We start from the raw sequence: 1,153,433 nt of genomic DNA on the forward strand, positions 1-1,153,433 counted from the left end.
TTAAGACTTAGAGGCACATGCATCAAGCTTGCGTTTTAAGATTCCTAAATAGCTAATTTTACTGATTCGCTATTTGGGAATCGCAAAATGTTATGCATGTAGGAATTGCAAAACAAATTGTGATTCCTTGACATTACCTAACAGCGATTAGGAAATTGCAGATAGCTATTACGTAATGTGACTTCATACATTCCTCTTAGAAATGAATAATATTGCATTTGCTAATTGTGATTACCAAATTGGAAATCGCAAATAGCGAATGCAAATCCAAGGGTACCCGGGAGCCTAAGGCCCCCCTAAAGCACCCCACAAAAAAATCTAAATGTGCATATGTAAAGCACACACATGCCTTAAGTGCTATGCATTTTTGAGCATTTTTCAAAGCATGCACATATTACCATCAACTTGAAGTTGATGGTAATTAGCGTTTCCTAAATGCACAGTTCATATTTAGGAAAGGCTACATGCATCAGCATTAGGCAGCAGCGCAAATTGCGATTCGCTAAATGCATTCAAAATTTAACGTAATCGCAAATATTGCAATTATCTAAATTGCGAATGCCAAAACTTGCATGCATAGGAAAAGGCCTTTTTCCATTCACAAACGGGCCGATTCTGTGGCTTGATGCATGTGCCCCAAAGAATTGTTCTTTTATACAGAAGTCACATGAGAACACAAAGGAGACTGCAGCTTGATGTATGAGGAAGAAGCTATGGCACCACCCAGTATTGTATCCCCCATGGCAAGGCCAATTGTCGAATCCACTTCATCACCATTAAAAGGATGGATTTATAAACCACGAACACTGCAAACATTTAACTCACCACCTGCAACTCACTAGGCAATAGTAAGGTCATATCTCACCCGCAAGAGACACATAAGATTAAGCCAAGCTGGTATCAGGGCAAGGCCTACAAGTAGTATAGAAGAAGGAAGCGCCCCATTCACTAGGGTATGCTATGCCCTGGGGTGTTCTAAACGTGCTGTGTGAACCAAGCAGTTGCAGTTAAAGGTCATACAGGTTATGGGCATGAAAACAATACATGGAAGAGGATTTCAGGACAGTAATTGGAAAAAAAGTTGCCCGTTGGCACATGAACAGGTCTTTAATGCAGGCATCAACAATATTATGTGGTGCACTGAACTATGAAAAAGTAAGCCATTGATGAAGGCGGAGAGAACTCAGGGCAAGTTAGAGGAGTTTGGAAGGTCAGTGACTAACTGGCTATACCAATGTGAGTTTTGTTCCATCGAACTATGAACTATGAGCATAGAAATGGGGCAGTTTAGTGGAGATATTGTAGGGAGTTTTGGAGCTGCTGCAAACAAGTTAGGCTATAATCAGGGAACAGACCGAGTCTTCAGAAAGAAATGGGGGCTTAAGCTTCAGCAGTAAACTTTTGGCTAACACATAAGAAAGACTGATGCCAGTACATCAGAAGAAAGACAGTGCGTGGCAGAAGGAGGAGGAGGCGGAGAAACAGAACATAAACTATTTATATTATAAAGCATTGGGATTATATTGTTTATTATGTGTACTCTCGTTTCCTGACATCATTAAGTACAAGCCAAGCCTGACTAATCTTGTATTTAAAGATTTTTGTTCACTGTGAAAATAAACAGATACTTTGTTAGCTGTACGAAAGGAGTACATGCCCTAGTATGACTTGATGTGTATGGTGTTTTAGCTTAAAAGTAGCTAGTATGGTGCCTGCCAAAATAATCATCTTCAGAGTCGTCATTGCTAGGTTCAATAAGAATGTCTCTCCTTGTATCAGTGGTGTGTTAGGAAAGGTGTCATACGCATACTTCAGAACTCCGACACCTATGTGAAGACATTGGAAACTTCCCGTAAGTAGGCCACACATAAGTTTAAACACAGGCTGAGGTCTTTTTTATGAGCAATGTTGTACCTCCTCTCCCTTGGTAACTGGAGATGCAGATATGGTTAAATGGCATACACACTATCTCCTATAAAACAATTAATTTCATATCAGATATAACCTGAATCTTGGGGGGGTATATTGTGGTGTGGACACTCCTCTCCAAGATTTCCTCTTGCCAAATGATCAATTGGCACACAATGCTGGGACTTGAAAGAATCGTGGATACCGCCATGTATTGAGCTACTAGTCTCTGGTCAGGAAATCTAAATTACATACCAACTGTAGTTTGAGATAAAGCTGACTTTTACGGTTTCTGAATAGGTGTTCAGTGACTGATGATGGACATATAATACACTACTGATAATTTCAGAGAATTGGTCTACGCAATAAGATCCCACCAAAGCATCCTGTAAGGTATGTTGTGCATTTGGGAAGTCAATGGGAACATGCTACTGCAGTTATGCTCTGAGAACAGAGATGTAAGAAGCGCAATACCTGCATGTGAGTAGGTACTGAATATGCTGCCTAATGTAGCCAAAACTGGGTGTAGATCATCAATCAACTCCAAGATGGTCTACTTGCTCAACCTATATCTCCCACAAATGTTCTATTGTTTTGCTGAAACAGTGTAACACACTGTGTATGGATCTCATTGTTCTCCTCTTTCTCGTTTTTGGGCTTCCAAAAGTACCATTCTACTCACCTTAGAGTAGAGCACCACCATTCTAAAATAGTGTGCTGCTTTCTGGGCTTCCCTTTTTAGGTTTCGCCTGGGGCACGGAGCTTTAGCTCCGCCCCCAGGAGAAATCTTTAGTTTTCAGTATGGGGGACTTGAATCCGCCCTCTGTTCCATTGGAACAGAGATCTGTCCGTCATGGCCGGACCAGATTCGGGGGCGTTCCTGCATTTTTTTCCCTCTCCACCCTTTTTGCATCGTCATTGGGCGGTGGGCGGAGTTTAGGTTTTTTTTTGGGTGTTTGTTTTCCTCATTTCATGCCGACCATGGCCGCCGGAAGAAGTCCAGGTGAGTGCGTTCCTTTCCCCCCTCCCACTGTCCGTGTCTTTCCCGCCCCCCCCCGCTGTCCGCGTCTTTCCCGCCCCCCTCCCGCTTCCGTGTCTTTCCCGCCCCCCCTCCCGCTGTCCGTGCCTTTCCACCGGGCTCCCTGAATTCCTGTCCCCCGCCCGGGACCCCCCCCTCCAGGACTGATGGATATCCTGTACCTGCTGAGATCAGCTGAGAACTTGGCCCGGACTGTCCGGGGGCGGAGCCGCGAGTATCCGAGGCCGGGGATTGAGGCCTAACCCCGTGGGATGGAGCTATCCTGACGTGGGAGGACCCACTGCAATTGGGGCCTCCCGCTGTGACTGAGACACCAGAGCTGCACCGGGGACCCCTAGCCACCGGGGCCCTGGGTTGGACGAACCTGCTGGTAATTGCCTAGCCCGGAGCGGAGGGGACGGCCTGTCTCCCCGGGAGCAGGACCGCTCCTACTTGAGGTTGGAGTCTGGGCCTGTGGTCACGAGTTGCGGGCAAACAAGAACCGGGAGGCCCACTGACATCGGGCCCCCCTGGGTGTGGCGCGAGTAGGCGGCGGATCGGGCCCTGGGTGAGCTGTGCCCAGCGGAGGAGGGTGCACTCTGCACGACTTGAAGACGGGGCCTCCGGGAGCTGTGGCCCGGGACTGAGGTTGTACCTGCGACGGGCGACGGATGAGTGACAGGGGACCCGCTGGCATCAGGGCTTCTGCCACCGCGTGTGAGCTTGAGCGGATCGGAGCCTGCGCTGCCTGGGGCCCTGCAGAGGTGAGGAAAGCCAGTGGGGGGCCGTGCCTGCGGCTGGGGTTCGCGGCCGCCCCGCGTGAGAAGGAGGCCTGACATGGGAGCCCACTGCAATCAAGGCCCCCAGAGACTGGTGCATGGTACCACGAGGCCCTCTGTTGGTCGGGGCCCCGGCGGGGAGGACACCTCCTGAGACTGCCTAGAGCCTGGGAAGGGAGCTGAAGCGGCCCTCAGAGCCGGTCCGCCCCTGACGTAGAGAGGCTGAGTCGGTGACCGGGGCCTTGTGGGCCGGCCCATACGAGGCGATTATCCTGGGAGACGCTGAGTGCCGTGGGAGACGCCGCGGTTTCGGTCTTGGGCATATCCATTTCTTTAATAACTCCAAGCCCTCCCTTTTCAGTAGTACAATGTGTTTGCGTCACTATGTGTACTGGCGCTGAGGGGTGAGAGGGGGCGGCTCCCAGGTTAAAGCTGCCGGACACCCTGCTGCTCTAAGCGCAATGCGATTTCAACTTTCACTTTTAGAAATCTAACCTCTCAACTCTCAACACAGGTTGGTAAATGGCAGTACAGAACTCTAGATTCATGGCAGCCTCAGTACTTCTGCCATTGGACGGGTGTGCCTGCACCTGTAGTGTCAGATGTTGGCAATGTAAATAACAATGCCATTTATTTATAAGTAAAAAAATAAATGTCATGAGCAATGCCAATAGCTCGAACTTTTCCAAAAGCGAAACCATTGCATTGTAAATGCTTGTTTTACTTTGCACTGGGGTACTGCCTGCTTCCGCTTGGTGTTAATTTGCATCTGCCAAATGCCTGTTCTGCATCTATTTGCTATTTCAAATGCGTTTTACATATCACTGGGAACTCACTATTGGGAACTCACGATTTGCAAAAGACTGGGTTTGATGTGCTAAATTACAAAAAGCATGCCATTCATGCTTTCGTAGACTGCAACTTACACTTTGTGTGATTGCTAATCATTTCGCAACTGTTTATCAAATCACAAAACATTTGCATGTGCATGCATGTAAGCATTTACGTTTGGGAATCCGTATAGTTGCAATCTAGGTCAAGAGCAACAGAGCATTGAACTGGAGGGGAAGATAAATGTATTGGCACAAGGTCAAGGGGAGACTGTCATCATGGGTAGTGCTCCTTGAAGTGATGTTTCTTCAGCTTTTTTCTGAACAGAGAAGTTTTATTTTTCTTTCTTGCAATTCTCTTTCTTCAATCTGCTGATAGCTAGGCTCTTGGCCTGGCATTGTCTCCAGACAGGGCTACATTTGCTTTCTTGGTAAGCTGGGGTCTTGTTATTTAGAATTTTAAAAGTGATGCTGTTCATTGATGATCATGGGTTAAAGAGGAGCCAGTGCAGTTTTTTCAATAAGGGTGGTGTAGTTAGCAGTGCTTAATATGAGCCTGTGGTTTCCGGTGCTTGGTAGCAGCACTTAATTGTCAGCACTGGCACTTATGACAGCAGCCACACAGTAGCGCTGTTTGTGTGACGTAGAGATAAGCAGCACAACTGTTGCTTTATTAATTCATTAGATATTAAAAACCCTTAATACCTACCATCCAAGCCATTCATATAGCGATGGGGGCTTGAACAGTCTCAACTGTTGCACTTCTAGTAGTGTGATGATTGGTAGTTGCGTAGGTACTGTGATGGCAGCTCTGACAGTGGCAATGGGTGGTGCAACCTGCAGTGGCCTCCTGATGAGGGCCCTGGTACTTATCTTTATACAAATTAAGCACTGTATGGTTGAATGTATTCCATACTGTTGGAAATGGCCCTTTTTGCAGGGTTATCCCCAAACTTGTTGCTTCTTCCTCCCTTTTTTTCCTGACCTGTGGTTGTTGGCAATAGGACTCTGGGCACTTTACCACTGCTGATCAGTGATAAAGTGCATATGCTCTCTGTATAAATTCTTATTGTGATTGGTTATCCATGATTGGCATATTTGTTTGACCAGTAAGCCCCTAGTGAAGTGCACTAAGTGTGCCAGGGCTGTTGATTCAAATGCTACTAGTGGGCCGGCAGCACTGATTGTGCCACCCACATGAGTAGCCCTAAAATGGTGTCTCAGGCCTGCCACCGCAGTGCCTGGGTGCAGTTGCTAACTACCATGCTGCCCTGACCAGTGTCCACACTGGCCAGGCCTAACCCTTCCCTTTCTGTACACATTGGACAACCCTATGGAAGGCCCAAGGTACCCCCTTAGGCAGGGTGCAGTGTATGTGAAAGGTAGAGCATGTACTAGTGTGGGTGACATGCTCTGATAGTGAAATACTGCCAATTTCGTTTATCGCTATTGAAAGGCTATCTTGCCCACAGGCTATAATCGGGAATGTTGTGTATAATGTTTTCCAGCATATCTTCCCATAGGAGCAAGATATAAAATTAAAGTCTGGTATCCCTGAACTCAGAATTTAATAACCCATATTTTAGGAAGGATGGTTTTTAAATCCTGTGTTTGAAAACAGCACTTTTAGAAATGGGTTGTTTTCTTGTCTGACCTTTCGGTGTGCCTTGGCCTGCTTGTGAATGGACTGTCTGGTTTGTGAGTGACAGGGGCTGGGTGGCTCCCAGAAGCTGAGTGAGCCATCCCTAGGCTGAATAGCTCCATCTACATCTGGAGTGGTAGGAGGGGATAGCACTTGGGCCTGAATAGGGCTGTGCCTACCTTCCACCATGCTGGCTCCACCTCCTGCTGGGCGGCTGAAGACCCCGCCCCTCTCTCTGAAAGGAAAGAAGAAGTCAGGAAAACAAAGTTCACAAGGACTGACCAGAACTAGGCCTCTCTGCCTCCAGAGAACAAAGGAAAAACTGGTATAAAAAGGGATACCCAGACCCCAGAAAATTAGATCATCCTGGAATAAAGAAGGAACCTCTGCCAGGAGAAAGCTGGGAAACTGAAGAGGAAGGACTGTCCTGCTGTGTGTTTGTGGGCTGACCTGCAGTTGCTTTACTGCCAAGGAGAGGGGAAGGACTTTGCTTTGTGCTGTGTCCCCTTGCTTGAAGAGATCTCCAAGGGCCTGAGGAGGGCTGGCCTCCTGTTAAGAAGTCCCAGGAACAAAAGGACGTCACCCCCAGCTTCCCCCCAGAACTCTGCTGAGTGAGTTAAGCCCTTCCTAGAGTGCTTGATCCAATTGTGGGGCCTCTGGAATGTGTGCCTGCTGTTTGGAGAGCTGGACAAGAAGAAAAGAAGAAGATCTTCAATTTTTATGCATTGCTCGCTTGTGGAGCGCAACGTCGACAATGCGAGAAAATTCCCGTTGCTGCGAAGATCGTCGCAGCACCTGTTGCCGCTGCATGAACCGACGCATTGTTCGCTTGCGGAGCGCATCACCCCGGTGTGGAAAGATTCCTGTTGCTGCGAGTATCGTCACATAGCCTGTCATCGCTGGGTGAGATCGTTGCACCGCTTGCTTGCGGACCGCATCACGTCACAGAGCCATCACATCGAGGGGCCGTGAGAGGAGATCGGCGCTACGCCGCGCATCGCCGTCACACCTGAGATCATCCCCGTCCCGAAGATCATTGCATCGTGCCTGTGTGAGCCGCTTCCTACCGAACCTGCGCACCGGAATCCATACAAGGTATCGCATCTCTCCCCATACAGACCAGATTCATCGCAACACGCCCGCTGCGTGCAGTCGGGCTGTCGCATTGCCTCCCCAGGGTCTCAGGAGTGACGCATCACTTGTTTTTCAACGCTGTAGCTTTCACTTGGAATTTTTGTTGCATCTACAGGTACTGTGGGCTAAATGTGACGGAACTGTGGATTATTTTGACGCAAACCCTAGAACTCTTTTAAAGACTTAGGCTCAGGTGTAGGTAAATCTAATTTACCGACTCATAAATACCGAATTTTACCGATTAGGTATTTATGAATCGGTAAATTAGAAGGAGGCAGATGTAGGTACTTTTTAAAACACAATTTGGTAAATACGGAATCAGTATTTCCAATTGATTCCTATGGGCTTTGAAGCCCATAGGAAGAATGTATCCCCCTTACCCTGACCAGAAGCAAGGGTCCCTATTTGGACTTGGTACCTACCTCTGCCAACTAGAGACCCCCAGATCTAACTCAGACCTTACTGAGCTGTTCCGCTGCATGTAGGATACCTTTCAGTGTTTCTATAGTGCTATCAGAGAGATCAGTGAACAGGGCGCTGCCTCTGTCCAGAAAGAAGAGGACTAAGGCTTGTACTGTTGCTCTGAAGTCATATTCTGGGTGAAACAGCTTCATTTCAGTCATGTGGGAGTGTGAAATCAAGTTGTGTTACTCTTGAAATGCTTTGCTTTAATGAGAGGTTTGTGTTGAGGATGAATTCAGGAGATTTTGCAGAGTTTAGCTTCAGGACTTAATGAACATCTAAGATTGGATGAGTCTGAGACAGGATTTGAATATTTGTATGTCTTTGGGTATTGGTGAATCTTATTGCTTCTGTCTGTCAGATCTGAGATGTCCCATTTAGAGGTGAAAGGTGAAGGAAGAAAGAACAGATCCCCGGAGAAACTCTGCGGAAAGCAATGAGTGCCTATGATCTTTAGTTACCTTTTTACACTAGTTGGTGCCTAATGATGAGGTAGGTTGAGCACCATTTCAAGGTAGACCTTGAAAATCCCATGTGTGTTTTAAAGTTGTTGATTAGAGTTGGATGGTCGACAATGTAAAAGGCTGCAGAGAGGTCAAGCAGGATCAGGAGGCAGGGGTTGTTTCCGTCATTGAGTATGAGGGCATCGTCCACTAGATGAAGTGTAGCAGTCTCAGTGTTGTGGCGTGGACTGAAGCCTTATTGGCTGGGCCGTGGAAAACTATTCCTGCAAATGTGCTCCTGTAATCAAAGGTGGGTAATTGGGCAGATGTTGGTATTGTCAGTTGAATCTAGAAATAGTTTTTTTTTTTAGGGAATAGACATGACCTGTTAGGGTGGTTGGGAATCGCCCTTACCTTACAGAGATGGTGATAATGTTTAAAAAGGGCGTGAGAACCTCTCCTTGGAGCAATTTGATAATGGAAGAGGGAAGGGAGCCCTCTTCATAGAAAGTTGCTTTGAGAGAGTTCAGGATAATGAAAACGTTCATGCGCAGGACTGGATTAAGAGAGCTCCATTTGGTAGGGAGTTGATGGAGGATGGCTAGAAGTGAGGGTGCCTTGGAAGTGGTAATGATGTTGGATCTGGTTTTGGCAATATTGGTGTTGCAAATAGGTCAATGGTATTGCATTTGTTGACTGAAACAGGAACTGTGGGATCTGGGAGAGAATTTGAGAGTGTTTTACAATCTTCAAGAAGGTTTTGCCTCTGTTGATTACCAAACTAAGGGAGGTGCTGGAATAAAAGTCTTCAGATGTGATTATGATGAATTGCCAATAACAGTGGAGTGTTTTGAGCAGGACAAGGTCAACAAATCTAGTTTCATATTTTCCCTTTCTTTTCCTGTTTAATATTGTATATTTCTTTGAATTTAGCTCTTCATTATGACAGGCTGTTGATGGCTTTGGCTTGGTGGGTCAAGGTTTCAGTGGTGCTTAGAGTTTGACAAGAGTTTTCATAGTGGTGTCAAGGAGAGTATTGACATCTGGTGTGATCTGGAAGTATTCTGGTGATCTTGCAGGTTAAGATATTATTGTTTTTTTCCATGTAGATGTCTTTGATGGAATTATTTTTACGTTTTTAGGATGAATTGATGCTAATGTATAGTATATGCAATGGTCAGGGGATGGGGAAGAAGTTGGCCTAGTTCAGGGATACAGGTGTCTGGCAGTGGATATTAGGTGAGAATGGTAAGATGAGGTCCAGTGTGTTGTCAAACAAATAATTATAAGGAAAGTATCAGAAGAGCAGTCGCCACCCATGACATCATTGCAATACAGAGTGACGAGCAGCAAGTGTAGACTTCTGTGCTCTCAATTACATGAAGCAAATGTGCTCCTCATCCTTCAATTCTTGCGTATCATCACATATAGCACACTAGTGGCACATGAGAAATGTAACTTCCATGTGACACCGGAAGAAATGCACCCCTAAACATGTCTTTGCAAACCCAGCCTCCTGTATCAGTTGACCCCCACAAGAGCCCCTATTGGATAATGGTCTATTTCATTTCATTTCATGAAGCTTTATTCGGTTCATAACAGTTGATGACCATAAAAGCACATGGCAAAATGCAAAAAGTTAAAATACAGGTAAATTAACAATAATGTTTAAAAGATCACACTTTTCCTAAAAGCCATAGATTTACAGATAAAACTCGCAGCATAAAAACATTTATAGGGGCAGTCCATATTATATAATAAACACATTGCATCCTCCACAGTAAGAATACCATACTTGCGAAATATTGGTTTTAGATATGTGACCCTTACATTCTGGAACAACGTACAAATAAGCATAAAGTGCAAGGTGCTTTGTTTAGAGTGCCCATCGCAGGGACAAGGGCCAACCGGGTGCTTTTTTTGATGTGGGAAGGCCACCAAAGCATGCGCAATTCCAGCTCTTAATCTAGTCAATACAAATCTGTGCGCAGGCCTAGTTACCACACTCATGTAATTCTGGAATCCCTCAATAGCAATGTATTTATTGTAAAGATTAACAGTAATGAGAGAATTGGTCTATTTATTTCTACACAGGTGTGCAGAGCTCGGTTAAGGTAAATGTGAACTATGGATAAAGCAAAGGGATGTTCTCTAAACAGTATGGTGGAAGGTGGCATCTATCAAATTAGCTATTGAAATGTAAAGCTGGCCCCTAACCTACGGAGTAAACACATTCCAACAGAGATTATGTCATGGCAGGTGTGCCATAGATTCATGGCAACCACACTGCAGGTACACTGACACATGTTTTTGTGGCAATAGGTCCACACAAGCACTTGCAGACCAGTGGTTAATGATGGGCTCTTGTCTCTACAACATGAGAGGACAACTGCTGTGGGGGTTAAGCAGGTAGCTCATCTGATATAAGTTGTGCAACTTTAACCATTCTCATTGTCATAATCATTGCTTTAAGTGTTGCTCTTCGAATACCAGGGGTTGACCTAGTGAAAATATTTTGGTCCAGGTTAAGTAAGCACCAAGCACCCTTCCTGCTCCATTCACTAGACAGAAATTCAAATCCATACTCATGCACTTGACTTTATGATTTCTTTAGAAGGGGGCAAAGGAGTGAAGATGGGAGAGAAGCAGGAAAATATAGGATGGTAGAGGGGACACAGGAGCAACAACTACCACCATAGAGAAAACATAGAAAAAGAGGAGGACCCTACCTCTCATGCACACCATATCTAATCAAGGCAACCCAGGGGGCTTGGTAATGAAATATATGTATTTAAACAGTGAGAGACAGTGTGCAGTCTTCCTACAAGGGTGCATGCACACACGTTGTTTTCCAACTATTATTAGTAGACTCCAACCAATACTTAATAGTGCTTTGAGCTCATCAAAGAGCCCATAGTCATCCACGTTCAAAGGACTAACACTTTGGATAGTACCCTGCCAGCCAGCAGATTCTAGGACTTTGTTGGTGAGCAATATACAAAATCAGCATAGAGCACTTCTCCTGCACCAGTAAATATGCCTGATCGCCAGAATAAGACCATAAGGAGCAGGTTTTCACATAGACACAGCATCTGAAACTGTTAGCCCTACATATGGCATATGAGAATCCATTGTCTGAGCATATCTTCATCATGAAAATAGTTAAGAGACAGTTTGCTTCATTGGCCTCAGTGCAAAAATAAAAAGAAGCAGTGACAACACTTCTCTTTTATTTCCAAGGCTAATGATGAATCTTGAGAAAGACAAAGGTACACTTGCCACCAGTGTCAGTGGTGCTGTTTCTAGTGAGAGAGATTAGTCACAGGAATTTTCTATTTCCTTTGCCAACTACTACTTCTTGTGTAGCCTGGTGGTTGTTAGGAATGATGTAAGATGACCATAAGAAATATCCCAATCAGGGTTTAAACCCACAATGTTGGCATTTTTATAACTACCTGCCAAATAGTGTGGCCATTACATCCATAAACAGAATATTCTGATTGTAATTGCATATATATAACACTTAATACCCCTGAAGGGCTTTACAGTGTCTGTGGGTTACATTTTGGAAGTCCCCAGCATATTCCTGTGCACAAGATGGGGGGAGGCTGTTTTACCAGACAGTGGAAGTCTACCACGAGAGAAGTATGAGGGAAGAAACTTAAACATTGAAGTGGGGGTACAAGAGAGAGGCCTCCTATAGAATACTATTTTGATTCTTTTGTTGGAAGGGGCTGGGAATCTATAGGAAGACTATACTCATCGAAAAAAGTCCCCTACGGAAATGGATACAGGCTAAGGGACTCGTAAAAAATTTGCCCCTGCAGTTGTCGGGTATTAGTCTCTCTGATTCCGACTCATCGAATACCCCTTGTGCTCTTCTATCTGGTCCCCCTCATGGGAAGCCTGACAAAAATAACATTCCTCTCTCGCCAGCGGCATCCTCTACATATAACACGGTCCTAGCATCATGGGAGATCTCACCCGATCCTACTAGTAATAACACAGCGTCTTCAAGCCCTTTAACACTTTCAGGAGATCCAATACCTGAGTTAATCCATTCTTCAATGCCCTCGCTAACCAAGCCTACTCTGCCCCCGCAATTTCAGACTCCACAATTTCCGTCTTAGTTTCAGGCTCTAACACTTTTGGAGAGCAGGAGTCAGTCATCTCTCCGCTAGATATTATTCTACAAACCTTAATGAGTCATCCATTCGGAGGCACAGGAGCACTTCTTGCAGTTGTGGGAAGATAATAATAAGGTGCAGAACTCTTTGCAAGAGGTGACATCCAAACTAGGCAGGATTACAAAAGACATTGCAGAACTTCAACAAAGGGTCGTAACCATTGAGGAGGGATCAGCTCGCATGGAATCATCCTTGGAACAACACAAGGAACAGATAATATCCCTACAGTTGAAGATAGAAGATTTGGAAAATCGACAATGGAGATCTAATCTGAAACTCTTTGGTATCCCAGAAGGTGCAGAGGGGTCGGACCCAAGGGCTTATCTAGTCAAACTAATGCATAACGCTTTCCCAGAGCTCTCTGACTGAGATTGGGACTCTCAGCTTCAGAGAGCCCACCGCCTCCCCTTAATGCAGAGAAATCATGAGAGTAAATTTCCCAGGCCCTTCCTCATTTATTCCAGCAATTTCTCTTCTAAGACAATCAGTCTCGCTGAAAGCACGCCCCAATTCTCCTGTTATATTTGAGAGCATGTCTCTTTTTGTCCGTTCTGATCTAAGTAAAGCAACTATGGACCGGAGATGGAAACTACGAAAATTCATCGATCCGTTTAAAGCTAAGACGGGGCAAGTGTTCTTGCAGGAGCCAGCCCGTCTCAAGGTCATCAAGGGTGGCCACACTTACTTCTTTCTTGATGAGAAGGAAGCTGAAAATATGCTTTTAAAATTTGGTTAATCAGAAGAGAAAGAGAAGTGCGGATCCTTTGTTTAAAGAATTAGTCTTATTTCTTTAATTCCTATCTTCTCTTCTTTCTGATTTTTCTTTCTGTTTTTGAGAATGACATAATTATTGCTGGGAATGTGGCCATGGGTTTTCTTTTTTCCGTTAATTTCTTTCTGCTTTCTTCTTCTTTTCTGTTTTTCTAAAAGGGGGGGTAACAACAACAAAACAAAATATAATAACAATAAAAATAAATAACTAACAGGGTAGTCGGTTGGTGGGGTAGGCCTTAGGCTGCTTCTCTTAAGAGTTGCCTTTCCAGCGGCAGCAACTTGAAGAAGGGTGCTCCCTCCCGGGTGGGGGAAGGGAGAAGGGAGTGGGGGGGCCTCCGGGTCTCCGGTGGAGGCCTTACTGAGGGTGGGAAAAGTATTATTAAAAAAACAATACGAGAGGATGAGTTATTGACTACAATGGGATGGATTTTTTATTTTTTGAGCAAAATGATACATTTTAACAAATTTTTGTTTTTGAATGCCTAAGCTAAGATGCATAATAAACAAACCAAATGCCAGTACTGTGCAACAATTCAAGAATTAACAAGGGCAATGAGCTGAAAGTCACTCATTCCCACAGACCACTCTTTCAGTCAAGGTTTTATAAAAATCGGATACATTTATTTTGGATTTTTACTTTTGTTTTTAGAGAAGATTTTTGTAGTATTGTAAAACACGACAAGATAAATATTTCACTTTAAATTTAGTCCAACATATTTATTATGAATAGGAGAGGGAAAACCAGGCATTTAAATTGGAAATCTATAGCAAAAAGCAAGAATGAGGAAGAGTGGGGGAGGAACGATTTCACATTCAAGACATTCGACTCGTGAACATAAATTGACGACAGACAACAACAAAGGATGGTGATGCTGGTTTTTTTTTTGGGGGGGGGGGATTTTTTCATTTGTTATAGGCCCTGCGTATGTCCTATTTATATTAGCAGGTAAAACCTAATCAACTCAATGAAGGAATACAACAATTCAGTTCTAATCATAGAATAGACCATCACCAGTTTTACATTTAGAACACAAATTTGCAATAGATTGGTCTACACAATCAAAATAACAAGGTCGACGTGTTTCAAATCCCTAAAAATAATGGGATTCTCCACCAAACAAAAGTAATCTGAAAGACATAAATTAAATATCATACTGTCAGTCGTATACATGAACAACTCTCGACTTGACATTTAGTTCAGCATACACTCAGGTCCTACCTGTACTTCTTTGTGAAGTCTTCTCTGACGAGAAACTAAAGGAAGAGACGACAAACAGGCCTTGTAAATTCTCAAAGTCAGATGGAATATCCTTCTTGCGATATCCATTTGTGTGTGTTTTACTCACTTGATTGCTCGTAGAGCGTTGTCTTCTAAGTCCACTGTGATCCAACAATCCAAATCTGTCACATCGTTTTTTGTAAAGAACTCCTTGTTTATTGATTGTTTCTGAAAAAAGTACCGGTGCTATGTGTAAAAATCTTCAAGCAGAGTGGGTTATGATGCAGGAAAAACACTGCCATTTAAAAGTTACTACGGGGTTTCAGCGTGGGACAATCGTGTAAGACAACAATCATTTGTGTGAAATTCTTAAAGTCGAGTGAGTTTAAATGAAAGAGAAAGCACACTGTCCTTTAAAAAGTGCTACAGAATATCAACATTGTAGAACTGTAAGCGTGTTCGTAGCTAATGGAAGTAGTCCATTTGAGCTAGAGAGAGCACTTCACTCAGAATGTCCCGTTAGAGACAAAGTTTAAAGACGTACATTTCAGGGCTCGGAAGCGCGTTCGTAAACAGATGTGTTTTTTTAAAAAAAAATTCAATGTGTGTTACCTTCGGTTTGAAAGCAGGTTTCCTCCAAGTGCGTCTCTTCCGTGATTGAGAGCGCTGTACGCTGAATCCCTGTCGGCCAGTTTAAATTTGATCATAGTTCTGGGTCAGCGTCAGCGTGTTGCTGGGAATTGTAGTTTTTTGCAGCGTGTTGCTGGGAAATGTAGTTTATTGCTAATGAGTAGACTAACATGGGAGAATATCCCGGGATTTGTTCGTTAATTTCCTAGTGGAATTGTAAAATCGGACAAGAGCAAGTGTGTATGCTTGAATATGCTGGAAGCAACAAGGAGTGACTGTTATGAATAGTGGAACTTGTTCATAGCATTTATCTATTTGGCAATTGGTACTGTGGACATGTGAGAGACAACAGCTCATGGTGTTGTTGCAGCATACTTAGAAGCAAATTTATGAAAGAGATTTATAAATTGTATAATTCAGACATCTCGTTCAAGCCTCGGATAGTAGTATTAAATTTCAGTATAAGCATAGCTTCTCGCTGTCTCAGTTTTGCCTCTAATTCTCCGCCTCTCGGTTCAGGATCAGGTGTTTCTGATTGTCTTCTTCTTGAATTTCGTTACCTATTCTAATTCTTTTAGTTTTTTTGTTAGTGACTATGTATTTAAGGTGTTGAAAAGTGTGAATGGGATACGTTGAGTGACACCCCTCAAACCTTGCACTATTTATCTATCATGTGAGAAGATCAAACGTTCGCCTATAGCGAAGAACACATAAAAAAACTCTTGAGCAACCCTCCTTTGTTTGGTTCAGCCACCCTCAGTAGCAGCGCTCAGACTAATAATGAATCAGACAAACTTATTCGCTTAAAGAAAAAGCAAATTCGGACTGACTTACATGGCCACTATCTACTCCAACATCTTAGGTCAGGCACTATACCATCAGGATTGATAGTAAAAAATATACCGGTAATCTTTACTGAAGATAACATCTACAAAAAAGGCTTCAGTTTCATTGAGACCAAATGTAGTCAAGACCTTATGGTCTTGACTATTGAAACTGCACAACGGCTGTCAAAAACGCAACAGAGGAGATTGAAGCATTAGAGGCTGAAATCAAATCAAACCCCTTGATTCAAGACTCAAAAAACTTACTTGAAAAAGTGGAAAAAGACATATTGGAATTCAAAGATTATACAGTACAACAAAAAGAAAGCAACTTTGAAAGAGACAAACGCAACTTCGCTTTTGACAAAGCATATCCATACCTTCAACAGGATTTCTACTCACGTCCAGAGGCGCGACGTTTCTCCCAGATAATCAAGGTCGATCACGGACTAAATATTTGACCTTCTCAGACACCTCGTCATCAGGAGGCAGTGACTCAGACCAAGGCACTTTCCGTCCCCCATTCATACGAAGGGGAGGATATCAAAATAACTACCAACAACAATTCCAACAAAACTATCAACAAAACAACCCACAACAACAGCAGCAGCCTTTTTTAGCGCAGGGCCAGCCAAAAACCCGAGGCAAAATGCGATTTCAACAACCATGGGAGATGTCTACGAGGAGACAGAACTACAAAAACTAGAGAAATCTTCGATCTATAATCTCTCCAATAAACTCCTCACCCCAATAGAAATAAGCATCTTGGAAAAAGGACTTACCTTTGTGCTGTCGAAATCAACGGACTTCGTCCGATTGAAACTAGAATTCATGGACTTCTGCAGAAAGATCCGATTAATCACATTCTTCTCGGACAAAGAGATGTTGCCACAAACGGAAACCACTGGACTAAGGAGAAAATCAAGTTTCTGTCCACCTACTCATAAAGTGCCAAAAGAGGTCATCTATTTTGAAAAAACAGTATTATCTGCCATCGCAGCCCAAGAAAAAAAGAATAATGGATATGTCAAATCGAATTTATCTAGAGCTCAAAAACAAGCGCTTTTGTCTATTAAAAATGATGAAAACATCATCGTGAAACAAGCCGATAAAGGCGGTTCTATCGTCATCTGGGGAACAACTGAATACGTAGCAGAAGCTACTAGACAACTAACGGACAAAGAATGCTACAGCAAAACCAATACTGATCCAACCACGGAACTTCAAAATGAACTGTCTAAGATCTTGACTAGGGGCTTGGAACAAGGCTTCCTTGGAAAATATGAGTATAACTACCTGGTAAACAAACATTCACGGACACCGCTTTTCTATGTTCTCCCCAAAGCACATAAAAATGAGAGAGCACCCCCAGGCAGACCTATCATCTCTGGTTGCGATTCATTATTCGAGCCTGTCTCTAAATTCATTGATTTTTTTTCTGAAGCCTTTCACAATTACTGTCAAATCCTTTCTTCAGGATACCACTGATTTTCTAAATAAATTGAACAATTTACCATTCAATGAGAATCATGACTTTCTGGTCAGTATGGATATAGTCTCACTATATACCCAAATCCGCCAGGACCAAGCACTAGAGGTTCTAGAGATCTTTTTGAACAAGCGGGAACGCCCATGCAAAATACCTACTGAATTTATCCTGGAATTAGCCAAAATGGCTTTGACAAAAAACTACTTTAAGTTCAGAGACAACTTTTATTTTCAAATAAAGGGAGTCGTTATGGGCTGTCCTTTTGCCCCTGAACTGTCAATATTGTTCATGAGCCAATACGAGGATACATACATCCATAATAACAACCCGTTTCATAAATGGATCGGTGGATGGGTCCGTTTCATTGATGATGTCTTCTTCACATGGTCCGGCACTTCAGAACAGCTCTCGAGATTTCATGAATGGCTTAACAATAGGATAAGAGACATTAAGTTCAGTCTTCAATTATCCAAGACTAGACTTTCTTTTCTAGACGTTGAAGTGTATTGCTCCAATGGCTAATTAGTGACGACTCTCTTTAAGAAAAAATCTGACCGAAACAAAGCATTAGATTACTCGAGCAACCACCCAAGGAGCTTGAAACAGAACTTACCTGTGGGACAGATCCTCCGCATCCGGAGGAACTCTACCTTCAAGGATGAGTACATGAACCACGCTAACGCTTTAAAAGAGAGATTGCTGGACCATGGCTATCCAGCGAAATTACTTAAGCAAGCCATTAAGAGAGCGTGGTGGACTCCATGTGAAGAACTGCTCAAAAAGAAACAAAAGAAAAAACTGGAACGTACAGTGTGCGTTTCTACTTTTTGTCCATCATCCAATTTTTTTAAAAAAACCATCCATCAAAACTGGCATTTATTAAAAGATCTCAATGTCCAGTTCACTGAAGCACCACTCTTCGCCTTCAAAAAGGACAAAAGTATTGCCAATCAAATCGTGCGAGCAGCTGTACCCAAAATAAGAACCCCGACAATACGTGACTATGTCAACCTTCCTCCAATTACTGGACATCGGAAATGTGGGACATGCCTTTGCTGCACCTCCACTATTGAGGGAAACTTGTTCCAACACGAGGGCATATTATGGAAACATGACCATTTTACAAATCGTAAAACGTGGTACCTTGTCTATAGAATACTCTGCCCATGCAACAAGCTTTATATAGGGAAGACTAATAAGAAAGATAGGCAAAGGATGTCACAACACAAATCCAGGATAAAGAAGAAAGTACTAACAGCTCCCCTGGTCCAACACTGGATCAATGAATCCCATGGGGATAAAGATTTTAGATGGACAATGATATCCAAGATTGATCCTGACCCGAGAGGTGGAGATTTAGAGGCAAAACTGAGACAGCGAGAAGCTATGCTTATACTGAAATTTAATACTACTATCCGAGGCTTGAACGAGATGTCTGAATTATACAATTTATAAATCTCTTTCAAAAATGTGCTTCTAAGTATGCTGCAACAACACCATGAGCTGTTGTCTCTCACATGTCCACAGAACCAATTGCCATATAGATAAATGCTATGAACAAGTTCCACTATTCATAACAGTCACTCCTTGTTGCTTCCAGCATATTCAAACATACACACCTGCTCTTGTCCGATTTTACAATTCCACTAGGAAATTAACGAACAAATCCCGGGATATTCTCCCACGTTAGTCTACTCATTAGCAATAAACTACATTTCCCAGCAACACGCTGCAAAAAACTACAATTCCCAGCAACACGCTGACCCGGAACTATGATCAAATTTTAACTGGCCGACCAGGATTCAGCGTACAGCTCTCTCAATCACGGAAGAGACGCACTTGGAGGAAACCTGCTTTCAAACCGAAGGTAACACGCATTGAAATTTTTTTTTAAAAACACCTCTATTTACGAACACTCTTCCGAGCCCTGAAATGCACGTCTTTAAACGTTGTCTCTAAAGGGACATTCTGAGTGAAGTGCTCTCTCTAGCTCAAATGGAATACTTCCATTAGCTACGAACATGCTTACAGTTCTACAATGTTGATATTCCGTAGCACTTTTTAAAGGACAGTGTGCTTTCTCTTTCATTTAAACTCACTCGACTTTAAGAATTTCACACAAATGATAGTTGTCTTACACGATTGTTCCACGCTGAAACCCCGTAGTAACTTTTAAATGGCAGTGTTTTTCCTGCATCGTAACCCATTCGGCTTGAAGATTTTTACACATAGCACCGGTTCTTTTTTCAGAAACAATCAATAAACAAGGAGTTCTTTACAAAAAACGATGTGACAGATTTGGATTGTTGGATCACAGTGGACTTAGAAGACAACGCTCTACGAGCAATCAAGTGAGTAAAACACACACAAATGGATATCGCAAGGATATTCCATCTGACCGTGAGAATTTACAAGGCCTGTTTGTCATCTCTTCCTTTAGTTTCTCATCAGAGAAGACTTCACAAAGAAGTACAGGTAGGACCTGAGTGTATGCTGGACTAAATGTCAAGTCAAGAGTTGTTCATGTATACGACTGACAGTATGATATTTAATTTATGTCTTTCAGATTACTTTTGTTTGGTCCTGAAGAGAATCCCATTATTTTTAGGGATTCGAAACGCGTCGACCTTGTTATTTTGATTGTATAGACCAATCTATTGCAAATTTGTTTTCTGAATGTAAAACTGGTGATGGTCTATTCTATGATTAGAACTGAATTGTTGTATTCCTTCATTGAGTTGATTAGGTTTTACCTGCCAATATAAATAGGTCATACGCAGGGCCTATAACAAAATAAAAAAATTCCCCCACCCCAAACCCCCGCCCTCCGCATCACCATCCTTTGTTGTTGTCTGTCGTCAATTTATGTTCACAAGTCGAATGTCTTAAATGTGAAATCTTTCTTCCCCCACTCTTCCTCATTCTTGCTTTTTGCTATAAATTTCCAATTTAAAGGCCTGGTTTTCCCTCTCCTATTCATAATAAATATGTTGGACTAAAGTCAAAGTGAAATATTTATTTTGTCGTGTTTTACAATACTACAAAAATCTTCTCTAAAAACAAAAGTAAAAATCCAAGATAAATTTATCCGATTTTGATAAAACCTTGACTGAAAGAGTGGCCTGTGGGAATGAGTGACTTTCAGCTCATTGCCCTTGTTAATTCTTGAATTGTTGCACAGTACTGGCATTTGGTTTGTTTATTATAATCTTGGCGTAGCCTTACTGTGCTTAAGCCAAAACCCTTGTTGTTGTTTGGCTAAGCTAAGATCAATAGCCTGGAATGTTGCGGGTCTCAATAATAAGAAAAAAATACGACTTGTCTCTGAAGAACTTAGAATATATGATCCTCATCTTGTTTTTTTATCGGAGACGCATATTGCATACAAGGATAGGAAACTACTCAACAAACTTAGATATGATGTTATAATAAGCTCTGCATTATCGGTTTCAATTAGAGGTGTTGCTATCCTTAAAGACAGACGATTTAGAGCAGAAACTCTTAAAACTGCTACAGATAAGGATGGTCGCTGGGCAGTTCCTCAATTATCTATAGGAAATTGTAAATTTTTACTGTGTGTGATTTATGGCCCAAATATTGAAGATCATACCATTTTTGACTGATTGAACACAGAACTTTAGGGGTGGGAAGGCGAACTTATCATCATGGGGGATTTTAATTGTATCATGGATTACCAGCAAGATACTACCAGACAAGGCGCTTTTCAGCGCATGCGTAAATCACGTGCTGCAATTTTAGAAATTGCCCGCATACATAATATCAAGGATATCTGGCGCTCTCATCATCCTGATACATCAGGATACACTTATTATTCTGCACCCCACAGACTGTGTTCTCGCATTGATATGGCCTGGGCCACAGATAACATATTACAGTCTAGCTCTGTAGAGATCTGCCCCCGGGTCACCTCAGATCACAATCTGATCTTGCTTGTGTTTAATAACCCTCAAACACAAATGGTTCAAAGGATGTTTACTTTTCCTCGTTATCTATTATCAGATGCAGGGTTTATTCTACAACTTAAAGTACATCTCAGCTGCTTCATTGAACTTAATATTAATTCTACTTCCTGTCTATTTGCCTGGGATGCATGCAAAGCCAGCATTAGGGGATTTACCCAACAATACATCCTTAGGCAGAACTTAGAGCGCCGTATCCAAAATAAGAAATTGACTTCTGACATTTTAGCATTAGAACTACTTCTCACTGAAGCTCTTGGTAATGATTCGTCTAATGTGGCTGAATATGAGCTAAACCTTGGTGTGCAAAGTCAAATCTAAAATCAATTATTTTCAAAAAAAGTAGTGCTTCTTAACAAAAGTTAAAAATTTCCCATTATGAAAGCAGTGATAAAATTGGTAAAATTCTGGCTTATAAAGTAGCGGACGATAGAGCTGTCACTACGCTTAAAAACATCAGAGGTTCTGATAATACTATACATGATCAACCAATGCAGATACTCGACCAATTTGTCAAGTTTTACAAAATTTTATATACTCCCCACATGGTGTCCCCAGGGTTCTATCCTTAGCCCCCTTCTTTTTAATCTTTACGTTATTCTTCTGGCCCATATTGCACATCGTTCTGGTTTAAATTTATTCACTTACGCTGATGATTCTCAAATAGTTTTTTCCTTATCCCAAGCTGCTTCTACTTCTTCCTCCTCCCTGCAAACGGGTGTCAGCGAAATATCCTGTTGGATGAATCGCAACTTTCTTCAATTAAACAGCGGAAAGACTGAGGTATTAGTCTTCGGAAACAAACCTGGTCTTGGGAGCCCGAGACACTGGCCATCGGCCATGGGTTCCTTGCCCATTCCATCAGAACGAGTACGTAACCTCGGGGTCATTATCGACAAGGGTCTATCAATGAAAGATCAGGCCAATAAAGTTGCAGCCACCTGTTTCACCATCTTACGGTGGCTGAGGAAAATCTTTTGGATATTACCTCCTAACACCCAGAGATCCGTGATGACGGCCTTGGTGACTTCCAGATTGGACTGCGGCAACGTGCTCTATCTGGGGTCTACCAAGGCGGTCATACGTCGTCTCCAATTGGTGCAAAATGCTGCTGCACGTCTTCTCTGTGGTTGCAGTAAACGGGATCACATTACCGAGTGACTGAGGGAGCTTCACTAGCTCAGTCTGGACAATCGGGTAAAATTCAAGGCACTGTGCTTTATGCACAAGATCAAGATTGGAGTTGCCTCCTCTTATCTTCAGTCCCTCGTTACACCTTATATCCCTGCCCGTTTACTTCGCTCTTCTTCCCAACACTTATTCTGTATTCCTAAGTTCAGACTCTCAAGAATGGGCGGCAGCGCATTCGCAACCTTGGGACCCAAACTTTGTAACTCTCTTCCCTTGGTTCTGCGGATGGAGAAATGCCACATTCGCTTCCGTAGAGCTGTGAAGACCTGGCTTTTTGTCCAATAACTCTCCTGGGATTGTAATTTTGCTGCAATTGTCTTTCAGCGCCGGGAAACCCTTACGGGTAGCTGTTGCGCTATATAAACTTAACAAATACATAAATAAATAAATAAACTCCAGAAGATCAGCCTAGCTCAGCCAAAATACTTGGGGGCAGATTCACAATTACTGGCGCATCCCTGCATATCGGCAGGGATGTGCCAGTAATTGTGCGCCACAGCTCCGCCATCCTTGATGCGCCGCATTTACAATGCGGCGCACCATGAGGCAAAAACTGCATCTGTGCCGTAAAAGCGGCGCACTGCTGGAGTTGCGTCGCAAGCGCCACGCAGCTCCAGCAATGATCAGGGTGGCCCTATATTCACAATGCTCCGTCAATCCTTACGCCTGCTTCAAGCAGGTGCAGGGTTTTGACGCAGATGGGCCCCAAAGTGACGGAGTGAAATCTTGTAGATTTCACTCAGCCACTTTTGGAAGGCGTTCCTGCGCCGGAACGCCTCCCCCTGAGATGGTACGCTTCTTCTGGCACAGGGCTTTACAACGTGACGCATCTGGGAGATGCATCACATTGTAAATACCCCGCACCATGGTGCATCTTTTGCGCCACCGCTGCGTCACAAAAGTGCCTCAACTGCGGCATAAAAGTGGCGCAAGGGGCTTGTAAATCTGCCCCTTGATTATCTAAACAACAACATTCAAGAAAATTATAATATAGCCGGGTTAGATAAATCATCTGAAGAGATAACTTTATTAGAGATGAAGCAGGCTATCTCATCCCTTCCTTCGGGGAAAGCAGCAGGGGAAGATACTCTCCCAGTCGGGCTCTATAAAATATGCATGGAGGAATTACTGCCTCTATTTTCTCAGGTGATTCGATCTATCGGGGAGAGAGGGAATGCACCTAATTCTTGGAATGTTGCTAAAATGGTCTTTTTCTTAAAAAAAGATGAACCGGCTGACGAGTGTGGGTCTTATAGACCCATTTCACTCATCAATACCGAAGCTAACATTTTTGCCAAAATTTTGGCTGTCCAGCTATCTCAGTTTATACCTAAACTTGTTCACTCACAACAGCACGGCTTCGTAATGGGAAGAGATACTACAGCCCACATCAACACAGATATTACGGCATTTGCTGTAGCTGAGAAAGCACCCACCCCACTCGGTATGATTCTATTAGATGCTGAGAAAGCTTTTGATCGAGTGAGGTGGGAATAACTTTGGTCTGTTCTGATGTTTATGGGTTTTAAGGGCCAATTTGTTAAATGGATACGAGCGCTATATGACAATCCCACAGCGAGTATTGGTTACGCTGGGCTGACATCTTCCATCTTTTCCATCTCCCGAGGCACTCGACAGGGGTGTCCTTTATCTCCCCTGCTCTTCACCCTGTCAATGGAACCATTCCTCTCTGGTCTCCAGACTCAGCCTCAAATAACACCGTTTAGATATGGTCCGCATTAATTGAAAATCACTGCATATGTGGACGATATTGCTATTTATTCTACGAGCGTCGTAGAAGCATTAGAAGGGATAAAAACTGAGGCTAGCAGATTTGGAGACGTTTCAGGGTATAAATTAAATATAAATAAGATGCAAATAGTCGTCAATTATCAACCATCGGCGGCAGTCTCCGGAATCTGTAAGATCGCCACCTACCTAGGAGTTAAAATCTCATCGAAAATCAAAGAGGTCATCACAATAAACTACGACGTTTTCTTGAAGTCCACAACTTTCTTTAAAAAAATGGCATAAACTTCATTTAAACATCATCAGCAGAATTAATCTGATTAAAATGAAAGTGCTTCAAAAATTTCTCTATTTATTTCGCTCTATACCGTAGGCACTTAGCAATTCCTTCTTTAAAAAACTTGATGGGATATTCAGTGCTTTTATTTGGGGATATAGGAAGGTTTGTAGATCTCTGATGTTACTAAAGGGCTCTTTAGATACCGGCGGACTCGATTTTCCCAATTTCAAATGATATTATTGGGCTAGTTTCCTGGGTCGGCTTCGTTCTCTGCTCAACTCTGACACTCAACTTTATTTTCATATCATTATGCTAAATTCAGATTCTAAAATGTTTCGGCTAAAACTTAATGACCCCAACTATCATAAAAGGGTTCAATTTAAGACCGCTAAAGATATTACGAAAATCTGGTTTAATATTATGGCATTCTGCAAAGTCTCCTTCTTTCACTCTAAATTGCGGTTATGGGGAAATCCAGGCCTTCCCAAGATTTTTAATGATGGATTGACAAATACATGGTTTAACCATGGCATTAAAACAATGGGGGATCTTTATGGCTCTCATGGCTTTTTGGGTTTTGAGGCATTGAAAAAATTATACAAATTGACGGATTCAATGAAATTCAAGTATATTCAGAATCATGATTTTTTTGTTCGAAAGATGAATATAGGTGAAAGTTTAGACTCCGATATTTGAAACTGTCTTTACTCACTTAAAACTACATCTTTAATCATCGAAGGATATTGGTGCTTCAATACTTATAAGAGCAGCGATTGCTCTAAACTAGCTGAGAGATGGAGCTCTAAGCTGGGATTTAGTATAACTTTGAATCAAATTGCCTCTTCTTTTTCTAATCTTAATAATTTGGTCAACTCCTCAAACTTAAGAATACAACAATTTAAAACATTGTGCATGCTGTATCATACTCCAGAAAGGATTTCCAAATGGTCTAATAATATTCATTTCAGCGACCGTACTAAATGTCCAAAATGTAATTTAAAAGCAGCTGATCTAGAACATATGTTATTTTCCTGTCCAGTTTTATCCGAATTCTGGTCTGCCTTGGACAAAGTATTAAAATTGAAACTGAAAAGATCACCTTTCCTTTCGGTGGCAATGGTACTACTAGATGTCCATTCTGTTACTTTCCCCCAACAGGCTTTAGTTACAATAATGTTATCCTGTGCCAAATTAACCATAGCTTGTGCTTGGATTTCTTCTAAACCTCCCCATATCATGGAGTGGTGGTCTTCAGTCAACGAGATTCACTCTATGGAATCTGCTTTGGCTAAATTTAGGGGTATTCGGTCTTTAGGAAAATGTGAAAAAATTTGGGGTAACGTCATTTAAAATCAGAATAAATTATACATGTTTTCTGTCTCAGAATACTATGGGGAATTCTCCCCGTCATGTCTGTAATTAATTTATTTTTCATGTCCGGTTTCACGAAATTGTCTGTATATTCATTTTGCTACATTCTACACTGTTCCCACTGTCATGCTAATATTGCTATTGTTTTTTTTCATATTTTTGCCTCTTGTGTTGTCAATAAAAAAGCAAAAAAAAAAAAAAAAGGAAGGGGCTGTGAATCAGTCTTCCTATAGCACTGCCACTTGGTAGACACTTGGTTGATGGAGGTATGAAGAGTGAGGCTGCAGTCTCTGTGTTCAGAATGATGGATATTTTAGCTGAGGCCAACCTTTTGTCTCTTTTTCACATCACTGTCTTTGTGGCTGTTCAAATCCCGGTGCAGATAGTTTACACCACTTTGTGCCTCTGTTGTGAGTACTCCAGTTGGAGACAACCCTGCTGTGAGAAGAGTCACTCAGCACAAAGTCTGGTCTGCAAACCAGCTTAGAAAGGCACTTGAAAAAGTAAACCACCCCAAACCAGAACTGTGTGTATAAAACATAATGATGATTATGTGTGCACATACTGTTTGAAATACTAATTTGCGCTTGCAAAATATAAATGAATGTTTATAGATGCAAATTCTATCTGAAGTATGAATTCATCTTTACATGTGAAGGCAACTGTGAACTAATGTTTATAGCTGCATTTGCTATCTGAAGCTTTCTGCTGTTCCGCGTTGGTGGTCAACCAGTTAAGTAACTTGTTTAGCACAATAAAAACATATTATAATATTATAAGTGATTATAAATTACTTTATACACAGCTAGTTACTAGCAATGTTCCCTGTAAGTTTTTTCCACTGTTTTCGGCAGAATAAGGTTTCGATGCACTGCAGCCAAGAGTCATGGTCCATGAAAATGACCTTTCATGTGAGTGTAGCGTGCAACTACCTAAATCAGTGGCATTTGCAGTGGTTCTGCCTGAATTATTAGAGTGCATAAAGACAGAAAAGTCAGGCTACAAATGATTACAGGCTTTATTTTTATATAAAGCCATGTTTCAGTATTACATCGAGGCCTTTGAATACTCCTAAAACATGATCAAATGGTTGGTATTTCATCTCTTGAAAGGTAGCAAGCGACCCTTTCAATAGGAATAGGGAAAATAACAACACACCAGTTACAAGGGAAGGAGACAGTTAACACTTAGGGTTGTCATCTTTCCAGAGAAAAATGTGTACTTTTTTTTTAAATACCCATACAACACTTAAATAAGAATATATATAAATCGTGTCAATTCATTCGGAATTCTAGCTTTTTGTCTGTATTTACTTTAATTATTAGTCAGGGAATATTAACATAGCCCTAGAACAATAAGAAGGAATATATGGGAAAAGAGCATTTAAATGTATTCTTGAGAAGCGTTAACGATCTTTGAGTGATAAAGTAAACCAAGGCAGAAAATTCATGTTAAAACATCTAAGTGTGCCACCTATCCAAGAGACAAATACCAGTCATGGTATACAAAGAACATAATAAACATTCTGCCTCAGTTTACTTGAACTATTAGGCAAGGATCATTAACACAGCCTTAGAGCAATACATGATAAGAAATATTAATAGAAAGCACATTTAAATATGTTCTAGTGCTGCATTAATGAACTCTAACTAAAAATTAAAGTAAAAAAAGACACAAAAGTAATGGTAAAAACTATGGCACATTTGTTACAAAATTAAATGGCCCCAAGTACCTGCTGGCAAGATAAGAGGTGATTAGCTCTGATTGATTGTCTGTAAAACCCACTCTACCCACCAACCTAGATAATAACAGGGCAAGCGGCCTACATAGTAGCTGTCTGCTTGGAACTCCGTGACTCTTCTGAAACTCAGAGGCCTGGAAGAATGCTTACCTGCTGCAATGTCCTGGTGCCCATGTTGCTGATATGCTCCTCTGCACGGTCTCCTAATACGTGTGCTACTCTGCTGAGAAGAATGACGGTTTTTCGCACTGCTTGTTTCTCAAATGCAGCGCTGAGGAACAGTTTGACACTCTCGCCTGATGCAGGCAGTGGCTTGGAAGCAACTGGCGTATTTAGAAGTAGTTTCTGAGTGCAAGGGAAAGGCTACGTGTGCACTTGTGCACCCTACAGAGAACACTGGTTACAAGTATTGCTAAGTCGGTCAGTGTAGCAAGGACTGACAGACTTATAAGGCTTATAGTTGGGTTACCTAAGAACAAAAGCACCTACATACCATTTATTTGGGCAACTCAAAACATGTTTTTATGTTTACTTTCACACAAATACGTGCATACATGCTCTCAAACAAGAAACGCTGTTGTCAGTAATTTCTCAGATATCTAACTTTTAGATATCTGGGGACGCGTGTCCTTGCGGTGGACTTGCGGATCCTACTAAAATTTGATTGGCTGCAAATACTTCAACCAGGAAGTGTTAGCAGCCATCTTGGGATTCTGCTTGAAGCCAAGTCTCAGAAAAAAAGTAAAATAATAAAGAAATGGGGGCAGGGAAGGAATACCTTGACCCCCCAGATATGGTAGGTCGGGGGAGTCCCTTAAGGTAAAATGCTTTATTTAAAATTTTTCTGCAGCCCGGTGGATGGATCCGCGGTAAATTCCTTTAAAAAATGAAACAGGAGCTCCAGTGCTATAAGCCCCTGGTGGGCCAGGTCCCGGGGGCATTATACAAAATATTGAAAGGGAGCCCATGGGGCTCCCTTTCTAGCCCCGGGGACAGCCACCTCCCTGGGAGAGTTATTTAATTATATGTGGGGGAGCCTTGCAGCTCCACCACAGTGCCGGGTACCGCCACCTCCCTGGGACACAAATGGAAAAAAACCACATGGAGGTCTTATGGCCTTCCCCGCGGCCTCAGGGACCACCATTAGGCTAATTAAATTAATTATATCTGGGGCAGTCTCGCAGCTGCCCCGCTGCACCGGGAACCGCCACCTCCTCAAGGCAAGTCTTCTCAAATAAATAAGGGGGCCACGCATCCCCGGGGACCACTATCACCTCAGTGCTGAAGTTAACGCAGGAGGGGGGTCACTGCTCCGCTCATGGAGTCCTGTATGGCCCTGGGCACTCCCATCCCTCAGGGCCGGCTCCAGCAATGTCCCGCCAGACCACTCCTGCCAAGCCATAGCCAACCAGCTCTGCTTACAACAAGCAAGAGCAAAAATGCTCTTGCTTGTTGAAAGTAGAGCATGTCTGTTTCTATGCTTGCTGCTTGCATACTGGAGGTAATAGGAGGGGAAGTTGGCCCCAAGGACGTCCTTGGGGGACAACTACCCCACATGGTACCTCCAGTAAGTTCTACAAAGAAGGATTGGTGAGAAGCTGTCAGAGGTCACGCCCCCTTTCTCCACCACTTCGCAAACATCCCTCCCGTCACACTGCTGGTTGGGGGATAAAGTCCCCATAGCTCCAGAGGGACCTTGGGGGCCAAGAAGCCCTCCTGGTACCTCCTGTAAGTCCAACACTGAGGATATATTATATTATATTATATTAACACTCTATTTACCTACATGGATATACAAGTGTCCAGGATTGCAAAGAAACACAAGGACAGTTGCCCCAAATGCAACTGCTGAGCAATTCTTCTTTCCCTGTGAGTTACTAGCAGTGCTTTGAACAGCATTTACCAGAAGGTGATGGGGACATTTAGCTGAGATTCCTGCTGTGTGCTTTCAGCCCTTGTAATATAGATTTACTAAACTTAATGCTAAATATATGTACGTTGACAATATATATGGATTCAATGTATATAACTATGCCATTAAGAATAGTAAATCTATGCTTGCATGCAATCTCTAATCGTTGTGGCATTGTGGTAGTAGATATTATGGACTCAATATTTGGCAGGTCAATAGTTTTATCCTCAATATTCTGGCATACAACCATCCAACAGTGGAGTTAATATCATGTTTACCTTCATTGTGGGCATGTGTGAAGAACATGGGCTTACACATAGGTTTTCATCCTCTTTTGACTATGAAACACTTCTACTATTGAAATTGTGCATGTATCATTGAAACAAATGTTAACAAAAATGAGCGATCCCACATTGAAGCCTTGCTGTGTCTTAGACTGGTTACATGAAAGTTCTGAGAAGGGATTCAATCTTAACACCTATGAATTTAATTTTTAGTGCTCATCTCCAGGGCTTGCATACCTTGTGAAGTTGAGATAGTGAGGAAACTGAAAGGCCACAGCTTTGAACATACGGCATTGTGCACTGGGCCTGAGGGAGCAGTTACCTGTACATGAAAAAGCCAAAACCGACCTTCCAGCATGTCAAAGTGTGGTGAAAAAATTGTAAGATTTTTTTTAAAAGGCATATTTCGATTGACACCCAACATCCTTTTTAAGAGATGAAGGTGATCTATCATGCAAGGGCAACTGAAAAATGAATCTATTGACTAACCTAATTACCATGAGCACACTAAAGCTATAAGCATTTTCATTTAAAGTAGATCCACAACAGCTGACTTCATTGGCGATAATGGCATACTCTTGCCAATAATAGGGAGTGGGTGTAGTTTGAGCCGTTCACTGATTTACTGACTTAAAAATTATCATTTTCAGTTAATTGCCTTTGCCAATGTGTGACTGTGTGTGTATTGTGGGCCTCAGTATGATCAAAAGTGAAAAAGTATAATTGCATGTGTAAAGTTGGAGGGAATAGGAAATCACAAACAGCCGTCATCCGCAAGGTTGCACGGCTGAGTTAAGATGATGCAGGCAGGAAAAGTCAACAGTGAGTAATTAATAAGATAGTTGGGGTGGATGTCTCAAGGAGGTAAAGTACAGATGAATATGAATAAGAGGCAAGTGCATGTCTAAGAGGATGGCATTGTCTGCTGGCAAAAAGGGTGAAGGCAGCAAAAAAGTGATGGGTAAAATTTTGAAAAAATCTCAGCCTCTGGTAATGTTTCATAAACTCACCTCTACAAGGTTTGTTTTCACACTAATGAGTAACACCAGTGAACTTAGTTCAATGCACCTGCGCTAAATGTGAAAGACAGGTATTGTAGTCCTGCAGAACCCCAGCCAGTACATAACTGAGGTGGTGTCAATGCTTTTGGGTTACTAACAGGAAGCAGTGGTAATCCAAAAGTGATTGTTCACTAATGATTTACACACTCAAGTTCACAAGAAACAGAATATTAATTTCAACATATTTATTTCAAAATAGCTATTTTAAAATGCTGGAACTAGTGCAAATAATATTGGCAACGTACCAGAAGATAAAAAGCAGCTAAACTTTTAAAAAAACAGTGAAAACAGGGAAAAAGATAAAATCACACCTTATAGTCCTTAGCACATTCTCTGTGTTATCTCTAAGCATTATGGCAGCTCTAGCAGATCAATAAATAATAAGCCTGAGTTTTGGAGGTGGTGCACATACCTGGACAACGTTTAATTTCTATGTTTGGAATAGCTTGTCAGGCATTTCGAGCACAAGGTCTAGAGCTAGGAGATTGTGTCTGTGTGAGAACTAAGGGGCATATTACCAAGCAATAGCGATAATTATCGCTATTGCTTGGTTAGAGACAAAAATTTACCGCTGAGCTGCGGCGATTTTTACCGCAAATAAACCTTGGTATTACCAAGGTTTATCACAAATGCGATAAAAATCGCCGCAATGCATGAATATCGCTGAAAAGTCAGCGATATTCATGCATTACCGAGCTAATGCTCTTAGCCATGTTATCCACCTCCCATTGGATAACATGGCTAAGAACTGCTCAGGGTAGGGGTTAGCTTTTGGAGATATTCGTGCTTAGAGCGAATATCTCCAAAAGTTGGTAATAGGAGATAGTGATGTTAGCGACTGTTTCCAGTCGCTAACATCTTGTCATGCCCACTTTGCATATAATTAGTGATAAATATCACTGACATGCAAAGTGGGGCCCAGGATGGACGCTATCTCCTACTAGCTGTCGCTAACTGGTGTTAGCGACAGCTAGGTAATAGGGAGATAATTTTATTTCCGCTTTCTTGGCTTTTAAAGCCAAAAAAGCGGAGATAAACCCCCTTGGTAATATGCCCCAAGATCTTGACACCAGTTTGTGAAGGCAGAATAGAATGCGTCATCGAGCCTCGGAGAGTCTTGCTGGAGGCTTCTTCTGTTGAGATGATATCTGGTGCTGTGTTCATTTGGATCTGCAATCTGCACCTGTGACTTGGAAGAAGTTTCTCTCCTAACTAAGTGGCCAAGAGGTAGCCCTTATATATTTTGTGCTGTCTAACATGGAAATTCCAACGTTACCTTAGAAATGTCTTGACATAATCATATAAATCAGTGGGGGAACTAATAAGGTATACATATGTAAATATAAACTACATTGTTTAGGTTATGGTTGTTATTCGACCCTGAAAAAGTCACCTGTCCCAGACTGATGTCGCACTGGGGTGGTTTAGTCTATCTTATCTTAAGTGTGAGTAACACTTAACCTTAGCGCACTGTTGCTCTAGCGCGAAACCCGCTACAAATTATATAGACACTCTTGAATGCGTTTTCAAATTTGATTTTAGTGTATTTTTACAAATGAGAATTTTCAAAGCTTTATAATTAAACACAACACATTTTTGTTATTTGTCAAACACAACAAATAATTCTAACAAAACATTTCAAAACTTCAATATCAGTTTCTTGAAATTATAACGTTTCCTCTGTATATGCCCAATGCATTTCGAGCTATATGCAGCTCTTCGTCGGGGGCCTGAAAAGATAAAATGTGGAATACAATGCAATCACTCAAATGTCTTCAGGTACATGAAAAGGTACTCAAATATTAATAAGAAGCAAGAGCGATACCGCATTAATAAATAAAACCTTCACCAACACCTCAGTGCTTGTGTAAAAGTAACACCAAAACAAAACTTACTACAGTCGCGCTCCTCAAGCGCTATATCCTTTCTGTAAAAACAAAGCGTACACACAAACTCATGTATCCAACCTGGTAACTAAGTGAGTATCTACAACCCAAACATCAACATAAACTCAAAGAACCGAAGGTTACCTTGCCTCGAACACCACCAGTATTCAAGAAACAGTTCTGTGTACCCAGCGCTTCTATTTTTTGCCTGAAAATAACGAAGAAACCAATGCCTGTCAGTCGGGAAGATTAACCCTGATGGATGTTATCAACACCACTGCTGCAGCGCAACACGCTCACCTTATATTTCCTACTCGGCGTTAACAGCGAACAGCTCTCTACCTCTCTCACGATCGCACACTCTGGGAACAGTTAATGCGAGGAAACATGCCTCATCGGTCCTATACGCGGAACTAAGTCCAACAACATAAAAAGCGGACTCAAGACTCTGACCTAACAATACTAACCAGCGCCATCTTGTAATGGCTAAAGTGAAGACCTAACAAATAAAAGAAAAATTGTGTGAATGAGTGTAGTGAAAAGCAAAAATTATACAGTAATGTACCTGAGAAAGAATGGAATTCTTAACAAATGCAATATATCAATTCAAATTACAGTCATCATACTCGGATGCAGCAACAAAGGCAAGGGTAATCATAGAAAACATGAAAAATCTACTTTTTCATTAAGACCCTTAGGTTCTTGTGACGCTAAAAATTTGATCCAGTGAATTTCTCTCTGGAGGAGGGATCTGGTGAGATCAACCCCCTCTTGAATTTTAACTACCTCTAGGATGGAAAACCTTATCTGAGCTATGCTGTGATTATTGTCATTCCAATGTTTGGCTAAGTTGCTTTTGGTGTTTTTATTTCTGATCGTACTCTTGTGCTCTGAAATCCTTGTTTTGAGTTTTCTTTCCGTTTTGCCCGTGTAGATTTTACCACAAGGGCATTTGATGTAATAAATCAAGTTTTTTGAGTTGCAGTCACCGTTGTAATGTAACTTTATTTCTCTGCCAGTTTGCGGATGATTTAACGATTTGCCTACAATTACATTAGAGCAATGTACACAGTTTTGGCATTTCTTCATACCTCTGTTTGTTTCTTCAATTGCCCTGGTTGGGGTCATTAGTAGTTCTTTTAAGTTTTTTGAACGTTTGTAGGCAAAGATGGGTTTGTTGTTGAATATCCCATTGAAATCAACTTCATTTTTTAAGAGGTCCCAGTGTTTATATATTATTGTTTTTAGTTTTTTTGATGTGGTTGAAAATTTAGATACAAACACCTGTCTGTCTTGAAGTTTTTTGGGTTTTTGAATAAGCAAATTCTCTCTGCTATAGGTTTCAATGCGATCTTCAGCTTTCTTCAACACCTCCTCAGGGTATCCTCTGTCTTTGTAGCGTTGGTGTTGCAAGTCTAGGTTCTTTCTGCATTCATCCTCTTGAGAACAGATCCTCTTAATTCTCATGTATTGAGATACCGGAAGATTGTCTTTAAGATGTTGGGTATGGAAACTTTGGTACAGTAATGAGTTATTGACATCCGTCTGTTTTCTGTATATGGTAGTTAAGATTTGTAGATCATCAATTTTAACTAAGACATCCAAGAAAGGGAGTTCTTTTTCACTTATAGCATACGTAAATTCAATGTGCTCTGAACATTGGTTTAACCTTTCTATCTCCAATTCCAAACTTTGTCTGGTTCCTGACCACATCAGAAAAATGTCGTCGATAAACCTCCTGTACAAGGTTGTGTGATCATTCCAAAATTTGTTGTTATAAATATGATCTGCCTCAAATTTCGCCATAAAAGTATTGGCATATGCCGGGGCCCCGGCAAATCCCATGGATGTACCATGCTGTTGGAGAAAGAACTCAGAAGACCATTTAAAATAACTGTGGTGTAAACAGAAGTGTAAAAGTTCTAGAATGAACACTTTGTCGGCTCTTACCGGATTTTGTTGTAGCAAAGCCCATTCTACGGCTTCCAATCCAGCTAGGTGGGGAATAGAAGTGTACAATGACTTGACATCAATGGTACACAATAATGTAGGACTAGTCACGGTGACATTTTTTAACGTCAAAAGAAAGTCATTGGTATCTTTGGTGTAAGATGGCCATTGTTGGACGAATGGTTGTAAAAATGTGTCAATGTACTGACCGAGTGGTTCAAAAATAGTGCCACACCCGGTCACAATTGGACGCATGGGGGGATCTAAGAGGTTCTTATGCACCTTGGGGAGCATATAGAGAGATGGTCTCCTGGGATTTGACACTGTGAGAAACTGTTTAGTCATGGTGGTTATATGGCCTAGGTCAAACGCTTTGGTCAGGATTTCATTGAGAGTTAGCTGTAATTCATCTGTAGGGTCTCTTCCCAATTTTAGATATGTCATGGTGTCTTCTACATGTTCATTCACTTTCCTGTGGTACATAGATTTGTCCATAATAACTATGGCGCCTCCTTTGTCAGCTTTTTGTATGTGAATGTTTTGATTTTCCTGAAGGCCTTTTATGATGGATCTGTCATAAATTGAGATGTTTTTCCTTTTAGACTTCTTCAAGTTCAAACTCTCCATTTCGTTGAGGACTGAGTTTTCAAAAGCGTCCAAGATCTTGTGAGATACTGGGGCTTGAAATTTAGATTTCGGCTTGAACTCTAGGAATTCTGGTTCTTCTTTGGCAGCTTGTTCTGGTACCACATTGGTAAAAAAATGTCTGAGTTTAAGGACCCTCATGAACTTATAGAACGCAATCTCATTTTCCAATTTGTTGGTGTCATATGTTGGGACGAATCCTAATCCTTTGTTCATCATTCTCATTTCGTCATTGGTCAATTCCGTTTTTGAAATGTTTAGAACCAAGTTTACCTCGTGCTTCTTGTTCGGACTCCTTCTACCTCCTCTCCTTGTTTTGATTGTTTTTTCTGTTGTTTCCCTGGTGGTTGGCTTGCATCCCCTCCCTGGGATAAAAAAGGCTGGCTTGTGGTGGTAGATTTGATCATTTCAGTTGATGTATGACCAGAGCTTGTTTCTGCCATTTGAGTTTGAGCTGCCGGCCTGTTTGTGCTCAATTCACTTTCGGATACTAAGCTCTCTTCTGAGGTTACCACGGTCTTTTTCTTCTGGAATGTTCTTCGCTGGGCATAAACTTCAGCCCACGTGTACACTTCATTCAATTTATAGTCCAAAGTGTCACGTTTAAATTTCCTCAGTTTACCCTCTTGAAGCTCCTTTTGGTATCTTTCTAACTTCGAGTTTAGATCCTCCAGTGATTTATCCCAATCTGTCTTATCCATCCGGGACTCCAAATTGTTTTTTATTTCGTCAATTTCATTTGATAGTTCATGAATAACTTTTGCCAACTCTTCAATCAATAAAAGGATCAGGTCCAACGAGCATTTGTTTAAAATTGAGAACCATTTCTCCATAAACTCCTTGTTCAGGTGAAATCTGTGCAGCATTGGTTTTATAGACATCCTTAGGCCACGTGGAATCCTCTTGACCCTGTGGTACTGCACCAGGGTTGATGCGTGTAACTTTTGATTTACCTCTCGTTTAGCGAGAAATTCAAGTTGCTTGAGTTGTTGAATGATAGTATTGCCTTGCACATTTGAAGATTTAACGTCCTGAATCAAAGTATAAATGCTATCTGCTTGTTCAGATGTGTAGGCTAATGTTTTAGCCCTGTTTTCTGTCATGCTTGAAATTTGGTCATAAGCCATGGTGCTCACTCCGTGTAGACAGATTCTCAAAATGTTTTTTAGTGTGATAAGAGGAGCACTCACAATTTTATTCTTATTTATCTTTCGATAGTTACTATTTATAAAATTTTAAACTTAAAGCGTGCAGCTGAGGTAGCACGTCTGCCCTAACACGTGCCTGATTTTAGACAACCTTATCTTAAGTGTGAGTAACACTTAACCTTAGCGCACTGTTGCTCTAGCGCGAAACCCGCTACAAATTATATAGACACTCTTGAATGCGTTTTCAAATTTGATTTTAGTGTATTTTTACAAATGAGAATTTTCAAAGCTTTATAATTAAACACAACACATTTTTGTTATTTGTCAAACACAACAAATAATTCTAACAAAACATTTCAAAACTTCAATATCAGTTTCTTGAAATTATAACGTTTCCTCTGTATATGCCCAATGCATTTCGAGCTATATGCAGCTCTTCGTCGGGGGCCTGAAAAGATAAAATGTGGAATACAATGCAATCACTCAAATGTCTTCAGGTACATGAAAAGGTACTCAAATAATAATAAGAAGCAAGAGCGATACCGCATTAATAAATAAAACCTTCACCAACACCTCAGTGCTTGTGTAAAAGTAACACCAAAACAAAACTTACTACAGTCGCGCTCCTCAAGCGCTATATCCTTTCTGTAAAAACAAAGCGTACACACAAACTCATGTATCCAACCTGGTAACTAAGTGAGTATCTACAACCCAAACATCAACATAAACTCAAAGAACCGAAGGTTACCTTGCCTCGAACACCACCAGTATTCAAGAAACAGTTCTGTGTACCCAGCGCTTCTATTTTTTGCCTGAAAATAACGAAGAAACCAATGCCTGTCAGTCGGGAAGATTAACCCTGACGGATGTTATCAACACCACTGCTGCAGCGCAGCACGCTCACCTTATATTTCCTACTCGGCGTTAACAGCGAACAGCTCTCTACCTCTCTCACGATCGCACACTCTGGGAACAGTTAATGCAAGGAAACATGCCTCACCGGTCCTATACGCGGAACTAAGTCCAACAACATAAAAAGCGGACTCAAGACTCTGACCTAACAATACTAACCAGCGCCATCTTGTAATGGCTAAAGTGAAGACCTAACAAATAAAAGAAAAATTGTGTGAATGAGTGTAGTGAAAAGCAAAAATTATACAGTAATGTACCTGAGAAAGAATGGAATTCTTAACAAATGCAATATATCAATTCAAATTACAGTCATCATACTCGGATGCAGCAACAAAGGCAAGGGTAATCATAGAAAACATGAAAAATCTACTTTTTCATTAAGACCCTTAGGTTCTTATGACGCTAAAAATTTGATCCAGTGAATTTCTCTCTGGAGGAGGGATCTGGTGAGATCAACCCCCTCTTGAATTTTAACTACCTCTAGGATGGAAAACCTTATCTGAGCTATGCTGTGATTATTGTCATTCCAATGTTTGGCTAAGTTGCTTTTGGTGTTTTTATTTCTGATCGTACTCTTGTGCTCTGAAATCCTTGTTTTGAGTTTTCTTTCCGTTTTGCCCGTGTAGATTTTACCACAAGGGCATTTGATGTAATAAATCAAGTTTTTTGAGTTGCAGTCACCGTTGTAATGTAACTTTATTTGTAAAAATACACTAAAATCAAATTTGAAAACGCATTCAAGAGTGTCTATATAATTTGTAGCGGGTTTCGCGCTAGAGCAACAGTGCGCTAAGGTTAAGGGGCCCATTAGGATGACGGGCGGACTTTGCCCGCCCGTCATCCCATCGTAAATCGGGACCGCCCGCCATAAGGGCGGGGGTCCCGGGGGTGCCATTAGGATGTGCCCGCCACAGTGTCGGGCACATCCTGTATTTTCAGCATTGTGGCGGGCGGTGCTCTCTGCACCGCCCGCCACAATGCTGAAAATTGAATTGTACATTGTCATTTGCAAAGCGGCAGGCACCGCGCGATGCCTGCCGCTTTGCAAATGACAATGAAGGGGGGTACCACAGGTACCCCCCACGTGCACCCCCCACCTGTACTTCACTCTGGGGGCCCACAGGGGGCCCCCAGAGGGAAGACCGCATGCCTTTCCGTGGCGGCATCGCCGCCGCGGAAAGGCACTGAACACCACGCATCATAATATGTCTGGCGGTGTCTATTAGACACCGCCAGCATATTATTCCTTTTCCGCCCCGGCCGCAAGGCGACCGGGGCGGAAAAGTGGCGGGCGGGTTTTCCCTCCGCAGCGGTGCCCCCCGCCATTGTAATGTGGCGGGGGGGAAAAGGGTGGCGGGCGGGCATTTCTGTCGGGCGGATCGCCACCGCCACCATGGCGGTGGCGATCCGCCCGACATCCTAATGGGGCCCAAAGTGTTACTCACACTTAAGATAAGGTTGTCTAAAATCAGGCACGTGTTAGGGCAGACGTGCTACCTCAGCTGCACGCTTTAAGTTTAAAATTTTATAAATAGTAACTATCGAAAGATAAATAAGAATAAAATTGTGAGTGCTCCTCTTATCACACTAAAAAACATTTTGAGAATCTGTCTACACGGAGTGAGCACCATGGCTTATTACCAAATTTCAAGCATGACAGAAAACAGGGCTAAAACATTAGCCTACACATCTGAACAAGCAGATAGCATTTATACTTTGATTCAGGACGTTAAATCTTCAAATGTGCAAGACAATACTATCATTCAACAACTCAAGCAACTTGAATTTCTCGCTAAACGAGAGATAAATCAAAAGTTACACGCATCAACCCTGGTGCAGTACCACAGGGTCAAGAGGATTCCACGTGGCCTAAGGATGTCTATAAAACCAATGCTGCACAGATTTCACCTGAACAAGGAGTTTATGGAGAAATGGTTCTCAATTTTAAACAAATGCTCGTTGGACCTGATCCTTTTATTGATTGAAGAGTTGGCAAAAGTTATTCATGAACTATCAAATGAAATTGACGAAATAAAAAACAATTTGGAGTCCCGGATGGATAAGACAGATTGGGATAAATCACTGGAGGATCTAAACTCGAAGTTAGAAAGATACCAAAAGGAGCTTCAAGAGGGTAAACTGAGGAAATTTAAACGTGACACTTTGGACTATAAATTGAATGAAGTGTACACGTGGGCTGAAGTTTATGCCCAGCGAAGAACATTCCAGAAGAAAAAGACCGTGGTAACCTCAGAAGAGAGCTTAGTATCCGAAAGTGAATTGAGCACAAATAGGCTGGCAGCTCAAACTCAAATGGCAGAAACAAGCTCTGGTCATACATCAACTGAAATTATCAAATCTACCACCACAAGCCAGCCTTTTTTATCCCAGGGAGGGGATGCAAGCCAACCACCAGGGAAACAACAGAAAAAACAATCAAAACAAGGAGAGGAGGTAGAAGGAGTCCGAACAAGAAGCACGAGGTAAACTTGGTTCTAAACATTTCAAAAACGGAATTGACCAATGACGAAATGAGAATGATGAACAAAGGATTAGGATTCGTCCCAACATATGACACCAACAAATTGGAAAATGAGATTGCGTTCTATAAGTTCATGAGGGTCCTTAAACTCAGACATTTTTTTACCAATGTGGTACCAGAACAAGCTGCCAAAGAAGAACCAGAATTCCTAGAGTTCAAGCCGAAATCTAAATTTCAAGCCCCAGTATCTCACAAGATCTTGGACGCTTTTGAAAACTCAGTCCTCAACGAAATGGAGAGTTTGAACTTGAAGAAGTCTAAAAGGAAAAACATCTCAATTTATGACAGATCCATCATAAAAGGCCTTCAGGAAAATCAAAACATTCACATACAAAAAGCTGACAAAGGAGGCGCCATAGTTATTATGGACAAATCTATGTACCACAGGAAAGTGAATGAACATGTAGAAGACACCATGACATATCTAAAATTGGGAAGAGACCCTACAGATGAATTACAGCTAACTCTCAATGAAATCCTGACCAAAGCGTTTGACCTAGGCCATATAACCACCATGACTAAACAGTTTCTCACAGTGTCAAATCCCAGGAGACCATCTCTCTATATGCTCCCCAAGGTGCATAAGAACCTCTTAGATCCCCCCATGCGTCCAATTGTGACCGGGTGTGGCACTATTTTTGAACCACTCGGTCAGTACATTGACACATTTTTACAACCATTCGTCCAACAATGGCCATCTTACACCAAAGATACCAATGACTTTCTTCTGACGTTAAAAAATGTCACCATGACTAGTCCTACATTATTGTGTACCATTGACGTCAAGTCATTGTACACTTCTATTCCCCACCTAGCTGGATTGGAAGCCGTAGAATAGGCTTTGCTACAACAAAATCCGGTAAGAGCCGACAAAGTGTTCATTCTAGAACTTTTACACTTCTGTTTACACCACAGTTATTTTAAATAGTCTTCTGAGTTCTTTCTCCAACAGCATGGTACATCCATGGGATTTGCCGGGGCCCCGGCATATGCCAATACTTTTATGGCGAAATTTGAGGCAGATCATATTTATAACAACAAATTTTGGAATGATCACACAACCTTGTACAGGAGGTTTATCGACGACATTTTTCTGATGTGGTCAGGAACCAGACAAAGTTTGGAATTGGAGATAGAAAGGTTAAACCAATGTTCAGAGCACATTGAATTTACGTATGCTATAAGTGAAAAAGAACTCCCTTTCTTGGATGTCTTAGTTAAAATTGATGATCTACAAATCTTAACTACCATATACAGAAAACAGACGGATGTCAATAACTCATTACTGTACCAAAGTTTCCATACCAAACATCTTAAAGACAATCTTCCGGTATCTCAATACATGAGAATTAAGAGGATCTGTTCTCAAGAGGATGAATGCAGAAAGAACCTAGACTTGCAACACCAACGCTACAAAGACAGAGGATACCCTGAGGAGGTGTTGAAGAAAGCTGAAGATCGCATTGAAACCTATAGCAGAGAGAATTTGCTTATTCAAAAACCCCAAAAACTTCAAGACAGACAGGTGTTTGTATCTAAATTTTCAACCACATCAAAAAAACTAAAAACAATAATATATAAACACTGGGACCTCTTAAAAAATGAAGTTGATTTCAATGGGATATTCAACAACAAACCCATCTTTGCCTACAAACGTTCAAAAAACTTAAAAGAACTACTAATGACCCCAACCAGGGCAATTGAAGAAACAAACAGAGGTATGAAGAAATGCCAAAACTGTGTACATTGCTCTAATGTAATTGTAGGCAAATCGTTACATCATCCGCAAACTGGCAGAGAAATAAAGTTACATTACAACGGTGACTGCAACTCAAAAAACTTGATTTATTACATCAAATGCCCTTGTGGTAAAATCTACACGGGCAAAACGGAAAGAAAACTCAAAACAAGGATTTCAGAGCACAAGAGTACGATCAGAAATAAAATCACCAAAAGCAACTTAGCCAAACATTGGAATGACAATAATCACAGCATAGCTCAGATAAGGTTTTCCATCCTAGAGGTAGTTAAAATTCAAGAGGGGGTTGATCTCACCAGATCCCTCCTCCAGAGAGAAATTCACTGGATCAAATTTTTAGCGTCACAAGAACCTAAGGGTCTTAATGAAAAAGTAGATTTTTCATGTTTTCTATGATTACCCTTGCCTTTGTTGCTGCATCCGAGTATGATGACTGTAATTTGAATTGATATATTGCATTTGTTAAGAATTCCATTCTTTCTCAGGTACATTACTGTATAATTTTTGCTTTTCACTACACTCATTCACACAATTTTTCTTTTATTTGTTAGGTCTTCACTTTAGCCATTACAAGATGGCGCTGGTTAGTATTGTTAGGTCAGAGTCTTGAGTCCGCTTTTTATGTTGTTGGACTTAGTTCCGCGTATAGGACCGGTGAGGCATGTTTCCTCGCATTAACTGTTCCCAGAGTGTGCGATCGTGAGAGAGGTAGAGAGCTGTTCGCTGTTAACGCCGAGTAGGAAATATAAGGTGAGCGTGCTGCGCTGCAGCAGTGGTGTTGATAACATCCGTCAGGGTTAATCTTCCCGACTGACAGGCATTGGTTTCTTCGTTATTTTCAGGCAAAAAATAGAAGCGCTGGGTACACAGAACTGTTTCTTGAATACTGGTGGTGTTCGAGGCAAGGTAACCTTCGGTTCTTTGAGTTTATGTTGATGTTTGGGTTGTAGATACTCACTTAGTTACCAGGTTGGATACATGAGTTTGTGTGTACGCTTTGTTTTTACAGAAAGGATATAGCGCTTGAGGAGCGCGACTGTAGTAAGTTTTGTTTTGGTGTTACTTTTACACAAGCACTGAGGTGTTGGTGAAGGTTTTATTTATTAATGCGGTATCGCTCTTGCTTCTTATTATTATTTGAGTACCTTTTCATGTACCTGAAGACATTTGAGTGATTGCATTGTATTCCACATTTTATCTTTTCAGGCCCCCGACGAAGAGCTGCATATAGCTCGAAATGCATTGGGCATATACAGAGGAAACGTTATAATTTCAAGAAACTGATATTGAAGTTTTGAAATGTTTTGTTAGAATTATTTGTTGTGTTTGACAAATAACAAAAATGTGTTGTGTTTAATTATAAAGCTTTGAAAATTCTCATTTGTAAAAATACACTAAAATCAAATTTGAAAACGCATTCAAGAGTGTCTATATAATTTGTAGCGGGTTTCGCGCTAGAGCAACAGTGCGCTAAGGTTAAGTGTTACTCACACTTAAGATAAGGTTGTCTAAAATCAGGCACGTGTTAGGGCAGACGTGCTACCTCAGTTGCACGCTTTAAGTTTAAAATTTTATAAATAGTAACTATCGAAAGATAAATAAGAATAAAATTGTGAGTGCTCCTCTTATCACACTAAAAAAGTGGTTTAGTCTATGTCATTGACGGGATGATATGACGCATTTAGAGGTCAAAAGCATGAGCAGTATTTACAGTTACTCAGTAGGATAAAGGCCATCATGTTTTAAACCTAGGAAGTTAAAGACCGCCATTTGCTAGACAGGCCTATGACAAAATGGAGTCTCGCCCTGCACAAAATGGAGCCTGCAGTAATGTGTTCGAGAACCCAAAACTGGAATAAAGAAGCCTAAAAGCAAGTGATTAAAATACATTAAATATTATGATTATGGTGGCAAGTATTCATAAGATTAATTACATTCCTATAAACATTTCTAAACTAAATAGTCTCTAAATTTTCAATGAATGTGTTTTTGATTCAGCTTGCTTATCACACATTCATTATACATTTACGGAATAAAAACACATGCCAGAAATGTGCATTTAATGAAATAGCAATTCATCACTTGTTACATGTTCAATAAATAACACATCTTCAAACTGACATTAAAAATAGGGTGTCTGCACTGGATGAAACGATTCTTATAACTGTAGGTACTTGTGGCTGCATCATAGTCCATAGTCTTTTCCCCCCACTTTTTCATCACAGGCCGAAAACAGTTGTATGTAAATCAGCTTTGTTCCTGCTCCAGCGGGAACAGTCTAGCCCGAACTACCATGACCTGTCATCTCTGAACCAGAACACAAGGAACCCCAGCCCGTCTTTGGCTTACTTGAGCCTCTCAGTAGGGTGCATCTTGGCATACCAATTGCACTTAGGGTGATGTACTAAGGACAACAAAAAAGTGATGAGTGGGATGCTTGAATTAATCTCAGCCACTGGTAATTGTCTGCATCCCAGTCCAGTTGACTGGCAGTTCTGGAAGGGCTATTCCACTGATAGGCAGGAGTAGCACTGATTTGCATAACCAGCCTCTATCTGCATTGGGATGGTGGGTGAAAAATGATGGAATGCAATGTGGCTCCAAGTGATTGCCAGTGCCTGAGATTAATTCAAGCATTTGATTGATCCCCTTGTTGCTTGTTGTTGTCAGAAGAGAGACTGGATGCAGGGAAGAGACAATGAAAGCATGGTAAAGGGGAGGGTTTATTTCTGGAACCACTATTCTGCACTCTAGAGGAGGGACAGGGACAGTGCAGCTTCTTGGTGAAGCTGTCAAGCAATATTGAAAGGCCAAAAGCACTGGTTTCTCCTGTGAATGTAGTTCTGTATGACCTGTGTAGCTCATCCTGATGCACTGGGCCTGTGATACAAAGGTGCCTCACATGAAGGTTCTGCAAGACTGTGGACTGTGGAAATGATTACAACTTGTTGGTAGGGCTGCAGTGATTGTGTTGTCCCCATCTTTCGACTCAATGGCATTCTGAAAATGTTGAACCTCAAAACGCGGTTAAAGCAGACATTTGAAACATTTCACCAAGAAGTCCACAAGCTCTTTCCAACCCTTGTTCAACCTCAAGTCTACATATGTTCATCACAAAACACACTATAAGCCCAGTGCTAATGTTTTGTGTATTATGACAGGACAGTACCCATAGAAAAGACAAGCTAGTCCACAAAATATGCATATGCTGCAATTCAATGTGCACTTACCAGGTGACAATTGTTGGTCTTGGCCCTCTCTGCAGGGTCACCCCCAAACTTTTTGTCTTCAACTCTTGTTTTGCTCAATTTGTTTTTGTTGACTTAAGGACTGCACACTTTACCACAGCTACAGGGTTTGTGCTCTCTCCATTAAACATGGTACAATTGGCTAACATCCAATTGGTACATTTAATTTACTTGTATGTCACTAGTAAAGTGGTACTACATATGCCCGGAGACTGTAAAGTAAATGCTACTAGATAGCCTGCAGCACCTTTTGTGGTTTTTATATGGCTAAATAAACATTTTGCCAGGCCTAAACCGTTTTAATACATATAAGGCATCCCTAGGGCAAGCCCCACACAGCCCACAAGACAGGGTGCATTCTGTTGAAAACGTTTGACATGTACAGCAGGCAACAGGGCAGCACAGCAGCAGTTCTTCCAGAGCAGCAGTCCAGCAGAGTGGCAGTCTGTCAAAGACACAGCAGTCCTTTTTTCCTGGCAGAGTACGCACAGGTCCAGAAATGTAATGAAGTGATGGTGTCTGAAAACCAGCACTCATACCCAGTAGTGACTTTCAAGTTGGGAAGACTATAAAGAAAGGTCTTTGAAGTGCACAAAGGTCCTCCCTTCCTGCCCTAGCTCCAGACTCACCACCTGAGGGTAGGCACCCCCTTGTGTGGGGACAGGACACAAACTATTTAGGTGTTAGTGTGAGGCTGTGCCCAGCTCTTCCCTCCCATCCTTCCCAGTATGGCCCATCAGGATGTAGATGGCCCATCAAGTTACACCTGAGCTCCATTTGTGTGTGGCGGTCTAGAGGGAATGCACAAAGCCCAGCTGTCACCCACCCCAGATGTGTATTTAGAGACAGACAGCAGGCACAAAATGGCTAAAGTAAGAAAATGCCAGCTTTCTAAAAGGGGCATTTTCAGAACTGCAATTTAAAATCCGACCATAAATTGTGGTTTTCATTTGTGAGTCCAGAGACACCAAACTTAAAAAGTCTATCTCTTCACTATTGGGAATCTTAATAAAGTAATCCCAATGTTATCCTATGGGAGATAGACCTTGCTGTAGTGAAAAATGAATTTGAGAGTTTCTCACTAACAGGGCATGTAAAACTTAAAAGTAGATATCCCGCCTTTTAGATACATTGCACCCTGCCCTATGGGCTATCCAGAGTAAGCATGGGCGGAAAATCCGTTACGCTCGCGGACTTTGCGGATTTTCGGGAAATTTGCAATCCGCGAGATTTGCGAATTTCCCGCAAAATCCGCAAATTCGCACGCAGCGGATTTTTTTTGCGGCGCGCGGCGTTGGTGATACAATTTTTGTGGCGCGCGGCGTTTATCATCGTTTGCCGAGTTGTTTTTCTCGATATTTTGCGAGTGCTGCGCCATTTTGGATCTTGCTGTGTGATCCCGCGGGAATTTGGCGAGCGCGATTACGTCATCGCGGCTTGCCAACTTGCACAGCGAGAGTTTGTCAACGCGAGTACGGCGAGATCACGTCTCGCGGTACTTCGCAATTGCGAGATTTGAGATGCGGCGAGCAGCAACAATCTCGCACAAGCGAAAATATAAAATTTGCAATTCTGCACAAGAAATCCACCAGCAAGCAGCATAAACCTTCTTGAAATGATGATTTTTATCTGAATAACTCCTTAGGTTGACATTTGCCTGCACTTTTTTAGTGAGGAGTCCATTTTGGGGAGGGGGGGAGGGGGGTGGGAGGAAGGAAGTGCCCCACAGTCTTCAACTTCCTGTTCCTGTCCAGCAGGCTCCTCCCAGTGCTTTGTCCATCTCCTGGTCACTTTTCATTTGGATCTGGAGCTGGAAGGATTACTTTTTGTGGATGCTGCTGGATATTTGGATTTGAGGCCTTTTTGACTTTCTTTGGATCACTGTTGGATTAGAAATTTTACAAGTAAGTTTGTTTGGGGCATTACAGTTGCTGCAACTAAAATTTTGGAATTTTCGATTTTTGGGCTGTTTTGGGGCCTTTTGCCCAGGGGTACTCAGTGGTGGGTGGACTGAGTCTTTCTGTGGGTTGTCTTGAACTTAAACATCATGGAGGGCATGGATGGATTGGGATTGTGCTGATTTTTCAGTGATTTTCGTTTTTTGGGGCTGTACTTGTGGCCTTTTCACCAGGGGTATTTGAGTCTAGCATGAGCCTAGTCTTTCTGTGGGCTGTCTTGAACTTAAACATCATGGAGGGCATGGATGGAATGGGATTGTGCTGATTTTTCAGTGATTTTCGTTTTTTGGGGCTGTACTTGTGGCCTTTTCACCAGGGGTATTTGAGTCTAGCATGGGCCTAGTCTTTCTGTGGGCTGTCTTGAACTTAAACATCATGGAGGGCATGGATGGAATGGGATTGTGCTGATTTTTCAGTGATTTTCGTTTTTTGGGGCTGTACTTGTGGCATTTTCACCAGGGGTATTTGAGTCTAGCATGGGCCTAATCTTTCTGTGGGCTGTCTTGAACTTAAACATCATGGAGGGCATGGATGGAATGGGATTGTGCTGATTTTTCAGTGATTTTCGTTTTTTGGGGCTGTACTTGTGGCCTTTTCACCAGGGGTATTTGAGTCTAGCATGGGCCTAGTCTTTCTGTGGGCTGTTTTGAACTTAAACATCATGGAGGGCATGGATGGAATGGGATTGTGCTGATTTTGCAGTGTTTTTCGATTTTTGGGGGTGTTCATGGGGAGGGACAGGCCATGTGGCTGGGGGCCATTTTGAGTGCTGCTACAGGCCCTCCCCTGGCCATGTGCTGGGAGGCAAGTGGCCATTTTGAATGCAGGCATTGTTGTTAGGCCTGCAACCATTTTGCCTATTTTTCAACCTTTATGCCCAGGGGTAGTGAGTCTTGCATGGGCCTAGTCTTTCTGTGGGTTGTCTTGAATTTAAACATCATGGAGGGCATGGATGGAATGGGATTGTGCTGATTTTTCAGTGATTTTCGTTTTTTGGGGCTGTACTTGTGGCCTTTTCACCAGGGGTATTTGAGTCTAGCATGGGCCTAGTCTTTCTGTGGGCTGTCTTGAACTTAAACATCATGGAGGGCATGGATGGAATGGGATTGTGCTGATTTTGCAGTGTTTTTCGATTTTTGGGGGTGTTCATGGGGAGGGACAGGCCATGTGGCTGGGGGCCATTTTGAGTGCTGCTACAGGCCCTCCCCTGGCCATATGCTGGGAGGCAAGTGGCCATTTTGAATGCAGGCATTGTTGTTGGGCCTGCAACCATTTTGCCTACTTTCCAACCTTTATGCCCAGGGGTAGTGAGTCTTGCATGGGCCTAGTCTTTCTGTGGCCTGTCTTGAATTTAAACATCATGGAGGGCATGGATGGAATGGGATTGTGCTGATTTTTCAGTGATTTTCGTTTTTTGGGGCTGTACTTGTGGCCTTGTCACCAGGGGTATTTGAGTCTAGCATGGGCCTAGTCTTTCTGTGGGGTGTCTTGAACTTAAACATCATGGAGGGCATGGATGGAATGGGATTGTGCTGATTTTTCAGTGATTTTCGTTTTTTGGGGCTGTACTTGTGGCCTTTTCACCAGGGGTATTTGAGTCTAGCATGGGCCTAGTCTTTCTGTGGGCTGTCTTGAACTTAAACATCATGGAGGGCATGGATGGAATGGGATTGTGGTGATTTTTCTGGGTTTTTTTTCGATTTTTTGGGGGTGTATAACTGAACTGATGTTCCTCTGTCTTCCATTGTTTTTAGGTGCACAAGACTCAAGAGAACCACCAGTGCCAGGAAGAAGTCCTGCAGCGGTGTGTGTGTGCAGCATAACGTCACGCGACGTCACGTCTGGCCTCAGACAACTCTACAATTCGTGCAACTGCGGCCTGCTGTCTGACCTGCTCTGAAGATGGCCCCAAAAAAAGGTCTCCGTAGCTCCTCTAGCAAGAAAGCTGCTAGTAAGGAGCAGAAGAAGCAAGTTACCAAGGAGGCTGGTGTGCCAACCGCCACGTTTTTTGGGAGCAAAAATAAAAGTACGCCTGCAGCAGCAGGATCTGCTGGGGACCAAGCTGGGAGCAGCACCCCCGCTCCATTGGGTTCAGTGCCTCCACTACCACGCCAACTTAAGTCAAAGCCCTTGAGTGCTTCAGAGGCAGTCAGTGTACTTCTCCAATCACCATCGGCCAGTGATGTTGGCTCATCGCAAGAAAGTAGCAGCAATGTCCCTGAATCAACACAGGTTGTTGTAACTCATCTGACAAGTGTTGAACAACCACAGCCGCAACAACAACATGTGCAAGTACTACAAGCCCAAGTACATGTGGAAGGAGAGGCAGCGCAAGGAGATGCGCAAGTAGAGGTGCATGGAGGGTCACAACAAGTTCCCACAATAGTTGTCCCTCCCGAAGTAGGGGCACATCAGGAAATCGACAATCAAGCCGAGGTATCATTGGAAGCCACTCCTCCTGATGATTATTCATTGTCTTCCACATCCCTAGCAAGGAAAAGATCAAGGGGGGTGTCTACATCTTCTTCAAGCCCACCTCCTTCTGATGATCTGGATGAAACTTGGAAACCACCACGGCCGTCTGAGAGTGAGGCACACCATGATCTGACAAAGATACCTAAGCGTAAAAGGAAGGTCGTCGAAAAACTCATACCTATGGAGTGTGATGAGGCTCAACAAGAAGTGACGCATACTGCTGCTGATGAAGCCCTTCACGACGACGATCCAGTCATCATAAATGTCACTGCAGCCCCAGCGGGCATGCAGCAAAGAGACATTTTGACCCTATCCCGAGAAGCTGCTGAGCGTGATGATGATGTCGACGAGGAGGCAATGGAAATGGAAACACAACAATCATTAGATTTGGAGTTAACTAGTACACCAACACCTACCGCTTCCATATTTCTTCCTCGCAAGAAGGGACCTACATCCACCTCGACCTCAATTCGTGGTGGTGAAACTGCAAAACGTACTGAAGTTCGGCAATCCACATCCTCCACTTCATCTGGCATTAGCAGCAGGACCACCACCACCAGTATCGCCGCCTCCTCCGGCCCCCAAAGACATTTCAAGTCTGCAGTTTGGGACTTCTTTAGTGTTTGCCCAAAAAAATGAAACCATAGCCATTTGTAGCATGTGTAAGCTTCGAGTTAGTCGTGGTAAGTTGGGTTCCAACTATGGTACCGGAGGCCAGAGAGGTCATCTTGAAAGAAAGCACGCTGTCAAATGGTTTGGGCACCTACAGACGATCAAGGAAGCCCGAATTGCACGTAATGCTGTTTCATCTGATGTTGACGAGGAGGAAGAAGACGTGTCAAACCCTTCACTTACACCCAGTACCCCTGTCAGCAGCACACCCCATGTGAGCCACACTAAGAGTGTGGGAGAGAGTGATACACCATTGCGAAAAAGTTCATCAGAGAGCGTAACTGGGTCGAAGATATCATCATCATCCCGTAAATCTTTGGTCCAGGGCAACATTAAAAAGATGTTGTTTACAGAAGCGCAATATGAACGCAACCACCCACTGACGCGTCTGTATAACACTAAGCTGGCTAAAATGCTAGCTCTGGACCTTCTCCCTTTTTCTTTTGTAGAAGGGGTTGGTTTTCTAGAATTAGTGGCAGCGCTCTGCCCTTAATGGAAGGTTCCTAGCCGGTTCTATTTTGCCCGAGTTGCGGTTCCAGCACTGCATGAAGATGTTCTGAAGGTGATTGGGGCAGCTTTGCAGAAGAGTGCTGTTCACACTATACATCTGACAACAGACATGTGGACCAGTGGCGCAGGCGCTGATTACATGTGCATCACTGCACACTGGGTCTCTTTTTCAGGGGCTAAAGCAAAGCTAAACACAGGTGTTGACTCGGACATTGTTTTTAAAGCTGCTCGGAAACATGCAACACTAGCCATGTTTGGTTTGGAGAAACGTCACACAGCAGAAAACATTTTGGATGTCTTTAACACAAAGGTCCTTAACTGGCTGTCCCCACTAAAACGCCAGGTTGGTTATGTTTCCACGGACAATGGCGCCAATATAGTTAAGGCCATGAGGCAGGGTGACTATTTCAGAGTGCCGTGTTTGGCGCACTGTATAAACCTGGTTGTCCAAAAATTCTTGGGTAATAAAGACAGTGCAGCGTACAGAGTATTGGACACCTGCCGAAAAATGTGCAACCATTTCAGCCATTCTTTTAAGGCCCGGAAGCAGCTGAGGAGCCTGCTATATCAACGTCAAATGCCAGTGAAAAAGCTCATCCAGGAGGTGGTAACACGTTGGAACTCAACCTTCTACATGCTTGAGCGTCTGTATGAGCAGTATACGGTACTCGATCAATATTTCCTTACAGAGGGTACAGAGGACCTGAGGATGGGTGCGGCGCAATGGAACATAGTTCAAAGCCTGACACGCATGCTTCGTCCTTTTGAGTTCTTCACGCGTGCAGTCAGCAAGGAGGACTGTAATTTGGGAAAAGCTATCCCATTGTTGTACATGCTGGAGGACCAACTGAAGGAGGTGTGTTCTGTGTTTGAAAAAGATGTAAAAAACCAAGACTCTTTTCTTCTGGCTGAGAAATTATTAGAGCTCCTACAAGGTGATGAACGTCTTAAAAAGATCCACTCAGAAGAGCATTACATTTGTGCTACTATTCTGGATCCACGCTACAAAAAGGCGCTGGCAGGCCAAGCATTCTTTCCTTTTGATGATGAACATGTTCCAAAGTACAAACATTGGCTAGCCTTGTCAGCCAAGAGGTTTGAAAGAGAACGGCTGAAAATTGAAGGGAATGGCAGTACATCAGCAGGCCATCCCCAGTCAAAACAATCCACTTCTGCACCTGTGGCTGTGGCACAAGTGACCTCTCAGCCGTTAAAGACACCGGCAACCGGATCATCTGCACCAGACACAACAGAAACATTGGAGGCTGAAGAGGATTGGCTAGCTCTGCGTGGGTTTGGTTCTCAAAAGGTCAGAGGCACAGCAAGAGCTAAGCAAAGTGGAGGAACCTTGGATGAGGACCTTGAGTCGATGGTGAAGGACTATCTGAATGACTCAACAGAGGTCTATGTTAATTCTGACCCATTGGCGTATTGGCATGGGAAAAAAGAATTGTGGCCACAGCTCACCAACCTGGCTTTAAACTACTTGTCTTGCCCACTCGCAAGCGTGTCTTCTGAACGGGTTTTCAGTGCTGCTGGTGGCATTGTAACTCCCAAACGGAGCCGCCTCTCGCCCAAAAATGTGGAGAGGTTAACAATGATCAAGATGAATCAGCACCTCATACCACCAGATTTCAGAGTACGAGAAAGCGCGCCGGATTAAGACGAGGTGGCCAGCAACATAGATGAGGGAATTTCTACTCTGTCAGGTGACACTGAGCTCACCCTGCCTGAATTCGCAGAGTATGATGACGAACCCTTATTCTCATTCCTGGACCGTGATACCGAGCCCTGAAAATGAGACAACGAATCAATAACTTTCTTTTTCGTCCTTATTCACTTTTATTCCTGTGTGTCTGTCTTTCTTTGTTGTGCACAGTTAATATATTTCAAACTTTAATCAGATAATCACAAAAACAAGCCCATCAGCAGAACTGTCTTCACTGGTTTGCTAATTGATTTGAAGTTGCCGCAGTCTGCATTCCTCAGGTTCACAAGTTCAGAAGAACATGCTCCTCTATCCTCCTCCTTCAGACTCCTATTTCCATCAAACCAGAGGGCTGGTTTACGCCCAATGAAGAAAGACTCAGCACTTGTGGGGGTGTTGTTCTACCTCTTTGCAGGTGAGTTGACGGCTCTGGGACCATTGTTGGGAAGCTCTAATAGCGGATAAAAGTAGTTTGGACCAAATCCGAGGCGCAAATTTTTTAGTGTTTTTGCTGACTTGCTTGCCTTTGAGGTGCTCTTAGGGGGGGTTCCGTCTGTTTGTGGGTGAGTTTCGGGGTCTGGGAGCACTGCTGGGACACTCTAATCTTGATTGCATTTGCTTTTCAGGAAATCCGTGGTGGCAACCCCGACTTATGGCCTAGCTACGCAGCGCGTTTGGACCGAAGGCCGAGAAATATTACAAGTATGAGATTTTGCTTTTGGCCTGTTTGGGGGTGTTATGCTTCTTGGCGGGTGGGTTGGCGGGTCTTGGGGCATTCCTGGGAAGGTCTAATACCGGGTAGAAGTGGTTGGGACAAAATCCAGGCCGATTTTTTTTTGGCTATTTCTGACATTTTGCTCAATGTAGCGTTTTCGGGGGCCTGTTTGGGGGCTTCCTGGTGTTTGTGGGTGGGTTTCGGGGTCTGGGCGCACTGCTGGCTATATATACTTTACTTTGCAAGAGGTTTGAAGCAAATCCATGGTGGCAGAGGGGAGTTAGGGCCTAGCTGCAGAGCGCGCGCGGAGTGATTTGGGAAATTTGGGAAAAACTGACAAAGTCACCATTTTTGTACTTTTGCTCTTTGGCTGTTTGGGGGTCTTCTATTCGTTTTCTCCTGGGTTGACGGCTCTGGGGCCATTGCTGGGAAGCTCTAATACCGGATAAAAGTGGTTTGGACCAAATCCCAGGCGGAAATTTGTTTGTGTTTTTGATGACTTGCTTGCCTTTGAGGTGCTTTTAGGGGGGGTTCCGTCTGTTTGTGGGTGAGTTTCGTGGTCTGGGAGCACTGCTGGGACACTCTAATCTTGATTGCATTTGCTTTTCAGGAAATCCGTGGTGGCAACCCCGACTTATGGCCTAGCTACGCAGCGCGTTTGGACCGAAGGCCGAGAAATATTGCAAGTATGAGATTTTGCTTTTGGCCTGTTTGGGGGTGTTATGCTTCTTGGTGGGTGGGTTGGCGGGTCTTGGGGCATTCCTGGGAAGGTCTAATACCAGGTAGAAGTGGTTGGGACAAAATCCTCGCGGAAAAGCCTTTTAGCACTTTTTGTAACTTAGGGTTCATTAGGGTTAGCCCTAGCAGCAGGATTGCATGTGTTTCGGGGTGTTCTAGATTTTTGCAACTGAGTTCTGGGGTCTTAGAGCACTCGTGAGAATGTGTAATTTTGGTTGCAAGTCATTTGAAGAAAATCCATGGTGGGAAAGGGGGGATTTGGCATAGTTAAAGAAAGCCTTTGCCACTATTCTTAACTTAGGGTTCGTTAGGGTTAGCAGTATTTCTATTGCATGTGTTTGGGTGGGGGGGTTTTCGAGTCTTGGAGCGATGCTGGCTATGGATACTTTTGCTTGGTTGCTTGCAAGTGGTTTGAATGCAATCCACGGTGGGTAAGGGGGTACTTGGGCCTACTTTTACTTTCAAAGTACGTTTTGTCACCAGTTTTCTGCTAGGCCTCGTTTTTTGAGATTTGATTGGGGGTCTTCTACATTTTTGCGACTGGCTTTAGTAAGGGTCTGGGACCGTGGGAGCACTGCTGGGAAGATCTAATTTTGTTCTAAAACACAGTTTACAGTACGCCTAGCTTGAGGGGAAAGATCCGCTACATTAATTTGCCCCTACTTATTTATCCTTCAAAAGGTGACTCAGACAGAGTACGCACTTTCAAAAATATTGTACTGTCTACTAGGAAAATCAAAGTGTGACTTTTTGCACTCCACAGCCTACATACCTTATATTTATTTATCAGTGGTGTTGTAATATTATATCACTTCCTGTTTTTCGTTGAATAATTACAGGCCGGGTTTCAGTCTCTGCAATGGGGAAAAAAGGATGGAGTCAGGCTTCACATTAGCAAGCCACAATTCAGCATCAGGCAGGCAGTGGACAGGGTGTCTTCTGGTCACCGACATTGATGGACGAAGCGTCAGCTGCAATGGAGGAGTGCCGCTAATGAGAGGACTTTTTTTCTGAATGCAACTTACTTACCAAATTCAACAGGACAACTACAACAACATACAGATACAGTATCCTTAGTGTTTTTCTCTGACTGTGACTGCATTTCTTGGATCTCTCTCTGCTTCTAAATTGATCCCTTAACACATCACTTAGTCCACTCCACTATCACATCTGCACCACACATAGTCATTTGTAAGTGCTCCTACGTAATTCGCAAGTCCCAGCACGCCCCAGCCCGTAGAGGACTGGGATGGCCCCCAATGATGAAGCATGTCACCAAGGGGCAACCCTGGTGAGTGAGGGGACACCTAGAAAAAAAGCAATTTCTCCTTTTCTATCTACTATACCTTCCAGACCAACCCCATTGAGTGTTGTGAATGGATTTATAGTGACCAGCAAGGCTCTCAGGTATCTGGCTACAGAGACCTTATGTTGAATATAGTTATCAATATTTCCACACACGCCCTGTACTGTCGCATTCTTTCTTCCACAGTTGTCGAAAGTACTACTTACTTTTCACTGACATGCATGCAGTAGTGCATGCACTTTCAAAGATTGATGGATAGGTTTGTACCCAAAGATTTGTTTATGTTCAATTGTTTGTCCATGCTGTGCTTTTTTTACAGGGTGTCTTCTGGTGACCAACATCGATGGATGAAGCGTCGGCTGCACTGGAGGAGTGACGCTAATAAGAGGATTTTTTTTCTGCAGGCAGCTTACTTACCACTTTCAACAGGACAACTACAACAACATACAGATACAGTATCCCTTGCCTTTTTCTCTGACTGTGACTGCATTTCTTGGATCTCTCTCTGCTTCTAAATTGATCCCTTAACACATCACTTAGTCCACTCCACTATCACATCTGCACCACACATAGTCATTTGTAAGGGCTCCTACGTAATTCGCAAGTCGCAGCACGCCCCAGCCCGTAGAGGACTGGGATGGCCCCAATGATGAAGCATGTCACCAAGGGGCAACCCTGGTGAGTGAGGGGACACCTAGAAAAAAAGCAATTTCTCCTTTTCTATCTACTATACCTTCCAGACCAACCCCATTGAGTGTTGTGAATGGATTTATAGTGACAAGCAAGGCTCTCAGGTATCTGGCTACAGAGACCTTATGTTGAATATAGTTATCAATATTTCCACACACGCCCTGTACTGTCGCATTCTTTCTTCCACAGTTGTCGAAAGTACTACTTACTTTTCACTGACATGCATGCAGTAGTGCATGCACTTTCAAAGATTGATGGATAGGTTTGTACCCAGAGATTTGTTTATGTTCAATTGTTTGTCCATGCTGTGCTTTTTTTACAGGGTGTCTTCTGGTGACCAACATCGATGGACGAAGCGTCGGCTGCAATGGAGGAGTGACGCTAATAAGAGGATTTTTTTTCTGCAGGCAGCTTACTTACCACTTTCAACAGGACAACTACAACACCATACAGATACAGTATCCCTTGCCTTTTTCTCTGACTGTGACTGCATTTCTTGGATCTCTCTCTGCTTCTAAATTGATCCCTTAACACATCACTTAGTCCACTCCACTATCACATCTGCACCACACATAGTCATTTGTAAGTGCTCCTACGTAATTCACAAGTCGCAGCACGCCCCAGCCCGTAGAGGACTGGGATGGCCCCAATGATGAAGCATGTCACCAAGGGGCAACCCTGGTGAGTGAGGGGACACCTAGAAAAAGAGCAATTTCTCCTTTTCTATCTACTATACCTTCCAGACCAACCCCATTGAGTGTTGTGAATGGATTTATAGTGACCAGCAAGGCTCTCAGGTATCTGGCAACAGAGACCTTATGTTGAATATAGTTATCAATAATTCCACACACGCACTGTACTGTCGCATTCTTTCTTCCACAGTTGTCGAAAGTACTACTTACTTTTCACTGACATGCATGCAGTAGTGCATGCACTTTCAAAGATTGATGGATAGGTTTGTACCCAAAGATTTGTTTATGTTCACAATTGTTTGTCCATGCTGTGCTATTTTTTCTTGTCTCCCAAAACCTTTCCCAAAAACCCCGGTACCCATCCATTTTTCAAACCCTAACCCTCTTCCCCCGGGCTGTGTGGTTTTGATTGATGTGTGACTAAATTACAGCAATAAATCCACACACTTGCTGGGGAGGATAAGGTGATGGCAACAGGCTGGTGAAGAAATCCGAGGATATATTCTTACTCTGCTTGACAAAGACCCATGGCTAATGTCAAAGAACTTCAACCGAATTAGTAGTTATACTTTACCATTTGTTAGGCTACAATGTGGCACTGTTCTAGTGTACTTCTGTCACCTGCTATATTCTCTATTGTACCGTTGAATTGCTCAGGAGGACAAACCAGATTTAATTTTCTTTTTTTTCATAGGCATGCAACTGCCACTGTGTCACACCACTAGTACCACCGCTATGAGGAAATTTTATCCGACCAAGATTGCCAACCTTATTCGCTGTTTCCCGTGGAGCCAGCCCTGGGTCTAGCCCTACTTTCAAACACAAATTACAGGTAAGATAAGCGTTTGGTGGTTTGGGGGTATAATGGAGTATTAGGAGGAGAGACGAGAGACTGACGGTAGTACTACTAAAGTCCTAGGACTCTTGGATTCACTTCACTTACTCTGTGAGAGGCACTTAGTGTTGAAAACATTTGGGCATTTACACTTAAAGGAAGAAAATGGAACTAAACTTTCAGGAAAACAAAGTCACTGTTAAACCCCCACCCACCAGGCAAGCAGTAAAAAACAGGTATGCTCAGATAAAGTTTGAAAAAGTATATTTATATCCCTAACAAAATAATCTCCCGCAAGACCCTCCCTAACCCCAACGATTGTCCTTCAAAAGTCCCCAAAAACCCAACTCCCAATTCCCACCCCCCAAAAGTCTCTAAAAAAGGGGCAAGGGACACTATGGGTGGATGCTGTCTACTTTTTGGGCCAGGGCATCATGCTCCTGGCGGAGCAAGGCGTGCTCTACGCGGAGCCCCTCCAACACGTTTGAAAAGTGGTGGAGCTCCTGCTGAAGGCGGAACACCATCAGGGTACTGCGGCGCAGGCGTGCCTTCACTGCCTTGCAGGTGCAACAGCTGTGAGAGGAAGCTGTTGTCCTTGCTACTCGGCGGTGGCGTTTGGCTTTGGCAGCCCGGCTCAGTCTGGGTGGACCACTGTGCTGGGTGGCAGCCCGTGGGGGCACGGAGGCCGATGCAGACGACGTTGTTGTTGTTGTGGTCGACTGCACACTTTCTTCGTCCTCCAGGGCCACCAGCCGCCGATATTCGGCCACAGTGGCATCGATCCTCCGTTGCCGGGCCGCTCTAGCCAGCTCCTTCCTCCTTGTTCGTTTGGAAGGAGCATCTATATGAAGAAAGAAAGACATAGTCTGTAACCAATGCTCTCTAAGATTAACTCAATCATTCAGCAGAAATTTGTGTTGCAGTACAACTAGCAACTTGCAAGCGCATTACATAACTATTGAGGCCAGTATCTATCTAACCTCACACTTCTTCATCCTTGCTCTAACATTAGTGGGAGTTTAAGGAACAAATTCTACGAGCACTATGGACTTCCATTGGAGTCGACTATGAAAGTACACCAGTCTTATTCTTCTTCTTGTCTCTTGTTTAGGAAAATTGGTACGTTATCTTCTGCAAGCCGGCATAATGCCAGCGCAGTAAACTTGCACCCGAGAAAAAGAGACGCACGCCATGATGAGTGACCTAGACTTGCGTTGCGTTACTGTACCCGTCCAGTACATGCAGGTGGTGAAGCTCTTACTTTTCTATTACGGGTGGCACTGAGAATACTCTGTTACAACTCAAGGGCTACTGCTTAATTAATTTAACTTTCACCCTACAGTGCAAATGAGTACTAGAAATGGAAAATTGAAGAAGATAAATAATCTGATTATCTATCACTTCACATGGGATGTTTTTGCTTATATATGGGATGACTTTAGGTGCTTTGCTTTTTATTGAGTGACCAGTGATACATCCACACATGAATGACTGAGTACTACTAAACATATTAAGAGAGGTAGGGAGTGGCCACCGTAATAACCGGATCTATGCTGTGCTTGCAATACAAACTACTGCTACTATTGATGGTAGTATTTGGACAAAATTAAAACTTCTTTTCCTTGCCTTTCCTACACTGGAACGGACGTGCGGGTGCAGTGTTACATGCTCTTCAAAGTTACACTTAGTTCATCCACTGACCGTCTACTCTCTCTAGATCATGGGTACTCACAAACTTTCTCTCAGGGGCTAAATTTACAGTGTAGTTTGTGGCCGAGGGCCGCACCGGTGGGGGCGGAGTCAGAGGGGGCGGGGCTAAAGCAAAACGAAAACTTGTGACCATGAGGTTGCACACAGGTCCCTGCAGCAGATGCCTTCATCCACTGAGCCACCAGACCCAGCATTTACATACATCTCTCTCACTCATGCTCTCCCTCCTGCCCTCCCTCTCCATCTCTCTCTCCCTCCTGCCCTCCCTCTCCCTCCCCCTCTGTCATCTCACTGTGTGTGTGTCTGTCTATGTCAGCCTTCAGCCCGGGCTGAGACAGCTTCCTCAACGCGCACACACAGACAGCCACACCAAAGTACTTTTGTAGAGATAGAAGGATGACCGATTTTGGTGGTATTGGCGCTTTACAATGTATAGGCTCTTATTATTAGTTACACCACTAATTATATATGTAGTTGGGTGCCTAGGCATGGGTTGTCATCCTTACCCCAAGTAATCCACAGATTAGGTATATAAATGTACAAAGCCTGTCACACCAACAAGAATTATCAATTCGAAATTTTCGACAATCGGGTCGTTCTTTACCTGGTCTATTGCACAAAAGCTGATAATTTTCTGTTTGCCTTGTTTGGGACATAGGTTTACATGTGTAGCAGTGTTGTATCTTGTGTCCTGATATTTTATGGCTCTTATATGCTCAAAGATTCTCTCTTTAAGAGGTCTTATTGTGCGGGCCCCAGATCCACTCCTCCTCGAACCTACCCATAAACAGGTTTGCATACGAAGGAGAGAATCTGGAGCCCATGGCTACCCCCTGTTTTTGACGGTACCAGGTATTGTCAAATAAAAAGACATTGTTTTGTAGTATCAGGTTCATCATGTTTAATAGCATCTCGGTGTGGGCCCACTGAGACGCTGGTCTTTTATCTAGAAATTTTCTGGCTGCCAGGAGACCCAGATCCGTCCTGATATTGGTGTACAGGGAGGTGACATCTAGACTTGCCATAATCATGCCATCCTCCCAGATTACATCTGACAAAATGCTAAGGATGTGCTTGGTGTCCTTGATATATGCTGGTAAATTGCGTACCAGTGGCTGTAGGAAGTTATCGACATACTGCGACAGTCTCTCTGTTGGGCCCCTTATGCTTGAGATAATCGGTCTCCCTGGTGGATATTGTGAGTTCTTATGTATCTTGGGTAAGGTGTAGATACAGGGGAACCTTGGTTTATCTACTTTTAAGTATGTTAGTTCCTCCCTACTGATGAGGGCCCTCATGCCACCATTTTTCTAAGTTGGTGTTGATGTTAACCTTTAAGTGTCCCATTGGGTTCGCTGTCAGTCTCTCATAGTAAGTGTCATTCCTTAATTGTGTGAGTATTTCAGTATTGTAATCTTTCGTGTTCATGACCACGATGTTCCCACCTTTGTCCGCCTCCTTGATGGTGACATCGGGAATTTTACAAAGTTCTATTAGTGCTTTACGTTCCTGTGTGTTTAGATTGTCAGCACATCTCTTGTGTTTCTTATCATGTTTCAGGTGGGTGTATAAATCCTCAGTGACCAGTTTATGAAACATATCTATACTATTACCACTTGGTAGTGTGGGGGTCCATCGTGACTTATTGTGTAGACCACTTGAAATGGTATTATCTGGTTCTATGTCGTGATCCAGTAACAGTTCATCTATGGACATATGGTCCCTATCATCATCCACTATTGATAATAAAATCTCACAGTCTCTGATATCTTGTATTGTAGGTATTACACGAGTCATATTCACAGATGTTGTTTCTATGCCTTTATTCATAGTTTGAATACCATCAAAATGTTTTTTCAATTTTAATTTTCTGGTAAATTTGAATAGGTCTACCATGGTTTTGTGGACATCTCCCTGTTCCTTCGGACAAAAACCCATGCCACGTTCAAGTACAGAGATCATATCAGGAGATAGTGTTTTGTCACTAAGATTTACCACTTGCACCCCAGTACATTCATTCATATTATCTGTTACTTCCTCCAAGACCTCAATCTCATTCCCTGTCTTCCTAAGTTTGGATCCTCCTCTTTTTCCCCTCCTTGTCCTTTTGGTGTATTTACCTTTTGTCTTGATTGGTCCCTGTCTCCCCGTTTTTTCCTTTTCACCTCCCTTAAAAAAGCACTGCACTGTGCCGTATCGTCAGATGAGATTCCTTCATTCTCACTGGGTAAGGTCTCCAGTGATGTTGACACAGAACTAGCCGGGGTTAAGTTTTGAGCCAGTTCTGTTGCTCCCTTAGTGCCTTTGTCCATCAGATGATCATATTTTTTAGCGTATGTAAAGACCCTCCCCTGTTTATAATCTATCTCATCTCTCTTTATCTTACGGGCTTTACGCTGTTTGATATCTGTCTGGTGTTTCTCTAAGATCCCTTTTAGGATTTCATAGTTTTTCTCAGTTGCCTCAGGGAGGTTGAGTTCTTTAATTTCCAATTCCAGTGTTGCAATTTCCCCCTGTAGTTTTTTAACCTTACGTGAAGCATTCTCAATTAGAATGTTCATCAAGTTATTAGAATTGGAGATTAGTTCTTTTTCCCAGGCTAACAGGAGATCCTCATCAAGATCATCATAAGTTGGTAGTACCTGTGAGCGGAGCCCCCTAGGAATTCTCTTGAGACGTACATATTGCTCTAGGGTTGCTCCATCCCACCATTTGGAGTTTTCTGCTATCTTCAATCTTTCCAATTTAACAAATTTCTCTCGCAATCCCTCATTCTTCTTATTTGTACTCCCACTTGCTAGAGAGGTAGTAACTGTCTCACCCCTAGCTAAGCTATCAAAGAGTTCTGCGGCCTCTTTACCTCTATCCATAGTGTCAGATATATGTACTTATTGACGCCTTTGTAGCCGCCCCACCAATGTAAGCAAGTTTGTAGAGATAGAAGGATGACCGATTTTGGTGGTATTGGCGCTTTACAATGTATAGGCTCTTATTATTAGTTACACCACTAATTATATATGTAGTTGGGTGCCTAGGCATGGGTTGTCATCCTTACCCCAAGTAATCCACAGATTAGGTATATAAATGTACAAAGCCTGTCACACCAACAAGAATTATCAATTCGAAATTTTCGACAATGTTTCAGATTCACAAATATAATACAAGTTCGATAGAGATTAAACTTCATTTAATTTATAGAGGTTTTCCTCCAGTCCAGCCAACACGTGTTTCGTCGCTTGGGATGGAACCCACGACTTCATCAGGGCTGGGAAAAAATACAATACAAAAATTGTTCGGGTTATGAGATAAATTATCCCATCCACATTAATTATACATGAGTCATTGTATCCGTACAGTAGCAAGTGGGCAATCATCATTATCATATAAGTCCCTTAACAATGCGGGATCATGCATTAGGAGAGGAAATTGCGGCGGCAGTGTCACTAATCTCCCATGTAGAGAAGGAGAGGCTCTCTCATTGTCGAGAGATGGTGCGGGTCCCCACAGTTCGTGACATTCCATTCTATTATTGTGCTATACTATATGGTAGAATAATTTCATGTGCTCATCCCAGTTTTATTGTGACCACGTAATGTGCTACCTCCCGTGAAGAATTGTGTCGGTTCTGATTGATCTATCAGCGACCGTGTATCATTTGTGCTCTGTCAAACCTATTTTGGTTGCTGAGTACATAATACTCAGGCTTACCTGCTATTGGACGTTCATACAGTTTGCGCCTGAAATTGTCAAGTAGTTGGGAGATATTCAAATTTTCAGCTTATTAAGACATCACATTGTCCAAGCTTGATACAATTACCATAATTAGAGTACCAGTATAAGGAGCATACCTTCTGACTGGTGATAATTCCGACCCAGCCTTATGTGGCATGGGTAGTGGTATTCATCTGAATCTTGAATCTTGTATTAGTGCAATCTATAATTTACAAAAAGATCTTATTTAATATTATGTATAAGTTGGGAGGATATGTGTTCCTCTTTTATCTCATCGTTATTTAGGTCATGGGCTTACCTTATGAAAATATAGTGTTCCGTTATGATATAAGCTCTTCACTGGAACCAAGATTATATTTAATCTGTCCTTCCTCCCAGGCTTATTATTTGAAGCGAAGTTGCTCCCTGCTGTTGAGAGTTAGAGAAAAAAAACGGAACTATTATGGCGGCGAAAACTATGTGAGGGACGAGCGATTATTCTCTCTATGCTTTTCTCCAGATCAGGTCCTTGATTTAAACTTACCTTCTATATTTCGAAGTCCAGGGGCTGCGAGAATCAACTGTCCGTGGCGTGGTCTTCCGTGTTTTGGAAGTCCGCGTCTGTAACCCGGAAGTTGTTAATATACTTCCGGTTTCCCTTCGAACTCGCGCCCTAGTTATTTCGGTCGTGTCTGTCCGCCATTGTTAAGCGGTATCTATCTATTATAATGTCCTCGCCAGATTAATAGCGTGTTGGGTAGTGCGCTTAATAATAGCAATATTCCGTGCAGGCGAAGATGTGCTTTTGACTTAAAACCAGTCCAAAATATAGATTGGTCAAAGTGAATCTAATAGAGAGTAAAAGTGAAATTATCTCAAAATTCGTGCATTTGAACTGTGGGGTCTCGAGTACATGGTGTTCAATATGTGTCATTATACATATATATAAAGAATATTAATATCCATCGGCATATGCATTCGTTCAACTATGAGTATACATAGCATTGCATGTCACAAATTAACAGGTTATGTAATCTTTACAGTCATTGGGCATTTCGAATGTTATTTCTGAATTCCCAAGATCCCATTTATAGTATGCAAAAGAAACAAAGAACATAATTAGAGGGTACATTTGCATATAAGACATTCGTCTAATATGTGCAATACAGTGTTTTTTGGCATTCCTGAATATAGAGGTGGTGTTAGTGTTATATCCACTAATATATCTCAGTTACCCCAAAAAATAGTGTAGTTCCTGATCAGCATTCATGCCGTACTCAACTGCACGCATAGTCAGTATCCATGACGCTTCCCTGCGTCTCAAGGCTAATTCTCTGTTACCTCCTCTCGGGTCGTTCTTTACCTGGTCTATTGCACAAAAGCTGATAATTTTCTGTTTGCCTTGTTTGGGACATAGGTTTACATGTGTAGCAGTGTTGTATCTTGTGTCCTGATATTTTATGGCTCTTATATGCTCAAAGATTCTCTCTTTAAGAGGTCTTATTGTGCTGCCTATATAGAAGCTACCACATTTGCAATTAATCATATAGATTACAAAGCAACTATTGCAGTTCAGTAGTTGTTTGATCACAAATTCCTTGCCCCCGTAATTACGGAATGTTTTGGTTCTGTTCATTGCCATGGGACATAGCTTGCATGTACCACATTTGTGAAAGCCAATACTTTTCTGTGTCAGCCAGTCAGGAACTGTTTTTTTGTTCATGGGGTAGGTCGGACTAATCCAGGATTTTATGCTTCTTCCCTTTCTGTATGTTATCAAGGGATTTCTTGTGATATATTGGTTGAGAGATTTATCATTATTGAGAATCCACCAATGTTTCCTCATGCTGTTTCTCAATGTCGTTGCAGCATCATCATAATTCGTAATTAGTCTGATTTTGTTACTAGTACTGTCCCCTCTCTGTTTTTCACAGAGAGTCATTTCCCTAGGGATTTTGTCTATTCTCTGTTCAGCCTTGGTGATCATATCCATATTGTACCCCCTAGATCTGAACCTGCTCTTCATATTATTCTTGCACTTTGCAAAGTCCTCATCTTTACTGCAATTTCTCCTTGCTCGAGTGAATTCCCCAAATGGAATGGACTGAATTTGATGTCTTGGGTGTGAACTTCCAGCATGTAAAAGGGAATTGCATGAAGTCGGTTTCCTGTACAGTCTACTTTGTATTCTGTTATCTTCAATAAACAGTAACAGATCTAAAAATTCTATTTGGGTAGTGCTTATCGAGTGAGTTAGATGTATTCCCATCAGATTAGAGTTAAGATATTCACAGAATTCTAGGAGACCATTCATGTCTCCAGCCCAAATTAACAGACAGTCGTCTATGTAGCGACCCCAATAAATGATGTGTTCACTCCACTTTGTGCCATGCGGGCCCCAGATCCACTCCTCCTCGAACCTACCCATAAACAGGTTTGCATACGAAGGAGAGAATCTGGAGCCCATGGCTACCCCCTGTTTTTGACGGTACCAGGTATTGTCAAATAAAAAGACATTGTTTTGTAGTATCAGGTTCATCATGTTTAATAGCATCTCGGTGTGGGCCCACTGAGACGCTGGTCTTTTATCTAGAAATTTTCTGGCTGCCAGGAGACCCAGATCCGTCCTGATATTGGTGTACAGGGAGGTGACATCTAGACTTGCCATAATCATGCCATCCTCCCAGATTACATCTGACAAAATGCTAAGGATGTGCTTGGTGTCCTTGATATATGCTGGTAAATTGCGTACCAGTGGCTGTAGGAAGTTATCGACATACTGCGACAGTCTCTCTGTTGGGCCCCCTATGCTTGAGATAATCGGTCTCCCTGGTGGATATTGTGAGTTCTTATGTATCTTGGGTAAGGTGTAGATACAGGGGAACCTTGGTTTATCTACTTTTAAGTATGTTAGTTCCTCCCTACTGATGAGGGCCCTCATGCCACCATTTTTCTAAGTTGGTGTTGATGTTAACCTTTAAGTGTCCCATTGGGTTCGCTGTCAGTCTCTCATAGTAAGTGTCATTCCTTAATTGTGTGAGTATTTCAGTATTGTAATCTTTCGTGTTCATGACCACGATGTTCCCACCTTTGTCCGCCTCCTTGATGGTGACATCGGGAATTTTACAAAGTTCTATTAGTGCTTTACGTTCCTGTGTGTTTAGATTGTCAGCACATCTCTTGTGTTTCTTATCATGTTTCAGGTGGGTGTATAAATCCTCAGTGACCAGTTTATGAAACATATCTATACTATTACCACTTGGTAGTGTGGGGGTCCATCGTGACTTATTGTGTAGACCACTTGAAATGGTATTATCTGGTTCTATGTCGTGATCCAGTAACAGTTCATCTATGGACATATGGTCCCTATCATCATCCACTATTGATAATAAAATCTCACAGTCTCTGATATCTTGTATTGTAGGTATTACACGAGTCATATTCACAGATGTTGTTTCTATGCCTTTATTCATAGTTTGAATACCATCAAAATGTTTTTTCAATTTTAATTTTCTGGTAAATTTGAATAGGTCTACCATGGTTTTGTGGACATCTCCCTGTTCCTTTGGACAAAAACCCATGCCACGTTCAAGTACAGAGATCATATCAGGAGATAGTGTTTTGTCACTAAGATTTATCACTTGCACCCCAGTACATTCATTCATATTATCTGTTACTTCCTCCAAGACCTCAATCTCATTCCCTGTCTTCCTAAGTTTGGATCCTCCTCTTTTTCCCCTCCTTGTCCTTTTGGTGTATTTACCTTTTGTCTTGATTGGTCCCTGTCTCCCCGTTTTTTCCTTTTCATGGTAGACCTATTCAAATTTACCAGAAAATTAAAATTGAAAAAACATTTTGATGGTATTCAAACTATGAATAAAGGCATAGAAACAACATCTGTGAATATGACTCGTGTAATACCTACAATACAAGATATCAGAGACTGTGAGATTTTATTATCAATAGTGGATGATGATAGGGACCACGACAAAGAACCAGATAATACCATTTCAAGTGGTCTACACAATAAGTCACGATGGACCCCCACACTACCAAGTGGTAATAGTATAGATATGTTTCATAAACTGGTCACTGAGGATTTATACACCCACCTGAAACATGATAAGAAACACAAGAGATGTGCTGACAATCTAAACACACAGGAACGTAAAGCACTAATAGAACTTTGTAAAATTCCCGATGTCACCATCAAGGAGGCGGACAAAGGTGGGAACATCGTGGTCATGAACACGAAAGATTACAATACTGAAATACTCACACAATTAAGGAATGACACTTACTATGAGAGACTGACAGCGAACCAAATGGGACACTTAAAGGTTAACATCAACACCAACTTAGAAAAATGGTGGCATGAGGGCCTCATCAGTAGGGAGGAACTAACATACTTAAAAGTAGATAAACCAAGGTTCCCCTGTATCTACACCTTACCCAAGATACATAAGAACTCACAATATCCACCAGGGAGACCGATTATCTCAAGCATAGGGGGCCCAACAGAGAGACTGTCGCAGTATGTCGATAACTTCCTACAGCCACTGGTACGCAATTTACCAGCATATATCAAGGACACCAAGCACATCCTTAGCATTTTGTCAGATGTAATCTGGGAGGATGGCATGATTATGGCAAGTCTAGATGTCACCTCCCTGTACACCAATATCAGGACGGATCTGGGTCTCCTGGCAGCCAGAAAATTTCTAGATAAAAGACCAGCGTCTCAGTGGGCCCACACCGAGATGCTATTAAACATGATGAACCTGATACTACAAAACAATGTCTTTTTATTTGACAATACCTGGTACCGTCAAAAACAGGGGGTAGCCATGGGCTCCAGATTCTCTCCTTCGTATGCAAACCTGTTTATGGGTAGGTTCGAGGAGGAGTGGATCTGGGGCCCGCATGGCACAAAGTGGAGTGAACACATCATTTATTGGGGTCGCTACATAGACGACTGTCTGTTAATTTGGGCTGGAGACATGAATGGTCTCCTAGAATTCTGTGAATATCTTAACTCTAATCTGATGGGAATACATCTAACTCACTCGATAAGCACTACCCAAATAGAATTTTTAGATCTGTTACTGTTTATTGAAGATAACAGAATACAAAGTAGACTGTACAGGAAACCGACTTCATGCAATTCCCTTTTACATGCTGGAAGTTCACACCCAAGACATCAAATTCAGTCCATTCCATTTGGGGAATTCACTCGAGCAAGGAGAAATTGCAGTAAAGATGAGGACTTTGCAAAGTGCAAGAATAATATGAAGAGCAGGTTCAGATCTAGGGGGTACAATATGGATATGATCACCAAGGCTGAACAGAGAATAGACAAAATCCCTAGGGAAATGACTCTCTGTGAAAAACAGAGAGGGGACAGTACTAGTAACAAAATCAGACTAATTACGAATTATGATGATGCTGCAACGACATTGAGAAACAGCATGAGGAAACATTGGTGGATTCTCAATAATGATAAATCTCTCAACCAATATATCACAAGAAATCCCTTGATAACATACAGAAAGGGAAGAAGCATAAAATCCTGGATTAGTCCGACCTACCCCATGAACAAAAAAACAGTTCCTGACTGGCTGACACAGAAAGTATTGGCTTTCACAAATGTGGTACATGCAAGCTATGTCCCATGGCAATGAACAGAACCAAAACATTCCGTAATTACGGGGGCAAGGAATTTGTGATCAAACAACTACTGAACTGCAATAGTTGCTTTGTAATCTATATGATTAATTGCAAATGTGGTAGCTTCTATATAGGCAGCACAATAAGACCTCTTAAAGAGAGAATCTTTGAGCATATAAGAGCCATAAAATATCAGGACACAAGATACAACACTGCTACACATGTAAACCTATGTCCCAAACAAGGCAAACAGAAAATTATCAGCTTTTGTGCAATAGACCAGGTAAAGAACGACCCGAGAGGAGGTAACAGAGAATTAGCCTTGAGACGCAGGGAAGCGTCATGGATACTGACTATGCGTGCAGTTGAGTACGGCATGAATGCTGATCAGGAACTACACTACTTTTTGGGGTAACTGAGATATATTAGTGGATATAACACTAACACCACCTCTATATTCAGGAATGCCAAAAAACACTGTATTGCACATATTAGACGAATGTCTTATATGCAAATGTACCCTCTAATTATGTTCTTTGTTTCTTTTGCATACTATAAATGGGATCTTGGGAATTCAGAAATAACATTCGAAATGCCCAATGACTGTAAAGATTACATAACCTGTTAATTTGTGACATGCAATGCTATGTATACTCATAGTTGAACGAATGCATATGCCGATGGATATTAATATTCTTTATATATATGTATAATGACACATATTGAACACCATGTACTCGAGACCCCACAGTTCAAATGCACGAATTTTGAGATAATTTCACTTTTACTCTCTATTAGATTCACTTTGACCAATCTATATTTTGGACTGGTTTTAAGTCAAAAGCACATCTTTGCCTGCACGGAATATTGCTATTATTAAGCGCACTACCCAACACGCTATTAATCTGGCGAGGACATTATAATAGATAGATACCGCTTAACAATGGCGGACAGACACGACCGAAATAACTAGGGCGCGAGTTCGAAGGGAAACCGGAAGTATATTAACAACTTCCGGGTTACAGGCGCGGACTTCCAAAACACGGAAGACCACGCCACGGACAGTTGATTCTCGCAGCCCCTGGACTTCGAAATATAGAAGGTAAGTTTAAATCAAGGACCTGATCTGGAGAAAAGCATAGAGAGAATAATCGCTCGTCCCTCACATAGTTTTCGCCGCCATAATAGTTCTGTTTTTTTTCTCTAACTCTCAACAGCAGGGAGCAACTTCGCTTCAAATAATAAGCCTGGGAGGAAGGACAGATTAAATATAATCTTGGTTCCAGTGAAGAGCTTATATCATAACGGAACACTATATTTTCATAAGGTAAGCCCATGACCTAAATAACGATGAGATAAAAGAGGAACACATATCCTCCCAACTTATACATAATATTAAATAAGATCTTTTTGTAAATTATAGATTGCACTAATACAAGATTCAAGATTCAGATGAATACCACTACCCATGCCACATAAGGCTGGGTCGGAATTATCACCAGTCAGAAGGTATGCTCCTTATACTGGTACTCTAATTATGGTAATTGTATCAAGCTTGGACAATGTGATGTCTTAATAAGCTGAAAATTTGAATATCTCCCAACCACTTGACAATTTCAGGCGCAAACTGTATGAACGTCCAATAGCAGGTAAGCCTGAGTATTATGTACTCAGCAACCAAAATAGGTTTGACAGAGCACAAATGATACACGGTCGCTGATAGATCAATCAGAACCGACACAATTCTTCACGGGAGGTAGCACATTACGTGGTCACAATAAAACTGGGATGAGCACATGAAATTATTCTACCATATAGTATAGCACAATAATAGAATGGAATGTCACGAACTGTGGGGACCCGCACCATCTCTCGACAATGAGAGAGCCTCTCCTTCTCTACATGGGAGATTAGTGACACTGCCGCCGCAATTTCCTCTCCTAATGCATGATCCCGCATTGTTAAGGGACTTATATGATAATGATGATTGCCCACTTGCTACTATACGGATACAATGACTCATGTATAATTAATGTGGATGGGATAATTTATCTCATAACCCGAACAATTTTTGTATTGTATTTTTTCCCAGCCCTGATGAAGTCGTGGGTTCCATCCCAAGCGACGAAACACGTGTTGGCTGGACTGGAGGAAAACCTCTATAAATTAAATGAAGTTTAATCTCTATCGAACTTGTATTATATTTGTGAATCTGAAACATTGTCGAAAATTTCGAATTGATAATTCTTGTTGGTGTGACAGGCTTTGTACATTTATACACCAAAGTACTTAACAGGTCTTTAAAAGACCATTAACATATTATTGAGGCTTTGTTTGTTGTAGCGCCCCTGCATCTCCACCCTGACAATCACTGCTTGCCCGGCCCCACAGAGCAGAGGCTTTGTTCTATTTCACCTCTTTGTGGCCCTGCATCTCCACTCTGCTCTGTGGGGGCCGGGGGAGCAGTGATTGTCTGCAAGGTCTGCACACCGCCAAGGAAGGCTTGCCGGGCCGCCACCGGCCCGCGGGCCGTACTATGAGTACCCCTGCTCTAGATACACATATGCTATCTAAGAGTCAGATAGTAGCATGATCCAGGTATATGGAAACATACAGTTTCTGTGTCACCCACCCAGGCTGTTGTCCTTCCACCAATCATTGCTTCATCATTCACCCAGCCATGCATCTCATATTCTTTCCTTCCCAGCCACGTCTTCAATCTCAATAAGTAAGGAATATATAAGAGCTTACCTCTGCCCGCCACCACCACCGTCTGAACTCTCACAGCCGGCACTGGAAGCGCCGCATCCTCCCCTGAGGAATTGCCCTCCGCCTCCGTGTCGAGCACCACCACCTCCGCGTTGGCCCCGCCACCAGATGTTCCACCTACAAAGTACATTTAAGAATGTTAGAATAAACCACTCACTAGTATTTGGTCTAGGAATGAAGACATGTGAAAACCATGTAATGCAGCACTTTTTGGCACAACTGATGAAGGCTGGCTTTTTAACACGCACCATTTTTTTCCACACAGACAGAAGATGGACTTCTAACAACAAGATCAAGTTGAAACAAGGTGAGAGCTCGGCTCGACCACAAGAAATGTCTTCAATTAATCGTCAGCACTAACCACTTTTACATTCTCAGTTAAACGTTTCGTTTTTTTATTATGACTTCATTTTGATAAATGTGTTTACTTTTAATAAAGCTTTTTAACTTAGAGAGACTCTGTGTTTTTTGGTCCAGAGTGACTAGAGTGACTGAGCGAAAGGTTTTGCAATTTTTGCAAGCATGAGTCCGTGCCTCTGACACTTCTTGACTCTGACTCCGTACTCTTCAGCTACGTTGGATAATAATCATCATTGGGGATCAATGATCGATGAATTCGGGAGGTAAATGACTGTGCCACACTATGTAGTCAGTCAGTAAGGACATTGGGGGTTCAAAGTCTGTTATCACAGAGGTATGTGGAAACTCTAACAGCGCCTATTATAATTGATAAGCAATGCACTATTTATTGTCCATAGTTCTGTTTCTGCAGAAGAATTGTCCGCGCCACTGTAGTGTTATGGATTGTCCTCCTATCCAAACCAAAAGGTAGTATCTTATTCTTTCTTGGTGGTCATTCACATTTTATAGTTGGGAATTTTCAAAGCAGATAGAACACTTCAAAAGACATTATGGACAATCCCAGAGGACTGCACTAAGTTGATAGAGCTATTGCTGACTAGAATGGGAGTTTCGCCAACCGTGCAATCTTAGTTAGCTACACAGACAGACTAATAAGAATAATCTAGTAATACCATAGGGAGTCATAGTAGAGGCAGGATAAGAATTTAGATACAGTCTACAAGAAGATCAAAGACGATTTTGAAAAAATCAAATGAGGAACGCTAGGAAAAATAGGTACTAGTCTAAAATGAAAACTTACTGGGGCCAGCAAAGGAGCCCTCGCCTGCCCGATCCTGGCCCTGTTCAACAGCATCCGCCGCCTGCTGCTCCTGTGTCCTCCCCTCGCCCCTGGGGGGAGCTGACGTACAACATGAAAGAAAGAACAGAAAACATGGATGATTGTTGCTTGTCAATGTCAACCAAATCAAACATTTCAAAAGAACAATAACAAAATATTTCCGCGAAATTATATTGAGTAGGGTTAGTTTTCATTTATTTGCGGACCTGTGACTTCGAAAGTCACGTAACTCACTAAACAAAGTACTGAAAGGTTCACCTAGGACTGGCAGGCAGCAGTCCGCAGGTAAGACGCAAAGTGACAGACAAACTCCATTGTGATTTCAGTCAGATCAGTGACAACACTAACAGTTGCCTGCTACATTACCAGTCATTTAAATAGTCAAACTATCAATCCACCGCCACTATTTTTCTTATTGTCAGGGGTACAAAGGAAGGGGCAGATTTAAGCCCCTTGCGGCTCTTTTGCTCCGTTCTTGCATGACATTTGTGACGCAGCAGCTAAACAAAAAAGGGCGCCATGGTGCGGCCTATAATATTATAACAACGTGACGCATTTGGGAGATGCATCCCGTTATAAAGCCCTGCACCATCAAGGGGGCGTTCCGGCGCAAGGGAGGGCATTCCTGCGCTGGAACACATCCTAAAAGTGGCTGAGGGAAATCTACAAAATTTCAATCAGTCACCTTTAGGACAATGATGCGTCACACAAACCCTGCACCAGCTTGAAGCAGACGTACGGCTTGACCCAGCATTGGGGAGATAGGGTACCCCAGAGCATTGCTGGAGCTGCGCCATCGTTGCGACGCAACTCCAGCAGTAAAGCTTCGGTGACGTTTTAGGCCCATGGTGCGCCGCATTGCAAATACGGCGCACCATGTTTGGTGGTGGTAGCGGGCCGCACAATTAATGGCGCATCCCTGCTACTTTGCAGGGATGCGACGGTAATTGCAATTCTGCCCCTTAGGGGCATACTTACTTACGCGTTCTGGCGCATCTCCAGAGATGCGCCAGATCAAATGCGTCACGCAAAACTACCCTTGCGACACGGCAGATGCGCCTCATTTACAATGCGGCGCGCCCTGGCGCAAGGGTAGGCACTTGCGTGACGCATCTCGTCACGTAAGAGCGGCGCATCGCTGGAGTCACGTCGCCAACGCAATGCAACTCCAGTAATGCTCAGGGCCACCCAATACTTAACATGCTGTGTCAGTCCTTACGCCTGCTTCAAGCAGGCATAAGGAATTGAATTGACGTAGCAGCGTTGCAGAAGTGCCTGCGTTAAATCTTGTAGATTTCACGCAGGCAATTTTGCGAGGCGCACAGCCGCCGGACCGCCCACCCTGCGTACTAGGAACGCACCCATTGTGGTGCAGGCCCATGGCTTTATAACGTGACGCATCTCCCTAGATGCGTTATGCTGTAAATGACTCGCAGGGATGCGCCACGTTTACGCCGCTGTTGCGTCACGCAAGGCAACGTAAACGTGGCGCAAGGGGCTTGTAAATGTAATCTGCCCCCTAGTGTCTAGCATTACGCAGTTCTGTAAAGTACACTCATACATAATAGTTACTCCGGCCAATGAGACCACAAAATAGAAAACAAATAAGCATAGTAGCAACGCCACTGAGAAGGAGAGCAGTGCACCTGAAATGCACAGAAGATTTTGAAATATAATTTAACTACAATGTAATCGTCATCAGCGGCATTATTGGCTTGCTCCATGTAAAAAACAAATATTTGCAATACAACAACACAGAGCAGGAGAAAACATCATAGTAGTGAGTGATGAAATGGCTACTACTACTCACCAAGCCCGGGGATCTCCAAGCCGAGCTGGTCCAGCAGGTCGCGCTCCCGGTCCAGGAGGTCCGTCCAGCGATGGGTGACCTGGCTGTAGGTGCGCTGGACCCCGTAGAGGTGGGATATGGCCCAGCACATCTTCTCCCACCGCTTCCGGCGCTCCCGGATGTTGTAGCCGCCGGCCGCGATCCTGCCGCCTCCCGCGATGGTCCTGGGCAGGCGGCGCTGGACGAAGGAGACCAGCGCGCCCACTTCCTCCGGGCTGAAGATCTCCCGTCGCATCACCTGCTCCCCCCTCAATCGACCGCATTGTGTCCTGGCACGGGGTCCAGGACTCCTCCTCCCCGCCGCCGCTGCCGCCCTCAAGTGCCTGGGCAGCTTCACGGCGCCTGGCTTCACCATGGTCTGGGCAGGTAAGGTAGGAAGTAGAAAATTAAGAAGGAATAGGATAGGGAAGAAGAAAAGAAAAGAGTTTAAAAAAGTAGTTTAAAAGTAAAGAAAAATAGCAGAAAAGACAAAAATATACAGCTAGGAAAAGAGAGGGATAGATAAGAAGCAAAATCGTTAAAAAAAAACTGAAAACAAGCAAAGGATGGCAAAGATAGCAAGAGGATTAAACACCATGCCCAGACACAGGAAATGAATGAGAAACAAGATGGCCGGCGCCCGTTCACGAGCGCGAAATTAAGTTCGCACGAGATTTTCCTCGCGATCTCGTGCGAACTTGTACTCGCAATGCGCTTACTGCGCGAGATTATACATAGCGGGCGGAAACGAAAATACGTCACGCAAACAAAATGGCCGCGCCCGTACTCGACCTTGGGGTAAATTTGCGTGTTGCGCTGCAAGCGGCTCGCGAATACTGCAAAAAACTCGCGAAACAACAAGCCGCAAAAAAATATAAAGCTCATTCGCACGAATTGGCGGCTTCCGCGGTCGGTTTCGCACGACGCCGCGCCCCGCGAATAGCGCGAAAAAACCGAAAAACGATTTTTGCAAAAGCAAAAGCAATGAGCAGGTGCAAAAGGTCAACCTCATGATTTGTAACGATTCCCTGTAGTGCTTCCTGAGGGGGCCCTCCAGAATGCGGTTGCCTGCTTGCAACTATTGTGTGACCCTGCTCTGACCTTAACTGTATGCCACAAAGGTCCTGATTTACAGCTAAGGGAGCAGACAAGCAGGTGCCAGGCTGGAACTTCAAATTCAGTGACACATTAATTAGCCCCTAATTCATTATTGTCAGTTGGGGCAGGGCAGGTGTTGTTAATAAACTAACCCCAAATTAATTCATGTCAGTTCAAGCAGGGCAGGTGGGCTTGCTTTTCCCCCCCATCTTCTACAGTGATGATGAACCAGAGGGTGGCATTGATGTAACAGAGGGTGGCATATGTCAAAGAGAGGGTGGCAGTGGTGAAACAGAGGGTGCTGGGAGGCTGTGATGATGAACCAGACGTAGAAACAACATAGTCGCGACCGTTGCGAGCCGACAAGTAAGTTCGCAATTGCGAACTAGTACCAAATCCTCGCGAACTGGCAGAAACACTTGCGAACACAAAAAAAAAAGTCCGCAAATTCGCGAGAATTCGCGGATTTTGCGGATTGCGAGTTCGCAAATCCGCTAAATTCGCGAACGCGGGATTCGCAAAATTTGCCCATGCTTAATCCAGAGTCTACCTTAGGGGTGACTTATATGGATAAAAAGGGAAGGTTTAGGCCTGTCAAAGGGTTTATCTTACCAGGTCAAAATGGCAGAGTAAACTGCACAGGCAATGGCAGGCCTGAGCCATGGTTAGAGGGTAACTTAAGTGGGTGGCACAATGAGTGCTACACGCCCACTAGTTGCATTTAATTTACTGGCCCTGGGCACATGTAGTGCGCAGTACTAGGGGCTTATAAGTAAATTAAATATACCGATTGGGATGAGCCAATGTTACCATGTTTAGGGGAGAATGCACAAGCACTTTAGCACTGGTTAGCAGTGGTAAAGTGCTCAGAGTGCTAGAACCAGCAAAAACAAGGTAAGAAGAATGGAGGATTTAGGCAAAAAGTTGGGGGGAAAGCCAACTTAAAGCTGTCAGGTCTAACAGAGATTGTGGCTGTTGCTTGAGCAGGAATCCAAAACAGCAACCCTATTTCTCACAACCATGAACTACAAGAGGCCCCATAGCCTGATGTACTGGTAGCGCTGCATTTCCTGAATTCGTAGAGTGCCCAACTGACTGCAGAGGGCAAACAGTCCAACCCAAACTGCCAGGCCAGGTCCTCCCTGGACTGGAAACAAACATCCTGGGGCCCACGTCTGGGAAGACCCATATCACTCTGGGTGACAAATGCAAAAAGAATAGTCGATGGACAGAACGCTGAACAATGTCAAACATTCAACCCAGTACAGAGTTCTGGGCCTAAATATATTGTTTATTTTGCTCCCTATGCCATTCCAGATTAAACCCACCCATATGCAAATTAGTCTTGACACTGCTCCCCATGGAAACCGTCCAGTCTGAACTGCCAAACCAGGTCCTCCCCGGACCGTAAAAAAACATCCTGGGACCAGTTTCAGGGTTTCAGCCCTCATAGGCCAGGCTAGTTTGACTTCAGTGGCATGGAGAGCACAGCTGGGGCCAAACTGGGGTGGCATAGTGAGCAAATAAACAATGAATTAAACCCAGATCTCTTGACTGGAGGTGAGTGTTTGAAACGTTTCAGCACTCCATCAATCATCTTGTTGTGTTTGATATGTTCGCCCTAAGTGATCAAGATTATGCCAAGATATGGGTCCATTGCTCCCTGTGCCAATGGATTCAAGCTAGCCTGGCTGGTGAGGGGTGATACTCCAAAACTTATTTCTTGTCCAGGGAAGACCTAGCATGGCAGTTTGGGATGGACTGTTCCCATGAAGCACATGGTCTAGACCAGCGTTTCCCAAACTGTGGTCCGCGGACCCCCAGGGGTCCGTGAAACATTCCCAGGGGGTCCGCAGGACTTGAGTGCCCACCTTCTTAGTAAACGCCCAATCGCCCTCACAGCAGATAAGAGGTGTGAATGTTGGCGCCGGGCGGCAGGCAAGACTACAATACAATCTGGCCCAGACAGTTGTGTTTCGAGATTGCAGAGCATCGGAGCACCTTGACCGGGCAGCAGGGTTCTCCTCCATCTGGAACTGCATGTTTAATTGTTGTGCACGCATTTACAGTAAAAGCGCGCACATGCTTTACAAACGTGTTTCTCTTCATCAGCGCCTCGTGTAACATAGCTGCCATAGCTGCCAAGGTTCCAGACTGCTGTGTGACATTTTCATAATTCAAAGTCGGGGATCATAACTGCCCTGGTGCCATAATTGCTCTTCATTGCAGTGCAAATTTCATAACATGCCGCCCATTTGCGCTGCAGCCGATTTTTTTCTCAAAAACACAGTGGCTGGGAATGAAAGTAGCCATTTGGCAGCCCCGGCACTGACTCTTTACGTCAGTCAGTGAATGTAATGAGCCTCGGGCCATACCTTCTGCAGTGCACACACTCAAGTGGACTGCCGGTGAGAGCTCAAATGCCTCTGTGCCTTTACAACGTGTCCCTGTGTGCCTTTTGAGCACCAGGCTGCAGCTCAACCCCTTCTCTCCCAGCAGCACAACACAGAACACTTTGAGTCTGGCGTAAGAGCACCTGAGAAAGAGGCATGTTTTGTCTTTGTGTTTAGAGTCTGCAGAACCACAGCAAAACTTCAAAGTAAATGTGACACTTCCTTTCTTTACATTTCAGTTGAGCAGGACACTTTTTAAAAAAATGCACTGTAAAAACAGAGGCCTTTCCTTCTTTTCATGTATGCGTGCAAACCTGCTTGTCATTTCTGCTCAATTGAAAGGATTCAAAGACGTTGCTGCTGCTGCTTGCTGTGGATTTGCTACAAGCAAGCGTGAAACTCTTGTTCCTTCCTTCCCCTCTTGGTTACTTTTCAACAAGAGTGGCAGCTGGGCATTGAGTCTGATTCCCGAGGTGGGTGCATGTGACGTCATCTGATTAGCACGGCCTCGGGTTAGAATAGAGCCAGTAGCTGTCATTTACAGGCTGCTTTTTATTTGTTGCCAGGCCATTAGATTAAGCCCACAGAGTCACTGCGCTGCTATTTTCTCTGGCTTTCACTCAATATCATCCATCGAGACTCCCGGCAGGCTCCATCAGGCAGCAAGCAGGTCATGTGGAAGGGGTGCTAATGTACGTCTATGCATTTTAGTGTGGTGATTACTGTTAAAAAATTTTGAAATTTAAATTGTACAAATTGCTTGGGGGTCCCCGGCTTCCAGTAGTGATTCAGTGGGGGTCCTCAGGAGTCAAAAGTTTGGGAACCACTGGTCTAGACTGATTTGCATATGGCTGGGTCCAAACTGGGATGGCATAGTGAGCAAAATAATGATGGATTAAACCCAGATCTCCTGACTGGGGGTGATTGTTTGCAAAGTTTCAGTACTCAGTCTATCATCTTGTTGTGTTTGCGATGTTTGCCCTAAGTCACCATGGTTATGCCCAGATGTGGGTCCCTTGCTCGCTATGTCATTCAGGCTAGCCTGGCTGATGAGGGTGATACTCGGAAACCCAAATCTCTTGACTGGGTGTGATTGTTTAAAAGGTTTCAGCACTCCAGCCATCATCTTGTTGTGTTTGCTATCTATTGGAAATATACCTTATGGTAACAAGACCAAATAGTACTACTGAATGACTGGATCTTTAGTCTTAAAACCACTAAGCCCAACATTTCTTTGACCAGAGATCACCATTAGTATGAATCACGCATCACAATCCAAGAACCTAGAAACTTCTGCGAATCACAAGGCAAACCAAAAGGAACGTTGATCACTGGTCAAAACTCCTAGTCCTACCTCAACTTGTGCACTCAGTTGTCAGTCTGTCTGTTATTTCTGTCTCCCTAAAATGACCCTACAAACTCTTAGGCATTTCGTTTTTTTTCCAGCTTTATGTAGGCTTACATTGTTTCTTCTATGTGTTAGTATCATAGGCATATCTTGAGATAGATTTGTACCACTCTTCAGTGCAAAAATAATATCCTTATAACAAATACAATCCTATTTCTATAATTTTGAGGCAAGCACTTCATTTGCATGGTGTACATTTTTGCTCTATTAAAGTTATTTCTATTTTTACAACTTTCAGACTGTGTCGAAACGAGAGCATAGGTTTTTGCCGGAAGTATCACATGCTTACTCACACACCAGAAAAACAATTTCTTTATTAGTGCTTACTTGCTTCATCGTGAAACAATTTAACAATTATCATGTCCATTCTGCTACACACTGTTTTTCAGCAAAGTCTGAAACTAAGAAACTGAATGACAACGCTTTTCAGGGAGTATCTCACACAGTATATATTACTATGCAGGAAATCCAACACTTGATACCGCAGATCATTAATCTTATTATTAAGTGATCTTTGCAAATTAAACCTGATTTATATAAAATGCAAACTATATGCCAACACTGGCCACAGACCCACCAGCTATGCTAATCAGTCTTTCATGAAGGCCCAGACAAAGGGAACACGATACGGTTGGTCATGAATGGAAGCTGCTTCCGCCAGAATAGGATATTTACAAGCGCTGTCCAGTGATCTGTCATGGTGACAACACGAAGACGCCATCTGCATTACAAGCCAGGCCCATGTCCTTGATTATGCAGATACGGAGTATATAAAGCTTCACATTTCCTGCACTGGTAGAGTCAGGAGAGAGAGCAGGCGCGAGCCACCACTGAAGGCGTCACTGGGTGCCCCATGCGCGAGCGCTGAAGTAGGGCGCTTTGTTCCGGAGTAAGGCGATCCTGCTTCCGAATTCCGGCCATGGCAGCTGTGGAGTGCGCCGTCTACAACCTCTTGGGCGTGTTCCACAAGTACTCGTCCAAGGAGGGCGACGCCCTGAAACTAAATAAACCCGAACTGTCCACGCTTCTGCTGCAGGAGTTACCTTTCTGTTATAGGGTAAGAAAGCAGAAAAATAGCGGCTATTGATTGACGCCTTATAAGTTTATGGAAGCGCATTGCGAGGCGGAGTTGTCATTTCATCAGATCTAATTGACATATTCTTGCTCTCAGAGCTGTGCTCTGGATTGGAAGTAATTGAATGATAGCAGGAAAAGGCATTTTACAAGTTATTGGAATTCGTATTATGTTTAAAAAAATCATACTGGGTTATTCCGTTACAATCAGACGAATGTTCCATGCATTAAAGCAGAAACAGGGGCATGCAGTTAAATGTGCTACATTTCATCTTATTTGAAATGCAGTTTTTATAAAGTATAGTTTTTTTGTGTTTTCTGTATTCTCGTGCGGGTCACTACTGTCGTCATATTTAACCCGTCATTTCCGCATGCACTAACTGCCATAGGCATGGAGCCTTATATTAAAATCTATGGAAGGTATTTGGGGTATATGTATTCCGAGACTGGTTGTATGTACGTAGTAGACACGTCCTTTGCTTTCTTGAACGCCTCATCAACAGACCGGAGGCCGCCAAATCCCTGCCAGGGGTCGCCACGCAAATATGTATCCATCATCAGAGGATTATTATATTAAGGATATATATTGGCGTGGTGGCCCCTGGGGTTTGGTGGCCCTGTGCAGGTGCACAGCTTGCACATGCCTAAGGCCGCCCCTGTCGAGGGGGACAGGCTTTCATTTATATCTGTGCGTTCAACCTGCGGCCCCCAGCCCTTCTCAGGGGTCCCCATCACATTCATCAGGGGCGAGCATCATTTTGCATTACGCCACTGCATTCTACCCATGTAAATACATGTTTTTGCTGCTCCCTGTACTAGGAACATATCACATTCTGACGGTATGTGTTGTTCAGTAGTATAGCCTGGCCTGAAACACCATGAATAAGGTTAACTTATAGTAACTACTTCGAGTACAAGTGCACCAATCAAGAGTTTATGATGAGGGAGCCCTTTGCCTTCTCAACCTAGCAACTCCAATTTGGATTGAGGAAAGAGAGGCATTAAAAATAAATGTTTCAGTTTCCCTTAACATGAATGTGAAGAAGTTAGAAAATACAAAATAGGTCACACAGGGGTCTCACCAGGGCTGTAAGTGGGATGAAAAAACTGGGGGGCGGGGGAGGGGGGGGGTCACAAAGGGGCATGGCCAATGAAATTTAGGGCGTGGCTTAAAACAAGTAAGCTAAAAATCTGTACTTCTCATAGTGTGGCGCCCTACTAGTATTTTTCTGCTTCTGTCTTTGCATCCAGATAAATAATACAACAAGTAACATTACAACTACAACAAACCAGGGCTATTGGCTTTGTAAGTGGTTGTTAGTTGCTTAAGATGAATACAAGCAACGACTATGGCTTTGTTGTATTTAATTGAAAATGCTTCAGTTCTGAAATGGTGAGACTGTGAAAAAACTAAAATGAGTCTCTTTGAAGTTAGATCAAAGTCTTCGAGCAGTGGCAACTCTGCCGAGTTAAGATTTTATTTTCCAACTTGAGGGTGAGGGAAGAAATGGAGAGCCCTGTAGTGTAGTTCCTATTTCCCTAATAGGCTCTGTGCTTTGGAATAATATACACTATAGTTTTGGCATAGGACTGAAGTCAGTATGCCCCTATTGAGTATATTAAACTTAATTACTTTGTGTGCCAGCTAACTCAGAAGCCACTAGAAACTCCTTGTAAAACAAGAAGGGAGTATTTTCTGGCAACCACATAAACTTAATAAACACTAAGAGAAATAGGGTCATAGGGATATTTTAACGACCTGCCGCAGTTATCTTCCCCAAAACATACATATCAAATACACAATTAACTGGGGGTCTTGCTAAATGCCAACAAATGTCAAAGAGAAAAATGCAAAAAATGCATGAAAAAAGTGAAAGACTGGGAGTATTATGAAGAAACAAAATAGAAGAGAGACCCTTAGACAGAGATTGGATTTCCATCAATTACCTTAGTGATCAGTATCCTCATCTGGTAATCCTCCCAGACAGCCGATATACCTTTTGATCAACGAGGTTATCTCCATGGGAAAAACTCTCTCAGATGGGTCAGAAGAGAGAGCCAGAAACAAGAGAAGAGCAGTTGGTGTGTTCTACACAAGGGATCACAGATTGATTCATAAATAGTGAGTGCAAGGTTAAAATAGAATTGTTAGGAGAAAAACAAACTTTATTCTAGATATCCCCTAACATTCTAAGTAAAAACGATGCAAAAAGCAGTGTTCACAAATAACTGCTTTCTATTAAGGTCGACATGTTTCAGCCAATAGGGTAAAAATGCCCAAGACCTTCTTCAGAACCTGTCTCTATTAATAGTTTACTACTGCAACAAAACCATAAAAAGTGACCTAAAAAATGTCAAAATGAGAAAAAAAATGTAATCAATTAACTTGGTTGGAATAAATACAACCTTACTTTCCAGATCCTCCACTTCAAGGGATGCAGCTGGCACCTAGAAAAAGAATAAAACAACAAATACTCTCAAATATTTCACTTGAAGAAAGGGCCAAAAAGCCTCTACTGTGTTATGTGATCTATATGATGCTTTAACACCCTGCCCATTTGTTTAGCAGTCTATTTTGCAAATGTATCAATTATTGCTCACCGGTCTTGATCGGGAAATGGACCTCTCTTTACCTGGTACCTTACTCAGGAATACGAGGCCCCACTCTAAAATGGAAGCAAACAGGAAGGAAGAGGGGTGATGTCCCTAGACCTCACCTTGTGGCCTGCCTCATGCCGCAAATGGCCTTTGAACAATGTGGGGTTGGCAGCCTGCAGGGGTTTCGATGCTGGGCTTTTTGCTGTGTGCAGCAGGGGTTGGCTTCACGTCTGGTAATAAAATATGACCTAACATTAAAAAAACTGAAATTCACTGAAAAAAGTAAAGGTTAAAGTCACTTTATTGTCAGGTGAATATTTCAGTAACATTTGAAACAAAAAAAACACTGTAATTCACCAGTTATAGTCATCTTTAGTAAGCATAACTCGTGCCCTAAAATATCTATAATCCTCATACACAGATAATTACTCCACATGTTACATCAGTTATGATGTGTTCTAGTACCTCATTGATAACATCACTGCAACATTTGAAATAACATCATTTATGACAAGACTGTGCATGGTGAGGGAGCAAGTTATAGTTACCTTAGGGCATGAGTTATAGTTACCAGAAATAAGTATAACTGGTGAATTTCAGTGGGTTTTTAAGTTTAAGATGTTATGTTGTCACTGGAGTGGTTGTTACAGTAGATGTGGTGATATGATTAGCTGATGCCTCACATCAACAAAGATGTTTGATAGCCAGTCCAGTCCAGCTCTCCCTGACTGCCGCCAGTGACTGACCTGTTAGTCGCCAGCAGCAGCAAATACAGGTGTTCACCTGCCCCCCAGGACCAGCACCAAGATCTCCTGTCCCCTAGGAGCCTTGTCTGCCTTTTGACCCCTTGCGGTTTCCCACTCTCCCGCACCCCGCTCCGCTCTTTCACTTTCTACCTCTTTTCCCCACTCTCCTGTGGCTTTCCCCCTCCAATGACCTACTTAATGGAGGCGGCAGCATGGCTCAATTGAGCAGGTCCATTCCAGCTCTGCCTGACTGCCGTCAGCGACCACAAGCCTGCCTGAACTGTCAGTCACTCATGAGCAGCAAGTGCAGGAGTTCCCCTACCACCAAAGACCAGCACCAAGACCTCTTGTCCCCTTGGAGCCTTGCCTACCCTTTCTCTCCCTAATCTATTTCTGTTCCTGCCTTCTGCTCTCCTATTTTCCAGCTCTTTTTCCTACTCTCTTATGCCCCTCCCCCCACCCAGGACCTACCTAATGGATGTTGCAGTGCGGGCACACCGCTGGTGCACCAAAGGCGTGCCAAAGGCAACCGTCAGTGCCCGTCCACGATTTGAACGCACCCAGCACCAGGAACCCTGGCCCTCCAGGCACCACAGGTACTCCGCCGATAACCTTCATACCCTGGACCCTGGTTGCAACAACAACTGCTGCCTTGCCACCCCCAGCTTCACAACAGGACCATTCAGATTAATCCACTGTCGCTTCACCTCCACTCGAGGACCAATCTCCATTGCACAATGCCGTCCACACTGACCAAGACCCCACAGGACCAAATCAGATACCTCCTGCTCAACAGCAGATCATTTATCAAACACACCACCGAAATCTGGGACACCAGTTCCACCATCACCCTGACGTAACCTTCATCACAGAGACATGGCTCACCCCAGCATAGACCCTGGAAATTGCCATGGTAACACTCACCGGCTACAAGGTCAAACACAGCGACCGCACCAACAGACACGGAGGTGGCATAGCCACCATACACAAGGAGTCAAAACCCTGCACTATCACCACTGATCAAACCACGCCAATCATGGAACACATGAACTTCCAGCTCTGCACGACGGCAATACCATCATCAATGGCACCATCGTGTATAGACTGCCAGGACCACAGACCGGACTGGGCAATAACATCAGTAAATTAATCACCCTGCTCTCCATCAAATCCAACCCCTACGTTTTCCTGGGAGACCTCAACTTCCACCTGAATGACTCTACTGACACCAACTCTACCAACCTCCTACAGTGCCAACCAAACCAAGGAAGTCTTCATCATCATCAGAGAGTTCACCTGCCCTTAAGCCACCGAAAACACAATCCCCCCTCACAAGAACTCTGCGACGCCTTGCCGACCATTTCTACAAGATAGCAACCATCTATAATAACTTCAATACACAACTCTCCAAATTGCACAGCCTTTGAATGACCACAAATGCCAATCAATGCATGAAAACTGCTCAGAGTACAGAACACAATCACCCTTATGAATTCCATCCACTTGGGAGCACTAACAAACTTCCTGTTCCCACCAACTTTTCAACCTAGGAAGAGACGAGATCAGCCGTCAACTCACCACCATCAACGCCTTGCTAAATACGGCTACTTTTCCCGATACCTGGAAACATGACAAGGTCAGACCTCTCCTCAAGAAACCCTCAGCAGATCACAATAAACTCCAGAAATACCGTCCCATGTCGCTACTCCTGTTCCCCGCCGAAGTACTGGTGAAGGCCATCAACCTACAACTCACCAAACACCTAGAAAGAAATAACTTGCTAGACCACTCCCAATTTAGATTCAGAACCAATCACAGCACAGAGTCAGGTCTCATCACGGCAACAGATGGCATCTGCAGCCTAGTCAACAGAGAACAATCAGCGGCCCTTATCCGCTTGACCACTCCACCGCCTTTGACACAGTCCCACACCACGCCAGATTGGTATAACAGATGATACCTTCAAATGGATGGCATCCTTTCTCACAGGATGCATCCGAAAAGTCTGCCTCGCTCCATTCACATTGCAACAACTGCGGTGTACCCCAAGGCTCATCCCTCAGCCTAACACCCTTAGGCGTCCACATGACTCCACTCACAGACATCATCAGATCCTAAGACAGCAACATCATCTCCTATGCTGACAACACGCAGCTCGTCCTATCACTCTCCGCCAACCCTTCTGCAACAAAGACCAACTTCCTCAACTGCATGATGGACATCTCGGCATGGATGAAAGACAACTGCATAGAACTTAACAAGGAAAAGACGGAAGTTCTCATCTTCTGCAAACACACCTCCCTCTGAAATGACTTCTGTTGGCCTTTGAAACTCGGACCTACCTCCATGCCAAAGGCCAGCCCACAAACTTGGATTCATCTTAGACAGTGAAGTCTCCATAAAACGACAGGTCACCGCCATCTCCTCAGCTCTGCAATATTTTCAAGTGGCTCCCCATCAGCACCAAGAAGACAGTAACGCATGCCCCCATCACAAGCTGAGTGGACTACAACAATGCACTCTATGCAGGCACCACCACCAAATTCGAATACTCCAGATAATCCAGAACGCAGCCTCCAGACTGATCCTCAACCATCCCAAAATAGCCTGTAAGACCTCCACTGGCTCACGGTCCAAGAGAGATGCCATTTCAAGCTCCTGGCCCACACCTGCAAAGCCCTTCACTACCAAGGGTCCGCCTACTTGAACCACCGGCTACACTTCACCATTCCCTGGGTACCTCAGCTCCACACACCTCACCCTCACGCAGATCCCTTGCGTACACTACTGCCACACAGGAAGACAGAACTTCTAAAGAAGGTCCCACATATATGACTGGTTAATCATCACTTACAGCAATGAGGTGGACAGATGAAGGGCTTATTTGGGAAAAACATTGATCTCGAGAGTTGATCTGGCAATTGGATGCAAGGTTGGGGGCCACCCCCAAATTACAACTTGAAGGGCAAGTTCCCTAAAGATATAGATGTTCACAAACACTTAGAACAAGAAAATAATGAGGATTTGTTTTAGACTTGTAATAGTTGTAAGGCATGTAAGCATTGACATCAAATGTGTCCCATACAAAACTCTGTTTTCCAGCATCCCGAAAATCATCTGCAAACATTTGACTCTCAAAATAGATTTTGCAGTTTATGTTTTAATGTGCCTTTGAAGGTTATTGCTGGAACTACTATCTTCCAGGTTAGAAAATTAATTTTACAACATTCAAGGGCTGTTAGGCAAGATAATGAAATTATCCAGAAGCAAGATATTTTAGGATGTTGCAAGCAGGAAAGGTAGAAACGCTGAAGTAGTCTTCTGTTGACTAAATCGCAAACCAGAAGCAGTGGTGAGAATGAGAACAGTATGCATATTAGAATAATTGTATATTATGGAATGTTATTTGAGTGAGCCAGTTGGGTTTGATGCAGAGGAGAAATTAGCAGTCATCACTAAATATTATTATTACTGTGAAATTCCCCTGCAGGTTTTCAGATTCATAAATCTATTATTTTATTGAGAATTGTGTGTAGCACACAGAGATCAATGCACTACTAAAGAAACCCAAGGCGGAACTCCAAGGACCTCAAGAACTTCCGAACAATACCCCTGCTCCCGTTCCCGGCGAAGGTCTTCAAAAAAGCCATCAACAAACAACTAACCAGCCTTCTCGAAGAGAACAACATCCTGGACACATCCCAGTCCGGGTTCCGCAGCAACCAGCGCACCGAAACTGCCCTCATCGGTGCCACCGACGACATCAGGATCATGCTCGACAACGGAGAAACCGCGGCCCTCATCCTCCTGGGCCTGTCAGCCGCTTTTGACACAGTCTGCCACCGCACACTAAGAGCACGCCTCCACGACGCCGGAATTCAAGAGAAGGCCCTGGACTGGACCACCTCCTTCCTCTCCGGGAGAACCCAGAGCTTCCGCCTTCCCCTCTTCTGCTCCATAGCCACAGAGATCACCAGCGGTGTACCCCAAGGCTCATCTCTCAGCCCAACGCTGTTCAACGTCTACATGACACCACTCTCCTAGGTCGCACGACAGCATGACCTAAACATCATCTCGTACGCTGACGACACCCAGCTGATCCTCTCACTCACCAAGGACCCCCAAACCGCCAAAACCAACCTCGACGAAGGAATGAAGGCTGTCACCGACTGGATGAGGGACAGCCGACTGAAGCTGAACTCGGAAAAGACAGAGGTCCTCATCTTCGGCTCCACCCCTTGGCCTGGGACGACTCCTGGTGGCCAATGGCACTAGGAGCACCCCCTACACTCAACAACCACGCAAGAAACCTAGGGGTCATCCTCGACCCCACACTCTCCATGACAAAGCAGGTCAACGCTGTCTCCTCCTCCTGCTTCAACATCCTCCACATGATTCGCAGGATCTTCAATGGATCCCCACCGAAACTAGAAGGACGGTCACCCAGGCCGTCGTCAGCAGTAGACTGGACTACGGCAATGCACTCTACACAGGAGCTCCGGCCAAACCACTGACACGATTCCAACGCATCCAGAACGCGTCCGCATGCCTGATCCTCGACATCCCCCGCCACAGCCACATCATACCCCACCTGAAAGACCTGCACTGGCTCCGCATCAACAAGAGGAAAACCTTCAAACTCCTCACCCATTCACTCAAGGCACTCCACGATACCGGACCAGCGTACCTCAACAGACGACTCCGCCTCTACTCCCCCACGTGCCAGCTCCGCTCCGCAAACCACTCCCTCGCCATCGTCCCCCGCATCTGAAGAGTGACCACCGGCGGCAGATCATTTTCCCACCTCACCGCCAAGATGTGGAACACCCTTCCCATTCTCCTACGACAACCCGAAGACCTTCCAACCTCCAGGAGACTCCTCAAGACCTGGCTCTTAGAACAGTAGAAGCTTCCCCCCAGTACCTTGAGACCCTCATGGGTATGTAGTGGGCTTTACAAATGCTTTGATTGATTGATTGATTGATTGTTTTAATTCATGCACTTTGCTCAACAGGACTACTGGAGCAAATAATTAATTGAAGTTTTTAGTAATGGATTGAACCCTACTTAGGTAGGATTTTCTGTTTTTGGATTATGGCCATAGCTTCTAAATTGTAATAAATACCACTTCTGAAGATATAACAAAATATTACTATCTTTTTGTGTATATATGGAACAAATTGGTTGACTTATGACTGTTTGGGAAGGAATTTATTTTAAATATAGGTGGAATCAAAATGTGAATCTTATGATATTTAATATTGATATATCAGGCATATTGAAAGTAACTCATTATATTGCATACAGATGAAATAATTTGTGGTATTTTTTCTGTATCTAATATATGCTGTACTCATATGATCACTGGATTGGGAGGTGTGTGGGCACTTGAAAATGTGAAAAGGAAATGGCAGTCAATATTGTGAGCAAAGGTAGAGGAGCTGAAATACATTGATCCACCTGAGATGTGTTGGCAATAAAATAGCATAAAAAACACTATGAACAATTGTGGGCACGTTCAATTATATGTGAATGAAGTTGTGAGTTTAAGGCTGGAGAGCTCCCTTTTAGCTCACGCTGTGCACTGAATGAGAAGCTGGTAACAAACTGTGAAATGAACCTCAAAATAATGAATCTAAATATAAAACACTAGCCACCCAGTCCACCAATAGAACCTACAACTCATAACAAATGTTAGACAATGTCTTAATGAAACAATGTAATACACCTTCATTTTTACAATTGTATTTAAAATGACAGGGTATGCCCAGATATGTGTTCCGTCGTCACTATGCCATTGGAACTGAGCTACAGCTGACTGAGCACTGACAATTCGACTGGACTATTCTTATTCAAGCAGGGTCAGTACAAATTTACAAGTGGATGATTCCAGACTGAGGTGATATGGTTGGCAAAAGATTGATGGGTTGGATTACTACCCAGAGTGATTGCCAGTGATAAGACGTATTGCAAGCATTCCTCACATCACATTTGTTTGTTCAATGTACTGCCCTAAGTGGAGTCTGCCCAGACGTGAGAACCAAGACACTGGCTGATGATTCCCAATCAGGACAAAACCTGTTTTATTTTGCTTGCATTGAGGCTCAGGTAGGACCTGGTCTGGCAGTTCAGGCTGGATTGTTTGTATTGCAGCAGGGCCAAGACTCATTTGCATATGGCTGGGTCCAAACTGAGGTTAAAGGGTGAGCAAAGGAACAATGATTTTGAATGCTACACCAAGCCATTGCCAGTGGTTAGACTAATTACAAGTATTCCTCCCATCGCCTTTAGTGTGTTTGCTGTATCACCCTAAATGTCAAGGGTATGCCAAGACATAGTTCCATTGTACACTGTTCACTGGAACCAAGCTACAGCCGACTGATGAGCCCTAATCAAGGCAAAACCGGGCTTGGGTTTCTTGTGTTCCAGTTCAGGGACAACCTCACCTTGCAGATCAGCCTGGACTGTTGGACCCGAGTCAAATATGTTTGCATATGGCTGGATCTAAACTAAGGTGGCATAGTGGGAAAAAAAGATGGATTCAACCCAGATATCTCGACAGGAGGTGAGTATTTATAAAGTTTCAGCACTCCATGCATCATCTTGTTGTGTTTGCTATATATTTTAAATATACCTTACGGTAATCAGACTGAATAGTCCTACTGAATGACTGGATTTGAGAGCTACCACGAGCAATTGCTAGGTGGTTAGACTATTTGCAAGCTTTCCTCCCATAACCTTTATGTTTGAATAAACTAAACATGGATTAATATTTTAAACATTACATATATTTTACAATTAATAATGTTCAATTAATTAAATTGAAAATTGAAAAAATATAAACATGACTCAAAACAAAATGTACACATATAACATATTGAAACTATTTAGTATGAAACTAAGAAATTAAAAATAAATAAAAATGATTCTTTTGAAAAATTTGTTTGGAAAATATTAAGCACTCTGTACCATCAATGTCAAAAACAGTCCTTAAAATATCACAAATAACTAATCAAAAAACACATTTATATACAAAAAACGAAAATACACACATTATGCTTTTAAATGATATATATTACAATATTTTAGTATACTTAAAATATCAATATTGCTTTCAACAATTAAACAGTTATATACTCACCGTCATTATTTTTTCTCCTAGATTTTGGAGGCAATGTTCCGGTATCACATTGTTAGACCTGGCATCTTTGGCGTTGTTTCCGCTGTCTTTTTGCTTCTGCCTCCTGTATTTTTGCTGTGTGCTAGATTTAGTTTTTGTTGGTCTAGATGCTTTGGGCACTTTGTCACTGCTGCTTAGCCCCAAAATGCAATTGCCCCCTGTATAATTTATAATGATTGACTGGCTATCCATAATTTGCATATTTGGTTTACTGGTAAGTCCCTAGTACAGTGCACTGTGTGTGCCCAGGGCCTGCAAATCACATGCTTCTAGTGGGCCTGCAGCACTGGTTGTGCCACCCAATTAAGTAGTCCTGCAAGTATATCTCAGACCTGCCACTGCAGTGTCTGCGCACAGTTTTAAGCTGCTATGTCGACCTGGCAAGTGCACCCACGTGCCACACCCTAACCTTCCCTTTTCCCACATGTAGGCACTCCCCAGGTAGGCTCAAGGTACCCTCGTGGGCAGGGTGCAGTGAATGTGAAAGGTAGGACATGTACTCGTGAGTGTGACATGTCCTGATAGTGAAATACTGTGTATTTCGTTTTTCACTATTGAAAGGCTATCTGTCCCATAGGCTAGCATGGGAGTTTAGTTGTAACTTTCCATTGGGACAAGATGTAGGTATCGCTGAACTCAGAATTTAATAACACATATTTTGGTAAAGATGGTTTTTAAATTGTGTGTTTGAGAATGCCACACTTTTAGAAAGTGGGCATTTTTTTTCTTAGTCATCCTATGTGCCTCTGCTGGTTTGTTTATTGACTGTCTGGTTTTGGAGGGACAGTGGCTGGGGATGTGCATTTTCTGTAGACAGTCACTAGTGGGGTTGATGTGTGTCCTGCTTTCTGCAGAGCTGAGCTGACAAGACCTGAACTGCATTTAGAATAGTGAGAAGAGTTTCACTTGCACCTGAATAGCCCTCGTCTCCTTTGCACAATGCAGTCTGAACTTCCTGCCAAGAAGCTGGACCGGAGAGGACAGAAGTGGCTTGAACTGAGCTGAGAGACTTTCTGCCACAAGAGAACAAAGATAAATGATGTATAAATATTGGTGCCCAAACTTTAGAATACTTCGGGACTCGAGAGAAACCTCTGTCAAAGAGAAGAGCTGGAGAAGCTGGAAGAAGGAGGAGTGCCCCGTTGCTATGTGGATGCTTTGCTGGGTTGGCCTCCAGGGGCTACTTCTGCCAAGGAGAGGACAAATTCTGAACTTTGCTATGTATCCTGCTTGAAGAAGATCTCCAAGAGCTTGGTGTAGAGCTTGTCTCCTGTTCTGAAGACTCAGGGACACAAAGACTTTGTTTACTCTTTCCTCCTGCACCTGGTGGAACTGTGGGTTCAGCTGCCACAGAGGGAAAAAGCAACAACGACAATGGTGAGCTAAGCTGTGACCAGCAACTAAGCCATGGGCACCATTTGTGAAGTGCACTGCGCACCAGCTCAAGTTACACCGCACTACCAAAGCTTGCTGCCGCTGCACTCTATCCGCTCTGCCACTGTCACTGAGGCCGCTGCCTGCACCAAAGCCGAGGGCACCTCTTGTGACGCTCATGACGCATCGCCCAACTTGCACTGCGTCCCCGACCTCACCAATGCCTCATCAGTGCGGAGCCTATACCTGCCGAATCCATCGACCCCGCACCATTGTAAGAAATCTCTGCCTAGCCGCCAACATGATGTCACCTCCCCGGCAACACTAAGGGACCGACGCCTCATCTCCCCGGCAACAGTAAGGAACTGACACCTCACCTTCCTGCTTCACAGTAAGTAACTAACACCTCACCTCCTCTGTGGTTGTAAGGAACCAATGCTTCACCTACCCTGTGGTCGTAAGGAACCAACGACTCCTGGCACCAGCAATGCATCACCTACCCGATGCTGTGCACTGTCTTTGTTTTCATCATTTGCTAAGGCACTGATCTTTGGGGTCTGTGCAGTTCCATGCCCGGCTTGCGCACCGCGCGGTTGGCGCCATAATTGGGATTTTTACCTGTCACAACGTCATATTTGCCCCAGGTAGAGATTTTTGATGCTACAAGGTTTATTTTTGTTAATAACCTATTTTTATTATCTGGACATATGTATGGTGTTTTTTTCGTTTGGTCTTGTTTTGGTTTATATAAAAATTTCCTATCTGTCTAAACTGGTGAGGTGTCCATTTGTAGTGTTTTCACTGTGTTACTGTATGTGTACACATATGCTTTACACACTGCCTCTGAGATAAGACTGACTGCTCGTGCCAAGCACCAAGGGGGTGAGCAGAGGTTGTTCTAGGGCGTAACCCCCTTACCCTGATTACAAGCAAGGGTCCCTACTTGGGCAAAGGGGCAAACCATTGCCAACTAGAGACCCCCATTTCTAATACACACCATTGGGAAAACTAAGCCATTAAGGTTCATTTTCCCTTCTGGCCTAAGTTAGCTTGGGCTGTGGCAAAATTAATAACGACCTGTATAATCTATTTGCTCGGAACCCAAAGCTAGCAGTCTGAGAATAGGCCACAGATCCTCTTATTAAATTGCAGATGCTAAGGGTATATAGCTTAACATACAAATATGGCAGCAGTCAAATATCCAGGAGCCAAAATTTCAATTCAGTTTGCAGATGGTCAATGATGAGCCAGTCAAAGCATTTTTCTCCTTATTTTCAGTTATGTCCAGTGTCAGTAATATTGCATAAGCTTTGTTTGGTATAGATGCAGGAGTATGGAAAGTAGTCTATTCTAAGCCAGGTCACAAAGGAGGAGGGAGGTAATGGTGGGGAAAGACAAGTACACTCATTGAAGTTTGCAGAGGAACTTGGACACAGATTAAGTTTTTGCATCTCTGGTGTGCAGAATCCTTGCCCTCACTACAGAATTTGATTGTGCCACCTTTCAATGCCACATTCTTGAAAATATCTCCTGTCAACTCATAAGGCCCTACTGTTTCACACTGATTAGGGTGAAACAATTTTTTTTCTAGATCCACTGAATTTGAAATAACAAGCAATTTGCATCCCAGATTGGTAATTCATGTTGGATATAAACTGCCTCCAGCAGATCTGGAAAAAGTAAATGTGATGTAAACACAAAGGGCTGATTTAGGGTTCGGCAGATGGTATGGCATCCTCATGGTGGCCGAGGACATTACCTCTGCCACTCTGATGGACTACTATCATACTGATTTCAAGACGATCATTGGCCCAGTGGTCATCTCTGAATCTTGAAAAGAACTGCCATCATCATGGCTCCCTTGAAGGAATTTTGTGGACAGTTGAAGTTGATTTTGGTACCATTCATCAAACTTTTAAACCAAAGCAGGAGTTTGTTTCTGAAAAACAAGAAAATATTGACTACCGCACCCTGGACATTTTCCCCCTGGGTGTGTAGCAGTTGTTTTTTTCTGTCCCTCACCGCATGGTTCTACCTACCAGTGACAGGCCAATAAAGAAGGACATTAAACTGTCAATCCTAAAAAGGGCGGCCAGTGTAATTCCCTTCTTCCAATGGCCCCAATTCCATTACGCCATTGGAGGAAGCTTTAAGCCGAAGGTACCAATTGGGTTTCTCTCTATAAAAAGCAAAGGGTCTGCCCATCTTTTGTGGAGTAAGCCCAAGAGTTTTGCCGACATGATACGCACATCACTGTTAACTCAGTTTTGTAACACATTTTGTGAACTTCTTTAACATAGTTTTAAAATTAAGAAGTTGCATGAACTGAGTGCAAAGTTGGATTTGCTATGTCACTCTATTCATAAGGGGTATTCCTTCTTAACAAGTGGTCATTCTTACTACATGTCCCATTAGAAGTCATCCTTAAGTAGATTGCCCTCTTGCCCTGTGATTGCACTTTGTAAACGACCTCCTAGCCTCCCACTACAGGGAGGATGGGGTTCCACAGTAACTCATGTAAGCAATGGATATGTGTTCTCTAGCATATCCATCCCTCCCAGGCTAATAGCAACTTCTGTGCCAGATTCCTCAGACCCGCCAACAGATTGTATATGTTGCACACTGCACACTGCTTGGACAACAGTTTCGGAACTATTGACCGAGAAAACACATACAACTATTAAATACTGTATGGTTGCCTGTTGAGAGCTGGCACGTATATGTAATATTGGTACTTTGCTTAGTAATCAAGTTGGTGCATCCGTAATTCTATGACCATGTTGCGTTTTATCAAAAAGGTACGTTATGTATGATAGGAGTAGGTATATATTTTGTCACTGATTATTTAATTATGTCCTTCCATATGTGTAGAGATATCGAAAAAGAAGCAGAGATGCGGCTTTCTAAATTCAAATGGGTTTAAAATATTTAGGAACATAAAATGTGCATTGCTTCTGCTAATCATTTGTGAGAGCACTTTTCTGCACAGCACGAGTTTATTAAAGACCTGTTCTGCACCCTAACATTTCATAAAAGTCATATTATAAGATAAAGAAGCACAAATGGATATTTCCCAAATAGCAAATGGCATAGTTTGTGAAAATAAGGCTGATGGCTGGGGCGTGGCCAAGATGGCGGTGTGAGCGGACGTGCTTCCCGGAGCTCCCGCCGCCGGCCACTAACACAGCGCTGTTCATAGCACCTGATCCCCTGTGTCTGGGCCCTCCCGGAGAGCGTCTACCGTCCTGACGGTTCGGGTGCCAGTGGGGACAATTGTGGAACGTTTGAGGCTCCTGGAGCCGCGGCGAGAGGTTCGGCCCGGGAGTGGCCCGGCTCGGCCTAGCGGAGTGAGGAGGCGGGGAGGCGTGGCCGAAGCTGCCGGCGGAGAACGCCCGGCCTGTGAGTGCCTCGGCTGGGGCTCTGCCACGCGAGAGCCTGTGCGTAGGTGGCGGGTCCGGCCCGCGCGGTCTTTGCGTGAGGCCCCCGTAGCGGGATCGCTCGGAGGCTACTGCAGACCTACCGCCGCCACTTGGGATCGGCCACGGCAGAAGTGGCCGTTGGTGGAGTGGGCTGGTGGCTGAGGTGGTGCGGCCTGAGGAGCGGTGCGGAGTGAGGACGTGGGGACCACCCAGCGAGACCCACATGGCCGCGTGGCCTGGAGAGCCGGCAAGCACTGTGGCGTGACGCTGGCCCTCTCCCCTGGACATTGGAGGTCTCGGCCGGACGTGAGGCCCATTTAAAGTAGAAGGGGGTCTGCCACGGGTGCCGGGGCCTAGATAGTGGGTCGGAGGCGCCATAGTGACTGTTTGTTGGCGGCCGCCATTTTGGACAGCAAGTCGGGTGCGTGGCTGAGCGTGGGGCATCCTGAGGGAAAGTGTTTGGACCCCGGGGTGGTGAGCGGAGACCAGCGGGGGCACGTTCCAAGGTGGGGTGTGACTGGCGGTTGGAGCACTGATCAGGTGGTTGCGGTGCGCGTCCGGACAGCGTGGTGAGGGCCCGGTGGAGTGAGTGGAGGTGGGGTGGACACCTTCCTGCTGTACGTGTGGTGCCCGCAGTACCGGGCCCTCGCACGTGTTTGAGGCCCGGATCCGTCCCGTCGCACAGCACCAGTTGCGGCCCAGTCGTGGGCCACGTGGGACATGTCCACCGTAAGAGGCCGAAAAGACAGGACCATTGAGGACCTCTTCACCCCTACCATGACGAGAAGCGGGCCGACCCCGCTACGTCGAGTCAGCGGGCCAGCACAGACAAGGTGGCGTCCGGCATCCTCACCTCTGGAACAGCGAGTACCGAGGAGCCCATCACCAGGGCTTTTCTGGAATTCATCTTCAGTGGTCTACGGGAGGACATTCATGCTCTGAAGAGGGAACTGCAGGAGGAGATCAGAGAGGTTCGCCGCGACACAGACGCCATAGGAGAAAGAGTGGCGGATCTGGAGACCATGGGTGATGGGCGCGACATTGAAATAGAGGCTCTGCATCAGGAAATCATCCGTATACATGACCAACAGGTGGACCTTCAATCCCACGTGAAGGACTTTGAGAATCGCTCCCGACGGCATAACATCAGGATTCGGGGGGTGAAACAGACTCCAGATACGGAGGATCTCTTCCACTTTACGCAAGCCCTCTTTAATCACATTCTGGAAAGGCTGGCGGACTCGACTCTCCGCCTCGATAGGGCGCACTCAAACATCTGAGAAACCATTCCGGAAGCTGCTCAAAACCTGGATCTTCACGCTCCCTGACGACTGGTCCAAAGCCGCCATTTAGCCTCCCCCACTCCCCTCTATGACTGGAATCAGGACCTATAGCGCCATGATGCTCCTTCCGGAGCGACCGCTTGCGCTTTACAAATACCACTCCAAATTCCAAATTCCAAAACGTTGGATAGCGTAGGGGTTAAAATTACTATTCCCACTTCAGAGAGTGCAAAGTAGGGAAAGCGTTGGATAGCGTACGGGTAACAATTACTATTCCCACTCCAGAGAGTGCAACAGTAGATAAGGCGTTGGATAGCGTAGAGGTAAAAATTACTATTCCCACTCCAGAGAGTGCAACAGGAGGGAAAGGGTTGGATAGCGTAGGGGTAAAAAATACTATTCCCACTCCAGAGAGTGCAACAGTAGGGAAAGCGTTGGATAGCGTGGGGTTCAAAATTACTATTCCCACTCCAGTGAGTGCAACAGTAGGGAAAGTAGATTCTTCATATATTATTTAAAAAAATATATATATTAATATCTATAAAAAAAGTATTAAAAGTAATTACCAATTTAATATAATATAATAATTAATTAATTACAAATACTAATTTAATTTAATCATTACAATTAGTTATTTATTAATACTAATTAATTACAAATTAACAATTAATTAATTAGTAATTAAACAGTTACTTAACAATTAAAATCTAATAAATACACAAAAGAATTTAACATATGTAATTAGTTATAATTAAATTACTTCCCACCCTATTCCCCTATAAACCCACAACCCGCTACAGAAATTAAATTACTTAAATTAACATAATTATCAATTAATCAATTAAAAAAAAATTGGCAATTAACATTTAATTAATTAGCAAATAAAAATTATTTAACCATTAATTATAAACAAATACCAATAAATACATTTACATATTTAATTAATTATAATTAAATTTCATGACATAAATTAACATATTTAATTAATTATAATTAAATTACTTCCCACCCTACTCCCCTATAAACCCACAACCCGCTACAGAAATTAACTTAGTTACATTAACATAATTATCAATTAATCAATTATATAAAATTTATTGGCAATTAAAATGTAATTCATTACAAAATACAAATTAATTACCAATTATTTATAAACAAATACCAATAAATACATTTACATATTTAATTAATTATAATTAAATTACTTCCCACCCTATTTCCCTATAAACCCACAACCTGCTACAGAATTAAATTATGCAAAATTTAAATAACATTAAATTCATTAATTAAATTACATTATAACATAAATAAACACTTTTAACACATATAATACAATATAAAAAATTTGATATTATTAAAAGTTCGATATTTTTCTTAACCTATATTATGTACTTCGATATTTTGACTATCTATATTTTCAAATTCGATATTACATTACTTACTTTCAAAACGATATTTTTGATGTCTATATTCTGTCCATTCGATATTCTGTCCAGCCTATATTTTGGACTCGATATTATGTCCATTTTTCCTCCATTGTTGCAAGCTCGGCCTTATGGTACTTCCGGACATGGGAGAGTATCGAGGAGCATTGAGATTGTATTATGATAGCGGTCATGGCATTCTAATGCCTTTATCGTTTTATTGCATATCCTTGACCTGCTATGAATCTTTGTTTTTGTATGAGCTGCTTTTTTCAATAAAAAGATTTAATACTAAAATAAGGCTGATGTCAGATACTATTAGTTTAAGAAAAAGGACACTGAGAAGTGTCAGTCCCAAAGCTAATTGAAAGATCCATTTAAACTAAATGACTTCGGAGAATTTTTCTGTGGTCTACTTTTAAGGGATTATGGAAATGTGTTGGTTGGATCTGTTTTCCTCGGTTTGGCTCTAAATCGTTACAAATCTTTTTTTTATCCAATAAGAAAGATGGTTAAGCGAATGGTCTATGGAATATTAATAGACAGTTGACGTAATTATTGGCCTGTCTTGTACTGTAATGCCGGTGAAAGACTGGTTTGGGCTTTTCCTGGTCCAAGGCCTATTTTTTCACATAGTAGCCTGTTTACAGCGTCATAATTTCTCACTGGAGAATTAACAGTAGAAATGTGTTTACACAGACACAAATGTTAGTACATGATCTTGGAAAGACTTAAATCGGAATTTTATAACTTTGGTTGCAACACTACTGTAGCATCTATTCATCAAGGTATTAATATCCAAATTTGAATACATTTGTCTAAATGCAGTTCTTTGTGTGACACAAGTAAGTAAAATAGAAAAGAACGTATATAAATTAAATATGGGGAAAGAGTAGGTGTCTGCGTTCTATGTGTCTCCAGACTTGTACAAAGGTGCAGTGTAACAAAGTCTCAGCCGTGTCATTTGAGCTGTTCAGTGTCATCCTATCCGCCTGATGTTAGGCTGTGTGTGTTCAACAAAACAGCAGCGTCTAATCCTGTTTCTCAAAGACTAGTTATATAACCTCCTTCCTAAAAACAGGCGAATTTGTTAATGTGTGCTAGTGAAATGATGATGCCATTCGTATGAAAAAATAAGCTAAGGGCCATATGTGTCATACTTCCGTTTTGCGAATTTAAAATAGCGAATCCTAAGGAATCGCTATTTAGAATTCACAAAACGGTATGTATGTAGGTAATCTAGGAGTTTTAGCGATTCCTTAATATTCTTTATTTGCGAATTCGCAAATTGGGAATTCGCAAATAATGAATACTTCCCATTCATTTCTATGGGCCAGGAGGCCCATAGAAATGAAGGGGAAATTTGCTAATCGCAATTTGCTAATCGCAAATTGTGCGAATTTTCAAGGGTGCAGGGGGTGTCTCAAGAACACCCTGCTGCACCCCTGAAAATGACATGTGTGCGCATATGGCGCACATACATGCCCTAAGGGCATGTATGTGCGTCATATGCCACCCTCACAAATGCACAATTGTGCATATTTACAAGAAATCGCAAATTACCACCAACTACAGGTTGGTGGTAATTTGCGATTCCTAAACCTGAATTTGCATTTTTAAAATGCTTCTTACATAGCAGTTAAGGAATCGCAAAATTGCGATTCCTTAAATGCTATAGCAAAATAAGGAATCGCACATTTTTGCGATTCCTTATGATGCTATTTTTTGATACATTGCAAAAATGCTAAAAAGGCCTTTTGCAATTCGCTAAGGCCGAAATTCTGCGAATTTCGGCCTTTGCGAATCACAAAAGCCTTGATACATATGGCCCCAAGACTTCAAAATGTAATTGCGATAGAAGTTCTTTTTGCATACACAAAATAATCCCTTGTTTGCCATGACATTTAAAAACTTATTTGTGAATAATCACATACAGGTTTAAACAAAGTATGTGCCGTCACAGCTGTATATATCAATGAAAAAAGGATATATTTCCCAGTTTGATATATAAGCAAATTGTGCATTTGACGAACGTAGCTTTTGGATACAGACAATTTGACGAGGTGCAGTCATTTACTAATTGGTTACACTGCATACAGTTAATAATTGCACCAAGTTGTGAATTCTAATTCTTTAAAAAAAGGCGTGCACCAAGGACCAGGAATACCTGAGGTCTGTTGTACAGGATTCCAACACTTGTCTGCTCCAGCCAGCAGAACCTTAAATTTAGAATCTCAAACGTATTTGTAATGTAAACATTTGATGATCTCATTATATAAAATTATAAAATGCATGTGTTTTCGTGGCGAGCTAATCTGTTGATACTATGAGGAAGATAATATATGCTTTAAACTGTTTGGCCGCAGCAAAACGTTAGAGATTTCCTAACAGAGCTCTGAGCCCCAAAGGGCAGCATTACAGAATGGGTTTAAGCCTCCCCTCCCGTTTTTGGTGGGGGCATACAGCATGCACTGGCTGCATGTAAACACACTCTTTCTATCTTAAGAAGAGAATTGTCAATTAACATGGGATCAGTATCCCATGACAGCTCATGATCTTCTGGAAGAGTATGAACATGACTACTTTTTGGTGGTGCTTTAAAGTTTGATTTCAAGTTGATGTCAGTCCAACTTTTGCATTAAGGAAATCGAGGCTAGAGATAAATCTTGAGAAAGGCAAGGGAGGTTAGGCAACCCTTGCTGGACTCCAGCTAAACTGGTGGCACATGTTTACTCCCTGTTCTCTTCTACAATGAAACGCTTTGTACTAGTCGCTGCCATCTGCATGGGCTTTACACTGAAGTATACATAAAGTAATAGATGGAATGCTTGAATTAAACTCAGCCACTGGTCATTACTTGGGCCGCACCCCAGTCCGGTATTAATTTGCACACCCTGCAACCTCAGTTTGGTACCAGCTATGTCTGTATAAGTCTTGGCACTGCTCCAGTGGGAACAATCCAGCCTGAACTGCCAAGTCAGGTCCTCCGTGAACTGGAACACAAGCAACCTAGTACCAGTTTTTGCCTTCATGAAGACTCATCAGCCAGGTATAGCTCGGTTCCAGTGTGACAGAGTGTGCAAGGGACGCACGGGGAGGGAGCATGCAAGACTTCTAGCTCACACTGATGCCAGCAGGGAAACAATGTCCCAGGAGTGTTTTTTGTTAGACCTGGCATCATTGGCGTGAGTCTCCCTTCCATTTTTGACGGATTGCCTCCTCTGTTTTGATATGTTTTTGATGGTGATATGTTTTGGGCGCTGTGCCACTGCTAATCAGTGCCACAGTGCAAGTGCTCCCTATGATAAATGTATGTACTAATTGGTTATACCATGATTGGGTTATTTGATTTATCTGTCAGTCCCTAGTACAGTGCACCATGTATGCCCAGGGCTTGTAAATCAAATGCTGCTGGTGGGCTTGCAGCACAGGTTGTGCCGGCAACAGAAGCAGCTTGTAAAGTGTCTCTCAGGCCTGCCATTGCAAGGCCTCTGTGCAGTCTAGCACTGCCATGTCGACTTGGCCAAGTGCACCCACTTGCCTGTCCCTAAACCTTCCCTTTGCTTCATATTAGACACCCCTATGGTAGGCCCAAGGGCAGGGTGCATTGTAAGTATAAGGTAGGACATGCTTTGATGTGTGTAGCATGTTCTAATAGTGAATTACAGCCATTTTCGTTTTTCACTGTTGAAGGCTACCTGTTCTTCATAGGCCAGCATGGGCAGTTAGATTATTACATTCTTATAATCCTAACTGACTCAGGGAACATGGTAGAAATTCGAATTTAGTATGACTGAACTCAGAATAATAAAATACATGTTTTAGTAAAGTTGGTTTTATTATTCTGTGTTTGAAAATACCACTTTTAGAAAATAGGTATTTTCTTGCCTAACTATCCAGGCCTGCCTCTGCTGGGTTGTGTATTCTTTGTCTGGGTTTGTGAGTGACAGGGCTGGGGGATTCCAGGAGACAGGCTGGGGCAGCTCAGTGGTGAATAGAGAGATCTGCATCTAGATGGGAAGGAGGAGTTGCACCTGGGGCCTGAATAGGGCTGGGCCTTCTCTCTGCAATGATGGTTCCACCCCCTGTGGCTTGTCTGATGTCTCTGCCCTGCACTGTGAAAGGAGAGGTGGAATCATGTCAACAGAGTGCTCCAGAGCTGTATCTTCCCTCCCCTGTACTGGCTCCACCTCCTGTGGGAGGGCTGATGTCTCTGCCCTGCACAGTGAAAGGAAGAAGAGAATCATGTAAACAAAGTGCTCAGGAACTGGTTTGGACTAGGCAGAGGCCTCTCTGCCTTCAGAGATCAAAGGATTTTGGGGTGTAAATATTGGGACCCTAATCCCAAGAAATTAGATCACTTCTGGTTCTGGACAAGAAAACTTTCTGCCAAGGAGAAGAACCAAGGAAGCTGCAGGAGTTGTACTGCCCCTCTGCCAGTGTGCTGTTTGCTGGGTTGGTCTGTAGTGGTTGCTTCATTGCCAAGATAAAGGAGAAGGAACTTTGTAAGGACTTTCATCTACAGAATATTCTCCAAGGGCTTGAACTGTGCTTGCCTCCTGCTGAAGTCTCAGGGACAAAAGACTTCACCTCCAGGTCCCCTCTGAATTTCCTTGCTAGGAATTCTGACTCCAGACACTTGCGTGCCGCTGGGAGCTGGAAGCGCGACGTATCGAGAAGAAGCGCGTCGCCATCGTAGCTGAAATCGTCGCATTGCCGGAGAAGCGAACCTTCACTGCATCTCACTGGAAGCGTGTGTTCATCGGAGCTGCCTGCTGTCGCATCACAGGAGAAGCGTGACGCCATAGAGAGAGTCGCTATCGCATCACCGGAGAAGCGTGTCACAGGGCCTGTCGCCGCTCCAAAGTAAAGAGTCGTCGCATGGCTGCCAGGGGGTCATCGCATTGTCATCGCATTGCCACATTAAGGGCGCCATCTTCTCGCATCGCAACCGGATCATCGCATTGCGTCAAGGCGCAATCTTGCGCACTGCAACGGGCCCGCCGGCCGAGAATCTACAAATCACCTCCGCACCAGTAAGGCTCACGACGAGTCCCCTACACTGCGCTAGCACTGAGACAGGACGCAACCGTTCCGCCCGATCACGGAACCGACGCATCGCCCCTTTTGCGAGCCTTTTGTTTACTTTGCGTTATGCATTCAGGTACTTTGTTGAGAACTTTGTTGCATTTATCATCAACTTGAACTATGCAATGTTAATCATCTTTAAAGTAATCTTAAGTATAGTATTGTGGATTTTTGTCGTTTGTGGTCTTGTGTTAAGTCTATTAAAAGAATACTTATTTTTTATAAAAACCTGTGTTGTGTCCATCTGTAGGGGTTTCACTGTATTACTGTGTATATTCACAAATGCTTAGCATACTGCCTCTGAGGTAAGCCTGTCTGCTCGTGCACAGCTACCAAGGGAGTGAGCAGGGGTTATTAAGGAGTGTAATCCCCTTATCCTAACTTAGAAGTAAGGGTTCCTATTTGGACAAAGGTGAATACCATTGCCTACTCGAGACCCCCAGATCTAACAGTTTTCCTGGGACACAACCATTAAGCTGGTGTCCAGGCCTGCCTCTGCTGGGTTGTGTATTCCTTGTCTGGGTTTCTGAGTGACAGGGCTGGGGGATTCCAAAGAGACAGGCTGGGGCAGCTCAGTGGTGAATAGAGAGATCTGCATCTAGATGGGAGGGAGGAGTTGCACCTGGGGCCTGAATAGGGCTGGGCCTTCTCTCCCCAATGATGGTTCCACCCCCTGTGGCGTGTCTGATGTCTCTGCCCTGCACTGTGAAAGGAGAGGTGGAATCATGTCAACAGAGTGCTCCAGAGCTGTATCTTCCCTCCCCTGTGCTGGCTCCACCTCCTGTGGGACGGCTGATGTCTCTGCCCTGCACAGTGAAAGGAAGAAGAGAATCATGTAAACAAAGTGCTCAGGAACTGGTTTGGACTAGGCAGAGGCCTCTCTGCCTTCAGAGATCAAAGGATTTTGGGGTGTAAATATTGGGACTCTGATCCCAAGAAATTAGATCACTTCTGGTTCTGGACAAGAAACCTTTCTGCCAAGGAAGAGAACCAAGGAAGCTGCAGGAGTTCTACTGCCCCTCTGCCAGTGTGATGTTTGCTGGGTTGGTCTGTAGTGGTTGCTTCATTGCCAAGATAAAGGAGAAGGAACTTTGTAAGGACTTTCATCTACAGAATATTCTCCAAGGGCTTGAACTGTGCTTGCCTCCTGCTGAAGTCTCAGGGACAAAAGACTTCACCTCCAGGTCCCTTTTGAATTTCCTTGCTAGGAATTCTGACTCCAGACACTTGCGTGCCACGACAAGTCCCCTACTCTGCGCTAGCACTGAGACAGGACGCAACCGTTCCGCCGGATCACGGAACCGACGCATCTCCTCTTTTGCGAGCCTTTTGTTACGCATCCAGGTACTTTGTTGAGAACTTTGTTGCATTTATCATCAACTTGAACTAAGCAATGTTAATCATCTTTAAAGTAATCTTAAGTGTAGTATTGTGGATTTTTGTCGTTTGTGGTCTTGTGTTAAGTCTATTAAAAGAATACTTATTTTTATAAAAACCTGTGTTTGTGTTAACATACTGCCTCTGAGGTAAGCCTGTCTGCTCGTGCACAGCTACCAAGGGAGTGAGCAGGGGTTATTAAGGAGTGTAATCCCCTTACCCTAACTTAGAAGTAAGGGTTCCTATTTGGACAAAGGTGAATACCATTGTCTACTAGAGACCCCCAGATCTAACAGTTTTCCTGGGACACAACCATTAAGCTGGTGTCCAGGGCCTTCGAGGATTTCGGAGGGGGGTTGTATGCCCTCTCCCCTTTTAATTACAGATGGCCCCAAGGCACTGGGTCCTGGAACCATTTCAGGCTCAGGGAGGGTGAATGCATGCATACCTGCCCTTTTATTATACAAGGGGAAGGAGTTTCCGGGGGCGTTCCAGGCTTGGGGAGGGAGCCACATAACCATGTCCCCTTTGAATATGTCTCCCCCCCCCCCGGGGAATGGGTGTCCAGGCCTTCCTAGGCTCAGGGAGGTGGGCTGCATGCCCACCGCTCTTTTTATTATTCATCATTTTGAGATTTTAAAAAGGCTGCTAAATATTTTTGTTTACCACAATCCAATGGGAATCATTTTTTAAATGTAACCCTAATGGCTAGGGGGCCAGAATATCCCTGCCCTGCCCCCTTCTATTGTTTTTTTAAAATGGTGTTAGGACAGGGGGCTAAGTCCTTGACTCCTGTAATAGCTGCTGTTGTGGTCAGCCAATAATGGGGCCTGCTCCTGTGAGGCCCTCACTCCAGCAGAAGCAACGTGCCAAACGGAAAACAAAGCCCCCCTTGGCTAAACAGAAATCTCTATTTTTTAAAGTTGTGTGCTTGGGGGACTCCTGCAGGAGTCCAATGATATACAACGTTTTTTAGCCTTCATTTCTGAAAAACTACTGAACAGATTTACACCAAATCACAAAAGCACACTTCCTGGACCAAGATCTAGATTTCTATCAAACTTGATTTATTTTCTTTCAGCTGTTTTGGCTGTACCACTGTTGCAAAGTCATCCTGTGCCCTGGGCACCCCCCCCAAATTCATCCTGACTGATGCTGGTGGTAACTGATTTTGACTGACCTTGAGCTCTGCCTAACCAAGCCCAGGGCCAGTGCTAAGCTGAAAGGCTCACATTAGAATACAGTTAAACATCTAACATACACTAGGGTACACTATGGTGGGGTACCCCTGTAATTGGCATGACCTACTCCATAAGCCCCTAGTACATAATAGGGCAGAGGATTGAAACTACCTACAAGTCCCCAGTACACCGGGGCATGGCAGTTGAGAGGCCAGCAGCTTTTTCTGCACTTGCATGTGTGCCCTTCTGAAACCTGAGGTCAGTTTAAAAACTAACCTTGGTTCCAGAACTGATTTTAAAAAGTAAAATGTGCCCAAAATCGACTTTAGTGGCAGGGGCACTTAAAAATGGATAACCTACAATGTTGTGGCATATTAGGGACCCCAAGGGTCTCCCCTATGTTTCCCAGGGGTAGGGGGGGGGTCAGTTATCTATAAGGTACACCCTTATAAAATGAGTTTTTATATGCCTGGGTAAAGTGAAATTTCACATTTCACTCCCCACATTGTGGTAAAGTGCTGCTCAAATTTGACTTTGATGCTAGGAGCACAGTAAAAGAAGAATCTGCAATGTTTCTACAGTTGCAGAACCCCTAAAGTCTCCCCTAGTTGCACATGGGGTGGGGTTCCTGTAAATATAAGGCAAGTACTTATAAAATATGTTTTTGTAAGTCCTGGTGCTGGAAAAATGGGCCAAGTCATTTTTCCCATTGCAAATCCCTTGTTACATAGGTTAACATGGTAGGAAGATATTGATTAATACCTATTGATAGGAGAGGACTAGACTGGCCATTCAAAGACTTCCCAGAATGGTAGTAGTAAATCCAACAATATCCTATCGTTGAATTTCTCCTAAAGTGTACATACAAGAAGTTATAAGAATTTCCTCTTTGTAAGTCCAAATTCAGCCTTCCAGTGGTCTGTCCAAATTTGTCATAGTTAAGTGGATTAGCCAGGCTGGTTTGAAGAGGTGTTAAAGAGCTCTGCTGGGAGGGCAGTGTGCTGGTCCATATGAATGCCAGGCCAGGGGGTGGAGTCGTAAACCATGCTCTTCAAAGGCAGAGGGGAGGCCTGGGTGTCAGTTACACTTTTACACTTTTGGCCAGAGTCAGGGCTAGGCTTAATTAAGGTATGTGCAGATGGGAGTGGGAGAGTCTAGGAAAATAAGCCATCCCTGGGGGTATGTTTAGCCAGGTCTTGACTCTCTGCTGGAAAATCAACCATTATAGATTTGGAGGATTTGATGCACTCTGGGAAAAAATAATGTCACACTCTACAGGATGTGGTCATCGCCTTGAGGAGTTACCCTGCTCTCATTGGTCAGGAGTGACCTGCTGCTTGACCCAGAGAATTTTGAAAAAGTATCTGAGAGGGGCAGAGACCTTCAGATCTGCTGCTTGAAACTTACTGAAGCAAGAAGTGCCCTGCTGAGAAGTTTTGCAGCGTAAAGATTTCTAAGGCCCGACCTCCGAAGACTGCATCAACTGAAACTACAGCCCTGTGGATTACCTTGCTGCAAAAGGACTAAAGAGTGGACTCCCTGCAAGCTACAGGTTAACAGAGCTCAACCAGACATCCACACAAAGAATTCCCAGCCTAGAGTACCAGTGGATTTGTAAGGGTTGTGTTCAAGTCGATTGCGGAATTGAAGTTTCACACTTACAAGGTCCCTTTTGGAGATTCCAGAACCTTGGATTGTGTGTTGGATACTTTGGGACCCGCAAACAGAATTTCAGGAAGGAGTTCTAACTGGACCCCGCCTGCTGGAGAAGGCCGCACAACACATTTGGTGAGATTCTCCAGAGCAATTTTTAAAGGTGTCCCTGTCAGACGAAACAAAATGACTAAAAGGGGCACTGTTGGTTTCTAAGCACTAGAAAATGACTAATCTTTAAAAAATCATATCTCTGGTTCCCTACCGTTTTTTTGGTGTCTTTTAAAAGATGAAAATATTACCTAGTTTTATAAATTGGTGTAGGGTTTTTAGGTCAAGCGACCTATCTCAATGCGCACATGCGCATTGAGAGCGGGAGCTCGATATAAAGGGGCTTAAACAGAGCTTACCAAGATCGGGCGATTCCATGAAGTGCCCGTGAAAGCTCGCTCAATGCGCATGTGCATTGCCATTAAAAGCGCGTGCACAGACACCAGCCTCCCTCCCACAGTCATCCCCCAGCGTGCGCTGTGTCAACAAGCCTTTGAAGTCACTTCAAAGGTATCGGCTACCCCCGCCCCCTGCTTCACACGTTTCTCGCATTTCTCCTCCCTCCCTCGCCTTCCTCGCCCTTCAGCGTGCCTTCAGCCTCCATCCTTTCTTTCTCTCTTCCTTGTCTTTAATTTGTTTTCTTTGTTAGTGTTAGTCTTCCTTTTGCCTTTATGGTGTCATGCATATTTTCAATCTCCCCCTTCTCGTCTACATCCCTTAACCATACGCCGGCGGCCCTGCACCCATTCGAGCCACAAATTGCTTCCCTTTGGCGCAGCGTTTTACTTGTCAGGGCGGGTGCATTTATATGCATTCTACCCCCTGCTCGCGCACACACTTTGCCTCCCGCTCTGGTCTTTTAAAAGAAGGATGCGCACCTTTTAACCGTTGTCTCTTCATCCTTAGTACAGGTACGTCTCGGTGGGCGTTCCTTGAACGATGCTGATAAAGTTATTTGAGCACACGCAGCTCTGTCCCAAAACTGATCTGACATGCACACCCCCCACCTATTGTAGTACTAGGACCTGTCCAAACTGTTGACATACACTTTCGTGCCTGTACTGGGACCTCCGTCTTAACCTGCATCATAACTTCTCGGCCGCATCTCAGGCCCCTGCTGCTTCACACCCTCATGCCGCTCTCCCCGCTCCGCCCCTCCCCTGCCCGCCGTGTCGCATTTCTCCTCGTACTTTCACTTTGACGGCCACAGGCCGTCTCTCGTGTTTCTCCTTTTTCTTACTTTTCTTGTTTATAGAGCGTTGACCTCAACACTGCAATATTTATACCCAAGAGCTGTGCTCTAGCGTTGCAGTTTCTGTGCTGTGTACTACAAATGCAGATGTTATTACCATATAAAAGAGTTGTGCCAGTGTGGGCTGTTGGCAGCTCTAGATGAAGTGTACTATTTTACAAACATTTGTGCACTTAGTCCCAGCATCTTTATCAAAGTCTAACCATTATCGCAGCTACAAGTTAGTAATAATTGTTAGTGTGGTAGCGGTTGGCTACTTGCATTAAATTAGGCATACACGTTTCATTGTCGGTCTTTTAAATTCAGTGTTTTACTGTATGCACAGCCACTGAAAATGAATTTGCATTATTTCTGCAAGTGTTTTCTTTTATGCCGTTAGGAAATATTTATTTATATTTACGTTTCCAGGCCGTAGTTGGGTATAAGTTCCAGGAACCGAGCAGATACTAACTTTTAGTATTAACTTTCGATAAAGTACATCTGCTGCTTTGAAGTTTATTTTAATTTTTTTTTACCTGAGTCCAGTATTTTTTTTAAGCTTTCTGGTCGTGTCTCATATCCTGAAGAATACCACATTTTTCCAGTTGCTAATTTTTATTTAATGCAGTGTGATGGGAAGAATCATTTTTCTCTTTAATGAGAAAAGAGTGCCAGACCCATTTAAAGCAGTTATTGCCGAGTAGATATATTCATCAATTGGCTGTGAGCCTACAAAAACATGACATCCACCACCACCACCACACCCACCACCACTACATCCACCACCACATCCACTACCACATCCACTACAACCACCACCACATCCACCACTACCACCGCATCCACCACCGCATCCACCACATCCACCGCATCCACCACCACATCCACCACATCCACCATCACATCCACCACCACATCCACCATCACCTTCACATCCACCATGACATCCACCGCCACATCCACCACCACATCCACCACCGCCATATCCACCACCAAAGCCACCACCACTTCCACCACCACCGCATCCACCACCACCACATCCAGCACAACCACCACCCCATCCACCACCACCACCGCATCCACCACCACCACCGCATCCACCATCACCACATCCAATGCATCCACCACCACCGCATCCACCACCACATCCACCATCACCACCACATCCACCACCACATCCACCATCACCTCCACATCCACCATGACATCCACCGCCACATCCACCACCACCACATCCAACACCACCGCATCCACCACCACCACCGCATCCACCACCACCACCACACCCACCACAACTACATCCACCACCACATCCACCACAACCACCACCCCATCCACCACCACATCCACCACCATATCCACCATCACCTCCACATCCACCACCATCACATCCACCACCACCATATCCACCACCACCACTTCCACCACCACCACTGCATCCACCACCACCACCGCATCCACCACCACCACCCCCACCACCATATCCACCACCACCCCATCCACCACCACCGCCTCCACCACCACCACTGCATCCACCACCACATCCACCGCATCCACCATCACATCCACCATCCCCACCACATCCACCATCACCTCAACATCCACCATCACCTCCACATCCACCGTGACATCCACCACCACCACATCCACCACCACCGCCTCCACCACCACCGCATCCACCACCACCACCACATCCACCACCACCGCATCCACCACCACCACCACTACATCCACCACCACCACATCCACCACCGCATCCACCATCACCACATCCACCGCATCCACCACCACCGCATCCACCATCACCACATCCACCGCATCCACCACCACCGCATCCACCATCACATCCACCACCACATCCACCATCACCTCCACATCCACCATGACATCCACCACCACCACATCCACCACATACCAACACATCCACTACAACCACCACCCCATCCACCACTACCACCACCACCGCATCCACCACATCCACCGCATCCACCACATCCACCGCATCCACCACCACATCCACCATCACCACCACATCCACCATCACATCCACCACCACCACCATATCCACCACCACATCCACCACCACATCCACATCCACCATGACATCCACCGCCACATCCACCACCACATCCACCACCATCACATCCACCACCGCCACATCCACCACCACTTCCACCACCACTTCCACCACCACATCCACCACCACATCCACCACCACATCCACCACCACCACCACTACATCCACCACCACATCCACCACCCCATCCACCACCGCATCCACCACCACCACCGCATCCACCATCACCACCACATCCACCACCACCACCATATCCACCATCACCTCCACATCCACCATGACATCCACCGCCACATCCACCACCACCACCACATCCAACACCACCACCACCGCATCCACCACCACCACTGCATCTACCACCACCACCGCATCCACCACCACCACCACCACTACATCCACCACCACATCCACCACAACCACCACAACCACCAGCCCATCCACCACCACCACCACATCCACCATCACATCCACCATCACATCCACCACCACATCCACCATCACCTCCACATCCACCATGACATCCACTGCCACATCCACCACCACCACATCCAACACCACCGCATCCACCACCACCACCGCATCCACCACCACATCCACCACAACCACCACCCCATACACCACAACCACCATCCCATCCACCACCACCACCACCACATCCACCATCACCTCCACATCCACCGCCACATCCACCACCACATCCACCACATCCACCACCACCACCGCATCCACCACCACCACCGCATCCACCACCACCACCACATCCACCACCACATCCACCACCCCATCCGCCACCACCACCGCATCCACCACCAACACCGCATCCACCACCACATCCACCGCATACACCACCACCGCATCCACCACCACATCCACCACCACATCCACCATCACCTCCACCACCACTACCACCATCACCTCCACATCCACCATGACATCCACCACCACCGCACCCACCACCACTATATCCACCACCACATCCACTACAACCACCACCCCATCCACCACTACCACCACCACCGCATCCACCACCACCACATCCACCGCAACCACATCCACTGCATCCACCACCGCATCCACCACCGCATCCACCATCACCACCAGATCCACCACCGCATCCACCACCACCACATCCACCATACCCACTACCATCACTTCCACCACCACCTCCACCACCACTTTCACCATATCCACCACCACCACATCCTCCACCACCACCACATCCACCACATCCACCACCTCCACCACATCCACCACCACATCCACCCCCACATCCACCACCATCACCACCACATCCACCATCACCACCACATCCACCACCACCATATCCCCCAGATCCACCACCACCACATCTATATGTGTGTGGCTCTGTGTGTGTGTAGGTGCAAATGCAATGTTCTTGGATTTTCGTCACAATAAAATACACTGAACATAATCTTCACAAAAGTTATTTACAAACGTTTAAGCTATTGCCATTATAAATTACAATAACTTTTATTTAAGTATTAATTATTTACAAAATTAAAAGCCATTGTTATTTGTAATATCAATACATCTAAGTCACGTAAATACAACACACATTGCATTACAAATGCTATAGGTGTCACATTTGCAAAAGTTAAAACTATTGACATTGTAACTGACAAAGCTATTAATTTTGCTACTTTCAAAACCAACACATAAATAAAAAAAGTGTCATTTACAATACCAATAGCTCAAACTTTCCTAATGCGAGACCTATTGCATTTCCAATGCTTATTATTTTGTGTTGTGTCTAAATTACTTACTGAAATGGTGTTTTTAAATGGTTTACATACTGTCTTTGAAGTTAAGCATGTCTGCTCGCAGTCAGGTTACCAAAGGTTGAGCATAGAAATACTTTTCTAAGACCTATACTCATATGTGTTAGTGGCCTTATTGCCAGTGGCAGACCTACATTTGCCCCTACCAATAACCCACTTTCCAACAATCACTTTTCAGAAATCCCTTGACGGATCATCCTTAAACTTTCCAGAAAGGAGCTGCAGTAGGTTGGCACGACCAATCAGGTTTATCTCAGAGGCAATGTGTAAAGCCTTTTCTTCATACACACACAGTAACACAGTTAAAATACTACAAAATAACTCCAAAACTTAGCCAATATTTATATGAAAATAAATGAAACAAAATGACAAAAATCCAAAATACACAAGTAGAGATACCACTTTTCTAAGGTTAACTAAGTTTAATCCATAGAAATCAATGGATGCGTTTTTTTTAGCACAAAGTACCTAAGATGACACAGAACAGGAGCCAAGGAGGTGAGGTGCTGGAAATGCAAATCGGTGCATCAGTTTCTTACTGCCAAGGGAGGTGATGTGTCGCTTCCATACTTCAAGGGGAGGTGATGTGTTGATCTGTGGATTCGCAGTCTCAGTTCCTTGCTGCTGCGGGCCGTCAATGAAGAAATCAGCTCCCAGGGAAAATGCATCAAAAAGTCCAGACGTGCTGCGCCAGTTCCACAGCAGTGAAGCAGGCAGGTCACCTGAGATTGAGCGGTGTGTCATGGACTTCGGTAATGGGGTGCCCAACATTACCAACAGCAGGGCCACAATGAAAATGACATGCAATGGTCAATATTACTAGTGCTACACAACATTACTGGGGCCAACTTGCAAACAAAGTTAAATAGACTTGAAGCACGCATGATTGAAAAATACAGGACTGCTACACAGGGTTTGAACAAGCATGATGAAATGTGGGCTTTAGTGTTACTATCCCACAACGTTGTCCGGTTTGAATCCATCTGGGTCTGAAAACAGTATGAAAATAGAGATATACAGAGTTCTACAAGGAGGGTGGCTGGAGTACTAATCCTGGATGTGTAACAACAAATGTATTTTGGTGTTTATATGGCTTTAATTAGTAAGAGAAATCATTCTAATTGTGGTATTCATCATTTAGGTCTGTCTATTTTAATGATGATGAACGTCGGATCAATAAGACCTATTCTTTTGTCACCTCCGTGAGTGTTTTACTAGAGATTGACCATGAGTTTCCTTATAACACGCCATTGCTGTTGACAGTCCGAGCAGGCTGAATCAGGTAGCTTGACAGGTAGTAGCAATCCTGTAGACTATCTCTTCTGTTGGGCACATTCATTGTCCTGCATTAACACAAGTGAGCGCAATAAAGTTTATTTCACTTCTAGAGGTGCTCCTTGGGAGATCGTCACTGGAGACAATATGGCAGATTAGTACTATTGACATAACCCCTTGAGACGCATGCCGCTACGGAGATTAGATTACGTTTTCTACACGTCTGTAACGTGTAACGTCTGGCGAGTATGAGAGTGGGTCCTGTCCTGAGTTTGTTTGCTTCAGCGAGGACGTGGTTGCCCATATTGAGGCTTTGAATGCCCGTAATGTATCCTGCAAGAGAAGTGTCCACCACAAATTGATTTCCAGGTAAGGCAGGGTTAATGCAGGAGAGATATGCGGTTGGTAATACTAGTACCAGGCCTATGTTTTTAATATGCCCCTCTCCCACCGTTGTCATGAATATGCCTCTTATTTACAGAGCAGAGAGGATGGTAAAAGTGGAAACGCCGGCCAGCTGGTTTCCAAAAGTGGCTGTGACGATATAGCAGAGGCGTTACCGGAGTGCTATCAATCTGCTATATAGTTCAAGCGGCCTATAAAGGTACTTGTAGACTCCCGTTGGGTAGTCCCATATTGATCTGCCATACGAGGTACTAAATAGGTTAATGACTGGGCATGTAATTTTATTTTACCTTTTCAGGTTCTCAGGAGCTGGTCAATTGAATGCTTCTGAGCTCGTCGCCGTGATTAGTTCCTCACAACCTGAAGGTGCTCCAGTTTGCACAGGGGACACACCTAGTATGTGTAGAGCAATTTGGGCTAAGAGAACAGTAGTCATAAAGAAAGTTTAAGATCACACGACTGGCATGGTTACACATAGAGGAGGAATGCATCCTGGATGTGTTGTGTTTTCTTTGTCTCTGTAGCAGGCTTGAGCATGTAGAACACTGAGGTGATACTGACAATTTTTCTTAAGATTTTACTGGTGTTTAATGTGAGATGTAAAACACGGATTTTAAGGACGTTGATGGGTTCATGCATGAGAGAAATATGGTTTTTCATTTAAGGAGGGCAGAGTACACACGATATTGATTTGTGGAAAATTATTTTGTAGGTGTTTTTTCTTTCCTTTGTTGCCAATGTCCTGATGAGGCCCGAATCAGTGGGCCGAAACACGTTGACCAGAAGAAGAGGACGTGTCCAACGGATTAAAAGTAAAAGTAGTGTTAAAATACACACAACAGATGGACTGAGTTGAGGGGGGAAGTTTCTCTCTTGTTTTTGTCTGTAAAGTACTACCACCCCTAGGATAGCCTATATATGTGTATTGTGTTGCAACCGGGTTAGAATGGATGGGTAGAAAGGGACTAGGAATACTTATATGAAATATTGAGCTGTTTATGTTTTATGTGTCATGTTTTTGATTGTGTCATAAAAAAATATATATGTATATACAAAAAAAAGATTGTGAAAAAATTGAGGAAAGTTCAGTGAGTGGTTGAATTGTTCTAAGCAATTACCTGGGGACTATGCTCCCACTTGGGGGGATAATATATTTTCCCCACCTTGTAAAATATAGTTTTTGATCGATCCACACACATCCTTTTGTTGTTGCTTCTGCAAAACACGCGCTGCAGCAGTTCTTCTGGAGAACTGCAATGGAAAACTGGGGCTTGCGGTGAAAGCTGTGGTTGATGCACCGATCGAGTACCATGCTCTGGTGCTGACAGCAGTGATGAATCTAAGTTTGTAGCAATGCGTTGATAAAAACAGATGCTGGGAGTTGATGTGTGGATTTTCTCCTTCAGTTAATCAGATTCTATTTCCAAGGGCCCAGGAACTAGATTTTGCACTACGTGGGGAGGCAGGACTCTCAACAGGCACCGTTAGGTGAAGTATTTGATGGCCCTCAGACTACTTAACAGGAGGCAAGCATGCACAAGCCCTTAGAGAACCTTGGAAACAGGATACAGAAAGCAAAGTCCAGCCCTTTCACTACCAGGACTGAAGCAGCAAGTAGCAGGCCAGCATACCAAAGCAACAGGCAGAGTGGCAGTCCCTCCTACAGCATCCAACTCTTCTTCCTTCTACAGCATCCAGCTGGCAAAATGTCCTCTAGTCCAGAAATGTTCTGATTTTAGAGTGTCAGAGGCCCAATACTTATACCCCTTTTTGCTTTTGAAATAGGCAAACTTCAAAGGAAAATCTGTGTAGTGCGCACGTCCCAGCCTTTCCCTGACCTGGCTCCAGACAAACACAGGAGGGCATACAGACAGCTTTGTGTGAGGACAGGTATAGCCCTAGTCTAGGGTCAGTGAAAACTCCTCCCACCTCTCTAGCTCAGGAAGACCCACCAGCCTGGTGATGGCCCAACAGGATATGCAAGGCACACCTCAGTCTCCTTTGTGGGACTGTCTAGTGTGAATACACAAGAGTCCAGCTGCCATCCTAACCGAGACGTGGATTCTACCGACAAGCAGGCACACAGAATGGTTAAGCAAGAAAATGGCCACCTTCTAATAGTTGCACTTTCAAAACACGCAATTTAAAAACGAAACTTCACCAAAATATGTACTTTTAAAATGTGAATTCAGAGACCCCAAACTCCAAATCTCTATCAGCTCCCAATGAAAATGTACACTTAAAAAATATTTGAAGGCAATCCCCATGTTACCCTATGGGAGAGATGGCCATTGCGATAGTGAAAACTAAATTAGCAGGATTTTTACTAATAGGAATTGTAAAACACAACAGCACATGTCCTACCTGTAAAATACACTGCACCCTGCTCATGGGGCTACTTTGGGCTCACCTTAGGGGTGCCTTACATGTAATTAAAGGGAAGGTTTGGGCCTGGCAAGTGGGTGTAGCACCAGGTCGAACGGCAGCTTACAACTGCACACACAGACACTGCAGTGGCAGGTTTGAGACAGGATTTCAGGGCTACTCATATGGGTGACACAATCAGTGCAGCTGGCCCACTATTAGAATTTGATTTACAGGCCCTAGATACACCTGGTGCACTTTACTAGGAACTTACAAGTAAATCAAATATGCCTCTCACAGATAAACCAATCACCAATACAATTTAGACAGACAGCATATGAACTTTAGCACTGGCTAACAGTGGTAAAGTGCCCAGACCCCTAAAACCAAGAAAAACAGGTCAGAAAAAATAGGAGGAAGAAAGGCAAAATGTTTCTGGATAAACCTGCAAAAAAGGCCAGGACCAACACAGCTCCTGAGCAGCCCCTTTGAGTGGGGCCGATTGCAGGGAACCAGAGAGGCCACTGGGGCACTGGAGGTCCCCTGTGGCCCGTCATAAAAAAAAAAATGACGGGTATCCCTGGTGGGCATCGGGGCACCCCTGTGTATTAAAAAAAGTATTAAAAAAGTATGTTGCCTGCTCCTGTGTAGCACATGGGGGCACTTGCAGGGAGCAGTAAGCCTGCTGAAGTCCTGGGGCTCTCTTTATGGCAACAAGCAAACATATAAACATGTGGCTGAACAAGGTGGTCACTAGAATATCCAAAAAGAAAAAACATATTGAAAGATTCATAAATGTGAATTAGAAGATGCTCATTCATTATTCATTGCTCCAGAATCAAACACCACATAATGCACTGCGAGTACTTTAAAAAATATATATATTTTGGGATCCTGGTGTTGTCCTTAGAAGGGGCAGGGGCATCACCAAGCTTTTTTGTAATTGTGTGTGTGGCAGTAGAGAGTGCAGCAGTCCACTAGCAACATAAAAAAACCAGAAAGTCTCCTAGATCATTAAATCCTTGACCTCAGGAGTGCTTACCATATTCTTTAAAAACATTTCAAGCTGGAGCTCTATGCTCTGCATCTGGAGTGCTGGTCCTTCTTGTGTTTTTTATAGCTACATTTTGTGGCCTGAAAATATTAATACCTTATTTTTATTTTTTTTATGGCTATCACTTTCATTAAACATTGCAATGTGGATAATATACCGCTTGAGTAGATGAGTGTGCCTTCCAGTTGCATCTTCTTCCTTGGAAACGAGTCAGTGTCAGTGCCCTTCACCTCTCCATTAGCAGCAGCAGGATCGATATTTTCCCCAGTCAGGAGTTAGATTGTTTCTTCTTCCTTGGACCAAGAGGGCTCAGATTCAATGACACGAAGATTTCCTCTTACTAAAAGCTCATTGAGTACCTCCATTGCCTCTTTATGCGTATACTATCCTTGTCTTTCCCATTCTTTGCAAAAATGATAGAACTCGTTATAATAAAGTTGTAGTTCACCTTAATGTAAAGTATTTAGAATATAAGCTTCATAATAGTTTTAAGCCTATGGGTAATATTGGCGCAGTACAAGGATCAAGTGTCAGAATAATAAGGCAGCATTTGCACGCAAACATTGAGCAAGGCATTTCATTAAGTTGTGCAAGCACCAGTGGCGGCTGGTGAGATATGAAAGTGATGAGGCGTAAAAAATGTAATGTGCTGCACTGCAGCGAGCATAGCGAGCAAGCCAGAACAACCTACTGTGGGTTCAGGGGGGTTCAGGTTGTGAAGGAGTCTCTAATTTATCACTTTTATATTTGACTTGAAGTGCAAATTTTTGATTGAAAACTGTACAGCTAAACAAATCTTGATTTCGGATTTGCCAATATTATGAAAACTAGGGTGCATGCTGTTGCATCAACTCTGTGTCTAAGAACTAAAGAAATGAGACATGTAAACGTAGTGATATTAAATGCTTTGCGTTAACAAATTTAAGAAGCAAAGGGTTACTTCGGTTTTGACCTAGCACTGTGTAATAAGAGTGGGTAATTCAAAATCTATTCAAGGATTTTGAAGTTTCGACATATGACAACTCATCCTAGCAAGGATAGCACAGCAGAATAGCAAAACACAGCAAAGCACATCATAACACAATTCAACGAAGCCCAACAAAATAACATACCACAACCCAGAATAGCACACTGTGACATAAAATAACATAGGTTAATGTAACACGTCACAACACATTAACATAACAAAAGACTCGGCATAGCATAACAAAGCATGGTATAATTTAAGTAACTTAACATAGCACAGCATAGCATAGCTTAAAGCAGCATAACAAAATGTCACATAATATACCACCTCAACATACCGCACAACTCAATAGATTACAACCCAACATAAGAGAAGCCGCCACCGGATTCAGCTTACATTTCCTGCTGTTTTAACCACAAGTAACTGTGAGGCCCAAATGCAGGACACATCTTGCGTTTGCTGGGTCCTAAATGAATCTTCTGAAGTAAGACAGTGTCTACTATGGGACATCAGTGTTGACACAGTACACATCACTGTGGATGTTGGTAATAGACGATAACATGCTTACAGCGAGCGGGCAGCAGCAGCGGCTTTTAAAGGAGTTTGGGGAGAGTTAGAGTATTACCATGTGGCATGTGTGTGGTAACAAATATTAAAATAACAGCATCAACATTAACGGTTTAACTGCTTCGAACGTTCAGCGCCAGTGCTGAACGTTTGAAGAATCCGGTGGGGCCGCATCGGCCGTTAGACGTGCGCAGCACCAGGGAGGTAGCTCGCGCGACATCCAACGGCTGACAGAAGCATTAAACGGGTTAAGCAGACACTCATAACAAGACCAACAACAAGATCTGAATGTAAATAACCATAGAAATGTATGAATCCAATATATTTAATGCCACCATTTTGTCCCTAAACATTAGCTTTCGGGGCGTGGCCAAGATGGCGGGGTGAGCGGACGCTTCCTCCCGTAGCTCCTCCGGCCCAACTCAGCCCGAGCCCCGATCCCCGCGCTTCTCTCCCCCCGCGGCTGCACTGCGGGTGAGAGAACTGTGCCGGAGTTCGTGGGGCACATTTTGATACCACTTTGACTTCTGTGGCCCCGGGGGAAGTCCCCGAAAAGTTTATTCGGAGATCGCTCCGAGGAGTGGAGCCCGGGTCGCCCCGGGGAGAAGAGCCTGGAGGCGGAGCATACGGCGGCGCTGTCCGCGCGCCTCGGCTGGGCCGAGTGCTGAAAAGCTGAAAGCCGGAGATCCCGAGGGAGCGGAATAGACGGACTCCGCGGAGTGAGGAGGCTTCCTGACCGGTGCCCTGGTGGCAAACACCATTGCTGGGCGACGAACCCCAGCCTGCGCCGGCGACCTTCCCCCTACCCTGGGCTTCGAGGGGTGACGCCTTGCGAACTCCGCGCCTGGAGGCACTGGATGGCGGAGTTCGAGCAGTGCCCGAGCCGGGCAAATCAACTGGTGGTGAAGGGAGACATCGGTTTCGCACTTTCCGGACCCGTTGCTGTTTGAGAGTCGCCCACGGACTTGCTGGCCCGGGCTGCCCCCTTGGGTTCCACCCTCCCGCCATCTTGTCTTTGTGTAGCTGAGCCCAGTGACACTCGCCCGCACCCTTCTCACGCGGGGGCCTCGGTTCGTCTTGGTACCGACTCATCTGCTGCCCTCCCTGGGAGTACGAGGCTGGAGGCCCCCACTTAGGAGGTTGCTGCCTGCCCTGCTGGCCCGGGGGTCGACTTGCCCAGGCCCGGGCCGCCATTTTGTCGCCTGTGACGCGCTACCCTTGTCCCCGACGAGGGCCTCACATCTGGTGCCCGCGAGCGGCGGCGCTCGCCTACAGCAACTGACCCTAGGCTTCACCGGGGGCCAGGATGACTGGGAGACGTGGCGCGACACGAGGAGATCGAACTTTGCCGGAAATGCTCGGCAGGTCCCAGCAACTACGCGACAGGGCACAGCCGTCCCCGGGGGCCTCCCGGGCATCAACGGACGCAACCGTGGGCGAGCCACCAGTCACGAGGTCCTTCATGGAGGACTTATTCAGCTCCCTCAAGGAGGAATTTCAGACTCTTAAGACCGAGGTGGCTGGAGAGGTCCGGGAAGTGCGCAGGGAAGTCGAAGGCCTGGGCGAACGGGTCGATACTGTGGAGACGGCGGCCCAACGTCGCGATGAGGAGATAACTCATCTCCAGCAGGACGTCCTCCGCCTCCGGGAGCAGTGTGTTGAGCTCCAGGCCCACTCGGAGGACCTCGAGAACAGGTCCAGGCGGAATAACATCCGGGTGCGAGGTGTTCCATCCGCGGATGAAGGTGCGGACCTAGTGGCCTATTTGCAGGACCTGTTCCGCGACATCTTGGAGGAAGAAGCGGATTTCCCGATCTGCATTGACAGAGCACACAGGGTGGGCCGCCAGCGCCAGTCATCGGCACCCCCGCCTGATATCCTGGCATTCCTGCCGGATTTCCCCCTAAAAGAGCGCATCATGACGGAGGCCCGCAGGAAGCAGCCGCTGACCTTCCGAGAAAGACCTGTGGCGCTCTATCAGGACCTGTCCGCCATCACACTGCAGAAGCGCAGGTCTTTCCGCATCGCTACGGACTTTCTTCGAGAGCATGAGACACCCTATTCCTGGGGTCACCCCTTCCGTCTTATCTTTCGATGGAACGGGGTGCTGCATCAGCTGCGCTCTTTACAAGATGTTTGTGGAGTACTGGGCCTTACTGCTACGGAGGAGGAAGGGGCTACACCCGCATGGCGGCGCCCCGAGCGGCGGGGCCGACGGAGATCGAGGAGGCGCCAATCGTCAGCGACGGCGAGTCGTCCAGACTCGCCCACCATCAGAGCAGACATGGCGGAGGCCCTGAGGACTGCGGCCAGGAACTTGCCTGAAGCTACTGGTGTGGCCCTAACGGCCTAACTTTTCTCCGGGGGGAGAGACTCTTAGCTTTAACGATGCTGGGCTGGGGCTGGGGGCCGAAGGGGGGGGTGTGTGGCTGGACGTCCACTTGACTGTTTTCTGCAGACTCGCCCACTTGGGCTAGACTGAGACTATGGGGTGTTGTTTCCTGTTTTTCTTTGTTTTGGTTGGTTGCCATGGGTTGGCTCTGGGGGGGTTTAACTGTTGGTTTGGTGTGGGGGGGGTCCCGTCCGAAGTTGTCCGAACATGTGCGATGCTGCCTCTGTCCTTCCCTGCGCCCCTACCCCGCGCGCCCCCTCCACTGATCCCTCGCTCGCTGCATAGCGCGTTGTTTCCCTGGAGGCGATGCCGCCCCTGAAAGTGGTGACCCTTAATGTTAAGGGTCTGAATAACCCCGTGAAGCGTAGGGCGATCCTTTCCTTGTTGGAGGGGTCGCAGGCGGATATCTGCCTCCTGCAGGAAACCCATTTACTCTCCAAAGATTGCCATAGGTTGCGCTCTGCCAAGTTCCCCACGCAACTCTTTTCCTCTGCTGCGACTAAGACTGCTGGGGTGGCCATTCTTCTAGCCAGCTCCTTCAGGGGGGAGGTGTTACATAAACATGCTGAGCAGAAGGGGAGGCTTCTAGTGTATCGCATGCGTCTGGGAGGTGTTGCCTTTACGGTTGGTTCGGTATACAGCCCAAATGACCACCAGGATCGTTTCCTGGAATCTGTGTTGGTGGACGTTACTGCCTCGCCCGATCGCCATATCATCTTGGGGGGAGACCTGAATATGGTCTTCGACTCCACTCTGGATAGGTCTGCCCAGCGCTTTCCGCAGACAGGGGAGCTTTCTAGGGCGGTACAGGACCAGCTTGCGGAAATGGACCTGCATGACCTCTGGCGCGCCATGCACCCCACCGATAGGGACTACTCCTATTTCTCCCACGCGCACCACACGTATTCACGGTTGGACTATCTCTTGGTGAGCGGACCGCTTCGCTCGGCCGCCACAGCGGTAGACATCGGGGTCTTGTCCCTGTCCGACCACGCACCGGTTTCCGGGATCTTTGCTTGGCCGGCGGCCCCCCCCTCTAGGGGGATGTGGCGGCTTCGGGACACGCTTCTCCATAAGAAATCGGTTGTGAAGCGAGTGGAGGAGGTCATCCAGGATTACCTAACCCACAACAACAACTCTGCCACGTCCCTGGCAACGCAGTGGGCGGCTTTGAAAGCGGTCGTCAGGGGGGAGTTTATCTCCATTTCCTCGGCGGAAAACAGGGAACGCCAACGCAAGAGGGAGGAACTGACAGCGCAGGTTAGGGAGCTTGAGCAGGTTCACCGCCGAACAGGGGCTCCTCGTGTCTGGAAGCAGCTGAAGGCGGCACGGAAACTCCTCTCTGCGTTGGATCTGGATCGGGCGGAGTATGCCGCGCTGCGCCTGAAGCATGCCTTTTACACCGGCGGAGACAGGTGCGGTAAGCTCCTGGCCCATAGGCTCAGGGCTGCGCAGCAACGCAATGTGGTGAAGGAGCTGGTGGGAGTGGATGGGATCCCGGTTTCCGGTGACGCGGAGGTGGCAGATACCTTTCGTTCCTTTTACGAGGCGCTGTACGCTGCAGAGCCTTCCCCACCGGGGGAGGCTGAGGCCTATTTGGAATCCGTGACCCTCCCGGCCCTGGACCCCTCCCAGGCGGGCCACCTAGAGAGGGACATTCACGTGGAGGAGGTCATCTCCGCGATTGCACGGCTAAAGCATGGTAAAGCCCCGGGCCCGGATGGCTATACGGCCTTGTTTTACAAGACCTTCTGTCCCACTGTCGCGCCTCTACTGGCTCGCTTGTTCAACTCCTTCTCCGAGCCGGGAGCCATCCCACCGGACCTTCTCTCAGCGACGGTGTCGGTTATCCCCAAGCCGGGGAAGGACCGGACCCTGTGCGGCTCGTACCGGCCCATCTCGCTCCTAAATGTGGACCTCAAGCTTTACACCGGAATCTTAGCGGCCAGATTGGGTCTACACCTACCAGGTTTGGTGGAGGCGGACCAAACCGGTAATGTACCCGGTAGGCAGACGGTCGACAACACAAAGAGAGTGACGCACGTGTTGGAAAAGGCCTCACGCGTCCCGGGGGAGCGGATGCTGCTATCGGTTGACGCGGAGAAGGCCTTTGATAGGGTTCATTGGCCATATCTCGAGCTGGTCCTTGGGAAACTGGGGATCGGCGAGAAGTTCCGCACTATGGTCTTTAACTGCTATAGGAGACCATCAGCGTCAGTGCGTGTCAATGGACACAGCTCCAACAGCTTTTCCATTGAGCGCGGTACGAGACAGGGTTGCCCCCTCTCGCCGCTCCTCTTTGCCCTTTATATGGAGCCGTTTGCACAGAGGATTCGCGATAACCCGGACGCTATTGGGGTGAAGATGGGGCAATACACGCACACTGTCAGCTTATACGCGGACGATGTCTTGCTGACCCTGGATGAACCCAAGCGGTCGCTCCCTGCCTGCGTCCAGGAACTGGACGCTTTTGCCCGTGTGGCGGGCTTTAAAATGAATATGACTAAGTCGGCTGCACTGGATGTGTCGCTCTCTGCCGACACCAGGCGGGACCTTCAGAGTCTCTTTCCTCTGCAGTGGTCCTCCTCCACGGTGCCTTACCTGGGAATTTTGCTTGCTCCCTCCCTGCCTGCCATGGTCGCAGATAACTATTCCTCTCTGGGCAAAAAGATCAAAGAGGAACTCGGCCGATGGAACAAGGGCCTACTCTCGTGGTTGGGCCGTATCGCGGCGGTGAAGATGACGATACTGCCTCAGATCCTGTATCTTTTCCGCGCTCTGCCTCTCCAGCCCCCCGTAGGTTGGATACGGCAGACGCAGGCAGACATCTCCCGCTTTGTGTGGCAGGGCCGTAAACCTCGGATGAAGCGGGTCCTCTCCATGCTTGCCCCGGAGGCGGGGGGTCTCGGAGTCCCGGACCTCCGGAAGTACTTTCAGGCGGCGCAGCTCCGGTATTTGGTGGAGTGGAGCCGGTGGGAATCGGACAAACACTGGCTCTTTCAAGACCAGGCAGTTGCAGGCCGTACCCTCCAGGAGGTCCCGTTCCTGCGGCGCACTCACCGCCCGCCTAATCTCTACGCCTCCTTTATCACCCGGGTCCCGCTAAGAGTGTGGGACGCGGTGTGTGAGCTGCGTGAGCTCACCACTTTTCCATCGCCGTTCACTCCCATTGCTGGCAATCCGGACTTTACCCCGGGTCTGGAGCCGGGAGCCTTTTCCCACTGGGTGAGCGCGGGTTGCAGGGCGCTTTTCCAGATCTACGGGCCGGAGGGCGTGCTCCCCTTCCAGCAGCTCCGACAGGAGTTTGGCCTGACGGAAGGGGACAGACTGCGTTACATGCAGGTCCGCCACTGGGCTCTTCAGCCCCCAGTGCGTGACGTCGCTGCCCGTTCGATTACGCCCTACGAGCGATGGTTGGTTACCCGGACCTCGGACGCCAAGCTCATCACTGATTTGTATAAGTTTCTCCAACCCCCGCCGTTTCATTACCATAACCCAGGGAGGGAACGCTGGCACAGGGAACTGGGCAGGACCCTAAGTCACAAGGAATGGGACAGGATTGCGTATCGGGCGAGGCACTCTGCGTACCACACTGGGCTGACGGAAACCTTCACTAAAGTGTCCACCTATTGGTACTACACCCCGGAGCGGCTCTATGAGATGCGCAAAATCGGCGATAAAGGTTGCTGGCGCGGCTGCGGACAGGAGGGCACCCTCACGCACATTCTCTGGGAGTGCCCGGTGCTGTCGGCCTATTGGAAGGAAGTCTTAGATGAGGTAGATAGGCATTTTGAGATCGAGCTTCCGCGCTTCCCCGCGTATGTCTTGCTAGGCCTCCATATGACTTGATGTACCCGCTGAAATCCCGCAGGGGCAGGCAGATTGCGATTGCGCTAGGCTCCGCCGTCCAGAATATACTGGTACTCTGGCGCACCCCTACTGCCCCCTCTATCACTGGTTGGCTGCATAGGCTCTGGCAGGTACTGGGCATGGAGAAGATGTCGCTAACGGTGGCTGGGAATGTTGACCAGTTTGAGGAGCTCTGGCACCCCTTTTTGGCACTGCTGTCCACGGAATTTCACGAGCTCACGTGTCCACGGTATTTGCGCCTCCTTAGGCTGACGCCGCCGGCAGCTGCGGCGGAGTGAATGTGCGGATCGGGGGCAGGGGGTTGGGGGCGGGAAGAGAGGTTATATGCTTCTAATGCTGACTTTCGGACGGGGATGTTGGGGTATTGTTTTCTTTCTTCTTTCCTTTGCTTTTCCTTCTTCTTCTTTTCTGGGGTCGGGGGGTTGGTGGGACGGTATGCTTCTCCTTTACTGTGTTGCGGGGTGCTATTCGGGCTCGGCCTTGCCTAGGGAGTGGGGGTCTACAGGGGGGTCGTTCACAATGCCTTATTGCCTTCTGTCTTTGCCTTGTTACCCTCTGGGGCTTCCTGCCTCCCTGCTTTTCTTCTGACTCGCTGCAACGTCCCGCTTCTTGTACTGTATGTTTGCTTGACCTCCTGCTCCCCTCCCCGTGTTTTTGTGCCTTAATAAAAAATACTTTAAACATAAACATTAGCTTTCCAGTTTATACAAATACACATACTTTGCTATCAGAAACAGCGGAAAATTACCTGAGACAGCAGGGACCACCTTGAGGCTTCAGGGGAAGAGAGCTAAGACAGCATGAAGCACCGTGAGGATCTAAGGAAAGGACCTGAGACTGTAGGAGCTACCTTGAGAATCTATGGGAAGAGATCTGAGGCAGCAGGAACCACCTTGAGAGTAGGCAATAAGGGAAAAGATCTTAGACAGCAGAGATAAACTTGGAGATGGACACTAAGAAGTCCAAGACAACACTTGGGCTGTAAATTAGAGAACTGACACAGCGGAACCGATGTTTGGGCTGTCAAAGAGGAGCTGTGAAGAGCCGAAACCACCCTGAGGGGTGCAAGATGAGATGTAAGACAGCAGAGCCATCCCTCTTGTTTTGTGTGTAGGGGGGCGATATGGACACAGAGACAGTCCTGAGAGAACAAAATAAGAGGCATGAGACATCAGCATGAACCCTTGGGTTTTATAGGTGGAGGCCTTGGACCCAGAGACATCCCTGAGACAGCACAGGAGGGGGCCAGAAACATCAGAGACAACCCTTGGGCATTACAGGGGAGACCTGAGGCATCAGAGCCAGCCCTCTGTTATTACAGGGAGAGATTTGGACTCAAGGACATTTGTGAGATGGTACAAGAAGAGGCCTGAGACATCACAGTCAACCTTTGGGCTTTAGAGGTGGAGGAATTGGTCCCAGAGACATACCTGAGACAGCACAGGAGGAGGCTTGAGACGTCACAGCCACCCTTGGGTTTCACACTGGATGATTAGACCAAGACACATCCCCGAGACAGCACAGGGGGAGGGTTGAAACATCAGAGGCATTTCTTGGGTTCTACAGGGGGAGGCCTTGGACCCAGAGACATTCTGAGACTGCACAGGAGTAGGCCTGAGACATCAAAGACAACTCTCCGGTTTTACAGAGGGATGCCTTAGACCAAGAGGCATCCCTGAGACAGCACAGGAAGAGGCTTAAGACATCAGAGTCATTTCTCGGGTTTTACAGGGGGAGGCCCTGGAAATGGACAAATCCCTGAGACTGCACTGGAGGAGGTCTTACAGGGGGGACAATTGGAATCTTTCTATACTTTCAAGACAACGGTTATCGTGTATAAAGCACTACACATCTCTTTTCAAAAATATGCAGCAAAACATATCAACGTATCTGAGAGCACCAGAAATCTCTGAATCAGTGCCCTTCTGTCTCGCAATCCCAGATTTCATGAAGGTGTCCACTCACACAACCCTTCTCTGGAATGCACACTCTAGCAAGCCAAAAATAATTTATTCAATTCCCTCAGAATGCTGTTGAGAAATTTCTCAAAAGTTGCATGCTAAAAAAACGTTAATGCTCCTGAACTGAACTCCTTGGGTTCTTTACCTGTGTCTGCGCAAAATTTACATTATTTGTCATGATTCATTCTTTCATCATTTTTTATGAAGTGTGCTAATTCTTCAGAGGACGTGTACGTTACAGGGATACTGTACATGATTTCTTTTTCTTTGCCCCTCAGAGCACATAAAATGCAGTTACAACATTTCAAAGAGGGATGCGTCTGCCCCTCATTTACACATTTATAGTGGGAAAGGACGCAACTTCAGGAGTAGTGCACTTTCCCACCCAGGGAAAACAATGTTGTTCAAAGAGAGATGAGACAAGAAAACAAAAGTAGCGCTTCACTGGCAAACACTGTAAACACTGTAAAGCGGCGCTAATGTGTTTAAGTGTGAAAAAATCAATTTGGCCAACTTGCAACTGCTCTGTCTTGCTTTAGTTAGTTGTTTTCCATATTTTGAATGTTTTAAATGTTTTATTTCTTTCCACTTGGAAATTGAAAAAAGTCAGAAAAAGAGGACGTTTCCAGCAGAAGTGTTTTTATTTTTTGGATCCATTTCACAGGGGAGCAAATAAAGGAAAGGAGGAAAGAGAAGGTAATACCTGTTTCTTGCCTTTTCCAAAAGAGAGGAATTCGCAGGACACAGCAAGAAATCCTGCACACTCCATCCAAGGCCTGAAAGATAGTAGCCTCTGCTGTGCAAAAATAAACTGAGCACACTGTAGAGACATGGGCGTAGGAGACACTAAATTTCTGGGGGGGACAGGGACAACCTTGTGGACTTTCCAGTGACCCTATACAAATCGCCCATTGTGCAAGACCGTACGCGCGTTAAACGTATACAATCGCATAGTTATGAAGAGAAATATTGAAAAAGGCACGCAAGTAGTCACAGTCTGCAAGTATGCTTTATTTTTATTTACGTTCACAATAAAGACCAAATGGGAAAAAATATGTATATGAATCATGCATCTTCATGCACCAAGAAAACAAAGGCGGGACAAAAAAAGAAATAATAAACTAAACGCTCTTAGCGACATTCCTTCATCTCAAAATGCAATCGGACAAATTAGAAATTGTTTTTCTTGCTGCAAGAATCTGTTTTAAAATTATGAACTTCATTTTGAAAAGCCAAATAATTTCCTTCGCCGTTCATTGCAGAGGACAAATTATTTCGCTATTCTATGCAGGTCAACTGAGTCCATCATCTCTTTATGTATGTTGCATTGTTTTTAAAAAAACGCTTTTCTTCTGGGGAAACATTTTTTGAGTGCAACTTGCTTCAAACAAATAATAGAAAGCTGCCTATTGGATAACTTGTGTTATTCTCCAATGAAGCACCTTGGAGTTCCGGTGATATTTACACCCCTCCACCGGCCTCGACGCAACTGTAATGTTGTAACCAGTTGGGATTGGAGGGAGGGGGGGAGAGGTTATGCTTGTGCATGTCAGTGTGTGGATAGAGTCTATTAGTCTCTTAAATCAATAGACCAAATTATATGTAAATGGCCCCAGAAACTATGAATCGAATTTTATTGCACAACATCCAGTGCCTGGTGTTTAGTATAGCGATTTCAGAAGGATGAAATGCTGAGTCAGCAGTGATATGTACATCAGCACATATATAACTTAGATGGCAGCAGTAAGTCTTTTATTTTAAGCTCATAATACATGAGTGCGCACCCAGTTAAACAGCACTGAGATTGTGACATGATGAGAAGATCTAAGCCGACACAGCTCCAACTTTCAGCAGCGCACTGGTTGCATTGCATCATTGTGTTATGTTGTGTAATGTCATTGCTGGACAGCTCACTGGAGTCCCCATACACCTGCGAAGACCCCATTTCCACCTCTCCCCCCCTAATACCGGCTGTGACTGCATATTTTTCTAAACTGCATCCCAAGGTCTGATTTAACAAGGCTAAAGATATCCTGAACTCTGAAGGTATTGTCTGCACTGAATATTTTGGAAGCAGGAATACTTAAACGGGCTCGGAATGATTATTGTGAAAATAATGGTGCTGCTGAACCGGAGGAGAGAGTTGAAGCGGCCGCTGCGCGCCTACAGTATTTCACCAACCCAGGCACGTGACCACAAAACCTGCACGAGCCTCAGTGCCCCAATGAGAGGTGGCACGTGGAAGGTACTGCAATATCTGGAATTACCTTCCTTTTTTATGGCTGTCATTATTACTAGTGTTAACTAGTAATTCCCCAATCCCCACCCTTCCCTTCAACCCCTCGTCCCACCCACCCCCATCCCTTGCTAAACGTGCGTTGGAGAGGTGCTTGTGATGTGTGGAATAAATTATTGGCCAGGGATGATTACGGGACATTTTACGATTATCACAACTTTGTGTTAACTAATAATTTACACTTGTCGGACCACTGATTAATAAAATGCAATCAGGCCTAGAATGAATAATACATATGCAAACAAATGCTATTGACGTTCGTTTCTGCGTGTATATGCATGTATCTATGTGTGCATTTATATTTTTCGAAAGGGCTGTCATAGCTGCCCTGAAATTTGGCAGATGGCAAAGGTTTTCGTGAGGCCTATTTGGAATGGGGGGATCTGATGCAAACAGAGCACTTGCCCCTTTTCTGCTGTTAGCAAAATGATTGTAAGGATAAATACAATCATTGACCCTCTGAATTCAGGGGTGCTGCGCCACACAAAGGGTTGAAAAGGGCAGAGGCAGGGGGGCGAGTGGCCTCTGACATCACCTTATGCTGTGACTATCGGATCATTGGCGGCTCACAGACAGGTAACTGGAGAGGCGCCAGGTCAAGTGCAGGGCTATTAGGTCACACAATGGCCTGCCAATCTCCCTCTCAGGAGGTAGATGGGAAATTTGTTTTACCCCTTGTCCCCCCCACCCTTGTCCCCCCACTCCAAAATCTGGGGGGATAGGTCCCCCGCGTCCCCTAAAGTTCACCGCTCGAATTTTACAAGACGGTGATGACAAAAAATGAAATATTCCAGTGCCTGGCCTTAGATTGCATGCAGTGCTAAGCTCACCTGCTTCGCTTAATTTTGCAGTGCGCACTGTAAAAGGGTGGCATGGCTTAAATGTCATTGCCTGATTGATGCAAAGCCCCTGGCTCTGCAGGGCTTCTAGTTGAAGCGTCCAGGGCTAACTTTATTGGAAATGCCTCAGGGGGTGGAGTTCAGCCCACCAGACAATTGCTTTGCCGGGCTGATGACATCACAGGCCTAAGGGCGGTGTGAATACTCAGCCCAGCAAATGCATTTCAGCTGGGTTAATACACGTGGATTTCTGTACATAACTGAGTCGAATGAATGTTCACATGAACGTAAGTTTGACTAGGGGCAAGAGCAGCCCCTAGTCAGCGCATGTGAACTTGTGTGTTTATTTTCTTTTTTTTTTTCTCAAATATTATTTTCATTTGTGTCAAAAAATGAGAGGGGCGGTGCCCCGACGCCCATATAGGGGCCGCCCCGAAGCACCAACATAAACCTTAAGTACACTTGGGTCTAGAATTTTCATTCGAGCCATCGATCCACCTGAACCTGGTATCTCAATTAATTACTGTTGAAGTAATCACCTGACAACGTACTGGGGTGGATTTACTGGGGCACAATGAAGTTTGGTTTTCACTTCATCAATTCACTAAACAAAGAGATCCTTAACGTTATGTATGCTTATATTCAGACCTTTCAGGATTTCGCAATTTCGTGGTTTGCCACGAAATCGGCTCTTTTGTAAAAATGCTGTGATTTTTACAAAAGTGCCTGCGAAATCTGCACTTTTGTAAATATGCCACAATTTTTACAAAAGTGCCTGTGAAAGCAACCCCCATTAAACTCTTCTCCCCTCTTCTTCTTTTCTAAATCATAATTATTATGATTTAGAAAAGAAGAATCACGGTTTGAAAATGCCAGGGTGTTTTTGGCTGCCAGCCAGGCTTTATCAGTGAAATATGTCTGCTGTGCCTGGCGGATGACATAAAATGCGTAATCGGAGAACAACTCGGCTTCCTGTGTGAGATGTGACTTCTAAAGCACTGAAGAAGACGTGAATCACTTTAAAGAACAACGGATGACAAACATACACCACGTGGGTAACCACAGTGATCTGAAGTTTCAAAGAGCCGTGCTATGTTTACATTCTTCGATAAAACACGACATAGAGTGGAACTTGACTCCGATAACGTCCTGGCTGTGCCAGTGAATTATGCTTGTGAAAGAAATGCAGACCCTGATGGGCATGGCCTTGCCCGCTCCATTTCAAGTCTACATCCTCAAGTAGCGTTAGGTGTGAATCAGGCTTGCTTCAGGTGCTCCTTCAAACATTCAGGTTCTATCATTGCCATTCTAAACATTAATTGCCTCGTTGATTAATCCTACCTGCTTCCTGCTTCCTTTAATATGAGTGGCTCATAATGTTATGGACACTTGAGTATATTCAAGCAATTAATTTCCTGTAACTGTTTTAGTTTGAATGTGGATTTACCTTGAAAAAACAAGCAGTATCCTTCACTTTGGTGTCCCCCCTGAAATTCCTATCTTGCTCCATTTGAGGCAGGGTGCATTGTAAGTATAAGGTAGGACATGCCCTGGTGTGTGTAGCATGTCCTAATCGGACCCTCCAGCATTTGGCGATTTCGCAATTTCGCGATTTCGCGATTTCGCAATTTAGCGATTCACGAAAAAATCGTGAAATCAGCTAGCAAGCAAGACAGGTGCGATATTTACTTTACTGTCAGCACTACTCATAAAAGGGAGTCAGTGCACGCAACACAAGAGGAGGCTGTACCTCTGCACCCGGGGAGCGATAGGGGTCTTTGTGACTGCACCCAGGTAGTAAATGTGGGCTGTGTTGACTGCACCCATGGAGCAAAAGGGAGCTGTGCGACTGCACCCAGGGAGCAGTGAAAGTGGTGCCCCGGCAGGTGTGCACTCATGGACACAAGAAAATCCCATTGAGAAATACTCCCCCTCCCACAAGGTTAGTAGGTTAGTAGATTGGAGCTGTGCTTCCGTAGAGCTGCAGAAACTTTAAACATGCCTATTTCAAAGAGGAATACTATGCTGAAACAGGTTCCATTGATTTAGAGTTAAAAAGGAATGATTACGAGTAAAATAAAGTGCTGCAATAATGCAGCTAAATTTACATTTTTGTGCCGCTAAATTTACATTTTTGTGCCGCTAAATTTGCACTTTTATGCCGCTATATCCTGGGGGGTCTATTGGCACACACACAGAAATGCACACAAAAACATTACATTGCAAGTGCATGAGCTCAACAAACTATCTGCACTGAAGCCTTGACATGCATGTAACCTGCAGGTGGCACAAATTCAATGGCATGTGCCCAAGTCAACATCTATTTATTGACAGTGATCCTGAAGCTGTCTTATGTCACAAACAAAGGCCTCAACAATTGGATAGATTTGAAGGGCAATAACAATAGTGTTGCTTTTTCAGAATACCATCCTCGGTCCCACCGTCCCTGTAATGACTCCAAATCTCTATCGTCCAATAGCAAACAACACTCCCAAATTCATTGCACCATGGGGCATATTACCAAGGGCCTTATTGCCGCTTTAGCTGGAATTTTTCCCGCTAAAGCGGAGATAATTTTATCGCCCTATTACCTAGCTGTCGCTAACACCAGTTAGCGACAGCTAGTAGGAGATAGCGATCATCTTGGGGCCCACTTTGCATGTCTGCGATATTTATCGTTAATGACATGCAAAGTGGGCGTGCCAAGATGTTAGCGACTGGAAACAATCGCTAACATCGCTATCTCCTATGACCTACTTTTGGAAATATTTGCGCTAAGCGCGAATATCTCCAAAAGCTAACGCCTTCCCAGAGCAGTTCTTAGCCATGTTATCCAATGGTAGGTGGATAACATGGCTAAGAGCATTAGCTCGGTAATGCATGAATATCGCTGACTTTTCAGCGATATTGATGCATTTCGGCCGATTTTTATCGCTTTTGAAATAAACCTTGATAATAGCAAGGTTTATCTGCGATAAAAGTCGGCGGAGCTCGGCGATAATAATATTGCCGCTAAGCCAACATAGCGATAATTATAGCTAGTTGTTGGTAATATGCCGCCATATTCTTAGAGAGGTACTCAACAAGAATTATTGGGAAATCTCAGTACAACATCACCCCATACAAACACACCTCCATAAATGTGCCTCTTGTGTTACTTCCAATTTCAATAAATCTGCATAAAATCAACGAAGAAAAGCAATAAATCATAGGTAGTGCTTAAGGTTAATTTTCATATGAAGGTATTGAAATTGTATGGTTAGAGGTCTTACAATGTCTCCGCCATATTTCATATGCATCTATTTATTTCACTAAAAGTTCATCTTATAATCAAGGCCACAAACATGCACATTTTTCTTTTTTCCGGGGTAAAGAGCATCGATTGCACTTCCCTTGTGACAGAGCCCTGCAGGACTTTAAGATTCAGAATGTTGAAACGAGTGAGTAAGCCTAACCTAGACACTGTAAGTGAAGATACGTTTCTAGTGGTGTAAGTTCAAAGCTTAATGAAACAACGGTAAACTTTCGCAAAACTAAAGTGCACCCGCTTTTGTTAAAAATGATGTCCCCACACTCTGTGATGGTTGTTTCGGATTTCTGGAACCATATATGACAAAGCAAACACTTTTACAGAGTCCGAGCAGAAGGAGTTGCTCATGGGCCATGTGCTGGTTAATAATCCACAGATGGCTACCTTGGTCCAATCGAAATACAGGATCCCACATGTTGGTTTGATTGCTTTTTTCTATATAACACACATGCTATCCACAAATAATTCAGAGTTACTTTACAAAACCTGCATTAAATAAAAAGAAATCACAACATTTGAATGCCTGGGTGAACAGACTATATGTATGGACTGCATGCAAATATATACCATGCAACAAACGATCACAGGGAGACCTAAACATTCATGTAATGTAATGTATAGGCATTTATATAGCGCACTACTTACCCGGAGGGTCCCAAGGCGCTTCGACCGCTGCGAAACCCTTCCTGGCTTCCCTGAGAGATGGTCCCTTAATGGGTATCTCCAGGGTGAGACCAGGCATCCCCGGCGGTCTGGTGGGGCCGTTAGTGAAGATGAGGCAAGCTAATGCCCAGAGTTGCCGAGTGTGATCGCTGATCAGAGTGGGCACCGAGGCGAGAGAATTATCGAGTCTGCTGACTCTGGTCCAGAAACCTGCCGTGCCGGGAATCGAACCCTGGTCCCGGGCCGTCCTCTGCTCTTGGGTCTGCCACCTCTAACCAGTGAGCCACACTACTTCACAGGGGGCGTTTTAGAGAATATCTTAACAGTAGAGCTGCAGATGCATCAGAGAAGAATGTGGGTGTAGCGCAGGTGGAATCACAGGAGCATGCGCGTGGTAATATTGATAATATGCAATGTGATGGGACAAGAGGTGGGCATTAGAGCAAAAATCAGAGCCCTGTGTGAACTTCCTTTTTGAGATGATAGCTTTACATGGTTTATATCGCCAAGCAACCACGACCCTGGATGTTCGATGATACAATTAAATAAGCAATATAAGATTAATTTAACTGAATATTGCCATTTTTAGCAAGATATAAAAGTGATGATTTCTAATTGTATATTTAGTTTAACGTATGTATAATCTTTTTCTAAAATGTACATAAAAATGGTAGGGAGAATTGCTTACGTGGGAAAAATAAATTAATATAAATAAATAGAAAAGATAGAAACAATCACAGTTCAGGATCCAATACAAATAGAAAAGGAACATTGGTTTTCCTACACCAGAGGTGACAGGTTGGCCTAACGGCTAGTGCTGTCCACCTGGAATCTGGGGAACTGGGTTCGAGTTTCGGCAATGACACTGAACATCCTGTGATTCTGGGCAAATCTCGTGCTTAACAATAATGAATGTGTGTCCTCTTTTTTTAATTGTAAATTTCTTTATTGCGTGATTAATAAAAATCTTTGAGGTTGAGCTAAAAATACATCATTAAGAACCTTTGCGCAACGCATAAAAAAAGTAGCATATCATTTCCTTACAATAACATCATTGTGTAGATCTTTCAAAAATTGCATTGTTGATGTTTATATAACTGTTTAAGTATATGCAAAGTGTTATCGAACATTTTAAAACCCTAGTTGCTATGTAAAGCGCTCTGATACCCGATTCGGGTCAAGTTCGCACTGTATAGAACTCAGTAAAAAAAAAGAGGTGAGGTGATACATTCTCCAGCCTTGACAAGTCAGGATGTTTGACAGTTGTAAACTCCATGCAGTAAGACAGAATATTCACACAAATATTGACTTAGATGACCCCTACCTGCAAACATACAGACACCGATAAAAAATGTGGTTTGCGGTCGAGAAAAGTATTACTTAATAGTTAAACTGAATCTTTTATTGGCAATTCAGACATATTTAACCTGCAGCAATAAAATGCCATGCTTTCAGAATTACAAAAATACAAACACATAGTTCACCACAAATAATTAGGTAGTTTCTTTGTTAGGTCCTTTGGAATCTTATAATACAGTATGTCATTGACAGATCCAAATAGGTAATTATAAATGGTAAATTATAATATCAAAATGAAATGTAGGAAAGAAATTTAGGAGTGACAAAATGTTTTTATATATACTATTTATAGCTGACACTTGAAAAATAATATTGTAAGCATCCGATGTTAGCACCTTTAAGTCAGTTATAGTAAGTCTGTATATTCAAAATGGCGGATTCCTATTAAAAATATGTACAGTGTCAAATGCTCAAATCCTGAGCTTATAATGTGTAGGAATGTCATACAAACTAAAGTACCATAATTCTTTCAGACAATATGACATACATTGGTGAAACATTTCATTTACAGGTAGACTTTAAGAGAAACTCTTAGTTTAAATATTGACAATCAGAATTTGTAATAGCCGTAATAAATAGGGAGTGACTTTTTTACCTTTGTTTCTTGGAGACCTAGCTGTCACAGTCATGACATTTCTTGCTATTTAAAAAAAATATTCTGAACATAAGGATCAGTTTGATAAATCAAATGAAATGTTTCTGAATATTGTATACTTATAGTTATTATTGACACATGGCGGCTTTATAGAGAGATTACATCCATAAAGGTAAGTATTTTTCAATGCTGAATAACACATCCAAAAGCTGGATCACATTTGGTGAAACAGACTATTGAAATTGCCCTTTTGTTATGATAAGGATGAGGGACTTAGGAGCCTGATTAAGAGTTTGGCAAACGATTTACTCCATCACATGATGGATATCCCGCCCACCTTATTACAAATGCATTATATCCTCTGGTACTTTTAATAAGGCTGACTGGATATTCTGCGCATTAGTCAAACTCTATAGAAGTCCCTAAGTTCAGTACATTCTATATCTACAACTACAGCGATTGAATCAAACAGTTCAACCTTTGTGCATTAGTTTAACTTTAGTGTTTTGATGATTACTACATAACGCAGAGGCATGATGACTTCACTGTTCAAGTGGTTTCAGGATTGGCATGTCACACACAAGCACAGATGAAGAAGCATAGTTTATGAAGATTGCTTCTGTCGAGCTTCTTCCTCCTGTACGTGTTAAATGTGTTAAGGAGCGAATAAGAGATAGGCAATAGGGAATGAGCCTTAGGAATTGAATGATCTTCCCCCATATCAATGCTTTCGTTTGTATTCGACGAAGGGCATCTAGTAGGTATGCAAGCAAAACAGGCTGCAGGAGAGGCAATGGGGGATCAGGAGAGGGTAGGAGTCTAAATCATGGTGAAGGTGTGAGGGACTTTGGGCTTGACAAATAGTTATGAACGATACACCGTTACTGAGATGCTGAGAAAAGACAGCCAGCCATGTCCACAAACCAGTAAAAGAGCAGCTGACAGAAACACACATACATTCATGCATGCAGCCCCAGAAAACCAGGGATACAGGGAAATGCAAATTAATGGAGATAGATAGTGGAACTGAATGGAAAGAAAGAGAGATGGCCAGGTGAGTGAACACGTTTCTTGTCTAGTTAATCTTTAGATCATTTTGTTGATAAAGAGCCAAAGAAAAGATGATGTCAATAACTAATCAATCCTTTGTCCGTCCTTAAAGAAATCACTTCCAATGGGCAATGGAATTCATCAATCTCCATGCCATTTTGTCATTGGGCTATAAGAAAACATCCACTGTTCGTAACAATGCAGTGCCATCCAAATGACAATTCAATGCTTGGCTTTTTTGCTATAATCAGAAAGAATACCTTCATTTCAATGATGCCAAAAAGGCATATTTCAGTTTGCCTATTCACCCTATGTACAACAAGTACAGTGCCACAGTCGTGAGCTGTCTCTTCACAGTTCATTGCTCTCCAATAGCATTAGTTAAATAAAGAAACTGAAAACTGCATGTAAGAAATTGGGTTACAGGTTGATGGTGTTGAACCCCTTCTCAAGAAGCAACCACAATTATTCTCAGGGTAAAGTCACAAGCAAACCCTCAATTGACCTGTGCTCAACCCTCAGGAAGCTTGGCACAAAGCAGTCAGGCTTAACACACAGGCAATATGTGAAGTATTTGTGTAACGCTTCAGACAGTAATACAGTGAAAACACACCACAAAATGATCCCACACCAGTTCAGATATATAGAGTACTTTTTATTGAATAAAACAAGACCAAAACAAAAGAAATCCAATTAGTATATTAACTTTTAACCCTTTCCGTGCTCATGACGAGTCCAGCTTGTCATGCTGCACAGTGGTCGTATGCTCATGCTGCTGTGGTGCCTCCCACGCGCAGCGAATTCCCATCCTGTGCGGGCGTTCTAAAGGAGTGGGCAGAGTCATGATGAGTCCAGCTCCTTCATGAGCACAGCTCCACTGTGCAGCATGACAAGCTGGACTCATCATGAGAACCGCCCCTCCCCCCGCATGCAGGGGAATTAGCCTCGCGTGAAAGGGGTTAAAGATTTTTGTAAACATAGCCCTAAAGGCGTTAAAAGACAACTGTGGAGATCTGGTCACGCCGGACTGAGGCAATGTCACAAGTGCAGGTTGCCCGCAATGAAGTGTGGGCCGCATACAGGGACCCAGGTAGGCCTGCTGAACAAAGGACGTTAAATCATGGTTTTCAAAGCATTGCAAGGATCTGCAGCAAAAATACATCACGCAGCTGAAGCAATGTTTCGCTTATGAGGTACGGTGAGGCTCTGCTGCGAGGTCCTGTGTCATCATTGAGAATCCTGTCAATCAGAGCTTGCGATGTGAAGTCCGGAATCAAGGGTTTGCTGAGCAGTCAGAGTGGTGCAATGGTTGCAAGGAGCTGCAAGGCTGCAATATGGAATCCAGCGTCATTGTCGAGGCTGCCATCAATGAGAGATGCAAGGGCCTGCACCGAGGATGCCTTGTGCAGTGGTGGTTCGAAGCAGTGTTGGGGTGCGGTGCAGGTCTCTGCAGCGGTGCCAATCCATGTAGTAGCTTCAATGCATCAGTTCTGCTTGGGGTTGCACCGTGCAGCAGGGGGGTTGAGTCGTGCAGCAGAGGAGATGCAGCTTTTTCGCTGGATCTACTTCCAAGGGTCCAGGACTTGGATGTTATGTTATGTTATGTTATGTTAACTGGATTTATTACGCGCGCAGCTGCCCCAGCAAAGGGGCGTCCTGGCGCGAGGACAAAAGCCAAGGGACCGAACCGAAGAAAACACAACAACAACAGAACTAAGGCACCGAGGGGAAAAGGAAGGTTTTTACCGCCTTCCTAAAAGCGAGGAGCCCCTCGATGGCCCGGATATGGACAGGCAAGGAATTCCATAGCTTAGCAGCAAGGACTTGAAAGGAACGTCCGCCAGCCCTGGATCTCTTAAAACGGGGAATTGTGGCAAGATGTAGAGCAGAGGACCTCAGAGTGCGAGTAGGCACATAGGGAGAGATAAGTTGCTGGAGAATAGGAGGGGAAGAGAATTTAAGGATTTTAAATGTCAAAATCAAAGTTTTAAATTTAATTCTCTGTGCCACTGGGAGCCAATGGAGGTTGTAGATAGTTCTCCTGGCTGAGCAAAATTTGGGCAAGCCAACCAGAGCCCTGGCGGCAGCGTTCTGAACGCGTTGGAGGCGGGAGAGCTCAGCCTGGTTGACTCCAAGAAAAAGGGAGCTGGCGTAGTCCAATTTGGACAAGATCATGGCTTGCACGATAAGTTGGCGGGTGGGAGCGTCAAAAAATTTAAAAGTGGACCGAAGCTGACGCAAAATCCCAAAGCAAGATGCAGCAGTCTTTTTTGTATGGGTGGAAAAACTCAACTGGGAGTCAAACCACACCCCGAGGTTTTTTGCTTCGGTAACGGGGGTAGGAGTGGAGCCGAGCTCTTGAGGCCACCAGCTATCGCCCTACAGATGAATTTGTTTTCCCACAATGAGCACCTCGGTTTTCTTAGCGTTCAATTGCAGGAAATTGTCATTCATCCACTGGGCCACGGATATAAGTCCCTCGCGGAACTTGGCTGCCTCGAGATCGGAAGCCCCACTAAGTGCAACCGCCAGCTGAGTGTCGTCTGCGTAGGACACGATGGAAAGGTTCCCACGCATGGCGACATCAGCTAGCGGCTGGACATAAAGGTTAAATAAGGTGGGGCTTAAAGCCGATCCCTGTGGAACTCCCTGGGCAATCACATGTGGTTTGGATTCGAAGGGGGGAGTAGTGACCCTGAAGGAGCGATCAGATAGAAAAGATCTGAACCAATCAAGAGCCAACTTGTCCACCCCAGCCTCAACCAGACGTTCGAGTAGGATGTCATGGGAGACAGTGTCAAAGGCGGCACTTAGATCGAGAAGCACAAGTGCCGCCGTGTGACCAGAATCCACCAACATGCGGAGGTGTTCAGCCATGTACAGGAGCGCAGTCTCAGTACTGTGACCGGGCCTAAAGCCATTCTGCGTAGGATCTAAAATGTTCGCAGAATGGAGATGGTTTGCTAGAATGGTATTGACATGAGCCTCAGTCAATTTGGCAGCCCACGGGAGGAGCGAAATAGGGCGGTAGTTTTCTGCTTTTTTGGGGTCCAGAGCAGGTTTCTTCAGAATAGGGACCACCTGCGCCTGTTTCCAGGCAAGGGGTACCGAACCCGAAGTCAAGGACAGATTGATAAGTTCACGAAGAGGAGGGAGGCAAAAGGAAGAGGAATCTCTGAATTGTGCAGGCCGCAGGGGGTCTTTAGGAGAGCCTGATTTCACTCTGATAACAAGTTTATCAAACTCCTCCATGGAAAGCTCTGAGAGATGGGATAATGACATAGAGGTTTTAGAAGTAGCTGTGGTACTCTGTCGAGGGTCAGTAGGATTGGGAAAGGCGCGATAAATACCTTCCACTTTGTCAACAAAAAAAGTGGCCAAATCCTCACAATGGGAGGAAGAGCAGATCACAGTGGTAGAGGTTCTGCAGGTGGCAAGGTCTTTCAATGCTTTAAAGATAAGTTTGCTGGGGTTGTTACTAGCATTGAACTCACGAGAGAAGTGGGAGGCTCGGGCCCTGCAAATAGCTCTGTGATATTTCTTGGTGGAGGCGCGGTACAAGGCTTTCTTGACCGGGTCATATGACTTGCGCCACAATCTTTCGGCTTGTTTACACAATTTTTTTTGTAGCCGAAGAGTGTCATCATACCAGGGGCTGGAATGAGTGCGCTGTTGTTTGGACAGGGTGAGAGGAATAAGCTTGTCTAGCGCATTAGTAAGCCAGCTACAATAAAAGTTGTAACCGGATTCCACATCTGTAAAAGGGGCCAAAGGGACTTCGTCTAGCAGCTGATGAAAATCATTGAGTTTTAACTTTTTCCAAGGGCGCCTGAGAATGGCGGGAGTAGAGGCGACAGCAGGAAGATCCTCAAGTAACAGATGGCATTCAATTAGGTGGTGGTCTGTCCAGGCCATAGGTCTAGGGGGCAATACTTTGGCCGATGTTATGGAAGTAAAAAAAGGATCTAGGATATGACCACCAATGTGCGTATTATGTTGAACTAATTGAAAGAGTTGGAGAGCCTCCAAGTCAGCACATGTACTGCTGGCCGCCGAGGGACAGGGAGAGTCAAAATGCAGATTGAGGTCCCCAATAACATTAAAATTTGCAGTTTTCAGGGCCAAAGAACTAACCACATCAGGAAGGGCAGCTCTGAATGTCACCACTTGGCATGGTAGACTCCCAGATAGCAGAGTCATGGTGCAAGATCAAGGTTGATGGAGCCTTCTGTCGCTGAGGGTGAATTCAGGAAGCCACCCAACTAACCCTTGCAGTCACTCTGGGGGTCTGGGTTTAAGAGATGCAGGTCCAGTATTTCTCACCCAGGAAAAGGTGCAGCATGCAGTAGGTCAACACAGCAAGGTAGAAGCACAGCAAGGCAGTAGTGCAGCAGGGCAGCAGTTTGGCAGAGTGGCATTCCTAAAGCAGTTCAGCAGTCCTTCTTCCTGGCAGAGTATCTACAGGTCCAGGAGAGTATTAAAAAGTTGGTGTCTTAGATCCAGTATTTATACTTGGTTGTGCCTTTGAAGTGAGGGAGAAGTTTCAAGAGGTTTCCCTATGAAGTCCCTAGTTATCCTGCCGCCCCTGTCTTTGCTCCAGGTGAACTACAGGTGTGTGTAGCCCTTTGTTTGGAGGCAGAATATAGTTTATTCAAGTGTAAGTAGGCTGGGCCAAGCTCCTCCCTTCCCTACTGCCAGTGATGTCTCATCCAATCACCTCTAATCTCCCTATTGTGCGTGGCTGTCTACGAGGAACACACAAATGTCAACTGTCAGCTACACCTAGTCATGTGACTCAGAAACAGGCTACAGGCACTAAATGGCTATGGTAGTAAAATGACATCTTTCTAAAAGTGGCCTTTTCAAAATTGCAATTAAAAATTCGACTTTACCATCAGTTAGGATTTTCCATTACAATTCTAAAGATACAAAACATGATCTGGTTACCCGCTCCCATTTGGAAAATACAGCCTATTAAATGTAATGAGGTAACTCAAATGTTAACTATGGGAGAGGTAGGCCATTCAGTAGTGAAAAATGAATTTGAGTTTTTCACTCCAGGACATGTAAAACCTAAAATTACATGTCCTAATTTTTAAATACTTTGCACCCTGCCCTGAGGGCTATGTAGGGCCTACCCTAGGGGTGACATGTATAGAAAAGGAGGGTTATGGCCTAGCGAAAGGTTTATTTTGGCAGGCCAAAATAGCTGTTTAGAAACTGCACACACATGCTGCAATGGCTGGCCTGAGACATGTTTAATCGTTAATTAAGAGGGTAGCACAATCAGTGCTGCAGTAGCACTATTAGCATTTAATTTACAGACCATGTGCACATGTAGTGCACTTTACTAGGAACTTACACATAAATTAAATATGCTAATTGGAGATGAGTCAATACTAACATGTTTAGAGGAGAGAGCACAATCCCTTTAGCACTGGTGAGCGGTGGTAAAGGGTGCAGAGTGCTAAAGCCAGCAAAAAAGAGATCAGCAGAAGTAGAGGAAGAAGGCAAAAAGATTGTGGAAGAACGCCCTAAAGCTGACTGGTCAAACACGGCAACTGACAAAACGCATTTGTTAAATGAAAGCCCAGTACTACACATATGATGCGGAGTGTGCCAGGTAAATAGTTTTTTCATACTTCTACACTCAAACAAATTAGATGCCTTTTGACACTTAACAGGATGGAAGCATACAAGTAAATGCCAAACACATCAAATTGATTTGTTTCACTGTGCAAACATATTTGGTCTTTATATTGTGTTCTTGCTCTCACATAAATTAAATGAGTTTGTCATTTGGCAACAAAAAAACAAACACTACAGAAGGTCTTATTATTTCTTTGCTGTGCTCAATGACCTTATATTTAACTTGCTGACAATTGATTTCATGCAATAAACCACTGTAATGAGAGAAGGTGGAGTAATACACAGAACCCTGTTGTAAAATCAAATTTGTTAATATTACATTGATATGAATCACACAGTAATGACTGCAAACAGACACCTAAATGTACTCTCCGTACAAAGCCACTTTCAGGGTCCTTTTTTCCCTGGAGGATGGTCTAGCAACCCACCAGGACAAGAGAAGCATTGGCACTGCGTGCTTTGCCTGGATCTCACAGTTTTCAGAAGACAACCCTCTTTTGAATAGATGCTCTGATCACAGATCACTTTCCCAAGCAGCCGCTATGTTGTTTTGCTCCTCATGGAAACGTTGTTTGTTTTAAATAAACTTTTTTTTTAATGCCCAAAGTAAGAGCTTTGTTTGCCTCTGTTTTGGGGGTCATTGTTTGATATGGTGAGGGAGGCTCCACCCTAAAAATGGTAGTGCAGTGGTCATAGTGATCCGGCCGGTGGAGCCAGCTCCAATGCCTGTGCATACACATGAGAATTCGTAGCAGGACCACCAGACACAGGAGCATGAGATCTCGAAGTTGAGGAGCGACGCGCTCTACATCACATCCTCGAAGTTGCATTTTATCGTGTGATTTCTGTCACGTTCCCGGTTTTCTACGATCATACTAAGTGGCACATTATTTTCCATTATTTCGCATCTTCTTTCACGTGTACTTCTGTATTATTACCACGCTGCAACTACTGATTTCATCTTTGGGAATCGACTTGACAAAGTCCAAGTTCCATTTGATTTACCGGCTGAACTCAGGGTCCTGACAGCAAAGTTACCTCACATACACGACGTCTGTAGAAGAATTCCTATTTCCTCTAAGTGACTACCAGAGGCCGAGTTTCCAGGGTTACACCACATGGGCTATTTTTGAAGTTGCTAGTCCAAGTTCAACATTAGGATTCCATCTTAAGGCGTATTGCATGTAATTAAAAGGATTTCTTCCCTGAAGAAGGGTACCTTTTGGTCCCGAAATGCATTGGACATCGTGTCTTCAGAAAATCACCTCAGACTGAATTATGTACTATAATGAACCATGGTTTCTCAAATGTCTAGGAACATGTATTTTTGTTTTGAAAATCTGTTTATTAGCATAGTAGGTAAAGCAGTCACAGAAATTTCCAGTCCCGGAGGGAAACAGAGTAGTACATACATAAGGTTGCTTAGAACATATAATTGCATAGTTGTCCCGATTTTTCATTTTGTTGGTGACAGTAACCGTCACAGTTCATACAAACCCCGGTCAAAACTATCCCTCCCCCCACCCTCAACAAACCCACCCGACACTCCCACAAAAACATATGATTGAGCAAACATTAGACTGGGGCACATACAGAGTCACAACATATGGCTCCATTCGACTGTACACATAGGTGGAACGAGACCAGTACAGAGAATGTAAATTGGGGACCGCTCGCACCTCCCCGTAGCGCACCACGGTTATTGGCAGTGCATGTCAGTCCAGCCAAGGACACATTTATCGTGCATTCGAAGAGGCACCTGTACCCTCGTCTTCCCCGTCTCCCCCAGTTTCAAACATACCTAATATGGTATACCAGTCCAGTGAAATTGGCGTTTTCCTCAGGCCTCTGTATTCCTCCCTCTGTAGTGCAACTCCCTCTGCCTTACCCCATCGCACCACCTCTGCCCTCCACAATTCCGGGTTGGGAGGTCTGGGTGACTTCCACCTCATTGTGATGGCACGCTTCGCCAGCAACAGGGCCAGGTCCGCGAAACGTGCCGCCACGGTTCTAGTGCGCTGTGAGGGCCCCAACCCCAGTAACGTGCCTTCCAGTGTAGGAGATCGGGTCAAAGCACCCGCTTTCTGGAGCGATTCATGGACCGTGGTCCAGTAGTATCCTAGTTTGGGGCATTGCCAAAGCATGTGCATTAGTGTTGCGTCCTCGGTGTCACATCGGGGGCAATTACTTTTCGCATCAGGAAACATCATGTGTATGCGGCGTGGGGTCAGGTAGGCTCTGTGTAGGAGCATCGATTGAATGAACTTAAACTTGGGGTTCCTAGCTACTTTTTTGGGAAACTGAAGGATACGTTCCCACTCCTTATCTCTCAGGGGCCTACCAATGTCCACCTCCCATGCTGCCCGGAGTGGTGACAGATCGAAAGCCCTCCCCTTCTTAATACTAGCAGTGAGCCACCTTGTAAGGTGGGCGCCCGTGCCCATCAGGTAGTGCATGGTGATGAGAGGATTTGTAGCTGGCTCTATGCCCCTAGGGGACCACTTATGTGTGATATAGTGGCGAAGGCCAGAGTGTAGCAGGAAGGTGCCTCCAGGGACTCCGTGGGTAGTTCTAAAGTCTGCAAAGGACAGTAGGTGCTCTTCCGCGAACAGGTCACCTACGTGCGACACTCCCGCGTCATGCCATTGTTCCAGCGAGTCCGCCGACAGAGTCCCCGTGGCCAGCGGGATACCCAAGAGCGGGATCGTGGGGGCATAGGACGACCCAGGGGACGTGTACTTTAACGCCTTCCGCCAGTAAGTTATCGCCAGTTTGAGGAGAGGCGGGACATCCCTCGGTATAACCGAGTTGGGCAAAAGTAACATGTGTATTCTCCCCAATGCATGATCCCTATCCGTCATGTTGATCTCCTGAAGATTGCAACCCGCTACCCAGAAGGCCAGCCATTGCAGTTGACACGCATAGTTGTAGGCCCTAAAATCAGGCAAACCCATGCCACCGGCTTCAGAGGGGAGCTGCAGCTTGGACAGACCTATACGCCTGCGGCCGTGCCCCCACACAAGTTCGGTGAGTAGAGTGTCTAGGGTCTTAAAGGTTGCTGCCGGGATCAGGTGTGGCAAGTTAGTGAAGTGGTAGAGAAGGCGGGGGAGCATCACCATCTTGGATATCGCCACTCTGCCAGGTATAGAGAGTGGTAGTGTGAGCCAAAATTGTATCTGCGACTTCAGTGCTCTGATGGCCCTCCCAAGGTTACCGTCGATCATCTGGTCTGCTTCCCTGTAAATCTGCATCCCCAGATATCTGAAGGTGGTTTCAGCTATCCGGAACTCGTGGGGGGCGAAGGGTAGCGGAGTAGTCAGACCAGTTGCTGCAAATGTGAATCCATATGATTTGGATTCGCTTATGGTCAGGCCTGAGATCGACCTAAAGTCCTCAAATACCTGGGCAACAGGGCTCAAGTCGCCCCTCAAGTCCCGGAAATATAAGATAATATCATCCGCATAAGCGGACACTATATGTGCCGTCCCATGACGCAGAATGCCAAACCGGGGGGCCATGTGGCGGAGCCTACAGAGCATCGGCTCAAGGGCAAGGACAAATAGGAGGGGGGAAAGTGGGCAGCCCTGTCTGGTGCCCCGTGCGACAGCTATAGGAACTGATATATGACCTGAGGTGCGCACTCTAGCTGTGGGAGCTGTATACAGCAGTCTGACCCAAGCGAGGAATTCGGGGGGTATCCCAAATTTCGACAGTGTGTCGAACATGTAATCCCGTCTAAGGGAATCAAATGCTTGTTTCAAGTCCAGGGAGATGCAGCCTTCGGAGCTCGTGTCCTCACGGTCACCGAGCATGAGCTGAGCTAGTCGCCTGAGGTTCATGGCTGTATTGCGGCCCGGGACAAAACCACATTGGTCCGAGTGGACCAGCTGAGGTACATATTGCACGAGCCTCGATGCCAGCACCTTGCTCAATATCTTGGAGTCAGTATTGAGAAGGGACAGGGGTCTATAGTCAGCCATCTGAAGCCCTTCTTTATTAGGCTTCAAAAGGGACGTGATTAACGCCTGCATAGACGATTGCGGTAGGGTGGCTGTCCGCAGAGCTTCCAAGTAAATAGCGTGTAACCGTGGGGCTAGTAGGTCTATGTATGTTGCATAAAAGTCGGCTGGTAGGCCATCTGTCCCAGGGGTCTTGCCCTTAGGAAGGGCGCGTATTGCCTGTCTGATTTCAGCTATAGTAATGGTGCGCTTAAGGTCTTTGACCTGCCCGTCTGTAAGTCTAGGCAGGGCTAAGTCCCTCGTAAAGGCCTCGAATGCAACCTCGGGAAGAGGCTGTGGGGGACTGTACAGCGTTGTGTAGTATTCCCTGAACGCAGTGTTGATCCCGACCTGGGTGGTGACTGGATTTCCTGCTTGGTCCAAGATACTCAGAATGGGGTGGCTCACTGGGGAGTCCCGTAATAGGCGGGCTAGGAGGGGGCCAGCTCTATCCGCTTGTGCATGCTGCCTGTTCGTATATTCTCTATAGTCTAGGAGCCTCAGGTCTTCCAGTAGCTCTGCGTGTCGAATGTGAGCCTCCTGTAGTGGCGTGAAGGGTGCATGTGTGCCGGCAGCCTCATTCTCTAGGGAAGCTAGGGAGCCCTCCACCTCCTTCAGTTGATTAATTATCTCCCTTTTCCTGCTCATTCCAGCGGCCATGGCTGCCCCCCTAAGACAGACCTTAAATGCGTCCCACTCCACTTGACGTGTGCTGGCCGTGTTCATGTTTGTGGAGAAATATGTTACTATAGCATCGGACAGGGAGGCCCGGAATACTGAGTCTTCAAGGAGATCTGGGGACAGTCTCCAAGTGGGGATGGGGGCTAGTCGCCTGCCCCACTGCCATGTGAGTTCTACAGAGCTGTGATCGGACAGAGTTTTCCCCATGTGTTGGGCCTGAACAATTGTATCTGCTACGGAGCGGGAACAGAATATGTGGTCAATTCTGGTATGAAGCTGGTGTGGTGGGGAGAAAAAGGTATATTCCCTCTCTTGTGAGTGTGTACTGCGCCATGCATCAGTCAGGTCCCAGCCCTCAGCCCATCGATTAAGAGCATCCGCTTGTTTCCTACTCTCAGTCGCCTGTAAAGGGGGATGTGACCTATCCAGCGTAACATCAAGCACAGCATTAAAATCACCCCCAATAAACCAGCGATGATCAGCCCATTCCGTCAGCACCCCGTTCACCGTTAACAACAACTCCGATTGATTAGAGTTCGGCGAGTAAACACACCCAAATACAACAGCATCCCCGTCTAACAGCCCCCGCACAAATACATATCGGCCCTCTTTATCGATTCTATGCTCTAACATCTGAAAGGGGACAGAGCCACGGAACCAAATCGCTGCCCCCCTTGAAAACGCAGAATAGGAGGTAGCAAACAGTTGTCCCCTCCATTTCTTGCGCAGCTTCACAGCTTCAGAGGCGTTCAAATGTGTCTCTTGCAGGCATGCAATATGGGTTCCCCTGCGGTTAAGCTGGGCCAAAATTCTATGGCGTTTCTGGACGGCTCCCATGCCACGCACGTTCCAGGTGCACAGTTGGTAATTATTAAGTGGCCCCATAACCATCTATGTGGTGCGACCCAGTGAAACGCCCTGGGCCCCATGTCAGTTCTGCGTTGAGATAAGGTGAGTGTGTCGTGAAAACAAATAACCCCTGAACAAAAAGGTCCCCAAGCCAACGTGCCCGGGATCCAAACTGTGGTGCCCAACGTGGGTACAAGTCATTGGAGTCCGTGTGCATACCGGGGGGTGACAGGCCTCTGTCGACTGTCATTGAACGGTCTGCATGGGCTCGTTAGTCCTCAACAAAGTGGGTTCCCCATGCAACCCACCACATGCGAAAGGAGGGGGAGGGGGGGGGGGAGTTCAAGTATACATTACCACCTGGAGGGGATCATATTCTCAGCAAATCAGAACTCCTCTGCCATTTGGGCTGTAATTTTCGGGAACAGCGGCAAGCTGTCCATTGAGCCAGACACCTCTGTATGAGTGTCAGTGGTGGCGGAGTGCCTGTCATCAAGTGCTTGGGCGTCGTGTGCTGCCAGTGCCTCCTCCGTGAGCTGCTGCCGATGAGATGACGATGGGTGGCTCGCCACCCGAGCATCAGGAGGGTGCGTCTTCGCAGAGGGTCCATGGGAAGAGTGGTGTCCTGGGCTGGGAGTGTTGTGCCGTCTGTCCGGTGTATCTCCGCGTTCGTTGCAGCCGCCTTCCTGGTGCTCCCCGAATGGGTCCTATGAGGTCGGCGGCGTCAGAGTGACCTCCATCCATTCCTCAGCCTCTTCTGGTGAGTCGAAGAAGTGGGATTTGTTGTCGTGCAGGATTTTGAGCCGAGCAGGGAACAGCAGCGCATATTTCATATTTCTGTCTCTTAATTTGCGTTTGACACCCATGAATGTGGATCTGGCGCGCTGTACAGTGGGCGTGAAATCAGGATAGACTGAAATGTTTTTATCTTCAAATCGTATCGGTGCTTTCTCCCTGGCCGCACGCAACACAGTGTCCCGGTCTCTGAAATGAAGGAGGCGCGCGATCAGGGGACGAGGGGGCGCCCCTGGTTTGGGGGGCCGAGGAGGCATCCGATGTGCCCTCTCCACGCTGTACAGGGCAGTGAGATCTTCTTGGCCCACCAGTTTTCGTAACCAGTCCTCCACGAATTGGGTGGGGTTCCTCCCCTCACTTCTCTCTGGAATGCCTAAGATGCGGACGTTGTTGCGGCGCGCACGTCCTTCTGCCTCATCCACCCTATCCCAGAGATGTTTAAGCTGTTTCTCCACTCCCTCCAGCCTCGTGGAATGCTCAGTCTGCTGTGGCACTAGGTCATTCAGTGCTATCTTCTGCTCCGCCACTCGTTCCGCCAATTTGTTATGGTCCGCCCTTAGTAGTGATAGGCCAGTCGCCATATTGTCTATACGCGATTCCAGGGCTTCACGAGTCGCTCGTATCTCATTAAGGATAAGGTCCAACTTTGCGTCCTGGGACCTTTTCCCAGTCGGCGGAATGATGTCCATGTTGGAGGAGGCCAGAGGGTCCTCGGAGCCCTTGGACTGCAGGTCCGTCGCAGCGCCCTGTCCATGAGTCTTGCCCCTTTGCTTGCCTATGGCTCTTGTTAGCAGGGTGACGCCGGAAAGGGCACAGCAGATCGCCGCCGCCCACTCCCGTGTCTACTCCGGTTGCCGGACTGCGTCCGCCGCAGGATCAGGGTGTGGCGGTCAAGGGTGGGAGTAGCACAGGCCCAGGGCTGGCAGGGAGCGCGTAGAATCCCTGTCCTTGGCGTCAGTGTCAGTATAGGTGGCTTCCTCAGGGAGGCCCCGTGTGCAGAATCGACTTTAGCTCCCTATAGGACAGATGAAGGGAGTAAGACGGCCTGCTGCAAGTGTCCAGTGAATCGGCCTTACGCAGGAGCACTCGAGAAGTCTGGGCCAGTGCGTGGTGGTAGGCCCGCAGCGCACGTGTCTCACCCCTTTGCCGCTGTCTGGGGCCGGCTGCCCTGATATCCAGGGTCTGCTGTCCACCGCCCTCTGCTCACCGCCGGGCACAACGCCCTCCGCAGGTCGTCGCTCCGCGTGGAATCCCAGTCGCGGTTCCGCCAATTGGCCAGTGTGTGGGCCAGAGAAACGTTCCAGCGCAGGGCCGGGGACTCTCCCCGTCCGGGTCCCAGTGACAAGATGGCGCCAAAATACTGCTTATGAGGCCTGCAGTGCCCGGGGGGGTCCGGAGCAAGCGGTGCTGGTGTCAGATGTCTGGCGCTGTCCGCCCCACAGTCCCGGTCGGCGCAGCAGGTAACGGGCGGCTTGCCCACAGTGTAGATTGGGATCAAGCCGGTCAGCCAGTTGAAGAAAGCCTCCGCTCGATCCGCAGGTCACCCAGCAGGGCGGCCGGGCAGGGCTCCGCAGCGGAGACGGGGGCCGCAGGGTCGCCGTAGGATCAGATCACCTCTTTACAGGCGAGATCAGCCGCTGGTGTCCGCCTCTGTGGTCCGGCGCGGAGTCCCGATCGGACCGCGCCAGAGGCTATGGGGAGGCCGGGGAGAATGCCCACTCGAGCCCGGGGCTTCACCCTGTGCAACAGGCCGCGGCCGAAGCAGCCGTGTCAGAGCGTCAGCAGAGCGGGCGGAGTGGAGAAGCACCGCTCCGCTTCCAGAAGGACACCTCCGGGGACCTCCGGTGCAATTATCAGGTGGGTCGCAGGTGGGGGAATCAGGATATTCGGCTCGTGTAGAGGATTACGGACGGAGCTCTCGGGCTACACGTCCACCATCTTCGGCTTCAGGCCACGCCCCCCTGTCTAGGAACATGTAAATAGAATATTTGTTATGTATCGATTTACATCTCCACGCAAAACATGTTGATTGTTCTATAGTTAGAACGGATGTATAAAAAGGATACATGAACAGAATGTATTAATGTATCTATGCTACATAAAAATTCTATGTATGAGAATTAAATAATAGAATGTGAAATGTTATATTGTTTATGGTCTGATTAAGTTACAAGTAGGTTTTTCTATATTTTTGGAAAAGGTCCTTTTTCCCAGTAGGAACAGTGCTCACTACAAGTAGGTTTTGTCTAATTAGCCATTCCTTTACACTGTGGTTTCCCCAGATTCCAAATGGGATGAGGGCACTGTGGGTTTGGTGGGGTGGATGAACTGCTATTTTTTAGCAGTTCACCCACTCTGCCAACCTTCTGATGAAAAACGTTGATTATGTCAGAACCAATGGGCGACTGATTGATATAGGAATATAGGAATGTAAGAAAGCTGTAGGCAACTGCAAAGTAATTCAGCATAGCAACATATCAGATTTTTTTTGGGTTCCACATATAATTCTTTGCCATGTTATAACTCAGATGTCATTAAGTCAAACCTATAAACATGATTTGAATATGTGACCATCTTTACCTTTTTGTAATATCCATTCAGAACTTTAAGTTCTTCTTGGCACAGTGAATACTGTTTTCATTTAAAGTGTTGATTGATTAGTAATTTTGTCATATTTTAGATATTATGTTGCCTCTAGTTTAGGCCAGTTGTCTTGTTCGAAATTGAAAAGGCTTCTCTGTAAAATATTGGAATGTAATACTTTGCCATTTGAAATCCAGGTTTTTAATGACTATGCAAATGAACGCCCAAAACATCCAACTCTATCAGAAAATATTCTATCATCCCATAGCCAATAATAATGCGTTGACATAATTGTGTTTTTTGTTATTTGTAGGATGATGCAATAATTCATCTGGATTTGGACGGCGATGGAGAAGTGGACTTTCTTGAGTTCATTGAATTTATCACTGAAATTACAACAGAACTACAGAAAATGTACATCCGTAGCGTACTGAGAGATAACAAGTATGTGGATTATTAAAAACATATTTTAAGTATGGTTATTTCTCTGAAAGCCAACTCCCTGTCAAACATAGATGCCTAGAGTGAAATGGAACTTGGACATGTATCATGATGTTATTCAAAATGGTTTGGTGTTGTAATGTAAAAATAATATGCATATGTTATTTCTCATGGATTCTATGACAAACATTGTTTACTACGGCCAGAATCAACAAAAGATTGTCAGATGCCTGAAAGGCTCAAGGTACAGAGCCACGGTTAACCCCTGGAATTTTTAGGTCAGAAAAAGATCCAGGAAGCAAGCCAAATAACTTCTAAGACTAGTTTATTGTAAGAAAAGCATTCAAGATTAAGGGACCTAAATATAGACCATTGGTGGGTGGTTCACCTCGGGTGCTGGCATGAAGGAAGTTCTGCTTCTGCCATCTTGCAGCAGACTACCCACCCAATGTAAAGATTTCAGCAGCTCTGGTGTGGCATGTCTGATGAAAATGCTTCTGCATGCATGGTGGTAGCACTTTTATCAGTAGTGTAATGCTGCATTTTCTCAGGGTGCACCATAGTTTGACATCAGTGAAAACTACTCCATCACTCTGACAAATTATACATCAGTCCCAGAGTGCTTTATCATAGCATTACAGCGATTAAGTGAGTAGAGTGGCTTGTCCAGGACCCCTTTCAGTGACCAGATTTTTTATAACTGTTTTAGTATATCTGGTTGTGTTATCATGGAACCCAGAAACACTAGGGGGCCTATTACCAAGGGCCCTTATCGCCGCTTTAGCGGGACTTTTTCACGCTAAAACAGCGATAATTTGATCGCCCTATTACCAAGTGGTGTTAGTGACAGCAAATAGGCGATAGCGAGCATCTTGGGGCCCACTTTGCATGTTGGCGATATTTATCCCTAATGACATGCAAAGTGGGCGTGCCAAGATGTTAGCGACTGAAAACATCGCTATCTCCTATTACCTACAAAGGCATAGTTTTGGAAATATTCGCGCTAAGCGCGAATATCTCCAAAAGCTAACACCTGCCCAGAGCAGTTCTTAGCCATGTTATCCAGTGGGAGGTGGATAACATGGCTAAGAGCATTGTCACGATTATGTGTGAATATCGCTGTATTTCCAGCGATATTCACGCATTTCGAATGATTTTTATTGTTTCTGAGATAAACCTTGATGATAGCAAGGTATCTCAGCGATAAAAATCGTCGTAGCGCGGCGATAAAATTATTCCTGCTAACCCTGCTTAGCGATACATATCGCTATTTCTAGGTAATATGCCCCTAGATCTCCTAATTGGGGCTCTACTAAAGCCCTCAGCATGTGTAATGGTGTTCCCACAACTGAAGGTTTAAATTGAGATATATGAAAAAGGTGATTACTTCATGTGTCAGAGAATGAAACTGTTGCGATCAGATGGAAAGGGGATTATAATATAGGACGGAGTACCATGTGTATTTGAACTGTTACAAATATGATAAACACCAAATATTACATCTTGATTACTTCTTAACATAGCATCTCTTTGGCCTTTTGTGGATGATAACAGGATCTTAAGACGTCATGAAAACTAGACCTCACAGTCCTGTACGCTAATCGCTGAATATATCATTAAAACATTAGGAAGAATTAAAGGGGCTTAGTTACAAGCCCCTGCCGCCACATTTGCGTCACTTTTCCCATGTTAAAAGTGACGCAAACTTGGCGCAAGGGGCTTGTAAATCTGCCCTAAAGTGACCTATGAAAAAACTACCTTTGGAGACCAAGAAGGGGCTAGGTGGTGCATTTTTCTTCCGTGAGGACTGAAATTATGCAAGGAAAAGTGTGATGGAGGAAGTCGTTCTCTCCTGTCATGCAAAACTCAGTAGCATGTGTGCGTGTCTCATCGTAGGTTTATTCTTACAATGCATTCTCTGTTACCAGGTCAGGTACAGAATGGTATTAATCAGTGAAGAGAAGACCTTTTCGTTTGCATCACTCAGGCACTAGATCTTATCAGTCAGTGAAGACATAACCCTATTTACAGGACAGGCACATAATAGTAGAGGAAAGAAGTCACGTAATTGTTCTGAATACATAGGTGGGGCCGAATATTTCAGGGTGGTTGAGTGTGTGTTCTCTTATCAAAAAAGTAAGGAATACAACACAGAGGAGCTATGCTACAATAAACCAAAGGTTAAAGGCCATATATGAAAAGATGCTATGGGAGTCGTAAGGTAGTTGGTTCCTAAAACTTTATGCCCTTAAGATGTGTTTGGTAGATGAAAGCAGAGCAACTTATTTGGCTGTGACAATGCAGAATTGGTCTTTTCTTTGGAGGTGTAAAAACACTGGCAGGGCAAGTCATTAATTAAAAAATGTTTAATTAAGCAGGAGTTAGGTATATTTTTCCATATGCCACTCACTTGCCTAACCGAACGCTGTTGCCTGTTGTGGTCAGGACGCTCTGAAGGTCCGCGCAACTAAGTCCTTTGCATTGCTGATTGTAGCCTCCCCTGACGAGGACTCGCTGGTGGGAGCGAGCTCTGCAATCGGCAGAGCTAGTCTAGCGCTCCCGGCTAGAGACCCGAGGGTAGAGGCTTGAGGCTTGGGCGAACCACCAGCAGCTAGCCGGGGGACTGCGAGGACCAGCAATCTCCACCTTGCTCAGCTGGTTCCTCTTCCCCCGGCGGCCACGCCCACGGACACGACCACCGCTGACTGCCTTCAAAACCTTTTGTGACACCCGCTTCGCGGGTGCAACTCACTTGCCTAACCGAACGCTGTTGCCTGTTGTGGTCAGGACGCTCTGAAGGTCCGCGCAACGAAGTCCTTTGCATTGCTGATTGTAGCCTCCCCTGACAAGGACTCGCTGGTGGGAGCGAGCTCTGCAATCGGCAGAGCTAGTCTAGCGCTCCCGGCTAGAGACCCGAGGGTAGAGGCTTGAGGCTTGGGCGAACCACCAGCAGCTAACCGGGGGACTGCGAGGACCAGCAATCTCCACCTTGCTCAGCTGGTTCCTCTTCCCCCGGCGGCCACGCCAATGGACACGCCCACCGCCGACTGCCTTCAAAACCTTTCGTGCCACCCGCTTCGCGGGTGCCACTCACTTGCCTAACCGAACGCTGTTGCCTGTTGTGGTCAGGACGCTCTGAAGGTCCGCGCAACGAAGTCCTTTGCATTGCTGATTGTAGCCTCCCCTGACGAGGACTCGCTGGTGGGAGCGAGCTCTGCAATCGGCAGAGCTAGTCTAGCGCTCCCGGCTAGAGACCCAAGGGTAGAGGCTTGAGGCTTGGGCGAACCACCAGCAACTAGCCGGGGGACTGCGAGGACCAGCAATCTCCACCTTGCTCAGCTGGTTCCTCTTCCCCCGGCGGCCACGCCCACGGATAAGCCCACCGCCGACAAGTACTTAAACAACACCGTTTCCACCACAGAATCCCCAAGATACCTCCATCTTAGACTCCTCAGTCCCACAATTAACGGGCAAGGAAAGAGATTCATCAAGATTGATCAAGGAGATAACTTCCCTCCTAGATTCCTACATTCGTCCATTAGAGACCAGACTCAGCAATATTGAGGCCCAACTAACAAAAATCTCTGTTTCCCCTAAGCCAACACCCTCACAGGGACTGCCAAGAGTAGGCCCAAACACCTCGACCACTCTGCCCATACACAAGAAATCTGTAACTTTACCTGCCCCGCCGCCCAAACAGCAACCCACAGTAAAAGTCCCTACAGTATCAAAGGCTTCTACTGCACAGAAACCCACCCATAAGGTCCTGACCATTCCCCCACAAATTAATTCCTTACCTAATACACCTGTAGTAAATACGCCAACCGCAAACACGCCGGCCCCCAAAACTCCTGCCACTAAAAAGACTAATCCATCAAATAACAAAGGAGCCCCGAGAGGGACTACTGATCATAGGCTCCCCTTAAACATGCCACCTGAGGCATGCCCATATGTGGTAGTAATGACGGGGGTCCCCGAACTAACAGGAGAGGGGACGGAACCCAACTGGTCATTGAAGAACAAAGTCCAGTACTGGCTGAACACAAACCGACCCGTTCCGCCAACCTGGAAAAGCAGAATAACATCAGTCTGCAGGACCTCGTGGGTGGGGCATAGGAAAAAAACTATCCGGGGAGACTGTATAGTGATCACTTTCGAGGACCCCAGTATAGTTGAGTATATCTGCTCCTGGGAATATAATAACACCGCTGGGGGGATTGCTACAAGATCCCTGTCCTATTTTTACCCAAAAAGATATAATAACAACTATACACATGAGATTGATAACATCTGGCGAAAACCAATTCCTCAGCCATGGGAGCTAGATGTCGCCGGTCCAAAACTATTTCAGCGACATAGTGACCCTGATAACTCCTGGTGGTCAGTAAATCAGAACTACCAACAAAAAGAAGCCCCGTGGCAGACTATGGGCTCACAAAACAGACCTAGAAACTGGGACCAGTGGGAGAGATCGCTCTGTCAACCATATAGACCCACCTATAGAGACACCATGTATGGGCAAAACTGGCCAGGCATACCGACCATGAATCGGTTTAGTTGCCTGGAAATGGTTGATTGACCAAGAGTCAAATCCCCGGAGCCCCTACACACAACCTCGGCCACATCCAATCTTATCCCAGCCCCATTACAAACCAAAAAGGCAGACTCAGAAAAAGAAACCCTAGAGCTCCTGGTGATCTTTTGGAATGTGGCGGACCTCCGAAATAAAATAGAGGATGGTTCGGCCGCCGGTTTCTTGGAAGACGCTAAAATCATATGCTTACAAGAAACCTGGGCCACGACGCCACTACATCTTGTAGGATACAAGACATATACATCTCCCGCCCTTCCAAGTAGCTCAGGTAGACCTAAAGGGGGGCTGGTAACCTACATAGCAAACACAATTTCCGATATGAAGGTTTCAAAGGTAGACCTATTACCAAACTTCCAGTTGCTCACCCTCACAACTGGGAAAAAACTCTTTATCACAATAATTAACTTTTACAATAACTTAGATGACGATAACTTCTTTAACATCCTCTCCCTAATTCAAGAAAAAATAACTGAACATCGGCACCCCAATGAGAGAACGGAAAATGCCCATATACTCTGGGGAGGAGACTTCAACCTACACCCCTGCCCGAACAATCATACCTGTGGATTGGTGGACGAACACGAGAACCCACTCGTCCACTTTACCCATTCAAGAGCGGGGCTAGCTATGAACAAGACACTTTCAGACTTGGACCTTCAAATAATAAACCCCATTCTATACCCAGACAATAAATTAGAACCTACCTATCGAGGAAGGGGCCATGAGACCACTGTTTACTACGTAATTGTTACAAAAGGCCTTAAAGAGCAAACCAAAAACTTCAAAATTCTGGAAAACACCCTCAGCGACCATTCTGCTTTAAGCCTGAATCTACAAATGAATCAACCAAGAACATTGATGGCAACAATAGCAAACACCCTATCACAAAACAGGCTCGAACTGGGCAGAAACAACGGATGTACTATAAAATGGGAAAAAGTGGACCCCAATAAACTCACTAACACGTTAGTAAAGTTCGTTTATAGTAACATTTTGATTTGCCTTGACCCACACGCAGAACCAAAGCAAATCCTGGAAAATTTCACGACGATACTAGAACAAGTCAAAAAACTGTTAACCAAATCACCCAATCAAAATAAATCAAACACTACGGGTTGGTTCAACCACGACTGTACCAAGGCACAGACCAACCTGAGAAAAGCACTTGGAAATCCAAATAGAGATAAAACAAACATCCAAGATCTTCGGCGGGAGTACAATAGTGTTAGAAAAGCAAGGAAAAAGGAGTTGAAACAGTCCTTGTGGAACGCCCTGCACAAAAGTGCTCTCTTGAAAGATAGCCAGGCTTTCTGGAGAATTGTTAAGTCGCCTCTGTTAACGGACTCCAACATCCCAAAGATAGACGTAGCCATTGATGAGGAATCTTGGGTGAACCACTTTTCAAAAATTTTTGAACTAACATCAATAACAGAGGAACGCCAGTCTAACCTCCAACCAGTAGCATATCCAATACCAATAGATTTTGAACTACAGGATGTTGAAATGGCGTTATCATTGAGCAAGAGTGGTAAAGCACCCGGCCCCGATGGGGTCCCAGTTGATCTATTTAAACACCTTCCTGATCTCTGGGTACCAATACTCACAAGAGTATGCACAGCAGCAGCGAAACTCGGCCTACTGGAGTCGTGGTCATGCTCCATCATGGTCCCTATCTTCAAGAAGGGGGACCGTCAAGACACGAAGTGCTATCGACCAATATCGCTGCTTGACTCCGTGGGCAAAGTAGTGGGCAGAGTGGTTCTAGAAAAACTACAGAAATGGGCAGAAGACAATAATATCCTCTCGGATTTACAGTTTGGATTTAGGGAGGGCTTTGGAACAGTTGAACAGGCTCTAAACTTAAGCTTGCTAGCATCAAAATACATCCACGCTAAACCAGGGTCCATCTACATGGTATACGTGGATTTGTCCTCAGCGTTCGACTGTGTATCACACGTAAAGCTCTGGTCACTGCTGAGCTCAATAGGGGTAGACCCTCCCCTCCTGGATTTTCTGAGGGAGTTATATGGTGAAGCCTCGGCAAGAGTGAAATATGGGACAAAAGGAGAACTGACTGCACCGTTTAGGGTAGAGCGGGGAGTAAGGCAAGGCTGCGTCCTGGCCCCCTTCCTCTTCTCTCTGTACACCAACGGCCTAGAAGAGACCATGTTGAGGGGGGGGAGGGACTTGCCTAGAGTGAAACATCGCCCGATCCCCGCTCTGCTTTATGCGGATGACGCAGTTATTTTAGCACGTACCCCTATCGAACTCCAGAAATCCCTATCAAAATACGCGGACTTTATGGGTGCTTTGGACTTGCACATCAACGTTAAAAAAACTTTTGTCATGGTAGCGGGTGGACAACGAAAAGCCACTAAGTCCATCTTCTTGAAGAATCAAAAAATTGAAAAGACCTCGCAATACCTATATTTAGGCATCATGATCGATGACAGCCTAAACTGGAAAGCAGCGGTCGAGGCTAGGAGACATCTCTTTAAACGAGCTATTCTGGCGCTGATGAAGTTCTCCAATAAACTTCGAAAAAGACCACCAGTAGAACTGCTACAGATTTACGCCGCAAAATGCCAAGCCATTGCACTATACGGTGCAGGGATTTGGGGACACACAGCTATTGGTTCACTCCAAAAAGAGGAAAATATCTTCATGAGATTCCTTTTGTCAACCCCAAGAGGCACTTCCATCTACGCCTCACACATGGAACTGGGAATCCCATACATCGAAGATTTGATAAAGATCCAACCTCTTTTACTTTGGAGGCGCGTCTGGTTGTCGGAAAGAAACAGCCTGACTAAAAATATTTTACGGGATACCATGGAACTGGACCATGCACAGAAAATAGTCTGGCTTTCCTATGTAAGACATTTCTTTTCCGATTTAGGATTACAAAAGTACTACCATACTCCAGAAAAACTGAAAGAAATATCCAAGAAAGAACTGAAACAAATCGCGCTGAGCCACCTAGAGTCCTTGAGATTAACTTTGCTGACATCAAAAAAATCTGTCATCCATGCAAATATGACACAGCAGTCCCCGAAAATCCAGTTATATTTGACCTTGGAGCTAACAGCATATGACAAGATGCTCCTAACAAGGTTCAGATTGAATCTTTTTTATAGACTAGTGACATTTCCCGAAAAAAACAATTGGAACATACACATGGACCCGTGCCCATGTGATGATCTGTCTCAACAGTCTACCATTCACACAATTTTGTTCTGCAAGTTCTTCCACACCCACCGAAAAATCTGGCTAATTCCTTTATTAAAAAGATGGGGCCACAGACAATGTCGTCCAGCCATGCTAGCACTTCAGACTTTGGACTCCGAATGCACTTGCTATCACGTACTCAATTTTTTAAAGTGTATCATGAGGCATAGAAATAATCTGTGAAACAGAGAAAAAAAACAGAATGTTGCCACTGCCCTTCACTAACGTTGCACAGTATTAGCTCGTACTCTTTTAAAACAAAAAAAAAACGTTTTATAAGAACTGCATTTAAAAAAAAAAAAATGTTGTTTGTATTTTGTATGTTATGATAACTTTTATGGTTTTGCACTGCTAAAAAACCGAATAAAGATTATTATTATTATTATTATTATATGTTTCTAAACCTTTTTAATTAGGTGTATATTACATTTTTTTAATGTGTGTATACCTTTTTAATGAGGGATTGAATAGGTACATATTTCTATTCCTCTTTATGTTTTATATATTTGTAATTAAAGCCAGTTTAATTAAGCAAGTTAGGTATATAGTTTTTTTAGAAAATGGTGGTGAAGGAGAGTGTGTAAATCTGCAATACAGAAACAAAAAGACAATTACACTACAATGGATTATAACAGAAAGTCAACACTGAAGAAATGATTATTTGACATCAATTAATTCAAAGGGCTAGCATCGAACATTATTTTACTCCCATCTTTGTGTAAAGAAATAACGTTAAATTTACATCAATATGAATCACAACAGGCTGCATTTCTGCCAAAGAGATGAACTGCAATGGGCCATCATCAGGACATACATTAGTCAATATGACACCATTATCGCCAATAACAACACAATTGATCAAGATACAGCATTAAACTAAGAGCATGGAGAAGCACCCTGACATCTACTATGGTCCTAAATGTTCGCTGTTTAACATCTTACATAAAAAAAACCTTTGGCCGTAAGAAGCAGTGCATTATTTCATTTAAATGCAAATGAATACGAACAGAAAGTGAGCTTTTCAACAGCTCTGAGTTATAAAGGTCTGCACGTTTCGGGTATGTCTACAGTTATTCCTAGAAGAATGCTACTCACCAGAACTGTCAAGAATAATTATCCCTGCTCAGCACTCGATGAAAGGTAGAGATAAACTCTGTGTTGCATTCTGAGAATCTCAAACAAATACCATTATTTTCTGCCCATTAAGGGGTTATGGTCAAGTTGTGAAAACGATTATGTGCTATTAAATTTGTGAATAGCTGACCTATTGCTATTTTTGTAAGTTCAAGGCGGCCTGGGGCTGAACCAACAGAGCATCAATTTGGAAATCACGATATATATTTTGGTAAGAGCCCTACAGCATTATTCATTATTATAAATCCCTAATATTGCTTATGGAATAGAAACAGGATGCAGACTCAACTGCTCAGTTTCAGTGATGAACAATGACGAGCTCAGGAGACTTTTGTACTGTCTTTGCACCAGTTACGCTGACTGTGAATGTGCATTGAGAGCAAAACATGTAATCTCAAATGCTATTAGTTTAGAACTGCAGCTGTCTCCAGTATGTCTGTCAAATGTTTATTTTAAGACAATAAATACTCAATTTCAATAATCTAGGAAGAAACTATTTATAATATTTCTCATAGAGCACTTGCTATAACATACATCTATAGGAATGCCACCAAAAGTTTCCTTCCATAAATATAAAAGAAATACTGCTAAAAATCATACCCCACAGAATAAATGCATCAGAGAAGCAATATATGTATTTGAATACCACTTGAAAGTATTTTCAAGTTAAATCTAGCCAGAAAAATGCTCCATTTAGACCAAGGAGTACTAGTCATTTTATTCATTCAAGTAATGACAACAATATTTAAGTGGTAGGCCTATCTCTTTTCTTTGAGAAAGGGATTTTGTCCACATTGTTGCTTTTAATATTACAATGAACTCTCTCTAAAATTAACCAGTGCCTTTTTCTCTGGCAATGTTCCAAATGTTGAGCCTTTTTCACCATATATATTATTCTCAAATGCACTGTATACTGTCATAGGAGTCTCCTGCCTTATTTTCCTTTTGGAGCAACAACAAAGGGATGTGGTCTTTTCTTGGTGTCTGCTAAATATGAAGACGAAGTTCATTGTCATTGATAACAAATCAGTCGGAATCTAGAAATGATGACTGTGCTCATATAACCTTCAACAACGCATAGGGGTATTGGAGGATACACAAAAGGTGCAGAGTGGATTCTGTTAATAGCATGGATGCAGCTTCGACATGACCAGGCACTCTCTTAGGTATTATTGCTATTTTGCACATATTGTATCAATCATGTTTGTCATTAACAAATACCTGCTATGATTCTGGATCTGGTATAGTGAAGGGTGGTAGAGTCTGTGGTCACATCTATCTAGTCTGCATTATGCTACTGATGTACACATTCGATTAGCTCCAAGCTGTTGATCTTCAAATACTGCACTTGTTCATCTCTGTATTTATGAAGAATGCTGGGCATAGAAAGCACCTAACAGCTTTGTTGTGATTGTCACCAGAGTCATATCTTCCACTATCTTCACAACCTTGTGCTTTAGCTTTACTTAGAGCTACCATGTGCCCAGCACACAAGGCTCTGGCATAGCGTCGATTTTTATATTGATTGCAGCACGTGTAAGTTGATCTATTGACATCCCTAGGAAAGTGTGCAACTGTGATTGTGGCCATGTGACTGCAGGCACCACTACACCTTTTACTCCTGTAAACAATCTGTGCATCAACATTAAGGGGCTCATTAGGATCGCGGTTTTCCCGCAACCTCCGGGCCGGCGGAAGCCACCTCCGGCCCGGTGGATGCGGGAAAAACGCTGCTGTGCCTCAAAAGACCCACCGCCATCCTAATATGGCGGTGGGTCTTTTGAGGCACAGCAGCCGCAATGTTAAAGATACAGGATGTGACCACCAGGGTGGCGGTCACATCCTAATTTGGATGGAGGAAATGCCGCTGCCCCTGCGGACGGTGCCTCCTACTCTATGGTGGCGGATGGACTCAGGACCGTCCGCCATCATAATCGGCCCCTTAGTCTGGAAAGCATTTGGCAATTTCCTCTGGTTCCTACAGGTGGGTGCTATTGCAATTGCAGATCTGCTGCTTCGCCGAGAAATTGTGGTGAGGCTGGCAGGGGATTTCTATTGGCAGCCAGTATTAGTTATTGCATGTTGATGGCAATGTTATAATACCTGAGGCAGACCAACTGCAAGTTGCTTCCCTTCTCTGGGTTCACTTGACTCTTGCAAATTCATTAATTTAGGCGCATAAAGCAATTTTTGAGTGCCTACATGGCCCTTTCAGTACTGCATTGATGGATATTCGGTTGTATTTCCTCTTTTTTCTATAGGCTAGACTGTTTTACAGGCTCCTCAACTATGAAGTAACTGGTTAGTTGCTGCCATCTGTTGGAAGGTAGAAGTATGGATTCATAGTGTAGTGTGTATATTGGAATATGCTCATACAGAAAGATGCAATTCTTGTATCTGTTTTTAGTCACCTTACATTTGGCATGAGATACCTTTTATCAGTCACACGTTTTAATGTGATAATGGAGTGGGCATGTTAGTGCAGGATGTGTATTTCCTGTGTGTCATTTTGACATTTTCCTAAATAATGTTTGCAAAGGCTGTCAGCTTCATTCGCAGTGCCACATTAAATGTAGAAAGCCCAGGCAAAGCCAATAGGTCTCGTCTTTTAAAGGCAATTACCAAGCTTTTCGTTTTGTTAATGTTTTATTGCATAGGCATTAGCAAAAGGTAAAATTCCATGGCCACAGACATGTGCATGCTGTGAGGTTCATCTTGAAATGTTCATTTGTTTTATTGGAGACAAAACATTCCAAGATGGCCACCGATACATTGTGAAACATGCACTCACATGACCCCGCACAGACATCCATCTTGAAATGTTCTTTTCTGTTAAAGAAAAAGCGTTGTAAGATGGTTGCCCATGCATTCTGACACTAATAGCCCTCTTTGCATTTTTTTAAACTTTACTTTACTATTTCAAGATAGCCCACAGAAATATTAGAGCACTAAACAAAAAATAAATTAAAAAAACAAGCATGCTGGCAATGCCATGCTAAGCAAATGAAGTGAGTAGAGAAAATAGTTTAATAAAACATAAAAAAGAATAAAGCAAAAACTATGGAGGGGATGGTAGCAATGGATGTGGAGGTAAGCTTGCATCCTAATAACAGTGTGAAGCTGCCTGGCCCTTGCACTATACATTATGCAACACATTAAAAAGGAATTGTATTAAAAAGTTGAAGTGGGGCAGCCAGAGGTAGAGAGGCATGAAAGCGCAACAAATGAGCAGGAGAGAAAGAGGAAATTCTGACACTCCCAAGGAGAGCTAAAATACAAATGAAAATATAGGGGCAGATTATGAATTTGGACAGGCGCATTGGTTCTCCGCCAGCACAGCTCCACCAACCCGATGCAAGGAACGCCCGTCTTATTAAGAGTTGAACTTGTGTACGACAGACGGTCCTTCGCCTTTCCCATGGCAGTGCCTGAATACCAGGCACTGTAATGGGAATGGAAAAAAGTTCCAGCACGGCATGGACACTGATGTCCATGATGTGCTGGAACTTTGGGGGTATGCAGATATGGGGGCACATGTTGTGCCCCACTGAATGTATCCCCATGGCGGGGGGCCTAGGGGGCCCTCCAGGGCCCCCTTTGTTCCTCTACTGCCAGCCTTTTCATCGCGGGGCTCCTGCCATGAAATGACTGGCGGTGGCGGAACTTGTAATATGCTCAGCGGGGGTGCGCCAGTCCCCCTCAGCATCTTACATTGTGGCACAGCTGTGCCACCGCTAGGGAATTACTGTGTCCTGGTGCAGACAGTGGTCCACCACGTTGACGACTTTCAAAGTCATGATGCAGAGGACGGTGGACCGCCACCGCGAGTCTGGGGGTCCGAAGACTGCCAAACTCGAAATCAGGCCCATAGTTCTCTGATGTCAGCAATGGAAGGATACAGCTCATCCAGTCAAAGCAATGGTATAGAGCTTCTATGCTTTAAGGGTGGGACAGAACAAAATTAGGGAGGAGAGGCAAGGATTCAGGATCTAACAGGGGTAGATAGTAAATGTATCAAATTACAATCAAAGGGCTGACCCAGAGACCAATCCACGTATTATTGTATTGTAGATCATAAGGTGTATATTTATGAACTTGTTACACAGTGCAGCGCAGCAAGTCACCTTGCTGCGCTGGGCTGCATGACAGGGAAAGGTCAGGAAAGCACTGTATTTAAGGCAATACGGCGCATTCCTGACTTTTCCCCTGTGCTGGCGCCCTTTTGCCACCTAGTACCAATGCAGGCACCCTTGCACCATGGTACAAGGTTGCCTGCATTTGCAAGCAGGATTATTTTTGTGCAGCAAGGGGTGTCTTCCTGCACAAAAACAATCCTTAGAGGCGCATTCCTCTTTCTATGTGTGCTGAAGAGTGCAGCATACATACAAAGAGGAAGTAACAAGGAGAAGTAAAGATATTTCTCTCTATTACACCTCTCCTGGGAAGGCATATCTTTTTCGTGCCTCCCTTGCGTAGAGTGAGGCAACGCAGCAATTTGCGATTGTTGCTTTACTGCAGATTTATAGAGCTACTCTGGGCCATGCAAAGTGGCCTTGTGTGGCTTCATAAATCTCACTTAAGGTTTGTGTTGCACATGTACCACAATGTGTGGTGCAAACACAATGCAAATTCGCTCATAAATAAGCCCCTATGTCTCTGTCAATAGGCTTCTGAAGTGGAAATGGTGGTTATAACCTGTTTTCTCATTTTGCACTAACAAATACTTTCAGGTATTACCTGGGAAAAGACAAAACAGTTCAATAAAGGGGAATTCCATGCACAGTAATGGATGGAGCAACCGTTTGCATATTTTATTCTCAATTGCACGGATAAAGACTTGGAATTGAGACACCAAAACAAACCTGACACCATGTACATAATATTGTCCCTTTGTGTTTTTTCACCTGATTTTCAAGTAGCTAAAATCAGGTTGGAGGTCATTACCATCAACAACAATCTTTGCCTATTCTGGTATTACCAGTCTCCCTAAAGCTGTGTATCATTATCACTTACCTCTTGTGCCTGATGATGCCAAGTTGGCCAATTTCTTCTTATTAAATTAGCCTACCTGATTACCCAGCCAGGAGTGGACATAATTAGAAGGAGCAAAGCATGTAGGCACTTAATTTGAACTTTTTTTTAACCCTCTTAATAACTGTCATCTAGCCTTTATGCTGCGTTTACTTATTCCATCGCTGCATGGAGGTTTGAGAGAATACTTCTCTTCTGCTCTCCTGCATCTGTTCGATTTAAATGATCACAATGGGCCCGATTCCCATCTGGGTCGGAAAGCTCTCCGGCCAAGCCAGATCCGGAGTGTTTTACAACCGAGCCGGACTCCTGCAGTCCACCCGAGCGAGTACGATGCGTCCGCATGCTGCCAGACTCGGTTCGGTCAGACTCCCATAGAAGTCAAAGGGAGCCGGTAGTACGACGCGTACATCGGTTCCCATTGACTGAATGGGTATGTCTCGCACAAGGGCACCCCCTACAGTGGGTACATGTCGGTGCCATCCCCGCCGTAAAAGCCTGTGTTGGGGAGACCCTTGGGTCTTCCCCTGTGTCTGAGTCATAAGGCTGCGGGTGACGGGGGGTCCGAAGCGGACCCCCTAAGGCAGCTTCCCGGATGTTTTGCGAGCCAGAAACTTTGGCTCCATCTGGCTGTCCGACGCATGCATCGTACTCGCTCGGTCGGAAATCGCCTCCTTTGAACGGCACGGTTTGCTTACGGGCAAGACGTACGGAGCGGTTCAGACCCGGAAACGATTTTGTCGGCGAATTTTGCATCGCTCGCATCGTACTTGCTAACTCGTACTCGGCTCGTACTTTTTCCAGCCAGATCATGTTCAGAGCCCTTCCGAACAAGATCGGAATCGGCCCCTAAGTTGCCAACTTATGAGAATTTTACAGGTGTACACAAATCCTTAAAGCCTCTATGTACAGAAGTGAAGGAGCATTAAGGCAAATAAATATATTAAGGGGGGAGGATGTGGCCTAACGGCTAGATAGGTTGACTTCAAAGTTGGGGAACCTGGTTTGGGTCTCAACAGGGAAGCTTAACATGCTGTGATTCTGGGCAAATCACCTAATCTCCCCGTGCCTAACAAAAGGATTGTGTCCCTCTGTAATGCAACTGGTGCTCATGTAAAGTGCTTTGATACCTTCCGGCCGAGTTCGCTCTATACAACCCCCCCCAAAAAAAGCATTGAAGTCATTTTACATCCATCATATTATTTCAACATGACCCTAGTGATGGAAACAGACTGGATACTTACTACAGTTCTGTCCAAATTGGATATGGAGAAGGTGTCCTTTGAGCCAGAACTGTCAAATCTGTGAAAGATATACACTGATACATCAATTAGTAGTAATTGTTTGTAATGTAAAAAAACAATAGTAAAAATCCAAAAAGACTGGTTTTATTTTTTTCCTTTCAAGTAACTTACCTGAGAAGGTATCAAACAGTTTCTTATTCCGCTTTTCACTGGGGTAGTAGAAGGCCAAGGTCTCTTACCACATATTTTTTGCCCCACTAATGGAGGGTGGAGGGATTGTCTTCTATTTGGTACTGTTGTAAGAGATCGGTCCTCCTTCTACCTCTGCTACCCCTGTACGTTCTACCTTGGTTGATATCTAATAGCAGAGTTGCTAGTATTAATCACTACAAGTTAGGAGTGATTGTTTAAAAAATGAGAATTCAAGGGTGTCCTTAGTATATCCTTCCAAAATCAACCTGACCAAATTACCGACCTGATGGGAATAATTTGTTTATCACGAAAAACTCTCAGTGGATTTCGCGGTTGTACCCTATACACACAGTTAGTTTGTAGATAGTTATTTGAACCATTGATATCCTGGTTGTTGAAATTCACAATTGCAGAATCTCCTTGGAGCTCTTAAAGGGGAGTGGGTAAAAAGATGTATGGTACCATATTGGTGAAGTGAAAGGGACATAAAAAAGCATGATGGGTGGTGTGTGTTGCCAATCCTTTATTAATTGACTCCCTGACAGTTGAGTAAACATAATGTGCAAAGGGGCTTGTACAAGGCAAACCCCTAGAATAGAGTCAGCATGTTTTGTCTCCTCGCTTTTAGCCCTATCCAGTTCTGGGAAATTCTTCAGGAATGGCCCCACTGTCTTTCTATCCAAACCCAACCAAGTGTGATTTGTTAGTTTAATTGTGTGTACGGTAAGCATGGGCGGAAAATCAGTTTCGCTCGCGGATTTTGCGGATTTTCGGTAAATTCGCAATCCGCGAGATTCGCGAATCTCCCGCAAAATCCGCAAATCCGCGAGCAGCGGATTTTGCTCGCACTGCTCGTACTGTTCGCGTGAGTTCGCGGCTTCCCAGTACAACTTCGCGCCCCGCGAATAAGTGCAAAATTGCAGAAATACGATCTTAGCAAAACTGAAACTACTTACCAGGTTCAAAAGTTCAGGCTCATCATTAGTAGCCATTTCCTGTAGTGCTTCCAGAGGGGCCCCTCCAGAGTTCAGTTGCCAGTTGCAACTATTATGTGACCCTGCTCTGAACCTCCGAATAGTTACACATATGCCACAAAGGTCCTGAATTACAGCTAAGGGAGACAAGCAGGAGCCAGGTTGGAAGTTCAAATCCATTAATCAGCCCCTAATTCATTATTGTCAGTTGGGGCAGGGCAGGTGTTGTAACTAATTTTGCAACAATGAAAGCACTTAGCAAGTGCAAAAGATCACTAATCAGGAAGCACTAAGGAAGCAGGTGCCAGCTAAAAAAATATTCTGTGACACATTAATCAGCCCCAAATTAATTCAGGTCACTTGAGGCAGGGAAGGTGTGCTTGCGTTACCACAATAATAACACTGACTGGACAACCAGAGGGTGCTGTGATGAAACAGAGGGTGGCATGGGTGGGCCAGAGGGTGGCATGAGTAGTCAGAGAGTGGCAGTGGTGACAAAGAGTGGCAGTGATGAAGAAGAGTGTCCCAAACAGGCTGGACACGTAGAAACAACAAGTTCGCGAAACTTGCGACCCGACAGGTAAGTTCGCAATTTGCGAAAGTGTACAAAACCCTCGCGAACTGGCAGAAACCCGCGCAAACACAAAAAAAAAAAAATCCGCAAATTCGCGAGAATTCGCGGATTTTGCAGATTGCGAGTTCGCAAATCCGCAAAATTCGCGAACGCGAGATTCGCAAAATTCGCCCATGCTTAGTGTACGGGAAGAAAAAGGGAAAGAGAACATATATAGAAATAACTACACCTCAATTGAGATGGTGCAACATCTGGCTCTGTGGTTTATTAAGACAGTAAAATTCACAACATTTGTTATGTCCTGATTCATAAAGTGAAGAGATCAAAGGTAATTTCAATATTTCTGTTAGCTGTTAAAGACTTTAATATGTAACCTGCCGCTGTACACTGCGCTCACAGGTATGGTATAATTACATCATTCTATAGTTCAACCACACCACTCCAGAGCATATGCTGGACCCTTATGTGTAGTGGAGACATCTCTTAGTCTCAAAGAAAGGGCACAATGTATCATTAGGCAATACACTTAGCCTATTGTGAATTGGTGAACAGGATTACTAAAAAAATGTTAAATAAACTCTCACAGAAATTTCTGTTACTGCATTATTGAATGTATGCCCAGTGGTCAAAAGGTAGAAGTTACATTTAAAACAGAAAAAGGTACCCTGGAATAGACAATATGAATTGCACATTTAACTTCATCCAATAAATGTATGCATTGTGTTACACTTGGCATCCTTGGTGTGGTTCTCTCACAACTTTTGCCTTCAGTCCTCCAGTTTTGCTGACTTTGTTTTTGCTGGCTTTACAACTGTACCACTGATAACCATTGCTAAAGTGCTTGTGCTTGCTCTTAAAACATGGTAGAATGGCTTGCATCCAACTGGTTTATTTAATTTACTTCAGTCAGTCAAATTATCTTTATTCGATTTAGTTAAAAATCATACAAAGAGCATAAAAAACATATTATATACAAGTAAAATACAATTAAACAATTTCATTTCAATCGAATACATGTGTCAGGGTATTACAGTAAAAACAGGATTTAAAAATGGAATATAAAAACAATTTATACAGGGAAGTTTACTGATTTCTGGCGTTTTCTTGATCTAGCCGCCGCCAATAGAAAATTTGCCATGCAAAATGTAATGCGGATGTTATTCAATGATTGGAGGTAAAGCAAGGCTGGTCTCACCTGGGAGAAGCCAGCTTCTCTTAAAACTGGTAACAAATGTTTTTTCCTCCATTTAGAAAAGAAATCGCAAAATATAATAAAGTGCATGGTGTCTTGTGCAGAAAAATTATCACAAGTGCAGGGTGGTGCTAACTCTGGTTTTGCCCAAGTGTTGAAACTTACCAAATAAAAATGAATAAGATTAAACCTGAATTTCGTTAAAAGAAACCTGTGAAATGGGTTGGTAACAAAACATAAATAGGGTTCAAGTGCAGGTGTATTAACTAACAAATAATGACGTCTAACTGTGGGCTTTAACAGTTCCGTTTCTTCTTGACTCATTCTTGCCCTTAGCATAAATCGTTTTTTAATGATGGCTACGTCTTGGTTTGTTATGCCAGCGGGGTCAGTAAATAGATCTGGCCGTCCCAAGTCCATAAAGTTTTTTTTCAAATAGGCCAACCATGGAATTACATTGCTATTCTCCAAAGACATAACATCCTTCCTAATCAGATGATTAAGGGTTAATTCTGTGTTTAGCCATGTCTTGAGCCAGTATGTTAGGGGCACCAGTTTTAACCTATCATGGACGTAGTCCAATCCCACCTCCGCATGTATGGAAAAGGTTGGTGTTGATTGGGGAAGGCACAAAAGAGAGCGTAAGAATCTATTTTCCGCCTTCTGAATATTTTCCAAACATGCATAACCCCATAAAGGCGCACCATATAGTGCCACAGAGAAGCATTTGCTATTATATACCTTTAAGCTAGCTTCCATCAGTCTGTGGCCCAACCTTTTGGTGAAACCGAAGACGGCCGTTGATGTCCTAGTCACCGCCAGGCTTTTGGCCCTTACCTGGGGGCCCCAGGTACCCTTTTTATCGAAAAGCACACCGAGGTAGGGGAAAGCAGGTACTCTAGACACAACTTCTCCCTTGCATCTAAATGTTTTTACCATGGCTCCTTTCTTCTGCGGACCAACAACCATAGTGTGTGACTTGTTTGAGTTGACCTTCAAGTCTAGATGGTCCATGAAGGTGCCAAATGCATCCAAAAGCTGTTGGAGACAGACACCGGTGCGAGCTATAAGCACTGCATCATCCGCGTATAGGAGAGCAGGGATATTAACTTCTAGGCAAAATAAGTCTTGTGGTAGGCCCAAAGCGTCCTTTTTTTAATACATATAAGTCACCCTTAGGGTAGGCCCTGAATAGCCACAGGGTAGAGTTCAGTGTTTTAAAAAGTTGGAAATGTACTTTTAAGTTTTAAACGTCCTGGTAATGAAAAACTCGTAACGTTTCTTTTCCCTACTGCAAGGCCTACCACTCCCATAGGATAACATTGGAGTTACCTTTTTCTCTTCAATGGTAAATTCGAATTTATAATAACAATTCTGAAAATAGCACTTTCAGAAAGTTGCCATTTTCTTGTCCTAACCATTTGGGGCCTGCAGCCAGATCCAGGGTCACTTGACTTGGCGCAGCTGGTTTTCGCCCTTTGTGTATTGTTCCTGGGCAGTGAGACAAAGGGAAGATAGATGCTGGCATGATAGACCACTATGCCACGCTGCAGCACTATCAAAGCACAGGGGTGCATCATATCTACGAGGATATGACGGATCCCTTTGCTCTCCCCTGTGCTGGATCTCAATTAGCTGCCATGCGCCAACACAGGCACTGTTGTACCATGACGCAAGGATGCCTACGTCATGGGGAGGATTGTATATGTGCAGGAAGGTAGCCGTTCCTGCACATAACAATCTGAAATGTAGTTTTTCAACTTCTATGTATGCTGCATTAGCGCACAAAGAACTTGTAAAGCATCATTTTTTTATTGATTGTTTATCTGCAGGAAGGGACAACTTCCTGCACATAAACAATCATAAGAGGTGATTTCCTCATTCTATATGTGCTGCAGAATGCAGCACGCATAGAAAGAGGCAAAGAATGAGGATAAATTAATACATTTCTCCTCTTTGCACCTCCCTATGCCTACCCTGGGGAAGTGTAACATTCAGACACATTTCCAGGTTTACGATTTCTCATAAATCTGGAAATGTGTCAGGTTCCATAGATATTGCGTCGGAACACCCACAGCAACACCCATGGAACGCACCTTTCACGGAAAGTGCTGCGTGTGAAGGGGCCCTATTTACAAGGACAGGAAAAGCCATGAAGGGTAGCTTTTCCTGTCCTTGTAAATATGGGGCAGCAGACGGCACCACCAGTGTGACACAAAAAGTTATGCACCGGTGGAGCAAGGGGCTTGTAAATAAGCCCCAAAGTAAATGAACTCTTTGTCAATTAACCTATAATGACAGACAGATTAGTCGTTTTTCATTAGCAACATGGGAAAATATGTTGCCATAGATGTTTTGTACCTGGTGAACGGACGAATAGTCGCAAAATGTTCAGAACATCATATGGTGACAACTGATGTCACAAATGGATGATCTGGAGTATAAAAAGTGGCTTTACTGAGAAGAAGTGGTACTCTTTCCTCTAGTGCGCATCTTTGCCCTTCCGTTTTTCTCCATCCTCCCTGTTGACTGACTGCCTGCCTGCCGGACTCTCTTTTCATGCCCCTTGTTTATTTTTTACTCCCTTGATGATGAACCTGCCTGCTGGACAATTTTTAGCTGTCTAGTGAGAGATCAGACCTGAACATTTCCTGATTATTCCTCCACCTCTCTTGCCCATGCCCATGGATTTTTCCTTAGTGGATTTTTGCTTGATTCCTTTCCCCATGCTAGGAGAACTGTTGTGAACCATTCTCCTTGCCTTTCTTGGTGGTATGAATCTCTAACTCTAAACCATCCTTTTATGGATTCTTTAATTTAGAAATGAATTTACTTTGGCTGCGTGTTTTGAGCTGTTAGACTAATGGTCCAGGGAAGACATAGCTTGTAAGTTCGGGCTGGACTGTTCCCATGAGGCACAGGGTCAGACTGATTTGCATATAGCCATGTCTGAACTGGGGTGGCAGAGTGGGCTAAAGAACGGTGATGGATTAAACCCAGATCTTTTGACTGGGTGTGAGTGTTTGATTGGTTCAGATGCTCCGCCAATTATCACCCCCTTTTGTACCGCTTTTGGTCGCCATAAGTGTGGCAGGGTATGCTCAGACGTGAGTCCCTTGCTCACTTTGCCACTGGATTCAAGCAAGCCGGGCTGAAGACGGCTGGAATGCCAGAAACCGGTCCTCGGAAGCTTGTTTCCGGTCCAGGGAAGGCATGGCTTGGCAGTTCGGGCTGGACTGTTCCCATGAGGCACAGGGTCAGACTGATTTGCATATAGCCATGTCTGAAATGGGGTGGCAGAGTGGGCTAAAGAACGGTGATGGATTAAACCCAGATCTTTTGACTGGGTGTGAGTGTTTGATTGGTTCAGATGCTCCGTCCATTATCACCCCCTTTTGTACCGCTTTTGGTCGCCATAAGTGTGGCAGGGTATGCTCAGACGTGAGTCCCTTGCTCACTTTGCCACTGGATTCAAGCAAGCCGGGCTGAAGACGGCTGGAATGCCAGAAACCGGTCCTTGGAAGCTTGTTTCCGGTCCAGGGAAGGCATGGCTTGGCAGTTCGGGCTGGACTGTTCCCATGAGGCACAGGGTCAGACTGATTTGCATATAGCCATGTCTGAACTGGGGTGCTAGAGTGGGCTAAAAAACAGTGATGGATTAAACCCAGATCTTTTGACTGGGTGTGAGTGTTTGATTGGTTCAGATGCTCCGTCCATTACCACCCCCTTTTGTACAGCTGTTAGACTAATGACAGAGATTTTTAAAATATTAAATATAAGCATTGATTTTGGATCTTCCACACAATAATCAAATGTTTAAATTTGTCTGTCTTACCATTCTTTCCACAGAAACAGTGCTTACAACTATCTGATTGCTAAATGCATGATATAGAGAGTCATAGATTGTTTTGGGAACATCAGGTTCTTGTGTTCTTGTTCTGTGTAGCCACAGCAGAGCTCTTGGTTTGCATAAGTCTTGTCAGACTGAACTTCTTTAAGAGGTTGGATCTTCCAATTGCAATACTCGGTTTCTATAGCATGGTTCTGAGAGTAGTGTATTTGAACCTGCACTCTAATTTTAAGTTGGCTACCAATTATTGGTCCTCATTGGGTGGCCAACAGTGGGAAATTCCGATTTTTCACCCCTCACTACAAAGGTTCATCTGAGGATCAATGCCTCTGAGGGTGAATTATAGAATCTGGGGCCACTGTGAGAAAACACCAAAAAGTGAATCCTCTGCAACAAAACTTGAGGCCAATATTAACAGCAAATGTTAACTCACTGAAGCCTCTTGCTTCCTTAAGGACAAACGCAGACATCATTGTGGAATTTTAAACAATTCTCTTGTGCATCCACACTTCACAAATATCCAGCAACATGACTGAATAGGTTTAAACATGTAAATATAATGAACAGTCTTTTTAATCACATACTTAACACACGCTGAACGGTATCATTGTTAAACAAACAAAAAAAAGGACAGGCAATTTCCTTCACAGAATACAACAGTAATAGATCTCTCCCTGTAATCATTCATAGATCACCCACTTATTCTGTAGCTCACAGCAGTAGTGTGAGTGACAGGTTACACCCAAAGAGGCTGAAACTGGTGAGTAGTAAATTGTAGACACACACTTAAAATGAACAGTAGAAAACTGGGATCTAAAATGTAGCCAGAGTTCATTTAATGCACCAAAGTGTAACTCTGGGCAATCAATACTGAGGAAGATGAATATAAATCATAGTTTAAACTCATGAAATTTAACATTTTAGTCTACACCTGGAACAGCTGGAAAAATGGGGATTTCAAGGGAAGATCACTTGTGTGAGGGCCCTAGTGCACCGTCGGGCTAAACCTTGTCCCTACAACCTCAACAAATAGAGCATGGAGTGTGCTGTACGGACTCCATGTCTTGGTCCTACCTACGGTTTATAGGAAACAATGTCACCCAGGTCAGAAACTGATGCTACAGACCAATACTCTATAAGAAGCTTTGCAAAAACTCTGAAAGACAAAGTGGTGTTACTTTACAAGACAGAAAATATAGTAATTAATAGTGACACTAGACTAGTGGCCATGCCCCTATAATATTTATAGTGAAGATGGGCTGGCACAGTATCCCTAGGAATCTGTGTATCAATATAAAGAATTGAACAGTGAACAGAGTATTGGGTAGGCTGGGGGGTAAACACATTTCTTCTTCATGATCTAGAAAACATCATTTTATTTTAATGCAATGCAATAGGTAACCAGGTTACTTGTGGGATATAATACACATACTAGACACATAAAAAAAGTTCAATATTACGAATGTGAAAGTAGTTTATGTTACATTCAATTTTGTAAAAAGAAAATACATAAAAAAGGTTGCTACAAGTGTGGTAGGTGAGATGGCCAAAAGCTATTGTGAATAAAATGTGGAATAAATGAAGGGACATAAGTGAAGGATGTTTGAACAGCAATGGCTTTCAGGGGGGTGTTAGGCGAAGTTTGTGAAACTTTGAACAGCAGGACCACTTCTGCTTCACTAATATGATGATTCATGGATAGTGCACAGTTATAAAGATATCAATGTATTGACCCAAAATATTGAATTGCACAGGTCCTCATTTGGATGGTGTCAACGGCATTGTTGAAGTAGCAACCATACCGGACAAAAAAGGGGGGCCAGAAATAGAGGTGCTTTTGGAGGGAAAAACACACTGAGAATTGGGGTCCTTGTGCAACAGAAGCTTACTTTCCTACAATACCAAGAGTTTGGTGGCCAGGGTTACTCCGTCACAAACATGACCGATATCCCCTACGCTGTATTACTAGTCCATTATATCCAGGGCTCACCGTGTTATGGTGTTTTTTTTTACACTTCCAGCTGTATTTATCCATATTTATTTTTTGCACATTTTATCTGTATTTATCCATATTTTTGGGGGGTTTTGTGGAGGAATGAAGCTAAAATTAGTATATTTCCACATTTTTTAAACTGATAAATATGCACTTATGCTTGAATGTCTGCCAGATTTCAATGCTGTGAACATCCTCAGAAGCTAAATCAATGCACTTATATGAAAATATGCAAATTCCAGTATCAGCCTTGTGCATATCTACTGCTGTTAAATCCTTTTTGCTAAAATTATTTTTTTTAACAGCTTTACCTATCAATCCACACAGCTATAGGCCTGGCAGGCATGGAAGACAGTATTTAGAATTATTCAAAAAGCTACCAATTTCCATTTTTATCCTCATTTAACAATAAATACAAACAAGAAACAAATGTTTTCTGTCTGAGTTTATCTCTAAAAACCTGTAAAAATAGACAACAGAGAGCCTTAATTGTATCTTAGGGCATGTGTAATACAGCAGATGGGATATCTCTCATATTTGGGATGGAGTAGCTCATCCGCCAAACTTTAAATCAAGCCCTTAGTGATGAAAAGGAGAACATGATTGTTAAAGAATTCAGAAAAGGGGGTGGTGATGAACAGAGTGTCTGAATTAAGCAGACCACTCTTACCCAGTCCAAAGATCAGGGCTTGATCCATCACCGTTTTTTAGCTCACTGCACCATCCCAGCTCAGAACTTGGCTATATGCAAATTAGTCTAACCCTGGCCCAGTGCATCATGGGAACAGGGCAGACCAAACTACCAAGCCAATTCTTATACTGGGAAGGAAACAAGCTTCCGGGGACCGGTTTCTGGCATTTCAGCCGTCTTCGGCCCGGCTTGCTTGAATCCTGATGGTGCAATGAGCAAGGGACTCACATCTGAGTATACCCTTCCACGCTTGTGGTGGACAAAAACAATTCAGAAAAGGGGGTGGTGATGAACAGAGTGTCTGAATTAAGCCGACCACTCTTACCCAGTCCAAAGATCAGGGCTTGATCCATCACCGTTTTTTAGCTCACTGCACCATCCCAGCTCAGAACTTGGCTATATGCAAATTAGTCTAACCCTGGCCCAGTGCATCATGGGAACAGGGCAGACCAAACTACCAAGCCAATTCTTATACTGGGAAGGAAACAAGCTTCCGGGGACCGGTTTCTGGTATTTCAGCCGTCTTCGGCCCAGCTTGCTTGAATCCTGATGGTGCAATGAGCAAGGGACTCACATCTGAGTATACCCTTCCACGCTTATGGTGTATACTCAGACATGAGTCCCTTTCTCACTGCACCATCAGGATTCAAGCAAGCCGGGCCGAATATGGCTGAAATGCCAGAAACCAGTCCCCGGTAGCTTGTCTCCTTTCTGGTGAAGAATTGGCTTGGTAGTTTAGTCTGCCCTGTTCCCATGATGCACTGGGCCAGGGACAGACTGATTTGCATATAGCCAGGATATGAGCTGGGATGGTGCAGTGAGATAAATAACGGTGATGGATCAAGCCCTGATCTTTGGACTGGGTAAGAGTGGTATGCTTAATTCAGACACTCTGTTGTTCATCACCACCCCCCTTTTCTGAATGATTGTTAAAGAAGCCATCAATATTCAATTGCTTGGTCACAGTGAAAAGTGATCGTGGCACAGCGTGCTCAAAACCATTGAGCACTAGGGACTTTAGGCCCCTCAGAACATATCCAGCTTGGGGCATTCACAAACAAGGTATTAGGTACAATCCAGTGGCACATATATACATATGTAACCGTTGAGAGATTATCCAGGTCAGACTTTACAATGCTGTGTTCACAAGACCTTTTTGACTGCCAAAAGCTTCAAGGTTGACCTTCCTCTCTTCAATCTTTTGATTGGGGATAACTTGTGTGTGTGTCCACTGATAAAGAGTGCTAGGCCTGAGTTGTTTTGGTGTCAAGCTAATGATCAAGGCTATAGGCCCGATTGGGAGAAGTTATGTCAAAAGCATGTCTGTTCTGTTTGTTATGAAAGCAAAGCAGTACACCTGACTTATTTGGTAAAGAATATGTTAAAAACAATTATCCTTTACAGATACCCTTTAATTATACAGTGTTAAAGCCTGTAGATAAGTATGATATCACATTGACTGTCACAGATTACCATAGCATACAGGGGTTTTGTTATTGGTTACCCCACTGGCAACCCAGGAGGGTAAAAGATTTGCACTGTTGCAATCTTGGTTAGAACCTCTTGGGAGGAGTTGATATTTTGATTTGGTAACTGCAATGTTGTACATATTTGTAATTTAGTGTTTGCATGTCTGATGACTGCCTAAGGGGAAAGCTTGTGGTCAATACGTGTGCTTGATCTTATTATGGTGACAAGTCATTGATGAAGACTGTAGTCCTTATTAGGGGATCGGGAAAAGGTATGTTAGATGTCGTAGGTCTAATCTGTTTAGTACGAAAAGTTATAAAAAAGGCATTACGGATAAATTATTTATTGTGAAATGCATATGTTGAAACCAATTGACCTTTAAATGAGTATTGTTATTATATTGTTTTATAGCCTGTTGACAGGTATTTTTGTTACAATTAATCTAACTGATTATTATAGTATGCAAGGGTTTTGATTGCCTCATCTCACACCGCATTGGTTAGTTTAACATTGTTTCAATCCATAATAGGGCCTTTTGGGACAGGTTGTTTATTACTTTGGCAACTGTAATTGTACATATTTTTGTATATGTTAGAAGTGTATGCCTGATGGTGGTCTTTTGGGACAGTAGGTGCTCAACATATAGACTTGAGGTGGGCATGGTCGCAAACAAATGGTAAGGGCTGAAGGTGTTTGAAAAATGTATAGAGTTTATGATGATCTGATAATACTTTAATGAGTAGAGGGAAGATGTTTAACACAGTCCAGCACACAGTTTCCCCAAATAAAAAAAAATAAAAAAATCAGAATGTGCTGTTCCGCTGGGTAAACAAAAGTTACTGTGAACTTCGGTTGTAATGAAATGGTCCTGGAGATCCTTTCCAAAGGATGAAAAGCCCTCACCCACCGAGGTGAAATCCTTCATCATCAGGCTTGCTCCTCACGGAGTGGGCCCTGCAATACTCATTGGGCTCCCTGAAAATGGGGCTCTTTGGCGGAATTCTTTTTTCTCTAGCCTGACCCTGTATTTGCCAGAGCTCAGGCAGATGCCCCGGTGATGTGAAGGTTGTGTGTCAGTAGACTGGGCATGGAGAAGTGAATTAAGATTGACGACGGGTACCCCCATTATGTCTTTCATTCCTGGCTGGTCACCTTGACAAGGTTAAAAATGAGACTGAACCAAAACAAGCACTGATGAGCTCTTGGTTGTGTCCAGTAGATTCAACATATTTTATGCCTCAAGGTGCAAATACAGTTTTTGGCATTTCATCAGGACCATAGAAAGACCATAATCTACAAAATATATGTGAATCAAATATAAAGTAAAACAACCTTTCTCTGGTATATAGTTACCCCTTCTTGGTCCAATGGTAGCGGTCCCTTAGGAGAACTCAGGACAAAGGTGTCGCACCCAATTGAATTAAGAGGTAGCCCAGTGAGTATTCTACCCTAACTCCAGAAATCCTGAATGACGTTGCTGTCTCTAAGTAGAGGATCCCCAGGACCTTTTAAGATTACAGCTGAAGTTCACAACAACGTTTGCTTACTCAACACATTCTACTTTGTTTAATAACTTCTACCAATTCCTACATCAGTTTTAAACCCGATCCCAACAATATTATCTCAATTAGAGCATAATCATTTTAAGTGCTTGTTATATGTCATTGTAAAAAACACAGTTGATGGACAGAATGCAGAACAATGTCTTACATTCACCCCAGTACAAAGATCTGGGCCTAAATCCATCGTTTTTTTGCACTCCACACCACCCTAGGTCAGACAATGGCTATATGCAAATCAGCCTTGACCCTGTCCCTCATGGGAACAGTCCAGCCCGAACTACCAAGCCATGTCTTCCTAGACCGGAATCAACCATCCAAGGACCGGTTTCTGGCTATCAGCCTTCTTCAGCCTGGATAGCTTGACTCCAGTGATGTGGAGAGCCTGGAACTCATGTTTGAGCATACCCAGCCTACTCGGGGTGAAAATTGCAAAAAACACAGTTGATGGACAGAATGAAGAACAATGTCTTAAATTCACCACAGTACAAAGATCTGGGCCTAAATCCATCGTTTATTTGCACTCCACACCACCCTAGGTCACACAATGGCTATATGCAAATCAGCCTTGACCCTGTGCCTAATGGGAACAGTCCAGCCCGAACTACCACGCCATGTCTTTCCTAGACCGGAATCAAGCATCCAAGGACCGGTTTCTGGCTATCAGCCTTCTTCAGCCTGGATAGCTTGACTCCAGTGATGTGGAGAGCCTGGGACTCACGTCTGAGCATACCCAGCCCACTCGGGGTGAAAATTGCAAAAAACACAGTTGATGGGCAGAATGCAGAACAATGTCTTACATTCACCCCAGTACAAAGAACTGGGCCTAAATCCATCGTTTTTTGCACTCCACACCACCCTTGGTCAGACAATGGCTATATGCAAATCAGCCTTGACCCTGTGCCTCATGGGAACAGTCCAGCCCAAACTACCAAGCCATGTCTTTCCTAGACCAGAATCAAGCATCCAAGGACCGGTTTCTGGCTATCAGCCTTCTTCAGCCTGGATAGCTTGACTCCAGTGATGTGGAGAGCCTGGGACTCACGTCTGAGCATACCCAGCCCACTCGGTGTGAAAATTGCAAAAAACACAGTTGATGGACAGAATGCAGAACAATGTCTTACATTCACCCCAGTACAAAGATCTGGGCCTAAATCGATCGTTTTTCTGCACTCCACACCACCCTTGGTCAGACAATGGCTATATGCAAATCAGCCTTGACCCTGTGGCTCATGGGAACAGTCCAGCCCAAACTACCAAGCCATGTCTTTCCTAGACCGGAATCAAGCATCCAAGGACCGGTTTCTGGCTATCAGCCTTCTTCAGCCTGGATAGCTTGACTCCAGTGATGTGGAGAGCCGGGGACTCACGTCTGAGCATACCCAGCCCACTCGGGGTGAAAATTGCAAAAAACACAGTTGATGGACAGAATGCAGAACAATGTCTTACATTCACCCCAGTACAAAGATCTGGGCCTAAATCCATCATTTTTTTGCACTCCACACCACCCTAGGCTTTTGGCCGCCGCCATAAGTGTGGCAGGGTATGCTCAGACGTGAGTCCCTTGCTCTCTTTGCCACCGGATTCAAGCAAGCCGGGCTGAAGACGGCTGGAATGCCAGAAACAGGTCCTCGGAAGCTTGTTTCCGGTCCAGGGAAGACATGGCTTGGCAGTTCGGGCTGGACTGTTCCCATGAGGCACAGGGTCAGACTGATTTGCATATAGCCATGTCTGAACTGGGGTGGCAGAGTGGGCTAAAGAATGGTGCATAGCGCCGCTGTTTTGACTGATCGCATCTGCTGTTGTGCATTTACTTTGGCCTCGCATTGCGTCGTGTTGTTGTTTGGAAGCCCTCCATTTTGTTGTTCCTGCAGCGCGTCCCTCCCCCTTCGCTAACGCCTCCCAGCTCACCCTACCACCCACGAAGCACTTGGAAGCACTCGGCTGAGGTGCCCCTGTGACCAGCTGAACTCCCTGTGAAGCGGTTGCTCCTTGCTCACCTCCCGACCTACAAGCGCCATTGGGGTATCGTAGCGCTGACTTTTCATTCACTGGCAATATCTCCTAATTGGCATTTCTCTCACTCGTGTTTAAGCGCCCAGTCCCCAGCGTAGCGCTCCGCATTTGCGTAGTTCATAGCAGTTTTGCAGATTTTGTCTTAGGCGTATTGTGCTGTCACTGCAGTTATTCATCTCAGGATTTTTAATATTGTTTACTACCTGTGTGCATAGCGCCGCTGTTTTGACTGATCGCATCTGCTGTTGTGCATTTACTTTGGCCTCGCATTGCGTCATGTTGTTGTTTGGAAGCCCTCCATTTTGTTGTTCCTGCAGCCCGTCCCTCCCCCTTCGCTAACGCCTCCCAGCTCACCCTCCCACCCACGAAGCACTTGGAAGCACTCGGCTGAGGTGCCCCTGTGACCAGCTGAACTCCCTGTGAAGCGGTTGCTCCTTGCTCACCTCCCAACCTACAAGCGCCATTGGGGTATCGTAGCGCTGACTTTTCATTCACTGGCAATATCTCCTAATTGGCATTTCTCTCACTCGTGTTTAAGCGCCCAGTCCCCAGCGTAGCGCTCCGCATTTGCGTAGTTCATAGCAGTTTTGCAGATTTTGTCTTAGGCGTATTGTGCTGTCACTGCAGTTATTCATCTCAGGATTTTTAATATTGTTTACTACCTGTGTGCATAGCGCCGCTGTTTTGACTGATCGCATCTGCTGTTGTGCATTTACTTTGGCCTCGCATTGCGTCGTATTGTTGTTTGGAAGCCCTCCATTTGGTTGTTCCTGCAGCCCGTCCCTCTCCCTTCACTAACGCCTCCCAGCTCACCCTCCCACGCTCCGCCCCTCCACCATCCATTTATGGCCAATGCCCCCACGCGCAGCGTCCACGCGCTACGGCCGCGCCGAAGGTGCGCCAAAGGTAAGCCCGTCTACGCCCGTCCACGCCTGGACCGCGCCTAGCGCCAGACCCCCTGGTCCTCGTAATGCCCACCCCTCCCGCATTACTTACGATGCCACCACCCTCCTAGCCCTTAACTCCGGCCGTTCCCCCAACTGCGTCCAAGCCGCTCCTGGACACACCCACGGACCTTTCTCATGCAACTCCTGCAAATTCAACGGCACCGACAACAACTCCACTACGATCACACAACAGATATCCGACCCCAACCACCTACAATGCATCTTGCTCAACACCCGATCGGTCCACAGGCACGCCATTGACCTCTGGAATCTACTAGACACCATCTCTCCGGACGTCGCCTTCCTAACAGAAACATGGATGAACGCCTCTTCTGCCCCAGACATCACCATTGCCATCCCAGAAGACTATAAGATCATACGCAAGGACCGTACCGGCCACACAGGAGGAGGTATCGCTATCGTCCATAAGAAATCCATCCGCATCTCTACCAGCTCAGATGTCAACCTCGCCAACTCTGAACACCTTCACTTCCAGATCCACATCGACCCCAAAACCACACTCAGAGGCACCCTCCTTTACAGGCCACCAGGACCCGCGCAAAGTTTAGTGAAGACATCACAGACTTCATCACTCCACACGGGCTCCCCTCCGAGGATTACATCCTTTTGGGCGACCTCAACTTTCACCTTGAAAAGAACAACGACCGCAACACCACCACCCTTTTGGACAACCCCGCCAACCTCAGACTTAAACAACTTGTCACCACCTCCACCCACATCGCAGGTCACACACTCGACCCTATCTTCACCTCCAGCAAACATGTCTCCTTCAGCCACACCACAGCTCTCCTTTGGACTGACCACAGCTGCGTTCACTTCACCTACAACAAACCCACTTCCAACAACCACCCCCAACCCACTCTGCAAAGAAACTGGAACAAAATCACCATCGACCAGATCTCCTCATCGCTTCTTCTAAACCCCCCCGCCCACTCTTCAAACCCAGACCAAGCAGCCACCAACCTCACACAATGGTTATCCAACAGCGCCGACATCTTAGCACCACTGAAAAGACGACAAATCAAGCTAGGCAGCAAGAAGGCCTCCTGGTTCAACGATGACCTTAAGAAATCCAAGAAACTCTGCCGCTCCCTTGAGAAGGCCTGGAAAAAAGACCCAACCACCAGCACCAAGGACACCTTTAAAAACGCCACCCGCATACACCACCAACTGATCCGGACCGCCAAAAAAGCCGCTTTCAAGGACAGACTAGACAACAACGCCCACAACAGTAAGGAATTATTCAACATCGTCAAGGAATTTACCAACCCCTCGGCCAACTCCAACGACATCACCCCCTCTCAAGCCCTCTGCGACTCCCTAGCCTCATTCTTCCAGAACAAAATTGCAGACATCCACAACAGCTTCGACAACCGACCCGAAGACAAACCCTCCCAACCCCCTTCAGGACCCCCACCCCCCTGAACATCCTCAACGACTGGAAGCCTATCTCCACGGAGGACACCATCCGTTTGATGAACTCTATCCACTCAGGATCCCCCACAGACCCATGCCCTCACCACATCTTTAACAAAGCAGACTCCATTATAGCACCGCACCTCCGAGACGTCATCAACTGCTCCCTCAACTTCGCAACCTTCCCGGAAAGCTGGAAACATGCCGAACTCAGCGCCCTTCTGAAGAAACCCACAGCTGACCCCACCGAACTCAAAAACTACCGCACTATCTCACTCCTTCCATTCCCGGCCAAAGTCATCGAGAAAGCTGTCAACAATCAACTCACTGCCTTCCTCGAAACCAACAAATCCCTCGACTCCTCACAGTCCGGCTTCCGAGCCAAACACAGCACTGAGACCGCTCTCATCGCTGCAACTGACGACATTCGATCTCTACTGGACAACGGAGACACAGTCGCCCTCATCCTCCTCGACCTCTCCGCAGCCTTCGACACAGTCTGTCATAGCACCCTTCTACAGCGCCTCAGAAACGTCGGAATCCAAGGAAAAGCACTGGAATGGATCACTTCGTTCCTCACCGGAAGAACCCAGAGAGTCCGCCTCCCACCATTCAAGTCAGAGTCCACTGAAGTCATTTGTGGCGTGCCACAAGGATCTTCTCTCAGCCCCACCCTCTTCAACGTATACATGAGCCCCCTTGCGACCATTGTTCGCCAACACAACCTCAACATCATCTCCTACGCTGACAACACTCAACTGATCCTCTCACTCACCAAAGACCCTAACACCGCCAAAACCAACTTACACGAAGGAATGAAAGAAGTAGCCGAGTGGATGAAGCACAGCCGTCTGAAACTGAACTCCGACAAAACAGAAGTCCTCATCTTAGGCACCTCCCCCTCCGCCTGGGATGACTCTTGGTGGCCAGAGGCCCTTGGAAAGGCACCCATCCCGACAGACCACGCACGGAACCTGGGCATCATCCTGGACTCCTCACTCTCGATGACCAGACAAGTCAACGCCGTTTCATCATCTTGTTTCAACATTCTCCGCATGCTCAAAAAAACATTTCGCTGGATCCCCACCGAAACTCGTAAAACGGTCACCCACGCACTGGTCACTAGTCGCCTGGACTACGGAAACACCCTCTACGCCGGTACCACCGCAAAACTCCAGAAAGAACTCCAACGCATCCAGAACGCCTCTGCCAGGCTCATACTAGACATCCCGCGTAATGAACACATCTCTGGTCATCTGAAAACCCTCCACTGGCTCCCCGTAAATAAAAGGATTACTTTCCGCCTCCTAACCCACGCACACAAAGCACTCTACGAACTTGGACCTGAATGCCTCAACACACGACTGTCCTTCTACACCCCCTCCCGTCAGCTACGCTCCTCCCACCAAGCCCTTGCTGCTGTACCTCGCATCAACAAAACTACCATGGGAGGCAGATCCTTCTCCTACATGGCAGCTAAAACTTGGAACTCCCTTCCCACTCACCTTCGCCTTACTCAGAGCCACCTAGCATTCAGAAAGCAACTTAAAAATTACATATTCGACAAGTAATTCCCCACCCCTCCGTAAGCGCCTTGAGACCCTCTGGGTATGTAGCGCGCTATACAAATCTTTTCAACTCGACTCGACTCGAGATCTTTTGACTGGGTGTGAGTGTTTGATTGATTCAGATGCTCCATCCATCACCACCCCCTTTTGTACCACTGTTATATGTCATGACAACTGACATACAAGGACACAGTCTATAAATCCTAGTCTGAATATAAACTACCAATTCCATAGCTAGCTGTGAGGATCAAAATGTAGCTCAACCAAAGCACATCATATTCCTTAAAGCTGAGTACAGCTATGTTTGGTATCAGTAATAAATTGATTAAGCAACAGAAACAAAGTGGGATAAGGTAGAGCGGTGTCAAGGATAGTCTCCAGGCTACTTGACTATACAACCTATCATGTTCTAACTCATATACTATGATAGCAACACCATAGTGGATTAATGCATGTAGAAAAATACCAGTTCACAAATATGGTATTTAGAGGATTATGCATCAGATGCTAAAATGCTCACAAATATTATAACAATAACACTACGATGAATCACTGTGTATGAGAATCCGTGAGGGGTATATCAATTTGTATTCAGAGATTTACATTATGAGCATTATTGTGTCTTCCCCCAATATACAGTTAATTCTGACTAATTTGAAATGTGTCACACAAGTGTAGAAATGGAACTCATACGTGCTAAACTATTAATATTTTGTCCTTGAGTCTATAAATGTTCTCTCGTAGGTGGGCAGCCTAGAGGTTTCCTGCCACAAGGTGTGAGGGAGAAATTTCTGGTAGTTAGGAAGTAATATCTGTTCTCCAATGCCAGAGATTACATATATTCGCAACCAATAAGTCAGTTAAGATCTACTATTGCCAGTATAAAGTGACATCTTCAGATGAGATGTCATGGAGAATGGCGAACTTCGCTGTTTATTGGAACTGAAATACACCAGTGTCTTGTAATATTAGATAGATGTCTCCCCAATCCTCAGTCAGGTGTGGGCATGATCACAGTATGTGAATGAAGCCGCATCCTGTTTCCCTGCACCACCGCAACTGTAATCTCTTGTAATTCTGGCTCTCTTCAGTTTGGATGAGGACCAATTTCAATTATTTAACACTTTAAACTATCTGTTCTTAAGTCTAATTATGTATTCTTCATGAAGTAATGCCTTTTCACTCTAAGTTAAGATATGCTTTATTCCAATAAGATAACCTCTTCTCTGCAAAAGGGACAAACTGAACAACCACCTTGTCTGGAATCTTGACATGTCTTCTTTTTCTTTCTATGATCTGGAATCCATCAAGATTCCATATGTAATCACAAGGATATCACATATTCCCTTCAGTAAAACAAAACAGAAAATGGGCTTGAATAACATATGTACAGTGATTTTCAAACAATATATACCTACACATAAAATGTTAACATCATCAAAACCAATATACAATGGTTTACCAATGACCATATCTTAAGAAATCACGTAATCCTTATTCCAGATGGGAGAGCATTTCAAACGTGTCATTAATCTGCCATTTCTTTGATCCACACTCATCTTTATTTTTAATCCTGCCTTAGTGGATGTATCATTATCTGTACCCCCTCCTTAGGTCATAAACATTTCTTCAGTACAGACACTTTGCTCATGCTCCACACATCCCTATCAGTCAATTCCACCAGATCATTGCCTACTTTGGCAACTTTCATAGGTTCTGTGAACTTGGATTTCCCTGCTCATACATACCCCCTTTGTTCCCACAAACCCAGTCGCCCAATTTAAGAGTCACCTCAGGGCTCTGACATTTAGGATTAGAATTAGCCTCAGCTCACATCTGACAATCAGGATTGAAGTTAGTTTCACCACTTCATCTATTACTGACATGCCACTTGTAGTCTTGTTTAATTTTCATAAATACATCCAACTTCCATGATTGTTTCATATTGCACCCAGCAGACCTTGCACACATCTTTCCGAAGGGAGATTTTCCTCCCACATCCCTAGGAGTATTGCGATAACCACAACAATTCTCTGAGTTTCATGACAGTTTTTTCCAGAAGCCAAAGCCAATTGCAAACCTTCCTTCAATATCTTTATCCACCTTTTCCGAATGGTTCGAATCCCATCCTCTTCGCCAGTGCTGTATTCTTCAATTAAGTAATGCCTTCACACCATGAGTTAAGATATGCTGAATTCCGATAAAATAACGTCTTATCTACAGAAGGGACAACTTGAACAACCGCCTCATCTGGAATCTTACCATGTCTTCCTTTTCCTTCTATGATCTGGAATCAATGTCAAGATTCCATATGTAATCACAAGGATTTCACACCTAGCTTCCCTCAGGTCATGATTATGGATTTCCATCAGGGCTTTCCAATCATCATCAGTATAATCTATGCCTAAGCAAGTTTGCCAGTAATTCATAAGTGTTGTCCTAATGAATGTGTAATAGAAGTCATTAATTAGGACTTGATAGATGAATTATGTGATGCCTTTGTAATACCTACTGGTCATCAAATATATATGGATTGATGAATTACACAATACAATGGGGTCTGGACAAATATTACCTCCAAGCAATGCTATAGCTGTCAATACATCCAATTCCGCAAGAGTGGTAGTCCATACTCTGTCCGAAGGGTTTTAGTGTGTCACCCTCAATGAAATCGTCTAACACTGTGGTTCCCAAACTGTGCACAGCGGCACCCTTAGGAGCAGGCAGGGGTGCCACGCACGATGTTGGAAAGATAGCGTGTGCTGAGGAAGCTTCTAATCATGTAATTGAGAGAATGTGAACAATTTAATGCATCACAGCCTGAAGGCAGCAAGTGAAGCCTATTTAAATTACACCCAGCTGCAGCGTAACACACGGGATCGAGACAAATGCTACCTTTGGAATCATGGTTTGACCCCTATATGCGCGTAGGACGTATTTTCACATAGCCTCTGCATATGCAGCAGCCAGCAGACTATCGGACATTATTGTAGTTACCACGTTACACCCTCACTAAGGTCATATTTTAAAATCCAGGGTACACAGCCTCTTCACAATGCACTAATGAAGCCACTAGGCCTAGAAAATAGATTCGAACTTCTAGCCCAATTGGCCGACGAAGGTGCTAGTACTTCTTTAATCCCTCCTCCTAAAAAAGACAATGTGGCGATTTAGCCTAATGGTATAGAGATTCAGGCCAGTGGCAGTGGTATTGAGACACTAAACCCCCCTAGAAGTGTAAACCAGTAGCAGAGGAGTTGGAACCAAAAAGGAGTCTAAAAACAATATGCACTGCAGGAGCTCACTCTTCCACAGAGGGGCTACTAACGACTCTCCTCTCAGAATTAAGAGACAAATTTGCTGTCTCAGAGAGTAATCAACTGAAAATACAAATGGTTTGTGGGACTCTAGAGGCTAAATTGAACGATATATCCAAAAGAGTTGGGGTCATGGGGCTAGCCATGGAGGATCTTGCAAAGCAAGTAGACAAAAATGCACGGGAAATCCAAACGACAAAAGAGGGAGCAAAAATCTTGTTGGAAAAGCTTGAAAGTCTGAAAATTAATGCAAGGAGGAATAATATCAGGCTCCTGAATATACCAGAAGATGCAGAGGGTGGAGATATTAGAACCGTCATAATTAATCTCCTTGCAGAATTACATCCCAATATTGAGAAACAACTTCTTGAATATGATGTACAAAGAGTACATCGGGACCCATTCTCAAAAAGACCTGGGGAAAAAAATCCAAGAAGTATTCTAGTGAATTGTAAAACATATGAACTGAAGGAAAAAACCCTGGCAGCAGGGTTAAAAGTAGGGATGTTCAAGAAAGCTTCGTTCCGCATTAGGTCAGATATTTCGCACATTACTCAGGACAAACAATGGGAGCTGGGGAAATCGATGCAGGAATTAAGAAATGTGGGTGCTACAGCAAGTTTACTCTTCCCTGCCTCACTCAAAGTGATGTGGAATCATAAAATGTTTAATTTCGAGGATCTGGAAGATGCAAATGACTTAATAAAGCAGATAAAGAGCTCATCCAAATGAAAATATTGGCTCTAAGCCTGGCCAGGGAGAGAGCCTAAAAATCTGAGGTATCCAATCTTACCTCTCGTTGTAGCAAGGGAGGGTTCCCCAAGGAGGGGTTGAGGGGTCACATATAAAATGAAAAACTTACAAATTTCACACAAAGGGTGGGGGAGCAAGAGGGAAAAAAAAGTCCACATTTATTCACTTAAGGCAAAGGGTAGCACTTAGGTTCTGGTGTTCTCTCTTAAAAGATAAATGATGGTAGGGAATTCAATGTGTCCTGGGTCAGATTCTAATACTAAAAATGGGAAAGTAAAAAAAATGAGAATCATGTCATGGAACGTTAATGGGTTAAGGGTCCCCTCGAGAAGAAAAAGAATTTTAGATTATTTAAGATTGTCCAAGTGTAATGTACTCTTTGTTCAAGAATCACACTTACTTACAGAGAGTGGGGAGTGGTTCTAAAGCATCAAAAGTGGATCGAAACTGTATCTGTACAATACAATCCTGTACAGTAAAAGGTGTCACTATTTTAATAAAAAAATCTGCCCATGCTATGCTTGGGGAGTGCATGGTTGACGCTCAGGGAAGGTGGTCAATCGCTAAAGTTAAGATAAATGGCATTTGGATAATTTTCACAACTTATTATGGCCCTAACCTAGATGATCCTGCCACTTTGTACACTCTACTCTTCCACCTATCTAAAACAAACAATCACATTATATTAGGGGGTGATTTCAATTTGGTTCTCTACCCAAGCCAAGATTCCACCTCAATTAGACTAGGAGCAAATACCCAGAAAATTAGAGGTGCCCTGAGACAATAAATGTCCGACATTGGGCTTGTGGATATTTGGAGAGAAAGGGCCCACAAATTTAAGACATCTGGCGGAAAGTTCACTTTTCATAATACAAAGTGTGGACATTGCTCCAGAATTGACTTCTTTCTAGTCGACATCGCCACAAGTAGAAATGTCATTTCAGTTAGTCATGTCCCGGAACATATGTCTGACCACTCTGCAATTACCTTAGAACTAGTTATGGAAGTGAGCTCTCCCCCCCGGAGATGGACCATTAATCGAGTACTATTACTAGAAAAGGAAGTAATAGATAAATTGAAGGTGGAAACAAAGGAATTCTTTGATTTCAATCTTAATTCGGCCTCACCTCAAGTAATTTGGGATACACACAAGGCCTATTTAGGAGGTTCTTTAACAGCAATATCACTCTCCCAATCTAAAAAGGTGCAAGAGGAGACCAAAAAATTGGAAGCAGACATACATAAGCTTCAGGAAAGGAACATCTAGAACAAGATCAGGAGAACCCTATTATTCTTAGAGATTTAAATATTGCAAAAACATAAGCTCGCTGATTTTCTAGAAATTTTAATTTAAAAAAGTGGGACGCCAGCAGACCAGCTCACGACGATTATGGAAAGGGGTGCAGCAAGCTCAGCTCTTGGTGTGGAAAACTAAAGTAGAGCAAACAATAAATTGGATTAGGGACCTCCGCTGCTTCAGCGCGGGTAACATTATCTCGGATGATTCCGAAATTGAGGAGGCCTTCATCCAATTTTTCCAGAATCTATATATTGATGAGACCCTACTTGACAAAGATAGTATGGAGGAATTCATTTTAGATATAGCTCTCCCCACACTTCACCGAGGTGAAAAAGAACAACTAAATCACCCTATATCTAGGGAGGAGATTATTCAATTGATCAGCTCCTTAAAAAGGGGGAAAGCCGTTGGCCCTGATTCTACCCGAATGAAATATATATTATTCTAAAAGAAGAACTCGCTCCTTTTCTCCTCCAATTATTTAACTCATGTTTTATTGAAGACCATAGCCCCCCGGTGTCTTGGGAAGAGGCCACGATACCAGTCCTACTAAAACCAGATTAAAATCCTAGACACTTAGAGTCTTATAGACCCATCTCACTCTTAAATTGTGATCACAAGATTTACACCAAAATTATCACAAAACGTCTAGACAAACTAATAGGCCGTTTAATACACCCAGATCAGAAAGGGTTTATTAAAAGGGAGGCAACTTAGCAAATTGACACACAACCTAATTGCTGGGTTAGATATAGCACAGACCTATAAGATTCTTTTGGCACAACTATTATTGGAAAGCAAATTCTTTTCCCTACTCTATAAGGCCCTTACAACAGAGTTCACTCAACAAGCGGGGTGCTTTCTTTTAAAATGTGGACAACCAAAATATTTTAATAAGGTTAAATTAAAGATGCTATTCTTAGCTATGAAGCTTTGGTCTCAGGTTAGACGCCTTCTAAAGATACCATACTACAACTAGGTAGCACCAGTCTGGGATTCTCCAGAAACACCCTTGTGTCTGGAAGATGCTCTTGCAGCTCCCCTCCGCGCTTGCGGCATCACTACTTGGGGGCAACTGATTGTCAAAGCTGAATTGATTTCCTGGCCACATTTTTCAGTGGTTTGTGAGAATTCAGTCTCAAAGTTTAAATATTATCAGCTGAGCAGTTGAGCAAGATCTGTAGGGAAAGAGCTAAAAGGGAACCCGGGGCTGGCTTCGAAAATTTGCTCTCACGAAACAAAATCAAAAGAAGTGTCAGAGTGGTACTGGTTATTAGTCCAGAATGGAGAAGATATGCAGGCCCCATTTAATGAGATATGGAAGGACCTGCCGTCTCTAAATAATTGGGCAATTATCTTTGTCTTTTTTATGGTCTTTTGTAAACGCTGCACCTTTAAAAAAGAACCACCTCTGCACAGTACACAAAGCCTACTGGACACCCCAGAAACTGGGAAGTCAAGAGATTAAGAAGTGTCCAAATGTGGAGAAGACAAGGGAAACGAGGTGCATATGTTCTGGAGGTGTCTTTAATATTTGGAACACTTCCTGGGAATTTAAATGGCGTTTTTTTAACAAAAAAACGTAGAGCACTGTTCTTTACTCTGATTCTTCTGGCTCGAAGAGAGTTGTGTATTAAATGAATTATAGCCTGTCCTCCCACAGAAGATGAGTGGATACATTCCATTCAGAGGGTATCAAATTTGGACCAATCTGGTACAAAGAGTAAAAAAACTAAATTCCGGGAAATTTGGGATAAGTGGGTGGAGAGGCATTCCTCTGGTCAGAATTAAATACTTTGGTTTGGAAATAATTAAAGAATTACATCAGTTCTTGACTTTGTTGATATATAGATTAATTGTTTTCCCTTTATCCTCATAGCTGCTATTAAACATTCCTCCCCAGTGCTGCGCTGTCCATTGGAACTAGTGCTGAATGGACGTCCAATGGTCGTGCGCAGCACTGGGGAGGTAGTGCTGCCGTCGGCCAATGCACCGAGGCAGCACTTAAGGGGTTATATATATATTTTGCTTAGGTTGAAGGGCATGTCTATTTGTTTACTTTTTTTGTTTTCGGTCCAATGATTAAGAAATATGCTATGAATAGACCCCAATGGTGGGGCCGTCACTGGTGCACTTCCACTAAAAAAATCAAGATTGGGGTTGGACCCATTACAGCGAAGCCGAAGTGGTGGCTTTCCCAAGATTTATGGTATCCATCTCCCCACTGTGGAGTAACCGGAAATCCCCTCAAAACATCTGGCTACCTGTGTTGGGCGGAAGACTTCCTTCCTTGAATTTAAAGCATATTGAAGATAAATGAGGACAAAAGAATAAAAACATTTTTTTTTTAAATGATTGTTGCTTGAGTTCAGCTGCGCCTCTGAGGACCCTCTTCACAACTTAGAAGTAGGTTGTTAGCACACCAGAATACTCCTTGCTTTAAGGTTAACTGCACAGAAGGGGAACATGAAAACACTCGTGACCCCCAAGCTGGTGCACTAGGTGGCTGCTTGGCTCTGACAGCTCTGAGTTTCCGAGCTTTAAAATTGGGCTGCAAAATTTGGCTTTGGCAATTGCCGGCCTCGCTGCACATGCCCAAGGTTTGCTTCTTCATTGACAGCAACACTTTGCATGACAGTGCTTACTTCAGTTATTACTGAGGTGGCATGGTGGTCAAAAAAACGATAGATTGGGATGTGCACTGAGTGATTGTCAGTGGTTGAGATTAATTCATGCATTCCAACCATCACCTTGTTCTTTGTACTTCACTTATTTGGAATACACATCACCTTCATGACAATTAATTTCAGGGAGAAAACTAGGAGTACTTCTGAGGTCGGGCTAACATCCCTCCATGGGTGAAAAAAGTGACATGATGTGGAGCCATGGCCAACTGCCACAGTTCGAAAAAGTTTGGTAACCACTGGTCTAACATGTCAGTTCTGCAGTGGTTCCATATCGTCCATTGAACAGACTCACTGTCAATTTTTATAGCTGCCCTGTGATAAATTGGTGTGTGTAAGTGTATGTAGGCATGGTGGAGTGGTGTGGCTCACTGGTTAGAGGCGGCAGACCCGTAAGCAGAGGACGGCCAGGGACCAGGGTTCGTTTCCCGACGCGGCAGGGTCGTGGACCATAGTCAGCGGGCTCGATAATTCTCGCCTCTGTGCCTACTCCAGTCAGGGACCACACTCGGCAACTCTGGGCATTAGCTTGCCTCATCTTCACAACGGCCCCCCCAGACCGCCGGGGATGGCTGGTCGCACCTTAGAGATACCCATTAGGGACCATCTCACAGGGTGAGCCAGGACGGGTTCCCCAGCGGTCGAAGCGTGGAGATACTCCTCCGGGAGTCGATTCCTAGCGCTATATAAACCCGCAATTAAATTAAATTAAATTAAATTCATCCCCAGTTTCTTATGTGAGGCCAGACAGGTCTGGAGTATAGAACTTTCGGCAGGAGTTTAGGACAATCGGTCTCTTTTTGTGGCGTAAGACTTTCATGTTGTTTAAGTTGCCAAAGGATCCTAAAACATTATACTTGAGCACTAATTTTTTTAAATAACACTGTTGGGGACAAATATCCGGAAAACTCAGTCCATAAGTTAAAGGACATATGATATACTTTCATTGCCTTAATTGTGTTTTGATGCTTCAAACCAAGTACATGATCATCAACTGACAACTGTTTCGTCCCCAAGGGTACTTTTTAATGCCTATATGTAGAAAAGAAAAATGAAAAGTATGTAAGTAAGACCAACCTGACATGTGAAATCCGTTCATTTCATTCAAGTTATATGCATTGCATGCTGTTTATGGTACAAGCAGAACACATTCAATTGTTTCTACTCTTCACTGGTTTGTTCAGTATGTGTTAGAAGATGCTCTATTCTGTTTATTTTCTCTCTGGTGCATGTTTCAAGGTCTCAGTTCACTTTTTGACCCAGAAAATAGGTGCTCTATTACAGATACAAAAGGGGTTGGTGATGGACGGAGCATCTGAACCAATCAAACACTCACACCCAGTCAACAGATCTGGGTTTAATCCATCACCGTTCTTTAGCCCACTCTGCCACCCCAGTTCAGACATGGCCATATGCAAATCAGTCTGACCCTGTGCCTAATGGGAACATTCCAACCCGACCCGCCAAGCCATTCCTTCCATGGACCGGAAACAAGCTTCCTAGGATTGGTTTCTGGCATTCCAGCCGTCTTCAGCCAGGCTTGCTTGAATCCAGTGGAAAAGTGAGCAAGGGAGTCACGTCTGAGCATACCCTTACAACTTATGGCGAACAAAGCGGTACAAAAGGGGTTGGTAATGGACGGAGCATCTGAACCAATCAAACACTCACACCCAGTCAACAGATCTGGGTTTAATCCATCACCGTTCTTTAGCCCACTCTGCCACCCCAGTTCAGACATGGCCATATGCAAATCAGTCTGACCCTGTGCCTCATGGGAAAAGTCCGGCCCGAACCGCCAAGCCATGCCTTCCCTGGACCAGAAACAAGCTTCCTAGGACCGGTTTCTGGCATTCCCGCTGTCTTCAGTCCGGCTTGCTTGAATCCAGTGGCAAAGTGAGCAAGGGACTCACGTCTGAGCATACCCTGCCACACTTAGGGCGAACAAAGCAGTACAAAAGGGCCTATACACACAGCATGCTATTTTTTATTTTACTATTTAAATTGTGTCTGTCCTGTCAGGTATTGTTCAAATAGTGCGGTACTATTTTTGGTATGAGGAAAGAGCATTTTAAGTCTGCCATGGCGGTGTCCCTCTGATTTACTTTTAAGTCCAGTGCTTGTAACATCAACTGCACACAATGCACATACCTCATGTATGAAATCGGAACAATGTGACACAACTCTAGATCTAACAGTATTGGAGCATGTCCTGCTATTCCCCATACCACAATTTTGCAGTCTCCTAGGGACTTTAGCATTGGCATGTAATGAGGATACAGTATATAATGGTGTAGTTCCATGTACTCAGAAAACAGAGGTGTACTCTGTGTCCAAGGGTGAAGTAGGTGTCATGGGTCTATCGTTTGTCAGGCCATGGTAGTATAATATGACACATATGATGGCCCTGCCTCAAGCACTGCCAAGCTTTTCTGTAGCTGTTTGCCCTCGCTGGTGGTGTTGCCTTCCATGAGGCCAAGCTCTGGCTCCCCAAATCAGTTTTCTGTCTCTTTTTTGAGCTGTCTGTTAGTTACGTGCCAAAAATAGGCTACTTAAAATGTAATTGAATATACTCCTTGGCACTTGCAATGCAAGATCCTAACGCAATTTAACTTATGTTAGGAGGGTATGTAGATTGCGATATGAGAAGAATTCTACGATTTCAAAGTTGTCACATGATATGGACTGCGACAAACCACAACATTGACAAGAATGTGGGAGTGCGGTTTCACCACAGAGGAAAGTATTTTCCTTGTTGAAAAATGGACAAACGTCAGCATGTGCTGAGCATTTAAATGCATACAACTGCACACCATGTACAACTATTTGTTTATTTTATGCATGTTTAACTGCTTGTGCATGCAGGTGCAACTGGGAAGCTGCCACTATGAAAGCTCCCTCAAGTAATTCTGGAATATTCTGAGAATTTAAAAAAAAAATGTAATCCTCCAAACAGACACAACCTACACTCTGCCTCAGGCTTTGGGTATAACAATTGCATCGCTTTTGTCTGTATTTTATGACTACAATGATTCTGACTCTCATGCAGACTACATTTTAAGTATTTAGGGGCATATTTACTAGAAACTGGCGGAGCAAGGTGTTATGCCAAAATTGGCAACGCCGCGTTCTGTCAGTTTCAAAACGCAGGGATGCACCATATTTACAAAAATACGGTGCACCCCTGCGTTTCACCTAGCGCTGTTGCTAAAGAAGCTGCCTAGCTTCAGCACAGGCACCCTTGCACCATGTGGCAAGGGTGCCTGCCCTGCAGTAGTGGTTGGTTACGTGCAGAAAGGGACACTGTCCTGCACCTAAACAATCTTTACAGCCGATTTGCTGTTTATATATGTGCTAAAGAATGCAACACACATAGAAAATCAAATTCCGAGGAGAAATGTTTCATCTCTCCACATATCGCCTGCCTAAGACCAGGTATTCCCTGGCGATATTTTTGGCGCTGCCCCACACCTTGTAAATATGGGGTAGCGTCAAAAAGCAATGAATGTTGCGGAGGAACACCCACTGCAACACCCATTGCATGCCCCTTTTACGCTAAGTGCTTCATGTATAGGGGCATTATTTACAAGGCGGCGTTAGCCACATTAAGTGGCTTAACACTGCCTTGGAAATATGGCGAAGGGCATAACACCATCAGAACGTCTAAATATTGACTATCTGGTGGTGTTACCTCCTCGTAAATATGCCCCTTAGTCTCTTATCAGAAGCAAGCATCTTCCGAAAATAATATGCTTTGTAACATGGAGGGAGTACAAATATTTGAGTATTTGCTCTTCCCTGTCAGTCCTACAATTACATCCTATTTTCACAAACACTAGAAAATTGCTTCCATCCCAAACCTACCACGTTTAGGGAACAAAAGTACAGTCTTGCCACCACTGTTCCCAATAAGGTGCGCACGTGCACCTCTCTTCCTGTGAGCGCGCACTCCCGTGTGTGGAGCACGCACACACAGGACATCCCGAGAAAGAATTTGTGCTTTAAAAAGCGAGTGACGCGGAAGGCACTCCTTTTTGCCAGTAGTAGTGCAGGTAAGGCTGGCTTGAGGCATTTGCTGAATGTTTTGGTGCGACGCTGTTTGGGGAAGACTGTGGGCTTTTGTTTAAGTATTTGTGTTAATCACAGCCCCTTCACAAGCTGTGATTAACATGAATACTTCAACAAAAGCCCACAGTCTTCCCTGCACTGCGCTTTACTAACAAAAGAGTAGAGCAAGTTTAAAACAAAGCGTCTAACACGCTGTGTTTTTAAACTTGCTCTACTCTTGGCAGTACTGTGAATACTTAAACAAAAACCCACTATCTTCCCTGCACTGCGCTTTACTAACTAAAGAGCACAACAAGTTTAAAAACACAGGGGCATATTATCAAGCACGGTGATAGAATTATCGCCACTTTAGCGGCAGAAAACTGCCACTAAAGCGGCAATAATGGGCTTATCGCCGCTTTAGCGGTCGTTTTCTGCCTCTAAAGCAGCGATAATTTTAACGCCCATCCTTGATAATATGCCCCACAGCGTGTACTTTCAGAAAGTACACACTGTGTTTTTACACCTTAGCCTCAGGGGTAGGAAAATGGCTTTAGTAACGGCACATTTTTGCCACAAGCATTGTAAGGCGCTGGTTGCTAGGGCTACACTGAACACCTTAATCAGGCTATCGCCTTACTGTAGGTTCTACTTGATACAGGTCTGCTTGGGCTAAATCAGACTCTGAATTTGTATTCAGCTTTTGACTCGCAATACCTAGTTCTACCTCCAGCAGTAGGATGTTCAAATTGATGCTCCTGCCATCTTCTTATTTTGCTTAGCAGGTTTTGGTGGGGGGGGGGGGGTTGTTCCCCTTTTCTCACTGCGCGTAGCTGTTTCAAATTGTTGGCTAATTAGTGTGCACCTATATATGACCCCTGGAGATTTCCATATCCTCTCAAGCAATGGGATATGAGCTCCTAAAATCTCTTTGGATTTTTACCTCTATCTGCCTGCAGGAGTTCATCCCACATTCTCCAATGAGTTTGATGTTTTTGCCACTGTTAGCTTTTCATATTTTGTTCTGAGTTTGACAAAGTTATTTTTATCCTTGGTTGAGTATTGATGCAATGCAAGAAAGCTCTTACTTTCTTTTCCAGCAGTCCTAATCAAATCACTCGTTTTTACAATGATCATGATTTGCCTCAAGGGGTTTGAGGGTAGTCCAGTGGGAGAAGGCTTTGTATTCACTCAGTTATAGCAGGTCAGTCCCATTCCATTGCTTCTTTCCATAGAAAATAGAATGTTCTTGAGATCTTAAGCTGATTCTTCCATTAAAATGTTTACCACTGTATGTAGCTCACCATTCTCCAATTAATTGACCTATTGTTTGACTGGAGAATTGCTGGATGGTATACAAGACCTTATTCTCTTGAGGGGCAGGGTGTCATTGGGGTCAGCATAATTGTGGCCACTGATGGATCATGGTCAATTGTGGGCATAACACAACCCCCATGTCCAAGACCCCAGACTAGACTTGATGTTGACCAGAAAATAGTTGATCAGACTTGACCTGTTTCCTGATTTATAGATTTTGCTGGCTAAAACATCTAAACAAGTCCAGTCATTAAAGAGATACAGGCAACAGCCCATTAGCGGTGATGTTTAGCCTTTCACCTGCCTAGTTTTCATGCCGAATCTCATTGACGGCCTCCGAGATGCCAAGGATTGTTCTTCCACAGTGGTTACATTTTCTAACATCTCTTTGATTGGGCAAGGGATGTACTTAAGTTGCTACATACCACTACAGTATGCTGGGTGGCTTTAATTCTGCAGTTCTGATTGCCAGAACTGTATCTTCGAGGGCTGCGAATACAAACTTGTCATATGCAAGGGCATAGATTTTCAGTACATCTAGGGGCATATTACCAAGCAATAGCGATATTTATCGCTATTGCTTGGTTAGAGACAAAAAATTATCGCTGACCTGCGGCGATTTTTATCGCAAATAAACCTTGGTATTACCAAGGTTTATCGCAAATGCGATAACAAACGGCCACAATGCATGAATATTGCTGAAAAGTCCGCGATATTCATGCATTAGCGAGCTAATGCTCTTAGCCATGTTATCCACCTCTCATTGGATAACATGGCTAAGAACTGCTCAGGGCAGGTGTTAGCTTTTGGAGATATTTGCGCTTAGCGCAAATATCTCCAAAAGTTGGTAATAGGAGATAGCGATGTTAGCGACTGTTTCCAGTCGCTAACATCTTGGCACGCCCACTTTGCATGTCATTAGCGATAAATATCACTGACATGCAAAGCGGGGCCCAAGATGGTCGCTATCTCCTACTAGCTGTCGCTAACTGGTGTTAGCGACAGCTAGGTAATAGGGAGATAATTTTATCTCCACTTTCTTGGCTTTTAAAGCCAAAAAAGCGGATATAAACCCCCTTGATAATATGTCCCCTAGTTCTTCTGCTAGTATTGAGACCCTATATACAGCAAAATGGGTCAAGTGAGCACTGTCCTATGTCTGATATCAAAATTATGACCTATTAATCACAATAGTTTCATACCCAAAGATAATAGTTGCATAACACATATTTTCAACCAGTTTTCTTTTATGAGACAGGATAGTCGAGCCAAAGTTCTTTTTGTATCCGTTATTCCATTTATTCAAAACATCAAAGGAAAACACCCAAAACGTGTTTCGTCGGTAAGCAGTACGTACCACGACTTTTTCAAGGCTAAGTGGATGAGTTTAATTATATGACAAGAAGAGTGTTGATAGTAGCAGGCTAAATTTCGTCCAGAGTCAGTAAAAAAACTGTGTGTCGGTGAACAAAACACAACCGTAGTTGGAGGAAATGCTTCCAGTAAGGCGTGGGATGAAAGAAAATATGCCAGCTGGTGTCCACCACAGAAAAGAAGCGTGAAATCCGCTAATAGGTGTGATTAGTATCACACCAGTATGCAAAAATGAAGTACAAAAAACAATTGGGGTATGTCTGGCAAAGAAAATATTTAAAATGCATGTAGGTTGCCAGGCAAATGTAATGCAGACCCAGAAGTAAAGGCCAGTGCCAGGGGGAATCACTCAGCACACGCACATGGAGCAAACGTAGTCCAAGAACCTGAAATCTAGAATTTGTGTCCGCTTGAAAAACACGACCAGTATCGAGACCCTAGTCAGCCTGACATACTGGATATTTAAAGGAGTGTTTGCCACAATGTCTTGTTGGGCTGTGTAATAAAGCTTTGTGGTGACCCAAATTACTAACCTGCCCATGCTGGGATGTACTGTTCCACAAACCTATCCACTGAGATCTCTGACAAGGCACAAGTTCCTTGGAAGCAGCAGATATCATTCTGCTTGATGAAAGGTTGCTAGACTAGATCTTCTGTTTTAAGGATTATTCCTGAGATGTTCCAGCTGAGTATTTGTCTGGCCTCAAAAGCAAAGAAGACTCTTAGCTTTTTGCACTAATATGGTTGGTGAGATTTCAGGATGAGGTCTAGTGCATGCAAGCATTCAATTATTATAGGAGACCCAATTGGTAGCCCAAAACTTACATTATTTTCCCTTTCTGAGAATATTTTAATACCCACGTGTAAAGCACACTGGCTTTGTTAGGCGGTAAAACATCAATGCTAGAGTAAGGGCGTGTTTTTTTGGTACACTGTTATGCTGGGCTTATCTTTTTCCCACAAAACAGGCAGTCTAGTCCCAGAACTCTGTTGTTGGCCATGGAAATGTAAATGTAAATGTGTGTAAATGTGTTTGAGCTTATATAGCGCACAGCTACCCGCAGTGGGTTTCCCGGCGCTTGCTTAGGGAACCCGTCCTGGTATTCCCCTGTGAGATAACCCCGGCAGGATATCCACAAGGTGAAAGCCAGGCATCCCGCCGCGAGGGGCCGTTGTGGAGATTAAGCAAGCTATTGCCCAGAGTCGCAGAGTGTGAACCCGTGAGTCGAGAAGGTACCGGAGCGAGAATTATCAAGTCCGTGGAATTTTTAGCCCAAGACCCGCCGAGGCGGGGAATTGAACCTTGGTCCAGGGCCAATCTCAGCTTCCGGGTCTGCCGCCTCTAACCCCTGAGCCACACTTCTCCACAACAATCTCTAGCACAAAGTAGCGAGGCAGGTGAGAAGAGAAGCTAACAGGTGGACTAGTGTGACTTCCGATTAAAAAGCTCCTACAGAATTTGTTTGTTTATGAAACCCCCCATAATTGTCCCTTTGAACAAGAAGGGCAGCCGAGGCAACCCTGTCAATTACTAACAAAAGAGTAGAGCAAGTTTAAAGACATAGGGGCTTATTACTAAGCAATAGCGATAATTATCGCTATTGCTTGATTAGCGATAAAAATTTATCGCCGAGCTGCGACGATTTTTATCGCAGATAAACCTTGCTATTAGCAAGGTTTATCTCTGAAACGATAAAAATCGGCCGAAATGCATGAATATAGCTGTAAAGTCAGCGATATTCATGCATTACCGAGCGAATGCTCTTAGCCATGTTATCCACCTCCCATTGGATAACATGGCTAAGAACTGCTCAGGGCAGGTGTTAGCTTTTGGAGATATTCGCACTTAACGCGAATATCTCCAAAAGTTGGTAATAGGAGATAGCGATGTTAGCGACTGTTTCCAGTCGCTAACATCTTGGCACACCCACTTTGCATGTCATTAGTGATAAATATCTCTGACATGCAAAGCGGGGCCCAAGATGATCGCTATCTCCTACTAGCTGTCGCTAACTGTTGTTAGCGACAGCTAGGTAATAGGGAGATAATTTTATCTCCGCTTTCTTGGCCTTTAAAGCCAAAAAAGCGGATATAAATCCCTTGATAATATGCCCCACAGTGTGTACTTCCTGAAAGCCCACGCTGTGTTTTTAAACTTACTGTGCTCTTTAGTTAGTAAAGCGCGGCCGCGGAGGATTGTGGGCTTTTGTTTAAGTATTCATGTTAATCACAACTGCAATTAACATGAATACTTAAAGAAAAGCACACCATTTGCCCTGCACCGCGATTTACTAACAAAAGAGTACAGCAAGTTTAAAAACACAGCTTGTACTTGCAATTTATTCTGAAAGCACAAGCCCTGTTTTTAAACTTGCTGTACTCTTTTATTAGGAAAGCGCGCATAGCTGCTGAGGTTTCAGATTGCTTATGTGTGACATTTTCATAATTTCAATGTACTTATGATGACTAGCATTCAAAGGCTAAGCGTAACACTTTCTTGTGAAAAAAACCAAAGCAATGAAGATGCAGTAAATATATAAAACTCAGAAATATCACTGGCTAAACAGCATTGGGCAGTTATTGCTTCACACTATCTGATGCACTGAAGGGAGTAATTGACTTCTCCCCATTCGAGATTCACCTCTGCAATCTTTCTGTGCGAGCAATCGAATGTTCTTGCAGTATGGAAGTCTCTGCCTTTTTTACTACGGTATAAGTTTGAATTCATCTATTGTTTTTCAGTATTTTGGCCTTGTTTCTATAAACAGCACTTCAGTTCCATCTGGAGAAGATAGGCAGCATGAATTTGTATCTGAATTACATGAAAAAGATGAAATAGTAAAGGTCTGCAGTCTGCCAATACTGTGCTATTTGGGCAAAGGCATGTGTTTCTTGAACTATTTTGTATGGCAAAATAAGATGAAAGCATCTATTTTAGTATATGAGGAGCTCCCTTGAATAGGTCGCCCTTCTGTGCCCTGTTCTGTGTTTTGTTTAAACGTATCTGCAAGTAATGTACCACCTTTTTACTTTTTTCAGTAAAAGTTTGGAGTGACATTTGGCATTGCACACAGCGCCATCTGGCGCCTGCCGCACATAACCATGGTTGCAGCACACAGAGACCCTCCACTGCCACACACAGAGGAAAAAAATTAGAGGGAACATTGCTTGCCACCGTTTATAACAAATGCAAATATAGCATGATGGTGTTTGTATAGACACATCAACAGTCCTAAAAAGGGACGTGGTCAAAGAAAAGTAACTAAGAATTGTTACCCAGAGGTGTGGCCTTTGTAATTAAGAGTGTGGCTGAAAACATCTCTGACTTTTCTGATTGCATTCAGACACATCACATACGTGTAAAACAAGGCAGACCTCTTGGCTTTGCCAGTGCTTGTTAGTAGCATCAGATAATTGAGTACCAACAATGGTTTTGTTGTGAATAATTAAAATGTAAAATGTTTCAATTCTTAAAATAGGAAACAGTGATACTAAACATTACCGAAGTCTGTGGAAGGGACTGTGGTCTTCAGTCCTTCGCCAACTACTTTCTTGTGTCATCTGACTTTTTCCATCCCTTCTGTTTCTCACAAAAACAGACCCTCATTGTCTCATTATGTGTAAACAAGGAATTTTGTTTCCTTTGGCACTGTCAATTTATAATCATCTATATAAACTCCATACCACAGTGCCAAATATAACTGGTACATTTGTGACTATCACTGGATTGGATTGGAGGAGCATGTACTTTGAACACATTTATGTTCCCCTGGCAATCACTTTCAGAAAATCACACTTTCAGCATGGGCGTCGATTCACCAAAATGCCAGGGGTAGCGAAACGACCTTCACATGCCCTTTGACCATAGTGACCTCGCAGGAAATGACATCACTTGACCCTGGTGATTTCCCAGAAAGTGATGTTACTCAATCATTGATCCCGGTGTCATTAACAAAAGTGACATCTCAGAAATTGATAAAATAAAACTTACAATATGTGATATTGAAAAACAACAAAAGTATATTAAAAAGATAAAATGGTGCTTTAGTTGTCAGCAGAATTCACTAGGCCGTTGTGATGATGTTCCGGGGGCTGTCCCACAAAAAAAGCCAGCAGCGTAGACTAGGAGAACAGCTATCGTAGACCAGGAGAACAATCATCATAGACAAAGAGAACAGCCATAATAGAGCATGTAAAACCATCATTTTCTGAAACCTGCAGCTTCAAATTCTCATCCACAGGCTCATACTTTGGTCTCTGCCTTCATATGTCAAAAGCCCAGGTAGAATCTCCGTATGTCATGGCAAAATCAGCAGGTGCCAGGAAAAATCTAATATACTCATAAAAGCAAAAGACACACAATTGATGGACGGAATGTAGAACAAATCAAAACATTCACCCCCAGTCAAGAGATCTGGGTTAAATCCATCATTCTTTAGCTCACCATGCCACCTCAGTTCAGACCTGGCCATATGCAAATCAGTCTTGACCCTGTGCCTTACGGGAACAGTCCAGCCCGAACTGCCAAGCCAGGTCCTCCGTAGACCGGAATCAAGCATCCTAAGGCCGGTGTTGGGGTTTCACCCCTCTTCAGTCAGGATAGCTTGATTCCAGTGGCACAGTGAGCCCAGGACCCACGTCTGGGCATACATGGCGCACTTAGGGCGAGAAAGCAAAAGACACACAATTGATGGACGGAATGCAGAACAAATCAAAACATTCACCCCCACTTAAGAGATCTGGGATAAATCCGACAGAAGCCATTTTTTAAGTTTTAAGCCTGTGACACCACTATGTGTGTTTGTACACATGTCTTGCTCGAGGGCAGTTAGTGCTTTAGCTCGTTTCATCATTAAGTTACATCCCACCTGCTTGCCGGTTCTAGCTACATTTTTTTTTGTCTGTGACCATAGTACCCACTCACCTGTGTGCACCTAGCCACATCATGCCTGTGGGTACCTAGACACATCTCCCCTTTGTACACCTTTCCCATTTTACCTGTATGCAAACAATCATATCACCTGCTTCCACATAGTATCCATCATCTGTGTACAGTCAGGAGCCTCTTATTTAAGTGTGCCTATATTGCTGTCAGCTGTGTAAAAAATGCCTTTCAACAGAACCACCCCAGCTACTCAGACTTAAAATGAACAGCTTGAGATTTCCATAGTAATCGTGACTGCCTGTAAATCACTTTCATCTTTGATCATAGCACTCTCTCATATGTGGGCTTTTAATGATTCTTACCGATATGCATATACCCTTCGAACTTGTATGGACCAATCTTACTCTGACCAATGTGCACCTTCCACCCTTGACCCTGCTTGCAGATTCGGCCGCTCCCCATACCGCACAGCTCCCCCTGTGTTACCCTGCCTCAGGGCCAGCTGCTGCCACTTCGTCAGTTAGCCCCCCCCCTGCTCTCACCTGTAACACCCTCCCCACCAACTTACGGCAGACCCAAGACCTACTGCCCTTCAGCTTCAGAAGACTTCTCAAGAACTAGCTCTTCGATCAGTAGCAGCAGCACCCCCTCCCCCCCCCCCCAGCGCTTTGAGACCCTCACGGGTATGTAGCGCGCTTAACAAATGTCCTGAATGATTGATTGATTGACTCCAGCATATACCCTCTCATCTATTTACATACAAGGCCGCAGGGTAGGTGCATCTAGCCCTCTCTCACATGCAGGCACACATGCCATAATTATGCACCTAGTACTCATAAATAGATAGGTACAAAGCGTCCTCTAATCTGTGCCCTGCAATCCTTCCTCTTGGGCACTCACCTCCACTTACATGTTACACCTATTCTGTATAGCCCTTAGACTGCTGCTTGCGGCCGCTGGCAGGCTGCTTCGGACTCCTCTGGAGAGAGTGACCATGTTTGTGTGTCTCACTTCGAATGGCATATCTGTCAGACTGTGAGTGTGTAAATGAGTGTGCTGATTGATGTGCTTTTTGCTGCGTGTTTAACCCCTTCACTGCGGCGGCTATTCCGCCGCAGTGCTAAGGAAGCGGGGGCCGCGCGGCGGGTGCATGCTGGTGACGGAACCGCTCCGTAACCAGCCGCGGTTGCGCTGTGCTCATGACGGAGCGGTTCCGTCACAGCCCCGCCCACTCAATGGAACGCTCAGCGCAGGCGCGGCATCCACGCCGAGCAGACGTTCCGAGCGGGCCGCGACAGAACAGCTCCGTCATCGGCACAGCGCGACCGCGGCTGATGACGGAGTGGTTCCGTCATCAGCAGGGATGGAGTTAAGAAATGTGTGTTGGGTCTATCCTATGCCAGAATATATTTCTGTGTGTATGTGTTTTAGGAATGTGTGGCAGGTTGTGTGTATTAAGAATGTGTGTATGACCGTGCCCATGTTAGACATAAGTGCCTAACACAGTCACAGTGATTCACATATTTTTAATGCATACAACCTAGCACACATTCGTAAAACACATTTTCACACAAATACATTCTAACATAGGCTCAACCAACACATCCAGCTGTGACACCGGCTGAGGCCTGCTGGTTTGCTTCAGTCATGCTTAGAAGAGCTCCTTCGCAACCCTCATTGAGGGGTGTCCATCGTATATGTACGCCACACCTGCTGGGTAATGTATGGCATTGTGTACACAAAGCCATGCAACCGTCATAGCAGCAAATGTATTCTGCCCTACCTGAGCATGAGGACCAAGCTTCAGGTATGAGCCTGGATCACTTCCCTTGCTGCTGTTATACCTCTGTGCTGCATATCGCCACTAATATTTACTGGTTTCTGATAATTCCTTGATTTGGATACTTTAGCACCACCTAACCAAACCATACCATACTAATTTGTTTCTTGCCATATCATTTGTTTATGTGATGAGTGGTATATGGTATCACGTTGTGTTCTGTATATAGTGTGTTAAATAATTTGAATTGATAATTGAGGTACATGCATGATGGGCAGTGGAGTTGGATGCATATTATTGTTGTGTGAAGAGCAACGTATTTATTTTTAGGTCTCGTGGCGTAACAGCGCGTTAGCGCTGTATCCGCCAGGAGATCTTTTGTCACTGGGTCTGCTTCCCAGGAGACAGCACCTGGCCGCGCGCATTTCCTCTTGAAGGAGTCGATTTCAGCGGGCCATGCGCACGCGCACGCGAACGCGCTCGCTGTGGCCAGCTGCTGTCTCCTGGGAAGCTTCAACACCACACATGCATGCGCACACACAGAGACACACACACACAAGCGCCCACGCACGGACGCACATATACAGAGACACACCTCCCCCCGTCACACACATACACACACACGCGAGCACACCACACACACCAGTGCTCCGAGCCCACCCGCCATCGCACACATACACATACGCGCGCGCACACACACACACACACACACACAAGTACACCAAGACCCCCTCCTACAACTAAGGGCCACTTACCGCCACTCCGGACTTCAGCCGCCACCGCGTCTCCACTGCTCCTCTCCTGGCCAGGCACTCCATGGGCGCGGGCTTCCCATGACGGAAGTCCCGCCCCACGACAGGTTTTGTTTTTGGGCGGCACTCAAAGACCGCTTCCTATCTTTAGCGGAACGTACACCTATAATAAAATCTGTCTTCGAAATGCTAAAAGTAGCATTATTATCTGTTTTTGGCGTCTACTCTATTAAAATTAAACTAAAGGTGAATTTCCATTCTAAAAACAGTTTAATAATGTATTGTTGTAGCGAATTAAATTGGAGTAATCATTCCACCATTATAACTAGAGGTATAACTGTTTTAACAAGAAGGTAATTCGCAATATTATCTTTAAGGCTGAGACTGCGTTATTCAGTATTAGATTCGTATACCTTCATTGCAGTGTACCTACTCTCCGTTTACTGAATACAAATAAATACAATTTAAAGATGGCCGCCAGCCTGCACTCTAGTGGTTTTCCATACTAATTGGCAAGGCTGTACAGCGAGACAGAGCCACGCAGGAGTGACGTCCCTTGTGGGCGCTTCTCCGAGCTGGAGCAGCTGCTGGGGGCTGCGGCAGAATGGTGAGAGACTTGCTGCTTGTGCGTGTGGAGGGTGTGCGGTGCATGAACCGGGAGTGTTCTCACTGGGCAGGAGGAGCTAGCAAAAGCCTAGCCTGCGAAAAAGCGGGCACAGAGTGCTTGAACAGAGGGAACCAGCGTACAGGTACTGTGCCGGGACCCTAGCTCACTGGGGGAAGCTGCTTGTGTAGTAAGAGAGCATCCTTTCAGGGACATTGGAGGTGACAATGGAGGGGTGGCAGTGTTGATTAGCAGGACATGCCAACTGCACTCGAGGGCACATTGCGCGATGACACCTTGGGTGCACGAGTCATGCCATTTGAACGTTCGAGCTGTTGCAAAAGCACCAGGCATATAAGTGCACTGTGCACTTTGTTCGTCAGATTATTTCGGAGTTAGGAGAATTCAAAATGGAACGTCATCTAGGATAAATGTGAAACCAGGGATATACGACTGCTCTGGTGGGAATTTTCAGGGGCATGAAAGGGGGGGGTGTATCGGGCCTTAGTGTGTGCGCTGCAGAAGAGTAAGAACTGAGAAGGGATCGGCCGGGATACCGGAGAAGGCTTTTGGACAATATGAATCCCCATAATTTTATGTTCTATTGGGATGTGAGAACATTGCTTGAAGTGATTCATAAGCAGAAACAGGACTCTTTTATTTTTTTGGGAGGGAGTTGTTGTTTTGTAGATTTATATAGCAGGAACTTGCATCAGCACCAGTTGCATTACACAAAATCACATTCATTTTTATTTATTTTGTCACAAGAAGATTAAGCTGTGTTTGCCCAGAATCACAGGATGTTGAGCTGACACCAAGACTTGAACCTGGTTCCCCAGTTCCAAAGTCAACATTTCTGGGCATAATGCCACATACTCTCCATTAGCTAAAATACAGCATAATGTATTTTGAGAATCAGGTGGCTCTCCTAACTGGATTTATGGTGCTGATAATACAAACTTCTTGTGTCAAAGTCCTCTGAAGTGGATGAAAATACTTTTTGGATACTAAACAAAACATGTACTAAATATGGCTCAAATCAGAGAGGCAACAGAGGTAGATAGAGATCCCTCATAAAATGTGTCTGAGCTTTACCTGGAGCTGGGTGCCTTGAAACAGATATCGTATTTTCTATGGTCCTTTTTCTTCTCGGAGACTGGGGTATTCGGAGAAGGCAGCACCTCCATGTTGCTCACAAATAGAGTGGTAAAGTCATGCCTGTGAATCATGAAGTGGAGCAGTCAGGAAAGGAGGAGCCGTATTACATGCCAATATGGTGTATGTTGAGAAAGAGTGCGATTGTATGGGCCCATCTGCTCTTTCCTTTCAAAGGTTGCTGGAGAACAGCGGGGTTAGCCCTGGGCATGTGTTAATAGAAAATGTATGTGCCTTGCTGGGGCTACTGAATTGCAAGGGGAGGTCCAGGGAAGGTGTAGGATAGAAAGTGACAGTTTTTCTCTGGTTCTGCCAAAATAGTTTGGCATTGATTCTACTGCATGCCTCTTTCTTCCACCACCTTCAGCAACAACTAACAGCTACCAAAAAATCTTCCTAAAACAATACAGACTTTCATAACAAATTTATAAAACACATTGTTATATTCAATGCCAATAGCTCAAACTTTAATGCTACGAGACCTATTGCATTGCAAATGCTTGTTTTGTATAGTGTGTGATTAGTGTGCTCGTGGTGTGTTAAGGAGATGTGTGGTATCTGAGTGAACGTTGCGTATCAGAGCTTTGCTAAAGCCTGTAGACTGTTTGATGGAGCGATCGGTGGGTGATTGGGTCACACTAATCCTACAGTCTGCTGCTGAGCACAGAAACTCACAGCAGCTTGACTAGCGTGCAGAATAGCTCAGTCGGTAGGACAGTGGCTAGGGAGTAAGAAAGATACCAGGGTCTCCAAAGTAGAACATGTATTTTTCAGAGCCCAAGAAGATCACAGAAGGGTACTGTAAATGAGATTGAATTACTACAAGATCAGTTATCAGCTTTTAAGCCACCAGTTCAATGCACACTCTATTGTTAGAAAACACCTGCACAGTTATCTTAATTATTTTATCTTTACCAGAAGCACTGTAATATGCAGCGGTCACTTAAGGAATGGTAAGTCCTTCTTCTTAAATGACCCGGCGCATACTTGTATACCCTTTCTGTGTAGGTATGTATCTATATATGTATTACTTTACTTCTACTGTAGAAGAAGAAGAAACAAAACACCTTTGACTCTCTCCAATGTACTACTGTGTCTCAACCTATACCTCTCTCAATTTATCCTCTACCTCCACTTTCTGAATCATCCCAAACTTCAATCAACTAATAAGATATCCAAATTAAACCTTTATAGACTCTTCACTTCTGTATCCCTCCTAGGCTCTCCCGGAACCTTACTTTACTACTAAGATCTCCCAAGCACCTCTTTCTAAATTCTTCCCTAATATATCCCAAACCTCATTTTACCACTTTGATTTCCCTAATCCCTTACTAGAGACTCTTCCCTCCTCCACCTTTCCTTTTACTCATCCCAAGCCTCATCTTACTACTCCGATCTCCCATATAATACTTTCTAAACTCTTCTCTCTTGTGTCCCTCCATAATCTGATTCAATCAAACTAACAGGCTCATGTCCCCGCCGCTAAAATTAACACATATTTCCCTATGCTAATCCCCCACTAATCCTTTCTGGGTAACGGAGAAGCGAGCTACTTGCCGAAAAGCACCTCAATACCTCATCAGGGCTACCAAACACTATATAAATATAATTACAATTACCATATATTAAACATGCAGCACACAATAAAAAACACTCAGTTACACGCTCACAGTTTGACAGCCTACCATCCTGAATGAGACACTCAAACAATATCCCTCTCTCGCTAGCTGCCGCAATCAGCTTGCCAGGGATCGCAAGCTGCAGTCTAGGGGTTTCAGCTGCGACCCAGGGCCACCTCTGCATGACGTCAATGTTGAAGAGTATTGGATTATCCAAGCATAAGGGAATACAGTTGAGCCTTTAACAATATTCTGAGCCTGATACTCTCTCATTCATCCACTCATCAATTGACTGAGGTAGCTCTTCATCCCTTTACTGAAGTATGCATTCACTCTTCCATCTGTTCTCCCACTCCAACCATCCATCCACTCAGTTATTCAAAGACATGCACTCGCCAATCTTTGATTGATTCACTTACACTGTCATCCATCCACTCATGTATACTTACTTTTCCAGCTACTCATTCACTCGCCCTTCCAAGCACTCACCCATTCGCTCACCCACATGCTCACTCATCCTGTCATGCACCCAGTCACTCGCCCTCATACTCACCCACATATTCAACTCAGCTATCCATCCACCTCAGTCACTCAACCATATGCTTACTGAATCATCTACTGATTCACTGACTCATTCACTCATCTGTCCACTTAGTCACTCTTCCATTCGCATGCTCAGTCATTCACTCACAGCTATTTTTTCATCAGCCCACCTACTTGCTTTCAAGCCTGAGGACACCGAGAGATACGAAACACTCTAATTGGTTGTGTGGATTTGATGTCATTGCCGTGCTTGAGTACACATCTTTGTCATTACTTAGTAAGACCAACAAAGTAACTGTGTGCTGGGAAGAGTTGCAAGCAAGAGCAATATGCAGACTGTGGGGAGCTAGGGGTGAGCAGGACATTCAATAACCAGGAGGATGAAACAGCAATGGGATATCAATGTGTGTGGCACAATGAAACACATTGTAGAATGTGTAAAAGATCGCTTGGCAAGGACTGCCTGCAATATAGTCAAGCACGGTCAGAATAGCCATGGCATCATGGAATGTAAGGCACATTCGAGAGTAAATGTCAGCACACAGCCGAGTCACACCCTGCTCTTTCTAAACCATTGTCAATCATTCTATTAAGGAAGATATTTACAAAAAAAATGACAGACGCCCCACATTACTTCCATAAGCACTCACCTGAGCAGCTCACAAGACATGTGTCAGTGATTGAGTCCTCAAGCAGCGACAACCGTTTGCAGATATATTGTTTATTTTCCTGGTAAATAATCCTAATAAGCCACTGCAAGTATTTTCCATACATGAAACACAAGTGTATGATCTTGATCTTAGTATTAGCCAGTCTCCTGTAATGCCAAACGCCTCCTACGCTTTGCCCTATGTAGTACACAGGATACACCTTTTCGTAATACCTGTTTTGCCAGAATTGTGACAGTACTGTGCTTTGTTCATATGACACTGTGTCCTAGCATAGCCACATACTTTTATATAATCTGAATCCATAGATCCTGGCACACATCCTGAAAACACATACGCACACAAATACATTCTAGCATAGGTACAACCAACACATGCATTAACCACACTCAGCTACACGATCACAGTTTGACAGCTATACCATCTTGCGTGGGACACCCAAATAAGATCCCTCACTCCCTAGGGGTCACCAGCAGCCTGCCAGGGGTCAAAAGCTGCAGTCTATAGGTCACAGCTACGACCACTAAATGACGCCCTTGACTTTCAGCCTCAACTCCAGAGATCTCAATTGTCCCCCAACATCAAAGCGCACCCACACCCAACCTGAACTCACCCTAGCACCTAGGGATGACTGGGTTGACAGCACACACTATACGGTCCTTGTTAAGGATTTGACAATAAAGTTAAGGGCATAAATATAGGGCGCCAGAATGTCCTGTTTAAAAGCCCGTCTGCGCCCGTCCATGCCTGGACTGCACCCAGCTCCAGAACCCGCGAACGCCACGACACCAGAATCCACTATGACGCCAGCACCCTCCACGCACTCAACACCGGCCGAAACCACACCTGCTTCCAAGCCGACCCGAAACGGACCCACTGACCCTTCTCTTGCCACACCTGCAGCTTAACCTGTGACAGGACCACCAGACCTTCAAAGACTGGACCTAACCACCTCCGCTGCATACTCCTCAACACCCACTCTGCATGCAAACACGCCATCAAGCTCTGGGATCTGCTCGACACCTCCTCCCCAGACGTGGCCTTCCTGACCGAGACCTGGTGGAACATCTCCTCGGTGCCCGACATCGCCATAGCCATCCCAGACGGCTACAAGATCACCCGCAGGGACCGCGCCAATGGAATCGGAGGAGGAATAACCATCGTCCACAAATCCACCCTCAAGGTTGCCACCCACGCAGACGACACACTGACCCCAACACCACCCTCAGAGGAACACTCATCTACAGACCCCCGGACCCCGGGCTCAGTTCAGCGACTCCATCGCCGACCTCGCTAGCACCCACGCACTTGCCTCCACGGACTACATACTCCTCGGGGACCTGAACTTCCACCTCTAGAACAACAACGATGCCAACTCCGCCGCCCTGATCGACAACCTTGCCAACATCGGCCTCAGACAACTCGTCACCGCACCCACCCACGCCGCCGGCCACACGCTTGACCCCGTCTTCTCCACAGGCTCTCACGTCACCTTCGACCACACCACCAAACTCCACTGGACCGACCACCGCTGCATCCATTTCACCATCAAGAAACCAACCATGCACCATCGCACCCAACAGCTGCCTCACCGCTGCTGGAGCAAAGTCACTGAAGACCAGCTGATCACCTCCCTCACCAAGGACCCACCCACCGACCCCACCAAGCCAGACGCTGCAGCCTGCAACCTCAGACAGTGATTCAACAACTGCACCAACACCCTCGGCCCGCTCAAGAAACCCTCCAACAGCCTCGCAACAAGAGAGCCACCTGGTTAACCAACGAGCTCCAGGCCTCCAAACACGCATGCAGGAAATTGGAGAAGACATGGCTCCATGAACGCACACCGGAAAACCACGCAGCCCACAAGTACGCCACCCGCAGACACCACCACCTCATCAGATTAGCCAAAAGATCCTCCTTCAGAGACTGCTTGGATAACAATGCACAAGACAGCAACAAGCTCTTCAACATCGTAAAGGAACTCTCCAACCCCGGCCCCAACGCCAACAACATCCCGCCCACACAAGAACTGTGCGACTCTCTAGCCATCTTCTTCCACCGCAAGATTGCTGACATCCCTGACAGCTTCAACACCATGACCGCCCCGACTACGCCAGACTCCACCCCCCCTGTGAACACCACCTGCGCCAACCGCATGACTTCCTGGTCTAACATCAATGACGACGAGACACGCAAGGTCATGATCTCCATCCACTCAGGATCATCATCTGACCCATGCCCACACCACATATTCAACAAAGCAGACGCTGCCATTGCACCCCAACTATGGAAGGTCATCAACATCTCCTTTGGATCAGTGACATTCCCGGAAAGCTGGAAGCCCGCCGTAATCAATGCCATCCTCAAAAAGCCCAAAGCGGACCCCAAGGCACTGCAGAACTTCCGACCCATCTCCCTGCTCACGTTCCCGACAAAGGTAATCGAAAAAATCATCAACATGCAACTGGCCCGGCACCTGGAAGACAACAACATCCTGGACCCGTCCCAGTCCGGATTCAGACGAAACCACAGCACCGAGACAGCCCTCATCACCGCCGCAGACGACATCAGGCACCAACTAGACAACGGCGAAACATCAGCCCTCATCCTCCTGGACCTGTCAGCCGCCTTCGACACGGTCTGCCATTGCACTCTAAAGACACGCCTCCTAGAAGCCGGAATCCAAGAGAAGGCCCTTGACTGGACCACGTCCTTCCTCTCCGGAAGAACCCAGAGTGTCCGCCTTCCACCCTTACGATCCGAAGCCACCGACATCATCTGCAGCTTCCCCTCAGGACTCATCCCTCAGCCCAACGTTGTTCAACGTCTACATGGACCCCCTCACAAAAGTGGCCCGCATCACGACTTCAACATCATCTCCTACGCCGACTACACTCAGCTCATCCTATCCCTCACCAAGGACCCACGCACCGCCAAAACCAAACCTCCACGAGGGAATGAAGGTCATCGCCGACTGGATGAGGAACAGCCGTCTGAAGCTGAACTCGGACAAGATGGAGGTCCTTATCCTTGGTCCCACCCCCTCAGCCTGGGACAACTCCTGGTGGCCGACCACACTGGGAACAGCACCAACACCCACCGACCATGCACGCAACTCAGGATTCATCCTCGACTCCTCCCTCTCCATGTCGAAGCAAGTCAATGCCGTTTCCTCCTCCTGCTAAAACACCCTCTGCATGTTTCGCAGGATCTACAAGTGGATCCCCATCGATACAAGAAGAACGGTGACACAGACCCTCGTCAGCAGCAGACTGGACTATGGCAACGCACTCTACGCAGGAATACCAACCAAACACCTATGACTACAACGCATTCAAAACGCCTCCGCCCAACTGATCGTCAACGTCCCCCGCCACAGCCACATCACCCCCCCACCTGAGAGACCTACACTGGCTCCGCGTCGACAAGGGGGACATCTTCAAGCTCCTCACCTACGCACACAAAGCCCTCCACAACGCCAGAACCACCCTACCTGAACAGCAGAGTCAGCTTCCACACCCCCACCCACCAGCTCCGCTCCGCCAGCCTCGCCCTTGAAGCTGTCCCCCGCAATTAACGAACGACCTCCGGCGGCAGATCCTTCTACCTCGCCGCCAAGACCTGGAACACCCTCCCTACCCACATACGGCAGACCCAAGACCTTCTCACCTTCAGAAGACTCCTCAAGACCTGGCTCTTCCAGCAGTAGCAGCATCCCCCCCTCCCCTCAGCGCCTTGGTACCCTTACAGGTAAGTAGCACGCTTTACAAATACGCGGATTGATTGATTGATTGAAAGTATCCTTTACAACACCTGCCAATGATCATCCTCAACTATCTCTAGTGACCACCCAATTTATCCTTAAGTTTCCCATACATGTGTTAGAGCTTGGGTCCAAGCGAACATTTATCTCCAGAGGGGTGACCTTCTAGCAGCATGAGAGGTAAAAGGAGAAAACTATCACTTATTAACATCTCATTCCAGTGCAACCAATGTGGCCACACAATAATTCACTCGACAACGGAATCTGAGTTTCGTAGGGTTTAAGTATACATTTAGAAACAACTCAATGTAGACCAATCTCAACACAATCATATAACAGTACAGAAAGACCAAGATATAACTAAATCTCTTGAAGAGATTTACCCTATATAATACAAAGCAAAGGACTAGCACTATGATGATGATGCAGATGATCTGGAAAAAGAATTGAATATTAAATTTAATTTGATGACTCCCCTTAATAAGCATGAGCCAGCTATCTTTTCCTAAATTGGCTTAAAGGTGCCACTCTAAACCAAGAAGCAATCGGTAAGGGTGAAATCAGAAAGGTGTCAGCTGTCGGAATGTTCAGTAGAAGGCACTCCAACGATGGGTTGAATAGCATAAAGCCACACAGGCAGAAGCATAGGTCTGCTCCCTGTGAAATCCTAACATTACTCTCCCTTTCCTCGCTTCATCCAGAATAAAATGTCAATTGCAGTCAGAGTAGACAATCCCATGTGATCTTTGCCAGTGAATTTCCATGGCTCAGGTACAACTTGATACTTTCACCACTTTCCGCAAATCGATATGTTGCAACTTCGCTTGTCCTTGGTCATTCCTCTCCTCCCCCATGAGAACAAGCCTCCTTGCTTATTACCATGCTTCTCCTTGCCAACTTCATCTTCTCATACCTTGCTATCTAAAGAAAACAAAACCTTCCTATACTAACTAATGAGGCTTTCTCTCTCCATACCTGCTTTGGAAACAAAATACAAGTACACACATTCTACATTGAAGATTGCATATGAATTACATGTTAAACTCTAAACGTGAGCATGGATCAAACTGTTTTCTAGAGGCCAAATCTAGACAATTTTAGTAGTGCTCAGGGTTATGGAATATGTTCATATTTCTACACACTCTATAAATGCAGCTCCTCAATACATGTATAAATTGAAAGAATTCCTTCTAAATGCATCTGCATGAAATAAATTCTTGTTACACGTATAAATGATTAATCATTAGTTTACACATATTCAAATGTAATAACCTTGCAATGGAATACATTTATGTTAACATAAACTCTTATTAATCACGTTCTATACACAAGTATTTTGTGTGGAATACCTTAAATATGCAATAATCCACTCCCTTTAGTAATGTAATTACACAGAATATATTTGAGTGCTGACTGCGCATGAATATGATGCACTCCTACGATATCTCAGATGAGATCAAGATTACACATCTCCACATGCCACTACAAGAAGCCTATATACATCAACAACAAAAACAGGGAAACAACACTTACAACGCAACTTTTACAACGCACTACCTTTACAACGAAACTTTTACAACGCAACATCCATTACAACGCATGCCATTACAACGCAACCATTACAACGCATGTCACTACAATGCATACCACTACAACATATGTCATTACAACGTAGTCATTACAACGCATAGCATTACAACGCATACCTACACTATCCAACACTTGCACTACTGTTGCACCCCATGGAGTTAGAATAGTAATTTTTACCCCTACACTATCCAATACTTACCCTACTGTTGCACCCCCTGGAGTTAGAATAGTAATTTTTACCCCTACACTATCCAACACTTACCCTACTGTTGCACCCCCCTGGAGTTAGAATAGTAATTTATACCCCTACACTATCCAATACTTACCACACATGCAGTGTAATGGTATGCGTTGTAATGGTATGCGTTGTAAATGTAGTATGCGTTGTAGTGAAATGCGTTGTAAAGGTACTTTAAAAGAATTTGTTGTACTGGCATGCGTTGTAATGGAATGCGTTGTAATGGATGTTGAGGTGTAAAATATGCATTGTAAAGGTATGCGTTGTAAAAGTATGCGTTGTAACGACATACATCCACAAAAACAAGGTGATGGATAGGATGCTGGTACTAATCTCAGCCACTGGCAAACACTTGTGCTGCATGCCAATCCATTGTTTCTTGCCTAGTATGCCACCTCACTTTGGATCGAGCCATACCAAACCAGTCATGACCATGCCCCTCATGGGAACTGTCGAGCCCGAACTACCAAGCCAAGTCTTCCCTGAACTGGAATACAAGCACCAAGGAACAGTTTTGCCAAAATAAGGGCTCCTCAGCCAGGTATAGCTTTATTCCAGTGCCACAGTGAGCATGGGTTGCACATCTGGGCATACCTGTGTTTGTATACTTACTCTTATAGGCCACTTAAGCATCCACAAACCCATGCAAACACCAGAGCACCCTTCACAGAACACCAAATACCCTCCACAATCGCTCCATTCAAAACCCCACACAATTTTTCTGCAGCCTGTAATAATCACCCACTACATACCCTCATAACTTCACGCAACTCTCAAACATCCCACACAAATTACTAGACACCGCCAAAATGTTCCCTTCCTAAAATACAGAACATCCCTCCAATCCCACCCTACATTCTCCAGTTACAACCATAAACTCTTCCCAAAGATCCCATACAAACATCCACCCTTAAGAATATCCTCCCCAGTTCATGGAGGGGCTATGGGACAGACACTCATATTGTATTGGTATTGGATTGGCCAGACCTCACATATCCAGTACGTCACAAACCTCTAAACACATACCTGTTACACAGACCACCTCATAAGGACCACATTCATATCGAACAAATATGCAAAAACAGCCTTTAATTCTTTGCTTTCTCATAGTTTTCAATCACATACAGACCACTTGTGAATAACCCCTTAAACACCAATTCACCAGCCTCTTAATTAACTCCACACAAACCCAGGCCTGAACAAACAACCTTTTCCAGATCCCTTCAACCACCCATAACCCAATACAAATAAAAACAGACCATACCCCCATCATCCACTGGAAACACCACACCCCACGCTGTGGGGTGGGCCTTACCGAGCCCGCCGGTGCAGGGGTTTGCCCTTCTTTTTGCACTGGTACTTTAGACTGACAGAATAGAAATTGGCATGGAAGCTGTAATATTAAACAAATAGTTCATTAAACCTCATGAGTGTAACTACGTTGATACACAGCCCTCACGCAACGTATGAGGCAGCACATGGAGTAAAGAGACCATGGTGCTTATATACTGTGATAGTCGCAGAGTAAGCATGGAAGCTCAAAAAGAGGCAGTACAAGTGTACACACAAATAGTCATCTACACGTATAAGGGTACATGAGAATCGCTTAGTTAACAAAGTGGGAGGACCTACACAACTGCTGACATCAGTTAAAATAGCTTGACAGTTAACTTTGTAACATGTGAATTCCAACAGCTACAAGTCTTTCTGAGCATGCGCAAGGCTCTGGCTCAGTGCTGAAAGAGTTAATTATAGTTGATGACTCAAGGGAAATACGAGGACAGGCAACAGTGCGGACAGGAAAAACACATGGCGGCACAACTAAAATGGCTGCCACAAACAAAATGGCTTCAGCTCATGCTAACAGCGATCTCTGCTAGTTTCCACAAACAACACTTTTAGCATTAGCTGAAGACATTTACGCTATAGAAGGAACAAAGAAAACATCTTGTATATCAATTTGCATCATTTGATTAACTTCTTGATCCAATACATATTGGGCATTTAGATTCTTGACGTTGTGTTTGGTAGGCATACAAGCAGCGATACAAAGGGAGCAAAGCATTGGACCACATTGTAGACATAAGCAACATAATAGTCGAATCACAAAGAATTAACATAGTACTGTCAACCGTTTCCAGCCTCACGTAACAAATAGTGTCCACAGCCAACTTGCTAAAGTCCATGTTCCAGTATCAGGGTGAATCTCAGCAGCGATTTCATGCAGTTTAGAGATTGCATCAAAAACAGAAGGGGCTTGATCACGGAGGTAAACACAACAACTGCTCCTGATGATGCGACATGCACCACCTCGATCAGCCAACACAACATCAAGGACCATTCGATTTTGGAGTGCCACAAACCTCGCAACTTGCAGTTCTTCTGTGATGTTTCCAAGTGCCATAGCTATCTGGTTGGTCACATCCTCTACAACACGTGTCAAGTGTCTGATTTTCCTGCTGTTCAAAGCGGCACCAATAAAGACGAATAATCCCTAATTAAAGTCAGCATATTGCTGCAGTGCAGTGTCAGTCTGATCCACCTCATCATGATTTATTGTCCTTTCATATCGGTTTTTAGAAATTTCATTATACAGTTTATAGTCTTTATGGTAGGATGCAGGAGCCAAAAACACAGGTGGTAACAAAAAGGACATATAGCAAGTTCCTGACCAGCCAATGGGCAGATGGTAGTATCCTTTATTCCCGCAGATAAAGTAGGTATTGTGTGATGACATAAAACTGCTGTTGTTTGCGCCAGTAATATTCAATACCAAAGTACAGTCGCTTTTCCCCGCAGGAATTTTTCCAAAACTGTTCATGCACAAGTCGGCTCAGGCTCTAGTAACAGCAATACCAGGAGGTCCATTACCCTTAGATGTTCGAGTGTTTGGGAAAACATAGTGCATAGAGGAGTTTCCTCAACAATACTCCTCCATTTCCCATACAGTTCCTTTAGCCTGTGTATCCCCTTCCTCATCAGGATAGCACACTTTATTGAGATAAAAATTCAGTCTCCCTACACCAGCAGCAGTAATATTGGCAACCTCAGAAGCCCACAGAAGTATGAACCAGGCTTGACCAGAACCATTGTGTGAGAATGGCAGAGGAATGAAAGGTGTTCCTCCCTATTTCTGATGAGCTGGCATCATCCCACACACCCAACAGTTGGTGATGTTCGTAGCATTGTGGGTGTGGTGCAACATCTGAATGAACGTATTATTGAGGTAGGACATTCTATGCTGCTGCTCGTGATAGGGAAGGGAGAAATAATGATGCTCAATGGGGGCTGGAGTAGTGGCATTCAGCGTTTGTCGAACAGGAGCCACTTCCTCTACAACCCAAGCGATTACTGCCATAATGATCAAAATGAAAGTAAACCCAGCAATGAACATAGTCTTCTTGTCGCAGATTCTCGCAGCAGTCGATGTCTTTTCCATAGGCATGTTCATCTCAATGTTCAAACAACAAAGTAGATGGAGCTCTAAAGTTCTGGGCAGCCGTTGGTTTCTTCACTGAGAGTTAAGATGGGTGTCAATAAGAAAACGATCTCCCCCCTCACCGGCTCAGTCTCTTACTAACCTAGGGCGGCTGCTCAACCAGTCTTTTTCAGCAATGCAGTTTCTCTCTGGGGTTGCAGCTGATATCTAGATGAACCAGGGATCGTATGGTCTGGGTAGACGTCCTCAGGTTCTTCAGGTGATATTGCTTGGCCTCTCTCTGTGTCCAAGATGCATCGATGGTCGGCAAGTGCAAATGGCTCCACCTGGGCAGATGGCACTTTTTTACAGTGCGTGGAGTGAACCCAGGCCTTCCTATTGCTCACTCTGACTGCAGTTCTGGTCGCCAGAAGCACCTGCTCCGGGCCGTGCCACCTCGGTTCCAGGCTATTTGACCTCTGGAATACTTTGACCATTACCTGGTCACCGGGCTGGATATCATGGCCATTACCTTGCGACATGTCAGGAAGAGCTTATAGAACCTCTTGATGAATAGAAATCAAACTATCAGTCAACTGTGACAGGTAGTCATTCATCAGGACACAAGGTACATCATGTATAAGACGTGGCTTAGGAATCCCCCAAATATTCATGGGCCTTCCAAATACCACCTCAAATGCTGTGAGGCCAGATCGTGTATGCGGCACCGATCTAATGGGTAGCCACACCAATGGTAATGCATCAGGCTATTTCAGACGCTTTCTCTCTCCATACCTGCAGTGAAAACAAAATACAAGTACACACATTCTATATTGAAGATTGGATATGAATTACATGTTAAACTCTAAACGTGAGCATGGATCAAACTTTTTTCTATAGGCTCACTCTAGACAATTTTAGTAGTGCTCAGGGTTACTGAATATGTTCATATTTCTACACACTCTATAAATGCCGCTCCTCAATACATGTAGAAATTGTAAATAATTCATTCTAAATGCATCTGCATGAAATAAATTCTTGTGACACATATAAATGTTTAAACATTAGTTTACACACATTCAAATGTAATAGCCTTGCAATAGAATGCATTTGTTAACATAAACTTTTATTAATCACGTTCTATATACAAGTATTTTATGTGCAATACCTTAAATATGCAATACTCCACTCCCTTTAGTAATGTTAATTACACAGAATATATTCGAGTGCTGAATGCGCATGAATATGAGGCACTCCTACGATATCTCAGATGAGATCAAGATTACACTTCTCCACATGCTCCTCCAAGAAGCCTATATACATCCCCAACAACAACAAGGTGATGGATGGGTTGCTTGAATTAATCTCAGCCACTGGCAAACACTTGTGCTGCATGCCAATAAATTGTTTCTTGCCTAGTATGCCACCTCAGTTTGGATCCAGCCATATCAAACCAGTCATGACCCTGCCCCTCATGGGAACTGTCGAGCCCGAACTACCAAGCCAAGTCTTCCCTGAACTGGAATACAAGCACCAAGGAACAGTTTGGCCATAATAAGGGCTCATCAGCCAGGTATAGCTTTATTCCAGTGCCACAATGAGCATGGGTCACACATCTGGGCATACCTGTTTTTGTTTACTTAATTCTATGGGCCACCCAAGCATCCACAAGCCCATGCAAACACTAGAGCACCCTTCACAGAACACCGGATACCCTCCACAATCGTTCCATTCAAAACCCCACAGAATTTCCCTGCAGCCTATTATTATCACCCACTACATACCCTGATGGCTACATGCAAATCTTAAACATCCCCAAAAAATTACTAGACACTGCCAAAATGTTCCCTTCATACAATACACAAAAAATCCCTCCAAACCCACCCTACATTCTCCAGTTACAACCATAAACTCTTCTCAAAGATCCCATACAAACATCCACCCTTAAGAATATCTTCCCCAGTTCATGTAGGGGCTATGGGACAGACACACATATTGGATTGGCCAGACCTCACATATCCAGTACGTCACAAACCTCTAACCACATAAATGTTACACAAACCACCTCATAAACACCACATTCATATCGATCACATATGCCAAAACAGTCTATAATTCTTTGCTTGCTCATAGTTTTCAATCACATACAAACCACTAGTGAATAACCACTTAAACACCAATTCACCAGCCACATCAACCCCCTCCCATGCTGATGACGAGCTCAGCTCGTCATCAGGCACGGTGCTCGTGTGCTGATGACGAGCTGAGCTCGTCATGGCCCTTAGAATGCTCGCACGCTGGGTTAATTCCCCTGCTGTGCTGAGCGTTCTGAGGAAATGGGTGTGGCCATGACGAGCTTAGCTCGTCATGAGCACAGGAGCACTGTGGCTCATGAGGAGCTGAGCTTGTCATGAGCACCAGGGCGCTGTGCGTGCCCCTTGCCCCCCAGCACAGCAGGAAAATTACCCCAGCAGCCAAGGGGTTCATTAACTCCACACAAACCCAGGCCTGAACAAACAACCTTTTCCAGATCCCTTCAACCACCCATAACCCACCACAAATAAAAACAGACCACGCCCCCATCATCCACTGGAAACACCACACTCCACCCTGTGAGGTGGGCCTTACCGAGCCAACCGGTCCAGGGGTTCGACCTTCTTTTCGCACTGGTCCTTTAGACTGACAGAATACAAATTGGCACAGAAGCAGTAATATTAAACAGATAGTTTATTAAATCTCGTGAGTGGAACTACGTCGATACACAATCCTCAGGCAATATATGAGGCAGCACATGGAGTAATGAGACCATGGTGCTTATATACTGTGATAGTTGCAGAGTAAGCATGGAAGTTCAAAAAGAGGCAGTAGAAGTGTACACACAAATAGTCATCTACACATATAAGGGTACATGAGAATCGCTCAGTCAACAAACTGGGAGGAGCTGCACAACTGCTGAAATCAGTTAAAATAGTCTGACAGTTAACTTTGTAACAGGTGCATTCCAACAGCTGCAAGTCTTTCTGAGCATGCGCAAGGCTCTGGTTTAGTGCTGAAAGAGCTAATTATAGTTGATGACTCAAGCGAAATACAAGGGCAGGCAACAGTGAGGATGGGAAAAGCACATGGCGAGCACATGGCTAACTAAGATGGCTGCCACAAACAAAATGGCTTCAGTTCATGCTAAAGCAATCTCTGCCAGTTTCCACAACCCCCTCAAATTCTACAAACTTGCCCACAGACCACCCTCCTACTTTAGTCAGCCACAGGGCCCCAGCCACAGAGTTTATAAATATGATCCTAAATCCTCGTCATACACAAACCTTTAATTCAATCAGGTTTTTCAACTCGTTGCAGTGCGAGGCTGAACTTTGAACGGTTGGATGGCACCAGACTCCAGTAAGAGGAATACATTGTACACATTTAAGAATTAAGCATGTCCCATCTCCAAAAATGTGTTTTGTTTGGTTTTCTTTTATTTGTCATGTGTGCATAACAAGGTATATATTTAATTGATAATTTAACGAATGTGGTAATTAGTCATGAAATGTCTGGTATGTCATTAACAAATCATTACTCTTTGAATTTCAATATGTAAAGAGCCATCCACACCCAAAATCATGCGTTGATCCATCCACCTATGTAATCACATGAACGCATCCCACCCACATCAATGCCGCTAGTCATCCACCCACCTACAGTCATCTGTTCAACTACCCTTGTTCTCAGACTTATCCACGCACTCACTCATCCACATGCATCTGCCAACAGTTTTGCATCCATTTACCCATACCCATATATTCGTAAAGCATCCTCATGTATGGACATATCCATTCACCCTTTGCCGCGCATGGACCCATCCACTTGCATTCATGTGATCATCCATATATCTGCATCAAGCAAGTTATGCGGCCACACACATTTATCACTGTATGGGCATACTGCCGTCCATTCATCTCTTCATCCATGTATTCACCCTCAAAACCATCAGTCCATCCATTTGACAGTTACCTTTTACTGTATGTTGCCATTTGTGGTTGTATGTTGCCATTTGTGCTTGGTCCCTCTGCATGCATCTTTAAAAGATGCCTGTACATGTATATGTGTGTGTACATGGGCACATTTCAAATCTACCCATGTACATAGGTACATTTCCAGTGTTTATTGAAAGAATATAAATCCAATAAACCAAGCACATATATCTAAAATAGGCCGGACCTATTATCTTTGCAAATCATGTAACGACTACCATGCCTGAAACCTTGCCGGACCCTCCCCACTTAAAGCTCTACCTTTTAGAATATTATTTTTGGTGCCCCTATAGAATTTGGAGTTGGAAAGGCGTGAGATGCAGTTCTTTCTTATAGAGAGGTGTTGGGTGAGTGTATGTGGTTCACAGGCCTGTTGTATTACACTGACATCAATATGTTTTTTAGAACAACACAAAAGTGTGCATACAGGTACCTACCAGCTACCTACCAAATTTCCGTCTGTGACATGATTATTCTGATAGAAAGAGCTCGATTTTCGCGTTCTGTGAAAATCAGGAAGATTGTTTACTTGTAGTATTATTTGACTAGAGATCAAGTTCTAATTTATCTCCGCTCTGTCAATAGAGGAGGAGACACTGCACCGGTTTAATCTCCTATCAATTTTCTTGTTGACGTTCGTCCGTAAGGCGAGTGCTTCTTTTCCATTACAATTGAATCCAGCTATTAATTAGGAAAGAATAACTCGAGTGCCCATGCACATGTGTTGTTTTTAATCCGCCTCATAGAAAGAGCCGGGTGTGGTTGGCATCCCCATGTCATTCATAATGAATAGGGTATCTGAATTATATCAGTTCCCTAAATTAATAGCATTGAAGAGTCACGTGGGTAAGTAGCTCTTTCCGTGGCACACATTCGCACCCCGGCCTGTCTTCACCTGTCCATTTAAAAGGACCTTCTGTGTTAGCATTTTAAAGCGGAAGTTTAATGGCACGCGGCTGTCTCACTGAAAGATTACTGTCTGAGCATCACTTATTCATTAGTCGTTTCCCTCTAAATGTTGGCAAAGATAAACAAGATGCTCACATTTCGTATTAATGGTAATGCTATTGGTTTATTTATATAAAAGTATGTTGAGTTGTGCCAAGGTAGCCACGTGAACTGTGGAGCGCAGCAGAACCAGTTGTAGGTAGATTCAATGGAACTAGGTTGAATAGAAAGGTTAAACAAGAGGTGAGTTACAAGGAAAAAAAGAAGACGGGCCTGGGATGGCCTAATTTAAAAGAGGATGGGAATGGAAAAAAACAGGCAACTGGCTGACTTAGTGACTGCATGTCCCACTGTACATCCGCGAACTTCAGAGTTCCTTTGCTGGTAGATATACTGCCAGTGGAGACATATCTGGCTCCCTCAGTAGGTGCGCCAAGGTGTGTCAGTTCTCTTGACTGAGGGTGAGTGGCTGAAAAGTGTCAGCAGTCCGTCCATCATCTTGTTGTGCATGCTATGTCTGCCCTAGGTGGCCAAGGCTATGCCCAGGTGTGGGTCCCTTTTTCGCTGTACCACTGGATTCAAGCAAACCAGGCTGATGAAAGGTGATACCCTGAAACTGGTACCAGGATGCTTGTTTACGGTCAAGGGAGGACCTGGCCTGGCAGTTCGGGATGGACTGTTACCATTGGGCACAGGGTCAAGACTGATTTGTATATGGCTGGGTCCAAGCTGGGGTGGCATAGTGAGCAAAAGAACGATGGATTCAACCCAGATCTGTGACTGTGGGTGAGTGGTGGAAAATATTCAGCACTCCGTCCATCATCTTGTTGCGTTTCTAAGGTGTGTCGGTAGACCAATAAATCTGACACCATGTCTTACGATGTTGCTTCCATGAAAATCCAACCTGCAAGTTTTGATGGTCTTTCACAAAAACCTGAGTGTGGTGATCTCAACATGCTGAGAAATACTCCCCAGAAGATTAAGGAGAGGAGTTAGTGGGTACTGACAAATTACACTCTGTAAGGCAGTTCATTTCGGGTGCCCATATTTAATGGTAGAAATTCTGCCATCTGTAATGGGCATTGCCAGAAATTGTAACAGCCATTCCCACTCGGCTATGTTTCTCCTCTCATGGCGGTTACAGTCACTTTAGCGCAAAACCGCCAATGCCTTGGCAGTCAACCTGAAAAGTTACGTTTTCCAATGTCGCCTTGGCAAAGATCGAAAATTCTTCACAGTGGTGAACAGACTGCTTGACGACTAACCGTTAAATTAGGCCCTAACTAAAATTATTGAAGAAAGGCTAACTTATATGTTGAGACACATCATATAAATGTATACTTTTAAACGTGTGTTAAAATTGAACCGTTTAGGTGGCATTCTGTGCAAAGAAAGATGGCTGACTCTGAGGATTTTCACTCCACAGCATTGGTCAGGTCTCGAGTGAGGACAGCCTTGCTCACAGTGGTGTGGCAGCTCAGGGCATGACTCTCTTCTGTTTTTTAGGAAACTGAATTTATTCAGATGAACGCATTTGAAGACAAAACTGTGGAAACGAGTGAGCAGCCAGGGGAAATAACAAGAAGATGAATGGAGAGGACATGTGGCCATCTCCCTTTACTGAGGTGACCACTCACGTTGCGGAATAGAGCACACCTTTCAGCAGGGAGATAAGAAGTGTGAGGAGAATGTTGCTACAGCCGATATGAGAAATTACCTGCGTCACATCCGTTACTGACAGCAATGTGCACAGCACATCCATCACCCCCATAACCAAGCTACATTGCTGCCGGCACAAATCTGCGTCCCTCAATGTGTCTACTAGCTGCACTACCGTGAACTGGAGGTAGCACTGCCTTTCATTGCCTAAGTGTACTCCTGCCATGTATGCAGGTTTTTCATCACATTTTATTCAAATTTCTTTTCTCCTGCAGACTCGGACCCATGATATCCTGAAGAGTAGCATATAGTAAGCAATTAAGTAATAGTTATTTAAAAGAGCAACATATAGAAAGCTGCCATAATAGCAGCAGACTTGGGGAAAAAACAGGGCCTTCACCATCAGCAGTTGAATGAGTGTAGTATGTTTCCAGGGTTGATTTAGCAGCCGGTTATGGCACACATGCAGAAGAACTGCCTGGTATTACAGCTATCATCACCTCAAACAGTACTCTAATTACAGGGCTCTGCACAGGATCAAAGGACACAATGGGTGCATCAGGGACAGAGATGATGCTCTCCCCGGCGTGGGCTAATGTCACTTTACCCAGAAAACATTCAATACCAGTATCTGCATTCATCGCATGCTGATGAGCAGCTGCGGCAAAAGAAAATCCCTGACAGTCATGAGAAACAGTAACAGAAATATTATAGATTTGTGGGTTTTAGCCAATGCTCACACTTTTAAAGGGAACCTACCAATCCCACGATGGAATGTGCTATTGTTAAAAAGCCAGGCTGTCGTTTCACACATGAAAGTGGCAGAGATATATTCTTTAGTGACCATTCCACTATATTTTCAGTTGTGGCATTGTGCACATCCATGATGTAATGTTCAAGTTTACGAATAGAATGAGTCAGTTGATAACACATGTCTGGTTCTTGGGCTCTGCTACATCTGTTTATAGTAGGTATAATTAATGAACTACTACTGCAACAACTACCGTTAAAAATGTAAAGATATTCACTTGAGTCTTAAGTATTTCATGGCTCAGGTGCTTCTCTTCCTCTTCTTGTTTTACCCAGAGGTGCTTAGTGGTGCCATGATATGTGCTGCCATTGCAGACTTGTTAGCCAACAACCCTTTGTTTTCCTAGTATTTTGCGTTCAGCATTAGAATTAGCCGGCGTGCAAAGCGCAACACTGGCTTAGCGTGTTGCAAATGGCATGGGGCCATTTGTTAGGCATATGTGTCGCTGCTGCTATGTTTGTACTCTGATCAGTGGTATGGTTGTGAACCTCAGTGCTGAGCTGCCTGGAGGTCTAAAGGAAAAACTTCCCATATGTGGGCAATATAATGTACAAATATTACTTAACTCGAGCTGGAGGGCTTTAGGGGTGCAGCGGTTTGAAAAATGGTGCTTTGTGGCTTACTGGGAAAACTTAGAACTACACTCCCTAACATTATTAACTTGGATTGACCATTGTCATGTAGTTGGGGCAACCTTACCTCATTGGAAAGGTGGGAGATCATTTTTTGCAATTGAGAAGGAGAACTGGTGCGTCATCTGTAAGGAGAGAGGATGCAGATAATGTTGACACTGTCTGTAGGTAGGTGGCCAAAGATGGATTGTCGCCATTATCCATCAAAGTATCCGAAAGGGCCATAGGGGCCTCTATTTAAAATGGAAAAAATTTAAGGAGAGCATGATGCCTGGGAACATGCCTAATTAAAGTTAGGAGTTGAAAAAAGAGAGGGAAGAAAGGAAAACCAAAAAATAATAATAATAATAATAATAAATATAAAAATGAATATGCACGAACAAAAAAAAGGCTACTAGAGGTTATGAAGTCACTAGAATATTATAAGGCAATAGCGAAATAACAGTGAAATACTGACACACAGTGAAATATGAACATTATACATCTTAAACTCATATCCTTGATTTTCTTCCTTATGTGGTCTTTTTTTTTTTCTTTTGCATGGATAAGTTCAAGTTTAGTTAGCACGGGAACTCAGTAGGGGCGCTATCTTCTGGATTATCCAGATAGATAGAGCAATGGTTTCCCATGGGGGAAGGGGAGTTCAGGAGGTCACGGGGGTGGCAAGGGAGAAAACTTTAAAAAGTCCTCATTTTCTGCTCTGTCCTAGTTTTTTGTCTTTGGAGAGTTATAAGTCCCATGGTAAACATCAGTAGGCACTGTAGGGGTTTCTTAGCCTTAGTCATTAGTCACTGGGCGGGGGGAAGTTGTTCTTATGGATAAGTTAAAAATTCTTTCTTGGAATATTAACGGCCTGCGTACCAGCCCAAGAAAGTGGAAGATAATGCAATATCTTCGGGACTCAGACGCTCAGGTCCTTGTATTACAAGAGACCCATCTCTACTACACAATCTTCAAATACTAGAGGAGTTGCGATTATCTTTAAAAAATCTCTAAAAGCAAGGTTAATTGACAAATTGGTGGATACGGGGGGTAGGTGGGTTATTGTCTCGGTAGTTGTTGTGGGGGCTTCTGTTACTATAGTGGGCTACTATGGGCCCAACCAAGACGATCCTTCAGTTTTGGGTTCTGTGTTTTCCCAACTACTCTCCTTCCCAGAGCCGACTCTCCTGGCAGGAGACTTTAATATAGTCTTAGACCCCAAATTAGATAAATCCTCAACTAATGGACCGATAACCCCCTGTAAAACTAGGGCCTTCTTGCTTGACAAAATGAAGGAGTTTGGCTATGTTGATATATGGAGATTAAGATCTGGGCTCAAGCAAGGCATTTCATTTCGCAACTATAAATATCACCATCAGTCACGAATAGATTACATCCTGATCAGCCAGCAATTAGTTAACTCGGTGCAAAACATCTCTCACCTTCCTTTCCATCTATCAGATCATGCGGCCATCTGTTTGGAACTGAGCGGGCTGTTAAAAAACCCGCCGAGAACTTGGTCGTTTGATCGTTCATTACTCGGGGCTCCTGACGACATTACCTTTTTAAAAACTGAAGCACAAAATTTCTTTGATAACAACATCGGGTCCGCTTCCCTAGGTTGCGTCTGGGATGCATTTAAAGCCTATTGCGAGGCCTAATAACCAACAGTGGAGAAGTGTGGCTCAACGGTTAGAGGCGGCAGACCCGGAGGCAGAGGTCGGCTCGGGACCAGGGTTCAATTCCCGACACGGCCGGGTGCAGGACCAATGTCAGCGGGCCCGATAAATCTCGCCTCGGTGCCACTCTAACCATAAAGTCCCACGCTGCAACTCTGGGTAATAGCTTGCTTAATCTCCACTCCGGCCCCATCACCACCAGGGATGCCTGGCTGCACCTTGGGGGTGCCCTGTAAAGGGACCATCTCACAGGGAAAGCCAGGACGGGTTCCCCAGTGGTACAGCGCTGGGACGCTTCCGGGTAACCATGCGCTCTATAAATCCAACATTCATTCATTCATTCATATAAAAAGAAGATATACAGAGAAGCGGTCTCCTCTCTGGAATCCGACATGGCTAAGGTGCAAGAGAATATCTTGCTACATCCTGTTGCTTCCCCTGAAATCTTGAAATAATGGTAAAATAAGCTACTCACTTTAAAAGGGGAACTGGGATCAATCTTGAATGCCCGGGTTCTCCAGAGATGGGAGGCTAGTAAGCTGGCCCATTTTCAATATGGAGAAGGGGCTGGGAAGCTCTTAGCCTGGAAGGCTAAAACAGATCGAGTCAGATACAACATAGATCAAATCAAGGTAGATGATGTGACATATTCGGCTGATGACGATATTAGGAGAGCCTTCCGTGATTTTTTTAAGAACATCTAACATGAGGATAAGCATATCGAGGCGAGGCAAGTTGATAACTGGTTGAGGAGAGTGTCCCTCCCCTCCCTTTCGTCTGAACAGAGGGCCACCTTAGACAGATCTATTTCACAGGAAGAGGTTAGTCGTGCCATCTCCAACAGTAAGAAGGGCAAGGCATCGGGACCTGATGGCCTCCCCTCTGACATCTATTTGGCCCTGCTGCCAACAATAGTCCCTTTTTTAACCCTGTTGTTTAACCAGATTTTCCAGGTAGGGCTGTCTCCCCCTAACTCTTGGAATGATGCTTCTATTACTTTGATTCTGAAGCCAGGTAAATCAGCCGCTAGTTGTGGGTCATACAGACCGGTTTCCATCTTAAATGCGGATTACAAGCTTTTTACGTCTCTTCTAGTCAGTAGATTGGGGGTGGTGGCACCGTCTATCCTGCATCAGGACCAGCGGGTTTTGTGAAGGGTCGCCTTCCCCTTGCTATTATCACGTTGGATGCTACAAAGGCCTTCGACAGGGTGAATAGGACATTCCTGTCGGGGTCTTGGGCAAATTCAACATCGGGGAGGGTTTTTGTAGAGCAGTGAGTCTGCTCCATCAGAATCCCACAGCCTCTTTACTGGTCAATGGAGAATTATCAGACCCATTTAACATCACTCGGGGTACCCGGCAGGGCTGCCCCGTCTCTCCTCTCCTATTTGATTTATATATAGAACCCTTCGCCCAACGGCTGAGGGATGACTGTAACATCAAGTCTTTTATCTATAGGGGATGGGAGAGGAAAGTAGCCCTGTACGCGGATGATATTCTCAGTTTCTCTTCAGATCTGCGCACTGCCCTCCCTTCCGTGATTGCTTTGTCTCATGATTATGGTGAGATATCTGGTTATCAAATCAATGCGTCTAAGACGGAGATGATGCTGTGGAATGATCCTGAGCCAGTGGCTGGGGCCCGGTTGAGCCGCTCTATGCGTTATCTCGGTCTCACCATTGTCCAAGACATAGATAAAATCGCAATGTTGAATTTTACTACAGTAGCGAGAGATTGTAGAAGACTTATGAGATCTTGGTCTTCACTCCACTTTTCTATTCTGGGTAGAGTCAATCTTGTTAAAATGTCTATCTTACCCAAAATCTCCTTTTTGTTTAATACTGTTCTGCTGAACTTTGAGCCCTCCACTATAGCTAAACTTCAAGGAGACATTAGTTCTTTTATTTGTAATGATCGCATACCCCGGATAGCATGGAAGAAAATCAGGCGCCAGAGGGAAAAGTGTGGTCTTGCTGCTCCTGACTTGAAACTATATGCGTGGGCTTTTCAATTCTCCCACGCCAGGATGCTGCTTAAAATGCCTAGGAACTTGGGAATTGGTAGCATGTTTGCTGCATTACTTAGAGGAGAGGGGGTAGGCCAGCAGGGTTTTTGTTTAAATTTGGGGACCCTAAATTTTTTTAAAAGGTGAAGCTGAAGATCTTGTTGGGAATGATAAAAACGTGGGTAAAACTAAGAGGTGCTATAAAAGTGGGTTATTTTGCAGGCAGGTCGCCAATGTGGGATTACCCGGGATGTCCGGCATGGCTTCTGGATAGCCTCGCGACACCGTTGAGAGGGCTGGTCTGGAGGTCTGGGGGGACCTTTTAATAGAAGGCTCTGTGCTCCCTTGGGACTCTTTATTAGCTAGAATAGGGCCGGGTCTTTCTAGATTCAAATATCTACAGATTGCGAGCTGGGCCACCTCGCAGAGTTTTGTCAGGGGTAGATACCAACTGGGAGGAGATAGTAGCTTAGTGGCCTTGATGCTGGACAAACCACCTGTAAGTAAGGAGATCTCAGTCTGGTATAATTTACTATTAGAAGAGGTCGACAGTGAATTTATCCTACCAGCGACGCTGTGGAGCTCCTCTTTTATTGGTCAGGACCTCGAGAATATGTGGTATTCCTCCTTTAAGATCATGTAGGACATTGTGAAATCAGCTTGGCTCCGCAGGAACCATCTTTTTACCCTACATAGGGCGTACTACTCACCACAGTGGTTATCGAAATTTTCAACTGATTCTCATGTGGCGTGTCCCAAGTGCGGGCTGTTGGTAGCCTCCGACATACGAATGTCCATTGGTGCTCCCCTATTGGAACTCGATTAGTGCACAGTTGACAATATCCCTGGGCTTTCAAATCTCGATCAATGCAATGCTTGCAATTTTTGGAACATCAGCAGAGGTTCGAGGCCCCGCTAAAAATCTTCTTTTTTATTGTATATTGTTGGCCAGAAGAGAAATCTGTAGGAAATGGAAGGACCCAGTACCTCCTACATTGTTAGACTGGCGCATCTCAGTCCTGCAAACTTCCGAAGTTGACCTAGCAAGATCTGGCAACCCTGATACACGTAATTTTTGGTCCCTTTTGAATTGGGGTTAGTTGGCATTCAATGGTGTTTTTTTTTGTTGTTTTCTTTTCTTTTCCCCACTGTCCTATGATTAAGCTGCTTGGGCTGTTCCTTTCCTCAATATACCCAACACCCCCACTTGTAATGGGTATTGAACTGCAGCAACAGCTCCCTTCTATGGTCATCAAATTGTGGCGCTTCTTGGTGGGGTGTGAATATACTGTGTGCCCACACTGACTTTGTTGGTTGTCGGCACTACCAGTTTATCTGTGACAGTATATTCCTCTCTCCTAGTGCTTCGATGCAATATACCAAGGGCGAAAATGAGGACAAAAAAAATAAAAAGGCCCTGATATGTTTCAAAATCAGCCCCCAGGCTGCCACTCATTGTTAATGCCCTTGTTAATTACCTTAGAAAAATATGTATTTTTCTGATTATTGGCTCAAGAACTGCACTGTTTTGTGCTACCATGTTGAGGAAATTGTTATGCACTACCCTACCTGATTTGTGCATTGTGATCTGTGCCTGCGCAAGACAGCACAGGAGCCTCCTAGCAGAGGCTTGAGTGGGTTGCAGGTTCCCGGGGCAAGGCAAGTATTGTGCCCCTAACCCGGTCCGGGGCGCAAAACTTTAAAAGAAAAACATTTCAGCAACAAGAAACCTGCTGCCAAATTCTTTTTCTTTTAAAATCTTGCTCCCCTAAGAATTTTGCACGAGGGGGAAACTGCCCCTTTGGACTCTCCCACGCTATGCCACTGCCTCCAAGGTCCATACAATAATGTGATATTTCATGTAAGTGGCCCTAATAATGCAGTTGGGATGTTGAGAACGGGTAATATTAAAGCTTTACGCTCCCCAACACCACCCACTACTTTTAGCGCCAATGGATTTGTCCTGGGTCTGCCGAAGGGGCAGTAAAAATAAAGAGAGAGTAAATCAAGTCAGGGTCAGTAAACAGAAAACAGGACGGTGGACCTTGCCATCACATTATCTTTTCTGAAACGTAACCTTCATGTTTCTCATTTTCTCTTGCCCAGTTGAGTAGTGTACTTGTCAGGGAAGCAACAAAAGCTGTTTCTATGGTTTGTTTATCTCAATTATATGCTCAGGTATGCCTTCCTATTAAAGTCACTATTTGTGACTCCTACGTAGGAGGATTTGCAAGCTCTACCTAGTTTTACAAACTGACACTGTGTTGAGTGAGGCACTGTGGCATTGCGCCACAGACTATCCAGACAGAAAGGTGTGTATTTGTGGTTCCCGGGAAGAAGTCCCTGGCAGAAGGTTTTGTTGGCAGGTTGACGGTAAATGCATGTGTTCAGACTTGCCAGCCACAGATGGCTTACCCTGCTTGCCAAGTAGTGTACACGGAATATTCATAATGGGCATCAGGGTAGGACCCTCTGTCAGGCTTCATGATAAAAGTAATTACCCAGATAATGCATTATGGAAAATGTTTAACAATTTAACTTGTTTTTACTGCCTCACAGATTGCATGTAACAATTGCAATACAAAGAGAGAAAAAACTCTCCTAATGGGATATTTCTTCAATGTGATACTGCCTTACTGATTCGAACTCTCTTTCTCTCGAGCTCTCGAGCTCTCGCTATATATATATATATATAATACTAGCAGCCCGTCCGGACGTTGGGTATGAATTGCTGCCGACCAGTAGTGTATATTTTGTAGGATTTCGTTTTGATAGCATTTCTTATCTGTGACAGGCCTGTGAAACGCTCCGATTCACAGTGCACTGCTGATGCACTTAAGAGTGCGCGTTCAGTAGTGTGTGAACTCGAGTTTCCCTACTTTATTTTTCCTTGCAATATTATATAGCACGAACTCGACAACATGGCATGAGCACAATTTACATTACAGAAGAACACATTCATTTGTGGTAGGCACGGGGAGACAAAGCGATTTGCCTGGAATCACAGGATGTTGAGCTGATGCCGAGATTCGAACGTAGCTCCCCAGCTCTAAAGTTCGCAATTCTAGAACTTTTGGCGGGAGGTGTGTCTAAAAGTGTATGTTGGTGCTGGCCATCAATGAGAGAGACCTGTGCATTTTTCAAATGGGTGGTGAAAAAATATGAGTATGTTGCTGGAGATGTTGGCCGCCGGGCCACCAATGTACTTACCGGGGGAGGGTAAACACCCATTATTCCGCAACTTTCTTTCCGCATACCATCACTCAGCATACTTTCATTACGAAAGAACCATGACTCCGCAATGCCATTATAACGCATGGCATTACATTTTATATGCTTTTACCACACATACATTAAATGCATGAATGGTAAAAGCATCTTTTTTTAATGTTTGGATACGGTAAGTATGGGTATAGGGATATATGTTTTGGGGTACTGGGGTATATGTTTTGGGGTGTTTGATTATTTTAAGGGTTCAGATATAGTTTTGGGTTATGGGGTACAGGGGTAGTTTTAGGGTTTAGGGATAGATATGGGTTTTGGGGTACAGGGGTATTTTTAGGGTTCAGGGCTAGGTTTGGGTTTTGGGGTATAGGTTTTTTTTAGGGTTCAGGGGAAGGTTTGGGTTTTGGGTTTCAGGGGTATTTTGGGGTGTAGGGGTGTTTTCAGGGTTAAGGGCTAGGTTTGGGTTTTGGGGTACAGGGTTATTTTTAGGGTTCAAGGCTAGGTTTGGGTTTTGGGGTACAGGGGTATTTTTAGAGTTCAGGGGTGGGTTTGGGTTTTGGGGTACAGGGGTATTTAAAGGGTTCAGGGCTAGGTTTGGGTTTTGGGGTACAGGGGTATTTTAGAGTTCAGGGGTAGGTTTCGGTTTTGGGGTACAGTGGTATTTTTAGGGTTCAGGGGTAGGTTTGGGTTTTGAGGTACAGGGGTATTTATAGGGTTCAGAGCTAGGTTTGGGTTTTGGGGTACAGGGGTACTTTTAGGGTTTAGGGATAGGTTTGGGTTTTGGGGTACAGGGTATATTTATAGGGTTAAGATGGGTTAGTGTTTAAGGGTGTTGGGGTATTTTAAGGAGTAAGGGTGGGTTATGATTATGGGGTGCAGGGGTATTTAAAGGGAGCAGGGTGGGATTAGCACACGATATGAGACATGGCATGAAAGGCGGAACGTACCACACGCCCACATCGTTTGTCACGCCTCCAGCACACACCCAAAGCACAACGCAGACACACCCACAAGGGACTACTTTGCTGGCACAGTTCTTTTACCTTTTAAATGTATATGGTGGGCGTCGGCATAGCCTATGTCCTTCTGCTGCAACTGCCCTTTCCAACGCTGTATTGGGTGTTGTGATTGGTGCTGTGGTTCCCGGAGATTACCCGCCTCAAAGGTTTGGGCTCTCTCTTTATTATATTAGTATGGATATATATTCACTGAAAAAACACAATTAAAGTGCATTATAATTAAAAAAACAAAAACTTCAGAAAGCTTCTAAGCCATTTGTTGACAACATCACTGATGCCATCACAAATTACTTTACTGATGACCTCCTCTGTGGCAGTGCTGTTGATGTAGGCTGTAAACTGTGAAAAATAAAGAGGAAAAAAGGGGTTTACAGCGGTCTGATACAGAGTTTGACAATCTCCAGGGGACTCACGCCTCGTCTCGTTTATTATGTTCTCGAGTTTTACATACTTCTGGGTACCTCTTAGCAGTTCCCTTGGGTGAGACCTTCTGAATGTTGCTACCATGGCAAAATGTGGTTGACAGGTGTCATTATGTATGATTCACATATATATACAAAGGTTTTAACCGTTTCAATCCCTCCTTGCACCTTTTCTAAACACTTATACTGCAAAAACTACTGAATGGATTTACAAGAAACCTACAAAAGCACACTTTATGATTCTACTTTCATGCCAAGTCATGTAAGAGTGTTTGACTGTAGGCACAAGCAACATTTGCTATTTGAGCTGAAACTGGATAACATTTCTTTTTTCTCCCATAATTCTTTTTCCCCTGCACAGATCTGCACAAATATGAGCATGCCAGACCGTAGCTGAGTGAGTCAAATGATTGTCAAATTTGTTACACATCCTCCAAGTGGTTTAAACCCTATAGGTTATTAAAAAATGCATTTTCAATTGAAAGTGTGCCTGAATGATGGCCACCCTGTGGAAATGCCATGGTGTGTTCAATACACAACCTAAGTCTAAGAACTGTGTTTTGAAGTCAGTGAACTGATGGGACTGGGTTCCACATTCTAGATTTATTCGGGAACCCCTGGTGGATTGATCGTTGGTTCCTGCTAAAAAGTATAGAGTGGAGAAATATCTTATCGACTTTGATTTCACTCTGGCAGCAAACCATGACTCCAAAGAATCACTGACTCCAGGTTCTAAGTTTAATTAGTCGATTCCAAAGCCAAGAACAATTGAACACACAAACACCTCAAGATGAGGGTGTAGAAACTCATCAGAGCTTATTCAAAATCAAACCTACGGACGAAATTTGGTCTATGAGGTATAAAAAGAACAACCAATCAGAATCAGGACTCAGAAATGAAGAGTATTCTTCATTGGAGGTTTGTAAGTAAAACACATTAGTCTGTCCCTACCCTGCAACTAACATGACATCCCTATTTAGCATTTTCCCAGGCAAGTTCAGGAAAAGGTGTCAGCGCGTGAAGACTTCCTAAGAAGTTGTGAGAAGTTGGCCTGGTATATAATGCTCACTAGTTCTAGTGATCACTTTGTACCATGCCAAGCAACCCTTATGATGATGGTTGTAATTCAACCTTGTAGACCAGTTATCCTAGTGGTAACGTGGACAAAGCAGTCTTAGGCTAAACTCTGAAAGGCATGTGAAGCCAGCTGTTATACCATACACAACCCCCTTGAATACCAAATGAAAGGGACACCACACAGATATATATTGAAAATATATGTCGATTTATTAACTATTAAAATCCCCTGGACTCTTTATGAGCACAGAAGCACAAGCGTAAAATCACAAGACAGTTTAAAATACACAAAAGTTGCACAATATGGATGAGCCCTAGGGGCCACCTAAACCATATACTAAATAAGTGGTATAAGAGATACCAGGAGGAAAGTGAAGAGGCCTAGGGCCTTGGGAATCGCTGGAGCTATTCGAGACTGGAGTTAACTAAGTCGGGAAAGGCCCACGGGACTCGGGTGCAGTGTTCAAAGTGCACGCACTTCTCAATACAAAGTCTATGGTGCGTAAAAAGCACAAAGTTAGAAAGTTAGGAACCTTCCGAGTGACCTACGGAGCTGAAACTTAAAACACAGGCCCTTGGGATGTGTACCAGTGCAGGAGCACCGGCGGAGCTGAGTTACCTCACCCACAGGAAGCGGGTGCACAGGGTCGAAGATGTGTCGGGTTTCGTCACGCTGGTCGATGGTGCTTGGAGCTGGAGATGCTGCAGGCGGCTCGATGAGAAGAGTTCCGGTGGATCCAAGGGTGGATCTGTAGATGTGAAGACCTGAAAGCAGAGGGGACAGTGTTCAAAGTCACTAGCCAGTGACTGCCGTGGAACCAGAGTGGAACCAGGTGATGTCGGGTGCAAACAGGCGTTGTCGGGTAGCTTCTTTCTGCAGCCACGTGGATACCCGGGGTCGAGGACGTCCAGGAGTCGGTCACGAGCTGTCCCACGTAGGCCTCTCGCTGTTGGCGGTGTCGGCGACCTGATCGGAGCAAACAGGCCTTGGCAAATGCAAGCCACGCAGGAGTTGAAAGATGCTGTTCACTCGGACCAGCAAGGTCAGAGCGGGTGCTCCTTTTCACAGGAGCTTGGGTAGGTCTGGAGCAACCAGACCTGCTGTTTAAATCTTCGGGTTCGTCGCCAAGATGGCCGCTGGCCGCGTGGCTAGTGGCCGGGATGGCGCGTCGAGTGGCACAGTGCAAAAGGGCCCCACGCAGATCGTGGAGATGCTGGGGGGCTGATCTTCGGTGCAAGGGCTGCTCGGTGGTGGGGGTTCTCAGTCCCCAAAGCACAACGTCGAGGATGCCTCAGAAGCTGCGCAGTCAGCTTTACGAGTGTCTTCCAAGAGGTCCGGTCCCACGTCACTCGGTGCCTCCACGGGTCCCTTCTTTGCAGGGACTGTGGATCGGGCTCTGAGAGGTCTGGGAATCTGGTTCTTGTCGGGCTCTGGGCTCGGGCTCCGGCGGGAGGCGGCGGCAAAGCAGACGTCGAGTTGCTGGTTGGTACCTGTGTTCACAGGGTGGTCACTCCTTGGCCACAAGGGAGATTCTTCTTCAGTCTTCTGTGCAGCAGAATGTCGAAGTCCAGTCTTCTTCTTAGTTTAAGTTGATTTCGGGATGATCTGCTGTGCAATGGCACTGCTCCCTCTCTTATTCCAATCTGAGGGGTGGATCTCCTGCTAGGTCCCTCCCCTATGGGTGGGACCAGGAAGGGGGGTGGTTACACCCCCTCTCCTTTGTCCAGCTCCTCGCCAGGACTGGGGCTGGAAAGCCCCAGAACCGGTTTGGGCTGGCTTATGCACAGGGACACCTTGTGTGCCCCAGGCATGTCTCAATCTATTCAGCCCTGTCCTACCCAATACACAAAACCCTGTCTGGGGTGGTGCTCGCACCTCCCCAGGCAGGAAACCCTTTGTCCAGGCCCTCCTCACTGGAAGGACTCCCAGCAGCAGGAGGTCAGACATGTGTCTGTGGTGGCAGCATCCATTTTGTGATGCTGAGGCTCTGTTTAACTTTAACCGGGGTTAAGGCTACACCCATGTCGTGTCCCTCTAGAAGGGTGGAATGCTATCCCCGTCGCCAGAACTGGCGAGGGGATAGTATTCCAATTCGTATGACACCTTACTCGACATGTTTTGATAAAGCCAAACCAAAGATAGCATTTAACCGCGAGGATTATAATGCACTTAAGAGTATATGGTATGGCAATATCCCGGAACAGCTTAGGGAGTGGTTCCCGACAGCTGCAGACAGGCTCAGCTCATGCTAGAGCACCATCTCACATATTTCCAAGCACTCTGCCTCTAGGATTGATGAGGCCTTCCATAGGAGTGGCTGATAGGAACATATGTGTCCAGTTTAGGGTTAGGCACAGGCATACTGTACCTAAGTAAGAGGTGATTACACCAACTTACCCCAGCTGAGTGATCAGCCAGTTGTGTCAAATATGGAGGCCAGGCCAGGGGTGGCACAATACATGCTGCAGCCCCTGGCAGGCCTTGGCTACACCTATGCCCTGGGTACCTATGGTACACTGTTACAGGGGCCTATAAGGTGAACCAATTCCAATTGTGTTATGCACCTAAGGTACATGGAGTCCATTTTAAGGAGAGAGCAATCAGCCTGGGGCCCTGAATAGCAGGATCCCAGGCCAACTAAGTCAAAAACCAGCTAAACACCAGGCAAAAAGTTTGGGGGTAACCATAGTCAGATATCCACCTTCCTACATAACCCCCCCCCAAACGAAAGGAGATAAGGCTATCCTTGACCAGGTAAGCCTATATTGCCTAAGTGGCCATATAAGGAAGTACCAGCTCTGGCTTGGTAACCCCCTGTCTCATGGTCCACTAAGCAATCCCTCACCCTAAGGGTATCTGAGGGTCTCCACCATAGGGAATCTCTACCTGTGGTGTGTCTTTGCAAAGTCAAAGGCTGGTGTTGGGATGGAGTACTGAAGTGAGTTTCCTCTGTAGGGCTCAGCTTCCTCCAATCACTCTCCACCATGTGTGCCTTTCTTTCTCTGACTGAGTTGCACTGTGCTCTCAGGGTCAACCTCTGGCTACCTAAAGCTGGAGGCTGGGTCCCTCTGTTTGGCTTACTGGAGGGACAGGTCAGGTTTGGGGCCTTTTGGTCCCAGGTTTGGCTGTGCCCAACAATATCCATCTGGGGGAGGTCCCTAACTACTTTTAAGGGGGATCCCTCAGGAGTTTTTAAAGTTTTCACCTCACTAGGGCTACTAGTTTCGGTGCCCCTAATCTGTTGATGGGGGTGCTTTATTTGACAGGGGGCCCTTTGGGTCTCACTGTCCTTCTTGTCCTCTGCAGCCCTGGGCTGAGTAAGGCAAGGTAGAGAGGGGCAGGTTACCTGCTCCAGACTGGGTCCCTCCTGAGAAGGGTCCACTGCCATCAGAGGCTCTGTCAGGCCAGGCCTAACAACCTCTGGGACAGTTCCTTCATCAGGGGTAAGATCAGTTCCCTGAGGAGGCTGATCCTTTCCTAAAGTCTGGTGGGAGGGAGATTTCTCTTCCTCCTCAATGCTCTCTGTTTGGGTGGAGTGATCCATCATTTCAGGCTTCACTACCCATGTATCAGTTTGAGTTTGGGCTGTGGCCATCACAGCCCCACCAACCTTTTCAGGAGGAGACTCAGTTTGGGTATGGGCTGTTACTAGTACAGCCCTGCTACTCTTTTCAGGAGGGAAGTTATCTAAAGATGGGGCTGAGGTTTGCTCAGCCCTCCCAACCTTTTCAGGAAGGACATCTTGAATTGGGGCTGTAGCCATTACAGCCCCACTAACCTTTCCATGGAGATTTACCATTCTAGAATGGGTTTGCTGTTCAACCTCAGCCCAGGCTGAGATTTCCAAATCATTACCCAGTAGGCAATCTACAGGCAAGTTTGCTGACACTGCCACTCTCTTTGGGCCAGTGACACCTCCCCAGCTAAGATTGACTACTGCCATGGGATGATTGGATTCTATGCCATCAATGTTTGTCACCTGATATTTGGCATCAGGTAAAAGTTGCCTTGAGGGGACTAGACATTCAGCCACCATGGTGATGCTAGCCCCTGTGTCTCTGAAGGCCTCAACTTTCAAGCCATTGATGAGGGGCTCCTGTCTATACTTGCTCAAAGTGTTTGGGCAAGCTGTGAAATTGGCAAACCCCATGCCAGTCTCATAGACAAGAGTATCTGAGTTAGGGGACCTGGATAGGCCAGAGTCCACCTGTCCTCCAAAAGTAAACCCACCCAAATTCTTGGGGGTGCTCCCACCACCTGGGGGACCACTGCTAACAGTGACAGGAGGTGTTGGAGCCTTACCTGGAGGTATATTCTCCTTATTGCCATTCTTGGGACAACAGCTATCTGTTTTGTAATGCCCCACCTGTTTACAGGTATGACAATAAGGCTTTTTCTGGGATGTAGAAGTGTCTTGGGACCCACCCCCATTCTTGGAGTTTTGGGGCCCTGGGGAAGTCTTTTCCTTACTTTTATCCCCACCCTTCTCTTGAGGCTTGGTAGTCTCTTTCTTTTGGTCACCACCCTGGTTCTTAGGCCTGATCCTGGTTCTGACCCATTTGTCTGCCCTCCTACCCAATTCTTGTGGGGAGGTCAGATCAGAGTCAACCAGGTGCTGATGTAGAAGCTGATTTTGACAATTACTTAAGATTTGCTCTCTCATAATTAAATTATACAATCCTGTATAGTCAGTAACCTTACTTCCCAGCAACCAGCCCTCCAGAGCCTTAGTGGCACATTCAACAAATTCAGACCAGTCCTGAGTCTGTGTCTTCTGGGTATCTCTGAACATTAACCTGTACTGTTCAGTGGTTAAGCCTAACCCATCAATCAGAGCACTCTTCAGGACCAGGTAGTTTCTAGAATCCCCATCACTAACTGTGAGGAGTCTGTCTCGGCCTCTACCTTCAAAGGAGAGCCACAAGATTGCTGCCCACTGCTCCTGAGGGATCTGCTGTACTCTGCAGGCTCTCTCCATTGCAGTAATCCATTTATGGATGTCATCCCCAGCTTTGTAGGGGGGCACAATCTTACTCAGGTTTCTATTATCAAAAGACCTGTCTTTATCCTTGTGGATATTGCTGCCACCAGTGGGTTCTATTACCCCACTCTCTCTAGGCTGTCTTGCTCTAGCAAGTTTCTCCTTAGCCAGGGCAACCTCTAACTCTTGCCTCTGGATCCTAAGCTCAGCCTCTCTCATCTTGGCCTCATGTTCCCTTCTCTGAGGGCTAGTCATCTCCTTTCTGGAGTGACCATGAGAGCCTCTAGAGACATGGGAGGTGTTGGATTCACCTGAGTGATGCCTTCTCCTCCTATGGCCCTGGTTAAGTCCACCTGGGGGTCTGAATGGGTTGTTACCTGATTCATTCCCAAGTTGACTTAAGTTAGCCTGGTTCAGTCTACTGACCAGCACCTGACTATCTCTGTCATCATCTGACTCACTGCTTTCCACCTCCTCCTCCTCTTCTTCTTCTTCCTCTTCATCTACCTGAGGAGCTCCAGTGGTGGAGGCTTCCTCATCTACTAGGATGATAGGGGTAGGGGTGTCTACAGTGTCATCCTCTGAAGGATGGCCTCCTTCAGCATTCCCTGTGGGGTTTGCTTTAGAGGTCTTTAGAGCCTCAGACTGATCCAAGAGCTCTCTTAGGTGGTCTGTAGTAGGGGTAGGCCCTGTCTTCAGACCCCTTAAGACACAAAGCTGTCTTAATTCCTTAAAAGGAAAAATAGCAAACTGGGATGGTGCCCTTGGAGGGTCACTCTCAACAGGAGTAAGTCCACTGGACCCCTCTGTTCCAGACATTGCTCTAGTGTGGGTGGATGTGTTGCAATCTACCTACACTGGTGTTTACCTACTAAACCTATCTAGTAGTTGTAGCTAGGGTGTGCTACTCCCTTTGCTCTACAACAACTAAGTTCAGTAGAACTTAAGTATACTAGTCTTGTTTTATATGTACCTAGCAGGTACCTGTGTGATCTTTCAGATGATAATCTCAAAGATTGCAATGGTAAAACAACAGCAAGCTCAGATCCCAATCCGCTGCTCACCAATGTGAGAAGTTGGCCTGGTATATAATGCTCACTAGTTCTAGTGATCACTTTGTACCATGCCAAGCAACCCTTATGATGATGGTTGTAATTCAACCTTGTAGACCAGTTATCCTAGTGGTAACGTGGACAAAGCAGTCTTAGGCTAAACTCTGAAAGGCATGTGAAGCCAGCTGTTATACCATACACAACCCCCTTGAATACCAAATGAAAGGGACACCACACAGATATATATTGAAAATATATGTCGATTTATTAACTATTAAAATCCCCTGGACTCTTTATGAGCACAGAAGCACAAGCGTAAAATCACAAGACAGTTTAAAATACACAAAAGTTGCACAATATGGATGAGCCCTAGGGGCCACCTAAACCATATACTAAATAAGTGGTATAAGAGATACCAGGAGGAAAGTGAAGAGGCCTAGGGCCTTGGGAATCGCTGGAGCTATTCGAGACTGGAGTTAACTAAGTCGGGAAAGGCCCACGGGACTCGGGTGCAGTGTTCAAAGTGCACGCACTTCTCAATACAAAGTCTATGGTGCGTAAAAAGCACAAAGTTAGAAAGTTAGGAACCTTCCGAGTGACCTACGGAGCTGAAACTTAAAACACAGGCCCTTGGGATGTGTACCAGTGCAGGAGCACCGGCGGAGCTGAGTTACCTCACCCACAGGAAGCGGGTGCACAGGGTCGAAGATGTGTCGGGTTTCGTCACGCTGGTCGATGGTGCTTGGAGCTGGAGATGCTGCAGGCGGCTCGATGAGAAGAGTTCCGGTGGATCCAAGGGTGGATCTGTAGATGTGAAGACCTGAAAGCAGAGGGGACAGTGTTCAAAGTCACTAGCCAGTGACTGCCGTGGAACCAGAGTGGAACCAGGTGATGTCGGGTGCAAACAGGCGTTGTCGGGTAGCTTCTTTCTGCAGCCACGTGGATACCCGGGGTCGAGGACGTCCAGGAGTCGGTCACGAGCTGTCCCACGTAGGCCTCTCGCTGTTGGCGGTGTCGGCGACCTGATCGGAGCAAACAGGCCTTGGCAAATGCAAGCCACGCAGGAGTTGAAAGATGCTGTTCACTCGGACCAGCAAGGTCAGAGCGGGTGCTCCTTTTCACAGGAGCTTGGGTAGGTCTGGAGCAACCAGACCTGCTGTTTAAATCTTCGGGTTCGTCGCCAAGATGGCCGCTGGCCGCGTGGCTAGTGGCCGGGATGGCGCGTCGAGTGGCACAGTGCAAAAGGGCCCCACGCAGATCGTGGAGATGCTGGGGGGCTGATCTTCGGTGCAAGGGCTGCTCGGTGGTGGGGGTTCTCAGTCCCCAAAGCACAACGTCGAGGATGCCTCAGAAGCTGCGCAGTCAGCTTTACGAGTGTCTTCCAAGAGGTCCGGTCCCACGTCACTCGGTGCCTCCACGGGTCCCTTCTTTGCAGGGACTGTGGATCGGGCTCTGAGAGGTCTGGGAATCTGGTTCTTGTCGGGCTCTGGGCTCGGGCTCCGGCGGGAGGCGGCGGCAAAGCAGACGTCGAGTTGCTGGTTGGTACCTGTGTTCACAGGGTGGTCACTCCTTGGCCACAAGGGAGATTCTTCTTCAGTCTTCTGTGCAGCAGAATGTCGAAGTCCAGTCTTCTTCTTAGTTTAAGTTGATTTCGGGATGATCTGCTGTGCAATGGCACTGCTCCCTCTCTTATTCCAATCTGAGGGGTGGATCTCCTGCTAGGTCCCTCCCCTATGGGTGGGACCAGGAAGGGGGGTGGTTACACCCCCTCTCCTTTGTCCAGCTCCTCGCCAGGACTGGGGCTGGAAAGCCCCAGAACCGGTTTGGGCTGGCTTATGCACAGGGACACCTTGTGTGCCCCAGGCATGTCTCAATCTATTCAGCCCTGTCCTACCCAATACACAAAACCCTGTCTGGGGTGGTGCTCGCACCTCCCCAGGCAGGAAACCCTTTGTCCAGGCCCTCCTCACTGGAAGGACTCCCAGCAGCAGGAGGTCAGACATGTGTCTGTGGTGGCAGCATCCATTTTGTGATGCTGAGGCTCTGTTTAACTTTAACCGGGGTTAAGGCTACACCCATGTCGTGTCCCTCTAGAAGGGTGGAATGCTATCCCCGTCGCCAGAACTGGCGAGGGGATAGTATTCCAATTCGTATGACACCTTACTCGACATGTTTTGATAAAGCCAAACCAAAGATAGCATTTAACCGCGAGGATTATAATGCACTTAAGAGTATATGGTATGGCAATATCCCGGAACAGCTTAGGGAGTGGTTCCCGACAGCTGCAGACAGGCTCAGCTCATGCTAGAGCACCATCTCACATATTTCCAAGCACTCTGCCTCTAGGATTGATGAGGCCTTCCATAGGAGTGGCTGATAGGAACATATGTGTCCAGTTTAGGGTTAGGCACAGGCATACTGTACCTAAGTAAGAGGTGATTACACCAACTTACCCCAGCTGAGTGATCAGCCAGTTGTGTCAAATATGGAGGCCAGGCCAGGGGTGGCACAATACATGCTGCAGCCCCTGGCAGGCCTTGGCTACACCTATGCCCTGGGTACCTATGGTACACTGTTACAGGGGCCTATAAGGTGAACCAATTCCAATTGTGTTATGCACCTAAGGTACATGGAGTCCATTTTAAGGAGAGAGCAATCAGCCTGGGGCCCTGAATAGCAGGATCCCAGGCCAACTAAGTCAAAAACCAGCTAAACACCAGGCAAAAAGTTTGGGGGTAACCATAGTCAGATATCCACCTTCCTACAGAAGTGCACTCACGTTGAATAGGTCTAGTAGCAAAAAAGCTACGGAGCTCGTTCTTCTCTCTCCATCAGGTCTCTTCTCCTAACTTTATCCCCGGGGGCACTGTCCCTAACTCTAACATCAAAATCTCAGGACACACCCATCATCATATCACGCAATTGTCCCATCCAGTTAGACACCTCCTCGTAGGTAACCTTCCATGAAGTTTCGATACTTCCAGCCTCTGGCTCGATGGCCTTGATTCCCAGGACTTCTCCAGTGAGAAAGAACACCGTCCCACATTATCAGCGCCACCTGTTCAAATGTATCCTCTCCCCCCTAAGCCTAACTCCAAAAACAAAAGTGTCATTCTAACTAGCAAAGATGGATTTCTCCACCTGCAACAAAAACGTGACAAAGAAAAGATTCTGCATACTCATGAATATGACGAGCAACAGTTTTTAGAGAGCCAGGGAAAAATACACACGAGGCCTACAAAATCGGCTAACTCAAGGATCAATATGAATCTTCATTAATCACATGTATATATGAGCATAATGACTGTGCAGTCTAAATCAGAACGTTACACATCAGTGAATTGATTTCTCATTAGTCTTATGTAAAATCGAACATTAAACCTCATCATATAGAACACAATAACAATGTTAATTTCTCCACTTTGCACAAACCATCTCTATCTCATCACTTTACATGTTATTACATTACATATTCTTAGAACCAAATGTTAACACAACAAGAGAATACATGCAGGTGCAAACTATATGTGATTATAATGCACCCCGACAAATTAAAGAGCATATTCACACTCTATCAGAACTGTGTTGTCATATAGATATACATTGCCTATATGCTGTGTTACGTTAGCATGAGCTTATTAGGAGTTTAAACGCCATTTTACCTTTCTGCTTCTTCTGCACACGACACATAGCTGTTGCTTTAGCTTTGAGCCTAGTAGAATGTTTTGATTCATGCGAGAATAATATGTTGTTACTCTGATATCAGCCTTGCTTGGTGAGCTGTGTCTGTACAGTGAGTGCAGAAACCTTCAAGGATATCTCAAAACAGTGGTTGTTGTGAGGTCTGATCTTCGCACGTTCCTAGACATAACATACAAGCAGCTGCGGCCAAGTTCTGGCTTTAGGCGAGTTTTATATTGCTTTGCACAAGAGCATAGAAACACACTTGATGGTGCTTCGCATGCAGAGAGCTGGTGGAAGATGATGTGATCCCTTACCACTAGGATCTTGAGGTATGGGGCCGCCCTGCTAAAAACCCAAAGAGACCTTCTTAGATATAATATAATATACTAGCTAGGGAGGGTGAGAATTAGGTGTTACTAAACCCTATTTATTTTAGCATATTACCATGCTTTCACCTTTTGTGTTCTACGGACTAGTGACTATGCTGATTACTTTGTTTCTTATAATACGTTTGCTTGTATTAGCTGAGATACTGCATTTGAGAACACTGCATTAGTGAATAAACATTTCAAATATGCACGTGTCGGCTTTTACTCCTTGTTCTGGATTGAAATTATTGTATAATGAAAGAGTGTTCATGTGTTCCACGTTACCTGAGGTGTACTAAGTCCATGTTCTGGTTTGTCTAAGCATTGGGAGTTTGTGATAACCAATGAGACACTGTAGCTAGTCTGGTAGGGGATTTTGGGTACTAAGGTGAGTTTTGGCACACCCTAATTCACTGAGGTTCCAAATCCAAGCACAGTTCTGTATGAGAACGGAATCCCTGCGACAGTGTCTAAATTCCATGAACAGCACTGAGGTGTGAACACTTTGAATTTTTTTGAACATAGACTAAATATGTGAATAGCACACAGGTCATACTTGAGACAGATAGGAGCCTAGTCACAAAGGTTCATGTTGCCATAAATGTATGCTCATGACTACATTTGCTTTACTTATGTTTGAAAAGAATTCAAAAGGGGAAATTCCTGAAAGTCCATTTACATGTGCAGAGAGCTCCATCAAAAGTGCGGAATTCTCAGTCGCCATAAAGTGGTATAAAGTGGACTTTCTAAGGAATGGTTAGCCTTGTAAGTTTGTCAACATCAAAATCATAGAAGTTTGATGCCATTTACAAAGTATTTTCCTTCCTCTTTTCACACTGGAATGGGTTGGATGTTTACTCCCTCTGTTACGGGTTATCCTGGTGTACATACTCAACTTCAGAAAGCACCTAACACACACACAGTCCTCTTGAAGTAGATGCCTGAGTTCTGACTTCAAACACTCCCACAATACACAATCCCAAAACACACGTAGTCTATACACTCACTCCTGAATCCAAACCCTTGTGAAAGGCACCCGCTTGTAACTCGTGACACACACACTACAGACACCTGAAATATTTATTTTCCTCAAACACTTCACAACATTCATAACACCCCACACAGACACACTATTCACAATACACATGAACAACATATATGACAGATACACACACTCCATAAACTTTCCAACACTCATAAATACACTGAAAGTGATATACACACAGTTAGCTGTAGCTAAGTGGGGGCCAAATTACTTGGTTTACCACGTTTCAGTGAGAAATAAAACAGCACATGGAAAATGTCGAACAGGTCACTAGCATGTCACAGTAGGGAGCAAGTATTAAGCTGAGTGCAATTGAGGCCTACATTGGAAGATGTAGAAGGCAAATTATTGGGGAATAAGGAGCATGGGAGGACTGATACATATATTTCACATGCTCCTGACCTAGGATAGGCTTGGAGGGAGTGCTGCTATAAGAGTGGGGAATGTGAAGCTACTGTTGGTGGTCTCTCACTGTCTCCCTGGTCCCATATAGTGGCAGAAAAAAAGAGGAGCTTGCCCTTGCCACAAAACAGATAGAAAGGCAAGCAAGGATAGCCAATATGACTCTCTCTCTCTCTCTCTCTCTATGCATGTTTGTGTATATATATATATATATATATATATATATATATATATATATATATATATATATATATATATATATATATATATATATATATATATATATATATATATATATATATATATACAACTCGGTGGTTCCTGTTTCCCCCGTAAGGGCGCTGCTTAGCGGTGCGTAGCTCCTGCGGCCGAACCAAGCCGCTAGTAATTCCAACCACGTGAATTCTAAAGAATCAGCGAAATGAGCCGCCACTCACAGCCACTATTCTCAGAAAACGATTTTATTTTCTATTGGCACAGGAAAACCAACGCGTTTCGGTAGTTACATCTACCTTGCTCACGGTCAATTTCTTCGGGAGACACACATTGTTTAAAATACCCATACTACCCAGAAAGCATGTGATTCTTGCACTTCCTGTTTGTGAACCTACAGGGAATTCTGGACAATGTAGCAACCCTGGTCGTGTAAGATTCTTTAGCCACGCCCACTTAGGGCATCAGTGTCCAAACTAAATAAAATTGGATTCTCCTTAGGTGCAAACACAGCCTGTTTTCTTCGTCAGCCCCAAGAAGAAGAGGCGTTGGCCTCGAAACGCGTAGGGCGCATGATGGATGTGAAAATGAACAGGAGAAGCGGGGATTCCAGGGCACGAGGTGACTGAGAGCTGGAAGGCACGGCGCGCTATGTGTGACTGCTGAAAGCGCAGGTGCGCTCTTTGCTCGTTTTGTATACACACGGCTGCCCCTGGCCGTGCAGCAGAGCACCATCCCTGGCTGGAATGAACGGGATACACAGCACAGGGAGGCCTGAGCGTTGCACGCAGCTTCGCTATACAAGGTATAGCGCTCCGACTTGAATGACTGTCCTGAATCCCTATACTCTCCCCCTACTTAAGGGATTAAAAAACATTGTAATCAGCTTGAAATCAGGAATACCCACTGAAGGGTTTGTTGACATTTGCGCCTTGGACTACAACAACCAGCAACCCTGGTCGAGTAAGATTCTTTAGCCACGCCCACTTAGGGCGTCAGTGTCCAAACTAAATAAAATTGGATTCTCCTTAGGTGCAAACACAGCCTGTTTTCTTCGTCAGCCCCAAGAAGAAGAGGCGTTGGCCTCGAAACGCGTAGGGCGCATGATGGATGTGAAAATGAACAGGAGAAGCGGGGATTCCAGGGCACGAGGTGACTGAGAGCTGGAAGGCACGGCGCACTATGTGTGACTGCTGAAAGCGCAGGTGCGCTCTTTGCTCGTTTTGTATACACACGGCTGCCCCTGGCCGTGCAGCAGAGCACCATCCCTGGCTGGAACGAAGGGATACACAGCAAAGGGAGGCCTGAGCGTTGCACGCAGATTCGCTATACAAGGTATAGCGCTCCGACTTGAATGACTGTCCTGAATCCCTATACTCTCCCCCTACTCAAGGGATTAAAAAACATTGTAATCTGCTTGAAATCAGGAATACCCACTGAAGGGTTTGTTGACATTTGCGCCTTGGACTACAACAACCAGCAACCCTGGTCGTGTAAGATTCTTTAGCCACGCCCACTTAGGGCATCAGTGTCCAAACTAAATAAAATTGGATTCTCCTTAGGTGCAAACACAGCCTGTTTTCTTCGTCAGCCCCAAGAAGAAGAGGCGTTGGCCTCGAAACACGTAGGGCGCATGATGGATGTGAAAATGAACAGGTGAAGCGGGGATTCCAGGGCACGAGGTGACTGAGAGCTGGAAGGCACGGCGCGCTATGTTTGACTGCTGAAAGCGCAGGTGCGCTCTTTGCTCGTTATATATATATATACAACTCGGTGGTTCCTGTTTCCCCCATAATGGCGCTGCTTAGCGGTGCGTAGCTCCTGCGGCCGAACCAAGCCGCTAGTAATTTCAACCACGTGAATTCCAAAGAATCAACGAAATGAGCCGCCACTCACAGACACACATTGTTTAATATACCCATACTACCCAGAAAGCATGTGATTCTTGCACTTCCTGTTTGTGAACCTACAGGGAATTCTGGACAATGTAGTTTTCATCTTTTATTCACATGATTCCCATCGCAATTTTGGTATTTGTAGACCCCCTGTCTTTTAAACCATACCATTAATACTGCGCATGCAATGTGTACATTCAAGTGATGCCCTCCAGTGGGCAATTGTGACACAGTTTAATTAGTGGGCTGAGAACCCACAAGTGTGGGAAAAAAAAGGGGGGGAAGAGTGGGATGTGGGTTAAGGTAAATGAATTAGAGAAGTATAGTTCTTAATTTACAAATGAATGTACAGTTCCTCAGACTGATTTAATCCTAGGGGTATCATTGTTCAAAAATTTAGGATGTGGCGTGACTCTTTTTGCCTTAAAAGTTTTTCCCGGTGGCCACCTCGATCGGACAGGGACATTGCAAGTCTATTTTACTAGGGTTGTAGCCAAGGATTATCCACATATTGCAGTTAAAACATAATTTGGTGTGGAATAAGCTGTAACCTCTCTGCAGTACTGGGCTGGAGAATTGACATTAGCCCTCAGACGGCCCTATTAGGTCTCTTGAAGGAAGTTGGAGGACCAAGACTGGCAAGGACATTCATCGCAGTACCCACCCTGGAGACCAAAATGGATATCGCCTGCACCTGAAAACTGCAGGCGCCCCCCTTGTTGGAAGTGTAGGGGAGTCGGGTGTACTGCTGTGCGTGCCAGGAAAAGCTGATCTATGAGTCACAGAGATGCCCCCAAAAACATGATATGGACTGGGTGGTGGGCACACCATAGACTACTGGTGTAATGATGTTGATGTGTACAGATACATGCTTTATGTTCCAATATCCAATGCATACTCTGGTGCTGTTTTTTGAATGTTGGTAGATTATGATGCTGCTAATTGCTCAAGTCAATAAAATGTGGCTATTACAAAAAACATATTCCAGTGGGGTGTTTGGCTGGTCTTCACCATTGGCTTAAGCTTGGTCATGTTCTGAACTTTTATCCAGTGCAATTGTTTGAGGGCAACAAGGTGTGGTCGTCCTTCCTGCTCTTTTGGAGTAGGTAAGTATCCACTTTGTGGTACATAGGAGGCAGTGAAGCAGATTTATGAGTCTCCAGGTCAGACTTCATTATATGTCATGTTTAGGGAATAGAAAATTCCAACCAAGGTTAGCCTGGTTTAACTTGCATTTGACAGCTCTGAAAACTTAAGAAAGTGGGTAGTGAATGTTAACCACAACTTTCCTATTAGAGTTAATAGAGAATGTTCCACTCTGGGTTTTGCTGGGTAAAGGCTGGTGTGGGCATATTTACAATGGCCACATTATGAGAACCTGAGGGCCAAGTAGATTATTCCATTGTGTAGGCTTATTGGTCCTGGCCACTGCCACTGCCAACTGGACGTTGCTTCAGTGCTGATACGAGCAGAACTGTGGTATTTAGCTTATCCAAATTCCTGCTGGCTGTATGGATTAGACAAAGTGCCATGTGTAATATTCTAAATCACAGTATTTATTGTGGATTACATTTGATCAAAATGATAGGATGTGTTTACGAAAGTGCCACATGTAAAATACCTAATTTTTAGCATGCACTCATTTTTTATTTTGATAATAATTTTATGATCTGCTTTTATGGCTTTTATCTAGACATGGATTATTAATCTGAATTCCAATAGAATGTAGTACTTGTTATTGTTGATTGATTCTTTATCTCTTTTTTGCCAAGATCAATTTCTATCAAAATCCATGTATGCGGTTGTAATGTATGTAACATTTGTGATGTACTTTTTATGACTTTGATAATCAACAATAAAGTTATGATGATGATTTACAAGGGCATTACCCCACCAGAGTGTCACTTTTTCTGATGCTCCAATGGGACAATGTCTTGCTCCATATCTAAAAGGCTTTGTGTGGCTAAACACTGCCTTGTAAATATGGCCTTCCTCACCGCAGGTTTTTGACATGCAGTGGGTGTTGCCCAGGAGCAGCTCCTCCGCTATGGTGAAGGAGTTGTGTAAAGAGCAGTGAAAAAATGAAAACTTAAAATGATAACTTCCTTTTTATATTTTTTTTTTACAGCTACGGGGCTAGGATAGGGAGGGGCTGGGGTCACAGGGGGAGGAGCGGTGGGCACACTCTAAGTGTGCATGACTGTTTGTCCGGCTGTCCTGAGCCAGCAAAACAGTCATACGCACTTTGCATGTTCCCTACCAGGCTGTAATACACAGTATGGTGGGGAACATGCACAGGCTCGCAGTCCCCATCTGAACGCTGAACCACGGTGCTCAGACCAATCGCAATGCTGCAGCGTTGTGATTGGCTTAGAGCTTGTGTGCTTCCTGCTTCCAGGACTCATCAGGAAGAGGAGCAATGGGGGAGGAGAGACGGCGGCAGTGAAAAGGTAAGTGTTTTTTTCTAGTTCGTTTTTTGACCCCCCACCCCATCCCTCCCTCCCGTCCCCCGTTTCCTGCCAGCTGCCACTTTTGTTGAAGTGGGCGTCCCACGCAACACCCACTGCTTTTTGACACTACCCAGATCTACAAGGATTTGTAAATCTGATGCAGCGCCACAAACTAACACCTTTCGAAAGGAGGCATTAGGGTGGCGTAATAAGGAGAAATACTTTTATTCCTCCTTATTTTTTGCTCTTTTTATATTTTCTGCATTCTGCAGCACACATAGAAGGTGAAATTAATGATTGTTTTTGTGCAGGAAGTTGTTGCTTCCTGCACAACCGCAACCATCCCTGCAATGCAGGCACACTTGCACCATGGTGCAAGGGTGCCCGCCCTGGCACTAGGTAGCTTTTTTAGCACCAGCACAGGGGAAAACACAGAGGGGGCCGTATTCTTCTAACTACAGCGCATCCCTGTGGTTTTAAAATGACGCAGCATGGCGCTGCTAAATTGCTTGCAGCGCTGCGCTGCACGATTATGTTGAAAATATGCCCCCTAGTATTTAAATATCATGTTTTCTTTATTTCGAAATTTTAAACAATGCTTTATTTTGCCTAATGGTCGCTACAAAGCTCGATTTATAATTAAGCGGTTCGAGATTCTGCAGTTAGTGTCAAAGAAGAAAATCAATTGATGCAAGTCTTTCATAATTGAATTAATAATCATCATTCTGGATTTCCAGCTCTTTTTATTACTTATTGACTAACCTGCGAGCTTTCCTTCCTGCAGAATTGATTTTAGTTTACTAAACGTTCCCCAGATGCTACTATTTCAGACATTAAAGGGTCAGCTTTTCTTTCACTGTTGAAAAAAAACCATAAGGTGAACTTTAAAAAAAAGTAAGTAATGGACATTGAAACAACAACAGTGCTTAAAATTCACTGATCTAAAGCCGTTCACATACAGAATGTTAAAAATAAGATTGGGTTGGTATTGTTTTCTGTGGTGCAATTCGTGCTTTCAAAGGAATGCCAAAAAACAATTTGATGGACAGAATGTAGATCAATGTCTTACATTCACCCCAGTACAAGGATCTGGACCTAAATCCATCGTTTGGGTCCCAGGCACTCCACACCACTGGAGTCAAGCTAGCCGGGCTGATGAGAGGTGTTACCTCGAAACCGGTCCGGTCTTCGGATGCTTGATTCCGTTCTGGGAAGGACATGGCTTTTGTAGTTCGGACTGGACTGTTCATATGGGGCACAGGGTCAAAGCTGATTTGCATATCGCCATTGTCTAACCCAGGGTGGTGTGGAGTGCAAAAAAACGATGGATTTGGGCCCAGATCTTTGGACTGGGGTGAATGTGTGACATTGATCCACATTAGGTCCATCACCTGTTTTGTTTGCAAATTCGCCATAAGTGCGCTGGGGATGCTCAGACGTGGGTCCCAGGCACTCCACACCACTGGAGTCAAGCTAGCCGGGCTGATGAGAGGTGTTACCTCGAAACCGGTCCGGTCCTCGGATGCTTGATTCCGTTCTGGGAAGGACATGGCTTTTGTAGTTCGGACTGGACTGTTCCCATGGGGCACAGGGTCAGAGCTGATTTGCATATCGCCATTGTCTAACCCAGGGTGGTGTGGAGTGCAAAAAAACGATGGATTTGGGCCCAGATCTTTGGACTGGGGTGAATGTGTGACATTGATCCACATTCGGTCCATCACCTGTTTTGTTTGCAAATTCGCCATAAGTGCGCTGGGGATGCTCAGACGTGGGTCCCAGGCACTCCACACCACTGGAGTCAAGCTAGCCGGCTGATGAGAGGTGTTACCTCGAAACCGGTCCGGTCCTCGGATGCTTGATTCCGTTCTGGGAAGGACATGGCTTTTGTAGTTCGGACTGGACTGTTCCCATGGGGCACAGGGTCAGAGCTGATTTGCATATCGCCATTGTCTAACCCAGGGTGGTGTGGAGTGCAAAAAAACGATGGATTTGGGCCCAGATCTTTGGACTGGGGTGAATGTGTGACATTGATCCACATTCGGTCCATCACCTGTTTTGTTTTCAAAGGAATGCCAGCACAGTGGAGCAGGCAACAAAGCTGCTATTTGGGTGACTTATTCTGTAGCCTTCATGGGCAAATCCAAGGAGCTTAGTTGACCATTGTGATCTTTGATCCCTGGTCATCTCCAGTAGCTATGCCCATGCCACACTGCCACTTCACTCTGCCCAAACCCACACCTCTTTTTCCACTCAGCTCGGTATTTTAAAGTTGTACCTGGGAATTCTTGCCTCTCCCTACAGCAGGCCTAACACATGCTTAAGCCAGCAAAGTTAAACCAACAAGCTATCTTTCGAGGGTATCACAGCTTGTCACACATATAACTTTTTACTGTCTTAAAGCAAAGCAGTGAGCTCAATATAATGCTGAAAATTACCATGTGCCTTGTCCAGAGGCTTCCTCCAGAGCCAAGGCTGCTAAATCTTTAGTCCAGTATGTACCTTGTTTGCAATAATTGCTCATTTACTTCAAAGAAACTGTAGTTTTTATTTTCGGAAAGTAGAATTCTGTCGGGTTTACGTCTTGTTTACAAGTTGATAAGCTATCATAGGCGGACTCTTCCTGCGTGTTATTCCAAAGCATTCGGAGACAATTCAACCCCAGCGTTATCTGAGCAACTGCCAACAAGAGTCACGGCCAGAAACGGATGTATGACGTTACAACACATGCTTTTACCACGCATGCTGTTACAACGCAAGTATTACAATGAAAACCTTTAAAACGCATTACACTTGGGGGTGCTGGATAGTGAATAGTTTAATTTACTATTCCAACTCCAGTCCCTCTGTACACTAGGGAAGGTGTTGGATAGTAAATTAAAACTATTCCTTATCCTACAGCGCCCCCAGTGTAATGCGTTGTAATGGTTTTCTTTGTAATACATGCGTTGTAACAGCACTGCGTAGTAAAAGTTGCGTTGTAAAGGTTGCATATCGCCAGAAACTATTCATTAAACGTTTAATAGAAATTGCGAGCTTTCCTATAAATACACCTCTGCACTGTTGTACAGAAAGGCACTTTTAAACAACCCTCGCACCACTATGCCCACTGCTTGCACATTTACCGATTTACCATTATGCTTTTATAGGAATACTTTAAAATATGCCATTCATCTTTTTAAAGTCTGATATTGAGACAGTTTTAGTTGTCTCTTGGCCGACTGATTGTTTCCAGTACATATACTTATAGTGGACTTTAGGTGGGCCACTTGCTCATGATTGGATAGCTTTCTTGTCCATCGCAGTTCCTTTCCCCTGATTCAATGGCTTTTCTCCATATTCTTCGGACTGCCCTCTACAAAAGCATTTCAGTCTCACGGTGTATTTTTCCACTGCTGACTTCAAGGGACTGTTTTTAGGTTTGAAGTATAATTTAAATTTTGGGAAAACACAGGGGTATATTTACAAGCCTCTCTTTCAATCACAACGTCGCTAGCCTTATTTTCAAGGCATCGTTAAGCCACTCAGACAGAATCATATCCATGCCAGGGGTTGACCCTGATCTGCATTTTTCTGGGTCTGCTGAGCATATGGGTATTAGATATATGTGTTTCTATGGGCTTTGGTTTCCACAGGCAATAGACTGTGTTGCTTTTTGGAAATTTGGCTTTCACCCAAGCTGTGTTCTTCTATGTCTCCTTATTGTGGAAGTACCAGACATATATGTGTTTTCCTTGTAATCAGCCTTCCTGAGCTTCATATGGTAACATAAGGGTTTTGCCACACACCTCCCTAACTTCTAAGGGATTCCTGTCATCCCATGGATAAAAGCCGCTCACACCTAAGCCTGTCTGCCCTTTGTTACCCTAGACAGTTTGGAGCTAAATCCAGGAAAGGAGTGCGATTAGGCCAAGGGAGAATCTCTAACCTACTGACTGGCACTGGGGATAAAAGTGGCACCTTCAGATACTCTCATCAGAAGACTGCTGAAACTATGGAAGATTCAGGAAAAGGACTGCCCTTCTGGCTGTAGTTAGAAGATTGAACCTACTTGCTTTGAAATTGGGCTCACCAGAAGTGAACCCAAGGGTCAGTTGGCTTACCTCTTGTTTGAGTTTATGGGACACAACAAGCTTCCAAAGGCATCTCCTGCAACTCTCCGGATGACCAGCCCCAAATGTATTCCTAAGAGGTGCCTTCCAGGACCTAGATTCTTGGAAGGCTTCTCATTGTATTCCTTCCACCTCAAAACCACAGGACCTGAGTTCCAGGTGAAGATCAGGAGTTTTTGTGCACCTCGCGTGCAATTGTTTGTTTGGTGCTGCTGCTGCGTGGACAATTTCCGTTTAGTGTTGCCTGTAGAAATTTACTACTTGTTCTTAAAATACCACTGTTTTTAAAATACTCGCCCGAATCGTGTTGCATTTGTGAAAGGGTTCTCTGTCCTTAGCTGTTCCCCTCCCAGCGGCCTCAGGCAATCGGCCTACACGGTGTGAAGCTTGGAGGTGGGCCGTGGTACATATGTACACCAGCAGACGGAAGCGCAGCGGACGCGTGCAGCGGGCGTGCCGGCGGCGCGCCAGTGGCGCGCCAAAGACAAGACTGTCTGCGCCCGTCTGCCACCCGACCGGGCCCAGGGGTCACGAACCCTGGCCAAATTATCACCTATTCTCCGGCAGGACTTAGAGCTCTAGAGCAATTTCAAGCTCCATTAACCCAGGACGTTTTCAATCGTATTAAAGTTCACGGGATTCTCCACAATCAAGTGAGCCATCTCACCCCTTGTCCATGACGCCTGTTGCTTCCCCCTCTAATAATTTGCCTATAGGCAACTCTTCCTCTCTTCGAGTCTTGTATCTTAACACTCGCTCCTTGGAGACGCACCAACTGGACATCTTCCTGTTGCTTTTATCGGACAAGCCGGATGTCCTTTTGCTTTCAGAGACCTGGCTCACGCTGGACTCTATGCCAGATGTCTTAGCAGCACTCCACTATGTCTACTACATCAGCTAATCGGCCTGCAGGGAAGATGAGAGGGGGAGTGGCTGCTATTATACATAAAAATCATAAGTTTACTACACTGACCTCTTTGACTCTGCCAGAAGTGGAGAATATCGTTATTAATCTCGATACCAAATCAAGATCTTTGGCTCTGGTGCTCATTTACCGGCCTCCCCAGTCCATGCCTTCCTTTCCTCTCTCCCTCAGTGAACAGATGGCAAATCTTACTATGAACCATGCCAGAGTCCTACTTACTGGGGACCTAAACTATTGGTTCAACGATGTAGGTGGGGGACCGCAGTCGGTTGAGCTTTCTGAACTACTTTCTAACATGAATCTGGTTCAACAACTCACCCCCCCCCACCCACATCAAGGGCCACATCCTTGACCAAATTTGGTCTTATAACATGGAACTCTTGCCATCTATCATCTCTCCCTGTATATGGTCCGATCACCATCTGATTGAATTCAAAGCCACCTTTACTGGCAGGGCTAAGACCCCTAAGGTAGAGGGAGGCCTGGCCAAAAAGTGGAGAGCACTTGATACCCAGGAGTTCATTAACACTCTAGCTAGTTCCCTCCCCACCGTTAATTCCAACTTCAATGTTGACTCCATGGAGAAAGAGATCACGGATTGGCTATCGGCGGCTAACGATATCCATGCTCCGCTCATCAAATTCTCTCGGGCCAGACACTCTGAAGCCCATAAATGGTTCACTAGTGAACTGAAAACTCAAAAATTATTGCTTCGTCAGGTAGAAAGGAAATGGAGGCATGATTATGCCAGCAAGGACAGACAGCTCTATCTGTCAGTAGGGACTATAAGAAAGTTATATTGGCTGCCAAGGTCTCGTATTTCTCCAGCTGGATTCTCGCTGCCCCTAATAAATCCAGAGACATTTGTAGGATCGTAAACAAACTCAGCAGCGATTTCTGAATTTCTCCCTGTCAGGTCCCCACTCAAAAGCAGTGTAACTAACTGAACACCTTCTTTGTGGAAAAAATTGAAACCATCAGGGCCAGTATTCCCATTACTTATCAGGTGAAGCCTCCGGGCAACAATCCCAACAACCCCTCGACTATGAATCACTTTACAGTTCTATGTCCTGACACCTTACTGGAATTAATGTCCCGAATCAAGTGGGGCTCTCCTAAGGACTGCTGTCCTCCTTCTATCTTAAAGGACACCTTTGTGGCTCTACCTCACAGTATTCTTCCTTTCCTCAATGAATCTCTAAGGAAGGGAGAAGTACCTAGAGCCTTCAAAAATGCCACATTAGTCCCTCTCCTTAAGAAACCCAGAGCAGACCCCTCAAACTTATCAAACTATCACCCTATTTCCCTGCTTCCATTTTTTGCTCAAATTTGGGATGCCCATGTGACTAGGTGCCTCTCTAACCTTATTAAAGAAACGGATTACCTGGAGCTTAACCAAGCCGGTTTTCAGCCGGCTCATTCTACGGAGTCAGTTATCCTTGCGGTGATGGATACCTTGAGGGCCAACGCTGACTTAGGGATCCCGCAAGCACTTGTGCTTCTGGATTTGTCGGCAGCTTTTGACACGTTCAACCATATCACCTTTTTGAACCATGTCGAACAAGCTGGTAGCCGTGGTGCTGCTTTTAAGTGGATAAAGTCCTTTCTCATGGACAGAACTCAAGCAGTGCGTCTTGGGAACTATACTGCCCCTAATCTGTCCACGTCCTGTGGGGTCCCACAGGGCTCCTCCCTTTCCCCACTATTGTTCAACCTCTACATCAGGCCTCTGATTCACTCACTTAAAGCCAGGGGAACCACTGTCTTCAACTATGCTGACGACCTTCAGCTTGTCTTCTCGCTGGAGTCTCCCAATGCTGTTGCTGAATTCCAATCCACAATGCGTCACATCCAGCACTGGATGGATCTGAATCAACTGAAGCTCAACCCTGGCAAGACAGAACTGGTGCTGCCTGGGAAGAGCTCCACGTGTTGGGGATCTCATTTTTGGCCAGGCGAATTAGGCCCACCCCCAGTCCCTTCCCTATCAGTAAAGAGTCTTGGGCTGACAATAGACTCCGACCTCACTCTGAGAGGACAGGTGGGCATTGTGGTTTCTTCTAGCCTTTTCCAGCTGCGTAAAATAAGGAAAATCTCACACTTGCTATCTCATCCAGCCCTGGTTCAAGTGATTATTGCTCTGGTACTTTCACGCTTGGACTTCTCTAACTCCCTGTATACTGGCCTCCCTCAGGGCCTGCTTAACTGCCTCCAAATGGGCCAGAATCAGGCGGCGAGACTGATCTATAAACAGCCGAAATGGCAACCAGTCAGGCCTGTACTGGCTAAACTACACTGTCTGCCCATAGTACATTGTGCCACCTTTAAGACAGGCTGCATAGTCTTCAAAACACTGCACTGTACGAGTCCAAAATTTCTTAATAGTCGGATCACCAAATATTCCCCCATACGTAACCTCCAATCTGCCCACCTCCATCTTCTTACCAACCCTACCATCAAATTAAAAAGGCAGGGCGGATGCAGGTTCTCTTACTTGGCACCCAGGCGCTGGAACTCCCTTCCACTCTCAGTCAGGAACTGCAACAACTTACTGGGCTTCAGAAGGCCTTGAAGACGTGGCTTTTCATGCAATCTTATTAACTTGGTCTCCCGCATCTACATTCAACCGATTAGCGCCATGAAACCTTCGGTGACCGTGCGTTTATAAATTCTTCCTAACATAACATAACATAACCTTCTGCACTATCTAGACATAGGAGAGAAGTTGCTCGCTCTCCAAACAGTCCACATGGCCTGGCAAGTTATATGCAGCAAGTATCAAAGGACATTTCCTCCTGCTAGTCCTCCTCTTTAACAGCTCTTAGAAATTATAGTCTGTGCTACACTTGTCTGAGGCAGGTTCTCCAGCTCAAAGGAAAAGCTTTCTGCAGTACCTATTCTACTGTACAAACTGTTAGTTGTATCTCTCGTAGGCGAGATTGGGTGTTGTGATGCAGGCATTTGAACTGTGCAATGGTTGAGTTATATTTTAGATACAAGCAGGAGAACATTTTCCTTCTCTTCTTGCACCCCATCCTTGAATTTTGTAAGACTTTTAAGCACAATTACAGATGCCTTACCAAAGTACCCGTAATGAAACTTTAGCATAACACGTTTTTCTTTTAAAAACGCAGTACATGTGGTTGGAGCGTAGTAGTAAGGGGACAAACTTACTGCAGAAGTGAAAACTTGAAATGTCCTGAGCAGATATAGGCAAAACAATGCAAAAAGATGTATTATCCTTCGCGCAAAAAATATTTTCTGCAAACATTTGGGAAGGCATTCAATGACCAGTGCTGGAGCGGGAATCTGTTCTTATTGTCAAGAATCTCAGTTAACCATCATTGGGACTAATTCCCACTCTTGACTGAGGCAAATGGATCTTTGCCGTTGGTTTAGAGGAAGTTCAGGAGCTGCACGCCACATAAAGTACAATCACAATCAATAATCTTTTTTCAGTCAATAATGAGAGTTTGATATGCGTTAACAAGGTTTATCAATCAAATCTCCAAGTGATTCATAATTTTTTAGATGACAAGTTAATTTAGTCATTAGAATCTCATTAGAAGTCAAGAATCAATCAATAATGAATCAATAAAATTGTAATAAAAAATGCATTAAGCCTGTTGCATAAAGGTAAAAAAAAACTATTCTAAGAATCGGGGATAAGGTGCCAGTCAGAAACCATATAAGAGTTGTAGTTTGAGAGAGTGAGAACAAGTATAAAGCTTTAGAATCAAAGTCAGCTCAATAAATAATAAATCGATCAAAGCAGAACTTCCTATCAAGAGAGATTCAAGAAAACCTCAGTAGAGTCTCTGAGCAATGTGGAATAAGGTGAAAATTGGGAAGCAATCAATCTCCTGACTCTGTTCTAGGAACACGCACAATTACAGAAATCACAGTCTGAAGCTTTTGCAACATGTTGCTCCTACCTTTGCCAGTCAGCCAATCAGCGTTCAATGCTATTCATGGGATTAGGATAATTCTTCATCCTCTCACAGGATTACAATAGTCCACAGATAACAATGTTACATTTCTAACTAACTTGTATCAGGTTTAGGTTTGTATGATTCCTTCTCCAATTCAGGTCTAAAGCCCCTCTCGCCCCTCTTGCCACAGGAAATTCACTTTTTGTGACATTTCCGTGGCGATGGGGCATTGCCTTATTTCCAAGGCAGCTTTAAGCCACTTAACATGGCTTAACGCTGCCTTGTAAATAAGGCAACCTTTCATGCTATGCTTAGCGTGAAAGGGTTGGGCAGCGGGTGTTGCGGTGGGCGTTATACCAAAACACCCTTTGAGTTTTGTGCTGCCCCCTATTTACAAGGGCAGCGGAAATAGGAGGCAGCACCAGAATTAAGCCCAAGAAAAATCTGGTTTTAACCTGGTGCAATGAAGAGAAATGCTCTATTTCTCCTCGTTTTTGATTTTTCTATGTGTGCTGCCTTATGCAAAAAGCAAAATGCCCTGGATTGTTTATGTGTAGGAACATGACCCTTCCTGCTCAAAAACAATCCTTAAAAATTACATATTGTAATTTCCATGTGTGCTGCATTAAGCAGCACACATAGAAATGACAAATGGCATTTAAAGATTGTTTATACTACACATAAACCATCTTCCTATGCACAGAGATACAATTGCATTATGGTGCAAGGGTGCCTGCATTGGCACTACACTGTTAAGTGTAGCGCCAGTGCAGGGGGAAATGCAAGGCTGCAACGTATTTTTGTAAATATGGTGCACCCTTGCGTTTCTGAAGTGGTGGAGTGAGGTGTTAAACCATGACAGCAACTGCCTCACTCCACCTCTTCCTTGTACATATGCCCCTATATTTCTATCCTTCTACTATATTGAGGTTCTTAATAATGGTCTATGTAGAAATTGAAAAATCAATGTAACAAAAAGAAAACATTTTGCACAGCAACCATTCATTAGTCTCCTAAAAATTCTGCATGTTCGTATATGAACTCTTCATCACCATATTAAAAGACTAATGCTATATTCATTTGTTTAACAGTGATCTTTCTGTAAGTAAAATCATTCTGCAGAGTTATATAAAAACATGTATGCAACTATTATTCACAATGAAAAACATGTTCATGGAAAGAAAAAACAAACATTTTCAGTTGTGTCTGCATTCTTTAGTCATGTCAGCTTTATATCAAGCATTGCCATTTTAGCTATTCAAACCTAGTGCAGTAAATATGGCTTCGTACTAAAATTATTGTATTTAAACACATGTATTTTCATTAAACCTACACATAAATACTGCACATTTATTTAAACTACATTATTTTTAAATATTATCAAAAATGCTTCTACAACAGATAAAATGCTGAGACTTGATATGCTAAAATGCTACTCAAAGATGCTAAACATATCAATGTTGAGGGAATAATCCTCATGTACGTTATGTTGTTTTTCATATAAATGTGGTAGCCTAGTTATTTGATGATTATTCGTGATCCTGTGGTCTACTTCCGCTGTACAAGTTTCAGGTCTGGCCAAATGAAAACTCTTTGGGTTATGAGGCAGTTGAAGGGGTAATGTGGCAAATAACATCAGTGTAGATAGTATGCAGAAAAGCTCAAAAGAACTTGAAATATATTATTGACTGCCAGGATAGGTCTAGGATTAGATGTTACCAATAACATTTCTGGTAAAAATAACATTATTTGTGAAATTATTTTTGTGAGGAAAATATCAGAATTATTCAATTTGTCCTTTTTTTATATAAGTTTTATATTACACAAAATGCACTGTAAATGTCTGTCTTCTGAAAGTTTGTACTGTTCATGAATTTTTATATGACTTCCATTGAATACCACCCATATGTACCCAGAGGGCACGTCTTTGATGTTCCCTCATAGATAATTATCATCTTAGAAGGAAAGATGGGAGCAGGCCAACCTATCAGAATGCTCCCATTGTGAGCTATAGTTATTCTTATCGGATTGCAAAGGACTGCTGTCAGCTCCCTGTCCTCTGGTGTGCTCTGGGTCTGAAAATGTAGAGTGCAGCGGGAGCAGAAGTGTCCTTTCACTTAAAATATGAGGTGAATGGAGAGTGATTCAACACCTAACAATGACAAATTGTTAATTCCTTAAGAGCTTTTATCTGTTATTGTTTGTTATGATGTTGAATAACATTACTTGTAATTGATGAAAAAATGTCAATAAAAAAAAAAAGAAATATATATATATATGATGCGAAAACAAAGGCTTAATTCTACCCCAATGCTTCGTCATCCCACTGCTCAGAAGTAGTCATTTTAGACACGCCTGATTACTCCCTTGCTTTGCTGAGTTGGGAGGCTAATCAATCAATAAAAATGTCCTTTTTTGTGTTCTCAAGCCAATTTTTTTGTGCGTTTTATTACTGGCTTTTAGGCTCTGCCACACCGTGGCACTGCTGAGCAGTGCATGCGCTTTTAATCCCTAAACATGTAGGGCCCAATTCACAGAACTAACTTGCAAAGTCTTGGACCTCTGGGCCGCAAGCTCCGCCTCCAAGTCGTGAGCTTTGCCTCCGAGCCAGAATTTCGGGCCTTAGTGTGGACGTAAAGTTAGTAGTCGTAAATCCATTTTGTGAATACCAAAAGTAGTAAGTGCATTCTATGAATACCAAAAGTAGTAAATGCATTCTGGGAATACCAAAAGTAGTAAGTTTAGGATTTTGTCTTAAGTTAATTCTGTGAATCGGGCCCGTAGAAATTCACGAATCCATTATTGGCTTACTTACAATTCACCTAAAGCCGTGGTGTAGAGTTCCCATATGATAATGAGTTAAAATGTCACCTGTGGACAGCATCACTTTTTTTGGCCATCCACTAGGACAAAGGAAACACCACTTCATGCCGACCACTGTAGCCTGACTGTTGCAGTGGAAACTCTGCAATGGAACCTGTTAAATAACAGGCAAAAAAAAGAAAAGTGACTTTTTGTTTACTTTGTTTTCTTTTTGTTTATTTGATTGATTGGGCTTACACTTCCTTCTGCAAAGCAAGGAGAGAAGCCCAGCTAGCTGTGTCTGACATGTCCCTCTGCGGGAGGTTAATGGAGCACTGTGGGAGAATGGAGCTTTTTCCACCCAATATTTCAGACATGGCCTTCAGCTGGGGCCCATAACAGAGTGGACTGTAAATACCAAGGGCAAAAATGCTCACATTACTAATCCGACTAAACCTACACATTGCAAGTAACTTTGCAAAAACATTAATTGTTGTTTTCTCAATTGTTATTTCAGGATTCCAAGGTTTGACGCACAGAGCCCTGCTGAAAAGGCAATTGTAGTGCTCATAAAGGTATTTTATAAATATGCTGGAAAAGGAGGCAACCCACTGTGTCTTGAGAGGCACGAACTCAGACAGCTACTGAGAAAAGAAATGCCAACACTGAACTCGGTAAGTTGACTTTGTAAATCCGTTTTTTTTCTCCCGGTGTCATATCGCCAGTCAGCTAAAACCTTTCCAAAAGTTAGTTTTAATGGCATACATGAGAACATGCTGATTCCTATAAAATGCCGCTAACTAATAAAAGACAACAGTTAAACGACCTGCATGGTGGCCTTTTTCATTATTATGCTTGGCAGTAAAAGGGAGCACGTTCTTTATAAATATGGAGAGCTTGAGTACTGTGATGTACATGGAGGTTTTCTTGCTAGCCCCTGGGTGTGGTCTCTAGGTCCTGGTGGTATCATTGTTTTTGTTGCTCTCTGTGTGCTTTTCTTGCTCCAACGTGACTCTGATGAGTTGTGATCCAGTTGCACATTTGGGGCTGTATTACACAAAGTGCCCTGGGGGCGCAACAGGTGTTTGCGCCCATTTTACGGGCCCTGGGGGACTTTGGTATAACAAATGGGGCCGCAGACGCTTCTGGGCCCCTTCTGTAATACCAATAGCGCTGTCAGGAGCGGCCGGGCAGGTAAGAGTAGTGGGGCAGGGGCAGGGGAGGGAGTCAACAGACAAGGGGAAAAAAAGAAAAACACTTAACTAGTGCAAGGTAAGTGGTTTTCTTTTTTTATTTTTGTTTTCCCTCGTCATCGTCTGTTGACTTCCCCTACCCTGCCCTACCGCTTTTACCTGCACGGGCCGCTCCTAAGCGCTGATGCACATAAAGCGTCAGCGCTACCTTCAGAGGGCATTCCCTCATTTTCATGGGGGCTTGCGCCATGCAAATGAGGGAATCCCTTTGCCTCTGTGCCTGTGTTGTATTACAGTTGCGGGCCCAGAGCCAAAGAAGCTCTCAGGGAGCACACTGACAGTGCATTACCGAAAATGTTAGCACACTCTCAGTGCGTACCGCTGAGAGCAGCCCTCTGGAGGGAGGAAAGGGGGTCGGTCCAATGGAACCTTTAGCCATCCCCTTGCAGAGAGGTGCAGTCACTGACTGTACCCACCTGCAAGGGCTCTCTAATCCTCCTTCAAAGTGCAGGCGGGTTGCCGCCTGCACTGTGAAAACACAGAGTGGCATTAAAGCAGCCGCTCCTGCTTTTTCACATTATTGTGCCTCCCCAGAGCAGTGCGAGTTCGCGACTGCCCTGAATGCAGCGCATTCATTATTATGAGGCTCATTTTCCTATATTTTGCTTGGCGCACCTTTCAAAAGGTGTGCCCACCGCAGTGAAGGAAAATCTGCTGCATGTATAACGAGGCACAACTCTTCATATTGGGAGGTAGAATGTGTTCCTTTTATAAGGAGTGAGACAGGCATCTGTATGCATTGACTGATCATGGTTGCAGGTTGGCGATGAGGTACCTTTGGGTAGCAGGTATCCCTACAATTTAGCCTGCCTATAAAAGAGCAATATAATGTTGTGAACTGCAGGTCACTTTTATCTGCGTGGTACATTTGAAAATAAATCTCCAACTTGTAGGGATGTGAATGTTTATAGGTATACTATATCCTAATTGTGGATGGTGAGTGATATTCAGACTGAAATCGGAAGTGGGTTCAATCAATCAATCAGTGGTTGTAAAGTGCGCTACTCGTGAGCGTCTCAGGGCGCTGGGGAGTGGGGGCGGGGGAGCAGCTCAGGCTCAGTTGAAGAGGCAGGTATTGAGGTCCCTCTTCTCGGCGGGGAGCCAGTGCAGGTCATGTTGGGTCATGTGTTTGTGATGCGTGCCCAGAGGATGAGTCTGGCTGCTGCGTTCTGAATGGTTTGGAGTCTGTGTAGAAGGTTTCTGTTCATTGCTGGTTATGAGTGCGTGAGTGACGGTCCTTCTGCAGTCGGAAGGGATCCACTTGAGGGTCTTGCGGAGGATGCACAGGCATTTGAAACTGGTGGAGGCAACGGCGTTGATTTGGCGGTTCATGGAGAGGGAGGAGTCGAGAATGATGTAGAGGTTGCGTGCGTGATCTATAGGGGTGGGTGGATTCTTGAATATATTGTAAGCAAAATATATGGTTCAACTTTTGGAATGTAGCTATGTTTTACCATTGTAGGATGTTAGTTGTTTATAGCTAGTGTCATTATGTTGGTGCACAGATATCGATATTCAGGAGCAGATTTACTAATATTTCATGCAACAAAGCATTTCTGCTGCCTCCTAGTGCTAGTTCATTGTATGCTACCTAGCGCCAATACAAATATATTTGCGCCACGCTGCAAGGGCACCTCCCTTACATGCAGGATTATTTTTTGACCTTATAAGCATTTTCCTCTTTCTGTGTGTGCTGTAGAATGCAGAACACTTAGAAAGAGAAAGTAACATGGAGTAATAAAGATATTTCTCCTCTTTACACCCCGGTCAGGGAGGCGCAGCATCGTGGCACAATCCCAGGTTTACTGACCTTAGTAAATCTGGGATTGTGTCAAAATCATGCATGGATGACTGAGAACACCCACAATCCACCCATGAAATGAGCAGTTGAGTCTTTGATGTACTAGTGGTGTGTTTGTTTGTACTTTTCATGCATTATATCATCAATACCTTATCGCAATCGATGCAACTACATTTTTTCTTTGTGATATCCAGAGCCAATGATCATTTTGCAAATTATGGCCTGATTTAGAGTTGGGCACTAATAAAAAGTTCACTCATTTCTGGAGAAGGGCCACATCTGGGGAGGGGATCCACTGATGGAACTTCCCCAACAATAGAATCGGCCTGATTTAGAACTGGGTAGTGAATTGAAAATCATCCACTGTCTTAGAAAAAGGCAAACGTTAAGGGTCTTTGAGCTGTAAGAAAATTCGTAGAAGAAATCAATCAAAGTGATTTGAGTCGCAATCACCCATTACTCGGATTGGTGAAATTGTTTTCACTCAGTGTATGTATTCATGGATGTAGTTCTTTCACTACATCATGTGTAAATTCTGTAGCTAGTTATATCATGCTTTTGTTAAGTATTTTATTTATGTGAGTTATATGTTAACTATAAATACAAAAGATACATAAAAAATTACATAGCACACGCACCTGTTATGAGAATAAATATGTCATCAATAGGGACATGAATTGAATGAATGAATTGAAGGATTTCTAAAGCGCAACATAGCCCCTAGGTATCTAGGCGCCAAAAACACTAAAAGGCAGTTATTCCCAGAGTAATGTTACTAGTAAAGCCAGGTTTTTAAGCGCTTCCTTAACTGTAGCAGGTTGTGTTTGTTTTTCAGGGAGGTGGGCAAGGAGTTCCAGAGTTTAGTGGTGGTATAGGAGAATCTTTTGCCTCCCCATTTTGCTTTTAGGATCTTGGGATGGCGAGATTGCCACTATTAGGAGATCTTAGTGATCTGCCTGGAATGTAGGGTCTAAGGAGTTGTGGGCCTTTGCCATGTATTGCCTTGAATGTGATCCACAAGGCCTTAAACTGGATGCGCTTGCTTATAGGCAGCCAGTGTAGTTCTCCGAGAGCCTTGGACACTGAGGCAAAAGGAGAGAGCCCAAACTGAACTTTAGCAGCAGCATTTTGGGTAGTCTGCAATTTTTGTAGGCTACGTTTGTTTGCACTGGTCAGATGGGCGTTGCAGTAGTCCAGTTTAGAACCAATCAAGGCTGTGACCACTGTTTTCTTGAGCTCTAGCACGATGAGCGGTAGTACCTTCCTCAAAATTTTGAACATGAAAAAACAGGTTGCTGTTGTGTGGTTGATCTGGGGCTTAAAGGATAGTTTGGCATCGAACAGAACTCCCAAGTTCAGGGGGAGGTCCATATAACTTGGCCACCAGTTATCTGAACAGACAATAGGTTTGTTGCCAAAAAGCATGACCTCTGTTTTTGAGGGGCTGCGTTTCAGACAGTTTGTCTGCATCCAATTCCCAATATGACTTATACAGTTTTTAAACCGAGATGTGTGTCTACAGACAAACTATTAATAGACACTATGATTTGAGTCTCGGCCGCATATGGCACCAGCCTAAATCCAAAAGATTTTATCAGTAAATATTTCACCCTACTCTCTAAATTAGCGGTTCTTAATCTGTGGTCCAGAGACCTGTAGGGGTCTTCGACACCTACTCAGGCATCTGAAACTGCTTAGAAAATTGAATATTATTGAAAAATAATAACGTGTATATAAATAAGTAAAAATTTACATTCTGAAATGAATAGGAAGTTAAGAATTAAGTTGGTATCTTCAAGCTGAATCATGGGAACAGTGCAAGTGCATTAAACAGAATGTAGTATGGATGATAAGCTCCTACCTAACCATTATAAATAACATTTAGATTTTTTTATATTTGTTTGTGAAATAAATATAACATTTGATTATGTCTGTATTTGTTTGATAAATGCTTACATTTGTGTATTGGTTTGCGGTTCAACTCATTGAAACTGCTTAGGCCCAAATCCCTGGATTCCAAACACGACTCAGTAGGGTACCCTGATTCCTATTATGATTTAGTGGGCTCCCTGGATTCAGATAACCATTAATTGAAGATCCACAGAAGTCAAAATGTTAACAACCACTACTCTAAAGCATATCAGGAACATATCTCAACTGATGATTCATAATGTCCTACTTACTACTTTTCTTGGGTATAAGTACTGTGGCCAAAGCAACACAATTCATGTTCAAGCATAATGCTCATCAACATTCCAAATTAGTGTGAATGAGTCTTTAAACGGGTTAGCTATTTTTCTCTAGAAACATAGCACTTTCAAACGAGGGATGTTTTCAAACCACTGTGAAAAATGGAACTGATTCAACAAAGTATTCATCACTAAATGTTGTCTGTTCTGAGGACTATCACAATATTTATGTCTTAATCAGTACAGTCTGTCTATGTTGTCTAACTGCCTGAAGCATGTAAGAGTCACCAGATTCAAAACCAAAAGCTAACTTGCACCTATAGAGGTTAATGACCTGCTTCAGTTAACAATCATAGAAGCATAGGGTCTATTACAGACATGATGCCAGTGGCCCATTAATGTTGGGCAATCTGGAACCAGAACTCCCATCTACACAGCAGCTTCACTCGTTTGCCAGCTCCTCATTGGACAAACGAACCTGGCTGGAACATTTTCAGTATTCATACTTCCTCAGGAATCAGCTATTATATGTACTGATAGAAAGTACACTCAACCCAAGTGTATCAGCACACTCTACCTATAACTAAATGAAGCTGGACTTAAAACTTGCAGAGAACTATGAAAAACCAGCAAATCCTAATACCATGTATCCTTCATGGGGGTTAAGACAGGATAAACCACTTGGAGCAGAGACTGGTTACAACTGATGATGTGAGCTTATGAAGGAGAAGAAGTTGTGACACAATGGGACAGCTGGAGTAATGCGATAAAGATGAATTGGTAGAGCAAAAGGGTAGGGGGAATGGCATGTGAGAATGTGAGAAAATGTCCCTTTTTGCATGGTCAACCTCATTTATTTATTGATATTTATTGCTGGCTTTTAGACTTTGCACACTGGGGCACTGCTGTCCGGTACCAAGTGTATGTGCTCTGCCCCTAAAACATGTAGAAATTGGGTAATCACTGAGTGGCTTATTTAACTTTCATATAGGGCCATAGTATATCATGCAGAAAATACACCTATCGCATAGAAAATTGAAATGCCACCTGTAGGCTGCAGCACTTATAGTGCCATCCAGTAGTGTGACAACGAAAATCATGACTTCAAGCCTGCCATAGTATCCTGCCTGGTCCTGTGTAAAACCTGAATTGTGACCTGTTAAAATCACCCTTTTTATCAAGTAAAACCCTCATTTAGTAGTAAGCTCCCCATCTAAGGCTTGTAGCCCTTCAGAAAGAGTACAGGGTATTAAACAGCGGGGCATGCAGAAAATTATTATTACCATGTCCCTACAGTGGCAAAGTCCCAACAGCTATTTTCAATGTGTCAGGCATACTTATCATTTGTAATAAACCAGGTACAGATTTAAATGCTAACACTGTATCTTAGGAATGGGAGCGGCTTAAAAAATAATGAGACCACTATTTTTAATAGTTATTAAAAAACGAATTCAATGGTGATGTCGGATTACAGATAAATATTAGGGAACGTAACTTTTAGAAAGTTACCCTTACTCTATTCAGATGCTTACCACATCAGACTAGCGAGGATGGGTATCCAAACTATATTAACTATATACAGACAACCTCAAATAATCCAACAGCACTGCACTAGGTGAATGCGCATGAGACATTACTGAAGATATCTCTGATGCTGTATGAATATACAGCTGCACACAAACGGAACTAATTTCCTAAATCACAAACACAAACTATTTTGATTCAAATTTATAATAATACTACACTGCATGCCTAGACTTCTCCACAGCATCGATCGCAGTGCATATGCCCACTGCTTCCACTGTTCCACAGAGATGACTGGCTTCTTCCATCAGACCTGGGAATGTCCGCAGGGTGAAATCATACTAGAGGGAGATTGGCAGGATCAGCAATGCAAAGGGAGATTGCACTCCTTATCCAATCAGAAGACTAGCAGCCCTGTTAATATTACTGGCAAAGCGATGACTTTTACTCACATGGATGAAAAGACCTATTCCCGTAATACAAAACTGGCTTAAACATATGGCATACAGTTGCAAAACAGCAGAGACATATGCCAATATACAGGCTCCTCAAGTACATCCTAAGGGTATCTGAGAACCCCTGAGAGAGTATTTAATGAGTGCCATGCCATAGACACACTAAGCACTCACAATGTATTGTTTTTAGGTATATTATGTATAGATTTTATTATATTTCATTTTGATGTATACTATGAGAACACAGCTATGCCTTCTGCTTATGGCATACACATACTCAGTGTTTAAATGTTTCTATGCTGCATCTTATGCAACATAGATGTATTGTGTTGCATTCTGTGTGTTTCAATGTTAATTTTTATAATAAAAATGAAAAAATGAAATTTACTGTTTACCTACCTGAGCTATCAGAAGGCTAATTAGCATTAGTGTCTGCCCCCTCCCAACCTGTCCTCAGCCCTTGAAGCGATGTGAAAGGAGTGTGAATTTCATCCCAGAAGCACACAATTGGCTGACTTGAATGACAAAGATAACTCCTCTGAGCTCAACAGAATATACAAGTTGGGGGATGTGCCCCTCTGGATGACAGCACAGACGCAAATGCAGCTGGTCTGTCTGAAGCATGTGCAAATGTTTTGCACCATTCAAAGGGAGCAAACATGTTGCAAGGTCAATTCTTGACTACATATGCAACCTTGAAAGGGAGAATACAGGTAACAACTAAATATTTGTATATCCCCTGTATGGTTGCTGAAGAGCCATGCTTTTGTCCTATCAGACGTCAGTCTCTGGGTTTGTGTGCGGTGACTGCTTCAAACTGGATTTCAGTATTTGATGTGGGCATTTCCACACTACACTCCCCACTCACATGTCCAGCCCCAGAGACAACATTTAGGGGCACTGTGTTGCATGACAGGGAGAGAGTAGGAATGTGCCATATCTTTTAAAATATGGTGCATTCCTGCCCTCTCTCTACGCTGGCACATTGAGTACAAGCCTAGCATCAATGCAGGCACCCTTGCACCATGGTACAGAGGTGCCTGTGTTACAACCAGGATTGTTTATGTGCATGAAAAGATACCTTCTTTCACAAAACCAATCCTCTAAGGCTTTTTCCTCTTTCTATGTGTGCTGCAGAATCATAGAAAGAGCAAAAAGCATTGAGAAATAAACCTATTGTTACACCTCACCTGAAGGTATAGCATGTTGACAAATTTGCAGGGTTACTGGTGTTAGTGAATCTGTGAATGCACCAAGAGTCATGGGTGGATGATTGGGAACAGCCTCACTACATCCATGAAATGCATTCACAGCAAGAGTAACTCAAGGTAGCTACTTGTGCTGCCTTGCATAACTCCAGTTTTACTGTGCCACACAGAGCCACACAAGGTGGCTCTGTGTGGCATCGCAAATCTTGCTGATGCCCTTGTGTTGCCTTGTCCCACCTTTCATGGCCCAATGGCAATGCAAGAGCTTTGTAAATCTGGATCTTGGTGTGACTGAAGCCCTTCACCATCTTGTATTTGCCCTTACACACTGGATTTTGGGCTGTTTTGCAGTAAAGCAAGATGAAACTGCTGCAAAAGTAGCTATGTCAAGTCATGGGATCCTTTACTCCACTGATCATAAAGGCTCTAGTAGTGTCATAGGGTGTCCCCCTCCCACAGGGTAAGGAACCTGTAGTAGTTTCTCATTCGTATGCTGTTCATCCATTTTCTTAGTCTTATGATGTCACTGTCATGACAATGGAATGCTAAGGTTTGAATCCCTGGAGGTTGCAAGTTCCTGGAAGCTGTGGAGATGAACAGTTAATAAAGTATGTGCTGTTACACTTACCTGTCTGGTGTAATCACTACAAATTTGGCGACGAGTTTGACTGTTCCTCTCTCCACCCACGTGTACAGTGACGGTCTCCTGTGTTTCAAGTCTTTCTGAGACATCCTTCTTCCTCAGTGCGGAAATACTTCTTTCAGGAGATCTCCAGTCTAAGAAGACCCATCACTCCTGCCTTACCACCACCTGTGTCTCTGCCACATTGGGTGCACCTTGCCTGTCTTCCCCTTGTATGCTGTTTGTGAACCTTTTCTACCCTTTTCACCTTATATATCAATTTGAGTTGGAGGAGAACTCATGTTGGTTTGTTCAGATATATAAGTTGAATTTTGGGGTATCTTCAGCTGCTGTGATATTTCAGGATGTTATTCAGTGAGTAATCCAACCTGTTACACATGCTTTCAGTTACAGTGATGACATACTGGTTTTTTGGGAGATCGCAAAAGCCCATACCCAAATGTGTCAGTTGCATGCTGATGCAGGTCTCACTCTGAACGCTGCAAAGTGTAAGTTTCACAAACCCAAACTCACGCTTTTTGGGCACATACTCTCTGATGGGGGAATGAATCCAGACTCAGACAAGGTGCAAGCACTGTCATCCACTTGCCCCTCCCCCCTCCAGGATGTTACAGTGCTGCAGCCATTTCTTGGCATGGCCAGGTATTGCTCAAGATAAATGTTCAACTTTGCTACAATGTGTGTCACATTGAGCAAATGAGACCAGAGTGTAAAAGACATTACACATGCGACTGAGAATGCAACTGAAATGGCCAACTTCAAACCCAAGTTACATACCCAAATAACAGTTGATGCAAGCCTGGTAGGGCTTTGGGAAATACTTGATCAGCACAATGGCCATCTGAATGCTTAGAGACATAGTGTGACCTTTGCCAGTCAAAACCTGTTTGAAACAGAACGTGCCTACTGTCAGCCAGAAAAGGAGAGCCTGGCTGTGATGTGGGCCTGCAAACATTTTCATGTATTTCTATACGGAAAACAATTCACTGTCATCATGGATCACCAGGCATTGCTTTCAATTTTCGGAAGCCCAAAGGCTAACTTGCCTCCTTGCATTGAAAGGTAGAGTTAAGACTGTAAGAGTACCATTATGAGATTGTGCGCAAACTGGGGAAGGATCAAAATCCATCAGATTACTATTCACAAGTGCTGCTACATCATCACAATTCGACATCCAAGACAACTGAAGCATATCTCAACTTTATTGTGAGATTCAGCACGCCAGTGGCTCTGTCTGGTGAACAAATGATTGCTGCCACAAATGCAGATAAAGACATGACCATAATCAAAGAACTTATTACAGCGCAATCAATGAGGAGAAGTACCCGGCCCCTTACTGATGATGTTGAATTCCAAAAGTTCAAAAATGTACATGATGAGTTAGCAGTCACCCAAGAAGGTGTAATACTGTGCGCTCGAGAATCATCATACCTGGAAGCCTAAGGCAATAGGTCATTGAGCTGGCCCATGAAGAACGCCGTGGTATCATAGCCAGCAAAAGAGCCTTAAGAGATCAAGTGTGTTTCCCTCAGCTAGATGAGCGGGTCGAGAAGGAGCTGAAGGTGTGCCACATTTGCAACTGTTTGTCCCCCAAGGTGATGCAGCACCCAGTGACAATGTCTGATTTTCCTGCCTCTGCCTGGGAGAGGGTTGCAGTTGACTTTAGGGCCTTTAGGAAATGGAAACCATCAGATGGTAATCATAAGTGACTATTTTCATTTTCCTTTGGTGGAAGACCTATCTTTAACAACCAATGACCGAGTCATAGAACAGTGTGATAATATCTTTGCAACATGGGGTAACACTGGAATCCTCAAATCTAATAATAGCCTGCCCTATAGCACCAAAGAGTTCAAAGAATTTCTTGTCTGACTCAATATCAAATACAAAAAGAGTACACCCCTCTGGTCCCAAGCCAGTGTTGTAGATGAACAATTCATGGGCACCTTCGAGAGGGTCATTCAACAAGCGTCCATGGAGGGATTCAATCTGAACCAAGCCATGAGCCAGGTCCTCTGAGCCTATCCATCAATTCATCACTCCACAACTGGTGAGAGCCCAGCCACCATGCTATTTGGGAGAGCCATTAGAACAAAAATACCTAAATGGACCCCGGATCAATCGGTTAATACTGACAACGTTCGAGATAACGACACGACTCAGAAAAGGAAAGCGTATGGTGATCAGCGTAGACATGCGCAGGAGACAAACTTTGACAAAGGAGACTGGGTAGTGGTGAAGCAGAGACGAAGACGGATAATGGACTCTCCTTTTGCCACTGATCCTTTACAGGTCATGGCGTGCACGTAACATATGGTGACAGAACAATGTCCTGGACAATCCATCACTCGGGACACATCACATTTTTAACACCTACCATGATACTTGTCGAGTCCTGAAACCACATGTGGGGCGTCCCTGTCTGCAGATCAGGCTCAATTGCCTGAGCCTTTGACACCATTGCCCAATCAGGGTGGACCTGGATCCCCTTGGATTACCCGAGCTGGCGGCAAATGCGAGCACCTCTGTGACTAATAGAGGAAATGTGATTTTAACGATGTTTGCTACTTTTTATTTAACAAAGGGGGTGATGTAGCTTATTAAAATTATTTACACCAAGACCCTTGTGGTTCTAGGAAGATTCCGAATAGGAAGCATGCACTATGTGGGAGGTATTAGGATGTGGTTAACGGAAAGTATGATGTAATTCGCAGTGAGTGAGTGTATGCTGAAGAATGAAGTAATGCTTGACCTCATCTCCGGTGTTGCATAATTCATCTGCATGCTCCTGGTCTGGGGAAAACGCTACATATGTGACATGATAATAATGGAGAGAAAAAAACAGCTTGTTATATTATAAATATATACTCTGAAGAAAGGCTTGCTATAACTACAAAGCACACGAACCATCTTGATTTCAGCACACAGTGCGCTGCTTTAATGAGCATTAATTTGTTTTGAAGATACTGCAGAGTAGAACTGTGTCAGATCAATACATTTCGCCCTGAGTGGGCGATGCCTTTTAATGAGTAGACAGAAGCCCGCGAGCTCTTAGGATGGCGCGGGCGCAAGCATCCACGGGCCTGCGCTCCCCAGCTGTGTTAACGATGCGTGAGAGATGGGCAAAGGCTGAGTAACCCTGGCCATTTATCGCGCTAATTGGGATCTATTGAAAACCGTCCAGTGCTGACCTTCAAGCTCGAAGGTACAGGTGAGTTGACAGAGGTAGATGGGTCACTGTGAACTGGAACTCACCCTTGCCTCATCTTCAGATCCTGGTAACAACTCTCAAGCCTTGCAAAGAACACAACATTTAACACCTGCGACCGGGTGCTCTGAAGGTTTGAGCAAAGCAGTCCCAGGGCAAAGCTAGGGGGCATATTACCAAGCAATAGCGATAATTATCGCTATTGCTTGGTTAGAGACAAAAATTTACCGCAGCGCTGCGGCGATTTTTACTGCAAATAAACCTTGGTATTACCAAGGTTTAACGCAAATGCGGTAAAAATCGCCGCAAATCATGAATATCGCTGAAAAGTCAGCGATATTCATGCATTAGCGAGCTAATGCTCTTAGCCATGTTATCCACCTCCCATTGGATAACATGGCTAAGAACTGCTCAGGGCAGGTGTTAGCTTTTGGAGATATTCCCGCTTAGCGCGAATATCTCCAAAAGTTGGTAATAGGAGATAGCGATGTTAGCGACTGTTTTCAGTCTCTAACATCTTGGCACGCCCACTTTGCATCTCATTAGTGATAAATATCACTGACATGCAAAGTGGGGCCCCAGATGGTCGCTATCTCCTACTAGCTGTCGCTAACTGGTGTTAGCGGCAGCTAGGTAATAGGGAGATAATTTTATCTCCGCTTTCTTGGCTTTTAAAGCCAAAAAAGCGGAGATAAACCCCCTTGATAATATGCCCCTAGATGATTTGAACGAACTCAAATCGGATTAGCAATCAATTTACTCAGTCTGAATTTTAGACACGTTCGCACAATTCCACCTGGAATACCGGGAAAGACATGTAGACATGGTAATTCCTATTTCCAAAGGCTACTCCCCAAACATTCATCATTTCTGACTCCCCGAATTACTAGGGCCGTCGATAATGGTGAATCTTGCAGACGAATTACCGGGAATGATTAGGGCTCTTGAAATGAAGGTCTTTGTGTGGGGGGCAGATGTGCTGAATTTTTTGCTTGTGGGGGACGGTGTATGCGACCAGCACCTATATTCCTTTTCAGACGTTTCCCGCGCGCAACAGGGGGACAAAAGAACATTGGGAAAATAAGGAGGATGAGAAAGACGGAAATCCATTACAAAGGGAGAAGGCAGGAACCTGTAAGAGTGGGATAACGGGGCAGGGAGTGTCTGATAGTGGATTAAAGAGGACTGGGGTGCATTCCAGATGACCCAGCCTTGGTTTTGGTCGGCTGACTTTTTATCACGCGAGCTGGGGGGCTTCTAAACACAGCTATGGGCGCCGACACTCATTCTTTTACAAATTAAGCACTGACCAGGCTAGTGAAACTTACTTGGAGCAGCCACTGTCTCCTCTGGTTCCCGTTATCATTGGGTCCAATTCCTTTTGCTGTTATCTAGGACCCTTTAATAGCGATCGGCTGAAAAGTGGAAGTAATTTTTGATGCTGGGCTGTAGGTTAACTGCTCAATGTCCCGGAATTCCAGCTCTGAATATAAAGTCAAACTGCCTTAATTGATCTAGTAATTATTAATTAGGGAAGCCAGTTAGCGCAATGATTTTTTAGCCTGGCACACAAGGGGAGGTAGGATGAAGTGCAAAGTTGTGTTGTAGCCACACTTATTAACACAACTGTTCCTAGATGTATTTCATTAAAAATCAGAAAATGCTAGCAATAGTTGGTCATGATTCTTACAAAAAAATACAAGGGACACAACATTAAATATGGCAATGGTGTTTTGTGAAAATGCACCTTTACATTTTTTCAGTAAAATATTTGGCAAATAGGGTAGGTCAGGCCACTCGGTCGGTGCATTTCCATATTTCCCCTTGAGAGGCCGAGTTTGTTGCCTCACTTTCTCAGTACTACTGTCCCTCTATTTGTACACTAGTCGTGCCGAACTCAGTAATTGTTCTTGTTTCTATCCAAGGTGCTGATTCTGAGAGGCCGTTCCAAACATATGTCCCAATTCATCAACACTTTGCATTACTTTTGTATCATAAAAATAAAGCAATCCGGTGCAAAGTTTCGATTTAGAAATGTACTTTCCAGACCAAAACATGCTGGGAAGTAGCTACAACGTAATCCACTATATTGCCTCAAAATGGCATATCAAGGGTGGTATATGGGCGTTCCCAGACAACCACAATGGGTTTTGACACGAATCTTTGTCTACTAAAAATGGTAGGCAGGGATTTGATTTGTCCCAAAAATGTGCACCTCCTCGTGGCAGATGTAATGTTAGAGAAAAGTTTCCTTTTCTCAAAACGTATATAACTTTCCAAATGTGTGCATTTGTTCAGTACTATACAGCACACCTACTGGTACATCAGCTATACTTGAGATCACAGACACACACCCTTGCTTTATAGTGCAAGGATGTATGCCTGGTGCAATGCAACTAAAGTGCATTAGCACAGTAAATAAGCAAAAGAGTGCCATATTTAGTAGATATGGCACTGTTCTGCTCTCTCCCTTTCAACTTTGGCTGCTGAGCTGCACTACATTGCGTGAATTATTTCTACATTTCCCCCACAGGCTGCAATTTGGGGAACAATGTGAATATGTGTCTTAGTTTGATATCTCTTCCCCGTGACTTCCTGCTCCAAGGGTAACTCCAGCACAGTGAATATTTCCTTTTGCAATTGAAGGTCTCTAATATGTCCGCACTCCCTCTCCTGGTTGGAGAAGAGGTGGCCTGACTAAATTTGAGGATCTCCTAATCAAATTTAAACAGAACATAATTTTGGCAATAGGTGAACTGACTTCCCACGTAGTCTTGTGGGCATGTCTCCTCCAGAACTGGAAAACTCTGCATGAGGGCTCCGCATTGATCTGTCATTGCTTATTCTATGAAATTTAGCCAAATAGTTATCAGGGATTTGTAATCCTCACACTTCAGCGTTCAATCCATGACCTAGCAAGATTTTTAGTGACTTTGAAACATTGAGAAATGGAAAGCCCATGTGACTTTCTAGCCGATGGCCTTTGTAGTGTCACCCTTCTTCATGTGCTGACCTACACGCCACAAATGTATTAAACGAGTGAATGCATTTGTTTTTTCCCCATTGAACTTAGTTATAACTTGAGAGATCACTCTTCCAAGATGACTCAATAGTATTATTATCCCTTTGAAATGTCACACTTAGTGCATGATTTTGAGCCCCCACTCCCCCGGGAGAAAGACATGACTGACCTTGCAGTGGATCCGCTTTGTAACTGGTGAGTGAATTGATACAAGATGAACCTTGCACCCATAGTTTTGGAAACAAGCTAACTGCTTTCATGCATCAGAAGGGATTAAATGAGGAGATGTGCCACAGCTGCATCCATTAATTAGTTGTGTCATCTTGCAACACCGGGGGTCCCCATATCTTCAATGTAGTCTTAGGCTCTAACTCACACACTGTCCCATGTTCGCATTGTTTTTCTTTTTGTACAGTCGATGACATACCAGCCCCGCCCAACCCTTCAATTTCTTTTTTCAGACATACCCCTGCCTTTCTCAATTCCAGTACTTACAAGCATGTATTTTCATACTTTAATATTGTATTCTAAAAACTTTTAATGGGTCCTGCAGCATCCCCGGCCTGAACCATAAAACGCATATCATGTGAACAAATAAAGTACTATAGTGACTTATTAAGCAGACATCTGCGATCGATGTATGACATCGTAAGAGCACTCTTAGAAACATGAAAAGGTAGAGAATAGAGGATTCCAGATGGGCGAAGCACTGAAGTGTCATATGAGAAGTAACATTTGAAATGTATGGAACAAAAATTGATAGTCACGTTTCATTTAATTGAAATTGTAATTGTAAACCTGATCCTTCAAAGTGGTATTGCTAGTTATTGGAGTTACAGACTCTTTCACGAGTTTACACATGAGGCAGAGTGGTCCACATGGCGTGGCTACCTTCACATAAAAACAGAGGGGAAGTCATCATGTCAAAAGCAAGTGTGTGATATACCTTAGAAGAGACAGGGGTCTGGGGAGGGTAATGCACTGTATGTGGTTACTTTATGAGTAAAAAGAAAGAAAGTTCACCCAGCGCAAGGGTACAAGGGGGCATATTATCTAGATGTGCGTTAAAAAACGCACATCGCACATTTTCCTATCGCCGGATGTTTTCGCCGTGATAGCGCGTAATTATCAACGCGCATCACGTAGGCGAAATCAAATCCGGCGATAGTCGGCGATATGGAACATTAGCGCATGAAAACAAGCGTTATTTTCACACGCTAATGTGTGCTTTGATAATATGGGGGGGGTGGATTCAGCTTTATGATCCACACCCCCATGTTATCTATGCCTAACACCTGATCAAAGCAGGCGTTGGGAGACCTGCGATAAACGAGTTTATCGCAGTTCTCCTTCTCCCGACGCCTGCCTTGATGATAGGGTGTTAACACCTCCAACCACATTTTACATGTGGTTGGACTTGGGAACGCCCACCCTGCATCCCATTAGCGTTATCTATCGCCTCCAGCGCGGGGCGATAGATAACGTCAAGAATAGGTCTCTAACTCGGGTTAGAGACGTATTGGGAATAGTGCGAAATGAAAATAAATGCGTTAGTGACTTTAAAAAGTCGCTAGTGCATTTATCGAGGGCTTGGTAATATGCCCCAAGATTGGCTAAGCTTAAGACATCGAGCAGCGACGTCATCTTTGGGGTTAATGATATGCAGCACACAAGGAAACACTAAGCTCAGGTTAACACCAGAGGACACTCTAGTAGGAAGGAAAGACTGTTAAACTGGTATAATGCATATGCAGCACACAAGGAAACACTAAGCTCAGGTTAACACCAGAGGACACTCTAGTAGGAAGGAAAGACTGTTAAACTGGTATATTAGACTGCTGATGTATGAAAAGTTTGGTGTCATAAGCTTAACTCAAAAGCATTCTTTCTCTCAAATGTTTTTTTCTGTAGTGCTTGGAAGGAAACAGCAGCTTGACTCAAATCCTCACCAATCTAGAAGAAAATGGAAAAGCTGAAATTGATTTCAGAGAATTCATGGAATTTGTTGGAAACTTTGCAGTTGCAGTTGATTTTACATTTATCAAACTATCTTGTGATGACGAGAATTAATTCTGAACTATTATGAAATACTGAATACCAGCGAGTTGTTTCGTCTTTCTTAGTTCAATAAATGGTTATGTTAAACGCACATTATCCTAAAATTCAACGCTGCCTCTTTCCAAGTGTCCACTTGCATCCTGTAAGACTGACTGGACCAATTGTTATGGCTCTCATTCATCATTAGTCTTCAGTGTATTTTGCTTAGATCATGTAGGTGACTATATAGAATAACATATTGATGTTTGTATATCGATAATCATTCGTTTTGCAGTTCACGTGCACTGATGGATTGAAATTGAGCTAAAGTGTTTCAGTTGCTGAGTTCTTCAGACAGCATGTGCCCTGTACTGAAATGTACTAAAATGTCACTACAATCCTATACAACGCAGGTGGCTCCATTTGCAGTGGTTATTATTTCAGCCGATGTGGAGTGCCTTCCCTGTTTATTGTGACAAGATGTGTTGGTTTCTGGTTGAGTTTTCATTATTAAAACTTTGATACTTTACAAAATAAAATTATTTCTACTATGTCGTTCATTGTATTTATTCTGTTAACACATCTCTGTCAGTTAATGTGAAAAAGATCGTATCCCACCGGCAACTAAGCCCCCAAAAATGTGAGGAGAAAGAACACGGTAATCCATTAAAATTTGGAAAGTGTCACAGTCAAATTATAAAAATACCTGTCATTCAACGACCAGCTTCCAATTTATGAGACAAGGAGGTGACTTATCAACACCTTCCTTGGGTGCAAAGTCACAAAAATGATGAACTGATATATCAATCGAACGAAATCTTCAAAAGTAATCATGTAAATATGCTGCCCCCCTCCTCCTTGCCGTCTCTCTGCTGCATCTTGCGAGAACTGCGCAAGCGCGCCGACATGCACTTGTGCATTTCTAAGACAAAATGCGCATGCGCACACTGGCAAGATGCAGGAGAGAGACAATGAGGAGGAGGGCAGCCCGGGACGCCACAGTACAGGCAAGTAGTGTGTTTATTTCTTTTTAAATAAATCATAAAATATTTTTTGTTAAGGGAGGGAGGCGGGTGGCGGATAGGGTGACCAACTGGCATTGGTGCAAATTCAGGACGGTGAGTGTAAAAATTCAGGACAAAGGATCAAAATTCAGGACACAAATTCAGGACAGGAGGTCAAAATTCAGGACAAAACTTCAGGACAATAGGTACGTTTTACAGACACAACAGAGGTCGCGCAATAGTATATAAGTAAGCCCAGCCATTTCCAAACATATTCAACCGTTTGCAAACCTATCCATCATGTATCCTTCCATCTATCATTTCACTCATCCATCCCCTCATCCATCCTTTCACTCATCTCCATTATCCATCCATCCATCTATCCACCATTTCACCCTATCCATCTGTACACTTATCCATCCACTCTTTATCCCATCCATCCATTCACTCATCCATTCAGCCATTTACCCTTTCACCAATCCAGCCATCCTTTCACTTACTAATCCTTCCACCCATCCACTATTTTAGTCATCCATCCATCCTCCCTTTCTCTCTCCAGCGACCCTTTCACTTAGCCATCCTTCCATCCATCCACCCACCCATCCATCCATCCATCTACTCATCCATTCATGAATCCATCGATTGATCCTATCACTCATCCATCTATCATTTCACTCCTTCACACATTTATTCATCCTTTTGTCCATCTACCCTCCCTTTCACTCACTCATCCATCCTTACTTCCACACTTTCACTCATACGTCCATTCATTCACCCTTGCACTTATCAATCCATCAATCCATCCATCATTTCATTCATCCACCTACCCACCCATCATCCACCCAACCATACACCCACCCACCATCCATCCACCCACTCATCCATCCTTTCACCCACCCACCATCCAATCCACTGATCCATCCTTTCACCCACCCACTATCCACCCACCCACTCATCCATCCATCCTTTCACCCACCCACTCATCCATCCATCCTTTCACCCACCCACTCATCATCCATCCATCCTTTCACCCACCGACTCTCCATCCATCCTTTCACCCACCCATCATCCATCCATCCATCCGTCCTTCCCCTCATCATCCGTCCTTCCCCTCATCCATCCATCCTTCCCCTCATCCATCCTTCCTTTCATCCATCATCCATCCTTCCCCTTACCCATCCCATCCATTTATCCTTCCCCTCATCCATCCATCCATCCATCCAACTCCTGATCCATCCATCCATCCCCTCCATCCATCCATCCATCCATCCATCCATCCTTCCCCTCATCATCCATCCTTCCCCTCCATCCATCCATCCTTCCCCTCCATCCATCCATCCTTCCCCTCATCCATCCATCCTTCTCCTCAATCCATCCTTCTCCTCATCCATCCATCCTTCCCCTCATCCATCCATCCTTCCCCTCATCCATCCATCCTTCCCCTCATCCATCATCCATCCTTCCCCTCACCTATCCCATCCATTTATCCTTCCCCTCATCCATCCATCCAACTCCTGATCCATCCATCCTTCCCCTCCATCCATTCCATCCATCCATCCTTTCCCTCATCCATCCATCCTTCCCCTCCATCCATCCATCCCCTCATCCATCCATCCTTCCCCTCATCCATCCATCGTTCCCCTCATCCATCCATCCTTCCCTTCCATCCATCCATCCATCCTTCTCCTCATCCATCATCCTTCCCCTAATCCATCTTTCCCCTCATCCATCATCCAGCTACCCTTCCGCCCATACATCCAGCTATTTACATTTTCTCTCCATCCTTCCCCTCACTCATCAATCCATCCATCCTCTCTCATTAGCCATTTATTCAATCTTTCATTCATCCATTCACCCTTTCACTAATTCATCCAGCCATTCACCCATCCCTTCACTTACTTACTCGCCGACCTTTCCATATTAATTTTGAGCTGAGCCCTTTTGAGAAGAGGCCCATCAAGAACTTCACCCTCGCTGCAGGGGCCGTTCCAGGACTGGGACGGAAGCCACCCAGGGAGGAGACAGGATCCACCACAGGGGGGGACAAGAGCCATCACAGGTGGGGGTGGACTGGAGCCACAACATGGGGGGACAGGAGCCATCACTGAGGGGAGGGCAGGAGCCATCACAGGAGAGGGAACACAGAGTATTGTAGTATAATCTTGGGCTCCTCTCCTGCACAAGACAACGAGAAGACAGGCTCTCTGTCCAAAATGCCATCCCCCACTGTGATGTACAGTACTTACAGGAGTTACTCTAAGAGAACTGATTGAACTGATTGTTCTCCATACTTTGTCAATCAGTGTGGGTGCGATTGTGCCATTTCTTTATTTTCTTATATTACAGACTGCATGTTTGAAGAACCGCGGTTTGCTTACAATCTAGTGACAGTAATTACACTATGTGAAGAGAACCACGTGCTGCCTCGGTGTAATCAGGGGTTTAATCTGGCCGAGTCTCGGATGTTTGGGGCCCTGGGTAGAAATGGAATGTGTAAGCCCCCCTCTAAATAGCAGAGACATGACACATTCAGGGCTGTTTGCATGTGAATAGATGTCGCTGCTCCTGAACCGGCAGCCCCTCCCTCAGTCACCTTCGAAGCACCTCTTAACAGGTCATCAAGGGCTGGAGGTGTGAGGGTAGCCATCCCGCTGTGCCTCTCCAATGCTGCGGGGCATCTGAGGAGCTTTGGTGCAGCATCGGAGTGAAGAAGGGAGGTGGGTGCAAGCTGTGCCGGCTTTAGGGTGGAGCAACCGGTGCCCTGTTAAAATGACGGACAAATGGCGTCCGTTAAAGATTCCTTCACGGACAACGGACAGACGGCCGAAATTACGGACTGTCCGTGAAATTTACGGACGGTTGGTCACCCTAGTGGCGGAGCGGAGCGGAGTAGAGAGGAGTTTTTCCCCAACTTCGTGGACCTCCGCGTAGTGGCACTATCCAGCTCCGCCCGGGGTTATTTAAGACCTGCAGTGTGGATAATGTTTTTCCCCATTCTGTGTCCTGCATAAACAAGCATTTAGCTCTATTTGTGCTCCCAAATTTTTGCCAGATCATAACTTGTAAACATTGGTATGGCAAGCACTGTTGTTGGATGCAGTTTGTACCCAACATTAAGTTCCATTTTTGGGTGCAAATCGGAGTAGGTGCCCGAAATGGGATAAGCAGTCCAATAGTAATAAAGACCTACAAATGCTTCACTTTTATATCTAACTTTGGACGTAGTTCATGTTTCACCAAATCTCTCGAATAGATCATTACAATTAAAATTGCGTCTACTGAATGATGTTAAAACAAACACTTTATTGACAGCATGTTATTGTTAAAACCTTTACCGTGTGTCTCACCGCTTATACATATGGATATATACCTAAATGGATCATTTCCAAAAATCATTCTAACTGCATTACTGTTTTACGTATTTTTAGCCATATGGCTTTGTAGGTCCACAGACGTCAGCAAATCCCAAGGAAGAATGTTTCAGCAACAGTGTACTTGTAAATATGTATGCATTTAAAATATTCATTTCATAACATAATCATTACCATTCATGCAATAATACCGTCAGCTTTGAAGATTGATCATCTACATAATGGAAACGAGTTTTGAAGTTAGTATCAAGGTTGACCTAAATAACTGCTTGGGAGCAGAGACAAATGAAAGCGACCATTTGATGCTATTTATATTGTTTGTTTTGTTGCCTGGTTTACTGTGTGCCGCCTGAGACACCCAAGCAGGATGAGCACTCGTGGACACCACGGGCCTCATTTATGAGGCCTTGCGTCAGTTTTGCGCTGCTGATGCGTCACTTTTTGTGACGCATCGTCGGCGTAAAACATGCGCCTTGTTGCGCCATATTTAAAAAGTGACGCATCTAGGTAGATGCGTCACTTTTTACACCCCTGCGCCACATTATACCTGCGTCAGGTATAATGTATGCAGAGGGGGCGTTCACCCGCAAAAAGCCTCGTAATAGTGACGCAGTGAAATCTATGAGATTTCACTGCGTCACTTTTAGGACGCTGTTGCGTCAAAATCTTGCGCCTGCCTCACAGCAAGCAGTAAGACTGACGCAAGCCCTTTCACATGGGGCTCTCCCCATGTGAAAGGAAGCATTGCTGGAGTTGCGTCACTTTTGTGACACAGATACGTCAGAAATACTGACGTATCTGTAACTCCTTGCGACATGATGCGTCATATTATAAATATGACGCATAGCCAATGCTTTCCCTACTGTAGCACTCTCTGGAGTGGGAATAGTAATTTTTACCCCTACGCTATCAAACGCTTTCCCTACTGTTGCACTCTCTGGAGTGAGAATTGTAATTTTCACCCTCCCGCTATCCAACGCTTTACCTAGTGTTGCACTCAGTGGAGTGGGAATAGTAATTTTTACCCCTACGCTATCCAACACTTTCTCTACTGTTGCAGTCACTGGAGTGGTAACAGTAAATTTTACCCTTTCCGCTATCCTATGGTAAAAATATTGTATATTTTTTAATAATATTACCTTTATATATATGTATATGTATTAACAAATCAATTTGTATGGTTTTTTTTTACTTACATTAATTATTTATTAATTTTAAGGTTATTTAAGTATTTTAAGTATGTTTAAGTTAATTATATTTATTATTTCATAAATGTTTAATTACTTTAAAGCATTTAAAAAAAATCAATATTTTGACTAACTATATTTTGTACAACAATATTTTTGATTCGATATTTTTGTACTTACCTGTTTGGAGATAGGAATTCGATATTTTGGCATTCTATATTTTTTACTCGATATTATGGTAGTTCTATATTTTTGTCATCAATATTCTTTAAGTGATCCCATCAGATTGTATAAGGATTAATGTGCTATTAGATTACTGCCTTAAATTTAAACCTTCAGTTATTACAAAGAAATATCTGCCTACGCTTTCCAGAGTCAGATGAGAAGGTTTATACTGGCCCTGTACTTCCTCTGATGATTTTTGAGGGTCAGTGCAAACATTCTAATCAAGGGAATCCTTCATGAATAAGTAATGTGGGTGATGTCCAGAGTAAAAGTTAAGAACAATATCTGTTTCCGATGAAGATAACATCTAATAATAAAGCCCACAATACTGCTTGTAGGTTTCATGCATGATGCAACCAAGCTCTAATATGTATTGCCAGTCACCTATATAACTATCAATGACATGACTCGCTATCATCTCTTTTTGAAGGTGTGGTCTGGGGTTTCCCAGGTATGGACTTCACTCACCAAGCTTTTGTTGTGAGCATAGAAACTGAGTGCTTGATCAATCTGGTTCTCAAGCTAATGTTTATTCTAAGTCTTAATGCGATTCAAAGCCACCCTTTCTTTCTTCAGAGGTCAATGATCCTTCTTCAATTGCCATATAAATGCTCCTGTGTCATACAGAAGTATTTTTTTTCCTATTTGGAACAGTGACAATATATAATTATAAAATTGGTGATCGATAACTGCATGACAACTGAATGACATCACAGGTATCAGATGCAGAGCTCAATTGTCTATCAAAGAAGCAAACATGATTTGGAAAGTGTATGGGACTTTGTTAACAGCATATACGTTTACATTAAGCCTTGATGTCAAACCTATTCCTATTTTCAGAGCTGTAGAAACAATGTGAGTTCTACAACACTCTCTCCAGCTGCATAAATTATCAACTTTGAAAACATAGGGCCCGATTCACAGAACTAACTTTAGACAAAATCCTAAAATTACTACTTTTGGTATTCACAGAAGTTAGGATTTTGCCTTAAGTTTGTCTTAAGACAAACTTAAGACAGACTTAAGACAGACTTAAGTTAGGATTTTGTCTTAAGTCTGTCTTAAGTCTGTCTTAAGTTTGTCTTAAGACAAACTTAAGAAAAAATCTTAACTTCTGTGAATACCAAAAGTAGTAAGTTTAGGATTTTGTCTTCAGTTAGTTCTGTGAATCGGCCCCACTGAGGGCAGAACAAGTATGCAGTAGCAAAAATGGAGTGGAATACGTGAGACTATAATGAACTCGATTTTGACCAATGGCTTCCCTGTGGAGTCAAGTATGGAGAAGTGAGTAAGCTAAAGGCGTCTTGTACCAAGCCTTCAATGGTAATAAAATCACAGCACAACAATTGACAAGCACCATTTACGCCTTTGTCCATACAGGTTCCATGCTTTAACAATAATAACCAACATCTTGTGACATTCTACGGAGTAAGTTGCAATTAAAATCATTTGAGGGTGGTAAAAGAGAAGCTGTTTTGGACGTGTACCATAGCTGGACAAAATCAATTTCTATAATGGAAGAACTGAGGCTAAGCAAAGTTAGAGTGCACAGCTGCTGCAACTGAATTCTGCCACTTGTGTACTCATGTCTTAGTCTAATGTGTATCACAGAGAAACCTACCAATTGAAAATATAAGCATGGAATGCTAACTCTAAAAAGGAAGATAGAAGCTGATCTTTGATACTCTAAACTGTCACTATCTGATGAGATACTTCCCCAATTCTCATATCAATATGTTGAAAGAAAATGCCTCGGAAAATCTGAGAGATAATGGAGACATCGCGCCTCTCTGTCCAGTCTGACAACACTGAGTGCTTATAGAAGAAAGCTACAAATCACACATCTTCAGAGCTATATCCTCACACATTAAGGAGTCGATTCCGAATCGGGAAAAAACGCTCCGAATAGCTGCTCGGAGCGTTTTTACCGTACGAATCGTACCCTGCAACGTCCCCCGTACGTACAACGAAGTACGATTCGTACCAGGAGCTGGATTCCGTACAAATCGTGCAGAGACCGTACGAATGAAATCCCCGTACAAATCTCCCTCGGAACCCGCTGTACGGGACTTCTGTACGGTTCACGGCTGGTTTTTCCGACCCAGCAAGTACGATTTGTGTCGGGTAAGCACTGTACGCCCCTTTATCTACAGGAGCTGAAAATAGCCGTAAAAGCAGAGTTCGCTCTAAAACAGGTACGGAACGGCCCCCCCGGGTATGGTGCGTACACCCCATGATCGCAGGGGTACGCACCGTACCCCTGCGATCATGGGGTGTATGGACCGTACCCCATGTTCGCTGGGTGTATGGTGCGTACACCCCGCGATCACAGGGGTACGGTGCGTACACCCCATGATTGCAGGGGTACGCACGTACCCCGCGATCATGGGGTGTACGGACCGTACAGTGTGTATGTGATTGTGTGCTTTTCCGTACGAATCGCCCTTACCTGACGTGGACCGTACGAATCGTGTCCTCAAACCCCGGTCCGGATCTTACTCGTCGGCTCGTACGGCATGTTTACGATTCGTAAGGAGAGGGCTCCGTATACGAATTGTCCGGACGGTTTTTTGCCAGGATCGGAATCGACCCCTAAATATCTCTTTGAAGCTTTCAAAAATTGCAAAACTTCCAATGCCATGACCAATGCGTGGAAGACAAGTGTGAGGTTTTGGATACAGTTCTTTGGTGAAAAATTAAAGTCTGTTCATCTATTGTATTGTATTGTATTGTAATTGCCTTTATATAGTGCTTACTACCCCTGGTAAGGCGTCAAAGCGTTTTTTAACGAGTAGCACGCTACTCCGGGACCCATAGAGGATTAGTGTTGAATTAGTATAGTGAATATGCAAGTACATTTTAAGTGGTGGATAGGTTAGTCAGTTATTTGGATTTGGTATGATAGCAGAAGGATAGAGGAGGAAAAAAGGTTTGTATTTATATAGCGCATGTAACCATGATGGGGTGTTGAAGCACGCTACTCCGGAAGCCCATAAAGGATTAGTGGTAAATTAATATGGTGAAATATGAAAGTAATTTCAATGGTGGATATTAGTCAGTTATTTGGAGAGAGAAGGCTAGCGGAGGTATAAAAGGGGAAGAAAGGTTTGCATTCATATAGCACTTATTACCGCTGATGGGAGTTTAAGCGATTTTCTGGCGAGGAGCACGCCACTCCGGAACCCATAAATGATTGGTGTTGAAAATTAGTATAGTAAATTATGAAGTAGTTTGAGCAGTTGATATGTTATTCAGTAATTTGAGTAGAGAAGGGTAGGTGGCGGGATAGAAGAGGGAAAGAGGTTTGTATTTATATAGCGCTTGCTACCCCTGATGGGGTTTTGAAGCGCAAGTAGCACGCTACTCTGGAACCCATAAGTATTAGTGTTGAATTAGTATGGTGAAAAATTAACGTAATTTTAGTGGTGGATATGTTAGTCAGTTATTCGGATTGAGAAGGGTTGAGGAGGGGTAGTAAAGGGAAAAGGTTTGCATTTATATAGCGCTTGTAACCCTGATGGGGTGTTAAGACGCTTTATTGGCGAGTAGCAGCTACTCTGGAACCCATAAAGGATTAGTGTTGAATTAGTATAGTTGAGTATGGAATTTGAGAAGTGAACATGTTAGTCTGTTAATTTTGATTGAAAAGGATAGTGGAGGGATAAAAGAGTAAGGATTTATTTTTAGGTCTTAGCAGTAGGAGGAGGCTTTTGGATGAGTAAAAAGGAGTTTTGGAGGGGGAGTCAGGGGGGAGTGTTTAGAAAGGTTTGTTTTGTGTAATCGGTATAGTGAAAGAGGTGTCAGATGATGCAAGGAGGGGTAGAGTAGGAGAGAGTCTAGAAAGGGTTGTTTTGGGGATCATAGTAGTGGTATGGGGTTTGGGATAAATGAGAGAGTGGATGTAGAGGATATATTGATAAATGTATAGGATGAGAGATAGGGTAGTGCATAGGAAAGAGTAGTAGAAAGAAGTTTGAGATGAGTCAGAAGGTTGGGCTAGAAGATATATAGTATAGGCTGAGAAATAGGGTAGTGCATTGGAAATGCTAAATTAGAAGAAAGTGATAAATATATATAGATCCATAAGTACATTGAAAGTATATAGATACATAAAGTATGTAAGTATATGTCGATTAAAGATATTGACATAGGCACAGGATGAGAAATAGAGTAGTACATTGGATATGCTTTTTTAGGAGACAAGTAACAGACACACAAATCCAAATACATGGAAGGTACATAGATACACAATGGAAGTATATTGAGGTCACCCAGAACGCATAGGTTGGAGTGTATTGTTATCAGGTTTGAAACTGTGTCTAGAAGTGCATCTGGGAATGTTGCCTTGCTAGGTGGAGGTCTGTAAAGCAGCAGGAAGTTACAGGAGGAAGACGGTGTAGGATTGCATCTTGTTAGAAGAGCCTCATCACCCTAATCAGTTCAAAAACCAAGATCTCTACGTCCAATTGAGGCCCTAGCCCTACCAGTAGTCCCAACCCAAGTCCAAACAACCAATGGGACAGGAAGCCCTAGTATATCTATCACTTTCCCCAGGTGATTCGGGGCAGGTGAATTCAAGCTGATCTGTAAAGCTCTGTGGTCCTAGTCACATTTAGGAACAGTCTTGTTAGCTGAGTTACCAGATGCCATAGCCAATGCTAACCATCTAACCACTTTTCTAATGCAATACCTGGCTTCATTGTCAAAGAACTGGCAAGAATAATACAAATGCACTGGACTACCTTGGTCTGGTGAATTTCTCACCTTAAACAAGGTGTATTGCACAATAGGTAAAACATTTCTCGTCTTCCCCTCTTAAAATATCCCTTTTCTGAACGAAATGACCTGAAAATCATTTGTCGTGCCTCCGCCCTTCCCTTCTTAGGTAAGGCAATAGAAACCTGTGTAGCCGCTCAACTTTCTACCCACACCTAGGCAAACAACCTTGTTGATGCTTTGTATACAGTATTCAGATAAGTGTTGATCACAGAAACTGAACTTGTAAAAATAGTATATGACCCACTCTACATTCACAAATAGGGCAACTCTTGCCTACTTGTTCTCCTATATGTCTCACTGACTCTGATACAGTCAACCACTTCTCTCTAATTAACATCTTGAAAGAACTGATGGGCATTGAGGAATTAGAACTTATGGAACTGTTCACTGCTTTTTTATGGTTTTTGTACAAATGTCAGTACTATCATTATATTTTATGATTTAGATTTAGATTAGTGATTGTGGAAGCATGTGCCACATGCTTTCAAACTTGTTGCCTGGCTTCATACATATTATGCACAGATTGGTCAGGTCTCAGCCACTGTTGGTGAATGTGATCATTAAATTGATCTCTGGATTGAGAAGTATTATAACAACAAGAGCGGTCTTTCAAGATATTATTAATTGTGTGCTGCTTGCCACGACCACAGTTTATTTTACCAGACACCCGTCATGATAGATGTGTGCACTGACACTTAGAGCTATTACAACAGTTTTCCATAAAGCAAGACTGGTAGGATAGGTATTTGGACAGTCCTGCACTCTCCCACTACATTGTTCAGTGAGTTCTAGAGTTATTAGTGTATTTTTGGTGGCATTGCACATTCAGTAGATGGTAGGCGCACTGGATGCACTGCAGCTTTTGACCTTCCTGTGTTCCGCAGGGATTTCACATGGGTAGATTGTGGGTACATTGGTTGCTCAACTTATAGTAGCTCTTTCTAGTGATTTTGCGTGTTACTTAGCGACCCAGATGAAATCCAATGGATTGGGGTACGTGACAGAAACTAGTTTATCACATTTAAGGGCCAAGGAGTAACACCTACTAGCCCATTTCCCCCAGGTTTTAACCTTGTTAGAAGGATCCATGAATGAATACTGATTTGGGCACCTCCTAGGCAATTTTACAGATCACCTCATATATATCACACACCCTTTGTCCTTTAAAAGTACTCCCTTTTAAGAAAGAGGTTGCAGTATGCCCTGACCCTCAGAGGGTCCTGAAGTACCTGATGATGAGGCATGTCATTGGATAACATTCAGTGAGTGAGAGTTCCTTTAAGAAAAAGGTCTTTCCCCTATATGCAGTGGGCCCATCATAGATGCCTCAAAGTTGACTCTCTCTTGATTGTGATATCGCAGCCGGGTAGCAAGCAGTTCACTATCAGACTTGTGTGTGATTTGTGCTACTTTCAAGTAGATTTAGATTTTAGATAGCTTTTCTTGACAAATGACTCTTGAGGTCATTCCAATTGTAAAGAAAAGAGAAGCAAAATGTACAGTAGACTGAAAAACAATTTTTCATGTTTCTAGTGCCACCAAAAAGGTTATATGTGAGGTATCTATGACCAAGCAAAGTCTTTTTTGCGATATTTGGATTCATGCAATGAAACCTATTACCAAAGTCCTATTTTGATGCACATGTTCTGTTCATGGTTGCAAGCTTTGCAGTTTGAAAAGTTTCCTATTTGCCTCTCACCAAAAAAACAACTTCTCATTCCCTTAGCAATATGCCTGAAGATATTGTTAACTGTCAGTGATGCTACTGTACTTCTCTATAAAAAGACTGTGAGGGCATTTAGGCGGCTATTCACAACTTTACACATGAGTAAATCTACACATGTCAAGTTAGTTACTCTTAGAATTTTTAGCAACTTTACTGTTTTGGGCTATTCATAATTTTCAGTGTAAAGTTGCCTCAAAGTGTAGACCTACATGTCGCCACTCCCGAAATTTGGGGTGGAATGAAAAAATGAAAACTCAGACCATATAGTTACTTACAGTACTGACTATATGATTCTATTGACGTTTCACACACTTGGTTGAGACCACTGCAATCAGGGTGGAGATCTCTTCATGGTAAAGTATATGGTAAGTAATGAAAGTTTAACAAAAAATATTACAAATGTTTATGTGTAAAATCGTAATTTTAAAGAATTGAATGGATGTTTTCTCAATGTAGAATATTGTTTTAACTGTTACTGCACTCACTATTAACTAAACTGTAAATAAAACAAATTATACATTTAAATATACAAAAAATTCATTTTTTTTGTAATTATTTTAATTAATCCCACCTAAAGGAAAATGTTTATAATTGTTTGTCAGTTAATAAAAAATCATTTATGTTATGCACACAATTACTTTAATTTGATAGAGTTATTAATAAAAAATTAAAGTTGCACTTCTTTTTAAATGAAAAATAAGATCATACAATTATACTAAATATAATATAGTATTGATTTATAGCATATATTAATTTTTTTAACATATAAATACTTTTTTATATATAGTTTTAAAAAACAGCTACAATATTTTAACTTATTTTTGGGGGGGGGGGGTGTTTATATGAAGCCCCTACCTCCTTTATTTCCTATGGGAGTGTCCTGCAGTAGCTCTGAGGGGCCATGGCTGGTGTTGGACTGCTCTAAGCTTCAGTGTAAGAGGCTTACTCTTTTGTTGGTTGGTGTCTCCCCCTCACTAAGTCCCTACCATGCCCTATCTTAACACCTCTGGCCCCTTCCCAATCCCCTCACCTTTAGTCACAAATATTCCCCATTTTCCACCCAGTAACCCCAGTCCATCCCACATTTACTACAAAAACGCCTATATATGTGTGCTGAGATCTCTCATTTGGGCGACTATTTCCACACATAGAAGATAGGAGAGGTGGAAACCTCCACATGTAGGTTTCTGAATGGTAATTTGTAGTATATTACTAAACGTACTAAAAAATGCATTTTCCGAATAGGCTCCATTTTTTCCGATATAGTTTATGACAGTGCAACTGCAGCTAAATGCCCACTAGCATGAACATTGTTCACTATAATTACAACTATGTATATATATATATAACGCCACACTCCTGCTGTGGAAACGAAGACACGGACCCAATGGCTGCAGTAAAGGAGATTTTATTAGAAACCTCTCTGGTTACGCGTTTCGAGCAACTAGTGCCCTTGGTCACACACCGCGCACCAGGTCAGCTACAAATTTAAACCATTTTTTTGAAGTGATGCTCCACCCATTTTCGTGAGTCACAAGGTGTAGACATAGAAAAAACACGTTTTGTATTTGTAAAATACGTGCACACCTATTATTGCAATCTTAAAAGAGTGAATTTGGCACTGAAACAATAATATCTGCATGAATGCAAATACCCTAATATAATACATAATGGCCATGTACAGAATGTGAGTCCTATGTACACCTTATCCATTAATCAAAAAATATATGTATAAATATACACCTAGAAAAATATACTATCTATATACAATATTCCAAAATACATGAAAAAATATATATATATATATCTACAAAAATATATACTCTATTTCTATATACAACTCTACATATATTTCATACACAATTATGACCTTCTATATTAATTTCATAATCATGAGGACTTATCCTAGAACATGAGTCATATAAGTCGGAATAGTTCACGACTAAGATATATACATGTACATTAAGCGTGCCATCACCCACATTACAAAACCCAATAGTGATTCCTACCATTACAAACTAAAGTGAAAATGTGAGCTAAAAACAGATTATTGGTTGAAAAAGAATTCATTAATCACCAATTTCTACTTAAAATGGATACAGAGAGATAACTATTTACATGGAGCAAATGTATATCAAGATCTATATAATTAAAGAATCTTGACTGGACTCCCATAACGTGCCACGTCGGCGCCATCAAGTATCAGTTGTTAAGTTCAGAAAGACCTTGAAAAGAAAGTATGAGAAAAACCAATTGTGAATATTCTCTGGGTATACTCCATGAAGTTATTATCAGATAACCAGAAAAAATGCAGAGGTAGACAAAATTACAACAGATGGTGCAAGTCTTCAGTGGTATTTAACCCGTTCGGGTATTTGCTGTCTAGTTCAATGATATATTCGGTTTCCTTTTTCCGTAACAGTTTTTCTCTGTCGCCTCCTCGGATGAGGGGCGCTACCACATCAATAACGTAGTATGTTAAGTTAGACAGATCATTGTTATGTGTGGATTTGAAATGACGTGCTACCGGGTATGTACTGTCACTGTTTACTATGGCACGTAAGTGTTGCAAGATCCTGGCGTGCACCTGTAGCTTGGTGCTGCCCACATAACGAAGGCCACAGGTGCACGTCAGGACATATATTGCAAACTCACTGTGACAGTTATAGTATCCTCGGATAGCTTTCCTCCTAGAACTGAAAGGTGTATAGTAATATGATGTGTTAACACCGAATTTACAAGCCCTACACGAGGAACATTTAAAGAAACCTTTTTGTTTTAACCAGGTACTGCCACTACCTAGTTCTGGACTGTTTTTTACTAGACAGTTATGCATGCTAGGTGCTCTTTTGTAAGTTATGGTGGGAGCACAGGGAATGATGTCGCCCAAGACACTATCAGTTTGAAGGATAGGCCAGTGCTTCCTCACAATAGACTTTATTTGTCTCTCTTGTTTGCTGAATGCCAGTATGAGTCGAGGGGCAGGGTTATCTGACTCCATTTCTACAATTTCAGATGTCAGGAGTGATTCCCTAGGCTTAGCTCGACAACGCCTCAGCGCGCTGTTTAAGACTTTGTCTTTATAGCCCCTTGCTCTCAGTCTATTCATGGTGATTCGTGCCTCATGTTCAAAAATTTCCGGAGTGCTGCTGATCCTTTTAACTCTCAGCAACTCCCCATACGGAATATTGGTAATTACGTGTTGGGGATGCTTACTACTAGCGTGTAATATACTGTTACCAGCCGTAGGTTTACGGTATAATGATGTGGTCACAGTATTATTAGCAATGGTAACGTGAACGTCTAGGAAATCTGCTTGCTCTCTGCTGATGTTGGCCGTAAAGAACAGATTGTCATTATTCTGATTAAGAGCATCCACAAATAAACGGGCAGACGGGAGAAAACGGGAGAAAGGGGCCGCCTGACCGGAAATTTCCGAAGTTGGAGAGGGCACAGCAGATTGCACCACTAACGAAAGTGACATTGCTCTGGGGCACACTGAAGTGCTTTTAATATCGCAGTGGCGTTGAAGTAAGCCACTGTGATCTTGTTAAATAATGACATGGCGGAACCCACTGTGGGCGTCTTAATTGCGGACCTAAACTACATGCCCCAGAACTCATTGCAAGGGATGACGGGCTACTAAGCTACATCACCTGAGACTACTAAAGACAGCTGAGGCATGAGTTCACGGAAGCCGCACAACCGCTTTGCCATTTGCCCAAGAAGAAGGAGCAGACAGCTCAGAAACGCGTCGGCAGGCATACAAGTACATTGACGGATGCAATTTTCACTTCGTAATGCAAATAAATGAAGGTTTGACACCCAACTGCTGTCGAGTGCTTTTCTGCTGCAGAGCAATTGGGGATACAATATATATATATATATATACGTATATATCTATAGGGACAGATTTACTAATATCTGGCGCAACTCAAACACAACCCAGCAAGACAACCTGCTGCACTGCATATAGTGGAGACAGTAGGAATGTGCCATATATACTTTGTTCTGGCATACTTGTGGCTCCCAAGTGCCAAGGCACGTCTCCTTGCACCTTGGTACAAGGGGGCCTGAGTTACAGGCAGTATTGTTTTTGTGCAGGAAGGGACATCTTGCACAAAAACAAACCTTTGAGGCTTCTTCCTCTTTCTGTTTGGGCTGCAGATTGCTACACAGGTAGCGATAGGAAAAAACTAAAAGAAAAAACATCCTCGTTACACCCCCCCCTGGGAAGGCATAGCATTTTGACTCAATCCCAGGTTTACTAGAATTTGTAAGTTTGCGAATGTGCCAAAAACCATGGGATGATGTGTGGGCTCCACCCATGGAATGCCTTCCCAGTTGGTAAGATTGTTGTGTGTGGCATAGTAAATATAACTTAAGGGCTTGAGTTGCCCTTGCATCACCTTGCATTACGCAATGCACACCATTGATATATCTGACCCATAATCTCTGTGAGGATATCTAGTAACTGTCTATGCTTTTGTACACTAAATCTCCATACTATTGCTATCAGGACTTGCAATGAGTGTTTTTCAACGTTTTGTGTCTATATCTGTGAATAAGCATCTACTTGCTGATAGTGGTTCGGCAGCCTTAAGCATTCAGGCAACCACTAGGGCAGAATTTGTTCAGCAGAAATTTCTGAATTTCTTCCTAAATTGTCTGTCTACAGGCATCTCAGGCCACCAAGTCACAAAGGAGAGTTTTGGCTATCAATATATGTTTTGGCCATAAATGACATGAATTTGCACATGCTGAATTTTCACAAAATAAAACGTAGCTCATGTAAATCCATTCTCACCTCCCACCTAATTGTCAACCATGACAATGTATGATTTCAAAGGTGTAAATCCCATTCAAGGTATTGTAACTGAGTGCTGCAAATAGTGGTTAGCTTTTTGAGTTTGTGAATGCCCAAACCACATCAGTTTGGAAGCATTTAAAAATCACTTTCTAAACCTTTCCCACAATGGAAATGGCTGGAGATTTGCTTCTGTCAAGGGTTTCAGTAATTCACCCCACCCAAATCTGGAACCTCCTCGACAGCACCACCCCGGACGTAGCATTCTTTACCAAAACCTGAACCAACACCACCTTGGGACCAGACATCACCATCGCCATTCCCCGCAACACAAGATCTCCAGGAACGAAGCCCCCACCCGCCAGGAGGAGGAATCGCCATCATCCACAAATCCACCCTCCGGCTGAGCACACTCCCTGACGAGCCCACAGACTTGATGGAACACCTTTACTTCAAGATTCTGGCCAGCCCTACCTCCACCCTCCGAGGAACCCTCATCTACCGACCCCCTGAACCCTGCTGACTTTTTGCCAATTCCATCATCTCCCCGCATGTCATCGCGTCCACCAACTACACCCTACTTGGAGACCTCAACTTCCACCTCGACAACCAACTGGACCTCAGTACCACCTCCCTCCTCAAGAAAAATAACAAAACCCACGCCAAGAAAGCTAGATGGTTCACCACCGAACTTCGAGAGTACAGACGCACTTGCCGCCTGGAGGAACACCAAATCCACAGAAGCTTACAACAACTTCAAAGCTGCCACCAACGCCCACCACCAACTCATCAGAAAAACTAGGAAAAAAGCAATTGAAGACAGAATCTCCACTCGTGCACACGAAAGCAAATAACTCTTCAACATCATCAAGGAGTTCGCCCAACCCACCAGCAAGTCCACCGACATCCCTCCCTCACAAGACCTCTGCGACATATTCAGCACCTTTTCCCACCACAAAATCAAGAGCATCTACGACAACTTCGATGAAGACAACCAACATACTAAACCCTCACCAACCACCCCCGACACCCTGAAGCCAGCGATCGGCAACTGGATTGCCCTCACCACCGAAGACACACTGAAGATGATGAAGTAAATCCACTCCGGGGCCCCCACGGACCCCTGGCCCCACCACATTTTCAACAGAGCCGCCGACACCATGGCACCCATGCTCTGCCACACCATCTTCCACTCCCTGGCAACAGCCTTGTTCCCCGATGACTGGAAACACGCTGAGATCAACCCCCACCTGAACAAACCCTTGGCGGACCCCACCGACCTCAAAAACTACAGACCCATCTCCCTGCTCCTGTTCCCAGCTAAAGGACCATACGATCAGCCCAGCTCTCTTACGTGGTCCCCCGCACCAGAAAGACCAGATCAGGAGACCGCTCCTTCTCCCCCCGCGCAGCCAGAGCCTGGAGCAACCTCCCGCTCCACCTCAGACAGACAACATTGCTCCTCATCTTCTCAAGAAACCTCAAAACCTGGCTCTTCGACAGACCCCCTCGATGGACTGGAACCTGTGACCCCCCATCTCTCAGCGCCTTGAGACCCTTATGGGAGAGTAGTCGCGTTTAACAAACACCTGATTTATTGGTTGACTTTCATGCTGATGAGAAAAGATTACTCCCATGTTTTTTTGGTGGATGTAAGAAAATGGGTTTTGAGTTGCAAAGGATGTAAGTCATTCACAAGCAAAAACGTCTGCAATTTCCTCTTTACTTGGAATCAAGTGTAGTTCCTATATCCTTAATAGGCTCTGTGCATTGGAATAACATACACTACAGATTTGACATAGGATTGAGGTCAGTATGTCTTTATTGAGTACTAGCGGCCCGTCCCGACGTTGTCCGGGTAAAAAAAGGCTAGGCAGCAATGGTTTTAGTATCATTGTACATTCGTCCCACATGATAAGAGACACATTTTGAAGCAGTGTCCCCAAAGGTCCGTCTTTCCGAATAGAGCATATTGAATCCCTTTCAAGGGAAACTGTTAGAGGCAGTTCAAAGGTAGAAAGTGCTGTTTTCCCAGCTGTTAGCAAAGTGGCAGCTATTCCAGATGAAGCAACAGCTAGAGCCAAATTCCCAGAAGATCGAACTTTGGCAAGTATGAGGTTGATTAGGTAAGTCTTTCCTGTGCCACCGGGGGCGTCTATGAACAATAGTTTGCCTTGCTTCTTTTCAACACTATCAACTATGGTGTTGTAGGCCAGTTGTTGATCGGGAACTAAGTTAGGCAAGTGTTGAGCAAGGTAGTTATTTAGCTCTGGAATATTGTGTGCGGTAGCGATATTGTGGTATCCAGTTAGGTTAGTTCGGACCGCTGTCGGCAGGCTGAAATCTTGTAAGGACTTCTCGCTTAATAGATACAGTGAGTCTTCAATTTCTATAAGTCCTTGGTTTATGATTTCTTTGTTGATAGCAGCCCGTGCCGACGTTGTCCGGGTATGAATTGCTGCCGGCCAGTAGTATATTGTTTTGTAGGATTTCGTTTTGATAGCATTTCTTATCTGTGACAGGCCTGTGAAACGCTCCAATTCACAGTGCCCTGCTGATGCACTTAAGAGTGTGCTTTCAGTAGTGTGTGAACTCGAGTTTCCCTTCTTTATATTTCTTTGCAATATTATATAGCGCAAACTCGACAACATGGCATGAGCACAATTTACATTACAGAAGAACACATTCATTTGTGGTAGGCACGGGGAGACAAAGCGATTTGCCTGGAATCACAGGATGTTGAGCTGATGCCGAGATTCGAACGTAGCTCCCCAGCTCTAAAGTTCGCAATTCTAGAACTTGTGGCGGGAGGTGTGTCTAAAAGTGTATGTTGGTGCCGGCAATCAATGAGAGAGACCTGTGCATTTTTCAAATGGGTGGTGAAAAAATATGAGTATGTTGCTGGAGATGTGGGCTGCCGTGCCACCAATGTACTTACCGGGGGAGGGTAAACACCGATTATTCCGCAACTTTCTTTCCGCATACCATCACTTCGCATACTTTCATTACGAAAGTACCATGACTCCGCAATGCCATTATAACGCATGGCATTACATTTTATATGCTTTTACTACGCATACATTTACAACGAAATTCGTTGTAAATGCATGAATGGTAAAAGCATGTTTTTTTTAAATGTTTGGATAAGGTAAGTATGGGTATAGGGGTATATGTTTTGGGGTACTGAGGTATATGTTTTGGGGTGTTTGGGTATTTTAAGGGTTCAGATATAGTTTTGGGTTATGGGGTATAGGGATAGTTTTAGGGTTTTGGGATAGATATGGGTTTTGGGGTACAGGGGTATTTTTAGGGTTCAGGGATAGGTTTGGTTTGTATTTTGGGGTATAGGGGTATTTTTAGGCTTCAGGGGTAGGTTTGGGTTTTGGGGTGCAGGGGTACTTTTAGGGTTCAGGGGTAGGTTTGGGTTTTGGGGTACAGGGGTATTTTAAGGGTTCAGGGCTAGGTTTGGGTTTTGGGGTACAGGGGTATTTTAGGGTTCAGGGGTAGGTTTGGGTTTTAGGGTACAGTGGTATTTTTAGGGTTCAGGGCTAGGTTTGGGTTTTGGGGTACAGGGGCATTTTTAGGGTTCAGGGGCAGGTTTGGGTTTTGGGGTACAGGGGTATTTTAAGGGTTCAGATATAGTTTTGGGTTTTGGGGTATAGGGGTATTTTTAGGGTTCAGGGGTAAGTTTGGGTTTTGGGGTACAGGGGTATTTTAAGGGTTCAGGGCTAGGTTTGGGTTTTGGGGTACAGGGGTATTTTTAGGGTTCAGGGCTAGGTTTGGGTTTTGGGGTACAGAGGTATTTTAGGGTTCAGGGTAGGTTTAGGTTTTGGGTTACAGGGGTATTTTTAGGGTTCAGGGGTAGGTTTGGGTTTTGGGGTACAGGGGTATTTTTAGGGTTCAGGCGTAGGTTTGGGTTTTGGGGTACAGGGGTATTTTAAGGGTTCAGGGCTAGGTTTGGGTTTTGGGGTACAGCGATATTTTAGGGTTCAGGGGTAGGTTTGGGTTTTGGGGTACAGTGGTATTTTAGGGTTCAGGGCTAGGTTTGGGTTTTGGGGTACAGGGGTATTTTTAGGGTTCAGGGGTAGGTTTGGGTTTTGAGGTAAAGGGGTATTTATAGGGTTCGGGGCTAGGTTTGGGTTTTGGGGTATAGGGGTATTTTTAGGATTTAGGGATAGGTTTGGGTTTTGGGGTACAGAGGTATTTTAGGGTTCAGGGGTAGGTTTGGGTTTTGGGGTACAGGGGTATTTTTAGGGTTCAGGGCTAGGTTTGGGTTTTGGGGTACAGGGGTATTTTAAGGGTTCAGGGCTAGGTTTGTGTTTTGGGGTACAGGGGTATTTTAGGGTTCAGGTGTAGGTTTGGGTTTTGGGGTACAGTGGTATTTTTAGGGTTCAGGGCTAGGTTTGGGTTTTGGGGTACAGGGGGTATTTTTAGGGTTAAGGGGTAGGTTTGGGTTTTGAGGTACAGGGGTATTTATAGGGTTCAGGGCTAGGTTTGGGTTTTTGTGTATAGGGGTATTTTTTAGGGTTCAGGGATAGGTTTGGGTTTTGGGGTGCAGGGTATATTTATAGGGTTAAGATGGGTTAGTGTTTAAGGGTATTGGGGTATTTTAAGGAGTAAGGGTGGGTTATGATCATGGGGTGCAGGGGTATTTACAGGGAGCAAGGAGGGATTAGCACACAATATGAGACATGGCATGAAGGGTGGAACGTACCACACGCCCCCAGTGTTTGTCACGCCCCAGCACACACCCCCAGCACACGCCCACAGCACAACGCAGACACGCCCACAAGGGACTACTTTGCTTGCACGGTTCTTTTACCTTTTAAATGTATATAATGGGTGTCTGTATAGCCTATGTCCTTCTGCTGCAACTGCCCTTTCCAACGCTGTATTGGGTGTTGTGATTAGTGCTGTGGTTCCTGAGATTACCCGCCTCAAAGGTTTGGGCTCTCTCTTTATATTATTAGTATGGATATTAAACTTAATTGTATGTGCCAGATAACTCAGAGGTCACTAGAAACTTCTCGAATAAATAAGAAGGGATTAGTCCCTGACAATCGAATAACCATGACAACTTAGTTTACCCTAGATCCATAACAATATCTTCAGAGTCATGGAAACAATAGATAACTATTTCACTCAGTCAATCGTGCATGCTTCGTTTCTACCGAGTTGCATAGAAATAGAGAGACAGGCGTTTAAATAAAAAGGCAAGAGATATGAACTGCTACAATCGTTAGACAGAATGCAAAGTATAAGGAATACAGCGTAAACCATAATATAAAATAATACTGTAATAGCATTGTCTGTTGCTATGACATATAGAAAAACACATACATATATAACACAGGCTACAATACTCAACTGGTGCTCCTAACATATGCCTACCCCAGTATACCTAACTAGGTCTAGTACGAGGGAAGAAGTAGGTGCTGCCTTAGCATAAGTTTTAGTTCTGCCAAGAATTGCCAAAGGTTTCTCTAGATTCTTATCAGCTCCATACCTTAGAATGAGAGAGGTTGGCATCTCTTTCACAGGATTCTATTTCCCAACACCCCACAAGGGGAGTCAGAAACACTGGAGCTGTATTCTCGGCAGGAGGATGACAGCGTCTAGTCAGAGCGTCAGCTTGGAAGTTGGTTTCCTTCGGTACTTGCTGTGGCGACCTGCGTTGTGCAAGTAGGTAGTTGAACTGCACTGAACCACACCGTGCTTACCCATAGCAAGTGAAGGTATATTTATACCTTGAAGGTGTTTAGGAATGCCAGTATTGATGTAAGAGACGAGTATATGAACATCATGAATGACCCTCTAGGGAGTAGATGTTCATGCATAATAATGAGTTTCTTGGAGAAATCAATATTCAAGCAAGGAGATGTGCCTAACGGCCAAAGAGTCTGGTTTTCCAAGAAATCATTGTGACGTAGATGAACAGATGGAAATGGCCATGCCTGTATTTGGGTAGCATGGACTATGCTTAAATAAGGAGTGGATTTCTATGCCTATATAAGGGCAATGTGGATTGTACCTATATAAGGGCATGAATCGGGAAATGCATACGGAATCTAAATCGATACACAACACTCACTCCACTTTCGCATGTACGACATTACTAAATTCGAAACATGATAACATATCTAAAATGTATTTACAAACGAAGTGCTAAAGACATGTTTCCAACACATTGTAAATAATGTATCAAAACTATTTGAAAGCATAACATTGCATTGGTGCTGTACACATTAAAGCAAGTATTCATTCTAAGCACATGTTGACATCTTGAATGCAAAAAATGAATAAATCATGAAAATACATTTTATAAAATGGCTCGTTAATACAGAAGAAAAAGTGCTGAAACCATTTCATGTCAGATTATATAAAAACTGTTTGTATGTGGACAAGGTCATATATAGTCTCCGGAAGTATTCAAAGAATTCTTGTTCTCTAAGAATAGTTCTACTATAAGCGGATTACTTTGTGCGAAAAAATGAAAAACACAAATTTGGAGAAAAATAATTCATTATAGGAAAAGGTTCCAAAGTTAGTTCCTTGTTTTTGAAAAATGAAGGTCAAATTCAAAGTCTCTCAGAACACTGTGTGTCAATTTCAAAAGTCAGTGTTAGGGCTTGGAGAAAACATGAAATCTTCTATGTCTGTAGACAAAAAATCATCTACCATTGTAGGTGAAAGTTGGATTACCTTGTTTAGAAGATTAACCGCACATAAATGTGAACTATTACTTCCAGCATTGGTCACATCAGCAATGTTCAAATTGGATGGTACCTGCGTGCCTGATGTTTCCTTTCGTACCTCAGCAGTTGCGATTTGCATTGGTGAGTTCTCAATGAATGCCGTTTTCAGAATTAGTAGCCGCTGGGGACAACACAGAGCATGGGCCGTTACCGGTTCCAGCAAAGTATCAACATCTGTTAGCAGACTGGTGGGAGTGTTAGACAGATGTCCAGCACGTATTGTTCGCCGCATAGCTGGCAGCAATGAGCAGGTAAGATGCAATCTTGCCAAATTGGTCAGAATGACAGACACCATGTGGTATTTAATTCTGGTAGATGAGGTAGTCCCAAAATTTGGACGATGTGCTCACGACACTTCATCGCCAGTTCAGTTGTCTCCATGGAGAACTGGGTGTCGCTGGTGATTTGGCTTGCCATATCGCAGCAGTAGGAGCAAAAATAGTATCCATGCAGCGAGCCCCAAAAGGAGTGCCAGTCCGCCAAACACAGAGTGCACAAAGTTTGGAATGATTCCTAGGACTGCTGGAAAAGGTGCAAACAGTCCGGAAAATACGGTCTTAAATACATTTGCAATACTGCTCGTATCAGACATGTTTAGGATACGACTTAACATTTCTGAGAAATGTATGGGGCAGTTTGTATTCAAAAGAGCATGTATCTCGGCAGAAGTCCTTGCGATTTGTAGATCTTAGGTCTCTTTGGCAGAGGTCAGTGGCACAGTTTTTTGCAAAATAATGGCTTCCATTCTGCTTAGAGTATCAATTCGTATAGAAGAAGTGTTCAGTGAAGGCCAAAGTGGCGACACCCTTGGTTTTTGGAAACAATACTTGCATACAGCAAGTGACCCTGGATGACACAGTTACTAGATATGGTATACCTGGCAACATGCCAGAGCAGCTGTGATCGTTCAACATGAGGTAACTACAATTCGAAAGTTGTCCAAAAAATGGATCAATCACTGCAGCAAGTGATTCTTGCAGGTGGCAGGAAACATTGTTGGAGGAACCATTGCAGGCCCTGTGTAAGTTAATGCCCTGACAAAGGAAAGAACAGCTTAGTGCGTTTTCACATTTTGAACCACTAAGAAACACTTTACGTCTCCCACTCCAACATCTGTCTGTGTATGGTAATTCCCAGGATGTCTTGATGTATTCTTTACCCAACCTTTCATATGTGCCTGCTGGTATGTGTTTTAGGCAATACTGAAAATGGAAAATTGTACCAGGCAGACTGATTGTTCCATGTATTATCCATTTATTAGCCGGTTTTTCTGCCACAGTGAATGGTAATCTTTCCAGTTTTCAAATGCTCAGCACTGTATATTTTGCTCCCCTTTGTGCCAATATAATCTGTTTATCAGTGAGATTGAATTCTGAAAACAGTGATGTAGTATTGATTAAACGCCAAGGCACATAGCCTGGACAAAGATTTTGTAACGTCCAGCCTAATAGCATGATAGAACGTAGTTGCGACTGACAATGTTGCAACATGACCAAGTCCTGTTCCATGATGTCTATGGCAGAAGACACTATGCTGTCCAATGAATATATACAGGACGACTGAGTTGTTAACCCATTGTCAACTACAGAGAGAAATTTCTCTAAATGAATACGATCAATTTTTCGTATTCGTTCTGCAGTTTCTGCTTGCGTAATCTTCCATATTTCGTTAAATGCAGCATATATACCGGCATATATGAAACGTTTTTGACACGGTTTTCATGGTCCCAGCAAGAATTCCCTAAGGTCTGCGCCCTTGTTAAGTAAAGAAAAGTGTTGCTTTACATCCTTAAGTGTAGATCCTTGTAGCCAATCAAGGCAGAGCTTCCCTACACTGTATGTTGTCAGTATTCCAGGATGCTGTCTTTGAACATATCTTGGGTCTTGCCTATTGAATGTGAAACCCTGTATTTTGTTCAGGAATCTATCTTGACAGTTGTTTGTGTCTGTGGGACAGATCAACCATTTATTCCAATCTGGATCTGTTCTCTTGTGATGTAAAATAGTATGTATGTCGACCTCCCCCTCTGAAGTGTCAGCACTCTTGGGTGTAGGTATGGACGGATTGTTCATGTCTTTGATCTTGGCTAACCCAAGGCAAGACGTCTGTTGGACAGTTTCATTCAAAAAACATAATTTGCTCAGGGATGATACAGGCTCTAAACATAGCTTCTACCCCCTGCACTTGCCAATCTTTTCAACCGCAGACAGTTTCTGTCTCAATGTTGTCTTTCCAAAAGTCGAAACCTAGTCTAGACAGTTGGGCATAAAAGGCTGCAGAATAAATATGTTTGGTATTTGTCCACATACTTTTCATTCCTGTTTTGTTTACATTCCTAAAGTAAAATGATGCTGGATTGAATACATTGAACCCTGAAAAGTATGGAAATTTCATAGCAAACGTTTTTTATCTACCCTTTGGTGGTGTAGGACAATGTTCCCATTGGTTTTAAATGTATACATTTCTAGGCATTGCAGATTTGTGCAAGAAATTATGACCATAATGGTTATAACAATACATTTGTTCATAGTCTGATGAACACTTTAAATATTCATGATTTGTGAATACTGCAGACATCTCTAGATCAGACATTATATTATTAACAGTCTCGAAGTCCCAATCATCAGAAAAGGTACTAGAGGTAATAAAATCACTTAATGAAATCTTGAATAAGTGTGGAATTTTCAACATCTCCGACGGGCCAAAAATGTCATATTCTGTTTTGTCCCAAGCTATACCATCAGGTATAGGAACGTCTGTAATGTTCACTGCTGACAAGCCTCTTTGTTCACAATGAGATGATTTGTGTGGTTTGAGGAGTAAGTTGAGTTACTTACTTGCTGTGTCCATTTTGACATATCTTCAATTTATCAGCATACCCGTAGTTATTACGAGAGCTAACCAAAGTAGAGGAAAGAAAATTCCCAACACAATCCAAAGTTCAATCCATGGTAAAACCAGATAAGTCTTTTGCAAGTGATGAAAAAAGTCAGTTGCTTGTTCTTTGAAAGTTCTTTTTACTGGCATTGTTTCAGGTTCGCTGGGATCCTCAGAAAACGTATCAAAGTTAATGAAGTAGCCAGAGGTAGTTCTGTCAATGGTTGGATTGCATCCAGATTTGTTTAAATCGCTGGAACCACTTGATCACTAGCTACTTCGTTCTAGACAGGTGTTACTTCATTGTAGACAGGTGTTTCATGACGAACTGTTATTTCGATCTCAAGAAGTATAAGTTCCTGAGCATTGTTGCTTAGTCCTTCTTTTCTCACTGCAGATTCTTCAAAGGTGATGAGTCTCTCAGTTTGAACCTCTTGGATTGTTGCTAGAGGTGTGCGTCTGCTACATTGTCGGGGTCCACTTGGCCTACTGCTTAGTATCGGCCACATAGTGTGGTTTGATCAGTTTGATAGACACAAATTGGTTCTCCTTTTTACGAGCAAGGGGCGGCTGTTCTTGTTCCGTGGATTGCTAGGACAGGTACTGGTTGTCTGTAAGAAGCCCCAAATTCCTTCTTGTCCACGATCTTTTTCTGACTAGATCACTAGATCATGGAAACAATAGATAACTATTTCACTCAGTCAATCAAGCATGCTTCATTTCTACAGAGTTGCATAGAAATAGAGAGACGGGCATTTAAATAAAAAAGGGTTTATTGAACAGTCTTATTTCTCATGCAAGAGATATGAACTGCCACAATCGTTAGACAGAATGCGAAGTATAATGCATGCAGCGTAAACAGTAATATAAAACAAAACTGTAATAGCATTGTCTGTTGCTATGACATATAAAAAAATACATACATAGAGAACACAGGCTAAAATACTGAACTGGTGTTTCTAAAATACGCCTACCCCAGTGTACCTAACCTAGGTCTAGTATGAGGGTAGGTGCTGTCTTTAGCATAGGTTTAGTTTTGCCAAGAATTGCCAAAGGTTTCTCTAGGTTCTAATCAGCTCCATACCTTAGAATGAGAGAGGTTGGTTTCTCTTTCCCGGGACTCAATTTCCCAACACCCTGCAAGGGGAGTCAGAAACACTGAAGCTGGATTCTCGGCAGGAGGATGACAGTGTCTAGTCAGTATGTCAGCTTGGGAGTTGGCTTCCTTCGGTACTTGCTGTGGCGAGCTGCGTCATGCAAGTAGGTAGTCGAACTGCACCGAACCACACCGTGCTTTGCCATAGCAAGTGAAGGTATATTTATACCTTGAAGGTGTATAGGAATGCCAGTATTGACGTAAGAGTCAGGCATATGAACATCATGAATGAACCTCTAGGACGTAGATGTTCATGCATAATAATGATTTTCTTAGAGAAATCAATATTCAAGCAAGGCAATGTCCCTAACGGCTTAAGAGTCGGGTTTTCCAAGAAATCTTTGTGACTTAGATGAGCGGATGGAAGTGGCCATCCCTGTATTTGGGTAGCATGGACTATGCCTAAATAAGGACTGGATTTCTATGCCTATATAAGGACAATGTGGATTGTACCTATATAAGGGCATGAATCGGGAAATGCATACGGAATCTAAATCGATACACAACAGCACCTCATTGCAGCACTTGACTCTCTCAGGGTACTGAGGCAGAGTAGCCTGAGGCCTACTCAGGGAAGGTGGTGTGGGCTAGTACCCAATGCCACTGCTATGCAACAACAACACTCAATATATTATTGTCCAGTCAGTGCTTTTCTTATAAAATGGAAAACTATGTTTAATAGACACACAACTAAATACTACACATTAAATTACAAATATGTACAATCCTCAACATTGTCACTTCTCAACATTTTCAATAAAGCAATTTGAAAAACATGTGTTCTAGAATCACATTTCTACTTTTGCTCTCATGCTACTGCAGTTTTAGGACCAACAACCTACAGGGGACCCCTCACTCCAGAAGCCAGAAGCAAAAGCACCAGCACTGGGAGCACTTGAAGCCAGGTAAACCCTTTCCCAGAGGCATAAATATAAACCTCTGGGAGATTACGGGAAATTATTGGGGAGCTGTTGAACTCTCTACAGCCCCCCAACACACTCCAAGATCATTATTGGTGTCCTTGCCCTTCTTTGTGCATCACAAGAAAGTTCATGCAAATTAAAGAGCCCTAGCAGTGGCTTATGGGGTGCTCCTTCATGTTTAATTGGGGACCAGGCATGCATCCTCCATTGGAGCCACCCAGTGAGTTCATTCCAGAATGACCCTGCCTGCTCCCACAGCAGCACAGCTATTGTGTGAGGCATGCAGCCTGCATCCTTCATCATGCTTCAGGTCTGCAGTCAGCATGGGCAGTGGCAGCAGTGCTGGGTAGCTCCCTCTCATCCAATCCTTGGGAGCAAGGACAGGCACCATGCAAAGCTCCCAAAGGTTTCTCCCTTCCCAAGAGCTCACTGAGAGGAGGACAACTGCACTCTTAATTTCAATGCTATGCTGGGAAGATAAGGTTCTTCAGAACAGGATGTGTGTGGTGGCCTCCAGCGATGGAGTCCCCAGGTCGAATTAGGCTCAGTAGTGGGAGTCCCAAGCATACCCAACCACATTAAAAATACCATGCTGAAGGTATGCCATGTCCCAGAAGCTTGGCCCTGCCAGGGGGAATATGAAGGTTTCATTGTGGAGCACCATGTGCCAGGCTACATTGCCTCTGATTTGGCTTTTGTTGTGGAGCATGATTCTTAAAATATCAGTTGATGAACTGTCCTCTGTCTGGGCACCTGACGCTCTCTCCTGCTTTTGAGGCATCTTCTACGGCCCAACAGCCAGCAAGCCAAACCTAATCCTTGCCACACTTCTCAGGTTTCACAGCCTCCTAGCTACGTAAAGGGCACCTATGTGTCAGCGGAGTCAAGGTCCATTCCACATAAGTTCCAGGGTAATCGTCCAGGGTCCACCAGCTGATCCATTCTGACAACTGCTCCTTGGGGGACAAAAAGGGGCCCCACCATTGGCACTAGAGAGATCCATTCTAGTCCTAGGGGTCAGCTAATATAAAGTCCATCAGTCCATCCATGCAGAGGCATCAGGTAGCTACTCCTTCCAGCTGGGCATTCTTTTGCCTTTGTCACAGCCACCTCCCGTGCCTTCTCAAATGTCTCTCCCCTGTGCAGAAGGTTTTGAATGGGGGTGGAAAGTTCTGGAAGGTGGATACCTTTGCACAATCCTTGGGTACCATATCATTACTCCTCCCCCATGCCAACCCTCCTGCACAATAATCTGTGACATTTAAAGACATTTAAAGATGGTTTTCAAGTGTTCTATGAAAAGACCTTCCCTGGGAACCTCAATCCCACCCCCAACTGGCATGGCTGCCTTATCCCTTCGCACTAAAACGTCAAAGGGGAGTCCTCTTATGTGTGGCTCTAGAGGTCTGGCCTTACATATTTGTTTCCATGGGCTTGATATTGTCCAGGCTAAGTGCAACGTGACTGGTTAATTGACATATGCAGATCCTTCTGCTAGCTAGAAGAGAAATTGACTTGGCCCATAGGGGGGACAAAGACCTGATACTGGATGATGGCTTCGCCAGTGAAACACAACAATTCTTAAAGTGCCTTAGAAAGTACAGTTATAACAAAGGTGATAGTGGATCTGCACTTGGTTACATGTTTTCCCTAAAATTGCTACCTGTTTGATATCTCTAGGCCTAAGGTTGATGGAACTGCTATGGGGCACATTTTGTTCATACGGTATAATGCAGTGAGTGCCCAGCATTTTTCAGCCAATACTGCTGACCTACACCATCAATGCTCACCTACATCATAAGGCCTACACCAGATCAGCACCAGATGAAGGGTCTCTACTTTGACCTACCTCTGCGCAGAAACTGGGCTAAACTACACAGCATTCTCACATGCTCAGCCTAAACATGTGTTCACATGGGTGTGATCACATACTCGAGTGTGACCAGCCCAAAGCCTCTCAACCTAGCTGCACAGCAAGGTGCCTTATCTTAAAATGTAGACACTGGTGGTAAGCACTCCCAGACCATTTTAAACCTGGTAGCCAAAAGCAAAAAATCCAGTGTTTAAAAGAGGTTTCGCCAAGGGGAAAATATTTTCCTGGAGCTTGTTAGAAATTGGACTCGTGGTTGGCTGAGGTATGCACCCAAGCCAGACAGGAACCACCTCTCTAGTCAGGGTAAGTGGAATACACACTAAAAGATAATCTGTGCTTGCTCTCTGGTAGCTTGGCACAGAGCAGTCAGGCTTACCTAAAAAGGTAATGTGTAAAGTATTTGTGCAGCACACACACACACACAGTAACACAATGAAAACACCACATAAATGCTCCACACAGGTTTAGAAAAAAGAGAATCTTTATCTGAGTAAAACAAGACCAAAACAACAAAAATCCAATAGTAGAAGTTGAGATATGAATTTTATAGGAATAAACTAAAAATAGTGCTTAGAAGTCACCAGCGGTCAAATCATTACTTGAGGTCACAAGGGACCTGTGTGAATCCGATAGATGGCAGGCCAGCTATAGGACCCAGACAGGTCCCGCTGAAGAATTACCTTGTCTGGAGCAAGTGTACACGTTAAGAGCCTACTGCATCATCATCAAGCTGCGCAAAGGAGGTTCTGCGTCATCATAAGTGAATGCAATGTGTTGTTGTCGACCTCAGCAGATTGTCATCTTTGATTCGCACAGGCTGTGTTATGGCTATCGTCGAGATGCCTCTGTATCAGAGACGAAGGGCGATGCAGCTGAATTTCTAACGTAGTTGATTCAATGCGTCAGTTTTTGCAGGAATAAGCTGCAGAAGCCACTTCTGAGGCCCACAACATAGAGGGGGTGCCCCAGGAAAGGGTAGGACTCACAGAAGGCAGAGTCCAGCAGCAACAGCAGGATTACAGGAAGTCTTTTGTGTTCCTGAGACTTCAGAAAATAGGAGACAAGCAACAAGCTCTTGGAAATCGCTTGGAGAGAAGGCAGAATCCAGCTCTCCGTCCAGCAGAGTCAGAAAGTGGCAGCAGGGCAACAAGCATAAAAACAGTCCTTTCCGAGAAGCAGTCCAGTTGAGTCATTTAAGCAGCACGACAAACCTTCGGCAGAGATTCAGTTCAAGATTCAGAAGTGTCTGAATTCAGGGGGTCAAAGATCCAGTACTTATATCCAAAAGTACCTTTGATGTATGGGGTAACTTCAAAGCAACTATTTGAAGTGCACAAGGTTCTCTTTGAACCCTGTCCTGTCTGCCAGGCTGCCTGTGGGGGTAAATCAGTGTGTTGTTTGTGGACAGCACACTACCTATTGAAGTGTAAGTGTCAGACTCTCCCATTCTTCCTTGCCCATTAAGACCCTTCAGAATGCGGAGGAATGCAGATTTTATTCTTTAGAATGTAAATGAGCCCCCCCTTCCTGTTTTTGTGGCTGTCTAGAGAGAATATGCAAAGGGTAGCTATCACCCAACCCAGACATGTATTGGAGACAGGTTGTTAGGCACAAAGAGCAGTAAGTACAGAACATTGCTCACTGTCTAAAAGTGTCAATTCTAAGAGAGTAAAATCCAACTTCACCACTAAGGAGGATGTATCATTATCATTCCACACATATGAAACATGCATAAACTACTCCTTTCTGATTAGGAATTACAGCTTAAAAATGTATTAAGGAATTCACAAAGCTGGCCTATGAGAGGAGTAGACCTCATTGTAGTGAAAAACGAAATAGGATATTTGTAACTACCAGGACATGCAAAATATGTAAGTGTACAAGTTTTACCGTTTACTTATATGGCACATTGCCCTTAGAGGTATTTTGGGCCTACTTTTACGTAATAAAAGGGGTGTTTAAGGCTTGACAAGTAGTTTTTAATGCCAAGTCGATGTGACAATAAACTGCACACACAGGCACAGCAATGGCAGGGCTGAGACAAGTTTGAAAGGGTACTTCTGTGGGTGGAACAATCAGTACTGCAGCCCTCTAGCACCATTTGCTGGATAGCCCTGGGTATATGGTATACCACTTTACAAGGGACTAACAGGTGTAACAAATATACCAATGTCATCATGTTTAGGGGACAAGCACATGAACCTATCACTGGCAAGCAGTGGTAAAGGGCTCAGAGTCCTAAGGTCAACAAACAGATTCAGCAAAAATGAGAGGCAAAAGACAAAAAGTCTGAGGAAAGACCACGCTAAGGATGACATGTCTAACACGGATCAAATGTATTTCTTTTGGAGATACAAAAAACTAGAAACTAAACTGCAATTGCACATTGAAGTTTGCTTTTTCAAATGCAGAAACTTTATATACCGCTCTCTATTTGAAAATATTTATATCTCAATATTTCACATGGATGGAAACCTGCAATTCCTGGAAAGGTATATGTATTCAAAAACAAAAATTGCAATTTTCAAGCAGGCATGTAAATATCTTAATGTACTTTACACCTCTAAGAGTAATTGGTCTCATTGTTTGTAACTCTGACACCCTTTGCGCTCCATATCCTGCTTGTTATGCCATCTGTTTTCAATGGAACCATATGTTTCCGAAAAATCTATTTGATTACATTTTTGCCTATCGAATATTTGCCAAGTAAGCGGTGTCTATTGGTAAATAAGTAACCATTATCTTCTAAGTAATGTCCATGATGACATCTACACCCTGCAGTTTTTACTTCTTATGTATCTGGTGCCGCATCATTGATGCCACTGATAATGTTATATGTAAGGTTATATGTAATGTGCCAGTGAGGTGGTTGCAGATGTAATGTGTGATGTCATGCATGTGGTCATCAGCTGTGGTTTGAGGGGTGTTTTATACCCAGCAGTAACTGAAGAAGTTTTAGAGGGATTACATTTATGTATGAAGAGGGGGAGAAGCAGGGAGTGTGACACGACAGGTAAGAGCTCAATTAGGCCTGTACCAAGGATAGAGCATGCTATGCTTCTATCAGTGTTTCCCTAGCTGAATGTGTCAAAACATATACATAGAACCAGGATTAGGAATACTCTTCAAAATATTATTTCAGCTACAAAGAGAAATAGTCATGCAATGTGTCAACTCACTAGTAAGCACATGCATACATTTAGGGCCATGAACAACGTGTGCCACTTACGTGTTTAATAATTTTCACTTCAAGTAGTTGCAAACGTTTGCTCGAAACAATGTTGAATGACTGAAAGTTAAACGGATAAAATGATGACACGGAACGCAGATACAAACAAGGTTTATTAAAATATTTCAAACAAATTAGGCAAAATAAAATTCTGTAGCGTAAAAATGAAAATTCATGAAAACTGATTTACCTTTCAAATAGGAAACACGATAAAAGATGAGTGATTGCCATTAAGAACATTCAACAAATGATATTTAAATTCACAAAGCGCACCGGCTATTAAACTATGCATTCCACCGTTTCGGAAAATAGATTTTATTTTAATTTATTAAGTCACACATTTTGCAGCAAAAGCCTAAAGTTTGTTCTGTTCAGGATAGTTATCTACAGATAGTTTTGTAATTCAAAGAAACAGATATGAGGAAAAATCACTGTAGCATAAGTGTAAAAACACATTGATAGAACAACTCATAAAACAGGTGTTGATGGTCAATCACTTTCTGATAGAAAGACGTCTGCATGTCCTGACAAAATCTAGAGGTACATAGAATTATTTTGGTTTGAAGATGTACACCGAAGAGTTCTGTTTCCAGGGGCTTGCATTCTCAAATAAACCCTTTATTTGCTTAGTAGTTGCGTCTGGAGGCCCTGAGCTGGGTCTACGATCTGTGTCGATTTTACTGACCCAATAATGAAAGATAAACAGTGATCTTTGATGTAAAAGGGAATAAGAGACACCCATCTGGTGGATACATTTCAGAACGTGAACCAACATTTCCTGGAATCAGTAGTAGCTTCTCTGCTTGTCCAAATTGTGTGATACTAGGCAAATATTTTATTTCACAAAAATATAATATTTTCTTTATTGTCACGTGCTTTTTCTTTATTATCATTAGTGTGCACTTTTAAGTACTTGAGTTCAGGATGTTCACTGTACAGGCACCTCTTATGTTTGATTTTATATACTATAAAGTTGCTTCATTGTCTTGGGGGGTGAGCCATGAATGTTTCTAAAAACTATCACTGTTAATAAATGTCTGTTCACCCAGTGATATTGTTTAAGGTACAACGGTGAAACAGTTCAACATGTTAAAGAAATTCACTTTTTTGAATATTAAAAAGATGATATCACATTTGTACTTTATGTTTGTTACACAATGTACATGACAAATGTTTTCATGGCTCCGTTTCTGCACAGACTCTTCGAACCAAGCCAGACCCAAGGCTTGGCTTGCCCTATTACTTTGCCTGCTGGCCTTCCTCTATTTGCAACTCAGGCTTAATATATGGGGAAGACAGTCATGTGATAAAATGGTTTGTAAAAGGCAAGGAATAGAAACATGTAGCCCTGCCCAAATGCACCGATTTGACATCTCTACCATCAAAGCTTCTCATAGCAGAGATGAAGAAGAGTGCATGCAGTGAAAATAGATTTCAAATGTAAATGTAAATGTACAGGAATTTATATAGCGCAAATCACCAAGCGGTTTCTAAGCGCTTGCTTAGGGAACCCGTCCTGGTATTCCCCTGTGAGATATCCCCCGGCAGGGTATCCGCAAGGTGAAAGCCAGGCATCCCGCCGCAAGGGGCCGTTGTGATGTGATGCCAGGGCAGGTGCTTCAGGGCATTGTGTTTTATGTGATTGTGATCATGAAGTCCCAGGGAGAACTACCAGGCCCAGTTGGATCGGGCAGGGGTGTACCTTCAGTGGGAGTGTTTGGGATGCGACAGCCCTGGCATGTATTCTTGGTTTGGTAGTTGTGCTTGGTGGCCCGAGTCAGGTCTGCTATATCTGTGTCAGTTTTTCTCATCATTCTCATTTCACTTAGAGGTTTTAACATGTTCATTTTCTGGATTGAGATGTTAAATATATATAGTGACTGGTTTCCCAAAAACATAGCAAATCTGCACCCATAGAAGTATTCCTTGCAGGGGCACAAACGTACTACTTTTTGGGATTCACAAACACTGGCAGTAGTAGGCTTGGAAAGCTGTGCAAGTTTCAGGTCTCCAGGTTTCCAGGCATACTGCTGGCAATCAAACACCCAAAAGGCAATAGGATAAATGCATGCAGATAGAATAACCAGTAGCAATCACTCTGGGTAGCATTCCAAACCATCATTTTTGGCCTACTGGGTCCCTTTAGACAGTGGCCAACATAATGTAGATCAGTACTTTCCCTGTCTCTCATGGAAACATCCATCCCAAACATTGGTCATCTCACCCCTACACCCTACAGCCCACTGCTTTTTTGGGTCAGTAGTTTGAGACACACACCTGCTCGAATCTCACTGGCCACTGATTGTAAGTGTGGCACAGACCCCTCTCTTCCATCATCCATGGTAATTAAGAACCTGGGAAAAAGGGTATTTGCACACCTAAGTGGCACATGGGGTCCAGAAATAGCTGTCTTCATGAATGCGGATTCCATTGTATTGATTGCAAAACACAAATTTGCACTTGCGTGCACTCACAAAAGTAGGCAAACACCTACAAACTCACAAGACTGATATTCAGAAAAGCTGTATGGGGACTCCCCTAGTCCCGTTCCCCTGCACCTATCTCACCGGGATTTGTTTATCGATTTTCTACTTTTTAGAGAAAGGACTAAACAAATTTTAAAAGGGCAAATAGGAGTGAATATCCCCAAATTTGTTAGGGCTTTAAAGGGATGTTTACTCCACGAAGAAAAGAAATTTGTAAGCAAGTGCAAATTAATGTATGCATTACATGTTTCCATTTAGGAATGAATACTTGTTACATTTTCAAATGAGCAAATGTTAGGCATGTGAGTATTCTTGAGAAGGGAAACCCGTTGCTGCTTCTGGGCAGCTTGCCCTTAACTCGTTAAGGGCAAGAAAATCAGTAATATGCTCTCTAAAAGTGACCATAACCCCACAGGAGAAAAAGTCCAACGTGCTTTGTGAATTGAGTCAGTTCTATTCATGTATTCGCCCCCATCAATCACATAGGTGGAGGGAGAGGGGCCTGTTTCTTTCAGCATCTCTGTCTCCTCCTTGCCCTCCACACACAAATGGATGATGCGAGTGCAATGAAGAGAAAGGCCTGAAAGGAGCAAAAACTCTGAAATGCCTTTCATATTTAATGCAGACCTGTTTAGGGAAAAATGAATAGCTGCACTTACACATAGCATAAACACAACTGTAAAGAGATATGCGATATGACCCCTCCCTGCTTCACAGATTCCCCTCCGAGTGACAAGCACTTGGTCAGAAAAGAGATAGGCGCTATGTAAAGGTGGTTTGTACATCTGTGCGCCCTCCTTTGCGCATTAGGGATCTGCATGCAAATGCTCTTGTCATGCCCACTGCCCAGTTTCCAAAAACGAAAAAGTGCTAGCACTGTTGCTTGTGCACAGACTCTCTCTCTGTAGGTAATTCAACTTAATTAACCCTGTTATGCACATTAATTACCAAATAACGCGAAGAGTCCTGTTCTACAGAGGAGCATCGAGATGCAGAAATGTCTCTCACAGGTTGTCAGCGTGGTAAAGAAATACTAACACGTGTTTTCACCAATATTCAAACAAAACGACGCTGCGCGGTCTACACCCCTTCCCCTTCCTTAGTTACTCCAGTGAATATCTGGAATATGGAAAATGTTGATCATATCTTAAAACATACTCTGCAAATGATTTCCATTTTGGTTCAATTTGCCTCAAACAGTGCAAACCATTTTACTGCGTTGCGTGCCTTAATCTTGCACAAACACAGTTCTGGGACATCTGCGCCTAAATGTTAATTGGTCCCGCGTGGAGCTTGAAAGATTTTATGTTGAGAAATGACATACAATGGTAATGACAACTGGCTAGACAACTGGCTTGGCAACTGTATGAAGTTCTGCATGTTTGTCTGTATAGTTTGGTGACTTCGTATTTCTATAACTTGCTAGTTTAGCCTCTACTCAATGCATTCATGCCCTATGTTATATTTTAAGATTTTTATAAGAATCCAAATTAGCTTCGAAAACCATCTCCTAAGTGAGAAAGTAAAACCACCAGCTTCAGCACCAATGTCAATTGCATACAGCTTCCTCTTCCTCATTACAACCTTCACACGAAAAAAGCATAGTTAGCGAGTAGAACATCTGCCATCGCATTAACTCCACCACCATTGATGAACTAATGTCTAATTGTGTGACATTTACATGGAAATCAGTGACACTGTAGCAAAGAGGACAACAACATTAGTAGCTGCAAATAGTGCGAATCTGAGCAAGATTAACGTAAAGATAGTAAAAAGTTCACAAACAGAGAAAAGAAAGGTCTGGATTTTGAGTGTTCTTCGTCATAATGCAGGCGTTATTAGGAGAAAGGAATTTAGGCGTAAGTGGTATTTAAGGTTTCAAGTTTCAGTGGTTTTACATTGGATGGTGTGACAGGTTTTGGTGGTGTAATCCTCTTAAGAACTGTCTGCTCAGGCTCCGGGGCTGCCACTGTTAATTTTGAGCCCTTGAACTTGGGCTGTGGTGTAGTCTTCCATCTTCTTGCTCCAGTTCTGCTATTAAACTCATATAATTGTCCTGTGACTGCGAAAAGAAAGACAAATGTAGTTAACCTTACTGTCAACATTGACAAAAGATAATTCTAATTTTTCTTGGCACTAATACATTTTCAAGAGCTAATTACAGCTTAGATCATGGCTAGAATGCTAAATCCATATTAAAATATCTGAGAAAAATTGTGGCTTGTACTTCATGTGCAAATTACTTTTTTCCATCTGTGCATAATTCAGTAATGTATGCTAATTCACAAATATTTATTTGAAGTATGTATGTCAATTAGTATTGATATATATTTTTCAAGAAAATGTATGTGATTCAGAAAACAAAATATTTTCACTACTGTTAAAAAAATGCATTTCAGTAGTGAGAAAGGTGCTCTTCTTGTTGAAAACATAAAACAAAGTAAAAAAAATCCTCCTAACATTTTTCTTGGTATAATCCTAGACATAAGCTATAATAAAACACGAATGATAGGAGGGTTCCTATGCTTCTGCTTTGTTTAACATTAAAACTGCTTTGCCATTTGCTAATTCGTGTGTATCACCCATCCTTTTGCAGTCTGACATAAGTCAATACCTTTTGATTTTACTAGAACATGTAAAATATACTCACTTATAGGGGCTTCCAGCTACCTTTCTTCATCCATTGGTCGTTGGTATGTCATTCACATTTTGCATGGGCTTACTACAACATACAGCATGTGGCAGTGGGTCAGCCTACTTATCTGCACTATAAGTGACTGTCTTTTTCTCTCTCACAAGAAGCACATTTGCACACAATCTAGTCCTCTTCAGTGCCAGCGTTTTTGTTTTCACTTTATAATTACTGAAGTGTTGCCTTTGTGTTTAGACTCTGATGCACATTCCAACTTTATCTCATCTTATCTTCATCTTTCATCTTTATCTTAAAGCTATTGTAAATTACTTTGGGAGTATTGTGCAGGTTTAGAATGTTGAGTTTGCGGTTACATGCATAAGAATAAAGGCGTTATACTAAGCATAGTTTTTGGGAGTACCCGGGCTGGGGAGAATGCTACAACTGGCGACGAGATAGGGGGAAAGTAACCCAAAAATCTACAGTGCTTTCTCAGAGAAGTTGCCATGGTCCGGCAGATTGCGGGTGCTTGCCACGCATGCCTCAGTTGAAGTGCAGAATCAATGTTTGGCGTATGTGGAGTCAAAAAATCTCAGTCCCAGTTCTGTGTAAAGCATTTGAAGTTAATGAAATCTTTACTCATAAGTCTACACATCAGTGGCAGAGAACCTGCTGGGAAGGCCGGACAAAGAGGTACTTTGCTACTACGCAAAACAAAGCCATACATTCATACGGAGCGATAATGTTGCAAGGTTGAGATGACTGAGGTGTTAGACAGCCCAAAGAGATGCTCCAAGGCAAAGTGATAAAAAAACGGTCATCTGCTTACCAGTAGTGAGTAAAGAGAGTCATCATGCCAGGGCGCTGGAGGGAGTGACTCCAGATAAAACACTTGAGTTGTGCTTGCAGAGCAATCCATATCCGAAGAAGCACACCTTCAAAGCTGCCGAGTGAAGCTCAGAACAACTCCAAAGGTTTCCGAAGTGCAGACTACTGAAAGCAGTGATCAGAACAGTGACCATTTGCTTCTCCAATGGAGACCAAAAGGTAGGTAAAGGTTCCACAGGCTACTTAAGATGACCTAGAGGCCAGCACAAAAGAGGGCCTTAGAGATGGTATGGATGAAGCAGGTCCTAGCAGACAGGAGATGGTGTCAGAAAGAACTCCACCCTCAGTGTCAGCCAATCTCATAAAGGGTTACAATCGCCCGCCTTCTTGAAACCTCCACCGCCATTCGATACCACCAAAAAATTGCATATTGGCGATAGAGAGAGAGCCTGGATGGAGACATTTGATGATTTCATTGATGCAAGTGTAGAAGCAGATAACAAGAAGATTATCAAGTACCTTAAGAATCTTGGTGGTGAAGGTGTAAAAGTCATAAAGAAAATGTTGTGAGCTCCCAAAATTACATATAGTCACAAAGCAGCCTTGAATCTGAAGTTTAATCCAATACCAATGTATACTACGAAAGGTACATCTTCAGTCAAGAATGACAGAAAGCCGGTGAGACCATTGACAAATTGGTTTAATGAGGAGAAAGCTACCTGCCTCAGAGTGATTGATGGATGCTTGTAAGATTCTTTCAGAGGCCGAATGCTGAGAGAGAAACTAATAAGTTGTGCCTCAGGTCTGCTTCCACATGAAGGAAAATGTCCCATCATTGGGCAGATCTGCAAAGGCTGTGGAAAGAACCATTTTGTGACGGTGTGCAAGGTAAAGGAAAAAGTGAGTGTATCATGGCATGAATACAACATGGCTGCCCAAGCGTTCCAGAAGCGACATTTGACGCTCGACCATTACACCAAGGGACTTCAACAGCTGAGGCAAATGAAATGAAAAGGGCATTTGTAAAGCGCATGGCTACCAAGAGGCCTCCCAGCACTAGGCATGACCGATGAACAAGTAGGGAAGAAATTATTTAGGGAATAGAAGGGTTTTTAGTTATTTAGGGAAAGCAAGATGGCTAAGCTCTTTCTGGAGGTGGAGTTTCAGTGAATTCCACAGTTATCCGGCATTCACAGAAAAAAGTCTGCCGCCACTTCTAGCTTGCCAAATTCTAGGTATATTGATTAGGTTGAGTTCGTCTGAGTGAAGCATTCTCCTCAATTTGTATGGGCGAATCATGGCTGAAATAAGGGGATCTGTGGACAATGCAGAGGGACTTAAAGGTAATTTGTTCCTTTACTGGTAGCCAATGCAGGCCGCGGACAACCGATTTTGCTGAAAGGAACTTAGATGTTCTAGAGAGTAGTCTAGCTGTGCATTTTTCGACGGTCTGCAGTTTGTTAATTACTGAGACCGGGGCTCCTAAATAGAGCACATTTCCATAATCTAGCCTTGAAAGCACGAGGGATTGAACCATGGGTTTCTTGGCTTGGAGCTGGAGCAGGGGGAGCACTTTTCTGGCCATTCTGATCAAGCCAAAGCAGGTAGCGACCGTCTTCCTCGCTTGCACCTTAAAAGTCAGATTATGGTCAAGCCAAATGTCAAGACTTTTTATTTCCAGCTTAGATGTTGGGACTGGACCCATACATGATGGCCAGATGTCTCTGAGTATCATATTAACAGCATTACCTAGGATCACAATCTCTGTTTTTTCTCCGTTCAGCTTTAGCTAGGAGGCCCCCATCCATTTTACGACCTCCGTTAGGCACGCCTTTAGGGTAACTGGGTGTTGTGTGGTTTGGTTCAGAGCTACGACCAGTTGGGTGTCGTCAGCGTAGGTAACTATGTGGATCCCAAAAGGGGCCACGATCAAAGTTAAGGGGGCCATATAAGCGTTAAAAAGCTTGGGGCTCAGTGATGAGCCCTGCGGCACCCCACACAGAAGGGGCTGGGGTTTAGAACTTACAACTTCCTCAAAAACCTGGAAGAAGCGTCCTTCGAGGAAGGAGCACAGCCAATTCAGTGTGGTCCCGGCTACTCCCAGGTTGCCAAGGCGATGGATCAGGACATGGTGGCTCACTGTGTTGAATGCCGCGCTCAGGTCTAATAATATAATGGCTGCAGAACCTCCTGTGTCAAGGATCTTCCTGCTTTCCTCTACCACCGCTAACAGGGCGGTTTCTGTGCTCTGTCGTGGCCAGAAGCCTGTCTGGGAGGGGTGCAGCAGGAAAAAGGTTTGCAGAAAATTAGAAAGGATGTGATTGACATATTTTTGGGTGATTTTAGCGATCCCTAGAAGAAGGGAGATGGGACGGAAGTTGCCAAGGTCCGCAGGATCAAGTTGGGGCTATTTCAGGAGAGTTTTAACCATTGCCCCTTTCCAGAGAGGGGGGACTTCTCCTGTATTAAGTGAGGCGCTGATAACATCTGTGATGATGAGGCCAATTGTGGGTGCTACCTTTTTTAGAATGTACATTAGAGCTGGATCTCTCGGCAATCTGCTTTTGACTGAGGACATGAGGGTCAGAAGCGTTTCTTGGGAGAGCGGGGAAAAGCATTCCAACTGGTGACAAGTGGGGGGAGCTTGACCAGCGCACATACTTGTGGGGTTGGTTGGGGAAAGCATTTTAATGATGTTCTGTATTTGTAAGTAAAAAAACTCAGCCTGTATTTAGCAGCACGCCGTACAAAAGGAGGTGGTGATGGACGGAGCATCTGAACCAATCAAACACTCAAACCCAGTCAACAGATCTGGGTTTGATCCATCACCGTTCTTTAGCCCACTATGCCACCCCTGTTCAGACATGACCATATGCAAATCAGTCTGACCCTGTGCTTCAAACCTTGGCAAAACCAACTTAACTTAAAGCTACTTACTTACTCCCCTTTCACGTGTTAGGGTTAGGTCAGGCACACTGGGGTAGGCTTAGTTAGAAGCACCAGTTGAGTATGTTAGCCTAATGTATATATGACTGTATATATGTTTTATTACTTTTAAACCATTGTATGGCTAAGAAACCATATCAATGCTTTTACAGTTCTATTTCGCAATACGTATCTTACTGTACGTACTTTTTATAATAACAATTATTGCAATTGTGGCAATACATTTTTCTTGTACGAGAAGAAAGACTGTTCAATAAATGTTAACCCTTTATTGATAAACGCCCGTCTCTCTATTCTCTACATCTCGTGAAAGTAAACTGCACTAGACTGACTGAGTGAAATACATGTCTATTGTTTCACACGACCCTAGAGATTGACTCTTGATCTGAGGAGCAAAGTTGTCATGTTGCACGGTTGTTGGAAAGCTGAATCCCTTCTTGTCTGTGCCAAGGAAGCTGATCACTTCCTATGCAGAGAAGAAAGTTTCCAGTGACCTCTGAGCTAGTTGGTAACACAACCCAATTAAGTTTAGCATAGTCAGTGGAGGCCTGGAATATCCGCAGTTCCACGTCGATACTACTGTTTATGTTATTCCAATGCGCAGGGCCTAGTGGGAAACTAGGAACTACACTACATGGCGCCCAACGTTTGGTAAGGCGATAAACTAACGCAAGACTTTTAGAGTAATTCAGTCGTGCATATTTCACACCCCTTTCTCCCGTAAATACTCCAATAGACGTCTGGAGTGGGTGAAAGGTTAAAATCCGCCCGACCTTAGTAGGAAGAGATTCCTATGTAAAGCTCTGGTTTATTCAACGTTGAAGGATACAGTGTTCCAAAATATTGTGCACCTAATCTTTGTCTCCTTGGAGACCTACTCTGCAAAGCCTGCATTTATAAAAAATGACAGACAGTGAAGAAGAAAGGGAAGCAGTTAGACTGGCAACCCAACTAATAGAGGAAGACACGAGTCTCCTAGACACAGACCCGGATGCTATTATCATCCCGGTCCACTTAAGAAGATCTATAACGTTAAAACTTATAGATAACGGACTAACACCTCAAGGTGGTACAGTAATTTTCGTGATAGAGGCTCACGAATATCGGCAGACAGAGGTATTCTATTCATGGATAAACTTTCCAGCGGTAAACGCTAGAACAAAAGAGTTTCACTATTACAAAATAGAGAAACCTCCGGAAGAGTACGCTCCTTTCGAGGAGATTGAAATTCCACTTAAATTTCAAGAGCACCTGCTCTGGTTTAATGGCGCCCTAAAACACAATGATCACATAACTAGGCTCGGTCCACTAGGTAGACCAGGAGCCACGTGGCCGGTTCTAGCCAGCTACACACCACATCCTGACATTGAAAAAATGTCTAAGGAAGAGCTGTTAGTACAGCTAAACACATTAATAAAAATACATAGGCAATTAGTCCAATAAGTAATGCGGACTGCAACAGTCCAACCAGCTGTTAATGTACCACAGCTGACCCCTCATCAGGGGAACACAAATAAAATTACACCACAGAACATACAGTCATGTCTTGGTAAAACACCCGTAAAACGGGAACAAATTCCTTTCTGGTTAGCACAGAAAATCACTCAAATAGAGGCAGTATTTCCTGATACTTCCCCTATTGAGAAACACCGAATCTTGACCATCTGCCTTCCTATGGGAATCGCACCACACGTGGAGGACTGTGACACTTGGGGTACAGTCTTTGCTTCCATTTACACAAAAACACACGGTGTTCCGTCTATGGCGGTAATACCAGAAGTGCTAAAACAGATTCAAAATGAATTCGGTCCAGAGCCCGCTTTAAATCTAGGTATGAAATTACTGAAAGACTTCAAGCAGGTCACGGCTATATTATTAGCCAACATTAAAGGAGAAGCAGCATCTGTGGCGATCCGCCAGAAGTTGAAGGAAACAGATATAAAAGATCCTGTTGAGCTTGCCAAAATCATAGAAAAATGCTATGAAGAATTAGGTAGAGACAGCTTGGGTGGAAAACCAGTTAAGCCCCAACTGCTCGAAAATCCTGAAAAATTATTTATTAAAAATAATTCAAACACTCCTAAAAAGAGCTGGGATGGAAATAAACAATCCACTCCCAAGGAAAAAGTTTTCCAGTCCAGAGGAAGGTCTCCTCGACGGAGGGAAAGAACTCCGACTCGAGAACGCCAGTCTCCCCAACGGGAGCCCTCTGAGAAAAGATATAACCTTAGAAATAGGGATAATCTGAAAAAACCTGATAGATATCAAAGTATTGATACACGTCCCTCTCGATCTTTTCCACAGAATTTGGAAAGAAGAGGACGGTCAGAGCCAGGAGAGCACACCAAGTTCAAAGACAAGGAACCTGCTCAGAGTAAAAAATCTCAATTTCAGAAAAAGAAGGTAGCCAGTATTAGAGTAATCAACCATGCCGAGAATACTGAGGACACAGTTGAAAAACGGGGAGTGGGCATTGACAATGTTGGACAGTGCAGCAGAAATCAGTATAGCGCGCAAGATCTTGATGAGTCATCTGGAGACAGTGGACACGAATGAATACATTCAAGTTGAAACTGCCGACGCCAGACTTAGCGAGCCCCATAAAATATACGAAATAACATTGCGTATAGAGGGTGATAAGACTAGGAAAATTAAGGGTCTGTTTTGGGATAAGCTCTCAAAAGGCTATGATATTCTGTTAGCTGAAAAAGATTGGCCCCCGGAGTTTGTCAGGGCGTGCCCTCGTGGCGAAGAAGTGATTATGCCTGCCTTCTCGAATCACATTCCGATTCACAAAAAATACACATATGCAAGGAAATGGGCAGTGGCCCAGGCACCTGCATTGTATAAAAATCATGTAGGATGGGATGAGGATTCACCTCCTCACAAAATCCAATTAAAAAGTGAACCAACTGCCCAACGGCAGTATCCCATAAAGCAAGAAGCTAAAAAACAGGTCAGGGAGATCTTAGATCAACTTGAATACCAGGGGGTGATTGAAACATGCACCTCCCAAATGAACAATCCTTTTTTTCCTGTCTCCAAGCCAGACAATTCATATCGTCTAGTTTTGGACTACAGACACCTTAATACATGTTGCAAAACCTTTGCAGTACAAAACTCGCATAGTGCAGCCCTAATGAATAACATAGTTAGGAAAAAATATAAAACGACATTAGACATTTCTAATGGTTTCTTTTGTCAAAACATTGCACCAGAAAGCAGATATTTGACCGCTTTCTCCGCATTTGGGTCACAGAAAAAATTCTGTCGACTCCCACAGGGGTTCAGAACAGCCCAGGACTATTCTCAGCTAGAGTAACAGAGTTACTACAAATCTATGATGATGAAGCATTGTCTTACGTAGATGATATTTATCTCACAGACGACGACTTGGATACTCACTTGAAAAGAGTGAACACCATTATACTTGGGTTCGCAGCAGAGGGTTACAAATTCAACTTTAAAAAGTCCCGAATTGCCCATCTGACAGTACTGTTCTTAGGGTACGAATTATCAAGTGAAGGGAAAAGCCTAGCGGACAACTTCTTAGAAAAGTGCGCTGTACTCCAAGCTCCAAAAACGCTGAAGAATTTACAATCCATACTAGGTTTTCTGAATTTCGGAAGAACTTACATTCTAAATTACGCAGAAAGGGTTAAACCTCTCTACGAACTAATTAAACCTGATTTTAAACAAATCAATTGGACTCAAAAACACACAGAAATTTTGAGATCACTGCAAACAGACATGTTAGCAAAAACAAAATTAGATACACGTGACAATACACGCGATCTTGTAATCCGAGTCATCCGAGGAAGATGCGGATTCACATACCTAACCTCTAATGAGGGAGAAAAGGTACCAATTTCAATTAAATCTCACTTGTACACACAAGCAGAAAAAACATTCAGTCCCACAGAAAGAACTGTGAAAGCAGTGCAAATCGCATTAGCAAATGAACGAGAACTAGCACACGGCAAACGGATTAATATCCTTACAGCGGAATCCGCCTTCGAGGCGCTATTCAGCCCAGTAAACTTGCCTACAGTGTCACTGGATCCGAAATGGATACAGTGTTTAGATTCTCTAGGAGCGGAAGATGTGAAATACTATTTCGTCCCGCAATTTGAAGAACTGAATGATTTAGAATATGAAGAAGAATATCCTCTGCCAATCGAAATTCTGCCTCTCCCACAATATGCCTGTATAATCTATACAGATAGCTTTGTACAGCATTTCAACGTAGAGAAAAAATCCTACGATGCAGCATGTGCGATCATTAAAGGTCGTTGGCTGTGCGGTAAATTCAGACCGAAAGTAACAAAAACTGAATCTGTAAGAAACTGTTCGGTTCAGAGAACTGAAATCAGATCTTTAAAGATGGCGCTCGAAAATGCAGAACGCGAATTCCCGACACTTATAGTGTGCGATTCTCATTTTTGCGTCAACTCTTACAACAATAAACTGCAGAGTTGGATCGAAAACGACTACAAAGATGACACAGGTGCCACAATAAAGCATAAATTGCTCTGGAACGAGGTAGCTCTTTTAAGTAAAGAACTACAAAAGACTCACGTGATTCACGCACAGAGTCTTCAACGTGATGGCGTTCACGTTGCAGGGAATTCATTGGCTAATACAGCCAAAGCGGAAGCAACTAAACCGGCTTCCGTAGCCACTAAAAAGCGTACAGATAAATACATAGACGGGGAAACCATGCTGGCAGTAAAAACGACCGTAAAAGGCGACTGTGCAGCACTACCCGTAAACTATCCACTCAATTATGCATACATAATCGATGCAAACTCCGTTCCTTTTGCTCGAATCCCTGGAGTGGGGGACAGAGTAATTCCAAACAGGAGCAGGAGGGGCTTCCTCTTACTGGAAGCACACATGGGGTTGGGTCTGAAACACCAAACAATCAAAGCCTCTCTGAAAGAATTGCAATCAGAGTACTGGTGGCCAGGAATGAGTATAGATATTCAATGTTTTGCTCAAAATTGTGAAAACTGCAACAGAGATCGCAGTAATGAACAGGCCAGTGTAGTTTCAGGATCCCTTCTAGACAGCATAAGGCGGTCTATCAGCGCAATCAAAGAAGAGAAGCGCGTCCCAGTGTACACCATTAAGACGAAAAGCACTTAAAAAATGAGGCCACCAGCGCTCGGCTGACGCTAGAACGGTTATAAAAGATTAGCGAGTCTATATCGGCATATACGCAATTACCACGTTCCATTCTGACCAGGGTCCTGCTTTCAGCTCTCGAGCCTATAAGGAGGCCATGGCCAGCATGGGAATTGGGTTGCGGTATTCTTGTCCGTCATACCCCGGAAGGGAACAGTGTGGTAGAAAGAAAAAACCGTGACATAAAGCAATCTATAACAGCGAAGGTATTAGGTTCAGGCGCTGGGTGGGTCAAACATTTAATAAGTGTCCAGACTAGTCTTAACAACATGCCAAGAAATTCTCTAAAAGGTTTTAGCCCATACGAACTATTGTTCGGAATTAGAATGCGAGTTCAGGACCTCGATAGTCAGATGTCAGTGGTACAAGAAGAAACAACGCACTTTGATGTAAAAGATCGTTTGGCTGTTTTACAGGAACTGAATGAAACAAGAAAATCATTAAGCAACATAAAGTTAAAGAAACAGCCAAGTACCACTGACGAGGCACCACCCGCAACAGCCCCAGCAAGGCCTGTCTGGATTCCAAAGATTGGGGATCTAGTCAGAGAAAAGATTGCGGTTAAGAAGGAATTTGGGCCTTCTTACAGAAAAGCAGTACCTGTCTTAGCAGTCACCGGAACAAGATCAGTTGTGCTACCGCCCCTTGCTGGTAAAAAGGAGAACAGAGTCGTGTCTATCTATCTGGTAAAACCACAAGCATGTGGCCTATAATCAACAGTAGGCCCAGTGGACTCCCAAGAAACAACAGAATACCCAAACTTGCAACAATCCAAGAGGTTCAAACTGAAAGACTAATCACATTCGATCAGCCTGCAGTGCACAATGAAGGACTATGCAATAATGCCATGGAACTCGTGCCTCTTGAAACACAGATTGAAACAGTTCGTCAAGAAACAACACCAGTCTACAATGATGTGGCATCAGAAAGTGCTACCGAGAGACAGATTGAAAGAACAATCCCATCAATTGACAGAACTGCCTCTGGTTATTTCATCAACTTCGACAACTTCTCTGAAGATTTAAATGACCCCGAAGTGATGCCAGAAACAAAAAAGTATTCTAAAGAAAATACAACAGGACTCCTTCAACAAATCAAAGAACTATATCTGGATTCACCGTTGATTGAGCATTGGATCATCTCAGGGGTATTCATACTCCTACTATGCCTAATTTTAGTTTTAATTTTAGGAAAGTTCATTACAATTGAATGGACACAGCAAGTCAGAACATCAACCTAGTCCTGAAACCACACAGATCATCCCACGTGAAGAAAAGAGAACTGTCAACAGTAAATGTCACAGCAATTCCAATACCTGGTGGAATAGTATGGGAGAAAACAGACTATGAGATCTATGGTCCGGTCGAAATCCTGAAGTATCCTCATCAACTAAAGGTTTCCTTAAGTGACTTTGTGACACCAAGTACATTCTCTGATGATTGGGACTTTAACAGTATTAATGACATGATGTCTGATTTAGTAATGTCAGCTAGATTCACAGATCATGATTATTTACAAGGTTCATCTAGTTATGAGCAGTTATTCTGTTACACCCACTATGGGGATGATTACTTGCATAAATCTGCACAGCCTAGAAATGTTTTTATGTATAACCAATGGGAACATTGTGTTACACCACCTAAAAGCAGTTCTAAAGCATTTTTTGAGAAATTCAAATACTTCTCAGGGTTTAACACCAGTGATGCAGAAACGTTTTATTACAAACTGTTAGATAAAACAGGAATGAAAACAATGCTGACAAATTCTAAATTGATATATTCAGAAGCATTTTATGACAAAATGATGACATTTGGTTTTGATTATTGGAAAAATAATATTGAAACGAAAACAATTTGGGGTACAAAAGATTGGCAGGTGCAAGACATAGAAGCACTATTTAGAACCTGCATGTAGGCATGAGCGAATTTTGCGGATCTCGCGTTCGCGAATTTTGCGGATTTGCGGATTCGCAATCCGCAAAATCCGCGAATTCCCGCGAATTTGCGGATTTTTTTTTTTTGTGTTCGCCCGTGTTTCTGCCAGTTCGCGAGGGCTTTGTACACTTTCGCAAATTGCGAACTTACCTGTCGGGTCGCAAGTTTCGCGAACTTGTTGTTTCTACGTGTCCAGCCTGTTTGGGACACTCTTCTTCATCACTGCCACTCTCTGTCACCACTGCCACTCTCTGACTACTCATGCCACCCTCTGGCCCACCCATGCCACCCTCTGTTTCATCACCACACCCTCTGGTTGTCCAGTGTACATTATTTTCGGCAAAGCACACCTTCCCTGCCTCAAGTGACCTGAATTAATTTGGGGCTGATTAATGTGTCACAGAATATTTTTTTAGCTGGCACCTGCTTCCTTAGTGCGCCCTGATTAGTGATCTTTTGCACTTGCTAAGTGCTTTCATTGTTGCAAAATTAGTTACAACACCTGCCCTGCCCCAACTGACAATAATGAATTAGGGGCTGATTAATGGATTTTAACTTCCAGCCTGGCTCCTGCTTGTCTCCCTTAGCTGTAATTCAGGACCTTTGTGGCATATGTGTAACTATTCTGAGGTTCAGAGCAGGGTCACATAATAGTTTCAACTGGCAACTGAACTCTGGAGGGGCCCCTCAGGAAGCACTACAGGAAATGGCTACTAATGATGAGCCTGAACTTTTGAACCTGGTAAGTAGTTACTTTCAGTTTTGCTAGGATCGTATTTCTGCAATTTTGCACTTATTCGCGGGGCGCGAACTCACGCGAACTCACGCGAACAGTGCGAGCAGTGCGAGCAAAATCCGCTGCTCGCGGATTTGCGGATTTTGCGGGAGATTCGCAAATCTCGCGGATTGCGGATTTCCCGAAAATCCGCAAAATCCGCGAGCGGAACGGATTTTCCGCCCACCCCTACCTGCATGATACCTGAACAAATGTTATTTTTAAATGACACAATACACCAAACATCTTGTCTTGGCCTAGCTAAGATCAAAGACCTTAAAACACCGTCTATTCCAAAGCCAATACCTGAGAATACAACCACAGATATTGAGTTAGACGTGTCACAAATTTTAAATTTCAACAGAACACATCCTGATTGGAAAAAGTGGTTAATCTGGCCTACAGACACAAATAGCTGTCAAGATAGATTCCTGAATAAAACACAGGGGTTAAAAATGACCAGATTAGACCCTAGATATTCCCAGAGACAACATCCAGGGATTATAACAACATACAGTGTAGGGAAACTCTGTCTTGAATGGCTAACTTCGTCCACACTGGCTGAAATTAAGCAACACTTGTCTTTACTAAAAGATGGTGCTGATTTGCGCGATTTCATTCTTGGACCACGCAAACAGCATCAAAAGCGTTTCATAGCGACCAGTATCTATGCTGCTTACAACGAGGCTTGGAAAGTAAAGCAAATTGAAACTGCTGAAAAAATACGAGAAATTGATCGTATTAATTTGGAGAAATCCCTTTCTGTGGTAGACAATGGGTTAACGACTCTGTCTTCCAGAATATATTCGTTGGACAATATTGTATCCTCTGCCTTTGATGTGATAGACAGAGATTTGCTAATGTTACAACATGGCCAGTCTCAATTACGCTCTATTATAGAATTAGGCTGGACGCTGCAAAATCTTCGTTCAGGCTATGTGCCTTGGCGTTTAATCAACACAACGTCATTATTTTTCAGTTTTAACCTTACTGATAAACAGATCAGTTTGGCACAGAAAGGAGCAGACTATACAATCCTGAGCATCGAAAAACTCGAGAGATTACCATTGACAATGTCAGAGAGTCCTGTCATTGAATGGATAATACACGGAATTATCACAATTCCGATAACAACTTTCCGATTTAAAAAGTGCCTTGAGTACATACCTGCTGGCCAGTATGAACAATTGGGTAAAGGATATGTAAAATCCGAATGGAAATTACCATACACTCATTCTTGCTATAGTGACAGTGACAAAAATGTATTTCTTAGTGGTGATAATTGTAAACATTCACTAAGCGGTATACTTTTGTGTCAGGGTATTAATTTACACGGAGCATGTGATGGAAATTCAAACAACCTTTCATGCCACCAGCTAGTCACACCTGCAACTCAGATAGAGCCCTTCTTTATGCAACTCGCAAACGGGAGTTACATTCTTAGAACGGATCACAGATGTTGTGGCCTCGAGCCAGGGAAAAGTTATCTAATAGAAGTAACGTCCATGGTCAAATGTTGTATGCAAGCATTGTTCCCGAGTGGGCCTCCAGACATAGTGACTCCCATCTGGCCTCGTCTGAATCTCTATTCTATACGAATTGATACATTAAGCAAAATGAAATCTGTACTTTTACAGACAACAGTGCCTATAACGTCATCTAAAGAGACGTATGATCTTCTAGTTGCAAGGACAGCTACTGAAATTCATGACCTTTTATCAACAAATTGCCCCGTGCATTTCGTAGAAATGTTCAGCCAACTCCTTAACATGTCTAGTGCAACAAGCATCCCAGGCATATTTAAGACAGTCTTTACGGGACTGCTAACACCCTTCCAGGCAATTTTGGGAATCTTTCCTAATTTTGTGCACTCCATATTTGGCGGCATACCATTATTTTTGGGACTCGTTGCAGGGATTCTATTTTTGACCCTCCTGCTACGTTATGGCAAGCCTCGGCTCAGACATAGCTCCCATGGGAATGGAAGAGACAATCCTAGCAATGCGCTACCGGGACAGGATAACTAACGTCCTCGGATTGGCCAGGCTGAGAGATCTAAACATGACCTGGTTCCTTTCATTCAGACCGATATGGCAAAATTGCATTTTACCTGTGCTACGGTGTATGCTTTGCGGCGATGAATGCGTGTTGGACATCTGTCTTTCACTTCCATCAGCAGTACCAATGGACGTCGATACTTTGCTCAGTCCAATAACGGCTCACGCATTGTGTTGTCCCCAGCGGCTACCAATCCTGATGACGGCATTCGTGGAGACTCCTGTACTACAGCCAAGTGGTAACAGTGGAGCAAGTGACAAAAGCAACATCATCCAGGTACAACGTTCTGTGAGCATTGCTGGTCCTGCCTTCGATGACAGCAATCATTCTCATACCTGCCAAGTTACAGCGCTATCTAATTTGGTTGAACTATCACCTGAATTTGTAGACCAATTCTTTGAGAGCCTGTCTGATACGATGTTCTCACCCATAGAGAAACAATAACTTTTTGAGAAGCTTTCCGACACAGAGCGTTCCCATGAACTCTGAATTCGGCCTTCAGTTTTGATCAACAAAAACTGCCAAGAGCTTTGGAAATCTATTTTCTTTGAATTGGACAATTTTTCTAATATTGACCTTTTTTGGCACGAACAATTCTTTGCTTAACGTAAAAACTATTCTTAGAGAACAGAAGCTTCACACTTCTATTTCTAAACACATCTAGAGACATAACAACATTACACCAGCCTCTAGCACACATGTTATTACAATGCATTTTTATGTGATGATTTATCTCGCCTTTCTTCTGTCAGAGATACTTCATGTGTAATTCCTTTTGCATAATCGTTCAATGATTTCATATGCAATAATTTTTTGAATGATTTCTATGCTTTAAAAAACGTACAGTACCTAAATTCCATGTATTACAAGTACGCCTATTTCGAATGCATTTATGTATTTTGGGGTGGGCAATCTTACACATGCATCTAATTGCTTTAGTTTTAGTAATTTTGATGGACATTAACCCGTGGAGTGGGTGTTGCGTGTTTATCTAGGTTCCTGATCGATACTGTGACCTTATGCCCCTATTCGGCTATAAATCCATTTATTCCCTATATTGGCATAACCGTTCAAGTGCGATTTTCTGAAAAGTCATCTCTGGCCTCACACGAACAGAGCCACATTCCAGCATAGTTCCCTCTGCCACTTCCTTTGCGACCAATTAGTGCAATGACAGAGCAGTAGTCACTATCTGATATTCCTAGATAACACTCCGAGTTCTTCAACAAGATAAAAACTCAGCAAACCTGGAAATCCCCGCTTGCTATGTTTTGATTAGTAATGGAACTCTAATGAGCAACTGATAACTATCACTTCCTAGTGACATCTTTAATTGACGTCTTATGTCCAGCAAACTTGCGTCAAACCCGGCACCTGTCAGGTATAAATATTATCAATGTTGCCTTAAGCAATGCCTGTTGTACGAGCTACTGAAGCCAGCTGCCTGCACGACCCCGTGTTGGTAACTCTAGCACTCTGTCGCTGCAGCCTGCTATCCTGTGGTGGTGAGGCTGCTGATACCATTATCGCCGCTAAAGCGCGACCTATGGTGCAGTACGCTTAAGGAGCTGAACAGCCGTCCCTCTGCGAAGACATCCAGCAGATTCCAGCTGCCCGCGGACGCTGTCCCCCCTCCTTCCTCGACGCGCTGAAGAGACCCGCTGCCTTTCTCGTGCAGAGAAATCCAGCTACAGCGTTTCCGGTTTACCCTCGCGGGTGACTGGGATATCGAGAGAGACCCCTGAAGGAGATACCAATCCTCCATCATTCTATTCAGAGGTATGGTGTTGACTAAACCCTTAGACGAGAATTCTTGAAACAAACCTTGGCAAAACCAACTTAACTTAAAGCTACTTACTTACTCCCCTTTCACGTGTTAGGCTTAGGTCAGGCACACTGGGGTAGGCTTAGTTAGAAGCACCAGTTGAGTATGTTAGCCTAATGTATATATGACTGTATATATGTTTTATTTCTTTTAAACCATTGTATGGCTAAGAAACCATATCAATGCTTTTACAGTTCTATTTCGCAATACTTATCTTACTGTACGTACTTTTTATAATAACAATTATTGCAATTGTGGCAATACATTTCTCTTGTACGAGAAGAAAGACTGTTCAATAAATGTTAACCCTTTATTGATAAACGCCCGTCTCTCTATTCTCTACATCTCGTGAAAGTAAACTGCACTAGACTGACTGAGTGAAATACATGTCTATTGTTTCACACGACCCTAGAGATTGACTCTTGATCTGAGGAGCAAAGTTGTCATGTTGCACGGTTGTTGGAAAGCTGAATCCCTTCTTGTCTGTGCCAAGGAAGCTGATCACTTCCTATGCAGAGAAGAAAGTTTCCAGTGACCTCTGAGCTAGTTGGTAACACAACCCAATTAAGTTTAGCATAGTCAGTGTAGGCCTGGAATATCCGCAGTTCCACGTCGATACTACTGTTTATGTTATTCCAATGCGCAGGGCCTAGTGGGAAACTAGGAACTACACTACACTTTCAGAGGCCGAATGCTGAGAGAGAAACTAATAAGTTGTGCCTCAGGTCTGCTTCCACATGAAGGAAAATGTCCCATCATTGGGCAGATCTGCAAAGGCTGTGGAAAGAACCATTTTGTGACGGTGTGCAAGGTAAAGGAAAAAGTGAGTGTATCATGGCATGAATACAACATGGCTGCCCAAGCGTTCCAGAAGCGACATTTGACGCTCGACCATTACACCAAGGGACTTCAACAGCTGAGGCAAATGAAATGAAAAGGGCATTTGTAAAGCGCATGGCTACCAAGAGGCCTCCCAGCACTAGGCATGACCGATGAACAAGTAGAGAAGAAATTATTTAGGGAATAGAAGGGTTTTTAGTTATTTAGGGAAAGCAAGATGGCTAAGGAGGTGGAGTTTCAGTGAATTCCACAGTTATCCGGCATTCACAGAAAAAAGTCTGCCGCCACTTCTAGCTTGCCAAATTCTAGGTATATTGATTAGGTTGAGTTCGTCTGAGTGAAGCATTCTCCTCAATTTGTATGGGCGAATCATGGCTGAAATAAGGGGATCTGTGGACAATGCAGAGGGACTTAAAGGTAATTTGTTCCTTTACTGGTAGCCAATGCAGGCCGCGGACAACCAATTTTGCTGAAAGGAACTTAGATGTTCTAGAGAGTAGTCTAGCTGTGCATTTTTCGACGGTCTGCAGTTTGTTAATTACTGAGACCGGGGCTCCTAAATAGAGCGCATTTCCATAATCTAGCCTTGAAAGCACGAGGGATTGAACCATGGGTTTCTTGGCTTGGAGCTGGAGCAGGGGGAGCACTTTTCTGGCCATTCTGATCAAGCCAAAGCAGGTAGCGACCGTCTTCCTCGCTTGCACCTTAAAAGTCAGATTATGGTCAAGCCAAATGTCAAGACTTTTTATTTCCAGCTTAGATGTTGGGACTGGACCCATACATGATGGCCAGATGTCTCTGAGTATCATATTAACAGCATTACCTAGGATCACAATCTCTGTTTTTTCTCCGTTCAGCTTTAGCTAGGAGGCCCCCATCCATTTTACGACCTCCGTTAGGCACGCCTTTAGGGTAACTGGGTGTTGTGTGGTTTGGTTCAGAGCTACGACCAGTTGGGTGTCGTCAGCGTAGGTAACTATGTGGATCCCAAAAGGGGCCACGATCAAAGTTAAGGGGGCCATATAAGCGTTAAAAAGCTTGGGGCTCAGTGATGAGCCCTGCGGCACCCCACACAGAAGGGGCTGGGGTTTAGAACTTACAACTTCCTCAAAAACCTGGAAGAAGCGTCCTTCAAGGAAGGAGCACAGCCAATTCAGTGTGGTCCGGGCTACTCCCAGGTTGCCAAGGCGATGGATCAGGACATGGTGGCTCACTGTGTTGAATGCCGCGCTCAGGTCTAATAATATAATGGCTGCAGAACCTCCTGTGTCAAGGATCTTCCTGCTTTCCTCTACCAGTGCTAACAGGGCGGTTTCTGTGCTCTGTCGTGGCCAGAAGCCTGTCTGGGAGGGGTGCAGCAGGAAAAAGGTTTGCAGAAAATTAGAAAGGATGTGATTGACATATTTTTGGGTGATTTTAGCGATCCCTAGAAGAAGGGAGATGGGACGGAAGTTGCCAAGGTCCGCAAGATCAAGTTGGGGCTATTTCAGGAGAGTTTTAACCATTGCCCCTTTCCAGAGAGGGGGGACTTCTCCTGTATTAAGTGAGGCGTTGATAACATCTGTGATGATGAGGCCAATTGTGGGTGCTACCTTTTTTAGAATGTACATTAGAGCTGGATCTCTCGGCAATCTGCTTTTGACTGAGGACATGAGGGTCAGAAGCGTTTCTTGGGAGAGCGGGGAAAAGCATTCCAACTGGTGGCCAGTGGGGGGAGCTTGACCAGCGCACATACTTATGGGGTTGGTTGGGGAAAGCATTTTAATGATGTTCTGTATTTGTAAGTAAAAAAACTCAGCCTGTATTTAGCAGCACGCCGTACAAAAGGAGGTGGTGATGGACGGAGCATTTGAACCAATCAAACACTCAAACCCAGTCAACAGATCTGGGTTTTATCCATCACCGTTCTTTAGCCCACTATGCCACCCCTGTTCAGACATGACCATATGCAAATCAGTCTGACCCTGTGCTTCATGGGAACAGTCCAGCCCGAACTGCCAGCCCATGCCTTCCCTGGACCGGAAATAAGCTTCCGAGGACCGGTTTCTGGCATTTCAGCCGTCTTCAGCCCGGCTTGCTTGAATCCAGTGGCAAAGTGAGCAAGGGACTCACGTCTGAGCATACCCTGCCAACTTATGGCGAACAAAGCGGTACAAAAGGGGGTGGCAATGGACGGAGCATCTGAACCAATCAAACACTCATACCCAGTCAACAGATCTGGGTTTGATCCATCACCGTTCTTTAGCCCACTCTGCCAACCCAGTTCAGACATGGCCATATCCAAATCAGTCTGACCCTGTGCCTCATGGGAACAGTCCAGCCCGAACTGCCAAGCCATGCCTTCCCTGGACCGGAAACAAGTTTCTGGCATTTCAGCCGTCTTTAGCCCGGCTTGCTTGAATCCAGTGGCAAAGTGAGCAAGGGACTCACGTCCGAGCATACCCTGCCAACTTATGGCGAACAAAGCGGTACAAAAGGGGGTGGTGATGGACAGAGCATCTGAACCAATCAAACACTCACACCCAGTCAACAGATCTGGGTTTGATCTATCACCGTTCTTTAGCCCAATCTGCCACCCCAGCTCAGACATGGCCATATGCAAATCAGTCTGACCCTGTGCCTCATGGGAACAGTACAGCCCGAACTGCCAAGCCATGCCTTCCCTGGACCAGAAACAAGCTTCCGAGGACCGGTTTCTGGCATTTCAGCCGTCTTCAGCCTGGCTTGCTTGAATCCAGTGGAAAAGTGAGCAAGGGACTCACGTCTGAGCATACCCTGCCAACTTATGGTGAACAAAGCGGTACAACAGGGGGTGGTGATGGACGGAGCAACTGAACCAATCAAACACTCACACCCAGTCAACAGATCTGGGTTTGATCCATCACTGTTCTTTAGCCCACTCCGCCACCCCAGTTCAGACATGGCCATATGCAAATCAGTCTGACCCTGTGCCTCATGGGAACAGTCCAGCCCGAACTGCCAAGCCATGCCTTCCTTGGACCGGAAACAAGCTTCTGAGGACCGGTTTCTGGCATTTCAGCCGTCTTCAGCCCGGCTTGCTTGAATCCAGTGGCAAAGTGCATTTGTTTTTCGCAGCAGGCACCAGAGGTATCAGGGGTTGCTGAGGGGGCTGGACTTTTGAGGAGTTTTTTATGATGAGAAAGCTCTCTCTGGGGAAGTTGGCTGCTAATTGGATGTTTTCTCCTCGTAGAAGGATGCTTGAGCTTTTTTTATTTCTGCTCTGTATTTGCAAATTGACACCAAACTAAGTCGATCGACATCTAATTCTTTGTCAAACATTTCTTCCATATCAATATCGAGAAAGTGAAGAAGATGGTTACGCCATGTCGATGTTTACCTCAGAGAAGCATGCACAAGTAGGACTGGCCACCTGTGAGGAAAAACACCGGTCCAAGAGAAATCAACATGACAAGCACCAAAGTTATTCAGACATTTTCTGAAGCTCACACTAAAAGCCAATGGTTGTTAGCCATAGTGGTGTGTCAATAAATATAATGCCGAGAGGGCTTCGGGTCAACTGGACCAAGTCGCTTGCCTTCCCGCTCACACCGCTCACACAACAGACACAAAATGAATACCCCCTCCATTGGACCACAGATACGATTCGATATTTGGGGAAATTCTCTTCAGAGCAAACTATGGCACCGCGGTGAGCAGATTGGAGGAGGATGTAGTGCGGTGGAGCAAACTCCCACTATCCCTGATGGGACGCATATCTATAATGAAGATGGTTGTTCTCCCGACGTTTTTGTTCCTCTTCCTTACACTACCAATAGTCCTCCCCAAATCCTTCTTTACGCGACTACAGCAGCAGATGACGAAACTAGCTTGGACGGGCGGCCAGCCTCGCGTTAAATGGACGACACTCATTATGCCTTACGAGATGGGCGGGTTGGGAGCACCAAATATGGAGGCGTACTACAGGACGGTGCAGGCATCAAATTTACACACATGGGTACACGGAGACAGAAACATACCCCATGTACGAATGGAAACCATTTTCGTACAGCCAGATAGTCTCCATCACACCGTTTTCAGAGACTCGGACCGTAGAACAGGCATATTTGACTCCCTGACAGCCACCAATCACGCAAGGCACAGTCTCTTGCGGATGCAGGGAGGGGCTCTGCTATACTCACCGATAATGCCGATTGACTGGGCTAGATGACTCCCGCCGCTCATGGAAAAGGGAGTAATTGCAGCCATGCACACCCTGAACATACATATGGCAGGATACTTATTTGCAGACGGAATGGTCAAGACATGGGAACAAGCCTTGGGCACTGCTGTGCCGCCTCCGCTACTGACGCGGTTCCAGTACCACAGAGTGCACAGCGCCTTGGGTGACCTATTGGGAGGAGACTTGGCGGAACCCCCAGAGGTCACCGAAGTTACGCATGTACTCAAAACCACAGCGCCCAGAGGTCTGCTGTCCAGCCTATACAAACTCACACAAACACCTACCCGGTATCCATATACCAAGGCGCGGCTGGCATGGCAGACCGACCTGGGCCTGCCACTGGACAATAACACATGGCGCTACTGCTGCACAATCACTAAGAAGGTCTCTCTAAATGGCAGACACAGATTCATTCACTTCAAGTTCTTAAATAGAGTGTACTACACTCCTGCGCGACTCTTCAAATATGGCCTGCTGGATACGGCAGGTTGCGAAAGGTGCAGCGCCCCTGAGGCGGGCTTCCTGAACCTTGCTTGGCAGTGCCCGGGAATCTGGGGGTTCTGGGAAAAAATCGACGGCTAGCTGATATGGGCCTTCTAATGGCCCGAAGAGTGCTGGCTTGCTGCTGGATGAGAGGCCCATTACCAAGTTTGAAACGCTGGGTGCGCAACATGCTTTTCTGCTGCACTCAATCCGAAAATTATAGCGAGCTGCAACCCCCCACCAGCAGGCCCAAAAACTTCTGGAGTCTCTATCACACATATTTGATGGGCAAGAGAGATGATAATGCTCCTACACCCCCACATGGAGAGGGATAAAAATGTTGTCTGGAGGGGGCGGGACTGACCTAGCACTCGCCTGAATGCCATAGTTACGAGTCTATTACGGTGTCCGCTATCACCCATGAGACAAAAGAATGAGGTGAAACGCCGCCTGCCCTCTGTAAGGGTTGTTGGCTGAATGGCTGTGTATTTTAATGAGCATACTAATGTTATAATGCTAAATGACTGTTGGTTGTCGGCTATAGTCGGATCGGGGGGAGGGGAATTTACGGTGGGGAGTAAGAATGTAACTAGATGTACTTTCATCTGAAATGCAACAATAAAAAGATTAATACAAATATATATATATATATATATATATATATATATATATATATATATATATATATATATATATATATATATATATATATATATATATATATATATATATATATATATATATATATATATATATATATATATTACCTACTGGCTATCGCCAGTAGGTATATATAGTTAGGATTAATTCCCTATGGGATTTCTGAAAATTCTATGTCTAATAACTTTGGCGTTTGTGGACGGAATTGGCTGAAATCTTCAGGAAAACGGCACATTTTGTTTCTGAGAAGCCCCTGAAAATTTGGTGGGGTTTCGTCAAGGGGGGGCTGAGAAAAAAGGGGGGTCCCAAAACGCGTTTTTTACATTGAGTTTTCCATAGGGCGGTTGGCCTCACTTTTAGCTCGAACGGCTGAATGGATTTGCACGAAACTTGGCAAAATTGTAGGGACTGGTAGCCCGATGTGCCTTTGCTAGGTCTCAATATATGTGCTTCAGTGGATTTTGAGAAATTAACGTTTAAATCAAGATATATATCTGTAACAGCGCTCCGGGCAGCGATCGTGTCCGCTTACTTTTCGCGTTTCGGAACTTTGCGCGCAGAAAGCTGATTGGCTCTCCGGTGTCTGTCAACATTCTAAACAGTCCGGAGCGGCCGCCATCTTGTCTCTCGGTAGGATCGAGAGAGAAGAAGAGGTGAAAAACGAAAGGGGAATTTAATGAAAGGGGGCAAGGTATCCCCCTCTTGACCCCCTAGGAATGTTGTTGGGGTTATTAAAGGATCCCGTGGGGAAAAGGAAAAAAAATGATTTTTCACGGTAGAAGCGCTTCACGGGCCGCGAACTGGGCCGCAAACTGGTAGCGAAACGGGAATTCGCCATTTTGTGCTTCGTTAATTAAATTACTAGGTATAAGGGGGTGCGGGAGACGTATCCTAATCCCCTATGTTTCCTGAGGGTGGCTGAGGAGGCTGATATATGTTGATACATCTCTTCCAGCGGCTGCGCCATCTTGCCTTTTTTCCAATGCCACAATTTTGTCGTGCACGGCAGCCATTTTAGATGCCAGGCTGGTCCCAGGCTATCACCTACCCCTGCGGATGTAGTTTATGGCCCTGTAGAGAATTCAGACATGCCAACCCTCCTGATTCAGGCGTGTGACTACTGATTTCAGTGCTAGTCTCCCGCCTCCCGATTTCTGCAAGCAAAAACCCGGGGGCATATTACGAACAACTAGCGATAATTTTTGTCTCTAACTTGTTTAGAGACAAAAATTATCGCCGCACATCGGCGATTTTTATCGCAGATAAACCTTGCTATTATCGCAGAAAAGTCAGCGATATTCATGTATTATCGAGCAAATGCTCTTAGCCATGTTATCCACCTCCCATTGGATAACATGGCTAAGAACTGCTCAGGGCAGGTGTTAGATTTTGGAGATATTCGCGCTTAGCGCGAATATCTCCAAAAGTTGGTAATAGAAGATAGCGATGTTAGGGACTGTTTCCAGTCGCTAACATCTTGGTACGCCACTTTGCATGTCATTAGTGATAAGTATCACTGACATGCAAAGCGGGGCCCAAGATGGTCGCTATCTCCTTTTAGCTGTCACTAACTGGTGTTAGCGACAGCTTGGTAATAGGGAGATAATTTTATCTCCGCTTTCATGGCTTTTAAAGCCAAAAAAGCGGAGATAAACCCCCTTGATAATATGCCCCACGATTCCTTGGGGGTTTCAGCTGACAGGGCTTGGTATTGTGTTACATGGTAATTTTTCCAGGAAACGTCAGAGGGTCGATGCAGGGGTTCTAGAAGAGGTGATAAACCATTTAAGCCTCATGAACAAGCGAATGGTCTTTTAAAGATTTGTGAAGTACTCGGGGCGGCGGTGTGTGTGTGCCCTCTTTTAGGAGCGGGCGGGGGGGCACTGCCAGCAACTTGCCAGGTCAGGTAGTGTTCAACACGTGCATCACCCTTTCTCTGCCTGCTATTGCGCTCCATGCTTCGGAAAGGTAAGAAAAAGAACGTGCATTTGAGTTTGAAATGTCCGATCCTGCAGCAGCACACTTCCAAAGCCCACACATGACAATAACCCGATTCAAGGCCCCATTCACCCGTTTTTAAAAAAATAGATAACACTCCAACAAAGTAAGATTATAAAACTTTATTAACTATTAACTATAACGAACGGAACAAAAACTAAAAACATTTAAACATTTTTCAACACAAAAAGCAACAATGGTTAGAAGCTGTCTTTTGTGCGAATAGTCCCAAGGCAGCACAACGTGCAGAGTTCTGGACGGCACCCAGGTGATGTCGCCTGGGTGCCGCACTGGTTTTGGGATCCTACAATGCAGCACAGAAAAACAGCGTGGGGCGTCCCGGGTGGTGCGGGGGGAGGCCTCGTCAGTAGCGGTCTGTTGTGCGAATAGTCCCAAGGCAGCAGAACGCGTTGAGATGTTGATGGGACTGTGTCCAGTGTCACATGGCTGACACAACATGTACGACAGGCACCCAGGTGATGTCCAGTAAACTGCCGCACTGGTTTTGGTATCCTACAATGCTGCTCCGAAAATTGGCGTGTGGCGGCCCGGGGGTGGGGGAGGCGGCGTGAACGGGCCTCCCCAGGTGGCGGCCATCTAGCTGAGTTGCGCCCGCTCTTGCGGCTACAGCGTCTCGCTCACCATGTTGTTGAGTTGCTCCCACTCTTGCAGTGCAGCGATAGGCGGCTGCCACATGGCTCTTAAAATGGCGGACGGCTCCTCGGTTTTGGGCCTGGTCCACTGAAATGGCCCTGGGACACCTTGGAACTCGGACGCTTGCCTGCTAGGGCTTGGGCTCCATTCTCGAAAAGCGTCCCCTCAGCCGTGAAGATTCTACAAAAGTCTTGGGGGCCCCCGACTCCCGCAGGCTTCCGGTGGGGAGCGGCTGCCATGATTGCTCGCGGAATGACCACGACGGAGCCACGAGATGGTGGTGCTCTCATGCTGACGCCAGCTTCAGTCTGAATGATTCAGAAACAAGGTGGGGCTTTCATCGTTTGGGAAAAAAAAATGTTCTAAACCAATGACAAGTGTTATTTTTAGGTCATATGACCAAGCCTTCCATCTTTAGGAAACCAAAAGTAAAATGAACCAATGAAAAGTTTTATAAACAAGTCACATGACCTGTTATGCGGCATAGGGCTACAAAAAGCGTAGAAAATCCGTTGGCACGTGAGGCGGCGTCAGTAGCGGACCGATGTGCGAATAGGCCGAAGGCAGCACAACGCGCCGAGATTCGGATGGCACCGAGGTGGTGTCCAGCAAATTGCCGCACTGGTGTGGCCATCCTACAATGCTGCGCCGAAAGACGGCGTGTCCAGCTGAGTTGCGGTCACTGTTGCGGTACAGTGACTCGAACGTGCCGAGATCCGGATGGCACCGAGGTGGTGTCCAGCAAATTGCCGCACTGGTGTGGCCATCCTACAATGCTGCGCCAAAAGACGGCGTGTCCAGCTGAGTTGCGGTCACTGTTGCGGTACAGTGACTCGAACGTGCCGAGATCCGGATGGCACCGAGGTGGTGTCCAGCAAATTGCCGCACTGGTGTGGCCATCCTACAATGCTGCGCCGAAAGATGGCGTGTCCAGCTGAGTTGCGGTCACTCTTGCGGTACAGTGAGTCGAACGCGCCGAGATCTGGATGGCCCCGATGTTGTGTCCAGCAAGTTGCCGCACTGGTGTGGCCATCCTACAATGCTGCGCCGAAAGTCGGCGTGGGGTGCCCCGTTGGCTTATGAGGTGATGTCAGTAGTGGACTGATGTGTGAATAGGTCGGAACCAGCACAAGGCGCCAAGATCCGAATGGCAAGTCCTGGATGTTGAGTGCCTCAGTTGAGAGTTCTGAGCAGTGCTTGTAAGACTGTCTGAAGCTTATTTGCACCTACTGCAGCTTCACTATTGCCCTGGTGTGGCCAAAGGTGGCACATGACATAGGCGGCCGGCTCCCGAGGTGCGGCGGAACTTTTTCCTTTTCCTTTCTGCTTCTTTTCCTACAATCCGTTTCATCTGAAGACACGACCAGGTCCCTGAATGTGTGCAGCGGGACGCTATTGATTGAATGAAAATGGCGGCTTGACACAAAGCTGACTCAAGCGTTACTGTTGATGCTATACAGACAAAAATTGGTTTTCTGTTTGTACATTCTTCAGGTTTTTTTTTTCCATCCAAGTCTGATTGAGAGTTTGTAGAAAAATGGCTTCAGATTTTCCACATACTACTCTTCAACATTCTTCCTAAATGTAACAATGTGAAACTCACTAGGAGAATGGCTGTTTCTGTTTCCTTTCAAAATGCTGCCAACACTATTTTCTGAATGGAAGACACCATCTTGTAGCATAAAGGGCCGAAAGGGGTTCTGGTCTGGCCGATGGTTGGTGGAGACATTTTGACTATATCTTGGACCTGCCCGGCCTCGCCCAAAATGGCGCCGGTATAAATGGGACTCGTAACTCCTTGCCCGCAAATGTATATCTAGAAAATGTTATTGTAAGTGGCCGTGTCGTATTTTAATTACAAAATGTACGTCCACCGATTCCGCAACTGTTAGACACCTTTGTTCTTGCAACCTAATGGCCCGCTCGTTACGTTCTTCTACAGTGTAAATGTCTCCTCATCATATACGATTTCAGTTTGCTCCGTGGCCGGCCCACGTGGTTATAGGCCCGTATTTGTATACTGACATTTTCACAATAAAGGTTTTTAAAACAAAACACGGTAGTAGTATTTACATTGGTAAAGTTTTTACTTTTAGTCACTGTTTTCGAATCAGTAAAGGCAAGTGAAATAAAGCAGTCCAATTACATGACGGATAAAAGGTATAATATGTAGGAACGCAGTAAAGATAAATGCTTAAGGGCAGTTGTGTTTTTCATGTCTGCAATATAAAGTGATCGATAAGAATCTGATAATCAGGCGTATCGGCGACTAAGATAGCAGGCCGAATCTCTTTTACTCAACGGCTCCGTTATGGAAGGAAGAAACGCCCTTTTTCTCGAAAAAGGAATATATTTTACTTACAAGACAGTTGTAAATTTTCCGGGAAAGTACATTAGCCTGGAATATTATAACATATGTTTGAAAAAAAAATATTGTTCGAAAACAATAAAAAGCGTAATTTTTAGGTCATATGACCAAGCTTTTCATCATTAAATTAACAAAAGTAAAATGAACCAATGAAAAGTTTTATTAACAAGTCGCATGTCCTGTTATGCTTACGTTACGCGCTGCGCGCCGCGCCTCGGATCACTTCCGGGTGCGGTAACGCGGCGTGTCATATAACGCATTACGCGACAACGTAGGTCAAGAATATAGTCAAAATGTCTCCACCAACCAGCGTTCGGAACACAACTCCTTTCAGCAGTCCAAAAAGTTCTGTTAAATGACAACAGAGGGGACAGGCAACAAGAACCATCAGTCAAAGAGGGGAGGGCAAGTTCTTCTCTTCCGGGTCATGTTGGGGCGCTACCGGAACTGATCGAATTGGTAGTCTACAGTGTTTCTGGATGTTTCAGACTAAAGCTGGCGTCAGCATGAGACCACTACCATCTCGTAGCTCCGTCGTGGCCATTCCACGAGCAATCATGGCAGCCGCTCCCCACCAGAAGCCTGCGGGAGTCGGAGGCCCCCAAGACTTTTGTAGAATCTTCACGGCTGAGGGGACGCTTTTCGAGAATGGGACCCAAGCCCTATCAGGGAAGCGTCCGAGTTCAAAGGTGTCCCAGGGCCATTTTAGTGGACCAGGCCCAAAACCGAAGAGCCGGCCGCCATTTTGAGAGTCCTGTGGCAGCCGCCTATCGCTGCACCACAAGAGTGGGCGCAATTCAGCTGGATGGTGGGCAAGACGCTGTAGCCGCAAGAGTGGGCGCAACTCAGCTGTATGGGACAAGGTTCAGAATTGAAGAGTCATCAAAAGGCAAAAAGTTCCGCCGGATCCCGGGAGCCGGCCGCCTATGTCGGGGGCAATCTCAGGCTACACCAGTGCTATAAGACTTGGGGAGGGTGTCGGAGCCAAGCGTCTTCTCCGAGTCCATGGCCATCACACCGCCCCTCAGGGGCCTCCGTCAAGCTGTTTAGGAAGGTAATATATCACATTGTTTTCTAATGCAGTCAGGTCCACAAACGACACTCACTTACTTTGAGAATAGTGAAGCTGCAGTAGGTGGAAATAAGCTTCAGACAGTGTTACAAGCGCTGCTCAGAACTCTTAACTATGGCACCCAACATCCAGAACTTATGCTATTTGAGAATGGCAGTGACATCGAAGCATCTCAGGGACCAAAACCATTAACGTACTTTCACGTATGAAAATCTTACTTGGGGAGGGGGCAGGAGCGAAGCGCCCCCTCCCAGTCAGCGCCACCACACCGTATGTTGAAAATTTGAAGCCATCGTTCTACAAAGTCAACCAAACTTGGATTAAAAATCTAGAAAAATGTACAAACTGAAAACCAGTTTTGGTCTGCATAGCATCAGTAGCAACGCTTGAGTCAGCTTTGTGTCAAGCCGCAAATTTGATTCAACAAAGCACAGACATTCAAAAAGGCTCAAATTCAGAACTCTAAACTATGGCACCCAACATCCAGGAGCTTGCCATCCGGATCTTGGAGCCTTGTGCTGCTTTCGATCTATTCACACATTGGTCCACTACTGACATCATCTTATAAACCAACGTTATGTAAATAGTTTTTTAATAAAATGTTTTACCCTGTTTCTTTGCTGGTGTGTTGTCTATATTTTTAATATTTGCATACGGTTTGTCGTTATTTTGTGCGGGATGGGTGATGGAGCCGAGCTGTCTTGCAGCCCTCATGGTGTGGAGCTCAGTTCATCTCACAATTTTCGTATTTCTCATGAAGGGTTGTTCCTAATATTTCTATTTTAGCGAGGTCAAAAAGAGATCCAATTAGTGGCCTACTGATTTTGCTCGATTACTTTTATTTTTTTTACACGATTTTTCACTATCTGCAAAGACTAAACAGAGTATTGCGACTTTGTGCTTGTTTGTAAATAGAGAATGATCCAAAGAGAACCAATTCTAAAACAGTAAATGCTTGGACAACAATCAATCAAATGGAGAGACAAGCAGCCACGACGGATTACAACGGGGGTAAAGGCCTGCGTTAACTACCCTTCAGTATCTGCAAAGAGAGAGTACTACTAAGACAAAAGAGGGGAGGGGGGGGGTGCAGCGTTCAAAGCACATCAGCGTGCATAAATACGAAAATGTTTTTATTTATCACGTACTTGACATTTTAAAGCTTTTCATATTTGCTATTAAAAAACCAATGAAATTCACAGAAAAAACCATAGGTTATAGTGGATATATAGTTAGGAATTTGCATTTACAAAACCTTGAAAATTCAATGAAAAAACCATTGGTTTTAGGCCATATATACTTAGGGATTTGCATTTACAAAACCTTATTTTACTCGCATAAAACCATTGAAATTCCATATATAGTTATAAGCGCTAACTATATATCGCGCACCCGCAATCCACTGCTGATGATGTCACATATTACATCATTCATGACATGGTTAGTGACATCACTGATGACATCACTGATGACATCTCAAATGACATCACTGATGACATCACTGAAAACATCTCATTTGACATGACTGATAACATCACTGATGATATCATTCATGTGATAATACGATGAACCTCTTCAGACTCTAATATAACCTTAGATACAATCAGTGTAAACAGACACTCACAGACTGTCACTCATCCATGGAGTTACTCACACACCTAGTCAGTCATGCAAAGAATCAATCACACCTCCATTTCCTCAAATATACAGTTATACAAACTTTACTTATTCAAACATATACTAACACATATTTACTCTCTTATACAATCCCTGATACAAGTTCACAATGATCCATACAGCCACTCACACATTCACTGGCTCTTATGCACAGTTATTTATATATGTCAACTCTCACATGTACTGTGTTTTACATATGTACTTACTTTGACATGTAGCACTGAGATATCCATTCACTCACCAATACACTCATGCACACAGTCAACCGCCCATACAGCTGTTTCCACATGCACTTTTGAACCCACCCATCTAGTGAATCAACTGCTCACACATCTATGCACAGAGTCACACACCTCCCAGCTACCCACACACACACTCAGTATCCCATACAAATACTTGGGCAACCAATCAATAACCCATATAGTTACTCATATAGCTACTTATCAACACATGGAACAGTTTACAGAACAACAGACATAATGATGCACAAATTAAGACAGTTTAGTCATTAACCCATGCACTCAGTGAGACACATTTAATCACTCACTCATATAGTCAGTCATGCACCTACTAAATCCTTCATCCAGACACTTATATATCCACTCATTCTTCAATATGTAAGAGATATTTTAACTTTACAGAAACATACAGTCACTGGATGATGTCATTTGAGATGTCATCAGTGATGTCATCAGTGATGTCACTAACCATGTCATGAATGATGTAATATGTGACATCATCAGCAGTGGATTGCGGGTGCGCGATATATAGTTAGCGCTTATAACTATATATGGAATTTCAATGGTTTTATGCGAGTAAAATAAGGTTTTGTAAATGCAAATCCCTAACTATATATCCACTATAACCTATGGTTTTTTCTGTGAATATATATATATATATATATATATATATATATATATATATATATATATATATATATATATATATATATATATATTTTTTTTTGGGGGTGAAAAATATGGAGGAAAAGAACATCATTAACCTCTCAAACCGAGTATTGACAAAGGAGGAAACCTCCATCCTAAAGAAAGGATTACATTTCTGTCCAGCAGCAGACTTTGACCTGGTAAACACCAGAATTGACTTATTCAAATTTATTCGTAAATTAAAATTTCAAAAAATATTTGCCCAACAAAGGAAAAATCAAAGCACGAGTGAAATCAACCTCGCAGACATCAATTCTGAAACAACGGAGAAATTCCTAAACACCCCCCCCAAGTAGCAGCATGCTCTCACATGCAAATATGCAGGACTTTGAGGATGAGTCACAAATGAATGATGGGACTATTGTACAAACACGTGATTTCTGTCCAGCAGCAGACTTTGACCTGGTAAACACCAGAATTGACTTATTCAAATTTATTCGTAAATTAAAATTTCTAAAAATATTTGCCCAACAAAGGAAAAATCAAAGCACGAGTGAAATCAACCTCGCAGCCATCAATTCTGAAACAACGGAGAAATTCCTAAACACCCCCCCAAGTAGCAGCATGCTCTCACATGCAAATATGCAGGACTTTGAGGATGAGTCACAAATGAATGATGGGACTATTGTACAAACACGTGACCCGAGTAACTTGAAAAATAAATCAAAAAAATTACCTTTGGCTCCGAATGACGCAATTGACATTTTTAATGATGCCATTCAAAGAGACTTGGAAAAACTAGCGAAAGAAAAGATGGACATGAGGAATTCAAATATCTCAAGAAAGGAGTGGGAGGCCATTAAATCTCTAAAAAATGATGTTTCCATAGAGATCAAACCTTCTGATAAGGGAGGAAATATTGTAATTCTCTCCAAAGAAAACTATGAACAAGAAGCATTAAAACAATTGGGAGATCCGAAATGTTATACTACCATCAATAGACAAGAATATGTAAAGAGCACACTGGAATTCCAGGAAATGCTAGTGAAATGGAGAGAGGAAGGGATGATAAATATGGACGAATTCCTATATTTACAATGCGAGGCACCTGTATTACCAACGTTCTACCATCTGCCAAAAGTCCATAAGAATCCTAAAAGACCACCAGGAAGTCCGATAGTATCATCAATCAGAAGTCTGCTAGAAAACACGTCACGATTTATAGACAATTTCCTGGCGCCAATTGTAAAAGATCTACCCTCCTATGTGAGGGATACTCAGGACTTCCTAAGACGGATAGACAATATTACATGGGAACCCAATATGCTCTTAATCACTCTGGATGTTGTCAATCTTTATACTTGTATTGCCCACGAGAACAGCTTATTGGCAGTGAAATGGTTTTTAGACAGAAAATCTGAAAGGTTTAGGCAACATAATTCTATGCTACTATCCATGATTAGATTTTGTCTTTACCATAATATCTTCCTTTTTTCTAATAAACTGTACAAGCAAACAAGGGGCACTTCAATGGGCTCGTGCTTCTCCCCCAGCTACGCGAATTTATTCGTGGGCTGGTGGGAGAAGCAAGAGGCATGGGGTGAAAAAAACGAACAATGGACTGATAAGATACTTTTATGGACAAGGTATATCGATGACCTTTTTGTCATATGGCGCGGAGACCGGTCCTCGGCTGAGGACTATATTTAGGCGCTTAATGACAATGACTGGAACTTAAGATTTACGAGCACTATCAGCAATAGTAGTGTGTGTTACCTAGACCTGGAAGTCTATATCGAAAATGAGAGAATCCACACTAAACTATATAGAAAGCCCACGGCGGGGAATGCTGTATTACACTCAGCAAGCCATCACCCAATAAGTTTGATTCAAAACATTCCCTATGGCGAACTTCTACGCCTTAAGCACAACTGTACATCATCAACAGAATTTATGGGAGCAAAAAATGAGGCAATCAAAAGATTCCAGGTCAGGGGATACAGCAATTACATTTTAAAACAAGCTGAAGAGAAAGTTTCTAAAATACAGAGGAAAGATCTTCTGGTAACTAAACCAACCCAGATGGTGGAAGAGCCTACCAGAATGATTACAAGTTTCAACACACAGGCAGGAAGGATTGTGCAAATATTTAAGAAAAATTGGCACATCCTAACAACAGACTATGTGCTCAAAACAATTCTTCCAGAGAGACCCTTAATAACATACCGACGCAGTCAGTCTCTAGCAGACCACCTTGTCCACAGTCATTTTTCACCAAAGACCCAACCGATAAAACTATCTAAAACAAAAGGTTTCTTTCCTTGTCTACGGTGTAAAGCCTGCAAAGGCAGTAAGAAAGTATCTAACTACCCAGGAAGAACTAATGAAAACACACCGAACAGAGAGATCAGGAAACTTTTAAACTGTAACTCAGAGTACACAGTTTACTGCCTGACCTGTCCCTGTGAAAAGCGATATATAGGGAGCACCATCAATCCCACAAAGCTAAGAATTTTAGAGCACATGCGTGCAATAACTAAAAATGACAGGGCATACCCAGTGGCAGGCCACTTTGCTGAACTACATCAAAGCAACAGGGACCTGTTGAAATTTTATTGCATAGACCAGGTCGAACGCTCAGAAAGAGGAGGGGACAGAACGAAGGCTCTGCGCACTCTAGAGTCAAAGTACATAATTGATCTCAAGACCACGGCACCTTGGGGACTCAACAACGAAGAGGAGAGGTGGGTCCACTTGTAGTGCCCCTGGAGAGCTGATATACATGTACAAAATAAGATCATGAAGAAATAGGAGACTCCACAATGCAAAAGACATTCCTTTAACCGCAAGACCTAAAAAGATCTATGCCCATTCAGGGCTACAAAACAAACAGAGAAAAGTGCCTTTACCCATTTAGGGCTAAAATAAGCAAATGTAATAAATATATATGCACTTTATTATTGATAAAAGCTGATAATAATTATGAAATGCTATCAGTTTGCTGTCATATGTTTTTAAAGAGGGAATAGCACTTGAGCACTTTATCTAAGAAACGCCATAAACAAAAAAGACATAAGTAAATACATGTAAATGAACACACTACAAGATGGCCACCACAATGTTTGTGAAATGTATCCTACCATCTACTATGTCAATGAATGATAATGTCTTTAAAATGGCGCGAGTTTTAACACGCAAATTGACACTGACGAAGCTTTTGTAAGCGAAACACGTCTGTTAAGGGTGACGGGGTTACAATAAAATCTACAAAATCGGAGACCTGTGTGCTGGCCTAATTTCAGCCTTATTGGAGTGAAAGTGTTCGAATATATATATATCGATATATATATATATATATATATATATATATATATATATATATATATATATATATATATAGTTCAAGTTCAAAACAACTTTATTTCGATTCATAACGAATCATAAAAAGCACATAGACACAAAATGCATAATTAAGGGGTGCAGTTACATAAAATTGATGTCACTGTTAAGATAGAGCAAATAAAATATTTACAAATATTAAAAAATACAGCAATTTTTCAGTAGTTCCATAAGGTGTCGCCAATACTGTTGTATTATCTATTTCCAGAACGTTTTTTGAGGCGAAAAGCAGCTACCAGGAAGTTTGCGACACTGAACATTGTTAGTGGTGAATCTAACTTTTTTAAATAAAATAGAGCAGGCTTGGCTTGGACGAACCCCTTGTTTTTAAGCAACGGAACAATGTACTTTTTCCTGGGCAGGGCATATATACTGCAAAAGAACATAAAATGAATAGTGTCCTGCAGAGAAAAACTATCACATTTGCAGACCGCTAAATCCTCGGGCTTAGTCCACACCTTAGAGTCATTTAACAGGAAGTGAATCTGGTTAAGTCTTAGTTTGGTTAATAACCAGCGATGTAACGGAATTGACACTACCGTTAAATAGGGTTCGATGGCCAGTGTAGTTTTAGAAGTATAATGCTCCCTCACAGTGGGTTTCACAAGCTCACAGCTCTCCCGCTCTATTTCTCTCATTTTGATAAAAGTCACTTTGAACCATTCCAGGTCATCTTTAACAATGCAGTCTGGTTTGTGGAAAAGATCTGGGCGGCCCAGGGAAGTTAGAATTTTTTTAATGTATGCAAGCCACGGGATATTTTTCATATTGTCCAAAAGTAGGCAGTCCCTCATAATTGAGTGGTTCAGGGTTAAATTAGAGTTCAGCCACGTTTTTAACCACATCGGAATTGGGGACTGTTTGATGATGTCACTTATATACCCCTGGCCTAATTCCATATGAACGGAGAAAGTGGTTGTAGATTGAGGCAGACCTAAGAGCATACGTAAAAATTTGTTTTCTTCCACCTGGATTGCTTCTACATTGTTGGTATAACCCCAGATGGAAGCCGCGTACCTTGCTACTGAGATTGATTTTGCTCTGTAAAGTGCCAGCATTGCTTCCGTGGGTTTACCACCCAGACGTTTTGAAAAACCGACAATGGCAGCCGCTGATCTTTTCATGGCGTTAATTTTGACAGTTATTTGAGGTGCCCACGTGCCCTTGTCGTCGTAAACTACCCCCAGATAGGTAAAAGTTTTGACGCTAGAAATTGGTGTATTGGCGCAGAAAAAGGTCTTCAGATCCTTATTTTTTCTCCCACCCACAGCCATAACATGAGACTTGTCTGTATTGATTTTTAAATCAAGGGAGGTCATAAAGACATCGAAGGCTGTCAGTAGTCTTTGTAGCCCAAGGGGAGTGCGTGCCACGAGCACCGCGTCATCCGCGTAAAGAAGGACGGGGTGGACAGTCCACCAAAACGTGGGACGTCTAGTGTTGCCAACTCCAGTGTGGATTCAAGGTGGTTAATATACAGTGTGAATAACATTGGGGCGAGGATGCACCCCTGTCGCACCCCTCTAGTGGACTTGAAGCCAGCTGTACAGGCTCCTTCCTGTGTCATCCTGATGGAGGCTTCTAGGTCCCGGTGTGCCTTGGCCAGAAAATAAACCAAGGAATGGTCCATCCCCAGGTCCAAGAGGATTTCCCACAGCCTAGACCTATTCACTAGGTCGAAGGCTGTGGACAAATCCATGAACCCTAGGTAGATTGATCCACTGGATGCCACTGTATATTTACCTAGGATCAGATGTAAGTTGAGGCACTGGTCCTCCGTCCCTCTTCCCCTTCGGAACCCATATTGGGCGTTTGATAGGATGTTGTTACTGGCAGCCCACTCATCGATCCTTGCCAGCATCACTTTCCCCAGAATTTTGAACGACGAGTCAATAAGTGAAATGGGGCGGTAACACCTCGGGTCTCCCCTCTGGCCTTTCTTGAAGATGGGTATGATGGTGGCATGTGACCAGGAGGCAGGCAAGCTGTGTTTCATGGCGGCATTGAAGACGTTGGTCAAGATGTTAGCCCAAAAAGAAGCATTGGCCTTGAACATGTCCGCTGGGACGCCATCCGGGCCTGGCGCTTTCTTCCCTACTGTGTTGGTTATGGCCTTCTCTACTTCTTCCATGCTTAAGGAGAGTGCTGGCTTGGGAGAGTTACTTTTGAGGAGAGTAGGTGTTTCGCATGCTTGGTCACTCCCATAGATGATTTTAAAATGAGCTAACCAGTCCTCCTCACTAATATTAGCCTCCGAGATATCATTGGCTTCTCCAGAAAAAAGGGGATTGTTTATAATGGCCCAGAAGCTAGCACTGTCTCTTAAAGTGGCCTTTTCCATTAGTGAGGCCCAGGCATCTTTTTTGAGAGCGTCTTTGCGAGCATGAATGATGTTATAGTATTCTTTTCTTAGTCTGGCAACTTCCCCTCTGTCCCTTGGTGATTTTTTTTTAATTCTTCCAGGAGGCAACTGTGTGCTTTTGAGCAGGCTTTGTCAAACCAGCCCTTGGTTGGTCGTACCTTCTTTCTGGATTTGACTGTAAGTTCTTCAGAAATGAAAGCACACATGGTGGCAAAGGCGGTGATTACTTCCTCCCCCTGTTTTGAATTATCTTGGCAGATATCTAATTCATTGCGGGCTTTACGAGTTAAATTGTTAAAAAACTCAGCTGGAACTACTTTGGACCACTTCAGCCTTCTACCTTGGTCCGTGGGCCGCACAGCCAACTCGGGCATTTTGATTTTTCCCTCCTTGAGTAAGCCCACAGAGCTAGCGAGCTCAAGGATGACTGGGTTATGGTCACTGAACGCAGCCACAATTGCGTTGTAAAAGAAGACCAAACTTAATAAACTAGGGGAAACAAAAATATAATCGATTATGGATTCGGAGTTTCTAGCGCTATAAGTCATGACCCGTTCGCTATAGTCATTGAACCCCGGTTCGTAAAGATCCACGCTTGCTAAAAGATTTTCTAGTGCCAGACCTTTAGGGTTGTGTTCGAAATGTTGGTAGTGGGATGAGATGGGGCAGTCAGTATCTTCAATGTGACAGGAAAGCCTACAAAGATGAATATTAAAATCCCCCATAATTATAATGTGCAAAAAAGTGCGTTGGCGTTCTTTATAATTAATCAGAAAGGACTGTAGAGAGCAGAGATGCTCAGTCGAGTGTCCGTCTGCTACAGAATTATAAAAGTTAATGAGGATGAATTTGTGGCCATTGGCTAAGCTGATCTCTAGACACAGGAAATTGGGGGAGCCGGTGGTTATTTGTTTATTTATATATATATTACATACTGGCGGTCGCCAGTAGGTATATATAGTTAGGATTTTTTTGAATAGGGATTTCTGAAAATTCTATGTTGAATAACTTTGGCGTTGATGGACGGAATTGGCTGAAATTTTCAGGAAAATGGCACATTCTGTTTCTGAGCGTCCCCTGAAAGTTTAAGGGGGTTTCGTCAAGTGGGGGCCGAGAAAAAAGGGGGGTCCCAAAACGTGTTTTTAACATTGAGTTTTCCATAGGGCGGTTGGACTCACTTTTAGCTCGAACGGCTGAATGGATTTCCACAAAACTTGGCAAAATTGTAGGGACTGGTAGCCCGATGTGCCTTTGCTATGTCTCAAGATATATGCTCCAGTGGTTTTTACGAAAATTAACTTTGAAAAATATATATTGGGCTACATTGGGCTATATATATGTTAGAGCCCAAATGTAGCCCAATGTAGCCCAATGTAACCCAAAGATAGCCACCAGAGACAAACAAAACAAATGTAGCCCAAATATCAGCCAGATGTAGCCCAACTATAGCCCAGTGACAGAATGTCCCAGAGTATTCTTAAGAACAACTAGAGCGCTAACAGTCTTACTTATGACAAATGTATGGCACACCTGAAGTCATCCTGATTGGGATAAAGTGTTAACACTTAAAACATTTAATTTGCAAAGGAACAAAATGAGGGGTTTCATTTTGCCATAGAAATGTTATATATTACCTACTGGTGGTCGCCAGTAGGTATATATAGTTAGGATTTTTTTGAATAGGGATTTCTGAAAATTCTATGTTGAATAACTTTGGCGTTGAAGGACGGAATTGGCTGAGATTTTCAGGAAAATGGCACATTTTGTTTCTGAGCATCCCCTGAAAGTTTGAGGGGGTTTCGTCAAGCGGGGGCCGAGAAAAAAGGGGGGTCCCAAAACGTGTTTTTAACATTGAGTTTTCCATAGGGCGGTTGGACTCACTTTTAGCTCGAACGGCTGAATGGATTTCCACAAAACTTGGCAAAATTGTAGGGACTGGTAGCCCGATGTGCCTTTGCTATGTCTCAAGATATATGCTCCAGTGGTTTTTACGAAAATTAACTTAGAAAAATACATATTGGGCTACATTGGGCTATATATATGTTAGAGCCCAAATGGAGCCCAATGTAGCCCAATGTAGCCCAATGTAGCCCAAAGATGGCCACCAGAGACAAAAAAAACAAATGTAGCCCAAATATCAGCCAGATGTAGCCCAACTATAGCCCAGTGGCAGAATGTCCCAGAGTGTTCTAAAGAACAACTAGAGCGCTAACAGTCTTACTTATGACAAAAGTATGGCACACCTGAAGTCATCTTGATTAGAATAAAGTGTTAACACTTAAAACATTTAATTTGCAAAGGAACAAAATGAGGAGTTTCATTTTGCCATAGAAATGTTATATATATATATATATATATATGTTTAAGCAAAGCCCTCGAGCTACGACTAGGCACACGATGCTCTCCTCACCATCCGGTTTGGTTAGCCTTGCTGACATTCGCATCCAAGCCTTCAATCAATTGTCCCCATGTTCGTCCGACGCGTTTCAAGGCTGTGTCACCCCTTAATCATGGACTGTGCACGGCGGAAATGAAATCTCACCACAGACTTTTTTCAACCTTTTATTGATGAAAAATACCGCCCATGATGGGCGTGGCTCCTCGCTTTTCATCCAGCTGCATGCTGGTAATTATAGTCCCAGTTGTGGTGAGTGTGTTTAAAAACCTTAAGTAGGCTCATATCCACCGCTTATTTTGCAAAAGTTCACTTCCTTAAGTAGGTTTGAAAGTTTGTAGATGCGTGTTCTGTTCTCCACAGGAGAGTATGCTCATACGGCAGCGAAGGGTTTCCTGCCACAAGCCCATTCCAAGTTGGCTTCTTCCAGCAAACAAGGGATGTGGTGCTCCCGTCCACGACCAAGGGTGGCCGTGTAAAAATGTTTAAGCAAAGCCCTCGAGCTACGACTAGGCACACGATGCTCTCCTCACCATCCGGTTTGGTTAGCCTTGCTGACATTCGCATCCAAGCCTTCAATCAATTGTCCCCATGTTCGTCCGACGCGTTTCAAGGCTGTGTCGCCCCTTAATCATGGACTGTGCACGGCAGAAATGAAATCTCACCACAGACTTTTTTCAACCTTTTATTGATGAAAAATACCGCCCATGATGGGCGTGGCTCCTCGCTTTTCATCCAGCTGCATGCTGGTAATTATAGTCCCAGTTGTGGTGAGTGTGTTTAAAAACCTTAAGTAGGCTCATATCCACCGCTTATTTTGCAAAAGTTCACTTCCTTAAGTAGGTTTGAAAGTTTGTAGATGCGTGTTCTGTTCTCCACAGGAGAGTATGCTCATACGGCAGCGAAGGGTTTCCTGCCACAAGCCCATTCCAAGTTGGCTTCTTCCAGCAAACAAGGGATGTGGTGCTCCCGTCCACGACCAAGGGTGGCCGTGTAAAAATGTTTAAGCAAAGCCCTCGAGCTACGACTAGGCACACGATGCTCTCCTCACCATCCGGTTTGGTTAGCCTTGCTGACATTCGCATCCAAGCCGTCAATCAATTGTCCCCATGTTCGCCCGACGCGTTTCAAGGCTGTGTCGCCCCTTAATATATTACCTACTGGCGGTCGCCAGTAGGTATATATAGTTAGGATTTTTTTGAATAGGGATTTCTGAAAATTCTATGTTGAATAACTTTGGAGTTGATGGACGGAATTGGCTGAAATTTTCAGGAAAATGGCACATTTTGTTTCTGAGCGTCCCCTGAAAGTTTGGGGGGGATTCGTCAAGCTGGGGCCGAGAAAAAAGGGGGGTCCCAAAACGTGTTTGTAACATTGAGTTTTCCATAGGGCGGTTGGACTCCCTTTTAGCTCAAACGGCTGAATGGATTTCTATGAAACTTGGCAAAATTGTAGAGACTGTTTGCCCGATGTGCCTTTGCTAGGTCTCAAGATATTGCTCCAGTGGATTTTGAGAAATTAACGTTCAAAAAAATATATATATCTGTGACAGCGTCCCGGTTAGCGCCCCGGTTCGCGTACCAGACGCGTAACGGAACTTCGCGAGGAGAAGCGGATTGGCTCTCCGGTGACTCTCAACATTCTAAACAGTCCGGAGCGGCCGCCATTTTGTCTCTCGGAAGGATCGAGAGACAAGAGGTGGAAATAAACGAAGGGGGAAATGAATGAAAGGGGCAAGGTAGACCCCTCCTGACCCCCTAGGATTGATGTGGGGGCTATTAAAGGGCCCCGCGGGGCAAAAAAACAAAAAACATTTTTTTTCGATTTTTCACGGTGGAAGCGCTACCCGGTACGCGAACCGGGTAGCTCACCGGTAGCGTAACGGGAGTCCGCCATCTTGTGTTTCGGATGAATTTAGTCACAAGATGGAGGATAAACAATGTTGGGAATGGGTATAAGGGGGCACAGGATACATATCCTGACCCCATAGGTTTTCTGAGGGTGGCTGAGGAGGCCCATATATGTAAAAAAACAAAACTTTATTTTTTTCAAATTTGCGCACGGTTAGCGCCCGATCCGCGCACTGGGTAGCGTTCCGGAAAGCGTAACAAGGGGAAAACCAAAGGAAATAGTAAAATATTATTTTAGATGTACACCGCCTCCTCTGTAGATATTTTGTATGTTCTAATATGGGTTATTTAAATGTAAATGTGTGGAAAAGCACTTCATGCTTTAAAGCAATTGTATTTTTGAACTGATTGTTCTTTCCTCTTAGTCCTCCTCTTTGTTTTTTTTTTCCCACACTCTTCTTCAGCATGATAGTTGATAAATTCGTTCCCTCGAAAAATTATATACATAAAAAAATTATATTAAATACATATAAAATATATTTTCCCTTTAAAAGAAGAATACATTTTACAGCTTTTGATATTTGCTATTAAAAAACCATTGAAATTCACTGAAAAAACCATAGGTTATAGACCATATATAGTTAGGAATTAGCATTTACAAAACCTTGAAAATTCACTGAAAAAACCATAGGTTATAGACCATATATAGTTAGGAATTAGCATTTACAAAACCTTATTTTACTCACACAAAACCATTGAAATTCGCATATATAGTTAGTTGCACTAACTATATATCGCGCACCCGCAATCCACTGCTGATCATGTCACATATTGCATAATTCATGACATGGTCAGTGACATCACTGATGACATCACTGATGACATCTCAAATTACATCACTGGGGGGTCATTATGATAGCGGATTTTCTGCATCTTCGGGGCCGGCGGAAACCACCGCCGGCCCCGAGGATGCGGAAAATCCACAGCGGACTGACCAAAGACCCACCGCCAGATTAGGATGACTGGTGGGTCCTGGTTTCCGTCCGCAGCTTTTCCGCCGCGGTCGGATTACAACCGCGGCGGAAAAGCTCTAATATGGTGACGGTGTCTTCCAGACACCGTCCACCATATTAGGATGGCCAGTAAAGTATGCTTTTCCGCGGCGGGTTTTCCGCCGCGGAAAAGCATACGGAACTTCACTGCGGGGGCCCGTTGCGGGCCCCCTAGGTGAAGGGGGGGTGGGGGGTGCACATGGGGGGTACCTATGGTACCCCCCTGCATTTGCATGCAGAAAGCGGCAGGCACCGCGCGGTGCCTGCCTCTTTCTGCATGCAAATGCAATGCGTGCATTTTTAACATTGCCGCGGGTGCAGCTTGAAGCTAGTCACATCCTAATTGCACAGGAGGGAACTCCGCATGCCATGCGGAGGTTCCCTCCTGCTCTGGGATCCTAATCGACCCCTATATATGGTCTATAACCTATGGTTTTTTCAGTGAATATATATATATATATATTACCTACTGGCGGTCGCCAGTAGGTAGTTATAGTTAGGATTATTTTCAATGCAAAATCTCAACATTCTATTGGGAATAACTTTGGCGCAGGTTGAGGAATCTGCCTGAAAATGTCCTCAAATTTGCCTCGCGGCGCTCCGGTCATTCCTTGAAAGTTTGGGGGGGATTCGTCAAGCGGGGGCAGAGATAAAAGGGGGGTCCCAAAATGTGTTTTCCCCATGTTAATTTCCATAGGGCGGTCGACCTCACTTTCAGCCCGAACGGCTGAATGGATTTCCACCAAATTTGGCAAAATTGTAAGGACTGGTAGCCCGATGTGCCTTTGCTATGTCTCAATATATGTGCTCCAGTGGTTTTTGAGTAATTTAGGTTAAAAAAAAATATATATCTATAAGCGCGCCCCGGTACGCGCACCGGGGAGCGCACCGGGCGCACTACGCGACTTGCGCACAGAAAGCTGATTGTCTTTTGGGTGTCTGTAAACATTCGAAACAGTCCGGAGCGGCCGCCGTCTTGTGTCTCGGTAAGATCGAGACACAAGAGATGGCAAAAACAAAGGGGGAATTGACCATAAGGGGGCAGATAAGACCCCCCTGACCCCATAGGTTTGATGTGGGGGCCATAAAAGGGCCCCGCGGGGCAAAAATAAATACATTTTTTTTTCGATTTTTGCGGGGGGAGCGCCCGGTACGCGCACTGGGGAGCGGACCGGGGAGCGTACCATGAGGAAAAAAGAATGACAGAGTTTATTAAAAATGAAGCCTTTTTTTATAAATTGGGGGTAGTTCTAAAAAGAACTGTTTTTTTATTCTTTTTGTTGTTTTATATTTTTTTAATGTTTTTTTGAGCATTTTTTTCTTTTTTTGGCTTTTCTGAACAGTTTTATATTTTTTTGGTATTTTTTATGGGGAGAAACAAAAAAAAGGGAATAGAAAATGGCTCAACTGGAGCACAAAACAAAACAGGAAAAATTATGGTTTCCTCGGGCATTTGTGGTGATCCATAGCAACAGTGATTAGTGTAATGCTTTTTTCTCCATAACTAATGGTTTTGTTACAATAAATACAAACAATTTTGTATCCCCCAAACTTTGTTTGTATATTTGGAATCACTTCACTTGCTTCTGGACCCGATGGAGTGGGTTCTTGAGTTGTAGAGGTTCTGGATGATGATTGGGGTAGGTTACTGCAGATTTCCCTCACCTCTGCTGCAGAATAGTTATTAGGGTGTAAACGCTGCATGTGTCGTATCATAGTATGATTCCCAAAGGAATATTTTTTAGCAGGGTTTCCCCTGGATAGCACAGCTTTACAGATGAGACACGTCACCTTCGCAGCGTTTACTTTTTTAAAACCCCTTGGAATTTTGAAAAACTCCCATATGAAGTGCTCTCTTGGTTTGTATGGGGGATTGTCTTCATGCAGGAACTGCCTTGTCCCTTCCTCCTCTTCCTCCTCCTCCTCCTCTTCTTCTTGACCACCAATGTGATCTTCTGGTGGTCCTTGTGGTGGTGGTGGTGGGGAAGATGCTCCAGCTGCAGATAGTACAGTAGCCATATCTGTAAGAAAAAAGAAGGTCTTCCTCACTCAAAGAATAAAGTGAGAATGAGGAAAAAGGTGGGGGCTTTCATCATTTGGAAAACAAAACTGTTCTGAACCAATGAAAAGTGTTATTTTCAGGTCACATGAGCCGGGCTTTCATCATTTGGAAACCAAAACTGTTTTGAACCAATGAAAAGTGTTATTTTCAGGTCACATGAACCGGCAGCGCTTATGTAGCGCGTTCGTATGTGCGTGGGTGCTTCTGGGTGCGCTTACGCCGTGCGTATCACGCGGACGCGGCTACGCGAAACGTCACGATGATGTTTTCGTTTGTGGCATTAGCGCTAACGGGACGCTCCCCGGTACGCGACCCGGGGCGCGCCGTAGCAATACGCTCACCGGTGAGCGCATCTGTACGCGCCCCGGGAGCGCCCCGGGGCAAACAAATTTAAAAAAAGAAACATTCAAAAAAATAAAAAAAATAGTATTACATAATTATAAAATATAAAATTCATCATAAAAAATATTACATTTCATACCTATAGAGATTGACTATTAAAAAACCTATGAAATTCACTGAAAAAACCATAGGTTTTACACCAGTTATAGTTAGGAATTAGCATTTAAAAAACCTATGAAATTCACTGAAAAAACCATAGGTTTCCCACCAGTTATAGTTAGGAATTAGCATTTTAAAAACCTATTAAATTCACTGAAATAACCATAGGTTTCACACCAGTTATAGTTAGCTGGAAATTTTACTCGCATAAAACCATTGAAATCCCAACGTTATAGTTAGTTGGACTCACTATAACTTGCGCGCCTGCAATGCACTGCTAATGAAGTCACTCATGACATGGTCAGTGGCATCACTCATGACATCACTGATGACACCATCCTTGTGACAGAGTGACAGACCTCCTTTCAGTGTAATGTAACCCTTGAAACACATATTCAAAAATAGAAACTAACATTTTCAAAAAAATGGAGATACACATACCAGTTACAACAACCAATTCAGTAATTCCACCATCTATATACACATCCTCTTATTCACCAACAGTTCTATATAGTCACTCATACATATACTCATTCATCATATGTAGTGATACACCTGTACATCCTGTTACACACTGACAGTCATCCAAAAGTTACTCACACACATACTGACACATGCAAATAAAGGATTGAACATCCATTTATTTGCATATACATCTATAGACACACACTACCACCTTACTTCTAAGGAAACTTACACATACTTACTCTCTTAAACAATCACTTATAGAAACACATACTTATTTAAACAGGAACTCTTACAATCTCTCACTCTCACATATACTCACCTATATACATCAATACTCACATATACTACATTAAAACATATGTAGTTACTGATAAAAACGCTAGTCAGTCAGTCATTCACTCACTAACACACACATATACACACTCATCCACCCATACAGTCCTGCACATATGCTGTCTTCAAAACACATACAAACAGTGAGTCAGTCATTGATGCATCTATGTGCTAAGTAATAACCCCACCAAACCATACAGACACTCATACTGATACTAAAAAAACATCTAATAACCCATACACACAAACATGTAGCTACTCACTAACCCATGCAGCCACTTATACACAAAGTGAAACACTGATACATATATTTAAATATTTCAACATTACTCGCTAATATATGTATTCACTAAGATACACTTAATAAGCCAGTTAACCAATCAATTTTTTTGTTTTAAAAACATCCATTTCGACACTTATTTAAAAATGTATTCTTCCATCGACCTTTACAAATACATATGTAAAACATTTATTTTACTGAAAGACACACATTCAGTGGATGGTGTCATCAGTGATGTCATGAGTGATGTCATTAGAGATGTCATCAGGGATGTCATGAGTGATGTAATATGTGACATCATCAGCAGTGCATTGCAGGCGCGCAAGTTATAGTGAGTCCAACTAACTATAACGTTGGAATTTCAATGGATTTATGCGAGTAAAATTTCCAGCTAACTATAACTGGTGTGAAACCTATGGTTTTTTCAGTGAATATACATATATATATATATATATATATATATATATATATATATATATATATATATATATATATATATATATATATATATATATATATATATATATATATATGTAAGTACATTTCTTTATTGTTCGGTTAATTAAAACCATTACAATTTGTGACATGCTACAGCATTTAAAACAGAATTCTTAAAATATTAGCAAGGAAATAAATAAGAAAAGGAAAAGGAAGAAGGTAAAAGGAGGGTTTACATTGTAAAAGGTTTGCGATACAAAAGAGTCCGACCAGTAGTAGCAGGATTTGCTATAAGACAGATTTATCTATCAACAGTGATCTTAAGCCTCGATGGGGGTCCGGCAAGCGGCAGCGTGCCTTGTTTTCTCCGCGAAGCTGTCCAGGAATTTTACCAGTCTGCAGATCAATTGAGCGTCCACTGAGCCTAAAGCCTTGACTATCGCGGACCGGCAGGTACGGACTCCTAGCTCGTTGAATTTGTCCTTGAGCCAGTGCCGCCGTCCGTAGTGCATAGCTGGGCAGATGCAGACTATATGTGTAAAGTCTTGGTTAACTGCACCGCAGAGATCGCATTCAGTTGTTGCTTGTGGTCTCCATCTAGGTTGGTCTAGTCGTGTAGGTAAAATGCCCAGCCTTAAATGGAGGAATTTGCGTTTAAGGTTCAACGAGAATGCCGTGTCTAGATAAGGGGCTGGCGCTGGCTTTGTATACGATTTAATAGTCATCCAGGCGTGGGACCGGGAACTGAAAATTATTTTGTCATTGAGGAAAGAATGCTTCTTGGCAGTCCTTTTGACTACCTGGTTAAATGAAGGGGCTGGGAGTTTTGTTTCCCACAATGCGCCGAGCTCAGTTTCCTCTAGTGAGAGCTTTAAATATTTTGAGTACTCAGAGTTCGGGGTTGTCTGGATCGCTCCCCAAAGTGCATCATTCATTTTATTCTCCTTGTTCCTCCAGACGTGGTACCAGAATTTGATGACCTCATACTTTTTCAGTAAGACTTGAGATTGTAGACCAAATTCAAGTCTGACTTGTGCTGGGGAAGAGTTGTTCGGTAAGAAGAAGACCCGCTTTTAAACTTTAGTTTGTATTTTCTCCAAGAGGGTGGCACTTTTCCCATGGTGCAAAATGCTCCCGTACGCTATTGTAGGCAGTAGTTTGGCTTTCATTACAATTAGCAGGGGGGAGACAAGAGGGCCCTTCAGCTCAGCTGCCAAGATGGTGAAGGCGTGCAATAATGCTGCCCCCTTTCTTTCCATGGCTTTGAAGTGCACCATGAAATTTAAATGCTTGTCTAGGTGCACCCCCAGGTATCTATAGTTGTTGACGGATTCCAGCTGGTCGTTGTTTATTTGAAAGATTGGCGGGTTTTTGCGTCGGAGTGATATGAGCATTGTCTTTGTTTTCTTAATGTTTATGGTTAGCAGGTTCCTTTTGGTATTAGCAGGTTCCTTTTTGTATAGGCAGACAAGTCGTCTAACAGACGTTATATATATATATTTAACACTCCTCCGCCGCTTGGACGAAAGTAATGGGCGCACTCCCTCTGAGTTCCACAAATTGATTTATTTAAATCTCTTCAGCAATGAAAACAGCACGATCTATGCGTTTCAGTGCTCCTAGCACCTTGCTCATCGTGAGCAAGGTGCTAGGAGCACTGCAACGCGTAGATCGTGTTATTTTCATTGTTGAAGAGATTTAAATAACTCAATTTGTGGAACTCAGAGGGAGTGCGCCCATTACTTTCGTCCAAGCGGCAGAGGAGTGTTAAATAATTAACGGCGAGGTTCTGCCGTAGGGACCGCACCCACATCGAGCGCTCAATGGCCGGGAAACTGGGAACCGGCGTGTGAAGATATATATATATGTATATATATATATAATGCTGAGAAGAAATATAATGAACTGTCTCCATTGCCCCAACTTAAGTCATCAAAAACGAAAGTGTATAATTGGGCTACCTCAATGCCACTAAAAAACAAGTCTCATTTGTAGCAATGATGAAGAATAACTAAACAAGCATCCAGCTCCTGTTTACTAAGCTTCAGCACTGCTGCTGATATGAGACTGATATCTGTGAACTATAATAAAAATGCTTATCACAAAATAGTAAGTTATTTCCCTTCGCTGTTTCATGGGGTGGGAAAGCCCAAGACTATGAAAGTCCAATCACACAATAATGAGAATGTTGGTCATATTTCTCAAAGAGACAAACAAATTGCCTTTCACTTACAGGAAACCGTTGAAAAAGAACTTATATCTTTACTTAAATACAATATCATTGAGCATTCCATTGGTCGAACTCCATGGGTTTCTCCCATAGTGGAAGTACCCGAAATGGACAATGAAGGAACTGTACACTTCTATGTGGATATGCGTCAAGCGAACAAGGCAATTGAAAAAGAACGACATCCAGGTCCTTACATTGCCGACATGATAACACAATGGAATGGTGCAAAGGTATTCTCTCACCTGGATCTGATTTAAGGATATCATCAGTTGGAATTCGAGGAGATTTGCAGGTACATTCCAACTATTCTACACATGTTGGTCTGTTCCGTTACAAGAGACTCAGAGGCTTATTTATGGGATTTTGGCGTTGGGCAGTGCAGCAAGGCACCTTTATAACCTGAAATGAGAGCCCTGTGTCATGCATGTACCACTTTAAGTGGTGTAATAGTGACGCAGGGCTCTCATAAATAAGCCCCTAAGTGTTGGTGTGTCATCAGATGCAGAGCTATTTCAAGATGTCACTCCATGTATCATACAGCCTGTCATGAATGCTTTCAATTGTAGTGATGACATATTGGTTTTTGGAGCTACACAAAAAGAGCATCAGAAAGCTCTCTCGCAAGTGTGTCAGTTGCTCGCTGATGCCTGTGTAACTTTGAATGCCCAGAAATGTGAGTTCCATAAGACAAAGGTAAAATTCTTTGGCCATATCTTTTCTGATGGGGGCATTGCACCAGATCCAACTATTTCGCAAGCACTGTCAACTGCTAGTCCCCCACAAGATGTTTTCATGTGGCATTCATTCCTTGTCATGGTCAGCTATTGCTCTAGATACATACCAGACTTGACAAAAAAATGAATGTTCCTTTTCTTTGGTAACATGAACGCGAGCAAAGCTTCCAGAACATCAAGCAAGCTATTAAGAACACAACTAAAATGGCATATTTTGATCCAAAGCTTTATACTGGGATGTTTTGGGTGCTAGCCTGTCGGGTTGAGTGCCATCCTTGCCCAGCGGACACCATAATGCTTGTAGATGTACTGTGGCATATGCACGCTGAAATGTGTCCCAATCTTAAAGTGCTTATTCACAACCTGAGAAACAAAGCTTAGCAGTGGTGTGGCTTGTGAACATTCCGACGTATTCTTGCATGGGAAGCCCTTCACGCTTTTGACCAATCACAAGTATTGTTGACTATATTTGGAAATCCAAAAGCAAAAAAGGCTCCTCACATTGGAGGTTGGGGTCTGTGATTGCAAGAGTACAACTGCACCATTGTGCATCGATCGAGAAAGATAAGAACCCTGCCAACTACTTTTCATGAGTGCCTTTACAATGCCCTGGAACCATTTCTAAGATGGCTGAAGCTTCTGTAAATTTCATAGTGAAACAAATCAGCCCAGCTGCCATTTTGTTGGAACAAATTTTCACCGCCACAAGTCAAGATAGTGACATACTGAAACTGAAAGACATTATCACACATCAGTCTTGGTACCAACTACCTCGACCTCTTACCAGTGACAGTGAATATCAAAAGTTTAAGACTGTCAAAGATGAACTGTTCATTATTCATTAAGGTATTATTCTAAGAGTTTTGAGAATTATCTTTCTGAAGAGTCTACGACAACAGATAATTGAAGTGACCCATGAAGGACATTGTGGAATTGTTGCCACAAAACAAGCTCTCCGAGACCAAATCTGGTTCACACTTCTAGGTGAGAGAGTAGAAAGAGAATTAAAGGAAGGTCATCTATGCAGCTGCCTGTCATTGAAAACTACTAGACTCATATTAAACATGTCAGAGTTGCCAATGCATGCATGGTGAAAGAATTGCTGTGGACTTCATTGGTCCTCTTAGCAATAGACATCACCTGATTGTGATCGTTCATAAATATTCCTGTTTTCCATTGATCGAAGATCTCTCATCTTTCACTAAAGAATTTGTCATTGAGAGATTATACAGCATCTTTGTGACCTGAGGTGTTCCTGCGATCTTAAAGTCTGACATCGGCCCACCTTTCAACAGTTGAGAATTCAGAGACTGTCTCAGTCATCTCAAAGTGAAGCATCAGAAGAACACCCCTCTTTTACCACAGGCCAATGGCCATGTTGAACATTTCATCAGTACTCTAAAGAAAGGCATCCAGTGTTGTGTACTGGAGGAGCTCGACCACAAAACTACCTTAAATTCTACTCTTTGAGGCTTGCCACTTGACCTCACTCAACCACAAGTGAAAGCCCTGCAACCTTGATGTTCATGAGAGCCATGACGACCAAGTTACCTCAATGGATCAACAGAAAAGCAAATACAGAGGAGGAAACTCATTAAAAAAACTTGGATCGCAAGAGGAAAAGGAAAGCCTATGCGGACATGTGTCAACATGCAAAAGATGTCATATTCACTAGAGGAGATCAATTGCTTGTTTGTCAGCATAGAAATTTAGTCTAATACGGTTTCGATGCTGAACCATTTCATGTTGTGACCAGCAAAGTGGTCACAACTGCAACCAAAGACTTGAGTGCAGTAACGAGGCGCACGTGATTCTTCAAAGCATACCGTGTTGAGATATGAGAAAGTACTATCCTCCATCTACAGGTCCAACTATTCGGATTGTTTAATATTGTGTCTCCATGATCCCATTAGGCCTACATTATAATAAAAAGGCATAACCAATCCAGACTTAAGACAACAGTTAGAATCGGACATTGAGACATTTTAATACTGAGGCATCTTGAAGTTAAAAGCACGGTTACAATAGGAGAGGCCAAGAATTCTTATACCATCCTGATTTATCAAGAAGTATATAGAGGCCCCAGAATATACCTCTAAGTTTCAAGTTTCTAGTATTGAAAAGGAATGTATTGTATCTATCCCCAGGACTGTATTCCAGATCCACTTTTGACACACATGAGACAAGCGGAGTAAACCATTGTGACGGAGTCCTGATGAAGGCATAGCCGAAACGCATTGGTTTTCAACATGTGTCACCAGTCTCTGCATATTGTATTTTTGTTACAAGACTATGCAAGTATATCACTGCAATATTGGCAACTGATTTATCAAGTACTCTCAATTATCAATTGTGGCAGTTGAAAAAGTGAACTAAGATGTCCATTGTATTGATTGTCTAAGGTCAAATTATATGATTAGACGAGCATGTATATGTGGTTCTAATCAGATCACTGGGAATGTGTATTTATCACTTGTGTATATGTAATTTGAATATGTAAAGTTTGTTCTATATAACATGAAAAAAATATATAAAAAAAAACAATAAAGATAAATTTAATGAAAATAACTCTTTTCTTGAAGATATTCACAAACAGTTCAAGTATATAGATAGCTAGAGTTCACATGCCATTCGAAAGTAAATAGTACTGTGCCCGGAGTTTTTCTTTTCCAATCCAGTGACCAGCAAAGGACACATGGAGACTGTCCAGCGTCCTGGGAAGTCCATTATTTAAGACTGTTATTGTTACCGACATGTGGCTCATCGCTCGTCAGGCACTGATGTTCATGTGGAGACTGGGTCTGAAAGGACAAGTGAAGAACCCCTCACTGCTGCCATTTCTCCATCACTAACACCAGTCATCGACAGTTCTCCTGCCTGTCCCTAACTTCTGAAGACACAGCCGGAACTTGTGATTCCAGCTCCACGAAGACTCATTGAAGAGCTTTATTTGTATATGTTTGCAAATGGAAATTTTGATTTTATATTTAACACAGGGGGAGTTGTAGTGTTGTGTGAGTTTGTAATGATGGAATCTTTGTGGCTCCTGATGCAATCCTTAGAACTTTGATGAAAGCATTAAAGCATAGTGAAGTGAATGCAGATTTAGAATGTTGAGCTTGTAGTTACACACAGAAGAATAAAGATATGTTATACTAAGCTTAGAATGTGGCTAAGTCATTGGTGAGTACCCAGGCTGGGGAGGACGCTACACCAGGGAGAAGCAGGGGCTGACTCTAGCCTCCTTTCACAGCTCTTTCTGTGAATTTGCAACAGCTAATGACAGCAGCCCTATGCGCACTGTTAGCTGTAGAACATTCAGCAAAAGCTGTGAAACAAAGGCTTCGGAGCCCGAGGGGACCGCACGTACCTCGAGTAACCTCACACTCCTCACATTGGCAGTAGAGACTGGAAGTAGGACAGGGAGACCATACATGAGGCGGGAGAGGGCACAGCCTCAATATAACCCGCCCACTCCATCACTGCGCAGGAGAGACTGCAAACTCGTGTTATCGGTGTGCCAACGAGTACAGTAAGAGAGACCACGGGTAGTTTAGGAGGAACGCTTTCAAACAGCGGGGAGGAGCTATCTTTAGAGCCAATACAAAAAATAAATAAATGAATTAAAAGCAATGGAGAGAGCGCTGCATGCAGGAAAAAAGATATTTGCAATGCAATAGGTCTCGCATTTAAATGCAAGACCTATGCCGGTATATTGCGTGCATGGCATGTTCAATGTAAGCAGAATACGTTGTGCCTATAGGAGAAACTCATTAAAGTAAATAGTGCTCAGAGACTAAAGAAGACGGACCATGTAACATCCGAAGTTAAAAAGTGCCAGTCGCCATGTGTGGTAACAAATGGCGACAGGGCCGTAACAAGGTGGGACTAACAAGCCTCATTATCAATCGGAAGCCCGCATTTACCAAGAACAATGACACCAGCCAATGAAAAGTATGGGCGGAAACTAGGTGAGGCTTACACACCATACTACTGAATGCCTCGCAGAGCGAGAAAAGCATACGCGCTGCAATGCTAGGCTCAACCTAAACAGGTATGTCTAATTAATGAATGTCATAGAAAGAGACTTGGAATGTTATGTTCCTAAAGGCATGGCAAATATTTTCATAAATGAATCCTTTCCCAGAAATTCTGGTACTCTAGATGAATTCCTGTGAAGCTGTACTTATTTACATATACAGAAACGTAGTAAGTCTTAAATTCTGCATTTGTTAATGTAATCACGTGTATTTGCAATGTTCTCTCTTATTTCTCCATTGAGGAAAAAATTCCTACGGAGAAGCTCTTTCACCTAGACCCTCGCTAAATATGCGTGTGTGTCCTGCCCATTTTCATCCCAAAAATGGATTTACTCTTGCCCTTGACAAGTCACAGGCTAGTTTCATTGCAAGATACTACTTGTGAGGGGTCTCTCAATAATAAAAAATCTCCACTTTGTGGGTATTCTCACCCTTTTGCACTACTGCTGGTTTACTACGCTAAAAAGCTCACAACTCTTTCTGGATAGATGTAATCACGGGTGAAATGATTCCATGATGTAAGTTTATTAAGTATGACAAAATTATAGTACAAATGCAAAATCCAAAAATTCTGAATAAAGACAGCAATATTCTTCTGTAATTGCTGCTGTCCCAACCCCAAAGCTAAACGTAAAGCACAATAGTTAGTGTATCAGGCCCAGGGTGACTGTGGTGAATGAAGAAAACCACTTATACGTTTAGTCACTATTCCCAAAGTTTCGCACATTGCCCTTACAAAGCAGATAGAAAACGCTTAGGGGTTGGTCCACACAGAGCTTCCGCACTTGTGGCGGAGGATTCGCAGTCATGATGGGATTTCCGCAATGAGTAACTGCAGTGCAAAAAAACTGCCATGACTGCAGAGGCTCTTTGTGAATCTGACCCTGAGTTATTTATGCTGCAATTAGAGCATCACCTATGCTCACACTATTTCGCCTTTTACTGTCAAGTAGAAAACTGAGTAGTGGTCATCAGAAATGGATCTATAGGTATTTCATTGTGGTTAAACAGTTTATATTGAAGCATTGGAAGACCTGGAGCTTGCCAACAGTCAAGGAACAGATTGATGAGCTGCTGGTGTTACTGTACAAATATGAGTGTTTAAGACTTATAAGCCTGAAAATCATAGCTAGGGCAACATTAAATATTTTCTCTTTTTTCCTCCTGCTTTCACCTATTTCTTTCTCCGCAATCTAATTATTTCTATCTGTCCTACTACATACAAACTTAGATCATATATAGATCATATAGGTAATAGTACATGTATTATTAGCGTCTCCAAAGTAATTCAAATAGAAAAGAGTGTGTCACTATCTTGTATCCACTTCTTTCTAATACTTTCCTTTAATTAATTTTAATAATAAACTTATTATGGAAAAATAAAAGGATACTGTACTTCTGTTGCACCCTGGCAAAGTTTAAGTATGGGACTTGGAGAAATAGGACAGATCTGGTGTGTCTGTGAGAGGAGGATGCCCTCTCTCTAGCACTCTAGACATGTCTGCAAATAATGCATATTGGGATGAGGTTTGTTGGACATGGTCCTTTTAGCAGGGTCACCTCCAGATTTGTGCATTCTGTTGCCGAACCAGTTTTTGTTGGCATTAGTACTACGGGCACTTTATCACTGCTAACCAGTGCTAAAGTGTTAGTGCACTCTCCCAAGAACTTGCTTTAATTGTCTTACACCTGATGAGTACATCTAGTTCACTTGTAAGTTCCTTGTATATGGACCTACAGGTACCCAAGGCCGGGCTATTAAATGCTACTAGTAGACCTGTAACACAATTCATTCCACCTGAAACAGTAGAACTTTAAAGCATGTCTCATGCTTGCCATTTCCACTGTAGTGCACTTTTAAACTGCAAATTCAACCTGGCAATACAACGTTTGCCAGGCTTAAACCTTGTTTTTTAATACATAGGAGTCACCCCTAAGATACATGTTCTGGGAGTGAACAACTGCTAAATTCATGTTTCACTACTGTATGGCCAACTCACAAATAGGATGACATTGGGGTAACTTTTAACATTTATTAAGTGCCAAGGTTTGATTGTTAGCAGGTAGACTGTCAGTTTCAAATTACTTCTCATTTAAAATCCTCTTTAAAGGTGATTGTGATTTGAAGTCACAAGTCTGAAAATGCCACTTTAAAAAAATTTCCATTTTCCATCCCCCCACTTCAAAAGCTGGCACCAGATATAAATATTGGACCTCTACAGCCACTCGTCAGCCCACTCTTTAACCTGTGGACACTACAAAAATGGACTATCTTGTTCCTCAGAAGACTGCCCTGCAGTTACCAGAGACCTGCCATACAGCTTGAGGCCTGCTGTGTTCCCCAGAGGACTGCCTTGCTTTTGAGGCTTGCCTTGCTGTCTGAGAAGGAGACTGGGCCTGCTCCCTACATCCCAGGCTAAGCTGAGTGACTCCAAGGGTCAGTTGGCTGACCTCTTGTTCTGAGATATAGGGATACAACAAGCTTTAGAACCCTCCCTGCAACTTCCCAGCTGACTTGCTGCAACTGGACCTGCTAGTGAACCTCCCTGATCCCTGCTGGCCTTTGCTGGAGTGAATCCTTAATCCCTAGAGGTGCCTTCATAGGTCCTGGACCTTTGGCTGGCATCAGAGTGCAATTTTCTGTAGAAGAGAAGAAATCCCCAAGTTTTGAGTGCTTCTCGACTGCAAATAGGCCCGTTCACACTCAGACTCTGCTGCCTGCGATGACCGCCAACCCGAAATTGCAGCAAACTTGACTTTTTGCACTGGAACGAAAACCAGAGAGGACCGGCAATTCAAAACTTTGAAAAGGTAAATTTTTCAGAGAGACCAAACTGGCCCCTGTATCTGGCTCATGCTCCATTGTGTCAGCCTCAACGTATGACTTTTCCCCGGTCTAGTACGACCAGATGGCCACAAGTGGTGCATTCTGCTTTTAGGCACTATACCAACCTAAAACTTTAAAATAGAATATCTCTGGATCTATTGATTGGATTATTTAATGTTCTGATATTACATTATTTATTACAATTTTCAACTTTTTTCTAAATTAGCTTGGGCTTTATTTAGTATTGTGTTTTCCCTTTATTGCCGTTTGTGCGCAGCATCAATACTTAATACAGTGCCTCTAAATTAAGGATAACTGCTTTGATGCCAAACTACCAGATGGATAAGCACAGGCTTATTTAGTGACTAGTGTGGTTCGCCTGGACAAGGATTGTGGTTGTTACTTGAAAAGGGGTTCTCAATCGTCAACCAATAACCCAATTTCTTATAAGCTTCTTTCCTCTATGGATGGGAATTATTGGCATTGTTCTGCCCCAGATAATCCAGAGACAATCCTATCTTTGTTGCATGGACTGCTCTCTTCATGTGGTACATTCGAAAGTGCAGAGAAAATATATTGAGCAGAAAAATACCTCATGTAGGTGAAGATTATGCATATTCCTCATGGAAAAACATTATGTGATTTTGCAACTTCCATTCTAAATGAGGACAAGGCTTGTGTGGCCCTAAAAGGGTAATCTATAATCAATTTTTAGTGTTACTTTTACAGCGAAAGTGTAAGGCATTTCCAATTAATACACAATTAGGTAAACTTCACAAGTGTTCTCACCATGGTTCCCCATAGTACCATGCATCAAAATCATTTAGAGGTTCTTTAGCCCGCAAACTCAACAAACACAAATCAAGAAAAGCAATACACAGATCTTCTTAAATTTAGTCTATGAATTAACCATCTCTATGCCAAATATAGACATAAAAACAGGTGTCATTCACTATATTCAGTATCTATATTCCAAATATATGTTCCATCTCTATGCCAAATATAGACATAAAAACAGGTGTCATTCACTATATTCAGTATCTCTAGGACCCTACCAATCATCGAAGGTGTCTCTGCCGTGTGGGGTCCCTCAAGGCTCATCCCTGAGTCCGACACTATTTAATATCTACGTGTCGGACCTTGCAAATGTCATCAAAGCATTTGGGATGAGCCTGACCTCCTACGCCGATGACACCCAATTGGTACTGGCTATCAAAGGGGACGGGGATGAAGTGGCCAATCGATTCACGAGAGGAATGATGGCATTATGTGACTGGATGGCCACGAATTGTCTGAAACTCAATTCAGAAAAAAACTGAAGTGGTCATCTTCGGTCACCTCTCCCCGGGCTGGTCACCTGTCTGGTGGCCACCATCTTTCGGTCCCCCGCCGAGTCCAGCTAGCAAAGTGAGAAATCTAGGCGTCATCTTCGATGCTGGCCTCAATTTTATGGCACATGCGAATAAAACTGCGGCTTCAGCTCATATGAAATTGAGAATGATTAGGAAAATACTACCTTTCCTACCGAACACGGCCGGGAAAACACTGGTCAGCTCACTAGTCCTGTCCTCCTTGGACTATTGTAACGCTCAATTCTTAAATGCCCAAGTCCGAGTGACAAATAAGATGCAGTCAATCCAAAATGCAGCCGCACGAATGCTGGCTGGGATCCCCAAGTTCGCACCAGTTACAAACATCATTAGGGATCTCCATTGGCTCCCGATACGCAGCCGTATCAAATTCAAATCGCTGTGTATTGTTTACAAGTCACTCAATAATCAAGGTCCCCACTTTCTCAAACAGAATCTTCTCCATCATGTCCCAACCCGATCTCTTCGTTCCTCTATTCAGAACTTCTTGGCTGTGCCTTGCACTAGAACAGTCACCTGGGGCGACAGGCGTTTCCTGGTTGCCGCCCCTAGACTCTGGAACACCCTTCCTGCACATATCCGAGCAAGTCCCTCCCTGTTCACATTCCGCAAACAGCTAAAGACGTGGTTATTTGACCAATAGCCTTGTATATCTTCTTTACCCCAGTTGCTGATCCATCCCTTAACTAGCGCCGAGACGCCCACGGGTATTCGCCGCGCTCTACAAATGTCAATAATTAAATAAATAAATAAATAAATATATGGAACGCACAAAAATGTATTATTCCTTTCCCCTCAATATTTCACCCATACACTATGCTAGTATGCTGTACATGCCCCTGTGGATAATACTCAAGCAGGCAGTATGTAATAACTTGACAACAAGTTGTATTTATGAGTTTCTCAAAATTACTGTGAGGTAAAATTAACTTGGGGTAATTCCTTTAGAGCACCATGGACCATATAATTCAAGTGCCACTGATGTGCAATGGGCATATGAGGCCACTTCCTCATCCCCCATATAATACAGAAGGGACAACAGGCCACTCTATAGTACAGATTGCACTGGAGAACATATAACATCAGCATAATCCAAAAAGGCGTTCTCTCATTTGCATTGGAGAGTGAACCTATGAAAGTGAGCCAGCAATACCTCCGAGGTTGTGCTTTTTAGGTCTCGCCTACGCAGCGCACATGCGGTGCTTAGGCAAAAAGACCTTTTCCAATCGATTTGGCTTTTCAGCTAAAAACGTGCACGCATTCCATTGCCTTCAATGGCAATGCGTACATGTGTGGCGATTCACTTGCGGGAGTGAGCACTGCCATAGGGAAACAATTATGGCTCCAGCAAGTGAATCGTGCAGGCCCCCTCCTCCCCCCTGCTGCCGCGCGAGGTGCGAATGCTTGTTTTCTGTTGTAGCAAAATACAAGGACAACATATTTAAATTACCCCTCCGCGGCCCTTCTGTGAATTGCTTACAGCCTCTGCTTCTCCAGACAGGAAAGCTACCTACATTGATCCTGGACGTTAAAAATAAAAATAGCAGAAAGCTTACCTTCTTTCCACCAGGGTTTGTTGTAGGTATCTAGTACATGTATCTGCAGCTTGGGACTTCGCTGACCAAATCTTAGTCAGGCAAGGCCTGATATACTGTGTGGTGCATGTGATCAGCTCAGTATCATTGGCCGAGCATTTTTGCAGTTCAGAAACATTGAGGCAAACCGGCAATTAAAGATGGTCTTTTTATTGAAAAGGCTCAAGATGGAGTACAAGAGCTATATTTCATGGCATTTACTTTTTTTTAGTGCACGGGCAAGGCAGTCATCTCAATGTCCATTCTGTGAACAAAACTCTGTTAGATTCCCTACTGTAGTATAATCCTCGTTTAACATAGATAAAAGTAAAGTGAAGCTAAACTACCCCCACCAGATACTGATATGTTCCTACCGAGATTTTCATATACAAAATTCCAACAAACAGCACTCTTGGCTAGTGCAAGAGAAAGTATTGCGCTGAAGGGAAAAGGGTTCCAGCATTTGAGGACATTGAAAGTAAGAATGTCCATGAGCTGGCCTTGCATCACTATATAAAGATATAATGTGTGTTTATATACGTGCCTCATTCTTTTAGAGGGGTTTTGCAGGGAACCAGGCCAGAAAAACATCAACTGGCCTCTGTCTGCCTAATATAGATTATGAAAATGTATAATTGAAACAAACAGAGTAAAACAGACCAACCTCAATCATATGGAAAAGGTGATTGTTGCATAATAAACTTACATTTTGAGTAATGTTTAAAAAAGCACCCAACCAAATAAAAAAAAGTGCAAAGCGAATGCACTCATTGTGAGCACCTGACTGAACCCAGGCACAACTAGCGTGGGCACCTATTTTCTTTTTCCACAGGTACTGCAGTGTTATAAAATGGGAAATGTGAAGGAAACATGTTGCCTCTGCACCCACCTCATTTTATGGAAACAGATGCAGAGGTAAAGAGATCTCGAGAGGGTCACTGTGACGGTTCACCACAAAGAGGTAGTGCACAATTACAGCGCCTGGGTGGCACCCTCTGAAGGGGGCAATCAATATTCCATCGATTGACCTAACCATTCCCTGCAGCTGAGTGCCATCACTCACTGCACTGCCTGCAGAGGGATCTCTGTACCCCTTTGTACTTCAGGTAGAGTGGCACTTTCAATGTAAACAACGGAGCTGCTCCTTCAAATAGCCACTTTGCCTTTCACTAATACACTGTCCTCAGGGTTGTGAGTTTGCGGCTCCCCTGATGGAAACGCATAATATGTGATTGTGTGCACTCTCCCCGTTTGCACCTGAAGCACTTAACTAAAGGAGGGTGGCTGCTCAAATAGGAACGGTGCGCCTTTTAGGTAAATTGGCCCCTGGTGGACTGACCATCACTGTTCAAATGTAGATCAGGATTATGTGATGGGGAAAATAAGTGTGTTGTGGTGGTCTACATTATCCTTGTTTTATTCTTCAAATATGTCACAAGTCTTTCTATATTAATCTTTTATAAAGGTCTGTCTTTTGTCATAGTGCCAATAGCAGTGGTGAGAGAATCGAATTGAGTCTCTCATTGAATGATTGAAGATCCTTATGTGATAGATTAGGTATCTCATGATCCAAGATCAGTTCAGGTCTGGGAACGAGTTTCATTTTGTTGTGGTTCACCCAGAAATCAGACGAACCTCCCTTCCTCAGGTTCACGGCTAAATCTAGCCCATGCGATCAGGTTTGCATCCTAGGGCCAGGATCTTAGGGTCCGATTACGATGGCGGTAAATTCGTGACCGCCGGGCCAGGGGTGAGGCCCGCCGGCCTGGCGGTCGTGGATTTACCGCCATCACTCTTGAAATTCCCACCGCCAAATTAGGATGGCGGTGGGAAGGGAAAAGGTACCTCGTGGATGGAAAGACCGTCCGTCGTGGTACCGCAAGGCGGGCCTTTTCCGCCCGCCTTGCGGGACCAGGTACAAGGGGTCAATGGAGGCGGTGCCGTGCAGGCACCGCCGTGGTCATTTGGATGCCTGTCTTTTGCAGCGGAGTTCCCACGGCAAAAAGACAGGCGGGAAATGCCTTTGGGGGCCCGTTGCGGGCACCCAGGGGGGAGGGGGGCGGGGGGTGGGGTGCTGCACATGGGGGGTACCTATTGTACCCCCCTTCACTTGCATGTACAAGGTGGCAGGAACCGCACGGTGCCTGCCATGTTGTACAAGCAAATGTAAAACATGTGTCTTTACATTGTGGCGGGTGCTGTCACCCGCCACAATGTAAACATACAGGATGCGCCCGCCAGTGTGGCGGGCTCATCCTAATTAGTTTTGTGGGACCGCTGCACCTATGGCAGGCAGTCCTTTTCCACCAGCGATGGTGGGCGGACTTTGTCCGCCCACTATCGTAATCGGCCACTTAGATTGCAACTTTGGAGTGTAGTATGGAAATAAAGCTTGGAAGGCTGGAAGTAGTTAGAGCCAAAGCTTTCATAAATTTAATGACGGTACTGAGTAATCTGAATTTTATTTTCTGTGCCACAGGCAACCACTTGAGGTCTTTGAGATTTTTTATTAGTTTAAAGCAAAGTCTGACTGTTTGTTTTGCAGCCTCAATATCTTTAAAATCTATTTTGTCACGTAATGTATTGGGACAGTGCCTAAAACTGTGAAAATACATTACAAAAAATCTACAAGATATTTAAAAATACAAATTTGCAATTTTTTGTGGAAGCATAACGACACTAATAATCTGGACTAACTGTCAATTGCTTGCAAGGGCTAGGTGTGTGTCTTGATTTGCGTGCAAATGTGTGAGATTAAAATGAAATGCAACTAAAATCAAATTCCTTGAATGTTACATTAGTGTCCCTGGAGAAATATTTATGCATAGAGAAATAGTTAGACTGACTTGCGATAGAGGATATTTCACTTGGGATTTAGTCATTTTCTATTGAATGTTTTGTGTTTTTAGAAGTGGGCGTGACTCTGGGGCAATCAATATAACAAGCATTGGCATAGCCAATAGGTGTCGCCTTTGGGACCTTATAAGTATTTAGTTATGCAGCACAATATCTTTGGTGCAACAACATCAACTGTTGCATGGGTAAACACTTAAAAGGTCCCAAAGGCGAGACCTATTGGCTGTGCCAATGCTTGTTTATGGAAGTTGATGGAGAGGCAAAGGAGTTGTCAGGGGTTCCCACTGATTGTGTGCCACATATCGGGTGCCCCCTGGAAAGGCAGGCCACATTGCCATGTGCAAAAAAAAAGTGAGACTGGCTGCTTCAAGTTGCCGGTTCACCTATTCAATAATGGGCAGCCCTGAGAGCAGGTGTGAATTCACGGTTGCACTGAAGAAGCACAATAACTGTAAGACGGTGCACTGACCTGGTCAACGTCCTGGCGCACCCAGACAAAGGTGTGTCATGGTACAAACTAGGCTTGGGTAAAAATGGTATTGTGGCTGCATAATTTACATAATTTTGTAAATTATAGGTTGCGCTCAGTTCCCAAAATTATACCATTATGCCACTTAATGTATTTACGCGCCATTCTTGCTTTTGTTTAAATGTGTCGTCAAACCAAAATTCCATTTCCTAAAAAAATGACAGATTTGATTATCACATAATTATGCATTATTTATTGTAATGTTACCATCATTTTAAGCACTTACGCATATGCAAATTATGTGAAGTTTGCACGCCCCATGAGCAAACCAGGGCAGCGTGCAACTATAGGTAACAGAGACCCATGTGATATTGCCTTTCAATGATTTTACAACCACATTTGATGGTAATGAGTTCAGAATGGGGAATAACACAAGGATGTGTTAATTTCTTGAGTGTCCACCTCTGTTTTCCTGAAGAAATTCATCCAGGTTCCCCTGCAAATATTTCTCTGCATACATTCCTCCAAGTTGTTACCTGGGGTAATTTGTGTGAGGAACTGTTGTGCAAGGGTTTAGCACAAAGAGCGTTTTAGCCCAATTCCAGTGTTTACTACCTTTTCATGAATCTTTAAGAAGAAGGCTGTGTGTAATATGCAAAGGTCTGCTATTGTGCCATTGACTATAGTAAGTAATAGCAGTAATTGCTGTGTCAATAAGAGGAAGAGCAATGTCAACGTTAATTTCCGTAGAGTATTCATGAAATGTCATACTGTACCTGGATCTATGGCTTCTCCATCAAACACTGTTTCATACGTAGTCATTTCCTTAAAAAATGCAAGTAATAGGTTCATCGTCAAATAAAAATACACTTTATATATTATCCATACCTTTTTTTCTAAACAGTTCCACCTAGTGTGATGCTAGAGAAATTCCAAATTATATCAATAAAACAATATGTGTAGCTATGCGATAGCCAATGGTACCGTACAAGTGCAAGTTCATTTATAGAAATGTATTAAGATAAAACATCACGAAATCCAACAAATGCATCTGTCGCCATTAATGAATATCATTTTTAAAATTCACAATCCACTCACGTTTTTCCTGTTTTCATTTCCTATTTCATTCTCCCTTCTAGGACATATCTTGTGACACTGAGTCTTTTGCCAGTATGCTAGTAGGACACCCCCCACGTTTTTCCTGTTTTCATTTCCTATTTCATTCTCTCTTCTAGAACATTTCTTGTGACACCTGAGCCTTTTGCCAGTATGCTAATAAGACCCGCAATCACTTGCAACACCAGTGACTACTGTAGAGACATGGGGTTCATATTAAGTAAATAGATCTGGGTCAGAGAAAACTGAATTTTTAAACTGTGCATTACAGAAACTTTGTGTAACAGATATTTGAAATTTTCTGTAGTAAACGTTCTGTAAGATATTTGAATTTGTTGAGCAAATAGGTTTTTTTTTAATTGAAATATCACTGCCAGTAATGAAAAATGCATCTTGTGCATAATGGCATTGACATCAAAAATAGTAAAATTTACAACTGGCAAATTGAAATGCCACCAACAGCTTTGTACCTGTGGCAAATTCAAATACCGCTGACAGAAGATGGTTTAAAAGATGAGGCGAATGCCTGCTAAAAATTCCATACCACTGACCCAAAACTGACATTGCATTCCAATGGTTTTGTAGAAGCACATAAGTATAATAAGTGTACCTTTTGGTGGTACATGACCTCTGGGCTGAGTTTGACATGGTGAAGGGTTACCCTAAGCAAGGTGCCAAGAAGGGGATCTCAATCATTCCTTACAGTCATTTCAGTTATTTCTGCATCATAGAACATCAAGGGTCTTCAAGGTACCTACTGCTATTGAACCCCCTCTTCAAAAAGGTGTCTGTAACTACATACACTTATGATTCAAAGTTAATCAGCTTAATTTCACTGAAACATTATTGAGTAGTATGCCAGTATATCCTCACAATGCCGATAAGGCAGCATTTGAATTCTCTCATTGGATAGAATCATCTTTAGATACTCTGGCCCCATTCCAGATAGTTAGTCAGAGATGAAATGCAGAGGATTAGAGCAAAGATGGCATAAAACTTGCATAGAAGAGGATAAAGTCAAGTATGGGGAAGCCATCTGTGAGTACAAAGTTGATATTTTCAAAGAGAAATTGCAGGTTTTGACTTCTACAATTGAAACTGTTCAAAATCCTGAAAAGAACTTCTTACTGTGGTAAAAAATCTATCTAATACTATGGAGGTAGGGACACCACCCGTTCCACAGGCCTTCTGTAGATAGCCTCTTACTTTCGGGAAACAAATTACCAAATATATTTAGATTTTCCAAAGACAATTTATGCACCAACGTGAATAGCAGTGGGTCAGAGAAAAATAATGGAAGAGCTATTATCCTTGATAAATGTTTGAATCTTATGACCTCTCAAGTTAGGGATCTTCTTCTTAACATAAAATCAGGTTCTCCCGTGGGACGCCCAAACGCTGATTTGATACGTGCCCACCTTTTCTTTTTAAGATGTCACCATACATAATTTCTAACTATCTTACTTCCGTATTTAACCTATTATAAAAACAGACATTTTTCCTCAAATCTTGAAAGAGGACACTCTTTTTCCACCGCCGACCTTAAGGACTTATAGTCCAATTTCCTTCCTGTCTTTTCAAGTAAAAATTCTAGAATGAGCCTTAAATCAGGAAGTGGATAGAGTAAATTCGGAAAATGGTTTTTTGGATATATCTCAATCAGTGTTTAAGGCCAGCCACAGAGTCAGTGCTGTCCTGTGGTCTTGTTTTCAAAGATCTCACAAAAGAGCTTGACATTGTGTCTCATGAAATATTAATCACCCATCTTTTAAACTGGGATTTTAAGATAAGGCGCTCTATTTGCTCCACTCCTTGTCTTGAACTCAGACAGTGGAAGTACTTTCTTTCAGTTCCAAATAATTTTCTCTCCCCTGTGGGGTACCAAATGAATCCCTAAGCCCTACTCTTTTTAATTTATATGTGTCTTCTTTGGCTCATCTTATTTGTTCTCATGAACTTTCGGTCTTTCGGTCTTTTCATATGTGGACCATGTGCAGATTAATGTGAAAATAACGATTGCTGCCAATTTTAGAGACTATACGTGTGTGGTTAGCACCTGGATGCAAGCTAACTGCTTAAAATTGAATCGAGAAGAGACAGAGGTTCGGTTGATTGGAAAAGAATAATTCTTCTGCTCCAATGTGTGGTGGTCAGATGCCTCTGCAGCTCTATCAGTACCTGTTACTTCAGGAAGAGATATGGTTGTAATAGCTGATAGTTCTCTTTGTTTCGCGCTGCATGCTAATAGGATCACATCTACCTGTTTTAACATCCTTTGTGTACTGAACAAAATGTTCCCTTTTTATTCTAATTTCATAGCGCAAAATAATTATTATAGCTTTGATCTAGATATTAGATTATCATAATTACCAATATTTGGGCCTTAATCAGGTAGTCTAAGCATGAAGTGGTCCAGAAAGTGGCAGCTTAACTCTTGATTGGCCATGTCATCCATCAGTAAAAAAAAACTTTAAACTCTGCATTGTTTTTCTAGTTCGTAATAGGGTCATGTTTAAGACTCTATCTGATTCACAAGGCAATCAATAATTCAGGTCCTAGCTTCTTTGCAGAAAGATTTAGATGGTACACTTAACAGCGTAAATAGAGATCTAGCGCTGGGGGTTTGAATTATTTTCGTATCTCTCAAGCTGACTTTGGAATTAATTTCTCATAGACATCAAGCACATAGAAAATCACACCATTTCTAGGAAAATCATTTAAACGTGGTTGCTTTTTCTTTGAGCATTCTCGAAGCATCTTGTACAGTTTTGCTTTCTGTTTTTAGTGCCAAGATGCCTTTGGGTAGAAGCTGCACTATATAAGATCCGTTTTCTTCATTCATTCATTCAAGAACAGAGCAGTGGCCACAGTACTAGAATTGTCATTAGGAATGCCAAAGCCCACCACTATCAACGATACATGATTATTTGCTACCCCAGTAGAGATTCCAATTCATATTGGAGGAATAAGGAATGGATGTGAAGGAGCTTCTTTACGTTCAACACAGATATGACTGTGTTGATTCTATTTGGGTTGCATGCCAGTCTCTGCAAGACTAGGAAAAAAGGAGTTAGGCCCAAGGGACGAGGTCCAGGCAGGGCTGTACTATTATATCAAAAAAGGGGAATACGCCTGTACCTCTTTATGGCCAAACACATTACTGTTTGTACCAGTATTTTATTTTTACCTTTTTATTTTACTAATTCTTTATGTTCTTCGTTAGTTATTTCAGCATGAAAAAGACTGGTGTCTAGTCTTATCTATATTCTGTACATAACCGTTTTACAAAACAGTTTAGATACACATAAATGATCAAACATACCATACAAAATACATCACATTAAACATTTATATGAAAAAGGACAGAAAAGACATCCAATACATGAATACTTTCCCACCAAAATTGGTGGACAAGCTAGATTATTGATCCTAGACTTCCTTCTTGTGTCTATACTAGGTATCAGTGGCTACACAGGGAAAAACTTTTTTCATTGTTTAATTTTTCTGGAAAAGCTCGGTTTACACCTCGAGAGAGTCTTCTTCAAGTATAAGAGAATAAAAATCCTTGAAAAACTATTATGTGTGTCAACATTTAGTCCTGACACAAATAAGTTCAAGCAAATCATACTGAAAAATTGGCACCTCCATGAGAACCTTGAATGTCCTTTCCCGACACCTCTATTCGCTATGAAAAAGAATCAAAGTATTGGACAACAAATACTGCAGAAGGTATTTCAAATCTGTGCACATCTAGCTGTCTACACAGTGTGCCCAGTGTCCAGCCCGTACATCATGAAGAACCCTCCACAGCACTTACACAACTTCTCAAAGTAACCATCCAAAAAATTGAAGACCCACCGTTTCTAATGCTATATCTTGACATCACCCATGCTACACAGAGCATTGAATTAAATGTTGTTGTTTTAAACAGGGGCATAGCTTCCATTGGTGCGGTAGGTGAAGCGACAGTGGAGCCCAGAGGCCTGAAGGGCTTTTTGCTGAATTTTATCACTTAAACAGTAGGGTAGCTAGAGCTTTTTACATCTGGAGCTATGTCTTGGTTTGCCACCCAGTGCCAGTAAGAGTGGGGGGGCGGCCTGGCGAAAGACCACTATGAGCGGGGGCAGAGGGATGTGGGCGACAGACAATGACAATGACATGGGTGCATTAAGTGATGCCGATGAGGGAAAACAAAGAAAAAATAAAACTACGCCACTGCATTCACACCTGCCAGGTGGCCCCTTTCCTTGCTCATACTAGAGTCCATGATACACTGTCTACAGTACTGGGTTTTAAATAAAATAGGTAGAAAGGAGATTTACATTGCACATCTGTGCTTTGTTATGGACTGGCATTCCATGACAAGGAAACACAATAAGTTGGCAGGATATGCCCAGACGTGGGTCCCTAGCTCACTCTGGATTCAAGCTAGCCTGGCTGATTAGGGGTGCTACCCTGAAACTGGGTCCCAGGATGCTTGTTGTCTGTCCAGGGATAACCTGGCTTGGCAGTTCGGGCTGGTCTGTTCCCATGCGGAACATGATAAAGACTGATTTGCATATGGCTGGGACTCAGCTGGGGTGGCGAAGTGAGCTAAAGAAGGATAATGGATTCAACCCAGATCTAATAGTGACTGGGGGAGAGTATCTAAAAAGTTTCAGGGCCCTGGCCATCATCTCATTGTGCTTGCTTTGTTAGCCCTAAGTTGGCAGGGTATGCCCAGACGTAGGTCCCTTTCTCACTTTGCCACTGGACTCATGCTAGCCTGGCTGATAAGGGGTGCTATCCCGAAACCGGTCCCTAGATGCCTGTGTCCATTCCAGAGAAGACCTGGCTTGGCAGTTCAGGCTTGGCTGTTCCCATGGGGACTGATTTGCATATGGTTGGGTCCGAACTGGGGTGGTGAAGTGAGCAAAAGAACAATAGATTCAACCCAGATCTAATAATGACTGGAGGTGAGTGTCTAAAAAGTTTCAGTGCTCCATCCATCATCTTATTGTCTTTGCTTTATTCACCCTAAGGTGGCAGGGTATGCCAGACATGGGCCCCTTTCTCACTTTGCCACTGGATTCAAGCCAGCCTGTCTGATGAGGGGTGTTAACCCGAAACCGGTCCCAGGATGCCTGTGTCCAGTCCAGAGAAGACCTGGCTTGGCAGTTCAGGCTTGGCTGTTCCCATGGGGAACAGGGTCAAGACTGATTTAGATGTGCTTTGTCTAAACTGGGGTGGTAAAATGAACATTGATGGATTCAACCCAAATCTAATAGTGACTGGGAGTGAGTGTCTGAACAGTGTCAGTGCTCTGTCCGTCATCTTATTATGTTTGCTCTACATTCAATACCAAGTCACACTTTAGAAATTACAAATGTGTGGTGTGCTGTTTATTTTTCTCTGCCTGAAATGTGAAGCGATCGACTAGTAGCTCACTACTTTTCTTTTCATGCTCCCAATGTCCTATTATATGTTCATCATTGTCCATCACCTGATGTTTCCTTATGATTGTGTCGGTCATAGAAAATTGGTCATAATGACATAATACCTAAGTATTATTTGAGCCAGTGGCTGCAGGTGGGGGCCAACACTCCTTTTTGGGAAAGGGCACTCACTTGGCCTTATCAGGCTTTGTTCCAGGGAGAAAGTGGAAAAACAAAAAATAGGATAGGAGGAGGAGGGAGAAAATGAAGGCAAAAACAGTGACTAATTAGGGATGAAAAAGAACATGCAAGCGTGAAATGAAGGGGCTAGGGAGTGTATGGTGTTGACGAAAGGAGCATGAAGCAAACTCAAGTTCACACAGCCTTGGTAAGAAGTAATCCTGATCGTAGACAGCCCCTGCCACAAGCTTCTGAGAAAATATTTAGGGAAAGGCACTATTATTTTAAGCATTAAGCACTGCATAATACAGAAATGATTTCAATTCCCTGTATCTGTAGCTAGCAATACAGTTTCTCGGCTAGCGATAGATTTACAATGCCTCTGTTTGATAACAATATTCTTTTTTTTCTCCAAAATCCGTTATCCCTTAAAAATCGGATTCTGGATATTGAAACTAAAGTCTGTCTTGTATTAATTTTTACTTTGAGGCTTTTGTCCAGGGTACTAACTAGAGTATTGACTTCTTATTTAGGTAAACTGAAACCATAGTTTGGTAGCATTATCCACCTTTACAATGTAAGAGACCTCCCCATCCTTGCAGGAAGATGCCATGAAGGAGACAGTTTTGCTTTATTCACCCTGTTAATAATGACATAATAATCATCTATAAGATTTTCAATTAACATCTTTTTAATTTACAAAGAGGTATGTTACTTACAGTGATCACATCTAGCTTTGGTTCTTTTTTCGTCCCTGTAGCAATAATGAAAGAAACATTTTGGTGAATCATTACTGTACTTAAGGCGCATGTAAGAAAAATTAAACAGATGAATGATATTACAAAATTAGTTTACCTGGCTGGTAGGTCTTTGCCCTGGAAGAATCAGAAAGAAAAATTGTTAGATAAAGTCCTGTGGCAATCTAGTAGAAAGCCAATGTACATTATATATCTATGTGTACTGTGGACTATAAAATAGTTACTTCTTTTTCAATTAGTTCTACATAATGGTCCTACCACTCTGCAAATAAAACTAGTTACTGTGGGAGCAAGAACCACCTAAAAATGTACATCCCAAAAATGTACCTCAACAGAACTCCTATTTTGATGAATTAGCAACACAGTTAAACCTCAATTTATTGAGACAATATGTCCACAAGGTTAGGCACCTCCCAACAGATCAGAATTACAGTTAAGTGAGGCCCCACTCAATAACTGAGTTCTAAATGAGCAGAATAGATTTGAAAGATTTATTAAAAAAATTAAAGATATGTGTGAAAGAATTGATAAATGCCAAGTCGTTGCCTGAAGAATTGCATATTAAAACACAAAAAATGCAAAATCATCGAGGTATTATCAAAAGTGTTACACACTCAGCAAGTAAGAGTACAATTTATCTAACTTCATATTGCCTTAGCACCTAAGCATTATCCCACTACCTGAATTTGTGATTCTGCCCACTCTTTGCTAATGTCATCCATAGATGATAGGACAAACTAGTTACATGAACAACATCAAGTTATGGTGAATGAATAGAGAACAGAGAGCTAGCAGAAGATCCTTGAGAAAAGTTACATTATTTTGCTAGAGATTTCATCAGAACAGCACGTAAAACGCCAATGGAAATAACCAAACATGACTCTGCCTGACTGTATACTGCAGAAATAATGAAAATTGAAAAGTGCAGCCAGAAAAAGTCCATAAAACAAAATATGGCTATGAGGCAGAAATTGAAGCCTAATTAACAAGAATCAAGAAAACATGCTTTTACATGTCATAGGAAATTTGTTTCAGCTGCAACAGCAGTACACATAGTTGATGATGCAGAAAATATAAAGGCACAAAAAGCTTTTACACTACTATCAACCACTTTTAGCGTACTTCAGTTTCTGACAATGGAAGAAAGAATGGTTGTTAGGACCACATGTTTCAGCAGTGAGCATTCACTCACTAAGGGCCCGATTCACAGAACTAACTTAAGACAAAATCCTAAACTTGCTACTTTTGGTATTCACAGAAGGCATTTAGTAGTAGTAAAGTTAGGATTTTGTCTTAGATTTTACTTAAGTCAGACTTAAGACAGACTTAAGACAAAATCCTAACTTTACTACTACTAAATCCCTTCTGTGAATACCAAAAGTAGTAAGTTTAGGATTTTGTCTTAAGTTAGTTCTGTGAATTGGGCCTGATGTCTTCCTGAGCATGTAACATTGCACACACTACTAGGCAGGAATACAACACATATGGTTTTCAGTAACTTACCTGAGGTAACGCGTGTGTTCAACTATTGTTTGAGGAAATGTTATGTCACAACAAGCGGAAGATGAGATTCCAGGACTGGCTCATTCTCAGATAATAGCCGAAGGGAAGTGCCATTGAAAGAAGAAATTACTTCCTTTGTCTTAGATAGGTGAAAAGACGCTTTCTCCAAAACTTTTAACTTTGGAAAAATATTGAAATAGGAAGTAAGCCAACAAGAGATCCAACATGTAGCGATTTTCTCCTCCCACCTTTTAACCCTTGTGGAGGCGGCTGTCTCTTCAAATGAATGGTACAATTCCTAATCTGTGTAATCGTCATTGTAACAATGTTTCCAGGAGAGTAAGGCAAAACAGAGTGAGAAGTGTAGTGGAGCAAAATCTAACACAAACTCTTTTCAATTGAATCAAAGTGTATTGAACAAGCTGAAGAAACGAACAAAACAGTCCATTCCACTTTCTACCCAACAGAGGAGGAGAACCTTCCGTGTCGCCACCCCCCACAGACAGAAATGCAGACCATTATTGCACAAAGAGAGCAGTCCTGCAGGAAAGAAATGTGTATCCTCCACAGACCTCCCTCCAATTCTACTTGCTCACACAACTACTGCACCCCTGACCCGGGTCGCTGGCTGGGGTTGCTCATCAGCCCGCCATGCACCAGGCTCCGGCTTTACAGGGTAAGTAAGGTACCGTGATGGTCCAGCACACCCAAGTCCAGATGACATGGTAGAGTGGGGTGTATGGAGAGGGCCAGCAGGTTCAGACTGCACCAGCACAAACAACAATTCACTGCTGGTTCACAGCTCCCGTCGCAAAAGAATGCTAGATGCTGCGTAGGGGAGCTAGGCAGACTCTAGGAAACCTTGTGCCAACAGAGAAATGAAGAAGCGCTGGCATGAGCAATCCTGGCTGCTTCTGCAGTCCTCCCTCAGTACACAGTACGCATCAGAATCCAATGCATTAATGCTGGAGGAGCAACTCTTCCTTCACTACGCTGCTCAAGAGCACAGAATCAGACCGCCAACACTTCAGGGAATGTTTAGCACAATTGGTCTAATTGTGGCAAAATGTGAACCCTTTGGAAAATAATACATTGAAGAGCCATGAAACACCTAAATGTGCATATAAAAGTCAAAATACTCCTGAAGGACCTCAGGCCCATCCATCACTTGCATTACAATCACAACCCAGAACCATGGTTAGCTGGGTTTTTGGTGTTCGATTAATGGCACCATTGTAAGAATAGTGAGGAAATGCCCAAGGCCCAGAAAGGATGTAAAATGGTGTTCCAATACTGGAGACCCAATTTATAAAATTATTACAAGGTCACAAAGTATGTGATTTGCAAAACATAGGCAAACAATGAGGTGCAAAGTATAAATGACTTATTGTGAATTAGAATTGCTTTCTGATTCAGAAAAACATGTTTTGCAACTGTTTACAATTCAGAGGGGGAAAGGGTGAATTGCAGTGGTGTTATCAATGGTTTTCAATTACATTACACACCTGTTGTTACAAACAAATCATGTGATAACAACTCCCAAAGGGAAATAATATCCCATTTACGAAGTGGAAAGTCTCTGAATGTGACAGCTTTTTCCTAGGACTACGTATTTCTGGAGTTGGGAAAAGCGGACAGTGGTCAAGGGGCTCACTGTTTCCACCCATTGCATTCAGCAAAGTAGGGATGGAGGTCTGCTCTCCTTCACAGGCCTCCATCCCTACCATTCAGAATGAGTTTGAAAAGGACTCATGCCTCCCAAATATTAATCAGGCGGGGGGGGAGGGGGGGTTCTGACTTTTTAAGAATGGGCATTTTTTGATTTTTTGTTTGAATATCTTTTATTAGTTTTTCAATGCATAATCACAGTACATGTCAAAGAAATAATCAGTAAATGTAACAAACCATCCCTTAAGTTCACAGTGACAATCATAAGCAATAATTTGGGACATTGATTTCACATCGCGTCCTACTAGGCAAAAGGAGGAAAGAAAGAAGAAATAAATCAACATTCTCAAACGGCATGTTATGTCCGAGAACTAGTCTCATCCTTGTGAAGCAATAGGTCCGCAACGGGAAGGGACAATGCGTCAGGCAATGAGGGAACATTGTAGTCCCCGAGGCGTAGTCTGAACAGGTATAGTAAGTATATGTGGAGAAAGGCTGTGGAGAGTGAACAGCCGCGTAGTTCAAGTGTGAATGTGACCTGGGGGTCATGGACGTGACATGATATGACATTGCCTTATATACGCGTATTTCCCTCGGCCCTCGCCTAACAGGTATGAAGTGTGTCGTCGAAGGTGGTCCCGTAAATAGATGCGGTGAATCAAAGAGCGATGTAATTACTATTCTATATTCAATACATCCTAACAAATGTGTCATGTGGAAGAACTGTCATTACACCAAAACTTGGCCAACAGGGAGGAGGGGAGAAAAATTAAAGAGCTAAAGAAAAGAAGGCCAATAAGACTGAAAGGAGAAAGGAAACAACAAAAGGAAAAATCAAAGAATATGCAAAGTAATAAGGAAGCAAGCAGTGTGTCCGTACGTATCCATGGACATGTGTCTTCAGTTCCAAGGGAGGGTCAGTGCGGTGGTTGGGGGCAGGGGTCCAACATGATCGTGGGCCATGGGCATCAAGCCCTCTACGCTAAAGGGGGGGCGGGGTCGCTGTTGTGTGGGGTGACAGTGCATCATGTAGCGCAGGTGCAGCATATTATGTGCAGGTATTGGAAAACAAAACAAAAAACGCGTGAGTGCACAGCTCTCCATCTCACCCGCTGCCCAGGCCGCGTCCGGAGGGGAGAGGATCTAAGTAACTCCTTGATCGAGACACGCCTGATGGAATGACCTCAGAGTGTCGTCCCAAAGCTGCGCTATGGGGAACTTCCTCAGCCCTGCTGTCTCCTCCCTGTGAAGAGTGGTACTTTCCGCTCTCGCCCAATTATCAAAAGAGGCACGCCAGTGTGTGGCATGTGGGGGTTCACTACATTTCCAGCGCTTAGTGAGGAGTCTCTTGGCTGTAATAAGCACGATATCCCAGAATCTAGAAGGGACTCTGTTGTGTTTCGTTCTTTTGTAAAGGCCTAGTAGACATGTCTCCCACGTATGCTGTAGGTCCCTGCCAACCCCCCCCCCGCCAACAGTGACGTCACAGTGAGCCAGTATGTCTGTATATCGGGACAGGTCCAGAGCATATGGAGGAGATCAGCACCGACCAATAAGCATCTCGGGCATGCGGAGGTATTGACTGCAAAGTACTGATTAATTTTGTCTGGTGACAAATATGCACGATGCAATATATAAATCTGAATGAGTTTAATGCGGGAGTTGCGTGGGATGTTGATGGGACTTGCCAGCACCACTGTCCATTCCTTATCTGTCCATTCCCTTCCCCTATCTGCTGCCCACTTGTATCGCAATGGTTGGAGGGTGCTTTGTGTGTGTGTCAAGAGAGCTTGCGCTAGCCAGTGGATCACATGGGAACCATTTCCCATGACATGTAAATACTGCACCAGAAGGTGTGTCAGCAGCTCCTCGGAAATATCACCCCAAGCCCGCACAAATGTGCGTATGAGAGATGCATGCAAGAGAAACTGCCCAGCTGGAAGGCCTGTGTCAGTAGCTAGCGCTCCAAAGGGAACCAGGGCACTGTCTGTATACAAATCTGCCATTGTGTCCACCCCAGCTTGTGTCCATCATTCCAATGCAGCCTCCATCACCACCCCGCCGTCTCTGGGCGTACCTAACAGTGGGAGTATCGGGGCATAGGGCTTCACAGAGTGGGTAAGCTTCAGGCTACGTACATAGCATTTGCGGGCCACGGCCAGGTGTAACTGCGACGGGCAGGGAGTTTTGGTCAAGGGGTGGAATAGTGTATGGACTTGTGTGTGAGTCAACATCGTAGCATCTGTGGCTGTATCGCACAGGTTCTTCCCACTTAGCCATCCGGCTACCCACTGCAGCTGTGCCGCTAGGTAATAAAGTTCTTGATTGGGAACTGCGAGACCTCCAGCGTCTGTGGGCGCATAGAGTTTCGGCAGTGCTACTCGGGGTCTTCCAGTGTTCCAGATAAGGTTCCTAATCAAAGTTTCCAGCTCTCGAAAAATTCGGGTCGGGACATACACTGGGATGTTAGAGTAGTAATATATCACCCGTGGTAAGATTATCATTTTTGTCAATGTTATCCGGCTGGGCATGTTGAGGGAGAGGGTCCTCCAAAAGGTCATTTGCACCTGCAAGGAGGAGATAGCTCTTATCAGGTTACCCTCCAATACATCAGTCAGGGTTCTGTAAATGTAGATACCGAGGTATCGGAACGTGGTGGGATACCAAGTGAGTCATTCATTGTTAATGCTGACCTCACATTCTAGCATATCTGGACCGAAAGAATACACTCCAGATTTGGCCCAGTTAACCCTATGCCCCGACATTGCCTCAAAAGTGCGAAAGGTGTCTGACAATGCCAGTGGTAAGCAGGTCAGGTCTTTGATATACAGGAGGAGATCGTCTGCATATAGAGAGACTGCATGGATACCGACCGCTAAGGGGTTCCCCCATTCCATGCCCAGAATTCTCAATAGTGCCGCAAGAGGTTCCATTACCAACGAGAATATTAGTGGGGACAGGGGACATCCCTGCCTAGTGCCCCTTTTGACCCTGACAACGTCGGACAGAAATCTGCCAGTGCGGACTCGCACTGTAGGTTTCTAGTACAAAAAGCCCACCATCTCAATATAGTCATCTCCAAGATCATACTTCCGCCAAATTGCCATGAGATAAGGCTACTCCACAGAGTCGAAAGCCTTCTCAAGGTCTAGCACCAAGCACCCTGACCGAGGCCATTGCCGTGTGGCATAGTCCTGCATTCTGAACAGTCGCCGTATGTCATGTGCTCCGTGTGGGCACAAAACCATTTTGGTCACTATGTACCAGGGTGGGTACTAAGGGGGCCAGCCGCTGAGCTAATGTGGAAGCTAGTATCTTGTATTCAGTATTTAAGAGGGCTAGCGGTCGATACGAGCCCAGATGCGTGCTGTCTCTCCCTGTCTTCGGAAGAGAGATGAGATTAGCCTCATTTAGCGTGGGGGGAAGGGAAGAGTCCCCAGCAGCCGCCGTGTACATTTTTACCAGTTCGGGAATTAATATGTCAGAATAGGCCTTAAAGAACTCTGCAGGCAGCCCGTTTGGGCCTGTGGACTTGCCGTTAGAGAGAGCAAAGATGGCTGTGCGCACCTCATCGGGCGTGAGTGGGGCTCCAAGTCATTCCGGTGAGCATCTTCCAACTCTGGCAGTGATATAGCGGAAAGATATGGAACAATATCGGCAAGGGGGACCTATAGCCAAGAACAATATAACGTGCGGTAGTGGGCAACGAAAGCCGTGTGAATCTCGCTTTGTATGTAGACCACCTGATTTTGGCTGGTGCATATTGCTGCCACAGGCGTCGTACGGTCTTCCTGTCTAATCAACCAGGCCAACAATTTTCTGGGTTTATCGCCTAAGTGATGTGTGCTTGCCGAATGAGCCCGCGTAATTGAGGTGACGTTGCCTGTCCAGCAAGCGTGCATGTTCCGCGCGAGCCTCCAGTATCGGCTCTCCATCACCCTCCCTTGCCTCCTGCTCTCTTTGAAGCAGAACTGCCTCGGTCCGTGTCAGGTCCCCCTCCAGCTGTTTCCGCATGTTAGCTTGTGTGCCTAGACAATGTCCCCTAATAACAACTTTAAAAGAGTCCCACTCTATTTGGGGGGTGGATGCAGTGCCTGTATACTCATCAAAATAATGTGCAGTCTGTGCCTATAGGGAGTTCCGAAAAAGAGCGTCAAGGAGCAGGTCTGGTTGTAGCCTCCAGGTGGGTATGGGTGGGTGCGATTGTTCCCATGCCAACTCCAATATATGTGGGTTGTGATCGGAATGTGTGCGGCCCATGTAATAAGAATCAGTGACATGGGGGAGCAGATCGCTTGACAACATATATCTGTCTAGCCATACATCCAGTGCATGCGCACCCGAATAGTAGCAATACATCTTGGTGGTAGGATTGCGGTTTCGCCAGGCATCACGCAAGTCCCACTGTAGGGCCCAGTTTACAAGTACTTTCATAGCTCCTTGTACAGGTGTGCCAGGCAGGGGTGGAAAAGAACGGTCTAATGCAATGTCAAGGACACAATTATAATCACCTCCCAACACCGAGGGAATCCCGTGCCAAGGTGACAGGTCAACAGATAGCTGTGTGAAGAAACCACTCTGGTCTGTGTTAGGGGCATACCATGAAGCCAAAACCACTGGGTGTCTATTAAGCCTACCATGAACTATCACAAATCTGCCCTCCGGGTCAATGCGGGAGTGTAAGACTGTTAAAGGGGTCCCGGGCCTCGCCCATATCAGCGCTCCGCAGGCATAGGACAAATATCCCGTGGCATAGAGTTGCCTCGCCATCTGCGGCGTAGTGTTCGTGTCACCGCACCGTTCAAATGTGTCTCCTGTAGGAGTGCGATATGGACATTATGACATTTAAGGTAGGAGTAAATCTGGTACCTGCGTGATGGTGTATGCATTCCCCGTACATTCCACGTACATAGCTTTATCGCTGACATTTGGACACTTCAAGTAACCCCCCTTCCCACTCCCCGCCACAACCCCACAGTAAGTCGCAATATCTGCACTCCCCCTAGTCCCCTCATAGCAGATCACCAAAGACACAGCCATAAATGCTTGCAATACAAGTATAAAAAAACTAAAAGATTGCGGCCCAGATAATGCAATAAGCCATAAAAAAACAGTACAAGTGAAAAATACCAAAAGGTCGGCTGCTGAGCATGCCGCCGTCCAAACTCTCCAATGAGATAGTTAACATTTAGATCCAGGGGGGTTGCTGTGCACTAGGCACGGTTATGTTATCATAACGGCCAGTTAAGGAAAGGAAGCATCACCCTTCCCAGGCATCATAAGTCAAGCACAGCTGAGGTGAAATGTTCCAACTAGAAAAGTACATGGCTTGCCGTACATTTCTCACCAAGACCGGGTCGCAGTCAGGGAGGTCAATCGCGTCTCGTAATTCCGGTCCAGCCGAGACGTCATCAGCTGGGTTCCGGTGGGCTGAGACACCAGCAAGTCCCCCTCAGTTCAATGTCCCTCTAAAGATCAAGTGCCAAAGGTCAGTACTCACTGTGTCCCGCGGCGAGAGGCCAAACTCCCATGAGGCGACCACGCCGCGGGCACCGCCAGGGCCAGCTCCCGACAGGAGTCTAGAGGTGTAATGCGACCAGAGTATCGCAGATCAGGCACTCAGCTCAAAAAGGGCTTAGACATCCAGTCAGTGAAGCAGGTCTGCTGTTTATGGTGTGACATCTGGTCGTTCCATGGAGATCTGGGAGTCAGACAGCCCATAGATAGCTTCGCCATCACTGGGCAAGTCTCGGGGGCTAGCATCTGGAGCCTTGTCCGTGGCTGGAGAGAAGCTAAGTTCCGCCACCATGCGAAGGGCGTCTCGTTCGTGTTGTATGATTTCCACGGCGGTCTAGTGCCCGCCACCGCCCGTGTCCCGCAGACCGGTGACAACCTGTTCCTGCGGTGTTATCGAGGTCCACGGGGCGCCGTGTCCATTCCGCTGTCCAGCCATGCCTCAACTTCCTCCGGGCTGGTGAAGAAATGCTTTTTGTCCTGCTCTATCACTCTCCGCCTGGCAGGGAAGAGGAGGGAATATTTGAGGCTTAGCTGGCGCAGGCGTTGTTTTACGGCAAGGAAGGAATGCCTCTGGCGCTGGACCTGAATTGTGTAATCAGGGAAGAACATCATCTTGGCATTGTCAATTCGGACATCTTGGAGCTGCCTTGTTTCGCGCAAGATGGAATCACAGTCACGATAATTCAGGATCCGAAGGAGCAGCGGTCTAGGATTAGACCCCGTTGGAAGCGGCTTCGTCGGCACGCGATGTGCTCATTCCACAACAAAGTGAGGCGATAGCGCGCCCTCGGGTAATAGGGCCTTCAGCCAGTCCTCCATATGTGTTGCAGGTTCCTTCCCCTCCCACCGCTCCGGTACACCCACGATTCTCACGTTTTTTCTTCGTGCCTGTCCTTCCACGTCCTCTGCGCGGTCTTCTAAGAATTCGACCATATTAAGGAGGTCTTGCACCTGCTTGTCGGTCTGGGTGACTCGGGGTGCAAGGTCTGACATGTTGCCCACCAAGGTCGCGGTGCGTTCCGCCAGTTTTTTATGGTCAGCTTGCGGGTGGGTGAGATTGATTGCAACACTGTCTATTTTGGTCTCCAGAGAGGTGCGAGTGAGTTGGACAGATTCTTCCAACCTTTCCATGGCAGCCAACATGGTGTCGAGTTTGGCTGCCATCTGATCGGCATCCACAGGTTTCCTGAGCTTGTCCATCTTTCCCCTTAATTGCGGGCATCCGGTGCTAGTCCGTGTCCTAGTACCCCCAGACATGAGCAACGTGGTGGGCATAAAGCTTGCACCCGTGACAACAATGTCCTGCGGTCCGTGGGCTCCAATGGGGAGCTAGGGTAGCGCAAGTGGAGAGATATGTCGGCGCGGGAAAATTACAAGGAGATGTGCTTCACCTGAGCCAGCGGCCGCGTCTCCCCTCAGCTTCTCATCTCAAGCCAGCTAAGAATCAGGAATGGGGCCACCGCACCTGCACCCAGAGTAGGACAGGGAGCCACCCGGTTCTGTGCAATGGAGTCCAGCTGTGACGGCTCACGTGCAATCAGTGGGCCATAGTCAGCACCCCAGGGTGGCCACAGAATGCTCCATCAGTGGTTTCTCCACTTAAATCCCACTGAGACAGCGCCACATTCGCTCCTCACCACTATCAGCACCAGCCGGCAGCTTCACTCTGCAGTGGCCAGCGTTGCGTGTCCCGGGTCAGCGCCTCGCGCAGGGGCCCAGCCTCAGTGGAACGTTGGGCCGCCAGGGTGGAGGGCCGCTCCAGCACAGGTTCCGGATCCAGCACAGCTCTATGTCGCAACAACGGCCGCCCCCTGAAACGTGACGCCCGTAGCCAGGAGTGTGTGCCACGGCTTTTAGGTCGTTCCTCTGAGCCCAGTCAGCGCGGCCAATCCCCGGCCTCTCGTGGATGCATATGCCGGCAGGGCGACCGCCGTCTGCGGCGCCAGGCGAGCACCCCACCCTGGGGCACGAGCGCTGCGATGTTTGGAGGCGACCGCGATGGATGGCAGCCAGGTGTTAATGTCTATGCCCGAGCACTCACGGGCCACGGCAGCGGGCGCAGCGGCCGAGCCCAGCTCCTCAGGGCAGCCGCGGTCGCTCCCCGCACCAGGCCGTGCCACAGGGCCCAGCCCACAGGCACAAGCCCCTGCTTTGCCCAGACATGCCCACCGGCACGGCGGCTTGGTGCACGGTTGCGTCACCTCGGGGGACCGCGGTGCGGTGGAAAGCCTCCGATCAGCATCAAAGTCAGCAGAGCGGTGGTCCGCAGCTTGATGGTACTGTGCCTAAGTTTGCAGCTGGTCGCAAGTGGATGGGACGGAGAAATGGCCTGGAGAAGGGGAGCTCGGGCCGGAGCTCTACCCAAGGACGTCCGTCTCCATTGCGTGCTGAGCCAAGCCCCCAGAATGGGCATTTTTTGATGCAACAAACTTGAATATCAGCTGCATCGCAAAATCAATGTGGAGATGCTAAAACACTGAATGGTCAATGTTGGAAATTGGGTTGTTGGTCGACCGGGTTGTGAGCCCTGGTAAAGCAACAGCCATAATCCTTGGCAGGGTAAAGCACAAAAAGTCACTAAATTAACCTGTGCTTAACCCGGTGTACACTGGCAAAAAAAAAGTCTGCTTAAATTAGAGGCAATGTGTAAAGTATCAATTCAGCACACAAACAGTAATAAAGTTAAATATCAGAGTACATTTTAATACATAATTTCACACCAAAACAACAAACATCCAATCAGTAGAACCAGAGTTATGAATTTTCTAAAGTTTTTAGTAAAAACTTGCACCTAAATATTCAGATTGCCAAACGCAGACAACTAGTCGTGCAAGAATGAAAAATATGGCCGACCATGTCGGATAGAAGAAGTGGATTGGGACTAGTCAACGCTCAACTTCTGACTTCAAAGAATTTCTGAGAAAAATCTTATGACAAGATACAGTTCAGTGGGAAAAGGCTGCATGAGGTATCCAGGAAGGGTGCTTTGTTGTTGGATGGCCTTGGATCAAAGCAACAGTGAAGATTTCCATGTTTGGACTTAGTCGTCGAAATGGAAGTCGAAAATATCTAGTGGGACAAGGCAGAGGGCTGTACCTATAGACAGTTCAGTTCAATGAGGTTGGTTACTCCTTTAGGGAAGGACCTCTGATATGGATTTGCTGCTGCAGAGAAGAACATTGTGGCAGGAGCCATGGAGTCAATCTGACCGGCGATGCACCTCAAGCGGATAGGCGACCAGGTTGGTGCTGGTCTTCTCATGGTTCTCACAGTACATTTGGGACAAAATGTGTCTAAGTCCCCCGTTTTGGGGGATTGGGCACTCTAGCTACATTTTGCACCACAACCAAGGGTCAAGGAGAGGTGGGACACCTCTTGGGGATTGAGGACTCACTTAAGATGGATCTGGTTGCAAATTCAAGATGGTAGGAGCCTTTTATGCCCCTGTGGCTCTAAAAGGAGGCCAGCAAACCATCCCTTGGAGTCCCTCTGGTTGTCCTTTGTACAGGTCAAGATGTAGGGGTCAACACCACAGCTGACCTCTGAAGGTTCAAGGCAGGCTCTAGGCAGCAAAGCAGTTCCTCCAGGAACAGCAACAGTCTTGAGAGGGCACAGCAGGTCACTACAGCAGGCAGTCCTCTGAGAGTCTCTCCGCAGCTCCAGTAGTGAACTGAAGCATGGGTCGGGTGGTCCTATTTTTATACTCTGCCGCTCTTCTTCTGGAAGGTGGGAGAAGCTTCTGGAAAGGTTCTTTGAAGTGCTAGGATTTTTTTTACTCCCCTCCCCTGCCCTGGCTCGGAGATGACTGCAGAGACAATGGAGGGTTGTTAGGACCTTTGTGTGGAGGCACAGCACAGGCTATTCCGTTATAAGTGGGCCTGTGCTCAGCTCCACCCTCCATTCTGCCAGCAGATGGTCTATTGGGGCACACCTAATCCCTTTAGCATGTGACTGTTAGGAGGGATTCACAAAGTCCAACTGTCAGCTACACCCAGTCATGTTACCCAAGAAAGGCTGCAGGCACAAAGGGCAGGAAAATGCCAACTTTCTAAAAGTGTATATCATGAAGGGGAGGAATCCTGTTGAGTTAAGTAGCTGGCAGGATCAATCAATATAAGTATGCATAAGACTACATCACCCATAATAACTCTTCATTGAAGTATTGTTAACACACATTCCTTCCTGAAGAACATACTGCTGTGGTTTGCATATACAACGTCAGGGGTTTAAAACACACCCCCTACATCTGGCTTGTAGTAAACCAACATTAAGCCCTCCTTTCAAGACATTGCAATGCTCAAAACATACTGTCTGACACCAAGAATCCCACGGTACATGTAAGAAAATGACACTTTACATGATCCTCAGGACGGCCATGCAGACCCCTTCAGTCTTATGCTTTAGCAATTAGGAAAGCCAGTACAGCTTACATGCACCATTATATGGTCAATACTTTGGTGTGCCTTTAAATCCGATTCACCTTAAATTATGGTAACAGCCATGTCACACCCCAAAAACAAGGACCCGAACAGACCACATAGGTGCGGATAAACTACACATCCTGTGATCCACAGGACATTCTTCCGGTCCAGCACTTGATTAGCAAAGAGAGCCAATGTAGCTGAGTCATATGGGACCAGCTACACCAGGAGGGGGGCGGCCAGACAAGTAGGAGGTAGGTCTACCGACCCACAGTAACATTAATAATGACCATTATGGCTCTATATGAGCCAGGCATCATAGGCTCGCAGCACGAGCCATGAGCATGTAGTGATTTTCTGCATACCGTTCCTTCCCTAGCAGTCACAAGAGCAGTATCAGAAAAGGACCACACAGCACTTACTGAAGCGACTAGCGCCTGGTCCCAAAATCAACTTGCATGTGGAAGTCAGGTAGGAAGGAATTTTATCACTGTTTAAAATGTTAAATCGCTAGTGCAGTATGGTGGACAGTATAGATGAGCTATATACTGAGATTTACACACACACTATTCTCTTCCCATAAGCACTGGGCACCGATTGATCCCCACTTCATGTTATCTCCACCCAGGATTGACCTTCATGCAGGAGGACCCAAGCCTCCAGTATACAACTTATGACCCCATTTCCACTCTGTTTTTGTAACTAATGTGCACTGTAAATTAATTTGAGAATTCAATATCTGCTGGAATGTTGGTATTTATAAGTCAAGTCTATACTTGTAATATACTAGTGAGAGGATATGTAGAAAGAAAAAGCGCAATGAGATTTCCAACAAATTTTGGTATTGAGAGGCGCAAAATAATTACACAGCCTATGTAAACAGTTGATAAACCCATGGTATAATGGGTTTCTTATATTTACTTATATTAACTTTCTAAAAGTGGCATTTTCAAAATTGTAATGAAAAATCCGATGTTACCATTAAAGTGGATTTATCATTGCGATTTGATAGGTACCAAACATGACATCTATCTGCTCACAACTAGGAATTGCAGCTTATTAAATGTAATAAGGAATCTCCAATGTTATCCTATGGGAGGGGTAGGCCTCATGGTTCTGAAAAACAAATTTACAGGTTTACTACCAGGACATGTAAAACTTAAAGGTACTTGTCCAATCTTTTACTTACAAGGCAACCTCGCCTATGGGCTACCTAGGACCTACCTTAGGGGTGTTATATGTAATTAAAAGGGAGTTTACAGCTTGGCAATGAGATTTTAATGCCATGTCGGCATGACAGTGTAACACTACATTCAGGCTGTCATGGCAGGCCTGGGACATGTTTAAGGGGTTACTTATGTGGGAGGCACAATAAGTGCTGCAGGCCCACCAGTAGCATATAATGTACAGGCCCTTTAGTATATAGTTTACCACATTACGTGGGACTTATAACTACATTAAATATGCCAATCAGTTGTAAGCCAATTTTACCATGTTTAAAGGAGCGAACAGAAGCACTTTCGCACTAGTTTGCAGTTTGCAGTCCTAAGCCAACAAAAATGAATTCAGCAACATGGGAGTGTGAAGGCAAATAGATTGGGGGCAGACTACACAGAGGCTCACAGGTCTAACAGGCATGGCACACAGAAGTCATTCATGGATTGACAGATCACTATTTGTAATATTGATACTTTAAACTACACCTCATCTGTCACATCCACGGAGATACATTGTCATTTATGCACACTTGTTAGGCACAACAATCTGCATAGTTTAAATGGTGTATGAAGCAAATATCACACAATTCTTATACTAGTTTCATATGCCTTTACATGCATAGAGTGTAATATGTGTGATTGTGACATTGCCATGACAGGCTGTTGCATCAGGATGAAGCACATAATGATAACTCAGGATACATGTGGCTCAGATTATGAATGACGCCACATTGGTTGATAACAGTAGACTGTGGCAAATGTGTGCAAGCCTAACTTACAGTTGGATCGGGCTGGAGAAAGAGTTGAGACCCATGTGTATACCTAGTTGAATGAAAAAATTATGAAACACACCAAATCCCCAAAAATTTCAAACAGAAGCACACCCCTACCTAATCACAAAATATGTGGGGGTTGGCGGGTACTGTGGTGGAGATTGTTGGGAGGAGAAGTGTGTGTGTGTGTGTGTATGCGTGTGTGTGTGTGTATTATTATCCATGTAGCATCTGCAATATGGTTAATAAAAATCGATACCCTGCAGAGGAAGTCACTGCAAAATCTTTGTGAATTGATCTCAAAATATTTTCGTCAGTGTGCACTTGTCAGGTTTATCTAGGATAGGGATATTTCTGTAACAAGATAACCACAATTTGTTTCTACCTCTAAGTAAGCATACTGCCACAAATGCAGAGTAGTGTTTGGAAAACATAGATGAGTCAGCAGTGTAATGTATTATACATGCACGTATAACACGTAAATGTCAGAGAAGTTTGTAAATCTGACAACCACGCGGAATTGATAACCAATTGTGGCCCTAAAATGTACAGTTTCAAATTTTGTGCGTTTTTGCAAACTGAGCCAGCTGAGTACGTATGGAGACCTATAAAATTGAATAATGTCTAAGGTTTAACAGGGGTGGGGACTTAAGTGGCACAAAGCAATGCAATGCTAAGCATTGCATTGATTTGTTTACCATTCTAGAAGAATCCAAAATACAACACCAAGGGAGCACTTGTGTACCCCCTTACCATATTTATGCCTAGGACCCCAGCAGATTTTATCTTACACAAAGACAGTGAAGAAGAAAAAACACAAATCATTTAAACTTAAATCCATCACACTATCTAAACAGAATGCAAGCTCTGTTTTTTAACATCAAGCCAATCATGTAAACATCAATCCAGGTAAATGAAGCATTCTTACTTCTTCTTTGGTACTTTGTGTTGAGACTTTTGACACCATTCCTTGATGTTAGTGTATTTCCAAATGAGGTGGCAACTCCAGGCAAGCAGCCCAGCAAGGAACAGAGCCATAAATGTAAAGATGAGCGGAACATACCAGTCAGTAGAGCTGAACGTGTTTACAGTTTGAGTCACAATTGTGAGCCCCGCTCTTTGCTGTTGAAATGAATAACAGAAGAAATAAGTATTACAGAGCAATATCACTGCCACTGACAGTTCTTACAGATCACTTCTAACTTGAATACATTTCTACTGATTACCCAAAGGGTTTCGTAATCTTTTTAAATTAAAAGTCATCTGCGCATTTATTTGACTAATGTTGTGCGATCTTAGGGGCATATTAGCAAGTACCTCGTTAAAAATTATCTCTGTTTTAGCGGCAGGAAACTGCCGCTAAAACAGCGATAATGTGCTTGCTAATATGCGTTTTAGAATTCCAATAGAAGCCCAGGTTAGATGTGCAGGACATCTAACCTGGGCTTCTATTGGAATTCTATAACGTATATTAGCAAGCCCATTATCACCGTTTTAGCGGCAGTTTCCTGCCACTAAAACAGCGATAATTTTAACGAGGTTCTTGCTAAAATGCCCCTTAGTTTCTATGCCACCAGGCTGTACCGGGAATCAAGAGCACCCCTGGAAACAATGTTCAAACCAGCCGCTGCTCTATTCCTGTCACTGTCATTATCCCTCTTCCACTCCTCTTTGCTCTCTCTCCCTCTCCCTGCTGCCATCAACACCAGGGAGCTGGAAAGAGAGGCAGAAGCTGTCGACCTTAAGATGAAGCACTGTCCAAGTGGAGGGGATTTCAAAAGAGGGGTGGGGTACAGCGAGGGGCAAAGTGGTTACAAAAGAGGCAAATTTGTAGGACAATACAAGCTGGAGGGAGGTGACAGCACAGTCTACAGTAATGAGCTAGGAAGTGTAGAATGGTTAACAATAAATCATTATTACGTTTTGGGCGTTTAAGACTAGATCTATATTTTTCTTTGTATTGTGTGTGTGTATGTATGTGTTATTTGTATACCACATACCTATTTATTTATTTATTTATTTATTTGCAAGTTTGTACCGCACTGGCTTCACTCCCGGAGGAGTATCTCTGCGCCTTTGGCTTCTACAGAGTATTAAGAAGAAGGGCTTTTGCAGAATTTCTAGTCTACTGTTTAAACAGGAAGGTCTTCAACATTTTCCTGAAAGGAAGGTGGTCTACACACAACCTGAGGGATATTGGGAGACTGTTCCAGAGAGATGGTCCGGCTATTGATAGTGCTTTCGCCCCATGTCTGGCTTTCTTAGCTCTGGGTACACACAGAAGGCCTTGCTCACTTGATCTAAGTGTCCGAGTAGGAGTATAAGGTATGAACTTGGTGGTCAGGTATGCAGGACCCATTCCGCTCAAGCTTTTATGTATGGTACAGCATACCTTAAACTTGGCCCTCTGTCTGACAGATAGCCAATGTAGTTTTGTCAGTAGAGGTTTGGATGGCGTGCGGGGAGGGGCGTTCAGGACCAGGCGAGCAGCTGTGTTCTGGGCCACCTGAAGTCTATTTATAACTTCCTCATTGGCAGACAAGAGCAAGCCATTGCAATAGTCCAGACGACTCAGGACAAGCGCCTGGACCAATGTCTTCCTAGTTGTGTCGGGTAGTAATGGGAAGATTTTCCGCAGCATACCAATTACATGAAAGCATGCTCCCACCACCTGGTTGCCATGTTGTTTGAGAGTGAGCTCCTGATCTAGTCGGACTCCCAGGTTCTTGACAGTTTGTTTAGGTTTGGGCACTGGGCCGAGATCTTGTGGTCTGGGGTCCAGAGCAGTTTTGCCTCACCAAACAACATGACTTCTGTCTTCGCCACATTGCACTGCAAGTAGTTGGAGGACATCCATCGTGCCACTGCTTTCATGCCCTGGGAGAAGGAGTTTCTGACCTCAGGAGTGAAGATCTTAAAAGGAAAGAGGAGTTGCGTGTCATCCGCATAAGATATTGGGATGAATCCATATCTTCTCATGATGTTAGCCAGGGGTGCCACATATATGTTAAAGAGAGTGGGGCTCAAACAAGAGCCCTGTGGCACCCCCTTGTAGATTCCAACTTTCCTCTGACCTGTATGTGCCCATAACTACTTGCTGGGTGCGGTCAGTCAAAAAGCTCCTCAACCATGCTAAGGCTTCCTTCTTCAGGCCGATGTTAACTAGCCTGGTAGTCAAGGTGGAGTGAGAGACGGTGTCAAACGCCGCAGACAGATCCAACAGTACCAGGATAACAGAGTGACCCCTATCCTGGTACATGTGTAGATCATCTGCGACTGACATCAGGGCAGTCTCCGTACTATGTCTGGGCCTGAAACCAGATTAGGATTGGTCCAGCAATCCAGCAGATTCAATGTATTTAGACAGATTACTATTTACATGTTTTTCAATAATTTTGCCTAAAAACGGAAGTAGGGATATAGGTCTAAGGTTGGTTAGCTCCTCCCATGGAGTAGCAGTGTTTTTTCTGAGTGGTTTTACCAGGGCCTTTTTCCATCCTTTTGGAACCTGTCCTGTGCTCAGTGAGAGGTTAATTAGTCTCTGGATGATGGGTCCCAGAACCGTGGCTAAAATGGGCATGACCCTTGCAGGAATAGTGTCCATCGGAGATCCACTCTTTATCTGAAAGATACTTCCTACTACTTCCTCAATAGAGATAGGGGGAAAGACAGAGAGGGAGTGCATAACGGGATTTTCTATTTCCAGATTTGCAATGAGGTCATTATCATTAGTGTTATATTGGTTCGAGAGCGTGATTTTGCTGTAAATTGCATCAATTTTTTGGTTAAAAAAATGAGAGATATTATCACAAAGTTGCTGTGAAGCCACCTCTGAGCTTTCACAGGCTATGGGTTTGATAAAAGTCTCTAAAATCTGGTAAAGTGTTTTGGGGTTATTACCAGCTGCTAATAGTTGAGATGCAATATGATTTTTCCTCGCCGCCCGGATAGCTTTGTGATATGTTTTCAGGGAGTCTTTATATAGTTGTTTGTCTTTTTCAAGGCGGGAGGCCCTCCAGTTCTTCTCTAGTTTTCTTGCGGCCTGTTTGAGCAATCTAAGATCCTCTGAAAACCAGATTTCTTGTTTGTGTGCTGGTCTAGGTTTAAAAATCTTTAGCGGTACAATACCGTCTATAGTTTTAAGAAGAGTTTCTTCGTATTTATGTAAGGCGTTATCAATGCTTTCATTAGCGTCCAATGTCGGGCATACAAATTTATTATTGAAGTCTTGTTGGGTCAGTTTATGCCAAGGTCTTCTTTTATTTGCTAGGGTGGTATTTCTGATATCATATGAGGTAGGAGTGGGGGTGTAAAATTCGATTATGAAATGGTCAGTCCATTTGACTTGATAAGGGGCCCTACATTCAACCTGCAGGGAATTTGTTAGAACTAAGTCTAGCGTATGTCCTGCCTGATGAGTGGGTTCGCTGTTAATTAGCCTTAGACCCAAAGTGCCAAGGTCTGACAATAGTGTCTGTGCTTCACTGTTAAAATCCAACTCACTGTGAATGTTAAAATCACCTAAAAGAAGGAAGTCTGAATTGTCATATATATGGGGTGCCAATGCTTCCATCAAATTAATCGATATATTTGAGCATGGCCCAGGGGGGCCGTATACTAGTGCTCCCTTTTTACTATATTTGCTTGAGGTATGGATTTTAAAGATCAGTAGTTCTAAGTCGGGGGTGCATATTTCATCCAACACCGTGACATGAATTTCTTGTTTGTGGACTATCGCTAATCCACCACCAACTTTAATTGGGCGATCCAACCTGACAATTTTGTACCCTATGGGAATTCCCAATGTTATGACAGTATGTGGTTTGAACCTAGACAAAAGACGGAGGAGTGCTGTACAGGGTCAAATGCAAATATACAATTTTCAATTCAATTTGTAATCTTTATTCGGTTCTTAAAAAGACACCATAAAAGCACAAATACAAAAACACACAAAAATGTTTAAAAAACGAGAATAATTTTCCATTAAAAGGTTATAAATGTTAAAATTATCTTACACCATGATTCAGAAGGCTAGGGGATCAGGAATTTAAATGTTCAAGGGAACAAGAAATGTTAGGGACCAGTTTCTCTAGTATTCCTCAGTCTTATTGCCATCCGGATAAAATTTATGATACAAAAAAGGGTATAAGCATCCTCCGCTTCCTGTAAGAACCTCAGGGCCAATTTTGCATGTTTGAACTTTAGGTCTTTCAGGATCCCCACCAAGAACTTACGTCTTGGGACGGTATAAAATGGGCACAATAAAACAAAGTGAAGGGTATCCTGCGGAGACCTGTGGTCGCAGCCGCAGGTACCCTTCTCCTCCACAGTTTGGGTGAACCCAGCCGGGACCGCAAGTAGATGGTGAAGCATGTTGAGTCTGAGTCATGACATAGCGGTCCTGAGCATTGTACATGACCCTTAGATAAGGTTCCATCCCATGCTTCACTGTAAGTTCATTATAAGAGAGATTAGTAGGTTTATGGTTTTCTTTTTCTGCCCTTGTTGACTTAAGCAGTGCCGGAAAGAGTTTTTTCACCAGGGCCTTACTCTCAGATGTGATAGAGTCTGGGGATGTAAAAAGGTTAATACAATCAATCTCTGTCAGGGATTTCTTGACGAATTTCAGCCAAGGGATGGTTTGACCTTTATCTCGTTTGAGGCAGTCCAATATAATTTGTCTTGTGAGGCCCGCCTCTGGGTTGGTCCATACTTTGACCCATGCCAGGAGAGGTTTAATTTTAATCCTGTCTTCAATGAAGGGTTCTCCCACTTCCTCATGGATGATGTGGGCTGATACACTCTGGGGCACTTTCAGAATTCTTCTCAAAAATTTATTTTCTTCTGTCTGGATCTGCTGTACTTTGTTGTCCAGGAAGCCCCACACTTCTGCCCCATAGGATGCCTTCGCACAGCAAATTGACCTATACAAGTTCAATATTTGTTCTGGGGACCATTTTCCTAGTCTTTGCCCGTACCCCATGATGGCTCCTACTGAGGCTGCCAGTTTCATAGAATGCTTTTCTACCAGAGGTTTAAAGGTAAGATGGTGATCAAATAGAACCCCCAGGTATGAAAAGGTCTTGACCCGGTCTATTTTGTGTGACCCAATGTGATAGGTGAAGTTCCCTTTTGTCAGTTGCCCTGATGACATAATATAGGATTTTTCCAGGTTTGTCGCCAGGTCCAGTTTGTCCATGAACATGACGAACCCGTCAATTAGTTTTTGTAATCCTAGAGGGGTTCTGGCAAGCAAAACCGCGTCATCGGCGTAGAGTAGTACAGGCACTGCACGATGACCGATTTGGGGCGAGTCCACCTTAAGTTTGAGGAGGTCTTTTTCCAGCGAGTTAATATAGATAGAAAAAAGAAAGGGCGCGAGGATACATCCCTGCCTTACTCCACTAGTGCAGGTGAAGGGGTCGGTCTTTTTTCCCTCTTGAGTGTACCTCACACTTGCGGAGGTGTTCCGGTGGAGATTTTGCAGGGTGTCGACTAGCGGCTGATCCACTCCTAGTTCTAACAGCATGGACCAGAGCTTTCTTCTATTTACGCGGTCGAAAGCCGCTGAAAGGTCCATAAACCCCATGTGAATGGACCCCTTCCCCGCGATGGTATATTTAGCTATCAGGAGGTATAAGTTTAGACATTGATCGGTGGTGGATCTACCTTTCCTGAAGCCATATTGGGTTTCCGAGAGGACTTGGTGCTCCTCTGCCCAATCTTGCAACCGCTGTAGAATGACTCTCCCCAATACCTTTGCTGTCAAATCAATGAGAGAGATGGGTCGGTAGCATTGGGGGTCATCTCGGTTCCCTTTTTTGTAGATGGGAACTATGGTCGCCGTTGACCAGGACTGAGGCAGACCTGCCACCACTGCCTCATTTAATACCCTGGTCAGCAACGGGGCCCATAGATCGGGTCTACTTAGGAATAGGTCTGGTGGAATTCCGTCCGGACCCGGTGCCTTATTTTTACTGAGCCCTGCTATTCCCATTTCGATTTCTTTCAGGGAAAAGTCCAACTTGGCCGGCTGATGGCCCCTCGGAGCATCCTCCAGGGTTAAGTGGCTTGAGTGATTGTATAGGCTCTGGAAGTGGTTCTGCCATTGTTCCGGCAGAATAGTATTCATAATTTTTGGTGCCCCTAGATCCTGAAAGCATGGGGAGTTAATCACTTTCCAGAAACCTGCGGAATCTTTCCTTTCAGCGGCGTCCCTTAGGTCCTCCCAGGCTTGATTTTGTAGGCTTTGCTTGCGTTTCTTCAGAGCTTTTTTATATTCAGCTCTATTCTGTCCCACCATGATCTTATCCCTTGGTTTGGTGTGGAGGCTATCCTTCAATTTTTGGAGCGCCTTAGTACAGTTCGAATCAAACCAGCGAGGATTTGAGGGCATTTTGTTAGACCCAGTAGTCCTTAGGGAGTTATTTACATGGCACGCAATTTCCTCAAATGCCCTGACCACCTGAGCACCAACCACACTTGGATCAAGGCATTTGTCTATTGCTTCTGAGGTTTCTGTTAGTAGTTTTTTGTAAAATCTGTCCCCATCAATCTTGGCCCATTTAATTCTTCTTCCTTGATCCACTGCTTTTTCCATAATGTCCGGTCTCTTTGGGCACGAGTTAAAATCAAAACCTTCAATTGTGATAATGACCGGGTTGTGGTCACTAAAGATGCTGGCCTCTATTATAGTTTTGCTAATGTTTCTTTTTAGTATGGGAGAGACTAAAACATAGTCAATGTAGGAGTGGCAACCTCTTCCTTTGAATGTTGGGGTTAATTCTCCTTTTTCACCCAGCACCACCAGGTCTAGAGTTTGAGTCAGGTTGTACCTTTTCGTTAGTCTCTCCAAGTCCCATCCCTCTTTTGAATGAGTGAAGTGTGGGCCTTTCATTATGGTGCATCTTGACCAGTCTTTGTTAAGGGGTTTTAGTTTATCACAAAGGTGGCAATTAAAATCTCCCATAAGTATTAAGCTTGGGAGGCTTGGTGTCTTATTTAAAAGATTCAGATTTCTTAGACAGGCTTCCAGCTCGTTTACGGCAGTTCCCTTCTCCGTCGTTCCAGGAGCATTGTACCAGTTGACTAGGAAAAAGGTTAGTATTGGTGAGACGAACCTTAGTGCTTGAAGATTGTGTGAAGCCCATTTGATGTTAGGCCAGGTGCCCTTAATGTCTAGGTTGACATATGTAACGAGTCCTCCACTAGCTCTCCCCGAGGATACTTTTTTAGCTGGAACAGAAAAACTTTTATAGCCTTCCAACCTGTAATCATTTAATTCGGTAACCCAGGTTTCTTGCAGGCATATGATCTGGAATTTGTTTATATAGCTGAGCCATTCCTGCGATTCAAATTTGGCCGCTATTCCTGCAATGTTCCAGGATGCAATTTGTAAGTTTTCTTGGGTCATGTCCTTTGGAATTACTTTTGGGTCTCCTGATGGGAGCATAGCATGTTTTCCCACTTTCGGTGAAATAACAGGACCGGGTTGTATGCTGCTAAGGGCAGCTAGTCTGCTCTGTTTGGTAGTTGACATATGTTTTGGGGATTTTGTCCGCTCTTCTTTTTCGTCTCCTACCCCCATTCTTCTTTCTGATGATAGTGGGCTTGCCTCCTTCCACCTTGCGATCTTAGGGAGTTGTTTATCCCGTCCCTGTCAATCGACCTCTTCAAGTGTGCTGAACCTGTTCCAGTGTGCATGCTGCATTATGGAGGAGTCATAATTTGGAAAAACATAATTTGGCCTTTGCCACTGGGGTGGTCCATATTGAAAGTCCATATGGGGTATTCTAGTCGGTGGTGGTCTGTTGCTCTGCCTGGGTCTATGAAATGCGAAAGGGTAAAAGTAGTATAGATGTACCGGATGAATTTGTGAGCGGGTGTAGCTCGGGGGGGCATTGCAGATAAAGTTGACTGCTGCCATGTCTCTGAAGTTTACCGTAATTATGTCCCCTGCTATGGTCTTTGTACCTTTACCGATCCACTCCCCCCTTCTTACTGAAAGAATCTCCCCATTAATATTGGGGGGCAGTGGCCTGTGTATTTGTAACCACTGTGCACATTTGTTTTTTAGCTCTACTTGTGATTCCCGTTTGCCCTCCCTTAAAGGTGGAACTCCTGTTAAAACTACTACAAAGGGTAATGCTTCAGGTGGAAGGTTGATTGACCTTAAGCGAGTTGCTGTTTTGTTTTCTTTGGTAGTTGTTGTGGGGGCAGTCGAGTTGATCATCGGGTTCACTTTGGGAGTTTGAGCATTGTTTCCTTCCAGTGTTTGAGAGGGTCCAGGGGGTGGTTTGTTATTATCCTTGATTGTTTGTTTATTATTTTTACCTATGTTCGGTGTGGTGGTAGCCTTTTGCGTATCTTTGATACTTTTTTGTGTGACTCTGTTGGAGATCTTTGCTGCCGTATCTGGTGTTGCAGCAGTCTTGTCTTTGGTTAGTCTTTTGGGTATAGGCTCATTCTGTTTTATTTGGGTGCTTTCTTGCGCTAGTTGGCCTTTCGAGCCGAACCCCTTATTATTTACGAGTGATGTTAATCTATCGATTTTGGCTATGAGGGGTTTTATCAGCACAGTGATGGAATGTTCAAGGTCCGTTTTGAGGTCAGCCACCATATTGGTGATTCAACAGGGTATTCCTGGTGTGGATGGATTTATAGGCGTTACCAAATTATGGTTTCTATTTTTTAGTGAACCTTTTTTACCCCCGCATTTGGGACCTTCCTTATGTGAGGTTTTGTCTATAATATTTGATTTCTTATTGTAGTTATTTGTTTGTGCGCCAGATCTCTCACTACTAGTTTCGATGGACACCTGGGCACAGGGGAGGTCGATGAAGGAAGAGGGGGTGAGGGGCAGGCTAGTGTCAAGTTCCTCTGCCATATTTTGGGAAGCTTCTGTTAAGTTAATAAGGGATTCCTGGGTATCTGGGACGATGGTCACGGGTGGTAGGGACATCCTTCTTTCAGTGTTTGCAATGGCATTAGATACCGCCCCTATGGTTTGTTTGAGCATCTTGTCGATGGCAGTTAAAGTTGGTAAGGGCGGAGGCAGATCCGTTTTAGATTTTGTGCTTGATCTTAGAGTAGGCATTTTGGACTTCTTGGCGGTCTTCCTCATAATCTACAATGCAGAATACGAGTGCAGAAGGAGTGTTCGACAGATTTCAATCAAGATTCAAGATTCAATGCCTGGTATGCGAGATGCGTTGAATCAATTTAGGGGGGGGCCCGGCCGGGCCTCTTCTGGCCTCTGAGGGCCACAGAGGGCCCGCCCTTTGCCCGGGCTTCGCTCGGCGTCCCGCCCGCGTCCCGCTACGCGATGGGACGTTGTTCTTAAGGAAAAGCGTTGCAGCCGGGGGCGTGTCTTCCTGGGGGGCGCGGCCGTGCACACCTGTGCGGCGCAGGGACTCCTGGTCTTGAGAGTCCCTGCAGCGCACGCCCTCAGTTGGATCACGGTGCTCTCTCCTCCTTACTCCGTCTCACGAGCACTCCAGCAGCCTCGACCCCACGCCACACGCCGCGCAGTGGCACCCGCGAAGCGGGTGCTGTAAGATGTAGGAAAGCGGCGGGGCGGTCAATCCCTCCTGGGACACGGGGAGGCTGCGAGTGAAGTCGGCGTTTTTCCTCACAGATTGGGCGGCAACACAGTGCAGGTACGAGTCCAAACAGGAAAGTGTCCCACGTCAAACAGGATGTCTTCCTGCTTAAGAATTCTGGTCAGCCGGGGGGCGTGTCTTACTGGGGGCGCGGCCGTGCACACCTGTGCGGCGCAGGGACTCCTGGTCTTGAGAGTCCCTGCAGCGCGCGCCCTCAGTTGGATCACGGTGCTCTCTCCTCCTTACTCCGTCTCACGAGCACTCCAGCAGCCTCGACCCCACGCCACACGCTGCGCAGCGGCACCCGCGAAGCGGGTGCTGCAAGATGTAGGAAAGCGACGGGGCGGTCAATCCCTCCTGGGACACGGGGAGGCTGCGAGTGAAGTCGCCGTTTTTCCTCACAGATTGGGCGGCAACACAGTGCAGGTACGAGTCCAAACAGGAAAGTGTCCCCAAAATATACATTCAATGGGTGATAAGATAGGGAAACTGAGTAGTGCAAGAAGAAGTGTACTGTTACTGCATTGTGATGTAGTTTACTTTAACAAGCCATGTCTTCAAATCTTTCTACAATGAAAGCAGTGCTAGGGCAGTACTACTGGATAAAGGGATGTTCTCCCAGATCCTTGCCTTATATAAGTAAAGGTGTCCTGTCTGCCGGTAAGCAGAGATCAAACAGAGGTGGTGAGCTTGTCTGCAAGATAATTAAAAGGGTTGGTCTTGATGGTTCAGTGATTTTAAAGATGGTGCGAGCTGGCAAGGAGTGCTCATAGAGCTTCATCAGCATTTCTCTACTAATAGATAGGAATTAACAATAATATTACTCTGATTGCACTGTATACAATTGCATTCTGTATATGAACATTACTGCTTGATGGTAAATTGTGTTCAACATATGCATTCTGAAAATTCTGAAGTTTGAACCAAATATCCTTGCCATTTGTCACATCAATTCCCTTGATTAAATAATGTTATTATAGATTTAATATATAGTTATATATGTTAAAAACTAAAGGTTAAAGCAGCATTATAGTGAGGAATTGTAATAATATGTAATTTTACGTTTGAAAGAAACCTTATAAATTCACTGAAGAAAACAAAGATTAAAGGGAAGGTATTGTAAAAATGTCAGTTACAACATACCCGTTTAAATTAACGCAACCACTAAAATTCACAGTTCTAGTTACTTCAAGTAACTATAACTCATCACCTAAAATAACTCTTGTCCCTGCCATGTACGGTGTTGTCATCAATGATGTCATAGAACATGTCATACGTGGTGTAATCGGTGATGTAAATAGCAGGGCTCATCCTCTACCCTAATAAAAAAAACGTCCACGACCCGCCCATGCCTGGCACACCAATGGGCTTTTTTTTCGAAAGAACAGGAGCTCACCTTTTTTTGAAAAAAATAATTTTCTTGCAAATTAACCCGAAATTTGAGGTAAACAAAAAAAATGTTTTGGTCCTAGATCTCCACCAGGCCTGGAGGGGGCAGGGTATCCCGACTGTGCCCCTCTACATGGTTTTTTACCTTGCTTTAGGACAGGAGACTGTTTCCAGAGTCCTAATATGGCTACTACCACATCTTTGTTGTTGTGGTGGTAGACAATCAGTTTTTGTCTTTAGATCTGTTGGGTCTGTGGATACACTTTGGCATGACTTGTACATACATTTTAAACTTTAAGGGCCCGATTCACAGAACTAACTTAGGACTAAATCCTAAACTTACTACTTTTGGTTTTCACAGAAGTTAGGATTTTGTCTTAAGTTTGTCTTAAGACAGACTTAAGACAGACTTAAGTAAGGATTTTGTCTTAAGTCTGTCTTAAGTCTGTCTTAAGACAAACTTAAGACAAAATCCTAACTTCTGTGAATACCAAAAGTAGTACGTTTAGGATTTTGTCTTAAGTTAGTTCTGTGAATCGGGCCCATAGAACTCAGAAACTAGTGAATGGATTAACACCACATCACAAAAAGTAATTTTTTTGGACCAAAATCTAGCATTCTTTCACATTTCGGTGTAATTCCGTTCAGCTGGTTTTGCGGTATTGCTGTTCAATTTTCCTAGGGAAAGAGCATAGGGGAAAATACGTTTGGGACACCCCTTTTTCGCGGCCACAATTTCACATATCACGCTGAAACTTTCTAGGGAGGTGTCCACGTTAATAGCAAACAAATACAATTTCTGTGACCTTCACTGGGCAATAAATAATTAAATATAATATATTACATATTTTTTCCACAGAAATTCACCAGTTATAGTTTTCTCAAGTATCTATAACTCCTGCCCGAAGGTAACTATACCTCGCCACTCTGCCATGCACAGGTTTATAATCAATAATTTCTATGCAAAACTGATGTCATAGAAGATGTCATGAGTGATGTAATTCATCAGGTAATTTGGAGCGAGTTATAATTAGCTTAGAGCACGAGTTATAGTTACTTGAGATAACAATAACTGGTGAATTTCTGGGTTTTTAGACTTGAATAGGTTACGCTGTTGCTGCATATTTCACCTAACTCTTTTTTAAGGAAGCCGTTACTTTCTGTTCCTTACCATGTTACATAAGGGAGAAGAAAAGGCAGAAGAAGGTAAATTGGCATTTTTCTCTAGAAATTCTTAAAAAGAATTACACCATTTACACTTCTCAATGTATGTTTTAATACTATTTGAATCCCCATTTAAATACCTACCAACCTGACCCTCTGCTGACCCTCAGTTATGTTACCAGTTTTGTTTATAGTGGGGTAGAATTTTGGTCCAGGTAAAAGGCCGCCTCTGAATCACTCCCATTGAACAGTGGCTTTATGCCTAATATTGCTGGGGTTTTCCAGATACTGCAGTTATTTCCATTAAAGACTTAAGCTGTCACCCAAAAAGCTTATGAAGTGATGTCACAGCCTCTACCACCCCAAACAAGATCATCCATCAAATCTTAAGTTTTTTGAACGAAAAATCAAACCATGGATGCTGGCCTACCATTACATAATGGACCTGCTGCCACGTACATTAATTCCAAAGAAGGACTGGCAACACAGGGATATTTTTATGAAAATGACATAACTTGTGCCCCACGTGCCATTAGACGTGTTATGTTAACAACTTTGTAAAGTTGTTACCAGTAACCACGCTCATCGGTCTTTTTGTTTATTCTTGTCTCCTTCCACTCGCTCTCCCCCTTTCAATAATGGTTTTAGCGCCTTGACGCCTAAGGGTATAAGTAGCGCTTTACAAATGTCAAAAATAAATAAAATAAATAAATAAGTGCCTGGTTACTACATAAGGATTGTCCCCGCGCTAGGTTTCATGCCCTAAAACAGTTAAAACATTTGGGGACACATATATGTTTGGGGATACATTATATGTTTCAATGTGCATGATCATTCTAATAAGATAACATACCTTGTATATCTATGTATGTAGTAATTGTATTTTTATATTTGCACCCCAAATAGATTTGGCAGTCTTTCTTACATTTTTTAAAACTTTTTTACAATTGAGGAAAAAAATTACTAAAAAAAATGATTGTTTTTCATAGAAGAAAACATTAATGAACTGAACAAATACAATAAATATGAATAACAAATATACATTAATATTTGATTGATTTGCATAGCAGTGGGTAGCCCCAAGAGCGAATGTTAGCCGTTAATGAACGTATATAAGTTGTGTGGGAGTTTCTCTCAATACAACAACTTTGTAAAGTGTCTGGGTACTCTATAAGGAGTGCCCCCGCACTAGGATTCCTGCCCTAAAGCAGCCAAGACCTTTAGGATTCCATCAAGATTTAGTTTGTCTGAAAAAACAGGTTTTGAAAGACCGTTTCCAAATGTTCCTGTCTCAATTCGGCTGGGAAGATGTTCCAGAGTTTCTCCCCTGTAAAACTGAACGAGTGGCCTCCCATCCATGCTGTTTCTACTCTGGGGATTACAGTAAGTGCTGTTCCTGTGGAACTAAGACATCTGCTAGGATGATTCGGCTAAATAAGTGGATGTAAATATCCTTTCAGGTTCAGGATCTTATGGCAAAACGATAGAGCTTTAAAGATAATCCTTTTCGTGATTGGGAGCACAATGCAGTTTGACAAGGGCTAAGCCAATCGATGAGTGTCTGGTACTATCCAGTAGCCGCCTAACTGCTGCATTTTGTGGATGTATCCCCCACACATGGCAACATTTTAGGGCTTTGTCCATCCGTAAGGGTGGTGGTAGAACTGGTGGAAGTGGAAATAATGAGCACTGGTGTGATTGGTTTCTGGGAGTCTACCCAAAATAAGATCCCACCTTGAATACTATTGCTAGGCCTGGGCGGTAAATTCCGTTCCGCTCGCAGAATTTGTGTAAATTTGCCCAAAATTCTGCGTTCCCCATTTTAGCGAAATATTTTGCTTGTTCACGTTCTCAAATGCGTGTTCGCGAGATATTTCCCCCGGAGCACACAAACAGCGATTGCGAACAGTAAAAAGCATCGCGAACAAGCAATTCATGTTTACGTGTAATTTCTGCATGTTCGCAGAGATATTTTACCGTTTCGCGGAGATTTGCGTACCTCGATTACGTAAATTACACCCACCCCTAAATGCTACCAGCACACCATGCGTCATAAGGATTTTCTCAGTGGTGGTAAAGGGGTCAGCTCCCCTATTGTAAAAACAACATCGCCCCATGCTTTAAAAGGGGAAGGGGAACCAAGCTGAGGGTGGATGGGAAAGACTTAGAATTCGCCATTTTGGATAATACTGATAAATCTTGAGAAACTAAACGATTTTCTGAAAGGTGGTCAAAACCTTTTTCTTCTTCTTGGCGTGGGCCAGACATACGTTTTACTGTACACCCAGGAAGCAGACACTGACGCCCCAAGGAGACGCACTGTTAAGGTCAGAATGTTAACCCATGTAAAAGACTTGCGCCATTTTGGTGACTCTTTTTGCAAACAATAACTGTACCAATTTGTACTTACTTCAAAGGTCGTGGGGGGCACCGATGGTGGATTCGATCTGATCACATTGATGTCTATGAGCACAGATCCTGTCATGGCTCGAGCTTCTTTTTTACCTCTGAGATTGTCGTCAATAATGTGCACAAGAAGATTATATTTACGTCGGACTTCCGCTCCATCATCAAAGTTAAATGGATTTTTAACAATTAGTTTAGGACTGTGGGAACCACGAGTAGGGTCAAAGGTGAAATGGTTATTAACGTTTCCTGAAATGATAGAAAATACAACATATCAATTCTGCTTTACAACAATATAAAAGATATCTAAGTGAGACAAAAAGAGAAATCATATATAGTGATTTGTTATGTTTTAAAACACATGCATGCACCTTTTTTAAAAATACCCACACCACAGTCAAGTTCTTTAAAATGAGTAAAACCACAGCTCTGTGGTGCTTTATGAAGTTTTGGAATCCAATGCAATGTGGATTTGATTTAGTCAGAATGAATCAGCCCTAGACAATTTTGCTCAAGATAGAGCTCATTATTTATATCCCTCAATGGAACCTATAAACTACTCTAATTTACAGTCAACACACTACGGGCCTATTAGGATGGCGGGCGGATTGCCCCCGCCAGGCCGGTGGTGGCTACCGCCAGCCTGGCGGGAGCAATCCGCCCGACAGCCTAATGGGCCCCTAGGTGATGAATGAGGTGCACTTCTTCAGGTGGACCATCAACCACCTCTTTTTACATCAGGCTTAATATACATTGATAAAGTCAACAGAGGAGATTCACATATTTAAGTTATAGATTGTACGTAGTTGCATACCTTTAATGGTATGCATCGCTTTCAATAAAATTTCGATCACAAATTTTGTTTCCTTCAGTTTACAGTTTCAACTACATAAGCCTCGTTTTTCCAACTTGTGCATTTTGGGGTTTAGATTCCTTGATATCAGGTGAATGGACATACCTACTAAAATAAGATTTTAGCTGGAAAACCACTGATATCCAAACTATCAGCAACTCAAGATGCAATAATATCTTTTTAGTGTTTGTTGGCTTTAATGAAACCTTGATAAACCATGTTGCCTCCCACTTGTATCCGCAGAGTTCGCCTCTGGAATCTATTATAATGTGTATAATATATTCTCTCTTTGATATAGAATCGGGGAATCCACATTTCTGCAATAACTAATTCGAAATCATTCTGACATGAGTGGTCTGACATGTCTTTTATTTCTATTGAAGTCTAGGCACCAAAGTTACTCGTGTATTAGGATAGATTTTTTAATTACCCACTATACCGAAATTATGAATTTCTATATCATGTGGCCGACGGTTTCCGATCTTTCAATTATTACCTTTCCCACTACAGCAATTGCACGTTTATGCATCGGCCTGAATTTTTCTTAACTGAAAACAGCTGCAAAGTTTTGCGTATAGCTATTAGAGAACAGAGAAATCCAGAATAGGAAACATGTACTCTGGACTTTGGCAAGGGCAAAGAACGTGGAAAGTATTTTTGATGGACTAGGGACTGATGAGAGACATATGACGTTTTGTACAAAATGCCAAGCACTTCCTTGAAATCAGGAATGTGCTGCCTAGCGCCAATGCAGGCACTCTTTCACCAGTGCAGGCACTCTTTCACCAGTGCAGGCACTCTTTCACCAGTGCAGGCACTCTTTCACCAATGCAGGCACTCGTTCACCATTGCAGGCACTCTTTCACCAGTGCAGGCACTCTTTCACCAATGCAGGCACTCTTTCACCAGTGCAGGCACTCTTTCACCAGTGCAGGCACTCTTTCACCAGTGCAGGCAAAAGAAAGGAATGCACCATACAATGTTAAGTACGGCAAAGTCCTGTCGTTTACCTATCACGCAGTGCAGCCGATGTTTTTCAGTGTTAAAATGCAAGGGTGGGGTGACAGAAGAGAACGCACAGCTTGTAAGCTGCAATACGGACTTTTGGTTAGGTCATGAGATTTACAAAAACAAGGATAAATACATAAATAAACAAAGAAACATCTCACACAAATGTGAGTAGATCCGCAGAGTTCTAAAGAGACACAAAGGCACCCTGTATAATTGTATATATATCTGCCAAATAAATAAATGATGAGTGAGATAAATGTATCTTATGATAAGCCAGGAGTACAATAAGGGACCCAAAGTGTGCGAATGGGGCCCTCTATGTTTTCATTTGCATCTCTCAAGCATATGCGTCAACATCACCCACACACAAAGAGAGTACCTGATACAATCTCAAAGCGCATTGCAGTGTCATTGGAGTCTCTGTCCTTGCAGATCAGCTTAAAGCTGTTGATATTCATCCCCGCGGTGACGTTGTCAAGTATGATCGCACTGTAGGAAGGTGGCAGGCACACTGGTGCTTCGTCATTCTCCTCTTTGATGTTAACTTTTACCTGGTGAGAAACAATTAGGTGCCTTGTTCATTTATGCACGTACATATTGATGCAGAACAAAGCATGAGATGGAATTACAAAACGAAAATGAATATAAACATGGCCTACTTACATGCATAATTCAAAGAACCCAAAATGGTCAATCTTTGTGCCAAGACTAATGTGCATGGCCTCTGATCGCTGTGAGGCAGGAGGTTTATCTGGATGCCTTGCTAGCATGTGCACTTTGTAATTTATTAACTTCCTGGTACCGAATGCAACAGAAAGCAAATATCAGGATATTTTTAAAAAATGAGAGGGGAAGAAAAATTATGTGCAAAGAAAACTTTTTGGGGGGAACACCACACAGCATCAACTATAGACACATACATCAAGGTAGAAACAGAGAATGTAATAGTCATGGGGACAATTACAGAGATGGCCACAGTAGAAACTGAAATAAGTCCTGACAAAAACATTTAAAGCAGCTCCTAATTATAAAAGCCCATGATTAAAATGGGGCTTAATGAGCACACTACAGTCATGTCAGTCCATCCTGGATAGATCACACGCGTCAAATGTATACCTTTGCACCCAGTCTCTGAAATAAAAGTGAAAATCTTCCACTGGGTCATGGTCCAATGCTATGGCAAGTGAGGGCCCAACTGAAGCCAACGCCATTGGATTTGGCACCAAAATATTAAGAGTGGAATAATCATGGGTGTTGTAGTCACAGAGGTCGCTTCAAGGGTTGGATAGATTTGCTTTCTCACCCCGTCCCAAGATTTTACCTTCAGACTTAGCTTCTAATTTATATGGTGACAGTAAGCATACTCTTTCGAAAATGCTGATGGAGTATGTTTACTGCCAACATCATGGTCAATTTGTCAAACTTAAGTGCAGGCGGACAAACTGTATGTGCCAATTGGCACATACTCAATGTCAATGTTCCCAAACCAAAGCAGTTACCCAAACCCATTTTTGCATATAAAAAGAATAAAACACTGAAAGATCCTATAGTGAGATCGCGAATGACAGCCAAGACAACTACCACACAAAGATCTATAACAAATATGAAACCGGTAGTAGGAAATTACATCTGCTCTAACTGCAAATCCTGTGGGTCAGCAATAGAGGGGGAGAATCTTACCTTCAATAAGCAATTAATTCAACCATCAGACCTAAATAATTGCAGAACCACGAATGTAATCTATTTGATAATTTGTCCTTGTGAAAAAGGTTATGTAGGACAAACAGGTAGAGCACTCAATGTCAGGCTGACAGAACATAGATCAGCAATAAGAACAAAAAAATTAACAGCACCCATGTTGAGCCACTATGTAGAACATAATCATACACCAGAGAACATGGCATGGTTCATCCTTGAAAGGATACATCCAAGAGTAGGCTTGGAACAAGATAAAATACGCAAAATGAGAGAAGTATATTGGATATTTCTTTTGGGTACTGAAACTAATGGGTTAAATGCAGAAATTCCGTGGGAACAAGCAATCCATTAATAAGAAGTGACTGAATAAATAAGATAAGAAGAGGTTGCTATTAAAATGGGCAGGAGTGAAGGGAACAAATGACTTATAAAAAAGTATATATGAAAAACAACGCAGATTAACTGTTTTATCTGACTATTGCCTGCAGATGGCAGCATATCCTTTGGCCTATCAGAAAAGCTCTATTGGACTCTACGATCGTTACTACATAGAGTATCCCGATCGTAGTAATCCCAAATTTATATTAAACATACACCCGTGGTCGCTTATGACCGTGTTTGAAAGCCTTCCATATATCTCATAAATATAGCTAAGTAGAATCCTCTCTATTCCAGCTCATTCTTAAATTCGAAGCTGAAATCTAGTCTAAATATACCACTATAAGATGGCGGACCCGCTAACTCCTGAAAATAGGAAAACAAGTCACACAATCCAAAATCACGCGAGACCTCGCGAGTCCCGGAAAAACGGTACCAATTGGCGCCAAAATATCTGAGTTTAAATGGAGCGAGATCTAAATGAACTGAGATGCCCGCTACACCCAGATGAAGAACATGTCGTAATGCCCGATCAAGAACACTTAAGGTATGTGAATAAATAGATAAGATCTAGGCACCGTAATTTTTAGGACGCTTAAGCTTAAATTAAATAAGACAGCTCATGTGCCTTTCATTTTGTAAATATAGCCAAAAGATCAGAAGACGAGAGGTATAAAACAAATTCATCTAGCCTATATAAATCGACTGCGACATTAACAGCTTGACGAGAAGGAACATACTCGGAGCTGACTCTCGCATACAGGTAGATCGTTTCTCTGCCTTATTTTTAGTAGAGAGAAGAAGTATGTCGTGAAATCAAAAGCATTAAAAAGAACTATATATATATATTTTTCACAGAAGTATTACCGAGAGGACGTCCAAAAGTTAATAATCGAAAGGTAATCAGCCCCGAACTCCAGTAGAAAATACCTTGGGCAGCCACGCTAAAAATCAGGTACCTCCATCCCGCTAAATCCGTATTATAATATATACGTAGCCTGTACCATCTATACATATTGTGTGCATTTCTTATCTTTAGGGAGCTAGAAATTGGCTTTTAATTACGCTCGTGCGACATATCACTTGTCCAGACCGATGACATCCAAGTCTGGAAAGTTAAGGTACGAAAAGATATATATCTTTAAATATTAATAGCAAGGTATGAATTGCTCAAATGGATTAAATTAAATAGACCAAATGATAAGCACGTAAGATTCACCTATGCAAACGTTGACTATCCGAGAATTTCCATCCCCCTAGACCCTTCTCTCCCTGACCCTTGGCCCTTGAACTTATGTCTAGTACATATGAGCTACCATCTGCAAGCAAGAAATCAGGTCCCAAATGTCTGAATGTATATAGTGTATAGATAAATTCACTGCAAGTTGTGCAAAATGTATATAAGATGTTGTAAAATATGTATATAAATGTAAAGTTTTTGTAAATAGACACAAATGAGTATGGATACGGAGACACCTAACCATGCAGGGCCGACCCTTGGCAATGGGGAAATCATAAATAAGAGTGATAGACAGAATCTATGATACAGATAATAATTAGGGAAGTAAGTGTCTAGACGTTGAGAATGAACAGTTTGTTGTAAAAAGGGTACATACTAAAACATTGTCTTTTTATTACTATAGCTACTGTTGATTTAAAAAAGAAAAATGCAGAATTCCTGAGGAAGGCGAACGGCCGAAACGCGTTGAAAGGAATATTCTCTGCGTGTTGTTGAATATTTTAAGGATTATCTAATGTGTACTGATTACAATGTATTATATGTAAAAAGTGTGTGTACAAAAAAAACAAAGAGGTGTGGATATATGTATAATCAATAGAAATTAAATAAGAGAAAAAAGGAAAAAACAACAAAAAGATGAAATATAAATAAACATACTTAACAGAGGCTATCTGGTAGAATATTGATTTATCCATAAACAACGTCTAGTTTACTCAAAAAGTATAAATGTATATAACCTGACCAACTCTTTACAAAAAAAGGACCTTTGGTTTAATCAAGAGAAAGATTCTCCGTCTCAACAGGATTAAACCATTCCAAGGGCCCTGTGGAGTAAGGGCTTTCAGTGGAAGAACTCATATTCCACCCTCCTGATTTACATGGGTAAAATTAGGTGGTATTTTTCACTACCCATCACAGTCAGGAAACCCCTGCTAAATACTCCCCTTGCCATGAGAGATGAGTCCCATGATGAGAAGAGCATTTTCTTTTTTATTTCCAAAAAGAAAATCCTGCATGGAGGGCCCCTGCACCAAACTGCAAAAAGTGTTGACATGATGTAAATGTGGCGTATTTGTATAGCGCGAACAGTGACCCGGAGGCATCCCGGCGCTTGTACTCCTACCACAAGGGAACCCCTCCTGGCTTTTCCTTGTGGGGTGTCCACTCCTGGGCATCCCATGGTGAAACCAGGCATCCCTTGTGTATCAGGGGGCCTTTGTGGAGACTAAGCAAGCTATTGCCCAGAGTTGCAGCGTGGGACCCATGCTTAGAATCGGCACTGAGGCGAGAATATCCGGTCAGAGGAATTTAAGCCCGAAACCCGCCGAGGCGGGAATCGAATCCTGGTCCCTGGCCAGCGTTCTGCATCAAGGTCTGCCGCTCTAAGCATTGAGCCACACTTCTCCACATGAACGCTGGTAATGTGGTTCATGGCAAGGCTTTAAGAAATGACCGCCTGCCTGGTGGTCATTTCTAAATCTGATGGGTGGTACCTCCAACACAGTGACGGATCAATATACTCTGTTGCCCTGGCAGAGAAACGGGCCTTCTGCCAGATTATGTAGGTACAAATCCTACTTATGATGCGCACAGCTATTCAACTGAATGTCCTGACGCAGTTGCCAGAAGTCAGAATTTAGATAACCATCATTCAAACCTGATTAGAACGCCAAGTTTTCAGTAATTTTAACAAAGGTTGATAAACTGGAGATGGCGCGCATATCAAAGGAGAGCTCATTCCAAGAGGTGGCACCCAGAAAAGCCAAGGATCTGCCTCCCGGTCCAGTCTTCAATATTCTAGATCTCACAGGCAATAAATCATTGGCAGATCTCAGGTTTTGGGTAGGAGAATGGAAGCTGAACCTTGCTTTGAGGTACACAGTCCCAGATTGATATGGCCCCCTGTGTCAGCACCAGCACCAGTGCCTTGATCACAATTATTTTCCTAATTGGAAGCCAGTGCTGAGCTCGCAAATGTGGGGATATATGCACTCTCATAGGCAGTTTTAAAAGGAGGCGGGCTGCCGCATTCTGCACCACCTGCAATGTTTCTAGGGGTATTCCGGCAGACGCAGGTAAAGCCCAATATCATAGTCAAGTCTTGATGTAATAAGAGCCGGAATAACTTTTTTTTGCAGAGGGAGACAGCAGGTGTAGGACCTTTTTCAGTGAGTGCAAAGCATGTTCCCATCTCTGATTTTATGTGTGGCTTAAATGACAGATTGCCATCAACTTGTACCCCCACGTTCCTCCTAATGCCATTGGGAGGGCCTGGAGGAGAGGTATTTTCAGGCCAGAAGGCCTGACAGATGTTCAGCTGGATGTTGCCAAAAAAGAGAATCTCTTTCTTCTCAGCATTACACCCAATCTGATGCGTTGCCATCCAATGAAAGACTGCTATTAGTCAGGTTTTCATTACATTCCCAGGGAGCTCTTTGCCTTTGCCACATGGGAACAGAAGCTGAGTGTCATCAGCACATGAGATACATTTGGCACCTAGGGATACCGTTAACTGAGCAAGAGGGGTAAGATATACATTAAATAATGTAGGGCTCAGAGTGAAACCCCGGGGCATTTCGTCTCTCAACTCATGAAGCTCTGATGAATAGGGTGGCATCCAGATCTGTTGGCTGCGTCCCTTTAAAAGTGAGAAAAGCCAGTTGAGGACCTGACCCGCTTTTCCAAGTGACAACAAGCACTCAAGGAGGCTGCAATGAGGAACCGTGCATAAGACTGCTGACAAGTCTAGCATTATCAGCACCGCCTTCCTCCCTCCATCCAATGTGCCTTTGATGTATTTGCTAACCTCCAAGAGAGCAGTTTCATTACTATAGTGCAGTCTAAACACTAACTGACTGGGTCGGAGCAAATTGTTAAATTCCAGATACTTGCTTCTCTAATATCTTGGAAAATGATGGGAGCTTGGTGTGTAATTTGACAAAATCTCATGATCTGCGGAGGATTTCTTTAGTAAAGGCAACATTTTTGCTTGCTTGCATGAGCTTGGAACCGTAACATACTATAACAAAGAGTTTAAATACAATATTTACTAGAGGGTTAATTACAGATGCACCTAGCTCACACACATTGGGCAGACAAGGGTCAGATGGAGAGCCTGATTTTAGAGTACTTAATGCCACCAGGGAGCTCTCCAGTGAGATAGGCTCAAAGTTAGATAGTCACACCTTGATAGGTGGAATCCTAGTGCTCTATATAATGGCAAGAATCTCATCATTTGGTTGGAAGCCAGAGGAGAGACCAGCCGGAATTGACAGAACTTTTGACTGAAATTAGGCTGCAAGTTGTTCACACCAAGTAGTAGAAGGTTGGTGAGAGTTAATATTCTTTATCCAGTTATCTACTTTTAGAACATCAGCTTACACCTGGCTATGAGTCCCAACTAAACCAGGTTTCTGCATGGCAAAAAGCGTATAGTGGGACAAACTTCTTTTGCTTGTCTATCTTGGGGCACATTACAGCCCCTTATTCTGGCCTTCAAAGGTGAGAAAAAGTCCATCTTATTACAAAGTGCGGCAAGGGTTCTTCCTGGTTAGTCTTGCAGCCCTTAGCTCCTCAGGGCAGGCTTCTAGACACAAGGTCTTTCTCCAGTCAGGTCACTAACACAGTGTAGTCCTCTGTGGTTAAATTGTTAGGACTGTCAGCCTTAGGGTGTTCTTCCACCAAACCTTTAATCCCCACCCCTCCTATTTTTCAGAATTCATTTCTGTTGGCATCCTGACTCTGTGTACTTTGCCACTACTAACCAGTGCTAAAGTGCTGGTGCTCACTCCCTCAAACATGGTAACATTGGCTTGCACCTAGTTGACATATGTAATGTACGTATAAGTCCCTAGTGAAGTTGAATCCCATAAACGCGGGTCCTGTAAATTAATTGCTATGAGTGGGCCTTCAGCACTTATTGTGCCACCCACGTAAGTAGACCTTTAAATCGTGTATCAGGGTTGCCATTGCTGCCCGCTAGCAGTTGTAAACTGCCAATTTGACTTGACAAAATAACCACTTTGCCAAGCTTAAAACTCCCTTTTTAATACATATAAGTCATCCCTAGTGTAGGCTCTAAACAGCCCAGAGGGCATGGTTAATTTAGATTAAAAAGTTGGGCAATAATTGTAATTGTAACATGTCATGGTAGTGAAAAACTCCTAAAATAGTTTTTCACTACTGTGAGACTTACCTCTCTTTTAAGATAAAATTGAGTTACCTTATTACATTTAATAAGTGCTAACTTTTGATCGGGAACAAGTAGAGATTTCACATTTGGTGTCTGAAGAAATGTAATTAAAAAGTCACCCTTAATGGTAATGTCAAATTTTTAGTCACAATTTAAAAACTATTTTCTTTAGAAAATTGGAGTTTTTAAGCCCTAACCATTTGGTGGTTGCAGCATGTTTCTGGGTCACATGATTAAGCGTAAGTGACAGTTGGCCTTTGTATAGTCCTCCTCAGACAGCCACACAGTAGAAGGGTTAGGTGCGCCTAAATGGGCCACCTCAGGCAGGATGGGGATCGGACGTGGCACAGTCCCACGTGCACTTTAATACGCTGTGGCCTACTCTGACACAAAGGATTTTACACTAGGCTTTTGTGTCTGTAACCAGGATGGAGCCATGGCAGGGAGGCAGGAAATTCTAGACACTTCTGTGGGGCAAAGCCTTCAGAGGTTTTCCCACTTCAAAGAAGGCAACAGATATAAAAAGGAGAAGTCAAGTCCCACTCTTCAGTTCACAATCTGGACCTGCTACAGGACTCTCAGAGGACTGCCTGCTGCTGTGACCTTCTGGGCACTTCAAAAGACTGTTTTGCTGCACCAAGAAGGATTAATTTGCTGCCTGAAGCCTGTCTTGAACCCTGTACTGCTGCTGGATCCCTGCTCTTCATCTTGAACCCAGGACTTCCAGAGTGACTCCAAGGGCTAGTTCGCAGGCCTCCGTATCAGAGCCTCGGGACAGAAAAGGCTCCAACAATTTTGAACACACACCTGACTCTCTCTGGCCCTCCAAGTGGTGCCTCTTCCGTCCTGGACGGTTGGTGCTAAAGGCACCCAGATACCCAAATCCAATATTTGAGCCTGATTTTGCGGCAGCTCTCGCTACATTTTTCTCCACAGTAGAAAATCATGTTCAGCAGCTTCACAGACAGGGGGTATCAGGACTTATGGAGCCCTTGTCAGTACAGCCTTCAGCATTGTCCCACTGGAGATGTTCAATTTTCTAAAAAAGAGACTAAGTCCGAACGAAGGACAACACCTTTTCCCTTGGACACCGCCATCAGCCTTGTCCCACTGAAGTTTACCATCTCAAAAAAAAAAATCTTGAATTTTCTTCACAGTTGGAAAGAAAGAAAAGACCAAGCCCAGTCAACTTTGTGTATCCGACCCGTGCTCTATCGTTGATCAGCCACAACATTCGACTTTGCCCTAGTATCGCGCCACTAGATGCCCAAGGTTGGTGCTTTGACCTTTTAGGCGCTAGGTTTCACATTAAATTTTGAAAATTCATAACTCTGGTTCTACTGATTAGATTTTTTTGTTTCGATGCCAAATAATTTATTAAAATATACTCTATTTTTCAAAATTGTATTTGGCTTTTTTATTGTGCAGTATTTTTACTTTATTGCTGTTTGTGTGCTGCATGAATACTTTATACATTACCCCTAAGTTAAGTCTGACTGCTTTTGTGCCAAGCTACTAGAGCGTTAAGCACAGGTTAATTTAGTGACTCTTTGTGGTTCACCCTGATAGGGATTGTGACCCTTCTGGAAAAGGGTTCATACCCCCCTCAACCAAGAACCCAATTACTTACATAGCGGGACCATTGTGGAGTCAGGAGTCCTTCTGCTTTTTGTATCCCTGATACAGGCAAATAGGAGGCTAACCACTTTACCATTGAAAGCAGTTCCAGTTTCTGGGTTCCAGCAGGATTCAGTAGTTTTTGAGTCCTTGCATCAGTCATCTTCTTCCAGCAGGAGTCGACTCTTCTTACTTCAGGGACTCTTTTCTTTTCAGGTGGAGTTTTCCAAGGCCCAGGAATATTCTGAGGTGGTGGTATTTAAGATGTCAGATTTATCCTTTGTACCAGCCATTGATGGCATAACTTCTGCCTTCCAATCCCAGCCATCTTGCAGTTCCCCACTTCACTTTTAAGCACTTACTCTTATTGTAAAATTACCCAGGACCCCTGTTTCAAAATGGCAAAACCCATCTGCCACTAGGCAAGCATACCTTCACTCACCTATTCAGATGAGCTCCTCTCCTGTCTGACATAGTCAAAAGAGGTTCTCTTCCCCACTATAAATGGAGCCTGGTTGCCTGAGAGAGTCCTGGGAATGAATAGGATAGACGCTGGCATCTACAAGTCAAAATACATAGTAATCCAGCTACTGTTTGTTCTGCCAACTTTTTACCTACCCTTCCAGAAAGCTAATCCCTGCTAAGCGGTTAGTAATTCACACTTCCCCTTTCCTCTAGTGCTCAAAAGCATGTCATTCTGTGCATTCTCACTTTTGAGGTGTGATGAGTAGCAGAACTGGTTTTAAGCCAATTCTGGCCCAGGCAGCATAATGTACATTTAAAAAAAGTGACTTTTCCTCTTCTCCTTGCTCCTTGCTGTGGCTCTCCCACTGCTTCTCTTGGACGGAGAATCTTTGGAAGACGAATGATCTGTCTCAAACTGGGTCAGGAAGGGGGATTGCCGGGAAGGGATAGGAATAAGTTTAGTTTTCTATTTCCCACCTTTTAGTTCACTTCTTCTATTTGTAGGGGTAGACGGGTGGTGTATGACAGGATGATAAGAGATGGATTGCTCCACCTACAATCTCTCCCTTTTCCCTCCCTTCCTCATCACACCGACAGAAAAAAGTGGCTTGAGCTGGTGGTCATGACAACGAACCACTGAGGGCAGTTATAGCTCCCCTTATCCCCTCTTTTAACCTCGCCCACAAAATTGGTCTTTGGATAGACTGAGGAGGCCCATCTGATATGTGTGTGACATCACTATTCAAGAGATATTTAATGTGATAGCCAAGAAGTGAGCATTAGGCAGCCATATTACTGAGTTTTTTGATTTCCCAGAAATCTGAAAACTCCTTTACCCACACTCAGGCAGCAAAGAATGTGGTGTCCTATTAGTGAGAAACAAAGAGAAAAATGACCACCAGGGGAGGGGGCCTGTTTATCCCATTTTCGTATATATGCTTCATAAGAGAAGTGTGGCTCACTGGTTAGAGGAGGCAGACCTGGAAGCAGAGGTCAGCCAGGGACCAGGGTTCAATTCCCGACTCGGCTCGGCGGGGTCTTGAGTCCTAAAATGTCCATGGACTTGACAATTCTCGCTTCGGTGCTTACTCGATTCACGGGTTCACACTCTGCGACTCTGGGCAATAGCTTGCTTAATCTCCACAACGGCCCCTCGCGGCGGGATGCCTGGCTTTCACCTTGCGGATACCCTGCCGGGGTTATCTCACAGGGGAATTCTAGGACGGGTCCCCTAAGCAAGCGCTTAGAAACCGCTCGGTGATTTGCGCTATATAAATTCCTGTACATTCACATTTACATAAGGGTGCATTGTGGACACCATTTGCATGACATATATACAGGTCAAAAGGGCAGTATCAAAATGCAATCAAATGTTGTACACATTTAGAAAAGTGGGTCATTAGTCCAAAATAAAGCTTGTTGCATTAAAAACAATCATTCAAACTCTAAACTCCACTGCTAGACTGTGCGTTTGTGGTCGACCAGACCCAAGAACCTTATTTACCTCACTTGTGAGTAATCGCAGCCAAATAAGAGTTGATGGTACACTCAGGCCTCTTCAACGTATACATGAGCCCCCTCGCGGCCATCGCACGCCAACACAACCTCAACATCATCTCTTACGCGGACGACACCCAACTGATCCTTTCTCTCACCAATGACCCCAGCACCGCCAAAACTAACCTACACGAAGGAATGAAAGAAGTTGCTGAATGGATGAAACAAAGCCGTCTGAAACTGAACTCAGACAAAACAGAAGTCCTCATCTTAGGTACATCCCCCTCTGCATGGGACGACTCTTGGTGGCCGGAAGCCCTTGGAAAAGCACCCATCCCGACAGACCACGCACGGAACCTTGGCGTCATCCTGGACTCCTCACTCTCAATGAACAGACAAGTCAGCGCCGTATCCTCTTCCTGCTTCAACATTCTTCGCATGCTCAGAAAAACATTTCGCTGGATCCCCTCCGAAACAAGGAAAACAGTCACCCACCCTCTGGTCACGAGCCGACTGGACTACGGAAACACCCTCTACGCAGGCACCACCGCTAAACTCCAGAAGAAACTCCAACGAATCCAAAACGCCTCAGCCAGGCTCATATTAGACATCCCACGCAACGAACACATCTCTGATCACCTTAAAGACCTCCACTGGCTACCCGTCAATAAGAGGATCACTTTCCGTCTGCTTACCCACGCACACAAATCACTCTACGACATCGGACCAGATTGCCTCAACTCTCGACTGTCCTTCTACACCCCCTCCCGCCAACTACGTTCTTCCAGCCAAGCCCTCGCCACGGTACCTCGCATTAACAAGACCACCATGGGAGGCAGATCCTTTTCATACCTGGCTGCTAAGACATGGAACTCACTCCCCGCTTACCTTCGCCTCACCCAGAACCACCTAGCGTTCAGAAAGCAGCTTAAAACGTGGATATTTGACAAATAATCCTCCTCCCCTTTTAAGCGCCTTGAAACCCTCTGGGTATGTAGTGCGCTATACAAATTTTATGACTTGACTTGACTTGACATACTTAGAATATTTTTTGAAAGTTAAATACCTTGAGATGGATCCTTATAACCTAAAGGTTCCAACTTTTCTAAAAAAAATATAGAGCATTGCTCCGTTAATGAAAATGTATCCAGATCATTAGAACAGAATCTTCAGACCCTGCCTATGCTTTCTGTTTGTAGGAAGCTTTCCACAACTGTCATAAGTTCACACAAAATATCCTGTTCCATATATAACATTGTGGAAGCAGTGACATGGTGCATAAGACTGGCTGAACCACAATGTGGACCATCAAGAAACACAGATGATGAACAGACTCAGACACCCATTATGAGGTGATACGGTGCAATAATCTCTTGAATACTACCACCAAAACATAATGAAGGTATTTTCAATGTACGTGGATGTGCAGTTAAGAATAGTAAATCTAGACATACACATATTTACTCATATTCACAATAGTGGGGTAGGCGTTTTCCTGGATCTTCTATTTGTGTAGGATTTATTTTTGCTGACAATATGTGGCATAAATCCATCTATATGGGCATACATGCATGCCATTTTGTAGCTGGAATTGTCGCTTGTAGGCTGTGTACATTTGCCTGCTTGTTTTAATGTTTACTTCCACTAGTTATGTTTTCAAAGGAGAATATGTGCTGGTACTGGTTGCACCTCCACGTTTTACAACATCTCTTGCCTTTGTGACAAGTTGATATGCTCTGTGATGTAGATCCTTCCCCCTGTTTCATAGCCCATCCTAACTCAGCTTCATTTGAGGGTACAGTCGAGGTGGCATTCAGATTGCCAGTGACAGCAATCAAAGTGTGACGTCTCTTAAAGATGGTAGCCATTTGCAGGACCTGCCCCAAATCACAGACAGAAACATAGCAGATAATTGTACATAGCTTTTTGAGTCTATGTGCAGAATTAAATGTTGTCTGCTGGCACAAAGTTTGTATTGGTTATAATGGCAATCAATTAAATAATTAGAGCAACATCTTTAAAACATAACATAACCACGCAGTGCCTGCCATGTTGCACTTTGAAATGCGGGGGGTACCATAGGTACCTCCCATGTGCACCCACCACTCCCCCAGAGTCCCTGGGGGCCCACAATGGGCCCCCGTAGGGATTTTCTGCATGCCTTTCCGTGGCGGCATTGCCGCCACGGAAAGGCAATCACATTTGCTCATCATAATATGGCTGGTGGTGTCTGATAGACACCGCCACCATATTATACCTTTTCCGCCCCGGTTGCCTTGCGACCGGGGCGGAAAAGCGGCGGATGGTCTTACTGTCCGCCGCGGTCCCCCCGCCATCCTAATATGGAGGAGGGTCATCAGAGCAAGGATGGTGGGTGGACCGCCCCCGCCACGCTGGTGGTAGCTACCGCTAGCCTGGCCATCCACCCGCCATCCTAATGGGCCCCTTAAAGTGGTTAACGCTGCCATGTAAATAAGGCACCCTTTCACGCTGTAATCATTGTGAAAGGGGAGTGCAGTGGGTGTTAAGGTGGTAGTTCTACCGCAACAAGCATTGATTTTGACGCTGCCCGCTAATTACAGGGAAAACCTGGTCTTAAATAGGCGAAACAAGGAGAAATGCTTTACTTCTCCTTGTTTTTTGCTTTTACCATGTGTGATGTATTGTGCAGCACACATAGAAACAGCAAATCCCATTGATTACCCTTCCTGCAAATAAACATTTTTTTTTTAAACAGCATTTTGTAACTTCTATGTGTGCTGCTTATTTAAAGATTGTTTATGTGCAGGAAGGGAGACCTTCCTACACATAAACAATCTTCCCCTCAACGCAAGGGTGCCTGCGTTGGCGCTAGGCAGCCAAATTAAACACCAGTGCAGGGGGAAACTCAGGGCTGCACCATATTGTTGTGAATATGATGCAGCCCTGCGTTTCCGAAGTGGCAGAGTGTGGCATTAGGCCAAAGAGGCTAATGCCACACTCTGCCACTTTGTTGTACCTATGCCCCAGGGTTGTTAGGTGAAGGAGTGCTGACTACACTCAACAAATAAACAGAATCCCCGTCAGGGTGAACCACAAAAGTCACAAAATAAACTCGCTCTTTGGGGCATATGTACAACGAAGTGGCGGATTATGGCATAAGCCTCCTTGGCTTAAGGCCACGCTCCGCCACTTCTGAAACACAGAAACATATTTACTACAATATGATGCAGCCCCGCGTTTCCCTCTGCACTGGCGCTACATTTACCTGCTTAGCTCCAACACAGGCACCCATGCACACAGTGCAAGGGGGTCTGCGTTGAGGGGAACATTGTTCATGTGCATCTACCTTTCTGCATATAAACACTGTATAAATGGCATTTTGTAACTATTATGTGTGCTACATAGAAGCTACAAAATATCATTTTCAATAAAAGATTGTTTATGTGCAGGAAGGGTCACCTTCCTGCACATAAACAATCAGTGGCCTGTTGCTGCTTCTATGTGTGCTACACAACACAGCACACACGGAAACAGCAAAAACAGGGAGAAATGAAGCATTTCTCCTTGTTTCGCATGTTTAAGATTAGATTTTCTTTGGTCTTAATTTTGGCGCTGCCTCCTATTTACGCTGCCCATGTAAATAGGGGGCAGCATCAAAATCAATGGGTGTTGCGGTGGAACACCCACCTCAAAACCCATTGCCCTCACCTTTCAAGCTGAGTACAGCATGAAAGGGTGTCCTACGTGCAAGGCAGCATTAAGTCACGTTAAGTGGCTTAATGCTGCCTTGTAAATAAGGCGAATGCAAAAACAACAGTTGATGGACAGAATGCAGAACAATGTTATACATTCACCCCAGTACAGAGATCTGGGCCTAAATCCATCGTTTTTTTGCTCACCATGCCATTCCAGTTTGAACCCAGCCATGTGCAAATCAGACTTGACCCTGTGCCCCATGGGAACAGTCCAGCCCGATCTGCCAAGCCAGGTCCTCCCTCGACTGGAAACAAGCATCCTAGGACCGGTTTCGGGCTTTCAGCCCTCATCAGCCAGGATAGCTTGATTCCAGTGGCATGGAGAGCACAGGACTCACGTCTGAGCATACCTGTCCCACTCGGGTAACAAATGCAAAAACAACAGTTGATGGACAGAATGCAGAACAATGTCATACATTCACCCCAGTACAGAGATCTGGGCCTAAATCCATCATTTTTTTGCTCACCATACCATTCCAGTTTGAACCCAGCCATATGCAAATCAGTCTTGACCCTGTGCCCCATGGGAACAGTCCAGCCCGAACTGCCAAGCCAGGTCCTCCCTGAACTGAAAACAAGCATCCTAGGACCGATTTTGGGCTTTCAGCCCTCATGAGCCAGGATAGCTTGATTACAGTGGCATGGAGAGCACGGGACTCACGTCTGAGCATACCCGTCCCACTTGGCGGTGACAAATGCAAAAACAACAGTTGATGGACAGAATGCAGAACAATGTCATACATTCACCCCAGTACAGAGATCTGGGCCTAAATCTATCGTTTTTTTGCTCACCATGCCATTCCAGTTTGAACCCAGCCATATGCAAATCAGTCTTGACCCTGTGCCCCATGGGAACAGTCCAGCCCGAACTGCCAAGCCAGGTCCTCCCTGGACTGGAAACAAGCATCCAGTGGCATGACATTGTTCTGCATTCTGTCCATCAACTGTTGTTTTTGCATTTGTAAATAAGGCGAAGCACATATCACCACAGGAACGTCACAGAAAGTGACGTTCCTGTGGCGATGGGGGCTTGTAAATATGCCACTTAATACTTTGGTAGCTTGGCACAAAGCAGTCAGGCTTAACATAGAGGCAATGTGTAAAGTATTTATGCAACACTCAAACAGTAATAAAGTTAAAACACAACACAAGAAAAATCCCAAACCAATTTAGAAACAAAGAGTAAATTCCAATAAATAAAATGACACCAAAACAACAAAACTCCAATAATCAGCACCAGAGTCATGAATTTTAAATATGTAGGTAAAAAAGCTCCAAGAAACACAAAGCCCCCCAAATGGTTATCTGATTGTGGAGGGACCAAGTCAAAGTCACAAGTTCAGGCCAACTACATTGCAGAGCAGGTCAGATACAAGGACCAGGTCCATCCCGTTGGAGAGTTTACCTTCTCATAGTCCAAGTGCATGCGAGTGATAGCATTAGCTTTTGGATGGAGGGAGGTTTATGTCAGTGCAAGGAGCGGTCGCTATTTGTAAGGTCGTTGTCAGACCATCCATTGCTGAGAGAGGCGGTAAGCGTTGCTGATACAAAGAGCCACAAATGTCTGAATATTCACATTTTATTTGGTTTTGAGTCAGGAGTAGTACACCCTGATGCCAACCAATGGTCCAGGACCTGCTGGACCCTCTTGGGGACCAGGACTCATTCAAGCGGAGGCCAGCACCATGTCTCAGACAGGTCCAGTTGGTGCTGGTCAGCTGGGCAATTGTAAGGAAGGCCACTGGGTTCTTGTTGTATCCCTGCAGCTCAAACAGGATGTCACACAACTAACTCTTGGAGTCACTTCTGGGTATCCTGGGTTTAAGGCAGCAGGCCAAGCAGGACCGGACTGGCTACCAGGCATTTTGGAATGCTGCTGAGCTGAGGGCTGATTTTGTTGATGGGGACCTGCATGTGCTGAATGAAATTTGTTTTGCTTTGCATAATTCAAAGCACACGAAAGTGTCCATCAACAAAATCAGCCCCCACCGCAGTGGAATCGGCCCCCTGCTCGGCAGCATTCCAAAACGCCCGGTAGTCAGTCTGGCCCTGAGGCCTAGTCCTCCTTCTTCATGCAGCAGGGCAGCTCTTCTTCTAATTATTCCATAGGCCAAAGAGTGTTCTGATGAGAGGTTTTTAGGGTGCCTCCTTTATTTCCCCTGCCAGCTTTGTGTGGGGAGCAAACCCTGACCTACTGAAAAACACTTACTAACCAGTTCTTCCCTCTTCGCTGGGTTTGGCTCCCATCTGTATCAAGAGACAAAGTCAAGGGCATGCCTGGTACCCTTTGAGTGTCTCCTCTGAAGTGCAATCAGAGCAGGGCACACTTCCTCCTTATCCATTCTGCCAGGAAGACAGATTCCCTCTGCACCTAGGCTAATGTTGTCCTCATGTCTCGAAGGAATACTCATCTACCACATATTCAGCATTTGCTCAGGGGTGCTGATCTGGGAGCGGGCGGGGGTCCCCTTCTACCCAATAGAGCACAAAGTTGATCCAATAGGTGGGTATGTGATGGCCTCTGGCAGGTTGGATGGGCAGGATGTTACCCTAGTCAATGTATATGGCCTGAATGTGGATCATGTCAGATTCCTGGAGCAACTGTCGAGGGTGCCTGCGCCGTACATGACAGGGTCTGTTCTAATAGGGCGAGATTTTAATTGTATTGCAGATACTGCCATGGATCAATCGCACCCGCCGCTTCGAGATTCCCCAGTGCATGTGGTGGCTAGAGCTTTCAGGGTCTGGCAGACCCGTTGGGGGATGGTGGATGCGTGGCGCAGGGTGCATCCGACAGATAGGGACTACTCACATTTATCCAACACTCACGAGTTACACGTCCGCTTGGACACCTTCCTGAGCACACCGAGCCTTTACACTCAGCTGGGGGGGACAGAGTACCTTACTAGGACGGTCTCGGACCATAATCCACTAATGTTATGATACAGGGGAGGTAGGATTTTGCAGCCCATACCCACATGGTGCCTTAAACCGGAAGCGCTTGAGGATCAGGCGTACCAGCAGGAGACTAGGGAACACATCATACAATATTTTACTGACAATGTGGGCACCACGGACTCCAGAATCACGGAATGCGAGGCCTACAAGACTGTGATTAGGGGGAACTGCATGGCTGCTTCTATAGGGGTCCGTAGGACTCTCACAGCTGACTTGGAAGGAGCAGATGGGGTACTCAGGGCAGTAGAGAGGAGAAGGCCGGAGCACCCGGAACTGAGGCAGGAACTCATGGCAGCTAAGGAGGAGGTGGCGGTGCAAGTGGAGCGTCTACGATGCTTTGATTACCAGAAGGACATGGACAGGACACATGACGAGCGGGACAAAGCTGGGCGACTGTTGGCATGGCTCGCTGACCAGGCCAGACGGGGCAGTCCTATACTGACGATTCACGACAAAGGAGGACGTCCTTTATGTACGCAGGAGGAGATTAGTGGCCGGTTTAGGGAGTATTACACCTGTCTGTATAATCCGTGATCCGGGCAGGATAGCAGGATACTTGTCGACCCTGCCCCTCCATTCCTTAGCAGTGGAGGATGCGGAGGGGCTAGGAGCGGCGGTTACGGAGCAGGAGATCAGGGGGGCAGTTAGAGCGATGGCGCGGGGGAAGACTCCGGGCACAGACGGCCTGCTCCAGGAATTCTATGCCTCGTACCTGGTAGAGCTGGCTCCCAGACTAGTGGAATTATACGCGGCTACATGGGAGAGTAAGAGGTTGCCGCCCACAACGAGGGAGGCGGTAATGGTTCCCCTGCTTAAGCCGGGCAAGGACCCAACTGAGTGTGCAGCCTACCAACCACTGTCGATGCTAAACCTCGATTTTAAAATTCTCAGTAAGATATTGGCTAATAGGTTGCTGCCACACATGACGTCTTTAGTGCAATCCGATCAAGCGGGTTTCATCCCTAGCAGAAATACCACCCTTAACATCAGGAGGCTGTGTACAGTGCACCATATTGCATTATATGCGGATGATTTGCTCCTTTTTCTAAAGGATACAGGTGGGGCGCTGGAGGGAGCCCGGCATATGATGGACGAATTTGGAGCTCTGTCTGGGCTCTGTGTCAACTAGTAGAAGTCGCAACTCTTCCCGATAGTGGAAGAGGCCTTGCCGCCTGCAGGCCTGGGGAACCTCCAGTGGGAACCCCGCTGCTTTAGATACCTGGGGGTTAAAGTGTACCATGATTTCTCTGATGTTCAGGAGGGAAATGTAGGGGGGGCTCTTCGATTGCTCAAGGGCAGTATAACATTTTGGGGGACACTGCCCCTGTCAGTGGCGGGGCGCATATCCTTACTAAAAATGATGGCATTGCCTCGTTTTTTATAAAAAAAAATTACCACGCTACCAGTGTGGATTCCTAAGGCGTGGTTCAGATCCCTTGACTCTCTCCTGGTCACTTTTATATGGGGACCAAGCAGGCGCAGAGTGGCGCTGGCCACATTGCGCAGGGCGCGAGAGGAGGGGGGACTGGCGGTACTGGATATGGAGAATTATTACTTGGCCGGTCAGCTTCAACGTTTCACTCAGTGGGTGGCAGGAAGCCTAGATCCGGGCAGGAGGACGTCCCCGTTCACTTCGAATACAGCAGCTGTCCTGAGTACACTCATGGGTACCACTAAACAGCGTACACTGACCACTTCAGAACATAAGGTGATAAGAAGCTGCTGGGTCAAGTGTCTTCAAAAAACCAAAACTAAGCGACCTTACTCCCCAGAGATGCCTGTGGCGCTGTTGGAGGCGCTCCCACATGGAGGTCAGTGGAGGGGATTGGAGGAGTGGGCACACGTGGGGGTCACCAAGGTGGGAGATTTGTATGGTGATTGGGAGCTGCTCACATTTGAGGCCTTCCAAGCTAGTTGGGATATCCCACAGGGACATTTTCTGCTGTATGGGGCGGTCACCGGGGCCATGCGGAGACATTGGGGTTGGGGGACATTAGAACCACCCACACATTCTACATGTGAATACATAAGCCTAGCAGGCGGGGTCATTAAGGCAGTCTCTGGTCTCTACAGAGCCATTAGACGGGATTCCGCAGGGTTGCTGGAGAGTCTGAAATGTAAATGGGAAGTGGACATGGGGAGCCCCATAGTGGAGAAAGATTGGGAAAATACATTGATCCGAGCCACCAAGGTCTCCCGCAACGCACAATTCCAATTAATTCGTTTTTATATGCTGCATAGGGCGTATATTACCCCTGACAGGATTAACAGGTATTTTGGCTGGGAGGATGCGTGCTGCCCCAGATGTCAGGAGATAGGAGCTAGCTATCTTCATATGATGTGGAGTTGCCCGAAGATAGAGGAGTACTGGCAGGAGGTGGTTCGAGAGACAGCGCAAGTCACAGAGAAGGAGATCCTATGCACCCCTGGGCATGTACTGCTCAATCTGTTTCCCCACTCCGCTAAAACCAAAGTCACAGCCAGGTTCCAGGATCTAGCATACATCCTGGTGAAATGTGAACCTACCAGCAAGTGAAAGTCTCCGGCTGGCCCGGGGGTCAGCAACTGGAAAAGGGAGTTAGTGAAATGGGCAAGCTGTGACTTTACCACTAAAGAGGATTTTTAATTGAAATACATATGAGTGGAATATGCATTTCACTATCTGCTCCCAAACTGAAGTTATTGCTTATTAAGTGCAATAAGGTAAGTGGGTGTAAGCCTATGTGAGATACAGACTTACAACAGTGAAAAACAATTTTAGGAGTTTCTGGGGGAAGAGGCGAGATTGGCTGGGAGCTCAGCCAGAGAGAGGAGCCCAGTGACTTGCTATCTGGAGCTCGGCGGAGCAGAGTACGAACATGCAGCATTTTATCCTCCCTTCCCACCCACATAAACTCGCGCATAAGTCCACCACATCACCCGGCTCACCCGATTTGACCATCCAGATTAGTGGCCGCAGGCCCCTATCTGTCATCCCCCGATGGCTGCTGTTCGCAGTGCCCGGCCCATTGCCATTTTCCTTGCTTGCCTCATATTGGAGGTTTTGCCAGTCTCTGCAATTGCATGTTGGTCACTTACGTAGCGAGCAGACAAGCAGGGGGGGGCTGTGTTGGTCCCTGTGGGTTTCTGGTGGAGCTCGAAATGCGGGTGTGCATCAATAGTTGGAGATTTGAGGTGCGGTGTGTAGAGAGGTGTGGAGGTTGAAGAAAGACACAGGTCTAGTCCACCCAATTTAATCATCTTAAGAGTTTGTGGATATGAGATCTGGCCACCAACATGGGGCGCTACCCAAACAGAAAAAAAGACTAAAGCGGGAGGAGAATAAGGACATTACTACTCAACCCAAGCAGAGTCAAGAACATGTAAATGAAGCCTGTCCCGGAGTTTGCGCTAAGGACGCAACTGATTAGAAAACTGAGTTGGCAGAGGCAGTAACATCGACCTTAAGAAAGGAACATCCAAATGACCAGGCCCAACTGGTTGTAGCTCCTACTACCTCAGGTCAAGACAACAAGGTTGTGCCACATGTCACTCATGCTATTCAGCCATCCATTAAGAGTCTTTTTCTTAATTATCAACAAAAACAGACACAAAATCATCAAAGAAAAAACACAAATAATTGTGGATATGATGACGCCTGTGAAATGTTTTCTTCATCCTCAGTTCCATGGGGTAGAAAGGGAGCTAACCCATGTGTATTATCAGAGGCCTCCTTAGAAATAGATGAATCGAAGGAGGTAGTAGTCAGCCACAATAAGATCATTCCTAGTATGGGCAAAAAGGGGAACAGTGCAGAAAAGGCTGAAAAGGCAGAAAATGTTGAAAATAAAAAAAAGTCAAGGATAACATCAGAGCTTAAACTTTCCTATCAGTCTTTGGATCAGATTGGGTCAAAAGCAACATTTCATAAAGCCCAAATTCACTCGCACAACTTGCATGACCCTGTATTATGTCATACAGAGTCCATTGGGGTCGGTAGCGGTCCGGCCCCATTCGATACCCGGATGGCTGGAGGCCAAAAGGAGCAAGGTTCAGTTATCAAAATTTCCTCCGGTCTAGAACCGAATTCAAGTGATGAGGTTTTTGTATTGGATCATATTGCCAAAGATATGGCTTTACTAACTATTGATCTAGTGTCTAGCCCAAATGGTCATCTTGAGAATGATGGCAATGTAAGACCTCTCAAACTGGACCAATCAAGTATAACCTTGGAGAATAGTTACTACTGGAATAAATCACTACTGGTTCCAGGGGTAGTTAATGGTGAAAAGGTCCATTGTACAGCTGAACAAAAAAAATCCATTAACTCAGATTCAAACGATCGGATGAATCCACTCAATTTTTCTTTGCTAACAAAATTTGATGGGAATTTTCAACCAAGATCTGAGCAAAGAGAAAATAAAACTGGTTGTGAATGTGACTTATGGGCCAATCTACTGCACACCATGGATTCAATTACTAATGCCCTAAACTTGTATTCAGATAAATTAGATATGCAGGTTGATATTTTAAGTACATTAGCAACACATGTAGTTGGAATAGATGAAAAGTTGCACCATTTATCTGATTTGATTACTAAGGTACAAAAGGATAATGAAGGCCAATTAATAACTTGTACCTGTGCTCAACTGATTGATAAAATATCAGATCTACCGACAATTGTTAGCTCTATGGTACAGGAGGTCAAATTGTTATCTGTCAGAAAGGTTCAAGGTATCAAAGAGGGTTCTAATTGTTTAAGCAGACAATCTACTACCAATGACCTCATGGATGGTGGGGGGAATACCACAGACAAAACAGGTTTTACATATGAAGACAGACACAAATCAGTTAAGGATAATAAAATAAACAAGTCTCTACTGTTGCATGAAGAAACGATAAGTAAAGGCGTGGAGACAAATAAATTGTTAATTGATATCCCCAATAAAACTCAAGTTATACAGACACCAGAAATTAGGCAGGTTCTGAGCGTAAAACATAATCCTAAGATCCTATCTAAAAGGGCAAGAAAAAGATTGAGGAAGAACCATAATAAAATCCCTTTGCGAACAAAACTTATTATAGATGAGGTAACCACAAATCATATAAATATCAAAGATTCCTCAAGAGTGAAAGTTACTGTAAACCCTATCAAAGAATCTGGAAAAAAAGCCCTATTTCCAATTTTTAAACGTGTAAAAAAACCTGAACCTAAAATAAGGGATGTACAAAATGATATCCACTTAACACAGGGTGAGGCCCTTTTTAATGCGTGTCCCGAGGCTGCTCAAAAAAGGGATCCCATGTCTGATCACCCATGTGGTAAATCGGTGGAACAACTTGGAGTGCAAACCACCCCAAATGGGGAAACTGTACATTTTACAAATCCACATATTTCAAGAACAAAACCCTACGCTGCTGCCCCCTGCACTCTAGCACAAAAATCCATTGAGCTGCGTGCCTCATGTCAACAGGTAGAGCCTGCATTGGACCATGTTGTTGTGAGGAAGGCACAGGTTGTTTCTTTAGATAAGGATGAAGCAGAAACCTCAATATGTCAAATGGATAAGAGGAAAGTAGTCTTCTGCCCTGAGTACATCACGAGAGAAACTCATGATGTTCTGAATCGAGGCAATATCCTGAAGTTATTCACTGCAATCCCAGATCTGATAGATATAACATCGGGAGATCTGGAATTTGTGGAGTTTAAGATCAACCGCAATATTGAAACAACTGTGACTACTTGGCGAATTGAGGATATTGTCAGTAAAATATTGGCCAATGCCGATACATTTGAAAAATGGGGCATTAAAGTTAGGACAATTTGTGAAACTCAATACCCAACTTTGTTGATTCCGGTTAAATCACCTTGGAATACAATACAAACAAAGGGTATACAAAAAACAGCTTATGGTTCACCTGTTAGAGTACTGAAAGGTGCCTCAGGTCCATCAGCTGAGGTGAATATGATGCGGGGTATTAAGATTAAGAGCTGTCAGTCAGGATCACGAGTTTGTGTTGAATTACGGCCCATATCTAATCCAATCGAGGATTAGAGTTGGCTTCCTTCTATACTATCAAAGGCTAACTCTGCAAAGATGGACTGAAGCAGATCTTCCTCTGAAAAAACATTTAACTCTCAAAAGTTTTGTTCTTGGAACGTAAACGGTCTTAAAACACTTCATGAGGATCCGAGTGTAACAAGTTTTTTGAACTCCTTTGATATCTTAATATTGCAGGAGACCTGGCAAATGTGTAGTGAACCTATTATTGGTTATTACGAATATCTGAACGTGGCAACTCATGATGCCTCTATAGGTCACCCTAGTGGAGGTCTCTCCATATATGTTTCCTTAACACCATGCGCACTACGCGTTTTCCCGCTGTGCGCTGAGTTTTTAAAAAACCCGCGGTTCATGACGAGCTGAGCTTGTCATGAGCGTCGAAGGGGTTAAATCTTGATGTTAAACACTTTGAGATAGACCTCCAAGTAAAATGGATCTTGTGTGTTAAATTCATTGCCAAACAATCAATTATCTTCCTAAATGTCTATTTGAGTTCAAAGAAAAAGATAAGGTCCTCATAACTCGACCTATTATGGGAAATGGTAAAATTGTTATATTACGACCATTTGGACTCGATGATCATTATAACTGGGGATTTTAACATGCATCTTCTCTCATATAAAAAAGGAATGGTACCATCATCCACCCTATTAGGATGGACTAATTGTGAGCTCAGAAAATATAACTTAAATATTCTCAAAGATGCTGATAATACTCCCACATTTAGGAAAAGTGTTAGTCCTTCGATAATTGATTACATCATAATTTCCGAAAATCTTGTAAAGGCAGTCCAAAGTTATCAAGTTGTACCAAGGATCGAGAGTGACCACAACCCACAAGTTATTACTCTTGCTTTAGCGTTCGATTATCTGCCCGAGTCAAGAACAATTAGAACAGCATCTTCCGCTTTTAATTTAAAAAGGCTCATATGGAATGATAAAATTAAAAAGGATATCTTAGGCTTTCTAGCTGGCCTAATTGCTGATTTACAAGACGTGATACTGGAGGGAAAAAATCCGGTAGACCTTTGGCCTTGTTTATGTACTGCACTTTTGTCACATTTTTCTAATTTAAAATCTACAGGTGGTAAGACGTTAACTCAAAGGAACCCAGGATGGTTTTCCCCTCGCGTAAAATATCTTAAAAGAAAACTCAATAAAATCATAAGATCGCTATATAGGAAAGCGTATGGGTCCATTTGTGCTGTGGTCGCTCAACAAATTAGACAATTAAAAAAGATTTACAGGAATGAAATTTGGAAGTCCAAACAATTTGGTGCAAATTACATCACACCTGCAAATCGAAAGGCCCTAGGCTCTTTTGGAGTTTAATTAATAATTTAGAAAATGGAAACAATGGAAGCAACAGCGCAAATATTGATGAAACAACTTGGGTATCTTTTCTAAATAACTCTAAAATGGCTCAACTAGGCCGTCAGTTTGATCAAGATAAAACTACTCTTATGTGTAATAAATGTCCAGAGATAACCGAAATATCTGGGCAACTCCCGACAAATATCTCGGGTATTGAGCCATGGGCAGTTGATAAAGTAAAAAAGTGGCACATAGGATTCGATCAAATGGTGCGCCTGGGCCTAACGGAATGCCAAATGCCATATTTAAAGCTAGCTTGAAGGATTGGCCAGAGGTTCTTATCCTGCTGTTTAATGATGTACTTAGAACCAGTAAAATTCCAGACTCTTGGCAGGGTAGTATCGTTCAACCAATTTACAAAAGCGGCCCTCAAGATAATCCAGCAAATTATAGATTAATAGCCCTAACTGACGTTGATGCTAAAATATTTGCAACCAGCCTGTTAGAGGAATTGGAATTATGGGCCTCAAAAGAAAAACTGATACCAAATCTACAAACTGGCTTCAGAAAGGGAGAATCAACCTACTCAAATTTAGTTTTATGAACATTATTAGGCGAAAGAGCTAAAATTAGGAAAGAAAATCTGTATATATGTTTTATTGATTTAAAAGCAGCCTTCGACTCTGTGCCCCGTGACATATTATGGTCAAAATTAGATGATTGGGGAATATCCGACGCACTTTTAAAAATGATTAAACTGCTATATTCGGATACTTGGGTCCAGATTAAAGTAGGCGACGGTAGTCATATAACCCGACGCCTGGAAACAAACATCGGCTTGAACCAAGGTTGTGTTTTGGCCCCTTGCCTTTTTAATCTTTTTATTTCTGATCTCCCTGCCCATTTTAAAGATATTAATGCTAATTCCCCTTTTGTGATGGGCCAAGAGATTAAATATTTACAATACGCTGACGACACTATTTTATTAAGTCAGACAGTTATTGGCCTTAAAAGATTAATAGACTCTTTTAAAGTCTATGTTGCAAGGAATGGTCTAAAAATAAATATTAAAAAAACAAAAATAATGACCATGGGAAAAAGTAAACTAGGTGTTAAAGAATGGAATATTAACGGTATGGTTGTTGACTGTGTAAAAACGTACAAATATTTGGGTATTACATTTGACCACAATTTATCTTTCAGGAAACATTTTAACAACCTAGAAGCTAAAGGCTCATCTCTTACATTTGCCTTTAGACAATTGAGGGATAAATTACTATGCCCAAATCATGACCATTTGATGAAGGCCATGAAAGTGAAGTTAATTCCTTCATTGGACTATGGCTCTGTTATTTTTCGGGGCAAAGATGCAAAACTTTTAGATGATATTGAAATAAGATCATATAAATCGGTCTTTAGAATCCCAAAAAACATCAGTCGAGCGAATGTCAGACTGGATTTTGGATTGAAGAAACAGTGTCTCGTTAGACAATCTACATTTTTAAAATCTTTATTGTTATTATCCAGATCGGAGGAAGGCTCGTTGGCCAACCTTTGTTGGCTTGAGATTCAAAGAATTGCCTATTCAGGAAGCTGGCGATCTTATTTAAACAAATGTTTGCATGCCTTTGATTGCCCGAACCTAGAGGATGAAACAAGGTGTAAAATGGTTTTTAAAAAAATCAATCAGCAGCACTTTTGTCTTGTATAACGGATAAAGACGATTTTAGGGGAACAAAAACATCTTTGGACAATAGCAAACTCTTTTATTAATCTGTATCCCCAGCCTTACCTGAAATTTTATTTAAAACCTTATATCAAAAATAAATTTATGCTGCTACGGTTTGGGAGATACCCAACCAAAGATGGAATCCCAAAATGGGAAAAAAATTGGCCGTCTAATGTTTGTAGATTATGTGGTAAGAATGAAGAAACTCTACAGCATATTGTAACTTAGTGCCCAAAATTGCTTGTTGAACGAAAGATGTTGTTAAAACCGCTTTTTAAGGAAATGGGAGTAAGAACGTGCAGAACTGCAATCATTGTATGTCTAAGAGGTATTACACCAAGATTAGTTCATCAGTTTGTTAAGTATATCCTTATAGTGGAAACAAAATTATGTAAGGAAGACACTGCACCTGATGAAATCCATGTAATGAATGCTATCCAAAATGTCAATGACTCTATAATAGTTAATGCTTTTAGGGATCACAAGGAAATTTTATAGAAATTTTTAAATTTAATTGTTATAAATGTATCACTTCATTTTACAGATAATATTTGCTGCTAGCATATGATTCTCTAATTTGTTGCCTTAAAGTACATCAAATCAGTGGGGAGATAGTATATTAATTTTATTCTAAGTTTAAAATGGTTTTATCAATTCTTTGATTAGCGTCTAAAGTATTTGATATGGAACTTGAGCACACATTGCACTTTATTTAACTTTTGCTGCTAAATTGTTCATTGTCAACTCGTTGCACTTTATTTCACTTTTGCTGCTAAATTGTTCATTGTAAATTCATCACACTACAGCTGAACTAAGTATGTATATGAGCGTTAGCTAATCTGGTTCTGTTTTTATATTGTTTTTCTCAAATCTGAAAGTGAATTTGCTCTTTGCTGTTTGTAATGGTTTTAATTAATCAACAAAATAAACTTTACTTACTTGCCCTCTGTCAGGAAATGTAAAACTTAAATGCGCATGTCCTACTTTTTAAATACCATGCACCCCGCACTATGAGCTTTCGGGCCTTATAGGCATTACAAATGAGGTTTTAGGCCAGACAAAAGGTTTCATTTAGGAGGACAAAATTGTTGTTTAAAACTGCATTACAGGTTGCAGTGGCAGGCCCGAGACATTTTTTACTGTGCAACTTTGGTGGGTGATACAATGTGTGCTGCAGCTCACTGGTAGAATTTTAATTTACAGGTCCTGGGCACATGTAGTACCATCTTCTGTCATGTGTCCCAGTTAGGCCTAGCGGGACCTGTTGCCATTTTTACATGTGCACAAACTTTTCCTAAAATTGCCGTCACCTTGTCACATCGAATTTTGACACACTTTAGGATTCATGGCATTTGAGTTAGGTTCTTGGAAATACTGACCTTGCTAACACGAATAAAATGTGTGGCAACACTATCACATTGCCTTGGCTCTGGAATCCTAATTTGAAATCCTAAGTTGTGGTAAGGTTGGATTTTAAATTACAATTCAGAAACTGCCACTTTTACAAAGTTGGCATTTACTTGCCTTAGCCAATTTGTGGCTGCAGCCTGTCTCTGGTCACATGGCGGGGTGCAGATTGACAGTTGTTTTTTGTGTATTCCACCTAGACAGCCACACACAAAGGGAGCTTAGGTGTGACTGAGTGGGCTAACCTGACTGGGTGGGGGAGGAGTGGGACTCAGCCTCACTTACACCTGAATAGGCTGTGCCCTGTAAACAAACAAAAGAACTGTCAAACCCCTGGGGCTGGCAGGGCGGGGCATCTGTGCACTTCAAAGGCTTCAAATGTGTGAGGCTATGATTAGGAGGCGAGCATCGTCATCAAGCTGCCATCGACAAGAGATGTGAGGACCTGGATCGGAGATGCACTGCAACTCCGAAAACTGTGGATGTAATGTGGATCTAATGTGCAGGCCCAATCCACGCAGCTGAGTAACGTTGGTTTGGTTTAAGGATGCATTGTTCAGAAGGGAAGATGCATCTTGCCCTTCCCTCCAGCAGGTTTTTCTCCTCTAGGAGCAGGAGGTTTTCTCCTCCTGCTCTGCCTGACTGGGTACCACTGCGTTAGAGTGCCCTTCGCACCCTCCCTCCATCGAACCTCCGTTGGACCGCATTTCTCAGCAGCCCGGAGGCAGGGCCAACTGGGTCTCACTTTTTACACACCTCCCAGTGCCGGTTAAAGGGTCACTGTGGCCCACACATTGCAAGAAGCCACCTTACCCTTCCCTCCAGGAGGTGCATCCCCTTCTGCTCTGCCTCTGTGAATGCCACTGGGTTTTAGAGTTCTTCGCCCCCCCTTTCTCCATTGGACCACATTTCCCAGCAGCCTCGGAGGCAGAGCCAACTGGGTTACACTTTTTTGCACCTCCCGGTGCCGGATATGGGTTCTTTGTGTCTCGTGCATCACATGACGCATGCAGGCGGAGCCCGTCAGAGCCCAGAGGAGGCTGGACCACCCCACTTTTGCCTGACCCCAGCTTAAGTTAAAGGGCCTGCCCCGTCACTGTGCTGTCTGCTGTCCCTGTCCTTGTGCTGTCTGAAGTCCCTGCATTACTTGCTGTCTTTGGCACTGTGCTGCCTGCTGTCCCTATGCTGCCTGCTGTTCCTGTGCTGCGCACTGTCTCGGCGCTACCTTCTCACCCTGTCACTGCACTGCCTACTTTCCCTGCACTGCCTGCTGTCCCTGCACTGCCTGCTGTCCCTGTGCTGCCCACTGTCCCTGCACTGCCTGCTGTCGCAGTGCCTACAATGCCTGCTGTACCTTGCCTTGTGCTGTCTGCTGTCCTTGCACTGCCTTCTGTACCCTGTCCCTGCACTGCCTGCTGTCCCAGAGCTGCCTGCTGCTCCTGGCCCTGCACTGACTGCTGTCCCAGAGCTGCCTGCTGCCCCTGGCCCTGCACTGCCTGATGTCCCTGCACTGCCTGTTGTCCCTGCTCTGCTTGCTTTCCCTGTACCTGTGCTGCCCGCTGTCTGTGTGCTGCCTGCTGTCCCTGCACTGCCAGCTGTCCCTGCACTGCCTGCTGTCCATGTGCTGCATGCTGTCCCTATCCCTGCACTTCCTGCTGTCCCTGTGCTGCCTACTGCCCCTGGGCTGCCTGCTGTCCCTGCGCTGCCTGCTGTCCCTGCGCTGCCTGCTGCCCCTGCGCTGCCTGCTGTCCCTGTGCTGCCTGCTGTCACTGTCCCTGCAATGCCTGCTGTCCCTGTCCCCCACACTGGCCGACTAAATTCTTGCCCACCACTCAGGACCAATAGGACCATTCACTAAGACCGCATTGTAGTCCGCTGCACGGCCATGTAAAGGACGCCTGCAGTGGGCACGCCACCAACATACAACCAGTTGGACAACACACAGCACCAGGACCCCTGGCCCTCCCACCACCAGATGGTACACTGCCAAGGAACTCCTGAACCTGGACACCAAAACAACAATTGCGTCTCCTACTCTCCAAGATGCACCAGAGGACCCTTCACCTGCCAACACTGCTTCTTCTGTTGCAACACTGCCTACATCCGATCCAACACCACACATGTCCACAAGAACAAGAACACCCTGCAACAGCTCCACTGTATCCTGCTCAATGCCTGCTCACGCTGCAAACATTCCACGGAAATCTGGGACTCCATCACCACCCTCTCCACAGACATTGCCTTCATCACCAAAAAGTGGCTCAACCCCTCCTCATACCCAACATCACCACCATCACTCCTGAAGGCTACAAGATGATACACAGAGAACACGCCAACAGACAAGGCTGAGGCAAAGCCATCATCTTCAAGGAAACCATCAGAAGCAAAATGACCAATGATGACCCAACACCTCCCATGGGACACCTCAACCTCCTACTACAAGCTGACGTGAAGACCACAATAAGAGGCACCCCACCTACAGACCTCTGGGACTCTGAGCAACATTCTGTGAGGCCATCCCCAACCTCATCGCCCCCTAGCAATCAACGTGCACCACTACGCTCTACGTCCTACTCAGTGACCTCAAATTCCACTTCAACTACCTCAACAACGCCAATTCCATCTCCCTCCTGGAGAACCTCAACATCATTGGCCTCACTGAACCACGCACATAGCAAGACACAGACTTGACCCCATTTTCACCTCCAGTGACAGAATCAAATGCAGCTACACCACAGAACTCACCTGGACTGACCACACATTCATACACTTCACCATTACCGATGCCCTGCACACCATTTCCAGGCATCAGATCTCGTCCCACCGCAGCTGAAGCAAAGTCACCAAAACCCAGTGGGCACAGGCCCTCACCACCACCCAATCCGAGGCCTTGATCAGGCCATCCAGAACTTCGCTGCCTGAATCACCGACAGCCCCAACAGATTCGCCCTACTGAAACCTACAAAATCCAACAAGACCTCCAAACATTCTAGCAGGTACACCCAGGATCTCAGGACCACCAAACACAACTGTCACCAATTCGAGAAATGATGGCACACCACTAAGAAACCTTCCAACAGAGCAGCACATCAAAGAATCCAAGAAAGCAGCCATCACCATCTGCATCAACTCCGAGGCCAACTACACAAAATAACTCTTCGAAATAGTCAAAGAATTCTCCACCTTGACAGCCACGGAGAACACCACCCGCCTCCGAAGAACTCTGTGCCTCCCTCTCAGACCACTTCCACGGCAAGATCATAAAGATCTCGCTCGTTTCCCCTGGACTGAGTGGTCGCTCCCCAGTGTCCTGCTGTGTCACTGGTATCGTTGCTGCTTTGCTGTATTACTTATTGTGCCTTATATTGCTGCCTGCTGTGTGCCTGATAGACGCTGTGTAAACTCTGCATTTTACATTTGCAAAATCGCCGTTTTCGTGTTTGTGCGCATTTCCACTGTGCTCCCCCCTCCGCCTCCATTTTGTCTGATTGTTGTTGTGGTCATCTGTAGCCCGCCCCGCCTCCCAGCTTAGACGCCCTCCCACTGACCATATCAGCGCTCCACCACCGGAAAGCGCCGTGACTCGCTCGTTTCCCCTGGACTGAGTGGTCGCTCCCCAGTGTCCTGCTGTGTCACTGGTATCGTTGCTGCTTTGCTGTATTACTTATTGTGCCTTATATTGCTGCCTGCTGTGTGCCTGATAGACGCTGTGTAAACTCTGCATTTTACATTTGCAAAATCGCCGCTTTTCGTGTTTGTGCGCATTTCCACTGTGCTCCCCCCTCCGCCTCCATTTTGTCTGATTGTTGTTGTGGTCATCTGTAGCCCGCCCCGCCTCCCAGCTGAGACGCCCTCCCACTGACCATATCAGCGCTCCACCACCGGAAAGCGCTGTGACTCGCTCGTTTCCCCTGGACTGAGTGGTCGCTCCCCAGTGTCCTGCTGTGTCACTGGTATCGTTGCTGCTTTGCTGTATTACTTATTGTGCCTTATATTGCTGCCTGCTGTGTGCCTGATAGACGCTGTGTAAACTCTGCATTTTACATTTGCAAAATCGCCGCTTTTCGTGTTTGTGCGCATTTCCACTGTGCTCCCCCCTCCGCCTCCATTTTGTCTGATTGTTGTTGTGGTCATCTGTAGCCCGCCCCGCCTCCCAGCTGAGACGCCCTCCCACTGACCATATCAGCGCTCCACCACCGGAAAGCGCCGTGACTCGCTCGTTTCCCCTGGACTGAGTGGTCGCTCCCCAGTGTCCTGCTGTGTCACTGGTATCGTTGCTGCTTTGCTGTATTACTTATTGTGCCTTATATTGCTGCCTGCTGTGTGCCTGATAGACGCTGTGTAAACTCTGCATTTTACATTTGCAAAATCGCCGCTTTTCGTGTTTGTGCGCATTTCCACTGTGCTCCCCCCTCCGCCTCCATTTTGTCTGATTGTTGTTGTGGTCATCTGTAGCCCGCCCCGCCTCCCAGCTGAGACGCCCTCGCCCCTCCCCTTCCACCATCCATATATGACAGCTGTTCCCGCGTGCAGCGATCACGCGCAGCGACCGCGCCCAACCCGCGCCGAAGGTGCGCCAAAGGTAAGCCCGTCTACGCCCGTCCGCGCCTGGACCGCGCCCAGCGCCAGACCCCCTGCCCCTCGCGCTGCCCAGTCCTCCCGCATTACCTACGATGCCACCACCCTCCTAGCCCTCAACCCCGGTCGCGCCCCCAACTGCGCCCAAGCCGCCCCTGGACAAACCCATGGACCTTTCTCCTGCTTCTCCTGCAAATTCTACGGCACCAACAACATCTCCGCTACAACCACACCACAGATTCCCGACCCCAACCACCTACAATGCATCCTTCTCAACACCCGATCAGTCCACAGGCACGCCATTGACCTATGGAACCTACTAGACACCATCTCTCCGGACGTCGCCTTCCTTACGGAAACATGGATGAATGCTTCCTCCGCACCAGACATCACCATTGCCATCCCTGAAGAATATAAGATCACACGCAGGGACCGCACCAGCCACACAGGAGGAGGAATCGCTATCGTTCATAAGAAATCAATCCGCATCTCAACCAGCTCTGACGCCAACCTCGCTAACTCCGAACACCTTCACTTCCAGATCCACATCGACCCCAAGACCACACTCAGAGGCACCCTCCTCTACAGACCACCAGGTCCCCGCGCAAAATTCAGTGAAGACATCACGGACTTCATCACCCCACACGCGCTCCCCTCCAAAGACTACATCCTTCTGGGAGACCTCAACTTTCACCTCGAAAAGATCAACGACCGCAACACCGCCACCCTCGTGGACAACCTCGCCAACCTCGGACTTAAACAACTAGTCACTTCCCCCACCCACATCGCAGGTCACACACTCGACCCCATCTTCACATCCAGCAACCATGTCTCCTTCAGCCACACTACGGACCTCCTCTGGACTGACCATAGCTGCGTTCACTTCACCTACAACAAACCAAAACCCAGCATCCACCTCCAACCTACCCTGCAAAGGAATTGGAACAAAATCAACACGGACCAAATCTCCGCATTGCTCCTTCAACATACCCCAGCCCCCTCTTCCAACGCTAACGAAGCCGCCGCCAACCTCACCCTATGGTTATCCAACACCGCTGACACCTTAGCACCACTGAAAAAACGTCAAAACAAACCTGGCAGCAAGAAGGCCTCATGGTTCAACGATGATCTCAAGAAATCCAAGAAACTTTGCCGCTCCCTTGAAAAGGCCTGGAAAAAAGACCCAACCACCAGCACCAAGGACGCCTTCAAAAACGCCACCCGCACTCACCACCAACTAATCCGGAAAGCCAAGAAAACAGCATTCAAGGATCGACTCGACAACAACGCTCACAACAGCAAGGAACTCTTCAACATCGTCAAGGAATTTTCCAATCCCTCGGCCAACTCCAACGACATCACCCCCTCTCAAACCCTCTGCGACTCCCTAGCATCATTTTTCCACAACAAGATTGCATACATCCACAACAGCTTCGACAACCAACCCGGAAACCAACCCACCCTACCATCTGCTGATCATCTTCCCCCCGTGAACACCCTTAACGACTGGAACCCAATCTCCACTGAGGACACCATCCGCCTGATGAACTCCATCCACTCAGGATCCCCCACAGACCCATGTCCTCACCACATCTTCAACAAAGCAGACTTCGTCATAGCACCGCACCTCCGAGACGTCATCAACTGCTCCTTCAACTCCGCCACCTTCCCGGAAGACTGGAAACACGCTGAACTCACCGCCCTTCTGAAAAAACCCACAGCGGACCCCACCGAACTCAAAAATTACCGCCCCATCTCGCTTCTCCCATTCCCGGCCAAAGTCATCGAGAAAGCCGTCAACAACCAACTCGCCGCCTTCCTCGAAGCCAACAAATCCCTCGACCCCTCACAATCTGGCTTTCGAGCAAAACACAGCACTGAGACCGCCCTCATCGCAGCAACAGACGACATTCGTACTCTACTGGACAATGGAGACACAGTCGCCCTCATCCTCCTCGACCTCTCTGCAGCATTCGACACAGTCTGCCACAACACCCTCCTACAACGCCTCAATAACATCGGAATCCAAGGAAAAGCACTTGAATGGATCACCTCGTTCCTCACCGGAAGAACCCAGAGAGTCCGCCTTCCACCATTCAAGTCCGAGGCCTCTGAAGTCATCTGCGGCGTACCACAAGGATCCTCACTCAGTCCCACCCTCTTCAACGTATACATGAGCCCCCTCGCGGCCATCGCACGCCAACACAACCTCAACATCATCTCGTACGCGGACGACACTCAACTGATCCTTTCCCTCACCAATGACCCCAACACCGCCAAAACCAACCTACACGAAGGAATGAAAGAAGTTGCCGAATGGATGAAACAAAGCCGTCTGAAACTGAACTCAGACAAAACAGAAGTCCTCATCTTAGGTACATCCCCCTCTGCATGGGATGACTCCTGGTGGCCGGAAGCCCTCGGAAAAGCACCCATCCCGACTGACCACGCACGGAACCTAGGCGTCATCCTGGATTCTTCACTCTCAATGAACAGACAAGTCAGCGCCGTATCCTCTTCCTGCTTCAACATTCTTCGCATGCTCAGGAAAACATTTCGCTGGATCCCCTCCGAAACAAGGAAAATAGTCACCCACGCTCTGGTCACGAGCCGAGTGGACTACGGAAACACCCTCTACGCAGGTACTACCGCAAAACTCCAGAAGAAACTCCAACGAATCCAAAACGCCTCAGCCAGACTCATTTTAGACATCCCACGCAACGATCACATCTCTGGTCACCTTAAAGACCTCCACTGGCTTCCAGTCAATAAGAGGATCACTTTCCGACTGCTTACCCACGCACACAAATCACTCTACGACATCGGTCCAGAATGCCTCAACTCACGACTGTCCTTCTACACCCCCCCCGCCAACTACGTTCTTCCAGCCAAGCCCTCGCCACTGTACCTCGCATCAACAAGACCACCATGGGAGGCAGATCCTTTTCATACCTGGCTGCTAAAACATGGAACTCTCTCCCCGCTTACCTTCGCCTTACCCAGAACCACCTAGCATTCAGAAAGCAACTTAAAACATGGATATTTGACAAGTAATTCTCCTCCCCTTCCTAAGCGCCTTGAAACCCTTCGGGTATGTAGTGCGCTATATAAATCCTTTGACTTGACTTGACTTGACATAACAATTTTAACCTCCAACCCACCACCCTCAACCCCAGCAACCTCAACCAACCAGCGACTCTGAGCCAAACAATTACCACCTGGTCTCCACTCACCGCCCGGACCAACTCAGCCATCATGTCTTCCACCCACTCTCCGGCACCCACCAATCCCTGCCCCCACCACCTGTACAACCTCACAACAAACGCAATCAGCACGCAACTCACCAGCATCCTCAACACCTCCATCTCCACAACAGTCTTCCCGGACAGATGGAAACACGCAGACGTCAGACCCCTCCTAAAGAAAGCCTCCACAGACAACAGGGACCTCAAAAATAATCGTCTGATCTCCCTGCTCCCGTACCCGGCCAAAGTACTCAAGAAAGCCATCAACAAGAAGATCACAGAATTCCTGAAAGGAAACCATTGACTTGATGCCTCACAATCAGCATTCCGTGCCAACCACAACACTGAATCAACATTGATTGCCACCACAGATGACATCAGAACACTCCTTGTCCATGGAGAAACTGCTATTTCCTTTTTCTCCTTGACCTCTCCTCTGCACTTGACACCATCTCCCACAACACCCTCATCAACAGACTCCACAGCATAGGCATGCACCAGGATGCCCTCAAGAGGATCGCATTCTTCTTTACAGATGCACACAGAGCATCCTATTGCCTCCCTTCATCTCCGTACCAAAGACACCAAATACGATGTACCACAAGGATCATTCCTCAGCCTCACCTCTTTCAACATTTACATGACCCACCTCACAGACATCGTCAGATCCCACAGACTCATCTTAACTTCCTATGCAGACAACACTCAACTGATCCTCTAGCTGACCAAGGGCTCTTCCAACACTGAAACCAGCTTCTAAAATGCCATGACCAACTTAGCCAAATAGACGAGAGACAACTGCCTCCAACTCAACTCTGACAAAACTGAAGTACTGATCTTCAAGAAGACCACCTCCGCATGGGACCACAGCTGGTGGCCTGCAGAGCTGCCACCTACACCCACACGCAACCTCAGCACCATCCTTGACAGGCAACTGACCATGAAATGACAAGTCAATGCAGTCACCTTCTCCCGCTTCCACACACTTTGCATGTTCCACAGAATCTTCAGAGGGATCCCAACCAACACCAGAAAGACCATCACTCAGACCCTCGTAATCAGCCACCTCAACTATAGCAACACCCTCTACGCCAGCATCTCCACCCAGCTCCTTAGAAGACTCTAGACTATACAGAACGCTGCTGCCAGACTTATCCTGGACCTCCCCAAATGAACCCACAACACCCCCTACACCTGAGAGACCTCCACTGGCTCCCCATCCAATAGAGATGCCAGTTCAAGATCCTCATGCATGCCTACAAAGCCCTCCATGACCTAGGACCTGCCTACATCAGCCATTGACTGAACTTCCATCGGCCCTCTTGACACCTGCGCTCCTCTTCAGTTGCTCTCGCACACACCCCGCATCCATCGCAGCCAAAGCGGTGGCTGCTCCTTCTCGTACATCACAGACAAGACCTGGAATGCATTCCCCTCAAGCTTCGTACAGCACCATCTCTGGCAGACTTCAGAAAGAGACTAAATATCTGGGTCTTTAGTGGAGACACAGCACCCAGATACCCCTAGTGTCAACAGTGCTGCGCTATACAAATACTGTTTTGATTGATTGAATCCACTGGTAAGCACCTTAGTCTCACTTCCAAAGGTCCAGGAATGGGGTGGTAACACTTGGCAGGGTAGACTCACAGCTGGCAGAGTCAACGTGCCGATGCAATGTTTTTGGAAGCCTGTTAAGTCCCTAAGGCTTCAGATCAGGAGGTCAGCCAACTGGCCGTAGGAGTCACCCTGGGTTCTGGGTTGAAGAGATGCAGGTCCAGTCCTTCTCATCCAGGCAAGGAGAGCAGCAGGCAGCTGGTCAGCACAGCAGGGCAGCAGTTCATCTGGAGCAGCAGTCCAGCAGAGTAGCAGTCCTCCATCAACACAGCAGTTCTTCTTCCTGCCAGAGTATCCACAGGTCCAGTAGTGTACTGTAGTGGTGTGGTCTAAGGTCCAGCTCTTATACCCATTGGTGCTTTTGACATTGGGGAGACATCAAAGACAAACCTGCACGGTTGCCCCGCTCGCCCTGGCTCAAGACTAACTACAGGGGATAGGCAGTACTTCGTGTCGTGACAGAACCCAGCCTATTCAGGTGTAAGTGAGACTGGGTCCAGCTCCTCCCTCCCATCCTGTCAGGTTAGCTCAATCAGTCACACCCAAGCTCTCATTGAATGCGGCTGTCTAGGTTGAATACACAAAACCCAACTGTCAATCTACACCCAGTCATGTGACCACAGACAGGATGCAGGCACCAAATGGCTAAGGCAAAAAAGCCAACTTTCTTAAAGTGGCATTTTCAGAATTGTTTTTAAAAGCTGACTTCACCAAAAGTTAGGATTTTAAATTAGTATTCCAGAAACACCAAACATGAACCAGTTATATCATCCCATTCGGAAATTGCGATTATAAAATGTAAAAAGGTAATCACAACGTTATCCTATTGGAGATATAGGCCTTGCAGTAGTGAAAAATGAATTGAAGAGCTTTTCACTGCCATGAGTGTAAATCTTAAAGGTACATGTCCTGCTTTTTAAATACATTACACCCTGACTAATGTGTTGTCTATGGTCTACCGTATATGTATTAAAAAGGAAGGTTTGGGCTTGGCAAGAGTTTTAACACATTATTTATTGAACAGGGATCTCTGTCCTATAAAGCTCTTTGATTTAATTTTTCAGTGTATGATATTACGATTTTACTTGCTGTATTATTTGTATTTATAGTGTTTCCTGAAGAAGGGTCTATTGAAATGCATTGGGAAAAATTACACTGAACGTGCATTGCGGAATATGAAATGAAATCGTATTGTACAATAAATGTTACATGCATTGAACACTAATTGTAAAGGAAATTGTGTTGATTATGATTTAGCAGTAGAATTTACTTTTTTGTTCATCTGCAATTATAATCATTGTGACACTTGCCTAATACTCATGTTTAAATATTGAGAAATGTTTTCAATTGTTTTTGATTCAAGAGAACTAATAATTGAATTTTGAGCACCGTAAGGGCCTGAGTATTGCACTTTGTTATTGTGTCAGGTTCTGTGCACATTATCCTAAGAGTTTTAACTTGCCAGGTCGACATGGCAGTTTAAAATGATACACACTTGCTCTGCAATTGTAGGCCTGAGGAATATTTAAAGAGCTACTTAAGCGGGTGGCATAATCATTACTACAGGCTTACTATTAGCATTTAATTTACGGGCTCTGGGGACATGTAGTGTACTCAACTAGGGACTTATAGGTAAGTTAAATGTATGGGAGTGCCAATCAAACCAGGTTTAGGTGAGTGAGCACAAGCACTTTAGCACTGGTTAACAGTGGTAAAGTGCACAGATTCCTAAGGCCAAAAGAAGCAAAAATCTAGCAAAATTGGAGGCAAGTAGGCAAAAAGTTTGGGGGAAGACCACCCTAAGGCTGTCAGGTCTAACTTGTGTCCCCACCAGCTGAAAGTCGGGAGAACTACTCAGCATCCTGGAAGCTCCCATCACTAAGGCGGAAGAACCTTGAGAGAACATCAGCATTGGCATAGTCTGATCCAGGCTTCTATTCCACCGTAAAGTTCATTCATTTTGGATTCTCATTAGCATTAGACACCTAAGGGGCCTGTGGTTGGTCTGAACCTTGAAGTGAGTCCCAAACAGGTATGATCTTAGCTTCTTTAGTGCCCAGACCACAGCAAAGGCTTCCCTCTCAATAGCACTCCGCCTCTGTTCCTATAAATGAAAGCTATAGGTTGGCCTAGGCCCTCATCATTGAGCTGTGAAATGACTGCCTCAATGCCATGCTGTGAGGCATCTTTTTGTACTATGAAATCTATGGAAAAGTGAGGGACTTTGCACATGGCCTGTTTTAGGGAATCAAAGGCTTTCTGGCAAGCGTTTGTCCAGATTACAATTCTGGGATGCTTCTGTTGTGCCATATCCCTTGCAAACCTCCTGTAATAGCCTGTGAGGTGCCGGAAATCCCTCAGCTCAGACTGGGTTTTGGGGGCTCTCCGGCCATGAGAGTCTCTCTCTTGGAATGGAGGGCCTGCACCTTACCCCACCCACAAAGTGTCCTAAGTACACCACAGACCCCTGCTCTATCTGGCACTAACTGGCCTTGTTAGTCAGGCCTGTGTTCTGCAGGGCCTGAAGCACTTCCTGTAGGTAAAAGAGGTGGTCCTTCCAGCTGCTACTAAAGACAGCTATGTGATCCTGGTAGGCAGCAGTGAAGGCCTCTTTACCAGCCCAAACCCAGTACATCAGTTTCCAGAATGCAGCAGGAGCATTTGTGAGTCAAAATGGCATCACTTTCAACTGAAAGTGGTGCCCTCTTGGGTAGGAAAGACTGGCCTCTGCTCAGCCTCTTCTGTTAGTGCAATCTGCTTGTACCCTGAAGTCAAATAAAAGGTACTCAGGAACTTGGCAGACCCTAACCTATCCATGAGTTTATCAACTCTTGGGATGGGGTGAGTGTCAGTATTGGTGACCGAGTTGAGCCCTCTATAGTTGACACAAAACAAGACTTCTGGGACAGCATCTGATGGGGAATCCTTTAGAATCAGCATCATTGGGTTGGACCAGGGGCTACAGAAGTGCTCAATGATCCCTAACCCCAACATCTTGGATACTTCCTTCTTGATGCTGGACCTCACTTTATCAGACAGCCTGTGTATTTTGTTTTTGGCAGGGGCTTGTCTCCTGTGCTATTGTCATGGGTACACAAATGTGTAAGCCCAGTAGTAGGGAAAACAGAGAGTCAAATTGTTCCAACAATTGGCAATAGTCCCCCTGCTGTTCAGGGGTAACGGTAAGAGAGACGTTGACACCCTCCACTGACCCATCTTTCTCTTTTGATGATAAGAGGTCAAAGAAAGGTTCACTTTCCTCTTCCTTGGCCCATCTGTCACCGACAGCATAGTGACCTCAGACCTCTCACAGTGTGGCTTCAGATGGTTGATATGGAGGATCCATTGGGGAGCCTGGTGCTCTTGAGCTCAACCAGGTAGGTGGACACCCACTTCCATTCAACTATCTTGTAAGACCCAGTCCAATGGTCTTGGAGGGCCTGGCTCCACTGGCTCCATCCCCCACACTTTAAGCTTAGGTTGGAATTCCATATGGGTAGCTATCTGATCATACCACTGCTTCATTACCTCCAGGCTTTCTTTCATGTTCTCAGGAGCCATCTTCCAGAACTTGACCATCTGGTTCTGGAGAGGTAGAATGTACCTAACCACTTCCTGGGGAGGTTTGTTGGGAGCCTGTTCCCACTCTGCCCTAACCAGGTTGAGAGGTCCCCTCATAGGATGACTATACAGACCTTCAAATAGTCTAAATCCAACCCCCTTCGGTGGGACCTCCCTGTAAGCAAAGAGCAAGTATGGCAAGAGGACATCCCACTTCTGTCTCACAGACTCATGTAAGCCCATAATCATGCCTTTCAGGATCTTGTTGAACCTCTCAACAAGCCCATTTGTCTGTGGATGGTAGGGTGTGTAAGTCTTGTAAGCAACTCCACACTCATTCTACATAGATTGCGTATGTGGAGACATGCAGTTGGTGCCCCTGTCTACTTGGATAAAAATCACCCTCTGGGCCATGGCCACTGCAGGTGCAGTTGCAGTCCTCAGAGATATGGCCTCTAGATACCTTGTTGCATGGTCCATCAAAACCAGGACAAACCTGTTGCCAGAGTCTTTCTTGGGGTCCAGGGGCTCTACAATGTTGATGCTCACCCTTTCAAAGGGGGTGCCAATGACAGGTGAGGGAATCAGGAGAGCTTTCAGCTTTCTCCCTATCTTCCATCCAGCCTGGCAGGTTACGCAAGTCTTGGAAAATGTATCTGAGGAAATCTTCATCCAGGGCCAGTAAAAGGAGAGAGGGCGGGGGGGGGGGGGGGAGCCTGGAAAAGGACTTGTCCTGCCTCAGATGTCCTGCCAGGGGTGTCTAATGAGCCAACCAGTGCTCTTGTTTCCACATGCACAGGTGCCTTAGGCTCCCTATACAGGAGGTAATTCCCCAATAGATCAGTGATCACCAGAGGTATCATCAGTTGCCTGGTCTCCAGATTGTTGCCTCATGCCCTCCAGGGTTGGGCACTCCTTCTGTGCCATATAAAACTCCTCACTGGTGGGTCCTCCAGCGGCTTGCTGTCCAGCAAGCTCTGGCAAGTCACCCCGAGAGGCATTATCATCTCCAGTGGGCTCCAGGGTGACCTCCTCCAGTGCCCCATCCACCTCATCTGTGAGACATTTGGGGGCTGGTTTCCCACACCGCTTGCCTGTCTCTCTTTTGGCAGCTGCCTGGGCTATTTGTTCAGGCTCCAGACCTCCTTAACTCCCTCCATGGGCAACCATGGACCTGTTCGCTGCACAAACCCACTCAGGCAACCCCAACATTTCCAGGCAAGGCCCGAGCTCCACTTCCGTCCAGGCAGTGTTGTCAAGAACATTCACTAGCAAAAAATCCACAGGCATGGCAAGTCTCAGAGCAACTTTCAGAAGATCTGAGACCCCCACTCAAAGAGATCAAGACCACAGGGTAGTGGCCCTCCCACTTATCTGCTATTACAACTAAGTATGGGCTGAAAATTCATTCCGCTCGCGAAATTTGCAAATTTTTGGCAATTTCGGGATCCGTGAATCGCGCAACCCCACATCACCTAGGGACACTAGGGTGACCTCACTCCCATCCTCCCCACTAACTGAGGTCTTCTCATTCCCAAGCACTACACTAGCCAACCCTGGGATTTTCCTCCAGTGGAAGGCTGTGCCCTATTGGTACACTTGAAATCACCATTGTAATGCCTATAATCATAACACTTATAGCACTTGGGGGAAGATGCGGCCTAATGGCTAGAGTGGTTGACCTCAGCGCAGGGAAAGGGTTTAGAGTCTTAGCAGGGACGCCCAACATCCTGTGATTCTGGCCAAATCACTTAATCTCTTTGTGCCTAACAAAAATGAATGTGTCTGTCTGTAACACAACTGGTGCTCATGCAAAGTGCTCTAATACCTTCTGGTCTAGTTCGCGCTATATAAAACTACAAAAATAGGGGAGCATTGGAGGCAATAATGTCCAGAGGGGATCCCGGTGTTTGGTTCCTGGTAGTAAGGTGTGAGGAGACCGCTGCTTCACCGATTAGTTTGATGCCTGTTTGCAGGTCAACAACCCCCCCATGCCTGGGGAGGGACTCTGTGAAGTGAGCCATAAAGTTTGCTGCAGCAATCGGGTCATAGCCTGTGTGCAGGTGTGAAGCTGGCAACCTCGTAGGCCTGGTGCGGCCACAATCAAGACTGCTGTAGTGCCTATTGGGCTATATCCTGTGCACGGAGTGTAGTCAGCAACCCTGTAAGCCAGGTGGGGCCACAATGAAGATAGCTGCTGTGCCGATTGGGCCATAGTCCATGCGCAGAGGGAAGCCAGAGACCCTATATGCCAGGTGTGGCTGCCATGAAGATTTCTACTGTACCGGTCAAGCCGTAGTCCGTGTGCATTGCTTCACACACAGATGCATCACCCCTTGAGTCAGATGACAGCGGACGCCTCGTCATCTCTGAAACCACAGGGGTGACCGACGCTGAGACCCTGCAGGGACGTGAACCCACAACACCACCATCACCACCGCCACAACCATCACCACCAACTCCACCACCACCACCATGGCGGACAACCCCACCACCACCAGCACTGCGGACACCAACACCAAGACCATCACGGCAGACAACTACACAAAGCTGAAGGGCAAAATGTCCCCTCTCTGCAGGTGATGGAGACAGAGCAGAGGCCAGCAGCCACAAATGTCCCACAACAGACAGTCGTTACTCCGAACGCTCAAGCACCAGCACATGTCTGAGTCCGACAGCGGGCAAGGGCCCTGGGTAGAGCTGCAGAGAGATCTGATGATCCAACACATGGATACGGAGTGGTAGAGACACGGATGCTGCGTGTCCAGCGCCGGCAGGGGAGACACATGGGTGCCATGAACATTAACATCACAAAATTGACAAAAAAAATTGGCACCATGACTGACGCAATGCGTGAGATGACCACAGCCGTTGCTGAGGGCAACAGAGACATCAAACATTGCCTGCAGGAACTCACACGTGCTGTAATTGCAGGCCAAGAGAGGGAGCACCGGAGGCATCGGCAGAACATGCTCTGTTCAAATGCTTCAATTAGGGCCATCACTATGCTGTGCAACAGCACAGCTGTGCTTTCGTGCAGGTCTGTGTCCCTGCAGGTCGACTTGGGCCATTATTGCGGAGATGTGGCAAAGTCCTTAGAGAAAGTGACCACTGCAGTGGAGCATCTGCAGTCTGGGACTTTCAGTGCCAGCAGTTTGGGAGGGGAGGAGGGGAGTGAGGCTGCTTCAAGCGTGAACAGCATCTCTGTTCCGGAGGCCAGCTAGAGGAGGCACAGTGCGCGCAGCACCACAGCCACAGAAACACATTGCGGCGATGTAGAGGAGTCACGGGACAGGAGGCTGGGGGTACGGGGCAAGCGCAAATAGCCATGTTTCATTGGCTCCCTGGACATGGTGACGTAACCATGGGCCAACTATACTGAAACATGATACACCCGTGATGACAATGGCCATGTATCCCATTATTATTTTGATTCTGCTTCATTTTGGCATATCAGTCATATGCACCTGACAGGTGCTCATGTGCATTAAAAATTTGCAAACCAGAACATGTTCTGATGGCTCATTCATACCTGTCTCAGAAGTGATGTTGTGTGATGTATGTCCACCTCCTTTGTCCTTCAGCTGTGTTAGGCACGTGTGCCTGTTGGTGTTGGGGAGGTTGATGTGCACGTAACTCGTCCTCTCTGTCCACCTCTATTGGTATACCCCTTCTTGTGGCAATGTTGTGCAGCATGGCGCAGACTGCTATTATCCGGCAGGAGGTAACTGGGTCATACTGCAAGGCTCCTCCTGTCTTGTGTAGTATCCGGAAGCAACTCTTGAGGATTCCAAAGGTTCGCTCTACCACATTACTGGTGCTGATGTGTGCGGTGTTATAGCGCTGCTCCTGAGGTGTTACAGGGTTGAGGTAGGGAGTGAGGAGATATTCACGCAAGGCGTAGGCGCTGTCACCTGCAGGGTAGGGAGCAAAGGGTTAGCTGCATGAATGTATTTACATATGTGAGGATGGAGTTAATTTAGAGGCATTTATATGTACCTAGTAAGTTTCCCTCTCCAAATTCACCGTTGATCAGACGCCTGTGAATGCCACTGTGTCTAAATATGTATGCGCCGTGTGTGCTTCCTGGAAATTGGGCTCCGATGTCCGTTATGATGCACACGACCTGCACGTTGATGGAATGGTATGACTTCCGGTTGCGGAAGATGTATTCGTTGGCTGAGGGGGGACAGATAGGGACATGGGTGCAGTCAACGCATCCTATCACATGTGGAAATAGTGCCACCTGGTAGATTGTGATTCCCCTTATTTTGCTCATGCAAAATAGCAATTTTGGGCATTTTCGGTAGTTGCGAGTTTTTATGAAGTTCGTTGCGATTCTTTAATAGCAATTCGGTATTTCCGGAGGCTGATTTCTCTCTCGGTATTACCGATTGGCTATTTTGCTAATCGGTAAATTACCACGGGGGTTATTTAGCGATTCTTTATTTTTTAAAGGGATTTGGGTTGATGCATCTGCCAGAAAGTTGTCATGTTTATGCGGTTGTCAGAAAGTAATCCCTTCTTGTGAATTCAAGAAAGTTTCTAGTGACCTCTAAGCTACCTGGCACTCACAATTAAGTTTAAGATATTCTAGACATAAGTCCTGCGTCACATCTATAGGATATATTATTCCAATGCAGAGAGCCTATTGGAATATAGAAACTACACTACATGGTGCACAACGTTTGGTAAGGCACTAATTTAACGCTAGATACTAGAGTAACTCAGTCGTGCTTTTCACAGAGACCCCTTTTTTCCCGTAAAATACTCCAATAGACGTCTGAAGTGGGTGAAAGGATAAAATCCGCCATAACTGAGTAGGACGAAAATCCTATGTATTCGTTTTTGGTTTTGTTCAATGTTGAAGGATACAGTGTTCCAAAATATTGTGCACCTTATCTTTGTTTACTTGAAACTTGCTCTGCAACTTTCATTAAACCACGTCCGTTAACAGTGACAACAACAAAAACGGTGGATATGCAGAAAATGCAAACCAACCGAGTTTAAACGATACAGCTTTCCAAGAAACCCATGCGGATGCTATAATCATCCCTTAAAACACATGGAAAACCATCACTATAAACCTTAATACAAATGGCCTATCATCAAGAGGTGGTAAGGTGATATTTGTCATAGAGGCACATGAAAATCGGCAGACAGAGGTATTCTATTCATGGATTATCTTTCCAGAAGCAAATCCAACAACACATGTGTTCCACTTCTACAAGCTAGAGGAACCTCCAGCAGAATACGCTCCTTTCGAGGACATTGAAATTCCATTAACATACCAATAGCATGCGCTCTGGTTTAAAGGAGCACCTACAACATCAAAATCACATTACCAGGCTCGGTCCACTAGGTAGACCAGGAGCAACATGGCCGGTACTAGCCAGCTATACACCACATCCTGACATTGAAAGAATGTCAAGTGAAGAACTGTTAGCTCAGCTAAACCAATGAATTAAAATACATAGACAGTTGGTTCAATATGTCATGCAGACTCTAACACTCCAACCTGCTATAAGAATTCCACAGCACACCCCTCATCAGGGGAACACAAACAAAATTACACCACAGACTATACAATCAGTCATTGGTAAATTACCAACAAAAAGGGAACAAATTCCATTCTGGTTAGCTCAAAAATTTACTCAAATAGAGGCAGTATTTCCCAATAGTACACCTCATGAGAAACACAGGAACAATCTGTTTACCAATGGGGATCGCACCACACCTGGAGGACTGTGACACTTGGGGTACAGTCTTTGCTGCAATCTACACAAAAACACATGGTGTTCCGTACATAGCGGTAATGCCAGATATCCTGAAACAGATTCAAAATGAATACGGGGCAGAACCTGCTTTAAATCTCGGTATGAAGTTACTGAAGGATTTCAAACAGGTCTCAGCTATAATATTAGCTAGTATTAAAGGTGAAGCAGCGTCCGTGGCAATCAGCCAAAAACTAAAAGAACTTGATGTAACTGAGCAACCATGTGAACTGACCAGAATAATAGAAAAATCCTATAAGGAACTAGGTAGAGATAATTTGGGTGGGAAACCAGTAAAGCCCGAACTAACAGAAAACCTTGAAAAAGTTTTTATTAAAAACACACTCACTACTCCTAAAAAGAAGTGGGAAAATACTAGACAGACACTTCCTAAAGAGAAGCGTTCCTAATCCAGAGGTAGGTCTCCTCAAAAGGAGCCCTCTGAAAAGAGGTATAATCTCAGAAACAGGGATAATGTGATATATAGATAGATATCAAGATACTGATACACATTCTTCTCGTACCGTTCAGACTTCCTCACAGAAATCGGAAAGAAGAGGACGATCAGAACACAAGGAGGAACGAGTAAAAGCCAAAGACGATCAACACGTTCCAAAAAATAAGAAAGCTCCATTCACCAAGAAGAAGGTAGCAAGTCTAAAAATCAGACATGCCGAGGATCTTGAGGACACAAATCAAGAACGAGGAGTGGGTCTAGACAATGCTGGACAGCGCAGAAGAGGTTACCATAGCTCGCAGGATCCTGAAGGATCATCTGGAGACAGTGGACCTGAATGAATATATTCAAGTTGAAACTGCCGATAGCAGGGTTAGTGTACCTCATAAGTTATATGAAGTAACACTCCGGATAGAGGGGGACATAACTAGAAAAATTAGAACACTCTTTTGGGAAAAACTCTCTAAGGGTTATGTAATTCTTCTGGCTGAAAAAGACTGGCCACCTGAATTTGTCAGGGAGTGCCCACATGGCGAAGAGATCATTATGCCAGCTTTTTCAAATCATATTCCTATTCATAAAAAATAGACCTATGCCAGAAAATGGGCTGTGGCCCATGCTCCAGCATTATATAAAAATCATGTGGGACGGGATGAGGACTCTCCTCACCATAAGATACAGTTAAAAAACAACCTCCTGCTCAGAGGCAGTATACAGTTAAGCAAGAAGCTAAAAAACAGGTCAGGGAGATCTTAGATCAACCTGAATACCAAGGGGTGCTTGAAACAGGCACCTCGTCTATGAACAATCGTTTGTTTCCTGTCTCCAAACCAGACAATACATATCGTTTAGTTTTGGACTAAAGACATTTAAATTCTTGTTGCAAAACCTTTGCAGTACAAAATGCACACAGTGCAGCACTGATGAATAACATCGTGAGAAAAAAATATAAAACCACATTAGATATTTCTAACAGTTTCTTCTGTCAAAATATCACACCTGAAAACAGGTATTTGACCGCTTTCTCAATTATGGGGACACAGCGTCACTTCTGTCATCTCCCCCAAGGATTCAAGAATAATCCAGGGTTATTTTCAGCCAGAGTAACACAGTAACTACAAACGTATGATGATGAGGCATTATCTCATGTGGATGACATCTATCTTACAGAGGGTGACTTGGACAGGCACATGAACAGGGTGAACACCATAATACTTGGATTTGCCTATTAAGGGTATAAATTCAACTTTAAAAAATCAAGAATTGCCCATCTTAGCGTCCTATTCTCGGGATACGAACTTGCAAGTGAAGGCAAAAGCCTGGCAGAAAACTTTTTAGAGAAATGTGCGCTGCTCCAAGCTCCAAAAACGCGGAAAAACTTACAGTCAATTCTAGTTTACTGAATTTCGGAAGAACTTACATTTTAAACTACGCAGAAAGGGTTAAACCTCTCTACAAATTAATCAAACCTGATTTCAAATCAACTAATTGGACTAAAAAACACACAGAAATTTTGCGTTCAGTGCAAACAGACATGTTAGCAACAACCCATTTACAGACATGCGTAAATATACGCAACCGTGTAATCCAAATCATCCCAGGGAGATGCTGATTCTCTTACCTAACCTTTAATGAAGGTAAGAAGGTACCAATAGCTCATAAATCACACTTGTACACACAAGCTGAAATAAAATTCACTTCAACAGAAAAAATTCTTGCAGCGGTAAAAACTGCAGTAGCAAAAGAGAGAGCTCTCGCACAAGGAAAACGCATAAAAGTCATTACTCCTGTACCTGCCTTAGAGGCAGTGACAAAAGCAAGCATTCCGAATGCAAAAGCTTTATATCGGAGATGGATACAATGGGTTAATTCTCTTTCTGCAACAGATGTTGAATACGTTTTTGACCCCTAATTGAAAACTCAAGAACTTCTACAATACGAAAAAGAATGTCCTCTGCCCACTGAGATTCTGCCTCTAGAGCATTACAGATGTAAAATTTATACAGACGGATCAGCACAGGCCGCAATTGGGAGAAAACAAGCTTATAGTGCAGCGTGTGCGATTGTTAAAGGTCGCTGGCGAGATGGTAAATTCCGACCTATAGTCACAAAAACGCAATCTCTAGAAGATTGTACAGCTCAGTGAGCTGAAATACAAGCTTTCAAAATGGCGCTTGAAAATATCGATCGCGAATTCCCCACACTCATAGTGTGCGATTCGTATTACTGTGTCCAATCTTATAATGAATACTTGCAGACCTGTGTTCAAAGCGGTTTCAAAGACGCAAAAAGTGGCACAATCAAGCATAAGTTGCTTTGGGAACAAGGAGTTCTATTACAGAAAGAGCTACAAAAGACTCACATGATCCATACACTGAGTCATCAACGTGATGGCGTTTACGTTGCAGGGAATTCATTGGCTGATGAAGCCGCGAAGGCAGCTGTGCAAACAGCTTCCGTAGCTGCAATCACTCATTCAAAAACAAAAATAGAGAGCAAAATAAAGCAAGCTGTCACTGATTCAATAAAAGACAGCCTTAAAACATTACCAAACGGCTTTCCACTCAAGTACTCATATATAACTGATGTAAATAATGTTCCTTTTGCTTGAATCCCTGGAGTGGGGGATAGAGTAATTCCAAACATGGAACACAGATTAGGACTAATTTTAGCAGCACATGAAGGACTTGCATCTGCACACGCAGATGTTTCTGTCACAGTATCATTATTAAAACAGAGATACTGGTGGCCGCGCATGAGGAAACAGACCTGAAACTATGTTTTGGAATGTGAAATCTGCCAGAATATGAAAGTTTCAACAGTGAAACGCCCGGCGCAGACGCCCCTTCTAATTTCAGATAAATCATTAGCATGTGTTTACCTGGACCATGGGGTCCCTTACAAAGGGTTGGTAACTATAAATATATCATGGTCACAGTGGATTCCTGCTCAAGATTCTTTTGGATGCGGCCTCAGCACTCAGCTGACGCCCAAACTGTTATAAAAGATTTGCAAGTCTTATCGGCACATATGCAATCGGCACTCTACATTCTGACCAGGGTCCTGCGTTTAGCTCTCGAGCTTACAAGGAGGCCATGGCCAGCTTGAGCGTTGCATTGCGGTACTCAAGTCCCTTCCATCCTAAGGGAAATTCGGTAGTGGGAAAAAAAAAGTGACATAAAGCAATCTATAAAAGCAAGGGTATTAGACTCTAGTGACGGGTGGGTCAAACATCTAATAAGTGTCCAACGTAGTCTTAACAATCTGCCAAGAAATTCTCTGGGTGGAATCACTCCATATGAAATCCTTTTTGGTATTAGAATGATTGTTGAATACCTTGATTGTCATACTTCAGTGGTAGAACAAAAACCCTTTGATATCAAAGACCGTTTGGCTGTTTTGCAGGACTTAAATGAAACAAGAAGAATCCTAAGTAACACATTACAGAAACCAATGGCCACTGAAGAAAAAACACCTGTCCCAGCAAGACCTGTCTGGATTCCAAAGATTGGGGATCTGGTCAGAGAAAAAATAGCGGTTAGAGAAAACAAGTACCTGTGCTAGCAATCCACGGATCAAGAACAGTGTTACTGCCGCCCCTTGCTGGAAGAAAGGAGAACAGGTTCATATCAATTGACCTGGTAAAACCACACGATGTGGCCAATAATAAGTAGTAGGCCCAGTGAACTCCGAAGATGTAGCAGACGACCAAATCTAGCTACTATCCAAGAGGTTTAAACTGAGACACTCATCACCGTTGAAGAATCTGCAGTAAGAAAAGAAGGACTATGCAACAAAGCCATGGAATTTGTGCCTCTTGAAACCCAAATAACAGTTCGTCAAGAAACTCCCGTCTACTATGATGTAGCATCTGACTATACTAATATGTCAAGGGACCAAGCAGCACCAGCGATTTAAAATATTCCGGATGCAATACCAACAATTGACAGAACTGCCTCTGGCTATTTCATCAATTTCCAAGGAACAAGTAACAGAACTTTTTCCCCAGCTTGCAAATAAATATTTGGTTTCACCATGGGTTGAACTTTGGATTGTGTTAGGTGTGCTTTTTCTCCTACTTTGGCTCATTCTCGTTTTAAGTTTGGGAAAGCTGATAGATGGAAAATATAGTAAAATGGACACAGCAAGTAAGAACATCAACTTGCTCCTAAAGCCACACAAATCATCTCATCATGAACAAAGAGACCTGTCATCAGTAAACATCACAGCCGTTCCTCTACCTGGTGGTATAGCATGGGACAGAACTGATTATGACATTTATGGTCCTGTAGAGCTGTTGGAGATTCTACACCAATTTAAGGTTTCCTTGAGTGATTTTGTTTCACCCAGCACATTTTCTAATGATTGGGACTTTGAGACTGTTAATAACATGCTGGCAGACTTAGAAATGTCACCAAAATGTACAAAACATGAATACTTAGAAGGTTCATCACATTATGAAGAAATGTATTGTTTTAATCATTATGGTCATCATTATTTGCACAAATCTGCAAACCCTAGAAATGTTTTTACTTATAATCAATGGGAACATTGTCCAACGCCACCAAAGGGTAGCTCAAAAACATTTTATGAAAAATATCTATACTTCTCAGATTTTAATGTCACAAATCCAGAAACATTTTACTTCAAAAATGTTAATAAGACAGGAATGAAAAGTATATTGACTAATATTAAGCACATTTATTCTGCAGCCTTTTATGCTCAATTGTTCACATTATGTTTTGACTTTTGGAAAGACAACATTGAGACAAAAACTGTCTGGGGCACAAAAGACTGGCAGGTGCAAGGTTTAGAAGCCTTATTCAGAGCCTAAATGAAACTGTTCAACAGATATCTTGTCTTGGCCTTGCTAAGATAAAAGACTTAAACAAACTGTCCATATCTAAGTCAATAGTAATAGTAATGGAACTACAGATGAGAAGGTAGATGTGAAATATATTTTACAATGAAACAGAACTGATCCTGATTGGAAAAAATGGTTAATCTGGCCCACAGACACAAATAACTGTCAAGATAGATTCCTGAACAAGACACAAAGTTTTACAGTAACTAGGCAGATCCAAGATATGTCCAGAGACAACATCCAGGGATAGTAACAACATACAGTTTAGGAAAACTGTGCCTTGAATGACTACAAAAATCCGCACTCCCAGATATAAAACAACACTTAACTTTACTTAAAGATGGTGTTGATTTAAGAGACTTCTCACAAGGACCTCGTAAACCATGTCATAAACATTTCATATACGCCGGTATTCATGCTGCTTATAATGAAGCATGGAAAGTCATGCAAATGGAAACTGCAGAATGAATACGAGAAATTGATTGTATTAATTTAGAGAAAGCTCTCTCTGTAGTTGACAATGGGTTAACGACTCTGTCATCCAGAATGTATTCTTTGGACAGCATTGTATCCTCTGCCATAGACATAATGGAACAGGACTTGCTCATTTTACAACATGGACAGTCTCAACTGCGTTCTATAATGCTGCTAGGCTGGACGTTACAAAACCTTCGTTCAGGCTATGTGCCTTGGCGTCTAATCAACACTACGTAATTGTTTACTGGATTTAACCTTACAGATAAACAAATCTCTTTGGCACAGAGGGGACCAGACTATACGGTGCTAAGCATTGAAAAACTTTAAAAATTACCATTAACCGTTTCTGAGAAACCAGCAGTGGAATAGATACTACATGGCACCATCATGATGCCAGTGACGATTTTCCAGTTTCAGTATTGCTTAAAACACATACCAGCAGGCCAGTATGAAAGGTTGAGTAAAGAATACATGAAGTCGACCTGGGATTTACCATACACACACAAATGTTGGAGTGGGGAAAAGGAGGTATTTCTTAGTGGTAAAAATTGCAAAAGCACACTGAGCGGTACACTTTTATGCCAGGGTATTAATTTACATGGAGCCTGCGATGGTTTTTCGAGCAACTTATCCTGCCACCTGCATGGTTCCCCGGCAGCAGTGATAGATCCAATTTTTAGGCAGCTATCCAATGGGAGCTACATATTGTTGAATGATCACAACTGTTGTGGAATGATGCCAGGCATAGCCTATCTCGTTAGTGTGTCAGCCAGGGTCACTTGTTGTATGCATGTATTGTTTCCTAAAACTAAGACAGACGGGGAGTCGCGGCTATGGCCTTCACTGAACATCTCTTCTATACGAATTGATACTTTAAGCAGAATGAAAGCTATTCTTTTACAAAAAACGGTGCCACTGACCTCGTCCAGAGAGACGTATGATCTCCAAGTTGCAAGGTCCACAGCAGAGATACATGCCTTATTATCAACAAACTGCCCCAGATATTTTGCAGAAATGTTAGGTCGCATCTTAAACATGTCTGATACCAGTGGTATTGTACATGTATTTAGGACGATTTTGAAGCAGTCCTAGGCATTTTTCCAAACTTCGTGCACTCTGTGTTCGGGGGTCTGTCTCTCGTTTTGGGACTCGTAGCAGGGATACTATTTTTGTTCCTTCTTCTCCGATATGGCAAGTCCTGTCACCAGCGATACCCAGATTACCATGGAGAACACTCTTCTGGCAATGCAGTATCGTGAGCGCATAACACAGGTTCTTGGCTTGGCTCGTTTGAGAGATCTGAATACCACGTGGTTCCTATCGTTCAGACCTGGTCTGGCAAGATTGCATCTTACCTGTTCTACGATGCCTGCTTTGTGGAGAGGAATGCATGTTGGATATTTGTCTGACACTTCCATCAGCACTGTCAATGGATGTTGACGCTTTGCTTGGTTCGGTAACGGCTCATGCATTGTGTTGTCGCCAGTGGCTACCAATCCTGATGAAGGCATTCATTGAGGTCTCACCAGCAATTCCAGCTGAAGGTGAGATACGTGGACCTACTGCGAACATTGCTAATGCAACTGACGCTGACGGCGATCCTTCTCATCTGTGTACGATTGATCTACTTATTGAAGTGGTTCAACTTTCACCTACTTGGGTAGACAATTTCTTTGCAAGCTTAGAAGATTCAATGTTTTCTCCTGACACCAAGAATAATTTTTGAAATTAGCACACAGCGTTCTATCAACTTTGAATTCGACCTTCGTTTTTCAAAACAAAAACTTCTAACTTTGGGACTCTATTTTTCTATGATTTGATTAGATTTTTTTCTACAATTGAACTTTGGCACAAAGTAATCTGCTTAAAGTAGAACTATTCTTAGAGAACAAGAATTCTTTCAAATACTTCCTAGAAACAACCTTATCAAGAAACTAAAAAACAGTTTATATCTTCTGCTATGGGATGGTCTCAACCTTTTTTTGTCTGTATTTCAGAGCCATTTCATAAATGTAATTATCATGATTCAGACATTTAGCATTGCCAATATCATAATGTATGCTTAAAATGAAATCATTACTTTCAAATGCATACAGTACAAATGCTAATTTTTGTGTGCAACCATTTAAAATGCATTTTATGTATTTTTGGGTGGAATTGTAAACACATCCTTTAGGTATGTTTTAGTGCTCTGGGGCCCGATGTAGGTACCAAATACCGGTCGGAAACGGCCGATTTCGGCCGTTTCCGACCGGTATTTGGCCTACTGAGATGTAGGGGACCTTTTTTTGTCCGATTCGGTATTTTACCGATTCAGTAAAATTACCGAATCGCAAAAATACCGAATCGGTAATTTTACTGATTTTTTAAATTTGGGATGTAGGTGGGACTACTTACAGTCCCACAGGCCCTTCAGATTCGGTATTGTAACACCCAATCCAATTGGGTGTTAAAATACCGAATCCAGGTGTGCATGCACATGTGTGCATGCACACCTATGCCATGTGACAGACAGACATGCCCTTAGGGCATGTCTGTGTGCCACATGGCTCACATGCCTTTTTTTGGGGTGCTGGAGGGTGTCAAAGTGACACCCCCTGCACCCTTGCACAAATCGGTAATTACCGAATCGGTAATTACCGATTCGGTAATGCCCATTGATTCCTATGGGCTTCAAGGCCCTCAGGAAGCAATGGGGGATACCGAATCGGTATTTACAGAATCGGTAAATACCGAATCGTACAGATTCGGTATTTACCGAATCTGAAATACCTACATCTCCCCCCCTCTAATTTACCACTTCATAAATACCGATTCGGTATGATTCGGTATTTATGAAGTGGTAAATGTAGATTTACCTACATCGGGCCCTAAATGTAGTAATGTCGAACATAATAAAATGGAGTGGGTGTTGTATAACCTTTGAGGACCCTGGTGTCAATTTCCCAATTTATGCCCTTATTTGCCCTTATTTAGGTATAACTCACCTTGTCCTTATATAACCATATTAAGACATAGCCGATCCAGTCCAAATATGGCATGGCTACATCCACTAGTTCCGAAAATCCACAACGATTTCTTGGAACATCGGGTTCAGCAGTTAGGGACTTCCCCTTGCTTGAATATTGATTTGCCCAAGTGCTCATGGAGTTTTCAAAGAACTGAGACTCTTGGATGACGTTATTATGTCCAACTGTACGTCAAACTCGGCACCTTCAAGGTATACATATGCCCACACTTGCCATAGCAAACACACAGTGGTTTGGAGCAGTTTGACTATCTACTTGCCCGACGCAGCTCGCTACAGCAAGTGCCGAAGGAAGCCGACCCTCCAGCAGTCTTTACTCTTGCCAAGAAATCCAGCTCCAGTGTTTTCAAGCTCCCCTTGCAGGGTGTTGGGAAATCGAGTCCTGAGACAGAGAGATACCAGCCCTCCTTCATTCTAAACCAAGGTACGGAGCTGATTAGACCCTAAGAGAAATCTTGGATAGATTCTTGGCAAAAGAATAGTAAACTTATACTACACCTCACTTACTGCTTCCCTCGTACTAGACTTAGGTTAGGTACATCGTGGTGGGTGTATTTTAGAAGCACCAGTTGAGTACTTTTAGTCTTTATTTATTTATGTATGTATTTTATGGCTTAGAAACCATACCATGCTTTTACAGTATTATTTTATAATACTCCTCTTGCTGTACGCATTATACTTTACAGCCAGTATTACGATTGTAGCAGTTCATTTCCTTTGCATGAGAAAGAAGACTGTTCAATAAATACTTTTATTTAAAACGCCTGTCTCTCTATTTCTCTGCACCTCTGGTGAAACGAAGCATGCACGAATGACTGAGTAAAATATCTATCTATTGTTTCCACGACTCTGAAGATACGTGTTATCTTGGGGAAACAAAGTTGTCATGTTTATGCGGTTGTCAGAAACTAATCCTTTCTTGTGAATTCGAGAAAGTTTCTAGTGACCTCTGAGCTAGCTGGCACTCACAATTAAGTTTAATATATTCAATAGAGACCTAGTAGACATAAGTCCTACGTCACATCTATAGGATATATTATTCCAATGCGCAGAGCCTATTGGAGATCAGAATCCTGCTAATTATTTTTCAAGCAAGCCATTGCAGTGCCCTGGTAACCCATCTAAGACAGCGGAGGCCTCCACGAATGTCAGTGTGAAACCGAGCGCACCAGCTGCCATGTCTTTAGAACAAACTTTCACTGCCATTAGTCAAAATAGTGATATGTTAAAGTTAAGCGACATTATCACTCAAAAATCGTGGAAAGAGCACCGTAGACCTCTCATTTATGATAGGAAGTATTTATAGTTCAAAAATGTACAATATTCATTTGTTTAACCATCTGTAGAGCGCATGGTTACACCACCAGTATGTCCCCGCGCTGAAACAGTCACTCAGAAAGGATGTGACAAGCAATCTGCATGTCTCACCTTTTACATGTTGTTACGAACAACCAGGTCTTCAATTCTTTGCGGAATCTAGTTTCGGATGGTTTTGTTCTTCGGGCCATTGGTAAAGTGTTCCACGTTTTTGCTGCAAGGTATCTGAAGGAGCATACCCCCATTCTCGCTTTAAATATTCTTAGTAGAGTCACTATTGCCTTACCCTTGGATCTTAGGTTCTGACCTGGTGTGTACTGGGTTAGTAGTGGTTGAAGGTACAGTGAGCCTCTTTTTGATAGAATACAGTGACAATGGCACATTGCCTTGAACAAGATTCTCTTTTCCGCTGACAACCAGTGTAATTTTACTAGGGCTTTCTTCGAGGAGGCTCTACTCGGAAGACTAAGTACCAATCGAGCTGCCGCACTTTGCACCGTCTGTAGTTTTGACAGTCCTTTTTTTGTAGCACCAAGATATAGTACATTACCGTAGTCTATTCGGGAGGTTATCACAGCATGTACTATGGTTTTCCTAACATTGGATGCAGGAGGTCAAGGATTCTTTTCAGGATGTTCATTGCCCCATAGCATTTGCCCTCTACTTTCCAAATCTAGCTGTCGAATGCCATTTCAGAGTCAAACCATATTCCAAGGTTTTTAACCTCTGATTTTGGGGTGGGTAGTTGGCCCAGCGATTCAGGCCACCAAGCTGATGACCATATGGTTGGGGCCTTGCCCACAATCATAATAACCTCCACATTAGTCCCCTTTAGCTTAAGCCAATGGTTAGACATCCAAGCTGCCACCTCTGCCACATATTTGGATAATCAGATTGCTGCCTGTTCCCTGTCTTGAGACAGCATCACAATTAGCTGGGTGTAATCTACGTAGGACACTATAGACACCTTATGCACTTCCACTCGCTCAGCCAGCGGTCCAATGTACAGATTGAATAGAGTAGGGATATGGATCGATCCCTGTGGGACACCCTGGAGCAGGGGGATACTTGCAGATAGGTATGTCTGTTGTGCGACTTGGAAACTCAATGTGATAGATAGGATGTCATCCAGCTCAGTACGCTTTGCCTGATACCACATGCCTCCAATCTCTGAAGGACCAGTTTGTGGGACGGGATGAACTTTTAGTGACTCAAGAAGGTCTCATTCTGCGACACAAATTGTTATTCCTGAGAGTATACAACAACAAGTGATCGATGTCACCCATGCAGGACATCAAGGAGTAGTTGCCACCAATAGAGCTCTCCGGGACTGATTCTGGTGTCCTTGTATCAAAGAAATGGATGAAAAAGTATTAAAGACTTGTCATATATGAAACTGTCTTTCATTTCTAGCCATTCAGCACATTTTGAACATGTCAGAATTGCCACATCATGCTTTGGGGAGAATTACTGTTGATTTCTTTGGTCTTCTTGAGAATGGACATTATATTCTAGTCATTGTTGATGAATACTCCTGTTTTCCATTGGTATGAGACCTCTCATCTACTACACATGAAAATGGTATTCAAAGATAAGATGGCATCTTTTAACATGGGGTGGTACTGAAATCTGAAAATCTGACAAGAGGTCACCATTTAATAGTCGAGAATTCAAAGATTTTCTAAATCACCTCAATATAAAGCATCAAAAAAGCACTCTTCTATGGCCTCAAGCCAATGGGCCGGTAGAACGGTTCATGAATACTCTAAAGAAAGCTGTTCAGCATGCTGCATTGGAGAAGTTTGACCTCAAAGTTGTTTTAAATTCTACTCCTTGACTTTAACGTTTGATCTCTCACACAACATTAGGGGAAAGCCCTACAACTATCATGATGGAAGTGCCATGACTACCAAGCTGCCCCTATGACCCAAGCTCAGATCCAAAAATGAGGAGATCATTCATACTATGGACTTTGGTCACAAATAGAAAATTAAAATAGATGCTGACAGATGACACCATATAAAAGATGTCACCTTTACAAGAGGAGATCAAGTGCTTGTCTGACAATCCAGAAAAAGAAAGTCTGATGCTACCTTTGAGGCTGAGCAATTTACAATCACTAACACCAAAGACACATGGTGACTGCCCAACATCCTGGGAAGTCCCTTCCGAGAGAGTCCTCTAATTTTTTGCACGTGGACCATCACTCCCCAAACATGTCAGTGTAGAGGCTGGGTCCCAACAGATGGTTGATCCCTATGTGTATGCTGATAATTCCACCTCACCTGTGCAGATCACTTACACTTCAACTGCCAGTTCCCAGTGACCCGATCAGAACGTGTTATTCAGGGAAATTAATTAAAGAATTATAATTGCATGTATATCTATGATCATCTGTGTATGTTTTTGTGTATGTATCTATTTATTGATTTATTTGTTCATCTATTTTGAAAAACTTTAACTTTTTATTTGACAAAGCAGGAGATGCAGTGTCTTGTAAATGAAAGAACGCTGTAACTCTTTTGGCTCCCACTGTACACTGTAGGCCTAGGACATAAGCATTAGAGGGATGAGATGAAGGCAAACTTAGAATTTTGAGTTCTGACCTACATGCAGTGGAATAAAGACATGTAAAAGAACACTCCGTATGTGGCTTGGTTATTGGGTAATACCTGTGCTGTCTTTTAGGTGCTTCCATATTGCCTACAATACACTAGTGCTTTGTGAAAATGTTACACATGTTAGATGTTCAATGGTTATACAATACAAATAAATGCTAACGAAGATTCTAAGGGGTTTATTTATGAGGCCTCGCATCACTTTTGCACCACTGGTTACTTTTTGTGATGCACCAGCAGGGTAAAAAATGTGCCATGTTGCGTCATATTTATAAAGTGACGCATCTAGGTTGATTTTTGTTTTTTGAAAAGTACTTTATTGGCTTTTTTAGGTAACGCATCTAGGTAGATGCATCACTTTGTAAACTTCTGTGCCACATTATACCTACGCCAGGTATAATGTATGCAGGGTGGGCGTTCTGATGCAAGTAAGCCTTGTAGAAGTGATGCCTTCTAGGACGCAAATGTGTCAATATCTTATGTCTGCCTCACAGCAGGTGTAAGACTGACGCAGGCACATTTGAAATGTGACTTGGCCATGTGAAATGGTCCATTGATGGAGTTGCATCACTTTCATGATGCACTCCAGTAACGCATAATTTTTTTGCCTACAGATACCTCAGAAATACTTACGTATCAGTAACTCCTTGCCACATGATGCGTCACACTGTAAATATGACGCATCCAGCATGACGCAAGGAGGGTGCAATAAAAAATGATGCATCGCTGTTTTCACGCAGCGATGCGTCACTTTTCATAAATGAGGCCCTAAGTATACTTTCAACTTTAGCAAGACTTTTACTCTGCATTTTAAAACGGGTGAATGGCTAGAGAAACTCAGAAAAAGGGCATATGATACTATTGTGATTCTATAGGTGCCGGGCAAACTTCTAAAAATGTTAAACATGGTACACATTTTGCTATTCTCTAATTACATCTGGTACTCTGATGCCAACTAAGGGGGTCATTAGGATCTCGGGCGGATCGCCACCGCCCGCATGGAGGTGGCGATCCCCCCAAGATCCGTCCCCGCCCGCCACCCATTTACCCCACACCATATTACTATGGCGGGGGGACCATGGCGGACAGAAAGACCGTCTGCCGCTTTTCCGCCCGGTCGACAAGTCAACCGGGCGGAAAAGAGTTTAATATGGTGGCGGTGTCTGCTAGGCACCGCCATCCATTTTATGGTGGGTGCGGATACATGCCTTTCCGTGGCGGCATGCGGAAATCTCTTGTGGGGGCCGTTGCGGGCCCCCAGGGACTCTGGGGGGGTGAACATGGGGTGTACCTATGGTACCCCCCTGCATTTCAATATACAACGTGTCAGGCACCGGTGCCTGTCACATTGTGCATTGAGATGCATGACATGCATTTTTAGCATTGCGGCGGGTGGTGCTTTCAGCACCGCCCTCCGCGATGCTAAATATGCGGGAATGCGCCCGCCACTGTGGCGGGTGCATCCTAATTGCCCCCATGGGACCCCCTGCCTTGTGGCGGGTGGGGATGTATGACGTTACAACGCATACTTTTACAACGCCTACCTTTACAACGCGGTTTTCACAACGCATACCATTACAACGCATAATGCTTTTAGGCGCTGGATAGTGAATAGTTTAATTTACTATTCCAACTACAGTCCCCGTGGATAGTAGGGAAGGTTATTGGATAGTAAATTAACCTATTCCCTATCCTAGAGCGCCCCCCAGCGCAATGCGTTGTAATAGTTTGCGTTGTAAAAGTTGCGTTGTAATGGTAGGTAGTTGTAAAAGTTGCGTTGTAACGGTTGTATACCGGCGGGTGGTACCTTTTATGTCGGAATGGCGGGCGGACTAATGGGCCCCCCAGTGCACTGAATTCAGTCTATGGTATTTTAAAAATGTGAACCAAATGGAATAGCTAGTAGATTAATAAGAATAATATTTAAACATTTACATAAACTTAGGACGCTGTTTTTAAATCAAAGAACCGCGGATTCGCATTTCTAGATTGCTATGAGAGCAAAACTTGAAATATTGAAAAACAAAACTCCAATTAATGCACATGGACTATTTCCATAGCAACAGAAATAGAATGCAGTTCTGATAAGGAGCAACACGCGCAGTAGGAAGCACATTACAAACCTACTTGGCATCATAAAAAAAGATTCATCTTGACAGCTAAGAACAGCATTATTAAATAAAAACTATTACTATGACTATAAAAGTGAGCAGTATGCACAATTTCACATCAACTGTAGTTTATTCGATCCAAGTGCAATTCAGCACTCTTAAATGTGGAAGAATGCATAAATATCATAATACCTAAAATCACATCATACTTCTAAAGTTGCAAATGTGGTTGAAGTTCTCAGTTTATTCGATTTTCTTTCAAAAGCCCTGTGGCGCTACTACTACTCATTGTGCAATTCTACAGTCTTGGAGCCAAAATCACAAACAAATTGAAAATCTGAGGCCCAGTGGCAGCTGGTTACATTTGAAAGTGGTGAGGGATGACATTTGATTATGAGTTTTATGTGTCCTCGATGGACAAACTTGACGTTCGATGGGGGGCTCCTCCCCTGAGAAACACTTAAAAATGTCAAATTGTGCATTTTAAAAATACATTTTAATAAGGAATTAAGTGAGGAAGCAAGGAGGTTTATAAAGCGATTATCAAAGTGTAGTCTTGAAATATGTAAACACATTGAAAAGTACCCCATATCTTACTGTTTTAGTATGTTCAACAGTTACTGTAGTGTGCAAATTGAATAGTGTGACAACTTCAGGCCCCATAAAGTTGTTCTGGCCCAGTCTCCTGAACTGCGTGAGACATCAACTTTGGAAGATAATGCTCTAACGAGGTTTGGGGAAGCACCCACAGCTGCTGGCTGCAATCAGTCATATGGAAATGTGTGCAGGTAGGGCTTTAAATAGGATGAACACAAGTGGGGGACTCTAAAAGAGGAGTGGCTTAAACATGTAAATTAAGTTTCTGTAATTTCCATAGTGTGACACCTAAGCAGTATTTTTGTTTTCTCTCTGAGCTTTCTGTTATTGCATTCGGATCAGTAACACAACAACTGACATACACCTAAAACCTGCCAGGGCTATAGGCTTTGTCAACGGTTGTTGGCTATTTAAGATAAATGAGTAACCACAAAGATTTTGTTGTAAATAGCTAATATTGAAAATGTTTTAATTCTGAAATTGTGAGAATGGGAATTAAATATTATCGAGGATTGTGGAACGAGTATTGGTCTTCAGCTTATGTGCACTTCACGTTAGACATGTGTGCCCCTTTTTCTCTCCACATCTTGTCCATCTACATATTGGAAATCTTCCTCTTCAGCACCCTCTTTTCACTTTTTGTTAGAATTCAGGGACATATTATCAAGAAAGGGCCTTACATTATCGCCGCTTCTATCGGCAGGAAACTGCAGATAAAGCGGCGATAATGGGCTTGATAATATGCTCTATGAATTCCAATCGAAGCCCATGTTAGATGTAAAGACATGTAACATGGGCTTCGATTGGAATTCCATGGAGCATATTATCAAGCCAATTATCGCCGCTTTATCGGCAGTTTCCTGCCGATAAAAGCGGCGTTAATGTAACGCCCTTTCTTGATAATATGCCCCTCACTTCCTTGCATCTCCTTCACTTCACCGCGCTCAAAAATACACTTCACTCACTCACATCTAAGGACTTTTTCTTTTTGTACCTTGGCAATATTTTGACGCCTGTGTACCCCTTGAAAAACAAAATTTCATTTCCAACTGGAATATATGACCTTAGCTCTGTATGATCTGCAGAGAGGCCAACACACTGACAGGCACTGTGAGAAACTTGCACTGCCTTCATTCTCAGACTCTAAATCGCGGGCACTCATAAACACCTGGTGCAACTCAGTTCAAATTCTGCATGATAAACGAGTAATAAGATGCATGAAGAAAGAAAATAGAAACACCCCATGATGGAAATACCTAACACTCTTAGGGAATGTAAAATTAAGTAAAACACTTGAAATAGATACAAGAACTAAATCGCTGACATGCATTACCTTAATGTTTTTAACATTCACTGTTAAAAAAATCAATCAGACTTTTTGGGCATTAATGATAAGGGCATGAATATAGGACCCCACACTGACCCATTCAATGTCTGTTTAAATGCCATATGATACTGCCAGATCCCCAGAATTAATCAACCACAAACATCTAGCATGCTACAGCATTTTTTTAAAAATCAAAACATGTCCAGAGTGAGGTTAAAACATCCTAGCAGCACTGCGCTGATTAATGTAACTGAATCAGGGCCTTAATACCTTACAAGTATGGGCACCGTATTCTAGGCATGCATACTCATAGCATTTAATGATTTTTTACTTTTTTCTGCTATTGCACAAATCAAGATTCTATATGCACATATTACTCCCTCTGTGCTTGCCTCTCTCAAAAGCTGAATATATTTTGATCAGCCTCGCCAGGGAACAAAAGCCCTGCCCGATGTCTGGATCAACTTTGCTGTGGATCAAATACAGCAGCTACACCTTTAAAGGGGCCAATCAGAATGACCAGGCTAAATATACCTAATACAAGTTAATCATTAGCACTTACCACTACCAAGACCAAGGTGCCAAACTCACTTACCACACACATTCAATCCTACCCTGTGACAAATGGTAAAGGGGTGGTATTTATGCCTGTGAATTATGTCTGGTCTCATGCAGGGATGCAGTCTGCAACACATGAACTTGCGACGCCCGCCGCATCATTGGCCTACAGTAGATATCATCAAAGCATCCCATGGCACTGAAGGGATTTAGAAAGGTAAGAGAAAGTTGATTTACTTCCTGGTTTCCTACTCCTTGTTCAGATTGAAGTGGGGCAGGCAGTCAGGGATAGGCAGTCAGACTTAATATATCAGTTTATTTAAAGATATGATCTCTCATCGTATCTGTAAATAAGTCGAGGTATTCAATATTTTCTGCAGAAAAGATGTGTGAATTTCAGAGGGACGCAGCCCTAGATCCCTAATGCACAAACTGCCCCTGCTAGAGCCGGATGCACTATTTACTTGTCACAATATACTGGTCGCATTCTGTGACCAAAAAAGAATTTTAATACCTGACCCAGCTACTAATTCCCATTCATAATGGGTTGGAATCCGGATCCCTCAAAAATATTAATGAGGTAGATCACACATTTCGGCACACTACTATTGGGTCCATCACCGGCATGGTAGCCTGCTTGAGTCAGCAGGCTACCATATCTGTTAAATAATTTCTGTTTCCCTTAAGCAAAACAACGCTGCATTTAAAAAGAAAAGTTACCCTTTTTCATTTGTTTAAGAGCTGGCAGTGGGCCCCTGAAGCACTGTTTTCTCTTCAACAAAGTTTTTATTTTTCTGTAAATTCACAAAGAGCAAGAGGTCCTGAAGATATCCTTTCATAAACCCATTTTAGGAGTCATAAAAACATTTTTGACACCTAATATGGGATTATTAGCTAAGAAAAAGAATGTTAACGCTCAAAAATGTAGAGTTGAACCATATGTTATCAGTAAAGTACGTCTGGACCCCAGTCCTGTTGGTTTCCTTCTACATTTACAGAAATAGTCTCATTTTTTTAACTCACAAACTTTTCAAAGACTACATCTGAAATGCTATCTAATATGTATACCCTCTTTCGCTGCCCAAGATATAATTTTAAAAAAATGGGTCAAGTGTTTCGATTTAAAAAAAATTGAAATAAATTCACGGATGTCCTAAAGACACAGCACTTCCTGGTTACGAATCTTTTCTGGAATTGTGTGTCCCGTGCAATCGCTATAGCTGGACTTCATTTCTGGCTATCACGGTAGTTGTACTTGATTAATTGCAACAAGTTGTTCTAAAGTAGCCATGATCAAGTACAATTAAAAAGTAACAGATTTGGTCATATTTACATTTTTCCCTTTTCACATTTTTATACTAAACTTGAGCATGCTGCCCCCACCTGTGTCTCTTTCTCAGGATTGGCAGAACACCAGCAATTGCTTCCATACCATTGCAGATGTTTCTCTGGCTCTTACCATTTTTCACTTTCAAATAGGTCTTGGGGATGTGAACTAATTATTTGGCCTTTTTTATCATTGCACAGTTTTGCAGCAAAGAAAACAGTTTACTTGTTTTGCTCTAGTTGTCCTTTTCAGGAACTAAGCCCTTTTCAACGTTATCAATGTCTTTGAGACAAGAAGAAAAGGTGAGGGAAATCCAGAAAAAGAAAGAGAAGAAGAAAATAAAGACCAGGAAAAGGTTTACATTGATGCTTTGCGAGCCCCTCCAGCTCGTTTATCTGTGTTAAACCTTCTGTTGATTCTGCAAACCGGGTTTTGGATCTACAGTGCTAGTGAAAGTACCAACATAAGCCCATGATGCTTGCTTGGGTTCCCTGAATCCCTGCCATGCTGCCAAGTTCAGGGCCTCCCAGCAGGCCACAGTGTTGGCCACGCCCACCGAGGCGGGGTGATTTGAACATAGTTGCCGCCAAAAATGCCTCACGACTGACTTTTAGCAGGAGCCCCTGAGGAAGTGTTTTTTCAACATGAAACGCGTAGGGCTGGAGGTTCATTTCACGTGTGCTGGTGCTTTTTCTCCACGTTGCTTCCTGCAATAAAGTGATGTGTTTGGCGATACTTACCTGGAGTGTGGTGTCTTCTACAACAGGCAAACTTTCGTCTTTTATATATATATATGTATATATATATATATATATATATATATACACACACGAAGGTTTCCCAAAATTGAAGACGCCACACTCGGCGTGTATTTGAAAGCATTTATTGGCGAGGCAGCAACACCAAACCATCTCCGTAAGTACATAGTTCATAATCCTGCCATAATATCCATACGCGTTTTGGGCGTCCTTCGCCCTTGTTCACTGGAAATGGCTGACCTGGGGTAGTGGCAACATGTAATGGTACTCGCTCACAACAATTTAAATACTGCAGCTATGGGCGTGTCAGCAAAGTGCATTATGGTAAAGCGAGTCTTGTTATGTTGATCCCTCCCATAGTAGGTGTCACTACAAAAGTCTCCTTCGTCACATATATAATCCAAAGTTAGTAACTGCGTTGCTTTTGAGATTGCTGTGTGCTGTAATGTCCTCTGCCAAAGCCACGTCGATCCCATTGCACCATGTTAGTAAAGGCGCGGACCCGCTCTTCCGCGGTGAGGCACCCTCGTGACCTAGGAAGGCTGCTGTTTGATGCACACACGAAGGTTTTCCAAAATTAAGGACGCCACACTCGGCGTGTATTTGAAAGCATTTATTGGCGAGGACGCAACACCAAATCATCTCCGTAAGTACATAGTTCATAATCCTGAAATAATTCACATAATGCACATCTAGTGTCCATCAATGGAAAAAGAGAAAAGTTTGGAACCACAATAAAGTATGTTTGGTGAAGCCTCAAAAATATCAGCAGACCAAGGTAGGGCTAGTGGGGTGCTACATTTCCGTCATTTGCTGTTGGGTAATTATGCAAAATGTCAGCAAATTATACAACATTCTCCATAATTGAGTGAAATTCAAGTGCTGTCTCCTGGTGAGAAATGCATCCTTGCATTCACTTTGGATGTGAGCATGCATTTTATGATGCAAAAATATTGCAAAAAGACAAAATCACTCTGAACAACAGCCCATCGGGATCTATCATTTGCATTGTTCCCATGCATTTGCAGTACATTTTTACTGCGAACAGAGTATACACAGTAAATGTTTACCATTGTTGATGGTTAATTTTGCAATGTGGGGTACATTTTTATGAATTTTTGACTTTTGCTATGCACCATCACGGAGGAACATTGATTTGGCCACTCTAGCCATTGAACTCCCGCGTCAGAAGCACAGAGATTGAAAATAGCTGTGAGAAGACTAAAAAATCAACTTTGGGCAAACTGTGAATCAGATGGCAGAGTGAAGTGCTCACTACTCTTGCACTTCATATGATGGGAGATGTCAAACCTTTTCCAGCACTTTCTGAATGCATGAAATTACAAAGTCCATGCCCGGCCATGTCTTCTTTGGAGGCCTATATTGACCTAAAACTCAATCTGGATTAAGAGAGTTTTTAAACTACCACTAACTAGGCAATCTAAAGGTGAACTAATAGACCTATTCTACGAACACCTGCCTGAAAATGGCAGCATATGCACAAATGACAGCCAAGTAGTCAAGGGCATAAATCATTCAGTGATGCTGGTCATCAGTACTGAGAAGACTGATACTCTGCAAGCCAGCAAGAATTCATATGGGCGACCACATGTGCGGAGCATTTATAATTGGCACTGGACAAAATAACTGTTACAGCCTAAACAAGACCCTCCATGCCAAGTGAAGACCAAAATAATCAGAACATCCAGGATAAGGGCCAGCGATATGGCTACAGCAACACCAAGCCAACAAATTAATTCAACAGAGACTGTGTGATGTGCCTCACCCCTCTCAGTCGTGACCAGTCTAGGGTAAAACAAGCTTAAACTGGGGAAACCAAATCACTTAGCAAGAGTGTGCAGGAGCTACCACAGAGGAAAGGGGTCTTCAAAGAATCCACCACCAGTTAATACCTACACACTATCTTCCAAACACCAGATTCAGGAACAGGAACCTCATTCACAACTATCTAGAAGAAGATCATTGAGATGCTTACCTCATCACATATGTAGCCAACTCAGAAAGAGAGAGAAGAGTGCAACCCAAATGCAACATGAAAATACAGTTTATCAGTAGTAGCTCTGACCGATTCGCGAACATAATCAATAAATTCAAGTTGACTCAACTGAAACCCAAACCATGACTGATGTGCACTCAAATAGAATTCTCACATAAAGGGGGCTAAACCCAATCCTTCTAGCTGAAGCATGCATAACCATGATCAACAACCTGAGTTCTATTCATGGTAGTCACAGTGAAGCTCAAACATCCAGGAGTTGTCAGAATAGGTATAAATCTGAGGCTACCTAACAATGCAAAGGAAACAACATTTCACTCCCACAACTGATGCCACACCTGCCGACCTCAATGGGACCCAGTAGTTTTTATAACTAGATCTCAATGCATGATATCACCAGCTGCCCCTCAACAAAGAATGCAGACACATAATGATTTTTTCCACAAAAATTAGGCACAGAGCATACAAAATACTAAACTTCGGATCATCTGCAGTGGCTAAAATATTCTATTACACAATGTGAGAGACCATATCAGAACTAGATGTCATCCTAAGCATCAGAAATGACATCCTAGTATTTGCAAAAACCATACCTGATCACTAAGTGAAACTTTGAGCTACCCTACAAAGACTGTTGAAATGTGGTCCTAAGCTACACTGGATAAAATGTGAATTTAAGACGGAGTTCAATTCTTTAGATATGTAGTTTTAAAAGATGTTATGAACAGAGTGCACTCACTGAACCATTCAACCACAGAGGGCTCCAAACTGCCATGTGTGCATGCTGGACTAGACTCAGCCAGGCATTGCCGCTCATGTATTTCCCCACTTCATCAGTGCACACAGTCACCTGCCATATGTGAAGCTGCTGCTGCTTGGGTAGAGGGGCAGGAATTAAGGGCCAAGTTCAGAACATATCTGCTTCTGAACCAAGTTGTGAGTTGATTTTTGAGATCAAGCGCTTCAACGCCCATCAGGGGTAACAGGTGCTATATGAATGCAAACCTTTCTTCCCTTTCTATCCCTTCACTATCCTTCTCACTCCAAATAACTGACCAATATCCACCACTCAAATTACTTTCATATTTCACCATACTTATTCACCACTAATCCTTTATGCGTTTCCGGAGTAGCGTGCTTCAACACCCCATCAGAGGTAACAAGCGCTATATAAATACAAACATTTTTTCCTTTTCTATCCTTCTGCTATTCTTCTGAATCCAAATAACTGACTAACCTATCCACCACCTAAAATTTACTTGCATGTTTCACTATACTAATTCAACAGTTCAGAGAGTGGTACTCGCTGAAAAAAGCGATGTGACGCCTCGTCAGGGTTAGTAAGCGCTATACAAATGCAATTACAATACAATACAATACAATACATGATTAGCCCATGCCTTCGTGTGGCAGAAAACTGAAGGAGCTGCCCAGGACACATAGAGCCATGTCCTCTGAAACACACTGCAGGCAGGTGTGACTGGAGAAGGTCTCCACGTGTGACAGGTAATGGAAGTGGAAAGCATCTTCCTATCACTTCTTTCCAGCCACACATGCCATAGAGTTGTTATTGTTTCACCTCGAGACTCTCAATGTAGAGACTCACAATATTTTTCCTGTGCTCAAAATTGGGCCATGCAGGAAGGCATAATCAATCAAACCTTCAAGCAAACACTATTTGTAAAACGCAACACTGTCACCCGTAGGGGTATCTGGACGCTGTCTCTGTCGAAGAGACAGGTGTTCAGTCTCTGTCTGAAGTCTCCCAGCGAGGGGTGTATGGAGCTGGGGGGAAGGTCATTCCAGGTCTTGGCGGTGATATAGGAGAAGGAGCAGCCACCGCTTCGGCTGTGATGGATGCGGGGGGTATGACTGTGAGTAAAGAGGAGAGCATATGTCTGGAGGGTCAGTCAATGGCAGATGTAGACAGGTCCTGGGTCATTGAGGGCTTTGTAGGCATGTGTGAGGATCTTGAACTGGCATTTCTTCTGGATGGGCAGCCAGTGGAGGTCTCTCGGGTGAGAGGTGATGTTGTTTAGTTTGGGGAGGCCCAGGACAAGTCTGGCTGCAGCGTTCTGTATGGTCTTCTGAGAAGCAGGGTGGAGAAGCCGGCATAGAGGGTGTTACCGTAGGTGAGGCGTCTGGTGACAAGAGTCTGAGTGTCAGTCTTTCTGGTGTTGGTTGGGATCCATCTGAAGATTCTGCTGAGATTTCAAAGTGTGTGAAAGCAATAGAAGGTGACTGCATTGACTTGTCATTTCATGGTCAGTTGCCTGTTAAGGATGGTGCTGAGGTTGCGTTAATGTTCAGTCGGTGTGGGTGTAGGTCTGAGTTCTGCAGGCCACCATCTGCGGTCCCACGCACAGGTTTTCTTCCCGAAGACTAGTACTTCGATTTTATTGGATTTGAATTGGAGGCAGTTGTCTCTCATCCATTTGGCTATGTTGGTCATGCCGTCATGGAAGTAGGATTTGGTGCTGGAGAGGTCCTCTGTGAGTGAGATGATAAGTTGAGTGTCATCTCTGTAGGAGATTATGCTTAGTCTGTGGAATCTGATGATGTCTGCGAGGGGGGTCATGTACATGTTGAACAGGTTAGAGCCCAGGTATGACTCTAGTGGTATGCTGCATATGTAGTCTTTGGATGCAGAGGTGAAGGGAAGAATTCAGATGCTCTGTGTGCGCCCTGTAAGGAAGGAGGCAATCCACTTGAGGGTGTCTTGCTATATGCCTATGTTGGAGAGTCTGTTGAGTAGGGTTTTGTGGGAGGTGTCAAACGCCGCTGAGAGGTCAATGAGAATCAGGGCCACTTTATCCATGGTTGGAGAGTGTTCTGATGTCGTCTGTGGGGGCGATCAGCGTGGTCTCGGTGCGGTGGTTAGCATGGAATCCTGATTGTGATGCGTCCAGTCGGTGGTTTTGTTCCAGAAATTTGGTGAGCTGCTGGTTGATGGCTTTCTCGAGTTCTTTGGCTGGTTTGGGGAGCAGGGAAATCGGACAATAATTATTTAGATCGCTGGAGTCAGCAGAGCCTTTCTTTAGGAGGGGTCTGACATCAGCATGTTTTTATCTGTCTAGGAAGTTTGCTGTGGAGATGGAGGAGTTGAAGATGCTGGTGAGTTGCGTGCTGTTTTTGTTCATTACAAGGTTGTAGAGGTAGTGGGGGCAGGTGTTGTGGGTACCCTGGAGTGGATGGAAGACATGATGGCTGAGGTGGACAGGGCAGTGAGAGGGGACCAGATGGTAACGGTTTTGTGGTGTTCGCATATTGGTTGAGGTCATTGGGGTTGAGGGTGGTGGGTTACAGGTTGAAATTGTTGTAGATGTTGGTGAACTTGCTGTGGAAGTACTCTGAGAGAATAACCCCTGCTCATCCCCGTAGTAGCTTGGCACGAGCAGTCAGGCTTATCTCAGAGGCAGTGCGTAAAGCATTTTCACATAGCCAAAAGTACCACATTGAAAACACTACAAATGGACATCACACCAGTTCAGAAAAATATCCAATACTTTATATATTTAGAACAAGACCAGAACAATAAACATCCAACATACAGTGCTTGAAAATATGCTCTTTGCACAAATTACTTTAAAATGCAGTTCCTTGGAGTCAGTAGCTCCATCCGGGGCTACCGTGGTACTGAAAATAACAGAATCCAACAATTCCATCCGACCCCGTCAGTTGTGGGGTCGGCAGACTCATAAACAGTACCTTTTTGTTGCAGCCGACATGTTGATGTGAGTCAATTGTGGCAACCGTCATAGTTGCATTGCGAAGCATAGCACTGCAGCGTGCGGTGCCCTCAAAGCAAGGTGCAGGCAGCAGCTCAGTGACTGTTGTCCAGCGATGTTGGTGAGACCAGGGCTGCGATGAGGAGTGAAGGCAGTACTCATTGAGGTACTGGCAGATCATGGTGCAGGTGACAGAGCTGGTTGCAGGGAGCTGGCGTCAGTCGGTCCGAACTGTGGTGTGGGATATGGTGGTGCGTCATGAGACTTACGAGCAGTTCCCCGAAGCCACGGTGCGTCACGGGTGTCGAAGTCAGCAGACAGCAACCTAATCGGTAAGACAATGGTGGCAAAGTGAAGCGAGGCAGTGCAGAGTACGGTGCCCACAGGTCACGGTGCAAGCAACAGCTCAGTGGTGCCCGCATCTGTCGTCGGTGAGACCAGGGTTGCGGTGCGAGATGCAGTGGTTCCCACTGCAGTTCCTTCAGGACACAGAGACAGTGATGGGCACAGTGATGAACTTGGCTGCTTTACTCCCTCTGTGGCAACTGAAACCACAGTTCCAGAGGCGGTACCCAGAGGTTGGTGATGTCTTTGCGGTCCCTGAGACTTCGAAACAGGAGGCAAGCTCTACTTCAAGCCCTTGGAGATACTCAGCACATGTATGAAAAGTTCAGTCCAGTCCTTTCACTTCCCAGAGCAGAAGCAGTAACTGCAGGCTAACCCAACAAAGCAACAACACAGCAACCAGAAGTACTCATCCTTGCATGCTTGCACCTCTTCTTCATTGCACGTTCCGTGATTCCAGCAAGTTATGAAGTTCTAGGGTCGGAGCCCCAATATTTATATTGCATTTCTCTTTGTTTTCTCAGGCAGAGAGTCTCTGAACTTAGTCCAAACCAGTTTGGTCCTCTCTGGCCCGGTTTCCCAGCAGGAGGTGGAGATAGCATTGTCCAAGGCAAATCAGACCCATTCAGGTGCAAGGAGATCTCCTCCCACTACTCTAAATGCATTCAGGTCTATTCAGCCCAGCCCTGACTCATCCAGGAGAGTCTCAGGACACACCTCGACCCCCCCAGTGGTTGTTTGAAGAGAATGCACATCCCCAGCCCCTGTCACTCCAAAGCCAGACAGTCAATCCGCAAACCAGCAGAGGCACGCATGATGGCTAAGAAAGAAAATACCTACTTTCTAAAAGGAGTATTTTCAAACACACAATATAAAAATCATCTTCGCTAAAATACGCATCTTTATATTCTGAGTTTGGCCTACTAAACTCCATCTTCCTATCTAGTCTCAATGGGAAGTTATGCTTATAAGATGTTATAAGTTACTCCTATTCTATCCTATGGGACAGATAGCCTTTTCATAGTGAAAAACTAAATGCACTGTAATTCACTACCAGGACATGTCAAACACACCGTTAATATATGGCACCCTGCCCACTGGCGTACTTGGGCCTACCTTAGGGGTGATTTATATGTAAGAAAAGGGAAAATTAGGGCCTGGCAAGTGAATTCACTAACCCAGGTCCACATAGCAGTTACAAACTGCGTGCAGACACTGCAGTTGCAGGTCTTAGAACCCATTTACAGGACTGCATGTGTATGTGGCACAATTAGTGCTCTAGGCCCACTAGCAGCATTTGATTTACAGGCCCTGTCATCCTCAGTGCACTTTACTTACTAGTAAATCAAATATACCAATCATGGAAACAGCAATCCATAACACAAGTTTCAATAGGAGCACTTGCACTTTAACACTGAACAGCTGTGAGAAAGTGCATAGAGATACTAATGAGTAAACAACAGGGAGGGACATGGAAGGGACAATATTTAGAGGGGTCCAGTGTGCACGTCCCATCAAACACTATCCGAAAAGATGCACAAAGTTCCCCTAGGGAGTGGTGTTAGTATAGTGGAGTGGTATTGCTTCCTCTCTCCGAGTGTGGATGTATGTGAAAGTCAGGGACAGGTATCCCTTTTTGGAACTAGGGATGCCTCACACAACAGGCTGGTTTAACGGCTGCTGTCATATCACCAGCCAATTGTCTCGTGTCATCATCGGCTTCCTGCTCCAACGTCAAGCCGGCGCTGCAATGCCTGACGGGTAGCACGTAGTGCTACACTTTTGTGGAGATCTTTTGTTCCTGGCCGTTGATTGAGTGAGTGTGAGGGGCCTAAGTGATTGAGTAGTGAGCGTGAGGTGAAGTGTGTTAAAAAAGGTTAGTGTAGTCTACTCTGGTCAGTTTATTCATGTAGCTAACTACCTTGTTAAAATAAGAGGGGTATAGGGACTCAACCAGGCTATGGGTGGGGGACCCGTTCAACCCTCGTCAGTGATCAGGTCAACATGTTTCATGCCATCACGGCAATTCGTCAGGACCTAAATAGTGCTCATAAACTAGAAAAGAGCCCAGAATGGGCTAAGGAGTGTAGCGGATACAACCTGAAGGGTCAAAGACTGGAACAGGAAGAGTTCCTGTGTTGCAATCCGCCCCTCAATAGCTGATGATGGTCCCCACAGACTGCTCTCGTGGGACCTGCGCTATCAAATAATTATCTTAGAGGCGCGAGGAAGTTACCTCTGCACCTAATCCCACACACCGACGCGGCTTGGCACGTGAAGCAGCTGGCATAGAGATACTAAACCAGCAAAAACAGTCAAAACCGGGAGGATAGAAAGCAAAAAGACAGGGGAAACATGCAAAAAGATGCCAGGTCCAACAATATTTCTTTGACTATTTTGAAGATTTCCTTTGTGTGGTTGGTCACGGTGTTGATGTGGGTGGAGATGGCTGCCTTCTGGGCTTCTTTGATGTCCCCGAGATAGTTGATGAGGGCTGATTTGTGAGCGGCTCTGTCGGCAGGGTTCTTGGTGGTGCACCATCGTTTCTCCAGTTGGTGGAAGTTGCGCTTGGTGGTCCTGAGTTCTGGGGTGTACCAGCTGGCATGTTTTGAGGTCTTTTGGAATTTTGTGGGTTTCAGTGGGGTGGCTCTGTCGGCGCTGTAAGTGATACAGGCAGCGAAGTTCTAAATGGCCTGGTCGAAGTCTGTTGAGACCTCAGGTTGGGAGTTAGTGAGGGCTGTGACCACTGAGTTTCAGAGACCTTTCTCTAACTGCAGTGGGAGGAGAGCTTAGGCCTGGTGATAATGTGCTGGGCATCTTTAATGGTGAAGTGTACAATGGTGTGGTCAGTTCAGGTGAGATCTGAGCTGTGGCGGAATTTAATCCTGTCGCTGAAGGTGAAAATAGGGTTGAGTGGTGTCTGGCTTTGTGCATGGGTTCAGTGACTAATTGGTTTATGTTGATGTTGCCCAGGTTCTCCAGGAGGGCGATGGAGTTTGTGTGTCGTTGTGGTCTTCAATGTGGAAGTTGAGGTTGCCGAGTAGGACATAGTGGTGGGATTCGATTCCTAGGGAAGCGATGAGGTTGGTGATGGCGTCACAGAATTTTGCTTGGGGTCCCAGGGGTGTGTTGGCGAGCATCTTCACGTCAGTTTGTAGAAGGAAGTTGAGGTGTTCCATGAGAGGAATGGGGCCGTAGTTGGTGATGGTGCAACTGATGGTTTCCTTGAAGATGATGGCGATGCCTCTGCCTTGTTTGATGGAGCAGTCTCATTGTATCATGTTGTAGCCTTTGGGAGTGGTGGTTGTGATGTTGGGGTTCAAGGAGGGGTTGAGCCACTTTTTGGTGATGAAGACAACGTCAATTGAGAGGGTTGTGATGGTGTCCTAAATTTCCGTGGCATATTTATAGAGGACCCAAACTGAATGGGTGATGATATACAGTGTTATTCTGGTGCTCATTGATTCCGGATATGAGTATATCTCTGTCTTGTTAAATGGTAGTGCACCAAGGGAAGGGGGAATCACCCAACCCTCCCTGCTTGAGACCACAAGTGATCCCTCAGTAACAATACAACATTGCCCGAGCACACACTCAATGCTGTAAAGCAAAATCACACATCATTCTTTTCTTTCTCTTTGTCCTTAATTTTCTTTCTTTATTTGCCCAGCCAGCCAAAAAGTGTTTTGTCGTCGAGGGTGTTCCCCATGACTTCATCAGGGCTGTGTTTCTTGAAATGTTCTCATTTATCTCTCCACGCCGGTTCTACTTCCGTCCCTGCAAATGATTGCAAGGATGTTTCATTTATTTAATCTCCTCCTGGTGTTTCTGAATGATGTCATACAGGATTGCATAGTTTTTCTCTGTTGCTTCTCTCAAATTCAAATCTCTCATCTCTGAATCCATAGCCACTATTTCCGCTTGTAGACTCCTAACTCTGCAATTAGCATTTTCTATCGAAATTTCCATGAATTTGATGTTAATTATTTTTCCAAGATGAGAAAGAGATGGCCATCCAGGTCATCGTATGTAGGAACGATTTGTGACCTTAGACCCCTCGGGATTCCGTTCAGTTTCATACATTGTTTTAGTGTTGCACCATCCCACCATTTAGAGTTCTCATTCATTTTAAGTTTCTCTAGTCTTATAACTTTCTCCCTGTGTCCCTCATTGTATTGCAGGTTTCCACTCTGTAATGATGTTACCACAGTGTTCCCTTTTGCTAAGTTACTGAAGAGTTCCTCAGCTGCTCTGTCCCTGTCCATACTTATTCTTATTATAATTATTGTAGAGGATACAGTGGAGTGATAGCGAGGAGTTCTTGGTCTTGTGGGGAGGAGTGGTGTATGATCTTTCTTAGGTTGTGTTGCAGGAGAAGTGGCAGTGTTGGCAGGTGAAGGGTCCTTTGGTCAATCATGGGAAGGAGGATATCCTGCTATTGTTTTGGTGTCTGGGGGCCAGGTCTGAGAATTCCTTGGTGGTGTACTGTCGGGTGGCAGGAGGCCAGGGGTCCTGATGCCAGGTGTCGTCCAACCGGCAGTACGTTGGCGGTGTACCAGTTGCACATGCCCGCTGTGTGACTGTGCAGCAACCTCCATTGGTGTTTCTAGTAGGTGGTCCAGGTGGACGTGGGCTCCAGTCAGCGACCTGAAGCGGGAAGCGCAGGGACAGCATGCAGAGCAGGAACAGTAGGAAGTGCAGGGGTAGGGACAGCAAGCAGAGCAGGGGCAGCAGGCATCGTAGGGGCAGCAAGCATCACAGGGGCAGCAGGCAATGCAGGGGCAGGAATAGCAGGCAGCACAGGGGCGGGGCAGCAGCCAGTGCAGGAACAGCAGGCAGAGCAGCGGCGGGGCAGCAGGCAGTGCAGGGGCAGCAGACAGCACAGGGATCAAGACAGTAGGCAGCCCAGAGGCAGGGGTAGCAGGCAGCGCAGGAGTAGGGGTAGCAAGCAGCACAGGGATAGGGCCAGTAGGCAGTGCAGGGGCAGTAGCCACCACTGGGACAGCAGGCAGGGCAGGGATCAGGACAGTAGTCAGCGCTTGGACTGCGGCAGCAGGCAGCACAGGGGAAGCAGTCAGTCAGCGCAGGGGCAGAAAGGAGGCAGTGCAGGGACAGCAAGCCATGCAGGGGCAGCAGGCAGGCAGCGCAGGGCAGGAACAGAAGCCACAGTAACTTAAGCTGGGGGTCAGGTGAAAGAGGGATAGCCCTGCCCAGCCTCTGAAAAGGCTCTGACAGGGATTTAAGGTGCTTGGGCGGGACAAAGAAGCTCCACTCATGTGCTGGGAAGTGTAGGCAGGCAGGAGAGATCCAGAGGAGTCCCACGATGCGGGAGGCGGCATGAGGATTTAAGGTGCCTGGGCAGGAGAAAGAAGCTCCTATCACATCCCATGAGTGAAAGCTACTGGGAAGTATAGGCAGGTGGGAGGGATCAGGGGGAGTCTTGTGATGCGGTGCATGGATTTAAGATGCCTGGATGGTAGAAAGAAGCTCCAATCACGTCCCAGCAGCAGAGGCTGCTGGGAAGTGTGGGCAGGTTGGAGGGATCAGGAGGAGTCACAAGCATGTAAAAGAGACCCTGACTGTCTGCAACCCTTATATTCTGTAGCCTCATGTTATCCAAAGAGTGAGAATCTCAAAGGATACCACATAAGTCAGTCTTTCACCTTGGCCTTGGTGCCAAAATAGAGGGGATAAATCTATTGGTGCAGATATGCAACAGATGGCAGGTAACCCTGATGGATGCCCCTGCAGCTGGAGCAAGAAGGCAGTCCTGTGAAATCACAGTATCTTTGACTCTTTACTGATATTGCTGTTTTTTAGAGAGTTTTGAGCAGCGCCAAACTTGTAATTGTTGGTTGTTTTTTTTAAGTACTGTTTTGTTTCTAGTCTTTATTTTGGGCAGTTTTATATACTGCAAACTTAGACCAAATGTACTGTTGAACTTTACATGAGCAGAAGTTATCTTACACAAGGCAATACTGTTTTTTGGGATGGGGCCATTTAGCGGCATAAGTAGTATTTAGCGACCCACACAAGGACACCATGGTGTGAGGGGATCTGCATTGGCGCTAGGCAGTAACTTGCGCCCCAACCCTGGGAAATTACAGGAATGCACCATATTATGTTAAATAGGGAGCATTCCTGCCCTTTACCTATCACACAGTGCAGCAAGGTGACTTCCTGCAATGTGTGATAATTTCATAAATATGCCTCTAAGAATTTTGCCTAGAATCACAGGATGTTTAGCCTATGCCGAGCTTCAAACCTGGTTCCACAGGTCCAAAGTCAGCAGGTCTGGCCAGTCCCGAATAAGCAACTCTGGCTGTAACCCACTTATATGAAAGGCAATTTTGGAATGCATCCACAGCTCCGTCTAAGCAAGGCAGGAGGAGCGGGTCATGAAGCTTGAGAAACAGATCTGGTTTGATTGGATCTGCAGGTGAACCAGATTTAACTTGACTACAGAGGGTAAGCAGCAAGGCATACACAGGAGAGGAAACGAGTTGAGTGCTGGAATAGAATTGCAAGCAGAAGGTGCAAGTTGATGTCCTCTATCTTGCTATTTAAATATTCCGCTTAGTTCTTGCAATGTGCGCTAGAGGTGTCAATGGGATCAGCTGGAAGCAGTTGTTTAGTAAGGCTATTCATTAAGTTAAACAATTCTTTGGTAGGGTTATTACTGTTCCCAATACTGTTAGCAAAATATTCAGCCCTTGCTTTCAAATTCAGCAATTTGAAAGAAAGCAGATTGCTGCTTTGTATTGAATCTTTTGTAGAGGATCATAAGATTTCCTCCAGGAGCATTCTCAGGCCTTGCATTGCTTTTTGGCCGCAATGAGAGGCTCTTTGAACCAGGGCGCAGCATGCTTCTTCCTATTGGAGACCAGTCTAGTTGGAATGAAAGCATCTAAGACTGAGGTCAGCTAGGATTGCAGATTATCGTTGGTCACCTCTGCATTAGGGGCAAGCAGAGGGCCTGCAGAAAACCCCTGTTTCATAAGAATCCAATCAGAGATGGGCATCTGTATTTGACGAGGCAGGCGAAAAGCACAGGGGATCATAAATTAATATGTCCAAGGCATGGGAAGTGGGATTGCGGCCCGTAGGCAGCAAATGCTAGAAAAAAAATGGTCTAAGAGGTGACCAGCTGAGTGCGTGGCAACAGACATCCACTGAGTTAATTGCAAAGCAGCAAGATCATCTATAAAATTAGCAATATCACAATCATGGTTTCATCCAATTGAAATAACGTCTTCCAAGATGTTGAAATTTGGTGACTGATCAATGGGGCAATAAAGTTAATCAATGCCTCCCTAAAAGCTTTGAAGGGGTGAAGGGGGGTTTTATGTTGCAACAATGACTTCCTCTATCACTCCTAACTTTACAATGCGGTCTTCACAACATCCACGTCTTAACCACAAATTACTGTAGCACGCGCTCCTTTACCATGAATTTTTGTGGTGAAGGCATGCATGGTAAATACCTATCCGTGGCTAGGGTTCCCACCCTCCTCCCTCTCCCCCTGAGCCCTAAATACAACCCCAACCTCCTAAAAACTACCCTGAAGATCACACCCCCTAAAAACTACTCCAATCCCCCACACCCCCTAAAAACTACCCAAACCTCTACCCACTAAAAACTACCCAAACCCCCCTAAAAAGTACTCCGAAGCCTTCCACCCCCTAAAAACTACCCAAACCCCTCCCATACCCTAAAAACAACCGCAAACCCCCACCCCCTAAAAACGACCCCAACCCCCCACTCCCCAAAACCTACCCCGTACCCCCTACCCACCAAAAACGATACCCAACCACTACAATCCACCCTGAACCCCTCCACCCCCTAAAAACTACTCGGAACACCCCACCCCGTAAAAACTACCCTGCACTCCCCCACCCCCCAAAAAACTACTCAGAACCCCTCTTATCTGTCCTGTTCACTCTCCGATGCTCTTCTCTCACCTCCCATCCTGAACATTAGACCAACTTTGCCTTAACCATGCACATGAGTGGTTAAGACAACGTCGTTGTTCGGGCAAGTCGTTGGCTTGAGGGATTCTGGAACTCGTGGCTCTGGCCTTGTTGTTCCGGATGTTTCCACTCAGGGGGATGATAAATGAGAAGCCCTGAAAAGCTGAAATTGCTGTTCAATGAAATTTTAGAAACAGCACTTTTGCAGTCTGGGATAGTGCAATGGGACAGGCTACAGATATAACTATCTCTGTAGAGCATTGCAATTCCACCCCCCTTGCCACTGGTTCTATTAATGTTTTTCAAGTGGTAGCCAAGAGGGAGCGCTAAGTCAGGTACTGCCACCATGACCTGGCTTAGCCATGTTTCAGTGAGAAACAGGACATTTGGGGCATTATCCCACTTGTGATTGCTGCAGAGCCGTGTGGTGATCCTAAAAGCACAGAGTGCGTCAGGGGAGTAAACTAGCCGGTGAGAGATTAAAGAAAGAGGGTGCCTGGCCCCAGGTGCCGTGCAGGTGCGGACAGGTGCAATCGGCTTGTCTTTGGCATGCCAACGGCACTGCCGCTGCACTAGTCCGCTTCATGTCCACGCTGCAGCCTCCATGAAATACCAGAGAAGTTTTAACAGGCTCCTCCCAGGCCTATCAGTGATTGGCTTCCCCTTGTCTAATCAAAAAAGAGCAGCTGGCTTTTAAGTAGTCAATACAGTAGTTAAGATACAAATACCCCATCTGCTAAAAATGTAAAGCAATTTTCTTTTTTAAAAGGTATAGAAACTGAAGTGAGCAAGATTCTGGGAAAATATCAACATTAGCACCCGAGGCTTGTGCGTCCACTCTGCTGCCTCTATGAAATACTTGTTATCTGGGTTCAATATGTTCTATACAACTACTATGAGAAATATGATTTAGAGAGGAGAAAAACTTAAAATGGACACAATAGCTCATACACTGCATTTAAGAATTTGCTAAACAGAACAAAAGTCCTAGAAAAAGGATTTCATGCTTTGGAATTAACAAAATCTAACTCACAATGTAATGTACAACATGCTGGATTTGAATGCGGTCATTGAAAAATAATATAAAAGCGATGCACTGGGGAAAGTCAAAGGACTAGGGGCTTCATTTGGTGTTGTGTGATACTGAAAATCCTCAAACTTTTGGAGTGTTATATGTAATGTAAGGTGTAATGTAATGTAGGGTGGATTTGTAGAGTGTAGCTTGTCACCTGTGAGGGCATCCAGCCGCTGACTAAATTCACCTGTAGAATTTTCTCCTTTAATGGGATAATGTAGATGAAATTGAACTTGTGGGTGCCTGCTTTGGACTTGGCACTTCAACCCAAAAGCAAAGGGTTTCCAATACAAACAAAATTCTAAATTAGGGAATAAATTCATCTACTGGCTTGTACACGTCAAGGAACTACTACAAAAGGTGTAGCTATACTTATGAGAAGAGGTTTGGGATCTCTTAAGCGTAGTAAGGCTGATCCATGTGGCAGATGGGTTATTCTAGAAATTAATATCTACAATAAAATCTATACCATTTGCTCAATATATGCTCCTAATATAGATGATCCCGAAAGTCTGAATTTTTTAAGCTTAGAGTTAGCTCAATGGCCATCTCCCTTGATATTCTGTGGTGATCTTAATATCCATTTACATAAGGGCCTGGATCTCTATGGCAGTGCTGGTTATACGGGTTTAAAGAAAAAGACTTACAAAGCTTTAAAAGGCTTAATAGTAGAATATGGTCTGGTGGATGTAGCATCTGCCAAGAATCCTCTTTCACCGGATTATACTTTTTTTTCTGCTCCTCATCAGAAGATGGTGAGGTTAGATTATTTTTTTATTGAAGCCTCCCTCATCGATAAGGTCACATTTGAGATATTCCCCCGAGTAATATTGGACCATACCCAATCATGATAGAACTAACAACATATTCTAGCATCAACGCAAGGCAGTGGTCTTTTGATCGAAAGTTATTGGCGGATTCAAAATACATAGAACATATGGGCAAGTGGATTACGGAATTTTTGAATTTAACAGGGGTAGTGCCCCCCCGAAAATTGTATGGGATACATTTAAAGCGGGTGTGAGAGGAGAGACTCTTTCATACTCAATAAATAAACAAAAAAGTATTCGTGATAAAATGGATCGGTTATACAAACTAGTTAGCGATTGGGAACAGAAACTGATAAATGCTATAAAGAATAGTCAGAATATTGAACCTATTAAATCTTCATTAGCTATTCATAAAGCAAAACTTTATGAAGTGTTTGCAGTTAAATTGGCAGAAGAATTTGCAGTCATGAGAGCACAGATATTTGAGATGGGAGAACAATCTGGCAAAATCTTGGCAAAAAGAACAAGGCAAAAGGTGGCATCAACTTTTATTGGCGCAATCAAAGATGTGCTTGGCCTAACACACACTAAACCTGACGAAATCCTAGAGGTCTTTCGACAATTCTACCTCAAGTTATATACTCAAGATTTCTTAGACCATACTAGCGAAACAATGCTAAATTTCATTCAAAATGACAATGTGTCTAAACTTTCTCTTGAGCAGATCCAGTTTTTAGAACAGGATATTACTTGGGAAGAGATAAATTCTGCGCTTCTATCTCTTGCCAGTGGAAAAGCCATGGGACCAGACGGAATTCCATTAGAATTTTATCGGTTGTTTAGAAATGTGATAAAACAAGACTTACTAACAACATTCGTGACAGCACAGAAAGGAGAAACCCCACTTTCCTGGGCCAAATCGACCATCATGGCATTTATAAAGAAGGATAAACCTCCCTTAGATCCGGCCTCTTATAGGCCGATTTCACTTATAAATGCCGATAGCAAAGTCTTTTCAAAAATCCTAGCAAGTCGGATATCTGTGATAATTCCAACTATAGTATCACAGTGGCAACATGGGTTTATACCCAAAAGGGATACCACTGATCATGTTCGTAGAGTAATCTCCTTGCTTGATTGGGCAGAAGGTACAAACACATCAATGGGAGTAATTCTTTTAGATGCCGAAAAGGCGTTTGATCGAGTGGCCTGGCCCTATCTATGGGAATTACTTGCATTTAAGGGGTTTGGACCAAGTATGATTAGAGCATTGAAAGCTCTGTATAATATTCCTATATCATCTATCAAAATTGGAATAAATAAGTCGACCACCTTTCCAATTTGCCGTGGTACAAGGCAGGGGTGCCCTGCTTCTCCTTTGCTTTTTGCAATCTATATCGATGTTTTTCTAAACAAATTGAATCATGAATATGATATTACACCTGTAGTAGCAGCAGACATACACTATAGGGCACTAGCATATTCTGACAATGTGGTTGTCCTTACTACAGATATTAGTAAAGCTATCCCAAGGATAGAAGACCTGGCTAATCAATTCGGCGCCTTTTCGGGTTATAAATTAAGTATGGCCAAGACACAAATTTTATTCATTGGTCAAAATCCCCCATTACATAACAACATAGTTTCCGTTGCAACATATCTGGGTATTAAGATCACATCACCATTTTCACAAATTCCAGAAATAAATATCTTGCCCATGATAAAGGAATCTAACACTCTACTAGAGCGCATTAACCATTTACATCTTTCTTTATATGGTAGAAATAATGTTTTGAAGATGATGATTCTCCCTAAGTTTTTATATCTATTCCGTTGTATTCCTTTAGAATTCTCTACGCTTATTTTTAAACAGCTGGAGAAAATGACAGGAAGATTCCTGTGGGGGTATAAACGACCTCGTAGAGCCTATCAAAAAAATGATAGTTTCAAAAGATAGGGGGGGCTGGGGTACACCATATTTTTTTTATTATTACTTATCATCAGTATTGCAGTTCATCGCTCCCTTAATTGTCAGTGAAAAGGCTCCGATTCTAGATTTTCACTCTCCATCTATTTACGAACTGGTTCTAGGGACAGAGGCCAAGGGTTGTTTACTAAAATTTGTCGAGCCCAGCTATTACAAAAAAACAAAATTTAAAATTGTTAAAGCTGCTTTTAGGGCTTGGAAATTCATTAAGCGAATTTTTGACATTCCCAGAATCACGACATATACCCCCTTGACCTCCTTTCATATTTTCCCATTTGTGGGTATAGACAGTACTATGAGAAGATGGCATAACCTCGGCATTACCCAGTTTGGGGATCTCTTACAGAATAATAAACTTAAGTCATTTACCGAACTTCAAATAAAATATAAACTTACCAATGCTGATTATTTTAAATACTTACAGTGGCATAGTTATTTTTATACACTATCAGAACAGGAACGAACGTCGTTACAACGAATTTTTTTGATTGACTCTTTGTATCAAAGAAGGAAAATTGGTTATTTTTACAATCAGTTGATATCAAAACAACCAGATGATATTTTGTTTAGGCAAAATTTATGGGTGGAGAAACTAGGTTCAAACTCAATCAAGATGGAAGAATCTATCCACTTGGCAAATTCCATTTTGCTTTCGGGTAGGAGTAGAACTCAACACTATATGGTGTTATATGATCTTTATTATTCACCAGCCAAAATCTCTAAATGGGGTTCCTCAGTTGGTACTGCTTGTAATAGATGTGGCTTACATGCAGCTGACTCTGTACATATGTTTTTTTCATGCCCACATTTAAGTAGAATCTTATTAGAAATGCAACATTTTCTTTCTTTGATACTTGGAATCCCTGTAATACTCACGTCCGAACTTGTTGTGATAGGAATTTCTGATATATCTATGATAGATGATCATAAAAAACTGTTATTTATTTCTGTTGGGATCTTTCGCTCCTGTGTGACGCAAGACTGGATTAGCCCAGACCCACCCTCTTTTGTTTCCTGGCAAGGACGCCTGTTGGCAAGATACATTATGGAGCGAGCAATATATAGTACAAAAGGCAGTAAAAGGAGGATAATGGGAATTAAAATTTGGGAACCGGTAGAGCGATGGATGGAGGGAGGAACTGGTTAAGTAGGCCAGTTCACCAATGTTAATTCATTAACAGTGTTGTGTACTGTACATACAATTTCTGCTGTATATATGAAGGATTCTTTACTGTTTTTCTTTAATTAGTACTATGTTCTTATCTTCTCTTTGTGCTGTGAACAGTATTTGCTTGTAAACCTGATCAACTCGCAATAAAACATTTAAAAAAAAAAAAAAGGGAATAAATTCAAGATATTTTGAATGTAATGATGCTGTATGCACCACTACAAAAAATGTTCACATTTTGGCGGTAATATCCAGTTCGACCTTATTTTAGAGATCATTTCGAAGTAATTTTTTAAATTGTGCTTTATTTAATAAAGCATAATTTAAAAAAAGAGCTACAGCATTAATCAGAAGGAGTTTCGAGCTCAAGGAAGTAGTATACAATGATCTATGAGCTATAACAGAGCATACACCAGTAACCTGCTGATGTTGCATACGCCCTACTCATGGTTCCACACCTCATTTCGAGGTTGGAAACTGCTGAGTTAGTGACAGCAGAACATCACTATCTAACACTGAGAGAATAAGGGTCAAAGGGATATTTTAAAGACCTGCCTCAGTTCTACTCCCCTTATATTCTATATCAAATACACAATGAACTGGAGGAGCTCAACAAAATGCCACTGAGTGCCAGAGAAAAAACAGAAAAGTAAAGAAGTGAAAGAACCAGAGTATTGTGAAAAACTAGGGACCCTTGAGCAGAGCTTGGGTTCCCATCAATTATCTTCGTGACCAGCATTATCATCTGGCCATCCTCCCAGTTGAATGATATACCTCTTGATCATAGAGGCTATCTTTTGGGAAAAACTCTCTGAATCGGGTCAACAAGGGAGAGCCGGACCCAGTGAAAAAACAGATCTAAAAGACAGCTTGTATTGATTCCAACCTTATATCTGGAGACATTAATCACTTTCACACGTTTTTGCTTTGAACACCATGGAGATGGTTTTGTTGGTGTGATATTGCAGTAGCAAACTTTGACAAATGTGGGTCCTGAAGAAAGCCTGGGTAATTTTTTACCCACATGGCTGAAACATGTTGACCTTATATCCAGCAGTTATTTGTTTAAACTGCTTGTTGCACTGTTTTTAGTTAGAGTGTTCTGGGATATGTTTATTAAAAAAATTAGTTTCTCTCCTAACAACTCTATTTTAAATATGGCACTCACTATTTCATGCACTGCACGGCTTCTAAGAGTTACTTGAGAATCTCTCTGTGGTCATCAATTGAAGAGACTAAAGATCTGTTTTTCACTTTGTCTGGCTCATCCTTGTTGACCCGATTGAGAGAGTTTTTCCCAAAAGATAGCCTCTATGATCAAGAGGTATATCATTCAACTGGGAGGATGACCAGATGATAATACTGATCACGAAGATAATTGATGGAAAGCCAAGCTCTGCTCAAGGGTCCCTAGTTTTTCACAATCCTCTGGTTCTTTCACTTCTTTTCTTTTATGTTTTTTCCCTGGCACTCAGTGGCATTTTGTTGAGACCCCCAGTTCATTGTGTATTTGACAGCAGAGCATCAGCCTGCTACACTGTCAGAAATACCTTCCCTTCCCAGCGGCCAGCTGCCAGAGATCCACATCATGCAAAGGCGTAAACTGTTTAGGGTGCTGCTTCTATTACTTTTTTCCCACATGGCCCATCAGGTGTGGCATGGCAGTGCCTGGCAGGTAATATACCTCTGCAATGCAGAACGGTGGTATGGATTGAGGGACGAACATGGAGTAGTAATATGGTTGAAAAGCCTCTGACTAAAAACAGCTTAGTAGTTACTACATTCTCTTCGTAGAAACACAGGGCCAGATTAGCTAACATTCTGCTTCATGGTTGCGCCACTTTAATGGCGCAGCCATGATTCAAAATGCTAGTAGCTATTTACAAAGCCACGCAAGAGGAGACTTGCGTCAACTTGCGTGGCTTTGTAAAAAAAATTAACACAAGGTGGGAGGTTGCGCTGCATTGCGTTACATTATATTCTGGGAGGCGCTCCATGGGTGGAACATGGGTGTTCCTATGCATCCATTCATGGATTGCTCACAATCTCGGATTTACAATGATTTGCAAACCTGGGATTGCATGAAATCGCTACAGCTACAGGAGGATGGCATAACGAGAAGAAACATTTATTTTTCTCCTTGTTATTTCTACTGTCTATGTGTGCTGCAAGCTGCAGCCTGCAGTGAAAGAGGAAAATGCTTCAAGATAATGTGTTTTGTGAAGGAAGGTATCCCTTTCTGCACAAAAACAACTTTTCTTGTAACGCAGACACCCTTGCACTGTGGTGCGAGGGTGTCTGCGTTGGTGCTAGGCTGAGAGAGCTGAAGGGCGTCTTATCTTAGTAGGTACTGTGCATTCCACACCTAAATAACGTGAGAAATGTTGCTACCCGACATTTCTCCAATTAACAAGCTGCACGCTAAACAGCATATCGTTAAGAAAAATAGCGCTAACCTCGGTCATCGCTACTTTCCTTATGCCTGCTTTCAGTCTGATTTAGCCATTATATCCAATGGAAGGTGAATATAATGGCTAAGTATGCCCTGCCCTATCATCAAGCTTTCGCCAAACTTTGTACGATTATTGCTGGATTTCCAGCGATAATCGCACTTTTGGCAGCTTGCGCTTGGAATTGTATCGCTTTCGAGATAAGCTTTGCTGATAGCACGCTATTTCAGCGATACAATCCAGCGTTAGCCGGCGATAATTATCCTCGCGCTAAGAGCGCTGAGCGATAATTATCGACGGCCCTTGCTGATATGCCCCAGGATTCCTAAAAGCCAGTGTATTAATCCAGGGCCTGCTGCAAGGTTCTGATTGTCGCCTAAAGTTCACACATTTGAATCCTAACAGGGCCCACCCTAGAATTTCAGCCTTACCAGGTCAATAAAATAAATAAAATGAATCAGTGTAGTTAAACAATATAATGTCAATTATTTTTCCAAGATGAGAAAGAGATCCCCATTCAGGTCATCGTATGTGGGTAGGATGTGTGACCTTACACCCCTTGGGATTCTGTTCAGTTTCATATATTGTTTGAGTGTTGCACCATCCCACCATTTAGAGTTTTCATTCATTTTAAGTTTCTCTAGTCTTATAACTTTCTCCCTGAGTCCCTCATTGCATTGCGGGTTTCCACTCTGTAATAACGTTACCACAGTGTTCCCTTTTGCTAAATTACTGATGAGTTCCTCAGCTGCTCTGTCCCTGTGTTATTGTAGAGGATACAGTGGAGTGATTGCGAGGAGTTCTTGGTCTTGTGGGCAGGAGTGGTGTAGGATCTTTCCTAGGTTGTGTTGCAGGAGAAGTGGTAATGTTGGCAGGTAAAGGGTCCTTTGGTGAATCATGTCCTTCCTTTCACTCACTGCATAATCCACCTCTGCCCTCTGGAGAGACCACCACAGTACCTTTGCCTTCGGGTACGCAGCTTCCCTCCTGACGACCCGGTTGCCAGGTGTTGACAAAGTTCACTATCGAGCACCAGCCGTCTGACCCAACATATCCCGGACGCGAGGCCTTCCATATTCACGTGCCGCGACGGTCTGCAGCCTTGAATTTAGCGCTAATATACCATCGCAGTCCCAAACGCTCTGGGGGCTGATCCATATGCCACCTAAGAAGGCGACGGGCTAGTCTTTAAACAAGGTCTCGTTCTTCTTACCGAATTCTGAAAAACGATCTACACTTCGATGGGACACAGGCGCAGCAACAATGACCCTCAAAAAGCAGATCGCCTGAAACATGCTCAAGGACTACAAAGCTGAACTATGCAGTAACATCAGTCGCGACATCAAATCCTCAATGGATCATCTACGTTCAACCTGGTCGGAGCGTTGTCGTCCCTGCAGCAAGATGTGGATTCGGTGGGCACCAGGGTCCTTGACCTCGTGACGCAACACCAGGACCGCGATCAATAGCCCACCAGATCCATGTCTCTCCTGTCGTCTCTTCCTGCATCCTCCCTCTATTTTTGTCTCTCCTTCTCTCCTCTCCCAATATATTGAGACTGAACTATTTTGTTGAATGCCCGATGGAGCTACCTGGTTTAGCTCCTTGATCGTCACTTACCCAGTCGGCCATTAGACAGACCTCTTTTTGTCTCTCCCTGTTGTCTCTTCCCCTATCCCATAATTACAAAACGAGACCTTGACCGACCAGGCATAGAAATATCAATATATCAATGGTTTACCATCAACAGCAAAAACTTTTTGCACAGTACTGCTCTCTTTTGATTATTGAGGTAGGAGGTACAACCAAAATATGCCATTCAGTAAAAACACATTGCCCAGACCCTTGAAAAAACCAAGAACAGTTGTGAGACAACAAATAACACACACCAATGTGTCTAAATTGGAACAATGAATAGGTTAGAAAAAGTGTGTGTGAGCGAGATGGCACCTCACGGGTGAACCACCAATGGGAACCTGTCAGGTACTGACCAGGATTGCCCTGATCACATCATTGGCGCCATCAAGCTCTGAAAGAAAGTAGGTGTCCACAAAACAAACAAAACAGTGTTTGTGAGAGAATGCAGTGTGTGAGACAAAACAAACAACCACAATACGTGAGAACGAACACATACATAAAAGGCCACAAGCAACACTGGACTTATCTTTATTCTGTTTCTTTCGTGTTGGTCATGGAATGTAAAAAGGTGAGGATGGCTAATTCCTATCCAGCCATGCTCCATTTGCCGACATGTTTCATTGCCACTTCTATTTCGGGCAATTTCTTCAGGGCATCACAAATTTTTAGAGCCACTGCATGAGGACACAAATTGTATTCGCAACCTCAAACGACCACCTGGGTTCGTACCAGTCATGAGGTCCAGACCAAAATTGGTTTCAAGGTGACTCCAGCTGTAAGTCACTCTTCTTTCCGCAATTTTGCTGTAAAGACGGTAATGCGGGGGAGAACGGCGTTCTCTCAGCACTCTTCCCCTATCCCCCCTTTCTCTCCTTCCATGCCCCCTCCCCTCTACGCTCCATTTATTTTGCCCTCCATGTTCCTTTAATTGCTTTTCCCATTGAGACCGAGCTTTTTGGCCAATGCCCGGTGGAGCTACCTGATAACTATAGAGGAGATGGGTTTAGGGACTTTCCCTCGACCGTCACCTACCCAGCCGGATTTTTGGGCAGACGTTCCTTTCGTCTCTCTGCCGTATCTCCCTCCTATCCCTTTACCCTTCCCCCCTTCCCCTCTACACTTCAACTATCTCGTTTTCTATGTCTCTTGCAATTGTTTGTTTAGCAACTGATGTAAATTGGAACTGATGTAATCTTGTAATTGTAATTTTTGTGGAACCTCATGTAAAGCGCTCTGATACCTCCGGGTCTAGCCAGGCTATATAAAACTCTTGAATAAGAATAATAAATAAGGAGATGCAGCTATTGTTTCTGCGTCTGGGGGCCAGGTCCAGGAATTCCTTGGTAGTGTACTGTCGGGTGGCAGGAGGCCAGAGGTCCTGATGCCAGGTGTTGTCCAACCGGCAGTACATTGATGGTGTACCAGTTGCACATGCCCACTGTGTGACTGTGCAGCAGCCTCCATTGGTGGTCCTAGTAGGTGGTCCAGGTGGTCGTGGGCTCCAGTCAGCGACCTTAAGCGGGAAGCGCAGGGACAGCAGGCAGTGCAGGAACAGTAGGAAGTGCAGGGGTAGGGACAGCAAGCAGAGCAGGTGCAGCAGGCATCGTAGGGGCAGCAGGCATCATAGGGGCAGCAGGCAATGCAGGAGCAGGGGCAGCAGACAGCACAGGGATCAAGACAGTAGGCAGCACAGAGGCAGGGGTATCAGGCAGCGCAGGAGTAGGGGTAGCAGGCAGCACAGGGGTAGGGCCAGCAAGCATCGCAGGGGCAGTAGCCACCACAGTGGCAGCAGGCAGGGCAGGGATCAGGACAGCAGTCAGCGCTGGGGCAGCGGCAGCAGGCAGCAGACAGTGCAGGGAAAGCCGGCAGGAGTAGGGAAACCATGCAGCGCTGGGGCAAGGACAGCAGGCAGCAGAGGGGAAGCAGTCAGGCAGTGCAGGGGCAGCAAACAGGCAGTGCAGGGACAGCAAGCCATGCAGGGGCAGCAGGCAGATAGTGCAGGGCAGGAACAGCAGCCACAGTAACTTAAGCTGGGGGTCAGGTGAAAGAGGGATAGCCCAGCCCAGCCTCCGAGTAGGCTCTGACAGGGATTTAAGGTGCCTGGGCGGGACAAAGAAGCTCCACTTATGTACCAGCAGCGGAGGCTGCTGGGAAGTGTAGGCAGGCAGGAGAGATCTTGAGGAGTCCCATGATGCGGGAGGCGGCATGAGGATTTAAGGTGCCTGGGCAGGAGAAAGAAGCTCCCATTCCCATGAGTGAAGGCTGCTGGGAAGTATAGGCAGGTGGGACGGATCAGGGGGAGTCTTGTGATACGGTGCAGGGATTATAGATGCCTGGATGGGAGAAAGAAGCTCAAATCACGTCCCAGCAGCAGAGGCTGCTGGGAAGTGTGGGCAGGTGGGAGGGATCAGGAGGAGTCACACGCATGTGAAAGAGACCCTGACTGTCTTCAACCCTTATATTCTGTAGCCTCATGTTATCCATAGAGAGAGTCTCAAAGAATTCAACATAAGTCAGTCTGTCACCCTGGCCTTGGTGCCAAAATGGAGGGGATAAATCTATTGGTGCAGATATGCAACGGATGGCAGGTAACCCTGATGGATGTCCCTGCAGTTGGAGCAAGAAGGCAGTCCTGTGAAATCACAGTATCTTTGACACTTCACTGATGTCCCTGTTTTTTACAGAGTTTTGAGCAGCGCCAAACTTGTTGTAATTGTTGGTTGTTTTTTGCAAATGCCCGCTGTGTGACTGTGCAGCAGCCTCCATTTGTGTTCCTAGTAGGGGGTCCAGGTGGACGTGGGCTCCAGTCAGCGACCTTAAGCGGGAGGCACAGGGACAGCAGACAGTGCAGGAAGAGTAGGAAGCGCAGGGGTAGGGACAGCAAACAGTGTAGGGGCAGCAGGCATTTTAGGGGCAGGAGGCCTTGCAGGGGCAGCACGCAATGCAGAGGCAGGTATAGCAGGCAACACAGGGGCGTGGCAGCAGCCAGTGCAGGATCAGGAGGCAGTGCAGGGACATCAGGCAATGCAGGGGCAGCAGACAGCACAGGGATCGAGACAGTAGGCAGCACAGAGGCAGGGGTAGCAGACAGCGCAGGAGTAGGGGTAGCAGGCAGCACAGAGTAGGGCCAGCAGGCAGCACAGAGACAGTAGCCACCACAGAGGCAGCAGGCAGGGCAGGGATCAGAACAGCAGTCAGAATTTGGGCAGCGGCAGCAGGCAGCGCAGGGGCAGCAGACGGTGCATGGACAGCCGGCAGGGGTAGGGGCAAGTACAGCAGGCAACACAGGGGAAGCAGTCAGGCAGCGCAGGGGCAGCAAGCAGGCAGTGCAGGGACAGAAAGCCATGCAGAGGCGGCAGGCAGGCAGCGCAGGGCAGAAACAGCAGCTACAGTAACTTAAGCTGGGGGTCAGGCGAAAGAGGGATAGCCCAGCCCAGCCTCAGAATAGGCTCTGACAGGGATTTAAGGTGCCTGGGTGGGACAAAAAAGCTCCACTCATGTCCCAGCAGCAGAGGCTGTTTGGAAGTGTAGACAGGCAGAAGAGATCTGGAGGAGTCCCACGATGCGGGAGGCGGCATGAGGATTTAAGGTGCCTGGGCAGTGTAGTGTCCTAGCATGGACACGTTCTAGTGTTCAGGTGTGATGTAACTCACTTTACACTCACCCACCACAGACGTCATGGTGTCACATGACGCTGCCAATAAATGGGGCCGGGCGCACGTGCTCGTGGCCATTCCCACTACCCTCATCTGGAGTCTGCGTCCATCATTGCTGCTCTCCTAACATGCGGGCCTAGGGCCCTTCACGCCAACTTTACAATGGCGACGAGGCCGGTAGTGCAGCCCATGCGTGCCACTACCCAGAGAAAAGAAAAAGGGGGAAGAGAGCTGCCCGCCTGCAGGGCACCCCCTGTAGCAGGGCGCAAGGCGCCGGAAAGCCGGTGGGCACGTCTGAGCCCCACAGCCTGCAGCGACCGCGAGACCCACCGCACCAGCCTTGAAGGACGAGCCGACCGGAGCCCACCCGCGTCGGCCGCCACCATCCAGTGCCACCAGGAAAGAGCGGACCGCCCAGTGCCCACCTGAGACGGCCGCGAAGCAGTGACCCCACGGAGAGGTGCACCGACCGGGCGGAGCCCACCCACCACGACCGCAGCCCAGGATCTGGCCCGTCGGCCGAAGGTGAGCCAGGAGCGGGAGGTGACTCCCCCGGAAGACTGTGCACCAAAGCGGAGCCTACCCACTATAGACATTAACTCTAATGCCCAATTATAAGCAGGACCAGCGGAGCCCACCCGCGGCCTGCCCGAGTCGTCCCCTGCCCCCGCCGCGTGTGTGACTGGAAGCGGTGGGGCCCAGAGACGAGTGACGGCGTGAGGGAGAGTGCGGCCGGACCCGCAACTAACAGAAACAACGAGGGGGAGGGAGCGGAGTAGCTAACCGCCTCCCGACCCCCCTCGCAACGTGATCCGGGCCAGCGGAGCCCACCCGCGGCCCGCCGGTAGCGCCCCCCAAAGGAAGACTCAGCAGCGCCAGCGGAGCCCACCCGCAGCCTGCCGACGGCCCCCAGTGGAAGAAAGGCTCAGCAGCGCCAGTGGAGCCCACCCGCGGCCTGCCGGCGGCACCCCAGCGAGGAAAGACACTGCAGAGCCAGCGGAGCCCACCCGCGGCCTGCGACAAGCATGGCAGGTCTCCGCCGCGCAGCGTGTGCAAGGTGAAGCTGCTGCAGCGGGAGACCGGAGAGCGGAGCCTGCAGGGCCGGGTAATTACCAGCATTTAGATAGGCAGAGCCGGCGGAGCCCACCCGCGGCCTACCTCGAGTGCCCCCGCCCAGGGAAGAGTGACAGGAGCGACGCGCTCCCCCGCCTGCGGGAAGCATCAACATACCCCCCCCCCCCCCCGCCCGCGTGAGGACTGCCGAGGCTGCCGCGGGCTGGGAGGGGGAAAGCAGGAGAATAAGGAAGCGCCTGCATGCGGCCAGCATCGCCGAGATCAAATGTGCCCCCACCTCGTGAGCTCCATGTGAGGAGCAAAGTGCCTGTAAGCGGCCAGCGCCGCCAGAATAAACTTAAAATGAGTGCCAAATAAACTTCAAAGCGTGCGAGACACGGAGCCTGCACACCACATACCCACAGAACTGCCTCGCCATCATGCCTGTGCCCTCCTGCCCCCAAAAGTACACAAAAGCAGGGAAGGGACTCACCAAGAAGGCAGCGTGAGGCCAGCTACCAGCAGCAGCTCCAGCCCCCCTGTGTGCAGCCGGTGAGGGACAGACAGTAGAGCCCACAACACAGGGAAGACAAGAGCCACAAGGCAGGCTGCTGCCAAATCGGAGTCTACCGCCATCTAGTGGCCAAAAGGAAAAGTCCACCTGCATCAATAAGAAAGAAAACAAGCATTGCACAATACCAGTCAAATCAGCAGCAGCAAGGGGTAACAGACTGAGTAACGCCCCCAAGGAGAATCTACTATCACGCAGCAAGTAAGTGCGCAACCACGCAAAAGACACCCACACACACCAGCAAGGAGTCGGCAGAGGCCACTTCCAGCGCGACGTGGGAAGAGGCACGAACGTCTCACTAAACATCCAAGCACTGACAGAACGTCTGGAGGAAACGACTGCCAAGTACTGAAAGAACGTCCAGGGAAAAGACTGCCGCGATCAGAAGACGGAGAGAGCAGTGACTCCTAGTGGCCACAGGTGTTCACCGCAGCATCAACGACTCCCGCCAACGGTCCAAAGCAGCAAGTACCCGACGTCAGCCAAAGCAGCAAGTACCCGACGACAGCCAAAGCAGCAAGTACCCAAAGGCAGCCAAAAGCAGCAAGTACCCAAAGACACGCAACAGGGGTCCAAGAGCCCTGAACAGTAAGTGCGCAGATAACGCGCCACGTGGCAACGCACAGCCACCGCAAGGAGGAAGAAGAGCGCAGGTAGCGCCACCGCGCAGAACAGTTATCGCAGACGACCACAAGACATGGCGCCTCCCAGAAGCCGATCCACAGAATGATCGCCCACCAAGTGCTGACCCGCGACGGGTCCCCAAACACAAAAAAATTGTTAAAGCACAAAGTCCGACAGGACGACCGAAGATAACCTGCCAGACATCGGCAGAAGTGGACCGCCAAACGGTCCAGGACGTCCAACCAAGACAAGGTCTACGGACGTGGACCCACGAACGTCACCATCAAGAATCAAGAGAAGAGGGTTCGCGACACCAACTCTGGCTGCTGAGGAAGAAGGAGAAAGTGTCCCCGACGGGGACAAGACCAGGGGTACACATGCAGCGGGCGCGCCCTGCATGGAGGAGCCAGGTCAGAAGAGAAGACACAAGATCGGACCAAGTGATGTCGCGAAGCAGGAAGGAAGAAAAGGAGAGATCTGAGTGGCACGTCTGCCACCGAGAAAAGGAAGGAAGAAAAGGAGAGATCTGAGTGGCACGTCTGCCACCGAGAAAAGGAAGGAAGAAAAGGAGAGATCAGAGTGGCACGTCTGCCACTGCCAGAGTGGAAGGAAGTATATCCACGTGGCCTGTTGCCACAGTTAAGAGTGGAAGGAGAAGTCAGTGCGAAGCAACGTCCCCACAGTGAACCAACCAAGGAAAGAGAGAGGAGTGCAGGAAGACCTCTCACACTCCCGAAGCGAAGGAAGGCGACAAGTGCCAGGACAACGGTGCGAGGAGCACAAGGCCGGAAGAACACCAGTGGCAAAGAAGACCAGGCCGGAAGAACACCAGTGGCAAAGACCAGCTGATCTGACCGACGATGTTTCCGCACACCCAGGATCTGCGGAGAGGAGCAAGCGAGACCGTTTGAGAGATCCACCTCTGGGGTCACACGGACACTGGACAATGCCAGCCGTGGTGGCCCAGGGGCAGAGGCCTCCGGGACGACAGTCCCCGCGACGAGAGATGGTCATCCAACGCCCATCCGAAAGGTCAGGGGAGGGCGAAGACATCGCAAGCAAAGACAGAAACTAACAGCTACCTTCGGGACGAGGCTGCGGAATCTGAGGTGAGGCACATCGTCTCCTCCATACCCCCACTGACGGCGGCGTCAGAGCAACTGATGTGGCACATCCAGCCCAGCACAAGTCTGAGAAAGGAGGACCTCAAGGATATCCCGTGGCAGGGGAACACCGATGAGAGAAGTCATCCTAGTGAGAGGGATGCCTTTCAACAGATCTGACTTTGCTAAGTAAGACAAAGACCACAAGTGAAACCAAGGCCGAGACCGGTATGTGAACATCATTCCACGGCGAACAACAAGAACTCTAACTGCACCCGTTGCCACGGAAGTCAACAAAAGAAAGACTGTGAGGACAATTTGGTTGCAGAGTCGTCAACAGACTGTTTCCATCGAGCACCACAAACCGGTGCCACTGTGAACTGATGTTCCCCGCAGCAGATTGAACATCATCTGTGATTCCAAGCAGCGGCGGATAGAAAGACACTGCGGAAGCTGAACACTTTACTGCATCCTGATACATGTTATTTTCCCCACAGGTTGATTTCTGAATGTGGGGCTTTGCAATTAAAAAATGGGAGGGATGTAGTGTCCTAGCATGGACACGTTCTAGTGTTCAGGTGTGATGTAACTCACTTTACACCCACCCACCACAGACGTCATGGTGTCACATGACGCTGCCAATAAATGGGGCCGGGCGCACGTGCTCGTGGCCATTCCCACTACCCTCATCTGGTGTCTGTGTCTATCATTGCTCTCCTAACATGCGGGCCTAGGGCCCTTCACCTCAACCTTACAGGCAGGAGAAAGAAGCTCATATCACATCCCATGAGTGAAAGCTGCTGGGAAGTATAGGCAGGTGGGAAGGATCAGGGGGAGTCTTGTGATGCGGTGCATGGATTTAAGATGCCTGGATGGGAGAAAGAAGCTCCACTCACGTCCCAGCAGCAGAGGCTGCTGGGAAGTGTAGACAGGTGGGAGGGATCAGGAGGAGTCACACGCATGTGAAAGAGGCCCTGGCTGCCTGCAACTCTTATATTCTTTAGCCTCATGTTATCCATAGAGAGAGAACCTCAAAGAATACAACATAAGTCAGTCTGTCACCTTGGCCTTCGTGCCAAAATGGAGGGGATAAATCTATTGGTGCAGATATGCAACAGATGGCAGTTAACCCTGATGGATGTCCCTGCAGCTGGAGCAAGAAGGCAGTCCTGTGAAATCACAGAATCTTTGACTCTTTACTGATATCCCTGTTTTTTAGAGAGTTTTGAGCAGTGCCAAACTTGTAATTGTTGGTTCTTTTTTTTAAGTACTGTTTTCTTTCTAGTCTTTATTTTGGGCAGTTTTATATACTGCAAACTTAGACCAAATGTATCGTTGAACTTTACATGAGCAGAAGTTATCTTACACAAGGCAATATTGTTTTTTGGGATGGGTCCATTTAGGGGCATAAGTAGGATTTATCGAGCCACACAAGGACACCATGGTGTAAGGGGATCTGCATTGGCGCTAGGCAGTAACTTGCGCCCCAACCCTGGGAAATTACAGGAATGCACCATATTATGTTAAATAGGGAGCATTCCTTCCCTTTACCTATCACACAGTGCAGCAAGGTGACTTCCTGTGATGTGTGATAATTTCATAAATATGCCTCTAAGAATTTTGCCCGGATGTTGAGCCTACGCCGAGCTTCGAACTTGGTTCCACAGGTCCAAAGTCAGCAGGTCTGGCCAGTCCCGAATCAGCAACTCTGGCTGTAACCCACTTATATGAAAGGCAATTTTCTGGAATGCATCCACAGCTCCGTCTAAGCAAGGCAGGAGGAGGGGGGTCATGAAGCTTGAGAAACAGATCTGGTTTGATTGGATCTGCAGGTGAACCAGATTTAACTTGACTACAGAGGGTAAGCAGCAAGGCATACACAGGAGAGGAAACGAGTTGAGTGCTGGAATAGAATTGCAAGCAGAAGGTGATGCTGTATTGTCTTGCCCCGTAGTGGGAGCATCAGAGGGGAAGTGCAAGTTGATGTCCTCTATCTTGCTATTTAAATATTCCGCTAAGTTCTTGCAATGTGCGCTAGAGGTGTCAATGGGATCAGCTGGAAGCAGTTGTTTAGTAAGGCTATTCATTAAGTAAAACAATTCTTTGGTAGGGTTATTACTGTTCCCAATATTGTTAACAAAATATTCAGACCTTGCTTTCAAATTCAGCAATTTGAAAGCAAGCAGATGGCTGCTTTGTACGGAATGTTTTGTAGAGGATCATAAGATTTCCTCCAGGAGCATTCTAAGGCCTTGCATTGCTTTTTGGCCGCGATGAGAGGCTCTTTGAACCAGGGCGCAGCATGCTTCTTCCGATTGGAGACCAGTCTAGCTGGAATGAAAGCATCTAAGACTGAGGTGAGCCAGGATTGCAGAGTATTGTTGGACACCTCTGCGTTAGGGGCAAGCAGAGGGCGGCTGGCCTGAAGAGAAACCCACGTTTCATAAGAATCCAATCAGAGATGGGGATCTGTATTTGACGAGACAGGCGAAAAGTAAAGGGGGATCATAAATGAATATGTACAAGGCATGGGAAGTGGGATTGCGGCCCATAGGCAGCAAATGCTAGAAAAAAACGGTCTAAGAGGTGACCAGCTGAGTACGTGGCAACAGACATCCACTGAGTTAATTGCAAAGCAGCAAGATCATCTATAAAATTAGCATATAAATGAAATTACGGGGGAATCAAACCTTTCACTTTTGGTGCCAGCGCCTACCCTTAGGCTCCTGTTTGCTTTGTGAACTAAGGGAATCTCCCGCTGGTCCTAATCTGCACCCGCCGGTCCTAACCTACACCCGCTGAGGTCATCGTCGCTGCACCCGGTCTCTCCCCGCAGCCCCAGCCTTCCACCCAGAGCGCGGCCGCAGTGGGGGGGGGACCAAGGGGAGCCGGAAACTACATCTCCCAAGCTCCCTTACGGCCCTGCTACCAGAGAATACGCGCCAGGAGGCGCTTTAAATTCCACGTCACCCCCGGTGGAGCGGGGGAATCAAACCTTTCACTTTTGGTGCCAGCACCTACCCTTAGGCTCCTGTTTGCTTTGTGAACTAAGGGAATCTCCCGCTGGTCCTAATCTGCACCCGCCGGTCCTAACCTGCACCCGCTGAGGTCATCGTCGCCGCACCCGGTCTCTCCCCGCCACCGCAGCCTTCCACCCAGAGCGCGGCCGCAGTGGGGGGGACCGAGGGGAGCCGGAAACTACATCTCCCAAGCTCCCTTGCGGCCCTGCTGCCGGAGAATACACGCCAGGAGGCGCTTTAAATTCCACGTCACCCCCCGCGTTGCGGGCAGCGCCGGGCGAAGCCCGGGCAAAGGGCGGGCCCTCTGTGGCCCTCAGAGGCCTGAGGAGGCTGGACTGGCCAGGGACCCTGATCTTCACCCTTACTACGGACACCAGAACTGTAAGCATACCTTTGCTTCTATTGAACTATCTGTAATCCATTTTTGGGACCCTCACTACTGTCCAGCCGCCATTCTACAGTGGTCAGGGAATTGTACTGATGGAAAGAAGGGTCTCTCAAGACCTCGCACAAGCTAAAAGGTCATCCTTGGGCCATATTGCTTCTGCGCGCACCCCTGATAACTCTAAAATTATATCCAATCCTTTGCAGACTCATGTTGAAGTCCATAACACTCTCAGTGCTCAACCAGTTCTTCAAGACCTGTCCTCCCTTGATCCCCAGGCTCCGGTCCCTTCGGAAACTATTCCGGTAGCTACATTACTAGATACCCAAGCTGAGGACAGCAATAGTCAAACGAGGGGGAGACGAGAGGGTGCAATTCCCAAATATAAGCGCACTAACAACAACACCTCTGGAGCTAGGAAAGGAAATCTAGCTAAGGCAGGGAGCATCAGTGATAAGGGTAGCACAGAGGTGGTGAGAGAATATAATGGGCAAAAGACAGGGACAGAAGAGGCCAGACCGGAAACCCTATCGCTACACCTGAGCATCGTAGATGATACCATTCCAGATAATACCTTAGCTGACATCCTTGTCGATAGTACCTCAGCCGATAGTACAGCCGATAGTACAGAAGTAAAAGAAGAAAGGGAAGATCCCCTAGTATGCACCTTGACGAAACTTATTAAAACCTTACTCACTCCTTTAGAAGTAAGGCTTCATGGTATAGAAAAACAGCTCCATGATTTGCAGAAGGATATTAGATCCCAGAATATTAATCATGTTAAAAGAGCAAATCATGCAACTGTACCAGTTAGCAAACCCCAGTCATCGAATAAATGTCCAGCAGTGGCAAAAAATACAATACCTAAGACCCCCCTGCTGAACCTCCCTAACTTAGAAGGCAACAAAGCATGTGCTAAACTCCCTGTAGCAAACAAGCCCGCCAACAAAAAATCAGTTGGTCCCAATACTCCCGCCCCCAACCCTGATATAGTCCAACAAGAAAAGACCCAGAAGCATCGAAATATCAATCTACTGCCAGATGCCTGTCCCTTTGTGGTTGTTTTGACAGGGGGCCCGGAATTGGTTTCCCTCAACTACAGAACCTTTTTGGGCACTTAAAAATAAGGTATCCCACTGGTTAAACAACAATCACCCTCTAGCACCAAATACATTCAGCAACATCTTAATGGTCGAGAGACCCCCTTGGGTGGGATACAATAGAAAAAGATCACAGGGGGATTGTGTAGTTGTAACCTTTGAAGACCCCCGAACGGTGGAGCATATTTGCTTGGGGGCCTCCCGAAATAACTGAACTACAATTATGGCTAGACCACTATCTTATTTTTACACGCCAGTGGAGCAACCAGACAATGGATGGAGTTGGACCAGGGATATCAACTACGCCAGGGGAGGGAGGAGGCACGAGGTGCACAGGGATTTGAACCTCTATAGTTGGGGAGGGGGGGTGATGATGGCTGGAACCTAATACAACAAAGAGGTGGGAGGATTAATCAAGGTGGTAACCAGCGCAGTGGAGAATGGTTAGGCCCACAGCTTATTCCATCCTTTATCCCCTGTCTCAGGCTTCCCCTGTCGTATCTGTTGAATTTGACATTATTGACAGAAGCCGATCTAGGTCACCAGAATGTTGTGATAGTTCACTTCCAATTTTGGCTTCCTCGTTATATGGGGATAATAATTTTAACGCCCAGGACTTAAATCACTCCATGTGCTTGATGACCGCTGAGGACCACTCTGCCCTGATAGGAGATGGAAAATATGGACATAGGAAGCCCATAGTACCCGAAAAACCTTGCTATCCGTTTTTAACCGACGGTAGTGGCAAAGACCCTGCCTCAATACACACTGACAGCCAAAATAGTTACTTGAATATCATCTCATGGAACATAGCGGGTCTGGGGAAAAAAATATTACTTCCCGACTGGAATAATTTAATTGAAAAATATGACCTGTGCATTTTTCAAGAAACTTGGTGCCTTGAGCCAATGTATAAGTCTGGTTATTCCTCTTTCTACGTCCCAGCCATTTCCTCTGGATGGGGTTGCCCGCCTGGCGGCCTGGTAATTTGGGTCAAAATCTCACTAAATTGCAAAATTACCGACCATCATTGCGCCTCATCAGACATGATGAGGCTAACGATTCGGGTTCCTCAGGCCACAGCGATTTTGGAGCTTTATAACATTTATGCCAGAGGTCTGCAAGGGCGGGCCAAATCCCCGACCATCTCCTTGCTTGCCGATTCACTCCTCACTTGCCCCCCAGATTCTCTGCCCATAATTACCGGCGATTTTAATTGTACTTTTGAACCGGTGGCGGTTGACGGTGCTGGAGGCTTCTCTGAAGAGGATGCGAGATGGGGAATTCCGTAACTGACGACTGTGCCAATTAAAAAATGGACACCGGTCGTCATCCAAATGAATGCCTTGGTAATGGAGCATGCCCTGGTAGCTGTGAACGGGCGCACGCCATCAAATTTTGCAGGTGCCTGTACCTACAACAGGATCACTTGCCACAGCATAATAGACTACATCTTGGTGGATAGGAGACTGTGGAGACATGTGGGTGACATGATTGTCCCCTCATCTATCCATAGCGACTACAAACCCCTATCTCTCAGTCTGCGGAATCTCATAATTGAAGGGAAGCCCCTGTCCAGTAACAGATCGAGGCTGGCGACCAGAGAAATTGTACCTTCAAACTGTAAAAGATTCATTAAATGGTAACATTTTGTCATTAATGAAAAAAAGAATAGCGCTCTGGGGGAGATTGTAAGAGCACAGACGGAGAAGCTCTCTGCAATCTGTACTAATGATTTAGGTCCTGCCCAGGCGGATGAGGTCTATGCGGAGACAATTGACAGGATGGCCGCCCTCTTTCTTGATTCTCGCGGGTCAAGCCAATCAATAATGTCTTCCAAGATGTTGAAATTTGGTGACTGATCAATGGGGCAATAAAGTTAATCAATGCCTCCCTAAAAGCTTTGAAGGGGTGAAGGGGGTTTTTATGTTGCAACAACTACTTCCTCTATCACTCCTAACTTTACAATGTGGTCTTCACAAGATCCACGTCTTAACCACAAATTACTGTAGCACGCACTCCTTTACCATGAATTGTCGTGGTGAAGGCATGCATGGTGAATACCTATCCGTGGCTAAGGTTCCAACCCTCCTCCTTGAAGATCACACCCCCTAAAAACTACTCCAATCCCCCACACCCCTAAAACTACCCAAACCTCCACCCACTAAAAACTACCCAAACCCCCCTAAGAAGTACTCCGAACCCTTCCACCCCCTAAAAACTACCCAAACCCCTCCCATAGCCTAAAAACAACCGCAAACCCCCACCCCCTAAAAACTACCCCAACCCCCCACTCCCCAAAACCTACCCTGTACCCCCTACCCACCAAAAGCGATCCCCAACCACTACAATCCACCCTGAACCCCTCCACCCCCTAAAAACTACTCAGAACACCCCACCCTGTAAAAACTACCCTGCACTCACCCACCCCCCAAAAAACGAATCAGAACCCCTCTTACCTGTCCTGTTCACTCTCCGATGCTCTTCTCTCGCCTCCCATCCTGAACACTAGACCGACTTTGCCTTAACCATGCACATGAGTGGTTAAGACAACGTCGTTGTTCGGGCAAGTCGTTGGCTTGAGGGATTCTGGAACTCGTGACTCTGGCCTCGTTGTTCCGGATGTTTCCACTCAGGGGGATGATAAATGAGAAGCCCTGAAAAGCTGAAATTGCTGTTCAATGAAATTTTAAAAGCAGCACTTTTGCAGTCTGGGATAGTGCAATGGGACAGGCTACAGACATAACTATCTGTGTAGAGCATTGCAATTCCACCCCCTTGCCACTGGTTCTATTAATGTTTTTCAAGTGGTAGCCAAGAGGGAGCGCTAAGTCAGGTACTGCCACCATGACCTGGCTTAGCCATGTTTCAGTGAGAAACAGGACATTTGGGGCATTATCCCACTTGTGCTTGCTGCAGAGCCATGTGGTGATCCTAAAAGCACAGAGTGCGTCAGAGGAGTAAACTAGCCTGTGAGAGATTAAAGAAAGAGGATGCCTGGCCCCAGGTGCCGTGCAGGTGCGGACAGGTGCAATCGGCTTGTCTTTGGCATGCCAAGGGCACTCCCGCTGCACTAGTCCGCTTCATGTCCACGCTGCAGCCTCCATGAAGTACCAGAGAAGTTCTAACATGCTCCTCCCAGGCCCGTCAGTGATTGGTTTCCCCTTGTCTAATCAAAAAAGAGCAGCTGGCTTTTAAGTAGTCAACACAGTAGTTAAGATACAAATACCCCATCTGCTAAAAATGTAAAGCAATTTTCTTTTTTAAAAGGTATAGAAACTGAAGTGTGCAAGATTCTGGGCAAATATCAACATTAGCACCCGAGGCTTGTGCGTCCACTCTGCTGCCTCTATGAAATACTTGCTATCTGGGTTCAATATGTTCTATACAACTACTATGAGAAATATGATTTAGAGAGGAGAAAAACTTAAAATGGACACAATAGCTCATGCACTGCATTTAAGAATTTGCTAAACAGAACAAAAGTCCTAGAAAAAGGATTTCATGCTTTGGAATAACAAAATCTAACTCACAATGTAATGTACAACATGCTGGATTTGAATGCGGTCATGGAAAAATAATATAAAAGCGATGCACTGGGGAAAGTCAAAGGACTAGGGGCTTCATTAGGTGTTGTGTGATACTGAAAATCCTCAAACTTTTGGAGTGTTATATGTAATGTAAGGTGTAATGTAATGTAGGGTGGATTTGTAGAGTGTAGCTTGTCACCTGTGAGGACATCCAGCCGCTGACTAAATCCACCTGTGGAATTTTCTCCTTTAATGGGATGATGTAGATGAAATTGAACTTGTGGGTGCCTGCTTTGGACTTGGCACTTCAACCCAAAAGCAAAGGTTTTCCAATACAAACAAAATTCTAAATTAGGGAATAAATTCAAGATATTTTTAATGTAATGATGCGGTATGCACCACTACAAAGAATGTTCACATTTTGGCGGTAATATCCAGTTCGACCTTATTTTAGAGACCATTTCGAAGTCATTTTTTAAATTGTGCTTTATTTAATAAAGCATAATTTAAAATAGGAGCTACAGCATTAATCAGAAGGAGTTTAGAGCTCAAGGAAGTAGTATACAATGATCTATGGGCTATAACAGAGCATACACCAGTAGCCTGCTGATGTTGCATACGCCCTACTCATGGTTCCACACCTCATTTCGAGGTTGGAAACTGCTGAGTTTGTGACAGCAGAACATCACTATCAAACACTGAGAGAATAAGGGTCAAAGGGATATTTTAAAGACCTGCCTCAGTTCTACTCCCCTTATATTCTATATCAAATACACAATGAACTGGGGGGGCTCAACAAAATGCCACTGAGTGCCAGAGAAAAAACTGAAAAGTAAAGAAGTGAAAGAACCAGAGTATTGTGAAAAACTAGGGACCCTTGAGCAGAGCTTGGGTTCCCATCAATTATCTTCGTGGCCAGCATTATCATCTGGTCATCCTCCCAGTTGAATGATATACCTCTTGATCATAGAGGCTATCTTTTGGGAAAAACTCTCTGAATCGGGTCAACAAGGGAGAGCTACAAAAACTCAGGGGTAGTCTGTGTCATTCAGTGACAAGTCATCATTCTTGTCACTGAATGACACAGACTACCCCTACCCTTCCCTTGACACTTCCCTCACCATTTCCCTTCCCGTTGTGCATGTGGGCACTTACATTTAATACTTGTGATGTCTATTATAAAATGTATTTGAGTTACTATCATTGAAAATGATGTGTATGCAAATCTGAATTAAATTCATTTGCATCCAATAGCTTTGCTTTTCTGAGTTTTTTGTATAATAATTGCAATCCAATGTGATTCATTTGTTTTTTGGTCTTGGACCCCTTCCTTTCATACCTTAACGCACCCAGGTCCTATTGACTATAGTGGGTTTAACCCTGTTTTTCCTTAACGTATTTTGTACAGGCGCTGGCCTGTGAGGTTACGTCACCTCCCCATTGGAGGTTTACACGTGTTGTCGCATCTGTAGATTTTTTGTAAAATCGTCTATGTTTGATAATCATGGTAGACAAGGCCTAATTTTGAGTTCTCTGTTTAATCTTTAACGTATAAGTCCGTGCTTCAGGCACGACTCGACAACCCGTTTTTAATCTGATGAAATGTTCTTCATTCATAAACCCTCCTTGTAATTAATTGACAGGTTGGTTTTTTCTAATTTGATTCCTTACTTATTCCCTAGGAGGCGCCCACCCACAACCTGTTCCGTCCTGACGAAGACCCGCTTTGTAAGGAACACTATCCTACTGTTATTTTGGGTCGAAACGTTGACCACGTTACCCCTGACCTACTCCGATCCCTAACCAGACATTAAACTGCCTTAACGGAGTCATGCCTTTGTTTATAAAGAATATTTTAGGACTCATTGGAGCCTTGTATGTGGCCTTTTAACAATAAGGACCATTTGTATACAGTCTTGTGAATTAATGAATGATGACTTGTCACTGAATGACACAGACTACCCCTCCCCTTCCCTTGACACTTCCCTCACCATTTCCCTTCCCGTTGTGCATGTGGGCACCTACATTTAATACTTGTGATGTCTATTATAAAATGTATTTGAGTTACTATCATTGAAAATTATGTGTATGCAAATCTGAATTAAATTCATTTGCATCCAATAGCTTTGCTTTTCTGAGTTTTTTGTATAATAATTGCAATCCAATGTGATTCATTTGTTTTTTGGTCTTGGACCCCTTCCTTTCATACCTTAACGCACCCAGGTCCTATTGACTATAGTGGGTTTAACCCTGTTTTTCCTTAACGTATTTTGTACAGGCGCTGGCCTGTGAGGTTACGTCACCTCCCCATTGGAGGTTTACACGTGTTGTCGCATCTGTAGATTTTTTGTAAAATCGTCTATGTTTGATAATCATGGTAGACAAGGCCTAATTTTGAGTTCTCTGTTTAATCTTTAACGTATAAGTCCGTGCTTCAGGCACGACTCGACAACCCGTTTTTAATCTGATGAAATGTTCTTCATTCATAAACCCTCCTTGTAATTAATTGACAGGTTGGTTTTTTCTAATTTGATTCCTTACTTATTCCCTAGGAGGCGCCCACCCACAACCTGTTCCGTCCTGACGAAGACCCGCTTTGTAAGGAACACTATCCTACTGTTATTTTGGGTCGAAACGTTGACCACGTTACCCCTGACCTACTCCGATCCCTAACCAGACATTAAACTGCCTTAACGGAGTCATGCCTTTGTTTATAAAGAATATTTTAGGACTCATTGGAGCCTTGTATGTGGCCTTTTAACAATAAGGACCATTTGTATACAGTCTTGTGAATTAATGAATGATGACTTGTCACTGAATGACACAGACTACCCCTCCCCTTCCCTTGACACTTCCCTCACCATTTCCCTTCCCGTTGTGCATGTGGGCACCTACATTTAATACTTGTGATGTCTATTATAAAATGTATTTGAGTTACTATCATTGAAAATTATGTGTATGCAAATCTGAATTAAATTCATTTGCATCCAATAGCTTTGCTTTTCTGAGTTTTTTGTATAATAATTGCAATCCAATGTGATTCATTTGTTTCTTGGTCTTGGACCCCTTCCTTTCATACCAGGATTCCTAAAAGCCAGTGTATTAATCCAGGGCCTGCTGCAAGGTTCTGATTGTCGCCTAAAGTTCACACATTTGAATCCTAACAGGGCCCACCCTAGAATTTCAGCCTTACCAGCTCAATAAAATAAATACAATGAATCAGTGTAGTCAAACAATATAATGTCAAAAAGTGCGTTCAGGCGATTTGCAGACTTTTTTCTCGACGCCGGTGTTTGCTCCGAAGTGATTGCTGTTTTGTTCTTACTTTTGACGCTCCCCTTCCTACCTGACCCACGGGCATCTCGCCACCTACAGCTGGAGCTCTTTTTAATTAGGCGCTGCAGTGCGAAATGCCCATCAGCAAGAATGACGCACACAGTCCGCGTACCCTTTCAATTCCATGTGATGTCTGTGCTACAGCATTCCACCTTAACGTCAACTCTAGAAGCATTGTGCAACCAAGATATTGAGGTCAAAAATCTAAGACCAAAACATTGAGAAGATGTGTCGATGTTTCGTGATACAGCCATTTGAGATAGAAATATTGTCAAAGTTATTTGTATTACCTATCATTGTGCATGAATTGCTCAGAGCAAGGCTTTACCTACACAAAGCCCATTTGCAAATGTGAAAACTGTTTGATTGACGTTTCAGGATGTACGACATCTGGTGTCACTGCCTCCATCACAACAAGTCCATTTACTTACTGTTGCAACGTTTCGCCTGGGAGCCACAGGGTCACAGTCGACGGCCTCCACGGCCAGTGTGTACTGCGGGGTGGTTTCGTAGTCGGGGTTGGTCGTCAGTTCTATGGCTCCTGTTTCTCTGTTTATCCAAAACAGTTTAATGGTCTCAGTGTCACCAGAAGTGATTCCGTATCTCACGCAGGGGGGTTTGTCCTCATCCGTGGCTCTTACTGTTCCCACCACGTAACCAGCTGAAACGGTAAAATAGAAAGTGGATGAGCTCTGAAAGGGGTTAATTTTACTTTGCAGTTCTTATACCTTTTTGTGGTGGGGCTCTTACTGCGGTAAATCAGCTTTTTTACATGTAATATGTTGATTTTAATAAGTAGGAGACTTAATCTACCGAAAACCTGTTCAGTTACTTTCTACTTAAAGGTGTGTTGACATCCACTTGTGCCATCATTAATCACATAGAGTTTAATCAAAAAGAGACTAGCTAAGTTTGGGAGGGGGTTTTAACAAGATTTTAGTTTAAAATCTAGGTGACTCAGTCTTGTTTTGTCAAGGGGTCGTGGCACCTGGTAGGTGTGCTCATGAAGCCCTCACCCACCAACCTAGTTTGTGGCATGCTTCATCATCGGGCCCACCCAGTGACACCTAACGTGTCCCGGGTGTGCTACGACGCCTGGTTACAGCGGAGCAGGTATGTCGCTGTGTGTGCGGTGAAGGGTGTTTTGAATGTGAATTAAAACGGCTTGGCGGGGGTCCCAGTACCCGAAGGTTGAAAGAACTTTAATGCCTGGGCCTCCGTCAGCGGTTAAAAATAAGGCTGAGGGACGTTAGAGGCGAGTTACGACCTCCCACGTCCTTTGGTGGGTCAACATGTTTCAGCCAGTGCCTTATCAATATGCTGGCTTTCTTCAGGACAGATAAAAGGTGTGTGCAATTAAAACTAGTGGGTGTGTGATACAGACTATGTGTCTACACGCCCTAAAGTGTATCTATGTGTGAGAGGGGGATTCCCTCGCCACTTCAATAACCTTGAAGAAAAACTCCTTAAAACTAGCGTAAGAAATTCCTTGCGCTTTCTTTACTTATTACCACTTCTTTCACTACTGTTGTGAATACCGCTGTTTTAGCCACCCCATCTACGATGTTCTAGTGCGATTCTCACCATAATGGTACCACCAGTACCATTACACCTTAGCCGCTTATAGCCTGCACCCCCCCACGCTATTAAGCCGGCTGTCATGAGTATTTATGCAATACCTTTCAGTGACTCTTTCTTTCCCTGTATGTTTGGTCCTTGTCCTTACATGTTATATGTACAGGTGTTCTTGAGAAGGTGTACCTGCTCCGCTGTAACCAGGCGTCGTAGCACACCCGGGACACGCTAGGTGTCACTGGGTGGGCCCGATGATGAAGCATGCCACCAACTAGGTTGGTGGGTGAGGGCTTCATGAGCACACCTACCAGGTGCCACAACCCCTTGACAAAACAAGACTGAGTCACCTAGATTTTAAACTAAAATCTTGTTAAAACCCCCTCCCAAACTTAGCTAGTCTCTTTTTGATTAAACTCTATATAAATTGGGGATACGGACTAGCTATCTGGTCCTCTCTCTCCCTCTTGATACACGACTATCATTAATCACATGTCATAACCAACAAAAAGCACCTACAGATGTAACAAAATGTTCCAAAATGTCCATGCACTTGGAATTAAGTGCCTGCTACCACCTTCGGGCAGTGACTGGTTCCCCCACCAGATTCCAAGCCCAGGGGTTTAAAAGCACCTGCTTCGGAGTTCTCTCTGTGCCCAGCAATCTTCAGGCAATAATAAAAATTTCAAGTTAACTTTGGTGACTAATGTTTCTGCTAAACAGATCCGTGTTTTGTCTAATAAAGTAGGGCAGTGGTTTATGTGCCTCCTCTAAAGCATGTGCAACATGCATATCACAGAATAGTATTACATGTAGATAAATTAGTATGTTACAGCTTTGGTCGCATAGATACTTTTGTTACTAGCAGTTCATATGTTACAATCCTTCTAATATAGTGCATTGAGCTATGAACTAGCATCAATGCACAGCATGCAAACAGCACGGCATAGGTTTAAAATCTTATGTTTTGCCCCCCAATCTTTGGTTATCCTAAGGTTGCTAAAAGGGTTTGTTTGGGTAGAAAAATGAATCTTTTTAGTTAAGGCAAAACCAACCTCTGTGTTAGGTTTTAAATCCCGAGTTTGTGTTTCTCCAGACCAAGAACTTTAAAAATACACTGGTTACCAGTTTGGATGGCAGATGACTCCTACAGCTTATAATCCTCATTGTCTCATTGATTTACACACTTGTATGAACCAATGTCTCTGTGTAATGTGTGTGTGATGTAAAGTCCTCCGACACCCTTCACTGGTATGAGTAGTGCTAGAAATTAAATTAAATACATGTGAGTGAGGGGAGAGATGGAGTGATGAGGGCACTCTTGCAGGGCGGCAGTGAGGGAATCTGTGAAGAAGGAGGTAATTGGGGGAGTGGGTACCAACAGCCACCAACATTAAAGCGGCTATGCTTCTGACTTGTGGAGTGGTGTGGCTCACTGGTTAGAGGCGGCAGACCCGGAAGCAGAGGTCGGCCCGGGACCAGGGTTTGATTCCCAATGTAGCAGGGTCTTGGGCCATGGTCAGCGGACTCGATAATTCTCGCCTCGGTGCCTACTCCAACCATGGGTCCCACTCAGCAACTCTGGGCCATAGCTCGTTTAATCTCTACTAACTGCCCCATCAGCGTCGGGGATGCTTGTCTTGACTTTGGAGATGCCCAGGAGGGACCATCTCACAGGGAAAGCCAGGACTGGTTCCCCAGTGGTATACAGCGCCGGGACACCCCTTTTCTGGGGCAGCTGTGTGCTTTACAAGTTTAACATTTAACTTGGAGAAAAACATGCTGCCACGTCTCCTGCTTCAGAATCTGACTGGAGAAGCTGGCTTCATACCGTCTTCCCGCTGCCTCTCGCAGAATAGTCTGTGCATGCCACATATCTTCCTGTCCTGAGGCGCCGCAGTCCGCCCATCTTGTTGCCATGACCTCTTCCTGAAAAGATCATGCATGCTGCTGTTCCATGTGTTGCGTTCTCTGACAGGAAAGGCCGCTCAATTCTTATACAGAATAAAGTATCCCCAACTGAGTATATTACAAGGCCAGCCCACAGTTCCAGTTTGGCCTACAGCCGGGGCCTTTAATAGTCGGGAAACTCATCACTGACTTGTAGCAACCTTATAATCAGGGTCACTGAAATTATGTGACAGGAGAGGGCCAAATTATGCGGCAGGGTTGAGTAAATTATGTAGCAAGAAAAGGAAAATTATGTGAAAATAAAGTGGCACATTTTGTAATAGTATCACTTTTTTATTTCATCATTTTTAACTTGGTAACACTCTCTGCACATTTGTTGCACTGCTTCACTACCAGTTTAACATCCAAATATAGCAATAAGCAACGGTAAGGTATGCAGTTCAGCTTTGGAAATGGCCCTCCACTGCGTGGCAACATGTGTCATTGCATTTTTTTAAAACTTTTGAACCATTTGAGGTAGAAACACATTTTTGTGGTTAAAATCTGTAGATTATGTGGCAGGTGATGGGTTATGTGGCAAATGAGGCAAATCTATAATTATGCGAACATCACAGTGACCGCACAATTGCATAATTCCAGTGGCCCTGCTTATTATTAACCAATACATTCTTTCATACATACACACCAGCATGTGTATTAGAGTGCAGTGAACATTTACATTTGGGGACCAGTCGCACACATTTTCAGTCAAAAACAAGAGTGGTGAGGAGGACAAAGAAACCCATATCAAGATGTAAAAGTTCCTAAGTAACTACAAACAGAAAAACAAACTCAGATTTCAGTCTGTTTGAATTACATTACGGAATATTTAACATCCTGCAGTCACTAGGCTAGATGGACATCAGCTAATCTTGTTTTGATTGGACAATGTGATTTGATGTATATCGATAGCCTCCATACAGGGATACATTTGTATTCCTGTGTTCTCTCACCTTAAATGTTATGTTATATATTGAAAAACTTTCTTCAAATAGCTTAACACTAACTGTTTCTGAGGCTATCTCAATAAACCAAAACCTGCATGTTAGCATGCTTTAAGTCTCAGTAACTGAAATTATATGTGCATTAAAGGGTTTTGATGGACCACCAGTGCAAGAAGTTGGGGTATTGTCTGAGGGGGTGGAAGCCCCACTCAGGCAACAACCACATTCCTTGTCAGAATGAACCACAAAAGCAATTAAAATAACCTGTGCTGAACGCTCTGGTAGTTTGGAACAAAAGCAGTCAGGTGTAACTTAGAAGCACTGTGTAAAGTTTTTTGTAAGTACACAATAATAATAACGTAAATACACAACATCACAACATAAGAAAAACCCCAAACCACTTTAGGAAAATGTAATACATTTTAATATATAAAATGATACTAGAATGATAAAAATCGAATCAGTAGATCCCGATATATGCAATCTCAAAGTTTTGGGTCATATGGTCGTGCTAGAATTAAAGAAAGTCACCAGCTCAGATCAACCGCGATGGAACACGGGCCGGATACAGGAACCACGCGAGTCCTGTTGAAAAAGTTTCCTTCTCAAAGCCCAATGTGAAGAGTTCAATTCATGGTAAAGGAGACCTCGAGGAGCAGGGACAGTGTCGAGAGTGGTTTTCACTGTAGATCGGAGAGCAGATCAGGCGGCACAAGCTGTTGTGTCTTTAGCGTGAAGAGCTGGTCAAGCATTGTGAACAGTCATTGATGGAACTTCACATTTTGGATGTTAAACTGGTAGTGAAGCAGTGCAACAAATGTGCAGAGAGTGTTACCAAGTTAAAAATGATGAAATAAAAAAGTGATACTATTACAAAATGTGCCACTTTATTTTCACATAATTTTCCTTTTCTTGCTACATAATTTATTTCCCTCCCTATAATTATGTGCATGCACAGGAAGCGCAGCGGACGAGCGCAGCGGGCGCGACTAATGCGCGCCGAAGGCGCGCATAAGGCAAGCACGTCTGCGCTCGTCCGCTCCGAGTCCGGGCCAAGGGCCAGTTCCCCTGCCCCCCGAACAACCGACCGCTTATGTTACAGTGCGGACCTCCTTCACAGCCTGAGGGCCTCCACGGTCAATTATAGTTGTCACAGATGCTCTGCGGATACCCTACCCCAACTCTGTCCAGAGTGTCACAAGCTCCTTAAACCTACCACCACTTCCAAACTGCTCCACCATTTTCGGATGTTCTTGCTGAACTGCCAATCCCTACCTAAACACACAACCGAAATAATGCTGTTAATAGAAGAACACTCCCCCGACATTCTGTTTTTGACAGAAACCTGGCTCTCCCCGGCAGCCGATCCAGCTATAATAGCTGCGCTCCCCGCAGGCTTTCAAATCCTGCGCCAGGACAGATTAAAAGGGAGGGGAGGAGGCCTAGCTATAATACATAAAGAGCAGTTCAACTGCAGAGCCGTCACCGAAACCATTCTAGACTGTGAAAGCCTCACCTTCAAAATTGAACTGTCCCCCAATCAGTGCCTTTCAGGCACTTTGAACTACCGACCTCCAGGGCCCCCGAGGCAGTTCCACGTTAGCCTACCCACTTATGTATCCGAATGTATTAACGCCTCATCCAACTTTATCCTGCTGGGTGATTTTAATTTTCACTTTGACTCGCCCTCTGACATTACCGCCTCGACTCTAACAGGCGACCTAGCAGCCTTGCTGCTCTCACAACGAGTCACCCTGCCCACACACGAAAAAGGCCATCTACTCGACCCAGTTTTTAGCAACTGCCCCAACCTCCTAACTTGTCCTCCCATACCCCTTCCCTGGACGGACCATTTTCTGATCCCCATCAACTGGACCATTCTCAAACCCCCCGAACCTATCCCCACTACAAGACTCAAGAGAGCCTGGTCCCATCTTATGATTGATAATTGGACCAATGCACTTACAGAGACCCAACCCCTGGTCACGGATATCCCTGAGCCAGCTTATCAGGCCTACGTCAATTGGATCTCCCAATCTCTTGACATTGCCCTCCCGAAAAAGGTAATCACTCTTAAACGTCTCCACAAAACTGCCCCGTGGTACACGGAGAATCTGAGAAACCTAAAACGATGCTGTAGGAAACTCGAAAGACGCTGGCGAACCGATTATTCATCGGTACATAAAATTCTCTACCGAGAAGCTATCAGCAACTACAAAAGCCAGATAAAGGAAGCCCAGGCCTCCTACTTCTCGGAAAAAATTGTCCTTGCAAAATCCAAACCGAAGGAAATTTTCAAAATCATTAAACAACTAACCAAACCCCCTCCCAGCTTACCAGTGGACAAACCCACTTCCCAATGCAACAAAGTTGCCGAATTTTTCCATCAGAAAATTAGCTCAATCTACTCGGCCTTCCCCCCGACCAACCCACCTCCTTTCACTACACTTTCACACCCCGTTGAACCTGTTCTCAATCCTCAACCACCCACGCTGTCCCATTTTCCTCCACTGGAACTTGTCTTGCTGGAGTCTCTAGCACGCAAAGTCAAATCCGGCTCCCCTAATGACCCTGCCCCCCCAGAGATAATTATGGCCGCTGCACAAACCACTCTACCCATACTAAGGGACGTCCTAAACACCTCCATCTCCACGGGCATAGTTCCCACAGTCTGGAAGCAGGCCATGGTGAAGGCCCTGCTGAAAAAGCCCAGCCTAGATCCCACAGATATGAGCAACTACCGCCCAATATCCCTGCTCCCCTGGGCGAGCAAGGTCTTGGAGAAATACATAAACCTCCAGCTTACCAACTTTTTAGAAACCCATCTGCTCCTGGATCCCACCCAAACCGGATTTAGACCTAAACATGGGACCGAGACCGCCCTCCTCATGGTCACCGAGGAGGCCAGGAAAATCTTAGATCAGGGAGGATCAGTGGCAGTGATCCTCCTTGATCTTAGTGCGGCCTTCGATACGGTCAGCCATGTCACCCTGCTGGACCGTATGGCCCAGGTCGGGATTAAGGGCAAAGCGTGGACCTGGTTCCGGTCCTTCCTGGAAGATAGATCTTTCCAAGTGTTTGATGGTGATTCAGTCTCCACCAGCATCTCCTTGAATTGCGGCGTCCCCCAAGGTTCCTCTCTGAGCCCGGCACTTTTTAACCTGTACATGAGACCACTAGCTGATGTCGTCCGTCCGTTTGGGATTAAGATCATCCCCTACGCGGACGACACGCAGCTGGTGGTCTCCCTGACACAGGAGACCAATCTCCCTGTACAGAGTGGCCTCAGAGAGTGCCTAGAGGAGGTAAAATCCTGGATGTCCCAATCATCCTTAAAATTAAACGGAGATAAAACCGAGCTCATGGTCCTCGGCAACTCGGTCCCCAGCCTCCCGCCCACCCTTTGGCCACCCAGTATGGGCCCCCTACCTACTCCCAAAAACAGCATAAAAAGTCTGGGAATATGGATGGACAACTCTCTCTCCTTTGGGGTACAAGCCACCAAACTTTCGGCTACCTGCTTCGGCATCATGAAGATGCTTAGGAAAATTCTCCCCCTCCTTCCCATGGAAGCCAAGCAAGCAGCGGTACAAGGCCTGATTCAATCTCGTCTCGATTTTAATAATGTCCTTTACCTCGGAGCCCCGGAATCCACCTTGAGGAGGCTACAGATTGTGCAGAACTGCGCCACACGTCTGCTACTTGACATCCCTCGCAGACAGTCAGTAAGGTCTGGGCTGGTCTCTCTTCACTGGCTACCAGTACGCCAAAGGGTTTTGTTCAAAGCCATGTGCATATCCCACCAGTCCTTCTGGAACTCTGGCCCCATGATCACACAGGACCTAATCCTTCACTATAGGCCCAATGAGAATCTAAGATCCAACCAGTCCTTCTTGGCAGTCACTCCGAGAGTAAGGAGATCCAGATCTGGAGGTAGGTCTTTCGCCTATAACGCGGCGAGGGCCTGGAACTCCCTCCCATTGCACCTAAGATCCAACTCTAATCACACGACTTTCGGCAAACAACTAAAAACCTTCCTATTTCATCCAGTCTAATTTCCTCCTCCCTCTGTTGTGTTTTTTCTCTGGTCGGTTTTGGTGTTTTCAGCGCTTGGACGCCCTCGGGCAACAATTCGCGCTTTACAAATCTACATCCTATCCTATCCTATCCTATCCTATCCTATTGGCAGTCACTGCGGGCTGTCTTTGCTGTTGCATGAAAAGCAGATCTCGCATTACCGTTCATCATTGGCAGTCACTATAACACAAAGAGTCGGGTTCACCAGAGCTTCACATTGGCGGTAGTCATGGGTGGCAGAGTCTCATCATGAACGGGCCTGTTCTCAGTCACGAAAAGCCCAAATCCTCAGGATTTCATCTTTATTCAGAGGAGGAGATCATCCAATGCCTCCTGAGGGAGGCACCTCTGGTGGATCAGGAACTCACTCCAGCAGAGGCCAGTAGGAATACGGCAGGTCCAGGAGCAGGTCCAGATATGCAGGCCAGCTGGGCAGTTGCAGAGAGGTCTCTGGAGCTTGTTGTCTCCCTGTAGCTCAGAAAAGAGATCAGTCAATTTTCACTTGGAGTCACTCAGTCTTCTCAGAAAGCAAGGAAGTCCTCAAGCAGCAGGGCGGCAGTTCTTTGGTGGCATCAGGCAGTCCTCTTGCGGCTGGGCAGTTCTCCTTCTGTAATGTTCACAGATCAATGAGTGTACTGATGAGTGGCTCAAAAGATCCAGTATTTCCACCCGTCCTATCCCAACATTTGGTCCTGGAAAGGTATTTCTTTCTCCTGTCAAGGATCCAAGGCATCTGGGGAGACAGGCTCCTCTCTGTGTGCTAGAGGCAAGCCCTTTGAAGTGTAAGTGGGGCAAGCTTGACCCCAGTCATCATAGCAGGATGGCTCATCCTTAGGAGCGGCTCCTCGAGGGAGTGCTGTGGGGCGGTGAGGTGGGGCGGGGGAGGGGCAGGCCGAGGGGTAGTAAACTCCGGCATACGGCCGACCGGAGTTAGCTAACTAAATAAATAAATAAAACAAATTACATTGCGCGCTGAAACGCAATTGGCGTTGCAGCGCGTGCAATGTAATTTGTTTTATTTATTTAGTTAGCTAACTCGGGTCAGCTGTATGCCTGAGTTTACTACACCCCACCCCTGCCCTACCCCGCCCCACCCCACCGCCCGCAGCACGCCTTCGAGGAGCCCCTACTACTCATCCTCTCCAAACCTAAGCCCCTTTTGTGTCACTGTCTGGACAGGAATACACAAACCCCGGAGAGCCATTCACAGTCACGTGGTATAGGATACAGGCAGAAGGCACAAATGGTTAGGACATGAAAATGTCTACTTTCTAAACGTGGTGATTTAGAGTTGGGACTTAAAATTTGATCTGACCAGTAAAGAAGATTTTAAATAACTATTAATTTGATTGTAAACTGCATATGTCTTCCTGCTCCCAATCCAAAGTTAGAAATTAATGTATAATAAGGTAACCCAGGGTTATTCAACGGGAGAGATAGGTCTTACAACATTGAAAAATGACTTTAGTAGTTCCTCACTGCTAGTGCATGTAAGACCTAAGCGCACATGTCTTACTTTCTAAGTACAATGCACCCTGCCCTATGAGCCTTTAGGGCATAACTTAGGGGTGAGTTACATGTATTAAAAAGGCATGCTTAGACCAGGCAAAAAGTTTATTTTGCTCGGTGGAACTGGCAGTTTAAAACTGTGCTACATGCTGCAGTGGCAGGCCTGGGGCATGTTTCAAAATGCTTCTTTAGTATGTGCACAATGAGTGTTACCATCTATGAAGGAGAGAACACAAACACTTTAGCACTGGTTTGCAGTGGCAAAGTGCACAGAGCCCTAAAGCCAATGAAAAAAAAGATAGATAGATAGATAGATAGATAGATAGATAGATAGATAGATAGATAGATAGATAGATAGATAGTAGATCGATCCATGGAACCTGTAGGAGTCACCCTTTGTTTTTCCTAAGGATACACACTGCCTCACTGTTGGAAGCATGGCAGAACACAGCTACTGCTCTTCAGAGATGTGCAAGTGGTTTGTGGTATACAATGTAAAACACTAAGGATAATGATAGAATAAAGAGACATAAAAACCTGAACTTCAAGAACCAAGTTGTAATTAAAAAGACGTTATGAGAAAACGTTTATCAGCAAAATGGCATACAAATGTTTGATGGTCAGGTCGTACGTTATTAAAAAATTTATGAAAGTAGGATTCAAGAGAAATCTTCAATGTAAAACCATAACTTCAGGACCGGTTGCAGCAAACTCATGAGTTGCTCCTTTTAGAGTAGAGCAACATTTCTCCCATCTCTAGGCTAAGGACTAGAAGGCTGGTTCGATGTTGCACAATACTCCTTTTTAGAGATCCATCTATGAATTATCCGGTTCCTCTAACGAGGAGTAGATTTCACTGGAATTTGAAAAAAATTAGACAGTTCTTTCAAATTGAAGTCAATTTTATTAAGTTGTGTTTCAAGGTTCACCTGGACACTCTCTGTAACGTGCAAAGCTTAATGTGGTAGTAAATTATCTAAGGCAAGAATGATAGGCTCAAAGAGTGGTCTAGGTATCAGCAGCACCTGGCATCTATGAGGGGAGAAAGGGCGGGCACGCGCTTAAAATAATATATATAAACAAATAAAACTTACCTGAGCCTGACAAAGTCCTCGGACGGGGTATGAAAAAAATGGCAATTACCATTTTTTTTCTTCATCTTTGAGAGTATTTTTAAGTAGGGAGATGCTCCTCCGCTCAAAAGGAGGAGCCATCCCTAGGTTCTGAGAGATCTCAGACTGTGGTCAACGTGGGTTGAATGGCCTCCTATCAATAGTTAGAAGACGAGCTAAAGCTTATGTATAGTCTGAGAGATGTATCACTATGCAGATTTAATGCCTTTCAATTGTATGTAAAAAAAAGTATTCTTACTTTTTGTTAAGTTCTTACCTTCTGGGTTCTAAAGAGATGTATTATTTGATGGTTTATCATCGATTGTACGAGGGAAGTTCTTACATATGCATTTCAAGAAATTCCAATTTTTGTAATTTAAAAAACATATTACAAGCAAATTGTCATACAAATAGTAAAATTCAAAGTCTGTGGCCAAATTACAACATGCCACTCCATATTATTGTAATTAGTTCTGAACTGCTGCCTGAGCGAAAATGCTGACTTTATCTTGAGTTTAATACCGCTAACACAATAGAGCGCAAGGAATCGGTTGCCCTGCGCTCAAGCGTAGGCCCCTTAATTTTATTTGGAGGTTAGTCAAGTCCTGACTTTTGATATTGTTTATAGACAATTAAAACTGTATGAATCTATTTGTAAATGTTATGCATATCCTTGTGTAACTGTGATTAATTTCCATAGTTATTCCATATTTTCCATTAGAGACTTGGACTACATGACACATATTGTAGTAATTTTAATTAGCTTTTCTATTAAATGTATTTTTGACCTTTTTTTAATTAGGTCCTGGCAATACCCAGTGGTGTTAAAACTTTTATCTAGATGCTAATATAGATGCTATAAGTCACTTTTTCAGCACTTCTTATAACAAATCCGGCCCACTTGAGAAATGTTTTTGTAGAAGCACTATAAGTTGAGCAACTTATTTTAAAGTAATTCCACTTCTGCACGAGGACAGATAACAGGAGTTCTTTCAGCTTATGTGTTAATGATCTTTCAGCTTCTGCGCACTCCAGGCATTAAAAACAGGCTCCAACAGATGGTTTTAGCACAACAGGGCCTCCACTTGGCAAAGGATTCATTCAGGCTGGAGGGTATTGCATTTGATCATACTATCGTTTCCCAGGAGGCGCTCAACAAAGATGGGAATTTCCCCTCTGTATTACAAAGTAATCATATTCTTCTCATGACATGTATGAGTGGAAAGTGGGTCCAGCATGGCGTTATAAAGGGGCAGCTAAGGATGTGGTTTGTGGGTACCCTGAACCAATACACACCAAATCAAATGTATACTGCACCCATTTCACTACACCGTGATATTGTCCAAGGCCCATGTGAGTTTCTCTGGCAATTTTCTGCTCCAACAAATATGTCTGAGGTTTATTGTAAGAGCCAATATCTCTCCAGAACAAAAGTATACAATTAGGATAACATTCACTTACTCAATAAAGTTATAAAACTGTTACATATATGGGTAGACAAAGGAGGGCCTAAGACAAATACAGTGCATTTACAGTGCTCTGTTTACAAATATTTCATACCTCACGGTGAGCCTGTCGGTTGCTCTAATGTTAGGTAGTCAAATGGATATGGGTATGCATTTTTAAAACAATTTATGGGGCTGTGCTCTGTTAAGTAGGCCTCAGACCACCACAACCGTGTAATAGGTAAAGGGTCCAAGAGTAAAACGATTTGCCGTACACCATCAGGATCTCCAAGAACAGTTACTCAAGGCAACTCGGATTTTATTGAGGATCTTGGCAATAATGTCTTCAGGGGGATAGATTTTGATTGTTTATCATCAAGTTTTAGGGCACCACTCCAATCAAATACAGTCAATTCCAATTTTTCAGAGTCCACATCCATTTAAGAAGTCTTGATATGTTCTCAAATCATGTTTATTTTCTTGTACCATCACCCAGTCTCATAGGCCTCCTAGTCATCAGGCAATGCTTATAGGTTCTATTTTGACCTTACCTTGGCTCCTCCTTCCCTTTCAGATTCTGCATAAGCTCTACTTTTCTCCTTTTTTCCACCCCATTGGTTCTCTGTGTCAAAGCATGGCAATTGTAAGACCTGTTTGTATCTCACATCTGTTTTTGTCCCAGTGTCACCACAAATGTACATTGTGGTGTGGTATTCATGGACCATGCTCCAAAACTGTACTATAGGACATGAAGCTCCTTCTGACAATTGTTTCATTCAGGTATTGTCTTCCTGCTAGTGGGATTCCAGACCTTCACTTTGTCTTCCCCTTTAAGGTAGACTAAAATCTTGCCATTTCTTGCTTAATTTACTTCCTTGTTTCTCACAACAACAATCCTAATCAGCTTGTGATCAGAACTGAGTGGTCATTGTGAAAATAACCTAACACAGCACAATACAGCAAAAGGGACCTTAAGTGACATGATGATTGACATGGCATCACATAATATAACATAACATATACATTAGGCCCAGGTGACAGTTTTAACAATGGAGAAATCTCACAGAATTTATGAATTTTGTGTTGTGATAATTCCTTCTCATTTCATGGTATGCAATGAAATTTAGGACAATTGTTACCCACAGGAGACTTGTTTGTGCAGAGAACGTCTCATGGAAACAATAAACCAAAGATGAGATACATTTTTTTCCTTAAGTCATTTTCCTGCCAGCAGGGGTGTAGTTGTCAATAGTGCAGCAGGTACAGTGGTACTGAGGCTGAGGTTCTAAGGGGCCCACTGCGCCATAATAATATCAGTATTTAGATTTCCAGACTGGGGAATGAGGACATTTTCCTTGCTTGCCTTAGGTCCCAGTACCTTGCACTTAATTTCCGCATGAGACACCGGCCAAGATAATTGTGGGTAGTACATGCAATTTAACATAAAGATGGATGGTTGGATGGATGGATGAATCAGTTCAGTGCCTGTCAATATCACCATTTAACTCAGTTACCACTCGATAAGAGCAGAAGATTGACAAGAATGCACTTTCTGCAAAGGTCTAAAAATTAATAAGGTAAAACATTGAGACTGATATTTTATTCAGCTGAAGTTTTGCACCTTGGCTTGCACTTCCTCAATACTTATGTGTGCTAATGAACCATGTACGTGATTAAACAAAGTACATTTGCATATACACGCCTTAAAATGAGAATTAAAAAGTGGTTGATTTCAGAATCCATGCATATGCCAGTTCATATATGTGGTTATTGCACAATGCCAAAGGGTGTCATTAGGACAAAGGTGGTAACTGACATCCATTTTAAATCAGTAGATGTCCTGGTCTACCCACCTTGCAGTTTCAAAAAAGATCAGCACATACCCATATATTTAGAATGTCAAAAATGATATAGTACAGGCCATAATTTTCAAATAAGAAACAGTATCAATGACAACCACAGCGAATAAACTCCCAAAGAAAAAATCAATTTGCTGGAGACTTCTGGTATGAAAAAACTTTCTTCTTCCTTTATTTTGATAGATGATGTTTCATTCAATTGTTAAAAACAAAATACATAATCATTGTCGATGCTGCGCGTTTCGTCTCCACGAGACTTCTTCAAGGCTTATTTATGGTCTTTTGTTCATACTTTCAATTGAATCCTGCTTCAAGGAGCACCCACATTTAAATCACATATTCCTATCCCTGATTAGATCGTGTTTGTCAAGAAACAAAGGGGAATGTTCTCCCAGGGCGATGTGATATTGCCTCAATCGTTAGAAAATGAATGTATCTAGCTGTTCACAGAGCTTCTGTCTTATCCAGGGCTCGAGTTGGGGTACCACGTGTAACTGCAAAATAAGCAGTGTACGTTAACTTCAGTTATGAAACCCCGCCTCAGCCTGGAAACCAGTGAGGCTTTGCCTGCATGAAGCAGAAGATGGCAGGCCGCTGCTTGCTGTCAGTATTTTAGAAGGTGGAGACGCGGTGCATCTTAGGGCGTCTTGCAGTTTCTCCACCTCATATAAAGTTGGGCAACAGGTTTGATGAGAGCCTAGAATGGCTGAACCATCAGAAACGGCCTGCCACTGGCCCATCGGCCACAGAGCCACCCTCTTTTCAGAGTGAAAGGCCTTTCCACATGCTGAAGTATAAACCTTTGTCAATCATTCCCCAATAGAGCAATAGGTACCTCTAGAATTTGAGAGTAGGCTACCGCCAGGCTGTCAGAGACAAGCCTCTGCCATTAGAATTCGGCAGTCCATACGGCAATCTATAAATAAACCTTCATAGGGCCTGAGTGGATCATTAATTTTCAACCCCTGCATAACTCCCTGTTTGTACAGGTGACAGAATATCGAATAGAGCAAATTTAATGCATCCGATAATTAAATACCTCAACCTTTGCTAAATTTTAGCACGTCAAACCTGAAGAACTTTAATGGAAAAACATACTTTTTTACTGTATCATGCAGATTTCTGGTGTGCTAAACACCGAAATCCGAATGTTATTCCCCATAAACTCGTAAAAGGTGTTATTTTTGCCACCAATAAATAACGTACCCCTTGATATCATTATGTAACAGAGGTAAAAAGTAGCACCTAAACTCGTAATCAGGGCAATAGTCTCTTTCAGGATAGAACTTTCTGAATTCTGCCTTTATATAGACCTCCAAACAAACTGCCTTTCTTTCACAAACCGCTGTCCTTCTTTATAACACTTCCCGTGCAAACAATAGGATTTAGATGTATTTCAATGTTTGCGTTACTTATACCATCAACATCGCCCCATTTTACCTGCTCGAACAAGCAATTCGATTTGTTAGAGACAGCTACCCATTCCGTTTAGCTTCTTGCCAAACTGACGGAACTGCCATCCAGAAATGTTGTGAAAACAAAAGCATCTCCCGATTTAAACAACTAGACCCAGATTTAGGCCGGTCATTTCTATTTAGATATCACGCTAGACTATCTAACTCTGAACAAAGGCCCTCTTCTACAAATATCATATGTTTGAGACGACAAGGTCATACTGTCTGTCAAATAGTTTTATTGTGCAGTTAATAAAAACCATTACAATAAGCAAAAAAAGAAAATATAACTATCGTGAGATATTAAAATACAAGAACAAATCATTGGATTAATCAAAATTAATCCAATGTCTATTCATTTTCAAATCAATTCTACTCTCAACCCCCCCCTGCTGTCTTTTCCTTTGCTAGTATTGGCTAAAAGCATCCAACTTGCTTGCATTTCACATATCCTGCAATTTTACTCTAATATTCTTACAATATATGTGTACTTTATCAATATCAGTGACAAAGCGAAGCATTACATTGCCGTATGTTTACGTAAATGGTTGAGCTCATAATTTAAGGCCCAGCAACTTGGATGCACCCAGGGCCGGCTGGGGAAGCTGCCAGATTTAATTCACAAACAGTTGCAAGGGTGGCAAATGTATTCCTGCCTAAGGTTCTATTGGTGCAAGGGCCAGCACTCGATGCACCATTTGGGTTCTCGGAAATTAGGATTAAAGTACCATGTCAATAAATAAAATTAGAACCCACTGTTAAAATGCCAGTAGCTTGAGTGAACCATTTGCACACACAGAAACACGTTTGAAGCCGACTGTGGTTCTCTAACAAGTTAAAAATAAAGTGTCATGTGCTTATGATTTTCCCACCTTCCATCATCACAGGAAATAACAGCACAGCACCATACACTCCTCTCTCCTCCCAGGACTTACTTAATGGCAGCTGCAAAATGGACGAGAAGTGGAAGAGTGAAGCTGGCGTGCTGAAGGCAAACCTGTCTGCATCAACCCACACCTGGACCGAATCCAGTGTCAGGAACCCTGGTCCGATCCCTGCCCAGCAATACTCTGCAGCACTCCCTAGGTCACCAGACCCTGGACGCTGTTCCCTCAACTGCTGCTGTGCCTCACGGTTGGAGCTTTCACCTGTACCCATTGCGGATTCTCGAACAGCAACACCCCTACACCCCACACGCCAATACAAACAACACCCTCAACACCCCTCCCAACACACACGCCACACAAGCACCAACTCCTTCACCACCAACCCACACCACATGCCACAGCAAACTCGCATATCAACACTCACTTGCATGCATGTTTCTCAATAAACAATAACTTAGCAAACACACAACCAAAACATAGGGCCTACTGAAAAGCATCGCAGCTGACATCCTCTTTATCACAGAAACCTGTCTAAACCCCTCATAGGCTCCCGACATCACCATGGCATTCCCAGCGGCTACAAGATTGCTCAACAGGACCGCCTTCACAAACCAGGAGGAGGGCTCACTATCATCTTCAAGGAATCCATTAAATGCACAATATCCCCATTTATGGAACACCTGCACTCATGCTGCAAATAACAGAAAACTTAACCCTGATTGATTGATTGATTGATAAAAATTTATATTGCGCAAGACAATAACCCGAAGGTATCAAGGCGCCTATCAATGACATCAAAAGTCTGAATCAATCATCATTACACATAGGCCTGTAAGAAGAGGCGGGTTTTTAAAGCGCCGCGAAAGGTCTGCAGGGAGGGCAGGGACCTGAGATCCAAAGGAAGATCATTCCACCACTTAGGAGCTAAAGTAGAGAAGGCCCTACCACCCCATTTAGCTTTTCGCACACGAGGGGCTGAGAGAAGCAATTTCCCGGAGGAACGCAGATTCCTTCCGGGGATGTAGTGGGAGATGATGGAACCCACTCCAGAGTCACTGTTCCTTGCGATTGCTCTGTATGTCATGCACAGGACCTTAAACCGTACTCGGTACTCCACAGGAAGCCAGTGCAACGTTTTTCTGGCCAAAGTGGCCGAGGAGCGTCTAGGAACAACCAGAACAAATCTGGCCGCGGCATTCTGGACAACCTGCAAGCGCTGTAGGAGGGTCTTATGGTGATGGCTGGGTCCAAACTGGAACGGCATAGTGAGCAAAAAAACAATGGATTTAGGCCCAGATCTCTGTACTGGGGCAAATGTATGAGATTGTTCTACATTCTGTCCATCAATTGTTCTTTTTGCATTTGTCACCCCGAGTGGGACGGGTCTGCCCAGACGTGGGTACCGTACTCTCCAAGCCAGTGAAGTCAAGCTATCCTGGCTGATGAGGGCTGAAAGCCCGAAGCTGGTCCTAGAATGTGTGTTTCCAGTCCAGGGAGGACCTGGCCTAGCAGTTTTGGCTGGACTGTTCCCATTGGGCGCAGGGTCAAGACTGTTTTGCTTATGGCTGGGTCCAAGCTGGAGTGGCATAGTGAACAAAAAAATTATAGATTTAGGCCCATATCTATGCACTGAGGTGAATGTATGACATTGTTCTCCTTTCTGGCCATCAATTGTTCTTTTAGCATAATGGTGTTCCTCTCTGGCTGTACGGAGTCCCTCACCTGTCTGCTGCTACCACTGGCTGGGGTGTAGCCTTGCTGTCGCGGACCTCCTCACCGGTAGCTCCAGCTTGCCTGCCTGCCTGCCCGCCCCAAACGCTGCCGTGACATCTCCGGTCTCCTCCCCCCGCCGCAGCCTCTGACCACCTGTGCTGCCGCCGAGCGGGGGAGTTCGAGACCACAACCCCCAGAAGCCTCTGCGACCTGGATGGAAGTCGCGTCGAGGCGGAGCGCGCCAGGAGGCGCACAAAAAGGGGCATCACTTGCTGGGGAGCGGGTGTTCCTCTCTGGCTGTACGGAGTCCCTCACCTGTCCGCTGCTACCGCTGGCTGGGGTGTAGCCTTGCTGTCGCGGACCTCCTCACCGGTACCACCAGCTTGCCTGCCTGCCTGCCTGCCCGCCCAGAACGCTGCCATGACATCGCCGGTCTCCTCCCCCCGCTGCAGCCTCTGACCACCTGTGCTGCCGCTGAGCGGGGGAGTTCGAGACCACAACCCCCAGAAGCCTCCGCGACCTGGACGGAAGTCGCGTCGAGGCGGAGCGCGCCAGGAGGCGCACAAAAAGGGGCATCACTTGCTGGAGAGCGGGTGTTCCTCTCTGGCTGTATGGAGTCCCTCACCTGTCCGCTGCTACCGCTGGCTGGGGTGTAGCCTTGCTGTCGCGGACCTCCTCACTGGTACCACCAGCTTGCCTGCCTGCCTGCCCGCCCAGAACGCTGCCGTGACATCGCCGGTCTCCTCCCCCGCCGCAGCCTCTGACCACCTGTGCTGCCGCCGAGCGGGGGAGTTCAAGACCACAACCCCCAGAAGCCTCTGCGACCTCGACGGAAGTCGCGTCGAGGCGCAGCGCGCCAGGAGGCGCACAAAAAGGGGCATCACTTCCCGCGTCGCAGGACGCACGCGGGCAGGCGCCGGGCTAAGCCCGGGCAAAGGGCGGGCCCTCTGAGGCCCTCAGAGGTCAACAGTGGTCGGGCGGGCCACATATCTAACCCCTTTGAAGGTGAGCCCACTCTCACAATAATGGGGAAACGTAATGTTACCAACAACGCGACCAATACAGACACACAGGCTACTGTAGTTCCTGCATCCTTCCAACTCTCCTTTGAGAGTCTAACAGACACTACCTTTAATGAGATTGCAGAGACTGAGAGGAGGCTCTCTTTGGGTTCACTCAACATGAGCCAACCTACTACCACAATCAGTCCAAAACATACTACACCCATATTCCCTGAAGCGTTAGTAGTGAAACCTACCCCTGCGATCAGCTCGTCTGATCCTTTACATGAGGGAAATACCCCTGATACTGCTCCTGGTGCTGTTTCTGATCCTGGGTCGCAATTAGCACCTCCACTAACAACTACAAATGCTGAGAATACTGGGACCACTGGAGCTAAACGTAAAAGGGGTCCTGTCAAGACCACAATAAATAAGAGGAAGCAGCCCCCCAGGAGTAACAACCAGCCAACTCCACAGAGTATGTGGACTAGGGGGAAGAAACAACAAACAGGGGCCCGATTGTCTGCTCTGATTCAGGAGATCACTGTGGTGCTGTTATAATAAATGAAGGCATAAATTCCATTTCTACACATACTGAAATCTCTAATGAAAACAGCCAACATTCTAAACCAAAGGGAAACCTCATAGAGACTATTGCTGACACAATATTTAAACAATTAGACGGTCAAATGATCAAACAATTTAATAACATTTTTAAGAGACTTGATAGACTGGAAACTCTTGTGAAAAATGATGAAGCTAAAAGGAAGGGTATGGTTTGCCTAGATAAAATTAGAGGCGAACGCTTGTTAAAAGACCTAGAGTCTATTACTACCGCCTTCTCTAGCGGAGATCTTACCAAAAACTGTTACCCAGCCACAGCTAAAGGGGCCGAAGGGGTATCAAATGCTAGTACCCCTTCCATATCTACATCACCAGCGGTGGAAGTAAATACAAGGCAAAACCATTTGGCCTCAACTCCGTCATCCATTCCCTTACCACCCTCCACCTTACCCAGCATCACAAATAATAATCAGAATAGTAACCCCCCCAAAGGCATAGCCAAGCAGAAGGTACTATCCAACCCTGGCCAGCACAGGAGTCAACCGGAGGACAACAGGCCGATAAAACATCAAGGTCCTGCTCTACATCTCCCTCCGGAGGCTTGCCCCTATGTTTTGGTTCTGGCTGGCATACCGCCGCTTAGGGAGGGTCAAGGAGAATCCTGGGTCCAGTTACATAACAAATGCATTGACTGGTTAACTAAACATAAGGGGGTAGGGTATGATATATCCAAAGATATTCTTTCTACACGCCGGGTGACCTGGGTTGGACCTCTGTTTAAAAACATCAACGGGGACTGTATCACAATTAACTTTAGGAACCCGGGTACAGTAAAATTTCTATTAAATAGGAATTCCACCCATCGCGGCCCAACTACTGTGGTGACTCCCCTACCGCTGAGTTACTTTTACAGACCCCCACATAGAATGCTGCAACCACCCCCTTTGTTCCCGCTACAAAACAGATTTTCAGCACTTTGTGACCAGGGTACTTTTGACTGACTGCCAGCCACCCAGGAAGATCTAGCTGCAGTGGTCCTTGACATTGAATCTGCACAGAAAGTATTGCCAGAAGTGTCTTTGATACCATCTGACTTCTCCCTACCCTCAAATTTACAATCTAATCCATTGGCTAATCCAGTAGCAATTGTGCAGGTGCCTACCCTGGATGTTTGTCCACAGCCTGACGAGAACCTGTCAATTATAAGTTGGAACATTGCTGGGCTGAAGGCAAAAGTGGAAATTACAGCTTGGAAGGATTGGGTAAATTGCCACGATGTTTTAATGTTCCAAGAAACTTGGTGTATAACTCATCTGTTATTTGAAGGGTATAGTTGCCATAATAGGACTGTATTGGCCCCTCCTTTGGGCCGCCCTAGCGGGGGTTTATCGATTTGGGTAAAGATAACTGCAGAGGTAAAAACAGAAGCAATACAAACTAACAACCCAAGCTTTATTGCACTGATATATACTAAAAGGATAAAACTATGTCTGATTAATTTCTACAATAATGATTTTATAGCCCATCCCAATCGTAATTTTTTAGATCTGTTTGAATTTATTGATGAAATAGTGGAAGGACGGAAATACGGGAAGTTCAATGGCATTTGTTTAGGAGGGGATTTTAATGCACATATTCATTCAAGAATTCCTCCTTGCAGGAGAGGTGTGGAACTACTTGATCTCCTTGCAACTAGAGAACTCGTAAACTCCATGGAGTTTGCTGGTACTGGTATAAGCACTGCCCCGGTCCCCACCTTTATCGGCCATGGGAGTGCCACAACAATCGATTATATATTTGTTTCGCCATCCCTTGCCGATGTTTTATTAAAAGCTGAGGTAGTGTGTAATGTATATAGTGATCACTATCCCATTGTGATTTATTTGAAATCAATAGGGGGCAAAATATCACATAGTGAAATCGGGGCAACAAACCTGAAAGCTTCGACGGATAGATTAAGAGTTGTTTGGAGGATAACAGGGGAGTTTTGGCCAGTGTGATTAAGAAACATCCTGCATTGATCGAGAACTGCCTTGCCATTGATAGTTGCAGGGGCAATATGATTAAATCATTAGGTGAACTTTGCTCTGCAATAAAAAGCGAAATCTCCAAACCAGCATCTAGGAAAAGTGAGGAAGCCCCAAGATTGTTTGATGCCTCCTGCTCAAAAGCAAACCGGAATTTAAGGGCTGCACTCATGTCCAAACCGCGGGATACTTCCCAGGTAAGGCTCCTGAGAGCAAGGTATAAATCTACCTTACGCATTAGATCTAATGAATTAGTTAAAGATCACTGGGAATCCCTTGCACGTATGGCAGCCCTAAAAGATACCCCAGGGTTTTGGAGGGAGGTAAAGAACCTAAGATCTCTTGGTTCAAATATAACACCAATTAATTGTAACATCATTGGGCCTGTGTGGGTTGACCATTTCTCAAAGATCTATGCTGCACCTGGAAACCATGCAGTAACCCTTCCCCCTCCAACCCCATTGAACAGGTAGAGGACGCCATCGCAGAAAGTGCTGGTAATAAAGCCCCTGGACCCGACGGCCTTTCGATTGATCAGCTAAAATGTGAAATCAATTTTTGGGCACCACTGCTGTGTAATGTTTTTAACAACCTAACATATGAATCTATCCCTGAAACATGGTCCAGCAGTATTATTGTACCCATTTTTTAAAAAGGTGACAGGCTGGATCCCGGGTGCTACCGCCCAATATCATTAATTGATAACACCCCGAAAGTCTTGGGCAGGGTAATTTTTAAAAGAATTAGAACTTGGGCAGAGGAAAGTAATATCATACACCAGAGACAGCTAGGTTTCCGTAGCAGTGTGGGCACGGTTGAACAATGCTTGTACTTGAATTTAATAATGGCTAAATATAATATTGCAAAAAAATCCCCCTTATATTTTGGTTTTATGGATTTAAGTTCTGCCTTTGATTTTGTAAATCGAAAGCCCGTTTTTGGTCCGTCCTTCTTAATTATGGTTTAGATGAGTATTTGGTTTATTTTTTATCCTATCTCCACAGCGATCTAAGAGCGCGTGTGCGTATTAACCACACTGGTGAAGTATCAAGTGACATTTTTATCAGCAGGGGGGTCAGACAGGGCTGTGTTCTCGCCCCCCTGCTTTTTATCTTATACATTAATGAGCTGAGTAGTTCCCTGAGTATCCTAACAAAAGATGTACCATACGTAAATGGTACTCCCATACCCACCTTCCTCTACGCAGATGATGCGGCCCTAATGGGCCGCACCCCAAAGGCACCGCGTATTTTAATTTCAGGTTTTGTTAGTTTCATGGCTGATTTAGGTTTAACCACTAATTTCAAAAAATCCCTTATTATGACCTGTGGTCCAAAAAGGTATAAAATCACTGAGATTATGTCAGGGGAAAATGTTTTTAAAAGTACCTGTACCTTCCCATATCTGGGGCTGCTGTTTTCAAATACTGGTTCCTGGAAACCACATGTTTCCTATGCAAGGAATAAATTAGGAAAAGCGATTAATTCGATAATTTCCCTGCACCAACCTAATCATGCAGACTTGATCATGCCACTAGTAAAGATCTATCAAACCCAATGCATTCCCACAGGCACTTACGGTGCAGAGGTATGGGGACACATAAACTGTCTCCATATGCAGACTGAAGAAAATAGATTCTGTCGGAAGGTGTTGGGTGGAGTCATTTGTTCCTCAAATTATATATGTCATAGTGAACTGAACATCCCCTATATTGAGGACTTTGTTAGATCTAGACCGCCCCTTTTCTGGTTAAAGATGTGGACGAACCCCGCAGCCACATTGACACGCGACATAATCTCAGATTGTTTAAAATGTGACAGGGCACATGGTATACCATGGTTGAAGGCCGTAAATGAATGTTTAATAAGTGTAGGGCAAGGCCATTTGTTCACATCTCCTAATCTTATAGATCGTTCACATAAGACTCTGATTCAAAGGGCTCTGTATAACCTCTATAGGGAGGAGCGGGAAAGGAAAAACTTCCCAAAATGTACAGTTATAAAGTACATGGACCACTGTGAGCCCCCTGTCAGTTACTCTGCTCCCCCCCAGAAATATCTACGTTTACATCTCGGTAGATGGAACAGGAGTTTACTGCCCTGCTTCCGGGACGGTAGCATTGTAAATTTACTAAATTTGCCTTTGGGCTATAATAAACATTTGGAAACCCTAGGTTGTCCGTGTAACCCGAACATGAAACAGAGTCTTATGCACTTCTTGTTCTTTTGCGATTTTTATAAACCGTTTACTGTCCATTATTTAATGCCTTACTGCTGGAAACATGACCTGTCAGATGAGGAATTTATTATTGCTAGGATCAGATGAAGTAATATATAGAGTGAGCTGTTTTCTCAAAGCCGCAGTACGCTCACGAGCTACTTTGCACATTGACTGATAATATTTGCACTTTGCACTTTACATTTCTACCAACTTTGTATATTTGTATTTTGTACACACATTTGTTCTGATTTTATTTTTGATTTTGTCCAAACACTTCATAGATGTCGCTATTTTTAAAATGATTCAAAAATCCTTCAATTGCACTTACTGTTTTTTAATATGTACCTGCACTTTTGTAGAAGTAGACAGACTATATATTTTTTGTCATTGTATCTTGTATTGCACTTTTATGGACGTTTTATTCCGAATAAAGATCTTTGACTTGACTTGACTTGATGTTAAAAAGGCATAAAAACCAGAAAGCCATCTTGTAAGGATCATTTCTTAATCGAGTTACTAAATACAGTATCCAGAAATATGCACTTGCTTATTAAATACATTATCATTTAAAACATTTCTTTCTTTGATATTTAAGCAGCACAGGAACAAACTCTATCAATACTAAAATCTGTTCCACTGAAGAGTTTACACACAAACATTTGTGAAGTCAACAGGAAGTACTTGGTTGCCTTTGCACAGTGCCTAGCTACTGATTTGTTAAATAGATTGAAGTAGTAGAGGCTCGTGGTGTAAGTAGCGATTACTGCACCTCAAGGTATGCAGATGTGGAGTTAATAGTAAGTATATACTGACCAATATGCACTTACTTCCTCGATATTTTGGTCACAATATTATTGTTACTGTATATTCAGTACATGATACTCCGGACTACAACCATCAAAATGATATCTTACTTATAGACAACATATTTTTACAACTCACAGAGTTGGTTATACTTGTAGGGTGATCAATGTATATGTTTCAATCAACCAATTAATATGATGCATCGAGTATGGAAGATTTAGCTTAACCTTCGTCATAAAAATAAAAAATACACATTTTCTGTAGAATTAGGTAGTACATAAACAGCTACAAATCTGTACAGTCATTTCATGAAAAATGCTCAGTGTGCCTTCTACCCTGGATTCCTGAGTAGGTCTTTTAACTCACTGTAGAAACATACCCTCGTTAATCTGTGCAGCTAAGGCCAGAAACAAGTTCGCAGTAGCACATGCCTAAGAATGTTAGAGCATCTTCCATTGTAATTTAAAACCTACCTCCAGATGTTTCCGGGACTGTGAAAACGTAAGTTTCAGGTGCAACAAATTCTGGTCTAAAATTATTGACCGGGGTTACTGAAACAATTATTGTAGTGGTTACTGCAAGAGAAATCAGTGAAAATATTACCTATCATTGAACCATTACCAAATATATTTACATAACTAAATAGACAAGAATCAAAAGTTTATTGGGAAAAATAATACATTTATTATCATCAATGCTGAATTTCCCCAAAGACCAGAGGTTTCTCTGCTCACAGGCTGTGTGCTGTTTCTACCAATTAAATAAGGCACATATTGGCAATACTACTGTCACACATTTATTTCTTGTTGAATATTGGAAACATACCAAAACAGCTAACCATCTGTTGGATGTATCTGACTCTTATTGTTACAATTCTTTGCCACCTGAAAAGATGGTGGAGGTGCCAGAATATGCTTGCCCTGCACATGGCCAAGATCTGGATACTGAGAAAATGTACTACTTCCCAAGTCTTTCAAAGGGCATGGAGGGAGAAATGCAGTCTTTTCACCAGTGCATGTTTGAATATAAAGAAATCTATTGAAAATTGAGTTAGAGGCTGCGAACTATGGGGCATATTAGCAAGAACCTCGTTAAAATTATCGCCGCTTTAGTGGCAGCAAACTGCGCTAAAACGGCGATAATGAGCTTGCTAATATGCGTTATAGAATTCCAATAGAAGCCCAGGTTAGATGTGCAGGACATCTAACCTGGGCTTCTATTGGAATTCTGTAACACATATTAGCAAGCCCATTATCGCCGTTTTAAAGGCAGTTTCCTGCCGCTAAAACGACGATAATTTTAATGAGGTTCTTCCTAATATGCCCCTATATGACAGAGCCAGGGAGGAGAGAGATAGGGGTAACAATAGGAGGGAGCGAGAGCGGTGAAAGTATGTATAAGCTCAGTGGCTGATCCTACTGCCAGCATCCCTATGCATTTGATCAGTAGGTATAACAATTTAAATAGAGTCATTCCACCACCAATGGGACAAGTCTACTGGCATGTCAGTGCGGCCAAAAATACTAGACAAATCAAAACCAAGTATTTGAGCTCAATGCTCACTGTGAAACTCCTGCAATATGCCTTTGGTGAGCGATTAAGTTTTAGAAACCTAATGGCAATTACTGCTGAAGACTCCACTGATAATAGCAAAGTCTTAGTTGTGTACCACAAGGCTCCAACAGAGTTGTATGACCATAGGGTTGTTATGGTAGAAAAAGGCACTTCAGTGGGCAATAAAGACCATTTGAGCATTATTATTTGACCTTTGACCAGTGTGCATGCAAGTGCTTGATAGCAAATCTCACAGTGAGGACTGTAGACATGAGCAATTGCCCCAGGACATCTATTGCTAAGGGGCCACATGATGGCTCACTGGAGAAAAAAATTCAAATGGGAATTGAAAGTGCCCATTATCAGCACCCCGATTTCCGCCCCAGGACCAACTATTTTTCAAATATTATTTTTTATTAGGGAGGGGTCAGCGTAGTCCAGGACCCCAGCCTAGCCTCTTCATTCAGGTGCCCCTAGGGCACCCAGTGACCTGTGTTGGGGTCCTCAGGGGGAACCTCAAGGCCCGCACAGTCCCTGCCAGCTCCCAGCTGCTGAGACAGACAAAAAGCATCACCCTGTCTGTAAGGGCAATGGGCTCAATTCACAGAACTAATTTAAGACAAAATCCTAAACTTACTACCATTTTGGTATTCACAGAAGGCACTTACTCATTAGTGCACTTACTCATATTGGTATTCACAGAAGGCACTTACTCATCAATGAGCAATTGCCCCAGGACATCTATTGCTATGGGGCCACGTGATGGCTCACTGGAGAAAAAAATTCAAATGGGAATTGAAAATGCCCATTATCAGCACCCCGATTTCCGCCCCAGGACCAACTATTTTTCAAATCTTATTTTTTATTAGGGAGGGGTCAGCGTAGTCCAGGACCCCAGCCTAGCCTCTTCATTCAGGTGCCCCAAGGGCACCCAGTGACCTGTGTTGGGGTCCTCAGGGGGAACCTCAAGGCCTGCACAGTCCCTGCCAGCTCCCAGCTGCTGAGACAGACAAAACGCATTACCCTGTCTGTAAGGGCAAAGGGCCCAATTCACAAAACTAATTTAAGACAAAATCCTAAACTTACTACCATTTTGGTATTCACAGAAGGCACTTACTCATTAGTGCACTTACTCATTTTGGTATTCACAGAAGGCACTTACTCATCAATGAGTAAGTGCCCTCTGTGAATACCAAAATGAGTAAGTGCCTTCTGTGAATACCAAATGAGTAAATGGTAGTAAGTTTTAAATTTTGTATTAAGTTAGTTCTGGGAATCGGACCCAATGTTTTCAACTGTTTCTCTGCATGCTGGAGCTGTTTGACAGCTGCCGCTTGCAGAAAGCACAGTTAGGTTTGCTTTTGCTTGCTCCAAACAAAATCGAAACAGCTGCCTCCAGAGGATGGGCACATCTGGAGGTAGCTGGAGCAGTTCCCAGGACCTTAAATGGCTCCATGAGGGGGTTGCACGGCCCCCTCCATCGCAAATCCTTCCCTCAGGGAGGTGGTGGTCCTCGGGCCAGGGGTCCACCACCTCCCTACATTAATTTTTTAAGGCCCGGGGCGGTGGCGTCCCCAGGGGCTATGCTGCGCCCCCTCTTGAATTCAATAAACAGCCCTGGGAAAGTGATGGTTCCCGAGGCTGCGGGAGGTCCGTACAGGGCTCCCACAATAATGAAATATTTTGCCCGGTGCTGGTGGCGGTCCAAAGGGCTTTTACTTTTCATAGAGCCCTGGGGAGGAGGCCGTCCTCGCGGGTGAAGGGGGCCACCCATTAACTTAACTATAGTGCCCCGAGCAGGTGTAGCTCCCTGGGGTTGCGGGGGCCACGTGGAAACCCCTCAATAACTTGAAAAAACACTTTTACTGGGGAGGTGGTGTTCTCAGGGGCCTGCCCGCACACATATATAAAAGTGCCCCAGGGTTCATGAAAAGCTAAAGGAGGGAGGCCCGCGTGCCTTCCTCCATTACTTAAGTGCTTATGCCCCAGGGACCTGGCCCACCCGGGGCACATTAGTAAAGAAGAGAGGGAGCTAGTGCTTTTTTTTTTTCAATGGGAGCCTCTGACATTTTTTGCATTTTTCTTTTTGACCTGACGGGGACCCTCTGAGTGCCCCCCCAAGAGGCCTAGGGGGTTAGGATATTCCTACTCTGCACCTACTCTTTTTTTTTCATGGCTGCCATTCCTTCCAGGTTTGAAGTGTTGGCAGCCAATCAGTTTTGAGCACAGGGACTGTCAGATCCTCAGAGAATCTGCATCCCTATATATTCTAATTTGAATTTATTTTAATAACTTTGCGACTACTGAACGGATTTATACCAAATCACAAAACGTTCCTGGACCAGTATCTAACTTTCTGCCAAATTTGGCGTAATTCCGTTCAGCAGTTGGGGCTGTAGCTGTGTTTAAAGTTCCAACGGGAATTAACATTGGAAAAATGTGTTTTGGGACCCTCCTGTTTCACAGCCCCCACTTGACGGATCACCCAAAAACTTTCAAGACAGCAGCTGAAGTGAGTGTCAAACTAGTTTTGAAAATTTTACAAGGATTCTTCTAACGGCATTAAAGTTATTGGCAAATGAAAAAATGCTCTTCCTATGGAAACAACATCCTAACTATAACTAACAACTGGCATACATACATATATATATATATATATATATATATATATATATATATATATATATATATATATATATATACATATATACATATATATATAAGGCATCATGACTAGCTGTTTATTGGCCAAATAAACTGTATGCTACAACGAAGTGGTCCATGCCTTGTTCTTCACCTGAGTGGTGGAGCACTGCGAGGTATTGCAGACATACATATATATATATATATATATATATATATATATATATATATAAAAATGCATCCGCCGCCGCTGGGGTTTTGATGAAATAAAATGGTGCTCTGCTCTGAACCCCCCTTGTGGCCTCTGATCTTTTTCTCTGAAAGGATTTTTCAGTTATATATTCTGTGCTAGCCAGATGCACAGTACAGATGGCCCTGCAGTGACAAGAGACCCGGGATTTAACTGGCACCACGCTGATTGCAGCGACCTTTAAGACCGAGGAATTGGTATTCCCGGAGTCCGCCTGGAACTTCAAGAAGCTTTGAATGGACTGAGGTACCTTATCTCAAAGGGGCGCACAGTCTCGCATTTGACTGCCCCCACTCATTGTGCGTCTTGGGGCAACAGGCTACTGCAGTACGCAAGGGGACCCAGGGCTGACACCCTTGTTTCAGCGGACCCATGACCCACCAGACTCACCTGCAGTTCGCGCCCTCCAATGACGTCTCTCACTCCCCCACGCCACCAACCCGACTTTGCCAAACACAGTGCTTGCTGGGACTCGAAGTTCATTTCATCCACCATGAACTTCTGCTGGTATGCTGATTGCTTGAGGGGGAGGAGACTCAGGTGCTTACAAGTATTTAACACAGGAGGAGCCAATTTGGGCAGTGTTCTTTACAGCGAAGGGCGCCGAAGAAGGCTACCACGCCGAAATGCATCTGCCGCCGCAGGGGTTATATATTTTTATATATATTTATATATATATATATATATATATATATATTAGTTACCAAGCACACTTCCTCTTGATAAAGGATGGCACCGACTCCGTGAGTTTACTCAAGTTTGAAGTTTTATTTTCAAAGCTGCTAGAAGACGCGTTTCGGCGGAAGCCTCCGCCTTGCTCACTTCACCTACCCAAATGCGATTCCAAAACATATATCCCTCTGTACGGACACAGTTGCTTCACTGTGATTGGTATCTAGTTACCACGGTGACACTTAGTTTAGTCATGTGGTTGGGCAACAAACATAGAAAAGTTCCTATACATCATCCCAAAGGTTTGTGCAAAGTTGCATTATTTAGCAAGGGAAAACCATCTGCAATTGCAAGTATAAAACATGAATTACTTTGCAATACAAAATCAAATAACAAGTTAATATCGTATACATACTACCACAGCGTAGCGACGGCCGGGAGGACAACGAAGGGGGCGCTGCTGGTGGCGCTGATTTGTGAGAACTGGCTCTACTGAGAGAACATTGGCGGTTGGTGGTCCTGCAATATGTGACTATCGTCCTTATCCAGTGTAATGGTACTTGGATCTCCTGTCGTTTCATGGGGGGTGGCTGTAGGTGTCCGCGGGGAATCCTTACTCCTTTTGGGGCTTTTTGTAGACTAGTTAATGGTGCGACAGGCACACTGCTGGTTGGGGGGGCTTCTTAGTCTGATGCAGGGGTGCAGGGTGGGGGGTGTTTTGGGACAAGTTCAAGTGTCTCTTAGTGTGATTTTGCTTTCTTTCTTTCGGCAATGGGTAGTGTATATTGTTGCATTTTTGATTCTGCAAGGGTGTTTCGGGTCGGGTAGGGGAGGGAGTCACGATGATGGGGGGTAGGAAACTAATAGTGGTCAGTTGGAATGTCAATGGGTTGGGTGACCGAATCAAAAGGGGGATTGTGCTTCAAATGCTCAAGCGTCACATGCCTGATGTGGTTTTTCTACAGGAAACACACTTGATTGGGAACTCCTGTAAAGCGCTTAATCGCAAGGGGTACAAGATGGTGGCACACTCGGGGTTCTCTTCGGGCTCTCGGGGGCGGGCGTCCTTGTCCGGACGTCCCTTTCGCTGGAGATTGATGTCACCACGATAGATGATAGAGGGCGCTACGCAGCGGTGGCTGGGCGGTGGGAGGGGAGGGCCCTCAACCTACTTTCAGTTTATGTCCCGCCTGGCCTACAGACCAGCATGTTCCAGGACCTTGGTGGCGCCATTTTAGCTCTGCCTGACGGCTTACTGATTGTTGGGGGTGACTTCAATTCGGTCTGTTCTGGCTCCCTGGACCGACACCCGTCTAGGGACCTTCGCCACTCTCAACTGTGGTTGCCCTCGTTCATAGACTCAATGGGCCTTGTGGATAGTTGGAGACTTCTGCACCCCACGCTTCGTCAGTTTTCCTTTCTGTCCAGTGCGCATGGTAGCCTGTCTCGCATAGACTACGTTCTCACCTTGGCAGCTCACGCAACGGCCGTGTCCGAGGCCCGTTTCCTGGCGCGAGGAATCTCTGATCACTCGCCGCTCTTGGTCTCTTTTGACTTCGATATCGCCTTGTCTGAGCGACCGGCAACGATTAATCTCTGGTACTTTCGGAACCCGAAGACCCGCGCTCTTCTGGCCAAGGCTATAGATCTTTACTTCTCCGAAAATGTGGGTTCGGTTGGGTCGGCCGCGACCCTGTGGGAGGCATTCAAGACCGTCCTCAGGGGCGAGGCATTTACCTTAATAGCGGAGGCCCGTAGGAATAGAGATGCCGATCTACTTTGTATCGAGGAAGAGATCTTACACCTCGACACCCAGCTTGACCCCGAACCTGCCCCAGACCTCCTCCATGCGCTCTCCCTAAAGCAATTGGAATACCGAAATCTTGCTACGAACGCCGCCCAGACCTTGGCTAGGGAACAGCAGGGCCGTATTTATGATGTGGGAGACAAGGCCGGCAAGCTGTTGGCCTGGTTGGACAGGAGGGAGCTGGCCAGTCGGGTGGTACCTGAGATCCTAGGGACAGACGGGACCCCTGTCACTGATCCCTCCGCCATTGCCGAGTCATTTGCCGACTACTTCAGGGGTGTTTATACCTCCACTTCTGACTGCTCCGAGGACGACTCGCCAGAACTTCTCTCTACCGTGGATCTTCCCTGCCTCTCCGAGGCAGAGCGCGACGATCTGGACAGGGACATATCGGCGGATGAGATTGCCCTCGCGATCCGCTCCTTGAGATCTGGAAAGGCGCCGGGTCCCAACGGCATCCCAGCGGAGCTCTTCAAGATACGACCCGATGTGGTTTCCCCACACCTCCGTACTATGTTCCTGGAGGCGTGTGACGTCGGCATTCTTCCCCTTGACCAGAGGATGGCCACTATTGTGGTCATCCACAAAGACGGTAAACCAAGGGACGTGTGTCGATCATATCGGCCTATTTCCCTTCTGAACACCGAACCCAAGGTCCTCGCCAAATTGCTTGCCAACCGACTGGTTGGGGTCATTGGCGACTTGGTGCACCCAGACCAGTCGGGCTTTATTCCGCACCGCAACACTGCCCTCAATTTTAGACGGCTCCACGGCGCCCTGGCCAGGGTGCACACTCTTGCGGAGCCAGCAGTGCTGGCGTCCCTCGATGCCACCATGGCGTTCGACTCCATCGAGTGGAACTACCTCTGGGCAGTGTTAGCCAAGCTCGGCTTTGGCCCGGTCTTTCTCAGCTGGGTAAAACTCCTTTATGCTAGCCCAATGGCTAATGTATCCGTGAATGGTCGTCTATCGACGTCCTTTGTCCTTCACAGAGGTACCAGGCAGGGCTGCCCCTTGTTGCCTCTCCTTTTTGCTTTGGCTCTTGAGCCTCTGGCGGCCACGCTGCGATTCCACCCCGACCTCCATGGCATTACCTGGGCACCTGACTTCGAGGACCGTATCTCCCTGTACGCAAACGACATCCTCTTATATCTGACATCCCCGTACAAGTCTCTTATTGTTGCCTGTGATGTTCTTAGACACTTTGGGAGATACTCTGGCCTGATTATCAACTGGGCCAAGTCCTCCCTCTACGTTTTGAAAGGGGACACGCCGCTCCTCCCCAGAGGCTGCAACATTCAGGTGGCCACACAGGGCTTCAAGTACCTAGGGTTCTACATCTCTGGGAACCCGAAGGTTCGATACGACCAGGACTTACTCCCCCCACTACAGCGTCTTCGACGCGACGTGGAGGGTTGGCGTAAGCTCCCGCTCTCCCTGCTTGGCCGAGCGGCCCTGTTTAAAATGATGTCCTTGCCCAGGTTTCTGTATGCCTTACAAAATACCCAAGACCCGGTACCGGCCCGATATTTTAGGAAAATTGAGGGTCTTCAGCGGGCCCTGCTTTGGGATGGCCGCCCCCGGGTGGCGATCACGAAGCTTACGCTCCCGTGGTATGACGGGGGCATAGCACTGCCGGATGTTCGTAGGTATTACTGGGCCTCCCAGCTTGCAGCCCTCAATCACGGGTTTTACGGCCCGGTGAATAGCCCCGGCTATGCCATGGACAGGTGGCTCATGAGTGGTGGTAACTATTACCGAGCCCTGTACTCCAAATCTCTTGATCGGCGTATGTCTGGCCCCACGAGGACGGCAGTCTCTATTTGGCGTACGATCACTAAGGTGCAGGGATGGCAGGGCAGACTGACCGGCTTCACTCCCCTGTATGAATCCGACATCTTGGGCAGATTATGGCACACCAAGGGCTTCGATAAATGGGACCTTATTGGCATCTCTAGAGTGGGGGACATGATTTTCAAGGGGATTATCAAGACCTTCCCCCAGTTACAGACTGAGTACCAGCTGGGTGCCTCGGAGTTCTTCCGGTATGCCCAGCTGCGACATGCCTTGCATTCTGCTATGACCCCCGGGGAGGAAGTCCCGGAGAGCTCACCACTGGAGGACAGAGTGCTGGACGGCCATATGCCCGACAGCGCCATCTCATTGTCCTACAAAAAACTAATTAAATCCTATGGTGACAGAGCTAAAATCATATTTAAGAGATACTGGGCACTTTATCCAGCAAATGGAAGGGATGCCGTTTCTCGAAAACTCAGAAATAATGGTTACGCTGGATGTGGAGTCCTTGTACTCAAACATACCACAACAAGGAGCATACAATGCAATTGAGACTGTACTCTCCAGAAACAATGGTATAACTAACTCTGAATTCATCTTGCAATGTTTGAAAGTGGTATTATTTGAAAACTACTTTGAATTCGATAACACCATATACAGACAGGCATCCGGGGTCAGCATGGGAGCAAGCTGTGCCCCCAGCATTGCCTGTCTGTATATGGGAGAATTCGAAAGGATGAATATCTTCAACGAAATAGCCCCCTTCTACGAGAACGTCATGAACTGGAAACGGTTCATTGACGACATCTTTTTTATCTGGAAGGGGGCAGAAGAACAATTGACGGAATTCATTGATTGGCTCAACTTAGCGGATTCCAATCTGAAATTTACTAGCCACACCAGTAGATCTAGAATTGAATTTCTAGACATCTGGATTGAACATCGAAATAATGTCATCAAAGTATCGCTGTATACTAAACCGACAGCACGAAACACCTTGCTCCAATATGGTAGCTTCCACCCGCGCAGTCAGAGGGACAGCATTCCCTACAGTCAGTTCCTTCGGATTAGAAGGAACTGTACGGACCTACAAGACTTCTTGACTCAAGCGGACATACTCCAAGAAAAACTACGATTCCGTGGATACCCCCTAAGATTGATCAGAGAGTCTTTTAAAAGAGCCAGATATACTAACAGGGAAGCTATGTTTGCGGAAAACAAATCGGAGAAACTGAATCAACTGGTGTGCGTCACCCGTCACTCGGAATTAAACAATAAGATCAGACAGGCAGTAAATTCAAGCTGGCATATCCTAAACCTGGAGGACAATAAAGCACACCTCCGACGGCCCATCTTTGCCTTCAAGAAAAATCGGAATTTAAGAAGTCATTTAGTAAAAGGAAAAATACAGGAACCACCCACAAACAAACAAACCTCCCTAACAGGATTGGAGCCTATATACGGCAACCATAAATGTGGAACATGCCACATTTGTCCACAGGCGATAGTGGGTGATACAGTCATCACCAATACACGGACCATCTCTGTCAGCGGGAATGCCACGTTAACCAATTGTCGCACTAATAACATCATTTACCTTATCTTGTGTCCATGCAATCTCCCATATGTTGGAGAAACTGGTCGAGAATGCCGGGTACGCATAGGTGAGCATAAGTCAAATATAAGGAACAAAAAGACAGCAGCTCCTATTGTGACCCATTGGTTAGAGAAAAGCCATACAGACACGGAAATCCGCTGGTTTATCTTAGAAAAGATAAAGGCCAACCCTGGAATTGACCCCACATGCCTCCGAAAGAAACGGGAGGTTTTTTGGATCTTCTATCTGGACTCTGTCAAAAAAGGCTTGAATGAGGAGTGCCCCTGGCACCAGGCATTTCTTTAATAACTTAAAACTAGATGTACCTCTGATTGGGTCAAGGTGAAACTGTATAACTAGGTTTACTAACTAGCTTAGGTATATAACAGATCTTAGGAATACTGTCCAACTTGCTGTTTTTATTGATTCCTTAATAAGATTCATAGAATTACATATTGCTGTTATTGAGTCCTTATGAAGTCTAACTGCGGGTGCGCCTACATCAAATAATGCCCTAAAAAGCAATGCCCTAAAAAGCAATAGCGCCGGGGATACTAAATAATACGCCAACAACTATGGGGAATAATTTTACCCTCAGGAACCTAACAATATAATAAGAGGCATTGCGGCAAAAGAGAACATCAGTTTTATTGTGATGGCTACCACATTTCCTCTGATTATTATCAATATGACTGTCGATGATATACATCATATGGCGATTGGGGAAATGAAGGCAGCGAGAGAAAAATAATGTTCTAAAAAGCAAGAGCGCCGTTGATAATAAATAACACGTTGGTTATCACGGTGGGTACTATTTCCCTCAATAACATTAGGCATTGTGACAAGAGACGATCGGCTTTACTCTGATGGCCGCCACATTCCCGCAGATTATTATTAACATGACCGCCGGTAGTATACACAACATGGCGACTTAGGACACAAAGGTAGCGAGAGTCCGCCCTCTGTTTCCATCGTTCTAATCAGGGCCAGCTGAGAAGGAACGCCCACGAAGGGCGGATATGCCGATACTTAAATAGGACGCCGAAAATGCGAGTGAACCGGCATCTCTCAACGGGCCGACGGACTGAGTCGGCGGAACCCCATCTTGAGGATACAGGCGTCCTGGAATAAGGTAAGTGCTATGCGGGAGCCTCGCGTATCTCGGAACACCACCAGGGATATTCCCCGCTTCTAAAAACTTCCTCTATTATCCCCCTGTAGGCAATGTAGCAGTCAGCTCTTGTCGAAAACGGCCCGGAACTGCGTGAAAGGCTCTTGTAAATAGCAGGGAAAGTGAATAATATTGAAACCGCTTTCGAGATGTCTTCCCGCCTACAAAGAGGTAAAAACGATAGCTATAACTACAAACTAATGAGGAGGGATAACGAGGGGTACTAGCCGCCTTTAATTATTGTCCTTACTCGCAGGCATATAGGCACCTTCTGGAACCGTGTATCCCTATGCTCCAGGAACCCACTGAGAAATAAATATCTATATTTGAACATGAGAGACATTTGAGAGTTCCAAATCCGTCTTGAACTCTGAAAGGTAATTGAAACTATTCAAAGATGTGAATAATAATAATTTAAATATGAGGGATGGGTGGATCAGGCTCTTGATTACCACGGACCTAGAATTGATAGTCTCTATATAAAGATATACCGCTGGACATGAGACACCTCGAAATGAAAGGGACTAACACTGAAAGCTTGTACCCCAGCTATGTACCTGAGCAAACTTTTTACCATGGGGAGGTGCGCTAGGATGTGTCAACAAATGCTCCCACTATCCCCCCACAGTGATGACTTTAAGGGGGGCCAGTACCATAAACTGATATAACTGTGCTTTATTTGATAGGCCCTGGTGCGGTCAACCACTGTCTTGAACTGCCTCCCAGAAATCAGTTTGAACACCACTATACCTAAATAGGTAGGTGATTAATGCATCTTGGGGTACGTTCTAGAGCGTGATCTGTAATGAATAGGTGTCATTTTAAGTAGGAGTCTATAAAATCTGTTCCTACTGAATAAATGAAAGGATTGGAAGAAAGAAGTTCATATAAATTCTACATGACACTAAACTTGGAAAAAACTAAGGTTCTAGTCAAGTACCCGAACTATGGTCTAGTTTAGAAATAAAATAGGTTCTCCATCTGCTTTTTACAGGAACCTAACTGCTAATATTCAGTAAATATGAAGTCCTACGAAACCATTACAGCGTAAACACCTTTGTACCTTATGAGGTCCTCTGGAGCCTGCCTTCTTTGAACAGTAGACCTGAATAAAGAACCAGGTAAAATATTGAAACAACCAATGTTATATGGCGGAGGAATTATATAACAACCGTTCTTTTGATCATAAACATCTAAAAATGCGCCATTAGGACCCTCTCTAACTAACCAGGGGAGTTAACTATAGGGTTGTTCGTGTCATGCGTGTACCCGAGGTGAAGACGGAAATAAATCTAAATACAAGTGAATGTGTGTGAAAAAAAGAAAAATACAGCTGTATGTAAGTGAAGATGTCCCATTCTGTGCTAAATGTACTCCATGGTCCATACAGTTAAGGCCATCATGATGCCTTCCAGATTTCACTCACTAGGGAATCTGCATTAGGGAGTGTCTTAAGAGGGTTGACGTGGCGTGGCAGTCACTGGCCGAATTCAGGAGTTTTTGCTGCAAAACTGTTTAAAATGTAAAAAGTAATTGATGGAAACATTAGAATCATGTCTGCTTAAATACTTGAAAATTGTTATTATCATTGTGGATGAAAACTCATTATTGGTGTTGTTTTTTTAAAAGAGAGAGATCAGTTTTCTGATTATGTACATAACTAAACAGAATAGTAAAAATGTATTTTGTTTTGCTCTCTATTACAGAGTTTTATATCTTTGTGCCTGCCCCAGTATACTGCCCCTTGCCCTGACGAAGGTGCGGCCTCACTGGACGGTCACCGAAACGCGCGTCGGCGTATGTCCCCTGGAATACAGCTATTGCCCTCATAACACCAGGACCCGTAGCTAAAACCAACCACCCGGATGAACATCCCGACTTGACCACCTATGTGCTATAATTGCAAGGGAAAGTAGAATGAATGAGAGAGCGATTGGTGTATGTAACTAGGAGAGAGAGTGTAAGTAGGGTTGAAATGAATGAGTATATATGTGTGAATTGAGGCTGTTACTGGGTAGGATGAATTGTTGTGACAATTTTGCCTTCAAATCTATTTGTTTTTATATGTACCTGTGATATATCCTAATTAAATCTATATTGCTCCACAAAAAGAGTATTTTCTGTATCATGAAATAAAAATAAAAATAAAAATATATTTTCATAAAATGAAGCTGTTTAGTTCCCTTGATTCGACCATGTGATGTTGCTATGTGCCGTCAACCCCTTGGTTAATCACCCCTCCATATGTATCAGTCAGGACCCCATAGCTAGGGCCTATATATCCTGAGGCAGGGTTCTCTCCTTTTCTATAATTAAAAAACTAATTAATGTCCGCACTGACCTTCTCCTTGGGTTGCGTGATCAGTGGGTGGCGGATGGTCTGGAAATCGACGAGGAGGATTGGCAGAGTGCAGTGTCCTCCCCTAAGGAGGTTGCCATCTCCTCCCGGCTTCGACTGGTCCAATTTAAAATCCTACACAGGGTATACGTCACTTGCCCCTGCCATATACACATGGGTTATTCGCCCGACGGACTCTGTCGTCGAGGCTGTGGCGCCCTCGCCACCTTCTTGCACATTCTGTGGGAATGCCCAGCCATAGCGTCCTACTGGAGAAGAATTCACAGGGTCATGAGTGAAGTGTCGGGAGTGGAGATTGCAGTGGAAGCTCGTAGGTGTCTCCTCAACATTTGGGAGCCGACAGATCACAACACGGCCCAGACCCAGTGGGTTACCCTAGGCAATATGGTGGCCAAGAGAGACATTGCTCAGAGGTGGGGAGCCACTACGGCACCCCTTGTAGTACAGTGGAAAGCCAACATGGATTGGTGTATGTTCCGGGAGAAGACTGTCTATGTTGCCAGAGGTAAACCTAAAAAATGGAACAAGGTGTGGGGTGCCTGGAACTCCTATCGAGGGGATGTGTGTCTGCCACCTGAGCCTGTTTCATTGGATGAACATTTGTCACTGTAACCTATGACACCGACTGTTTACGATAACTGATTGATTCTGTTTTCCTCCCCCCTCCTATCATCCTCCATTCTTCTGTGTTTCTGTGCCGCTGTTCTCTTTCTCCTCCCGGCTTCTACTCCTTGCTGCACCTTTCATCCCATTGCCACGTCTCGGCGCCAGTTGGCGTCTCTCTTTCTTCTTATCGTAATAAACTCATAAAATAAACCTATAATTTCCTGACGTAAATGATTTGCACTACTATGCTCTGCTTACTATGCTGCCTTGCCTCTGGGATGTTAGGCTGAATAGCTGTGTGCTCTTGTGAAATAAAGGTTTTCAAAAATTAAAAAAATATATATATATATCGTATACATAGATACATAATTGTATAAGTTGGCACCACGATGTATAGCGTTATCTGTAAGCAAAATCCCGGGTGAGAATAAACATGGAGTCCTAGCAAAAATACCACAGTTAATGACAGAAATTAGGGAGAATCTATACAGTACCCTATATGATTGTAATCAACATAATCCGGGTAACTCAGCATCTAGAGCTTGTGGGTACATTCCCTCATACAAGACAATGATGGTCACAGGCAAATGACAATGGGTCAAACATAAATGAAATAAATAAAATCCATAAAGATAGCAAGATCCATTCACCATGTTACAAAGTAAACACAAAGGTTACTCACGCGAGCCTCGTCTCCAAGTGGAGCAAAGATATGTGTGTACATTACATGAAGTATGAGCCATCGTCATAAGCCAAGTTGTGATTAACATCCTACCGTCCCTAGATGCGTGCAACTAAAGGACCCCAACATCTCACCCACATTGATTTGAACCTTAACGTTGCCATGCTAGATACATTCAAAATGATTAAATCAAATGTTACAGAGGAAACAAAGTATTTACACAAGTGATGGTGTAGATGTATCACGAGCGGGAAAAAGGGGGCTTTCGGGAGTATACTGCATTAATTTATAAATGTACAGTTAATGCTTCATCGGCATTGAGCCCATTCGGAATCTTGGAATCCAACAAGATAATATATCTTGATTCCAGACGCCTCAGAGCAAGTCTGCGATTCCCTCCTCTGATACTTTTTGCAACGCTGTCGATGACAAAATATTTAATGTCAGAACTGTTACCAGCATGTGTTTTGTGTATGTGCCTAGACACAGGGTAGGTTTCATCGTTGTTCGTTATGGCTCGCAGGTGCTGCAATATACGGACATGTGCCGGATGGATAGTGCTACCAACATACCGTTTGCCGCATTTGCAAACAAGGACGTAAACTGCGTACTCTGTTTTACATGAGTAGCAGCCTCTGATGGTATACGGTTTGTTTCTAAAGGGAACAGAAACCTCTTTGGTGTTCATGCCTTGTTTGCATGCTTTGCATTTTGTGCACTTGATGAAACCTCTTTGATTGTTTAACCAAATGGGTGGCTTGGTAATAGTCGGTGCACTGACTACAAGCTGGTTACGCATCGATTTGGCCCTCCTGAAAGTGATTGAAGGACTTCTATCACACCACTGCCCTATTACTGGGTCATTTTGTATCAAAGGCCAGTGTCTCTGCAAGATCTTTCTCACGTGATTGTTATAGGCATTGTATCCCGTGATCAATCTCGGCATATTGGGGACAGATTTATTCTCTTGTGTGCACTTTTTTTTTTCTGAAAATAGAAGATCCCTTCTATTTATATTACAGCATTTGTTTTCTGCTCGAGATAAGGTTTGAGCACTATATCCTCTCTTACTTAGTCTGTCAAATAAATTTGATTTGGCTTCACTCACTCCTGCCTGAGTACTGAAATTTCTTGTCATGCGTAGACATTCAGCGTATGGGATGGATTCTTTGAGTTTAACTGGGTGAAAACTCTGCGCGTGTAAAACCGCATTTCCTGCCGTAGGCTTGCGGTATGTTTTGGTTTGAATTTTATTTTTGTCTACGAACAACTCTAAATCTAGAAATTGTATTCTCTCTTTGCTAGTGGAGCATGTGAATTTAAGATTCAGGTTGTTTTCATTAATTGCCAATGCAAATCTCTCTGCACTCTCTTCTGACCCTTTCCATAAAATGAAAATGTCCTCTATATATCTCCTATAGATTATAACATTTTCCTCCATACTTGATGAATGGGCGACGGCCAATACTTGCTCCTCCCACCATCCCATATGCAAATTAGCATAACTGGGGGAGAAGCAAGTACCCATGGCCGAACCTTGTAGCTGTTTATAATGTAGGCGATCAAAAATGAAGGTGTTATTCGTTAAACACCATTCTACCATCTGTAGGAGCATAATCGTGTGGTCATGTAGTGCAATGGGTCTTTGGTTGAGATAGTATTGGAGTGCATTGAGCCCATCTGTATGTCTAATGCTGGTGTACAGCGACTGTACATCTAGGGTCATGAAAACATAATCCTCATTCCATTCAAGATCATAAATTATACGAAGAAAATCACCACTATCTTGCACAAAAGCAGGAAGATTTTTGACAAACAATTGCAAGAAACTGTCCACATATACACTGTTTTTTTCAAATAAACTGCCTATGGCAGAGATTATAGGTCTTCCTGGGGGTTTCACAGCATTCTTGTGTATCTTAGGTATTAGATACAATTGAGTCATTGTCGGATAGTCATTTTTGAGAAATTCAAACTCTGATTTGTTTATCAGATTAGCACTTTTCCATTTATACAATTCCGCATGAAAACGTTCCTGAATTCCTACAGTTGCGGTAGGACTAATTCTGCAGTAACACTCACGATCTTGTAGTTGTGCCATCGCTTCCTCATTATACATTTTGAGTGGCCACAAAACAATGTTACCGCCTTTATCAGACCCTCTCACCACTATATCCGGTCTGCTTTTGATTTTTGTCATGAGATTATTGTATTTGAACCTCTTTTTCATGTCTGTCTGGTAGAAGTTATTAGTGCTCAAAAGTGAAAGTTCCTTTAGTTCTTTTATAACATTTTCCAAAAATAAATCTAAACCATCTTTCAATAGTATGGGCATGAAAACAGATTTAGTTTTAAAGTTAGTTTTGGCAGCCACGTTGGTACTTAAGTTGGATTGAGCTGCTATGTCGCCTGCTGGTAGCTGTGAAAGCGATTCGTCGTATTCCAAAGCAATCATGTCACTTAGAACCGCAATATCGGAAATAGCTAGCGTTTGTTCTGTTTCAGTGCCCAGTTCTTTATCAACATCTTTTCTCGCACAGTTCCAGAAATATTTCTGTAGTTTAAGTTTTCGCAAGAATTGAAATAGATCTATTCGTGTTTGGGCATAGTCAAAGTTAGTAACCGTGCAGTATGTCAATCCCAAAGATAAAATCATAGTCTCTTCCACAGTTAATGTTAAATCTGTAAGGTTTACAACGGTGTTGTCCATATTTACAAGATTTGTGTCTGCCATTATTGTTTCCTGTTTTTTCTGTAGGTTGGCTTTGTTTGTTTTCCCACCGCGTTTCCCCCAGTGTCTGTCTTTTCTCCGTCTGCTTTTTGTTTTTTGTCTTGTTTCGTTTTGCCCTTGTACAATGCCTGCCGCTGAGTTTGCGGTCGACGTGTTGCGAGGCGTTGTAACCGAAAATAAGCCAACTCTTGTGCTGGTTTAGGGATTGTACCTCCTGCCCCCAGTGAGCTATTACTGTCTGTGTCTGAGCCTAAAGAGGAGCTTAGGTCTGTGCCACTTGCAGGTGTTATAGTTTCACCACCACTCGCCGTTGCCGATAGTTGCTGTCTCTTGATATTGTCAAATTTCCTGGCAAACGTGTACACTCGCCCATTGATATAATCATTTCGATCTCTCTGAAACTTTATAACTTTGCGCTCTTTAATTTCCTCCTCATGTTTTACCAATTTTATCTTTATTTCATTGAGTATTTTCGTGATTTCATCTTGTTCTTCTCTCGAATCAAGTTCTTTCAAAATTTCCTCAATTCTGGCAATTAGTTTGTCACGGTCACTTGCGGCATATTTGATTAATATTTTGACCATATTCTGTGATGCTTGAGCAGAATTGTCAGCCCAATCTTGCAACATGGCAGGGTCTGGATTTTCATATGTGGGGGCTACCAGAATTCTCAGCCCTCTAGATATTCTTCCCACATCCAAATATCTTTGTAAAGATTTGATCTCCCACCATTTAGCTATTTATTTTTTGCGGAACTTCTCCAATTCTCCACATAGTTTTTTAGTGCTGTTGTCTGGTTCAGATTCATTGTTCAATGTCGTTTGTTTATTGGTAGCTGACTTGCCTGTATCAGCGTCTGCGAAGATACCTAATGCAGCTTCCTCCCTCTCCTTTTCCCACTCAGCAGCCATATCAATCCTGGAAAATATCGTTCACTTGAGAAGCTCATTGCCCGTTTCTAGCTTTTCAGAAAACTGGACTACCTCTCCCATAAACCCTTGCATTTGTCACTGAATGGCTGACACACTGGATTTTCACCGGCTTACCTGACTGCCCGTGTTTGCTCTCCAGCCCTCACAGGAATCCAGTAATTCAGCTACCGATCCAAGATGTCATGAGTTATGTCACTGACCATGTCATGAGTGATGTAATATGTGACGTCATCAGCAGTGCATTGCGGGCGCGGGAGTTATAGTTAACTATAACGGGGGAATTTCAACGGTTTTGTATGAGTGAAATGTCCAGCTAACTATAACATGTGTGAAACCTATGGTTTTTCAGTGAATTTCTAAGGTTTCTTAAATGCTCATTTTTAACTATAACGTGTGTGAAACATATGGTTTTTTCAGTGAATTTCTAAGGTTTTTTAAATGCTAATTTTTAACTATAACGACTGTCAGCTGAAATATGTAGGCAGCACGAAGCTGCCGGTTCATCAAAGAATCGTGCAGCATTTACGTGCTATCACTAATAAAGATCAAAGTTATCCAGTTGCGAGGCTTTTTGAGGCATACCACAATAGCAAACCTCAATGCCTAAAATACTACGCAATTGAATCTATCCCAGTAACCAAAAGAGGAGGGGATAGGGAGGCCTGCATACGAAGAACTGAAACAAACTACATTCTGGAATTCGATTCAAAGTGGCCTGGGGGATTGAACACTACAGAAGACCTTCACACATATTTATAAACGACCAATAAATAATTTTAAATGTGAGGTCTATCATGGGAATATAGGATAGGAAGTTAAGCAATATAACATCTAATATTGAGAATAGAATAAATAGGATAATTGGGATGTTAACTTGCTAGATTTGCACAATTTTTGTACTAAATATATTTATTTATTTTAAACTATTACAGTTTTTAGATATAGTACAGGTGCAGGACACTCATAAGCATTGGCCCATAATTAATTCTGGCTGTCTTTTAGATATTAGGGTAGATTTTATCCAGGTGTCTTTTAGATAGTTGTTTTTAATTATGTCACCGATATCCTTTTATAAATATGCTATTTTTACAAAGTTGTTTTAACTCAACTATTTTTCCATCAATTATGGTGTTGTATTATAAGCAGCAAACTTGATATACTGCTAACCACATGAAGTACTGTATAAATTAATTTGAAACTGTCCTCGCAAGAGCATCAAATATATGAATTTCCCTCCAAATATATCCAATGTAACATTGAAGAATGAATGGAATCAATAACATTATGAACTGATATTTGATAAGTTATATATGGTTTTATTATTTTTATAAGCATGAGTCACTTTAGCTGTATTGCACTATTGCACGAGATCACTTTAGTACTATCATAGGAGGGGATCCTCCTTTGTATGTTAAACAATTATGTGTTAGATATAGTATGCATTTAGGTTCTACCTACAAATATCTATGCTACTGAAAATGACTCGTCCATAATGTCTAGTGACTCAAATTACACTTATATATGTATTTCCTGTGCAGTTTTTCCTTAATATATAGGGTTTATTTTTAGTAATTATATGATTCTCTTAAGTTTTCTTTATTATGATTTATAGTTTATGCACGTTATGGTGAGCACGTGTTAAAATTAATAGACATGGCAAATGGTTATGGTCTTTGTGAATTATGTTTTGGAATAAGGAATAAGCATTCAGGCTGTCAGTTCAAACTTGATTTGGGTAAAAAACTGTTTTTGTCCGAAACATAACAAATTCACAATTCAAGTAATTTATTAACTGTCTTTTTTGTGTAATTAAGTATTTCATTTTTACACGGATAGAAATGGGACAGTCAACTTGACTTTTGTAAATGTATTCATACAGAAAGTATTTTGTCTATTTCCATTTGGACATGTGATGCACTTGCACTTTAAAAGGGGCTGAGCATATTGCATTGTCATGTGACCAAGGCCGCAGGGACGGTCGAAACGCGTCATGACTAGCTGTTTATTGGGCAAATAAACTGTATGCTACAACGAAGTGGTCCATGCCTTGTTTTTCACCTGAGTGGTGGAGCACTGCGAGGTATTGCAGACATACATATATATATATATATATATATATATATATATATATATATATATATATAAATATGCATCCGCCGCCGCTGTGGTTTTGATGAAATAAAGTGGTGCTCTGCTCTGAACCCCCCTCCTTGTGGCCTCTGATCTTTTTCTCTGAAAGGATTTTTCAGTTATATAATCTGTGCTAGCCAGATGCACAGTACAGATGGCCCTGCAGTGACAAGAGACCCGGGATTTAACTGGCGCCACGCTGATTGCAGCGACATTTAAGACCGAGGAATCGGTATTCCCGGAGTCCGCCTGGAACTTCAAGAAGCTTTGAATGGAATTAGGTACTTTATCTCGAAGGGGCGCACAGTCTCGCATTTGACTGCCCCCACTCATTGTGCGTCTTGGGGCAACAGGCTACTGCAGTACGCAAGGGGACCCAGGGCTGACACCCTTGTTTCAGCAGACCCATGACCCACCAGACTCACCTGCAGTTCGCGCCCGTCCAATGACGTCTCCCACTCCCCCACGCCACCAACCCGACTTTGCCAAACACAGTGCTTGCTGGGACTCGAAGTTCATTTCATCCACCATGAACTTCTGCTGGTATGCTGATTGCTTGAGGGGGAGGAGACTCAGGTGCTTACAAGTATTTAACACAGGAGGAGCCAATTTGGGCAGTGTTCTTTACAGCGAAGGGCGCCGAAGAAGGCTACCACGCCGAAATGCATCTGCCAACGCTGGGGTTATATATTTATATATATATATGTATATATATATAGGTATATATATATATATATATATATATATATATATATATATATATATATATATATATATATATTACCTACCTCAGTGATGTCATTTGAGATGTCATCAGTGATGTCATGAGTGATGTCACTGACCATGTCATGAGTGATGTAATATGTGACAACATCAGCAGTGCATTGCGGGCGCACGAGTTATAGTTAACTATAACGGGGGAATTTCAACGGTTTTGTATGAGTGAAATGTCCAGCTAACTATCACATGTGTGAAACCTATGGTTTTTCAGTGAATTTCCAAGGTTTCTTAAATGCTCATTTTTAACTGTAACATGTGTGAAACATATGGTTTTTTCGGTGAATTTCTAAGGTTTTTTAAATGCTAATTTTTAACTATAACGTAGGTGAAACCTATGGTTTCTTCAGTGAATATATATATATATATATATAAATAACGAGAGCTAACTCTAACTTGCACCTACGCCACACACTGCTTATGACCGCACATATGACATCACTTAAGACATGTTTTATGACAACAATTATGACATCAATCATGAAATCTCAAATGACATCAAAACTTAGCCTCACTCACAAATCTCTGTGGGTTTGGGAGTCTGCAATTGATTACATCAACCTCAACGACATATTTGAATAATCTTACTGTGTCTATAGCCTCAAGGAGCGGCGCATGCAACCTGTAAAATGTCTCCAACCCTAAAAGCCATTGATCAGAATCACTGGACCAAAGGATGTAGCCCAGAGCAAGAGTTTGAGTTTTCTATCCATATCTAAAATCTAAAGACACAACTTTGTAATCTGTTGTAATTGCACCAAGTAAACTGATAGGACAGATAGACCAAAAAGAGATAGAGAAGTTTTCATGTTCACCTCCATTGCTTTCTCCCCAGTTACTTCCTACCATTATAGCATCAGCATTAGGGTGGTGCACAGTGGCATGGCTTAACTTTGTCATTTCAGTAAAGCAAAGGAGCTGAGAAACATCAAATTGTACAATTAATTTTTTTAAATGAAGACTATTTGAGCAATTTTCCAGACAGATAGGACTCATCTATTAGAACGCCTCTCCTAGGACCCTAATCAAAACTGAATACATTTAGAAAAGCAAATCCTATACCAAGAAGCAGATGTAGGCAGATGATAAGGACATTTCTATCAAGCAATTTTAAAAGAGGAGGAAGGCTCAGAAGTAGCAGATACAGCTTAAGCTGAAACCACTTGTCATTCTTCACTATGCGGTTTAATTTCCTCCCTGTTTCAGTTGTTCATCAGTCCAGAAAAAGCAAATACCATTCGAAAATATATGCATATTAGATAGGAGGTTACCTATTGAGGAAGGTTGTGGCCTAATGTTTCAGAATGGCAGCCAGAATCTTTAAAGGCCAAAATAGAGCAGAAGGCACGACACTTGCATCTGAAACTGCTGCTCTAATGACCACATCTTTCCCTCTATCAAAGCCAAGCGGGTAGAGCGGCAGGCAGGGGTCCTAGCTTATATCCTAGATGAAAGCACTAGGGGCATATTACCAAGGGCCTTATCACCGCTTTAGTGGGAATTTTCCCCGCTAAAGCGGCGATAATTGTATCGCCCTATTACCTAGCTGTCGCTAACACCAGTTAGCGACAGCTAGTAGGAGATAGCGATCATCTTGGGGCCCACTTTGCATGTCAGCGATAATTATCGCTAATGACATGCAAAGTGGGCGTGCCAAGATGTTAGCGACTGGAAACAGTCGCTAACATCGCTATCTCCTATTACCTACTTTTGGAAATATTCGAGCTAAGCGCAAATTTCTCCAAAAGCTAACGCCTGCCCAGAGCAGTTCTTAGCCATGTTATCCAATGGTAGGTGGATAACATGGCTAAGAGCATTAGCGCGGTAATGCATGAATATCACTGACTTTTCAGCGATATTCATGCATTTCGGACAAATAAAAATCGGCGGAGCTCGGCGATAATAATATTGCCGCTAAGCCAACATAGCGATAATTATCGCTAGTTGTTGGTGATATGGTCCTAAGTTGACAGACATCTGGAAGGCGCAACCTTGAATTATTGCTAGGTCATATATCTCCCCAGGAGGAAGACTCTTTTGCTTAAGATGTCCTGTGGGATTGTTTTTCTTACATGTGAGTGCAGGAATTTTGACCTTAGGTGTTCCGTAAATGCTAATTATGACAGCACACTACAGATTCAGGTAACATCAGCAAACTAATTTTGACAAAGCACCTTGCGGTGACAAATGCAACAAAGCTTCTGTTCTGACATTGTGTTAGAGGCAACCTCAGACTTGCGAGACAAAACTAAAAATCTAAAACCCAACTACTAACACATTAAGTATTGAATGATGTGATAGGGCCCATCCAAAGAGATTCCAGTACAAGAAGACACCTGTGAGCCAGTCAGGAACTTAACAAAAATTCATGATGATTGGTATAAATGCCTTCTAGTACTGGTAAAACTCTGTGATGGGACAAGGAGAATACCACCTTGATTTACTACATGAGACATATTGAAAGACAGACAGACAGCGAGATTAACAGACAGGGAGACAGACTGATCGATAGAAGGATGGATGGATGGATGGATGGATGGATGGATAGCATAAACTTCATCAGGCCATGAAGCAGAATGAGGCAAGCCAAAGGCTCCAGGTTGCTGTTGGACACAAAGAAGGACAGAAGGGAAGTTTGGAGGATCCCACTAGCTCTTTGCTGGTATACCAGTAATTCTGAATTCTGAAAGGCATGCCAAAAGGATTTGGCAGTCAACTGTAATACGTGCAGCCAACAGATCAGGAGGACCAGGGCTCTGATACAGCTGACAGCAATATCTCATCTCAAATCGTCTAACACAGAGACCATCATCATCCCACTCCACAGGGGCTTTATTTAACCCCTTTACTGCTAAGGCATTATTCCTGCCCTCATATAATTTCCATTGAAATCAATGGAAAGTCCATGACGAGTTACCCTTGTCATTAGCGGCAAAGAGGTTTGTACTGGGAAAGAAAGGAGGAGTTGCCCAGCACTAAACGGGAGCAGCATTCAATCAGCTTTGGGCATTGGATCCTTCACTCCTTTCTAGTGATTTGCAGGTATTGTTACTGCATTATTGCTGTCTTTTCTCGTGAGTGCCGGCGGGTGCTAATAGCTTTGCTTCTGCATGAAGGTAAAAACTGCTTTTCATTACTCTTCTCCCTCTCTTCTCTCCCATAATTGCATGGACAGGTAATTAACATCTGTTAGTGGTTACAGTTGTGGACAATAATGCTTAATTAAGCTTAATTATTGCCCCTATGCCTGTCCATTGTCTGCATTGGAGCTTCCAACATTCCAATGATCCAACTTTCATAAGAACAGTGGAATGATGAGAGGTTCATTGAAGAGAATTGAGCAGCATTGGCCTATATAAACTGTTTTCTCTGTTCCCAGAATTACAATGTCCTAATAAACCATTGCTGCCTACTTTCACTGCTATTGCTGCGAATGTTTAAGAGTTACCAGCCATTGCCCTGCATGAGGCTGGTAAATGTTAAAGATTCACAGTAACAGCTGTGAAACAAAGCCTTTGGAACTGCCGAGGTCTTCAACCTCCTTGGGCTCCGACAGGCCTTTGTTTTTTAATCAGGACATTCTGCCTTTCGTGTGACAGAATGTTATATTTGCCTTATAACCTGCCACAGTGGACTACAGCGGCCAATAAAGTCCCACTCCCATGTTAAAAGATTTCTCCTTTGGCTCAGGCCTTTAATGCTGGGGTGGGACTTAAATGGCATGTATAGGCCACTGCAGCTGGCTATAAATCTATATTATAATCTGAATGTTAGAAATATACATGCTGTACCTGTGTGTGGTGGTGCTTCTTCATCAGACACTGAAATCATTATCTCATATGTTGTTTCTGGATCTGTGTCATAAGTCAAATCTTTCTTTACCTACAAAACACATGCAAATATTACGCATGAGAATTTTAAGTTTTCATACATTAACACACAAGTACATAGGCAGAATTTCAAGCACGTAAATCCTTTATTGAACAGATAGTTTAAATACACAATAAATGCTTCAGGTCCGTGGTGAGGCTTGTTGAAGAAAACTATAAAAGAATTGTGAAGTTAAATGTAGGATTAAATAATTGAAATTGTACTCAACATAGAATGAAACATTGAAAGAGAGGGAAAGAAATAGGATGAGAGAGGAGAGGAGAGGTAAAAATAATTCATTCAATATAGGTGGATAGAAAATAGAAGGTTAGTGTATCAGTTAAGAAAAGTCCTCTGAGATAAAGTGAAATCTCTCATTCATCACGTATCATAGGCTTTTTTGTAACATTCTCTAACTGAACCAATCAGTTATTTTCTTCTGGGTGCAATAGTCTCCAGGGTATATTTGCTACAATACACATTATTGTGGATACTATCATTTCAAGTGTTTATTTTGAGTCTGTGGTTTATTTTGAGCAGGTAGGTAGGGCCTACGTCACTCATTTTGGGACTAGCGCTTATTTTTCTTCTTTGACATTTAGCTGAGTTTTACTCTGCATTTGAACGTAGAAAATGCAAGAAATCTCTAAAACTCTAGTTGAGTCAACCTGCTTCAGGTAGCCAGCCTTTGGTTCTACAGGAACAACTTCAATTTTAGGGGAGCCCATGCAGACAGATTTTTTCTCAAAAACTGACATACTTCCATTCTGCATTGAAACTAAGAAAACTACAGACCATATACCACCGGGCAATTTCATTGTTTGATATAGCGGAAGCCTCAGGGGAGCAGATGTCCCTAATCCTAAGCTCTGGAATAGCCTACCTTTAGACCTTAGGTTTATCGAATCTGAGCAAGTCTTCCGACGCAAACTGAAAACCTGGCTGTTTACTAAACACTAATTATCGAGCTCCCCTGCAGTCCATGGTTTTCTTTTCGGATGGACATGAACCAGGCAACCCTCTCTGTGATAAACCTGTAGTCTTAGCGCCGGGACACCCCGGCTGGAGGTAGCCGCGCGCTCTATAAGCTTCGTAAATAAATAAATAAATAAATCCTGATTGACACACAAAAAGCTTTTGATGAAGTGGAATGGGCATATCTTTGGGGCACCCTTAGAATTAAAGGATTTGGACCATGTATAATACCAGCCCTAAGAGCTACGTATGTGCAATCCTTTGCAAGAATTCAACTGATGGGTAGGGAAACAGAAAGGATCTCGATAGTTAGGGGTACAAGACAGGGCTGCCCTTGTTCCCCTATCCTTTTTTGCATTATACATTGATCCATTTATAAGAGAAATATAACAAGATCAAGTAATCAAACCATTTGTGGTCAGGGGGTTTAAAACTAAGGTGCTAGCATATGCTGACGATATAGCTGTCCTCACCTCGGACCCAATAGGTGCAATAGCAAGGATTGTAATGCTGGCCTCTAAATTTGGTACAGAGTCAGGGTATGGTTTGAATACTGGCAAGACCAGGATTGTGTGCACTAAAACCACCGCATGTCAGGACCCACTTAAGACTGCTGCCGCTACATATCTAGGGATAAATATTTCCACGGAAGTTGGATTAACATGGGATTTGAATGCGACTCCTCTTATAGAGAAGATAGGTAGAGATCTAAGAAGAATAGACAAACTACATCTATCTATTACAGGAAGAAGTAATGTGATCAAAATTACAATGTTTCCTAAGGTTTTATACCTATTCCGATGTATTCGGTTGGACGCAGCAAATGCTATTTTTAAGAATTTAAATGGGATTTTTTTTCTCAATTTATTTGGAATTATGGAAAGATCAGGAGATCCATGACATTCTTGACATTACCACAAGATAGAGTGGGTTGGTAGTCCCTAACCTTCTATTTTACTACTGGGCTATAACACTGAAGCGAATGGGTTTACTGTTTAAACCCAAGCCAGAAACAACCCCGGAGGACAGGATGAAATCCCTTCCACTATTTTCGAGTTGGCTATTGGTGGTGCAGCACCCAGGATTCTATTGAGGCAGTTGGAGGGGAGTTATTATAAAAAAAAACATTTTATACCTCTCTGAACGGCCTGGAACGTTTGGCATAAAGTGTGTAGGTACTTAGAAATCTCTAAACTATGGAGATATTTAGCAGTGTGGGTTCACCAGTCTTCCGTGTCCTATTGTATGATTCATTGGGTAAAAGTTGGGAACAGGCCGGAATTAGTAGTAAAGGCGACATACTTGATTTAAATGGAGTTATGTCATTTATAGAACTACAAGAGAGATATGGTGTGGATTCTAAATTGTTTTTTAAGTATTTCCAAATCAGGGAGACAAATAGACTCGTTGCCCCACAGATTATCAATAAGGGTAGAATACAGCTGTTACAGTGTATGGTGTATAAACAGCGGTTCCATGTTCAAATATCGTTAACATAAATATCGTCTGATAAAAATATCGTCACTAAAACATCGTTTACATAAATATCGTCATCCTATACTTAAACTAGAATTCACACAAATATCGATATTTTTTTATCGACAACCCTAATATCGTTTCACACTAATATCGACTACTTAAATATCGACTACTACATTATCGACTTTATTTTAAATAACATTACCTTTGACATATATATCGACTACACTAACATCGACGACCTATGTGCTCTAAAAATATACAAAAAATATCGTCGTTTTGTTTATAACTCGAAATGCACTATTCTTGAATTTACTCATTTTTTATACTATATTACACTCCGATGGCCTAAATATTATAAACATTTCTTTATTTTCAACATATAAACGATTTAAATATTACACAAAAATGTAACTTATAACACATTTTAATATATTCTTTTACAAACAAACAGTGAAACAACATAGTCTTACGAAAATAACGGTTTTCCCATGCCAAATAACGTTCTCAACCAATGAATTTGAATTTTCACTAATTGAACCAATCAAAAAGTACCATTAATTAACTCACTAATATAAATACAATGACACACTTAACGTAATTTACCATTTTTGGCCCAACCTTGGAGAAAAATGGTTACCTTGCTGAGAGAAGAGAATACAAACCAACGACTACAACTACAATACATCACACTACACTTCAAGTAAGTTAAATACCATTTTTTTTTCGAAATTACTATAAGTAGATAAAGTCCCTATTTTTAAAACTTTTGATCTTTAGAGTGAAAACTAAACATGTTGAACTTATCAACAACGACAATACAGTTAGATGTAAAAACATTTATAAACTACCTTATCCATGTCTATTTAGATAGCTGATAAAAATTATTTAAACTTGCTAAGTAAATGTACAATGTAAATAATATGTATCCAACTATTATCATCCAAATACTACAAGTAACACAATGATAATTTTTTCCACAGACTCTACAAAATTATTTGCCTATCTACAACTACACTACCAACATCCTCTACTACATCAAGTAAGTATAGTCAGTATATCTATAACAATTCAGAAAGTAAAATGATACACCTATTACACTAAAGTATTTCTTTCTATTATTCTTTAACACTACTACAGAACGTAAAAGGGAGACAATTCTGAAAAATAAATAAGAATAAAAGGTTTACCAGTGAAGCCACATAGTAAGTATATGTTTACACTTTTGCCTAGTCTTATACACACCTCTAAAATGGTGTTCAATGTTCTAAAAAAGACATATATATATTTCCACAGATCTACCTTAGACATGGCAACTGGAGCTACTTTCATTACTTCGCAAAAAGGAAAACTAATGCTGAGCTACATGGGTTACACCTACACCCAAGAAAGAGTGAAAGCTAATAAGACCCATTGGAAATGTAGTAAATATTACTCAAATGCATGCTATGGTAGAGCAACAACTGTTGATAACAATGTGGTAAATGTACGTGAGCATAACCACCCACCAAATGTAACTGAAGTGGAAGTGAGAGAAGCACTAGAAACATTGAAAGATGCTAGTACAGGATCACAAGAAACAAGCACTAGCATTTTGAAAAATGTTTTAAGCAAAGTGCCTGAACATGTAACAGGACAGCTACCTTCTATTCCCAACTTAAAGAGATTAATTGCTAAAACTAAACGTGCTTCTGATCCAACTCCACCAACACCAGAAAGTTTTCAGGATATAAAAATATATCCAGAATATACCATTACACATAATGAGGATAAGTTCTTAATGTATGACAACAACAGTCATGACAAAAGAATTTTACTTTTTGCTACTAATAGTAATTTGCAAAAGCTTAAATCATGTGAAACATGGATGATGGACGGGACTTTTAAAGTTTGTCCCAAACCTTTCTATCAACTTTACACCATTCATGGGGAATACCAAGATACAAATATACCTCTAATTTATACTCTGCTGCCAAACAAAACAAATACTACCTACGTTGAAATTTTAACAACGATCAAAGAATTAACTGATAATTACTATCCTCAAAGAATTGTAATTGACTTTGAAATGGCCATGATTCAAGCTATCCTTAAAATATATCCCCATACCTCCATACAAGGTTGTTATTATCACTACAACCAAAGCATATGAAGGCACTTACAAAAATCAACTTTAAGCATTGAATATTGTACAAACAGTAACTTTGCTTATCAAATAAAGAAGTTGATAGCATTAGCATATGTACCAACAACAGAAGTAGCTAACTACTACAATTTATTAATTGACAGCCCTTTCTACCGCACCAATGAAAAAAAGCTAACTCCCTTCTTAGACTACTTTGAAGATACATGGGTTGGAAGATTACATCGTTCAGGCCACCGTAGACAACCTAAATTTCAAATTCCATGGTGGAATGTCTATGCTAGTACAATAGCCCAGAAAGCTAAAACTAATAACGCAGTTGAAGGATGGCATAATGCCTTCCAAGCGACTTTAGGAAGAAGTCAACCAACACTTCACAAACTGATCCAAAGCATTAAAAAAGGGCAAAGCTACCAAGAACTCAGAATAGAGCAATCCCTTTCAAAAATTGGCCCTAAACTAAGTAAACAAACATTAAACATGTACGAATATCTCCAGCAAAAAACTAGAATGTACCCAAGTATAGAAGGTCTAGCATATTTAGATCTAACAGCTAAATCAATCCTTTAAATATAAATTCCCAAAAAGTGAGCAAAGGACAATTAAAGATAATATGTAGTTAAATATCGTAATATTATGTCATGTAAAATGATCAATAATATATTTTTACAAGACATAATAATATAACATTTAACTAAACAGTAGACTATACCACAATGCAACCCAAAAGTAAATATCACTTTTACTTACGGTTCTGCTGCTGTAGAATATGTTCCATGGTGATGATTTCCACAGGAATAATACCAAAAGCTATCCATATCCAATATCGAAAAATCCCAACAAAATGCAAAAAATACAACTGTTTGATAATACTCCCGTTGCAATCCTCTCGAATTGGAAACCATAAAAAAGTAGATAAATCTTCACGAGAAAAAAAAATAGAGACCCCGAAAATGCAGGACATTTTCAAAAATATGTACCTGCTTAAAAAAAAAAACGTCACAGTCCATCTGCTCACCAAAACGAAGACCTGTAAATTATCGAAAAAATAACAAACCTCAAAACATTGCCAATACGCATAGCCTACACATAGCATATAACACATAAAAACAATCTGAATTCATCCATTAATACAACAGTAAACGTTACTTTTGTTCGAACTACCTCACAAAGTACGCTCTCCATAACGACGCAAAATAACACGTAAATCGCACATAATATGTAAAGTACTACACATATCTACACGTACACACTACAACTATCACTAAACTTAAGTTAAATATCTTTAAAAGTAAAGTGAAACAAACTTACCTTCACCAACAAGAAACAGCTCCCAACCGCGAGCTTCCGTTTTCTAAAATGACCCAAACAACGATGTTGATAGAATAAAAAGTGAAGTTCCAAAAAGTAAAATGGCTGCATAATAAAAACTAAAATAGGACAAAATAGCCTTTAACAAAAAAATAAATTGTATTAAATAGCATAATATATGCAATATGTATTAAATATTTTTTTTCTTGTTAAAAAACATATGAATATTGTAAAATAGACATTAATATGTTGAAATGAGTTATGTATTAATTGTTTTTTATTAAAAAAAATTATTTCATTGTTAAATATTTTTCTCAGGTATTACAAAATGTAAATTTATGTTATGTACATATCTTGATAAAAACAATGCCATAATAAATATGTAATATATTACATTTTAATAATAATTATTAAAATGTAATATAATAATTTATGTATAATACAAACAGTATTTATGTAAAAAATGCTATATAATTTGTGACCAAAAATTATGTAAAATGTTATTAGAAAAATTGTAATATCTTTGCAATACCAAACTAAACTCTCAATAAAAATTTTTTTATAAAAATTTGTTTCTTATTTTTGACTTGTCATATTAATGTAAAAATGTTATAAAAATATTTTTATTGTATATTTATGAAAAGAATATTACTACATAACATATATGATTCTTATTAAAAATAATAAATAGATACTGCTGAATTAAAAATAATAATAATTCTGCTGGACAGTAAACCATAATAAATTACTATTCTAACTCCAATCCAACATAAGTCAGGGAAAGTGCTGGATAATAAACCATAATAATTTACTATTCTAACTCCAATCCAACATAAGTCAGGGAAAGTGCTGGATAATAAACCATAATAATTTACTATTCTAACTCCAATCCAACATAAGTCAGGGAAAGTGCTGGATAATAAACCATAATAATTTACTATTCTAACTCCAATCCAACATAAGTCAAGGAAAGTGCTGGGTAATAAACCATAATAATTTACTATTCTAACTCCAATCCAACATAACTCAGGGAAAGTGCTGGATAGTAAAGCATAATAAATTTCTATTCTAACTCCAATTCAACATAAGTCAGGGAAAGTGCTGGATAATAAACCATAATAAATTACTATTCTAACTCCAATCCAACATAAGTCAGGGAAAGTGCTGGATAATAAACCATAATAATTTACTATTCTAACTCCAATCCAACATAAGTCAGGGAAAGTGCTGGATAGTAAAACATAATAATTTACTATTCTAACTCCAATCCAACATAAGTCAGGGAAAGTGCTGGATAATAAACCATAATAATTTACTATTCTAACTCCAATCCAACATAAGTCAGGGAAAGTGCTGGATAGTAAACCATAATAAATTACTATTCTAACTCCAATCCAACATAAGTCAGGGAAAGTGCTGGATAATAAACAATAATAATTTACTATTCTAACTCCAATCCAACATAAGTCAGGGAAAGTGCTGGATAATAAACAATAATAAATTACTATTCTAACTCCAATCCAACATAAGTCAGGTAAAGTGCTGGATAATAAACAATAATAAATTACTATTCTAACTCCAATCCAACATAAGTCAGGGAAAGTGCTGGATAGTAAACCATAATAAATTACTATTCTAACTCCAATCCAACATAAGTCAGGGAAAGTGCTGGATAGTAAACCATAATAAATTACTATTCTAACTCCAATCCAACATAAGTCAGGGAAAGTGCTGGATAGTAAACCATAATAAATTACTATTCTAACTCCAATCCAACATAAGTCAGGGAAAGTGCTGGATAATAAACCATAATAATTTACTATTCTAACTCCAATCCTACATAAGTCAGGGAAAGTGCTGGATAATAAACCATAATAATTTACTATTCTAACTCCTATCCAACATAAGTCAGGGAAAGTGCTGGATAGTAAACCATAATAAATTACTATTCTAACTCCAAACATAACTTAACTCAGGGAATGTGCTGGACAGTCAAATTTAAAAAGTTACTATTCTAACTCCAATCACACTTATATCAGGGAATGTGCAGGATAGTAAACAATATACATATAACAATTAAAATTTCGTGACAATTTCAAATTTTGATTTGTAAATTTCGAATTCTGATTAAATTTCTAATTTGTTCTTAATTTTCGATTTTTTTTAACATATTATCTAATTTACTACCCACCCTTATCCCCTATTATACCAATAACCCGCTACTAAAATATTAATATGAAATTTTTCACTATCATTAAAAAAATAATTTCGTTTAAAATTATAAATTTTATTGTAAAATTTCTATTTCTGATTTATTTTCGATTTTTTTATAAAAAATTTTTTTTATTAATTTTCTAATTAATACCCACCCTTAGCCCCTAAAATACCAATGACCCACTACTAAAATTAAAATATGAATTATTAATTAATGATTACAAATAAAATTTCGTGAAATATTCTATTTAGAAAATTAAAATTTCGAATTCTGATAAAATTCCTAATTTGTTCATTTTTTAAATAAAATTTTAAATTACTACCCACCCTTATCCCCTATAATACCAATAACCCGCTACTAAAATTTTAACAAATCTTTTGTAAAAATTATTTTTTAATAATTATTATTATTAAAAGTATTTTTCTAAATTTTTAAAAAAAATATTAATTATTGGGTTTTTTTTTTAAACACATTTTTTTTTGTCGATATTATATACAACGATTTTTTAGTCAACGATATTCTATTCATCGATATTTTTGTTTGACGATATTTATGTCATTCTAACAAAACGATATTTTTTACAACGATATTTACTACGACGATATTTTTTTCTTTCGATATTCTTACCACGATATTAATGCTAGTCGATATTTTCCCGTCAATATTCTATCTTAATACCATAAACAGCCACGTATCAAAGATTCATATTCCATTTTTACTGGGGCCAGCGTGGATGATATTCCTAGATTCTAAAGTGTCTGGGCAGATAAACTAGGGAACCTAGATGTTGATTTAAGTAGGTCATTATTATTGTCTAAGAAAGTGTTCTTACCTGCCAACTTAAAAGCCCAACACTTTAAAACAGTTTTTAGTTTATATTTAACACCGGCAAAATATTTGCCTGGGGGAAAAGGGAAAACGATCACTCCCCAAGGTGTGCAAAGGGGCCCGTGGACATGGTTCATATGTTCTCTGAATGTATTAAACTTAATGAATTAAAACAGGGGGTTGAAACATTTCTTTATAAAACTTTATCACAGGTGGTGCCTCTTCCTCCGACCATGATGCTACTTGGTTGTGATGACATTCTACAGTTAGAATCAACACAAATCGGCTTTTGTTTTATGGTAACTTCAATAATTCGTATATTGATTGCATCAAAATGGAAGGATGTGGAGCCCCGACATATCAAGCCTGGTATGCCAGATTGTTTTATGTATTTAACTTTGAGATGGGTCTGTATCAATGTAAAGGCTGAAGGGCAAAGGAAAGGGGCAACCAAGTTTGGAGTCCGCTTATGGAACAATAGAACATGTGCTCCGTTATGTAGCATGTATATGAATATTTGTTTTAGTTATCTTCTGTTCTCTGGATCATTGTATCTACTGCCTTTCTGAGAATAAATAATAAAAAAAAGAAGAACAGAAAAAGAAACTAAGAAGAAATTTCAAATGTTTTCTCAAAAAATAATACCAAAGTCCCTTTCTGAATTGGGACTTACAGCCTTTTTCAAACCTTTAGACTTCCAGACTTTGACCGGGATAAATCCACTTGGTGAATTCAACCAGGGCTCTTTCACAGTCAGCCAAAAATCACAACTAGTTCCCGGTTTTCCGTGACCATTGAATATCATTGACAATCTGCTATTCTTGGAACCATGTTTTTCTTTTAAAAGAATAAAATCAGATCTCTGGTACCCTTTATTGGATTTGTGTTGTTTTAGTCTAATTTTACTTATAAATCTTTTCTCTTTTAAAATTGGATGTGGAGATGTGTTGTGTTTTGTGTGACTTGTTCTACGTTGTATGCATTGACTAAATACTTTACACATTGCCTTTAATTCAAGCCAGAGAGGGATTAACCACAGGCATATTTTCTATAATATATGTGACATCTAGCAGGTGGTGACCTTATCCTTTAGGGTGGACACATGTCGAGTATAGCTTTTTGAGGTTTCTTCATTGTGTGGTTGATAATTAACAGCCCTCAATGAATTTCAGTTAAATAGCATAATTTATGAAAGGATTGACAACACAATGTTGTACCAATGTTGTAGCCATTCAACACAGCTGTTATAGGTTCACACAGATACTGGCGCACAAATTTGAACATAAGGTGTTCTGCATACAAATTTCCTTTTGGATTAAACTGTGCACAGTGTTCGTCTTTGACCAGGGGCGGCTCTACCATTTGAGCTGAGGAGCGTTGTCCCATTTACAAATCCCCAGTCATGAAAAATAAAATGGGAATCCATTACCATTTTATTTTTCATCCCCCGTCTCGAGCCAAGCGTCAGGACAGGGGTAGGGCCACTGCTAAGTGACTGCATCAAGGAGGTGGGTGGACTGTTATGACACTGTTTGAAGTGAAAATGTATTTTTGGCTTGCTTCTGTGTGACTGTCAGCCACCAATGCACACTTAAAACAGCTCTAAACCACTATTTTAGGACAGCTAGGTTAGAGCAAGCCAAAGCCTCCAGAGCACTGTGGAGCGCTCAGTAAGGCAACTCCCACCAATTCTAGGGTCCCTTTCATGCTGGTGAGAGCAACCATAGGATTGGCAAAGGGAGTTGCTGCCTCCAGTTCCTGTGTTGAAAGAACATGTCTGGATGGAGGACTAGCCTGAGCTCAGGTAAATTTCACTTTTTTAATATATATTATTTTAAGCATGCGCACGCTTCCGCCTCCCATCCCCATAGATGCTAGCCGCCACTGTCTTTGATGATTATGTGTATCTCAGCCTTTCTTATAGAGATTGTTCAGAGTAAGTTATGACCATTGTTCCCCACTGCATCAATCAGAAGGTGCAGATTTTTTTCTGATGATTCTCTTGATGACAAGAAATTTCCGCAGGAACTCCAGAAACCTCGTCCACCTGGGTCCCGAATGCAATGTTGGCTTCTTTTTCTGGAAGTGGCACTTTGTGGTACGTAGTCAACTTTGTCTTAAACTCTCTTTTAGCATGATGATGTAGTGTATTTTCACACTGCTAATTGAATTATTCCATGCAACGTGTCAAATGTTGTTAATTTATCTTTCATCCTCACGTCTGCTTGTGTTGTTGATTATTCCTTGTGGTTACCTGGATGCACTGTGGTGTGTCCTTGTGTGCCCTTTTGTCTTCCTTAGTGACTGTTGCTTTCCACACATTCTGACTTTGAAATCACCTTGTATTTGTTAAGGTAATTTCGCAAAATTAGTTGATTATGATATTATTGGGTATGTTTAAGTTCTGCTTTTGTATTATGGGGTTTTATCTTCCACTGGCATTTTTCTGTTTCTGGTTATTTTTGATAACGCTGGCTTTTATTCTGGTATCAGCTCTTTGCGTTGCACATCCATTTTTCCTTGAGTCTGGTAATTAAATCTGTATTTTCATACTTTATTTTTCCAGGTATATTTGGATGTCCTTTAATCTCTCTTCACCTGCTGTACTTCTAGCAGTTTACCCAGGCATTTGTTCACTTCTTCTTTGCTATGTTTTTCTATTGTTGCACTGTTTCCAGGTCTCAGGAGATTAAATTCCGATCTTCCACGATTTTCCATGTTTGTCATTTGTATGAGTGTATTTATTTGTATTTTATCAGTCAGTTCTATATTATCTGTACTTAAAGTTGTTGTGGTATATATAATAATAATAGGGACATTTGTAAAGCGCTGAGTTACGCGCACCGGCGTGTCCACGCGCTGGAAAAGGGAGAGGCAGCAAACAGGGAGCACAGTAGCTGAGTAGTCAGTTATTTCGCATAGAGGTAGGTTTTTAATTTCGCTCGAAACCTCGCTTCTTCAGGTTCCAGACGCAAATCCACTGGAAGTTTATTCCAGTAGTTTGCCGCTAGGCACCTGAAAGATTTGCCTCCCATGCGCGCTTTCTTCACCCTGGGGACCCTCAGCAGGCCCCCACCGGCGGATCTGAGCGCTCGAGCGGGTTTGTACACTTCAACCAGTTTCCCCAGTGGTCGAGGTGCCCTGTCATTCAGGATACGGTGACACGTACAGAGGGCTTTATATTCAACTCTGCGCCTCACCGGAAGCCAATGTAGCTTCTGCAGGGCCGCCTTCGAAGGCACCCTTTTGGGCAGCCTGAGGATCAGACGAGCTGCCGCATTTTGCAGCACTTGGAGGCGAGCCATGCTTTTCTCTGGTACCCCCAGGTAAAGCAGGTTCCCGTAATCCATCCTGGCGGTTACCAAAGCATGTACCAAGGTTTGGCGAGCTTCCATCGGCAGTAGGTCCAGGACTTTTCTCAATCTTTTCAGTACCCCAAAGCATACGCCAATCACACGGTTGATCTGGGTCCCGAAAGTGAGACCTGCATCAAACCATACCCCTAGGTTTTTTGCCTCCTGGCAAGGGGTGGGGGTTGGTCCTAAACAGGATGGCCACCATGCCGACGACCAGGCAGACTGGGCTATCCCTACCAGCAACACCTCTGTCTTGCTGCCATTGAGTTTCAAACAATTGATGGCCATCCAGTCGGCAAGTTCTTTCATGCACGACCGGAAGCCATCTGCAGCAAGACAGGGCGCGTGCGACAGGGAGATGACCAATTGTGTATCATCGGCATATGATACCAATTGGAGACCGTGGCTCTCCACAATGGAGGCTACAGGCGCTACATACAAATTAAAAAGGGTTGGACTCAGGGACGAGCCCTGAGGCACGCCCTGGCCCAAAGATACCCCTTTTGAATAGCAGTCGCCTTGCCTCACTTGAAAACTTCTCCCCGTAAGGAAGGCTTGGATCCACCTCAGCGCGGTGTTTGTGATACCACCTCTGTTCAGACACTGTAGCAAGGTGGTATGTGCTACAGTGTCGAACGCCGCGCTGAGGTCTAACAGGATCAAGGCCATCGTTTGCCCCTCATCTACGCCCTGTCTCAGATGTTCTGTTGCCATGAGAAGTGCGGATTCGGTAGAATGGCGCGGTCTGAAGCCAAACTGCGTGGCATGGAGCAATCCCGCCTCCTCCACATGTTTCATGATTTAGGTGTTAGCCACCTTTTCCGCCACTTTGGACAGAAAAGGCAGGAGACAAATGGGCCTCATATTTTCCAGCACCTCAAAACCAATGTGGGATTTCTTCCGGAGAGGGAGTACCACAGCCTGTTTCCACCCTTCAGGTAACATACCCGATTTGAAAGAGGTATCCAGGACATGCCTTAAGTAAGGCTCCAACACTTCCAGGCTGTCCCCCAAACGTTTAGGGGACACCGGGTCCAAGGGGGAGCCCGATTTAACAGAGAGGCATACCCTGACTAGCTCTTCAGGAGGGGGGGTACTAAAGTTCGTAAGAGACCCCTCTGTCTCCATGCCCTCCGATGTTGCCTCAAACTCAACCCCTACAGGGGGAGGATTAGGAAAAGTCGAATAAATTTTCTCGACTTTAGTGGAGAAATATTCGGCGATTCGATCGCATGTTTCGGGCGAACAAATCTCTGGGTCTGCCGAAGAGTCTAAAATAGTCAAAGACTTATAGATGGTAAAAAGTTCTTTGGCCTAGTTTTTTGCCCCTAAAATTTGACCTGCATAAAAGGCTGCCTTTAACTTTTTGATCAGCCTCTGATGCTGCCGCCTTTTTTCTAGAAACAGTTCCCTAGCCTGGGTATCATATGACACCCTCCACGCTCTTTCGGCTCGCTTGCATTCCGCCTTTGTTTGCCTCAGCTCTCCACTAAACCATGGGGCTGATCTGTCCTTACGGCCGCATGCAGATGAGCGACAGAGAGGGGCGGTCTGGTCAAGCGCTTGAGTGATGCACTTATTGAGGTTAGAAACCGCCGTTTCTATATCCTCCCCTCCAGGTTGGCCGTCCCTAATCAGAGCATGATTAAAATCCTCCAATGAGAAATTAACCCACTTCCTCCTTAAATAATTTAAGGGTGCCTGACTGGATTTAGTGGCTTTGGGGGTATTTATAGAAAAGACCACCAGATAATGGTCTGTACAGGGGATTGGTTCGATAGTGGACACCTCAACCCCTTCCCAGTTAGCAAAAACCGGGTCCAGGAGGTGCCCCTGCCGGTGTGTGGGGCTCGAGAACTTAAGTTCAAGCTGAAGGGCTTGAATGTCCCGGCAAAATTCCTCAACTCCTTTGTCCTCTGGGCAATCTAAGTGCAAATTTAAATCGCCCAATAGGAGGAATGTGTCCCTACGCAACGTTGCCTCTGTTAAATTTTCTAACAGACTCTCCCTGAACTTGGCACAAGGCCCTGGGGGTCTATAAACAAGAAAGCCTTTGATCGTCTTGCCCCCGTTAACTTGTATAGTGAAAGCTCCAACCTCACTCTCAGCAACCAGCGTGCTTTCCAACAAACACCCCAAGGGTTTCCTAAAAATAATTGCAATCCCCCCTCCCCTCCCTACTGGCCTGTCCTGCCTAACCATCGAGTAGCTCTCAGGCATAGCCTCGATGATGTCCGAGTCAGAGAACTGGTCTAACCATGTCTCCGTGATGAACAATAGGTCAAACTTTCTCTCCGCAAGCAGCTCGAAAATATCGATTCTGTGCCTGCGCAGTGACCTCACGTTAAGGAGACCACAGGTAAGAGCAGCTAACTCCCCAGCGTCTGGCAGCATGGTGGTGAAACAAAAGCCGCAGTGAGCACAATCTGTGTCTTCACTAGACATACCGTGCCTGCATGATGGTAGAGTGGTCGGACATAATCTGAGGAGCTGCTCCCTGTCCCAGGAGATCTTAACATCCGGACCAGGGGTGCTTAGTTATTGGATAATTTACATTATGCTTTTCAGTTCTTATGTTTGTGAAAAGGATCCATTACTGGAGACTTATGCAATTCTGATATGTTTTTCGTCTTGTGATCCCTTAATAAAATGGTTAACTAAGTGTGTGACGGGAGAGCCCAGGGTTACACCAGAAGTGGTGAGAAGGAAGGAGGAGTAAAAAGGCATAAGATGAACAGCTTGGGATCTATCAAAAGAAAAGAGGGTGTAGGACTTAACGTAACGAAATAGGGCAATGTGTGTGATTTTTTTGCCTTTTCAGTCTTTGCAAGGTCTTTATACTCATCCTTCCTCTCCCTACATCCAACAAGAAAAATATGGTAAGAGCATCCATTTTGTCCCATCTTGATTATGCATATTCACTGTACCTTCGGCTTTCTATCTGCCGGTCCACTCTTCTTCAAGTAGTCTACAATGTGGCTGCATGTCGAACTCTAGGATTAGTTCTTTGCTCCTCCATCGCTATTCATCTTTAAATCTTTCATTGACAGCCAGTCTCCACGCCATCCATATTTCAAGCTATCTGCTTATGAAAGGCTGCAGACCCCATGAACCTAAGAAGAAGATCTAACTTTACATTCCCATTCGGGCCCTCAGCTTGTTTATCGCTAATCTTCTCACCCTCTCTGCCTTCAGTAGAGCATGTCTACGTGGCTGAACCTTTACTTCCCTTCCTGCCAAGTGCTGAGAAATGGTTGATGGTGGGCAGTACTATCACATACTAAAGAGCTCTCTAGCTCTCTTTCATACTGAGCAGCACTGTATCATACTGGGAAACACTGTTTCATACAGGTCAGAAATGTCTCACTGTGGGTACCACCGTCTTATATTGAGAAGCACTACGTGGTCCAGTGTTTTTAAACCATATTTTAAACTTATTTCAAATATGCATAGTCAATTAACGCATGACGTATTGGGAAATTGTTATAAAGATGTGAAATATCAGAAAAGTGAAGCCGATGACACCCTGTTAAGTTCCATGTCGGTGCTGATGGAGGGGCCAAACTGGTTCTTTGTCCTCTAAGATCACTGCTACAGATAGCTCATGTATCACAGTCTTTACACAGAATTCAACAGGAACAATATCATTAAACAAAATACATCATTGATGTGAGTGGGAAATGACTTTTTTTGTGTGGCATTCCCTCAGATTTTTGCCTTCTTTCAATGAACCCATTTTAGTTGACCTTTTGGTAGGCCTTTACTGCTCTCCCTTCTAAACATGGTAAAATTGCATAGACCTAATTAGCACATTTTACTTGACCTATAATTCCCTAATAACTGGTACTGCATGTACCCAGGGCCTGTAAATAAATGCTTCTAGTGGGATATACCTGGAAAAATAAAGTATGAAAATACAGATGTAATTAGCAGACTCGAGGAAAATGGATGTGCAACGCAAAGAACTGACACCAGAATAAAATCACACATTGTGCCAACATAAAATAGCACTGTAAAATGTGCCCTTACATCCTGTTTGTTGGATTTCAAGCTGCCATTTTGACCAAGCAAAATAAACATTTTGCCAGTCCTAAACCTGTCAATTTAATACTCATAAGTCAACCAAAAATTAGGCTCAAAAGTCCTAGGGGAGTGGGCATGTTATTTAAAAAGCAGGGCATGTATATTTGTCATGTGTTTTCTGAATGGCCCATTGTAGTTTTTCCTGCATCAGCCAAATTGTGCACATTGGAGGCCGCCTTTTATTTTGCACTAGTTGCTAACATATGCAATAATTTAGCCACTTTACTACTGCAGGCAAAATCGAATATACAACCATTTCTAGAAGTGTGATAGACACTACCAAGCCGGAGAGGTAACAGAAGAACAAGGACTAGAGCACGCCAATGAAAAGGGGAGAATAAAAGATTAAATGAGGGAGATGTAAGTTAATGATGATTCTGGTGTTAAGCAAAAGATAAAACAACCCAAAATCCAATACAATGACTACCTGAAGCCTGTATACAATTACATTTCATCACAGAACCATTCCATAACAATTATGATTGACTACATGGGTGAAATACGAATTCAAATACACTGTACCTGTAATATACTTATTCATTTTCTAAAATGATTATGTATCGAATTCTGAAAATAGTAAGACATAGCAGTGGGATACAATCTGTAGGAAATATCGATATTAATACCCGGCTGATTTTATATAAAATCACTCCTGCCAAATGTATGCTTCATACCATCGGATTGGATCCACCTGCTCACCTGAATAATATTAGGAAAATCCTTTATATGTTGAAAAAGTTGCCCGTCACCAACTGGGCCACTGTGTGGTTCATACGTAAGCGGATTTGGAGGTTTGTCTGGATCTTGGCAGTTCAAAGTGGCAACAATTGTATCACCTGGTATTATTTCTGGTTGGGCAAAGCTAAAATTAAAATATTGGTAAAAAGTTAATCATTCATACTCATTCCTGCTGACATGCATTTATTACATTTGTGGCTATTCACATGGTACCCCAACAGAAATGTTCCTGCTTGAATTAATCGCGTTCAATAAATGACCATATATGTATTTCCTGATCCCTAAAACAATGTTTGATCTTCAAATGTTATTAAGGCAGCTGCAGCTAGTAAATTGGCTCTGCGAGTTAATCTTTAAACAATGACCTCTGATATAATCTGAATGTCATATTTTGTGTCCGGACAAGGCCAAATGATCCTTGCATTCCTTCCAATTCGATGAATTATGTACCAATGACCATAGTGATACTAACACCTGTTTTACAGGGCCATATGTATCAAGCAAATTCGCATTCGCAAAGGCCGAAATTCACTTTGCGAATGCGAATTTGCTAAATGGTATGTATTAGGCAAAATCTGGTCCAAAACAAGGAATCGCAAATTTTGCGATTCCTTATTTTGCAATTGCATTTAAGGAATCACAAATTACCACCAACCTCTAGTTGGTAGTAAGTTGCGAATTCCTTGAAAAATGCGGATTTTAGCTTTTTTCAAAGTGCCATGTGACGCACATACATGCCCTTAGGCATGTATGTGCGTCACATGTGCAAAAATGCATACTTCAGGGGTGCAACAGGGTGTCCTTTGGACACCCCTGCACCCTTGAAATTATACTCGATTTGCGATTAGCAAATTGCGAATCGCAAATTGAGAATAACTTGTAATTCAAACCTATGGGCCTCCTGGCCCATAGAAATGAATGGGAACGTATTCCTTAACACCATCGCTGCTAATGGTTTTCCCCTCCTGTGCTGATTGATGTGTAAATCCCATTATTCATGACGAGCTCAGCTCGTCATCAGCACAGCTCAACCGTGCCTCATGACGAGCTGAGCTCGTCATGAGCATCGAAGGGGTTAATTGCGATACGCAATTTGCTAATTGCAACTAAGGAAATTTAAGAAATCGCAAAACAAATGCGATTTTGTACATACATACCTATTTGCGATTCTCAAATAGCGATTTCTTAAAAATCGCTATTTGAGAATCGCAAATCAGGTTGATGATACATATGGCCCACAGTCCTTAGAAACATCAAAAGTGCAATATGAGAGTGCTATACAGAAAACAAGTACAATTAGATATTATTCCACTGGCGTAGTGAAGCCCCCGCTTTGGCAACTACAGCGGGGGTGGTGCTCTTTACGAGCCTCTTGTGTCTGCTACTCAGTAGACAAAATCCCATAAGTAACACTATGAATGAATACAAACGTCAATAGAAGAGCAAGCTCGAGCAAGGAAACACAAAACATGGGTAAATAGAAAAGGGAAGGAAGAAATATTGAATAAAAGGAAGGGTGAAAGTAAGGAGGAATGAGAAGGTGGATGAATGAGTGGGTGGATGAACGTGTGAGTAGATGGATGAATATGTAAAAGAATGAGTGAATGGATAGATGGATAGACAGGTGAAAGGATAGTAAAGGGATGAAAGGATGAATGAGTGGGTAAAATGATGAGCAAATGGGTGGCGAATGGACGAATAAGTGAAAGGATGGATGGAAAAGTGTATGGAAGGATCGGGAATGCATGCATGGATGTATGGCAGAGTGGATGATGGATCAGTGGATGGCAGAGTGAATGGATTGATGGAATAGGAATTGATTGAATGATGCATGAAAAAATTAATGGATGTAAGAATGTAAAGGTGAAATAGTGGAAATCAGCAGGTGGATAGAAGGGTGAAAGGATGAATAGATAGATGTCTGAATGCAAGAGACAGGAAGCCATCAGAGCTTTCATTTCATAGAGGAAAGTACTTTAATTTTCTGGCTACACCCTTGTTATTAACACAAGCAAAAGAAATATACTTCATAAAGGTAATTGAATGAAGGACTTAGTTGTTTTTTTACAAACTGGATAGGATTAATGTACTTGAAAATTGATCTGTCAGACATTTTTGTGGGGCTTGGTCAAGAACTGAATGCAGCACCCCACGTGTTCTATACATGCCATTTACTACAAGCACTTGATTCCATAGACAAGCAAAAATAAAAAATGCCCTCCCGAAAAAACGAAACCTCAGCAGCACAATCACCTGACACCCTCTAGTGGTATTTCCTCGATAGTTGCATCATTACCTAATAAAATGGAAGGCACGCTTTGTAAATTGATTTTGAAGCAGTATTAAGGGGGCCTTAAAAAGTGAAGAGCCAGAGATAACCACTTTCCTTCATAGTACTTAAATTGACCCAGTGGTTCCAGGTGGCGCCCACTCACTGGCACTCCTCTTTGGGGATCAGCACTTATTTATCCACATCAGACTTTTATGGAGAGCAAGAGAGAGAAAAACAGAAAAGGGGAAAGGTAAAGAAAAACGGAAACAGTGACAAAGGAAGAAAACATGGATGACAAGAACTTGCGATAGTGAGATAAAGAGGAAGAGAAGGCCTGTTGGTGGATGAAGGAAGCATGAGGTTATGCAGCCTTGGGATTCGCCATTACCAATATTAGTAGTGCCAGCCATGGGCTTCTGACCCAAGCTTTGGGCCCTAGCACTTATTGCTTTACAAGTTCAGCACTGCTCCGTACCCTCTTTTGAGGGCTCTGCCTGGAACTTTCAGACCTACTTCTGATCTACTGTTAAGAATTCACATCAATAGGTCACCTCCCTCAGAACTGAATGTCAACATGTGTCTTCATCGCACTTTGGCAAGTGGCATACTTTGACCTTGTGAGAAAATACTTCAGTAGAATTAAGGCATACTCTTTACAATTCATTTTAACGTTTTGCACCTACGTATTTATATTCTAAGGAACAAAATCATCTCTGGCATCTAATAAAGATGTTTTTTATAGCTGGAATAGCGCAGTCATTTGAACATACTCCAAATCAAAGTTATGTAACCTTTTAATCACTAGCAATTCTTTTTCAGAAATCTCATGCATTGCTAACTTCTGTGGATGGACTTCCTCTTCCTGTAAGTTTAACTTGTAGGAGCTCTCCTGATGGACTTGGTATTAAACCAGCACATAAGACTTACATTCCGAATGCACAGGAAGGCGACCTACATGATTTTTATTGTGCAAGATGCTCACCAGCAGAGTACTCAACTCTGCTAGAGATGGAGTCCACCCAACATGAAGCTCCTTTTAATACGAGTAACTATCATCATCCCGTACAAGTCTGGCGACAGCTGATTGACAGTCATGAAGTAAAGGGCTTTTTTGTCTGACACTCAATGATATAACCTCACATGGCAGGCATTCCTTATATAAATAAAGTCTGAGGTGTGTGTGTGTCTGTATGTGGGCGTTTTTATATGTGTGTGTGATCATGTTAGGATTTACTGGAGGGGTGGGATACAGAATGCAGATGTCCCTGTGTATTCCCAAGAAAGTGGTCGCCATGTTAGATTCGAAAGTCGTAGAGATAGATCTCGCCCCTCCTGCCCATAATTGCCCCAGTGACGTTCCCACCCCCCTTCATAGACCACTGTTGCCAAGTTGATGCTCAACAAACACATTGAAACAGAGAAGGCTGAATATGGCAGCCTGTAGCTTGCAAAAAGCATCACCTGAGCCTAGATCTTGGTATGGTGATTGGCAGCTGCTAACATTGGAAGGAGAAAATGTGTGCTGAGTCCTTACTCCCCTCCTGTGTTCAGCTCTTGCTGGAGAAAGCTAATGCTTAAAACACTTACCTGATGTCCAGTAAGAGAATAAGTGCACTTTTAGAAAGATGAATTTAAACCCATTTTGACACCTCCAGGTATCCCATAGCTGCAGCTTTTTTGAGAAGTTCATTGAGCTAAACCCGAATGCCAATGAGAATCATGAATTATTGTACACATTTAAACTCAAGCAGAAGCTGTGGACACTGTACCAGAGGAATTATAGGACCAGCACCCGGACATTTAGCTGCCCTTCTTTAGAGTTGGACCTGTCTCAAAAGACAAAGGAAAAACTGCTGTAAAAGTGAAAACGTCCTGCTCAATGCTTTGACAACCTGCCTTCTATCAGCTCAAAACTCATAGTTGCACTGCCCAAAAGTGAGAAGTGGTGCTAAGAATGGAAATATGTTGACTCTCTCCAACCCATCACAGAGAGCTGAGCTTTCTTCCTCTTCAAGCAAGTGAGAAATAAGAACATCACTTTTGTCTTCCAATGAGTGAGAAGGGCTCAATCACCTATGAACCTGCCCGAGGGATTGAGAAAGAAGCAACTAGTCTTTGCATCTGTACACACAGTGAGTAGTCTGTCTCTAACAAATGTAGTTGATAGAATTAAAGTACCTAATGGTGCACTATGATGTGGAGATTAAAATAATATATGACATATTCAAATAAACAAAATTCAATATATAGTTCGAAATTTACATCGGTTTTATGATCTTGAAACTAAATTTGAGGTAAAAATAGCTAGTTGTAGTCAAATTGTGTAAAAAGAGATGTGGGATTGAATTTTTATTTATCTTATCTATGTTTTCATATAACAATTGAAAAATTTGAGGTAAAAATGGCTAGTTGTAGTCAAATTGCTTAAAAAGAGATGTGGGATTGAATTTTCATTTATCTTATCAATGTTTTCATATAACAATAGTATGCGTAAGTGTGATTTGAAGTGATATCAAATGTTGCAAATAGAAAAACGCCTTACAATGAATATTTAAGTAGGCTTGTTGGAGAAAAAAACTAAAACGATAAAAGATGTACAAACAAAATCAATAAAGTTAAGAGACTCTGACCCGGAGATGGCTGATGAGAGTGTATAGAACAAAGACCCATACAAAATTGAAGATGCTTGGATGGAACAAAAGAGAGTACTGAAAATTATTAGTTTGAACCCCAATCTAGGCCTATGTAGCTACACAACCTATTACCTAAATGTTTCCTACATTGCTCTACATAACAGTTCTGAGCACTGACCTTTTACCCAGTTATGTGCAGAATACATTTTTTGAAACTAGCCTCATTTACTATGCATGAGGATTCTTAGAAAAGTCCCTGCACATGATGTACATAACAGCACAAACATACTCTGTCTAAAGGTTATGGTCATCTTCATCCTAGGATGAAAGAACTGCTTTGCATATTTGCAGGTATTGTTCTAGGCTCAATTGCATAATCGTACTCACAACATATCGATTGTGTAAGGAACCCAGAGGCTATCCTTATGGTATACAAAAAACATACCTACCAAAGATAGATAGAGGAGAAACTTCCATGCTTACACAAGACACTGAGGTCCCTGCACTGAGAAGCTCCTGCAAACAGGGGTCTGACATCCCTTGAGGGGTGTTCAGCTCGAGAACAAGATGTAGTCCTTCGTTCTCTCCCATCAGGTAATGGGGTTTACTCCTTCCAAGGGGTTTCTTGACTTTACACCCACATACATGCTAGGTACATTTGGATACACTTCTATAGGGTCTGCATAGTAGGAGTAGGCTCGGATACTGCCATGTATCTATATCTCTGCATATATTCACTGTTTAAGCACCATGGTAGAATTCTACCTTTTATTTACTCTGTTGGTGCCTTTAATAATATACATCTGTTTCTGTCTATTAGTTGTCACAGCAAACATGTTTTATACTAGAATGATGCTGGTTCAATAAATGCTTATTGAAAACGTCCCCACCATTTGTTCAGTGTATCTCCCTGAGACCAAGTGAGCATGAGTGACTGATCTGAAGGATCAAGGGCTGTCATGTTTGATAGTTGCCAGAAACTATTTTCTCCTGTATTGTAGTTCCTATTTTCCCAATAGGCTCTGCACATTGGAATAACATAAACAGCAGTGTAGACGTAGGACTGAGGTCATCTAGGTCTCTACTGACTATGCTAAACTTAAGTTAGGTTTGCGCCAGCTAGCTCAGAGGTCACTGGAAACTTTCTTGAATGTAGAGGGATGGATAACCTTCCCTGGCTCAGACAAGAAGGGATTCAGTTTCCGACAACCGCATAAACATGACAACTTTGCTCCCTCAGAATAAGAGTATATCTCTAGAGTCGTGTGAAAACAATAGACAGATATTTCACTCAGTCATCAGTGCATACATAGTTTCACCAGAGTGCAGAGAAATAGACAGACGGGCGTTTTCAATAAAAAGGTGTTATTTATTGAGCAGTCTTCTTTCTCATACAAGAGAATTGAATTGTCATAATTGCAATACTTAGAGTAAAGTAAAGTGCGTACAGTAAAAGTAGTATTATGAAATAATACTGTAAAAGCATTGATACGGTTTCTTAGCCATATGATACTTTAAAATGGATAAAATATATACATACACAAATACATTGACTAAAATGCTCAATTGGTGCTTCTAACTAAGCCTACCCCGGTGTACCTGACCTAAGCCTAATACTCAGGAAGGGACAAGTAAGTAGCGATGTTAAGTTTAGTTGGTTAAGATAGTTTTGCCAAGAATCTGCATCAAGAATTCTCTTAAGGGTTTAGTCAGCTCCGTACCTTGTTAATAGAATGTGGGAGGTCTGGTATCTCTTTCCTCAGGACTCGATATTCCAGCAACCCGCAAGGGTAGGCTGGAAACACCGGAGCTGGATTTTCTCAGCTGGAGAAAAAGACAGCGTCTCTCTCAGTGCGTCAAACAGGAGGGGCGGCTTCCGTGGGCACTCGCATCAGCTGGGCTCTCGGGCAAGTAGATGGCCGCTCTGCTCCAAACCACAGTGTCCTTGCTTAAGGCAACCGTTGGTATTTTTTATACCTGAAAGGTGCCGGGTTTGACGTAAGGTTGGACATAAGACGTCACCAAGAACTAACAGTTCTTGCAGGACTTCAGGAGTTCTTGTTCAAATCAAAACAAAAGCAGAGGGGGTTTTCCCGGGCTGCTGAAGGCTTGGTTTGTTTAAAGAACGCGTTGTGCTTTCTAGGAGTCGATGGGAGTAGCCGTGCTGTGCTTTGGATTGCATGGGCTATTACTGAATATGAATCGGATTCTTATGCCGTTGTCAGGACATTATTGATTATAACCTCACAAGGGCATAAATCGGGAAAATCGGATTAGGGTCCTAGATAAGAACAAGACACTCCTTGGTAAGGTTAGGAGGCTTATGGTGATACTGTGAGCTGGCTGGTCCAAAGGCTAACATATCCTTTTGGGTCCTCTGGAATCTGGACACCAATCCAGTAGTTTATGTTGTCTAAATGCGCAGTTCCTATGTAGTTTTAGGTGCTACATGACATGAGGGAAGAACCAACAGGGTAAGGTAATTTGTCCTGAAATGGCAGAATGAGGGGTGGGGTACATGTGGATAAGACAGGGGAAATGCTGGGAGTGGGCTAAGGCCAGAAAGGCCTGGTTGAGAAGGTGATTACAGATAGTGGTAGAGTTTAAACAGACTGCTTTACAAACTTTTGTGAAATTGCAGGTCTTTTTGTTGTCTGCAATTTGTAGGTAAACAAAGTTCCAAAGACAAGAGGTGGCACCAGAGAAGGATTGAGGGACAGCTTGGTCGCATTTACATTGATTTGATTCGAGTTAAAAAACAAAACGATTCCAGAGACTTTTTCCACACTGGAGATTTCTATTGAGCTAAGCAAGTAGGATGGGTTTTGAAAGTATCTTGCTCAGAATGTGATGCAGGCTAGCTTGAATTTGATTCTGGCGACAGTGGTGAGCCAGTGTAGATCTCAAAGAATTGATGCAATATAATCAGAACAGTGCCATGGACGATTTGTGTACCTTTTGGGGTGACTTTTCTGTAACCCACATGAAATTTGATATCAGTAGTACGCGAACTACCAGATGAACAATTCAGACTTCTGAGCAAGCAAGACACAGAAGTATCAATGCTAGGCTTGTTATGTTATGTTATGTTAGGGAGTATTTATATAGCGCCTATCACCGCCGGTCTCTAAGCGCTTACCAGAACAAAAAACATAACACACTAATGCTCCTAGAACCTCAGTTGTTCCACCTCCTATAATGTCATGAAAGCCCTTCTGAAAAGATAGGTTTTTAATTTCTTTCTGAAGGGTAGAAGCTGCGATTCCTCTTTCAAGGTGGGCGGGAGCTCATTCCACAACTGTGGGAGAAGCACAGACAGGGCCCTGCCCCCTTTGGTCTTTAATTTGAACCTAGGTTGAATCAGGTTGGAGGTTGTTCCTGAGCGCAAAGGTCTCCCAGGAATGTACCTCTTCAGACGTTGTTTAATGTACTCTGGGGCTTTCCCAAAAAGTGCCTTATGGGCCACACAGAGACATTTGAACTGGACTCGGAATTTCACTGGAAGCCAGTGCAGCTTCTGAAGAAGGGGGGATGCGTGCGAGTTTCTAGGCACAGAATAGATGAGCCTAGCTGCGTCATTCTGTATTACCTGTGAAGACAGGTTAGTAAAATAAGCTATATATATGGGTGTTTATAACATATCTGACTTCAATTATGTATTTTTAATATTTATAGAGCTTTCCTGGTTTAACCGCACATGGTTAGACAATCTAGCCTGTTGCATAAGAGAGTGAAATAGAATTTTATTTAGGAACTTCATTAAAATCTGATCCTGTTTTTATCTAAAGGAGCATTTTTAATATGTGTTGAATGACAATTTTTGAAACTTCAAACTTTAGATGAATTAATAGTATTAGGTAAAAAGGGAAATTAAAGGAGAAATAAAATGATTTTAATATTTTACGTCTGAAAGGCACAGAACCATGCTGTCCTAAGAGGTCAGTAGCTCTAACTTGCAAGTAAGACATCACTTGAGATGGGGCTGGTTATGAACATGATATGGGGTCCAGTCATTGAACTAAACATTAACCAGGTGCACAATGTGTTGACTTCCTTTGATGGTTTCCTGGAATGATATTGTAAGAAACAGGGTTTGTAGTTGAAAGGATGTGCTAACACTTTTGAGGCAACAACCACAGTCCTTTTCAGGGTGGACTACAAAAGTCACTAAATTAACCTTTGCTTAAACCTCTAGAAGCTTGGCACAAAAGCAGTCAGTCTTAACTTAGAGGCACTATTTTAAGTATCTATGCAGCCTACAAACATTAGTAAGGTAAAAACACAAGACAAGAAAAATCCCACACCAATTTAGAAAAAATTTGTAAAATGTAATACATTATTTGATTCCAAAATGAATTAAATCCAACCACGAGATCCGGAGTGATCAATTTTTACATTTTTAAGTGAAATTATAGCACAAAAAAGATCAAGCAGCCAACCACAGCATCTAGTCGCGTAAGACTGGGGAAAGGTCAAAAGTTATGGCTGGCCGCAATGGAATGCGGTATAGATACACAAGTTGGGTTGGGAATGCTTCTAGCTTACCCTCAGACTTTGAAGAAATTTCAAGGAAAGGTTCATGAGAAGGTAAAGTTTAGCAGGGAAAAGCAGTTAGTGGTGTGTGAGGAGGTGGCATCATCGTCGGAGAGCAGGTGGTCAGAGTTGCAGTGAAGATTTCCACGTTTGGACATTGTCACTTTATTGGAGGTCAAAAATCTTTAGGGGGACGAAGCTGCAGACTGTAGCCCACGTGGGCATCATGAGGTCGAATCCCCTTTCCAAGATGACCCATTGAATAGGATTTGCTGTTCCATACAACAACGCAATGGGAGCTACCTCAATGTCAAGGCGACCAGAGATGCACCTCAGGTGGATTGGCAATCAGTTAGGTCCCAGTCTCCTTCCGGTTCTCAGGCCATTTGTTGCAGAAAAGATGTTGCCATCCCAAGCTACAATTTTGTCTGGATGAGCACGTTTAGCACCACTTTCAAGGGTCCATGACTGTTTTGTCACTATAATGGAGGGGTCAAGACTCACTCCAGGCAGAGGCCAGGAGCAGTGTCCAAGGTCTCTGATGCATATTTTGTCCCTGTGGCTCACACAGAAGGCTTGTCAACTAGCCCTTGGAGTCACTCTAGTAGTCCTAGGACCAAGCAGAAAGGCAAGCCTCAAGAACCAGGGCTGCCCTCTGAGGGTACAAGTCAGGTTCCAAGCAGCAGGGCCATCCTATGGTAGCTCCAGGGCAGTCTTTTGAGGTACAAAAGGAATCTCAAGCAGCAGGGCAATCCTCCCTCTTAAGCACAGGGCAGTCCTTCTGGGGGTCCTTCACAGGCAAGAAGTGTACTGAAGAGTTCGTCTGAAGGTCCAATATTTAAACCTGCTGGCAGCCTTTGAAGTGGGGGAACCTCTACACTATCCTCATATCTGGTTCAGGAAATTCTCATCCTTTCAGTGGCCAGTATCCAAGAGGCTTGGGGTGATACAAGACAGCTGTTTTCTGAGTGTTCTAGAGGCAGCCCTTTAAAATGTAAGTTGGGCATGGAACTGCTCTGCCATCCCATCCTGGTAGGATAGGCCATCCTTCCAACATCTAAGCCCCCTCTGTCTCACTGTCTGAGAGGAATACACAGACTGCTTACTATTCTCAGTTAAGTGGCCCAGGACACAGGCTGCAGGCAAGATAATAAAATGCCAACTTTCTAGAAGTACCATTTACAGAATTGTGATTTAAAATCAAACTTTACAGTTAAAGGGAATTTTAAATTACAATTCATTTAAGACCAAACAGGACATTCCTGCCTGTTCCCTATCAAAAGTTAGAAGTCATTAAATGTACTAAGGTCCCCCAAAGGTATCCTTTGGGAGAGGTAGGCCTCACAGTAGTGAAAAATAAATATAGGTGTTCTTCATTACCCGGACATGTAAAACCTAAAAACACATTTCTACTTTTTAAATACAAAGCACCCTACCCTGTGGACTGTTTAACGACTACCTTAAGGGTGACTGATATGTATTAAAAAGGGAGATTTAGGTCTGGTAAAAGGTTTATTTTGATGGTTGAATTTACAACTTAACACAAGACATAGGCTGCAGTGGTGGCTTGAGACATGTTTTAAAGGGACACGTAACTGGGAGGCACAATAAGTGCTGCAGGCACCTAATATAATTTAATTTAAAGCCCCGGGTTCATGTAGTACCACTTTAACAGGGACTGATAAACAAATGTAATGTATCAAGTGGAAGTAAACCAATTTTACTATGTTTTAAGAAATGAGCATGAGTGCATTAATATTGGTTACCATTGGTAAAGTGCACAAAGTCTTAATGCCAACAAAAAACGAATTTCAGCAAACAGGAGTGCAGAAGCCCAAACATTAGGTGATGACCACACCAAAGGCTGTCAGGTCTAACAAGTATGAATTTTTTACTAAAAAGAAGAGGACTCTGGGAAATCTGGGATTTGGGCGGAAACAGATAAATAGAGAATAGCATGAAAGAAGAACCCTTTCTTATTACCAGCAGACTCTATTAGGGATCCAGAAGCCCCAAAGCACAGGGTGCTATTTTAGTCTTCCAAGAAATCCATCCTGAAATGAACAATGAGTGTCATCAAACAATACTTACCAATGCTAAGCTTTCTGTGACAAATAGATTAGTGATTGTGCACCTTTAATGTACATTTTGCCAATATGTGTAATAGAAAAGCACTGAAACTGTTCCTCTCTTTCTCTGTTCACTGTGGTTCCTACATCAGAGGACAAATGTAGGTATTCAGAGGATCCTCTCCTCACTTGTTAAAACTTTCACCTCTTTCATAGTTCCGTAGGTCAACTGGTATCCTGTTATAATATTTAATCCGTGGTTTTCACACTTACAAAGATGACATTTAGGGCCATATTATCAAGTAAGGGCGATACATTATCGCCGCTTTTATCGGCAGGAAACTGTCGCTAAAGCGGCGATAATGGGCTTGATAATATGCCCTTGTGAATTCCCATAGAAGCCCCGGTGAACACCAGAACCGGGGCTCCTATGGGAATTCACAAGGGCATATTATCAAGCCCATGATTGCCGCTTTAGCGGCAGTTTCCTGCCGATAAAAGCGGCGATAATCTATTGCCCTTTCTTGATAATATGACCCTTACTTTTATGCATGCACTACCATTTGCCCATACCAATAATATTAAAATCCAGATTTCAGTATGATCAACTTTAAAGTGTTTGCTAGAAGAATCAGAACAGGTGCAGCAGGCACAGGTTAGAGCCGTGGGGCAGGGCAGGATGGGCGGTGGAAGTCAAGGACCGGACAGGTGTGACTAAATAAAAGAATAAAACCACTTACCTTGCGCTCACCCCATTGCCGAGTCAGCGTTGCGGCGAGCGCAAGGTAAGTGGGTATATATTTTATTTTATTTAATTATACCTATCCCGTAGTCTGTAGACTCTCCCCCACCCTGCCTCACCCCACCGCTCTTACCTGAGCCTGCTGCAGCTGAATCAGAAGTAAGAGTAGGTTAAGAGCTCTGAGTTGAACATTATTTTTTTCTGTTATAAAACTCTTCCCTGGTGAGAACTACTTACAAACCCCCATCTATGTGGTGGCTTGTGTGTCCCCTCCTTCAACATTATCACTGAGATCAGATCTCAAATGGGAAAAGAACTCCAATACAATTCAAGACACAGTTTAGTCTACCACACACCACACAATATACCCATGATAAGGGTTAGCTCATGAGTTAATGGACTGAAAATGTGATTTGTGTATGAAATCTGGGTCGGAGGGCCTTGAGGCCTTGGAGCAGACAGGAAACATTTGGCCCCAATTGTAATAATTCTTTGCCCCCGATGTTCTGGGGACACATACAGTTGACCTCCCAAATGGAGCCAAGTGAACATTTTTTTAACTGGACCCTTAGGGTAGTGAGTCAGAGCAGCCCAAGCCTTACTCGGTAGAGATTCTATGGGTTAGAAATGCAGTACTCAGCACCTCAACAAAAACACCTAATTTGCTGTTCAGCCAGTGTGTTTTCTTAGAAGAAGGATACAGACTTTAGTACATACAGCACTACTGTGCTCAAATGAACAAATATTTCCAGGTGTAACTGTCTGTGGGGACATCCTCTAACCAACAGGTGTCCACATTAAATAAAGGTCCCAGAGGGTAGGTAACCAACTAAATGTACCTGCGACAACCAATGCTACAGGCATCTTTAATGGTCTATACATAAGCAAGCATTGAACCTTAAAACTACAATATCCTACTATGCTCTTAGCACAACATGAATGCATTAATAAAATTCAGATTTACTGGCTGTGCCAGAGTTTACTACAATAATCAATGGCAATATATATACTCAAATATATATACTCAAACACAATGCAAAGCAATATTCAAATCCTTTTAAGATGGCATCACCTTATTTGAAAGCATACACAATGGCTCACTGTCTACATAAACATATCAATAAATATTCCAATTTTCAAAATATGGCAGTGCTACAGTTTTTCGTCCACCTTTACAAGGCTGCAAATTAGCCACAGGACCTGGTAACAATCCCCCCAGAATTTAAACAGTCCCAATTCAAGAAATGCATGCATGTTTCCTAGCAAAACTCTCCAATGTCACTCTTTTTATGACCCAGTAGACTTAAGGAAACATTTTTAAATTGTGTGGGGCCCCTTGTAAGGACTGGTGCTGCTGCTGTTCTGGCAGTTGCCCAAGAGCAACCGGAACTCTCTTGGTGGTGCTAATGCATTCATGTGAGCTCTGACAGGCAAATTGGCCATTTTTTAGCCTGTTGTTTGGGCAGGAACCAATTTGAATTAAACATCAAGAGATAATGAATTTTTCCTTTCTTTGCTTCCTTTTTTTGTTTTTCCACAAAGAGTGCCTGCTGGTGCACTTCACTTGCAGGTACACCTGTCTTTTCCGGGGCATCCACACACCGTAAGACTAGACCAAGCCAGCACGGTCAGGCTAGCGTATCCACTAGGCTTCGGTACACTTTCTCTTAACTTCGGAGAAATAAGCTGAGTTTAATTCCTCACCCACCTGCACAAGCAGAGGCACGAAAAAAGCATTGCATCTCTGCTCAATCACTATAGCGCACTGCATGGACCACCTCTGGCAGGCCCTGGGTCTGCCCAGGCCCAATGGTATCCTGCTGCTTTCTTAGCACAAGCCGGCAAGGTCACGCTGGCCATCAGCTAGGCTGCTACACTCTTTCTCTTGACTGCAGAGAAACTAACTGAGTTTCTTTCCTCACCCACCTACACAAGCACGGCATGGAAAATGCTTGGTCTCTGTACTCTCTCACTACTACACACCTCGTAGGCCACCTCTGCAAGGCCCTGGGTCTCCCCAGGCCCAATTATATCCTGTTGTAATCTCTTCTCAATAGTGATTACATTTACAAGCTGCATCACAATCAACTGAACTGGTTCCAAGGCACTGGTCATTCCCTGAAAGTTTGTAAATATAGGGAATGGTAAGCACCACATGCTCAAGAGACACAGGATCCACGTGGGTTTAATTGTTCATTTTCTGGTTATAAGTATGCCTCATTTGCCTCAGTGGCTTTGGGGACCCTAGCATGGTAAATGTTGTCTTCTCTGCTCCATCGGGCATAACGAGATAAGGTTTGCTATGCTCTGCTTCTCATGACAGCTACCAGAATTGTTACTTTTAATGCATCTAAAGTTCCAGGAATTTCTTTGAAGCCTATTTTTGACTTGCTCTCCCTCTGATGAGGGAGTGCTCAGGGGCCTAACCTCCAGTCTTCAGCTGTTCAACTATCTTCAATGACTCTCAAGCCAGGCCAGAATACCTGTGTACACTTCACCGGTCTCACATCTTCCTTACTTGGCATCTGTGTGTCTAGAACAGTCTGGAGTACCCATGCCTGACCTCCAATCAGAACTTGTCACAGAATGTCCAGGGAAACCCTGTCCTTCGGAATTCCCAGAAAGTCCCTGTCTATTGTTAAACAGAGGGATTGGAGAGATGTCATTGTCCCTGAATACAAAATTCCAACAAAGTCGAAGAAATAGAAGTCCAGAGTGCCTCTTTACTTCAGACAGAGGTTTATCCACATGGGGCCCACCCTTCATTGTCTTCTGCAGTTCCTTTTGATTCTCGTAATATGTGGCTTGTGCATGGGTTTAAAAGTGGAGGTAAAGAGCTTTAGAAGGTGGGTATCGCTGCCTAATCCAGGTACGCCACATGGATCACTGACAAAATATCGACCTATAAAATATCGACCTACAGGAATATCGAGTCAAAAATATCGAGGGCAAGAATATCGACATCCTATCTACAACATGGTAAGTACAAAAATATCGAAAAAATAATATAGATGTTAAAAATATCGATGTTAAAAATATCGTTTTTTAAAAAATATATATATATGTAAAATAAAGTAAATAACACTAATAAATAAAATGTACATAGTTAAAAGTATCTAATAATGTTTAAAATTAATAAATAATACATATTTAATAATAATATATTAATTAAATAAATACTGTAAATATATAATATATATGTACTGAACATTAAATAGTAATAATTATTTTACTAATTTATAATTTAATAAAATATATTCTAATTTACTAATACATTTACAAACATAAAACAATAACATAAATAAAATGTAAAATGTAAAAAATATAAATAATTAAATGTTCTTTTAATATTTAACATTGGTTCCACGCGTGGCTGTAGCCGCTTGTGAATTAAGGAAGACTGTGTGACTTGAGCCACTTCTTAAACACACACCTGTTTCATCTCCTTCATTTCTTGCTGGGTGGATACAGTGAAGAAAATAAGATTTCACGAGATTCGTGCTGAGACGGTGGCAACTACCCCACCCTTTGTGGGTGGTAGTGTGGGTTGGCCAATTAAGATATTCCCTAGACTGGGCCAGGGCCTTGAAGATTAGAGTACCCATGTCCTGATGAAGCCTATATCATCTGGCTGAAACGCGACCGTGACTGCGTCGACACCTTTGGCTTTAAACGGAGTCCCTTGTTTAAATCGAAGAAAGATTAGATTTACTCATTGATGCACCTATGCAAATATAAGCTGGGTATATGTGTTAACCCCTTGGTGCTCTTTCGTTTGGGACTACCTTGTAGTTGTATACTCCACTAGACTGTTAGAGGAGGTACATATGTAAATTGGTTTGTATATACATTTTTGTATATATTCTTTTGTCCTGAGGGTACATATAAGTTACTTTTATATTGTATATGTTTTGTATATTTGTATATAATGTACATGTGATGTGTTGTATATAAACTGTGTTCTGTTGTGCCTCTTTGGCTGTCCGCCCATATTTGTGTATACGAACTTTGATATATTCTTCTTTGATTTAATTTGTTTATCACAAGATAATTAATTATTTCTTGTTTGATAATTAAAAATGGATTGATCCCTCCAGTACCATTTCTCTCTACTTTTTCATCCTTGGATGTCTCCTGCTCAGGTACGGGAGGGTGAGGTGGGCAGAACCCCTAATCATTTTTTCTAGTCTTTTAATATTTATAACATTAATTATTTAAAACGTTGGATAGCGTAAGGGTAATAATTACTATTCCCACTCCAGAGAGTGCAACTGTAGGGAAAGCGTTGGATAGCGTAGGAGTATAAATTAATATTCCCACTCCAGGAAGTGCAACAGTAGGGAAAGCGTTGGATAGCGTAGGGGTAAAAATTACTATTCCCACTCCAGAGAGTGCTGTGGTAAATAAATTTACCGGACTATTTTTCCATACATTAAATATCAATAAGGATAGCTCAATCAAATGAGAGGCAGAGTCCGTGGTATCTGAGTCATACGGGGTTTAATTATGATCCTCCAGGAACAGGACATCGTGTTCCATCACCACTAAGGTTCAGGAAGGGATATTCAACGTTTTATTAACATCACACATTATATATAGTAAAACAGTATAATTGAAATGAATACAGTAGGCGTAACTAGTGAAAAGTGAAAGATAAGAACACATGTGCGTAACAGGAGGCGTGTAAGAAGGCGTACACATGGGCGTGCACTTGACATGTCAGAGAAACGTCACAAGAAGTGTCATAAGTGGGTGGATACATAGTGAATTCCTGCAGGGTCAGCAGAAACATTTGGCCTAGATGCGCGCGCAACTAGGTATGACGTGTAACTGGGGAGAACTGGGGGCTTGACTTTAGCTCTAGTAGAGGAGACTGGTGTCTGGGATGTCAGAACGACCTGTACCTATAGCATATCTGGTATCTTGTGTTTTGAGGATGTATTATCTGGAGTAAAAGGTTTCTCGAGTAGAGGCCGTTCAATACTGGATGCTAGTGCGTGCATACGTGTCTTGGTGCAATGCGCGGGGCCATGGGCCCACCATGGTAACGGGTTCTGTAAATCACTTGCAAGGAGGACAGGAAGGCCGGGCCCTTTGCTCTGCAGCCGGGAATATGTTTACCTATTTCACTAGACTGGAATGTGTTTTCGAGGAGGCTGAGCTGATAACTGTAGGCAAAATACTGTCTTTGGCAGGAAGGCCAGGCTGAGCCGGGCACCGCTTCGCTGGACAGGAAGTAAGGCAGAGGTCAGGGATGCATACCTAAACTACAGCTTTCAGAGACAGAAGAGACTTGGGGCCTCAATTAAGGGCCTAGCTCGACTGAGCCAGGAAACATGGAGAAAACGTGTGCGAGATTCAAAAGTGTACCATGTAAAGACGTTGGCACCATAGGCCTAGAAGCCTAATTAACGGGATTTTCTTGGAGAATTATATAACTGACATGTTAACGTTTGACGCAAATGCATATGCGTCTTTCTAGCATGTACGGGAAGGAAGTTACATGACATACAAGGAACATGGGTGCATGGATAGGGTGCGAGTGGGGGACACATTAGCTACCTGAAAATTTCTATTACCTCATTCCCTCCTTGGCCCCTACTTCACCCTTTAGGATATATCTATATTCATGAGACCATCTATCTGTTCATATAGCATCATTTGTTCATCTTTCTTTATTCGGGAACGGGAACGTGTACTTGGACGGGGAATACAAGCTGTGGCGCACAAGCCGCAAATCGCTGGCCCACATTGCAGACAGAGACAACAACTGAATATTATGAGCAGTATTATTTCTAGGAATGACAATACTTTCCATCCCCAGGCGGATATCACACTCCAGAGCCAACCGGACCATGTCCAGGTGCCTGGATTCTGATGTATCTGATGAGCTATCTCATGAAGCCTTGTAATCGCTTTATATACAGATGGCGCGTTATTAGGAATGAAAATGCAACAACTGGATCCGATGACTCTACAAGCCCCGCCCCTATCGGCCAGGATGACGTCAAGGACAAGGCGATTTTGAAGAACAACAAGTCTCATAGCAGACTGCTCCTCGGTCAGGTTACCTAAAGCAGAAGTAGTCTCATTCACTACTGCTTCCAATGTTCGTGTTAACCTACGTATTAATTTACTATTTTGAATGGGGCCTATGAAGAAAAAGAATCCTTTATTGAAATCTGTATATTGCTCCAACGTTGTTTCAGTCTGATCGACAATCGGGGTCTTGATCTCCCTTCTATATCTTACATGCACAAGATGTGGATTTCGATGACAATCAGGTGGGGCTAGGAAAACAGGTGGCAATAGGAACGCGATATAACACGTCCCATCCCAATCTAATGACAGACGTACATAAGCTGTCTGACCACATCTGAAATAAGAATGGCGGGAGGCTTTGAAAGTAGACTTTTCTTTATCACGGAATTCGACCACAGTATTACAATCACTGTGTCCTAGATGTACTGAACCATTCTTTCTGACGCATAATTCGCCTTTTACTGGCAGAACTGTAATAGACGGCAAGTCCGAATTAGTCTCAGACTGTACGTTCAGAATCATGAGGTTGTTGTTGGTAAAACAATTTTTATTGCAGAGTTCAATGAAAGTAGAACAGAATACTGGCAATATTTGTTGCGGGACCCACAGTCCTTCGGTTCCATCCGGTAATCAAGCACACAGCCGTACTACCCACCTCCCGGAGGCTGGGTGGCGTTCTCATAACAACGGTAGGCTGTACATTCCATCGATGAGTGCTGTCATCACTTTTGGTCTACCGCTCTCTGCTTTGAATTTTTCTCCCCCCTCCCCCCCAAACAACTACGTGGTGCTTATATGTTTGCCATCATTATCAGGAGTCATCCCCCCTCGCCCTCCCCCCTCCCCCCTGATGTCTGGATCTAGTCTGGTGTCGGGAGTTCCAGCTGCATTGGGAATGCCAGGAGTCGTATGCCTAGTGTTGTGTTCATGTGTCCGGTGTTAGTGCCGGGTTCAGGATCGCCTCCCCCAGGGCCCCAGGGTCAACTGCCTCCTCCTCCTCGTCGCTTTCCACTGCACTATCTCTGAGAGCCTGGACCAGGATTTCCCATGCCATTGCTGCTTCCTGAGCCTTCTCGTCTGATCCACGCCGGGCTAGTTGGTACCTAATTGTGCTCTCCGCCGCAGCCCATTTCAGGAACTCGTTCAGCCATCGTCTGTGTGTCGGCGCCGCCCTTGATTTCCACCCTCTAGTTAGCTCCCTCTTCGCAATAAGTAAGCCCATGTCTATGAATTTACTTGACAGTTTGGTTTTGCGTGTGTGCGGGAACCAGTGTAATATCGCAACTGCGCCGTCGTACTGCAGTTCTCTGTCTGCTACTTCGTTCAGGGTGTCGCCCACCTCCCTCCAGTAATCCTGCAAATGCGGACAGTCCCGTAGCATATGTAGGAGGTCAGCATGCAGTTGCGCACATCTGGGGCATGCTGCGTCCTCTGCATCAAAGTATGTTGCTATTTTGAGTGGGGTGAGATAAGCCCTATGGAGAATGTAAAGATGTATTAACTGGAAGCGGGCGTTCCTGGTGCTTTTCCTGGCTCTCTGAACCAGTTGGGACCATGTTGTGTCAGGGATCTCTCTTTGTAGGTCAGCTTCCCATTGAGTTTTGAGGCGAGTAAGAGGTTGGATGTTCTCCGTATGCATTCTGGAGTAAAGGCATGTAACTGCCTTGTATGTACCCGCCGCCATCATCGTGTATTGGCATGCTGATGTTGTTTTGGGTTCAATCAGTCCCTCCCCCCAGTGTGCCTGTATGGCCCTTGTCACAGCCGCATGTAATAAGTAGTCGCCTCTGGGGAGGTCGTAACGCTCTAGCAGGGTCTGGTAGGGAGTCATTACTCCGTCGTCAAAGAGGTCCCCCACCATTTGCAGTCCAGCCTCCTCCCAAAGTTGGAGTCTCGACCAGTCTCCACCATGTGGCAGCGCTGTTAACATGCCTATCGGGATTTCAGGCGCATAGGGGTGTTCAGGACCAGCCCGCTTTTGCATGCGGTTCCAACATAACCTCATCGTCCGTTCTTCCTGGGATAGCCCGCCAAGTACTAACCTTTGTTGGAGGGTTATAAACGCCAACACGTGGCGGGGGGTGCCAAGATCCCTCTCCTGGTCCGGGCCCCGGTACACTCTCGCCACCTCTTGCGTGAAGTACTGTAGTTGCGCCGCCAGGTAATATAACTCGAAGTCAGGGACTGCCAGTCCCCCCTCGTTCTTCGGGCGGATCAGGGTCGCCAGTGCTATTCTCCGCCTGCCTGCTCCCCATAGGAAGGACACTATTTGGGATTTTAGGCATGTAAAGACCGCTCTCGGTATCCATATGGGGAGGGTCCTAAAGAAATATAGCAATCGTGGCAGGGCTATCATCTTGAGTAGTGACACTCGGCCTGTCATGGATAGGGGGAGGGTGGCCCAGAAGGACATGGCGCCCCGCAGTGCTCGGATGCAGCGGCCTATATTGCCATCTAAGAGGTCTGCGGGCGCGTGGTAGATATATACCCCGAGGTAGTGTAGGCAGTCTGCCTCCCAGCGTAGTAGAGGATGGACCAGGGAGCATTTTTCTGTCTTTCGTATGGGGAAGAGGCAAGATTTCGTCCAGTTGACTTTTAAACCCGAGACATCTCTGAACCGTGCCAGGAGCTCCTCCGCCCCCGCCACTGCCTCCTCGGCGTTATCTAAAAACAGCAGGAGGTCGTCCGCGTATAGTGATATATAGTGGTGGGCCCCTCCAACCTCCAGGCCGTGGTAATAACCACCATTCCTAGCCAATGCAGCTAAGGGCTCTACCGCTAGCGCGAACAAGAGAGGGGATAGTGCGCATCCCTGCCTAGTACCCCTGTGTATCTCATATCGATCCGATATCAGAGTCCCCACCCTCACTCTAGGGCCCGCCGATGCATAGAGCACTTTCGTCCACCGTATGTAACCCTCGCCTAGGCCGAAACTGTGCATTACTTTGTATAAATAGTTCCACTCTAGGCTATCGAAGGCCTTCTCTATATCGATCGCCAGTACCATGGGGGCTCTCGCATTCGGTGGGGGTTCTGCTATGAACCGAAGTAACCTGCGGATGTTGTGCGAAGTGTTCCTGGTAGGAATGAATCCCGACTGGTCTGTATGGATCAGGTCTTGCATGTGGGCTACCAGTCTAGTGGCTAGAATCGTACTTAGGATTTTATAGTCAGTTGTCAACATTGACAACGGTCGATATGAAGCCGGTTCAGCGCTGTCCCTACGTGGTTTTAAGAGGGGGATCATGATCGCCTCGCGCATGGAGTGGGGTAACATGCCCTTCACTTTGGCTTCGGTATAAATTATTTGGAGTCTCGGGGCTAGTAGATCTATATATTTCCCGTAAAATTCTATGGGCAGTCCGTCCATTCCTGGCGTTTTATTACGCGCCACCCCTTTTATCGCTCCCCTGATTTCCGTCAATGTGATCGGTCCCCCGATGGCAGCAGTATGTTCTTGGTCTAGGTGAGGCAGATGTACCTCAGACAGTAGCGCTTCTATCGCCTCGTGTCGGTCTCCCAGGTCCCTTCTATATAGTTGTTCATAATACACCCTAAAGCAATCTAATATGTCCGGTTGGGTAGTATAAACTTCGCCATCCGATCCATTCAAGGACAGGATCGGGGTGTTGCCCCTGGTAGGGTTGGCGAGCCAGGCCAGGAGCGTCCCCGTTTTATCCCCTTCAGCTAGCGTTTTAGTCAGGTAAGTTTTATAATCAAAGCTACGAAGGCGCTCTACTTCTACTGCCACCGCCTCCCGCGCAGTACAGACCCTCTCTTGGAGTTCGGGGTGGTTAGGCCGTTCTTTTTCTGCCCTTCTCAAGTTTTGCTCCGCTCTGTCTAAATCATCCTGCAATGTTCGTCGTGCGCCCGTAAACTTTCCTATGCAGTGCCCTCGTACCACCACCTTAAGCGCGTCCCATTCCGCGGCTCTAGATAAAGCAGTACCCTCGTTCTCTGCAAAGTATTGGGAGATCCTATCCTCTAACGCTGCACGGAACGGTGGGTCGTCCAGCGTGTCAGGCTGAAGCCGCCACGTCGGGATCCGCGTAATACCGTTCATCCAATCCAGCGTCAGGAGCAGAGGGTTGTGATCTGAAATTGTGCGTGTTAAATATTCAGTCCGGGCCACCATTGACAGCACCGGTGGAGAGCACAAGAAGGCATCCAATCGGACATGCAGGTCGTGTAAGCCGGAATAAAAGGAATAGTCCCTTTCTGTAGGATGTTGTATTCGCCATACATCCGTCAGGTCCCATTGCTGTCGCCAGTCTAATCTATGTTTCGCTAGTCTGTGTATTGGGGATGTATGCAGCGGTGGGTGTGATCTATCTAGTGTGATGTCTTCGATAGAGTTAAAGTCCCCTCCCATCAGCAGCGGCCCGGTGAGGTAGGTAGCTAATGACTTGGAAAGTCTAGTGAAGTATGCCGCTTGTTCTATATTTGGCGCATAAGTACTGCATAGTGCTATATGGCGGCCTCTGAGTAGTCCCTCAACTGCTACAAATCTCCCATCTGGATCTGTAGTGTGCCTAGTAATCTGGAAGGGAACCCCCGCCCGAATCCAAATTAGTGCACCCCTAGCAAATGCTGAATATGAGGTGTAGAACAGGTGCCCCCTCCATCTCTTTTGCAGTGCTATACCTTCTTTCTTGGTTAGGTCGGTCTCTTGTAGAAAGGCCATGTGAATCCCCCTACGGACCAGGTAGGAGTGCACTTTGTATCTCTTCGCCATTGAATTCAGCCCTCGCACATTCCAGGACACACATTTTAATGATCCCACATTATCCATTGTCTCGTTGCAGTCGGAATAAACCCATTTCCGTTCGCGACCAGACTACAGGTTTGACATCAATCCCACTTGCCCCCAACAAAACCCCAAAACTCCCTCTCTGAGCGTTGGCTTTTCCCAGCTCAGACCCTTCCCCCCCCTCCTCAACTACGCCCTGAGAAACCCCAACCTCTCCAGGCCCCCCCCTTCCCCAGAACAGGACCTAACTGCAAAAGAGTTATCCCCATCCAAACTGGAGAGCAACGTGCTCTCAATTCCTCGTATTCCGCAGTTTGTACTGAGGTGGCGTAATGGGCCTCTGGGTGCGTGTATTAGCTTTGTTACGTTCAGTTCGCTTACCCCATTCCCTCACCCTGGGATGCGTATCAAGGCTTACGCAGTATAGTCTTACAGCTGCCTGTTCAAGTGTTCGTGAGTGCCGGATCAGCCATGGCAGTCCCTGTCAGATCTGTACGTTCCATGCTCAGATACCGAAGATTTCTTCTGCCGTTTGCAGTGTAACCTTCGGGTCTTTTGTGCTGTCTTCCTCTGACAATTCCGTCTCCGAGCCTGTTTTTTGTTCCTCTGAGTTCGAGTCCCTTTCCGTTAGTGTCGGCGTTGTGCCAGAAACCTTCTTCACTGCTTGCAGTGCTGCTTTCCTTTCTTCTTCCGCCTGAGAGTCCGTTGGTTTTTTGGAGTTGCGCCTATACGTCCGGGGCCTCTTGGATTGCCGCGCCGGGCGCTGGTGAAGCTCTTCCTCCGCTCTGTGGCGAGCCCCGTCCGTCCCAGCCTTATAAGTTTCCCACCAGTCCCATGCCTCCGCGGATGTCATGAAGAATAAGGCCTTCCCATCTACTAGTATCCGCAGCTTGGCCGGGAATAACAGCGAGTATTGCAGCCCCTCCGTACGCAGTTCTTTTTTGATGGACAGGAAGGAGGCACGTAGTTTTTGAGTCTCGAAGGTGTAATCCGGGAAGAGCGTGACATTTTTATTGTCGACTTGGAAGGGCCCCACTTCCCTCGCTCGCTGCAGTAACCAGTCTCTGTCTTTGTAGTGGAGTAATTTGATTACCACCGGACGAGGGGGTAGACCCGGCTTCGGGGGTCTGGCCGGGACTTGATGTGCCCGTTCTATGGTGAAGAAGGGGGATAGGCCCTCCGGGGCCACCACAGTTCTCAACCAGTCGTCTAGGTAGCCTGCCATGTCCGTTCCCTCTTTTTTCTCCGGAAGGCCTACTAAGCGTACATTATTCCGCCGACTGCGATTTTCGGCGTCTTCCGCCCGTCTCTCTAGCGCTTGTATGCGGTCCAGCGCTTCAGTTAGCCTCCCCTTCGTCGCAGCATGTTCCGGCACGATGTCCTTCAGGGTGGCCTCCGCCTCCTTTACCCTATCGGCCAATTTTCCGTGGTCCGCTCTTAGGAGTCCCAGCCCTGTCGATACCTGGGCAATATCCCGGTGTAGGGCGTCTTTTGTGGCCGCGATAGCGTTGAGGATCTTGTCTTGCATCTGTTGCAGCTCCGATGGGGGTTGCTGAGTGTTCTCTGGAGTTTCCACGGTCGGGCCACCGTCTCCCTTCGGACCCCGCGGCTTCCCCATGTCGCTCTGGTAGGAACAGCTGTCTCCGATGAGGCAGTCGTTGGTCGCCGGGTCTCCCAGCAGGTGGCCAGTTCGCACTCCCCAGCCCTGTGCGCGTTGCTGAAAGGTGTTTTTCGTGTCGCGGAGGTTGTCGATTCCCTTCCGGTGGTGCCTGTCGGGGCCTCGGGGTTCTGCCGCCTCAGTGGTGCGTTCGCCTTTTATGGGGAGCAGTAATGGTGTCTGTGGGCGTACTTCCCAGTGATGGGGCTCAGTCGCGCCTGGATTCCTCTCTCCGCTCAGTTCCCGGTCACCGATACTAGGCACTCCACCTCTGGGCGCTCTACACTGCTGCTGTGCTGGGTTCCTGGATGTATTTCTGTGCACAGCAGGGGGGGGTTAGTAGGGTCTAAAACCGGGAGGTCAAGGTTTTGTACCCAGGGTGGGCTATCCCTTCTCGCTTCTGCTACTCCTCCGGGTCCCTTACTGGGTAGTGCAGGGGTCCCACATCGGTGGTGTCACCAGCAGCTCGGAGCGGTCGTGTGGACCCTCATGGGTTACCCCCCCGGTGGTCTGCCTGGTGCGTAGGTTGAGGGTGCACCCCCGCGAAGCCAGGGCTTGGGCACAACTTTCGCGGAGGAGGTGAGGCCCCCGCTTATCAGTGCTTTCTGTGTCCAGTATAGTCCGCAGAAGTAGGGCGCACTTGTTGGGCAACTGAGCCCGGTTCCGGGACACACACAGCTTAGCTTCCGGCTGGGTAGGGCTCCGCTAATGGCGCTGGCTGCGTCCGAGTAATCTAGGCGGATTCCCAGGCAATCTCTGCGCACCGTCTCCGTTGCTCTCCTACCTTCAGGCCAATAGACTCCGGGTCAGAGCCACTGACATCGGATGGTCGTTGCCACTCAGCAGCCCCGGATCAGGCTCCCCGCTGACGTCGGAGGTATTTCGGCTCGCTTCAGCCGTACTTGCAGCTCTGGTCCCGCCGTGCACACTAACGGTGGGGTTCCGCTGCTAGGGTTACAGGCCCCCAAGCCGGGGTGTAGATTTCAGCTGCTCCGGGCCGGGACTCCGCCAGGCCGCCCGGGCCCCGCCTCGCTGCTCACCAACCTCGGATCCGCCGGAGTGCTGAGTCGGGCTGAGGGCTGCGCTCGCCCGGTCACCGGACTGCAGTCGTTGACCGTCTGGGCACTGGAACAGCTCTAGCGTTCACCAGCAGTCGTCGGCGATCTCCGCGCCGCCATTTCGTGTCTCCCCGGCTTGGGCTCTTTATGGCTCGATTCACCCTTTGGAGGCGTCCGGTCGGCTCGTCATTCGGCCTGAGTAGGCACAGATGGTATTTGTGGGATCGACCCGAGTTTCACGGGGATCCCTCTGCTGGTTCCGGATTCTTTTAGGATTATCGGGCTGTGGGCGAGGAGCCTTGCTAGGCTGCGTCCGTTCCCATCGGCTGCTAGCCACGCCCCCCAGAATCATGAGGTTAAGTGTAAAATTACCTAATCCATACACTTCATTTTCTAGATCGGTCCCTGTCCTTTGGGGAAGACCTTCCTTGTCTGGGAAACATATTTTATTCATAACTGTATTCAAGTTCCCCCAAATCCAATTGCCTTGGGAAACCGTGGACGTACTGTCTAAGGAGGACATTAAAGTAAACCATGCACCACACGAACCATTATGTGTAAACGGATAAGGAAAGAGGGGCAGAACTCCCTTGTATTTCTGATATAAGCATGGGCGGAAAATCCGTTTCGCTCGCGGATTTTGCGGATTTTCGGGAAATTCGCAATCCGCGAGATTCGCGAATCTCCCGCAAAATCCGCAAATCCGCGAGCAGCGGATTTTGCTCGCACTGCTCGCACTGTTCGCGTGAGTTCGCGGCTTCCCAGTACAACTTCGCGCCCCGCGAATAAGTGCTAAATTGCAGAAATACGATCTTAGCAAAACTGAAACTACTTACCAGGTTCAAAAGTTCAGGCTCATCATTAGTAGCCATTTCCTGTAGTGCTTCCTGAGGGGCCCCTCCAGAGTTCAGTTGCCAGTTGCAACTATTATGTGACCCTGCTCTGAACCTCAGAATAGTTACACATATGCCACAAAGGTCCTGAATTACAGCTAAGGGAGACAAGCAGGAGCCAGGCTGGAAGTTAAAATCCATTAATCAGCCCCTAATTCATTATTGTCAGTTGGGGCAGGGCAGGTGTTGTAACTAATTTTGCAACAATGAAAGCACTTAGCAAGTGCAAAAGATCACTAATCAGGGCGCACTAAGGAAGCAGGTGCCAGCTAAAAAAATATTCTGTGACACATTAATCAGCCCCAAATTAATTCAGGTCACTTGAGGCAGGGAAGGTGTGCTTTGCTTTGCCGAAAATAATGTACACTGGACAACCAGAGGGTGTGGTGATGAAACAGAGGGTGGCATGGGTGGGCCAGAGGGTGGCATGAGTAGTCAGAGAGTGGCAGTGGTGACAGAGAGTGGCAGTGATGAAGAAGAGTGTCCCAAACAGGCTGGACACGTAGAAACAACAAGTTCGCAAAACTTGCGACCCGACAGGTAAGTTCGCAAATTGCAAAATTGTAAAAACCCTCGCGAACTGGCAGAAACACGGGCGAACACAAAAAAAAAATCCGCAAATTCGCGGGAACTCGCGGATTTTGCGGATTGCGAGTTCTCAAATCCGCAAAATTCGCGAACGCGAGATTCGCAAAATTCGCCAATGCTTATTCGGATAGGGAGGGAGTCGGCCACATACCCAGCAATTGGTGGCATTGCTAGTCTGGTGAGAATGGTGTAACATACGAATGAATGTATTGTTGCGCATTGCTAATCGATCGGACAACTCGTGTGGGGGCAGGTCGCTGAAAGTGTGCTCTACAGTATCATTAGAGGAAGTATGTACATGATAATCAAGAGGAAAGAAAACATGTAGCATTAAACTTATGCATATGATCGTAAGTCTCAGAAGAAACATAAAAATTAATGCGATAACGCATCGGCTGTGCAAATTTTTGCAATATTCTTTTCTCTTGGCAATTCGCCTATCTCTCTGACTACTTGGGTCTATCTTATACATGTCAGAAACCTGTCTAACCGCTTCACCCGAGGGGGACTTAAACAATTAAACGCTGTCTGACTTACTAGACCTCAACTTGGCTCGGTACTCCTGCTGCGGAGTTTTCGCTAGCAGGGGGAGTTTAGAGTCAGTGTCTGAAAGGGGGCAGTCCTTTATCGTAGTCTCTGGACACAATCCGTGAAATCTCTTCACGTGGCTGGAGTGCAACCATCCCTTCCGGCCTTCCAGTTTCACTGCGGTCCTCGTCGTCAACAACACCAACTTTGGCTGCTTCCACCTCGGCTCCAGAGGGCTTGATCGGTCGAAATTACGGACGTAGTCGTGGTCTCCTGGAACGATTTCATGCGGTTTTACTTGGGTGTTGTCCGGGAAGGCAGCCGGGACCTGTGAACGACAAGATAGTAGTGCAGACATCAAGGAAGCTAGGTAATCTGTCAGCATAGTACTGTCAACATCGGTAATTTTTCGAGGCATAGGCGTACCCCACATGTTTGGGGGACGTCCAAAAATTATTTCATACGGGGACAATCCACTTCTAGAATGGGCTACCATTCGCATGTAAAAGAGGGCAACTGGCAAGGCTACTATCCAGTTCACACCTTTTTCTGCACAGACCTTCGCTAACCGTGTTTTCAGGGTTTGATTATGTCTCTCAACGAGACCAGCGGCTTCAGGGTGTCGCACGCAGTGGAATTTCCACTGGTAACCTAACAGGAGTGATACCTGTTTCATGAGCTCGGACGAGAATGGCTGACCATTATCAGAGTACACGACACGGGGCAAGCCGTATCGCGGGAAAAATTCACGGACCAGCTGTTTGGCAGTGGTTACAGCAGTGTAATCTGGGACTGGATATGTTTCTGTCCATCGGGGAAGGGCACATACGACTACGAGGACATACTTGAATCCTCGGCATCTGTCCATCTGGATATAATCCATCTGGACGACTTCAAAAGGATGGTCAGGAGGATGAAATCCACCTTGTTCCACGGGGATACCTTTGCCTGGATTGAACTGACAACAGATCATGCAGGTACGCACTTTCTGTTTCGCTGCTGCACGTAAATGCTTGTTGAACCAAAGATTCTGTAAACTGTCTAACATGGCTTTCTCACCTAAGTGTGCTGGACTATGTGCTGTGTTAATGATAACTTGAACCATAGAGTCGGGGAGAAACCATGTGGCTCTTCCCTTCGTCATCCATCCCTGATCTGTCTGGACCCCTCCTTGTTCAGTCCATTTCTTGATTTCGTCTGGAGTTGCATGTGTCTGTATGTCGAATACATCTAGTGTGGGATCCTTAACTGTCATACAATGTGTCAGTGAAGTCACTTCAGTCTTTGTCGGATCAGTTGGTATGTCTGTCTGAGTCTGAGCTGTGAGTTTGGCTGATCGATCTGCCAGGTCATTACCCTGGGAAATAGTGTCGGTGACTTTAGTATGTGCTTTGCACTTCATGATGGCTATGTCTGTAGGCAAATGTATTGCTTCTAGCAGGGCTTGAATAAGGGGACCGTGTTGTATCTTGGTACCGTGAGAAGTTAAAAAAACTCTTTCTTCCCAAAGAACACCGAAGTCGTGAACGACTCCGAATGCGTACTGTGAGTCTGGGTATATGTTTACTTTCTTGTTCTTGGCTAGTATACAGGCTTGGGTCAGAGCGATAAGTTCTGCTGCTTGGGCAGATAATGTGTCAATACGATGTGTTTCTATGACTTCAGTTTCAGTGGTCACTGCATATGCGGCTACTAACTCTCCTGTGCTTGTTCTCATACATGAACCATCCACGTAAAGTGTCAGGTCTGGATCGGACAATGCAATGTCTGTTAAGTCTTGTCTTGGCTTTGTCACGGTATTAATGACTTCCACACAGTCATGTGGTGCTGGATCTGCTGTAATGGAGGGTAATAATGTGGCAGGGTTGAGTATGTTGCAACGTCTGATTTCTATGTGTGGTTGAAACAGTGTCAGTTCATAACCTGTCAGTCGTGCTATGGTCAAGTGCTGAGTCTGGGTTCGGTTTAGAAGAACTTCCACGGAGTGTGGAACCTGTACTCTCAAGGGATGTCCTAACACTATTGAATCGCTTTGTCTGATAGCTAGAGCTGTTGCTGCAACTGATTTAAGGCACGCAGGCAAAGCCTGGGCTACTGGATCTAATGTACTAGAAAAATAAGCACAAGGCTTGTGGTGTCCTGCTTGATCTTGTGTGAGAACAGATAATGCTGTGCCATCGCGTTCTGTGACAAAAAGTGTAAAAGGTTTGCTGTAACATGGTGTAGCTAAAACTGGTGCTTGACATAAAGCTTTCTTCAAGTCATTAAAAGCTTGTGTATGTTCCTGAGTCCAAGGGAGGACAGTCGAAGTCGCTGCCTCCTGTTTGTCAACTGTATGAGTGGTTTAGCTAGATATGCATACTGGGGAATCCATTGTCTACAGTAAGAAGTGAGGCCAATAAAGGCCCGTACTTCCTTTTGTGTCTTGGGTTGTGGCAGATGTGCAATTAACTGGATACGATCTGGTGTCAACTGTCTACCCCTCTTGGACAGCAAGTGTCCAAGGTATACCACTTGCTGGGCACAGAATTGTAGCTTCGAAGGGGACACTCTATGCCCCTTTTCGGCCAGAAAATACAAGACTGTCAGTGATGCGCGTTCGCAGCCACGTTCGGTCCGTGCTGTAATTAACAAGTCATCAACATATTGCAGCAGTGCAGTGTCAGTAGGCATGTGAATACTGTCTAGTTGTCGTTTCAGCGCTTGGCTGTAAATACTAGGACTTTCTGTGAACCCTTGAGGTGCACGTGCAAATTTGAATCTTCGGCCATTTAAACAGAATCCGAAAAGGTACTGGTATTCAGGATGAATGGGAACACTAAAGAAGGCGTTCTTGAGATCTATTACAGTAAAGAACGCAGCTTCGGAATCAATGGCAGTCAATAGGGAAGAAATATCTGGGACCACTGGGTACTGTGGTATTATGCATTTATTTAACTCTCGAAGGTCGATCACCAATCGGTAGACTGGAGGTGCATTTGGGTCAGTACGTTTAAGAATCGGAATGATTGGAGAATTACATACATTGGAGTCAGTTTCTACAACCACTCCTTGTGAAATGAGCTCGTCAATAATTTTCAGTAAGGCTGCTACAGCCTCGGGGGGCAATTTGTATTGTCGTATTCGGGGCAGTACAACACCTTGTTTGAGAGTGACACGATAGGGTGTAATGTGCATACAACCTACATCAGTTGGACCTTGCGCCCATAAATGCTGTGGTACATTTTGCAATCTTGGATCAAAATCTCTCAAAACATAATGACCTTTAAAGTCACGTAAAAACAATCTCACTCCTTCCGGAGAACAACATATCACTGCTCCTAGTGCTTTCAATGTTTTAATACCAAGTAAGTTTTCAGGACATGATTTCGTAAGTAACAAGTCTGTAGTACGAGACAATGGACCAACTGCAAGGGGAACTGGCTTTGACACTTCGTTAACAATAGGCTTTCCTGAAAATCCAAGGGAAACATTCTGTGAGCCTGAGAGGGGTGCCCCTGGAACCTCGTCGTGACTAATGGTAGTTCTGCTCGCCCCTGTGTCAATCAAAAATTTTCTGTCTTTCCCTAATACCTGACTATGTACATAGGGACCCTCTTGATCTACAGGAACCTCGATAAGGGGCAAGCCAACCTCCCTCTCTAGGCTGTTTCATGAATACTGCTGATAATCGGGGTACTCCGACTGTGCATACTGGTACATTTGCTGTGTGACATGTTGCGTGGCAGCAATGGGTTGGGGCCGGGGTACAGCTACTGTCTGTTGTTGTGCATTCTGTGGAAGTTGCGTATTCTGTGGAATATTCTGTGGAACATTTTCTGATCTAGGTGGACGCGGTCTTTCTTTCGTCCTGCCTGTAGCAATATTGTGTTTCAGAACCAGACATTCGTTTATATAGTGACCTGGCTGTTTACAGTAGTTGCAATTCCCTTTAACAGGAACTGCAGGGTGACTAATCTGTGTCGTACCTCTCTTCTGGCTATCTGCTGGGACGGACTGGGCAACTAGTACTTTCATTTTCGTATCTTTCATACGTCTCTGTTCATGTTCATGTTCCTCTCTGATTCGGTTCTGGTGGTACTGTAACATTTGTAACATTTGGGAAGGAGTATTAGCTTGCCATGTACTTTCGACTTTCAGTACTCTGTTTTTCACCTGTGGTAAGGAATTCTCGACTAATTTGGTCACAAAAAGATGTGGATATGATTCACTACTTGTTTTCAGGCCGCTATTAATAATAAAATATTTCTCGAATCTAGAATAAAAATCACTAGTGTCTTCGTCTTGTTTCTGTTTGCAGGCTGAGATTGCATCCCAGTCTTCCTTTTTAACTGTCAATAACCTAGGCAAGACTTGTACTAATAATCCTGGTAATGCTTTGGCTTTGTCCCCAAGACCTGTACCTGGGACTCGCCCATTTTCTTCAGTTTCTAATTCAGTCCAAATAATCTTTTTATCTCCCACCTCCCATTCTTTTTCTTTAAGTTTTTCGTAAATGCCAGCAGGCAACAATACCTTTAACATTTTAAGAATGTCGGAATACGTATAATCTCCCATGAGTAGCATGTCCTTTAATTCACGGTGGAACCCTGCTGGATCTTTATCATGACAGGGCACTAATTTCTTCATTTCCAATAATTCCATTTTGGTCAGGGGTGTGTATACAAATACTCGTTGAATCTCACCCCCTGGGGTCTGAACAGGATGAACTTCTCGTAAAGGATTCTGTCTATCTATGTAAAACGGTTGTCTTACTGGAGGTGGAACAGGAACGAAATGTGGAGTCAGGAAAGTTCTGTATTTGTGGCGTTGTTCTAGGATGGTATTAATTAAATCGGTACCTAGGCCTCTCCATCTTTTTAGGAGTAATTCTTCCAGTATATTATATAGGGGACCTGGATCAGAATGCTGACTCTCATATAGTGTAATGAGATGTTGGATCATGTACATACCAGCTAGTCGCTGTTCGTCTGGGGTAAGACTCAAAAATGTTTGCGCTACTGAATCATCTTTATATATACTAGTATTTCCAGCCCATTGTACTGCTGACCGTGCTAGTTCCTGATCACGCATGGTACTAAGTTCACTGTAACCTATTCTTTCTTTCAGTATTCTATCAGTGGCTTGGAATACATGTTCAAGAGAACATTGTTCTGGTATGGGAGAAAGGAAACGTTTCTTGTTTTCTAGGCGAATGGGTCTGTCAAAAGGTCTCGCTCTACCTACGTACGCTATTCTATCTGGGTCTTCTGCATCATCTATATCGTCGCCCTCTGTTTCATTCTCCTTCTCGTCTTCCCTAGCTGCAGTTTCTTTTTCGTGTATTATTATAATTTCTTTACGCATCTTTCTGTACATGGATTCTATACAACTTTGTTTATTATGTTTACCATCAGCTATATTGTTACTCCAATTTTTCAGTATGTCCATCTCTTCCTTGCTTGTACCTGGCCGATCTCGTTCCCTTATCAAACAATTTATCAAAAACTGTAAGATCATTCTTTGTGTCTCAACCTTGTGATGTGCCATGGCCTCGCGAATGCATTCTGGTCTCTCCCCTGTTCTAATAAAACGGTATATATTGTCTAAATGGTTAGTCATTTCTGGTAAAAGAATCAAATAGTTGGTAACGCGTCGTAAACGTAACGAAATTAACATCATATCTTCTACACCTGGTACTGTGTCATATCTACAATCTGTTATGTACTGTCTAAGGGATGCAAATGTCGCAGCCTTGGGTGTACGTTGTAACGCCACTTCTCTAAGCGTCATTCTTTTTACTTGAGGCGGGGTCACAGGGCGACCTCCTACGGCGCCTCCTGAATCGGAAGCATAACCATCAACTAGATGTGTTGATACTACTGGTGTCATAGCTTGAAAAGTAGGTGCAGGTAATGTAGGCAGACTCTGGGTTGTCAGTGTAGCAAAAGGATTGGTAGGACCGACAGCAGGAGGGACAGTAGCAGTAGTAGTGACAGGATGGGAAGTGATAACGGGTGGGGGAGTCGAGTCTTGAGGGAGTGGAGGTAACGTGTCTTGAACAGGCTGAGCAGGCTGAATAGGCTGCTGTACATTATTAACAGGTGGTACGCGTACATTGGTATATGCTGGAGCTACATCATCTAAATAGGAAGAAAGGAAAATGTCTGCTGCGGTCTGTTTGTGACGGAGTTTAGTCGGGACCAATGGTGGTGGCAAGTTACGGGGTACTTCCGGGGTCGCTTTAGGCAGGCCCTCAGCAAGAACAGGATACATGCCTGTAATAAGGGCATTTCTTTGTCGGTCTTGTTGTTCTATTCTGACTCGTTCTCCTTCTTCTAGTAATTCCTTTTCTTTAGCTTTTTCAGATTCCTCTCTACTTTTCTCTGCTTTCCTGATTTCTTTTTCTGTTCTTCTATGCGCTTCTTTACGCCATAGCTCTATGGCATCTTTCTGGGATTGTCTGGCTTTCTTCTTCCATAATGCTTCTTCTACTCTCATGATGCAATCAGCATCCCATGTCCCTGAGACAGGCCATCTATACTTCTCTTCCAGATCTTTAGTATAATCCACCCACAAATCTAGATATAGTATGGCATCTAAGCCGTGCTTGTGGTACATAAAAGGTCCGGGAGTGTCCCTAGGCGGGACGGGAACTGCTTCTTCGAGTATCCCTTTCCTAGTTCCTATCTGACGTAATTTTGAGAACAGCGGCATATTTGAATTGACTTGAACGTGAGCACAGTAAACACAGTAATAAATAGCAAACAATCATTCATACCACGACATTAAACACATTGAAACATTTCAGACTGATACTGCCTGGAACATAGAAAACATATATTCTGGAAATCACGAGAAACAATACTAGAATACTGGATTACTAGATGCACTGCTAAAACAGTACAGACAATACCGGTCCCATAAAGAGACACGTCATACCGCATTCACCTAAGTGAACACGTCTGGACCAGGTCTGTGTACCCAGACCCGTCTTGACCGGGCACAAATTAATGAACCCGTCTAGATGCGTTCCCAACAACGGTACTCACCGGGAAGCAGAAACTGAAGGCCTCGGAAACTGGACTGGACTGGGTCGGGCTACGATTTCTCCTACGCATGCGCTTCGGAACAGGTGGGCCTCCGGATACCTCGGACCTTGCTCTCTCGACTTGGGGCTCTGGTCGGGATCCTCCGCATTCCTCACCGCCTCGTCTGGATGCCGGACCGCAGTCTCCGTCTCCTCCGTGGGCCTAAGGGAGATAGCAGGAAGACCCGCAGGTGTGCACTGGATCCCTCACGGCTGTAGAAGGGGTCAAGGCCTGCGTTACATCGCCGGCGAGTGGGGAAGGGGGGGGTCTCTATTCGGGCGCCAGATTATGTGGTAAATAAATTTACCGGACTATTTTTCCATACATTAAATATCAATAAGGATAGCTCAATCAAATGAGAGGCAGAGTCCGTGGTATCTGAGTCATACGGGCTTTAATTATGATCCTCGAGGAACAGGACATCGTGTTCCATCACCACTAAGGTTCAGGAAGGGATATTCAACGTTTTATTAACATCACACATTATATATAGTAAAACAGTATAATTGAAATGAATACAGGAGGCGTAACTAGTGAAAAGTAAAAGATAAGAACACATGTGCGTAACAGGAGGCGTGTAAGAAAGCGTACACATGGGCGTGCACTTGACATGTCAGAGAAACGTCACAAGAAGTGTCATAAGTGGGTGGATACATAGTGAATTCCTGCAGGGTCAGCAGAAACATTTGGCCTAGATGCGCGCGCAACTAGGTATGACGTGTAACTGGGGAGAACTGGGGGCTTGACTTTAGCTCTAGTAGAGGAGACTGGTGTCTGGGATGTCAGAACGACCTGTACCTATAGCATATCTGGTATCTTGTGTTTTGAGGATGTATTATCTGGAGTAAAAGGTTTCTCGAGTAGAGGCCGTTCAATACTGGATGCTAGTGCGTGCATACGTGTCTTGGTGCAATGCGCGGGGCCATGGGCCCACCATGGTAACGGGTTCTGTAAATCACTTGCAAGGAGGACAGGAAGGCCGGGCCCTTTGCTCTGCAGCCGGGAATATGTTTACCTATTTCACTAGACTGGAATGTGTTTTCGAGGAGGCTGAGCTGATAACTGTACGCAAAATACTGTCTTTGGCAGGAAGGCCAGGCTGAGCCGGGCACCGCTTCGCTGGACAGGAAGTAAGGCAGAGGTCAGGGATGCATACCTAAACTACAGCTTTCAGAGACAGAAGAGACTTGGGGCCTCAATTAAGGGCCTAGCCCGACTGAGCCAGGAAACATGGAGAAAACGTGTGCGAGATTCAAAAGTGTACCATGTAAAGACGTTGGCACCATAGGCCTAGAAGCCTAATTAATGGGATTTTCTTGGAGAATTATATAACTGACATGTTAACGTTTGACGCAAATGCATATGCCTCTTTCTAGCATGTACGGGAAGGAAGTTACATGACATTCAAGGAACATGGGTGCATGGATAGGGTGCGAGTGGGGGACACATTAGCTACCTGAAAATTTCTATTACCTCAGTGCAAGAGTAGGGAAAGCGTTGGATAGCGTAGGGGTAAAAATTACTATTCCCACTCCTGAGAGTGCAACAGTAGGGAAAGCGTAGGATAGCGTAGGAGTAAAAATTACTATTCCCACTCCAGAGAGTGCAACAGTAGGGAAAGCGTTGGATAGCGTGGGGGTAAAAATGACTATTCCCACTCCAGAGAGTGCAACAGTAGGGAAAGCGTTGGATAGCGTAGGGGTAAAAATTACTATTCCCACTCCAGAGAGTGCAACAGTAGGGAAAGCGTTGGATAGCGTAGGGGTAAAAATTACTATTCCCACTCCAGAGAGTGCAACAGTAGGGAAAGCGTTGGATAGCGTAGGAGTAAAAATTACTATTCCCGCTCCAGAGAGTGCTACAGTAGGGAAAGCGTTGGATAGCATAGGAGTAAAAATTACTATTCCCACTCCAGAGAGTGCAACAGTAGGGAAAGCGTTGGATAGCGTAGGAGTAAAAATTACTATTCCCACTCCAAAGAGTGCAACAGTAGGGAAAGTGTTGGATAGCGTAGGGGTAACAATTACTATTCCAACTCCAGAGAGTGCAACAGTAGGGAAAGCGTTGGATAGCGTAGGGGTACAATTTACTATTCCCACTCCAGAGAGTGCAACAGTAGGGAAAGCGTTGGATAGCGTAGGGGTAAAAATTACTATTCCCACTCCAGAGAGTGCAACAATAGGGAAAGCGTTGGATAGCGTAGGAGTAAAAATTACTATTCCCACTCCAGAGAGTGCAACAGTAGGGAAAGCGTTGGATAGCGTAGGAGTAAAAATTAATATTCCCACTCCACAGAGTGCAACAGTAGGGAAAGTGTTGGATAGCGTAGGGGTAACAATTACTATTCCAACTCCAGAGATTGCAACAGTAGGGAAAGCGTTGGATAGCGTAGGGGTAAAAATTACTATTCCCACTCCAGAGAGTGCAACAGTAGGGAAAGCGTTGGATAGCGTAGGGGTAAAAATTACTATTCCCACTCCAGAGAGTGCAACAGTAGGGAAAGTGTTGGAGAAGCGTAGTGGTTAAATAACATACTTATAAATAAAAGCTTTTTTTAGTAATTAAAATTTAAACTATTAAACAAATATAAACCATACACAATACCTATACATACTTATTAAAGACATGATTATCAAAATATATTTAGCCCAAATTGAATATTAAAAAATACCAATGTATATTATTTAATGACCAATTAATAATTAATTATCAGTTATATTATTAACAAAACAGTTAATTTAAATACATTATTACTTAATTACATTTAAATTACTTCCCACCATATTCCCCTATTAACCCACTACCCGCAACAAAACACATTTATCTATTTATGAATTAATGAAAATTATTTACCAATTAATTAAAATTAATAACCAATTAATTAAAATTAATAACCAATTAATTAAAATTAATTAGCAATTATTTCAAATTAGTTTATAATTCCACCTAATTAATAAATAATTAAACATAATTAAATTACTTCCCACCCTATTCCCCTATAAACTCACAACTCGCTACAAAACATATTTATCAATTAATCAATTAATTAAAATTAATTTCCTATTAATTAAAATTAATTAGCAATATTTCAAATTAGTTTATAATTCCAACTAATTAATAAATAATTAAACATAATTAAATTACTTCCCACCATATTCCCCTATAAACCCACAACCCGCTACAAAACATATTTATCAATTAACCAATTAATTAAAATTAATTTCTAATTAATTAAAATTAATTACCAATAAATGAAAATTAATTTATAACTCCTACTAATTATTAATTATTTAAACATAATTAAATTACTTCCCACCCTATTCCCTATAAACCCACAACCCGCTACAGAACATATTTATCAATTAATTAAAATTAATTTGCAATTAATTACAATTAATTATCCATTAATTAAAATTATTTTATAACTACTACTAATTAATAATTAATTAAACATAATTAAATTACTTCCCACCCTATTCCCCTATAAACCCACTACCCGCTCCGATACTAAAACATATAATTTGCTTATAAATTAATTTATTAATATATAAAATTAATACACATATAATATTATTTATTTTAAATACTTCAGTAACACATATAACACATACATAATAAAAAACAAAAAAATCATACAAATATCGATATTAGTGTCATCGAAATTAGTGACATCGATATATATGCTATCGATATTACTAACTTCGATATTACTTACATCGATATAAATAATTTCGATATTACTTACCTTAGGGTCGATATTCTATCCAACAATATTCTTGACATCGATATTCTATACCTTCGAAATTTCTAACACAATATTTTGGTAGGTCGATATTTACAACTCGATATTTTGTCTGTGTACCACGCCACATCACCTATCCACTCATGACAGACTTAATTTTTCAAACAGCTGACTGGTCCACACCCTCCCAATCACACAATTTGGCTGTACCAACACTTGATTGGCAAAAGCTTTCTCCTGGTGGAGCCGCTGGTGTGGGTAGTGCCTTATGATTGTCAGCCTCCTAGGTCTCTCTGATAAAGGCAGGCTTAGTCTTGTCAGAGAGATGACAGTAAATGTGTGTATGCATATTTCTCCCCTACCCTTTTGCACTCTTAGAAGAAGGTTAATGCATTCCGAATGGGACTATTTTCAGGAGGAGCCCTTGATCTACATTTTGGTCATCAGAGAAATTAACTTGGCCCATGAGGTTAGTCCAAAGCTCAAATCTCATGAAAGAGTGATGCAGATAATTGCTCAATGTATGTGAAGGAGTGCAAATAAAGGCAAATTAATTTTGTATTTGGGTGGGATATTTATTAAATGTATAGGACTTCATTCCAAGTTCTCTGATATATCCGCAAGTACAGATGACACGCAGCTCCTATTTACCTGGAAGGAATCCGACCTGTCGACAGAAATTGCCCAGAACTGTCTCATTCTCTCCTGCATCGATTATGCCAATGCTCTGTATATGGGTATCCCTGGATATTTGCAAAAAAACTACAGAACGAACCAGAATGCAGTGTCTATACTTCTGTTTAACATCTCTGGAAGATCTAGTGTAAAACAGCATTTACGCGATCTGCATTGGCTTCCCGTGGCTCAGAGAGTGCAATTTAAAACTCTTACCCTGGCGCATCGAGCCCGGCACGATCTTGGACCAAAGTACAGCAGGAAGCATTTTGCTTTCTATGTTCCTAACAGATCGTTGTGCTCAGTCACCCAACGACGGATGGCAATCCCACGATTCCGCAGAATGTGGCTGGATGGCCAGTCTCTTTCCGTCAAAGCAGCTATGGCATGGATTTTCTGCTCACAGCACCGAGAAGAGAACATGTCTGGACGCGGCAGACACTAACACATTCATTGACCTTCGCCTTTGCTGTTCGCCGTCTGAAGGAGTGCTGCAAGATCCATCAAGTGTTACCGAAGTATTCTGCTCTTTCTGCGAGGCACCGCCGCTGATGTGAGCGCGCCCGCAGTCGGCGGATTAACAAACGCTCCCAGCAAGAGAGTGCCTAGCAGGAACTACTCGGAGGCTTTACCTGGCCGAGGACCTACCGGGGGACTGTGAGGACCAGCATCCTTCACGTTGCTGAGCTGGTGCCTCTTCCCCCGGCGGCCACACCCCCGCCTGCCTGCAGCCTCTTAACCTTTCGCAACACCGGCTGCGCCGGTGCCGCTCGTTCACTGACCTCTGTGCTTCGCCTTTGCTGTTCGCCGCCTGAAGGAGTGCTGCAAGATCCATCAAGTGTTACCGAAGTATTCTGCTCTTTCTGCGAGGCACCGCCGCTGGTGTGAGCGCGTCCGCAGTCGGCGGATTAACAAACGCTCCCAGCAAGTGAGTGCCTAGCAGGAACTACTCGGAGGCTTTACCTGGCCGAGGACCTACCGGGGGACTGCGAGGACCATCATCCTTCACGTTGCTGAGCTGGTGCCTCTTCCCCCGGCGGCCACACCCCCGCCTGCCTGCAGCCTCTTAACCTTTCGCCACACCGGCTGCGCCGGTGCCGCTCATTCACTGACATCTGTGCTTCGCCTTTGCTGTTCGCCACCTGAAGGAGTGCTGCAAGATCCATCAAGTGTTACCGAAGTATTCTGCTCTTTCTGCGAGGCACCGCCGCTGGTGTGAGCGCGTCCGCAGTCGGCGGATTAACAAACGCTCCCAGCAAGAGAGTGCCTAGCAGGAACTACTCGGAGGCTTTACCTGGCCGAGGACCTACCGGGGGACTGCGAGGACCAGCATCCTTCACGTTGCTGAGCTGGTGCCTCTTCCCTCGGCGGCCACACCCCCAGCCTCTACGTATTTGATTGGCGCAGGCCTACCGCGACACGGGACTAAGACCGGACAAAGAGCGGGCCCTCTGAGGCCCTCAGAGACCATCTGAGGCCGGTCGCCCCACCCCATTGACGTTTCCCTTCCGACTCGGATTGTGTACTAATTCCATTTTGTCCTCTAGCGGTGACTATATTCGCATTAGTCCCTGTTGCTAGACAAGGGGTCGACGCTTGGCCGTGTTAGGTCATTGCGGATTGGTCTAGCCCTTGGTCATAGTGGTACGTGACCCTTTTTCACAGAATTTTATGGGGATTGTGCTGTAAATCGTTTGTGTGCTCATTTTCTGTTCCCCGCTACTTTTTGCTATCCATAGCGGGTTGGTCAAATATTTTAGTTATTGCTACACTTTTCCCGTAATGGTAATGTCTGTGAGGCGATTACGCTCACAGACTAAAGCTAAAGCGGCAGACTCTTTAGTACCCCTCAGTAATTCTGGTCTGAGCAGTTTGTGTCCTATCAAACCTCGAAAAACCATTAAACGTCATAGACCAGGCGCACATCTGTCTTTGCTAAAATCCTATCCATCAGTAAAATCAATTTTTGCAAAAAAAGGAAGGAGTTATAATTGTGGTATGGGGCAAAATAATGGTGATGGAGAGTTGGACGGGAATTTAATGGTGGGGTCAATGGACACAGATGATATAAAAGAGTTAAGCCTGGATGGTAGTTCAACAGGGCGGGAGACTCTCTACCCTGTTGTTACCATTTTAAAGGGGAATGGGTGTAATAGTATAATGTCGCCCACTTTGGTAGCTAGTATGAAAGATATACAGCATGTAGTAAACGAGGAAAATAAATCTGTGACGGAAATGGAAATGGACCATCAAAAATCAGAGGTAATAGAATATGCAAAGTGGAAAGAAATTGAAATCAGGGATGTTGTATCATACTCTCCTTTAGCAAACTTACTTTCTTACATGGATAATAGTAAAGATAATGTAAATGTTACACATAGGAGCCCGAGGGATTGTTCACTATTAAGGCTAGATGGTGTTTCTGAAAAATTAGAAGATTTGAAAGAATATAGTTCGCAAAATGGGCAGGCTAAAGTCGAGGACTACACCGTCCCGGATTTAGCAATCCCATTAGAAAGGAACGCTGAACGAGTAAGATATTTAGAGAAATTGCGCATGCAGGGTGGGGGTTCAGAAGTGCTCCCAAACAAACATCTATTGTCCACCAATATAGGAACGCAAACTAACATGCCCATCCTGTATAGTAGTACTCCTACAGATTTGTCTATGATTTCGGACCTACAGGATCTATCAGGTGTAGACCCTTTAATGACTTCTATTAATGAAGTAAAGGTTCCCGTACATTCTTCGTTATTAAATGAGAATGTAGGGGTAGATGGGTTATTAAGTACATTCTCCAATTTAGAAAAAATATTATTTGCAATTTTGTCTCTTTTGGAGAAAAGTACTTTAAATTCAGATCACATCTTGAGAGTCCTTACGCCAATCCTAGGAGGGATTTTGGATATTAAAAACCATAGACCGGTACACGAGAACCGTGTCACCTCTACTGCTTGTAAATCAACCCAAACGCTAAATGTACCTTTTAATTCCGACAGAGATTTAGGGCCAGATAAACCAGAAGCTCTGCAGGCAGATTTAATAAAAATATCATGCGAAGGAAAAACAACTTTAGGTGTATCTAAAGTAAATCATAATGAGTCTGCAAATGTCCCCCTGTTGGGGGATGAGACATCTGTAGATGCCTGTCTTAAGGAAAATGCTGTACGTGTTTTTCCGATCTTTGTTAAGAGTAAGTTAAATAAGCTTATAGTACAAAAAACAGATGAATCAAAGATTAACTTAGTGAGCCTAGTTGAAAAGGTAGATCTGGGTGACACAATTTTTAATTTGAGCAAGCAGAAGGATACTTTACCTCAAAAATTTGTCGAAGTATCTGATATTGTAGAGAGCTCTGTTGATGCAGGGGAGTCTCTAGCAAGGAAAGGATCCAGTAGAAACGGTCATAGGAGGAGGAAAAAATCGATGAAATATCGTCGGTTTCCAAAGCGTAAACAAAGAAAGTTGCGCTTTGAACCGATAAGTATTAATGAAACATCAATTCTAGCCTAGACGACAAAAGGTGTAGATCAACTGTAGATAATCAGAATTTAAATAAGAACCTTGGTAACGCACAACCTCTTGGGCACCAGTTGGATTGCTTATCGAGTGGGCTGATTACAGCTCCGGTTATTGTTGGGGGGGTCAAAGAAAATAACGGAGGTGGTTCTAATTTGCACAATAGTATTAAAATAAACAGCTCTGAAAACAGCCCAAGAATAGAAATACATGGTGCCGCACATGATCCGGTTGCTCAAACTTCATTGACAATGACTCTGAACATAAGTAAAGATGGGGGTGGTAATCGGAGAATGTGCCTAATTAGCAATAAGGATAAAGGGGGTAATTTAGATGATGATGCACATAGAAGTGAGTATGATGCTAATCAGGCAAAGTCTTTAGTGACTTGTGCTGGGCAAGCGAATAGGGTTATTATCTTCACTCCCCTTTTCGATGCCGAATCATTAATTCTAAACAGAAGTGTCCTCTTAAAAATCATCTCCGAAATAGAAGATCTAAAGTTAATCTCTAGTAAAGATATTGAATTAGTCCACATAGACCGGAGGTATCAGTCATATGTAACAAAAGTTACTTTTTCATCAATGGTAGTGTCCTCATTCATCCTAGCGAATGCGGATGGATTTAGGAAGAGAGGAATTGACGTCCTTACTAGTTCACTTTCATCTGATGACTCAATTAAAAATAACATGGTTTTTAGCAGTCGGCTAGGGATTGAAAACCGGGAAAATAAGGGAGAAAGCCTGTGCTTTCAATACGATGATATTAAAATAACAGTGGGTAGGGCAGTAGGAGTAAGATCAATTAAGCTCCCGGACTTGGTGGTCCAAGAGGTCATTGGTGCAGACAGAGCAGATGATGTGTCTAAATGGAGTTGGATTGCAAGTGCCCTTAATGGGGCAAATCCAGCTTCAATAAAATTAAAGACGCAGGGGTAGCCTGCCGTGTACCATTGCCTCTTGGAACATTGCTGGGCTAGGTAAAGATAATCTGAAGCTTAAATCACTGATCCCCCAGGACCCAAAGATAATCTGCCTCCAGGAAACATGGGCAAGGGAAGAATTCCAGCTGTGCATTGTGTTGCTGCAAAGAAATCACAGAGAGGTCGCGCAAGTGGTGGACTAGCAATTATGTTGAGTTGTGATTTTGTATGGGATGCAGTGATAGATATACACCCTTCAAAATGTTGTATGTGTGCTAAGTTGAGGTTGGATAGTAATTCTAAGGATCATGGTGGGTCCCTGTTTTTGGTAAACGTGTATATTCCTCCGGGAAAGGCCTCTACCCCTTTGATTGATTCCATTGGCGCTTATGTATATGATTTATGTAGGAGCGAAGACAGAGTGCGGATATTAATGGTTGGTGATTTAAACGCTAAAATAAGTGGTAGTTCTATTAAGACGTTCTCCAATGAGGATCTGGAGGAGGTCTGGTGCATTCCAGATCTCGTTCTCCCGCCAAATTTAAAAGAGGATAAAAGAGGGTTACTATTGCTACAAAGTCTTAGGGAGTTAGACCTTGTTTTGTTAAATGGTAGATTTGCAGAAGATCAACCAGCAGCATTAACTTTTCATGGGGCATTTGGCCACTCTTTAATTGATTATATGGCCGTGTCTCTCCAAATGTTTGGGGCATGTTCACAATTTAACGTGATGCCAACAAAGCTGAGTGATCATGAAATTTTGATGGTAAACCTAGCAATAAGCTTAGGGAAACCAGAACTCTGGAATCAGAGGAAGGATAATATATCTTACTCTCGAAAGAATGGTCGCACTTTTTGGTCATTTAAGAATCTCCTGAATTTTCAGTGGGTCTTTGAACATATTTTACCTGGCCTTGTTGAGGAGAACCTGATCGTGGGATATGAGAAATTTATGAGTGCCATAAAAGCATTGGGTAAAAAGCAGCATAGTGATGGAGGTGGCCCCCCAAAAATCCTGTCAAGTGACAGTAAAAAATTAAATAAGAAAATAAATGAGTTAATAAGAGCTCAATTTAAAACTCCAGCGGCATTGAGACAACGGGAGATATACAGGTTAAAACAGGTACGGAAAAGGAAATTAATAGCAGTCCGAAGGGCGGCAGAAGATGAAAAATGGGTAAAACTCCGGGAAGTGGCGCTCTCAGGGGATACTAGGATATATTGGGCGTTAATTGCCAAATATTGTGACAGTATAGAAAAATCTCAACCCATGTTGATTCCGGAGGAAGAATGGTCTACCTACATCTCCTTATTGTATGCTGCAAATATAGGGTCTGAAGAAGATGTTGGACCGTGTAAATTCCCACAAACGGTAGCTGATGTTGTAGCTCCATCAATAAAGGAAATTGAGGGATTTATTAAGGGGGCAAGGTATTCAGGGGCAATGGGTCCAGATGATGTTCCCGTGGCCATCATAAAGAATGATAGTGCCGATTGGGCAAAATTACTGTATCCATTGTTCGCTCATTGTTATAGCCTCGGGACCATCCCCTACTCATGGAAGGGAAGTGTAATAGTCCCACTCTACAAAAAGGGCCCAAAAAATTCTCCATCTAGCTTCAGGCAAATTTCTTTGCTAGACGCAACAGGAAAATTATTTGCAAACAGTATTCTAATCCATCTGCAAGAGTGGGCCTCTGAAAATAATGTAATCCCTCTTGAGCAATCGGGGTTTAGAAAGAATAGTGGAACGCTGGATAATATATCTGTTTTACAAACTCTCATTGATAAATATCCGATGAGTCGTAGGTCCCCTTTGTAAACTGCTTTCATCCATTTCTCCACAGCGTTCGATAGGGTGGACCGTGGGACTCTGTGGAGGAAACTGCTCGCTCTGGGTATACCGGGGAACCTGTTGCGTGTAATAATAGCATTGCACTCAGCCACTTGGACTCAAGTCTTGTTAGGAGGGTCTCAGGTAGGTATGGGCGAATTTTGCGAATCTCGCGTTCGCGAATTTTGTGGATTTGCGAACTCGCAATCCGCAAAATCCGCGAATTCCCGCGATTTTTTTTTATTTTTTATGTTCGCACGGGTTTCTGCAAGTTCGCGAGGGTTACGAAATTGTACAAAACGCGTGCGAACTTGCAGAAACCCGTGCGAACACAATGTGCCCAGTAGGGTATGTGCCTCGTCTTGTGTGAATAAAAGGTCAGAGAAAGATCAGTTCAGCAGATGAAGAGAAAGAAGCTCCTGGTCACAGGAACAGCACGGGTATTGCGCTCGTGAAAGTCAAGGATGCAAAGCCTATCCAGCATCACAGCTGATTTTCCATGGTAGATTTGGGAAGAAGGCACACCTGTCCAGCCTCGACGACGCTCACGATTGTTTTTGGGCTAATGAATGAGTCACTGAATTTGAGCATCAACTAGTTCGAGCGTCCATGTGTGTGTTACTATGCAATCGTCCCGAAGGGCGCAGGGGTCCCTTGAGTCCTGTGTGAGCTGTAACTATTTTACAATGGTGCCAGCAAGCTGCCAGCGCCGTTGTAAAATAGTTACAAAGTTAGCTTGCACAGGAAGCACTTAGATAAAATAAAGCAGCACCTGCTTCATTTTATCTAGTGGTTCCTGTGCAAGCTAACTTTGTAACTATTTTACAACGGCGCTGGCAGCTTGCTGGCGCCATTGTAAAATAGCTGCATGAGTGGTGGTTCAACTTTTGAACCTGTTACGTTCGCGGATTTTTTTTGCGGATTTTGCGGGAAATCCGCAAAATTCGCGGATTGCGGATTTCCCAAAAATCCGCAAAATACGCGAGCGTAACGGATTTCCCGCTCCCACTTAGTCTCAGGGACTATCAAAGAAAATTCCCACTAATAATGGCTTAAAGCAAGGGTGCCTATTAGCCCCGTTGCTTTTTTCACTTTATATAAATGATTTACCGAGCCGGTTAGGGGAATGTAAGGGGGACTCTCCCCAACTGGGTGATCTAAAGTTAAGCAGTCTGCTGTATGCGGACGATGCTTTAATAATGGATCTAACTCCAATTGGACTTCAGAGGCGATTGACGGAACTGATTAGGTACACTAAAGAAAACTTTTTAAAAATAAACATTTCAAAGAGCAAGGTGATGATTTTTAGTTATAGTGGATGTAAGGTGAGACCAAATTTGAAATGGTTTATAGAAGACGAGAGAATGAAAATTGTAAAATTTTATCAGTACTTAGGAAAAATCTTCACAAATAGGTGCTCTGCTAAAAGACATTTGGCCCACTGTAAAAGTAAAGCCATTTCGCAAGCAGCTGGTATTAATCGACTTTATCTGCAATGTGGAAAAAGACATTTCTCCCATACCATTGCGGTATATAAAATAAAGATTCCGCCCACATTAAATTATGCGATAGAAACTATTGAGGAAAGGGAGTGGGGTTTATTTGAGAAGGTTGAAGGTAAAATGTGGCGCCAAATATGTAACTTAAATTCTTCTGCGCCCATTGCAGCACTTAGACTTGAATTCGGTCTTCTTTCAACATATGTGCTCTCGATGGCAGCTTGCTTGCGGTGGTGTAATGCTTTGGTGAATGGCCAGGAGAATTTACTAAGGGCTGCATTGCACAAGGACATTTTTGAAAATCTGCTAAAGAAAAGTGTAATTTTTAGGAACTTTTTAAAATCGTTAAATATTTTTGAACTTGACATGGAAAACGTACTCCGTTTAGATAAATTATCCTTAAAGATTGTTATTAAAAAATCTATATACATGATCTCATGTAAAAGAGATCAGCAATCATGTAAGATGCATGGAAGACTTGATTGCATCTCAGGGAGCTCCATTGTTAAAAAACCTCAGCCATACGTTCTTTGGAATGTGTATCATGGAGCACGTCGAGTGCTCCTTTTATTGAGACTGAACATTCTTCCTCTAAGGATTGTGACAGGAGCCTGGGAAGGTATCCCTAAAACTGAAAGATTTTGCAATCTATGTAATGGTGGTGTTCAAGATCTTAATCATGTTTTAATTATATGTCCGGCACTCCATTTTGTCCGTCGTAAATACTTAAGGCTTGGTTTTCTTCAGTATAATATCTCTACGGCAGTACAGCTCGCAATTTCCTCATGTTTCCTCCATCTGAATTAATGTGTTATAAAATATTTTGTTTTTTTAAAGAATTTTTAAATGTCTATTGAAAATGGTATGGGTTGTGAGAAGTTCGGGGTCTTTAAGGAATGTTTGTGTTTATTTAATTAATTTTTAAGGTGACTTATTTTGAAGCACTATAGACACTTTAAAAGACCCGTAAGAGTAATATCCTAATCATGCCCACACTACTTCTACTGTACCTGTAATAATGATGTTTGATTCTGTTTGATGTTTTTTTATGATGTATTTTAAACACTCTTACTTTTCTTTTGATGCGCTTGCACTTTAGTAAGTACTGTTGGAAATTATGCATGGTTCTCTCTTTTTAATGGTCTCCTCCAAAGCAAATCAAATATTGACATTCTGGGACTCTTGAAATCGTTTTTTCTGGTGATAAGTGTACTTGTTCTGTTATAATCAAGGTTAATGCTATATCATGCCCCTTATCGTGACACTATAGATTAGTAATAATTGCTATATAAGTAAGGAAAATTGTGGGTAAAAAATTCTTCGTTCTTTTTGTAATGGCGTTTTTGATATTAACTTCTTTGTATTAATAAGTGTAACTCTGAGAATGATTTTTAACTAACATGTTGTGTATAAGCTGTTTTTATTTTGTATTTTATGTGGAATTCCTTGGAATTCCAAATCATAAATAAATAAACTTTGACTTTGACTTTTGCATGGAACTCCCTGCCCCTGGAATTACTGAACACTAAGGACCTCAGACTTTTTAAAAAGCAACTTAAAACCTTCCTCTTCAAGCAGCTGTTTTAAATTCTTCGCTCCATCAGGTCACTGTTATTTTACGTGCCAGGACACTCTTGAGTATTTGTGTGTGGTACAAATCCATTATAACATAACATAACAACATTACCAAGGCTTGATTTAATGATACCAGCCATTATTCCCCCTTGAGATAACAGGTATTACTTTTTTTTAGGGAATAACACATGGACCTGGTAAGACTGGGTGCAATGCTGCAAGTTTTAATAATTGTTTTAATAATGGGCTACAATCAGCATGCAATAATTCTGGCCCCAGGCACACCACAACACTTGTGAATACTGCACTGGGCAACTCACAATGAGGGTGATAAAAAGAGGCTTTACTCTTTTCTCCATATTGAACTACTGCGAAGTTAATATTTTGGTGCAGCTTTCACCTAGTTTGTGAATAAAGAAAATAACCACAGTCTGACAGTAATGCAATACAGACTCATACTCTAGTGAGAAATAAATGGGTTATTTATTGTTGGATGCGTAATTGAGTTGTGAGGCCTGCACAAGTTATGGTCAATTTACTCACGGCTACCTGCGCTTGGTAGCCAGGCTGAGTTACATAGTAATCCCGCTTGCTCAGCCCACACAGGTGTGCAGAAGCATGTACGCATGTGTTCCTGTGTAACAAGTCAAGAGCTTCTTACCCCAGTTGTGTAGCAGCAGAGCTTACTTTAAAAGACGCTTACTGGCACTTAACACAACACTCAAATGCCTTCTTACAAAATCTACAGTGAGGGAGACTCAGTGAAACTCAATGTGGAAACAGGCTTCATTGTTGATTATTTACAATCCTATGAGTATGGTTAGGACAATAGTGACTGAATTGTAGATTTTGAGATAGCTGCTGACATTGCGACCAGGAGGCAAAGATTTTAATCCAGGCTTAGGCACATGCTCAAAAAATTACATATGTTTAGTCTGTGCAAACCACTATATCCTCTGCTGCCTGAAACAGTAAAGTGTATAATTTAAGATGCATACGTGGTAAACGTGTAATTTTAAAATCTGCAAAGTGAGCTGTATAGTACTGTTCTTATTCAACAGTTGCATCCCACCATCACCATTCCTTTCTGACATTTCTAATAATAGAATCAACACACGACTCTAGTCTATGTGCACCCACTCATATCCATGATGCTCCTGCTACAAAACAATCTTCTCGTAAATTGCTCCTCAGAGTTAGGTCTGTGGTATACCAAAGACCCAATATAATGTTATTAATAAACCTCTCCACATGACAGAAAGATGATAACGTTCACCTCCAAATTCTTACCTGTACAAATATGGATCACAAATTGGTGGATTATCGTTAATTCCTAAAATCTTCACTGTAACAGGAATGGAAGCACACTTAAGATCTTCGTCACATACTTTCACAGAAAAGGATTGAAGATTAACAAATCCAGTTTCTTCTGCATCCATTTTAGATGATATGATCACCGTTCCGGTCTCTGTAATAGGGATAAGAAATATGGCAAATGTTATCCTTTTTCATATGTACATTTATTTATTACAATCGAGACGTATCATTTTTAAAGACATTCTGAAACTGTGGAAGGGATTACTGTTGAATTTAAGCATGCATCTATTTTGATCTCGGGCTAAAAGGACTAAACCATCCACTGTAGGGGACAATGTTCTAAATTGTGGTTGCAGATTAGAGTTATGGCAGTTTTACCCTACCTTTCATCATCGCAAGGTAAATGAACATCTTTTATCAGTGACAAAAATGCTCTCCGGTGAAGAATGATTGGACCACAAATTAGACTATTTTACTTTTTTGTTCTGTTTGTGTGTGTTGCTGCCTGTGTTCACAATCAATAGTATAATGGCCCCGATACACTCTTTTACATTTTCCGATATGACTTGTTATTCGGCCCAGACGACAAACTACCTATTACTAAATGTACAAAGACGACACACTCCTTTCTATTTATATAAATTGTATACATGTATTCTCCGACAATTCTCATTTTATTCCCATTTTAGATGTTTTGGAACCATTTCACAAAGGCCTGAAATAGTGTGTAAAATAGTACTGAACGAGTACTACTCTTGATCCTCCAAAATGCATTTTTTTAAAGGCCTCATTATATTTACCAAAATGCTGATCCATTTAAAGGGGATACCCATAAACCTAGTCTCTGCCACGTGGAAGGACTCTAGCCCTGTGCTAGTAAAATGCATCAAGGAGGCATGGAGATGGTAACATTAAAACTACTTCCAGCATTTCATCCAATCAATGTCTATCAATTTTTAACTTTCAAGCAAGGGACACTGGGCCTGATGTAGGCTTTGGTGGGTGAAGTCCAGTTCATCAGGGTGATGGAGGAAATTACCTCTGCCACCAAGATGGACTACCATCTACAAACTTTAGAGATGACCACCAGCCCTAGATAATCTTTGGACCTTAATAGGAAACCTTCAAGGTACAAATATTTTGATCGATGGCGGCCGTTGATTTGGACAGCCATCCACCAAAGTTTAAAAAATGTTTGTTTAAAAAGCAAACTCCCAAAGACCTAAAGTCCCATCAGGTGCTTTCTGTCAACAGAGTCAACAGGGGCTCCGCCGACTGAAAGCTTAGGTTAGACCATCTCTAAATGATACTTTAAATCCAAATGGTCTTGCAATTGAAAGGTCTCCCGTGTTTATAATTTACCCGTTTCTGGTAATAATCTTTTCATTTCATTAGAAGCAGGTGTAAACGTAGTAACTTAGTAACATATTTTTCTAAGAGCGCTATTTCGGGAGGGTCTCCCATATTGATTCTTGGTTATTATTTTTTGCCCTTTTCCTTGCTCTTGTATGGCTGTCTCCAGATATTGTTTGTGTCTCAGCTTATTTGATAGGCATTATTCATTATAATAAGCAATTTCGTTGCAATTCCTGCATAAACAAAGAAATTAACCATATGGCAGGCTCAAACAAAGAGCTCTTGGGTGATAACTATAAAAGCAGAGCACGTTGTTATGGTGAGCCTGATTCTCATAGAGGTGTTTATTATCAAAAGCCCGCCCTATATGCTAATTACTAGATCCATTAAGGGTATCTGAGAGTCAGCAAAAGAACAGTAGTAGCCTAGGCAGTGAAGAATCTGAATTCTGCTTTCTAGCAGCACATGTGCCCTTGAAAAAAAAACTAAGCAACAAACAATCACATGCATGGTATGCTCTAGTTAATTAAAGGCCTGGAGAGTTTGTAATTAGGTAATTTATTGTGGATGTCCACAAGGTTGTATGTTTTCATGAGCAAGTATGCAATATTAGCATACTCAACTTTGCATGTGGAAAATGGGATTTGTATAAGAAACTATGGCATATGCTCAAAAGACAAGAGGGGCTGTATTATAGAAGGGGCCCCAGGGACGCAATGGCATGTGCACCAGCATTTTGCACCCCTGGGCATTTTGTAAATACAATAGGGCCAGCAGGTGCTTGCAGGCCCCTTCCTGTAACGTAGTTTACTCCAAAGCTAAATGTGTGTCAGTGTGATCTCAATGAGACATTTGCAAAAGGGCAAAGTCCTAGGCAAATGAGGCAGTGCTTTGCACCTCACAATATTGCAGAGTCAGGCACAGAGGCAAAGAGGCTGTTAGGAGGTGAACTGAATGTGAGCAGCATAGGGATAGCACATAGTATGTGCACCCCATGAACTATTTTTGTGCACCAATATTTATTATAATATATATGGCTATAGTAGAGAGCCACTAGTGTGAATACATGGATTCTAAATCCATATCCTAACTTAGGGGTCAATTACCATGCCAGCCGGAAAAGCTCCAAACGGCATCTGATTCGGTCGGACCGAATTCAGAAGCCTTGCTTCCGACCAACTCGGACACATTTCTGGACAACTGATCATGATGTCCGGAAACCGTCCGGAAACCGTCCGAATTGGTTTTTAACAGCATTCAGAGTAACAGTGTTGTTCGGAGCTGACTCATACAGGTCTCCGAGTTGTGTTTTCGGATGATCAATTAGTATGTTGGATTCGAACTGCCCTTCTGAATCGGTTGTTCCTACACGGATCGGCTGCCGGAATCTAACTTTGAGGGGCTGTAGCAGGCCCCCCTTCATCCTGGCCCTCTGACTCGGGCCTGCTGTGGTACCTATGGGTCCCCTCTTTCCCTGCATGCACTGTTTGGCTGGCACCATGGGGTGCCTGGCACAGGGTGCAAGGTTTTCCCCAACCACCCAATTTTTCAATGGGAGCCTGTGTTCTCATTTGTAACACAGGCTCCCATTGAAGTTAATGGGAGTCCGACTGAATGGTGTCCGAACACACTGTAATCGGTTGGTTGGACTCCTCGGACCCGAGTCATTCGGAAGACATTACGGAACCGATTTGGTTGGACTGCTTTTCGGGCTACATCGTAATCGGTCCTGAAGATGTAGCAAAAGTTGTTAACAAAAGTTGTTACCCACTGCAGATATGTCATAAAGGAATTCCAGTATTCTCTGACACCCCACTTTGAGAGCTTTTCAGAGAAGCCTGGAAAGCAGAGATCACAGCTTCTAAAACACAGAAAAGGGACGGCACAGAGAATGCTGGTTGTCAGGAAGTCAGATTCTTTTACATTTGTGGAGGCCATGTTATGTATGGCTGCCCCATCCGTTCTCTGCCCCTTTTTAGGAGTGAAAGCACAGGGAGATGATGTAAGGAACCATACATAACAAATATATTGTTTGGGAAAAAGTGAATTACGGGGATGTTTTCTCCTCAGGGTTCAGAGTGACATCAGAGACAACTTGCGCTTCGCTCTTGTTGTCTATCCGAGTTCAAGTAGAATCCTTTGGTTGAAATTATCCTGCTAATTCATTGTTACCCATCTATAATTATACATATCTAAAACTGCTGTAAATATATATATGCCATAACAATTGTATCTGTTAGCCCTGATTATTGTGCACCTCTATTAACTGTAAAATATGGGTTTCCAGGATCAAGGCGGAAGGTGAGGTCATTCATTTGGTCAGCATCTGTTGCAGTGCATGTGTTCACTGTTGTTCCAATGGGTCGCTCTTCATACAGTTCTATTTCCACTTTAGATCCTGAAGTAGAGGTTTCATCCTTGGTGACCTGTTTTCCATCAGAGATGCTTGAAAATCTAATTAAATTTAAAAAAAATACTTTAAAGATAGAAAAAGTTATCCAGATTGACAGGTCTGATGCAAAATGTTATTTAGTATGACAAAAGAGTCCAGAAAAGAAGAGAAATTAGCATACTGAGGCAAAAGCAACCCTTGGTATTGGACAAAAACATTGATTTCAAACCTGATATTTCATAAGAATTTCGACATGTTCATGTACTATTTTATCTAATTTTCATAAATGACATCATGAGTGTTTACAAAATGTTTGAATATTTTCTGTTTGAAAAACGTAATTGTAAAAAATATGTAACAGGTTATATCTGTATTATGGTCTATAGTATATAGAATAATATATATTTATATTATGTATTATGGTCCAGATGGGCTACTTTGACTTCTGGTCGCATTGACAGATTACCCAGCCTCCAGGCTTGACGTTTCTGGACAGAACTCTGCAACGGGTAGTTGTGATTTGTTGCCCTAGAATAAACAGAGTAACGAAAGTACATCCTTTAAACCATGAATTCCTTCAATGGCTACATAGTAGCCTGCTCTTAATGATGTGTTATATTGTAGATTTGGGTGATTTACAAATGAGCATTTGAAAAATAAATCACTATTATATAGTAGTACTTGATTATAGTCAAACTATGACATCACGATGCCTGCTGCCAGAGCCAGCAGTGAGAGCTTTAGGCCCAAGAGAAGAATATCTCCAGCTACAGTTCTGCACTTAAATGAATACATAGCTTTTAAGGTTCCTTTTTTCTGAAATGTCAATCTCTGAATGGTCACAGGGGCCGATTCAGTTGTAGATTTACTGGCGTAAATGTTCTCTTACATTTTGCAGTAACTCTACTACCTTTGGCTATACACCATTTCCAAGTGTAAAGTTAGTACAACGTGTAGACGTATATGTTCGCACCCCATAAAACCAGGGATCAGAGCCATGTTTACAAGTGAAAATTATTACTACTGAATGTTCACATTTAGGCAGAGGTCTCCATTCAACTTCTTTTTTGAAGTGTAGAAATATTTTAATGGTACATATTAATGTGCAATACATCTATTTTATGACAAAGAACAAATAAAAAAAGTTACAAACTATCAACATAAAATTATGTAGAAGAATTAATTATTTCATACAAACTTATATTAATGTATAATTATTTATTTACAGACACGTTTAAAAGATCATCTACAGAATTTTTTTTATTTTTAGTTAAAAGTTGTTAAAAATACTAAATGTTATGTATATAATTAATTTCAATTAATTTATTGTTTTCAAAACATTTAAAGTTAAGTTTGATTTCTCATTGTAAAATGTTTATCACATAATTCTAATAAAATATTATTTAGTTTTAATTATATATAATTTTTTAAACATTAAATAAAATGTATATATGTTTTAGGTCAAAAGAAGATAATGTTTTTCCAATATTCCCTATTTGGTACTGATTTTAAATTCTTTGACTGCATTATTTTTATGGGGGTGTGTTGCACTACGTGTATGTAACCATGGATTGTACTGCATTTACTCCAAAGCTAAGTTGGAGTACATTTATGACTATTTTAGGTCCCGTTTGACTGTAGTAATGTTAGAAGTTCAATTTGTTTACAGCAATGGGTTTATGCTTTTGTATGCATTTGTCTCTCCCAAATCACCTCCATAACCCTTCCTAAACCCTCCCATATTGCAGTGAAAATTCCTCCTTTCCCAGCCACTCCCACGTCCCTCCACATTCACTTCTAAAACATTGTCGTATATGTGTGGTTTCCTCTTCAATTAGGGTGAATATCATTTCATAGAAAAGATAGAAGAGGCGGAGGTCGCCACATGTAGATTAATGAATAGTAAGTGAGAAGTACTACTATAGGACTTAAAAATGTATTGCAAAGTGCAGTTTCTGAATAGACTCTTTTGCGTAGTAATAAGTACATATTTATAATAATACTTACAAAATTCAATATGTATTTCGGTACCGAAGAGCAGGGCTCTATCTATACAGTCCCAGCTCTAAAATGTTAGCTTACTGGCTTTTGCAATGTTTTTTGATTTACCAGTCTAATGTGGCAAAAGCACAAGTTAGACTAGAAAAATGCTTTAGTGAAAAAGAGAAGAAAAGGCATCCCAAGTTTTCTGACCATTGTTTTACATAATTTTGGTAAATTGTTTGCTAATACATTGATTGTGTCTGTTGAGGTCACATGAGCTCACCCAAAGTTGATCTCTATCTAGCGTGGTTGACTACGGTCCACATGCCAGGCTATGACATTATTAATGATTGCTTGCAGGTGAGTTAGGGAAACTTAGCCAAGTAGTGGGGTGCCTTAGCCAGATCTAACCACAAAGGAGATACTTTCTCCATGTTGGATTGTGAAAGAATTTTGCTTTCTGGGACAAGAATTTTCCACACTTTGGAGGAATTGGTCATACAGCTGGGTGGCACCCTGCATTCCATTGGTCAAAGGTGTCCCCCTGCTTGATGCCAAGAAGCTGTGAACATTTTTGGGAGAGTTGCATAGCTGCCTGAACCTACTAGGAGAAGAAGGACTGCCCTGCTGGAAACCTGATCTGCACCCCAAAGGTTTGCACTCTGAAGGACTGCACCTGCTTCACATTCTGGGATTACAGCCCAAACAACTTTGCTTTGCTTCAAGCAGGATTAAGGAGCGTACTCCCTGCAAGTTACAGGTTAACGGAGCCCGCCTGCATCATCTCCACCAAGAAGTCTCCATCCTTGAGTGCGCCAAGTGGACCTTTCGGGATTTGGCCAGGTTCATTGTGGGAATTGTAGTCCCAACATTCCAAGAACCATCTGAGGAATTCCCCTGGATTGGTGTTGGGACACTTTGAAACTTCGAGGAGACCTGCTGGCAGAAGTTACAGAAGTTTGGAGCACCTTTAATAAAAAACTCCAATAGCTGACCAGGTACATTGTGAAAGTTGCAGCCCCAGACCCCAAGAGGCAGCCCAGAACATCTGAACACTTGGCTGGTGCTGTGGACCACTCTCCTGTATCAAGAAACACTTCTGGAGGTGAGTGTAAAGAACTCTTGACTTTGTACCGGTCCGGCATGACCTTTTTTAACTCTTTGAGCGCTATTTGCTTGTTTGCGCTAGTTTTAATTTTAATCTTTAAAAATGTATATCTCTTGTTTTCTTACACTGGATTTTTGTTGTTTTGGTGTCTACTTTTTCATTAAAATATAATCTATATTATATAAATTAGTGTTGGATTTTTATTTTGTGTTGTGTCCTTCCTATGTAATGTATTATTGTTTTTAAATACTTTACACACCTTTCTCCTAAATTAAGCCTGTCTGCTCATTGCCAGCTACCAAGGATTGCGCAAGGAAATAATTTATTGAGACCTCGACTGATCCTTTTATTTTATTGTGATTGTGGCTTCATTACTAGTGGTAGATTCCTACATATCCTTTCTAATAATCCACTTTCCAACACCTTCTGCCATCTACCTACAATGTCCTAGAGAGTCTGTTTTCAACTTGGACAACAGTGACAGCTCTTTGAACAATGCAGCAGAGCTTCGGCCTTACTTTGCCATGCAATTCTGACTGCTCACAATGCCCACCAGTGACAGCTTCTGATAGTTTCCACCAGGGGCCTTTTCTAATACTACACACAACTGGCTACTCCTCATCTGACACTGATCTTAAATGCCAGATCCTCACATTGGCAGCCAGTGTTAGCTCACAAAACTACCTTCAAAATAGACCTCTCACACTGTCCACGACAGAAGGCAGCTTGTGGTGCTGTTGAACTGTGTGAGATCCTCCCACCACCACCAGTGCAAGCTCCTAAGTCTGCCCATCAGTTTCAGCTCCCCACACTGTCTTCCAGTGCAAGCTCATCACAATGTCCTTCAGCTCCTGCTCACGATTCCTCCCATCAGGAGGATTGATTACCCTGCTCAGGAGTGCTTATCCCTCACATCTGCCAGCCAGGTCCAGCACCTTCTGCTGCCCTAGGGAGTGGTCTTTCACACACTCCATCAGCACCTATTTGTTACACTAACTACGGTGCTCACTATTAGAATATATTGCTTTCTTCTTGAGAATGTCTCGTAGTGGTGTCTCTTCCTACAGCATATCTATGAACAGTCATCACTGCTCACAACACCCATAACACACATCCACAAAACGTAGTGCAGAACACGCTCCTACTCATTAGGGGAACCACATCCATTCCTGCTGGATGGCAGACACTATCCTATTTATGCTTTTTCACCGATGTGACACACATCAAGCTGGGCAATTTTGTGCTCTCTTTTTTTGTGGTTGTCAGGGCTGTTTTTAGCAACATAAATGTAATCACTTTTGCTTTTGCAAAACAGCACTTACGACTAAAAAGAAGTAAAATAGGAAAGAATGTTAATATATATTATAAGTATCATGGTGGTTAATAAACCCCAGAGCAAATTAGCACCGCCCAGTCAGTTCCTCCAATCTAGCCCCAAAAGGATTTATGGTCGTGTTTCAATATCTATGTTATGTTATTACTTCAACAATTAACCTTCTTTGATTTGTTGTTCGTGTTTTGGAAAATGCACCACTTATACAACACTTTGTAATATTTTAGAATTCTTTTCAGGCATGGCATCCCATGTCTCTCCCCTTTCCTTCTCTCAGTCTAGCCCACCTTTGGTTCATTCTCCCACTCTGCACCCCTAACACTACTGTATTGTTCTGCACTCGGGTGAACGGGTGAGCTATGGAAAAAAACACATACAGCATTGTTATAAAAACATTCAATAACATTTAAGAGTGCTATTTGTTGATCAACTTGATTATGCGACCAATTAACAAATTAGCACAAACTTACCTGCATGAAAGTACTGGGTCATTGTCATTCACATTAGTGAGGAACACCTTCACATTTCCTTTAATGGAACTAACTCCATCCGATACCTTGATGGTTAAAGCATAGCTGGCAATAGAAATATATATGTTCAGTAAAATGAATGAATTCACAAAATGACACAGTTACAGATCATCACTTCAAATTAAAGGCACTATGTGAAATCCAGAAAGTAATAGGACTTATTGGCTGGGGCAAATAACACTGATCTGTGACTGAACCAGCAAGAAACTACTAAGCAGATGCGAAAAAATGCAAGATTATCTAACACACGATTTCAATAATTGTTCATGACACCAAACACCAGCTGGGTCCCAAATGCAGAGGCTTATCAGTATTGTTGATTGAATTTACAATATCTTAAAATAAATTGAACTATTGAGATTTTAATTTGTTTTGTAGATAATGTTGATACCTTATATCCCATTGTTTTTTCAATTCCCCAGGTTAACCTGACAATACAAGGCTGAAAATTGAGAAACGCAAGAAAGAAAACCAGAATACAGCCTATTTGTAAATTGTCACAACTCATACAAGTTCAGTCCACGCTTCCCTCACACAACACACATTTCACAGGAAGCATAGAGAAGTATGAGCCTGTATTATAAAGCAGATGCAGTATGAAAACCAAGGAGCAATACATGACTCCCTCACAGAAAAAGAAAAATAGAGCCAGGGAGGGAAGGAGTAGTGCCCGCCTCTGTGAATTCATAAATACAGCTCTATGCCAGGTGCTAAACCGGAACTGGGAAAAATAAGCTGCAGTGCCATACATAGTCAAAGTGGTATCAGGTGCATTGGATTATGGACTTGAAAATGAATACTTACAATGAATGTTTGTCAGTGGTTCTCTGTGAACAGTTCTAAGTGGGCTGTGTGACAAATCGAATGTATGCATTTTCACAATGAAGGTGAGACGTGAACCACCATTAGGTATGAAATAAAGGGGTAGGGGTAGAGGTTTTCAGACCTTCAATTGTCACCCAGTTCTGGAAGGGTTCTGGAAGGGTTCTGGAAGGGTGACCCCATTTGACAGCGTTCAACTCCAGAGAGGCTTCACAGTAACAACCAGGATTGGCTTCAGCATGGTGCTACTGGTGCAGGCGCACCTGGCACAGAGCTCGGTGAGTGCTCTGTCTAGAAATAACTTATGGGTTTAAAGGCACATGCTGTAGAGTTCCTTGTGTGTCCAGCAGTTATCAGGCAGCAATAAAAATGGCAAAATTACTCTGGTGACGAATTGCCCTGCTGGAGAGAGATGCAGTTTTGTGTAGTGGCACATTTGCCTCATTAAAAAGTAGTGCAGAGGCTTAATATGCCTTCTGCAAAGAATGTCTAACTTGCAGATCACAGAACTCTATTTAATGTGGATAGCTCAGAAGGTTACTGCTTTTGTCACTGAGATCCTTTTGTTACTTTCACTTCATAAGTTACAATCCTAAAATAGCACAATGACCTATGACTGGCATCAATGAGCTGCATTCAAACTGCATGGTATAGGTTAAAAAGTTATGTTTTTTCCTCCTGTCTTTAATTATCCTAAAATAGCTAAAAGGGTTTGTTCGGGTAGAAATGCATTCCTATTAGTAACGCAAACCCCAACCACTGTGGTGCATTTTAAATACTGAGTCTGTCCTTCTCAGGAACAATCACTCTTAAAATATACTGCCTAATCGCATGAATACCGTGTGATTTCTACACCTTGTAATTCTCGTTGTCTTATGTAACATTTCATATAGACTGATTTACACATGTATGGTTCATTGTCTCAGTATAATGTATGTGTGATCTCTTTACTCATACATTATACAATAACATGCCCTGCATTTCTCTTGGCTCAGCGGCAGGCTGGAATGGATCGATGTGATTGGTCTGAGTGCCGTGACACGGTGCTCAGTCAGAGACTGTAGGATTGGGCATGTAATGCAGCCTGCACGGAAAACAGGGGAGTGGGCATGACTGTTTTTGGGGGCCTGAGAAGGCCGACCAAACAGTAATTGCGCACAGGAGTGTTCTACCACTCCTCCCCTGCAGCTCCACCCTGCCCTCCCTCATGCACTGCTGCAGCATGAGGAATACATAAAATGGTAATAAAATTCTATTAAAGTCATTTTATTTTTTCCTTTCTTTGCTGCAGTGGGGAAACCCTCCTCCACCACTGCTGGTTAATATCACCCACTGCCAGCCCTGATGCCTGCATCACAACACTTTCTGCATCTTCCTGAAACGTTTTTCGGTGATGTCACTTCCTGTGAAGTCACTTGGTCACAGATCGTGCCATAAGGGTGTGGCAATGGCAGCTTCTGTTTATGGAAGGGAACCTTTGACATCATCTAACCATCGAGTTCACAGTGCAATATTAACCCCTTCGCTGCTCATGACGAGCTCAGCTCATCATGCAGTACACTGGTCGTGTGCTCATGACGAGCTGAGCTCGTCATGAATAATGGGGAAAATCAGTTTTCAGCACAGGAGGGGAATTGCCTTAGCAGTCATGTGGTTAAGAGTCATTGCTTATGAGTCTAGACTAAATCACTCCGTAATGCAGTTGAGCATGTAGTGGTTCATGGGACGGCTCGCACCCTTCTGTTCTCTCATCACTTTGAAAACAACTAGGGCTACTCGCTCAAGGACACTTAGGTAAAAACATATGACAACCATATTTAAAAGACCCCAGGCCTCTACCGAAGCCTTTCCACCTGATTCATCTTCAACAAAGCGATTGCTTAGGAGAAGAAGCCTATTTTGAGGATATGGTTCACGGTAACTAGACATAATATCGAAAAAAATATATAGAATTGATGGAGCAGATTTCATCTGCAGTCAGGCATTAATTTATTTTTGTGCTTCAGACAGACTGCATTTAAATTGAATTAACATGTGTTTTTGCACTGTAGAGAAAAGTGGCCTTTTTAGCTTTGAAGAATAATAGAATATGTTTCTCTCTTCCCAGCTCATCCCTAAATCCACTATTTCTGTCTTAAGAGACTTTGACTTGTTGCATATTTTGATAAATATTTTCAGTTAATAACACCTATTTTTCTTTGTTGCACATTGCACATTTATTTAGCATGTTGTCATAAATAATAGAAAAGCTGCTTTACACTAGTAGCTTGGCTAGGTAAACATTTATAAGGAGTATTAGTATGGAGTTGGGAAACATAATGGGCTGATTTATATGAAATTAATATTATCTTTGTGTTTGTTTTATTTTGGGGCCTACCATTAAATGGCTGCCTGTGAAACCAGCAAGGCTATGGCTTGCTTTGAAAGAGAAGAGAGCATGCTCAGACTGTAGCAGCTTGACTCAAACTGCGGAAGGAGTCAAGGACATCTTGAACTGTACATTCTTGTGATTGTGCCAATGTACCAGTTTGATAAAGTATCCGTCCTGCTGCACTGTGACAGGAAGGAAGGAAACTATAGAAACATTTTCCCTAGTAAATGTTGCAAATGTTTATAAATGTATTATTCATGTATGCTTCTTTTGTTAAAACTAGTAAAGTCAGGTTTTTTAGAATGAGTCAGGGTTGTGAGAACTCATGCCATCATGACTGACTAATCACGTACAGGTTTTCCTGAAGTTGAAACATTTTGTGTAGTCTGCCAAAATTTTGTGTATAAATTCTGACCTCTCCGGAGGAGGGGCTGGCTTTCTCAGCTCAGCTGGCTTCTAGGCTCATTAGGGGTGTGTGTGAGCTCTTGAGAGAAGGAACAGATTAGGCCAGACATTCTATGGGTTAGGTACAAGAAACGTCCCGGGAGATTGCTGAAGGGAGGAGTGGCGTCCGAGGAGTGTCAGGGGGAGGTTTCTTGCTTCCACGTCATATTTTGGCACTGCAGGCCACATTCCTTTGAGGTCTGGTGAAGGGCGGGCTGCCTCCCTCCCTGCTTGCTCTTTAGACACAGACAGATGCAGAAGAACAGCAACAGATAGAAAGGTTTTTTTAGATTTAGATGCTAAACTTTCAGTTATGCTTTGACTAATTAATTAGGTCTGAAAAGATTTATTTGACTTATGCATTTATTTCTCTTAATGGGTGATTTTTGCAAACTATTTGATTTTTGATTAGCCTTGCAAGACTATATTTTTCTTAGAAACTCTTTAAGAGTTTTGAATGACATTTTGCGCCACATTCCTATATGTAATGCTTATATGCAGACAGTAATAAGTTCTGTATTAATGCTATTTTTCCTGTTTTCCAAATTCTGTAACCTGATTGATATTTTACTAATGAATAAAGGGTCAGAGAAAATAATAGAAAAGCTGCTTTACACTAGTAGCTTGGCTAGGTAAACATTTATAAGGAGTATTAGTATGGATTTGGGAAACATAATGGGCTGATTTACATGAAATTAATATTATCTTTGTGTTTGTTTTATTTTGGGGCCTACCATTAAATGGCTGCCTGTGAAACCAGCAAGGCTATGGCTTGCTTTGAAAGAGAAGAGAGCATGCTCAGACTGTGGCAGCTTGACTCAAACTGCGGAAGGAGTCAAGGACATCTTGAACTGTACATTCTTGTGATTGTGCCAATGTACCAGTTTGATAAAGTATCCGTCCTGCTGCACTGTGACAGGAAGGAAGGAAACTATAGAAACATTTTCCCTACTAAATGTTGCAAATGTTTATAAATGTATTATTCATGTATGCTTCTTTTGTTAAAACTAGTAAAGTCAGGTTTTTTAGAATGAGTCAGGGTTGTGAGAACTCATGCCATCATGACTGACTAATCACGTACAGGTTTTCCTGAAGTTGAAACATTTTGTGTAGTCTGCCAAAATTTTGTGTATAAATTCTGACCTCTCCGGAGAAGGGGCTGGCTTTCTCAGCTCAGCTGGCTTCTAGGCTCATTAGGGGTGTGTGTGAGCTCTTGAGAGAAGGAACAGATTAGGCCAGACATTCTATGGGTTAGGTACAAGAAACGTCCCGGGAGATTGCTGAAGGGAGGAGTGGCGTCCGAGGAGTGTCAGGGGGAGGTTTCTTGCTTCCACGTCATATTTTGGCACTGCAGGCCACATTCCTTTGAGGTCTGGTGAAGGGCGGGCTGCCTCCCTCCCTGCTTGCTCTTTAGACACCGACAGATGCAGAAGAACAGCAACAGATAGAAAGGTTTTTTTAGATTTAGATGCTAAACTTTCAGTTATGCTTTGACTAATTAATTAGGTCTGAAAATATTTATTTGACTTATGCATTTATTTCTCTTAATGGGAGATTTTTGCAAACTATTTGATTTTTGATTAGCCTTGCAAGACTATATTTTTCTTAGAAACTCTTTAAGAGTTTTGAATGACATTTTGCGCCACATTCCTATATGTAATGCTTATATGCAGACAGTATTAAGTTCTGTATTAATGCTAGTTTTCCTGTTTTCCAAATTCTGTAACCTGATTGATATTTTACTAATGAATAAAGGGTCAGAGAAAAAATTTACTTTTGACTAGAAAATAAAACCCTTTAAATACTCAACAACTCTCTTTATTGGCTTAAATAATAATTGCATTTATGACTGTTCATGATTATTAAAAGTCTCCTGAAGGTAATACATGGTGTGAAGGGCCCAACACCTTTTGAGCGGTAAATTAGAGGTAGCATGAAAGTTTTGCATTGAGAAACTACCAGAAGAAATTACCGCTCCATCAGTTTCACCATAATATCGAAGTAAAAATATAGAATGGACAAAATATCGAATAGACACAATATATTGGTTAAAAATATTGAATTGAAGGTAAGTAATATAATATCGATTGTCAAAATATAGAAGTCTAAATAATCGAAGTATATAATATAGGCATTAAAATATATCGAATTTTTAATATCAAATTTTTTAAAGTGTTTTGTATGTTAGTATATGTGTGAAAAGTGTATATTATTTTTGTAATGTATGTTTAATTTATTTTAAGTAATGAATTTTATGTTATTTATTTTTTGCGTAATTTAATTCTGTAGCGGGTTGTGGGTTTATAGGGGAATAGGGTGGGAAGTAAATTAATTATATTAAATTAAATATTAATTTTTAGCAATTATTAAGTATTTTAAATTTAATTTTGCTTTTTAGTTCGCTAGCGGGTTGTGAGTTTGTGGGGGAATATGGTTGGAAGTAATTTAACTGTAATAATTAAATATTTGTATTTATTTATTGGTATTCATTTTGAATTTATTGTTAATTAATTTTTAATTGGTAATTAATTTTTATTAATTGGTAATTAATATTTATTAATTGATTAATTGATTATTATGTTAACTTTCTTAATTTATTTTACGTAGTGGGTTGTGGGTTTATAGGGGAATGGGGTGGGAAGCAATTTAATTGTAATTAAGTAAATACATCTTTTTCCTTTATTGGTATTGATTTTTAATTTATTGTTAATTAATTTTTATTTGGTAATTAACATTTATTAATTAATTATTTGATAATTATGATAACTACTGTTGCACTCTCTGGAGTAGAAATCGTAATTGTTACCCCTACGCTGCCCACAGCTTTCCTTGCTGTTGCACTCTCTGGAGTGGGAATAGTAATTTTTACCCTCCCGCTATCCAACGCTTTCCCTACTGTTGCACTCTCTGAAGTGGGAATAGTAATTTTTAACCTATCGCTATCCAAGGCTTTCCCTAGTGTTGCACTCTCTGGAGTGGGAATAGTAATTTTTACCCTATCGCTATCCAATGCTTTACCTACTGTTGCACTCTCTGGAGTGGGAATAGTAATTTTTAACCTACCGCTATCCAAGGCTTTCCCTGGTGTTGCACTCTCTGGAGTGAGAATAGTAATTTTTACTCTCCCGCTATCCAATGCTTTCCCTAGTGTTGCACTCTCTGAAGTGGGAATAGTAATTTTTAACCTACCGCTATCCAAGGCTTTCGCCTAGTTTTGCACTCTCTGGAGTGGGAATGGTAATTTTTACCCTATCGCTATCCAATGCTTTCCCTACTGTTGCACTCTCTGGAGTGGAAATAGTAATTTTTACCCCTACGCTATCCAACGCTTTCCCTACTGTTGCACTCTCTGGAGTGGGAATAGTAATTTTTACCCTCCCGCTATCCAATGCATTCCCTACTGTTGCACTCTCTGGAGTGGAAATAGTAATTTTTACCCTCCCGCTATCCAACGCGTTCCCTACTGTTGCACTCACTGGAGTGGGAATAGTAATTTTTACCCTATCGCTATCCAATGCTTTCCCTACTGTTGCACTCTCTGGAGTGGGAATAGTATTTTTTACCCCTACGCTATCCAACGCTCTCGCTACTCTTGCACTCTCTGGAGTGAGAATAGTAATTTTTACCCTCCCGCTATCCAATGCTTTCCCTACTGTTGCACTCTCTGAAGTGGGAATGGTAATTTTCAACCTACCGCTATCCAAGCCTTTCCCTAGTGTTGCACTTGGGAATAGTAATTTTTACCCTATCGCTATCCAATGCTTTCCCTACTGATGCACACTCTGGAGTGGAAATAGTAATTTTTACCCCTACGCTATCCAACGCTTTCCCTACTGTTGCACTCACTGGAGTGGAAATAGTAACTTTTACCCCTACGCTATCCAACACTTTCCCTACTGTTGCACTCTCTGGAGTGGTAATAGTAAACTGTACCCTCTCGCTATCCTATGGTAAAAATATTGCATATTTTTTATTAATATTATGTTAATATATATATGTATACATATATATATTTATATATAAAAAAATTAAATTGTATGTTTCTTTTTTTACCTTAAATTAATTATTTATGATTTTAAGGTTACTTAGGTATTTCTAAGTATGTTTAGTTAATTATAGTTATTATTTAATTAATTTTAAATTACTTTTAAGACATTTAAAAAAAATCGATATTTTGACTATATTTTTTACAACAATATTTTGTATTCAATATTTTTGTACACACCTGTTTGTAGGTAGTAATTCGATATTTTTGAATTCTATATTTTGTCAACGATATTTTGGTAAGTCTATATTTTGGTATTCTATATTATGTCAGTGATCCATGGTTCACATTAGAAGTCACTTGCATTTTCTTAAGTCACTCACCTTTTAGTACCTGCATCATAATCAAATGTTTCCGCTGTAGAAATAGCCCCATTAGTATCTACAGTAAAGGCAGTACTTCCTGCTGGTGATATATTTTCTATAGAATACTGTTAAAAAACAAAGACAATTAGCAGAAGCAAAAACACATCATTTAAAAATGAAACACCTGCCAAACCATCAAGCAGAATTAATTTAAAATAGAATTCTTCAGAGTAAAATCATTAATAGAAAAATAGAAAGACCAGATAAAAGGGTTGAACAGTTTCACAAACATGCCTTGCTATTTTCTTTCGTACTATTAAGAAAGTTCAGCTAAGAACAGTAAAATGTAATCAAATGTGGAATATAGTGACACCAAGTACTTTTCCGCAGAAATATGTGTTAATATCCTCATGGAATGAGCAGCTGCAGAACGCCGCCCAGTTGTGTCAAGACTTTGGATATTTGCAAAGCAGTGTAAAATGCGTATGCAATGCTGCAATGCCAGACTGCAAAGCACATGAGGCAAAGGCAAAGGACTGGAGTGCAAGAGAAAGCTAACACTGTATTAGATTGTTACTAACTGGCTTATGGAAACAGTGTGTCCTTTCGTAAAACGTCCATTTACAGTCGGAAATGTTTGCTAAAAAAACACACACGATTTAGCACAATGTGAGTGTAAGAAATCGGTTTATTGGTTGAAAGGGATGAGAACCCGCTTCAAATAAAAATCACAATCCTTGTCAGGGTAACCCACAAAAGTCACTAAATAAATCTGTGCATAACGCTCTGGTAGCTGGGTACAAAGCGGTCAGGCTTAACTTATAAGCAATGCGTAAAGTACTTATGCAGTACTCAGACAGTGGCAAAGTGAAATCACAACAAAAGAATAATTCCAAACGAATTTTGAGAAATAAGGAATATTTTTATAAATAAAATGACACCAAAAAGCCAAAAATCCAATCAGTTGAACCAGAGTTATGAGTTTCGAAAGTTTAAGGTAAAAATGCCACAAAATGTAGGTATCTGGTAACCATGGGCAGGGCCCAAGTCACAAGTTCAGCCTGACCGTGATGGAGCATGGGCTGGGTACAGGACCATGTTCGTCCTGCTGGAAGGTTTGCCTTTTGATTTTGGTGCTAGAGCTGTGTGGTGTGACTTTGTGTGGCTCTGCTTAGCTTGATGTTGGATCTGATGAAGACTTTGGGTAGGAGCCTCACAGCCCTGAGGGGCTTGGCTTATCTCTGCATAGGATCCTGTGAAGCTTTTCATCGGGATCTGCACAGCGTGGCTCTGGGGTTTCTGCGTTCAACATCAGATCCAATGAAGCCTTCCAGTGGTAGAAGGGTCTGAGTCGGATCTGTTGGAACCTTCAGTTAGGCAGGCAGAAATGCACTCTGACTCAAGACAAGGGTCCAGGACCTTGAAGACAGCCCTCGGGGTCAGGATTCAATCCCTAAGAGGCTAGCAGCGGGTACCAGGTCAGGTCCATTTGGTACTGGTCCGCTGGAAAGCATGAAAATCCTCTGGAAGTTTATTGTGTCCTTTTCTCGCAATGGATAGCAGCCAAATGATCCTTGGAGTAACTTCTGTGAAAATGTGTTCAAGGCAAGTGAGTCCTGTCTTCTTTCTTCAGACAGAAGGGCAGTTCTTCTGATTCTTCTCAGGTCCAATAGTGTTCTGATTTCTGGTTCTGGGGATGGCTCTTTTATACCCAGTGCCAGCCTATGGGAGGAAGACATCTCTTTGTCCAGCCCTAAACTGGTTCTGGTCAGTTCTTCTCTTCCTCTGAGTTTGGCTCCTGTCTGTCTAGTGAAGCAAAGGGTAGGCAGGCCCAGGTGTGAGCTGCATCTACCAATAACAGGGCAGGCATCTTCTGAACTCAGGAAGGGGCTGAGTACAGCAGTCAGACTACCCTTTGAAGTTCAGGAAGGGCATATGTACAACCCAACTAGACCATCTTACCCAGGAGAGGAACATCCTTCCCCACACCCAGGGCCTTTTTGTCCCATGTTTGGGAGGAATATGCATCTCACCAAAGTAAAGTTATTAAAAGTCAGATGACACTGAAGACTGTCGGAAACGCACATTTGGTCTAGCCAGGAAAATGCCAACTTTCCATGAGTGACATTTTCATATTAGTAATTTAAATTCCGACCTGATCATTAGAATGATTTTCACTTTATGTTATTTTGAGTCTTTGAACAATGGTTCTGGCTATTCCCAAATTCAAGTTAAGCAGCTCAGTGCTTTTCCATGGAAGAGCGATCCATGACACAGTGAAAAACAACTTTGGAGATTTTTCACTGCTAGAACATGTACAATTAAGTCACACTTGTTGCACTTTTTACATATGATGAGCCCCGCCCTATGAGCATTTAGGGTCTACATTAGGGGTGACTTAAAAGTATTAACAAGAAAGGTATGGGCCTGGCAAAAGGCTTATGTTGCCATGTCCAAAATGGCAGTTTTAAAACTGCACAGGCAGGTTGCAATGCCATAACTGAGACATGCTTTACAGTGCTACTTTGGTGGGTAGCACTATGAGTGCTGCAGCCCACTTGTAGCATTTAATTCACATTTATTTTACAGCTCCCAGGTACATGTAGTGGCATATACAAGCGACTTATGTACCAATCATGTGTTAAACCAATTTTGCCATGTTCGGAAGGGAGAGCACAAGCACTTTACCACTGGTTTGCTGGAGTAAACTGTTCAGAGTCCTAAAGCCAACAAAAACAGGATCAACGAAAATTAGAGTAGTGAAGGCAAACATCTGGGGAAGTACAAGCAAAGGATGGCCATTTCCAACAGTGAGCCTACAAAGTGAATCTGAAGAAAATTGCACCATAATCTTGAGGTATTCAGAAAGTCTAGAAAGCTTGTGGTGCTACCACATGAGGTGCTTCTCATTTCCATAGCCCACAACTGCTCTGCAATTCACTTTGAGTGTTGGTTGACTATAGCTACGGTGTACTATGTTTCCAGCATGTGGTGGATCATGGCACTTGCATAAAAGGAAAAAGTGCTTTCCAAGCAATCTTAAATCTGCAAAAGGTGTCTGCTCCCCAGTGAGGCAATGCCCATATGGTACAACTATGCGGAACAAGTACATTTTTGCAAAGTGTCACAATGTTTTTAGTAATTCCTGATTAATATGAGTTAGGAACAATTTTTTTTGTTAAAATCTGCAGATTATGCAGCAGATGATGGATTCAGTGGCAAATGCTTCAAACCCATAATTATACCGAAAACGCCACAACTGCAGAATCACTTATTTTCGCTGGCCCTGACTATGCGTCATGCTTACTGGCTTCTCACATCTAAAGACCTGATTAAGAGTTTAGTGGATGGGTTACTTTATCACAAACGTATTGACCTTGTAATAAGGCGGATGCAATATCCCTCACGTTTGTGAAGGAGCAACCCATCCGCCAAACTCTAAATCAGGCTCAAAGAATCTGTTTCCCATTGTGGTGGCTTCAAGGAGATATAGATCCGATTCGCTAGTTGCAGCAGGAACAACCAACCCATGCGCTCACAGAGTGGTTCTGAAAGTTTCAGCCTCTTTGAAAAGCTGCAATCTACACATCATGATAAACCTTTTGGGAAGGCATCCATGATGATTTTAAAAGGTAAGAATAAATTTTATGAGGCTGATTCACCAATATTTTTCTGTTAGTTGGCGTGACTTAATAGTTAATTGTCCAAATCTCAGCACCCTGAAGTAGCTTAGGTGAGTTTTAAAACTTTTTAAAAAAGCTTAATTAAATACATAAACAAGCATATAAGTTGCGCCTACCCATGAAAACAAAGGCTTTGTGAATCATGCCTTATGTTTTTCTCCACAGTGGCATACTTACGTTTTACGTCGTGGTCGAGGGCTAGCTTCATGCACAACTTTTGCACCATGGTGCAGAGGTGTGTGCATACTGGTTAGCATATGATTTGAAGCATACCAGTCCAGTACAAAATCCTATGCCTACCTAGATTCTTAAACATTCTACACAGCACACATTCAATGTGTGGAATGTTTGGAAACATTAGATAATTTCTCCTTGTTAGCGTCTGCTTCAGGAAGTGTTAGCTTTGGATGCAAAGCCATGGCTGACTATATTAGTAAATAATTTTTTCAAAAAGAATTACCTGGCCACCAGTTTTGGAACTGCTAGTTACTCATGCAGATTTGGAAATACGATGCATCACGTCATTGCATTTTACGTTCACAGTTGTATTAATTCAACTTAATTTCAAACATCCTTTCATTTTTTTGAAGCATGAAAAGAATACACATTTCATTCATTTATACATTCTTCATGAATAAATGTTAATAAACACATAAAAAACTGGGCAATTCAAAAACTTAAACATAACGACAATAAATTCAAATCTAACGATTAATTCAAACAATTACACCAGTCGGTGATTCAAACAATGCCTGTAGGCGCTATGACATTGACTATTGTTCAGTTCGTTAAGCGCTTCAAACAGGTATACTGCGGAGACAACTTTCTCTGGAAGTGATTTGCTCTTGGGGTATATTTCATGTAGTGGCACCCTCTCTAGAGCTTCAACTAATGTGGATCGCTCGCAGGCAAAATATTAGCGTGCCGGCGCTTTTCCAATCGCCCTCTGCCTCAGGGGATTATCATCAGGGCATAGACCACGGTGTAATCTAAATTAACAAATAATGAGATGTATAAATAACACACTGCATCACCCTTTCTTTCTCTGCAATTAATAGGTAAAGTAGGCACTAAGTTTATCTGGTACCTTATCTTCTTTGCCGAAATTCAATCTCCTAATAGTATCCTCTTAGACACCTGAACATGGGTAAATAAATTGTGTGAGTATGAGGTTTTGAGTCTGATCATTTTCAGCAGGTATGATTCATTTTTGTCTAAATATATGAGACTTACTGGAGTCTTCGTGTTTACTTGCGATGACTCCCACCTTGTATCCTTATTTGCGATTTAAATTGAGCCAAAATACTTCATTGAGGGCTTTACATTCCACCCTAAAATACAATTAAATCGTGGTCATTTGGACAACCATTATGAACCAATGTTAAAAGCACAGGACAAGCTTAATGTGGCCTCTCCCTTACTTGTGAATATTGTAATCCTTTTTCAGGGGATTTCTGGCTCTTCTTAACAGGTTATGACTTCCTGATGGAACTGGAAGAATGGTAAGAAAGTCTGGATTACTTCGTACCAGATAAACTTAGTGCCTACTTTACCTATTAATTGCAGAGAAAGAAAGGGTGATGCAGTGTGTTATTTATACCTCTCATTATTTGTTCATTTAGATTCAGCAACCCTGAGTCCAAGCCAGTCACCTGGGGTCATAAGTAGCATTCTGCCTATTTATTATTCATTAAACAGTTTGTTTTGTGATCCCAGTGAATGGCCATTTTATAATTTGACCTATTAGTACATAGTTTGCATGTGCAAATTGCATATCCTGGTTTGCAAATGGGTCTTCGATTATCTGGCAGAGAATCTTCCATTTTTAGCAGGTCCATATGATGCATTTCGCCAAACATACAAAGATGGCTAACTGTCGGAACCTAGTTTTGGGAGTGTTGGGACAGAAAAGTTCTCCACATTGTAATGGGCGTGCACCCCGAACCCAGAGTGTCCCAACTGTACTGATGTCAGGATCGCCAATTTGTTGTGTCATGCGATGCGAAATGACATAGGCCTGTCTCACGGATTGCAGTCTGGTTGAAACAGAAGGGGTTCCTAAAGCGCTACCCTCATAGTGGTGAAAGGCTACTGCCTGTATCAGCAATTAGCAAACCTGTGCACGGTGGTGGCAGAATATCATGTAGTGATCATTTGGAGTGAACAGTTCCTTTTTGTTACCAGAGTGAGACATACAGGCTCACTCAGTTAAAGTTTTGCTGCTGTGTGCTTAACTCACCCTTGGCTTATATCGCTTTGGGGGCATATGTGCAAGCCCCTATTGCCACCACAATGTCACTTGTATCAACGTTGTGGTGGTGATAGGGGCCTAGCCTTATTTACAAGGCAGCGTTAAGCCACTTAAAATGGCTTAACACCGCCTTGTAAATAAGGGCCCCTTTCACGCTATCGTTAGCGTGTAAGGGGTGAGCTGTGGATGTTGCCGTGGGCATTCCACTGCAACACCCATTGATTTTGACGCTGCTCCCTATGTACATAGGAGGCAGTTCCAAAATTAAGACCAGGTAAAACCTAGACTTAAGTTGGCGAAAAGAAGAAGAAATGCATTATATTTCCTAGTTTTTGCTTTTTCCTTGTGTGCTGCCTTTATGCAGCACACATGGAAAAATCAAAATTCCATTGATTGTTTATGTACAGGAATGCCCCTCTTCCTGTACATAAACAAGCTTTTCAAAAATGACATTTTGTGACTTTCATGTGTGCTGCATGAAGCAGCACACATGAAAGTGACAGAATGGCAATTCAGAATTGTTTAAACATAACATAACATAGCATAAACAATCCTCCCTGCACGCAGACACCCTTGCACTATGGTGCAAGGGTGCCTGTATTGGCGCCACATTGCTAAGTGTAACGCCATCACAGGAGGAAATGCAAGGCTGCACCATATCATTGTAAATATGGTGCAGCCTTGCGTTTCAGAAGTGGCGGAGTGAGGCGTTAAGCCATGACGGCTAACGCCTCACTTCGCCACTTCCTTGTACATATCCCCCTTGGTGTGTAGTGCTTCATAGTGCATGGAAGTGCTGGATGTGTGCCTGTTGATGCTACAATACAGGGCTACTGCCCCACTGTGCAGTCTGTGTAAACTATATGCATGTGCTGGGTGAATGTGTGCCTGTGAGTGGTACAATACATGAAGGATGTAGTACTGTGCACTGTATGTATGGTATATGTATGCGCTGGGTGTAGGTGTGCCTGTGAGTGGTACAATACATGAAGAATATAGTGCTGTGCAGTGTATGTATGGTATATGCTTGTGCTGGGTGTAGGTGTGCCTGTGAGTGGTACAATACATGAAGAATGTAGTGCTGTGCACTGTATGTCTGGTATTTGCATGTGCTGGGTGTATGTGTGCCTGTGAGGGATACAATATACAAATGAGGTAGTGCTATACGTGTTTGTGGTATACATGTGCTGGGTGTATATGTGCCTGTGAATGGTACAGTACATGGCTGAACATCTGTTCATTTTGGGAGACAGGTCTAAATGGTGAAACATGAGAAGGTTGAGGAATCCCACATACAGATTTGTATATTGCTGCATTCCTAAGCTGGGTGGGAAACACTGGAGAGGGTGCTCTTTGATTCAGAGAGAGGTCTTCCTTCACAAAAGTAACTCTCAGAGGTACTTTCCACTTTCTATGTGTGCTGCAAAATGCCGCAAAGGTAGAAAAAAGAAATAATAAAGAGAAATAAACATATGTATCCCCGTTATGCATCACCTGGGAAGGCATAGCATTTTGATGCCCGCCCCGGCTTACCAGTCTTAGTAAATCTGGGAATGCACCAAAAACCAGGTGTCAATGTGTGGAAACAGCCACGCTCTACCCATGGAACACCATTCCCAACACAGAGTAAAACAAGACAGTGACTTGCACTGCCTTGCATTACTCCAGATTTAATATGTCATCGGAGCCTTGCAAGGTGACTGAGTGGCGTAGTAAATCCGACTTAAGGGCTTGAGTTACCTTGAGTTAGTCTAGATTTACTATGTCATGCAGAGCCAAACAAGGCATCTCTGTATGGCATAGTAAATCTGATTTAAAGGCTTGCCTCATCTTGCATGTTCAAAGGCGATGCAAAGACAATGCAAGCCCCTTATAAATCTGGCCCTTAGTATTTGATATCTGCAACACAGAGCTCGATATGAGAGGGAGGTGGTTTCCATGGAATGGGTTTATTACTAAAGCATGTAGTGTCACTATTTCATCAGATTCATATTCAAGATAAGCAGCCTTTTTGTCATAGTGATCACCAAGCATGTTGCAGTATTGTTGAGATGGGGTGGGTCCAGCGGTGCTTCTGGTCTGTGGGATTCAGTTAGGATAGTCAGCAATTCTTAGGAAGAGCAGTTGGAGGCTGTGAGGTGATGTGACCTCCACCACCCTGCTAGACTACAGTACAACAAATCTAAAGATTATCACTGCTCTAGTGGTCAGTTCTGTACAATGAAAAGAACTGTAGTCACAGCAGTTCCTTTCAATGTACAAAACATTTGGTGGAGGGCTTCAGTTGGTTTTGTGGCTATTCAGCAAATATAAGCTTTTTGTTTTTCAAAAAAACAAACTCCAAAAGTGAAAATATTTCTTTGGAAAACAAAAAACCTGCTACCCTTGCACACAAGGAGATTTCTCCCAAGGTTTGAGGGTCAATATAGTTTTTTTCTGTCCCAAACAGCCAGGTTTTTGGTGGTGATGGACATGAAAAAAATACATTACACTGTCCACTCTTAATAGGGCAGACGGTCTAGTGTCCTTCCACTGACAGCCCCTACTTCATCAGGAAGTCGCAGAAAGTTTTCAACTGAAGGAGCCAACGGGGTTCTGTCAACAGAATACTAAAGGTTTGCCCATCTCTAAATGAGGCAGACAGACTTCAGATTTGGCAGGCGGGGTACTCTCTCCGGTTTGCAACAGAGTACCCTGTCCATCAAACTCTAAATTGGACCCAAAATCTTATCCCAGAATTGTTCATCACTGTTTTCCACAAAACCTATGAAAATACAGTAAGCATGGACAAACATTTTTTCACAATTAATATAGAGAGATAGAGAGTTTCAGGAAATAAAAATTACACCTAGAGACAAGAGCACCTCAGATTGTACCTAGTATCCCAACATTACAACACTCTGCCATGCCACTTCAGCATCAAGTGCCCTGCCCATGATCATAAAGAGAGGACTAAAATCTATAAGCATTAAAAGAGAAGAGGGACAGCAGAAGTGTTCATACTAATAAGCAGAGTGATGGGATCATCTGCTCTCTGCCTTGATGTGGCCTGCTCTGAAAAGCAGTGCTTGGTGGAGCACATGGACTGTTGTGATAGAGAAACACATACATGCCCATACAAAAAGCTTGTTTAGCTTATGGAAGATTATGGCAGGTGGTTAGTGAGGATCATTAGAAAAGTAAAGTTGAAGCTGGTGATAGCGGCTCTGTTTCATGAGTGCCCCTTTCAACTTGGATGCAGTGCCTACTGGTACATCGAAAGCAAATTTTGACATGCTCCCACTGCTTCCTGATGCAGATAGAAATGGAAAATGGGTAAATGCCATCACTCATAATTCACAATGCTCCAAATACCCAATGACTGATCAGTGAGCTGAAATAATGTGTACATGAAATGGCAATAAAACCAATGGCAATATGCCATTCTATTATATGCTGACATTGGTCTGGAACAGAATGTAAATGACAGTTCAAATGAGCCATGTCACAAGGGGCTGGACCCAAAGCACGCCAAGCGTAAAAAACTGTTCAGAGGAAAAGCCTTAGGGCCTCATTCATCAAAATGTATTGCAGCTCAGCAAGTAACCCTGCTGCTCTGTGTTACAGGGAAAGGGAAGAAATGCCCCGTATTTATTATAATACAGTGTGTTCCTGTCCTTTCCCCAGTGCTGGCGCACAATGCTCTGCCTAGCATCAACACAGGCACCTTTGCACCATGGTGCAAGGACCCCTGCATTGCATGCAGAATTGTTTTTTTGCAGGAAGGGGCACCTTCCTGTGCAAAAACAATTCTGAGAGGCTTATTCTTCATTCTATGTGTGCTGCAGATTTCAGAAAGAGGAAGTAACATTACACCCCCCCTGAGAAGACGTCTGTCTTTGGTGCATTCCTAGGCCTACCAGCAAAGGTAAATGTCAGAATGCATCACAATCCTTGGGAATTGTGTTGGAACACCCATGGAAACGCCTTCCCAGGGCAGAGTTGTTCAATGAAGTGATTTGCATTGCATTGTATTACTCCTGATTTATCAAGCCACGCAGTGCCACACACAGTGGCCTTGTGTGGCTTGAAAAATCTAATTTTAAGGTTTGCATTGCCCATGCACCACCTTGCATGGTGATAACGTGACACATACCTTTGTTAAATAGGGTGCTTAGCTTACACTAGACATAATAGGAAAGTTTACCCACCATTTCCAACCCACTGAGCAACATGTGGCCACCGTGCATGCAGATGAATCCACTGTGAAGCACTTTACAGAACAAGAGAAGCTCTTGAAATGGCACTTCACGTCTTAGTGCTAGACAGCTGCAACAGGTCAGTGTTCTGCAAAGTTTAATTTCCAAGCAAGAAGAAAAGAAACTTCAGGGCAAAATGTAAACCACCAGGAAGAACATGGCATGTACAAAAGAAATTCCCTATACCAACATATTTCAGAAAGTGAGAGTTGTCCTTACAGATACAGGGAAGAACATTACAGCTGCTGTTTCTTAGCAACAATGGCCTGCTTTTCTAGAAAAGGACAAAGGCGTGCACAGTAAGAGCGCTTGGCACAGGGCTGCCTGTTCAGGGAACCATTTTTCAAACAACTCTTGGACGACATGCCCTGAAAAAATGCCACTCAAGAAATAAATGTTGAGTTTCTGCAATGCTACTGCCTGTCAGAGTGTTCTGAAGCCTTGAGCTACACTCCGATGAGCACTTAACAGTGGTTACGTATTCTTAAGAATAGGAAGTAACCACAGCTCTTTCAACAAGACATTTGCACACTTAAAAAGAAAAGCCTGGCGTTAATGGTCTTGAAGACTTGATATGCAATGCATCTAAGAAATCTCTGGTTGATAGTTGCCTAGCAACTGTCGCAGAGAGACTTGGCACACTTATGATACCTGAATGTATTATCACAAAGGAAGACATGCCTCAATCCTTGCTAAGTGCTTAGCTAACAAATGAACATCTCCCAACAATCTGTTATATTTTCGCTCCCTGCATGCTAATATGCTATTAAAAATTAAAATGGAATCAAATGATTGCTGCTGCATGGTGTCGCTCCATGTTCCTATATGTATATGTGTGTATTATCTTGTGTGTGTGTGTGTATAGATAGATAGATATAAAGTTTGAGTAGATAGATAGATAGATAGATAGATAGATAGATAGATAGATAGATAGATAGATAGATAGATAGATAGATAGATAGATAGATAGATAGATAGATAGATAGATAGATAGATAGATAGATAGATAGATAGATAGATAGATAGATAGATAGATAGATAGATAGATAGATAGATAAGCTACTGGCGGACGCCGGTAGTTAGTTTTATTTAGGACCTAGTTTCCATAGAAAAGCATTTTTTTACTTGCTTATAACTTTGGTGCCGTTTTATGAATATTCATAACGTTTTCCCAAAAAAGTGCCCCACTGTTTCTAGTTGTGCATGGAAAGTTTCGGAGTGATCCGTCAAGAGGAGGCTGAGAAAAAGGAGGGGTCAAAAGAAGTGTGCTTCCCTTGTTAATTATCATAGAGATTTTTGACACAACTACAGTTTGAAATGCTGGACGGAATTACACCAAATTTGGGCAAAAATTTAGCTTTTGGTCCACAAAGTGTGCTTTTTTGTTATTTGGTGTAAAACCATTTAGTAGTGCTTGAGATTTTAAAGGAAAACCAAATTTGTATATCTAGGGACGCGGAATCTTCCCGATCTCATGCATGATACGTTTTTTTAAATTCTATTTCCTAACTATAATGTCCCTGTAGCATTTGGTCTTTACAGTGAACTTCATTTTATTTTTTATTTCCAAAACCTTTATTGTTTTTTATGACATAGGCAGTAAGAACAAAGCAAAATGAATATATAAATGGATAAAGTGCATTCTGTAAATGGCATAAAAATGCATACAATTAATGATTTGATTTGGCAATTTATAATGTACGAACAAATGCCCGAAGGTATCAAGGCACTAATGTGTTTAGTCTACTGGAGGGCAAGAGCTTCGTTCCTGAGCTAAAGGGATATTACAAGGCAAAACGCCAGGTCTTCAAGGCCTTGCGGAAAGGAAAATGGGCTTCCAGGAAGAAGATGGAGTGAGGGAAAGTATTACTAAGCTTACATACAGCCACAGCAAAAGCTCTCCGTCCTCACCTTGCTCTCCAAAACCTAGGAATAACCAACAGATTGTTTCCAGCAGAACGCAACTGTCTAGAAGGAACATATCATTGAAAGAGATGCTTAAATCCCTAAGGGTCTGTATTGTGAAGTGCCTTATGGACAATGCATAAGGCCTTGAAGGCAATTCGTTTAGAGGCAGGGAGCCAATGCAGTTTCCGAATAGCAGCAGAGACTGAATGATATTTAGGAAGATCCAGAATGAGTCTTGCTGCAGCCTTCTGGGCAAGCTGCAACTTGTCAATGCCTGTCTTATTAATGTCCAGATAGAGAGCATTGCAGTGATCTGTCCTGGACATAATCAGTGCCACAGCAACTTGTTTACGCACACGAAAAGAAAGAAAAGGAAACACCTTCCTAAGGGTCTTCATCACCCAAAAGCAGGATCATACTGTCCTATTGACATGAAGATTAAAGGACCAATTGTTATCAACCAGAACGCGAAGATTATTTGCAGACTCAGCAGAGCTGGGACGTTGCCCCAATGTTATGCATTCCAACATTGATTGTGAAGAGTTCATCACTAAATCTAATAAGGGTTCTTGGCATTTACTAATTTTATAGAGCTCGGTGTATTGTTGAATAAGATCCAAATTGATTTGTTAACGCCCAGTACAGAGTTGCTGTTATAGTTTAGGTTACAAACGATACAACTAAGTATAGTAACAGTACTAAAGACGAAAGGAGGAACAGTTGCTGAAAAAACTTAAGTTAGACGACTTCAATATGCGTCAGTATATCAGCATTGGCATGCATCAGCAGAAAAAATAACAAAGCAAGATGAAAAGTATAGTTAATGTGGTAAAGGTGACCCCTGGGTTGCAAGCATTTAGTGATCACTTGATAAATGTATTGTGAAGGCTCATGGAAGTAGCATTTAGTAAGAAGTGTTAATGAAGTGTGGGAGTTGTCTACAGGGCTTTTTTCGTTAATCATGAAGTTGTCTAACGTGGACCAAATTGCTCTTTTTCTCATTCCAGGGGTTAGTCTGGAGGGAGATGTTGTCAGCCCCTCTAATTACTGAGATCCACTTTTCCCAATTATTAGAGGAAATTGCAGCTGTGTTTATTGCAGTTGTTAAAAATTAGTTTGCACGCTGGGTTAAAAAGGATGTCCGGTGAGTGTATATCTTCCTCTGTGTTGGGATTTGAATCTAGTGGGCATGTGAGTAGAAAGGTGAATACTCTGTGTGGCTGGAAGTGTAAAAGCTCACTGATAAAATCAAATATATTGTCCCAATATTTTATTTAGGGATGAGCAGTAGAAGAACATTAGTTCGAGGTTGCCAGTCCCTTTTAATGCAATTCCGGCACTTGGATGTATCCCTAGGTTTTAGTATGTATAGGCGGGCAGGGTCCAGTAGGTTCTATGTATGAACATCAATTTAGTTTGTGACGGGGTGTGGGTTATCTTGTACACAAAGGGGGACTTTAATATTTTGCCCAATTGTTTATTATTTTCGATTGTTAGTCCATCTTCCCTCAATTTCACATGTATAGTGTCCATGTGTTCAAGGGATGTTGGGGATACATATTTATAGATTTTTGAGATTTTGCATCCCCGTTTGGGTTAGTTTATTGGCAAATTAAGCAAGCGAATGTGTTATATCGGTGTATGATAAATTACGGCTGCAGGATGTAAGTTTTAGGAGATAGTATGTGTGTTGAAGGCTTGCAAATGTTAGCGGATGCTTTGTTGATACTCGTTGATTGATGGTGCAGATGCCTTGCAATATCCACACCTCCCATTTTATTGGTGTGCCTTCAAGCTTGATCCTAGGGTTGTTTCATAGGGATGCGTTGTTGGAAGCATGTAACCTATTCATAGCCAGGAGTAAATTTTTTACATTTTTACATTGCTCCTTTTGTGTTTTTTAGAATATATTTTTTTAGTGCAGAAGAGTTATATTCCCATATATTAGGTTCCCACTAGCTATAATGGATGTTTCAAGGTATAGCCAGGCTGGTGTATAGCGCGTTTTCTTGCTTAACAATAAGTACCTTCTTTAAATAGGTAGGCAGTTTGATATCTTTTTTAATTGGGTAGATTGAATCCCCCATTACTTGGGAAGCCTGAGCTTTTTTGGTGATATTCTAAACCTCTTTCGCTACCATCAGAATGTGTTAGTGAGGTTGTCAATTTTTTATGATAGGGACAATGGAAGCATGCTAATTAGATAATTTATGATCATAATTTTCACTGTTTCTATCCTTCCGCACCATGTTAGGAACTTTGGGGGCCAGCTCTCTAATAGGTCACTTACTTTTTTGATGGTCAGAGATTCATTGTGTTTGATCAAGTTGAGTATGTTGTTTGAGAATTTCATGCAAAGATATTTAATATGTTTTGGCTGCCACCATAGCCCTGAGTCTCCCAAAAGATCCCTGGAGCCTATATTATTTAACAACATCACCTCTGATTTATCTTTGTTGCGGGTATGGCCAGAAACATTGGCGAACTCAGAGATGGTTTTGTTTATTTGGCAGATAGTATGATTTGCTACAAGAAAAATATCATCTGGATCTAACAATTATTTTTCTGAATCAAACTCTTGTAATATCATTATTGTGCGAGATATTTGAAAGGAGAGGTTCCAGCGCTAGGTGGAATAGAGAGGGAGAAAGTGGTCATCTTTGTTGTGTACCTTGGCTCAGAGGGAAGGTTTGTGAAAGGAATCTACCAGCTCAAACTCTTGCAGTGGGGTTTGTATATAGTGCCATGACCATCTGGATATAAGTGGAGCCAAGATTATATTTCCGTAGTACTGCAGCCAGGTACTTTCAGTTCACTTTATCAATTACCTTTCAGTACCTAACGTGATAGCTAATGTTAGTGTTGTTAATGTTTGACCTTTGTCTCTCACATGGCAAAGTAGTCTAGTTGTCACTAGAAAGGTAATTTTTTTAAAAGCCCACTTGAGAGGAAAGTATACATTTCAGCAGGTGGTAAGGGAATTCTTTGCTAGAGTATTTTGGCATAAATTCTTAAATTTATATTGATCAATGATATTGGTCTATAGTTCTTGGTCAGAAGTCGTTCTTTCCCATCATTTGGTAGGACCATAATTATGGCCTCCGTAGGCCTACCCGATACAGCAAATTATGTGAACATCTTGAGTAGGCTGACGTGGGCAAGCTGGTGAGAACCTGCCAGTAGCTCCTCCGGTGGTGCACACATGAGTACTTTCTCATTTCTCCACACTTTTGTCTTTTTGGTACACATACACTTAATTTTTTGAGTGTTGTTTGCTGAGTGATCTGACTGACAACTGGTTTCTCTTTTTTTGGTTGTTTAAATTATTAATCAATTAGCCACAGGGTATTAGTTCAGAGTGCATAATAAAGCATCTGGGTTTGGGAAAAGATAAGAATATCGCCCCATACCAATCCTATATACTTATAAAATTGATGAGAGTGCCTAATGATTTTTGAATATATGTTCATTAGAGGGTGATCTGGCACACAAATTCCCTCTGCAGCTCCTTGTTGAGAATACCAACAATTAGATACCAATGAACAAATCAACAAGTAATAATCTCTATTTCATCAGTGACAGTGACTCAGCCGCGAAGGAGTGGTTGCACTGGACAACTAGAGTTGAGTATCCACTTTCTAGAAACATCTAGTTATCTAAACAATGGAAACAGTTTGATTGCCAAACCTGGTAGATCAATGTTTTTGTGTAGCCGGTCTTTATTTAGGCAGTGAGGTGTCCATTTTTGCTTCCTCTTTATAATATAAGAATCTTTGCAGATCACTCTGATCAATGAAGATATGAGTTGCTCCAGTTTGGTTTACCCTGAATTTTGCAGGACCAACAAAGGAGAACATAATATTCTTGTTGCGCAATCTTGGGTGCAGTGTGAGAAAGCCTTTTCTTGTTTCCACCTTGTTTTTAGAAAGGTCTTGTGAGATATAAATTGTGCTGCCATTCCATACAACACATTTGTTCTTCCCTGTGAAGCCTAAAATTGATTCTACATGTTGGAATATTAAGGGCTTGCAAACAATTGGTCTGGGTTTGTCTGAGAGTGAAGGTTTGAAAGTGGAAACTCTATGCGCTCTTTCCATTTCTAGGTCTTTGTTGAAACAAATCCCTGTAGCTTTTGGTTGCCATGTTTCTAACACTTAGCACATGATCCTGCACTGTCGTTTGCCCCTTCTGGGATTCCAAATAAGCAGAGATTTCCACTCCTATTGAGGTCTTCCATTTCTGATATTCTTTTTTGTTAATTTTCTGATTTAGACATTAAATGGGTGATGTCTTTTTTTGCTTTGTTTGGAAGTCCTCTATGTTGCTGATTCTGCCTTCTGTTTCTGTAGCTCTGGTGTGTATTTTCATTATGTCCAGCCTGATTGCTGCGATGTCATTTTGTATAACATCCATGTTGGTTTTTGTTGACTTGGCTAAGGTATGAACTTTTTGAGTATTGTATCAAGTGTCGCATTAATGTTCGTTTTCCCTTTTACTGACGATTCCTTGTACAGGTGGATCCAGTTTTGGTCTCTTGTGCATCGGCTTAGCATCTTTCTCAGCCATGGTAATGTACAACTATGACACCTCCTCCTCAGCTGACGTATGTATACACCAGCAGTGATATGATTTGTTGTTGTTGAGGCTGTGTTGAAGTTTTTTTTGTTTGCAACTGTTGTCAGGGATAGTTATTGCTTAATTGGTCCTTGTGCTAAATGTGAAGGCTTTGGGCTTTGTCAGGTTAATGTCTTACTTGTCTTAGACAACATGTTTCTGTGAGGTAGGGTAGTTTGTTCAAGATTAGCTTGTTCAAGGGTAATCCATTGTTGGCAATTTTGGAAAATGTTGCCAATTTTTGGCAAAACAAAACAAGAATGTTTTGTAAAATTAGCAATAGTCATTGCATTTCTAAGTTATTTAAATTCTATTTACTAACTATAAAGTCCCCATAACCTTTGGTTTTTCAGTGAATTTCTACTTTTTTTAATGTTATTTCCCAACTGTATCGTCCCTATAACCTTTGTTTTTTTGTGTGAAATTCCACCATTTTTAATGTTATTTCCTAACTATAACATCCCTGTAACCTTTGGAAGTGGGTTTGTGAGTGACTGTATGGGTCTGTGGGCTTCTGAGTGGATGTTTGAGCCTGTGAGTGGGTGTTTGAGTGGCTGCATGGGTCAGTGACTGGGTGTGTGAGTGCTGTATGGATGTGTGAGTGGTTTTGTGGATGAGTGAGTGGATGTATGCGTCTGTGAATTGCATAATACTGGGGAAGATGGGGCAGGACCAAACAGGTGATACCACCAGGTGATTTTGCACTTTTGCATACGCATAGCCATTTAAAGAGAGAACCAATGACTCTGCTCTCAACAGGAGAGGCTAAGAAAGAACTACGGGTGGGCGTAAAATCCGTTTTGCGGGCGAATATGCAGATTTTCCGCGATTTCGCGATCCGCGAATCTCGCGAAAGCGCTGTAAAATCCGCGAATCAGCGGGGACGAATTTTCAGCCAAGCAAGGGTTACAGCAGCAGGTGCAAAAGTTGAACCTAATTTCTTTGTAACCTTTTACAAAAGGGTTACAAACAAATTAACTTCAACTTGGACACCTGCTGCTAATTGCTTCCTGGCGCCTCGTTGCCTACTTGCAACTATACTCTGACCCTGCTCTGACCTTGAAGCAGGGTCAGAGAATAGTTACAAGTAGGCAACGAGGCACCTGTCCAAGGAATTAAACCTCATCAGGAAGCACTTACAGATATAAAAAACAGGAAGAAGGGAGAGGATGGCAAATACACCCATTTTGAGTTGTCAGGAGGGGCTAAACTAAAAGAGACCTTTACAGCACAATTTTCATATGCATTTTGCTAAAAATAAAAAGCTGTATGTTCTGTAGGGGCAACTCAGGAATCTGGCCCTTCAGAGATCCGGCCTCTCTTTCTTTCTCTCGTTCTCTCTCTCCCTCTCTCTTTCCCTCTCTTTCTCTCTCTTTCTATCTATCTATCTATCTATCTATCTATCTATCTATCTATCTCTCTCTCCCTCTCCCATAAACGACTGCATGGGTAACTTCGCTATGCAAGCGGCTCGCGAAGACGCAAAAAGCCCCGCGAACACGCAAAAAACCCAGCGAACATGCAAAAAACCCCACGAACACGCAAAAAAAACAAAAATCTGCAAATTTCGCCCATGCTTAGAAAGAACCCACTCGTCACAGTCACTACAGATTGCTCTCTGATAGATCAACAATGCATTCACTTTCACCAAGAATTTCGGATCGTTTTTCAAAGTGGAATGGCTGAGAAAACACACTTGCTTTGCCTTTGCCAAGCCCTGAAAATTAGGATCATTTGTCCTTTATAGAAGTGGAGCTTTAACTGGGACACCTGCTATGTTTATATTTGTAAGTGTTTTCTGTTGAGCTTTAATTTCTTTGAAATGAGCATCAGGGCCAGAACGGAACCTCATCTGCCTGTTTATTCAACAAGAGTCTACAGTTGATACAAAATATTTTTCCAACTGGACTACTTTAATCTCTCAAAACAGGAACAGCAGGCATTATCAGGACTAACAAAAGACGATACTATTATCATCAAGCCTGCTGATAAGGGGGGTGCTACCGTCCTGATGGACACAAACACCTACAGACAGGAATGCCTTAGACAACTTAGTGACGGAAATTCGTATAGTCCATTGTCTACAGATCCTATTAAGAGACTTTCACTGGCCATTAAACATCTCACGGAGGAGGCATTGTCTGAAGGCTGGATCACGGCAAATGAAGCCTCTTTCCTCTGTACTTCCAATCCGGTGATGCCATATTTTTATGTGCTCCCGAAAATTCACAAGCAACAACGCCCTCCGCCAGGACGGCCTATAATTTCCGGTATTGGTTCTGTTCTGGAACCATTATCGACGTTTGTCGACATCTTCCTGCGACCGCTGGTGAAATTGATGCTAACTTATATCCAGGATACGAAGGACCTATTGAGAATGTTACCTGATATTGAGTTTGACACCAACTTGGATATCCTGGTGTCTTTTGATGTAGAGTACCTCTACACCTCAATACCACAGAGTGAGACACTCGAGGTGGTAGAATCATTGCTACGGGAACAGAGCTGGAGCTCTATCACTCCGATTTCCTTTATCATGGAACTTGCCACAATGGCGATGAAAGAAAACTTCTTTCAGTTCGAAGAGACAGTGTTTCTCCAGACGTCTGGGACCAGTATGGGCAGTGTTTTTGCCCCGTCCCTAGCTAACCTATACGTTCATAAGTTCGAACAAAGCTGTGTATTGTCATCTACAAACCCTTATTTATCATCTATAAGGGTTTGGAAATGCTACATAGATGATATCTTGGTAGTGTGGCGCGGAACTGAAAACGAACTTAACACCTTTCATCTATGGTTGAATGAGCAAAACACGTTTCTACGCTTCACCATTGAATTCTCAAGCATTTCCTTGGCTTTCCTTGACCTTCGGATTATGGCAACAGCAGGGGGCCTCGTGTCTGAACTTTACAAGAAACCTATGGCACGGAACTCATTGCTCAGATCTGATAGCTGTCACCCGAAGGCCCTCAGGGACAATTTGCCCTTCGGGCAGTTTCTGCGAATTCAACGCAATTGCAGTACCAAAGAGGGTTTCCAAAAACACGCTGGAGAACTTGAATCATGTCTTTGCAGCAAGAAATATCCCAAGAAACTGATCCGAAACTCCAAGAAAAGAGCATCAAACAATAATCGAGAATCCCTCTTGGAAGTGATTCCTCCCAGACCAAAGGATAAGAGGATAGCGTTTGTCAACACCTTTAACACAAGATCGAATGACATCAAGAAAATTGTGAAATCACATTGGAAGATCCTCAATACTGGCCCTGACAACCTTCCGATACCACTCTTCGCCTACAAGAGAGGAACAAGTCTTAAAGACTGGCTAGTACATACTAGACCAGGACCGAAGAAATCTCATCAAGTGGGCACCTTATGGGACTTACCACCGGTTGAAGGCCACCACCCCTGTGGGAATTGTGCTGCGTGTGCACAAACGGCCCATTCTACAAACATCGACATAGGGACCTCAAGACGTTGGGAGCAAAAACAGTTCACGAACTGTAACAGTTCAAACTTGATTTATCTGATCACATGCCCCTGTCCCTTACAATATGTGGGTATGACCACGAGAAAAGTCAAAGTAAGGATATCGGAGCATAAGAGCACGATCCGATGCAAGAAGCAGGCAACCCGCCTCACGAACCATTTCTTAGAGGTAGGGCATGCCCCCACTGACTTTACGTGGACTGTCCTGGAACAATCACGGATCCCCCCACACATCGTTGACATTACGAAACACCTTTTCAAACTGGAGCAGAAATGGGTATACCGTTTAAATACAGATAAGAATGGCCTCACCGAAGATATTCCCTGGACCTCCTTATAAGGTGACCCTTGCTTTAGACCTCCAGTACCAAATCTCTAGGGTATACAGAACAATATGTGGCCCTGTACAGCGTGACAATACACACAGTGTCCCTCCTGGTACCTGTTTTATGTCATACATTTTGGGTACATCTTAACGATGATCAGTAAGATTCTTGCTCCTTCTGTGACACTATCTATATACCCTATTGTTGGAATTTGCCATGGGACTCACTGTCCCCAAAAAAACCAAATCCCTGTTTTTATAACCGATGGTTCATAATTATTAATAACACTGACTGATCCCAATATGGGAATTCACTTACTCATAGCTGTTATTTATCCTTAGTGGTTTATTTATTTTTTCAACAGGTCGCTTAAAAATATTAGTCCTTATGAGTGCCTGCTCTTATGTGAGATAACATCACAGGGAACCATCTTTCTAAACAGGTCCCTTCAAAAACATAACAGCCCTGATAAGTGACTGGTCGCATATGAGACAACATCGCAGTAACATCTCTGGCAATTGATTTCAATTGTGCAGACTACGTTATATTAGTACGGTCTTTGCCTCGTTTTGCTCAATGTTCAAATCACAAACGAGGAGACCGTCAAGGAAATTGCGAGCACGCAACTACATTGCCCATGATCCTCGAGTCAGTGGATAGACTAGCAGCAACCTGTGCGACGGCGCTATTGGCGCATGCGCACTGACAAGAGTCCGGGTTGTGTTTCACTTCCGCATCTACAAAATCGAGGAGTAACCGTCTCTCAGTACCTCCCCGTACAGAGCAGATGCCTGACTGGGGTACCGACGGTCAGGTATGTGGACACACCGGAATACTAGGTCTGCGCGCAGTTTGCTCGAGCCTTTGTCTCTTATACTTAATGATCGGGGCTCCGACGTAGTACAAGTCTAACGAGGGCTCCGTCGTTTTCTTTACTCGGCCAGTCACCTATCCCCTTAAGATCTTAATTTTTTTAATTTTCTTAAATGGGCATTCCCTTTGCATAGACGTAATTTGTACATCCCAATGCTTACCGTTCTACGGTGGTGTTCACTTGGGCTCAGTGCCTTCAGCCTGTAGTTTTGTGCACACTGAAATGCACTATATTTATTCTGAATGGATGTTTACTAATGAATTCAGTATGGATTTCTATTATCCTCTTATTTGTTGACACACTTACTATTGGCAATCAATAATGAGACAAGATTGTATATAAAGCCATAGGATCGGTGTACAGCATTCTTTTTTTTTTTTTTAAACGGAATGGTTGATTGTGAGAGAGTGGTCTTTCGCCGTGAGGTTGCCTCACTGTTGTCTTTGTGGTCTATTTTTTCTTAACCATTAGAGCGGTGCCCCTATTATTCCTGAGCTGTGGCCAGGTGAGGAGCGGCGCCGGCCTCTCATATTCTAGGTGAGTGAGAGGCGTCTGTTAACTAGTAATGGTTGGGTATTGTGCTTGCAATATGCAAGAACACAAAAAATGTTAATCATTGGAACTCATGATGGATAACATTCATTAAAGTGTTTCTTTCTGTTTTCTTTCATATATGTCCTCCGCACTTGATCGCTTTCTGCCTTTGTCCAACAGCTTCTACTTAACAGGAGCACTGAGAAGGCCTAACCAGGTGATATCTTGTATGTTCGTTTGATTTATGTTACACACACATTCACTTTTTTCAGCAGTAGCAGAATTTAACCTTTGGTCCTGAAGAAGCAGGTGATACTCATTGTATCGTTAGCTGCAGAAACATGTCGACCTCTATATAACAGGCAGTAGATATTTGTTTGAACTACTGTTATTTTGCACCCCACGCTTTTTAATCTTGGAAGTGGTTTGCTCCTTATTAAAGTTATTTCTGCAACCACTATCCATTTTTAATCACTCACTTTCACTGATCTTCCTTTTTGCACTGCTTTTCAGTTACTTGGATTTGAGTGTACTTACTGTACGCAGTGGACATACCACTTGCTAAGACTGACCCAAATGATGACTAACAGGGCGGTCCAGATTGTGTAACTGATGGGATACTGTACAGAGAGTGACAGTCCAAGCGTATCAAGTAGTGGACACGACATTGTTTGAAAACACAGAATTTTGAGTTCCTTTAGACCCACAGTTATTATTTGTGTATACAGTATCTTGTTTAAGGGGCTATAACTGTAATCGGGTCTCTAAATATTTCCCTTGGACCCTACCCTACCCGTATGTGTTGTGCTTTAACTGGGACACCTGCTATGTTTATATTTGTAAGTGTTTTCTGTTGAGCTTTAATTTCTTTGAAATGAGCATCAGGGCCAGAACGGAACCTCATCTGCCTGTTTATTCAACAAGAGTCTACAGTTGATACAAAATATTTTTCCAACTGGACAACTTTCTAATGGTTAATTAGTAAGTGCTATCTAATTGGGTAAATGTCTAGTGCGAATTCCACACTATAGCTGCATAACGGATAATGAGGAAATATCTCCAGCAATCTTGTGCGCGTTTCAGCAATGTGATTGTTCCTTGTGCGTCTTCATCCAGAAATCTGTGATAACATGAATGCCCCTTGAAGAATCAAACATCAACTGCCTGCTCTTTTGGCGAACAATTTGTCTGGGATTGGTGTTTGGCGAACGATTTGTCCTGCAAGAAATTCCATTTTTGTTCATCAAACGAGCCAGTAAGCGGCCACTGTAAATCAGCATTGTCCCTCGTATATTTATTTCACAATGTGCTAAACCTAATACGGCCAATGCCCTGCTTGACGTATACATCGAAATTTGGGGTACCCTCCGGGGGCGCAGGCTGGCTCTCTTCTAGTTGAGCCTCAGTAGAGCAGCACCGACATCCAAAACACTCTAATTTGCTTAGACAAGACAATTTAACATAAGACACATGCACTGTCCCCATCAAACAAATATAACCCTAACCAGCAAAAAGAGTTTGAGAACCAAATAAAAAAAAACAGTCAGAGGACCACACCCTTCAGTCCAGAGACTGGACCACGTTCAAGAAGACAGGCTTCAGCCCCAGACCTTTTCAAGAGTAAGTCGAATTTCCAGTTGGCCTGGCAAATTGTTCGCAAACACTCTGTGTCTTTTAAGGGTCCGCAAACCCACCAAGTTCAAACCAAGACAGTCCAAAGACAGTACCAAGACACAGCCCATCGGCTAGTGCCATTCAAGCAAGACAGTCCAAAAACTGCACCAAGACATTCCGGAGACTGCACCAGGACACAGCCCGCAGGCTCATGCCGTTCAAGAATGGCACAATTTTTACAAGAATCAAATCACTCACTTGGTGCACTCAGGTCGAGTCAAATTATTCTCCACTGCCGACTCTTCAGACCAAATGGTCAGCTCCAAGGTTTTGCCTTCTCAGGATCCTAGCCGGTAACTACTAGATGAGGAGTCGCCCAATCAGACGGGCGGGGCAGCCAAGAGAACCGGGCTTTCATCATGTGGGTATCCCCGATCCGCCCGACCAACCAGACGCTACCCCAACCCTGCAACCCGTTTAGGGGTGAGTCGGATCACCTTGCGTTTCCCTGTTCAGGCGCCAACTGAAGGAGGTGGCCCTTAGGGACCACCCGAGTTGCTGAGAACCACCTAATATGCCTTCCCAAGTAATGAAGAGTCGGTCAGACAGTAGAGAATACAAACAGGAATTTATTACCAATACTCCGCAGCGGAGTCCAATCTGACCTGCACCCTAAGATGTCTGCCGAAGGACTGACCCCCCAACAGCCTGCAACACGTAACCATTCCTCCAGGAACCCCCCCAACCACGCCCACAGTGGAAAGTTACCGACTTAGGCTGAACGTGAACAAAGGAGGCACAGAAGGATGAGCTACTATCTGCTAGATGGGTACACACTATCATGGTTTCAAGGTTGCTGTGCCAGGTCTCAGCGTCTCCTAACATGGGAGCAGAGCTACACACATGGATAGGTATGCAGGGGAGGAATGGCCTATTCATTATTAAATCAGAAGGCAACCTTGAACAGGAGAGGAAATAATGACTAAATATATTCTTCGGCTGAGGCAGGCAAAATGAATAACAGGGCCTAGTTCGGACACAGCCTAATAGAGATTGCAAAATACAAATGGAGTCCCACTAAGGCTTACGCATTACAAGGATAACTCAGTGGGTGGATCATAACGTAAATGTACATGAGATGTAATTTAGCCCCACAGAGCTTACCTGCTATGGCACAAAATATGTATATGATAAGAATGGGGTATCTCAAACCTAACACCCCTAGAGAAAACAATGAGACTACAAAGAGATGAATATCCACCAAACGAGGAATCTTCCTCTTAACTATATGAATGAAGTGCTTCTTATTTGATGGAGATGTCCTCATATTCCTCTGCATCAAGAACACTTCACAAAAATTGGCAGGAAACGCTCTGGATGGTCTTGTGGTAAGCTATCCATCATCCTGACAACAGGCGGGAAGACTTTTTCATACTTCTAAGGAGGATGGGACAGAGTCAAATGGGTGGAGCTTCCAGGTGATTTTGCACATTTGCCTACTCACAGTGATTTAAAGGGGGGGCTGTGCAGCCCCACTCCCCTGGTGACCCCATCCCTCGGAGCTCGGCAAACTAAGGGTGGGTGTCCTGCTGTCCATCAAGGGCATCCACTGAGCCATGTTGGGGACAGCATTGCTCCTGCACGTTGGAAGCATACACAAATGCTGCTCCCTATGTGCAGGAGCAATTTTTTTGTTTGTTTTCCTGCCTGCATGACAGCATGTAGGAAAACTGATGAAAAGTCCTCTCCCAGTAAGCGAGAGCAGTTTTTCTGCTCCCATCCACCGGAAGCGGGCTAACAGTTTGCTCTTGCAAGCAAAAGCAGACTTCTATCTCCTGAAGGTGGGCACTTTGGGGATAGAAAACTGGCCCTGGGGGGGGGGGATGGGGGGGGGGATAACGGTAACCAGGGCCTCTTATTGCTATAGGGGGGAGGACTCCTTTCAATTCATTTGGCGAGTCCTGGGGAGGTGGTGGTCTCGGCGCAAAAACAGCCCAGGAAGGGGGGCAGCGAGGCCCGCTCTGTATTTAATATACTATTTAAACAAGACAAGGGGACCCAAAAGCAATGAGTTAGGGACCTTGGGTGAGTAGATTTTTAATTAGGACAGTGGTCCCTAGACAGGACAAGGTTTTAGAAAGCACTCGGTAAACATACGCTAAATAGACAATATGTTCTTTGTCCAGCCAGACAGTATGTATTCATTAATAAGTGTTTAAACAAAGGGATCAGAATAACAGATGCAAGTGTAACGGGACCTGCATCCAACTAAACAACATACATGAGGAACATAAAAGAGAGGGAGGGGCGGGGTTTCAGGCAAGAACAGAAAGTCTGTGTACAATAGTATTTTTAGACTTTATTTACAGTAGAGTACAATTGCATTTTGAAATCCCGAGCTATTGGAAACATATGGTACAATTGGTGTCGAAGACGTTTCGATCCCTTAAAGGAGAATCATGGGATCATCCTCAGGACAGTGAAAATAAACCTGCCTTTCTGCAAACATTGTAATTCATGTTTGTCAAATTACTGATTTACAGCAAATACAATTTATAAACAAAGGGAAAAAAATATGGTGAGGGGGAGAGATTGGGAGAAGAAATAATACATTAGAGCATGGTTTGGGCATGTCATATATTTACAATTCCTGTGACCATAGGGATTTCAGACACAACTACAACCCGACCTGCTGGACGGAATTACATCAAATTTGGGAGTAAGCTAGATCTTGGTTAAGATAGAGTGCTTTTTGTGATTTGGTGTAAATCCGTTCAATAGTTTAAGAGTTATTAAAGAAAAAAGAAATATTGATATCTAGAGACATGAATCCTTTGCAGATCCAGAGATCTCGTTCTGAGATCTGATTGGCTGCCAACACTTCAAACAGGAAATGTTGGCATCCATTTTGGGACTCAGACTCAGCTGAGTCCCCCCCCCCAAAAAGTTGAAAATAAAGAAAAGGGGGCTGGGTAGGGATGCCCTGACCCCTTAGGCCTGGTGGTGGGGTCTCGGAGGAACTCTGATGGGTCAAAAACATAGATTTCTTTACATTTTGCGATTAATTTGAGGGTGAATTCCCAAATTTGTGGTAAAATGTTAAAAAAAACAAGCACGGTCTCCCGCACCTTTTTGTATTTCAGCCCCTAGGTGGGCCAGGTCCCGGGGGCATATTTAAATATATGTTATGATGAAGGGGGACCATGGCAGATATGGGGCCCTGGGACTGCCACATCTCTGGGGCCAGGTAGAGTGGAAGTAAAGAGGAAGGGGGTGCTTGGCCCCCCTCCCAGGCCATTTACGGCCCTGGGGTCCACACCCTCCCCAGGGCTTGACCAACATTTGAAAAGGAGGGGGGCACAGTCCCTTCCCTTGCTATTCTTGGCCCTGAGGACTATCACGTCCCCAGGGCAGACCCTGCAATAACAACGCATGGGACCTGAGGACTGCCGCCTCCAATTGCTGGCTCCCTATGTCCCGATGTGCCTGTCCTCGAAACACAGCAGTTTGTTGTCGCTTAGTGCAGCAGTGAGTGCTTTCAATAACTGGAGTTGGGCTGCGATTACTTTGGAAATGTGTGTGCAGAATGCTTTTATCGCCAAAGCACGACAGGAAACTATTTCTAGGGTGGAGAGTGGAATTATATTGCATATGAATTTCTGCTTCTTGCTTGTCTCTATTTTGCTTCTTTCTGCTCATTGCTGGCCTCTATTTTGCCTCTTTCTGCTCATTGCTAATGTTTATTTTCCCTCTCTCTGCTAATTTCTTATTAAAAAAATATATATTTATTATTTTTTGCGATATTCCAAAACCAAAAAACAACATAACAAATTCAATCACAATCGAGCAGAGACATTCATATACAGACCAGGTATCATACAATCCCACATCATAACCCCTTAGGGCATCTTGAACCCTCAAGTCCCAGCCAGTCAAATTTTTCAGTTGTAATGTCCCATTTTCTGTCTCCTTCTGGAATGCTTGAAGACATGAGCGTCGTGGCTTATGTATATAATCAGAAGAGGGACCTCTCAATGGTCCACTAACATTAACCCAGTCCCCCCATCTAGACCATTATATGTTCTCCATTTGCCCCAGACCTTGCAGAATTTCCTCAGGCACCCTTTCACCTTATAGGTGACCCTTTCTGCCACCATGTATATATCCATTCCTACCTTCCACTCTCGAAGCTGGGGCGCTATTGTCGCCCACCCCCCCCAACCGTGCGCTACATCCCGTTTTGCTACACCAGGGCTAACATGGCAAAAATGAGCTACAGACGACCCAAATCTACAAATCCAGGTATGCCCAACAATATTAATTTAGGGTCCAGCGGTATTGTTGTTTCAAGGACCTTGCTCAAGTCCCCAACACCTTGTCCCGGTATGTGTATGGGATTACGGTGCAGTCCCAGATGGTATGGTAGAAATTTCCCTGTGCGTAACCACATTTCTGGCAACTAGGGTCGCTGGCTTGGCCCATTCGGTGAAGTCAGGCCCTATCCTAATAAACTCTATGGAGTATTTTATATTGGATAAGGCGGAGACGGGATTTGATAGCCACCTCTCGGTGGTGCATCAAGGCTGCTTCCCAGTCTATGTTGTCGAGTATGCCCAGGTCCTGATCCCAGGTCTCCCTCAGCCTACCCAGCCTATCTGGTGCATTATTATTCAAAGTCCAGTAAGTAAGTGCGAGTGCCTTAGTAATCACCTTCTCCTGTAACAGACGCCCCTCCAGTGGTGCATAATCTGGTGGTGAGGAGGAGAGTGATGTCTCTGCCTGCCAGGCATGCCAGAGTTGCGCATACTTAACAAACTGGGAGTTATGCAGCTCAAAATCCGTCTGAAGCACTGATCTGGGTTTAATCCATCATCATTCTTTAGCTCCCTCCGCCACGCCAGTTCAGACATGGCCATATGCAAATCAGTCGGACCTTGTGCCTCATGGGAACAGTCCAGCCCGAACTACCAAGCCATGTCTTCCCTGGACCTGAAACAAGCATCCTGGGACCGGTTTCTGGCAAATCAGCCGTAATCAGCCAGGCTAGCTTGAATCCAGTGGCAAAGTAATCAAGGGACCCACATCTGAGCATACCCTGCCAAATTAGGGCGAACAAAGCAAAATCAAAGGTGATGATGGACGGAGTGTTGAACATTGCAAGCACTCACCCCCAGTCAACTGATCTGGGTTTAATCCATCATCATTCTTTAGCTCACTACGCCACCCCAGTACAGACATGGCCAGTCAACTTATCTGGGTTTAATTGTTACCGTTTTATGCCAGTTCATGGTGTATCCTGAGAAGGACCCATATACGTCCATGGTTTCGAATAAGGTGGGAGTCGTGGTTGGCGGGTGGGTATGATATAGCAAAATATCGTCTGCATATAGCGAGATCTTTTTGTCCCATAAATCCATTGGGTTAATTCAGAATCCCCGAATCTCAGGGTTTTGCCTTACTGCGCAGGCCACTGTCTCGATCGTGAGGGCAAAGAGCAGTGGGGAGAGAGGGCAGCCCTGTTGGGTGCCCCTATGAATGGGGAAGTCTCTGGAGATCTGACCATTGACCTTAACCCTTGCCCGGGGATCCCTATACAGGAGTCCTACCCAGTGCCTAAACTTGGGACCTATATCAAATTTGACCAAGGTTGCCTCCAGGAAGGGCCAGTGCACCGTGTCAAATGCCTTTTCGGCGTCCAAAGACAGGAGCAGGTGTGGGGCATCTTGGTCCTGAAACGCCATTAGCTAGCTATGGGTCCTTCGCAGATTCAGGTGGGTTGCCCAACCAGGCATGGAACCTGTCTGATCCTGATGTACTAGGGTAATAAATACTTAGCGAAGCCTCAAGGCAAGGATAGGCGATAATCAGAAGGGGGCTTACCCTGCTTATGGATCGGGATGACCGTGGCCATGCGCAGGTCCAAGGGTAGGATTCCCTCTTGGAAAGCATCTTGGAAAATATTCAACAGGTGGAGACCAAAGAGATCTGTAGATTTCTTATATAATCTGGTTATGGACAGTTTAATTTCCTCCACGGTTATATCTGAGTCCAGCCCTTCTCTGTCACCCTCTTCTAGTACTGGGTTATAGATGTCCGCCAGGTGGTCTGTAATTTCCGATAGCATCCGCAGGTTCCTGGCTTTATAAAGGTTTTAATAGTGGGACGCGAACATCTTCACTATCTGTGCATCTCGCGTCTGTGGTATCCCTTGGGGGTCCAGGACCTCCCGCCACCAATCAGGTCTCCGCCTCCCTATGACTAAGCCATGCCAGGAGCCTGCCCGACTTGTCCCCAACATCATTCAGTCTATGCAGGGTCACCTGGGCCTGCGCCTTAGCAACTTGCATGGCCAAAGCCCTATATTGATGCTGCACGTTCATTAGCTGTCGCAGAACCTACGGGTCTCTCTGCGTGAGGTTATGTCTTTCTAGGGTAAGAATTTGGGCCTCCAGTGTGGTGAGTTCTTCCTGATCCTTCCTCTTTTCCCAGGCTATCCTGTTCTGGGCCCTATCTCATAAAACTGTTTTATATGTTTCCCAGACCACCACCCCGGACTGCACTGAACCCAGATTTTCAGCAAAATACACTTTTGTGTCAGCTCAGATACCCTAAAGAACTTCCTTGTTTTGCAGGTCCCATGCCGACAATCTCCACCCCCCCATCCAGCTCGGGCCCTCTCACCCATTCGGACATATAGAGGAGAGTGGTCCGCCTCGTAGATGTCTTGTATTGCACCACTCAGAAGGAATATATAGTCGAGCCTCGAATAGACCCTGTGGGCCCCAGAGTAATATGAATATCGTTGATCCCCCGGGTGCAGGTGTCTTCATGCATCTACCAGACCCAATGTGTCCGCAAGGCATGCCAGTTGTGTAACCGGGGGCAGATGGACCTGCTCTCATGAACGGTCTGCAGAGACACGCATCACGTCATTGAAGTCACTCCCAATTATGTGTGTCGAACCCGCTGTCTCCAGCAAGATATTGATTACCCAGTGTCCTGGTCTGCAGTTTTGGTGGGGCATAAACTGATATGATGGTGACATTCCTCCTACACTATGACCCTGCCACTCCAACATAGGTACCTAGGGGATCTATCCATGTGCGCTTCACTGTGAAGGGAGGTGACTTTTTAATCAGGATGGCGACTCCTCTAGAGCTGGAGGTGTACCCGGCATGTGCCAGGACCATATATGCCCCGTGTGCTAGGAACCCACATTTCGTACCTTTAAGATGGGTTTCCTGTAACAGTACCAGATCTGGGTGGGACGTTTTATGAAAGACGACACAGCCCTCTTTTAATTTGGTCCCCAAGCCCTTTGACATTACATGTTAGTGCCGTGAAGGGGCTATCGTCCAAACCCATCTTGACAGGCTAGTATGTAGTGGTGGGACATGTTGGCATATACTATGAGGTGACCACCTATATGCGGAATGTGAGTGGTGGCATAGGCTTGGCGAACTCTGTGATTGTATCACAACAAAAACACAATTAACCTCAACAACATTTTGAAACCCCCAACCCTCCTCCCTCCACCGGACCTCCTCCCATGCCCACACCCCCCACCAGACGCCCGAGGTTGTGCATAGGGTGGTAGAGGTCTGTCGCCCACCCCAGGCCCAAACTTATGCTACAGGTTTAAACTCCTGCAACACTTCAAAGGACCCCAGTAAAGAACAAAATTAGGAAAAGACGAAAGGAAGTCTAAAGACAGAAGCCCCCAAAAGAGAGAAGGGGAAACAGAACGAGGAGAAGAGAGGTAGGAAGGAAAGAGAAAAGGGGGCAGTCCAATGCCCAAGTCTGTGGCCAGTCCTGGTCATACGCATGCAATGGAATTGAGCTCTTTAGCTACTCGGCAGGACTTGTGGATGATATCTTTCTGCTAATTTCTGACCTTTATCTTGCCTCTTTTTGCTCATTGCTGACTATTATTCTGCCTATTGATGCTCATTTTGGACCTTAATTTTGCCTCTTTCTGCTTGTTGCTGATCTCTATTTTGCCTCTGTCTGCTCATTGCTGACCTTTATTTTTCCTCTTTCTGCTAATTTGTGACCTTTATTCTGCCTTTTCTGCTTGTTTCTGACCTTTGTCTTGTCTGTTTCTGCTTGTTGCTGACCTTTATTCTGGACTGGCAGTTCGGAGTGGACTGATCCCATGGGGAGCAAGGTTGAGACTGATTTGCATATGGCTGGATCCAAATTCGGGTGGATGGCATGGTAAGCAAAAGAATCATGATTTTACCCAGACCTCTTGACTGGGGGTGAGGTTTTGAAAAGTTTCGGCCCTCCATCCATCATCGTTTTTACTATGTTTTCCCTAGGTGGACAAGATTATGCGCACAGACATGGGTCCCTTGCCTGCTGTACCACTGAATTCAACCTAGCCTGGCTGATGTGGGGTGATATCCCAAAACCAGTCCCAGGATGCTTATTTCCGGTTCAAGTTCCGACTGGACTGTTCCCATGAGGAGCAGGGTTGAGACTGAATTGCATTTGCTTTTGTCCAAACTGGGGTGTCATGGAGAGCAAAAGAACAATGGCTTTAATCCAGATCTGTTGACTGGGGGTAAGGAACCTGGAATCAAACTAGCCTGGCTGATGAGGGGTGATACCCCGAAACCAGTCTGAGGATGTTTGTTTCCAGTCCAGGGAGGACCTGGCCTGGCAGTTCCCACTGGGCTGATCCCATTAGAAGCAGGGTCAAGACTGATTTGAATATGGCTGTGCCCAAACTAGGGTGGCATGGTGGGCAAAAGAACAATGGTTTTAACCTGGCTGAAGGTGAGTGTTTGAAAAATTTCTGCACTGCGTCTATCATCTTATTGTGTTTGTTTACCCTAAGTGGCCAAGGGTATGCCGAGATGTGGGTCCCTTGCTCGTTGTACCACTGTATTCAAGCTCTCCTGGTTGATTAAAGGTGATACCCTGAAACCGGTCCCAGGATGCTTGTTTCCGGTCCAAGGAGGATCAGGCCTGGCAGTTCAAACTGACGGTTTCCATGGGCAGCACGTTTGAGACTGATTTGCATATGGCTGGGTCCAAACTGGGGTAGAAAGATTAGCAAAACAATTATGGTTTTAACCCAGATTTCCTGACGGGGATGAGTGTTTGAAATGTTTCAGCATTCCATCCATCATCTTGTTGTGTTTGCTATGTTCGACCTTAGTGGCCAAGTCTATGCCCAGAGGTTGGACCCTTTTGCGCTGTGCCACTGGATTCAAGCTAGCCTTGCTGATGAGGGGGTGATACCCTGAAATTGGCCCCAGGAATGCCTGTTTCCGGTCCAAGGATGAATTGGCCTGGCAGTTCAGACTGAACGGTTCCCATGGGGAGCAGGATCAAGGCTAATTTACATATGGCTGGGTCCAAACTGGGTGGCATGATGAGCAAATGAAAGATGATTTTAACCCGGATCTCTTGACCGGGGGTGAGTGTTTGAAACAATTCAGCACTCCATCCATCATCTTGTTGTGTTTGTGGTGACTACTTACCCATTCAGAGCAGGGTTCGATTTAAGGTCCCATGGGGAGGAGAGAGAGGTTAGCCCTGTAGTCACACTTCCGTCAAGGGTCCATAACCATCCGTATACCTACTGCGGTCTGCTCAAATGTGGCTTTTGGTACAAAACATTTATAAAATATGTAAAACGAATTGTTGGTACTGTTGTGATTCTATAAGCTTTCTGTTTTGTAAAAAGCAATGTTAAAAAATGTATTTTAAAAATGGGCTATATTTATCTGTGACGTTTTACTGCATTTTGTATTCAATCAACATCAAAACTCTTTCTAAAACTTTCACAGTGTGTGTTACACATTTTCAAATATCTGCAAACTTTTGCCATGTGAAATTCGTCAATTTAAAGGGAGAGAAGAATAAGCATAAGTATTCACAATACAGTTGTGTTGCCATATTATTCAACTTTATCACTCTTATGATCTGTATGATAATAGGCAATAGCAAAATTATTTTTGAAATTGAAAATGTCCTATTCACTGCTACACATCTCCGTGTAAGTTATTATAAGGAATCAGGTTATTAGTTGTGCAGGGTGTGAGTCTTGAACTAGTAATAGGTAGGCAATTGTCATCTAACAGGACACCCCATTGAAGCACTTGATTCTCTCAGGGTACAGAAGCAGAGCAGTTAAATGTCTATTCATGGTAGGTGATGTGGGTTAGTAATCTCTGTCCACTGGCACACAACAACACCACTCAATAAATGCCAGTCAGTGTCATTTCTTTTTTAAATGGAAAAGTATATTTATTACAGACACACTACTAAATACTATGCCTTAATTTACAAATATATACATAAGGCTGATGGAAATTCCATTGGTGACATTCAGTGCTGTCCTGGATTATATCTTTTTGTACTGGTCGCACACAAGTCGTCACATTGGGGCCTTACACTTCAACAGAAAAATTGTTAACATCAGGAGTGCCACAGGGATCATCTCTTAGTCCTGTACTTTTCAATATTTACATGTCCCCTTAAATTACTTTGATACATTTGTTTGTAATTGACACTACTTCGTATGCCCATGATACTCAGTTGATCCTTTTACTTGATAAAGGATCCTTAGGTTCAAAACGTACATTTTAAAACTGCCTTAGCAAATTTATCTTGTGGATTCAAGCAAACCATCTAAAATGCAACACAGATCAAACAGAGATTCTCTTGTTCGCCATCCCAAAGGTAGCCAAAGTCTGTGCCTCCATATGCTGCCACAGTAGAAGTTGCACGAAACCTGGGAGTAAAATTTGGCACAGCCCTCTCCTTCTGCCCACATGCTATGGCAGTAGCAGGCATGTGCTTCAACCGTATAAAGTCCCTGAGAAAGTTATGTGACTTTCTCCCTCTAGCTGCTAGGAAATCAGTTGCTGTTGCCATCATCATTTCCCGGCTTGATGATCATAATAGTCTGTATGCTGGAGCACCACTATACATTTTTCACAAACAGCAGATGGTGCAACACGCATCTGCTTGACTTGTGTTAAAACTCCTCAGACGGAGCTCTGCCTCGACTGCCTTTAAAACTCTACACTGGCTATCAGTACACAAAGGTATTCTTTTCAAGACTCTTTTACTGGTGTTCAGATCATTTGCTGCTACTGGACCTAAATACCTTGCCACTAGATTTATGCACTATACTCCCAAAAGATCTCTTAGATTCTTCCATACTAATCTTTTCAAACCCTCCCCATTCAGACTAAAAACTAGGGGCAGTAAATGCTTTTCATTGCTAGGAGCCAAGGCGCAGAATCTATTGCCCAGCCACCTTCGTTTCACAGAATCTGAAGCCCTCTTTAAAAAACATCTGAAGACCTGGCTCTACCAAGCAAAAGATGCACTCTACTGCTCCCTTATTTAATGACATTTCTCTTCTCGCCTTTCTTGTTTTTCAGCTGCAAATCTAGCACCAGGATGCTCCATTGGGGGTGACAGAGCGCATTACACGCTCTATATTCATTCATTAATTTATTCATATACCAGATAGAACATTGCAGTATAAAGGGGTGTAATTTGAAATAAAGCAGACCTATTGGCTTTGTCAAAGGGTCACCACATCACAACATAAGGCAATCCTATTGGATTTGTGAAGGGGGCACTTGTCTTTAAAATGCAAGGCAAGCCTATTGGCTTTGTCAAGGAGTCATAACTTTTAAATAAATGGAATCATCACATAAAGCGGTTCACCATCAAAACCATTGAATTCAGTGACCATATTCAAATGCAATGACCATCAATCTTCATTGCATTGTTCGATGACAAATGTTGTCGAAAAAGCATTTGTATTCAAAACATTAAACATGCACGAGGTTTCTTTACCACTTCATGCCACAGAATGCAGCCATAGGACCAACCACGATGGGTCCCAGCACCCAAGAGCTGAAGACCTTTAATCCCCACTTCTGAGAATACTTGAAATGTGTTGACAACTCTCCGCAGATCATGTATCGTCTGGCCTCGGAAACATTGGATGAGCGCTTTACATTGATTCCTCGGGGTTGCTTCATTCCCTGTAGCCCCCTCTGCACATTGGATAAATGTTGGTGTTGCCCCTGCCCAAATTGGTGCTCCTCAAAAACCAGAAAAGATGCAGATAAGCCCCTTGCAGCCCCAAGGGGCAACTAATTTTAGTAAGTGACTCCAGTCGCTCCCCGCTTTGGTTAAACCACGGCCTCTAGAGATATCCTTTTCCTGTTTTTGGCCTTTTTTCAGGAAGCAGAGTCAGTAGCCCACTACCATTCTGCAAGTGGGTGCTGTTGTCTCTTTGTTCCTGCTCCCACAGGCAGGGTGAACCCATCTCTTGCTCTCCCACCCACATGTAGCGTGGGCAAGAACCATAGTTTCGTGGCCCTCCATCTCCACCAAACACAGGCATATGAGATGGAGGGGGCACACTGCAGTGTAGTTCTGTGGCTTTTACACAGGGTCCCAGGAACGGGTTCTGGGACCTGCCATGACTCTTCTGGCCTGAACTGGGGAGATGGGGGTCCCGGGACGCGATGGAAGATGCTGATGCACTCCCTATCTCAGGGTAATATCAGAAATAAGAGATGTGCTTTTGCCTACCTCCTGTTTTATGTAGAGGAAGTGGTAGCGGAGCCATACGCACTCTGTTTTTGCTCGCTGGAATCTTTAAATAGGTCAATCTTCAAGGTGCATAACCCTGGCCCCATTGCATCAGATTTGATGATCTTGGCCTTATTTTTACTCTTGGCGGTGAGCCCGATTCACCAGGAGCATTCTCAGCGGGCCTCCCAGCCTCCAAAGAGCACACTTTGAGGGGAATAGGTTTCATTGGCTCACTCCGCCAGATGTCTGCTTAACGCTACACAGATCCCATGGCCTCCTGACCATTTTGCAGAGTATCTGGGGGCAGTAGAGTCCAAGGTTTTCCCCAACTGGTCCTAGGGGGCATGCGGGGGCTAGCACCACTAGCCCTGGAGAGGCCCATCAAATCCTGGGCAGCAGTTCCTATGATTCTGGTGTTGTTGTCATCCCGGTCTAGGACCTTGCCTGCTGTCTCTCCCTTGCGTGGGGGGTTTTAAGTGTTGGTGGAAAGTTCTAGATGCCAGGTACCCCAGGCCAGTCCTAGGATGCCACTTCATCCCTCCACCCCTGTCCCAACCTAATATGGTGTTATCAAATCTGTACGCCTCCGCTCCACCCCTAGCAGACATCACTGTCAGTTACTTCCCCACCAAAATCTCAAAGGTAAGTCCCTCCAGTTTTGGGTGGTTCATCCCTACACAGGTGCAGAGTGACAGCTAGTTATCAAATACAGTATGTACCTTCCCACCCCTTCCTTCTCAGGAACAGAGACAAGTTCTGTTAACTGTCCCTTTTGTGTGGCGAGGTCATTGTTCCATCTGCTGGGGAGCAGAATAATTAACTTGGCCCAGAAGGGGGACAATAGGCCTGGAGTCTGATTCTATACTGAGCCTGAGAAACATGACAACCCATAATATGTGCACATAAGTTATTGAGACCTGTATATTTAAAATCAGCGCACATGTTTTTCCCAATCCAATTCCAATACTTTATTCAGTTATGACAACCATAAAAGTAGAAAATAAATATTTAAAACTTTTGATCATCACATAGATATATATACACTAAAACAATGTTGTCATACAAAGCCGATTAAAGTGCCTCAGTGCAGATCTGAATCATTGATAAAAGAAAATTAATTCTTAACTTTGAAAACAGGTCGCGATAAAACTCATCAGTACTTTCCCACTAATTTCCTCTGTTTTATTGCATGAACAAGGGATCTATACACAGTAATACAAACCTGGTCCTTATGGAGCAATCGTAGATACTCTAAAGCCTCTTTATATTTTACCAATGTTTGACATTTTCAGAAGTAGCTTTAAAAACCATTTTCTCTGTTCTTTATAGAACCTACAAAAAAGGTGCATATGTAATTGAGATTGAGGCATAACCTCATCATATGGACATACGTCCAAGTCCTTCTTGGAGAAAACATAGGAAGGATAAAACACCAAAACAAAAAATGGGCCAGGCCTAATCTAAACCTCAGGAGAAAAACATTCTGCTAACGAGGCACCCTCAACAAATATTGTTCAATGCCTCCCCTTCATACCCTCCTGCTCCCAAATCTTCTCATAGTATTTCCTTTTTTATCAGTAATCAGGATTGACCATTAATCAGCAGCCGGTTACTAAAGATTACTGACCTGCCAATTGTATGCAGTTCATTCTTTACATAGGTCAACCACCTGATCTTTTGAGCATTTGAGCATTTAAAAGTTTTAAGCAGCCATTAAGTATTGACTCCTTTCTGGAAACCTTCAAGCTCCTCCAACCCTCTCAGACAGGTTTCCGCCCTGGACAAGGGAAGGAGACGACACTCGTCAAAGTGGTCGCGGAGGATCCTGGACGCAGGAGGTGATGTGGCTATCATCCTCCTAGACCTTAGCGCCGCCTTTGATACGGTGAATCACTGTATCCTTCTAACTCATCCAAACAAACTCAGAGTCTCAGGAAAGGCCCTGGCCTGGTTGGAATCGTTCCTTCAGGAAAGACATTTTCAGGTGTTCGAAGGGAATTCCCACTCCTCGCCTCTACCATTGCAGTGTGGGGTTCCTCGGGGCTCCTCCCTCAGCCCCACGCTTTTTAATGTTTACATGTCTCCTCTGCCTGAGATAGTGGCTCCCTAAGGGATTCAATTGGTCAGCTCCGCTGACGACACACAGCTCGTGGTCTCCCTTAATCAAGCAGAACAGTTCCCCACGAACCTGAGTGCCTGTTTGGAAGAAGTCGCCAATTGGATGAGTCAGTCCCCACTCAAGCTCAATGGCGACAAAACCGAACTCATGCTATTAGGCAAGCAGGCAATATTTAACTCCTCCACACTTTGGCCAGCCTGCATGGGCCCAGGACCGACTCCAAAAAGTGAAATTAAGAGTCTGGGACTCTGGTTAGACCAGGGGCTCTCGTTTAAAGTCCAAGCCAGGAAAACAGCGGCCACCTGCTTTGGTCTGCTAAAATCTATACGGAAAATTCTCCCCCAGCTGCCTGAGAAGGCCAAAATAATCTTAGTCCAAGCCTTGATTTTATCCAGGCTCGATTACGGCAATGCCATCTACTTGGGAGCCCCGACCTCGGTTATTCACAAGCTCCAGGTGGTACAGAATTCAGCGGCTAGACTGCTGACTGGTACGAACAACCGCACCTCAGCCAAACCAGCATTAAGTTCACTTCGCTGGTTACCTATAAAGGAACGTATACACTTTAAGTCCCTCTGCATTGCCCATAAAAATCTGCAGGGCAAAGGTCCCCCCATTCTCACCAATCTCATCAAACTCTATAAAACTTCCAGGAGCCTGCGCTCCAACGACCTCCGCCTGGCAGAAGTGCCCAGAATTAGGAAGTCCCGCTCCGGAGGCCGTCTCTTCTCTTACAATGCATCGAAATTATGGAACTACCTTCCCCTCCTGATTCGTCAAGAAACCAACCACCTCACCTTCCGCAAGAAACTAAAAACTTGATTCTTTCCTTAAAAAAGAAAAAAATAACCCTACCCACTCCGCCTCCCTATGGTCCAAGCGCTGGGATACTCCCGGGTAGCCATGAGCTATATAAGAACAATTTCCATTTCATTCCATTCCATTCCAGTGCTGCCTCAGGTCTTGATCAGATGGATAGCTAGAGTAAAGTAGGTGCAGTTCTTAAAATATACCCAATATACTGCAATTCTACTTCCTTATACATTATTGACGAGGGGGGCCATAGGGAAGTGACAATAATCTATGCCAAAAATGATTTTCACTAGTTTGTAATACTATGTAGTCTGTGTACTCCCATACACCGGCAAAATACATAGCTATTGCTAAAGATATGGGTCTACAAATAGTGAGTGCAGCTCCAGTGGCATGGACCCTAACTTAGAGCCAAACTTCAAAATGGATGCAATACCCTGCTCCAACTGTGTAACCCTTACACTTTTCAAGTGCACCCAAGTGCTCCGAGCATCAAATGGGATCCCTATGTATGTACAGTTGGGAACAATTTTGAAAGCAGTATCACCAGTATGGAATGGAGGTATGTGGATACGCAGTAGCCCATGATTTAGTTTTATTTGTTGACAACCCTAAATCAGACATAAATCCCACAAAACAGTCCAATACATTTTTGAAGTCCCCTCCCGGTTTGTGGCATAAATACACAGTCATCTGCATACATTAGGACAAGTAAGTATATAGTGCCCTAATTCAACGCCTCACTGGAATGTGTAGGCCTAAATGGAGTGAAACTGCACTTAAATGCAGATTTCACAAACATGTGCAGTAACACTACAGGTTTTCCAGTAAACCATATTGACCCAACTATGAATGCCCACTAGTGCTATATGACCTATCCCAGATCATCACCTAGTCTTGCAATGTCTCTCATCTGCGACTAGCTACCTGTTTCCTGTTATTGGACTTGCCCTTATTTACAAGACCACGTAAAGTCAAACTGCATGACTTTTCATGCCCTTGTAAATATGGGCCCCTTTCACACATTGCTCTGATTGAAAGGGGCATTTCATGGATGTTGCTGTGGGTGTTCCCATACATGGAACTTGACGCATTCCCAGATATACAACATTTTATAAAAGTGGGCATGTGCCAAAATTACACACCTCCCCGTGGGAAAACGAGGAGAAATCCTTTTATTTCTCCTTATTTTTTCCTCTTTCTGTAGCACACATAGAAAGAGGAAAATGCCAATAACCTCATCCAGAACGTCCAGAACGCTGCCGCCAGATTAGTCCCCAACCTACCGCGCCACTGCCACATCAGCCAATACCTACGGACCCTAGACTGGCTCCCAGTTGAGAAAAAAAATCACTTTCAAGCTTCTCACCCACTCACACAAAGCCCTCCACGACACCGGACCCACCAACCTGAACCACCGCCTTGTTTTCCATGTTCCCCAGTGCTCTCTCTGATCGGCCCGGCTCTCCCTCGCAACAGTACCTTGCATCAAGAAAAGCAGAACAGGAGGGCGCTCTTTCCCTCTTCTCACGGCCAAGGCATGGAACTCCCTCCCTCTCCACCTCCGACAGACTGCTTCTCTCCCCAGGTTCCTAAAGTTCCAAGTTCCTAAAGGACCTCACGACCTTGCTCTTTGATGTAATTCAGTGAACCTCCAGGATCTGCAATACGACCCCCTCAGAGCCTTGAGACCTGTTTCGGATGAGTAGCCTGCACTATACAAACCCCTAATTGATTGATTCACTGATTGATTGAAGGCAGTAAGTTAAGCCACATAACTGTCTCTAAATCATTGAACTTATAATTAAAATTCACTTTTAAATTGATAAACATATGAGACTGCCTAAAATATCAATCTTCTTCATTTGAAGCATCTCCTGAAAATCCAGAAATATAAGTAAAAGTTTGGAAACGTATTTCCAATATCGACACGCAAAACAGAATCCATGAAAAACTAGGAATTTCATAACCTGTAACAAAACACCCACAGTCTCTCTCCCCAACCCCACACCCCCAGAAAGAAATAGAAAAAGGTCATGACAAATTGGGAGAAGAAGTCAATTTTTTCAAAAGGCATATGGAATTGTAATTAATCGATATATCAACTAGGACCCCAAATAGAACAAAAACATAGAAGGGAGGCACAATGTTCTTTGAAATTCTGTTGGTGTCAAAACTCCAAATAGCAGAGGTTTCATACTAGATTTTCAGGATATACTCATAATATTAACTTTGTTATAATAAATCAAAATCCAAACGAGTTGCTAAATAAGTGGCTGTCCTGGAAATGTGCAATTAATGCTTCCTTCTTAGGTCCACATTGTTCAGCCCCGTTTTATGGCTTCATCCACTCAAAGACTCCAGGTGGTCCTTCGACTAGATTTGATAGTTGATGGTGGATCATCCAGCTGCCAATATGGTGGAGGAACCACATTTCTCCACAGCAGCTGAGGAATGTCCAATGTAGTTAAACCTTTCTTTAACATTGATGGTTATTTACCAATATGGTTCTCTCAGCAAAGCGACTTGAGATTTCTCAGATTGAAAATTCTGTCAGCAATTTCATCATGCATATGTAGCATGATGTGAGTAATGAGGATAATGGAAAAGTCTTCCACTTTCGGCGTACATATCTATTAGAAATTCTGCTTCAGAAAGTGCTGTGGTGACACTCAGCACCTTATTTGATACTGGGTGATCGCAGAAAATCTTCCAAATTGTGGTGAAGTAGTAATCCTCACATTAGAATTCCTGGGCAGGGGAAAATCCTCTGGCTAAATCATCTCTACAATGGGACTAAAATGGCAGAGGAAGATCAACTGGAAGATTTTCAGCACAACAGCGATTCTTCCAATGGGGGATTTATCAACTGATCTACAAACATAAGATGTTTCTGTTACCAACCAACTTTTAATCAGGCCTTTGTCATCATTTATAGCACAAAAGCTGGTTTTGTAATACACCACCTAAGTGTTTCGTGTCTTATTTGTGAAGACCGTTCTATAGCATCCTGTCAAGGATTTTCCTTTGGAGGAGAAACCCTCAGAGAAACTAGCAAAACTGCCTCTGCCACAGGCAGTTCAGGTGGTATATCTTCTACCAGAGGAGGAATGATTTAGCTCCTCCTCCAAATACCAAGGGATTTTCATGCCATTAAACTCTAAATAAGGTACCTAGTCTCTGAAGCCTTTCCTGAATCCAGACTGCCTCTCTCATATAGTTTAAAGCCAGGTATAATAAAGGATTATTCTGGTCGATAAGCCAGATTCCTTACTAACCAGCATTAGGTGCAACACATTATTGATGATGAGTTTGATGCAACCAAAGATTTCATATGCAGCAGAAGGAGTTCAACCATACAAAGATGTGGGATTCACATGGCAACAATTGATATCCCTTGCCTAAATGACTGCATAGAACGTTTACAGTGCAGTTCCGCAGTGGTCATTGGGGATGTGGAGAATCTCCAGCAGTTTTGAAAATGAGTCTTTTGATGGTTTGTTTTCCATACAGACCTTCTAGGCCATGCATCACACAGAAAAAGGAGAAGATGAAACTGCCTTTCCCTGTGGCCAAAAGGCATGACTGAGGGATATCCCTCACACTGCTTCAGGAAATATTGTCAGAGAAAGTTAAATCTACCATGGTGACCCATCCAGAAAAAGAAATAGACTCATCCAACTCAAAGAACCAATCCTACAGCGGCCACGGGAAACTATGAAGATAGGAGAAGGGAAACCATGCAATCAACATCCATAACTAGCTCCATGTACAGGACCCTTTTGACTCAATAACACATCCCTTTTCCTTTGCTATTGGGGAACATCCGGAATCAATGTAAATCAGCACATTCATTAAAAATTCTGGTAATTAGGAACCATGATTCATTGTCTCTGATGTTGCAAAAGAGGAATTTTAATTCCTTTAATTTATTTTGCTTATTTTATTTTTGCAGATTTACATAGTGAGAACATTACCAAGTAGGTAATGCAGTGCTTTACAGAAGGATAGTTCCCTACACAAGAACATTAGCATTTACTGTGCAATTGTGTGTCATAACAGGATTGTTTTGTTTAGTTCTTTATAGCAATTAGAAATGTCCTGTTTTTGACTCAAACCCAACTAACTACTTCCATGTAGATGACGATGATTAGACGTATACTCTGTCCCTGTGTATGCAGAACAATTATGGCTAATAGTGCAACTGGGCAGCAGGAACTATTATTCCACCAAAGCCTCATTCATGTTGTGGGCCACCAAGGAACAACAGGACTCCTCACTGTTAGTACAGCCATTTTTTTATTGTCCCGGAGCCTTAGGGATGGCTGCGGAGAACCACACCTCGGACTAGCCACAGGTGATCACAGTTTCCTCCTCCGGCAATCACGTTTGAGGATCAGCGTTTCTGAGCAGCACGGCACGGAGCTGAGGTCTCGCTGGCAAGCGGCTGGCGCATAGAAGTGCTTGAAGTGTTTGCGGTGTGCCCGGTGACTGGGGAGACGGTGGTAACATTACGGCAGGAGATGTAATGAGACCCATATGATAATGGATTATTGGACAGCAGGACGAGGCAAGGATATCCGAAATGGAGTCGAGTGGAGCTGAACTGGGAGGAGCAGGAGTGGCTGGCTTGTTGGGAAGACGTTGTGTTTGAGGAGGTGAGGTGCACCGGCCCAGAGAAGCACAGGCACTTCAGCAGTTAAAAAGCTTAAAAGCTTAACTAAATGAACTGAGCGGCAGAACGTTTGCCTATCTTACTGGAGTCAGAATCTCCCTTTTAATCTACCTTTCAATTTTTGAATGTGATCAAATGTTTTCTACAAATCAAGGTGTTTTCTGTTTGCATCTAAAAAAAAGAAAGAACTAGGAGGACTTTGTTGAATATTTTTTTGTGTGGATTCATCTAACGGGGAGCTCTAAGGATACAAAGGGCGGGAGTGAAAAAAAAGGGAGAGGCAAAGGTGGGAAATTATCACAAATAGATGAATCTCGTTGCCACAGTTGATTTTGCTGCAGGAGTGAAAGCCAAAACTCACTTGGCAAGGGCTAAAGCTCTATCTTCAGCGGCTAGAGCTGAGCATTCGGTCAAACGTCCTAGCCCCATCTCAAGTTTTGAGAGCTTAGAAGAGGAGCCTGTAGAGCTGTTTTTGGAAGCTGGGGCTCCCACTGTCCAGCAGCAGATGGAGGATCCTGCAACCACGGAGAAAAACCAAGCTGCTAATCTTACAGCAGGGTCTAGCAAAGACGAGACAAAAAACACAAAAGACTTTCCTTTATTTTTAAAAAAGGCATGCCAGGCGGCTCCCCTCAAATACATTGCCCATGCACCATGGCTGATGGAAGAAGGAATAGAAGACATCCACAACAACCAGCGAAAGGCTTCTTCTACATCTTCATTACTATTGGCCCAAGCACTGGTATAGGTTGCGGTTCCAGCCTACTTAACAGTACAAGAACCCAGCCAAAGCTGCGTGGGCCAGGCAGTACCTCCTTCTTCAGGGACTACTTATCTACTCCACACCTAGCTCATTCAGACACCGTCAGTAGAGTCAATTGAACTGTGACTAGGGGCCCAGGCGCTGCAACAGACGCCACCTGGTTGTCAAACAGCAACAATATGGGACCACTGGGCCAGCCCCAGGGGGTCAGAGGGGGGAAGAGAAATTACAACAGTTCATATTGGAACCTGTGGAAGCCTCAAAGGATGCATTGATGCAACTAAAAAGATGGATATTAAGACCTTGCTAAACCTGATCCTTGAGGAGGTAAGAGAAAGGAAGAGATCTCAAGAAAATGAAATATCCTCTCTTTATCAGCATCTCAGGAAAATTGAAGAAGCAGTGTCTTGCTACCCCGTAAAAATTCAAGAAGCCGAGTCAAGGATTGCCCAGCTGGAGGACCAAATGAGCTCCATGCTCCTGAGAGTAAACAAAAGCACCAAGGATAGGAATATTTCAGAGAACAAACTTGAGGAACTTGAAAATCATTCGCGGCGATCGAACTTGCGATTAGTGGGAGTTCCAGAGGGGAGTGAGGGCTCCCAGGTATTGCAATTGGTTGAATCATTTATCAAGCAACAGGTTTTGCCCCAGGACAATGGTGACCTAACAATTAGAAGGGCTCATAGAGTTCCCTTTCACCTATTGCCTAACTCCAAGATTGCACGCACCATCTTGGTCAACTTCGCTGACTATCGAATCAAGGAAAGGATTTTGGCTAAGGCCATACAACAGAGACAATTTTCGATTAATGAAACCTCAAAATGTTGTATATTTTCTGACATGTCAGAGGCAGCTGCATGCAGGCGCAAACAGTTTGTTGAACTTCTTTTCCTCTTTAAAGCTCAAGGCACACAGGCGTCAATAGCCCAACTATAGCACTGAGTCCACTTTGGTTAAGATCTCTGAGGCTATAAGGGAGTGCCTGGACGGAGGCGGCAGAGCGGCTCTGATTATGTTGGACCTCTCTGCCGCCTTCGACACGGTGCCCCATCAGCAGCTGATTTCGCGATTGGCATCTACTGGCATTGATGGGTCTGCTTTAGAGTGGCTGATTTCATTCTTGACCAATCGAACACAGCAGGTGTGGACGCCCCCCTATGTATCTTCGGCCTAACTGCTTTCTACAGGGATACCACAGGGGGCTACGTTAAGCCCACTGCTGTTCAACATCTATTTGACCCCCCTGGTATTTCTAGCCAAGAAACTTGGGTCAAAAATAATAGATTATGCCGGCGACACACAACTGCTGTTTACCCGGCCTGGCGGGGATCTGGATACTTCTCTGGTTCAAGTTATACAAAATGCAGCGGCTAGACTCCATTTTAATATTTCAAGGCAGACTAGTGTCCGGATGCATCTGCGCAGTCTACATTGGCTCCCTGTCAAACAAAGGTTTGTGTTTAAATCTCTCACCCTGGTGCACAGAGCCATTCACGATCAAGGACTTGCGTACCTGAGGACGCGTTTTGCGTGGTATTTGCTGGGCTGTCCTTTACGTTCCACTTCTCAACATCTGCTGGCGGTTCCTCGCTTTAACCGATCCCGCCTTGGTGGCCAGTCCATCACTGTGAAGGCAGCTACTGCCTGGAACTCTCTTCCTCTATCACTTCCCACTATCCAGGATTTTAACTTCTTTAAAAAAGCACTTAAAACTCACTTGTTTAAAGTACCATTATAATTTCTTTAGATATCTCCACGCGCCAGGATACCCATGAGTAATTGAGCACACTACAAAACCTCCAATACAATACAATACAACAATCCAAGCTGCGTGTTCTTGTGAGGGATGAAGTTTCACAAGTTTTCAAATTTAGAAGATGCTGAGGGTCTTCTGAAATGATATGATAGATAGTATAATGTTGAAGCATTTTATTCCTGGGGGAGGATTCCCACAGGGTGTAGTCCCATGGCACCCATTAGAGAAGTAGGGGGGAGATGTGGTTAGTGTGGTGGTCCACATTTCCGGAGGGGGGAGTTGTTGGGTGGGCGGGCTGGTCCAGGGTATGGATAGCAGTAAAAAGAGCAGTAGCAGTAGCAAGTGGGGAAAGGAAAACAGGAGTGTGGTATTTTTCTTTTGCAGTATGAACATTTTTAGAAATGACAAATAAGTGCTTTATTGTTTCGGTCAATGTGAATGGAATGCTAAACAAGTAAAAGTATGAAGGGTTTATTAGGTGGTTGGCTTCTTTTTTACTGCAGGTGGTATTTCTTCAAGAAACCCATTTAAATACCAATTCCACAAAGCTTTTTCTCCCCAGATTATATTCCCATGCTTTTTATGCATCAGCTGGACTGGCCAAAAGAGGGGTAGCTATTTACTTTTGTAGAGGTCTCCCATGGAAATTTTGTCAAGTCCAAAGAGAAACCCGTTTGGAAGGGTGGATTTGGGTTGAGGTTCAATTAAATTGGACGATATTAAACTTTGTAAATTACCACGGCCCAGTAATAGACGATGCCACATCGCTATTGAAAGTCAGTGAGCTATTTAGGGGGACACTGGGGTAGGTAATTTTAGGAGGGGACTTTAATTTCATTCAAGATTTGAAGAAAGACACCTCTAACAAAAACAAGAAGCAGTTAAAGGCCAAAATCAAAAAAGTCCTAGCCGCTTTAAAACAGGAGCATCTTTTGCTCGATCCCTGATGCCAAATTAACCAGACAAATTGTAAATATACATGCCATTCTCGCCAATTTCAAACGGCTTCTTGTATTGATTTTTTCTTATATCGCAATCTTTTAAACATATAGATACAGAAATAGGGGCAAATTCATTCTCTGAAAACTCTCTTGTAAAACTCGAGTTGGAAATTGAGGAGGCAAAGAGGAAAAGATCTTGGTGGCAGATGGATCTTCTCCTCCTTCAGGACCCCCAATGTGTAGCTGATGTAAAAGAATGGCTACTGGAATACTTTAGGATTAATGAAGGAATGGCAGAAGTATTTTCAGTTTGTTTTGGGTTCAAGGAAGCCTTGCGTGGGCAAATTAATGTTTTTTCAGCTGCCCAGTCTAAACAGCAGCGTGAAAAAATAGCCAAACTTCAGCAGGCTGTGGATAGTGCCTTGTGCTAGAGAAATACCTTGTCACAGGCGGAGTGTGAAGCAGGGGGTCAGCTTGAGAGGGCAAAACAGGCACTTAGGAAATTCTTTTTATTTGAAGAAATAAATAGTTCTAGGACATACCAACAACGTGTGTATGAGGACAGCCAAATGGTTGGTAAATTACTAGCCGGGTTAAATAAAACCAAACGGGAAGCAGCCTTGATTTCTGAGATCATTGATCCTAAGACCAGGGACATGATAACGAATATGGACGGCATAGCCGAAGTCTTTATAGAACATTATCAGCAGGTATACACCACTAGATATGAGGCAAGATTGGACCTAATTCAGGAATACTTTAAGGGGGTAAATCTTCCGAGCTTGTCAGAGTTGTTTGTGGAACAAATCCAACTTGACATATCAGAAACAGAAGTTTTAACAGTTCTGAAATGTATTGCAGGGGCAAAGGCTTGTGGAACCGAAGGGCTGCCGATAAAATGTTATAAAAAAATTACTAAGGAATTGATTCCCTTCTTGGCAAAGCTGTTTAATAATATTAAGTCGGGGGCTGCGTCCCCTCAAGTTTTAAAGAGTCTAAAATGTTCAGCTTTGTGAAGAAGGGTAAAAAAACACAGAGATGTTAATTCCTATAGACTTTTAAATGCTGACTATAAGATTCTAATGAAAGTCTGGGCCCAACGCTTCACTCCCATAGCCCAGGAACTGAATCATAGTGATCAGTCCGGTTTTGTTGCGGGGAAGTCTATGTCCCCAAATACTGGGTTCTTAATTCAGGATTTCGACTATTTTAAAAACAATAAAACCTCCATGCTCATCATGATGGTGGACACCAAAAAGGTGTTTGATATGGTTAACTGAGACATACTTTTCTTTGGTCTGGACCAGTTTGGTGTCCTTGGCCAGGTCATCGATATGTTGAGGAACATCTATTGGGGTGCCCAGGCTCAGGTGGTGATAAATGCTAATCAAATAGAGACTGTAAATATTAATCGTGGGACCAGACAAGGGTGTCCAATGTCCCCCTTACTGTTTACCTTCTTCATCGAGCCCCTGGCCATAAGAATCTGAGGAAATCCGGAAATGAAAGTGCCAATACTGGGGATGGCGAAATTAAAACTGTTCGCAGATGATAATATTTTATATTTAAGTCCTGAGAGCCTGAACTTGGACCGAGCGAATTTGACTTGATTGGGGGATACAAAATAAATCAAAACAAAATCGAGATTTTAACATTAAGGCCCCCATTAGGATGGTGGGCGGACTTTGCCCGCCCGCCATCCTCGTGCAAAACGGAACCGCTCGCCAAAGGAGCGGCAGTCCCGCCTTGAGCACTAGGATGTGCCCGCCACACAGGCGGGCGCATCCTGTATTTTTACCATTGCGGCAGGCGGTGCAGAAAGCGCAAAGCACAACATGACAGGCACCATAGGTACCCCCATGTGCACCCTCCACCCCCCCTGACTCCCAGGGGGCCCGTAACGGCCCCAGCAGGGAGTCTCCGCATGCCTTTCTTTGGTGGCATTGCCGCCACCGAAAAGCATGTCAGGAAGGGCATCCTGATATGGCTGGCGGTGTCTCATAGACACCACCACCATATTAAACATTTTCGCAAGGCGACCGGGGCGGAAAAGCGGCGGACGGTCTTTCTGTCCCCCGCAGAAGGGAATTCTGGAGATGATGTCGGGCGGATTACCCCCTCCAGGCCGGCGGTGGCTACCGCCAGCCTGGCGGGGGCAATTCGCCCGACATCATAATGGGCCCCAAAATGTTGACTGTAATTTTCTCCCCTCCAATCACAAATCCCAGGCTTTGAAATGGGAGCCAATATTGTATCTGGGAATATATGTCTCTAACCACTATGAACAGCTATTCAGTTTAAATTATCTAGCAATGTGGAATAAAATCAAAGTATTGCTGGATAATTGGTCATTTCTGCCCCTAACTTAAATAGGCCATGTAGTTCTAATAAAAATGTCTATTCTTCCCCTTTTAGTATTCCTTTTTATAAATGCACCTTTGAAAATCCATACCAATTTTTTTAAAGAGCTGGAATCAATGTTTAGGGAATTTGACTAGAGTGGAAAGGCTTCCAGGATCAAGGTAGCAATATTACAGATAGAAATCAATCAGAGTGGTTTAGCATTGCTTGAAAATTCGAACTTATTTTGAAGTAGCGATATTAGATCTGACAGCTCGTTTACTTGAATCAAATGGATTATTTGACGATTTTGTCTTTGACAAAATGGTTCAGGAATCTGGTTCGTAAATTCTGATATTTCTAAAAACATCTAAATTGCAGAAGAAGCCCAGATGTTAGACGATACAGGACTTTGCCTCTAGCTTGCAATCCTTTCTTAAACAAGTACATTTTTTCGGATTACACAATTTAAAGTTAGTGGAGTGTAAAAACCTAGATCTTCAAATCCACTCTAGTCGTCTTAAAAGTTGTAAGGATTGTGGTTTAGAGGAGCTGGGACACTTTTTTCTAAATAATAAAGTAATTTCCTGGCAAGAGGTCCAAAAAAGATATGGCGAACTTAATAAGCTTAGATTTTATGAGTATCTACAGATTGTAAATGTTATAAATAGATATAATCCATCATGAAGTCGTGCCCCAGCAAAGCAGGTGAGCGCTTTATATCAAGCCAAATTAAGGGGGGTTGGCAACTGGTACTCTCAGCTGAGAAAATGTAACGAGTCCCCTTTGGTCGAGAAATTCTTAGGAAGAGTAACACGGGAAACTAATTGTTCTTTTTCTAGCCAGGAGTGGCAGTCAATAGCCCAGTTAGGGAGTAAGGCATTAAGAGCTGCCAATTTTAAAAGGATGGCCTTTCTATCTCGATGGCTGGCATACTATACTCCTAACATTCTTAGTAAACTATATCCAGAAGTGGAGAATAGATGTTTCCGTTGCCAGGCAGAAGGTGAAGGGGCTTGGCTACACACATTCTTCATGTTCCCAAAACAAGAGTTATTCTGGGTCAAGATTTTCTCAGCTGTAAGCCAGGCAATTCAGAAGAGGTTCGCTCCAAAGTCTGAGGTAACCCTCTTTGGTATTTCTAGAGTAAGGGCAGATCTGACAAAAGCAGAAGAGACCGTTAATGTGATTTGTTCCCTTGTTGCTCGTTCTTTATTCCTCCAGAATTGGAGGTCTGAAGACGTACCTTCTTACTCAAAATGGTTAAACAAAATGAAATGAACCATGATGTTTGAAGAAGCATATGCTAGGAGGGTAGGCACTACAAGAACATTAACTGATGTTTGGAAGTACTTTGTGAATTTTGAAATGATGGTGTGAATATAAATTTTATAGATTTTGCACTACAGCACTTGGAAGTTTTATAACACATTGCACTTTTTAGCACGCTTGATATGCACATTGAAAAAAGGCACAATAGCACTTTAACACTTCAGCACTTTTGCAGGTAAATCTAGGATATAGTTGAACTGTAGTTGGACTATGCTTTTTACTATCCTTGTTTTTATGCTGATTTCATGCAATGTATAGGTCCCTGAACAATTTTAGTGTGATTATCTCTGGATACTGTAGCACTCTAGTACCACAGAATATTAATAAGCAAGATCTGTTCATTTATACATAATTTAAGTTACAGCCATGTTAAGGTATTTAATCCATGTTGGTTCCATATAAATAATGAATGAGATTTTTGATAGGACAGTATTCGTTAAATTTCCTGTTGATTACTGTGTATAACATGCTTATTTTGCTTTGTTCAATAAAAAAAGTTTAAAAAAATTATTTTTGTTGTTGGCCCGAAATAATGTTTGTCTGCTGTACACATCAGGCGTTTGCCACAGTGCCTGACTTGCAATGGACTGCACATGGTCAAATGCCACAGGCCAGCCAAGTCATCCTTCCCATGCAGTGGCCAACGCCCCTTGCGCACTGCCTTTGGCACCAAGTTGCCAATCACAGGCAGCCTAATCCTGCAATGGAATGGTCAGTACATCATGCATACAGCGGAAGGTTGTACACAGTGGTGGTTGGCCACAGGTCCTGGCCTGCATGCCAGAACCTGTGTCCAAACCTGTTGCCAGGCTTTAGAGGTACCAAAATTGCCAGTGAGAGAAAAAGCTACTTTAACCATTCAGTCCTAGGGATTTACTACAAATCTGCCAGTCCACGGACCAGCAGACTCACAGGGGCATGGCAGTGGCAGTCTCCTGAATGCCCTGTTATGACCAGGGACGTCGGGCCCCCTATGACCACCACAACCACCAGGGAGTGGTGCATCAGTCTTGGAACCGCCATGAAATGGGTGGCAGTGAGGAAAAAAAGGGGGCTCTATAGCCTAGAGGCCTTATGCCTCACACAATGTGGATAGACATAGGGGGCACAACATGTGCCCCCTGAGTGCATGCATACCAGTACCTGCACAGCATGGACTGCAGCTGTCCATGCCATGCAGGTACTGATTTTGACAGTCGCATTGTGGTGCCACCACTGTGGGAATACCAAAAAACAGCCAGCCAGACAGGAGAAAACTCCTAATCTGGTGTGCGGTTCCAACATGCGTTTGACTGTGCTGGAGCGTGGTGGTTCCGCACTGTCAAACACATAATAAGGCCCTTAGTATTTTTTTAAATGTTGGTACCTGGAAATAGAGTAGTACAGCACTCTGCTTCTAACATGAGACCAACCATCTGGATGTATCTGTCTTTTTTTTAGGGTTATAGAGGGGCTTGGATTGTGTATGAAGAGTTACCCTTTCATGCACAATCATAGTCCCTCAATAAACTATAATTTCTTGAAAACAGCTTTACCCCAAATCACAAAAATCAGGCTTTCTGATTAAAGTTCTAAACTTGTACCGAATCTGACAGGAATCCATTCAGGTATGATTTCCATACAGGGAAGCAAAGTTTCCTAGGAGAGTAAAATTGGGAAATAGCATTTTTGTGACACTCCCCGATTTTGGCACCACTTAACAGATCAGTGCAAAACTTTCCAGGAAGGGGCCAAAGTGAATGAACTCTCTTTTGGGAAGTTTCAAGCACATTCTTCAAAAGGCACCAGCATTATCAAAAAACAATTTCTATGGAAACTATGACCTAACTATAACTACACAGTGGCAACTAATATAGCCGTTTAGCGTTAGCTGTCTAACTTTCATTGGTAAAAGAGATATAAAAAATCTTCTAAGTTTTATGGTAGATCCTTACATAAAATGAAAATGTGCTTCAACTTCTTTCTAAAAAGGATGTTTGTCTCACAGGGTCTGATTCAGATAAAAATAAATAAATGAATATTGAAAGTGTTAGACATTGTCAATCAATCAATCAATCAATCAGGGAATTGTGAAGGGCGCTACTCACCTGTGAGGGTCTCAAGGCGCTGAAGGGGGTGCAGCTCTGGTCAGTTGAAGAACCAGGTCTTGAGGGTCTTCCTGAAGATGTTCAGAGTAGGGGCGGGTCTGATGTTGATAGGGAGCTCGTTCCAGGTCTTTGGCACGATGTGTTCTGGCTCTGCAGATGCGCGGGGTTTGAGCGAGGTCAGCGGATCAGAGGTTTCTCTTGGGTGTGTGGAAGGAGATTCTTTCATTGAGATATTTGGGTTCGGTGATGTGAAGGCATTTGTAGGCGTGGGTGAGTATTTTGAAGGTCACTCTCTTCTCGCAGGGGAGCCAGTGGAGGTCTTGCAGATACTGGGTGATGTACTCATGTCGAGGGATGCCGAGGACGAGTCTGGCTGTGGTGTTCTGTATGATCTGGAGCTGGCGGAGCAGGGATTTATTGATCCCGGCGTAGAGGGCATTTCCGAAGTCCAGTCTGTTGGTTATGACTGCATGGGTGACGGTCTTTCTTGATTCGGTTGGGGATCCATTTGAAGTTCTTGCCAAGGATGCTGAAGTTTTTGAAGCAGGTGGCGGCGACGGCATTAATCTCTAAGGGTCATGGGATGAGTCAAGAATGATACTGAGGTTCCGGGTGTGGTCCATGGGGTTTGAGTAGCTGCCGAGGGCGGTGCGCAACCAGGTGTTGTCCCATGCAGAGGGGGAGTGTCTGCGGACGAGGACTTCTGTCTTCTCTGAGTTAAGCTTCAGGCAGCTGCTTCTGATCCAGGATGTGACATCCTTCATTCCTTCCTGGAAGCTGAGTCTGGTACTGAAGGGGTCCTTAGTGAGTGACAGGATGAGCTGGGTTTCATCGGTGTAGGATACTATGCTGAATCCATGCTGTTAGTGTGATTTCATACTCTTTCCATTTGTTCAGTTCAAAACATAGAATTCAATTAGTAAATAACCATACATCAACAATCTAACTACATCAAATTAAGAGTTTGAGGGTTTTATATGAATTTGACATATATTATATGATGATTTAAATAGGTCAAAAAAGGCTGGTAAATGTAGCAGTAAGTAAAACTTTCTTTTGTACAGTAATCGATCTCTCAAAGTTCCTTTAGAAGACAAAGGTATGCATAAACAAAGTTAAACATACAACTCTCATAGATGTCTTGGCATTACTTTTGGGGATTGACAGAGCTGCAGGCTTAAATACACAAGAGGTGATGGTGAAGCAAGTTAGAGTATATTTTTGATTACATATTAGCAGCATAGGGCCAGATTCACAATGGCAACTTAAACATTTGATTAATTTACACTTTTAAGAAAGTTGAATAGATTTTGCTATTCACAAATACTGAGTAACTACTTAAACATTAGAAAGTCCAGCAACACAAACGGACAACCATTGATACTAAAACGCACTCCAATAGAGAATAACAGAGTTAGGAAATTCAAATAAATCCGCTGAGGTAATAATCATCAATTAAACTATTTAAAACAATTTAAAATATGAGCAAATTTAATGTTAAAAATATATGTTTTAAGCGTAGAGTTTTTTATTTAGTTAAAAAATGTGTTGCTACCCTATTTTGAATTTAACAAATAATGTAAAATGATATTTATTAACATATAAATAGATTTTTACTAACCTCTGTATTTCGCTTTTATTAACTAAGAATTCATAATGCTTTTTTCTGTGGGAGGGAATTTATTTTCTAATTTAAGCAGGAAATCAATTGTAATTTAAAATGTTTCCATTAATTAAAAATGTATTTCAAATCAAGTTAATAGTGCTGTTGCATTTTGTTTTATCCTACATTTAAAATAAATATGTAAAATTAGTTTACATTTATAATTAATCTTAAAATAGATTCAATATGTATACTTTTTCACGGGTTACCACATTGAAAGTCAAATTACCATATGCTCAAAGTTGCCAGTATATAATTGAAATCAATAGTCATATTTAAATGCAATCATTATTGTCAATAAAGCATTGCAATGTTTATCAAGAACCAATGTCAGCAATATACTGTCAATAAAGTAACATCAACGTAACATTTGTCTCAGTCTTTCGTGTATCACTTAAGACCACACTAAATTAAGTCATAGAACTAACCACTAAAGATCATTGCACTTCCCGGCTGTAGAACAAAAGTTCCAGCCTTAGGAGTACTTTAAAAAAAATTATTGAACATCTCTCCAGGTCAAGCTTCCTGCGATCTGGAAGACATAGGGTTACTTTTCCACAGGTGCTCATGTGGGGCTGTGGAACACTTCTAAAACACTTCTAAAATAGCGGTGTTGGTGCCCCTGCTCTACTAGGGCCACTACAAAAACAATTTTATTGGCAAAATAGCCCAAGCCAGACATCATGATCCGCTCCCAGATCAGAAGTGGTGAATATTTAATAGCGGCTACAGTGGATTGGTGCATGTCCGGTCTGGCACTGCACAGCTTTTCTTTTTTTTAAACTGGGGTTCCTGGTCCCACCTGAGACACCCCCAGTGCAGGTTTTGTAGTAGGATCAGCATGGTGAGCCCCAATCCCCCCAAAACCCTGGCCTGCTCGCTGTGCACAGTTGTGTGCTCTAAGCTAAGCCTGGCTGATTATCAAGGAGAAACTGCTCCTAGGTTGCTTGTGTTCCGGTTCAAGACCTGTCAGTTCGGGCTGGGTTTGTGCCATTGAAGCAGGGTCAAAACTGGTTTGCATATGGCTGGGTTCAGCCTTAGGTGACATGGTGTGCAAAATGTCAATGGAACGGAATGCGGCCCAGCAGTGACTGAGATTAATTCTAGCATTCCACTCATTACTTAAGTGGGCGGGAGCCAGCAACATCTGTTTTCCTGCTCCTGTTGTGGTGGAGCACTTCTCTTGTGGCCCACAGCCGGGAGCAGCCTTGTTCTTTAGGAACCTGGGGAAGGGGTTATGGGACCTGGTCTTTGTTTTCAGGGTCCAGGGATGGGGTCCCGGGGCCCCTGTAAACTGATGCTGGCTCAGGGCTGGGGTTCCTCATGAGAGTGTAAGGAGGGGGCTCCATAGATGTCCCCTGCCTGGAAAAAAAATTAAAAATATTTAGTGTTGACCCCCAAGCACTGGCCTACCCCAGTGGTGATTTAGGAAAATACATTGGAGCCCCGCTCACACTGATTCTTGGCCAGGGGGGCAGAGGTCAAAATCTTTGGAGGTTCATAACTCTGTCCTGTCAGGCTGATTTTAATGATCCTGGGCTCATTTCACGTTTTACTCCTGGTGGCATGCGTTACCTACCTGGATCAATTTTAGTCAGTCTCCCCAACTCCAAGGGGGCAGATTCTGCAGGAGCAGGTTTCACTGCCTCCCCACGCCAGCTTTCTCCTTTATCTGGCTCCTGGTGCCTCTTTCTTCCTGTTGGGGCACAGAAGTTGAGATCTTCCCCACCAGGTCCTCAGAAGGTTTAAGGACGTCAGCATCATTGGCCCTGGAGAGATGCACTAATACTGGGGTCAGCTGCAGACAGAATCCTCAGTACATCAGGACATCAGAGGACTTGTCCTTCTAGCTGTCCATGGTGTTGCCTCTGTTGCAGTCCGTTCTCAGGATTAAACATTTATGCCCAGTCCAGACTGTGGGTGGGGGATACCCCTTTGTTTGATCCTAAAATTTATTCTGGGCATTTCTCCCATCTTTCCTGGGTTTGGCTCCAGCCTGGCTAGTGATACAAAAGGCTGGTGTCAGGTCTCTTTCTCGTGTGCTGGGGAAAGTCCAACTCCTTCTCAGCCATTTTGTCAGGAATACCCCCTCCCTCTACACCCAGACCTTTTTCTGCATTGTCTATCTCAAATTTTCCTTTCCTATTGTGAGAGCCATGATTTGATTTGATTTTACATCTTATAGAGTGCAGCGTATGCCCGAGGGCGTCTTGGCGCTAAAACAGCCTAGAAGCTAAAATACCAACTAATTTTATTTTGTATGAACTTATTCGTTTTTGAACAGCCAGGTTTTCACCCGACTTCTGAACAAGATCAGGGAGTTACTATTTTTAATCTCTAAAGGAAGGGAGTTCCATACCTTAGCCGTGCTGACAATAAAACTCTCCCCCCCCCCCCCCAGCGTAACTGCTTGTACCTCTGGACTACCAATAAGTGTGCCTGTGCTAATCTTAGATTTCTGGAAGGAGAGTATTTCCTGAGATGTGTTCTCAGATAAAGAGGCCCTTTCCCATGTAATGTCTTAAATGCAAGACACTGAGCCTTAAATATAATTCTCTTCCCCACCAGCAGCCAGTGGAGATCCCTCAATCGATTAGTTACTGGTTCATGTTTAGGAATATCCAAGATTAATCTTGCCACTGCATTCTGCATACATTGGAGTCTGAGTAGGAGCTGTGCCTGAAGTCCTATGTATAAAGCGTTTCCATAGTCCAATCGCGATATGGCCAATGCAGTGACCACCGTTTTTAAAGTATCCATAGGGATAAACGGATGGATATTCCTCATAATTTTTAGGATGCTCCAGAAGGTGGAGGTAAGTTTGTTAATTTGACCTTCAAATGTCAGTCTTTGGTCAAATATTACCCCCAGGTTTCTAACCTTTGAGACTGGTACTGGGCAGTCGCCCAAATCAGCCGGCCACCACTTTGGGGACCAGAAGGAGGTGTTGGGGCCTAATAGCAAAACCTCTGTCTTATCGCTGTTCAATTTGAGGCAATTCTTATGCATCCATGTGTTAATCTGTAGCATGCAGATATTGAAACAATCAGCCGTCTCCTCAATATTGTTTGATACTGAGATCACCACCTGAGTATCATCGGCATATGATATGACCGAGAAGCTGCATTGTCAATTGATTGTTGCCAGATGGGCCACATAAATGTTAAAAAGAGTGGGGCTCAAGGATGAGCCCTGAGGCACCCCACATGGCAGCTCGAATGGTTTGGAAACCCTACCATCCATTAAACAAAACCCTACCATCAATTTAACAAATGATCTATTTGTTAAAAATGATGTCAGTAATTTGGTGGCACTGTCTTGAAAACCCAGTTACTCAAGTCTACCAATCAAGATTTCATGGTTGACCGTGTCGAAGGCCGCCGATTGATCTATCAAAATCAAGGCGGCCTTCTTTCCTTCATCCAGAGTTTTTCTTAATTCTTTTACTGCCATCACCAAGGCGGTCTCGGTTCCATGCCCCTCTCTAAAACCATACTGAGAATGATCTAATAGTTCTCCTTCTGCGATAAAGGACATGATCTGCCTATTAATCAGCTTTTCCAACACTTTGGCATAGAAGGGAATCCTAGATAAATCTTTTAGGTTCTGTCGGGTCCAAATTAGCTTTCTTTAACAAAGGTCGAACCAAAGCCATTTTCCATGATTCTGGAAAGATGCCTGACTGAATTATTTCTAGGAAGACTATTCTAAGTTGCTCACTGATCAGCTCTGGACACAGATGAAAGATTTTTGGAGGGCAAGGGACTGACTGAGCTCCTGCCTTTGTTATCTTTACTTTCTTGGACGATCTGATCCTCAGTAGGTGGGAGAAAAGAGAACGTGTTTCCGCTCCGCGGAAAGCATATTCCGGGACTCGGACCACACACCACTAGACATTTTCCTGTATATACGACTCAAGCAGGGGGTCCGGGCGTTGTACTCGGTCTTCCCCGAAGAACCTCAAACACTTGAGCCACTGCATATGCTCCTACAGCAGGAGACACCTAAGAGACTGGTCTCCTTGCTGTACCGTACCATCCACACACAGCAGGAGATGGAGCCCCCGCAATCCCGAGCACGGTGGGCGGAAGAGTTAGGCTTTGAACTCACAGACGACCAGTGGAGTTTTTGCTGTTTGCAGCCTGAGCGCATATCCGCCAGCAGCCGGCTACGAGTCATTCATTATAAATACCTATACGATTATACTTCACGCCGTTTAAAATGCATCGACATCAGCTGTACGATTGAGATAGATGTGACTGACATGTTGGATTTGGCCTGGAGTTGCCCGGCAGTGCATGCGTACAGGGAACATGTTTTTGGAGCCCTGCGTCAGATGACTGCAGTACAATTAGAGGCCACACCATTGATGGCCCTGTTGAGTTATGTTAAAACTGTGCCGCCGGCATTACGTCGGTACATGGCACTATTGATGGCGAAGAGGAGGGTGGCCTGTCGATTGGGTAGGGGACGGGTGCCCAAGTTTAAGGAGTGGCTTCACGATATGATTTATTGACAAGAGCAGCTTACTACCTATGCCGAGCTACTGCCCAGCGCCTCAAGGCCTAGGGACATTTGGGCGCCACTGACATCTTACCTATTGGCGAGATCTGAGGGAGCTGCTGAGAGCGGACCGGTGCATCAAACCTCACTATGCTCGTCCTTTGATCAGAGTGTTGCTGAGAGGGGTGCTCCTTTATGACCAGTACATGCGACATCTACGATACACTCTGTCCTCTAATATGCACACATACTTGGGGTACACTGGGGAAGGTCGGGACACCTGTTTGGAAGAATATGGTGACATGTACTCTGTTTACTGGTTGGCCCCTGACGGCTACACATGATGATGTTGTTCCTTGGGACGTCCTGTGCAGTGTATGACAATGCATAGGTCGGACTGTGTGCAGATCAATTGATCAACTGAATGTTTGATTTCTTTTTCTTTTCCCCTTCTTTATGCCTAACTGCGACATTTGTACCTGCTTTTATTTCTCACATGTGAGATGCTCTGTCATGACCATTTTATTTCATGTGGTTACTTGACGCGGCCGGCCCATTGGGTTGTAGGCGACTTGCTGTGTATAAGTCTCCAATTTCGACTGTATATTGTCTGATTTCTTCATGAGGCATGGTTGTAGGCTACGAGCCATATGTAGTGTAAGTTTGACACAATAAAATCTTTTCAAAAGAAAAGAGAAAGTTGTGTCAGTGGCTGATAAATAAATCCCTGGTGTTTTTATCTCCACAGGTCTATTTATGCTATCTCTAAAGGTTTTATACACTGCCTCCACTTTGTTAGTGAAAAATTCTCCTAGAATGTTGCAGAATTTGGGGTTCTCTATCTTCTCTAGATTCCCTGGGCGCTTATCTAATGTTTTCACTGTATTAAATAACTCCTTACTGGAGTTTTTAGATTCAAGGATTTTTTGAGTAAAATATTTACTTTTCTCCTCTACAATCATTTTTTTGTAATCTGATAAAGTAGTTGCATATTCTCTTTTCCTTGCCTCAGCGTAGTCAGTTCTGCATACCCTTTCAAATCTCCTACATACTTTTTTTCTGTTCTCTAAGTTTATTAGTGAACCAGGGCTCAGATGGCCTTTTCCTTTTTGATCGTAGCCTCTTTTTAGGGACAGCTGAGTCTACCGCTGTTTTGATCCAGGTATTTACTTTATTGACCATATTGTTGACACCTAATTCCAGATTTGGTTTTGTTGTTATTAATTGAGTCTGAAAGTTTGAAGAATTGATTTTACTCCAGTCCTGATAAACAACTGTGCCCGGAGTTGCTGATGATGTCATTGGTTGCTGGGTGTCCCGTGTTATAAATATAATGGCTTGGTGATCTGACCAAGTCACCGGGATAATTTCCGACACTTCTATCCTATTATTAGAAGTGAATATTCCATCCAATGTATGTCCTGCATTGTGTGTCCCTTGTTTAACCATCTGCCTCAGGGAAAAGCTAGCCATTCCGTCTATGAATGTGGTAATGTTGTTGTCATCTACCTTTTCCAGGTGATAGTTAAAATCTCCTAAAACTGTGTAGTCTGAACTATTTATACTGTCTTCCAGAAAAGGACTAATATTTTCCATTAACAAAGCTTGCGCTTTTGGCGGGCGATATAAAAGAAGCCCTTTAAAAGTATAATTATTATTGATTTTTATCTGGAAAGGCAGAGTTTCACATTCAGGTGAACCATTGCTCATACCGCCCGTTATTCTCATGCCTTCTCTGGCGATAATTGCAAGCCCCCCTCCCCGCTTGTTCTTTCTATCAGCTCTAATCATGCTGTAGTGGGTGGGAAGCGCTAAATGCAGGACCGGGTCCAATGCTGCATCTGCCCAAGTCTCCGTTATGAAGGCGATATCTATCTGATGACTCTCTATCAACTCTGTTAACTCAACACCGTGCTTCGCTAACGAACGTGTGTTAATTAATACTGTTTTGACCCCGGTGTCCATGTTAGTAGCCATCTTGGTCTCTTTAACGTGAGAACTTAGATTCCTCAGTATCTCATAGCTAAAACGTATGTTACATTTTTCACAAGTCCTAGGCTCTTTCCTTAAATCAGGAGCTGCATGGCAACAACTTTTCGGCCTTAGCTTCAGCATGAGCAATTCCTCTCGTGAGTAAGTTATCAAGTTCTGAGCAGTTGTTAAAAAACGACCAGGTGTTTGGGCGCTAGGCGCGTGTTCACGCTATCCCCATTTTTATCCTCCTGCCTGTAACGACAAGCACGCTCACCCGACTCCACCCAAGATGGCGGTGCCGCAACTGGGAGCGGACCCCGGGACTGTAAAACCCCCTCTAAGGTGTCGCTTCAAGGTTCGGTTCAAGTAAGTGCAATTGGCAAATTGTTAAAACGTTTAAAACAACAAAAGTTCAAATTTGTTTGTTTCTAGTCTTGCGAGTGGTCTCTCCCGCTCACGCCTCAGGAGGACTGTAAGGGTATAGAAAGCCCGCTCATGACCTCCACACCTTTATCCCCCTGCCTGTAACGACTAGCCACTCACCCGACTCCACCCAAGATGGCGGTGCCGCGACTCGGAAACGACCCCGGGATTGGAGAACCCCCTCTAAGGTGTCGCTTCAAGTTTCGCTTCAAGCAAGTGCAATTGGCAAATTGTTAAAAAGTTTAAACATCAAAAGTTAAAATGTGTTAGTTTCTAATCTTGCGAGGGGTCTCTCCCGGCTCACGCCTCAGGAGGACTGTAAGGCTATAGGATCACCTCCCCAGGCTGCTGGAAACTCCCAGACACTTTAGGCAGGAAACTGCCAACTTTCTAACAGTGAAATGTCTAAAATAATAATTTTAAATCCGACCCTACCATTAAAGAGGGTTTTAAGTTTCAAAAGAGCATAAACATTAGTTTTCTAACTGCTACCAATCTGAATTTAGCATTTATTAAATAAAAATAACAAGATGGCCCAATGAGTCCCTGTAACAGAGCCAGCTTTGATACAGTAAAAATTGTTTTTGGAGAATATTTCACTATAAGGGCATGCGCCACATCAATTTCTACATGTCCTCCCTTTAAATATATTCACCCTGCCTTTATGAGCAATAAGTACCACATTTGGATCACTTATTAATAGTTAAACGGAAAGTTTAGGCCTTTCAAAAGGAGAATCTTGACAGGTCATATTTGAAGTTTAAAACTACCACAGGCAGGTTCCCTGTGTTTAGCCACCAAGATGCACAGCTGGAGTCTCTCACGTGCAGCATGTACCCATGCACACACTTGTGTTCATATGTATTCACGTGTAATGAGCCCAGCACCCTGACCCTAGCTGCATTGTAGCAGCTTTATCTTAAAAAGTGGACACTGACTGTAAACACACGCTGTACAATTTCCCATGAAATTATTGAGAGTTAGACTCAGGTATAGAGACTCACTCACAATAAAGGTCCAAAACCGAGTGATCAAAAGGCAAAACAACTAGGGGGCAGATTTATGTTAACTGGCGCATCCCCAGGGATGCGCCAGTTAATGTGCGCCACAGTGCGCCACAGCTCCGCCACCCATGGTGCGCCGCATTTAAAATGCGGCGCACCATGGTGTAAAAACGTGACGCATCTGTGCCGGAAAGGTGGCGCATTGCTGGAGTTGCGTCGCAAGCGCGACGCAGCTCCAGCAAGGCTCGGGGGTGCCCCATCTTTACAATGCTGCGTCAAGACCTACTCCTGCTTCAAGCAGGCGCAGGGTTTTTACGCAGCATTGGCCTGAAAATGACTGAGTGAAATCTCATAGATTTCACTCAGCCACTTTCAGGAGGCGTTCCTGCGCAGGAACGCCCCCCCCCCTGCGCAGGAACGCCTCCTTATGGCCAGGGCTTTACAACGTGACGCATCTCCTAGATGCGTCACGTTGTAAATAGGGCGCATTGTTTGCGCCGCCGTTGCGTCAAATAAAGTGACGCTATTGCGGCGCAAAGAGGCGCAACGGCCTCATAAATCTGCCCCTTAGCCTTTTAAATTGGCGGAACTTATATGCAACGCCTCACATATAGCCAGTGTGAGAGGTTATTAGGCCTTTGAGGAATTTCAATTATGCCAGAGTGATTTCACTGTACTATTGGATGCGGAATTATCAATAATTACGCGATTAATCCTCCTTACATAATGTGGGGGGGAAATCCAACCATTAGAACATATTTAGAGAGGGTGAGCGTCCACTTGCGCTCGCTAGTTGTGTTCTTCTGCATTTAGCACTATTTCTTAGCACAAAATGCATCCTTCCGTTCATTTTATAAGGGAAAGTGCATTTGGCGCTAAAAAAATAGCTCTAAATATTGGGAGTAAATTGGGGAAAAATTCTACCCCAAGAGCACAGTTAGAGAGCACGAGTGGATACTCGTGCTTGCTATTTGTGCTCTGCTGGATTTAGCGCTATGGCCGTGAAAAATACATACTTTTGTCCATTTCGGACACCAAGGGGCATTGTAGCACTAAGACATAACGCTAAACGCAGAATTCTTCTTCTCGTGTAATTCCCTGTAGTCCTGTGGAATTACTGGGTAATTTCTAGGGATTCCACTACATAGAATTACGCGAGTTGCACCGACCCCTAGTGGTTATAGACACACAGGTGTTATTATTATAATTCATGAGACGTCTATTAGCCAGGATGATATGCAATTCTGAAAACTAGACACTCTCGAAAATTTGGGGTTAGATATCAATATTTGCCCGCCTCTAACGCCCTCATGGCAGTTCGAGTGGCAGGTTTAGATAATACCATACTTTTTGTTATGTTGGTAACACAACTGGTTGTAGTGTTTTAACTTAACAGCTTTTTGTGCAGCTACTTCATCATTAGGAATAAATGCGGCATAACAAAGACATCAGGATAGACTGTATTTGTGTGTTACAATTAACGGCGCGGAGTTAGCAACAACTTTTCCTGGTGTCCACACGCCAGGATTTCTTGTTTATAAACGTGGTTTTTACCGCATTCCTTGAAGTTCCAGGATTTTTTTCTAAATTGATAAACCTTGTGAAATACGCCTAAATTCCCTTCCCGACGAACTTTAGGTGAGGACCTAAAACTTTCTTGCTATAATTGCCACACGACAATGCACAGGACACAGAAGTATTCAATCTGTCATCATACATTTACTTTCAGTTGTGTTGAAACCATATCTGTTTCTTTCCTATTTGAAGCTGCATTTCTTGATGTTCATTTTACAGTGTCCAAACTTAGAAGAAATAGAAATTAAAGATTCATTAACTAACACCCTTCAAAGGCAACGTCATAGGGTTGGAGCTGTCAAAAATAGCTCACTGTAGGGAATATCTTTTGAAAGACATCCAGATTTGGGAATCCCATTAAATTATTTCAGGAGTGCAGTATTATAATGCTCTTAAAACACAGCCTTGTATGTTTTGTGTTAGGCCTTAAATGGGGGAGGGGAGGTAGTGAACATAGGTGTTTTCTGAATATGTTGGCATTGTTTTCATGTCATTGAAAAAGGGGGATAGTATTAGCTCCCAGTGTGCCTAGATACATTATTAATCAAAGAGCCACACATGAAGGGTTGCTGGAACATACTGGTTTTGCACTGCAGGAGCACACTACTGTGCCTTTGAAAAATATTTATCATGTCACAGAGAGTGGGAACCGTCTCTGCATGTTTCAGAAAGGAAGCTCATTCCATAGAACATACTAGATGATAGATAGCCGATTTACGCATGCAATGTCACAATATGAACAAATCTGGTAAAACTGCGCTGAGATAGAAAAACAAACACTAACAAAGCGCCTGGCCTAGTGTTCAGCAGTGAAAGTGCTTCTTCACTGAGGGTGGCTGTGAGGATAGGTCAGTGAGTGAAAGAATGCTTCTGTGGTTGGTTGGATGCAGATGGGCATGGATGAATGAATTAGTGATTAGGTACGTGCATGGGTAGTTGAAATACCAGGAGAGTTAGGGGTTCATTAATAAGAGCCCTTCGTCACTTTTGCACCATGTAAAGTGATACACGCGTGACACATTATAAAGCCACACAAAGTCACCCTGCGTGGTTTTGCATTGCCTCATAAATCATGAGTAAGGTTATGTAGCACAAATTGCTCCGTCGCCTTACTTTGCACCTGGAGGGAGTTCCATGGGCGTTGTGGTGGGTTTTTCCGCACAACACCCATGGTTTTGACGCTGCCCTAGATTTACAAAAACATGTAAACATGGGAAAGCGCCAAATCCATATACCTCCCAGGCATTGTGCAGCACACATAGAAAGAGGAAAACACCTCTCAGGATTGTTTCTGTGCAGGAAGGGGCCCCTTTCTGCACAGAAACAATCTTGCCTGCAACTGAGGCACCCTTGCACCATGGTGCAAGGGTGCCTACGTTGGTGCTTGGCGGCTGAAATGGCGCCCGTGCAGGCAGTAAGAACAGTAATGCACTGTATTGCTTAAATGGGGTGCATTCCTGCGCTTTAACTTTGGTGTAAGGCGCCTTGCTGCGCTGCCCTATGCCAAAATGCACATGGTGAAGGGTTATTGGAGTCAGAGGACTTGTATGATTCTGTAAGCATGACAATGGGTCTGTTAGGGACAGAGCGTGGATAAAATAGGGCGATATCTGGAAAAATGTATTCTTCTTCACTGATATCACAGTATGTTCATAGAAATCGCACAATAAAAGTAATTCCTTAACAGTTCATCTGGAACTGCAGCGGCCCGTGCTGGTAAGACTGGTGGGCAATGGGGCCGTGGGGTGGGGGGATTTCGACAGACGACGATGAGGGAAAAGCCTACTGTTAACCTTTGCTTCAGATCTGTGACTTGGATTTCTACTGATGTTCTTTGGAGTGACCATTTGCAATTTAAAACATGGTGAATCCATATATCTTCATTTCAATAATACTGCATGTTGTTTGTTACTACAAGATATTCATGATATTATATGTGCAAATTTAATGTGGCATACGTACACATTTTCAGCAAGAAAACTTTATATAGCAATAATATAGAGTGCTGATTTAGCTAAACCCATGATTGTCCATTGAGGGAGCTAGAACCACATGATAATTCATGTACAGGTAAGAATGTGTCATGTTTTTGTCATGTAATGAAAGTGTGCTCGTGTTGCATCATGCGTACGCAAGAGTTCGGCTTCCATATTCTGCTGTAAACATCTGTCTTCAATCACCATGAAATCTAACACTGCTTTGGGTTCTGCAGAGGTCTCCACTCTGTATTATTCGCAAAGGTATACTTACACTTTTGGTGCTTGTTTACTATTATTTTGCTATTCACAACCGAGTGTAGTTTTATGAGTAGTATTTTTACTGTCCTATCTTTTTAAGTGCAGAATCCTTTGTAGTTTTAAAGATAAAACACATAGAACTTGACTCGTAGTTTATGAATAACAAACAAATAGGAAACGTATACCAAAAATGTAAGTTTACCTTTGTGCATAAGGCCCTACGTTATCTGAATGTTCAATTTGACCGTGAATATTATTAATATAGTCAAAGACAGGATGGCAGAATTCATGTTAATTTGGAAATAAGGTAAAATCCAATTAAAAGTGTTATTCATGAGATGTAAATTCAATGGTTACATGGTGAGAATCCATGCATACATCACACTGAGTTTAATTATACATCCTGAAGAACTATTATCATCTAACACTTGCATTGTATGCGTTGTCTTTTACATTAATGTATTGTATTGTATTTGTGTTTATTAATATTTTTCTTATTCCTTGTTCTTTGCAAGGCCAGAAGCTCTACTAGCCTGAGTGGTGTTATTGTGTCTGTTAATGTTGCTAGTGCTAAACATGTGTACACTTTTTTCAATATAGAATTCCAGTCACCATAGCTGCAGGAATCCTGCACATACCAAAAAGAGGCAGTTCATGGTTTTTGTGAGGGACAACAAAAACGTTGATATCCGGTAGATGATACAGTTATGTAGCATCTGTTATTTACATTTCTACAGAGTTGGAAAACTGTAGCAACAATTGCTGTATACACTATTATTATTATTACTAGTAGTAGTGGTAGCAGTAGTAGTGGTAGTAGTAGCAGTAGTAATTATTATAAGTATTATTGTTACAAGCATTATTATTATATATATAGTTAAATACTGTTGTTTCTCTTACAGTTTTTGCTGTTGATAGTGTTGTTGTTGCTGCATGTTGCCATTGTTGCTGCTGCTGTTGCTGCTGTTGCTGCTGTTACTGCAACTGTTGGTGCTGTTGTTTTTGTTGCTGCTGTCATTGTTGTTGTTGCTTCTGTTTTTGCAAATAACACTTTCTGAAAGTCAGTGGGGAGCTTCCTCGTCCAGGCTACCAACAATTTCCACACAGGGCGACTCCGGGAAATCTTTGAAAGTCAATGGCAGTGCAAATTGAAAGTGCAGGAGCTTATCAAAAGTTACTGTTTTGCTGGATCTCTTTTGCAGTTGGAACATGCCAAGATCACAGTCAGTTTAGTCAGTGGGGTGGAAGAGTAGAGTACCAGAAGGTCCGGAGGCAATCCACCCTTTTCTCTGGGTCTACTCTACACTTTACTGGTGATGCTTCAGAGTGGCCATAAGCTTTGTCATTTGATCCAGTGGGGCTTGATAGCCCCTCTGTGGGGACATGGGCCATGTTCTCATGGAGAACACATGGGTCAGGGTTCTTGGGGAGGTTTGTGAGGGTGGGGCCATCCAAGGGAGTGTGATGGATGATCTCCAGAAAGGAGACCTAAGCCTTCCTAACACCACCATTGTGGCAGTAGACGGCCGAGGTAGAGGTAGAGGACTTTGGCATTCCTGAGGGGATGAAACTAAATGCCTATAGGTAACTGTTGTATTTGTATATGGCTTAGTTTGTACCTTGCACTTTAAGAGCTATGTTCTATTTGGATTCTTGGTGGGGAAGGTGTTCTGTGTTTGTGTACTTGGTTGACAGTTGCCTGCTAGCCTTTATGGGAGCACCAACTACTCTCTGTTACTCTTAATAAATATTAATGATTGATTCACAAATCATTGGTAGCAGTGTTCTTCCCCTACAACAGATGGCAACGATTGACTAGCGGAATAGGGATGAGTACAGAGTGAGGTAGAACCTTTGTTAGTGGAAAAGAACAACGCGTGGAAAAAGAGTATATTCGGAAAAGAAGTGAACCGAAGATCGTGGTTTTGCTTGTCCGCAGAAAGGAACAACCAGAGGAAAAGGAGAATTGCCTGAGAAAGGAACGGGCAGAGGAATAGGAGAATAGTCGAGAAGGACACTTATGAAAACAAACTGAAGAAAGACGGCAAATTGTGAGTTTCACAGTGACTTCACCTTAGTGGAAATTATCGCAATTCGTTGGAAATGTGTTGTAACTTAAAAAAAGAGAAGAGAAAGGAGAGATTTGAGTTGTGAACAGGAACATTAGCGTTCAAAACGTGCGTCATTTAAAAATGCATACCGTGGAGTTCAGTTTAAGTTTTGACGGTGAGCAGCGCGCGTTGAAGCTCGTGTTGCCTTGAGTGCTCGTGTGCCTGCAGCGACGTCTGGAGTGTGATGTAAAACGCAGGAGCGCGACGTGACGTGCGTGGTGACAGAGCACGGTGGGAACGTGCATAGTGACGCAGTGCGTAGCAGCCATTTTGGTGACAACCAAGAGTTACTTAGCAACGCAGAAGGACTTTAATGAGATCGTGAGGTGGCACAGTGAAGAGAACGGGAAACAGGAATAGCGTTTCACGAAGCAAGTGAAGTCGAAGGTGACTTTAAAAGTGATCAACGGATAGTACTACCTTTGAGCAAGCGTGTGGAAGTGGACACGAAACGCAATAGCGGGAGGTGTCCATTAACAAAAGAGAGTTCTACATTTAAATGTTTAGTGGGTAATAATAACTTAGTGGTTTGTGGAGGATACGAAATATAACAGCGCTTGCGAAAGAGAGTTTTACATTTTGCACAGATACGTAATGTAACAGCGTTTGCAAAAGAGAGTTTTACATTTCGCACATTAACATCTGTTGATTACTTGAGGCGAGAGCGTCATACCTGTTTACACTGTGTGTTTACACTGTGTGTTCACACTTTGTTTTGAAATCTTATCAGTAGAATCAAAATGTCATAATGCCTCCTTTAGTTTTACAGCAGAGTGGGGATCCACCTATTGAATGGAACGAATGGATTGAAATTTTTGAGAATTATACTGAGGCGCTAGATGGGAAAGATTTCAGTGCTGCAAGGAAGAAAGCATTATTATTGAGCACTCTAGGCAAGGAGGGTCAGCATGCTTTCAAATTTTTACCCACAGGTACAAATGCAGAAGGAAGGGTGATTTCAAATGTATATCTTGAGGCAAAGGCAAGGTTTAAGAAATAATATTCGAAAGAGGTGAATATTGTTATGGCTAGACACAAATTTTATACGCAACCACAGAGGCAGGATAAGAATATTGACCAGTTTGTAACACGCCTACGTGAGTTGTCGATAAAGTGCAATTTTGGGACAATTAGAGATGAGATTATCAGAGATCAGAGATCAGCTCATTGTCCAGTGCAAGAATAAGAAAATGCAGGAGAAACTATGGGCAGCGAAGAATCCATCTCTACAAAATGCTATAGATATAGCCAAAGTAGTGGAGGAGTCGAGTGTATGTATGAAAGAAATGGAAAAAAAGGAGAACCAGAAGGAGAATGTGAGTGCAGTGGGAGTGTCTCATGTAGAACAGGAGAAAGAGGTAGTGCAGTGTCTGGTAGAAAGAGCGGAGAAAGAAGTGATAGGAGTGTTAAGAAGTATAATGGGAGTGTGCAAAACAATCTTGATCAGTACACGGGTCAGGAGAAAATGTGCACACGGTGTGGGAGCACGTACCACACAGCAGAGTATAAAAGATGTTTTGCATTGGACAAGGAGTGTAAAAAGTGTGGAAAGAAGGGACACTTCTATAAGATGTGCAAATCCAATAATCGGGTGAAAGTGGCTGTAGTTCAAAAGGAGAGTTTGTGTGTGACTTCGGGGTGCAAGGTTGAGAGGACAAATAAGATATTGTGTGTAAGCGACAAAGAGTTGGAAGTAGTTGGCGCAAGCCTCAGCCAACCAGAAATTCCCATTCCTAACATTGGTGATCAGCGGTGAGGATAGTACTTGCATGTGCGCTGTACCGCAGCGGCAACTGGCTGCACCACAAAACTCTGCAATTCTTTTTTAGATAATTACATGTTGGGGATTATTGTTTTTGAAGTTCCATTATTTCCTCTCCTGAGAGTGTCATTTTCAGAGTGTGTACTCTTGCTTCAGCTCAGAGTGTTAGGTCCCCTGTGTTGCACGGGTCCCCAAGCATCCTGCCAAGATGGAGTCTGCTTTTAACTTCTGTGGGCTGTTGAGATACAGTATGTATGAGTTGGTAGAGTTTTGTGTAGAAAGAGACATAGCAGTGAATGAGTCAGACACCCCGTCCAAATTAAGGGACAACCTGATCTTGTGGCAGAAGGATGAATGGGAACGTGAGCGCAGTAAGGAAGATATGGCCCGGGCCGCACGCCATGAGGGTGGTGGGTCTGAGGGGAGCCCTGAGGATTCTGAAGAAGAGGAAGAATATGACAGTGAATGGGCACCAGCAGATAGTCAGGACCCCATAGATAGGGAGTCCCTTGCTGGGTCCAGTGTAGGAGGCAGCGCCTCATCCCTTTCCCGGTCCCTGTCCCCAGAGGAGTGGGTAGATAGGAGGGAAGAGAGGGAGCACCAGCTGGCTTTGGAGAAGCTCAGGTTAGAGCATGCCAAGGAGATAGCGCAGCTGGGTGTGCAGGAGAGGATTGCAGAGGCTGAGAGGGCCTTGGCCAGGGAGAAGATAGCCCTAGAGGGTAGGTTATCCCCTGACCACAGTTATAGTTTTCTGGATTCCTCAGGGAGGGTTGGATCCAGTGGTGGCAGCAATAGAGAGTTCGGTGCAGGAAGTGCCATTCCCCGTTTCCATAGAATAATACCTTGTTCCCGAGAGGACACATACAGGTTGAAGTTCAGGGGCAGTAGGAGACTGCCTCACCAGGATTGGGGGGATTTTGTGGATGATTGTCATGATGCACTGATTGATTGGATAGAGGTTCATGGGGAACCTGATTTTGATGGACTGCTCAACCTGGTCATCAGAGAGCACTTGCTCAATTGTTTTGTGCCAGAGCTGCGCCAACACCTGTTGGAGTGTGGGTTTGCTAGTCCATGGGCCCTTGCAAAAGAAGCAGACCTCTGGGAAAGTGCCAGAGGTTCTGACACGTCATTGGTGAGTGAACCCGAAAGTAGGGGTTCAGGTATCTTCCAGCCCAGCATGGTGGAAGAGGCTCAGAGTAGCCCAGCTAGGTCCCAGTGTAGCGAGGGGGGTGTAGGGGCTCACGTCTTGTCTCAGTGGAGTAGGAGTGAGTGGGGGACTGAGTGTTCCCAGGTGCCCGGAACCCAGTCTCAGAACCTGGATGGTTTCTTGAGGAAACACCAGGTTGAGGACCTAGGCTGTCCTGTTAGACCCCTTGAGGGGGATCACCTAGTGTCTAGAAAACCTGGAGTGCCTGTAACTAGTGCTCCAGTGGTTCTAGTGTCCGGCAGTGCCACTCCAGTTGGGAGGGCACAGAAGTCCAAAGTGAGGAGTGAATGGGGGATGTGTTCCCCAGTGGGAGAACCAGTGGGTCAGGGACTAGCCAGTTGGGCTACATTCCCTTGGAGTGACCATGGTGACACCACTTTTGTTCTGAGGGATCTCCCCGCACTGTCAGGTGGACAGGGGACGGGAGATCTGCGCCAGACAGACAGTCACAAAGCACACAAGTCATGTGTTAGCCTCAGGGGGATGGTGTGTGAGTCCCCAGAAGTCCTGGAGTGCCAGGCAATTATCCCAATTAGGGTTTTAGACCGAAGGTTGGGAGGCCAGGTTCAGGATCGGCCTGACCTGAAGAGTAGGACGTCTGTAACCAGCGTCCTGGCCAGTGCTTCTTCCAGGGTTACCTCTCCAGTTAGGAGGGTGCAGAACTCTGGAAGGGGAAGGGGGTGCAGAGGGTGGGAGAGCCCGCCTCTGACCCCGGTGCAACCTGAGGGGTTAAACCCTAGGTTGGGTGAATGGCGTTCTAAGGGTGCCTCTCAGAGGAAGAGGGACCCTAGAAGGAGAGGTAGGGGGAGGAGAGCCTTCCCTGTGACTCCTGGTCCGCCTGAGGGTGTAGACCCTAGGCTGGAGAACGAGTTGCAGTCTAGCCCTGTCTTACAGACAGGAAGAGTGGAGAATGGCTACTATGTGCCAGGGGTCACTACCCCTCACTCTGTGAGTAGGCAAGGACCAGTGGCACCTGATTGGCCTAGGGCCTGGTCCTGGCCGCGGACAGCTCGGGAGTACCAGTGGGGTAGCCCAGTTGTTCAAGATGGTGGTTTTAGAAGGAATCCCAGGGGTTCACAGTGGCATAGAACAGGACGGTGTCCCGGCAGTGGTGGGCCCGTGTCCATGTTCTATCGCCCAAAGCAGGGAAGCCCATCACGGTGGTGATCGGTCTACCCTGCGTTTTGGCTGGAAGGGGGTTGTGTTGGACCCGGGCCTTTTTGGCTGGTTTACCCCTGAACTTTTTGCTTTTGATGGTGACCTGTCATTCGTGATTTCTGGCTTGGCGCACTTTTTCCCTGTGTCCCAGGGTAAAGTGCGTGCATGTTGTGAGTTTGGCCTGCCCTCCCATAGGAATGCATGGGGAATGTATGTGACCATGTTAGTTCCTGATGTGTGGGGAGTGCAGGCTCGAGTTTGGTATGCGCTGCCTCGTGAGATTGAATGCTGCGCAATGATGTGTGCAGCGTGAATGTGTCTAGTGTGGAAGTGCCACTTCTAGACATGGGTGTGCGTGTGCAGTGAGTGTGCTGGCGTGTGATTGGCTGGAGCTGGCTGATGAGCCTGGCTCCAGGAGTCTGGATGGGTCTGCCCCGGTGGTGAGTGGAGAGATTAGCATGCTGATGTGAGGGAGGGGTGCACCTGGGACCTGAATAGGGCTGGGCTTTCCCCACACAATGCTGGCTACGCCCCCTGTGGTGAGACTGATGTCCCTAGCCTGGCCAGTGAATGGGAATGGTGGCTGAGCACATCAAGAGTGCTCCAAAACCAGCTGCGACTGGTTTCCCCCCACCCTGCACACAAAGGATTTTAGAGTATAAAGTGAGTCTGTGACCTCTTGTAGGGGGTTCTGTTCCTGGATCCTTTTCTTGAGGGGGCTGCTGCTGCTGGGCGCCAGGGGGACCGCCACTGGGGATTGCCTCCCTGCCTAGGAGGACCCTGTGAGCTGGCCCCTGGGCCCAGCCTTGCCCCCACCCCTGAAGGACTTTGTGCTGGACTTTGGGGGCACTAGCGCTTGGGAGCGCGTCATTTGGCCACTAGCGCTTGGGAGTGCTATATTTATCCCCCTAGCACTTGGGAGCACTTTCTGTTCACAGCCGGTGCCCACCCGGCATTGCCCCGCTAGATTGCTGCATCACGGGAGCCCACCCCGTGTTATTTATTATTTATCTTCGAGGGTGCCCACCCCTCGTCTGCCGGGGATTTGCTTTCTGAGCGGGTGCCCACCCCGCATTGCCCCCGTGATTGTGCGCTTCTCGAGGGAGCCTACCCCTCATCTTGCCGAAGCGCTGATGTGAGTGCCGGGAAGGGCCACCACGCTGCCCGCAGCAACCTGGAAGTGCTGCAGGCCAAACCGCAAGTCCCGCCCCGCAACCGCAGAGCGAGAAGGAACCTGCTGCGTTGTGTCTTCAGCGAGGCTCTCATGAGGGAGAGCCCCGGCCCATCTGCTTGGGAGGCAGGAGTGAGAGGGAGCCTTGGAGGCTCCAGAGAGAGGTAGCCGTCGCAGCATCCGTCCCTGCCGCCAGCCGTCAGCAAGAGGAGCAGCTGGTGAGTGACGGGGCGGGAGAGAGCACAGCAAGAAGCAGAGTCCACGAGGGCTCAATCAATCAATCAATGACACTTATAGAGCGCGCTACATACCCGTAGGGTCTCAAGGCGCTGGGGGAGGGGGGGTGCCGCTACTGCTCGAACAGCCAGGTCTTCAGCTTCTTCCTGAAGGAGAGGTGGTCTTGGGTCAGGCGGAGGTAGGAGAAGGACCTTCCTCCTGTAGTCGCTCTTCGGATGCGGGGGACGGCGGCGAGGGCGTGGTTGGCTGATCGGAGGTGGCGTTTGGCCCGGGCCCCATTTCCAGGAGAGGGGGTGTTGGGGCACATTGCCGGTGCCCGCCCCTCTCCTCCAGTGCGAGGGCCTTAGTGTTTAGAGCCCGTGAGGCCCGTGGGGCCTTACGTTGATTTCGAGTCCCCCAGGGAGGGACTCCAACGACCGGGCAAGATTTGTTTAGAGCCCAGAGAGGCTCAGGGGCATTGCTTTGTTTTGGAGTCCACGAGAGGCTCAGGAGGCATCTTTGCGAGTTTGAGTCCCCCGAGAGGGACTCCACCAATCATGGGGCATATTTGTTGATGAGCCCTGAGAGGCTCAAGGCGGCATTTCCGTTCTAGAGCTCCCAAGGCTCTTGGGTGCCACATTTGTTCTCGAGTCCCCCGAGAGGGACCCCGACGTCCAGGGGCATTCTTCTTTCATGGTAGAGCAGCCCCGGAAGGCAGCGGGTCGCTCCCACTTGCCCCACAGTTTGTTCTCGAGCCCACAAGGCTCACAGAGACACAAGTGCTTTGGCCAGAGCCTGCGAGGCTCCACAGTGTTGGCCACATCATCTCTACAGCTGCCCAGCACTTAGTGGGCAGCTGCTCCGTTTAGGCCCCCTGACATTTGGGACACAGGGCGTCCTAGCCCCAGAGAGGTCAGTTGGCCTGAGGACAGTCACAGGTTGTGGCTTATGTGATTTCTGCGCAATTGTTCTTGTCTGCACCTCTGAATGTGTTTTTATGCATCATGTGTAATGTGATTTATGCAATGCTTTTGCCCTTGCCTCTAACAATGTATTTTTAATGCCTAGGAGGTTGTTTGCCCTAAGAAGAGTGATGCTAGTGAGGTCATGGTGCCCTGCGTGATATTTACCTTAGGCCTGGGTGAAGCACTACGCTACGCTCGCGAAGTTTGCGAAGTTTGCGCAACTTCGAACTGCGCGAGCTGCACGTAGCACAGTGCGAACACGTGTAGTGCAGCGTAGCATAGTGCAGAGCTTATTTTTTGCTTGTTTGCGGTCCTGAACGTCATGTTCGCAACCGCGAGCAAGCAAAATGACATCCCGGAGAGATTCTCAACGCGGGGAGGTAAGGTTTCTCATTGTGAGTGGTTGCGCATGCTCGCGACTGCTCTCAATGAGAAACTACCAGTTCGCGTTGAGAAAGCTGCAGCTCGAGTAATAATCTACTCGAGCAGCAGAAAACTACAGCTCGCACTGTGCAAGATGCCGTTTTCAATGATTGCACAGTGCCGGATGCTTGTCCGCACTGTGCAATCATTGAAAACACTTCTTGCACAGTGCGAACATGCTACTACGCAGCTCGCGTAGTGCTACGTGAAGTTCGCGTAGTGCGAAGTGCACTTCGCGTAGCTTTGCGTAGCGCTACTTCGCGAACTATGCCCACCCTTAATTTACCTAAAGTGTTTTAGGATTACGTAGGTGGTGTTTACCTGTTACCAGTGTGTATTGGTTGTGTGCTACCGGTGCTAATTTTGGTACTACAGATGATATGTTCTACGTGCTAGTTCTAAAAGTGATTACTCCTGACAGCGGTCCAGGTGGCCCTGTTCCATGTAAATAATACCCTCTACATTCTGCCCGTGCCCATGGCACCTTGTAAAGTATATGTTTATTATCTAATGTTTGTGGTATAATACCAAGACTATTTTTTATATATACCCTTGTGTGGAGTTTTCTTTGTGGTGGGCCTTGGGTGGTGTTGCTGGGTGCACGGCCAAACGCTTTACACATCGCCTCTGAGATCAGCCTGACTGCTCGTGCCAAGCTACCAAGGGGGTGAGCAGGGGTTATCTTGGCGGGTAACTTCCTTGCCCTGACTAGAGTGGTGGTTTCTACCTGGCTTTGGTGCAAGCATCAGCCAACCAGAAATGCCCATTTCTAACAACCTGCATATTATAATAAATCCCAGGGCGAAACATCAAGTCATGGTTGTGAATGAAATGACAACGGAGTTGATTGTGGATGGGATGTGCAACTTGTTCAAGGAAGAGATTGGTGCTTTGAGGGGTATGTACATAAAATCATGCTTAAGCAAAATGCAGTTCCTATGCAGCACTAGGAAGGTACCTATTATAGCTAGGGATGAAGTGAAGAAGATGTTGTGTGAAATGCTGGAACAGGGCATCATTGAACAGATAGAAACGTCAACTTGGATTTCGCCAGTTGTTATTTCGACCAAGTCGGACGGAAAATATAGGTTCTGTGTTGATTTACGCACCCTAAACCAGAATATAGTAGTGGATAATTATCCTTTACCAATTATTAACGAATTGATTTTGTTGCTGAAAGGAGGGAAGTTTTTCACGAAATTGGATTTACGCAGTGCGTATCACCAGATAAGATTACATGATGATTCGAAGCCATTGACAGCGTTCATCACTCCTGAGGGTATCTATCAATTTACGCATATGCCTTTTGGGTTGGCGTCCGCCGCTGGCGTGTTTCAGCGTATAATGGGTTCATTTTTGGAAGGGATAAAAACTGTATATTTTCAGGACGATGTTTTGTTATTTGGAGAGACAAAGGAGCAGCACAATACGATCTTGAACAAAGTTTTAAATAAAATGGAGAGAGCTGGTTTGACCTTGAAAAAGGAAAAGTGCAAATTCGCAGTTGAGTAGGTTGAGTATCTGGGATATAATTTAACTGCAGATGGTGTTAAACCAAAACGTGATCTATTGGAATCTATAAGGGAGGCGCCTGTGCCTGTTGATAAGGATCAATTGAGGTCGTTCTTAGGCCTTATAGAGTACTATGCAAAGTTCGTAAAAAACTTTGCAGATAAGACAGAGAAGATAAGGGCATTATTAAGGAAGGGTTGTAAATTTGTGTGGAATGAAGAACAGGAGAAGGTTTTCATTAACATTAAGAGGGAGATTTGTGAGGTGAAAATTCTTACCCCTTCAAAAATAGGTTGATGTCTCTGTTGACTGTTGATGCAAGCGTTGTTGGGATAGGCGCAGTTTTAGCACAGGAGCATCCTTCTGGTGTTAAGACAGTGGCATTCGCTTCAAGATCTCTTACTAGTTCTGAGAGAAATTACTCAATAATTGAGAGGGAAGCATTGGCAGCTGCATGGGGCTGTGAGTATTTCAGAATGTACTTGTTGGGTTTTAAATTCAGAATACTGACAGATCACAAACCTTTGTTAAGGATCTTGTCGCCAGGAGGTGCAGGGAAGGGGTCTGCTAGGTTGGCGAGATTGGCAGCACGTATGCAAGATTTCTTGTACCAAGTAGATTATATTCCTGGATGGAAGACTGGACAGGCGGATAGGCTGTCGAGACTTCCCTTACCGTGGCAAGATGTGGACAAGTCTGGTGTGGAGCTATCTCAATGTTAGTGTTCAGTAGCAGCTATCGATTAAATAGTGAGTATGTGTTCTGGTGCAATTGGGAGAACACAGTAGAAAGAGAGTATGGCTAAGGACGAGGTGTTACGTAGTGTGAAAGAGTTAATTGTTAAAGGATCAAGGCGCGAAAGTACGCTTGCAGTTGCTTTTAGACCCTATCTGAAGGTTTTGGATGAATTGTCGATTTATGATAAGGAAGAAAACATAGTGATGAAGGATGATAAGTTTATTCCACCTGGTGATTTAAGGCTTTCACTGTTTAAGTTGGCGCATGAGGGACACCTCGGTCAGTCTCTTACTAAGAAAAGAGTGAGAGAATATTTTTGGTGGCCGGGAATGGATCAGCAGATATCTGAGTGGGTTTAAAGGTGTGCGGAATGTTTTGAGAGTGAGAAGAGATTGAAGGTGGGCAGCCAGGTGTTTCACTGTAAGATAGAAGATCCTCAGTCACCATGGCATACGGTGTTTATGGATTTTATCGGACCTTTTAGCGGTTTTGGGTTGGATTTAAAGTTTGCTCTGGTTATGATTGATGTATCTTCAAAGTGGTTGATTGTGAAGTTTTGCAGGGAAATAACAACGTAGAGCACTATCAAATTAATGTCTGAGATTTTTAGAGAAGAAGGTTTTCCAGTTAAAATAATTACAAATAATGGTACACAATTAACTTCGGAGGAAATGGTGAGGTTTTTAAAGTCTTGTGGGATTATACAATGGAGAACGTCTTTGTACAACCCACAAGGGAATGGTATTGTGGTACGGGCGAACTGAATGGTGAAGGGTGCAATCCAGATGGCTGTATCCTCTGGTGGTAATGTCAGGGATATGGTTGATGATCTAGTGTGGGCGATTCGCACCACTGAGAATAGTATCTCTGGAAAAGTTCCGTTTAATTTGATGAGGGGGCGATCAGCTAGTACTGAACTTATTCCTGCGGCGTGGATGAAGGATTGCATTAGATTGGCAAAATTGGATAATCAAGGTCTGAATAAAGAGGATGTTGGGAATGTTATTAATAAAATATCAGTCAATGACCTTGTGAAAATTAAACCAGGACGCATTGGTTGTGGTTTACCAAAGTTCAGGGGTCCGTTTAAAATAAAATCTGTTAATAATAGATTTGTAACGTTGTACAATTGTGAACCCTGGAATCTGAGGAGGGTTGCGTTGTACAAGAAATGTATAAGGAACAAGGATGGAGAAACTTGTATTCGAGGAGATACACATGTAAGTCATAAGGGTGAAAATCGTACTTATGACAGTACCATGGTTTCTGATGAAAACAGACAGGAGAGTGTTGATGACAGTGTTCTAATCCAGAGATGCAGACGACCTCCAAGATATTTACAAGATTATTTTTGTGAGGATGCTTAAAGTTTTGCGTGTCGATTAGTGGTTAACTCCAATTGAGTTGTATCTGTATTTAGCTTGATTTTAAATGTTTTTCTTGTTTTATTTTCTTTTTATTTTGTTTGATTTATAGCTAATGTATGAAGAGAAGAGGACATGTTGTATTTGTATATGGCTTAGTTTGTACCTTGCACTTTAAGAGCTATGTTCTATTTGCATTCTTGGTGGGGATGGTGTTCTGTGTTTGTGTACTTGGTTGACAGTTGCCTGCTAGCCTTTATGGGAGCACCAACTACTCTCTGTTACTCTTAGTAAATATTAATGATTGATTCACAAATCATTGGTAGCAGTGTTCTTCCCCTACAACAGTAACCTTCTGTCAGGAGGGTATCCCAACATCTGAGTGGACTGTTCATATCACAGGAGAGTCCAGTCATGCAAGACTGGTAGCAGCCAGAGACTTCACACTGTGTGTTGAGGAAGAGGGTCTGAAGTCATGTGAGGGTTGTCTGGTGGCACTTCTGAAGTGTACAAACCCAGACAGTGAGGTGGGGAGTGGATTTGCTCTCTCACGTAAGGGCTGTGGTGACCTGCCCTAACATTGCCTGCATGACCTCTTGATCGAGTCAGTGCAAATTAGGGAAGGATGGAGTATGTGACTGTTACTAAGATTACTATTAAGGTAAAATTGGTCAGTGAGATTCACCCATTGGTGGTAAGTGAGCAGACAGGGTATAACCAATGTCTGAGAAGCCCTGAGGAATATGTATATGCCCTTTTGCTTGGCCAGTGATGGCAAGCCGACACTGATGAGGGTACTGTGCATGTATAGATTGAGAAAAGTCAGTGATCACTGTGGCAAGATTTAAACCTATCAAAGTTGACAGCATGAGTGCTGCGGTATTGAACCCTGCAAGAAAGAGTCAGTAGAAATGCCCAGTTTCATTGATTTGTGCTTCTGCTGTAAGCGTTGGTTTAAAATTAAATTCAGCTACAACTGCCAGTGCCTACCTTTTCACATACGGCCAACAGCTGTGTACAACTGTTGAAAGGGGCTCCGAGCAGGTTCCGCACAACACACAATCCCTATCACAGCCTCCATAAATGTGCAAACACATGTGCATCGGTTCATGTGTGTGCTCATGTAGAGGCTGGGAGAGGGATTGCTTATCTATATATGTGTAGCACTGTCTGAGGAAAGAGTCAAATTAAATTGGTTGTGGCTTGCTATGACCTTATATTTAATTTGGGGATCCAAAAAGAAATGTCACCTTTCTTCTTGGCTCAAGTATAATATCTATTGCGTTTAAACTAATTTTTAACTTTGGTGAAAATATTACTAACATGCAAATGATGTGTACGTGGGTTGACTGACAAAATATCAAAACCATAAATATCATGATACCAAAATATTGTGTCAAAAATATTGTTTTTCTATGCATATAATCGTAAGTACAAAACCTTTTGAAAAACAAATATTGTTCTACACTAATAATATATATATATATATATATATATATATATATATATATATATATATATATATATTATATATATATATATATATATATATATATATATATATATATATATATATATATATATATATATATATATATTCAATGAAAAAACCATTGGTTTTAGGCCATATATAGTTAGGGATTTGCATTTACAAAACCTTATTTTACTCGCATAAAACCATTGAAATTCCATATATAGTTAGATGCGCTAACTATATATCGCGCACCCGCAATCCACTGCTGATGATGTCACATATTACATCATTCATGACATGGTCAGTGACATCACTGATGACATCACTGATGACATCTCAAATGACATCACTGATGACATCACTGATGACAACACCCAGTGACTGTATGTTTCTGTAAAGTTAAAATAGGTCTTACATATTGAAGAATGAGTGGATGTATAAGAGTCTGGATGAAGGATTTAGTAGGTGCATGACTGACTGTATGAGTGAGTGATTTAATGTGTCTCACTGAGTGCATGGGTTAGTGACTAAACTGTCTTAATCTGTGCATCATTATGTCTTTTGTTCTGTAAACTGCTGCATGTGTTGATCAGTAGCTATATGAGTAACTATATGGGTTATTGATTGGTTGCCCAAGTATTTGTATGGGAGACTGAGTGTGTGTGTGGGTGGCTGGGAGGTGTGTGACTCTGTGCATAGATGTGTGAGCAGTTGATTCACTAGATGTATGGGTTCAAAAGTGCATGTGGAAACAGCTGTATGGGCGGTTGACTGTCTGCATGAGTGTATTGGTGAGTGAATGGATATCTCAGTGCTACATGTCAAAGTAAGTACATATGTAAAACACAGTACATGTGAGAGTTGACATATATAAATAACTGTGCATAAGAGCCAGTGAATGTGTGAGTGGCTGTATGGATCATTGTGAACTTGTATCAGGGATTGTTTAAGAGAGTAAATATGTGTTAGTATATGTTTGAATAAGTAAAGTTTGTATAACTGTATAGTTGAGGAAATGGAGGTGTGAATGATTCTTTGCATGACTGACTAGGTGTGTGAGTAACTCCATGGATGAGTGACAGTCTGTGAGTGTCTGTTTACACTGATTGTATCTAAGGTTATATTAGAGTCTGAAGAGGTTCATCGTATTATCACATGAATGATATCATCAGTGATGTGATCAGTAATGTCAAAAGAGATGTCATCAGTGATGTCATTTGAGATGTCATCAGTGATGTCATTTGAGATGTCATCAGTGATGTCATCAGTGATGTCACTGACCATGTCATGAATGATGTAATATGTGACATCATCAGCAGTGGATTGCGGGTGCGCGATATATAGTTAGCGCATCTAACTATATATGGAATTTCAATGGTTTTATGCGAGTAAAATAAGGTTTTGTAAATGCAAATCCCTAACTATATATGGCCTAAAACCAATGGTTTTTTCATTGAATTTTCAAGGTTTTGTAAATGCAAATTCCTAACTATATATCCACTATAACCTATGGTTTTTTCTGTGAATTTCATTGGTTTTTTAATAGCAAATATGAAAAGCTTTAAAATGTCAAGTACGTGATAGATAAAAACATTTTCGTATTTATGCACGCTGATGTGCTTTGGACGCTGCACCCCCCCCCCTCCCCTCTTTTGTCTTAGTAGTACTCTCTCTTTGCAGATAGTGAAGAGTAGTTAACGCAGGCCTTTGCCCCCGTTGTAATCCGTCGTGCCTGCTTGTCTCTCCATTTGACTGATTGTTGTCCAAGCATTTACTGTTTTAGAATTGGTTCTCTTTGGATCATTCTCTATTTACAAACAAGCACAAAGTTGCAATACTCTGTTTAGTCTTTGCAGATAGTGAAAAATCGTGTAAAAAATACGAAAATAGTGAGATGAACTGAGCTCCACACCATGAGGGCTGCAAGACAGCTCGACTCCGTCACCCACCCCGCCCAAAATAACGACAAACCCTATGCAAATATTAAAAATATAGACAACACACCAGCAAAGAAACAGGGTAAAACATTTTATTAAATAACTATTTACATAACTATTTTATACTTTTTATTGCCCGATCCGGCTAGCTCAATCGATCGAGCATGAAACTCATGCACTCTGATAGCAAGCGTTGCTACTGATGCTATGCAGACCAAAACTGGTTTTCAGTTTGTACATTTTTCTAGATTTTTCAATCCAAGGTTGGTTGACTTTGTAGAACGATGGCTTCAGATTTTCAACATACGGTGTGGTGGCGCGGACTGGGAGGGGGCGCTTCGCTCCTGCCCCCTCCCCAAGTAAGATTTTCATACGTGAAAGTACGTTAATGGTTTTGGTCCCTGAGTTGCTTCAATGTCACTGCCATTCTCAAATGGCATAAGTTCTGGATGTTGGGTGCCATAGTTAAGAGTTCTGAGCAGTGCTTGTAACACTGTCTGAAGCTTATTTCCACCTATTGCAGCTTCACTATTCTCAAAGTAAGTGAGTGTCGTTTGTGGACCTGACTGCATTAGAAAACAATGTGATATGTTATCTTCCTAAACAGCTTGACGGAGGCCCCTGAGGGGCGGTGTGATGGCCATGGACTCGGAGAAGACGCTTGGCTCCGACACCCTCCCCAAGTCTTATAGCACTGGTGTAGCCTGAGATCGCCCCCGACATAGGCGGCCGGCTCCCGGGGTCCGGCGGAACTTTTTGCCTTTTGATGACTCTTCAATTCTGAACCTTGTCCCACAATCCGTTTGACCTGAAGACACGCTGTAGTGGGGCGCCCCTTTACCGTTTCAGTTCCCATTCCGCCCGCTTTTGCTACACTGTGCCTCTTCCGCCATTCAGCTGTTTACCGCCCGCTCTTGCGACTACAGCGTCTCGCTCATCATGTAGTTGAGTTGCTCCCGCTCTTGCGGTGCAGCGATAGGCGGCTGCCACAGGACTCTCAAAATGGCGGCCGGCTCTTCGGTTTTGGGCCTGGTCCACTAAAATGGCCCTGGGACACCTTTGAACTCGGACGCTTCCCTGATAGGGCTTGGGTCCCATTCTCGAAAGCGTCCCCTCAGCCGTGAAGATTCTACAAAAGTCTTGGGGGCCTCCGACTCCCGCAGGCTTCTGGTGGGGAGCGGCTGCCATGATTGCTCGTAGAATGGCCACGACGGAGCTACGAGATGGTAGTGCTCTCATGCTGACGCCAGCTTTAGTCTGAAACATCCAGAAACACTGTAGACTACCAATTCGATCAGTTCCGGTAGCGCCCCAACATGACCCGGAAGAGAAGAACTTGCCCTCCCCTCTTTGACTGATGGTTCTTGTTGCCTGTCCCCTCTGTTGTCATTTAACAGAACTTTTTGGACTGCTGAAAGGGGTTGTGTTCCGAACGCTGGTTGGTGGAGACATTTTGACTATATTCTTGACCTACGTTGTCGCGTAATGCGTTATATGACACGCCGCGTTAGCGCACCCGGAAGTGATCCGAGGCGCGGCGCGCAGCGCGTAACGTAAGCATAACAGGTCATGTGACTTGTTAATAAAACTTTTCATTGGTTCATTTTACTTTTGTTAATTTAATGATGAAAAGCTTGGTCATATGACCTAAAAATTACGCTTTTTATTGTTTTCGAACATTATTTTTTTTTAAACATATGTTATAATATTCCAGGCTAATGTACTTTCCCGGAAAATTTACAACTGTCTTGCAAGTAAAATATATTCCTTTTTCGAGAAAAAGGGCGTTTCTTCCTTCCATGACGGAGCCGTTGAGTAAAACAGATTCGGCCTGCTGTCTTAGTCGCCGATACGCCTGATTATCAGATTCTTATCGATCACTTTATGTTGCAGACATGAAAAACACAACTGCCCTTGACCATTTATCTTTACTGCGTTCCTACATATTATACCTTTTATCCGTCATGTAATTGGACTGCTTTATTTCACTTGCCTTTTACTGATTCGAAAACAGTGACTAAAAGTAAAAACTTTACCAATGTAAATACTACTACCATGTTTTGTTTTAAAAACCTTTATTGTGAAAATGTCAGTATACAAATACGGGCCTATAACCAAGTGGGCCGGCCACGGAGCAAACTGAAATCGTATATGATGAGGAGACATTTACACTGTAGAGGAACGTAACGAGCGGGCCATTAGGTTGCAAGAACAAAGGTGTCTAACAGTTGCGGAATCGGTGGACGTACATTTTGTAATTAAAATAAGACAGGGCCACTTACAATAACATTTTCTAGATATACATTTGCGGGCAAGGAGTTACGAGTCCCATTTATACCGGCGCCATTTTGGGCGAGGCCGGGCAGGTCCAAGATATAGTCAAAATGTCTCCACCAACCATCGGCCAGACCAGAACCCCTTTCGGCCCTTTATGCTACAAGATGGTGTCTTCCATTCAGAAAATATTGTTGGCAGCATTTTGAAAGGAAACAGAAACAGCCGTTCTCCTAGTGAGTTTCACATTGTTACATTTAGGAAGAATGTTGAAGAGTAGTATGTGGAAAATCTGAAGCCATTTTTCTACAAACTCTCAATCAGACTTGAATGGAAAAAAAAATCCTGAAGAATGTACAAACTGAAAACCAATTTTTGTCTGTATAGCATCAACAGCAACGCTTGAGTCAGCTTTGTGTCAAGCCGCCATTTTCATTCAATCAATAGCGTCCCCCTGCACACATTCAGGGACCTGGTCGTGTCTTCAGATGAAACGAATTGTAGGAAAAGAAGCAGAAAGGAAAAGGAAAAAAGTTCCGCCGGACCTCGGGAGCCGGCCGCCTATGTCATGTGCGACCTTTGGCCACACCAGGGCAATAGTGAAGCTGCAGCAGGTGCAAATAAGCTTCAGACAGTCTTACAAGCACTGCTCAGAACTCTCAATTGAGGCACTCAACATCCAGGACTTGCCATTCGGATCTTGGCGCCTTGTGCTGGTTCCGACCTATTCACACATCGGTCCACTACTGACATCACCTCATAAGCCAACGGGGCACCCCACGCCGACTTTCGGCGCAGCATTGTAGGATGGCCACACCAGTGCGGCAACTTGCTGGACACAACCTCGGGGCCATCCGGATCTCGGCGCGTTCGACTCACTGTACCGCAAGAGTGACCGCAACTCAGCTGGACACGCCGTCTTTCGGCGCAGCATTGTAGGATGGCCGCACCAGTGCGGCAATTTGCTGGACACCACCTCGGTGCCATCCGGATCTCGGCGCGTTCTAGTCACTGTACCGCAACAGTGACCGCAACTCAGCTGGACACGCCATCTTTCGGCGCAGCATTGTAGGATGGCCACACCAGTGCGGCAATTTGCTGGACACCACCTCGGTGCCATCCGGATCTCGGCGCGTTCGAGTCACTCTACCGCAAGAGTGACCGCAACTCAGCTGGGCACGCCGTCTTTCGGCGCAGCATTGTAGGATGGCCACACCAGTGCGGCAATTTGCTGGACACCACCTCGGTGCCATCCGGATCTCGACGCGTTATGCTGCCTTCGGCCTATTCGCACATCGGTCCGCTACTGACGCCGCCTCACGTGCCAACGGATTTTCTACGCTTTTTGTAGCCCTATGCCGCATAACAGGTCATGTGACTTGTTTATAAAACTTTTCATTGGTTCATTTTACTTTTGGTTTCCTAAAGATGGAAGGCTTGGTCATATGACCTAAAAATAACACTTTTCATTGGTTTAGAACATTTTTTTTTCCCAAACGATGAAAGCCCCACCTTGTTTCTGGATCATTCAGACTGAAGCTGGCGTCAGCATGAGAGCACCACCATCTCGTGGCTCCGTCGTGGTCATTCCGCGAGCAATCATGGCAGCCGCTCCCCACCGGAAGCCTGCGGGAGTCGGGGGCCCCCAAGACTTTTGTAGAATCTTCACGGCTGAGGGGACGCTTTTCGAGAATGGAGCCCAAGCCCTAGCAGGCAAGCGTCCGAGTTCCAAGGTGTCCCAGGGCCATTTCAGTGGACCAGGCCCAAAACCGAAGAGCCGTCCGCCATTTTAAGAGTCATGTTGCAGCCGCCTATCGCTGCACTGCAAGAGTGGGAGCAACTCAACAACATGGTGAGCGAGACGCTGTAGCCGCAAGAGCGGGCGCAACTCAGCTGGATGGCCGCCACCTGGGGAGGCCCGTTCACGCCGCCTCCCCCACGCCCCCCCTGGCCGCCCCACGCCAATTTTCGGAGCAGCATTGTAGGATACCAAAACCAGTGCAGCAGTTTACTGGACATCACCTGGGTGCCATCAACATCTCAGCGCGTTCTGCTGCCTTGGGACTATTCGCACAACAGACCGCTACTGACGAGGCCTCCCCCCGCACCACCCGGGACGCCCCACGCCAATTTTCGGAGCAGCATTGTAGGATCCCAAAACCAGTGCGGCACCCAGGCGACATCACCTGGGTGCCGTCCAGAACTCTGCACGTTGTGCTGTCTTGGGACTATTCGCACAAAAGACAGCTTCTGACCATTGTTGCTTTTTGGGTGAAAATTTTTTAAATGTTTTTACAGTTTTTGTTCCGTTCATTATAGTTAAAAGTTAATAAAGTTTTATAATCTTACTTTGTTGGAGTGTTATCTATTTTTTTAAAAACGGGTGAATGGGGCCTTGGATCGGGTTATTGTCATGTGTGGGCTTTGGAAGTGTGCTGCTGCAGGATCGGACATTTCAAACTCAAATGCACGTTCTTTTTCCTACCTTTCCGAAGCATGGAGCGCAATAGCAGGCAGAGAAAGGGTGATGCACGTGTTGAACACTACCTGACCTGGCAAGTTGCTGGCAGTGCCCCCCCACCCGCTCCTGAAAGAGGGCACACACACACCGCCGCCCCGAGTACTTCACAAATCTTTAAAAGACCATGCGCTTGTTCATGAGGCTTAAATGGTTTATCACCTCTTCTAGAACCCCTGCATCGACCCTCTGACGTTTCCAGGAAAAATTACCATGTAACACAATACCAAGCCCTGTCAGCTGAAACCCCCAAGGAATCGTGGGGCATATTATCAAGGGGGTTTATCTCCGCTTTTTTGGCTTTAAAAGCCATGAAAGCGGAGATAAAATTATCTCCCTATTACCAAGCTGTCGCTAACAGTGACAGCTAAAAGGAGATAGCGACCATCTTGGGCCCCGTTTTGCATGTCAGTGATACTTATCACTAATGACATGCAAAGTGGCGTGCCAAGATGTTAGCGACTGGAAACAGTCCCTAACATCGCTATCTCCTATTACCAACTTTTGGAGATATTCGCGCTAAGCGCGAATATCTCCAAAATCTAACACCTGCCCTGAGCAGTTCTTAGCCATGTTATCCAATGGGAGGTGGATAACATGGCTAAGAGCATTTGCTCGATAATACATGAATATCGCTGACTTTTCTGCGATAATAGCAAGGTTTGTCTGCGATAAAAGTCGCCGATGTGCGGCGATTATTTTTGTCTCTAAACAAGTTAGAGACAAAAATTATCGCTAGTTGTTCGTAATATGCCCCCGGGTTTTTGCTTGCAGAAATCGGGAGGCGGGAGACTAGCACTGAAATCAGTAGTCTCACGCCTGAATCGGGAGGGTTGGCATGTCTGAATTCTCTACAGCTGGGGCCATAAACTACATCCGCAGGGGTAGGTGATAGCCTGGGACCAGCCTGGCATCTAAAATGGCTGCCGTGCACGACAAAATTGTGGCATTGGAAAAAAGGCAAGATGGCGCAGCCGCTGGAAGAGATGTATCAACATATATGAGCCTCCTCAGCCACCCTCAGGAAACATAGGGGATTAGGATACGTCTCCCGCACCCCCTTATACCTAGTAATTTAATTAACGAAGCACAAAATGGCGAATTCCCGTTTCGCTACCAGTTTGCGGCCCAGTTCGCGGCCCGTGAAGCGCTTCTACCGTGAAAAATCATTTTTTTATTTATTTTCCCCACGGGACCCTTTAATAACCCCAACAACATTCCTAGGGGGTCAAGAGGGGGATACCTTGCCCCCTTTCATTAAATTCCCCCTTCGTTTTTCACCTCTTCTTCTCTCTCGATCCTACCGAGAGATAAGATGGCGGCCGCTCCGGACTGTCACGCAGCAAAAAAAAAAAAAGCTCACGCACAGCCGCTGGAAGAGATGTATCAACATATATGAGCCTCCTCAGCCACCCTCAGGAAACATAGGGGATTAGGATACGTCTCCCGCACCCCCTTATACCTAGTAATTTAATTAACGAAGCACAAAATGGCGAATTCCCGTTTCGCTACCAGCTTGCGGCCCAGTTCGCGGCCCGTGAAGCGCTTCTACCGTGAAAAATCATTTTTTTTTTTATTTTCCCCACGGGACCCTTTAATAACCCCAACAACATTCCTAGGGGGTCAAGAGGGGGATACCTTGCCCCCTTTCATTAAATTCCCCCTTCGTTTTTCACCTCTTCTTCTCTCTCGATCCTACCGAGAGATAAGATGGCGGCCGCTCCGGACTGTCACGCAGCAAAAAAAAAAAAAGCTCACGCACAGCCGCTGGAAGAGATGTATCAACATATATGAGCCTCCTCAGCCACCCTCAGGAAACATAGGGGATTAGGATACGTCTCCCGCACACCCTTATACCTAGTAATTTAATTAACGAAGCACAAAATGGCGAATTCCCGTTTCGCTACCAGTTTGCGGCCCAGTTCGCGGGCCGTGAAGCGCTTCTACCGTGAAAAATCATTTTTTTTTTTATTTTCCCCACGGGACCCTTTAATAACCCCAACAACATTCCTAGGGGGTCAAGAGGGGGATACCTTGCCCCCTTTCATTAAATTCCCCCTTCGTTTTTCACCTCTTCTTCTCTCTCGATCCTACCGAGAGATAAGATGGCGGCCGCTCCGGACTGTCACGCAGCAAAAAAAAAAAAAGCTCACGCACAGCCGCTGGAAGAGATGTATCAACATATATGAGCCTCCTCAGCCACCCTCAGGAAACATAGGGGATTAGGATACGTCTCCCGCACCCCCTTATACCTAGTAATTTAATTAACGAAGCACAAAATGGCGAATTCCCGTTTCGCTACCAGTTTGCGGCCCAGTTCGCGGCCCGTGAAGCGCTTCTACCGTGAAAAATCATTTTTTTTTTATTTTCCCCACGGGACCCTTTAATAACCCCAACAACATTCCTAGGGGGTCAAGAGGGGGATACCTTGCCCCCTTTCATTAAATTCCCCCTTCGTTTTTCACCTCTTCTTCTCTCTCGATCCTACCGAGAGATAAGATGGCGGCCGCTCCGGACTGTCACGCAGCAAAAAAAAAAAAAGCTCACGCACAGCCGCTGGAAGAGATGTATCAACATATATGAGCCTCCTCAGCCACCCTCAGGAAACATAGGGGATTAGGATACGTCTCCCGCACCCCCTTATACCTAGTAATTTAATTAACAAAGCACAAAATGGCGAATTCCCGTTTCGCTACCAGTTTGCGGCCCAGTTCGCGGCCCGGGAAGCGCTTCTACCGTGAAAAATCATTTTTTTTTATTTTCCCCACGGGACCCTTTAATAACCCCAACAACATTCCTAGGGGGTCAAGAGGGGTATACCTTGCCCCCTTTCAATAAATTCCCCCTTCGTTTTTCACCTCTTCTTCTCTCTCGATCCTACCGAGAGATAAGATGGCGGCCGCTCCGGACTGTTTAGAATGTTGACAGACACCGGAGAGCCAATAAGCTTTCTGCGCGCAAAGTTCCGTTTCGCGAAAAGTAAGCGGACCGGATCGCTGCCCGGAGCGCTGTTACAGATATATATCTTGTTTTGAACGTTAATTTCTCAAAAACTACTGGAGCACATATATTGAGACCTAGCAAAGGCACATCGGGCTAACAGTCCCTACAATTTTGCCAAGTTTCGTGCAAATCCATTCAGCCGTTCGAGCTAAAAGTGAGTCCAACCGCCCTATGGAAAAATGAATGGGAAAAACGCGTTTTGGGACCTCCCTTTTTTCTCGGCCCCCCCTTGACGAAACCCCACCAAATTTTCAGGGGCTGCTCAGAAACAAAATGTGCCATTTTCCTGAAAATTTCAGCCAATTCCGTCCACAAACGCCAAAGTTATTAGACATAGAATTTTCAAAAATCCCATAGGGAAAAAATCCTAACTATATATACCTACTGGCGAACGCCAGTAGGTAATATATATATATATATATATATATATATATATATATATATATATATATATATATATATATATATATATATATATATATATATATATATATATATATATATATATACTAGCAGCCCGTCCCAGAGTTGCCTGGGGTAGAAAGGGGCTGGGGGTAGTACACCCGCTCCCGCCCCGACCCCCCCCGCACCGACTCCCCCCTGCCCCGATTCACTCACGCCCCCCTCCCGCCCAGACTCACTCGCGCCCCCCTCCCGCCCAGATTCACTCGCGCCCCCCTCCCGCCCTGAAATTTTCATTTACTGCTGCCTCCTTCTTTCCTCCTCCTGCATCACAGTCTCACTTTCCCTTTCCGCTAGGTCCCGGCCGACGCTACTTTCAGGGGACTACTTTGTTTACAAATGAAATTTTTTACATTTACTTTTTTTTTTAATTTATATAGCCTATGTCCATCTACACACCCTGACATTTTCATAGATGTATCGGGCGTGTAGATTGACGCTGTGGTTCCCGAGTTTACTTGGCCAAAAGGTGCAAGTTCTCTCTTTATAATAGTAGTATAGAGATATATATATATATATATATATATATATATATATATATATATATATATATATATATATATATATATATATATATATATATATATATATATATATATATATATATATATATATATATATATATATATATCATTTTTACTATATAATCAGTTTAAATATGTAAATCTCAAATATTTTCAGATATAATAATAAAATGTCAATTATATATGTTTAAATCATATTTAAAAAACATATATATATATATACCAATTTAAACAAACACACACATATAAGTGTGTATGTTTATATACACATATATAATGTAAAACTATCTTAAACATTAATTGTTACTTTGACTTGACTTGAACTTATATGGTAGCTTTATTACTGTCTTTAAATTTTACAATAACTCGTGCAACAGTAGGGAAAGCATTGGACTGAAGAGGGGAAACATTTACTATTTCCACTGAAGCCTGTGTAGCAGTAGGGAAGGTTGTGGATTCAGGAGGGGTTACACTTACTATTGCCACTTCAGTCTGTACAACAGTAGGGAAAGCATTGGACTCTGGAGGGGTTACATTTACTATCCCCACTTCAGTCTGTACAACAGTAGGGTAAGTATTGGACTCCGCAGAGGTAACATTTACTATTCCCACTCTAGTTGGTGCAAAAGTATGGAAAGCGTTGGACTCAGGATGGGTAAAATGAACTATTCCCACGCCAGTCTGTGCAACAGTAGGGAATGCTTTAAACTCAGGATGGATTAAAGTTGCTATTCCCACTCCAGTCAGTGCAACAGTAGGGAAAGCATTGGACAAAGGAGGGGTAGAATTTACTATTCCCACTCCAGTCTGTGCAACACTATAGAAAGTGCTGGACTCAGCAGGGGTAATATTTGGTATTTCCACTCCGGTTGGTACAACAGTAGGGAGAGAGTAGTTCACTTCAATAAAAATGACATATTTGAACAACTCTATTATGTAACAAAAAATATAAATATTTAAATTGCAAAATGATATGTCTAAATTTGAACAATTCAAAATGTCATAATTATTACATTTTTTAATAATTAGTATCAATTAAAACAAATAATATTAGTTTTGTTAAAATACCACAGTAGATTGTCACAATCATAACAGCCAACAATTAAAATGTTATTGAAATTAAAAAAAACATAACACAATGAATAGATTACTAAATACATAACAATATGTTTAATAAATGAATACATCATTTTAAATGTATTATTTCTTAAATAACTCTCCACCTTATACTCCTACAAAGTAAAAAACACACACCTAAAATATAACTCAACAAATATTATAATTTCACAATTTACATAATTATCAATTAAATAATTAACAACAAATTATTAATTATTTATCAAAAAAATCTTATTTAATTTCCCACCTTGTACCCTAAAACCCTAGCAACCCAAAACCAAAACATATATTACAAATAACTACACAGTTTACATAATTAATTATCAATTAAACAAATAAGCATAATAAACTAGTAATTCATTAACTATTTTAATTACCTACTGATGAAGCGAGTTTTAGTAATAAAGTGTGTTTTAACTAGCAGATTAAAACTTCCATAATGAATTAATAATATTAATAAGTTATATGCATGAGTGTGTATTAATTCAACCGAGTTTTTAAATTGCATACATGAACACGTGGGTAACATCATGTGCTTTTATGTTGCCCTTGCAAGTACGTTGAAAAATAATTAATTAACTTTGTCTGTTTGTGTTGTCAACATTAATTGCGGCTGTTTAAATAATGGCATGTGCTTATTTTAATTGTGCTTTTGTCTCTGTTGATGTCTTTTATGTGGCATTCTTGTGCTTAAAGCTAGGTAACCTAAACTGATGGGTTAACATTAGCAAGAAGGGTGAGTAACAGAATATTCTTCATTACTCGAATTAATTAATGTCTTGTGTTTCCTTGCATACTAGTTTCGTGAAAAAGAGGCCTGAGGCCTAGTTTTTGAAAGGGTATCCTGTCCTGTCATGATGAGCTGAGCACAGCAAAAGGACGTGGTCAAGGTTGCCACAAAATGATGTCCGTTCAAGAAAATTTTATAGTGGAACTGTGCAGAGATGTGCTCCATATATTTCCCAAGGACAGGAAGTGGCAGAACTGCCAAGCTAAGGAAGCAGCGAACTGTTGTTTTAATAAATTGTCACAACTTCCTCGGAAGGGACGAAAGACAATGGTGTCTCTGAAAGGCACAAGTTTGGATCATGGAGGCGATGAGCTAATGTGGCCTGACGGCTGTCAGCCAATAGCTGCGTTGGATGTCACTAAAAAGTATTCTTTTAGTTAGTTTTAAGATAGAGAAAAGGTATAAAACTTGGCCCCTTGGGAGGAGCTAGGTTGGCTCGTTCCTGAATCATGCTGAGCGTGAGATGCTGTCGGACTTTTGACTCACGTAAGAATAAAACGAACTAATGTTTTCTTTTTAGGTTTCTGATGAGTTAGTTAGGGAAATTGAATTTAGGGAATGAGGCCCTTTCTGCTTAAATACTTCTCATGCTGATTTTGTTTTGAGTGACAGTCTAATGTGCCTTTACTTAAATAATAAAAATGCTTGAAAAATGCTAATGAAGATTATTAGCTGAATATGCTCCTATTTGAAAATAAAATTAATAAAATAGATTTTGAAATGACAAGCTGTTCTTGTTTTCTGAGTCTAGTTACCATCAGTTAATCCATTACCTAAGTGGCTTAATTAAATGTTTCCGTTATATTTTAATAAATATGTTAGTGATAAACTGCAATTGTATATAAATATAAATAGTCTTGTGAATTGATCCGTTTAATTAGGTCACATGATTCAGTTGGCCAATTCTTGTCTCTGTCATTCTTGGGCCTAGTGATGAATTGTGAATAATGGTGAGTAATGTGGTGTAGGGTAACGCTAATGAGACAGAATTTCTTCAGGCCAGCTGGATCAATTTTCTGGTAGCAGAGGATGGTTACTATGGTAACTAACATGCTACACGTAGATACATAGGATACATGTCTAAAACATATTAAGTTTTTTTACTTGTTACATGTAGTCGAAAGGTTTTCCAGCAGTGTGAAAAATCCTAGTTGTTGTACCGGTACAGAGTAGTGTGACAGGAGAAGTTACACTGTGCATTTGTTTTGTTTCAAAATAGTGGTATAGATATATCACTAGTGTTGTGGACGTACAGCACAAGTTTAGGGATTTAGGTGTGATAGGTAAAATGTATATTGAGGATTGCCTATGAAATTGTAGCTTTGAGTATAACGACTAAGAGCCTGTTTTAAAACTCGCTGTGAAAAGAATAGTAGGATTTATTCGAGCTTGAGTGAAGGGTAAGGCGTCGTCGTCTATTCTTACTGGCGATTCAGGATTTCTATTGGTGGGTTAAAATCCTGCCGAGATTTCACGTATGCATGGTTAGGGTGTTTCGTTTGAATGCGTATAAATGATTTTGTGAAAAATAGCGTTGTCTATTTTCACATGAAAGGATACTCGTTTGATTGTAAAACTATCACTTTATTTAGCGAAACAGACAAATGGTTTGTTTTTCTGTAGTTACTAATTGAATTCATCGAAAGAATTGTTTTAAAAATGGTGCTGTGAAAATATTTTGTGAAGGAGGGGTGAGTTTACGGAGCGGAGACAGCGGAGCTGCAGCGGCAGTATACGTCACAGGGTCTGCGCTGTGATTTGCTAACATACGTCGCAGCAAGTACACTGGTTGGTTCACGTGACTGTGACGAGCTGATTGCTGATTGGTCCTTTCTGAAAACAGTATTTCTATTGGTTGAGCAAGGTAGTGACATGGCTTAACCTGATTGGCTTGTTGGTGAGTTTCGCGCACGGATTGGCTAGAGTTACGATCTTTTCCGAATTGAGCGGAATAGTTTTAAAACATGAGTTATTGGTACAGAAAATAGGAAAAGAAGCCTTCATGGTTTCAGATATTGAAAAATATTCTCAGCTCTGACAAGAAAATTATAACGCGAGGTGGAAAATTACTTCATAAGTACAAAACACCCGCAGCATATATGGAAGGTGAATATGGTTATCATACTGTTCTTTGGTTTGACAATTGGATGCAATATACCAAAAACGATGGTGTATTAGCGTGGCCGGAAGATGGGTCATTTAATCAAAAGGTTTTGAGAAACTTGAGAGAAAAAATGATGGCTCTTGTGCAAAGCCCAGACCTACTCAATTTGAAGCTTTAGTTGAATGGGAAGTTAAAATGATGGAACTAGAACAAGAAAACAGAGGTATAACAAGAGGCCCAAAATTATATATTAATAGGGAAACTCATGAAGATAAAGTACGTCGCTGGAGAAAGTATGATATGAGTGATGGTTTATACCCAGTAAGAGTAATGGTTACTAATACACCAGGTCAAAAGAATACTAGAAAGAGAAGTCATCTTGATGAAGAGTTAGATGATGCGGTTTTAGACGAAATTTATACTACAAATCGCATCCCGCCACCTTATCAAGCAGATTCACAGTCTACCCCGAGAGTTTCTTCAGGAACCTCTCCAACTGCACCTCCTAGAGAGTCTAATGAAAATTCACCTAGATTTTTGAGGTTACCTGAAAGAGTAGGGACAAGTAATAATACTAGTGCTCAAAGACAAAACAGAAATTATCCTGAAATTCCAGAACTGCGAAATAAATACTCAAGGAAGGTAAATGATTCAGAAAGACTTGGGGATGTACAAGAAATTTCGAAATATTTAAAGGCAAAAGAGGAATTAATACAGCAATTGACAAACGGGATGGAAGCAGTAACAGTACCAGTAACAATTGGTCCTGTTGTACCAGTTTTTGAGCAAAAAGAAAAAAGACATTCAGCTCTGATTCCATTAAATGCGGAAATTCAGAAAGTAGCTGAAAATTTTCATTCGGAATTGTCAGAATTACACCAAGAAAAAACAATGCCAGATTTAACAGCAAATAGCAACTGTAGATAATAAAAATGTTTACTAGAATCAAGGCAAATTTAAGGGAAATCTGAACAGGCCAAAATTTTATGTTAATATTGAAGAGCTTAAGCAGAAGCTCCCATGTTTTAACTGCGGCAAAATTGGGCACTGGAAGCGGGAGTGTAAGAATCCGCCCAGAAATTTAAAAAATCAATCATTAAATCCACAGATGCAGAGTGAGATAAATCAACAGCAACAGCTACAGCGACAGTTAAATGAAATAAGTCAGCAGCGACAGGTAGTGAATCAGCAGAACCAGATTCCACAACCACCACTTCCAAATTGTATGAATGCACAAAGATTCTGTCCTGAAACAGGATTCTGCGGAGGAGAGCAGGTAAATAGATCGCCAAGAGTGAATGTGTCAAATGTTTCTCAACAATTTTGGTTAAAAGAAAACGAAGGGAGTGATTCAGAGGATTACTCATGACGGTGCCTGAGAGAGGAGGAAGAGTGCGTACTTGGAGCCACTCTTGAGGTTGATCAGTCCGGTCCATTTGTTAATGGTAAAGTGAATGATGTAGAAATCACTTTTCTTGTGGACACTGGTGCTACCCGTTCTACTGTTAGATCAGTGGAAATAGAAAACCTTCCTCTCTCAGGTGAGTCTATCCAGGTAGTTGGTGTAGCAAATCAACACATTAAAACTGATTTAACAGAACCAGTTAAAGTGGAGATTGGAAATTTCAAAGATAAACACAGAATTGTAGTCTGTAACAGCAGTCCAGTAAACCTGTTAGGTAGGGACATTTTGTGTAAGATGAACTGTAAAATATATTGCTCACCGGATGGTATTGAGCTTAAAACTTTAGAAGAAGATGGTCTATACAAATTAACATTGCTGATGGTTGAAGAGGAAAAAAAACTGTTTCCTGATTTTGATACAAATAATTTGCCTGAAGAATTAAAAGAAACAGTTCATGCAAAAATGTGGGATTTAACTGGAGATGAAATGGGTTTAATGAAACATGTAGACCCAGTGCAAATTACTGTAAAGCAAGGAATAGATTTCCCAAACATTCCTCAGTATAAAATGAAAGCTGAAACTATAGAGGGTGTCATTCCTGTGATTGAGAAATTCATAAAACAAGGTGTTCTAAAAGAAATTGAGAGCAGCCCATGTAATTCACCGATTATGGGAATCAAAAAGCCAAATGGAACTTACTACTCCATTGCATCGCATCAGCCCTCGGCCTTACGGTGTTAAGGCTCTTTATCCAGCTTCGTGCCAATGCAGAACATTCTGGCGATCAAGATAAGCCCAGAAGCGCCCCTGGTAACGACCGTATACTAGAGAATACGCAGATGGCCCCGAAAAATGCTGCAGCGGTGGCAGCCGCCTCAAAGACCTGGGCAGCCAAGCAAGCGCTTCGTGACCAAAAATTAGCAGCAAGACGCGCTGGCTCCCTGACGGATGAAGCTGTCGGATCCAATGGGGGACAGGTTCAGCCTCAACTGAAACAACTAAAGGCAGCAAGAAACATCAACACCCCGGGCCCGGGTCCCTCCGTTGTGGATCTGCTTCGAAAGACGCCGGCCGGAGCTGCTCCCTCCCCCTCCCTTCAACACGCAACAAGTGGACCGCTGATTGCAGCGCCGCCCGTAATCCCGGCGGCGCCTTCCAACACGGATTCGTCGGTGTCAGCAGCAGCAGCATCCCGCTCCGAGCCATTCGAAGGAGCGAGCTTCACAGTAAGTTTTCCAGCTACAGGTACAGCTACAGCTACAGCTGGCCTGCCCATCCCGCCGCAATGCTCAACAGCCATAACAGAAGGGCCAGGGAGCTACACTGTAGAGACAGCGGCGGGGGAAAATACTTTGGCAATACCGGCGCAAATACAAGCACAAGCTTTAGTAATATTAGCGGGGACAAATGTACCGATTCAAGAACCAGGCTCAATAATAGCTGAGCTTTCAGCACTTACACCTACCACAATTGCCCCTACAATTGGCACAAGTAACATAGCAAATATGCCCGCCCAGCCACGGCCTGAAACGCATTCTGCACTACTTAACCTGGCTAACGTGGGGGGCAACTTAACATCACCCCCTCTAGTACAAACACTTGCTCAGACTCAAGGCACTTATGCATCAACCACACTAGTGGAGAAGGAAAAGGAAGAAGGGTCAACATTGCCTATGCCAGACTATATTGGTGGAGCCGGAATCGCTTCTGACATGGATTTGGAACCACTAGAATTCTATACTATCTCTGAAGGTCGCGAGGACATAGGATGGCACCATGACTTAGATTCCGATTTAGACCCCCTATCCGATCTGCACACAGGATCTAGCACCAGCACACAGGATAGTGATGCGGATGAACTATTGGGCGAAGCTACATTGGGAAGGCATACAGTGATTAAAAAAAAGGGAAGCCATCATGGCGCAGCAGGTCCTCACCGGGATTGTGCTCCTGCAACAACCCACAGCTCTCAGGGGGCTTCTTTCTTGAAGGAGCAAGATACTACCTTAACTACGGTAATGGACACGGTGCTGCAGGCAATCGCATCCCATAGGGAACAAACCTCTAAAGATGGCCGGAAAGCTCAGCAAGCCCTACAAAAGGTACAAGGAGTGGTGCGTAAGCTCTCTAAAACTGTGGCGGCCTCCAACGCAAGAATGGCTGATATGGAAGATCGAATAGCGGTTAACGAGGCTGAAGCAACCGTGGTGAAAGAGCAGGTTGATGCCCATGACGCTGAACTGACTGATGTAAGGTGGAAGCTTGAGGAGATGGAAAATCGCATGCGTCGCAATAACCTCCGAATACTGGGAGTTCCGGAGAAAAGTCAAGGAGACAACATACGCGTTTTTGTGATTCAACTCTTTAAAGATACTTTTCCCGAGTTATCCTCATGGAATTGGGAGCTAGAAGTTCAGCGTGTCCACAGAACCCCGGCTACATTACGGGCTATTAATTCGCAAAACAAATATCCTAGGGCGATACTGGTCTATTTCGGCAACTTTTTGTTACGTCAAGCTATTGCAGAGAAAGCGAGGCCTGATGCCCATCGGTCCCGAGGCGACATTTCATACTTTGTTAGGCCGGATTTTTGCCACACAACTGTGGAGCGGAGATGGCGACTCCGACAGTTAATTAATCCCTTTTTGGACAAAAAAGCCAAGGTTTATCTGAACAACCCTGCTACACTCAAAGTTTTGTATAATGGTCAGGTAAAAAAAATTTCCTCTGAAATCAAAGCGAAGGCCTTTTTAGATAGCCTGACCTAAATATGAATTAATAGTACTTTTCTTCAAGAACTCTAAATACAGTGACTATTATGATTACTATATAACCCCCGGATGGTGGGTTGTGCTTAATGACATAGGAGGAATAAGTACATTTAATAGAATTATGAAGTCCTAAGCTTGATACTAACTCCTATTTTTTCTGATAGTCACTTAGAATATGAATAAGAATATGTTGTTTCTATCACTGCTCAAATGAATTATTGGTTAGCATTTATGGGTTCTCTTTTCGGCTCAGTGGGTACCATAGGGTCCTAGTTTGATTATTCTATTTAAGTTTTATCTGTCTCCTGCTTTATACCTTTCTGTTAGTCCGCACATGTGTTATTAGGTGAACATGGAATTAATAATATGGCGCGGCGCAGGGGTGTCTCTCCATCACTACAGACTCTAGTTAGAGTCTATATGCCTCAAAGGGTGGTGTGTGGGGGGAGGGGGTTGGGGAGGGGCTTGGGGAGGGGCTTGAGGTGGGGGGGGAATGCAAAAAAAAAAAAAATTGGCAAATTCAGTCACAAGTTACGATGTACAAAAAGATCATGGTATGATGTGAACCAATATAGCTTAAACAAAAAACGAAATTGTAAAAAGCAAAACTGTATTATGCATTTCAAGAAAAATTGAGGTTTTCGGTTCCAATACATTAAACCTGGGTTAGATTTTCATGCTAATAAATGGGGAGAATAAGTTTATGCACGTGGAATGTGGCAGGCCTCAATCATAAAAATAAAAGGGCCCAGTTATTTCAATTAACACGTCAAAACCCAGTTGACATAATATGTCTTCAAGAGACACATATAGCATATACTGACAGAGACTTACTCAAATTACCTGATTATAATCTAATGGTAGCTACATCCCAAACATCCAAAACCAGAGGGGTAGCCATCTTAGCCAAACCTATAATAGGCTCCCCAATTCGTAAATTGGCCGACAAACATGGTAGATGGGTCATAATTCAGCTACAGGTGGGTATTACTATCTGTGCAATCTATGGCTCAAATCTAGACGATCCTGATATCTTTCGGGAGCTCGAAATCGAATTGGCCTCTTGGTCTGGCTCTCTGGTTCTTTGCGGGGATTTTAATATTGATATAGGGCTGCCCACAGGGAATCACCTATCTCTAAATTATAAAGGCCGTAAACCGAAGGTTTACAGCGCACTAGGTCAGATGATGAAAAGTCATAATTTAGTGGACGTCTGGGGATTACTCCAGGGGCCAAATGCAGATGGTTTTACTTACTTCTCTTTCCCCCACAATAAGTACGTCCGAATCGACTATATTATGTCAACTATAGAGGAGAGGGACATCATAGAAATAACTAAATCCCCGAAAACAATATCCGACCACAATGCGCTGACCTTCATCTTCGATACTGCCAATTTGGTTAAACCAATGACCCAATGGACTTTTGACAGGAGGTTACTGGTTAATCAGGAATATATAACGCATATTAAATCGTGGGCTCAGTCCTTTTTTGATTGTAACCAGTTTAGTGCATCCCGTGTAATAGTTTGGGACTGTTTTAAAGTAGCATTGAGGGGAGAGACTATTTCATTTGTAGCTAATAAACGAAAGAAGGAAAAGCAGACTAATATACAACTGATGCAAGAACTCTCTAATCTCGAGACCCTTCATGCCTTCCAAATAAATCAGTCTCAAAGAGGGCAAGTCGATTCTACCTTAGATCCTGGGAAAACTTTAAACAAAATAATGATCCTAAAAAATGAGATCAATAGTATGCTAATCCAAAAAGCTGCCGAAACCTACCAGGCTAATAAGGCTAGACTGTATGAATCAGGAGAAAATGTGGGGAAGCAGCTAGCATTACGTACTCGACAAAAACAATCACTAGGTAGTATTAAGAAGATCGAATTTGAGGGTAATGTGCATACAACTTCTAAAGAGATTGTTAAAGTATTCCAAAAGTATTATCAAAAACTCTATGGTAGCGATATATCACATCCTAATAACGAAATAACAACATTCTTAAATAATTGGCTTCCAGATCAGACTTTACATAAAATTATTGATGATGAGACTAAGGCTAATCTGGATAGAGAGATTACGATCACTGAAGTGGAGATTGCATTAGCCGAGATGGCCAATGGTAAAGCGGCGGGTCCGGATAAAATCCCATTGGATCTATATAAAATCCTTGGTAATCAAATAACCCCTTTCCTGCTTGATTTGTTTCTTGGAGTGCAATATCACACAACTCCTCCAGAGTCATGGAAGCAAACAAATATAATAATTTTTCATAAAAAGGGTAAACCACCTCACCTTCCTTCTTCATATAGGCCCATATCCCTGATTAACTCCGACTCAAAACTATATGCTAAAATACTTGCAAATCGACTGAGCGGGGTCGTCGAACATCTTGTGTCCCCGTGGCAACATGGCTTTATCCCTGGCAAGGGCACTACAGACCATACTCGGAGAGCCATAACCCTGTTTGACCCTGTCGATGATCCTCCTCGATGCCGAACAGGCATTCGATCGAGTATCATGGCAGTTTCTTTGGAATATCTTGGAAAATAAAAATGTTGGAAACAACTTTATTAAAGCCATTAAAGCCATTTACATCAACCCCACGGCCAAAATCTCTATAGCTGGTGACGAGTCGGAGTTTATTAAGGTTCAAAGAGGTACAAGGCAGGGCTGCCCATGTTCCCCGGTCTTGTTTGCCCTATATATCGATCCCCTTATTCAGAAATTATTAACCTCACCCGCAATTCAACCAGTTATTACTGGATCTTTCTCCACTAAAGTCATGGCATATGCTGATGATGTTGCTGTTATAACCACCAATCCGTCTGAAGCAGTTTCTGAAATTGAGACAATCACTCAGGCTTTTGGGATGTATTCAGGGTATTCTTTGAATAGAGACAAAACAGTGGTATTAGCCACTAATAACACCCAGTATGAAAGTACACTTAGGGTTAAACAGGCTACATATCTAGGAGTAGGCCTCTCTGCGGAGATAAGCAAGATTAGCGAAATAAATTATTCTCCCCTCATTGATAAAATTAAAAGTGATCTTAGAAGGATAGACAGCTTGCACCTTTCTATAATAGGTAGGGCCAATTATGTTAAAATGAACATATTCCCACGGGTTTTATATTTTTTCAGAGCAATCCCTCTACTGCCTGGAGAACACTTTATTAAGACTATAGATTCCCTTATTGCAAAGTTTATGTGGAGCTATGGTAAAATAAGACGGGCCCTTCCCCTGTTAGCGCTCCCTCAAGATAGAGGTGGCTTAGCTCTACCAAATTTGAGATTATATTTTTGGGCAACATTAGTACAACATATGGACCCTCTTCTGACTGCTAAACCTGGAGTCTTAACCCCTATAACTCCATATATTCCATCAATATATGAGCTTAGTTTAGGTGAAAAACATAAGGGACTGCTCTTAAGGCAGACAGAACCATCATATTACAAAAAAATTTAATTAAAGACAGTTCTAGACGCTCGAGTAGTATGGAAAGCTATTTGTAAACATCTGGGTATTCCTACATTTACGAAATATACACCATTATGGCAATGCACATTTTTTTCCTCCATTCTTAACGATAGTAGATTTCAGAGGTGGTAGCTCCTAGGCATTAAAACAATAGGTGATTTTTTTGGTAACAGTATTCCACTATCCCTTGAGTCTTTTCAAGAAAGATACAATATTCCCGCTTGTGATTTTCTAAAATTCTATCAAATCTCATCTAGCATCTGTAACACTATACCAAAAATTCTACTAGATAATATACCATTACTGGATATTATAGGGAAAAACTCCACAAGAATCGGGGTCCTATATCAGTTATTTATGGTCAATACCCCTGACGACCTAGAGCGCACGGAACAATCCTGGGCCTCGAAATTAGCTAACCCCAATGTAGATATAGATCTCTCATTAACCCTCTCAGCAAAATATTTTATAGCATCTAATTTAAAGGCTCAATATTACAGAACCATTTATAACCTATACTATACGCCAGCTAAATTGTTTGCTTGGGGGCTCAGGACTGATGATAACTGTCCTAGATGTAATCAGCCACTTGCAAATCTCCTGCATATGTTTTCTGAATGCCCTGCATTGGCAACAGTCAAAGCTATGATACTGGAATACTGGGCCCAAATCTTTGGGCATCGAATAAAAGACTCTATAACATTGCTCCTATTAGGCCATGATGATTCCTTGGAGCACAACAGCGAAGAACAGGCGGTACTTTTTCTGGGATACGCCGTGCTTCGGATAATTTTGGCAGCCAGATGGAAAGATGCAGAGCCCCCTACCTTTAATATGTGGCTTAGTCGTTTTATAGCTATCTATAAACAAGAAACTGCAATATATGCCACAAGAGGTAGGAAAATGAGGGCAATAGGGAAACAGATATGGGAGCCTATTACTAGGTGGTATAATACTGAAAGGGGAAACCAAGTGTTGGACATTTGATGTATTTTGATACTATGTTTCTTTTCGCTTCCTGTCTTAGTTACCCCTTTTTTTTTCCTTATTAACTATTTGACCTACTGAGCGTCTGACTTCACATTATAATGATGCTCGCTATGTTTAAAAAGTATATGCTATAGGTCGCATTGACTTCTAATCCATTAAGATATCTTTAATTTATAGATGTTCTATACTCTCTAGGTATTATATTGGTTACTCACTTCAACATATGACATGTTCCCATGCTGTACTCCATGCATATCGTACTAATCTGCATTGTTTATTTTTGTGTACTTGTTTTGTTTGTCTGAATTTGCCAACGAATAAAAATTTAAAAAAAAAGGAATTTACAGAATAGTTCAGGACCTGAGAAAGGTAAATCAAATTGCTGTTCCTTGTTGTCCAATTGTACCAAACCCAGCGGTAATTCTATATCAGATTCCGCATGATGCAGAATGGTATATGGTCATAGACCTATGTAATGCCTCCTTTACAGTTCCACTGCATCCAGAGAGCCAACAAATGTTTGCGTTCAGATTCCAGGACCGTATTTTAGCATGGTGTTGTATCCCTCAAGGGTATACTGAGAGTCCATCTATTTTTAATCAGTTGTTAAAAAAGTCCTTGGAAGATTTAGATTTACCTGGTAAGTCAACATTAGTCCAGTATATTGATGACCTCCTGGTGGCTGCAAAAACACGAGAAAATTGTGTAACAGACACAATCACCCTTTTGAATCGTTTGGCAGATAAAGGACATAAGGTATCACCTGCAAAGTTACAGTTTTGCAATCAAGAAGTAAAATATCTTGGTCACAGAATCGCAAAAGGAATAAGACAAGTGACAGTTGAGAGAATAAAAATGATACGAGCAATACAACCTCCAACAACACAGAGACAGGTCAGAATGTTTCTAGGAATAGTAGGTTATTGTCGTCAATGGATTAGTGGATTTTCAGTAATTGCGAAACCACTGCAGAGACTGACAAAAGCAAACATAAAAGACCCGATTACTTGGACAAAAACTGAGTTAGAGGCTTTTGAAAAGCTAAAGAAAAGTCTGTGTGAAGCTCCAGCATTGGGGATGCCAGACTATGACAAGGAATTTGAGCTGTACTGCAGTGAAAGGGAAGGTTGTGCATTATCAGTTCTGATTCAGAGACATGGAAAACTGAGAAATCCAATTGCTTACTTCTCAGCTGTTCTTGATCCTGTTGCAAAAGCATTGCCAGGTTGCTTAAAAGCAGTGGCTGCAACAAGTGTAAGCCTTGAGCAGAGTGAAGGAATTATAATGGGGTTTCCTGTTAAAGTGTATGTACCTCATTCAGTCGAGACTCTTCTTACTAGAAGTAAAACTCAACATTTATCAAGTAGCAGATTGACCAAATATGAAAATGTCATTCTAGGATCAGATAATGTTTCAATTGCAAGATGTGTGAACCTAAACCCTTCCACATTGTTACCTGATGGGGCTAATACTGAGATTAAAAGTGAAGTTGATATTGATCATGAATGCTTGGATGTTTTGGATTACTGCACCAAACCAAGAAAAGACATAAAAGATGTTCCCTTGCCGGAATCAGACTTTGTGTATTTTGTTGATGGCTCTTGTTTAAGAACAGATGAGGGCATTCTGAGAGCAGCATATTCAGTCTGTACAGTTGCAGGAGTAGTTGAGGGTTCCTCTCTCGATGGAATCCGATCAGCTCAAGTGGCAGAATTAATAGCTTTAATTCGTGCATGTGAAAGAGCAGAGGGAAAAAAGATTACCATAGTGACTGATAGTCAGTATGGATATGGCGTAGTCCATTACTATGGCCAGCTTTTGTCTCAAATAGGTTATTTAACTTCTGCGGGAACACCAATCAGGAATGCAAAATTAATCAAAAGACTGATTGATGGCATTCAGTTACCAAAAGAGATTGCTGTTGTAAAATGCGCAGCACATAAAAAGGGCGAGGATTACATTACTAAAGGTAATTCTTTTGCTGATGAGATTGCATGATATTGTGCGAAAAACAATTTTTTAAATTAATCGTGAAAAAGACAATGATCATATTTTTAACTCTCTCATGCTAATATCTGTAGTGGAGACATGGCAGGGAGTAAAGGATCTACAAGATGAGGCAGATGATGAGGAAAAAGACACATGGCTAAAAGCAGATTGCAGACAACGGGAAGAAGATGAAGTTTGGGTTTACAAAGATAACAGACCAGTTTTACCAAATTGCATGATTGCTGACATGGCACGGATGTGCCATGGTCCAGGACATTTAGGAAGAGACTCCATGATCAGGTTGTTTAGACAAACCTGGTTTAACCCAAAATTTAGGATTATTGCAGAGTCACTTTGCCAGCGTTGTTTGATCTGTCAACAAATCAATCCAAACAGAAAAACAGTTGTGAGCATGGGAACCATAGGACGGGAGGGTGGTCCTTTTACTAGATTGCAAATGAATCTCATTGACATGTCACCACACAATAAATTAGGGTACGTCCTAGTGATTGTCTGTCTGTTTACAAGGTGGGTGGAAGCATTCCCAACTCGTCACAATGACTCAGTTACTGTGGCAAAATTGCTTTTAAGGGAGATCATACCGAGGTATGGATTTCCAGTTACAGTTGAAAGTGATCGCGGAACACATTTTGAAAACAGATTGATACAATTGATATGTGAAGCCCTGAACATTAAGCAAAAGCTACACTGTGCATACAGGCCAGAAGCTTCAGGAGTTGTTGAGCAAATTAATGGCACAATTAAGAACAGGTTAGCCAAAATGTGTCTGGCTACAGGTATAAAGTGGACAGATGCACTTCCACTTGTTCTAATGTCTTTGAGAAGCACACCAGATAAAAAGACAGGTTTAAGCCCACACGATATACTTATGGGCAGAGTAATGAGGCAAGCATTTGTACCAGTTGGAAAGATTTTGAGCATTAATGATAGTGCAATTATGGAATACTGCAAGAATTTATCTGATGTGGTAACTTCTGTATTCCATCAGGTGGGAACTGGTGTGATTTAAAAAGAAAAGGAGCAAGCTCATGATCTGTTGCCAGGAGACTGGGTGAGAACAAAAGTTCATCGAAGAAGAAACTGTTTAGTACCCAGGTGGCAAAAGGCAAGACAGGTGATATTAGTCACAACAAATGCTGTTAAATGCAAAGGTTTGAAAAGGTGGGTGCATGCGAGTCACACTATTTGTGTACCACCTCCTGATAATCCTAATGAGGATAGTGACGACACAACAACTGATTCAGACTCTGAAGAAGAACCTGAAAATCCAGATTCTGAAGATCGACAAGAAGGTCGACATCTGGAAGATTCTGATGTGGATCAGGTATTGAAAGAAAAAAATATAGAGATTGTGATTCTAGATTCAGAAAATGATGAAAATCTGCTAGAAAAAGAAGCAGAGAAAGAATTAGAGACAGAAAAGAATCAAAATCAGAAGAGTATTGAAAAGCAGACTGTAAGCTCTGAAGGCAGGAACAAGAATTCTGAAACTGGGAAGTTGGAAGGTATTCCAGAAGAAGAAGACGAATTACCGAGTAACAGCTACAAGGATGCTGTTTCTAACGGAGTGAAGCTGCCGAGTAAAGAAGTACCTGAAACAAGATTTCAAGTCTCAGAAACTGAAGATAAAAGTGATGAGAGTGATGAAGATTCCCAAGTAAGAAAATTCAGAAAACGAACTTGGAAAACTGAATCTAACGAAACTGAACCAAAGAAGAAACTCTTAAGAAAGGGAGATAATTGGCCAAAAGAAAATTTTAAATTCAAATTAGCGAAAGCGCAGGTCAATAAAATATCAAGTCAAAAAGGAGATTCTGACAAGAAAAATCAAAAAGGAAAGAAGATTGAAGTGATTAACAGTAGGGGAAAAAGACCATTAAACCAAACCAAAAGTACAAGTCCCCTGAGTGGACTTACATTATAATTCCACCAGTTGTGGAAATTAGTAGTAGTAGTCAGGAAGATTTAGAAGAAATCAGTGACAATGATTAAAGTTATTTTCTTTTCAATCTGTGGTTTATTTTTGGCATAAGGCTGAAGAAATTGTGTTAGGTGACGCAAGGTCGAAGAAATTGTGTTAGCTGGAAAAACACTTTGATGTAAGACGTAAGGTCGAAGAAAAGCTGTTAGAGGGTTTCTAAAAAAAAAAATAATAATTCAAAAGGGAGGGTGTATATAAAAGATTAAAAGAAAATGCCTATTACTGATAATTCAAGGTGTGCTATTTTTAGAAGATGTTGTAAAATGTCTTCTATTTGTGTGATTCTAATAATTTTGGTCTGGTTGATCTTGGCAGTCATCTTTCCCTTTGGTATTGATAAGGAAAATTATAAGTCTAACATGACAAGTAAAGCTGAGACTAAACAAGCTGTTCATAATGTTGCAGGCAAAACTAATAGAGTTATTGAGCACAAACCAGAGATCCACCAAGATAGATCTGTTGGTGATTTTTCTACTAATTCCTTCTCTAGATTATTGTCAGAATATGTAAAAGTTATGGATGTGAAGGATTGCTATGTTTGTGTGACGCTGCCTGCTTCTGTTTCAGAGGGGGTTAAATATAACATTTTACCCCTTACTTGTGGCATTACATGCAGTGTTATAGCTAGTTTGTTCTATCAAACAGGTCAACTGGAGTACTATTACTCGGACTATGATGAGATTTTTGCTAACCTGAAAGTTGTAAATAGCTTAAACAAAGTAAAACCTGCAAAGCAGATGAGGGAATTCTTCTTAGTAACTAATGAGCTGACATATGAGTATGCTTTCAAAAACAATTTAACCTGCAAAATGAGAGCTGAAGAGAAATCTTTTCTTAATTTGGTTGAGGAAAGAAGGGCGATTTATAAGAGAAATGAGATGCTGAAACAGACTAAATCCAGATTTTGGCAGATAGAGGATGAGAAGCTTAATGGTAGAAATAGTTTTGCTGCTATTCACATAGATGAACCTGTTAGTGGAAAATGTTGCATTAGGAGAGACAACACCTTATATGACAATTATTTTGTGGGTGCAAGTCAATGTGAGGATACCTATCGTATCATAGGGGGTTGGGGATTTAAAGGTGGCAAAGACCCAATTTTCCCTGGAATTTATTTTGTTTGTGGGAACAAAGCTTACTTTAGCCTCCCAGACCATTGGTATGGGACGTGCTATCTTGGATTAGTTTTTCTAAAAATCTTTCATGTGGACAGAAACACAGAAGGTTCGTTTGAAATTGGCAAAAATCTGAATAGGTTCAAGAGGGTTTTTCAGAGATCATGGGTGACATTCTTGGTGCAATAATTCCTATGGTTAGAATAACCCTAAATGCAGTTAAAATCAGAAAGGTTTCCACAATTGTAGATAGATTGTCTACAGACACCGCAAGCGGTTTTCAGTTAGTTAATACTGAACTTGTCGCCACGAGAAGTATGGTTATGCAGAACCGTCTTGCTTTAGACATTCTGCTGGCAAAAGAAGGAGGAGTTTGTGGGATTTTACATGTCCAGCATTGCTGCACTTATATCCCAGATAAGAGCCAGAATATAGAGGTGCTTATCAAGAACATTACTGAATTTCATTCTGAAATAGAACCCCTGGAAGATGACAATTTTTCAGAGCGTTTGAGCAAAAGATTTGCGGCAATTGGAAATTGGTTTAGAGAAATTGGCAGTTCAATCATTGGCAAAGTACTTTATCCTGTAATAATTATAGTCATAGTGATACTTATGTAAAAATTAGTTGCATGATTCACAAGAGGAAGAAGCATGTGAGAGAAAGGAGAAGGATTTATAAACTCAGAAAGGAACAGGAGAAGGAGATAGAATTTGAATAGTTTCTTAGAGGTCAATATGAGACTTCCAGACAAACTGCTGAGACAGGAGTTTAGAAATACTAACACAGAAAGAGTTCAAAACATGATGTCATTATAAATTAAAATTTTGGTAAAATTTTTGGTATTGCTTGGTGATTTTAAAATCACTAGATGAGGGAGTTGATGAAGCGAGTTTTAGTGATAAAGTGTGTTTTTACTCGCAGATTAAAACTTCCATAATGAATTAATAATATTAATAAGTTTTATGCATGAGTGTGTATTAATTCAACCTAGTTTTTAAATTGCATACATGAACACGTGGGTAACATCATGTGCTTTTATGTTGCTCTTGCAAGTACGTTGAAAAATAATTAATTAACTTTGTCTGTTTGTGTTGTCAACATTAATTGCGGCTGTTTAAATAATGGCATGTGCTTATTTTAATTGTGCTTTTGTCTCTGTTGATGTCTTTTATGTGGCATTCTTGTGCTTAAAGCTAGGTAACATAAACTAATGGGTTAACATTAGCAAGGAGGGTGGGTAACAGAATATTCTTCATTACTCGAATTAATTAATGTCTTGTGTTTCCTTGCATACAAGTTTCGTGAAAAAGAGGCCTGAGGCCTAGCTTTTGAAAGGGTATCCTGTCCTGTCATGATGAGCCGAGCACAGCAAAAGGACGTGGTCAAGGTTGCCACAAAATGATGTCCGTTAAAGAAAATTAAATAGTGAAACTGTGCAGAGATGTGCTCTGTATATTTCCCAAGGACCGGAAGCGGCGGAACCGCCAAGCTGAGGAAACAGCGAACTGTTGTTTTAATAAATTGTTACAACTTCCTCGGAAGGGACGAAAGACAATGGTGTCTCTGAATGGCACAAGTTTGGATCGTGGAGGCGATGAGCTAATGTGGCCTGACGGCTGTCAGCCAATGGCTGCGTTGACTGTCACTAAAAATGATTCTTTTAGTTAGTTTTAAGATAGAGAAAAGGTATAAAACGTGGCCCCTTGGGAGGAGCTAAGTTGGCTCGTTCTTGAATCCTGCTGAGCGTGAGATGCTGTCGGACTTTTGACTCACGTAAGAATAAAACGAACTAATGTTTTTTTTAGGTTTCTGATGAGTTAGTTAGGGAAATAGACTTTAGGGAATGAGGCCCTTTCTGCTTAAATACTTCTCATGCTGATTTTGTTTTGAGTGACAGTCTAATGTGCCTTTACTTAAATAATAAAAATGCTTGAAAAATGCTAATGAAGATTATTTGCTTAATATGCTCTTATTTGAAAATAAAATTAATAAAATAGATTTTGAAATGGCAAGCTGGTCTTGTTTTCTGAGTCTAGTTACCATCACTTAATCCATTACCTAGGGGGCTTAATTAAATGTTTCCGTTATATTTTAATAAATATGTTAGTGATAAACTGCAATTGTATATAAATATAAATAGTCTTGTGAATTGATCCGTTTAATTAGGTCACATGATTCAGTTGGCCAATTCTTGTCTCTGTCATTCTTGGGCCTAGTGATGAATTTGTGAATAATGGTGATTAATGTGGTGTTGGGTAACGCTAATGAGACAGAATTTCTTCAGGCCCGCTGGATCAGTTCCAAAGAGAAAGTGGAGGACAGTGATTGATAAGGCCAGATCTAAAATTCATAGAGAGATGCATTTTTTCTGCAGAGATTAAGGCTTTGGGAGGGTTGAGCACCCTGACTTGAATTATGATGCCGCAAAATGTTTTCGAGGGTATGGAATTCACTTGTCTCACTACTGTATGGAGTTATACCTGATGTTATTGAAGGAGGTTCTAGTAAAAACACTGAATATTCACAAATGAGGCAGCCGCGCCTAGATGATGGGGTCATAAAAGTCAAGGGTAGCCCTTTTTTGAGTGGTAGTTGGCTGATAAGTTGTTATGGTTCTAGTCACAGTTTATTGTTGTTGTCATAAGTGAATCAGGAGAAATGGGGGAGTGTCAACAAAGTTGCACCTCGATGAAGCAGGCAATTGAAAGTTACACTGTAGGAAATTTAGATACTTAGATGTTAACCCCTTTGGTGCTGCGGACTGCCCCCGGCCTTCCCACATGATGGTGGGCATGTGCGGAGAGCAGCTGGGGGCGGTCCGAACCCCGCCCACTGATTAAATCGCCCGCACCGGGGCGGAATTTGTGCCGCGGTCAGTGGGTTAATAGATGTAGTTTCAGTGATGCGAGAGTTAAAGACCAACATATCAAAAGCAGTGTAGGAGTTAGACATCTGTAGGATAAATATGTGAGGTATTAGGTATCTTAGGGGTGGGGGGGTCAGAGACCGTAGGTGGCTTGTTGCATTGAGGTTTAGTTTTGTAATGCAAAGGGTGTGGATGTGATGTGCACCTGTTTTCAATAAAGTGGCCTTTCTCGCACAAAAATGTGTATGTGGTCTGTACTGCTCCCCTTTTACCTAAAGACAGAGTTCCTTTAAGAGGTCATGGGACTCGAAGGAGAGCTGCAATATCCTTTTAACCTATGGAAGAAGGTATTTTATTCCTTAAGATACAGGATCACACCACCACCCTTCCAGCAAACTACTTAACGTCCTGGTGCCTTTCTCTTTCATATAAAATCGATAGTTTGGTTGCAGGTATGAAGAATAAAAGTTAAATATGTAGTGCAAAATTATACTCACCAAAAAGCAGTTAGTAACTTGTTGCAAAAAGATATTAAAATCAGTTCAGTGTGAGATTAAAAATGATGTAGCTAGAATATGCCAAACCATGCAGAGATATCATATAGCATCCAAAAATAAGGATTGTGCAATAAATATCTCCGTTCTTCAGATCACTGTTTCATGTAAAAATCAGAAAAATTAAAATACTGTTCTAGTTTTCCTAGTTTAAACTGCATTTGCAATTATTCACCATAACTGCATGCCACCTTGACTTCTGGCAAAAGGCATTAGGAAGTCACAAGTCAACTGTCATAAATTTAGTTCAGCGGAGTTGAGCGGCTTTGTCATTGGCTTGTTACAAGTGATGAGAAATATCATAACTAAACTATAATAAGTAAATCGGAGAGGGAGTTTTATACAGAGATTTCTGGCTGCCATTTATTACTCATATTTATTTATTTCTATGTCGAAAAATTCCACCAGTGAATATTGGCTTGCAACTCGCACTTTTCTGATCAGACTCCAAACTTCTTTTTTCCATTTTTTTTTTAAATTACATTTTTCATCTGCTTTTCTCTACCTAGCTTGACATTCTTAAATAGCCATAAGAAGACATGCAGCTCTACATAAAAACTATAAATAAATAAACAACATAATAAATACACTTAGGGCCTTATTACTACTTTGGCATTGCGGCCTCAGGTCCACCTCGTTGCCGCACCGTCAAAGCCATGGTCAGGCAACCTGCCAGATTAGGCTTTTCCTCCTGTCTGGTGGGCTTTTTTTGGCTTTACCATAGCTGTGCCTCTAAAATGGGCACCACAATGTGGACTACAAAAATAGCCCCCCTGGTTGCATCCACATTTCACAGAGACAGTAGAGGACCATGAAGGGTTCCCCTTGTTTCCTCTCTGCCATGATTTTCATTGCGGTGGAGCCACCATAAAAACTATAGTGGAAAGGATACTTTTAATATGCTTGGCGGGTCCACAGGGGTCCCACCAAGCATATTACTGCCTCCTGACAGTCACAGCACTGCCGCAGCGGCGGGTCAATGGCGGTCCAACCGCTGCACCTCCATGAGTCTGATGGTCCGTGGACCGCCAGATGTGTAAATAATTCCATAGTGTTTTTATTCTTCAGCAATGTAATGCGTGTAGAAAACAATCACTTTTGGTTAGCAAAATGTTTAATTACCTCCAAAACGTCCTTTTCCGGATCCCTCGCTGCAACCCTGTATATTGATGTGCCAACAGGAATATTTTCTGGAATATAAACCTCAGCCCCTGCAACAAAAATAAGCTTGTTTTAACTGCATGTTTTCATGCCAGTTTTTAAATATCTTTGAGAATGGTTTATCTTCTAAAATTGTTCTTTGAGTGTTGGAAGGGGTTCAATCTCTCCTTACATTTCACATCAAGATGACAAAATTGCATTCTTAAACTGCTCCCTCACATTGATACAAGCAGTAAGGTAATCCACCAGGGATTTTATTAGAGGAGCTTAATAGGCTGAACAAACACAAAAACAAACATATTTGTACCCTTTTCTTACATGTTTAATGGAAAATGGGGCAAAATATATTTGCACTAGGGAAACGCACATGACCAAGAGGATTTCACACTATCTTTGAAGTTCTTATGTGAGAAATATCTGTTAGCAGGCTTACCCCCACATGCATCAATCTAGGATTTTGCATTTCTGAAATAGCGAAAATTAAGGAATCGCTATTTAGGAAATGCAAAATGCTATGCATCATTTTTTTCGGTATTTCTTTGTGATTCGGTAAAAATCGCATTTTTTACCGAATCCCAAAGAAATACCGAATTCTTAAGTTAATTTTCGCAATTTCCATTGATTCCTATGGGCCAAAAGGCCCATAGGAGTCAATGCAAATTGCGAGTGGCACTTAGAAAATTTCATGGGTGCAGGGGGGGGTCCAAAGGACCCCCCCCTGCACCCCTGAAATGTATTTTTCGCATCATGTTGCACACACACATGTCCTAAGGACATGTGTGTCCGTAACATGAATGTTGAAAAAAAAACATTTAAAGCATTTTAAACACTTTTTCCAAATTTACCGAGTGGTTCAACCACTCGGTAAATTTGGAACCCTAAGTGCGAATTTTCACTTATCAAAGTGATGATGCATTGCTTTTAAGAAGTCGCACATCTGCGACTTCTTAAAAGCACCCGCAATGTTAGAACTCGCAACAATGTTGCGAATTCTAAAATTGCTTCATGCATCCCAAAAAGCACTTTTGCATTCGCAAACGGCCGATTTTAAGGAATCGCACCGTTTGCGAATGAAAAAGTGCTTGATGCATGTGGGGGTTAATGTTTTGAATACATATCTTAGATATTGGCGCTGAGTCAGTCCCTTGCTCATATCGGATGGCTTTGTTGCTCATTTTTAGCTTCTGCTCTTTATGGCTTTCTGTTATATACTCGCGTTTGTACGGCCCAGGAGCATTTTGGTCTCACAGGGGCGGTATACAGACAAAATATTGAATCAAAAATATAGAATAGCACTAATATCGAAGTGAAAATAAAGAATGGACAGAATATAGTCAACCAAAATATCAAATTTAAGGTAAGTAATTTAATATAGATTTTCATAAATATAGAAAGTCAAAATATCGAAGTATATAATATATGTATTAAATATATCGAATTTTTAAAAATATCGAATTTTTTAAAGTGTTTTATATGTCAGTATATGTGTGAAAAGTATATTTATTTTATAATTTATTTTAAGCAATGAATTTTATGTTATTTAATTTTTGCGTAATTTAATTCTGTAGCGGGTTGTGGGTTTATGAGGGAATAGGGTGGGAAGTAATTTAATTATAATTAATTAAATATTTAAATGTATTTGTTGGTATTTAGTTTGAATTAATTGTTAATTAATTTTTAATTGGTAAATAATAAAATGTTAGTTGCCAATTAATTTTACTTAATTGATTAATTGATAATTATTTATGTTTATTAATGTATTTTCCGTAGCGGGTTGTGTGTTTATAGGGGAATAGGGTGGGAAGTAATTTAATTATAATTAATTAAATATTTTAATTTATTTATTGGTATTTACCTTGAATTAATTGTTAAATAATGTTTAATTGGTAAATAATTACATTTTAATTGGTAATTAATTTTTATTAATTGATTAATTAATAATTATATTAATTTTATAAATTTATTTCCCATACGGGTTGTGAGTTTATAGGGGAATAGGGTGGGAAGTAATTTAGTTGTAATTCATTAAATATTTTAATGTATTTATTGGTATTTATTTTGAATTAATTGTTAATTAATTTTTAATTGCTAATTAATTCATTGTTAAATGGTAATTAATTTGTATTAATAGGTAATGAATTTTAGTAATTAATTTTTATTTATATTTTTAATTGATTATTCATTATATTATATTAAATTGGTGATTACTTGTAATTAATTTTTCATTGGTATTAATATTTAATTTATTTGTATTAATATATGAAGTATTTACTTTCCCTACTGTTGCTCTCACTGGAGTGGGAATAGTAATTTTTACCCCTATGCTATCCAACTCTTTCCCTACTGTTGCACTCTCTGGAGTGGGAATAGTAATTTGTACCCCTACGCTATCCAACGCTTTCCCTACTGTTGCACTCTCTGGAGGGGGAATAGTCATTTTTACCCCTACGCTATCCAACACTTTCCCTACTGTTGCACCCTCTCGAGTGGGAATAGTAATTATTACCCCTACGCTATCCAACGCTTTCCCTACTGTTGCACTCTCTGGAGTGGGAATAGTAATTTTTACCCCTCCGCTATCCAACGCTTTCCCTACTGCTGCACTCTCTGGAGTGCGAATAGTAATTTTAACCCTCCCATTATCCAACGCTTTCCCTACTGTTGCACTCTCTGGAGTGGGAATAGTAATTTTTACCCATACGCTATCCAACGCTTTCCCTACTGTTGCACTCTCTGGAGTGGTAATAGTAATTTTTACCCCTATGCTATCCAACGCTTTCCGTACTGTTGCACTCTCTGGAGTGGGAATAGTAATTTTTACCCCTACGCTATCCAACGCTTTCCCTACTGTTGCACTCTCTGGAGTGGGTATAGTAATTTTTACCCCTACGCTATCCAACGCTTTCCCTACTGTTGCACTCACTGGATTGGGAATAGTAATTTTTACCCCTACGCTATCCAACTATTTCCAAACTGTTGCACTCACTGGAGTGGGATTAGTAATGTTTACCCCTACGCTATCCAACGTTTACCCTACTGTTACAGTTGCTGGAGTGGTAATAGTAAATGTTACCCTCCCGCTATCCTACAGTATGTATATTATTAACTAATATTATGTTAATATATATGTGTTAAAAAATTAAATAGTATGTTTATTTTTTTAACTTAAATTAATAATTTAATACTTTTAAAGTTATTTATGTATTTTAAGTATGTTTTAGTTAATTATAGTTATTATTTCATTAATTTTAAATTACTTTTAAGACATTTAAAAAAAATCGATATTTTGACTAACTATATATTTTTTTCTCGATATTTTTGATTCAATATTTTTGTACTTACCTGTTTGTAGATAGGACTTCGATATTTTTGCTTTCTATATTTTTACTTTGATATTTTTGTATTCTATATTTTGTCAGTGATCCCACAGGGGCACATTATCAAGCAGGGCGCTAACATTATCGCTGCTTTAGCGGTAAAAAACCGCCGCTAAAACAGCGGTAAAGGGCTTGATAATACGCCGTCGAGAATTCCCATAGAAGCCCATGTTCACACCAGAACATGGGCTGCTATGGGAATTCACAAGGGCATATTATCAATCCCATTATCGCCGCTTTAGCTTCAGTTTTCTGCTGCTAAAGCGCGATAATGTTAACGCCGATTCTTGATAATATACCCCTTAGTGTTCTAAATGGGTGACTTGTAGCAACCACTGCAGCCTTTAGGGGACTCATTTCTCCTTTCAATATCAGCCCTTCATGTGAGCGTACGTGTTTCCTTTCTCTCTCTTTGGTCTCTTCTCTTTTTAATTTTGTAATGAGTGCACAGAAACTGCAACACGTTACCCAGACCCAGAGTGATGTATTCTTAATCTCCTGCTCCCCCACCCACCACCAGTCCAGTCCCATTTTGTTACTGGACAGCTGGGAAAGGAAATGAAATTAAATGAAATTAATATTTTATTGATAAGTTAATAAAACCATTACATTTTAAAATGCAGATAGCAACACTTCATATATTATAACCAGCTAAATGTAAAAGCAAAGCATTTATTAAAAGACACTATCAATATGGTTAGAAAGTAAAACCTATCTGCTTTCAGTTAAACCTTTTTAAAAGGGTTATATATAAGAAGCACTGAGGTCAGACCTTTCCAGGTGGCGTTCTTCTTTGCTAATGTCCTGCAGATATTTGGTAAGTGAACTGAGTTTGGTCCCATGCTGCAAGCATGAGCCAGTTCTGGGGCCATATTTCAGGATGACTTTGCAATAGTGGTTCATGTGAAAAATATGCTAGGATCAAAAGAGTGAGTTCCATTGGGATTTCTTGAGGTACCTGATGGTATCTGTGTCCGATTGGACTCAAGACATGTCTGGCTGTGGAGGTTGGTGTTAGATTTCTCCAATAGGGCTGTTGTGCAATGTAGGAACTTCAGGACTCCTATCAGAAGCTGTGCATCAGTTCCATGCAAACATTCATCTAGGGCTGCGTGGGTGGATCTTACTCCTAGGAAATGAACCAGGGGTGCAAGAGTTTTCTTCTGTGCTCTAAAAAATGTGGGCACAGGCATTATACATGCATTAATGATTCAAGGGTAGTGCCACACTCCCTGCAACATGAGCAGGCTTCTCTAATGTTCCGGGGTTGAGCGGAGTTTAACAGGAGTAATAGACATCTCCATCTGAGGCATGTTGAATGTTTCAAGTTGATAGATACATAGGGTTGTCGGAAAGGTGAGGTGAAAGATGACAAAGGTAACTGTGCCCAAGAAAGGTTTGCAAAAGCCTTAAAGTTGGATTTAAAGTAAAAGTTATTTGCCGTTGTTTTGGCAATTGCTTTGAGTAGAGTGTAGTCTGGTCTAGAGTACTAAAGGGCCTTTAGGTGAAGATTGCTCTATCAGTACCACACTGTGTGTGAAGAATGGGCCATGAAAGAAGAGTGACAGCAGTAGCTTGAGCAGTAACCGGTGCTGAACTACAAAGTGTCGGAAGCCAAAGTGAAAACAATTGTTTGGATACAGAGCAGAGACAATTAAGAGCCCCATCTGGGTCTGTGTATTCATGTGTGCACATTTATATGTGTCTGTGTGTGTGACATTGTGTGCAGCCATAATAAACAGTAGTGCTCACTGAAAAGCCTATTCTGTGGTTGTGTCCTATGTGCTGGAGAGCATGTGATGCTTTCGATGTTATTTCATGAATTAGTGAAAGGCATTTAATACTGATAACATTTATCCTGGTGTTTCTTGTGGTAATCTCACCTGTATTGCTTGGATGGTCAGTACTGATAATCTTGTTTGGGTAGTGTCATGTCTGGTTACTATTTTACTGTGATAAAATATGCTTGTAGCACGTTAGGACCATCCTTGAGCGGAAGTAGCTCTCACTTCAGAAAAGGTTGGAGACCTGGATGTTAGGAAAGGTTACTAATTCATTCCATATCAGACCTTTTAGGTTTTTTTTCGGTGCCATTTTCAGCCTGTAGAAATAGCAGCCTCTCTAAGCTCTTATGGTGTAGCGAGGCCCAAATAAGAAAGCCATATAGGCGAGCTGGGACCACTTATGCCCTGACTATCTCCAAGATGCAAGAGCCTTTAGGACAGTTTAGTTGCTTAGAGATAAGGGGCCCGATTCACAGAACTAACTTAAGAAGAAATCCTAAACTTACTACTTTTGGTATTCACAGAAGTTAGGATTTTGTCCTAAGTTTGTCTTATAACAGATTTAAGACTGACTTAAGTTAGGATTTTGTTTTAAGTCTGTTTTAAGTCTGTCTTAAGTCTGTCTTAAGACAAACGTAAGACAAAATCCTAACTTCTGTGAATACCAAAAGTAGTAAGTTTAGGATTTTTTCTTAAGTTAGTTCTGTGAATCGGGCCCTAGTTGTTTCTGTTGATTCAGTCAGAAGGAGCTACAGGCAGATAATGCTTTGCATTGATGACCGCATTTAAAGTTGTCGTATAGCCAGGCCTCTAAATAATAGTATGCTTCTGTTGTTGTTATTATTTGATTGTTAATGCTCCAAGTATATACGGTCTTGAGTGAGCTGAACTTCAAAATTTTACTTTTTGCCAAGTTTTGTTTTAATTTTTTCTTGCTGTTGTAGGAATTGAGCCCTGTTAGGGCCCTTTGAAGGCCAATTGGCGTTTGGCTGACCAATACAATGTCGTTGGCAGCCACATGCTGCTTGCTTAATCGTGGCAGATACGTCCTCAAATCAGAAAGGGATGGTAAAAGATCCTCAGTATAGAGTTTCAAAAGTGCTGGGGCTAATTCACAGCCTAGCTTTGAGCCTCGATTAGTCGTAATATTTTTGTAAACTGCTGATCCGGTGCCCAGCTTCATGCAAACCCACATGTATGAGTACAGCAGTCATTGCTTTAAGCAGCCGTTCGGGATGCCCCATGCTTGTAGTTTCACCCAGAGAATTACACAATTCACTTTATCGTACCTTATACTGTAGTCCAGGAAGCAGGAATAAAAAGATGAATTTTGCTTTATTGCCTTATTTGCAAGTAAGCTAATTGAGAAGATGTTTTTCAATGGTTTCACAGCCTTTCCTGAACTTGGTCTGGAGATTTGGGAAAATATATTAATTTGAGGCGCAGTCTTCTAAACACAGTATCCTGTAAAAGCTTTTGCCTCAATGTCCAGGAGGGTGATGGTTCTGGAGTTTTGTGGTTCAATCCTTGGGCCCTTCTTGTGGTTTGGCTGGAGAATTGAGCCTTGCCAGTTGTCAGGGATGGTGTTGTTGGATATAATACCTGAATAACAAGTTAGTTGCAGAGGGAGCCAACAAGCTAATTCTGTCTTAAAGACTACCACAGGGACTCAATTTGAGCCTGCGGAACCTTTATGGCCTCACTTAGAAGGCCATTGTGCTGCCCGTACATCACTTTTTGTTGTTAATATGACCCACCCTTGCACTTTTAAAATAACTGAGCTTGATGCAGCAAAATGGCTTGCAGCACCACGCTGAGTCATTTTGCAGTAAATGAGGTCCTTAGTTGTTGAGCCCACACGTGCCAGTGTCACTTTGTCATTACTGTTGCCAAGTACAGAGTTTTGGATGTATTGCTGCTTGGTTTCTGGCCAAGCACTAATGAGCCAACTGGATCCTGATCTTGGAGTGTTAGCGAAAGAAAACGATTCACAAGTATTTGTTGATTGGTGGTCATGGTAAAGATTTGACAAATAAAGCTTCCACATTTGTTCATCAATGAAGTTAGCTTGGATTTCAGATGAAATTAGGCTATAAATTAGGGTCCTATATATTTACTATAAATGTATTTGTTGGGGGTCAAACCATCTCCTAGCTTCAAATCAGATTTTGTTTTCCAACATTTGGCTTTGTAGGTTTTTGTTACTTCTTGCATTTATCGTTGTGTTGCATTGCTTGCTCCTACATTACATGACTACCATCTCAGTTTGCTTATTGCTTTTCGAATGACCCTTAATTCTGCTGAGTACCAGGTGAACAATGTGATATTTTTATGGTCTTCCCTGTTACCCTGGGGTGTTGGCCTATTTGTGGGCTCGAACTGAGCTGATGATCAACCATTGTTTTCATAACTGTTGACCATCCAGAACTATTCTGATCATTACATTCAGCTGACCAAAGCTGGTGATGAGAGTATTGCTTTCAGCTTGCTTCCGTTGAGTGTATTTAGATTGGGAGTGTGCTTTCCATTTTATTTAGTGATGCTAAGTCAAAGAATTTGCTGAGGAGATTGTTTTGTGGGTGTTGTTGAGCTCCAGATTCTAGTCAATTTTCAGCACTTGAGGAAAATTGTCACTTTTAACACTATTGACAATTTGAAATATTTAAATTGCTACTTAATAGGAGTGGCCAGGGTGTAATCCAGGATTGTGGTCCAGTGAGATGTTACATGAGTGGCCTTTGCAGGAATATCTGGATTGAAGTGGCCATTTAGGTTTATAATGCTCTGATCGAATAATGATGACAAGAAGTATTTACCTTTGGTGACTTGGTTCGTGGTTGGAAGTTTCATTGATCAAATATAGTGCGAGTTGGTTAATTTGATATGCCAGAATCTGTAATGCTTCAGATGTCAATATCTCAATAAAATCTTCCATCACTAGCACCTTGTAATCAGCTAGCTTTGTTTAATTTACTCCTGAGATTGTGTAATAATATATTCTGAGTGAGTCTTTTCGCAATGGGGTCCGGAGGAATGTAAACATAGTAAAGAAGAACTGCTGACGTTTTGTGAAATGTTTTTGCGGATACCAGTGTATAATATGATGGACTCATGGCTTCGCACCAGGTGAATTTCCGGTTTGATGATATATGGGTTACAAGTCTCCGCAAGAGCTGGCCATGCATGGATAGAAGTACTGCTGGGTGAACCCATAGTGATATAACCTCATAGGTGTATCTCCTTCCTCACCTAACTTTCCTTCAAACAAACTACAGAGAAGATTGTGAGCCAACCCAAAAGATGTATATCATTTGTGAGTTTGTAAGCCTCTGACAAGTTCCATGAGATATTGTGAAACATTGGGCTGTAAAGTGCACAACAATGCTCAACACGTTTCGATCCCACGAAAGAGAGTGAACGTCATATGAGTGCTGAATGAAACCACGCGGATTGTACAAAAATTACTCAAATTGTTGAATATCCGAGTTTAAAGTCATTTGGATGCCGCGTGTGGTGGAATAGATGGGCTTTGTCCCCTTTTTCCAGTGTAAGCATCAAAATACCGAAAAAGTGCCTATGCTTCAAGCCATCTGAGGTTACCATGAGTGGATATCAGTTCTACATCCTGAGGAGAACCTGCAAAGGATGATGTAGGGGGTTTGAAATGCATTGAGCATTGTTGTAGGCCTTCTGTCACAATTGAAAAATGTTCTAAATATAGAGTGACTTCAAATTCCAGGGAAAGGACAATTGGTGTAGAAAAAGATATGAACCTGGTGCAAGAAGTCTGGTGTAGACAGAGGCTTATTGTCAAAAAATCAGAGAGCAGCTGAATCGTGTTAATTTGTTTCACAGGGTATTGAAATATATTTCCCTTTTGGTAGTGCACTGGACATTGTAAAATAAGAACTGATTTATTGATGTTTTGTATTCATTTTTTTGTGTTAAGTATTTCTTTCATGTATGTACTTGTGTGAATTGATTTTATTTGAATCCACTGAAGTGTTTATATTTTTTTGTTGGGGGGAACAAAAGATATTGTTGATCTACTGAATATGTTTTTTTTACGTGTGAGAAAAATCCAATATGAAAGTGTTAGTTAGGTGTTGTATAAAGATTAAATTGTGATCGATTTTATTGACTATATTGTTCTTGGATTCGTTTTAGATTACAAAGGAGAGAGAGTCCGTTTTGGAACCTGTGTGTTTGTTGAACTTTCTAAAAGTGGCATTTTCAATATTGTAAGCTAAAATTTAACTTCACCATAAAAGTGGATTTTACATTACAATTCCAAAGACACTAAGCATGACCTGTTTTCCTGTTCTCATTTGGAAATTACAGATTAATAAAGATAAAAAGGTAACTCAAATGTTATCCTATGGGAGAGGTAGGCCACGCAATAGTGAAAAAGGAATGTAGGTGTTTTTCCAAAACAGGACATGTAATTCTTAAAAGTACATGTCCTACTTTTTAAATACATTGCACACTGCCCTGTGGGCTCTTTAGGGCCTACCCTAGCGGTGAGGTATATGTAATAAAAAGAAAGGTTCCAGCCCGGAAAAAGGTTTATATTGCCAGGTTGAAATGGCATTTAGACCTGCACACACAAGCTGCAGTGGCAGGCCTGAGACAGCTTTGCAAGGCTACTTAAGGAGGTGGCACAACAAGTGTTGCGTATCCTGGGACCGGTTTCAAGGCATCACCCTTCATCAGCCAGGCTAGCTTGAAACCAGTTGTGTAGTGAGCACCGGACCCACGTCTAGGCATACCCTTCCCACTTAGGGCGACCCGTTAGTAGCATTTAATTTACAGCCCCTGGGTACATGTTGAACCACTTTACTAAGGACTTATAAGTCAATTAAATATGCCCATTGGGTATAAGCCAATTCTACCATGTTTAGAGGGGTGTGCACAAGCAATGATTAGCAGTGGTAAGGGGCACAGGGCATCAGACCACCAAAGACGGGATCAGAAAAATATGGAGGCGTGAGGCAAAAGGTTTGCAGGAAAAGCCCCCTAATGGTGGCAGGTTTAATAATGGACAATAGTGTTTACTCTCTATTCTTGTAGTGATACTAATTTATAGCACTGGTATTGGTCAAAGGATGCCTCATGATCCTTCACATTAAACATTGCCTGCCTGTAATCTTGTCCTTTTTTAGTGTCTCATAATTTCTGCGCTGGGATATTTAATTACATTGTGTAACTTCTCTTTTGTTAAAATGTAATTATATAGTCATTTTGTTGAGCACTGCACTTCTCTTTTGGACATTAGTAGCCTTGGTGATCGCTATCAAAAGCTTCACAAAAAAACCTCATGATCTTTAGAAAAGGCAAGAATACACATCGACAATACCTTTTTTGAAACAGCTTCAAAAAAAGAACCCCTGCATTACAGTATTTTGTAGAAAAGAATAGAGATGAGTTGCATCCAATTGCAGAGACTGACAACCATTTTTTTCTGCAAACATGTATTTACTTTTAACGAACGTGGTATTTAAGAGCTCTTGTATTTCTTTATTCTATGTCTATCCGGAGGTAGGAGGCTACGTTTAATTGGCATCCAAGCTATTAAACTAAGCTGAAACTCGCCCTCTGGATGCATATTTTGAATTCTGTGAGCTCCCAGAACACGTATTAGACACTGTAGTATTCTCTGTGCCTTGTATTGTACATTTAATTGAATTAGATTGTAAAGAAAATATTGCAAATTCCCAAAAGAATGGGTAATAGTTACTGAATGTATTTTGAATCACGCAATTAACAGAAAGAGTATAATATAATCGACATTGTAGTGCTTCGAAGCCATAATTCATGATTCAGATTTCTTATCAGAAAATATTCAAAGAAAGAACATATTGAACTATCTTACACATTACAAGTAGTTAAAAAAATGAAGATAGAGCGAAAGTTCTGTCCCATTCTGTATGGGATGCCAACAAACTATCAACATAGATTATTTACTTTGTTTTCAGCGTACCTATAAGCAATAATGCATGTAATGAAGCTGAGGGACATAGAAACAGTTTGAAATTGTTTGAAATACTATACACCATATTGGCCAACTCGGATCAATAGATTGAATCAACCATGGGCTGAGTAGTAATACGACAGCTAAGGGGTAATAAGGGTCTGCAGTATTACCACTCTTATTCGACACACGCATGCTCCCTCCAGCAAAACTATTTGCAGCTCTGGCCTAAGATATCAGATGCGTGTGGATGACACCAAAATCATTCTGGATCTCCTTGAGAATAGCAAAGACACCAAAACCATTTCCCCATGCTTATTAGCCATAAGCACTTGCATATTCATAAACTATCTCTTTTAAACGTCAACAATGCAGAGACTGGTACTGTAACAAACAAACCCAATCAATTTTCCCATTCAACTGCCAAACTGGCTCCTACCCACTCACTGTCCTTCACCCTTGTATATATGTCCTTATATGTCTCTTCCTGTAACATTGGCATCAACACATATTAGCTATCCTTAATCTAAAAGCAGCAGGATCTGTGTAAACCAAAACTGGGATAGACGTTCAATCTATTCTAGGTATTCTTGTTCTCATTCTTATGCGTGGTTAAGGCAGTGCACAGTCTAGCTATTAGCTGCTGGCTGGCAGAAGCAGGAAGCAGCCAAGCAGCAGAAAGGATCAGGAAAGGACTGACGTGGTGAGGTAAGTGGGGCTGGTGTTGGGGCTGGGTTTTATTTTCAGGGCTAGAAGGAGGTCGGGGTAGTTTTCAGGGCTTGGGGGCAGTTTACAGGGTTTGGGGAGGAGGTTGTTTTTGAGGGAAAGGTCGTTTTAGGTGTCAGGGCTGGGGGCAAGAATCATAATACTTTTTCAGGCTTAGGGAGGCAGGGTAGTTTTTAGGGCTTTGGTGGGTCGGGTAGTTTTTAGGAATTAGGGGAGGGTGCGGATGTTTTTAGGGCTTGGGGGATCAGGGTAGTTTTTAGTGGTTAGAGGAGGGTGGGGTAGTTTTTAGGACTAGGGGCAGGGAAGTTTCTAGGGCTCGGGGGGAGGCGGTTGGTTTTCAGGAGGGAGGGGTCAGTTTTAGGACCTTGGGCATGGGCAGGGGTCGGGGTTAGGATTTACCTGTCATGTGTAAACCACAGATATGTCTTTACCATACAGGCTATAACATTGCGTAATTTGTTGTAACGGCATATTGGTGGTTAAGACTTGCGTTTTTGAGATTGCATGAAACCTGCATGCGTGACAAACTCATGCATAGTTCCATCATACAACTGTGTTCGACAACCATTGTTTCCAAAATTAACCAAAGCTTAGTGTTATTTACACAAATGAAAGCTTAGATGAGGTATCCAAAAGCATAATGCAGTGAAACACTGAGAGCTAGTGCATATTTGCAAATAAGCAGATGTAAATCTCAAAAATGTTTGACTGCCCCCATTCAGGTTCTAAAGCTGTACGGGAGTTCCACCAAGACCTTCTTGTCTAGAGCCCAAGTATGAATTCTTTTTAACATTATGCTACCATCCACCTTAACCATTGATTCAATGAACATAATGGGATGATACTTTTTCAGATCCCCTGTATTGCACTTCTTAAAACAGCTAAACTAATCAACTGTGACCAGGTATTCAGAATATTAGTGAGTAGAGGAGCACACAAATCAATGCTGGATTTAAAAAGGTCTAGCAGGAACCCATGTGAGCCAGGAGCCTTGCCAGAATGGTTATTTTCAGGACAGTTCAAACTAAGGAAAGCAATAAATATTCGAGAAGTGAGTAAGCCATATATCAGCTGAAATGTGTGAATCTATTTGAGATTGTAAAAACCCCATCCCAAAAATTATTTTATTCAAGAATTTCAAAAAGATGTTTCAGTCATTGACACTAGCATTATTTAAACCTGCACAACCCTTGTAACTCTTATCATTATTATGTTTTCTTAATGCAGCCTTATAATTGACCCTACTAAGGGCCTGATTCTGATGAGGGTTGGAAAGCTTCCCGACCAAATCGGTTTGGAAATGGTTTCCGACCCACTCAGATCAGGAGACTCCGACCTACGGAGTACGATGCATCCGGATGCTTCCAGATAGGATTTGGTTGGACTCCCATTGACTTCAATGGAAGCATTTGTTCCTAACCGCATCATATTTGGAACCTGGGTCGGGAAGACACGTTCCCGATTCGATTTGGAAGCAGCAAATGCCATTAGGAGGCCTTCTTAACCGCATCAGAATCAGGCCCTAGGTGGGAATACTTTCATAACTGTATCAGAATCAGGCCCTAAATGTAATCGGTAATTGACTTGGTAGGGCTCATTTTCAGAGCACGATGAAGTCTGCAATTCGCAACATTCCGGGCATTGTGAAACCATGTACTTGGTTTGGTACTAGATATAATAACCCCTGTGAATCCGAAGACATTAGCCATAGCAAGATGGATTGAATTTGGTGCGTGAAGACTAGATTTGTATTAGCAGATTCATGTAGAGAAGTAAATAAATCTGAGGGCTTGTTCTAAAAGTGAATTCTGGTCAACCATATCCCAGGATAATCGTAGACCAATATCAGTAACCGTTTCTTATTGAGGTAAAATAGTAAAAACTGTTTTGTTTTTTTTAATTATATATTTTTTATTTATAGTATCACAGCAGCAAGATTACATAAATCCATATGCAATTCATAAACTATAGATACATAAATATAAACAGATATGTGAAGGCAGCTTAGATCATAATCATATATCACAATGCAAAGGAAGAGAAAAAAAATAAAAATTAACAAATATTTGACAAAAACTCAATTCCACCTTTTAAGATTAAACCTCGTAATAATCACGAAAAGCTCCCCATATATTTAAACCCATCATTCGCTTCCTAGAACCTTTAACCGAAAATAAGCCCCATTCCAATTTATATAAATTGTACATTTTTCCTCGCCAGTGCTCAAATACCGGCGGCTTTACTTGCAACCATTCCGTTGCAATACACAGGTGAGCTACCGTCATAGGAAAAAAAACAAATAACGATATTGATATAGTCCATTCGTTGATCTGTTGGTAATGATCTTCCCCAATAGCATCATAGCAGGAGTAATGATCAGAGGAATGTTAATAACCAAAGACAACATTTTTTCTATACCTGCAATAAAACTATGCAATTTGTTACATCTAAAAAAAATATGAACACTATATGGCCGAGATACCCGCCACCCCCTCTCAACACAATCCCCAAGGATGGGAAACCGGAAACAGTTCTGAACTTTTGGAAGACGGGAGGGAGTGACCCTCCCGGCCGTATTTATTAAAATATGAAACAAAATTAAAACATTAAAATAACAGTTTCATATTATGTACAATTTCATTACCACATTGCGATGTTTGGCTAACCTTAACATATTCTCTAATACAAAGGTTCTCCTAGCCGAACTAACATCCTACAAAACATCTAACTTGAAATTTTGAAATTGTACATCCTAACGTTTAAGGGCCAACGGCAAGGTCGTAACCGGTGTCAAGATCCCTAACCAGAAATATCCCCCTCACTTGTGAGGGGCGACCGCACAGAGGTGTACCTCGAGTGCAACTACCAATTTCCCTTGACTTGACGGGGGCCCTAATAAACTCGACGCCACTTAAAGGTCGTCCGAGGACTCGTGTGAGGAATCTAGAAGGTAGTGTAGACCCCCCCCCAAACCCCACACAACTTACCACATCTGCCGTCGCAGAAGTCCTGGCCCCGGGAAATTCTCCGGGAGGGGGCTGTAGCCCCCCCTACCCAGGAAGGGGCCTTGACCGCCTTTCCTTTCCTTTCGGCGTCCCATCCTTAGAAGGGACCGCCTTCCCCGTTGAGGGGCCAATGGCCACCTCCTTCGAGCGCTCCCATCCGTAATGGGTGACGCCCACTCATAGGGATCTTCCAATTAGTGCTCACCGATCATGACCTTACCGCCCGACCAAAATAAATACGACAGTTCTAAACTAAATGAGTTCTAAACTAAATGGCTAAATTACTTCAAAGACAGTTAAAAGCAACAATTTTATAAAAAACATGCTACTGATCAACACTAGAGCAAGATTACTTTATTTGCAAAACATACCACAAATTGACCATTTCTTTATTGCATATTCATGGTTATCACGATAATAATCCGACCTGTAAATAAAAGAGTTACCACATCAAACTTTATTCAAAACTACTTGCTGTCCTCAGGGGCTGGTGGGTGGGTCAAAATTGGCTCTTCGTTCCGTCTCGAGCTCACGTGCAGCGAGGTGGTGCAGCTTCAGAGCACAGGAACAAGAGGATGCTTCCTTGGCTTGTTGCTCCTTTTATCCGTCTTCAGGGCGGGCGTAAACCCGCCCCGGCCTGCCCCGAGGGCGTGGCCCGGCCGCGTCAGTGTCTAGGCCAGCCCACTCCAGGGCGGGAAAAGGCGCGCCCCGGCTACGCCGCTTCGGGCATACCAGCCGAGACTCGCCTCCCGCCCAAGATGGCTTCCCGGGGGGATCGTGGTACTCCGCCATATGTTCGGGGGGACCGAATGGTCGCCCCTTTCCATATGGCCGAGATACCCGCCACCCCCTCTCAACACAATCCCCAAGGATGGGAAACCGGAAACAGTTCTGAACTTTTGGAAGACGGGAGGGAGTGACCCTCCCGGCCGTATTTATTAAAATATGAAACAAAATTAAAACATTAAAATAACAGTTTCATATTATGTACAATTTCATTACCACATTGCGATGTTTGGCTAACCTTAACATATTCTCTAATACAAAGGTTCTCCTAGCCGAACTAACATCCTACAAAACATCTAACTTGAAATTTTGAAATTGTACATCCTAACGTTTAAGGGCCAACGGCAAGGTTGTAACCGGTGTCAAGATCCCTAACCAGAAATATCCCCCTCACTTGTGAGGGGCGACCGCACAGAGGTGTACCTCGAGTGCAACTACCAATTTCCCTTGACTTGACGGGGGCCCTAATAAACTCGACGCCACTTAAAGGTCGTCCGAGGACTCGTGTGAGGAATCTAGAAGGTAGCGTAGACCCCCCCCAAACCCCACACAACTTACCACATCTGCCGTCGCAGATGTCCTGGCCCCGGGAAATTCTCCGGGAGGGGGCTGTAGCCCCCCCTACCCAGGAAGGGGCCTTGACCGCCTTTCCTTTCCTTTCGGCGTCCCATCCTTAGAAGGGACCGCCTTCCCCGTTGAGGGGCCAATGGCCACCTCCTTCGAGCGCTCCCATCCGTAATGGGTGACGCCCACTCATAGGGATCTTCCAATTAGTGCTCACCGATCATGACCTTACCGCCACAGGCCGGATAGTTGACCGGCTATCCCGACCCCCCACAACACTCCTACCTAAAGGTCATGTCTTAAAGTCTTTAGCCAAGCTATACAGTCTCCTATGAGTAACTCGTTCCCCACCCGGGACAAATGAACACCATCCCCCAAATACATACTGTCACCAGTAATACAACCATGCGAAATAGAATGCAGTGTATTGGAACGGAACAATCTACTCACTTTGTTATTAATTTTCCTTACTGAATGGTTTAAAGCAGAAACAGAAACAGCCCCCCGCCATACTTTACGTGGGATCATATGTGACCATGCAATCGTGCACCCTGGAACTCTCCTCGCCAACCAACTTACAGTGGAAAGCATCGCCTCAAGAAGAAGTCGTCTACCAGTGGTGACCAAATCATTGCCCCCAAGATGTACTATGACTATAGACGGCGGTGACCTCGTCCGCCCTAGCAAACCCTCAAAAAATGATTGAAACTGGTCAATACAGAGTCCGCCCTTTCCGTAGAAGGACACACTGTACCCATATTCCCCAGCCACGTGATTCATGTCACCTGCTTTGAATACGTCCGCGGCTCGCCTCACGTATGAGTGGCCCACGACCCACACCTCCTTTTTCACAGCCGGTGAAGTATGACCGCTGGCCCGGTGTTGGGTCGACTGCATAGTCCGCCCCGCCTCGTAGGCTTGCGCAACTGAAACCAAACAAAAACAAGAAGCGTGAGTACATCGTTACAGCTTCACAACATGTGCAACCGCACATACCTCTTATAACAATTAGAGGACCAACGCCCCACACGTTTAATTTGTTCAACATTCAGACCCCTGGCCGTAGCCTCTGTAGCAGCCCCTATCCGAAAGGAATGGGTCCCAAACTCGCTCGGGTTCAAGCCCGCAGCCGTAATCGACATCGCAAGCACCCGCTGAAACTGAAACCTCGTCAGTGGGGTGGCGTCAGCGTGTCTCAACAAGGTCCCCCCCCATGATGCCACCCTCTGTGCTAAATACTCCTCTACACAACTCACCGGGCACATGGAGGACCCGGGGATCCTTCGTATCATTATGCAGTCCCCCATTGAACCCTGATCGGTCTTGGACTTGACAAATGAGACAGTCATTGTCTCCCCCCTGACTTGGACGTGCTCTCGGCACAGTCCCCCCCTGGTATCCTGCTTGTTCCTTGCCACTAATTCGCTTACCCGCATAGCCCCATGGAATGCTAGCACAAAAGTGGCTCGGAATAACACTGCTTCATACTGGGATGAACATGTTGCAGGAAGTACGGATAACAACAAAGCCAACCTATCCAGACCTATCGGGTGCCTATCATCTACTCTGCGACCCTCAAGGCGTTGCCACCCACGTAGCGCTTTTTGCACAACGAAAGACGCTGTCGGTTCCTGGATCCCATGAGCCCTAGCCACAAAGGAAATGGCGGCCCGATGCCTCTGGGCCGTAGCCACTGATTTGCCTGCATGACGTAAAGATAGCAGGAATTTCACTACCAACTCCTCCTGGCCCCAAAGCTCCCCTCTAGCTGCCCCCAAAAAGGCCCAATAGGAACGGAACGCCCCTTCATATGCCTTCCTCGTCCTGGGTGCTAAACTCTCTCCCACAAGGTTCTGTAGTTCGGGGCACCGAGAGACCAGAGAGCTTCGGGAAAGGGTGCTGCCACCGGGTCCGCTGTGGGCAGAAAACCCCAGAAGGCCTGCATACGAAAACGAGAAAGCGCATCAGCCGCCTGGTTCATCACCCCCGGGACATGTCTTGCCTTAAATACTACATTCAATTGCATACATAATAACACAATTTCTTTGAGCAATCTCAGAATCCACTTGCATCGTGCTGCCTGGCTATTGATACACTCAACAACGGTCATGTTATCAGACCAGAATACCACAGAGTGATCTCTGAACCCCTCGGGCCAAGTTCTCAGGGCCACCAGGATGGGAAAAAGTTCAAGGAAAGCAATGTTACTTGTCAGACCACTCTCATGCCACCATGACGGCCATTTTTGCGCCGACCACTGAGTGCCGAATATGGCTCCAAAACCAATGCTCCCTGCCGAATCTGTCCACAGCCCCAGCTCCTCGGAGGACACGGCCGGTTTGTTCCAGACAATTCGGCCATTGAAATCCGCCAGAAATGCCAACCAAATGCGCATGTCCTGGCGAACCTCTGCCGAGAGCCTTGTGCGATGATGACCCTCCTTCAGGCCGACCATGGCTTGAGCGATCGAGCGAGAAAAGGGGCGGGCCATCGGTATAACTCTTAGGGCAAAATTCAACTGTCCCACCAATTGCTGTAATTGATGTAGCCTAACCTTAGACTCACTTATACACATTTGCAGGGATGCCCTGAATCTCAACACTTTGTCCCCTGGTAGACGAAAACAACCTTCCTCGGAATCAAGCTCAATCCCCAGAAACTCGAGGCAAGTCGAGGGACCCACAGTCTTACCTGGTGCCAATGGCACGCCAAACTGATTCATCAAAACACAAAATGCAGTCAAAGCCTGTCCACATTCGGGATCCCCGGCTGCCCCCAGAAACAAGAAGTCATCGAGATAATGCATCACATGTTGAAACCCCGTCTTCCTCGTGAAGACCCATTGCAGGAAGCAACTGAACTTTTCAAAATAGGCACAAGATATAGAGCACCCCATCGGCATACACCTATCCATGTAATAATGACCCTGAAACATGAAACCAAGGAGACGCTGATCGTCTGGATGTACCGGGAGCAACCGGAACGCTGACTCGATATCAGATTTTGCCATCAGCGCACCGGGCCCCAGGCGATTCAAAATGGCTACGGCCTCATCGAAGGATGCGTACCGCACCGAACACACTTCCGGGTCTATCGCATCGTTTACTGAAAGACCACGTGGGGCTGATAAATTGTGTATCAGCCGAAACTCCCCCGGGTCCTTTTTGGGGACCACCCCTAAAGGGGAACAAACAAAGTTAGCAACTGGTGGCACATTAAATGGACCGGCGACTCGACCTCGAGCCACCTCCTTCCCGATCTTTTCTTGTACCACGGTCGTATGCTGTAAGACCGATATCTGGTTTTTACATTGTGGCATACCCTGAAACTCTCCCACTGGGATGCGGAAACCATATGAAAATCCGTTGCGCAACACCCCAGCGGAAGCGTGATCCGGGTATTCGCTGAGCCAGGGAATCATTGCCATGGTATCAATCGGGGTAGGTAAAGGCGCCCCTCGGACTATGTCAGACCTGTTTGGCGCCTCCTCTACCCCCGTTATCACCCGTTTTGGCTCTGCACATGGACTCAGGATGGGATGATTGCCCACAACCCCCACATTCGTGCCTAAATTTGCATGACCCCTGGGGCCTAGTACATTTCCCCCTGTTAAAGTTCCAACAAACCCCCCTTTTATTTGCGTTGCCGGCTGGCCTCGAGTGATTGTCGTTACTCGTACCTGATCGAAAGGGCGTCCCCACATATTGGCGGGAGGATTCACCAACGTTACTTCCTAACAATGGCACCTTCAACATACCAGAGTCCTCCATTTTGGACCATGACACAGAATCATAACAATCCCAAGTTAAGTTTTTATCATGCTCTTTCGCTTTCCTGAAAATATTGTCGTAACAAAACCAATGATTGCCCTCGTGAGATACAGAGTACCCCATGATCCGTGACTGATAAATCGGCAATTCGGGCAGCAATTTGGGCCTACGTTCACCCAAGATGGATGTAAAAACCCCCCATGTCTTGCCCCAGTTACCAATGTTTTCATTTACCTTAAAGGCGGCCATCTTTGCGCGCCAAACACTTGGATGCATGAGCTCTTTCTGGCTCTTAACATGCTCCATTTCATAATGGTCGGTAAGCAACGAGAAGATGTTTATATATTCCCCTGCCCATATCTTCTCTTTAATAGCCAGGGGGACATGTTGACCCAATTTTTCTCTCCGAGAGGGTGCCGACTCATCCCTCGCAATCGGCAATGGCCGCTTACCTGAACCGGAAGCTGTATCTGCGACTGAAACTGCTGGCGATGGTGCCGTCGTCGCTTCCCTTGTTTCCCGCAGCTGCCTCATTAACACCTGCGCGTCGTCAGCCGTGGCGCCCTTGCTACCTTTACCCAACCACGCTGCTAATTGAGCTGCCAGCTCGGGCGGCATATCCTCCCCGGACACGGGGGTGACCACTACGGGAATCGGATTCCCTTCCTCTGGCAAAGGAGTGGGTGCTTCGAGTGGGGTACAGGGAACTGGATTATCCCCCCCAGCTGCTCCCCTTCTGGGCCTCTTGCCTTTTCCTCCTGGAGCTGCTCCTGCCAGAGGACGTTTCGGCCCCCCTTCCTCGTCTTTCTCCGCCATTCGCTTCTTTAAGTCGGTCACCTCCTTCATGAGAACACGCAGCATCTGGTCGGTAGTCATTCGCTTTCCCGCCTTCTTAGGCATTCTCACGACAGAGTATCTGAAAAACAAACAAGAAAGATTACAACGCTCAAAATTGGCTCTTCGTTCCGTCTCGAGCTCACGTGCAGCGAGGTGGTGCAGCTTCAGAGCACAGGAACAAGAGGATGCTTCCTTGGCTTGTTGCTCCTTTTATCCGTCTTCAGGGCGGGCGTAAACCCGCCCCGGCCTGCCCCGAGGGCGTGGCCCAGCCGCGTCAGTGTCTAGGCCAGCCCACTCCAGGGCGGGAAAAGGCGCGCCCCGGCTACGCCGCTTCGGGCATACCAGCCGAGACTCGCCTCCCCCCCAAGATGGCTTCCCGGGGGGATCGTGGTACTCCGCCATACGTTCCGGGGGACCGAATGGTCGCCCCTTTCCATCTGCTTTGTCTTTCCCACAACGAAAACCTTTCCCATCATACACCCCCCCCCCCTCCCCCATTTAGCCATCCGTACAGGGGTATAATATAAATCAAATAAGGTCTTAAAAAAATGAGCTTTCAAATATGCTGACATTAGTGTTTCTCTAGACATCATAATTTCTGTTTCCCCCAACGCTACAGACCATTTAGACCTACATTTTTCAAGATCATCTAACCTGTCCACAAGCAGCAATTGGTATAAAGCTCCAATTTTAACCTGCCTTCTAACCCCTTCTACCACTGTATTAGATCGCATGTCAACATTAGTTCGAGCTAAATAGTCTCTAATTTGTAAGAATTTTAAAAAATCCGTTTTGGGAAAGCCAAATAGAGTAGTTAATTCATCAAATGATTTACAGATCCCAGTATCAGCACACAAATCACCTAAATATCTAACCCCCTTCCTCTTCCAACCTGTTGAGATATTCACCAAATATTCCTGGTAAGAGCTTACATGCATTAAAAGGAGTATAATATGAGATCTTCCTAATTACATTCGATTTTAAATTCAGTTTACACACTTTAAATGCGCTAATCAAAACTTTAAATCGTGTTCGTTTATAATAGCTGCCATCTAGTTCTATAAATAAACACTGTTTTGCAATTGGGCCTAATAAGATTTCAAAAATTGTTGGAGCAATAGCAATATTAGCGGCAGTCTCCCTCATAATTAACACCTTCATTTTCAAAAGAAAACATGTCACATAATAAAGAAAAAAATCAGGTACCGCCAAACCTCCTCTTTCAAGAGCCAGAGTCATAAATCTCATCGCCCGTCTAGGTCTCCCCGGGCTCCATATAAATTTTCCACAAATGGCTTTTAAGTGCTGTAATCTCGGTTTTGATATTTCCCAAGGTATTGAGCGGAAAAGGTAAAGAGCTTTAGGAAGCACATTCATTTTAAAAATGTTACAGCGTCCAATAATAGTCAAATACAATCAATCCCAATCGATCCCACCTGTCCAAAGAAGTTTTAACTTTATGGACAAGCGCATTCCAATTAACACCCATAAATTCGGACATAGAGGCTCGAATTTGTATCCCAAAATACGTAACCTCTTTCACAACCCAGTCATCTTGCTATACTACACTATCAGAGTATAACATTAGCATTTTTGATTCATATAGTTTCTAGTCCGTAATCCTACCAAATTCTTTGGCTAACAGCTCTATCTCTTTAACCGCATGCGCGCTAGCCAATTCCGCTCCTGTGCTGAATTTTTTAAAACCGCACTTTACGTGACGAGCTGGGCTCGTCATCAGCATGCGAGGAGGCTACGCCATGACGAGCCCAGCTCGTCATGAGCGTGGAAGGGGTTAATTGCAAGAGAAGGATTCTCTGTGGCTACCGCTATGTCATCTGCGTAAGCAAAGACAGAAAAACAATAATCAAAAACTCAACCTGTCAGCTTTTTGGGCGGTCTCCCCTTATTTTTTTTTCTTGGGTCCCTTTCTGCCTCCCATTATTTTTGTCCACCAGTCCTTTTTGTGTGGCTTTAGGTCTCCAGGTGCCCACCACTGCTAGCCAGTGCTGAGGTACCCGTGCGCCTTTCTAAGATGGTGGATAGAGAGGGTTCCTAAGATGGACGCCTGTCAGGAATTACCTCAAAGCTTTTGGGCCATAGGATGGCATTAGTGGGTTCTAGAACCTTCCAGTCCACTCTAGTGACCTGGGCCTAGGCTATATAAGGGAGGACACTGGGCGTCCATTTTGTCTCTGCTGGGCTGGCTGGAGTACAGACAACTGCGTCAGGGGGATTGCGTCACAGGCTACTCCGATTGTTCCTAGGGGCTGCGAGATAGTCATGGGTTCTGCCCTCCTTCCTGTTGATCTGACCCTGCCTATGTGAGAAGATCTGTGTACCTCACAAATCAGTGTGGCCACTCGTCAAGAGATCTTATTCATCTCAACCGCTGGTGCGAGTGATCTTGCCCTACCCCAGAGACCTTGGAGGTGGACCCAAAGAGCATCGAGGAACAAGGGTCCTTTGTTACGACTCCTGGGGTGAAGGGTGATCTCAACCTCAGCCCTTGCCTGGTTCGGCCGGGTTGAGGTGTACTGTTTGTGCCAGTGCCGTGGGCAGCCAAGAAATCTCAGCGCTATAACGATCAGAGCCCCGCTCTCTTCGCCTTTCTGACCCTTCTGAGGCGTTGAGGTGCCAAGTCTGACGGGCATTGCTGTGTCGCTGACCTGGTTGCTGAGAAGTGCCGGGCGATCCCAGCCGGAGGCGTGTGGAGGGCGGAGCGACGCGAGGTTCTGCGGAAGACGCTGGGCAGGGCTGTTGAGCAACTGGTCCCCTTTCGCCAAGCACGTCACCTCACACAGTTCGAACCGGGTCTCCTCGGGGAGGCGGAGGCTATTGCAACACCCGGACGCCCGGTGCTCCAGTGGTCGGAAGTGGGCGCCACAAGACCTGTCTGTGGAAGCCTTCGCATCTCGGCTCAGCCGCCACCCCCGCCCTGCCTCAGATGAAGTGGTGATGAACTTGAGCGGGCGGACAGGGAAGAGCGGCCTAGTCAACCTGCTTCCCAGAAAGAATAACGAGGGTGCCGTTCGGGCGCACAGGTATCTGAGGGGAGCTACAGAGGAGGGAGGAGAAGAAAGGGACAAGGAGGGGGCGAACTAAGGAGATTGGGGGTGCCACAAACTTGCCCTAAGCAAAATCCACCCTCCAGTAAATCATGACTGATTGAATCGAAGAGTAGGTCTTAGACTCTGATTTTTCCCCCCTTTTTGAAGCCTCTTAGGAAACACCAGAGGAGTCTATATAAGAAACCTGTCATTTCTCTCCTCTAAATATATACATCAGAAACGTCTCAGATTGATTCAGGAGCCGGTTAAAGCCTAAATGTACTTATTAGCATGTTTCTATTGATTTATGGGTGGTGAATATTACCGGTTAGTTGCCTAAGTGAATGTATTCAGAAACCTAATGCTGACTATTGTAAGGAAGGTTGTACAATTAATGTGATTAATTCTCTAAGTGAATTGCTGAAAGACCTACATTAGCTTACAGTGAAACTTCATTCATTTTACTTCCTCAATACAATAAGATAAAGTCTCACTATTTTATATCTAACAAAAATGGTGTGGTGTCATTTTTGGTGGGTTTGCGCTGGGGTGTTGTAGAGTATGTAATGCAAGCACAACACGTATGCCTTCAAGATTCAGCCTTCCCGCTAGTGCCTCGCTATCCTAAGTCGGCCGGCAACCCCGGTTCCAACAGGATACATTTATTGACAGCTGTTCTATAAAAGGGTTAATATATAAGGCAAATAAAAGAGGGGAACAGGGACACCCCTGACGGGTTCCTCTGGTTATACTCATAGAGTCCGATAGCATTCCCATTGCCAAAATCTTCGCCGTGGGAGACATATATAGCGACTGTAATGCTACAATAAATTTCTTACCAAACCCTATTTTATCCATCAGTCGCCACATATATTCCCATTGGACGCGATCAAACGCTTTTTTCCGCGTCCAATAAAATTAGCGCTAAATCCCTTTTCCCTGTCCCTGCAATATCAAATAAAGTTATTATTGTATTTACATGATCCACCGTGCCCCTTTTTGGAATAAAACCGTGTTGATATCGTGAGACCAGAGGTGTAATGACTTTAACCAATCGATTGGCCAGGATTTTAGAATAAATTTTATTATCGCTATTCAGTAAAGAAATTGGGCGATATGATCCTACTAAATCCGGAGATTTACCCTTCTTACAAAGTACTGCAATTGTGGCATCTGACCAAGATCTAGGAAGGTGTCCTGCCTGTGCCAAGTGTAGTATTTTCAGCATTTCATGTTTAACAATATTAAAAAACACCCTATAAACTTCCACCGGATTCCTATCTGACCCTGCCGATTTCCCTAGCGCCAAGCTTTTCACTGTGGTTTCTAATTCGAGCATAGAGATCGGAGAATCCAATTGCTTCAGAAAAATAGAGTCTAATTGTTTCAAGCCTTCTTCAAAGATCACTCTCTGATCTCCCTCCCCCTCCAATGTCCCCTGCTGAGTATACAAATCAGTATAAAACTGTTGAAAAATTGAAAGAATCTGATGAGGATCAGAATGAAACACCCCATTTGAATCCCTCAATGCTTGGATATTTCAAGCAGATTGCTTCATTCGTAATCGAACAGCCAACCGTTTTCCAATAGTTTCACCAAATTCATGGCTTTGGCGCTTAGAGATCAAGTATTTTCTAGCGTTCTCAGCACTCCAAAACCCAAGAACATTGGCTCGGTCCTTAGCCACCTTATTCTCTAGGTCAGATACATCATTCCTACTTAAGGCAATCCCCCTAGTTAAAGAACCTTCTGCCTCCGTCAACGCTTTATAAAGCCTTGCCAACTCCTTTTTAAATTTCTTTTGCTGCCATAAACTAAAACTAAGACATTCCCCCCGAAAACAAGCTTTAAATGTATCCCAAACTATACTAACAGATGCAGTCCCATTATAATTTTTTTTTAAAACCTTAATCCAGTTACCCATATAGTCCTTCAATTCGTCATTTACACATAGTTTCCGATCAAATGTAAAATTGTTGGGCTTAGGTCTGCCTATACATAAGGCCAGTTCAAGAACAATTGGAGCGTGATCCGAGGAGATTCTTGGATATACATGAATTGACGCACCCACTAATAAAGAAACCGGTGCAAAAAAATATTCTAATCTTACCAATTTTTTATGTGGGTGCGAGTAAAAGGTAAAACCGCTATCATGTTCCCTCATTTTACCCCACACATTCACCAATCCCTGATCGCTAACTTAATTATAAAGTGCTTTAAAAACTTTGGGCTTTCGTCCAGTGTATTTATCAGGGCCATCCTGTAAGGCTTGATTAAGTACATTTATATTTATATCACCACAATCAAGCATGTAGCTAATTCAGCATTTAATTCAACTAAAACCCCTGCATCATCCTCATTGGATCCATAGATAGTACAAAGCGTGATCTTTTGACCTTCCAAGCAACACTCTGCTGTAGCCCACCGCCTGTATTTATCCATTACTTTGCGATCAACAGTTACAAAATTTTGTCTGGCAAGAATAGCTACCCCCCGAATCATGCTAGTTTGGCCAGATATAACAATTAAAGAAAATCCCAATTCATTCAAAATACCCCTCTTTGCCCATGGAATATGTGTTTCCTGTATGCATACTAAATCTGGCCGAATGTCTCGTAGTTCTGAAGCCACCTTTTGCAGTTTAAACACATTAATAAGACCCAACACATTCAATGAACAGATTTTAATTTGAGCGTTTAACATTCCAATTTATTTGAATACTCGACCCACTGAAACCTTACAAACCGAGATCTAAGCTGCCACTTAACACTAACAAAGCATTCTTTCACTTGTATCCGAAAACTGAACCTTGTACTTGTCGCTGTGAAGTTTTTTCCCGTTTTACACTGCCTTAGTGCTACCCCATTCCCCCTGAGTCCCCTACCCCTTCCTCCCCTCAAACCCACCAAACCCACCGTACACCCACCCTGAGCCCCCCCACACGCCCTCCCCCCTAAAAACGAGGCTTTAGGACTAATAGTCCTGTAGATGCGAGCTCTACCACAACCCCTTGCTTTCCCCTGCCGAGTCCTTCGCTGGCTAAGTCAAAAAGGTTAAATAGAAAAAGAAACAATTAGGAGCAATAGACAACATTTATGCCAGAAAGACAAAATACCTTACAAGTGCCTAACCTTATCCTTAAAGTTTATAAACTTAAACAGACATGTTCCCAAATTCAGCATTTCCACCTCCATAAGTACCTAAGCTATATCGACCGTGCAAATTCTGTCGCTGAGGAGATGTTAGTGAAAAAAACGGTTTGGTCCTTAAAGAAGATCTTTGGAAACATTAAAAATACTGAGGTCCCTTAGACTGTAGCTCCGGTATTAATTGGCGAAATTGTCAGCGTAGCTCTTCTGACTGCTGGCACAAATCAGGACTTACAAAAAATTCGAAATCCCCAGCCCTTCCCTTCTTATCAGGCCTAGCAAGCTTGAACACCTCCTCCTGTGCCAGAAAACTCTTAAAAGATACTAGCAATGCAATAGGTTTAGTTTCCTGACCGGGCCTCAGCCGAATCTTGAAAGGAAAACTGTGTGCGCATTCAATTTCATTATCCCAGTCCCATCGGGTTAGCCCAGGGAAAGCATTTTTAAACAAACCCACAACAAACCCCCTTGGATCTTGCCCCTCTTTCCCCTCAGGGACCTGAAGAATCCTCAAGTTATTGCGCCGTGAGCGATTCTCAATGTCAGCTAGTTTCCAGATCATATCCTCTTTCGTAGCCAAAATCCGTTAAACAATAGCTTTCTGTTGTACAAATTCGTCCTCCAATGTTGATACCCTTGCCTCTACTTCATTGAATCGGGATACAAAGTTCCGGACCCTTTGACTCTCCTCCCTGGTCTCATCTCTATGTTGCATAATGGACCGATTAGTGCTAGAGAAACCTCTCCCCCTTCAATCTCATCCAAACCTGCTTGAGCCTCTTGGTTCGGGGTTTTCAATTTAGTATCTATTTTTGCACACAAATCCAGCTTCCTAACCGTCTTGAGTTGGCCTTCCTCGAATTCCTCCACTGCTGAACTACCAGAAAACTGGAAAAGGCTAGTAGAGGCAAGATGGCCCCCGTGAAGGACACTTGAGCATACCTCTCTTGCGGGACCCTGGTGAACCGAGTCCTAGGACGGAGTGAAAGGCAGGGTGGACGTCACGCGAGTTTATGCCGCGGCAGGTTTCAACTGAAGCGGGATACTTTGTTGCACACTGTATCATCATTGACAGCTGTAACAGCTCAGAAGCGCGTTTGGATTTCGGCGCTGGGTGAGGTCGAGTGAAGGCATGTTTGGTTTTTTGGCGCTGGGTGAGGCCGAGCGAGGCTGTTTTCTGGAAGTGGTTTTGCCGGACCCTTCTCCGGTTAATTGAGGCAGCTCCCGCTGGACCCTCACGGCGCAGCTGAAAAGTTTTTTGAAGTGAGGAGCGAGGGTGAACCTAGCTGTGTTTTGTTGTCAGGATGCCGCCGAAGGGCTCTCGCACCAAGCCGCGCGGACACGATGAAGCCCAGCTGAGGCCATTGAAACTGCTGGAACGGCCGGACAGGTGAGGGGGAAAGCTGGGCAAAGCGCTGAGTCTAATGTGGCAGTAACAAAACCACAAAAATTGGCAGAGGTGGCGCAAAATCAGGGAGCCAGCGGCCAGGAGAAGGGGAGAGCCACTGTTGGGGAAGGTGGAAAGAAAATACCTGCACTTTTTGCCACTACTGCAGAAAGGCAGAAAGAAAGGGGAAAAAGGAAAAATAATGCAGATGGGGCTGCTCCAACGGATGAAGTAGTGATTAACGTGGGGGAACCTGGTGAACCGGACTCTGGCAGAGACTCTTGTATGCAAAAGGGGTCAGTGACTGCTTCAGGTGGTGCCCCAGAGGGTACTACGGATGAGCTTTTGACTAATCTTTTGACCACGGTGGCTTCTGGTAGTGATTTGAATATGGAGGAAACTGTGTATGGCGTAGTAAATTTGGAAGTGGATTCTGGAGATTTTTTCTCTCTTTCTGAGCATTCTGGCTCTTCATGTGATGATTTGGCCGTACAGTACTCAGCCCAGCTTTCCATGATGGATGGTAGTGATTACGGCTGTAAAAGCTGTTTTGAATGCAGAATGTATTGTAATTCATTTTTTGATCTCTACTCATGAAGGATAAAATCTAGAAACACATGTCCAGAGATTTACAGCACTATCTGCACCAACACTGGTGAATAACTACAGCTTATATTGAAGTATGAGACTTCAAATAAGGAGTCAAGCCTGCAAGCCCTCTGAGTCACTCTGGGATCAAATGTTGCAGTTCCGGTTCTTCTCACCCATGCAGAGAGATCAGCCAGCAGTAGTGTAACCCAGAGAGGTGGGAGTCCAGCGAACCAATGTGAATTCAAAATCCTAGGCCATCTACAAAATAAGTGACCATTCCGGCTGGGACCAATGGAGAAAAAGAATTGTCGGTAGATAATGTGTGTATTAAAAAATATATAAGTTTAATTAAACATAGATAAAAATCATATAGAGACTCAAATGATAAGTCAAACTATATGATACAATAAAACAGTGACATATTCAATTCTTTAAACACAATACATCAAATACATTCATTAAAAAGCAAATACATCATAGTAACGGTGTAGATCCTGGCTAATTTTAACAGTTATATGCAAAAAGGAAATGTTTACTGAAACGACGATTGCACTTATTAGAAAAATATAAAATGGACTCGACGCGCGTTTCGGCAGTAGAAGAACTGCCTTCTTCGGGAGTCGTTGATGGAACTCTGTAAAGAATATTATAGGAAACAATGTTATACAAAACAGTGCATATGTCCTTTTACATATTTAATACACCTATCTATTTATATACCTCTTTACTTATTACAAAACACAGAATTTATAACAACTCTTTCTCTAGCCAAGAGGTCCAGACATAATAATTAGTCACTTAACGTCATATAATAGACTGATATATGTACAAAATTAGTGCAGTACTCAGCTCAACATAGAGAACCATCAAAGGAATAAGGTTCATTATTGATATAGGTACAGTTGATTGTCATACACAACATTCACAGATAATTTCTCAATTAGAGACTCATACTTTAGACTGCTTATACATGATGTATTATGATTTCAATTCTGGATACATACATATATATCGATCCACTTACATAACAAAGGAATCGATGATAACTTCTTTGTTATTTTAGAAGAAAATGCCAAAACATTAACACAGGACCACTTGATGGTGCTGATACCTGATTTTAGACAAAAATTGTAGTGAGATAAAACTTCATGATTGAACAGGGCAGAGAGCACTTTGAACACAATGGATTAGCTCGAAAACGGTTGCCTAGTGCAACAATATAGTCTCTGATGGGAGGGGGCAAAAGATTCATTAATTTAATAAATCTGTAGTTATCTAAAAGAGTATAAATCCAATGGTTTGGTCATTGCACGTTCTATACTTTATTTAACCTGAATGTGACTAGTCCTGTATCTGAAATTATTAATACGGGTGGAGCAATACGCTTTGGGTAAGTGATATTATTGGGATCGAAATTCAAACAATAGCTGGTCACCGTGTTCATGGTGACATATATATAACAGGAAAAACAGATTATTGGAAGGGATATTCAGCCATTACAGACATCGATTTAAAACCCATTATTAGTTGGTTAATATCCTTAGTGGATGAATGGATAGATTTCTATAAGAAAAAGAGAAAGTTACCTATTATTATCACCGCAAGGATAAGGTGGTTCACTGTGGCGAGATAATTCGCTTCATAATAGTGTTCAATTGGTGGTAAATGGCAATCACTATAAGCAAGTATATAGAAAAAATATAAATAAATCAAAGAAAGATCATTCCTATGTTTATCAGTTGTTCATAGATAACCATTATAACGAAACTATTAAGGATTAAGGTGCTCAAATAGTTGAAAACTAGAAGGTCTAAGAAATTACCTCTAGTTTTGTAGTTGCTGATATTCCAATCGTGGTTCACATTAATTACTGGATGTAGTAACGGATTAAAAATGCGTGAAGCATTGGCAATGCTGAAAAATATAAATAAATGGGCAACAAGCGTTAGTATAAGCCAGCTATAGGTCTATATATGTCGTGGCTTAAAAAACGCTTGGTTAATGGATAACAAACAGGGAGTTGTAATGGAAACCATTGTGTGTTCCAAAACGCTAAGCGTTAAACAGATGGAGCTATGGTTAATGCATAATTACCTTTAGAGAGGTATCTATCTGCCGGCAGCAAGATGGTGCTGTTCCACTTTTTAAAAAAAAAAAAAAAAAAAACAAGTCGGAATATTCGCCGGATGTGAAGCGGCTTAGTTCAGTATGTTGGAAAGTTTCTGCGAATAAATGTCAGATAGACTGAGATAAAGTAGAGAGCCACATATAGAAAATTACGTGGTTCTATATATGTAAAGCGGATATTGTTCTCACCTTGATATACGAGAAATAACGCGGGCTGCAGGATGGTGCAGTTCCAGGCGGCCAGATAGCGGGACAGCTTCGCCGGGGTAAATGGATATGCGCTGTGCTATTGACAGCTCTTTTAAAGTGTAGAATTGGCGTGAAAAGCTCATTCGGACCGGGGTGTGATGGAGAGAGTGAAAGGACAACCTTTCCTTGGATTCCCGAGCTGATTCAGACCGGGATGTGATAGAAAGAGTGAAAGGACAGCCTTTCATTGGAGTCTCGAATATGGGATTACCTTTCAAAGATGGCGCTAAAGGAACGAAGGATGTTTATGTACACAGCCTGATTCTAAGGGCAAAAAACTCTATGAGTATGTAATGGGAAAGGGAGAAAAAGACGTGTCCCAATCGAATCTCATATATGGGGACAGCATTCAATAATTATGCAAAATAACCAATAGATAATTCTGCATATTGTATAAAGCTAGTGGCAAAAACTTGCCTACAAACGGGATGTATCGATATTGCAGACAGAACATCAAAGTGTCTGTAGGGTATATCCTATATAGGCAAGAAAACGTATTTAAGACTATATCGCCATTTGCTAGTGTGCTGGGGATACCAATTCAAGATGGTGCTGGATATAGTATATAGTCCCTGGTTATGGAGACAGAGACGTACTGTATAGTTGTCAAAATTAGTTGTATTTGGATATCGCCAAAGAAGGGAGGCAGTGTTATTATATTAATATAGGGATATTTTATTATTTTAAAGACTATATTATTAATAAGGCGATAGACCTAATTATGTAGAGGATTGCCTCGGAGGCTAAATGTTAAGCATGTAAAATATAGTACATAATGCTAGGGGGGCCAGATTAACTGTTTCAGAAAAAATAGTAAAAAGTTCATGGACCATAACTAACCTGTTGTTACGTAATGGCGTTTTCCCATGGGATCTCGGCGTTTAATCCTTTCTTGAAAGTTCCCAGAGAAAAGATCCAAAATACTTCTCTTTTCTTTCTAATTTTTTCGCCGCCTTTGCTGTCTGGGAGCCTGATTTTTTCTAAAATGCACCATCTAAAATCTTCTGGACCATGATTGTTCTCTCTAAAATGTTTGACTAGAGGTGCCAGAGTTTTGTTGGTGCGAATGGCTGAGCGATGCTCTGTGAGTCTGGTTTGTATTGGTCTAGAGGTTTCGCCAACATATCCAAGTTGGCAAGGACAAAGGATCAGATATATACAATTGGCTGTTCTACAGTTCCACATGTCAGTAGCGTTAAACTGACAACCATTGTGTTCAAAGGATTCTCCTGGTATAATATTATTACATGATTTACATGAGGAGCATCTAACTGTTCCTTTCACTGGGAAGTTATTATCGATTGACCTTTGAATAAATTCAGAATTGACATCTTTGGAGGAAAAACGAGAGTGCACAATCAAATCTTTAAGATTCTTGTTCCTTTTGTGTGCGAACAAAGGTTTTTCCAGTTTATCGTTGATTGGATTAGAGTTTAGTATGTGCCAATTGGAGTTTATGATCTGGCGAACAGTATTGTCTAAGGTGGAGTGTTTGGTGATGCAGACCAGTTTTTTATTTTCTGAAGGTGGCTTTGGTTTAAGCAGTGAATCCCGATCATAGTATCGAGCCCGCTTATATGAATCCCTGACTAGTCTATGAGGATAGCCTCTATTAAGAAACTTCTCCCGCATGATCTTTGCTTGAAAGTCAAAGTCTGCTAAGTTAGAGCAATTTCTTCTCACCCGAAGGAACTGGGAGAAAGGGATGCTCTCTCTCTGACATCGGGGATGAAAGCTTTTAAAATGTAAGAGGGTATTCCTCGCAGTGGGCTTGACGTAAAGATCTACTGCCAGCAAACGGCAGTCCAGCAGAGTGACAGACCTTTAGCAGCACAGCAGTTGTTCTTCCTGGCAGAGTGGTCACAGGTAACACAGTACTCCAGTGGTGGAGGTCCAGTACTTATACCCAGTTGTGCCTTGGAAATGTGGGAGTCTTCAAAGAAATGCCCTTGTAGTGCACAGATCTCCTCCCTTCCTGCTTTAGCTTCAGATGCACTACTTGGGGATATGCAGCCCTTCATGTGGGGACAGGGCACAGCCTATTCAGCTGTAAGTGATGCTGGGTTCAGTTCCTCCTTCCCATCTTCCCTGGCTGTTTCATCATGTCCCTACTAAGCTTCCATTGTGCGTGGCTGTCTAGGGGGATTACTCAAAGCCCAGCTGTCACCCTTTTTGTCCACCATAAGCGTGGAAGGGTATACTCAGATGTGAGTCCCTAGCTCATTGCACCATCAGGATTCAAGCAAGCCGGGCCGAAGACGGCTGAAATGCCAGAAACCGGTCCCCGGTAGCTTGTTTCCTTCCCAGTATAAGAATTGGCTTGGTAGTTTGGTCTGCCCTGTTCCCATGATGCACTGGGCCAGGGTCAGACTAATTTGCATATAGCCAAGTTCTGAGCTGGGATGGTGCAGTGAGCTAAAAAACGGTGATGGATCAAGCCCTGATCTTTGGACTGGGTAAGAGTGGTCTGCTTAATTCAGACACTCTGTTCATCACCACCCCCTTTTCTGAATCATTTTTGTCCACCATAAGCGTGGAAGGGTATACTCAGATGTGAGTCCCTAGCTCATTGCACCATCAGGATTCAAGCAAGCCGGGCCGAAGACGGCTGAAATGTCAGAAACCGGTCCCCGGTAAATGTTTCCTTCCCAGTATAAGAATTGGCTTGGTAGTTTGGTCTGACCTGTTCCCATGATGCACTGGGCCAGGGTCAGACTAATTTGCATATAGCCAAGTTCTGAGCTGGGATGGTGCAGTGAGCTAAAAAATGGTGATGGATCAAGCCCTGATCTTTGGACTGGGTAAGAGTGGTCTCCTTAATTCAGACACTCTGTTCATCACCACCCCCTTTTCTGAATCATTTTTGTCCACCATAAGCGTGGAAGGTTATACTCAGATGTGAGTCCCTAGCTCATTGCACCATCAGGATTCAAGCAAGCCGGGCCGAAGACGGCTGAAATGCCAGAAACCGGTCCCCGGTAGCTTGTTTCCTTCCCAGTATAAGAATTGGCTTGGTAGTTTGGTCTGCCCTGTTCCCATGATGCACTGGGCCAGGGTCAGACTAATTTGCATATAGCCAAGTTCTGAGCTGGGATGGTGCAGTGAGCTAAAAAACGGTGATGGATCAAGCCCTGATCTTTGGACTGGGTAAGAGTGGTCTGCTTAATTCAGACACTCTGTTCATCACCACCCCCTTTTCTGAATCATTTTTGTCCACCATAAGCGTGGAAGGGTATACTCAGATGTGAGTCCCTAGCTCATTGCACCATCAGGATTCAAGCAAGACGGGCCGAAGACGGCTGAAATGCCAGAAATCGGTCCCCGGTACCTTGTTTCCTTCCCAGTATAAGAATTGGCTTGGTAGTTTGGTCTGCCCTGTTCCCATGATGCACTGGGCCAGGGTCAGACTAATTTGCATATAGCCAAGTTCTGAGCTGGGATGGTGCAGTGAGCTAAAAAACGGTGATGGATCAAGCCCTGATCTTTGTACTGGGTAAGAGTGGTCTGCTTAATTCAGACACTCTGTTCATCACCACCCCCTTTTCTGAATCATTTTTGTCCACCAGAAGCGTGGAAGGGTATACTCAGATGTGAGTCCCTAGCTCATTGCACCATCAGGATTCAAGCAAGCCGGACCGAAGACGGCTGAAATGCCAGAAAACGGTCCCCGGTAGCTTGTTTCCTTCCCAGTATAAGAATTGGCTTGGTAGTTTGGTCTGCCCTGTTCCCATGATGCACTCGGCCAGGGTCAGACTAATTTGCATATAGCCAAGTTCTGAGCTGGGATGGTGCAGTGAGCTAAAAAACGGTGATGGATCAAGCCCTGATCTTTGGACTGGGTAAGAGTGGTCTGCTTAATTCAGACACTCTGTTCATCACCACCCCCTTTTCTGAATCACAGCTGTCACCCTTGCCAGACTTGTATCAGAGGTAGGCAACAGCAATTAATTGCCTAAAGTAAAAAAGGCTAACTTTATAAAAGTGTCATTTTCGGAATGGCAATTTAAAATGCAACTTCACCATAAGTTGTGATGTTAAATTTTGATTCTAGAGACATCAACCTTGAAAAGACAATTTATTCATAATTGGGAATTACACTTAAAAAATGTAATACGGTAATCCAATGTTATCCTATGAGAGAGATAGGCTTTTCAGTAGTGAAATACGAATTTGAGAGTTTTCACTGCCAAGTACATGTCCAAACCTTTAAATACATTGCACCCTGCCCTCTAGGGTGTTCAGGGCCTACCTGAGAGGGTGACATAGATGAATTAAAAGGAAAGGTTTATGCCTGGCAAGAGGTTTATCTTTCCAGGTCGAAATGGCAGTGTAAATTGCACACATAGGCTCTGCAATGGCAGGCATGAGACATGGTTAGAGGGCTTCTTAAGTGGGTGGTGCAAGCAGTTCTGCAGGCCCACTAGTAGCATTTAATTTACAGGCCTTGAGCACATGAAGTGCACTTTACTAGGGACTTATAAGTAAATTAAATATGCCAACTGGATAGGAGCCTATGTTACCATGTTTAGAAGGGAAGGTACGTGCTCATTGGCACTGGTTATTGGTGGTAAAGTGCTCAGAGTTCTCAGCCTAGAAAAAGAAAGTCAGAAAAAGTGGAGGAAGAAGGCAAAAAGTTTGGGGGTAACCTACAGAGAGTGGGCCATTTTCCAATACTTTCAGCCTAGGACATGAAATAGCACCAATTACAAATGTTTTATGATCCTCCCCTGGGTCTTACCTTAGCACTCTCAGTGCTCAGTTTATGTGATACAGCTGGTAGTCCTAAATTAGCATTGACAGGAAACTTGCTTTATATGATGCATCTCTGGACAACTTATGCAGAGGAGAACAGGTAAATCTTAAATAGTCCTCTGAACTACTTAAGGCCAAGTGTGCAGTCAATGGGTCGCTCACTACTGACCTCACCAGCCGGTGTAACCCAAGAGCATCACGGAAGGGTTCACCCGCTGGTGGGTGGAGTCGGAGTGCGACCCATGACTTTCAGTTAAATTGGCTCCCTCGAGCTATGAGCTGACGAGCTCGGATCACGCACCCACGCGCCTTGAGAGGAATCAACCTGAGAAAACTTGGCAGCCAGCACAGCAAACCCCTGAATATCCTACACTCTGCTGATGAGGAACAATAATTCCGAAACACCGGTGTCCAGAGTTGGTGCTGCAACCTTGCTAAAACACACGAATCTTCGAAATAACGCACACGATACAAAGACTGCATCTACCGTGATGCTCCTGGGGTTCACCCGCTGGTGGGTGGAGTCGGATTGCGACCCATGACTTTCAGTTAAATTGGCTCAATCGAGCTATGAGCTGACAAGCTCGGATCACGCACCCATGCGCCTTGAGAGGTATCAACCTGAGAACACTTGGCAGCCTGCACAGCAAACCCCTGAACAACCTACACTCTGCTGATGAGAAACAATAATTCCAAAACACCGGTGTCCAGAGTTGGTTCTGCAACCTTGCTAAAACACAGGAATCTTCTAAATAGCGCACACGCTACAAAGACTGCATCTACTGTGATGCTCCTGGGGTTCACCCGCTGGTGGGTGGAGTCGGATTGCGACCCATGACTTTCAGTTAAATTGGCTCAATCGAGCTATGAGCTGACAAGCTCGGATCACGCACCCATGCGCCTTGAGAGGTATCAACCTGAGAACACTTGGCAGCCTGCACAGCAAACCCCTGAATATCCTACACTCTGCTGATGAGAAACAATAATTCCAAAACACCGGTGTCCAGAGTTGGTTCTGCAACCTTGCTAAAACACAGGAATCTTCTAAATAGCGCACACGCTACAAAGACTGCATCTACTGTGATGCTCCTGGGGTTCACCCGCTGGTGGGTGGAGTCGGAGTGCGACCCATGACTTTCAGTTAAATTGGCTCCCCCGAGCTATGAGCTGACGAGCTCGGATCACGCACCCACGCGCCTTGAGAGGTATCAACCTGAGAACACTTGGCAGCCTGCACAGCAAACCCCTGAATATCCTACACTCTGCTGATGAGAAACAATAATTCCGAAACACCGGTGTCCAGAGTTGGTGCTGCAACCTTGCTAAAACACACGAATCTTCGAAATAGCGCACACGCTACAAAGACTGCATCTACCGTGATGCTCCTGGGGTTCACCCGCTGGTGGGTGGAGTCGGAGTGCGACCCATGACTTTTACTTAAGGCCAAGTGCCTTGGATGAAGTTCCAAAGGTTGAAGCTGTGAGAGTGTGGGACCAGTACCCACATTTTCTAATGCACCTAAACATGTTAGATCATCTCAAAATTTGCTTCCGAGTCACCAACCTCCCGAAGATCAGGCCTAACAAATTAGCAGAGAAGCTATAATAGTGGCTGAGACCACTAAATAACTGAGTTATAGATCAGTGAAAAGTTAAAGGGTTTTATTGCAAAAATATGATAATAGGCATTACAGAGAAATGCTAAATATATATGCCAGGAAGGCTCAGATGCAGAGTAGGCATAGGCAGAAAACTCTGCTCCACCCATTGTGTTTGTGGAGTTTTGACAACTCTGCGCTCCACTTTGAGTACGGATTTCAGCAAAAAATGATGTCTCTGCCGCATCGCGGAGTTTACCTGGCACCAGTCCTTGGTAAAACTCCAGGTGTACAGCCTGTTTCCATGGCTTTAGACTAGGCATGCATAAGGGGCTGCCAGTGCCCAGTACGGGTTGCCTACTTGCCTAGCAAACAAACAAAAGAGGAGTAAATACCACGAGCTCCTACACCATCCACACCAGGAAGATGTCAGGGCTTCCTCTGTTCAGTGAGGGGAAGCGTAACCTGGCTCTGCACAAGGTACAACCCAAAGCAGCCTACCACCCCCTTCGCGCTACAGTGGCTCTGATTGCTTGGACTTAGAACACATCCACTGTTTTCACAGAGCGGCATCATGGGAATCCGGGTGCTGGGAAGAACACCTCAGCTTCCTGTCGTAACATGGGCCTGCAAGTCAATTAGCATGTTCTCAGTGAGCTAAAAGATCCTGAGGCAGTGAGGAGAGGAGACCCGGCCACAATCTGGGAAGTGATGGACCAGCACAGCCTTGGTGTGGCAAAGCAGTTATTGGAGGTTTGGAGGAGGTGTGTGCAGCCTGGAGCAGTAGGACCCATTCACTCAGCAGCCCCCCGAGGACCACTGAGGTAAGCAGCTGTGTGGGCTGGGTGTCTGGGAAAGGGACTGTGATGTGCAGAGGTAGGCCACCTAGACATGCAGTGTGACCTGCAGGCAGACCAGGGTTGCATAATGATTTCCGCCATGTTGCTCTTTCCCCAATTAACATCCCAGGCTAGCCCGACTAGACATTCCTTATTTCAGTGACATGGCACGTTGAATGGGTGCCAGGGCAAATGGACGTCACTGGGCAGAAGTTGTCACAAATTGATTGTTTATCGCTTGCGCCCTGGTGGCCCAATAATATCACTAATATGACGTCATCACATCAAAATCAATGCCCAAACAAGCTTTACGGGCTCATGTGTTAAATGGAATTTAGTTTTTTTAAACCGTCTCTATCACCATCTCCTGGAATAGTGTTTAAGTATTTAACCATAATGCTCCCATTACTATCATACTACACAAGTCTGTGTTATCTTGGATTAATTCATGTAATACTCCCCCGTGTGCTGAACTCTATGGAATTCAGCTGAGTTTTTCGATCAATCAACCAACAAAACTTTATTTCGATAGTTTTTCATTAACTAGAATTATCCTAAGTCCAAATAAGCAACAGAAATTATAAGGACATCATCTCTAGAGAGAAAGGAAAGACCCTCTCTAAGTGGACCTACTGAAAACTGTGGGGAACACAAAATGTCTCTTGCTGGTCTCTCGAATCAGGCATTTTTATACACATTGTATGAATAGGTATCAATCAAAACCTGCAAATACAGCGTGGCATGGCTAGTTGTAGCACATATTTAGCAATTCACAATTACCATCATCATAATAAAATTATACCATGAACCCATTTCTAACAAAAAGGAAACTCCATCCGCTTCCACAACAACAGCACAGACGAGAGATGTACAAAACAATATGAACCCTTATTCAAACAAAGACTCATAAACAAGTGTTTTCTAGCAAACCTAGATCAGAATTTCAAGCAGAAGTGTCCTTCAGTTGTTACATTCAGTACACAAATACATGGTCTCTAAGGAAAATAACATCACAGTGTCCTGTGCTCTGCAAAGACAGTGGGGCGAGAAGACATACAGGGCGACACTGTTTGGGAGGGTTAATGAACAGGAACAAGATGAACAGAACACCAAAACAGCATCCATATTAATAAAATCGAATCTCCTCAAAAACGTGGCATAATTAAACTATATTAATATAGACACTTCCAAATACCTAACAAGTCAACCAATGATAAGTCATCATTTACAATTAGTTCAACCATATAAATTGTTCGCATTCAAAAATAATTTGTCATCCTAATTTGCACAATTAGAGAAAGCTACCACAATAGTTCCAAAATTGTTTTTATACAGGATAAATGCGAAATGTAAGCAATATACAAGAAATACTCTACCCTTAGAAGCCAGTGCTCCAGTGAACACAGGAGCTTCATTAACATCACTGATGCGGATGTCCAGAAGTTGAGAAGCTGAGCTTCCTCTTTTATCTTTGACAAGTATTTGGAGAGAATACAGAGGCACAGTCTCAAAATCCAACTCTGGTATGCCAGTTGTTATTATCTGGGGAAAAAAATCAATACAAACATTAAACACTATGCACTGAATCCTAGATTGTTGCTTAATAAGATGTGCAGTCATTTCATAAATAAATCAGGACTTGCAAACGTTCCAGAATGAATATGACTATTCTGTTTGTTTATTTGTAAGAAAATGTGCACCGTATTTTGCCTTTCAGCTAATAACATGTTAGTGATAAAAAACAAGCCCAAGGCAATTCTCTAAAGGGATTTGATGTAAGGGGAAACTTATGAATAACATTAGAGGAATTTTGGGATCCTATTCTGCATTCTCAATACTGCCATATTTTGTATCAGCTGACCACCTATTTGTGAGACATTTTCATCTCCTGAGAGTGGCTAGCCAGGGGATGGGACCTTTGCAACACTACAAAAGGCAACAATTATACAATACACATTTTACAATGAAAATGATTAACTGGAAAACATGTTGAGAGAAAGAACTAACTAAATACTATTGTTTCTTAAGAAAGTACAACAATTATATTTTTTGATAATCATTTGAGCAATAAAAATAACCCAATCATACTGATTCCGCGATTCAATAAAGTTGTTGCTGTAATTGTGCCAGATTTGCCGCAAAAATCACGTGACCGGCTCCGGCCGCATATAATGCGGGAAATCTTCTTAGTTCCGGTTAGTCTCACACACGGTATCGGCCTGAGGAGTAATCCCATATCCGGCGACCCGGCACCGTCAACAAAGTAAGTTATTGCCTCGAACATCTTTCTGTGAACTCAGTACAAGCAGGCTCATTGCGTATCCTTTAATTGCACTGCGATTAGCAGATACAACTGGCAATTACAGTGTTTAGAAAAAAATACATGAATTTCATGCATTGCTTATTATTTCATTGGATGTTTGTCATTGGTGGGCTGCTATTCAGTTACCAGTTACATCGCTCTTATGTCCTTGTAGTATCTTGCTTTTCAATGAAATGGTTTTGTTACTACTTTATGTTATGCATTTCCCCTTTTACTTGCATGTATCCATTTGATTATTTGTATTCTAAGTTCCATGATGTAATCGCTGTGAGGACAGTTACTCATTGTGGAAGCTGGCAGAAGATCTTCATGGATGTGCTCTTTTCCTTGGAATAAATCTAACTTTATTTTACTACAATTCTTCTTCAAATCATTTCAAAGATACTACAAAATTGGCGACCATCGGGATTTCGAACCAAGGATTCTTCTGGAAGACCTCAAGATTCATTTTTATCTGCTTTAACAATTTTTTTTTATTACTTGATAAACTTCACTGGCTGGCTACTTTTCATGCGTGATGATATTCTTCTAACAGTGAGTAGATTGAAGGATTTGTTATCTCTGCTTCATTCTTCAAAGAAATGATACAATTGTTATACTATTGTTTACCTTCGAAGTGTCTTCGACTGTTGTTCACCCTCGAGCGTTCACAGACTCTACAGTGCACTGTACGCACGGATCCAGCGCTCGCACGTCATACGCCGAAAGGGTTGCTTGGCAACTGGTGACAACAGCGCTCGCGCACAGATCCAGCGCTTGCATGTCACACGCCAAAAGGGTTGCTTAGCAACTGGTAGCTACAGAGCGCGAGGATTGTGCAAGGATTAAAACTTCAAAAGGCCACGTCACGCAAGATCCAGTGCATTGTACGTGCCTCCATCTTAAATCTCAGCAAAGTGTTTATTTACATTTCTAAACATCGGAACTAGTCAGAACTTCGTTTTTATTCTCACACAGTTAGGGAAATTCAAGAGCACATCTTTATACTTCTTTCTTCATGCTTCATCGTTTTCTACAATTTAAAGCCACAGTATAAGTACTTTCTTCGTGTTTTCACACACTGTTTCTACAATTTGAAGCCAGAATTTAAGCATTTTTTTTCTTGATTTCATACTGTGTTTTCTACGATTTAAAGACAGAGTTTAAGTACTTTCTTCGTGATTTCACACTCTGTTTTCTGCAATTCTGAAGCATTATTTCTCATTATTGATTCATAACAAGTTTTGATTTTCAAATAGCTCACGTTTACAAGTAAAATGAGTAACACTAATCCTAGTGTTAATCCTGCTTCTACAAGTACTTCTTCTGTCAATGCTAAGTCTGCTTCATGTATTAATATTAATATTAGCACTCCAAAAGAATTCTTAACATCTCCTGGTGAACCTATCATCAAATGGCCTGAGTGGAAGGAGTATTTTCTTAATTATATCGCTACTCTTGAGGATAATGTTGGAACTTTAACACCTGAGCGTAAAATTAGGATGCTTTTGCATAGTCTTGGCCCGGAAGGTTTAAGAGTGTATAATCAAATGACAAAACCAGATAGATCAGGAGATTTAGATATTTTCAAGCCTGCAATTTTGGATTTAACTGAACATTATTCCCCTACAGTGTGTATTGGAGTTACCAGATGTGCTTTCTTCAAAAGGAAACAATTAGAAAATGAATCTGTGGAAGAATACGTTTCTCATTTAAAATTATTAGCTGTGCACTGCAAATTTGGAGTTTTGCATGATGAACTTATTCGGGATCAAGTTGTAGTTTGCTCAAGAAATAAAAGCATTCATGATAGAGTTTGGATTGAAGGTGAATCTTCTTTGAAGGATGTTATCGCTTTATTAAAAAAAGCTGAACTTTGTGATAGAAGTTCGAAAGCCTTGTCAGAGCAATCAGAGTCTACCACTACTACTTCTACTCCTACTGTTAATAAGGTTTCTGTCAGCGAAAATAGTAAGGATACATCTATAAAAAGGAGTAACAGGAATTCTTTTACCAGAAACCTTCATACAAACAATCTTTTAATAGAAATGAATCTTCATTTTGCTTGTTTTCGATGTGGTGACAAGAATCACAACGCTGGATGTGAAAAATGTCCTGCAAGATCTGTTAAATGTTCCAATTGTGGAATTTTGGGACATTATGCTAAAGTTTGCAACAGGAGTTCATCTCAATGACCTAGAGTTGTTTGTGTTACTGATTGTGATTCTTCTGATTATGATTCAGACTTAAGTGTTGATGAAATTAGTAAAAATGTACTTTTAGTTATGGTTAAATATGGCAGAATTCCTTTACAGGTTGCTGTGGACTTGGGTATACTGACATTTAAAAAAAAGTTTATACTAGTAATTATATTGAAATGTTGTGGTACCACAATTTAATAGTTTAATTTAAAAATAGTACTGTGTTCTGTAAATTGTATTTCATTGCTGATGGTCCGTATATTTCTGTGTGGAAAAATCTTTACATATTATTCTTAACTCCAACAGTCCAGAACTAGTTCTTATTATGGAAGTGAGTGAAGAAACAATTATTTGGGTCTTAAAAGGGTTTCCCAACGTTTTCTCAGGTAAGATTGGTAAATTTGAAGGGTTTTCACATAGAAGTTTTTTTTTTCTTCCCAAAATACTTTCTGTGGGTTAAGTTCATTTTATTTTATGAGATGCTGTGTACATGTACCTTTATCTGAAGATAATTCTAGTTGAAAGAACAAGAATGAAATGTGTTATATGATTTAGATGAGGTCAGCGAAATTTATTGAATTATTTTTTTTAAATATTTTTTTAGGGAAAAAGGAAGAGTTGTTTTTAATTTTCTTGTTTATGAAAAAGGGAGGATATGTAGTATCTTGCATTTCAATGAAATGGTTTTGTTACTACTTTATGTTATGCATTTCCCCTTTAACTTGCATGTATCCATTTGATTATTTGTGGTCTAAGTTCCATGATGTAATCGCTGTGAGGACAGTTACTCATTGTGGAAGCTGGCAGAAGATCTTCATGGATGTGCTCTTTTCCTTGGAATAAATCTAACTTTATTTTACTACAATTCTTCTTCAATTCATTTCAAAGATACTACAGTCCTCCTCCTGCTTACAAAATCTAACCTATGAAGTGTAGGCAGACCCTCAAACTATAAACAATGCTTCTTTGTCAGGGGTGATTCCTTTCACTTGACGACAATTTGTATATTTGATAGTTTGTCTGAATGGTTCAAATTACTGCACCAACATATCCCATGAATTCGTTTGTAATATAATTAGCCGTGTAATTTTTTCCTTAAACAGTGAGTGAGTTTTTTTCCGTCATTACAGCGGATGTTCATGGCCAACTAACTCTTTACCGCATCATATTTTAACTCTTTATGTCTCTCAACATTGACATTATTCCTGAAAATAAATCTGCTAGTTAAACATGTTTACCAAACTCTTAGGTTATATTTTGCTATCTTAAGGCAAGTCGCACACTATAGAGACCTAAAATTGTTGTTTCTTGCCTCTCCTCTTTTTTCAGAACCAATTATCTTTGTGAGTCGTTCTTTGTAACGTGATGTAAGTACATGAATAATTTCCCTCTAAACAAATATTATGGTACTTATAGTAGGTTACTGGAACCATTTAAAACGGGCTAACTATCTTGAGAAAACCATAATAAATAGTATATAGTAGATCTGACTAGGACAACAGGTCAGGAACCAAGCCGGATAAAATTAGAATGACTTGAATAGAGCAGTGACCTGAATACTAATCTAAACATAATAAAAAAAAGACACATAATAAATATTGCCGTACTGTTCTTTCTCCTTTTCAGTAATCAGTCATGGATGCCCCCTCTAAAGAATCCAACATCAGCATTATATAGCTGATGTCATTACAATATACATCCTGATAGCGGAAATTAAAATCTCTCAAGGTATCTATCACTGTCAATATGGATAAAAACATGACAGCACCATACATGAGATGTTAATACCAGGTCATGTTTTTACCTTCTAGTATTAAAAATCACAGCCTAAAGGATGAATTGTGCGCACAATCCGTTGATGCTACTTGGGTACCTTTGATCAAAATAGGGTGAAGATTTTGTTCATACTATCTTCACTATCAGGGACGCAATAGGTTCAAGCTATGGTGAAGTTCTAATTTAAACATCCTGGGTTGTGGTTCTTTGTCTTTCTTTTCTTATCATTGTTCACGAGTCACATTGTAAAATGAGTGTTGTATAATTGTTGCCTTAAGTATTTACATTGTGTTAATTGAACGATGCCTTAAGGAACGTCACCATATAAGCAGGGGGTCTCTATCTTTACATTATCTACCTTTGCAATACTAGCCAGAAAACAACATTAAGTTTTATATTTTAAAGTGAGCAACCAGGCTTTACAGTAGTATATCTAATGCAATGACTTATCGATTATGGATACTTTAAATTAGCTCCAGTTCTAATGTTGTTTCTTTTTCTTTCTCTTTTAATTACAGTAAGTGGAAGACGATTTACATCAAAATACTATTTCAGGAACCCTGTTAATCACCTCACTTGCCAGGAATAATATAGCAACTTACGAGGTGATTCTACTTGTATACTCTCTTAAGGAACTGGATAACGGGTTTATACTTACGGGACTTCACATTTTTTAATACAACGTTATCCGGATTGTATTGCATAATGAGCTGGCAATATTATCGGGTGATGAATTAATGATTGCTAATGGGCTCTGAGAGTTTGGTACTCTTACAGCTTTTTTCCTTTTTTCTTCTTGACTTTCACTTACCCATCTTTTTCTTTCTTTATCACAAACTCGGTGCGATTATTTATACAGGGTTTTCTTCCTTCGTCTCTTTTCTGTTTTAGTTATTATTGATGGTTCTGCGGGAAACCCTTTGGACTTACCTTTCATGTTCACCTTTGGTGATGGATACCTTACAATCATTACTCACAGGTTCTGGGCACAGTTTGCCTATGTTAGAATGGTGAGGTAATTGTTTGTATTTTTGGGTTTACAGCCCTGAAGCAGTCACATGTGTGTTACGACACATAACAAAACACGTGTTGGCTGTAATTGTTTGAATGTACTACTGAGTCAAGCTGTTTCTTGGAAATATCATCTGACTGAAAATCTGACATTGGATACCCAAATAAAAAACTGGAACTTGGATAAATATACAAAGACTTTCTCATTTATATTGGATCAAAGTATTACTCTTTAGAGTGCTCGGGGTGACCCTCTGTTTAACATAAAGTTCTAATTGAACTTAAAGGCCTTTCTTGACACTTAAAGGAAAACTGTTCTCGCTTAAAGAACATGCACACTTGACATCATCATCAAGTCAATTATGGGCATCTGTCAGCAAAGGGCTCATGCTGACAGCAAATCAGGAGATCAAGGTTTTTTAAGACAGATTGATTCACCCATGCTTGAATTATCTATGTAGAACAATTTAAAATGCTGAGAGTTGTCTTTGCAGGCACAATTCCCAGTGGGAGCAATGCTGGATCAGACAGACACAGAACCAATTATTCTTAGAGGGATTATTCAGAAAACATTTGTGTGACTTCATTTTATTGTTAGAAGGGGATTTATTAGTAGGTGTAGATAGGGACCTATCACTAGTAATAAGGCCACAATCACAATATAAGGTCCAGTCAAGGTCTAAATAAATTATTTCCTTGCTCAACCCTTGGAGCAGGCAACAAGCAGGCAGGCTTAACTTAACTTAAGGAGATAGGTGTGTAAAGCATTAAAAAAACAATACATTGAATAAATAAGACACAACACACAATAAGAACCGAACACGAATTATTAGAAATAGGAAATATTTTTATGATTAAACTGACACCAAAATGACAAAAATCCAATGTAGGGAACCAGAGATATGAATTTTTAAAGAATAAACATTTTCTAGTTCCAAAAGCGCCAACTTAGGACATCTGGTTCTCGCTTGATTCGGACAAAGTCAAAGTTTGATGATGAACGTGATGGAGCACAGATTGTATACACTAAGCGATAGGCTTGGTCAAGTTTTTACCTCTGCTTCTTAGTCGTTTATCTGGAGCTTTTTATCTCAACGTTGAGTGAGGCTCCTCGCTAGGCCAGGTTTCAAGTCAACAATGGCGGCTTGGTTTGCTGCAAGGCCTTGGTGAAATCCTGGAAGTCTTGTGCTCAGAGAGCTATCAGTGGGACGAACCTGAAGTGTAGGCCAGCTTAGGTATGAATTTCGGATTTGTGCGGAGCACCACTGAGTTATTTGTAAACTGTAAGAGGGATGATGAACTGTGAAAGCCTGGATATCACTGACTCTTCTAGAGGAAGTCAAAGCCAATAAAAGTGACACCTTCCACGTAAGGAATTTCAAATCGGCCTTGTAAATAGGCTCAAAGGGATGGCGCATGAGCTGCGCTAACACTACATTAAGATGCCACGATGAAAGTGGACGACGTACCGGAGGGGACATTCTGAAAAGACCCTCGAAGAATTATTGTATAATTCTTGAAGAATAAAGAGAAGAGGTCCCATCTTGTCGGTATCTTGAAATCGCTGCCAGGAAAACCTTTAGGGTTGCATGAGACAATCCCGATTTTGCCAGATGTAAGAAAAAAGGTAAGATTTGCTCTGGCTTAGCTAAGAGAGGATGAATTCCAGCTGAGCGACACCAGATACAAAAACTTTTCCATTTGAGACTGTACGTCTTTATAGTAGCAGGTGCTCTTGCTTTGGCTAGTACTTCCTTGAAATCTACAGGAAGGTTCAGGTGGGCGAACTCAAGGTATTCAGGTGCCAGGCCGCTAACTTCAGAGATGTCGGTCCGGATGGTAAATCTGACTGTCCTGGATGGAGAGCAGGTCCGGAGTTGGACGCAACTGGATTGGTTCGCACTCTGACAGGAGAAGGAGCTCGGTGAACCAATATTGGCAAGGCCATCTGGGAGCAATAGGAATCAGCCGACACAGTTCTTTCTTCATCTTCTGCAGGACTCTGGGAACTAACGGTATCGGTGGAAAAGCGTATGCATATATTTGAGACCAGTTTATCGAAAACGCATTCCCCTGAGAGTCTTTGTGGGGATGCCAACTTTCAAAGAACCGGCATTTGCTGTTCTTCTTGGTCGCAAAGAGGTCCAGATCTAGATGACCCCACTGCCGAAAGATCTGATCCACCGTTTGTTGATGAAGTTCCCACTCGTGAGTGGACACTGTTGTCCTGCTGAGAGTGTCTGCAAGAACGTTCTCTGTTACCGGTATATGAACCGGCAGAAGATTGATTCTGTGTCGTATTGCCAATGCCCATAGCTCCTGGGCTTCCTGAGACAAAAGACCTGATCCTGTTTGTTGACATAGTGCATACTTGTTGTATTGTCCGTGCGGACCATTACAGTGGCTCCTTGAATGATTGCTCGAAATGATTTGAGGGCACTGAAGATGGCTCTCAGCTCCAACAGATTGATGTGCCAACGTTTCTGCTGAGGGCTCCATTTGCCGCTGATTGTCAGTCCCTGAAGATGAGCTCCCCAGCCTTCGAGGGATGCGTCCGTGGTGATCGTAAAATTTGGTGCGTCCTGAAGGAACCCGCAGCCCTGTTGCAGATTCTTTCTTTGCATCCACCAGAGAAGGGAACCCCGCATGCGAGGGGTGATCTGGATGAGGTCCTCAAATGAACCCGAGACCTGCAGCCATTGTAAGCTGAGTTCTTCTTGAAGAGGCCTCATTCTGAGACGGCAATTCGGTATCAACGGAATGCAAGACGATACATCCCCTGAAAGGATTTGAACCATCGGACTGAAACTGACTTTCCTGTATTCTGACTTGTCTTTCGTCCGACACGAAGGCTTGGAACATCTGGGTGTCTAGTGTCGCTCCCAAGAAAGCTCGTCTTCGGGATGGTACCAACTGGGAGTTGTTGACGTTGATGGAAAGGCTCAGAGATTGAATGGTTGTCTGTGTCTGCGTAAGAACTGGCCTTTATAAGGCAGTCGTCCAAATATGGAATATTTGTATTCCCTCCAGCCGGGGGTGTGCTGCTACCAGAGCCAGGACCTTTGTAAATACCATGGGTGCTGAGTGCAGTCCAAAGCGAAGGACCTTGAATTGATAATCCCTGCAAGCCACTCTGAATCGCAGGAACTTTCTATGGCGAGGTAAGTTGGGGATTTGTAAATAAGCATCTTGGAGATCCAAGGTGTCCATGTAGTCTCCAGCCGATAGGAGATGCAGTATTTCCTGTAGCGATAACATTCTGAACGTTAGCTTCTTCAGATATTTGTTTAGGGCACGGAGATCCAGAATTGGACGCCATTCTCCGGACTTCTTCTTTATTAGAAAAAATCTGGAGTAGAATCCTGTTCCCTCAGGGTCTGAGGAACCTTCTCGATTGCTCCTTTCTTCAACATCAAATTGATTTGGGTAAACAGCTCCTTTAGATGAGCTGGAGGTGGTCCCTTTGGGGGAACGTTCGGAGGAAACTTTTCGAATTCGAGGGCATGGCCCTTGGCCACAATATCCAGGACCCACCTGTCCAATGTTATCAATGACCATTTTGAGTAGAAGTTTGATATTTGTCCTCCAATTTTTGCATGAGATTGGGACAGAAGCGGTGGCAGGTGATGAGGCTCATTGTCGTTTCTCCTTTCCGCAGTAGGCCGGTCTCCTCTTGTTTTGGGAATAATTATTGTTTCGTTGACCAAAGGATTGATAACGCTGTGTTTGATGGCATTGATTCCCTTGCCTGTAAGAGGACTGTTGCGTATGTCCGCCTCGGTTAGAGAACGATCCACGTCCTCTCGCTCCTCGAAAGGGTGGCTTACAAAATTGAAGGGTACCCAAGGATTTAGCGGTTTCTGTATCCTATTTGATTGCCTGCAGGGCTTCTTCCACTTGCGGACCAAACAGAAACTCCCCGTCATAAGGCATATCTAACACCCTTGTTTGCACTTCTTGACGGAATGAAATGGAGCCTAGCCAACCTTGCCTATGCAGGGCAGCAGCACCTGCCAATTGCCTGAAGCCAGTTGAGGCCACATCAACAGCAGAATCAATAATCTCAGCCGAGATTCTTTCACCTTCCTGCAGGATCTTTTGCGCTTCAGACTTGGAAGGTTCTGGAAGCTGGTCTAAGTATGGCGAGATATTTTACCACATTTTCCGGTCATATCTGCCCAGGATGGCCAATGAGTTAGCAGCACAGACCGTGGTAGCTGCCATCGTTGAAACACGCTTGCCAATGGCATCCAGGCGCCTACCGTACCTATCAGGTGGAGCCGCGATTAGAGATGAAGAGTTCCTAGATCTTTTGTGCAGCTTGAACGATTACTGAATCCTGTTTTGGTTGTCCTATAAGGCAAGCAGGGCACTTCTCCGGAGCCTTATACTTTTTATCAATCCTTGGCAGGACCGTAGGAATGGAAGCCGGGTTAGACATGACTTTAATCCCCCTCCTTCCAGATGAAATCTATAATAGGTATAGACCTCGCTTGCTTCCTTGGCTGGTCTTTAAAACCATATAGGAAGCATTCCTGTTCTGTGTGCTCCATATGAATGTGGAAGCGTTTCGTGGCCCGCTCCATTAAAAGGTGGAATCCACCTATGTCCACTGGAGGTGAATCTGAAGTAGCCGGTGGCGAAGGAGAAGGAGTTTGAACCTGGTAATCATCCCACTCCGACATCAATGACTCGTTATTGACTTCTCCTTCTTCTCTTTCTTCTTCGTCTGAAGAATGTTGTTCGTCCGGTTGATTGGATGATGCATGTGGAGGAGACCTTGGAGGTCTGAGGTCAGGCAAAGGCGTCTCAACCACAGGTGTAGGAGGTACAGAGCCTGTTGACTCTGATGGTGGAAAACACCTGTAATAGTCATCTAGCATGCATTGAAGGTTGGTGTGCAATGCTATTGGCACCTGAGCTGAAGGGACATTTGTCACAGTTGATGTCATTTGCTCGGGCGAATGCTGATCTTCTTGGTCATCCTTTTGATATTTTATATTCAATTCGGAAGGACTTGTCGCTGTTTCAAATGTTTCCTCAATAACAGAATCCTCCTCACTGTCCTCCGAATACAGTAGCTTGTCGGGAACCTGTAGAGGTATTTTTTGCGGTGAAATATCCAGAGGAGATAAAGGTTCCAAGGTAGAACCAGGTCTCTGAAGCAAAGACGGTTTAAGCGTTGACAGAAAAGCCGTAGACGGCGACCACACTTGCAAAGTGGTACAAGAAGATAGCTGTGGCGTCGACGGGGGCTCTACCAAAGGACTCGTCGACTTGGGTTTCGCGGTAGACGACAAGAAGGCCGTCGTCGACGGTACAGTTATCTTCGTCGATAATAATGGCTCCGTCGACGGTGGTGTCTTCGTCGACTATGTTGTCTTCGTCGACCATGGTGTCTTCGTCGACGATGGTATCTTCGTCAACGTCTTCGTCGACGATGGTGTCTTCGTCGACGTGGTGGTAGTCGTTGACAATCCCGTTGACGGTGGTATCTTCGTCGACGGAAGAACAAGCTTTGACGGTGTCGTCGATGGGATCTTCTTTAGTTTAGCCGTCGACAAGGAGCCGACGATGGCAGAAGATGAAGACTCTGCCGTCGACGAAATTGGTCTAACAGTAACATAGACCATCGTCGGAAATGGAGACGCCGTCGACATAATCATCTCAGGCTTAGGACAGGAAAAAGTTACCATTGACGTAGACGTAGCGTCAACGGAAATCTGAGTCGACAACAGGGTCTGTTTCTGAGGTAAAGTCTTCTCAGAAGATGTTTGAGGTATCTTGATTGTGGGTTTTCTCGGGGCGTAGAAGAACCGCTTTTCTCCTTAACAGGGGAGTAGCCTTAGATGTGGAAGGCCTGTCAGACCCCTTAGCAGGTTGTTGCTTCCTCGCAACCTTAGCCCCAGGAGAAGTTAAAACCTCATCAGCAGCTCTCTTCCTAGAGGCTGAAGTAGACCCAGAGGCAATACTGCCTACCTCAGAAGCAGCATAATCCGAATCCTTGAGCTTTTGTAGCCACAAAAGCAGGCGGCCCTCTCTGTCCCTGAGGGTCTTCTGAGGGAAGGTCCTACAGATCTTGCAGTCCTTCACTTGATGTTCAGGATACAGGCATTAAATGCACTTCTTGTGGGGATCTTCTTTAAAAAGCCAGAGCTTACCACAAGAGTCACAAGGTCTGAATAGAGATTTCTTGGTAGACATCTTCAAAACACTAAATTCCAGAAGGAAAATAGAGAAGTACTGAGCAGAAAATCAGAGAGCCTGAGCCTCTGGGAGAACCTTCTGGTGGGTCCTGTCGCCTGATTGGCTGCAATTTGGTCTGTCACCTGATTGGCTGCAATTTGGTCTATACAAAATGACTAGGATAGTCATGAGTGTGGAGGTTTTTTCTCCTGTAGCTTGGGCTACTTTACTTCCTGGTTGGGAATTACTGGTTTTTACTATGATATTATGGCATATTATTGCTTTTTTATGTACTGTGGGACTCCCACTCCGACGACGGGGAATAATTCAGGCATGTGAATCTATGAAAGACACCCCTAATACTGGAGAATGTAATATTATTCACTATTGGTGTAATAAAAAATGTACAAAAAACTTGGTAAGGACAAGCTGCTTCTGTTCCTGCCACTGATTTTGCCACTGCTGACGCTAGGTGGTTACAAAGGCAGCGCCAGAGGTCACAATGGGCATGCCAGGGGACGCAGCAGCAACCCCTGGTGACCCCTAAATGGCCTCTATGGTCTGTATGGATGCAAAGTAATATAAAGAAGTGCATAGAACTGCTTTGCACTATTTTTAGGCAACTTTCCAGTGCAAAATACATTTTGCATTGAAAAGTAAATTCCAAATCAACACTTTGCATCAGTTTGCATCATTTTTGGTAATTTTTGTAGCCTCAAGGTGTGGTTCTTAGCGTGGATGCCTGGCCTGTCAAGCCTTAATCCTGGCACTTTTGAGACAGATGGTGCGCATTCATTTGAAAAATAATATTTCCGTGTCATTCCTCTCTTATCACTTTACCTCATTTCTTCTATCTTTTTCAGGTCTCCAAACCGCTCTCTTTCTCTTTCTCCACATCTCTAAGTATCTACATACTCTCTCTCTATTTCACCTCTCTTTAAATCACTTTTATTTACAATACTTCTTTCTCAATATACCTCACTCAACTTCTTATATCTCTACTGTTCTCTCATAGCTTTACCTGTACGTCAGACTCTGTGCCTACCTCTATATCCATCACCTTCAATACCCTCGCTCTCCATCAGCTCTCTCAGTTCATGTCTCTACCTTTGTGCTGCACTGCTCTTTACCATCTGCTCTCCCTGTAGCTCTCCTCCAACTACTTATCTTTTAACGCAACCCTATTTCTTTCTTTACCACACCTCTCTTTCTCTCTCTACTACCTTACTTCAGCCCTTTCTCTATCTCACCAATACCCCTTGCCTCTCTGACTCATTTACCCCTCTCTACCTCGTTTCCCTCACTGTCTAACCTCATCTTTCTAACTCTCTCTAAATCATCTTTCTCTGGATTGTCTCTCTCTCACCTCTGGTGATTCTGTACTCCTCCACCTCTCCCCCTACCCTAGTTCTTACTCTATCTACCACTCTACTTCACTCTTAACCCTTATCTTTTTTCAGCCTCTTTTTGTTTTCAACTTTTGGCGTGGTCTCCCCATACCTTTTCTGGCAGCCGACCTCATGTTTGGAATTTGTTTTCCTAGCTTAGGACTTTGAGTGGGTTTGACACTGCCATTCAGTGCCAAAGAACTCTGTTTGTCATATACATACTGGTGATTGGTGTATACATGATTGATTGATTTGAGTTTGCTCCTCCATGGGCCTACAGCCCTCGTTGTGCCATCCACTGAGGTAGTTTGACGATTGTGCCACAGTTTAGCCCTGGTGGGTCCTGTGTGCGAGGTTACTGTTACTTGACTTGGCATTCAAAAAGCTATGTGCCAAGATTCTGCATGTCTCTTTCTGTATCAAAGTTCTCGCTGGTGACCAGGTGTGGTGTTGGGAAGATGTGGGGCATGTGGATGTGTGTGTTACATTCACGGGTCGTGAATGTCACTGGATGGTGTGTTTGGTATGTCGGGCCTGCTTCTCACATTTGATTAGCATGGGGGAATGCAGTGAAAAGCTATTGAGTGGGATTCCCTACGTGCAGAAAAGTAACAGTATATTGTTTGGTACTGATGAATTCATAATGGCGAATCTTCTCTGGTAGTGCAAATGGATTTGACATTCCATGTATGAAAATGTCACCTTGGGAAAGGGGGCATTTTAAAGCTTGTGGTGCTGTTAGCCTGTCTCAACTTCACATCTGGGTGCTGGGGGGACAGCTACATCTGTGCATTCCTGATAGAAGGCCATAAACTAGGGGCTAAAAGAAAACTGTAGATCTCTGACTCTGCGCGGCCTCTCTGGGATGGTTACGTGGGGTGGAATTAGCACCTGCATTCCAAGAGGCAGGGCCTAGGCCTCACTAAACATAGTGATCTGACCTCCCTGGGTAGGTAGGATGGTAGACAGAACAGAATTTAGAGGAGGCCTCTGCATTTCAAAGGTGGCCTTTTGAACTAATTACATCTTCAAAGCCCATTGTGGGTATAATTGCTGGTGCTTTGGTCTCAGAAGTTAAAGACAGTTTTGTATTTGGGACCATACTATGCTGGTTCAATGCTGGGACATTGGCACGAGGAATCATTAGGGCAGGAGGTACTGCAACTGGATTATCAGCAGACTTGCGGTGGCCTGGAGCTTGTCTTGCTCCAGGAAGGGGACTATCACTTGGTGGATGTTTCCTGGACTGTCTTCAACCTCCAGACCGGGAGGATGACAGTGACTGACATTGCGGCCTCCGTCCAAGGTTGCTGGCTCCCTCTGCCTGGACCCACGCCACAAGGTACTTTGTTGTGGAGAACATCGTGACGGGGCCCAAAGAGTTTCGTTGTGCCTTGTGGACACCTACATTTGACTGTTGGGAGCTACGACTACTCGCGTGTTCGCCTGAGGAAACATTTTTTCAGACTTGCCCAGCTTCCTGGTTCACAACCTTTTGTCTATGGTGGAAAGCAATCCTCCACTAGTGCAGTTGCCGCCGGGTACCTGGAGATCTAATCTGTATGGACGAACCTAAGTAACTGTTTCTTTCCTTTTTAGGTGGTTCCGCCAATCTAATCAATGTGGCACCAACAGGGTCAACGTGTATCATTGGCTGATGCATTTGAGGGACTGGGTCATGAGGCATAGTCAAGGACCTGTTATTTATTGACCATTGCAAATGTTGGGGTACGCGATATTGGAAATGTTGTGTCTGATGATTACTTTGAATAGGGCATATATGGTTAAGCCGTTCTGCTGCTAATGGGAAAGTTGGACAATTGCATATGACTGTAAAGTATATATTCAATGTGCAGATCGTTTTGATTTTAATGTATATATTGTTTTGATTTTGATGTGCGTGTATAATACAAAGACCAGTTATTTATACATATGGTGTGGAGTCTTCCATCAGCGAACGCAGTGTGCTGCAAGGGTGGTGTTATGCAATACTTTACAAATTGACCCTGAGGATAAGTCTGACTTCTCTGTGCCATGCTACCTGAGTGGGAGCACGGGTTATCGAACATGTGTATCATACTCATCCTGTCTAGGACGGGGTGCTTTAACTGGCTTTGATGCATCCCAGCACTAACTCTCTTTATCTTTCCTTCTGGCTATATCACATTTCTCTATATACTTTATTTCTCTACCTACCTCACATATATTTCTAAATCATTTCTTTCTCTATCAACTTCTCTTTTGCATCTTGTCTTTCACAATACTCTTCTTTTCATACCACTGTCCTCCCATATCTTGCTTGTTCCAATTTATCTTACTCAGTAGTCACAGGCAACTATCTAGCATGAGAAGTGCAAACATATCAAACGGTGAAGAAGGACAAGGCATGGAAGAGAACTCGGGAGAAAAGTATCCAATCTTAGGCAATAGAATTGTGAAAGTCCTCAGAGCAGCACTTTGCTTTTCACTATTTTCCATAAGACCACCAATAATGAAAGGAAATGTGTCAGACCTGGCCATCTCTGCGGGGTCACCTCCAACCTTTTTGCATTTACCCACCACTTTTTTGCTGAATTATTTTTTACTGCCCTTAGGACTCTGTGCACTTCACCACTCAGTTCAGTTAGTTAGACTTTATTTTGTCTATTACAACCATCAAAGTATACAAATAAACAAAACACCGCATAGTAAAATCCACTATGTACAGCTTCTAAAAATCATCTATACACTTCTTAAAACCGACAATCCTCACATCCTCAGAAGGAAGAAAACATTAAAACTAGCATTTAAAAATGATTTAAAACACACAATTTCAATTTAAAATCCTAAGATACAAATATTTTTGTACCACATGGTTTTTGTTCTTATGCATCCCATTTGCCTTAAAGGCTCAACCTAGATCATTACATTTTAGGAACTCCTTAACTTTTTTTTTATATATTTCCCTATGGCACAGGCTATGTCTAGATTGACCATTTCTAGTAAAAGGTGTACTGCATGTGACATACTTTTTAAAATTCGGACATAAAAAATCTTTTCTCATATCTAACAACTTCTGGCAATCTAATAAAATGTGTATGATATTACATGCTGTTCCTAAAGTGCGAGTGCATTTTCCTTCATTATTTAGCATAAAGCTTTTTACCCCTTTACTTGCATAACATGGGTTTACCCCAATTCTTAGTCTTAGTACTTCACGCCTTAACTGGCAACTGGGTAGCCTGTAAATATAAGGAAAATGTTGATCTTTTTGTCACACTGTGACCATATGGAGAACTGAGTTTTTCCTAGAAAGATATTCTTGGTCCTGTGCTCGAGAGACTTCAGATCCCAGCATCTTAAGCTCTCTCTTATTGATCTCAGGCTGAAGGGACTGAGGGCGCAATTCAATCTTGAACTGGCTTTTCGGACTATGGCTCTAGTTTATTTTGCCCAGGTTAAATTGCTGTTTATAATTTCTTTCTGACACCATTGTGAGATTTTAAGATCTTGATCTAAACTCACACGTTGCCAGAAGCGTAGTAGGGCCATGCTCGTTAAAATACCCCATGAGGTAGTTCCCAGTTCAAGTCTCACTGCCGGTACCATTGATGATTTAGGCATAGAAAAGAGATTTTTCAAACAGTTTCCCTCCTCAACATCCCACCTATTTTTGCCACTCAGATATGATATATCTGCACCTTACAGAAATTGAGGTGGCACCGTGGCTGAATAGGCTTTTAGAACCAGTCTATCAGACATTTCCCCATACATGCCATTGAATCTTTTTAATCCCTTCAACGAGGCAGAAGTCCTCAATTTTATTGCATCAAGGTGTCCCAATGCAAATTTCCTTGAAACCATATCCCCAGGTATCTATATTCAATTACCTTTTCCAATTTTTCACTGCCCAGGTACCGGGAGAACCCTGTTTTCCTTCTGCTGAAACATAAAATCGTAGTCTTCTTCATATTAACTAAAAGTTTTTTGACTTGGCAATATTCTGTGAACTTATGTAATTTTTGGTGTAGACCAATCTCTGACTGGTCCATAATTACCAGGTCATCCACATAGAGTAGACATGAAATATGTTTCCCATCTAGTTTCGGGCTTACCCCTCTTGTATTTCATAGAGTTTGTGAGAGATCTGCTATAAACAGGGAAAAGAGCAGGGGGGCCAAAAAGCACCCCTGTCTTAGCCCATTACCAATTTTGATTTCCCGGGATAAACTTCCCTAAGCGTCTAAGATTATCTGGGTCCAATTTTCAGAATGCAGGGCTTGAATCGGGCTCAGTATGTCACTGGGGATATTATAACCTATCAGGGTCGACCACAGCTGCCCCCTATCCACCAGGTCAAATGCTGCACGGAAGTCCACGATGCAACAAAAAAGGCTGCCTTTCTGCTCGATCGACTACCCGCTATTGCCCATAGAGCAAAGCAGTGTGTCAGGTCTTGAAACGGGATTGCGCCTACCCAGTTCTGGACCAAACTACATCTCCCAGAATTCCATCCTACAGGGAGGCGGAACCTCTATTTAATCACGTGTCACAAAGGAAGCAGCGTACATGATTCCTGTCAGGTTTGGATGGTACCAAAGCTGAGTGGCTCCTCTGCTTCTTGTGGCATTCCCAACAACGATTTTTGAATAGGCTTCTGTTGTGTCTCTGGCGGAGACACAGAACCTCGGCCTCACTGCGGAACGGGGGAGTGCTCTGTTCTTAGAGAGGTGCAAGGTTTTGGAGATGCGTCTTCAGGCATGAGATTCGTGGGGGCATTTTCCTACTAACTTTCCGTCTGCCGATGGAAAGGGAGACTTGGGGGCCTTCAGGGAAGTGGAACGCGGATGAGCGCAAACTGTCCCTTCTTGAGATCTGTTAGGCGGCGGTGGAGGCTGATCGTCAGGCTTTTTCCTGCCGTTCTGGGAGGAGAGGCATTGTGCGCTGGGTTCCCTTGCAGGTTTTTTTTGCCTGCGGATCTTCAAAGGGAACCTAGCTCTTGGTGGATGCAAGAAATCTACTGTTAGAGTGTTCATCGCTTGGGAGGTACAGTTACCTTATATTCTTTGATTCCTTAAAAAGAAGGGAAGACTTACTATGGATTATTCTATTTTTGTTCTTTGACTCCTCAATTATTTTTCTGTTCATTTGTGCGGGCCCCTTATGGCAATTAACATATACTGTGCTTCCAAGAGTAGGGTGCTTCATGGGGATTATTTTTCCTTTTATCACCTGGACTATTTTCTGGAACTTGGTTATAATTGATTCATTTGACATAGGGTATGTATGCCATAGTGACTGTTTGTGTGTTTCACTTGGCTCAAAAGGAAGGAGGAGGTCTAAAAATCTATTTGGTTTTATAGATACCAGTCAAGATGGTTCCACGGAAAAAGAGGCAGTCAGATATAGAAGAACCCTCCATAGAGTCCGTGGAAATCATTCATCCTGTCGGTGCAGTATTTTACAAGGTATGGGGAACTGGGGTAGCGAGACCTTTTGAGAGTAGTTAGATTGTTGAACACAAAGTAATCCTATGTTTCTTGTATTGCAGGTATCCCTATTCCCACGCTGTACCTTCCCTATCCCTATCCCTCGCTTGATCGCCTCAATACTCTGTATATGCTCTAGTCAGAGTTGGGGATGACAGGAGGTGGACCCCTTTGAATATCGCCCAGATCCTGAGGAGTTCCTGTGGTTTTGACACAGTGGTCCACCGTTGAATGACCCTCCTTATACCCTCCCTGTTCTGGGGGCACAATCTGATTTTCTTTTGCCCACACTTTCAGTAGTCACAGAATTACTTTAGCGAATACCCTTTCTCCTACATCCAAAAGATTTATTAATCTATAGTTTTTAGGAGCATTTACATTGCCTTTTTTGTGGATAGGCCTAACGATTGCTCCTTTCCAGTATTCTGGCACAATCCCTCTGTTGAGGATCCTCTGAAACGTACATGCAAATAACTCGGCCCTCCATTCTAGATTACTTTTCAACATTATGGCTGGCAAATTATCTGGCCCAGCTTCATTTCACCACTGCTAACCAGTACTTGAGATCTATATTCTAAACATGGTAGAATTGGCTTACAGGCAATTGACATATTTAATTTACTTATAAGTTCGTAGTACAGTGGTGCTACATGTACCCAGGGCCTGTAAATTAAATTCTACTAGTGGGCCTGCAGCACTGATTTTCCACCCACTTAAGTAGCCATTTAAACAGGTCTCAGGCCTGCCATTGCAGCCTGTGTGTGCAATTTTAAACTGCCATTTAACCTGGCAAAAAAAACATTTTGTCAAGTCCTACCCTTCCTCTTTAAAACATTTAAGTCACGCCTAGGGCAGGCCCTGGACATCCCAGAAGGCAGGGTGCAGAATATTGAAAAAGTTGGATATGTACTTTTTAGTTTTACATGTCCTGGCATTCAAAAACTCTTAGTTTTTTCATGGCTGGAAGGCCTACCTCTCCCATAGTATAACATTGCTGTTACTGTATTGCATTTAATAAGCTGTAACTTCCAAATGGTAACAGGTAATCAGTTCATGTTGTACGTCTTTGGAATTGTAATGAAAATTCCTCTCTTATGGTAAAGTCAGATTTTAAGTTACAATTTTGAAAATGCCTCTTTTAGGAAGTAAATACAAGATGATGGATGGAGTGCTGTTTTTTTTAGATACTCACCCCCAGTCACAGATCTGGGTTGAATTCATCTTCGTTCTTTAGCTCACTTCGCCAACCCAGTTCAGACCCAGCCATATGCAAATCAGTCTTGACCCTGTTCCTTGTGGGAACAGATGCACTTGGAAGTAAAGTCCTGTGGTTTCTAATTCAAATAGAAGTCAAGAATATTGACTATTGCTAAACACTGTGTGGAAGACTATTGGGGGTGGGAACAGTCCAGTCCATATTGTCAAATCAGGGCTTTCCTGGACCGGCAACAAGCATCCTGGGACGGATTTCTGGGTAACAGCCCTCATCGGCCAGGCTAGCTTGAATCCAGTGGCAAAGTGAACAAGGAACCCATGTCTCACCCTTGATAAAGCTATGTCCTGCCTCCACACAAATTTCTGCATACACCTTCAATTAATCTGGAGCTGAGCGGGGGAGACAGGAAACATGTGCACTTCAAAGGAACACCTCTAGATGCTTTTCCCACTTCAAAGGAGGCAACTGGTATAAATATTGAACCTGATACACCAACTTTTCAGCACACTTCTGGACCTGGGTGACTATACCAGGAAGAAAGAGTGTTGCGCTGCTGAAAAGACTGCCAGTCTACTAGACTACTGGATTGCTGGATTGCTGTTCTACTTCCCTGCTGCTCTCCTGCCTTAATCAGAGGTATTGGGCTTATATTCAAACCCAGGCCTCCCAGAGTGACTCCAAGAGCTTGTCTGCTAGCATCCCCTTCCGAACCACAGGGACATAACAATTTCCCAACCACCTGAACTACTACCCAGATCTAGCTGGAAGAAGTCACCAACCCAGAGTGACTCCAAGAGCTTGTCTGCTGGCATTCCCTTCCGAACCACAGGGACATAACAATTTCCCAACCACCTGAACCACTACCCAGATCTAGCTGGAAGAAGTCACCAACCCACAAATCGTGTTCCTTAGATCCTGGACCCTTAGTGGGGCCTCAGTGGAGCATAATTGAAGTGTTTGGGACCTTCATGACCACAAATGCGCCAGTTGTTGCCAAAACCTTGTCGCTTGCACTGCCTACCAATGTGAAGATCCATCAACCCAACACTTCTTGCTACAGTATTGACTGCTTGTGGGGAGAGCCATCGCAAATCTCCAGATCCCAGCACTAAAGCGATAATCATCTGCGATGCCCAGTATGCTCTTTTCACTGCAAGTAAGACCAGCCATGATTCTTCTCTACTCCTTGTGGCCCCCCTACACCATGAACAGGCCTCTTTGCGCTCGACTTGGAAAGTTACTTTGTAGCAGGACTAACCTAGTCCCTCTATCCCACCTGTTCTCCATCACAGTAAGCCTGAAATTGTGACTTTCTTCTTGTCTCGCATGACCAGATAACAATGAGTGGTACTTTGGGCTTTTCTGCACAATATCCTCTTAAATGTTTTAAATTGAGCATTTCGGGTTCTACTGATTGGATAGTTCTCGATTTGGTCTTGATTTATTTATTAAATCTTGCTCTAATTTTCTAAATTGGTGTGGGATTTTTCTTGTGTTGTGTCTTTCTCTTTATTACTGTTTGAAATGCTGCATAAAAACATAAAATAGCAGCATTGCTTTTCTTTGTCCATCTGACTTTTGAAAGATTCTAGTACAAAAGGAAAGGGAGGTAGAGGGAGGAAAAGGCATAGGCTCACCCTCCAAATACTGTAGTCAACAAAAGATTTCTGAAAACAGAAACCAGAAAGCCTAGCCGGTCACTATAATTCCATTCGCAACACTCATTGGGGTTGGCCTGGAAGGTATAGTAGATAGAAAAAGAGAATTGCTCTTTTTATTGGTGTCCCCTCACTCGCCAGGGTTGCCCCATGGTGACATGCTTCATCATAGGGGCCATCCCAGTCCTCTACGGGCTCGGGCGTGCTGAGACTGGCGAATTACGTAGGAGCACTTATAATTTGACTATGTGTGGTGCGGGTGTGATAGTGGAGTGGTCTAAGTGATGTGTTTAAAAAATACCTGCCTAGTAAGCTTTCAATAAACTTTATTCCTGCTTCCAGGTAGTAATATTAAAATATGGGGTGGAAAAAACTAGGATACCTAAACGCAATGTGTCAAGGTGTACCTATCAACTCCTGTCAACATGTTTCGTGCATACCCCAAGCACTTCTTCGGGACTACACAGGGACCAGCCCTGTGTTCGCCACTCCTTAACGCTGCAATGAGCTTTTTAATAAAATGCTGCAATCGACATTTAGTGCATGCATATAGTACCTACGTACTCAATTGAATCACAAGGTTCCTGTAAGACAAAGAACAACTTGAAAAGTCAAGGGATGTTACCCCCAACATGAACACACATAAGCACATATATTGGATTGCACGAGGAAAACGTGATTACATTTCCCGTGGTCCTTAACAGGACGTCTTCACATATAAAAACGTGATTGTTTTCATGCATAAAACGTGGTAGTTCTCATGCATAAAAACGTGATGGACACCTTGCTGTGAGAAAACCAAACACTCAACTTGCTCACACATTCGTACATATTTACATACATGTAGTGGGACCTAACTAAGACCCATGGACTCGAAGGGGTTCATTATCCCAGCAATCTAAAAGAGATGGAAGTAAAACAGGGCGGATAATGCATCTGCTTGTCTTGTTTCTTATGACCTGCAAGGTTTGTGCGTTTTTCGATCAGCCCGCAAAGCGGTAATCAGCGTTGGCGGCCATCTTAGGTGTATTCAGTACACAAAATTTTGGGGCAAACTGCTTGATAATTATAATGAGTCATAGAAGTATGCCGAAAATTAACTGAATACAGCACTGGTCACCCCAATAAAGAAATATCTGTGTTCAAAATAGTTAAGGTGTACTGAATACACCTAAGATGGCTGCCAACGCTGATCGCGCTGTTGCTCAACGCGCGCTAGCCCTCAACAGAGCGCTACGAGCAATGCGGAAGTAACCGGGCGAGCAAAATCCTTAAAACAAACCCGGCACTCCCGGTCCAACAACATTCCGACCGAAGAGGCGCAAGTAGGTGGGGAGGTATCCTGTTAGCAAGTAAGTGTAATTAAACGAGTGGCTGGCAAATGAAGTGCCGTCTATTACCGCTTTACGGGCTGATCGAAAAACGCACAAACCTTGCAGGTCATAAGAAACAAGACAAGCAGATGCATTATCCGCCCTGTTTTACTTCCATCTTTTTTTTAGATTGCTGGGATACAGAACCCCTTCGAGTCCATGGGGCGTAGTTAGGTCCCACTACATGTATGTAAATATGCACGAATGTGTGAGCAAGTTGAGTGTTTGGTTTTCTCACAGCAAGGTGTCCATCACGTTTTTATGCATGAGAACTACCACGTTTTATGCATGAAAACAATCACGTTTTTATATGTGAAGACGTCCTGTTAAGGACCACGGGAAATGTAATCACGTTTTCCTCGTGCAATCCAATATATGTGCTTATGTGTGTTCATGTTGGGGGTAACACCCCTTGACTTTTCAAGTTGTTCTTTGTCTTACAGGAACCTCGTGATTCAATTGAATACGTAGGTACTATATGCATGCACTAAATGTCAATTGCAGCATTTTATTAAAAAGCTCATTGCAGCGTTAAGGAGTGGCGAACACAGGGCTGGTCCCTGTGTAGTCCAGAAGAAGTGCTTGGGGTATGCACAAAACATGTTGACAGGAGTTGATAGGTACACCTTGACACATTGCATTTAGGTATCCTAGTTTTTTCCACCCCATATTTTAATATTACCACCTGGAAGCAGGAATAAAGTTTATTGAAAGCTTACTAGGCAGGTATTTTTAAACACATCACTTAGACCACTCCACTATCACACCCGCACCACACATAGTCAAATTATAAGTGCTCCTACGTAATTCGCCAGTCTCAGCACGCCCCAGCCCGTAGAGGACTGGGATGGCCCCTATGATGAAGCATGTCACCATGGGGCAACCCTGGTGAGTGAGGGGACACCAAGAAAAAGAGCAATTCTCTTTTTCTAACTATTATACCTTCCAGGCCAACCCCAATGAGTGTTGGTAATGGAATTATAGTGACCGGCTAGGCTTTCTGGTTTCTGTTTTCAGAAATCTTTTGTTAACTTTTGAAAGATTCACCAGGGAGCTTGCTCATCCTCTATGTAGTTTGCCTTCTCTCAACAGGCCGATAATATGTTCATTTTTGGCTGAGGTTTGATAAGACTTCACAAGGCCTTGAATGGTTTTGTCGAGAGGAGATACTAATAGTTGCGGACATAAACTAGGCCAAGCTTATGCTGTTTGAGCTTTTTTAGATGAAAGCACATACACATACACTGGCTATTAGTGCTTTGGTAATTTCTGTACAGAACTATGGATAATATATGTAATTATTATATTATGGTAACAAATCCTTCCTCCTACAACACCTGACTGGTGGGAATGACAAACATTGCTTCTAAATTAAGCCTGACTGCTCTGTGCCAAACTACATGAGGGTAGAGGACAGGTTCATTTGGGGTTTTGCTTGTGACTTATCCTGACAAGGATTGTGGTTGCTGCTTCAGCATAGTGTCACCCCCTAAACTAGTAACCCAATTTCTCAGTAAATATATTTGTGAATACAAATATCTCCCAACTAAAGCTACAATTGCAAGTGATATGCGCATATGTTGTCTTTGCTATTAAGCACTAGTCCTCTACACATCAACCAAGTCACTCTTAGCATATTTTTTCTGCAATGGAAGTAACAAGCAAGTTAGTCACCGAATTTCCCATAAAACATTGTCAAAAACTAAGGGCCTGATTACAATGGCAGTCGGACAAGCATCCAACTGGACATGGTAGAGGGATTCAGACCAACCAACAGGTAGTCGCAGTCCCACCCACCAAATTATGATGCGCAATCATGGCTTTTTCCATTGCAACTTGTGTTGTGGCTTGAATAGGGCCACAGCACAAGCAGCAATGAAAAAGTGATGTTTTTAAACATCCATGACCTGGAGCATGGATGATTTGGGGGGGACCACAGTTGGCACCCAGGCCTCATAACGGAGGCCCAAGCGGAGCTGGGGCCTGCTATGGGCCCACAAAGCACATTTCTGACAGCCTTTCTATGGTGGTCCACCTGCCATGGGAAGGCTGTCAGAAAGGGAAATCGTAATCCCTAAAGCGGTGCCTGAGAAAGCACTGCCCCTACTGTAGGGAATAGGATTCGACCGACGGGCTCCTTGAGCCTGTTGGAAACGTCGGTCGGTCCCTCCAACCGATAATGTCCGACCGACCGCAACATAATCCGGCGGTCGGACTCCTCTGCAAGATGTCGGCCTGTCGGTGGCGGTCCCAACTGACATCCAAATGAGGCCCATGGTTGACATTTTTTATAAAGAAATGGCTTCCTCAATCGTTGTGAAAGCTGACATTTGGTACTATTAGACTGGCGAACACCAGGCATCTTGGTTGTTTTTGGGTGCTGTTATTTCTAAAGGTTTAACATACAATTATATATTGTTTGCCATCATTAAGACTTGAATGAATCAAAAAGGAGTAAAACATTCAAAGAAGTTCTAAAGAGGAGGCCCCAAAATATATCTTGTCCTGGTCCCTAGAAATCCTTATTAAGATGTCACTGGAGTCAAAAGAGGTGAAAGGATGAACTGGCTGGGGAGCTGTTACAAAAAGACTGGATAGAGATCTTTCATAATCTATCCCACATCCAGATGTATGGTAGACAGGAAAGCAGCAGCAAAAATAGTCGCAGCTTGCTACCTAACAAGGAGCAGAACACAGGCCCCTGCAGCTCTTACGGGCCAGGGGACCCCCACCGCCCCAGGGTGGCCCAATCCTTCAAGAGACCCACCCTTCTGCCCAAGGCTAATGAATATCTGTGAGATAAGGAAGACTCAGGGGGCCTTCCTCACATTTAACAGGGGGCCCCATCAGTTTGTGCTATGCCACTGTACCTAACACCACAAAGGCTCCTCACATGGAACCAGGAGAGATCACGTGAGTCCTGGAGGGGCTGTCAGGGGACAGGCTCCCTTCTCCATCTTCCCCACATTAACCAGATACTGGGAAGACGTCTTGAAGAGTATAGATAATGCTCTGATTCTCAGTTCCCCAGATTCCCAGCCTAGGCGATTCTGGGCCTCCTTAATTATTTGTTTCTGCTTCATTTGTCTTGCACTCCATTCACATTGCCGTCGGCTACAATACAATTTGCATAGACGTGCAAACATTTTTTTTTTTTTTTTTGCCCAATCGTTATTAATATCACGGGACAAACACTTTATGGGGCTGAATGAAATTGTGCTTTTTAACTGATAATATTCAGAATATTGAAATTATTTCCATCGAGCACACAATCTACAGTGATTGGCTCGGTTATTCCATAAATTGTCACGGCGATACGATTTACACATATGCATTGGTAAATCTCATAATCTCTCATGTGGAGTATTAGAAACGGATCATTTTTTTACTTTTCTACGGCAAACACATTAGTGTGAGATAGTATTGTCTCAGCTTAAATTGCCGCTCCCTACCCAAACATAAAACAGAAATTTACAATTTATTAATAGATGAGGCTCGTGACGCTTTGTTTATAACCGAAACATGGCTTCATGCAAGCTCTGGACCTGATGTTGCCATGGCCCTCCCTGATTCATATGCGATTATACGCCTTGATAGGATAAACAAAGTAGGAGGAGGCATTGCCGTGATTTTTAAAAAAATGTTTACTTGTGAGTTTAAAAAATTTCCCTGCCCTGGGTGTGAAGGCGCCATTTTTTAAATTATACTTTCCCCTAATTTTACTTTTTCTGGAGCACTCATCTATCGTCCGCCTGGTGCAGCATCAAACTGGCTAACTAATATATCAGAACTTCTTGGCCCTTTGGCCATGAATGCTGCCAATTTCACAATTATAGGCGATCTGAACTTACATTTGGACAATGATCATTGTATAAATGCCACTGAACTCATTGCAGATCTTGGGTCTCTTAATCTAAGCTTGAAGAACTCTGGCCCCACGCATATTGCTGGTCAGTTATTGGACCCAATTTTTTCCAACATTGATAATTTGGACACCTTCCCTGCCCTGCCTATTCCCTGGTCAGATCATTTTCCTATTAAATTCTCATTTCGAGCACAACTATCAAATAAAGACACTTCGCTGGTCTCAACCCCTACTGTTAGGAAATGGAAAAGACTAGATATTAACACTCTGAATACCTTTCTAGAAGACACGACACCTTGCACTAAATCAAGAGTGCAAAATCTTTCGGCATCTGTTCAGACATGGCTTTTGACAGCCATCGACTCGTGTCTGCCAAAAACAAAGTTAAAGGGTAAAAATCAGGGCCTACCTGCCCCCTGGTTCAATGACTCTTTAAAGCTAGAAAAGACTAAATGTAGAAATGCTGAGCGTCAGTGGAGAAAGTCTTACTCCATAGAAGCTAAGAAGGAATATAAAATACAATTAACACACTACCAAAAGATGTGTAGTAAAGCTAAAGCCGAATTTGTCTGCATTAAAATCACTGCTGCCTTAAATCAATCTAAGACTCTCTTTAAAATAGTTAAAGAGCTGGCTGGCTCTAATACCTCACAAACTCCTCCTGACCTTAATAAAATACAATGTGACCAACTAGCTACCTTTTTTGTAAATAAAGTAGATAAAATATACCAGAGCATTGAACAAGAACAGAATGAACAAAACGAAGCTCTCATAGATACTCGTAACTCCTTTCTTAATAGACTAAGTAATCAAGATGGCATTCTAGATGCCAATGTTTGTAATACTCATACCTTCTTATTAGACAATTGGCCTATGCTTAATGTTGACACTGTCATCGACCTAATAAACACAATTAAATCAGGTTCACCAAGAGACCCTCTACCATGCTCTATTTTAAAATTACTTTGTAGGAAAGCCATGTCCATTATCACTGATCTCTTAAACATATCCTTAGAGGAAGAACATGTGCCAGATGACTGGAAACACGCAATGATCCGCCCATTGCTAAAAAAAGTTGATGCGGATCCAAATGTGCCTTCTAACTTCCGGCTAATTTCTCTTCTCCCTATTTTTGCGAAAATTCTGGAGAAACATGTCCATCGTTGTCTCACAGATTGTATAACCACACACGACCTGCTACCCTCCCATCAGTCAGGCTTTCGGGCTGGCTTCTCAACTGAGACCACCCTGTTAGGTGTGACAGAGAATATCCGTGCTATGATAAATAGAGGAGAAACGGTGGCACTAGTGCTTCTTGACCTCAGTGCCGCATTTGACACTGTGTCACATGCGGTACTAATACGGACTCTCCACTCATTAGGCATCGGTGGCGCTGCCTTAAACTGGATTAAATCTCTGCTTGAGAATAGAACGTTCCAAGTTTTTTCCCAATCTGCTTGCTCCGAAACCCTTACTTTCAAACACGGAGTTCCACAGGGCTCGATTTTAAGTCTGTTACTTTTTAATTTGTATATGAGTCCGCTTGCAAAAATAGTTGAAGAGACCGGTTTGATGATGTTCTCTTACGCTGATGATTCTTAGCTTCTTTTTTCCCTTTCATCATCAGGAAGTAATAGCCCCTCCACATTAAATCTAAGACTGGTAAAAATTGCAGGGTGGATGCAAAAAAAATATCTAAAATTGAACGGTGAAAAAACATAGGTTAATTGTCTTGGGGAAAAATAAAGAACTCTGGGGACCCCAACATTGGCCATCTGTAATGGGTACTCCCCCAACTCCAACTACACAGGCCCGTAATCTAGGCTTTATTGTCGATGACTCGTTGAGTATGCACCAGCAAGCAGTTAAAACATTGGCCACTTGCTTTGCTATCCTAAAGTGGCTAAAGAAAATTTGCTGGATTCTACCAGAACACACAAAAAAAACGGTCATCAATGCCTTAATAACATCAAGGTTAGACTACGCAAATGTGTTATATATGGGGGCAAATAAAGCTACAGTCCGCAGATTGCAAACTGTGCAGAACGCAGCTGCGAGACTGTTAGGAAAAATTCCTATTTTTTCATCTACCACCAAATTTATCCGTGAGCTGCACTGGCTAAAAATAGAGAACAGGATTAAATTTAAGTCCCTATGCTTCATGCACAAGATCTTTACAAAAAAAGACCCCAAGTATTTACAAAATCTGGTACACTGCTACCATCCATCTAGGACTTTAAGATCTGCAACAGCCAACAATATTGTTGTCCCTAAAATAAAGCTTTCACGCATGGGCGGCAAATCTTTCGCCTACCTTGGACCCTCACTGTGGAATACCATGCCACAGGCTTTGCGCTCTGAGGTGAACTACATGAAATACAGAAAGGCCTTGAAAACCTGGCTATTCAACATCTAAGTCAGTTGTCCTGTCAGCTATTACTGAATCACAGCGCAGGGAAACCCTTTGTTGGGTAGCTGTTTGCGCTATATAAACTAAATAAATAAAATAAATACATAGAATATCACGGGTGTGTACTGGTAGGAATTATAATTTAGGGTTAAGAACATAATTTATCTCCCATTGTTCTTCGAGTTTAACAAACTCCTCAATCATTGTTTACTTTCCTTCTGCGTTAACATAGGCGGAAGTTAGCATTGGCTTGGCCAAGTGTGGGCTCTGATTGGCTCCTGTGAGAGTGTTTCCGCTGCATGGACGGATATGTTTTCTCGCTGGCGGACCTGAGAGGAAACTACACTTTTCTTAAATTCGAGCACCGTAATTGGCTTAGAGAAACATGGCGAATAAGGTTTGATATTCCTTATTGGTTGGTCGTCCTATAGTGGGTGGTATTCATATTCCCTTGCACTTGATTGGAGGATGAGATGTCCGGACCATTATGGACACCGTTGTTCGTGAAATTTGGCTGGCTGGCTGGCTGGCGGGCGGGCGGGCGGGGCGGGGGCTTGTTGAATGGTGAGGTTCTACTATAGTTTTTAACATTTTGATTAATTGATGGGTTGCTTCCGTTTGCAGATGGCGGCAATTGGTTGCTCTTAAACTGTTAGAGATTTATATTGCATGCTTTACTTGGGAGGTACGCCTTGCAGTCTTCACTGAATGCTGGACTGGGGGCAATAAATTCGTAACTGATACATTTGTTTGGATATATTATTGGTGACTCTCTCAAATAAAAAAAAAATTGATTTAAATGTGAAAATCACAGAAGTCACTTTATCCAGGCATGAATAGATTAAGAAGTCGTTATTGTGAGGTGAGACCTGAGGCATTTGGTGACTATTATTTGCAGTTCCTATGCTTGAACGTTGAACGTTGAGTTTAGGGTCACACCGCATATTTGATTAATTAGACATTTTTTATGGAGTCAATATCATTAGACACTGATGTAGCGACCATTCGAATTAAGACATACAATGTGGCATGTCTGATCTGAAATAGATGCAGTGTGCTTAGGGTTTATACTTTGTTTTTTCGCACTTGTTTATGCTTTAGAAATTAAATTGCCAGAAGACTGTTGTTGGGAATCACGGTGAAGATTTGATGTGCTGAATCTAAGTACTTATTAGAGGTCACCGCACCACTGATTGATTACAGTTATCACGAGGTAGGCTACTGCAATGTTTTATTTATTCTTGTTGCTGACTGTAAGCTCTGTTATGGAATGAACTTTTTACCTTTTGACAATGATACTTCAATGATTGTATTTTTTGTACCAAACTGATTAATGTTATTATTAGAATGATATATTGGCAGGTATAATGCTATTCTGGTGCTAGTTGTTATAGTGATGTTCTTATACTGTATGTTTATTTTTGTACTAGAATGGTGCAATACCTAATAAATATTTTTCATTTCTTTAAAAATTAATTTACAGCCCTGATGATGCCCATTCCGGATGAAATGCGTTGGCTGTTTTAAATTACCTACACAACATTGATTTGGATGAGATTGGATCATTGAATCCACATTGAATTGGACTTTTTGTGTTGATGGATTAAATCTTCTGTTGCTGATATTGGATGAATTTTGCAAAAATAAAACTTTGGAACACAGCATTTTTAACTGAAACCTTTTTTACGAACACGACGCTCCTTCCTTCAAATCTTCATATGTTTGGATCATTTGGGGCCTGAACGGTAGACCCCAGGAAGAAGAGCGTAGAAACTTCTTACAGTTTATTGTTACTAATATATTGATTTCCTCCCTGTGCTTGTCGAGTCACCCTTACCGTTTTACAGATAGTTCCAACAAACAGACACTTTGCCTACATTCACAGAAGGATACACAAGACGGCCTTATTGATTGGTCACTAGACAGACAATCACCTCCTTTCAGGCACAGGCAAAGAAGCAGGCAAGAGAACGTGAGCGATGTGAATCTGGTAATTGCTAGTCATGGAGACAAATATTTCGCCATTAATCAACAAGGGGGATAGCTTTGAAGATATGCTATGCCCAAGGAATTTAAGTCTTACGCATTACTTTAACAGCACCCGAGGCTTAAAGACGGGCTAAAAGCAACGGCAAACAAAACACGTTTCATTTATGCAGCATTGGACAGATAAGGGCGTGGGAAACTCCCTTAAGAGAGACTAATGTTGGCATCATGACCAGATGCACCTATATCTCATTTATACATGCTTCCCTGCGGAGGGGGCGGATGTATTGTTGGATGTTTCTTGTTTGTCATCCCCGCCGATCAGTTGCTGTAGGAGGAAGGATTTGTTACCATAATATAATAATTACAAGACATTAACCATAGTTCTGTACTCAAATTACCAAAGCACCACTATCCAGTGTATGTGCTTTCACCTAAAAAAGCTCAAACACCATAAGATCGGCCAGGTTTATGTCAGTAACTATTAGTGTCTCTTCTTGACGAAACCATTCAAGGCCTTGTGAAGTCTTATCAAACGGCCCAAAATATTATTGGTTTGTTGAGAGAAGGCAAACTACATTGGGGACGAGCAAGCTCCCTGGTGAGATTTTAAAAAGCCAGAAGGACAAAGAAAAGCAATGGTGCTATTTTATGTTTTTATCGGGTGTTACATTAGATTGAAAGTGCTTATGAATATGCTAAAACGTACATCTTTTAGTGTTGCAGCCATTTTTGCATGTGCATAGCACATCCTCCTATGTCATAGACGGCCCTATTCTGCACCTAGCCCTTAACATAGTATAGAGCATACCCCGTACTAGCAAATTCTCTGAAGACATAAATAGCATTTGTGAATGGATATCACTGCTAATATGGATTCTGTATTCAAGATCTCTGGTTGTCTTGTAGTTTTCAAAAGGACCTTGAATGTTTTATGGACAGTTCTTATCTGGAGGTCATGAAATAATTAAGCACCTCTTAGCAAGCAAAAGTCCCCGCCCCCGATCCGAGTGCTATTGTGCTTCAACAGCAAATCCATTTATCTGCAATAAACTCATATTCTAGAAACACATCAACAAAATATGCCTACCAGCTGAAAATGGCCTTATGGAAAATATCCTTTTCATAAATCAGAAAAACTTAATTCCAGCTTTAATTTAAGATATATAATGCCCACCACAGTTTGTGTGGTTCATGTTCAATTAGAATTCATGTGCTAGAAAACAAAATATGTTTAGACTTACTTCTATCATATGTAAGGGTACAGCTATAATATCGCAGGAGGCACATAGAAATAATCATAGAAGAATGCTGTAGTAAACCTCTGAGGCTTAACCACAAAAGTCATTAAATTAATGTGTACTTAACCCGCTAGTAGCTTGGCCCAAAGCAGTCTGGCTTAAATTGGAGGCAATGTGTAAAGTATTTATGCAGCACACACACAGTAATAAAGTGAAAACACAATAGAGGAAAAATCTCAAACAAATGTAGAAAAATAGAGTACATTTTAATAAAATAGAAACACAACAACAAAAATCAAATCAGTAGAACCATGGATATGGTATCTTTAAGTTTTTAGTGGAAATAGCACCTGAAATCACAAAGCACGACTCTAGGTCATCTGGCTGCACTAGACTGGGGTAAAGACACAAGTTCAGGCTAACCATATTGTAACATGGGTCGGGTACGAGGACCAGGTTAGCAGTGGCGTAGCAAGGGGGGGCGGCATGAGTTTTGGGGGCGGCGGCCTCCACCGCTCTTACCTGTGGCCATCGCAGGGCTGCAAACGCAGGAATCACCAGCACCTTCCCCCCGGCTCTTACACACAGCAAATCAGGGACTGCCACAGGCGCCCAAAGGTCTAGCTATGCCACTTAAGGCTATTCTCGCAGAAGAGCTACCTTCAACGTTTGTGGCAAAGACTTTCACGGTGGAGTAGGGCGTGAGGAGCAGGCTGAGTGTTGCAAACTATTGTCAGTGTTCTATAAAGATCCAGTCAGATGTCATGGATGGTCGTTGTTGTAGCTTCACATTGGTGGTTGTCGTGGGCTGTCGTTGATGTAACGCCAAGTGTAGGTCTCACGTTGCAGGTCGTTTGTGGTAAGTGCTGTCAATGTGAATAGCAGCTCTCACTGGAACTTCACTTGGGCAGTCATCAGGGGCAGCAAAGGCTTGCTGAAAATGGGCTGGTTTGCGGCTGCGAGGAGCCCAAACATATGGATTTTCACCTTTTTTTGAGGAAGAGTAAATTCTGATGGCAGCCAACATCAAGGACCTGGTAAGGGACCTCTTGGGGATCAGGGATTCACTCCAGCAGAGGCCAGCAGCAGGGACAGGCCCCGTTGCAGGTCCTGGTAGGTTCACTTGCAGCATCTCAGCTGAGCAGTTGCAGGGAGGCTTCTGAAGCTTGTTGTGTCCCTGTAAATAGCTCAGGAGGTCAGGCAATTGACATTTGGATTTACTCTGGTTAACCTGGGATGAAGGCCAGCAGGTCCGTCTTCCTTCTCAGATAACAAGTCAGTCTTTCAATTAGCATGGCAGTCCTCTGGCAGAAGGGTAGTCCTTCTTCTGTAACTTCCACAGGGCTGGAAGTAGTTCTGGAGGTCCAACATTTTTAGCTGGTGCCAGCCTTTGTTTGGGGTGACTACATGCCCTACCGCCACAACCGGTTCTGGAAAATTATTCCCCTTTCTACTGTCAAGGCTCCAAACTGGCTGGGGTTGAAAAAAGGTAAAGCAGGCCTGGTGTCAGATTCCTTTGTGTGTGTAGGAGGCAAAACCTTTGAATTGTAAGTCGGGCTGGTGCGGTCCCTCTCCATTCAGTCTGCCAGGATGGCCAATCCTGTCCAGGCCTATGCCCCCTTTGTGTCACTGGAAGGATACAAACCCTAAAAGTCATTCACAGTCGTAACCCACCACACAGGCCGAAGGCAAAAATATTTTGATCAAGAAAATGCCAACTTTCTAAAAGCAAAAAGAACAATTGATGGGCAGAATGCTGAACAATGTCAAACATTCACCCAGTACAGATATCTGGGCCTAAATCCATTGTTTTTTTGCTCCCCATGACATCCCTGTTCAAACTCAGCCACATGCAAATCAGTGTTTACCCTGTTCACCATGGAAATGGTCCAGCCTGAACTACCAGGCCAGGTCCTCCCTGCATCGGAAATAAGCATCCTAGGACCGTGTTCGGGTTATCCCCAATCATCAGCCAGGCTAGCTTGACACCAGTGGCATTGAGAGCACAAGACACATGTCTGGGCATACCCGTCCCACTCGGGGTGACAAAGGTAAAAAGAAAAATTGATGGAAAGAATGCTGAACCATGTCAAAAATTCACCCCAGACAGAGATCTGGGCCCCTATGCTTTTGTCACCCTAAGTGGGAAGGCTATGTCCAGACGTGGGCCCCGTGCTCACTGCACTACTGTATTCAAGCTAGCCTGCTGATGAGGGGTGTTGACTAGAAACTGGTCCCAGGTTGCTTGTTTCCAGTGGAGGGAGGACCTGGCTTGGTAGTTCTCGCTGGACTGTTCCCATGAGGAACAGGGTCAAGACTGATTTGAATATAGCTGGGTCCAAACTGGAGTGGCGTGGTGAGCAAAAGAATGATAGATAAAACCCAGACCCTTGTAACTGGGGGTGAATGTTTGCATTATTCAGCATTCCGTCCATCAATTGTTCCTTTTGCTTTTATCAGCCTAAGTGGGAAGGGTACGCCCAGAAGTGGGTCCCATGCTCACTGCGCCACTGGATTCAAGCTAGCCTGGCTGATGAGGGGTTTTGCTCGAAAACCTGTCCCCGGATTCTTGTTTCTGGCCCAGGGAGGACCTGGCTTTGAAGTTCAGGCTGGACTGTTCCCATGTGGAGCAGGGTTAAGACTGATTTGCGTATCTCTGGGTACAAACTGGGGTGGCATGGTGAGCAAAATAATGTTGGATTAAACCCAGATCCTTGTGACTGGGGTTGAATGTTTGCATTGTTCAACATTCCACCCAGCAATTGTTCCTTTTGCTTTTGTCACCCTAAGTAGGAAGGGTATGCCCAAACATGGGTCCCATGCCCCAGCTTCACTGGATTCTAGCTAGACTGGCTGATGAGGAGTGATGCAACGAAACTGGTCCCAGGTGCTTGTTTCTGGTCCAGGTAGGACCTGGCTGGGCTGTTCCCATGAGGAACAGAGCCTAGACTGATTTGGATATTGCTGGGTCCAAACTGGGGTGGTGTGGTGAGCAAAAGAATGATGGATTAAACCCAGATCCTTGTGACTGGGGGTGAATGTTTGCATTGGTCAGCATTCCATCCATCAGTTGTTCTTTTTCCTTTTGTTGCCCTAAGTGGGTCCAGTGCTCATTGCACCACTGGGCTAATTCTAACTTGACTAATGAGGGGTGATGCCCTAAACCGATAGCGGGATGCTTTTTTCTGGTCCAGGTAGGATCTGGCTTGGCAGTTTTGGCTGGACTGTTCCCAAGAGGTGGAGGGTCAAGACTGATTTGCATATGATTGCGTCTAAGCTTGGGTAGCGTGCTGAGCAAAAGAATGATGGATTAAACCCAGATCCTTGTGACTGGGGTAAATGTTTGCATTGTTCAGCATTATGTTCATCTATTATTCCTTTTGCTTTTGTCACCCTAAGTGGGAAGGGTATGCCCAGATGTGGGTCCCATGCTGACTACACCCATGGATTCACGCTGGCCTGGCTGATGACGGGTGATGCCCCGAAACCGGTCCAAGGATGCTTGTTTCAGGTCCAGGGAGAACCTGGCTTGGCAGTTCGGTAACATTAGCTTGATTCGTGGGAGCAGCACAAGTACAGCAAACAGAAATTATGGACGATGGGTGGCCTCACTTGAAACACCAACAAAAAGTGAGCATGCATTAGGAGCAGAAAAAAAATTATACACTGGAGCCTAGTTTTAAAAAACTAATTTAAAAAAGCTCTAACATTCCCAATAAAATGAAACATTTGATATTTCTATGTTAGTTTGTGAATTATATGTTTAATCATTTTTAGATCTTTTTTTGTGTCTCTTTATATTTGAACAAAACAGCAATAGTACAGTACAAGGAGTAATCAGTTAACCATACTCAAGCACATTTTTATATATATATATATATATATATATATATATATATATATATATATATATATATATATATATATATATATATATATATATATATATATATATATATATGAAGTGCAAAACGGCGTCCCAAGCGCGCACTCAGGCACAGCAATAACCACACCAACAAATCAGGTCTGCCAACTAGTAGGGTTTATTCACGCCATAAGCCCTACGTGACGCGTTTCGCACATATTTTTTTTTTATGAATACTAGTTGTGTACTTGTTGTGTATTGCTTTGAGGTTGAAACCTTACAAACTGCTAGGCTGCCCGGCTTCCAGTAATGACTCAGTGAGGGTCCCCGGATTAAAGTATTGAGGTGTTTGAGGTCCCTGGAATCTAGTAATGTCAGTGGGAGTTTACAGAAGTCAAAAGGTAAAGAAACACTGTTCTATAGGAATGTGTTGCAGTTCCTGCTATTTGCCATGGGTATTGTTTGGCTTACTCCAAGTTTGTGAATAGGAATGGGCTTAGTCTTTAGTGAGTTGATCTTCATAGTAGTCTGTTCCACCCTAGACCCCTCCTACTTTCCCTGCTCCCATATTGTAGAAAGTATTTTTCATGTTCTATCCCCTCAACTTGTCCCGCTTACATTCACAACTAAAATATAGGCTTGCAAGTGCAGATATCACTGCACAGAAGACAGTAGTGTTGGAGGTCTCTGACCATAGGTTAGTGAATAGATTTTAGTAGTACATGAGTAATACTACTAGTTTGTGAATAGGGCCCTAATTCTATAAGAGAGGATCCATCAGTAGTCCAGAGGATCCAGAAAGGTTTCATTTCAGGCATACAGAAAACATATTAGCATTCCCACAACAGCGCCTAAAACTAAAATCACAGTATAAACAAAGAGTTATTTTTCCTTACTGGAGGATAACAGTGTGTAAAACAAGGAGGGGAAGCAGACAACAAGAAGTGTGACCCCAATAGCAGTGATGCAAAAAAAAAATCCAATCTGTCCAAGGTACTGTCTACCATTTTGCCTCTGTATTTCTGGCCTATGCTGAGCCCTGAGGTTTGCTTTTTCATCAGCACCCCTAAATATTATTTGAAACAGTGCTCCCTTCTCTCCCAAAAAAGTTCATGTTCACTTTAAAGGTAACCAGCCTGACTTTGGAAGGTCCAAATGTTAATTAAATACTACACAGTAGGCTGACAGTAGGTGTGTAGAGCCAACGCTCTTTGGTTGAATGTGAAGCTACGCTATGTTATGTGATTAGGGGTACAAACATTTCACAAATGTTAATTCATTTTGTGAGAAGGACTAGACACACCTGTGGTCTGTTGAGTCCCCTTGAGTCCCCTTCTAGATTGCCCACAGAAAGAATGCCACCCAGTGGACAAGTTGCCACACTGCACAGAATACTATGGGGGCCATTAGGATGACGGGCGGACTTTGTCCGCCCACCATCCTAATGGGCCCCTATATGTGAAAAGTGTTAAGTGTCTCCAAAAGAGAGTCTGGAATAGGAGGAAACACCTAGACAATGGAAAAAACTCATTGGTAATCTTATGAATCTTGATTGAAAATGAAGATTAGATATGAAGAGAATGGCAAAGCATCAAACTCCTCCTCAATGAACAGGAGGGGAGAAGGGTCAGGCCAGCTTCCAGAAGTTGGATTTAGTAGATATTCAAGCTGCGAGGTGCAAACATCAGGGACAAAATTGGAACCCAGAGGACAAAGAGCACAATGGAGAAAAAGAAATTGAATGCATTGCAACACATCCTTCACTTAGAGCTTCTTCTATACACAGCAAAAATACATCACTTTTGTCTTGCATTAGGTTGCTCATGCAACTTTCTATGGGCAGACAGCCACAATAGAAAGGGCATGTTATAAAGCATGGCTATGCCCTCGTTGTGGAGATTATGGGGTTTGCATGGGAAGCGAAGAAGGCCAAGTTTGACATACTTCACCCACAATACAGTTCTTGCCATTCTCACCATGGACTCCAGACAGCTTGTGCAACATCCTTCTGGGCCGCCATGAGAGTGGAGAAACGAGGCTGGAACCACCAGCATGTGGTATCTCAGAACAAGCTGCCTAAGAATGTAATTAATGCTTTTAACTCTTTAGCTAGAACACGATCTCCAGTAAACACCTAACTCCATTCTCAGTACAAATATAACATTTTGTTTAAGCAAAGACCTTTAGTTAACATATTCTTTTTCAGAATTTATGTTGATATTTGAAATTACTGTATTCAATACCTTCCCCCTATCCCGAATAAAGAAAGTGAAAGCCTTACAATAAAGAGATGTAAAAAAGCACTTTGTGCAGCCATAGCCCAATTATTATTATAACATTTTATTACTAATGTAATGTACTGTTATAGAAGCTTAACTTTATAAGCAAACATATCTGACTTATGACAAAGTATTTTAACTAAACTCACCTACAATGGGCCAGCAGTGACTTTATGTTTAGATTCCCCTCGCCCGATGAGCATATTTAAAGCACAGTCCCATGGTATGTTGTACACCAAGGGGGGCATACCTAATCTAAACTTTTCTGGTGAATCTCAACCGATCACAACCAGGAAGGTCTTTTCACCAGCCATTGTCCCTAAATTCAGCTGCTTTTACCCACACATCAAAAGTAGATGTCAGACAGGAGTGACATACCACTGACCACAGTCTTTACTGCTTTCATGTAGAGACAGTCTTTGCCCCCTGCTACACAATTGTTGTCTAGAGATTTTCATTTTTGATTTGTATTTTTATATCATTAGAGAAGTAATTTAATTTGGGTAGACATTGTTAATCTAGGCCAAATCTTTGCTGGACGACTTTTGTAAAAATGGCCAATGTGTTGCAGTGATGATGTAATATTTCAGGAAACATGAGACTTATCTACTGCATTTTGGTATCAAAACATAAGTTTTGGTGGTCAAGTAGTGTGAATAGAGACAGAAAATAACTCCTCAGAACAACCCTTCCACCATTTTCCAGAATGGAGGCGCTAAAATGATATGTTTTAACCATCATATTGGTAATTTATTTTAATATTGATTTTGTTTCAGGTTTTCAGTCGATTCAAATTCGTAAACATGGGCGGAGCAGGTGGCAGCAGAGGATCTTTACCTCCTGACAGAGTGTTGCTAACTAAAAAATCTGAGGAGTCCCTCAACAAAGAAAAATGTGTCATATGCCAAACTAACCCAAAAGAAAAGCTAACATCAACTGCAGCTTTACAGAAGAGAGTTTGAGATGCTGTAGAGATACTGCAAGCCAAAGTTCCCAAAAGATTTAAAACTGAAGGATGAAGAGGCTCAAATATTTTATCATTGTAACAACAAGTGCTACAAATTATATACAATGGAAAAAAGCCTGGAAAAAATGTGTCAAACAAAAACAGAAACCAGTGAATTACAACAAGAATACGAGTCTTCTGAAAAAAGTGATGGCAACGAAACCCAATGCCTATCCACTTAGAAGATTGATCGGTACCTCTCATCCACCTCCAACAACTGAAAAGCAAGCAAAGAATCTTCAATGTGTTATTTGTCGTTTAGCCAGAAAAAGGTACAAAGAGATTGACGAAAGTACAAAGTACAGAGTATGTGAGTCTCAAAGGGCAAACGTTTTTATATGCAGCTAGTTTCTTCCAAGATGAAGTTTTCAGAAGAGTAGCTCATCTAAACAGCGAGGTGAATGTATTTGCAGTGGATTCATTTGACCACCTGAAATGCATGCGTGAATACATTAAAAATATAAATGTACACTGAGCTCCCAGCAGCACTGTAGCACCCAGCCTTCAGTTACGTTTGTGCTCTTTGAAAATGCAAATTAAGTTTTAAAGCCACTCTTGAGTTCAGGCTACTGGTTCACACTCGGGCCAGATTTACTAATTTCTTATGCAGTGCAACAACCACAAATGCTGTGCTGCGCTTCGTGAGAAGGAAAGAGCAGGAAAATGCTGAATTTACTGAAATATGGCACTCTCCTCCCCTCTCCCTAGCACCAGTGCTAAAATCAGCTGTTGCGCACCACGGAGACAGCTTTGCTCCATAATGCAAGGGTGTTTCTGTGAATCAAGCATAGGTTTTGTACTGGAAAGATACCTTTCCAGTACAAAATACTATGCTTAGACTAATTGTAAATGTTTTCCCACTTTGTACGTGTGCTGACAATTTTTTAAGCAATTCAGTAGAATTTGATGGTCTTTATCCAATAATAGGTGTTTTCCACATGGCAAAAGTTGTGCTGGGGTGTGCAGGAAGTTGTCTCAGTGGATCTGTCATAGACGATGCAGTTTTTGAGGCTGAAATCTTTGGAAGCAAAAATGCCCAGTCAGTATTGAGTGGAACTCATTATGTTTGTTCAGTACAAGACATGCTCATCTGTTAGGTCTTCTAGGAGGGGATCGCAGACTGCACCACAAGTACCATAATGCCTTACACAGGGAGGAGTGGTGTGTTGTCCCATACTTCCCTGAGACAGGTCACCTGACCAAGAAGAGAGGAACTTAACCACCCAGCGCAGTGATGGCGGCGCTTGGCTTTTCTTTCTGTTCCTGCCCGCTTGTTGGATTTCCCGTCGTGTCAAGCTCCCCTTTTGGATATTCCTGCTTTCCCCTTGGATGGCGAAGAGCCCGCTCACCCCCTCCCCCCCCCCCTTCCCTTTTGTTCAAACTTTTTCGGTGGACTTTCAGTGCTCTGCTCTTGTGTGCTTCGTGACTGCCTACAGAAGCACCCTGTGATTATCGGAGTCAGTTACGGGTCTGCAATTGGATTCGATCGGCTATTCAGATTCGGGTGTTATTTACTGCACTGTTACGTCTTGCAAAACCTCCTGTAACTTTGCAGTGTGTCCCTGTGACAATAACAGGTTGACGGGTTCCTGTTTATGTTTCTTTTCTGTTGTTCGAAGTCTGGCAACTTTATTGACTCTTACGAACCTTTTTCTCGAACAGCGTGTGAGAGATGCTATTCCCTCTCTGCTCGCTATCGCTTGAATTACTCGTACAGCGCGTGTGAGACGCTACTCCCTCTCTGTTCGCTGCCAGACGCTTGTCCAGAGGACTTTCGGAATACTGGAACAAATAGTTCTATTTGCAGACATTTCCAGCACTTGTGGTCTGAAGGATTGACCACTATTGTTCGGTTGAATTTATTATTCATTTTTGTCCTCTATCACCGGATCTTGAGTGGTGATAGATCAGTTCATTTCAGAATTATTGGAACCTGTTTTTTGTTTGAGACCAAGTCGCCACTGTTGTGTCACCGCTGCTGAAGTCCTGATACTTTTATGTTATGGGTAAGTGTGGGACATCACACACACCTTGTCATTTCTATGGGGTTAAGATGTGGGGTACATAATAGAGTAACTTTGTGCTGTTCTCTCTTTCTTGTTTCCACTGCAGCTATAGCCGCTTCCTCTTTGACCACTCCTCCAGCGGATAGACCTCTGACTTGGTCTCTTCTTTTTCTGGGGTTACCTGTTCACCCTGCATAGTCCTTAGGACACAGTGGTGGCGGTACTCCTAGAGAAGGTTGAGGCATCAGCTTCGCTCCTGAGATATTGGACTTCTGTCTGGATACATCCTGAACCTGACATCATCATATCTGAGGCTATAGAAACATTATTGGAATGTTTTCTAAAAACAAGAATGACAGATTACGTTTTGCATATCTTATCTCACAAGTTAATAAAGCACAGGGTGCACTTCATTCAAGAGACATAATGCAAAGCCAGGAAATGTTCAATGAACTCAGTTTAGTCCAACCAGCCACTACAAAACTGGTTGAAAGAAAACAACTTTCGCAAGCACATAGTGGGATGGATGTAGCAAAAGAAAGGGGTAAATTTATCAAGGACATTCTGTCACGTGATCTTCTTCACACAAACGCATTATTTGATGGAATGCTGCAAGCAAACCAGAGACACAAAAACTCATGTAAGAGCTAAAAAGACTTTCACCAGAGGAATTTTAATTAAAAAAGGTGTCATTGAAAATTGCTGTTGTTGTGGACCATATGTCACAATTGTAAATAGTCAAGATTTCATCCATACAAAACTTCAGAGAGGTAATTCAGACTGCATATATCAAAGTCAGTGGGCACCTTGCAAGAACTGCACATTGTGTTGGACAATTATTTTGAACTATCTGTCAAAGAATGTGAGAGAGTCAGATGGATGTCTACAAGTGGAACAATTAACCTTGCCTGCATGAACAATTCAACGCCTATAAATTGTGCTCATCAACATAGAACAAAATGAACTCGGAGATGTTAACTCGCCAAAACATTGCTGATGCTTCAGTGAACACTGAATTTCCAATTATTGCAAGTGGGATGATTTTCAATGAGGAGTTGGTGCCTGCAGAGATATATAATTGAAAGGTATGGGACATATTGTTCAAGACTTTACCAGCAAATTGGAGAAAGCAGACCTTTCTGTTGTGCCACATGCTGAGTGGGCTGTGTGAAATGGTTCCAATTGAACATTGTACTATCAAATGACACAGATGTAATTAGTGTGCTACTTAGATGTGTTGCAATGTTCATCAGTCAAGGATTGTCAGAGTTATGGATAAGTTATGTAATAGGCAACAAGAGACACTTAATCCTGCTTCATATTCTGCACAAGAAACTTGACCCAGAGATGCCCAGTGTTCTTATCAAATGCAAAAAGAACAATTGATGGACAGAATGCAGAACAATGTCATCGATTCACCCCATACAGAGATCTGGGCCAAAATCCATTGTTTTTTTGCTCACCATGCCATTCCAGTTTGGACCCACCCATATGCAAATCAGTCTGTCCCTGCACCCAATGGGAACAGTCCAGCCTGAACTGCCAGTACGGGCTGGACTGTTCCCACAAGGAACAGGGTCACAACTCATTTGCATATGGCTGGGTCCAAACCGGGGTGGTGTGGTGAGCAAAAGAATGATAAATGTAACCCAGATCCTTGTGACTGGTGGTGAATGCTTGCATTGTCCAGCATTCCAACCATCAATTTTTTCTTTTGCCTATGTCACCCTAAGGGAGAAGGGTATGCCCAGACGTGTGAACGGTGCTCACTGCACCACTGGATTCAAGCTATCCTGGCTGATGAAGGCTGATGCACTAAAACAGGTCCCAGGATGCTTGATTCCGGTCCAGGGGGGACCTGGCTTGGCAGTTCGCCTGGACTGTTCCCACAAGGAACAGAGTCAAGGCTGATTTGCATATGGCTGGAACCAAACTGGGGTGGCGAGCAAAAGAATGATGGATTTAACCCAGATCCTTGTGACTGGGGGTGAATGCTTGCATTGTCCAGCATTCCGTCCATCTATTGTTTCTTTTGCATGTGCCGCCCTAAGTGGGAGGGGTATGCCGGGACGTAGGTCCGGGCATACCACTCAAGCTAGCCTGGCTGAGGAGGGTGATGCCCTAAAACAGGTCCCAGGATGCTTGTTTCTGGTCCAGGGAGGACCTGGCTTGGCAGTTCGGGCTGGGCTATTCCCACAAGGAACAGGGTCAACACTGATTTGCATATGGATGGGTCCAAACTGGTGTGGTGAGCAAAAGAATGATGCATTTAACCCATATCCTTGTGACTGGAGGGGAATACTTGCATTGTTCAACATTATGTCCATCAATTGTTTCTTTTTCATATGTCGCCCTAAGTGGGAAGGGTATGCCCAGACGTGGGTCACGTTCTGACTAAACCACTGGATTCAGGCTAGCCTTGCTGATGTAGGGTGATGCCCTGAAACCGGTCCCATGTTGCTTGTTTCCGGTCCAGGGAGGACGTGGCTTGGCAGATCGGGCTGTAGTGTTCTCACAAGGAACAGGGTCAAGACTCATTTGCATGTGGCTGGGACCAAACTGGGGTGGTGTGATGAGCAAATGAATGATGGATTTAACCCAGATCCTAGTGACTGGGGTGAATGTTTGCATTGTTCAGCATTCAGTTTATCAATTGCTTCTTTTGCATATGTTGCCCTAAGTGGGAAGGGTATGCCCAGCCGAGGGTCCCATGCTCACTACACCATTGGATTCAAGCTAGCCTAGCAGAAGAAGGGGGATGCCCTGAAACTGGTCCCAGGATGCTTGTTTCCGATCCAGGGAGGACCTGCTTGTCAGTTCGGGCTGGACTGTTACCAAAAGGAACAAGGACAAGACTGATTTGCATATGGATGGATCCAAACTAGGGTGGTGAGCAAAAGAATGATGGATTTAACCCAGATCCTTGTGACTGGGGATGAATGCTTGCCTTGTCCTGCATTCCATCTGTCAATTGCTTCTTTTGCATATGCCGCCCTAAGTGGGAAGGGTATGCCCAGACGTGGGTCCAGTGCTCAGTACACCACTGGTTTCAAGCTAGCCTGGCTGATGAGGGTCATGCCCTAAAGCAGGTCCCAGGATGCTTGTTTCTGTTACAGGGAGGACCAGGCTTGGCAGTTCGGGCTGGGCTATTCCCACAAGGAACAGGGTCAAGACTGATTTGCATATGGCCCGGTCCAAACTGGGGTGGTGTGGTGAGCAAAAGAATGATGGATTTCACCAAGATCCTTGAGACTGGGGGTGAATGCTTGCATTGTCCAGCCTTCCATCCTTCAATTGTTTCTTTTGTATATGTTGCCCTAAGTGGGAAGGGTATGGCCAGACGTGGGTCCTGTGCTCACTACACCACTGGATTCAAGCTAGCCTGGCTGATGAAGGGTGGTGCCCTGAAACTGGTCCCAGGATGCTTGTTTCTGGTCCAGGGAGGACCTGCTTGTCAGTTTGGGCTGGACTGTTACCAAAAGGAACAGGAACAAGACTGATTTGCATATGGCTGGATCCAAACTAGGGTGGTGAGCAAAAGAATGATGGATTTAACCCAGATCCTTGTGACTGGGGATGAATGCTTGCCTTGTCCTGCATTTCATCTGTCAATTGCTTCTTTTGCATATGCCGCCCTAAGTGGGAAGGGTATGCCCAGACATGGGTCCAGTGCTCAGTACACCACTGGTTTCAAGCTAGCCTGGCTGATGAGGGTCATGCCCTAAAGCAGGTCCCAGGATGCTTGTTTCTGTTACAGGGAGGACCAGGCTTGGCAGTTCGGGCTGGGCTATTTCCACAAGGAACAGGGTCAAGACTGATTTGCATATGGCCCGGTCCAAACTGGGGTGGTGTGGTGAGCAAAATAATGATGGATTTAACCCATATCCTTGTGACTGGAGGTGAATACTTGCATTGTTCAACATTATGTCCATCAATTATTTCTTTTGCATATGTCGCCCTAAGTGGGAAGGGTATTCCCAGACGTGGGTCACATTCTCACTATACCACTGGATTCAAGTTAGCCTGGCTGATGAAGGGTGATGCCCTGAAACTGGTCCCAGGCTGCTTGTTTCCAGTCCAGGGAGGACCTGGCTTGGCAGATCGACTGTAGTGTTCCCACAAGGAACTCATTTGCATATGGCTGGGTCAAATTGGGGTGGTGTGGTGAGCAAAAGAACGATGGATTTAACTCAGATCCTAGTGACTGGGGGTGAATGTTTGCATTGTTCAGCATTCAGTTTATCAATTGTTTCTTTTGCATATGTTGCCCTAAGTGGGAAGGGTATGCCCAGCCGAGGGCCCCATGCTCACTACACCATTGGATTCAAGCTAGCCTAGCTGAAGAAGGGTGATGCCATAAAACCGGTCCCAGGATGCTTGTTTCCGATCCAGGGAGGACCTGGCTTGGCAGTTCGGGCTGGACATTTCCCACAAGGAATAGGGTAAAGACTGATTTGCATATGGCTGGGTCCATACTGGGGTGGTGTGGTGAGCAAAAGAATGATCAATTTCACTAAGATCCTTGAGACTGAGGGTGAATGCTTGCATTGTCCAGCCTTCCGGCCATCAATTTTTTCTTTTGCATATATCGCCCTAAGTGGGAAGGGTATGCCAGACGTGGGTCCCTTGCTCACTACACCACTGGATTCAAGCTAGCCTGGCTGATGAAGGGTGGTGCCCTCAAACTAGTCCCAGGATGCTTGTTTCTGGTCCAGGGAAGACTTGTTTGTCAGTTCAGGCTGGACTGTAACCAAAAGGAACAGGGACAAGACTGATTTGCATATGGCTAAATCCAAACTAGGGTGGTGTGGTTAGCAAAAGAATGATGGATTTAACCCAGATCCTTGTAACTGGGGATGAATGCTTGCATTGTCCTGCATTCCATCTGTCAATTGCTTCTTTTGCATATGCAGCCCTAAGTGGGAAGGGTATGCCCAGACGTGGGTCCAGTGCTCACTATACCACTGGTTTCAAGCTAACCTGGCTGATGAGGGTGGTGCCCTGCAGCTGGTCCGGGATGCTTGTTTCTGGTACAGGGAGGACCTGGCTTGGCAGTTCGGGCTGAGCTATTCCCACAAGGAACAGGGTCAAGACTGATTTGCATATGGCTGGGTCCAAACGGGGGTGGTGTGGTGAGCAAAAGAATGATGGATTTAACCCATATCCTTGTGACTGGAGGTGAATACTTGCATTGTTCAACATTGTGTCCATCAATTATTTCTTTTGCATATGTCGAACTAAGTGGGAAGGGTATGCCCAGACGTGGGTCACGTTCTCACTACACCACTGGATTCATGCTAGCCTGGCTGATAAAGGGTGATGCCCTGAAACCGGTCCTAGGCTGCTTGTTTCCGGTCCGGGGAGTGTCTGGCTGGGCAGATCGGACTGTAGTGTTCCCACAAGGAACAGGGTGAAGACTCATTTGCATATGGCTGGGTCAAACTGGGGTGGTGTGGTGAGCAAAAGAACGATGGATACAACCCAGATCCTAGTGACTGTGGGGGAATGTTTGCATTGTTGAGCATTCAGTTTATCAATTGTTTCTTTTGCATATGTTGCCCTACGTGGGAAGGGTATGCCCAGCCGAGCGTCCCATGCTCACTACACGACTGGATTCAAGCTAGCCTAGCTGATGAAAGGTGATGCTTTGAAACTGGTCTCAGGATGCTTGTTTCCGATCCAGGGAAGACCTGGCTTGGCAGTTCAGGCTGGACATTTCCCACAAGGAATAGGGACAAGACTGATTTGAATATGGCCTGGTCCATACTGGGTTGGTGTGGTGAGCAAAAGAATGATCAATTTCACCCAGATCCTTGAGACTGAGGGTGAATGCTTGCATTGTCCGGTCTTCCGTCCATCAATTGTTTCTTTTGCATATATCGCCCTAAATGGGAAGGGTATTCCCAGACGTTGGTCCCGTGCTCACTACACCACTGGATTCAAGCTAGCCTGGCTGATGAAGGGTGATGTCCTGAAACAGGTTACAGGATGCTTGTTTCTGGTCCAGGGAAGACCAGGCTTGGCAGTTCGGGCTGGACTATTACCACAAGGAACAGGGGCAAGACTGATTTGCATATGCCTGGGTCCACACTAGGATGGTGTGGAGAGCAAAAGAATGATGGATTTAACCCAGATCCTTGTGACTGGGGATCAATACTTGCATTGTCCTGCATTCCATCCGTCAATAGTTTCTTTTGCATATTTCGTTCTAAGTGGGAAGGGTATGCACAGCTGTGGGTCCCGTGCTCACTACACCACTGGATTCAAGTTAGCCTGGCTGATGAAGGGTGCTGCCCTGAAACCGGTTCCAGGATGCTTGTTTCAGTCCATGGAGAACCTGGCTTGGCAGATCGGACTGTAGTGTTCCCACAAGGAACAGTGTCAGGACTGATTTGCATATGGCTGGGTCCAAACTGGGGTGGTGTGGTGAGCAAAAGAATGATGGATTTAACCCAGATCCTTGTGACTGGGGATGAATGCTTGCATTGTCCTGCATTCCATCTGTCAATTGTTTCTTTTGCATATGTCATCCTAAGTTGGAAGGTATGCACAGCCATGGGTCCCGTGCTCACAACACCACTGGTTTCAAGCTAGCCTGGCTGATGAAGGGTGATGCCCTGAATCCGGTCCTAGGATGCTTGTTTCCAACCCAGTGTAGACCTGGCTTGGCAGTTCAGGCTGGACTATTACCACAAGGAACAGAGTCAAGACTTATTTGCATATGCCTGGATCCAAACTGGGGTGGTGTGGGAGCAAAAGAATGATGGATTTAACCCAGATCCTTGTGACTGGGGGTGAATGCTTGCATTTTCCAGCATTCCATCCATCAATTGTTTCTTCAGCATATGTTGCCCTAATTGCGAAGGGTATGCCCAGCCGTGGGTCCCATGCTCACTACACCACAGGATTCAAGCTAGCTTGGCTAATGATGGGTGATGCCCTGAAACCGGTCCCAGGATGCTTGTTTTCGGTCCGGGGAGCACCTGGCTTAGCACTTCGGGCTGGACTGTTCCCACAATGAATAGGGTCAAGACTGATTTGCATATGGCTGGGTCCATACCTCTGGGATGGTGTGGTGAGCAAAAGAATGATTGATTTAACCCAGATCATTGTGACTGGGGATGAATGATTGCATTGTCCTGCATTCCAGATGTCAATTGTTTCTTTTGTATATGTTGCCCTAAGTGGGAAGTGTATGCCAAGACGTGGGTCCCGTGCTCACTACACCACTGGATTCAAGCTAGCCTGGCTGATGAAGGGTGATGTCCTGAAACCGGTCCCAGGATGCTTGTTTCCGGTCCAGGGAGGACCTGGCTTGGCAGTTCGGGCTGGACTATTACCACAAGGAACAGAGTCAAGACTGATTTGCATATGCCTGGGTCCACACTAGGATGGTGTGGTGAGCAAAAGAATGATGGATTAAACCCAGATCCTTGTGACTGGGGATGAATACTTGCATTGCCTGCGTTCCATCCGTCAATTGTTTCTTTTGCATATGTCGTCCTAAGTGGGAAGGGTATGCACAGCCATGTGTCCAGTGCTCACTACACCACTGTATTCAAGCTAGACTGGCTGACAAAGGGTAATGCCCTGAAACCGGTCCCAGGATGCTTGTTTCCGGTCCAGGGAGGACCTGGCTTGGCAGATTGGGCATTAGTGTTCCCACAAGGAACAGCGTCAAGACTTATTTGCATATGACTGGGTCCAAACTGGGGTGGTGTGGGAGCAAAAGAATGATGGATTTAACCCATATCCATTTGTGACTGGGGGTGAATGCTTGCATTTTCCAGCATTCTGTCCATCAATTGTTCCTTTTGCATATGTTGCCCTAATTGGGAAAGGTATGCCCAGCCGTGGGTCCCATGATAACTACACCACTGGATTCAAGCTAGCCTGGCTAATGAAGGGCGATGCCCTGAAACAGGTCACAGGATGCTTGTTTTCGGTGCAGGGAGGACCTGACTTGGCACTTCGGGCTGGACTGTTCCCACAATGAATAGGGTCAAGACTGATTTGCATATGGCTGGTCCAAACTAGGATGGTGTGGTGAGCAAAAGAATGATGGATTTAACCCAGATCCTTGTGACTGGGGATGAATACTTGCATTGTCCTGCATTCAATCCGTCAATTGTTTCTTTTGCATGCAGTGTTCTTATCAAGGCACAGATTCTTGTGGGTGCTGACACTATGAACAAAATAAAAACAAAGCTTGGAGCTTTAACTGCTGAACCTGTGAAGTTTCCAAAAGTATTTGCTGAGGCAGAAGAAGAATGTGACTTTAAAGATATAGAAAAATACATTGTGCAGGTGTGGATAATGAGTTCTGACTGTCAAACATTTGACAATCTTCTGTCCAGTGAGTTAAGAGAAAAGTGATCTTCCACCGATTTAATATTCTGTGCATTGGAATATCGTTCTACTTGATCAGAAGACGTGTAAATGTTCTGGATCATTCGTATGTAGAGAAAGATCAGTGTGAATTTGGGTGGAAAGATATAACTGGTGTTTAAATCCTATGAAATTTCAATATCCTCTACCCACAGAACTTACACATACATCTACTTGTAAAACCTGAGCCACGAAAGGATGTCCTTTTCAATATGCTCTTCTCAAAATTTCAACAGTCTGTAAATTTACTACAAGCGATAGCCGATACAAATAAATAAAGTGAACTATGAAAAGGTGTCTAAAACAGGAGTTATAAACATTTTGCCTTCATATTCAGAACATAAACGTTGTTTGGTGTATACATAAAATGATTAAAAACCATTATTATGTGTTTCCTTTCTATATATGTCTCTTCTTCCTCTTTTATATCAGCCATTTTGGAAAATAGCGAAGGACTACTTGACACTCAATACCCATGTTTTGATACCAGAATTAAGTATATAGGTTCATGGTTCCTGAAATATTACAAAACCATTGCAACACATATGCCATTTTTTTAAATCTTGTCCGGAACAATTCGGCCAGGTCAGCCAGGCCTACTCAAGCTAAATTACTTCTCTAAAGATAAAAAAACACAAATCAAATGTGAAAATCTCTGGACAACAACTTTTTTAAGGAGGTATATCAGGGGGTCGGGATTAATAAGAGGTAGTAAAAGAAGTGGCAGAATTCAATGGCATTCTCCTGCAACTACAGTAAGCAAAGAAGATGCAGTAGAATCAGTGAACATCTTTTGATCGCTGTTATATTCTTTGGTATATACTCACAGGAACAGAATTTCAAAACAAAAATGTTTTCATGAACGCTTGGATTAGACTGGATAGTCTCAGAGTCTGAACAAAATATGCTGTGAGGTTATACCCATAAGCCTCCTTTAGAAGACAGTTCTTTTAACTGTTTTTTTCAAAGATAGGATGTTATGAGAAATTCTTTGTGAATTGCAGACTTTGTTTTACTGTTTTAGTTCACTTCAGTTTTTCTGCACAGGGAACAATTTTCATGTTAAGGAGTGTTCACAAAATTCTTTTTGGCCGTTGTGTTTGTGAATATTCACAAAGTTTTTTGGGGCATATTATCAAGAATGGCGTTAAAAATGATCGCCGGTTTAGCGTCAGAAAACTGCTGCTAATGTGGCGATAATGGGCTTGATAATATGCCCTTGAGAATTCCAATAGAAGTCCATGTTCTGGTGTGAACATGGGCTTCTATTGGAATTCTCCAGGGCATATTATCTAGCCCATTATCGCCACTTTAACTGCAGTTTTTCTGCCACTAAACCGGCGATAATTTTAACGCCGTTCTTGATAATATGCCCCTTGGAGAGGGAATGAAACTAAAATTGGCAGGTATGTAGGAAAAGAGATCTCTCCAATAAAAGGGAAATTGCAGTTTTGCAATGCCATTTTTGCACCTGCAGTTTTAGACTATGTACAGTGATGCTTAAGAAATTGACTTTGAATGGGCATAAATGGGAATTCATTATAGTTTCCCTGGTGCCCAACTTTCCAGGAGTAGTCAGAGATATTATATGTAATCTTGAATCTATAAGAGTAGCTTTTCACATTACTTTGAGTATCTGGCAATCAGTGATCGGGAAATGCATGACCATAAAATATTGAAAAATGTACATTCCTTGGAATATAATTGAGAAACATTGTTTCCGAAACTGAAGATAGGTCAAGAAAGGAATTGTTGTACAGGTACTTCTTTTCCTACAACCACGTCTATTCTGGAGATATTCCCTGCACAGAAGTACACCTCTGGCTTTCCCCAGGGGGTGTTTGAGACTGTAAGAAGTTGGTGAAAACCCACCTGCTCGTGGGTTTTCTTGCGAGCACTAACCTTCCAAGGAAACCCCTCAATGGAAAGCCCACTCACTTTCCAAGAAGCAGATTTATTTAGTTACACATAATATTACACCAGACTGGGGTAATATTACAACTGGATAAATACAATTATGAGATTAAAATCACCTCCTCTGGATTGCAAAATTGATAACTCACAAATTCTGAAATAAATCATGCTGTTTGCATGTATAAGTTGCCTGTAACAATGCTTTCTAGTCCTTCTTCCAGCTGAGATAGATCAATTATTATTTCAAGGGCTATAACTGGATTAATGTTGTTTGTTGAGCACTTACCTTATATCTGTAGCCAATAATGCACGATTGCTATTGGTATGTTTAGTATCTACGTCATTATTCACTTACCTCCCATTCATTTGCGCTTTTAGGAGTAATCCTGAACGGATGCTCAACAGGATTCGCATTGATGATGACAGGAGGCCCATCAATCGCAGTTGTGTTTATGGTTACAGGAACCTTCTCGTTTTTTGCTGCATTCTCCGGAAGAGACACAGATCTTGGTGTTATTTCTATTGTTGGCAAGGCAAAAAAACCTGGAGGAAACCAAGATGCATATTTATGTGTGTTCTGAATACGTTATTAAAGATTCAATGGCTGATGTTTTCAGCAACTGAAATCATAAGTCTCAATACAGCCTTCAAATATTAAAGCACCAAATTACTTAAAATCACTTTGGTTAAAAAAAGGAGTATAGGAGATAACAGCAATTCGCGAGCTCCCAAATACACGAAAACAGGTTCAAAACGTCTTCAATACAATAGACTCGCATTTCCTTCAACCTGTCTTTCGCAATCACATATAGTTTAAAGTGGACATCAGACAATTTGCCACCCCTGGAATATAGAATCTATAAAATTGCTAATTGCTAATCACAGTAAAGTCTTAATTTGAGTCTGAATTACACAATTTCAGAGTAGCTGAGTACACCCAGTGTCAACCTGGAAAATCACTATTTTAGGTCCTATTGATGTCAATACTAGGGTAAAATACGTCACAAGTATAATGTTTAATTGCATATTCTTCCTCGGATAACAGACCTTGAGTGAAAGGGTCTGACGAACTGGTTTCAAAAAATGAACCTAATTTGCTAGTTCATTTCTTCCTTAGAGCTTGAATGAATGCACAACATGGGAGCTACATCTTGAAGTTATGTATCTGCAGGATACTCATCTGAAAGAGAATAACCCAAAAATTCGTATTCCTAGGATTTATTTGTATGTCTTTTTTGCGTCCGCAGGACTAGCTGTTCGAGGAGTGGCTATCTTTCTCTCTAAATCAGTGAACTAGGAGGTTAGAGAGGTGATAAGAGATAAACAGTGTAGATGGATTTGGACTAAAGTCCAATCCAAGCAGTTCCCTTAAATCTTTCTAACTATCATGGCCTGGTACAAGAGGATAAAGGCCCCTTGAGGAAAAAAAAATGCTTCTGCAATGGGGGAAGAAGGGCCTTTAATTGGGGAGGCAATTTTAATTATATATAGGGCCTCACTAGGAATACTCCTAACAGAAACAAAAAACTGTTGAAACCGAAAACTTCTCAGGCTTTTAATTCCATGAAATACAAATTGAATCTGGTCGATCCGTGGTGTTCGGATCATCTGAATCAGGCACACTTTACGTGTTTTTCGAGCCGATATAGTACAGCTTCATGACAGGATTTCTTTTTAATCTCAAATTCTTTGAAGGGGGGCAGAACAAACATTTGGGCAAATGCATCCTCAGTCCATTCAGTGGTGGGGGTCACAATAGAGACGGAAGTTTTTAAAACCTCAAGTTTATAATGGAAGTTCAATAGAACACTCCTGGTAGATCAGGTTTGGCTAGATGCAACGTGTAATTTTATAAAGGTTTATTTTTTTAGATTAATCAAGGTACTGTTCAGCCCTTTGCCATATAAGAGTCATTCAAAGCCTTATTTAGAGGCCGGGTAATTGCATATAAGTCAGCCCAGAATAGAGCGCAGGTAGCTGCAATTTACTCTAGATAATGCACAATATGCATTAGTAAGAGGAGGGATAGACTTAAGACCAGCACTAAAAGAAATTCTTGACCAGGCTAAGCAAACACTGAGATTAATAATAGAAAACGTTTTGGCAAAAACTGTATGAAGAGAGCCAGTTGGTGGGCAGGCTGGTGGCTTGGTCAACACATCTGAAACAAGAGGCATAACGTATTAGGAAAATTAAGGATCCCAACTCAAATGAAGGCCCAAAAAGATGACCATGAGATAGCACAGATATTGCTACAGCATTATAAAAATATTTATGGAAATTCTGATGCTGTCTCCAGATTTAGTCTTGAGGAATTTTACAGGTAGATCCGGCTTCCATGCTTGACCGAGACACACTATGTTGCAAGCTATTTTCCTGGGGGACGCCGCACCGGCATTACAAAAGATGCCTAATGCCAAAGTAACTGGCACTGACATAACCCCAACCGAGGTATATACATGTTTCAGAAAGAACTATTACAGCATCTGGTGCAGCTGTTTAATGAAACAGGAGGAGGGCGGACACTCCATCAACATTTAAGGACTCAATGGTGATAAGATTGTCAAAAAAAGATCCCATGAACACAAATTCTTATCATCCAATAAGCCTGCATAATGCAGATTACAGGTTATTCACAAAAATCTGGGCACAGCGTACAGTTACGGTAGGTCAGACACTGGTGCATAAGAAGCAGAATGGCTTTCTATCAAAGTGGACAATGTCAGCAAATACGCAGTGTTTGGGTCAGGTTACAGACTATTTCTCCAACTGCCAAGATAAAGCTGTAATGTAATGATTGATGCTGAAAAGGCATTCAACCTTGCTAAATAGGATGTCTTCGCACTAGAGAGGTTTGGATTTCAAGTCACAATAGTGGAAATGCTTAATAAACTATGTCAAAGGTGCCGAAGCTTGGGTGACAATTAATGCAAGGTTAGCAGGCACTATACATATTAAACATGGTACTCGACAATGGTGACGAATGTCCCCTATATTATTTGCCCTATTTATTGAACCATTACCGGAAAAAATATGTAGCGCCACAAATATCATCGCCCTGTTGCAAGGGATGTCCAAACTTAAGCAGTTTGCAGATGATATAGTCCTATATTTAAGAGCTGACCAAGTAAATATTAAGGGGGCTTTGAATGTTATTCAAGAATATACAAACTCAGGGAAGGATACAAAGTGAATAAAGAAAAAACCAAGGCATTACTTGTTAATGTGCAGGCATCAGTGCTGAGTTTGAGTTGAGTTTGAGTTTAAAATATTTCTTAAGCGCACGTACACCTTGCGGTTTAATGGCGCTATAAAGTACTGAACACCTGAGGGACAGATAAACAAGAGCACGGAAAAGGGGGTTTAAGGGAAGAAGGCTTGTGTAAAGAGGAAGGTTTTCAGGGCCTTACGGAAGAGTGTGTACTGGGAACAGGATCTCAGGTGAGCCGGAAGGGAGTTCCAGAAAGCAGGGGCGAGTGTGGAGAATTTGGAGCCTCCCCACTTTTTCCGTTTGAAACGAGGGACTACGAGCAATTGTTGGGTGGAAGAACGTAGCTCCCTGGGAGGAACATAAGATTGAATTTCACCACTAGACATAATTAAGAATTACAATAGTAGCTGTCCTTTTATCTATCTGGGGATCTATTTGACAAATAAATAACAGAACTGTTCAAAGTGAACTATATAAAGATGCTAGAGAAGGCAAAGTGTCTGCTGAACAGGTGGCCCATGTTGCCTCTTACATTATTATGAAGAGTATCATTGATACAAATGTGGATCCTGTTCCTGTATTTATTTATATATTCACAAATCTCCCAACAAAGGTTAATAGGGTATTTTTTAAAGAGCTAGACTCCCTTATAATTATATTTTTATTGAAGGGAAAAAATCTCAAAAATCTCAAAAATGAGACACTCAATGACCTAGTTAGATAAAGAACAAGGTGGCCTGGCTCTCCCTGACTTCTTTTTGTACTACCAAGCTACATGGCTGGATATAAGGGTTAGGATCAGCACAGTGGAGGGAGGTCTCAACCTCTTTTTTATTTAAAGGAGGAGGCAGGTGAGTGAAGGCAACATTCCGTTTTTTTCTGGGAATGGCAAGAATGCCGAAAATAACTAGATAGAAGATATTAGGCAAAATGATTTGGATAGTGAAGAATTTAAAAAACAAAATAGACAAGTACCAGCGTGTCATCATATGATAATGCTGCAGGATTGTGGGGGGTTGGGACTGGTAATATAAAAAGAGATTTTTAAGATATGGAACTCGTGAGGGTATTTGTTGGTCATCGGGTGATTTTTTTCCTAGGAACTCGGATGGCAACCTAGAAGGAATTTCAGTAACAAATAAAGAGGGAACATAAGAAACTGTGGCACAGCGTTGGTCAGATTAAAGGTTTTGTTGATAGCTGTGTACAAGAAATGATCCATTCCTCAGAGGAGTTGATGACGTTATGGTTTAAAACACAATTGATAGGCATAGGGAACGGGTATAGATTCCTTCAGAAATTCACTCATTCCCCATTGATTGAGGAACATCCGAAGAAGATTGAACAGGAAATGGGATGTCACTTGGCAGTGGGAGAATAGGAACATATATCGATACTAGGGTATAAAAACCACAGGGCAGCCAACTTTAAGAGAATTCGTTTTTTTATCATGATGGGTGGGCTACTATGCACCGAATTTAATTCATACAATGTATCCTTCTGTCCCTAAAAAATGTTGTGAAAGTTTGGATCCAATCCATGCTGAACTGAGCTAAAGCGGTAGCTGTCTCTCTGCTGAGGGAGCATACGCTTGGGCTGCGCAAGTACCCCATTTCGAATGCTTGGATACAATCCTGACTGCACTCCAAATGGCAACAGCCCCGGTTGACCCCTTAGACATCTCCAATGTTATTTAATGTGTTTATACATGGGATGTAGTGTGCCCTGCTATTGGGATGATACAGAACAATTGTCACAGTCACTACACACTGGCCCGGCATGCAGCAGTATGTGATGTATTCAGACTTATTTTACCACTGTTACACTGGCATTCTTATGCTAGGCATGGGTTGCATGCCTTTCTCCTAGCCGATCCTGCCCTCCCATCTTTTTCTGTTGGATTATTGTTCAATGTTTTGTTACTGTACATAAGGTGGTTTGATCACCACCTCTGATGACACGGCAGGGTCGACAGAAGACACTGGGAAAAGTACATGTGGAACGGGTGTGTTTGTGGTAAAAGAACCATAACTTCATTAACTTACTGTAATGTTAAGAGATATTGATGATCTGTTTTATTTTTGTTTTGTTGGATATCCTCCATTGCACTGTATGATAATGGGAAGTTTGGCCATTTCTGTTTATATGATGGTAGAGACAATGACTCTATCACTATAAACGTTTACTGATCCCGCACATTTTATTGGTGATTGCTCTATGTATTATTAATGTGAAAATACAATAAATAGATCAAACAAAAAAATAAATTTTTTTGATGTGCCCAAGAGGGGAAAGGGGACTGGTTACAAACCTTTTTGAGTAGCCCAAGTTGCTGTAAATTTGGGAGGCAATCTTCCTAGCATTAAGTCAGGGTGGTCAAGCTGCAATTGAGCCAGAAGCAATGATGGTACTGTTTGGGTAAATAGTCAAACCACGTGGACTGGATAAGTGTGCCCAGAATTGTATTTCTGCATCTCGGGCCAGATCCCTGACATTACAATATTGGCGAACAATCACTGTGCCAACGTTTAAGATGCTGTACGAGAAGCTTCAGAGGACAGGGCTGTTGAAGAAGCATATGCTAAGAGAATGGGCAGCTGGAGAAAATACCATGCTCCATGGGCACCACTGGACAATATGATCCACTCCAGCAGGCAGTAACATGACAGTAGCTGGATCTAAATGAAGACCATAGACTTATTAGAGATAGGAATATAATGTAGCACGGTAGCTAAATAAATTAATACAAATAACAATTTTAAAAAGCCCGGTAAAGGTGGAAAGGATATGGAAGACATTGTTAATGCATTTTTGTACTAATTAGTAAAAAGAAGGCTGATATTGATTTTTATGCTCTGTTTGCACATGTTTCTCTTATGCACATTCAGGAATCAGCACATGCACTTTAGTACAGCAGAAAGGCAAGATTATTTGTACCTATCTTGCTGGCACTGTACTGTCAAGTAAAGAGAAGGTTGTCATTGATTGCTGTGCCTCATTCCTGTTTGCACATGTTTTTCTTTTGCACTGTGTATCAGGAATCTGCACCTGCACTTTAGTTCAAGCAGAACAGTAATATTGTTTGTGCCCATTTTCTCTTCTTAAAATCATTGTAGTTACCTCGATCCAATGTGTTTTTAGCCCACGGTTTATATGGGGGTGTTTATTGGAAATGTGGGCTTCAAAGAAATGTAAATATTGGATCTGGTAGAATATGACGTGTGCTTTAAGTGAGAAATTCAGGATTTGCAAAATGATCTTATCCATGCTGTATTATTCAATATAACTGGCATCCTGCTAAAATAAAATATTTAAAAAAAAAAGATAATCCTTATGCTAACATGCGTACTTCCAGCTTGATATTTAAAAAGTAAATATTTGCATATATAGTATGACTGAAATCCAAGATCCGCAGAAGGTCGAAAGTTTAGAATTGAAGTCGTTCCTGTACTTCAGGTATTCTTTAAGCAGCCAAAACCCCGGTTATTTCAGAAATAAAAGATCAACATCTAGAAGTCCCAGGATGATGTGAGGGATTAAGCAATCCATTGAGTACAGCGGTAACAGAAGGCAGAAAAGTGAAGCACTGGAAAGAAGACAAAAGAGGGATGAAAAGACAGAAGAGTGGGGCTCAGCTGAATTCTGGCTCACTTGAGGAGATGGAGATAGTGGACATGCAGCAAGTCAGCAAAAACAGGGCAGGAAATCGAGACATGAAAGCAAAGGGAAATATAGTCAATTTGGCTCATAGGCCAGCTCTCAGGACGTTCTCCTATATCTATGTGTTCAGAGCCTTTGCATGCTTCTATCATACATCACTGTCATTGGGTGGATCTTACACAATTGTAAATCCATTTTTTTTTCTTTTTCAAAAAGCTTTATTCGGGTCATTAAAAATAACCATAAAAGCATGTACATGCATCATCATTAAAAATTCATTCATTACATTCATAATTAAAAAATAGTAGCAATAAAGTGCACAATTGTAAGTCAATACAGTCACGTGTTGAAAGCTACGGGCATAAAGAAAGGAGTCTTTTCTGCATAGGAGAAAATGCCGGTGTCATACCGTACTGGGGACAAAGGACCTTCATCACGTGATGAGGAAGAATTGGGTATTGAGTAGTTCCTGCTCTCCATTTCTCCACTTTACTTATGTTATAAATAAATAATCTTTATCCTTGACCAGGAACACAGCCTGAGGGGGTAGCGGCCTGTCGGATACTACAGTCATTAGCTTGTGTCACTGCCTGAACAGTGACTCCAAAGAAAGAGATGTTTGTCAGTACCCCATCACACTGGAGCCCGGCCCACCTCATTTGCTGGTAGCCCAAGACTAACAGGATCACCAAAACTGACTGCACCCCAACACTGCACGCCGAAGCCAGCACTGCTCCTTGATTTTGGACTTATAAATGAAGTGCTGCAAGTTAGAAGCATCTATGGTTGTTGATGAGCCTCAGATCCGTCTCCTGCTATTGCTTTGAGGACCAATGCCTGCCCCATTCTCCATATATGCCTCCTCACCATAATCTCACACTTATTCTTTGTTAAATTGCCATAAACCTCCTCCAGGTGGCAGTCATGTTTTCCCTTCCAAGGAAGCAAAGCTGTTTCCATTCCACTAAACTTAAAATAAGAATCAGACCCAGAATTAGCCTGGTTTTCAACGGTACACAGACAAAATATCGATTTTTAAATATCGATATACAAAAATATCGAAGTTTAAATATCGATGGGACAAAATATCGAAGGTAAGTAATATCGACAGTCTTAATATCGATATTAGTATGATATCAGTAATATCGAAGTTTTAAATATCGATGTCAATAATATCGAAAAAGATAACTTCGATGTTACTAATATCAATTTTTAAATAAATTTAGTGTATATTATATTGTATTTATTATGTTTTATTATTTATTTTTAATGTAATTTAATTAAATATTGTCTTTTACTTCTGTAGCGGGTTGTGGGTTTATAGGGGAATAGGGTGGGAAGTAATTTAATTATGTTAAATTAATTATTAATTAGTAGGAATTATTAATTAATTAATTGAGAAATAATTTTTAATTAATTTTAATTAATTGATTAATTGATAAATATGTTCTGCAGCAGGTTATGGGTTTATAGGGGAATAGGGTGGGAAGTAATTTAATAATAATTAATTAATATATGTTTGTACATATTTTAATTAATAATTAATTGGCAATTCATTTATATTAATTTGTTAATTAATTAATATAATTTTGTACATATTTATAATTATTAATTAGTTGGTAATTAATTAATATTAATTATTTAATTACATTAATTATAGTAATTTTTTTATATATAATTTTTTGTTATTCTTAATTAATTAATTGGGAAAAATAATATTAATTATTAAAATAAATTAATTACAGCTAATGTGCTAATATATTTACTTTATTGTTATTGTTAATTAATAATTAATTGGTTATTAATTAATTTTGGGTAAAGGAGTATTTTTAGGGTTCAGGGTCAGTTTTCAGTTTTTGGGTAAAGGGGTATTTTTAGGGTTCAGGGTCAGTTTTCAGTTTTTGGGTAAAGGGGTATTTTTAGGGTTCTGGGTCAGTTTTCAGTTTTTGGGTAAAGGGGTATTTTTAGGGTTAAGGGTCAGTTTTCAGTTCATGGGTAAAGGGGTATTTTTAGGGTTCAGGGTCAGTTTTCAGTTTTTGGGTAAAGGGGTATTTTTAGGGTTCAGGGTCAGTTTTCAGTTTTTGGGTAAAGGGGTATTTTTAGGGTTCAGGGTCAGTTTTCAGTTTTTGGGTAAAGGGGTATTTTTAGGGATAAGGGTCAGTTTTCAGTTCATGGGTAAAGGGGTATTCTTAGGGTTCAGGGTCAGTTTTCAGTTTTTGGGTAAAGGGGTATTTTTAGGGTTCAGGGTCAGTTTTCAGTTTTTGGGTAAAGGGGTATTTTTAGGGTTCAGGGTCAGTTTTGGGTTTTTGGGGTACAGGGATATTTTTAGGGTTCAGGGTCAGTTTTGGGTTTTTGGGGTACAGGCGTACAGGGTAAAAACAAAAAAAATTACATTAAATCAAATAAATAACATTAAAAAAAATGACATTAAAATATTAAGTGTTTTATTTATTTTAAATGTATATGTATTAGTTTTAATTTTGTTTTAATATTTGTATTTAATATTTGTAAAATTATATGTATTTCAAAATTATTTTTACATTATTATTAATACATTTAAAAAAACGATATTTTTGATTCCGATATTTTTGTACTACGATATTATTTTTTCGATATTTTTGTACTTACCTTTATGAAGATAGGATTCCGATATTTTTGATGTCGATATTTTTGCTCCGATATTTTTGTATTTCGATATTCTGTCTGTCGATATTATGTCAGACATTCGTTTTCAACACTTCTGTGATGAAAACCATGGCAAAGTGAAATTTTATTTCATTTTGTTGTGTTTTGGCTTTTCCTGTAATGGGTGATGGTCCCAGTTCCACAAGTTGAGTACTATATTTTTCAGGGAAGCATGGGAATGCTGGGTGATCGAATATTTGTAGCTCCCTGTATATTCAGAAACTTTCTCTTCACAGGAGTGTGAGATAAGGCAATTAATTTTGCCAAAGTGTGTCATTTGCAGGACATTCCTGGTAAAAAAAATTTAGTGGGGTCCAAACAAGTCACATCACCTTGGACTCCCCTGAGAGTTTAAGTTTCAGAGATGTCTGGTTTGGTAGGTTTCCTTGGGTGGTCGCTGAACCCAAGCCCAAACACTGCAGCTACCCACATCTCCAAAAAGGGTCCATTTGCAAGGCGAAATGTTGATAATTTATTTTTGCATTTTAGGGCCTATTCTAATGCAGGTGATAGGCCTAGTCATACAAGTTGGGCACAGTTTTTGCAGAGTAGGAATACTGGCTTGTAGAAATTTGATGGATTTCCACACATTTTGGAACCTTCCCTCACTGAAATTTTAGCCAGAATGTCATGTTTGCAGGGCATTGTGGGTACGAAAACATAGTGGGATCCATGCAAGTCACACACCCCTGGTCTTTCCTAAGTGTACAGTTTTCAGAAATGTCTTGGTTTGGTAGGTTTCCTAGGCTTCAGCCAAGCCCGGTCACACAAGTGTCCTACTATTTTTATTGGGAGAAATAAGGGAAAGCCACACAGGTGGAGTACCTTTTTTTCAGGAAAAGCATGGGAATTCTGGGTAATATGAATTTTGTGAATTTCAGCATATTTCAGATTTTTCCTCAAAGAAATGTGAAGAAAATCTATGATTTTAGCCAAAGTTTAGTATTTACAGGGTGTTAGAAACGGGGGTCTCTTGTGGCAATAGTTTGCACCTTTGTCCAAGTAGGGACCCTTCTTCCTAGTCAGGGTAAGGGGGATAAACTTCTAAAATTATCCATGCTTAACCCCTTGTTAGCTTGGCATGAGCAGGCAGGCTTATCTCAGAGGCAGTGTGTAAAAGCATTTGTGCACACATACAGTAACACAGTGAAAATCCTGCAAATTGACACCACACCAGTTTAGAAAAATAAGTAATCTTTATATAAGCCGAACAAGACCAAAACCTCAAAAAACCACAACACAGTAATCAAAATATGACTTTTAAAAGGTAGAAATAGTTCTGTTTATAACAAAGGGTGGATGCAACACTTTCAACACAACGTACTTTGGATGCGTCAAAATCAGCCACAGGGAAGGTGATGTGTTGGTTCCTAACACCCAGAGAAGGTGATATGTTGGTTCCTTATTCAAGGGGAGGTGATACATCGGTTCCTTACTGTCACGCAAGGGAGGTGATGCACGGGTTCCTTACTGAATAGGAGGTAATGCGTCGATTTCTTAATGTGCAGGGAGGTGATGTGTCAGTTTTTTGGCACCCCGATGGGATGTGTCGGTTCTTGATGCTGCAGCGGCGGCAACAAAGCGATACAAAAGGGGATGATGGACGGAGCGTTTGAGCAAATCAAACACTCACCCCCAGTCAACTGATCTGGGTTTAATCCATCACCATTCTTTAGCTCACTCAGCCACCCCAGTTCAGAAATGGCCATATGCAAATCAGTCTGACCCTGTGCCTCATGGGAACAGTCCAGCCCGAACTGCCAAGCCATGTCTTCCCTGGACCGGAAACAAGCATCCTGGGACCAGTTTCGGATTCATAATCCTCATCAGCCAGGCTATCTTGAATCCAGTGGCCAAGTGAGCAAGGGACTCATGTCTGAGTATACCCTGCCAACTTAGGGCGAACAAAGCGATACAAAAGGGGATGATGGACGGAGCGTTCGAGCAAATCAAACACTCACCCCCAGTCAACGGATCTGGGTTTAATCCATCACCATTCTTGAGCTCACTCAGCCACCCCAGTTCAGACATGGCCATATGCAAATCAGCCTGACCCTGTGCCTCATGGGAACAGTCCAGCCCGAACTACCAAGCTATGTCTTCCCTGGACCGGAAACAAGCATCCTGGGACCGGTTTCGGATTCATTATCCTCATCACCCAGGCCATCTTGAATCCAGTGGCCAAGTGAGCAAGGGACTCACGTCTGAGCATACCCTGCCAACTTAGGGCGAGCAAAGCTATACAAAAGGGGATGATGGACGGAGCGTTTGAGCAAATCAAACACTCACCCCCAGTCAACTGATCTTGGTTTAATCCATCACCATTCTTTAGCTCACTCAGCCACCCCAGTTCAGACATGGCCATATGCAAATCAGTCTGACCCTGTGCCTCATGGGAACAGTCCAGCCCGAACTGCCAAGCTATGTCTTCCCTGGACCGGAAACAAGCATCCTGGGACCGGTTTCGGATTCATTATCCTCATCAGCCAGGCTATCTTGAATCCAGTGGCCAAGTGAGCAAGGGACTCATGTCTGAGCATACCATGCCAACTTAGGGCGAACAAAGAGATACAAAAGGGGATGATGGACGGAGCGTTTGAGCAAATCAAACACTCACCCCCAGTCAACTGATCTGGGTTTAATCCATCACCATTCTTTAGCTCACTCAGCCACCCCAATTCAGACATGGCCATATGCAATATACTGGACTGTTCCCATGAGGCACAGGGTCAGACTGATTTGCAGCAAGAACAACCTCCTGGGGCCCAACACAGGTACAGGCTCCTCTTGACAGATCAGGAATCTAAGAAAAGGAATTCAGGGGGCCTGGTGGTGAAGTCTTTGTGTCCCTGAGACTTCAGAACAGGAGCCAGGCTCTACTTAAAGCCCTTGGAAATCTTCTCCAAGCAGGATACACAGTACACAGCAAAGTGTTTGTCATCTCCTTGGCAGAAGCTGCCACTGCAGGCCAACCCCAGACAGCACACAGCAATGAGGCAGTACTTCTCCTTTAGCTTTCCCAGCTTTTCTCCTTGGGAAAGCTTCATCTTGAGTCCAGAAGCATTCTAAAGTTCTGGGGTCTGGACCCCAATATTTATACAGCATTTTCCTTTGTTCTCTGGTGGTTGAGAGGCTCTGTGCTCAGTCAAAACCAGCTCTGTCATCTCTGGTCCAGCTTACCGGCAGGAGGTGGAGACAACATTGTGTAAGGTAGACCATGCCCATTCTCGTGCAAGGAAATCTCCTCCCCTACTCTAAAGGCAGCCCAGGGATATTCAGCTCAGCCCTGACTCATCTAGGAATGTTATGACACACCTCAACCCCCAGTGGCTGTCTACATTTAATGCATATCTCCAGCCCCTGTCACTCCAAAGCCAGACGGTGGATTCACAAACCAGCAAAGGCACACAGGATGACTAAGTGGTATTTCAAACACACAATATGAAAATCCTCTTTACTAAAAGATGCATTTTTATATTTTGAGTTTAGGCATACTAAACCCCATCTTTCAATCTTGTCCCAATGGGAATTTATACTTATAAACTCCCCTTCTATCCTATGGGACAGATAGCCTTTCAATAGTGAAAAAGTAAATACACTGTATTTCACTGTCAGGACATGTCACATACATCAGTACATGTCCTCCCGTTCACATACATTGCACCCTACTCACAGGGTTGTCTTGGGACAAGTTAGGGGTGGCTCACGCATAATAAAAGGGAGGGTAAGGGCCTGGCAAGTGGGTGCACTTGCCAGGTCGACATGGCAGTAGAGACTGCACGCAGTCACTTCAGTGGCAGATCTGAGACCCCTTTGAAAGGCTGCTTGTGTGTGTAGCACAATCAGGGCTGCAGGCCCACTAGTAGCATTTGACTTACAGCCTACGGGCACACACAGTGCACTGTACTAGGGACTTAGTAGTAGGTCAAACAAGCCATTCATGGAACCACCAATCCATATTCACAATTTACAGAGGGAGCACTTGCACTTTGGCACTGATCAGCAGTGGCAAAGTGTCCAAAGTCTCTAGACCAGCAAAAAGAAATCCAATACACAGCAAAGGAAGCAGAGGTAAAAAGACTGGGGAAAATCACGCCAAGGATGCCAGGTCTAACAGAGGGCATTCTGGAAAATAAAATTTAGTGAGAGCCAATTCTGGCACATCATCCTGGACTCCAGGGTGTCCAGTTTTCAGAATTGTCTGGATTTGATTGGTTTCCAAAGGTGCCTACCGAGTTTATGCCCTATGCTGCAGCTGCAGACATCTCCAGAATGGATCAATTTGTAAGGGGAACTCTTAATGTTTCTTTGTTAAATTTTGTAGCTTTTCCTTTCATGGATAGGCCCAGGCACACAAGGAGTACCGCGTATATAGACAGAAGTGCGAGAACACTGGGTTAAAGGGAGTTCTTGAATCACTGCATATTCAGGAGCTTTCACTCACATAAATATGAGGAAAATCTGTGATATACACGAATGTTTGACATTTTCAGAAATAACTAGATTTGAAGTAGTTTCCTTGATGTCAGCGGAGCCCAGATACAACTATCACAGCTACTCATGTCACCAGAATAGGTTAATTTGCATGGAGACATCTTGATGTTCTCCTAGTTGTATATTGGGGCCTTTGTTGTTAGGGAAGAAGGCCAAGCCACGCAAGTGGGACACCTACACATAATAGTTGAACATTTGTGTTAGAAATTGGGTAACTGGTTGACTGGGGTGTGAGCCCTGGTCAAGGAGCAACCACAATCCTTTGTGGAGTAAGGCACTAGCAAACCCAAAATTACCCTGTGCTCAAGCCTCCGTTAGCTTGGCACAGGGCAGTCAGTCTTAACTGAGAGACAATGTGCAAAGTATTTTTGCAACACTTTAAACAATAAAACTGTGAAAACAGCACCCCAAAAGATCCTACGTGAAAACTATAACAACTTTTTATAAATAAAACAATACCAAAATGATAAAAGTCAGATCAGTAGAAACGGAATTATGGATTTTCAAATAATAAAGAGTAAAATAGCCCCCAAAAGCACAAAGCACCAACCACAGTCAACTGATCGTGCTAGATTGGATGAAAATCCAAAGTTCAGGCCGACCGCAATGGAGTGCAAGTCGGATACAGTCCCAGGTTAGTCCCACTGAAGTTTTACCTTCTCAAGTTCGTGCCAAGGGTTCCATTCGCTTTGCAGAGGGCTGCAAGGAGCAGGTAGAGTGTTGCAGGGACTGTCGGCAAGGGTAAGGAGTCAGCCAGTGTCACAGGTGGGCATTGCTGGATGTTCGTAGTGGTAATTCTCGTTAGTGGTGGATGCTGCAGTGCGAAGAGTCAAACAGACAGAGCTTCATGCTGATTTGCAGTGCAGTGAGGTTTTAGTGCCCTTGGAGTACCTCTGGAGGCCTAGGTTCAAGATAAAGTTGCAGGTCCAGTTCTCCTTCCCCAGGCAAGAGGGCAGCAGGCATCAGGTCAGGACAGCAGGGCAGCAGTCCCTTTAGAGCAGCTGTCCAGCAGAGTGAAAGTCCTTGTAGCAGCCAGCAGCCCTTTTTCCTGGCAGAGTATTCACAGGTCCAGAAGTGTACTGAAGAGTTGGAGTCTGAGGTCCAGTATTTATTAATAGTTGTTCCTTTGAAGTGGGGAGAAACTTCTAGAGCCATGCCTTTGAAGTTCCCGGATACCATCTCTCCCCTGCCCTAACTTAAGACTAATTAGGGAGAGTATGAATCACTATGTTGAGGCAGGACACCCTAGTCAATGGTATGTAGGGCTGTACCCAGTTCCTCCCTCCCACCTTGCCAGTGATGGCCCATCCAGTCACACCTAAGCTCCCCATTGTGTGTGGCTCTCTAAGAGGACTACCCAAAGCACAACTGTCACTCACACTGAATTGTGTGAGACAGAGACAGGCTGCAGGCACCAAATGGCTAAGGCAAGAAAATGGCAATTTAGATCCGACTTTATCATACATTAGGATTTTTCATTGCACTTTCAGAGACACCAAACATGAACTGGTTACCTGCTCCTATCTGTAAATTACACTGATAAAATGTAATAAGGCAACTCCAGTGTTATGCTATGGGAGAGGTAGGCCTTGCAGTAGTGAAAAATGAATTTAGGAGTTGTTCACTACCAGGATGTGTAAAACTGAACAGTTCATGTCCAACTTTTTAAATACATTGCACTGTGCCCTCTGGGCTGTCCAGGGCCTACCATAGGGGTGGCATATGTATTAAAAAGGAAGGTTTGGGCCTAGCAAAAGGTTTACTTTACCTAGTTGAAATGTCACTTTAAAACTGCACACACAGGCTCTGCAATAGCAGGCCTGAGACGTGTAAATGCCACTTAAGAGGGTGACACAACCAGTGCTGCAGGCCTACTGGTAGCATTCAATTTACAGGCCCTGGGCACATGTAGGGCCACTTTCCTAGGCACTTACAAGTAAATTAAAAATGTCAATTGGGTATGTGCCAATGTTACCATGTTTTTGGGAAAAGCACAAACACTTTAGCACTGGATAGCAGTGATAAAGTGTACAGAATGCCAGCAAAAAGAGGAGAGGAGGTCTTAAGGCAAACTGTTAGGACAAAACCATGCCAATGATGACAGGTCTAACAATTTGGGATTTTCAATTGAATTTCTCACTGTAAGAAATTGCTTCCTTGGTTGACCAGGGTGTAAGCCCTGGTCAAGCAGCAACCACAATCTTAGTCAGGTTACGGCACAAGCCAACCCTAAATTAACCTGAGCTCAATCTTTTGGTAGCTTGGCACACAGGCAACTTAGAAGCAATGTGTAAAGTATTTGTGCAAAACTTAAAAAAGTAATAAAGTGAAAACAACAAACAAACAGGATTCCATACCGAATTAGGAACATAGAACTTTCTTTAATAAATAAAACAAAACCAAAATGACAAACAGCCAATCAGTAGAACCAGAGGTATGCAATAATAAAGATTTTAGTGAAAATAATGTATAAAAGAACAAGCGCCAACTGAAGATATCTGGTCATTTTGGATCAGGACAATGTCACAAGTTCAGACCGACCACAATGTAGTGCAGACCAGCTACAGGGACCCAAATATGCCAGCAGAACAGAGTACCTTAAATCCTGATTTAAGGAACATTGCGAGGAACCATGTCGAAGAAGCTTTACACAGTCAAAGCTATGGATAGGTTCCGAGATGCAGTGAAGCAGCCATGCGAAGGCCTGCATCGTTGTCGAGAATCCCGTCAATGTGGCTTGCAATGCAAAGTCCAGGATTGAGGTTGCGGTGCGCAGTTGGGGCAATGCGCCGCTTCCAAGGAGCTGTGAGGCGGAGTCCGGCATCACTGTAGAGGCTGCTGTCAGCAATGAATGTTAGGGTCTGTGCAAAGGATGTATTGCACAATGGTTCTGATGGGCTGTGATGTCATGCGGGTCTTTGCGATGGTCCAATCCACACAGCAACATCTATGCTTCATTTCTGCTTGGGACTGGGTAAAGCAGTAGTGGAAATGCATTGGCTCCACTGGATTTTCAGAGGCTGGCATAGCACCTTAACCCCACTTCGAAGGGTCCAGGACTGGGGTGGCACCACTTGAAAAGGCAGACTCAGTCCAGGGGCAGGGCAAAGTTGTTGGAAGCCTGCTATGTCCCTGAGGCTTCAGATCATGAGGCCAGCCAACTACCCTTTGGAGTTACTCTGGGTTCAGGCTTCAAGAGATGCAGGTCCTGTCCTTCTCACCCAGGCAAGAGGACAGCAAACAGCAGGTCAGCAGTCCTTCAAAGCAGCAGTCCAGTAGAGTGGCAGCCTTTTGAGCAGCACAACAGTCCTTCTTCCAGGTAGAGTGTCCACAGGTCAAGAAGTATACTGAAGATGTGGTGTCTGAGGTCCAATATGTATACCCAGTTGTGCCTCTGAGGTGGGGAGAAGCTTCTAGAGGCATGCCTTTGAAGTGCAAATGTGCCCTGCCTTCCTACCCCTGGCTCCAGACTAACTACATAGTGGAAAACAGCCCTGTGGGTATAGACAGGACACAGCCTATTCAAGTCTAAGTAGTGCTGCACCCTGAGGACAGGTGGTGGCACTTTAATAGGGACTTATAAATAAATAAAATATGTCAATTTGGTATAGGCCAATCTAACATGTATTAAGGAGAGAGCACAATCATTTTCAACCTGGTTAGCAGTAGTAAAGAGTGCAGAAATGTAAGGCCAGCAAAACAATGTCAATAAAAACAGGAGGTCTGAAGGCAAAAAGTGAGGGAGAAATCGACACAGATGCTGCTTCTCTAACATCAAATAGCGATTCTGATGATACCAGGCCAAGTACATCAACGGGATGCCAGGTCAAACATTCACCAATTTGTGCTACAAAATATAAGACAGTATGCAAGAAAGAATACATTTGGCAGCATTTTCTTTGAATCAAATGATAGTATAGTTAACTCAGAATTCAGAGTTCTACAAATAATTACTATTCATAAGCGCATTATCTTGGACGCATTTAAAAAAATACAAAGGTTTCGCACCCATTGTTCATTCATTAGATTTTACCATATAAATGTATGCACCGTCAACACATAATGAAAAATGACTGGAAGCTGCAGCTCCATTGTTTGCTCTGGATATCACATGTTTTAGGAAAACCAGCAAACACTATACATCTCTGTGACCAGACGAATCTGGTGGATGTTTCCTGTAAATCAGTCATTGGGGCACAACATTTACTGATGAAAGCCTTGTCAACTGTCTACTTACTTCTGGTAATTATTTTTAGATTCCAAAAAATAGTTTGTTTGTGGAATCCATTATATATATATATATATATATATATATATATATATATATATATATATAACCTACTGGCGGTCGTCAGTAGGTAGTTATAGTTAGGATTTTTTTCAATGTTAAATCTCAAAATTCTATTTGGAATAACTTTGGCGCCAGTTGACGAATCTGCCTGAAACTTTTCTCAAAATGGCCTCGCGGCGCTCCGGTCCTTCCCTGAAAGTTTGAGGGGGATGCGTCAAGCGGGGGCCGAGAAAAAAGGGGGGTCCCAAAATGCGTTTTCCCCATGTTAATTTCCATAGGGCGGTCGATTTCCCTTTTAGCCCGAACGGCTGAATGGATTTCCACCAAAGTTGGCAAAATTGTAGGGACTGGTAGCCCGATGTGCCTTTGCTATGTCTTAAGATATGTGCTCCAGTGGATTTTTAGTAATTTAAGTTCAAAAAAATATATATATCTAGAACCGCGCCCCGGTACGCGCACCGGGGAGCGCTCAAAGCGCGCCACGCGACTTGCGCGCGGAAAGCTGATTGGCTTTCGGGTGTCTGTAAACATTCGAAACAGTCCGCAGCGGCCGCCATCTTGTACCTCGGTAGGATTGAGGTGGAAAAAATCAAAGGGGGAAATGAGCAAAAGGGGGCAGGGTACACCCCCCCTGACCCCCTAGGTTTGTTGTGGGGGTCATAAAAGGGCCCCACGGGGCAAAAAAATATATATATTTTTTTTGATTTGCGCGGGGGGAGCGCCCGGTACGTACACCGGGGAGCGGACCATGGAGAAAAAAGAATGACACTTTTTAGTAAAAAAAATAGAATTTTTTTATAAATTGGAGGTAGTTCTGAAAAGAACTTTTTTTTTTCTTTTTGATGTTTTATATTTTTTATATACTTTTTAAAACGATTTTATATTTTTTTTGGATTTTTTACAGGGGAAAAACAAAAACAGGGATTCAAAAACTGCTCAACAGGAGCAAAAAAATGAGAACATTTATGGACGGGGAGAGCATCGGTGTTCCTGTCTCTTCATTGCAATGAGTTCAACGCTCTGCTCTCCATAACAAAGTAGTTTGTCACAGTCCACGCATACAAATGTTATGCCTGCAAAGACCGGCTGAACGTTAGGGACCATTCTTGCACGTGTTCTTCCTGAAGGTGTTGCTCCACCAGTGGAGGTGCTGCCCCCATATCTTCGTGCATTCTCTGCCAGATCCCTGACACTCTCCCTGGAATAATTTTTGGGGTGTCTTCTTTTGACATGCCTAATTAAATTGGCATTTCCAAAGCTATATTTTTTTTAGAGGTTTGCCTCTGGATAAAATACTGCCACATATTTTACAAGTTACTTTACTTGCATTAACTTTTTTTTGTCCTTCAGGAATGTCATAAAATTTCCAGATAAAGTGGTTCTTTGTTTCCTGGTGAGGAGGGTCCTCTTGCACAAATCCATCTGAATCACTGCTGGATGACTCCCTTGCAGCCATTGCTGTAGATCAGGAAATTAATGAGTAGATAATTCACAAAACACCTCTTGCTCTCTCCAAGTGCAAATCAATAGTGAGAGAAATGGGTGGGTTTCTCAAAATTTAGAAAAAAAAAATTATTGAACCAATGAAAAGTGTTATTTTCAGGTCACATGAGCAGGGGCTTCATCATTATGAAACCAAAACTGTTATGAACCAATGAAAAGTGTTATTTTCTGGTCACATGACCCGACGCGCTTACGCTGAGCGCCCCGGGGCGCGCCCCGGGGCGCGTCGCGTAAGCGCATCGGACGTCTACGTTGCGCGATCGTATTCGCTCGAGTGCTTCCGGGTGCGCTTACGCCGTGCGTTTCACGCGGACGCGGCTACGCGATACGTCACGATCATGTTTTCGTTCACGATAATGGCGCTTGCGGGACGCTCTCCGGTACGTGCCCCGGGGTGCTTTATAAAAGTACGCTTTTCGGGGCGCTCCCCAGGGCCCGCACCGGGAGCGCTCCATAGTAAAAAATAAAAAATTTAAAAAAAGAAATTGGGAAAAATAGTAGGGATTGGTAGCCCAATGTGCCTTTGCTATTCTCAAGTGGTTTTTACGAAAATTAACTTTGAAAAAAATATATATTTTGCTACATTGGGCTATATATATGTTAGAGCCCAAATGTAGCCCAAATGTAGCCCAATGTAGCCCAAAGATGGCCACCAGAGACAAAAAAAGCAAATGTAGCCCAAATAACAGCCAGATGTAGCCCAACTGTAGCCCAATGACAGAATGTACCAGAGTGTTCTAAAGAACAACTAGAGCGCTAACAGTCTTACTTATAAAGTGAGACTTATAGTTAGGAATTAGCATTAAAAAAACCTATGAAATTCACTGAAAAAACCTTTTCTCTTAGTAGTACTCTCTCTTTGCAGATAGTGAAGAGTAGTTAACGCAGGCCTTTACCCCCGTTGTAATCCGTCCTGCCTGCTTGTCTCTCCATTTGATTGATTATTATCCAAGCATTTACTGTTTTACAATTGATTCTCTTTGGTTCATTCTCTATTTACAAACAAGCACAAAGTTGCAATACTCTGTTTAGTCTTTGCAGATCGTGAAAAATCGTGTAAAAAAATAAAAGTAATCGAGCAAAATCAGTAGGCCACTAATTGGATCTCTTTTTGACCTCGCTAAAATAGAAATATTATAAACAACCCTTCATGAGAAATACGAAAATAGTGAGATGAACTGAGCTCCACACCATGAGGGCTGCAAGACAGCTCGGCTCCGTCACCCATCCCGCCCAAAAAAACGACAAACCATATGCAAATATTAAAAATATAGACAACACACCAGCAAAGAAACAGGGTAAAACATTTTATTAAATAACTATTTACATAACGTTGGTTTATAAGATGATGTCAGTAGTGGACCGATGTGTGAATAGGTCGGAAGCAGCACAAGGCGCCAAGATCCGGATGGCAAGTCCTGGATGTTGGGTGCCATAGTTCAGAGTTCTGAGTTTGAGCCTTTTTCAATGCCTGTGCTTTGTTGTTTCCCCTCCATCAAAAACAAAAAAAAATATAAAACTGTGCAAAAATACAAAAAAATCAAAAAATGTTTACAAAAGCAGTGCTTGTAAGACTGTCTGAAGCTTATTTCCACCTACTGCAGCTTCACTATTCTCAAAGTAAGTGAGGGTCGTTTGTGGACCTGACTGCATTTGAAAACAATGTTATATGGTACCTCCCTAAACCGCTTGACGGAGGCCCCCGAGGGGCGGTGTGATGGCACGGACTCGGAGAAGACGCTTGGCTCCGACCCCCTCCCCAAGTCTTATAGCACTGGTGTAGCCTGAGATCGCCCCCGACATAGGCGGCCGGCTCCCGGGGTCCGGCGGAACTTTTTGCCTTTTAATGACTCTTCTATTCTGGACTTTGTCCCACAATCCGTTTGACCTGAAGACACGCTGTAGTGGGGCGCCCCTTTACCGTTTTAGTTGCCATTCCGCCCGCTTTTGCTACACTGTGCCTCTTCCGCCATTCAGCTGTTTTCCGCCCGCTCTTGCGACTACAGCGTCTCGCTCACCATGTAGTTAAGTTGCTCTTGCGGTGCAGCGATAGGCGGCTGCCACAGGACTCTCAAAATGGCGGCCGGCTCTTCGGTTTTGGGCCTGGTCCACTAAAATGGCCCTGGGACACCTTGGAACTCGGACGCTTCCCTGATAGGGCTTGGGTCCCATTCTCGAAAGCGTCCCCTCAGCCGTGAAGATTCTACAAAAGTCTTGGGGGCCCCCGACTCCCGCAGGCTTCTGGTGGGGAGCGGCTGCCATGTCTGCTCGTGGAATGGCCACGACGGAGCTACGAGATGGTAGTGCTCTCATGCTGACGCCAGCTTTATTCTGAAACATCCAGAAACACTGTAGACTACCAATTCGATCAGTTCCGGTAGCGCCCCAACATGACCCGGAAGAGAAGAACTTGCCCTCCCCTCTTTGACTGATGGTTCTTGTTGCCTGTCCCCTCTGTTGTCATTTAACAGAACTTTTTGGACTGCTGAAAGGGGTTGTGTTCCGAACGCTGGTTGGTGGAGACATTTTGACTATATTCTTGACCTACGTTGTCGCGTAATGCGTTATATGACACGCCGCGTTAGCGCACCCGGAAGTGATCCGGGGCGCGGCGCGCAGCGCGTAACGTAAGCATAACAGGTCATGTGACTCGTTAATAAAACTTTTCATTGGTTCATTTTACTTTTGTTATTTTAATGATGAAAAGCTTGGTCATATGACCTAAAAATTACGCTTTTTATTGTTTTCGAACATTTTTTTTTTTTAAACATATATGTTATAATATTCCAGGCTAATGTACTTTCCCGGAAAATTTACAACTGTCCTGCAAGTAAAATATATTCCTTTTTCGAGAAAAAGGGCGTTTCTTCGTTCCATGACGGAGCCGTTGAGTAAAAGAGACTCGGCCTGCTGTCCTAGTCGCCGATACGCCTGATTATCAGATTCTTATCGATCACTTTATGTTGCAGGAGTGGAAAACACAACTGCCCTTGACCATTTATTTTTACTACGTTCCTACATATTATACCTTTTATCCGTCATGTAATTGGACTGCTTTATTTCACTTGCCTTTTACTGATTCGAAAACAGTGACTAAAAGTAAAAACTTTACCAATGTAAATACTACTACCGTGTTTTGTTTTAAAAACCTTTATTGTGAAAATGTCAGTATACAAATACGGGCCTATAACCACGTGGGCCGGCCACGGAGCAAACTGAAATCATATATGATGAGGAGACATTTACACTGTAGAGGAACGTAACGAGCGGGCCATTAGGTTGCAAGAACTAAGGTGTCTAACAGTTGCGGAATCGGTGGACGTACATTTTGTAATTAAAATAAGACAGGGCCACTTACAATAAAATTTTCTAGATATACATTTGCGGGCAAGGAGTTACGAGTCCCATTTATACCGGCGCCATTTTGGGCGAGGCCGGGCAGGTCCAAGATATAGTCAAAATGTCTCCACCAACAATCGGCCAGACCAGAACCCCTTTCGGCCCTTTATGCTACAAGATGGTGTCTTCCATTCAGAAAATATTGTTGGCAGCATTTTGAAAGGAAAGATAAACAGCCGTTCTCCTAGTGAGTCTCACATTGTTACATTTAGGAAGAATGTTGAAGAGTAATATGTGGAAAATCTGAAGCCATTTTTCTACAAACTCTCAATCAGCCTTGGATGGAAAAAAAAATCCTGAAGAATGTACAAACTGAAAACCAATTTTTGTCTGTAGAGCATCAACAGCAACGCTTGAGTCAGCTTTGTGTCAAGCCGCCATTTTCATTCAATCAATAGCGTCCCCCTGCACACATTCAGGAACCTGGTTGTGTCTTCAGGTGAAACGAATTGTGGGACAAGAAGCAGAAAGGAAAAGGAAAAAAGTTCCGCCGGACCTCGGGAGCCGGCCGCCTATGTCATGGGCGATCTTTGGCCACACCAGGGCAATAGTGAAGCTGCAGCAGGTGCAAAAGAGCTTCAGATAGTCTTACAAGCACTGCTTTTCTAAACATTTTTTTGTATTTTTGCACAGTTTTATATATTTTTTTGTTTTTGATGGAGGGGAAACAACAAAAAACAGGCATTGAAAAAAGCTCAACAGTGCAGGGCGCCTTGTGCTGGTTCCGACCTATTCACACATCGGTCCACTACTGACATCACCTCATAAGCCAACGGGGCACCCCACACTGACTTTCGGCGCAGCATTGTAGGATGGCCACACCAGTGCGGCAACTTGCTGGACACCACCTCGGTGCCATCCGGATCTCGGAGCGTTCGAGTCACTGTACCGCAAGAGTGACCGTAACTCAGCTGGTCACGCCGTCTTTCGGCGCAGCATTGTAGGATGGCCATACCAGTGCGGCAACTTGCTGGACACCACCTCGGTGCCATCCGGATCTCGGCGCGTTCGAGTCACTGTACCGCAAGAGTGACCGGAACTCAGCTGAACACGCCGTCTTTCGGCGCAGCATTGTAGGATGGCCACACCAGTGCAGCAATTTGCTGGACACCACCTTGGGCAATAGTGAAGCTGCAGCAGGTGCAAATAAGCTTCAGATAGTCTTACAAGCACTGCTCAGAACTCTCAACTATGGCACTCAACATCCAGGACTTGCCATTCGGATCTTGGCGCCTTGTGCTGGTTCCGACCTATTCACACATCGGTCCACTACTGACATCACCTCATAAGCCAACGGGGCACCCCACGCCGACTTTCGGCACAGCATTGTAGGATGGCCACACCAGTGCGGCAACTTGCTGGACACAACCTCATTGCCATCCGGATCTCGGCGCGTTCGAGTCACTGTACCGCAAGAGTGACCGGAACTCAGCTGGACACGCCGTCTTTCGGCGCAGCATTGTAGGATGGCCACACCAGTGCGGCAATTTGCTGGACACCACCTCGGTGCCATCCGGATCTCGGCGCGTTGTGCTGCCTTCGGCCTATTCGCACATCGGTCCGCTACTGACGCCGCCTCACGTGCCAACGGATTTTCTACGCTTTTTGTAGCCCTATGCCGCATAACAGGTCATGTGACTTGTTTATAAAACTTTTCATTGGTTCATTTTACTTTTGGTTTCCTAAAGATGGAAGGCTTGGTCACATGACCTAAAAATAACACTTTTCATTGGTTTAGAACATTTTTTTTTCCCAAACGATGAAAGCCCCACCTTGTTTCTGGATGATTCAGACTGAAGCTGGCGTCAGCATGAGAGCACCACCATCTCGTGGCTCCGTCGTGGTCATTCCGCGAGCAATCATGGCAGCCGCTCCCCACCGGAAGCCTGCAGGAGTCGAGGGCCCCCAAGACTTTTGTAGAATCTTCACGGCTGAGGGGACGCTTTTCGAGAATGGAGCCCAAGCCCTAGCAGGCAAGCGTCCGAGTTCCAAGGTGTCCCAGGGCCATTTTAGTGGACCAGGCCCAAAACCGAAGAGCCGTCCGCCATTTTAAGAGTCATGTGGCAGCCGCCTATCGCTGCACTGCAAGAGTGGGAGCAACTCAACAACATGGTGAGCGAGACGCTGTAGCCGCAAGAGCGGGCGCAACTCAGCTGGATGGCCGCCACCTGGGGAGGCCCGTTCATGCCGCCTCCCTCACGCCCCCCCCCCCCCCCGGGCCGCCCCACGCCAATTTTCGGAGCAGCATTGTAGGATACCAAAACCAGTGCGGCAGTTTACTGGACATCACCTGGGTGCCATCAACATCTCAGCGCGTTCTGCTGCCTTGGGACTATTCGCACAACAGACCGCTACTGACGAGGCCTCCCTCCGCACCACCCTGGACGCCCCACGCTGTTTTTCTTTGCTGCATTGTAGGATCCCAAAAACCAGTGCGGCACCCAGGTGACATCACCTGGGTGCCGTCCAGAACTCAGCACGTTGTGCTGCCTTGGGACTATTCGCACAAAAGACAGCTTCTGACCATTGTTGCTTTTTTTTGTGAAAAATGTTTAAATGTTTTTACAGTTTTTGTTCCGTTCGTTATATTTAAAAGTTAATAAAGTTTTATAATCCTACTTAGTTGGAGTGTTATTTTTTTTTTTTTAAACGGGTGAATGGGGCCTTGAATCGGGTTATTGTCATGTGTGGGCTTTGCAAGTGTACTGCTACAGGATCGGACATTTCAAACTCAAATGCACGTTCTTTTTCTTACCTTTCCGAAGCATGGAGCGCAATAGCAGGCAGAGAAAGGGTGATGCAACTATTGAACACTGCCTGGCCTGGAAGTTGCTGGCAGTGCCCCCCCCCCCGCCCGCTCCTGAAAGAGGACACACACACACCACCACCCCGAGTACTTCACAGATCTTTAAAAGACCATGCGCTTGTTCATGAGGCTTAAATGGTTTATCACCCCTTCTAGAACCCCTGCATCGACCCTCTGACGTTTCCTGGAAGAATTACCACGTAACACAATACCAAGCCTTGTCAGCTGAAACCCCCGAGGAATCGTGGGGCATATTATCAAGGGGGTTTATCTCCGCTTTTTTGGCTTTAAAAGCCAAGAAAGCGGAGATAAAATTATCTCCCTATTACCAAGCTGTCGCTAACACCAGTTAGTGACAGCTAAAAGGAGATAGCGACCATCTTGGGCCCCGCTTTGCATGTCAGTGATATTTATCACTAATGACATGCAAAGTGGGCGTGCCAAGATGTTAGCGACTGGAAACAGTCCCTAACATCGCTATCTCCTATTACCAACTTTTGGAGATATTCGCGCTAAGCGCGAATATCTCCAAAAGCTAACACCTAACCTGAGCAGTTCTTAGCCATGTTATCCAATGGGAGGTGGATAACATGGCTAAGAGCATTTGCTCGATAATACATGAATATCGCTGACTTTTCTGCGATATTCATGCATTGCGGCCGTTTTTTATCGCATTTGCGATAAACCTTGCTAATAGCAAGGTTTATCTGCGATAAAAATCGCCGATGTGCGGCGATAATTTTTGTCTCTAAACAAGTTAGAGACAAAAATTATCGCTAGTTGTTGGTAATATGCCCCCGGGTTTTTGCTTGCAGAAATCGGGAGGCGGGAGACTAGCACTGAAATCAGTAGTCTCACGCCTGAATCGGGAGGGTTGGCATGTCTGGATTCTCTACAGCTGGGGCCATAAACTACATCCGCAGGGGTAGGTGATAGCCTGGGACCAGCCTGGCATCTAAAATGGCTGCCGTGCACGACAAAATTGTGGCATTGGAAAAAAGGCAAGATGGCGCAGACAATGTTTATCAATAAGGATTCATTTATAACAAAATATTTTATCGCAGTGACAAATTGGCGGTCAACACTTCCTGATTTCCATCGAATCGAACGTTAACAGACGTCACGCAGCAAAAAAAAAAAAAAAGCTCACGCACAGCCGCTGGAAGAGATGTATCAACATATATGAGCCTCCTCAGCCACCCTCAGGAAACATAGGGGATTAGGATACGTCTCCCGCACCCCCTTATACCTAGTAATTTAATTAAAACGAAGCACAAAATGGCGAATTCCCGTTTCGCTACCAGTTTGCGGCCCAGTTCGCGGCCCGTGAAGCGCTTCTACCGTGAAAAATCATTTTTTTTTTATTTTCCCCACGGGACCCTTTAATAACCCCAACAACATTCCTAGGGGGTCAAGAGGGGTATACCTTGCCCCCTTTCATTAAATTCCCCCTTCGTTTTTCACCTCTTCTTCTCTCTCGATCCTACCGAGAGATAAGATGGCGGCCGCTCCGGACTGTTTAGAATGTTGACAGACACCGGAGAGCCAATCAGCTTTCTGCGCGCAAAGTTCCGTTTCGCGAAAAGTAAGCGAACCGGAGCGCAGTCCGGAGCGCTGTTACAGATATATATCTTGTTTTGAACGTTAATTTCTCAAAATCTACTGGAGCACATATATTGAGACCTAGCAAAGGCACATCGGGCTAACAGTCCCTACAATTTTGCCAAGTTTCGTGCAAATCCATTCAGCCGTTCGAGCTAAAAGTGAGTCCAACCGCCCTATGGAAATTAACATGGGAAAAACGCGTTTTGGGACCCCCCTTTTTTCTCGGCCCCCCCTCGACAAAACCCCCCCAAATTTTCAAGGGCTGCTCAGAAACAAAATGTTCCATTTTCCTGAAAATTTCAGCCGATTCCGTCCACAAACGCCAAAGTTATTAGACATAGAATTTTCAAAAATCCCATAGGGAATAAATCCTAACTATATATACCTACTGGCGATAGCCAGTAGGTAATATATATATATATATATATATGTATATATATATAATGGATTCCACAAACAAACTATTTTTGGGAATCTACAAATAATTACCAGAAGTAAGTAGACAGTTGAATATATATAAGCAATATATATATGAGCAAGGGCGGATGCCCGAAACGCGTCAGATTGCTTGGTTCAGCTTTTGAATAAAAAACTGTGCTTACAATTACTGGATCCGCGTGGTTTCCTGGGTCGCTGTGGTCGGAGCTCGGGAGGCTGCATTGGTTCGATATATATATATATATATATATATATATATATATATATATATATATATATATATATATATATATATATATATATATATATATATATATATATATATATATTCCAAAATAAATCCTGAGCCGCTGAGTCCCAGGCGGCAAAAACAGGTAGCGACCTCTTCCCCAAGAAGATGCAGGATGCTCAATAACAGCCCATCAAACACTATAGAGTGCAAGCAGTCATTATTCTTTATTCTTTATTCAATGCAATAACGGGCAGCTGCCCTCCATGACGCGTTTCGCTCTGACAAGCAGAGCTTGATCACATGACGCGCCACCGTAGGTTGTGCCTTATAAATGTAATAAAAGCCTAACAACCTAAAAAATAGGCTGAAAGGTTGCATATTTACAAAGTACAAATAATATGTAAAGCAATTGTATGCAGAGAGCTAAATAATAACGTCAGTGACACACAAAGCAATGAAATTGATATTGTGTACTTTTTACGAGGTATATTTCTGACAACCCCAGCTTGTAAATCTTGTGAATCTTGGACCTCTGGAATCTTGTTATGAGACTTTTGATGACCTCTATTTTCTCTCAAAAAAGCAAGATATTCTTGCGCCATAATTTCTGAGTGGAAGACTCTGTATTTGCCGTCTACTCCAACTTTTAGACGTGCGGGGAACATTAAATAAGCCTCACACCCTATATTTTGGAACGGGGTGATAAGTTGCCTCATCCGCCACCTTCTTTCCACTGTGGTATGGCAGAAATCAGGGCGGGCAAAGAATTCAATTTCCTTATAGGAACGTTTAGACTGTGGTTTTGCCTTATTGATTATCTCTTCACGTAAGAGGAAATTCCCGATATATAACAATATTGCACGGGGCTATGGTATAGCAGTTTTTCAACTCATTAGTTAGAGATAGGTATTTTGTAGGGTATCTAAGGATAGATTACGTTTGCGCATGTGCATGTCAAATTTTTTTTTTTTTCTTGTATATTCACTCTGAAGATTTTGGGCAAGATGAATTTGTTTGAAATTATTGATGGGTTGTTATATTGCTGTTTAATCAGGTAGGAGGGGATTGGTCTCGTTAGATAGAGTTTAAAATATTTTCTTTTACTTCTTAGTAGGTGAGCACTTCAAATGACATATAAGAATTATGAAAGTCAGGAGGGGGAGGAGGGTGAGACATCCCGGAGGCATGCGTCGGTCAAATATAGGTCTTACGGACCTATTTGCCCGTAGGGGGGGAGGGTTCCTGAGGGAGGGGTTCCTGAGGGAGGGATTTCTGGGGGGGGGAGGGAGAGCACAAGGGCAGGGCACAATGGTATTGAAATATATGGGTATCACGAAGGATGTATTCTGAATCAGGCGCATGAGCAGTATGGCTGTAAGGAAGAAGTGAGGATGGAAGAGATGGAAGAGAGTATCAAAACTCTGAATTATCCTTTTTTGGTATTAGCTGGAGCAGAGATCAAACCCATTAAAAAAGAAATACAAGTGAACAGGCAGTCAATGGTCCCAGTAAACTTAAATATGACACTTAGATTTCTAACATGGAATGTTTGTGGCCTAAATGATGTCCAAAAAAGGCAAAAGGTTGGTATCCGATTACGACAGCTGAATGTAGATTTCATATTTCTGCAAGAAACACATATATTGAATACGCAAGAGTACTGTCTCAATCAGCTGGGCTTCCACTTAATAGTAAGTTCTAAACAAGGTGCAAAAAATAGAGGGGTCGCTATCTTGTCAAGGAGTAAAAATTTGACAATTGGGAGAAAATTAGAGGATAAATGGGGAAGGTGGGCGATAGCGGAGATAATGATGGAAGGTGTGTGGACAACGTTGGTCGCAGTTTATGGATCTACGCAGGATGACCCGGAGGTATTACAGTTTTTAGACTCTGAACTGGCCATTTGGCCACCCCAGGTCATTATAGGGGGAGACTTGAACATTAATGGGGCAGAAGGTCTGGGAATAGGACAGACTAGTTGTTATAAAGGACGGAAGAAAAGAGTCCATAAGGCCCTGGTCGATCTTTTGATCAATAATAATTTGATTGATGTCTGGGGTACAATCAGATCAGCACAAAAAGGATATACATATTATTCTGCACCACATCAAGTTTGTGTTAGATTGGATTATTTTATGATGTCTAATAACTTAATGTCACGGGTTAAAATAGATAGGCTCCCAAGAATCCTCAGTGACCACAACCCAGTATTGCTGACACTGAAGCTAGAAGGAGGGTTAAGAACTAATCGGGTATGGACATTCGAAAGAAGGCTCCTTTTAGAGGATGACTATATATCACATATGTCAAAATGGATCACAGAGTTTTTCGAAAACAACAGAGGAAGTGCCTCGGTTGGAGTTATTTGGGATGCTTTTAAGGCGGACGTCCGTGGCGAAACATGTAGTTATAGCAGTTATAAACGTAAATTAGAAGGGATTCGGCAAGGTGAATTAGAGAAAGCTGTGTTAAAGGCAGAAGAACAACTCAATAACTGTGTTAATAGAGGGGAACCAGTAGAGCAATCTATTTTAGATCTTATAAAAGTAAAAAGTGAAGCTGAAGATGACTTGGCGAAAAAAGCGGCAGCATATTATACAATTAGAAGGGAGAGGTGTTATGAATATAATGAAAAAGTCGGGCATGTACTCGCCATGCGCACTAGGCAGATAGCGGCAGAAGGAACAGTTAGAGAAATTAGGGATGAAAATGGTAATCTGCAAAAAGATCCGGAAGAAATCAGGGAAGTTTTTAGGAAATTCTATCAGAATTTATATGATCATCAACACCCATGTGGGAGTGATGAGATTAGGGACTATCTTGAGTTTATCCCAGTGGAGAGGGTTCTGGACGAAGATGCAGATAGATTGGAAAAACAGTTAGATGCTGAAGAGATTAAAGATGCTATGTGTAACCTCCCTTCAGGAAAAGCTGCTGGCCCAGACCAGATACCTTTAGAATTTTACAAAACTTTCTGGGGAATGCTCGCCCAAGAGCTAACCAAAACGATTCAAGCTGCACAGTCGGGCAAGTCTATTCCAAAGTCTTGGGGGGGTGCAGACATTGTGTTAATTTTAAAAAAAGGAAAACCGCTGACTGAACCTGGGTCATATCGCCCCATCACATTAATGAATAATGACACCAAAATATATTCAAAAGCTCTGGCATAGAGATTTGCTGGGGTAATAAGCGGTCTAGTAAGTTATAGCCAGCACGGATTTATTCCTGGTAGAGGAACAACTCATCACACAAGGAAAGTTATAACGCTGTTCGATGCCGCTGAGGTCACAGGAGATCCGATGGCAGTAATGTTGCTAGATGCTGAGAAAGCATTCGATCGGGTCTCCTGGGACTATCTGTGGCACACTTTAGTTAGAGCTGGATTCAGGGGTGGTTTCATAAAAGCCTTACAGACCTTGTACAAAGAACCGATCGCTGCCCTCAGAGTTAATGGGGGAGTTACGGGTCAATTTATGATTAAAAGAGGAACACGGCAGGGATGTCCATGTTCCCCCTTACTGTTCGCCATGTATATGGATCCACTGATTCGTAAGCTAGATCTTTGCCCAGAGATAACACCATTACCAACATTAGTGGGACCATGTAAGATATTGGCCTATGCTGATGATGTAGCAGTGATAACACCAAACCCTACGGAGGCAACAGTCTTTATAGAAGAAGAGGCTCATAGATTTGGTCAGATTTCGGGATACGCTCTAAATGCCTCGAAGACACAGATCATTAAAAATTCAGCGCCTGTGTGTGAAGATAATCGAGTTGTCCAGGCAGGGACTTATTTAGGAATAAATATCTCAGCCGACTTAAATAATTTAGTGGAAAATAACATTGTTCCAATAATAAATAAAACAAAGAAAGATCTGGATCGGTATGAAAATCTACACCTATCGTTAGTAGGCCGAGTCAATATCATCAAAATGATGGTGTTGCCAAAATTTTTGTATATCTTTAGGGCAGTTCCACTTCTATTTGACAATAAATGGTTCAAAATCTGCGAGCAGATGATTAACCGGTTTATATGGGCCAGAGGAAAGACATGCAGGGCCTTGAGATATATGTCACTCCCACGGGAGCGCGGGGGTTGGTCTTTACCAGATCTAAAATTGTATTACTGGGCTGCTGCACTCCAAAATATGTTGGGATTGGTTGGGGGGGCAGAGATGGATGGATGGGACAATATTGGTTCACTTGTTATTTTTGGTTTGGTTTTGGGTAAAAATGCGGAAAATATTTTTTTACGATTCACTGAGGAAAGTTATTATAAAAGAACGCGGTTTAAGACCACTATGGCTGCTTATAATATATGGAAGGGAATATCGAAAAAGATAGGAATTGGAAAATATAATGCTTACACCAGATTCAAAAATAACCCCTCCCTGCCTCGCATGGTTTTTTCAGGTGCTGTATTCCAAGATTGGGAGAGGCGGGGGATAAGAAAGATTGGAGATATCCAGGGATCTCATGGTATACTACAATTTGTAGAATTACAGAATAGATATACTTTAGATTCAAAGCACTTTTTTAAATACCTCCAAATAAGAAGTTGCTTAATAAATAGAAGAGGAGGTCCTCTGGGCTTTGAAACAAATGTATTGATGGATCTTATAGAGGCAGGTACTGATTGTACCATAAAAAGATTTTACTTGGAGATGACATCTTTAAAGAATGACGATATGGATAAATGGGTTAATAAGTGGTCTGAAGATCTGGATACAACCAGTGACATTTTTTCGGAGTCGCTAGAGATGGGAATTAAACTGTTGTGTTCATCATCTCTACAAGCTCAACATTATAAGACTCTATATCATCTGTACTACACACCAGCGAAAATTGCCCAATGGGGGGCTCTTTCTGGAATCACCTGTTTTAGGTGTGGTAGCGCAGAAGCGGATATAATGCATATTTTTTCACTCTGTCCACAACTAGATAGTATAAAACAGGACATTGGAAATTTCTTTCAGAATGTATTGTCAACCACAATAGAATTAAACCCAGCTGTAATGCTACTAGGGGTCAACCCGGAGAGTCATGTGAATAATGAGAACTTTGTATTTGTTGTAATGGCCATCTTTAGACTTCTAGTGGCTTCGGCTTGGTTGGACCCTAATCCTCCCACATATCATCAATGGTTGGGTAAGGTGTTATCAATTCAAAAATTAGAATCCGCCATATACGCTAGGAAGGGGAAAAAAGGTAAGAAACTTGGTTTGCAAATATGGGAACCCCTAATTCGATGGAAGCAAGGCCCTGATTCTTGATTATTGATTGTCGGGAGGGGGGGGGGGGGGGGGAGTGAGATTTTGGTGTATAGCATTCTGTTTGTCTATTGTGTATATGGCCTATCTTGGTATAACCCTGTATGTTTTGGTATTGTATATGTATATTTTTATATTCCCATTGTATATATGAATGTGCGCTGTACCATTTTGAATTCAATTGTGCCCTGCTCATGTTTTTAAAAAATATAAATAAAAATTGGGGAAAAAAAAAAAAAAAGATGTCCCTGAGGCCACCCAGTGTATCATAAAAAAAAAAAATAAATAAATAAATTTGGTCCATCGGGAGTATTGAAAAAAAATGTTTATAAAAAAAAAAATCGAAAAAACGAAATTGATATTGTGTAACCCAAACATTTGAAATAGTGCATTGTTTAAAAATATTGCATTCATCATATGCAAAAACAGAAGTTATGGCAAGTGCCCAAAGTTCATTTACGATTGATGAATTACAAATAATAAATCAAACTTCAATGCGGGTCAATAAATCACAGCAAACATGAAAAACATGGATCGTGATGTTCAGATCTTAAAGTGTGTCCACAATTCCACTATCAGGGTTTAAATTCATTTTCTCCAAGTGGAAAAAGAGAAGAAACGATTGTTTCTTATCCCCTCTTCTCTCCCTGTTCCTCCTTTTATCATCATCCTGACTACCTATATCATATAGTCGAAACGATGTAAACAAGCAAAATGAAACTAAAAAGTTCATCTGCATACAACAAAATGAAAACAAAAAATCAACCAAGAAAAAGGAGTTATTTCAAATGGTTATTAAAACAGGGCACTTAAACAGTTTGGCAGTGGTACTCAGTAGATAACCTAATACTTCATTCAATTCAGTAAACAAAATGTTGCTTTTGTTACTTAATTCATCAATAATACAGCAGCCGCTGAATTGTGAAACATATTGCTCTGGAAAATGTTCACGAACATCAGGTCCAATCCAACTTGTAACATAGCAAACACAGATATTAGCATCAGAAGCATCTAACAACATCAGAAAATACTATAGAAAATGACTAAGACCTTCATTAATGTTCAATCCATTAGGGACTCTAGTGTCTAGTAATAAAATGAATTGTGTCTCTTTCTGTCTGAGTGATCTCTCACGGTCCCCTCCCCTAATTGGGTTAGGAACAGAACCTAGAACTGTGTACTCAAGATCTTTCAGCTGGTTGTTATGCACTGCTCGAAAATGGCGTGCAACAGGGTAGTTGTTATCTGAATTTACAATAGCACGATTGTCTTGAAGAATACGTTTATTTACTGGGAGTTTCGTACTCCCAATGTATTCTAATTTGCATGTGCATCTAAGTTTATAGATCACAAATTCAGAACGACAGGTTAGATACATCCTGATTGGTATTCTTTTTTCACTAAAGGCCGATTGGTAATATGTGCCATTTTTAGCGAATGTGCAAGCCCGGCACGGAGTACATTTAAAAAAAAACAACTTCAACTGCCACTGAGGTTTTAAAACATTTTCTGGCATAGATCTATCTAATGCATCTTTCATGGATGGAGCACGCCGGAAAGTGATATTTGGCAATTTTGGTAAATTGGGTCCTAGGATGTTATCAGTGAGGATGATCGGCCATTCAGAATGAAGGATGCGTCTGATTTTTCTTTCTTGATTGCAGAAATTTGTAATCAAACGTATGGGACCAATTATAGTAGAGTCAGTTGTGATTGGCATTTTAGGTTTTAAAAGTTGCAATCTTGATTTATCATTGGCTTTAGATAAAGCCTGGTCAAGAATTTTGGAACTGTAGCCACGTGCCAAGAATCTTCGATAAAACTCATTGAAGCAGGTAGCTAAAGATGCCTCGTCACTACAAATTCGTTTAATACGAATGAATTCGCCGTAAGGAATGCTTTGAATTGTATGGGCAGGGTGGGAACTCCGGGCATGTAATATGGAGTTACCGGCTGTTATTTTACGTTGTAATCTAGTATATATATATATATATATATATATATATATGTGTGTGTGTGTATGTGTGTGTGTGTGTTTTTTGTGGTAACGTAACGAAACGTGTCGGCAAAAACGAGTCAGGTGCTTATAATTGGATCCAACTGTGCATGCCTATACCATTAAACAACTGATGGGGACAGGTTTCTTGCTATTGAGTGCTGCTTATGTTTTGGACACTTCCCCTAGAAGCTTGATATATTAGCGGCCGTCCTGCCGCTAAGCAAACACCGCCCACGAAGATGGAGTCACGAAGCTCATAAGAAGGGTGAGCTTGCATTGTGAAAAGCAAGCAAGGATTGAGGGCATACAAACTAGGAGGGGCTCATGTAGAGCCTTGTGACAGCACATAAATGAAGCGGCATCCATCCAGGACTGAATTAGGGACTCTCTGGAAACCGAAGGCTACATGCAATAATGATTCGAGCAGCCTATTGAGGCAAATGATTATACCGAACCGCGGAACACAGAGATCCAGAATGCACCTTCCTGACTCTATATGCCCAGGAAGAAGTTAAGTAACGAACCGCGTTGGCAAAAATGAGTCAAGTGCTTATAATTGTATCCAACTGCGCATGCCTATACCATTAAAAAAACGATGGGGACAGGTTTCTTGCTTTTGAGTGCCTTTGAGTGCTGCTCATGTATTGGGCACTTCCCCTAGGAGCTTGATTAATAAAAAATAGAAATACACCCTCAAGTGTTATTAATTAAATTCAGTGTGCTGAAGGGTCTTTTGTTTTGCCGTTTAGCATGATGATTTTCAATCATAATACCAATCCACAGGGAATCTCTACAGCCCAGAGCCCAAGTGCAAAACAAAAAGCTCCAGAAGTGCTTTGATACAGTGAAAAAGTCTCCCAGGTGCATCACTGCAACATTCTAGGCATATCTTCTGGGGGTCAGTTGTACATTCTGAAAATGTTGGTCATGCCCCTGTCCTTCTGTGGCACCATGAGAAACTTTGAAGATGCCTCGTGGCCATATGGGGCGAGGCTGCATACATATTTTCATATTTTATAAGTGGCATTGCTTCAGCCCAAGGAATGCTTTGCTTATTTTTTGCACCATAACTCTTATCATTGTTTTGGAAGCAGCGTGCGTATGCCTACCTGAAACACACAATTGTGCCTATTCTGTGCTTGCCAGGTGAATGGCCAATTGGCTTGTGGCCTCTGCCCACTTTCGGCACCCGTTGCACCATCTCTTGGTGCCACGCTGGAGCCAACTCCTTTTTTTCTCTCACTACTGATAACTAGATTGGTCCAATGCTTCTCCCACCCACTGGTAGCTCAGGCTGGAGGTTTGACAATGGGTGCACCCAGGCACAGGGGTTGGGGAAAAATGTCATATGCTCTTTGGTCTCTTTTGTTCCAGGGAGATGGTCTTTCTAGGGGCACTTCTGAGTGCATCAATCCCTAGGCGATGGGGTTTCCGGGCAAATGATTGCTCTGAGAAGGGGCCCCAGACATGCCCTCCCCATAAAAATTTAATGTGTTGACCAACGAGGCTTGGCCCTCCTTGGGGAAATTTTAACAAAGGGTAGGAGCAGAGGACTACTTCCTCTATTTTACTGTCTGATCCTCCTGGAGGACCAGTCTTCTATTAAGGATTTCTCAAAACCCATAGGGCCAATTTACTTGATCTTCATGTCATTTTGGTCCTGGAGTGTACAAGGGTGCCAGCGCCACTGGCCCAGGAGAAGCACTCACAGTAATTGGATGCCATTTGGCATCAAACTCAAGCTTGTAGTACAGTTAGCGGCTTCTCTTGCAAGCTGGGCATTCCTTCTACATCGTCGCTTCCAGCTCCAGTGAGTTCTCAACTGTCTCTCCCTTATGCAAGGGTTTTTAAGTGAGGGTGGAAAGTTCTAGAAGGTAGGCACCTATGCCCGATCCTTGGGTGCCTCACTGTCACCCCATTCCTGACCCCACCCCTCCAATACACCATTCTAAGACATTTAAACATGGCATCTTAAAGTAGCCTATGGAGAGACCTTCAATGCCCTGCCTTCAACTGACACGGCTACCTGATCGCTCCCCACCAACACTTCAAAGGGAACCCCTCTCCTGTGCTTGGCTCCAGAGGTCTGGCCTTTCTTCTGTTGGTTTGGGTTTGCCTAGGCCAAGTGCAGTGTGAAGAGCTAATTAACACGTGCAGATCTCCTCCCCCACCTCTTCCTCTTGCAGGATCTGCACCAAGAAGTGTTAAATGGCTCTATTGTGTGGGAAGGCTTTCATCCTCCTGCTGGCCAGCAGAGTGATTAAGTTGGCCAATAAAGAGAGACAAAGGCCTGCAATCAAACTATGAGCTGAGCCAGGTAAATATGATACGTCTCCAAGTGCCATAAGGAGAATAGTTATCACAATGTGACTGGATTTGAACTCAGGTACATTTTTATTCTCGGATTGCTGCCTGGCCTTTATCTATACGCGTAAGTAGAGTGAAACTCTGCTGTGGCACAGATTTTGCCCCATATATGTAAATCAGTAAAGCACTCAGACTTTTCAGTAATCATTACAAGTGTACACTATAAATGCCCACTCCCATAACATGGCCTACTCCAGGTCAAGGAGAGGAGTTGGCCTAATGGCTAGAGCGCTCGACCTCGGACCTGGGGAACTGGGTTCGAGTCTCGGTAATGACGCTAAACCTCATGTGATTCTGGGCAAATCACTTAATCTCCCCGTGCCTAACAAAAATGAATATGTGTCCTCATGTAATGTAACTGGTGCTATGTAAAGTGCTCTGATACCCGATTCGGGTCAATTTCGCGCTATATAAAACTCTGCAAAAAAAAAATCCCTCCAGGGTCCTTTCTGTATGCAGATGCCAGACTGTGCCAGATGGTAGTCTCACAAGCTTAGCCCGCCCAAGTGCACACACATGTACTCACGTGTTCCCTAGCTGAGCAGCAGTGGCCTCATAAAAAAGTTGACACCAGCAGTTAGCACTCTCAGTCTATTCCCACAGAATTGACCGTGAGTGAGATTCAGTTAGTTAGACTGACTCACAATAAAAATCCAGAACCAGGAAGTCAAAAAGCAAAACATCCAGGGGAATGAAATGGAAGCAATCCATCTGCTACAGTAGCATTGCTTGTCATGCAAGTGTTATACTTACGTACTTCCTACAACCAGACACAATGCTCCAGGAGTTTAGAATTCATTGTGCTGTCAGTGAAAGTTATCAGGGATCTTGTTTTCAGAGAAGTATTCTGGATAAACTTCAGAGAATAGATTTAGACTTCAACGTTGGCATAGTATTGGAGTCAATCTGTGAAAGAATACAACCTCTATTCCTGGAATCACAGATTTTAAGATTGCATTCTTTATTGCAACTATTCATGAGATGATCTAGTGAATCTACCTTTGTATATATCTTGAATCAAGTATCATATTAAGGTGTTGTCTGTGGTGAGTAAGTGAACACATGCTGTCAGGAGTGAAAACCTAATACTAATGTGTATTCATTGTGGTCGTCACCAACCACAGACAGTGGGAAATACAGATATTATTACATGGTATATCTTATGACATATTAGAAATAGTAAACTATAAAATCTTTGCTCTAAATCTAAAATACTAATAATTATTTCTTGTATATACCCAAGCCTTTGCAATATAGGTTGACTCCAGCACTCAGAACAGGTGAGATGAAGATATACAGTGACTGTGTTTTTCTCTATCTATCTCTCTTGCCCCATTCTCCTTCACCCAATTTACGAACATAGGTCACTACATCATGGTCCATTCCACTGGGAGTCATTACTTTGTAGTAAGTGCATTTGGAGTACTTTTACCTCTAGAGTTTATACATCAGGAGTACCTTTATGCCACATTATTTAAAGTAAACAATGTCCTTCCTTCCTTCCTTCCTTCCTTCCTTCCTTCCTTCCTTCCTTCCTTCCTTCCTTCCTTCCTTCCTTCCTTCCTTCCTTCCTTCCTTCCTTCCTTCCTTCCTTCCTTCCTTCCTTCCTTCCTTCCTTCCTTCCTTCCCTCCCTCCCTCCCTCCCTTCCTTCCTTCCTTCCTTCCTTCCTTCCTTCCTTCCTTCCTCCCTCCCTCCCTTCCTTCCTTCCTTCCTTCCTTCCTTCCTTCCTTCCTTCCTTCCTTCCTTCCTTCCTTCCTTCATTCCTTCCTTCCTTCCTTCCTTCCTTCCTTCCTTTCTTTTTCCCATTTATGAATTGATGTAAACGTTTTAGTGGCAGTTGGTGGTCCAGAGGAAAATTCCTTTAAAGAAATCCAGCTGCTTTAAGAAAAAGGTTTTCTTTCTTTGAAAGTAATCACGGACATGGTCGTCTGCTTGCAGCCCCTCATCCCAGTAAGTGTTAGCCATTGGAGTGAGAGACAATTAGTGACCTATCTAGTGAATATTAATTAAGTTGATTGTATTTGACCCACTCAGGGGTCCTAATTTGCAAACCAACCTATTAGTATATAGGTCAGTTGAAAACGTACATTTCTGGTCACAAATTGCAATTGTCTTTTTGTAACCAGAAACCTAGTGCACCAGGTGCTACATTTTTAAAAATCTCTTAAATTGACAAAATATTGTACTGTGCTTATGCACGGGTGTTAGCGTTGATCTCGCTAGCACTGATTTTTGTTTTTTTGTTCTCTATGTTTGACGTAGATCTGCCTTAACCCACATTTTAGGAAAAGGCATTTAGGAACCACGAGGGTCACTGCGGATACTGACGTCTTTTGATCAATTCTGTCTGAGTGAAACCACAGCTTCACTACTAAAAATAAGTGAAAATTACAAGCGGAGAAAGTTAGGGCAGATTTATGAAGGACTTGCGCCGCCGGTGCGTCACTTTTTCCCATGTTAAAAATGACGCACCGGCGGCGCAAGGCCTTCATAAATCTGCCCCTCTTTTACAATTGCATTTTCTAATAAAAAAAGTAAGAAAATACATACTACTGTACATCAGGAGTGAGCCTGTGGGTGCAAGTTTGACAAGTGAAAGAGCCCTTCCTGACAGCTACAGCGCACATCTGACACCAGCAATGACATCTGGTACCCGGCTGCCTACGTTCACTGCTAGCTCTGCGGTCTGACCGGGGGCAGCATAGTGCGTTCCATTCCAGGGTGCCATGCGTCTTTTGGCACCTGTAATTTTTACATGGAACTGATGCAATTTGCTTGTAGATTTTGAAATGGAACCTTGTACAAACATTAACGTTTAAGAGATTATTTTGAAATGCTTAGAACCCCAGGCAAAACGTCACACTGTGAAGTAAAACAGGTCGCGTGAAACTCACTCTGAAACATTAAGTGATTTTGCGCCCAATTAAATTGATGGGTGTCGCTAAATGAAATGTGCAAACATATGCTAATACATAAACAGGGCTTTTGCATCAATAAAAAGGCAGCCGCCTTATGGCACCACCAGCAGGGGGAAGCAAATGGCATTAGTTCCATTTAATTTCTTTAGGATGCTAGTTTAATTCCCTCTTCCATTGTATTGTATGGGAGTGAGTTGCTGTAACAGTACTTGGTTAGGTCTGGTGCTTGACTTACTCCATGGCTGGGCTAGTGTATATTTAAGCCTGTTTCGACACCATTAGGAGTGTAGTAGTTTTAAAAGTGTATTTGGGGAATTGCAATTGCCTTACTATTTTTGGGTGTCTGTGTTTTGCATTAGTATCTCCATCCCAAACCACTGCTTAATGTTCCCTGAAACAGAACAATTGATGGACAGAATGCAGAACAATGTCAAAACATTCACCCAGTATAGAGATTTGGGCCTAATTCCATTGTTTTTTTGCTCCCAATGACATTCCAGTTTGAACCCAGCCATACACAAATCAGTCTTGACCCTGTGTCCAATGGGAACAGTCCAGCCCCAACTGCCAGGCCAGGTCCTCCCTGCCCAAGTCAACACTGCCCCTTTCAACAGAGCTACAGGCTTGTTATCAGTTTTAGCCCTCTAGTGGGACTAATAGACAATATTTTAGAAGATGCATTGAGTGGAACCTATTGCTTCACATTGTCTCCTCCAGTTCGCCCTCCTTAGCGCTCAGAGGCCACTAATGGGGGTGGTTAGTTGCACTTAAGAAAAATCCTTATTAAAGTCAATATTAATATGTGTATACATTATATCACTACCTACAAGTAGTTGGTACCAAACACACTGCATCATTATGATGTCTGATTCTGGAATGTTTGGGTTAATTCACAAGAATACAAAGTTCAATGTTTAAAAGGGATGAAAATGACTATAATAAGTCTAAGTTCAAAAACAAATCAAATTTGTTTTTTTACTCAACTTGATTTCCAGAATACTTCTCTGAATACAGATTGTCTTTCGGCAAAATCCTAAGAAAAATGATTGTTCCTCCAATATGAATCCAAGAAGGACGGTTCCAGGCTGCAGCAACATTGCAGCTCAATTGCCTAGCTTGAAAGCCATGAAACAGGAAGAAAGTTATACTTTGCAATCCATAAAAGCCACCACTATCTCTAACTCTTGTGGGAGTTAAGGGGCCTCTGAGAAAGGTAGTTCACTGTCCGCCAGTCTCACGTAGGGCAGCCTCGATGCAGCAAAGGGATGTACCATGTTACAACGCATACCATTACAACTACCTACTGTTACAACGCGACCATTACAACGCATACCATTACAACGCATAGCGCTTTGAGGTGCTGGATAGTGGTAAGTATAATTTACTATTCTAACTCCAGTCCCCGTGGACACTAGGGAAGGTGTTGGATAGTAAATTATACTTATTCCCTGTCCTAGAGCCGGACAACAGGACCTCCTTCAAACTTGCCACCCGGAAACACCACCAGCTGATCCGCGCCGCCAAGAAAACAGCATTCAAGGACTGGTTGGACAACAACGCACACAACTGCAAGGAACTCTTCAACATCGTGAAAGAGCTTTCCAACCCCAACGCAGGAAACAACGACATCACCCCATCGCAAGACCTCTGCAACTCCCTCGCTTCATACTTCCACAACAAGATCGCGGACATACACAACAGCTTCAACAACCAACCAACGCACACCATGACCGAACAACCACCCCCCACCACCACCCTCCACGCCTGGACCCCGATCAGCACCGAAGACACCATCCGCACGATGAACTCCATCCACTCCGGATCACCGACCGACCCCTGCCCTCACCACGTCTTCAACAAGGCCGACGCTGTCATCGCACCCCACCTGCGAGACATCATCAACACATCCTTCGACACCACCATCTTCCCTGAGAGCTGGAAACACGCCGAACTCAGCGCTCTACTCAAGAAACCAACAGCGGACCCCACCGACCTCAAGAATTACCGCCCCATCTCGCTCCTCCCGTTTCCAGACAAAGTCATCGAGAAGACCGTCAACAAGCAGATGGCCGCCTTCCTCGAGACGAACGGATCCCTCGACCCCTCACAGTCCGGCTTCTGAGCCAATCACAGCACCGAGACCGCCCTCATCGCCGCCACCGATGACATCCGAGCCCTGATGGACAATGGAGAAACAGCGGCCCTCATCCTCCTAGACCTCTCCGCGGCATTCGACACGGTCTGCCACCGCACCCTAGTACAGCGCCTCAGCAACGTCGGAATCCAGGACAAGGCGCTGGAATGGATCATCTCCTTCCTCGACGGAAGAACACAGAGGGTCCGCCTACCACCGTACAAGTCAGAGGCCTCCGAAGTCATCTGCGGCGTCCCCCAAGGATCATCTCTGAGCCCCACCCTCTTCAACGTCTACATGAGCCCCCTCGCGGCCATCGTACGCAAACACAACCTCAGCATAATCTCCTACGCCGACGACACCCAGCTGATCCTCTCCCTGACCAACGACCCCGCCGCCGCCAGAGCCAACCTGCACGAAGGGATGAAAGAGGTAGCCGAGTGGATGACGACCAGCCGCCTGAAACTGAACTCAGACAAGACGGAGGTCCTCATCCTGGGCTCCTCATCCTCCCCCTGGGACGACTCCTGGTGGCCTCCCGCCCTGGGCACCGCACCCAAACCGACAGACCATGCACGCAACCTGGGCTTCATCCTGGACTCCTCCCTCTCCATGACCAGGCAAGTCAACAACGTCTCCTCGGCGTGCTTCAACATCCTACGCATGCTACGGAATATCTTCTGGTGGATCCCCACCGAGACCAGGAAGACCGTCACCCAGGCCCTCGTCACCAGCCGACTGGACTACGGCAACGCCCTCTACGCCGGTACCACCGCCAAGCTCCAGAAGAGACTCCAGCGGATCCAGAACGCCTCAGCCAGACTCATCCTCGACATCCCACGAACCAGCCACATCTCCGGACATCTGAGAGACCTTCACTGGCTCCCCGTCAACAAAAGAATCACCTTCCGCCTCCTCACCCACGCACACAAAGCCCTACACGACCAAGGCCCGAGCTACCTCAACAGCCGAGTCAACTTCTACGCTCCCAAACGCCACCTCCGATCAGCCAACCACGCCCTCGCCGCCGTCCCCCGCATCCGAAGAGCGACTACAGGAGGAAGGTCCTTCTCCTACCTGGCCGCCAAGACCTGGAACTCCCTCCCTCCCGACCTGCGCCTGACCCAAGACCACCTCTCCTTCAGGAAAAAGCTGAAGACCTGGCTGTTCGAGCAGTTGCGGCACCCCCCCCCAGCGCCTTGAGACCCTACGGGTATGTAGCGCGCTTTATAAGTGTCACTGATTGATTGATTGATAGAGCGCCCCCCAGCGCAATGCGTTGTAATGGTATGCGTTGTAAAAGTTGCGTTGTAACAGTAGGTAGTTGTAAAAGTTGCGTTGTAACAGGTGTATACCGCAGCAAAGCCTTCCACCGGACAGCATTTGCACTTGACGAACTCGACCAGCCTCTCCGCACCCCAAATATGTGTTCAATGAGGGTGAGTTTGAAGTATGGTGCACCCACACTCGTCTCAAAGCCTGCAGTAAGCCCTGCTTCATGACATTTATACAGAAACTGTACTGCTATTCTGACTGTATTGTCCATGCACTTCTCTATCCCACCTTCTAGATGGTCGTGAAGTAGAGGCTATAAGCAGATCCCAGCTATAGGCGAGGAATACTCTATGCTGTGCAAGGGCATTGCTTAGGCGTGTAATCACAGTTCCCAAATCCCTACTGTACTTTACTCTGCCGCAGAACCTCAACAGCAAGCTCGGGCCCGGCACATAACCTACATTTGTATATATGGTTGCTTTCAATTCTACTGACTATGCACACCTAGAGGAAAAACAAGAAATAACGTACCATAATGTAGTGAATAGGTCCACACAGAAGATGATGTAGAGATGTTTATTAGTAGTCAAGTAGTTAAGATGGTAATAACACCCCACCAGGAACATCTAGCATGATGCTCAGCCCAATGCCAACTGTCATCCACAGCCCACAGAGCCCCAACATTCTACAAAGCATCATTGCTGCAACATTCTACAAGCAGGAGTAGAGAGGGAGATAACATGCAAAGCATAAACAGGATGCAAGAACACTACATTTTCCCCCTTTGTCCGAAATGAAAACAAACAGAGAAAGAACACCAAACGGAAAGAACCCCGGTAAGAAAGAACCAAAGAAAAGTAAAACATACGGAAGAACATACCCATCCTCCTTTAGAGAAGAAACATGAAAAAGTCAGGAAGACAAACAGAAACAAGCAAGAAAAACATACAAGAACCCATCCGCTTTCCCTTCAATAACAGAAGAAAGATAAGAAAAGGGCAGATAGGAAAACCAAGCTTGAAAGTACCAACGGCTAACCGACATACATACCTACTGGCCAGACAGGAATGCAAGACTCATAGACAAAAGTACAAGAACCAAGATAACGTTTAAAGTCCAACCCTCAGAGATAAATGGTAAAGAACCCAACACGAGAGTGAGAATAATGAAAACAAGAGAAAACAGATAAAATTGAAGCATCAAAAGAAGACAAAATTACCCGTCCTCCCACCAGAAAGTTAAACATAAGCATGTAGAAATAACTTTTAGAATGAAGAAAAACACTCTCACACGAGGGAACTATGGGATTCTAAAGCAGTCTCAAACAGAAGAACAATAAATGTAAGACATAGGATAATGGGACATAAACCCAAATCCAACCCCAACAGAGGGACAGAAAAGGCTCCCCACATAGAGAAACAGCATGTAAACTGCGTATATGGGACTAAAACCCATCAAAGCCCCTTAACATTCTACAAAGCATCATTGCTGCAACATTCTACAAGCAGGAGTAGAGAGGGAGATAACATGCAAAGCATAAACAGGATGCAAGAACACTACACACTCATACTAACAGGATGCGTACATAAGTGGAATCTAACTCTGAAATTTAACAAAAAATAGCCAATGGCTCGGCTACCAGGATTGGCGGGGATTGCAAAATTGCAAAAAGGTACCTGACAGCTCTGACCGGCCCAAAATGATGTTAAGAAAGGGGATGAACTACGTTTTAAAACAATTGAAGAAAAAAAATAATTTAAACATTAAGCTGCATACTATCTGATGCACACCAAATAATTGTATTAAAGTACGTAAACATCAAGTTCATTAGCCAGCATCCAACTCAAGGGGCTATGGTTTGCAGCACAAAGTCCGTTCCCCCAGGTGAGCTTGGTCTGCTTCTGAAAGCCTCTCTTAACAGCATTCTCTCAAGCTGCCAGGGTTATAGTTATTAAATTAAGGCAACACTCCTCACAAACACCTAATGGTTGCATGAACATTTCCCCATGGTGGTCCATTCGGACATTGAGGAGTTTGGTAAAGGGAATAGAAGAAGTCTAGGTTTTGTAGTCTTTGAGGCTCAGCCGTCCAGTCCTCATAACACTTGATTCAATTTTTTAGAAATAATAATTTGCAAAGAAGAACAGAAATGGCACTGGGTCATGCTTTGAATGATGGTGTATTGACCTCGGGCTGAACATTTTTTATTAGTGTAAAAGTTTATGCAAGATAAAAAAAACGTTTTGGGAATGGAAAGAAAGGAATATTAAACAGTTAATAGTCAAATGGCAGTTTCTGATTGGTGATTATTTAGGAAGAGTATTTATCACTGCATTGTTTTAATAACGATTTGAGAAATTCTGAATAAAGTGTTAGGAAGGGTCTAGAAATATTTAAAAGTATGTAAAGTAAATCTCATCCTCTGTGAGGAGTTGTTAATCATTTGGTAAGATTATCTCTTACACTGATGCATTCCGAGATTAAATGATTCATCTTCATCTGATGTTATCGATCACCCAAAATGCTTTTAATACATGACCGAGCTTGCACTGACACTCCCATCTAATGATTGATTAACACAAAAGCAAACTGTGGTCAGCACTCTAGTTAAACATAGCTTAGAGGTCTGCCGGCTCATAATAGCCAAACAGCTTCCTCACTCGTGCATGAACAACAGAATCTAATCCTCGATGTTGGCCAAAGAGCATTCAGTGTCCCATCCTCAACAACTCCCTTTCTACTTGCTAAATCCAGTTTATGAGTTTGCTGTATCTAAATTAAACATCATACTTTGAGCTGACAAATTATTAAATTACTATTATTTTATATGTATCTCTTTTTCCCCTAAGATTCTATGGGTAACACTAATTATGAAAATATATGTGTCTATCTGCACGTGACAAATGTTCACAAAAGAGGTCACCTAGCCATCAACAGTGATTATGGGGGGTCTATATTTAAAGTGCCTCTTGCAAAAGACAAACTTTTTAATCACGGTTTTATACACCTGAGTTCCTTTGTAAATTAACCATCTACCCATCCGCCAGTTTCCTTGATTCCTTTATTAATCTTAAAACTATAGTTCAACCCAATTCACAAAAAATGGTTTCTGAGTGAGTATGAATTACACTTGCCGTAATCTTGTGAATAAGGCCCTTAATAAGTAAGGTTTCTGGTAATTCACAGGTATTTCTTCATTGAATTTGTAATATCCTCTTATTTCTTTTACAGTAAATTTTATACCTGGAAAGAAGACTTGTTTAACTTCCACCAAACTATTAGGTGCTGTGATGTTTTTAAATTGAATTTAGATGTAGTGATAACTGCAGAAGTTGGTGTTTCTTTCCCTGCAGATTACAACGTAACAGCATAAGAGACAGTGATGCTACATTTGGAACTGGGGAGCCAGGTTTGAGTCATGACATCTGCTCAGCTTACTGTGATTCAGGGCAAAACACTTCAACTCCCTGTGTCTAAAAATAAAAAAACTGGCCTTGTGGTATGTAATCTGGTGCTTATATAAAGTGCTTTAGAGCCCTTGGTCCAAGTTCGCCTTATATAAAACGGAACAGATCTGTGATGACAATCAATGTATTAATAGTTCAATTTTTTAAGAAGCTGGCTCTTTCTCAACAGGTATCCACTGTTTAAGATATACATGCCAATGTCAATATAGCAACGATATTCCTTTGTCATCCTTAGCAATTGCTTATGTCATAATTTGCTCATGTTCAAAGGTAAATGTTGTACTAAGCTTTTACACTACCTTTTATCAAGTGTTGCAATTCTTTAACTGTTGGATAAAATCCAAGTTCACCTTAAGTCCTGGCATTGGTCATTCTAAAGTCAGTTAAGTGTGCTCAGTAAGATTTAGGCTGCATGAAACAAAATACAACTAAATATATATTTTTTCCACCATTAATTATTGTTAGATATGTCAGCCTTTGGGTGGTCTTCCGCCAAACTTTTTGCCTTCCACCTCCATTTTTGCTGATCTCATGTTTCCTGGCCTAAAGACTATGTGCACTTTACCACTGCTTAATCCACAAAACATGGTAACATTGGCCGATCACCAACTGGCATATTTAATTTACGTATAAGTCCCTAATAAAGTTGTACTACATGTACCTAGGGCCTGTAAAGTTAGATTAGAGCCAGGGCAGGAAAGGCAGGATGCCTGTGGACTTCAAAGGGAAACCTTTAGTAGCTTCTCCCAAAAGAAGGCTGGGGTATAAATATTGGACCTCAGACACCAACTCTTCAGTACACTTCTGTACCTGTCGATACTCTGCCAGGAAGAAAGACTGTTGTGCTGCCTGAAAGGACATCCACTCTGCTGGATGGTTGATTTGAACAACTGCCATCCTGCTGTGCTGCTGCCTGCTGCACCCTTTCCTGGGTGAGAAGGGCTGGACCTGCATCTGTTGAACCCAGGACCCTAAAGTTACTCCAAGGGATAGTTGGCTGGCCACCTGACTGGCGCCTCAGAGACGAAAGGCTCCAACAACCTTGAACCTAGTGCCTGGACTCTGCCATCTGTGACTCCTACCCTACCAAGTGTTCCACCCCTGTCCTAAATCCTTGGAAGTGGGTCTAAAGGTGCTCTGCCAGCCCATCTGTGGTTCAAGCAGAACCAATGCAACCCCTCTGCTGCGAGGGTGCAAGGACTCCGCTACAACCTAGCAGCCCACATGGAACCACTGTTGTACGAAGCTTTCCTGATGCATACCCTTGCAGCGCAAATCTCTCATTGATAGCAGCCTAGATGGCGATGCAGGTTCTCGCATCACAGCCTCAGAGCTCCTCGGAACCGACACATCGCCTTGACTACGCAACACATCCTTGATTGCGGACTTTGAACTGGAAGCCATCATTGACGAGATCCTCGATGATGATACAGGACCTTGCCTCACAGCACCTCGGAATCGAGGCATCACCTCAGCTGCGTGACTCATTCTCGGTGCAGGATCTTGTAGCGCTATGCAACCAGGATTCAAGATACTCTCATTCAGCGGGCCTAACTGGGACCCTGTAGCAAGCCAAGACTCCATCATGGTCGGCCTGAACTTGTGACTTTGTCCCGGTCCACGCAACCAGATATCCACCATTTGCAGTTTGTGCTTTTTGGTGCTATTTTTACTAAAATCTTTAAGATTGTATATCTCTGGCTCTACTGATCACATTTTTGTTGTTTTGGTCATGTTTAATTTATTTTAAAAACTGCTCTGTGACAGGCAACTCAAGGATTGAGCTCAGTTAATGTGGGTTTCTTTGTGACTTCACCGTGACAAGGATTGTGGTTCTTTCTTGAGCAGGATTTCACCTCCCTCAACAAGTAACCCAAATTCTTACAATTATAATGTCACAAGATTCTTCTATTTAAATAATTTTGTCAAGCTATTTACTGCTGTTTCTGTTTTTTAGTTCGGGTGTAACACTAGCATTAAATGTCTGCCAGACCCTGCCATGATTAAAAGAAGCAATATTAATAGATTTCGACTAGGCTGAGATATTGGCTTTGCTAATGCTTTTTTTCACTGGTATTAGTCTATAGTAACAATGCACAACGAAAGGGACTTCACAGGTGAATGACAATATTGCCACTTTTAATGAATGTTTAATGCACAAAAAGTTGTGCATCACATCTTCATTGAGCTGTTCATCAGCATCCCATTTTATTTCCACAAACCAAGATATCAATGTAGCCTCAACAGCATAATGCGACCAATCAAAATGGCTCTCTGGCAATACTATTACCCAGTAAAGCTAAGACCATCAACCCAAATAATGCAAATACTTTTTCAACATGTTTTGGCTGCCGAATACATTTTGAGGTAAAACAATTAGGCCAAGCATCTTTTTTTAAACGTTGCTATCCTAAAACCACTAACACATCTTCCCAAACGGATAACAATCATCAGTTAATTAGAAAAAATGTCTACAAACTTACATTTAAGGGTGTGATATTCCCTGACAGGAAGTGCTCGGGGCTTGCGCATTTCACACCCTTCTTTCCTCATTAAAAATAAAGCTGTCTTTTCTTAGACTTGAGCGTGTCTCAGAGCACAACACACTATGGAACAGTCATAATTGAAAACAGGTATGTAGTTACTGAAATACTGTGAACAGAGATTTCTGCTTTAATTCAGCGCATTCCTAAAAATGCAAACTTTACAAGTTTATGCCTCACATCGCATACAAGCTGCATATAAAATAGGGGTGGGAAGAACTTACGGAGTTTCACTCTGCAGAATTCCATGGAATTAAATGGGAACTCTGCGAGATTCCACAGAGTTTTGAAAACGGGCAGAAATCAGCATGTTGTGCTACCTGCACTGATTTGTAGCACTGGTAGATTGTTTTGTGCTGCAAAATCAATGTGAACGGCATCACACAGCATGCCAGAGAGCGCTGCTTCATTGCTGCCTCTCAAATAGATTTTCTACTCGAGTGGCAGTTCTCTCAACACAAATGGTTGCGACCGCCTGCATTGGGAAAATCTAGCCAGATGCCCCCCTAGTACCCAAAAATGTTGCTAGGGTTTGTCAATTCTCACTTGCAGTTGCCAACTTTACAGTTGCGAGCCGCGCGCTAGAAAAAAACTCCACCAAGCTGTGGTTGACGGAGCAGCCAAAAGTCAGCAAACTTCACCGGCCAAGTCAGTTTAGGTTTCAGACCAACTTTTACACGATTGTTCTCTGTGGCATGCACTCCATACAACATATTTGCAGGACAATGGATTACTAGTTGAGGGGATTGAAACCCAACTCAAGCAGCAACCACAACTCTTGTCCAGGTGAAAAACAAGCAAAACCCAAATTAACCTTTGCTTACCTTCTGGTAGCTTGTCACAAAAAGCAGTCAGGCCTAACTTAGAGGTAATGTGTAAAGTATGTATGCAGCACCACAAATGGTAATAAAGTAAAAACACAATACAAAAAAATCCCACACCAATTTAGAAACATAGAGTAAAATGTAATAGCTTTTTTACACCAAAATGACAAAAATCAAATCAGTAGTAACAGAGACATGCAATTGGAAAGATTTAAGTAGCAATAGTGCTTAAAAGCACAAGCGCCAATTGAGGTTATCTGCTCACGCTAGACCGGGACAAAGTCAAATGTTGAAGCTGACTGCAATGGAACCTGGGCCAGAAACACGGGGACCAAAGATACAGGCTTTAGGCACCAAATGTTTAAGACAAGAAAATACCAACTTTCTAAAAGTACCATTTTTAGAATTGTGACTTAAAATCCTAACTTACCATTAGTGAGGGTTTTAAATTACAATTCTTTAGACACCAAATCCAGCATCTCTACTGGCTTACAATAGAAAGTTGTCACTTATTAAGTGTAATAAAGTAACCCAATCTTTTCTTTTAGGAGAGGCAGCCCTTGCAGTAATGAAACACTAATTAAAGTGCTTTTCACTACCAGAACAAGCAAAAGTTAAAAGCACATGTTCAACTTTTTAAATACACTCCCATTGCTTCCCTTTCACAACCCCCCAAGTAAACAATATCAGAGGTCTAAGCAGCATATTTTCCTGCATATGGTGGAAATAGCTTTACATTAAGCTAATCACAAACATACAAAACTGATAATCTAATTAATATTGCTGAGGTTAATCAAGCCGTAGAAATGCTAGTCACACCTGGGGCCGTATTATTCATTGGGTTGTTTGCCCCTGCGCACCTTTTAAAAGGTGCATCAGGCGCAAACAATCACAATGCTCCCTATTATAAAGTATGCGCTTCCCCCAGGGCAGCCGCGAACTCGACCTGCCCCCAGTCCAGCGCATACATGTGAAAACACCGAGAAGCTGCTCCATGTTTTCACAGTGCAGGCGGCACCTTCCTGCACTTTTACAGGGTAACAGAGATTCCCTTGTAGTCAGTGACTGAACCCGCCTGCAAGGGGATGTCTGGGGGTCCATGGGACCCCTTTACCCCCAGCAGAGGGTTGCATTAGGAGGTGCACTGACAGTGCGCCACCTTTTAAATGGTGCACCTCCTGAGCGCTGCTTTGACTCTGCGTCCGAGTCTGTAATATGGCGCAGGCGCAGAGGAATTCCCTTTGAAGCATAGGGCACGCCCCTGTGGGAATGAGGGAACACCCTCTAAAGGTAGCGCTGGCACTTCAAGTGTGCCAGCGCTATCTGTATTATAGAAGGGGATGCACAAGCATCTGCGCCCCCTTCTATAATACCAAAGTGCCCCAGGGACTGTCAAAACCTCCCATTGCGCTCCTGGGGTACTGATTGTAATACGGCCCCAGGTCATCAAATAACTCCTGAAATGTGTGTATTATTAATATATTTCACCTACGTACTTATCATCATAGCTGCCTTAATTTAGCAGGTGTACAGCCTTACTGGCCCACAGATAAAGTTTCTGCACATATTTTAGGCTATAATTTAGAGTTTAGTGGAAAAATGTGGAAGAAGTCCTTTCTGCCTCACTACACATGTTTCAGATGCTATGGAATTTGTAATAAGGTTGAGGGAGTAACCCATCCGCCTAACTCTAAATCAAACACATAAGGCCTAATTCACAAAGGTAAACTGAGACAAAAGTCTAACTTTATGACTTTCGGTATTCACAAAGGGCATTTAAGAGTAGTAAAGTTAGACTTTTGTCTCAGTTAAACTTAAGTTTTGGTCTTAAGTTTAACTGAGACCAAAAGTGAGACAAAAGTCTAAATTTACAACTTTCGGTATTCACAGAGGGAATTTACGAGTAGTAAAGTTAGACTTTCTCTCAGTTTTGGTTTCAGTTGAACTTAAAACCAAAAGTTTAACTGATACAAAAGTTAATTTTACTACTCATAAATGGCCTTTGTGAATACCAAAAGTCGTAAAGTTAGACTTTTTTCTCAGTTTACCTTTGTGAATCAGGCCCATAGTCTGTTCCAAAGTTGCCTTTTTGTAATTGCACAAATGAGCAACATTTGCACTTTCATGCAGGGAAACTGTATGCTATTATAGTGTCTTCTACACACAAAGAAATACAGTATAATTATGGCTCTCTGTTTCATGGTATTTATTTTTTAACATTTCCGTTTGTATTTATCCATATTTCTTTTGTGCCTATTTGATCTGAATTTATCCATACTTATTTAGTGCACAGTGTAAAAAATTACGTTGCAATTAATATATTTCGTCATTTATTTAACTAACAAATGTTTACCCATATTTGCATGACCAATGGGTTTTAGACATTTACAACACAATACAGTCAATTGAAAACATTTACATTGGAGAACATCTTAAACAGGTGTACTTATTTAAGCTTTATTAGGTAATCTTTTTAAACATTTTTAACTCCTCTACCTGTCAATCTTCACACCTTTGACCTGGCACCTATGACTGGCCATAGTGAGAATTGTCCAAAAGAAACCTTTTTTCTGTATTTATCCATATTTAAAAACAAACAGAGACAGGAAAATAGAGGGTTTTTATGTCTGTATTTATCTGTAAAAACCAGAAAAAATTGATAACTGGGAGCCTTAAGGTATGTTTCAAAGCTTTCACAAGAACTTTAAAACATTGTTTGACAGTTGTTATGACAACCACAGTGCCTTTAAGAGAAGTGCATAGAACCATGTTCCTGGTGTTCCAGGTCCTTTTTGTGGCAGCAACACGTTCCCACTCCTGATCCAGTGCCATTTCTGTTCATCTTTGCAAAATATTATTTCAAAAAAATTGAATCAAGTGTTATGATGACTGGACGGCTGAGCCTCAAAGACTACAAAACCTAGACTTCTTCTATTCCATTTACTAACTTCTCAATGTCCGAATGGACCTCCATGGGGAAGTGTTCATGCAGCCATTAGGTGTTTGTGAAGAGTGTTGCCTTAATTTAATAACCATAGCCCTGGCAGCTTGAGAGAATGCTGTTAAGCTGATTCCCACTTCAGGCTGCCTGCACAGCCAACAATGGGAAATATTATGGATTTCGAGGCATTCATATATAGACAGGAGGTTTGGCCAAAGATTTGCATGATTCATAGGATGCGAAGTCCCGAAGTTTCTGGATCAGTGAGGAAGAACAGGACATCACCCCCATAGAAGGCAATCCTGTTGGATAACTCCCCGGTTCACTTGAAGCCCCTAAATTACTACGGATCTTATATGTCATTTAGCCTCTACGATGCCCATTACAGGGCATTTATGATTAGGGCTATTATAATGTACCACACTTTATAGAGTAAATTGTATTGACAGAAACCCTGCTTGTACAGATGTTTTCCGAGATTTACTCATCCGAAAGTGCATAATTAAATTTACATCACCAATTAATGTTAAGCGCATGTTTAAATTTGCACTAAGAAATCTTAAGTGCTGACCTAGTTTGGCCCTATCACTTTGAATTGTTGGCTGCATGTTCACATTACATCATCACTCATTATTCTTTTGTGCATGTTTGGATTTACACAGTCACTCAGTAAATGTGTGCCTGTTTAGATTATCTAACAGGTTTTTGATGTGTTTCATTTTGTACGAGAGATTGTATTTGTGTTCTTCATGTTTGCAAACATGCTCACTGTTTCATATGAAAGAGCTGCACACCAAGGTTTTGAGTGGTTTGTGGTAAAGGTTATAGTGTGACCAGGTATTATATGGGATAACATACCCCCTCATGTACATGATAAGGATATTGCAAGTCACCTCAGAGTAGCATGACTTTATAAAGGAACTCAGACTTCGGCCTCATTCCTCTATCTGGTTATGGAACTCCTCAGTGACTTGCAATATCCTTATAATGTGCAGTTGGGGGAATTGATCCCTTATATCATTATAAATGCTGGTTGACATTTGCACGAACAACATGGTAATCTGCGTCTAGGTTTGCACCCTAAGATTTGTTACATCATTCTGCAATTCTTAAATGCATGTTCAAATTTGCAGAGCCATTTATTAACTATAATTGCGTGTTCAGAGTTGCACCATCAGTAATCCTCAGTCCAAATGTGTACTGTTTCAGATACCTCTTATTTAGATGTAAGAAGTCTGCAGCAGGACACATCTGGGGTCTGGGGCAGGGTCTTGTGTCTGGGGACTGTGTACAACAGCTACCTCTGACACTGCAGTTACTTCAGGAGTGGGAACGTGTTGCTGCCACAAAAAGGACCTGGAACACCAGGAACATGGTTCTATGCACTTCTCTTAAAGGCACTGTGGTTGTCATAAAAACTGTCAAACAATAGATGCTATAAATTACTCAAGTCTGCCCGAATTGTGTGGGTAAAATTGATACCTAGTCACTTTGAATAAGAATGTACTTACGTCTCGTCTAACATTTGGAAGAAATATCTAGTTATATGACAACAGGATACCGACATAACTTGAAGGAAATAAGAACGCCCTGAAGAAGGTCTGTTGTACAGAACGAAACGCGTCCGCTGGCTGTGGTACATAAACTTAAGGAAAATAAAAGCATTTGAATATACACCAAGATTCAGCGCTTCAATGAGGACTCTAAGTGATATGATTTGATTGGACTTATTGTGCAAGTGGTGCTGGAATCAAGCTATCCAGGCTGATGAGGGCTGAAAGCCAGAAACCGGTCCTTGGATGCTTGTTTCCAGTCCAGGGAGGACCAGGCTTGGCAGTTCGGGCTGGACTGTTCCCATGGGGCACAGGGTCAAGACTGATTTGCATATGGCTGGGTTCAAACTGGAATGGCATGGTGAGCAAAACAACAATGGATTTGGGCCCAGTTCTCTGTACTGGGGTGAATGTATGACAGTGTTCTGCATTCTGTCCATCACCTGTTGTTTTTTGCAAGTGGTGCTGTGACAAACTTTGGAATATTCTCCACTACTCTCTACTACTTACTCTCTACTACTCCACTACTCTCTAATACTCACTCTCTACTACTCATTCTCTACTACTCTACTACTCTCTACTACTCTCTCTCTCCACTACTCACTCCCTACTACTCACTATCTACTACTCTCTACTACTCTTTTGTCTCTGGTGGCCATCTTGGGAGACTGCATGTCAGAATGTTTTCATGAAATAGAAGAGGATTTGAGAAGTCACTCAAAATGTGCCCCAATTTTGTTTTCTGCAGCACTAATCATACTTTCTATGGCAAAATATACCCCCTCATTTTGTTCCTTTTTAAATTAAATGTTTTAAGAGTTACCACTTTATTCCAATCAAGATGTCTTCAGGTGTGCCATACCATTGTAATAAGTAGGACTGTTAGCGCTCTAGTTGTTCTTTAGAACACTCTAGGAGGCTGCAGTAGAACACAAGGAATCAACTGACAGTCTCTGTCCTTGTTGTATGTACATGTTTTACTGAGAATGTCAGACTTCATTCTCACATAACTGAGAAAGATAATGTGAATTTACAGAAAATATGCTTTCAGTTTAGCTTATAGATCCTCTTCCATCCCTATGTGGGAAAAGCATGAGATAATAGTTTTCTTTCAAATATGATTCATGATATCCCAGCAGAAGGCTTTTTCACATGGTAAAATCACCGTAGAACACGCCACAATTCCTAAAACGAGTATGGTACCATCAACAAATGATTAATAATGTAACTATTAACTTGTAATGTAATGTAATGATGTCTTGTAAAGCGCATGAATCACCCCACATGGGTATCTCCGCGCTGTAGACCGCTGGGGAACCCATCCTGGCTTTCCCTGTGAGATGGTCCCTACTGGGTATCTCCAAGGTGAAACCAGGCATCCCTGGCATATGTGGGGGGCCTTTGTAGAGATGAGGCAAGATAATGCCCAGAGTTGCAGAGTGTGATCCCTGGTTAGATTAGGCACCGAGGCGAGAATTATCGAGTCCGCTGGCCCTGGTCCACAACCCTGCCGCGTCGGGAATTGAACCCTGGTCCCGGGCCGTCCTTTGCTTCTGGGTCTGCTGCCTCTAACCAGTGAGCCACACCACTCCACTTCAATGCTTTTTAATGAGGTGCTATCATGTATATTGGTCCCAAGATGGCTGCCAACACTTCTTGGATGAAGTGCTGACAGCCAATCAGATCTCACGATGAGATGTGTGGTTAGGCTCCACCCAGATATATATGTGTTTTTGAAGTTAATTTTCATAAAAACCACTAGAGCAATTTTCACCAAATAGAGAAAAGGCACTTCTGTGTACCAGTCCCTACAATTTTGCAAAGTTTGGTGTAATTCCATTCAGCGGTTCGGGCTGTAGCCTTGTCTATTCGTCCTATGGAAATTAACATGGGGAAACACGTTTTGGGACCCCCCTTTTTTCTCGGCCCCCGCATGACGAATCTCCCAGAAACTTCCAGGGAAGAAGAGGAGCGGAGCTGGCCTAAATTTTGGAAAAATACACGCAAATTCCTCAACCGGCGCCAAAGTTATTCCTATTAGAATGTTGCGGATTTCCTATGGTAGCTAGGTCCTAACTAGATATACCTACTGGCTATCGCCAGTAGGTAATATACATATATATATATATATATATATATATATATATATATATATATATATATATATATATATATATATATATATATATATATATATATATATATATATATATATATATATATATATATGTATATGTATATGTATATGTATATATATATATATATATATATATATATATATATATATATATATATATATATATATATATCAAAGTCCACAATCCTGAAGCGCCGAGGGAACCAAACGGACACAGCCAGGTACAGACCACAAACCAAGGATTTAGAAGAAATAATGTGCTTTTATTCCATCAATGGGGATGGCAGCATGACGCGTTTCGTCCGGGAAACCCGGACTTGATCACATGACAAGACCCAGAGACATAAGTGGTTATATACTGATTTACAAACGGAACTCCTCCCACATATAGATAGACATGGAAGAAATATCATTCACATTGCAACATTAAAATAGTTAAAGTGTAAATAAAATTCCATGCATAAATGCATATAACTGCAACAACACATTATCAATTTTGTAAACATCTACACTATGTTCATCGTATAAAGGGCAAGTGCCCAAATGGTTTGCTGCAAAATTAAAATGCATATAATGACTGAATGAAAATAGAATCAATGCCCATAGGGTCCGTTATTTTTACAGTATATTGATCTAAAAACCACTACTAAATTCAATAGTGTAAGAAGAAAAGTGCAAAGTGCTAAATCACAATATTAAGGAACAAACAAGATATAGCCAGGAAAACCCTGGAGCAGAAAACTTGTGTTGATAAAGTGCAAAGTGGTTAATCTCAATATCAATAGCAGCATTAATGGTAGGAAACCAAATCTCATAATGACACAGTTGGATAATATGTACAAATCGTATACTCACAAAATTGATTAAGTATTCAGAGCAAATCTTAGTAAACCATCCAAAACATGAATAAATAGATTAAAACCATAAATAGTAAAAAATCCATTATAAGAAACCATGCATATGGCAAATTTACAAAAAGTTTTTCAGGTCTTCTCCCATGTTTAGGCCATTAGGGATCTTGCTATTAAGCCTCAGAATATATTGGCTTTCTAGTTGCCTGAGCCTTTTCTCTCTGTCACCACCCCTTTTAATTGGGGGAACTGAATCAATAACAAAATATTGCAGGTCGTTGAGATTATTATTGTGTACCAGCTTGAAATGCCGTGCCACTGGGTAATTGGGGTCAGAATTTACAATGGCACGTAAGTGCTGTAGAATTCGATTAAATACCTGCAATTTCGTGCTACCTACATAATGCAAGTCGCACGTGCATTTTAAAACATAGACCGCATGGTCCGTTTTACAAGTATATATGTTCTTAATAGGAATTACAGCATTAGTGAGACCCTCAACAAACTCGCTGGTGTTCACACCGAATTTACAGGCCCGGCATGAACTACATTTTCGAAAGCCTGCTTTGTTAGAATACCAGTTAGGTTTGACAATGGTTTCAGGGCTAGTTTTAACCAGAGCATCCCTCATAGAGGGTGCTCTTCGAAAAGTAATGTTAGGCATATCTTCTAACATAGGGCCCACCACAATATCTGTTTTTAAGATGGGCCAATTGGATTTAATGATTTGCCTCATCTTTTTATGTTGGTTATTAAAAGTGGTGATTAGGCGAATAGAAGTTTTCTCTGATACAGGAACTTCCTCCTCAGGAATGACTAAAGGAGGCTCTTCTATCGTGGCCAATAATGTAGTTGACAAAGCCCTTTTCAGAGAGTCAGTGAGGTTAAGAGTATTATAACCTCTACGCAAAAATCTTTGGTAAGACCCGTTTAAGCAATTCATGAGATCAATTTCATTGTTGCATATGCGCCTGATTCTTAAAAACTCCCCATAGGGGATGCTTTTAATAAGATGGTGTGGATGGTTGCTCTGCGCATGTAAAATTGAGTTTCCAGCCGTGGTTTTTCTATACATTCTAGTCATGATCTCATTATTCTTTAAGTACACCTCTACATCTAAAAAGTTAACTTTAACATTGCTGATGTCGGCGCAGAATTCTAGGTTCAAAGAGTTGTTATTGATATTGCTGACAAACTCTTCTGCTGATGTTTTACACCCCTGCCAATATATATATATATATAAATTCACTGAAAAAACCATAGGTTATAGACCATATATAGTTAGGGATTAGCATTTAAAAAACCTTATTTTATTTGCACAAAACCATTGAAATTCCATATATAGTTAGTTGCACTAACTATATATCGCGGACCCGCAATCCACTGCTAATGATGTCACATATTACATCATTCATGACATGGTCAGTGACATCACTGATGACATCACTGATGACATCTCAAATGACATCACTGATGACATCACTGATGACAACACCCAGTGACTGTATGTTTCTGTAAAGTTAAAATATGTCTTACATATTGAAGAATGAGTGGATGTATAAGTGTCTGGATGAAGGATTTAGTAGGTGCATGACTGACTGTATGAGAGAATGATTAAATGTGTCTCACTGAGTGTATGGGTTAGTGATTAAAGTGTCTTAATTTGGCAATCATTATTTATGTTGTTCTGTAAACTGCTGCATGTTTAAATCAGTAGCTATATCAGTAACTATATGGGTTATTGAATGGTTGCCCAAGTATTTGTATGGGAGACTGAGTATGTGTGTGGGTGGTTGGGAGGTGTATAACTCTGTGCATAGATGTGTGAGCAGTTGATTCCCTAGGTGTATGGGTTCAAAAGTGCATGTAGAAACAGCTGTATGGACAGTTGACTGTGTGCATGAGTATATTGGTGAGTGAATGGATATCTCAGTGCTACATGTCAAAGTAAGTACATATGTAAAACACACTCCATGTGACATAAGAGCCAGTGAATGTGTGAGTGGCTGTATGAATCATTGTGAACTTGTATCAAGGATTGTATAAGAGAGTAAATATGTGTTACTATATGTTTGAATAAGTAAGGTGTGTATAACTGTATAGTTGAGGAAATGGAGATGTGATTGATTCTTTGCATGACTGACTAGGTGTGTGAGTAACTCCATGGATGTGTGACAGTCTGTGAGTGCCTGTTTACACTGAGTGTATCTAAGGTTATATTAGAGTCTGAAGATGTATTATCACATAAATGATATCATCAGTGATGTAATCAGTAATGTCAAATGAGATGTCAGTGATGTCATCAGTGATGTCATTTGAGATGTCATCAGTGATGTCATCAGTGATGTCATTTGAGATGTCATCAGTGATGTCATCAGTGATGTCACTGACCATGTCATGAATGATGTAATATGTGACATCATTAGCAGTGGATTGCGGGTCCGCGATATATAGTTAGTGCAACTAACTATATATGGAATTTCAATGGTTTTGTGCAAATAAAATAAGGTTTTTTAAATGCTAATCCCTAACTATATATGGTCTATAACCTATGGTTTTTTCAGTGAATTTTCAAGGTTTTGTAAATGCAAATTCCTAACTATATATGGTCTATAACCTATGGTTTTTTCTGTGAATTTCATTGGTTTTTTAAAAGCTAATATCTATAGCTGTAAAATATATTCTTTATTAAGTGACGTATCACGTAGCCCGTGAGACGCCTCATGATGCATCGCATAACCGTGACGTATCGTCTCTGCAGCGCAAACCAAACCCAAAACGTAAGCGCGCCAGAACACGCTTAAAGATATATATATATATTTTTAACCTTAATTAGACAAAATCCACACGTGCACATATCACAAACGTTCAAAAAACACAATATGTCGGACTACCGTTACGCTGCCGGTTAGCTGCCCGGTTAACGTACCAGGAAGCACCTTTACCGCTAAAAATCGCGATTTTTTTTTCTTTTGCCCTGCAGGGAACTTTAATAGCCCCCTCATCAATCCTAGGGGTTCAGGAGGGGTCTGCCTTACCCCTTTCATTCATTTACACCTTTTTTTTTTCCACCTCTTGTCTCTCGATCCTACCGAGAGACAAGATGGCGGCCGCTCCGGACTGTTTACAATGTTGACAGCCAATCAGCTACTCCTCAGACTCCCGTTACACTGCCGGTTAGCTTCCCGGTTAGCTGTCTGGTTAGCTGCCCGATTCGCGTACCAAGACGCGTCTCTACGGCGAAAAAATCGGATTTTTTTTTTTTTTTTTGGCCCCGCGTGGCTTTATAATATCCCCCTCATCAATCCTATGGGGTCAGAAGGGGTCTACCTTGCCCTCTTTCCTTCATTTCCCCCTTTGTTTTGGTCTCCTCTTGTCTCTCGATCCTACCGAGAGACAAGATGGCGGCCGCTCCGGACTGTTTACAATGTTGACAGCCAATCAGCTACTCCTCAGACTCCCGTTACACTGCCGGTTAGCTTCCCGGTTAGCTGCCCGGTTCGCTTACCAAGACGCGTCTCTACGGCGAAAAAATCGGATTTTTTTTTTTTTTTTTGGGGCCCCGCGTGGCTCTATAATATCCCCCTCATCAATCCTAGGGGGTCAGAAGGGGTCTACCTTGCCCCCTTTCCTTCATTTCCCCCTTTGTTTTGGCCTCCTCTTGTCTCTCGATCCTACCGAGAGACAAGATGGCGGCCGCTCCGGACTGTTTAGAATGTTGACAGACACCGGAGGGCCAATCAGCTTCGCATCGCAAAGTTCCGATACGCGAAAAGTTCGCTAACCGGATCGCTGCCCGGAGCGCTGTTACAGATATATATCTTGATTTAAACGTTAATTTCTCAAAATCCACTGAAGCACATATATTGAGACCTAGCAAAGGCACATCGGGCTAACAGTCCCTACAATTTTGCCAAGTTTCGTGGAAATCCATTCAGCCGTTCGGGCTAAAAGTGAGTCCAACCGCCCTATGGAAAAATGAATGGGAAAAACGCGTTTTGGGACCCCCCTTTTTTCTCGGCCCCCCCTTGACGACCCCCCCCCAAATTTTCAGGAGCTGCTCAGAAACAAAATGTGCAATTTTCCTGAAAATTTCAGCCAATTCCGTCCACAAACGCCAAAGTTATTAGACATAGAATTTTCAAAAGTTCCATAGAGAAAAAATCCTAACTATATATACCTACTGGCTATCGCCAGTAGGTAATATATATATATATGGGCCGACCCATATTTTGGCTTGTGACCTGCGACCTGTGTCCTTTGTCTATGTTGTTGTTGTTTCAGTATTTACACTGCACAAACGCGTTGCACAAACTTACGTGAACAAGGCTTCCTGTAAGCCGAAACATGTCGTAAGGGGTCATTAAACACCCTTGGAACTTGCTGATGTCTGGCGTTTATTGAGTGCCTGAGAGCGTGATACAATTTGTGACGAGGTGTTGGCAATTGAATTTACCGGCGTGCTCTGCCGGCGCTCACGCCACTTCCCACGGGGCCGACCGCAACCTTTTGGAGCAACCGAGGAGTGTGAATATATATATATATATATATATAAACGAAAATAACTACTGCCAAGAAGTGTGCTGCGTCGTTTTTGTTTCCGAATTCTCTATATATATTTATTCACTGAAAAAACCATAGGTTTTACACACGTTATAGTTAGGAAGTAGCATTTGAAAAACCTATGAAATTCACTGAAAAAACCATAGGTTTGACACCAGTTATAGTTAGCTGGAAATTTTACTGACATAAAACCAATGAAATTCCACGTTATAGTTAGTTGGACTCACTATAACTTGCGCGTGTAATGCACTGCTGATGACATTACATATTACATCACTCATGACATGGTCAGTGACATCACTTATGACACCATCCAGTGAATGTGTGTCTTTCTAAAAAATAAATATGTTTTATATATGTATATGTAAAGGTCGAGGGAAGAATAAATGTTTAAATTATTGTCTTAATGAATGTTCTTATTAAACTCAAAATTGACAGTCACAAATGCCCCAAGAAAAGATAAATTTCTTCACTTCATTTTCAAACTATTACATACTGAAAAATGTAGTAGCAACTTTAAGAAATCGAAAGCATCATAACACTTCTTTCCCAAAAAAAAAAAAAAGTTCTTTTCAGAACTAACTCTTTCTACCAAAACGTGCTCCAAGAGCATATTATAAGATATTTTTTCGCCGCTTTATTTTAGTGCGAGACCGGGTGCGCGCACCCTTCTATCGCGTACAGGACCTGACACTTGCATGTGAAGTCATGTGACTTCTAAACAACACTTCTAATTGGTTCTTGGTAGTTTCTATTCTGGAATTTACACGCAGCACTCCACCCACTTCCATCACTTTCTTTTCTACTCTCAAGAGACAACAACGTCGAACATCTTCCCGAAGACTTCGGTACAATGGCTACCGTTCCGCATTCATCTTCCGAATCTGATGAAAATGAGCGACCACCTTTGACAAGAAAAACGGAGGCCACGCTATTACCATCAGAAGTAATCAGCACATCTTCCGGTGGACGACCTGTATCTCCATCGAGTGCTGAAATGGACTTGAAACCATGTCTGGCGAAGGTGCACATAAAATGCAACAACTGTGGAGAACTTCTTGTATACGGAGAGCAAAGCTTTACTCTAATTAAACACAAAATTGAGAGTCATAAATGCTCCAAGAAAAGTTAAATTTCTTCACTTTATTTGGATAGTATGACATACTGAAAAATGTCGTAGCAACTTTAAGAAATCAAAAGCATCAAAACACTTGTTTCCAAAAAAAAAAAAAAGTTATTTTCAGAACTAACTCTTTCCACCAAAACAAGCTTCAAGAGCATATTAGCTGATATTTTCTCGCCGCTTTCGTATAGTGCGCGACCGGGTGCGCGCACCCACCTATCGCGTACAGGCGTCGAGACACGCATGTGCAGTCATGTGACTTTAAAACAACACTTCCAATTGGTTCTTACTAGTTTCTATTCTGCAATTTACACGGAACACTCCACCCACTTCCCTAGAAAACCAGTTTATCGTAAAACTTTTAAAGCCTCCTCTTATGAAATATTCGACATCAATCACATAGCAGAGTACTAAATAGCACTATATACACTCCATCCCTTAATTATAAGAGACTTATTGCTATGTAAAAGCAACTTTTGTTTTCCAAGATAATGTAAAATGCTGAGCCTATTACATAATTTTATTTCACATATATGTTACTATTCTCCTTCGAGTACTAACACCGTAGAAAATACCACCAATAGCGGTGACATTTTTTACACCGAGAACGGGCTATTTCTATCTCTTACAGTCCTTACAATTATAAAGTTTTATTTCCTAAGTCTCTGATCTCCAACTGTGCAACGTAGCTCCCCTTTGTGTCGTAATAAGGTCCATAAACAAAAACTACAGGGCCAGCATTATAAACATACACAGAACCACAAAGCGACAAGAGCCACCATGCTGATATATATCCTTAATATAATAAACCTCTGAGAATAAATACATATTTCCGTGGCACCCCATAACACAAATGTGGCGTCCTCTGACTCTGCTCCATTACCAAACACCGTAACTCCCCGCCCCCCTCACTTTTCACTAAACTCCGCACTCCACCCAAGCCGAACCCCCTATTACAAACCCCCAACCTACCCTCCCTGCCCAAACCCACCATGAACCTCAAACCGCCCCTAGAAAACTTATAAGACACAGGATTACTAAAACTCAAAGAATACGCAACAGGCAGATAATGTAAATAGTACATAAAGGCACATATTTTTTCCAAAATACTATTTAAAAACATGTTCTATTTTTTATAAATCTATCATACATCTGACCCTCTAGAACTGCTTTCAAAACGTGAACTATAAACCTCTACTTTTCATTTTCAAACCATACACTTTCATCTGACCCTCTAGAACTGCTTTCAAAACATGAACTATAAACCTCTACTTTTCATTTTCAAACCATACACTTTCAATTACATTATTTTTTTTCCACAATTCATGTAATGTTACACACCTTTTCTAAAATACACCAGACCGTATCATTTATAAGGATTTATTTTCAGTCTTTATCAGTAACACTTTCTTCACATATAATAGAAATCACTATAACTTTTTAAACGACAATGCTAACGCGGTAAAAATAACCCTTCATTTGCTTTCCTTTAAGAATGCACACTATGTACCCCACGCATGCGTTTCTTAATCTTTGTATTTGGCAGCGAATACCGACCTTGAATCGGAAGACATGAACAAGAGCGCCATTGTCACATTTAAAACTGAACGTTGCATCTGCTCACACACATATCTTTCACTAAGCTAACATTCACAGAAAACAGCATTGATGTAAAAAAAAATTGACCTTGCTTTACAACTCCCTCAAATCACTCCCTTATTTTTTAACGCATCCTCCAGTTCAAAAAAAGCTACTTTTTTAATAACCACTAAGCAATATATAAGTGACTAGACTCCTAGAAAATGTATCAAGTCATTCTGCTCTTCTCCACTGCATAGCCGGCGACCTAATTCTATGGAGTTGCTATACAACCGGCAGTGCTGCGCCGTTTCCTGTACCATCTTGGGAAATTCAAAATGGATGTCCCTCCTGCCTTCGCAAACGAGCCGGGCCACTTAGAACTATTTCGACAGAGAATGCTTCTATACTACGGCACCTTACCACTCTCAACTTTGAATACTTCATATCGATTATCATTTCGATATTCGTATTTCACCTGTGTGCAGCCTGTATTTCATTGCCTGAGCTGTGATTTCACGTGGGCCCTGGATTTATGTCTCTGCAATTTGGTACCTCCTGAACCGAATTACAATCACCTCATGAATCCGTTACTTGATCATGAACAGCTTTGTTACAACGGAGGGTTTATGGCCTTTGCAGCGATACAAGGAGTTCTGGGTCATTGGAATATATTCGCAGCGGCGCAAGATTTCCTAACAGAGAGCTACATCGAAAACCCACCGAGCTGCCCTATGATGGTAAAAGACGCCCCAATAATGACAGATCATGAATGCTCCTTTCATCTTCTCAATTGGATGGCTGACATGTTTTCCGATGATAACAATGATTTCATGTTAGAGGCACTTGCTGCATACTTTGCCTACACAATGGACGGTTAACTCTTTCCTAACAGCGAGCTACATCGAAAACCCACCGAGCTGCCCTCTGATGGTAAAAGAGGCTCCGATTATAACAGATCATCAGTACTGCTTTACTCTTTTCCATTGGATAGCTGACATAATTTCAAATGATAAAACTGATTTCCTGTTACAAGCAGAAGCTACCTATTTTGCCTAAACAATGCTTCAATAACTCTCAAACAAGCCATTGACGTCCTCATTTCCTTTTGGTTTTCTATATTCTTCACGTTATTTTCCATATTTTCTTTTGAAGAACAGACCTATTTGCTTTACTAACAGTGGACATTATGATTTCGTGTTGTTAGACAGCTGATTCATAAAGTAATGATGTATAACCACTTGCATTTTCATATATTGTTCCTAAACTGAAAGGCCAGACACCTTCTTCCATTTATTAAAATATAATATACTTCCTTATAAGAGTGTACAATGTTTTTTTCCAACTATATTCATTTTTCTTCAACTATAGCGTTTGTATTCCATGTACTACTGACAATACCAATTACTGTGTTTTTTGCAATTTCTGTACTCATATTACATAATGATTTGCCTTTAAAATAGTACATTTCTAAATAAACATTTCAAATATTCACGGTTTCTCTTTTAATCCATAATCTCAACTGAAATGATTTCATATTGAAAAACTATTCATGGGTTCCACATAACCTTAACTGTAGACACTGAGGACCTTATTTATGAAGACCTTCCGCCGCCAGTGCCTCATTTTTTAAAATGGGAAAAAGTAACGCATGGGTGGCGCAAGGCCTTCATAAATAAAGTCCTGAATGTTTTCTTTTCTCGACCTCACTTACTGATACTAGAACCTGCAAGCCAAATACGGCCCGTGAACTCTTTCTTAGTAGGTCGCGCACCGTAAAGACAGTTATACCACTGTTAACATTTTTTTTTTACTGTTACTAAGCACCGACACAGTTCCGCTTTACTCAGAGTTAATCACTGCTCCCACGCTTCTACAGGCCAGACGCTATGTCGTATTTCTCTCCTTATCACCCTTTCATCTCCACAATAACAAGCAGTTGTCCGCCAGCCACCAGAGAACAGACTCAGATGCAGAGGCACCAAAGAGTGAACCCATCACCAACTGCCATCTCCGGCTGTTTCCATGATTACACCTCATTCTGCACCTTGCTGAAGGCAGAGGTCAAAAGTTCATGTCTCAACGTTCTACAGCAAACTAAGAACACTGTTTTCCCTCCAGAAACACCTTCCAATCCACAACTCTGTTACATGTCTTGTTTTTTCACACCCAATAGTACTTTTCGTTTAACATAAACATTAACCTGTTCAATCTCCACTTGTTACAATCAACCAATCATTTTTATTTTTTAAACCACACCCAGCCTCTTCCTTTTTCTTTATTTAGAATTTCAACTTCTAACTACCATTCCACTTCCAGAACCGATCGTAGGACAACTACAAATCCCTTGAAAATGAAGGTCTGGCTAATAGGACACAGTTATATTCACTGGAGTGAAAAATATGCAGTAAGCAGACGAATTTGCAACCTCAGCTTACCAAATGTACACATAACATGGATTTCCAAAAGAGGATTGAAATGTCACCAATTGATTCCATTGGTGAAAACTTTTATGCATCTCCCAGACCCAGACCTTATAATTGTGCACTGTGGTGGGAACGATCTAGGCACAATCACTGGGGTAGGTCTGGAAATGCTTCTAAAAGACACCTTTCGACAATTGATGACACTTTTTCCTCGATCTGCCTTGGTATATTCCAATATATGCCAAAGACAGAAATGGAATTGGGCCAATCACCATTGTGCACAATTTGAGAAAGCAAGGAGACATGTAAATAAATCTGTTTCTGCGTTCCTCAGAGATTATAGCATGGGTTCTATTTACCACAACAACTTGCGATACCACATGCAAGACGTCTATAGGAGAGACGGTGTTCATTTCACGAATGAGGGAAACAGAATCTTCCTCTGCAACATCAGACTCTGCATCGGTACTTACTTATAAATGCAGAAAACACTCAATTAACACAAGGGCTCTTTTCAGAGGCACCTTATATCTAAGCACTCAAACTTCTGATTTACCTCCATTTTCACACTCTTGTAAATAGGTGTGCGCGACCGGGTGCACGCACCCCGTATTTTTTTTTCGGGGAAAAATTATATCTTTTTGCGTTTAAGGGCCTTACTGCACACCCCGAGAAAAGCTACGCAGCAAGACAATCTCTACCTTCTCCCCTTTCCATGTTTCAACGCTTTGAAATGAACAATATATTTACTCGCAGTGACAAAATGGCGGACAAAACTTCCTGATTTCCTTCGAATCGAACGTTAACAGACGTCACGCAGCAAAAAAAAATTCCGCTCACGCGCAGCCGCTTGAGTGCGCGCACGCGTGCGCGCCTATAGATATATAATTGGCTTTAACTTTAATTTTCTCAACAACTACTGAACGGATTTACACCATTCCAAAAAAAAGCGTAATCTACGAACAAGACTCTACAGTTTTGGCAAATTTCGTATAAATTCATTCACCCGTTCGAACTGTAGCCGACTCTAAAGGTCCTCTGGAAAATAACATGGAGAAAACACGTTTGGGACCCCCCTTATATCTCAGCCCCCACTTGACCAATCCCCCCCAAACTTTCAGGGAAGGAGCGCAGCGGACCTAGCCATCTTCTTTGAGAAATTCGCAAAGACTCATCCACCAGGGCCAAAGTTATTCCAAATAGAATGTTGAGGATTTCCTATGGAAAACAATCCTAACTATAACTACCTACTGGCGACCGCCAGTAGGTAATATATATATATATATATATATATATATATATATATATATATATATATATATATATATATATATATATATATATTTGCCACACAAGGTTATCCCTTATTGAAGACGCCTCACACGGAGAGTTGACTTCACCTCTTTATTGCAGACTGCAAACAGAATGTCTTTCCGTCACGGCTCCAGACACAGCCATACGCGTTTCAGAATTTGCATTCCTTATTCATTGGCGCATTCAGGAAACAAAAGCAGCTTTTGGGGGAATGATTAAATACTATTCATTCCCGCCCTCGTGGGCGTGTGCAACTACCTCCTGGAACTTGTAGTTTCCCCCAGTTTTATTCCCAAGTGGGTGCTCTTGTGTCCATGAATGAAAAAGTTAATAACCCCAGTGGGTTGGTGCCGATTGGAAACGACACTCCAGATGCATTGAACCTGTCCCGCAATGTGTGGCTCTCCGTTCTTTTTGCATCTCGTGGTTACGAGATGCAGATCTGTTATCCACAGCAGGGCGTCTTCGCGACTGGGAAAAGCCGCCAAACAATTGCCACACAAGGTTATCCCTTATTGAAGACGCCTCACACGGAGAGTTGAAATCACCTCTTTATTGCAGACTGCAAACAGAATGTCTTTCCGTCACGGCTCCAGACACAGCCATACGCGTTTCAGAATTTGCATTCCTTATTCATTGGCACATTCAGGAAACAAAAGCAGCTTTAGGGGGAATGATTAAATACTATTCAGTCCCGCCCTCGTGGGCGTGTGCAACTGCCTCCTGGAACTTGTAGTTTCCCCCAGTTTTATTCCCAAGTGGGTGCTCTTGTGTCCATGAATGAAAAAGTTAATAACCCCAGTGGGTTGGTGCCGATTGGAAACAACACTCCAGATGCATTGAACCTGTCCCGCAATGTGTGGCTCTCCGTTCTTTTCGCATCTCGTGGTTACGAGATGCAGATCTGTTATCCACAGCAGGGCGTCTTCGCAACTGGGAAAAGCCGCCAAACAATTACCACACAAGGGGCCCGATGTAGGTAGCCCTTTACCGATCCGAATCGGCCGAAAATACCGATTTTCGGCCGTTTCCGATCGGTAAAGGGCTACCGAGATGTAGGGGCACATTTTCGGTAATTTTACCGAATCGGTATCATTACCGAATCAGTATATTTACCGAATCGGTAATATGTACCGAATCGGTAAAATAATTACCGATTCGGTGATATTTACCGATTCGTTAAAATTACCGAAAAAGCAATGTAGGTAGAAAATTTACCTTTGGCACATGGCTTACAGAATCGGTATTTTACCATGGAATACAAATCCATGGTAAAATACCGATTCCTGTGTACATGCACATCTGTGCATGTACACATGTGCCATGTGACAGACAGACGTGCCCTTAGGGCATGTCTGTGTGCCACATTGCACACATGCCCGTTTTGGGGGTACTAGAGGGTGTCAAAGTGACACCCCCTGCACCCTTGTGAATTCTTTAATTACCGATTCGGTAAATACCGAATCGGTAATGCCTAATCATTCCTATGGCCTTCAAAGCCCATAGGAATGAATGGGCATTACCGATTCGGTATTGACCGAATCGGTAATTAAAGAATTGTTAAGGATTCGGTAACGAATCCAGATGTTGGGACCTACATCCCATTTACCGATTTTGAAATACCGAATCGGTAAGATTCGGTATTTCTAAATCGGTAAATGGGATTTACCTACATCGGGCCCAAGGTTATCCCTTATTGAAGACGCCTCACACGAAGAGTTGAAATCACCTCTTTCTTACAGACTGCAAACAGAATGTCTTTCCGTCACGGCTCCAGACACAGCCATAAGCGTTTCAGAATTTGCATTCCTTATTCATTGGCGCATTCAGGAAACAAAAGCAGCTTTTGGGGGAATGATTAAATACTATTCAGTCCCGCCCTCGTGGGCGTGTGCAACTGCCTCCTGGAACTTGTAGTTTCCCCCAGTTTTATTCCCAAGTGGGTGCTCTTGTGTGCGTGAATGAAAAAGTTAATAACCCCAGTAATAAGCCGCTTGCAATACCTCACCTATCTAACATTCGCGAAAAAGGCTTTAAATCCATTTTGTCAAAAATGGGTAAATACTAGTAGAGGCAGAAATAAAAATTCACATCTTCTTTCTCTGTCATTTTTCTTATTACGATATATAAATGAACAATATTAGATAAAAAAGTCATCTGGGAGTACTTCTCCAGTCTCACATACAAAATGTGAAAAACGATCTTAGTTTAAATTTCTAAAAAAAAGCTAACAATCAATAGATGTTAGGAATCTATGGTTCTTCCTTTTATAAATTAGACTCACAATTCTACCTCCCTATAGCACTGATCCCAACAGGGAATAGATAGCACCATTATGCAGGAAAATCAAGGGTAAGGCCAATATCGAGGCTCAGATTAATACATCAAATTTGAACACCTTGGGCCGATTCCGATCTGGTAAAAAGCGCTCCGAATAGCCGTTCGGAGCATTTTTCCCGTACAAATCGTACCCTGCAACGTCCCCCGTACGTATGACGAAGTAGGATTCGTACCAGGAGCTGGACTCCGTACGAATTGTACAGAGACCGTACGACTCTAATCTCCGTACGAGTCTCACTCGGAACCCGCTGTACGCGACATCTGTACGGGTCGCAGCTGGTTTATACGACCCAGCAAGTACAATACTGTCGGGTACGCACCGTACGACCCTTTTTCTACGGGAGCTAAAAACAGCCGTAAAAGAAGAGTTCACGCCAAAACAGGTACGGAACGGCCCCCCGGGTATGGCGCGTACCCCCCATGATCGCAGGTATATGCGCCGTACCCCTGCTATCATGGGGGTACGCGCCGTAAAACCAGCGTACATGGGGTACGGCGCGTACCCCAAGTATGCTGGGTGTACGACGCGTACCCCATGTACGCTGGGTGTACGGCGAGTACCCCCCATGATCGCAGGGGTACGCGCCGTACCCCTGTGATCATGGGGAGTACGCGCCGTACGGTGTGTATGTGATTATGCGCTTTTCCGTACGAATCGCCCTTACCTGACGTGGACCGTACGACTCGCGTCCTGATACCCCGGTCTGGATCATACTCGTCGGGTCGTACGGTGGGTGTACGAGTCGTACGGAGACGGCTCCAGATGCGATTCGTACGGACGGTGCTTTTAGCAGATCGGAATCAGCCCCCAACCTGGTAATTCCTAAATATAGGAAGATTATGCTTCCTGTTCCTATAAGATTCCTAAATCTGTTTATATTTCTTTTTTGTTTGTAGATGCCATTAAAGGCCAAGTAATCAGCACCAAGGCTCCAGATAATGATGCATTTTATAGCATGGTTGTGAAGGTCAAAAACTGCATTTACCTGTATTGACATCTTTCTTTCATTCTTTCTCTCTATTTATCTGTCTTCTTTCATGCATTTTAGTCATTTTATTGTGTCCTTCTTTCCAGCCATCTTCCTCTCCTTCTTTCTATTGTTCTTTCTTTTCTTTATTCCATTCTCCTTTCATTTCTCTTTCCATCTGCCCATTCTTCTTTCGTTCCAGCTCTAATTCTTTTTAACTTTCTGTCATTTTTTATATTACTATTTCATTTTCCTTCCATCCTTCTTCCTTCATTTCGTTAATTCTTTTCTTGTTCCATTCTGAACTTCAGGTCCTTCTTTCTCCCCTTTATTCCATTCTTTTTTCTTTTTCTATTTCTTCCATTTGCTGTTTTCCTTTTGTTGCTTTATTTATTTTTTTCTATCATTCTTCTCCATCTCCCCTTTCTTCTTTCCATTCTTTCAGTCTATTTTCCTGCTCTCCAAATGTATGTATTTCATTCCAATTTTAATTTTAGCTATTTTCCCTGCATCTTTTCTTTTTGCGGACCTTCTTTCCATGCTTCTTTTTATTTCTTTCCTTCTATCTTTGTACTTTTCTTTTTTTCATTTCTTTCCTTATCTCCATTTTTGTTTGAGTTGTTTTCCATCCTGCTTCCTTTTTGCTTTTAATTTTTCTCTCCTCATTTGCATTCTATTATGCTTCCTTTTTGCGCACTCTCTCACTCAATTTACCTCTCACCTTTGTCTTTACTGTTTAAATAATTTCTCTTCTTTGGCACTCATCCCACAGCTTTGTCATGGTAATTATTCTTCCCACACAGCGAGCCACAGATCAAAGTTAGAAAGGGCCATAAAACAATTTATTTTTCTCCAGTAGCACCCTCGCTTGATAATGTGGGTGCTTCACTACGCCCTTGTCTTGAAACTACTGTAATCTGTATGCCAAGTTTATGTATATGTTTTGTAAAGCGCAACTGTCACCACTCTGGGAAATCATACCCCTAAAAACAGGTCATCACCATGTTTCTCAATGCATTAATCTATGATCAGCACTAGGTATAGGGAAACAACCAGATGTTAACCGTCTTCCAGAAACTTGGGCACTATTTTATGGCATTTTCTGAGAGATCCTTCCAATTCTAGGCAGCAACGGCCAAGGAAGCCCTTCCACCTATCATCTTTCATCGAAACCTAGGTGTAAGAAATTGGGTTGGTTTACTGGGTTGTAAGCCCTGGTCAAGTAGCAACTACATTCCTTGTCAGAGTAAGACACAAGCAAACTTCAAATTAACATGTGCTCAACCCTTTCGTAGTTTGGCAGAGTAGTCAAACTTAATTTAGAGGCAATGTTTAAAGTATGTGTGCAACACTTCAACCAGTAAAACAGTGCAAACACACCACAAATGTATCCCACAACAGATTTGGAACACTAGAGGACGTTTTAATAAATAAAAGAAGACGAAAACGACAAAATTCAATTAATAGAACTGGAGATATTGAATTATAAATTTTTTGTGAAAATAGCGCCAAAAAGCACAAAAAGCCAAAAGGGGAAATCTGGCTGCAGCAAACTAGGACAAAGTCATAAGTTCAAGCCAACCGCTATGGAGTGCAAACCAGCTACAGGGACTCTGTTAGTCCTGCTGAAGAGAGTACCTTAAATCCGGGTTGGGGAGCATTGCATGGATCTGTGTCAAAGCCGCGCCACGTAGTCGAAGCGATGTGACGGTTCCAAAATGCAGAGAGGCTGCAGTGCAAGGTCCTGTTGCGTCATTGTCAAGGATTCCATCGACCAGGCTTGCGATGCAAAGTCCGGCATCAGGGATGTGGCACGCAGCTGGCAATATGTCGTTTCTGAGGAGCTGGGTGGCTGTGATGTGAAGCCTGGCGTCCTCATTGAGGCTGTCATCAATTAGAGATGTGAAGTCCTGGGATCAAGTTGTGCTGCACCTTCCCTTCGGTGCGATGTGCCATTACCAAGGACTGTGGTGGGCGAAGCGGGTCTTTGAGATAGGTCCAATCCATTCAGCAGTGGCGATGCATCAGTTCTGCTGGGGATGCGCCGCTCAGCAAAGGAGATGAGTTGGTTCTACTCTGTGATGCCTCACTCATCAGAGAAGATGCATCATTCTGCTGGTAAGCACCTTAGGCCCACTTGCACGGGTCCAGGACTGGGTGGCATCACTTGGCATACTCACAGATGGCAGAGTCCAAGTGCAGGTGGAAGATGGTTGGAAGTCTGTTTAGTCCCTGAGGCTTCAGATCAGGAGGCAAGCCAACTATCTCTTATATTCACTGTGTGTTTTGGGTTCGAGATGCAGGTCTAGTCCTTTTCGCCCAGGCAACAGAGCAGTAAGCAGAAGGTCAGCAACACAAAGCAGGAGTCCAGCAGAGTGGCAGTCCTTTAGCAGCACAGTAGTCCTTCTTCAAGTTAGAGTATCCACAGGTCCAGAATTGTATTTAAGTAGCGGTGTCTGGGGGTCCCTCGTTTACACATATTTGGATCTTTGAAGTGTGGAGGTGCTTCTGAAGGCATGCCTTTGAAGTGCACTAATGCCCTACATTCTCTGCCCTGGCTCCAGACCAACTACAGGTGGTAAGCAGTCTTTTATATGGAGACACAACACAGCCTATTCAGGTGTAAGTGAGGCTAGGCCCAGTTCCTCCCTCCAATCCTGCCAGTGATGGCCCACTCAGTCACACCTAAGCTCACACCTGAGCTCCCATTGTGTGTTGATGTCAAGGAGGAATACACAAAGCACAACTGACAACTACACCCAGTCAGTTAACCAGAGACTGGCTGTAGGCACTAAAGGGGTAAGGCAAGAACATTTCAACTTTCTAAAAAGTGTAATTTTCTGAATTGAATTTTAAAATCTTACTGCACCATAACATATATTAGTATTTTAAATTCGGATTCTAGAGATACCAAACTTGAACCAGTTATATCTTCTCACTTGGAAATTGTACTTATAAAATGTAATATGGTAATCACAATGTTATCCTATAGGAAATATAGGCCTTGCAATAGTGAAAAATGAATTGAAGAATGTTTCCTTTCCGGGTTATATAGAACTTAAAAGTACATGTCCTGCTTTTTAAATACATTGTACTCTGCCATCTGGGCTGTCCAGAGCCTCTCCTGGGGGTGACTTATTTGTATTTAAAAGGAATTGTTGAGCCTGGAAACGGTTTAATTTGCCATGTCAATGGCAGGCTTGAGACATGCTTAAAGGGCTACTTAAGTGGGTGGCAAAATCAGTGCTAAAGGCCCACTAGTAGCATTTAATTTACAGGCCCACGTCACATAGTGCACTTTACTAGGGACCTATCAGTAAATTAACTACATCAATTGGGTTTGAGCCAATATTATCCTGTTTAAAGAGAGCACATCCACTTTAACACTGGTTAGCAGTGGTAAAGTGCTCAAAATTCTAATGCCAGCAAAAACAAAATTAGAAAAAATGTAGGAAGAAAGCAAAACATTGGAGGTGGGGGAAAGACCACCTGAAGGCTGACAGGTCTAACATATGTCCCCTCCATCTGAATGTGGGGAGAACTACCCAACCCCTTGGGAGCTCTTTTCACTTAGGCAGAAGAACCTGGATAAACCATCAGCCTTGACATGGTCTTACCTAGAACAATGTTCCACTGTAAAGTCCATTTCCTATAGGGAGATGGACCACCTCAACAGTTTGGGATTTTCACCCCTCATTTGCATGAGCCATGTGAGGAGTCTGTGGTCTATCTGAATCCGGAAGAGAGTATGGTCTCACCTTTTGTCTTGCCCAAACCACAGCAAAGGTCTCTCTCTCAAACACATCTCCACCTCTGTTCCTGTGGAAGAAACCTCCTACTAATGAAGTCTAACTGCTGGTCTAGGCCCTCCTCAATAAACTGTGCTAAGACTGCCCCTATGCCATGCTTTGAAGTGTCTGTCTGCACTATGAACGCCTTATAGAGGTGAGGAGTCTTGAGTATGGGTGCTCTACACATTGCCTCCTTGAACATATCAATGGCTTTTTGGCAGGCATCAGCCCATATCACCTGTCTTGGTTGATTCTTTAAAGTCAGCTCTGTGAAGGAGGCACGATTGGTTCTATATGCCTTACCATACCCCCCATAGTATCCTGTGAGGGAGGGCCAGGAAGGGCTAGGACCCTGTTGATCAACTTCGGATAGGTGGCAGGGGCATTCAACATACCAAAGGGCATCTCCCAAAACAGGAAGTGCCACTCGGGGTTAAGAATTCAGACCTCTCTTTTGCCCCCTTTGTCAGAGCGATCTGCCAGTACCCTGATGTCAAATCAAAAGGACTGAGTGACTTGGCAGTTCCCTGCCTGTCTATGAGCTCATCAGCTTTGGGGATGGGGTTTGTGTCTGTTTTCATGACAGAATTGAGACCCCATTAGTCTACACAGAACCTACATTCTATAGTGGCGCCTGGTGCAGAAGCCTTGGGTACCAGTACTACAAAGCTGGATTAGGGACTACTGGAGGACTCAATCACCCTTAACGCCAACATCATAGAGACTTCCTCCCTGATTCTGGCCCTCACCTTATATGACAACCTGTACATTTTGTTTTTAACAGGTGGACTGTCACTAGTGCCTATGTCATGGACGCACAAGAGTGTGAGCCAAGGAGTGAGGGACAACAGAGAACCGAACAGCCCCAGTAACTGGCAATAGTTACTCTTCTCTTCTGAAGTCAGTGTAGGGGAGAGATTGACATCTTCTACCGATGTTTCATTCTCCTGGGGGAACAGAAGTCAGGGAGAGGCTTGCTCTCCTCCTCCACCCCCTCATCTGTCACCAGGAGCATGCTAATTATGAACCTCTCAAAGTGAGGTTTGAGGCTGTTCACATGGAGCACCCCTAAGGGGCTTCTAATGGTCATGAGATCTACCAGGTAGGTGGGCTCCCCATTCTGCTCCTTCACCTCATAGGTGCCTGTCCAGTGATCCTGGAGAGCTCTGGGTCCCATAGGCTTCATAACTCACACCTTCTGGCCAGGCTGAAGCTCTACCAGAGTGGCCCTCTGGTCATACCAGGCCTTCATAACTTCTTGACGGGCCTCAAAATTGCTTTTCACATTTTTCTAGGAGCAGTCTATCTGGTTGTGGAGGGCTAGCAGGAGCTTTCTTTCACCCCTCTATTACAAGGCTAAGAGATCATCTGACGGGATGCTCATAGAAGAGTTCAAAGGGGCTAAACTTCACTCCCCTTTGTGGCACCTCCCTGAAAGCAAAGAGAAGGCATGGAAGGAAGACGTCCCACTTAGGCCTCATCAGCTCAGGTAGGCACAATATCATGCCTTTCAAGGTTGTGCTGAATTGCTCCACAAGCCCATTGGTTTTGGGTGATAGGGTGTGGAGGACTTATAATTTACCCCACATAGACTTCCTGTACGCTGACATGAAGTGAGTGCTTCTGTCAGACGCTACCTCTTAGGGAAACACCACATGGATAAAAATCCCCTGCAGGGCGCTGGGCACCACATGTGCAGTCACTGACCAAAGAGGAATGACCTCTGGGTAGCGAGTGGAATGATCCACCAAAACCAGGATGAACCTGTTGCCTAAAACTGACTTGGTGTCTAAGGGTCTAGCAATGTTGATGCCTACACTCACACAGGCAGTGCCAATGGTAGGTAATGGGGCCAGGGGAGGCTTCCACCTTTTCCCTGACTTCCGACTGGCCCAGGAGATGGGACGGGACCAATATTACCATGTTAAGAGACAGCACGATAGCATTGGTTAGCAGTGGTAAATTGCTCAGAGTCCTATAGTCAGAAAAGACAAGTTTAGGAAATATGGTGGAGGAAGGCAAAAAATTGTGTGGAGGGGGCACCTTAAGGCTGACAGGTCTAACACTAGGTATCAGAAGGAGTAGCTGATCTTAGGTTATGCGTAGGGCAATTTAGCATGATGCAAGATCTTGGAGTGGTGGAACTAGGCATGTAAATTACTGTGTGCACCAAACTCAGTGCCTTGAAATCAATGTGTTCCTCACTGGCAGGCATTGTAGCTTAGCCAAAGGTTTTGTGACTTGAAGCCTGTGCTTAGTGCCACACACTAGCGCTGCTGCAAAATTTTGGAGCAACTGTAACTTCTGTATCATAAAGGCCAGCAACCTCGGATAAATGGAGTTGCATTAGTCCAGACAGAATGATATGAAGGCGTCTAGAATTGTAATTTTTGAGATGTTGAAAATAAATATAAGACTCGCTTCACAAATTAAAATTGGAACAAGCAGTTCGTGACAACAAATCAGTGCAGTTGATTACACCATTTCTAACACTTTAAAATACATCACTGACAAGTGCCCCGGTCTGGAAATGTTATGCTCCACACAGGAGAATGAATGTTAAGTGTTCTGCATTTGTGCTCCAAAGTTAATTGAAAGTTATTTGGTGAACATTTTTTATTACAGGCATGGCAGCAACATTGCATAAATATATGCATGCGTGTATATTGTGTCTGATTATGTGGATTGTTAATAGTACTGCTTGTTTATGCCTCTGGTTGTGTGATTAATTTGTACACGTGTGTGTGTGATGTAGAGAGCCACTCGGGCTCTCCACTACAATGTATCTTTTCCCCCACGCACGCACGCACAACCCCGGGGCGGGCTCGCGCCGGGGAATAAATAAACATGCGGAAGACCGCTCGGGGTCTTTCCGGCTAACCCTCAACTGGTGTCAGTGTACCTCCTTTGCCGGCACCTCCGTGCCACGTGGTAAGCCTCACCTGCCACTTTACACTGGCGACGAGGCGGTCGTTTGCCACGCGTGCCCGCCGCCTCCTGCACGCCCCTCTGCGGGTATTCTGCAGCGGTGCCCACCCGCTCCTGTGCACTGTGCTCCCGTGGCCCGAGACCCGCCCACGCGTCACCCGTGAGGGTGCGCCTTCAGCTGGCGGGACTCGCGGCGCTGAGAATCGGTTTCTGCTTCCTGCGGGTGAGTGTTCCTTCTACCCCGCCTGCGCGCTCACCGCGCTCCCCTCGTCTCGCCGGCCGGCGAGAAGGAAGTGCACCTGCGGGACCACGTGACTGCGGCCCGGAGCAGGCCCGCCTCTCTCCAGACAGCTTTCGAGCGACGCCTCTGCTGCGTGTGCGCGCGGGGCTCTGCGCTGCACTCTGCCCTCGCTCTTCTGGCCCGCGCTGCACGCACAGCTCCATCAAGCATTGGCTAAAGCAATTCAAGCCCCGCTCTACCCGGGAAGGCAGTTGAAGATCAGGACAATACTGTACAATTAAGACATTGGGGGAAAGAGAAGATTAAAGATAAGAGGCAGTGCACTGCAAGATAGGAGGAAACACAGGGGACACACGCAGCAGCACGGTGTACCAGCAGACGACAAGCTCCTGGCGCCCCACCTCAAGCACAATCACGACCCCGGAAAGCACCAAACCTCCTCACACAGAACCTCACTATGAGTCTAGACGCAGGAGCGGCTCAAGACGGAGTTGCTCAGCCACCGCCACCTGCTATCCTCCCACAAGGAAACCAGGCCCCAGCTGGGCCCACTACTCCTGCACAGCCTGCCCACCTGTATGCCGGCGCAGCGCCCATCCCGCCGTTCAGCGAAACGTCAGACCCAGCAACGGCCGCGCTCCGATGGAGAGCGTGGGTCGGACGCCTGAATCTATATTTCAAGGGAACCAGAGAAACAGATGGGACGGTAAAGAGATCACTGCTCATCCTCTATGGGGGACAAGAAATCTACGACTTGTTCGAATCGCTCCCCAATACCGGACCCGAGGATGACTACGATGCCGCTGTCGCGGCCCTAAATGCCCATTTCGACCCGCAGCTAAACAATGACTTTGAAAAATTCAAGTTCAAGCGTGCCTGGCAAACTGAGTCCGAATCCGTCGACATGTACTATGCTCGACTCCGTCGACTTGCGAGCACGTGCCCGTTCACCGACCCTAGGGAAGAAATCAGGGATCAAATCATCGTCGGATGCAAGTCGAAGCTGCTGAGAAGATTAATCCTCAGGCAACCAGGAATATCGCTCGATGAGATACTCATCCTGGCCAGATCACATGAACTGTCCGATACCAGAGCTGAAGAGATGGAGGTGGCGTTGCGTACCCCAGTCATCACTCCGACGACGGCGCGTACCCCGACCATCAAGGAAGAGCGAGTGACGCCATTCACAGGCAATTCCCGCCAGTGAGGCAGCGATAAGGCGCTCCACGGAGCAACCGCTGCGGGTACTGCGGAGAGGATCACCCTGCCACCGCCACGTGCAGTGCAAGAGGCAAGACATGCCTCAAGTGCCGGCGCCTCAACCATTTTGCCGCTGTTTGCCGGGGAGGCAAATTCAAATCAGCAGGCCCACGTGCCAGTGCGGTGACGCAGCGGATCCAACAGCTATCGCTCGATCAGGAGCGACCCCCGCCGGACACCGAGGCACTGGACCGACGGCCCAGGTACGAGGACGACGAAGATGACGAAGTATACGTCATCTCCTATGTTAGCCGAGCATCTACGAAACGGAGGCCACCGCCCATGTGCTCCATCACCGTTGACGGGACGAACGTCAACGCGCTGATAGATACCGGAGCGTCCGTCAACGTCATGGACTCGGATCAATATGACAAAATGTCCCCGAAGCCGATACTGGCACCGTCCACGGCCAGAATATACACGTATGGAAGTACGGAACCGCTACCTCTACGAGGGGTAATACAAACCACCGTAGTCAACGGGGAATACTCTACGGAGACCAAATTCCACATCACAGAAGGCAAGAAAGGCACCCTCCTGAGTTGCCACACCGCGGAAGATCTCGGCCTGGTATTCTTTGCCAACCAGGTGCACCAAGCACACGCGGATTTCATGCTAAAAGACTTCCCCGAGCTGTTCAAAGGCCTCGGCAAACTCAAGGGACGGAGGTTCAAACTCCACATAGACACTACGGTCAGGCCCGTCGCACTCAGGCATAGGCGGGTACCTTTCAATCTCTGGCCACAAGTAGAAGAGGAGCTACGGAAGCTCGAAGAGCTGGGGGTGAGCGAGAAGGTGTCTGGGCCGACACCCTGGGTCTCCCCGTTGGTCATCGCCCCCAAGCCAAAGCAGCCAGGAGCCATTCGCTTATGTGTGGATATGAGACTCCCGAACACCGCCGTCAAGCGCGAGAGGCATATCACCCCCACCATGGATGATATCATAGCTGACCTCAACGGGGCGAAGTGGTTTTCGAAGCTGGACCTCAACTCAGGTTACCACCAGCTAGAGTTGGAGCCAGCCAGCAGATACATCACCACTTTTTCGACGCACGTAGGTCTGCGTCGCTACACCCGGCTCAGCTTCGGCGTGTCATCGGCAGCCGAGGTCTTTCAAAACGCCATCCGTGAGGTGCTGTCAGGACTGACGGGTGTAATCAACCTGAGTGATGATATTCTAGTGTACTCTTCAACCCTCGAAGAACATCACACCAACCTGAGGGCGACCCTACAGAGGCTTGCTGACAGCGGGCTGACCTTACACCGAGCCAAATGTGCTTTCTACCAAGAATCGGTGGACTTCTTCGGATACACGTTCACCAGGGAAGGCCTCAAAGTGGACCCAAAGAAAGCGGAGGCGATCAAAGCGGCCAGCACGCCTCGAAACCCGACTGAAGTGCGCAGTTTCTTGGGCATGGCCACGTACTGCGGCCGGTTCATTCCGAACCTGGCTGCCATCGCGGAACCCCTCCGGGCTCTCACCCGAGCTGATCAGAAATGGGACTGGACTGCGGCCGCCAACAAAGCATTCCAGAACGTCAAGGCTGGTCTTCTGGACAACACCACCATGGTCTACTTCCAGCCAAGGAGAAGAACCGAACTGATTGTGGAGGCCAGTCCTGTGGAACAAGGAGCCGTTCTCTTGCAAGAGTATGGTCCGGAGTAATGGAGACCAGTCGCCTTTGCCAGCAAGGCACTGACAGACACAGAGACCAGATACGCACATATAGAGAGGGAGGCCCTGGCCATCAAATGGGCCTGCCAGCACTTTCATCTCTACCTCTGTGGACAGGAATTCACCGTGGTCACGGACCACAAGCCTCTCCTACCCCTCTTCGCCGGGACCTCAAGATTGGCTCCCCCACGGATCGAACGGTGGGCCGTTCAGCTACAGGGCTACCGATTCAAAGTTGTGTTCCGGCCCGGGGCTCACAACCCCGCTGACTACCTGTCACGGCACCAGGACGGCACCTCACAACTGCCACCCACCGAGGACGGAGAGGAAGTGGAGGAGATCGTGCACATGGTCACGCAGGCCACGTGTCCAGACAACATGACCCTCAAGGAGATCGGAGACGCCACAGCTGAAGATGAGACCCTCACGAAAGTCCGTCGAGCCCTCGAGGGAAATCAATGGGCCCGCTTCCTCGATGGCGCAGCTAGCCTCCGTCCGGAAGTCAGCCATGCTAGACAGCAGCTATGGCACATACGCAGTGAACTCAGTGTGGGGGAGGAAGGAGTGATCCTGCGAGGACACCTCCTCGTCATGCCAGAGAGCCTTCAACAACGAGCTTTAAGCCTGGCACACGTGGGGCACCAAGGTATGGCTAAGACGAAGGCGCGCCTACGGAGCAAGGTGTGGTTTCCAGCGATGGACAGCCACGTTGAGACAATGATACGGTCCTGCCACGCATGCACGATCACCGGGGGCGAACCAGCTCCAGCACCGGTAATCACGGAAGATGCGCCTCGGGCTCCCTGGACCCAACTCAGTATTGACTTTGGCAGCTTCCCGGACGGAAGGCACATGTTGGTGCTGGTGGACTCCTTCTCGAAATTCCCCATCGTGGAAGTCATCGCATCCACAGCTTTCCCACACGTCAGAAAGGTGCTAAACCGCGTGTTCGCCACAATGGGACTTCCCGAGGAAATCAAGTCCGACAACGGACCCCCCTTTCAAGGGCGAGAGTTCCAATCATACCTGGAATCCCTCCGAATCAAGCATAGAAAGATCACCCCGCTGTGGCCTCAAGCCAACGGAGAAGTGGAGAGGCTGATTCGGACAATAAACAGAGCCCTTCGGATAGCGGTCGACAATGGGGAAGGTCTGGAGATAGCCCTGGATCAGTTTCTAGGAGCCTATCGGCAAACGCCGCACTCGACGACAAAGTGCGCCCCGGCTAACGTACTGTTCAAGCGGGCCCCCAGAGACGGCATACCCACTGTGAGTGCGTGGGTGCCGACGGAGAGAGATGCCGATGCCACTCAGGCAAGGAGACAGGTCACCAACGCCAAAGCAAGCCTACGTCGCCGCGCCAAAGAATCGGATATCAAAGAAGGGGATGCAGTAGTCGTCAAGGATCGCTATCCAGGATGGAAGTTTCGAACACCGTTTGAGCCCGAAGTGTGGATAGTAGAAAGGGTTCAAGGGACAATGGTCACAGCTAAAAGAAACGGACAGACGGTGACACGAAACGTCTCATGCTTCAGGAAGGCATCTGACGCAGCCGTTGGGCACCAGCGAGCGGAAGAAATGGAAGCGGAAGAGCTGGTGCTGGAAGACGCCAGCTGTCCCAGGTCCCCGTGTTCTCTGCCAGGACCGACACGCGGAGAGAGTCAACCGAGGCCAATGCCACCCGGCCTCGGCAGCGAGCGGAGTCAGCCAAGGGCCCCAGAATCGAGCGATGATCCGAGGGCAGCCCCGGCTGGGGTTGTCGAACCATCTGGGATCCGAAGTCGTCGCTACAGCCTGAGGCCCAATCCAATGCCCAGCCAACGGCTGAGAGACTTTGCATGGACATCTCCGTGAACTGTGTTTCGAGTGGCTGGGAGCAGAAAGAACTAAAACAAAGGAGGGATGTAGAGAGCCACTCGGGCTCTCCACTACAATGTATCTTTTCCCCCACGCACGCACGCACAACCCCGGGGCGGGCTCGCGCCGGGGTATAAATAAACATGCGGAAGACCGCTCGGGGTCTTTCCGGCTAACCCTCAACTGGTGTCAGTGTACCTCCTTTGCCGGCACCTCCGTGCCACGTGGTAGGCCTCACCTGCCACTTTACATGTGCGTGCATGCATGAGTGTGAGTGTTTGTGCGTGTGTGTGTTTTTAATGCTTGGTTGTTTCTAAATGGGCACATATTTACGTGTGCACCTGCTTGAATGTGGTAGTTTGTGAATGTGTGTATATGTTTGCTTGGTTGTGTGTTTGAGTATTTCCAAGTGTCTATGTGTAGAACTCTTTCTGTGATTGTGTGTTAGTGTTTCAGTGTTTTAACTTTCAAACATTCAAACCCTGAAGACTTTCAGTTTTGTAAATTGGGTAATGACAAATCATATTCTGCTAAATACCTTTTTTAACTCTCTCATTTTTGAAAAGCTCATATTACTCGGCCCCTGCCAGCAGGCTGTATGCTGTTGCCTTGCACACTGAAAGGAGCACTGGCTTATGGAATTTAGTACAGCTTACAGCATGCATTCCTCAAACTCAAGGCACAAAAGAACTCGATCTTCAAAACACAAAGGCACAAAAGAACTTAGTCAGGCACATCACAGTGTTTCAGCTACGTTTTATGTGCTAATATTCAAGGCCACTGGATTTATGCAATTCTGCGGGTCCTACATTTTCTGCATAGTTATGAATTTGTTGTACTTCTCACATAAGTTATCATCTTCAGCATATTTTGCAGACTTTAAGAAACAAATGTGTTTCTAGCTCAAATGAATCCAAACGTATCACAACACTGCTACACATGCAGCCACACAGTGGATGGCCTTTAACCATGCAGTGGCAAGTCATCTTTTAGTTGTTCATTGCGGCAATGAGGTATTAAACCAATACTAATAAAGTGAATTTGTTAGTCAGACTCTGATAACATGTAAAAACAAACACACACGGGCAATTCACAACAACATTTATGACTATGAAAGAAGTATTATAAGAGCCCTTTTTTCATACTATTACATGAATTCTTGAATTGTCCTCAAAACGTCCAACTCCCTATTAGTAAAAGTGCAAAGAGGGCACAGCTCTTTCTATTTGTACAAATTAAATATGAATACCCCCTGAACGTTCCCATTTTATTACAATTGTAGACGTTTGTGGTCTGTATTACAAGCAAATTACTTTATGTACTCCAAAATACGTGTTTGTATAGACCCTAAAATGATGAAGTAATACTACCATAAAAGGGGCTCTGTAAGGCCGCAAATTTTGAATTTCTTGCCACATAATTTAGTCAACCAAGACACATACTTTATTCTCCCCTGCCATTAAATTCCAGTGGCCCTCTTTATACCACAGAGCACTTTTGCAGTGATAAACAACGACCAGAACCTGGTGAGCCTATATTCCCACAGTTACCGGATTTTCACTATCAAGTCTAAGCTCTGGGCTTGAAATCAATTGCCTAAAAATGTTGGTAGTTTACATTAGAAACCGATTTTCATGTACTCTATATATGCCATGATTGCTCTCACTATTACTTCATGTTATGTGTATTTGTAAGGTGAACTATCACTGGTGAGGGTATCCTAGTGCTGAAACTCACACATAAGGACCTTTTCTCCATATTGACTAAATGTGATGGCCACGATTTTTTAATAACTATTAGAGAATTAACCTGAAACTATTTTATAATGCTTTAATAGTAGGATATTGGCACCTTTAAACCAAATAAGCAGTAGAAAACTATAAATATATATGAAGCCCTATACCCATATTAACATTATGTTACATATCAGTTGTAGGAAAATGGGCTGCTGGTTGAGGAGGGTGAAACCTGGCTCAAACAGAAACCACAATTCTATTCTGGGTGAAGTCACAAGCAACCCCAAATGTATCCATGCTTAACCCTCAGGTTGCCGGGCACAAAGCAGTCAGGCTTAACTTAGAGGTAATGAGTAAAGTATTTATGCAGCATTGCAAACAGTATTAAAGAGAAAACGCAACACAAGAAAAATCCAACACCAATTTAGAAAAATTTAGTCAAATAAACAAAATATTTGAGAACAAAGCGACAAAAATCCAATCAGTAGTATTGAAGCTATGCAATTTTAAAGAAGTAAGTGAAAAAAGTGATTCAAAGCATAAATCAACTGTGCACCAGACCCGGACAAAGTCACATTGTCAAGGTTGCAGAGCATTGCAAGATACTGCGTCAAAGATGCATTGCACAGTGGTGGTTCCAAGGAACTGTGAGCCTGTGAACACAGTCCAGTGTAATCATCAAGGATGCCATCAACAAGAGACTTGCGATGGGAAGTCCTTTGTTGAAGATGCATCACACACTAATGGTTCCTTAGAAGCAGTGGGGGTGCATCATCATGGAGGTGGCTGTCAACGAGGGGTTTGTGAAGCAAAGGCCCACGTCAGGGATGCATCATGCAGCAGTGGTTCTGAGAAGAATGTGGGTTTCGATGCAAGGGCCAGCATCTAGGATGTGTCACGCTGCTAGGGTTCTGATGCAACTGCGAGGAGTTGCATCACGCTGCATCGGTTCTGCTCACAGGATCACAGCTGGGCTGACAGAGCATGTTCAAGTCCACTTCCAAGGGTCCAGGACTGGCTGGTACCACTTTGGTGTAGGACTCACAGAAGACAGAGCCCAGATGCTGGGTTCAAGGTGGTTGGAGCCTTTTCTATCCCTGAAGCTCTGACCAGGAGGCCAGCCAACTAGCCCTTGGAGTCACTCTGGTGGTCCTGGGTTCAAGATGCAGGACCATTCCTTCTCAATCAGGCAGCTGGGCAGCAGTGCAACAGGGCAATAGAGTAGCAGTCCCACTAGCACAGCAGCACAGCAGTCCTTCTGAGTCTTTCACCCATCCAGAGCTGTACTAAAAAAGAGTTTGGTCTGAAGGTTCGCTATTTATACCTAGTCCCGACTTTGAAGCAGGAGAAGGTTCTGGAGGTTTCCACCCCCAGAGAAGCTTGGAATTTCTTGTCTCCCTGCCCTATTCACAGCTTGTATGGGGGTCACAAAGGACTAGTGTGAAACCCTTAGAGCAGAGGTCTTCAAACTGTGGGGCGCGCCAAATGGATGTGCTGCCAGGGGGGCGCCAAATGGTCTGCAATTACATGCAAATGAAGATAGCCTTTAAACGCGAAAGACGCCGGTATACGCTGTCTTCATTTACATGCAGCAATTAAACGCCACAAAAAAAGTGAAAGGATGTATTAGTTAATGGCACTGGGGAGGCCGCGAGTGTGATGTTAGGGTCAAAGACCAGGCTAAAAAGAAGGGAAATATTGCATTCTAATGTTTCCTGTTGACCTTGGAGTAACTACATATAGAAACGCACATTAAACTACAAAAGTGTTTAAGCAACTCGGAAAGGTGCGGTGGAAGATATAAACAGAGAGATTCCCTCCAAACTGCCAGTGGTCATTGAAATTTATCACATAGAAATTTACTAAAGAACTACGTTTTGGGATGCACAACAAATAAGGGATTTTTCTTTTTTAGTGAATAATAAACTTTGCACAACTACAACCTCACAGAACATACTGCTGCATTTTTGTATTTTGGAGCTGGTGAGAATAAAGTGCTAGCAATGTTTTCGATTTTGTTTTCAAGTGTGGCGATTACATGCAGGAGAGTGGTACATGGATGCCATTCATCACCTAACATTCTCGTTGGGGCATTGACAGACATGATGGTGACTTGTCCTGGACTCAATTACTGCACCACAGTGACGATTGGAAAAGGACTTTGAGGTTTTGCAGATAGAGGCATCTATTCTGTTCTTGCTTGGTGCTGCATATTTAGGGGCAGATTTACACAAACTGGCGCATCCCTGCATATCAGCAGGGATGCGCCAGTTATTGTGCGTCACGGCAGATACCTCCTGCGCCACCATGGATGCGCCGCATTTACCATGGGGCAAGAAGAGACAGATGCATAACGCATCTGCTGCCCTAAAGGTGACGCATTGCTGGAGTTGCGTTGCAAGCGTGACGCAGCTCCAGCAAGGCTCGGGGTGCCTCTATGCCTAACATGCTGCGTCAATCCTTACGCCTGCTTCAAGCAGGTGCAGGGGTTTGACGGAACATGGCCTTAAAAGTGACTGAGTGAAATCTTGTAGATTTCACTCAGCCACTTTTAGGAGACATTCCTGCTCTGGAACACCCTCCCCCTGTGACAGAACGCCCACATGTGGTGCAGGGCTTCACAATGTCACGCATCTCCCAGATGCGTCACGTTATAAATACCCGGCAGCATGGCGCTGGCTTTGCGCCGCCCCTGCATCACAAAAGTGACGCAAAGGTGGCGCAAATGTGGCATCCAGGACTTGTAAATCTGAAATGGTCTCATGATCCCTGCCCCCTGTGATCATTCCTCCCACTCCACAAATCCTTGCCATATAGTTTTGGAGGGGGGCCCAACTTCAAAACATTTTGGCAAGGGGGGCTCAGACCAAAATAGTTTGAAGACCTCTGCCTTAGAGTGTGCTTAGGCAGAGCCTTTGTAATGTTTAAGTGTGGTAGGTAACAGTTCCCCCCCACATCAAGTCAGAGTCCTGCCAGAGTCCTGCCAGCATCTCTTCCCTTTTGTCTCACTGTCTGGGAATGACACAAAAAGACAAGCTGCCAGATACACCTAGCCAGGTGGCCCATGATAAAAATAAAAATGTAAATGCCAGCATTTGTAAAGCGCACAGCTACCTCCGACGGAGGTGTCCCGGCACTGGGGGCCATCGGGAAGATTAAGCAAGCTATTGCCCAGAGTCACATGGTTCTGGGCTAACCTGCCACCGGAGCCGGGGATTGAACCATGAACCCTGTGGGCCGGTGTCAGGCACCGGTGTCAGGCATCCTGGCCGCTGCGCCACGCCTCTTCCACAATACAGGCTGATAGCACTAAATGGATTGGACAAGCACATGTAAACTCTCTAAAAGTGAAATTTTTCTGATCATTACTAAAAATCAAATTTTAACAATTAGGTGGGTTTTAAATGACGATTCTTTAGACGCCAAACTAAACATTCCTCCCTGCTCCAATTGAAAGTTATCACTTATGAAAGTTGATACATTAATCCAATGTTATCCTATGGGAAAGGCAGACCTTGCAGTAGTGAAAAACTATTTTAAAGGTTTTCACTAACTGAAAAGTATATGTCCAAATTTTTAAATACACTACACTCTGCCCTGTGGGTTGTTTAGACCTATCATAAAGGTGACATATATATTAAAAAGGAGGTTTTGAGCATGGTAAAAGGTTTATTTTGTTAGGTAACAATGGCAGTTTATAACTGCACACACGAGCTATAAAGCAGGGCTGAGACAGGATTGAAAGGTTGCTTAAGTGAGTGCACAATCAGTGCTGTAGGCCCACTGATAACAATTAATTTACAGACACTGGCTACATGTCGTACTACTTTACTAGGGACGTACAAGTAAATTAAATGTGTCAGTTGGGTGTAAACCAATGTTACCATGTTTAAGGGAGACATCACAAGCACTGTAGCACTGATTAGCAGTGGTAACGTGTGCAGAGTCCTAAAGCCAACAAAAACGAAGTCCGCAAAAACAGGAGAATGGAAGGGAAAACGCTAGGGGGAAAACCATGGAAACTATGTCAGGTCTAACATGTGTCCCCACCAGCTGAAAGTGGGGAGAATTACCCAACCCCCTATGAGTTCTCTTCACTAAGGCGGAGAAATCTGAAGTGACATCCAGCATTGGCATGGTCTGTTCCAGAAATGTGATCCAGCGTAAACTCCTTTCCCCGTAGGGAGACTGACTACCTCAACAGTTTGGGATTCTCACCCCTCATCTGAAATATCCATCTACATTAGTGCTCTGTCTGAACCTGGAAGTGAGCCTCAAACAGGTATGGTCTCAACTTCTTCAGTGCCCAGAACCCTGTAAAGGCTTCCCTTTCTATTGCAATCTACCTCTGTTCTCTGGAAAATAACTTCCTACTGATGAAGGCTACAGGTTGAGCCTTGTCCTCTTCTTTTAGCTTTAAGAGCATGGACTAGATGTACGCAGACATGAAGTTCGTACCACAGTCAGATACTACCAGGCATTGATGTGCACATGAGTAAATATCCCCATTGGTGCCATAGCCACTGGGGCGCAGTAATTTTCCTCAGGGGTATAGCCTCCAGATACTGGTTGGCACGGTCCTCCAAGGCCAGGATGAACCTGTTGTCAGGGGCTGTCTTAGAGGTCATGCACCCAACAATGTTGATGCGCACCCATTCAGAGGGATTGATGGGGAATGGCAGCAGCGGAGCCTTGAGCTTCCCTGCTAACTTGCCACTGACCTGGTAGGTAGAGCATGATCCGATGCCAGTAAAAGTGGAATCCAACCCTAGATGACCTGCCAGGTGAAGATCATGAGCCAGCTCCTGTAGGAAGGCCTTGTAGCGCTGGGGGACCACCAACACATGGGTTGTACTAGGCTCAGGAACCTTAGGCTCACTATATAGGAAAGCATTCTCCCAACAGATCAGGCCATCATCAGAGGTGTTGCCAGCTGCCTTGGGCTCAGTCTGCCACCATAGGCCCTCAAGAGTACAGCATAACCTCTCACTGGTGGGGCCCTATTTCTTCTGATAGTTGCTCAGTTCAGGTAGGTTCACCAGGGTGGCAATGTTCTGGGGCACCACCAGTTCAGGTAGGTTCACCTGTATGTTCTGGGGCACCACCCTCAGGTTCAGACTCCTCCCAGACTGTGGGAGTTCCAGGAGATGATTTCCTGCGCCCCTTACCCTTCCTCTTTTTGGCAGACACCTGGACCATTCTTCCAGGCTCCAGGTCCTCCTGCCTACCCTCTTGGGTGGCCATGGACCGTGCAGCCAGGCACACCCACCCAGGCAACCCTAACATCTCCAGGTGTGACCTGAGCTTACCTCCTTCCAGCTGGTGTGCTGTAAGTCATTGCCTAGCAGACCATTTACAGGCACTGCTACCCTCAAGGAACCTGGGAGCCCCCACTCAAAGAGAACCAGAACCACTGGGTTGTCAGCTGCAAAACTCTTGTAGAATGCATTAGAAACTACCTGCTCTGAGGTCACCAGTTACATATGACTGTCATGCTGGCTCCAGTGTCTCTCAGAGACTCCTCCCTCTGCCCATTGCTGTTGACCCACTGCCTGTATTTCCTAGTGTTACTATGCATGTGAGCTCTCTGTCACCTAGGGACACTAGGGTAACCTCTACACTAGCCCCTAAACTATCTGGGGCAATCTCCTCCCAAATCACTAAGCTAACCAACCCTGGTATCTGCTCACCACTGGGGGAATGTACCCGCTTGGATCACCTGGCATTCCCCTTGTAGTTCCCAACCTGTTGGCTCTCATAGGATTTAGGGGTTGCCTTCTCTGAGGACTTATTATCAGGGAACCACTTCTTTCTCTGTTCAGGTAGAGATTCCTGACCCTTAGAACTAGTTGGAGGACCTTTAGAGAACACCTTGTTTTTATGTTGTCTCCCACCTCCTTCTAGTGGGGTCCCTGCCCACCATAGTGGTGATTCCCTCCGTACATTTTTTTGGACCCTGGTGCTGAGTCAGCGGTCAGCCTCCATTAGCATTTCCCTGGGGCCAGTGAGCTCACTGTCAAAAAGGTGTTGGCACAGATCTGAAAAACAAAAACTGAACATGTGCTCTTTTGCTATCAAGTTATACAGTCCTTGGTAATCCTCCATTTCACTGCCCTTCACCCAGTGCCTTGCAAAAGGATCCACACAATCTACCCAGGAGTGATGGGCCAGCTTCTTGCTGTCCCTAAATGTCTGCATGTTCTTTTCAAGAGTCCATTCTTGCTTACAAGGGTTTCCTTCATGGTGGAATACCTCATCCTGTCCCCCTTCTATAGGGCCAGTACGGCGCCCTTCACCTCACTTGGGATATGCTTCCAGTGGCTTGTCCCCAGTCCTCCTCGGGGATCCTATGCAACAGGAATGCCACCTTAAAGTTTCAAACCTCTTGTCAATGTCATCCCCTACAAAAAAGTCAGGCACCAGACCTTTAGGAATATGAACTTAAGGAATCTTGTCTCTAGATGCCACTGTACATATGCTGCCACCATCACTGCTGGACTCTGCCGGGCCTTGATGTCCAGCTGCTTAAGGCTCACTTCATGATCCAACATAATTTTTCTCTCTAGTTTAGGTGACTTTCCAAAATGGGTTCCATAAGAAATTCTGATTATAATTTGTGTAATAGTAATAGTAGAATGTCTGATTCCATCCCTAAGACTTCTTTCCATTTCCTGGAATTTTCATATAGGTAGCGTTGCTTCCTTCTGTAAAGACAAGTCAATACTTCGTGGTTGAAAGGAATTAATAGCCCAGCGCCACAACTTCCAAACACCGAAATCCTACTGGTGCAGCCTTGTATTTAAATGTTCCACAGGGGGTAAAGCAATCATTTGTCAATAGTTCATATATCCAGACATACTCCTTTTTTCGTTTCAAATAGGTAATCTTTATTTATTGAGTCTTCATCAACAGATACAGCCAGCCAACACGTGTTTCAGGGATCACCCCTTCATAAAGGCAAACTATCTGTTCCTTCAATATATCAGTTTTCATATAATTTAATTTCAGTACACAATCGCTCCTCAGGAGCATATGTATATGTAACTATTATAATCCATAGCCATGATTTCAAAAACGTTTTCACTCTTGACCTATCCATTAATTAATGCTCTCTAAACAAAACATATCGCATCCATCACTTAAAAGTAAAGGAGTACCCCACATGAAGTGGTATCAGGAGCCTTGGGGTTCCCCATCTAAATCCAGTGCTGAGCTTGCACAGTAAAGCCAGCAAGAACAAAGTCAGCAAAACAGGAGGATGGAAGGTATAAAGTTAAGGGGCAAATCATTCCAAGGATCCCAGGTCCAACACTCATAACAGCCCCAGAATTGTTGAGCGCCATTACTACACCTAATGTTACTGATCCTTGATAATTGATCTGGAATTCTAGGTCCTAGTATTTAACCATGGGATCACAAGTTATCCCTTGAAGGCCAGCGTGAGAATAGGAATAATTTGCAGGAAGCATTGTTTCACCATAGATTCCCGCCTGTGAAAGAGTAATTCTGAGAATTTTTCATAGGATAAATTCATCCAGGTATGATCTTCTGTATTTATCCCCGATAAAAAGTGTTTGGTTGTCGTTGTGCTTAGTATATAAACAGCCATTTGTTTTGGAGTTAAATACCCAATACAGTTGTCCCAGTGTTCTGCACGCTTCTTGTAATGTGCTGGTTTGCGAACTCTTCTGAAAGCCTTGAAATATGACAACTGAGGGGCATGTTATCAAGGGGGTTTATCTCCGCTTTTTTGGCTTTAAAAGCCAAGAAAGCGGAGATAAAATTATCTCCCTATTACCTAGCTGTCGCTAACACCAGTTAGCGACAGCTAGTAGGAGATAGCGAACATCTTGGGCCCCGCTTTGCATGTCAGTGATATTTATCACTAATGACATGCAAAGTGGGCGTGCCAAGATGTTAGCGACTGGAAACAGTCGCTAACATCGCTATCTCCTATCACCAACTTTTGGAGATAATCGCGCTAAGCGCGAATATCTCCAAAAGCTAACACCTGCCCCTGAGCAGTTCTTAGCCTTGTTATCCAATGGTAGGTGGATAACATGGCTAAGAGCATTAGCTCGGTAATGCATGATTATCGCTGACTTTTCAGCGATATTCATGCATTTTGGCCGATTTTTATCGCTTAGGAGATAAACCTTGATAATAGCAAGGTTCACAAGCGATTAAAATCGCCGCAGCTCGGCGATAAAAATATCCCTGCTAAACCAACACAGCGATAATTATTGCTAGTTGTTGGTAATATGCCCCTGAGTTCTAAAATTATGTTATTCATGACTCCATGCTCATGCATAAAATCAGTGCCAGCATGCTTTGTTAAGTTTGAGTGGCATATTAACTTTCATATCTCTTAACGCCATCCAACCTCCATAGATTATTCAGCGTGAAATCAGCTCTGCCAAAACTGGTTACTTAATGCAAACTTGGCAAGAAATAGTAGTATAAGACAAGGGCCGCTGGATTATGTGATTCTGTGGTTGCAGTTTTTTTCCTCATAATTATGGATTGCCCACATTTGCCACATACTCCAAAATCTACTGCATAATCTGCAGATTTTAACAAAAAAGTTGTTCCCACCTCAACTGGATCTAAAGTTACTAAAAGCTTGGCGACTTGGTTCTATCTCAGTGGAAGCCCTTCTCTAATGTTGTTTATTGCTCTAGTAGGTTGCTGAACCCGCAATAATGAGGTAAAATCATTGCCCATTCAGTATCAGTGCTACCATATGTAAAAATTACAAAATAATGAAGAAACAGCATCAGAAATGTGCCGAATTACGCCAAATAATTTGTTCTTTCTTGCTGCATAATTTAGTTAACCCTGTGGCATGATTTGGTCTTGTACTGCCGCATAATTACAATGGTCCTGCTTAACAGGAAGTAACACGCTGCTTCTAAAACAGGAATGTTTTCTAAATTAAACACAGGAATGCTGTAATTGGGCATGATTATCGAAGAGTCTTTTTCAGCAAGTACAAGGGTATTTAGCAATCAGTACAAACAAAATATAGCCAGACCTGCACTACACACCTTCTTTATCTAAATTGAATGGGACTATCCCGAAAAATAAATTATCTTTAGATAAGCAATGATATTTTACACAAATATGCCCACGTTTGCCTTAAATGTACCCGCCTAATAGCTGAATTAAGATATAGTCACTCAAAAATCTAAATCAAGTTCACAATATGCATTTAATAAATCACATGGTTGAAATACTGACCTGGAAACATTCCTAACAACAAAGAAACCTGTAGAAACATTTTCATTTTTTTTTCCTAAATCTTCTTGGCTTCCGAGTTCATTGATGTCTGCCTGCGCTGCCTCCTGAATTATTGAACAAAATGAACCCTCCAATGCAACTGATATCAAATACACCTCTGAAAAAAACAGAAGCTGTTTCTAAGGACATTGTGTAAAGTTGTCAGCTGTGCGTTCTAAACAAACAGCGGCCGAGGTTGATTGCACAAAAGTCCACTCCCTTTTTGTTAATGAAATGCAGGACTCCCTGAATAAGAATACTGACTATGTAATCCTAGACTAACACAGAAACACCTTTGAAAACACTTCCTGTTAATTACATTGACAAGAATATGGGCATGCTCTTAAGGTGCATATTAAATTGGAAAGTGTGCGTGCTTTGTTACCATGAGAGATAGATAAACAGTTTGTTGACAAGTACTTACTGAGTTAAATAACCATATGTTATTTCCTTAAGAGAACTGGAAACCTCGGTCTGGATGGCATGCTTTGAACAAGTGAACGAGCAGTTTAGCACTGCTGACCAGGCGATGAATTCATTTTGCAAGGGCTCGTCAATTGATGGACCAATGCCAAATGACATTTGCACTGACAGGCCAATGAAAGACCATTTACATCTACTGAAAATGCCTTTTTCCAAACTCTAATTGTAAATGCAACAATTCCTAATGTCTTCTGCATTGCTCAAAGTAAATGTTCAAATACTCAGCACGACTTGGTTATCAGAATATGTCTCTATTGTTAACTGTCCTCCAAAAGACTCTCAAGGGTGCATCTTTTCTTTGCCAAACTGAAATCCCAAATCGAAACAGGAAGGTCCTGGCATCAGCAGAATTGTAGCAGGATCGAATAGCAGTGACAATTAAAAATACAAGTTATACATGATTATCCAAGATGGCCACCACTGTACCCAGATACCATGAGAATTCACAAACTGATGAAAAATCTAGTCCGTCGTCTGGGCACCATCACTTAGTGTGCTCTGCACAAGTGTAATGTCTCACACCAGACAGTGCCAACACTTTGTGCACTACCAGATTTTCCTTCTCTAAAATTGGTTCATTGCAAGTGAGTTTTCAGTTTTCCACCTCCAAAACTCCCAACACATTGTCTACCCCTAAATTCAGTACTGAAACTCCTCACCAGCATCTCCTCGGGACCAATAAATTGTCATATGCCCTTATGGAAGAGTTTTGGCTCTGTCAATTTAACACAACCAGTCAATGGACTGCAATTTAATGAGTGATTTCAAATTTTAAAGACGATAAATTTGATATAAGGCAGTTTTGTGGTGTTATCAATATGGGAATACAAGAGAATGTCGATTCTGAGAGGTTCACTGTATAGAGAATCGTGATTTTATTAAAGACAAGGAGACTAGCATTATGCATAACTTTGTATGTACTACATCTGTGCAGCACTTAAAAGTTGCATCTAGAACAGAGGTCTTCAAACTTTTGGATGCCAAGACCCCCCTGTCAACATTTTGAGACGTAAGGACCCCCTCCTGACAACAAGCATTGGAAATGCAATAGGGCTCGCATTAGGAAAGTTTGAGCTATTGGTTATATAAATGTTTTTTTTTATTTATGTGTTATTTTTTCAAATAGTTAAATTAATAGCTTTGTCATTTACAATGCCAATAGTTATAACTTTCGCAAATGTGACACCAATAGCATTTGTAATGCAACATGTTTTGTATTTACGTGACTTAGATGTATTGATATTACAAATAACAATGCTTTTAATTTCTTTAAATAATTAATACTTAAATAATTTATATAATTTGTAATGGCAGAGGGGGAGATGTGTAGAGGGAGATCCTTATTTGACTGAAACTAGACAAAGCAAAGTGCAAGCCATGTTTTCATCACTTGCCTTGATATACAGAGCGATGCTTTCTTTCAGAGGGAACCACTGCTGCAATCGTGGTATGTGATGGGTTACTTTTAACCAAACGTTTGAGCTTTATGGTGGGATACAGCAGGCGCGGTGCGTCCATTGGGGCGTAGGGGAGTAGCCCCACTAAGCTCCATGGACCCACCGCATCGTAACTAATATACAAATGCTAACATTAAAATAATTGCGGTACCCGCCGGCCGGGAATACGGGAGACTCCCGACTTTCCCGGAGTGCGCGCAGGGGGGGGGTGGTTTGGGGATGGCTGGGCCTGCTGCGCAAGTGTATTTTTGGGCAGAAACTAGCCCGCGCATGCGCAGATTGTTTCCCCTGTGCAGTTCCCCTTAGAGAGAGGACCAGGGGGCGGGCCGCAGCCCCCGGGGTTAAACAGGGCGACTGGGCGAGCAGTCATGGTGCCCCCCCAGCCAATCCGATTGGCTGGTCAATACTAAAGCCCGGGTCCTGCAAGGAGTGCTGGACGCAGAATTAGTTGTTTCTTTAATCAATAGTCTAATCTGTAAGCAAATGCAATTTAATATATTGCTTTTGGCCACGTACATATGTCAAAGGTCGTCTGCGTAGAAATTTGACCAGTAGCGAATAGACAGCTATTTTGGACCTAGACGCACTTCCTTGGCACGGTTCTCTTTACCCTTTCAGACACACATTAACTCCGCAAGCTGAAATGACTTGAGATAGTTCAGTGTGTTAAAGCATCTGCTGCAGAAATGTGTGCGTCTATTCCAGGTCACCCGTTTATTTCACGGCACGAAGTTGTAAAAATGTATACATGACTTTGGTATGAATATGTACCATCAAAACTGCAGGGCCACACCAAAGGGGAGAGGATGTGGTCTGACGGTTAGCGCGGCCAACTTGGGTGCTGTGAAACCAGGTTGGAGCCTCTTATCGAGCCATCAAAATTTATACATTGCTTTGGTGTTAAATAAATAGATGTTTTAAAAAACAAATAAAAATGATGTTCCGACTAAGGTGTGAAATTGGTGTCGAATAAATACATGTTTTAAAAACAGTTAATATTAATCATGTATCATTGGTGCTGGAGTACAAGGTTCGAGACTGGTATTGAACACTGACAAGCTGTGTGCAAGTTATATGGTCATAAAAATACATGAATGATGGATGGATGCAGGGTGGGTGCATTAATGATTGTTGGGTGGGTGGATGGGTGCATGGATGGATGCATGCATGATGGGTGGATGCATGAATGAATGATGTATGGATGCAGGATGGGTGGGTGGATGCATGAATGAATAATGTATGGATGCAGGATGGGTGGATGGGTGGATGCATGAATGATGTATGGATGGATGCATGCATGATGGGTGGATGCATGATGGATGGGTGGATGCATGAATGAATGATGTATGGGTGGGTGGGTGGATGGATGGATGGGTGGATGCATGAATGAATGATGTATGGATGCAGGATGGGTGGGTGGATGGATGGGTGGATGCATGCATGATGGATGGATGCATCATGGATGGGTGGATGCATGAATGAATGATGTATGGATGCAGGATGGGTGGGTGGATGGATGGGTGGATGCATGAATGAATGATGTATGGATGCAGGATGGGTGGGTGAATGGATGGGTGGATGCATGAATGATGTATGGATGGATGCATGCATGATGGGTGGATGCATGATGGATGGGTGGATGCATGAATGAATGATGTATGGATGCAGGATGGGTCGGTGGGTGGATGGATGGATGGGTGGATGCATGAATGAATGATGTATGGATGCAGGATGGTGGGTGGATGGGTGGGTGGATGCATGAATGATGGATGGATGGATGCATGCATGATGGGTGGATGCATGATGGATGGATGGGTGGACGCATGAATAAATGATATATAGATGCAGGATGGATGGGTGGGTGAATGGATGGGTGGATGCATGAATGATGTATGGATGGATGCAAGGTGTTGCGGGCTCGCTCGCTCCCTTGCGGTGCAATATGCAAATTAGTTTACGCCCCGCCACTTTCAAATGTCACCAGCCGCCCCTGGGATACAGTATGCTTGGAGCTCTATGGTGGGGTACAGTACTGATGTTAGGGAGTCAAGGGCACCCTGTTGGATGAAAGTGCTGGACGAATAAGATAACTACAGTACAAAGATGAAGTGTGCAAACATCACAGTATGTAAAGTGCTTGGTGCTTTAACAGATCGTAAACTCCTTGGTTAAAAAAAGCTAAGTGCATTCAGTGCGTTAGTGGTCCCAATACCCCGCCCCCATCTGGAGAAGTAATATGACGCTGCTGGCGCTGGCCAACCCCGCTTCTAACAAGGTGTGGGAAAGCAAATGGCTTGCAAATACAGGGAAGCAGATAAAAAGTTAAGTAAAGCAGTAAGGCGAAGAATCTGGGAAGGAAGCGGCATAGTCCACCATAATTTTAAACTCGGGGCAGACAAGCCCTCCATTATGTGAGGAGTCTCAAAGGGACACACACTCAAGTCCAGAACAAGAGAAAACAAGCAGCCGGGGGGCGGTAAACTCCTTGGGTAAACAAGAGCAGTGTGGCGTGGAAATGGTGCTAAGAAGTGTGTTTGCAGCCAGCATCCTTTTAAATTGTCTGCTAGAAAGCTCCCAGGCCCTTCCTTAAAGAATGCCGTCCCTCGAAGTACGTGTCTGCTGCATAGTAATAGACCGGGTTGCTCTGTAGAAGTGATGTGCCTGCCGCGCGCCCTCGAGCATAATAAAATCTACTGCTTTTTCCTCTATCCCGCAGATTGTACTCTGAAGCGGGTTTGTACACAAATAACAGTTTGTTTGGGGAATAATGGGTGTTGCACAGCTAACGGAGAGGTATGTCCTGCCTCGTGTCTCAGTGGTAGTTGGAAATATTATTGTTGTAATGCAATATGTGTTGTCTTTCCGAATCTCCTATCCGTACTCGACCTTTGATCCGCCTGTGCTTGAAAGCTGATGATACGCACACATTAAAATTACCTTTCAAGTTTCAACATGCTTTCACTGTTATATATAGGCGTTCAAAAACCAACGAGGGAGGAAGGGTGACGAGACACATGGGGAGCAGCAGGCCGAGCAGTGAATAATATGGGGAGGAGAAATGCCGGCCTGAGGCAGAGCACACGCTGAGAAGCTTGTTGGGAGGGGGGCTGGGCTGACTTTGATGTGGTAATGCAAGGCAGGCAGGCAGGCGGCTGGTGGCATTGTGCATGCGCTTTTTAGGGCTTGCGCTTGCGCAATGACCTAAAAAGCACATGCACTTGAAGGAATCGCCAGTGGAATCGCCAGTGGTGGTTAAACACTGGATAAGCCATAATAGAGCTTCGCCAGCGATGCGCAGAAGCGCATCAGCAGGCGAGCCCTAAAAATGTATAAACCTGTAGGCAGGGCTACTGGAATTTTGAGGCAGGTGAGGACCAAATTATGCAACAGGCTTGACTAAATTGTGTGGGAAGAAAATGTAAATGATGTTATGTGATGCAGCGTATTTTGGGATAGCATTGCTTCATTATTTTGACATTTTTTACACACAGTAACACTAAGGAAAGATTTCACCCCATCAGTACCCGTTCATAACCAGAATACAGCAATTAACATCAGAAAGATTTCTAGTCGACCTTTGTGAAGGGCCTTCCACTCCGCAGCAATACGTGATGCCACATTAGAAGCTCACCAGGCCCTGGAGGGGAGAAGCAGGGGTCCCTTAAAACAGTGGCGGTTTTATGCAAAGTTAAGCAGTTTAGCCATGCAGCTTTCCTCTCACCCCCTCCCTTCTATCCCTCTTGCCTCTCCTCTCCCAACCCCGGATCCCTCGCTCACTTTGAAAGCCATTTTCTTTCACCCCTTTTTACAACTTCTGAACTCTCCCCATTAAACCTCGCGCTTCACCTTTAATCACCTCTTGCCATTATGTCTTTTCACAGCCCTCATCTCTAACAATCTCTTGCATTAATCTCATGGCCTCTCTGGCCCGTCACCTCCCGTGCCCCTCAGCACTTCTCATTCACCTCGTCTCTCCATTCAAATGTTTGTCTATTTGTATCGTACACCTCTCCAGTGCCCCCATTCATCTTTCACATCTACCCTTTGTTCTAACAGAAGCCCTTACCTTTGGCTCACATTCACTTCTAGCATGTCCACACTTCTCTTTGGCAATCCACATTTCTCCTCATCCCTGACCTCTTCAATCGAATTCTCTCACTCCCTTGCTGTTCTCTCTCATCCTCTCATCTCTCCTCACCAATCATAAGGGTCGGACCCGTATGCTCCTCTCGGCCTGTGCCATCCTGCTTATTGTTCCCTAATTCAAGAAGGCATGAGTTGTCTGTCTTGATGTTTTGGTGCAGACGCTCAGTTATGGAACTTGAGCCCTCCTTTGCTTCGCTCCACCAAGAATCTATTATCCTTTAGGAAGATATTAAAACCTTTCTCTATGCTCTGTAGGTTACCCCATTTGGCTGGTTCTCCTTCTGCGTGTTTCTCATTTGCCTTCAGGCAGCAGATGGTTATTAGCCCCAGGACATCTTTTGGTAACAGTAGCACACTACAAATGTAAATAATAATAATAGGCAGAAGTAGGGGGGCACTAGACCAGAACTTCCGAGGGGGGGGGGGGGGGGCTAACACTACCAGGCAGGACTGGCCCTAACACTGGCTGCACACAGTGCAACAGTCTTTTTTGGTGCCCCACCCCCGTTTCCTCCTTCTCCATGAATTCCCTTAGTACCACTCACCAACAATGCACCTCATCTCTCTATGGCACCTTTCTGACAAACATTTCATTATTTTACAATGCTACTCATAGTTTACTCACACTCATTTGTGTGATCTGGATGGTACATATTCTTCGTAGTATGCACATTAATCCTCTATGCTGTGTGGGTGACAAGAGTGCCCATGTGAGTGCACGGTGAGCGATGCAACAGTGTGAGAGTAGGGTAAGAGGAGTGACTGCAGGGTGAGTGAGGTGGTCGTATGAATTTGAGTGCAGATGCAAGTTCAGAATGGCACAAATGAATGTATGATTACTGATGGGCTTGTTTGAGTGAGTTGCATATTGTGCAGTGAGGGGGACAGGTAAGTGAAGTGTCACATGAGTGTAGGATGAGTAATGTGCTCATATGACTGCAGGGTGAGGTATAGGGTGAACAGCGCAAGTGCATTGTGAGTGCAGAGCGATCACTGTGAGTGCAGGGTGACCAGGTGAATGGTGTGAGTGCATTGTGATCAGTGTAAGTGCATTGTGATTGCTGTGAGTGCAGGGTGAGCTTGAAAGTGAAGGGCGAGAATGAGGAGTGAGTTGTCTGAATGGAGGGTGCATTCCAGGACACTTGAAGTAACTCAGCATGTTATTGATGGTGGCGTAGGGTTTAAGATCTAAGGTAAACTATTGCTATTATGGCCTTAATCGTGGATCGAGGGTGGAGGAAATAAGATAATGTGCTGATCGTGGAACAAACTTTCAGTCCCATGGTTAGAGTTGCTAGCAGATTATTTTGATGGCCCAGTCGGTACAAAAATAAGCTGTATTTTCAGCACTTATATGTGCATACTTCGAACAGCAATTATAAATAGAAAGCACTTTTAATTGTGTTCTAGGGCTGCCTCAATGATCCATGACTGATAATTAAAAAGAACAAAGACAGAAAAGTCACATAATGAATGAATACATACTTTTTAATTTATAAGTCTATTTAGTGTCAAGGGGAGGCCTTTGCAGGCTCTTTAAACAGGCATTTTTCTTTTGGCAGCCCTACTTTATATTCCTTTTCATGAAATGCATTCTCACACTACAGCAGTAAATGTAAAATACAAATGTAAGGAATAGGCAGAGTGGGGACACGGGGTACGGGAACCAGGAAAAAAGCAAAGCCTCAGTAACCAGTTTACAAAGGCATGTAAATATGCAAATGGTCTTTAAAGACTTCTGAAAAAGCTCGGGCCTCCCAGAGATAAGATCCAGACACTACCCAGCCGAGCCCCCAGCGGCTCGAGTTGCACTGCAGTAGCCTGGGCTGAAACACACAGGACGGGGGAAGAGGGTAGGGCTGAAGCCCTTGGACCTGGCCAGAAGTGTGAAAGGGAATGCGCAACCCCCTTTGCATCGTTCCATGGCCCCCCTGGGGGTCACTCCCCACAGTTTAAAGACCCCTGCTCTAGAACATTAATATAACATAGTCTCTTAACATTCCAAACTCATCCTCTTTTGTTTCTCTTCTCTCTTCTTTGATAACACTCTCCAAATCTCTTTTCCACAAAACTCATCATTTCATTATTGTTGATCTTCAATAAAAATCACACTTAAAATTCCTTCAAATAAAAAAATTAAAAAATTAATCTTAAACCATAGAAAGATTTATATTTCTCTTCTCTTCCCTTACACCACCCACAAGGGAGGGTGGGAGGGATAATGCTATTCTCCTTGTCTTTAATAAAATCACGAGTCTCCATACAGTGAAGCTCTGAGAATCGACATTGTATGACAAGACAGGAGACTAGCATTATGCATGTTTAAAGTTCTTTAAAGCATGTTCTGAAACATGTTCTAATGGTCTAAAATAAAAAATACCTGAACACTCTGTCATTAGACCAATCCATTGCTTTTAGACTCTCACTCAAATTACCACCTGCACTAAGGGTTTTTGAAGCCATAGCACCAAGCACAGAATGTGCCTTGAATTTCTCCAAATTAACTCCTGCTTACCTGATAGTGTTTTTAACCCATCTTGCAATAGTAGCCACTGAAACAGCACCATGTGGTTTTACATGAGAAATCAGCAACTGATTAACACCTGCGCACCTAAATTCATCCATTCTAGACTCATTCTCCCTAATACAAGTCTCCACACACAATTTTGGATGATCAATAAATCTAGGATAAAAAAAATTCAGACATTGTCTTGGTTCTTCTTTTAACTACAAATAATACTACCCCAGGTTGAAAAAAGATACCAGAAATGTCCAAGGCTCTCACATCAGATAATCTTCTAAAAGATACCATACAAAGTAGAGTAGCCATTTTCCATGACAACTGTTTCAGAGACAAAAATTTATTGATTGGCCAACTCTCAAACAACCTCCAAATCACATTCACATCCCATAGAAAAGAATACCTAGATCCTGGTGTATTCTTCAAACAAATTCCCATCTTAATTCTACAGACCAATTGACTTTTGCCAACTGAAACACCAATTGAAACACTATCCACCAAACAATGTCCTGCATAATTGCTGATCTATAACAATTAATTGTTCTGTAACTTAAACCTTTCTTAAGCAAACTTGATGAAAAAAATAACAACCATAACCTCATCGGCCTCAACGGGATCCACCTTCCTTTCAACGCACCAATGTAACCAAATTTTCCAAGCGCTGGAATATCTCCTCCTAGTTCCTGGAGCCCATGACTTATAAAACAACTCTGAAGCCTCTCCTGATAATTCCTGGAATCTTCCTGATTTCCTGAAATGCTCCAAACTAGAGGGTTGAACGCCCTTGATTCCACCAAAGGACATATTGACCATCTTCAACATAACTGTTGTTTTCTGTAATTTCTCCCGGAAAACTACCAATTGCCGAAACACCTGCTTTCATCTCTAAACAATTTATTCTTCTCTCTTGCATATTCCACCTGTCTCCTGTTCAAATAATCTCGCACCCCATCCTAAATTGATTGCATCCGTCTCTAATACAATATCTGGGCTTGTCCCTAAAATCTCCCGTCCATTTCAGGCGTTCAGGTTCTCTAACCACCAAACCAATTCCTCCTGCGCTTCGACATCCAACCTCACCATGTCGCCATACCACAGACCCTTGTTCAAACCACATTTTCTATTCTTTGTAAGGCCCAGTAATGCAAAGGCCCTGGAAAAACGGCTTGTATTGACGATGAAAGAAGACCAATCACCCTTGCTAATTGTCTCAAGGTTAACCCCTCTTTCTTTAAAAGCCAATTCACTTCTCTTTTTATAAGAACAACTTTCTTTTCTGGTAACTCTAGGTGTTTCTTTACAGTGTCTATCACAAATCCCAAAAAGTCTATCCTATGTGTTGGTATTAAAACAGACTTTTCCATATTCACCACCAATCCTAAATCCTTTAATACACCCTGCACTATAAATCTGTGCTCTCTTAACATTTCCACATTTTCGTTCATTATCAGAATGTCGTCTAAATAAATTAACAAACGTATTCCCCTTTCTCTTTAAAAACCTACAACTGGTCTCATCACTTTTCAAAAACACCATGGGGCTGATGATAGTCTGAAAGGAAGACACACAAACTGAAATAGTTTTCCCTTGCATCTGAATTGGCGATATCACTGACTCTCCTCAGTAATTGGAATTGAAAAGTAGGCATCTTTCAAATCTATTTTCATTAACCAGACCTTGTCCAAAATAATATCTCTAACAGATGGATTACCTCCATCTTGAAATGCCTGTAGACTACATATTGGTTTAAATTCCTCAAATGTATCACTGGTCTCCATCCCTCGTCCTTTTTTTGTACGATAAATTTACAAACCCCTTTTTGCACTCTGGAATCTGTGTTATTGCTTTTTTCTCTAACATCTCTTTTATTTCTTTCTCCAGAATCCCTTCTACTTCTTTTTTTAACATAATAACTCCTGGTTCCTTCACCTGAACAGGTTCTGTCATAAAATCCATCACAAAACCTCTGACTGTTCCTATGACCCATGAATCCTCGGTTATTTCCGTCCATTTCCCAATGAAGCCTTTCAATCTTCCTCCTGTGTTTTTCTGGATAGAACTAATTAAACCTTTCATACTCACCTTGATTTTCATTGATTCCCTCACTGTGAGCTTCCTCTTCCACATGAATATCTGCCTCTTCCACCTCTTTCTCTCTGTGGAAACAGTGTTCCTGGGTAAGAGTTTCCTCTATAGCTTCCTCTACCTTGAAATATTCCTCCTCCTTGGTAAATTGGACCTCTTCTGTATGCTCGGCCAAAAGTCTGCCCCCACCTTCCAGCCTTTCTATATAAACCATTGTTTCCAAAATCTCTTGCTTATCCAAAGCTGTAAAAGTCTGGACATGTTTGCCCAAAGACTTAACCAATCCTTCTCTGAATAGAAAACCTTTTGATTCTTCACTTGATTTCTTCTTTGTGAAATCACCCAGTTTAGGACTAATTCTAAACAACACCGCTTTCCTTCTTTCTGCAATCAAACTTGCATTGGCATTGCCAATGAAACAAATTGCCCTCTGGCTCCATCCGCTTAAAAGATGAATATCCATTTCTGTATCATTCAGATACAACTTTTCTTCACATTGCTTGAGAGACCTTTCAAGCCCTTTCCTTGGATCACATCCTAATTTGAATAAGTATGTTATCAAATTAGGATCTAAATTTGGTGTCATGGTCTCTTTAATATCAATGATTGGCCATTCTCATTTGGTTCTCATTAAATTACATTGACTCCTTTCAACCGGACGTCTAATCCAGACTTTAATATAGTCCGCAACATGACTCAAAGGCCACCATTCCGAACTCCTCGGATGTTTAGTCTGGGCTGGATAAAATAATGTTTGACCCATCGGATCTGTTAGCTCTTTAGTACTACTCTTACTTGTGCTTCCCAAATCTGAAAACTCATCTGGATCCTCATTATAATCCAGATCCGAAACATATTCATCTATCTCATTATCTTCCTCATATTGGGTCCAATCAGGCTGTTCACCCCCTCCATTTGCAGGGATATCCTGCCTCTTTTTTGTGCCACTTAGGACACCCATCATTGACCTTCCACTACTTGAAGGACCATCTTTTTTATGTTTACTTTCTTTTTTATTCCTATCATATTTTCTACACACATTTTCCTCATTGACCTTTATTTATATATTCATGCTTCTCTGAAATATTCCAAAATTCTTCCTCATCTTTTTCTATCTCACCAATATTCCTTTTACCTTCTTTCACCAACCTGTTAAAGGTTTCCTCCCTTTTATTACCTAATTCTCTTTCAATGAATTTTTTGATAAATTCCTCCTGCACTTCCTTGGTGCCTGATCCTTCTATCTCCCTCATTTTTTTGTTTAACGTTTTTATGTATTAGTATTTAATCTTATCTTTCTCCTTCAAATGAGTATATTTTATTTCTTAAAATTATCTTCTAAAACCAATTTAAATGATTTCAACCTCCATTTTCTCTCAAAAAACGCAGGTTTAAACTGTTTGTTTCCTTAAATATGCTCCGTTTTGCTACTGCTTAATCAACCATATCCTTCTCCTTCAACAGACATGGCTCAAGGCACGTTGCCTAGTAACCATACTAAACGTCAACACGTCTCTCGTCGTGAACGGAATCACTTTTATCTCCTGGCAAAAATCATGTGCAACCTACACACGCACATTAAATGCGCCCAATCTCTTTTAAAAAAACAGTCTAATGCCTCCTACGCAATTCTTGCAATCGAAGCATTTGATGCCTGCGCATTTTCACACCACAACATCAAGATTTCCTCCTTTGCTACCGTACGCCTTAGTTGATGCGTCATGCAACTCTCCTCTACCTTCCACGCGCATCGGCTCGTTCCATTTTTTAAACGAATACATTGAGGTTAGAAACATCTAACTTACTAATTTCCTTCCTATTCATTGTAGAATACTATTTTCAACCCGACTAATCTCCTGGCAAATAACCTAACTCATTCTCTAACAATTACCCAAATATAGGGTTATAAATATCTTAACACAATTACTTTTTCAATACAATCTACAACTAAGTTGTTTTCCACAAACAAATACTTATAACTAATTTACATTTCAATAACTTTACAATACATACATAATTTAATTTAAACTATTTATATAATAAAATAGAATTCTTCTGAAGTAAACAAAGAAATATACTTATCTGCTCAGAAGCAGCAAACAAAAGAGGAAGAGTTTTGAATGTTAAGAGACTATGTTATATTTAATGTTCTAGAGTTGTATGACTTCATACTGTTCTACGTGAAGCTTTTAAGTGCTCCACAGAAGTAGTAAATAAAAGGTTATGCATAATGCTAGTCTCCTGTCTTTTCATAAAATCAAACAAAGTGAAAGCAAGAAAAGTGTATGACTCATGCCTCTTAAGAAGGATAAAGTGCACACACTCCTATTTTGTGAGGAGACATCCCAGTTTAAGAAGGAAGGATACTAAGGTACTTTGTCTTTAGGTAAGAAAGAAGACACCAAATCAATCAATCAATAAACTTGGAATTGTAGAGTGCGGCTAATCACCCGCCAGGGTATCTAAGTCCTCGTGGGATTAATCGAAAAGCCAGGTCTTGAGCCCATTAATGAATTCCAGGAGCCAAGAGGATGTTCGGAGGTGATAGGGAAAATAGTTCCAGGACTTGACGATGAGGTATGTGAAGGAGCATCCTCCACTGTAGCTTCGGTGGATGCAGGAGAGTCAGGGCACAGGTGTCTGGGGGGGTTGGTGAAATTCCAGGCAGTGGTCGATGTATGCTGGTCCTTGGTCGTGGAGAACCTTGTAGACTTGAATCAGCATCTTGAATTGGCATCTTTTCTGGATGGGGGGCCAGAGGAGGTTCCTGAGGTGGGGGTTGACATGGGTCTGTTAGGGGAGGTGGAAGATGAGTCTAACAGTTGAGTTCTGTATCATCTGTAGTTTCTTCAGGAAGTGGGTGGGGTTTCTGACGTATAGGGCATTGCCATAGTCCAGCCGGCTGGTGACTGGGGCTTGAGTGATGGTTTTTGTGGTGTTGAAGGAGGGCCATCTGAAGATCTTTCTGGGCATGTGGAGGGTGTGGTAGCAGGTTAAGGAGACTGTGGTGATTTGACAGTTCATGGTGAGTTTGCTGTCCAGGATTATGCCAAGGTTGCAGGCATGATCCGTCGGTATAGGTGTGGGTCTGAGTTCGGAAGGCCACCAAGTGTCGTTCCATGGGGAGGTGTTCCCAAAAATCTGCATTTCAGTCTTGTCTGTGTTGAGCTTCAGGCAGTTGTCTTCATCCAGTCGGCTACAGTCGTCATGCAGTAGGGAAGTTGGTCCTAGTAGTGGGAGAGTCTCCTGAGAATGAGAGGATGAGCTGGTTGTTGCCTGGGTAGGATATGATGTTGAGGCCATGCGTTCTGACAATGTTGGCCAGAGTCGTAATGTAGGTGTTGAACAAGGTAGACCTGAGGGATGAACTTGAGGGATGCCGCTGATAATGTTCTTGGGTTCCGAAGTGAAGGGTGGTAGGCGAATTATCTGGGTTCGTCTTGTGAGGAAGGATGCAATCCATTTGAGGGCATCTCCCAGATCCTGATGTGATAAAGTCACTTAATGCGTTGAGAATGGTGGTGAGTTCACCACTGATTTCCGTGCTACCGAGGTTGATGAAGTGGTGGGTAGGGGTCCATGGGAGCCCCAGAGTTGATGAAGTTCATGATGGCTGTGATGATTTGTGTGGTGAAACTGATACCATGTGGTAAGCGGGTGGTTGTGAGAAGCATGAGTTGGTGTGAGGAGTTTGTAGAGGTTGGTGGGTTGGGGTTTGAAGTTTCTGTAGATGGTGGCTATCTTGGTATAGAAATAGTCCACCAGGGTATCGCAGAGTTCCTAGGATGGGGGATTGTGTTCTTGGTGACTGACAGGCAGAACAATTCTCTGACGATGCTGAAGAGTTCCTTGCTGGGGTTGGAACTGGCTTCGAAGTGGTTTGCCAGGGTGCCTCTTTTCATATCTTTTAGGCTTTGGTGGTATAAGTTGAGGGTTGCCTTGAAGGTAACTCAGTCTATGGGATCTTTGCTGGTGCTTCATCTTCTTTCTAGCCATTTTCAGTTGTGATTCATTGTCCTGAGTACTGGTGTATACCAACTGGCTTGTTTGGTGGGTCTGCTGGTTTTGGCGGGCTTGATTGGGGTGACTCGGTTGGCACAGTTGGTGATCCAGGCAGAGAAATTCTTGATGGCCTGTTTGAAGTTGGTTGGGGAGTCTGGATGAGTGGTGTTGAGGGTGTCCATCCATAGGGTTTCTGTCACTTTGTTCCTGCTGCGAAGTTGGGAGGCTTGGTGGTGATGCCTGGGGATCCTGCGATAGTGAAGTGAATGATCGAGTGGTCAGTTCAAGAGAGTTTGGTGACCTGATTGCACTTGATTCTGTTGCTGGCAGTGAAGATCAGGTCAAGAGAATGTCCTGCACTGGGTGTGGGGTTGTTGACCAGTTGGGTGAGACTGAGGTTGCTCATGCTTTCCAGGAGGTTGGCAGTGTTTACGTCTTCATGGTCACCGAAGCAGAAGTTGAGGTCACCGAGTAAGATGTAGTGCTTGGAGTCAAAGGCGGATGGGGCAATGATTTTGATGAGGATGTTGCTGAAACTGGGGCGTGGTCCTGGGGGTCTGTAGGTATGGGTGCCTCTGTTGGTGGTTGTGCCATTGGTTTGGAGTTAGAAGTTGAGGTGTTCCAGGATAGGTGTAATGTCGTCTTGGGTGGTGGTGCAACAGATGGTTTGTTTGTGGATGATGACGATGCTGCCTTCGTGTTTGTTTGTGTGGTCCCGGTGTTACATCTTGTAGCTGTTGGGCGTCTTGGTGGCGATGTCAGGGTAGAGGAGGGTTTGAGTCAGGTCTCTGTGATGAAGATCAAATCAGGAGTGAGGGTGGTGATGGTGTCCCAGAATTCTGTGGCATGTTTGCTAGTGATTGGGAATTAAGTAGGAGGCTGTGGAGTAATTCAGTTGCGGTCATAGTCAGTTAAGCGAGTGTGGTGAGGGTATCTGTGTGGATGAGAGGTCCTGAGTTGCAGGTGAAATGGCAGTGTTGGCAGGTGAAAGGTCCCCCCGTTGTTGCTGTATCTGGGGCCCAGGGATCAAAGCTCTGCAGTGGAGTATCTGTGGGTGGTTTGAGGACCAAGGTTCCTGGCACTGGGTGTGGTCCAGGCATAGACGGCCACAGGTGGGCTTGCCTTTGGCACACCTTGGCAACAATTCTGTTTCAACTTAAATGTTATTTTTTAATTAATCATGTTATTAATGATTCATAGTAATAATGTTGCTGTATTACATTAAGAGAAAATGTAACAGGTTATAGGGTAATATGGTGGGAAGTTTTTTTTAAAGAGATAAACTGAATAGTTTAATTTAGTAAATGGTATCATTCATGTGTTAATTGGTGGATTATTCAAATTAATATCAAATTTAATGGGATGTAAGGTTTGTAGGGGAATAGGGTTGAACATTTTTTTAAAGATTTTAAAATGAACATCTTAAAGGTATAATAAATTAATGTAATAAATACTTTTAAAATTTGTTAAACAATTTATCATTTAAATTACTAAAACATTAAATGTCTTTCTAAGTTGATAGTGGAATGGGGCAAAATATTATTTAATACCTATGTTAATAAATAATTTAATGATTAATGTCATTAATTTGTTAGTTAACATATTAATTGAAATAAGATTCAATCTAATGTGTTTTTGCGTGTGTGTTTTTTTTATCAAAAGTATTTTTTATGTTGATATATTTGAAATAATGAATACATCAATTCATAAATAAAATTAATGTATTTATGAAGGTATTTGATACATGTTAAAATTGTTTATTTGGATTATTAAATTTGACCTTCCCAAAAAATACATTTTCTACAAATAGTGCTGATTTAGAGTTAGACTATCTAACGTGATCTCCTAAAAAATAAATGCTTTTCTGAATAAGCCTAGGTGCCCATTTCAAGAAGGGCTTGGAACATGTGTTCCTTCCCACAGCAAGGAAACAGAAATTGATCCTGGAACTGTCACACAGCTGCTAAGCAAAGCTCATTAATTCAGGGAATGGTTGAAGATGCAGGGGATAACAACGACGACAGTAACCATTCACTATTGAGACAGGTTACACATGACCCCTTAGTAAATCATTTATTAGGCCACGGAAACCCAGTGTCACAACAGCGCCTTTGATAACCTCACGGGTGATTTGCCATACTTTATAAATCCTGATTGATTGATTGATTGATTGATATGAGTAGGGAGTTCCAATAAGAGTGGAAATACTCCAGGCAGTACAGTGGCGGTTTAGGAGAATAATCTGTGCCGGGGATCCCTCTTTCATATATTTTCAACAAGAATAATCAAAATGAATGCCAGCAGGTTGATCTAGGGTGTCACTCTAGGGGAAACCTTAGTTCAGGGGAGGTGATCAGTTGGAATCAGATGCATTGTCTGATTGGAGAGGACTAAAAACTGTTCCGCTAGCTCTCTCCAAACTGGCTTAGCAGGTTCTGAATCATCAGGTTCAAAACAGAGCAGACGCAGAGTGATGGTGTGAACATCAATCATCAATGAGGTTGTCATGACCAAGCCCTGGAAAGTAGATGCTGTGTTGTTCAAGTGCCTCAATATCTTGATATATGCTTTTCCCCTATTTCAATTGTCCATAGGGTGCTGCAAAATGTCGGAGAGGAACAGACAATACTTCTTGTAGTGGTTTATTACTGGAAATATCACTGGTGGTTCCCATTTCTGTTACACCTAGCAGTTTAGACTCTATGGGTAATAACCTTAGACCCTTGTCCACAGAAGACACTTCCGCTCCCTTATCCATTGTTGTCTCGACTACAGCTAGCAGCATGGCTGTTGAAAGTCTGGCTTTAATAGATAGAGGTTGTTCTTCGGAGGTGACTGAGTTAATTGAACCATCTAAGCACACCTCTACATTAAAGACATAGTCTCGCCATTGGCAAACTTTTGATAAATGTTGTAAAAATAGACATTCATTTAATTTTTGGGAAGAGTCTATAAGGGTTTTGGTATTTCCTAAACGATTGCTTGCAAATGGGGTTAGTGACCATAACTCTTAGGGTACAATGGGCAGTATTAAGAGCATTTTGGAACCCAAAGTTTGTAGACATAGATCTACTGGTCTAAAAAAAAAAAAGATTTCTGATAAGACCCATGAGGCATAGCCTTATTCTATCATTGGACTTGCCTTTTGTGTCACAGGCTTCTCAATAGACATGATTTCAACCTTTAAGGTGGATTTCACATTCCTGGCATACAAAGAGGTATTTTTGATAGCCATCAGGCACATGCATCAACCATTTTTGTGAGGGCAAAGGGTGCGATTCGCAGAAATCGGCCATTTACGCCCACAAAAAGGGCATTTGCGATGCACCAAGGTTCAAGGCATTCGCAATTTGAGAATTCACAATTAATTTTGATTTCTCAAATTGCATTTGCATTTAAGGAATCGCAATGTGCGATTCCTTAAATGCAACGCTTGCGATTCCTTAAATGCAATGCAAGAACCACATATGAATAGCAATTTCACTACTAGGGGGCGCAAACTACCATCAAGTTGAACTTAGCAAAAACTTTGAAAAATGCACTGAAGTGCATTTTCCAAAGTTGCAGGTAACACATACACATGCCCTTGGGGCATGTGTGAGCACAACATGTGTGCATTGAGCAATTTCAAGGGTGCAACAGGGTGTCCTTTTGACAGCCTTGCACCCTTGAAATTGCATGCACATTTTGCGAGTACCTATTGGTACTCGCAAATTGCGCATGCAATCTCCCATTCATTCCTATGGGTCTGTAGGCCCATAGGAATGAATGGGAAGGCATTCCTTAATTGTGAGTCGCAATTTGTGATTCGCAATTAAGGAATGTTTTGGAATTGCTAATTTTATAGCGATTCCTACATGGATAGGCTTTTGCAATTTCTTAATTGCGATTCCTTTAATAATCGCAATTAAGGAATCGCAAAATCCTACATTGATGCATGTACCTGCATATCCTCTGCTAGATTAATTGAAGAATTGGGAGCATTATTATGTACTGAACCTTTCTTTACGTTTTAACTGATAAGGCAGTTCTATGTCCAAGTTCTCAGTTTGTACCCAAAGTTCCTTCAGATTATTACTGTAGCAAGGATATAATGCTGCCTTTATTTGTTTCCTGTTCGTTTTCGGTAGAAAAGGAACATTTCCATAATTTGGATGTGATAAGAGCCCTAATGGTTTATTTGTCCAGATCAGAACAATTTAGGAAAGTTGAGGATGTGTTTGTAAAGCCATCACAATCTACCCTCTGTGGATGATTAAAGAAAACAATTGTCCTGGCATATGACATACAAGCCAGATCATTGTTAGGAAGAGTACAGAGTTTGGTCAACAAAAGGAATGGCAACCTCCTAGGCTTCATTAAAAAATGCTTCAAATCTTGATATTTCTTTCACAGCTACTTAGTCTACACCCCACACATTTATGTAATATTATAGACTGCAGCTTTGATGAATTTTTCAGCTACTTTGGTACTACAGTGGTAAATTCTGTAATTAATACATAAGAATTGTTTATAGATTAATTCTTGTTTTCTGTTCACATATTGCTTAGTAAAATGACGATGCACAGCAATTAAGTAAAAGTTCATTTATGTAGCCGATTTAAATACTTTGGTATCAGCTCTTTGTGGAAGGACAGTGGAGAGAAAGGTGGGTGATGAAATCTCCCCATAAACATTCCATGGGGAGCGTGAGGGTCCACACTCTCACCAACATGGTGGAAATGAACAAGAGACCACCAACAATACAGAATATATTTACAGTCAAGTCAATGTAATATTATACATATATCAGACACTACATCCATGTCTACCTCTCCATTGTCAGATGTATCCCATCTCATTAAGTTTTGACTTCAATTAGATAGAATTATTTGCAAATACAAGAAGCAGAGTGGGTGGAATTCTTTTTAATGCAAGTTTTCATGATTGGTCAAAGACGTCAACCACTTTGAAGACATGGAAAACAGGTGATAAGGTTGTTTTTGGTTGCTTGGTGATTTACTCTGTCCGCAGGAGCTACTGCCCAGGAAGAGTGGTTTGTAGAAAGCAGGACCTGGACTCAGAACAATGGCCACCACCTCTCACATCAATAACAATTCCTGGTCGAAAAAAGATAATTTTGCTAACTCTACCACCTGCCACAGCTCAAAGTTAAGGGGCTTTGTGAATCTGGATAACAGATGACCATACACTCCAATCATTTGCACTAATGGGAAGTTATAACCTTTCACATGTGTACAGTTTGGATACATTCAAGGTGGTTGAGATTCCTGTTCAATGGACAGTATTTATTTATAAAGTTTTATATAGCGTGAACATGATCCCTAGAGATATTAGAGCGCTTTACAATTGTAGGGAAAGGAAGGTAATGGTTGCAGAACACGTGTAAATAGGAATATAGACATAAACATAAATCAAAATAGAACTCATAGGAAAAGAACGGTTACAAGTACATGGAGTCAGCAGAATATTAAGAAAGTAACTGGTATATATAGAGATGGAAAAGAATCCAGCGCAGGGCTTAAAGGTGTAAGTCCCATGCATTAGAGCAGACGATCCAACAATCTATTAAGGTAAGAACTTGTTCATAAGGAATCTTTTTACTTCCAATTTGAGGGTAACCTTGGAGGAGATTCTACGTATTTCCGGTGGGAAAGAGTTCCAGATCTTCGGAGCTGAGCCTGAGAAAGCTAGGTGGTATGTTCTCTTTTTGCGAAAGATCTGAGGTTTCAGGAGGAGAGAGTTGGCACGCCTAGATGGTCTACCCCTCCGGATAGTTCTAGCTTTTGCACTAGATAACTGGGTGTTTTGAAATGGAGGGCTTTGATTGATAGGCAAGCAATCTTTAGCTGTATTCTTGCTTCGTAGGGTAGCCAAATTAGGGAGTCCAAGATTTCTTTTGGTACCCATAACTAGTCTGGCTGCTGCATTCAATGTGGCCCTTAAAGGGGCCAAGGTGTATTTGGGGAGACCACAGAGTGTAGCACTGCCATAGTCTAGCTTTGGCAAAACAAGCGCTTGGACCACATTTTTGAAGTCAGCTTGTGGGAGGAAAGGTTTGAGATTCCTGAGTATCCTCAACAGGTGATTAGCTCCCTTGCACACATTGCTAATATGAGGCTTCATGTTCAAGCGCTTGTCCAGAGTGATTCCGAGGGATTTAGCTGAGTCAATAATGAGGGGGGAGCATTTGAAGGTGGTGAGTATACGATATGTAGTGCATACATCCAACCATGGGAAGTTAAACCATTAAATGATATGTTAAATTGTAAGAAGTGCTGGAATTGGAAAAAACTTTACTCCAGGATCCCATATTTTGGAGACCATGGTTTGGCAAAAAAAGGAAGTTGAGTCATAAAGTGTGGAGTCATAAAACAATCTGACAGTAAACTTGTACATTTATTTTCAACAACTCTGCCCAAAAGAAGTTGGCAACAAAGAGAAAAGTGACATTAAACCTGCCCTACCTCCATTGGTTGCAAAGGCTGGATTTAAAAATATGGGGTTAAGGCAGCTGCTCCAGACAGCTTTGTGGGCCAGGTAAATCTCAGGAAATAATATTAATCGTACAATAACTCTTATGATTATTGCACTTGCCATGATGGCTACGGCGAATCCCGCCTAGCGAAGCCACAGGAGACCACTTGCCCCTCCCTCTTGCTATGGAGCCTGCCGATCCACACAGCTACTCCTGAATTCCCAGGACGCAGAGTGAAATAGAAGGGAACCCGTTGCCCTAGACCAGAGAAATCACAGGTAACTCACTGGTAGCCTTGCCTTGATCTCCTGTGGGTTTCCTATCTCGACGGCCGCTGTTGCCCCGAGGGTGGAGCGAGATTCTATCTCGGCGGCCGCTGCTGCCTGGAACGCGGAGCGAGGAGCGTGCAGAGCCCTGCTGGTGGCCGTAGAGGAGCCGCAACAAGAGACAGCTGAGGGGCTGAAAGGACGCTGCAGCGGGATTGTGTGGCTGAGCTGCAGTGCCGCACGGCTGTGGGGAGGAAACACTGTAAGCACCTTGAAAACGCTGAGACAAGGATCAAAGGCTGGAACTTCCCTTGAAACTGTTATACTTTAATGGAAAACCACAGAGGTTGCAGCACTGTCACATAGCTGCATAGCTGCATATTCCTATTGTTAACACTCTGGCAGTAGGAAATGTGGAATATGACATGCCAGTCAACAATCTGATCTGATTACTGTTTGCAGATTCCTTGGAGCGCAAGAACAGCATTGTTTAGATTTTGTTTCAACACACCCTGAAACTCATAGGGGCCTGTGTCTCAACTAAAGAGGTTGCCAAAGCACGGACCAGGTGCGGCGGCAGGTTTATGCTGTGGAATCTGTGCACTGCACGGGTGTGGTGCCAAAGACGCTGTGAGTGCTCCGAGATGAGCCCGGACACAAGTTTCCATCTTGTTGGGAAGTAGATCAGATTTCTGGTGAGCAGCCACTTCTGAAGTGACCTGGTCTGTGCTGCTGGCCTTGACAAAGTCTGCCTTTGAGATCTCCCACTGCCACTACTGCTTGCGGGTCTAGTACCCATGCAGGGGAAAAACAGGCACTTTTTGTAAGGGTTGAAGGCACTTCCTACATAGAGACTGGCAATTCAGGCAAATAGGCTCCCTACAACCCAGAGACATTTTTAGGTCTCGCTGAATCAGCGCGCATGCGCTGCTTGGAGAGACATTTAGGAGCGGCTTTGAGAAGTGCTCCAAAGCAGTGATCAGCTTGGCAGAACGCGCACAGGCGCTCGCGATGTGTACAGCACTTTTTCACGTCGCGCGCGCAACACTAGCTTCACCACTCATTGTTTTTTTTAAATTAATTTTTGAGCGCAATACAACTCCCAGCCAGGTCGCGCGGCCACTGCTTGTTTTTAAAATGATTATGCCAAACTTGCATTCATTGTTTACAAGTGATGGGGATTTCTAGAAAATATATTTATCTTTTTTTGTTTTGGGATCAAACCCAAATTGAGATTTTAGCAGAGATTAAAACATTACCCTAAATTAACGTCTTTGGACTTCGTTTTTTTCTTTACGAAAAACGACTACAATTTAGTTTTCGTGCTCTATTTATTCAAGTTCGCTGCACCCAAAACAACCGCGTGCACTGAGAGTTTCCAAACGTCTATTTTTACGGGGTTCAGCTGTTGGCATGCCAGGTTTACTGGAAGAACAAATAAACCAGGAGTAGTGAGTAATAGTTCTAAAAGTGCTCCACCCAAGCCTGCTGGATAAAACTCAGTTCTATTAAGCTATCTGTGACTCAACTTGAGAGTGGGGTGAAGCCAGGGAATTTGGGGAGGATGGCGAGCTGATGTCAGAAGTGAAGCAACAAGCTGCAAATCACAGGGTCTTTCATTATTCGGGAAAAGCTGACTGTGTTTTTTTTATTTGAGCGTTTGGTAGAAAATAATGCAAACTTTGAAACGAATGAAATAGTTTAGTCACTAGATGCTGCTTGACATGCTGCCATACAATGAGATGCTGCAGAGATTGTTGCTAGAAGTCCCGCCTACTGGACTGATGATAAAAGAATGACTGATAAATACTAACAAATATATTTCTATATCATAATGTCTTAACACTGGCCTTTTACGTCTCTTAATACTGCAAGCCAGATGTTATGAAAACATCTGTCTTTTACTGCTATGTTACCCAGTGGTTATACATAAGCACTGGCAAAACCAATAGGTCTATGTTAAGTTGTCAGTGCATGAAAACAGTGTTACCACATTATAGCAACAGAAATGTAAGAAACAAAAGCCAGTCTATATCAAAAGCTCTCTCGCCTTCATTATAATCCTGTTTATGTTTCTGTGAAGTACAGTTAGATAAGGGGGTGCCACAGGGCTCATGTCTGAGCCCTACACTTTTTCATATATACATAGTCCCCCTCGCAAAAATTGCCAGGGCATTTGGTTTTGAACTATTGTCTTACGTAGACGATACACAGCTAATTGTTACTCTTGGTAAAGATTTGAACATTGTAAAAATGCACTTTTCTGCCGGTATGACAGCCAACACGACCTGGATGACAGATGATTGCCTCCAGCTAAACACCAATAAAAACAAGATGGTGCTTTTTGGCAAGGCCCAACAACTTTGGGCAACTGACTGGTGGTTCTTGAAATTGAGCACAGCACCTTCTAAATTAGTGGTAAAAAACTGGGGGGTTTCTCTAGATCAGGCACTCACAATACAAGAGCAGGTTGGGACAACTACAGGATGGACACACACACACACACACAACCACACACAACCACACACACACACAACCACACACACATGCAACCACACACAACCACAAGCACACACACAACCACACACATACACAACCACACACACAACCACAACACACACAACTACACACACAACCACACGCACACAACCACAACCACACACACAATCACACACACAACCACAAACAACCACACACACACAACCACATGCACACACAACCATACGCACACACAACCACACCCAATCACACATCCACACACACACACCCACAACCACACACGCACCCACAACTGCACCCACACCCACAACCACACCCACACACAACCACACGCACACACACCCACACACAACCAGGAGTGGTGTGGCTCACTGGTTAGAGGCAGCAGACCCGGAAGCGGAGGATGGCCCGGGACCAGGGTTCAATTCCCGACGCGGCAGGGTCGTGGACCAGGGTCAGCGGACTCGATAATTCTCGCCTCGGTGCCTACTCTAACCAGGGATCACACTCGGCAACTCTGGGCATTAGCTTGCCTTATCTCCACAACGGCCCCCCACATACGCCGGGGATGCCTGGTTTCACCTTGGAGATACCCAGCAGGGACCATCTCACAGGGAAAGCCAGGACGGGTTCCCCAGCGGTCTATAGCGCTGAGATACCCCATGGCGGGGTGATACATGCGCTTTACAAGACACCATTACATTACATTACACAACCACACACAGAACCACACAGACACACAACCACACACACACAGAACTACACACAACCACACACAGAACCACACACACAACCACACCAAGCATTGGCATAGCCATAGGTGGATTGCACCCAGGATATTGTGCTGCATAACTAAATAGTTAGAAGGTCCCAAAAGCGAGACCTATTGGCTATGCCAATGCTTGTTATATTTACTAGGTAGATCTCTCTGCCACTGCAGGGATACTTAAGGAAACCCCTTCCTGGTCTGATCAGTGCGGACCCCAGGCTTTATAATTTGTTTGGGGACTGTATGAAGCAGTAAACATTGATAACTACCATTCAGTTCTGTCCTTTCTAAGAGGCTGGAATAGATACTGCGGTTCGGTTTTCTGGTCCCTTGTTATGATGGGGGAGCACTTAAAGATTGCCAACGTAATAGCCCATGTCGATTCAATTACGGGTCTTAAGTCAAAAAGTTCGAACGACCCAGATGAAGACCGCCTTAGCATTTGCAAGAGCCCAATGATCGCAGAAAGCTCATCAAGGCTCAGCCCCAATATCATGCCCTCTGAGCTCAGAAGACAATCTGTTGGAGCTCAGGAAGGGTCCTATGGGTTATCAGACCCTGGGACTATCTAAAACCCCTCACCTGGAAAGGCTGAAGGTTGAACTAGGTGCTGAGGGGCTAGGCTCGGCCCAATCTGGCTCAATTGCTAAAGGGTTATTGCTCAAGAAGATAGCTGAGCAGTAGGAAATTTAGGGGACAGCCCGAACCAAGAGGTCGCAAAGGAAGACTCCTCCAGCATACCTTAAACTAAACCTAAGGAATACCCATTATTCGTAAAACCTAAAATACCCCTACTGCCTGTGCAACCTCCAGTCGCAGAACAAGAACCCACATGGAGAGTATAAGTGGGCGGGCCACTAGATGTCCAAGCATCTGCCTCACATTGGCAGAACAGCAAGACCCGGTTCAGCTAGCTCCAGAAGAGCCTGTAGGAAACCAGCTTTCAGAGACTGGGATCAGCTTCCAATACAACATCAAAACCATGCTGCATCTCATCTTGGATGAGATACGTGACCTGAAAGTAACACAAGCAAATGAGATTGCAGCATTACACCTCCACCTGTTAAAAATTGAAGAAGCTGTGGGTAGCTATCCGGCAAGAGTACAAGAAGCTGCATCCAGGATATCTCACCTCAAGGGCTAGATGACCTCGATGCACCACCAGGCTACTTTGGATAAAAACCAAGAAAATATATTTGAAAGCAAGCTGGAAGAGCTGGAAAATCGCTCTCGGTGCTCCAATCTGTGGCAGGTCGGGGTTCCAGAAGGCTACGAGGGGATTGCTGAACCCGCATAAAAGTTGTGCTTTTTTAAATTGGCTAACATCCCTCTCTCCTGAAATCATATTTGTACAAGAAACGCATTTCAGGACTGACAGCCCCAATATATCTCTACCTAAGAAATATGAGCTGGCGTATTTCTCATCTGCTAATTCAGCGGTGCTAGGGGTTGGGATTTTACTATCTCACACTCTGGATTGGTAGGTTAAGGAGGTCCGGTGAGATTGGAAAGGTAAATGAATATGGGTGAAAGTAAAACTCGAGGGAACAGTGCTAAATGTAGTTAATTACTATGGCCCAATAAAGGATGAAACCACAGCACTTGAGCAAATGTATCAATTAACAGCAAAAAATGGAAGCTATATCGATCTTGGGCGGCAATTCTAATTATATTCAGAATCTAGCATTCAGTAATTCAAGTAAAGCAATACGACAATTAAAGCCTAAAACTGCTAAATTAATAAAAAAGTTTTTCAATAGATTGTGCCTTAACAGATCCTTGGAGGCAGGGGCACCTCGTCTTCTCTCAGTTTACCTGTTACTCCTCAAGATACAGAACGGCATCCTGATTGGATTTTTTTTTTGTTTGGCTAAGCTGTTAGCCAATGGTGAAACAGAGATATTGGCCAACTCTTTTTCTGATCATTCTGTAGTCTATTTTACGTTAATGTTGGGGATCACCCCAAACATGAAATCAAGGTGGCAGTTTGATAAATCTTTACTACCAGAGTACTACTTGGGTGACAGAAACCAGAATTTTTATCAGAGATTTTTTTCCAGTTTCATACAAATACTGCCCCAATCTTTATGGTTTGGGAGGCATTTAAAGCTACTTTTAGAGGACAGGAGATATCCTATAAGTCTAGGATAAGTAGGCAATGCAAGCAAAAGATTCTGGTGTTACAGACCGCTGTGGAGAAAGCCAGACATGACATAAACTTAACAGCAACAGCAGAGCATATTATTTAAGCACAACAGCAATAATTATCAAAAGCTAAGGAGCAATTGAAGGATTTTTTTGTTAGAGGAGATCTCTGGAAGCAAGGCATACCAACAAAAGCACTATGAGGAAAGCCAGCATATTGGCAGATTTTTTGGCGTGGAGTACGAAGAGTTAGAAGTTGGCACAAATAATTAGTCATGTTAAAAATCCTTCCACTGGCCTGCTAGAAGATGATAAACAGGCGATTTCTGAGGTTTTTATCTCTCATTTTAAACAATTCTATACAGAAATGAGGCGGTAGAAGAGTCAGAATTGATGTCCTGTTTCGAATCACTGAAGCTACCGCAGATATCTCAGCAGCTAATTGAGACACTCAATGGCCCAATAGGGATCTCAGAAATTCTGCCAGTATTAAAAAGTATGTCGAATGCCAAGGCTAGTTGGGCGGATGGGATTCCGGCGGTAGTATATAAGATATTCCAAGAAAACCTACTTCCTTTTTTAACAAAACTGTTTAATCAAATAAAGGACAGGATAGACACCCCCAAAAGTTTCAAGGAGTCAGTGCTGGTAGTTTTCATTCAAAAGGATAAAGATTCTTGTGATCTTAATTCCTATCACTCTATCAGTTTGTTAAATATAGATAACAAACTGTTTATGAAGATTTGGGCAAGAAGGATTGCTCCATGTGCCCAACAGGTGGTTTATTCAGATCAGAATAGCTTCCTTCCAGGACTCCTAATGGCCACCAACACATATTTTTGAATTCAACCTATTGATTATTTTTCCACTGACAAAATCAAACCGGCCATTCTGATGATGGATGCCGAAAAGGCTTCTGATTTGGTAGACTGGTGTGGCTTATTGGTTTCCCAACACAGCTGATTCATATGTTAAAATAATTATATAGTTAGGCAGAAGCCAAAATTGTCATCAATGGAACAGAAGCTGGTAGGGTAAATATTAAGCGCGGCACGCAACAGGGTTCTCTATTATCTCCTCTTCTGTTTTCTCTGTTTCTTGAACCCCTAGCTGTTAGAATTCATAATAATTTACTTAATTTGACCTCCATGGAAGGAATGGCAAAAATCAAGCTATATGCAGACAATATCATTTTATATCTCAAAGCAGGGGGGTCTAATACACAGAAGCATTGGATGAAATCCAGAACTTCTTGCAGGTAGGGGAATATAAAGTGAACCAAGCTAAAACAGAAATCCTCACATTTAATTTGGTGCCTTCTGATATGCCTGCTTCCTTACAACTATAATCACCACATCTAGTCAGATACCTAGGTATCTTTGTCACAAACAATTATGGCCAATTATTTCCATTGAATTATAGTAGTACGCTTCCGAAAGTGAAGTAATTATTATATAAGTGATCTTTACTCCATTTCTCGTTGATAGGACAGATCTCCATGGTTAGAATGTTGGTGCTTCCATTGGTTTTTTCTTTTCTTTTTTGTAATCTTCCCTTGAAAAACTCAAGTTCCTATTTTAAAGAATTGGAGGAAATGATCTGGAAGTTTGTGTGGAATAATAAGCCCCCCCCCCCCCGGGTTAAGCTAGCCACATTACAACTGGATGTAGCACGAGGGGGATAAGCACTCACACATTTTTGCAACCAACTACCTGGCCTCCTTGATCAATCTGCTTTCACAATTAGGAGAGGAAAATTCAGTAGGAAAGTTCCATAAAACTCCCCACTTTTTTCGATTAGCGAAACTTCCTAAAAAGACCAGATACAAAGTGATACTGGCATTAGCAGCAAGACCTCAGCTTTTTTACAAAGCACAAGATATTCCAGCATATCATGCTTATACCCCTATGCAAAATTGTGCAGCAGGAGGTTTAATGCTGCCTAGAGGACTTTACCAAGTATGGCAAGAATTAGGTTTTGGTCAGTTTGGGGAATTTTATAATCATGAGACATTAATTACTTGGGAAACGGTATGATTGCAATCCTACAAACTAAACACCACTTTCTCTATGAGTTTTCTTCAGCTCGTGAACTTTCTCAAAAATAATTGTACCATGCTGAGTGAGGTTGCACGTCAAATTACTATGCAGATGTTGAATAAAATTGTGGGTGTGGGATTTTGGTACCGGCTATCACATCAGAAGACTCATAGTAAAGAGATTATTAGAAAAGGGCTCCAGAAAATTCACTTAGAGACAGGCTCCAAGTTTAATGCGAAAGAGTGGCAGCAGCTCAGCGAGTTATCGAATAAAGCTTTGCGTAGTGCTAATTTTAAGATAATTAATTTTTTATCCAGATGGTTAGCATATTACACCCCTCTGAGATTGCATAAGATGTTTCCAAGTAATTTGAACCAATGTTTTAGATGTAGTAAACAGGATGATAGGTGCTGAGTAAACATATTTTATGAGTGTAGCAATCCACAGCAATTCTAGAAGGACTTTTTACCATGATTTCTCAATTTCTGTCTTTCACAATTGCCCCATCATCTATACTGGATTTATTTGGTTCATCAGGGGAGGTAAAATGTTTAACAAAATATTAGCAGTGTTTTATAGTAATTTCAATAACGGTCGCTAGGTTACTTGTCCTGCAAAAGTGGAATACTAATAACCTAGGATTGACCATTGGGTTAATAAAATGGACAGGACTTACAGATTTGTGGAGGCCTATGAAAAATGTGTAGGAGCTACTGCAAGTTTTAGAGCCAGCTGGCAAAATGTCTCTACTCATTTTATATCGGAGTAAACTAGATTTCAAGAGCCCTGTGCTGTAGGGGGTTATTCTCTCCACTTTACTCAAATATCTGCTGCTAGCCGCACATGCACTTTATTTAGTTTTTGATATCTGTAAGCTAGTCTGATGTAGCCATTGTTCAGATATTAGTTGATCTCTGCAATTAACTAGAATATCTGCTGCTAGCCGCACATGCACTTTAAACAGTTTTTGAGTTCTGTACGCTAGTCTGATGTAGTTATTGTATGGATCTTAGTTTGCTAATTACGTAGTCACTAATGAATATATGTATTGGGGTTCCTGGGGAATTATCAGGAGGTAGCTAAAGCCTAGTAGATTAGGGGATCACAGTTTAGTGTGGGTTACTGTGGAATACATTCCATATTCCCGTCCCTATTTTTTTTTCCTCTCAAACTTTTATCAAGTATCTCTAGAGCTGATGTTAACCCTGATTTTTCTATGCAATTTCATGTAATGTATTTGCTGCTAGCTATTTGCTATCCGTAATTTCCATCTTTTTTTCATATCATGTTTCTTCTGCCTTTATTCCTGCTCTAATACAAATATATAAAAAAAATAGATCATTGCATTTACCAGCAAATTCTGTGTTTTGACCAGCATAAATTAGCATAGAAAGTTAACGGGTTTCCTGTAAGCACATTATATAACAAGCAGATGACAGTGTTTTATTTTATGCAGATAGATAGTGGTGTTGCAGGGATTCTGCCCAAGAACAGAACTCTGCGTAGGATTATGGGCCCTTAGTGCACAAGGACGGCGTCATCCTCCCACCTCCCATCTCCCACCTCCCACATCCTCCCACCTCCCACCCAGAACCGACTAGCTATAGTGTCTCACTTGCCCTCCTACTCACTCACAGAGAACAAGTGATTAGACAGCCCAGAACACAACATTCCCGAATCTCTCAGGAATCGCGGTTACCTGACACACCTGTTTGCTTTCACTCTTGTACATCCACAATAAGATCTGACAGAGACATGAGCTAGTTTAAAATATTTATTTTAATTAACCTGCTCTAAAATTTAGTATATGTGCCACAACAAGCAGGAAATCCATAATACAAATACAGTCAGCATAGCAGCTAGTCTGGGCATCATGAAGGGAGCTGTCATCATAAAAAGATAAGGCAGCCTAACCTCCCTCCACCTGCTAAGAAGTAGTTTTATTATACATTAGAAGATCTCTGGGGTTTTTCTGCAGACCCCATACCTTAGACTACAGATGGTAGTTCTACATCATAGGTGCTGTCTCGCTCTTCTCCCTGGAATGGTTCCTCTCCAAGTGTGTGTTCCCCATGCGTGTATCCCCATAATACCAAAGTACGATTTCAAACAACAGCTGTATTTGCATGTTTTGTCCGGGTGCTAGGGCCTGACCAGAACAGAATAACAAGGGGCATTGTTTGTCGACCTTGCTCAAAATGTCCAGACTAAATCCCAGGAACTGGCAGAGAATGCACACAGCAAGCAGTTCTCATGTGAAAAGTACGAACATAGTCTTTGCAAAAAGAAAGGCTTGTAGAAGCGAGCGCAAAGCCGAGTATGCAGAGCTCATACTAACTTAGAGAAGATGGCAATGTCCGCATGTGCCACGTGACAGTGGGCTTCTGCTTTTGACACAGAGATCTTTTGATTATTTACTGATCATAAATTGCAATCCTTAAGTATAGTGCAATGAGCTATGAACCAGCATCAAGGACCTGCATGTAAACTGCAAGGCTTGCGTTTGGAATCTTTTTGTTTTAACCTAATATGTTGTTATTATAAAGCTAAAAAGTGTTTATGTAGTAATAAAGTCTTATAACTGCAGACAACCCAGAGCATTATATTACGTTTTAAATCTTGACTTGACCTCATTACGATGCCAGTCAGACCGTCCATCCGAACACCGTGGCCGCGATCAGATTTTAATCGCCGAGGCCAGGAAATCAACCGGGACATTCTCATCTACAGCAGTGCAGATATCCCCGAATATGTTTCTGAAAGTGCATACAAACTCAAAGGAAACATGTAATATGTACACACACATGCATGACATAAGCAGGATGTGCCTGGTGCTGCATGTACCCCCTTGCGGGAGTGTGCCAATCTTTGCACAGTCCATTCAATGGGGATACATTCCACCTATGGACTTACCTACATCTGACACCCACAGAGTCATAGTCTTTTAGTTACAGCTGCTGTGGTGTAGGGGGGACCTGTAAAAAGGGATCTACTCTGGAGACCGTCTTCGAGAAGCTGATGTGGGTGAGAATGCACCTCAAATCCTTAGTTTCAGACAAGTCGAGGCAACCAGTCGGACCGCCATAATTGGCTCATCACGAAATGCACATCGTAATCTGGACAGCGTTTGGAACTCCCTGTACAGCTCTATGGCTGCTGCTTTCCTCCAACTGCTATCTCAGCGGTCGGAGAAAGGCTGTCAGAGTCAGTGGTCTTCCAGCAGTTGGTCGGATTGCATTCAGCATGCATCATAATTCGGCGGGCGGTCTGACCGCTTCCAATGAGACTGCGGCAGTCCAACCCACACCAACGAGGTCACAGATGTTGGTCCAACCGGCATCATAATGAAGCCCTTTGTGTTTCTCCTGCTCATGCTCTCTGAACATAACATCCCTACCAGTAAAGACAATGTGACTCCTACACCTTGAAACTCTCATTGTCTCATGTAATATCCTGTACATTTAATTCCACACTTATATAATATATTATAATTGTATAATGTGGGCTTGCAATGTAAAGCGCTCAGAGAACCTACATTGTGATGAGCAACGCTATAAAATAATTAAATAAAGAATAGTAAGTGCTATATAAATTGCTGTTCGTGTAAATACTTGAACAGACTGCTATATCTGACAATCTTACAGTGCATGTATATCTTTTATATACAGGGATTGAACAATTTCAAAAGCTTGTCTCCAAATTGCAGTTTCTTTTAACTACTTATGAAGCAATGACAAGTTGCTGTGAGAACCTGGGTGATCATATGAGATGACTAGGTAGTCTTATTGTAGAATGCATTAAAAATCCTTGATTGAGTCCAGTAAGACTCCTTTGTAAACTTTAAGCTCAACCCTAGGTATCTGCAGCTTTGAGCATCAAGGCTTAAATAAAGGAACTTAGTGTAAAGCATTTAACAGTACCAAACAATGAAATAAGAAAACCACACAACATGAAAGAAACACAACATTAATTTATAAAAATAGAGTGCATTTTTATGAATTCCTAGAGTCCTTGATTAGCAGAATAAACCAGAGGGTTCCGTACATACAGATTTCTAAAGCTTTTATCTTTTTTGATTCCAACAGCAAACAAGCATTGGTCAACAAAAACATTGCAATTTTTTCAAAGGTTTGAAACAGTTAGTTCAGCTAACTGTGACTAACACTTGACAGGAAGAGAGTCTAGGGAGCCAGTAAAGATACTTTTTTACAGTTACCTGGCCACTAGAGCAGTCCAATCCCAGCCTTTTCAGCACAACCACTATAGACTATAATGGAGTACAACTGATGCTCCAGTTGCAGTACGGTCAGCAGAGATGCCTCTGTGATGATTCCTTGGTCCACAGGTAATGTGGTGGGAATTAGGCCACAGAGGTCGGGCTACATGAAGTCCTCTTCAAGACAATAGAAGACCAGGTGCTGCTGGGCTACCGGACTTCAAGTACAGAGGCTGGATCGAAATCCTTTAGTGGGAGCTAGTGTCCCTCTTGGATGACCAATCTGAACTTTGATGACACTCTTGAGTCTAGCCAGCTTAGGTTAAACTTTTGGCCACTCTTGAGGTGCTCAGAGGCAACTAGCAGTGAATCTTCTACCATGGCTAACAACTTGATGATTTGGGCTTCTTCAGCTCCTTTGTCCCTGGAGTTGGTTCCAGGGAACCAGTCAACAGACTCTTGGAGTCACTTCTTTGGTCTTGGGCTGGGAAACAACTTTTACCCAAGAAAAAAGCCACAGGCACAGTCCAAACGGTAGGGTGTTTAAATATCGATTACACTAATATCGATGTAAAAAATATAGTTGTATAAATATCGTTTACATAAATATCGACACCCTATACCTAAACAGGTAAGGACATAAATATCGGCTCAAAAATATCGATGTAATAAATATAGATGTTAAAAATATCGACTTTGTAAATTAATTATAATTACATTAAATAATTATTAAATATAACTACTATTAACAAAATACTTTACATTACTTTAATATTTTAACTATTTTTAACTAATTAACTACACTTTTTCATTCTAAACTTTATAATTGTGTACATATACATATATTTAACACATAAATTTATATAACAAAAATAATACATACATTTATTTAAAATATTATAAATATTATTAGTTGAAACATTTCATAACAAAGGGGTAAAAAATACTATTCCCACTCCAAAAGATGCAACAGTAGGGAAAGCGGGTGATAGCGTAGGGGTAAAAATTACTATTCCCACTCCAGAGGGTGCAACAGTAGGGAAAGCGTTGGATAGCGTAGGGGTAAAAATTACTATTCCCACTCCAATGAGTGCAACAGTAGGGAAAGGGCTGGATAGCGTAGGGGTAAAAATTACTATTCCCACTCCAGAGGGTGCAACAGTAGGGAAAGCGTTGGATAGCGTAGGGGTAATAATTACTATTCCCACTCCAGAGGGTGCAACAGTAGGGAAAGCGCTGGATAGCGTAGGGGTAAAACTTACTATTCCCACTCCAGAGGGTGCAACAGTAGGGAAAGCGTTGGATAGCGTAGGGGTAAAAATTACTATTCCCACTCCAAAGGGTGCAACAGTAGGGAAAGCGCTGGATAGCGTAGGGGTAAAAATTACTAATCCCACTCCAGAGGGTGCAACAGTAGGGAAAGCATTGGATAGCGTAGGGGTAAAAATTACTATTCCCATTCCAGAGGGTGCAACAGTAGGGAAAGCGTTGGGGTAAAAATTACTATTCCCACTCCAAAGGGTGCAACAGTAGGGAAAGCGCTGGATAGCGTAGGGGTAAAAATTACTATTCCCACTCCAGAGGGTGCAACAGTAGGGAAAGCGTTGGATAGCGTAGGGGTAAAAATTACTATTCCCACTCCAGAGGGTGCAACAGTAGGGAAAGCGTTGGATAGCGTAGGGGTAAAAATTACTATTCCCACTCCAGAGGGTGCAACAGTAGGGAAAGCGCTGGATAGCGTAGGGGTAATAATTACTATTCCCACTCCAGAGGGTGCAACAGTAGGGAAAACGGAAGAACTCAAATACACCATCTGTCAAATTTAGTATTACATTTAATTTAGTTTATAAACTTATTTAATATATACATTTAAATATATTATTATTAACAAACACCTACACACCTAAAATTAATTAATCATTTACTTTAAATATTTTCTAATTAATTATTGATTAGTATTGTATTTTCTAATTATTTACAGAAATAATTATTTTTCAGCTTTCACACCATATACACTTATAAACACCAACACACAAACTACAAATTATTTATTGGTTTAAAAATAAAAATGTATTTAATTATAATCAAGTAATCATTAATTAATTAATTATTCAATTAAAATGTAATTACTTCACTACATTTTCTATTAAATATTGAAGTACACACACCTAAAAAGTAATAAAAAAATTAACATAAATAATTACCATAATAAATGATCAATTAACCAATTAAAATTAATTAACTATTAATTATTAAAATATTTATATTAATGTAAAATTTTAATTAATCAATTATTTATTTATATTTAAATTACTTCCCACCCTATTCCTCCATAAACCCACAACCCGCTACGGAACTTTTAACACTAAATTCAACATAAAATACATTATTCACTAATAAAATGCTACTAAATATACTATTTTAATTAACAAAACTCATTAAAAACACTAAATTACTTATAATTATTTAATTAACGATATTTTTGTAAACTATGTTTTTGTTAACGATATTTATTACTACTATGTTATTGTTATCGATATTTCTTACCTGTCTGTCGATATTCTTGTCAAACTATATTTTTGACATCGATATTTCTTCATGTCGATATTTCTGCGGCGATATTTATGTAAGGCGATATTTTCCCGGCGATATTCCTTCTCTGCACCAGTCCAAACTTCACTAGCCCAAAAGTGTAGCAGATACAGTCCAACAGATGGTGCAGCCTCTGTTGGTGAAGTCTTCAAGGGCAGCAGGGCAGTCCTTCTTCAGTCCTCTTTCCAAATCCAGCGTGATCTAAGGTTCAGAGTGCCAGGAATGCCATATTTATCCCGGGAAAGTGGCCCAAGGAGACAATGCGGTCACTAGCCAATGGGCTACCAGGTCCCTTCCTGCTTGTTGATGCATTTCCAGTGATGTGTGGCATCTGGCAATCCCAGAGCGAACTATTTTTGCCACTCTCAAGATGTTTGAACCTTCCCTCAACTGTGAGAAGCTTGGTAGACCACCCCAGAGGTGTGGCTACCCAAGGGCTACAGACCCACAGGAAAGCCAGTTTAGGGACAGGCTTTCCCTTTCTGGCCCCTTTTCTAGCTAGTCTACATGAGCAAAGGGCAGCCTCTTCAGAGTGTTACCAACATTTCGACATCAAAGACGACTTTCCTTTGAAGCTCGCCTTTTGGGCTAACAACTCGTGTGGCATTCTGAAAGAGGAACTATTACAACATTGTAAGGATGACGGAAATGCAGGTGGTCTCTTGAGGTAAGTGTAATTTATTTCATCAAGTACATGATTATGGGCAGCCACTCAGGAGCACATCAACAACTCCCCGGGCTCACAGCATCAACCGTCACAACACTCCACAAGCATGGAACTCCACATGTGTGCCTGCAGGTGAGAGCACCACGAGGCAGCTGACCTTGAGCCCCCAGCCCTCTCTGAAGATGATTCCAGACATAACACACCTCCCCCTTTTACAATACAACAACAAAACAAAAACAAAAACGACCCCCCTACACAATGTTATAATGCAGCACCCCTGGAAAACAAAAGAACAGAGCATTTAACACAATGCATAATCATAAACAAAGCATTTAAAACATTACATAAATTTTGAATCTATCAGGAACTTTGCACCCCCATCTATTTAACATAGAAGTCGACAGAAAAGAGCAACTGATCACTTTACTCTCCACAGGTTCCCCGCTCACTGTCTCAAACAACCTTTACTTTGAACACTCTGGAACAATTCCACCACTGGCCATTTTGCAATTTCATAGCACACCCGTCCTTGCTCACTTCTTCCACACAGTGTGCAGGACCATATCTCAACTTCCACCTGATCCTCCTTGCCTCTGGTAGTTTCACTCGCACATAATCACCCTTTTCCAAAAGCACACTTTTCGTCCCTCTTTTGACATTGTAGTATTGCTTACTCCTGATCTGACTATTCTTGATTCTGATCCTCGTCAACTCAATGTCGAATGTCCCAAGTTCTGCAGATTTCACCTTGGGCAAGTTGTTCAACAAGGCAGACCTCATCAAATACTGAGAGCCCCTGCTTCTCAATGCAGTAAAGGTGAAATTCCAGTCACACTATGGGGAGTGCTACAATATGACTAAAGCAGGGCTTGCACAGCTTCATCCACATCGACACCTCCAAGTGCAACCCCTCCCACACAGTCCAAAATAATTATATTAGCTCTCTCAACTTGACCATTTCCCTGGGGATGGTAAAGACTGCATTTTTTATGTTTGATCCCAGCCCCTTCCAAAACATTTTCCATTTCTAAAGAAATAAATTGTACTCCATTGTCAGACAACAGCTCTGATACAAATCCTCCCTTTGCAAAAACATCAGTGAGAAAACTGATGACATTGTTTGTATTGGGTTCACCCATAAATTTAGTTCAATACATTTAGACAAATGATCAACCAACACTATGGCAAACCTCTGAGCAGGTAGAAAGCTTTGAAACAGTCCAAGCTGACAAACTTTGAATTGGTCTGGCACATACCTAAAAATGCTCTCAACTGTTCCTTATCCATAGGAACAGGTACTTTTTCAATAGCTTCTAACAATCCTGGCCTAGGACCAATGCCTTAGCCTGATATCACATGACTCAAGTATTCTACTTCACTCACACCAAACACACATGTATCCTTCCCAAGTTTAAGACCTCTTACATTCATAGCACCCAATACCACACTCATCCTCTTGAGGTGTTCAAGATCATCCTTACCAAAAACAAACACATCGTCATGAAAAACCAGCACACCATTCAACCCTTCACAACTTTACTCATGAACTTTTGAAAACTCGCAGCAGTGGAAGCGAGACCGAAAGGCATCCTGCAGAACTGGTACATACCATAGGGTGTTATGAATGCAGTACGATGTCTTGACTGTTCTGCCAGAACAACCTGATGGTAGGCAGAACATAGGTCAAGTTATGAAAACACATTAGTTCCTGACAATGTACACATCCTTTATTCTATTTTGGGTAGGGGATACCCATCCACCCAGATTACTTGGTTTAGGCTCCTCAAATCAATGCCCATTCTGCTCTCGTTCTTCTTCTTTCTTTCCACCACAATGTGCGAAAGCAATAAGACTCAATTGGCTCAATAATGCCGTTCCTGTGTAAATTGTCAAGCACACTCTTCAAACTATCTCTACACTCAAAGGCACCCCTCTAAGTTTCTGCTTCACAGGAATACACCCCTCCTTTACCCTGATGACATGCTCAAACCGTTACAACATACCAAATTGCTCACTAAATATGTTGCTGTGACTCTCAAGCAAAGCATGCATGTTGTCTCCTTGCCCATTTTACTTACCATAAATGATCAACAAAACTTGATGCACACCACCCAGCTTTAGAACAATACCCAAGCAAGCTTGATGATACCACCCAAGAATATGTGCTCCTGTGTATGACACATAGACATTCCCCTGAACCTCTCGGCCTTTGAAATTAATGTCTGTCTAAAAAAACATGAAAGGTCAATCCTGGTGCCATCATACCCTCGAAGAAACACATCAGGTGGCAATAATGTTTCCTCCACATTTTACTTAGTAACAGTGTCTTTGGATGTCATAGTAATCTTAGAACCTGAATCTGTAAGCAAAGGCTCATCAAGCTTCCCACTTTAAATATCTCAATAGGGTCTTTGGACAGAGGTAAATCGTTTTCATGAATTCTAACACATTGATCATAATAGGTATCGCTGCTACCACCAGGTTTGTCAGCTGAAACTGTACTGATATTACCACCCCCAACTTGCTCATGCATTGCCACATACAGTAATACTTTATTCATATAATTGGTTAGGCTTTGGTCACAATCTTCTGTGACCACATTTACCTTCCCCCTTTTAGCTCTGCACATTTTTCCAAAGTGGACAGTAATACCACAAGTGTTGCATTCACTAGAAACAGCTGGACACTGCTTGTAAGAAGCTAAGTGAAATTTGGAACTGAAGCGATTACAAACATTACCACTAGTAGGTGGCCTTTTCCATTCCATTGTTTTAGGTTTATCAACAGTCTTGTTTACTGAAGACTTGGCGCCCTTTACTACCAATACCGTCTCAGCTTTATTTAGTTCTTTAACCGAATGCTTTGAATCATGGATAGCATTGGCATTTCTACAGCCTCATCTAAGGGCGGATTATTGCACGTTAGCAATCATTCCTGAATCTTTTTATTAAAACACCAGGTAACTAGATGGTCTCTGATCAACTGGTCAGTAAAATTACAAAACTCACATTTGGCTGCTAGTACATGTAAAGAAGCAAAATACATATCGACAGACTCAATGGCCATCTACTCTCTGGCAAAACATGTGTGCCTTCTTACTAGTTAGTTTCGTGGTCTTGAAAACTGTTTCTCCAACCTATTAACAGCTTCTTCATATTCATCCAATTCTTCACCGTCCTGAGGTGTGTAAACTGGCAAATGTGTGAATATTTCCTGACGTTCCATACCTAGTGAATGTTCTAACATCTACCTCCTCCTTTCAGGTTTAAACTTGAACCCATCAATTGCCCCCAGAAATGGGTAGAAGGCTCGCAATCACTCTTTCCAAGGTACGGTGGACTCTCCAGGTGACTGTAGAAAAGGTAGAGGAGGGTTAAAAGACTGCATGATGAACGTAAATTAAACTCTAGGATGACACAGAAAATAACATGCTGTGGATTAAATATAGCCAAATGTTTTAAAATTAGTCACAAAATTGATGTAGGTGTGCTGGTCACTGTAGCGTAAGCAGATTCCTTGCTCAGATCAATGACAGGCTGAACAATATGGTGTGGGTATCCCTGTCACCGTAAAAAATCTTCAATAGTCAATAACAGGCTGAATAATAGGGTGTGCTTGTCACTGTAGAAACTTTTGCACCACTTGAGGTAACACATAATGATAGACAGGCCAATATTAATGAGAGGCTGAATAATATGGTCGGGTGTGTGTGTCACCATAAGGTATCCTTTCTTGGCAATGATACGTAATGTAAAACGGGCTAATAACAACAAAGGTGCCCGATGGAACAAAGCGCTTTATTTCCAGGAGAGGTAGGCTTGTACAAAATGACTGACCTTGTTATCCGATTTTGTGCACATAAAGAAGGCAGCTGAGGAGCAAAGCTGTCTATTTCCAGGGGAGATAGGGCTTGTAGTAAATGCCTGACCAGTCAGTCAGTTAGTCAAAATACTTTATTTCGATAATTCAATATCATAAAAAGACGGTGAAGCATACTATACAATCAAATACACTGTAAAAACAATTACAATTCATATATTTAAAAATATCCCACAAATTTCATAAAATTGTTAAAAGAATCATTTTACAATAAATGTAGCTACCATATTACGTTACTCTATTAAAAGACCAATATATACAATGCAGAAAATCCAACTTTATAAAAATACAATCACTTACAATTTATCATTCTCTTGTTCCTGACCCTAATAGCACCCACCAAATAACTGGCAACGTGGAAAATGACCCCGGGGCTGTTTAGTAATTGTAAATATAGGAGAGTGGGCTTAACTTGAAAAAATCCTGCCTCCTTAAGGATAGGAACAAGAAACGTATTCCTTATTACCGTGTAATGACGACAAAACATCATAAAATGCATTGTGTCCTGCGGCGAAAAATTATCGCAGGAACACGGTGGTGCCTGTTTAGGACTACTCCATTCAGAAAAGTGACCTAAGTTCAAGTGGATCATATTTAAACGAAAACGTGTTAAAAGAAACCTGTGGTAAGAACGATTAACGATTCCAGGCACAGAAAGATGGCCGCTGTGCATGTGCGCTGCAACAAACTCCTGTTTGGTAACTGAAGAACACCCACAAAGTTATCACAGCTGGCCGTGAAGAGGTTTCTCCTTCAATCTTAACCCGCAAGGCTGGTCAATCAATCACCACAGGCGTGACTCCTTTGTACTTCTGATCAGACACCTTGTCTACACTAACAACGAAGACTTGGGCTCACCGGTCGTCGCCAATATTGCAAGGTCGTAAAGATGAAGGAAAAGCAGGCGATCTCTTGAATTAAATGCAATTTATTTCAGCAAGTACAGGGTTATGGGCAGACACTCAGGAGCACATCAACAACTCCCCCAGCTCACAGCACCAACCGTCTTGACACTCCACGAGCATCAAACCCCCACGCACACCTGTAGGTGAGGGCACCATGAGCCTGCTGACCATGACCCCCAGCCCTTGCTGAAGATGATTCTAGACATAATAGGGAGGTAACACCTTTCCCTGCAATGGGCTGCTATTGTTGCAAAGCCTGGGAGCCATTCACACTATGCCCGAGGTGGTCAAAATGCTGTCTGTGGGCCAGTGCCCGTGTGAGGCCACTAGACCAGGTAGGACACAGGGTGGCAACTTTCTCAAAGTTGTTTTACTTTAATTGTGACATTAAATTTGACCCATGCATCAGGTTGGGTTTAATGTCACGATTATTTTGACACCTTACAGTGCTCAGTTAGGTAGTCCCTTTCAGAAGTTAGCCAGACTGAGGTGCTAGTCTGAAACCCTGTATTAGCCAATGGGGCTACTAACTTTTAGGCAGCAAAAAACAACTTCATGGGTTTTGCTGCTAAGGCACATATAAACTACATGTCCTACTTAATAATATACAGCTCCCTGCCTTGGGGCTCTAAAGGCCTTCTTTAGGGGAGACTTACATATATAATTAAGGGAAGTGGTGGCTTTGCCAATAATGGTAATGGCAAAGTCCTACTGGCAATGTGACAACTGCCCTTACAGTCTGCTGTGGCAGGCTGGGAGCCATTTTGAACCTTGTCACACACAGGGTGGCTCTAAAAGTGCTGCACCCCTTGGTGGACTCTCTACCTTGCATGCCCTTGGCACCCTGCATACCAAATACTAGGGACTTCTAAGTAAGTCAGTACTTGCCAATTGGGGACAGCCAATTCGCCATGGCACAGTTTGTCATGGGTAAGAAAACTGGCATTTGAGTCTGGTTAGAAGGCCTCAGTGCACCGTCAGAATTGAAAAACCTGCAGCTAGTAGGCCAAATGGAGCAACAAGTGTAGGTAAGCCTGCAAAAAGCCTGTTTCCTTACAGTTGTGCATCTTTGTTTCCCCTCCAATACATTAGATTATTGATGTTAGGCTTCTGATAGCTTCTAGCCGAGAATATACTCAAACAGGAGGGATGATGGCCCTTTAAATTGACCCCTTAATTTTTTGGGGCCCACCTGGAATTTTAAAATAAGAATAGCCCTCTTGCCATATGCATGTTGCTGCTCCAGTCAGAAAGCAGACATAGTGCAAACACTGCTGAATTGTGTCCTGGTGTGGGCAAATTACTCCCGGACAACTTCAGCATATTTGACTGCGGCTGACCGATCCCACTCCATAATATCTGCTGATCTGGGATCCGTCTGGATCCCCCTTCATTCCAGTACTGATTGTAAGGGATACATTTAAGGGTGTACTGCACCCTGACGTGTGAACAACTTGCTTCAATTGCTAGTCTACTTAATTAATCAAGTCGGTTCTAATGTGCATAAGAAAGAACACACACACACACACACATTATTATGCAAATTAGGACAACCTAATTCTATCAAATGACATTTAATGACAACGGTAATCTTAATATAGGACATCCTGTAATCATGATTTCCTGTACTTAGAAATAGGAAATGTAAGTGTGTCAGAAACAGAGACAGAGAAGTTAACATATACTGCCATCTAGTGTTTGTGAAAGGTGACGAAGAAATTAAGTATGAAGAACTAAACCCATATTTTGCGATTCTCACCATTCAGTATAAGGCCAATTATATATGGTAGGGGGTGATAACAATGTCAAAATTATATTTTCAGTGGTTTCGTTGACATGTAAAATGCATACTGTGCAAAACAAATAGTATTCGAGCGTTCAGAATCAGAGATCATTGCAGTTTGACAATGAATGTCCTTAGATTATTTCTGAATTGAGCTTTACCTCTTTCAAATTTTAAATGCATCTGTTGTCTTCTGGGAAAGTATTCAGCAGTTACTCTAAAAACTTTAATTTTAAATCAGGCTAATTCGAACCAGCCACCTTCAATAAAATTCACATACTTCTAGGTTCTTCTCAACTCAGCTGGACATTAAAGTTAAAGTTGGAGGGTGTACTGTCTTGTATATATTTGTATAGAGGAACACTTCTGGTCCCCGAAGGACTCCGTAGAAAAGACATAAGCATTAGGATGTGACATAAGCATTAGGATGTGTCTAGGTGTGGTTAAATAAAGTTGGAGACGTATTGCTAGTAAGTTAACGGATACACTCTGACGAATACAGATGTGCACTACAGAGCTCCCTGAGTGTCATAGTCATTTGCATGAGGAAGGCTGCAATATCCTGGTGCAAAAGAGTGCCAAAGCAGAAGCATTTAGGCACCGAGAAATGCTAAAGGCAGTGAAGACTAGTTACAATGCACAAGGTTGAGAGCGGAGATAAACATATGCATGATATAAACCCAGCAATTACTGACAAAGATTAACAAGCATTTACAATGCAACGGTTTCGCCTTTGCCAAAGTTAGAGCTATTGGCATTGTAAATTGACAAATTGTTTATTTATGTGTTGGTTTTGAAAACAGATAAATAAATGGCATTGCCAATTACAATGTCAATAGCTTAATCTTTCGCAAATGCGAGACCTATTGCATTTGCACCCATACACACACACACACAGCCACACGCACACACACAGAGCCACACACACACACAGAGCCCCCCCACACACACACAGCCACACATAGCCACACACACAGCACACAGCCACACACACAACACACAGCCCCACACACAACACACAGCCCCACACACAAAACACAGCCCCACACACAACACAAAGCCCCACACACAACACACAGCTCCACACACACACACAGCCCCACACACAGAGCCCTCCACATACACACAGAGCCACACACAGAGCCCCCCCCACACACACAGAGCCCCCCCCACACCCCGCCCCCACACACACAGAGCCCCCCACACACACAACACACAGAGCCCCGATTACATCTGAGAGAAGGATTTGGGAGTCTGCGGGTGGCTGCGCCGCAGATCAAAGGCTAGGTGAGCACCCCAGCCCATTGGCCATGGAAATGACAGGGGAGCGAGTCTTCCAATGAATATGACCCCCCCTCCAAATTTCACTGACAAAAAAAACGTCTAGGCAACGGCAGGCAGACGGGGAGCTCCCCATTCAGGGTTCGGAAACAGTGACATCATCACAGGGCAAGCGCGGAGACACAAACATGCTGTCATACACACGTACATGCAATCACACCAAGGCACACGCAAGTAGAAACGCCTGCACAACCGCAGGTAGGGGCAAAACTACACCAAAGGCAACAGCACGAAAACACGACCATATCTAAACACACCTAACCGCACTCCCACAGATTACACAAACACACAAATGCACACATGCACGTATCCAATCTTAGGCACACAACCACACACGTGCGCACAATTGCAAAGACGTCTTTGCCACTTTCACCTAGCAGCCCGGCCATGGATGATGGAAGAATACGTCACTGTGAGGCACCGACTTACCCAGGGGGGCAGCTCCGCTGTGGAGATGAGCCCCGATTACATCTGAGAGAAGGATTTGGGAGTCTGCGGGCGGCGGTGCCGCAGATCAAAGGCTAGGTGAGCGCCCCGACCCAGAGGCCATGGAAATGACAGGGGAAAGAATAGTTTGTGAGAGTGAATACCGGGCTGTACTTGGAGGCGGAATGCGGTAGTGAGGAAAAGATGAACTAAACGAGGCCCCGTCCTGGCCAAGGTAATCTGTGACCCCAACATCCCCTCACCCTGCGCCCCTGAGGATGGTACTTCTGGGCACACCCAACACCCAACAGAGAAGACACTGGGTGTTGAGAGGGCGCCACACACCCTGCTCACGCCTCTGCCACCTCAAAGAATCATTTCCCCGCTGCCAACCACGGGAGAGTAGGGGTGTTAACGACCCTCCGCTTATTATTTTGCAAATGAAACTTATTGTCGTAGTCTGACCCTACAGAAAAACAGTAGGGTGAAGATTCCGCAGACGCACCTCTCTGGTGTTGGGTGGAGGAGTGGGGAGCGAATTAAAGCCCCAAGTAACAGAAAGGGACAGCGGGTCGGGCTGGATATCTCTCCGTTCATATTTCGCCCAACGAAGTGATGAAGGCAGTTTTTGTGGCGGGGCCTGATTCCCCCGCCCGCTTCTGCCCTATTATATCACGACTGATCCACGCACAGAGAGCGGTGGGAACTAAGAGCGGGCTGCTGACGGACGGGTCTGTGGCCTGCCACCAAAACACAGCCTCACTGGACCTGTAAGGCGCTTCGGGGTTTTTTCCATACCTTTGAGGGGAGACGCGTTTCTATTGCACCCGCTAGGCTTTCTTTTTAATTGTGGGTTACAAGTTCTTGGTTCGCAAAGCGTGGAGCCTGAAGACGCTGTACTGGGGGCGGAAAAGTAGAATTCAACGGGAAAACAATTTGACAACAGCAGTATAAACAATATTGATTGAATGATATCGATTATTATTAATAATACTCTATATTGCTTGTGAATACACAGCCAGTGTAGCCCTACCTTGTGACGGTAAATTTCGTGCACGAATATTCCAGTCCGGGACGTCCGGGTTGGAAGCGCGTTTTGCTGACCAACCCTGAGGCCCGGGCTGTCCACCTTCAAAGAGGAGCACCCGTCGCGCTGGACTGCCCATGTCTTTTGACATCCGCCACGGATTGCTCTTTTATATTCACGGTGTTACTTTTTAACTCGTATTCTTGTTGATAGCTAATTTGCAGCAATTCGAACCAACAACGTTGCATATAATTTGTGCTTGGATTTCAGATTTTTAAAAAAGTTTTAGAAATAAAGCAGTGGTTGTCCAGCAAAACCAACACCACCTTGACTTAAAAGAAAAGAACGTAACAGACCAGTACATTTTGCATCAACACCACTGTTTAAACCATACGCAGCATGTGTAATCAGGGCTGGACATGGGAACTGGCAAACACGGTCCAACCAGCCCCGCTCCCTTCGATTCTTCGCGTAATTTCTCTCTTTCCAACAACCCATCCTCTCTCTCTCTTCTTCTCTTCTCCGTTTCTGAGCGCTTTCTCTCCACCTTCACTCTCCCGCCCTCTCCATTGAAGCCTCCCTGTGCCTGTTGCAATTAACCTCGGTGAAAGTGAGAGCGGCTTCAGAGGCGCTCCCGGGATTCAAAGCCGCCCCAAGGCTCCAGCCCACCGGGAAATAATATTTAGACTGACGCAAGTGCAAGACTTCGTATACACCAACCAACTCCTTGCAAAACAGGAGCACCCACATACCTCACAGAAAGATCTGTTACAATTAAAATAAACTAAAACGATGTGTAAAAAATTATATGAAGTAATCTTCCTCGAGTTTTTCTAGCACCCGATTCTCTCCCTTCCTAACATACTGTTCAATGCCACTTCCGACAAACACCCTCTCTTTTTTCTCAGTCACCCATTTGTTTACTCTCTGAAGACCACAGCCTGCTTGAGCTCCCAGCCCGTCTAAATGGCCTGCAGCAGCAGCGAGCACACGATTTAGCAATGTTTTCTTTAGAAACTTATGCTCCTACCGACACTTTGCGATCGGGTTTCCGGCAGCTTAAATCATACCGTTGGAAACATGTCTCCGTGGTTCGCAGGGACGGTGGCCGGGGGGCAGTGGCGTGGGAGGTTGCAGCATAGCGCGGGCGGCACACGGACAGCGGGAGGGGGGCGGGAACGGACAAACGGACAGCGGGAGGGGGAGCGGTAACGGGCAAATGGACAGCGGGAGGGGGGGCGGGAACGGGCAAACGGACAGCGGGAGGGGGTGCGGGAACGGGCACAAGAAGGCAAGAAAAATAAAACAGCACTCACCTGGACATCTTCCGGCGGCAAATGATCAAAACATGGCGTCCAAAAAAAAAAAAAATAACATCCGTCCAACGCCGCATGACGCACAAAAATGGGCGGGATGAGAAAAAATCGCCGGAACGCCCACGAATCGCCTCGGTGAATGATGGGCAGATCTCTCTTCCAATGGCTAGCCTCCATTTATGGAGCTAGCCAATGGAAGAGAGAGGCGGAACTAAGGCCATACTGTTCTAACAAAAGATTTCGCCTGCGCGAAACGCTGCTGCGCAGCTGTTCGCCAGGCGAAACCTAAAAAGGGGCTGTATCACATCATGGCAGTCGCAACGATACTGGTGCAAGCATGCTGCTGTGGCCTACAGATGGTATCAATGGATTAGGTCCTAGCGGGCAGCAGATGGCACCAAAGCAAGCCCTGCTCTTGACAGCAGAATGTTCCACAGGTTGTTATGATCCATATGCCATCCTGAAACCGCCTCTTCCTTTCGACACTGCCAAAAAGTAGAAATTGATGCCAGATGGACTAACTGGATTGGATTGAGAAGTTTGATGATTAAATTGGCGTGCTAGAAGAAGCAGGTGACAAGAACATCATCAAATACTTAAAGAGCCTTGCAGGTGACAGAGTGAAAGAAGTGATAAAAGAAAATATAGCAAGTTGATGAATTATCTTAGCATCCAATTAAAGTGACTTGAGGCTCTCATCAAGCATTGCAAGTTCAATAAATGCAATCGATTAAGAAGCCATGTGTCTCAGAGTAATCTGTCAGACTCATTTAGACAATGTATGCTGCATGGGACACTCGTCTGTAGAGAGTGCTCTTGGCTGCGAACCAAGAATGAATCAGCTTTGACCATGAAAAGTAAGCAGAGACACAAGATTGAAGGCCATAAATGATGTCTCTGAAGAAAAAGAAACTGTGTTTCTGATGTGGATTCTCCTTTCCCACCAAACGGTAAATGTCCTGCCATTGGACAAGTATGCAAGGGCTGCGGGAAAGAAAAGCATTTCATAACGGTTTGCAGAGGGAAAGAGAAATCAATTACGTCATGTCAAGAAGAGAAAATGAATGCCAGAAAGTTCCAGAAGTACTCTAGCCATGCCCACAATGCCAAACTACGACATCAATTGAGGAAAGTGGAAACTGAATGAAGGCAATCGTCAAGTCATCGGCTTCAGACTTTTCAAAGTCATTGTCAAGCGATGGTGAAGAAAATGCCTTATCAATTTTGGTGTACACATAGGTTTGGCCTAATGCCAAGAAGAACTTAAGTCCAAGAGAGGTCGCCATGTGGAACTACCAAACTTCTTTGGAAGATGACCTAAGATCACACTCAAAGGGAACGGCAACCCCAAAACTTTTATCATTGACAGTGGTGCAAGGATAAACATCATGCTGGGTGAAAAAAATCATGAACTATCTCCTGTGGTCTGCCTCACCTTTAAGGACAAAGGTATACATGTTGGCTACTTCCTTGCCATTACAGAGTCAAGAATTGTTTATAGCAACCGGACGGCACAAGATGATGAAGGTACAAGTGGCGGTACATGTTCTTTAAGGTACTTAGTTGAGTGCATGCTAACTCAGTTTCAACACTGCTGCTGACATTGGTCTGATTTCAATCAAGTACAACATACAAGCTGGCATAATACGTCAGTTACCGTCCTTGTTTCATAAAATAGCTTAAACTATGAAAATCCAGCTTCACATTAATGAGGACATTCGTCCTGTTGCTCATCTATATTATTAAAGTTCTTTCCACTTGCAGGAAGTTGTTGAAAAAGAACTGGAAACGCTGTTAAAGCATGGCATCATTGTACGCTCTACTGGTTCGACACCATGGGTTTCACCCATAGTGGTGGTGCCAAAAAAGGACAGTGGAGGTGCTGTGCACATCTCTGATGATATGCGCCAAGCTAACAAGGCCATTGAGTGAAAACGACATCTAGGTTCACACATTGCAGGTATGATTACACGTCTGAATGGTGCCAACATCTTTTGCCACTTTCATCAGAACAAAGGGTATCATCAGCTGGAACCGAAAGAAAATTTCAGGTCCATTACGACCTTTTCAACCTAAGTTGGCTTGATCAGATATAAAAAATTAAGCTCTGTGGTGTCATCAGCTTCTGAACTCTTTCAGGATGTTCTTCACCACATAATCACACATGCCTTTAATTACAGTGAGGAAATACTGGTGTTTGGGGCCATGAGACCAGAACATGACAAAGACCTGACACAAGTCTGCCATTTACTTGCTGATGCAGGTCTCACATTGAATGCAGTAAAGTGTGAGTTTCACAAAACAAAGCTGAAGTTCTTAGGGCATGTTTTCTCTGAAAGGGGGAGGAAAACAGACCTGCCTAAAGTACAAGCTTTATTGTCCACTAGTGCTCCACATGATGTGACCATACTGCGGTCCTTCCTTGGCAATGCCAGTTAATGTTCCAGGTACAATCATTATTTCTCCACGGTCAGTGCAGAATTGAGAGACTTGACAACATGGAACGCTGTGTTCATGTGGTCACATCAATGTGATCACAGCTTCTAGAAAATCAAACATGCAATTAAGAACTCTACTGAAATGGCCTAATTCGATCCAAAATTGTATACTGTGATTGTGGTTGATGCAAGCTCGGTGGGGTTGGGTGCAATCCTGGCTCAGCACAATAGTTGTGATAAAGCACAGAGACACATTTTGGCTTATGCAAGTAAGAGTCTGTGACAAACCGAACGTGCTTATTCCCAACCAGAAAAAGAACACCAGCAGTAGGCTTGTGAACACTTCCATGTTTTCCTATACAGAACACAATTCACACCTGTCACTAACCACCACACCTTGTTCACCGTTTTTGGGAATTCAAAAGCCAAGATGCGACCTCGAATTGTGAGGTGGGAGTTTAGACTACAAGAGTATGATTACACTATTGTGTAATGACCCATGAAAGATCAAAATCCCGCTGACCACTTTTCATGAGTGCCTTTGCAGTGTCATTATACAGTGTCTAAAGAGGCTGAGGCCTACGTGAACTTCATAGTCAAATCCAGCACAACTGCTGCTCTATCAGTAGAACAAGTTCTTACTGTAACAAACACTGATTGAGATATAATTTCTCTCAAAGGCATTATTTCACAACAATCCCGAAGGAAACATACTCAACCTCTAATGGATGACTTTGTATATCAAAAGTTCAAAATGTTAAAGTAGAACTTTCTGTTACTCTGTCGTAATTTGACAATGGCCGAGTTAGCGCTTAGCTGTGCTACACGTTTTTCCCCTTAACTTGACTATACTTGGAGACGCCATTTTGTAAATCGTGGCGGCCATTTTAGAGAATGAGCGGCCTCGTGGTCAGCATGCCCTTTAGTCCGTTGTCCGTGCAACTGACCACTCGACTTTGCCCAGCAACAGGCTATTTTTAGCCACGGTCAAGCCCGCGCATGCGCAGTTCCAACTGACCAGTCACCCCTTAGGAATGTGCCGCCAAACTGACCAGTGGGGTTGTAACCCCTCCCATGAGTTGGCTGTGTTCCAAAAATGACCATATATGTACATAATCTCTGTAACCTTGTGCCGCCTATCTTTTTATTACTTGTAAACTGTATAAAAGAGGGACTCACACCAACGTTCGGTGTGATACTTCTTGCATTGCCAAAGGGTGCTGTAGGAATGTACCACCACCCCATGGGGTCTTAATAAACTTGTTCTTTGTACTTTTCAGTTTCCGTGCCAACAGTTCTTTCAGAGTAAGTGGGTTATCTACGGAGCATGTAGGCCTTGGGAACCCGATACTACAAATTGGCAACCACGAAGGGACTCATCGGCGACTCGGATGCCCGAAGGAGAGGTCGTGACGAAGGTTTGGAAACTCGCCATGGACGCGTACGCTGCCACCGAGTGACCCGAGTCTTGGCACCCACGGTGTTTCTTCCCTTCCTTCCGATCTGACCTTCCAGGTGGCGCCGGTCTCCAACTGAGTTCTTGATCGTCTGCGTTGCTGGATAAGTGCCGTTTGGCTGATTCGATTAAAGACCTTGGCAGTTGGAATCTGGACCTTTGAGATTTGGGTAAGATTTGTGATCGGTAAGGTAGTCTGCGGACGCTTACTGAAGTTCTATGATTTGTGATCGGTAAGGTAGTCCTCGGACGCTTGCCGAAGTTCTATGATTTGTGTCTATGATTTGAGTTAGCTAACATTTGTGACTTTGCGACTTTTGTGATCTTTGAATTATATGTGTAGTGCACTTTACATAGGCAGGCATGTAGAGATGTTTCTCTAATTTTGTTTTTTTTTTCCTTTGAGCGGCACACTTGTGTGAAGTACTGTAAGTGCCAGTTTATACGGTGTCACGCTTTCGTGATACTTTTTGAACATGCCTGTTTTAAGCACACTCCGAGGGATGTGCTGTCTTGGAAATGGTACCACAATTAGGTTAGCGGAATCACAGCCGGCTCCTCCAGAAGGAACTCCAAACCGTGAGATGTATATCAAATTCGGCCTTCCCCCTATAATGTACAGTAAATTATGGCATAAATATACAAAATCAGATCCTGAATTGCAATGGCCACTACATGGGTCGTTCGATTTGCGAAAGGTTCAATTTGTGGAGCAGTGTTTGTTTCAACGTAGGTCTAGACAGAATATGTTTGATTGTGTACGAATGTGGGAGAAAGCGGTGCGTGAACGTATGAAACGTGAAATTGCCTTGGCGGACAAAGAGCAGCGCAAGGCTGCTCGAGATAAGGCTTTACAGCTTGAGGAAAAGGAAGCGCAGGAGAAGAAAGAAAGGGAGGAACGGGAACGTAACTTGCAAACGGCCGGTCAATTTCCTATTCGTTGTCCGCTTTATCCTGTCCTTAATAATGAAATTGATGATTTTTCGTTACTAGATCGCTCTCTGCCTCCGTATGTCCACCCTACGGCTCCGTTCGAGGATTCTGGTGATGAAGGTCAGGATAAGTCGGATGGGAAGGACAATTCGAGTGTCAGGTTATCTGCGGAAAGAGCCGCAGACTTGCGTGGTCTTGCTAGAAAATTAAATTTGGATCATGTAACTGTAGCAACGATTTTAGCTGAAAGGAAAATGTGGTCAGATCGAGAATTAATGTGTTTCATAAATACTTTAGCGCATGAAGTTGTTGCTCGCTTTCGTAAATATTCGGACACTTTAGAACCCAAAGCTGTGTCAGTTTATTGTGAGAACTTGGATAAAGGTTTATTTGCTCTTTCAGATACTGACGACCTTTTCACACGACTACTTCATCTGCGGGATGAGGCGACCAGATTGCGGGATGAAATGAAAAATGCTACAGGGTCCGTGCCGGGGTCGATGGAGGAATCTAAAGAGTGTTCTCTTCGGGGTTCAGATAAGAGTACCAAAATGCATGTTATGCCTATGCGTGAAGCTGCGCCTTTGTATGTTCCTCCAAAGGGAGAGGGTACAGATGACGATAAAATGTTGAAGGATGCGAAGGGGTATTTTATATATAATTGGGTGTATACGCCTTGGAATAGAGCAGATGTTATGGCGCTTAAAAATTCTTTGCCTGATCTTCGGAAAAACCCAGCAGCATTCTATGAAGGGGTGGAAGGGGCCATTTCTTCTTGTGTCATGACCCTTGTTGACATAGATCTCTTTTTTGGGTTAATTCTTCCCCCTGATATGTGGAGGTTGATTCGTAAAACTAATGATCAAACGATTTTTGGGGCTGCGTGGAAGGACTTAGAGCAGGCTGACTTACAAAGGGAACCTGCATGTAAACCGTGTGCTTTGATTCTGGATCTCCCGACGGCTATTTTGACTAAATTAAAAACTCTGGTACCTCCTAAAAAGATTGATTGGACCATGTTGGCTTCATATAAACAGAAGCCGGATGAATCGGTATCTGATTTCTTTACACGCTTTGAAGAAGCTTTTCATGATTATAGTGGACAATCATTAACGGACGATACGGGTAGGCATCTGTTTGTCGATAAGTGTGTGGCTAATCTCCTACCGGAGATTGCGAAGCGATTGAAAGCGAGTGAAAGTTCCTGGACCACGGCGACCCCTGCGTCTTTGTTAACTATGGCTCAGTACTATGAGCGGCAGGAGTTGGAGGCTAAAGAAAGTGTTGATAAGAAAGCGAAGGAATTGAAAACGAAGGTGATGTTGGCACAGGTTCGTGGAACGCAATCTAGAGGGAATGATAGAGGCAGGCGAGGAGGGGGTAATGCGTCGTACGGGCGTACGGATATAGCGGAGGATCAATGTGCTTATTGTAAGGAGTTTGGCCATTGGGCTGATGATTGTCCGGTACTTCGTGAGCAGCGTAGTCAGCGTGGTCGTGGAGGTGGACGGTCGAGGGGAAGTTATTCGGGGGCGAGAGGCAGCGGAGGTGATCGTAATAGGTTTGAAGAGAGGGGCCGTGGCCAGGATGACCGTAATACTTTTGATAGAAGGAACCAGTATCAGATATCGGAGGGTGAGAATGTGGAACATCAAGATTATGTGCATGCATAGGATTGCGTAGGATGGGGTACGGAATCAGTTGAAGTGCCAGTAGATCAGAGTGGTCCATATGTATCAGCGGGCATCTTGGGTTCTACTGATCAGTTTCTAGTCGACACAGGAGCTACTCGTAGCGCTTTGTCTAAAAACTTGGTTCCGAGGGCTCCCCTGTCTGGCGATATGATAACATGTATAGGGTTTGATGGCACACCCACTCCTAGCCCATTATCGAAGCCTCTTGCACTTTGTCTTGATACATTTTTCAGTTTTGGCCAATTTTTGTTGTCGCCTTATACCCCAGATAATATTCTGGGCATTGATTTGCTCAAATATATTCGAGCGACGATACGTTGTGCTCCGGAGGGAGTGCGAGTCATTTTGAATGATAACTATCCAGATTCAGACAGATTTTTTACTATACAAGATTGTGAAGCATTAGCCTCTCTCCCTCACACGTTGTGGGCGACCTCAGATACGGATGTGGTACAGATGCTTATTCCACCTATTCACATTACTGTAAAGGAGGGAGTACTTTTGCCACGTGTACCACAGTATAAGATCTCTAGGGAAGGTGAAATTGCCCTGACACACATTGTTCAAGATTTGATCATTGCAGGGGTAGTGGAGGAAGTCCCCTATAATGTTTGCAATAGCCCTATTCTCCCGATCCTTAAGAAAGATACTGACGACAAAGTCTATCGGTTTATTATTGATTTGAGAGAAATTAACAAAATTGTCATCCCCCAATACCCGGTGGTGTCTGATATCACGACATTGCTTACATTGGTCCCCCCAACGGCGACGAGATTTAGTGTTATCGACCTGAAAAATGCGTTCTTTTCCATTCCCATCCATCCTGATAGCAGATACTTATTTGGCTTTACGTTAAATAATAAATCGTATAGATTTTGTCGTGTTCCTCAGGGTTACACTGAGAGTCCGAGTATCTACAGCCAGGCCCAAAGAGACAGCTTGATTCTTTTCAATTGCAGTCTGGAGTTGCCCTTATCCAGTATGTTGACGATCTTTTGTTAGCTGCTGACACGTATGCTCAATGCGAGGAGAGTACGCTTGCTTTACTTTCCTTTCTGGCTCAGAACAATCACAAGGTTTCGAAGAAAAAGCTCCAATACTGTAGACCCAAGGTGACCTACCTCGGTCATCTTTTGTCTAAGGAGGGGCGTGCATTAACATCAGATCGGATTCAGGCGATTCTAGATACACCAGTCCCCCGCACACAGAAAGATGTACATGCTTTTATAGGGTTAACGTCCTTTTGAAGACAGTGGATCATGGGGTTTTCCCATATTATCAAACCTTTGTTAGCGTTGCTGTCCAAAACTACACCAATGCCTCTTGAATGGACAGAGGAATGTCAAAATGCTTTCGAACAATTGAGACAGGCTCTTTGCTCTGCCCCCGTGTTAGGTACACCAGACTATTCAAAGATTTTTACGTTATACGTGCACGAGAAAGATGGGTGCGCGTTATCAGTGTTAGTGCAAGCACACGGGGACAAACAAAGGCCGTGTGCATACTTTTCGGCAGTCCTTGATCCTGTAGCACGAGGGTTACCTGGGTGTTTCCGAGCAGTCGCAGCAACAGCAGTAGCTATACGACAGAGTGAGGGAATAGTGTTATTGCACAAATTGTTGGTGTTAGTTCCCCATGCAGTTGATGCCCTGTTGAATCAGACGAAAACCCAGTATCTCACGAGTGCACGTTTGACAGGATATGAGCTTACACTTCTGGCGCCACATATCACACTGAAAAGATGCGCTACCCTGAACCCTGCCACTTTATTGCCCTATCCGGTTGAGGAGGGTCAGGAAGAAAAACATCATGATTGTGTTTTCCTGACCGAGGAACAGACAAAGGGTCGTGTTGACCTACAGGATATGCCACTTCCAGATGTGGACGGGGAGCTGTGGGTTGATGGATCGTGTTTGAGGCTGCCAGATGGTACGACTTCCGCAGCATACGCGATCACGACACTTAGAACAGTGGTAGAAACAGCACGAATACCACAAAAGTCAGCTCAGGCAGCAGAGCTGATAGCTTTGACGAGAGCCTGCGAATTGAGTGCTGGCCTATGTGTGAACATATACACAGACAGCCGGTACGCCTTCGGAGTAGCACATGACTTCGGGCTACTTTGGAGAGAACGTGGGTTTTTAACTTCTCATGGAGTACACATTATGCACGGAGAATTGGTGCGTGATCTCCTAAACGCGTTGCTTTGCCCGAAGAAAGTAGCGATCATAAAATGCAGTGCCCATAAAAAGATCACTGATAAAGTGGGTCAAGGAAATGCTTTTGCAGATAGCATAGCAAGAGAAACAGCTATGTTCCGAACTGACTCCCCCATGTATGTAACAAAATCACAAGCTGAGCGATGGTACGATGCTAGAGCGGAGATATTAGATATCCAGAAATCAGCGACTGAAGCAGAACTTGCGGCATGGGTAGCACATGGGGTGCTAGATGACGAGGGTTGTTGGAGAAGCAAAGATATGGAGAAATGGAAATTGCCTGCAGCTTACTTGCAAGCAATGGTTCAGATGACTCACGGACTAGCACATGTGGGAGCTCTTGCGATCACTCGATTGTTATCACGAGTTTGGGAGCATCCCGAGATTGCCAATACAGCCAAGAGAGTAGTGCAGACCTGTCTGATATGTTTACAGCACAATCCTGCAAAAGGGACACATACTCCGAAAGGAGGGTTCGTTCCACCTTCCGCACCATTCGAGGTACTCCAAATGGATTACATCCAGCTTGAGCGCTGCAATAACCTTAAGTATGTCCTAGTGGTGGTGTGTGCTTTTAGCAAATGGGTTGAGGCCTTCCCCACGAAAGATAATACAGCTTTGACAACGGCTAAGGTGTTGCTCAAGGAGTACTTCCCTCGATTTGGAGTTTGCAAATTTTTGTGGAGCGATAATGGGCCTCATTTTGTCGGGAAAATTGTGGAGTATTTGCTGAAGGGGTTGGGGATTCAGCAGAAGTTTCATGCTGTGTTCCACCCTCAGTCAGCAGGTCTTGTTGAGCAGTACAATGCCACCTTGAAACTAAAACTGGCTAAGATTGTAGCATCTACGTCATTAAAGTGGCCGGATGCTTTACCGTTAGCATTGCTCTCTCTTAGATCAGTGCCCCACTCTCGAACAGGCCTCACACCGTATGAAGTGGTGTTTGGAAGGCCTATGAATATCTGGGGAGTGCCTAAGCCGCGATTGATACATGATGTGCCTTGTATAATGATGAATGACTATTTGGCACGATTAACAAATGATTTGCTTTCTATTCATCAACAGGTTCGAGAAGCGCTCCCTGACAACTCGACTGGAGAGGCTCACAATCTTCGACCTGGCGATTTTGTCATGGTCAGATCGTTTGAGAGGGCGAACAGCTTGGAACCGAGGTGGCGTGGCCCCGAGCAGGTCCTCTTGGCTACTCGAACAGCTGTACGAGTGACCAACAGAAAGCGGTGGATACACTCAACTCACTGCCGGCGTGTCTCTCCGGACCTGGTGAATCCTGCCGTGCTGACTGACTACAAGGAGATTCTGGAAAAAGAAAAGAGCCCAGCTGTGACATCGGCCGAAGTCGGGGGAGCCTTCCCGGACCACACTGCTTCTGGAAAACAGCGCTACGATCTGCGGCCACGATAAGGAGAAGATTTTTTGATTTTTCGAGACTGGTTGGTTACCGCTATGGGGTTTGTGAAACGGAAACCGGGAATCTCAAGGGGGGGGATCAGTTCTGCCCAGAGTAGCGACACCCGTCTTGACCCCGGAGAAGAAAACAACGGCTACCTCGGAGCTCAGCACCGTATTTTTCCTTTTTAGGTATAAATATATACATATGTACATTTGAGACTTTGTGAACTTTTGAACTATTTGAGACATTAAGAACTCTTTGAACTATGGCGTCTTCTGCATCACGAGATAAAAGAATACTTGGTGCCATCCTTTTTGTCTTGACCATTGTGGTGATAGCAGTGATAGCTTGGGTAGTTGAACTCGTGGTGCCTGCACGTGAACATTTGCTGCCGACTACCCCGGCTCCATCAGAACATTTTCATTTCACCTTGCCCTACCATGAAGAACGGCACCGGCAGACCTATTTGAACAATAGCTTTATTCAGATTCTGCATCATACGCATAACATGACAAATACTTCCAATTGTTGGGTGTGTGGGATGTTGCCTGGTCATCAGAAGAGAGGGGGCACTCCACTCATTCCGCTTCCGTTTTCACATAATGGGTCTTGCAATGCCTGGTACACTTTGCTATTCACTTTGCGATGGCCAACGAAAGGGGGGGTGCTTTTTCGTTTGAATAAAATTTGCTATCACGACCGGGATGGGTACCCACGAGCTGAGGGTACTCGATTTGAATGGGAAGAATACCGCCCCGACAATGCATCTGCATCCCGTATTTACAGCAACCAAAGAAACATCAATGTATCCAGTTCGTATGTTATTAATGTTATTGCAACTAAAGCTGATTTGTGCATACGTAATAAAGGTACAATCTTGGTTGGGAAAAGTGAATGCAATACTACACTTACATTTGACAGTCCGAATGGCATATCGTTTGTGGCATCTCGTAATACTTACTTTATTTGTGGAACTAAGGGCTATCATCAGCTTCCATTGGGATGGTTAGGCACTTGCTATGTATCCTTTGTATTGCCCCCTGTATTCATTGCCCCACCAATGTATCACAATGACTATGTGCTTTATCATGATTTTGTGTTAAATCGTGTTAAACGTACTGTTGTTCTGGACGATATCGACCAGACGGATACCGCACTGCAGCAATATGTGGACTTTAATTTGGGACTGTTCTCCTTTGTGGGGGCTGCTTTGAATAGTAGGAAAATACGACGATTGACCCGTGTTGTCGAGGCTGTAGCCAACGATACTGCTATTGCATTAGGAAATATTACCGAAGAACTTCAGATTTCTAGGATTGTTACACTTCAGAACAGAATGGTTCTATGTATTATTGTTGGGACACTATTACTTGTATGTTTATGTATACAATGTGGCCCTGCATTATGTTCTATGTGTTTATCGGCTTGTATACCATCAAGACGAGCTCTTGCTCACAACAAAATGATGCTTCATAAAGAAGTAGCTCAAATAATGTTAATCGATATTGAAGATGAACATCCCGATTATGTCCACTATGAGGTAGCTTCAGCTAAACGCTAAAAGGGTCGTCTGTCGTAATTTGACAATGGCCGAGTTAGCGCTTAGCTGTGCTACACGTTTTTCCCCTTAACTTGACTATACTTGGAGACGCCATTTTGTAAATTGTGGCGGCCATTTTAGAGAATGAGCGGCCTCGTGGTCAGCATGCCCTTTAGTCCATTGTCCGTGCAACTGACCACTCGACTCTGCCCAGCAACAGGCTATTTTTAGCCACGGTCAAGCCCGCGCATGCGCAGTTCCAACTGACCAGTCACCCCTTAGGAATGTGCCGCCAAACTGACCAGTGGGGTTGTAACCCCTCCCATGAGTTGGCTGTGTTCCAAAAATGACCATATATGTACATAATCTCTGTAACCTTGTGCCGCCTATCTTTTTATTACTTGTAAACTGTATAAAAGAGGGACTCACACCAACGTTCGGTGTGATACTTCTTGCATTGCCGAAGGGTGCTGTAGGAATGTACCACCACCCCATGGGGTCTTAATAAACTTGTTCTTTGTACTTTTCAGTTTCCGTGCCAACAGTTCTTTCAGAGTAAGTGGGTTATCTACGGAGCATGTAGGCCTTGGGAACCCGATACTACAACTCAAGAATTATATTATGAGGTACAAGAATTGTTATTCCTGAAAGCCTGAGACAACAAGTTATTGAACTTGCACACAAGGGTCATTGTGGCACTACGATATGGAGTGTGATTTACTCGCCTTGATGAAAGAATCAAAGGAGAACAAAAGGCTATAGTGTGGTTTCTATAGTACCCTTCATGCAGGACCTGCGCTGTTTATGGATAACATATACTGTGGGTCTGGTGGTAGACTGACTCTGTACACCCCCACCGAATATGTTAGCCTGTGTTTTGCATTAGCTAGCTCACAGTGCCACTAGAATCTCCTATTATCAGAGAAATTAGTTGTTTGCAACCTTAGAACACAACAAACCCTGATTCCTCAGTGTGGGGAACGGGGTCGGGAGAATGAGAGTCGCCACGAGTGTGAGTCTATCTTTAACCACTTTATTCGGTTTAAAAAACACCAAGGCAGGTTCAAAAAGGATTTAGGGTACAGTCCTGGAGAGTATAAACAATAAACGTGGAGTCTCTCCGTTGGGGAACTTCCGAAGTCTTCAGTTCCAGTCTTGAGGCAGCTGGGAGTGGCCACAGGTCCGGAGATGCACTCGGGAAAAGGAAAAGAAAAGCAGCCACGTTAGGGCTGGGGTCGGTATATACAACAGATGAGAGGAGGGTAGGGTAGTGAGGGATCACCAGGGTGCTACCACCAACTCTAGCAGTCTTGGAGTGTAGACGGCCGGCAAAGTACGACGATAGTGACCACCCTCAGGCTACCCCGTCCCACCCCGTGATTTAAACAACCCTTGAAAACGCCCTCGTACCTTGTGGAGCCACACTTCTCCCCTGGAAGTGTGGCGGGGCGGCTCGTGGTATCGTTGGCGTCCTGGCTTGTCGTCACTCAGCTCCAGGGGTCCCAGCAATGGCTCCACGACAGCTCCACCGTCTTCTTCCTTGGCGTCCTCCTCATGCTTCGGCTGGCGTTCCGAAGGTTCCGCGCCGACAGTCCAAGACGGGGCTTCCTTAAACGCCCCCAGCTCTTCTGATTGGGTAGTGTTAGATGACGTCCTCTCACCTGATTGGCCGATCATTGTAGAACATGCCCCTAGCGTCATAGAAGCTGGATACAGAGAGGCACGTCCCTGAGGCAGAGCCAGGGAAACCCAGGAAATGTCCAAAGGATCCTGCGGACGGGGTGGAAAGGAAGAAATGTTAGCAAGCACACCCCGTCCGTCCGAGTCAGGAAGCTCATCTAGGTCAGGGAGCTCGGCTTCGTGACACATCCCACCCCCAGGATTGACCCGATCGGGGGGAATCGGATAGCGGGACAGGAAGTCAACATTTCCTTGCAAGGAACCCTTTCGATGACGGACCTCGATCGGGAAAGGCTGCAGGGCCAAAAACCAACGCAGAATGCGATCGTTGTTACGCTGAAGCCAAGTTAAGGGAGCATGGTCCGTATACAACACAAACGGTCTCCCCTCGAGATAGTATCTCAGGTTTTCCACACCCCAACGGACAGCTAGGCACTCCTTCTCAATCGTAGAATACGCCTGCTCCCTAGGAAACAACTTGCGACTAATAAAGAGCACAGGTCTTTCAGCCCCATTCTCGTCCTCCTGGGAAAGAACCGCACCAATTCCAAACCCAGAAGCGTCCGTCTGGAGAATGAACGGCTTGAGGAAATCAGGGGAAATGAGGACAGATGAAGAAGTCAACGCGTCCTTCAAGGCTTGGAAAGCCGAAGACTGTACCAGAGAAGGAGCGGGGAGTGCAGCAGACTTGATGTTCTTCCCGAGGAGGTCCGTGAGAGGAGCTGCCAGACTAGCAAACTGAGCAATGAACCGGCTGTAATAACCCACCAACCCCAAGAAGGCCCTGAGTTCTTTTTTTGAAGAGGGGTAGGGTAAAGCTTTAATTGCTTCCAGTTTCTCAGTCTGAGGCTTAATTTGTCCATCCCCCAAAAGGTATCCAAGATATTTGACCTGCTGGAAAGCAAATCGGGACTTCTTCGCATTAATGTGGAGATTGGCATCCCTTAGACTGCTCAGTATGTTCCCAAGGTGTTGTAAATGGTCATCCCAGGTTTTGCTAAATACTACAATGTCGTCTAGGTAGGCAGACGCGTATTGTAAGTTAGGTGCTAGCAGTGTATCCATGACCCTCTGAAACGTTGCTGGCACCCCATGCAAACCAAAGGGAAGTACCGTGAAGTGGTAATGACCAGAAGGGGTTGAAAATGCCGTCTTTTCCATGTCTTTGGGAGCAAGGGGTATCTGCCAATATCCCTTGGTGAGATCTATGGTGGTGATATACCGAGCCTCCCCAAGGCGTTCCAATAATTCATCGACCCTAGGCAAGGGGTATGCATCTTGTTTAGACACCCGATTAACGGCCCTGAAGTCGATACAAAAGCGGATACTACCATCAGGCTTCGGTACCAAGACCACCGGTGAGCACCAGTTGCTGTGGGAAGGGACTATGATTCCGGACTTCAGCATACTGTCTACCTCGGCCTGGAATGCCAAGCGTCTTGCCTCGGGGATTCGGTAGGGCTTCTGTTTTACCACTGTATTGGGGAGAGTAGGTATGCTGTGTTCCGCCAAGTGGGTACGGCCCAGTTGATCCGAGAAGACTACTGAATGAGACAAGAGCAGTTTCCTAACTTCTTGTTGCTGGATCTCAGATAGTTCAGGATTGACAGGAGCAGCAGTAACTGTATGGTCTGTATTGAGTACAGGAGACACCACGTTGACTGTCTGAGGGGGTGGACCTAACCATTTTTTAAGGATGTTAATATGGTACATTTGGGTTTTGCCTCTTCCCAACTGTACCAGGTACGTAGTGCATCCTATTTTCTTCAAGATTTTGAAGGGTCCCTGCCACTCCTTCCTCATTTTATGTGTAGAGGAGGGTAATAGAATCAAAACCCAGTCACCTACATCCAACACCCTCCACTTTGTTCCACGATCATACAGGGTTTTCTGTTTGGTTTGAGCTACCGCTAAATGCTCGTGAGCAAGCGTTCTGAGTTTGTGTAGTCTGCTCTGGAGTTGTCTGGTGTAATCCAACAGGGCCTCAGCTTCCTGTGCTCCCTCAGTCTCCCAACTATCCTTCGTGATCTCAAGGAATGTTCTAGGGGGTCTCCCGAACAAAAATTCAAATGGGGAGGTCCCTAGACTGGACTGTTTCTGGCTACGGAGTACAAAGAGAGCCAGGGGCAATAACTGGTCCCAGTTCTTTCCATCACCCGACAACAATTTTTTTAAGGTTAGCTTAAGGGAGCCGTTGTATCGCTCAACCAAACCGTCTGTTTGTGGGTGATACACAGACGTCTTGATGTGTTTGATGTTTAACTGTTTGCATACTTGTTGCATCAAACGGGAAACAAAAGGGGTGCCCTGATCGGTAACGATCTCTTTTGGAAAACCCATGCGAGAGAACACTTCAACTAACCTCTGGGCTATCGCTACTGAAGTGGCTGATTTAAGAGGAAAAGCCTCGGGATACCGCGTGGCATAATCAACCAAAACCAATGCGTATTGATGTCCTCGGGAGGATTTCGGTAAAGGCCCGATTAAGTCCATTCCTATACGATCAAATGGGACCCCTATAATAGGCATGGGTACCAAAGGGACAGGAGGTGGTGTGTATGGGTTCCGTTTCTGGCATATTTTGCACTCCTGACAATATTTCTGTACTTGGGCGTAAATACCTGGCCAGAAAAAGTGTCGCAATATAGATTGACTCGTCTTTTCTACCCCAGAGTGGCCAGCTAACAAATGGGCATGACCAAAGAACAATATCTGATCACGAAAATCATTCGGGACCAGCAGTTGAGGTTCAGCATCAGCCTTAGCGAGTCTATAAAGTAGACCATTTTTTTCAAGAAAAGTGGGATAGGTCCTAGTGGTCGGATCCTGTCCGTTTCGTGCAACCTGCCATGCATTGGTGAGACTTGCATCGTTCAATTGGGCAGTCCTAAAATGGGTGTCCCTGGCCCAGGGTTCTGCAGCTAACAAGGTATCATGGGGAAGGGACAAGTGGTGAAGAGTATCCAATAACAAAGTACTAAATGAAGGATTATCAGTCCCTATGATTATGGGTTCAGGTAAACCAGCCATAACTCCCACAACAACTTCCATATTCTTCCCTGAAGGTGTGTGAAGCGTGATTTTGGCTATAGGATACTCCATGACGTCCCCATGGACACAACGGATACTGACCCGTTTCCCCGGAATGAGAGAGTTGCGGTCTACCAGCTCCTCCCTTATAACTGAATGTTTGCAACCGGAATCTAATAATGCTCTTATACTAGTACCGTTCAAAGAGACACGTACATAGAAAGTGGTTCCGGTTTCTTGTGCATAGAGGATAGACCTTGGGGCATAGCTCACGTCCATAGGTTCGTCTTCTCTTTCTTTTTTTTTCCGACAAAACCGGGCAATATGCCCCCATTCACCACAGTCATAGCATTGAGGTCCTGAATTGGGAAGTTCGGGTCGTTGAAACCGCACCTTTGGAGGATCGGGGATGGGTTTTTGGAACCTTTTATCAGTTTTAACAGGTGGTATGACTTTAGTGTTTTTTTCGGGTTCCTTCATATAAGGCTTACCCTGAGCCCGGGCATAACAAGTTGCCATTTCTATAGCATGCTCCAATGTTAACCCTGCATGTTGCTTAAGCCACCTCTGGGTGCTATAGGGAAGTGCTTCGATGAACTGTTCAAGATATACTTTGTTCATAATGGCGTCAATGTTTCCTTCATTGGGCTTTAGCCATAAGTCCGCAGACTCCTTTAATTTGAAAAACAAGGTTTTGGGTAAATCCCCGGGTGACCCTTTCTCTTGACGAAACCGCAGTCGATGGGTTTCCTCGTCTACCCCCAATCTATCGAGGATATACTGTTTCACAACCGCATAGGCAGTTGTTCCATCCCGGTTTACTGTCTGATAAGCTGCCTGGGCCTCACCGGTTAGCAATGGCGCCAAATAGAAGGGCCACCTATCGCCAGGCCAGGAACTAGCTCTTGCCGCTCTTTCAAAGTTCAAAAAGAAAGCAAGGGGGTCTTCACCTGGACTAAACTTCTGTAACGGTACAACAGTGCCCGGAGGTGGAGCTGTAGCCCTTCCCTGTCCTATTACAGTCATTAGTTGTGTTTGTCCCTCCGCCAGTTTGAGAATGTTATCGGACTGCGTTTGGATGGCTTGGGAAAACGCAGTTCGGTCTGCTTCCATTTGGGTCAAGAGTTCCTCCATTCTGTATCGGATGGCGTGGTTCACTGCTTGATCCGAGTCACGGCACAACTTGTGGGGAACGGGGTCGGGGGAATGAGAGTCGCCACGAGTGTGAGTCTATCTTTAACCACTTTATTCGGTTTGAAAACACCGAGGCAGGTTCAAAAAGGATTTAGGGTACAGTCCTGGAGAGTATAAACAATAAACGTAGAGTCTCTCTGTTGGGGAACTTCCGAAGTCTTCAGTTCCAGTCTTGAGGCAGCTGGGAGTGGCCACAGGTCCGGAGATGCACTCGGGAAAAGGAAAAGAAAAACAGCCACGTTAGGGCTGGGGTCGGTATATACAACAGATGAGAGGAGGGTAGGGTAGTGAGGGATCACCAGGGTGCTACCACCAACTCTAGCAGTCTTGGAGTGTAGACAGCCGGCAAAGTACAACGATAGTGACCACCCTCAGGCTACCCCGTCCCACCCCGTGATTTAAACAACCCTTGAAAACGCCCTCGTACCTTGTGGAGCCACACTTCTCCCCTGGAAGTGTGGCGGGGCGGCTCGTGGTATCGTTGGCCTCCTGGCTTGTCGTCACTCAGCTCCAGGGGTCCCAGCAACGGCTCCACGACAGTTCCACCGTCTTCTTCCGTGGCGTCCTCCTCGTGCTTCGGCTGGCGTTCCGAAGGTTCCGCGCGGACAGTCCAAGACGGGGCTTCCTTAAACGCCCCCAGCACTTCTGATTGGGTAGTGTTAGATGACGTCCTCTCACCTGATTGGCCGATCGTTGTAGAACATGCCCCTAGCGTCATAGAAGCTGGATACAGAGAGGCACGTCCCTGAGGCAGAGCCGGGGAAACCCAGGAAATGTCCAAAGGATCCTGCGGACGGGGTGGAAAGGAAGAAACGTTAGCAAGCACACCCCGTCCGTCCGAGTCAGGAAGCTCATCTAGGTCAGGGAGCTCAGCTTCGTGACACTCAGACTCATGTAAACAATATACTACTTTTCACCAAGTCACTAGGGCTTGCTTGTTTTGCTCTCAGAGAGATACACTGAAGAAACAGTTGGGCGTGTTTACAGTAAGAATTTATTGTACCGTTGTTCTTCTCATGTAAAACAAATGTGCTGCTACAACTGTGACACAGTAACAGAGATATAGAACCAGCAGTACAGTGAATAAAAAGGAATAGTATTGTTCCTGAAACGGCTGCAACGCATCCAGAACGCCTCGGCACGGTTGATCCTCGACGTCCCCCGACGCAGCAACATCACAACCCACCTGAGAGGCCTGCACTGGCTCCTCGTCAACAAGAGGATCACCTTCAAACTCCTCATCCATGCACACAAAGCCCTACACAATGCCGGACCAGCATACCCCAAAGACCGACTCAGCTTCTACACCCCCACCCGCAGCCTCCGCTCTGCCAACCTCGCCACAGTTCCAAGCACCCGGAAAACCACTGCCGGCGGCAGATCCTTCTCCTACCTCGCCGCCAAGACTTGGAACACTCTCCCTACCGGCCTACGACAGACCCAGGACCTGCTGGCCTTCAGAAGACTTTACAAGACCTGGCTTTTCGATCAGTAGAAGCTACCCCCCCAGCGCCTTGAGACCCTCATGGGTGTGTAGCGCGCTTTACAAATGTAATGATTGATTCATTGATTTTATCATTTTGCAATAGTCATGAACACATACAGGAATATAAAATACAATTATATATTAAAGTGCGTACTCTTAAGATGCCTGTCTAGATGTACCTATATGTACCTAGCATATGAGTAGGTGAGAAAAGAGCCTAAGCCTAAGAGTCTAAGAGCCAGGAATCTAAAAAAAAGAATCCCACTAGGATTTAGTGGAACCCCTTTACCTGAATAGTGAGAGTGTGGGACTTCATCCTGAACTTGAGTTGGACACCCGGCAAAGGATAGTCAGACCACTGTCAGCTGGAGCGGTTGCATGTCCGAGCTGCAGCGTCTCTGGTCAGTGTGTCGGCCTTGACGTCTCGGTTCCCTCCTGACTATAGATAGCAAGAGGTGCTGTATTTATACAGTCTATGTGCGTGTTACCCATTGTTCCGTATGAGGATGAAATTGGCGAGTAAACCTAATGCATCGATGGGAGAGGAGAAGTATACCTCCTGGAGAGTGGACTTATAAATTATGCATATGTGCTAAGGATGACTTCTTAGCAATATCGATAGGGAAAAACCCACCCTCTGCATGGAACTAGGTGAAGGGTTTAGTCCATAAAAGGCTGCAGTCCTTATAAGGTGTTATGTCCCTATAAGGCATTCTGTTCTTATTTTTGAATTATGTCCCTATAAGGCATTCTGTCCTTATTTTTGAGTTATGTCCTTATAAGGCTTGTTCATATGAAATGATGTAGGGAAAGTGTATGATGTTCCCAGGACCGGTATCAGGGTACGGATATGAAAAATAACAAGGCCTGTCACTTGCGTAACTGTCTATCTCCCAAAACAACAAACCATGTCCAATCTTCTGAAACAAGCTTGGGAGCGGATTGCTGTTGATGTCTTTGTACCCTTCAATAATGGCAATTATCTCATAGTAATAATTGAATACTCCAGATTTCCCCTTGTGTAGATATGTCGTCAACTACACATGATAAAGTCACTGGTGTACTGAATGATATTTTTGCAACATGGGGTGTTCCATGTATTTTCTTGTCTCACAATGGCCCATCTTTTCATAGTTGAGAATGTAGAGATTTTTTCACAAACATGATTGTCAAGCATCAGAAAAGAACACCTCTGAGGCCGAGACAAATGGGGTTGTTGAACGTTTTATGGTCACCCTAAAAAGAGTGATTCAGCGTGCTGCGCTGGAAGTAAGGAAGTGACCTCCAATCTGCTTTGTGTTTGGCCCTTCGTGCTTACAGGTCCACTACCCATTCCACCACAGGTGAAATCCCTGCCACCTTGATGTTTGGGAGAGCCATGGGAAAGAAACTGCCCAAAAGGACCCAGACGAGGTTGGCTGATGCTCAGGAGATACACAAAACAGTTTCTTTGAACAAATCCAAGATGAAAACCTATGCTGATAAATGCTGAGATACTCAGGGCATGGATTTTTAGGAGTGAAACTGAGTCTTGGTCAAGCAAGAGCAGAAGCGCAAGTCTGGCACGCCGTTCGATGCCGACCTGCTGTGGGATGTGATGAGTGGAGGACATATGGTGACAACTCAGCGTCCCGGAAAGAGACTTGTCGCACTTCAAGCTACTGCCTCTATGTTCACTGGCTCCAGATAACCGAACTGAGATCTATCCACCTGAGAGTCCGGAGAGTCCAACTCAAACACCTGCCTCTGCTTCACCTCCGTTACCTCACACAACGAGATCTTGAAGGCTAATTTGAGTACCCCAATGACTCATTGAGGAGCTATTGTTATATATGTGTAAAGATTGTATTTTTTATTTAACAGTGGGGAGACATTTAGTGTCTGGTCCCTGAAGAACTCCAAGGAAATAAAAGTTGATGTTTTTAAGAGTATACAAAACTTATTGTTAAAGACCTGAAATCCCCATTGAAGGAAGCTGCATTTAATCTTAAATAAGGTAGTCTACTATTCTCAAATGTGTGAACACATTACCAAACAGTGAAATAGAGTATCACTGCCTTCCCCTGACTTAAACAGCAAACAGTGAGTGGGTTACCACTTCAATGACAGTAATTACATTGATTAGCAGAGCCAAGAGGACTCTGACTCTCCTGACTATTTTGCCTTCCTATTACAGGCATTCAGTGAAAACATGCAGATTGTGTGTAACTCAGCTTGGCTCCAGATGCACACAACTGAAAAACACCTTCATAGATTGTACATGCAAATATGCCTTGTATCTAATGTTTTTTTTGTTTTAAAAACACATTAGGGAGGGAAAAGGCAGAGCCTAGAATGCATGGATCAGCTCCTTTGTGCTCTATTTTGGCTCGCCATTCCCCCAAAGAACAAAATCCGAGCCAGAGTCAGAACTCAGCCCAAGCCAGATTTGAGCCTTGTTTAGGTTACCTTCCTCTGTTGTATTATAATGCATTGCATTGGCATATTTCTACAGCACTTTTCCTCCCACTGTCAAGAACCAAAGCGATTTCCGGTTGGTCAAAGTATCAACTCTGCTTATAGTGCCTTATCAGAAATTATGGTTGGTTTATGTGTCACATATGAGTGTCTTTAAGTGTCATACAAGAGACCCATAGATGTGCGCTAGATGTGTTGAGGCAGTATGGTATACAGTAATGTAAATTGATACTTGTATAGCGCACTACTCACTCGCAAGGGTCTCAAGGCGCTTGTACGAATACGGCTGTGGAACCCATCCTGGCTTTCCCTGTGAGGCGTCCACTCCTGGGCACCCCCAAGGTGGAGGCCAGGCATCCTTAGCATTGTGGGGGCCGTTGTGGAGATTAAGCAAGCTATTGCCCAGAGTTGCAGAGTGGGACTCCATGATTGGAATAGGCACCGAGGCGAAAATTATCAGTTCTGTGGAATTTTTGAGCCCAAGACCCGCCGAGGCGGTGAATTGAACCCTGGTCCCGGGCTAGACATCTGCATCAGGGTCTGCCGCTCTAACCATTGAGCCACACTTCTCCACATGGATTAGATTGTGTCCAGGGCATAGCTTGGCAAACTGCATACAAACCAGTAAGATTTGTAGCTGTGTAGTCAGTTCAATACTGATTTTGAGAACATCAAGGCCTTTTTTCTTTTCTGAATTCTGAATGTGTTTTTTTTAAAGGAACAATTATGAGAATGGGAGCCATTTTGGATCTTTGGTTTCTTCATTGACTGGAAACTAGAGTTCAGATTGCTTGAAGATTGGTCCAGACCCATGTGTTGCCCAGCATGCAAAGGAGAGGACTGAAATACATTCTTTTCCTGAACGATACCCACTGTAGATCCTTGAGGACAGAGGTGGAGTGGTCTCATTTACTCAGATTAAGGACTTGCCTGGCTGCACCTTTCTTGATTCGGATTTGTTGTAGCTTTTCAATTAGGAGCCTAGGATGTCAGATGTAGTGCACATTGGCATAATCAAAATGTGACAACTCTGCACCTATTGATGCCTGGATCTTTGGTGAAACACCGAAGTAAGTGAAAATGCTTTGTATAGTCCTTGGTGTTCAGAAATCATCTCTGGTCATTTTGTTAACTTATGTTTGGAGTGAGAGTCGGAAACCACTATCATACCAGGTTTTTCACCACCTTTAATGTGGTTGGTGGTAGTCCTATCTCAAGAGGTTAAGTAGATATAGGGTAACTGAAAGAAAGTAGGTAAACAATTGGTGTGGATGTGAGTTCACTATAAGAAATAAGACCACAAACTGTTCACAGCAAAACAATGTTTTAATCATTTAAACCTGGGCTCATCCCCTTCGTATTTAAATCACAGAGTAGACACTTTTAACTTAGGAAAATATGTAAAGTATTTAGCAGTAATCAAGCAATTAAAAAGTCAAAAAACAACACAATATAAGTCCCACAACCACATTCTAAAAATAGGGAAATATTTAATGAGCAAAATTACACCAAGACAAAAATATAAAGGGAACCAGAGATAGGAATGTTTTAAGATTTACGGCAAAAAGCGCCAATAAAAAGTAAAGCGCCAATCAGTATCTGCCGAGTTCATCTTGAAGCTAGATAGTCATTAGATGAGGACACACTGGAGCAGTTGGTTTTGGCAGGAAAAGATTTGAGTAGGAGACATACAAATTTCAAAGACGGTGAAATCCTCGCATAAGGCAAATACTTTTCTTCTCGCTAAATTTTCTACCTTCGAAAGTATTTTTTTAAGGGGGTTCAAAAATCCTCCAGTGGGGGATCTGATAAAGTTCATTAGATATCAAACACTGTTGCTGAAAGGTCTCGGACTTTTCACAGTTTCTGGAAAAGCCCCTCCTTGTCACATCCAAGGTTCCCAAGACCTGAAAGACAGCACATAGGGGTCAAGGCTCACTCTAGCAGAGGTAATCAGCAATAACCAGTCCAGATCCAGTTGCTACTGGTCAGCTGGACACTTCAGGAAAAGAGCCTCTTAAGCCTTGTTGTGTTCCTGTATTCACACAGGAGTTCAGCCAATTGCCCCTCAGTGTCCACGCCTTAGTAATAAGTAAAAGTGGGGGCAAGTCCAGCCCTTTACGTCTCCACAAAGGTCTTAGACAGCAGGTCCAGTCTTCTGTTCTTCCGCTGGTTCAGAAAGTGTTCTCATGATCTCTGAGTAAGGTGCCATATTTGTAGAATTCAATAACCAGTGGGTGGGACTGATTCCTGGATACTTCATAACCAAAGAGAAAAAAGCACCAAAGGCCACACCTTCCCACTATTGCAGCCCACTCCATTTGCCTTCCTGCAAACTATCCTACGGTGCACAACTCTAAGTAAAACCCAAGATGCACATCCTTTCTGCACTTGGAAGGGACTTTGTTTGAAAGCCAGGGGCGTGGTTAGGGAAATGAGCCACCCTCCCCCTCCTCAGCTACACCTAACTGGTTCTTGGACCAACTCCCTCCTCCCACTGGGCTGGTGGCCAGTTGGCTACAGAGATCACATGAAATAAAATGCTTTTTTCCCACTTAACTATGATTGGCAGGTCTCACCCTGGTCCCTTTCAAATTAATCAGTCAGTCAGTCAGTCAATAAAGCTTTATTTCGGCAGTTTTCAACCATAAAAGCAGTATACAAAACACAATATAAAATCTAAAATGTTTGACTGTTGATCCAAAGGATAGTATAATAATTTACATTTGATCAGATTAAAAGTATGAATAAAATCGAGCTACAAATACAGCGTATTACAAGATATTAAAATTGAAGATAAAAGTAGGAAGGGAAGCATATGGCAAACACCAAATGACAAGAATATTTGATAGTAGAAGATGCTTATCATTCCTAAGAGTTCATTTACTACAACCTAGCTTGGGAGATTTTCTATAGCCTTAATCCTAGCTCTACGAGTGCACCACATTGAAAACAAGAACCTTGAGGTAGCAAAAGCTTTCAATAGGGTAGAGTCATATTTCAGGATCCTATATACTGCTAGGTAGTTCCTGAGACCAAGTTATTACATAATTGCCGAATCCATTTTACTCTGGCTTTTTTATAAAGGGGACAAAATAACACAACATGGAGGTCTGATTCTTCCTTTTCAGTGCAGCCTGGGCAACCCAAAGGAGTGGTGAGAATACCTCTCCATTTGTTTGTTAGAGCCCATAATGGCAGTGATCCATGCCTGAATTGCAGGTAAAGTTTTTTTGCCATGAGGGGCTGAATGTTGTCCAGAGTCTGTTCAAATGTTTAAGTATGTTTGTCCTCCAAAGAAATATTAGTTAGGGCACCCAATCGACTGTTCTCTGTTGGACACGCCAAATTATATTCCTTTAGTGCCAGGGAGAGTTTTTTCCTGGAAATGAGAGGACATGCATCCTCCGGTGAAGTCCAGAGATTAGGTCTCCCTGTTTTAATACAAAGGTGCCTAATGTATCTGGAGCCATGGTAACTTGCCCGCACCCAAGATGGACAGGACGTTCTTTAATTCCTCCCTTTAGGTAACAAGTTCCGGGGTGCTCCAGAGTCGTCGCCAAAAGAGGAGAGGGCGGTTGGTAATTATATACTTTATGGGGTCAACTCCCAGATCTAACCTCAAGGGGATAAGTGGTGTACCCTTCAGGAGCCCCAGAAGACGTCTAGAGAAGTTGTTTTCTGTCAGAACCAGTGAATTCTCGATGCGATGGCCCCACAGTTCGACCCTGTAGAGGGCTCCCCCTCCCCCCCCCTGGCTTGAGTCTTATAAATTTCCACTGTAGGACCCACCATTTTCAAACTGCATTTGTTATGGACCTTAAGAATACCACCCAAAGATTGTGTCAATTTAAGGTTTGCTTTTGTTACTTAAGGCCCCCAATCCATTTGGTCATTGATACTGACCCCCAGGTATTCAAAAATGGACGTTCTCTCCAAAGCTATCCCATTCATTTGCGGATGAGGACAATTGAGAGTTTTTGCATGGAAGACCATATATTTGGTCTTAGAGAGATTAATCTCAAGATTTCTGTTTTTACAGAAATTACAAAACTCTGTCAAAGTTCTTTGCAATCCCATAGGGGACTTGGATAATAAAAGTGTGTCGTCTGCAAACATAAGTGCAGGAATCTTACGGTTCGCCAGCCGGGGGGAATCCAAATCTTTTGTGGCCAATAGATCAGCAATCAAGTCATTTAGGAAAAGAGAAGAAAGTGTTGGGGCAAGGACACAGCCCTGCCTGACCCCCTTTTCCACCGGGAAGGGCGCTGTTAGTTCCCCTCTTTTCCCAAAACGTACCCTTGCAAATGTTTCTTTCTGGAGGCATTCGATCTGGTCGCATAGATATTGTGGCACACCCATGGCTCTCAATATGGCCCAGAGCTTGTCAAGCCTGACCATGTCGAACGCAGATCTTAGATCGACAAAAGTAAGGTACAAACTACCCCCTGACAGTCTTCCAGTGGATCATTTGCAGTCTGAATACCTGGTCGATGGTAGAAACCTTCGACCGGAATCCTGCTTGTAATGGTGTAAGAATCTGATGTTCCTCCATCCAAGACTGCATTCTTGCCAGTAAAAAGCGTGCATATAGTTTCTGGGAGACATCGGTTAGGCTAATTGGGCTGTAATTCGCCGGGTCTAAGGGAGAGTCCTTTTTGAATATTGGCACAATTTCTGCTCCCAGCCAGGTTGGAGGTAGCTTCATGCCCTGAAGGAGGGCATTGAAGAGTACCCATAGATAGGGCACCCAAACCTTGTGTTCGCTACGATACAAATCGCCAGGGATTTTATCCAGGCCAGGGGCCTTTGCTGGCAGTAAAGAATCCAGAGCCACCCCCACTTCTTGCATAGTACATGGAGGGATGTTATTATCTATACTACTGAGATCGGTTGTAGCACTGGGGATCGCAAGAGCGACTAGCGGGTCTAGGATAGTATCTTCGATGTCTATGGAGTATAATTTCTTAAAATGGCAACTCCAAGCAGTTTCGCTGACATTGGGCACGATTGCTGGTGCTCCTTCACTATTGCCAGACTTGACAAGGATCCAAAAAGTTCTTAGGTCACGGTTATCGAGGGTAGATTTAATATTCTCCCATCTATCCGCCTCCCATTCCCGCTTTGCCTCGGCAATAATTTTCTTATAATGGGCCCTAGCAGCTCTTATGCTCAAGGGAGTTCCCTTTTTAATTTCTACAAGTAGGGTACATTTGGCTAAGCCACATGATTTATTGTGCCATTGATTTTTACTATGAGACCGTGCCTTGGAGTCAGCGGTAGTATAAAAGAAACCCGCTAGTTTACTGCATAATTCTTGATGGATATTCTGAAAAGAGGAGAGATAGACCTGGCTATAAGTGTCATGTGGTATGCTAAAAGCATTCTCTAGAAAGGGAATGGCGAGATTGTATACTGCTGCAACCTTGTCCTCGGCCTGTACAAATTTGGTCCATCTAACCCTTCTCCCTCCATTGGCAACAGTTAAAATGGAATGGAGGACAAGCTCCTCAGAGGGATGTTTTTTACTATGTCCCGCGATAGATTTCAGTTCCAGAACCAGTGGATTATGGTCACTATCGGGCCTGGGGCTTACCCAGAAGTTTTTTATACAGCTCCAAAATTCAAAACTAACCATAATATAATCTATGGTGGAGCTGCTTCGAGGCCTGTTGTAAGTGATGTTACCAGGAGTATCCAGAGGAAATCTACAATTGCATGCTCTAAGTGAATGGGAGACTGTAAGCTTATAGAGTTGCACCCCTAAGGGGGTCCAACCACGAGCAGGATACATATTGCATTCTGGGATGGACCATACCGAATCTTCATCGTGGGTGATAGAGTTGATGCCAGGCAATGGTTCATAATGAGAATTAAAATCCCCCCCTATAACTTTATGTACAGAAGTGGAAAGGGACAAAAGTAAAGTGTCAAGCAAGGCCAAAGTATGTGAAGTCTGCGTGATTGTTGTAGGGCGAGAGTACACATTAATGAATGCTACCTTGGGACCATCAACAAAAGGTACAAGGAGACACAGAATGTTTGGAGATTGGGTGTCAATCAGTTTCGCAGAGCATCCTAAGTGGGTGCCTACCCAGATGCAAAGACCCCCAAACGGTCTCCCCCTAGGCCCCTGGGAAGCGGGGTTTGTGAATGAGGTGAATCCCGTTCTATGAGGGGTTATCGGTGCCCAGGTTTCCTGGAATATGCACAGATCGAACATATCTATATATTCCCCCCAGTCAGGGATATCCAGGTTTGAGCTGATTCCTGCAATGGTCCAGGATATATTCCTAATATTGGGGTGCTCAACTACCATGGCATTGGGTGCAGAGGTGGAACTCTGAGCTGACTCAGCTCGGGTAGAGGGGTGCCCATCGGTTTCTGTATTATCAGAGGATGGTTGCAAAGCATGGGAAGGACTCAATATCTCCCTCCCAGTGTATCTGGCCTCATTACAAGTCATCTCTGGACAAGTACCATGGAATTCTGAGTGCTTCTCTATGTGTTTTACTAGAGGAGGCAGGAGTCAATCCACCAGTTCCAGAGAACTAAATCTATTATTAACGGGGACACCAAAGTTCCCATGAAACACTCCAGGTGAGGATTGGTACCCCCTATGACCCCTGGATGTACCAGTTTCCCTTGTTGTGTAGTCAGGTCTTCCTTTAGGGGTCATCACATCCGGTCGGTAGAAGTAACCTAGTGGGAGTGGCTGTATAGTGCCGGCTGTGGGGCATATTACCAAGCAATAGCGATAATTCTCGCTATGCATGGTTACCGGCTAAAATAATATCGCCGCGCTCCGACGATTTTTACCGCTGAGATACCTTGATATTATCAAGGTTTATCTCAAAAGCAGTAAAAATCCTGTCAAATGCATGAATATGGCTGGAAAATCAGCGATATTCATGCTTTATCATGACAATGCTCTTAGCCATGTTATCCACCTTGGATTGGATAACATAGCTAAGAACTGCTCTGGGCAGGCGATAGCTTTTGGAGATATTCGCGCTCAGCGCAAATATTTCCAAAAGTAAGGCTTTGTTGATAATTGGAGATAGCGATATTAGCGACTGTTTCCAGTCGCTAACATCTTGGTGAAGAACCGGGTTTTAGAACCCAGCAGCGCCAGGGATAACGCCCGATGTCTTCGAGTTCCCCTGCCTTTGCAAACAGAGACACGGGACACTTCTTGATGACGTCAAAGACCAAATTTATTGGTTGCAACCAGGAACAGAGGTCTACGAAGCACAACACGGGTGGTTAGCTAGAGACTGCACAAATTCATAGAGCGGAGCATCGTCTTTTATGCTAAAAATCACATTCCTGGCAGCATCAATTACATACGAACTGACCAATAGTAAGGTGATATTTCAAACATATCGCAGGACGACAATCCCACTTTCCGTTGTCCAGCCCACCAGATATGACAAGGCAAAAACCAACACTCGTGTTCGAACGGGCCGGACAAACCCATCATAAAGACCTCAACCCAAATCAATGATTAAGCCATAAAGGAAGGAACAGAAGCAGATGAGAAGCAATATAGAAGTGTGTGTGCATGTACCATAAACTCAGCAATGTCCTGCTCTTTGATCTCTATCTGACCAGCTGCTTAACAAGGAACTGGCTCAATGAGGTCAGCCTCGGGCAAGGAGTCAGTTCGGCCAGGTCACACAAAAGTCAGCTAAGGTGTACGTGTCCCAAAGACTCGTTCAGCCATAGTCATCGGCCTATGTGAGGGCAACCACACAAAATGGCTGCCGTACACAAAATGGAACCCGAGGGTTCAAACGGAATCCCTGAATACGTAGTGTTCTCATTGATCGGTTATGACGAAAACACTCGTACATTTGCGGTCCGCTGACACCAAAATCGTCTATATCCGACGACCTTCATTGAACGGGTTCGGAATCTACGAACCACAGACCCTCGGTACCGCGGGACCACAGAACCACAGACCCTCCTTTTGCCCTTACATAGGCAATAAACCCAAACCCATGTCAGTCTGAATCCAGGTCTATATTCATCAGATCATCAAGATGTTGCTGTAGCATCATCTTAGTACTTAGCAACTCTCTCTGGACAGGTCTCCTCGCACACGAAGTAGCACAGAGGCCACATATAGCAGGAGCACACTGTGCACAGAGACAGAACAGGAAAAGGATAGCTTAGACCATCCCAATGACCATCAGAATCTTCCATCCCCACGTGGATATCAATCCCCAAAACCATCCCATCAACGACCAATCTCCCTCGTCTATATGTACGGCCTCGGAGATCTTATGTAGCTTGGAAATGGCCTGGAAAACTGTCGGAGCGTTGTTTGGAATGAAAACACAGCAGCTCGATTGAATCAATTTACACACTTCACCTCTATCTGCAAGTATGACATCAAGCGCAACTCTATTCTGAAGTGTCATAAGTCGATCCGACTAGAGCTCAGCAGTCAAGTTACTATGGGCACCAGCAGTTTCGACTATGGTGGACTCAACCACTCTCGTCAACTGTCGAATGTTCCTGCTATTAGCCATAGGTCCCCAGAACGGCAGAAAACCCTTAAAGAAATCTCCCAATTCTTGTCCTGCAGTATCTTCCTTACTGAAGACACCTCTAGCAACTCTCGTCTTATGGTAATCTGCCGCAGCTGTAAAAGTGGAAGGCAACAGGAACGAAACAAAACATGTGCCCGAAAAGTCAGGGGGCAACCATGTGTACGCTTTATCGTAACGGATTAAATAGGTACCCTTGGCTGCTAAGAACGCTGGGGAAGTCTGAGACGCAAATACATATGTCTCAGTGCAGACACTCTTCCCTAACTGAGCTCTCAGATTCTTGCCATTACCTTGCAGACAATAATGACACTGATGGGGCACTATCTAAATCGGTGGAGAACTTTTCGCTCGTTGGTTAACACTCAAACTAACTCCATATCCAGTAACGTTCCAACCAATGTATGCTTGTGTCTCATCTCTCGGGATAGTCTCATAGGAACTAATTCCTCTAATCATATCGATTATACCCTTGACCAGAGCACTAGTCTTCGGACTATCCTTCACGGAACGTTGGGGATAGACTCCATGAGCATAAATGAATATCGTTCTGTATGCCCAATTAGAACCATTATAGCTAAAAGGCAAAACCAGGTAAGGAATACCTTTATGGGTAGTATGGGGCATAAGGGCACAAACCCAACAATTTGTTGTGTTCATTACTAGCTGGTGTTGATGCAGGAGTTGAACAAAAGAATTATTAGCAAATTCCAGTCTTCTGACAATTTCATGTTCGGACAGAGGGTGAAAAGAATGAGAAGAAACAGTAGGAGGAGGTATAGTTTGCATAGTGGGCATGAACGTCATTTGAAAAGAAAATGTCACATATCCAATTAAAAACATCGTTAAGCTAAGCAACATAAATAAACACAATATTAAAAATCTTTTCCGGCTCATCAATTTACAGATTTTGCTCTTAAAGCTTATTCTTTCAACAGGTCTCTCCAATTCGAAAAACTCCATCCTCTCTAATTGCTGCTCGCGGTGGTAGGGTGTTCTATGCTAAGGAATGCTTCTGTCAGTCCAGGGCAACTCCCTTAGACCAACCAGAACCGTTGACCTAACGTCTTCGGCTTGCACTCCAAAGACTTTGGCAACCGCGACCCTACAGCTGAACCCGGATGGTGGTTCGAAAAACAAAAATCAAAGTAGTTCCTCGGAGGAGAGCTAACCTTCAAAAAATCAGTAAAAGAAAGAATTTCACTTTTTTATTTGTCCCGCGACTCTCGGTCGCAAATTATAACGCTCTTCGCCAGGCAATGTCTGTTCTCGGAACAGTAAATCAGGTTCAACAGTGTTCAAACGGTTCAATGGAGGCACAGTTTCTTGAAGAAGATCATCACTTTCTTGCTCAGTGTTCGTTCCAATCAAACGGGCATCGCTAAAGGGCATAAAACGAGGCACGGTCTCAGTTTCAGAATCAGGAAGTCCTTTCTGGACCCACCGGTCATACGGCAGAAGCAAAGGGGCCCTCTTACAATGTACACCGTGGATCCAGTTCTTTTTACCGTGCACTAGTACTGCAGAACAGGTAGATAACAACACCAAATAGGGTCCGTTCCAGCTGGGCTGCTCGTTCTTGGTCCGCTGGAAGTTTCTCACCAGTACCCACGTACCAGGTTCGATAGCATATCCTGGATCTTCAGAAGCTTGTGGCAATGAATCATGAACCTGTTGATGCAAAACACGCAATTTAGCTGTCAATTCATACAGGTAGTCAAGCAACACAGGATGTTCTATCTCGCTAAACTTTGTCGGCCGCGGCACTCCCCAAATGTTTTCCGGGCGACCAAAAACTACCCCGTACGGACTCAAACCCATCCGTGAATGCACAGTCATTCTAGTGAACAAAAGGGCTAGAGGCAAGGCATCTGGCCATTGTAAACCAGAGCTAGCTTGAATTTTGGCTAACTTCAGTTTAAGAGTGCCATTGTAGCACTCGACTAGACCAGCTGATTGGGGGTGATTTGCAGCGTGGAACTTCTGCCGAATAACTAATCCATCACATACTCTCTTCATCACTTGACCCACAAATTCACTCCTATTATCACTCCAGATCATTCTCAGCAAACCATACCTACGGAAGAATTCCTTAATAAGGGCTATCGCTGTGGACAAGGCAGTATTGTCTTTCAAAGGGTAGGCTTCCACCCATCTAGAAAAAGAGCAAACAACCACTAACACGTACTTCAGGTTGTTGCACCTCTCCATGTGGATGAAATCTAGCTGCAAAGCCTCAAACGGATACTTTGGAGGAGCAAAATGACCAGCTGGAGTTGGAGTTCCCTTACCAGGATTGTACATCAAACACACCATACAATTCTTAACCAGATTCTCTGCACACTTAGGAATTCCAGCATTCTGCCAAACCGGAGCCAGCAATTTGCAAATCCCTTTCACGCTGATATGAGCCAATCCATGAGCCATTGTAACCACTGGAAGTACATACGCATCAGGTAACAACCATCTCTGATGCTCTGCCAAATCAATCCAACAACCATTCGAATCCAATTTACCCTTACTCTCTCTCCATTCATTCAACTCTTTCTCTGTAGCTTCAGCTTGGATGGATTTCACACTCTCAATCGTATCTTCACACATACTTCCATCTGGAACCCATCTCGCCGGACCCGCAACATACATTCGACTCATCACATTTCTCGCAGTTTCTTTCGCGACCTCATCTGCAAACGCATTACCACGACCAACATCATCCGTAACTTTCTTATGCGCACTGCATTTCAAAATCGCTACTTGCAATGGCAAAGTAAGTGATTCAAGAATTTCATTCACCAACTGACCATGCTGGATCTTGGTTCCATGCGAAGTCAGGAACCCACGCTCTCTCCACAAACGTCCAAAACTATGAGCCACACCAAACGCATACTGGCTGTCAGTATACACAGTCACTTGTTTTCCTTTCGCCAACACACAAGCTCTTGTCAATGCAATCAACTCTGCTGCGTGCGCTGAATTATGTGGGATACGTGCAGCTTCAACAATTGAATGTAAAGTCGTAACAGCATATGCCGCAGTCGTATCACCATTCGGAAGCTAAAGAACGAACCATCAACCCATAAGGTACCATCACACTCTAAAAGAGGAGTATCCCTAAGATCTATCCTCCCTTTCATTTCTTCCTCAGTCCTAAGGAAACAATCATGTTGTTCAGTAACGTCTGTCTCAGTTGAAATCGGCAACAACGTAGCTGGATTCAACATGTTGCGTCTCTTTATATGCACATGACTCGCTAACAAGGTCAATTCGTAACCCGACAACCGAGCACTAGTTAAGTGCTGTGTCTTGGTACGATTCAACAAGGTATCCACTGCATGTGGAACCATCACAATCAGTGTATTGTCCATCACCAAACCAGCAGACTGTCGAATAGAAACAGCCGCTGCCACTGTAGCTCTCAGACAACTCGGCAATGCTCTAGCTACCGGATCCAAAGTCGACGAAAAATAAGCATATGGACGCTGCTTATCGCCAAACTGTTGAGTCAAAACTGACAATGCACATCCCTCTCTATCGTGGACATACAATGTGAAAGGCTTACTGTAGTCGGGGGTACCCAACACAGGAGCCGAACACAACGCATCACGCAATTCTGAAAAGCTCTTCTGATATTCGTCAGTCCAAGGAATAGGATTTGGAGTATCCTTAACAGTGAGAGCTATCAAAGGCTTCGCAAGCAAAGAAAAATTAGGGATCCACTGTCTACAGTACGACGTAATACCTAAGAAAGCACGTACTTCTCTCTGTGTTGTAGGCACACTCATCTTCGCAATAGCTTGAATTCTTTCTGGGGTCAGTTTCCTTCCCTCCTTCGATAAGAGGTGACCTAAATAGGTAACTTCTTGTCGACAATATTGCAACTTCGAAAGAGAAACCTTATAAAGGAAATCAGACAAATGACGTAACAACGACAAAGTAGCCTCTCTACAGATCTCTTCATTGTCAGCAGCAACTAACAGATCGTTGACATACTGAATAAGAGCAGCACCACCAGGTAAAACCAACAAATCAAGTTGTGTTTTCAAAGCCTGACTATAGATCGATGGACTCTCACAATAGCCTTGAGGAGCGCGCTTAAAGCGGAAACTTCGTCCTCCTAAAGAGAAGCCAAAGATATCTCTACTGTCCATGGCAATCGGGATGCTGAAGAAAGCATTCTTCAAGTCAATCACAGAAAACCACGTGGCTGTAGCCGGGATCAAAGTCAGTAAAGCGGTGATATCAGGCACAACAGGAAATTGCAGAACTACAATTTTATTCACCTCGCGAAGATCGATCACGAACTTATATACAGGAGGCAGTGAAGAATCAGTTCTCGGCAAAACCGGACTATTGCACACATTACCTCTTATTTCCTCAATCACACCTTTCTCAATCAGATCATAGATGATCGCCAAAAGCGCTTTTCCACCATCACTGGAAATACGATATTGCGGAATGCGTGGTAATCTAGCTTTCGCTTTCAACGTCACAACATATGGCGGAATCTCTAAAAGACCCACATCGTTCGGACCAGTAGCCCAAAGAGAATCAGGCAGAGAAGACAATTCAGGTGGAAGTCTATCTTTAGACAAGTACATCGGAGAGATCACTCTCTTACCCAATGTAAGATGTACTCCCGAAGGAGAACAATATAGCGTCGCATACAATCTCTTTAACAAGTCCAATCCCAACAAGTTCTCACCACAACCCGTCGTCAGAATGAGGGGTGCTTCGAATTCACATGGCCCAACAGAAATAGACAACGGACTAGAAATCGGATTCGTAACCGGGGCGCCAGAAAAACCTACAGAAACATTCTTTAAGCCAGACAAAGGTGCGCCAGGGAGTTTAGAGTGCATAATAGAACTCTTTGCAGCACCAGTATCCAACAGAAAAGGCTCTGACACACCTGATGCAATCACTTCAACATAGGGTCCACTCTGATCTACTGGAACTGAAACAACTCCCTCTCTTTGTCTATGGCTGTCCTAGCAATCATTACCGTCCACATCCTCACCTTCAACATAGTAATCGTCCGCATAGTACTGTGCCGTCCTACCAGACGCACCATTCTGCTGATCGAAGCTATTCATAGAGTTCTGTGGAGACAAAGGACGCGTATTTTGACCACGACCTCTACCTCTAGGAGCTCGTTGAACACCTCGACCTCTCACACCAGAAGCACCATTCGTGCGTTGCAACAGAACCGGACAACTACTCTTGAAATGGCCCTCTTCTTTGCAATACGCACACTGATTAGGACCTACGGAAAAACGCTGTTGAGAAGACTCGAACCTTTGCGAGTTTCTCTGATATTGCTGAGGTTGCTGATAATCGCGCTGATTACTACGGGGCGGATAAGCCTGCTGTAGAAGAACTTTGGTCTTCAATTCCTTAGTCTTCCTATCCGCTTTCTCTATCTCATCCTTGTTCCTATTCTCATAGTACTGGGCAGTAGCCAAAATCTGCGCTGACGTAGAAACAGCCCAAGCCCTCTCAGAATCCTTCAACCTATTGCATAATTCTGGAAGCAAATTATGAACAAATTTGTCAACGAACAACTGTTGACCACCTTCCGTACTCATGTCCTGACCACTGTGGTCTACAAATGTCTCTTCAAATCTAGTGAAAAAGTCGGACTCAGTCTCGTCTTTCTTCTGCTTGCATGCAGACAATTTGTCCCAATTAACACGCAAAGCAGGCATCAAAGTCTTCATATAATCAATAATCCTACCAGGGAGTTCAGCAATTACATCCTCAGGTTTAGCACCACCTACTTGTGTATCATCTGCAGCTCTAAGATTATTCCATGTATCACCTAATTACTGCGCATGATCCGTATGACGAATCTTTCCCCATATAGGCTGTGGAACAACATTCCCAAACAACATATCTATGTCAGCTAGATTCATAATACCTGAATCTGCGGTTTGAGATAGCTCCTTATAGTACCCTGCTGGATTTTTAAGTGGATCAGGCAAAGTCTGCTTTAGGGCTAAGACTTCAGCACGCTTCCATGGAACATGTACCCAAACTCGCTGAAAGTGTGGCGGAATCGCTGGGTTAGCGGCTGCATCACCAGGTCTCCAAACTGGAGGAACCTCACGCATCGGATATTGACGCGCCTTCCTCCTAACCGAAGAATCAGGCTCAAACAGTCACGGAGAAAGAGATTCACTCCTAAATGACAACAACGTCGCAACTGCTTTCTCAACCCCAAGACCCACAATAGTCCCTTTCGCAAACTCAGAACGTATACGGTACAACTCAGGCGGAGTTTGTCCTACCTCACCATCTTCCCATTGTTCATGAAGGAAAGAACACATCATATCGAAAACATATCTTTGTTTCGGTGCTTCCGATTGATGGAAAACATCCATAACACCCTCAAGGTCATAGTGCGAAGGATACGTAACCCATTTCGCGCTAAGTGATCTAACACTGTCCGTTCATTAGGATCAGGCAATTGACTACGCAATTGCTTACGCTCGACAACAGGAGACATACCCAATTAACCCAACAGAGGAGAAAAGAGACTAGCAACCGCATCGGTCATTCTCTGTCGAGCAGAAGGAGAAGTTGACAAAAGAACAGGAGATGGCAGAATGAGAGGAAACCAAAGTCAGAACAGTAACAGAAGAAACAGGCAATACAGGCGTAGGAGTAGCAGACGAAGGAGGTAACAAAGGCGGCGGCCCTTGAGAAGGCTGCACCAAAGGAATAGGAGCCAACGGAAGAGGAACTGGCTGTTGAGGAATCACAGGTGGCAAAGCAACTGGAGGTTGCGCAACTACAAGTGGCGGAGGTGCCGTAGCATTCTGCGCATAACGGGGTGGTGAACTCAATAGATGCGACATTAAAGGATCTTTCACAAGATCTTTCTTCTCGTCTTGTTGTTGAGGCGGCAAGGCTGGATAGCACTTGTCTACCACTAACGTACGTTGCCTAAGCATCGGTTCGCTTTCTTGTTCTTCTTCATTATCCCTAAACTGTATAGCAGCTTGCACCATTGACATACCTCGTTCTCTTTTATTTTTCTTCGCTAACTTAATTTCTTTCTGTTTGGCTTCCTTTCCCCATAAGCGGAAAGAGTCAAACATCACCAGCCAGGCTTTCTTCTTGAACAGTTTAACTTCGGGATTGTCTAAAATCTCTGTTTCAAAGCTACCATAACGGGGCCACTGTAGGACACCGTCTTTCCTGGTATATTTAATCCATATTTCATTATACGCGATGGGGCCCACTCCATGTTTTACGTAGAGCTCATAGGTCGGAGTTCCAATCGGAGGAACCGGACACGAATCCTCCAATCGGGAATCCCTAGTACAACCACAACCAAATATCTTTCCAAGTCTGCTAAGACCAGGCATCTTCGTTCACTAGTCTAGCTTCAAACTTCAAGGGAAATCTCAAAACGATAGTCTCATGAATACACGAGTCCCTCGGCTTTGGGGCCTGCAGGTACCAAATCAAAGCGATCCCGAAGGATACCAAAACAAAACTAAGGACTAGGAGACGCTCCACTCATACTTAACTGAAATGTCGATGGAGTCACCAGAAGACCCGTCTATTGTCTCGCTCTACAAATCGTCTAATGGCTCCAAGACAGGGCGACAGTCAGGGCAGCAGTCCTTCGTAGCCGTCGGAAAGCGGGTAACCTCGCAGCAAAGACTTTCGGGCTGCTGATGGCGAACTATCCTCTTGGTTAGCAGTGCCTATAACAGTGGTATTCCTCTCCATTACTGCTCCATCGGTGTTCCCACCCACAGGACGTCCCTTAGTGTTTAACATGGAAACTACTTTGTCAATCCGACTTAGCACTGTTTTAAACTGTGATTTAATAAAATTCTCTAAGTGCATTTGTAAATCTGCCAGCAGATGACGCGCCCATTCTGAGGGGATTTGTGGGTACTGGGCTGGATCAATACCCTTGTGAGCTCCCCCACTTTCCTCAATGGTAGCTATTTGCGCTTTCCTAGTTGTCTTGGCTCTCCGCACTTTTGTTTGTCTCAAGCTAGATTTTTTTGTTGTTTTTAGGGCCCTTAACATGTTCAGGTGTTAATGTTGAGATTTCCAAAGGTAGGGGTTGTGCACATGATATCTCCGCGGCAGAAGATTCAGTCATAGTAGTGCAGGTATTAGAAATGTGACAGACCTCTAACCCTTGGTTCACTGGTTCAGATACAGTCAAGGGGGTAGGCGACAGGCGACTCTCTGTGCTTTCAATAGCGCTGGATACGGCACCAATAGCTTGCTGGAGCATTTTGTCTATGGCGGTGGGATGGGTGCCCAGGAAGGGTTGTTTGGATTTCTGCCTTGTCATGGGTCGAGCGTTTAGAGGTGAGGATTTACCCATTGTTAACAAAAGGCTGTGCTACTAGTATACTCTAGCATATGAGATGAGCAAAATAAAGGGAGGTACCACTTAACTATAATATTGCAGGCCCCAACAGTGGCCGCTACATCCCACAGTAAATGAGCAGAAAGTGTAATCTGTTACCAGAGTCAGATGGAGGGGCCCAGTCCAGTCTCTCCCAGTCACGGACAGGCACAGACAGGCACGCCCTTGGTCCCGGGCTTAGTCCCGGCTTTGTCCCATGCCGCGTCCTGCACCGCGGAGAAAGGGGAGTGGCTTTTAGGGCCGTGTCAGCGCCTCCCCCTGACTTGCAGCAGGTGTGTGTGCAGTGATGCACCCTGGGGACTGTAGTCCAAAGCCCGGGTGTAGGTGGTGTCGCGGTCGTTGCTTGGGGTGGCAGGCAGCCCTCCTCCTCTCAGCACAGCCTGCGCTCTCCACCTCACAGGTCACCTCGCAGGTCACTCAGAAAAAACACACTCCCACAGCACAGGGGCAGAGGCAGCGCTTTTAGGCACGATGTCAGCGCCTCCCCCTGACTCGCAGCAGGTGTGTGGGCAGTGGTGCACCCTGGGGGCTGTAGTCCAAAGCCCGGGTGTAAGTGGTGTCACAGTCATTGCTCGGGGTGGCAGGCAGCCCTCCTACTCTCAGCCCAGCCTGCGCTCTCCGCCTCACAGGTCACCTCGCAGGTTACTCAGAAAAAACACACTCCAGCGGCACAGGGGCATAGGCAGCGCTTTTAGGCGTGGTGTCAGTGCCTCCCCCTGACTCGCAGCAGGTGTGTGTGCAGTGATGCACCCTGGGGGCTGTAGTCCAAAGCCCGGGTGTAGGTGGTGCCGCGGTCGTTGCTTGGGGTGGCAGGCAGCCCTCCTCCTCTCAGCACAGCCTGCGCTCTCCACCTCACAGGTCACCTCGCAGGTCAATCAGAAAAAACACACTCCTGCGGCACAGGGGCAGAGGCAGCGCTTTTAGGCGCTGTGTCAGTGACTCCCCCTGACTCGCAGCAGGTGTGTGGGCAGTGATGCACCCTGGGGGCTGTAGTCCAAAGCCCGGGTGTAAGTGGTGTCACGGTCGTTGCTCGGGGCGGCAGGCAGCCCTCCTACTCTCAGCCCAGCTTGCGCTCTCCCCCTCACAGGTCACCTCGCAGGTTACTCAGGAAAAACACACTCCCGCGGCGCAGAGGCAGCGCCTTTAGGCACGGTGTCAGCGCCTCCCCCTGACTCGCAGCAGGTGTGTGGGCAGTGATGCACCCTGGGGGCTGTAGTCCAAAGCCCGGGTTTAGGTGGTGTCGCAGTCGTTGCTCGGGCGGCAGGCAGCCCTCCTCCTCTCAGCACAGCCTGCGCTCTCCGCCTCACAGGTCACCTCGCAGGTTACTCAGAAAAAACACACTTCTGTGGCACAGGAGCAGAGGCAACGCTTTTAGGCACGGTGTCAGCGCCTCCCCCTGACTCGCAGCAGGTGTGTGGGCTGTGATGCACCCTGGGGGCTGAAGTCCAAAGCCTGGGTGTAGGCGGTGTTGTGGTCATTGCTCGGGGCAGTAGGCAGCCCTCCTCCTCTCAGCGCAGCCCGCGCTCTCCACCTCACAGGTCACCTCGCAGGTTACTCAGAAAAAACACACACTCCCATTCATAGAAGTCTTTTAGACTTTCAGCCTTGAACTCAGGGGTTTTCCTTTTTTGTCCTGGGAGGAGCTGTACTTCCTTTACTCACGTACACTTTCACTGTCTTGATGAATGTATAGAATCTTTCTTCTCTTGGTCTCCTGTCAAACTCGGCGAGGTAGGCAAGCGGCTTTTTGTCTGAGGCTCCAAGAGCTGCTCTGCATACACTGCTGACAGGGGCTGCCACCACGGTGCACTCGACCAATCCAGCTTCCGCGCTCAGCGGAAAATAAGGAAGTTCCTGAACCCTCCCAATCTGCTTTTCTGAGCTGATGTGTGTCACCTACCATACTCCCGGGTCTTCCTGCCAAAAAGGCAAAAGTCCTTGGTTTCTGCTCTGGGAGCAGTTTCACACATTATTAAGAGGAACCACTGACAGGCCATTTGCTATGTAATACAAACCAGCCTACTGAAGTTTCAGGCATACAAAGACTAAGGGGCCGAATATGATGACGGACGGTCCAATCGCCCTCAGAACCATGTAATCCGCCCCCATATTACCATGGCGGGTTGATGGTTGGTGGTCGGAATGACCGACCTCCATGCATCGAATAGGCTCCTTAAGCACGCCAGTGCGTCAGAGGGACACTCAATCCCTAAAATGGTAGTGGTGCCTGCCAGGCACCACCGTAAGGATGAGGATGTCCCTTTCTACCCACCATTTCATAGTGGGTAACCTACCATTAAAAGGAAGCCAGAAGGGGGGCCTTGGGGGCCTGTAGCGGGCCCCCCTTCCACCCTTGCCCTAAGCTGTGGGTTGTGGGGGCACCTATGATGCCCCCTACATATCTCTGCACCATGTGACCGGCACCACATGGTGCCTGCCACGTAGTGCAGGGATATATGATGTATCCCCTTTTTGCATTTTGGTGTGTGCTGCTGCCAGCAGCACCCACTGCAATGCAAATGATAGGCATTGCGACCGCCGTGGTGGAGGTCGCATCGTAATGACTCTGTCAGGACCACCGACAGCCTGTCGGGTGGTCCCGTTTACAATAGGGTGACCGCCCCTAACTTTTTTTAAATTACCTTTCTCAAATATTTGATAAAAATCATACTTATCCACTGTAATGGGTTTTAATAACAATAAAAAATAGTATTTGAATTATTTCAGTAGCTAACCCCCACCCACCAAAATGAGCAGAGTTATTGTTTTATTCTGTTTTGGGAGCCTGTTAGTGTGGGTACATACCAACACTAATGGGCTATGTACAAAAGTAACATTTACTTGCGAGTAATTTACATCTGCAATTTACTATTGAACTTTTGAGTAACTTTACTACTTTTGGTTATTCACTAAATCTGAGTACACAGTTACTCAAAAATGTAGACTTACCCATGTCTACCCCCAAACAGGAGTGGAGCCATATGTATTACTGTCAAAAAAGAAAAAGAAAAGAAAAGCATTGTCCATGGCAAACCACTGGTACATACTATCCCATAGAACATAACAGAGGTGATGACTTAAATTAAAAGTCCATAGAAAACAAGGTTATATCAAATTAAACTATTTAAAATAGTTAAATTCACATCTAACTATATTTCAATTTTTAAAAAAGTCTAAACGCTAATCATCTGGATTATATGAAGAAAAAATGTTTTACAACTTTTATTGAATGTATACATTTATATAATTTCACAATAAGAATCATCTGTAAGATTCCATCAGGCTGCACTGCCTTAATACACCTTGGGTTTAAATCCAATGAACCAATTTCTTATATAAATTTTCTTCACCTTTACCTTTATCTTTGTTTAAACGTACGTATTTACACCATTTACTCTCATTTTCTCTTCAATTCATTATAATTAAACGAAGGTGTCTCACAAAATCTCAGGAGTCAGAAGAGGGTTCCACAAGCCGTGACATTTATTAAAAATCGCCCGAAGCATTTCGGGAAGCAAATTCCCTTCTTCAGATGATTCTTATTGTGAAATTATTACACCACAGCACTACAGAGACAGAGTGGTGTCCCTACTGGTATACGGTACATACTGCCAGCTAATGACCCCATTTCTAACAAACTGTGTCTCTTGATATGCTCTACCACCTAAACCGCTTTCTGCTTAGTTATTGTCCATTCTTTTTTACATCCTTCCCCTTCATGTCTACCATTTTACCATTCTATTACTAGTGTATCCAAGATTTCTAAATGTCCTAAGAATGACATAGAAATATTTTTAATATGTGTGTTTTTGGTAGCAGTTAGCAATGCCATTCTTTCAACTTTTTTTACAAAGGTAATTTATTTGTAATTAAAGCATTATTGTTTTGATAATCTGAATGAGTTTGAGAATTGAGTAGTTAACTATTCTTATTTTTTAGCTTTCTAGTTTGCTAATGGTGCCTGGGCATATTTCCTGTCACAGTCCTACCCTGCCAGCACTTAACTCTGAGAATCATGATTGTGATAAAAAAAAGGTACCAAAAAACAAGCTTCCACACGTAGATAAACCTTCCCAGTGGGAGTGAACCCTATTTTTTTTCTGGCAAGCTCATTGGGGCAGTCAACTACACAGCTATTGTCAATTAACTATTCTTCCAGCACATTGGATAATACAATCTAATACAACAACAACCTGCACATTATATATTTGCCAAATAGACAACTAATGAATGAAATAGTTTGATGTGTAACTCAATCAATCAAAACGGCTTTATTAGTTGTAAATTGTACAACCATAAAAGCATACTTATTACAAAAACATTATACGAGATAAAAATTTCAATTAAATTACAGTTGATACTGATACAATTTTCAAGTGATCATCAGTCAACGTATTTTTGAGAGTCAGGGGGGACTAATAGCATACAGACATTTTATAACAAATAAGCAATTCTGTGTGTAACTCGTTTTATTACTTCAATGACTAGCGAATGCAAGTTAGTTTGAGAAAGCAATCCCCTATCAGCAATGTATGGGAAATCCATAATTCCAACCTATAGATAGAAAGCTATTGTAGGATGGAGACTGGAGTAAATTTTTCAGATAATGGAACATGCAGTGTATCCCTTGAACCTGAAAAAGCAAAATGGCCTTCTAAAATCTCGAATAGGTACTATATGAATGAAAAGTGGAAAGCACTTGAACAGGCTCATGAATAAACCCATTAAAATCAAAAGAGCAGCAAATCAGTCCTACCTCCACTGTAGCACCATGCATCAATGGTGATAATCGAGTGCTACTACAAATGGTGCCAGTCCATTATCAATTTACAAAAATGATTACAGTAAACCTGACCACACTGTAAAGGACAAAAAAATACATAAAAGTGCAGTAGTGCCTAACAAGCATTACTCCATGCACTGAATCTAAGGATGTGATAATAAGGGGAATGATGAACACAAGCAACATGAAGAGGGGCAGACAACTGAAAACGCTGGAGGAGAAAAAGTACAGAATGAGTTGTTATTAATAGATAATGATTAAAGTTTAAGTTGACTCATTGTGATCCACATCATCTTCACTTTTAACACAAGAGCATTTAAATGAGAAAAGAGTGATGGTAAATCTCACTGATGGTGGATGCAATGAACAAGTGTCTCACAATCACACCCTTGATCAGACATAGAGGAAGTGGCAGGATTGATAGGAATCCCAAAGGCAGGTAAGATTAAAAAAGTCCATGAGTTTCATTCTCACAATTTTATTTAAGGATCCAGAACAACTCACAGCTTCATTTCATCCACAAAGAAGCCTTTATTTGCTGATCAGGAACCAGTCTGAAAAACACAAAACATGAATGCTATTGAAAAAGAACAGAGAGATTCAAACCTTCTCATTTTAGAAAGCTGTGGTGCATCAAGACAATCATGCACGGCTAAAGCTCATGCTAAGGCAAGACATGTTTGCCTGGATTAGGCTGTAACAAGAAGCAATGTGCGCACATCCTCTCATCTTCAAGCATTTTATCTTGCATTATGTGTGACAATTTGAGGCATTCGCTCAGTACACGATAGACGGGGAAGGATAGGGACAGATGAGCAATGTGCCAATCTTTCTGAGCATACAAGTCCCCAGTTTGGTGTCCTACTGAGGCTTCTTGATGGGTGGGTTCCTCAGGAGATTGTACTTTCAGGGATCAGCCCAACCTTCTAGAGATGATCCAGCCTGGTCACGGAACACTGCCTCTGCCTGCACCTGTCAGAGTATCCTGGCACTGTGCTCATTCTATTCTATTCACAGGGATTTCTAAAGTGCATGGCTACCAAAAAAGGCTTCCCTGCGCTATAACAACCAGATATCCTCAAATGTATCTAGAACTAGAACAGAAGGGTTTTTAGCAATTTTCTGAAAGCTAGTTCCAGTGGGATTAGTCTTAAGTTTAGAGGGAGTGCATTCCACAGTTTGGGTACTAAAAAGGCGAAGGACCTACAGCCACTGCAAAAAGGCGTGTGTATGGGCTGCCTGCTGCTACACTTTGTTGTGGTCTAGAATTTCGATTGAGGTGGAATGCCTACAAAATGATGCCATCCTATGGTATATTTTCCCAGTACATCCATGAGCCATAACTCCAATTTCCAACATCCAGTGAGGGAATGAAAGCATAATAGCTTGCCCCACCTCCAGTCGGTTTATGTGCCTATAAGAGACTGGGACTATGCTAGACACCACTTTCAACTTCTAGAGTTTATTTTGTCTTCACTGTGAAATTATTACCAAGTAATGTTTGCCCTTACTGTTTTTAATAAAGTTTTTTGTATACTCTAGTTTTAACTGCGATGTTCTCCCTGTCCTCTCACCATCATACTGAGGAAACAGAAGTTTTTAGGTAGTCAGTGTGTCCCCCCCTCGCACCCTATCTATGCCCCATGTATGTCCCTTTTATTGTGTAATTCCCTTCCCGTGCCTGTTTCAATAATGTTAGCATGTCAGTTATTAGGCCTTCTATGTATGTAATGTTAATTCCGCACTGAGGCCTGCGTTTCCAATGCATTTACATGGTGCACTTTTAAATATCACGAAGCACACGTTTTGTGGCTCAGCCGAGCCAGGCCCTGAATTCAGGCTCCGAGCCTCTTCTGTCTCTGAAAGCTGCAGTTTAGGTACGCATCCCTGACCTCTGCCTTGCTCCCTGCCCAGCCGAGCGGTGCCCGGCCTGGCCTGCCTGCCAAGACGGTATTTTGCCTACAGTTATCTGCTCAGCCTCCGCAAAAAACACATTCCAGTCTAGTGAAATAGGTAAACATCTTCCGCCTGCAGAGCATAGGGCCGAGCCTTATCCTCTCCATGCAAGTGATTTACTGAACCCGTTGCCATAGTATGCCCATGGCCCAGCGCATTGCACGAAGAAATATATGCACCCACTAGCATTCAGTGATGAACGGCCTCTGCTCGAGAGACCTTTACTTCAGACAATACATCCTCCAAACACAAGATATCAGATATGCCAAAGGTGCAGGTCGTTCTGACATCCCAGACTCCAGACTCCTCTACTAGTGCTAAAGTCAAGCCCCCCAGCTCTCCCCAGCTACACGTCAATCTCACGTCATGTTCAGTTGCGCGCACATGTAGGGTAAAGGTTTCTGCTGACCCTGCAGACTTTCTCTATGCATCCACCCACCTATGACACTTCTATGACTCCTCAAGTGCACACCTACGTGTACGCCTCCTTACACGCCTTCTTTTACGCCCATATGTTCTTATCTCTCTCTCTCTTCACTTGTTACGCCTACTGTATTCATTGCAATTGTACGGTTTTACTATATATAATGTGTGATGTTAATAAAACGTTAGATATCCCTTCCTGAACCTTAGTGGTGATGGAACCCGATTCTCAGTGACTCGAGTCATCTTAATTAAAGCCCTTATGACTCAGATACCACGGACTCTGCCTCTCATTTTTATGAGCTATTCTTATTATTATTAATGTCTTGAAAAATAGTCCCGGTAATTTTATTTACCACATAATCTGGCGCCCGAATAGGGAAGAGTCCCCTTCCCCACGCGCCGGCGATGTAACGCAGCCCCCTGACCCCTTCTACAGCCGTGACGGACCCTTCAGTGCACATTCGCGGGTTTTCCTGCTAACTCCCTCAGGCCCACGGAGGAGACGGAGACTGCGACCAGGCATCCACACGAGGCGGTGAGGAATGCGGACTGTCCCGACCAGAGCCCAAGCCGAGAGAGCAAGGTCTGAGGTATCCGGAGGCCCACCTGTTTCCGAGGCGCATGCGTAGCAGCCAGAAGCCGTAGCCGTCCAGTCCAGTCCAGTGTCGAGTTTCCAAGGCCTTCAGTTCTGCTTCCCGGTGAGTACCGTTGTTGGGAACGCATATAGACGGGTCCATTTATTTGAGCCCGGTCAAGACGGGTCTGGGTACACAGATCCGGTATAGACGTGTCCACTAGGTGGATGCGGTATGACGTGTCTCTTTATGAGACCGGTATGACTGTACTGTTCTAGCAGTGCATCCAGTATTCTAGTATTGTTTCTCGAGATTTTCAGAATTGTGTTGTTCTATGTACCAGGCAGTATCTGTTCGCAATGTTTTAATGTCGTGGTATGAATGATTGTTTGCAGTTCATTATTGTGCTTAATGTGGTTTCGTTTAAGTCAGTTCAAATATGCCGCTGTTTTCGAAATTACGTCAGATAGGAACCAGGAAAGGGATACTCGAAGAGGCAGTTCCCGTCCCGCCAAGGGACACTCCTGGACACTTTATGTACCACAAGCATGGCTTAGATGCCATACTGTACTTAGATTTATGGGTGGACTACACTAAAGACCTGGAAGAGAAATATAGATGGCCTGTCTCGGGGACATGGGATGCTGATTGCATCATGAGAGTAGAGGAAGCACTGTGGAAAAAGAAAGCCAGACAATCCCAGAAAGATGCCATAGAATTGTGGCGTAAAGAAGCGCATAGAAGAACAGAGAAAGAAATTAAGAAAGCAGAGAGAAGTAGAGAAGCATCAGAAAAAGCCCAAGAAAAAGAATTACTAGAAGAAGGTGAACGAGTTAGAGTAGAACAATTAGACCGACAAAGAAATGCCCTTATTAAAGGCATGTATCCCCTTCTCGCCGAGGGCCTACCTAAAGTGACCCCGGAAGCACCCAGTAACTTGCCGCCACCACTGATCCCGACTAAACTCCGTAGTCATAAACAGACCGCAGCGGACATTTTCTTTTCCTCCTATTTAGATGACGCTGCTCCAGAGTATGTACACGTACGTGTACCTCCTACTAATCCTCCCAACCCTGTTAATAACACGAATCCCCCCACTGTTCCTCCTGCTACCAACCCCCCTCCGAATCCTTTTCTCCCAGCACCCGGAGTACAAGCTCAACCCGTATTACCGGCGATAGCGCTGGCAGTAACACCTGATTCAAGCCAAGGCGAACCTAGTCTAGGAGCCGCAGGAGGGGCCCCTCCACCCCACCTCCGTTAAAACGCTCGTCGCTACGAGATCTAGCAATGCAACACACGCCAAAAGCAGCTACACACGCATCTCTTAGACAGCACCTTACTGATTGCATATATGATCCAGTACCAGGGGAAGGTTCAATGATTATATACTCAGTACGATTAAGACGCGTTACGAATTACTTGCTTATTCTACCAGACATGAAGATACATTTAGACAAAATATACCACTTCATTAGAACGGGGGAGGGACCAGAAAGTATTCACGAGGCCATGGCACATAGAAAAGTGGAACTTCAACGTATGCTCTTACAGTTTTTGATTAATTGTTTGATCAGGGAACGAGACCAGCCAAATAAAGAAGTAACTAAAGTCCTGACAAATTGGAGTGACAACATAGCTGCTGGTAAACATGATAAACAGAGTTGTGTAGAAGCCATGTACAGGAAAATTCGTAAAGAAATTGTTGAGATACACGAGAGAGAACAGGCGGAGAAATAAGCCGTGGGCGAAAATGACGAAGTCTCAGAGCAGGATGATTTAGCAATTGAGGATCCGAGTAAAATACATTACGTAGGTAGGGCAAGACCTTTTGATAGACCCATACGACTAGAATACAAGAAACGTTCTCTTTCTCCCATACCAGAACAGTATTCCCTTGAACATATATACCAAGCCACTGACCAAACATTGAAAAGACGAGTAGGGAGTAGCGAACTTAGTACCATGCATGAACAGGAACTAGCCCGGTCAGCAGTGCAATGGGCCGGTAATGCTAACATATATAAGGATGACGTAGTAGCGCAGACATTTTTGAGTCTTCCTCCGGAAGAACAGCGTTTAGCTGGTATGTACATGATTCAACATCTCATCACATTGTACGAGAATCAGCATTCTGATCCAGGTCCCCTATATAAATTATTGGACGATTTACTCCTAGCAAGATGGAGAGGTCTAGGTACCGAATTAATTAATGTCATTCTAGAACAACGACATAAATACATGACTTTCCTGACTCCACATTTTGTTCCTGTTCCACACCAAGAAAGAAAGACCTTTTACATAGACAGACAGAATCTCTTACGAGAGGTTCATCCCGTTAGAACTGACGGGGGTGCGCTTCAACGTGTATACGTGTACACTCCCTTGACGAAAATGGAATTATTGGACATGAAAAAATTACTGCCCTGTCATGACAAAGACCCAGCAGGGTTCCACCGTGAACTAAAAGACATGCTCCGCATGGGAGAGTATACATATGCTGATACGATTAAAATGTTGAAAGTCCTTTTACCTGCAGGCATTTACGAAAAACTCAAAGAAAAAGAATGGGAGGTGGGAGAGAAAAAGATTAACTGGGCAGAATTAGAAAACGAGGATAATACACGAACTCCAGGTACTGGTCTCGGGGATAAAGTTAAAGAATTACCCGAGCTATTGATACAGGTTTTGCCGAGATTATTGATTACTAAAAAGGAAGATTGGGATGCCATTTCAGCCTGCAAACAGAAACAAGATGAAGACACTTGTGACTTCTATTCTAGATTTGAAAAATGTTTTATTATTAATAGTTGCCTAAAGACAAGTAGTGAATCGTATCCACATCTGTTTGTGACCAAATTAGTAGAGAATTCCTTACCCCAGATTAAAAATAGAGTACTGAAGGTTGAAAGTACCTGGCAAGCTAATAGCCCTTCCCAAATGTTACAAATGTTACAGTACCACCAGAACCGAATTAGAGAAGAACAGGAACACGAAAAGAGACGTATGAAAGACACGAAAATGAAAGTACTAGTTGCACAATCAGTTCCAGCCGCCGATAGTCAAAGAAAGGGCGCGGCACCTGTAAAGGGGAACTGCAACTACTGCAAGCAGCCAGGTCACTATATAAATGAATGTACTGTCCTGAAACACAATATAGCTACAGGCAAGACGAAAGAAAGACCGCGTCCTCCTAGACAGGAACACATTCCGCAGAACACGCAACCTCCACAGAATGCGCAACAGACAGTAGCTGTACCCCAACCCATAGCTGCCACACAACATGTCACGCAACAAATGTACCAGTATGCACAGTCAGACTACCCAGATTATCAACAGTATTCATGAAACAGCCTAGAGAGGGAGGCTGGCTTGCCCCTTATCGAGGTTCCTGTAGATCAAGAGGGTCCCTATGTGCATAGTCATGTATTAGGGAAAGACAGAAAATTTCTGATTGACACAGGGGCGAGCAGAACCACCATCAGTCACGACGAAGTTCCAGGGGCACCCCTCTCAGGCTCACAGAATATTTCCCTGGGATTTTCAGGAAAGCCTATTGTTAACGAAGTGTCAAAACCAGTTTCCCTAGAAGTTGGTCCATTGTCCCGCACTACAGATTTGTTACTTACGAAATCATGTCCAGAAAACTTGCTTGGTATAAAAACATTGAAAGAACTAGGAGCAGTGATTTGTTGTTCTCCGGAAGGAGTGAGATTGTTTTTACGTGATTTTAAAGGACATTATGTATTAAGAGATTTTGATTCAAGACTTCAGAATGTACCACAGCATTTATGGGCGCAAGGTCCGACTGATGTAGGTTACATGCACATAACACCATACCGTGTCACACTCAAGCAAGGAGTTGTACTGCCACGAATCCGACAATACAAGTTACCACCTGAGGCTGTAGTGGCCTTACTGAAAATTGTTGACGAACTCATTGCGCAAGGAGTGGTTGTAGAAACTGACTCCAATGTATGTAATTCTCCTATCATTCCAATTCTTAAACGAACTGATCCAAATGCACCACCGGTCTACAGACTAGTGATTGACCTCCGGGAATTGAATAAATGTATAATACCCCAGTACCCAGTGGTCCCAGACATTTCTTCCCTATTGACTGCCATTGATTCCGAAGCAGCGTTCTTTACTGTCATAGATCTTAAGAACGCCTTCTTTAGTGTCCCGATCCATCCGGAAAGCCAGTATCTTTTCGGATTCTGTTTAAATGGCCGAAGCTTCAAATTTGCAAGGGCTCCTCAAGGGTTCACAGAAAGCCCTAGCATTTACAGTCAAGCACTGAAACGACAGCTAGACAGTATTCACATGCCTACTGACACTGCACTGCTCCAATACGTTGATGATCTATTGATCACAGCGCGTACAGAACGAGATTGCGAACGTGCATCACTGACAGTCTTATACTTCCTGGCAGAAAAGGGGCACAAGGTGTCCCCTTCAAAGCTGCAATTCTGTGCCCAGCAAGTGGTATACCTTGGACACTTGCTGTCCAAGAGGGGTAGGCAGTTGACACCTGACCGCATTCAGTTAATTGCACGTCTTCCACAGCCCAAGACACAAAAGGAAGTACGGGCCTTCAATGGCCTCACTTCTTACTGCAGACAATGGATTCCCCAGTACGCATATCTAGCTAAACCACTCATACAGTTGACAACACAGGAGGCAGCGACTTCGACTGTCCTCCCTTGGACTCAGGAACATACACTTGCTTTTGATGAACTGAAGAAAGCTCTATGTCAAGCACCTGTTTTAGCGACACCATGTTACAGCAAACCTTTTACACTTTTTGTTACTGAACGCGATGGCACAGCATTATCTGTTCTCACACAAGATCAAGCAGGAAAACACAAGCCTTGTGCTTATTTTTCTAGTACATTGGATCCAGTGGCCCAGGCTCTGCCTGCGTGCCTAAAATCAGTTGCAGCAACAGCTCTAGCCATCAGACAAAGCGACTCCAAAGTGTTAGGACATCCCATGACAGTACAGGTTCCACACTCAGTGGAAGTTCTCTTAAACAGGACACAGACACAACACCTGACCATAGCAAGACTGACAGGATATGAATTGACACTATTTCAGCCACACATAGAGATCAGGCGTTGTAACATATTAAACCCTGCTACACTTTTACCCTCGATCACAGCAGCCCCTACACCACATGACTGTGTGGAAGTCATTAACACAGTGACGAAGCCAAGACAAGACTTGACAGACATTGCATTACCCGACCCAGACCTGACACTTTATGTGGATGGTTCATGTATGAGAACAAGCACAGGAGAGTTAGTGGCCGCATATGCAGTGACCACTGATACTGAAGTTTTAGAAACACGAAGAATTGACACCTTGTCTGCTCAAGCAGCAGAGCTCATCGCTTTGACCCAAGCCTGCATACGAGCCAAGAACCTGAAAGTAAACATATACACAGATTCACAGTATGCATTCGGAGTCGTTCACGACTTCGGTGTTCTCTGGCAAGAGAGAGGTTTTCTGACCTCCCATGGAGCCAAAATACAGCATGGTCCCCTCATTCAAGCCCTGTTAGATGCAATACACTTGCCTACAGCAATAGCCATCATGAAGTGCAAGGCACATACGAAACTCACTGACACTATTTCCCAGGGTAACGACCTGGCAGATCGAACAGCCAAACTCACAGCACAGACTCATACAGACATTCCAACTGACAAGACAAAGACTGAAGTGCCATCTCTGACGAATTGTATGACAGTCAGGGATCCCTCACAAGATGTACTCGACATACAGACACATGCCACTCCAGACGAAATCAAGAAATGGACTGAACAAGGAGGGGTCCAGACAGATCAGGGATGGATGACAAAGGGAAAATCCACATGGTTTCTTCCCGACTCTATGGTTCAAGTTATCATTAATACAGCACATAGTCCAGCACACTTAGGAGAAAAAGCCATGTTAGACAGTATACAGAATATCTGGTTCAACAAGCATTTACGTGCAGCAGCGAATCAGAAAGTACGTACCTGTATGATCTGTTGTCAGTTCAATCCAGGCAAAGGCATTCCTGTGGAACAAGGTGGATTTCATCTTCCTGATCACCCTTTTGAAGTCCTCCAGATGGATTATATCCAGATGGACCGATGTCGAGGATTCAAGTATGTCCTCGTAGTTGTATGTGCCCTATCCAGATGGACAGAAGCGTACCCAGTCCCAGATTACACTGCTGTGACCACTGCCAAACAATTGGTCCGTGAATTCTTCCCGCGATACGGCTTGCCCCGTGTCGTGTACTCAGATAATGGACAGCCATTCTCTTCTGAATTAATGAAACAAGTATCTCTTCTGTTAGGGTACCAGTGGAAGTTCCATTGCGTACGACATCCAGAGGCAGCTGGCCTCGTCAAGAGACACAATCACACTCTGAAAACACGACTAGCGAAGGTCTGTGCAGAAAAAGGTGTAGATTGGATGGTAGCCTTGCCGGTTGCCCTCTTTTACATGCGTATGGTAGCTCATTCCAGAACAGGACTATCTCCTTATGAGGTAGTTTTCGGTAGACCACCAAATATGTGGGGTACGCCTATGCCTAGAAAGATCGCAGATGTCGACAGTAATATGCTGACAGATTACCTGGCTTCCTTGATGTCTGCACTACTCTCTTGTCGTTCACAGGTTGCCGCCGCTTTCCCAGACAACACCCAGGTTAAAGACCACGTCATCGTCCCTGGTGATCTTGTCCTCGTGAGAAATTTTGACCGGTCAAGCCCCTTGGAGCCACGTTGGAAGTCACCGAAGCTTGTGCTACTGACGACGAGGACGGCTATTAAAGTGGAAGGACGTAAGGGCTGGATCCATGCCCATCACGTGAAGCGATTTCATGGACTTGGCTCCGGAACGGATTCCAAAGACTGTTTTGCGAAAGCTTCTGAGAACAGTTCTGATACTGACATTAAACCCCCTTTTTTAGAAAAAACTCTGCGACAGGAGTTTAAAATGAAATTACGGTCTAGTAAGTCAGACAGCGTTTAATTGTTTAAGTCCCCCTCGGGTGAAGCGGTTAGACAGGTTCCTGACATGTATAAGACTGTAGACCCAAATAGTGAGAGAGATAGACAGAGACAAATGAAAGTTAAATATTGCAAAAATCTACGCAGTCGATGCATAGTTACCTTGCTTATTATGTTTTTTCTGAGTATATTGATTATATGTATAAGCTTGACGCTACATGTTTTCTTTCCTCCACTTGGTTCACATGTACATTCTTCTTTCAATGACACTGTAGAGCACACATTCAGTGACCTGCCACCTCACGAACTATCCTATCGACTAGCACTGCGCAACAACACTTTTATCCGTATGTTACACCATTCTCACCAGACCAGCAATGTCACGAATTGCTGGGTATGCGGCCGACTCCCACCTTACCAGAAAATGAAGGGAGCTCTGCCTCTTTTTCCTTATCCGTTTTCGCACAATGGTTCGTGCGGAGCATGGTTTGCTTTAATGTCATCACTAGACAGTAAGTCCACAGTTTCCCAAGGCGATTGGATATGGGGAGACCTGAACACAGTTATGAATAAAGCATGTTTTCCAGACAAAGACGGTCTTCCCCAAAGGACAGGGACCGATCTAGAAAATGAAGTGTATGAATTAGGAAATTTTTCCCTTAACCTCATGATTCTGAACGTCCAGTCTGAGGCTAATTCAGATTTGCCGTTTATAACAGTCTTACCAGTGAAAGGTGAATTATGCGTTAGGAAAAATGGTTCAGTGTACTTAGGACACAGTGATTGTAATACTGTGGTCGAATTCAGTGATAAAGGAAAGTCTACTTTCAAAGCTTCCCTCCACTCCTATTTTATTTGTGGTCAGACAGCTTATGTACGTCTACCCTTGGATTGGGGTGGAACATGTTATATGGCATTCTTACTGCCACCAGTTTTTCTAGCCCCGTCCAATTATCACCGAGATTCCCGACTCGTACATGTCAGACACAAGAGGGAGATCGAGTCCCCAATTGTCGATCAGACTGAGACAACATTGGAGCAATATACAGATTTCAATAAAGGATTCTTTTTCTTCATAGGTCCCATTCAAAAAAGTAAATTAATACGCAGATTAACCAGAACTTTGGAAGCAGTAGTGAATGAAACTACTTCTGCCTTAGGAAACTTAACGAAATGAACAAAGAATTTGCCAGTACTGTGCAATAATTTGTACTTTTTACAAGGTGTTGAGCAGTAGTTTACTCAACCCAAAGACCACTAGTTCAGTCTGAAATTTTTATGAAAGATAATTTATTCCATTGGGTTTATTACTTTTGTTTTTTATATTTTTCCTTCTCTTTTAACTTGCTTTTAAGACAAAGAATGGTAGTCAATTTGAACAAAGAAATAATTTGGATTCATTTTGTATCTGGCACAGCCTTACTGTGCGTTTGCCAAAACCCTCCTTGTTACACAGTTAGGAAACTTAACGGCAGAGCAGTCTGCTATGAGACTTGTTGTTCTTCAGAACCGCCTTGTTCTTGACGTCATCCTGGCCGATAGGGGCGGAGCTTGTAGAGTGATCGGCCCCAGTTGTTGTGTGTTTATTCCTAATAACGCACCATCGGTGTATTCAGCAATAACAAGACTCCATAAAATAGCTCACCAGATACACCAGAATCCTGGCACCTGGACTTGGTCCGGTTGGCTCTGGAGTGTGATATCAGCCTGGGGATGAAAAGTATTGTCATTCCTAGGTATGATACTGCTCATACTATTCAGTTGCTGTCTCTGTCTGCAATGTGGCCCAGCGATTTGCGGCTTATGTGCCACTGCTTGTATTCCCCGTCCCCGTTCACGTTCCCGTGCTCGAATGAATAAAGACGAGCAAATGATGTTATATGAACAGATAGATGGTCTCATGAAAATAGATATATCCTAAAGGGCGCAGTAGGGGCCAAGGAGGGAATGAGGAAACAGAAGTTTTTAGGTAGTCAGTGTGTCCCCCCTCGCACCCTATCTATGCCCCATGTATGTCCCTTTTATTGTGTAATTCCCTTCCCGTGCCTGTTTCAATAATGTTAGCATGTCAGTTATTAGGCCTTCCATGTATGTAATGTTAATTCCGCACTGAGGCCTGCGTTTCCAATGCATTTACATGGTGCACTTTTAAATATCGCGAAGCACACGTTTTGTGGCTCAGCCGAGCCAGGCCCTGAATTCAGGCTCCGAGCCTCTTCTGTCTCTGAAAGCTGCAGTTTAGGTACGCATCCCTGACCTCTGCCTTGCTCCCTGCCCAGCCGAGCGGTGCCTGGCCTGGCCTGCCTGCCAAGACGGTATTTTGCCTACAGTTATCTGCTCAGCCTCCGCAAAAAACACATTCCAGTCTAGTGAAATAGGTAAACATCTTCCGCCTGCAGAGCATAGGGCCCAGCCTTCCTGTCTCCATGCAAGTGATTTACTGAACCCGTTGCCATAGTATGCCCATGGCCCAGCGCATTGCACGAAGAAATATATGCACCCACTAGCATTCAGTGATGAACGGCCTCTGCTCGAGAGACCTTTTCTTCAGACAATACATCCTCCAAACACAAGATATCAGATATGCCAAAGGTGCAGGTCGTTCTGACATCCCAGACTCCAGACTCCTCTACTAGTGCTAAAGTCAAGCCCCCCAGCTCTCCCCAGCTACACGTCAATCTCACGTCATGTTCAGTTGCGCGCACATGTAGGGTAAAGGTTTCTGCTGACCTTGCAGACTTTCTCTATGCATCCACCCACCTATGACACTTCTATGACTCCTCAAGTGCACACCTACGTGTACGCCTCCTTACACGCCTTCTTTTACGCCCATATGTTCTTATCTCTCTCTCTCTTCACTTGTTACGCCTACTGTATTCATTGCAATTGTACGGTTTTACTATATATAATGTGTGATGTTAATAAAACGTTAGATATCCCTTCCTGAACCTTAGTGGTGATGGAACCCGATTCTCAGTGACTCGAGTCATCTTAATTAAAGCCCTTATGACTCAGATACCACGGACTCTGCCTCTCATTTTTATGAGCTATTCTTATTGTTATTAATGTATTGAAAAATAGTCCCGGTAATTTTATTTACCACAATACGGCCTTAATCAAAACCCTCTTGGACTGTGCCAGCCTCTTTTTTAAGGTGTTCCAAGGACCCTGCTCGATAAACTTCAAATTACACAAAATTCTGCTGTGAGATCCATCTTCGGCCATAAAAAGAAAGACCCTGTTTTCAGGCCCTGTCAAGGCTATGATAGCCTTCAATGAAGCCTGTTTTTAATGACAAAATGTTGTTTACAAGGTTTGAGTCTAAGCTATTTAACCTCAAAGTTTGGCTGTCATACCCCCTCGTGCAGTTACACCTAAGGAGAGCCATAGTTTATGATATAATCTATGCTCTGTCGGTAATAGCCTTCCTTGGTCCACACAGCGCTGATTTGAAAGAACTTGCCTCTTTCTATTATTGTTTGTTCCAATCTGTCTAGCTTCAGATGCTGTATTCGTAGTACACGCCTTACAATTGCTGTGGTTCAGCTTTGAGATACCAACAGAGGTGTTAGTGTGGTGTGTAAGCGTTCTAAATAAATATATCTACTGGATTACTTTTTGGATTCCCCTTTTCCGGCTTCTGAACTCAAGTAAGTCACAGGAGCACTTGAATCACTAACTCTCAGGCAACCAACTTATGTTCTACACATGTACACTTCATAGCCCCACTCCTACAACCCACCCTTTGCAGGACATAGCTTTACCTCACTGTAATTCAGGTAAGTCTTTATTAAATGTTATATTTTGAATTCCCCTAGGCATTCCTTTGGCACTTTGGGGTTTTCCTGGTTGTGAGTGCACTCCGCCTTTGTGGGGAACACAGGATTTTGGCATGCTGTTGGCTGCTTGGACCCTTTCCATCCTCCTACCGCAGACTGAAGACCTACTAACATCAGGAGGCTACTCAAAACCTGGCTGTTCGAGCAGTAGCAGCACCCCTCCCCCGCCCCCAGCGCCTTGAGACCCCCATGCGCTCTACAAATTGACTGATGGATTGATTGATTGATGTTCGTCGCAGAAGAGGGCTTAAATCAGGTTCACTGGAATCATGCGGTTCTGCAGCCGTGGATTTGTTCACATAGTTATGGATTTGCCTTATTTGCCACATAATCCAAAAATCTGCTGCATAATCTGTAGATTTTAAGAACAACAATTTTTATAATTCAAAGGTTACTAAAACATGGCCACTTGTGTTCGATCGCAGTTGAAAGACCTTCGCAAAGGTTAACCGGTCATCTTTCAGTTGCCTATTTCTGTATTTGGTTGTTAAACTCTTACTAATTAGGTGAAATGCATGCCCAAACATTATAACCATGTATAAAACTTACAAAATTATGAATGATTACTATAATAACGTGCGCTTCATTATGTTGCGGAATTTAGTCAACCCTGCTGCATAATTTGGTGCTTCCCTGACTCATAATTCCAGCGTCCCTGACTTTAATCAGTCTACATGGATCCTTATGGTGCATGACAGACGGCCACACATTAATGGGTGTTAACTAGGGGAGTCCATTTACTTGTTTTTAGCTATGTTATATCTATGTTACGTTTTGCTGTGCAGAGAGCCTCACCTCCAACATCTTGCCACTACAGTAGTGTATTGGTTTTATGTGTTTACTGATGCTGTTTGAAGTTATTTACACATCACTTTCCAGATAATTGCGGGCTTGCTCGTTTGGACGGCCTTTTCCTCTGCATCTGGATTGCTGATGGCGAAAAATAGAATTAATGAGAGTGAACAACATCTGCTTTCCTGCTATTTAAACTACTCACTTGCAGATGAGCAGCAATCAAGAAAAGGTTGTGCTTTAACCCTTCCAAAGTCATTTGGCACACCATTCCACCAGACTTATTGACACAAAAGTGCCTTCTCGTGTTCCGGAATGCCACAATTGCCTTTGGAGCTGGGGCAGGCAGGCACATTTTATTTTAAAGTAGTTCCCTTTCAAGGGGCACACTAAAGGTAAACTGGCGAGTGGCATTGTAGACTGACACTTTTCCCACAGAGATTTGTGCACCGCGCCGTTTTCACAAAAGGTCCAATGGTAAAAAGTAATACATGGTAGCGCAGAGGGGTAATATGCCTGCTGGAAAGAACATGTGCTATGCATATCAAAGAGCAATATTTTATGTGCATAGTTCAGTGGGTACTACTTTGTGTTCACTTACCGAATGAAAGGACACTTGGATGCATATTGCCTGGCAGTTCGGGCTGGACTGTTCCCATTGGGTGCAGGATCAAGACTGAATTGCATGTGGCTGGGTCCAAACTGAAATGGCAGGGTGAGCAAAAAAACGATGGATTTAGGCCCAGATCTCTGTACTGGGGTGAATGTATGACATTATTCTGCCTTCTGTCCACCAGTTGTTCTTTTTGCTATATTATGATTGAGCAGCTAGCTGGCTGACATGAATATGAAGGAGCCTTTGTGGGTTTCTGTGAGTCTAGATTCTCCTGAAGAGTCCCTTTCTCTTCTGAGCCCTGCTTAACACGTGTGTACAGGAAGAGCCCTGTATTCATGTCCTCAATGTTTGAGACAAAAAATACTCATGGATTTCTGAACAATGAGAGTAAAAGCATTAAGGTAACATGTTGCTCCTGCTTCAAACAATGAATTCACTCAGTCACTAAGCATGGGCGAATTTTGCGAATCTCGCGTTCGCGAATTTTGCGGATTTGCGAACTCGCAATCTGCAAAATCCGCGAATTCTCGCGAATTTGCGGATTTTTTTTTTTTTGTGTTCGCGCCTGTTTTTGCCAGTTCGCGAGGGTTTTGTACAATTTCGCAAAACGCGAACCTACCTGTTGGGTCGCAAGTTTCGCGAACTTGTTGTTTCTACGTGTCCAGCCTGTTTGGGACACTCTTCTTCATCACTGCCACTCTCTGTCACCACTGCCACTCTCTGACTACTCATGCCACCCTCTGGCCCACCCATGCCACCCTCTGTTTCATCACAGCACCCTCTGGTTGTCCAGTCAGTGTACATTATTGTGACAACGCAAGCACACCTTCCCTGCCTCAAGTGACCTGAATTAATTTGGGGCTGATTAATGTGTCACAGAATATTTTTTTTAGCTGGCACCTGCTTCCTTAGTGCTTCCTGATTAGTGATCTTTTGCACTTGCTAAGTGCTTTCATTGTTGCAAAATTAGTTACAACACCTGCCCTGCCCCAACTGACAATAATGAATTAGGGGCTGATTAATGGATTTGAACTTCCAGCCTGGCTCCTGCTTGTCTCCCTTAGCTGTAATTCAGGACCTTTGTGGCATATGTGTAACTATTCTGAGGTTCAGAGCAGGGTCACATAATAGTTGCAACTGGCAACTGAACTCTGGAGGGGCCCCTCAGGAAGCACTACAGGAAATGGCTACTAATGATGAGCCTGAACTTTTGAACCTGGTAAGTAGTTTCAGTTTTGCTAAGATCGTATTTCTGCAATTTTGCGCTTATTCGCGGGGCGCGAAGTTGTACTGGGAAGCCGCGAACTCACGCGAACAGTGCGAGTAAGCCATGAAATCCGCTGCTCGCGGATTTGCGGATTTTGCGGGAGATTCGCGAATCTCGCGGATTGCGAATTTACCGAAAATCCGCAAAATCCGCGCGCGAAACGGATTTTCCGCCCATGCTTATCAGTCACCCATACAACTAATCATACACCAATTCGCTCACTAATACAGCCACTAATGTATCCTCTCTTACACCCATCAACTACTCACACACTGTCAGTCACTCATAGAACTACTCACTCACCAGGAGAGTCACTCACACAGCCATTTATCACCTTTACAGCTATACACACTCAGTCACATATTCATACAGATACTAACACATACTCACTCGCCTATACAATCACTGATGCAAGCACACATTTACCCATACAGCCAGTATCACAATCCTTCCCTCACACATACAGTCACTCTTCTACTCCAAAACTCACCTACATTGCCTTTTACATATAACCGATACATCCATTCACACTCAGTCATCTATACAGCCCCTCACTTACACACTCACTAACCCATACAGCCTTTGACTCACCCACTCACTCATCCATGCAGGCAGTCTTTTGTAATGCTCTGGCCGATTTCTTTCAAGAAAAAGTAGCCAACATCGTCAACAAATTTACCACAGGCTGGACAGCCACACAACTGAAAGACAAATCCCTGAATGTGGCATCAGGTCAAGCCAGATTCTCTACCTTTAAGGCTCCTTTTGAAGAACAACTTTTAGATCTAATATAAAATCTGGCGCTCCGCAAGACCCTTGCCCTCCAAAAATAATGCACATGATTCCAGCACAGGTGGCACAACATGTGCGCAAATCTTTATTGTAGTGTTCGCAGCAGGTGTTTTCCCTGCCACCTGGAATTCTACCTCGGTTCTGCCTCTGCTATAAAAGGACAATCTCAATGCTCTGGATTTTAATAACTATCACCCCAAGAGGTAATTTAAGGACTAGATTTGTGTGTTTTTCTCTTCATTCCAATTGAGGTTAAAATCACCTAGGATTACTTTATTGGTGTTCAGGATATCTACAGCCAATACAGTTGCATGCTTGGTTGCTCATCTATAGTTTATGAGCATGCAGTTAATATTTTTGCTGCAGTTGTGCTTATGAGAGTGAGGGAATCTGGTAATATTAATGGGGTGTGCTCTTAGCCTAGCCATTTTTCTAGTTGGTGTGATGTCTTTCCCAATTCAAGCGATCAACTGGATCTTGGAGGCGGGTTTTTGTTTCTTGGTTGGGGTCAGGAGAGAAGCTCTTGCTAACCCTGTTGCCTCATTTTGAGACATCTTGTGGCTCAATCCTTTTGACCTGTGGTCTCGGTTGTTGACAGGAGTTGTGATCCAGCTATTCTGCTGTATTTTAGACAGCTGTAAGGGTTGCCTGGTGATGTAGGTAGGGGAGAGATGTGGGATATGAACATCCTCAAGATAAGTTTTGAAGTCCATTTGGATTATTTTGATACCCTGAATAAACTTTTGAGCTGACTTTCCATGAGACTTAGTTACTCATTTAGATCGATTGCGGATAGTTGGTTTAGTGATGAGGGTGTGGAGATGTTTAGCTGAGAGTTGTGTGTGGGGTTCTAGACTCACGAGGTGCAGCTCAGTGAAAATGCGATTAAAGATGCTGCATGTTTCTTCCCTGGTAGGAAGTTTGGTGTGGGTAATTGATGGCAAGTCATGATTGTCATGTGCAGTCGCTGTTAGGTTGGCATCTCTCAAGGTACGGGAGGATGATGAGTGTGGTAGTGGTTGATTGGGGAGGGTTGTCGAGAGACTTGTTTGGTTGGAGAGAATGACTGGCGTTGCTGCTTTGTTCTGTTCTGGTAGCTGTCTATCTGAGAGCGAAGGGGTTCTGGTGTAATTCAGTGGAATGGTGGTATCCGCTCTGGTAGGAAGGAGGCGTGATCAGAATATGTGATGGAGTGGAGGTAAAGTGGTAAGTTCTGGAGTGACTCATGAGCATTTCTTATTGAGTGAGAACCTGTCCCGGAGGTTGGTTTAGGGGGAAGTTGGGTGAGTGTGAAATAACATTGTGAAGTATAGGAGGTATAGATTCAAAGGAGCATAGTTTGACGTCATTGGCTTGAATCATGACAACTCAATTTCTGTAGTTAGTTATGGCGCTGTCGCCTTTGAGCATGGGTGAGTTAGAAATCATCAATCTGCGCCCATGCCATGCAGGATGTTAGTGGGTTTAATTATGTGTAGGTAGTTTGTTAGGATTGCACTACATTTTTCAGGTTAGGTTGTGTAGAAGATCCATTTTCTCTTGACCTATGGAGGATTTGTAATAGAGATCTGCTATGAGTGATTCATGATGTTGTTTGATCAGTTCATGTTTGAATTATTTGGTAGCCTCTCCGAGAGGTTCAGTGGTAAATGATGTAGAAATAGTTCAGCCCATGTGCTTTCATGTTGTTGGGTGATTTAGGGTTATGAACCGGGGTATCAAGCCAATTGAATTGAGGAGCAGTGACTTTTGGCAGATCAGTCCATGATGTCCACCGTCGGGAGAGGGTAGTTGTGAAAGTTAATCAGTTAACCAAGGAATCACATGGTTATGTCTCTTCAGTGTGTAGGATGATCTTATGAGATGGGGACAGAAGTGGTGGCATCCTAGTTGCAATTGTAAGTACTGCAGCAGGTGTCTTTCGAGCAGTACAATGGAGTTGATGTGAGAAGCAATCATCCAGTCCAAAATGGCTGCCCCTCTCTGGCTTGAATGGACCTTTCTTTGTTTCTATAACTTATCTTGTGAGGGGAACAGGGCCTGTATCTAGAGGGACTTAGGTGGCCCTCTTTTTATTTCTTCTATTACTGTTGAAATGAAATGAAGCACCCAAGATGGAAATGTAAGATGGATACCTGGATTGATCCCAACAGACAATGAGCAACGGTGATCCCATTGGGCAAGTCTGCACCTACCTCACAGGGTGATCTCTGCAGTCAGGGCATGATGGACAAATGAGGCAGCTGATTGGAAGATACCAATGCCATGGGGGATGCCGCACAGGGCACAGATCAATCAACTTCCCCTCTTCAGTGTGGGAATCTCTGCAGCCTCTCAACTGGGCCAAGGTTCCTCCTGCTGCTCTTTAGTTGTCAGTCCCAGGAGCCGAGTTGGAAGACCACTTCCCCTCCTCTGGGCACTTGGACCTCTGTCGGTTGCCCCAACAGAACCTTTTCCCTGGTCAGCCTTCTCCTGAAATCTTTAGCAAGAGGGGATCAACCATGTAAAGATGGGCTCAGTCGGTAAGGGGTAGCGATTTTGATGCAGCTCAGCCAGGTACACGTGTTCATGACTGGTCCTATATCCGTAGGCGACCGCCATGCAGAAAGTGTCCCCGAGCTGGACCATTGCGGCATTTGCGAACCCGCCACCCACCTCAACCTGAAGCGATCAGGGCAGTGGTGTAGCCAACACCTCAGGGAAGAAGTTGTTACAAACTGGTACGGTGAACCCAAGGCCCCACTTTTATACACCAATATATATGTGAATGATGTCATAGAAGATCTTATTACCAATGTAATATGTGGGATAAGTAGCAGTGCATGGAAAGGGAGCAAATTATAGTTACCTTAGGGCATGAGTTGTAGTTTCTTGGAATAAGTATAACTATAACTGTTGAATGCCAATGGTTTTGTGGTTGTAAAAATCTGATCCTAACTATAAAGTCCCTCTAACCTTTATTATTTTGGTTCCAGGGATCCCATCCCATCACATCCCGCAGGGCCCGGTCAATTAGTGATAGGGCATGGAGGCCATGTATCCCCCATCCCTGGGCCAATTATGAATGAATGAATGAAAACAATCTTGTACAGCGCAAACTTAGCCCGGTGGGCATCAAGGCGCCGAACAGAAAGAGTGGAGTAGGAGCCGAGAACCAGGTTACAGATATGCCTCGGCAAATAGCCTTGTCTTTAATGCCTTCCTGAACAGTGAGATGGACGGTTGAGTTTTTAATTCAGAGGGGAGGGTGTTCCACAGTTTAGGGGCCAAGGAGGAGAAGGCCCTTCCTCCAAATTTGGCTCTGCGAAATCGAGGCACCAACAGGATGTTCTTGCTGGAGGAGCGAAGGCTCCTGCAAGGGACATAGGGAGCCAGCAGAGCCTTCACGCCCCCAGCGCATTCGCCGGACAGGGCCCCATAGACCAGGCACATGATCTTAAAAGAGATCCTGGACTGGATCGGGAGCCAATGCAGGCTCTTCCTAGCGGCTGTAGCGGACAAAAGCCTAGGGGCATTGAGCACAAATCTGGCCGCCGCGTTCTGGACAGACTGAAGGCGTTGTATAAGGCCTTTATTTACGCCGAAGTATAGCGCGTTTCAATAGTCCAGCCACGAAGCGACTAAGGCAACCACGATCTGTTTGCGGGCTTGCAGGGAAAGGTAGTGGGTAATTTTACTGATAGTCCTAATGACACCCCAGCAAGTGGCGACAGTCCTGTTCACCTGCTGTGTCATAGAAAGTGAGGGGTCGATCATCACGCCCAAATTACGTGCTGAGTTCTTGGGTGATGGGCAGGTTCCATGGGATGATGGCCACCAGTCAATTGACCAAATGTCCCGATTTTCACCGAAAATCAGGATCTCGGTTTTCTCTCCGTTCAGCTCAAGTGAATTTAAGATCATCCACTGCGAGACTGCCTCCATGCAGTTCCTGAAGCTGACGGCGGAGGCACTAGCCGAGTGGGAGAGGGACACCATAATCTGGGTGTCATTGGCGTACGATACCACCTACATCCCATAAGATCTTACTAACCTGGCAAGTGGGGCCACATAGATGTTAAATAGCGTGGGGCTCAAGGCTGACCCCTGTGGGACCCCACATTGCACAGGTATGTGCGGGGATAGAAACTCTCCCAATTTGACCTTCTGTTCCCTCTGGTCAAGAAAGGAGGCCAGGAGGCTCAGTGCCGGGCCTTCTCCCCCTATCCCCCTGAGGTGGGATGTTGGAATGGAGGGGGACAGGGTATCAAAGGCTGCTGTCAGGTCGAGCAGGAACAGAAGGGTGGTATGGCCCTGATCGACCTTAGTACGGATGTTATTGAGCACTACAATGAGCGCTGACTCCGTGCTGTGAAACCTCCGGAAACCATGTTGTGACTGGTCCAGGAGGCCAAAGGTGTCCAAGAAAGCCGTCAAATGCAGGTTGAGGTGTGTCTCAAGCATCTTTGCTGGGGCGGGAAGCAGGGATATAGGCCGGAGGTTCTTTAATGTCTCTGGGTCTAAAGTCGTTTTTTTTTAGCAGAGGCTTAACCACTGAACTCTTCCAGGAAGATGGAAAGATGCCCTCCATCATGGCACGATTCATCACGTTGAGGAGGGGGGGCAGTAGGACTTCCCTACAGTCTTTAAGGATTTTGAGGGGACATGGATCCAAAGGGGATCCAGATTTAGTCTTACTTAAAAGCAGGTCTAATTGCTGGAGGGTAAGGACAGGGAAATTGGACAGGCTTGCAGGGGGGTCCGTTGTCCGAGATTCTATGGGTAGTGGGGCCAAGGGGAGAGGAGAACTCAACAGGTCCCTTTGCGATTCGACGGTGGCATGGATGTCAGCTATTTTAGAGTGAAAGAATAAGGAGATCTTGTCACACAGCTCTTGGGAACCAACAATGGGGTCGGGAATTTGCATGGTGCACAGGGAATCTACAGTTTTAAACAGTTCCCTCGGGAAGTAAGGGAAGCGGTTAGGTTGGAAAAGTAGGCCTGCTTTTCCTTAATTACCTCTGCTTTGTACTCTCTAAGAAGGTGTTTATGCTTTTCCCTCTCCCGACTATCCCAGCTCACTCGCCAGAGCGTCTCCTGTTTCCTACAGCCCTGTCTTAGGAGTCTGAGGGTTTCTGAGAACCAGGGAGCCGAGGGTCTCTTCCTCGAAGAATAGCGGTATGAGGCGGGGGCTAGGAGATCCACTGCGGTAGCAATAGAGTTGGAGAATTCAAGCGCAGCCATATTGACATCCTTCAGTGAGGCTGGCATAGCGTTCGGGATAAGGGGGGCTAGGGTATCATTGGAGATTTTCCTATAGTTCCGCTTAGGTTCCAGTTTCCTGCAAACACTCACCCTAGTGGAGGGGGGGTGATTTAAATTCCGAGGGGACAGCTAGGTGGTCAGACCATACCAGGGGGATGGGAGAACCTGTCGTTAGTCTATGGTCATTTGTAAATACCCCATCTAGAGTGTGTCCAGCCCGATGAGTAGGGCTGTTGACTAATTGCCGAAGACCGCATGCGGCCAGGGAGTCCAGAATTATGCTCCAGGGACCCCATCCCCTATGGCCCAGCCAAATAGTGAAAGGCACCATAGTGCCCCCTTCCACAGGCTGATTTTAGCCCTGGGATCCCATCCCATGGAACCCAGCCAATTAGTGGAAGGGGTGGGAAGCCTCACCGCCCCCTCCCCAGGCTGATTTTGGCCCCAGGAACCCAATCCCCTGGGGCCGGGCCACTTGATGTTGGGTGCCCTGGCTCCACCCACAACCCCAGGTGTTGGGAACTGGGGGAAACATCAATGCCCCAGTAGTTCTTGCTAGCTCCCTGCCTCCAGCGGGAGCAAGCATTGCCCCAGCAAGCAGGAAGCAGCAAAAACATTTGCTCCCTGGCATGGCAGTGGGCAGGAAAACAGATGAAAACTCAGGTCCCAGCAAGCGAGAGCAGTTTTCTTGCTCCCACCCACTGGGATTGGAAGTACAGTTGCTCTTGCTTGGCAGGCGCTGTCAAAGCTCCCACCAAGTGGCATGACTTAAGGTACTTACTGTATTCACTCATTCAGTGCCATTCAGAAGTTGTTTTATAGCAGATAGTATTTTATTGTTCTTTTTAGATGTATGTATTTTCAACGTACATATATATGAAGTTAAGTACAGTAAGTATATACTTACATATACATACTTACCTGTCGCGTTTTTGGTCCTTGATAAGCTGGCTATGATATTGTGGTAAATCGATATTCCCTTCTCGATATTTCGCACCTTCTCTAGAGGGGTGTCATGGGAGGAGGGTTTAAATAAGGAGCACATACCAACCCAGTCTATGATCCAGGATAGCCAATCAAAAGAGCTCACATCACATAAGGGGGCCGATAAATGGTGAGAAAAGCTGAGGTGAGACTGTACTGAGCGGAGATGAGGAGAGGGAGGAAAACATGGGAATAGGGTTTGATATGAGTAATAATGCTACATACTCTAGGCATATGGATCAGCCAATCACTAGTACGAACGTCAGCATAGGGAGAGAAGCCCTGAGGTGAGGTTCTTGAATGTGGCTTTGAAGGAGAGGATGGAAGGGTCAGGCGACTGTAAAGCTCAGTGCCAAGTTTAAACAAAAACAACCAAGGAAAACAAGAAATCTGCAAAAAAGCTTACTACGTTAAGAGAAGGTCAGCATAGTCCTACATTCAGAAGATCCAAGTTCAATGTTAGACTGAGATGTGGCACGCATATATTTACCTTCCGGTGTGATTAGATCACAGTGACATTCAGATGTGGCAGTGTATTTTCTCTTGACTGGGCTGAATGTTCTGATTTGTTCTGCATTCCGTCCATCAATTGTGCGTCTTTTGCTTTCTCGCCCTAAGTGCGCCAGGTATGTCCAGACGTGGGTCCTGGGCTCACTGTGCCACTGGAATCAAGCTATCCTAGCTGAAGTGGGGTGAAACCCCGAAATGGTCCTAGGATACTTGTTTCCGGTCCAGGGAGGACCTGGCTTGGCCGTTCAGGCTGGACTGTTCCCATGAGGCACAGGGTCAAGACTGATTTGCATATGACCAGGTCTAAACTGGGGTGGCATGGTGAGCAAAAGAATGATGGATTTAACCCAGACCTCTTGACTGGGGGTGAATGTTCTGATTTGTTCTGCATTCCGTCCATCAATTGTGTGTCCAGTGTATTTTTTCAAGCATAAGTGGTCAGCACAATGTTTTTTTAAAGTTGGTAAACACATTGCTGCACTCCGAAGTGATTAACAGGGTACCACAGTCTTCAGTTATAAGCACATTAGATACAGACAGTAGCAGACTGTTGCACAGAGAAGTGGGAAGTGCAGTGACGCAATCTCCGATGGGAAGCGCAGTGGTACACCCCAAAAGTGCTGAGCAAAGTTTTATTTTCACAGCACGTAAGCACATTGTAATAAAGATAGATAGGCAGCATAGTGTTACTTTTAGAATTACTGAAGCTCTGTGTTACACTGAGACGTGGTAAGTACGCTCATACATCAAAGTACATAATTAGATTTTTACAATATAAGGTGATAAGAATGTTGTTACTTACGAGTAAACTTCCGATTATTGCAGCGTACCTAACTAGCTGTACGACATGAGCTCCCAAGGAGAACGTTGGCAACTAAATATTTTACTGAGGAAGGGAGAGTGTATTGGAATGTCTCTGGGCTACGGCAGATTTGTCGTCCCCAGTCAATAGCTCGTTTAACCGAAAGAATGCCCTGAATGATGGATTTAACAGATGCAAGTTAAGTGGTGATGGAATTTCAGAAAGAAGCTAGACCTCGGCTCAGCCTCAGGAAAAAAACACATTATAATGTGTACTAGCTGTCTGCAAATCAATGCGCTTACAATGCTCTAGTCCTGAGGGGCATGCAAAGTGAAGGGCGGTGTTCCAGATCTCTACAGATGCCCGGCAGAAAAGCAGCAGAATCCAGTCTGAAAAACAGCAAAAGAAAATTTGCCCAGCAGAAAAAAAAGGGAATTGTCCGGTAAGTGTTGTTATGGCTCCCTTTATTTAAAAACGCTACTTTAAAAAGCTAAAAACGCAAAGCTTAAAAATACTTCTGTAGTTCTCTGCGATTATCAGTTTCATATAGAATGTTGTGTAGTTTGTATTTTTTTAATTCAATTAGTGAACCAAGTTCAAAATAAATAAAAAATAAATAAAAAGGCAGGTTAGGCGGATGTAGGTAACTTGACAGGTATCATACAATTCAAGCTGACGCCGTGAAGCCAAAACCAACGACAGCACTTAAAACTGTTTGTTTCCCCAAAAAGTCCTTATTCTCAGACTTTCTGGTGTAGGCAAATAACCAGGTACTTCTTAGACCACGCTAACAAATAAATATGCAAATTGTCAATTCAATTTTCGTGTTCATTCCTGAAAGAGATACATTATGTTTCAAGTAGAATTCTTCTGTGTTCCAATATAGTTGTCACTAGCTAAAACAAAAAGCAGGATTGGTCAATTTATGGACATGGCACAGCCCTTGGAGAACGGCTTCTGAGAAGGGCATATAGTTGTCGTTTCCAGTCTTAATAATTTACCCCTTCTATTTGAAAGGTCTTTGCAATCATTTTAATGAACATACACACGTGTAATTCTTGTGGCATATTCTTGCTTAGTGAAACATCAGACAGCCCTCCTTTAGAGTGCCTTACTAAATCTGCACTGTGCTTGAAGTGCTAATTATGTGACTGCAATCAACTTGCTAAAAAATTGTTTTTTCCGCCCATAAACGAGCATTAACTGCAGAAATAACTTTCCACCAGCAAATTTATGAACCTAAATAGGCATATTACTTCCATGGTAGTACCTCATTTGTACTTTATTTTTTTGTGATTTTATATAGCACAAACTAGACCTCTCAGGCATCAGAGCGTTTGTCATATGTGTCAGAGACACAATGTCGTCATCAAATCTCGAGTATAGGATCTATGAGATGATAGTATTGTGCCCAAATAAAAATATATTTATGGTTATGAGACTTGTTTGCAGTGTCTTCCCCACATTTTGCCCACAGTTTGACTACTAGATGCTGGTTTTCTGAATATGATTGTGCTCTGGGCACTGCTAACCAGACCCGCAGAAGCAGAAGGCAGGATGGGGGTGGAGTAGCCAAATTGGACTTCAAAGAGGGAATTGCACTTTAGGACAGCACAGGTTCTCCCCCACATCCTACACCCCCAGCCACACACGAGCCCTAGTATTTAGATTAGTGAAAGGGCTGGAAGGGGAGTGTTAGAGAATCTTAGCCACACCAGTGGGTTAGTTTAGCCACATCTAACACTTCAGGAGAGGCTTTCTCTATTTGGGATTATCGGATAAAAAGGCTTTCTGGGACAGGAATATACCACACTTTGGAGGAGGTGGTCATACCTGAGGGTGGCACCCTGCGTCCTATTGGTCAGAGATGCCCCCTTGCCTGATGCCCAGTAACACTGAATAAATATGGGAGAGTTGCCAAGCCACTCAAATCTACTGCCTGAAATAAAAGGAGAAGAATGACTGCCTTGTTAGGACCCAGATCTGCATCCAAAGGACTGCATCTGCTGCACAATCTACTGCCATAAGGACTTTGCCTGGCTTCACAAGGATTAAGGAGTGGACTCTGTGAAAGCTACAGGTTAAGAAAGCCCACCTGCATCAGATCTACCAAGAAGTACCCATCCTGGAGTGCGTCCAGCTGGCATTTAAGGATTTGGACAGATGCATTCTTGGACTGCAGTCCCAACCCAGGGACAATCTCAGAGCCTCTAGATCCTTGGATTTGTGTTTTAGACATGTTGAACCCACAAGAGGAACTTCAGGAAGAAGTCCCAAATATTTAGAGCAAAGTTTGCAAAAAGCTCCATAAATTTGCCAGGTGTAGTATGGGGTTTGTAGTCCCAGGCACCAAGAAGCAAACCAGAGCATCTGAACCCTTGGCTGGAGCTGTGGACCACTTTCCTGCATCAAGAAACACTTCTGGAAGTAAGTGTAGAAAACTCTTGACTTATTTAATTTATTGGTGTTTTTAAATGATTTGCCCAACTGTCTGCTCATTGCCAGCTACCAAGCGTTGATTAAGGTAATAATTAATTGAGACCTTGATGGAACCTTTTATTGTGACCTTAGACTAGTGGAAAGTCCCTACTTATCTCTACTAAGAAACCACTTTCCAACAACCTGGGTCAAGGGAACTTTTTTCATATTCTCCCATTATAACACAGAGTGCTGGAAGAGAAGGACTTTTAAGTTCTCCTTTGATGTTCTTTTGAGAGGGTTTTGTCCTAAAGGCAAGTGGTATGGCATTCTAAATTCCAGAACAATTCTCTGTGAAAGTCTGCCTCAGGCTTCCTGCTTTTGTGAATGCATGTAAAGACCCCATAATAGATTACCACTCTTCCAGAAAGCTCATGCATTGTATTCCTCTAAAACAGGCAAATGTAATAAATGTGATCTGATTATCTGAAAACACTACCGTTAAGAAAGCTTCATATGCTGAGGCAAAGTGTGAGACTCAATTTAACTTTGACTATGTGATTGCTTACTGACAATATTACTTTGGTGGTAATATAACGCCGCATTTGTGTACCTAAAACTATTATAGTACCTTACTAAAGAGTGCAATCTCTATGAACAGGGTCCTCCTCAATCTTTGCAATTATTGACTACATCAAAGCATCAAATAATATTGCCTATACAGTAAAACACATTTCATCCAGTCTACATTAAGTGCACATTGTGGCTGTGGTTGCTGTCCGTTGCATTGCGACTGGAGTATCAAAATTCATAATACTACATATTGTTTAACGTTGAAGCATGTGAGGAGAAAAGTGACCCCGCTAACTGTGCTGACTACCACTCACACATTGTTTTGTTCTTCCCAGGAGTTCTATTGCATTTTTGACTCAGCTTGAGGGGTCTCTAACATAAGAGACCCCACAAACAGCAAATCAAGTGATTTCCTACAGATAAAGGAAGTCCCAGAATAGTCTTGCCACCCCAAAGTCATAAGCAGATTCCTCCCCTTGAGTCCTTGACTTAGTTAGTTGGTGACCGCGTAAATATATTTGGTGTGCAATAGACTGTTGCAACTCCCGCAACCCTGGAACTTCCTATCTAAATTACGTCCAGTGACCTCTAGTAACAGAAGCTTCTGTCATGCTTATTTTTTAAGGAACATTAATGTTCATGAGCATGTATTACAATCTTTTTAATAATAACGAAATAGGAAAAATGACCATGTTTCTTACTGAATAATAAGCCTTTAGTATAAATAGTTAATCTAATCATATAGTCCACAATACAGTAAACCCTAGATTAGGGTATGTTTTTACTTTAAATCACCATCTGGCAACAATTGTCTATGTGGCTTCTAGTGAATCAGTCTATGTAGCAGTACAAGAGAAAAGTTGCCAAAGTTTTGTCTGGGTCACAAAGGGATACAGAGGGATTCCCGCCTCTCGCACTTCCTCCTCACCCACTCTGTCTTCAGCGCCAGGAAGCTTCGGCGACAGTGCGCTTTACAAATGGCACTTAAGATAAGATAAGATAAGATACACAGGTTTGCAACTTTCAGTATTTCTCATTGTTGCTCTATGCAAGCACAGTTCAATCAGCCGTTCAGACTAGGGGACTACCCCCCTCTAGCACCAACCTCTAAAGACACACAGGGATCAATTCAAAAAGGGCATCCGCACTCATGGTGAGGGTCTCACAGTCATGAGCAGGGCCCGCAGTCGTGTGCGCTTTCCTGCACTCATGGCGGGAGCTTTGCATTGCAGTTTCTCATTGCAGAGGTCCTGCCTTGAATGTGTCTCCCTGTCATGACTACGGGGCCTTCACATGAGTGCAGATGCTCTTTGTGAATTGGGCCCTGAGACTCCCATTCCATTTCTAACAGAGGCCTGCCCTGTGGTAGAGAGCACAGTGAGTTGATTACCCTAGTGCTTTTTGGTTCCCACTCCACGGAGGTGAAGCTGCAAAGACAGTTTAAGGGTCAGTGGTTCATGGACCTCGGCAGCACAGGAGAAGCACAGAGGAAGGAAATGGTCGATGAGGCCAGGTTGGATGGAATAAAGTGGGGGCAAGTATTCTGATCTGAATTGGAGGAGTTTTTGATGAACAAGACACAATAAATAAGGTTTTCAAATGTACATTTTTTCCATACTAGACACAGACATATGTATTATTCTGACGTTTGACTGATACTTCAGCTTGCTAATCTCCAACCAATAAATGCATAGAGCAGACAAGGAATGAGTACATATACAGATGATAGCACAGGACTGAGAAACCAATTAGTTTAACTATTTGAAGATTAATGCTGAACTCAGTGCCCCATGCCAGAATCAAGTTAGCATTGTTCTACTTTCTTCTGCACCGCTTGGAACTGGCAACAATTATCCATTCCTCACCTTGTAGCTCCCAGCAAAGCAGAGAAACTCAGCAGCTTCATAATTCATTACATTTTGCATTTCTATTCAACTTCCACCATCTACTTCTGCATTGCTGTCAACTACCAAGAGACAACAAGATCAACCCTCATCATGCTGTGTGTGTATGGGAATCGTCATGAAGGTATACGTGTCTTCCAGGGATTTTCTGGAGTCACTTCCAGGAAAAGCAAGACAGTAGCAATATAAATGGAGGCCATAAGCTGGCAGGCACGCAGGGCTAAAGGCAGTAAAAAAGGTCCTTGTATTCTTCCTCTTTGCATTAGGATGACTGTACATGTGCAAAGGTGTAGCAACTCTGTCTTTGCACACACCCAATGAGAGGCTCCTCATAAAGAACATTGTCATTAGTTAATACCCTCAATAAAAAGGGAGTTAGATGCCATATTCAGTGCTTAACAACTGTTTTCATGCTCTCACTAATCTCCAGGAAATTTTATTTCTTTCCCTGTTTCCTACAAGAAGAGCCTGCTGTTCTCCTTATATATTACTCTTCATGTTTTTACTTCAATTCTGAATTTCCACTAATATTATCATTCAGTCTGACATTATCCTTCCTTTGCCCTTGTCCTCCTTCTTCCAGTTATCTACGTCAACCTTGGTGTAGTTGACCCAGCTACTCAATACAACCGCCAGTGTTGTTACTGCTGTAGGTATAATATAAATACCAGTTGTAGGAGAGTAGGATCTGCTCTTATAGTTACCCCCACTTTTTGCTGATGTTTCACTGTTTTTCGACGTTAGTCTGGCCCTGCTAACCAAGACCCCAGCCTAGCTGCTTCCTCTCTAAATTGATTACCAGTACCTTAGGTACACTCCAGATTGGATTCTGGGGTACGCTTATGAGTCCCTAGTATATGGTATACTATGTACCCAGGGCATAGGTACCTCAGAGGCCTACAAGGGGCTGCAGCATGTATTATGCCACCCCTGGGAAGCCCTCCAAAATGAAACCACAGGTCTGCTACTGCAGCCTGGGTAAGGTGGTGCATGCACCCCTTACTGAGATATAGGTTCACTATATCTCTCCATATCACTGAACATGTAAACCTATCAGTCACCCCTATGGCAGGCCTTAACAATACTGAAGGCAGGGCGCTAGGTTTCATGTGAAAGGGTGCCAATGCATGAGCAGAGCCCCTCTGCAGCTTGTGGAACCTTTATTCCGGGTTGGTTTGTGATGCAGCCAGACCATATACTCTTAAGGGCATTATAACCAAACAGTAAATGTTAACTTTGGAATGGCTGCATGGAAACATGTCGGGTTTGGTGTTAAACACTCTGGAATCATACCCCCACACCAGTAACTGGTGTGGGAGTATGATCCCACCCTTCGAGAGGGAGAGTCATGACAGCACCGGTATACCCAGTACCAGCTAACAGAGCCCTGGCATCACAAACAGGATGCTGCCAGCCACAGACATGAGTCTGCCCTCCTGCTGCTGGATGAAACTCCAACAGGGGAGGCCTGGACAATAGGTGTCTGTCACAGGGAGGTGTCACTACCTTCCAGACAGACTTTAGTATATTGGGGCTGGGTGGGTGCACTCCAAGAGTGCTTTGAAGTCTGCACTGGGGGCACTTTTGGTGTCCCTATGCATAGTCCAGCTCAAACTGGTTGCAGGGGTTACCAGCACCTGCTCTGGTGTGAAACTGGACAAAGGGAATGGGTGTAGCCACCCCTCTTTCCTGACCCTCCCATTGGTGGGTCCCTAGAGTTTGTCCCACCACTTCTTTTGGGTATAAGATAGGAACCCCTGGCTACAGGACTTTAGATTTACCTGGACTAGACTCTGATACATAATCCTGGAACTTTGACAACCTACAAAGCGCTAGATGCCTGAAGAATTTCCCTTAGAGTAAAGGAGTTACTCCCCTGCAATGCAGGCACCTAAGAGGCATCTGACCAGTTTGCATCTCTAAAGCTCCCAATAGACTCCTAAGAATTTGCAACACAGGAGGTGGGTTCCCAGACTTCCCAGAGGCCGATCCGAGTTCCCAGCAAAGCTGAGACCTGTAGCCCTTGTTTGGACCATGGAACCGGAACCCCTGGACACTGGGCACATTTGCAAGTGCATATGCTTCTTGGCAATCCTTGAGGCTGTACTTTGGGCCATTTGTAGTTCAAGTCCCGAGCAGCACTTACACCAAAGATTATTGGCCTAAACTCACAAAGTGTCCCGTGGGCTGGTATTGTGTGATTCCTCTCGAGGTCCCTTTGCGATCCCTGATCCGTTGACTGGTGGGTCCCTGTGAAAGCAACTCTAAGTTTTGTTGGGCTTCCCTGGTTGCCCCAGATGTGCCCTGACTCTCCAACACTTGGGGAGTCCCCCGGATCTTGCTGGTCCGCACCGAAGTATCTTTTTTGTTCCTGCTTGGGTTGCTGTTGCCAAGGCTTGTTGTGTTCAATCTGAGCACCGACGCCGCAGCACTCGACATCCTTCATGGGACAGCTCGAATCCAGCTCCTGGTGTCGTCAACGCCTCCTGGTCCTCGTGGATGCAGAGTCAATCTTCACCTCTTTGCACCAGAAGCACCCGACATCGGTGGGCATTCGTCTGTCGTGTCCCTGGTAACTAACAAGTGACCCAGAGTCTGTCCCCTCTGCTTTCAGGTTCTTCTGATCTTCGATTCAGGTTGGATCACACTGGACACTTTTCTTCTTCCCAGCAGCAGCACTTTGCAGCAGGTCGCCATTGAAATCAAAGACGATTCCCGATACCATTTGACACCTATGCACCCGGCTTCCCTGGGTGAGGTAACTCGAGTACTCCAGTGCTTCCATGGGTGTTGGCCCTAGAACCCCCTAAGTCTAAAGGGGTTTGCACAAAGTCCTCTCCTAAGTGTCCTTTAACTTTAAAATTCCAACTCGACTTTCCCCATAGAATCTATCGGAGCTCGCTGCTGTGTTCTCACACTACACACGTCCCCCCCTGGGGTCCCTTGTGTCACTACCTTGGGTGGTTCCTTGGGGTCCTGACGATTCTACAGGCTCTAGGCACTGTTTCTAGTCAAGTTGTAATTCTTATACCACTTTCGTAATATATAGTTTGGTCTCCCCCTGGGGCCCATTGTATATTGTGCTATTTACTGAAGTTCTATTGTGTTGATATTGTGTATTTTGTTTTCTAATCTCATAAAGAGGTTAGTAGAAGGTGTTTAGAAATAAATACATATAGTTTATATATACCTTGTGTGGTTCTCCTTTAATTTGGTCATTCAACAGGTTATAATCTGGTAAAGCAAGCTGCTTTACACTCCTTCAAGACTTAGCCTGAAGGCTGCTCTCCATAGCTACCACTAGGATGGCTTTCAATAAAGGTTGTCTTAAACCTATCATCAATAAGGGTTGTTTGGACAGGTGCAAGGTGCCCACTAGAACTAGTGGACAGCATGTGCCAGGCCAACTTCTTACACCAGGTTCTGAGCTGCTACTCACATTTGGTTGCCAGTTTTGACAACTGCATTTAGTTCTTGTCTCTACTGTAAAATATTGTAAGTTCCAGGGGCCATATTTTTTGTAAACTTGTAAACTTGGGGATTTGTAGAGCGCAGTTGTTGCCCGTGGGCGTCCAAGCGCTTGGGAAATCGTAAACCTACAGTGCACATGAAGGGGACAGAAGGATAAGTTAGCAGACAGATGTGAAGAAATGGGTTTTCAGTTGTTTGCGGAATATATTAAGGTTCTGGGTGGCTCTAAGATGAAGTGGTAGAGCATTCCAGGCCTTAGCTGCGTTGTACATGAACGTTCTGCCGCCTGTTCTGGATCTCTTTATTCTTGGGACAACTGCCAAGAGGGTCTGGCTAGAACGGAGATTCCGCTTCGGGATGTATTGACAGATCAGGTTACGGGTGATGATAGGACCCATGTTCCAGAAGGCTTGGTGGGCTATACATAGCGCCTTGAACAGAACCCTCCCAGTGGAGGCTTATTAAGCCGATCCTAACTGAGTGTCTGTGAGGGATTTTAACCTCTTCGCCGCTAATGACAAGGGTAACTCGTCATGGACTTTCCATTGATTTCAATGGAAATTGCAGCACAAGAGCAATTGTACCTTAGCGCTAAAGGGGTTAAGTAAAAGGCGAGCAGCGCTGTTCTGAACAGTTGGCAGCCTACGAAGGGTGTATTCAGGTGCACCCATGTAGAGTGCGTTGTTAAAATCAAGCCGGGAGTGGATGAGTCCTTGGATGGCTGCCTGTTTGGCTTCCAGAGGGAGGATGGGGAAGATTTTGTTTAATACACTCAGAATGGAAAAGAACGTAGCTGAGAGTTTAGTGGCTTGGGTATTGAAGGAGAGTGAGCTGTCCAGCCACACTCCAAGACTTTTGATTGCGTTTTTTGGGGTTGGCGGCGGCCCTAGGCTGGAGGGCCAAAGGGAGGGCGGGAAAGCCGGTTCTGAGGGTCCTAGGAGCATTAGCTCGGTTTTGTCTCTGTTTAGTTTAAGGGCTGATGCCGTCATCCAGCTCCTCACTTCCTCTAGGCATTCTCTGAGCCCACCTGACGCTGTTCGGGATGACTCTTGCGCCAGTGAGACCACCAGCTGTGTGTCGTCCGCGTATGAGATGATGTTAACTCCAAAAGGGCGGACGACACTGGCCAGTGGCCTCATGTATAGGTTGAACAAGGCCGGGCTCGGGGGGGAGCCCTGAGGAACTCCACAATTTAGGGGTCTACTGGAGGAAGCTGAATCGCCGTCAAAAACCCTGAAAGACCTGTTCCTCAGAAAGGATTCAAACCATGCCCAGGCTCCATCCACAATCCCCACACTAGACAGGCGGTTTAGTAAGGTGTCATGACACACTGTGTCGAAAGCCGCGCTTAGATCAAGGAGGATCACTGCCACTGATCCTCCTTGATCCAAGATTTTTCTCGCTTCCTCTACGACCATGAGGAGAGCGGTTTCTGTCCCGTGCTTGGGTCTGAAACACGTCTGAGTGGGATCCAGTATATGGTGGTCCTCAAGATACGACACCAGCTGTTGGTTTACATATTTCTCCAAAACCTTGCTCAGCCAAGGGAGAAGAGAAATGGGGCGATAGTTCGCCAGATCAGACGGGTCCAGATTGGGTTTTTTGATCAGAGACCTGACCATGGCCCGTTTCCACTCGGGTGGGACAGTGCCAGAGGAGATGGAGGAGTTTAAAACCTCTCTGATGACAGGCAGGGTGGTGTGGGATGCTGCCATTAGGATGTCCGGAGGGGCAGGGTCGGACGGGGAACCTGACTTAACACTGAGGGCCAGTGATTCTAAAGTGGAGAGGTCTAGCGGGGGGAAGTGAGTTGTTGTTTGCGTGCTGTCCGTGTGAGGAGCCAACTCACCGCCTGTTCCCGAGTAGAGGGGAAAGAAACGCTGTAACTTGCCGGACCCGCGCCAGGAGCACCCGGGGAGAAGAGGAGAAGACCAACTGACCCCTCCCGCACCGGCAGGGCTGCGAGCAGCCTAGCAGGGACTCCGTTGACCAGGAGTCCCTGCGCGGAACACCTGTGGCCGCTCTCCCTGCTGGACACGCCCCCTGACAGCTCAAAAGCTGTCCAGTGCTTCCAGCCTGTGGGAAACCTTCCTGTTGTTTGCGTGCTGTCCGTGTGAGGAGCCAACTCACCGCCTGTTCCCGAGTAGAGGGGAAAGAAACGCTGTAACTTGCCGGACCCGCTTCGCGGGTCCCGCTGCGCCAGGAGCACCTGGGGAGAAGAGGAGAAGACCAACTGACCCCTCCCGCACCGGCAGGGCTGCGAGCAGCCTAGCAGGGACTCCGTTGACCAGGAGTCCCTGCGCGGAACACCTGTGGCCGCTCTCCCTGCCGGACACGCCCCCTGCCCTGTCAACAGTCCGGCCTAGGTCCACCCCCCCTGGTCGAGTGGAAAGCCATAAGGTAGGCGGCGGTTTCCGCACTAATATCTCCTGTTCCTTGGTGTTGCTAATACATCCTGACATTATTGTACAACCCTGCCATCTGTATCCCCTGTAATGACGTTACGGTCAGGCAAAGAACGATCTGTGCAAATCCACACTTCCAAGGGAGTCGTATCCGGTCCCCTTGACGCTTTTATAACACGGGCTACTGGAATCCTGGAGAAGGAAATAGCAATGGTAGAGAAAAGACTCTCAATAGATCTCATCAGTGGCAAGCGATCGTCATTGGGGGCCTTAGCCAACTCCACCTCCCCTGTGCCCTCTGCCCCACATGCTGCCTTTAACTGCGTCCATACTACTTCTACGGACGTAATCGTCCATCTAGAAAGCATAGGGGCGAGCCCATCAGCTGATATTCTGAAGGAAGAAAGACACAGTATAGAAGCTTCCCAATGCAGCCAGGGGGATGATGATGACAATGACTCACTGATTAGTGGGGGGCCTAATCCAAGTCAGCTTTTGGGATATCTCCCCCTTAACCACTCTAATAACTCTAATCCTGCTGAAACCCCCAAACACCCTGTACCCAACCCTGGTCCCAACATTAAAAAGAGAAAGTTGGACTCTAGGTTATCGGGGGAGAGAGATTTAAAAATCCCTAAAGTAAATGAAGCACAGGATGACATGAAACAGGGGTCTGAGCTTCCCCCAGACCCCCTAATCCCCTCTGTATTCACCAATATGCTATGCCCTTCCCTCTCGGCCTTGGGCTCCTCAAGTACCTGCCCCATGTGCCTTAATAGCGACGAAGTTTTGTTAGCAAAAATGGAGGCCATGTTTAAAACCTTACTTCTACCTGTCCTGGAGCGGACAAGGCTCATGACCTCAAAAATTGATAGTATGGAGGCCCTGATTAATTCAAACCATGCGATGCTACAAACATTACTTAGCACAAACCACACGGGTGCCAGCAAAACACTAACAACGACTAAGGCCCCTGGTAACAACAATATGGTAAGGGGTAAACCACTTCCTAATAAAGCATCAGGGCCGAACAACACTACCACGCTCAAAGGGGGAGAAAAATCTAACACTACATCTTCTAAACCAGGCACTAGCACCCATGTCCAGGCACCAAAGCTATATTCAAAAACTTTGGAAAAACAAAATACTGGTGGGCGTCAATCCATGGGACCTCCCCCACAACCTTCCTCAAACCCTGCCCCCCCTAGTACGCAAAGAGAACAACGTACTGCCCCCACTAACTACAGGGAGGGGGGACGCAAAAGACCAACTACCCCTTGTGTTGATTTACCACCTGAAGCAGCTCAACACACGATTGTCCTGACAGGTGTAGCACCGCTAAAACCAGGTACCAGGGAGTCTTATGGGGACCTTCATAATAAAGTCATTTTCTGGCTAAATAAGAATCGCCCGTTACCCCCCTCCACTCCCACAGAGATACTATTCGTGAGGAGAGTAGATTGGGTGGGACACGGGACCAAAGACTTGAAGGGAGATTGTATTTTAATCTTGTTCAAAGATATGTGGGTGGTAGATGCCATCCGACGAGAACCGAGGTTTGCAAGACAGGGGGATGTACAAACATTAGCCTTATCGTATTTTTACCCACATAGGCAAATACCCCCCCAATCCTACCCCTTATTTCGTCAGGTCCCAGCAGTAAGACACCCCCTGGCATTAACCCCTCTCGACTGTCAGCGTCCCTTTCTCTTTAATCATTTTGGTCCCCTCTCTGGCCTTGAGGCTATCGATTGACTCAACGATCAATCCAGCGAGCCTTTCCCTGTTAAAGCAGCAGCCCAAGATCCTATTGAGTACAGCATGGTGAGTCCATACCAACCCAGTAATCTAGTAGATGAGGCTGGAGGTCCAGTTCCCTTGCTACTTAATCCACCTCCCAACATAGTTGTTCAAGAGATCCCGATCAAGGATAACTCCATAGTTCCAATAGACCATGTTAGGTACATAGAGGTTAAAGATGATAAAGGGCGTTCACAGGGAGTTACACAGCCCTTACCTTTGCAACCTCCCTCCACGGTCCACTTGAATGACAATTTGAAAATGTTGTCCTGGAACATAGCGGGTATTAAGGCCCGCCTTGCCTCTACTGATTGGTCGAACTTTGTGGACAACTATGACATTATTCTGCTGCAGGAAACCTGGGCAACTGAGCCTGTCTACAAGTTGGGTTACATTAACTTTTTTAAACCTGCAATTAAAGGGGGCAAAGGGCGGGCCTCAGGTGGCCTGACGATCTGGGTGAAACAGTCTCTGGGGTTCCACCCAACCGAACTCCCTGCTGAGCATCCAGATCTTCTCCAAATCAAACTAAGCAAAGGGAATCAGCAAAATGTGAACATCCTTAATATCTATGCTAGAGGTCTGCCCGGTGGTCGAAGTCCGCCCTTGTTGAACATCATCGACCATATAACTTCGGAAAAGGACAGCGGAAATGTCACTATTCTTGCTGGTGACCTAAATTGCACCATAGAACCATTGTTTGATATGGGAGACACCTGGAGCATGGCTGAGGACTCTGCTTGGGGCATCCCCGATTTAAAAGTGGCAAAGAGGGCAAAAGCAACAGAGGCGGCAGTGTCTTGGATGGCATTCTGCCTACAAAAGGGCTTTCGTGCATGTAATGGCCGCTCTACTTCGGACATCAAAGCAAATTGTACTTTTGACAATGGGCAGAGGCAGAGCCGCCTCGACTATATCTTGTTGAATATGGAACATTGGCAGTTACTAATTGACATGGCAGTGCTACAGCGTCCGGAAAGCGACCACAACCCGCTGTCATTGTCATTAAAGATACCAGGTCTAAAGAGACAGGAGGAGCCCACCGCCACCTACACTGGGGACGCCCTACTTACTAACGATAGGAGGAGATTGAAATGGTCCCGGGTCATGGAGGATAAGTGTCTATGGAACAATATTAATACTGTGGCAAAAAATGCGTTTAATGAAATGTCGCAAATGGACTTGTTGGGGGCGGATTCCGGTTTGGCTAATAATGTGATGGCACTACATATTAAATGTTTTGATCAGTTGAAATCCCTGCTCTCCCTCCCGTGCCGAAATGCTGCTACTAAAACAAATCCCTTGCCCCAGAAATGGTACAATAGGAAATGTAGGGAGGCACATACCGCTCTCATCTCGGCCATTAAAATACGGGACATGGCCGTAGTGAAGGCTGCAAGGCTCAATTACAGGAAAACTCTTAGAGAAGCTAAACGGGAGTGGGAAGATAAGTTCTGGTCAGATCTTCTGGAGGCGTCTTCCTCTAACAACCAAAAAAAGTTTTGGGACTTAGTTAAATGGGGGAAAAACTCGGACTCTCATACTCCGGGAAACAACGTGCCTCTTGAGGACTGGGTATCATTTTACTCTGCCCAATTCAGAGCCGATGACCCCGAAGCTATGAATCCCCCAGGCAACACACTCTCGAAGACCCCCCAAGGGTAAAGATTAACCTTCACAGTTGCTGAGGCCGAGCTGGCCCTGGCCTTGACTCTCCGAGGGAAAGCTCCTGGCATGGATCTGATCCCGGCGGATTTATTTAAATCGAATTCCGCCTTGTGGCTCCCATATATAACTATGATAGCCAACACCCTAGCCCATGGAGCCACAGTCCCGAAATCGAGGAAGGGAGCCGAAATAGTCCCGATCTATAAAAAGGGCGATAAGTCCATCCCAGGAAATTACCGCCCTATCAGTTTGATTGATTCGATCCAAAAGATAATAGCACGTATGGTCTTGGGACGGGTCCAGGGATGGATTGAAACAGAGGGCATTCTATCTCCCATGCAGGCGGGCTTCAGATCAGGAATGAGCACCATAGATCAGGTGTTTAGACTCTGCCTGATCTATTGGAAGGTGGTCTGGCTCGGCGGCGGTACCATCTTTGCTGCTTTCATTGATCTGAAGTCCGCCTTCGATCTGGTGCCAAGGGATAAATTGTGGGGTGTGCTCAAAAACTTGGGGTGCCCATTAGAACTGCTAGACCTCATTGTCAGACTCCACGAGGACAACTACGCGAGGGTAAGGTGGGGTGGCCAGGGACAAGTGACGGAGACATTTCCCGTAACTCGAGGTGTCCGCCAGGGCTGTGTCCTGGCCCCAACACTCTTCCTCCTTTTTATTGATCAAGTTGTCAAATTCTTCATGGACACCCCCACTGATGCCCCAATGCTGGCTGGGATGAGATTTCCACTTCTCATCTTCGCGGATGACACTTTAATCCTCTCAAAAACACGTAGCGGACTCCAACGGGCCCTGGAACGCTTTGAGGAGTACTGTGCCATCAACAACTTGGTGGTAAATGTGGGGAAAACAAAGTTCATGGTTTTTACTAAAAATTACCCAGTTCGGAGTTCCGTGAGGTTGAATGGGGTAAGCCTCGAGCAGGTCGATACCATGACCTACTTAGGGGTTACCCTTGATAGCCGTCTGAGATGGAAGGACCAAATTAACATTCAACATCTCAAACTTGCAAAGCTGACTGGTTGCCTTATTAAAGAGCAAAAGGAATCAACTACAAAGCGGGTCCTACCGGCCCTTAAAATCTATGATGTCAAAATCTCTACCGCCATTTTATATGGCGCGGATCTTTGGGGCCATATGGACCTGCTTAACCTGTTTAAAATCCAATGTAGATTCCTTCGCAACTTGGTAGGCCTACCACAGTCGACCCCTTCGATCCCCCTCTGCCTAGACCTTGGTTCCCCTCCGATCAACGAGATGGCTAGATTTAGGCTGGTGGCCCTGTGGAGATGTATATGGACGTCCCCAGATCTATCGCTATTCGCAAGAGAACTGGCCGAAGTTAGGTCTATCACTGGTTCGGGGAAAATCCCATGGCTTTCTGCTGTCAAAACTATTCTTATTGATATGGGCTTAGAACATCTTTGGTCATCCCCCCAATCTAACGTCTTTCCCTCTAAAGATGAGTTCAAATCCCTGTATTGGGCCACGACTCGCCTTAAAAGAGTCCTACTTTCTAATAAAAATAGCCTCACAGGCAGGTTCCTAACATTTAAACTTGACCTATCGCGAGAGCCCTACTGGGATATAATAACCAGACCGCTAGACAAAAAACTGTACCATCAGTTTAGAGTGGGTTCTTTGCCTCTGAACACATTCGCAAACAAATGGTCTACAGGGTCATCGCCCAACTGTACATGTTGTCCAGGTCATATTGAATCTGAAGGACATTTTCTTTTTCCTTGCCCTAGATATGCTGCACCCCGGAAAAAATGGTTAAAACCCCTTTTTCAAAAATTACCATTCAAAACATCTATGGAAGCAATTTGGGTGCTTAGGACCAATACCTCCGAACTTTTTGTTGTAAGCCTGGCAAAATATCTGGGTTGGGCTTGGCTCTTAAGGCTGAAAAATAAGAAATAAAACATGCCATAGCTCCCAGGCCAACCAAAAATGGCTCGCAATTTGTCATAACCTGTTTGATTATGTATCAGTTAAACGATTTGTGACTATAATTAGCTTTTCCATCTGCATTCCTTGTAATCCGGCCAAGAAAGGGCCCACTGATAATGAATACGAACAGTAACGTCTCCTTTTAATATATTTTATTGTTTCTTAAATTATTCAGGTTCTTCATTACTTGGCATTTAATTCTTTTTTACCCACTTGTTTTAAATGCCCCTTTGTCCTTGTGTTTTGATTGATGCTTATTTTTTCTATTTTTGTACAGTTTTCTTTCTTCTTGCTATTTTTGTTTAAATTTATTGAATTAGTCAAATTTCCTCTGTATTTTAATGTGTCTTTTATGATTTGATAAAAATCGAAATAAAGACTTGAAACCTGAACCTGGAGTTAATTTATAAGGGGTGGGGGGAGGCGGTGGGCTGGGGGGGTTATGAGGTTGAGTGGGCGGGTCGGTGTTTGAAGAAGAAAAAGTAGAGTAGATTTTGTTTATTTTCTGGTAGAAGAATTCGGCCATGTCATCACACTGGGTGACCGATTTCTCGACATGGGCTGTTGAGGATGGATTAGTTAGCTTTTAAATGATTTGAAAAATCTCTTTAGGTTTCGATCTAGCGTTCAGGATCTTTTCGGCGAAGAAGGTCGGTTGTGCTGTTTTTATTTGGGATTTGTACTCGTTTAGGGTTTCACGGTACCGATTTTTGTTATCTACTGATCGGTAGGCGCCAGCGTCTTTCCGCTCTTCTACAGAGGCGCTTTTTTTCTCTGAGGGATTGGGTGTACCATGGGGCGCTTTTCTGAGGCCGCTTCAGTACAGTTTTGCTCATTGGGAGCGTACAGTCAAGGGTTTGGGAGATCCAGTCGGTGTATGCCTGGTTTGCTAAAGCGGGATCATCCTGGATTTCTGGTTGTGAGCTGGCCAGTTTTGTGCACCACTTATCCACCTCAAGGCGCGCCCAGGCCCGCCTAAGTTTGGTGGTGGGAGCCGGAGGAGAGGGTTTAAGTGTGGTCCATTTAAAGGGGATTAAAAAATGGTCCGTCCATGGTAGGGTGATGCCTGGGTCCACTGTGATCTCAGAGCAGTTTGAGAAAATTGGGTCTAATAAATGACCTTTTTCGTGAGTGGGAGTGGGGAAGCGTTGAGTTAGTTGTAAAGCTGCTAAGTCATCTAGTAGGATAGCAGCTGCATGATCAGAGGGGGAGTCGAAGTGTAGGTTCAAATCACCTAACACAGTGTAACTGGAAGAGGTGCTGACTCTACTAGCCGCATTCGATGGAAGGGATAGGAGAAATTGCTTCTGAAGGCCGGGCGGACGATAAATGAGAGTGCCTGAGAAGCAGATGTTGGGTGAAAGGTTGATGTTGAATGGGTGAAGGTTGATGAGTGAAGTAGTGTGGCTCACTGGTTAGAGGCGGCAGACCCGAGAGCAGAGGACGGCCCGGGACCAGGGTTCGATTCCCAGCGCGGCAGGTTTCTGGACCAGGGTCAGCGGACTCGATAATTCTCTCGCCTCGGTGCCCACTCTGATCAGCGATCACACTCGGCAACTGTGGGCATTAGCTTGCCTCATCTTCACTAACAGCCCCACCAGACCGCTGGGGATGCCTGGTCTCACCCTGGAGATACCCATTAAGGGACCATCTCTCAGGGAAGCCAGGAAGGGTTTCGCAGCGGTCGAAGCGCCTTGGGACCCTACGGGTAAGTAGTGCGCTATATAAATGCCTATACATTTACATTTACATTTACAAGCCCATGCTCTCGCAGTCCGAGATGGACTCCGGGGAGATGCGACAGAGGTATTGCTCCTTGTAAATGATAGCAAGGCCTCCTCCTCTCCCTTTTGGCCGGTCTTGCCGAGTTATTTGATAGCCGGTGGGGAGGGACTCAACTATCGCTGGATTGGATTCGCTGGTAAGCCAGGTTTCCGTAAGGAAGAGCAGGTCCGGGGTGTGCTCTTCTATCAGTTTGGCCATTTCTGTGCTGTGTTTGGGCAGCGAGCGGCAGTTTAGCAGGAGCATTTTGAATTCCTGAGTGGCTGTTGTGCGCAGGTGAGGTTTAAGAGGCGCAGAACAGGTAGGGCAGAAGGAAGGAAGGTCTGTGGCTTGGAGGGAGTGCCACGGGCATGAGGTGACCGGAAGCCTTAGTTGGTGAAGGCAATCTGAAGAGTAGCGTATAAGTGCTGGCTGTTGGGGGGTAGGGGGGGTGGCCCGAGGCCCGGACTCGGCGCGGACGAGCGCAGACGAGCTTGCCTTATGCGCTCCTTCGGCGCGCAATCGTCACGCCCGCTGCGCTCGTCCACTGCGCTTCCTGTACATGCACATTCTTATAGTCTGTGATTTACTAGGGGGCGTGGCCTCGGAGTGGGCGTGTCCTGCTCCGGGCGGGGCAAATGGGCTTACCACAGAGAAGTCCCTGTAGCCTTCCCAGTGCTCGTTTTGGTGAGGGACAGGTGCCTGCACACAGTAATCGTGTGTAGGAGTAAGGGCGAACGTGCAGTTAAAAATAACAATTTTCAATTTCAAGTTTTAAAAATAACAGAGCGTAAACACAAAGCAGTCTCCCGGCTGTGCCTCAGGAGGAATACAATTACCGGCGCACTAGCAACTCAGCGCGCTATTTATGCATTGTGCTAGGGGGCGTGGCCTCGGAGTGGGCGTGTCCTGCTCTGGGCGGGGCAAATGAGCTTACCACAGAGAAGTCCCTGTAGCCTTCCCAGCGCTCGTTTTGGTGAGGGACAGGTGCCTGCACACAGTAATGTTACTTAGTCATCGATGTTGCTGGTAACAGAGTTATCGATCCCACCAGGAATTACAAAGTCTGTGGAATTCCAGGTGGTTCTCAGGGTTCCACCCATAATCCTTACTAATTCCACTCCCTTGGAGTTAATGGGACCCATATATAATTAGCTCATATGGTGCTTAAAAAAAGAAATCCCCTGCACTGGAGCAATTGAAAAGAGGCCTATCTGTGTTTATGGAACTTTGCTGAAAACAATTAGAACGTCACTTGAGTATGTTTACCATTTAGTAATGATCTCTTATATTTTGTTGTGTATGTTCACATCTTCATTTCCTAGACCTTCTAATGAGGTGAACTAATTACTGGCAAAACGGCAATTAAATATCAGAGATAATAAGATACTAATTAAACATATAGAGAAAGTGAATGGGTCCAAAAATATAATTGCCATCTTAGACTGGTTTAAACCCCATGAAATAACTGAAGATGTAGACATCTTCTAGATGTCAATGGGTAAAAATTAATCTGCATGTTGAACTATATATCATACATGACTGAGTCTTCATAATGAAGACTGACTATTATAATTTTATTTTAAAATATTAACCTCTGCAGTGCTATGTCATTGTTTAGACCCCTATGTGAACTACCAACTCTGTCTATCCATCTTTGTTCAAGTTCCAAGTGGATTTCCTTAGAGGTTTTGTTTGGTTACTTGGAATCTAGGGTTTTTCAATGACTATGCACTTCGAGTCATTCTCAGGTTGCTTTCTTCCTAGAAATGATGCAATAACGTTTTTTTGAGTGCATGACTGCAAGAGGTCACCCCCTTCTCTTCCCTGGGTTAAGACAAATTATTCATCTAACATAGTAAAATATAGTTGTTGTGTTATTTAGTTTTTTTTAATTTGATTAGTTCATCACACATACCTATTCCCACCTAGCATGTGTAGAATGGAACCCCATCACTGTGTGCTGTGACCATATGCCTGCACTATTTTGTATTACTTAATTCTATTAATTCAATTTGAATTCTAATTCTGTGAGTTGCTGGATGCTCTCTCATCTCCCATTTCTCAATAGAAATTAGTCGATGAGGAACGTCCAGTAGGCTGACTACTAGACAACATGGATTTAGAACAGAGACTTGCATTGGTCTTGGAGAAACCCGTAAGAACCAGCAGGCTCTAGCGAGGCAGCTGAAACATGTAGACATTTTATAGATAGTAGGGTACTAATAGCCCCCATCCATCACTGATAGCAAATTCTGTATTTGTGTCTCTGGATTTTGGTGACTGTGTTTCCTTTGACAATGTAACAAACCTCTCTCCCACCAATGATGGTTGGTTCCCACTTGAACTCACATGAGATTGAGTGTAAGAATGGCCAATTATAAGGAATGCCACACTTCATGGGTGAAAGCCTTGCTATTGCCAATCGTATATATATATCTGTCCAAGTATGGTGATCACAGATTAGCCCTATTCCTCTATTATGAGTACATATTTGAAAGTAAGAACAGAAGAATATGTCTTCAAGACCTCTCACCCCTTTTTGTGAGATAGATCTAATCTGTATCACTATAATAAATATAAAAGAGACCATTTTTAAATAAAAATATTACATTTAAGAGTTATATCATCAAAATTCAATGTAACAGTTTGTCCCCAAGAGGTAGAAAAACCACTAATCTAAATATGTAAATTTAGAACAATGAACTATATGAGAATCTGTGCACTTGTCCTTTGTACAAATTATATTGAAAGGTATAATTAGAGACTTATGCAAATTGAGCTTATAAACTGAAACCCCAGGAAATAAGTTATCCCCCTGAAAAAAAAGCCACAGGAGAAATCAGAGGATCCTCTATGTAAGAAAGACAATAAGCTACATATTCAGAAAAAGGTAACATACGTTTTAGAGTAGGGGACACCTTTAATGAATGGATTCATTCATATCCTTGCCAAAAAGGTCTTTGAAGGATCTGATCCCAGATGCAGAAATTGGAACTACATAGCTACAAACAATATTGGAGTGATTATCAAATTAAAGTTTACGTTTAAGTTTAATTTTGTGAAGCGCGCAAATGCCCTTGGGCATCTTTGCAATAGTAAGCTTTCTGAACTGAAGAAGTCTCTGGAAGAGTTAGATTGAAAAAAGCCAGGTTTTAAGCCTTTTTTTAAATGATTTAAGTTGGACTGAGCTTTTACATGCCTGTGAATCTTGTTAAGCATTCTTCCAGTGGAAATTCTAAAGTTCGTGCTGCCCCAAAGAGCCTTTTGTAAATTTTGGAATCCTTAAATTCTTAGAAAAGGCAGAGCGTAGGGTTCTATTAGTAACATACCAGGAGATCCTTGTTTTCAGGTACTATGGTCCTAGGTCATGCAGTGCTTTGTTAGCCACACATAGGTCTTCAAAATAACACTTATTTTACTAGCAGCCAGTGTAGATCAACAATTGCCTGAAAGGCGTACTGGCATTTTGGGATGTTTAACCTCTTCGCCACGGCACGAATTTGGCCGTGGCGCGGGCGGGGCTAGGGGGTGGGCGTGGCACTCCCTCACTCATGACGGCGTGGAGCCGTCATGACCCCGCCCACTCACTAATTCGTCCGCACAGGCGGGGAATTAGTGCTGCGCAGGCAGAGCGTGGGCGGAGCAGCAGTTGATGATGGCTCCATGCCATCATGAGCACACGCCGCCGGTATTATTGAGGCCTAATTCCAGACTTTTGGAAAGTACCCTCATTTAAGAATGCTATTTAAGAGCATGATAACGTGTGGGTAATGTCCTTGGTACAAGATGCATGATTTCGGGGGTAAAAGGATCATTGGAGCGCCAGATTTAGTGTATTCAATTAGCTTTATTACCAGCTCTATGCGCAATGGAGAGAATTCTGTAAAAGGCTCCAGTGCTGAGATAGGGCCTTCAGGCAAAGACTGGGATCCTTTACATATATGAAGAGAATACATTGTAAACATTGTTTACGTTACATTGAAAATATCGCAAAAGCCTTGATTATTGCCAGAGGTTTTTATTGTTCACGTTTACTAGAGAGCTAATCTTTTTGAATAACTCTCTGTCCGAATTTTTAGCAGTGTTAATCTTATCTGCACAATAATTTTAATTCTCAGACACAATCATTTTCTCTTTCCTGGAGACTGTAAGTTTTCCTCCATATTTGTTCTTGTCTTCAGCATTATTGTTTTTGTAGTTTTCATTTAGCTGAATACCAAGGGGCTGATGGTGTGTCTCTGTGAGTTTTGTAGGTTTTTATCAGAGCTCGCTGTTTAACAGCATTGTTGATCCAAGAGGAGTAGTTAGTAGCCGCTATATCTCCATCTTCAACCAGATTAGGTGGAGTTATTATTAGGCTTTTAGACAGCTTATTATCCGCTATTTTGTGCTAGCCTCGGAATTTAATCTTTTGCAGAGATTTAGTTCCTAATATTGTTTTGCTCAACATCACTATAGAGATAAATACCGCTTTATGATCTGACCAAGACAGTGGCAGGGAAGATATAAATGAAAGTGTAGAGCTGCATAACTGAAAAATCTTACTGTATCATCTGGGCAAAGTAAACTTTTTGTGGTTCACAGAAATCCACAATCTATATGTCAGTCAAATGGAGTCACTAGCAGTTCAACAGAGCTTATCGAAACAAGGTAGTCCCTGCAGTCATTAGACCGACATATAGATTGTGAATTTTTGCAGACCGTAGAAAGTTTCCCTTGACCAGACAATAAATGTCTCGCATATGGGATTTTAGCATCCTTAACAGTGTATTATCATCCGAAAAAACATCCCAGAGCTCCTGCCACACAGTGAGGGAGTTTGTAGCCTTCAGTGGGACTAGGTTTTCCCACTGGGAGGAGAAACCCATATGATGAAGCATGAGGGTATTCATACTAAAAGGGATTTCTCCCCTTTGGGGATTTTGTGAGACACCAATCGTTCATTTCTTAGACTGTCTTCATACTAGCACACACCCGAGGAGTTTTTGTGTTATAACAGACAATACATTACATAGCCATGCTGTCTCGCTTTGATGGATCTCGTCACATACCAAGCCAATATGTTTACATACCTGTCATTCCATTAATCCATGCCTTTAGAAAGCCTTAGGCCTGTGAGCTGAAACACGTGTTGACTGTTTTCTGGACATTGCCCTTTACTTTTCTTTCCCTTTTAGAAATCAAATTGGATCACTAGAAGAATAAAGACCTATCTTCTCATTATTCTGGATTTGATCTTCCATTTTGGAAATATAATAGGAAAGATTACTCAGTTACTCAGCTCTGTCCTTCACCATTTTCGCAGAACTTTTTTAGTGGGTTGGGGGTCTCCCATTTGAACATTCGCAATAGAGTTTTTCTTTGTATAGTAGAAATAGTGAAAACATTGGTATTGGTATATTAGAAATTTGGAACTCCTGTTTTAAGATATGCAAAGTGGAAGAATCAGTGTTCAGGAAAATCTGAAATATCTCCTTTCCAGTAGTATTGCCCAATTTATGAATATCTGATATCAACCTAGGTCAAGGCTCATACTTTTTTCCTGCCCATATACCAATGGTATAAACATTTATTTGACTCAATATTCGACATTTATACTTAAAAGCAAAACAAAAACCACAAAATATCCAAATCATAATCTCAAATAAGCAGTAGTATATGCAGAAATCTATAAAATGGCCACAGAAAAAGAGGAAACATTGAAAATGTACATCTAAAGGAGTAAACACTCATGCTAATAGTAAGGAATTCCTGTGAAACATATGAAATTACACATGAACTACTATATGGCTTCAAGAAACGAGCCTGACAGTATACTGGAAACATGTTCAAATGCCCACCACCAGATGATACTTCATCAGTCATGGAGCAGGAATGCCAGAAAATCAAGAAGAACTTAAGCTATCAAAATCCAAAGCTTCATCATTGTAGAGAGCCCTCATTCCAATCTTCATACATACGTTTCCTATCATCAAACACCAGATGATATGAACTGTGGCCGCTGAAGACTTCTCACTGAACAGGGCAAAGTCATCTAGCTGCCACCACAATCAGCACCAAACTGTATCCCACTGAATAAAGGTTTTAAATAAACTTTCCCTTTAGATGTGGAATTGGTCACAACAGTAGTATGTCTGGTCTTTACTGAATACCGTAACAAAATAGCTGTGTTGCTGACCCAGTAAGTTAGTGACTTCACCTCAAGGACTAACTGATCTACCTGCACTAGGAGAATTATACTACAAGTTAGATGAATGGGTATCAGAGATCCCACAACTGGTCTTAAAATTTGGGTATCAGAATACTACAACGTGTCTTATAATTTGTTAAAAACAGAATTGATTTTTTACTTGCTTTCTTAATTTATATCATCCAAAAACAATAGATTGTTTACACACCCTTTCAAGAATTTCTTGTTTAGAGCCAGGAGGTTAATAGACCTCCTTCCTTCTAATCTAGTCCATAACACCCAAAGTTAGTAGAGGGAGGAGGGCTGTTAATGCCTGTCTATAGTCTGTCTAGTGTCCAAGTGCTTCTGCACCTTCAGGTAAAGAGAGTTGGCCAGTGACTAGTAGCACAGAGTACGCTTATCACTGTACCTATGGGATAAATGAGGTGCCCTTTATTGGCTTCTATTAATTGTTGTTTACCAAAGGTTGCCACGGACGCTGCCTACCCTCTATGAGAGCAAAGTTTCATTTTTCAAGTATATATTTGGAATTCTTAAGCTGTACTCAACAGTGCCCCTAACAATGAATGATAATAACATGATTTACTCTTTGTGCAGCTTTAAGGATGGCATTATTACACTAAAAAAGTAAGTTACAATTCAGAATAGGTTTAAAACAGTAATATGCAAAAAGAACTATTGATGGGCAGAATGCAGAACAATGTCCTACATTCACTCCAGTACGGAGATCTGGGCCTAAATCCATTGTTTTTTGCTCACCATGCCATTCCAGTTTGGACCCAGCCATATGTAAATCAGTCTTGACCCTGCGCCCAATGGGAACAGTCCAGCCCGAACTGCCAGGCCAGGTCCTCCCTAGACTGGAAACAAGCATCCTAGGACCAGTTTTGGGGTTTCACCCCTCTTCAGCCAGGATAGCTTGATTCGAGTGGCATGGAGAGCATACCCGTCCCACTCAGGGTGACAAATGCAAAAAAACTATTGATGGACAGAATGCAGAACAATCTCATACATTCACCCCAGTACAGAGATCTAGGCCTAAATCCATTGTTTTTTTGCTCACCATGCCATTCCAGTTTGGACCCAGCCATATCCAAATCAGTCTTGACCCTCTGCTCAATAGGAACAGTCCAGCCCAAACGGTTTGGCCCTCCCTGGACTGGAAACAAGCATCCTAGGGCCGGTTTTGGGGGTTCACCCCTCTTCAGCCAGGATAGCTTGATTCCAGTGCAAAGTCATCTAGCTGCCACCTGAATCAGCACCAAACCGTATCCCACTGAATAAAGGTTTTAAATAAACTTTACATTTAGATGTGAAATTAGTCACAACAGTAGTATGTCTGGTCTTTACTGAATATCGTAACAAAATAGCTGTGTTGCTGGCCCAGTAAGTTAGTGACTTCACCTCAAGGGCTAAAGGACCTACCTGCACTAGGAGCATTATTCTACAAGTTAGATGAATGGGTGTCATAGATCCCACAGCTGGTCTTACAATGTGGGTATCAGAGATACCAGAACTTGTCTTATAATTTGTTAAAAGCAGAATAGATTTTTTTCTTGCTTTCTTAATTTATATCATCCAAAAACAATAGATTGTTTACACAACTTTTCAGGAATTTCTTGTTAAGAGCCAGTATATTTAATAGACCTCCTTCCTTATGATCTAGTCCATAACACCCAAAGTTAGGAGAGGGAGGAGGGCTGTAATGGCTGTCTTGTGTCCAAGTGCTTCTGCACCTTCAGGTAAAGAGAGTTGGCCAGTGACTAGCAGCACACAGTACACTTATCACTGTACCTATGGGATAAAGGAGGTGGCATTTATCGGCTTCTATTCATTGTTGTTTACCAAAGGCTACCACAGACGCTGCCTACCCTCTATGAGAGCAAAGTTTTATTTTTTCAAGTATATATTTGGCTTTCATAAGCTGTACTCAAGAGTGCCCCTAACAATGAATGATAATAACATGATTTACTCTTTGTGCAGCTTTAAGTATGGCATTATTGCACTAAAAAAATAAGTTACAATTTAGAATAGGTTTAAAACAGTAATATAACATAATACGTTTGAGGGCTATCATAGCACAGGACATCAGCCACTCATGCATAAAGACTTTTGGAAAATATGCTTACACAAGCTCGACAAACTTGACTACCGTGGAGAGTGGAAGCATTGCGAAATTTTAAGATCCATAACTTGTGTGGCCTTGCTAATAAGTTGTTAACATATGAGCCTTGCTACTGAGGGTGGAATTAGTTGAACAGCCAAGTCTTGAGTTCTTTTCTGAATTGATGAAGGGCGGGGGAGGTCCAGAGGTGGAGGAGGAGGCTGTTCCAGGACTTCACAGCAAGGTGGGGGACGGAGCATACTCCACTCTTGCTTTGGAGTATGCTGGTGTTGTGGGCAAGGGAGAAGGAGATGGAGCGCAGGTGTCTGGAGGGTTAGTGGAAGCTTAGGAAGTGGTTGATGTATGCTGGTCCTTGATTGTGCAGGCCTTTGTAGGTGCGGGTCAGTATCTTGACTTGACATCTCTTGTAGATGGGATAGCTGTGAAGTTTATTGAGGTGTAGGCTGATGTGGTGCTGTTAGGGGATTCAAGGATGAGTTTGGCCGCTGAGTTCTATATAGTCTGCAGTCTCTTCAGGAGGTGACTGGTAACATCTACATAGACTGCGTTGCCATAATCTAAGTGGCTAGTGATGAGGGCTTGAGTAACGGTACGTCTGGTGCTGATTGGGAGTGATTTGAAGAGATCTTTTGGAGCATGTGAAGAGTGAGGAAGCAGGCAGAAGAAACTGAGTTGATCTGGCTTTTCATGGTGAACTTGCTCTCCAGGATGATGCCAAAGTTCCGAGTTTGGTCTGTAGGAGTGGGTAGGGTCTTAGTTCAGCAGGCCACAAGGAGTCATTCCACGGGGAGGTGTTGTTCCCGAAGATCAGTACTTCCATTTTGTCTGTGTTGAGTTTGAGGCAGTTGTTTTACATCCAGGTGGTGACCCTAGTGACGCACAGATGGAAGTTGGCCCTCGTGGTAGATAGGTCTTCAGATAGAGAGAGGATGCACTAGGTTTGTCTCCGTACGATATGATGTTCAGTCCAAGGGTTCGGACCATGTTGGCAGGGGGTCATGTAGGCCTTGAACAGAATAAGGCTGAGGGAAGAGCCTTGAGGGGCACTGTAGATGATGTTCTTGGGTTCCGAGGAGAATGGTGGTAGGATGATTCTCTGTGTTCTTCCAGTGATGAAGGATGCAATCCATTTGAGGGCGCCCTCTTGGATTCTGATTGATGAAGCCTTTTGATCAGTTGGTGGGACATGGTATCAACCGCTGCTGAGGTGTCGAGGAGGATCAGGGCGGCCATTTCTCCCAGGTCGGGGAGGTTTCTGATGTCATTGGGGCCACGATCAGGGCAGTTTCAGTGCTGTGGTTTGCTTGGAATCCAGATGAGGCTAGAATATCGTTGTTCTCCAGATATTCCATGAGTTGGTGGCCTTTTTGAGGAATTTGGTGGGTAAGGGGAGCAAAAAGATGGGCCAGTAGTTCTTGAGCTTTTTGAGGTCAGTATACGGTTTCTTGAGGAGGGGTTTGACTTCTGCATTTTTCCGTTCTTCTGGGAATGTGGCCAAGGTGATGAATGTGTTAAAGATGGTAGTGAGCTTGTTGTTGTTTGTTCTGCTTCTGAGGTTGAACAGGTGATGAGGACAAGGGTCTGCGGGTGTTCCTGAGTGGATGGAGTGCAGGATGGCTGTGGTGCTCTTTGTGGTGAGCTGGTCCTAAGTGGTGACCTGGTGGTTGCCATTTGCATCTGTGGCTGCAAGGAGACTGAGGATTTCAGAGAAAGTGGGTTGGAGTTCAAAGTGTTTGTAGATGTTGGAGATCTTGTTGTGGAAGAAGTCAGCCAGTTCTTGGGAAGGAGTGATGATGTTTTCAGTGGATGAGGAGTTGGAGAAGTCCTTGACGATACTGAAGAGTTCTTTGCTGTGGTTGGGGCTAGCTTCAATGTGGTCAGGTAGGGCATTCCTTTTCGTCCCTTTCAGGAGTTGGTGGTAGTGGTTGAGCAATGTTCTGAGTATGGTACAGCCTGTGGGCCTCTTGCTGATGCACGATTTCCTTTCTAGTCACTTGCAGTTGTGTTTCATGGTTCTCAGTTTGAGGTGTACCAACTGGCATATTTGGTGGATCTTTTGAGTTTGGTGGGTTTGATGGGGTGGCTGTGTCGGCGCACTCGGTGATCCAAGCGGACACGTTCTCGACAGCCTGTTCAAGGCTGTTTGTGGTATCAGGATTGGATTTGTTGAGGGAATCGGCCCATTGGCGGCTTGGTGTCAGACTGGGAGCTACTGTGATGTTTAAGCGGACGATGGAGTTGTCTAGCTAGGTGAGCTTGGTGACATGACTGTACTTGACTGTGGCTGGCTGTGAAAATAGGGTTGAGCATTTGCCCTGCGTTGAGTGTGGTGTTGGTGACTGGTTGGGTAAGGCCGATGTTAATCAAGCTTTTGAGGAGGTTGGCTGTGTTGGAGTCATTGAGGTCCTTGAGGTGAAAGTTGATGTCTACGAGGAGGATGCATTGTTCAGTGTCAATGGCTTTTGGTGCAATTAATTCTGAGATGGTATTGGAGAAGCTAGGGCATGGTCCTGGTGATCTGTAGGCGAGGCTGCATTTGATGGTGGTTTTGACAGCTGTTTGGAGTTGATAGTTGAGATGCTCCATAATCTGTTGGTCTCATCCAAGGCAGTGGTGCAGTGGATATTTTTTTGTTGATGATGGCAATTTCACCTCCGCATTTTTTGATGCAGTTCTGGTGTGATATCTTGTAGCATTTGGGAACAGCCAAAGCGATGTCAGTCGCAGATGTGGGGTTGAGCCAAGTCTTGGTGTAGAAGACAATATCAGGGGTGAGGGAGGTGATGTTGTCCCAGATCTCAGTGGCGTGTTTGCAGAGTGATCAGACGTTGAGCAGGAGGCAGTAGAGTTTTTCAGGCATAGTCGAGGTAGGCGAGGTGGTTGTCTGTGTGGGTGTGCTGGTGTTAAACCTTTTTAAAAAAAACGTTTGATGTAACCCAAAAAACCCGCCCCCCTTTTTTGTTATGTTTCTAAGAATCTCCCTTTTTATGTAAATATTTATCCATAGGTACCATTGGACCTTATAGGAACCACAACCAAAGGCAGTTCCTTTACATCGTTACACCAAGTAATACTTAGGAGTAACTTTCACCTTTTCACACCTCACCCCCTGGTCCTGAAGAAAGCCCACCCGACCTCCTGGCGACTGAGGGCTGAAACATGTTGACCTACTTTCACATTTCTAGTGTGATAGAGTCATAATAACTCACAATCACCTATGTAGTTTTTACTGTCCCTTGGAACCCAGAAAGAATAAGGAATTGTATCTGGAATCAAGAGATTTTTTAACTCACTTCACCATTCACGAGCACCATTTCTGGTCACTACTGTTTTAACAAAAGGGTGGAGGTTGTATAACCACAAAACCCCATGATTATGCAGACACGTGTGAGGGAAAGCGGAGAACAAAGATATACCGCTCAACGTCACCACCAATGAACACGTGCATGAGGGTTTCTTTTGGGATTGAAAAGAACCGCTCTCGCATACCCAATGTTATGCAGGACAAGTGATCCTTCCTTTTTGATTAGTTGATACTTGATTACAGGGAATTGAACGGATCACGAATTCCTTTCCCCCCCCCCCAATTGATTGTGAAAGTTAAAGGAGAAGAGACAGTGGCGGCAGGAGAAAGGTCCTACTTTTGAACATGGAAAGGTGTGGCAGCAGCTCCTGTTCTGAAATCTGGGGTCCAAGTCTAAGATCTCAGCAGTGGTGTAGTTGCAGGAGATGGGAGATCCAGTGTTCCTGGAGCTGGGCGTGCTCCAGGCGCAGACAGGTGCTGAAGAGCTTGCCCGAAGGCACATCAGCGGCGTAGCTGTGCTGCGGCCTCCATTAACTAGATTCTGGGAGAGACACTGGACAGGGCTAGCAAGAGGCAGGAAGCAAAAGGAAACAACTGTGGCAAGACTGCTAAAAACAAGCGAGGTAGAGACATACAGCAGTACTGCATTAACAGTATAAAATAAGAGTTACATTAAACAGCAGAGCGGTGTAAAAAAAAACTATATTAAGGTCACAAAGTGAACAAAATATAAGAGTTACAACAGGTAATAGCAACAACAAACAGCAGATCAGTTTTAAAATAAACTATCCTAAGACTCTATTAGTAAACAAAACTAAGGCTTACAACAGTTATTGAGCAGCAAATAAGAATAGCAACAGCAGAAGTGCAAAGTGCATTATTAGGCTTAGAGGTAACAGTTAAGCAAGAGGGCAGCCATGGAGCCCAAGCGAGGCAAAGGCAGCAGGGGAGCTGGCATGGAGGGACTACCAATTGTGAGCTGTCAAAGGGCAGTCACATTATTTAGTAGGCCTGGATGAAGTTCGCAAAACACCACAAAGTGACAAAAAAACTCAGCCAAGCTACGCAGAGTTCAGCAAGCGGAAGAGTGAGTTACCTCACCCCATTTGCACAGATTTTTAGTGCTGGGTGTTTGTCCCATGCTGTAAAATCAGTGCGAATGGCATTACATGCAGCTCAAGAGGACGCTGCTTCTTTATGCCACTCGAGTAGGAATTCCACGAGAGTGGCAGCTTCCTGAACACGAACGGAATGTGTATCAACATAAGCGGTTGAGACCATCCGTGACCGCCCATGTTGAAAAATCTCGCTGGGAAGCAGTCTTGCGTTGGATTTGTATCGCTCTCCAACTTATCGTTAGTGAGTGAGGAAAAAACTCCACTATGCGAAGCGCAGTTTTTCCGAACTTCGCGAGCTCCGCGGATCGCAGAGTGCGATAAACTCTGCACACTCTCAAACGGAGCGGAGTTCATCACCCAAGGCCATTATTTAGATTATTGGTGCCATAGTATTTTTTCTGTTGCTTGCTTTCTCTGTTTTAATTTTCTTTATAGATACATATTTTTTTTAGGTTTTTACCAAAATGCTAAATAAACTTTGTTTTGATTTGAAGAATGACAATTGCATAGTTTTCTTTTTGGCTTTTCTTCATGATAATTGTGTATGGATGTAACGCTTGGGTAAAGGCATGTCATGTGTTTGCGGGTCCCTGTACTGTGGACCTTCCCCACTATAGATGTCTGTATGCTGTTGCATAATTACTACATTGCATTTTATGCGTGCTAATAATAACTCTGCTTTGTATTCAAGGTGGCACGGAGCTGTATCCGAGGATTTAGCCAACCAAAATGTGCTGCATCCCAAAGACGACTCATCCAGTGAAAATGACTTTGAAACTTTCGATATCCAAGAAGGAAAGAAAAAGAATTTTGTTAAGAAGATGAAGACTTCACTGGGGAAAATGCTCCCATCAAATAAAAGAGAACATAAATGTATGCAGTTACAAGACACAAAGCACCTCTGCCCTGCCGGAAGTAGAGAAACTCTTATTTCATCAACACAGGGCCTGCTCCCGAGAATTATGAAGGATTTTCCATCTCCAAAAGTACTCCCAAAACTTAAAGCGTGGAGGGTTTCACAGAATGGTAACTGGATTGAAATTAGCTATGTCATTAAATGTAAATGGACAGGGTTTTTTTTGTATTTACACATATTCACATTGACTTAGAAACACTTATGGTCTAGAGGAAGGTACAAACATTTCATATTGAACTGTTTTACTGAGCTCTATGCCATCGTTAATCCAATAAGACACAATGAATCTGAAATCTCACAGTGAAAATAAAATGATGAATTGAATGTTTTTCTTTGCAGAGAAATAGAACTATGGTAATAGAGCATTTTTTTAACTCTTTAATGGTCACACCTTTGTTATTTTTCACTTTCTTTAAAGCAACGATCCAACTCAACGTGAATGTTGTAGAAGCGGAGTCCGAAAGGATAACACAGAACAATGTGATAGTGAGATCCAGGCGTATGTCGCGACGAGTTTCCGTCACGTCTGTACCCGCCGGACTTCAGAAGGTGAATAGATGAACAGAATGCAAAATACTGGCGGGGTTACTTCTTTTGAAAAAAATGTGCGTTTTCAACTTTAGAGTGGATTGAGCTATTTTTGCGATTTGTTTGAATTTAAAGGTCTATAACAATTAAGCTAACAGAAATTAGAACATTAGAATGTTTAGAATTGATTTGAAGGCAGCGCAGAATCAGAGGGTGACAGTTATGACTAGTTCAGAACTCTTGCTCCAATATTCCCCTGATTGTTTTTAGGTCTTGTTTACTGACTGCTTTAGCTATTTCAATTTCAATTGTCTCCAATACAATAAAAATAACAAAGATTGGGCTTTGGGTCAACCCATTGTTTATCATTGGCTGGCTTTCTTGTCAGTCTCGTTGCTTGTGACATATTCAATGGCATTGCATCTGCTCCTTCTTTTAGTCCCCCCCCCTTAGCCACCCCCCCCCCCCCGCCAGGGATTAATTTGTTACAGAATAAGTGCCATCGCCCAAAATCTTTTTCAGAGCACATAGATGGCAGAGCTGAAAGTCTGGGTTGCCAAACACAACTATTGCCAAGTCTTGATTCTACCTCGTGTCTTTTTCATCCACTTCCATATACCGTGTGCCCCATTACCTCACTCTTGCAGGTTCTTTTTCATTCCTGCTTTCTCCCTTTGTCACTGTTTTCCTGTCTCAAAAATGAGTGTTGGTGGGCCCACCTGCAACCACTGGAGCAAACTAAGACTTGCTTGCATCACAACTTTTTTCACACCCTTTTCATTGGATAACCTGATTCTTTCACTGCTTGCATTCAGGGAACCCTATTTTTTTTGTTTGCCATTAGATCTCCATGGGAGTGCACGTGTTTTCTTGCCTTCTCCTTCAGGTGCCAAATCCACCTTCAGATCTGCATTGGTAAACTCAAAGAGAGACCAATTGGTTTTGCCAGAGCTTGATCTGTTTCTCTCCATTTAATTTAAATCCTTCTAACGTCAGTGGTGGGATGTTCTAATCTCGTTATAGGCTTGCATTATGCAATGCCCATATTTAAGCACTGCTCGGCTCAGGTAGAATCTCTTTAATGACTGGTATTGCTCTCAGCAGCAGGCTATAATGTTATAATAGATAGTATTCTGCAATCCCTGTATTAAAAGGCTGTCTCTAATTTCGACAGAACTAGACTATTATAAGGTCCGACATCACAATACCTGCTGCCAGAGCCAGCAGCTGAGATGAAAGACAGGTCAATCCACGGATAGCTGGTTAAAGCAACAAAAATAAAAGTGCTTTTCTTCTGCTCTATTTTTCTATCTTACATTGACTAGCAGAAAGAACAGGACTATTTTTTGCATTCCTTAGATATTTATAGAAAAGTTAGGATCTTCCTGCATGTTTCTTCATATTCTAAGCTACTTTTTTTACTGACTTGTATTCAACTGTTTCTAATATCTTTTTACAACAAATATCTAACAGGTTTTTAATGTGAGTAGTTTTGCATTAGAGGCTACATTTTTTTCTTTTTTTGTGTGGAGTTTTATTTAGCGCAAACTAGACCCAAAGGTATCAGAGTGTTTTACATGAGCTCTAGTTACGTTACAGAAGGACACTTCATTTTTGTTAGGCACGCGGAGATTAAGTGATTTTCCCAGAATCACAGAATTTTGAGCTTCCTTGCCGAGACTCGAACACTGTTCCCCAGCTCCAGATTGATCGCTCTAGCTGTTAGGCCAGGAAATTTGTATTCCTCATGTTTGCAAACATGTTCTCTATTTCATAAGATAGAGTTATGCACCAAGGTTTTAAGTGGTTTGTGGGAAAGGTGATGGTATGAGCATGTATTATATGGGATAAAGGACTCCTGGCGACATGGAAAGGATATCGCAAGTCACCTTGGAGTTCCGTAACCTTATAAAGGAACTTGGCCTTCAGTTTCATTCTAATATATGGTTATAGAACACCTTGGTGACTTGCAGTATTCTTACAATATAGGGCAATATATGGATCTTTAGCCTTTATATATTAGCAGTTATTATTCAATGCACATATAATTCTTTAGTGATGTTATTCCTACTTTGCAGTATAATTTGACACTGCTACTTTTAAAGGTATTGAGGTATGGTCTGTGAAAACCAGTTTCTCCTAGTACCTCCACAGAGCATGACCTGAAGAAACCCAGACTTGCCTTTGGCAGAGAGTACCTGTGGATAAGAATAATTAATAGAAAGGCAATCTATGTTCTAACCTTTGAAGTTAACCCTTCTGTCCATGACTCCCAAAATGGAAAATAACTGCACTTCTATGCCTGTCATCTCAAGAGGCACTTAAAATACATCTGAATATTCGAGGAAAGGATGACTCACTATTCTAACTCCAGTCCTGTTTATTTAGGGAAACTGTGAGGCTTATTTACAAGATTCTTGCGCCGCCAGTGCATCACTTTTTATGTGATAAAAGTGACGCACCACATAAAAAGTGAAGCACTGGTGGCGCAAGAGGCTTGTAAGTAAGCCCCTGTGTGTTTGTAATCCTTGCCAGACTTAAAGCAAGTAGGTTGAGTAAAAATATGAGTATGTTACTGCGGATGTGTGAAATGCATGTGGATGCTTAACAGAAACTGTGGGGCATTGACAGATGGGAAGCCTCAATAGGGTTGCCCCAACCTTTAGGGAAATATAATGTCCATTTCTAGCTAACAATCAATGCCTATGGCTGCTAGACAGAATTTTACGTGAAAAAGAGATTTCATGATTTTCTGCAGAATTTCAACACATTTTGAGCATTTTAAGCAAAATTCTGTGGCAGCATCACAAAAGGAAAGAGGACTTACCAGAGCCAAGGTGGCAAACACTCGTCTACTCAACAGGAAACAGTCACTAAAAGGGGTGTGAAGCAAGGTGTGTGAGGGTGCACGAGCCCTGACATCCAACCACACAAGCTGACAAGAGATACTATTGAGGGTGACAGAAATCTTGACATTCAGGTGCTCAAAGTAGGTGTCTTAAGAAACATGAACGAGTGAAGCACAGATCCTACATTGCTCAATTACTGGCAGTTGTAAACCATCTGGGGCCAAATCATGCTCCCATTCTTTGCACTGCGCGAATGCAGAAGGGATTGCGCATTTCCATCCACAGTGCATACGTTGAGTCGAAAAATCTCTAAATAAGTGCAAGTGCTGCTAAGAAACACAAAGACAATTACTTCCTTGCGTTTCTGAGTTCTGATGTCTCAAGGCATTGCAAAGACCCTTTCGGCATCATCACAGTGCAGCGAACAGGATCATGACGCAGCCCTGAATGTTGACTTATATTAATACAGTGCATGCAGTCTGGCTTAGTTTCTTTCACTGATTTTGACATAAAATTAAGGCCACAGTTTCCACGGATTTCCCTCACATTTTACCTCTGCATTTATTTTTTTTATTTCAACAGAAATTTAGAAACATTTTTGCAGGTTTTCAATTATTTTCTGAGGATTTACACTTGTCCTTACCTGTGGCCTGTCTATACTTGCTAATCTAAAGGAGCACGTACTTTATATCTAAGCAACGGCGGGCACAGAAAAAGCAATACACTGAAAGTCTACACATGTATTTATCCATAGATAGATTGAATGTTCTGCATTGATCTCAAGGTTGATGCTGCTGAAGGTTGTTGGTTGTTGGTGCTGGAGCTTGTGATGTGATGTGCCGTCACCAAGGGGAAACCGTCTTATTAGATCGCGGATTAATAGAACACTCTGGCATTTGCGACGCTCTCCGAATAATCGAGCTTACTAAAGAAAATGACGAGTTGACTGCAGAAGGTATGAAAGAGGGATATGGTCCGTTAAGAAAAGCAAGCATGAATCCTTATGGCCAAGCCTCTATGCTCCTCAAAGCAAAATGATCTGAGAAGGCTCAGGAAGCGAATAAATGAGATTGAAAAAGGCATTTGGAAGGAGGCCTGGGTGGAGTACCGCAAGACGTTCCTTACAGGAAGTACAGGTAGCCCAATTCCTGCAGAGTCAACCTCAGCTGTACCTTTCAGGGAAAATTACGCCATTGCTGACTACTTTGGAATACTCTACAGCGACAGTAATTACAATCATAGAGAACTATTAAAACAAAATACATCAAATCTAGGTGAAACATATGGCTGTGATGTTCCTCACTATCCTGGTCTCTGGGAATCTACCAAAATGCTGGTGGGACTCGAATATCTTCAAGGGTGGGTCAGCCTCATCCCCACGCAGCTACCAGCTGATAGTTTTGCTTCATGTGAATCTCAAATGCTTTTCAACCCTGTTGCTGTATGATCTATCTGAGTGGGGAATCAGACACCAGAAGACTGCTCCTGAATCAGATGGTATTCACAAAGAATCAAGGGCCTATCCAATCTAATGGCAGTGGCCCTGATAATGGAAAGTGCAAGTGATGTCCACACGCCGTTGTTAACATGTTTCCTGAACTTTAAGGCGGGCTTTTCCTGCGTGCCACATGAGAAACTGTGGGGAAAACAACTGCGCTTGGAATCCCACAACACCTGCTGAAGGCAATATCACTGCTATCAATGTTGACATGGGTCAGGATCAAAGTTGGGGATGGGAGTCATCTGTCCAGTGAAGTGGGAACCTCAGTTGGTCTGAAACAAGGGGGGGATGTTAGGGGGGGCTCGCGCCACTCCTCCTTAATTTGTTCACGGCAGATCTCTCAACTGGCTCTTGATGAGGCGACGTCCCATGCCCTGAGCCTTGTTGTACCACCTATGTCAAACATGTTTTATGTAGATGACCTATTTATAACACACGAGTAGGATTGCAAAGTGTGATTAATCGGCTCACTGAGTACTCTAATAACAACCTCCTCCAGATCAAACTTAAGAAGAGAAAAGTAATTTCCCTAAACTGGCGCATTATCAAGCAGGGCAAATGGCTGTTTAAAGTGTCTCTGATTTAAAAAAAACATCTACATACACATATCTGGGTGTCAAATTAGATTTGAGGGCATCCTACGCCTCACCAAATGAAGCTATTAAAGGAAAAGCAGTATATCTAAACTTTTCCTTCCAAACTCTAGCCAAAATCTTAGGGGTCACAATCTCTAGCCTCTTATCACAGTGACTAAATCATATTGTATGGAAGTGAGATCATTTTAGGCCATGACCCAAACCTCCTGGGTAAATTCATAATACAGACCTATAAACAAATCTTTCATCTCCCAAGGTCGGCATCACTTTCTCAAGTTAGACTAGAATTTACCCAGGAAAAAAAGCTTTAGTCAAACAAGGAGCTTTCTTAAAATGTTGCTGCAAAATGAGGAATGCCCCTAACGAAACTTTGGCGCACTATGGGGCAAATTCTCAAGTCATCGCTGAGTTAACGGCACTTTATCGCAGCCAAAGTGGAGATAAATATATCGCCCTATTCATAAGCTGGTGCAAACAGCCCATATCACAAGTTAACCTATGGTAGCAGCCTCAAAAAACATCGCCACAGATGACCCCGCAACTATCGCTAATGAGCTGCTGAGTAGGTATTCCCGTGCCAAAAGCCGTGACAACACCACTCCGCAACATTGTCAACAACCAGCCAAATTGGCAACAAGAACCCAAAACTGGTGATAAGGCGCGTTAGCAGCAGGACACTAACACCTGCTCTGACCTTGTGTAATGTCGGACAACAGCCTGCACCAGAAAGGGGAGCCCATGCCCAGAGCCACACCTGAAGGGCAACAGAAGCCAAGAACCCAACGATCATGCAGCTGGGAGTCCCAACAGGACCATAACACCCACCGCCACCACCCTCAGGAGCCCCCTTCCCCGGGCTACCCATACGGACAAAGACATGCCACATCAACTACACGAAACATGTACCAAATAATCCGCCTGATGTCGCACTATCACATTTGGCGACATGCATGTGTCTTTACAAAAATGAGCATCACACATTCTCCAGAGAGGGAGAGAGAGAGAAAGACGGACAGAGAGGGGGAGAGAGAGAGAAAGGGGGAGAGAAAGGGGGAGAGAGAGAGAAAGACAGACAGAGAGGGGGAGAGAGAGAGAAAGAAGGACAGAGAGGGAGGGAGAGAGAGAGAAAGACGGAAAGAGAGGGGGAGAGAAACACAGATAACAGAAGAGATGGACAGGGAGATAGAGTGCCGACACTGCACACCCAGGCCTCAATGCTCAACTGCTGACACCTGTGTGTCTCCAACCACGTTCCGGTATGTAGTGCAGTTCACCAGGTCCCACATCTGAAACAGATCCGTCATCTGAAACAGAGTCCAGATACATGAATGGCAAAGTACATACAATTGCACACAATGTCATCGCCTGTCCGCCCCTGTGCACCGAGGCAGCTGCAATCCAGCCCCTCCCGCCGCCCAGCAGTGCATGCCTGCACCTGCGCACCCAAGACTCACTGCTCACCTTTGCCACCGGCGTGTCGCAATCAGGGCCAACCATTGGCCAGTGCAAGCCCGGGGCCCTCTACATCATGCAGCCCCGCTCAGCAGGCCACCAGGTATCACATTTGATTCTGGGTCTTGATTTCGCCATGGCAGAGGACATACCAGTGCACTCAGCATCATCGCAGGCTGCACACCCATTCAGCCCTTGAGGTGCCACTAACTCTGTGGTCTGGGAGGCGACGCCACTTGGCAGTAGGTCTGCGCTGCCCGCTGGCTCTAGCCTACACTGCGGTCCAGCAGGGCACACAAATCCTTAGCAGTCCGGACCGCCAGGAAAGGGCATCATTGCAGGCTGCACACCCCCTCAGCACTTAAGGTGCCCCAACCTCAGTGCACCGAAAGGCACCGTCCCGTTGTGCCTGTGCCGGCTGTAGTGTATCCAGTGCCACCAAGTCTGTGCCCTGCAAGTCGTGGTGAGGATGACATCATGTCACCTCCAGGCCAGGGAAATGTGATGTTGCTGTTTCCTAGGCCCTCATGCCTACATGAACACCACACAGATACACCCAGATAGAGGGTAGAAATGGCGTTGAGCACGTGCACCCGGCCCTTTTTATTGGCAGGGCCACATGTCCTGTGACGCATGTGCAAGATGGGTGTGGTGTTGGTGTACACCAGCCGTGAGGGAGTGGCTGTGCCATGCTGACAACTAGGCACCCAAGGGGGGATGGGGGGGGGGGGGGGGGGAGAGAGGAAAGGGGAAAATCCTCCTTTCGGAACTAGGGCCCTCACACACCAAGCAAGCTAGGTGCCATGCTTCATCATATGGGCCTGCTCCTCGTCGGGTCAACGCTGCAATACCCGACGGGCACACATAAAGGGGCTCTTTACCGGAGATCTTTTATTCCTGCCATATGGGTGCCATGGGTGTGAGGGGCCTAGTGTGTGTGTAGCTGTTCTGAGAAGTGAAAATTAAAACAAGTAGGGAATCCTTAGAGCAACTTCATTCTAGGAGGATCCCTTCTTGGTTAAAAATTAGTGAGGAGAGGTGACTATCATGCTATCAAGAGTCAAGAGGCACTCTACTCCTAGATGGTCGACATGTTTCACACCAATTAGTCCGAAGGATCTGGCGGCGTTTCTTCAGGACCGTGAAAAGTGACTACTATCTACAAGTGGAATGCAGAATGTGCCACTAAGACAAATATATTAAACCAAGGTGGCGTGGAAGAGTATACCTGCCCCCATAAGGATGCACTGGATATTACCCGCAGGTGCTGGGGCAAACCTAATGAACGTCAAGATTACGCCCTATCTGCTACAGCACTACTTGTGACTTCTATATTAGGATGTCTGCTCCCATTGGAAGCCACACAGTCCACCTACCCCATTCGTGCTGAAGCCCCCTTGGGTGCCTGTGACACATCTGGCACACCGACCTGCACTTGATAAGTGTAACACGTCCATGTTGAGGAACTGCATACTTCTTTTTGATTAAAACTTTGACCGGGCTAATACGCTGGACCTCTTTGAAAAAGCCCTCAGTCCCCTCTTCTTTTGATACATGCTGACAACTAGACCTGTGACCAGCAGATCACTACAGGAAAGACCTGGGACATGTAGCTTTGTCGTCCTCCCTGTGAGTGTAAACGGAGTGGGCTGGCCTGACGTATGCCAGTCCAGCATAAGGGTGTGAACAATGACCCCGGTGCTCTGGGCGTGGTTCCATACGGGGCTGGACAAGGAAGTAACTGTGACCCTGTTGTGTCTGCGCAACAGGAACCACATTTGGCAATGTGTCACCTTGTGACCCATGTTCTATGACATGAGCCACATGGACGTAGGAGGAATTCACTGAGCCTACATTCATCCATACTTCCACACTTGAAAGACCATAGACATGGCACATCTGTGTGATTAGGAATGTTTAATGCACATTCAGTGGAGTGTTGCATCTGGAGCAGTACAAGGCCTTGCAAACCCCACATAACGATGTTGGCCCATGGTGGGCCAGCCAGAGTCCTTCAGGGAATGATAAGTCCAAAGGAAGAGGAAGAGTTTAGTCCGCAGTCTGATTGCTGTGTCATTGGCGATCAAATGGCATATGGCAGTCCAAGTCGAGGTCCAAGGTGAGTGTCGCAGAGTGCATTGGGGGACAGTGAAGGGTGATGATGCAGAGGGCAGGACCAAGTAGAAACCGGCCATAAGGCGGAGAAGAATGCTACTCTGTCCTTCGTACCATGAAGGCAAGTTCATCCGTATCTTTATCCACTGCTGTTGCATGTGCCTCACGTGTGGGTGGTGGTGGTGTTCTGTCTCCTGCACTGTGTGGCAGTGACACCTCAAGGGTCGGAGGTGGATGTCTGCTGCACTGTGTGTGTCCCTTAGGGACTGTGAGGGGGCCCCTGATGGGACTTAGACACCCGCGCATGGCATATAGTTTGTCTGCCATGAGGTCGAAGCCCCCCCGCACCTGTTCAGTCAGATTCTCCTGGCACCCCAACACACGGCATTGGAAGGCCAAGTGTTCTTTGTGGGTGTCCTGGGAGGCAGCCATGGTGGTGAGTGCTGCCTGCTGTGTGATCTGTGCAGGGGGTGGGGTCTCTTCGTAGCAGCTTGGCTGCCCTGCTCTTGGAGGTGGGCTGCGGAGGCTGTCCAAGAGCTGTTGGAGGGTATCGGAGTCGAAGCTGTGGTGGTCCTCTTCGTCATCAGAGAAGAGAGGTTCATGCTGCTCTGCAGGAGGTGTTGCTTCTCCCTCTGCAATGTGAAGGGGAGATGCAGTTTAACAATGTGTCCGCATGTATCTTGTCACATTGTACATGTTTTCATACAGACTGCATGACTGTGTACATTGTGGCTGTTTGGGAGGTGCTACCTATTTGATGGAGGACAGTGGACATTTCGACAACATGACGTGTGTGTGTTTGCACTTGTACATTATCAACTCACATTTCCCTGCAATGCCTAATGTGATTCGCCAGTGTCTACACCCAGTCGGCAGCAGTTGTGTCCTGTGTTCTGTTGTGGACGTGTTGCAGTTTGTACCACATTGTTGTCAGTGTTGATGTGCTCTGCATGTTATGTGTGGGTGTGCTGCATTTCGGGGGAGTCGCCCCAGCAGCTCTGATTTTGCTGCCCCTTCTCTATTTCATGTGATGTGTCTTTGACTTCTGTACCTATGCAGTGCTGAAATGTTGCATACTTGGGTACATTGGTCTCTTGGTGGGAGTTGGGGGCTAGGGCATGGTTTGTTCGCAGATGTGCTCAGCTCAATTGTACAATCCCTGGTCGTTACTCACCCTGGTGTAATTGTGTCCGGTCATGTTGAGCAGTGTCCGGTCCCCCAACTCCTACCACCGTCTCCCCACAGATGACTGTGGACATCATTTCCTCCATATTGTTCAGCTCCTCCTGTGGCGCTGGACTCCCACCTCCAGTCTGCATTGCTGCCTTCTGGTTGTTGGTGAGTTTCAGCTTGGTTTTGGCTTGACATAATTCCAGCGCCTCTTGACCTCTTCTATTGTCATGTTCGGCACTCCCACTGCATTCACCTTGTCCATGATGGCCTGCCATAGTCCATTTTTGGTTGCCTTTGACACAGTGGAGGTGACGAGCAGCTGTTGATGGTGTTCTACCACCTCCGTTATCAGGATCCTGTATTCCCGCAGACTGAACCGCTTCTTCCTACTCTTCCTCTCCTTGGCCTTCCCTGACCCTGAGGTCCCAGGCAGGTGAAGGACTGGGCTGTTCTAAGGCCCAGCGGTGCCAAGGGACAACACCTGAAACCTTCGTGGGTTACCTGTTCCGGCGTACAAATTACAGAGGCACGGGACACTTCCTTCGGCGTCAAAGATCGAGGTTTATTTACTGCAGGGAACACAGAAGTCACAAGAAGTACAACACGTGTAGGTTCTAGGAGACTGCTTCAAATTGCAACTGTGGATCGCTCCTTTTATACATATTTCTGTCATAGCACAACATGGCGAACAAAAGGTTACAACTCAGTTCCCACAGTAAACTTCAAAAGGGTCGCTTTCATGTATTCAGGGTCCCGGAACATAATTACAGTAGCATCGCCGGTTCCCAACTGTAAAAGTACGTATCTCATCATTAAGTACATTCCATTCCGGCTATAAACAAGTTTAAGGAAGAGACAGAAACAGGTGCAAGGAAGACAGACAACAGATTGAAAAGAGTGTAGATGGCGATATCGGAAACACGATTGCAGGATCAAAAGGGACGTGCCTAATGAATGCACGGCTGAAACAATAGACCGGCACGGCAAGATGAGCCTCGAGCGGGGCCATCTGCCTTTGCAGTGTCATCCCCCTCGTCATAAAGACACCCTCTAAGGAACACGTGTCTTCCGCAAAAGCTTGGGAATCCCAGGGTCACGAAGCGGACAGTGTCCGTTCGCTGGCTACTTGAGGGCAAGAAACAAAATGGCTGCCGTATCTAAAATGGAACCCGTGGGTTCAGATGAAGAAACCCACGAATAAGACGAACGGTTCAGGCCAGCATAGCGAAAACGCATACACCCACTAAACTCGTCATTTGCGGTTCATAGATACCAAACTCGTCCATATTCGAACAAGTCGAAAGTACCACTATAATTGTCACGGAACCTCAGACGCTCCTTTTGCCCTCATGTAGGCAAGCACTAGTCAAAATCAGAATCGATCTCGATATTCATCAGATCATTCAGATGTTGCTGCAACATCATTCTATCCATCAATGCTTCCTTGGTAACAGATGGCCGTCTTATACACGTTGTAGCACACAGGCCACATAAGGCAGGACCACACTGCACACAAAGACAACACGTGAACAGAAATGCTACAACAACCCCAATGATCATCAGAATCTTCCAACCCCATGTCGACATCAGGCCCCAAAACCATCTTAGTAGCATCCAATCACCTACGTCCACGTGTATGGACTCGGAGATCTTGTGCAACTTCGAGATGGCTTGATAGACAGTTGGAGCGTTATCACCTTACATACACCACCTCTATCTGCAAGAACAACGTCTAAAACCATACGGTTTTGCAACGTCATAAGCCTATCCGCCTGAAGCTCTGCTGTCAGATTACCAAGAGCACTTGCAGTTATATTAGCAGTCGATTCCACTACTCGAGTCAACTGTCTCAGGTTCCTACTATTGATCATAGGTCCCCAAAACGGCAAGAAACCCTTAAAGAAGTCTCCTGCTTCTTGACCGGCAGTGTCTTCTTCGCTAATAACGCCTCTCACAACTCTAGTCTTGTGATAGTCCGAGGCAACTGTGAAGGTTGGTGGCAACAAATTCGCAATATAACAGGTGCCCGAGAAATCACGGGGCAACCATGTATATGCGCGGTCATAACATACAAAGTATGTACCTTTGGCAGTCAGAAGAACAGGGGAAGAGGACGTTGGTAAAACATACGTTTCAGTACAAGCACTCCTCCCAAGCTGAGCTCGCGGGCTTCGGCCAAGACCTTTCAGGCAGAAATTACCGAGATGGGGTACGATCCAGATCGGAGACGAGCTTTTAAGCTGTCGATCACCCACTGACATGCTATACTCAGCCTCACTCAGATCCTTGTATGCTCGCACCTCTTCCTCTGGGATGAGCGATGCGTCAAAAATATCTCTATCTAAGTCAGCAATCGCCCTTGCCAAAGGCTTGTGGTACGGGCCGGGACCATGATCTGCAGTGCGTGGCTCTCGATGGGGGTAGGAATCTAGTGCGCTACGAAACATAGTTTGGAATGCTCGAGCTGACCCCTGGGAACTATAAGGAAGAACCAAATACGGAATTCCCCTATCCATGGTATGTGGCATTAACCCACACACCCAACAATTGGTAGTATTCATCACCATCTGATGTTGATGAAGAAGCTGAACAAAGGAGTTATTCATGAATTCCCCACGTCTAACCTGTTCGTGTTGGGGCAGAGGATGAAAGGAATGTGGGGAAACAGTGGAAGTAGATTTTGGTTCAGAGGAAGAAGTAGGTAAAGCAGAAGGTAATAACGATTGTATTCCGAAATACACTCCACCCACCAATAACATAGAAACAGTCAAAAACAGCAGGAACACCTGAAACAGAAAGCATTTTGTTCGTACAACCCTATGTAGTATCGATCTTTGAGCTAGAGTTTTCTCCACATCCGACAACTTTGAGAATTCCATCCTCTAAAAACCGTCCGCAACGTTCTTGACGCACTTCGTTCTGAGTAGCGATTATCAATTCCCAAGAGTTCCCAGGAATCGACAAAAGTACCAACCTAGTGTCAGGAACCTGCTAAACAGAAGGAAGTACCCGCACGGCACTACGGTCAACCCGGATGTAAGGTTTTTTTAAATAATCAAGCATTCAAGTTTAATACGAAATCTCCGAGCTGTGGAAAAAACATACATACGTGGAAAAAAACTCAAAAATTAAGAAAGGATGCAATTTGTTCATAATGTTCAAAATGACAGTAGGAGTAATATGAGCTCATAAAGGGGAAAAAAGGCAAAAAGTGTTTTATTAGTCTTTGTTGTTAGAACGAAGAAAATATCTGCTTCTTCCAGGACGAGTCTGCTCTTCGGATAATTGTTCAGGTTGCGGAACAGAGTTCCGTCAATCAGATGATAGTTCAAGTCTCGAGTTCTCCAATGCCAAAGGTTCAACAAATGTATCTGACTGCAATGACATATCTCCTACAGGCTGAGCATCACTGAACTGCACAAACTTTACTGGGGTTTCTGTTTCCGTTGCGGCGATTCCTGTCCTCACCCACGAATCTGCTGGTAAAGGAATAGGCACCTCCTTGGTGTGGGTGGCGTGCACCCAGTTTTTCCGGCCTTCCAGACGAACTGCAGTTCTTGTGGCAAGGAGGACTTGAAACGGGCCCACGAACCTCGGCTCCAAATTGCGTTTCCTGCCATAATTACGGGTGACTACCCAGTCACCCGGTTGGAGCCGATGTCCAGGACCCTCTGTCTGTGCCGGTAGTGCTTCAAAGACCTGTTGATGAATTAACCTCAGTTTAGCAGTCAGATCATGAAGATAATCAATTAACATCGGGTATTCGAGACTATCAAAGGCCTTCGGCCTAGGCACTCCCCAAACATTTGCAGGACGGCCGAACACAATCTCATATGGGCTAAGCCCTACTCGAGAGTGTACAGTCGCCCTGGTCGACAAGAGAGCCAGAGGCAAGGCATCAGGCCATGACAAACCAGTCGTAGCTTGGATCTTAGCAAGTTTCAGTTTCAGAGTACCATTGTACCCTTCAACTAAACCTGCTGACTGGGGATGATTGGCACTGTGGAATTTTTGTTGAATTCCAAGGCCCTTACACACACTCTGCATCACACTCCCCACAAACTCACTTCCGTTATCTGACCATACAATCCGTGGCATTCCATACCGAGGAAAGTATTCCTTCAGTAGGACTTTCACTGTGGACAGGGCAGTATTGTCTTTGAGAGGATAGGCCTCGATCCATCTGGAGAACGCGCAAACCACAACTAACACGTACTTCAGGTTATTACATCGCTCCATATGGATGAAGTCCAGTTGGATAACCTCAAAGGGACAGGTAGGAGGAGCAAAATGGCCAGGTGGAGTGGGGGTGCCTTTGCCGGGATTATACATCATACATACCATACAATTCTTAACCACTCTCTCAGCACACTTAGTGATACCATCATTCTTCCATACAGGGGACAGCAACTTGCATATACCTTTCGCTCTAATATGTGACAAACCGTGCGCCATAGTCACAACGGCTAGCACATATGCATCCGGCAACATCCACTTCTGACTTTCCGACAAATCAATCCAACATCCGTGCGCATCTAACTTCCCCGTGCTCTCTTTCCACTTAGTCTTCTCAGTTTTGGTGGCCTCATTCTGAATCGCTTTCACGCTCTCAATAGTGTCCTCGCACATACCAGTCTCTGCAGGCCACCTTACTGAACTCGTAACGTACATTCGGGTTGCAAGGTTCTTGGCTGTCTCTCTAGCAATCTCATCCGCAAACGCGTTACCACGACCAACATCATCCGTAACTTTTCGGTGCGCGCTGCATTTAATAATTGCCTCCTGCTTTGGCAATGTAAGGGCGTCTAAAAGATCGTTCACGAGCTGTCCGTGTTGGATCTTCGTGCCATGCGATGTCATAAATCCTCTTTCTCTCCACAATCGACCAAAGCTATGTGCAACGCCAAATGCATATTGGATATCGGTAAACACATTCACTCGCTTTCCCTTAGACAAAACACACGCTCTCGTCAACGCAATCAGCTCCACCGCCTGCGCAGAATTCTGACTCAATCTCGCAGTTTCCACAACCGTACTCAACGTCACCACAGCATACGCGGTCGTCACATCACCATTCGGCAACTTAAAACACGAACCATCAACGTACAAGGTACCATCGGGATCTACCAATGGAGTGTTCTTTAGGTCAACACGACCCTTCGTTTCTTCCTCAGTTCGCAAATAGCAATCATGTGGTGGTACATCATCTGATTCCATATTAGTTGGCAACAATGTCGCCGGGTTTAGTACATTACAGCGCTTTATTTGAAAATGACTTGCCAAGAGCGTCAACTCGTAACCGGACAACCTTGCGCTCGTCAAGTGTTGCGTTTTTGTACGATTCAAGAGAGTGTCAACTGTATGCGGAACCATCACCGTAAGCATATTATCCATGACCAATCCTGCAGATTGTCGAATGGACACCGCAGCCGCCGCTGTCGCTCTTAGACAACTCGGCAATGCTCTAGCTACTGGGTCAAAGGTCGAGGAAAAATATGCACATGGACGCTGCTTACCACCAAATAGTTGCGTCAAGACACTCAACGCACAACCCTCTCTCTCGTGAACGTATAGTGTAAACGGCTTACTGTAGTCAGGAGTACCTAACACAGGGGCCGAACACAACGCATCACGCAATTCAGAAAAACTTTTCAGACACTCTTCAGTCCATGGCAAAGGAGTCGAAATATCCTTGCACGTGAGGGCTACCAATGGCTTCGCTAACAATGAAAAATTTGGAATCCATTGCCTGCAGTATGACGTGATACCTAGAAAGGCACGCACATCTCTCTGAGTTGTTGGCACAGTCATTCGAGCAATCGCTGCAACTCTCTCTGGGGTCAACCTTCTTCCCTCCTTTGACAATAAGTGACCTAGATAGGTTACTTCTTGACAACAATATTGCAGTTTAGAAGGTGACACCTTGTGATGTAAATCACAGAGATGCTGTAACAGCGATACCGTAGCAGTTTTGCAGATCTCTTTAGTGTCAGCAGTCACAAGCAAGTCCTCAACGTATTGGATCAAGGCCACACCAGCCGGTAACACAAACGCATCAAGTTGACTTTTCAAGGCTTGGCTGTATATCGATGGACTCTCACAGTAGCCCTGAGGAGCGCGTTTAAACCTAAAGCTGCGACCACCTAATGAGAAGCCGAATAGATCTCTGCTTTCCTCAGCAATTGGAATGCTAAAGAAAGCATTCTTCAGATCGATCACTGAGAACCAAGAGGCAGAGGCTGGAATCAGAGTCAGTAAAGCCGTAATGTCAGGCACCACAGGAAATTGTGGAATCACAATTTTGTTCACCTCCCGTAAATCAATAACAAAACGGTAAACAGGAGGCTTGGATGGATCAGTCCGTTTCAGAATAGGTAACACAGGACTATTACACACGTTTCCCCGTGTTTCCTCAATAACATCCTTCTTGATCAAGTCATAGATGATTGCTAATAGTGCTCGTTCACCATCGAGAGAGATACGATACTGGGGAATACGTGGCAATCGCACATTCGATTTCAACTGGACAACATAAGGTGAGATGTCCAGCAGGCCCACATCATTGGGACCTGTTGCCCACAAAGACTCAGGAAGAGAACTCAATTCCGGTGGGAGCTTATCAGTTGACAAGTACATAGGAGAGATCACTCTCTGACCCAATGTAAGCCCCACTCCCGCAGGAGAACAGTACAGGGTCGCATATAACCGTTTCAACAAATCCAGGCCCAAAAGATTCTCACCACAACCAGTAGTCAAAATCAAAGGAGCTTCCAGCTCACGAGGCCCAATTGTAAGGGGCAAAGGGCTAGAAACCGGATTGCTAACGGGGGCGCCAGAGAATCCAACAGAAACATTCGTTAAGCCAGACAAAGGTACGCCAGGGAGTTTCGAATGCATGATGGAACTTTTCGCTGTACCAGTGTCCAACAGAAAAGGCTCAACTACGCCCGATGTGGCAACTGCGATGTAAGGCCCTCTCTGATCAACCGGAACTGATACTACTCCCTCTCTTTGTCTGTGGCTGTCCTAGTAATTACCATCATCAATATCATGCTCGATGTAACAGTCATCCACATGATACTGTGCAGATCTACCTGACGATGAACCACGCTGGTCAAAGCAATTGTTAGAATCAGATGAAGTATTAGAACGCTCATTCCGATTCTGAGTAACACCACGACCTCTACCACGTGAAGCCTGTTGAGGACCACTACGGCCTCTTCGAGCCGAACTACCATTATTTCGGTCGCGCAAAACCGGACAATCAAACTTCAAATGGCCCTCGCCTCTACAGTATGCGCATTGATTATAACCAAGCATAGATCTCGGTGTGAAAGAGTCATTACGCGACTGCGACCTAGAAGACTGTGATTGCGATCTATTTTGCTGCTGAGAGTCATTTTGATTCGAGCGCGGAGGATACGCTTGCTGTAACAGAACTTTAGTTTTAAGATCCTTAGTTTTCTTATCCGCACGATCATTTTCCTCCTTCTCCCTATTTTCGTAATATTGAGCCGTAGCTAATATCTGAGCAGAGGTAGAAACTGCCCACGAACTTTCAGAATTTTTCAATTTGTTGCTAAGTTCAGGCAACAAATTCGATACAAATTTATCCACGAACAATCGCTGACCTCCCTCAGTGCTCATATCCTGACCACTGTGATCGATGAATGCCTCCTCAAATCTCGTAAAGAAATCGGAGACACTCTCGTCCTTCTTTTGCTTGCATGCAGACAGTTTATCCCAATTAACTCTCATTGCTGGCATAAGTGTCTTCATAAGTGTAATTATCCTCTGGGGCAGATTCTCAATAAGCTGTTCAGGCTTAGCCCCACCAACTTGTCGTCCGTCGGCCGCCGCAAGGGCTGCCCAATCAACGCCCAACTCAGCTATGTGATTCTCTTGACGGATTTTTGCCCAAATTGGTTGAGGTACTACGTTGCCGAACAACATGTCAATATCGGCAAGGTTCATGATAGTAGCATCCACTAATTGGGACAACTCTTTGTAATAACCTGCAGGATTTTTACGGGGGTCAGGCAAAGTTTGTTTCACCTGCAAGACTTCTGATCGCTTCCATGGGAGATGTATCCAAACCCTCTGGAAGTGTGGCAGAATAATAGGATTAGCCTGTGCATCACCTGGCATCCACACTGGGGGAACTTCTCGCATGGGATACTGACCCGGTGTTGCCATCCACTCCTCAGTTTCATCTTTAAACAATGCTCGAGGTATTACAGTAGGCCGAAAAGATAGAAGATGTTCTACAGCACGTCGAACATTACTACCCACAATCATACCACTCGAAAACTGATGCTGAAGTCCAGTCACTTCGGGCGGCACATTATCTACCTCATCATTATCCATCCCTTCTCGTAAACATTTACACATTTCCTCAAACACAAATCTCTGTGTGGGTTCATTAAATTGAGAGAACGTCTCAAAAAATATGCGCGGGGTGTTTTTAACGGGATACCTAATCCAATTTCGCGCCATTTTAATTAACGTATCACTCTCCCTACCACCAGGAATCTGACTTCGTCGTTGGGGAACATCGGAAACATCGGACCCAAGGATAGGCCCAAAAGGAGAGTAAAGGTTAGCAATGGCATTAGGTATACGACTACGGACAGACGGAGAAGAGGAGAGAAGTGCAGGGGCAACAACATGGGGACTAAACACAGGAGCAGTAGGAGCAGTAGTAGTAGCCAAAAGAGCAGAAGTAGCGGGAACAGCAGACTGAGAAGGTATAGGCAGTGGAGCAGTAGGAAGAAGGGCAGGTAAAGGAACAGGGACGACTTGAGGAACAAGGGGATTCGGGAGAACGGGACCAGCGACAGGCTGACCAGCAGCTGCCGGAACAACAGGTTGAGGAACAGGAGGAACTACAGGAGCTGTAGTATCCTGTGCGTATGGAGGGGGTGACTTCAGCAGGTAGGACAACAAATGTTATGTTATGTTATGTTAAAAAGCTTATACCGCGCACGTACACCGAAACGGTTTCTTGGCGCTCATAACAGACATATCGGACCAGGGCAGGAGGTTTTACTCATAGGCCGCTTTGAAAAGATAAGTTTTTAATGTTTTCAGGAACAACTCATAAGAGGGGCAGTGACGGAAGGAGAAAGGGAGAGAGTTCCAAAAGGAAGGACCTAGAAAAGAGAAGCGCAGTCCGCCGTGTTTTTTGCGAGTTTGAAGGAACACCGTTTGGCCACTGGGAGCCAGTGAAGGCTCCTCAAAAGGGGGGAGACATGCTGGTGTTTGGGTTGATGGAACATCAAGCGAGCGGCCTGGTTCTGAATTAGCTGGAGTCTTTGGAGCTGATAGGCAGGAATCCCCACATATAGGATGTTTGCGAAGTCAACCCTGGAGATGACCAAAGCCAGTATGACTAATATGAGTGCCTCTCTGGTAAGAAATCGGCAGATCTTGCGGATCCTGCGCAGCTGAAAGAAGCAGGATGATGTAATAGCCGAGATCTGCGATTTCATGGATAGATCCTCAGAGATGACCACTCCAAGGCTTTTCACAGAGCTGACTGGGCGAGGGGGGATGCCAAGAGAGGGGGGCCAATAATTATCATCCCAAGGGTTGGTAGGGCCACCCACCAGAACAAGTTCCATCTTAGACGGATTCAACTTGAGCTGGCTGTGGGCCATCCAGTCGGAGATGTATAACATTGTGGTTTGGAAATTAGTGCGGGAAGAAGGTGAGGTGTCCAAAGGAAAAATCAATTGCAGATCGTCTGCATAATTATATATAGTGGCAGGGGAGTGACGAAGAGAAACCATGAGTGGTTGCATGTATAAATTAAAAAGAAGAGGGGATAGAGCCGAACCCTGAGGGACACCACAGGAGAGGGGGGAAAAAGGAGCAGAAAAAGTGGAGAGGTGGACTGCCTGGGAGCGGCCTTGCAGAAAGGATCGAACCCAGTCAAGGGCAACGCCCTGGATGCCGGCGTTTTTGACACGGTCGATCAGTATGGTGTGATCGACCGTGTCAAAAGCCGCCGACAGATCCAACAGCACAAGGGCTTGAGGAGTGTTGTTATCAGCTCCTGTTCTAAGAGTGTCCATGACTGCCGCAATCACCATCTCTGTGGAATGGAGGGGGCGGAAACCAGCCTGTTGGGGGTCCAAGAAAGAAGAAGTCTCCATGAAAGTGCTCAGACACCTAGTTACATAGGTCTCTAAGATCTTTCCCAAGAAAGGGAGAAGGGAGATGGGTCTGTAGTTGCTCAACACTAGTGGGTCTGCGTTGGTTTTTTTCAGAATGGGTAACACCACGGCCTGCTTGAAGGAATCTGGGACAACTCCTGTGGCTAACGAGGTATTGAGAAGAGCCAAGGCAGGATCAGGGCAGGTCAGAAAGATATCTTTAGGAATATGTGGGGGGCAGCAGTCCTTGGGAGACCCGGAACTGACTTTGTGAAGGAGACTGTGAAATTCAGTGATGGAAATGGGAGGAAAAGTATAGAATTGCTGGAAGTTTTCAGAGGGGAGGGAGAATGATTGGGAGGGGGAGGGTGGAGAGATATTGTTTTTAATTGTGGAGATTTTGTCCTGGAAGAAAGCATTGAGCTCGTCACACAAGGCCTGGGTGGGCATGGGGGGGAGGGTGATGCGGTCGGGAAGGGAAAGCTCATTGACGATCGAAAAGATGTCTTTGGCTTTGGAGGCCGACTCCAAGATTTTGCAGGAGAAGTAGGATGGTTTTGCCTCTAATATGGAAGATTTATATTTATTGAGTAAAGTCGTGAATTCTGTCTTAAGTAAGGGGTCATACTTATGGCGCCAGCGGCGTTCGGCTTGGCGGAGGGCCAGTTTGTCGAGTTTTAGCTGGTCGGTAAACCAACGCTGGGCGTCGTGGGGACGCAACGCTTTTATGGTTCTCTACCGCTAGGGTCCTCTACCGCTTCCTCTCCCTTCTTATCAGTACTAGACGGTAAAATGGGATAACACTTATCCACCGCCATATGTTGCAGTCTAGCAAAAACGTCTTTTTCCTTCTCTTCTTTGTCTCGCTGGAACTGCTCTGCATTTCTCATCACCGTAATAATACCTTCTCTCTTATTTTTCTTAAGCTGTTTAATTTCTTTCTGCCTGGCCTCTTTTCGCCATAGCCGAAAGGAATCAAACATGGCCGGCCTAGATTTCTTTTTGAACAGTTTAGCTTCGAGATTATCCAAAATCGCACTTTCGAAACTACCATGAGGTGGCCAACTAAGAACACCGTCATCTTTGGTATAGCGGATCCAATAATCATTATACACGATAGGACCCACTCTGTGGCGACTATAGAGCTCATAAATCGGAGTTCCAACTGGAGGTATCGGACATGAGTCCTCCAATCGGGAATCCGCACCGTAACATTTAAAGCAACTAAACAAAGTACTACGGCCAGGCATTGTGCACACTAACCGAGTTTCACAAACTTCAAGGGTTCTCAAATTACGATATCGTCGCAAAAATGCAAAACCCTCGGTTTTTGGCAATTGCAATCGTCAAATAAAACCCAACAACTAAGAACCAACAACTAAGAACCACAAATGCAATGGAACCATGCAAACAACCAAGTTTCAACAACAACCAAGAACTCTGGGAGCGACTCACAAATACTTAACTGATAGAGCAATGGCGTCAGCAGGAAGGCCCGTCAATCGTCTCGCTGTACAAAGGACTACGCCAGGCGCCAAAACAGGTCGACAGTCAGGGCATCAGTCCGTCGCAGCCGTCAGGAGGCGGGAATCTTCGCGGGAAAAGTCTTCGGACCACTTATTTCGACAACAGGATCGATGAAGCGGGGTGCACCTTCCCTCGGAGATTTCACACGAAGTTCCTCACGATCGTCGGGCTTTGGACCGGTACCGCTGATGTCGCCTCACGTTGGGCGCCAACTGAAGGACTGGGCTATTCTAAGGCCCAACGGTGCCAGGGGACAACACCTGAAACCTTCATGGGTTACCTGTTCCGGCGTACAAATTACAGAGACACGGGACACTTCCTTCGGCATCAAAGATCGAGGTTTATTTACTGCAGGGAGCACAGAAGTCACAAGAAGTACAACACGTGTAGGTTCTAGGAGACTGCTTCAAATTGCAACTGTGGATCGCTCCTTTTATACATATTTCTGTCATAGCACAACATGGCGAACAAAAGGTTACAACTCTGTTCCCACAGTAAACTTCAAAAGGGTCGCTTTCATGTATTCAGGGTCCCGGAACATAATTACAGTAGCATCGCCGGTTCCCAACTGTAAAAGTACGTATCTCATCATTAAGTACATTCCATTCCGGCTATAAACAAGTTTAAGGAAGAGACAGAAACAGGTGCAAGGAAGACAGACAACAGATTGAAAAGAGTGTAGATGGCGATATCGGAAACACGATTGCAGGATCAAAAGGGACGTGCCTAATGAATGCACGGCTGAAACAATAGACCGGCACAGCAAGATGAGCCTCGAGCGGGGCCATCTGCCTTTGCAGTGTCATCCCCCTCGTCATAAAGACACCCTCTAAGGAACACGTGTCTTCCGCAAAAGCTTGGGAATCCCAGGGTCACGAAGCGGACAGTGTCCGTTCGCTGGCTACTTGAGGGCAAGAAACAAAATGGCTGCCGTATCTAAAATGGAACCCGTGGGTTCAGATGAAGAAACCCACAAATAAGACGAACGGTTCAGGCCAGCATAGCGAAAACGCATACACCCACTAAACTCGTCATTTGCGGTTCATAGATACCAAACTCGTCCATATTCGAACGAGTCGAAAGCACCACTATAATTGTCACAGAACCTCAGGCTTGTGGGGTTCTGGTTCTTCTCCGTACTTGCTCTGACAACATCCATTGTGCTTCGCTGTTGTTTGTCATTTGTTTGTCTGTTTTTTTTCTACTTTTATGGTGATTTTTTCTGCCTGACGCGTGTAAATTGCAGGCCTGTCGCTGTTTTTCGCAGATTTTTGTATCGCGATTGGCCTCATCGCAGCTTTTTTGGCGTTCATGTTTCGCATTTTTGCGGTGTTGCGTTGGTTTTAAGACGGACCTTTGACGCTTTATTGTGAGACTATTGCATGGCTCCCCCGTGTTGTGACTACTTAGTTAACACGGCGTAATTTTGCCACAATAGACTGCGATGTCGAAAGTTACGTTAAGCGAATTTTGCGATAGTTATCACTCGTTCTTGAGAATATCCCCCACGTATGGTGTGAAATAAATCTGCAAAGAGGGAAAGGATGTTATAAAAAAAAATAAGCAGGATGGTATTGGCCTCAGTGAGCTGTGGCTATTGAACATAAGCGAGGATATTTTTAAGAGAACAGTAAACAAATTCATTCCACTGAAGATTCGGCTGGAGGACAAAATGGCCCTGGCCAAGCGAGCACATGGGGGGCTTGTGCTAAACTCCTATGAGGTCCAAAATGATCAGCCTTATTTTGAGGCAGCATACTCTGTTAACATCAAGACAAAGTTTATGGGGATGAAATTTGACCTGCTTCCCACTCTGGACTACATACCTAAATTGCAGGTTGAGGGTTAACTGGAGGATAAGAGGTGCCGGCTATTGCATGTAGCAAAGGAAACATTGTTACATGTCACCTGCTTTGCCCGCACTTATCTGTTCACTGGAGGGCCCTGTTACACAATGAATTAATCTCCTTAGGAATAAGAACCTGTAGGTTGGCGATTATACCTCATGTTGAACATTGGCAAGTGCAGTTTTTTGATATTTTCAAAAACCGGATAAAGACAAAGCAACTTCCTGAACAGTGTCACTGAACTACTTGTCAGGAATGGCAAAAATATAATGGTGCTGGTCTGCGTGGATGGCCTCTGCTGGCCGGGCTGCAAGAGGGTGCACTATGTTCGAGACTGGGTGAAGTTTGGCACGTTCTAGCCCGGCTGGCGAGGTCACAAGAGTCCTAGTGGGGCACAAAAGCAACAGCTCTCAGACCAGATGAGCTGAAGCACCATGATATCTGATTTTGATCATTTCTTTCTTTTCTGATCATAAAGCATAACAAGATATGGATCTGCCAGAGCTCAAGTTGGGGAACTGGCAGCACTCTGTACACATTGTGGGTACCAACATTGTTCTAGTGCATCATATGCTTAATGGCTAAACCCACCTGTGGCTACAGCTCGGGTGATGCTGCCACTTTGTGGTGTTTTGGCACTGTTTTTAATACCCACAAGTCGCAATGGAATCCAAGTCTTTCACCTATTATCCACCTTTGGTCTGATTGATGCACTATATCACCGTAGGTTTATGCCAGGGCTGGTGGCTTAGTGGATTAATGCTCTACTCTAGGAGTCTGCGTTTGACCTTATGGTCACAGGTTCAAATCCTGGTGGCTCCACTCAGCCTTTCATCACTCCGAGGTCAATAAAATGAGTACCGATGGGTAACAATAAACATGTTATTTAGCACAGAGATACCTGTCGCAGTTAACGTGTGCTTTACAAATACATGTCATGTTTTAATTGTGTTATGTCTTGATGTGAAATTTAAAAGGTCAAGGATTTGTTGTTCAGGCTGGAGACCTGGTAGCACGTGCTGCGGGTATCTGTATTGATCTACTGCATTGTGCACTTTATTGCTTGAACCATAGTTGGTAATTTGGTACACTATTTTGAAATTTGCTGTAACATTAGGGGAAAGGTACTATCCTTTTAAACACTAGGCTTCCCCCTCTTGATATACGTTTTAATAGGATTTCTCATTACCCGTTGCTTTGGCTTGATTGAAACCCCAAACTTCTCGCCCCTAATGGGCTTTTATAATTATTATTTTACTGCGTTGATAAATTATATTAATGTATGTTTCTATGTTTATGGTTTTTATTAACTAATAAACTAAATTGATTAATTAACATCATCATCATTCTTCATGCTTGAATTTATATTATAATGTTTTTTGTTTCTTAAGAAAGTTTCCAATCTATTTTTAATCTGACAAGATGACTCATGTGTTCTTCAATTAAGTTCTTTACTCATACAAGACAGTTCAATCTATTATAGACCCATCAAGTTCATGAGAAACGTTTGAAAGTTAAAATGAAAATACAATGTATTATTGGTAGAATTAACCTATATGATCACCACCCATAGATTTGTGGTTTGCATAACTTTTGCAAACTGTTCTCGAAACTCATTTTTGAATGTAAAACATATTTGATTGGTGTATAGCGTTTCTATACCTATTGTGCGTTTGTTGTTCATGGACTGTGATTGGTCAGTAGCTGGATTGTGGAAAGTTCACAAACTTCTACAATGAGATTGGCTACAGTGACCAGAAAATTTCTGTTGCACCTGCCATTGCACCATGCAAAGCATTTTGTGAATTGTTCACAGACCCTGTGTCGTACAAAAATGAGAGGGTGGAGCAGGGGCAGCCAGCAGGGATTGGGGGTGGCAGGGCAGGGGAAGGGGATTACGGGGTGTATGAAAACAAAACAAAAACAACTTACCTTGTTGCCGCGTATCTCCCACGTTGTCTCTCTTCCGCGTCCTGGACTGATAGGAAACAGGAAGCACCCATGCTCCTCTGAGCCAATCACAAGGCTGCACTGCAGCATTGTAAAAGGTCTGAGCGCTGCTGTTTGGCGCTCAGCGAGGGAATGGGGGCCTGGGCAGGTTCTCACCTAGACTGTAATGCAGCCTGGCTGAAGAACATTCTAAGTGCGCATGACGCTTTGGCATGCCCGAGACGGCCGGCCAAAGCGTCATGCCCTCTAAGTGTTCCCACCACTCCTCCCACGTACTGCTCTGTGAGCAGAGCAGAGCTGCCACGACCGGCCCAGCCAAAATGCTGCAGCAGAAACAAAAAAAATCATAATAACATCAAGTTTTCATATTTTATTTTTCCTTTCTTTCAATGCTGCTAAGCAGTGGGGCAGTGCTCCTCTGCAGGGGAGCCGCCACTGGGGTGGAGATGTGGGCTAGGTGACCACAGAAGTGTGTGATCATGTTCTCTTTTTATTAGTGCTCTGCAGCATGCTCTTGACTATGTGAGCACTCTACAAAAACAACAGATACATTACGTATTACCGAATGCAGAAATGTGAGAAAAACGTTTAAAAGTAAGTTTATCTATTGCGAAGCCACATCAGAAGTATCTCTCATATTAGGGCGTAGTTATGATTTTAAGTGACAATCTGCCCAATGTACGTGCCGACAGGTCACAAATAGTGGTTTCAAATGATCAATCTATTTTTTGCAACATGTCTGTTTTTTTACGATGCAACTTGTGTACGAATAGGACACATCGCAAAATCTTGAGTCACAGGACATCGCAGAGCAGCAACCAGCGGAATCAATGCTTATTAAGCAGCCAACTATTTGAGAGTCCCCGGGATTGGCTACAAACACTGTAATTGTGGCCTGCAAGGAACAGCAGACTATCATCCTTGTGTTTTCATTCCCAAATGCAAATGTTTTTTAGACTAAACATTGCCCACCATGTAACAACCTAAGTAAAAGGGTCAGTAGCCCTGGGAGGTTACGAATGACGACATTGCCGTTCTAAGGAGGGAACCTATTAAGAAATCAGAAGCCAGCATTTACGAAGAACAAAGACACAAGCTAATGAAAAATATGTGCGGGGCTTCTCCTCCGTACTCTACTTACAACAGATTGCCAGAGGAGTGCTGGCTCAGGTTCGACCTAAAAATAGGGCAAAGTTAGTTAAAGTCACATTTTAATTTTGATGCTCATAAAAGGGAAAGTCAGTTTTGCATTTTGTAATGTGCAACCATTTGTTTAGCAATATAATGCAGATTAATGAATCCATGCTGCACTGAAGAAAATATGTAAGTACGCGTTAGATTGCTGCTCCACTCAATCCAAAAATATGAGTACATTTGGCTTCAAATAACCTTGTGCGCTTAAAGAAGTTTGTAGATAGTGGGGAAGCTGGGATTCTCATCCAGATTATTCTTACCAATCTCCAGAATCCCAGAACAGGCCGACTGGACCTTTTTACCTTTCTTAAAAGCGTAAAGGGGAGAATTCTACAATCATCACTTTAAACAATTTACCACTGAATCCAATTTATGTCAAAGAACCACTGACTACGGACTGAAATTTAAAGGGTTTATTACATAGCCAAAAATAATTGGATGTACAGACATCTCAGCAAAATATTCAGGAAATAAACCGGAACTAATACATACATGATCCTACCCAGGAGTCTCAAACGACTCAAGATGAAAAGCAAAATCAATTCAAGGATCATTAGGCAAAGAATGACAATCCCAACTTGAATTATGGACTGCATTTACAGAAAGTAAGAATTTGGTTAGACTGTCCCTACTCTACTCTAAAGTGACATCCCTACTTAACCTTGCACTCAGTCAAGAATAAAGGTGTCAGCAGTGAAGACTTCCTAAGAAGTACACTCACTTTCTTGTAAGAAGCCTCAGCTACCGAGCTCGTTCTAAGATGCTCCTTTACTCTGTCTTAATTTCACCATTCCCTACATCTTTGCTTTCTCAGAACCAACTCTCTCTCTCTCTCTCTCTCCCTAGACCGCTCTCTACCCAGACTGACTAAGACTGCCGCTCCACCCTCGGGTGCTGTCCCTAATACAAAACCCCAAAGACAGTTAACACGCCTTCAGACCCGCCCCTCTGGCAGGTATTGATCCATGTCGTTTTCCAGCATGGCACCTCTCCACAAGCGTCCGTTGGAGTGTCCTTGGCTCCCAGGCACCTTCTCCGCTGAATGTTGCACTCCCAAATTCCTTGGCACCTCTTCTGCGCCCGCTCCTACCAATTTAACTTCTAAACAATGGCTCCTTCTACCTAACGAGGCCCATGGCCTTGCACCTGCAAGCTGGAATATGTGAGAAGAAACCGTGCAACATTCAAAGTTACAATTCACATTTCGCTGAGGACAGTCTTTCCCAAGAATAAGAAATTATTTTCTTCAACTAAGGCTAACCAAGGAAAAATACGGTTAGGCCTCTACTGGCTTCAGCATAACTTGGGCCTTTGCACATTTAAATGTGTTTCTATCATAACATGAGCATTACATTTCATCGGTTAACCCCTTCGCTGCTCATGACGAGCTCAGCTCGTCATGCAGTACACTGGTCGTGTGCTCATTACGAGCTGAGCTCGTCATGAAATAATGTATTTCAAGGATCTGCAGCACAGGAGGGGAATTGCCTTAGCAGTCATGTGGTTAAACCCTAATTCTATTTTTCAATGTAAGAATCGTCTTTTCACATTAAAACCCATTTTAAATCACTCATTAATAAGCATTTTTATTCTTCACTAAGGCACTTCATTGTTAATACGACATTTCGCATGTGATTACATTTCCACGCTATGCAAGCATTAATTACTGATTATGGTGCTGCATTTATCTATGGCTAATAAGCGCTCCACTACATATTGCACTGATCCCCGGCCTACTGTTACATATCTTATTTCATTAGTAAGTGTCCTCTAAATATGTGGGTGCTGACTACTCAGGATTATAATGCACCCCTACAATTCTCAAAAATAACATGGCGCTCCCTCAGTTGTTTAAGAAATTCTTGATTATAAAGAACACAAATGTTGCTTATTGTACTAAAATGTCAATGATAAGGTTTTTTTCACTGAGCAAGCATGTGTAAAGAAAAAAAGCTAATAATATTTTTGTAACGTTTATTAGATTCCTTATCGGCCTAAAAAGAAGCACTTCCGTGGTGTCAGAAAGAAAAACAAAAACGAGGATAACAGCAGAAGACAGTCAGATTTAACCATTGGGAATCTTCAAATGCAGGTGATGGTCTCAACAAACAAATTATTGATGATGTTAGAAATTTTTCTTGTTTCAAAATGGCTCGAAATTATAAATCAAACCTATTAAACAAATATAGATACGTCAAAATTGTGTGCATAAGTGCAGTAACATAATACGTATATCTTTTCTATAATTTATGCAATTACGTCTATTTGTATTTTGTAAGGCAAATCCACATTCTCCTGTGTTTTCACTAAGACTAGCTTCATGGCATGTGTTTTAGTTTTAAATTTAAACACTCATTAAAATATTTTATTTAGCATTTCAAAGGTGGTCTATAGAGTATATATCAGTGCATCCTTCTTACTCGTCACAATCCTTACATCATGAGATGTGACCATGTCTGCACAAAAGCACCCATACTTGTCCCTTTAAATAATGTACTTCTTTTTAAAAAAAAAAAAACTCCTTGGCCGGCGACCGGTTATGTCTGACTCCGATGGAAGATTGCGCAGAAGTCGTCAGTAAGCTGAAATACTGAATGGGACATCTAAGCAGCGTACCATTAATACATTTTAAAATGTGTCATTACTTTTAAGTGATGAAGAATAATATGTTTTATAATTATGCCTTTGATTTAGGAATCTTACCAGAGAGAGGCTTGCTTTAGAAAAATAGTAATTCGATTTGTTTGATGCGAGTGTACTAGGAACAAGCCATGGCAAGCGTTCTTTTTCTGTTTTTGCAAATAAATGCAACACACAACATTTTTTTAAAAATATACAAAAAAAGGACTAGCCGAACAGCCTAGTATTTTCCCTTATAAGTCGTTTGTGTACATGTGATCTAGCAAAATAACATCACTGAAAGTGCACACTAATGGGAATGGGTCCTTGTAACTCAGGGACTTAGGACCTCTGAAACATGAGATTGTGAGTATACCAATTCTGCTAGAGTTTAATAAATACTTTTTATCACAATGAGATTAGTTGCATCCTCTTAAATGGACATATCACATACATTCAATATTTGCAATAAACAGTTGCATTTTTACATTCTGTATACTGCAGCATGCTCTCATTATTTCCTATGTTCCAAAAAACATACAGAAGATTTGTAGGCCAAATATATTATGTACAAGATTTTTAAACAAAAATTTTGCACATAATGACAACAAAAATCAATTGTAAGGTAATGGGAAAAGGGTAAAGGTATCCTTCACCGGTGTAAGTGATCAAAGGGATCAATGTGAAGGTAATGGGAGTATTAAAAACAGGTTACATCAATGTCTATATAATAGCAGGACTGCATGAATAAGAGACTTGAGAAACCTGAAACCAGAGTTGATATGGTGGAGAGATGCATCCCAGAAGTGGAAAATGAAGTGAACATTAGAGGTGGAAAGCTGCTGAAAAGGCAGAGGGTGCCAGAAGTAATTCAGGTGAAAAATGAAGACCATGAAGCTTGATCCCAGCAGAATATCTTACGGATCACAGGCTACCCCAAATGGACAAATACAGTAATGATGAAACCCTAGGTGGAGAAACTGTCAACAGATCTATTTGTTAAGACCCAATTGTCAAACATATTTGCTGTAGAAGGGGACCCTGGCATATAGGCTGGTGTCTGGAGGTTTTCCACATCTGATCAAAGCTCATCTCCTTACATACATTGGCAAGGACAAAATCTTACACCTGGCAAGGAAACAAACAATTTGAACTGCAAAAGCATGAGACTTTCCATTTCTCAAGATAATACTGTCATGTTCTAGGATGTTAGGAGGACCTTCACTTACATAAGGAGGCAACTTCACTCATTGAATCATTAATATGCTATATTTTGCATTAATTGAGATTCTCACCAAGAACAAAGCACATATGTGCAAAGAGTTGCACGTTGCTGCCGCTTTCATTAAAAAATACTGTAGGAGGGAGCGATCAACCAGAACTGAAAGCCAAGCCACTTAGCAAAAGATCCAGCAGGCAGGAGTGATTTTGATTATTATCCACTAACAACTTGAGTATATGCTATAGGGTTTAACCCCCTTGGGCCCTGCATTCTACTCATATACTGATTTGCTGTTGGAACTAGTAAGGAGGGGGGCACCCAGCAGCCCCTACAATCTGGATATATACATACAAAAGTACTGTACATGGTGACATATGGCTGCTGTGAGGATGGAATGGGTATAAATCCTTCTATGCTTATGGTTTGGTATTATTGCACATAAATACAGGGCACAGCAGATCGTTTAAATGCATGGATCTTGGGACCCATGTGAGTTTCAACTTGCGACTCATCTCTGGCTCCTATGGTGAATTCCTATTAGTCTTACACACCACCTGGATCCTGGACCCTGTTGGCCCTATCTGCAATAGGTGGGCAGGGGCTTTGTTACATGGGGGGAGTAGGGAAAATGGAGTATACCTATATTTGGTATGGTCAGAATGGGTGGGGCTGACATTTGAAAAAAATGCATTACATTGCTGACATCTGTATAAAATGTGACTGTTGAACCAGATACTGATGGCACGTAGTACGATGCGACAAGAGGGTAGAACTTCATCGGGGTAATGTTGGTCTTTCTCAGACACCTATGAGTGACAACAACCAACTTCCTAGCATTAAACTGATGTCAAGGAATTTGTGAGGCCTGAACAAAGAACAGACACAATATAGCTATTGCATTAATACAAGAAACACACCTTAAACAAAGCACTAACATCAGTGGGGTGCACATAAATACTTTCCATCATACATTACCTTCACCCGGGGGTTTGCAATCATGAGCTGGAAAGGAATAACCTTTTACTTGTGAGTACCACCTCAGACACAGACGCTACGAGGTCCCTTTTATGACACACATCCTACTATAGTTAATACATGTCCCATTTTTACATGGTCCTAGTATTGACAATCTAGCTGTTTACAAGGAAGTGCCCCTCTTTTATGAGGCCACTGACCTTAACGCAATGCTATGGGGGTGATTTCAATAAAATACTGCACCCTACCTTTAGACAATTCACTGCCCCTCTAGAGGGATTACTATGGCATGATAGGAGGATCAAAAGAAGGGGCCATTGTTCTTAACTAATTCTAATATCAGAGATCATAGACCTAGTCAAATTTTCTATGCCCGGAAGTGAGGCTGCAGGAAACAATGTCCTGATGGCAGAATTCTTTAACGAATTTGGGGATATCCTGGCCTCACATCTCTTAGGTATGTATGAGGAGGGCAGTGAGTGGTGTGCACTCCCCAGTCCCTCCATGACGCATCATACCACACCCCCGCTTGAGGTAAACGGGATAGCCAAAGCTCCAAGAGATAGAAGATGGAGTATTTGGAGCTATATACTGTAAGATTGAACAGGCAGAAATAGCAATACAACTATTCAAGATTACGGGGGGACTAACGACAAGCAGAGACATCATGAGGTATCCTGTGGGAAGGCCTGAAAGCTTTGATTAGTGGGAAATTACAGCTAATGGTAAAGAGAATACCCACAAATACAATGATAATAGTACCAATATTCCATTGTTTGTTGCAAGCACTCCTGATTAAGATGAGGGGGTCATTTAGAGTGTTGTTGCAATAATTAATGATCGTCCTGTAGCAAGGAAAACAAGTAATAAATCCATGAAAAGGGCAAATTACATAGGGGGGTTTTGGAAGATTGGGATGTCCAGAAATTTGGAACTGTTATAGAACCCCACAAGTAGGAATTTCAAATGATTGGTCCCTGGTGGCATCCAGTAGCCACTGGGTACTTATGCGGAGAGTGGTAGCAGGTAGAACAGTATGGGAAGTGTTTTGACTGCCGAAGTCAGCAAAAGACCACGGAGACAGTACTCCAGCCAGATCACTAGCAGAGCTTTAGATATTTGAGATTGTAGAACAATCCAAAGAGCTGATGATACCTATCCATTGTCATGCAAATTTCAAACCAAGAAATGAAGGCACAAATTACAAACAATAGCAAGAAGGATAAAGTATTTTTCACACCACTATGTTCAGGCACGAATTACATACAGTAGCAAGATGAAATGTGTAGAATACTTTGCAGATCTATATGACAAAGGACAAGATAGATAACTTGAGAATTGAAAAGGGTGTTTAAAGTGAACAGACAAAATCAATTTCAATTTCACCAAATTGAGACACTGGAGGAAAACAAATTTGAAGATTAGAACAAGAGAGACTAAATCATTCACCCCCTTTGAACAACTAGGGACATCACTAGAAAAGACCAAAGGGGACATTTCTAAAACATACAGGGTGCAGACTACCCTGCAGTTTAAGTGAGATAGGCTTATGTAAACTGGTAGCCCAGAAATCCTCTTCCTCGTGAATGCTGTTTTACAGTACTCACCATTTTGCCCCAGAAATAGAGGGTAACAAGCATTGTCTGTTCAAAAGAGAAACCACTCTTCTTCCTTTGGATGTCGTCAGTACAATCATTGTGATCTTCTAAGTGAAAGTTTTCTTTTCATCAGTCACCCAGAAGTTTGCAGTCATTATAGTGGTCCAATAAAGTTTAAGCTATAGTTTTTCTCCGACAGGTGTTCCCATATACAAAAGCAGAGTTCTCCTTTGAAGAATCCTCGTTCCTGGCTATGCTGAGTATCAAGCCGGGCACGGGCCCCAAATTTCTGAATGGAGGTAGGATTCAACCTTTTCTGGAAGAATGGAAAAAAATAAAAAATAAATTTCAGATGCATCTGACCTAGAAGTCATCTGAAAAGGCTACAAGATAGAGTTTCTGGCTGTTTGACAGAGACAAGCATGGTTAAACAACGCATGTCTCTACAACGCAGCAATAACGTGGAATGCGACTGAAAAACACATTCCTTTACCACGCATGCCTTTACCAAGCAATTTGGTGGTAAAGGCATGATTGGTAAAGGGATGTTCGGTAAAGATAACACCCCAGCCCCCTTCACCCTGAGCCCTAAAGCCCTGGCCCCTGCCCTATAAACAACCCGACCTTCCCCATCCCAAGCCCTAAAAACTATCCCATCCCTAAAACCTATAACTACCCCGACCTCCCTGCCCTGAGCCCTAAAACCCTGGCCCTGCCCTGTAAACAACGCCCTAAAAACGACCCAATTTCTGAAACTACCCAGCCAAAGCATCAAGCTTTCTGTCCCAACACTTCTTGTTCCTGTTCTTGCGCACCCGGAAATTTAAACTGCGCACTGCCTTAACCAGGCGTTTGCGTGGTTAAGTCAAGCGTGGTTGCGCTTGTGGGGAAACGGCATGCACAACTCTACCTCTGTAAAGGCCGTTTCCCAGAGTATCTATCTCCTCCTCCATATTAGGGGACCATAGCCACTCCTTGGCTCAACTGTCTCATCATAGGGAAGCAATGAATCACGAGATAACTGTTCTTGTGGAGAAGCGAGCTGTGAGTCCCGGTCTAATTTCAGAAAGGCGCTATTTAATAGTCTTCCTGGGTCCCAAGCTGACTAGTGGATTATGCATGGTGGTAGATCTAAAGAGTCTAAACCTTCAAAACAAAAATTTATCTTGATATGACCAAATTATATTCTGTTAATACAATCATCTCTCTTCAGAAGAGTCAGAAAGGAAAAAGATGCTAAATCCAAGGTCACATGATTGCATGTGGTTTTACAGCTTCTTGGGTCAGACTACTTCTTCATCTATTTTGGTTAAATCTTCAGAAACATTGCCAGCCCGCATCTCAATCAATGGAAACAGTGGTTCCATTGACATCAGAAATAAAGTCAGCCCTTAAGTCTTAGTTGGGATCGACAACACATTCTGAAGGTTTGACCATGCATCCAAGTATGCCATTGATGTTAACAGCAGATGCCAGCTCCCTGTGGCGGAGAGCAACATTGAATTCTAAGTCACGTCAAACCTGATGGATCTTGATGCAGAGTTATCAATCTTCTATTTGAACAGAGTTAATGGTAGTTTTTCGAGCCCGTCAACATTGTCAGCCGCATATTCAATAATGAAGTGAACTAATGAGAATCAACAATACTTTTTCAGTGACCTACATAAATCACCAAGAAAGAAAGAACAAAAAATTGTTCAATGCAGTGGCATTTCAAATAAGTGGCAAGGCCAAAGAACCACTTTCATCCCTCTCAGCTGTTCCCATCAAGGAACAGGACTAGGTTCGGCTAGATCAGCTGAACAGGCTCTTCCTATCACAGGACTTTCTGTGCCTCCTGCTACATTCCAGGTGTACATGAGGTTCATCACTCCATTTCAGGGTCCTTTTGCACAAAAGTGCAATACTCAGCTTCACATATTTTGCACCAGCAGTTCAGTGGAAGGTGAATGGTGGTGGATGCATTATCATTGAAGTGGCCCACCATTTTCTCCATTAATTGGATTGATGTTCAGAATTCAGGAGCAGAAATCATTGTGGAGGCTCTGTTCAGCCATAAAAGTCATAGTTAACTCACTTTAAGTGTCTGGCTTGTCTTCCCACTTGCGTTCTTCTGCTAGTGCCTTCTCGGTTCAGGGTTTGATTCTTCCTCCTCTGAACTGTTGGCCAGGAGGTTGAACTAAGAGACTTCCCAAGCAAAGACCAACCTTCTACTTTAAAATCACATTCTAAGCACTGGGCTTCATTTCAAAATGTGGTGCACAGCTTATTATATCTCTGCTCTCGATTGTTATCTTCCTTCTATTTATGCAATTGTTTTTGGATGAGTTCCAACTCAATCTTTCTCTATCCACTTTATTAACAAAATGGGCTTCAATCAAAGCTTTTTGCGAGTCTTGGAGAGTTTCAAGAAAGGTAATGTATAGGTTGATGGAGTCTAAAAACGTTTATTTTTCGAACCAGTTATTCGTTCTGTGTCTCCTTCTTGAGATCACCTTTTAGCTTTGAAATCCCTCCAGATTTATCCTTTCGAACCTTTGACTTCTATAGAACTAAAAATGTGACTTTTAAAGTTGTCTTTTTGGTGGCCATTACATAAGCTCGTTTTTTTGCAAGGAATCCCGATTGATGAAGAAAGCTTTAGTTCAGTTCTCAGTTACGTGAAACATAATATGTTTTTTCAGTGATTGTGGTTTTATAATTATTTTAGCATTTGATGTTTAGTTTATGCATTAAAAGTTCATCGGTTTGCATTCAATGGCTCTTGTTTCATCTTTTTGCGGAAGACCTCGGAGCTTGGGAATGATGCATAGGCAATGATTGGGACAGGGGTGAGGGATGTAGAGAGAAAGTCCAGAGGACTAACCGATAATCGTCATCGCTTTTAGCCCTACTCGTTGTCTCTCTATTCACAACATCCCACTCACCTTACCTCACTAGCCTTTCGACGGTGCTTGAGAGAGTGTTGAAAAGCCATCATGTGCCCTGGGCACCCCTATTTGTTTTACTGACTAGTACTAGTGATAACGGACTGTCCCAGGGCTCTGCCTAACCAGGCACAGGGCCGTTGCTATGGTGAATACACTCATAATACAGTGAAAACACCTACATATTCTAGGGTACACTATGGGGAAGGGTGCCCCTATGATTGGCATGACCGCCCCAATAAGCCCCTGGTACATAATAGGGAAAGAGGGTTAAAACTACATTCAAGTTCCTAGTATACAATAGTGCATGGTGGTTTAGAGGCCAGAAGCCCTTTCTGCATTTGCATGTGTGCACTGCTGAAGCCTGTGGTCAGTTTAAAAGCAATGTGAGAGACAACAAGGACCCCCTAATACCTTTAAATTTCCTGGGTCAGGGCAACATTTCAAGTGTGAGTAAATTACCCAGGCAAATAGAAAAACCAACTAACACATAAAAAAGTAATCCACTACAGTTTGTACATATTTTTGAATACAAATTTAATACTTATTCCAGTTGCATACTGATTGATAAAATAGACATAATTACATACATAAGATATAAAAATTAGTTTGCATTATAACATATGCTCGATTACAAAATATTAAACAATTCATAAGTATAAAAAACTCTTGGATGGTTTTACTGTATCCTGTCTACGCGTTTCGACACTTTAACGTGCCTTCTTCAGGACTGTACCATCACGCTATATACAGGTTCGAATCAGGATAAGCTTCTACGGCCTAAGCAAGGGAGTGCTTAATGCTGCATAGAGTTGAATATTAGAGATGATAAAATTTGTGTTAAAGTAAAGAAATCTTCAGTATTGGTTGTCCATAGGTGCCATATTTAGTTTATTCAGACCGCATTAGTAGTACATCATCTGTGGTCATATTATTTTCACCGCGAGTATGTTTGAGCTACTGACGTGTGGTACTTGTTATTCATGGCCGTTCGTTTCGCGCTTTATGCTAAACTATCAGAACCGTCGAGACGCCGCCCAGAGGGTCCACTCTCTAACACGAGAATAAGTTGTGCTCATTAAAGTGCCGAAAAGAGCGTGCAACGAGCAAGCTGACAAATAAATATCATATGTGCAGAGTTGTCTTCGTCTGCCCATCAACATTTTAACAGCTGCGCTGACATCCTATCTTAATGAAGCGCGAAACGAACGGCCATGAATAACAAGTACCACACGTCAGTAGCTCAAACATACTCGCGGTGAAAATA

General features: G+C 43.8%; 3 protein-coding genes across 3 annotated transcripts in view; 2 read left to right on the top strand and 1 right to left on the bottom strand.

Annotated features, from left to right (window-relative positions):
- Positions 1-79,892: 79,892 nt before the first annotated feature.
- On the top strand, positions 79,893-285,344 carry LOC147692863 (uncharacterized). Its single transcript, XM_086939082.1, has 4 exons — positions 79,893-80,139; positions 152,473-152,603; positions 267,967-268,123; positions 284,664-285,344. Exons 1-4 carry the CDS (start codon positions 80,002-80,004, stop codon positions 284,820-284,822), a joined length of 585 nt encoding a protein of 194 aa, XP_086795208.1. The 5' UTR covers positions 79,893-80,001; the 3' UTR covers positions 284,823-285,344.
- Positions 285,345-318,802: 33,458 nt separating this feature from the next.
- On the bottom strand, positions 318,803-969,355 carry LOC147692864 (cadherin-related family member 3-like). Its single transcript, XM_086939084.1, has 19 exons — positions 969,145-969,355; positions 873,854-874,041; positions 821,336-821,501; positions 781,360-781,448; positions 667,925-668,031; positions 659,860-659,964; positions 654,831-655,027; positions 651,191-651,368; positions 601,261-601,423; positions 584,093-584,183; positions 559,067-559,168; positions 533,887-534,116; positions 425,823-425,994; positions 423,584-423,828; positions 408,948-409,141; positions 393,018-393,037; positions 392,882-392,916; positions 386,229-386,277; positions 318,803-323,249 (listed from the first exon to the last, which is right to left on the bottom strand). Exons 1-19 carry the CDS (start codon positions 969,188-969,190, stop codon positions 323,041-323,043), a joined length of 2,586 nt encoding a protein of 861 aa, XP_086795210.1. The 5' UTR covers positions 969,191-969,355; the 3' UTR covers positions 318,803-323,040.
- A 115,229-nt stretch (positions 969,356-1,084,584) lies between these two features.
- Positions 1,084,585-1,153,433, top strand: part of C9H3orf49 (chromosome 9 C3orf49 homolog) — a 72,516-nt gene continuing 3,667 nt past the window's right edge. Inside the window, exons 1-4 of the mRNA XM_086936851.1 lie at positions 1,084,585-1,084,754; positions 1,115,712-1,116,046; positions 1,116,355-1,116,485; positions 1,144,807-1,144,917. Of these exons, the coding sequence (XP_086792977.1) occupies positions 1,084,636-1,084,754; positions 1,115,712-1,116,046; positions 1,116,355-1,116,485; positions 1,144,807-1,144,917 (696 nt within the window). The 5' untranslated portion in view covers positions 1,084,585-1,084,635. The remainder of the gene's footprint in view (positions 1,084,755-1,115,711; positions 1,116,047-1,116,354; positions 1,116,486-1,144,806; positions 1,144,918-1,153,433) is intronic.

This window comes from Lissotriton vulgaris, chromosome 9 (assembly GCF_964263255.1).
Source record: "Lissotriton vulgaris chromosome 9, aLisVul1.2, whole genome shotgun sequence".
NCBI lineage: Eukaryota > Metazoa > Chordata > Amphibia > Caudata > Salamandridae > Lissotriton > Lissotriton vulgaris.

Bases quoted from the DNA above. Each gene is read 5' to 3' on its own strand.
- LOC147692863 (XM_086939082.1), top strand. From the start codon at position 80,002: ATGGCAGCTGTGGAGTGCGCCGTCTACAACCTCTTGGGCGTGTTCCAC. The intron at 80,140-152,472 runs GTAAGAAAGCAG...TGTTATTTGTAG, and splicing joins AGTTACCTTTCTGTTATAGG to GATGATGCAATAATTCATCT. The intron at 152,604-267,966 runs GTATGTGGATTA...TTGTTATTTCAG, and splicing joins AGCGTACTGAGAGATAACAA to GATTCCAAGGTTTGACGCAC.
- LOC147692864 (XM_086939084.1), bottom strand. From the start codon at position 969,190: ATGAAAATGTTTCTACAGGTTTCTTTGTTGTTAGGAATGTTTCCAG. The intron at 393,038-408,947 runs GTAAGAATGCTT...TGATTCTTCCAG, and splicing joins CACAAAGTACCAAAGAAGAA to GGCAAAGACCTACCAGCCAG. The intron at 386,278-392,881 runs GTAAGTAACATA...GCATTTTTTAAG, and splicing joins CAAAGCTAGATGTGATCACT to GAAATGACTACGTATGAAAC.